Here is a 1,131,668-nt window from a genome sequence, read left to right as displayed (position 1 = left end):
TCTGCCTGCCGATGCAGGGGACGCGGGTTTGTGCCCCGGTCCGGGAATATCCCATATGGTGCGGAGCAGCTGGGCCCATGAGCCATGGCCGCTGAGCCTGCGCGTCTGGAGCCTGTGCTCCGCAACAGGAGAGGCCACAACAGTGAGAGGCCCACGTACCGCAAAAACAAAAAAACAAAAAAACCCCACACTGGCTAAAATAGGGATAATAAGTTATTTAAAGGGGGCAAAAGTGGGAGAGAGAGGACCAATAAGGAACAACTGTAATGGTTCAAGTGAGAGATGACAGTGGCCTGGTCAGAGGAGTGTTGGTGAAGATAGAGGTGGACAGATTTTTTTAAAAAAATATTTATTCACTTATTTGGCTGCGCCAGGTCTTAGTTGCGGCACGCGGGATCTTTAGTTGCTGGCACGTGGGCTCTTAATGCGGCATGTGGGATCTAGTTCCCTGATCAGGGATCAAACCCGGGCTCCCTGCGTTGGGAGCACAAAGTCTTAACCACTGGACCACCAGGGAAGTCCCAGAGGTGGACAGATTTGACGGAAATGTAGGAGGTTAAATTGGCAAGACATGCTGATGGCCAGGATATGGAGGGCAAAGAAGAAAAGATATTCAGCGTGTCTCCCAGCTTCAAATAAATTAATCATGCCAGTACATTGCTTTACAAAGCACTTTCACATACATTATCTCATATCATCTGACCTCAATCTTGTAAACGCAGTAAGGAATCAATATTCCAGTTTTATTGGTGAGAAAACAGGTTCAGGGAGTAAGCATGTTTATTTTAATGAATGAATTAATGAATAAATCGATTACCATACTGCCTTGTTCCAGAAAGAATTTAAGATGACTAACAATGAAACATGATGTGTCAGAAGAGCATATATTAAAACAATGCAAAAGATGAAAGATGAATAGAGATGGAGACAAAACAGAGCAAAGATGAGGCTAAAAATGCACATCAAACCTACCTGTACACATGCTGTCCACACACTAGAAATTCATCTCTAAGCTTCCCAGTATTTGAGGCTTTCCCAAGATCTCACAGTGTATGATAAAGACTGGACTCCACTCGGGTTTTCCAGCTCAGATCCCGTACATCTGAGTTCATATTAGTCTGTAATCCAAACCACCACTGACAAGGTCTCTGTAGTCAATCTTTTTTTTTTTAAAAAAAAACTCAAGCATTTCAACTTCTAAATATAGCAGAATAGCTTGATACCATTGCCCCTGTTGAAAATTACTAGAAATCTGACTAAAATATCTCAAATTCCTGTCTGAAGGAATCAAAGGCAGCAGAGATTTGAGGGATCGTAGGGAGAAGAGAAGCACAGAGAGGTAAGTCTGACAGAGTGCCACTTTTTCCTTTGGGACACTTGCTGATTCACTATTGGCAGATGACAGCCTGAGGATCTGAGCAGATCTCTGGCAGTCTTACAAGGATGAAGGATAAAAATTGGAGTTTCAGAGCCATTAAGGATGAATAACGCCAATAAACACCCTAGGTTATCAGTAGGGAGCCCTTAGGGCTGTACCCCAGGAGTAATGTAAATAGGAAATAGACAAACACAAAGACTGAAGCCTGATTTTGATTGTTTTTAGGCTCTCATTCAATGGAAATTTTTACTCCTGCTGACATTGTTATGGATGCTATTATCACTATTATTTATCTAATAAGGTTCTAAATGTTGGAATAGCAGAGAATGGTTTAAAAATTTTTTATCGTGATAGAAAATATATATCATAAAATTTATCATCTTAACCATTTGTAAGTGTACGGTAGTGTTAAGTATGTTTACGTTGTTGTGAAAGAAATCACCAGAACATTTCCATCTTGCAAAACTGAAACTCTATACCCATTAAACACAACTCCACTTTGCCCCCTTCCCTCAGCCTCTGGTAACAATCATTCTACTTTCTATATCATTAATTTGACTAATTTAGATACTTCATGTAAGTGGAATCATATTGTATTTATCCTTTTGTGACTGGCTTATTTCACTTAGCATAATGCCCTCAAGGTTCATCCATGTTGTAGCATGTGACAGGATTTCTTTCTTTTTTAAAAGCTGCATAGCATTCCATTGTTATGTATATACCACATTTTGATTATCCAGTCATCCACTGATAGACATTTAGGTTGCTTCCACCTCTCGGCTACTGTGAATATTGCTATGAACATGAGTGTGCAAAGATCCCTTCAAGACCCTGCTTTCAATTCTTTTGGATATATCCCCAGAAGTGGGATTGCTGGATAATATGGTAGTTCTATTGAAGTGGTTGCGGCATTTTACAGTCCCACCAACAATGCATGAGTTCCAGCTTCTCCACATTCCCATCAATACTCATTATTTCCTGTTTTTCATATTAGTCATCCAAATGGGTGTAAGGTAATATTTCTTTCTCTCTCTCTCCTTTTTTTTTTTTTTCTTTTTGAGCGTGAGAGAGACGGGATTTATTTTTCTGGTTCTAAGAATACAGACGTTCATTCTTATGAAGAAAGGATTCCTGATTTGTGATCCCTGTACACTGTGGGGCTGCCGCAGAACACTGCACTCTGCTTGCTTTCAGGACGAGGGATAAAGAAATCTTAAAAGTTAAAGATACCTATCCCTATATAGTCATAGAATAAGCCATTTTATTAAAAGATACCTATCCCTATATAGTCATAGAATAAGCCATTTTATTAAAAGATACCTATCCCTATATAGTCATAGAATAAGCCATTTTATTAAAATTAAAAAGGCTTGCTCACTCTCCGCTCTGGCAGCCCCGTGTTCCCCTCTGGCCATTTCGGGGCTTTGCTCCGCAGCAGGGTCCCAGGTCCGACTGGGTGCCGCCCCCCCCGCCCCCCTGCAGCCCCAGGCCCTCCTTCCGGCTGACCGGAGGCAGGGCCAACGAGGTGCACACCTCCAGGCCCCTAAGTTTAAGCTGTTATTGTCGTAGGGTTTCTTTCACGTGTGTCTGGCTGACCCCCTCACCTCCTCGGGCAGAGCTGTAACGTGCACCGGAGGACAGACGGAAGACGTATGAAGGACGGACGGGCGCAGCGTGTTTGCGACCCTGAGCGGACTCAGGCTCCCCACCAATATGTCCAAGGGGCTCGCGGGGTGGCCAGTGTCGTGTTGGGGAGACGCTCTGAAGGCAGCCGTGTTGGTGGTGGGGAGACTTTCACCGGGAACGGTCCTGCATGAACCCATATTCCCACGAGGGGAAGAATCAGTTCTAAGAGAAGCAAAAGCAGAAGGGAGGCCTTCTCCCTTCTCAGGGGCACTTTCCGGGGTCAGACCCCGTGACGGGGACCGAGGGGGCGCAGTGGGGCTTGGTCAGTGATCCTGGAGGCGGACGCTGTGCCGCCCTCATTTTGCAGAAGAGGAAACTGAGGCCAAAGGAGGTTCAACTAGAAAATGGTGGAGACTCTCCGGGTCGGTCCCCAGACGCACTTGCTGGGGGGACCCAGGGCGCTCCAATTCACCGCCAAACGCGGAAGGCTGAGTGCCGGAACCGAGTGGGCCTGTTCCCCTCAGCTTCCCCACAGGTCATTTTCTACGGCTCGACACCCACGTCCTAGCCTCACTGAGTCCAGCCTGCGGGCCTGCACTCGGCCGACGCGGGGATCACATTAGGGCCGGGTTTCCATGGAGACCTCCTAGCGGCGCTGAAAAGCCCTCCCAGGGGAGGGCCTGGCGCCTAGTGAGCGCTTTTACGCAGAAATACGAGCACAGCCACCTACGCAGCTAACCTTGCTTCTGTAAACTGAGGCGTAAGCAGAGAGGGGGTCTTGGGCCAGGCCACCAAGGGTCCCTTGCACCAGCTGGCCCCGCCCGCTCCGCGAGGGCAGGACCCGGGCCTCATCTCAGCAGCGCATGGCCGACCCCTCTGGCTCGGGCCCTGGACAAGGCAAGTCTATGTCTCTACCCACCCCGGCCGCGCCCAGGGTTGGAATCCTAACTGGGAGGACGCCCCCTCCCCCAAAGGGTTGAGGAGAGCGTGAGGGCCCCTAAACTGAAGTGTGCGTGAGTCTGCCCGGTGGGGACCCCAGCCCCGATTACTGAGCGGCCCTTCCAGAAGCGTGGAGGGCACAGGGGACCAGGTGGGCCCCCCGCGGCCCATGCTCCGCTGGGACGCCGCCCTCCATTAACTCAAATGCTCCTCCACCAAGAGGCCAGCCCTGGGTTTGAGACGTGGTCGAGTTGTACGGGAGCATTGGATCCCCGAGCACTAGCACCAACTGCAGTGATTAAACTTCGATTCAGCCCGAGCTCCAGCACCGGCTTCCGGGAGTAATTCCAGAAGAACCCATAGGGAAGCCAGGCCCACATTCTAGGGAAGCAGGTTTTCCCAGCCCAGGGGTGCGGGGCTCTGCCTGATGAGGCAATATTTCAATTAAGTTTTTTTTTTCACTGTTTGTAGGATTTTATTTTTTTATCCTAATTTTTAGAAATTGAAGTATAGTTGATTTACAATGTTGTGTTAGTTTCTGGTGTACAGCAAAGTGATTCAGTTATACATATTGATATATACGTATTCTTTTCATATTCTTTTCCATTATGGATTATTACAGGATATTGAATATAGTTCCCTGTGCTATACAGTAGGACCTTGTTGTTTATCTGTTTTACATATAATAGTTTGTATCTTCTAACCCCTGTTCCTAATTTATCCCTCCCCCCATTTCCCCTCTTGGCAGCCACAAGTCTGTGTTCTATGTCTGAGTCTGTTTTGTAGATAAGTTCATTTGTGTCATATTTTAGATTCCACATATAAGTGATATATGGTGTTTATCTTTCTCTTTTCTGATTTACTTCACTTAGTATGATAATCTCTAGGTCCATCCCTGTCCCTGTTGCTGCAAATGGCATTATTTCATTCTTTTTTAATGGCTGAGTAGTATTCCGTTACATATATACACATACCACATCTTCTTTATCCATTCTTCTCTTGATGGACATATAGGTTGCTTCCATGTCCTGGCTGTTGTAAATAGTGCTGCTATGAATGTTGGGGTGCATATGTCTTTATGAATTATGGTTTTCTCTGGATATATGCCCAGAAGTGGGATTGCTGGATCATGTGGTAACTCTATTTTTCGTTTTTTAAGGAACCTCCATGCTATTCTCCATAGTAGCTGCACCAATTTATATTCCCACCAACAGTGTAGGAGGGTTCCCTTTTCTCCATATCCTCTCCAGCATTTGTTATTTGTAGACTTTTTAATGATGACCATTCTGAGTGGTGTGAAGTGATACCTCATTGTAGTTTTGATTTGCATTTCTCTAATAATAAGCAATGTTGAGCATCTTTTCATGTGCCTATTGACCATCTGTATATCTTCTTTGGAGAAATGTCTCTTTAGGTCTTCTACCCATTTTTCGATTGGGTTGTTTATTTTTTTGTTGTTGAGTTGTATGAGCTGTTTGTATATTTTGGAAATTAGGCCCTTGTCAGTCACATCATTTGCAAATATTTTCTCCCATTCTGTAGGCTGTCTTTTCATTTTGTTTATGGTTTCCATTGCTGTGCAAAATCTTGTAAGTTTGATTAGGTCCCATTTGTTTATTCTTGTTTTTATATCTACTGCCTGGGGAGACTGACCTATGAAAATATTGGTACGATTTATGTCAGAGAACATGTTGCCTATGTTCTCTTCTGGGAGTTTTATGGTGTCATGTCTTATGTTTAAGTCTTTTTTTTAAATTGGGGTATAGTTGCTTTACAATATTGTGTTAGTTTCTGCTGTACAACGAAGTGAATCAGCTATATGTATACGTATATCCCCTCCCTCTTATATCTCCCTCCCACCCCCCCACCCCCATTCCACCCATCTAGGTCACCACACAGCACTGAGCTGAGCTCCCTGTGCTCTACAGCAGGTTCCCATTAGCTATCTATTTTACACATGGTAGTGTATATATGTCAATCCCAATCTCCCAATTCATCCCACCCCTCTTCCCCCGCCATGTCCACACGTCCATTCTCTATGTCTGTGTCTCTATTCCTGCCCTGCAAATAGGTTCATCTGTACCATTTTTCTAGATTCCACATGTATGCATTAATATACGATACTTGTTTTTCTCTTTCTGACTTACTGCACTCTGTATGACGGACTCTATGTCCATCCACTTATGTTTAAGTTTTTAAGCCATTTTGAGTTCCTTTTTGTATATGGTGTGAAGGAGTGTTCTAACTTCTTTGATTTATGTGTGGCTGTCCAGTCATCCCAATACCACTTGCTGAAGACTGTCTTTTCTCCATTGTATATCCTTGCCTCCCTTGTTGAAAATTAATTGACCATAGGTGTATGGGTTTATTTCTGGTCTCTCTATTGGACACAGTTGGAATTTGAACCCTAGTCCCTCTAATTCTAAGGTCCATGCTATTATCACTAGGCTATACTGTCTCTTTTTATTTGACTCAAATGACATGGAACTGCCAGATTAACTTTCCTAATATATTTCAAGATGTCACTTTTCTAATCAGGTACATCCAACAGTTCCCAACTGTCAACAAATCCAAATCATTCTACTTTTATATTCCTAATTGCCTATCACAGTTCAGCCCACAATATAAGTTTAATATATAGTCTCAAATAATTCAACTCATATTATTGAATAAATGAATAAATGGATGAGAAAACTTCTACTGTATTGCTAATCTGTATTAGATACTAGGATCTTAATACTTGCTTTAACATTTCCCAATTCACCAATCTTAATACATAGTATGCACCGAATAAAAAACTTATTAAAGCCTATAATATACATATAAGCACTATCAGCTTTTAATCTGCCCACAGATAACATTATGCCTCCAAGTCAATGAAATACTAAAACTCAGCAACACCTATGTGTGTGTATACATAGATGTGTGTGTATACATAGATGTGCATGTATGTAAAATACATTATTTCATTTTAAAGATAAAAGTACTAAAACAGGGCTTCCCTGGTGGCGCAGTGGTTGAGAGTCCGCCTGCCGATGCAGGGGACACGGGTTCGTGCCCCAGTCCGGGAAGATCCCACATGCCGCGGAGCGGCTGGGCCTGTGAGCCATGGCTGCTGAGCCTGCGCTTCCGGAGCCTGTGCTCCGCAACGGGAGAGGCCACAACAGTGAGAGGCCTGCATACTGCAAAAAAAAAAAAAAAAAAGTACTAAAACATCTTAAAGGTTGCACATATTATATGAGCCTATTTGTATAAAATTTTATGCATATATCTCTGTGCCTGTATATTGAGAAAGTTGTCTGTGAAAATGTTTAGATGGCTTTTACCATTTTTCTCTGAAATTTTATAGTTTGTTGTAATTAATTTGTATGTAATTTTTTAAAAAGCAAAACTATTTAAGCTGTTTTAAGGAAAAATTCTTTTTGAATCCTCAACAGTAAAGGGATTAAAAATAATCCCTCCCATCTCACTCAAAAACATACTGAATCATATTTGGGAAGTAAATATTGAAGTCCTAAGAATAGGTAGCTACATAAATTAGAAGATAGTTTTAATTTTTAGAAAGACACGTTATATACTCAAAGGCCCTGAAATAATTCCTTATTAAATTAAAAATGATAGGAAAATTATCAGTATTTATAGCACAGTACTGAATTTTCATTATTTCACATGATTACTGAAGAGTAATTACATTTATCTCACAATGAAGCAATCATTTTTTTTTTCAGAGATCACATGTATTTCACATCCACTCTAGATGCAATTTTTTTTAAAAGACATTTAACAGTGTGTAGAACTAAGGAATTTCTTTTTTTTTTAATTTTTATTTTATATTGGAGTATAGTTGATTTACAATGTTGTGTTAGTTTCAGGTGTACAGCAAAGTGATTCAGTTATACATACAAATATATCTATTTTTCAGAATCTTTTCCCATATAGGTTATTATAGAATATTGAGTAGAGTTCCTTGTGCTATATAATAGGTCCTTGTTGATTATCTGTTTTATATATAGTAGTGTGTTTATGTTAATCCCAAACTCCTAATTTATCCCTACCCTCCACCTTTCCTCTTCAGTAACCGTAAGTTTGTTTTCTATATCTGTGAATCCATTACTGTTTTGTAAGTAAGTTCATTTGTATTGTTTTTTTAAGATTCCACATATAAGTGATATCATATGATATTTGTCTTTCTGTCTGACTTACTTAGTATGATAATCTCTAGGTCCATCCATATTGCTGCAAATGACATTATTTTGTTCTTTTTTATGGCTGAGTAGTATTCCATTGTATAGATGTACCACATCTTTTTTATCCATTCATCTGTTGATGGACATTCATGTTACTTCCATGTCTTGGCTATTGTCTCATTTATTCTGCTGTTGATTCCTTCTAGTGCATTTTTCTTTCTTTAAAAAAAATTATTATTTATTTATTTTGGCTGTGCTGGGTCTTAGTTGAGGCACGCAGGATCTTTGCTACCATGTGCAGGGTCTTTTAGTTGCAGCATGTGGACTTCTTAGTTGCAGCATGTGGACTTCTTAGTTGTGGCATGCGGACTCTTAGTTGCGGCATGCGGACTCTTAGTTGAAGCATACATGTGGGATCTAGTTCCCCGAACAGGAATCGAACCCAGGCTCCCTGCATTGGGTGTGTGGAGTCTTACCCACTGGACCACCAGGGAAGTCCCTAGTGTATTTTTCATTTCAATTATTGCATTCTTGAACTCTGTTTGTTCTTTGTATCTTCTCTTTGTTAAACATTTCTTATATCTTATCAGTCTGTGTCTCCATTCTTTTTCTGAGATCTTGGATATCTTTACTATCATTACTCTGAATACCTTTTTGGGTAGATTGCCTGTCTCCACTTCACTTAGTTGTTCTTCTGGGGTTTTATCTTGCTCCCTCACCTTCAGGTGAGGGAGCAAGATAAAACATATTTCTCTGCCATTTCATGTTATCTAACTTTCTGTGTTTGTGGTCTCCGTTCCATAGGCTGCAGGGTTGTAGTTCCTCTTTGCTTCTGGTGTCTTCCCCCTGGTAGGTGAGGCTGTTCTAGAGGCTTTTGCAGCCCTTCTGGTGGGAGGGAGTGGTGCCTGCCCACTGGTGGGTGGAGCTGGGTCTGGTCCCTCTGGTGGGCAGGGCTGTGTCAAGGGATGCATTTAAAGGGGGCTAGGGGCTCAGGAAGACTTTAAGTAGCCTGTCTGCTGATGGGTGGGGCTGTATTCCCACCTTGTTGGTTGTTTGACCTGAGGCATCCTAGCACTGGAGCCTACAGGCTGTTGGGTGGGGCCAGGTCTTGGTGTCAAAATGACAGCCTCCAGGAGAGCTCACGCCAATGGGTACTCCCCGGTACCTCCACCACCAGTGTCCTCGTCCCCACAGTGAGCCACAGCCACCCCCACCTCCCAGGGAGACTCTCGAAGACCAGCAAGTAGTTCTGGCCCAGGCTCCTACGAAGTCACTGCTTTTTCCCTGGGTCCTGGTGCGCATGAGACCTCGTGTGCACCCTCCAAGAGTGGAGTTTCTGTTTCCCCCAGTCCTGTGGAGTTCCTGCAATCAAGCCCTGCTAGCCTTCAAAGCCAAATGCTTTGGGGGCTCCTCCCCCTGATATCAGACCCCCAGGCTGGGGAGCCTGACATGGGGCTCAGAACTCTCACTCCTGTGGGAGCACACCTGCAATATAATTATTTTCCAGTTTGTGGGTCACCCACCAGGCAGGTATGGGATTTGATTGTATTGCGAATGTGCCCTTTCTACCATCTCATTGTGGTTTCTTTTTTGTCTTTGGATGTAGCATATTTATTTAGTAGGTTCCAGTCTTTTCTGTCAATTGTTGTTCAACAGTTAGTTGTGATTTTGCTGTTTTCATGAGAGGAGGTGAGCTCAAGTCCTTCTATTCTACCATCTTGTCTCCACCTCCTCAGGACTCCTGTAGCTGAACTCTGGGGGAAAATATTCTCCCATGAAAGGAGGTACAAAGACTTCTACACACCTTTTTATCCCGTAGCACGTCCTTATAATCTTCCCAGAACCTCAGCTTTCAGCACATTCTCTACCGTCCAGCAGACAGACACCCTGGTAAAATGGGAGCCCCTAGGTGCTACTGCCACAGGCTGCTCCGGCCCCTTCAATGCAGTTTGGATTTGCATTTTTCTCATAGTTAGTGATATGGAGCAGCTTTTCATATGCTTATTGGCCATTTGTGTATCAACTTTGAAGAAATGTCTATTCAAATCCTTTGGACATTTTTAAATTGGGTTATTTAATTCTTGTTGTTAAGTTATAGGAGTTCTTTATATATTCTGGATATTAGCCCCTTATCGGATTTATGATTTGTAAATATTTTCTCATAAACCATAGGTTGCCTTTTCACTCTGTTGATTGTGTCCTTTGATGAACAGTAGTTTCAAAGTTTGATGTAGTCCCATTTGTCTATTTTTGCTTTGGTTGTCTGTGCTGAAACCTTATTTAAATCAGCCTGGGTTATGGTGTCCTACCTTAAGTGCCTACTAGAAGGAAATTTCTCTGGAGGATATTAACAGTATCCAGAACCTGACTTAATCTCTATGATTTTTATATACAATATCTAGCATTCAATGAGAAATTACCAACCATAACAGAAAAAAAGACCAAATGACTGAGAACCAAGAGAAAATATAGACAATAGAAATAGGCCCATGGGAGATCCAGGTATTAGAGTTATTCATCACAGACTTTAGAAAATATGTTTATTATATTCAAGAAAATAAATGATAATCTGCAGAATTTTGGCAGATGATTGAAATATGTAGTAAATAATCTAATGGAGATTCTAGTATTGACAAATACAGTAACTAAAATTAAAAACATCATAAATGAGTTTAAAAACAGATTAATCCCAGCAGAAGAGAAGATTGGTGAGCTGGAGAACAAATCAATAGAAGAGAGTCAAATTAAGCATGGAGGAAAAAGTCTCTGTGAAACGGCAGTCCCAGAGGAGAAGAGAGAGAAAGAGAATTGGGCAGAAGAAATTTTTGAAGAGATAATGCCAAGAATGTTCCAAAACTAAAACCACCAATTCAAGATGTGCTAAGAACTCTAGTCAGGACTTTTTTTTTGGCTGAATGTGGTCTTAGTTGCAGCACATGGGATCTTCACTGCCGCATATGGGATCTTCGTTGCGGCATGCGGGATCTAGTTCCCTGACCAGGGATCAAACCTGGGCCCCCTGCATTGGGAGCACAGAGTCTTAACCACTGGACCACCAAGGAAGTCTCTCTAGTCAGGATTTAAAAAAAAACTTTTTTAAGTAACCAGAGAAAAACATATTACTTTCAAAGTAGTAAAATAAGATAAATAGATGATATCGCAATGAAAACAATATAAGCCAGAAGATAAATGAAATGATCTTCAAAAATGCTGAAGGAGAAACCGGCTAATCTATAATTGTATATATGAGAGAATATATTCCAACAAACGAAGGCTTATATTTCCAGGCAAACAAACTTTCCTTGTTATATTTTGTTATGCCCACAGCAGCAAACACAGGGGCTCAAGAAACATTCATGGACTGATGGGTTTAATGAACAAATGAAAAATTAGAAAGCTGAACAAGGATTCCCTAGTTTGTTGTTTTGGGGTTTTTTTAGTTTTGAATTATAGAATGATAATGCTAATGTCTGGGTGAGATTAATCATTGATAGTCTTTTAATGTTTTTCTTGATAGAAGCCTATTACCCAAAGAATTGGATAGCTCACCTCATTCCATAAAAGGGGTAAAGTTTAAAAATATATAAGGAAACTGAAAGTCAATTAACATAATTCCTGGTCTGTCATTCTGTATTTGTAACTCAGTTAATATCTACAGCACGGGTCTTAATGAGTCACTCTTTTCTTAGCCAAAGTGTTCTGCAGTCCAGTTTAAAAGAGCTTGTAAGACCATATGACTTTTAACATTTCCTGCAGGATTTTTTCCAGGCCTGAACAACTTGTGAGTCAATGCACAGCTATTTCTGGATTTAAGTAGGATGGGAGAGTGGTCTGTCTGTCAGCTCACTGAAGGTCAGGGGCTGAGCTGGGGTTCTGGATGCAGGAACTTTCTTTATCCTTATTGTGCCCCAGCTGGACACCGAAGTGTGTGAGCAGCTGGGCTTTACTGCAGAACTTCAGACATACTCTGCAGGTTCATTGTGTTTGCATACCTATGCCTGCTGTAAGTTTTTTGGTTCTGAATTATAGCCCCTTTAAACTGTGGGAACCTTGACTCCCTTGCCAAATGTGTAACACAGTAATAAACTAAGCAGGCATTTAAGAAGTAGTTCCTGGAGAATGCAGACTGTACCATGGAGGAGTGGCTGTAGAATATACCATCCATAAATGAGAAATAGGCCATTTCCAGCTAACATGAAGATCAATTATTTTTTAAGGTTTGAGTCACACTTTTAAGAAGGTAACATGGAGAGTAGAGCAGTGTGAACTGGTATCCAGGCCAAGCTATGCTCCTCACCCATGGTTTTCTGGGCCAGTATTCCGCCTCTGAGGCTCAGTACCTTTAAAATCAGGAGGTTGGATTAGTTACTTCCTATGCTGGATAGTTTCCATTTGTATATACTCTGCACCCCTCTCCACCTTGCCTTGTGCCCCAAAGCTGGATGATGGACCAGTGTAGATGATACACAAAGGCTCCCTGCCCTCTGACCCCCATTATGTCCTTTGCCTAACAAGGGGCACAAACATAAAATCAGAGGATGGGGAAAAGCGAGGTTGCAGTATCAATTCTTCTGATTCCCTCCCTGTAGCGTCACCAAAGGTCAGTTCCTGGCAGGCAGCCTTCTCCACAAAGCTCCTTCTGTCTCCTGTTTCCAACAGTCTCCGCCTCCTCTCGCTCCTCGAGGCCTAAGTCTCTGGGTGCCCCACAGTTACTGTGGTTCTCTACCCCCTGCCCACCTCTAAATAGCCCCTCTCCTAAAAATATACCCCCCTCACAGACAGAATTAAAAGGAGAAATAGATAAATCCACAGTCATAATGGGAGATTTTTTTTTTTTTAATTTTTGGCTGTTTTGGGTCTTAGTTGCTGCGCGGGGGCTTTCTCTAGTTGCAGCGAACGGGGCCTACTCTGCGGTGCTCGGGCTTCTCATTGCTGTGGCTTCTCTTGTTACGGAGCATGGGCTCTAGGTGCACAGGCTTCAGTAGTTGTGGTGAGTGGGCTCTGTAGTTGTGGCTCGAGGGCTCTAGAGCACAGGCTCGGTAGTTGTGGCGCACAGGCTTAGCTGCTTCGCAGCATGTGGGATCTTCCTGGACTAGGACTCGAACCCCTGTCCCCTGCATTGGCAGGCGGATTCTTAACCACTGCACCACCAGGGAAGTCCCATAATGGGAGATTTTATTTTATTTTATTTTATTTATTTATTTTTGGCTGTGTTGGGTCTTTGTTGCTACGCGTGGGCTTTCTCTAGCTGTGGCAAACGGGGGCTACTCTTCGTTGTGGTGTGCAGGCTTCTCATTGCGGTGGCTTCTCTTGTTGTGGAGCATGGGCTCTAGGCACGCAGGCTTCAGTAGTTGTGGCATGCGGCTCAGTAGTTGTGGCTCGCAGGCTTAGTTGCTCCGTGGTATGTGGGATCTTCCTGGACCAGGGCTTGAACCGTGTCCCCTGCATTGGCAGGCACATTCTTAACCACTGCGCCACCATGGAAGTCCCATAATGGGAGATTTTAATACACTTCTCCTGATAATTTATAGAACAAACAAAAAAAACATGCGTTACAAAACTGCAGAACACACACTCAAGAGCACATGAAACATCTGTCAAAATGGACCACACTCTGGTCCACAGCACAGGTCTCAACAAATTGCAAAGGATTAAAATCAGATGGAGTAATCTAGTCGCATTGGAACTAGGCTAGAAATCAGTACCAAAAGGTAACTAGAAAATCCCCAAGTACAATGGATGTAAAAAATATGTTTCTAAAATCAGCCTTTCGTTCCCCCTCTGTTTCTAATCTTGACCCTTCTCCCTCCAACTTGGTGAAGAGTGACAGAGCTCTTTCTCACATTCCCACAGATTCCTATATTGTCCCAGCTCAAGCATTTACTGAACCCTCTTGCTATCCCCAGCAATTGGCCTGCCTCCCCTTAGGAAGCTCTGTGCTCGTGTACAGTCTGAAGCCAGGTCCCATCCTATGGGTCTGAAGCAAGCTGGGAGCACTTTGCAATCAAATTCTTTTTGTCTGTACTTCTTCTGAAAAAGCAGCAGACCCAAAGCTGGCACCAGGTGCTTTCCAGACACTGAAAAGTTGGGTCTTATGGGCAGGTAGAGAGGCAGTACTTGCTGCACATTTGTTGTTTCCCTGCTAGTCAGTGGGCAGATGGTGAGGGAGAAACGCTGGGCAATGGGCCTTGAAGCATCATGCCAGAGACCAAAGGAGGAGCAGGGCCTGGGAAACAAAGTCTAGCTCTTGCTGCTGCCTGCCCTTTCCACACTGCCAGCCTCAGCCTCTTTTGTTATCTACAGGGTTGGGGTGAATGAGGGTTTCTGCCACTTCCTTGAACTTCAGGTTCGTTTCTGGCACTAACAAGGACACCCCTAGGACCAAAGGGCAGACTTCTAGGAGCACTGGACAGCATGGTATAGTGGGAATTTGGAGTTGCAGTGACTTTGCTGTGTGATCTTAAACAAGTTATCTAATCTCTCTGAACCAGATAAAGTCCTTTGAATGCAAGTAATTGAGGGAACTCCTAGAACTGATAGAAAAAGGAGGACCAAGCTCAGAACCAGGAGAAGGGTGGAATCCAGGGCAGCTCAGGAGGTCTAGGAAGCAGGAGCTGCTGGATGGTCTCTTTCTGGGGCTCTGTTGCCAGGATGGATCAGCTCCAAATCTCTGCCTTCTCTGGCTCACTTCCCTCTGCAGCCAAAGTCCTAGGAGAAGCGTCTGGTCCAGTGTAAGTCACATGCCCACCTCTTGGCTAGAGGAAGGCAGGGAGCCTTGGCTGACAGACCCACCAGAGCTACTATGAGGAACAAAGGGATTCCTCCAGAAGAAGCTGGGATGCTGTCACCAAAGGAAAGGCGAGAACAATCAATGAATGTCCATTACACTTTTGTGCCTCAGGTTTTTCCTCTATAAAATGGGAGTTATAATATCTATCTTGCAAGACTGTTATGAGAATGAGTTAATGTAATCTAGGTCATATGACTGGCAGGTACAGGGGAAGGTGATTGATAGAAGATAGATGATGTTATTAATGTCAATATCTACAGCAAGAAAGTGGTGCTGGGGAAAAAAAAAAAAAAGACCCTGGATTTGGAATTAGAAGACCTAGGTTTGAGTCTGGCTCTGTCACTTTCAAGCTTTGAGGCCTTAAGCAAATCACTTAACTTTCTCTGACACTTAGTTTTTCCTTCTACAAAATGGGGATAATAACAATACTGATCTCATAGGTGTTGTGAGGTTGAAACATGTGGAAGCACATACGGGATTCATAATTTCCAGCATCTACAAGTCTTTACTTTGTACCTGCAGCTAGACTTTTGTACAGACCCACCTCGTTTTATTGCACTTTACTTACTGCATTTTGTAAACATTGTGTTTTTTACAAATTGAAGGTTTGTGGCAACCCTGTGTTGTCAGATAATAGTTAGCATTTTTTAGTAATAAAGTATTAATTAAGGACTGTACATTGTTTCTTTAGACACAGTGCTGTTGCACACTTAATAGACTACTGTATGGTGTAAGCATGACTTTTATATGCATTGGGAAACCCAAAAATTCGTGTGACTTGCTTTATTGTGATATTTGCTTTATTGCAGTGGTCTTGAACCAAACCTGCAATATCTCTGAGGTCTGCCAGTGCTGAATTCCACTGGGGTTGGGGGTTAGGAGTTGAGAATGAATGGGGGAGGACCTTGTTTGCCTTGTTTACTGCTCTATCCCCTGGGCCTAGAATATTCTACACATAGGTACTCCATAAATGTTAAATGAATAGATGAAAGACAACCTTGACATTCAAGGAAGGCCTTAACTCCAAGGCCATCAGAGTGACTCTGATGGAAATTGCAAGGTCCTATGACAGATGAGGATGGAGAACTATTTGTCCTTTAAGTGCTTCTCAAATCACGTGAAGTCTGCTCAGCGCTGCAAAATAGGATCAACTTAAGCATTGACATCGCAGGCAATGACTATGAATCAAGATTTAGAGGAAACAGATGCCTGAAGATGATCATGGTCCAAATCCCTTAGACTGCCACCTGAAGCTCTTCACCCCCTGGCTCTTGCCACATTTTTTTCCTGCAACTTGCTCCATCCTGCTCTGATCTCTAGCCATCTCAGTGACATGCGGTTCCTGACTGCTTTACTCCACCCCCAACCCTTCAATGCTGCTGAGTCTATTTGGCTAACTCCTGGACTTTTAGCTTTCAGCTTAAATGCCACTCCCTCCAGGAAGTCTTCCTTGATCCACAATCGTAAGACTGGACTAACTGCCCCTCCTCACGCTCCCACAACACCCCGTACTCACCCTCATGGTGGTTCTCACCACTCTGTATTGTAACCTCCTGTTTATTTTTCATTCTTGATATGCTTAGACTTGAGCTCCATGAGGGCAAGTCTTGGTCCTTCTTATGTCCTCGGTGCCTAACTCAGGGCCTGGCCCCTAGTAGAAACTCAGTGAATATTTGTTGAGGAAAAGAGTAAATGAATATGATGTTAAAATCAGGATTTGTGGGAATTCCCTGGTTGTCCAGGGGTTAGGACTCTGAGCTTCCACTGCAGGGGGCAGGGGTTCAATCCCTCGTCGGGGAACTAAGATCCCGCATGCTGTGCGGCAGCCAAAAAAAAAAAAAATCAGGATTTGTGAAAGAGTCTGGGAGTGCGGTAGCTTAAGTGTTTCAGAGGTCATTGTCTCTGTAAGATGCTCCCCTCCATGATGTTTTCCTTAAGCCATTTTTCATAATTGTCAGATGATAATTATAGAAAAAATAATTATAGGCTGCCTCTAGCTCCATGCTGCCAGGATTCTCCTGGTTCTCAGCCCTCTCTTTAACATGGCTATCAACGTACTCTGTAATTCCCACCACACCCTCTCTTCTCTCTCTGATTGACAGCACTTACCCTTTTGTTCATATATAATAGAAGTATTTAACTTTTTAGTTTAATGTGTGCATTTAATATATACCGTAAACAGCTGACTCAGTCAGGTAGCCAGTTCCTAGAGGGCAGGTGTATCATGCCTTTGTGCAGAGCTTCTCGCATTGCTGTGAGAAAGTGGGTGTGTCCCAGAGGAGATAATGCTTGCGGTTGCTTTGTGCTCAGTAGGACCATAAACACAAGCTACAACCAATAGAAAAGTCTGAGAGTATTTCATTCCCTACCCAAAATCTACCTCACTGCATTATTCAGCTGGCTTTCTCCCTGGAACCCAGCCATCCCAGGGCCATGCTAGACCACAACGCACTGGTGGACTTTCAGCCAAGGGGTTGGAACTGTTAAGACTGAGGGACCTCTTGGATGTGATTTGGGAAGGGATTCAAAGGATGGCCAAGTGAGAGATCTTCCAGACTTTTTTCTAAGTCACAAAGATAGTAGCATGTAGAAACACCTTTTGTTTTCCTAACTCAATCACGACTGATACACCATCTGTAAGCACCTTCCTTATTGGTTGACATGTTTATTCTCTGTCTCCCTCACCCCCCGGCAGGATGTAAGCTCCAGGGGGGCAGGGACTTTGCTTTATTTACCACTTCATCCTGTACACTCAGAACAGTGCCTGGCACATACCAGGCACTCAGTAAATGTTTCTTGAATGAGTGAGTGGGCTCAGGTAGTAAAACAGTAGGAGACTCCCAGAATCCAGGGAACAGGTGGGAGCTGCTGTGGGGGAAGTAACGACTGTATGGGCACAAAGATGAGAATGAGGGCTGAAGTTTATTGGTACTAGGGAAGTAGCCATTGCAATGACAAAGTGACAGTGAGCTGCTCAGCCAGTCTTCTTCTTTTCTGGACATCTGGGGATCAGTAAATCATGGCCAAGTCCAACAATTCTGGACTGTATGGCCAATCTCACAATTCTGGACAGGACACCATGGAATTCCTGGGCCCTTAACAGAGTCCTGGGGAGCTGTGCAAATGGCCCAGGGGACTATCCATTGCCAGCATCTCTCTGCTGCTCATGTCGGAGCCCAGAGAAGCCTCTGTTTGGGTGGGGAATGGCACAGCTTGCGTTTGAACTTGCTCTTTCCCTGAAGCTTAACATCTACATGTCCACCTCATTGTCCCAGAATTTATAACCCAAAGTCTACATATACGTTCCTGTAACCCTTGATGTCTTTAAACTTGTTGCTGCTCAGATTTGCTTGGATCTGCCTTTGGCCACTCTTGAAGGGGACAGTCTCCAGAGTAAGGCTGGCTCTGTGATGGGGTCTGAGGACTCCAATGCTGCAGCAGAGAAAGGAGAATGTCAGAAAACCATAGGATTATGATAACCCCACAGTCCCTTTCCATGCAGCAACCAGGCCTCCCCTTTCCCTGTGTCCAGAAAGGACAGTGCTACCCCCAGGATAAGATGGGAGGGAGGGCGGAGCACTTCCAGCACTCACAGGACTCTCTGCCGTCTCCTAAAGAGACCACTTCCTTCCACAGTCAGTACACAATCTTCAACCTGCTCCGAGAGGGGGTTTGAAAATATCACCTGTATGAAGAGCGGCCGGTTCACAATGGCTGCTCCTAAAGCCTGAACAGGGAAATCCAGAGAGGAGGGAGCAGAGAATTAGTCTCATCCCCCGGTTCACCAAGCATTTATGGAGGGCACTGTTCCCTAGATCTGTTCCTGAAGAGCTGGATTTGCGTGGCCTGTGTTTTTCCAACTATGGACAACTTAATGGGTTGCCATTAACATTTTAAAAAATGAAATAGAAGAGAATATCAGTGTACATCACACAAGATATTGTTACATGAAACTTTTACTTCACTTATACATGTATGGGTGTTTGTGTAAAATATTTCTACTCAGCCCAGCATATTGAAAGGTCTGATGAGTTGGGAGTCTCCAGTAATATTTCCTCTGCTCCAAGGATTTCATCCAAGAGTGAAATAAGCAAGAGCTCCCAAAGGATTCTCATGCATAATTTGAGTGGATAGAATATTTTTTGGCAGTTTTTGCTTGTTTCTTCTTTTTGCAGTCTGACTCCATCCCTTCCTACCCTCTTATCTTAACTGGCTTGATTTCTTTTCACACCAGTGTGTGAGTCAAGAGCAATGGATCATTCGGGACATAGAGAGAAGGAAGTAGCCTCAGGAAACTTGAAGGCACCTTTGGGAACCCTCCCTAAAACAGACTCCAGTGGCTGGGCTTGCCAGACACACCCCACCAGGGGGCACCCCAGGCTCACTCAGCAGGGTCCAGGGGGCTACTTGGCACTGGGGAGACAGCACTGGCAAGAAGGGCCCTGTGAAGTCTCCCCACCAGAATGTCAGAGAAGGAGGGGTCCTTGGAGGCCATCTGGTCTAATCCCATCATTGACAGTTCAAGATGCAGAAGGCCAGGGGCTTGTCCAAGGATGCACAGCCAGGAAATGGCAAATCAAACCTAAGCTGACCTTTGTTCAGGCAGTGCTCTTCCCCCTCTCAGGACCCTCCCATTTGAGCCCGTGTTTCCTCATGTTGACCCTGGGGAAGGCCTCTCATGGTGTAAGAGGATGGAGACCAAGTGTGTTCAGATAAACCTCCCGCTCCTGGTGGGAGGTTCCTGGAGGCCACAGAAGAGGCAGGGGACAGGAGGGGCTGCTCTCCTGAGCAAGCTCTCAGGGGGCTCCCCCACCGCCCCCGGCCCAAGCTGGACCCAAGGAGCCCTCAGGCCACACACAGGGCTCTTGCCTACATTAATCATGATGCCGGGATAGGCTAAGGTGATGATCTTGTTCACCACGGTCTTCTCGGGACTGCTCTTCTCTTCACCCAGGGCACTGATGCGGATCAGCTTGTCTGTGGACAGGTACTGGCCGTACTGGGAATAGGGGATTTTGAAGGGATAGGTTTTTGCTAGGGAGAGAACACAGGATGAGGTGAGACTCGCTGGGGAAATCAGCTGGGCCTGGGTGGATCTGGGGACCCTTCTGCAGAGAGGAGGGGGCCAACCTGTACTGATCCCCAGTAAAGTAGGTACTCGGTTTTCAGATGGAGGGGCTGAGAGGTGAAATGGCTTGCCCAGGGTCATTCTGCTGGTAAATGGGTGCACTGAGGCTCTAACCAAGGTCTGGATGACTTCAAAGCTCAGGCTTTCCCCACTAACCCAGGGTATATTCCTTGAAGTAGTAAAGAAAGGATTGGAGGAGAAGAAGGAGGAGGACAAAGGAAAGAAACAGAAGGAGGAGAGGAGAAGGGAGGGAGAGGGAAGGAAGGAAGGGAAGGAGGAAGACTCTGTGCTGGAGGGGACACTAGGAAGACCAGTGTCACAGGGGTCTGCTCCCAAACCCTTGTTGGCTGGCTTGACCCCACTGGCATTTCCATAAGCCACTGTGTTCACAGACTGTCCCTTGCCCATACCCAGAGCCCATACCTTCTTCAGGAGAGAGTGTGATGAAGGCTGTGTCCTGCCAGAATGGGGGCAGGGGGCTGCCATCATGCAGCAGAGACTGGGCACTCAGGTTCACTTTGAGGTCCTTGAACTGGGGTGACATGTTGAGGGCCAGCAGGACAAAGCTTATGTCCCGGCCCATGTCAGGTGGGTCGAGCAGCTGGAATTTCAGGGAGACCTGGACAACATCACTGGGCCGAAGGGAAGGCGTAGCAAGGCTCCTAGGACTGTCCCTTGGCAGCATGGACCTGGAAGTTTGTGATTCTGTTTGGAGGGAGCCTTGGGATCTTCCAGGCTTCAGCTTCTGAAGAGCCTTCAGAAACACCTGCCTCTCCCGGAGGGAACCTGGGAGGACAGAGCACAGAATCAGCTGTGGGCCAGGCTGACCCAGAGGGTAAACCTTGGCTGAACACCCTCAGTGAAGGCTCCACCAGGGTGTTAAAACCTTCATTTCCAATAACAAAGGCTCCCTACTAGTCATCAAGTCTTCCCAAGAGTCACACTCTGCTGAGCTCTTACACCTTTCATCTTCATACCAACTGTGAGAGAGATGTATTACTATCATTATTATCATTCCATATACAGATGAGGAAAATGGGGCCCAGAGAGGTCATGTCACTCGCCCAAGTCACACAGCTTGCACAGGGCAGAGTCAAGTGGAAACCAAATTCATCTGACGTGAAAATCTGTGCTCACGACCACTGGACTCTATCCCGCGTTCCCCAAGGGAAAGATGAAGGCTCACAATGCAGAGGAATAAACTTCTTAAAGACAACAGGACATGGTGTGATTTTCTGCTCCAGGACCACATTATTGGTCAGTTGAAGACTAATTCCTGGAAATTGAGAAACTGAGAAGCTACGGTGAAAAAAAAAAAAAAAAAGGAGGAAATTCAGGCAAGCCGAGTTTCCAGAGCACCCAGGCTTCAGTCCTGGGCAGGCGCTGTGGCCAGGATGTGCAGGAGCACTCATCCGTGCTTCCCTAATAATCCCAGCAGCTGCCTTCACTGAGCACTTGCTGGTCCCCTCAGTGCAGCCCCACGATCTCCCCAGGCTGAGGGCACTCCTCTCCCCTCGCTCTGGGGTCATTCTAAGCCTGGATCCAGGCAGAAGAGGATCTTGTAACATTGGCTTCAGTAAGAGTGAGCCCAGAGAGGTGTGAATCAGACTTAGCTCATCTGTGGGCTTCTTGACCCCCAGATTCTGCCAGTCCAGTGGGAGGAGACAGAATGCTATCTGACTGAACAGGACACTCAGGCCCACTGGAAAATAGCTCCAACCACCCCCTGGCCCCCCGGCCCAAGTTCACAGCAGAACCCTGTGGACCTCTGTAGCACATGCTGTCAGTGCCCGACTCACATCTCCTTGGCACTTGCTGTTTCAGTGCCCACGTGCCCTAATTTCAAATTCTAGCACCTGCGGCTCTTTGTGGCTTTCTCTGCCACCAGAGCTGACTCCGCCCATGCGTGGAGCAGGCCAGGAGTGCTAGAGAAGTTACGCCCCTCAAGGAGCAGCCCTCAACCCCTGACTGAAAGGAGTTGGTGGATAAAGAGCCTAGGCCCCTTGCCTCGTGGGTGGGATAAATCTGCGGTGTTGTTCTACACTTTAACTAAATCTCTGATAGGGTTGCCAGATTTAGCAAATAAAAATACAGGGCAGTTTCATTTGGATTTCAGATTAACAACAACTAATTTGGGCCATGATTAGACAACAGCATTCTTCATCCTGCATTTTCCCAGGCCACCCCACTGGCAGGGCCCCCAGCAGGACTGAGGCCCAGCAGCCCACGGTGCTAACCCCGCCTGACAAGGTGCTCTGCATTGGCTTTCTCCCCTTCCCCGCCTCCCTTGCTCACTCTACTTCCTTCCAGCAGTTCTTTTTTTTTTTTACATCTTTATTGGAGTATAATTGCTTTACAATGGTGTGTTAGTTTCTGCTTTAAAACAAAGTGAATCAGTTATACATATACATATGTTCCCATATCTCTTCCCACTTGTGTCTCCCTCCCTCCCACCCTCCCTATCCCACCCCTCCAGGTGGTCACAAAGCACCGAGCTGATCTCCCTGTGCTATGCGGCTGCTTCCCACTAGCTATCTACCTTACGTTTGGTAGTGTATATATGTCCATGCCTCTCTCTCGCTTTGTCACAGCTTACCCTTCCCCCTCCCCATATCCTCAAGTCCATTCTCTAGTAGGTCTGTGTCTTCATTCCTGTCCTACCCCTAGGTTCTTCATGACACTTTTTTTTCTTAAATTCCATATATATGTGTTAGCATACGGTATTTGTCTTTCTCTTTCTGACACTTCACTCTGTATGACAGACTCTAGGTCTATCCACCTCATTACAAGTAGCTCAATTTCGTTTCTTTTTATGGCTGAGTAATATTCCATTGTATATATGTGCCACATCTTCTTTATCCATTCATCCGATGATGGACACTTAGGTTGTTTCCATTTCCGGGCTATTGTAAATAGAGCTGCAATGAACATTTTGGTACATGACTCTTTTTGAATTATGGTTTTCTCAGGGTATATGCCCAGTAGTGGGATTGCTGGGTCATATGGTAGTTCTATTTGTAGTTTTTTTAAGGAATCTCCATACTGTTCTCCATAGTGGCTCTATCAATTCACATTCCCACCAGCAGTGCAAGAGTGTTCCCTTTTCTCCACACCCACTCCAGCATTGTTTCTAGATTTTTTGATGATGGCCATTCTGACTGGTATGAGATGATATCTCATTGTAGTTTTGATTTGCATTTCTCTAATGATTAATGATGTTGAGCATTCTTTCATGTGTTTGTTGGCAATCTGTATATCTTCTTTGGAGAAATGTCTATTTAGGTCTTCTGCCCATTTTTGGATTGGGTTGGTTGTTTTTTTGTTATTGAGCTGCATGAGCTGCTTATAAATTTTGGAGATTAATCCTTTGTCAGTTGCTTCATTTGCAAATATTTTCTCCCATTCTGAGGGTTGTCTTTTGGTCTTGTTTATGGTTTCCTTTGCTGTGCAAAAGCTTTAAGTTTCATTAGGTCCCATTTGTTTATTTTTGTTTTTATTTCCATTTCTCTAGGAGGTGGGTCAAAAAGGATCTTGCTGTGATTTATGTCATAGAGTGTTCTGCCTATGTTTTCCTCTAAGAGTTTGATAGTTTCTAGCCTTACATTTAGGTCTTTAATCCATTTTGAGCTTATTTTTGTGTATGGTGTTAGGGAGTGATCTAATGTCATACTTTTACATGTACCTGTCCAGTAGTTCTTGAGTCTCCCCAGTGATAAACCACTTGTCCTCAGGATCCCCCACCAAAATAGCCACAGAGAGAACAGGGGTGGAGGGGATGATCGCCAGTACCCTTGGATGTGTTCAGTGCTTGTCTCTCAGGCTCAGACTCTGGAGCTCCTCTGTGTTGGCCCCAAAGGCCGACACGGACAAACCACAGACACCCACTTGCTGGCGCTCCCAGGAACCTCAGGTACCCCTGCCCCCGCCCTGTGTAGTCATGAATCACTCCTGCTCGGGTCCTGCCCCTCACCCTGCTTCTGGCCCTCTTGGACTGCATATTTTTGCTTGGCTCCCTGGTGGTTGAAACTGGTGGTTTGTCTCAGTTTCCAGGAATCAGTACAGCTGACTGATGTAGATGCCCCTTGCTCTTGCTGGCTTGGGTCAGAAGACCCTGCTAGGGCTCCCATCTCTCAGAATCATCCTCTGCACAGGGTGGACGTAGGAGTGAACATTTGGCCTTACATGGGCCTCGGTGCTGGCTGTGGTCTGGCTTGTCCTCCAAACACCCAATGAAACGGGAATCAAACAATAAGCTAAATGAAATTAATAAAATTAATAGAGAGTTTACTCAATCCCCTGCCATCTTCAGTGGGAGGCTGATTTTTCGGGAAGGCAGGCACAAGGAATTCATACACTGTTGATGGGATGCCTGTCAGTGGCCCTGCAATCAATGTGACCATCTTCTGGAGGGTGCTCACTGGCCTGTGGGGAGTGGGGTGGTGGTGGGCATGAGGAAGTGAGGCAGTGGGGACATCCCAACTGGGACCTTAAAACTGAAGGGCTGGACTTCCCTGGTGGCGCAGGGGTTGAGAGTCCACCTGCCGATGCAGGGGACACGGGTTCGTGCCCCGGTCCAGGAGGATCCCACATGCCACAAAGCGGCTGGGCCCGTGAGCCATGGGCGCTGAACCTGCGTGTCCGGAGCCTGTGCTCCGCAATGGGAGAGGCCACAACAGTGAGAGGCCTGCGTACTGCAAAAAAAAAAAACAAAAAAAACCCTGTAGGGCTGAGGAGACAGTGGGCCTGGGTCCTGCCCATCCACACCCCAGAGGGCTGCCCCAGCTGGCAGAGAGGTTCTCTGGGGTAGTGGGGAAGGTGCCTACAGGGATTGGTCGTACCTTCTCCGTACTTGCAGTTTTCTGTGACGTCATCCCGCTCATCACTCTGGATCCTCTTGGTGCTGATAAAATTGCCAACAGAATTGGTGTCCAGGTGAAGTTTCTGCTCCTTCCCTCCAAAGACCAGCCAGGCCATGCAGTCAGCATTTACCATGGAGAAGGCGAAGGCTGTGTCCTAGTTCAGATCCACCTCTCCTTCTTTGATGGCTCTGATGGAGGCAGGGCCGTAGCAGTAGAGGCCTAAAGGGGAACAGGGGGGCCTCAGTGGGCTGTGGCTGCAGGGCCGGGTGGAGTCGGGTCTGTTTCTGTGGGAGTGGGCTCTGCCTGTACTCCCAAGAGCCTCACTGTTGCTCATCTCCTGAGGTGTGGTGTCCAGCACCTGCCAGCCTCCGTATCTGGGAAGAAGGTCATTCCGGGCCATCCGGCACTCATTCCAGACGTGGAAATTCCTGAGGGAGAAGCCAGAGGAGTGGGTGTCAGATGAAGCTGAGGGAGAGTTTATGATGCTCAAGTTCTTTCTGGAGCAAGGCAGGGGGCGATGAGTGATGGATGGCTAGATAGAAAGACAGGGCACTGCAGGCCTGCACCCCTCCGTGGGTGACAGGTGACTGCTCTTCCTCCTGTGAGCCTCAACTTGCCCGGAAAAGAGCTTTCCTCTCTTTGTAAATAAGAGTGAAGGTTTCCAGAGGCAACGGAAGTTAAAAACCCTTCACTGTCTCTCAAAGAGACCCTTGTAGCCCTTTCCTGTATGTGCTGCTGACTCACAGAAGCAGTCACAGAGGCAGAGGTTTTTTTGTGTCCAGAGGTGAGACTTCAGGCCCTCCTGTGGTCAGAGCCACAGGCTGAGTATTAATTGAAGGAGGTGACAAAGGGGAAAACTCCCCCAGGGCAGAGAGCTCTTGTGATGTGACAATTCTAGACTCAGAAAATCATCGTATTTGTGTTCAGCTGCCTCCCAGCCTTCGGGCTGGGGCTAGCAAGCCCTGGGGCTGGTGAAAATGGGGGTGAGGCATGAGAAGGCAGCAGGCTCCTAGGTGCAGTCCTACCCTGCTTCCTGCTGGTAGGGTTTGCCCTAGAAAGAGAAGGTGTCTCTCACCAGACACTGTCCTTCTTCTTGCTCTCCAAAATCCTGCCTGTGTTGTCATAACACTCATCTACGATCAGGTTTCCGTCTGTGTCGTGGCCAGAGTCAAAGTTGGTGATTACTTGGGTGGGGATCCCCAGGCACCTCATCACTGTAGAAAGGACAGAAAAATCTGTGGGCTGTGGATTCCTGGACTTAGCGCCCTTAGGCTCAGGGAAATCATGCATTTGGCAGGCAGGAGCTGTCTGGGGCACTGGGTTGGCGACACTTCCAGCTTCCCTCCCCACCTTCCTGAGCTCCTCTCCCTGGGGCTCCACACAAAGGTTAGACAGCTGGTTGCTCAGACAAGCACTGCCAGGGCCAAGAGAGGGTCTAGCAAGTGTTGGGTTCCCCTGCCCCAGCCAGCAGGGTGGGATAGCCATGCCTCCTTTGGCAAGACTCAGCAGCTTGACTTGCCTCACTTCTCTCCTGGCCATAAATCTCTATCTTCAAACCAAACTGTGGAATTTTTTTCACTCCTGTGTTAAGGAGTAAGACCATCAGATTCTTAGGCAAAGAGTTCTGCCGCTTGGATTCCCCCTTCTCTATGGGTGTACTGACTTGGAAGCTTATTGAGGAAAGTATTACAGATCCATCCAGGAAGGGAAGGAAACTGTAACAAAAGCCTAGGAAAGTGAGAGTCTGTACCTAATGGAGAAATTCTTGAAAGGAGGTAGAATGTTGTCTTTATTCCTGAGGGGCCATCCCTTTCCTTTGCCAACCAGCTTCTTTTCTTTGCCCTCTGCCATATTTTTCGTGATTCTGCACTCTTTTGAGAATAGCAATATCCCCCGGCCCATCCCACCACCAATCCCCTGGGGATCCTGTCCCCTCAAGTCCGATGGTGACAGTCCACCTAATTCAATAATAATGATAATGATAACAGCAGTGTCTGCCAGCCAGGCATGATGCTAAATGTTTCACATGTACTGTGCTCAGGACAGCTCTACACAGAAGCTGCTGTTATTATCCCTGTTTTACAGATGAAGAATCAGAGGCTAAGAAAAGTTTGCTACCTTGACTAAAGCCACACAGCTAGGAAGCGGCAGAGCTACCACTCAAATCCTGGTTTCACTGCTAAGCTTGTTGCCAATTCTGAGCCCACCTCCCACAGGTGCACAGAGTTCAGCATTCTAGTATTTTCCCCTTATTATACAACCCACCCATTTTTCCATGTTATCAAATATTTTCCAAAAGCAAGATTTCTAGCAGAGGTTAATTTTTTTACAAAGTCAAGAAATTTAACATGGATTTAATAGTATAAAATCCATCTTTGCATTTTCCCAAATGTCTTTTATATCTGTTTTTTGCCCCCCTGTCCAGAATCCAATCAGAATACATGCATTGCATTTGCTTATATCTTTCCAGTTCTTTTTAAACCAAAAGAATCTCCTTTCATCTAGAACAGTCTTTTAATAATTTAGGTCACTTGATTAGTAGAAGGCCCCATATTCTGGATTTGCCTAATTGATTCTTCTTGGTTAATTTCAGAGTTAACATTTTTGACAAGAATACTGCATAGGTGATGTTGTGTAAATCCCTCTGAATCACATCAGAAGGCACAGGCTGTCCATTTGTTATACTAATGGGGGCCTAAGGGGGGCCTAATGGGGGCATTTAACTATTTGATTAAGGTCAGATTAATGCCCGATGGAAGTATCCTTTCCCTGTCATTTAACAAGCAATCACTAGTGTGAAATATGCTGCTCCCTAACAATCTTTCACCAAGTAATTTTAGCATCCTTGATGATCCTTGCCTGGATTAATTATTATACTGGTGGTACCAAAATGATTATATTCTAACACTATCATTTCTTCTACCTGTATTAGCTGGCATTCTTCTATAAAGAAAAGCATTTCAATCCCCCTCTCCCATTTTTTGGTATTGTTATGGGTTCATGTATTTTTTTTTTCACTTCAGCAGAGGTTATTTTTAGACATTTGCTTGGTTTCTAATTTTTCCCCTGTTGTAAATAATACTGTGATGGACATCTCTGTAGATCAATTTCTACTTTTCCCCCTTTGGGACAGATTCCAAGAGGTAAAATGACTGAGTCAAAAAATACAGATATTTCTAAGGGTTCTTCACAAATACTACTGTCATTGTAAAATGTTTATAATTTTTAGTTTAGATACTTATTTATATTAAGCATTTATTTGCTTATAGATTTTAGTTTAGGCTCCTTCTTATACTTTGGCACAAAGCCCTTCCAGGCTGGGGTGGGGACACATCCCTGGATGCAGAGAAGCCCAAAGGGGGAGCATGCACTTCCTTGGAATGGCAGATCTGCACAGGTCTGCAAGGAATGGAGGGCAGGGAGTGAGCAGAGCTGACAGTGAATTGTAGGTGGAGGTGACACAGGACCACCTCGGAGGGGAGGGTGAAGGTGGGAAAAGCTGCCACTGAAGGAGCATGAGACAGGAGTGAGGCGAGAGCATGCAAGTGACTCAGGAGCATCGCATGGGCACATTTATGTTAAGATTACAGTCAGGAGGGTGTATAACACTTATGGTAATAAGAGCACATGCCAAGGAGGGGTGGGCAGAGAGAGCAAGGAGCAAGCCTCCATTCTTCACCATGATTGATGAATTCATGAAGTGCCAGTGGTGTTGTCACCTCCTGCTAGACATGGCAGGATGGGCACTTTTCCACCTGAGCACAGGTCATTGGTCTCATGGCACTCTGAGTTCTCTACTAGACATGGTACATGGTGTGTAATGATTTGTTTATGAGTCTGTCTTCCTGAGGGCAGGGATTGTGTGATAGTCAGCTTTATCGTTACACAACCATTAACAATACAAGGCCGGCCTGTATTGCAGAAACGTAGTGCATCTTTGCTGGATGGGTGAATGAATGTCTTGAATCTTTTGTCTATTCTGGTGATTTCCGACTTCAGGACAGCACCGTCACTGTGTGCTGTGCTGTGGTTACCAAGCTTGATTGTCTGTAGAGCATAAGCTTTGAGTGGTAATGGATTTGCACTGATCCATTCTCACCACTTCCTCATCGTGCCTTGTGAGAGGACTGGGATAGGGGACAACAGCTGTCGCAGTGAGGCAACAGAGGGACAAGAATTGTTTATTACATAAGGAGAAGGCCAAGGTTGTAGCTCCGGTATCACACGAAGGGAGCTGACAGCATTCAGATCTGCACAGTTGTGCACAAACATGTTTCACGGGGTTTTGCCCCCTCTGTCCTGCTTTCTCTGTACCCCCGCAAAGAGCTCCTCCTGTCTTGTGGCTTCATCTCTCACTCCTTGCCCATGACTCCTGAATTTGAATCTTGAGCCTACATGGACACCTTGCCGTCACTAAGCACATCCCCAACCAAGCTTGTCTTTCATTCTTTCCAAGCTTCCTTGCCAGTCGATGACATCATCATCCTCATAGGTGCCAGGCATGGTGCCAAGCACTGCACAGGCGTAATCACACTTAATCCTCTCCACAGCGCTGTGATTATTCCACCTTTGAAGAGGAAAAACCTGAAGTTTAGAGAGGTTGAGGTCACATGGCAGGAAGAGGAGAGCCAGGGCAGGATTTAAACCCACATTTCTCTGATCTCAAAACCCCTCAGGCTTTTAACTACAAGCCACCCCACTGCAACTTCACTAGACGTCCCAGCAACGCTGGGAAGGCATCATTCTCAAAGCGCCTTCCTCTGTGAAGTTTTCACTGACTACTCCATGCCACACTAATCTCCCTTCCCATGCTCTCACTTGATTCCAGTCACCAATGCCACACATTTTATCAATGCATGAAGCTCTCTATGATCTCATATATTTATCTTATCTTGTCAGCCAGATTACAAATCCCCCTAGAGTAGGGCTCAGATCAAATACTTTTCTTGCGTTTCTTCATTCCTAGCACAGTGCTGCCCAGAGTAGATGCTCATTAAATTCATGTTGAAGTGAGTTTTCTTTAACCTCACTTCTGCAGGCTATCAGTCCTGATGCCTCAGTTTGACATGAGACTCACGTGACTCTTTCATGGATAATTCGGTGGGAGCTGAGTCCCTCGTAAAAGAGAAACCCTTATCGGGTGTGTGTGTTTGTATGTGTGCACACGCATGCATACACATTCACACAGTTGCACATGGACAAAGGTGGACAAGATCTCAGAGTCAGGAAAAGGACTGCAGAGTTCCTAAGGTATATTACACCACACCACACTCTGGCATTAATTACTATGTCTCTTCACTCAGCCATTCAGCACTCATTCAAATGAACTTATTTACAAAACAAAAATAGACTCACAGACAGAGAAAACAAACTTATGGTTACCAAAGGGGAAAGGGAGGGAGAGGGATAAATTAGGAGTTTGGGATTAACAGATTCATACTACTATATATAAAATAGATAACCAACAAGGACCTACTGTATAGCACAGGAACTCTACTCAATATCTTGCAGTAATCTATAAGGGAAAAGAATCTGAAAAAGAATATATATATATGTATAACTGAATCACTTTGCTGTATACCTGAAACTAACACAACATTGTAAACCAACTACACTTCAATTTAAAAAAAAGCAGTATTGGGACTTCCCCTGGTGGCGCAGTGGTTAAGAATCCGCCTGACAATGCAGAGGAAATGGGTTTGAGCCCTGGTCCGGGAAGATCCCACATGCCGTGGAGCAACTAAGCCCATGCGCCACAACTATTGAGCTTGTGCTCTAGAGCCCGCAAGCCAAAACTACTGAGCCTGAGTGCTGCAACTAGTGAAGCCTGTGTGCCTAGAGCCCGTGCTCCGCAACAAGAGAAGCCACCGCAATGAGAAGCCCGTGCACTGCAACGAAGAGTAGCTCCGCTCACCACAACTAGAGAAAGCCTGAGTGCAGCAACAAAGACGCAATGAGGCCAAAAAATAAATAAAATAATAAATAAATTTATATTTTAAAAAAGGCAATATCAGGCTAATTGTATAATAGCTAACACTCATGTCAATCTCAGCATGTGCCAGACATTTTCCCAAGTGCTTGCCACATGTTAACCCACCACCCTGCGAGGGAACATTCCATACAGTCCTTGATGTCTCATAAGTCAGTGGGGAATAACAGTAGATTCATACTTAAGCCAAAGGTTGAGGCAAAATAATGTGCCAGGACCTTGGCTGGGGTTCCTTCCTTTGACAAGGAAGGGCTCAGTAAAAAACAATGAGGACGTAGAGTTATTGTACTGAAATGAAGATAATGAGACACTCATAGAGACCACTATACAAAATGAGTGAGAAGAAATCTTAGATGACTTCTAACCCATAGGGTGTTCACAATGGTTTTTTACATGCGAGCCAGATCATTGGGAATCCAGTATGTAAAAGATGTACGTTGTGGGGTAGGTTTTGGGTGCCCCCTAAGCACACAGCCTCCTCATCTCCCAGGCTATTTCCCACCACCCTCCTCTGGGGCTCTGGGCCCAGGACCCTACTTTACAGAGGAGGGGATGATGCCCGTAGGCCTGCTCAGAATCCCAACCCTCAAGCCCAGTCACGGCTGCCCCTACCCTAGCCCCTGCAGCTGTGGGCAGGACAGGCCAGGCACATCCCAGGATGCCTGGCTTTTCTTTTTTAAACAGTTTTATTGAGATACAACCACATGTCACAAAATTTACCCTTTTAAAGTGTACAATTCAGTGGTGTGTAATATATTCACAGGTTGCGTAACAATCTCCACTGTCTAATCCAGACCATTTCATCACCTCAGAAAGACACTCAATGCCCACTAGCAGTCACTTCCCATTCTCCTGTTCCCCCAGCCCTAGGCAAACCACGAATCCACCTCTCTGTATAAATTGGCCTATTCTGGCATTTCACATATATGGGAATCATATAGTACCATAGGTGGCTTTTGACACCCTGGTTTTGGGGAGAATTTTCAGGCAACAGACATCACTGTCCCTTCTGTTCCCTTGTTACAGAGCAAGGCATCCAGGCTACTTCATAGACCTCAGGACTGAGGGGTCTGACGTTGTCACAAGGAGTGGACGGCCAGGACAGGAAAAGCCTAATGACTGAGAGAGAGACCTATGGAACAGTCAGACATGAGCACTGGAAGGAGGGTAGGTCAGGGATTTCTCTGAAATTCCCAAAGTAACAGCCAAGTAGAATTGATGGTCAAGGAAACATCTGACCAAAAAAATTATAATCGTATCTTTGATGCCTGGAAAATCTCCTTTTTGTGATTTTTCTTTAGGAAGCTTGAAGTCAATATGCTGTTGTTATTAAAAACAGGTAATACAGGGAGGAAGAGCTGCAGAGGGGAGAATGCACTTCTGAGTCAGACTGGAGTCACGTGGTCACCTTAAGCCTCAGTTTTCTCATCTGTAAATTGTACTTAATGATATCTACTTTGCAGATGGTTGTGAGCATTGTAAAGTACCCAGCATGTGCCTTAAGCACAGGGGATGCTGGCTAAATGGCTAGCTGCTAGCATCGTTCATGCAGCAGTATAGTCTAGTGGTTACAGCCAGCCAGATCTCAATGTGAGACTAGCCCTGCTACTCAATTTCCTCATCTGTAAAATGGAGATAATGATAGAACCTACCTCTAAAGCTCTTCTGGGGACTCAAACAAGGTGATCCTGGTTAGAACTTACTGAATTCTCACTGTAGCCAGGCATTATTCTAAGAACTCTCCATGTATGAACTCAGTCAATCCTTTCGATAACCCGACGAGGTAGGTACTATTAATTTCCCATCATATGTCTGAGGAGACTGAAGTACAAGTTTAAACTGACTTGCCCAGGGTTACTCAGACAATTAATGGTAGTGCTGGTATTTGAACCCAAGCTTCACCATTACTCTAGGCTGTCAAGTTTTAGTACAATGCCTGGCACCAAGGAAGTCCCCAGTGTCAGCTATTGTGATTGTTAAAGAATAACAATAATAATAATTTTTAACAACATGCTTTGGCAACTGTATTGGATTAAGGAGTTTGACTAAATCCTTGACTTTTAGTGGAGGATTGAGGCTGGGTCTTACCCATCTTTATAACCAAGATTATTAGAAGCACAGTGCCTAGCATAAGGACTCAGTGTGTGTTGTTGGATGAGTGAATGAGTTTTCCAAACTGATAGACATATTTATTAATGTAAAACATGGTGGCCCTGTTGGGGAAGGCTGGTATTGATGGAGCTGCAGGTGGACCCGGCCACGTTTGACCCACTTTTGCCCAGCCCTTTGCTTCCTAGGTCACTAAAGCGCCGTGATTCTCATAAACATTTTAATTGGCCTGCTCTCATACCATAATCTCCATTCTCTGGCTCCATCTCTCTCACCAACCAGTTCCAGACAACCACACCCAAACCCCTGACCCTCTCCTTCTACACACACGCACCTGGCCCATTAGACTCTAGGCTCTTCCAGGCCCAGGAAGCCTCCCTCTCTAACATATACATAGATTGATCCATTCTCTGCCTTCAGTCTTATTGCCTGATCCCTGGATGACTCAGACATCCCAGTTCACCCAAATGTCTGTGACTCTGGGCATCAAAGCTGTCAAATTCCTGGTTTCTTACCCCTGGGCAATCAAGGCATCCAACTCCAGATGGGGCTGTGCAGCTGCAGAGGAGTAGCTTCCCCTCGCCAACCCATATGAAGTCATCCTGTGTGGGTGCTGACAGAAACCTCCTGGTGCCCTTGGACAGGGGGCTGGCATCTGTTTCTTAGCAGCCTGGGGCTCCACAGGCTTCCTGCGAGAGCCTGGAGATGGGTCCAGCGCGCGTGCGCGCACACACACACACACACACACACACACGCACACTGCACCAGCCTTTGCATAAAGGGAATTTATACACAAAAGGCCTGAGCCCTCAATAAACACCAAGTTGTGGGCAGATCTGGCTTCCCTGGATTAGACTAGAGAGTCTTGTGAGAAAAAGCCATACTTGACCTCTTTGCCCAGCCAACAAGAATAACTTCCTGATTGTGGCCCAAGGCAGGTACATAGATACGCCTGCCAGAGGGCAGAGAGCCGGCCTAGGCCTGGGGGCAGGGTGAGGACCAGAAGCAAGTGTGGCCCTGAGTGAAGCAGAAAGCCTCCTCTTGCTACCTGCAGTATATAACTCATTTCCAGGTGTGCCCTCCCTCAACAGCCTCCTCCCCTGCCTTCAGCCTGCTCCTCTTGTCACCAGCAAACCAATTTCCAGTTGCCCTCTTTCCCAGTACTCATTTTAAGCTTTTCTTCTACTAATGTAGCATTCACTCCCTCTCTGAGAAGCTGATCTCTCTTGGTCCCCCTTCCGCTGACTCCCTGGGCTGAATCAGGCCTCCAGGCCCTCTGAACATGTGACAACTCTAGATTCAAGGTCATTGTTCTTCGTCTGCCATCTTGCTCTGGCCCCGTGGCCCATACCCCTGCTCAGACACACCTTTCCCTCCCATGTATGCATCTTCATCAAGCGCATTCTCTGTGCTCAGAAAGGACACTAATCAGTTTGTAAGTTTTCTAATTACTTGGCCTCTCACCTCATTCCTGTCTTGGACCTGGACAATTCCCAGCCAGGCTCTTAAGAGGATTCTGTTAGGTTTGTCCAAGTTCAAAAGAAGGGAAGGGTGCCAGGTTGTGAGAAGTGTGTGGTTTCCCCCTCAGAACCACCCTCTGAAATGAGCTCAGATATGTGAAGCCTGAGGTCACTGATGAGACGTTTTGCTTCCTTGCAAATGTCCCTTGGTGGGAACTGTGTGAGATTTCTGGGACAAGAATGGTTCAGAGGGTTGCGACATGAGCCATTGTATTTTTTGTCTTTCCATGAGGCCCTTTCCACTCCCTACCTGTGCACATGACAGTGGCAAAGACCCAGCACTGCCCGTAGCACACTGACTGGCAGACTGTGGCATGCCACTGCTTTAGGATGGCCACAGTGCCCGTCCACTCCACGGGGTTGATGCCCTCTGAGTAATCTCGCTCCAGTCTCCAGTGAGCACCCCACACGGTCATCGTTGCTGTTGATCTGAAGAGAAGCCATATGTAGAAGCATTAGAAGCAGCCTTTTCCTCAACGAGATGTGAGGTGCTGGGTTGCCTTTGCAAGGACCCCTGGGCCTGAGAGCAGGAGGCTTTGATCTCATTTTTACCTGCTGGGGAAGGGTGCGGGTGGGAAGCCAGCTATTCTGACTTGTGTACACTGTTAATTAATTATTCTGTTTCTACCCACCCTCTTAACCCCTCCATGCCCATCCCTGCAAAGCCAGAGCTTGGCTCTAAGAGCAGAAAATTTAGAAACAACGAGACCATTTCCCAAACCAGAGCTACACTTAGTCTTTCCCAAAAAATGCAATTTGGAATTAATGAAGGTGATGGCCCACACTCCGCTCTTTCAGAGCTCAGCTGAGAAAACCGGTTACCCACCATTCTTTCATCAGTCTCACAAAAATGGCTTTGCTGGAGGGCCTCTGCCTCTCGACTCTTCATTCGCTCACTGCAGGGGCAACCGTGAGTGGGCAGGGCTCCCCTGCACGCTTCCGCCCTCCCTGGACATGCCCTGGGTGGGCAGAAAGAGACCCAGCCTCCCATGGCACACACCACTCTGCTGACGTGGACGGGGCTGCCCCGCAGGCGTAGTCTGTGGCTGGGTCAATCTGGAAGTTCAGGCTCTTATCTAGCAGCTCCAGGCCAGATGTCTATGATATTCTCTTCCAACTGCGAGAGGAGATGCAGAGAGGCAAGGTGCCCAGACTTGGCACACGTGATATGAAAAGAAATGCATGACCACCCCTCCCAGCTGTCCAATGGAGTGCGTTTGTGGAATACAAGCCCCATTTGGAAGGAAACTGTGTCTAGCAGCACAGCTATGGACTGCCCTGCCTCTGGGGCAGGTACAGGGTCTCAAAGCTCTGGGGTCACAACTCACACCAGTTTGTAGGTCCTGCCTGTTAAATTCCCGTAGTTTTTCCCAATGAAGTCTGACTGGCTGAAACATTTGTTTCTCCCTCTTCTCCCCTTTAATCCCACACTCATGGAGCTCCTGGGATGTTCTTGCTAAAGCCACGTTGCCTCATCTTCCACCCACACCTGCTGACCCAGCTCATCACTGGCAGCTAGTGCTGAGGTGATGGCCCTGACTTGCCACGGCACCTGTGATCCAGTTGGGGCTTTGGATTGACCAATAGCATGTGAGTTATGGAAAATTTTTACCGAAGTCAGGCTGACTCCATGATCCTTCAGGCTTGTCATGAACGCCACTTCCTTCTGAGGCTTTTCAGTGAGCCAGGTTTTTCTCCACGGCCCTGGCCATGTCTCTTACTCATCAGACTCTGTTACAATGCGGTAGCCAAGGTCTATCCTGCCTGGCCTGACTGTATGCGTGTTTCTCTCCAGTTGTTCTTACAACTCTACCCCCAGACCTGGCACAGTGCCCAGCACATAGTAGTGACTCTGTGCATCTTCGTTGAATGAGAGTAAACTGACAGTGTTCCATTTATTCCCATGGTACACTGGGCAATAATCAGGATTCGGGAGGCTTCTCTGATCCATTATCCCCAGGGGACAGTTTGATCGGGCTCACTTTTCCGCTTTTAAAATGTTCAACGGCTCCTGTGGCCTACAGGATCAATAGCTGTAACCTCCTCTACAAGGTGCATAAGACCCTACCTGATCTGGCCCCAGCCTCATGTCTCAGTAACCCCCCGCCACCTCACCGTTTTTTGCTCCAGCAACACCAGATTCCTTGTAACCTCTGCAGCAGGCCAGACCCTTTCTCACCTTTGTGTCTTTGCCCACACTTCCCTCTGACTGGGATATTTTCCCCCTCCTTCACTTGGCTAACTCAGTCTTCAAGCACACCCTCTCCAGGAAGCTTCCCTGGCACCCCCATGCCCAGCCGATGTGCTCTTCCTCCAGGCTCCCAGAACACCCTCTGCCTGGCATTCAATCTTTACATACCCCACTGCGTAATAAGCGACCTGCTTACGTGACCAAGTCCCCAACTTTACTGTGGGCTCAGGACAGTGTTTCATTCATTTCATGCTTCTGGCACCCAGTGCCTTGCCTAGCACTGAGCAGGCATTCAATATACGTTCACTGAAGAGAGAGAGAGAAGAACCCAGGGCTCAGAAGCATCAACTCCTCATCTTCCAGGATCCGCATCTGCCCATGGTGGGTGAGGAGCTGGGGATGTCAGTTGGGACCAGTTGAGGCTGCATGTCTCATCTTGACTATAGCCACCCCGGGGGCCGAGGCTAGGCCTGATGCTACATGTGTTGGAGTTCTATTTGGGCAAGTCCAGGAGAGGGACCCATATTAAACTGATACAAGCTCTACAAGCCCCCTGCTCAGGATTTTCCAGCCAACACCCCTTCTGAGCAGCCAGAGCTGGGCCCCTCTCCCCTGCTACTCTGAGAGTGTTTTTGTGCTGGGGCTCAGCCTTAAGAATCCTTTCCCTGGCCTGGCACTGGGCTTCCTGCTGTCGGCTGAGCTTTCAGCGAGAGGCAGGCTTTCAGTAACACAGGAGTTGCAGAGCATTGCAATTAATACGATGCAATTTTTACAAATAAAATCGCATGTTTTAGAATATGCACAGAAAACAAAATGTAGAGGAACATACATTTTGCTGGTGACAGTGCTTAGAAAGACCTTCATATTCTAGGCACCTATTTTTGTAATGTTTCTCTATAAAGTTTTTAAAGCAATTATGTATTACTTCTTAAAAAATTTATACCAATTTTATTTTTTTATTGTAGTATAGTTGGTTTACAATGTTATGTTAATTTCAGGTGTATAGCACAGTGATTCAGATATATATATATATATATGTATATCCTTTTTCAGATTTTTTTCCCTTATAGGTTATAAATTAGGACCTTGGGATTAATATATACACACTGCTATATATAAAATAGGTAGCCAACAAGGACCTACTACATAGCACAGGGAACTATACTCAATATTTTGTAATAACCTATAAGGGAAAAGAATATGTATTACATTTTAATTTTTTTGCCTGTGCCCCATGGCATGTGGGGGTCTTATTTCCCTGACAAGGGATGGAACCCATGCCACCTGCAGTGGAAGCATGGAACCTTAGCCTGAATCTTAGCTTGCTTCCTTGTGTGGTTCCTGCTGGGTTCCTCATACCCTTTGTGGTTCATGCTGGGTTCTCATCCCCTTTGAGATGTGGGACCTCTGGTTTGAGGTGGTTCCTGTTGGGTTCCTCACCTTTTTATGATGTGGGCCCTTTGGTGTGACATCGATACTGCGGGGTTACTCATCCCCTTTGTGATGTGGGCACTCTGCTGTGTGGTGGTTCCTGTTGGTTACGTCACCTTTCTGTGATGTGGGCCCTCTTGTGTGAGGTGGTTCCTGCTGGGTTCCGTATACCCTTTGTGAATGGTGGTTCTGAAGTGGTTCCTGCTCTGTTGCTCATCTGCTTTGTGATCTGGGCCCTGTGGTGATAGGTCATTCCTGCCTGGTTCCCAACCCCTTTGTGCTGTGGGCCCTCTGGTTTGAGTTGGTTCTTATTGGGTTAGTCAGCTTTTTATGATGTGGGCCCTCTGGTGTGAGGTGTTTCCTTCTGGGTTGCTCATCCCCTTTGTGATGTGAGCCCTCTGATTTGAGTTGGTTCCTGTTGGGTTGATCACCTTTTTATAATGTGGGCACTTTGGTGTGAGGTGGATCCTGCTGTGTTCCTCACACCCTTTGTGATGTGGGCCCTCTGGTTTGAGGTGGTCCCTGTTGGGTAGCTCACCTTCCTGTGATGTGGGCCCTCTTATGTGACGTGGTTCCTGCTGTGTTGCTCATCCCCTTTGTGATGTGGGCCCTCTGGTGTGAGGTGCTTCCTGCTGGTTTCCTCATCCCCTTTGTGATGTGGCCCTTTGGTGTCAGGTCATTCCTACTCGGTTTCCACCACCTTTGTGATGTGGGCACTCTGGTGTGAGGTAGATGCTGTTGAGCACCTCACCTTTCTGTGATTTCGGTCCTCTTCTGTGAGGTGGATCCTGCTGGGTTCCTCATACCGTGTGTTATGTGGGCCCTCTGGTGTGAGGTGCTTCCTGCTGGGTTCCTCATCCCATTTGTGATGTGGGCCCTCTGGTGTGAGGTGCTTCCTGCTGGGTTCCTCATCCCCTTTGTGATGTGGGCCCTTTGGTGTGAGGTGGTTCCTGCTGGGTACCCATCCCCTTTGTGATGTGGGCACTCTGATTTGAGTTGGTTCCTGTTGGGTTGATCACCTTTTTATAATGTGGGCCCTTTGGTGTGAGGTGGATCCTGCTGGGTTCCTCATCCCCTTTGTGATGTGGGCCTCTTTGGGTGAGGTGGTTCCTGCTGGGTGCCTCATACCCTTTGTGATGTGTGCCCTTTGGTGTAAGGTGATTCTTGCTGGGTTCTCATCCCCTTTGTGATGTGGGCACTCTGGTGTGAGGTGCTTCCTGAGGGTTCCTCACATTCTTGGTGACGTGGGCCCTCTGGTGTGAGGTGGATCCTGCTGGGTTACTCATCCTCTTTGTGATGTAGGCCCTTTGGTGTGAGGTAGGTCCTGCTGGGTTCCTCATCCCCTTTGTGATGTGGGCCCTTTGGTGTCAGGTGGTTCATGCTGGATTCCCTTCCCCATTGTGATGTGGGTCCTCTGTTGTGAAGTGGTTCCTGCTTTGTTGCTCATCCCCTTTGTGATGTGGGCCCTCTGGTGTGAGGTGGTTCCTGCTGGGTTCTCATCCCATTTGTGATGTAGGCCCTGTGGTTTGAGGTGGTTCCTGTTGGGTTCCACACCTTTTTGTGATGTGGGCCGCATTCTGTGAGGTGCTGCCTGCTGGGTTGCTCATACCCTTTGTGATGTGGGCCCTCTGGTGTCAAGTGGTTCCTGCTTTGTTGCACTTCGCCATTGTGATGTGGGTACTCTGGTGTGAGGTGCTTCCTCATATCCTTTGTGATATGGGCCCTTTGGTGAGAGGTACTTCCTACTGGGTTCCTATCCCCTTTGTGATGTGTGCCCTCAGGTTTGAGGTGGTTTCTGTTGGGTTCCTCACCTTTTTATGATGTGTGCCCTCTGGTGTGAGGTGGATCCTGCTGGGTTACTCACCCCTCTGTGATATGGGCCCTTTAGTGTATGGTGGTTGCTGTTGGGTACCTCACCTTTCTGTGATTTGGGCTGTCTTGTGTGAGGTGGATTCTGCTCTGTTTCCATCCCCTTGTGATGTGGGCACTCTGGTGTGAGGTGTTTCCTGCTGGTATCCTCATCCCATTTGTTATGTGGACCCTCTGGTGACAGGTGGTTCCTGCTTGGTTTCCATCCTCTTTGAGATGAGGGCACTCTCGTGTGAGGTGTTTCGTATTTGCTTCCTAACCTTTCTGTGATATGGGCCTCCTTATGTGAGGTGGTTCCTGCTGGATTCCTCATCCCATTTGTTATGTGGACCCTTTGGTGTGAGGTGGTTACTGCTCGATTTCCATCCGCTTTGTAATGTGGTCACTCTGGTGTGAGGTGTTTCCTCTTGGGTTCCTCATCTTTCTGTGACATGGGCCTCCTTGTGTGAGGTGGTTACTGCTGGGTTCCTCATACCCTTTGTGATGTGTGCCCTATGGTGTTAAGTTTTTCCTGCTTTGTTGCTCATCCCCTTTGTGATGTGGGCCTTCTGATTTGAGGTGGTCCCTGCTGGATAGATCACCTTCCTGTGATGTGGGCCCTCTTGTGTGACGTGGTTCCTGCTGTGTTGCTTATCCCATTTTTGATGTGGGCCCTCTTCTGTGAGATGCTTCCTGCTGGGTTCCTCATCCCCTTTGTGATGTGAGCCCTTTGGTGTGCTTCCTGCTCGGTTTCCATCCCCTTTGTGATGTGGGCACTCTGGTGTGAGGTGGTTGCTGTTGGGTACCTCACATCTCTGTTATTTGGGCCCTCTGTGTGAGGTGGATGCTGCTGTGTTTCCAATCCCCTTTGTGATGTGGGCACTCTGGTGTGAGGTGGTTCCTGAGGGTTCCTCACCTTCTTTGTGATGTGGGCCATTTGGTGTGAGGTGGTTCCCTACTGGTTTCCTCATCCCATTTGTTATGTGGACCCTTTGGTGACAGGTGGTTCCTGCTCACTTTACATTCATTTTGTGATGTGCGCACTCTGGTGTGAGGTGTTTCCTCTTGGGTTCCTTACCTTTATGTGTTATGGGCCTCCTTGTGTGAGGTGATTCCTGCTGGGTTCCTCATATCCTTTGTGGTATGGGCCCTTCGGTGAGAGGTAGTTCCTACTGGGTTCCTATCCCCGTTGTGATGTAGGCCCTGTGGTTTGGGGTGATTTTTGTTGGGTTCCTCACCTTTTTACGGCGTGGGCCCTTTTGTGTGAGGTGGATCCTGCTGGGTTACTCATCACCTTTGTGATGAGGGCCCTCTGGTGTGAGGTGGGTCCTGCTGGGTTCTCATCCCCTTTGTGATGTGGGCCCTCTGGTTTGACGTGGTTCCTGTTGGGTTCCTCACCTTTTTGTGATGTGGGCCGCATTCTGTGAGGTGCTGCCTGCTGGGTTCTTCATACCCTTTGTGATGTGGGCCCTCTGGTGTGAGGTGGTTCCTGCTTTGTTGCTCTTCCTCTTTGTGATGTGGGTCCTCTGGTGTGAGTTGCTTCCTGCTGGGTTCCTCATATCCTTTGTGATGAGAGCACTCTGGTGTGAGGTGGGTCCTGCTGGTTCTCATCCCCTTTGTGATGTGGCCCCTCTGGTTTGACGTGGTTCCTGTTGGGTTCCTCACCTTTTTGTGATGTGGGCCGCATTCTGTGAGGTGCTGCCTGCTGGGTTCTTCATACCCTTTGTGATGTGGGCCCTCTGGTGTGAGGTGGTTCCTGCTTTGTTGCTCTTCCTCTTTGTGATGTGGGCCCTCTGGTGTGAGTTGCTTCCTGCTGGGTTCCTCATATCCTTTGTGATGTGGGCCCTTTGGTGAAAGGTAGTTCCTACTGGGTTCCCATCCCCTTTGTGATGTGGGCCCTCTGGTTTGAGGTGGTTCCTGTTGGGTTCCTCACCGTTTTATTATGTGGGGCCTTTGGTGTGAGGAGGTTCCTGCTGGGTTCCTCATCCCCTTTGTGATGTGTGCCCTTTGGTGTGAGGTGGATCCTGTTGGGTGACTCATCCCCATTGTGATAAGGGCCCTTTGGTGTGAGGTGGTTGCTCTTGGGTACCTCACCATTCTGTGATTTGTGCCCTCTTGTATGAGGAGGATCCTGCTGTGTTTCCATCCGCTTTGTGATCTGGGCACTCTGGTGTGAGGTGGTTCTTGAGAGTTCCTCATATTGTTTGTGATATGGGCCCTCTGGTGTGAGTTGATTCCGGCTGGTTTCCTCATCCCGTTTGTAATGTGGACCCTTTGGTGACAGGTGGTTCCTGCTCGGTTTCCATCCTCTTTGTGATGTGGGCACTCTCGTGTGAGGTGTTTCCTCTTGGGTTGCTAACCTTTCTGTGATATCGGCTTCCTTATGTGAGGTGGTTCCTGCTCGGTTCCTCATACCGTTTGTGATGTGTGCCTTCTGGTGTGAAGTTGTTGGGTTCCTCACTGTTTTATGATCTGAGCCCTTTGGTGTGAGGTGGTTCCCGCTGGGTTCCTCATCCCCTTTGTGATGTGGGCCCTTTGGCGTCAGGTGGTTCATGCTGGATTCCCTTCCCCTTTGTGATGTGGGTCCTCTGTTGTGAAGTGGTTCCTGCTTTGTTGCTCATCCCCTTTGTGATGTGGGCCCTCTGGTGTGAGGTGGTTCCTGCTGGGTTCTCATCCCGTTTGTGATGTAGGCCCTGTGGTTTGAGGTGGTTCCTGTTGGGTTCCACACCTTTTTGTGATGTGGGCCGCATTCTGTGAGGTGCTGCCTGCTGGGTTCCTGATAGCCTTTGTGATGTGGGTCCTCTGGTGTGAAGTGGTTCTTGCTTTGTTGCTCTTCCCCTTTGTGATGTGGGTGCTCTGGTGTGAGGCGTTTCCTGCTGGGTTCCTTATATCCTTTGTGATATGGGCCCTTCGGTGAGAGGTAGTTCCTACTGGGTTCCTATCCCGTTAGTGCTGTGGGCGCTATGGCTTGAGGTGGCTTTTGTTGGGTTCCTTACCTTTTTGTGATGTTGGCCCTTTGGTTTGAGGTTGATCCTGCTGGGTTACTCATCGCCTTTTTGATGTGGGCCCTCTGGTGTGAGGTGGTTACTGTTGGGTTCCTCTCCTTTTTATTATGTGGGCCCTTTGGTGTGAGGAGGAGGATGCTGGGTTCATCACACCCTTTGTGATGTGAGCTCTCATGTTTGAGGTGGTCCCTTTTGTGTAGCTCACCTTTCTGTGATGTGGGCCCTCTCGTGTGAAGTGGTTCCTGCTGTTTCCATCCCCTTTGTGGTATGGGAACTCTGGTGTGAGGTGTTTCTTGAGGGTTCCTCACATTCTTTGTCATGTGGGCCCTATGGTGTGAAGTGGGTTCTGCTTCGTTTTCTCATCCCCTTTGTGATGTGGGCCTTGTAGTTTGAGGTGGGCCCTGTTCGGTAGCTCACTTCCTGTGATGTGGGCCATCCTGTGTGAAGTGGTTCCTGCTGTGTTGCTCAGCCCCTTTGTGATGTGGGCCCTCTGGTGTGAGGTGCTTCCTGCTGGGTTCATCATTCCCTTTGTGATGTGGGCCCTTTGGTGTGAGGTGGTTCGTGCTCGGTTTCCATCCCATTTCTGATGTGGGCACTATGATGTGAGGTGGTTGCTGTTTGGTACCTCACCTTTCTGTGATTTCGGCCCTGTTGTGTGGTGGATACTCCTGTGTTTCCATCCCCTTTGTGATGTGGGCACTCTGGTGTAAGGTGGTTGCTGCTGGTTTCCTCATCCCATTTATTATGTGGACCCTTTGTTGTGACGTGGTTCCTGCTCGGTTTCCATCCTCTTTGTGATGTGGGCCCTGTTGTTTGTGGTGGTTTCTGTTGGGTTCCTTACCTTTTTATGATGTGGGACCTTTGGTGGAGGTTGATCCTGCTGGGTAAATCATCCCCGTTGTGATGTGGGCCCTCTGGTGTGAGGTGGTTCCTGCTGGGTTCCCCATACATTTGTGATGTGGGCCCTCTGGTGCGAAGTGGTTCCTCCTTTGTTCCTCTTCCGCTTTGTGATGTGGGCGCTGTGGTGTGAGGTGCTTCCTGCTGGGTTCCTCATATCCTTTGTGATGTGGGCCCTCTGGTGACAGGTGGTTCCTGCTGGGATCCTCATCCCCTTTGTGATATGGGCCCTTTGGTGTGAGGTTTTTGCTATTGGGTACCTTACCTTTCTGTGATTTGGGCCCTCTTGTGTGAGGTGGATCCTGCTGGTTTCCTCATCCCATTTGTAATGTGGACCCTTTGGTGATAGGTGTTTCCTGCTCGGTTTCCATCCTGTTTGTGATGTGGGCACACTCGTGTGAGGTGTTTAGTATTGGGTTCCTAACCTTTCTGTGATACGGGCCTCCTTATGTGAGGTAGTTCCTTCTGGGTTCCTCATACCATTTGTGCTGTGTGCCCTCTGGTGTTAAGTTCTTCCTGCTTTGTTTCTCCTCCCCTTTGTGGTGTGGGCCCTCTGGTTTGAGGTGGTTCCTGTTGGGTTCCTCATCCCCTTTGTCCCGTGGGCCTTTTGCTGTGAGGTGGATCCTGCTGGGTGACTCATCCCCTTTGCGATGTGGGCCCTATGGTTTGAGGTGGGTTTTGCTCGGTTTCCATCCGCTTTGAGATGTGGGCCCTCTGGTGTGAGGTGGTTCCTGCTGGGTTCTCATCCCCTTTGTGATGTGGACCCTCTGGTTTGAGGTGGTTCCTGTTGTGTTCCTCAACTTTTTGTGATCTGGGCCACAATCTATGAGGTACTACCTGCTGGGTTCCTCATATCCTTTGTGATGTGGGCCCTTTGGTGTCACGTAGTTCCTACAGGTTTTCTCATCTCCTTTGTGTTTTGGGCCCTTTGGTGTGAGGTGGATCCTGCTGGGTTACTCATCCCCTTTGTGATGTGGGCCTTTTGGTGTGCGGTGATTCCTGCTGGGTACCCAACCCCTGCGTGATGTGGGCACTCTTGTTTGAGCAGTTCCCTGTTGGGTACCTCACTTTTCTGTTATGTGGGCCCTGTTGTGTTAAGTGGTTCCTGCTGTGTTTGCATCCCCTTTGTGATGTGGGCACTCTGGTTTGAGATGGTACCTTAGGGTTCCTCACATTCTTTGTGATGTGGGCCCTATGGTGTGAAGTGGTTCCTGCTTTGTTGCTCTTCCCCTTTGTGATTTGTGTAGTCTGGTGTGAGGTCCTTCCTGCTCGGTTCCTCATATCCTTTGTGATATGGGCCCCTCGGTGAGAGGTAGTTCCTACTGGGTTCCTATACCCTTTGTGATGTGGGCCCTGTGGTTTCAGGTGGTTTCTGTTGGGTTCCTCAACTTTTTATGCTGTTGGCCCTTTGGTGTGAGGTGGATCCTGCTGGGTAACTCATCACCTTTGTGATGTGGGCCCTCTGGTGTGAGGTTGTTCTTGCTGGGTTCCCCATATCCTTTGTGATGTGGGCCTTCTGATGTGAAGTGGTTCCTGCTTTGATGCCCTTCTCCTTTGTGATGTGGGTACTCTGGTGTGAGGTCCTTGCTGCTGGGTTCCTCATTTCCTTTCTGACATGGGCCCTTCGGTGAGAGGTAGTTCCCACTGGGTTCCTATCCCCTTTGTGATGGGGGCCCTGTGGTTGAGGTGGTTTCTGTTCGGTTCCTTATATTTTTATGATGTGGCACCTTTGGTTTGAGGTCGATCTTGCTTGGTTACTCATCCCCTTTGTGATGTGGGCCCTCTGGTGTGAGGTGGTTCCTGCTGGTTTCCTCATCCCATTTGTAATGTGGACCCTTTGGTGACAGGTGGTTCTTGCTCGGTTTCCATCCTCTTTGTGATGTGGGCACTCTCGTGTGAGGTGTTTCCTCTTGGGTTGCTAACCGTTCTGTGATATCGGCTTTCTTATGTGAGGTGGTTCCTGCTCGGTTCCTCATACCGTTTGTGATGTGTGCCCTCTGGTGTGAAGTTGTTGGGTTCCTCACTGTTTTATGATCTGAGCCCTTTGGTGTGAGGTGGTTCCCGCTGGGTTCCTCATCCCCTTTGTGATGTGGGCCCTTTGGCGTCAGGTGGTTCATGCTGGATTCCCTTCCCCTTTGTGATGTGGGTCCTCTGTTGTGAAGTGGTTCCTGCTTTGTTGCTCATCCTCTTTGTCATGTGGGCCCTCTGGTGTGAGGTGGTTCCTGCTGGGTTCTCATCGCGTTTGTGATGTAGGCCCTGTGGTTTGAGGTGGTTCCTGTTGGGTTCCACACCTTTTTGTGATGTGGGCCGCATTCTGTGAGGTGCTCCCTGCTGGGTTCCTGATAGCCTTTGTGATGTGGGTCCTCTGGTGTGAAGTGGTTCTTGCTTTGTTGCTCTTCCCCTTTGTGATGTGGGTGCTCTGGTGTGAGGCGTTTCCTGCTGGGTTCCTTATATCCTTTGTGATATGGGCCCTTCGGTGAGAGGTAGTTCCTACTGGGTTCCTATCCCGTTAGTGCTGTGGGCCCTATGGTTTGAGGTGGCTTTTTTTGGGTTCCTTACCTTTTTGTGATGTTGGCCCTTTGGTTTGAGGTTGATCCGGCTGGGTTACACATCGCCTTTTTGATGTGGGCCCTCTCGTGTGAAGTGGTTCCTGCTGTTTCCATCCCCTTTGTGGTATGGGAACTCTGGTGTGAGGTGTTTCTTGAGGGTTCCTCACATTCTTTGTCATGTGGGCCCTATGGTGTGAAGTGGGTTCTGCTTCGTTTTCTCATCCCCTTTGTGATGTGGGCCTTGTAGTTTGAGGTGGGCCCTGTTCGGTAGCTCACTTCCTGTGATGTGGGCCATCCTGTGTGAAGTGGTTCCTGCTGTGTTGCTCAGCCCCTTTGTGATGTGGGCCCTCTGGTGTGAGGTGCTTCCTGCTGGGTTCATCATTCCCTTTGTGATGTGGGCCCTTTGGTGTGAGGTGGTTCGTGCTCGGTTTCCATCCCATTTCTGATGTGGGCACTATGATGTGAGGTGGTTGCTGTTTGGTACCTCACCTTTCTGTGATTTCGGCCCTGTTGTGTGGTGGATACTCCTGTGTTTCCATCCCCTTTGTGATGTGGGCACTCTGGTGTAAGGTGGTTGCTGCTGGTTTCCTCATCCCATTTATTATGTGGACCCTTTGTTGTGACGTGGTTCCTGCTCGGTTTCCATCCTCTTTGTGATGTGGGCCCTGTTGTTTGTGGTGGTTTCTGTTGGGTTCCTTACCTTTTTATGATGTGGGACCTTTGGTGGAGGTTGATCCTGCTGGGTAAATCATCCCCGTTGTGATGTGGGCCCTCTGGTGTGAGGTGGTTCCTGCTGGGTTCCCCATACATTTGTGATGTGGGCCCTCTGGTGCGAAGTGGTTCCTCCTTTGTTCCTCTTCCGCTTTGTGATGTGGGCGCTGTGGTGTGAGGTGCTTCCTGCTGGGTTCCTCATATCCTTTGTGATGTGGGCCCTCTGGTGACAGGTGGTTCCTGCTGGGATCCTCATCCCCTTTGTGATATGGGCCCTTTGGTGTGAGGTTTTTGCTATTGGGTACCTTACCTTTCTGTGATTTGGGCCCTCTTGTGTGAGGTGGATCCTGCTGGTTTCCTCATCCCATTTGTAATGTGGACCCTTTGGTGATAGGTGTTTCCTGCTCGGTTTCCATCCTGTTTGTGATGTGGGCACACTCGTGTGAGGTGTTTAGTATTGGGTTCCTAACCTTTCTGTGATACGGGCCTCCTTATGTGAGGTAGTTCCTTCTGGGTTCCTCATACCATTTGTGCTGTGTGCCCTCTGGTGTTAAGTTCTTCCTGCTTTGTTTCTCCTCCCCTTTGTGGTGTGGGCCCTCTGGTTTGAGGTGGTTCCTGTTGGGTTCCTCATCCCCTTTGTCCCGTGGGCCTTTTGCTGTGAGGTGGATCCTGCTGGGTGACTCATCCCCTTTGCGATGTGGGCCCTATGGTTTGAGGTGGGTTTTGCTCGGTTTCCATCCGCTTTGAGATGTGGGCCCTCTGGTGTGAGGTGGTTCCTGCTGGGTTCTCATCCCCTTTGTGATGTGGACCCTCTGGTTTGAGGTGGTTCCTGTTGTGTTCCTCAACTTTTTGTGATCTGGGCCACCATCTATGAGGTACTACCTGCTGGGTTCCTCATATCCTTTGTGATGTGGGCCCTTTGGTGTCACGTAGTTCCTACAGGTTTTCTCATCTCCTTTGTGTTTTGGGCCCTTTGGTGTGAGGTGGATCCTGCTGGGTTACTCATCCCCTTTGTGATGTGGGCCTTTTGGTGTGCGGTGATTCCTGCTGGGTACCCAACCCCTGCGTGATGTGGGCACTCTTGTTTGAGCAGTTCCCTGTTGGGTACCTCACTTTTCTGTTATGTGGGCCCTGTTGTGTTAAGTGGTTCCTGCTGTGTTTGCATCCCCTTTGTGATGTGGGCACTCTGGTTTGAGATGGTACCTTAGGGTTCCTCACATTCTTTGTGATGTGGGCCCTATGGTGTGAAGTGGTTCCTGCTTTGTTGCTCTTCCCCTTTGTGATGTGTGTAGTGTGCTGTGAGGTCCTTCCTGCTCGGTTCCTCATATCCTTTGTGATATGGGCCCCTCGGTGAGAGGTAGTTCCTACTGTGTTCCTATACCCTTTGTGATGTGGGCCCTGTGGTTTCAGGTGGTTTCTGTTGGGTTCCTCAACTTTTTATGATGTTGGCCCTTTGGTGTGAGGTGGATCCTGCTGGGTAACTCATCACCTTTGTGATGTGGGCCCTCTGGTGTGAGGTTCTTCCTACTGGGTTCCCCATACCCTTTGTGATGTGCGCCTTCTGATGTGAAGTGGTTCCTGCTTTGTTGCCCGTCTCCTTTGTGATGTGGGTGCTCTGGTGTGAGGCCCTTACTGCTGGGTTCCTCATTTCCTTTCTGACATGGGCCCTTCGGTGAGAGGTAGTTCGCACTGGGTTCCTATGCCGTTTGTGATGTGGGCCCTGTGGTTGAGGTGGTTTCTGTTGGGTTCCTTATATTTTTATGATGTGGCACCTTTGGTTTGAGGTCGATCTTGCGTGGTTACTCATCCCCTTTGTGATGTGGGCCCTCTGGTGTGAGGTGGTTCATGCTGGATTCCCTTCCCCTTTGTGATGTGGTCCCTCTGCTGTGAAGTGGTTCCTGCTTTTTTGTCCATCCCCTTTGTGATGTGGGCCCTGTGGTTTGAGGTGGTTCCTGTTGGGTTCCACAACTTTTTGTGATGTGGGCCGCATTCAGTGAGGTGCTACCTGCTGGGTTCCTGATAGCCTTTGTGATGTGGGTCCTCTGGTGTGAAGTGGTTCCTGCTGTGTTGCTCAGCCCCTTTGTGATGTGGGCAGTCTGGTGTGAGGTGCTTCCTGCTTGGTTCATCATTCCCTTTGTGATGTGGGCCGTCTGGTTTGAGGTGGTCCCTGTTGTGTAGCTCACCTTCCTGTGATGTGGGCCCTCCTGTGTGTAGTGGTTCCTGCTGTGTTGCTCATACCATTTTTGATGTGGGCCCTCTTGTGTGAGGTGCTTCCTGCTGTGTTCCTCATCCCCTTTGTGATGTGGGACCTCTGATGTGAGGTGGTTCCTGCTCGGTTTCCATCCCCTTTGTCATGTGGGCACTCTAGTGTGAGGTGGTTGCTGTTGGGTACCTCACCTTTCTGTGATTTGGGCCCTCTTCTGTGAGGTGGATCCTGCTGGGTATCCATCCCCTTTGTGATGTGGGCGCTCTGGTGTGAGGTGGTTCCTGCTGGTTTCCTCATCCCATTTGTAATGTGGACCCTTTGGTGACAGGTGGGTCCTGCTCGGTTTCCATCCTCGTTGTGATGTGGGCACTCTCGAGTGAGGTGTTTCCTCTTGGGTTGCTAACCTTTCTGTGATATCGGCTTCCTTATGTGAGGTGGTTCCTGCTCGGTTCCTCATACCGTTTGTGATGTGTGCCCTCTGGTGTGAAGTTGTTGGGTTCCTCACTGTTTTATGATCTGAGCCCTTTGGTGTGAGGTGGTTCCTGCTGGGTTCCTCATCCCCTTTGTGATGTGGGCCCTTTGGTGTCAGGTGGTTCATGCTGGATTCCCTTCCCCTTTGTGATGTGGGTCCTCTGTTGTGAAGTGGTTCCTGCTTTGTTGCTCATCCCCTTTGTGATGTGGGCCCTCTGGTGTGAGGTGGTTCCTGCTGGGTTCTCATCCCGTTTGTGATGTAGGCCCTGTGGTTTGAGGTGGTTCCTGTTGGGTTCCACACCTTTTTGTGATGTGGGCCGCATTCTGTGAGGTGCTACCTGCTGGGTTCCTGATAGCCTTTGTGATGTGGGTCCTCTGGTGTGAAGTGGTTCTTGCTTTGTTGCTCTTCCCCTTTGTGATGTGGGTGCTCTGGTGTGAGGCGTTTCCTGCTGGGTTCCTTATATCCTTTGTGATATGGGCCCTTCGGTGAGAGGTAGTTCCTACTGGGTTCCTATCCCGTTAGTGCTGTGGGCCCTATGGTTTGAGGTGGCTTTTGTTGGGTTCCTTACCTTTTTGTGATGTTGGCCCTTTGGTTTGAGGTTGATCCTGCTGGGTTACTCATCGCCTTTTTGATGTGGGCCCTCTGGTGTGAGGTGGTTACTGTTGGGTTCCTCTCCTTTTTATTATGTGGGCCCTTTGGTGTGAGGAGGAGGATGCTGGGTTCATCACACCCTTTGTGATGCGAGCTCTCATGTTTGAGGTGGTCCCTTTTGTGTAGCTCACCTTTCTGTGATGTGGGCCCTCTCGTGTGAAGTGGTTCCTGCTGTTTCCATCCCCTTTGTGATATGGGAACTCTGGTGTGAGGTGTCTCTTGAGGGTTCCTCACATTCTTTGTCATGTGGGCCCTATGGTGTGAAGTGGGTTCTGGTTCGTTTTCTCATCCCTTTTGTGATGTGGGCCTTGTAGTTTGAGGTGGGCCCTGTTCGGTAGCTCACCTTCCTGTGATGTGGGCCATCCTGTGTGAAGTGGTTCCTGCTGTGTTGCTCAGCCCCTTTGTGATGTGGGCCCTCTGGTGTGAGGTGCTTCCTGCTGGATGACTCATCCCCTTTGTGATGTGGACCCTCTGGTGACAGGTGTTTCCTGCTGGGATCCTCATCCCCTTTGTGATATGGCCCCTTTGGTGTGAGGTTTTTGCTATTGGGTACCTTACCTTTCTGTGATTTGGGCCCTCTTGTGTGAGGTGGATCCTGCTGGTTTCCTCATCCCATTTTTAATGTGGACCCTTTGGTGATAGGTGTTTCCTGCTCGGTTTCCATCCTGTTTGTGATATGGGCACACTCATGTGAGGTGTGTAGTATTGGGTTCCTAACCTTTCTGTGATATGGGCCTCCTTATGTGAGGTCGTTCCTTCTGGGTTCCTCATAGCATTTGTGCTCTGTGCCCTCTGGTGCTAAGTTCTTCCTGCTTTGTTTCTCCTCCCCTTTGTGGTGTGGGCCCTCTGGTTTGAGGTGGTTCCTGTTGGGTTCCTCATCCCCTTTGTCATGTGGGCCCTTTGCTGTGAGGTGGATCCTGCTGGGTGACTCATCCCCTTTGCGATGTGGGCCCTATGGTTTGAGGTGGGTTTTGCTCGGTTTCCATCCGCTTTGTGATGTGGGCCCTCTGGTGTGAGGTGGTTCCTGCTGGGTTCTCATCCCCTTTGTGATGTGGACCCTCTGGTTTGAGGTGGTTCCTGTTGTGTTCCTCAACTTTTTGTGATCTGGGCCACAGTCTGTGAGGTGCTACCTGCTGGGTTCCTCATATCCTTTGTGATGTGGGCCCTTTGGTGACATGTAGTTCCTACAGGTTTTCCCATTTCCTTTGTGTTGTGGGCCCTTTGGTGTGAGGTGGATCCTGCTGGGTTACTCATCCCCTTTGTGATGTGGGCCTTTTGGGGTGAGGTGATTCCTGCTGGGTACCCAACCACTGTGTGATGTGGGCACTCTTGTTTGAGCAGTTCCCTGTTGGGTACCTCAGTTTTCTGTTATGTGGGCCCTGTTGTGTTAAGTGGTTCCTGCTGTGTTTGCATCCCCTTTGTGATGTGGGCACTCTGGTTTGAGATGGTACCTTAGGGTTCCTCACATTCTTTGTGATGTGGGCCCTATGGTGTGAAGTGGTTCCTGCTTTGTTGCTCTTCCCCTTTGTGATGCGTGTAGTCTGGTGTGAGGTCCTTCCTGCTCGGTTCCTCATATCCTTTGTGATATGGGCCCCTCGGTGAGAGGTAGTTCCTACTGGGTTCCTATACCCTTTGTGATGTGGGCCCTGTGGTTTCAGGTGGTTTCTGTTGGGTTCCTCAATTTTTTATGATGTTGGCCCTTTGGTGTGAGGTTGTTCCTGCTGGGTTCCCCATACCCTTTGTGATGTGTGCCTTCTGATGTGACGTGGTTCCTGTTTTGTTGCCCTTCTCCTTTGTGATGTGGGTACTCTGGTGTGAGGTCCTTGTTGCTGGGTTCCTCATTTCCTTTCTGATATGGGCCCTTCGGTGAGGGGTAGTTCCCACTGGGTTCCTATCCCCTTTGTGATGTGGACCTTGTGGTTGAGGTGGTTTCTGTTGGGTTCCTTATATTTTTATGATGTGGCACCTTTGGTTTGAGGTCGATCTTGCTTGGTTACTCATCCCCTTTGTGATGTGGGCCCTCTGGTGTGAGGTGGTTCATGCTGGATTCCCTTCCCCTTTGTGATGTGGTCCCTCTGCTGTGAAGTGGTTCCTGCTTTTTTGTCCATCCCCTTTGTGATGTGGGCCCTCTGGTTTGAGGTGGTTCCTTTTGGGTTCCTCACCTTATTGTGTGGGGCCTTTGGTGTGAGGTAGATTCTCCTGGGTTCCTCACACCCTTTGTGATGTGGGCCCTGTGGTTTGATGTGGTCCCTGTTGTGTAGCTCACCTTCCTGTGATGTGGGCCCTCCTGTGTGTAGTGGTTCCTGCTGTGTTGCTCATACCATTTTTGATGTGGGCCCTCTTGTGTGAGGTGCTTCCTGCTGTGTTCCTCATCCCGTTTGTGATGTGGGCCCTCTGATGTGAGGTGTTTCCTACTCGGTTTAAATCCCCTTTGTGATGTGGGCACTCTGGTGTGAGGTGGTTGCTGTTGGGTAACTCACATTTCTGTGATTTGGGCCCTCTTGTGTGAGGTGGATCCTGCTGGGTTCCTCATCTTCTTTGTGATGTGGGCTCTGTGGTGTGACCTGGTTCTTGCTGGGTACCCATCCCCTTTGTGTTGTGGGCACTGTGCTTTGAGGTGTTCGTTGTTGGGTACCTCACGTTTCTGTGATGTGCACCCTCTTTTGTGAAGTGGTTCCTGCTGTGTTTCCATCCCCTTTGTTATTTGGGCACTCTGTTGTGAGGTGGTTCCTGAGGGTTCCTCACGTTTTTTTTGATGTGGGCCCTATGGTGAGAAGTGTTTCCTGCTTTGTTTCTCTTCCCCTTTGTGATGTGGGCACTCTGGTGTGAGGTGTTTCCTACTGGGTTCCTCACCTTTCTGTGATATGGGCCTCCTTGTGTGAGGTGGTTCCTGCTCGGTTCCTCATACCTTTAGTTATATGTGCCCTCTGGTGTGAGGTTGTTCCTTCTTTGTTGCTCATCCCCTTTATAATGTGGGTCCTCTTGTTTGAAGTGCTTCCTGTTGGGTTTCTCACCATTTTATGATGTGAGCCCTTTGGTGTGAGGTGGTTCCTGCTCGGTTTCCATCCCCTTTGTGATGTGGGCCCTCTGATGTGAGGTGGTTCCTGTTCGGTTCCTCACCTTTTTGTGATGTGGGCCGCATTGTGTGGGGTGGTGCCTGCTGGGTTCCTCATACCCTTTGTGATGTGGGCCCTCTGGTGTGAAGTGGGTTCTGCTTTGTTGCTCTTCCCCTTTGTGATGTGGGCGCTCTGGTGTGAGGTGCTTCATGCTGGGTTCCTCATATCCTTTCTGATGTGGGCCCTTTGGTGAGAGGTAGCCCCTTCTGGGTTCCCATCCCCATTGTGATGTGAGCCCTGTATTTTTAGGTGGTTCCTGTTGGGTTCCTCACCTTTTTATGAAGTGGGCCCTTTGATGTGTTGTGGATACTGCTGGGTTACTCATCTCCTTTGTGATGTGTGCCGTCTGGTGTGACGTGGTTCATGCTGGTTTCCCCATATACCCTTTGTGATGTGGGCCCTCTGGTGTGTAGTGGTTCCTGCTTTGTTGTTCTTCCCCTTTTTGATGTGAGTGCTCTGGTGTGAGGTGGTTCCTGCTGGGTTCCCCATACCCTTTGTGATGTGGGCCCTGTGGTGTGAAGTGGTTCCTGCTTTGTTGCTCATCCCCTTTGTGCTGTCGGCCTTGTGGTGTGAGGTGCTTCTTGCTTGGTTCCTCATACCCTTTGTGTTGTGGGCCCTCTTATGTGTGGTGGTTCCTTCTGGATTCACATCCCATTTGTTATGTTGGCCCTCTGGTTTAAGGTGGTTCCTGCTGTGTTCCCATCCCCTTTACAGTGTGGGCCCTCTGGTTTGAGGGTGTTCATGTTGGGTTCCTCACCTTTTTGTGTTGTGGGCCCTCTTCTGTGAGGTGGTTGCTGCTGGGTTCTTCATACACTTTGTGATGTGGGCCACCACCAGGCAAATCCCTGTATTACTTTTATAATAAAAAGATACGTAATCAAAGCAAATAACCAAGTACTTCCCTGGTGGTTCAGTGGCTAAGACTCCACGCTCCCAATGCAGGGGGCCGGATTTGATCCGTGGTCAGGGAACTAGATCCCACATGCCGCAACTTAGAGTTCACATGCTGCAACTAAAGATCCTGTGTAATCCAACTAAGACCTTGTGCAGCCAAATAAATATATATATATATATATATATTTTTTTTTTTTTTTTTTTTTTTTTCAAAAGCAAATAACCAAAGAGCAAATAGTAATGGGGAGGGAGACGCACTGCTGCTCTTCAGCCGTGCTTCTGGATGAGATGTTCCGGGCACAAGTTTTCCTCAGTGTGACAGAACTGACCCTAGGGACTGTCGCCTGGTGTTGTGAGGATTAAGTAAGCGTGTCAGCTGGGTCCCCGCTGGAAACACAGTTAACAAATAAAAAACCAGCCGCCATCATGGCCGTTGTCACTGTTGTCCCTTCATCTTCACCCTCTTAGTGGAATTCCTGAGTGGGTGCCTTCAGCTGTCCTTCCCCCTTAAATCCTGTTGTCCTAATCAGACGTGATCAGCAAAGAACACCTTCCAACTTTCTATGGCTGCTCCCCTAGCTCCCAGGAAGTTGTGGGGTCATGTCTCACAGCTTCCTGGTGCCATTTAGTCACCACTTGTCAGCAGTTCTGGGTGAAGCTTGCATGAAGGGCACCCTCCCATCTGGTCCTCCTCCCCTCTCCCTAGCAGTCCAGGGCCCGGATGGGCCATGAACAGGGCTGAGACTCACCTGTCCATAGTTCCAGAGGCAGGGACAGATCCAGTTCTTGTTCCCTTGATAGGAAGCCGTAATCATTCACGACATACTCTTGCCTCTGGGGTTCACCGTCCAAGTAGACAGCGTCTCCTGGGAATCAAAGTGGGAGGACACAAAGCAGAAAAGTCATGCCACCCTTCCTGTTCCATTCCCACCCCCAGAAGGCCCAGGGCCATGGAAACTGAGCTCTGGGGAGAGAACCCGGTGACTCCAAGAAGGGCATTGAGTGAGGCGTCCTGGGAGGCCCATCCCCTACCCCCCATCAACACCAGCAACAGGCTCAATAGGAACATGGGGTAGAAGTAAAAATTACCTTTGGTGGAATTTCTTGGTTTAAGGTTGAGGAAACCCCATTTCAAGGTTGAGGAAACAGGCTCAGAGTGATAAGTAACTTGCCCAAACCACACATATGTAGAGTGAAATTTGAACACAGAGCCCATGTGAGTCCATGTTCCCTTCCCTTTCTGCTACACTCAACTAGTCCTGGTTGGAAATGAGAAAACTGGAACCTAGGGGTTGGCATTGACCTCAGCATTCCTTCTTTAGGAATTTATTCTAAGCAAAGTATTTAGAAAGTGCACAAAGATTTAGATACTTAAGCTGCTCATCTGAGTGCTGTTTATAACACTGAAAAGTTGGAAACAACCTAAAGGCCCTGTTCTTAGGGACTAGTTAAATGATCATCTCCATCACAGAATTCTGTACACTATTAATATATGGGTGCAAAACTGTATATTTAGACAGAAATCTACATTTGATATATTAAGCTTGAATAGGTTACATAATGTGTAGGGCACGAATTGACTTTTGTTATAAACATATGTGTATGAACAGAGGATTTTGAACCCTATTCTGAAAGGTGTTAGCAGTATTTTTTTTCTTTTTGCTTATTGGTGTTCTCTAGATTTTCTGGAATGAACATGTCTCTTTTATGATATAAAAAGAATTTTCTCTTTAAAGTTAAGAATGAACAAACAAAAGGCCATGGGGGCAGATGTCCTCATTGCAGTGTCCTGGAACTGTCTGGAAGCCCTGCCTGAGCCTCAGGTGATGGTACCCTCCCCTCTTCCTCAGAGGCAGCCTCAGACACAGTCTGAGGGGGGGCGTCGCTGGTGGAGAAGGACTCCTGGCTGACATGCATTTTATCAGGTTTTGGACCAGTGTGGTGAGAGCTGCAGGTTCATGGTTGAGAGCACGCACATCCCTCTCCATAGTGGGGAGCAGCAGTGGCCTGAGACAGGGTGTGTGGGGTTCCCCAGCCAATATCTTGGCCGTGGTGATGGGGGAGCCACTGATCCTGATTTCAGCCCCTACCAATCCCTAGCCCCTATAGGTTCTCCCTGGGACCTGGGTGGGGCACAAGACTGAAAAGAGAAGGCCTCACAGGCATCACTCTCCTCCCCACAGCTCAGGGGGGCCCTCAGTACAAGTCTGAAACCCCTAGTCTTGGAGGCCGGGAGATATGCATGTGTGTGTGTGTGTGTGTGTGTGTGTAAGAGAGACACAGAGACTGGGAGAACAGAGAGACAGACAGACAGCTGTCCTCCTTGATTCAGTGGCAGTGCCTCTTCACCGGGCTGATAGGTAAGAGTTCTGAGCCGTTCAGCGACAGGGCAGTAAGAGGTGGTGAGAGATGTTGAGGGTTCTGGGTTCTGGCACGACCCAGCAGGCCCCCTGGGGATAAGGTTGGGGGAGAGGGAGAGGGAGGAAGGGAAGCAGGGGCGTCCTTTTTTTTTTTTTTTTTACATCTTTATTGCAGTGTAACTGCTTTACAATGGTGTGTTAGTTTCTGCTTTATAACAAAGTGAATCAGTTATACATATACATATGTTCCCATATCTCTTCCCTCTTGCGTCTCCCTCCCTCCCACCCTCCCTATCCCAGCCCTCCAGGCGGTCACAAAGCACCCAGCTGATCTCCCTGTGCTATGCAGCTGCTTCCCATTAGCTATCTACCTTATGTTTGGTAGTGTATATATGTCCATGCCTCTCTCGCGCTTTGTCACAGCTTACCCTTCCCCCTCCCCATATCCTCAAGTCCATTCTCTAGTAGGTCTGTATCTTTATTCCTGTCTTACTCCTAGGTTCTTTATAACATTTTTTTTCTTAAATTCCATATATATGTGTTAGCATACGGTATTTGTCTTTCTCTTTCTGACTTACTTCACTCTGTATGACAGACTCTAGGTCTATCCACCTCATTACAAATAGCTCAATTTTGTTTCTTTTTATGGCTGAGTAATATTCCATCTCACACCAGTCAGAATGGCCATCATCAAAAAATCTAGAAACAATAAATGCTGGAGAGGGTGTGGAGAAAAGGGAACACTCTTGCACTGCTGGTGGGAATGTGAATTGGTGCAGCCACTATGGAGAACAGTATGGAGGTTCCTTAAAAAACTACAAATAGAACTACCATATGACCCAGCAATCCCACTACTGGACATATACCCTGAGAAAACCATAATTCAAAAAGAGTCATGTACCAAAATGTTCATTGCAGCTCTATTTACAATAGCCCAGAGATGGAAACAACCTAAGTGTCCATCATCGGATGAATGGATAAAGAAGATGTGGCACATATATACAATGGAATATTACTCAGCATCCTTTAAGTCAGAAGTAAGGCTTGGTTGAGTCTGGCCTCTGCCCCCAAAGCCCACCAGACCCACTCCCTACTCTCATCCCTCCCTGCCCTTCTTCCTACTCTCTCCTCCTGGCTCACCCTTCCTTCTGCCCACACTGTGTCTGCATGCCTGTGGAACTACCCCTGCCCCCAGGCAGATTTAGAGGATGGGAATTATCGGACATGTAGTGCTGGGACACTCTCTGTAGCTTTGTCTAAGACAAACACTAGCAACAGCCAAAATGCCCATAAGTAGGGGACTAATGAGAAACATTTGGTACATCCAAACAGTGGAGTGATCGTAACTATTAAAAAGAATGTACTTATAGGAAAATATGTCCAGACTTGGGGATTGATTGGGTTCGGTGTGATTGGAAGAGGGGGATAGGAGGGGGAGGGTTCTAGAGACAGGCGAGAAGAGGAAGCAGGAGTTGGGAGGAGGGGACCTTAGGGTCCTTAGGGTCAAGTCTAACCAGCTGGAGGGAGGCCCCTAAGTGGAAAAGGACATCTCGGCCTAGCAAGGGAACTGGGCAGGATGGTATGACTAAGAAGGAATGAGTAAAATGGAGTCCTTCGATATGACATGGGAGTGGACCGGTCTGGAGTGGGAAGGATGGTTTGCCATCAATACCCATGACCGAGATCTGGGAAGGAGAAACTGGCCCGGAATAAGTAGGCAGGACCGAATAGGTAGCCCCGTGTCCACCAGAAATGAGATGGACTTACCCGCTACCTGTAGCGTTACCCTGGACTCGGCGAGGGTGATGGGGTTCTTCGAGTCCGGGCGCCGTCAGTCGTCAGTCAATCCCAGCAGTTCGAATGGTAATGCCGTTGGGTCGGCCTGCCCGCCGCGTGGAGACGCTGAGGGAGGGCCAGTCGTAGGGCAGTCACTCTTCCAGTGGCCCGTTAGCCCGCAGCTGGGACAGGGCTTAGAAGGAGGTCGGGGATTGGGACATTGGCGAGTCCAGTGGCCTTTTTTTCCGCATTTGAAGCAGGCCCCCGGCGGGGTTGCCTTTTGTGGATCCCGTGGATGCTGTGATCCATGGGAGATGGCCAGCCTTAGGGCGGCTACAAGAGCTTGGGTTTGGAGGGCCACCTTCTGGTGCATCCGAGCCTGTCGGATTCTGCCAAATCCTCACGGCCATTGTAGATTTTAAAGGCCATCTTTACCAGATCTCGAATAGGGGTTTGAGGGCCGTCTTCTGCCCGTTTTAATTTCTTTCGGAAATCAGTCTGGGGATGATTGGATGATAAAATGGGTGGCTAGGACCGCTGCCCCTGCTGGGGTGTCGGGATCCAGCCGGGTGTATAGAGTTAAGGCCTCTGTAAGGCGATTGAGAAAGATAGCTGGATTTTCGTTAGGTTCTTGGGTTATCTCTTTTCGTTTCTCAAAATTGACTACCTTATGAGTGGCAGCCTGCATGCCAGCCAGGAGGCATTGGATCATGAGGTCGCACTTTCGACGGCCATCCTGATAAGTCCAGTCTGGATCGGTGCCAGGTACGGCAGTCGCTCCGTGACAGGCATGGAGTTGTCGGTAAGGTGAACCTGATCTGCCTGGTTTCGGGCAGCAGTTTGAATTCTTTCTGTCTCGTCAGGGGTCAGAGTAGAAGATAGGAGCACAAAGATATCGTGCCAGGTTAGATCGTAAGCTTGAGAGAGGTAGCGAAATTTTTTGATGTAGTGGGAAGAGTCGGCAGAAAAGGAGCCTAATCGCTTTTCTATTTGAGAGAGATCTTGGAGGGAAAAGGGAACATGAACTCTAACTAATCCTTGCGCTCCTGCTACCTCCCTCAGAGGGCAGAGGAGATTTGGATCTTGGGAGTCGTGAGAGCGTGTATGTGCACTAATTGGCGCAGCAAGGGGCGTGGGAGGAGAAACCGTTAAGGGAGGCGGGGGAACGGTTGGAGGGGCCTGAGCGGGCTCGGGAGGCGGGACCGCTTCAGGGTAGGGTGGAGGTTGGAGAGGAGTTCTGGAGGGGGGAGAGGCGAGAGATTCGGGTGGGTCGTTTAGTGGAGAGGGGTCATCGTCAAAGGAAATTAGGGGCTTGGATGTAGGAGATGTTAGAAGGAAGGGCGGGAGCGTAAATACCGGAAGGCCTGAACATAGGGTACCTTGGACCATTTGCCCGTCCTGCGGCAGTAATTATCTAGATCACGGAGAATGTTAAAATCGAAAGTCCCTTCAGGATTAATTGTCTAGAGGATATTGTGGCCAGGCCACAGTGGAATAGAAAATAAGCCGTCGGCAACGGAGATCTTGGCTAGGAGACACCCCAGGGGCGTCTTAGGATCTGGTTTCGATTGTGAGGTTCCCATGACCCCCAGTCTGTCCCTGAGTGAATGGAGAGGGAGAGAGGCGTCCCTGGTCTCAGTCTCCAATTCACGGCAGGTCGGAGGGCGGTCAGGCGATTGGGACGTCTCCACAATCACCCGAGGCCCGGCGAGTTGGAGAGCGGTCAGGCAATTGGGACGTCTCCACAGTTGCCCGAGGCCCGGAGAGAGGACGGAGGAGTCCCTGACGTGGCCGCCATTAGGGACAGGGAGTCCGGTGGGCAGGGTCTCTGGGGGTTGGAGGGAACAAGGGAGGGGGATTTACCCCGTTTTCTGCCGGATCGGGTGGATGAGTAGAGGTTCCCTGGTTGTCTCCTGGGGGAGGGGAGGAGCGGCCCGCGCGGTAACCCGCGGGGCTTGGTACCCCTCCCGGGTTTCGGCACCAAATGTAAGGTCGGATCTTAACAAACGGCACCGCGAAACAGAGGAAAGCTTCAAGTGAGCTTTATTAGGGAGCGCTCCCGGGCGAGGTTCACTGGTCCGAGAGAAAGGGGCCAGAGAAGTCGCACCCGGGCGAGGGTTGGGCAAGACTTTATAGGGGAAGAAGGGAAAGGGGTGTGGTGAATCTGGGAGGGCGCAGGGTATTCCTTATTTGGTGGTCTTTTTGGGTATCCTGGGGGACCATTAGTCCCGCCCCTCGAAAGGCGGGAAGGCTGGGCCGGGTGCAAAGTCTCCAGGTCAGTTTCTGGAACTGGGTGGTCCAGAGAGTTTCAGTCTGATGCAACCTGTGAATCTGATTGTGTTCCCCTGCCTCGGGCCAGTTGGCCTTACACTCCCCAATCCCCTGCCTCCAGCCTCTCGGTTTCTACAAGTTCAGCTTTTTTAGATTCCATGTATAAGCTGTATCATACAGTATTTGTCTTTCTCTATCTGAATCACCTCTCACTTAGCATAATGTCCTCAAGGTCCATCCATACTGTAGCAAATGGCAGGATTTCCTTCTTTCTCACGGCTGCCTAATATTCCATTGTATACACCACATCTTCTTTATCCATTCGTCTGTTGACAGACACGAGTTGTTTCCATATCTTGGCTAGTGTCACAGAGGTGCAGATATCTCTTCGAGATAGTGATTTTATTTCCTTTGGTTATATGCCCAACAGTTGAATTACTGGATCATATGGTAGTTCTATTTTTAATTTTTTGAGGAGCCTCCATGCTGTTTTCCCCGGTGGCTGCACCAATTTACACTCCCATCAACAGTGCACACGGTTTCCCTTTCCTCCACACCCTCACCAAAACTCATTATCTCTCGTCTTTTTGATGATAGATAGCCATGTAATGATAACTTTCAAAAACACAGTGAAAGGGGGGAAAAGACCAGAAAGATAAGTGTCAAATGTTAGCAGAGATTTCTTCTGGGATGGGGAAGCTATCGGTGATTTTTCTTTTGTTTCTTTTCACTTTTCTGTACTTTCCAAATTATCTAAGAAGAGCACAAATGATCTAGAGAATCACAGGAAGAAAATACAAAAGAGTGGCTCCCTGTTCTTAAAATAACAAAAACACACACAATGAAGGAAGAGAGGCTGAGGAGGTCAGACTGGGGAGAGGGAGTGGGTGAGGGAGCAAGAAGGGGAGATGAGGTCAGGGAAAATGAGGGCCTGTTTTGGGCGGCAGCCCGCTACCACTGTGAGTGGGCCCTGCCCCGCTGTCCCCAGGTTCTCCGGCCGGCAGCAGCTTCTGGCTGGTCCCCGCAGGCAACAGTGTCCTCCCAGCATGTCTGGGCCGCCCTCCCCAGACCTCCCTCCAGCCTCTGCTTGCAGGCTCACTAAGACAATTTAAATGGAGAGACCTGGGATCTAGGATTCCAGAGAGGGTGGTTTAGAGGGGAATCACGTTGCACTTATTTTGTGGCTGCATATCTTGCAGGAGGAGAGAGAAGACAGGAAGAGCAGGGAGGGCCCAGCCACACAGGTGGCAGTCAGGCCGAGAGGACCAGCCAGTAGCAATAAGTAGCTTGTTAGCACACAAAAAGGAACACTGATGATAGATAAAGCATTTTTATTGTCTCTTCCCGAGATGCACAGTGGTTCTAACAGCACTTCCTTCACCCCCAGGCAGGGGGGGAAGAGGACATAGAAGGAGCAAAGATAACACCACACCCTCAGGAGGAGAAGAGAGCAAAATGGGCCTGGAGGGGTAGGGGGCCGAGAGGGTGTCAGGAGGGGGGGCGGGGGAGTGGCTGGATGACTGGGAAGGCCTGAGGAGGTGGGTGTGAGCCTCAAGAAGCCCTTCCTGCAGCAACGAAGATGTACTTGTAGCCCTTGATCTCCTTGATCTGTTGCTGCTGATGAGGACTTGCAGCTGGTGGGGTCCGGCTTTGATGGGGGTAGAGGTCCAGTTGAATTTGGATGGTGTGTCTGGCCACCAGAGTTCCAAGACTGAAAGTCAAAAAGGGCCTGTTAGAGCCTTGAGTAACTGCTTGGGTGGGTGATCTGGTTTCCTCTCTTCGTTGGTAGCACGTCCCACACCTCCCCCCACCACCCTCAACACCACTGAGTTCAACCTTCCCCAAGGAGGTGGGAAGGTGGGGGAAAGGAGGCAGCATCCAGGAGACTATGACCATCCTATGACCCCACGAGGCATCCCCTTATCTAAAACCAGCATGAGGCAGGTGGATAGCCATGGTACTTACTCATTTGTTATCTGCCCTCCAGAACCATTGTGCAGTGACTCAGAACCACCGAGAGGGTATTGGTGAACAAGATGTGGACTCTCAGGGCCTTGCCCACCTTGGCCCTCTCGGACACCTGTGTGGAGAGAAGACGGGGATATCATGGGCAACTGGCCTCATGTCCGCACTCAGTTCAGCAACCTCACTTCCCCATCCCTCTGATGACCACCAGGGACTGCTCACTTAGCACGAAGACGCTGCAGGGTCGAGAACATGAGCCCACAGTATTCACGGTTAACACATACACTGGCCTGCCTTAGGAGCTCACAGTACTACTGGAAGCCACCACCAACTGGGAATTGGCACCAAGTGAAATCTATTTCCCTCCCCGTCACCTAGCTCAGGATGGCAATTAGATTTCAATTTAAGTGCCAGCTCCAATCCGTTAGTTGTGGCTGATAGGAATGGTGTGTTTAAAAGGATCCTGAGGACAATCCAAAGCCAGTAAGAGGGTCATGATTGATTAGTAGTGTCTGACACAGGCATGGGATAAGGAAGTGGTGTCATGTGTGCCATCCATGTGCCACTGGTGATGTCATTCTGAGGCCCAAGTTGCAGGATATGTTAATGGCAGAGAAGGACCTGACCCAGGTGTCCTAGACCCCAGTCAGGATCTTCCTCCCATGCTGCTCTGTCTTCATATACGTTAGCAGACCCTGAGTTTCTCCAGGTGTATTCAGTGCATCACATGTGAGGTCTGTGTCATAGGGCAGCATGGCCTTGACTTGTGAGTGGGAGGCAGGGATCCATCCTACTCACTTCTAGAGCCCCAGTGCCTAGCACAGTACCAGCCAAATGATGGATATTTGGTAAACGAGTGTTGAACTGAAATGACCCGACCACCCAGATCATACTGGGGGCACGTTCTGGCTCAACCAGAGAGAATCGAGGAGAAGGAAGAACACATCCTGACTTCTCTGGAATTCAAAGAAAAGAAACATGTCCTTTGTACTCTAGTGAGTGTGCCAAAGTTGAACAAGGTCAAAATAGCTTTGGCATCCAGGATGGTCACACAAATCATCCCGGGGTTCCTTAGCAATGGGGACCAATTAATAGCCTACTTGGCACCTGATGTGTTTGCATTGGATCCTGTTGTAACCAGGGCTTTGTGTAATGGGCAGGGCCCTCACCTCAGCCCCAGGCTTGTGTCTGCTCTTGTGATTCTGCCCACTGTTACCCCCTCCCCACTCATGAAGGCTGCCTGGCATCACTTGGCCTGATGACCTCACCGCATGTCTAGGTGAAAACTGTCAGGTGGCCAGACGGTTTATGATGTGGAGCCACTCACATCTGTTTCTGGTGGGGGTGGAGGGTGCTGTTCACAGATCCACCAGGTGCACAGTCAGGTGGGGATTAGGCAGTGGGCAAGGCCTTCAGGTAGGAGGGGAAAGTGGGGAAAGGAGGCTTCAGAGGAAGAAAAACCCTGGTTATAGGACATGGAAGTCATCCCTGCCCTCCCCCACTTACCCTTCCTTCACCTGTATTCGTTCCTCATGCAACTGCCTTGCCAGCCACTCAAGCCTCTGAATGTGAAATGTGAGGCTCACCTTTCATTTGTTTCCTTCTTCCTTGTCACCCCTGTCTTATCAGGTGACAAGGAATTTGGCCTGAGTGTCTCTCAAACCTGTCTTCTCTACTCCATCTCCCAGATACCACCTTTCTTGTCTCTTTGCCTCTGCAAAGCTACTTCGTTACTTAAAATGCCTTCAACTCCACCTCGTTTCTCTAGAGTGTCTTCCTGTGCGTCTTCTGTAAAATGTCACCTCCTCTGGGAAGCCTTCCCTTTGCACAGAGTGCAAGGGACCACACCATACTGCACTTTAATCACCTGTTTGGTGTCCAAGGCAGGGACTGTGCCTTGTTAGCTGCTGTGCCCCCAGCCCCTGAATTGGGTGAGTCAGAGGGCCCCTGGGCCCCATCTCTGTCCAGATGCCTTACCTCAGTAGATAAGCGGGGAGGCCCCAGGGAGATATCTTTTAGGACCAGCATGGACCTCCCTGTCTCCTCCACCTTGGCGATGCCAGACACACAGATCAGCTTTTCATCCATCAGTTTGTTTCTATAATTGTAGGGTAGCAAGAGCAGCCACTGTGTCTCTAAGCACAGACAAAATACATCTTGAGTCCAGGAATGGGTCTCGGAAAGAGAGAGTGAAAACGTGTATGTGGGAGAAAGGAAATAATAGTTTGTGTTTGAGAGAGAATATGAGTGTGAGCCTATGTGCGTGTGTGAAAGTGTTTGTGTGTGTGTGTAAGAGAGAGAGACAGATGGTGCTTACCCTGTGCCCCTGACCCCCCGAGGTCACTGCTGTATTTCACCTGGTGGGATGGCATCAGAGGTACAGTACCTGACATTCAATCTCCTGCCAACAGCAGCTTCACTGCCCAACGTGTGTGTGTGTGTGCGTATGTGCTGTGCGTGCGTGTGTGTGCATGCGTGTGTGTGCGTGCGTGTGTGTGGGTGACTTGTTCACGGCCCCAAGCTTCCCTCCCTGTATGTGCCTTTCCAGGCCTGCCTCATACTCACCCTCCCCGAAGTCCAGGGTCAAGTGCACTATTTGTCTCCAGAGGGGCTCCCAGGTGCCACCGTCGTGCAGCAGGGTCTGCGCACGTAAATGCATCACCAGGCGGATGGGCCCCTGGGGTTGGGCTCTATCTGCCAGACTCCCGGCATTAAGCTTCGGCAGCAGATCCTGGCCCCACTCAGCCTTTCTGGTCAGGTAAAGCTGCAGCTGTGCCAGCTGATCCTCAAAGCCCCCAGACCCCAGCAGGTCCAGGAAGGGTGAAGGGGCCTTCCAAGGGCCCAGCATTTTCCAGGAGGCCTTCATGAACACAGATCGCTCCTCACGGGATCCTGACAGAAAGGAGAGCCAGGAAAGACATCAGTGGGGAGGGGTCAGGAGGACCAATGAACTTCTTGCTGGAAACAAGGCACCCAGCAACTCCCAGGTCCCCTCCCGAAGCCTCAGCCACAAAGAATAGCTGCCTAAGGAGACAATACAGCATCATGGCTGGAACGAGGGGATTGGTATTGCTTGGTGCTGGGCTCAAACCCTTGCTCTATCACAGTCCCTTCATCTCTTCGTGCTCAGTTCAGTCACATATAGCCCAGGGATATTTCCTTGCCTCATAGAGTTGCCAAAAATTTGGGTTAAATGAGTTCCTGATTATAAGCACTGGATGGTGTTTTTTGTCATCTTTTGCGGAGGCAGTGGTTAGGTGGTGATGGTTTCAACGTGAGAGCCATCCTCATGTCCTTTGGGAGGCAACACAAAGGAGGTTACAGCTGCCGCCCTCCCTGAAAATCTGGGGCCCCAGGCACCTTCTGGGTACTTGTAGGAGCTGGTGATGTTCTGGCTCTGGTCTGACCCTACCATCTTGGTGCTGATTTCCTTCCTGATGGAACTGATGATATGGGCCAGGAGTTCCTGGGCCTGCGCATCCTCCAACAGCCAAACGACTTCATCGGCGTTCACCTCAGCATACACAAATGGGGTGTTGTAGGGCAGGTGGACCTTCCCTTCCCTGATGGCCTTTACGGAGGCAGGGCCACAGTGGAACAACCCTGTTCAGGGAACAGGAGTTGTGGACCATTAACTTGGCTGCTGACATATGGACCAGGGCCAGCGGGTCCTGGCCATGGGAGGTAGAGGTAGGGAGATGGGATGGGGAGGGGCAGTGGCATTAATGACCCTCATCCATGGGGTGCTCTCCAGTTCCCATTAATTCATCTGATGCTCACAGCCGCCCTGGGAAGCAGCAGTCATCACCTTCATCTTCCCTACTTTACAGGTGAGGAAACAACTGAGAGGTCCAGTGACTCATCAGCTCACCCAACCGTCAAAGGCAAAGTTAGACCCCTGACCCGAAGTTGTCTCTGCTACGACTTTGGAAAGCGGATGAAGTGGGAAAGGCATCATTCCTTTCTGGCCTCCTGCTCACTGGGTCAGTCACCCTGACCGGCGTCCCCACAGAGCCCAGACCCTTCCACAATGGTCTGCTCTCACCACTGCTGGTTTGCTGGGGAGTGGGGTCCAGAACCTGCCACTCGTTGTATCCTGGAGGGAGATCTTTCTGGATCATCGAGCACTCATTCCAGACATGGAAATTCCTGCAGAAAGCAGTAAGGAGAAAAGGACTCGCGTTTTCAGAGGATTTGCCAGGTATCAAACCCTATACTGAGTGCTTTATATCATTGTTTCTTCTTTTTTTTTTCTACATTTTATTTGGAAGTAATTTCAAGCTTATAATAAAGTTGCAAGAATAGTACAAAGAGCACCCATATACCCAGTTCATCTATTGTTAGCATTTTGCCCCATTTGCTTTATCACTAGCTTTCTTTCAGTGTGGATATGAAAATTTCTTAGAATAGGGATCTTCCCTTGTGTACTCTTGTACAGTTATCAACCTCACACATTTAATATTGATACTATCCTTGGGCTTCCCTGGTGGCGCAGTGGTTGAGAGTCCGCCTGCCGATGCAGGGGACACGGGTTCGTGCCCCGGTCTGGGAAGATCCCACATGCCGCAGAGCAGCTGGGCCCGTGAGCCATGGCCGCTGAGCCTGCGCGTCCGCAGCCTGTGCTCCACAACGGGAGAGGCCACAACAGTGAGAGGCCTGCGTACCGCAAAAAAAAAAAAATTGATACTATCCTTTTATCTACTTTACTGTCTATATTTCAATGTTGTCAGCTAATAATGTCCTCTATGGCAGGGGTCCCCAACCCCCGGTACCGGCCCATGGCCTGTTAGCAACTGGGCCGCACAGCAGGAGGTGAGCGGCGGCGAGTGAGCAGAGCTTCATCTGCCGCTCCCCATCGCCTGCGTTACCGCCTGAACTATCGCCGCCCACCCCTTCCGTGGAAAAATTGTCTTCCATAAAACCGGTCCCTGGTGCCAAAAAGGTTGGGGACTGCAGCTCTGTGGCATTCTTTTCCACCCAGTCCAGGATCACACATGGCATTTAGTTGACCAATACCCTTTGCGTCCTTTGATCTGGAAGAGTTCTTCCGGCTTTGTTTTATCACATTGACATTTTGAATACAATATTTATTTATTTATTTATTTATTTATTTATTTATTTTTATCAGAGTGGCCCTCGTTTTGGACTTGCCTGCTGTTTCTTCATGATTAGATTCAGCTTACGTGCTCACAGACAGAATTCTACACAAGTGACATGTCCTTCCTAGATACACTACTGCTCATTGACCCAGAGAAGTTTCAGCCCTCGAGGAGCACAGAGAGGGAGGGAGCTCCAAGGACAGCAGCTAGTTCTCATACAATTCAAAGGTCTCACCTGGAAACTGGCTGGAAAAGCAAAAACAGGAAATCAGATGTGGGGTAGAGCAGAGGAGAAAGGAAGCGACTAGAGATCCAAAAATAAAGGGACACACAGAGACACACACAGACATATATACACATGCCTGCAGAGAGGGAGTGGGGCAGGGAGAGGAGAAGTCAGCAGAGACCAAAGGAAATATGCAGAGGCAGCTAGTCCTGGCTTTGCCCTGACAGAGAAACAGAGAAATGTGCTCTGTTTTCTGAAACAGAAAGGCTCAAAGAAGGAAGAGTAAGATGAAACAGATTTTGAGGTCAGTATTCAGAGGACACACAACCTATTCATTTGGTTGCCAGCTTCAGAATACATTATCCCATAGTCTTCTGTCTCTGAAATGAGCTTGATGTGATGATCTGATTAGCCAGAACAGCTTTCTGGCTGGGGGACTTATTCTCTGAGCATCGGCAACAATGTACGGGGCAATATTTCCTCAAGGCCAGACAGCATCAGGCCAGAATTTTCCTACCCTACCTGGAACGGAACAGAGACCCGTAGGAGACAGTGCCCCTTACCATATTTTGTCCCGTTTCTGAGTTGGCAGCATCTCTGCATGTTGGTCATAGTAGGTGTCGATGGTCAAGTTTGCATCCACGTTGTGTGCAGAATGGAAATTGGAAATGACACGGGTTGGAACACCTAAGCATCTCATTACTAAAGAGAAGAAAAGCATGGGGACTAACAGTTTATTTCAAGAAGAATCATTGGTTTCATGAGCATACTTTCTCACTTTCAAGCTGGAGGAGAAAAAAAGGCCAAGATTCTTGCAGATCCATACCTGTAACTCCTTTATCCTCAGAGCACCTCACCCAAGTCCAGAACCTTGTGGCCTACCTGCCCTATCCATAGTCTCCATTCCACCAGGAGAAAGAAATCATTTGAGGGTCACTTAACAATTAACAACAACTCAATTTATCATTTAGGGATTTTTCCATTCAGCAGCTTTCCAAACTAAAAAAAGAGAACCTAAACATTTGATAATTCGAAAGAAAAATTTTAAAAATTAGACCTATGCTATGGCCAGAAGAGAAGCTGTGTGACCTTAGGTAACTGGCTTAACTTCTCTGGCCCTTAGTCTTCTTATATGTAACAAAATGAAGAGCTGGACCAGATGATTTTCAGTTCTGAAATTCTGGATCTGTAATTATACTCAAATAAAAGGGTTTGGAGGAAAGAAAGAAATCAAAGCACAGATAGAAGAGCCAGATAGACTTATGGAGATATGTGGAAGACAGCGACGAAGGGAACCTTGCATGTACGAGGCAATGACCATCTTTGATAAGACAACAGCACCCTCTTGTGGCTTCTCAGGAATCACACAAAGCAGCCACTACATCACTGTCATCCCCACCACCACCACCACCACACACATTTGACCAGGGCCAGATGAAATTAAGCCGACAGCCAGGTGTGGAAGCAAGCAAGGTGAGTTTAGAGAGAGGTTTCTCCCACCCCTGTCCTGCTTAGGAGCAGATGGTGCCCACTGAGGCTGCTGGGAGGATTACAATGCTTTGAAATGTAAGAGGACTATTAAGAATGACCAATCTTTTTGTTTCGATTCATTGAAGATCCCCAAAGGACGCCACCTGTCCACAGTCGCCTATCCACTGCCAGCACAGCTCCTCGGCTTTCACAAACCCTTAACCCTTGGTGAGAGTTAGACCAGGGCTGCAAGTGGCCAGAGGCAACTTGGCAGGAGCAGCTTTCCCCTCACCCAAAGGTCGTAGACTCTAGGGCCTAGCCGTGGGGAGAGGCTCAGAGGTGGAGCAAAGATGCAGACTTAGACCTTCTCCCTCTCTTTGCAGGGTCTAAAGGCCTGAGCCCTCCTCCTTAACACCTGCCTAGTCAGGGACATCCCAGCCCAAGGCAAATTTGGCTGTACTAAATACTGGCACTGTGCTGAGCATTTTCCCGTGAAAACAAATGAACAAAATGAGGTCACTTGATTTGAACACTCATATTTAAACCCCTCCACTGTCTGTAGCACCTGTACGTAACTGCCAAGCTATGTTGCCCCTCTCAGAAAAATCTAGAACTTTGTCTTTGGACCCTGTCTCTGTCCTCCCCATTCTGTGCTCCCTCGTTCTCCAACTCAGAGTCAACACATCGGTCCAGTAAACATTTCTTGAGCATCACAATGTAACAGGCAGCACTGTGCAAGGTACTCCTGCCTCTTGGGGGAAGATAGGCAGGCACCACAGTGCTTTCCATCTTTCCCTCATCTTCACAGATAATCTGATCAATGACTTGGGACTAAACTGTAAATAACTGATAATGCATAAAACATGGATGCTCCTTAAGGGTAGTCAGCAAAGTAGTAAATCTCTAACTGTAACTCCTCAAGAATCCCTCTGAGAAGTGTTTGGGAGCCACCAGCTCTGCCCACAGATGAGATCAGGCTTCCAGATTGTCTGCTTGCACCTCAAGCTTCCCTCAACCTGCCCCTGACTCCAGGCTCACCTTGAGCTGAGAAGCCTGAGCAGGTGTCAGAAAGAAGCCAGTTTTGCCTCCACTTTGGGACCACAAGCTCCTTTATCCAGGTGACCATTTTAATAGCCTAACTGCTCCATCAAGGAGATTGAAGAGTGATTGCAGCAGGTCACACCTTCCTTGGTTATTGCAGGATTCCTTGAGACTATAGAGTGTGCTGGTTAAGAGTCAAGTGACCACCACTCCTTAGCCATGGGGCTGTGGACAGGCCACAGTTAACTCAGGTGAAGTGGAGATAATCCCAGCCCAACCTCGAAGAGTTATCACGAAGAGTCAATAAGTGATTCTGCATTCCCATCTCCCCCTCACTCACCGGTACCCATAACAGCTGCAAATACCCAGCACTGCCCATACCTCACAGGCTGCCCGACCCTGGCTGCCCACTGTCACAGGATGGCCACGCTGCCCGTCCACTCCAGTGGGCTGACCCCCGGGGAGTAGTCCTCTCTCCAGCTCCCCTGCAGCACACCGCTGTCATCATTGCTGTTGATCTGCAGAGGAGAGACAGGTGGGTTTTCGCGGTGCGGTGGTGGGGTGGGGGTGGGGGGGAGCTCAGGCAGGGCCGGGGAAGCTTCTGGCCTTACCATGGCGCTCACCACCCTGCAGACATACACCACATTGTTCCACTGGGAGTAGTCTTTGGTTGGGTTCTCTAAGAAGTACAGGCTTTTGTTCAGAATCTGAAAGCAGATATCTATCATGTCCTCTTCAAACTTCCAGGGGATTTCAAGGAAGGACAAAGAGAAGAGTAAAAACGTCTAGAATTCTGAAGCCAAGTCAGTAACACTGACGTTTGGGGTGGGACTAAATATCAGACAAGTTCCTGCCTTCAAAGAGCTTGTAAGTCAAGTTGGGAATGTGTTAAGATTCAGAATTTTGAAGAACTAACCTGTGTGTTTCTGATGGAAAATGCAAATGGAATTTGGAAAGATGCGAGTCAGCTGAAGGCATCAGAGAAGGCTATTGGAGCCGGTGGGCTTGGAAGGACAAGGTAGACAGGAAGAGAGCGGGGTGGAGGCATTCACCCAACGTCTTTGGGCGTGATGGGTACCAGAGACAGAGGCTCAGAGATTTTCCTTCTGGAGGACTTGCGAGAATAGGAAGAGATCGGATGCATACATATAAGGCCAGGCATGTGAGGAGAGGGGGAAGAGCGTGGAGAACCTTCAAATCAGGTAGAGGGTTCAGTGCTGATGGTGTGAGCACAGGAGAAGCCTGTGTACACTCATGACATACGGCTACAACATGTATTTGCTACATGTGTCGTAACCCTTTTGGCTACCAAATACCCTGGTATTTTTCTAAGTTTCAAAAAATTACACAAGTTGTTGGAGAACAGGGAACCTGATCTTCCTCAGCAAGGCTCCCTGCTTCCTGTCCCCAACCCACTCTTCCCTCCCGGTGGGTGTGGACAGGGCTGAGAAGGCAGTGGGAGGCCGAGAGAAACTATCCCAGCCACGGCTGGTGGTTGAGAGTAGAAAAGTTGCCCAGAGTCAAAGGTCCCCCGCTGTGTACCTTAACTGGATATTTGGTGTTATTAAAGAATTGCTGTTCATTATTTCAGTTATAATACTGTATTGTGGCTCAGTTTTTCAGAGAGTCATCATCTTTTAGAACTATATTTGGAAGTATTACTCGATTAAATGATATGGTAATTTGCTTCCCAAAAATCCAGTGATGAGATGCGAGGAATGGGGGAGAATACACCAGGGATCGGCAAAGTTTTTCTGTAAAGGACCAGATAATAAATATTTTAGGCTTTGCAGGCCATAGGGTTTCTGTCTCAACTACTCAATTCTGCCATTGTAGCATGAAAGCAGCCACAGATGATACCTAAATGAATGAGCATAGCTGTGTTCCAATGAAATGCTGTTTATTAGACACCGAAGTTTGAACTTCATATAATTTGCACATCACAAAATACAGTTGGCCCTCTGTGTCCGTGGATTCTACATCCATGGATTCAACCAGTAGGATCAAAAATATTAGGGAAAAAAATTCCAGAAAATTCCCAAAAGCAAAACGTGAATTTGCTGCACAGTGCCAGCAACTATTTACATAGCATTTACATTGTTTTAGGTGTTATAAGTATCTAGAGATGATTTAAAAGTACATGGAAAAAAAAAAAAAGTACATGGGAAGTTGTGCATAGGTTATATGCAAATACTATGCCACTTTATTTTTTATTTATTTATTGGGGGGTGAAGTTGAAAAGAATAGTTTTATTGCTTTGCCAAGCAAAGGGGGGCACAGAGGGCTAATGCTCTCAAAACTGACTGTCCCGAGCTGGAGGGGGTAGTGAGGAGTTTTATAGTAATGGTTCAAAGAGGAGGGTGTGATCAGCTCATGGACTTTCTTCTGATTGGTTGGGGTGAGGTAAATGGGAGTCAGCATCATCAACCTTCTGGTTCCAACCGGTCCTGGGTCCTGCCAGTTGTGGCAGCATACAGTTAACTTCTCCCACCTGGCAGGGGTTTCAGTATCTGGTTTCAGGACTTAATGAAGCTCAGTTTCTTGATGTCTCATGGCAGAAAGAATTCAGTGAGAGACAAAGTGATAGGTAAGAAGTGGATTTATTTAGAGAGAAACACACTCCACAGACAGAGCATGGGCCATCTCAGAAGGCGAGAGCGGCCTATGCCACTTTATATAAGGGACTTGAGCATGCTTGGATTTTGGTATCTGTGGAGGCGTCCTGAAACCAATCCTCTGCAAATACTAAGGGATGACTGTGTTATTTTTTATTTTATTTATTATTATTATTATTTTTTTTTGCGGTACACGGGCCTCTCACTTTTGTGGCCTCTCCCGTTGCGGAGCACAGGCTCTGGACGCGCAGGCTCAGCGGCCATGGCTCACGGGCCCAGCCGCTCCGCGGCATGTGGGATCTTCCCGGACCGGGGCACGAACCCGCGTCCCCTGCATGGGCAGGCGGACTCTCAACCACTGCGCCACCAGGGAAGCCCAACTGTGTTATTTTTTAAAAATTCTTTTTTTCAGCAGTTTATAAAGTATGAAAACCATTCTAAACTCTTGGGCCATGCGAAAACAGGCAGTGGGCCACATCTGGCCCACAGGCTATAGTTTGCAAATCCCTGATTAGATGAAACAAAATACACCATAAATTGATCACTATTGAAGGTAAGAGGTTCATGGAGTTTCATTATAGTAGCCTGAACCTCCATGTTTTAAGTTTTTCATAAAATATTAAAAACTGAGAAGGAAAGACATCTCCCCTTCCCTCCTTGTGCCTCTCACTGGAAGGGAAATTGGTCCAGCACTGCACATCCTGACTTCTGTTAGTGGCACTTCATAACCTAATAGAGTTGTCTAAGGCCCACTTCAAGTGACAGTGTTACCTGCCCATAGTTCCAGGGCCAGGGGGTGATGACTCTTTCATGACCATTGTAAACAAAGCCATAGTCCATCATGATATACTCCTGCAGCAGTATTTCACTTGGCAGGTAGATGTCATCCTCTGAACAGTTAAGAATAGCAGAGGGGGCAAAGCCCCAAACCAAAAAACAAACAGTAATAAAATTAAAAACAGTAATGACAGTATCTTGCTGGATAATCAGATAAGCAATGGGTTGATGGCAATAGAAATCAAGACTGGACCCCTTAAAAGCCTGTGTGCTTTTCTAGAGGCCAGCAATATAATCTATACTTTAAAAAAAAGATGATCTTTTCTTGGTTATAAAAGCCTCAAGCTTTTCATAGAGATTTGGAAAATATGGATGACAGAATGAAGATCTCCCCTTCTTACTACTCAGAAACAGCCATCGTTACATTTTAGTGTATTCTGGCTGTGCTCTCTTTCTCGGCACATATATGTAATTAGAATCATATGTGTTCCATTTCCTAATTGATTTCACTTAACATCACACCATGAACATTTTCATCATGCCATTAAAAATTCTCTGTAAAGATGATTTTTAGTGAGCACATGGTAACACATTGCATAGATGTGCAGCATTTTATCTTCAGGGCTTTCTAAGTAGATCCTCACAGAGTGTTCCCAATGGATCAGTTAGAATTACAACCTGTGAGCAAGTTATACCTGCACTTCAAGGGTTAAAAAGCAGGATGAAAGTCCCCAGAGGGTGGGTTGTGCTGTGACCAGGGCCCTGAGAGATATCCGTCTTCAGAGTGTAGGGACCAATGACTGCATTGGCTGGTGTGAAAAGGGAGACAAAGAGTGAGTTGGTATGAATGGTGAAGTCAGAAGCACTCCAGACATTGCCTTGTCAGACCTGGGTGAGCAAGAAGGTGGCTCAGGTTCCCAGCAGCTCGGTGGGCTGTGGTCCTGTGTAAGAGAGAATGACCCCAAAGTGAGATGCAAAATCTATGTGACATGATTTCAGAGGAACTGGGAGGACCCTTACCTTCTCCTACCACTTGCTAATCCTTTTACTGCCACTGGGTGTCCTTGGCCACGCACTTAACGATCTGTGGGCCTCAGTTTTTCAATCTGTAAAATGGGATCTTAGTAGTACCCACCTGAAAGTCTTGTCACAGGGATTAAATGAGATAAAGTGTGTGAATTTTTAGCATAGTGCCTGTTGTGTATTTAAAAGTTGTCTGTTATTATCACAATCTTAGTTTGCTGAGTTGGCCAAATCTTTTCTTAACAGCGCTAATAGGGTCCCCGGAGAAGAGAGGGGAGGGCAGTTCAGAAAGGAGAGGCAAGGGCCCTTGAGGTGAATTTTGTCTTGGGGAGGGGCGGGCTCATCTGTCTCAGCCACAAAGATGATGTAGTCGGTCCCAGAGTGGAAGCGTCGGTTGAAACGCAGCTGGATTGTGAAGGACTCACCGCGGCGCATGATGAGCCACTGCAGGCCCATCTCCTGCGTGTGATGCTCCTGGTTGTTCCTGGCCTTCTACAGGTCGACAGACCTGAGCTCCAAGGCTGCCCCTGGGACGGGGGTTAGCGGGGGGACAGGTCACTGCCCAGCTATGGCTCCCTGGGCTCAGCATCCCCTGACACTTCTTGACATTTCATGGTACCTGGCTCTGACTTGGTTAAGACTGCTGTCCAGATCTTAGCCCTCTGCCACCTGCCCCCTAATCTCAGGACTCAGCCTCAGAGAGCATTTCAGCATCGTGATCCCAGTGACCTCTGGACCTGGACCTGGAGCCACAGTGCTTGAGAACTGGGGTCCCAGACAGCACAACATTTCCAGATAACTGAAACTTAACCTCAAAGTGCCGCCATGTACTCTTAATCACTTTTGTTGACAATCTTTCTAAAAATTACTCTATTATCCTGATGATAGAAGAAAGAGCATACTCGAATTTTGTATGAATTAAGTCAATGAGCTGACTGGAGGCTGGGACCTCAGCTACAGGCAAGTCCCTGCTTTAGGATATGGGGGGTGGGTGGGCACCTCAGGGTTATTTGCAGCTTATTTCTTGCTTCTCAGCCATGTTCCAGGTGGATGAGGGTACTGGCTGCTTCCTAGGATGTACACTTAGTGTGTAATTTTAAAACTCTCATAGCATAATGGGCAAGGTGCAGGCTCTAACCATCTTGGCTGTGAGACCTTAAGCAAGCCACTTAAGGTCCCTAGACATCAAAAAAATGGTGACAATGGTGTTCCTACTTCCTAGAATTCATGTGGGCATTAAGTGAGGACTCACAAGTAAAGACCTTAGCATAGTGGCGGGTGCAGGGTAAGCACTCAGTCATCAGTAGTTGCTCTTAGTACTGATAATAATGCAGCCTCAGATTGGATTTGCTTTGCTACTTTTGCTGGTGATAAAAATTCATTAGGTCCTTTCCCCCAGTAGTACCTCAGTTTATCTCAGTGGTTCTCAACAGGGGCAATTTTGCCCCCTAGAGGACATTTGGCAAAGTCTGGAGACATTTTTGGTTGTCACAACTCGGGGAGAGGCTGCTACGGGTGTCTAGTGGGTAGAGGCTGGGGATGCTGCCAAACAGCATCCTAGAGGAAAAACTCGTGTTTGCTCCAGCCAGTTTTTGTGCCATTTGCATTTTGAACTTTTTTCACATAAGTTCTCTATATTTTCACTAAATGAGTTCACTTTGATAGTTTTAGCCCATCTTTGTTACCTGGCTGGATTTTTTTTGAGTCCTAATTATTTCACCTAAACGCTTTATCTTACTATCTGGGAGCTGGCTAAACAGTCTTCCAGGTCTTTGTCCAAGTCATTGGTAATACGATGGTTCTAAGCATTAAGGCTCAAGTCAGAGGCCAGTGGAGTATTATTGTTGGAGATTCCTTCCACGTTAACACTGAGCCATTAGGAAATACTCTTTAAGTATAGTTGTTCAACTAGCTGTGATTACATCTAATTCTTTAGGTGAGGAAATTAGATTAGGTGTTTTTAAATTTCCTTCACAGTCTAAAGTCAAATCCAGCTTTCATTTTGCATCTTTCCCACAAATTTGTCAAACCTCTGGCTGAAAACAGAACGTGCATGATGGCCCCTTGGCCCTCCCTCCTAGTAACAATCTTTCCTTGAGGCAGATTCAAAGATGAATCACTGGATCAAATAGTACAAAGTTTTTCAACCTCTTAAATGTAACTTAGGCACTTAAATAGTTATATTATTGGAATGAGAAAATTCAGGGCAAGATCTAAGACAGATGCCTGTGAGTTATTAAACAACATTTTGTAAACATGACTAATCTATTAGTAGTTCGTGAAAGCAATTTAGAGAAATGTGACCAATCCTTTTTTTAAAGAATAGAATAGAAAATATCACAATGCATCCTACATAGGAAAAGCAAGCATAATTTTATGTATTATATAACTGGATCATGATATAAATTGTGGGTTATAGCCAAAAAGTTTGAAAGCAACTAGCCTAGATCCTGGTGGAAACTGATACATTTCATTTGTTCCTGAGGGGCCTGCATTTTCATACCAGGACCTACTGAGCCTTCACAGAAGCCTCTCCACCCGATACATAACAACCAATGGCCATTTGATCCTGAAAGATCAGATACCTGAAAGGGGCAGTGAAGAGCACACAGGTGTGTGCATCACCTCCACGGGGGGGAACGGGACTGGGGGCAGCCTTTTCCTGGCCGCTGCCCACAGCTCAAAGCGTTGTTCCTAAGGGCAGCCCACTCAGTTTCCCCTTTACCCAGGCCAACTATTGGTTTAGGAAGGAAAGGGGAGGGGGAAGAAGGAAGATATCTTCCCCTCCATGCCCAAGGTTTACAATGCATGGAGAAAACTCATTCTCCATTAGGGGACTCAGTTTTTTGTTTTTATTTTACTTAATATAATTATGCATTTGGCTCACTGAAGTGCTTTTCATGTCAGGGAGACAATGACTTTAGAGAACAAAAGGGAGGGCCTTCAAGGGAGCAGGCAAAGAAAGCCAAGAGGATTAAGAAGAGGTTCAGCAAAGCAGGAAATCAAGCAGAATCAATTAGTAAAAAAACATGGCAACGTCCACAAGTCCTTCTTGCCTTGGCCACCAGCCCACGCTGGTTAATGACGAGTAAGAGATGTAAAGGCCGGCCACATGACTCCTGGTGCTTGACTAAGATAAAGACAAGGATATAAAAGGATCAAAATATATCCCCATGCATTATGAGCCTTAAAACAAATAGAGAATTTAGAACAGCCATCTGCCTGCAATGAGCTCTGAGATGCAAAGCTCCTGCCATCTGAGACATCAAAAACCAAGCCAGCCCTGTTCTCCTGAGTGCCCGTCTCCGCCTCGGGTCTTGGCTCAGAGGTAACATCACACAGGGGCTTTCCTTGACCTCTGAACATGATGCCCCATCTCCCACCCTATGATCATCTGCCATCACAACACCCTTTTTATTTTCTGAAGAGCACTTCATAGCATCTAGAATTAGTTCCACGGAAGCAGAGACCTTGGCCATCTTCTTACACCTGGACCCCCTTTGCCTAGAACGGAGCATTGTTCCTAATTGCTGATAATTACAGCTAATGTTCGCTGAACACTCACTACATGCCAGCCACTGTCAGAAGCATTTTACGTGTCTGAAATCGTTTATGTCCTTACAGCCTGTGGATGGAGGTGTTCATATTGTCCCTGACATGCAGGAATGGGAGGACTGGGATCAAACCCAGGCACAATCTTAACCTCCACAATCTCCTGCCTTTTCCTGGTGGGTGCTCAGAGATGTTTGCTGAATGGATAGGAGCTTGCATGTGTGAGGTACAAGGAGAATAATCTGGCAGGAGGGCAGTGGGGCTGTAGAGGAGGAGGAGAGAGAAAAGCCTGTGAGGGCAGCAGGGCCAGGATGAGGAGTGGCTTGAATCCAGGCAGAGATGCTGTTATTTTCTCAGTAGTAATGGGTATACCTCTCCTTGATGGAAGGATAAAGTGTTACACCTTTCTGAGGGCAATTTATCAACATTTCTTACAAAATAAAAGAAAGCCTTAAAACATAAATTCCTTTGATCCACAGATTCCTCCTCTAGGAATTTTTCCTAAGAAAAAATCATAATTTGTGTATAAAAATGTAAACATAAGGATATTCAGTGCAACCCACATATCCTACAATGAGTCAGATACATAAACTTTATTCCTCTCATCCTGATGTAATCAACAGAAGGACAAAGGATATTGGGAAATAATTCATGAGATATTAAAAAGCAACATAAGAAGCTTAAAAAACAATACGTTACAGATTAACTGTAGGTGGTAAAATTATGGGAAATTTTTCTTTACTTTGAGCTTTTCGGTGTTGGTCAAGCTTTTGCTTTGAATGTGTATTACTTTTATATTTAAGGGAAAGTGTTCCTTTGATTAAAGGCAGGGTTTTTTTGTTTATTATTATTTTTTTTACAGCATGTTCTTATTAGTTATCTATTTTATACGCATCAGTGTATACATGTCAATCCCAATCTCCCAATTCATCCCACCACCACCACCACCCCCCCCGCCGCTTTCCCCCTTTGGTGTCCATACATTTGTTCTCTACATCTGTGTCTCAATTTCTGCCCTGCAAACCGATTCATCTGTACCATTTTTCTAGGTATCACATATATGCGTTAATATATGATATTTGTTTTTCTCTCTCTGACTTAACTTCACTCTGTATGACAGTCTCTAGATCCATCCACGTCTCTACAAATGACCCAATTTTGTTGGTTTTTATGGCTGAGTAATATTCCATTGTATATATGTGCCACATCTTCTTTATCGAGTCGTCTGTTGACAGGCATTTAGGTTGCTTCCATGACCTGGCTCTTGTAAATAGTGCTGCAATGAACACTGGGGTGCATGTGTCTTTTTTTTTTTTTTTTTTTTTTTTTTTTTTGGGTTACGCGGGCCTCTCACTGTTGTGGCCCCTCCCGCCGCGGAGGACAGGCTCCGGACGCGCAGGCTCAGCGGCCATGGCTCACGGGCCCAGCCGCTCCGCGGCACGCGGGATCCTCCCAGACCGGGGCACGAACCCGCGTCCCCTGCATCGGCAGGCGGACTCTCAACCACTGCGCCACCAGGGAAGCCCGCATGTGTCTTTTTGAATTATGGTTTTCTCAGGATCTATGCCCAGTAGTGGGATTGCTGGGTCGTATGGTAGTTCTATTTTTAGTTTTTTAAGGAACCTCCATACTGTTCTCCATAGTGGCTGTATCAATTTACATTCCCACCAACAGTGCAAGAGGGTTCCCTTTTCTCCACACCCTCTCCAGCATTTGTTGTTTGTAGATTTTCTGATGATGTCCATTTTAACTGGTGTGAGGTGATACCTCATTGTAGTTTTGATTTGCATTTCTCTAATAATTAGTGATGTTGAGCAGTTTTCATGTGCTTCTTGGCCATCTGTGTGTCTTCTTTGGAGAAATGTCTATTTAGGTCTTCTGCCCATTTTTGGATTGGGTTGTTTGTTTCTTTAATATTGAGCTACACGAACTGTTTATATATTTTGGAGATCAATCCTTTGTCCATTGATTCGTTGGCAAATATTTAATCCTATTCTGAGGGATGTCTTTTCGTTTTGTTTATGGCTTCCGTTGCTGTGCAAAAGCTTTGAAGTTTCATTAGGTCCCATTTGTTTATTTTTGTTTTTATTTCCATTTCTCTAGGAGGTGTGTCAAAAAGGATCTTGCTGTGATTTATGTCAAAGAGTGTTCTTCCTATGTTTTTCTCTAAGAGTTTTATAGTGACTGGTCTTACATTTAGGTCTCTAATCCATTTTAAGTTTACATTTGTGTATGGTGTTAGGGAGTGTTCTAATTTCATTCTTTTACATGTAGCTGTCCAGTTTTCCCAACACCACTTATTGAAGAGACTGTCTTTTCTCCATTATATATCCTTGCCTCCTTTGTCATACACTAGTTGACCATAGGTGTGTGGGTGTATCTCTGAACTTTCTATCTTGTTCCATTGATCGATGTTTCTGGTTTTGTGCCAGTACCTTGTTGTCTTCATTACTGTAGCTTTGTAGTATAGTCTGAAGTCAGGGGGTCTGGTTCCTCCAGCTCTGCTTTTTCCCCTCAAGACTGCTTTGGCTGTTCAGGGTCTTTTGTGTCTCCGTACAAATTTTAAGATTTTTTGTTCTAGTTCTGTAAAAAATGCCATTGGTAATTTGATAGGGATTGCATTGAATCTGTAGATTGCTTTGGGTAGTATAGTCATTTTCACAATATTGATTATTCCAATTCAAGAACATGGTATATCTCTCCATCTATTTGTATCATCTTTAATTTCTTTCATCAGTGTCTTATAGTTTTCTGCATACAGGTCTTTTGTCTCCCTAGGTAGGTTTATTCCGAGGTATTTTATTCTTTTTGTTGCAATGGTAAATGGGAGTGTTTCCTTAATTTCTCTTTCAGATTTTTCATCATTAGTGTATAGGAATGCCAGAGATTTCTGTGCATTAATTTTGTATCCTGCAACTTTACCAAATTCATTGATTAGCTCTGGTAGTTTTCTGGTAGCATCTTTAGGATTCTCTATGTATAGTATCATGTCATCTGCAAATAGTGACAGTTTTTCTTCTTCTTTTCCAATTTGTATTCCTTTTATTTCTTTTTCTTCTCTGATTGCCTTGGCTAGGACTTCCAAAGTTATGTTGAATAATAGTGGTGAGAGTGGACATCCTTGTCTCGTTCCTGATCTTAGAGGAAATGCTTTCAGTTTTTCAACATTGAGAATGATGTTTGCTATGGGTTTGTCATATATGGCCTTTATTATGTTGAGGTAGGTTCCCTCTATGCCCACTTTCTGGAGAGTTTTTATTATAAATGGGTGTTGAATTTTGTCAAAAGCTTTTTCTGCATCTATTGAGATGATCATATGGTTTTTCTGCTTCAATTTGTGAATATGGTGTATCACACTGATTGATTTGCATATATTGAAGAATCCTTGCATCCCTGGGATAAATCCCACTTGATCATGGTATATTATCCTTTTAATGTGTTGCTGGATTCTGTTTGCTAGTATTTTGTTGAGGATTTTTGCATCTATATTCATCAGTGATGTTGGTCTGTAATTTTCTTTTTGTATAGTATCTTTGTCTGGTTTTGGTATCAGGGTAATGGTGGCCTCATAGAATGAGTTTGGCAGTGTTCCTTCCTCCACAATTTTTTGGAAGAGTTTGAGAAGGATGAGTGTTATCTCTTCTCTAAATGTTTGATAGAATTCACCTGTGAAGCCATCTGGTCCTGGACTTTTGTTTGTTGGAAGATTTTTAATCACAGTTTCAATTTCATTACTTGTGATTGGTCTGTTCATATTTTCTATTTCTTCCTGGTTCAGTCTTGGAAGCTTATACCTTTCTAAGAATTTGTCCATTTCTTCCAGTTTGTCCATTTTATTGGCATACAGTTGCTTGTAGTAGTCGCTTAGGATACTTTGCATTTCTGCGGTGTCTGTTGTAACTTCTCCTTTTTCATTTCTAATTTTATTGACTTGAGTCCTCTCCCTCTTTTCCTTGATGAGTCTGGCTAATGGTTTATCAATTTTGTTTATCTTCTCAAAGAACCAGCTTTTAGTTTTATTGATCTCTGCTATTGTTTTCTTTGTTTCTAATTCATTTATTTCTGCTCAGGTCTTTATGATTTCTTTCCTTCTGCTAACTTTGGGTTTTGTTTGTTCTTCTTTCTCTAGTTCTTTTAGGTGTAAGGTTAGATTGTTTATTTGAGATTTTTCTTGTTTCTTGAGGTAGGCTTGTATAGCTATAAACTTCCCTCTTAGAACTGTTTTTGCAGCATCCCGTAGGTTTTGGATCATCGTGTTTTCGTTGTAATCTGTCTCTAGGTATTTTTTGATTTTCTCTTTGGTTTCTTCAGTGACCTCTTGGTTATTTAGTAACGTATTGTTTAGCCTCCACGTGTTTGTGTTTTTTATGTTATTTTCCCTGGAATTGATTTCTAATCTCATAGTGTTGTAGTCAGAAAAGATCCTTGATTTCAGTTTTCTCAAATTTACAGAGGCTTGATTTGTGACCCAAGATGTGATCTGTCTTAGAGAATGTTCCGTCCGCACTTGAGAAGAAAGTGTAATCTACTGTTTTTATATGGAATGTCCTATAAATATCAATTAAATCTATCTGGTCTATTGTGTCATTTAAAGCTTCTGTTTCCTTTTCTGTTTGGATGATCTGTTGATTGTTGTAAGTGAGGCATTAAAGTCCCCCACTATTATTCTGTTACTGTCCATTTCCTCTTTCAGAGCTGTTAGCCGTTGCCTTATATATTGAGGTGCTCCTATGTTGGGTGCATATATATTTATAATTGTTATATCCTCTTCTTGGATTGATCCCTTGATCATTATGTAGTGTCCTTCCTTGTCTCTTGTAATGTTCTTTATTTTACAGTCTATTTTATCTGATATGAGTATTGCTACTCCAGCTTTCTTTGGTTTCCATTTGCATGGAACATCTTTTTCCATCCCCTCACTTTCAGTCTGTATGTGTCCCTAGGTCTGAAGTGGGTCTCTTGTAGACAGCATATGTATGGATCTTGTTTTTGTATCCATTCAGGGAGCCTGTGTCTTTTGGTTGGAGTATTTAATCCATTCACGTTTAAGGTAATTATCGATATGTATGTTCCTATTACCATTTTCTTAATTGTTATGGGTTTGTTTTTGTAGGTCCTTTTTTTCTCTTGTGTTTCCCACTTAGAGAAGTTCCTTTATCATTTGTTGTAGAGCTGGTTTGGTGATGCTGAATTCTCTTATCTTTTGCTTGTCTGTAAAGCTTTTGATTTCTCCATCGAATCTGAATGAGATCCTTGCCTGGTAGAGTAATATTGGTTGTAGGTTCTCCCCTTTCATCACTTTAAATTTATCATGCCACTCCCTTCTGGCTTGTAGAGTTTCTGCTGGGAAATCAGCTGTTAACCTTATGGGAGTTCCCTTGTATGTTATTTGTCATTTTTCCCTTGTTGCTTTCAATAATTTTTCCTTGTCTTTAATTTTTGTCAATTTGATTACTATGTGGCTCAGTGTGTTTCTCCTTGGGTTTATCCTGCCTGGGACTCTCTGCACTTCCTGGACTTGGGTGGCTATTTCCTTTCCCATGTTAGGGAAGTTTTCGACTATAATCTCTTCAAATATTTTCTCTGGCCCTTTCTCTCTCTCTTCTCCTTCTGGCACCCCTCTAATGCAAATGTTGTTGCATTTAATGTTGTCCCAGAAGTCTCTTAGGCTGTCTTCATTTCTCTTCATTCTTTTTTCTTTATTCTGTTCCACGGCAGTGAATTCCACCATTCTGTCTTCCAGGTCACTTATCCATCATTCTGCCTCAGTTACTCGGCTATTGATTCCGTCTAGTGTATTTTTCATTTCAGTTATTGTATTGTTCATCTCTATTTCTTTGTTCTTCAATTCTTCTAGGTGTTTGTTCTTTAATTCTTCTAGGTCTTTGTTAAACATTTCTTGCATCTTCTCGATCTTTGCCTCCATTCTTTTTCGAGGTCCTGGATCATCTTCACCATCATTATTCTGAATTCTTTTTCTGGAAGGTTGCCTATCTCCACTTCATTTAGTTATTTTTCTGGGGTTTTATATTATTCCTTCATCTGGTACATAGCCCTCTGCCTTTTCATCTTGTCTGTCTTTCTGTGAATGTGTTTTTTGTTCCACAGGCTGCAGGATTGTAGTTCTTCTTGCTTCTGCTGTCTTCCCTCTGGTGGATGAGGTTATCAAAGAGGGTTGTGCAAGTTTCCTGATGGGTGGGACTGGTGGTGGGTAGAGCAAGGTGTTGCTCTCGTGGGCAGAGCTCAGTAAAACTTTAATCTGCTTGTCTGCTGATGGGTAGGGCTGGGTTCCCTCCCTGTTGCTTGTTTGGCCTGAGGTGACCCAACACTGGAGGCTACCTGGCTCTTTGGTGGGGCTAATGGTGGAGCCTGGGAGGGCTCACGCCAAGGAGTACTTCCCAGAACTTTTGCTGCCTGTGTCCTTGTACTCACAGTGACACACAGCCACCCCCACCTCTGCAGGAGACCCTCCAACACTAGCAGGTAGGTTTGGTTCACTCTCCTATTCGGTCACTGCTCCTTCCCCTGGGTCCCGATGCACACACTACTTTGTGTGTGCCCTCCAAGAGTGGAGTCTCTGTTTCCCCCAGTCCTGTCGAAGTCCTGCAGTCAAATCCCGCTAGCCTTCAGAGTCTAATTTTCTAGGAATTCCTCCTCCCGTTGCCGGACCCCCAGGTTGGGAAGCCCGACATGGGACTCAGAACCTTCACTCCAATGGGTGGATTTATGGTATGAATATAAATCCACCCAATGGTATAAGTGTTTTCCAGTTTGTGTGTCACCCACCCAGCAGTTATGGGATTTGATTTTATTGTGATTCCACCCCTCCTACTGTCTAGTTATGGCTTCTCCTTTGCCTTTAGATGTGGATATCTTTTTTGGTGAGTTCCAGTGTCTTCCTGTCAATGATTGTTCAGTAGTTAGTTGTGATTCCGGTGCTCTCGCAAGAGGGAGTGAGTGCACATCCTTCTACTCTGCCATCTTGAACCAATCTCACTAAAGGCAGGTTTTTGAGCAGAAGTGGCGTGATCAAAGCTGTACTTAGGGATTAATCCAGACCAGAGGGAAACAAGACTAGGGTGGGAAGGGCAGTGAGAACTCTGTTGCAGTAATCTAGGCAAAAGGCTAATGAGAACCTCGGCAAAAGTGTTGGTAGGAACAAAGGAGGGACCACCCTGGTGTGCAAGGGACTGGTGGCCATGGGCGCATGGCAGGCTAGTACATCCCTGGTGAAATACCTTGAGTTCCAAGGTTTACTAAGGCCCCAGCTAATTTGGATCAAGACTGGGGCAGGTTGAAATAATTCACTGCCCACAACATTCCAGGCAAGAGGGTACTGGTGAAGGACTGGAAAGCTCCGGGCAGAGATGGTGAAGGGTACAATATCCTTGGCACAGCCAGCAGAGAGAGTGGGCAGGTGGACTCAGCTCCTTCCCTTCTCCTACCTTTGTCCCTGCATTTAGTCCAGTTCTTCATCAGTGTCTTTTCTTTTTCCACTTCTCATTGTTATTGTCAGTTTGGGACTCTGATAAACACTTCATTATTTTTCATTTCTTCCCTTTTAAGAAATATGAAATGGTGCATCTGTGTGAGAGCATACGAAGATTCCTTCCTATGTGATGAGATTACTGCAGAGCATTTTTGTGTAAGGATGAAAATGTCTTACTACATGAAGTTTCAAGTCCAAATTCCTTAGCCAAGCATTCAAAGTCCTCCACAGTGGGGTCCTAACACATGTATCCAATCTTATCTCCTTGTAGCCCATAAATAAATTCTGCTTCCCTTGTGTTGTGGCCTCCAAATAGATCATGCTCAGCTCTACCTCTGGATGATCCTGCCCCTTCCCCAATCTCTACATGTCCCCATTATACCCATTCTTCAAGCAAACTCAGCATCCACCTCCTCCATGAATTCCTTCCCAGGCATTTTAGGACGGCAAGCATCTGTAACAATAGTTTCATATCTAGCTAACATTTACTGAGTGTTATTAAGCGCCAGGCTTTATATGTGTTATGCATTATCCTCTTCTATCCCTACAACTACCCAATTCCATATTACAGATGAGCAGACAGAGCATTAGGGAGGTTAAGAAACTTGACCAGGGTCACCTACCTAGTAAGTAGCAAAACCGTCATTTAAACTTAAACAGTTTGATTGCAGAACCTAGCTCTTAACCTCTGGCCTATGGTGTTGGTCTGGAGGTTTTCACTTTTTTTTTTTTTTCAGATAAGTGACTATTGTGCTTTATTCAAATAAAGGCATAATAAACAGACCTAAGAGGAGCTGCTCTGGTGGAAGAACTGGGGAGGGGGTTCCCTTGGCTACTCTGTAGAGCCCTTGGGGTCTGAAGATCACAATGGAAACCACAGTCCATCCCAACCTCCTCATCCTAGAATGCCAGCAAGTCAGAAAAGAACCAGCTCCAGGACCCACCCAATCTCTTTTCCTGCTCTGCAATTTCTTAGACTTTGAACCACTTATCTGTCAGTTAATCATGTACTACTATATTGTTTCTTTGAAGCATTATTTTCATTTAATGGTGTCTACATGATTAACTATATTGTTTGATTGTTTACACCCAGTACTCAGCAATTCAAATAGCTGCTGGCAGGAGAAAAGTGTTACTTGGCTGGCTGTACAAGTTAAATTATTAGGTCTTTTGTAGCAAATGTAACAAAGCATTAATATCCATTATATATAAAAGTTGCTATAAATATTAAGAAGTCTTGCTATAATCAGAGAAACACAAACTAAAACAATAATGAGGTTCCATCTTTGATCCATTCAGAAATGTTTAAAAGAATAACAACCTGTTTTGTGAGGGTATATGGAAATGGACTGTCTCATATATTTCATATACGGTGTGAGTGTAAATTCATACAGACTTTTTAGAGAAAATTCATTGATATTGAAGGACAGCAGATTATGCCATCCCCAAATATACCACTTCAGCATAAAGACAGTTTTGAGCTGAAGGCAATTGAGAAGCAGCAGATACAAGAAAAGGTCTCTGCCCTCCCCCATTTGCCTAAAAGCAGGACATAATTTGTAAAGGTGTCCCGCATCCCTTCTCTACTAGGAAGGACAGGAGTTAATCACCAGAGACAGCTCTAGACCCTCATCAGCCCAGAGATGGCACCAGAGGAATCTATATAACAGAGTATTAACTAGCCTTTATCTTCCATTAGTTCCCTCATATATTTACCTTCTGAGAATTTGCTGCCCTAGAAACTCAAAGTCCTTTTCTTTTGTCTTCTCCCTTCTCTAAAAATGTGTTGTTCTCTTGTTAAGGTGCTATATAAGCCCAAATTCTCAGCACTACTTTGAGTTACTCATCACAGAGTACTTCCATGTACATAGAAGCATAAACTTCTATTTGTTTTTTTCTTGTTAATCTGTCTTTTGCTAGTCTAATTTATATGTCTCCGGCCAATAAACCTGATTGGTAGAGGGATAGAGAGGGTGGGGGGGAGATGCAAGAGGGAGGAGATATGGGGATATATGTATACATATAGCTGATTCACTTTGTTACACAGCAGAAACTAACACATCTTAAAGCAATTATACTCCAATAAAGATGTTTAAAAAAAAAACCCTAAACATCACACATGAAATTGAATTCTTGATTACTTCCAGCTTTTTTCATAACAGTACTTACATCAGCTTCTTCATTCTTTTATTTAATTGAAGTATCATTGATTTACAATGTTGTGTTAATTTCTGTTGTATAGCAAAGTGACTCCATTATACATATATATACATTCTCTTTTATATTCTTTTCCGTTATGGTTTATCCCAGGATATTTTTTAACATCTTTATTGGAGTATAATTGCTTTACAATGGTGTGTTGGTTTCTGCTTTATAACAAAGTGAATCAGTTATACATATACTTATATCCCCATATCGCTTCCCTCTTGCATCTCCCTCCCTCCCACCCTCCCTATCCCACCTCTCTAGGTGGTCAAAAAGCACCGAGCTGATTCCCACTAGCTGCTTCCCACTAGCTAGCTATTTTACATTTGGTAGTGTATATATGTCCATGCCACTCTCTCACTTTGTCCCAGCTTACCCTTCCCCCTCCCTGTATCCTCAAGTCCCTAGTAGGTCTGCATCTTTTTTCCCATCTTGCCTCTAGGTTCTTCATGACCTTTTTTTTTTTTTTTTTAGATTCCATATATGTGTGTTAGCATACAGTAATTTTTTTTCTCTTTCTGACTTACTTCACTCTGTATGACAGACTCCAAGTCCATCCACCTCACTACAAATAACTCAATTTCGTTTCTTTTTATGGCTGAGTAATATTCCATTGTATATATGTGCCACATCTTCTTTATCCATTCATCCGATGATGGACACTTAGGTTGTTTCCATCTCTGGGCTATTGTAAATAGAGCTGCAATGAACATTTTGGTACATGACTCTTTTTTTTTTTTTTTTTTTTTTTTTTTTTTGCGGTACACGGGCCTCTCACTGTTGTGGCCTCTCACTGTTGTGGCCTCTCCCGTTGCGGAGCACAGGCTCCGGACGCGCAGGCTCAGCGGCCACGGCTCACTCTTTTTGAATTACGGTTTTCTCAGGGTATATGCCCAGTAGTGGGATTGCTGGGTCGTATGGTAGTTGTAGTTTTAGTTTTTTAAGGAACCTCCATACTGTTCTCCATAGTGGCTGTATCATTTTACATTCCCACCAACAGTGTAAGAGGGTTCCCTTTTATCCACACCCTCTCCAGCATTTATTGTTTGTAGATTTTTTGATGATGGCCATTCTGACAGGTGTGAGATGATATCTCATTGTAGTTTTGATTTGCATTTCTCTAATGATTGCTGATGTTGAGCATTCTTTCATGTGTTTGTTGGCCATCTGTATATCTTCTTGGGAGAACTGCCTATTTAGATCTTCTGCCCATTTTTGGATTAGGTTGTTTGTTTCTTTGATATTGAGCTGCATGAGCTGCTTGTAAATTTTGGAGATTAATCCTTTGTCAGTTGCTTAATTTGCAAGTATTTTCTCCAGTTCCGAAGGTTGTCTTTTCGTCTTCTTTATGGTTTCCTTTGCTGTGCAAAAGCTTTGAAGTTTCATTAGGTCCCATTTGTGCATTTTTGATTTTATTTCCATTTCTCTAGAAGGTGGGTCAAAAAGGATCTTGCTGTGATTTATATCATACTGTGTTCTTCCTATGTTTTCCTCTAAGAGTTTGATGTTGTCTGGCCTTACATGTAGGTCTTTAATCCATTTTGAGTTTACTTTTGTGTATGGTGTTAGGGAGTGTTGTAATTTCATTCTTTTACATGTAGCTGTCCAGTTCTCCCAGCACCACTTATTGAAGAAGGTGTCTTTTCTCCACTCTATATTCTTGCCTCTTTTTATCAAAGATAAGGTGACCATATGTGCGTGGGTGTATCTCTGGGCTTTCTATCTTGTTCCATTGATCTATATTTCTGTTTTTGTGCCAGTACCATACTGTTTGGATTATTGTAGCTTTGTAGTATAGTCTGAAGTCCAGGAGCCTGATTCCTCCAGCTCCGTTTTTCTTTCTCAAGATTGCTTTGGCTATTTGGGGTCTTTTGTGTTTCCATATAAATTGTGAGATTTTTTGTTCTAGTTCTGTGAAAAATGCCAGTGGTAGTTTGATAGGGATTGCATTGAATCTGTAGATTGTTTGGGGTAGTATAGTCATTTTCACAATGTTGATTCTTCCAATCCAAGAACATGGTATATCTCTCCATCTATTTGTATCATCTTTAATTTCTTTCACCAGTGTCATAATTTTCTGCATACAGGTCTTTTGACTTCTTAGGTAGGTTTATTCCTAGATATTTTATTCTTTTTGTTGCAATGGTAAATGGGAGTGTTTTCTTAATTTCACTTTCAGATTTTTCATCATTATTGTATAGGGATGCAAGAGATTTCTGTGCATTAATTATTTATCCTGCTACTTTACCAAATTCATTGATTAGCTCTAGTAGTTTTCTGGTGGCATCTTTAGGATTCTCGATGTATAGTGTCATGTCATCTGCAAACAGTGACAGCTTTACTTCTTCTTTTCTGATTTGGATTCCTTTTATTTCTTTTTCTTCTCTGATTGCTGTGGCTAAAACTTCCGTAACTATGTTGAATAATAGTGGTGACAGTGGGCAACCTTGTCTTTTTCCTGATCTTAGTGGAAATGATTTAGTTTTTCACCATTGAGGACGATGTTGGCTGTGGGTTTGTCATATATGGCCTGTATTATGTTGAGGTAAGTTCCCTCTATGCCTACTTTCTGGAGGGTTTTTATTATAAATGGGTATTGAATTTTGTCGAAAGCTTTCTCTGCATCTATTGAGATGATCATATGGTTTTTCTCCTTCAGTTTGTTAATTATCCCAGGATATTAAATATAGTTCCCACATCAGCTTCTTATACATGATTGCCAACCCCACCTGGAATCTAGCAAAGCAACTATATTGGGCCACTAATTTTTAATTAAGTTATAATCATTTGATTAAGTTATGATCAATATTCATTATGGTTTTGCAAATCATGTTCTTTGACTGCTCATATTATTTCTGTTTACTCTATAGATTTTTCCCCTAAAAGACAAAAGCCCAATACAGTCAACCTTTAAATTTAGTTTCCAGAACAAAAAAGCACCTTAACCATAAAATCATTTCTATGTTGATAAAAGACCAACCTCTGTTAAGGTTAATCCATTGGATTTGTCCCACAAGAAGACAGCAAGCTCTGAGATCTTTAACTCTAAAATAGATACGGACACATTATAATCCTCTCCTGGCTCCACACCCTTAATATGTGTCTACTGGGTTCTCCACTTGAAGATCCTACAGTCACTTCAGATTCAATATCTTCAAAATTGAACTCGTTAGCCCCATCCATCCCCCGAATTCATATGATTTCTTACTCATCCTTGTAAATATTATGAAATTTCATTAGCTGTTTGGAACCTGCTATTTGAAGGTCGTGTGACCAAATGGAGAGAACAGAGGTGTCTGAGTTAGAGAACCTGGTTTAAGATACTGCTCCAGGCCTTCTGAGATTTTTTTTACTTTATTTGACCTTAAGCAAGGAAGCATTGACCAGAGCCTCACTCCTATGTAAAATGGGGCTAATAGTAGTGCTCACTTCACAGAGCTCCTTTGAGAATAAAGTAGACAGTGTTTGTGGAAGCCTTAAAGTTCTCTATAAACATTTGTCAGTTTCACTGGTAATAATGATAATATTTATGATCCTTCAGAATGTGAGATTCATGTTGAGTGACAGAACATGTGTCAACATCTGTTGCTAAGATGCTCATGGAGACATTCATGACCACGGAGAAACTGTCATAGCAAAGTCCAGACTCAATCTTAGTCTTGTCAGTACTCCTGGCTTGATTATTCTCAGGGAGACTGAAGACACCACATATGACCTAAACTGATTGGATCATACCTCTGCTTCAAACTCACCAATGGCTTGCATTGCTCCAGTAGTTCACATGTTCTGCCACCATATTTACCCTGACCACATCTCCATCTCTATTGCCCACAGTTCTACCTCTCACTTGCTTTCTGATCTTTTGGTGGTTTGCCCAATTACCAAATTCCCAAATTAAAGTCTTTCTGCAAGCCATGCTTTCCCTGATCACGCTTTCTACCATCTCTCCAGACCTCCGTAGAAATGTTACTCCTCACAGAAGCTTTTTCTAACTAGCTGAAACCCCATATTTACTCTCTTGGAACACTTGGATTCTCCTTCACAGCACTGATCACACTCTAAATAGTCATTTGTATACTTTGTCTTCCCCTCTAGGCTTCTTATCTTTCTGTGTGTCATCCGGATGATCACCATAATCTCTCCTTTTCTCTCCCTTCCAGGACCAGAGGACCTTTAGCTCCTTTTCCATCTAGAAGGTGCTTCTCTTATGTCTTATCTCCTTATTTTGTACTCCAGCCTCACGGCCTAGGGTTAAAAGCTATGTGACCTAAGGGAACCAAATAGGAATCATCAAGAAGAGAAAATGTGTTGGGAAGCATTCCAAAAGCATCATCACAATTGAACCCGGGAAGCCCTGCTTCTCGCCTCTGTTCATCTATATTCTATCCATCCTTTCCATACGAGGCATTTTTCTCACATTATCCTTGATGCATCCTTTGACTACTCCTTCTCATGCCAGTCAAAACCCATTTTGCCAAGAATTACCTGTGCAGCTGTGTAACATCTCTCAAACCCTTTATCTGATTTCTCAAGGATATTCTGTGAGTCCCTGAACATTACACTGTCCGTTCTAATTGTTCTCCAGTTGTTCCGTGTGTATTCTTTTTTTTATATTGTAAGCTTCTTGTGGAGAAGAGACCACGTTTCTTCCGCTTAAGATCTAGCACAGTGTTAAACAGTCATTATATATTGGACTTACTGGTTAAGCACTGGGGAAAAACTACTCAGGGGAGGTTGTAGAATATCCCTCCCTACCTGTGCCATGTCCTGGGCTAACATTTACTGAGCCTTATTGTATGCTCTACACTGTGCTAAAATGCACTATTTACATTGTCTTATAAAATTCTCTCATCAACTTTTGATGTGGGTACCATTATTTTATTTTATTTTTTTTGCGGTACGCGGGCCTTTCACTGCTGTGGCCTCTCCCGTTGCAGAGCACAGGCTCCGGACGTGTAGGCTCAGCGGCCATGGCTCACGGGCCCAGCCGCTCCGCGGCATGTGGGATCCTCCCGGACCGGGGCACGAACCCGTGTTCCCTGCATTGGCAGGCGGACTCTCAACCACTAAGCCACCAGGGAAGCCCGTGGGTACCATTATTATACCACCCATTTTACAGACGTGGAAACTGAGGTTTACAGAAGTTAAGTACTTTCCCAAGGTCACATGCCAGTAAGGAAGAAAGCCAGGATTCAATCCCAAGTCTATCTGACTCCAAATCCCATGAGCTTAAACTACACAGCTGCCATTGGCATAGTTGTTCAGCATGAATTTTTTTTTTTTAAACATCTTTATTGGGGTATAATTGCTTTACAATGGTGTGTTAGTTTCTGCTTTATAACAAAGTGAATCAGCTATACATATACATATGTTCCCATATGTCTTCCCTCTTGCGTCTCCCTCCCTCCCACTCTCCCCATCCCACCCCTCCAGGCTGTCACAAAGCCCCGAGCTAATATCCCTGTGCCTTGCGGCTGCTTCCCCCTAGCTATCTACCTTACTACGTTTGTTAGTGTGTATATGTCCATGACTCTCTCCCTGTCAAAACTCACCCTTCCCCCTCCCCAAGACAGGAATAAAGACGCAGACCTACTGGAGAACGGACTTGAATTTTTTTTTTTGCGGTACGCGGGCCTCTCACTGTTGTGGCCTTTCCCGTTGCGGAGCACAGGCTCCGGAGGCGCAGGCTCAACGGCCATGGCTCACGGGCCCAGCCACTTCGCGGCATGTGGGATCTTCCCGGACCGGAGCATGAACCCGTGTCCCCTGCATGGGCAGGCGGACTCTCAACCACTGCGCCACCAGGGAAGCCCCAGCATGAATTTTTGTTACAGTTCTATCTGGTTAGTTCTTCAGGATGAGAGAACAGTAATTCAGGTTGCCAATGACTGCACATTTGCTGTGCTCCTCAGTTTTGTATTTACTTCTCTTCTACCTTGGGTAGCAGTATTTTGGTTCTTCACCTGCTCATTCTTTTTCTCAGGTCTCCCCAGAGCTGATTTTGTAGACCATAGCTTTCATCTTGTAAAAAAAAATAGCATGAATAATACCATATATCTTAGTTTCATAATCTTAGTAACCTTAGGGACTTGAAGTGATTCTTATCAGATATAGCAAGAGAAGGCACTCACTCATCAAAGAGGAGATTCATCAACTGAGGAACTGTCATGCAGACACCAGCTGAACAAGTCGTGCACAAGAACTATCAATCACTTGATTCTATCCCCCTGAAGTTAACTTTGTTTGTGGCTGTGAAAATTTTTATTCAGAGCTTATAAAAAAGACATACAGTGTAACCCCAACATGGTTAGAAAGTCCTGGAAAATGTTTAAATGTATCAGATCTTGCTTTTTAAATATTTAATGAGCATATACACAATAAATAGCAACAGGTTTTTTTTTTAATCTATAGCCTTTTAAAAAATTGAAGTAAAGTTGATTTACAATGTTGTGTTAGTTTCTGGTGTACAGCAAAGTGATTCAGTTATACATATATATACATATACTTTTCCATTATGGCTTATGATAGGGTATTGAATATAGTTCCCTGTGCTCCACAGTAGGACCTTGTCATTTATTTTATTTTTAAAATGTAATTTTTATTTTATATTAGACTACAGTTGATTTACAATGTTGTGTTAGTTTCAGGTCTACAGCAAAGTGATTCAGTTGTCTACTTGATACATAGTAGTTTGTATCTGCTAATCCTAAACTCCTAATTTATCCCTCCCCCACTTTCCCCTTTGGTAACCATAAATTTGTTTTCTTTGTGAATCTGTTTCTGTTTTGTAAATAAGTTCATTTTATCATTAACAATAAGGTTTTTTCAATGAGCTGTTGGCTAACACGTAGCAGGGTACAGAAACTTCGATGCTGTGTGCTCTAGTCGAGATGACACTGGTGTGAGTCTAGGTTGTCAGCTCAAACCCAAAGTGACCACAAGCAAATCTTACCCAAACTGCAAACTCAAAGGAAATTGGGCTAGAGGGTAGGTTGCAGGCTCAAGTCACTATGGAGTGGTTCTTCTTTATAGTTAAGATGTGGTTAATATGCTAGTCTTCTTCTAAAATAAGAAAAAAAATCCACTGTCTCTGTGGTTACTTATCTCTGTCACTACCCACCAGATGTCTGAGTGGAAGATGGGGGAAGCAGTGGGACTAAGAGAGGGGTTCCCGAAAGCAGGTGTTTATAATCACAGCTGTGTTCTAAAGGTTCTGGCTGATTCTCTCTGCACTTCTGACCAGGGGCACAGGTTTGCATGACAGGCTTGCATTTGGGGTGTCATTGTATTATTTTTCACTAGTGCTACTCTGTTCTTCCCCAGGAAGCCAGTGGCACAGGATATATTACATTAAAAAGGTATGAGAAAGATCTGGTGATGTTCAACCCCAACAATGAGAGATCGTTGTTCAATTCCGATGTTGACATCTGTATTTCCAGGTGCTGGAAATACAATGGTGAATAAGATACTATCCCTACCCTCAAGGATCTTCAATCTAGTGAGTAGACAGACGAGAAAGTAGATTATAACACAATATGGATGATAGTTACAAGGTGCTCTGGCAACACAGAAGAGTAACCCATCCCAGCCTGAAAGGGTGGTGGATTCGAACCAGGGAATGATTTCCAAAGATAAGCCTTGAGTCAAGTAGGAGTTTTATGAACAAAATTGGGATAGTGAGGTTGAGAGTAAGGTAGGAGAGGCAGTCTTAAGAGTCCCAACAGGGAGAACACGGTAAGTAAAAGAATGGAAGCATGTAACAATATTCTGTCCTTTGGGTCCCAGGTATACTTCCTATATAAGTGGGATGTCAATAAGGGGAGGAGGAGTGGCAGGGGATGAAGCTTGTGAGATAGGGAATGTCAGATTCTGGCTTTATGAAAAAGCTGCCAATGAAGAATTACATAGTATGTATAATAAATATTAATAGAGAAAGAAATGATAATTAGAAAAAAGCAATACAATGGGGGAGGAAGGGTGGTGGCAAAGCTTTTTTCCTCCTTAAATTGCTGAGGTATCCTTGAATAAGAAAGATCAGTTTTGCTAACTTTTCCTGAAATAGCAAGTCTAAATATGAATCAGAGGTTGAGGCTCTTTTCATTAGAAAAGCCTAAAAATGTGGACAAAAGCTAGGGAATGAGAAAAGCTCTATGTAGTGTAATATCCTAAAAATAATTCTTATTACAATTTATTTCCCAGTCTTAGTCTGAAAATTAGGTGGCAAATGACTTTTCACATAAATATTAGGGCAAGGTCTTTCCTCTCCCTGTTAAACTTACTTTGAGAGTTACACACCAAGTCATACCCAGTGAAGCATCAGCATGTCATAGGAAAATCCTGTACTCATGTGCTCGCAAGCACATTTATGCATGTTCCTACTCCCCCAGATTAGCCTTTTGGCAAAGTGAACTCATTTCATTTCCAATGGATATGGGGTAACCATGATCCATTGTTGAGCAAAAAGGGATGAAGATCAGCTGGAAACTGCAATCAAGAAGTTGATAACTCTCATAACTACCCCAGAGCTCCACACCAGAATTTTAAAACAAAGATATTCAGAGGTGAAATGGAGAAACAAAAAACATAGTCTAACTTCAGTTCTTAATCTGGCCCACATCTCTAACTGCTGTGGATTACTCTTATGAAACTGGGATCCAGCACCTCTGAGTGCTGCTCCAAAGGCTCAGAGTTAATGTTGAGGACAAAACTCTAAGTGCTCTAAAGAGTAGAGCTTGAGAAATGAATAACTCTTTAACTGAGTATGATGCATGTGTAGGGTCAGAGGTGGAGGGCATGCTTAATCCGGTAATCACATAGAAATGTGGAACAAGCCCAATTACTCACAATGTGCCATACTGGGCAGCACTTGAGAGAATAGGCATCACTGTGCTAGTAATTTAGGTCTGGCATACATCCACATTCTCCTGACAGCCTCCCTCTCCCACCCCCACCCCTCTATATGGCCCCAAAGTAATGATATAGTAATGGTTGATGGTACCATCTAAGAAGTAACATAATGGAAGGGATACCCTGGGCTTTGGAGTTATTTCTAGGTTAGAATTCTGGTACTAACTACTACATAGCTGAGAATACTCACTTCATTAATGTTCTGCTTTGATCTGCTCCTAAAAGTTGGAGGTAGGCTTGTGGTGAACTTAAAAAATACAGCGCAGCCTTTTCCCCTTCCAGTCACAGTCTTGCCAGTAACCTAGTACCTGGCCCACTGATAGCCTTGCAGATGCCTAGCCATAGTTAAGTCCTTTGTTTACCAGGACTCATGACAGTAACTAGTAACTCTCCCAGAAAGGGCTGTGCAGTCTCAGGGAAGCTGAAGTTAAACAACAGTTTATTCAGTTTGTCTTCTCCTGGGAACCTTCATCCAACAGAGCCAACATTGCCCTCTCCATACACTAGGCTTGTGTTTGCTACTTGGTTTTCATATTGAACACTTTTTACATGCATTTATATGCAAAGTTGTTAATTAAAATATTAGGGAAAAAAGATTCTCGGTCATACTAAGTCCATCAAGATGTTAACATTGATAGTACTTGTAGAATTTAGGTACTTGTAGAATCTCAAGTTATTATTAAGGTTTCAAGGATTGAAGACTAACAAGAAATACTGAAGTGGTACACTTAAGTACCAACAAAGCCACTACCTTTTGACACACGAATTTCACAAGGTATTCACAATTTAGATGACAAATTAAGGCTCAAGTTTTAAGGATGAATACCTAAGATGTTTCATGATCTCACAAGGCTCACCAGGAAAGATGGTCCATTTAAAGGGGATAGTTGAGAGTTTAATGAAGATACTAATTAAAAGGGGTTAGCAGGGTTAAGGGAAACCAAGTCAAGATAGTGAAGTACCTCAGTGGAGTCCAGATGTTTCTGCAATGATGGAAATGTTCTACATCTATATTGTCTAATACTGTAGCCATTAGTCACATGTGGCTATTGAACACTTAAAATATGGTTAATGCAACTAAGATACAGAATTCTTTGGAGTGATGCAGAATTAGAGCTATACCTTATAGAAGACTACATGACAGGAGCTGTGGCTTTTACGAAAAAAATGCAGCTGCGGGCTTCCCTGGTGGCACAGTGGTTAAGAATCCACCTGCCAATGCAGGGGACACGGGTTCGAGCCCTGGTCTGGGAAGATCCCACATGCCGCGGAGCAACTAAGCCCATGCACCACAACTGCTGAGCCTGCGCTCGAGAGCCTGTGAGCCACAACTACTGAACCCTTGTGCCACAACTACTGAAGTGTGCACGCCTAGAGCCCATGCTCCGCAACAAGAGAAGCCACCGCAGTGAGAAGCCCGTGCACCGCGACAAAGAGTAGCCCCCGCTCGCCGCAACTAGAGAAAGCCCGCGCACAGCAACGAAGACCCAATGCAGCCAAAAATTTTTAAAATGTAAAAATAAATAAATAAATAAATAAAAGTAAAAATAAAAAAATGTTATTTATACTATATTTGCAACTTTTTCAAAAGTTTGTTTCAAAATTAAAAAATAAAAACTCTTGGGCTTCCCTGGTGGCGCACTGGTTGAGAGTCCGCCTGCCGATGCAGGGGACACGGGTTCGTGCCCCGGTCCGGGAGGATCCCACATGTGGCAGAGCAACTAAGCTCGTGCACCACAACTACTGAGCCTGCGCTCTAGAGCCCGCAAGCCACAACTACTGAAGCCCATGCGCCTAGAGCCTGTGCTCTGCAACAAGAGAAGCCACTGCAGTGAGAAGCCCACGCACCACAACTAGAGAAAGCCTGCGCACAGCAACGAAGACCCAACACAGCCAAAAATAAATAAATTTATTTAAAAAAAAAAAGAATGCAGCTAATGCCAACTTGCAGACTGGTAGGGGAAACACCTGGAATACTCTCACTGTCCAACCATCCCTCTCTGGTACCTCTGACTGATGGAACTCACCAAACACCAGAGAACAAGTAAACTCATTGATGCAATTCATAAAGGTTGGCCTCCTGGGACACAGAACATAGTGAAGGGTGGAGTAGATCTGGAGCAAAACATTTTCATACCATATACAAAATGAGCTGAGAAATCAAATATTTGGTTTATTAGCACTTATAATTCTAAATAAATATAGAACCGGTGGCAAAAAAATGGAACAAAACCATGTGTCAATAAAGTCATACAAATGTGTCTTATTAAAGCTATCACAGAGTTCTCTGCTGCACTAAATGGCACAATCCTTTAATCAAACTGCAACTGGGTTCATTTCAGGTTTCATACATGAAGAATGAGGTCAATACCATGTCCCTTCACGTATATTCAGCCTTGTATTCTTACCAAGGATCTGTGTGAAACTTCTTCCAAGGTCCCATCTAAAATCACAAAACCTGGCATTGGGAAAAGTTTCACTTGACTTAGGCTAAAGGTCATTGTAACTCAGTAAATGGATAAACTCAGATTAGAAAATGGGAGGAAGACCAGTAAACTAGATACAGGGACCCAAAGGCCCCCAATTCCTACTCTAGGACTGTATGACCACTCTCTTCAGATAGGCCTATTTATGTTTTATTTTTGTACCATCTCTTTGAATGTTGGTGTGTGTTTAAACAACTTTTTTTCTTTTTGCACTGAACAGAAAAAAACAAAAACAAAAAAAGGAATGGGAACAGGGGAGTGGTAATATCTATAGCCAGAGTCAAATACTATTTTGGAAAGCTTTATTGTCTACTTTAGTGGGTCCTGAATATATCACAAGTCCAGTCCTTACTGCCTTGCACTTAAGGAAGAAAGGTCTAATGTCACTGTACAGGGGTTGAAGTAGGTACCAAAAGAAAAGCAGTTCCCACCACCTCCAAGGAGCAGGAGCTGTTGCTCTTCAGGAAGGAGAATGCTGGTATGATTGTGTAACATTAACGGCCATGGCACACATGTTGTGTCAATCTGATACTCGAAGCTCAGTCCTGTAGACAAATCAATAACAGTCACTCCAGGAACTGAGGAGGAATGAATCCAGACCCCTCCAACCAACAAAAGCTTCCCATTGACCACATGAGCTGTGTGGGAGTACCTTGGGGTAATGGGAGGCTGGATGGCTATTGATTCCCAGATGAATCCACAAGAGACTGGTTTCAGAAAGAATACAGAGCTCAACGGCTCCTCAGAAGCACCTAGACCTCCAGCAATGAGGGCTCCCCCTTGACAGCTGCAGGCACTGTGGGAATGCCGACCTTCAGGTACTTCTCCCTCCACTGGGATCCTGACCCAAGCCATTGTCCCCACATGTAGGAAATGCCAGTCCCTTAGTACAGGTTCGGCCACACTGCGGCCCCCATACACAAACAAATATCTCTGATTCTCATAGGACACTTCTGTTGTTGAGTGGCGCCAACATGACAAAGTGGAATCTTCTTCTGGGCCGACCTTTGTGACTGTGACATTTAGGTCCTCAGGGTTATTATCCTCACTCTTGCAAAAAAGAAGCTGGAGAATCCCCAAGGCTGGAGTTAATGGGGACAGTCTCCCTCCCAGAACCAGAACCTGAGTATCTGAAAGTCTTGTCATGGTGTGATAAAGGCGTCCATCCCACTGAGCTCCAATCCCCCAACTGCATATTTGGTTGCCTTTCCATTCAAAGTCACAGTATCTTGAGAGCAAGTGAAACTTTCTCACTCGGCAATGTCGCCCCTCCTGCTCTCCAAATCCTCCAGCACTGAGAATAAGACCTGGGCTCAAAAGGACCGAGGCGTGGCCATATCTCTTAAGGTGTGGGCCCTGGCTATCACCAGTGACTACACTGGCAGGGAAGATTCCTGAAGGGGAAGGAGGATCTATCCGAGGAAACGTCTCTGAGGGTGGAAACACCAGAGTTTGGGAGAGGGCGTCTCCCCGAGAAGCGGCCAGAATGAAATAGTGGGCGCACTTCAGATGCCACTCCTCAAACTCATCGAAAGTTTCGAGATTTTCCACGCGCCGGCGTTCTTCTGCGGGAAGAAAGCAGCGATAGAACTCATTCATGTCCATGGCACGGCAGGCGGTCCAGCCGGCCTGAAGGAAGCGCTGCTGCTGGGCTTCCGCGTCGGGAAAGCGATCCAGGCCATGCAGGGGAGAATTCAACTGCCGAAAATGTTGCTGCATGAACTCGCCAAAGGCGTCACGTGGCCTCATCTGCTCGTAGACGACGAAAAGGGCATTAGAAAAACGCTGTGCGGCCCAGGCGATGAGGGCCGCGGCATCATCCGGCTCGAGGTAGGTCAGCACAGCCTCAGCCAGGAGCAGAGTCGGTGCGGCTGCGTCAAGGCCCGCGGTGCCCAAGGCGTGGTCCAATCGCTGCAGCTGCCGCAAGTCCAGGCCCAGGATACAGTAGTCCGAGCTCTCAAAGCACAACGTGTACCCGGGGTCCCCGCTCTGGAAAGGCCCGGTTAACGCACACAGTTCCGGCGTATCTCGAATCCTCTGCGCTTTGCGCTGTGCCACGTCCGGAAAATCGACCTCCCAGACGGCAGCCCGGGTCAGGCGGCCCGCAGTTTTGAGGCGAAAATACAGCGAGTCCGAGCCAGCGCCGAGCGACACGATCTGGGCGCGAGGCGCGCCGGGGACCGCGCACGTCCCCTTCAGGAAGGCGCGCACGCAATGCCGCACAGCGCGTGCGCGGACGTAGTAGCCGCGGTGGATGAGCGGCGCGCGGCGCGCGGTACCTGGAACTAGCAAGGCGGCGAAGGTGTCGTGCACGTACCCGCGCGCAGCCAGAGAGGTCTTGCTGACGGCGCTGCTGTCGTTGGTGCTCTGCACTGCCCCGGCCCGACGCTCGCGGCTCCGCGGGCCCATAGTTAGGGAACTCAGGAGCGACGGTCGGTCCCGGTGGTGAGTTGCCTTTTCGTTTCCCGGTAGCCACCTCGCGGACTCTGTACGGAAAAATCACCCCCGGGCACCCCGCTCCGTGACGCCTCTTCCTTGGACAGGTGTGCGTCACTTCCGGGAAGAGCGCACCTCGCCAATCAGTATTGAGGAGGGTGCAGCTGGTGCTGACGTTCGGCTGTGATTGACATTTCTTTGATTCTCTGGGACTGCGGTTTGGCGGCAAGAGTGACGGCTGCAGCTTATTGTGGACACGTGGACTGTGTCAGGGAAGCGCGGGTTGTTACTTTTCTACAAGCCTTCCTGTCTGAAGTGAAAATTTAAGCTGTCATAAGTTTACTCAACTGTTGACAAAAATCTTTAAGAGGTGAGTCTGTGGGGACTGACAACCAGAGCTCCTTGGACGGCAGGGTCTGCATTGAGTGTCTGGTAGGGGCAAAGCAGGGTTAGAACCACTGACTTTGGTGGGCAAGGAGAAGGGGTCGCTCCTCGGATGCTAACTACGAGTACTTACTAAGAGATCCCATTTAAATCTGAAAACAAGCCAGTGAGGCCAGGTGCAAAATGAAGAAACCTTTACAGAAGTTGTGACTCACCCAATCAATGTTTCCCCACAGATGTACACTATTGATTCCCTTGTATTCCGGGCTCTGTGCTAAGCTGACAATAAGTAAACCACTCAGCCTTTTGTTTCTCAGCTGTAAAATGACATTCCCCTCCACGTTCAAAGTTCTGTTTTCTAGGACAAAGTTGAATATGTCTGTGGAAGAGGGAATCATAGAAGAGAGGTGATTTTTCCCTCTGATACGGTCTGAGTCTTGGAGGTTTAAAATAATCGAGTTTCTAATTTGAGTATTTGGGAGTCGTCACCCGTAGGAAATCGCTTGCAGAGATATTTACGGGATTTGTAACTTATTAATTGGGATTTGGTGACTGAGATGGAGAAGGAAATCAGGATGACTATAAGTATGGTTACCTTGAAGCAGCATAGCATAATGGTGAAGGGCATGAGTTTTGGAGTCCAGCCAGTTTGGATTTGGATACTGGAACTGTGTCATTTAGATCTGGTGTTTAAGAGCTCGTAATGACTTTAGGGAGAGCAATTTCTGTGGAGTAGTAAGGGCAGAATCCATGTTATAATGAATGGGAGATAAGTAAATGGAGGCAGCTGAAGTTTAGCTCAGAAGGAAAGAAGAGACAGGGCAGTAGTTAAAGAGGAATGGGGGATAAAAGAAAGTTTATTTTCATTTTTATTTTTTTAAGGTGGAAGCAAGTACTGTACTTACCTGGTGGTTCCCTGAGGGAAATTAGCAACTGGAGAGAGAGAGGTTGATGAACAGAAAAGTGAGAAGATTAGTGGAGTAATGACTTGGAATAGATAGGAAGGAATGGGATCCTGGGCACAAATTAGTCTTGGGGACAGGAGAATGAATCCTCTTTCTCTGATTCACGAGGGAAGAAGGGGTATAGATAAAGATAAATTTAAGTGTGAGGGAAAGCAGAGAGAAATAGAGGGAATTCATGTATGAAGGCTTTCGTTGTCTCTATAAAGGTAGTGACTGAGTTGTAAAGTTCAGCCTGAGGCAGCTGGGTCTATGGAACGCTTGAGTTTGGAATTGGAATGGGAGAAGGACTCCCCTGAGCTTGCTGGACTTTGAGATAGTCATTTCTAAAATGAGGGGATTAAGTGTTGCTTTGTGTGGTGTTTCAGGGATTATTGAGGGTCAAAGAGAAAAAAAAAGTTGTAGGACTTTGAAAAATATACTGTGCTGTAGAAATGAATTTTTATATGACAAGTTAGTAAAATGTACATGATATATTAGAAATACTTCTTTTTTGGTAAAGAACAGATCAAGAAAAATGATTCAAGAAGAAAGAGAATGGAGCAAAATTTGTGATTTGGGTGCCTTACAGTTGTTTTCTGGTTATTTGTTAAAAATCTATATTTTCTTTTGTAAAATGAGACAGTAATACCTCATGGGTTGTTATGAGAATCAAGTAAAATTACCATCCAAGACATTTAGCAGAATGCCTGGCTCATACTAAGTGCTTAATAAATAGTAACAAGTGTTTTTATTAACCTGAGTTCCCTTTTGGGGGCAGGAGTGGAGGGCGGGGAGGAAAAAAGTTCTCTAGGACAGTGGTCCCCAACCTTTTTGGCACCAGGGACCGGTTTTGTGGAAGACGATTTTTCCACAGGAGTTGGGGGGCGGGATGGTTTCGGGATGATTCAAACGCATTACATTTATTGTGCACTTTATTTCTATTATTATTACATTGTAATATATAATGAAATAATTATACTCGCCATAATGCTGACAGGAGGTGGAGCTCAGGCTGTAATGCGAGCGAGGGGGAGCGGCTGTAAATACAGATGAAGCGTCGCTTGCTCACCCACCGCTCACCTCCTGCTGTGCGGCCCGGTTTCTAACAGGCCAGGGACCAATACCGGTCTGTGGCCCGGGGGTTGGGGACCCCTGCACCAGGAGAACAGGAGACCTGGTTCTGGCCCTGCTCTAACTTGATGAAATATTAGTACAAATGTAGAAGGATCTTATCTCAATGTGTTGCTGTTTGGCACATCACACCCACCCCACCTGCTTCTGATCTATGCCAAAGCCAGCTCAGGCAGACTGAATCTGGCAGGGCATGGAATTGTTGATAGCAATAGCTTAGGTAATGATCAGTGAAACAACTTTTAAAAATGTGTAAAAGCTATGCTTGCTTTGGTGGCTTTCAAATTTCCATAGGTTAACATTGTAGCTATTAGGTCAGTAAATTTACTCATGACTAGTTAAGGGGCAATCTGGAGGGTGGTTTGAAATGTGCCACAAAATCAGGTCAGGATCCTAGAGTAGGATTGAAAATTTATACGAAAAGTTAGCCATCTGTAACATTTGTTAACAGCCTGCTATGTAAAATGTCCTAAATGCTTTTTCGGGCTGTCATTCTGTTGTCTAAACGTAAAAGTTCTTCTCTCTCGTAATTCATATTAATAAAGCTGTTTTGCAAGGTTTGTAAAAGTTATTTATTTTATGAACAATTCTGTAAAATAATTTGTTAATTATTTTAATTGATTTATTAAAAGTAATAAGTGAATTATCTAAATTTATTACTTAAATTTAATTTATTAAAATTATTTCAAAAAGTAATCAGGTATTACATGCAAGTTGTAAAACCTTCAAATTGCACAAAACTTTATAAGGTAAGTAAAAATAAAATTCTGTCCCTTGACCTTTGCCGCTTCCAACCCACTTTCTAGTGCGAACAGTTTTCTATGTATCCTTTCATACCTATTTTAGGAATAAAGATATATATAAATAAGAGTGTGTGTGTGTATACACACATGCTTTGTTTATAAAGGTCATCTTTGTGAACAATGTTTTTTTGCAACTTACTTTTTGGAAATAACACTATATTATAGAAGTCTTTCCATATAGTCGTAGATATTCAGTTGGATGGGTATACAATTAATTTAACCGGTACCCTACTGATGGACATGTAGGTTGTTTCCAATTTTTTGCTATTATAAATAATGCTACAAGAAGTGTATTTGTACGTATCCTATAAGATGCGGGATAAATTCCTAAAAGTATAATTATTGGGTCAAAAAGTATGTGGGTTTGTGTGTGTGTGTGTGTTGCCAAAGTACCTTCCAAAAATATCATACCAAGTTCTGCTCCACCAGAACTTTTACTCTCACCTTCACCCATATTGGGTATTCTTCTGAGCTTCAGATTTTTTTCTGAATAATTTTACAAGTTAAGTCTTCCACATGAACTTTAAAAATCAATTTCTAAGGAATAATTTTGGGAATATTTTGATTAACATTTACTTTTGTCAATTTATGACAAATTTACTATGTCAAGGTATGTTTTTCTGTGTTACTGACATCTCTTATGTACTTCAGTAGAGATATTAAACATTGATTAAATAGTCTATCTTTTTTCATTTGTTACTATTAAGCACTTACTACGGCATTTTATTGAAATTCTGTTGAAATTTATCTCATACTGGGTTAGCCTTTCTGTGGATTTATATGGCTCTGTCTAGATCTCTACAAACTATTTTCTTAATTGCCCATTTTAATATCTTGGTAACTTATTTAACCCTCTCAGTATCAATTTAGTGATTTTAATGTGGTGAAAATATTTATTATGCAAGCTTATGGGGAGGATTATAGATAATATTATTAAAAGTGTTTGCCACTTAACTGGTAGGCTCTGAATGGAAACTGCTATTCTTATCAATGTCATCATCATTAATATCTGAGGACCATACTTTGAAAATCACTAAATTTCACTTGGAATTTTGTCTTAATTTATAAGCCACCTTCAGAGGTAAAGGGAAATTAGGATTTATTATCACCTACAAATGCTGGGCACTGTGGCTAGGTGTGAAACTGCACTACCTTCTCGGGTGGGACTCAAAACCCACGGGCTGGGGCTCGAACCCACCTGCACCTCAGATTGGGACTTGAACCCATGATCCCTGACTTAGGAGGGACTCGAACCCACTGTCTTTTTTAAAAATTTTTTTTTAATTTTTGGCTGCGTTGTGTCTTTGTTTGCGGTGCGTGGGCTGTGTCTAGTTGCAGTGAGCCGGGCTACTCTTCGTTGCGGTGCGCGGGCTTCTCATTGCGGTGGCTTCTCTTGTTGTGGAGCACGGGCTCTAAGGCTTCAGTAGTTGTGGCGCACGGGCTCAGTAGTTTCCCGCTGTCTTTTAATTGAAACTGCTCTCATGGTGTCAGAACTTACTGAAACTCAGGTACTTTTGTCTTGGCGCAGAAAAAATATTCATTGAGAGGGAAAGTGGCAGCAAAGAGTGAGTTTATTTTTTATTTTTTAGCTGTGGCCTGCACGGCGTGTGGGATCTTAATTCCCCCACCAGGGATCAAACCTGAGCCCCGTGCAGTGGAAGCGCGAGTCCTAACCACTGGACTGCCAGGGAATTCCCAAAGAGTGAGTTTATTAGCATGGGATGCTTGTAAGAAATGCAAGCGGGCAGGGGAGAAGGCTCTGCCCCAGGACTGAGAGGGCTTCATTTTTATAAACAAAAGAAAATTGGGAGGGGAAGAAGACCACCTTCTTCCTCATTCTTGGGCAGACGTCAAGGCTTACATCATTATTTTCTCCTTTTGGCCCTGAAGGGTTTAAACCAGGACTGTCATGCTGCTATTTAAATCATATGTATTATTAGCAAAAAGGTGGTAACATATACTAAAATATGGTAATTCATCTCAGGTTTTCAGTATAATGTCCCCTTTCACCTAGTTTGTTTCCCTGTATTTCTGTCTTGGCTACACAAAGAAATGCTGCTCTTCAAGGACTATTAACTCCCTGACTTCATGTAACAAGATTCAGACCGGTATCTATTGTCTTGTGTTTTAACTATCAGGGTTTGTGGCTTGAGTGCGTCTGATGCTTGGATGCACCTGTTCTTCCTTCAAGGTAGGGTAGATTGTTGCTAGGTTAGTGGATTCTTTTTTTAAGTGGTCGTTAGCTTACACCAGTCTCCCGAACTCCCTTGAAATTCCCTTTCTGTCTTTAATCCTTTAGTGGGATTTTTAAAGTAAACTGTTTAATTATCCTACTCTATCCCCTATCAGGTGCTAGGGAGGTAGTATAAACCATAGTCCCTGTTCTTAGGAAGTTTATATATTCTGGTGGAGAAGAAAGACAAGTAAATCAGTGATTGAGATGCAGTGTGATAAAGTGCTGAGTTAAGGGTAGTCACTGGATTATGTGGGAACATAGCAAGAGAGGAATTTAAGTACTTTATTAATCCTCACAGCTACTCTGCAGTTTTATCGAATTTTTATCCCATTTTTACAAATAAAGAAACTGAAGCCATGGGTTAAAGTGACTAAGGCCACACAGCTACTTAAGAGCAGAAGTGGTAAAAGGATTAATCTAGGTCCATCCGACTCCAATGCCTCTTCCTTTATATATTTTAAATAGGTCAAAAATGTAAACTTTGGGACCCAAAATAGGTCTTATAAATTTCTAGTTTTAGAAGTAGTTTTATAGAAAGTGCTAATAGGTAAAGGAATATACCCTTACTAATTTCAGATTTTAATTCACCTCTTACCAGCTGAGGGCTTTTCTTATTTCTTGTTCAGGTTGTTGGCTCACTTAATTTAGCTTTGGAGTAGCTTTTGTCTTTTAGAGGAGTAAATTAACAAAACCTGTTTCTTTGCTTTTGCATCAACATCTGAAAATGTTCACATGTCTTTTAAATAGGTGAAGCTGAGCCCAGACTATGCATACTGTTTATCTTATCAAAATGGGTGGAAGTGAAGCAATCTGAAGGAAATTCAAGACCACAGAACTTACTGACTGAACCACATTGTATGTTCATGCCAAGAATAAGTGTTTGGAGAAAGACCTTGCTATTCTGCTAAATCATGATGGAGGCAGAAGAACAACAGCCATGGAAGACAACCTTTACTCAGTAATTACCTAAAGTGGTGAGAATTCAACCAAGGAATCTGGAGTGTTGTTAATCATAATGACTTCTGTGTTGTTTCTTTTCACAAAAGACAAGTACATTTTATAAGTAGAATTTCCAAACTTTGTACATTTTAAAAGTTATATAGCTACATCTAGTAGGCAGTTTGCCTAGTACAGACTACAAACATCAAGCACCTGGTATGATGCTATGAATCTAGTGGACTTGAGAAGTTTTTACTGATTGTATTCTTATTTTAGGAACTTCATGCCCACTTGAATGGATCCATTAGTTCCAATACCATAAAGAAGTTAATAGCCAAGAAGCCAGGTCTTAAAATCCACTATCAGATGACTATGATTGACAAGGGAAAGAAAAGAACTTTAGAAGAGTGAGTTTGGGGAGATTGTGGACATACTTCTTTTTTTCCTCTATTTTGCGATTATAAATAGTATGTAAGGATTCAGATTTTTGTAGTTAAAGAAATAGGGTAGCCATCTGGTATGGAGAGTATAACTTGACATATAGCATTTTTTCCAACTGTCAGACTGTTGACAGTATTTTTAGTGATTTGTATTGTTTGTGAAGTTACACTATATTATAATATTCTTTAGACTTGAAAATATAGACTTGTTGGTTTTTTTCCCCAGTTTCCTACTACCACTTGGGGTAGGGGTTGGGGGGGTGGAGAAGGGAAACTATTACTTCCCACTTAAAATTAACGTATGATTTTCTGTCATTTGATTATCCCTCCAGATCAATGTAATTTTTGAAAAACCTATTCTCTAGTTCTTTATAAATATATGATTACTATTAGCCTAAAATCAGTTAATTTAGTGAAGTTTTTGATGACTAAAGTACGTTAAAACTTTTCATGTTGCAGATGTTTCCAGATGTTTCAAATTATTCATCAGCTTACTACTGGCCCTGAAGATATTCTAATGGTGAGAAATGAAGTAATTTTTAGACTGGTTTAAAAATTAGTAAGTAATTGATGCCCTTCTGTTGTTGCACGTGACCTTTTGCTGTCATCAAGAATCTGATGAAAAATGTTTTCTGGCTTTTTTTTATGGTAACTCTTTTAAAAAATAATGTAAGACATTTGCCTAAGAGCTAATATCAAAAGATACGTTCATTATAAAAGATATGAGGAAAGAATCAAGATCAGAATCTTCTGTTAGGTAGTGGACAATGTGGAGGAGAAAATCTTGTCCTGTTTTACATATATATATATGAAATATCTGACCCAGACTTTACATGTATTGCTTGGGATACTTTGAACTGCCCCTGGGTGGACATTATAGAGAATGAAGAAGTTCAAGAGGTGCTTACAGATTGAATGATTAATCACTAGGGAAATTGTGCCTTCCCTCTGGGGATGAAGAGCTAGAGGACTCCACTGTGTTGCCTTAGCTGAAGCTCTGTGATACTAGAGTCTGATATGGCAGACTGGCTTCTGTATATTGATCTGACCAGGTTGGCATTTTTAAATATTCTCTTTGTAATTGGAGAGAAGCAGAATCCTATCAGTGTTCTTAACCCTTAGAAAAAATGCAAAGTAAGAAGTGTAACCTGTGTTTCTGGAGAGGTGACTTTTGACTGGTCAAGAAAGAATTTTCCTCCTTGGCTGACACTGATCCTCATGGTAGTTATTAAATAAATTAATCACCTTTTGGAGGAGGGTTAACTCTAAAAGTTTAGTTCAACAAAAGTTGACTAAGTGCCCACAATGTTCCAAGCACCCTGCTAAAGACTGGGAGATATAAAGATAGATCAGCATGGTCCCTGCCCCTCAGGAATCTATAGTCAGGCTGGAAAGACAGACCCATAAGAGGATAAATCCAACATCATGAGGTAAGCTCTGTGTTACAGACATGCACAGGGATTTATAGGAACCCAAGGGAGCATTGTCTAATCAGCCACTCAGCAGGTACCACTGAACCCTGCTAGGAATGTCCACCACAGGAGGCTCTGTCTCACTTTCTGTTGTTGCGTGTAACAGAGCAAACCTGATAAAATTTTAGATTCTGAGAGCTCCATGGGTATCATATGCCATGCTCATTGTTTCATTCCTTCCAAAGTTGGTAAAAAGCTTTATTAAAATGAGGCGAGGAATTAAGATTCTGTAGCATTTGATTTAGTGCTACTTAGACGAACACCTGTAGGTGGTCGAGAGGATGACAGTGAGTTGCCCCAGAGAGTGAAATTAATAACATTTACATATAATAAATGAATCATGTGTGGGAGTAAGCCAAGAGATTGTTTACAGATGTGGGACTGAGTGGGGATCACTTAACAGTCAAGTCATGGCGACTGGGTGTAATCTCAAAGAGACAGGATTGAAATGTGACTGAAATAATATTAACTATTGCATGTGCCAGACACTATACTCAAGATGACTTTCTGAGGTGGGCATTTTTTTTTTAACATCTTTATTGGAGCATAATTGCTTTACAATGGTGTGTTAGTTTCTGCTTTATAACAAAGTGAATCAGCTATATACATATACATATATCCCCATATCTCCTCCCTCTTGCATCTCCCTCCCACCCTCCCTATCGAGGTGGGCATTTTTATTGTTCCCTTTTTGCAGATGAAAAAAACTGAGGCCTAAAGAGGTTAAGTGTAACTTGTTCAAGGTCACTCACTGCGAGTAAGTGGCAGAATTGACTATTTTGTCCGATTCCAGAGCCCATGTTCTTTCTCATTCAAGATGTGCAGTCTTACCATTCTTGGAGAAAGCAGAAACTTAATCGTGTTGGATTCTATCTGAAGAAAGTACTTGAGTAGATGTTCTCAGTCCAGCGCACAGAAGAGGAAAGCCCAAAGTGCCAAGAGTTGCCCTCGGTACCTGTTGCTGCATGGAGCAGAAAGGGCTGAAACTGGCCAACACGGATATGGACCCTAGGGGAGTGTTCTTGGACATGAGCTAGAGATGATTCCACAGGCCTTAATGTGGCCTAGAGAAATCTTCCTCCCATTGCTTTCAATCAGTATTTGCCAGCAATCTTCTGTTGTTCTATTTGGTTTCACACGTACCTCACCATCAAGAAAGGGGGTGCCCTGGATAGTAGATAGGATCGCTTCACACCCTCACTTCCACCCTCGTTGGCAATTCATACATTACAAATAGGCTTCTGTGTTAAGTCTCCTGTGAGCTGGGGTAGGGTGTCTCTGGGTCTGCTTAGTGCTGGAGCAATGATAAGATGTGAGTTCTTCAACCTGCAAAGATGAGGCCTGTGCTCTGGTGGTGGCAGTGGCAGCATCATGGGGTTCCTGAGACAGCAGTGCTATGGAGTCCAGTGCCTGTGATGCTGCTGCAGAGGCTGCAGGGTTATGCTCAGTGGTGGAGGAAGCAGTGGTGTCTTGCTTGGTCCAGGGGTGTCACATGATTTTGAATGCTTTTGTGTTGTCCTGAGCTGTGTAATCTCTGAGGCTGATTCTCCAGACCTCCTGGTGAATCCAAGCCACCCGTTATATTCATATTATAATAAATTCCTTTTTTGGCTTTAGTGTAAAGAAAAACGATGAGGCCCAGATCTTGGATTGCAATGAATCCACCAAGGCGGGGCCACCCAGTTAGGCACCATCTGTGCAACCAGCCAGCCTTGTTCCTTGGCCAGGACGCCGCACCTGCATGCCCATGTGCACATGGTCAAAGCAGGTTAAGAGTAGAATACCAGCTGTAAGGACTAACTAGGGCTGGTTGTCACAGCATTTCTAACTTGGTCCTTTTTTCTTCTAGATTTGGTATATTTTAGGGTTGATGGCAATGAAGGAAAACATGCCTTCAGCCGTTAGATGTCATTTATCTTGGTGATTTAGTAATTTTTGGATTGTTGAGTTTTGTGCTAGATTGGATACAGTTTTACTCAAATTTATCACCCATTTTCTTTGCCTGAGAAGAATCTTCCTAAGCACTTCTGGGGGGAATTTAACCCTGCCGGAAGAAATTCTTGAAAAATACAACTTATCCCTAAATAGCTTGAATAAGAATCTTAAGCCATGACTTTAAATGGTACATCAGTACTACCTAATCATTTTAGTTGTTTATTTCCATATGTAATGAAATTTCAAATAGTATACACTCATAGGTGGTTTTACTGGTTTTAGTTTTGCCTCTGTTTTATCAGTCTGCTGTTCATTAGGAAATTGAGAAATGGTTAAAAGGGGAGAAGAGAAACAAAAGGTGTGGGTGATGTCCAGATTTGGATTTCATGTGAGTATGGGCGCTGGGTAAGGGGAGCTATTGGAAATGTAGTTTTGTCACAGCCTCCACCAGGGGTGTGACAAAGCAGGTCATCCTCACCATGTGGGAGACTCCCAACACTACTTGCAAATCAAATTTAATGCATGAAATAAAGCTGTAGCACGTGGCATTTTCATGGGGACGCTTACACTAACATAATCAATATTGCATACATTGCCTTTATTATCAGGTCACGAAAGATGTCATTAAAGAATTTGCAGATGATGGTGTCAAGTACCTGGAACTAAGGAGCACGCCCAGAGAAAATGCTACAGGTAGAATCTAACTACTTCTCAGCAGATGTCTATCTTTTTTCTCATGTGCTTTGATGATGCATGTGTTTGCAAGTTGAGACTATGAAGTATTTACTTTTACACTATTGTAAAAGTAGGGTCAGTGGTCCAAATCTTCTGATGTACATTAATGATGTATGTTATTAATGAGTGAGTTATTCTTTTTTTTTTTAATCTATTTATTTATTTTTGTTTGTGTTGGGTCTTCGTTTCTGTGCGAGGGCTTTCTCTGATTGTGGCAAGCGGGGGCCACTCTTCATCGCGGCGTGCAGGCCTCTCACTATCGCGGCCTCTCTTGTTGCGGAGCACAGGTTCCAGACGCGCAGGCTCAGTAGTTGTGGCTCACGGGCCTAGTTGCTCCATAGCATGTGGGATCTTCCCAGACCAGGGCACAAACCCGTGTCCCCTGCATTAGCAGGCAGATTCTCAACCACTGCGCCACCAGGGAAGCCCAGAGTGAGTTATTCTTAACTTAAAAAAATCAGGTCAGGTATTGTCTGTTGGAGGGAAATAAAAAGACCTGCAAACATTTTGCTTGTTCTTATTTTTCTCACTCTGAGAAAAGAACACTTTTTCCTTATAGTTACATTGTCTTAAATAAATGCTAGTTCGAGTTCCCTGCATCAAGGCACTTGTGAGACAATGAGTGGATGCAGAATCACATTTCATGACAATCACTGAAATGAAGGTTATTGACTCACGTCTCAGGGACTGATGGTATCTTAGGCCAGGAGCAAGCTGTGATGTGGCAAAACCTCTCTGGATGGAGATGAGTGGATCTGGATGTGATCTGGAGAAATTTCCTGGGACCCTCTTTCCATAAGAGCAGCATCAGGAGATATTCTGTAGTGCCCTTGGGTCCTCCTTAGCACTTTGTCTGTGACCTAAAGAGGCCCTACCAGATCATTTTGCACCCTGATATGTGTAGCCCAGCATCATTCAGGGGGTAAAATTTTTGAAACTGCATATAGTAAAGTAAGTGCTGAAATGAGACAAGCAGAAGATTCTTTTTTTTTTAAATTTATATTGGAGTATAGTTGATTTATAATGTGTTAGTTTCTGCTGTACAGCAAAGTGAATCAGTTATACATACACATATATCCACTCTTTTTTAGATTCTTTTCCCATACAGGTTATTACAGAGTACTGAGTAGAGTTCCCTGTGCTATACAGTAGGTCCTTATTAGTTATCTGTTTTACGTATACTGGTGTGTATATGTCAGTCCCAATCTCCCGATTTATTCCTCCCCCTGAGCAGAAGATTCTTATCTCACATTTTTAAACTGTAGGATCCTGATGAGGATAGTGAAAGGGAAGGAAAGAAGAGACCTGCCAATTATTAGGGCTAGTTGACTCTTCAAATGGAGATTCAAAGGGGAATGTCACCTTAAGTATGCAGCAATAGGGGAATAGTTAAATAAAAGTTAATGGAATATTTGGCAACCATTAAAAATATTTGCAAAGACACTTTAATGACGTGAAGACATGCTCAGAATACAGTGTTAAATGAAGGAACAGGATACATATATACCTAGTAGCATCTCATCTGTTCAAAATTATCTATCTATCTATCTATCTATCTATATATATGTTTACATATATACACACACTTAGAAAAACAGCCAGTGGTTATCTGTGAGTGGTGGGATTACAGGTTATTTTTATTTTTCTTCTTTATAATTGTCTGTGTTTTTTCTAGAGATTTTCCACTAAACATAAACATTTTGGGCTTCGCTGGTGGCACAGTGGTTGAGAGTCCGCCTGCCGATGCAGGGGACGCAGGTTCGTGCCTCGGTACGGGAAGATCCCACATGCCGCAGAGTGGCTGGGCCCGTGAGCCATGGCCTCTGGGCCTGCGCGTCCGGAGCCTGTGCTCTGCAGCGGGAGAGGCCACAACAGAGAGAGGCCCGCGTACCGCAAAAAACAAAACAAAACAAAAGTAAACATTTTATAACTGGGGTATGAGAGTATTTTAGAGGAGGTTGTTCTGGAGAGTGCTTTTTCAGAGACCCACAGAAGAGGAGGACTTGAGCACCTGAACTTGAAAGAACGTCTCTAGTGCCCTGGATGAGAAACACTGAGTCTGAGCAGGGTTGAGGGAGAGGATTTTTTCCTGGACAAGCAGGAAAACATTCTGCTAGTAGAGAAAATATTTTCTGGCATTTTTTGTTTTTAAGGACAGGCCTTAGAAAAGGGCTTCTTTTTTTTTTTTCTGGCCACACTATGCACATGGGGATCTTGGTTCCCCAACCAGGGATCAAACCCATGCCCCCTGCAGTAGAACCACAGAGTCCTAACCACTGGATCACCAGGGAATTCCCAGAAAAAGGCTTTTGTTATTTTTGTTTTGTTAGAACAAGCATTTAAACTTTCTATGGCAATTTGCGAGAGTAGGTTTTTTGGTTTTTTTAAAATTGATTATTTATTTATTTATTTTTGGCTGTGTTGGGTCTTCGTTGCTGTGTGCAGGCTTTCTGTAGTTGCAGTGAACAGGGGCTACTCTTCATTGCGGTGTGTGGGCTTCTCATTGCAGTGGCTTCTCTCGTTGTGGAGCACGGGCTCTAGGTGTGTGGGCTTCAGTAGTTGTGGCTCGCAGGGTCTAGAGCACAGGCTCAGTAGTTGTGGCACACGGGCTTAGTTGCTCCACAGCATGTGGGATCTTCCCGGACCAGGGCTCGAACCCGTATCCCCTGCATTGTCAGGCGCATTCTGAACCACTGCGCCACCAGGGAAGTCCCGAGAGTAACTTTATGTTTGTTGAATTTGAGAATAATTTTTAAACAAGCTTGAATTTTATGTCTTTTTTTTAAATTTCATTTTTCTAGTATTTCATTTTTTTTAATTTTATTAAAGTATAAATGGTATTTACTAAAATGTATCCATAACTCATCTTTAACCATACCCGTATCACACATAACATGAAAATGTATTTGTTCATATAGGGATGCTAATGTTGAAGGATGAAGTAGTTGATGATCTCTTTAAAAATGTTTTATTTGTGTCCTTTCCAGGAATGACTAAAAAGACTTATGTGGAATCTGTACTTGAGGGTATAAAACAGTCCAAACAAGAAAACATAGACATTGATGTTAGGTAAGAAGCATTGTACCTTAGTGGTCACCATTTAAAATACTAGAATGTAAAAATTATACTCTTTTGAGCCTGAGTATAGTGGATTTTATAAATCAACCAATAACCGATTTTTATCTTTTAATAAAAAACAGAGTCAAGAACCTTGTTGTTTAAAGTTGAGAATGCAATTCTGAATTTTTTCGTGTGGCAGTAAAGTTCTGAGTCCTGTTGCTCTTGTGAAGTATGGCTTCCCATGGCTCTTCAGCGAAAATCCAGGCTTCTTGCTATGGCCTGCAAGGTCCCATGTGGCTGCCTTTCTTACTTCAACAGCCTTATCTGGACCACTGGTCACTTATCATGCACTGGCCCGCCCTCTGTTCCTCAAGTAGTCCAAGACTGTCCCACATCAGCACCTTTGTACTTCCTGTTACTTTTGCCTAGAACACACCTCCACTGTATCCTCACGTGGTTGGCTTCTCATTATTCAGGTCTCAGTGTGGCTGTCACTTCCTCAGAGGGGCCTTCCTTGACCACCTTATCTAAAGTGCCTCCCCACATCTTCTAGTCACCCCGTTTATTTCCTTTATGGCACTCTTCTTAACAAGATCAGAAGTCTTCTTGTTTTATTCGTATACACACACTCACCCGCTAGAGTGTCAATGCAGTGAGGCCAGGGCCTGTGTCTTTTGATTCACCACTACCCCACCAGTGCTTAGAACAGAGCTGGCACATAATTAGGGCTCAGTAAGTCCTTGAAGGAAGAAAGGAAGAAAGCTAACTGTATAGTTTCTGGCTATAAAATCTCCCAAAATTAAGCTTAACTGGACTAATACCCCAATTAAAAAAAAAACAGGCAAAAGACAAGAGAATTCAGAAAAGAAGACATACAAATGGCCAATAAATGTATAGAAAACTATTTAACTTCACTAATCAAATAATTTTAAAAAGAAATATTACAATGCAATTTCAACAGGTACCCCACTCCCCAAAAAGAGTATTAACCAGTGTTTGTGAACTTACACACTGCTGGTGAGTGTATGTAATTAATAAAACCTCTCTAAAGAGGTATTAAGATCTATAAAAAGAATTTCCCTCTGTGATCCAGTAACTCTGTTCTAGAAATGTATCCAAAGGAAATAGATTGATTAATGTTAAGATTCTTCACAGTAGTGTTATTTATAACAAAAAGTAGAAAATATCCTAAAATGTCCAACAATCAGAGAACAATTACATTATGTTATATTCATATGATTTATATTGTTTTCTAACATTTAATGGCAGGGGAAATTGTTAAGTGGAAAAAAAAAGACTGCATTTTATATATAGTTGATCCAGATTTTGTAAATAAATATATGCTGGAGGGATTTCTTTATTTTGTGAATAAATAGATAAACTAATAAATGCTAGAGGAAAATTACACAATATTAACAGGGGTTCTCTGGGTATTTGATTCCTTGTAGGAATCCAGCTAATGTATGAAGAATGAATTTGTATCAGCTATTGGATACATGTTAGAATTAGAATATTACCAGTCTTGTAACCCTTAATGAAATAAGGGATCTAAGCCTCCTGATGAAAGAACCATCACCACGTATGAAATCCTCTTGCCCTCAATATTGAATCTGATCTGATTAAGCCTCTAGACTAGATCCAGTTTCCAATTCATAGGATATACAAGAGACAGGAGAACATGTTATCAACATGGGGATTCAATCAGCAAAATCAGATGTGGGAAACTATAGGAAAAATGATGTGGTTTCTTCAACAAATAAATTCAAGAAAAGAGGCCGGTGGGAGGTGTGAGGTAGAGGGTGGAGGCATGGGGGAAGTGGCTATAGATTAAAAGAGACTTGAGACACATTGACCAATACAATGTGTGGACCTTAGTTGGATTCCGAATCGAACTGTAAAAAACAAATACATGAACAAAAAAACAGGAGATAGAACTTTGAACACTAACTAGATATTTGGTGCTGTTTAGTAATTTATGTCTCATTCCTTATGGCAAAGTAAGATGTCAAGTTAGTCAGGCTGTACTTTTCCAGTAAGATGTATTCCATGTAGCCTGCCATACCTCTCTGGCCATACTCAAGAGTTGTCTTTTTCATCTGCACAATCAATACTCATTTTCAACTGTGTTTTTCTTGTATCAAAGGTATTTGATATCAGTCGACAGAAGAGGTGGCCCTTCAGTAGCCAAGGAGACTGTTAAACTTGCTGAAGAGTTCTTCCTTTCTACTGAGGATACAGTTCTTGGCCTTGACCTCAGTGGAGACCCTACTGTAAGTTACTTTTCCAAAACATATTTTATTTCTAAAAGGTAGAATCAGTTTGTGGGATGAGGATTAGCTTGGAGCATCCTGCTTTCTCCAGAGGTCCAGCAGACTCTCTGTGTGGATGAAGCCCTATCCTGCCCTGGATGACCAGAACGTCTACAGCAACTGCTCTCAGACAGGGTTCTGTGAAAGAATTAAGCCCCCTAAAAAAAGAGAAAAAGATTTGCATGACAATATGATTATTTTATTTTGGTTCACAGCTAGTACCATTCTACTAGAGAAGTTAATTTATTAACATGTAATCCATGTCTAATGCTTAATTATGGCTAGGGCTTAATTGTCTCACAGAAGCCCCAGTTGAGAAAGGCTGGTCTAGAGCTTCTTGGTCAGATTCAAGCAGGGTTCCTCAGCTGTGGCACTACTGACATTTGGGGCCAAAGAATTCTTTGTTGTAGGAGGGTGTCCTGTACATTATAAGATGTTTAGCAGCATCCCTGGCCTCTACCCAATAGATACCAGCACCCTCTTAGTTGTGACAACCAAAAATGTTTGTAGACATTACCAAATGTCCCCTGGAGGGCAGAATCACCCCAGTTGAAAACCATTGAAATAGAGAGTCCTGTGAACCTGGTTCTTACGGCTTTGTCAAAACCTGGGCTGTTCCGGCCTTGTTTCATCCGTCCATTTGATAGAAGCTTTCTTTACAAATCATGCTGGTTCCTGAATCAGGTGAGTTCTTCTTCTTAGCTTTAGATATCTAGATATCCTTCCGAACGTAAAATTTGGTGACTGTTATATCAAGCTTAGCTGATTGTCATCAGGTTCACTGATACTTAAGATTCTTGAGGGCAAGAACTGTGTCTGTGCCAGCTTTGAATTCTCTAACATGTCTAGCACACTGTAGATACTTTATAAACAAAATGTGCAAATAAGTCCATCTGCCGTTTTTTTTTCTGCCATTATTTTATTTCTTTTTTTATTGAGACAGAGTACCCAGTTCTTCAGTTTGCCTGTACTCATACATCCTCATTTTAACTTTTGTATTCAAGGTAGGACAAGCAAAAGACTTCTTGGAACCTCTTTTAGAAGCTAAAAAATCAGGTCTGAAGTTGGCATTGCATCTTTCAGAGGTAAATAATATTGTAAAATTAGGCTGGAGAGGATGGATTACGATGGAAAATAATTAATGGAAAATAATAATCATTTGTACATGGCTAAAGATAGACCTGGCTTGGGAAAACATTTTTAGAAAAAAGTAGAAATATTTTTGTGTAAATTATAATGATGAAGGCATAACTTGCTTTAGTCCCTCACGTTACTGTTCCTTTGTTTTTGTGGTTCCTGGGGTTGGCTGTTGATGTGCACTACGGTTGTGTCCTTAAAACAGCTTAATTGACAGCTTGCTAGAGAAAATGCATGAATTTATATCAGCAGCCTTGTTAGCGGCAAGATGACACTGAGAAAAGCATGAGTTTGTCTCACCTGTCCTTGCAGGGAAGGGACCTGAATGTGTCACATACACTGGCAAGAAAGGAAGTAGCTCATCATCATTTTATAAGGCTCAGCAGAAGATCAAGTGCCCCTGTGGCACCAGCTCCTTGGCAGCACGAGCACAGTGCAGATAATGCACAGGGAGTAGCTGGAGAACAGTCACTTTCTTAATCAGCACATCCCTGTGAGGCAACCAAGGGACTCTCCTGGACTTTTCCCCATTTTACAGATGGATTGACTTTCTACCTCAGTACTTCTACCTATTTCTGTTTTTTCTTTTTTTTTAACATACAAAAAGCTATACATAATTATACAACTTGATGAATTTGGATTTGTTTCCTTTTTTTATTATTTATTTATTTATTTTTATTTTTGGCTGCCTTGGGTCTTTGTTGCTGTGTGCAGGCTTTTCTCTAGTTGTGGTGCGCGGGCTTCTCATTGGTGGCTTCTCTTGTTGCAGAGCACGGGCTCTAGGCACACGGGCTTCAGTAGTTGTGGCACGCGGGCTCAGTAGTTGTGGCATGCGGGCTCAGTAGTTGTGGCTCACGGGCTCTAGAGCACAGGCTCAGTAGTTGTGGAATACGGGCTTAGTTGCTCTGTGGCATGTGGAATCTTCCTGGACCAGGGCTCGAGCCCATGTGCCCTGCATTGGCAGGCGGATTCTTAACCACTGCGCCACCAGGGAAGCCCCTGAATTTGTTTCTTGAATGCAGGAAATAATACTTAGTTTACTTACCTCGTATGATTATTTTGAGAATTAAGGTCATGATTTAAAGACTAGGAGAAAAATGGGAGCTTCGTGTCAGTACTGGCTCTTTTTCATGTCTACAAAGCAGAGAGTCAGTAATCTAGTGGCAGAACTTAAAATCTAGGATCCATGTTTCCACACTCTGATCAAAAGATCTTTCTTGTGTAGGACACCCTCTAGTTGACCAAACTGATGCCAGATTGAAGTCACTGGTCAGGATAACAGAACAGCCAGCATGAGGCCAGTTACCTCTGGCCTTTGTGCATAGCATCAGAACCTGCTCTTTACCTTAATTTCTGTGGCTTTTCTTGTTTGGTCCATTGGATATAAAACATTTCATTTCAACATGTTATGGTCGTTTGTCTTTTAGGCTATCTAGGAGATGAAGAGCACAGCCAGACATTTTCATGGTGGTTGTGGTTTGCACTTAGCTAGCCTTGTCGTTAGATAGAACATGAGCACACTGTATGTGGATGGAGTCTGGGCCCCGGAGTCAGATGGAGCCAGGTTTCACCCTTATCTCCACCATTCACTAGCTCTGTGAGCCTGGACAGCTTTTCTTTAAAATGCTTTATATTTTTAACTACAAAAGTTATATGTATCTGAAGAAAATCCACGTGTACAGAAATAGTGTAAAGTAGAAGTAAAGAAATAAAAAATGAAAGGTCCCCTTAGTTCTGCTCCTGAGTTGATCCTATTAACAGTTTTGTTATTTATATATATTTTTTCTGTCCCTTTTTGTAATATGTATGAAGACATATACACAACACAAAACACACATATGCATATAGAATTGTGAGATTTTGTTTTTGAAAATTATTTTTCTGAGTTTTGATTTCTTCATCTTAATACTTTGTATGATTCTTGTGAGGTTTAAAGGAGAATGTGTGTGAAAAGGCTATTGACTCCATAGTTACTATCATCAAAATGAATCTAGAAGAATACTGGGAAATAAGTGGGAAGATAAAAGGCAAAGAAGAGAGCTGGAAGGTCTAAGTGGTTCAGCTTCCCAGAATGTCTGCATTACCTTCCCAGAGGGACAAAATACCTGGCTATAGAAAAAAGTACTTTTAAGAACCACTAAAAGAGGTTATTGATGCCCTCTTTCCCCTTTTTTTGAGATTCCAAACCAAAAAAAAGAAACACAAGTACTCCTGGACCTGCTTCCTGACCGAATCGGGCACGGCACATTTCTCAACTCCTTGGAGGGAGGATCCCTGGATCTGGTGGACTTTGTGAGGCAACACCAGATACCGCTCGGTAAGGCTTAAGGCTTTAGGTCCTCCAGGCAACTCACTGTCCCTTCCTCCCCAGCCCCCAGGTTGCAACTCATATGTAGAGAAGCACTGTTCTAAATATATAAATATCATTTAGAAGTTAAGTGATGCTTTCTCAGCCTCATTTAAGTAACAGGAAGTTTTAGCTCCCATTAGAGTATAAGCTCCATGAGAGCAGGGCCCTTATCTGTCTTGTTCACTGCCACGTTCCCCAGTTCCTGGAACCAGGTATTATATTGAGGGAATAAGGTCGTCTAGTATTTTGGAATGACTTTGACCAATTTACGTATGTTGTGAAAATGTGTAACATTTAGTTAAAAATTAAGACTTATGCAAGATTCCAAGTATATTTTTATATGTCTGTTAACCATCACACACTAGCTTGTCTGCATGTGTATACCTGGAGCTTTTTTTTTTTTAATTAATTTATTTTATTAATTAATTTTTTTTATTTTTCATTGCTAGTATAGAGAAATACAGTAGATTATTTTATATTTATCATGTGTTATGTGACATTGCTGAACTTAACTTATTCACCATTACTTTGTAGAATAAGTGATGAGAGTTTACATCTTTCCTTGTTCCCTATCTTAGGGAAAAGCATTCAGTCTGTCGCTATTAAGTATAATGTTAGCTGTAGGGTTTTTATTTTTATTTATTTATTTATTTTGGCTGCGCTGGGTCTTTGTTGCAACTCGTGGGCTTCTCTAGTTGTGGCGCATGGGTTTAGTTGCCCTGCGGCATATGGGATCTTAGTTCCCCAACCAGGGATTCAACTGCATCCCCTCCATTGGAAGGCAGATTCTTAACCACTGGACCACCAGGGAAGACCCCCCTGGAGCTATTTTTATTTAACAACAAATACTTATGAAGTGCCTACTCTGTTCCAGTCACTATTCAAATTGCTGGGAATACAGCAGTAAACAAAACAGACAATGTTTCTTTCTCAAGAAACTTATATTCTAGCATAGGTAAGAGAGACAGTAAGCAAATACACAAGAAAATATCAGTGTTAAGTTCTTTGAAGAAAATTAAACAGGCCGGTAGAATAGAGATGAGATAACCACTTTTGATTGGATAGTTGGGGAAGGCCTTTCTGATGAGGGAAAGAAGCAGTTGGCTGAAAACCTCTTTACTGAATGATGAATTCACTGAACTTACAAATTTAACAATTTGCAGTAACACCTGTGTGGGTGTGTTTTTTTAACTAACATAGAGTTTTTCAGCAATTCATAATGGGTGAGATTTCTTTTCTTTTTACTAAGGAAATTTTTAAACCTCTACAAAAGTAGAGGATCTTGGAAACCACTTGCATAGTGATCTTACTTGGTGTGGTGGCCCAGCTCTGCTCTCAGCAGGGGCAGGTTGGGTTTGCCATTGCTGGGACTGAGTGGCCCTGTGTTGCAGCCGCCTTACTCAAGGGAGCAGATGCCATCAGTCAAGTCAGTGAAGTATTTTACTCTGGCTGGGGAGCTGGGCATAGCTTTTCAAGGCAGGAGTTTTATAATCATAGAAGTCGTTCTTAAGATGGACTTGCAGCAGGCAGTGAATGGATGGTTGTCTGAGTAAAGGAGTTTAGAGGTTTTCTTTGAAGCCATAGAAGTCCATTTCTGCTCTTGGCTTTTTATAATACTGTAACCCTCGACAGTGCTACCATTTTCTTACCTTTACTTTAGCTCCCACTGTAAGACCAGGAAGAAGTGCAGCAACCCTTCAAAGATTCCTTCTGCTCCCCTATCACGATACTTCCCTGCCTTCTTCATGGTGACTGGCTTATCACACCCCTCTTTCCTCTCCTTCTTTGGTAAAAGAAAGGGAGAAGCACAGGGCTGTGAAGGGGATGTTAATTCCCTGCCATGAGCTGCAGCACATAGTTCCCACACAACTACACTCATTGGACTACAAATTTTCACATGTAAGAAAAGGTCAGTTTTGTAAAATAATGAACTACTGAAAATTAGCATAGTTTGGAAAGATTTCTCATGTATCTACTTGGTGACAGTGAATGAGTCTACTAATCTGCTTTTAATAAGAGGCTTCTTCCTTTCCCCTCTTCATCTAGAACTCTGTTTGACCTCGAACGTCAAAAGTCAGACAGTTCCATCTTATAAGCAGCATCATTTTGGATTCTGGTACAGCATTCTCCATCCTGCCGTGATCTGTGTAAGGTGTTTTGTTGTGAGGTATTTTGCTCCTCTTTAGTCCCTGAGTTGCCATAGGTCAGACATTCACTACCTAGCTGGCTGCCTTGCACACCTTGGGGGTGATGCCCAAGTGGAGGTGTGAGAGGAGATTGGGGCTTGAGAGGCTGCAAAGGGCCAGCGTGACTCTGGTTTGGCTCTACGGGGAAAGGTCCTGGACAGTACCTGGGGGAACAACAATACTGATGCCCAGCACCCAGCCCTTGCGATTTGGCTTTAATTGATCTGGGGGGAGTCCTGGGCACAGATACATTTTAAAAGCTCCCTCGGTGATCTAAACATGCAGCCGTGGTTGAGAGCCACTGCCCTGGTGTTTTATTTTTTGTTCTTAAAAAGGATAAACAAGCCTGTTCAGTCATAGATGTGCATGGGTATATTTATAGGCCCCTGTTTAAATTCTTAAAAGAAGCATGGTAAATAGGAAAATACTCTAAACGAAAGCTGTTGTTTTTTAAAAAATCACTTCCTCGTTCATTTTGAAACTTTCTTGCTTATGTTGGCAGACCGATGATAAGGGTGTTTTTGCAACACACCTTTCTCAAGAGTACCAGCTGGCAGCTGAAACATTTCATTTGACCCAGTCTCAGGTGTGGGATCTGTCTTATGAATCCATCAGCTACATCTTTGCTTCTGACAGCACCAAGTCTGATCTGAGGAAGAAGTGGAATCATCTGAAGCCAAAAGTGTTCCATTTTTAAGCTGTAATGAGGTGAACTACTTCCGAGTATGTATTACAACCTAGATCTCCCTGCTGTATGCCACTTAGTAAGCTGTCCACTGCTCCCTCCCGTGGAAGCATAGCAGCCAAGTGCCATGGGCTCCAACACTAGCACCTTACTCATGGCGGATGCCCAGTCTCTCTTAAACTGACTGGCAGGCTCTGAGGTCGTCCATGGCTCACCTCCATGCTGCTTACAGGAAGGGACTTCAAAGTTGCTGCTCACTGAACTCCCCATTCCAGCAGTGATTTTGACTTAACAGTCCTTCATTAGTGATCATGAAACTTCAAGAAAATCAAAGTAGGTTCTCATCAGGAAAAGTTTTGGAATTACTAGTCTAAATAAGGTGAAGAGAGAAGGAAAAACAGATTGTCGCCAAAACCTTTAAGCCATCTAGCTTGTGATGACAGCTCTGTATTTTGTTGTGCTTACTTTAATCGGACTCCTTTCACTTAAGTATTCCCCAGAACTGTGGACTCCAGGGATACCACGCATTTTTGTGAATCCCAGTAGCCAGGGTTAATCTCCTTTGGGTGGGTGACCCTAAGTGACAGATAAAGCTCGCTTCTGATATCTGCCTTTGCCCTTCTCATGATTAATCCTCCTGGAGTCAAGATACATTTTAGATTTTGAACCGAACAATGGAGAGAGAATTGATCCATTCTTATGTTCATATCTCATCTTCCCTCCCCTACCTGGTTACCATAAAAATAATTCTCTACAGAGTTGACAAGACAGCCTCTATACTCAGATTACAGTAAAAGAGAAATGGCAGTGCTCTCTATCTCTCCCTCTGTGTATATATACGAATGTATGTATGTGTGTGTGTGTGTGTGTGTATTAAGTTCTGTGGCACTGGCCATAGAGAATAAGCAATAAAGGGAAGAATGATAGCATGGGGAAAATAAAAAGAAATAATAGCACTAAGGAAACAATTGATGAGAACAGATATGACTGTCCAGCTCCTAATATATTCTTGCTTCCTCTGCTGCACATGCCATCCAGTCTGTCCCTACAAAGGCTGAACGAGTATTAAAAGGGAGGGGTGCATAGATCCTCTTGCTCCCCCATCAGTGGGCTTGGTTTCTCTTTCTTAGAATGTTTGAAGACTATGTATTATTTCTTGCTTCTTCCATCCTCAGGAGTGGCAGATTGGGTGGCAGATAATGGTTTGTGAGCTAGTTTGAGATAAAATTGGGTTTTCCCTGGTAAGAGTTTTGCCTTTGCCCTATTCCTTTTTTTTTTTAAACATTTGTATTGGAGTATAATTGCTTTACAATGGTGTGTTAGTTTCTGCTGTATAACAAAGTGAATCAGCTATACATATACATATATCCCCGTATCTCCTCCCTCTTGCGTCTCCCTCCCCCCCTCCCTATCCCACCCCTCTAGGTGGACACAAAGCACCGAGCTGATCTCCCTGTGCTATGTGGCTGCTTCCCACTAGCTTTCTGTTTTACATTTGGTAGTGTATATATGTCCATGCCACTCTCTCACTTCATCTCAGCTTACCCTTCCCCCTTCCTGTGTCCTCAAGTCCATTCTCTACGTCTGCATCTTTATTCCTGTCCTGCCCCTAGGTTCTTCAGAACCTTTTTTTTTTTTTAGATTCCATATATCTGTGTTAGCATATAGTATTTGTTTTTCTCTTTCTGACTTACTTCACCCTATATGAGTCTCTCGGTCCATCCACCTCACTACAAATAACTCAATTTCGTTTTTTTTTATGGCTGAGTAATATTCCACTGTATATATGTGCCACATCTTTATCCATTCATCTGTCGATGGACACTTAGGTTGCTTCCATGTCCTGGCTATTGTAAATAGAGCTGCGTGGACATTGTGGTACATGACTGTGAATTATGGTTTTCTTGCCCTATTCCTTTTGCACATTCTCTTCATCTGGAGGTTGGAGGGCTGGTCCTGGGTCTTTTAAAATTGACTCATTCTCCATGCCCAGCTATGATGGGTCCCAATGGATATGGATACAGATACTAAGGAAAGATTTTTATTTCTATTTTACCACATTCTAATTTGTTTTTCAGCCTAGAACATAAAGATTCAGACAGGCATACCTGTAGTAACCCCACACAGGCAGCCAGAAAAAGCAGGTAAAGATTCATCTTTTCCTACCAGCAACAACTTAATCATAATTTGCATATATACATTTTTTTAAAAAAACACCTAGAGAACCACTGGGCATTTTATAGATAGAATTTTTATTAACATGGTATCCCTGAGAGGCAGATTAAGGTGTAAACACTGTTCTGCTTTACAGAAAGGGAAATGGAGGCAGGTTGACTTACACATAAGACATTTGGAACCAGAATTTGTATCTGTTGGTACCACAACCAGTGCTTTTCCCACAAGACTATACATAGATATACTGAAGACAAGTGATCTCATTTTTAAAAACACTATAGCACACTTCCTAAACTATCTCAGATCCCGAGGCATTGCTTTAGACTCGTGTTTCTTGTATCTTCCTGTCTGCTTAGGCAACATAATTGAGACACCATCTCCCCTTAATTCGTAAGAGTTAGGAATTAGGAAATTCCCTCAGCACCAGAACCCTAACTAATCTTTCATCTACCACAGTAAGCTATGGATTATAGAAAATTCTACCTCCCCACTTCTCTCTCAGATCTCATTCCCATCCCCACTCATTCAATGTGACTAATGATGCAGCTACTTATCCCAGGCCTTGGCCATCACTCACGTTCTTCTTTCCTCTGAACTGCCCATTGAAGTATCTTCTTAAGATACTGGTTTCTGACCTTCGTCTCCCATAGGAGCTAGTCCCCTAAGACTGCTCATACTTCTTCCCCAGTGCCAGTCAGCTGTGTCCTTGTCAGTAAGCACAGCACAGTACCTGATTTACTCTGGAGGATGGGAGCCCATCTCCTGATCTGCCTGGCACTCCATGTTTTAGCTGAGGCCAGTCCCTCTCTGCCTTCTGCACGGCCCATATCTTGCTACCTCTCCAATTCTGTGCTACTCCAAGCTTTGTCTAACCTTCCTTACAGTCTGTCCTTTGCCCTCTGCTCCCTTGCTCCCCAGTTTTCCCATTTTTCACCCATTCAGCACTCAATTTTGCAATGAGTTTTGGAAAGTTCATCCCACCCAGTAACCTTCCCTCTGAGCACTTCCTGCTTCATGAAGCCTTCCTGATTAAAGAGAAGAAAATACCTCTTAAATTTTTTCCAAACTCTAATGCATCAGACCTCAAGTTTTATGCATAGTGTTACTACCTAGCTTTCTAGATTTCTCTAAAACTGTTGCAGCTATACATGTGCACTATTTGTCCATGTCAGTGTCATCTGTTTTAGTTTGTAAGGAAGAGGACAGGGTCTGTTTAACTTGTGCTGTACCTGCTCATCATACTGCTATGAACATGTGGGCAATTAATTCAATACTATTTGATCATAAAGATCAGAATTACACTTGCATTTGAACAGCTGCTTTTAAAAGTAGATGTATACAGTTGAATATGTGTGCATGTGTGTGTGTAAGTATTGTCAACTCCACTGACCACAGATAATCTGTCCTCCTTACCATTAGGGTAAAGACTTGTTGGCAGAAAGTGGTCTGTTTTCCCAGTCCGTGGGAATGTGGCAAGTGGCCTCTGCGCATTGCAGGTCAGTATTATGTCCACAGGGTGCATGACACTAGCCCATGTGTTTAGAGTGTGTGGAATATGGACAATTCCCTCTTGGCAGTTCTAACTGCTTTCCCTGTCACCGCATCCAACTGGCTTGCTCTTTAAGCTTCTGGACCACAAGGGACACATGAAATTCTGATGAGATGGACCAGAAAAATAAAATCACACCAGACGCTGTAAATACAGTATTTTTCTATTCCAAAGCTTCTAGAGCTTGGAAGAAACTAAGAAATCCAGGGTTCACACCTCAATATTTATACGAGGTTTACATTGTTTCCCCATATAGCACACCTAGGTTCTTGACAAAATGACTTATAGGTCAGAACCAAATTGAACACTTAAACTCTCCTTTAAGGTAAAGGAAGAGTGTGCATGACAAATATATCATTCTGAGCACGGGGTTAAGTGAGCAGGAAAAGTCATTCTTCTTTGCATTTCCATTGCTATATAAAGAGCTACACCCATTCAATGAGAATTCTTACTACTTCTCCATGAAATGCTGCTGTGATGGGTTTTTCTAGTTGAAATGCAGTCTATAACAGGATGAGTAAAGAAGGGTGCACGTCACACTCATAGGATCTACTACTGTGTCCTCTCTATTAAGGGAACAACATAGGCACTGAGAGGGAAAGGTGTTGCCGTCAATAAAGGCAAGGAGAGGGAATGAAATCTTCCTTTCATTCTTAAGATGCTTTGGGAATTTGACTCTAGATCCAGAAGAAACATAGGAACGAACAGTGGGGTAAATTCTAGAGTATTTCCTAAACTAGTCAGACACAAATTAGGAGATGGATCTCACTATTGGAGGACTTTTCTAAACAATTTCAATACATGTGATGAGACTGTTTTCTTCATAGATCCTCAGGGGCTTACTTAGGGGCTGGCTGTGAGAGAAGCTTTTCTCGTGTATGGATCTCTCGGTGCTTATTAAGAGCAGAACTTTTACTGAAGCACTTGCCACAGTCATGACACCCATAGGGTTTCTCTCCTGTGTGGGTTCTGTGGTGTGCACGTAAGTCAGAACTCTTACTGAAACTCTTTCCACAGTCAGGACACACATGGGGTCTCTCTCCTGTGTGTATCCTTCGATGTGCACTAAAATGAGAACTGTTATTGAAGCTTTTCCCACACTCTTCACACTGATAGGGCTTTTCTCCTGTGTGGGTTCTCTGGTGAATGATAAGGCTTGAGCTCTGGTTGAAGCGTTTTCCACACTCACCACACTGATACGGTTTCTCTCCTGTGTGGATTCTTCTATGGGTGATGAAATTTGAACTGTCACGGAAGCTTTTCCCACAGTCAAGACATTTATAAGGTTTCTCTCCAGTGTGGATTCTCCGGTGTCTAATGAGGCGTGCACTCCGACTGAAGCTTTTCCCACAGTCAGCACATTTATATGGATTTTCTACTTGAGGGGATATCTGATGCATGAGATGGGAGTCTGGACCAAAGCTTTTGCCATATCTGAGATATTTATAGGGTCTCTCCCCCAAGTAAGGTCTCTGATGACTTAGAACTTTACCTAAACTCTTCTCTGGGAATGTTGGTTTTCCTCTTCTCTCCCCTGGGGTCTTCTCCCACTGTCTTCCTGATCTACATTCACTCTCAATGCCTTTACCTTGATTAAGATGCCGGGGAATTTTCCTCTCAGACCTTGCAAGTAACGTCCTGTGTAGTTGTACTTCCTCAGCAATATCCCGTTTTAGATTCTCTTCATTCTCAAATCCAGCCTCAAAACCTGACATAAGAATAGAATTTTAAAAGTTATCCATTTTCTCAGTTAAGTACCAGGGTAAAGCAAGCATCACATTAGATGATTAAATGTAAAAATTAGGGAGCTCTAGATCCCAAATAACTACCATCTGTTAAAATTCTGATGTTTTACTTCTCTAATGGAATCGATGCTCTGTGGAACACACTTAAAGAATGCTGATCTAAAGAACTTTTGGAAAAGAAAACTTATTTATCAAATGCCCAAGCACTGTGTTAAGTGCTTCACTGTGGTACTTCATTTACATCAACCTTATGAGGTAGGTCTTAACATATGAGCGAATTTACAGGGTTAAGTAACTTGCTCTAAGGTACTCAACTAATAAACAACATAGTCTAGATTCACATACATATATATGTGTGACTCCAAAATCAGAATAATTTTCCTCACAAGGAGGGAAGCCATAATGAAGTTTGGGGGTTCTTTTTCTTATACAGTAGCTGAGATTCAAAGGATCAGTTCCCTCAGAAATCTCAGACTTTTGCATAAGTGTGTCTGAAGAAAGAGGTTATCAGGTTTTCATATATGTGAATAAAGCAAGCATACAGCTGGTTTACAAGCTGAAACTAGAAGAAAAAACAAATGAGAATGAACTTTAAAAATCAACTTCATCCATCTATGGGTATATGACATGCTACTTGGGAAGTGTAGGCTTTCAGATTCCCTGCTAGGTAAACTGCCTAGTAACCTAGCAGGTCACATGCAGATGATGGCTAGTTTACAAAGTCTGCAGCCATCTCAGATTGATGCTGTAGTGTGAGGAGGCAGGTCAAGTGAATAGGGGATATAAACTAGCTGCTTTATAATAGACAGGAAACATGGAGAAGAGAGAAGGTGGTCACAATAAGAATCCATGAGAGCTGGGTGTAGAGGCCACTTCTGGTCTTCAATCTCATGATTTTTCTCCTAAATCCCACTGCCTTCCCTTTGCTATTTGCTATATCTACCTTAAGAAGTGAAAGGATCTTACCACTGGGGCTCTGAAATAAGACTGGAGCACGGGTCATAGCCTCTGGGGGTACCTCGGTATCTTCTTCATCATCTTCAGAATCTTCTTCTATGGCCTCATCTGCTTCCTCGGCTTGCTTCTCGGCATCGGCCTCACTGGTCTCCTGGGTGGGACACAAGGCTACCTCCTCTTCCCGGCCATCACTGGGCAGGGCAGCACCCCGGGCACTCACCAAAGCATCCATCTCTTCAAAGAAGGGACAGGTCTCTGGTGCTTGGCCATTCTTGACCTTCCGATAGCTGGTGTGGAGGCTTTTAAACTTGGTCCGACACTGCTCTGGTGTCCTAAGGAAGCCATATTCCCATAACCGCTCAGCTACTGCTCCATACAACTGGCTGTTGCGGTGGCAGTTCTGGAGGGCTTCATAAAACTGAGTCTCACTAAGAATTGCAAGGTAGGTCTTTGTCTCTTCATAGCCCCAGTGTACACCTGCCACCAGAAGAGAAATTTCAGCACCACTTAATCCAGGGCTTTATAGTCTCAATTCCTCAGTCCTATCATCTGCATCATGAAAAATCACCTAAGCTCGGGCTCCTAGGTGAAAAAGTAAAAACACCTCATGTTTCCAAAATCAATACAAACTCTCAGAATGTTCTGCTTCTCTATATCCTATATCAATTTCACAGAGACCTTTATAACTACATTCTGTTCCAAAGAGGCCTTTCCACCTTATCACAGTAACAATCGTTATGTACTCTGAGGCAGGTGTACAGAATGCATTTCCCCATTCTTCCGGTAATTCTGATCCTAATTAGAAAATAACTGGTATGGGGAAGAAGACCCACAATCAGTCACTGTCAGCCATGAGCCATCCCTAAATTCTCTGATCAATCTTTTTCTACCAGTCCTACTTCCTTATGAATTAAGTTTCCCATAGAATGACTCAAAATCCCAAGGAAGAGTCTCTTTAAGAATCACACTGCTGCTTAATCCAATCCCTTTTACGGCCCTTCTTCACTTGCCACAATCTCAAAAAAAGCCAACCCAGCAATAGCAAAGACCTGAAGGGTACAAGATAAGAACCTGTAGTTATGCACCATCTTAGGAGTGAAGGAGTGGCAGAGCCAGAAAGAGGAAGGAAGCAGAGCAGATAGCATCTTCTGGCCTGAACTCTGCTAATGCTGCAGGCCATCCCAGCTTGGGCAGTACTTCTTCAGGATGACTACAGGCTCTGCTCCCTGAAGGTACCCAAGGGAGAGGGAAGGAAGATTCTAAGAGCCTTCCTCCCACTTGAGAGCTAGCTGGAGATTACACCGCTTCCATTACCCTCCACTCACTGCAAGTAATGCAGCTAGCACATGTGCCATGTTTGTGATTTACCGAAATTTATTCCAGTGACAAAACGGGGAAAAAAAAATTTTTTTTTTTTTAATTTAGGCCATGCAGCATGCAGGATCTTAGTTCCCAGACCAGGGATAGAACCCATGCCCCCTGCAGTGGAAGCTCAGAGTCCCAATCACTGGACCACCAGGGAAATCCCAAAATTTTTTTTAAAAAGGAAAAGGAAGGGCTTCCCTGGTGGTGCAATGGTTAAGAATCTGCCTGCCAATGCAGGGGACATGGGTTCGAGCCCTGGTCCGGGAAGATCCCACATGCCGTGGAGCAACAAAGCCTGTGTACCACAACTACTGAGCCTGCATGCCACAACTACTGAAGCCCACGTGCCTACAGCCCGTGCTCCATAACAAGAGAAGCCACTGCAATGAGAAGCCAGCGCACCGCAATGAAGAGTAGCCCCCGCTCGACGCAACTAAAGAAAGCCCACGTGCAGCAACGAAGACCCAACGCAGCCAAAAATAAATAAATAAATAAATTTATTTATTTATTTTAAAAAGGAAAAGAAAAAGTCCAAGACAGAAGAAGACTAGAACAGAACAAAAGTAACAACATATAATAAAACATGGAAGGGACACATAACTGTTCCCAGTGGAACTGCAACTCTAGAGTAGTCCTGCTGCTGTGCCACATTTTCCAGTTGAGGACGCAAACTGTGAAATGGCCAGATAGCTGTGCGAGGTCACCCAGCTGATTAGTGGTCAGGGTTAGAAACGAAGTCTCCTGATTCATACTTGGTGCTCTTCCCATAGCAACATGGTTGTACAAATTACATCAACAGTAATAAGTGATATTTTAAAATGGTTCCACAGGCAAATATTTCAGCAGAGTGTTAAGCAAGGTTTCTTGCTGCAAGACTTCTTAGTCCTGTTAAAATGCCAATGTGTGTTGCAGGTCTCACAGAGGAAACAAAATGTTTCCCCAACTTTGGGCAGTCCTTCACTATGCTCTTCTAAGTAAAAAGGAACACATAATAAACTGACCTTGAGTTTGGAGAAGTAAAGATAAAACACCAGTTCATATAAGGTGCTGAACAAATATTAGGTCTCCTTAAAGATAATACAGTACCAAGTTTTTCTCAGCCTTCAGTGATTTTATAATCAGGAAAAAATATTTTAAGAAAGAAATGGAAGGAATGATACTCCTTTTCAGGAGTCTCGTGAATTCTCTGAGTGTACTTCTTTAAAATATCTAAAATTATTCTCTACTTACTATTAGCTCAATGATTTTCCCACAAAAGAGAATGAAATACACAGAGAACTAAGAAATGCCTCTGTTCGCTAAGTGACAAAGCTGGCAGGTGACTTTAAGCTTCCTGACTCCACATCCAGTCTCATAACTCCTCAGTCTAATCCTAAAACCCCAAGAAGAAAAGCTTACCACTTGGGCTTCGGAAAAGGACGGGTGTGGTGGACTTGTCGGGGTCCTGGGGGGTGGCCTCCTGGCCCACTTCCTCACTGTCAGACTCTTCAGCCATGGCATCTTCTCCCTCCTTATGCTGCCAGTCCCGTTGCTCTGGCTCCTCAGTCTCAGCATCACTGCCCACCAGGCCAGAGTGAGAGGCTGCCTCCTCCAGGCCATTACTGGGCAGGGCAATGACCTGGGCACTCATCAGGGCTTCCATCTCTTCAAAGAAGGGGCAGGTCTCAGGTGGGTGGCCACTCTTGACTTTCCGATAGCTCTTCTGGAGACCTTTGAACTTGGTCCTACACTGCTCCAGGGTCCGGAGGAACCCATACTCCCGGAGCCGCTCAGCCACAGCCCCATACACTTGGCTGTTTCGATGACAGTTTCGGAGAGCCTCGTAAAACTCAGTTTGACTGAGAATTGCGAGGAGAGTTCTGGTCTCTTCATAGCCCCAGTGCACACCTGCCACCTTCTCATCCTCGAAGCCCCAGTGATCCTGTTCCACCCAGCTTCTTCTCTCTCTCCTGGATGGTAACAGATCAGCATGCATTCGTTTGTCGCCTGTGTGACTGCCTCTTGGGAATTCCTTCTCCTTGAAGCCCAGATCTGGGATCCATGGCTCTCCTTGCTCCAACTTGGAGACCACACTGGATTTAGGAAATGGAAATCCTGCTTGCAGGGAAGCAAACAAAGGATATCATAGTTTGGACTGATCATAAAAAACATCTCTGAGTTCAGACCTGCCTTTTTTATCCAAGAGGCTTATAAAGCAAAGTATCTAAGAAAATGTTTTCAGAAAGTTCAATGGGTTGAAGAAAGTGGGGAAAAATACATGAAACCTCAAAAAATGAGAAATATTTTACTTTCCAGAGCAGGGTGACAAAAGAGGAAAACGTTCTGTTGTGTGTTCAGAGCAGATAATTCTGTTCCAAGTTGCTCCCTAGGTCTCCTAACCACTTGTAGGCAGGTCCTGCACTGCTGGAAAGTCACCTCCTGCTTCCTACACAGCTGACCAACGTGGGGGTTATTCCAAGTACAGCTCATAGCAGGCCCTCTGGATCCACGGTTCCTCCACATCTGCAGACTTACCCAACCACAGTACTGTAGTAATTACTATTGAAAAATATCCATGTATGAGTGGACCCACACAGTTCAAACTGACGTTGTTCAAGGATCAGCTGTAGTTCTCTACTTGGGGCCAGAGAATTAAACTCAGAGTGATTTCAAGGGGGAGACTGTCTTCAACTCTTCCATTTCCTTCACACTGAGTCACGAAGTTCTAAAAGGTTTTTCCCTTAGTATATCCTTTATTCCTACTGCCACCATCCAAGTCTAGACCCCTTACCTTCTCACACCTGGGTAACTGCAGCAGTCACTGTCCTACCTAACTCCAGGCTCTTACTTCCTCAGCTCACATGCTGTTTATATTGCCAAACCTTAACCTGAATGGTTACCAGGCATGGCCCGTTCAAAGCAGACTCCTCTCCAAAACACAGCACATGTTTATTCACCACTGTGTGCCTTTCCTTTAACTCCCTCCCTTCTATCGAAATTTAACCCATCAGTGCCCCCATGAAGCCTTCCCTACAGCCCTCCCTCGTCTCCCACTCTGCCAAACCCCTACTGTACTCACACAATTGAGTAACAAGTCATTGTTTGGCACTGTTTCAATACAGTTCAGTTCAGCACATATTTATGTTCATTTTTGTGTTCTCAATCATATTATAGGCTTTTTGAGGATAGGCACCTTTTCTCATTGCAGAGTACCCTGCAAGGTGTTGAGCACATGGTAGGTGTTTAAAACTGATTAATTCTGCAAGTCTGTGTGTGCAGTTGAGGGATTGCATCTGGATGACTAAACAGAGACCACTACCAGACTGGCTGAGAAGCCTAGCGTCTTAGATGATAAGATCAGAATTCAAAACAACCTCAACAAGTTGAAGTGATCAAAGAAAAAAACACACAAAATGGAGTTCTGCAGAGTACAAAGAAGAAAAACAAGTTCCACAAAATCAAGTTTAAGAATAAGAACTAGGCACAAAGACAATGGGGAAAGCTCTAAGAGACGAGGGAGTATCAAGTGAACGACAATCATTAGTTGAGTTATACAGAAAGAAAGTGTAGTGAAATTCTGAAGTAAAATTCTTACTCTGCTTCTACCTACCAGACCCTTACTGGAATAATATATATAATTTAATTCTCCACAACTAACATGCTATTTGGAGAACTTAAAGTTTCTAAGGGAGAGTAACAAAAACTTAGTAGGTCTGAAGAATGGAGCTTCTGGGGAAAAGCAGAAAGAAACAAATATAGTTTAATATGGAGAAAGAAAATGACTAAAAGGAAAATGTGCTTTCAAGTATAGAAAAGAATTTTTATCTAGAAAATACTGACGTAGTGTCATCATTACCAGGAGGAAAGAAATTTCAAGTTCTGGAAAAACTAGGGAGCCATCCTCTGGCAGACTTATCAAAAGAGGAAATATAAGAATTGCAGCAGAGAGCTAAACTATATGCCTTCAGGAGGTCCCCAGCACTGCATACTCTATTTCCACTCTTTCCTGAAATCCCTTTCCCACTCACTACTCCCAACCCTACTTCCCAATTTAGAATGGCATCCTATCTACCCATATAAATCTACTCCTCACCGCTCCTTTGAAAAGGTCTGAGCTTCTCCTTTGGGTTCATCTGCTCCTGTGGTCCCAGGTCTGGGTTTCTTGCCCTCTCTTTCTTGGGTACACCCCTGGGCTGGGGTTCCACTGACTCCTGCCGAACACTTAATAACTCTCGTGATGATTTCAGGGGTGTCATCTTCTCCAAGCGCACTTCCTGCCCCTTCACAGAGACTGTGACCTAGAAACAACCCCCATGAATTGTCACTGCAAGGTCATAATGAGGGGTATTCCCAGAGGAGATTATTTATTACCCCAAAAGAAATCATCCTTTTCGGACATGGCTAGGGTTGGGGTGGGGGGTGGTTAATAGTGAACAAGGGTCTTTCTTAGTCCATTACTGTTAGCTTAGAGCAGCTGGAACTACAAAAGAAAAAGATCAAAATAGTAAACCCGACTCCAGGCTAAAAAATAACTCCCCTTTCTTCCCTATTAAGTAAAACACTATGAAACTATGAATAACTCGTTATGATACCTAGCAAAGGTACACCCAGGTAGCATCTCCCGATAAGCTCTATCTGAAAAAGTTACCTAGTAAAGGACCAGAAGTATAAGCATCACCAAGGGAGACTGTGCCCCACTTTAAATCTGACTGGGCCTTAATTTGGCTTTTTATCCTGCCCCTGCCCAGTCACACACTTCTGAATACCCCCTCCCTGCTCACCGAACGTCCAGGTCTTCCAGGCTCTCTTTCTAATTCTTCCACCAGAGCCACTGCCTCCTCTCCACTTTCTGGACATTGCTTTTGTACCCATTTCTGGATCTCCCCAGGTAAGACGGTCAGGAACTGCTCTAGCACCAACAATTCTACAATCTGCTCCTTGGTGCGCACCTCCGGCCTTAGCCACCGACAGCAAAGTTCCCAGAGTTGGCTGAAAGCCTCCCGGGGCCCAGCTACCTCCTGGTAATGAAATCTCCTGAAGCGCTGTCGGAAGGTCTCAGAGTTAGTGCCATTCCCTCTCAGGGTGGGTTTGGCCATCGTTCACAGCAGAAAGCAGCTTCCCTCCACTTAAGGGTCTAGGTTCCACAGCTTACACCCATCTTCTCATGTCCTTGGAGAATCACCTGCAGATGAGTCTCTCTCTGTAAGAAGTTTCCTCCTAGGGTAGAGAGAGATGGCACTATCAGAAGGAACATACTCATATGTCTGAAGTCTTGCCAGAGCTGGCCTGACTTCACAGATGCTCCACGTAGCACCAACTTCAGGACAGCAAGCCAAAACCGAGCATGAAGGTGAGAGACCATTCAAAAGCTGCATTTCTGGGCGACTTGCAGGGCAGCCCAGGTAAGCAGCAAAGAATAGAAAGTACTGTCTGTTCCTCTTCCACCTCCCCCAAATCTGACCCACTGAAGCTCCCCCGACCAGTGTAGCATAGTGTGTTCGAACCATATGGGAGCTCGAGTGGTTCTAAAGGCATGTCACCATCCTGCTGAAGGCAACAAAAAGCCTCTGTCCAGCGGGTCGCAGCTGATCTCCCCCAGTACCTCCGCCGTCCTTCCCCAAGGCCCTCTCCGTCCGCCCCGCCCCCTCGGACTCCACCACTACCAATTCCCACCCCAAACAAAAATCAAGTACTGAATACTGGGTCTTTGTTCTCCCTCACAGCAAAAGTAACCGCTCAGTAAATAGCCGGGAACTACTGAATGGAAACCTCGCGCATTGAGAGAAGTTGGTTTGGGCTCCTGAAGCGAGGGCCGGGTGGGCTTGGGGAGAGTCCCACTGAGTTGGTGGAGAGTGGGAGTCCGAAGGGGCAGTAGTCATGGGTCTCCTGAGGACAAGCTCGGGTGCTGGCCAGGCGCTCCGAGGGCTGCAAGGTTGCGGATGCGGGGTTCCGGCCTCTTTGTCTTCTCTCTCTCCGGCCAGGTCACTCTCGAAAGCCGTCGTGAGCCCCTCCAGAGGCCTCCGACCGGGCTAAGCGCCCTGAGAGCACCCTCCGACCCACCCCTGGGAGCTTCTCCTTCTCGGGCTGTCACTCAACCCACCCGCATTTCTGACCGCGGGCTAGCCTCACCCACTCGGGGTAGGGCTCCAGCCCGGGTTCTCCAGCCTTCCAGTTCAGCTCCCAAACCGGAAGTCCGAGCGGGCGACCCGGGCGCTGGAGGCGCATGCGCGAGGGAAGCTCCCGCGACTCCTGCGGAGCACCAGCTGGAGTCTGCAAGTGGGCCCAGGCGAGCGCGGCTCACTTCCGGGACGCGGCGCGCCGACCCCTTCCCGGCTTCCCGTCAGCTCTCCTCAGCAGTAGTCTCGGCGGGTACAGTCAGGAGGAACTGCCCTTTCCGGGGTCCTGTGTGCGTGTAGTGGAGGGAGCGCTCGCCTCTTTGGTCGCCTGGTGAGGCTCTGGAGGAGGGTGCGACGGATATAGGGACTCGAGGTCGGCCGTGAGAATGATCCACGAACTGCTCTTGGCTCTGAGCGGGTACCCAGGGTCCATTTTCACCTGGAACAAGCGGAGTGGCCTGCAGGTACTGTCCGCCTCAGTGCGCGGGAACTAGCGAGAGCGGAATGGGTGGAGCGAGCTAGTGCCAAGGGGAGGAGTCTGAGGTACCGAGAAGGCGGGGCTTGCAGGGGCCGAGGCGTGAGGGGCTTGTCCCTGGGCAGGTAACCGGAGGGCTCAGTAATTGTATGTGCTTTTTTTTTTCCCTTCTTTTTTTTTTTTTTTTTTTGCGGTACGCGGGCCTCTCACTGTTGTGGCATTTCCCATTGCGGAGCACAGGCTCCGGACGCTCAGGCTCAGCGGCCATGGCGCAAGGGCCCAGCCACTCCGCGGCATGTGGGATCTTCCCGGACCGGGGCACGAACCCGTGTCCCCTGCATCGGCAGGCGGACTCTCAACCACTGCGCCACTAGGGAAGCCCTGTATGTGCTTTTAAACTGAGTTTTGAAAGCTAGTCCAAATACATAGTGCCTGACGCACAATAAGGGTTCAGACAGTTTTGTTGGACGAAAAAGTGAGAGTGTTTCCCTTATTACACCTCGCCCGGGAAATTTCTGCACTAGGAGAATTTGGAGGGGGGCCTTCATGTAACCAGGAATGTGTGAGGGGGAAGGGCTATGTGCTATATGCTTTATCTCATTTAATCTTCACAACCACCTATCTCCATTTCAGAGATTAACTCCAGGTGTCAGGGATCACGTAGCAATTAGCAAACTTGGTCTTGAACCCAGTTTTTTTTTTTTTTTTTTATAGACTTTTTAATGATGGCCATTGTTACTGGTGTAAGTGGTATCTCACTGTAGTTTTGATTTGCATTTCTCTAATAAGTAGGGATGTTGAACATCTTTTCACATCTAAAGGGTATTTTAAAAATAATAGTGTCCTCTATGTATATATAGAGTTTATCGCTGTTATTACCATTGAAAATAATCTGCATTCGTTATTGGTGGTGGGATTGAAACAAAACACAAATCTGATATATTTTAAGATTTAGGAGTGATTTTAACCAGTTTACTTAGATTTAAAGATGAGAAAACTGAGGCAAAGTGAAGTTAAGTTACTTGTGAAAGTCAAAGATAGTAAGTGATGAAGCAGAAATTCAAATCCATGCCTGTTATTTTATTTTCTTATATTTTGACTGATGGGTTATTTAGATTTGTATTGTTTAATTTCCAAGTATTTGGAGGGGTTTTTCTAGATATCTTAATGATTTCTAATTTAACTGCATTATAGTCAGAGAACAAACTCTGTCAGAGTTCAAATTTTCAGAATTTTGTTGAGCCTTATTTTTATCCTTGGTAATACTTCTTTTCTTGAGACCTACTTTGTCTGATAGTAACATAGCCAAGCCTGACAGAAAAACAGATTTCTATGTTTACTGTATGGTATGTCATTTTCCTTCCTTTTACTTTCAAACTATGTCTTTTTTGAATTTTTATTTAATTTTTTTGTCGTTGTTGTTACTCACATCACTCTGTTATTAGTCAAATCAGTCATACAGTCAACTGGGTCATTCCATCATTGGATGACTTGAATAATATATTTTTTTATACAGCAGGTTCTTATTAGTCATCAATTTTATACACATCAGTGTATAAATGTCAATCCCAATCGCCCAGTTCATCACAACACCACCACCACCCTCCGCTGCTTTCCCCGCTTGGTGTCCATACGTTTGTTCTCTACATCTGTGTCTCAATTTCTGCTCTGCAAACCAGTTCATCTGTACCATTTTTCTAGGTTCCACATATATGTGTTAATATACGATATTTGTTTTTCTGTTTCTGACTTACTTCAGTCTGTATGACAGTCTGTAGATCCATCCACATCTCAACAAATGACCCAATTTCATTCCTTTTTATGGCTGAGTAATATTCCATTGTATATATGAACCACATCTTCTTTATCCATTCATCTGTCGATGGACACCTTGGTTGCTTCCATGACCTGGCTATTGTAAATAGTGCTGCAATGAACATTGGGGTGCATGTGTCTTTTTGAATTATGGTTTTCTCTGGGTATATGCCCAGTAGTGGGATTGCTGGGTCATATGGTAATTCTATTTTTAGTTCTTTAAGGAACCTCCATACTGTTCTCCATAGTGGCTTTATCAATTTACATTCCCACCAACAGTGCAAGAGGGTTCCCTTTTCTCCACACCCTCTCCAGCATTTGTTTGTAGATTTTCTGATGATGCCCATTCTAACTGGTGTGAGGTGATAACCTCATTGTAGTTTGATTTGCATTTCTCTGATAATTAGTGATGTTGAGCAGTTTTTCATGTGCTTCTTGGGCATCTGTATGTCTTCTTTGGAGAAATGTCTATTTAGGTCTTCTGCCCATTTTTGGATTGGGTTGTTTTTTTAATATTGAGCTGCATGAGCTGTTTATATATTTTGGAGATTAATCCTTTGTCCGTTGATTCGTTGGCAAATATTTTCTCCCATTCTGAGGGTTGTTTTTTCGTCTTGTTTATGGTTTCCTTTGCTGTGCAAAAGCTTTGAAGTTTCATTAGGTCCCATTTGTTTATTTTTGTTTTTATTTCCATTACTCTAGGAGGTGGATCAAAAAAGATCTTGCTGTGATTTATGTCAGAGTGTTCTTCCCATGTTTTCCTCTAAGAGTTTTATAGTGTCCAGTCTTATATTTAGGTCTCTAATCCATTTTGAGTTTATTTTTGTGTATGGTGTTAGGGAGTGTTCTGATTTCATTCTTTTACATGCAGCTGTCCAGTTTTCCCAGCACCACTTATTGAAGAGACTGTCTTTTTTCCATTGTATATCCTTGCTTCCTTTGTCATAGGTTAGTTGACCATAGGTGCGTGGGTTTATCTCTGGGCTTTCTATCTTGTTCCATTGATCTTGTTTCTGTTTTTGTGCCAGTACCATATTGTCTTGATTACTGTAGCTTTATAGTATAGCCTGAACTCAGTGAGTCTGATTCCTCCAGCTCCGTTTTTTTCCCTCAAGACTGCTTTGGCTATTCGGGGTCTTTTGTGTCTCCATACAACTTTTAAGATTTTTTGTTCTAGTTCCATAAAAATGCCATTGGTAATTTCACAGGGATTGCATTGAATATGTAAATTGCTTTGGCTAGTATAGTCATTTTCACAGTATTGATTCTTCCAATCCAAGAACATGGTATATCTCTCCATCTATTTGTATCATCTTTAATTTCTTTCATCAGTGTCTTATAGTTTTCTGCATACAGGTCTTTTGTCTCCCTAGGTAGGTTTATTCCGAGGTATTTTATTCTTTTTGTTGCAATGGTAAATGGGAGTGTTTCCTTAATTTCTCTTTCAGGTTTTTCATCATTAGTGTATAGGAATGCAAGAGATTTCTGTGCATTAATTTTGTATCCTGAAACTACCAAATTCATTGATTAGCTCTAGTAGTTTTCTGGTGGCATCTTTAGGATTCTCCATGTATAGTATCATGTCATCTGCAAACAGTGACAGTTTTACTTCTTTTCCGATTTGTATTCCTCTTATTTCTTTTTCTTCTCTGATTGCCATGGCTAGGACTTCCAAAACTATGTTGAATAATAGTGGTGAGAGTGGACATCATTGTCTTGTTCCTGATCTTAGAGGAAATGCTTTCAGTTTTTCACCATTGAGAATGATGTTTGCTGTGAGTTTGTCATATATGGCCTTTATTATGTTGAGGTAGGTTCCCTCTGTGCCAACTTTCTGGAGAGTTTTTATTATAAATGGTGTTGAATTTTGTTGAAAGCTTTTAATACATCTGTTGAGATGATCATATGGTTTTTCTGCTTCAGTTTGTTAACATGGTCTATCACATTGATTGATTTGCGTATATTGAAGAATCCTTGTATCCCTGGGATAAATCCCACTTGATCATGGTGTATTATCCTTTTAATGTGTTGTTGGATTCTGTTTGCTACTATTTTGTTGAGGGTTTTTGCATCTATATTCATCAGTGATATTGGTTTGTAATTTTCTTTTTTTGTAGTATCTTTGTCTGGTTTTGGTATCAGGGTGATGGTGGCCTCATAGAATGAGTTTAGGAGTGTTCCTTCCTCTGCAGTTTTTTGGAAGAGTTTGAGAAGGATGGGTGTTAGCTCTTCTCTAAATGTTTGATAGAATCCACCTGTGAAGCCATCTGGTCCTGGACTTTTGTTTGTTGGAAGATTTTTAATCACAGTTTCAATTTCATTACTTGTGATTGGTCTGTTCATATTTTCTATTTCTTCCTGGTTCAGTCTTGGAATGTTATACCTTTCTAAGAATTTGTCCATTTCTTCCAGTTTGTCCACTTTATTGGCATACAGTTGCTTGTAGTAGTCTCTTAAGGTGCTTTGTATTTCTGCAGCGTCTGTTGTAACTTCTCCTTTTTCATTTCTAATTTTATTGATTTGAGTCCTCTCCCTCTTTTCCTTGATGAGTCTGGCTAATGGTTTATCAATTTTGTTTATCTTCTCAAAGAACCAGCTTTTAGTTTTATTGATCTCTGCTATTGTTTTCTTTGTTTCTAATTCATTTATTTCTGCTCAGGTCTTTATGATTTCTTTCCTTCTGCTAACTTTGGGTTTTGTTTGTTCTTTTTTCTCTAGTTCTTTTAGGTGTAAGGTTAGATTGTTTATTTGAGATTTTTCTTGTTTCTTGAGGTAGGCTTATATAGCTATAAACTTCCCTCTTAGAACTGCTTTTGCTGCATCCCATAGGTTTTGGATTGTCTTTTTTTCATTGTCATTTGTCTCTAGGTATTTTTTGATTTCCTGTTTGATTTCTTCAGTGACCTCTTGGTTATTTAGTAACGTATTGTTTAGCCTCCATGAGTTTGTGTTTTTTACGTTCTTTTCCCTGTAATTCATTTCTAATCTCATAGCATTGTGGTCAGAAAGGATGCTTGATATGATTTCAATTTTCTTAAATTTGCTGAGGCTTGATTTGTGACCCAAGATGTGATCTATCCTGGAGAATGTTCCGTGCACACTTGAGAAGAATGTCTAATCTGCTGTTTTTGGATGGAATGTCCTATAAATATCAATTAAATCTATCTGGTCTATTGTGTCATTTAAAGCTTCTGTTTCCTTTTTTTTTTTTTTTTTTTTTTTTTGCGGTACGTGGGCCTCTCACTGTTGTGGCCTCTCCCGTTGCGGAGCACAGGCTCCAGACGCGCAGGCTCAGCGGCCATGGCCCACAGGCCCAGCCGCTCTGCGGCATGTGGGATCTTCCCGGACCGGGGCACGAACCTGTGTCCCCTGCATCGGCAGGCGGACTCCCAACCACTGCGCCACCAGGGAAGCCCACTTCTGTTTCCTTTTGAACCCAGTTTTGTCTGGCTCCAGTATCTGAACCACTCTTTTCTACTCCTGCTTCCAGTAATATTATCTAATCATCTCCATAACTTAGTAACTTAGGTATTGTTGGCCCCAGTTTACAGATGAGCAAACTGAAGTTCAGAGAACTTTATGGTGGCTAGTCTTGATAAGGCAAGATTTGAATCTAGCTCTGTCTGATCACAAAGTCATGCCTGTTCCTATGAGAATTGGTAGTATAGGCTGTAGAGGAGCAGAAAATATACATTCTTGGTCTATAAAACTTATAAATCAAACAGATTGCTTTTGTTATTGTTTCTTTTCTTCTGTAAAACTAGCACAATGCCAGGAATATAGGAGAAAAATATTCAGGAGGTAATTGTTTGTGCCTGACTGTCAGAAGTAAAAAGAGACGAAAGAATATGGGAACAATAGCTGCCTTCCTTTTTTTCTTATAAAAATGTCTCAATCGGATATTTTCCTCCTTAAGTTCTCAGCTTTAAAGTTACTTCTCAGAAAAACCTTCTCTGACCACCTCTTTAAGTATACTCCTTATGCCATTATTTTCTATCACAGCAACTTGTTTATTTCCCTTATAGGACATCACAATTCATATTATTTATTGTTGTTACCTATGTTTAGTCTTTCTCTCACATAGATTGCCCATGGGGGCTAAGACCACAGTGGTCTTCTTCATAGATGTACCAGGAGCACCTAGTACAGTTTCTGCCACATAGTAGGTATTAAGCTATTTGTGAAAGAAAAAAATTCCACCAAAATCAGCAAATATTGCATACTTTCTGCAGAACGGTGTTTTTCACATTTCGATAAAGGGAAAAATTGTCATGAATGCCCAGTGTTGATAAAAATAAGTTTATTGTAATATTGAATATGTATACACATTAAGCTAAGTATAAACTCAAGCATATTGCTCTTTAACAACTGTAAAACCAGTTATTTTTACAAAGTAAATAAAACTACCAAACTGATCAATTCAAATTGACGTTAATCTAATGCAGCTTCTCAGCATTGGCACTACTGACGTTTTGGACTGGATAATTCTTTGCTGTGGGGGCCGTCCTGTGCACTGTAGGATGTTTAGCAGCATCCATGGCCTCTACTTGCTACATGCCAGTGGTATACCCTGAGTTGTGCAACCAAAAATATCTTCAGACATTACCATATCCCTTGGGGGCAAAATTGCCCCCACTGAGAACCACTGATCTAATGTAATATATACTGTTGTTTTGCTAAAACTAAATTGTCAACATTGAGTTAAATGGTAGAATGACTTTTCTGCAGATTTGGCTGTTTTCTATTTTGACTTCAGTAACTCTAATGAACAGAATGCCTGTTCATATAAGTAGGTTGTACCAAATGATACCAATAACTTTAAGGTATCGTTTGTTGTTTCAGAGTAACCAGACCTGGAACTTTTCTAAAACTCTGCCAACAAACACTGCTCAAATGCCAATTTTTTTTTTTTTTTTGCGGTACGCGGGCCTCTCACTGTTGTGGCCTCTCCCATTGCGGAGCACAGGCTCCGGACGCACAGGCTCAGCGGCCATGGCCCACGGGCCCAGCCGCTCCGCGGCATGTGGGATCTTCCCGGACCGGGACACGAACCCGTGTCCCCTGCATCGGCAGGCGGACTCTCAACCACTGCGCCACCAGGGAAGCCCTCAAATGCCAATTTTAATAGGAGTATCACTTAATAACGGAGTACAGCTGTCCTAATAATAAAAAATTGCTGGGCTTCCCTGGTGGCGCAGTGGTTGAGAGTCCGCCTGCCGATGCAGGGGACACGGGTTCGTGTCCCGGTCCGGGAAGATCCCACATGCCGCGGAGCGGCTGGGCCCGTGGGCCATGGCCGCTGAGCCTGTGCGTCCGGAGCCTGTGCTCCGCAATGGGAGAGGCCACAACAGTGAGAGGCCCGCGTACCGCAAAAAAAAAAAAAAAAAAAAAAAAAAAAAAAAAAAAAAATTGCTGACATGTATTGAGCACTTGCTATGTGCTTGGCACATGTGATTTACATGTATTAATTTATTTAATCCTCACAATTATCATCTTTATAGGTATGAAAACTGAGGCACAGAGGGGTATTGCTTGCCTAAGATTTCAAGCAAGTAAGAGGCAACTCAGGGATTCACACCTAGGCAGTCTGGCTCCAGAGATCAAGTTCTTAAGGAGTATGTCATGCTACCTCTTAAGTTGTTAACTTGAAGATATGGTTAGCATTGTGTCATTAAAATCTACATTAAATGGATTCCTAATCAAATTATTGTGGAATCAGTAACAGAAAAATTCTTCTTTGCCTATTTATTACTACAGTTACTGTCACATAAAGATGGCTTCCACAAAATACAATATGAATGTGAAATATTCTGAGTTCCTTGGGAGTAGTAAATATGTCTGATTTTGTTCACTATTTAATCTTGGACTGTTATCACAGTGCCTGGGATAAGTACGTAGTCACTAAAAGTTTGTTGATTCTCCAAAGAAGATATACAATGGGCAACAAATGAAAAGATGATCAATATCACTAATCATTAGGGAAATGCAAATCAAAAGCTCAATGAGAGGGGCTTCCCTAGTGGCGCAGTGGTTGAGAGTCCGCCTGCTGATGCAGGGGACACGGGTTCATTCCCCGGTCCGGGAAGATCCCACATGCCGCGGAGCGGCTGGGCCCGTGAGCCATGGCCGCTGAGCCTGCGCGTCCGGAGCCTGTGCTCCGCAACGGGAAACACCACAACAGTGAGAGGCCCGCCTACCGCAGAAAAAAAAAAAAAGCACAATGAGATATCATTTTATACCCTTTAGGATGGTTACTACCAAAAAAAACAGAAAATAACAAGTGTTGGTGAGGTTGTAGAGAAATTAGAACCCTTGTGCATTGCTGGTGGAAATGTAAAATGGTTCAGTCCCTGTGGAAAACAATATGGTGACTCCTCCAAAAATTAAACACAGAATTACCAAATGATCCCACAGTTTTATTCCTGGGTATATACCCAAAAGAAGTGAAAGCAGGGACTCAAATAGATATCTGTAAACCCATGTTCATAGCAGCATTATTCACAATAGCCAAAAGGCAGAAGCAACTTAGATGTCCATAGACAAATGAAGTGAATAAACAAAATGTGGCATGTACATACAATAGAATATTATTCAGCCTTAGAAAGGAGAGACATTCTAACACATGCTACAACATGGATGAACCTTGAAGACACTATGCTAAGTGAAATAAGCCAGTCACAAACGGATAAATATTGTAGAGTAGTCAAATTCATAGAGACAGAAATTAGAAGGGTACTTGCCAGGGTGTGTGGGGGAAGGAACAATGGGGAGTCATCATTCAAGAGGTACAGTGTTTTAGTTTGGGAAGATGAAAAAGTTCTGGAGATGGATGGTGGTGATGGTTGCACAACAAAGTGAATGCACTTAATGCCACTAAACTGTACACTTGAATGGCTAAAATGGTAACTTTATGTACATTTTGCTGTGATTTTTTTCTTAGTTGATTGAATGAGTACATTCTCCCACTACTATTTTTCTGCTTGAACTGCTGTGAAATCTTTACATACCATACTAGGCTATCATTTGGCCATGATTTAAATTAAAAATACAAATGAAAATATGGACACTAAATTATATGTCCAGTTATAAGGTGCTTTTACAGATTATAATATGCTACGTTAATTTTACATTTTTATCAAAATGAAAACAAAATTTAAATTTTCATAGAGAATTTGTAAATCCTAAGAATATGTCTGAGAAACCTCTGGAATCTGCAGAACCAAGAGTGAGCAATATTGCTCAAGAGACTTTGTTGCAACCAGATCAAAAACCCCATATATCCTTATAGACCATCCCAGGAAGATTCCATAAGGAATAGGTAATATACTTAGCCATGAAAAAGAATGAAATCTTGCCATTTGTGACAACATGGATGGGCCTGGAGGATATTACGCTTAGTGAAATAAGTCAGACAGAGAAAGACAAATACTTTATGATTTCACTTATATGTGGAATTTAGAAAACAAAACAAACAGACAAATATATGCATAGACAGAAACAGATGCATAGATACAGAGAACAAATGGTGGTCACCAGAAGGGAGAGGGATAGGGGGAGGGATGAAATAGGTGAAGGGTATTAAGAGGTACAAACTACCAGTTACAAAATAAACAAGTCACGGGCATGTAATGTACAGCACAGGAATATAGTCAGTCTTTTTTAAAAATAAATTTATTTATTTATTTATTTTGGGCTGCATCGGGTCATTGCTGCTGCGCGTGGGCTCAGTAGTTGTGGCTCACGGGCTCTAGGGCACAGGCTCAGTAGTTGTGGCACACGGGCTTAGTTGCTCCACAGCATGTGGGATCTTCCCAGACCAGGGATAGAACCTGTGTCCCCTGCATTAGCAGGCAGATTCTTAACCACTGTGCCACCAGGGGAGCCCCTAGTCAGTCTTTTATAATAACTTAGTATGGTTTGTAATCTGTAAAAATACTGGATCACTATGTTGTACACCTGAAACCAATATAATATTTATACTAAAATTTAAAAAAAAAGCAGGTAGTAGTGGCTGCCTCTGTAGAGGTTGACTTATTTTTCATGTATACCATTTTGTACTGTTTAAATTCTTTACCATGCATTACTGCCTATTTCAATAAATAACTAAGTTGGGACTGGGGAACAACGTCTTTGTAGTGATTTGGAAATACTTTTGTTATCTAGAACTTAACAGTCTTAAATAGCCGTCTTGCAAAGGGAGACAATCGTTCTAGTGAGCAGTGAGTAGCGGGCATCAGCGTTTTTAGCATTATTCCTCTCCTGCAGGTGTCACAGGACTTCCCATTTCTCCATCCCAGTGAAACCAGTGTCCTGAATCGACTCTGCCGGCTGGGCACAGACTACATTCGTTTCACCGAGTTCATTGAACAGTACACGGGCCATGTGCAGCAGCAGGTAGGTTCCTGTTCTCAGGGAACGTACACCTCCCCAGGGCTGGAGCTATGTTGTTTTCAGTGAATCCATTGGTAATTCATGTGATGTAAGTGTCAAGAAGTTATGAACTTCTCATCACTGGAATTATTCAAGTGAAGGCAAGGTGACTGTACCTCAAACAAGGGGAAAATATACATGGGGACCAATTTAGGCAGATGGATGTAAGAGAAAGTATGCTTTGCCCAAGTTTTAAGAGACCTGAATTAAATCAGTTTGAGCTGGACCAGAGTTCCAGTCCCAGAGGTGAAAACACAAAGCATTATTTAAAATTCCTTTGCCACTTTGCTTCTAACTACCGTAGTTGCATTGAGGCAGGCAACTAAAATCTTCAGGCTTCCTTTTTCTTATTTGTAAATAAGAGTTAAACTGGAGAAGGTTTTGGCATGTGGTAAGACTTAATAAATATTATTGATTAATATAAATTAATTGGAAGTCAGTGCTTATAGTGTAGTGGCCAAAGATTTGTTTCCTGTCCATCACTTACTGGCCGTAGACTGCTCAGCAGTAACCTGAGGCTCAGTTTCCTTACCTATAAAATGGGGATAGATAGTACCTATCTAATAGGGTTGTGGGGATTAAACAAGGTAATTCATGTGAAGTGCCTGGCGTATAGTAGAACTCAAATTTTTTTTTTAAGAGAAATTTTAAAGTTCTTTTTTACTTTTAACAGTCTGCAATTCTGTCAGTGGTAAGTAAGAAGATTGCTGCATTGTGTGACTCTGATTTAATGATGACTATTTCCCAGTGGAAAGAATGATTCTGGTTGAAGAGAAAGGCAGAGACTTCTAGAAAGGAAAAGGAAGGATAGTTTTCTGAAACAATGCAGTCAGTACCACCTGGCCCCTGTTATATAAACTGGTTGTCAGGCCCTTGGTGGTAATCTATGGGACAAAGGAGTCAGAGAATAATGCCTTATATTTTCATCTCTGGGACAGGGATTCTGATTCAAACAGATATTGTTGCAGAGAAAAGAATTTAAAATCTAATCAATGCCAGGGACTTCCCTGGTGGTGCAGTGGTTAAGAATCTGCCTGCCAAGGCAGGGGACATGGGTTCGAGCCCTGGTCCAGGAAGATCCCACATGCCACAGAGCCCGTGAGCCACAACTGCTAAACCTGTGCTCTAGAGCCCGCGAGCCACAACTACTGAGCCCATGTGCCACAACTACAGAAGCCTGCGTGCCTAGAGCCCATGCTCCACAGCAAGAGAAACCACCGCAACGAGAAGCCCGTGCACTGCAACAAAGAGTAGCCTCTGCTCGCCGCAGCTAGAGAAAGCCCGCATGCAGCAAGACCCAACGCAGCCAAAAATAAATAAATAAATTTATATTTAAAAAAACCTAATCAGTGCCAGTTTGCTATGAAGTCATAATAATGAGAACACAATGATCAAAGTTGGAACCTGTATACATATTAATATAGATGAAAAGGGCTCTTTAAGTGTTTGTATATAACACTTAAAAAAAAACCAAACCTGTCCTATATTCGTGTGACTATGTGCAACTTATATGTGAATTCCTACTTTCCCAAATTCTAAAGATATTTGTAGTACCTCTTTCTTTTTTGAAAAGTAAAAGCAGTCTCATTTTTTCTTTCATTTTGTGATAAATGAAGACATTCAGTTCTCTGGAATGACACAACCAAAACAAAATCACCTGGTTGTAAGCCAATCTGGTCTATTTCACCCTATGCCCGTGCTATTCTTATTATAGCTGGGAACATTTATCTCCAGGAACTACTAGTATCCTCTGCAGCATCCTCTGGCTACAGTGTGCCTTATAACCTCTGAGCCCAAGCTTCCTACCACATTTGTTGCTGAATCCTGCTATGGTATCTACCACCACCAGAGCCTGACCATGCAAATCAGTACATAGCCAGAAAGGCTAGTCATCATGGCCTCTAGTCAACTGTTAACTGCAATTCCCCCGTGTAGAAAAAGAATGCTTTTACAAAGAAACTGCAGCTTTCTTGAAAGACAAACCATATTTGTTAATAGCCTCTTAGTGTCTTCTCACTCCCCATGTTGGCTATCAGGTTCGTGTTTTTGATGAATTGCCATCTAGGCAGGAGAAGGGTTGTTAGAAGGAGGACTGAGGTCATTTTATTTATTCAGTAAATAGTTACCATCTGTTCAAAGAACTGTGCTAGGAAATGAAATGCAAAGATGAACAAAGTATGGGCCCTTGCTTCATGAAGCTCTTGGTCTAGTGAGGGGACAGATAAACAGAAGTTCAGTTCCAGCACTAAACAGGGATGCTATGAAAGCAACAAAGGGGAGCTATTAATTCCCTAGGGAGAGTTAGAAAGGGCTTTTCAGGGAAGAGATGCTGGAGTAGGGTCCTGCAGGAAGAGTACGTATTTGTCACAAACATGAGTTACAAGCAGACCACACTCATTCACAGGGGTGAGAGATAGAAACAAGGCACATTCAGGGAACTGCTGAGTAATTTGTAAATGAAGATGTGAAGTTGGAAGCAGTTAAAGATAATTTTAGAGAGTAAGGGCCAGAAGTTGTATACCATGTAGAGGAGTTTAGATATTATTCTGGGGCAAGGGGAAACCACCAAAGGGATTTAAGCTAGAAGTTATAAGGTTAGAACTGAGTTGTTGAAAAACCTCTAGTGACAGTATGGAGTAATACCTGGTTGTTTGTAACATCTGAGCCACTTGGAAAATGAAAACATTATCACATTTTAAAAGGTCTCTTCAGTCAGGTTTTCCTCTCATTGAAGCACTGCTTTGATAGGGAATTATTTAAACAAAAAAATGCCATTAATGAAGGATAATGTTTTCCTTGGGTTTCAGGGTCTGAGCTGAAAAGTTGACTTTTCTTTGTTTGATTTCAGGATCACCATCCATCTCAGCAGGGCCAAGGTGGGTCACATGGAATCTACCTAAGGGCCTTCTGTACGGGGCTGGATTCAGTTTTGCAGCCTTATCGCCAAGCACTGCTTGATTTGGAACAAGAGGTGAGAAGAAATACGGGAAGGAACACCTCTGGGACAGCAGATGAGGACATGTTCCTGATTTGTAATGCCCTTTGATACGGTCAGGTGGTTAAGAATGAGCTATTTTCTGCGTGGCTGGAGGGTAAGTGTGCTCTCTGTGATTGCCCAAGCCATGATCAAAGTGGCAAGTGGATCACGGCAAAGGTTCCTGAGTGAGTTTAGAAGAGCCCTAGCTTTGGTTTTGTTATCACCTGAAAATCAACATTAATAATCTTCTATAAATGATCAATTCTCAATACCCTAAAATGAACCCTAAGCCTACTCTCACATTCGCTTCTGGTTTTCATAGAAGAAATAGATTCAAGATATTTTATATGGAGCCATAATCAGAGTGTTTTTTTGTTGCAGTTCCTGGCTGACCCCCATCTCTCCATATCACATGTCAATTACTCCTTAGATCAGGTATGATGCCCAGATAACAAAATGCTTTGGAATCTGTTGATATCATTAGAATAATCTAACTTAAAATATTATTTTTGAGAACTTTTTTCCTTCTGGATTCAGAGCCCAGCATTTGATATTTTTATGCTTTCCTAGATCAGAACTGTTTGAAAATTTCCAAATTTAGTGAAAACTTACTGTGTGATGTTAATGCTCTAGATTGGCCTCAGTATTAGCAATTATGCTAGCCTCAGACATAGAAACTGCTTCTGTCTGCCATTCCCTTTCTATCTGCAGCCAACCCCTGTAGCAAATTGCCTTAGGATACTGGATCTTGGCTGTTCTGTGGTATTGCCATCTTTATGTTAAGTGGGACTATTTAGAAACAAAGGCATTTCCTGAGTTAATTTTTTTTCCTTGTATTTGATTATATACCATCCTAATTATTCTCTCCTTTGCAGTTCCAGCTCCTTTTCCCCTCTGTGATGGTTGTAGTAGAACAAATTAAAAGTCAAAAGGTGAGAATTTTCCTTTTTCCTTTTGCTCTGGTAAGCACCAAGGAAATACTCATAATTAATTTTCCTTTACATTCTTTTTTGAAGAGCCTAGTTTTCAGAAGTTTTTATTATTTATTTATTCATTCAGTGATATCTGCTTGAGTATCATGCTAAGTATCAGGAATGCAAAAATAAGTTAGGACCCTGCCCTTAAGCACCTCCTGGTCCAGAAGGTGGGGGAAATGATAATACATATACCCAAGAATGCTGCTGGGTAAGAGAACATGCTACAGATACTTGGAGGTGAGAGCATTTTACACTAAGGATTCAGAACTGTTGGATATGGATCTTGAAGAGAAGCAGAAAGTTAATCCTTAGAAAGAAGGTAGTAGGTTTATCGTTAGGGTACTGGCAGTTTTCTGAGAATTCTTAAATCATTGGGTGAAACCCAGATGTTTATTTTATTAGTTAAATATGCCTATTCTTATCACAAGTTTTTATCATATGCATTGAAAAGTTAGGGTCTCCAGTGTCCAGAGAATGTCTTTTCTGGGTAGAATTAATAATTCTGAGATGCTTTGAGATTTTACATTAGAAGAAGAATCTGCTGGTTCATAATTGGATCAAAAAGGACAGATGGATTAAATATGTTTAGTTCATTTATGTTCTTAAGCTGTTATATTTGTGCCTTAGCTTATTAAGAGTGTTCATTTGAATATAACTAGTTAGCTAGTCAGTTTGCCAGGTTGCTACTTCATTTTTTTGCTGTATAAGAAACTTACCCTCTGCTGCATTCATTCTGTGCTAGCAGAGCCAGCAGGGGAGGTGCTGTTTGACCCTGCAAAGCTGATGGCCCTCATCAAATAACATCGAGCTTTTATTGTGCACTTGTTGCATACCAGGCACTCTGCTAAATGCTTTACATACATTATCACAATCAATCCTCTAAAAAATCAAATAGGTTAAGGAATGTGCTTAGGGTCACACAGATGGTAGTAAATGGTACAACTAGGATGTAAACCCAGGGCTGTCTGACTCCAAAGACTATGCTCTTAACCACTCTACTAAACCATCTCCCAAAATTGGAGGGGAACTTCTAGGTAAGTGGGGTTAGTGTAAGGGTCCATATATGCCGGCACATCTCAGTTGACTTTGAGCTTCCGTTGGCCAAAGAAAGGAGAGTGGAAAATGAGTAGAGGGATTGCAGACGGGTGAACCTTCCTTCCTGCCGAGGAGGCTGTAGGAAGCTGAGTGCTAAGGCTCTAAAAAATGAGGTTGTAGGTGAGAATGGGGGAGTGCGAACAGGCACAGGGATCCTTTTAGAGTGATGGAAATGTTATAAAACTGGATTACGGTGATGGTTGCACAATGCTGTAAATTTACTAAAAGTTGTTGAAAGTACCCTTAAAATAGGTGAATTTATTGTATATAACTTATACCTCAATAAAGCAGTTAAAAAAAAAAAAGCAGAGGCAAAAGGACATTGAAAGAGGAAGCAGATTTTTAGAAAAGTGTATATACCTTGTAAGTAGTCTGGATTAGGCCTTAATCTGAAGTAAGAGCTTTCTTTACCTCTTTTCTTGGAATTTCAACTCTAAATGATTCTGGTTTTTCCTTAGTGCAGTAGTTCTCAAACTTCATTGTGCATTAGAATCACCTGGAGCAGATTGTTAAAACCAGATCGCTGGGCCCTACCCCAGAGATTCTGATTCAGTAGGTCTGGAGTGAGGCCCAAGAATTTGCATTTCTTACAAGTTTCCAGGTGATGCAGATGCTGCTGGGGGATGGGGTGGGATGGGGAGGGGCAGGGAGGTGGAGGGTCCATACTTCGACAACAACTATTGTGATGTTGTGATTATAATAAGAAATATAGATTTGGTCTTTGTCCCGTTTCTGGCACAGAGCTTCTAAAACTCAGAATTTCCTAAGTAATAAGAGCAATAAAGGTGACTTGATATTCATAACAAACCCCTTTCTACCACACCTGAGTTTGTTAATGAGGTGATTTGGGGAAAGCACTTAAGTATGGGGCTGGTTGCCAGGGTAAACACCCACGTGATTGGAGGGTTGGAACTTTCAGTCCCACCATTCCCACCTGACATCTGGGGAGAGAGGAGGGCAGAGAGCTAGAAATTGAGTTCAATCACCAATGGCCAGTGATTTAATTAATCCTGCCTGTGTAATGAAGGCTCCATATAAACCAAAAAGAACGGGGTTTGGAGAGCTTCCAGATTGGTGAGCCAGAGTGCCTCTATGTGCCACCATGCCGGACAGAAGCTCCATTGTTCGGGATCTCGCCCTGTGTATCCTTTTCATCTGGGTGTTGACTCGTATCCTTTAGTATCCTTCATAATAAATAGGTAATCTAGTGAATAAGTGGGTTTCCTGAGTTCTGTGAGCTGCTCTAGCAAATTAGTGGAATCCAGGGAGGGGGAACCTCTGATCTATTAATCAGCCAGTTGGAAGCACAGGGAACAACCTGAACTTGTGATTGGCGTCGGAAATGGAGGGCAGTCTTGTGGGACTGAGCCCTTAACCTGTGGAATCTGATGCTATCTCTGGGTGGATAGTATCAGAATTGAGTTGGATTGTAGGACACCCAAGCTGGTGTCAGAGGATTGCTTGGTAGTGTGGGAAAACCCCCCACACATTGGCATTGGAGTCAGAATCAGAACTATACAAAAATCTTATGAGAAAGTTTATCCCCATTCTCTGCAGATTGTGCCCTCTGGATGGAATATAGAATATGAGATTGTGCTACATGAACTATTAAAATGGAATTCAGCTTGACAAGGCTGTATTTTCCACAGATTCATGGTTGTCAAATCCTGGAAACAGTGTACAAACACAGCTGTGGAGGTTTGCCTCCTGTTCGCAGTGCACTAGAAAAGTAAGTCACAGCTTCATTGGGGTTGGGAGGCGGAGTGGGTGGTCAGGTGACTTGATTTTGCACAAGTTTTATTTTCAGGTCATCTCAGGTTTCCTTCTGGGGAAAGTTATGACCAGGATGGAAAAGCCCCATGAGCAAAGGAGCCCATGTAATCCTTACGGTGGCTCAGAAATTGCAAAAAGGGCGTTTTAATAAAGTGTTGAGTATCAAAGCAAGGCTCTAGATGACCTTGAGGCAGTCCTTTTTCATTTTTGGATCTCATTATCCTTGGAGAATTTCCACTACATGTGCTGGATTATGCTTAGCTACGTCTAAACGTGTATTTTGAGTAGCTTTATAATCTTATAATGCCACTCTTAAAAATTTTATCCTAACAAAATTATTCAAAAGAAGAAAATAACCATATGCACAATCATTATTCACTGCAATGTTGTCTACTATATTAAGAAATTTTTAAAAAAATTAGAAAATTACCAGCAGCAGAAGAAAGCTGATTAAAGATATATTCACTTGATAGACTATAATGCAATTAAAATTACAAATACTATAACAACATGTAAAAATATTTTTATAATACTATCTAAAAAAAGGATACAAAATTTTATGATTACAACTGTATTAAATGTGGAGTATGATCAAAGACTGCTTGTAGAATGTTCCACAATCTGGATTTTTCTGATTATTTCCTCATGATTAGATTCAGGTTGAACATTTTTGGCAAGAATACTACATAGGTCATATTATTTCCTGTTACAGCATATCAGAAAGCACAAAAAGTAAGTTTGTCCTATTACTGGTGTTAAGTTTCATCACTTGGTTTAGGTGCTTTCCACCAGATCTCTCTGTTTTAGAGGGACGTTTTCCCCTTTGTCATTAATATGTTACCTGAGATGTGATCCCTTGAGACCATGTGAATATATCCCATTCTCCAGCAACCTTTCTGCATTTTGTTTCAGTCTCTGGATTTTGTTGGATAATACTTTTTCAGGTATATCAGCTTCTCACATACTGAATCTACTTTCCTTATGTGATTCCAACAAAAATAAAAACTAATTTAATACTGTGTTAGCCAAAAAGAGACTCCTGTAAGTCCATTTAATTTTAAAAGGAATCATCCATTTTGAAACTTACTTTACTCAAAAAGAGGGAAAAAAATGTGCTTCTTCTAAAAGACTATCAGAACATTTACTGAACATTTCAGACTTTAGTACACTGGCTACAAGTTTGGAAATTTAACCACTTAGTTCATCCGCAGACATTTAAGTTAAAATAGCACAATTATTTTTAGCTTAATTGGTCATTTCCCTTCTGCTGACCAAACCCTCAGGCCTCTGTTTATCCTGTAGCAGTTTAAAGCATGGGTTTAGTGTCCTCTTAGTGGACTTCTAAGGCTCTTGCTTTCCTCTCCACTCAGAATCCTGGCCGTGTGTCACGGGGTCATGTATAAGCAGCTCTCAGCCTGGATGCTACATGGACTCCTCTTGGACCAGCACGAAGAGTTCTTTATCAAACAGGGTCCATCTTCTGGTAATGTCAGTGCCCAGCCAGAAGAGGATGAGGAGGATCTGGGCATTGGGGGACTGACAGGAAAACAACTGAGAGAACTCCAGGACTTGGTGAGAGCCCAACCAGAAGCCTAGCCTGCTCCTGCCAGGAGTCGGAAAAGTCTACAGCTAGATGACCTTTTGGTGACTTGCCCCTGCCCCCAGCCCCCAGCTCATCATAGCCTGGATACCTTCCATAAATTCTTTAGATGTAAACACTTGGCTTTATCTCAGCTTAATACTTAATGCCTAACAATGTGAGACTATAAAATAGAAAATATATTTGTGAGATTCCTTTTGTTTCCCCTCTTCCTGGTATACACGTTTAAGAGAATAAGTCTTGTCTCTTCAGGTAGTCTTGTAGGTACCCAGAGCTTTTACACGCAGTTTAGAGTTTTGATTAGACTCCCCAAAGTCCTGTATTGTTCTTATCCATTCATCCATTCATTTATCCTGTTACAACGTTTTATTGAATGCCTGTTACATGCCAGGTACTGTTCTACATGCCACAACTGCATAAACAAATAAAATGTAGTAGTCCCTGTCCTTAAAGAGCTTATAGTTTAGTGGAAGATATATTACAGTGTACTAAGTGCTCTGGAAAGAGTAAGTATGGGTATCCTGGGAACATGGTCTTAGAGTAACTAGAGAAGGCTTTTCAGTGGAATGTATGTCTAAATTGCAAAGAGTTTGGGAGGAGGACTTCCCTCACGGTCCAGTGGTTAAAACTCCAAGCTTCCAATGCAGGGGGTGCGGGTTTGATCCCTGGTCGGGGAACTAAGATCCCACATGCTGCATGGTCAAAAAGAAAAAAAAAAAATTCCAAGCATAGGAAAGGACTGTGTAAAGTATACAGAGGCCATGAAGGACCTGGCTCATTTGGGGAACCATTAGTAATTCAATTGAGAGAGTCAGGTAAATAAAGGCTGAGATGTAGAGTGTAAGGGACAGTGGGGGGCGGGTGTGGGAAGTGGCAGTCAATGAAGCTTTTGAGATGAGCAGAGGTAAGATCTTGAAAGCCCTTGTAAACAATGGGAAGGAATTTAGACTTGAGCCTGAAGAGAGCTGGGAACCGTGAAGAATTTTAGGCAAGAGGTTAACCTACCTCTGTATGTTAGATCAGACTTTATGATAGATCACTCTAGAAACTGTGTGGGGAATCGTTTTTTTAAAAATTAAGATTAGCAGCAAGTAGTTCAGTTAGGAGAATGTTGGGGACATTAGCTGAAAAATAATGGTGGCCTAAACCAAGGGTGGGAACAGTAAATATGGTGAAGAATAAAGAGGCTTGAGAGATATTAAGGAGCTGGAACAGGTAGGTCGTGGTGATTGATTGGCTATGGGTCCAGAGGGAAGAATCAAGGATGATACCCAAGTCTCTGCCTTTAGTAGTGGGCGAGTGGTGATGATAAGGAACATGGATTGCTGGTGTCAGGGGAAAGAAGATGGGTCTAACTTTGGACACATTGAGTTTGAGGTACTTGTAGGAAATGACCAGTGGGCTGAGCCTAGAGCTCATGGGAGTAATCTAGTTTAAAGTCTTAGGAGTCATCGGCATACAGAAGTTTTTAATTTGGGGTTCACGAGTGGCATCAGAGGGTCTGTGAAGTGTACGGTTATATATTTTTCTGGAAGGTCCGTAGCTGTTATAATTGCAGAGTCCTGTGATGCAGAAAGATTAAAAATATCTCTTATGATGATCAGTTCAGCCTTAGAAGAAGATGTGATTGTCTAGGAAGAGTGTTGAGAGTCAGAGGAGAAGAGGGTCTAGGATAGTGCCCCGAGGCACACCAGCACCCAAGCCCAAAACTAAAAGGGTGAATAGCAGAGATCAAAGTCAGGAGTATGGAGCCTAAAGTTCCAGTTGGAGCTGGATAAGGGTCAACTCAAAAGCAAGTCAGGGAACAGAAGGGGCCTGAGTGATTGGGTGGTGAGTGGGCTAGATCAGTGGTTCTCAAACTGGAGAGTGCCTCAGAATCACCTGGAGAGCTAGTTAAAACACGGACTGCTGGGCCTACCCCCCAGGTTTTCTGTAAATCTGGGGAGGGGCTTGAAAATTTGCATTTCTAACAAGCTCCCAAGTGAGGCCAATGGTGCTGGTCCAGGAGCCAGGCTTTGAGAACCACTTGGCTAAATGAGTCAGGCTTGCGTAAAGAGCTGGGCAGAGCAGGCATATGCACAAGATAATAAATCGTAGACATGTAGATCTGGAAAAAAACAAAGATCAATTATTCCATGGTACAAGTAAGGAGACTGGGTTCCAGACCTACTGCACAAGTTTTTTTTGTTTGTTTCTTTGTTTGTTTGTTTTTTGCGGTACACGGGCCTCTCACTGCTGTGGCCTCTCCTGTTGTGGAGCACAGGCTGCAGACGCGCAGGCTCAGCGGCCATGGCTCACGGGCCCAGGCGCTCCGCGGCATGTGGGATCTTCCCAGACCAGAGCATGAACCCGTGTCCCCTGCATCGGCAGGCGGACTCTCAACCACTGCGCCACCAGGGAAGCCCCTGCACAAGTTTTTACACAGTAGCCAAGGCAGAGGGCTAAAATCCTAATGTCAATAAAACCACTGCTATTTCCACCATGCTATCTTGCTGCCTAAAAATGGAATACATTTCTCTAGCACCAGTAATGTAACAATTATGCAACTTCATATTTAAAGTCCCTGCTTCTAGAAAATGTAAATCACAGGTTGGGAGACCTGCCGGATGTTTCCTTGCTTTCCCTTTCTCACTTCCTACGTCATCTCTGATACGGATTATTTCTTTGACCAGCGCCTGATAGAAGAAGAGAACATGCTGGCACCATCTCTAAAGCAGTTTTCTCTGCGAGTGGAGATTCTGCCGTCCTACATTCCAGTGAGGGTTGCTGAAAAAATCCTGTTTGTTGGAGAATCTGTCCAGATGTTCGAGAATCAAAATGTAAACCTGACTAGGAAAGGTAGGAGTCTCCTTGCCCAACTGTACCCCATCCTCAAAGGCTGATTTGATGCTGTGTGGCCCCAAAGTCTGCCTGGGCAGGGTGGGTGGTTACTGACCTCTATGTTCTGAGATTTCAGCACAGCTGTGAGTGACATGCTTACCTGAGAAGCAGGTGAAATAGCTGTGGCACTGGGATGAGAAACCCTTGCCTGTGCAGGTTCCCTGTCTTCCTTTGACAGTGCCTTCCTGTTTTGCAGGATCCATTTTGAAAAACCAGGAGGACACTTTTGCTGCAGAGCTGCATCGTCTCAAGCAGCAACCCCTCTTCAGCTTGGTGGACTTTGAGCAGGTGGTGGATCGTATACGTAGTACTGTGGCTGAGGTTTGTCTTTCTTAGTATATTTTCTTCGGAAGAAAATAGGTTAGTTCCCCCAAAATTGAGTACTTGACTTTTGTTTCTTCTTAATGTGATTAGAACTTAGCTTGGAGGGAATTGAGAGAGTTGAAGGGCAGGAAGTAGAAAATAAAAGCATTCTCTCTGTTTTTAATAATAGAACTGCCTTAGCCTTTTCCCCCCTGACAGGAGTTTGATTGTTAGCTAGTTAGTTAATTAGTTGAATGAAGGGAGGTCTTGGTTTCATTTCAGACTGTCAGCATTTTGAGTCTGTCTGTATAGTTGGCAATGACTTCAGGAAATCAACTGATTCTGACTAAATTTAGTGCCTTACTTATATTTTAGAATGGCTTTATTACATATCCCTTAATTTATGGATATGATAATTTTAGGAAGGCAGAACAAGTAATATTTTTCCATTCTTATAAATGAAAATAATTCTCAGAAAGCTAACTTCTCTGATGTCACATAGTGAGTAACAAAGGTGAGCTCAGAAACAAGTCTTTGACTCCTAGTTCAGTGTTTTTAAGTGAATTGTGCTTCATCCACCAACTTAAATTGTGACCAGTAATTTTTCAAATGGGCATATGTTCTGTGGCGTATAATAAGATTTGATGCACAGGTGTGTGATAATGTGAAATGAGATCTTTTGTTAGTTGTGTTAACTTATTAGTGGTTTTCAACTCTGGCTATGCGTAGAATGACGTGGGGAAATCTGAAAACATGCACTTGCACCAAATCCTTACCTCCAGAGTTTCTAACTCAGGTCAGGAGGGAGTCAGTACTGGTAGGTACTTGTTTTTACACCAGCCAATCAACAAACCTCTGCAGGTGATTTTGAAGCACAGGGGCACTAGGGTCAGTGTCTAAAATTGCTAAGATTAGTGTCAGATATACTCATGTTGGAAGCACAGTAATCTATCATGAATATGATTTCCTTTTCTGGTCACTATCTCAAAAATTCCAAGGCACTGGAGACAGAGCTGTGATGTAGACATAGAATATTAGATCTTGAGGTGACCTTGAAGTATCACTTGATTTGATTCCTTATGGAAAAGTAAATATCTAAACTACCCAGAATACATATTTCTGTCCATTCAGACTTTCAAGACACTGCCTCTCCATCTATAGCCAAGGCAGCTGTTGTCTAGGGGACTGGTGCCTTCACTCCCTTTCATCTTACTGACTTGATTTCTCTTCTGTTATCATTTTTGTGGTAACTCTTTAGGAAATATAGTTAATGGAGGAAAGTAAAATTTTATTAAATGAATAACATAGAATTTCAAAATTGTTTCCTTGGGAAATTTTGAAACACATATGTTGCTCAAAATTATATTTCCAGTTTGTAAAAATGATAGACAAGAATTGAAGCTCAGACTCTTGGAAGCTAATACTTTGACAGCTATAATTCTAACAATAATAACAGCTTAAAGTAATAAAAAGAGAGTGTACCAGGGAGGAAAAGGGAACAGTGTCTTGCAAATACATATCATACTCACCCCCTTTTGGATCTCTTTCTCTCCTTTTTCATTTTTTAAAAAGGTATACATACCATATGAATCTTTATATAAGGTTTAAAAACAAGCAGCGCTAATCTGGTGTTAGATGTCAGGATAGCATTTGCCTTTGGTAGGTGGAAAGGACATGGGTGGGCCTTTCAGGATGCTGGTTATACAGGTGTGTTCATTTTGTGAGAATTCTTCAAGCTGTAAGCTTACAGTTGGTGCACTTTTCTGTATGTATTTTAGTACTTCAACAAAAATATTTTAAAAATTAATTGCTAGATACGTAATAGGGTTTTTTGGTTAATTTTATCTCTAGTTGGTTACTACTTATATAGAAAAATTGTGGTATGTATTTTTGTAGGTTAATCTTATACCTGGCAACTTATTGAAGTCTTTTTTTTTTTTTAGTTTTAATGGTTTGTCTGTTAATTCTATTGATTTTCCTCACTAATGATCATATCATTTGCAATTATTGAAAGTTTTACAGTTTTCCTTCCAATTTTTCAACTTTTGCTTCTTTTTTTTCTTACAGCCTTAACTAGGAATCTCTAGTACGGCATTCAACAGCTGGGTTGATAGTTGATATAAGCTATGTTAAACAATAGAGGTGATAATGGGCATCCTTGATTTGTTGGCTCTTAAAGATAATGCATCTAAAGTTTCTCTATTACTTTAGTGTTTGCTGTAGGCTTTGGCACATGAGTTTATCAAGTTTAAAAAAATTACCTTCTTTTCCTAGTTTGCTGTGAGTTTTTATAACAAATAGATGTTGAATTTTATCACTGCTTATTCTATAAAAGTTAAGGTGCAGTTTTTTTGTTTTGTTTTTTTTTGCGGTATGCAGGCCTCTCACTGTTGTGGCCTCTCCCATTGCGGAGCACAGGCTCCGGACGCGCAGGCTCAGCAGCCATGGCTCACGGGCCTAGCTGCTCCACGGCATGTGGGATCTTCCCGGACCGGGGCATGAACCCGCGTCCCCTGCATCGGCAGGCGGACTCTCAACCACTGCGCCACCAGGGAAGCCCTAAGGTGCAGTTTTTTGCTCTGAGTTCTTTTTTTCCTTCAGTCTATTCATAAGGTAAATTCCTGTTTAGATTTTCAGATGTTGAATCTTCCTGAGATAAACCATACTTGAGCGCGATGTTTTATTTTTTAATGTACTGTTGGATTTAGTTAGCCAAAACAGTGTTTGGAATTTTTGTATCTACATTTACTAGTGAAATAGACTATACTTTTCTCTTCCTGTATTGTTCTTATGTGGTTGTGGAATAAAGATTATATAGGCCTTATAAAATGAGCTTGGTTTCTATCACTGTTTTCCTGTTTTTTAGAACAGTTAATGTAAGACAAGAATTTTTACTGAAAGTTTGATTGAACTAACCTGAAAAATTATGTATGTTAGGTTTTTTTAGGAGAGGAAATCTTCACTGATTCAATATATTTAAAACCTATTAATCTATTTAAGACATTTGTTTCTTCTTGTAGCACTTTTGGTATTTTCTACTTTTCAAGGAACTTACCCATTTCATCTAAATTTATTTGGGACTTCCCTGGTGGTCCAGTGGTTAAGACACCATGCTTCCACTGCAGGGGGCACGGGTTCAATTCCTGGTCAGAGAACTAAGATCCCACATGCCGTGCACCGTGGCCAAAAAATTAAAAAAAAAAAAAAAAAAAAATGACAGCTACTGTAACAGGTGTGAGGTGATATCTCATTGTGGTTTTGATTTGCATTTCCCTGATAGTTGGTGATGTTGAGCATCTTTTCATGTTCCTGTTGGCCATTTGGATGTCTTCTTTGGAAAAAAGCCTCTGCCCATTTTTCAACAGGATTGTTTGGGGGTTTTGGTTGTTGTTCTTGAGTTGAATGAGTTCTTTCTGTGTTTTGGATTTTAACCCCTTATCAAATATATGATTTGCATATATTTTCTCCCATTCTGTAGGTTGCCTTTTCATTTTGTTGATTGTTTCTTTTGCTGTGCAGAAGCTTTTAAGTTTGATATAGTCCCACTTTGTGTTTTCTTTTTCTTTTGTTGTTGGTGTTTTTGGTGTCACATCCAAAAAAAATCATTGCCAAGACCACTGTTTTCTATTTTTTAATATGTATTTATTTATTTGGCTGCGCCAGGTCTTAGTTGCAGCATGCAGGATCTTTTTTTAGTTGCAGCATGCGGGCTCTTAGTTGGAGCATGCCAGATCTAGTTCCCTGACCAGGGATTGAACCTGGGCCCCCTGCATTGGGAGTGTGGAGTCTTAACCACTGGACCACCAGGGAAGTCCCGCCAAGACCAATGTTGAAGAACTTCTTCCTTACATTTTCTTCTAGGAGTTCTTCTGCTATCAGGTCTTATGTTTACGTCTTTGATCTATTTCAAGTTAATTTTTGTGCATGGTGTGACACAGGGGTCCAATTTCATTTTTCTGTATGTGCTTATCCAGTTTTCCCAGCACCATTTGTTGAAAAGAGACTATCCTTTGCCCTTGGGTGTTCTTGGCTCCCTTGTCCCTTGGCTTTGATTCTAAGTTTTCTGTTCCATTGCTCTATGTCTTTTCCTGCCAGTTCCATACTGTTTTATTTTTTTATATTGGAGTATATTTGATTTACAGTGTTGTGTCAATTTCAGATATACAGCAGAGTGATTTAGTTATACATACATCTGTTCTTTTTCAGATTCTTCTCCCATGTAGGTTATTACAGAGTACTGAGTAAAGTTCCCTGTGCTATCCAGTAGGTCCTTGTTGATTATCTATTTTATATATAGTATTGTGTATATGTTAATCTCAACCTCCTAATTTATCCCTACCCCCGACCTTTCCCCTTTGGTAACCATAGGTTTGTTTTCTAAGTCTGTGAGTCTATTTCTGTTTTATAAGTAAGTTCTTTTGTATCATTTTTTTTAGATGCCACATATAATTGATATCATATGATATTTGTCTTTTCTCTGTCTGACTTACTTAGTATGATAATCTCTAGGTTCATCCATGTTGCTGCAAATGGCATTATTTCATTCTCTTTTTATGGCTGAGTAATATTGCATTGTATATATGGACCACATCTTCTTTCATCATTCATCTGTAGATGGACATTTATGTTGCTTCCACGTCTTGGCTATTGTAAATAACGTTGCTATGAACATTGGGGTGCATGTATCTTTTCAAAGTATGGCTTTCTTTGTATGTATGCCCAGGAGTGGGCTTGCTGGATCATATGGAAGCTCTATTTTCATTTTTTTAAGGAACCTCCATACTGTTCTCCATAGTGGCTGTGCCAATTTACATTCCCACCAACAGTGTAGGAGGGTTCCCTTTTCTCCACATCCTCTCTAGCACTTATTGTTTGTAGATTTTTTTTTTTTTCTTTTTTCAGTACACGGGCTTCTCACTGTTGTGGCCTCTCCTGTTGCTGAGCACAGGCTCCGGACACGCAGGCCCAGCGGCCATGGCTCATGGGCCCAGCTGCTCTGCGGCATGTGGGATCCTCCCAGACCGGGGCACGAACCCATGACCCCTGCATCGGCAGGTGGACTCCCAACCACTGCGCCACCAGGGAAGCCCCTGTTTGTAGATTTTTTGATGATGGCCATTCTGACTGGTTTAAGGTGATACCTCACTGTAGTTTTGATTTGTATTTCTCTAGTAATTAGCAGTGTTGAGCATCTTTTCATGTGCTTTTTGGCCATCTGTATGTCTTCGTTGGAGAAATGTCTATTTAAATCTTCTGCCCATTTTTTGATTGGGTTGTTTGTTTTTCTGATATTGAGCTGCATGAGCTGCTTGTATATTTTGGAGATTAATCCCTTGTCGGTAGCTTCATTTGCGAATATTTTCTCCTATTCTGTGGGTTGTCTTTTCATTTTGTTTATGGTTTCCTTTGCTGTGCAAAAGCTTTTAAGTTTCATTAGCTACCTTTTTTTTTTTTAATTACTCTAGAAGGGGGTGTCCAAAAAGATATTGCTGTGATTTATGTCAAAGAGTGTTCTGCCTATGTTTTCCTCTAAGAGTTTTATAGTATCTGGTCTTACATTTAGGTCTTTAATGCATTTTGAGTTTATTTTTGTATATGGTGTTAGAGAATGTTCTAATTTCATTCTTTTTTTTTTTTTTTTTTCTGGCTGGATTGGGTCTTTGTTGCTGCGCACAAGCTTTCTCTAGTTGTGGTTAGCGGGGGCTACTCTTCGTTGCGGTGTGCAGGCTTCTCATTGTGGTGGCTTCTCTTGTTGCGGAGCACAGGCTCTAGGCATGCGGGCTTCAGTAGTTGTGGCATGTGGGCTCAGTAGTTGTGGCTTGTGGGCTTAGTTGCTCCGCAGCATGTGGGATCTTCCTGGGCCAGGGCTCCAACCCTTGTCCCCTGCATTGGCAGGCGGATTCTTAACCACCGCGCCACCAGGGAAGCCCTGCGATTGCTGGTTTTGATATCATATTTGTGTATGGATGATTTCTACCTTTACTGTATGTTTGCCTTTACTGGTGAGCTTTACCATTTGTAATCTTCTTGTTCCCAGTTGTGCGCTTTTCTTTTCCGCCTAGAGAAGTTCATCTAGCATTTGTTGTAAAGTTGGTTGGTGGTGCAAAATTCTCTTAGCTTTTGCTTGTCTGTAAAGCTTTTTATTTCTCTGTTGAATCTGAACGAGAGCCTTGCTGGGTAGAGTAATCTTGGTTGTAGGTTTTTCCCTTTCATCACTTTAAATATATCATACCTCTCTCTTCTGGCCTGCAGAATTTCTGCTGTAAAATAAGCTGTAACCTTATGGGGATTCCCTTGTATGTTATTTGTTGCTTTTCCCTTGTTGATTTTAATATTTTCTGTCTTTAATTTTTGTCATTTTTATTAATATGTGTCTGGGTATGTTCCTCCTTGGGTTTATGCTGTAAGGGACTCTCTGCACTTCCTGGACTTGGGTGACTGTTTCGTTTCCCATGTTCAGGAAGTTTTCAGCTATTATCTCTTCAAATAGTTTCTGAGGCCCTACTCTCTCTCTTCTTCTGGGACCCCTATAATGCAAATGATGGTGCATTTAATGTCCCAAAGGTCTCTTAAACTATCCTCATTTGTTTTCATTCTTTTTTTTTTTATTCAGTTCTGTGGCAGTGATTTCCACCATTTTGTCTTCCAGCTCACTTATCCGTTCTTCTGCCTTATTTATTCTGCTGTTGACTCCTTCTAGTGTAGTTTTCATTTCAGTTATTGTTCATCTTTGTTTGTCTGTTCTTTAAATTTTCTAGCCCTTTGTTAAACATTTCTTGTATCTTCTCGGTCTGTGCCTCCCTTCTTTGTCCAAGATCATGGATCATCTTTACTATCGTTACTCCTAATTCTTTTTCAGGTAAATTGCCTATCTCCACTTCACATAGTTGTTCTTCTGGGGTTTTATCTTGTTCCTTCGTCTGGAACATATTCCTCTGCTGCCTCATTATATCTAACGTTCTGTGTTTGCAGCCCCACAGGCTGCAGGATTACAGTTCCTCTTGCTTCTGGTGTCTGCCCCCTGGTGGATGAGGCTGGTCTAAGAGGCTTGTGTAGGCTTCCTGGTGCAAGGGACTTGTGCCTGTCCACTGGTGGGTGGAGCTGGGTCTTGTCCCTCTGGTGGGCAGGGCTGGATCAAGGGGTGGGTTTAGAGGTGGCTGTGGACTCAGGAAGACTTTACTGCAGCCTGTCTGCTGATGGGTGGGGCTGTGTTCCTGCCCTGTTCGTTGTTTGGCCTGAGGCATGCCTGCACTGTAGCTTTCAGGCTGTTGGGTGGGGTGAGGTCTTGGCATCAAAATGGTGGCCTCCAGGACAGCTCCCGCCAGTGCGTAGCCAGTACCTCTGCCACCAGTGTCCTTGTCCCCACAGTGAGCCACAGCTGCCCTCTGCCTCCCCAGGAGACCCTCAAAGACCAGCAGGTAGGTCTGGCCCAGGCTCCTATGAAGTCACTGCTTTTTCCCTAGGTCCTGGTACACTTGAGACCTTGTGTGCACCCACCAGGAGTGGCTTTTGTTTCTCCCAGTCCTGTGGAGTTCCTGTGATCAAGCCTTCAAAGCCAAATGCTCTGGAGGCTCCTCCTCTGATGCCAGACCCTCAGACTGTGGAGCCTGATGTGGGGCTCAGAACTCTCACTCCTGTGGGAGAACTTCTGCAATATAATTGTTTTCCAGTTTGTGGGTCACCCACCCAGTGGGTATGGGATTCGATTGTATCACAGATGCACCCCTCCTACCATCTCATCGTGGCTTCCTCTTTGTCTTTGGAAGTAGAATATCTTTTTGGTAGGTTCCAGTACTTTTCTGTTGATGGTGGTTCAGCGGTTAGTTGTGATTTTGGTGTTTTCGTGAGAGGAGGTGAGCTCAGGCCCTTCTACTCTGCCATCTTGTCCCAAAGTCCCGTACTCTTTTAATTACTTTAGCTTTGTAGTATAGTTGAAGTCAGGAAGTGTGATACCACAGGCTTTGTTATTCTTTCTCAGGATTGCTTTGGCTGTTTGGAGTCTTTTGTGGTTCCACACAAATTTTAGTATTTTTTTCTATTTTTGTGAAGAATGCCTTTGGAATTTTGATAAGAATTTTTACAGGGTTTGTGTTGAATCTATAGATAGCTTTGAATAGTATACACTTTTTAGCAATATAATTCTTCTGATCCATGAAAATGGAATGTCTTTCCATTTGTGCTGTCTTCAATTTCTTTCAACAAAGACTTGTTTTGTTGTACAGATTTTTCACTTTCTTGGTTAAATTTATTCCTACGTATTCTTTTACTGAGCATAATTGAGATTAATCCGTGTCGCATATATTGATAGTTTAGTCTTTTTTACTGATGAGTAGTATCCCATTGTTCATACCAATGTGTTTTCCCATCATCTGTTCATAGACATTTGGATTATTCCCCCATTGTAGTTTTAATTTCCATTCCGCTAATGACTAATGATGTTGACATTTTTTTCATACACTTGTTTGCCATCCATATATCTTCTTTGGTGAAGTGTCCAAAACTTTTGTCCATTTTTTCTTGTTTTTATTTTCTTACTGTTGAGTTTTGAGAGTTTATGTATTCTGAATGTAAGTCCTTTATCAGATATGTGACTTACAAATATTTTCTTCCTGTCTATGATGTGTCTTTTCATTCTCTTAACAGTGTCTTTCAAAGAGTAGAAGTTGTTAATTTTGATTAAGTCCAGTTTTGTCAATTTCTTTTTTGTGTGTGGCTTATGCTTTTGGTGTTGTGTCTGAGAAACCTTTGTGTAACCCAAAGTCACAAAAATTTTCTCCTCTGTTTTCTTTTAGAAAACTTAATATGTTTTAGTTTTACATTTAAGGTTATGATCACTTTAATTTTTGTATGTGGTGCAAGGTATAGATCAAGTTTTAATTTTTTGCATATGGATATTCAATTGATCCAGCATCTTGGTTCTTTTTTATGATTTATTTTTGTATATTTATATTGCTATTACACTTACCTCTTTAAGCATATTTGTAAAGAGTATTTAAAATTTTTGGTCTGTGTCAAAGGTCAGATTTCCCCAGGAAACAGATTTTGTGACTGAGATTTGGCAAGAAGTGAGGGAAGCAGGATTGAGTACAGAGGGGAAATAAACTGTGATGTGGTTGCAGCAGAAGACTTGGCCATCTTATGCAGAGCTCTGAAGCTAGAATGGCCCTTCAGAGATGTCCCAAATTGAGGTTAGAGGGCTAGGCCATTATACCTCTGCATCTATCAGAAATTGGTTCCTCAGGAGGGAACGATGGGCAAGGTAGCTCCCTTGAGCCAAAAGCGCCAGTAACAGGCAGTACTCTGAACAGCTGGGGTATGGGAAACCTCAGTCTTACAGGGGATATCTCACTATACTAGCCACTCAGTCAGTTCTAAAACTTCTGCTTCAGATGGTATGTGTTACCTAGTCTGTTGTATTTCTTTTACTCTTCCCATGTCTAATTATTTTGACCTGTGTGCTTATATTCCTCTGGGGATGTCAGCTATTTTGTCTAGTATTGTGTATTAGAGAAGGGTCAAAGGCCAGTTCCTAATCTGTATCAGTTCCAGTGAGAGAAGGCAAAGGGGATGAGCACCAGGGTGGAGATTCCAGGAATCCTGAATCAACATTGATCACTTCACGACATTGATCACTTCACGGGGCAAATCCTAGTCAGCATCCTTTGATGCTGGTAATGGCTATGTAGTTGATTTTTTGTATCTCAGTCACCAAGCTTGCCGAATTCTCTTACTAGTTCTAATAATCTATATGTCAGTTCTCTTGGACTTTCTGTGCAGGTAGTGAGTGATATTATCTGTCAATAATAACAGTTTTGTTTCTTCCTTTTTTTTTTTTTTCTATATTGGCAAGTTTTTAGTACAATGTTGGATGACTTTAAAGGAATTTCTTCTAATGTTTCACCATCAAATAGGTTCTTTGCTGTGGGGTTCTGGTATATACCCTTTATCAGAATAAAGAAATTTCCTTCTATTCCTTGTTTGCTTTCTTTCTAAAATCATGAACAGATGTTGAGTTTTATCAGATGCTTTTTCTGCATCCATTGAGGTGATCGTGATTTTTCTTTTTTAATCTTTAATGTAGTGAATTATATTCATATTAAAACTTTTATTGAGATAAAATTCACACAACAAAGTTAAACATTTGAGCCATTTAAAAAGAGGTACACCTACTGGAGAACGGACTTGAGGATATGGGGAGGGGGAAGGGTGAGTTTTGACAGGGCGAGAGAGAGTCATGGACATATACACACTAACAAACGTAGTAAGGTAGATAGCTGGGGGGAAGCAGCCGCAAGGCACAGGGATATTAGCTCGGTGCTTTGTGACAGCCTGGAAGGGTGGGATGGGGAGAGTGGGAGGGAGGGAGATGCAAGAGGGAAGACATATGGGAACATATGTATATGTATAGCTGATTCACTTTGTTATAAAGCAGAAACTAACACACCATTGTAAAGCAATTATACCCCAATAAAGATGTTTAAAATAAATAAATAAATAAAAAATAAAAAGAGGTACAATTCAGTGGGTTTTAGTATGTTCATGATGTTGTGCAGCCATTACCACTATCTAATTCCAGAATATTTCCATCTCATATATTTTTTTAACTGTTAGACTTTTATTCCTGGGATTAACCCAGTGTGGTCATGGTATATATTCTTTTTTCCAATACCTTGCTGGATTTGTACAAAACCATTCTTTATAGGAGTTTTCATTGTAATGAAACTTTGACCCTGTTTTTTTTTCTTTCCCCACATCTTTACTGGAGTATAACTGCTTTACAATGTTGTGTTAGTTTCTGCTGTACAACAAAGTGAATCAGCTACATGTATACATATATCCCCATATCTCCTCCCTCTTGCGTCTCCCTCCCATCCTCCCTATCCCACTCCTCTAGGTGGTCACAAAGCACCGAGCTGATCTCCCTGGGCTATGCGGCTGCTTCCCACTAGCCATCTATTTTACATTTGGTAGTGTATATATGTCAGTGCTGCTTTCTCACTTCGTCCCAGCTTCCCCTTCCCACCCTGTGTCCTCAATTGACGCTGTTTTATTGGTTCTTTTCACAGCATCTCTGGAAGCTGATGGTGGAAGAGTCAGATTTACTGGGTCAGCTGAAGGTAATAGCTTAGCTGTTCTTTTAACTCTTAAAATGATGCTGGTGAACAATGACGTTATTCTCTATCCTCTCCTGAGAGTACTGGTTGCCTGTCCCCAGACTTCCAGAGTGGCTCCTTATGTCCTCATCCAAGTGGGCAAACTCCATCTAATGCTACAGGTTTATTACAGTTCAAAGCTTCGGCTTACTTTCTTCTGGCATTATTGTGCTTTCATTGAATAAATGATATCAAAGACACACCAGTCATCCTGCCATTACTAAGTATGTCCCTTTAAAATGCCAAAAGCCTACGACCTCTTGTAGGTTGCGCTCACGCTGATGAAATTGGAAATTATATGCATAATTCTCGTAGGATAGTGAAAAGCTCTGCTGGATTACTGAATTGTAAATTGAAATTCTTTCTGCAGATCATTAAAGACTTTTACCTTCTGGGACGTGGAGAACTGTTTCAGGCCTTCATTGATACAGCTCAACACATGTTAAAAACACCACCCACTGCAGTAACTGAACATGGTAATTGCCCTGGGGCCCAAAAATTACCAGCTTACTGAAGTTGTAGTGTATTTCTTAGCTGCTGCCAAACCATTTAGGCCTGGGCCACATAGGAGCAGCCTAGTGAGTTACAGAGAGTGTTTCCAAAATGGAAGGCCACTCAGGTAGGCTCACACTGTTGTTACTGGGAGCAGCTTCAGCTCGTGACTCTTCCTGAAAGGGTTGGTACAGGCCTTCAAACCAGTATTTCATCTCATCAGATTATAGCCATTTATTTCTTAAGGGACATATTGAGATTTTCTTTTTTTTTTGGCCACGCCATGTGGCACATGGGATCTTAGTTCCCCAATCAGGAATCAAACCCGTGCCCCCCACCCCCCAGCATTGGGAACGTGGAGTCTTAACCACTGGACTGCCAGGGAAGTCTCCATATTGGGACTTATGGCCACTTGTTGTATTAGAACTCGTTAGGCTGTCAGTGATGGAAAACTAACCTAGGTAGAAAAGGGGAGTGTATTTGCTATTGTACCTGTAACTCCAGCGGGATAGGGATATATCTGGTCCTGAGAACTGAAACTAGGGATTGCTAGGATTCTCTCTCTTACCTTATCTTGTCTGTGCCTCTTGTGTGCTCTTTGATGACCTTCCAGTCCCATCTGGCCACATGGCCACCAGCAGCTCCCAGGAACATACCTCACAGAGTCTACTGGGGGAGTCAAACCTGGTCTCTCTGGTAGCAAGTTAAGGGATTCCAGGGAAAGGGTTTTGATTAGCCCAACTGGATCATATACCTATCCCTGTATCAAAGAGGTCAGACTAAGAAACGCCTACTTTGGGGACTTACCTTGTGGTCCAGTGGTTTAAGACTCTGCGCTTCCACTGCAGGGGGCACGGGTTCGATCCCTGGTCGGGGAACTACCACAAGGTGCAGCAAAAAAAAAAGGAAGATATGCCTACTTCAGTAAAGTGTTCACCTTTGACCAACGGGAAGGATTACCATTCCCAATCAAACTACTTGAGGAGAGTTACATAAGGATCAGAGTCAAAAAAAAGGGGAGGGCTTCCCTGGTGGCGCAGTGGTTGAGAGTCCGCCTACCGATGCAGGGGACACGGGTTCGTGCCCCGGCCCGGGAAGATCCCACATGCCGCGGAGCGGCTGAGCCCGTGAGCCATGGCCGCTGAGCCTGCGCGTCCGGAGCCTGTGCTCCACAACGGGAGAGGCCACAACAGTGAGAGGCCCGCGTACCGCAAAAAAAAAAAAAAAAAAGAGGGGAGTGGGGCAGGAGGGGAGACAGGGTTACTGTTTTTCTAGCTCTATAAAACAATAGATGTCCACTGTGCTTACATAGGACTTTCTTGGTTGCAAGAAAACCCAATTCAAATTCACTTAAGCAAAGGAAAAAAGAGAATTTATTGATTCTCATAACTGAAAAGGTCAGAGGTAAGATGGCTTTAGGCAGTTTTGCTCCAAGGCTTACATGACACCTTCAGGACTTGGTTGTCATTCCATCTTTCACCTCTGCCTTTTCTTCTGAGACAGGCCTGCTCCGTATGGTAGCAAGATGGCCTGCAACCAAGTTCACATCCTACTGAGTCCGTGTTTATCTTGAATAAAAAATAGCTACCCTCTTTCAGAATCTGAATAGAGCCTCTGGATTGGCCTGGCTTGGGTCATGTTCATATCCCTAAACAAAATAGTGTAACAAGGCAGATCGTTCCTGGGTCACCTGCCTACCCTGACGGTCAGGTATTGTCCACCCCACTGGAACTACATGGATTGTTCTGGACAGGGGTGATTCTCCAAGGAAAACCAGGGCGCTGTTATCAGCAACAGGAGAAGGAATGCATGCTAGTCAGGCAGAAGCAACTACTGTTTACCGTATCCTACTATTAGTGATAGGTGGGCTGCAGGAGAGGTGGAAAGCCAGGGGAGTCTGGATTTGTTACATAACCAAGCCTTCTCTCAGCCCATGTGTTCTTTCTTGCAGATGTGAATGTGGCCTTCCAACAGTCAGCACACAAGGTGCTGCTAGATGATGACAACCTCCTCCCTCTGTTGCACTTAACAATCGAGTATCATGGAAAGGAGCATAAAGGTTTGCTGTGCTTCCTTGAGTCTTTCTGCTCCTACTGGTCATTATCTGTTCTGCTTCCATCCACTTCCACAGAAACCATATCATTTTGGACCTTAGAAATCACCTAGTCCAGTGCCCTAATCTTACACAAAAGAAAAGGGAAGTCAAGAGAGGCTAAGAGATGGCCAGGCCATGGTTTTGGTTTGTTTTTGTCATGCTGCTGGAATGGTCTCTGTTTATTTATAGCCACAGTTCTTTAAGACTAAAAAAAGAATCTCTAAAAGACCTCCTAAGAGAACACCTCATAGGAGTTTCCTTGCCTTCTACAAGTCCCCTTTGTATCCCCTTTATGCTTCTGACACTGCAGGTTCGAGTGAGCGCTCATTTCATGAATGTTCCTCACCTTGTTGAAACTCTAGTTCTAGATGAGCAAAGTCATCTTCTCTGTTCTTAACAGATGCTACTCAGGCAAGAGAAGGGCCTTCTCGGGAAACTTCTCCCCGGGAAGCCCCTGCATCCGGCTGGGCAGCCCTAGGTCTTTCCTATAAAGTGCAGTGGCCACTACACATTCTCTTCACACCTGCTGTCCTGGAAAAGTGAGTATTTCTGAGTTTCTCACAGGTAATTATTACCCATCTTACTTCCACGAGAAGAAATTATCAGGAGTAGAATTGGTTGGGAGCAAGATAGCCAGCCAACTGGTTTTTGTTTGTTTTCTGGCCACGCCACGCAGCTTGCAGGATCTTAGTTCCCTGACCAGAGATTGAACCCGGGCCCCCTGCAGTGGAAGCACCAAGTCCTAACCACTGGACTGCCAGGGAAGTCCCCCAGCTGGTTTTTAACAGTCTGTAAGTCAGAGGCTGCAAACTCAGATGCCTTCGGGGGCCGGACAGATAACATTAATAAGTGAAGCTGCAGATGTGAGACGGTAGGAGTAGTGGATGCTGGGATGAGTGGGCTGGTCAAACCCTTAAAACCATCAGAGCTTTTTTTTTTTTTTTTTGTGGTACGCAGGCCTCTCACTGTTGTGGCCTCTCCCGTTGCGGAGCACAGGCTCCAGACGCGCAGGCTCAGCGGCCATGGCTCACGGGCCCAGCCGCTCCGCGGCATGCGGGATCTTCCCGGACCAGGGCACGAACCTGTGTCCCCTGCATCGGCAGGCGGACTCTCAACCACTGCACCACCAGGGAAGCCCCATCAGAGCTTTTTTTTTTTTAATTGCAAAATAATGAGCAATTTACAGGCTGCCAGTTTCTGGCCTCTCTTCATCCTCTCCATTCCTGTTCATAACCCTCTACTTTTGGGGGGAAGAGCTACTTTTGGGGGGAAGAGCAGCTTAGGGTATGAGAGACTAGACATAAACTGGAAAGATAAAGCTGGTTTAGGGAGAAGACGCAGAGCCCACAGCCCACATAAGTAAGCTGCCTGGACTCTGTCCAAAGAGCCTCCGTAGCTCCCAGTCCACTTTCCTTCTCACTTGAGATGCTCTTAACACCCTTGAAGAAATCAAGCTGAGAAGTATTTTCCTAAACATTTTATTTTGAAAATTTTCAAATATAAACAAAAGTATGGACTATCACAAACACCCATGGACGCATCATCCATCTTCAGTAACTAGCAACATCACGCTGTTTGTTTCATCTCCACTTTTTTTTTTGGCCAGAGCCTTATAAAGCAAATCCCAGACATGTCATTTCACTCCACCACTGTGCAATTCAAAAAAGCCATCTTTGGGACTTACCTGGTGGTGCAGTGGTTGAGAATCCACCTGCCAATGCAGGGGACACGGGTTCAAGCCCTGGTCCAGGAAGATCCCACATGCCGCGCAGCAACGAAGCCCGTGCGCCACAACTACTGAGCCTGCGCTCTAGAGCCTGCCAGCCACAACTACTGAGCCTGAGTGCCACAACTACTGAAGCCCGTGCACCTAGAGCCCAAGCTCTGCAACAAGAGAAGCCACCACAATGAGAAGCTCACGCACTGCAACGAAGAGTAGCCCCCGCTCACCGCAGCTAGAGAAAGCCCACGCACAGCAACGAAGACCCAACAAGAAAAACCCAATGCAGCCAAAAATAATTTTTTTTTTAAAAAGGCATCTTTTTAACATAACTACAGTGCTATTATCACACCCAGTAAAATTAACAATAATTCCTTATTATCTGATATCCAGTCCACATTGAAATTTCCCCCATTATCTAAAAAATGTCCTATGGTTGGGTTTGTTCAAATCAGAATACAAACAAGGTGTACTATTTTCAGTACATTGTTCCATTAGAAATAATTTTTAAAGGCAGATGGAATCAGGTTATCTTATGCAAGCCAGCCTAAGAATAGGTAAATAAGCCCAGTTCCACCAGGAATCAGCTGCTCTTCCCATGCATCTTCTCGGTACAGGGCTCAATATCAGGCAGCTACCTAGAGCTCTGTGAGGGGAGCCCTTGATTTTCTTTTTTAATTGAAGTATGTTGGTTTACAATGTTGTGTTAGTTTCAGGTGTACTGCAAAGTGATTCATATACATATATATGATGCTTTTTTTTCAGATTCTTTTCCATTATAGGTTATTATCTTGAATATAGTTCCCTGTGCTATACAGGTCCTTGTTGGTTATCTACTTTATATATAGTCGTGTGTGTCTGTTAATCCCAAACTCCTAACCTATCCCTCCCCACCCCCACTCCCCACAGAGCCCTCAATTTTATCTCCTCTTCTGTGGGCTTCAGGGACAGAGAATCACAGCAACCAAAATCCTTGGTTCCCAACACATTCTTATTTGTCCATGCAGGGCCCTCCTTCCTCCTTCATACACGTGCACACACACACACACACACACACACAAATGCCACAGAACCACTTTTAGAACAAAGTCTAGAACACTGGCAGTAATGTCCATCTACCTGTGTGGTCCTTCCCAGCCCTGCTCCCTTGCCTCCCCCAACCCTAAGTGACCACTACCCTAAATTCCATGTTTTCTCTTTTTTTTATAAATTTTAATTTTTTAAATTTATTTTTGTTTGTTTTATATGCATTTTATTTTTGGTTGTGTTGGGTCCTCGTTGCTGCACGCGGGCTTTCTCTAGTTGCGGCGAGCGGGGGCTACTCTTCGTTGCGATGCACGGGCTTCTCATTGCGGTGGCTTCTCTTGTTGTGGAGCACGGGCTCTAGGTGCGCAGGCTTCAGTAGTTGTGGCTCGCGGGTTCTAGAGCACAGGCTCAGTAGTTGCGGTGCATGGGCTTAGTTGCTCCATGGCATGTGGGATCTTCCTGGACCAGGGCTCGAACCCGTGTCCCCTGCACTGGCATGCGGATTCTTAACCACTGCGCCACCAGGGAAGCCCCTTCTATCCTTTTTACACAGTTTTATGACATCTATATATGTTCCCCCAAAGTATATATATTTTTCTATTTAGTTGTTTTAAGCACTACAAAAAAAGGTATCAGGCTATATGTAATCTTTTTAAATTTCCCTTTTTTATTCAAAATCATATTGCTGGGAGTCATTTTATGTTGTACAGCTGAAGTTCATTCATTTTAATGGCTGTGCAATATTCCATCATATAAATAAACCAGTTTATCTGTTCCCATCTCTAGGCAAACTTATATCCTTCCTGCCTTTTGGGGAGAAATGGGTGGCACAGAGTTCTAGGGTTTGTCACGCAGGTGGGGCTTGAGGGGGTGAAGTTTTTATCTTGAATAGTCTGGTGTTTCTGTCAAGGTACAATGTTGTTTTCAAGTACTTGCTGAGTGTGCGCCGGGTACAAGCTGAGCTGCAGCACTGCTGGGCCCTACAGATGCAGCGCAAGCACCTCAAGTCCAACCAGACCGACGCAGTCAAGTGGCGCCTAAGAAATCACATGGCCTTCTTGGTGGATAATCTTCAGTACTACCTCCAGGTCTGTGTTGAGGGATGAGTAGAAGGAAGGGGTGAGAAAAAAAAGTCCAGGAGGTTGGCAGGGGTCATTGAAGAGGAATCCTGCATTTGGTGGAAAACTGGAATTTGAGAAAATTCATGGATTGTATCACTAGGCATGTTTCTTGGGGGGCATTTTAGAGGGTAATGGAAATAAGTGGATGAAGGAGAAGGAGGAGTTAAGGTCCTTATCAGTAATGCAGTATTTAATTATTGTTGCCACCTTATTTTATAGTTTGCTGTAACTTCTGGAATCCCATAGGACTTAACCAAGTCAGTCGGCGGAGGGGATGTGGCGTGCGGGGGATGGGGGTGTGGGGGTGAGATCTGCCAAGACATTGGAGGTCGTCAGGAAGTAGGCAGACGACTTCCTACAGGGCGAGGCAACATAAGGGGGTCTTCGTTCAGCTTTCAAAGGGCTTGGATAGGAGGAAGGTGAGTGGGGGCAGAGTTCCTGTTTCATCCTCTCAGGCATCTGATGTTCTTGAGTACTTAGACTATGCAAGGTACTAAAATCATTTGTGCAACTGTCTACCAGGTTGATGTGCTGGAGTCTCAGTTCTCACAGCTGCTTCATCAAATCAATTCTACCCGAGACTTTGAAAGCATCCGATTGGCTCACGACCACTTCCTGAGCAATTTGCTGGCCCAGTCCTTTATCTTGTTGAAACCTGTAAGTAGGGCTGGTTAGTTTCCTCAGACTGCTTCTAGCCTGACTGTTCCCTTAGGCACTTGCCAGGATATGGAACTATCATTAAGCAACTTTCCAATCTCTGTCTTTAAACATTTTTAACAACTTATAAAGCAAAACTAAGAGGGAATACTAAAAAGGAACTTAAATGTCTTTGAATTTCTAAAATACTGTATCACAAGATGTGGTGAGCAGCTATAGATAAAAGAATATATGCTTAACCCTCAGATGGAAGGATTTAAAGAAATTTTTAAAAACCTTTCTGACACCACAGAAACACTAATGAAAAGCATGTAGAATTTACTTTCTTAGAAATCTTGTGGATCAGGATCGACCAGTTTGGAAGTTGTTTTCACAGACAACTAGAGCAGTGTCTCCCTCTGTGTGTGTGTGTGTGTGTGTACATATGTACATACATATATTGTGTATCTCCCTCAGGGAAGTTATTCTCAGCCTTGGACCCACGTGGGAATCATCTGGGAGCTTTAAAGTAATCTAGGACCCAGAGCACTTAAATTAGTAGAACCCAGGCACCAATCTTTGAAAGTTCACAAGCTGATTCTAGTTCAAGGATGAAAAAGCAGGAAGATGAAAATGACCCCTTGTAGATTCTAATAGAACAGTTATGCTTTATCTTTGACGGGAGCTACTTGTTATTCCTCAGTTGTGCCACACTCTTTTGTTCTGGTATTTGGGGCTGCTGTTATTTTTAAGGGAGAGTGAGTTCTGTAGATGCCACTCCAGAGGGTTCTGTGAATTGAAAACAACCAAGAACCATTGTCACAGGTAGACTGTCCTTGTACAGTATGAGAGCATCCTTGGGAAAAGCAGAATATCAGAGCAGGTGATCGTCATTAAATATTTATTGAGTGCTTACTGTATGCAAGGCACTGGGGATACAAAGAGGTATAAGTCATGGCTCTGCCCTTAAGGAGCTCACAATCTAGTTGGAGAAACAGGACTTACATACATCACAGATCAGTAACAACACAGACGGCCTGAACAAACGCCAAGTAAACAGTACAGATAATATAGAGGAGAGGGAAGCAAGGGGTCGCTAAAGGCTGTGGTGGGGAAGGGAGCACGCTGTTATGAGTAGGACTCAAGCTGGTATTGAGGAGAGTATCCCAGGCACAGGGAACAACACTGAAAGCAAAGCTCAAGGTGGGAGCACACTCGGTGGGTCCCAGAGACAACGACTAGTTTAATGTGGCTTGAGTGGAGGTTTCGTGCAGGGTGACTAAGAATGACAGTGTCTTTGCCTGGAAGGGAAGAGTGTTTTACACATGTTGCATTTTGAGGGGCTGGCAGGACTTGCATTGTCTCTCCTGAGGTCAGATGTAGAGAATGGGAATAGGTTGGCTCTTATTTTCCCAAATCTTTAATTTCACAGGTGTATCTTCCTTTTTCTCCTAACGTCAACTGTGTTTCCTGGCTAGGTGTTTCACTGCCTGAATGAAATCTTAGATCTCTGCCACAGCTTTTGCTCGCTGGTCAGTCAGAACCTGGGCCCACTGGATGAACGTGGGGCCGCCCAGCTGAGCATCCTGGTGAAGGTAAGTCAGCCTGGCCACTGAAAGTAAGCAGCCCTGTCCAAAGGACAGAGGTGGCTTTGTGGATGGGAAATCGTGATCTTTTCCTCTGAGTCAGTTAAAACATTTCCCCAATACATACACACAGAAATAATAAGATAAAAAATGTCGGTATCAGTTTTTAAAGCAGATAATTATGCGCTGCCTGAGCGTTCAAATATAGTTCAGCCCTGGATAGTTTATTCAGCCCACCAGATATGCACTGGCTTTGTTCTTACTTTCTAACATCCAGCCTCCTTACTTCCTTGAACTAACCCTCTGTTTCACTGAGATTATAATTATCTGCCTGTAATGGAAACACAGGCTCTCCCCACCCCCAGTACACAGCAGAATATATTAAGTTGAAGCTGGCTGCTAAATTCCTACTGAGTATGAGAGTACTTTCATAGGAAGTCATGCATTCTATGGACTCGGTATGAAGAAGTCATTTTAGGAGCTAATCGAAATGGGAATGGGGAAGGCCAGTTGGTACTGTGGAATTTTCAGCAAGACTTTTCCAAGGAATCTCCCCTGCCCCTTCACTCCACATGGACAGCTGGTAAGTCTAAGAGGAATGACAGCTTGAGTCCTTCTCTCTGCAGGGTTTTAGCCGCCAGTCTTCACTCCTATTCAAGATTCTCTCCAGTGTTCGCAATCATCAGATCAACTCGGATTTGGCTCAACTACTGTTACGACTAGATTATAACAAATATTACACCCAGGCTGGTGGCACCCTGGGCAGGTAGGAACAACTGCCTTTGGGGCACTCAGTGGACTGTGTCTGTGTGGCTTTGTAACGAGTTGTAGAATTCCAGAGCTGGAAGGAGACTTTAGGCATCATCTAGTCCAAATTACCCTCCTTTTATAAACAAGCAAAGTAAGGCTCAGCGAGAGAAGGGCTATGTCTGATCATCAGTGAAGATTATTTTGCCGTCAAAGTCATCAGAGTAAAGAACCAACACTCCTGGCGCTGAGGCAGGGCGTCAGTCCCTAGTGTGACGCGAACCGGCCGTGCAGCCTTAGCATCCCCCACCCCAGCCTCCCTGCCCCCCAGCTTTTTGCCTCTGAAAGGAGGGGACTGCTCCTTCTAACTCCAAACTTTTTAAAAATCTAATAGTGAGACTCAGTGGTAGATGTCTTCTCTCAGAGGTCTGTCCCATTCAAAAAAGCAATTTATTATTCTGCTTTCTCTCTCTGAAATGTCAAGCAGATATCTCCTAAGTGATTTTATTAGCAAGAAGAATTTTAAGATGAGATTATCTAGATCACAGGTTGCCCTGATTCATATTTCTTTGAAGAAAATCTTGGGAAAGCATGATATTTATTTTGATGCAACTCTTTTTTTTTTCTTTTGTAGTTTCGGGATGTGAGAATTTCTGGTCCACAAACTAAGTAAGTCAATCCCCTGCGTTGTAACAGAAGATTCAAAACAAACATCCCATTCTCTGGCCAGACAGTGTATGTCTGCAGCTACTGGAAAAGCTCTACCTTTTCTCCTAGAAGCAGTTATTGAACATCCATGGATACAAATCCTCCCCCCTCCTTCCCATGTGGAAGGGGCACCTGCCCCACCTTAGGGGAGTTCTTAACCCATCCACCAAGGAGGACTTGTGGCGTCAGCCCTCCCTCTGCTGACCATGCAGGATCCGTTACATTGAGAACATTTGTTGGATATGTTCATTTACTGAGCACCTATATGCCTAGGTACTGTTCAAACTGGGAGAGACACAGCAGTAAGCTATACAGATCAGAACGTTAAATGGCTCATGTGAAAAAGGAATTACATTTATTAATAAGTCAAATTCTGGCTGTTACCACTGAGCAAGAAAGGCACCAGGTAAGATAGGCTTCCCCACACCCCACAGACCTCCTTTCCTCTTTCAGAAATTAAAACTGAGCATCTCCTATCCTTAAGGATCTTCAAAACTGAATCTGAAGAATTTTACCAGTAACTTCCAATTATTTCAGATTGGTAAGAGGGTAATAATTCTGGCTATTGACAATGTATTCAGAGTATTTTTTAACAAAGAAAAAAGGTCCTTAAGAAAAAAAATTGTTAGATTTAGAATACTGAAAGATGCAGGTCTAATTATCCCACTTAGAAGGACCACAGGAGTAATCTGGCTCAACCATCACTGATAACCATCAATCTTCATATCAGTGTGAACCAAAATATTCATTGAATAACCCCCTCCAAACTGAAAAAGAATGCAGCATTCTGGCCTCAGTGTGTAGCCACTCAATCTGGTCCTCATCTCTACATCTTCCACCACATACTATATACCCTTATTCCCTGTAATTGCCAGCTAAAGATGACCCCTTCCACTGCTTCCTCTGGAGCAGAGGTTAGCAAACTATGGCCAGCCACCTGTTTTTGTAAATAAAGTTTTATTGGGACACAGTCACACTCATTTGCTTACCTATTGTCTACAGTTGCTTTCATGCTGTCGTAGCAAAGATAAGTAGTTGTGGCACACCAAATGGCCAAAAAAGCCTAAAATATTTACTATCTGGAAGAAAAAAAAGATATTTAAGCCCACTTTAAAGAATGAGAGGACATCAACAGGGATGATGCTAGGAGTACAGAAGGAACAGCTTCCTGCAACTGTAACAGTAACCGTAATAAAATTTTGGACCTCTGGCTAGCGCTTCTAACAAACATTTCCAAGTGTTATCACTGTTTCTCATGTTTATATCCTTGCAGCAAGTCGTCGTTTATAGTCACCACCCATTCACAACAATTGGTCCTTTACCCTTTTGGCTGAGAGTACAGTACCCACAGGTCAGCTGTTAGCTCAGCTCTAAAGAGAGATTTTTTTTTTTTCATTGACAGAAAACTAAGAGCTGTGCCCAATTCCACTCAACTTCTGCCACAACTATAAATCTGGGCCTATTGTAAAATCAGGTTTTTGAAAGTGCTGAATTTTAGACAGCCCAGGTTAATCTTTTGACAGACAATGATACCACAGAAAACTTAAAAAAAAATTCACTCCTTGTTATTTTCCTTGGCTAGCTGTCCTTCTACAGTGAACAAGCCCGTTGTAAACTGCAGAGAAGGTACTATGTTTGTCTTGCTATTTGTTGAGATTAAGCTCAAAGAAATGGATGAAGAAATCCCAGTTACTACAACCAGAGATTCAACATTTATTTTATCATAAAAGTCCAGCAAATAAAAGTATATACAAGATCCATGCAAGGAATCCGGTTACACACAAGACACATTTAAAACCTGGTTAAAACACAGTCTCCACAACACCAGGGAATAAAACCGGTAAGACCGAGTATCCTTAGTGAGAAACATAATCGTGTTTATATTTTGGATGCTGCTTGAATCCAATTCTCTGCCCAACAATGAGGCACTGGATCACCCACTCTTGTGACACCACAGGCAGCTGCAATGCTTCAGCACACTTCAGCACCGAGGCTGGGCACGAGGGGTCCGTCACCACCACATCAAATACCCCTAAAGCAATATCTGCAGGAAGCAGGGGAAGGTGAGTGAGGAAAGGAGACTCAATTTAGTCCTCCAGTTAAAAGACAGATGAGCCTTCTCACCAGTATATCCCGCTCTGCCCAAGCCCTTCATGTCAAACACAGTGCCAGTGATCACAACCAAAAGTGAAAAGTCACAATCACTATGTGCTGGCCTTGAGTTTAGCAGGTATACCGGTGGACACCAGGAGAAGCATAAACAGCCCGGTGCGTCACTCCTGTTGGCTCACCTCTTGAAGGTGGTACTTTCCTTCTCTTAGAAACACGGGTAAGGTCAGCCTATCAAGACTGAGACTTAGACCACAAGGCCTAAGTGCTACGGGTCACGGACATCCTTGGAGCAATAACAACACACACACACTTTTCAGGTACCTTTGTTATGGGCACTTGAATGGTGCTGCTTCACAGAGGCCGCCCCCCCAGTCATGAGGATCTCAGACCAGAGCTCCAGGAAGTTCTGCTGTTGGTCTGATACCAAGAGTACCTTCAGATTCTGGAAAGGGTTTTCACGGGGTTGCCTATGAAGGAGTCAGAGAAACAGCACAACAGATAATATCCAACGACAGCCTTTCTGCAAAGGGACGCAGGTACAGCTGACTGCTTTCAATAGCCCTGCATTAGGGTATCACCCCCCGCCCCTTCCCTCTTTCTCTGAATGATGTATATTTTCTGGGATCCTGACCTTCTCATCTACCCCTTCTGATTTCCATGTTTATCCTGAGGCCAAGTTTAAGCCAAATCATGCTCCTGAGCCTGTATTTTTAAACGTGTTGCTTAAAACAAGTTGAGAATATTGAATCTACATGAAAATCTCACACATTTTCAAAAGGTCCCTCACCAATATACTCTAGGATAATAAACTAGATGAACTGCTAAAATAATCTCAAACCCACTGAAATTCTGTAATTTTTCCTATGATCATTCTAGTTTCTAGAAATATTTACTCTCCTAGATTCTCCCCCTCCGGAAGCTTGCTGTCTTCCTGTCTGCCGTTCTAGATGGGCTCTCAGCTACTCACCAATCCAGAATTTTTTGCTCCTCGAGGCTGTACCCAGCTGGCAGCAGATAATTGCGGTAATTCTGGAGCTGGTTGGCATGGCAACTATCATGGACCCAGACATGAGACACACAAGGAATCCCACTGGCAAGGCACAGGAAGTACTTCCGGGTTCGACAATGCTGATCCGCAATTAGGAGACACTGGTAGGCTGTATTACACTGGAAGAAAAGGAACGGCACCCATGGGTCTAGTGACTTCTAGGGAAAGCCCCTGAATAGTAAGTAGCCTTAATGAGTCATAGGGAACAGATCTGAACACTTCCATATACTATCCAAAATGTGACTGAGTCTGTCCTTCTGCTCAAGGCCTCTTCTCTCACTAAAAAGCCCAAGTAGCTTCCCTAGATAATCCCCCTGCCTCACCTGCAGCTTTCTGGGGGCTTAAATCCTCAAGGGACAACCAAACCCCAAGTATTTAGCCAACACTGTAACAGGGATTGCTATTAAACACCAATTTTAATCTGCTTTTGTCCCAGCAACAGAACCACAGCTATTAAGTAACCGAAGGTTCTAACTTCTCTTCCTTGTACACAGTAAAAATTCTGTTTCAGGCAAGAATGTTTTGGCAGTTTCCCAGTTCCTGAAATCTCTAGCAACTGTATCCATCGTCCCTGGCCCCTATCAGCCTTCTTCTCGGTACAGCAAGTGGACTCTTCTCATCACTGCCCCTTTGGGAATCTACACAAAGAAACTCCTCACCTGGGCTTCATTGAAGTCTTCGAGAATATAGCCAGCTCCTGCTCGAAGCTGGGATTCTGTGTATTGCTTGTTGAAAGGAGGAATTTCTAAAAATTCTATTAAAGAGATATAACCAAGATAATAGTTACTACCAGCTGTTTTTTTATTTGCTACTTTATGCCTGCTTCTTACTGCCCCCTTTTCTACTCCCCAGCTATCTCCACAGCACTGTATCCCAAAGATGCAGGTGAAGGGCTTCCCCATGGGTCAGAAAGAGATCTGTCTTGAGGCCTATAAAATGCTGCCAAAAGAAGGGAAAGAGCAGGAGGGGTGGGGTAAGATGAGAAATGGAGGCAGGTCCTACACCTGAAAACATCAAAGGTTTCTATACTAAGAATGAGTCATGGGACTGTGCACAGGGATGGACACGCACCCACTTCCCACAGTGCTGTACTCCAACTTGAGTAACCCTTACCATCAGGAAGTTCCTCCTTATGTCTACCCTAAATCTCTCCTTCTGCAAACTAAGCCTATTTCCTCTAATTCTGCCTTCTCTGGAGATGAAGAATGACTGATTAGCACTTTTTATAATAAAGCCTTCAAATTTGCCCTTCATCAGCATTTTACCCCCTTATACACTAAATCTTTGATAAACCAAAATGCTCAAAGAAAACAGGGTTTCTAAAATTTAACTAAAGTGAAGTTTAGCCAGAAAATCCTGATTCAACCTTTTACTGAAAACTATCTCCCTTTGATGGTCTTGAAGTACCTCAGGACACTGAACATCAATGACTGCTCTATAGTCTTTTTTTTTTGGCGGTACGCGGGCCTCTCACTGTTGTGGCCTCTCCCGTTGCGGAGCACAGGCTCCGGAAGCGCAGGCTCAGCGGCCATGGCTCACAGGCCCAGCCGCTCCGCGGCATGTGGGATCTTCCCGGACCGGGGCACAAACCCATGTCCCCTGCATCGGCAGGCGGACTCTCAACCACTGCGCCACCAGGGAAGCCCTGCTCTATAATCTTGAGGGTGAAGTAGAAGTTATGAGAGATGAGGCTGAAGCTATAATGACCCTAGGCAATTAGAAATTGCTTCTTTTGACCAATATCTAATTTGAGCTTGTTTTCTCGTCATCTGCTCCTCTTATATAAATAACACATTAAAAAATATATTTTATTTAATTAGGAAATTGTAGAAATTAAGCTCTATTGAACTTATCACCAATAAAAAACCCAACCAAATGTATAAAAGTTCAGTGACAAGACCACTCCCTTCCCCCTGATACCCGTAGTAAAACCTGCTGGAGCAGACCCCCTGAGGAGGCTGCCCAGCCCCCTGCTCTCTGGTGCCCTCCCTGCTGCTGGTGCTGCTCAGGCAGTGTTGATGCCCCAAACTCAGGCCTCTGTTTAGGTCTGACTGGCCAGCCTATTCACTTTTATTGCTCTTTTCTTGAAAATGAAAACTCAAAATGAAACTGGAAACTCTAAAGGGTTATAAGAAACTCAGAATACAGCAAGACTATTTCTGTTTTGCCGTGGCATCCTCGACCCATATCAATATATCATGCCACAATTTTCAGTTCCAGCACTCTGCTGCTGAGTCACTGCCAAGGGCCCGCACAGCTCTTTATTTGTCTCAAGACTTCTATTTCATGTCTAACTTAATCCAGGACTGTTTCTAGTCCCAACCTGTTTAGATTTTAATCCCCATCTATATTTCCTGCATTTGTGTAATCAAATATTACCCTGTCTAGTCAGTCCCTTTCTCTAATTTTTCTCAGTTAGTTTGGATTTCATTTACTTTTTTTTTTGCGGAGCACAGGCTCCGGACGCGCAGGCTCAGCGGCCATGGCTCACGGGCCCAGCCGCTCCGCGGCATGTGGGATCCTCCCGGACCGGGGCACGAACCCGCGTCCCCTGCATCGGCAGGCGGACTCTCACCCACTGCGCCACCAGGGAAGCCCTTCATTTACTTTTGACTTCATGAATGGCCCTGCCAACCAGAGGCTAAAATGAACAGGTTTTTAATTCCATCATCTAAAGGATGAAGGTACTAAAACCTAACTCTGGAGTCCATCCCTGTGGCTGATGGGTCCCTGATGGTGTGCCACCTAACGAGACTAGGTGCCATATTCTTAACTCGTTACTAAATATGTCTCACAAGACTGATTCAAATATTTTACTGAGCTCCTGATACAAATAAAAGAGATTCCCATTTATCTGGAAGATATACCACATAGTTTCTTAAAAACTGTAATTCTGTGGAGGACCATTCTAATACAAACATCTCGGGCTTCTTGAGATAGACGAACCTTTAAACATTCTCATATACCAAAAATATCAAAGGATTTTGGTACTGTTGGGGCAATGTCTAAGGATGAAGGAGCAACATAAAGCAGACATATTCACCATAACCACACTTTCTATAAGAAACATGGAGATCCCTCTAAAAAACTGTCCAAATTCCTCCTCATTTAGACAAAACCTACCTCCCCTCACACATGGTTACAAGAATGGGATTAAAAACGTGATATATCTGCAAAGGGGAATGGAGGGAATTCTCAGGTTTATTAAATCTCACACAGGCTCACAGATTTTGAAGGAATTTGACAGTTTGCATCTCATACCAAAGCCAGCTTTCTTAGGCATGTGGTACCAATCAACAAATAAAACATCTATAGAGCTGCTTTGTGAAGTCCTGGTCTAGGAAAGGGCTAGGATTGTGTTGAAGAATAAAGACTAGAGTCCATCAATATTGTGAAAGCAAAACCAGACCACGAAAACTGTTTTGATACCATGACACACCTCGTCACAGAAACCTCAAGGGACTCCCAATCCCTTATGATCAAAGTCAAACTACATTCTTGGCTAAGAAACTCCTCACACACCTCATTTCCCACTGTACCTATCTGAATTCTGTCTGACAAACTAGGCCTGATCCACACTTAATCTTGAAACCCCCCCACTCTACACCCGCTCCCACACCCTAAAGCCTCAATACTCACGACTGTTTGTGCACCTTCCAGATAGTATAAAGCTCAACTGCAACTCCCTGACCACCCTTCCCACGTCCCTGAACAGATCTCCACATAGCTGTAGCTGGTGAGATATAGCTTTGGTTAATTAAGAAAATCAGGGGCTTCCCTGGTGGTGCAGTGGTTAAGAATCCGCCTGCCAATGCAGGGGACACGGGTTTGAGCCCTGGTCCAGGAAGATTCCCACATGCCGCGGAGCAACTGAGCCCGTGTGCCACAACTACTGAGCCTGCACTCTAGAGCCCGCGAGCCACAACTACGGAGCCCGTGTGCCACAACTACTGAAGCCCGTACGCCTAGAGCCCATGCTCCGCAACAAGAGAAGCCACCACAATGAGAAGCCCGTGCACCGCAAAGAGTGGCCCCCCTCTCCCCAACTTGAGAAAAGCCCGCGTGCAGCAATGAAGACCCAACACAGCCAAAAGTAAAATAAATAATAAAATAAATAAATTTAAAAGAAAATCATCCACATACCTGAAGCGCCAACCATCACAGATCTGCAGTTGGTGCTATTTTCTGATAACGATGTTCCCTGATTCGATTCCCTCTTGCAAGACTCAGCATTAGTCAGAACTCTAACTTGTAGAACATCATTCCATTTGGACTGTTAGTCTTTGCAGACACATTTGGGTACTGCACTGCTGTCAGTCACTTATATTGCAATGTATATTTGTACCTGCCCAGTTTTCTCTCCTAGATCACACACTCTTTAGACATGTCAAATAATTTCTACCTCTCCCCATTGCAGTCTACTCAAACCCTGAGTAACAGACAACATAGAAATGTGTAGGTTTAGTTTAAGGTTGAAACACAAGAGTTGAAAAGGCCCAGAGGCTCTTTCTCTGAAATCACCCTGGGACACTGGGTACCTCACATTCCCAGTCTTACACACAAACCTCAAGAGAATGAACTTCACTCTAGCCCCTAGAACACAAATGGGAAGGATGGCAGGGCATTCAGAAACCTGACTGACATGGATGATTTGATTGTAGTAGGTAAAGTGAACCTTGGGTTCTAAGTTCCAAGTCTACCATTATCGTGGATAAAAAGCAATTATTTGACCTCTCCAAGCTTGTTTCCGCGTCTATAAAATGGGTAACATCTATCTCCTGTCTGCCTCACAGGATTGTTTTGAGGAACTGATCACTAAAAGGAATTCTGTGAGAACAGTCTATAAACCAAGAAGCAGGGTTAAATTTTCCCTGACCGTGATTCCAGTTGCCACTTGCTCTTCCTCCTCTACAGATGGTTCATAAAGTGAATGGAAAGGAAGGAAGTACACGTGTTAGAGCCCTCAGGGCTTCTTAGGGTCTTACCCTCCTCTTCCTCACTGCTTCCTGTAGGACCATCTGGCAATTTGGAGCGGCTAGCCAACTTGTCACTTGTTGTGGCCATGGTGAGGAGAAAGGCATAGCCCAGAAACAAGGTCTTGTTGAGGGGCAGAGGCCCTCTCTGCTCTTCCAGGGCAGAGGGTTCACCCATGTTGTCTCCACTCTCACAGGGGCTCACAAACTCTCCTGCCCCCACTGCACCTGGGAAGGACAGAGGCACAGGGTACAGACCATTCCTGGGCACGATGGGATGTGCAGGCAGTGTCCTGATGAACTTCTTTGAGCTATAAACCAAAGACCAATCCTATGGCCAACAACCTAGGAACAAGTTTGCAGTGCAGAGAAGTTCTATGTATTTAAGTTTTACAGTCATGACAATGTATACATTATTTTCATAAGTGAAAATCAACTAGTATTGTTTTTATACAGCCAAACCAAATACTTCTGAGGTCATCTGCAGAAAAGGTGATTCTAATACAAAGATAAAGTAAAAGTGAAACATGTTTGGAAATCTTCAGCCCACTTCCTCTGCCCAGTGCCCTGATTTCCCCAGGATATGTGATATCTTGAAGCAGCCTTTGAAAAAGTGGGTTCACCAAGAAATGTCCCCAGCAGATACTCCCACCCTATCCCTGACCCTCACCAGAACAGTGCACAGAACTTTGTAATAAAGTGTTTTTACGTGTTGATGGAACAATATCAAAACAGCCTGCTTCAACTGCCCCAGTTTTCAACACCTGGGAGTAGGTAAGTGAATCACCCGTGCTCGGAGTGCCCCAATAAATCCTCGAGAAGAAAACAAATACCTGACTTGGAGAAGCTGAATCGCAGGCTCATTAGGAGGCTCATTAGGAGGCTAAGATGACAGACAGGTCATGCCTCCCTAAAATAAAACCAGCAGCAAGAGAACAGTCTGATGTAGCATGTATAAGCCTGGGCTTCAAAATCAGACTGCCTGAGTCTGAATTCTGGATTACCGTGTCACCTTGGGAAAGTTAGCCGACTTTTCTGTGCCTCAGATTCTTCAACTATAAAGTGAATTCTAGCACCTATACCTCATAGGGATTATATGAGGTAGTATGTATGACGCACTTAATTCCATGCCTCACATACCCGAAACACAGCAGAGGTGTTAGATAGATATGGAGATGACACAACTCAAATACACAGGAAACAAAAGCAGCTCTGGTGCCAGGACGATGTAACAACCAATGAACTTCTCAGAAAGCACCCTTGGGGCAGACTCTGAGGACTTTACCTCTGTGTCTCCAGAAGCCACAGTGGCTGGGCCTGGGTCACAGCAGAGACCCAGTAAACAATAAATGGATTGAACTCCTCTATTAATATGACTTGAGGGACTAGAAAGGGGTTATTTGGGGGTAGGTAGGGAGAGGGGAGATACAAGCCAAGGTACTGGCTTTCAATAGGACATCCGGGAAAGCCAAAGGGCCCTGAGCACAAGGGAGAAGGGAGCAGAGCTTCTGGACGGAGATGGTGCCAGGAAAAGGAAGAGGTCTACGAAAAATTTCACCTATTTTGAATCTGCTCAAATGCATTACATTTCCTCTCTCTCCTAGAACCAACACAGGGGTCAGCGGATGTTGCCAATCAAGACCCGGCTTCCTATCTACCCAACTGGACTCTGCTGGGAGATGGAGGTTTGTGCAGGACTCCAGCTGTGTAACCGGGACGGAGGAGCCATTGCATGTATCAGGCTCCGTCTCTCCAGCAGCTGACCCTGCATTTGCTGTGGTCTGAGGGAGAATGAGGCAAAAGGGAGCACTCACCAGGTTTCACAGTGGCAGATTTCCGGCCTCGCTTGGCAGGGGACCGTTCCTCCTCAGAAGTGGTAAGTTTTCTTTTGCCTGAGGGAACTCCGGTGGAGGCACGAGGGCTTTCTGTGATCTTTCGGGTAGGGGTTGTACTGCTGCTGCTGGAGGCAGTGGGGGTGGTGGGGGAGCTGATGTTACTTCGCCGCTTCCGTTTCCCTTCCACCAAATTGTCTATGGGAGGATAAGCCGCAGGTGAGTCAACTCCCATGGTCTGAGGCCCTGAACGCCAAGAAGTTGGGCACAGCCTGATTCAGAGACCGCCACACCCTTTCCCCCACCTCCCATGGGGGCAGGAAGCCTCTTTTAAGGCCACCATATTTTCTGTTTCAGTCTCTGCCATGACTAAAATGTGCTGGGTCCCTTATAGAACTGGGGAGGCCAAAAAAAATCTGAGGACTTACTATTTGGTCTCGGCAAGAAAACAGAGCTATGAAGTGGCTCCAAGAAAACTGGCTCATTACCATCTCATAAACGACCAAGGAATGATAAGATTCAGGGAAGCATTACTGATTGCTCTACAAACCACTCCTCCTACCACAAGCAGGCCAGGGTCCAGAGGCAGTTAGCTGTTCAGGAAGCAGAGGTCTTACCTAAGCTGATATCTGCTGCCTTGGTGAGGGGCGTCACTGCCTCATATGGGCCTAGGCCATACTGCTCTCTCAGTCTGTTTCCTTGCTCCAAGGACAAGATGACAGCCATTCGCTTATACCACTTCCTTTGGCCTTCTTTTTCAATGCTGTAGTACAGCTCTCCAGACTCCTTCCTATGCCCTTTCACCACTCCTGGGTAGGAAAAACATAAAAGCAGCTTGCTGTTTAGGCTGTTCAGCATCCACTCAGAGCAGGCCTGAGTCAGGGAATTAGAGGAGGTACAACAGAGGACTGCAGTTAGGGCTGAACAGAACCCTGGCTGTCAATCCCAGACACCGCACCACTTAGGGTACATGTAGACACCACCCAGGGACTGGACCGTGAAGCTTCTCAGCAGAAGGAGCCCTTTAGTTATAAAATAAAGCTTCCTAAAGCCAGCCTTTGTGGGTTGTTAGCGGCTCAAATGGTTCTTGAAGTGAAACGGCATGTGGTTTGTTAAACAGTCCCATTACAACTTTACTAAACCTTTCCTTCTTGGTTTCTTTGGCGGTTGGGTGATAATTCTTGAGTTAAGTTGTAGATGAAAGATGACATCATTCAAAGAGAGAGAGCATGTGTCTGTGTAGCAAAATCAAAATAGAGATATAGAGCAGAGAAAGGAAAAAAATAAATCCTGCCTCTCCTCCCTAATCTTCCCTCCTTATTATCTACCTTTCTGCTCTTGTTCTGATTCAGAACCTCAAGATAAGGCCTCTAGATTAGAAGGAACACGATGTGGGGTATAAAAGGAAACTGGGCTAGAATTTAGGAGACCTGAGCCTAGGCCTAATTCTGCTGCCACCAAGCTGTGTGAACTTGGGCAAGACCCATTTCCAATCCTATAAAAAAGATACATATATAAATATAAACATAAATGCAACACACGTATGATATAAAAACAGGGCACTAATGTGAATACTTTTTCATTCCTATGAACAGAAGGGTTCATTTGTTCTCTCCCATTAGCCTGTGCTTAAATGAAGGGCTAAAGAAACCCAGAGCATGCACCAAGGGGGAAAAATGATAGAGGAGAAAGCAGGCCTTGGTTCTCTCCCTTACCTATGCCACAGAATCACTCTCTTTCCCCTTTGCTTTTTCATCTCCTGGCTTAAATCTCTAAATCAAAAAGACCCCTCAAGAGCACAAAGAGGCCCAAGGCCAACAATACACTTCACACTAATGACGAGCTACTAGAACTAGAAGCTGTCTAGTATTAACATTAGCAGACAGCCTCAATAAATGGGACACAGAATCCCCTCCCCTGTATGCCATAATTCACTCAGGATAGAGAACTGCCTCTCTCTTAAGAGGGCCTAATGTGGACCTCCAAGAGAGGCTTTACACCAGAAAGAGGAACAAGTGCATTTGATACAAACTATGTAAGTCACAGGTCATAAAAGATCTCAATCCATGTGCTACTAACTGATGCTACATGGAGCTAAGTGTTATCCAGAACTAGAAGGTGAAGTGGCCCATATAACAATGAAATAAAGGGGCAAAGAGCAACTACTCAGGAGTCCAAATCACAAGAAAGTCTGAAGAGACTTCAATAGAGGCATTTTTGCCCATTATATATCAATCCTTGTTCCAAAAAACCCCCAGAAAAAGGATGTTTTTAAATGACAAACTCAATGCAAACATGTATTCCCAAATTACTTCACAGAAAAGAGGCAATATATTCAAAGAATGGGCACATGAAACAGTCATAACAGACAGAAATCTCTCACCATCACTGGTTTAAAAAAAAAAACCAGTAACTGTACCGATTTAAAAAAAAAAAAAAAAAAAAGGCACCGTTTTTCCAAACCAGAGAGTAAGTGATGGGTGTGCAGACATACAAACACAGCACTAACAACCTCCTCCTAAGCAAAAATATCTCAATATATTTGCCACACTCAGCTACCTAAGGTTCCCATCAAGAAAGGCAGTAACTTTACAAGTCAGTGGTGAAAGAATAGAAAATGGAAAGGGAAAAACACTAACTTTACAATGGAGAAACTTGGCAACCACCACCTTCACCAATGATGAAGGTTAATATCAGCAGAGATGCCCTTTGGATGTCACATACTGCCCTCCCACATACTGCCCTCCCACATACAATGTGTTGAGAAAGACACTTCACTTCTGCAGCATTCCTTTCAAAAACCCATAACGCCAATCTAGAGAAAACATGAGACAAACCCAAACTGAAGGACATTCAAAAAACACCTGACCAGTACTCCTCAAAACCGTCAAGGTCATGAAAAACAAGAAAAGATTCAGAAATTGTTACAGATCAGAGAACAAAAGACACATGAGGGGGCTTCTCTGGTGGCACAGTGGCTAAGAATCCACCTGCCAATGCAGGGTACACAGGTTCCAGCCCTGGTCCGGGAAGATCCCACATGCTATGGAGCAACTAAACCCACGTGCCACAACTACTGAGCCTGTGTTCTAGAGCCCGCAAGCCACAACTACTGAGCCTGCGCTCTAGGGCCCGCGAGCCACAACTATTGAGCCCACGAGCCACAACTACTGAGCCCACGTGCCACTACTACTGAAGCCCACGCACCTAGAGCCCGCGGTCCACAACAAGAGAAGCCACCGCAATGAGAAGCCCACTCACTGCAACAAAACGTAGTCCCCGCTCATTGCAACTAGAGAAAGGCCGCGTGCAGCAACGAAGACCCAACACAGCCAAAAATAAATAAATAAATAAATAAATTTTTTTTAAAAAAAGAAAATAAAAAGACACATGAGGACTAAATGCAATACAGTAATCCTGGATTGGATCCTGGGACAGAAAAACGACATGGAACAGCTGGTGAAATCCAAAAAAGTTGTGAATTTAGTTAATAGTAATGAGCCAAGGTAGTTTTCTTAGTTTTGACAAACACACCATGCTAACGTAAAATGTTAACAACAGGGAAACGGGAAAGCTGCGTGAGGGGTTCATGGGAACTCTATATACTATTAATACTCTGTACTTTGCAACTTTTCTGCATATATAAAATTTTTCAAAAATAAGAAGTTTATTCAAAAATAAATAAGCAATAAAGAAGAACAAAAAAGCCAGGGGTGAGAGTAACCAGTGCTAGGAATGAAATACGACTTTAGAGAACACAGAAAAGTACTCAGGCTGCAGTGAACGCTGTTGGTATTGGAGGATTGGAGAGGTGTTAAGAGAGGTCTTGCCTCTTTTATTACCTGCACTGAAATACTCATCCTCCGAAAGGGCTGTCACTTCTGTGTCCAGTGGGATGGGGTCACACAGCAGAATGTCTTTGCCCAACACATCACACTCATACCCATCATCAAAGAGCAATTTATACTTCCCAGCTCCAACATCTCGTGTGATTTTTCCAGAGTAAAAATAGCCATTGGATGACCACTTGGCTACAACACGGAGCCCTACAAAGCTGTTCCCTGGAGAGGAGGCATCTAAGCCATCAGAAGGGCCAGCAGCAGTCTGGAAAGGAATCTCTGGAGAGTCACTTCGACGCAAAGCACCAGCACCCATGTCTGCTCGTCTGGTGGAGTCTGGCACGCGGGGCACAATACGGGTGAAGGATTTATCATCTGGCGACATGCTGGGTGAAATGTCCTCTATGCCCAAGGGGCCAGGCACAGCTGTTTCCCTAAAGAGAGATAAGAAAAAGGAGAAGGCAGTGAGAATAAGCAGAGAGCAGTACTTATCTACCAATTTTCCCACTCCTTTGTCCATGGGTCTCCAGCCCATTCTTTGCTAACCCATCACAGGCAGAAGCCTGGTGTCTCAGCAGCCTCACTCTGAACCCTGCCCACTCCCCGGTCAGTGTGGGCCCCTCTTCTCCCTCCTGACACCCCACATACTCTCTACTCCCCTCTCTTCTCTCTACTCCCTTTTTTTCTGAACAAGTCATAGACTAAGTGTATCTCACACTACCCGGGTACCTGGTTCCAGTGGTCCGAGAAGGCGGGCGGCCCCTTCGCCCGCGCCCACGAGGCGTGACGGGAGCCTTCCCTCCCTGTCTGATGCCAAGGCCCGCATCACCATCCTCCTCACACACTGGCGTCCCTGTCTGACTGACCCCTTTTCTAGGACTAGAGAATGAAGACAGGTTAGTCTGATAGCACCTGCTACTGGATCCTTTCTTCACAGTCTCCCCTTGGTCCTCAGACTACATGCCAGGCCAACACGTGCTGAGCCTCCAGGGCAGCAGGAAGCTGGTCCACACACCCACCACCCAATCAGCTGGGAGCAGGAGTACAGGGTAACAAGTAAAGGACATCCTTCTATGCAAGTCTACTCCCTCCTGACAAAGCTTCCTACTGCTGCCCTCAAAAACAGCACATCCATTTCTGCCCTGCCTTCTCTCGTACTTCAGGCTCTGGATACCTGTAGAGGAAAACAAAAAGCTAGGGAATGTGTCAAGTTGGGGCCGCTACCCCAAACTTTCTGTACTCCCAACCAAAACACTCATAGGCTGCAGAAAATGGGGGCTGGGGGACAGGAATATGTGCCAGCTTTCCCAAAGTCCCCTCACCTGTTTTCTACAGTTTCTCAGGAAGTATGCCTCCCAGAGGGCTCCACCCTACCTCCCATGCAAACCCAAAATAGAAGAGGAACGAAAGGGGAGGAAGAGGAGTTGATTTATCCTAGGAGGAGGATGTGGGGACTTCCCATTACTCCCCTTTTCCCATGATATTAAAACGTCAGCAACCCTGCCCCTGCTGTGGCTCTCTCTCTGGAGACCCTGTCTGCACCTCAGTTTTCCTGGGCCTCCTCGGGAGCTGGGCAAGGCAAAATCTGCGGGTTCTGTCCCACTGGTTTTCCCTTTGAGTGGTCCGGCTCCTCTCCCTGAGCTGCCACTGCTGTGCATGGCTGAGAGACTTGTCCCACTTGACGTGCGGTGTAAGCTGGATGCCTTGGAGGAGAAGGAGCTGATATCCCCCAGGTCACCTGAAGAGCCCCCAGTCTGTGAAGGGGAAACTTCAGTTTCACACTCCTGACACTCTACAACTGGCTCTTCAGTCTCCTGCAAGGAAGAAATGGATACAAGAGCTTAAAAAAGCCACAATAACATAATGCTCATGTGATGGTTGGAAAATCCTAAATGGCAAGAAATTTCAATTCAGAAAGGTGGGAATTAGGAGGGAACTTCCTGGAGTAATGGAAATGTTCTATATCTTGCTTTGACTACTGATTACATATAACTGTCAAAGTCACTGAACTGAACATTTAAGACCTGTGCATTCTACAGGGAATACATATCTCCATAAAAAATAAAATGAAGGTGGTACTAGATCAGAAGAAAGAGACCTCTATCCTGAGCTAAGTTAAATTATCTTTTTACTGGACAAGTTCACAACCTTTGGCTGCTGAGAACCCAGCAAGGATTCCAACCCAGAGGACACAGGTAATTCCCTGTCTAACAGAAGAAAGGTAAGGAAGTAGGTAGGTTAGAGGAAGAAGTGGTCAGGAGCCCTTCTGGGTACATGATTATAGCAGTGGGTAGCCTTACATGTTTTTTGAAATTAGATATTTTCTATTACCTTTCAATATGTGATCAAGGAAATTAAAAATTATAGGCAAAAACAGCTATATAATGGTATCACTGTTTACCAAAATGAAAACCAAAAAGGCAATAATCAAAATATATGAATTTCCGGTATCTACAGAGGACAGGAATATCAAACTGACTTTATCTCACTCACATGCCTACTTTGATGGATTGGTAGTGGTTGCCTGGAGCTCAGTTTTAAGCAGCCACTAAGGCTAATTCCCAGGTTTAGTGAGGAAAGGTTCTAGGACCAATCAGCAATGTCCTCTATGGGCACAGGATTGAGAAATTACAGCACAGGTGCTGCACATTTGCTTTCCTACTCTAGCCTGTTCATGCCTTATTGTGCTAATTATCAGAGAAAATATGGAGAAGTATAAGACAGACTCTTCCCTCAAAGAGTTTACAATCTCTCTGGGAGACAGTATGCAATGCACACATGTTTAAATAATGCTATAAGATGATTAAATGATTATTTTTGACCACTCCCTTCTTGAAAATCTCTTCTCCTCTAAAATCTATAAAGTCACTTTTTCTTCCTTTCATTCTACCTCTTTAGCTACTTCTATTTGTACTTGTTTTCTGGTTCCTCTTTCTCTGCCTATTCCTTCTAAATTAGTATTTCCCAGGACCCTTCTCATTCCTTCCCTCACTCTCCCATGATTCCTCTGGCCAGTCTTACCTGACTATTCCGGCCTGTCTACCAACAATACAATGATGACTCAGCTCCAAATTCACGGATGCGAATGCCTACTAAACTCTTCCCCTTGTATGTACTAGGGACACCTGCAGTTTAACCAATCCAAAACTCAATCTGTCATCTTCTCTTCATTTCCTTGCCTTCAATGAATGAATCCTGGACCTCCCCAGTGTAACTCATATCCCCTGCAGCTCTCTGTAGCATGGGCTGGTTTTTCTCAACCAAACCTCAATTCAAGAGTTTGGAGATGAGAGGCCTCCTTGCTCCCCACTGCCATTAACAGATCATTTCTAACTCCCCACTTCTTGCTCCTACCAAATCATTATTTGCCATTCTGTTAAACCCTCTTCTTCCCTCATTGTTACTCACCAACATTCTATCAATTACTGACTCTTCATGCATGAACACCTTACACTCCTGGTTCACAGCCTCCCTTCCACTGTCATTTTCCGAGGCTAACATCCATCAGATGACCCATCCAGCAACAATCTTTCCTGATCTAATTACCACCATTAACCTTTTCCTCTACTCTACCTCAGCCATCTGCTACTACCAGGGTCACTACCAGAAGCTGCACCACCTCCAGAAATCTCACCATTCTCCAGTTACCATCTCCTATCATCCAACTTGCCTTCTTTAGCTGGATGTGAGTCAGCATAATCTGCCAAGGCCACTTGACTAGAGCAGGTGTTGTGAGCTCAGAACTTAAGTCAACTCCTTCTCTTGGACACGGCAAATGAGCAGGGGCAAGACCAGCCTAGAGGGCTGGGACTCCAGGCTATGTCTCAGTTGGAGAGTAGGCCCAAAGAACAGTAGCTAACTATACCTGCCTTTGCAACTGTTCAAAAGTTGAGCCCTTGCTCTTATAATGACTTGGGCCCAGGCTCCAAGGTGGCCTCATGATCTTTTTAATGTATTTGCTTATTTTTTTCCTGTGCGTCCTTCCTACTAGACTACAGAGGCCACATTAAGACAGAGTAGTGACCATCTTCTTTCCTGGATTTATCCTCAAAATAGCACAGTGCCTGCCACAAAAGAGGTCCTCAGTAAATATTTACTGCATGAAGGATCTTCTCTCTCAAACCAGTGTCCTATTTATATTCTCTTCAGTAAATGGTACCACCATCTATCTGCCCAGGCAAAAAACCCAGGCATCATATATGATTCCTCCCTCTCCCACAATCCCCACATGTAGGAATTCACCAAAGTCTATCAATTTCACCTTCTATATATGTAGTTTTTTACATCTATTTCCCTCCTCTCAATCCCCACTACCACTGTCCTAATGTGACACTCATTGCCTCTTGTCTGAACTATGCCTCTAACCTCTCCCATTCCAATCAATTGTTACACTGCTGCCAATTGGACCTTTCCAACATGCAAATCTGAGCATGTCATCCCTTTCCCCCAAATTCTTTAAAGGCTTTCCATCACACAGAAGATAAAAATCTAAACTCTCTTCTATGATATACAAAGCCTTATGCTCTGGGCCCCTACCAACCTCAAGAGCACCCTCTCTCACAATTCCCTACCCTACCGTCCTTGTCACATTCTAAATATTCATTAAGCATGCCATGCTGTCTACATATTTACAAACCTTTTCATTCTGCCTGCAGCGTCCTTCTCCCCTGCCCTTCAACCTCATCTGCCGCACTTTGAGCACTACGTCTTCTGTGAGGCCTTTTAGTCACCTTCAGGTAAGCTAGCAGGCTCTGGCCCCTCTTTCTAACACATCTTTCCATACCTCTACTACAGCAACCACAAGTTCTGGATTTGTTGCATGTCAAGTGTAAATAAGCTCCTAAGAGAATAGAGACCCTGTCTTTTTATCTTCTTAGTCTCAGTGCCCGCCATAGTACTAGGAACACAGCAAAAAAGAAGCTGCTGGTAAATAAATGAATAAAATTTTTAAAATACGATAAACAAAGGCTACAAGAGATGAGGGAAGGAAAGTTCCCAGAATCCTCTGACGTCAACCTGTCCACCTTCACACCTCTACACATCTTTGGGCTGCCCACCAAGTGTACTGTTCCCACATGTGTGCTCTTTACTTTCTGCCTCTGTGCCTTTGCTCACCAAGCCTTCTTTCTATATAGAACACCCTTTCCCTGTATCTCCCAATATCTAAAAGCTTCAGTGTCCAACTCAAGTACTTTCCGGCCCTCACCCAGAAAGGCTTTATCAAAATTCTCTTCAGACACGTTTCCTCCTCTTCTGAACTACTACACACACCTTCCGTTTGACACACATCCCTTTCACTCTTAAGAGACAGCACAGTGTAGTAGTTAGGAATGCAGGCTGTGGAATTAGACTGCCTGGGATGAATTCTAGTTCCTCTGTTTATTAGCTTTGTAGCATTAAGCAAGTGATTTTAACTTGCTATGTCAGTTTCTTGAGTGCAAAATGGGAATAACAATATCCATCTCACAGCTTAGTTGTGAGAATTAAATGAGTTAAATCACGTAAAAGTCCTTAGAATAGTGCCTGGCAGAAATAGAGACACAGATGTAAAGAACAAACGTACGGACACCAAGGGAGGAAGGTGGTGGGGTGGTGGGGTGTGATGAATTGGGAGATTGGGATTGACATGTATACACTAATATGTATAAAATAGATAACTAATAAGAAACTGCTGTGTAAAAAATAAATAAAATTTTAAAATTTAAAAAAAGAGTGCCTGGCATATAGCTAGTGCTCAATAAACATTAGTTGCTATTACTATTTTATTTAATTATGGCAAGTGTTTCCCAAGCTATGTAACATAGGTGTATAATACACATTACTTTAAAAAATGCTGGGCTTCCCTGGTGGTGCAGTGGTTGAGAGTCCGCCTGCCGATGCAGGGAACACGGGTTCGTGCCCCGGTCTGGGAAGATCCCACATGCCGCGGAGCAGCTGGGCCCGTAAGCCATGGCCACTGAGCCTGCGCATCTGGAGCCTGTGCTCCGCAAAGGGTGAGGTCACAACAGTGAGAGGCCCGCGTAACGCAAAAAAAAAAGTTCAATAGTCAAATAAATTTAGGAAATGCTGTGTTACATAATAAAATAGATTTTTAAAAATATTTATTCATTTACTTTGGCTGCGCCGGTTCTTAGTTGTGGAGTCTCTGTTGTGGTGTGCGGGATCTTTTAGTTGTAGCATGCAGGCTCATAGTTGTGGCATGCATGCAGGATCTAGCTCCCTGACCAGGAATTGAACCTGGGCCCCTGCATTAGGAGCACGGAGTCTTACCCACTGGACCACCAGGGAAGTCCCAAAATAGATATCTTTACTGGAGGGCTTCTTAGACCCTTTAATGTAATATGCACTGTGAATCTCCATGGTGGGGGAGGGGGCAGTTACAGCACTAGGTGTTTTCTCAAATTTAATATTTATGACCATGGAACTTTGTTTTCCCTCTCAGAGTATCTAGCAGGCCTGCTGTTTCCAAAAATATACTTTAGAAAGCACCATAAAAAATATTAAATAAAGTAATATGTTTAACACTTAAAACTAGTACCTGGCACATAGTTCAGTGTAGACTACAACAGTTACAAAAACTTTTCATGAAAGCAAATTTTTTCTATAAAGCTGCTAAGCTCACAATTTTTCCAAAATAGTAATAATACTGAAAAAAATTTCATAAACTAAAACTGAAGGTAAACCAACATTTAAAAAGAAATATTTCTGGAACTTAGTGTATAATAAATAAAGAATTGGGAACTCCCTGGCGGTCCAGTTGTTAGGACTCCATGCTTTCACTGCCGAGGGCCCAAGTTCAATTCCTAGTCAGAGAACTAATATCCTGCAAGCTGCACAGCATGGCCAAAAAAAAAAGACAATTTCTCAAACTAATATAAAATCCTTTCTGACATGAGGGCCACAATGGCCCAATAATGAACAATAGCAATAATATGTTCCACTTAAAACTATATACCAGTTTTGGACTTCCCAGGTGGCACAGTGGTTTAGAATCCACCTGCCAATGCAGCGGACACGGGTTCGAGCCCTGGTCCGGGAAGATATCACATGCCGCAGGGCAACTAAGCCCGTGCGCCACAACTACTGAGCCTATACTCTAGAGACCGCACGCCACAACAAGAGAAGCTACTACAATGAGAAGTCCGCGCACCGCAATGAAGAGTAGCCCCGCTCACCGCGACTAGAGAAAGCCTGCTCGCCGCAACTAGAGAAAAGCCCGCACGTAACAACAAAGACCCAACACAGGCAAATAAATAAATAAATTTATTTTTAAAATTTCAAAAAAAATAAATAAAACTATACACCAGTTTAATTCTCCCTGAGCACAACCTCCTATATGGCTAGCTGGCAGAATTAAAGAAAAGTGCTTGACTAAGGAATAGAATAGCTATGCCTCTTATCAATTACTAAAATGGTTCCCAGATATTAACATATATACCAAGAAAAAAGTGCCAGATCTTTAATTCTAGAAAATCTCTCTAACCTCAGCAAGTATTAGATCTAAACAAAGTCAGCATACAACGTTGTACACTATAACAGTCAATAAACACCAATATTATGCTGACACTGGGAATGAGTCCATAATGAATCCTACTAAGAAATAAAGGTTCATCTCCAGGACTTCCCTGGTGGCGCAGTGGTTAAGAATCTGCCTGCCAATTCAGGGGACATGGGTTCGAGCCCTGGTCTAGGAAGACCCCACATATTGTGGAGCAACTAAGCCTGTGCGTCACAACTACTGAAGCCCACGAGCCCTAGAGCCCACGCACCACAACTACTGAGCCCGAGTGCTGCAACTACTGAAGCCCGTGCGCCTAGAGCCTGTGCTCCATCACAAGAGAAGCCACCGCAATGAGAAGCCCACACTGAAGAGTAGCCCCCGCAGCAACAAAGACCCAATGCAGCCAAAAAAATAAATTAAATAATTTTTTAAAAAAAGGTACATCTCCTACTAACAGGTTCATAACCACACACAAATGGAAACTAAGACCAATGAGTAAAAAATGGTAACACGTGAGAAAACAGTGAGAAATGATGAGAAAATACATGCAGCTAAGCAGGGAGTTCTACACTTCATTAGTTTCCACGGATTAAAAATAACACGTAACAGGGAACTATATTCAACATCCTGGGATAAACCATAATGGAAAAGAATATTAAAAAAAAGCATGTCTCTGTGTATAACTGAGTAACTTCACTATACAGCAGAGATGGACACAACAGTGTAAATCAACTACAATTTAAAAAAAATTTTTTTTAACACATAAAATCTTTACACATGAGAGAGATTTATCAATCTGTTCTTTATAGATACAGAATGCATGATGGGATTGGTTAAATAAGTGACCAGAGGTCAAACAGCAAACCCATAGTTGGGAAAGACAGAACTCAGAACTCTAGCCCAGATGTTATATCTTTCTCATAAAAGGATTAAAGAAAACAGTGTTAGTAGCTAGTTGTATAGGGAAGAGGGGAGCAGGTAGAGAGCCAGGGTAATTCTTCTATTGAAAAAAATTTGCCACATAGACCCACAGTGTACATTACCTCAGTTACTTTTCTTTCTACCTCTGTTCCGTCCACATAATACACATCTGTGATGACACGAGTGACAAGTGTGCGAACCTCACGAATTGTTCTCATGTGGCGATGCAAGACATGGCCATGAGGGGGCTGAGGCATATCAAACTCTTCCTCTCCCTATGATAAAAAATAGAGAGTCTCATTGCAAACTGTCAGAATCACAAGTCAACTGCTTCATGATGAGCACTGTTCAGAGGTTCCATGAATCTAATGTGATGGAATTTTCCCGTTGCTTTGTTTCTATTCACCTATAGGTAACACTAGGGATGGACCAGCTGTCTAGCCAGAGGCTAGGAAATGTCTGTATCAGTTTCACCTAAAACAACCTATTCCTGCCTAAATTAAAAGCATAACATCTAGCACTTATATCTAGGATATTTAAGTGAAACTTTGACCCCCTAAAAGCACATTGAGATTGTAATCCTTCTGATTTTGTTGCCGACTTGTCAATCAGCATTCAAGTTTACACTCACAACAGGCTCTTCAGATAAAAGGAAGGCATTCTTTAGAACTTTATATAAAGCAATAATATCTGTTAGTCTCAGTGCAGTCTGTTTTTTCTGCATTAGTAAGTGAAAACTACGGTATATTTATACCTGGAACAAGACACACTGATTTCTCCTAGAATTAAATATGAAATATTTGATCTATTCCAAATAAGAGATTGTAACTAAAGAGTTGAGCTAGTGTCCAGAAACAGAGAACATTAGCAAATTAGGATTTCATATCTAGTTGCACCATAATCAGTTATATATTTTAAATAAGACCCTACATTTTTATGACAACTGTTACCTACATGTTTTCTCATAACACCTAGATCACATTTATCCATATCCAAGCCCCCCACCCCCCTTCTACCCCATGGCTCTGCAATTGTGAGAGGAAATGCACACTTTTTTCTCCCACCTTATTTCCCCTATAGTAGAATGATTTTACTTTCTGCAGTCAGTGTCAAGGTATCTAAGTCTTTCAAAAGAGTTATATTTACCACTGCAATAATGAGTCTGGTTTTTTCCTGATAGTGTGGTAGTAATTTACCTAAAGTAATTACTCTGAATAGTTTGCACTCCAACTTCATGTTAGGGGTGAAATATCTACTAAAATTATGTGAATAAATATAAATAAAATAAAATGCGTGGAAACTTATTCAACCAATTCCTTAAAATACTTCTGTATATACAACTCTGGTTAATGAATGGTCAGGGCATACGTCAGTCATCAGGGTGTATCAGAGCCATGGCAGCCTGGACTTCCTGCCTGCACACACAGGGGTCTAAAAGGTTTCAGTGCGCTTTATATGTCCCTGAAACGCGGCCAAAAAGCCTCCCTGTATTCTTCCATTACAACAGCCAGACAAATGATCACTTCGAGAGAGATACCTAAATAAACATGTCTGATAGAATAAGAAAGGAGAGAAGGGAAAAAGGGCAGATAAAAAGAAAGTTATGCTTACTCTCTTCAAATAGTCTTCTGAAAAGAGGTTTCTGTAAAGATAAATAGCTTGAGGATCTTGTTATAATTAAGGGAAGATAAAATAAAAATAAAACCGCACTTTCACTTCATAGAAAACCTGGCTTTAGGCCCACTTGACACATAAATGGAAATTTAAGGAATGTCAAATGTAGGCTGCCTATGTTTTTCTCTGAGTACTGAACTGAGTCCTACCCCGACTGCAAGGGATAAAAAAGCACTGATGCTTGGAAAACCTCCATACAGCATTCCTCATTTTCCAACCATTCTTCAAAAGATGGCACACCAACCCCAATTTCTGTTACTGTACCCACCATTTATATTTTTTAATTGCGGTAAAATATACTTAACATAAAATTTACCATTTTAACCATTTTAAAATAAACAGTTTGTAGCATTATGTACATTCACATTATTGTAAAAACATCACCATATCCACCTCCAGAACTTTTTTATCTTTCTCAACAGAAACTCTGTACCCAATCTGCATCTGTATTTTTTTTAGCACTTTTCTTTCCTTAGCAGGAGCAACTAGCTCTTAAATATGTCATTTCACTCTGTATGACATAGTAGTAGTACAGCATACGTGGTGGTTGTGCTGGTAACAGCTGCAGTAGTAGTAGTTAAAACAATAATAATCAATAGGTTGTAGCAGTAGCCAACACATATTGAGCATTTACTGTGTGCCAGACCCAGTGCTAAGAGCTTTGCAAACTTTATCTCAACTTTCACAACATCCAGATGCTGTCTGACTCCAAAGCCTGAGCTCTGGCTCACTGGCTCCCATCATCATGTTGAGACAGGAACAGAGATTATTTCCCTCTTTGACAGAGGGAGAATATGAAGAAGTAAAAGAAAATACAATCTAGTGGCACCCACATGATTGCTGTCTTTAAGATAAACTCTTTTTATAAAGGCAGAGAAACCTAATTACTATGTGGCAGAATCAAACACTTTAAATTAAGGGCGAAAATAAACAGCTGCAAAATAGGGTCTGATGTGCTACAGCCCCTATATCCAAAAGGCTATGCTATTTTGAAACTTCCTGAATTGATAAGGTCTTAGGTCTCAGAGGCTGTGTTACTATAAAAGGCTAATATAAACAGAATTTTTGGAGAGGCATGGATAAACAGAACAAGACTACACAAGCTGTGATTTAAAAACAGAAAAGCAACATAGCATAATGAAAAGAATACCGATTCTGAAGTCAGATATGCTGAGTTCAAATTCCAGTTCTGCCACCTACTGATGGCAAAATCTTGGGCAAGTTACTTAACCTCTCTTCAGCTTGGTTTCTTTACCTGTGAAATGGGAATAATAATACCAACCTCATGGGTTGTCTTGAGCACAATGCTGATATACTGTAGGTGTTCAATAAATAGGAATTATTTTATTTTTATAAAACAAACAACTTGGACCATTCGAATGAGAGGCACATCACTAGTGAAGCTTTCCTAGGCAGATCCCAAGTGAAGATGATCTACCAGAGCAACTGAAAAGGCAATTTAACCACTATTACTAATGAAATTTTATGAACTTCCTCTTGTTAGCATGTACATTACTACCACCACTTCTTACCCACTCAATTTTCACTAGTACCTACACTTCCCTACTCTATTCCCAAGAAGCTGTTCTTCTTCCAGTCTCACGTTCATCAGCCCCAAACCTTTTCTTCCCAGTATGTCTATTCCTAGCCTCTTTCTGCAGTCCCTGGTCACCTGGGGACTTTCCCTGTTAGTGTTCTTTGTTTACAATACTGTGATAAACTATCCTTCATGCTTCTTCTACTCCTTCCTCCTTTACTTTCTACTCTCTCAGTTCCTGGGAACATTGGTTAAATAGACTTGGGGGACAAGCAATTAGCTCTTATGGTTATAAAGGAGGATGAGAAATGATGGCAGAAGGAAAGATTGAATGTAGAAAAGTATTACAGGACCCAGACTATATTCCTGGCTTTCTCTTCCAGTAAAGACCTACTTGACAAACTCTAGCACTATTCCATTTCCCTGAAAGATTATCTTATTGGCTATAGCTACCCATAATTTTCACTACCCTATCCCAATCTTGGATGAATTGTTTTTATCCTTTAACCACTGGTCTGTATAAAACTGTTAAGAATTATCATTAAGTACAAGTACCACAACTTAAATTCTCTGGGAATCCAGAAAGTTGAAAACAGGGCCCCTGAGGTACCCTGTATGTTCTCTCACCTGGCTATGGAGTGACTCTGTATCATCCCCAGGAGCACTGACTGGTTTCTCACCACTCCCCCTCTCAGTCTGAACTGTGGCATCTTGTTTTCCAGAGTTCTGGTCCACTGTACTGGTCCCTTGTTCACACACATTCTTTACAGTCTGAGTTGCTGCTGAAACAGTTTCGGGGACCCAGAAGGAATGCTCTATGGTCTGGATTCCTACGTTATTTTGGCTGGGCCTTTCAATCAAGGCTTCACTAGATTTTTCCTGACTGGTATTCTGTCCTTCTTTCTGGCCTTCTGGCATATCTGTCTCCATTGCTTCTCCTTGAGGACTGGATGGCTCCTGTGTGGCCATCTCCAGGGAGGTAGGAGAAGCAGGGTCTTTGACAGGACTACTGGGCTTCATAGGCTGTTGACTCTGGCTGGTCCTTTGGTCACCTTCTAATTTTCCCTTCTCCTCTTCATCTTGAGTACTTGGAAAATGCAGCGAGTTTCCCCTGAAAATCAAGAACATAAAGAAACCATGTCAAAAAAAAGAAACCATATCAAGTAAGCAAGTGTATACGTGAGTGTGAGAGTGTGTGTGTGTGTGTGTGTGTGTGTGTGTGTGTGTGTCAAGGGGGAACCATAATTTGACACTCTGAGATATGTGGGGAAGGGTGAAAATGAGGTGACCGAGTATATGACCTTACAAGATTTCTCATCATAATTTCACTCCTGTGAAAAAATAACGGTGCACAGGACTATTCCACGATGATGGTAAAATAGCCATAAAATTTCTTCTCTCCATTAGCTATGAACTCTGAAAACTAACACAGGAAAACAAGGTAAACAAAGGATGCAAAACCATTATTAAAGTCATAGACACTGTAGGCAACTTAGGGATCTACTTCAAAACAGATCAATTAGGTCAAGATGTCTCATTTGGCTTTATTAATGGTTCTAATATTCCTTAAATGACTCCTAGCATTCTAGATACTGTTCATTATGCCCCTTGACTAATAATTTTAGGAAAAGAAACCCAATCTGTAAAGGAAAGAGTTGTAGGTGAGATTCTATCTTTGCTAGCTATATTGACATTATCTACAACTAACCATTTCAGAATGACTTGGTTCCTCACAGTTCAGGGTCTTTCTTTTCATTAGTCTTCCCATTTGGCTATCAGTGATTTATTCATATATCCCACAAGCATTTGATGCATGTCTCCTACAAACCAGATACCATGAAGCCCTGAGGTGCCTAGGAGCTTTCTTAAATGCTCTCAACAATACACCAGAATAAATAGGCCCAGATTAACTCCAAGTGAGCAGGTTACACAGAAACTTGACATTCACATCTTATTCATCTCCACACTTAAAACACTTAACACGGGGTTTAATATAAAGTGCTTAGGGCTTCCCTGGTGGCGCAGTGGTTGAGAGTCCGCCTGCCGATGCATGGGACACGGGTTCGTGCCCCGATCTGGGAAGATCGTACATGCCGTGGAGCGGCTGGGCCCGTGAGCCATGGCCGCTGCACCTGCGTGTCTGGAGCCTGTGCTCCGCAACGGGAGAGGCCACAACAGTGAGAGGCCCGCATACAGCCAACAAATAAAAATAAATTAAAAAAAAAATAAAGTGCTTAATAAATTTACTTTCAACAAAAGAATGTTCTCTCAATCAATTAACTGCAAAAATCTACTTTCAGATTAACTAATTGTATAACTGTGTTCATCATATAGAAAATGCCCATAACTTCTAACTTTTTAGTAAACCATAAGTTGAATGCATCACTGTACTATAAAAAACAACATACTAATGCATTTTTAGGTTGCGTTAAATATATAATAACCAAAATAAAGATAAAAAGAACCCATTCTGAACTGACCATGGAAAAACATCTGAAATGTTTCAGGTCATCATATTTTACAAAGCATAAACTGAGATATACCCAGAAGATAACATCCAGGATGATAAAGGGTCTAGAAACTATGTCACATGCTGTTGTGTTTGGCCAGAGAAAGATGGAGCCATCTAGACAGAAAAAGCTGTCCCCAACTTGGGAGGAGCTCTCACCCTTAGAAGCTGAACTGACCTGGGTAGACAGAAAAAAGAAGCATGAAGAACTCTTTGGGGCTTGCTCTGCTCTGGATCTTGGAGAAGAAAGAGAAAAAGAGAAGTCTCTGAGGTTTCTATCTTGCGCAGCTCAGTTTACCAAAACAGGAGATCAAAGTGGGATTTAGAAAAGAGTTCTAGCCAAAGAGAGCCTGGTATGCATTTGGTTGTTAGAGCTTGTGTCTTCTCTGTCAGGAACCTCAACTGAATGAGGATATATGGTCCAGTGAAGAATAGGTAAGAATAAGATCACCAGAAGACAGACGAATAACACCTATCTGGTTTATAAGTGATCATACATATAAATTACTTAGCACAGTGCTAGATACACAGCAGATGCTCAATTGATATTAGCTGCATAAGACAAAGTATGAACTGAATACCCATGTTTGAATCTTTAAGACATCTAACATATCAAGAGCTGAGCAATAATGAAAGTGAGCCAAAAGCTAGAAGGGACAAGACTTGATTAACCATTTCAAGAATTCAATTACCATTGTTCCCCGCACTTTAAATAAGCCTAGACATTTTACCTCAGAAGCTATTTATTTAGTGTAGAACTTCTGAATAGAGTTTTACTTCTAAAACAAAGCTTTTTTTCTTTGTTTTATTTTTGACTTTTTAATTCTTAATTGACAAATATTAGGCTGCTTTTTTCTCCCAAACTGTTAACTGGAACTCCTCTCTCTCTAAAGACTAAAGGTATCTCATGGCAACATCAGCAATATTCAGCAGATTCCTGTCAAATACCAGAATTTTGGTATCTATCTTTCTTGGGTTAGCATCAGTCAAACAAATAAATGATGTTCAATTCACAGTCACTTCCCTCCAAGAAACATCTATCATAAAGATGTGGTATATTAATCTCCCAAGAAACAATAAAGAAGGAAACTTCAGTACCAGAAAAGAGACAGAAGAAATTCAATAATTGTAAGAAGGACCACACTTCTCTTTCTTCATTAGTTCCAGCTACACAATTCTACTCTGGTCACTATATGTCAGATTTAGAAACTGATGCAAAGAAAGCAAATTTTAGCAGGGAAAGCCCGGGTAAAATTAATCCAAAGTGAAACATGGAAGAAAAAACCTCCATATTTAATAAACTTCTAACCATTCTGTTTTGAGTGTAGGTCTGTCTGCGGAGGAACTGGAATCAAAACCAGCTGGAGTGCTTCCCTGGTGGCACAGTGGTTAAAAATCTGCCTACCAATGCAGGGGACACGGGTTCAATCCCTGATCCAGGAAGATCCCACATGCTGCAGAGCAACTAGGCCCGTGCACCACAACTACTGAGCCAGTGTTCTAGAGCCCACGAGCCACAAATACTGAAGCCCATGCACCTAGAGCCCGTGCTCTGCAACAAGAGAAGCCACTGCAATGAGAAGCCCGTGCACCCCAACGAAGACCCAACGCAACCAAAAATAAAAAATAAATAAAATTTTAAAAAACCAACAACAACAAAAAACAGCTGGATTCTCAGGCCCTTGTTCTACCAAGGTTGAACAAAAATCACCAGCATCCTAGCCTATTTTAAAACAGTCTCTAGTGGGAAGCAGATGCATAGCACAGGGAGATCACCTCAGTGCTTTGTGACCACCTAGAGGGGTGGGATAGGGAGGGTGGGAGGGAGGGAGATGCAAGAGGGAAGAGATACGGGGACATATGTATAACTGATTCACTTTGTTATAAAGCAGAAACTAACACACCATTGTAAAGCAATTATACTCCAATAAATCTGTTTAAAAAAAAAGTCTCTATTTTAAAATAGGAAGGCAATACGATGCAATCAATTAATTTCCTAATTGCTGGGTCAACACCATACCATTTTTGGAATAAAACAAGGTGGCATTTCGCCTAACAAGCTTCCTGATACAACAGAGGATATCATCTGGGCTATCTGATTCCCAAAAATACCAACAAGTTCACATTTAATCATCAGAATGTCCAATAAAAGCACTGACATGTTTCTCTTAAATATTTCTATCAGTAAGGAACACGGAAATTATGTTGCAGGGAATTCCCTGGCAGTCCCGTAGTTAGGACTCTGCACTCTCATTACCGAGGGCGTGGGTTCAATCCCTAGTTGGGGAACTAAGACCCCGCAAGCCACGGTGCAGCCAACAAAAAAAGAAATTATGTTGCAAATAACACTATTAGGAATATACCTGTTGACAAAACATTATTATATTCCCTAATTACAAAATCATTGATTTCTAGAGATAAAAGATTCCACTACATAATAATAATACAAACTTATTCCATTGCCATTACTTATTTCCCTATACTAAATATAAGAACCACATATTCCAAACAAGATACTTTTCTAATAGAGAAGAAATACTTTGTAATTCAAAAACTTTTTTCCCACTTCAGAGCTGTTCTAAGAGATGAAGGAGTAAAGAAATTATGGGATTTTTTTAATTCCATCGAGTCTGACAAACTTTAAATTTTAGATGTTGAACATCTCAGTTTTGCCATATGGGAAATTAAAGAGAAATAAAAAGTCTGTTAAAAGTAAACATTTTCGGCACTTCCCTGGTGGCGCAGTGGTTAAGAATCTGCCTGCCAATGCAGGGGACACAGGTTCGAGCCTTGGTCTGGGAAGATCCTACATGCCACAGAGCAACTAAGCCTGTGCACCACAGCTACTGAGCCTGTGCTCTACAGTCCACGAGCCACAACTACTGAAACCCACGCGCGTAGAGCCCAGTGCTCCGCAACAAGAGAAGCTACCGCAGTGAGAAGTGTGTGCACGGCAATGAAGAGCAGCCCCCGCTCACCGCAACTAGAGAAAGCCCGCGCACAGCAACGAAGAAGACCTGACGCAGCCATAAATAAATAAATAAAGTTAATAAAAAAAGTAAACATTTTCAAACTAAGTAAAAGGAAATAATCTTAGAAATACAGAATGATATATTTTCATAAGTTTATGAAGACTGAATCATTTTAAATTGATAGAACTGGCAGATAAAGACAAAAATCTATATCTATAAAATATTTAATAAAATTTCTGACATCTTATTTATAAATCCACCTAGAATATGTCACAGTCCCTCAGATAAAAGAGTAAGCTCAAGTTCACAAAACAGTAGCAGTATATTCCAGATTTTGCTACCAACCATTTTGTGAATCAATGTAGCCCAAAAGATGCTATGAAAATAATGCTTGCCTGATGGGTACAGAGGGGGAATCCTGACTTCGAGCCTCATCCTCTTGCGGGGCTTCACAGACACAGCTAAACGCAGACATGGTCTTCTGGGGACTAAGAAACAAATTAAAGCAATATACTGTGTTAGTTCTGAAAGGAAAAGTACCTCTGGAAATTATCCTTTTAGGCACAGAGAGAATAAAATCCTTTCTCTGAATCTGAAAAATCTGAATACCAAATATTTGATGACATTAAGGAATCAATATCAGTTTTAAAAGCATGATAGTAGTACTGTGGTTAAGTTCAAAGTAAAGAATTCTTATCTTTTAGAGACAGCATTGAAATATTTACAGATAAAATGATATAATGCTAGAATTAGCTTCAAAATAATCCAGTGGAGAGGAGAGTGCTGGAAGTATTTATAAATGAATCAAGACTAGTCATAAGTTGGTAATTTTTGACACTGGGTGATGAATATATGGTAGTTCATTATACTATTCTCTTTACTTTTGTATATGCTTGAAACCTTCAATAATGAAATGTGTGAGAGAGAAATAAGATGGCAGCAAGTAATCTGAACAGTGCCCAGTTACAGACAACACTTAAAAACAGCGGTACTGCTTCACCTAAATGCAGAGGAAGCAGTGATCATTTAAACTGTGCTACGTGCTACAGAGCTTACTTTAAATGATTTCTTATGGTGAACCCAATGGTTAGGTAAATAGTCAAAGATTCTTAAAATCTAGATTCTCATATACAAAATTTGCTTCACAACAATACCAGTGAATCTCATTCCATGATCCACCAATCCAACCCTCTGCCTCAAGTTTTCCCCCTATTTTTCCATCCCTACATTCCATCCAAAGGATCCAGGAATCTTCAGCAGCATATTCTGTTCTCTCTTAACAAGCACATGTACAGACTAATAACAAGTTGTGTCGGGTACACAATTCTGTTAAAACCAAAGAGATTTCTTCAACATATCATTAAAGAGTTTTCAACTGAATAAGGATTCAAAGGTACTTATCTTTCAGATTAAATATGCAAAAACTCAGAAAACAACCAATCTCTCTAGACACAGCTTGGTACAAATCAAAGGATTCAGATGGGTCAGAAACTTCCAACTAAGGATCAAATTTAGTCTACAGACAAGCAGGAAATTTTATTTTTAAAAATCCTGATTTCTCTTTACAAATTTAAAGATTTGGCAGCAGTAGGTGTGCATGGTAATGACCGGCTGGAAATGAGCAAGGGCTACCCCCCCCCTTTTAAATGGGACACACATTCAGCTGGCCATCATCGTCAACATTTCATGCTCTTGCACCTAGCCTGCTTTACTTACGTACAGTACCTGTCTAGCCTGATTTAAGAATCCTCACTTATATTTCAACAACCGCTGGTAGTATTTTCATACTGGATGACTCACGCCAGAAACCAATGAAACAATTCTATTCTCACGGCCACCAGATGGCAAAGCTTACCACCAAAGCCTCAGGATGGGGTCATACTCATCCTCAAAGCATTACAGCATTCATGACAAAGCAAAAATAACACTTCAAGGCTGTAGCTAATTTGGCAGGCAGAAGAGAAAATGGCCTGAGGCTATGGGGGGGGGGGTGGCGGCGACTGACTGTAAAAGGAAAAAGGTCTATGGCTATCTCGTTAACCCTGTTTCCTCACCAATAGCAAAAACAATCTCAATCTCACCCACAGAAAAAGAAAAAATGGCACTCCCACATGAACAAAAGGGAGAAAGGGAAACACCATTAAATATCTTATTCTAAGTATAGCAAAAGCTTTATTAAAGTATTAATAAGAAAGCCTAGGGTTACATTCAACACACTGCTAAATCCTTTATGCTGAAGTTTCATTTTAAGTTTTTTTCCTCTCTTGATAAATTATCTTCCCCTCACTACCAGTGGCTTTGTATATTAAACTCCTCTAAATAGCAACCAGCTCTGGTTACCTGGTAACAGCCTCAGCAACAGCAGTAGATCCATTTTTTCTTTCACCAGTTGCTGGCTCTGAATAAAAACAAAAGCAAGTAAAGAAAGGAAAGAGAAACAGAACTCAGTATCACACCTTAAAACCTTCTCTTAAAAACCTGCTCAAACCCAATGATACTCTAAAATAATGCTTGGATTTCAGAAGCTTCTGAAGGCCTCCTTTCACTATGACATAAAAAAATAATAATAAAAATGAAAAATAAAAACCTGCTTTACTAGTATTTGCAACAAATAATAAAAAGGAAATGGGTAAGAATAATAAGTGAACATGAAAAGACTTAACATTTTTTTTTTTTGTGGTACACAGGCCTCTCACTGCTGTGGCCTCTCCCGTTGCGGAGCACAGGCTCCAGATTCGCAGGCTCAGCGGCCATGACTCACAGGTCCAGCCGCTCCGCGGCACGTGGGATCCTCCCGGACCCGGGCACGAACCCGTGTCCCCTGCATTGGCAGGTGGACTCTCAACCACTGCGCCACCAGGTATGTCTTTCTGACTTCTACCAATTTTCTTTCAAACTTCCTACAGAAGACTATTCAGTTTCTCCAGAAATACAATATAATGAATTACTAAGCAGTAACATTTAAAAATGAAAATGAAACTTCTGAATCTCAATCCATCTCTTCTCATACAAGTAAAAAAATTATGTAGTAAAAAAACACAAAATTAATAAACAAAAAAATTTAAAAATTTTAAAACAAATTTAAAAAACTTCTAAAAACGTTTATTAATCTGAAACTAACACAACATTGTAAATCAACTTCAATAAAATTTTTTTAAAAAGGAAAAACTTTAATAAAATCAATTATGTAGGAAAATGTCTCAGGTTCATGCACAAATTTTAAACAGTGTACAGTTTTAAAAGAACCCATACATAGAAGGTACTCAAGTTCTTCCCAAAGTGCTTTTGGGATAGATATTTGAAAAATAAAACACATTTTCAAGAAAGAATCTGTAGCAAAAATTAAAGGTCATACTGAAAAGAATCCTATAGTCTCAAAGCAATGCTACTAATGCCTAGGGATTAAAATTTGTTCATTTACAATTCATTCCAGCCTTAGAGAAAATAACAAATATTTTTAAACATTTCTAAAATAAGTCATAACCCAATATAATCTGAATAGTCCATCAAGGAGGCAGCTGAAGTTTGGTGGTTAGAGCACTGGCTCTGATACAGAAACCTGGTTCAGGCCCTGGCTCTAGCACTTAGCAGTCCAACCTGGGGGTAAACTTCATCTTCTGAGTCAGTTTCCTCATCCATAAAATAGGGATAAAAAGGGACCAACACGGGAATTCCCTGGCAGTCCAGGTGGTTAAGACTCTGCACTGCACTTTCACTGCTGTGGGCCTGGGGTTCAATCCCTGGTCTGGGAACTAAGATCCCACAAGCTGCAAAACCAACCCTCATAGGTTTGTTGTGAGGATAAAATGAGGAAAACTGTGAGTATGGTGCCCAATTATCAGGAAAGGTAGGAAAATTTACTAATATGGTCATCTTTAACATTTAGCTCCATTTAAGGTCTTCCCAATTGTAATTTCAAATCTAAAGATTCAAAGCTACCATGTACTCTCTCTTGGTAAGTCCTACTTGATTTCACAGAAGATGACAGTAAGGATGGAAACATGAAATACTTTATTTCTACTGAGGTTCTAATTTTCAAATCAATAAGCACTGAGAAACGGAATAGCACTATAATTCAGAACCAGACTTCTGGTTCTTGGAACTACTTTGAATTCAGGCTACTTTATTTACTAGCTGTGTGACTCTAGAGAACATGCCCAACCTTTCTGTGCCTCAGTTTCCTTACCTGTAAAATGAGAATAACAATAGGATCTACTTTACAGGTTTGTTATGAGATTTAATGAGCTGTACATGTATGGAATATATGCCTGGCATATAGTAAGAACTCAAAATATATTAGCTAAAATTTCTTTTCTTTGGTCTCAGAGAATGAGAAATCCGTATTCAAGTCCACTCACTCTATCTGTGGTCTTTGAAAGCTCCCCTTCCATCTCTCTCTCAGGGGTCTCATTTTTAACCCATCTCTCTTTTGGAGATTTCCTTTCAATCTATAAACCTGCTCAGGTATCCCTCAGTCTAAAAATGAAAAAAAAAAAAAAAAAAACTCCTTCAGTCCTGTATTTCTCTCTAACTTGCCATATTTTTTCTTCCTTTCTCACATAAACTTCTCAAAAGTAGAATACATTTGCTGCCTCTTCTCCTCCCCTTCACTCCTCAATTACCTTCAGTATAGCTCCTACCCAAACCACTATACTGTAATAGTTCTTGCTAGAGTCACCAAATGGATCCTAATTGCCAAGTCCAGTGTACATTTTCAGATATATCTTACTAGACCCTCACTTCTCCATATAACATTGTTGTCTTCTTTTAACTCTCCTTCCCTTAGGCTTCCATGGCGTTATACTCTCCTAGTCCTCTTCTTGGAATATTCCTTTACAATCTCCTTTATAAAACTTCTTCCTCTTCTAACGCCATTAAACCACTTTTACAAACTACCTAATGGAAGAATTATAAGCTTTAGAGTCAGATGGATCTGCTTCACACTCCAGCTCCACCTCTTACCAATTACTGTAACCTCAGGTTTAAAACCTCTCTTAGTCTCAGTTTTCTCACCAATAAAATGGAAATAAGGATATCTATTTCAGAGTGCTATCATGAAAACAAAATGTAGATATAAAGCCATTCTATATTTTTTCCTCTCTCTTGCTTCCATATTTAACTGGTCCCAAGGTCCTCTCTATTCTACTATTCATCTCTCAAATTCATCCCCTCACCTCCATCCCCACTACTAATGACCCCACTTCCTGGTTAAAGACTGCATTTGCCAGGCAGCAGAATAGAAAATGGGCAAGGAATGATGAACAAAGGCACAAATTTTTCAAACATTCAGCTGATCCTTTAAAAAAAGCAAATCTGATCATATTACTCCCTTGCCTAAAATTCTTCAGCTGTTCAGCATGATGTAAAAGGCCTTTCAGAATCTAGTCCCGACTTTGCAGCCATTCCCTCATACCTTCTCTGTATTCTAGCCACACCAAACAACTTGCAATTAATGTGGGAAATAGCTAACATAAACCTACAATGTGAATCCACAATCGTAAATTTTCTACCCACTTCTGAACTCCTTCTGATTATGAAAACCAATTAGTTTATATAGACACAAGTTTAATACAGAGATACAAGCAGTACCACAGAGGTTACAAAACAGAACATCTGCAGTAACATTAACAGTGACTAGCCTAAAACAAAGAATTAAATTCATGAGAATAAGACTTTACAAATACATTTATAATTATAAAAGTATCATCATTAAAACTAGAAGATAATTAATACTTCCAGAAGATGTGGAGCTACCAGTTACCCAAGATTAACACAAAATAAAACTTACTTTCCAGACTAAACTGCAAAGACTCTTCACTCGCTTCAGTCTCAGGACTGACCAATTTCATTCTCAGACACAATTGATCACCCATTTCTGGGGCAGCCCCAGAATCTCCTTTTTCATTCCCAAGCATGGGGTCGTTGGTCTCCACCATGCTTTCAGACATGACATCACTGGTTGCTATGGTGCTTTCGGGATAGTTGCTAATACCTGAAAGAAGGGAGGCAGGGGGAAGGAAGGAAGAAAGAACACTAAAATACAAATATGAAAAATAACAATTCAAGGTCATCAATTTGCCTGTTTGGCTCCATAGCTCTGCAGGATTGAAGAGGATTCCTAGGATAGATCCTGTCACAAGTATCAACAACTACGCACTAGTATTGACACCTGGTCTTAAGAAGAGCAACAGGATTCAGTTCCACTTCTGCATCTGGACAAAGGATGCTGCATGAGCCCTCAGCCAACCCACATCTGCCAGCATCAAGCATAGGTAGCAGGAGACTCCAGACGGCATGATTGTTACCTCCCAGCACTGACTAGAGAAAACAAATAGGTTAATGTAGAAGACTACCAGCTGCTTCAGGGAAGGAGGATCTAAATTTTCTTCCCCTGTCAAGCAGCAGACTGATTAGCCAAGGTCCTGAATAAACAGTACTTCTACCCTACCTGCTACCTCTTCCTCATAAAACAGCTCTATATCATCGCTTAGCACTCAAGAGTCTATGGCCTTGCAAGTAATAGAATAAAATCTTTATAAATATTCTTTCTTCCTTCCTTCCATCCTTTCTTTCCTTCCTCTCATCACTGCTCAACATCTCCTGGGAGTAAACTCATGGAATCAGACACCACAACCTTATTCTTCCTAAGACAAAAATCAATCTTATCAGGCAGGCCCAACTCCTCAGATATAAAAGAATCACTGGCATAAAGAATGATATCTCAGAAATTCTGCTTTAAACATCATTACATTTTAATCACTCACCAATAGGAGTACTGTGTCTCTTGGGCTCCAATTTTAGGTGCCCAATAAGAGGTGGAGTTGCACCAGTCAATGGTGGAATAACATCACCTTCTTTAGGCAAAGTAAAATGAAATGGAGTTTCTGGAGAAAACAAAAAACAAAACAAAGATAAACAAAAAGGAAACCAAAACAGAAGTATAAAAAAAGCAAAAGTGAGGAGAACTGCAAGAAATATCTCAATTATTCTTTTCCTTTGCTCCCAAATTCTGCCTCATTCCCAACCCCCCTCACCAGGCCTCTCAACCAATTTCCTACTATTTTCTCTGCTCTGTACAACCATCAACAGGACTGACACAAAGTAGACAACCAGGGGCCAGGCAAACAGAGGAAGCCCAAAAGTTTGGAGGCCTGAGGAACATGGGGTCAAAAGGAACTGAGAAACATCTGAGCCTCAAGACAGTAAGTACATATGGGGATACTCAGTGATACAAAGTTGGATAGTTTCAAATCTAGACGTTTTAATTTTGTGTAATGCTAACCCAAGGAGTTAACTTATAAGCTTTAGCAATCTGTAGGATTCTCTATGTTAAAATCTGATGTTAATATTTAAAATTTACAATCTACTCAAAGAGGTGACAAAGGATTTCATGGGCTAAAGCAGGGGTCCCCAACCACTGGGCCTGCTGGGAACCGGGCCGCACAGCAGGAGGTGAGCAGCGGCAAGCGAGGCTTCATCTGCCGCTGCCCGCTCCCCATCGCCTGCGTTACCGCTTGAACTATCCACCCCCCCCACCCCCGCCTTCCGCCCCACCCCCCACCCCATCTGTGGAAAAACTGTCTTCCAAGAAACCGGTCCCTGGTGCCAAAAAGGCTGGGGACCGCTGGGCTAAAGGACTTCAAAATACTCATTGGTTCTAACAGAAATCATTTGGGTTTCACAGTTCCGCAGTACTGACCAGCATTTCACTCTAGGCCACAGCGGTAGTGTTCATATCTAAATCTCTGTGCAATGGTAAATCTCACATATATGAGCATCTCCATTGTACACATTTCGGTTAGTCATTATTAAATTAAACATTTGTCAAGAAACAAAACTTTACTTTTTAACTAGGTCTCAGTTCCAATTTCTAATCAGAATCAGCAAATTGCCAAAATCACATTTTCTGATTTCCTAATTATCTCTTTTAATAAAACGACTAAGTTTGGGAGAATAAAAGAATTACTCCAGATTGCTGTTCTTAAACCTGACAGATGAAAATTTGTACTTACTTTCCTGGAATGGCTCAAAATAACTATAATCTGGCATACCCAGTCACTATTCCTTGTGAAAACAGTTTGTCTAATGTGCTTCCCAACATCGTCAAGCAATTCTCCAATTCCCAGCACACACTTAGCGGGTGTCCTACGAAGTTAACTCAATTCTGACACTATCTACCCAGAGGTAGCATCAGATCCCACAAGTTAAAGGCTCAGTCCCTCAAGACTGCCCTCACTTAAGACATCAGTCAGAGTCCAGGCTGTTACCTGTGCTTCTAAGCAACTGGCTCTACACTGCAGGTTCCCATGACACTTTCCTCACGTTCCATTAATTAGCTAGAGCTACTTGTAGTACTCAGAGAAACATTTGCTTACGTTTACCAGTTTATTATAAAGGACACAGATGAACAGCTATATGAAGAGGTACATAGGGTGAGGTCCAGAGGGTTCTGATAGCAGGAACTTCTGTCTCCCTTAGAACTGGGATTAGATACCCTCCTGGCTCATTTATCAACCAGGTAACATCAAATTTGGTTGTTCACGAGTTTTTATAGAGCTTTAATCCCCACACCCCCATCGAGGAAGTTGGTGGGTGGGGCCGGAAGTTCCAACCCTCCAATCACTTTGTCTTTCTGGTGAACAGCCCCATCCCTGAGGCTATGTAGGGAAGATCCCACCCTAAATCACCTCAATAGCATTACTCAGGTGTGACAGAAAGGGCTTAAGCTTATTCCTATCACTTAGGAAATTACAAGGGTTTTAGGAGCTCAGTGCCAGGAACTGGATGAAGACCAAATATATTTCTCATTATACCACATTTTTCTTCTTTCATCTCTTCCCATTCCACTTCCACCCTTCATTATCTTTAATATCAAGCACACCTTGATATTTTTTCTTCAAAATCACAAAACAACAACAAAAAACATCTCTTACATCTACATGAAAGAAAATGAATTAGCAACTTGAAGGGATGAAAAGAGAAAATGAATGGACTTTAGAAATAAAGGATGAAAAGTACACATGCACTGCTAAAGAAACTGTGAAAAGCAGAAGTGGAGAATCTCAACGTCATTATCTAAATGGCAAAGGATTCCACCATAGTTATAGCAAAAAGAAATGGGTTGATAGGTAAGCATTCATTCTCTGGCAACTCCTTAAAAAGCAAGTCCTTTAAGTTAATAAAGAACTTAAAAAATATACAGAAACTAAAATTTAAAAAAAAAACCACCTCACAAAGCATCATACGTTCCAAAGATATATTTTATAGAATTTTCATTCCTGGAACAACCACCTATTCTGCTCTCTTGACAGGAACCATCCCTCACATTATGATCGACCATTCAGACTTCTGAAAATATGTATAAAATCTCTAAGTACATCCTTCTACGTGACAAACCATAATACGCAAATGTAATATGCAGGCGTTAATTACAGAAGACTATTTATGAAAAGTTATCTTAGCACCACTGATCTAACACATCACTAAAACCTAATGGAAAATTGGCTCTTATACAGGCAGCACTGCCACTACCCTTATCTGGTCTTCAATGCCTCATTCCTGGACTACTACAACAACCTATCAATTACTTTGTCTGCCTGAAGTCTCCCCCTTTCCCCAACCCACGATTCTTTCTGTATAGCAACCAAAGCAACCTTCCTGTAAAACATGACTTAGATCGACAACAGTATTTAGATGTAATGAAATTATAAAAATCTTCAATAATATAGAATATTAGGTCATTCAGACAGTTCTTTACCATAACTCAACAGAATCAGAGAAACTATATCATACAGTTTTATAGTAGGAAAAAGCATAGACTTGGGAATCAGGAGACCTAAGTTCTAGTTCCACTTCAATCATTAACTAGCCACATGACTTTAGGAAGAAGAGACTGAACTCAAATATCGGCTAACCTCCTTTTCAGCTCTAACATTTCTCATTCTGAAGAGGAAAAAAAAATATTCATGAATATAAAGCCTAATGAACAGGGGGAATTTTGAGATTAAAAAAAAGTACTACTAATAATCACTCCTAAACAAGAAGTATAAACGGGACTGTTCCAGGAACGCCAAAAGGTATGATCACCCATACTGATAGCTATGGTGTTACCTAAATACTGTTTCTCATTTCCATATCCTTAGAAGCTTGCTTTCTTAAGTCTGTATTTTGTTTTTATTCTTTTGTTTTTGGAGTTTGCTTTGTTTACTTATCAATTGATTTATGGCTGCACTGGGTCTTTGTTGCCGTGCATGGGCTTTCTCTAGTTGTGGCAAATGAGGGCTACCCTTTATTGCAGGGTGCGGGCTTCCCATTGCCATGGCTTCTCTTGTTGCGGAGCATGGGCTCTAGGCGCACGGGCTTCAGTAGTTGTGGCTCACAGCCTCTAGAGCACAGACTCAGTAGTTGTGGCACACGGGCTTAGTTGCTCTGCAGCATGTGGGATCTTCCTGGACCAGGGCTCGAACCCGTGTCCCCTGCATTGGCAGGCGGATTCTTAGCCACTGCACCACCAGGGAAGTCCCTGTTTTGTTTTTAAATTATACTAACTTTGGACATTCAGAAAGTCTGAATTCTTTTCAGCTAATGTCATACATGACATTCTAGAAATATTTCAGAAAGTAATCTATATTCTCATTCTTGACTTTATAAAGAACACAAGCTAACACCTTTCCCAGTTTAAGGTTTAAGATGTATATATGTTGAACCAAATTTAGAAAGTTTACTTAATGCCCATAAGGAAGAAACAATCCACAGAGTTTTGAATATGATTTAACTGTGTAAGGTAATCAAAAAAGATCCCTGTACTACAAAGCCACTCTCAAAATATAAAAATATGGAACAAGGTTGGAACCTAAGTAGAAAATACCAGATTGGTACAATTTCTAAATACTTAGAAAATTCATGTTGATTACTCCTGAGTTATAAAGCTGATAAAAACCTCAACTGATCTCTGATTCTAAAAATAATTACAGCTACAAAAGAAAAATACAACCCCAAATTTTAAATATCCCAACTATTATTGGTTGCTCATAAACATAAATCCAAGTTAATTTTCAGCCCTGATGTAATAAGCATGTGGTTCTCTCCTACCTTCCATTCCAAATTATAATTTGGTTGGAAACACAGAACAATTTGTAATCACACTTACCACTAGAGCTTTCACAGAAGCTTTGTGAGGCATGGGCAGAGGCTTTCTCCAGTGGCTGGGCCCCTACACCTGAGCCCAGCTGCTTTGTATTAGCCATTTTTGAGTCTTCCCTTAATGTGCTAACTGTTGTCTCTTTTGGTTGGGTCTGCTGCATTTCCTGGCCAGGTCCTGGAGCATCACCTGTTCTCACTAAAGTCAAGGGAGGCTGTGAAGAGTCTGCCTCTACAGGTTCTTTTTCTGCAGTCACTGATTTCAGATCTCCTTCACATTCTGCACTCTTTTCTTCTTGGGTATCCGCTCTATTCTCAACACATGGTTCTATTTCTGGAGCATCATCCTCCCACAACTGAGAATCTGAGCATTTTTCCACTACCTCTAAAGGTTCAGAAGAAACATCAACTCTGGGAGATGGTTCCTTCACATCTACAATGACAACACTCGAGTCCTCTGAAGTAGCTTCTTCCCATGCTTCCTGATCCTTATGTTCCAATTCTTGGTCAAGTACTGGAAGCTTTTGGGGGGAATCAATACTAATCACACTGGTTTCAACTTCCATAGCTTCCTGGCATTCTTGTTTGGGGACTTCCTTTGGAAGACCCAGCCCCTGGGACTGAGTTTCAGTCAGAGAAAGGTGCAATGCAACACTCTCCATATTTTCTTCTTTGGGCTCCTCTCCTTGACTTTCACAAGGAGTCTCAGGGATTTCTTCCACCTCAGACCCTGAAGACCCCTCCTCTGGATGATGTTCTTTAAGTTCTATAGCTTCCTCCTGATCTAACACACTAGAGAGTGCCTCAGATCGAGTAGCTGGAGAGGGAACTGCCTGACTACCTGAATCGCAAGTGAGATCAATACAAACGTCTTCCGCCACAGTCTCTTCTCTGCCTTTGCAACCATCAGCTAAAATACTAATGTCGTCTCTGCTTTCTGTGTTAACCCTCTTTGTTTTATCATCATTCTGATTCAGTTCTACTTGGCCATCTTGTGCTGGATTAATCAGGATACTATCATTTTCAGCAAGAACAAGTTTAGAATTGAGAACTGGAGACATGGGTTCCGTATCCTCAATCTGTGTGCTTTCTCCATCTTCATCAATCCTGTGAGAACTCAAGCTTTCTATCTTTGGGGACTGACTATACTCACTTGTAGAAAGCATCAACTTACAAGAATCCCCTGTCAAAGAAAGCCCAAGATCCTCAGAGGAATTCTTTGGTTCAGTCTCTGAAGTTTTAGAATACTTAACAGTCAAAGATGAACTATGCAAACCTCTATCCTTCTTCTCATCATTTGATCGTTCTTCCAAACTTGGAGATGGAATGAAAATGTCCTAGGGAAGAACAAAAAGACACAAATAATCATTTTGTCATAATCGTATTTCTTTTATATCTAATCCTTCAATTCTAAAATTTCTAAATCTAGGGCCATAATCACCAGCCTGTTCATCAACACAAGTCACTGTTTAATGCTCTTCTTGTGAATCATTGATCTAGAATAAGCACAATCCAAACAAAAACCTAAAGGTATTAACTTAGGTAGGAAGACACTTAAATTTAACTGTATACCACTACTAAAATCATATCATACACTGTATGATGGGCCCTCAATTATACAGGAATCACGTGAACATATGCCTACACAGTTCACTTCGGTTCTCACAAAGTGGGAATATATACAGGCATAACTCAGAGATACTGCAGGTTCAGTTCCAGACCACCACAATACAGCAAGTCACACAAATTTTTAGGTTTCCCAGTGTACATAAAAGTTGTGTTTACATTATAGTCTATTAAGTGTGCAATAGCATTATGTCTTTAAAAGATGTACATACCTTAATTAAAAAATACTTCATTGCTAAAAAAATGCTAAATGTCATCCGACAATGATGGATTGCCACAAACCTTCTATTTGTAAAAAATAAATTATCTGCAAAGCACAATAAAGCAAAGTGCAATCAAATGAGGTATGCCTGTCCTTATTTCACATCCCACTATTTCAAAATATGCTAGCATTCATAAAGATGTAAAATTCAAAGTTTACAATAATATTAGTCAACAGATACCATTACATACCAACAAGGAAGGCTGAAGGTAGTAAGACTACATCCTGTTCGTGAGGATGTGAAACTGTCATACACTGCTGGTGGCAATGCAAAAGCTAGAGCCACTTTGGAAAACAGTTTGGTACTATCTTCTAAAGTTAAACATACATTAATATTACCATATGACTCAGAAATTGTACTTGTAGGTAATTAACCCAAGAGAAATAAAATCATATGTCCACACAAAGATGTAGTATGCAAATGTTCACAGCAGTATTATTCATAATAGCCCAAAACTAGAAGCAACCCAAATGTTCATCAATTGGTGAATAAATAAATTGTGGATATCTGTATTACAGAATACTACTCAACAAAAAAAAGGATTAAAATATTAAAACTTGCCAGAATATGAATGAATCTCAAAAATATGCTAGGCTAAAGAACTCAAACACAAAACACCATACACTTTTGATTCCAATCATGAAATTTTTAAAAAAATTTTTGGCTGTGTTGGGTCTTCGTTGCTACACACAGGCTTTCTCTAGTTGCAGTGAGCGGGGGCTACTCTTCATTGCGGTGCACGGGCTTCTCATTTCAGTGGCTTCTCTTGTTGCGGAGCACGGGCTCTAGGCACGCGGGCTTCAGTAGTTGTGGCTTGCGGGCTCTAAAGCGCAGGCTCAGTAGCTGTGGCACACGGGCTTAGTTGCTCTGCAGCATGTGGGATCTTCCTGGACCAGGGATCGAACCTGTGTCCCTGCATTGGCAGGCAGATTCTTATCCACTGTGCCACCAGGGAAAACCTATATGAAATTCTTGAAAAAATAAAACTATAGTGACAGAAGGCAGATGAATGCTTGCCTAGGGTAGAAGAGTGGATGGGGGCAAAGGATTATGAAGAAACTTTTTAGGGTGAGGAAACTGTTCTGTACTTTGATGGTGATGGTGGTTATACATTTGTATACAACTACCAAAATTCATCAAACTATACATTTAAAATGGCATTCTTATTTATGTAAATAATACCTTAAAAAAAAGAAAATAACCCAAAGCTAAAATATGTTTTTATTAAGAATTTACTTTGTTATTTTGCCTAACATAAATGCTGTAACGCTCTAGACATAGCTGGTAAGGCATTCATTTCCTATTTTTAAGGGAATGAGGAATCAAAATAGGTTGCCAAACATTCTGTATATTCTATAACTTCTGGTATTTCAATGTCTGGTGTTACTGTTTACACTTTTAGATTATAAAAATAGTCTTAAATTTCAATCTGCTCATATACTCTGAGGCATGACTGAGTATAAATTGGTTCAACACTTCTAATGGCAATTTGGCAATACACGACAACAGCCTTGAAATTTTATATACCCTTTAGTCCAATAATTCCAGTTCCAGGAAATTATTTGATGAAAATACACTGGGATTTAGCTACAGTGCTTGCTGTTCAGTACTAAAATTATTATTTGGAAAAGGAAATAATATAAAATATCTTAAGTATCCACTGATAGGAGATTCATTTAAAAATTATGATACACCTACATGATGGAATACTTTGTAATTACACAAAATTGTAGATGAGTATTTAAAAATATAGAAAAACATTCAGGCTATGCATTAAATAGAAAAGTTTTTAGTTAAAACATATATGAATATATATTTTATTGTGGTCTATATATTTTTATATAATTTTCATTTTTTTAAGTTAATAAATATATACTATTAAAAAGTTATGAAAAACAAAACAAAAAAGTTATGAGCAGTTACTTGAGACAGGATAATTGATGATCTTATTTTCACTTATCTGTATATTATACACACTCTACAAGAAAAATGTATTTACTTTTCTTGTAAAAAATAAGTCATTTTACAAAAGCTTATAGTTAAGACATTGCTAATAAAATTATAAATACCTTTTTAAAAGTCAAACTCATAAAATAACCACTTTAAAGTGAATATTTACAATGTGCAACCACCACCTCTATCTACTGAAATGAAAATGAAGACATTTTCATCACTTCAAAAGGAAACCTCAGGGACTTCCCTGGTGGCACAGTGGTTAAGAATCCGCCTGCCAATGCAGGGGACACGGGTTCGAGCCCTGGTCGGGGAAGATCCCACATGCCACGGAGCAGCTAAGTCCGTGTGCCACAACTACTGAGCCTGCACTCTAGAGCCCGTGAGCCACAACTACTGAGTCCGCGTGCCACAATTACTGAAGCCTGTGTGCCTAGAGCCCATCCTCTGCAACAAGAGAAGCCACTGCAATGAGAAGCCCGCACACCACAACAAAGTGTAGCCCCCGCTTGCCACAACTAGAGAAAGCCCGTGTGCAGCAACGAAGACCCAATGCAGCCAAAAAAAACATAAATTAAATAAATTTAAAAAAAAAAAAGGAAAGGAAACCTCATATTCATTAAGCAGTTGTCCACATTCTGAATATGTTTTAAGTGTTATCAAAGTAAATACTTACGTGATATCTTTTACAGAATTTTTTCAATATATGTATAATTTCAGTTAGCAAAGTAAAACTTCAGGGGCTAACCAGCCTATCAATAAGCTGTACTTCTTAAGACTGCCTGGATCTAGCCTCCGAGTGTCTGGCCCCTAATAATCCACAGCGCTGAGGCTCCCTGAAGGCCTAGTCAGAATAACAAAGTTAAGTGAAAAAAACCACCTCAGGGCTCTGGATAAAGACTGACGAAGAACTGTCAGGACTTCGTTCAATGAGTCAACCAGTCTAGATTCAACAGACATAAATCCATAGTATCCAACCAGTCAAAAACTGGTCTCACACACACAGTTTAGGAGCCACACAAACAATCATCCATACTCTGACTTGTCATCCCCAAATTAATACGTATATCAAGAATGAGAAAGTGTTAAATATCAAACTATTTTCTACTAATCCTCTCCTCAGCCCTCACATCCTGGTGAAGGGTCGAAGAGGCTATGAAATTAACAAACATATTAGGAAAAAAAGAAAGAAATACATGGGGCTTCCCTGGTGGCACAGTGGTTAAGAATCCGCCTGCCAATGCAGGGGACACGTGTTCAAGCCCTGGTCCAGGAAAATCTCACATGCCGCGGAGCAACTAAACCTGTGTGCCACAACCACTGAGCCTGTGCTCTAGAGCCCACGAGCCACAACTACTGAGCCCACGCACCTAGAGCCCATGCTGCTCAACAAGAGAAGCCACCACTCCCACTCGCCGCAACTAGAGAAAGGCCACGCGCAGCAACAAAGACCCAACGCAAACAAAAATTAATAGATATTACAACATCAAAATTAGGTTCACTTGGACTTCCATAACCAATTTACAGAAGAAATAACAGATGTGCAAAGGTGAGTCATTAAGACTAACATGTGGGCTTCCCTGGTGGCGCAGTGGTTGAGAGTCTGCCTGCCAATACAGGGGACACGGGTTCGTGCCCCAGTCCAGGAAGATCCCACCCGTAAGCCATGGCCACTGAGCCTGCGCGTCCAGAGCCTGGGCTCCACAACGGGAAAGGCCACAACAGTGAGAGGCCCGCGTACCACAAGAAAAAAAAAAAAGACTAACATGTAAGGAGTTTGATACATAATGAAAAAAGTACGAAACTTCCAAATAAAAACAGTGGATTTAATACACACATTTTCTTTAACTCTCTTCCAAAATCCCACTAAGCGATGGTAAAGGGATTTTTTTTTTAAATGCATTTTCAAGAAAAAGAGAACAGGGATTTCCCTGGTGGTGCAGTGGTTAAGAAGCCGCCTGCCAATGCAGGGGACATGGGTTCGAGCCCTGGTCCAGGAAGATCCCACATGCCGCGCAGCAACTAAGCCCGTACACCACAACTACTGAGCCTGTGCTCTAGAGCCCGTGAGCCACAACTACTGAAGCCCGTGAGCCTAGAGCCCGTGCTCTGCAACAAGAGAAGCCACCGCAATGAGAAGCTCGCGCACCGCGAAGAGTAGCCCCTGCTCACCGCAACTAGAGAAAGCCCGCACGCAGCAACTAAGACCCAATGCAGCCATAAGTAAATAAATTTATTAAAAAAAAAAAAAAGAAGAAAGAAAAAGAGAACAGATAACCACAATAAAATTTTTGCAAGAGTGGTCATCCATCTAGCAGACTAGTGAAAACTGAATTCCTAAGACAGCAGTGGAGAAAGCTAAGAAGTAACCCAAATTATACCTCAGAACTACCATGTCCCAAAAAAGATTCAGGACTTGGCAATAGCCCAGGTAACTCTGGAAGTGGTGATGAGGGTAGTGCTAAAAACAGGAGGAACACTGGCTGGAAATCTATTTAAGAAGCAGTTTAATCCCCAGATTCGCTCTTCCTGACCCTCCTCTGCCCTGGAGAGGGTAAAACAGAGCATCCCTGAACTGGAGGAAAAGAGGCACAGTTATCAGAAAGTACCAGACTGAAAACAGGGAGATTAAATGAAAATTTACATATTCAATGGAACCTGCACCTGCCTCTCAACACCCCCAGTCCTCTTCCATCACAGACTTCTAAAGCAATGGCAGACAGGAGGGAACGTGAACAAGACAAGATAAATCAAGATACTGACATTAGGGGACCCCAAAAATGGCCCTGCATATCACACTACAGTAAATTCCAGACACATGAAGCACTAACCACCAATTCAGAACTTCTAATCAGTTTTCTGGGATTTCACTCTTAAAGCAGTCAGAAAATCAAGGATTATTATCAGACTCTTGAGGAAAGCCTCTTTAAAAGTCAAACATCAAAACTAACAAAACTAACTAAAATCTATTTGAAGAAATAGTGACTACTGCAGGGAGAAAACTTCTCTGAAACTATTACTAATATCATTAAGGAGATAAGATAGTATACCCATGAAATGACAAAATGCTATTTTTTTTAAAAAAGGGAGAACATTCAAGGAAAAAAAAAAGAGTATAGAAATGAAAAATCCAAGAGTAGAAATTAATGTCTCAGAGAAAGTTAAAAAAATGGTTGAACCTGGCAGTTGCACTCCTAATTATATACAAGAGAAATAAAAATACACATCCGCGCAAAAACTTGCACACAAATGTACACAGCATTATTTATAATAGCCAAGAAGGGGAAACAACCCAAATGTCCATCAACTGATAAATGGATGAATAAAACGCGGTATGTACATACACAGTATTATTCAGAATAAAAAGGAATGAAGTTCTGACACATGTCAGAACGTGGATGAACTGTGAAAACATTACAGTAAAGAAACCAGTCACCAAAGACTACATATTGTATAATTCCACTTATGTGAAATGCCCAGAACAGGCAAATCCATAGAGACACAAAGTAGACTAGTGACTGACTAGGGCTGGGGGTGGGGGAAATGGGAGTGACTGTTAATAAGCATGGGGTCTTTTGTTGGGAGTGGAGGGGGGGCGTGATGAAAATGTTCTAAAATTAGACTCTGGGGCTTCCCTGGTGGCGCAGTGGTTGAGAGTCCGCCTGCCGATGCAGGGGACACGGGTTCGTGCCCTGGTCCGGGAAGATCCCACATGCCACGGAGCGGCTGGGCCCGTGAGTCATGGCCGCTGAGCCTGTGCGTCCAGAGCCTGTGCTCCGCAACCGGAGAGGCCACAACAGTGAGAGGCCCGCATACCGCAAAAAAAAAAAAAAATTAGACTCTGGTAAATAACTATACAACTTTGTGAATATACTAAAAGCCACTAGATTATACACTTTAAAAGGGTGAACAACACGATGCGTGAATTATATCTCAATAAAGTGAGGGTTTTTTTAAGTTTTAAAAAAAAATAGTTGAGGAAATCATCCAGAAAGTTAAACAAAAGGAGAGAGAGATGGAAAGTAGGACACAAAATAATAAAATTACAAGACTATTCTAGGAATATGAATATCCGAACAACAGGTACTCCATTAAGAAAAAAAAAAGAACAAAGGGGAAGAAATTAAATGATTAAATGTCCCTGAACTGAAGGGCTTGAGTTTCTAGATTGAGAGGGCTTACCAACACAATGAAGGAAAACAGACCTATGCCAAGGGTCTGGAAGTTTCAGAACACTGGGGATAAAAAGAAAAATCTACAAGATTCCAGTAAGGAAAAAAAACAGCTCACATATTAAAGATCAAAATCAAACTGGCCACACTTCTCAACAGCAACACTGGAAGTCTGAAGATGGTAGAGCGATGCTTTCAAAAGTTTAAAGGAAAATTATTTCCAACCTAAAATTCTATACTCCTACAAACTATGAATCATGTATGAGGGTAGAAAGTATGCTACTAAAGAATGTCCTCCATCAAAATGAGGGAGTAAACCAAGCAAGAAGACACGGAGCCCAAGAGGAATCCAACACAAAGACAGGTAAGGACAATCTCCAAAGACAATGAAAGGGAGGTGACAGTTATATACCAGGAATAGAAGGCAATAGCACGGATTAGAACTCAGGAGGCTCCAAAAGTGGTTTCTCCAAAATGAAAAAGTTTGAGGCCCCTGAACATCTTGAAAGGAGATATTGACAACTGGTGGAGAGCCTAGGGTTGATTTAGTGAGAAGTTCATGCGTTAAGGCAGAATAATGACTAATGCCCCCTTTCAATTTCAAAGCAACATTTTTAAGAAGTTAAAGACATAGTACAAATTATACTCCAATAAAGATGTTAAAAAAAAAAAGACATAGTACAAAATTCAAACATAAAAAGTATATCAAAAAAAAAAAAAAGTACATCAAGATGTTAGATGACCCTGGAAATGTTCTAAAACTAGATTCTGATAACAGCTGCACAATTCTGTAAATTTACTAAAATATCACTAAACTATACACTTAAAATGGGTGAGTTTTATGGTTTCTAAATTATACCTCAATACAGTTGTTTAAAAAAAAAATGTTAGAAGGAAAAAACTTTTTCTATGATACTCACATGAGAAAACTCAGGCTGGGATGGAACAGGAAGTGACCCAGGAGTGAAGACTGGTGTGCTCTGAGATACCGGTGTTGAGGCTTGTGGTGATATAGTGGGCTCAGGTGGGAGAGGGGGGTTTTCTATCCCTACCGGTTCATCACCTTTGAGTTTCTTCTGAAAAGACTCTCCCCCTTCAGATAACACTGACATATCCATTGGCTCATCTAGTTTAAAATAGGAAACACAAATTGAGAAATAAGCACTCATCAATACTATTCATGTTCCAATACCACTAATAACAATTATATTCAGATATTTTCATCCCTAAAAAAAACAGTGACAATTTTCAGAAAAGCTGATAGGTTAATAGAAGATTGAGTCCTGGAAATCTAGCAACACTTTATTCCCCTGGGGGAGGGAAGTCCACACTCCTAAAATACTCAGATATAGATTAAAATAGGGTTCATCTAGGGATACCCATCCATCCATATGATAGTAAATTAACTAGGTTCCTCTGAGACCCTTTCCTGATTATAGCTCAGTTTTCACATTTGCATAGGAACGCCCAGATTAATGGCACCTAATTTAACCACAGGCCTTGAAAGGCAGTGAACTTGTTCATCACTCTAAGTAAATATCTACGTATTTATGAACTCATTTTATTTGCATTAACTGCTAAGTGCAGAGAGGTGGATGCCAGGACAAATAGAGAAGGAGGAAAAAAAAAAATCTATCAATGACAATCAGCAATGATTTATCAAAGAACAAAGTACAGGACACTAATCCTGAGACAAGTTGCTCAGGAGGGAAACATAAACACAAACAAAACACTGCTTTTCGTATAGTATCCTACCCACCTGTAGGCTAACAGGATCTTCCTCAGAACCAGCCTAGCTTGCTAGGTGTTTGATTCATCAACCCCTTTTCCCCTATCTTACAGCTTGACCCCAAACAGGCTTCCATTAGACCACTCTCACAAAGTACCTATCCCATTTAGTTTTTCCCTATAATCCACATTCATGCTACCAGGTACCCGCCCCACCTCCACCCCAATACCTACCCCTGCTGCTTAGCTTGGCCTCAAATGCACACTCCACTCTAATGCTAGGTTCGGGAACTGATGTTATAGGCCTTTATTTCCCTACCACAGCTGTGTTAGGTATTTTCATTACACCTTTTGATCTTTATTGCCATGACAAAGCACTTATTAAGGACTGTTCTAAGCACTACATATAAAAAGGCTTTAGGTTAATATTCTTAGACAACAACAACAAAATACAAAAAAGCATACAAAGTTGCAGTTATGCACATATTAAGCAAATGCATTAAATCTAAAATTAACAAAGGAAAATACAATGTTACATAAAAAAAAACACTGAATCATATACATAACATGATCCCACTTGTGTAAACATACTTCTTTGTATTTATGCATAGAAAACACTCTGAAAGGAAACACATATCCAAATACTAATTATATCTGGACTGTGGTATCACAGGTGATTTTTATTTTCTTCTCATTACTTTCCCATATGCTTTCCAAACTTTCCACAGTAAGTACTAATTATGTTTACATTCAGGGAGAGAGCATTTTTAATATAATTACTTTTATATACCTTCAGTGTTCACACTACAGATAGAAAAAATGGTTCTAAGGATAAGCCAAACTTAACTTGCATTAACAGCCTTTTTTGTAGAATGGATTCACTTTTATTTTTCACTGAAGATATCACTAATCATGTTATGCTTAGAATGATATTAGTCCATTTGGATACCTACATTGATTTCAAGAGAAAATAGCCAGACACAAACTTTGTGACAGAAGAAAGTCTAAGATTAAATTTTGTCATGGGTAAATGAAAATCCATGAGCACAGGCTCTGGAGGCAGCTGCCCAAGTTCAAATCCTGCCTCTGTGGACTTAGTTGTGAAATCTCTCTGTGCCTCCATTTTCTCATCTGTAAAATGGGGATAAAAGTAACACCTACTTCTTAGGAATGTTGTGAGGATTTAAAAAACAAACAAACAAAAAAAGAAACAAACAGAAGAACCCAGAACGAAAGAGAAGCAAAAAGAACAGTGCCTGGCATAAAATAAGTGTTCAATAAATATTAGCTATTGTACTATTATTGATATATGAAAGAATGAAAAGGGAAAAAATCATGGAATTTATTGGAAAAGACTTTGTAGAAGTAGGGAAAATTTAGAAATATCTTGAATGACTGGATAGGAGACTAGAAGAGAGCAAAAGAGGTTTAGATAATGACATAAATTAAGTAAAAAGAAAAACTTTCTTGTCTATAAAATAATATAAAATCACTAGGTCCTCAAAGGAGGAAGGGAATTAAGTCAAAATTTCTACCACCTGCTCCTAACCACTCTTTGGCTAAAACTGCTTTGATAATAGCAGAAATAACCTATAAAGAACAAAAGAAACAATTTTTGGTTCCCTCTGACCAGTAACATGCTACCATGTTGCTGGACACTATTAGGCCAATAGCAATAAAGGTCTTCATTATACTATTGATAATTCATTTGAGTTCAACTTGAACAATTTTCCCTTAAGGGTCTTTTCAAAAATTAAATTGTCAATAGAGAACTCTCAGAAGAATCAGTGCTAGAAGAGCAAAGAACTGAGGAAAGCACTTAACACTAGGCCACTCCCCTGAAGCTTAGACATGAGTCCTAGCGAATAGTTGAGGTCACAGTGTTCTAACATGTAAAGGAACAGTACACTTCACAAGGCAGAAGAAGTGCTGCCCCTCTTCTAACCTGAGATCAACAGATAGATCAAGAGAGCTCACCTTTTCTCCCTTCTTGCTCTGTGGGACTGCTAGGAACGATAAAGGGGGTAGATCGGAAGGCGTCAGGGGAAGGAGCAACAAGGTCTGAGGAATTCCTTTATACAAAGAGAGAGCCACAGGTTATTTTACCACAGCTACAGCTTCGCACTTGCTTTCTACTTTTTAACAGCAAAAATATCTGTAACTCATTCAAGTACTTATTAGTGCTTCTCTCAAACAGCTAACCGACCTTGGTAGAAGAGCCATGAACAATACTTCAATAACTATTTCTCACACCAGACATATCCAAAATTAGAATTAAAAAAAAAAAAAAGATTAAGGGAAAAGCCATATGATTACAAGAGAAAGTAAATGACCAGACACAAGGACATCATGACTGAAAAGCAGGATGAGATAGTGCTAAAAAAATTAATTCATCTGCAGATTTGAGACAAATATTTACTCCATTTTTTGCCTATTATGAGAAAGATCATGTATATTCTTATTAAAAAAAAAAAAAGCAACCTCTTTGCCCTAATACGGATAAAGAAATCCAACTACTGTCAACTCTAGCATAACCTCTTCTGCACCCCTATGCCATTAAATGGGAAGAACTGCTAGGCAAATGGAGCAGCAGGCAGCTTGTTTTGGACGTGTAACAGTCTCTAAATAACTGGGCAGTTTCTTTCCTGGTGAAACCTTTGGGCTACAATTTTAAAATCTCCAAATGGGAAAGCAGATCTACCTGCCTTCGATAATTCCATTAAGTTCTTATTCCCCAAAATTCTCAAGCCTAGAGTTTACTTTTCAGTTTCAAAAAGACTTCTGGACTACCAACTTTAGCTCTTTCAACCTTAGCCTAAAACCATCAGGCACATGTTTCCTTGAAAGGGTTATTTTAGGCTTACTTACGTGGAAAGACTCTCCTGAACAAGAGACCTCTGACCAGAGAGCTGCAGGAGGTGCAAAGTGGTGGCAGGTGTGGAAGCCAGAGAACACCCACCTTCTTCCCTTGAAGGAGTACAGCAACCATCAGAAGCTACTGAGAAAAAAAAAAAAAAATTCTAGTTGCATTTACTTCTCATATTGACATTACTGAATTGTCAAAAAAACAAAAACCAAAACACACTCAGTAGTACAAAAAGCATAATATTCATATATCCACCCATGTTCCAAGAGGGCAGAAAATGTTTTCTAACTGCAGTACAATTAGTGGAATGCCACGCTAACGCAAATCTTGAGTGACCATTAAACATCCTCTCCCTAATGAATTATGGGTTTCTTTAATAAAGAATTGACGAAAAGAACTCCTTAGTCCTTTCTGTCATGATTAAAGCTTGGAGAAGAAAAGCCAGGACGCTTAAACCTCTCCTTGGCTGCTCTTCTTTCTGGTCAAGTTTCTATTATAAGACAGCAAGCGAGCCCTTTATTCCAAGGTCTAACTAAGGTGAAGTAAAGCTCATGCCATGATGCAGATGGGAGAAGTCAAAACGATGTGCATGACACCTGATGATATGAACGCAACAATTTTTATGATTAGAACCTGGGCTCCTCAAAAGACAGAAAAAATACTAAAGCACAAGTAAAAGGATATATGAGCAGTCATTACTGATTTGTACTATGAAGAGGTTCCTGTTGGTCCCTTCTCCTTAGCACCAAATGGAGTATCAGCTGTATTAATTGCAAGAATAAAGAAATTTCTTAAATACAACCTTGTAGCTTTAATGAGAGACCAGAAAAGGTTTCTTGGTGATGCTCTGTATGTCCTGCACACATTCACAGCATCGTACAGGAGTATAACCACCTCTTCCTCCCTACTTACAACCAATACATCATATTTTGCTGTTACTGAAGCTTTCTGGCTCTGTGAGGTTGCAGCATGGGGCACTGGTGGGGGTTAATGAAAGGTGAAACAAATACCATTCTAGCCTTCTAAAGGTATTATATTCTTTCTGCTGGACCATAACTTCCTATTTGTGGCAGAGGAACTAATAAACAGATGAATAAGTGACTGTTACCCAGGTGAACATGAAAATCTTCACTTAATTATCATGATATTTAAGATTTGAAGATTTATGATAACAGAAATAGCTACTCTTTCCATAACATTAAATCTGCCATATTATTAGCTAGTATTCTTCAGTATCTCCATTTCCAAAAGAGAAAGAAAATTATGTTAACACACGCTAAATAGCAATTATTTCCAAAAAGCCCTTCTCATTAATCAGCTAGAAACGTACTTTCCTTCCATACCACAAACAAGTCTGCACACCTATAAAGTGCCTTCTGACTTAAGACAGTACCCTCAGAACAGAAATAAAAGTTTAGATCTTCAGAAAAGAAGAGCTACGGCAACGAATTACTCTTTGTACCTGTTTTATTGCTCTGGTCAAACAAGTCTTCCTGAGTTGACAAAACCTCAGGCTCTGGTGACTTCTGAATCTGCATCCCACCTTCCAGAAGTTCTTGGACAGATATTTGTTCTTTTGTTTCCACAACAGCAAGAGAGCCTTTGGGACTAGCAGGCATGTCCTCTGACCTAGGAAATTCATATCACCAGGAGAAAAAGTTACTATGTTCAAAGGCTTTCATCTTTGAACAAAGAAGCATTTCCTGTTTTGTGTGTTTTCCTTTTTTAATTTCAAAATTTTATAATGATGCAAAGCCCTCAGCCCATTTCAAAGTGTGTCTCAGTCTCTCACAAAGCAATACCTCTTTTCCATTCTGCTCACTGCAGTGCTGCATGCTGTCCAAGATTTCTGATAAGTGAGTTAGGGATTTTTGTTTCATACATTGTTATCTAGAGGTACATGAAGCAGTGTGATCCAGACGGCAACAATGCCAGAACAATGACCTCCCACAGAAAGAGCTTGGATGTAAATCATCCTCTGCACCAGCCACACACTTTATCTTCTGCTGACCTTTTTGATCTGATCTACTCAACCCAAGCCCCAAACCAAGACTCCTTCACACAAATACTACTTACACATGTAAGACACTCACTGCTGGCTCCGTTCCAGAGACTTAGGCGGTTCACCTACTCTACCATTCCCCAGAGTAAACACGATATCAAAACTACCTAGAGAGTAATTTCCTAAGGAAAAGCGGAACGTTAAACTGAGTGTTTTGCATTAGAAAGACAACCTAAAAAAAAAAAAAAAAAGAAAGACAACCTCTCTTGATATTCAACTTTATTCAGTACCCCATTCCCCACTGTTTCTACTGAAGGAAGAAACAAAAGAATACTAAATGTCTACTCATTCCCTCCTTCAAAATGGAAGCATCCCACTTGTCCTCTGCCATAACTAAACTTGAGGTATTGACCAGAGACAATGCTGTTTTGCATACAACAATCACCATAGGCAGAACAAAGGTATACTGCCCAATTCCCACCAAGTTAAGAGCCTGAAAGACACAGGAAAAGAATACCTCCCTATTTATCTATGCCATAAGCTACCAGATGCAGGATACCTGAGGACCCAAAGCAATCTGGGTGCTCCTCAAGTATAAAAACAGTAGACTTTCAAATATAATATTCTTTTGACTCTTACAACACTAGAGAATTTAGAAAGACCACAGAGAGATAGTGCCTCTGCAGACAAAGAACAGAGAGGAGAAGTAACAACCAAAGATTAAGGGATCATCCTTACAGTTAAAGCAGCAATAAATTGGGCTTGTAATATGCCTAAAGATACGATAACACAATGAGAATTCATAAACAATAAATGTTTCTACTGGACCATAAATATGCCCAGGGCAAGGGGGGGAAAAAAAAATCAAGAATTTCTAAAAAAGATTCCACCTGGCCAAGTGAAATGAGTGTAACCCGATAGCAGAAACCCAAAAATAGTTTTTAGAAAGAACTTGGTTTACCTTGCAGGTGGTGAATTTTGCTCTTCTACCACAGGTACATCCTTACTGGGCTGTGGTGCCACAGGGATATCCTTGCTGGGCTGTGCTGCCATGCGGATACCTTCATTAGACTGTTCTTCATGCTTAATTGCTTAAAGTTTTAGAAGAAGACAGGAAGGAAATATTTAATTTTTCAAAGTACTAGAAGTAGTCCCAAATGCTTGTTAAAAGGCAAAGATTTTAAAGAAAGAAATACAAACTGAAAATATATACAGGCATCATTCCAGAAAGGAAAATAACCAATTACCCACTTACAAAAAACCTTAGTATGCAAGCCATCAACTGACAAGTACTCGCCAGACAACGCTACAACCTTACTATACTAACTTAGATTATATTAACTTAGATAGCTATAAGATGTATCAAGGAAAAAACAACTAGCTCTAGCATGGGAGGAAAATACTTATAAACAAACTCTAAATGCCAGAAAACATGTTACGTACCAATATTAGCATCCACATCAGATAGCCTAGTATAAGCAGAGTTGGTGGTTACTGACTGTAGATTGTCTGCTTCACGTGGCAGAGTTTGTTCCTCAACATCCTGGCTCTGGGAAAGTTCTAGAACCCCAAAGCCCAGCTGTGATGAGGCAGGATCTAGAAGAAAACCCCAAGAAATCAGGTATCATCCCACAACATTATGTACTATGCAAGGTGCTGCCCTTTAGCAAAAGAAGGTCATATTCTTTCACATCAAAGCCCTGACCCCCAAATTTTTTCAAAATAAAATTAAGAATAAAAGCACTAAAAGCAAAGGGGGAAAATGCATAATGAAGCAAAAACTGTGTACCATAAAACCTTACAAGCACCTAATAAAGGTAGACTATTTCTACTTTCTAAAGAAATACATAAGCCACCCCCTACCGTGTGCGCGCGCACACACACGCACACACACACACACACGCACACACACACACACACACACACACGCGGAGAGCACTGTACTTCATATTGTAATTTCACCCCACAAGGCATGCATCCCCAAAATATTTGAAAAACAAATGAATACAAAAGAAGTAGGAGTCAGTATGCAGAAAGGGGGCTAAAAAATGAGCTAAAAATTCCTGAACACCAAATTAGGTGGATTACCTTAGGCTACCAGCAAATTTCCTAATGACTATTCTCAATTTAATGATAAGAAATCTATAACCTGATAAAAGGGAGAAATTTAGACATCTGCATGCTCATGTTAAAGGGGTTAGACCAATCTACTATCCTGAAAAAGGCATAAAGCTACCTTCAGCACCAAGGGAGTGTGTGGTATCGTCTGAAATATCTCCTCCTTTTTCCTTTTTCTCCTTCTCTTCCACCTCTTCTTCCTTCTCTTCACCCACAGGAGGAGCAGATTCCACTGACATTCCCAAAACACTATACAGCAAAAAGACACAATCATGTGTTCGCAGATAGGCCGGGATATTTTGCTCAAAGAACTCTTTAAATTTTATTGTGACTCCCCACACACCAACCACGTTTTAAGCAAATTTGAAAAAGTAAAAAACCTCACCCCATTATTGCTTCTTTCTACAAAAGGCACCTAAAAGGTTAACAACTCAAAACACTGTAGCACAGAATTAAGTAATACAAATAAGAGACAGAGGAAGAAACAAACATACTTGATTTTTATCTTTCTCTGAAAAAATCTGAGCAGGGATAGAAAAATCTTGCACTCAAGAGAATTACTGACAAGTGACAAGAGAAGATGTGCATTAGATGTGCAGAGAAGGGGCTCAAAAATACATCTATTGGGCTTCCCTGGTGGCGCAGTGGTTGAGAGTCTGCCTGCCGATGCAGGGGACACGGGTTCATGCCCCGGTCCGGGAGGATCCCACATGCTGCGAGCAGCTAGGCCCGTTGAGACATGGCCACATGTCCGGAGCCTGTGCTCCGCAACAGGAGAGGCCATAACAGTGAGAGGCCTGCGTAGCGCAAAAAAGAAAAAAAAAAAAAAAAAAATCTATTTAATAGAACACAGTTCACAAAAGAATTTTAGTAAAAATTCTTAGACTACATAACATAGAACCACAGTGGCTGAAAAAAATTCAGGTAAGAGGTCTATGTATTGAAAAGAAGACATCACAGGTCAAAAAACGATAAACAAAACACACATAACAATTAGGAAAAAAATATCTGCAACAATATAACAAAAGAATAGTCTCCATAATATACAAGGAACTCGTAAGAAGAAGCTCAAGATATGAATAAACAAACAACAGAAAAGACAGCTCACAAAAAAAAGAAATACAAGTATCTTTAAACATGTAAGAAATCAGGGCTTCCCTGGTGGCGCAGTGGTTGAGAGTCCACCTGCCGAAGCAGGGGACGCGGGTTGGGGCCCCGGTCTGGGAAGATCCCACATGCCGCGGAGCGGCTAGGCCCGTGAGCCATGGCCGCTGAGCCTGCGCATCCAGAGCCTGTGCTCCGCAAAGGGAGAGGCCACAACAGTGAGAAGCCCGCGTACCACGAAAAAAAAAAAAAATGTAAGAAATCAGAGAAACCACTTGTTGCCAATCAAATTAGAAAAGAAAAACTGTAAATACTGTACTACTATTCAGTGCTGCCCAAACCTGAGGTGAGATTAGCATTATCACATACTGTTTATGAGAGTATAAACTAATAGAACCTTTCTGCAGAACAACTGGGAAATATGTATCAAGATCTCTAAAAAATGTTCACACCTAGTAATTTCAACTGTAAAAAATAATTTGAAATATGAGATCCTTATACAAACTTACTTTCGAAGTTCACTGTGACTAACAACCTACTGTAAGCCCAAGAGTAGGTAAATGATTAACTAATTTCATAATCCATAAAATGGAATTTATGCAGCCATTAAAAATGTTCAAAACAACCAAATGCAACATGTAAACCATAATCTGGATTGGATACTGGATAAAAAAAAAATATATATATATATAAAATAAAGCCATCTTTGAGACAACCTGGAAAATCTGAATATGCACTTATTACTAGGTTTTACAGAATCGATATTTTCTTAGGTGTGATAAGGGTATTATGATAGTATAGGATAATATTTTTCTTAGGGGATGAATGCTAAAGTATTTGAGGGGAACTATGATTTCTGCAACTTTGTTTCAAAACAGTATATTTTATACACACACACAGAAAAATGCATAGTATCTTTTGAAAAAATGCATAGTATCTTTTCATCTCTACTGTGGGTTTAAACTTTTAAAATAAAAAACTAGGGGCAAATGTTATTTAGTTATTTAATTGCAGGGGAAATTAATTGCTCATGTTGTTAAGCAAAAAGGTCAGGAAACACACGAACTTTTACTTCCCATGTGTCAACTATGTATATCAAATGCACAACAACAACAACAAAAAACAACAGGGAAAATAAGCCAAAATGTTTACAGCAATTAGCCTCTGGGTGGCAGAATTATAGATGACATTTTTGCCTCCTGTAACATTTCATATAAAGACTATTAAGCATAAGTTTAATAAGCATAAAAGAGAAGAAAACATAAATTTGCAAAGTTAGGGACCATGATCCAAGGAAGAGAAAAAAGGACTGAATAAAGACTTCCACAAATATAAAATAGAATGTTACCTACACAACTGGGAGGACCAGATGCCTGACCTCAGGAAACATAGGGAAAGAAAGTCAAGAGTGTGTATGACAAAAAGTAGAAGAGCAAATGAAAGACAGCACAAACCACACACCTCAGTCTCTTTTGGTGGTTTTCTTCAAGTTCCTAATGCTCGTAGGCACAGTGAGTCCTTGGACCTCTTCTTCACCTACAACTCACCCCCTTAGTGATCTTATCCAGACTCATGGCTTTGAACATCATCCATATGCTTATGACTCTGGAATTTTAAATCTCCAGCTTAGACCTTCTCCAGACATTCACATTGTCAACTGCCTCCAACTGGCAATTGAAAAGGCAGCTCAACTGTAACAGGTCTATAACTGACCTTCCCCTGCAGTCTTCTCATCTCAATTAACAGAAACTCCATTCTTCTAGTTCCCAAATGAAAAACATGGAATCACTGTTACCTCCTTCATCTCTTGCATACTTCACATCCAATCTATCTTTGAATCATACTTTCAAAAACCCAGAATCTCGCCACTCCTCATCCACTTCTACTCTGGTCTAGCCACTGTCACATTTTGCCTAAATTATTTCAGTAGTCTCCTAGTAGGTCTTCCTGACTCTACCCTTGCTCTCCCTTCAGACTATTCCTTTTTAAATTTAATCTGAAGAGCTTTTTTTTTTTAATTTTTATTTTTCCCAGCTTTATCGAGGTATAATGGACAAATAAAAATTGTATACTCTTCAGTCTATTCTTGATCCAGCGGCCAGAGTGATCCTGTTTAAATCTAAGTCAGATCATGTCATTCCTCTGCTCAAAACCATTAAATACTTTCCTAAGAGTAACAGCCAAATTCCTCACAATGATCCATAAGGCTTTATACATTCTGGTTCCCTCTTTACTTCCCTGACCTCTTCTCTCACTCCTCTCAAGCACTCCACGCCAGCCACACTAACCTCCTTGTCATTTCTCAATTATTCCAGGCACATGCTTCTCTCAGGGCTTTTGCATTTGCTGTTCTCTATGCATGGATTACATTTATCCCAAATAATAGCAGAGATCACTTACTTAAGATTTTTAGTCAAATGTCACATCACTAAAGCATCCCCTAAGTCACCCTACCTAAACCTGCAATTCCTTTGATGTTTCCCATCCCCTTCTCTGCTTTATTTTTCTCTTCAGCCCTATCAGAGTCTAAGATACTATATATTTTCACTTATCTATCATGTATTGCTATATCCCATACCAGAATGTAAGCTCCATTAAGGTCTAGGGTTTCTTATCTCTTCTGATCACTTTGTATCCCCAAAACTCAACAGTGCTTGGCATATAGGAAATAATAAATATTTAATTAGAATGATTAGGTGAATCAGAAGAGGCTTGAAATTAATCCAATTATAGACAAAAAATAGTACTGATATTAAACTTTTCTCCACTATCCAAAACTGATGGAAAAAGAAAACAAAGGTTTAAATATATTGTTTAGAAATACAGAAGTAGCCAATGAAAGAAATAAAACAATTATCATCAAAAATTAGGAGAATGTTGTTGTGAGTTAAAACCTCATCTTTCATTATGGAACTCAAGTGTCTTAATTTGATAAAACAAGAAATGGTAATACAACAGTGTTACTTAGTTTTACAACAGTATTAAGAGCTAGGAAGATAACCTCCCAAAGAAATAAAAGCACAAACACTTAAAAAGCATTACCTCTGTGAAAGGGGACCAATGGTGAGAATGGACTCTTTGCTTTCCATAAGTTCTTTTTAAAAAAAATTATGTATTTATATCACTCTTAAAAATATTTAACAGGGCTTCCCTGGTGGCGCAGTGGTTGAGAGTCCGCCTGCCGATGCAGGGGACACGGGTTCGTGCCCCGGTCTGGGAAGATCCCACATGCCGCGGAGCGGCTGGGCCCGTGAGCCATGGTCGTGAGCCTGTGCATCCGGAGCCTGTGCTTTGCAACGGGAGAGGCCACAACAGTGAGAGGCCCGTGTACCGCAAAAAAAAAAAAAGAAAAATTAACAGATCTCATCAAAATTAAAAACATGCTCTATGGAAAAAGCCTCTTAAGAGGATGAAAAGACAAGCTACAGAGTAGGAGAAAAATATTTGCAAACCACATATGCTACAAAGGACTAATATATAGAATATATAAAGAAGTCTCAAAACACAATAAAAAAAATCCAGTTAGAAAATAGGCAAAAGACATAAACAGACATTTCCTTGAAGAGGATGTACAGATGGCAGAGAAGCACATGAAAAGATGTTCAACATCATTAGCCATTAGGGAAATGCAAATTAAAACCTCAGTGAGATATCATCACACACTTATCAGAATGGCTAAAATAAAAAATAGTGACAACACCAAATGCTGGTGAGAATGGAGAGAAATCGGATGTCTCATACACTGCTAGTGGGACTGTAAAACGATACAGCCACTCTAGAAAACAGTTCAGCAGTTTCTTAAAAAAACTGAACAGGCAACTACCATATGACCCAGCAATTGCCCACCTGGCCATTTATCCTAGAGATATGAAGACTTACAAAAACCTGTATGCAAATGTTCATAGCAGCTTTATTTACATTAGCCAAAAACTAGAATCAACTCAGATTTCCTTCGATAGGCAAATGGTTAAACAAATTGTGGTACATCCATACCATGGAACACTACTCAGCAATAAGAAGGAACAAACCACTGATACATGCAACAACTCAGATGGATCTCCTGGGACTTATGCTAATTGAAAAAAGCCAATCCCCAAAGATTATATACTGTATGATCCTATTTATATAACATTTTAAATGACAAAACTTTACCAGTGGAGAATGATCTTTTTTTTTTTGGTCCCACTGCACGGCTTCCTGGATCTTAGTTCCCCACCCAGGGATCGAACCCACACCCTCAGCAGTGAAAGCACAGAGTCCTACCCACTGGACCACCAGGGAATTCCCCAAAGGATGGTCTTAATTAGCGGTTGCCAGAGGTTCATGTGCAGGAGAGGGAGGTGGGTGTGGTTATAAAAGGGCAACACTGGAGCTCCTGTTCGGCATTTTGACCTCAGTGGTGGATAAACCTACACAGGTGATTAAGCTGTATAAAAATTAATACAAAAAAAAAAAAAAAAATTAATACACACACATAAGTACAAGTAAAACTAGGGAAATGTGAATAAGTTCATTGGATTTTATCAATGTTAATATTCTGGTTGTGAAAGTATACTATAGTTTAGCAAAGTGGTACCATTGGGGGAAACTGGGAAAAGTACACAAAGAATCTCTATTATTTTTTACAAATGCATGTGAATCTACAATCACCTCAATTTTCTCAAATGTTTAACAGGGAAATAAAAATATCCTCAGCATCATATTTTAGGACACTTCATGTTTAGGACCACAGGCTTACATCACAATAGGACATTAGATAAGAGAGGAAGATCTTTTGGAATTTTATGATATATAAAAGTTCACAAACAGCCTTTTTCAAAATATCTGCATTAATAAATAAAGACAACATAAAGATATCAGTATACATGTGCTTTGAAGTCAACCCCTTTTGGAATCAACCCCACATTCTCTGCGGTTTTCGTGGCCTTTATACATGCTGCTCCCTGTGTTTGGAAAGCTCCTCCTCCCACATGCCACACTTCTCCCCAGCCCTTCAACTATGCCTAACAAATTTGTATTTATAGTTTAGATCATCCTTCTCAAAGAGGTTTTCCCTTATCCCCCATGTTAGGTTATATATTATTTTTTTCCTCTTTACAATGATCACAGTTCTCACTGAATAGCTATTTATGTAATTATTTAACATCTGCTTCCCCTATTAAATTGTAAGCTCCATAATGGCAAACATGCTTTAAAACACCTACCACAGTGCCTGCACGTTTACTAAATGTAAGCATTCAAGTGTTTTTTTTAAGGAAAGAGCAACACCTTGAGGCAAAAAGGGAAAAGAAGTAGCATGAGACTTCTCAAACAGTACCATTAATTTATAACAAGGGGTACACATGCATTCTGTCCCCACTGGTTCAAACTCAGATGCCGAGCCACAAAAACACAGATAAGCCTGGCACATGTTCCTAAAGAGGTATCACAAAAACTTAAATGCCTACAAAAAGCAAAGAAAGGTAACATAAATGAGTTAAGTGGCTGGGTTTAAGAACAAAAGCACAAGCCCTAGGATAAATGAAAAAAGAATACCTGGCCTCAGTGTCCAAATACAACAGTGAGTTACAGGCACTATGACAGACCATAGCACTCATGCCCTATCTAAGCAGAGGCTGGCTAATCACAGCTCCCGCCAACTGCTGCCAATAATACAACAGTTGCATTACTTCCGGCCTAGTAATCCCAGAAGCTGGAAATCTAAGTTCTATGTGAAATTTCCCTATTTTTAAATTCTATCAACTAATTCAAATATATTTTACAACTATGTGTGGGCCAACTAGAACCCACCTGAGGGCCAAAATAAGTCCACCAATTTGGGGATTGTTCTAAAGCATCCAACTGATGATTTGAGAGAAAAAATTTAAGTGGGAACACAGAGTATTAAATAGAACACAAACATACACACACAAAAAAGCACTTATTTTTGAGATAAAACCCTAGTCTTTCACCTCATATTAACATCCTCCTCTCTGACTACCTCCCTTTTCTATTCCACCACCCCCAAGACTCCTACGTTCTCCTTTGATCTTAGGAGAATTTGGGTATTGAATAGTAAAAAAGAAAGAGAGGCACTTGAGTCAGAAGGACTCAAAGCCCAGCTCTGTCACTTACTAGCAATGCATTCTAGAGCAAGGTTTTTAACTTCGTTGCCTAACACTTCCCCTCCTAAGTAAGGGAAGTAACATAATGTGTTCATCGTACAACTGCTTTAAGGATGAAATTAAATGGCAGTATATATCAAACATCCCATCTAGTGCCCAACATAGAGGATAAACTCAATAAATGGACAATGTAAAGATATACAGGAGACAAAGTAAAAACTGAATACAGTTTAGGGTATGAATTAAACATTCTGGGTCTAAAACTGGCAAGGTTCTTTGGTTGGTAGGTAGAAACCATGGTTAACTGTTTTGATAATATACCTAAATATTTTTTGATTATTTTTTCTAGTAATAAGTCATATCCAAGCTAAGAATAAGGAATGCTTGTTTCACATGCACAAGGTAGATCACAATCTGAATAACGTAGGTGCAAAAAAATGTTACCACCTCACAAAAGAGATTCCAGCTATCAGTACCAACAGAATGCTAGTTAATACAATTCTCAAATCCCACTCCCTAATTCACAAAAATAAGATTAATCCTTTTATCCTTGGAATGAGACAACAGGTACAGATAAAAAAAACTGATCCACTAATACACTTAAATAAATTCCTTCAAACACTAGTATACCTGCTTGTCCTATTTGGCTGAGGTAACTGTTCAATGACCTGACTGATGGAACCACATGTGTCCAAATGAGAAGAATCCATAGACTCTGAAAAAAATAAGTGGATATTAGCAGAAAAGGCATTTACCACCAAACTGTAATACAAATTCAAGAATGCAGACAATACCAATCTAATCAGCTACATTAGAAAACCAACCTTTTGAGTACCTGTGCACCAGATACTGTGCCAGACTTCCTTACATACATTCACCACAACCACATAATGTTTATATCCACCCAGCTCCAACAAGAGCACCCTTGCAAAATGGACCTCACCTGCAGCTTTGTTTTCTTTCAGTTGTTCATTGAAGCCACTATTACTGTCTCCTTGTTCTTCTCCAGCTGTTTGTTCACTATTGGACACAACATCCTAGAAAATATACATATATAATATACATCCCAGAAAATATACATACAAAATATACACTCATAATGTATACATACATATGTACATAATATGAAATATACATTTCATAATATACTATATATGAAGTAATCCAAAATGATACATATTTTTGTGAAAATGATTTTATTTTCCAGCCAACTTTATCCAAAAGATAGTGATCTCCTAAGTACTTACTTTGCAGCTTGGTCTAGATTAGGGGAAAAAAAAAAATCTACTCAATCATTTCCAAGCAACCTATCACTCACCAACACAGGGTTCTCTTTGTGCGTCTGTAGATTAGGAAGGTGTCGAGATAGCATACTGAAGCGAGAACCAGAATCATCGTCTAGAACCTGGCTTTCAGGCTGAGAATCTTCAATGATCAGGCAAGGAGTGTCTTGCTGAGAGAAATCTGACTCCAACTGACTTCCAGTGGGGTCCATCTGCTCCCCTGGAATGGAATAACAAAAGATCAGTTCTGTGTAACCTACTAGCCTTCCTCATGCAGTCTGAGCTTAAATAATGAGGCAGAAGTACAAGACCTGGAAAAGGGGACCAGTGTAGGACTCTTCCAATTAGAACATTATAATCGCTGCAATCACTTTCCTATCATACCTTCCAAGGCCCGATTTCCTCGTTATTTACAATCAGCCTGCCTATCCTTCTCTCCCCCTTCCATCACCTTCCCGTAGACACCCTTTCCCCTCCTTCCTAACCTTTTCTCTCCCCGCCCCTTTTTCCATCCCCCACAACTCTCCCTACGTCCTTCTGGCGCCTCTACCACCCCGCAAAAGGCTTCTTTGTAATCTCTGCTCGTTTTAACCCCCACAGGCCTTCACGCTTCCTCACGACCACCCAGCCTTTCCAGCTAGGGCTACCCCACCCCCTCCTCAGGGCCCTCCAACCCTTTCCCTGTCACCGCCGCCATGCTTGCCACCCCGCCCCCTCCGGTCGGCCATCCCCTTCAGACCCGAAACCCAAGCCTTCAGAGCCTACTACTCCCCCACTTTTCTCCAAACAGTACCAGGCATCCCGGAGGGAGGTCCCTCGCGCTCCAGCTAGAGATCTCCGCACGCTCCCGAGGTCCCTCCAGCTCGATCCCCAGGTCGACGCTGTAGCCACCGCCGCCACGGGCCGCGAACTCCCCCTTTCCCGTCGCGTCACGCGGTATCGGCTCGCCCATTCGCTGCTGCTGCCCGCCACTCAAGAAAACCTGTGGATGATTGGTGGCTGGGCGGAGTGCCCCGCCCCACGTAAGAAAAAGGAACACGGCGGCGTGTTTCCATGGCAGCCTGGACGTTGCAGGCCGTACCTCTAATACAGCCGGAGAATGACAGTATCCTTGAACCGAAGGGACCTTGAGAGGGCGTGAAATATATTCCCCTGCCTCCAGGACGGTTGTTTGTACCACTAGTCAGACATAAGAGAAAAGACCAATTTTCTATCGTTCATGCACCATAAGGCCCCTTCTCTCACCCTCTTCCGTGGAAAAGGAGAGGGTTTCCCGGCTTTCTAATAAAAGGGCAAAGAGGATCCAGGATGGCTAGAATTTCAGAGCTGGTGAAACTGAAGAGAGAGGACTCTTTGGGGTTTACCGGGTCAATCAGGATCCCTTTTGTAGGCCTCTACGCGAATTCAAGGGCTTCACATTACGTCTCTAACAGTTCTTTAAAAAAAAAAAATTTTTTTTTTTCCATTTACATTGTCTGAGGGCCCCGGTAAGCCATATTTTTCCCCATTGCCCTTTCCAGTCTGAAACGTCGTAGTTGAAGCTTCACATTTGCTTATCGTTGACCTATCTTTTGTGGAATTGCAGCCTACAGAGACCATAGACCCAGACATGTTTTGCACGTCCGGTTGAGACAATTGAGCACAGTAACTGTCAGACTCGGTGGTGAAGAGAACAGCTGCCGCCCCTTTAACTAGATGACCTCAAAGGTCCCTCGAAGCCTTGAGAGTCTATTATCCTAATTATGGTGCCGCAGTCTTATGGAGGGTGTGGCAGCTGTGACTTGTATTAATGAAAGAGGCTCCATGAGGAATATGGTTTTGTTTCTGGGTTTTTTTGCAGGGGGTGTTGATTTTTGTTTTTAAGTGGTGGTTGGATCTGGGATGGAATTCTAGCCAGAGCAGCTGTCAATAGGGAAAGCACCGAGCACACTGCCAGGCATATACATAGTAGGCATTCAATAGGAAGTAATTTTCTCTCTCTACCCCAGCCTCAGAATGACTTAAGCACAGCCCAACCATGATTCTCCAAATCTGTAAATAACCAATTCAATACCTGATATAGGCTAAGCTGAAGTGGAGCTTCCTACCAACGAATGTTCTCCCTATCAAAGCATGTCATCTCAGTATATGTTACTTATGGGAACAAAAGGACAGAATCTTTGAAATGAAACTTTCCTGAAAAATCTAGAATCTATTGTTGCTATAACTAGAATATAATTAGGGTCCCCAGAATGTTTTATGAGTGGAGCAATAAGTGGAATGGAGAACACAGAGACACATCCCACTTCTTAATCTTGAAATCATTTATAATTGATTCCTCTCTTCCCACCCCCGCCCAACCAATGCTACAGAATACCAGTGACCAAATAAATTTAATCCTGAAAAAAACAGGTAAGGTCAATATTGACTACACTCGGTAGACAAAGTGAATTCATCTGTTCGATGTGAGAGGACACCAACAATCAGGTCCTGATGTGACAAATCTTGACCTTGATTACCATAAAAATTCCCCAAAGTCAGTATATTTTTCCCTTCTCTGTCCTGCTACTGCATTTCCCATCACCAAGCAAGACATAAACAAGCAGGCTTTCTTGCTCATTTGACAAACAACTGTATGTTTGTCAAAACTTATAAAACTATATACTAAAAACTATGACTAAAAATAAATAAACGAGCCTGAGCCATTCCCATTACTAAATAGAACAAGAGCTTTAAAAAAACCAAAACAAAACTGTGAATTCCTTGTTAAGCAGGATGATAATGAAATTAATCATTAAATTACCCAAAAAGATCAGAAAATGCAGGCAGGATGGTTACCCACTGAGGCTGTGACTGATTAGAGTCAGGTGAGTCAAAGTCCTTTATTGACTCTTAGACTGCAAAGGACCATCAGCATATCTGCCTATCTACGGGTGCATCTTTACCTAGACCACCTCTGAGAAATCTAATCTACCTCTAAAGCCCTCCAGAGGAGAAAATTCCGTCAGAAAATTCCATCAGACACTATGTTAACTCACTTTGAAGTTTAACAGACCTCATTGCCTGAAAATTTTCTTCTAATTATCTAACCTAAATTCTTTTTTTAAAATATCTTATTCGTTATCTCATTTTTTAAATTTGTATTACATTAGGATCCTCGTTTTTAAATATTCATTTATTGATTTAGACTGCGCCAGGTCTTAGTTTTGGCACGTGGGCTTCTCAGTTGCAGCATGCATGCGGGATCTAGTTCTCCGACCAGGGATTGAACCCAGGCCCCCTGCATTGGGAGCAGAGTCTTAGCCACTGGACCACCAGGGAAGTCCCATTCATATTGTCTTTAATCGGCAAGTTTAAAACCTGGACAAATTCTCCTAAGGCTGGGATCATGTCATCTGTTCCAATAATTCTACCAATCAAACAATGAACATAAATACTACATACTTAGTTTAATAGTCTTTTTCTGAGGTCTCCTCACAGACTTCTCTAAGTAAAAGAACCCCAGATGGTTTAACCCTACCTCACAGACACTATTCACCAATCTTTACATTTGCTTCACGGTTTTCCTCTGGAAACTCATAGTTTTGAAGCTCAGTGGCAGAGAACTTTACTGAGGATAAGTACTAAATTTAATGATAAACTATCACATATCCCTTTTAAGCTGCAATATGAAAGTATTACAAACTGACTTATATCTAACATAGAATTATTCTGACCCCTAGGCTGCCTTCTGCTGCACTTGGACCTAAACAATCATGCCCAGTCATATACCAATGATATAATTCATTATTAACATGTATTACATTTATACTATGTGGCAGGTATTGTGCTCTGGGTTTTTTTGTTGGTTTGTTTATTTATTTATTTTTGGCTGCGTTGGGTCTTTGTTGCTGCATGCGGGCTTTCTCTAGTTGCAGCAAGCAGGGCTTATTCTTTGTTGTGGTGCGCGGGCTTCTAATTGTGGTGGCTTACTCTTGTTGCAGAGCACGGGCTCTAGGCGCGCGGCCTTCAGTGGTTGTAGCTTGCGGGCTCTAGAGTGCAGGCTCAGTAGTTGTGGCTCTCGGGCTTCGTTGCTCCGTGGCATGTGGGATCTGCCTGGACCAGGGCACGAACCCATGTCCCCTGCATTGGCAGGCGGATTCTCAACCACTGCGCCACCAGGGAAGTCCCTATTCTGCTCTGTTTTACATTCATTTTCTCACCTAAAAGCCTCCTCTTTGAGGGTTACAGATGAGGACACTAAGGCTTAGAGAGATGACGTAATTTGCACGATGTCTCAGAATCTGTGAGAACCCAGTCTGTCTAACTGCAGAGGTTTTATATATCCATGATGGAGGAGAACAGTGACAAAGAAATGGCAAAACAGTTGATACAAAACTTTTTTTGTTCTTTTTGTATTTTTATTTGAATACTAAATATGGGTGTCCCTAGTGTTCTAGAAATTCATAATAATTAAAATAATATGAAGAAAACAGAGGAGAAAAATGAAAAGTTGTCAATTCCACATCCTTATGAAGAAGTTAAGTCAACAAAAAGGTGATGACATGATTAAAATGTGAAAATAAATTGCCTAAGGTAGTCAATAATTGCCTATGATACTATATTAGCTTCTTAACACCAGGCTTATATGCTTACTAGGTACCTGCAATCCCTGCAGTGGAAGCAATTCTAACTGGTCTATACCTTACCTCTACAGAACGTCCTCCTGTTAATATTAAGTAAACTTTTTATTTTGAAAAAAATTTCAGAGCAACAGAAAAGTTACAAAAATAGTATAATAAAAAAACAGTATAATGATCTCTCATAAACCCTTTCACCTAGATTCACATGTTGTTAACATTTTGCCACACGGCTCCGATTCTTTTTATTTTGCGTTACGCAGGCCTCTCACTGTTGTGGCCTCTCCCATTGCGGAGCACAGGCTCCAGATGCGCAGGCTCAGCAGCCATGGCTCACGGGCCCAACCGCTCCGCGGCATGTGGGATCTTCCCGGACCGGGGCACGAACCCGTGTCCCCTGCATATCGGCAGGCTGACTCTCAACCACTGCGCCACCAGGGAAGCCCCCCCTATGCTTTTTTTTAGTGTGGTAAAATATACATAACATGAAATTTACCGCCTTAACCATTTTTAAATGTGCAGTTTAGCGGCATTAACTGCATTGACATGCAACCATCACCACCATCCATCTCCAGAACTTTTTTATCCTCCCAAACTAAAACTCTGTACCCATTCAACATTTATTTCCCCATTCCCCTCTCCCTCCAGCCCTTGGCAACCACCCTTCTACTTTCTGTCTCCATGAATTTGTCTACTCTGGGTACCTCACACAAATGGACTCATACAATATTTGTCCTTTTGTGTCTGGCTTATTTCACTTAGCATAATATCCCCAAGGTATATCCATGTTGTAATTTTAATAGCATGTGTTAGAATTTCCTACCTTTTAAAGCCTGAATAATATTCCATTGTAGGTATATATCACATTTTGTTTATCATCCTTGTTCAGTTTAACCCACTTTTCAAACATTTCCAGAGCCCCAACTTTGCCACACCAAAATATAGATAAGGCCCTGGAGGCACATTAGCAGAACCCCACCAAGGCAGCACACTGCCACCCCTTCAAGGTTGCTTAATTTTCCAACCAACCAGTTAGCTGGAGGCCCTCTTATCAACCCGAGTCTCTCAAACACACAACACCAAGCACAATTGTGACTCCACCTTTCCAAATGTTTAATCCAAAGAGCTCAACTCCACCAGAAGCTGCTTACCTGGAAAGAGAGGTAGAAACAGAAGGTTGTGGTATGAGGGGGGAACAAAATGGAATCCTTGTCTATCTGAATACTGATGGGGCCTGCCATTTTACCTTCTCTGGCTCATTCCCTCTCCTTATAGAAGTATTCAAATCTCCACATTCTAGTAGCATCTCCCCTCCACTCCACTTCTTTATCAAGCTCCAGGCCTTTCTTTTGTCGTTGCCCTCCAAATTCTGCTTTCTCCATACCAGTAACTCCATAATCCTTTGCAATCTAGCTTTAACCTCCATAAATCTAGTGCCTAGAACAAAGCAGTTACTCTAAAAATGTTTGTTAATAACTGATTCTGAAAATTTCTTATCAAGTTATCTTATTAGCTTTGACCTCTATCATGTTTGATAGTGTTGCTGATTCCCTCCTCTTTAAAATTCTCATCCTGTAAACAAGCTAAGTGCCCATGAACAGATGAATGGATGAAAATAAGATGTGATATATATATATATATATATATATATATATATATATATATGAATACTACTCAACCATTAAAAAAAAGATGAAATCTTGCCGTTTGTGACAACATGGATGGACCTTGAGGGTATTATGCTAAATGAAGTCAGATGGAGAGAGACATATACCACAGGAACAAACAAACAAACAAAAAATAAATGAACAAGCCAAACAAAAACAAACACATAGATAAAGAGAACAGAGTAGGGGTTACCAAAGGGGAAGGGGTTGGGTAAAGACAAAGTGGCTAAGGGGGTCAACTGTATAGTGACAGATGGAAACTAAACTTTTGGTGGTGAGCACTCGGTAGGGTATACAGAAGTAGAAATATAATGTTGTACACGTGAAACATGTTGTAAACCAATGTTACCTCAATAAAAAATAAATTAAAAAACAATAAATTTAAAAAATAAAATAAAATTCTCATCTCATGACTCCAGAGTTCCTGGCTCTTGTCCTCCCTCTCAGTTTTTCTTTCCAATCCCTAATTTCCTGGAGGCCAGTACTACAGAATAAGAATCAAGAGTGTTACCAACATGCTACAACATGGATGAACCTTGAAAACGTGCTAAGTGAAATAAGCCAGATACAAAAGGACACATATTGTATGATTCCATTTATATTCCATTTATATACCTGGAATAGGCAAATCTACAGAGACAGAAAGTAGAACAGTGGTTTCCAAAGGCTGGAGGAAGGGAGGAATATGGACTTATTGTTTAATAAGCACAGAGTTTCAGTTTGGAAAGATGTAAAAGTTCTGGAGCGAGATGGTGGTGATGGCTGCACAACAGTGTGAATGTACTTAATGCCACTGAACTGTACACTTTAAAATGTTTAAAATGGTAAAGTTTGTTATGTGTATTTTACTATAATAAAAAAGTTTTTCAATGAGACAAAACTAAATTTTAATAAAGATGCATACCTAAATCATAAAAAAATAATAAAGAAATTATCTGATTCAATAAAGATCAGGCCTAGGGACTTCCCTGGTGGTCCAGTGGGTAAGACTCGGCACACCCAATGCAGGGGGCCCAGGTTCGATCCCTGGTCGGGGAACTAGATCCCACATGCATGCCACAAGAGTTCACGTGCCGCAACTAAGATCCAGCACAGCCAAAATAAATAAATGATAAATAAATAAATATATATATACATTTAAGTCAGGCCTAGTGGTTAATTTTAGAGGGTATAAAGAGGTTGTAATTCTTTAGGAGCCAAGTGGGGTGCTTGGAAATTCTATTTTCTTACTAGAGGCACTACACACGTGTACTACAGTTAAGTCTCCTACATATGAACCTTCAAGCTGCAAGCTTTCAAAGATGCGAACGTGCCTCTGGTTCCAGCAAGGAACCAGAAACTGTGCCAACAACGTCATGCACGAGTGAAATTGCAGCTTGCCCTCCGTCTCCTATTGCTGACAATTCTTCAGCTCTACCATCTTCCACCTCCTCTCCCTCCACTAGGCAGTTAACTCTTCTTGCCTGTTCACTCGATGCCAGTCCCTGTTTGCAAGTTGGTGTACTGTACTTTTCAAGGTACTGTACTGTAAGATTAAAAATGTTTTCTTTATTTTTTGTTTGTTTGCTTTTTATGTATTATTTCTGTGAAAAGTATTATAAACCTATTATAGGACTTCCCTGGTGGCACAGTGGTTAGGAATCCGCCTGCCAATTCAGGGGACACGGGTTTGAGCCCTGGACCGGGAAGATCCCACATGCTGCGGAGCAACTAAGCCCGTGCACCACAACTATTGAAGTCCGTGAGCCTGGAGCCCGTGCTCCACATCAGGAGAGGCCACCACAATGAGAAGCCTGCGCACCGCAGAAAAAAGGGGGGCCCTGCTCCCCGCAACTAGAGAAAGCACGCGTGCAGCAACGAAGACCCAACTCAGCCAAAAATAAATAAATAAATAAATATTTTTTAAAAACCCTATTACAAAAAAAAAAAAAAAAAACCCTATTACAGTACAGTACTATATAGCCAACTGTGTTAGTTGGGTACCTAGGATAACTTTGTTGGACTTACAAACAAATTGGACTTAACAAACACGCTCTCAGAATGGAACTCGTTCATCTGTAGGGGACTTACTGTATTTATAATTCATACATCTGTACATTTATGTTTCATTCACTTTTTAATGTGTTACAATAAAGATGATTTAAAATAAATAAATATCATTGATACTAAAACTAGTACTATGCTGGAAAAGGGGGTATTTACATTGTCTCAAACTATCTCCCTAAAATGTACTGAATTATTACAAACAGAAAGTAGTAAATTTGCAGTGAAAAAATCTGGTAACTTAATGAAGTGATCCCAGTTAACATCACTAGTAAGGGGACAAAACGTCATCACGTGTCACTTGATATGATACACTGAGAAGGAAACAACATCACTTTAATTGTATTCCTGCCCAAAATTCATAATCTGAATCTGATCATGAGGAAACATCAGATAAGCCCAAATTGGTGGAAGCTCTGCAAATAAGTAGCCCATATTCTTCAAAGAGAGATATACAAATAACTATAATACAAAATACAATAAAAGTGCTGTAGGAGTGCAAAGAAGAAATCAAAAGAAAGAATTTTAGAAGAATTTAGAAGAATTTAGAAGAAATCAAAAGAAAGAAAGCAAACAAACAAAATGGTTATAATGAATATTATTGAGCATTTACTGTGTTCTAAGCTCTGTCTAGTATCACTCATTTCTGATCTCATCCGGTCTCATTGCTGTAACTACCATTTATATCCCAATGACTCCCAACTTTATATCTCTAGCCCTGACCTCTCTCCCAAATCCTGAATTTATATACCTAACAGCCTATTCAATATCTCCCTTTGGATGTCCAATTGACATCTTAAACTCGACATGTTTAAAACTGAACTCATTCTATCAAATCTGCTCCACTTGCAGCCTTCCCCATCTCAGTTGATGGCAACTTCATCCCTCCTGCTGTTTATAACAAAAAGCTTAGAGACATTCTTTTTTAATAGAAAGGAAAAAATAACCCATGTACTTATCATCCAACTTCAACAATTATCAACAAATGCCCAATCTTTTTAAAAAATTATTTTATTGAAGTATAGTTGATTTACAATGTGGTGTTAATTTCTATTGTACAGCGAAGTGATTCAGCTATACATATACATACATTCTTTTTCATATTCTTTTTTTTTTTATTATTATTTATTTATTTATTTATTTATGGCTGTGTTGGGTCTTCGTTTCTGTGCGAGGGCTTTCTCTAGTTGCGGCGAGCGGGGGCCACTCTTCATCGCGGTGCGCGGGCCTCTCACTGTCGCGGCCTCTCTTGTTGCGGAGCACAGGCTCCAGACGCGCAGGCTCAGTAGTTGTGGCTCACGGGCCTAGTTGCTCCGCGGCATGTGGGATCTTCCCAGACCAGGGCTCGAACCCGTGTCCCCTGCATTGGCAGGCAGATTCTCAACCACTGCGCCACCAGGGAAGCCCTCATATTCTTTTTCATTATGATTTAATCACAGAACATTAACTATAGTTCCCTCTGCTATACAGTAGGACCTTGTTGTTTATCCGTTCTACATACAATAGTTTGCACCTACTAATCCTAAACTCCTAATCTATCCTTCCCCCTTCCCCTCTTCCCTTTGGCAACCACAAGTCTGTTCTCTATGTCTGTGAGTGTGTTTCTGTTTCTTAGGTACGTTAATTTGTGTCACAGTTTAGATTCCACATATAAGTGATATAATATGGTATTTGTCTTTCTATATCTGACTTACTTCACTTAATATAATAACCTCTAGGTCCATCTATGTTGCTGCAAATGGCATTATTTCATTCTTTTTTATGGCTGAGTAGTATTCCATTGTGTGTGTGTGTGTGTGTGTGTGTGTGTGTGTGTGTGTACCACAATTTCTTTATCCATTCATCTGCCGATGGACAGTTAGGTTGCTTCCATGTCTTGGCTATTGTAAATACTGCAGCAGTGAACATTGGGGTGCATGCATCTTTTCAAATTACAGTTTTGTCTGGATATATGCCCAAAAGTGGGATTGCAGGACCATATGGCAACTCTATTTTTAGTTTTTTGAGGAACCTCCATACTGTTTTTCATAGTGGCTATACCACTTTACGTTCCCACCAACAGTGGTTGGTTCCCTTTTCTCCACACCCTCTCCAGCAATAAATGCCCAATCTTGTTTCAACTATATCCCCACCCACTTCTCCCCAACTGATTATTTCTAAGAAAATCCCAGACATCATATCATTTCATCCATAAATACTTGTATGTGTGTTAAATATAGAGAATCTTTTAAACATAATATCATTAACACACCCAAGGAAAATTAACAGTAATTTTTTAATATTATCAAATATATAGTGTTCAAGTTTCTGCAATTGTCTCATAATTTTTTTTTTTTACAATTCCAAACAAAGTTTACACATTGCATTTGGATGATACTTACCTTAGGCCTCTTTTAATCTGTAAGTCTTCCTCTTTTTTATTTCCTGCAATTTATTTATTTGTTGATGAAATCACATCGTTTGTTCTGTAAAATTTCCAACTTTGTGGATTTTTCTGATCGCATCCCTGTTGTGCAATCAGAAAAAGTATTTAAAGTATTTAAAGTATTTTCCAGACTTCCCTGGTGGCACAGTGGGTAAGAATCTGCCTGCCAGTGCAGGGGACATGGGTTCGATCCCTGGTCTACGAGGATCCCACATGCCGCGGAGCAACTGAGCCTGCGCGCCACAGCTGCTGAAGCCCACGTGCCCTAGAGCCCATGTTCCGCAACAAGAGAAGCCACCGCAAGGAGAAGCCCCACGCACCGCAACGAAGAGTAGCCCCTGCTCGCCACAACTGGAGAAAGCCCACGCGCAGCAAGGAAGACCCAATGCAGCCAAAAATAAATAAATAAAATAAAAATAAATAAAGTTTTTTATTTTTTATAAATGAACAGATAGGTATACTTGTTCAGATTTATGTTCCTTTTTTTGGTAAGAATAACTGGTATAAACTTCCTATTGCATCTCATCAGGAGGCATATAACATCTGGTTTAATGTATTTTTGTTCTGTTACAATTGATTAATAGGTTCAAATATTACCATCTTTTTACCTGACAGCTTAGCAGTCACTGGTAATCGTTATCTAGCTGCATTATTTCATGAGGGGCTGTAAAAAAGTGATATTCTAATTTTAGAACACTATCTTTATTCATTAGCTGGAATTCTTCTATAAATAAGAACTTTCCCTTCATCAAATATTTGATTACCTAAGGAATGGCAGGATAAATGTTTGATTCTTTCCTTTGATTTACTAGTTTTCAAAATAATGAGTTGAGGTTCTCATGTAATAGAGAATAGTTCTCTAAATAATGAAATTCTCCAGCATACTGGATGACTTATGAGATTTTTGTTTTTAGTATCACTATGAACTATGGGTTTTAACACATTTGGTGTGCTTCAACCCACTGCAATTATTCTTCATTTTGAAATGCATATTGTCCCTTGGGACTTCCCTGGTGGCGCAGTGGCTAAGAATCTACCTGCCAATGCAGGGGACATGCGTTCGATCCCTGATCCAGGAAGATTCCCACATGCCGTGGAGCAACTAAGCCTGCGAGCCACAACTACTGAAGCTGGTGTGCTCTAGGGCCTGTGGGCCGCAACTACTGAGCCTGCATGCTTCAACTACTAGGGCCCATGCACTAGAGCCTGTGCTCCATGCTCCGTGCTCCACAACAAGAGAAGCCACCACAATGAGAAGCCCACGCACTGCAATGAAGAGTATCCCCTGCTTGCCGCAGCTAGAGAAAGCGCACGCGCAGCAAAGAAGACCCAACGCAGCTAAAAATAAATAAATAAATAAAATAAAAAATAAAGAGGACCCAAGTACATTTTAAAAAAAGTAAAAAGCATATTGTCCCATCGTTGAGCTGTGGAAGTCCTTTCAGATTAGCCCCAGATTTCTCTTGACATGATTCCAGTAGTCTTGGATAGCTTCCTTGCTTTCTGATATAACAAGATGTTCCAGGTTCATCTTGTTTATTTCCTGCCTCAGATCTAGAATCAGATGTTTCTCTAAGAAGTCTTAGTTCATTTAGTAGTAAATGGCATTTAAAGACCACAGTTTGGATGGTTGGATGCTTGTTGCTACTGAGTTGGTCAGTTTGCCTTTTTCTAACTAAATGTAGGATTTCAGGGATTTTATCCAACTTTCTTGATTTTATATTTGTATCTCTTTCTAGTATAATCAACATCTTGGTTCCTGATAACATTAGCACGATTTATTTATTTTCTATTCTATTACATATATAAAACCATTTCTGAAAAAACCCAATATTACTAACAAGATGGCAAATGAAAACAGTTTAACATTTTTTGCAGTTCATTTCTTTCCTTTGGGTATATCCCATAAAAATGTACGATTAAGAAGTATGCTACGGGGCTTCCCTGGTGGCGCAGTGGTTGAGAGTCCACCTGCCGATGCAGGGGACACAGGTTCATGCCCCAGTCCGAGAGGATCCCACGTGCCGCGGAGCGGTTGGGCCCGTGAGCCATGGCCGCTGAGCCTGCGCATCCGGAGCCTGTGCTCCGCAACGGGAGAGGCCTCAACAGTGAGAGGCCCGTGTACTGAAAAAAAAAAAAAAAAAAAAAAAAAGGTGGGGGAGGGTATGGAGATGGATGGTGGTTACGGTTCCACAACATTATGAACATATTTAATATCACTAAACTGTACACTTAAAAATGGTTGAAATGGTAAATTTTATGTGTATTTTATTTTATTATTTATTTATTTATTTGGTTGTGCCGAGTCTTAGTTGTGGCAGGCAGGCTTCTTAGTTGCGGCAGGCGGGCTCCTTAGTTGCGGCATGCAGGCTCCTTAGTTGTGGCATGCGAACTCTTAGTTGTGGCATGCATGTGGGATCTAGTACCCTGGCCAGGGATCAAAACCAGGCCCCCTGCACTGGGAGTCTTAACCACTGTGCCGCTAGGGAAGTCCCACATGTGTATTTTATCACAATAAAATTTTTTGAAAATAATATACAGTTAAAACTATTATATTTTAAAGTCATTTGAAAGAATTCTACCAATAAACAGGTTAATTTATTCCACTTTTATTTTTAGTGACTGCTTTCTTCATTTTGATTTGTTAATTGAGGTAAAATTTAAATACAGTGAAATGCACAGCCTATTTGTATAATTTACTGAGTTTTGATAAACATCTATTAAACTTATATACCAGTCAAGATATAAAACATTTTCCTCACTCCAGAGAGTTTTTCATGGCAACTATATTCTTATTTCTATCACTATATATTAGTTTTGCTGCTCAACAATTCTATATAAATGGAATCATGCAGTATGTAGTCTTTTGTATCCATCTTCTTTGCGCAATACATTTTTGAGATTCAACCATGTTGTTGCATGTATCAGCTCAGTAGTATTCTTTTGTATACATGTTCCACAATTTATCAATTCACCTATTGATGGATATTTGGGTTGTTTTGGACCATTATAAATAAACCTCCTATGAATATTCATAAATAAGTCTTTTTGTGAACATACGTTTTCATTTCTCTTGGGCTGATATACAGGGGTAGAACTGCTGGGTCATAGGATAAGTATTTGTTTAACTTTATAAGAAACCGACAAACGGTTTTCCAAAACGGTTGTATAATTTTATACTCCCACTAACAACATATGAGAGTTTCAGGTGCTGCACATCCTCACTAACATTTGGTATTGTTAATGTGAAGTGGTAGTTCATCGTGTTTTTCAGTAAACTTTATACATCATTTATGTACAATAAAATGTGCCTGTTTTAAGTATAGAGTTTGATGAACTCCACAATGTATATATGTGTGTAACCACTACCATAATCAAGTACCGCACATTTTCATCACCCCAAATTCCCTTGTACCCCTTTGCAATCAATTCCCATCCCCTCCCCAGCCCCAGTAACCACTTATTTGCTTTCTATCACTGTAGATACGTTTTGCCCATTCTATATAGAATTTCACATAAACTTATTCATGCAGTATGCACTTGTGGTGATCATGAATACGCATCACTGAAATCTTCTTTCAGAGAGTATATTTGGTTGGTGACCACACCTGCTGCCCCTCTGGACCTACTCCCACCTTTGCACCAAAGCCACACTTCCATAGGCTAATCCCAGCCAATGCCAGAGAACAAAAGGGCTACAAAGGCAGGCCCAATCCTGTGATAAAAAGGAGTCTTCCAACAGGTCCTTTGACTTGAAGGTTCTTCATCTGCCTGGCCAAACCTTTTTGGGACCTACGCTGTAGGATAAGACTCTTCCTTTCCAATCCTCATTCCTTTCCTCTCTTTTTTCCACACATGTCAGACCTGTATCTTGGTCTGAAGCTCTCTCTGCCTTCCCTTGATCTCTCTCTGTGGTGGTTTAAAATATATCCACAAATTCAGTGACACTCCCTTCAAAAGGTAGAGCCAATTTCCTTCCTCTTGAGAGTGGACTAGACTCAGTGACTTGCTTCTAATAAATAAAACAAGGCAGAAGTGATGATGCCTAACTTCCAACGCTATGTCATAAAGAGGCATTATAACTCCCTCCTTATTTTCTTGGTTCACTTGCTCTGGGAGAAGCCAGCTGTCATGAGGATACTCAAGCAGACCTATGGAGAGTCCTACAAGGTGAGGAGTTGAGGTTTCCTGCCAACAGCCATGTGAATGAGCCATCTTGGAAGCAGATCATACAGCCTCAGCCTCAAGCCTTCAGATTACCATAACCCCAACTGACATCATGACTGTAACCTCACAGGAAATCCTAAGTCAAAACCACCCACCTGAGCTTCCCTGGTGGCGCAGTGGTTGAGGGTCCGCCTGCCGATGCAGGGGACACGGGTTCGTGCCCTGGTCCGCGAAGATCCCACATGCCGCTTAGCGGCTGGGCCCATGAGCCATGGCCGCTGAGCCTGCGCGTCGGGAGCCTGTGCTCCGCAGTGGGAGAGGCCACAACAGTGAGAGGCCCGCGTACAGCAAAAAAAAAAAAAAAAAAAAAAAAAAAACCCACCTAATTTGCTCCTGGGTTTCAGATCCTTAGAAACTATGTGACATAATAAATGTTTGTTATTTTAGGCTGCTAAATGTTGGAGTAATTTGCTTCAAAGCAATAGATAACCAATATACTCCCCCAATAAATCTCTTGCACATCTAATCACGTCTTGGTATCTATTTCTCAGGAGACCAAAAAAATATTCTTTTGTGTTTTGTTTCTTTTATTTCAGCATAATGGTTTTTATTTTTCATATATGCTGTGTATATTTGTAGTTTCTTTTTATAGCTGAGTAGTATTCTATTGCATGAAGGTAACACAATTTGTTTATCCATTTTCCTACTGATGGATGGGTTGTTTCCAGGTTTTGGCAATTATGAATAAAGTTGCTATGAACAACTATCGCAAATCTCTTTGTGGATATACGTGTGTTGATTTTTCTTGGGTAAGTGCCTAGGAATGGAATTTCTAGGTCACAGTGTAGATGTTTAGTTTTATAAGAAACTTCCAAATACTTTAATAAAGTCATTATAACGTTTTACACTACTATTAGCAGTACATAAGAGTCTTAGTTGTTCCACATCCTTGCTCACATTCGGTGTTATTGGTCTTTTAACTTTTGCCATTTTATTGGATAAGTGATGTTACACTATGGTTTTATTTTTTATTATTTATTTATTTTTTTTTGGTTGTGCCACGCGGCTTGTGGGATCTCAGTTCCCTGATCAGGGACTGAACCCTGGCCATGGAAATGAAAGCCCGAAATCCTAACTACTAGGCCACCAGGGGACTCCCCACTGGGATTTTAATTTGCATTTCCTTAGGACTAATGATGTTAAACACTTTTTCATGTACTTATTGGTCATTTGTATATCATCTCTAGTGAAAACCCATTCAAATTGCTTGGCCACTTTATAATTGGGTTGTCTTTTTTTATTGATTTGCAGATTTTTAAAAATATATTCTGGGACAGGTTATTTACTTTGGAGTCACTATTTACTCTCTTTCTCTCTCACTCCCCATTTGGGAGGCAGGAAATCAGATTGGCTCTACCTTTAAAATACTGTGTGTCTAGCATCCCACCATCTCCACTGACATTGCTCTGATCTGAGCTACATCATTGCTCACCAAGATTACTGCAAGTCCCCTGGCTGGATTCTCACTGTATTATTATTATTTTTAACCAGGGCGCCTCAGATCCCCAGGTGTCAAAGTCCGGCAGGCACTTCATCCTCAGGGGTGATCGGAGTCCAGTGCTGGACATCATGAGAGTGGTTTCCCACTTTAATCCTTACAACCTCTACAGTCTATTCTCAATACAGCAGCCAAAGTGATCCTGTAAAAATCTACATCAAACCATATCATTCCTCTGTTCAAATGCCTGCATATGTTCCCTAATTCACTCAGAGTAAAAACCAAAATCCTAACAATGCCTACAAGGCCCTATGTAATCTGGCCTCTATTATCTCCAATCTCATCTCCTATTCCTCTTTCTTTCACTCCTCTGCTCCAGCCACAGTGGGCTCCAGCTATGCCTTGAATATACCAGGCATACCCCTACCTTAGGGACCTTGTACTGGCTATCCTCTCTGCCTACAAGACTCACTACCAGATACCCAAATGGCCAACCCCCTTACTTCCTTCAAGTCTGCTTGTCTCATCTTAATAAGGCTCACCCTGACCAGCCCCTTTAAAATTGCAATCTTTCCTGCCCCTTCACCATTCTTCCCCATCACCACAGCCTGCTCCAGCATTCTCAATCACCCTTACCATATTTTTTCTTTTTTGCCACAGAACTAATCACTTTCTGACACACTATATACCTATTTATTATTTATTATCTGTCTCCCCGACTAGAACATAAGCACCACAAGAGCAGGGATCTTTGTGTTTTATTTGCTGGCACACAGTAAGTGCTCAATAAATATTACTGGATGAATGACTTAAAAAATGAATTCTAGGCATTGTTCTAAGCATATTTAAAGGATTGTCCCACTTAATTATCAAAATAATCCTTAAGGTGGGGTGCTATTACGAATAATTTGACAGATGAGAAAACTGAAGCACAGAGAGGATGAGAACTTGCCTAAGTTCACACAGTTGGCAAGTGAGGAAGTCAGTTTCAGAGAGGCAGTTATTTGAGTTAGGCCATACTCCTTAAATTTTTTGTGAGATGAGATGGAACCTTATTCCACAAATAAAGTAAATCATAAAGGTAAATCCCTAGATGAGAATTAAGGGTAACAACACACTCAAGGAAAGAGATGCAGCCTGAACAGAAAGTTCAAGAATGGGGACTTCCCTGGTGGCGCAGTGGTTAAGATTCCGCCTGCCAATGCAGGGGACACAGGTTCGAGCCCTGGTCCAGGAAGATCCCACATGCCGTGGAGCAACTAAGCTCGTGCGCCACAACTACTGAGCCCACGTGCCACAACTACTGAAGCTCATGTGCCTAGAGCCCGTGCTCAGCAACAAGAGAAGCCACCACAATGAGAAGCCCGTGCACTGCAAGTAGCCCCTGCTCGACGCAACTAGAGAAAGCTGTGCACAGCAACGAAGACCCAACACAGTGAAAAATAAAAATAAAAAAATAAATTTATAAAAAAAGAATGGCCGAGGGAAAGGCAAATGGCTCAGATTGACTGAATGAAGGGGTTAATGCAAAATACTTACAGGAGGTATCATTAGAAATGGAAGTTAGGACGTATGATGAAGGATCTTCAAGAAAGAACTGATGAGGACTTCCCTGGTGGTCCAGTGGGTAAGACTCTGCGCTCCCGGTGCAGGGGGCCTGGGTTCAATCCCTGGTCAGGGAATTAGATCCCGCATGCATGCCACAACTGAGATCCCACGTGCCACAACTGAAACCTGGTGCAGCCTAAATATATAAATAAATATTAGATAGAAAGAAAGAACTGATGAGAAGACAAAGTATCTGTGAGTTTGTAATATTGCAAAGGGAACAAAATTTCTGCAACCCAAGTATACCTTGAAGGAAAGTAACTCTATTATATATCTCGAAAAAAACCGATGCAAAATTTAATTCATACACAGGCATGGCCTCCAAACTAAGTTTTACATATAGATTCTCTGTACCTCCATCCTCTTAACCATCACATGAAAATCCTTAGCAATCCCTACAGGAAGAGGCAGCTTTATTCAGACTAAAGGAAGAGGTGTTATCAGAGGCCACAGCCAAACACGAACTTTCATTTCAGATGCTAATGGAATGGAAAAGAGAAAATAGTATCCATAAATGTTTCTTTCTCACATTTAGGAATCATTTTCTTAAAAAGAAGAGTGTGGAGAGTGAGGGAGGAAAAAGGAGAAGTTTCTTCATTGTCCTTTGCAATGCTCTGCACAAGGAGGGTAAACCCAGTGCCTTTGCTCTTCCCATTACTTAGGGAAAAAATAATAATCAGGAAAATTATGCAACAAACGTTTATTGTGGGCTTCCTCTGTGTACTAGATAGAGTAATAAATGCAGACTTCTTCCCCATCTCAAACTTTTTAGAGATTACTCGGTACCCCATTAGAGGTTATTTCACTCAGTGCCTTTGCAGATAAACCAGCTATTCATGCTAAGAAGTGACCCTATGGTTGCTGGTATGTATTATGATCATAGCATTTTCCTCAAAAGCCAAGGATAAGCTTCTGGCACATCAGTCATGTAATCCAACACACCTCTCTCTGTGTAAAGAATGCTTTATAGGCAGAACTGAGTACAGGATGGGAATGTGAGCTGCATACACCTCCTTTTGGATATTTTGGTTGATAAGACCATGCAATCCAGCAAAGCAGGCTGGAATTCTGCCAAACGAGCTCATATCCCCAGAAAAACTAATGACATTCATTGGGCTAGCAGGGAGGAGTATTTTTTCTTTATGAATTATCAGAGCTAGCTTAAGTCCTATGGAGACCCTAAGCATTGAAAGGATTATGGTACCTTCCTCTCCCACGCATACATAATTCAGGATGAGTGTAATTAATTCCAATAAATTTCTGATTTTCTCATGAGGACAACTTCAATCATTGAAATACCAAAAATGAAATTATTTCCACAAAAAATTTAGAGATGCCCCTCCTACTTTGTTAAGCATGTATATGATTTACCTGTTGGGTATTTATCACCATATATTATGAACTGACAAAAGTCTGGGGGCTGAGAATCCCTTAAGTGGCTTAAACTTAGCCAAGGCTACCGTTACCTTTCAAACAATTTACGATCTGTAATATCTTCTGCCTTATGCCCACTCCAGTGCATACCCAAGGAAAGAGCCTGTAATACCGTCTTCCTTTTACACCCCCTCTAACTTCCTTTTTCAGTGATGGATCCTTAGAGAACCCTTCCACGATTCAAGGGTCCTTCATCACAAATAGTTTGGAAAGCATTGGTTGTAACTGCTATATCTACCAATGCTGTATGACAAGAGTGTGGAAGAGAATAGAGAATAGGAGAGTTCCCAAAAGATCATACCTGGTCAGTTCAAGGGGTAAACAGGAAAATGAAATACTACAGTGGGCTCTATAACCAGCACACACTACTGCATGTGCCTCACAATCATGTATATCATAGGTTCTCAAATGGACGGGTCTTTGAATGCTCCTGCCACAGCAAACTATTCCTAAACACAAAATAGGACTTCATATACTTCTCAATTCATGTATAAATGTATTTCTTTAAAGATTTTATTCAGCTTTCGATGCATTGTACGTATGTCGATCAGTGGTTTCTGTCTTCAGTTGTAAAATTCTGGAGCATAGATGCTAACACTCCACAGTTTTCTTTTAGTACTATCATAACCTGTATTTGCAGCTCTAATTATTATTATTTTTTTAAGTTTATTTATTTAATTTATTTATTTTTGGCTGCATTGGGTCTTCATTGCTTCACACGGGCTTTCTCTAGTTGCGGCGAATGGGGGCTACTCCTTGTTGCGATGTGCAGGCTTCTCATTGCAGTGGCTATTCTTGTTGCGAAGCACAGGCTCTAGGCACACGGGATTCAGTAGCTGTGGAACGCGGACTCAGTAGTTGTGGCTCGCGGGCTCTAGAGCGCAGGATCAGTAGTTGTGGCGCATGGGCTTAGTTGCTCCGCGGCATGTGGGATCTTCCCGGACCAGGGCTCGAACCCATGTCCCCTGCATTGGCAGGCAGATTCTTAACCACTGCGCCACCAGGGAAGTCCCCTGCAGCTCTAATTATTAAAAAAGCCAATTCTAGCAGGGTCTGAGATCACCGGCCTGAATTTCTGCCCCTACCATCTAATCAGTGTGTGGTCCTTCCCTATACCATTCATATCTATTGTCTAACCTCTCTGTCAGACTTGAAAGCAGAGCCTATGGTTAACTGCTGCTGACCATTATACTGAGGCCCTGTGCTAGTTAAAGGCTTCATCTCTACAGTTGCTATGGTAACTATCCCCTTCCTCTCCCTACAACCTATTCTGGCTCTGCCTCCACGTGGCACTCTTTTCTGATTGCAGAAGAGGAGGCCTGCACATCTCTCTGTGCTCTTTGCCAGATTCAGATCTGCAAATTGTGGGGTAAAGGTGTAGCAGAGCATTGTCTCATGCGTCATATAGGGTGAGGCATCCCCACCGTCTTATGTTCTGCCAGTACTATTTCTCCCTCTCTGCTACAAAAAGGATTTTCAGGGCCCTGTCCATTTTTAAAAACTGAGATGTAATTGACATATTATGTTCATTTCAGGTAGGGCCATATCCAAATTGCAGAATGGATTGGATATTTTGCTAAATACATGTTCCATGATAGGAACCAGGACTGCTGTGAGGTACTCAAAATGCAGACACTGTCCAATACTCCTCAGGGCCTCCAGAGGAGGCCTCCAGTAGTTCACATGCAGCCTTGCTGAATCAAGTACTCTGCTCCTTTCTTCCCTGTACATCCGGAAAGTATAAGGCAAATGGGACTCCAAAAAGTGCTGCTGGAGCCCTAGGGTGAAAGACAAGCTCTGTCTTATACATACACATACAGAATGATTCAGTATCCTGTGTAAAAGAAGACACTGGAGTGCAGAGTAGGTGGTGGAGACACACTGAGGAAAGGGGGAGGGTAGACTTACAGCACCACACCATTTTTACAAGGATGTTCCAGTCAGTCATAAAACAGTGCCAGCCTCCTCAGTCCTCTTTCACATCCCCTGGTTTTTCTTCTGTTTTGTTTTGTTTTTAATTTTGGAAGGGCCAACCTCTTCACTGGTTCAAACACTGCCCCTTCTATTTTGAGAATTCCCTGGGGGAAGTAATACCATTGTCTCCCAAGGTTACCCAACTCACTGGGTCACATTACTTGCAGTTGGGTAGGTCTTTCCTGGGTTTTACTCAAACCCCCCTTGCTGCAGTCTGAGCTCATTGCACTCAGCAGAGATGGCGATGAGCCAACCACTATCTTCGGAATAACAACTCACCAGGGACTCAGGGCCGGAAGGTCATTCTGTCCCTCCAATACTGCACAGCCTTCCAGAGCACACCCAGGGCCTGAGGCAATGACGACAGAAACACCAAGGATGCAATGTAGGACCCTGGCAGGCAGTGACAGAAGGAAAAAAAAAAAAGCTCCAGACAATGATAATACAAACACACCGACAAAGAACGATGCACCCAAACAAACTCAGAGTCAGAGAGGGACAAGATGGCTCCCCTCAATTCGGGCGAGGCTGCGGAATTGCCAGACAGCACACTTATCCGGGAAATATCCTAACTAGAAGCTTCTTCTGGCGCCGAGGCAATAGACTCGCCCCTCCACCCGGCCCTCAGAGCCCCCATCCCTACTCAAGTCAGAGTGGGAGCTCCCTCTGGAAAACGACTGGGGGCGAAGGGGGACAGCCACGCCCCCGCCCCCCAGGCACAGCGAAACCGCAGAGCCAGAGCACGCGGCCCCAGCCCGGCCCCTGCGGCGCCAACGGTCCGCCCCCTGACAGGCAGCAGCCAATGAGCGGCTCCTGCCGCCGGCCTTTAAGAACCGCGCGCACTCTCCCTGCAGCGGATGCTGCCGGCCTAGCACTCCAACGGAGTTTCCATGGAGACCGAGGCTGGGCCCCGGCGGCCTTTCGACGTTGCCATGGAGACAAGTCCGGGGCTAGGGCTCCGAAGCCCCGGCTCTCTGCTGGCTCAGAACCCCGCGGAGCCGCTGTGCGAGGCCGGAGCCGCGGTGGCGGCGGCACGCTGGGACCTGCAGAAACACTCTTTGCTCATCGTGATCGGCGATATCGGTACAGAGAATCAGCTGAGGGCCGTTCGGGCCCACCTTGAGCAAGGTGAGCTTGCTGTCCTGGCTGCGCTCGGGACATCCTCCATCCCGTGCTTCTCTGCCATGTGCATCCTCCATCCCTAGCGTGCACTTCCTGAGATCTGCGCACCCTGTTAATCTGAATCATCAGCCCCTGTCACCTGCATCTTCAGTGTCACGCGTTCATATCCTCCCAAGCTGCCAACATCTCACATCTCCATCCTTCCCGCACACCCCATGGCGTTCGCAGTCTCCCTGAGGCAGGCGGGAGCGTGGGGGCGGGGGGAGCTGGGCAGTGCCTGGGTGGGGGGCCCTCTGGTTACACCCCTCCCTCCCGCAGTGTCTTGGGCCAGAGGTCCTGAAAGTCGTCACCATCCCGTGGAGAGTCCATGTCCCTACCTTAGTTTCTTCTTTAGGGCGTCTGAACAGGAACAGGGTGCGTTTTGAACGCCGCAGACAAATCTCAAATATCCCAGTGCCAGCGGCCAACCTGAGAGAGTGACCTTCGTGGCCACAAGCTCCTCAGTCCTCCACTGCCTGTGGCGCAGTGCTGCGGAGCCACCTGCGGGTGGAAGCATGCCGCGGGGGAGTGGAGGCAAGGAGGGGGCCACAGAAGGAGAGTGTAGAATCCTACTTACCTGTATGGGGAAGGCAGTCCCTAGTATCTGGGAACGGGCCCTTGGGTGTCACTTCTGTCACAATTGGGCAACTGTGCAAGAAAATTCCTACATACAAACTCATTAATGACCAAATTTAGCCTAAACTCTGCACTTCTCCCTCTGGCTCAGCAAAGCCCAAGAAAGGCACAGGATGGGAGCTAGACATAGGCACTAGCCACATTTCTTAAAGACATCAGTGAGGCTGATCATGGCAGCCGTCCTTATCCCCTCCCTCTCCTTACCCCTTCTGTGAGCTTGGAAATGCTCCCACAAGTCCAATCCCTCTGACCTTATCTAGGTCCCTCTTTGTTTCTTTTTCTCTCACAGGGATTCTCTCCTGGAACATTGATTTATCATCCATTGACTTGAACCAACAATTGAGACTCTTCATTACCCGGCATCTAGCTCACTTCTCCTCAGAGGTCAAAGGTTAGGACCAGTGTCATTTGTCTCAGTCCTTTGGGTGAGGGCTGGTCACAGAAGAGCAGAAGTCCACTCTCCCTGGCAGAACTGGCCTTGTGGGAAGTTTGGGTCAGGGAGGGAGGGACTCCTGAGAGGAAAGTTGTAAAGCTCCTTAACTATCCCCACATACCCAGTACATTTCGCAGACAGATGGTATGATGGTGGAGGAAGCCTGGAGAACATAATTTCTACCTGAGAAGAGGGTGGGTTATGGACAGCCACTGACATGCAGTAAGGGAACGTGGTACCTCTTGAGTGATCAGTCATCTCCCAAGTAAAAATTCCTTTTTTTTGTTTGTTCCCCTTTCTGTATGCCCTGGCCTCCTTGCTTCCCTTTGCAGAGACCCTTGAACCTCCCACTCACCTTCCCAGATCCTTGCTTAGCAGTTTCCCTCAGGCTGCACAGGCTCCAGGTTTCAGGGTTTCTGCCTCCTCCCTTGGCTCAGTCAACAGATGTCCAGAGCAGAGCAGAAACCTTGTACCAAAGGCTGATGAGCCCATGAAATCCAGAGTAGAAGCAGGGTTTCCTGGATTTACTGCTGCAAGAACTAGTCATACTTTGAGGTTTGGCACTGAGATCAAAGTTCACAGGATGCAGCTTCCCATTCTGCTGTGTGGGAGAAATGGTCAGGAATTTGAGAAAATAATATTTTAGGAGTTATTATTCCACAACAATATCTGTGGGGAGACTGCAGAAAGCCCTACACCCCATTATAAAAGTGCTGGGCATCTGCTCATGTTATTGGTAAATGTTGACAAACCAATTCATACACCAGTGTCTTTACGGAATATAAATCCACCCAACTCAACAGTCACTGCCATCAAATGACTGAATTCGTATCTTATACAGATAATTCTCAATTATCCAGCATAATAGATAGTTACTTCCCTTCTTTTCCTGCTCCTCCTGCTAACTGCCACATGGCTGGTCATTTCCCTGATCACCTACTCCTCTGCTGCTCCTGGAGAGAGAAGACATGGTTAATATGACTAATGCTCCATTATCTTAGGAATATGTGCAGCATTTTTAAAATGTGAGTCTGGCATCTTCTTGATGTGACTGGCTTCCTATGAAGGTAACCAGTCACTGTTTTGAGACTGCCTTCTGTTTAGTATTACTCATTTCATGGCTTCCTCCATTAGCTCTAATAATTTTAAAATCAACAGTTTTACCACTTGATTAATCCTAGGAGCTTTGGTGCAAGGCTGGATAAAGGGACGGCAGCATGAAATTAATGACTGAACTGAAGTTTGGGGAGTATCTGCTGATGTTATTAATTCACACTGAATTCTCCAACCTTGTCCTTTTGGACACGGATGTAAGAGTAGGATGCCTTCTGGAACGATGTAAGAATGAATAGAACTTAAACAAAAACACCTAGCCGTTCTTCAGATTAAGACTTGGGGATGCTTGGGAAAACACTTACAGGGAGATGCGTAGTTACTCTCAGGGACCTCTCAGAAAAAAGCACTGATATATAAGCACCTACTAGATCTTCTCAAGCAGAGTTTTACCATGGTGTTCTCAAGAGGCTTAGGGCCATTATACCCAAGATCAGGGCTTACTTTTGAGTTTTTTTATGTTTGGACATTTTCATGGTGGCCTGTGTATGTCCCTGGAGAATAGTGGAGAATTTCCTGGAAAACCCCACAAGGCCCAAGACAGCCACAGCCCCACCCCTGCTGGCTCCTCTTTCAGCTGTCCCCGCAAACAACAGCCCAGAGCAGCTGCAGACACTTCCCCTCCCTTCAGCCTCCATTAGTGGGGAGGCAAAGGGAACCAGGCTGCTGGGATGGGCTCAGTGGAATATGCTAGTACCTTATGATTTAATCCTTTCTGCCCACCCCATAGGCTGGGCCACCATCCCTCTCACTTCTCCTCAAGCCCTGGGCCAAAATGTTGAAAAGGAGGACAAAAATTTATCTTGCTATGATAGGGAGAGTGTAATCATTCCTGCCACCTGCCACTACCCCCTACACACACACGCACGCGCGCGCGCACACACACACACACACACACACACACACACACACACAGAAAAGGAGGGGACCCTTTGATGGAGCGTCAGTGGCCCAGCTCCTTCTAGTGGTCAAATGTGGTAAAGGCTTTGTACCACTTTTGTCTCCAGTGGTGACTTGGAGCCTTCCTTTCTAACTCCTGCAAAAAAATCTGGAGCTTCTAAGCATTTTAAAACAAACCCAGAAACGACTAGAACAGTGGGAAACTGAGCTTAAATAACACTCTAATACTACTTCTACTATTGGGCACATATAAGAAAGGGAGAGGGCTTCATAATTTATAATTCATGATGGATATTCTAGGACTAAAAAAACACAGGCTGAAGGACCAGTTTGGAAGCCTTCTGTCTGACTCTGCATCACCACTGATGCACTCACTCAGGAAGTGTTAGTTCCTTTACTTCTGCAAACATGAAGACTATTGTGAATTAATACAACAGCTCATTGGCCCCTAGAACTGGGTTTTGCATTGCTGTCAGAAATAGGAAAGGAGGGACATGAAGAGTATTTTAAGTCCCTTCCTGCAGGCACCTCCCAGGCACCTGGGTTTACCTGGGAGCTAAGTTACTCTAGAGTTGAGATTCTGGTTTAGGATTTCCCTGATCACCTAGGTGACCTCTCATAAATCTTCCACAAAAGGGAGACAGACTTCCAGTGGTATTTGTGCATTGCAGGTTTAGGATTCTAGGAATGAAGGACTTTTTCATCTTTTATGTCATTCACTCCTCATAGCATTGTTGGAGGATGGTACTAATATTACACTCATTTTATAATTCAGGAAGCAAGCTTTCAGAGGGCTTAAGTGGCTTGTTGAAAAGCATGATTAGTAAAATGGTGGAGAGGGGTCTCAAATCCAGGACTTGCGATCTCACTTTGTGTCTGAGCTCAGGCCTCCCTCTCATCTTTGGCGTCTCACCATTTCATTGCAGCAGAGCCAAGGAACACAGCGGGTGGAGGTGTGGTTGTGGTGAGTGGCTGTTCAGAGGGTGAAGGCTGAAGGAAAACTCCACTGTGAGTTGGAACCTTGCCCAGGGTGTGGCCCTTGGGGGTAACAGCTGAGAATAAGGGTGGGCTCTGCGTTGGGCTGAGAAATGTTATTTTGTTCTCAAGCTACATGTCTACTCAAGTTTCCCTCTTTGCACACTCCAGAAAGCTCCAGAAAGCAGGGAGGAGATGGAAGGTTTGAGGTGGGAGGAAATAAGAACTATGAAGTTGCAGAAAGGAGGTGTTTCCCCTTTGTGATGTTCAGAACTCAGCCTGGTTTGTGTTGTATATCTCTGTAGCTGGCCTCCTCTATCCAAGTGGGGCTGTTGCCATGTTGCTGCTTTGCATCCCCGGATCTCAGCAAGGATTCCTCCTCCTCTGGAGTCCCCCTCCCCCCCTTGCACTGGTGACTCAGCTCCTCCTCTCCTCCGGTGGCAGTTTAGGGGGGATGGGGATGCTGAGAGCACAGACTATTTTGGCTTCTCTGACCTTCAAAAGCTGCTCTTGGCAGCCAGGGGCAAGGGTGGGGCTGGTGCTGGACTAAGAGTGGGTGGATGTCATTGTGAGGAAGGCAGTAGGAATCGGCCAGGACTGGGGAGGGATGATGGAAGGGAAGAGGGCAGGGGGACATGAGCATTGCCCCGTTGGAACTGAGTGCTGGAGCTCTCCAGGTCCTCTCTTTGAGTCCTAGAGCACGTGTCACCAAATCTGAGACAGGGGTAGAGACTAAGGGAAACAGGGCCAATGTTAGAAGGATTAAGATCCTACAAAATGGAGACATCAAAGAGACATAGCAAAGTGCAGAGACAAGGAGAACAGGGACCCAACACCCTACAAAGTCATTACAAGATCTTTTTAGTCCAAAGAGTACTTTCTGTGACATTTAATAATTGGCCTAGAGTAAGAAAATCTTGTACGCCTGGGGCCCTGGTGATTTTCCTTCATCCCTTTAACTATTTCACTGAAAGGCAGAAAGTGCCCTGAATCTTCAGAAAATGCCTCTTCATACCCAATGACCAAGAATCCCAAGTATCAGTGCCTGTGTGGTTGCTGTGCTGTGCTGCATCGGCACAGAATTGTATGCGGTCTTAGGGCCCCTGTGCCCCACCCCCGATGGGCTAGAGATGGACTAAGGACCATGTGTCCACTCCAGGATTTCAAACTACCCTCCAACCTAAAATGAGACTTATTTCTGCACTCCCACCCCATTTCTACAGCTGTGGCTCAGAAGCCAGCAGAGCTCAGCGCAACTCCCTCCCTTCAGTCGTCCCCAGCCTTCTCAAGTAGTCCCCCCTCACTCCTACCCCATGCTCTCAGGCCCCCAGCCTCTTTGTCTCCTGCTCCTCCAGGGATTGAAGGTCACTCCCTGAGTCTGAGGGGAGAGGCAGCAGATGTTTCCAGAGAGAAGGGGGGAGGGCCCAAGCAGCCCATACCTCCTACGTCCCCCCGGTATGCAGCACAGGACTTTGGTCTTTTGGCTGATGCTAAAAGAATATTTCTTAACTAAGCGGGGTTGGGGGAGAAGGGCCCTGTGGGCCATTGGAGACCACCCTGGCTCTGAGCTGCTAGACAACTCCTCAGGTCCCAGCCAAGCAGAAGCACCAGATCACTGACATTGTGAAGGCAAAGAAACAGTTAAGTCTCCAGTGCCTCGTCATGGACCAGCCCCTCTTCCCCGCCCTGGCGCCGCCCTCACCATCAAGCGCCCCCCCCCCCACTCCCACCCCTAGTGCCGCAGACTCGTCCCCGAAGCTGCCGGCTGAGGCCGGAGCCACAGCCTCGATGAGGGTCTCTCTCCCACACCCCAGGGTAAGAACCGAACCGAACTAAAGGGCTTGGCGTGGGGCACGGGGGATGCTGTGATAGGGAGGTGGGATGCGGGTAATGGGAAGGGAGTTGATACCTCATCTGGTGTGTCTGGAACTAGCTCAGCGGGGTGGGCAGGGTGGGGGAACAGAGAGAGGAGATGAACTGGCTGTGGGGCCAGCCTGGACCCAGAACCAGGTGGAAGCCAATGGGGCCTTGGCCGGGACCGTGACAGGCCACCTCGCGGGCTGAGCTGGGCTGAGCTGAGCTGGGAGCCAGCCGCCTAGGGGCAGCCGCAGAGGGTGGTGTCACTGGCTCTGCCCCGAGGCCTGGGGCTCTGGTGGCGTTTGGGGGCTCTGTCTTTGGTGGGGGCAGTAGAATCTGAGGGAAAGGCGGATGTTATGGGAAGGCACCTGATGGGAGGGTCTCTGGGTGTCAGCTGCTAGATTGCTCAGCTGCTCTTATGCTGGGGGGTGAACGGGACTGCGAGTTTTTGCCAAGTATGGGAAGGTGGGGACACTATGGAAAAGAAGGAAGGAAAGGGTCATTAAGACGTGGCATGCGCCTCCTCACAGACCAAAACCTATTTGCAGCGTGCTCCCCACACCCATTCCCTGCGACGAGCTTGAAACTTGGGCTGTGAGCCCCCCTTTCTGGCTCCCTCCGGGGATGGAGAGGCCGCTCCGGAGATTGAGAGCACTCCCTCCGCAGCAGCTGCCCCGCATTCCCCGTCCTGTCAACCCCACAGGTTCCCAGTCACGGCCTCCCACCCCACCTCATCTCTGCTTCCCTTCCCAAGATGGGGGCTCTGAACAGAGAAGCCAGTTCCTTCTCCCTCTCTGCGTCCCCCCGCTCCCCGCCCCCCGTGTAGAGGCAGCCAAGAAAATGACTTGTCATGCTGGTGGGGGGTGGGGGTGGGGGCGGAGCTGGAGCCTGAGCTCAGCGCGCACACTCACACTCGCGCACACACTGCGGCAGACTGCAGCTGCCCGGGCGCCCCCCCCCCCCCCCCCCCGGCCGCCTCCCTGCGGAGACACCTGCCCTCCCGCCCGCTCAGCCTCAGCACCCGCAGCCCACCCCCCAGCCCCATCTCTGGCAAAGGGACGGGCCCCTGCCTCACCAGGTGTCCTCTCCGAAGAAGGAGGGAAGACAAGTCAATTGCCTCCAGTGGGATCGCAGGTGGTGGGGGGGTGTAGAAGAGAGAAACAGGGCTTTCCGCCAGGCCTGAAAAGGAGAAGCACAAGGTGTAAACCGTGTAGTTGCCAGTCACAGCCTGAGAGCACATGGGTGAGGGGCAGGGTCTTGCGCCAAGGCAAGTACTGGGATCAGAGAGGTCTATGGTTATAAGCCAGTCTAGGGGACTGCAGGGAATGGTAGACTGGGGAAGGCAGGTAGTAGATAGAAAGCAAATCCATCCGTGCCCCCGATCTTTCTCTTTCTGGCCCTCCTAGTTCAAATGTGTGACCTTGTGTGTTCGTGGTGCGTGTGGCGGGTGGGTGTGGGGGGAGAGGAACTGCCCTTCTAAGCTAAACTGCTTAGAGCTGGCCTAGGGCCAGCCGCTCCCCGAACCATGGTGTATCCCTCATCCCTCACCTGCCCAAGCCCTGCCCGTGCGTGTCTCTGAGGTGCTTCTCATCCTCTGAACCGACCTCAAAGTGTCCCTCAACTCCCAAGTTAATAGAAAAGAACGCTTGAACTCCTCATGGGCCCCACCTACCCTGTGCGGGGCTTGTTCTTCTGACACCATCCCTAGTTCATTTCCCCCGCAGCTGCAACTGCAGCCCGGTGCTGCCAGATCTGCCTGATCCTGGCACCATCGCTCTTCCGCTTAACAAAGGCCCTGGCCCCAGGGTCCTCTTGTCTGAGCCCCAGAAAGAGGAGAGAGCGCTGGGTCACAGAAGAGGGTCTGGGGGACAGGTTATGTGTCCTCCCACCAATATCCTCCAGACAGCCCACTCCCCAGACCATCTGCTCAACTCCGTGTTTGTAAGGTAAATCCACTGTGTGCTGCAGTTGGTAAGGGCAGGAACGGGATGGCAGCATCCTTCTTCAGGATCTCCTGTCTAACCTGGTGCTTTTTTTCTTTGCTGCATTGCTTGGTGTTTCATGTGAGCCTGGATAAGGGAAGTAGAGAGGGGATGGTGTATTATGTTCCTCCATAGCCTGGGGAATACTCTGAACCTCTCCTGCCTTATCTGTTTCTTGTTTGTGAATCCCAGACTCCCCTCTCCATGACAGAAGGCCCACAGGAGAGGTGCAAGGATGAGAGGAGAAACTGTTTGAAAGGGATGGGTTGTGGGGAGTGAACCAGGTCTTTCTGGAGCCTGGGGACATGAAGGTGAGGTGGGATGGGGAGCTGTGAAACCTTTGGTGGTGGAAACAGTATGATTGTGTGCATGTTTGTGAGTGCAGGCTCGGCCTCTGAGGAACCAGAGCACAGAACAAGAGGTCCTATTTCTCCTCTGCATTGTAACCAACCCCCAAGGGTTTAGATAGCATAGACTTCTCTGAGTCTTTTCGAATGGGACTTCTGGCCTTGGATGGGTGTTTGAAAGGAGGATGAGGAGTCTGTACTCACTGCACAGAAGCACCCATCTCCTTATTTCCAGGCACTCTGGCAAGAAAGCCCAGGGCAGAGGCAAGCTAGTGAGGACAGAGCTGAGTGAGGACCATCCTCCGAGAGGCCCTCCCTTCAGCTGAGCCCCACCCCCCCATCCCCAGGCAGCACCAGGAGCTTAGTGCTCGAGAGGGACAGACAGGCACAAAAGGTTCTTGTCTCCAGGGCAGTCTGAGGCGGGAGTTCCAGGCAGAGGGGGTGGCAGATGAAGGGAGGGAGAAGACAGCCATTGTGGGAGAGGGGAGGAGGAAACCCTGAAAGGGAAGGGCTGCAGGAGCCAGTCCCTAGACCTTACTCAGCAGTAGCCAGAGTGGCAGGATCTCAGGATAAGCAGGCTTCTCTTTCCCCTAAGCCCCATTTTCTGACAGTGCATTCTTTCCTCTCCTGCCCTACACAATGCCTCTCCATTTTAGTCTATACCCACTTCCTTCAGTACAAATTCCTGCATCTCTCCCTCAGGCCAGAGGACCCTCTGCCACCAGAGTGAGATCCTAGAGACCATCGTCCTGGTAAACCCCAGTGCCGACAGCATCAGCTCTGAGGTAAGGCCAGGGCCTGTGCTTTGCCACAAGGGCCTGTTGAAAGTGCCATAACCCACCCTTGCCAGTGCTACTGCTGTAAGGCCAGGAATTCCCGGACTTGGCTTTGAGCCATCCTCTCTCTGCCATCTAAGCTGCCTCACAATCCCAGCCCCATCCTGGAGGTGCTGTGGGGCTACCAGTGGGGAGCGTGTCCTTGCAGAACTGAGGGGGACCAGGAACATTCTGTGCCCTTCCCTGGGCTTCCTCTCTCTGTGACCAGTCCTCTCCTTCCACTCTAGGTTCACCACCTCCTTAGCAGCCCATCAGCTCACAAACTACTGATCTTGAGTGGGCAAAGTTTAGAGCCTGGGGGAGACCTCATCCTACAGAGTGGCACCTACTCCTATCAAAACTTTGCCCAGGTCCTTCAAAACCCAGAGGTAAGTTCTATGTCTGAGTGTCTAGGAGGAACAGAACATGGGGTAGGACTAGAGCTGTGGGGAGGGATCCAAGGAAGGGAAAATCCCACATTCCTTGACCACCAGGGATGCTGGCAGAATGGTAGGAGATCACCTCAGAGAGAGATGGAGATTAGCAGATTGAGTCTGAGTTGGCTTGCGATAACCCCAATGACCTGATCAGCCTTCTATCTCCCCTTCATCTAGATTGCCCAATTGCTCAGCAATAGAGACCCTGGGATCCAGGCTTTCCTCACTGTGTCCTGCTTAGGGGAGGGTGATTGGAGCCACCTGGGACTATCCAGTTCCCAAGAGACCCTGCACCTCCGGCTAAACCCTGAGCCCATGCTGCCCACCATGGATGGCGTGGCTGAGTTCTCCGAGTACGTCTCTGAGACCGTGGATGTGCCATCCCCCTTTGACCTGCTGGAGCCCCCCACCTCAGGGGGCTTCCTCAAGCTCTCCAAGCCATGCTGCTACATCTTCCCTGGCGGCCGCGGGGACTCTGCCCTCTTTGCCGTTAATGGTTTCAACATCCTGGTGGATGGTGGCTCTGATCGCAAGTCCTGCTTCTGGAAGCTGGTGCGGCACCTGGACCGCATTGACTCCGTGCTGCTCACACACATCGGGGCAGACAACCTGCCAGGCATCAACGGACTCCTGCAGCGCAAAGTGGCAGAACTGGAGGAGGAGCAGTCCCAGGGATCTAGCAGCTACAGTGACTGGGTGAAGAACCTCATCTCCCCCGAGCTTGGAGTCGTCTTCTTCAACGTGCCCGATAAGCTGCGGCTGCCTGATGCCTCGCGGAAGGCCAAGCGCAGCATTGAGGAGGCCTGCCTCACTCTGCAGCACTTAAACCGCCTAGGCATCCAGGCCGAGCCCCTCTACCGTGTGGTCAGCAACACCATCGAGCCGCTGACCCTCTTCCACAAGATGGGTGTGGGCCGCCTGGACATGTACGTCCTCAACCCTGTCAAGGATAGCAAGGAGATGCAGTTCCTCATGCAAAAGTGGGCAGGCAACAGTAAAGCTAAGACAGGCATTGTGCTGGCTAGTGGGAAGGAGGCTGAGATCTCGGTGCCCTACCTGACCTCCATCACTGCTCTGGTGGTCTGGCTACCAGCCAACCCCACTGAGAAGATTGTGCGCGTGCTTTTTCCAGGGAATGCTCCCCAGAACAAGATCTTGGAGGGCCTGGAAAAGCTTCGACACCTGGACTTCTTGCGCTACCCCGTGGCCACGCAGAAGGAGCTGGCCACTGGGGCTGTGCCTGCCAACCTCAAACCCAGCAAAATCAAACAGCGGGCTGATAGCAAGGAGAGCCTCAAGGCCACAACCAAGACAGCCGTGGGCAAGCTGGCCAAACGGGAGGAGGTGGCCGAAGAGGGAGCCAAGGAGGCCCGCTCAGAACTGGCCAAGGAGTTAGCCAAGACAGAGAAGAAGGTAAAGGAGTCATCTGAGAAGCCCCCAGAGAAGCCTGCCAAGCCTGAGAGGGTGAGGACAGAGTCGAGTGAGGCACTGAAGGCAGAGAAGCGAAAGCTGATCAAAGACAAGGTGGGGAAGAAGCACCTGAAAGAAAAGATATCAAAGCTGGAAGAGAAAAAAGACAAAGAGAAGAAAGAGATCAAGAAGGAGAGGAAGGAGCTCAAGAAGGATGAAGGAAGGAAGGAGGAAAAGAAGGATGCCAAGAAGGAGGAGAAGAGGAAAGATACCAAACCTGAGGTCAAAAAGATTTCCAAGCCAGACCTGAAGCCCTTTACCCCTGAGGTACGTAAGACCCTCTACAAAGCCAAGGCCCCCGGCAGAGTCAAGATGGAGAAGAGCCGGGCTGCCCGTGGGGAGAAGGAGCTGTCCTCTGAGCCCCGGACACCCCCAGCCCAAAAGGGGGCTGCACCATTCCCAACAAGGGAGCTGGCCTTGTCTTCACCAGAGGATCTCACACAGGACTTCGAGGAGTTGAAGCGTGAGGAGACGGGGTTGCTGGCTGAACAAAGGGACACAGGACTAGGAGAGAAACCACTCCCCCCAGACACTGCAGAGGAGGGACTCCCAAGCACAGTGGCCCCGGGGGCACCACCCTCTGTCCCAGGGCTGGAACCAGAAGAGCCTGTGATAAAGGAGAAAGAGGCTGTCCCAGACATCCCTGAGGAACAAGGCAGCAAGGACAGAGGCCCAGACTCTGGGGCTGAAACAGAGAAAGAGAGAGCCCCCTGGGAGGATAAAAAGGCAAAGGAATCAGAGGGGCTCCCCGACAGAAAAGAAGCCAGAGAGGAAAGTCAACCTGAGGTAAAGGAGGATGTGATAGAGAAGGCTGAGTTAGAGGAAATGGAGGAGCTGCACCCTTCAGACGAGGAGGAAGAGGAAGAGACAAAGGCTGAGGGTTTTTACCAAAAACATATGCAAGAAGCCTTGCAGGTAACGCCAAGGGGCAGGGAGGCTCTCGGGGGCCAGGAACTAGGACTCCAAGGCAATGCCCCTGAGAAGGAGACCTCGTCATTCCTAAGTAGCCTGGCCACCCCTGCAGGAGCCACTGAGCACGTCTCTTACATCCAGGACGAGACAATCCCTGGCTACTCAGAGACCGAGCAGACTATCTCAGATGAGGAGATCCATGATGAGCCGGAGGAGCGTGCAGCTCCACCTAGATTTCCTACAGGTACCTATGACCTCCCTGGGCCTGAAGGTCCTGGCCCCTTTGAGGCTAGCCAGCCTGCAGACATTGCTGTTCCCACCACCCCCAGCAAAGGCTATGGAGCGCCAGAGTCGGAACTCACCTACCCCCCCAACATGGTGGCCGCCCCTCTGGCTGAAGAGGAGCATGTGTCCTCGGCCACCTCAATCACTGAGTGTGACAAGCTTTCTTCCTTTGCCACATCCGTGGCTGAGGACCAGTCCGTGGCTTCACTCACAGCTCCCCAGACAGAGGAGACAGGTAAGAGCTCCCTGCTGCTTGACACAGTCACAAGCATCCCCTCCTCCCACACGGAAGCCACTCAGGGCCTGGACTACGTGCCATCAGCTGGTACCATCTCACCCACCTCCTCACTGGAAGAAGACAAAGGTTTCAAATCACCACCCTGTGAGGAGTTCTCCGTGACTGGGGAGTCAGAGAAGAGAGGAGAGATTGTACAGAGAGGCTTGTCTGGAGAGAGAGCCGTGGAAGAGGAAGAGGAGGAGACCACAAATGTACAGATGTCTGAGAAACTTCACGATCAGTATGAACCCCTGATGTTTGCTGCCCCTGGCCACACCCTACATCCCGGGGAACCAGCCGTTGGAGAAGCGGAGGAGCGCTGCCTCAGCCCAGATGACAGCACAGTGAAGATGGCCTCTCCCCCACCATCTGGCCCACCCAGTGCCACCCACACGCCCTTTCATCAGTCCCCAGTGGAAGAAAAGTCTGAGCCCCAAGACTTTCAGGAAGCAGACTCCTGGGGAGATACTAAGCATACACCAGGTGTGGGCAAGGAAGATGCTGCAGAAGGGACAGTCAAGCCGGGGCCTGAAGAGGGCACACCAGAGGAGGAGGGAACGTTGCCTCCTCCCAGGAGCCCCCAGGCCCAGGAAGCACCCATCAGCATTGTTGGAGGACATGCAGGCTGTACCGTCCCACTGCTGCCAGAAGAGGACAAAGCAATAGTCTTTGAGACTGTGGAGGCGGGAGAGCCCACAGGGCCAATTCTGGAAACAGAAGCCCTTCCCAGAGATTTGAGAACATCACACCAAGAATCTGGTGAACCACAGAAAGATGAGGTGCTCCGGTTTCCTGACCGAGGCCTCTCCCCTGAAGAGGTGGAGTCCCCCTCTGTCCTCAGTGTGGTCTCCCCAGACACTGCCAAGCAAGAAGCCGTCCCTAGGTCTCCCTGTGGCCTGACAGAGCAGCACCTACACAAAGACCTTTGGCCACAGGTATCTCCAGAAGACACCCGGTCGCTTTCTCTCTCAGAAGAGAGTCCCAGCAAGGAGACCTCTCTGGATATCTCTTCTAAGCAGCTGTCTCCAGAAAGCCTTGGTACCCTCCAGTTTGGGGAACTAACCCTTGGAAAGGAAGAAAAAGGGCCTCTGATGCAGACTGAGGACACCTCTCACCGCCTAGCCCCTGTGTCTGTTCCAGAAGCCCGTGCAGCCACAGTGTCACCTCCCACAGATGGGACCAGTGGATATGCTGCACAGGCAGACGTCACAGATGAGAGCCCTGACGGAAAATTACCTGCCAGCTCCTTCTCTCACTCTACACTGTTGGGAGATGGGAAGCAGTCACCTGGAATGATCACAAGCCCTGGTGAACACATTCTGACACCTGATAGCTCCCTCACCAAGAGTCCTGAGTCCTTGCTGAGCCCTGCCATGGAGGATATTGCCATGGAGTGGGAAGATAAAGTTCCAGAGTTGAGAGACGGACCCCCAGAGCAGAAGGAGAAGGGACCTGAGCCAAAGGATGAAGTCCTACAGCAGAAGGACAAAAGTCTGGAGCAGAAGGATACTGTCACAGAGCAGAAGGGTACAGCCATCTATCGCAAAGATGAGGCTCTGGAAGAAAAGGACAAGGCTGTGGAACAGCAGGATAAGGCTTTGGAACAAAAAGGCAGAGACTTAGAGCATAGGGACACAGCCCTGGAACAAAAGGACAAGGCCCTGGAAGGAAAAGACAAAGACTTAGAACCTAAAGACAGAGACTTAGAACCAAAAGACAAGACCTTGGAACAGGAGGACAAGGTCCCAGGAGAGAAAGATGAAATCTTAGAACAAAAAGTCAGAGACTCTGAACATAAAGACAAGGTTCCAGAGGACAAGGTCCCTGAACTGAAGGGCAAGGCCTTAGAACAGAAAGATGAAGCCCCTGAGCAGGACAAGGCCCCGGAACAGAAGGACAAGGCCTTGGAAAAGAAGGACCAGGCTTTAGAACAAAAATACTTGGCCCTAGAACAGAAGGGTGAAGCTCTGGAACAAAACATTTGTCCAAAGGCTGTTGAACGAAAAGACAAGATTCTGGAAGAGAAGGACAAAACTCAGGAGCAGGAGAGTCCTGTACAGGAGGATAAAACCATGACACTAAAGGAGAAGATCCTAGAGGAAAAATCTCCAGAAAAAGTCAAGGCTGTGGGACAGAAGGAAGAAGCTCTGCTGGAGAAGACCAAAGCTCTGGGGCTGGAAGAGAGCCCAGTGCAGGAGGACAAGGCCCGGGAGCAGGACGAGAAGTACTGGAAGGAGCAGGACGTGGTCCAGGAGTGGCAAGAAACATCTCCAGCCAGAGGAGAGCCAGCTGGAGAACAGAAGGAGCCTGCCCGGACATGGGAGGACACATCTCCTGAGCAGGAGGACAGGTACTGGAGGGGCAGAGAGGATGTGGTCCTGGAACAGGACACATACTGGAGGGAGCTGAGCTGTGAGCGGAAGGTCTGGTTCCCTCATGAGCTGGGTGGCCAGGGGGCCCGGCCACGGTTCACAGAAGAGCGGGAGAGCACTTTCCTCGATGAGGGGCCGGATGATGAGCAGGAAGTGCCCCCCTTGGAGCCTACACCCAAGAGTCCCTGGGCCTCAGACTTTAAGGGCTTCCAGGAGCCCTCACCACAGAAGGAGCTGGAGGTGGAGCGCTGGCTTGCTGAGTCACCAGTTGGGCTGCCACCAGAGGAAGAGGACAAGCTGACTCGCTCCCCTTTTGAGATCATCTCTCCTCCGGCCTCCCCACCTGAGATGGTTGGACAGAGGGTTCCGCTGGCCACAGGACAAGAGAGCCCTATCCCAGATCCTAAGCCCATGCCACCCATGAGGAATGAGCCCACCACCCCGTCATGGCTGGCTGACATCCCACCATGGGTGCCCAAGGACAGACCCCTGCCCCCTGCACCCCTGTCCCCAGCTCCAGCTCCCCCAACACCTGCCCCACAGCCACTCACTCCTGCGCCCTTCTCTTGGGACACAGCCAAGTATGACAGTGTGGTGGCTGCAGTGCAGGAGGGGGCAGCTGAGTTGGAAGGCGGGCCATACTCCCCCCTAGGGAAGGACTACCGCAAGGCTGAAGGGGAAAGGGAAGAAGAAGGTGGGGTTGGGGTTCCTGACAGCAGCCCCCTCAGGTCAAAGGTCCCAGAGGCCAGCGCTAGCCATGCCTCTAAGGAGCCGGAGCAGACGGAGCCAGAGCAGAGAGAGCCCACACCCTATCCCGATGAGCGAAGCTTCCAGTATGCAGACATCTATGAGCAGATGATGCTCACTGGGCTGGGCCCTGCATGCCCCACTAGAGAGCCTCCACTTGGAGCAGCTGGGGATTGGCCCCCACATATCTCAACCAAGGAGGAGGCTGCTGGCCAATGCACATCTGCAGAGAAGGAGCTTTCGTCTCCTGTCTCACCCCATCACCTCCAATTCGACACTCCAACCTTCAGCTATGCAGCTCTGGCGGGACCCACCATACCCCCCAAGCAGGAGCCTGAGCCAGGGCCAAGCGTGGATCCCAGCCTCACCCCACCTGCAATACCCCCCCGTGCTCCTATCCCCCAGAGCAAAGGCCCAAGCCCCCCACTTAATGGTAACATCCTGAGCCATAGCCCAGATAGGAGAACCCCATCCCCCAAGGAACCAGGCCGTGGTCACTGGGATGACAGCACAAGTGACTTGGAGCTGGAGAAGGGGGCTCGGGAGCAGCCTGAGAAAGAGGCCCAGCCCCCAAGTACCCCGCAACCCATGCCTGCAGGCCCCTCCGCCCTGTGGCCTGAAAGTGAGGCACATACCAGCCCTTCCTTGGACTCCCACCTGGGTCCTGCCCGACCCAGCCTGGACTTCCCTGCATCAGCCTTTGGCTTCTCCTCATTGCAGCCAGCTCCTCCACAGCTGCCCTCTCCAGCAGAACCCCGCTCGGCACCCTGTGGGTCCCTTGCCTTCTCTGGTGACCGAGCTTTGGCTCTGGCTCCAGGGCCCCCCACCAGAGCCCGGCATGATGAGTACCTAGAAGTAACCAAGGCCCCCAGCCTGGACTCTTCACTGCCCCAGCTCCCATCACCCAGCTCTCCCGGGGCCCCTCTCTCCAGTCTTCCGCGACCTGCCTCACCAGCCCTATCTGAAGGCTCCTCTTCTGAGGCCACCACACCTGTGATGTCGAGTGTGGCTGAGTGCTTCCCTCCCAGCCTGGAGGCTGCAGAACAAGGGTCTGTAGAGCTGGTCCCAGGAATGGAACCAGCTGCCCACGGCCTCTGGGACCTCACTTCTCTGAGCCCAGCACCTCCAGCTTCACTGGGCCTGGCCCCAGCTCTGGCTCCAAGCCTGCCTGGAGACATGGATGAGGGCACCCTGCCCTGCCGCCTGGAGTGCTCAGGGGGAGCCACCAAGAAGCCAAGCCCCTTACAGGGCCCCTCCAGGGATCGTGCCACCAATGGCCCAACTGAAACCAGCCCCAAGCTCCCAGGCCCTGCCCCAGCTGAGGCTGAGAAAGGAAAGGCTGAGGCCTGTCCCGCCTGGGAACGTGGGGCCTGGCCTGAGGGAGCCGAGAGGAGCTCCAGGCCTGACACACTGCTCTCCCCTGAGCAGCCACTGTGCCCTGGAGGGGCCTCTGGAGACCAACCTAGAAGTGTCTCCCCTGAGATGGAGGCTGGGCCCCAGGGATGTGCTGCTGAGCCCCGGCCGCATCGTGGGGAGCTCTCTCCATCCTTCCTGAACCCACCTCTGCCTCAATCCACGGATGACAGTGACCTCTTAACTGAGGAAGCTCGGCTGGTAGGGAGAGGGGGGCGGCGTCGGGCGGGGGCTGCAGGGGCCACAGGGGGCCCCTGCCCCGTGGCAGATGAGACACCCCCGACGTCAGTCAGCGACTCGGGCTCCTCGCAGTCAGATTCTGACGTTCCACCAGAAACTGAGGAGTGTCCATCCATCACAGCTGAGGCAGCCCTCGACTCAGATGAAGATGGGGACTTCCTGCCTGTGGACAAAGCTGGTGGGTTTAGTGGGACTCACCATCCCAGGCCTGGCCATGACCCACCCCCTATCCCCCAGCCAGACCCTCGCCCATCCCCTCCCCGCCCTGACGTGTGCATGGCTGACCCCGAGGGGCTCAGCTCAGAGTCTGGAAGGGTAGAGAGGCTACGGGAGAAGGAGAAGACACAGGGGAGAGTCGGCCGCAGGGCCACAGGCAGGGCCAAGCCAGCGTCTCCTGCCCAGCGTCTGGATCTTCGGGGAAAACGCTCACCCACTCCTGGTAAAGGGACTGCAGATCGAGCATCCCGGGTGCCACCCCGACCACGCAGCACTCCAAGCCAGGTCACCCCAGCAGAGGAAAAGGATGGACACAGCCCCATGTCCAAAGGCCTAATCAATGGACTCAAGGCAGGACCAAGTAAGTATAACATGGAAAGTGGGAGAGATTGTGGTTTGGGGCTGGGTGTGGCTGGTCAAGGGCTCCAGTGGAAGAGAGGGAGGGTGGGAGGGAAGAAGAAGGTTGCCAAAAGAGTTCTACTTTCCCTCTACAATGAGTCCTGTGTTGTCTCTACAGCGGCCTTGGGTTCCAAGGGCAGCTCTGGCCCCCCTGTATATGTGGATCTTGCCTATATCCCGAATCATTGCAGTGGCAAGACTGCTGACCTTGACTTCTTCCGACGAGTGCGTGCATCCTACTATGTGGTCAGTGGGAATGACCCTGCCAATGGCGAGCCGAGCCGGGCTGTGCTGGACGCCCTGCTGGAGGGCAAGGCCCAGTGGGGGGAGAATCTTCAGGTGAGTGGCAAGAAGCACCAAGGAGGTAGTCTGGTCAAACTTTACTCAGAGGCAGCAATGGAACACAGTCTCTATTTATAAAAGGACTGAGGGGCACTTCCCTGGCGGTCCAGTGGTTAAGACTCTGCGCTTCCACTGCAGGGGGCGCAGGTTTGATCCCTGGTCGGGGAACTGACATCCTGCATGTCGCGCAGCGCGGCCAGAAAAATAAATAAAACATAATAAAATACAAGGACTGAGTTCTTTCTCCGGGAGTGGGACTACATCCTGGACCATCAGGTGCCCCATCCCCTGGCTTCACATCCTCACCTCAGGCATGTCTTGTCTCCCACCTAGGTAACTCTGATCCCTACTCACGACACGGAGGTGACTCGTGAGTGGTACCAGCAGACTCATGAGCAGCAGCAACAACTGAACGTTCTGGTCCTGGCGAGCAGCAGCACCGTGGTCATGCAGGATGAGTCCTTCCCAGCCTGCAAGATTGAGTTCTGAAAGAACCACTCTCCCTTCCCCAAGGATCTGCTCCCACAACCCCCTTAGAGAATGGCTGATGCTGAGTCCTTTGGGGTTGAGGGACATGGGAGTTGAGGGGGGCGAGGGGGACAGGATGTCTAGTGGGAACTTAGGCTGGGCTAAACGGGAGGGGTTGTGCCCCCCCTTCATCCATGCCTGAAAGGAGTCTCAAAACCAAAGGTAACAGGATTAGGATAGGGGGAGGGTGCAAAATTAGGATACAAGGTCATCTGATGCCTGAGAACCCTGGAGTGACACCCTCTCTTAGCACTCCCTAATGCTGGTGTTGGGTGGGGAGTGAGGATGGATAGAGAGCAACCTCCTCCCTCATGGAGGGAGATCATATCCCCAACCCCAAGGACCTCTTTATCTTAATCTATGTATTTAGCATCCCAAGGAAGGATTTCCAATAGTAATTTATGTGACCTGGGGGCAGGATACTGTCAGTGAGGTTGCCAGAGCTGCATCCTTTCCTCCATCTCCCATTCCCTTCCCCACCAGAGTCTGGGTCCCAGCAGGGTTCTGGGGGTATGCTGCTGCTACACTGTCCCACTGCTTCTCTCCGTATCTGAATGTTTCAATCCAAAACTTGAAGCTCTTTTGACCAACAGATTGGTGAGAGAAGAAAGGAGCTTATCCTCCCGGCCCCTGCTTCATACCATTCACATCCCAGAGCTGTGCCCAGACCAGGCCTACTGGGCAGCACAAAGGAGCAAGGAGAGCCCAGCCCCAATCGCAGACTTCTTCCAAGCTCCCTGACCTTATGAAGTTTTCACCCACCCATTCCAACTCTCCTGATCCCTTCTCATACCTGCTTGGCTTATCTGCATGTGGTCCCCTGCTGTGGCCTGGTGTGTAATGGGTTAAAAAGCCACTGCCTGACATCCTAACATTTGACACCCCAGCAACGTGTGACTCTCCCAACATTCCACTATGCCATCCTGCAGCTGAAATGGGAACGCTGGCTACTTTTCCAGCCCCAGACTCTTGGACAGAGGATCGGGGAGGTGGAGGCCATGCCAGAGGACTTGGGGAAAATGAGAGGGAGGAAGGAAAGAGGGAGAGGAAGCTGAGCTAGGTCTTAACTCCTACTGAGTGAGATGAAAACAGGCCGAAAATACCACCCCAGGAGAGGACCTCACCCCAAGCAAGCCACTAAGCAGCCCTGCCAGACGACTACGGGACTGAGCAATCCAGACGCTCTTCAGGGCTCAGCTTCTCTGCCAAATGACTGTGGAAACCAAAACGAGACCACCTGTGTTCTTCCTAGCTCCCACCCTCTCGTGCTGCTGTGCTCTGCTCCCTCCCACACGTCCCTGCTACACTTCCCAGCTGCTGTGACGGAGCCACCTCCAACTCTAACAATAAATCAAGTTCATTACAGACGCCGTAGTGCTGCTTAGGCCTTTTCTGACTCCACACGTTGCTTAGTTGCTGGGCCCTGGCTTCTAACTCTCTGCTTCTACCAGCATGGTCATTTATCTTGATGCCTTTGATGACTGGAAGCAGTTCCAGGACCCAGGGAAGCCAGAGAATATAGGGCGGGTGAAGGGAGAAAAAGTTATGGGAAGCCAGCATTATTTCTGAAAATAGGTGAGAATGCCCAAGTATGGGTAATAGGAACTGAGAATGCCCAAGTATGGGTAATACATTTGGTTTTGGGGAGGAAAGAAAGGCAGGGGGCCTCCTGGGAAGGGGATCTGCATACCATCGGGTCAAGAGCTAAGGACCGAATAACCAGCATCAGATACCTTGCGTAGGAGAACACCAAAGAGGTAAGGAATTGAGGGGCCCTAAGAGGTCCAGAGGCTATTGAGGTTGCAAACAGCTTTCACCTGTGCAGTCAGGCTTTCCATGAAATATTATAAAATGTTGGATTTTCCTCTGCAGTGAAACCCTTTATAGTCCTGGGTATGTCAGGAAAGGCCAAGTTGTGAATGTGAATACATGCGGAGGGGGATATTCCAGCCCCCCTAGTGTTCTAGGCTTTCCCAATGTGAAGACATCAAGGGGGTAAAGAAAGCACACGCCGTTTATATCAACTCCTGACACTCACTCCCAAGCATCAGTTAAAAATTAAGAGGGTGATTCCAACGATCTGGTGAGAAGGCACTGTACCCTTTGGTGCTTCACAGAGATAGAACCTCTCTTCCTGGTAACACTATTTATTTAAGAAATTTTGGGATTGTAGGCTGATTGCCATAGGGACCTCCTGGGATGTTCAATCTCCATATTTTTAAGGTCCAATCCTGCTCAACTACAATGGCTTTTGACTGGTTCAGATTAATTCAGTCACAGACATGACTGACCTACAGTCATTCATTCTTTTTTTTTTTTAATATTTATTTATTTGGTTGTGCCAGGTCTTAGTTGTGGCTCGCAGACTCCTTAGTTGCAGCACAGGTGCTCCTTAGTTGCGGCCAGCAGCCTCCTTAGTTGTGGCATGCAAACTCTTAGTTGCAGCATGCATGTGGGATCTAGTTCCCTGACCAGGGATTGAACCCCGACCCCCTGCATTGGGAGCACAGAGTCTTAACCACTGTGCCGCCAGGGAAGTCCCCAGTCATTCATTCTTGAATTCACAAGGACATCATCACCACCATTATTATGGTTGACTATTCTCATTATTTTATATTTATTGAGCACTCATAATGTTCCGGCCCCCAACTCCAATGACCACATTACCCCTCCTACTCACCCCCATCCCCATCCCCATCCCCAGATCTTTGGGAAAAGCTTCATAATCACACCTGGCCTTAAAGACACAATGATATGAGGACAAATCCTATGGGGACCCTGGAGTATTTGGTCTTTGGCCAGTCTGTCCCTGACTCGACTACAGAAATATATATATAATCTTTGCTCATGTCTGTACAATACTGATCTCTGCTGATTGCTTAAAATAGAACCTGATTTTTCTCTACTACAATATCTCCTAAGCCATATAGTCCCACAACAAAAGGAGGCCCAGCTTTACAGATTGGCCAAGAACCCTCAGAGCATTTTAAGTAGTTACTCTGAAATTTTCACAGCAATCTAATACCTATTTTTCCCTAGAGCTATTGCCCAGAGGAACAGGACTAGGGCAGAGAGGGCACCTGGGGATGATACGGAAACATCCATAAGCCCAATCTAAAAATTTGTGGCCATGACGGATATTTGTTTGGGAAAGGAACTCTTTTTTCCCAGACATTTCAGACAGCCATCCTGGGCCCACCTGAGGATACTAACAAAGACAAGAGTCCCCTGAATGCGCATATGGTCTAAGGGTACCTTGAAAAGTTGTGAATATTTTCTGGAAAAGTAGAGACCTTGGAGTCCCCTTTTGCACTTGCTATCCCCAGGTGTTGTCTTCAGCAGTTAAGTGGCAGTTCCTTTACCAATCTGGGATTTCCTGGGATGATCAGAGAAAGTTAGGTAATGATAGACCCATTTACCTCTTGAAGGAAATCGTTTTCAAGTCTAATGGCTGGGTGAGAAGTCAACAGCTGCTTTAACCTGAAGTTGGCTCCTCCCCAAGCCCAGCTCTGGCACAGGTATGCTTCATGCCAAGAGGACTGCTTCCTCAGACACCTCTGGTGAGATCCAAGGCCTTAATGCTGGCGGGTGAGTTAGCCAACAGAAAAATTTGCTAGCTCAAATGTCTGGTATAGTGTGACACCACAAATGAGAAAATGATTAATCACATGTTGCTGGTGGAAGGGGTGAGTTCTGGTCACAGGCTAGAGACTGGCTCTGAGGGTTTACATTGCTAGATGGATACTGGACTTCAGGAACATCCTCTCCAGACAGCTGGTCAATCAACTCAGGGAACACATAGGACTGCTGCTGATTCACCTCCTCTGGGACCTCCTGGACATGCAGATCACCCTCCCCAGGGAACTCTTGGGATGGTTTATCAACCTCTGGGATGTCCTGAGACAACAAAATGATTGCAGAAGCCTCTTGGGCCAGCCTGCCAATGTCCCCAGAGAATTCCTGGCATGGCTGGCTGAGCTCCTCAGGGATCCCTTGGGCTGGTTTCCCGACTTCCACAAGAATTTCCTGGGCCAGGCCACCAACCCCTACAGGGAACCCAGGGACCTGCCTGCCAACCTCCACAGGGACCCCCTGGCGTGGCTGGTTGACCTCCTCAGAGTTCTCCTGGCAAAGCTTGCAAGCTTCCTCAGAGACTTTCTGGTACAGTTGGCTGGCATTCTGGCATGGTTGGCTGATCTGAGGGACCTCCTGGCAAGTCTGGTTAACATCATCATGGTTCTCCTGGCATGGCTGGCTGATGTCAGGGACTTCCTGGCATGGCTGGCTGACCTCCTCTTCAGGGATGTTCTGGCATGGTTGGCTGACCTCCTCAGCAACCTTCTGGCATGGCTGGCTGGTTTCCACAGGTGGTTCCTGTGGGGACTGGTTTCGTTCAAAAGGCTCTTGTTCCCCTTCTATGGGGAGCTCTTGTGCTCCATTCCCAATGGTCTCCTGGAGCAGCCCAAGGCCTTGATGTTCTTCAGTCACATGTGAATTTAGGGAGGGGTGATCACTGAAGCCAAAATGGCAGTTACCATCCACTGCAGTAGGGGAGGAAGGACCAGCGCTGGACACAGTGCTGGAAGGGCCACTGCTGTCTGCAAAGCAAAGTCAGGAGACCAAGTCAGACAAGATGGAAGAGTAGGTTCTATGTATGTAGTTCAAATGCCAGAACAGACGGCCTATATTACTCATGTCTTCGGGAAAGAGGGTCTAAATTCTTCTTAAGTTATGCAGAGACTCCTAAGTTAGCCTAGCCCAGGAACTGTTGCTTTGGCCTAAGGTATACTACAGGAGTGGCACTAAGGGACATCTAAGACTTCAGGAGACAGTGCTGAGGCCCACTTCATCCAGTTCTTTCATAAATGTACCCCCATTCCAACTCCAAATTCCCATGGCCCCTCATTCTTACTTTGGAGGCATATGAACACTTCATACCAGTGGTTCATAATTAGGGTTACATACCAAAACTATGGGAAATTTTTTTTAAAAATAGATATTTCCAGATTCCATCTCCAGAGATTCTAATTCTACATTTAGGGTAAAGGTGTGGGATGTTGAAACACTCCCAGTTAAATCTGATGTATATCTTTTGTTAAGAATTATTTCTTTAAAGCACATTTCTGGGGCAGAGGTAACCTTTATTTACTGCCCAAGAGACAAGTAAGCAGGAAAATGTAGAAAAACTTTGTGAATCAGAATAATAGGAAGGAAAATGATTTACTCAAAGATGGAAGACTGCCATGAAATCTCTAAATGGCGGCAGTTCTTTTATTTTTTTTTTAATGGCAGCAGTTCTTAATTAACCTTTCTGGGGGTCACTGAGCCCCTTTGAAATTCTAATGAAAGTCATGGACTATCTTCCCAGGAAAATGTACATATGGATATTCCCCCTCATCTTTACATATAATTCCTGGGGTTCATAGACTTTACCCTGAAATCCATCTACAGATCCAGGGTTAAGACCCTCTAAGTCTTGGGACATACAGTGTTACAGGCTTATGGATATTATATACATATAAAATATAAAAACTAATTCCTAGATCTTGACAGTAGTAAATGAAGGCCTTAGAGTCTTCAGTTACACTGTGGGACAACTCCTACCCCAACTTCTACCTCTTCATTAATCTCTAGTAGGGGACTAATCTACTTTTCCCTTTGTAAATATCATACTAATTGATGGTACTGTAGCTTTAAAGCACTCTGATATCAATAATGATAGATTTTGGAAATCGGGGACACCTGAATAGCTTGTCATCAATGAGAACCAGGGAAGCTGGTAAACCTGAGTCTGCAAAGGCTCCAACAGTCATTGAATTTAAGGAATGCCAGCTATCTCTTTTCTGTAAAGCAGGGGTCCCCAGCGCCCCCCTCCCCATCCGAGGCCTGTTAGGAACCAGGCCGCACAGCAGGAGGTGAGCGGTGGGCTAGCAAAGAAGCTTCATCTACCAGCCGCTTGCCATCGCTCCCTATCACTCCATTACCGCCTGAACCATGCCCCTCCCCACTGGTCCGTGGAAAAATTGTCTTCCACGAAACCAGTCCCTAATACCAAAAAGATTGGGGACCGCTGCAGTAAAGGATTATATGAGGCATGCTTCAAGTGGAAAAAAAAAAAAAAAAGAGGAATGTGGTTTGGGGCCAACAAGGCCTATTTAGGGCAGACAGACAGACCCTAAAGAAAATGTTTACCAGTGAGGCTATACATCTGATACTGAGATTTAAAAAAGAAGAAAACATGTGTAAGCTGAGTTCACCCAAGGATAGAAGTAACCTTAATATTCAGCTAGTAGTTTGATTCAGACAAATCAAAGAGTTCAGACAGAAACAGAAGTTGAAGAAAGATAAGATTTCTAGGGCACAGAACCTATAAACACTATTGGACAGAGGTAAAAGGACCAATGGCAAGGGGAATATAGGATAATCTGAAATTCAGGGGAAGAATTCTTGGTGTCAGGAAGGAAAGTTTCTTCTGCATAGAGGGTGCTAGGAGAAGGGCAAAATTCTACAACTGTTTGCCCCAATGCTAAAAATATGAATCTTTGCTTCAGTTCTATCCAATTAAAATAATGTTTGATTTTAGATAGTCCCTGGAGGTAGGACGAATAAGGGAAGGATTCTTCCATTGCCAGTGTCTCTGGGCCTTATCCCGTCTGGTCACCACTGGTATCTCTCCCCCTCTACAATTACCCTAAGAATTCCTTGTGGCTCCACTGTTCACACTGTTACCAAGGATAAACAGTGATAGGCTAGATATTATAAAGAAGAGATGGGAAAAAGCAGCACCTGAACTTGAACTTACAAATGAAAACAGACACCTTGAAAGAAGGGACAGGTAGAAAGTAGTAGCAGATTCTAGTTTCTTTTTCCCAGCTTTTCTATATATCTAGGTTTCCTCCCAAGTCATTTTTACTGAGAAAGCTGTAGAGACCAAATGGGGACTTGAGGAGAATGCAGCCTTCATCTTTTCTTCCCTAAAGGACCCTCTGAGCCACTATCATTAAGGAGCCCCTCCAAGGAGATAGAGGGCACATGGAGGACAGAAGCGACGGATGAGAGAGAATAAACAGATCCGCCCTTCATCTTGGAAACAGCAAGTGCAACTGCTTCCCTGCCTGGTTACTCCTGGTCCTTCAACCCTCATCTTTGTTTCCCTCCTGTGACGAGTCTCTTATTCACCAATCCCTCCATTCCCTCTTGGCCTTCTCTAGGCAGTTCTAAAACAATTACTTACACCAAGGGGGCTTTTCAGAGCGCTGCCGGAGTTGCAGGGTAGGTGAATGAAGAGTGCGAGGTGGAGAAAACGGGCTATCAGAGGTCTGGTTGCTGTGCATAGAGTCAAAGAGGGCTGGACAGGTGAGGGAGAGAGAGGGAAGAATAAAAAAAGGCTATGAGGAAGAATTCAAGAACCACAGGTTGTCAATATAAGTGAAAACCAACTTACACTTCCTCAGGCTGAGAAGTAGCATTTCCTAGGGACCCTTCATACAAACCATTTTTAATATTTTAAACTTTATATTATGAATATTGTCAAACATATTTTTTAAAAAGTAGTTCAGGGACTTCTCTGGTGGCACAGTGGTTAAGAATCCGCCTGCTGGGACTTCCCTGGTGGTCCCGTGGTTAAGATGCCGTGCGTCCAATGCAGGGGGTGCGGGTTCAAACCCTAGTCAGGGAACTAAGATCCCACGTGCTACATGGCCAAAAAAAAAGAAAGAATCCACCTGCCAATGCAGGGGACACGGGTTCATCCCTGGTCTGGGAAGATCCCACATGCCGCGGAGCAACTAAGCCCATGCACCACAACTACTGAACCTGCGCTCTAGAGCCCGTGAGCCACAACTACTGAGCCCAAATGGCACAACTACTGAAGCCCATGCTCCTAGAGCCCGTGCTCTGCAACAAGAGAAACCACTGCAATGAGGAGCCCGCGCACTGCAAGGAAGAGTAGTGCCCTCTTGCAGCAGCTAGGAAAAGCCCGTGCCCAGCAACCAAGACCCAACGCAGCCAAAAATAAATAAATATATTAAAAAAAATAAAAGTAGTTGAAAGACTAGTACAATCAATACCTATATTTTCATCTCCTATATTTAACATGTTAACATTTTGCCGTATTTGTTTCATCTATTTCTTCATGCCGAAGTTCTTTAAAATAAATGACGAACAGTATGAGTCATTTCACCTCTAAATACTTCAGTATTCATTTCTAAAATATAAGGAATTTTCCTACATAGCCATACACCATTAATAAACTTAACAAAATTTAAAAATACCCTAATATCATCTTAGTACCCAATCCATATTCAAATTTCCCCCAATTATTCCCAAAATGTCTTTTATAGTAAGATCCAAACATGAACTATGCATTCCATTTTATTATGTCTCCAAAGTCTCTTTTAACACATTTTTGACTGGAGATGTATTATGGCCACAGGTGTTAGTTTCTGCAAAAATCCCCCAGTCAACAATGTGTTAACCTAGAATCGAGCTCCCCCCTATTTTTTTATACTGACTTTTTAAAAAAATAAATTTATTTATTTATTTTTGGCTGCGTTGGATCTTCGTTGCTTCTTGCGGGCTTTCTCTAGTTGCGGCGAACGGGGGCTACTCTTCGTTGCGGTGCGTGGGCTTCTCATTGTGGTGGCTTCTCTTGTTGTGGAGCATGGGCTCTAGGTGTGCAGGCTTCAGTAGTTGTGGCACATGGGCTCAGTAGTTGTGGCTTGCGGGCTCTAGAGCACAGGTTCATAAGTTGTGGCACATGGGCTTAGTTGCTCCGTGGTGTGTGGGATCTTCCTGGACTAGGGATCGAACCCGTGTCCCCTACATTGGCAGGCGGATTCTTAACCACTGTGCCACCAGGGAAGTCCCTCATAGTGACTTTTTGAAAAGAACAGGCCAGCTGTCTCACAGAATGTCACATTCTACACTCTGGATTTGTCTGATTGCTTCCTCACAGAAACATTTATCTTGTTTCACTATCCCTTGTATTTCCTATAAACTGACAGATACAAAAGGCTTGATTCAATGATTCAGGTGTTCTTTCTTGGGTTTTTTTTTTTTTTTTTTTTTGTGGTACACTGGCCTCTCACTGTTGTAGCCTCTCCCGTTGTGGAGCACAGGCTCCGGACGTGCAGGCTCAGCGGCCATGGCTCACGGGTCCAGCCCCTCCGCGGCATGTGGGATCTTTCCGGACCAGGGCACGAACCCGTGTCCCCTGCATCGGCAGGCGGACTCTCAACCACTGCGCCACCAGGGAAGCCCTCTTGTTTGTTTTTAATTTTTTATTTTTGGCTGCGTTGGGTCTTTGTTGCTGCACACGGGCTTTCTCTAGTTGCGGCGAGTGGGGGCTAGTCTTCGTTGCAGTGCACATGCTTCTCATTGCGGTGGCTTCTCTTGTTGTGGAGCACGGGCTCTAGGAGCATGGGCTTCAGTAGTTGTGGCATGCAGGCTCTGTAGTTGTGACTCACGGGCTCTACAGCTCAGGCTCAGTAGTTGTGGTGCACGGGCTTAGTTGCTCCACGGCATGTGGGATCTTCCTGGACCAGGAATTGAACCCGTGTCTCCTGCATTGGCAGGCAGACTCTTAACCACTGCACCACCAGGGAAGTCCATTTGAGGTGTTTTTCTTTTTCTTTTTTTAGTGTAAAAACAAATGCTTACATTTTAAATAATTTTTTTGATATTTTGATAATTTTTAAAAAATTGAAGTATAGTTGATTTATAATGTTAGTTTCAGGTGTATGGCAAAGTGATTCAGTTATGTGTATACATATTCTTTTTCAGATTTGTCTCCACTATATGTTATTACAAGATATTGAATATAGTTACCTGTGCTATACAGTAGGTTCTTGTTGGCTATTTCATATATAGTAGTGTGTATATGTTAATTCCAAATTCCTAATTTATCCCTCTCCCCCCTTTCCCCTTTGGTAACCATAAATTTGTTTACCATGGCTATGAGTCTATTTCTGTTTTATAAATAAGTTCATTTGTATCATATTTTAGATTCAAAATATTAGTGATATCATATGATATTTATCTTTCTCTGTCTGACTTACTTCACTTACTATGATAATCTCTAGGTCCATCCATGTTGCTGCAAATGGCATTATTTATTCTTTTTTATGGCTGAGTAATATTCCATTGTATATATGTACCACTTCTTCTTTATCCATTTATCTGTCGATCAACATTTAGGTTGGTTCCATGTCTTGGCTACTGTAAATAGTGCTGCTATGAACATTGGGGTGCATGTATCTTTTCAAATTACAGTTTTCTCTGGATATATGACCAGGAGTGGGATTGCTAGATCATATGGTAGCTCTAATTTTAGTTTTTTAAGGAACCGCCATACTGTCCTCCATAGTGGCTGCACCAGTTTGCATTCCCACCAACAGTGTAGGAGGGCTCCCTTTTCTCCACACCCTCTCTAGCATTTATCGTTTGTAGGTTTTTTGATGATGGCCATTCCGACTGGTTCAATGATTCAGTTTAAATAACTTTGGGACTTCCCCGGTGGTGCAGTAGTTAAGAATCCAATGCAGGAGACATAGGTTCGATCCCTGGTCTGGGAAGATCTCATGCTGCGGAGCAACTAAGCCTGTGTGCCAGAACTACTGAAGCCTGCACGCTCTAGAGCCCGCATGCCACAACTACTGAGCCCACATGCTGCAACTACTGAAGCCCATGCCCCTACTGCCGGTACTCCACAACAATAGAAGCTACTGCAATGAGAAGCCTGAGCACCACAGCGAAGAGTAGCCCCCACTTGTTGCAACTAGAGAAAGCCCGTGCGCAGCAATGAAAACCCAACACAGCCAAAAAAAATAATAAATAAATAAATAACTTTGTCAAGAATACTTCAAGAGGTAATCCTGTGTACTTTATATTGCATCATACTGGATGAACATAATGTCTCATTATCCCACTAAGGCTAAACTTACTAACAAAGTTAAAGTGGGGCCCATGAGATCTCACCATCGTAAAGTTTTCCCCTTCTGATTAGAGATAATCCTTTGGCACTGTGGAACCTGATCAACATTTCACCTAATTGTGTTAGTATCCACTGATGATCCTTAATTACTTTATTAGGACTATCAAGTGGTGATTTTCTAATTCTATCAATTCTGTATTTATTAGCTGGCATATTTTCTGTAAAGAAGAGCTTTCTCTCTTCAACTGGGGCCATTTGATTACATTAAACTGCAGTTCTTACTGAAAAGGAAGGATAAATGTTTATTTCCCTTTAATTAGTTTTCAGAAGAAAGAGCTGGTGAAAAGTATTCATCAATAGTGACAGATGATTATTATTTTATTTTATTTTTGTTCTCTTTTTTGTAAGATTCATTATGAGCTTGTAGATGTTTACATGTTCAGTCCACTTTAATCAATTACAATAAATTATTCTTTTTAATGCTAAAATATTCCAATTCTGGTCAGTGGGAGCCTCTTCAGGCTTGATTGCTTCCTTGCTTCTGTTACAACATGCCTCAGGATCACCTTGTGCTTTCCTTGCCCTAGATCATGCATCCTCAATAAAATTGGTTCTTGGTGAAAGTGAAAAAACTTAGATATTCCACTGGTTTGTGGTCCATCAAATGGCTACAATACATAAACAGACATAAAGTTTATCTGTGGTATTAAAAAAATTTCAGGTGGCGGGGAGTGATTGGAGGAAAAAAGTCTAAAAAGGCTCTGTAGGAGGGGGTGTGATTTTAGAAAAAAAAAAAAAGAGAAGAAGGTTAAAAAACATGGGCCTAGACCAGGAATCCAACCATGGAATCCTGGTTGCTTTTAGTGGGGAATGATATGTAGAGACCAAAATCTAGGTGCCAAGGGAGCTCATTGATACTCCTTCTGATGCATGATATTAGAAAAAGCATTAAAAAATGGAATTCATATTGATATTTTCAATTCAAATTTAACATTACAGCACTTTAAAAATCTTCTGAATTTATATTTATATATAATTTATCTTACTTTGAGAATTCTTATTCCTAATAACAGAAACATAATTACTTATTTACATTACTCTATTATATGTGTGTGTGCATACGACATATGTTTCAAAATAGTATCAATATCACTACTAACAATTAAACCACTGAATGAGGATTAAAATTATTTTATATTTCTTTTTGTTCCACTAAAGGATTTACAGTCAAAGTACAGTATTCCAAAGTTATTTGAAAAATTATTTTCCCTGTGTGATTATGTTACTATTGTGATATAAAGTTAGGGTAATTTCTTTCCATTTTTTTCCCCAATTTTAGGATTCACTTCTTTTCATTTAGTCTTATATTTTGAAAAACATTTACAGGTTCACAAGTCAAAGGTTTATAAAAAGGCATATTCAGAGGAAGTTCCTTTTTCTTCATGCCCTTCAGCCCCATTCCTATTGCTGTCCAGTGGTAAACATTTTTATTAGTTTCTGGTGTCTACTTTTATCATTTCTTTTTGCAAATATGTATATTTTCCCCTTATTTCCCCTCCTTATAGAATAGGTAACATACTATCAACACTATTCTGCACCTTTTTTTATCCACTTAACAATATATCCTGGAGATTACTTCATATCAAAACACATAGACCTTCCTCATTAGTTTTAACAGATCCATAGTACTCATTTGAGTGGACATACCACTGTTTATTCAACCACTCTTGTACTGAAGAACTTTGGGGTTGTTTCCAAAAATAATAAATAAACAACATAAATTATGTCACAATAACTGTATACAAATGTTATTTCAACTTTGTGTACAGTAGCTTCAGAATAGAATCCTAAAATTGTATTACTAGATAAGAGAGTAACTGTATCTGTAATTCTCTGAGATATTACAAAATTTACCTTCATAGGGGTTGTACCATTTTGCACTCCCACCAACAGTGTATGGAACTGCCTCTCTCGTTATAGACTTGTCAAGAGAATGTGTTATCAAACTTTTGGATTTTTTACAATCTAATAGGTGAGATATGATATCTCAGTGTAGTTGTATTTATTTTTTAATTTTTAAAAATTTTATTTATTCATTTATTTTTGGCTGTGTTGGGTCTTCATTGCTGCACGCGGGCTTTCTCCAGTTGCGGCAAGCAGGGGCTACTCTTCGTGGTGGTGTGCGGGCTTCTCATTGTGGTGGCTTCTCTTGTCGTGGAGCATGGGCTCTAGGTTTGCACGGGCTTCAGTAGTTGTGGCACACGGGCTCAGTAGCTGTGGCTCGTGGGGTCTAGAGCACAGGCTCAGTGGTGGCGCACAGGCTTAGTTGCTCTGTGGCACGTGGGATCTTCCCAGACCAGGGATCGAACCCGTGTCCCCTGCATTGGCAGGCGGATTCTTTTTTTTTTTTTTTTTTTTTTAATTTTATTTATTTTTTAATTTTATTTTTGGCTGTATTGGGTGTTCGTTGCTGTGTGCAGGCTTTCTCTAGTTGCCGTGAGCTGGGGCTACTTTGGTTGCGGTGTGTGGTCTTATTGCGGTGGCTTCTCTTGTTACGGAGCATGGGCTGTAGGCTTCAGTAGTTGTGGCATGCAGGCTCAGTCGTTGTGGCACACGGGCTTAGTTTCTCTGCGGCATGTGGGATCTTCCCGGACCAGGGCTTGAACCGCTGTCCCCTGCATTGGCAGGCGGATTCTCAACCACTGCGCCACCAGGGAAGTCCCGGCAGGCGGATTCTTAACCACTGCACCACCAGGGAAGTCCCTCAGTGTAGTTTTAATTTGCATATTTCTTATGATCGAGGTAGAGCATCATTTCACATGTGTAACAGCCACCTGTATTTCTTTCTTTGTAAACTATCCTTTTTCAAAAATCACACTTTTGGTCTTTTCCTTCCTGATATGTAAAAGTTCTCTGTATTTTAGGATGATTAAGCCTATATGTGATATAAATTGCAGAAAAAAATTTTCCTTGCTTATGATGTTGCTATTGGTTTTACAACATATAAAAAAATGTTTATATGGCTTAGTTTATCAATCTTTTCCTATTGTTTCCCGAATTTGAGTTTGAGTCAGAATTAGGTTCTCCTTACTTTCAGGTGATAAAGGAATTTATCACCATCACCCCTGCTTACTTTTAGTACTTGCATGATTTTTTAAAATTATTATTATTGAAGGGAAAGCCACATAACATAAAGCTAACCATCTTAAAGTGTATAATACTGTGGCATTTAGCACATCAACAGTGTTGTGCCACTGCCACCTTATCTAGTTCCAAAACATTTTCATCACCCCAAAAGAAAACCCCATATCCATTAAGAAGTCACTCCTGAGCTTCCCTGGTGGCGCAGTTGTTGAGAGTCTGCCTGCCGATGCAGGAGACACGGGTTCATGCCAGGAAGATCCCACATGCCGCGGAGCGGCTAGGCCCGTGAGCCATGGCCGCTGAGCCTGCGCGTCCGGAGCCTGTGCTCCGCAACGGGAGAGAGGCCACAGCAGTGAGAGGCCCATGTACCGCAAAAAAAAAAAAAAAGAAGTTACTCCTCATTCTACCCTACCTTCAACCCCTGCAAACCACCAATTTGCTTTCTATCTCTATTCTAGTCCTTTCATATAAATGGAATCATACAATATGTGACTTTTTCTGTCTGGTTTCTTTCACTTGCCGTGTTTTTGAGGTTCATCCATATAGCAACATATATCAGTACTTCATTCCTTTTTATAGTTCAGTAACATTCTATTGTATGTATATACCACATTTTGTTTACCCATTCACGCACATTTCAGTTGTTTCCACCTTTTGACTATTGTGAATAGTGTCACCATAAACTTTTGTGTGTAAATATTTGTTAGAGTACCTGTTTTCATTTCTTTTGAATATATACCTAGGAGTGGAATTGCTGGGTCAGATAGTAACTCTATATTTAGCTTTTTGAGGAATTGTCAAACTGTTTTCCACTAGGGCTGCACCATTTTACATTTCCCCCAGCAATGTACAAAAATTCTGATTTGTTCATGCCATAACTAACACTTTTCTGCTTGCTCTTTCTCTTTTTAAATTATAGCCATCCTAGTGGGTGTGAAGTGGTACCTCATTGTGGCTTTGATTTGCATATCCCTGATGGTTACTGAGGGTGAGCATTATTTCATGTGCTTCTTGGCTATTTGTATATCTTCTTTGAAGAAGTGTCTATTTAAGTCCTTTGCTCACTTTTAAGTTGGGTTGTTTGTCTTTTTACTGTTGAATTGTTACATTATGGACCTTTATCAGATATATGATTTGCAAATATTTTCTCCCTTTCTATAGGCTGTCTTTTCCCTTTCTTTCATGTTCTTTGATGCACAAAAAGTTTAAATTTTGGTGAAGTCCAATTTATCTATTTTTTCCCCTTTTGTTGCTTGTGCTTTTGGTCTAAGAATCCATTAGCTAACTCTTAAGGTCATGAAGATTTATCTTATGTCTTGTAAGAGTTGTACAGTTTTAGCTCTTATATTTAGGCCATTTATCCATTTTGAGTTAACTTTTGTACATGGTATGAGGTGGGGGAGGTCCATCTTCATTCTTTTGCATATGGGTATCCAGTTGTTCTAGCACCATTTATTGAAGAGACAATTCTTTCCCCATTAAATGGTCTTAGCAACATTGTTGAAAATCAACTGGCCATGGAAGTATGGGTTTATTTTTGGACTCTTGATTCTATTCCATTGGTCTCTAACTTTATCCTTATGGCAATCCCACACTGTTTGGATTACTGTAGCTTTGTAGTAAGTTTTAATATCAGAAGATGTGAGTCCTCCGACTTTTTCTTTTTCAAAATTATTTTGACTATTCAGGTCCCCTTGCAATTCCATATAAACTTGAGGGTCAGCTTTTCCATTTCTACAAAAAAGTGCATTGGAATTCCAATGGAGATTGCATTTAATCTCCAATGGAGATCTCTTTGGGGAGTACTCTCATCCTAAAAATGTTATGTATTCTACATGAACATGGAATGTCTTACCATTTATTTAGGTCTTCTTTAATTTATTTCAGCAATGTTTTACAGTTTTCAGTGTACAAGTCTTTAAACTTCTTGGTTAAATTTTGCTCCCAGGTACTTTACTCTTTTGGATGCTAATATAAATGGTATTGTTTTCTTAATTTCCCCTTTGGATTGTTCATTGCTGGTGTATAGAAACACAACTGATTTTTGTGAGTTGATCTTGTACCCTGAAACACTGCTGAATTTGTTCTTTAGTTCTGATAGTTCTTTTCGGGTTTCTTTTCCATTTTCTCTATATAGGATTATGTCCTCTGTGAATAGCGACAGTTTTACTACTTCTTCCTTTCCGATTTAGGTCCTTTTTTTTTGTTTGTTTTGCCTAACTGCTCTCCCTAAAACTTCCAGTAGAATATTGAATAGCAGTGGTGAAAGTGGGCATCCTTGTCTTGCTCCTGATCTTATGGGGAAAACTTTCAGTCTCTCACCACTGAGTATGATTTGTGCTGTGTTTTTGTTTTGTTTTTTAATATTTATTTATTTATTTGGCTATGCCAGGTCTTAGTTGCAGCACATAGGATCTTCGCTGCCTCATGTGGGATCTTTGATGTGGCATGTGGGATCTTTGGTTGCAGCATTTGGGCTCCTTTAGTTGTGGCATGCAGGCTCCTCTCGTTGCAGTATGCGGGATCCCTGACCAGGGATCGAACACCAGCCCTTTGCATTGTGAGCACGGAGTCTTAACCACTGGACCACCAGGGAAGTCCCTAGGGGTTGTTTATAAATGTCCTTTATGGCACTGAGGAAGTTTCTTTCTGTTCCTAGCTCGGTGAGTGTTGGGTTTTGCCAAATGCTTTTCCACATCAATTCACATGATTGGTTTTCTTCTCTCTTTCTTCTATTAATGTAGTGTATTACATTGACATATTTTCTTACGTTGAATCACCCTTGCATTCCTGAGATAAATCTCACTTGATCATGGTGTAGTATAATCCTTTTAATGTGTACTGTTGGATTTGGTTTGCTAATACTTTGTTGAGAAATTTTTTTGTGGGGGGGGATTGTTGAGAATTTTTGCCTCTCTACTCATAGGGGAAATTAGTCTGTAGTTTTCTTTTCTTTTCTTTTTAAATTTATTTATTTATTTATGGCTGTGTTGGGTCTTCATTGCTGCGCGGGCTTTCTCTAGCTGTGGCAAGCAGGGGCTACTCTTCGTTGTGGTGCATGGGCTTCTCATTGCAGTGGCTTCTCTTGTTGTGGAGCATGGGCTCAAGGCATGCAGGCTCCAGTAGTTGTGGCATGCAGGCTTCAGTAGTTGTGGCTCATGGGCTTAGCTGCTCTGCAACTTAGATGCACGTGGGAATCTTCCCAGACCAGGGCTCGAACCTATGTCCCCTGCATTGGCAGGCAGATTCTTAACCACTGCACCACCAGGGAAGCCCTGTAGTTTTCTTTTCTTAGGGTGTCTTTGTCTGGCTTTGGTATCAGGGTAATGCTGACTTCACAGAAAGTGTTTCCTCCTCTTATATTTTTTGGAAGAGGGTGAGTAGGACTGGGGCTAATTTTTCTAAAATGTTTGGTAGAATTCACCAGTGAAGCCATCTGGTTTTGGACTTTTCTTCATTGAGAAGTTTTTGCTATTGATTCAGTCTTTTTCCTTGTTATAGGTATGTTCAGATTTTCTATTTCTTCTTGAGTCGGTTTTTAGAGTTTATTTCTAGGAATTGTCCTTTTCATCTATGTTATCTAATTTGTTGGCATACAATTGTTCATGGTACTCTCAACAATCCTTTTTATTTCTGTAAGGTCAGTAGCAATGTTTGAATTGATGGCGATTAGCTTCAATAACATACAAACACTCTGTTCCTATAAAGCTCAGTCCCCACCTTGTTATTGTCATAAATTATATCTTTGTACATTGTGTGCCCATTAAAACAGACATAATGATTGGTTTATTCATTTGCATGTTGTCACATATGAAACAAAAATACAAAAAGGGGAGCTACAAACCAAAAATACAATAATGCTGGCTCTTGTATTTACCAGTGTAGTTACTTTTATCAGAGTTCTTTATTTTTTTTTTCTTCTTTCTTTCTTTTTTTTTTGAGTTCTTTATTTTTTGATATGGCTTCAAATTTCTGTTCAGTGTCATTTTAGCCAAAAAGCCTCCTTTTAGCATTTCTTGTAGGGCAGATCTACTACTGACAAAATCCCTCAGCTTAAAGATGTTACTGGAAAACTACTAGAGCTAAACAATGAATTTGGTAAAGTAGCAGGATACAAAATTAATGCACAGAAATCTCTTGCATTCCTATACACTAATGATGAAAAATCTGAAAGTGAAATTAAGAAAACACTCCCATTTACCATTGCAACAAAAAGAATAAAATACCTAGGAATAAACCTACCTAAGGAGACAACAGATCTGTATGCAGAAAACTATAAGACAATGATGGAAGAAATTAAAGATGATACAAATAGATGGAGAGATATATCATGTTCTTGGATTGGAAGAATCAACATTGTGAAAATGACTCTACTACCCAAAGCAATCTACAGATTCAATGCAATCACTATCAAACTACTGCTGGCATTTCTCACAGAACTAGAACAAAAAATTTCACAATTTGTATGGAAATACAAAAGACCCCGAATAGCCAAAGCAATCTTGAGAAAGAATAACAGAGCTGGAAGAATCAGGCTCCCTGACTTCAGACTATAGTACAAAGCTACAGTAATCAAGACACTACAGTACTGGCACAAAAACAGAAATATAGATTAATGGAACAGGATAGAAATCCCAGAGATAAACCCATGCACATATGGTCACCTTATCTTTGATAAAGGAGGCAAGAATATTCAATGGAGAAAAGACAGCCTCTTCAATAAGTGGTGCTGGGAAAACTGGACAGCTACATGTAAAAGAATGAAATTAGAACACTCCCTAACACCATACATAAAAATAAACTCAAAATGGATTAAAGACCTAAATGTAAGGCCAGACACTATCAAACTCTTGGAGGAAAACACAGGCAGAACACTCTATGACATAAATCACAGCAAAATTCTTTTTTGACCCACCTCCTAGAGAAATGGAAATAAAATCAAAAATAAACAATTGGGACCTAATGAAACTTGAAAGCTTTTGCGCAGCAAAGGAAACCATAAACAAGATGAAAAGACAACCCTCAGAATGGGACAAAATATTTGCAAATGAAGCAACTGACAAAGGATTAATCTCCAAAATTTACAAGCAGCTCATGCAGCTCAATATCAAAAAACAAACAACCCAATCCAAAAATGGGCAGAAGACCTAAACAGACATTTCTCCAAAGAAGATATACAGACTGCCAACAAACACATGAAAGAATGCTCAACATCAGTAATCATTAGAGAAATGCAAATCAAAACTACAATGAGATATCATCTCACACCAGTCAGAATGGCCATCATCAAAAAATCTACAATCAATAAATGCTGGAGAGGCTGTGGAGAAAAGGGAACCCTCCTGCACTGTTGGTGGGAATGTAAATTGATACAGCCATTATGGAGAACAGTATGGAGGTTCCTTAAAAAACTAAAAATAGAACTACCATACGACCCAGCAATCCCACTACTGGGCATATACCCTACCCTGAGAAAACCATAATTCAAAAAGAGTCATGTACCACAATGTTCACTGCAGCTCTATGTACAATAGCCAGGACATGGAAACAACCTAAGTGTCCATCATCGGATGAATGGATAAAGAAGATGTGGCACATATATACAATGGAATATTACTCAGCCATAAAAAGAAACAAAATTGAGTTATTTGTAGTGAGGTGGATGGACTTAGAGACTGTCATACAGAGTGAAGTAAGTCAGAAAGAGAAAAACAAATACTGTATGCTAACACATATATATGGAATCTAAAAAAAAAAAAAGTGGTCATGAAGAACCTAGGGGCAAGATGGGAATAAAGACGCAGCCCTACTAGAGAATGGACTTGAGGACACGGGAAGGGGGAAGGGTAAGCTGGGACAAAGTGAGAGAGTGGCATGGACATATATACACTACTAAATGTAAAACAGATAGCTAGTGGGAAGCAGCCGCATAGCACAGGGAGATCAGCTTGGTGCTTTATGACCACCTAGAGGCGTGGGATAGGGAGGGTGGGAGGGAGGGAGACACAAGAGGGAAGAGATATGGGAATATATTTATATGTATAACTGATTCACTTTGTTATAAAGCAGAAACTAACACACCATTGTAAAGCAATTATACTCCAATAAAGATGTTTTAAAAAAAATCCCTCAGCTTTTGTTTATTTGGGAATGTCTTAATTTTCCCTTCATTTTTGAACAGTTTCGACAGATATAGAATTCTTGGTTGACGTTTTTTTCTTTTAGCACTTTAAATATGTCACCCCACTACTTTCCGGCCTCTATGGTTTCTGATGAGTGCCTTGTTAATCTATTAAATATCCCTTGTATGTGACAAGCTGCTTTTCTCTTGCCACTTTCAACATTTTCTCTTTGTCTTTTGACAATTTGATTACAATGTGTCTCAATGTAGATCTCTTTGCATTTATCCTTCTTGAAGTTTGAACTATTTGGACACACAGACTTGTGTCTTTATCAAATTTGAGAAGTTTTCAGCTATTTTTTCTTCAAAATTTTTTTCTGCCTTTTTCTCTCTCTCTTCTCCTTCTGGGATTTCCATTATACATACAGTGGTATGTTTTATGGTGACCCACAGTATCTTTGGCTCTGTTCACTTTTCTTCATTCTTTTTTATTTCTTCTCCTCAGACTGGATAACTTCAACTGACCTACCTTTTCTTTTGGCTGGAACACTATTTTTATTATAACATGTTTATACATCTGCAGGTAGAAGAAAAAAGTTTTTACCCTCCATTAAACAGAATGGCTTACCCCCACCCCCACCCCACCCACATCACTTGATTATGGTTATGGTTCAACAGATGCATTTTTCAAAGGATCATTTACTCATTAAGCCTCAAAGGAATTCTGTAGCCATTCCTTGTTACTTAATAAATTCAAAATTTGTAAATGTATATTTCTTCTCCCTTTTGTTACGCTTTTACCATTCCATACTTCAAACTTACCCTTTCCCATACTGTCTTAATTAGTGAGATCCTGCTAAACACCTAGTAAATGGCCACACATAAAACAGACATGCAGAGGAAAAACATACACAATGTAGAGGTTTAAAAATTAAACAAATTAAAAGCTAAACAATGGAAATACTATGCACCAATTTCAAAGTGTCCTCTGAGGAGGCCTGGATTCACAGACAGCCTAGGAATAGGCTGGAAGTACAGGTGGACCACTGAAACAGGGCAGCACTGTGTTCATCTGTTTTGTATACTGGCCAACTGGAGGAGGTATCTTTTGAAGAAAGGGTTCCTCAGGAAAAGTTTGAAAACCATCTCTGTGCAAACTTCAAAAAGATACGTATGTCAGCCTATGTATAGCTGCCAGCCCTTGTCTGCAGTCCTGTAGTAGGGATAGTTTTTCGTGATGTACGAATAAATTCCATTTAGGGTGAGTTGTTTGTCAGGAGCCATCGTAATTGCTTGTACAATTAATTGTGCATAGGAATAAGGTGGCTTTGAATAATCCTTTGGGCTGTCTCCACCTGAAGCTTCCTTCTTATTTTCTGGCTGTGAGTTGTCGGCCATTAAATTGAGGTCAGATGGTACCACACAGCCCATTTTGTACCCTGAAGACCCTGCTCCCCAGGGGGCTGGATGGACAGGAGTTCACAGCACTGATGGTTCCTGTGGGGGAGGGGAGGGGGCTGATGAGGTGGGCCATGGTGTCTGGAATGTTGATGGTCAGTGGGGAGATGTGAGCCTGCACGGGCTTCACCAGGGACTCGGGCGCTTCCTGTTTCTCCCTCTTCTTGCTGGACAGGACAGTGAAGGTGAGTGATCTTGACGTTTGTGCTCGGGAACCTGAATGTGCACATGCGCGGCAGCTGCAGCAGCGGCACCCCGTGCCTTTGGAACACGCCGTCCACGCACATGCCATTCTTGCCGAGGCAGTGCAGGTAGAAGTTGCCACCCGCATCGGGCCCGGGCTGCGCCGACGGCTCCAGGGCCGCCCCAGGATGGCCGCCGCCGCCGCCGCCGCCGCCTGGGGGCGTTAAGATCTCGAGGTGGCGCCGCAAGATGAAGCTCAAGTGGCCCATGCTCACGTCCACCGAGCCCTGCGACAAGTTTCACCCGATGGTCACCGAGCGCTTCTTCATCAGGTACTCGAACTTGCAGCCCTCGAGGCGCGCCACTGCCCAGCCACCCAGTGGGGACCCGCCCGCCCCCAGCGCCACCGCCCGCGGGAGGCCCGCCCACGCCCGGCAACACCGCGGCCGCTGCCATGGGCCTGCGAGGGCCCAGGCCGCCTTCCGACGCCGCCACTGAGCTGAGGGCCGAGTGAGGCCGAGGGCCGAGCAAGGCCGCCGGCCGGCGAGCTACTAGTGGCGGCAAGGGGCGGGACACGCGCAGCATGCCAGCGTCAGGCCATGACTGACGGCGGCGCCCGCCTTGGCCTATCTTTAAGTTTGCTGATTTTTAATTCTGCCTGCTCAAACCTTCTAAGAAGTCCTCCAGTAAATTTTTCATTTCTGTTATTATGCTTTTCAGCCCCAGATTTTCTGTTTGGTTCCTTTTAATATATATATATTTTAAAAAATAAATTTATTTATTTTTGGCTGCATTGGGTCTTCCTTGCTGTGCCCAGGTTTTCTCTAGTTGCAGTGAGCAGGGGCTACTCTTCGTTGCGGTGTGCAGGCTTTTCTCATCGCGGTGGCTTCTCTTATTGTGGAGCACAGGGCTCTAAGCGTGTGGGCTTCAGTAGTTGCAGCATGTGGGCTCAGTAGCTGTAGCATGTGGGCTCAGTAGTTGTGGCACGCAGGCTCAGTAGTTGTGGCTCACAGGCTGTGGAGCACAGGCTTAGTAGTTGTGGTACACGGGCTTAGTTGCTCCGAGGCATGTGGGACCTTCCCGGACCAGGGATCGAATCCGTGTCCCCTGCATTGGCAGGTGGATTCTTAACCACTGTGCCACCAGGGAAGTCCCCCAACTCCCTTTTTTTTTTTTTTTTTGAGATGATCATATGGTTTTTTTCTTCTTCCATTTGTTGACATGGAGTATCACATTGATTGATTTGCATATATTGAAGAATCCTTGCACCCCTGGGATAAATCCCACTTGATCATGGTGTATGATCCTTTTAATGTGTTGTTGGATTCTGTTTGCTAGTATTTTGTTGAGGAGTTTTGCATTTATATTCATCAGTGATATTGGTCTGTAATTTTCTTTTTGTGTAGTATCTTTGTCTGGTTTTGGTATCAGGGTAATGGTGGCCTCATAGAATGAGTTTGGGAGTGTTCCTTCCTCTGCAGTTTTTTTGGAAGATTTTGAGAAGGATGGGTGTTAGCTCTTCTCTAAATGTTTGACAGAATTCACCTGTGAAGCCATCTGGTCCTGGACTTTTGTTTGTTGGAAGATTTTTAATCACAGTTTCAATTTCATTACTTGTGATTGGTCTGTTCATATTTTCTATTTCTTCCTGGTTTAGTCTTGGAAGGTTATACCTTTCTAAGAATTTGTCCATTTCTTCCAGGTTGTCCATTTTATTGGCATAGAGTTGTTTATAGTAGTCTCTTAGGATGCTTTGTATTTCTTCAGTGTCTGTTGTAACTTCTCCTTTTTCATTTCTAATTTTATTGATTTGAGTCCTCTCCCTCTTTTCCTTGATGAGTCTGGCTAAAGGTTTATCAGTTTTGTTTATCTTCTCAAAGAACCAGCTTTTAGTTTTATTGATCTTTGCTATTGTTTTCTTTGTTTCTAATTCATTTATTTCTGCTCAGATCTTTATGATTTCTTTCCTTCTACTAACTTTCCAACTCCATTTCTTAAAGGTTGTCTTTCCCCTAGTATTTTGAAATGCTAACTTCAACTATTTCTGGATTTTCTACTTTGTTTGCTTGGTCTCTGTTTATTCATGTACCAATACTATACTGTTTTTATTATAGAAGTTTTATAAAATGTTTTAAAATCTGGTAGGGCCAGCATGACTTCATTGCTCTTCTTTTCAAGATTTCCTTGGCTATTCTTGCTTGGTTTTTTTTGTGTTTTTTTTTAATGACAACTTCAAAATCAATTTGTCTGACTTTAGAAAAACAGTACTATTTTTACTGAAATCACATTAAATTTATAAGTTAACTTTGGAAGGAGTGATAGTTCTATGCTTTTGAGTTAACCTATGCAATTAAACATTTTTTCAAGTCTACTTTTTCAGAGTGCCTATCTTTTTAATTTATTACTCATGTTCTAGGAAGCATGGGAGTGGGGGCAGAGATAGTGGTACAAGATAAGAGTATTCTCCATACCTGCAGATGCCTGTGCTTGGGCATCAGTGTGGCGCTGGCAGACTCTACTCAAGAATTCACTCACTTGACGCAGCGAAAGGGCATTATGCAGTGTTTCCAGGGGGTAAATGGTAGGCACCATGGAGCACCCTTCAAATCCTGTTAGAAAAGAGATGGGCAAAGTCAATGTTATTCCTGCTGGATATACCCCAACTGGCCAAGGAAGCATGGAGGGTCCCTGAGAACCATCAGGAGTGTCTGTGGCTTTTGGCTTTTGGAGTGTGGGGTATCCAAGATTCTCAGGAGAGGGAACTCTTTAGAGCCCCTACAGGAGTCTATTTCTGTCACCTCCAGATTTTCTAAAAAGTCTTCCTGCTAAGGCCTCTGGGTGAATCAAATCACCTCTTATCCTACCTATGGAAAGCCTGCAATATTCCATGGAAAAATCAACAGAATCCCAATGAGGTAAGCACCTACACTCCTCTTGTACTTTCTGGGGGAAATAAAACAAAGGTCCAGAGGTAAGGGGTGAAACTGCAGGTCTAAATGAGAGGTAGGGAGGTCATGGAGCTGGGAAAAAACAGCAGATTTCAGGGATCATGTACAAGAGAACCAGATTACGGAGGAGGGCTTGGGATCTGAGGAGGGGTTCATGCAGATTTAGGAGATGGGTAGAAAGGCTAGAATACTGGAAGCAGGAGGGCATGCAATACACATGAAGCTCAGCTCAGGAAAACCGCATGTATGAACAGGTTGGGGGATGGAAGTTCTTTCTTGGTTATTTTCATCACTTCAAAGCTTCTTTCCTCTGCTCTCACTGAAGACCCCAGACTTGCTAGTTTTTCTCTATTCCTTCAGGAAAATGAGGCAAACCCCCTAGAAAAAAGAATAAATACCGATTCTCTGCTCTGAACCCAACAATTCCAATGTAGATCTACATTGTAGGGTGAAGGGTAAACCTAAATGTGTAACTCTAATCCCAGGGCCTGTTGATGAAAAAAAAAAATGCCCCCATTAGAGGATCAGGAAGCACACATCTCAACCACTTTTTTAGTCCCCAATATTTCCTATGCTTCCTTTATATCTCCTTAAATGGATTAAAGGTAGGCAGGACAGCAATATCTATTCAAGACACAGCTTCCTGTCTGACAATGATTAAAACCTATATAACTCAAAAGGATTATACCTGACCATCTTCTAACCTTCGGCCCTTGTTTTCTTCAAGGATTCAATTGAGACCTCTGTGCCTCAATTTCCCCCTGTACTCTAGTGGCAGGAGGGCAGGAGAGGTAAGTCTCCAGCTTCTCAGAACTGCTAGAAAAACATTTGGATTTGAAGATGGTGGTAGTAGAGGGTCATAGAGATAAGAATAGATTCCAGGGCAAGAGACTACTCCTGTACCAAATAGCACTGGGAATAGGTAACATTAGGAGGCAGTGAGGAAGGAGAACAGGAAGGGGAGGAGCAGCCAACGCTACAGCTACCAGGCAGTCTGGCCCCAATCCCATCCAAGCAACTAAATGCAAGTCACATAACCTTAGAGTAAATAAGAGAAAGGAATAGGTGGGCTCTCCTGCCAAAAGTGCAAGAAGCAAAGCAGTCAGTCCCAGCCAGGGTAGTGGCAGCAGCCAGCTTGGTGGCAGGGGGTACCGTAGAGGCACTCAGGATCATCCTGGCCTGAGTGCAGCCAGTTCCGGAAGAGGCGCAGGTGGTAGGAGCACTGGTGCAGGTGATGCGCCAGCGTGGCATCCAAGGAGACTGGCCAGCCCCCTGTGCAGTCAGAGGAAAAACTGCGCAGCAACCGGACCACAGGGTGCTGGTCATCCAGCAGCTCTTGGAGGGGTTGGGGGAACCACGGCAGGAAGCACAAAGATAAAGAAAGAGAAGAGGGAGAGACAATAAGGGGGGTACTGGATGACATAAGCATTCCTGGGAGGTGGGGCCACTCAGCTCCAAGGTGAGGTAAGAGAGAAGCAGAGATGGTCAGAGCCACAGGACATGTCTTGCAGGGGAGAAGAGTATTGGCATCATGCTAAAAGAAGTCTAAAAGAAGTGAGTCTAGAAGAAGGGGCACGTGAGACCTCATCATACAGCAGGCCCTCTCCTTTCTCGTTGTGCACAATTCAGTTAGTGCTTGCAGACAGCAGTCACATCGTTCTGGATGGGGTGAGCTGGCAGTTCTGTAGCTAGGAACTCCAGTGTCCCCAATCATTCTTGGGCAAACCCTAGTTAGGGCTTGTTTCTCAAACGAATGTATTTATGAGGTTGGGATAGAGATGAAAAGATTTGAAGTCACTCAGAGAAGAGGGTCAAGAGTGGTATACGTTATCAAGATAAAATTTGAAGCTAAAAAAGCTCCTGAGGACTCAGGCTGGGCTCCCTGGACCAGACTCTAAGATAGCCACAGACAAGGCCTGTGTTAGGTAACTGAAGTAGATTAGCAGGAAACCAGGTGTCCTTTAAAACAGCATGTAAAAAACGGAATCAATATGTGAAAATGCCAATATTGATTAATTATCCTTCATTCTTGTTCAAATACATAGACTTTTAAAAAAACGTTTGCGTAAGTCTTAAGGGACACTGTATCAATTATAGAAGCCAAAAGAGATAATTTTATATTTTCTTCCCACTGCTGGTGAGTTTAACTGCACTTTGTTCAGCTAGACGAGTGGAAAAGCTTTAATCCGAAACTACTTACTAGCTTAGCTGGTTGGCAAACTTTGTGGATATATGCGATTCAGCTGCAAACGGCTGAAGGCAGTGAAAGGCATGTGGAAGGGGGTTTAAGAGGAACAGTAGGAAAAAGATCTTGGAAGAGGTACGGGGTCTTAACTGATAACAGGAATATGGTACAGAGAAAGTAGGATCTAGGTAGCTGAGGATGACTGCTCAGAACTCCCAGACCAGAATGGGCTCCACAGGGTGATCCCATGAGACTATGGTTTCCAGAGACCTTAGTCTGGATGTCAAGAGAGATTTCTGTACCAATGGTCATACAGTTGTGTGGGTCCCTAGAAGAGAATGAGCTTGGCAGATCTGGTGGGTACACTCTGACATTCTGGATGAGGGAGAGACACAGTCTCTTTCCCACTATATTAGTTCACCTTGGTAAGTTCAGCATGCAGTTTACTAATGGGCCATACTTATATACTTGATGTAGTCACAGGATGTAACAGAAGCTTATCAGGAATAGAGGGAGGGATGGGCTGAGGGGTGTTCTCCCATCAAAGCAAGGAAGTAGCACTGCCTTGCCTCCTTTCCAAAGCCAGGTCCAGTTCTTCCAGCTGCTATTTCAAAGCCACACATCATGGCAAAGAGATGGTGGTGATGGACAGTAGGCTGGCACATTGTTGTGACTAATCTGCTGCAAGCAACTGCAGACAGAGCATCCACTCTGTAATTGCTGGGTCAGTCCAGTAACGTTTGGCCATGTGGTAGAGCCCTCATATTGTCCTGAGGGCCAAATTAAATCTAGATAATCTTCAGCAAGAGACATAATAGCTCCAAATCTTTTTCTCCTAGATTCCTGCTTCTCAGGCACTTTAGCCTCCAAGCTCAAGTACAAGAAGAACAAAGGCCAGCAGAGCCCTGAGGTTGTGTGCAGGGTGCTGGAGGAGATCTTGAATTTACTCTCTTGCACTATAATTGTCCAGGTCTTTCTTCCTCTCCCCCTTTTGGTAGAATTAATTCTTCTTTACTGGCGAGGCTGCTAACCAAGCCTTCAGGGAACTAGAGATATATAGGTTTGAGGATCTGTTTTAGGAATTTGGATCTTTTCTCACAGAGCCTAAGAGTTAGGAGAGTTGTGATTTAGCTCTGATGTCAGGGGCCCAAGTTCCTAGTACCATCTTCTGTTCCCTAAGTAACAAGTCTCCTAAGTCCAAATCCCAGGCTGTAGTGTTGGGGTTGGTGCCTGAGGGTCTACTCTGGAGATGGCTGTGGCACGAAGGCCAGAAGAGCTTGAAGCTAACTGTGCAGGCACAGTCACGCCACTCTGAATGGGAAGCTCCTGTCACAGGCACAAACAGGAGTGCAGGTGGAGGGTAGGGGTATAAACTGAGCAAGTATAAGCTAGTCAACATAGGGAGATTTCACCAGTGCCTAGTGGAGATGTTTGGCCTTACTGGGCTAAAATCTAGCAGCTGCCACTGTCTAAGGAGCAGGTGATCAGCACCTAGAGTTTTTTCAGCCAGGAAGCCAAGCTAATTTTACCTCCCTCAGAGTCTTAGCTCTTGAACAGAAGAAAATCGTATCTAACAAAACTGGATTTACCTTGAAGACAAGATACAATGCAGAGAGAAACTAAGGATATAAAGGATAAAGCAAGGAGTAAGTCCTGGGTTCCTCTGCCATACCCTACAAAGAGACCACAGCCCTTCAGTTTTGGGTTTACGCAAATCTCTAAACTCTCCCACCTTAGTGTGGGCAGACCCTGTTCTTCAGTATTCTTGAAATATTATTTATTCCTAAGCTCCCCCGGAATCTCCAGTAGACATCTCAACTCTTCACTTCCCCTTCTCGGAGACTGCAGTGCCATAAGTAGGCTGGGGCTGCATGGAAACCACATGGAAACCCTCAAGGCACAATTCTTTTTCCTTTACCTAACACCTCCTACTCCTTTTGTTCTTTCTTGTATCCCAAATCAATCTGGACTCCTGTTTTCTAGGCTCAGACCCTAGGTTAGTAGTGACGTAAAGCAGATGTCAGGAGCACAAGAGCCACACAAAATATACACAATGGTAGGAGATAGGAATATGGAGATGGAAAACAATATACTCAAGACTAATGCCTTTACGGGTAGGCTTGGGAACTGGGAACTGCAGCACTGCTCCAAAAGGGGAGCAAACTAGTCATCCACTCCAACAAAAGAGCTGGTGAAAAAACAGGAAGATCAAAATTACATAAGCTGAGGAGTTGGGGAAACAAATAGAGAGAAGAAATGGGGATGATATAGGTAATACTACGCTCCTTCTAAGAAGGGGAACCATTATCATGTTTGTACAAAGCCTGGCAGTCATGTGATGGGAAAGGAAGAGGTTTAATTCATGTTTCGGTGATGATGCTGAAAAAAGTGACACAATGGTGATGATGGTGACCATGGAAATAAGACCTTGAGTTGCCCCAGGAATCGGGCAGCCAGGCTGCAGCCAAGGCTAAGGTCTGTCACAAGAGCGACAATTAGTGAGTGGTTCAGAGACAGCAGGGTGTCAACACAGTGGAGGGAGAGGGAAAGTCAGTGTCAGAACTCAGAGGTTAAGTGTCTGGAGGTGACATGGTGAGGAGGAATGACGTTGAGTCAGAAGCAAACGTACCGTTAGTCGGATGCTTTGCAAACGACACAGAAAATCGTTTTACGGCCGGGACAAACAAGAGCTCTGGGGAGAAAAGACATCACGGGGATTATACCCACTGCTGTCCCCACCCTCTGCTCTGGAATTTGCTCACAATATACTCTGTTCTTTACAGTTAGTATACGACCTGCTCCCACCCCCGCCCCTTAGATTCCTTACTACCACATTTCAATCTTTTCCTTTGGATAATCTCCTCTCAGGAATCCATGTGTCATCTCTACCATAATACGGTCCCACAAACAACCCTAATCTCACCACCACATCCTCTTTCTGGTCATTTACAAAGAAATAAAATCTTTGTAGAAACTTTCATCACTTCCCCCAATCTCTTTCCATATCATTTTTCCTGCCTTGGCTGAACAACTTCCCCATCCCTGATTTCCTAGATTTTAATTGAGGCTCCACTGCATTCTTCCTGACCGTGGATCATCCTCCTTGGTCCCTACCACTACAGGCCAGAATCCAGGAAAGAATACAAAGGTGGAGTAAATTGATGTAGCAGGGCTGTATGTGGCTGATTATGAAGGGATAAGCATAAATAAGTAGTATTTGTATGGCGAGAGGGAATGCAAATGGAGGGGTGGATGGGGTCTTGGTTGCTTCTCCCCTCTATAACTGATGCAGAAAACTTGTCATAAGGCTAGTGTCAAGCGCCATCTTAAGCGTGAATTGTTCTTGAGCTGTGTCCTTGCTGGCGGACAAATGAAGAAAAGAGTTGCCCCCCAAAACCCACCCACATACCATCTCGGTGCTTCAGACTGGCAGGTGGTAGCTTTTTGCCTTGGCTGCGGGCGTAGTCCTGAAGATTCGGGGCGCTGGAGGAGCCGCCCAGCACTGTGGTGCTGAACAGCCCCGTGCACTGTGAGCCTGCAAGGCCGGGAGTGCATTAGTAGCCACGCAAAGCTGCAATTACCACACAGAAGTACGCACGATTTCACATGACAACATCAGGACACACACACATAACCATTCAGAGCCACCACCACGTGGCCACTTCACATAACCACAAACAGCTTTCACTACTGTCCACAGCCACACCGGGCAAGCAAAGTGAGGATGCTCCTGAAAGTCTACTTGGCAGATACAAGAGGCCACTACAAATACAGGGTTAGTCATATTAGGGGACTCAAAGCTACTGAAAGGGATAAACTATGCTCACTAGGTGGCTCTCAGGAATGCTCAAAGGATAGGTAGATTCCTCTAGATCTCCCTAGATTTAATTCAGTTTAATTTAATTCAATTTAATTCTAGGGTTTGAAGAACCCAGAAATCGAGTCCCTTATTTGTTTAAAAGGAAAGAAACTTTGACTGAAACTAGAGACTAAGTTTAGAGTACTCAACTCAAATTCAAAGTTCTCATAAGTTCCAATTCCTCCTAAGTTTTTCATCCAACGTTCCCTCCCTTCTATTTTCCCTTAGGCCTTTTTACCTTTCCCAAGAAAGTATGAGACTCACTGAGTTTTTGAAGCTGGAATGGATTCAAAGATCATCCAGTTCAGCCTTCTTATTTTAGAGATGAAGAAACTGACATTCAAAAGGGATCTCATTTGTTCAAGGTCATACAGTTTGTTAGGAGCTAAGCTGGACTAGAATCCAGGTGTCCTGACTCAGGATCAACTGTGTTGTTAGAAAAGAAATAGTAATTTTTTTCATCAAGAAGAAAACAGAGCATTGTTTCTGAAGTGAAAATGGACACAAATTGAAAGGCATGTGAAGGGTCAGGTGATTATACACAGAACATGCCTACTAACCGCTGAACACCCTACTCAGGAGAACCTCGTGAGCAGAAAACAGCGAAAAAGATGTTTTTTCTACTCTCGGAAGTTTATTGTCTTGTAAGTCCTGTGCTCAAAGCCAGATGCCCACACACACAAGTTCAAAGAAAGCAAAGAGAACTCTTGTCAGTAAGTGGAGTAAATAAAACTTGAAAAATCCCTGAAGCAAATAAATCAAGCTAGTCACTGTCCCAAGTATCTGATCGACAGTAGGGTTGGGACTCCCATGGTCCCGTCTCCTACTATAGCCCACAGGAGAGAATGGGCAGGAGGAAACAAGATTAACACTCCAGTTTGTGGGATTTTCTCCTCTACTTCCAAATCCATCTTAGCCAAGACCCTGGGTTTGACTTGGGAACTTAACATTCATAGGGGAAATAGACAGAGTGGAGACGTCAGTTTCCTTTGAGCCCACAAAGAGGGGATATGGTTTCAGGGGTCCCAGCATTTCAGGGTCACCACATAAATCAAGAAGTTCAGATGGCTGATAATTTCCACCCTGGAATTAAGGACCACTCCTCTGTGCAGCAATTTCTCCTACCTTTCATGTTCAAACAAGCTCAAGAATAGAGTTCCAGAGAGAAATAAGGGTTGCTAAATATGTCTGCTTTTTTCAGAGAAGCTGGAACTAGCTGGCTATATCCCAGCCCACCCCCAAGCTTTGTTCTACATTTACTTCCTCCACGAAATAATTTTCTGGCATAGTCCCACCAATCCTGCCGTGTCCAGTCTTGGATCATCTCAGGGGGTAGTCTTTACCTTACCACCACCATCTGTCAACCAGACTCATGCCTCTGCCTTGTTCTTGACAGCACTCCCCTTTAACTGGGCCAGACACACCTATCCTCTTTCCCACCTACCTGAAACCTATTCTCTTCTGGGGTTTCTGGGAAAAGAAGTCTATATTCACAGATCCAGACATTTGTCATTTATTTTTCATGCACCAAACCATCTACCTCATTTTAGGGATCTAGAAGGCAATCTAATCCCATAAAATTAGCCTGGAAAATTACCAAAAACCTTTCTTCCCATTTCTGGTCCAAATGCTGACCGTTTTGGGGCCAAGAAATTTGGTGCCAAGGAGACCTTTCTCTTTCAACAGTAAAATGAAAGGAGCTAAATGGAGAGAATAATAGGACAAGATAGAAAGAGCCAGGGGACCCAGTCTAGACCCCACACCACTGTCTCTACCTGCCAGTTCTGGTTAATAGCTCACAGGTGCTGTGTTCAAAGATAGTCCCTCCCAAGGACCCCTCCCCACTCCCAAAGAATACAATACCCTCTGAGGCTTGGTCCTTCCTGCAGTCTGTGTTCTTAGGAAAGGTTGAATGATGTTCTCCACCCCTCTCCAGGAATCAAAAAAATCAAGAGACATTCCCTCAAAGTCCTGAGAGAAGCCTCTGCCACTACACCAGTCTCAGATTTGTCCCTCAATTTTCAGGAAGGAAGGAAGAAGAATTACAGGATTAAAAGAGGATGAAGGGGAGGGCACGGAGGTAGGAGGGGCCAGAGCAAGGATGTAATAAACACAGGTCTCAAAGGAAGACATGGCACAAGTTCTCCAAATGAGGAATATGACCGTTATTGAGGGAAGGGAGCGTCTCACAAGTGCCTCTATTTATAGCTTTGTCTCTGATAACTCTGAAGAGTCAGAGTCTCCATGGACCCTAAATGTCTGGGCTAGACTGAAGGGACAGATAAGGAATAAGAGGGGAAGCCAGAAAAATGCCCTTCAGCCAGAGAAATGGGCGTTGTGTAGTAAACCAAAAGACAGACACCTTCCTGGAATGCAAACAATCATCTGGGATCAAAGTTCACACCTACATGTGGCTTCTCCCAATTCATCCTCCCTAACCCCACCCAACAATTCCACTGACTAGATGACCCCAACTCCCATGACTAAGGTTCCCCACAATAAAACTCTAAAGAACAGACAGACACCCCTTCCCAACAACAGATGAGAGATGCTGGAAAACCATACCTAGGCCGCTCTGCTTCATCTCCGTTGGTGGCCGTGAAGATGAAAAGAGTCGGTAGCCACCAGGCCTCGAGGACGAAGTCTCAGAAAGCACCTGGAGAAAAAGGACTCTATGTTAATTACCGTTTTGCCACCTCAACTGAGAAGTCTAAAACCCAGGTCCTGAATTCTTGCCCCTACAAAACCAAGCAATGTCAGGAAGTTTAAGGATTTTTATGAGGAAGAGGAATGCAAAGTCTAAGAGTATACTTTACAGAGGAAACTGTCCAGGGAATCCTTCTATACTAGAAAGCACTTCTATTTCCAAGATGCCTGTGCCTACAGCCCTCTAATCCCAAATCTGAGAAATCATTATTCAACCATTCTCAGTGCTTAGCAGGGCAGGGTACCTTAATCTTTTATATCCCTCCATAGAACTCAGAAAGCAAATCACAATAGCTCAGCCACAATAAGAAGTCTGGCTACGCTCTCTTCTTTCCATGGGACAGCTGTGGCTACGGCAGCCATACTCAGTTTCTTATCTGAACCGAAAGCCCTCCCCTCCACTCCTGGAGACATGAAATGGATTTCTGAAAAGCCCACAAGGGCTCAATCACATAACCCACACCACACACACACACACACACACACACACACACACACCTCAACAGTGTTCTGAGTCCCTAAGTCCCAAAAGGCAAAGATAGAAGCAATAAGGGAAGATGAAGTATGGAGGGACACCTGTGTGCAGGATGCCAGGTGAGTGGTGGACACAGCCCGGGGCTGTAGGCCGATGGCTGGGGAAGGCCGGGGGAGGTCCCCTGACCTCCGGCGGCGCCGTCCCCGCAAGGGGATCAGGTCCAGGTTCCCCGTGCACTGCATGTTCATGACCTGCAATCAGACCGGGTGGAAAGCCGGTCACGGCTCCTTACACCCCAGGCTCCCCAAAGCCCTGGGCCCATTGGGCAGAGGCAGTTGTAAGGCTGGAGAGGATGATTGCCTAGGGCACAGCTGCTCTGAAGGTCACAGATTTTGTATTCTAAACCAGTCCAAAAATATAAGATGACAGGAGAAGAAGGGATGGAAAGAAGGGTCGTAGTTGATAAGAATAAGACTACCAATGCCTGTACTTATAGAACACGGAGAGGAAATATTAATACTAAAAGGTTGTATGACCAAAGAGCAGAGAGAAGATTTTCTTGCAAAGCTGAGGAGCATATCGTGGGCAACCATCATCCTGGGTAGCCATGGTATAAGCAGCACTAGTAACTGAGAGGAAGGAATCTGATTACAACAGAAAGCTTCCTATAGGCCTGAAAGAAGTCAATTTCATCAAGTCTGAGAGATGATACACTGAGAGCTCTGCTTTGCCTGTCTCTTGACTGCTTTAAATCAGAAGAAAAAAGGGGATCCAACATAATAGTGCCAGAGACTGGCAGACAATGTGAATGGGGAAGACACTGGATGTGGAGGAGCAGTTTATTAGTGGAAGATCATATGTCATTCTGTCCATTTGATCTATTCACATGAGTCTGCAGTGTACTAATGTACTATGGATACTAAGTTAACTTACACCTCAAAGAAAATATGATGCATACCCCACCTAAGGAAACTCTGAGTATTCATGACCTCAAGTCCATCTTAAAATAATCAGGCAGAAAAGGATGAGCCTAGAAGAGAGACTGTAGTTTGTCTTCTCAGCATTCTCCAAAATCTGAACCATAAACCTTTGTCTGAACCTATGTAAGCTAGTTATAGATTCTTCTGAGATATTTCCAAATGGAAAGACCAATTCCTTTAAGACAGAGAGCAGGCACCAAGCCAAGTGAACAGATTCATCTGTCAAAGCAGGACCCAAAATAGAAAGTCATGGTCCCTGAGACAGGGATAAGTCATGGGGTCAAAAAGAGTGTCATTGGGCCAAAGAGGGAAAGGATCTCTCCAGGAAAAGACCAAAACTTTGGTTTTTACTCCAGGACACAATGTGAGATTTACAACAGTCCTTTCCTCTAGGCTAGAGAAATAGAACCAGGCCCAGACTGATAAACCTCATCAGAACAAAGGGGAGATAGATAGACCTCGAGACTTGATTCCCTTTCTGGGATGAGAGTATAGATAACCCTAAAGGGGTTAAATTAAAGTGCCATTTTTAGCAAAGTGATATTTACTACAATCTGAGCTTTAATATTTACCCAAGACAATAAAGAGATGGAGGGGGCCTGGCCTTCAATATCAACTGTATTGTTATCATTGTTACTGTTTACTAAGCATCTATATGGTGAGTATTACTTATATTTTACAGATGAAAAAAATTTAGGCTTGGAGAAGGTACCTGTCCAAGATCACACAGCGTCTGATTATCAGACTGGGATTTTAGCCCAGAGTACACGCTTTTCTACTATATTTCCTTTTAAAGAACTGCCTTCTCAAATTCATCCAGAGGCCTCCTCCTCAATCTCGTCTCTAAAAGTCCTTATCTCTCAGGCACCCCTCACTGGCATCTCTTTAACCTCAGAAGTAGCAACCAGCTTAAAGGAGCTTTCCTGGGAGACCAGCTGTGAAAGAGAGGTTAAGTGAAACATATCCATCAGGGGCAGGAAGACTCTGTTTAAGGTCCTAAGAATTCCACTGAGGGGATTCAGAGATTCATGGATATTGTCCTATGAGCACTTCCACCACTTCTTTCTCCCAAGCCCCTCCCATTACCTCCATGGAGCCGGCTTTGCGGTTACGAATGAGGGGTGATCTCTTTGGGAGGCCAGGGCCCTCAGAGGGCTGGGGTGAGGTCTGCAATGCTCCGTCTGGCTCATCTGATGCCTTCCCCGGGCACAGGTCCTCCATGCTGCCTTGGTCTGTTTTCATCTCCTCATTCTACCCAACAACAGGCATAGACAGGAGAGATGTTAATGGTCTCCAGCCTCCTAATCCAATTCTCCCCAACCCTTTTAACCTCCCTGTACTGTTTCCGAGTTTCCCATCACTTGGTTCCTAAATCCTCCAGTCCCAAATCCCAGCACTCTGACCCACCTCAGAAGAGGCTGGACGGAATCCACAGCCAGTTGGGGCACTGCCTTCTTCCTCGACACCTTTCACTCCAGGGCTGAAGTGCAGCTCCACATGGAACCGCTCCTCTGATAAGGGATCCTTTAGGGCATCACCAGATGAAAGGGCAGTTGGAGAAGCTGGACATGATGGTGGAAGACCAGGCAGGGACAACAGAGAGGAACTCAAGAGGACACATCCTCCCAGGGCTGAGGTTTCAGCGTCTTACACCCCTCTACAGTAATAGCTCCTTTTAACTACAGTCTAGTGTTACGGGATGCTCATACTCTCAACCTCCACAGGACTTGCCAACTTCCAGTTCTACAACTGTCCCCCTCCCTATCCATCTCCCACAGGAATTCAGCTTTGCTACAGTGCATACAGCAGCACATTTAAAGATATCTTTGTGGAGCCAGATGAAGAAGGTGTATGTGTAACAATGTTTGAGAGAAAAAGACTCATTGTAACATTGTTCAAATTCCATACCCTCCCTAATGCCAGAGCTATGTTCTCTGGTATCTCTCTGGCTCAACACCAACCCAAAACATGTTTTCTGTTCCAGGAGGAACCTCCTGGATGTTCTCTATCATGCTGCACCTAGGTACCACACCTAACTGGATTCTACAGAATCTAAGCATAAAAAAGCTTTTCCCTAAAAGGGGATGGAGAAGAAAGAAGGGGGCCTCTCCTCACCCCGCCCTGTTAGCTCCTCACCCGTGTGTTGTCTTCATAAAGCATGATGACAATCTGGGTCATGTAGTTGAGCTCTGAGATGGCACTAAGATAAGCCAAAGCTCGCTGCCATTGTGCATCCTTGGTCTCCTACCGAACACAAGAAGAGGTAAGCTAATGCCCAAGGACGAGGGAGTCAGGGAATGGGCGGGGAGACGAGGAGAACAGAGGAGGCTTGCAGTAAAAAAGAAGCATGAGGAGGAGAGTAAAAGAACGCTGGGAAAAGATGTTCATAGGCTGAAGGAAAAAGGATCCTTACATCAAGAAGTCCCCCATAACGGAAGACACTGAGTAGGGAGTGGACGTGGCTTTCACTGGTAAAGTAGAGACGTGTTCGAACATGGCGGCCTGGGGAGAGCACTCCTCGGGAGTACCTGAGACAGCAGCTAAGTCACTCACACTGTCAGCCAGTCCTCTTCTCAGCCCTCCACAAACTCCCTCCTCCCGCCTCAAAGACTTCTCTCTCTTTTCCACCCCAGGACCCCTCCCGTTCTTGGTTCCCCAAGCTGTCCCAGCCTGGGTTCCCCCAAGAGCTCCCTGACATGCCCCTCCCTCCATCCAGCACCCCACCCAGCCCTCCCTCACAGGGGGTGCAGCTTGTTGACAGACTCATCCTCGTGGGTTCTCTGCAGGTCAAGTAGTATCTTCCGCAACAGTGGAAGACAGAAGCCCACAGCAATTTCCAGTTTCTCCTCCCGACTGATCCCGTACTCCTAGGGGCCACAGGCCAGGAATAAGCACCTCAATGAATCTTGTTTTCCTCTTGCCTTATACTCCCAGGTCCAAGATCATGCTTGTCTTCACCTCAGGTCTAGGGCTTCTTCCAACATCACCACATTCCCCCTCTCCAGGTTTTTCCTCAGTTAGCCTCTTGGGTTTCCTCAGAGCCAGGATTGTAGCTCTAATTGTAACAACTAATTCCTTTTCTAAGTTTCCTTCCCCTGGTTCCCACACCGCCCCTCCTTCCTGCCTTTTCTCTCCTTCCTTCTGCAGTGCCCCTAGCCCCAGGCTCCATCCCTTATGTGAGACACACCTGGGGAATGACCACATCAGCCAGTGCCTTAGAGAGACGGAGCAACTCTGCTGTTCCTTGAAGTCCCAGACTCCCATTGTGCTGCACATCATACTTGACACAGTCATAGATGTCAGGAATCTTACTGATATCATAGCGCCCACTCTTCTGTCGAAAGTCACGCTCCAGCTTGCTCCAACGCTGTAGCATTAGCTCTAGTGTCTCGCTGTGGTAAAGCTGCAGGTCTGGAAGGAAGACAGACAGACAGAGCCAAAGGCTTCACCTCTAACAAAAGACCCTAGCAAATCTGAAGCAGAACCAGAGAGATGAGGATGACGTGTCCCAGACACTTAGGAGAGGACACAGGATTGCCTGAGGAACCCATCCGTACCCAAGATCTTGAAAGGAAGATATCAGTATTCAAACCCACCTACAGACTTGGGGTCCTGCATCCGTTTCTGGATCTGGTGAGTGAGGTTTTCAATCAGGGCAAATACCTGATCACAGACCTTCACAGGATTCTGGATTATAGCCATGGAGTTGAGTAGGGAAGTGCTTCCAGTGGGAGCCAGCTGTGGAGAATAGAAAGATGAAAAGCAAGACAGGTTCAGTGCCAGTTGCCTAGATTGCTGTGAGCTTATTACAGAGAGACTGACTGCAAATAAGCTCTGTCTGTTGGCTCACCCCAACGAGACATTCTTTTTTTTTTTTTTTTTTGCGCTATGCAGGCCTCTCACTGTTGTGGCCTCTCCCATTGCGGAGCACAGGCTCCGGACGCGCAGGCTCAGCGGCCATGGCTCACGGGCCCAGCCGCTCCGTGGCATGTGGGATCCTCCCGGACCGGGGCACGAACCCGTGTCCCCTGCATTGGCAGGCGGACTCTCAACCACTGCACCACCAGGGAAGCCCCCAACGAGCATTCTTACGCTACTGGGAACACTAGCAGTTCAGATGAGGGGACTGCTCTAGCACACAGTCATCTAAGAATGGGTCATCTTAAAAGTCTTGGAGTCAGAGGAAATAAAATAGATCTAGGTTCTTTTCTTGGGGGTTCTAAAATAAGCACGGAAAATGCTGAGGAATACAGATTAAACCAAAATCCCCACAGAATGTTTTCGTGAGTGGGTAATAGACATAACTATCTTACTCCTCTAAACAAGATGCTAGCTTGAATCTGGAGTAGAGGTGCTGTCTCAGAACTAAGTTCCAACTCAAGCATTTAGGATGGTCACAGTCAATGAAGATGGGGAGGGGGAAAGGAGATTGCAGGTTGAATGTACTCATTCTACCTCGGTCCTCACAAGTTCCATTCTTGCTGGCAAAAGGAAGCAAGGAAAAAGGAAAGATACCTTAGCTTTTTTGGATTTGACATTGAGCAATGGATTGGAAAATAAGGCAGCAAGGTCCTGCCCCTTTATCAAGGCCTGCTCAGAGAAGAACACAGAAAATGCCATTCTCTAGTCAATGTGCTCAGCTACTTTGCTTATTTAAGAATCTATCATAAATGGTTACACAGCAGTTATGAAATGAGGAGCTCTGAGTAGGAGGATGGTAGAAAATCATTGTCTGGCACATGATCCCCAGTCAATCATGGCATGGATACATAGGAAAAAGGAAAAAGAATGGCTTGGGTAGTGGCATCCACTGTGATTAATACTGTGAGGCTAACAGCCTGGGCTCTCTAGTTAGATTCCTTGGGTGACCTTGGAAAGGCTGCTTAAATTCTTCTGAGCCTAGGCTTCCTCATCTGTAAAGGGGGGGAAAAGTAGTACCGGTCCACAGTTCTTACAGTGGATTAAAGATGGCCATTAATTCTTTGTCACATTCCCCTTCCCTTGAATCTGGGCTGACCCTGGGACTGTTTAACCAACAAAAAATAATAAAGTTATACTGTGCTAATTCTGGGCCTACACTTTAAAAAATCTTGAAAGTTTCTGGTATGGGGGAGTCCTAAGCTACTATTTAAGAAATCCGTCTGGGGAATTCCCTAATGGTCCAGTGGTTAGGACTTCATGCTTCCACTGCCGGGGGCATGGATTTGATCCCTGGTCTGCTAGAAAAACCACATGGGAAAAACACATGGAGAGGAGAGGCTCTGAGACTACAGGGACAGGGACATCATGAGGAGGGAGAGAGCCCAGCCATCCTAGCATCCCAGTTGAGCCTCCAGAGGGTTCCAGCCCCAACATCTGGACAGCAGCTGGGCAATTTTAGGGAAGACCCTAGGCAAGACTAGTTGAGCCTAGAGCTGTAAGGTGATAAAATGGTTTTTGTCTTAAGTTACTGAGTTTTGGGGTAGTTTTTTATACAGCAACAGATAAACTGAAACATCCTTCCGTTCAAAATCCTTGGGTTCAGCTGTGTTTCGGAATTGAGAATTCTTGGGACTTTAAGAAGTTAATACGGTGCATATGCCACATGTTAGATAACACCTCCAGCAGGGCCTAGGACGTAACCAAACACTTTTCTATTTCTGTAGCAAAATGTATGACTATTTACACTAGATGGGATAAATGGGGATTAGAAAGAGTCTTACCATGTCGGGTTTTGCTGTCAAACGAATCTTGGTGGCAAAGTTATAAAAATCTTTTTCATTTCCAAAACTGTGGATGACAGATTGTGGACCCATACTTATCTCAGAGGGTAAGGATTAAATGACACAATACATGGAGAGCACATAAAACAGTGCCTGGCACACAGTGAGTACCATTACGGATCACTATTATTTAGAATTCTAGGATTTGGGGATTGGGCTGTGTTGGGCACAAAGTCTAGGAGAGCCTGACCTGATCATAATCCTCAGGGGCAAAGGGTGCATCCTGCTGCAAAATGTGGTGCAGCCGAGCCTTCACCCGGTGCTGGCAGCTGCTCAGGGAATCGCCATCACTGTCCAAGAGCCCGTTCATGTTGGCACTCTTCACCATTTGTACCAAAATGGGTGTCAGCTCCCCTTCTAGAGCTAGAAGGCCCTAGAGGGGGAGCAGAGAATCTATTAGTTTTCCTTCCAGTCTAGTTCCCCTAGGCCTCAATGGTCCCAGAGATCAAATGAGAGCTGGCTTGGGAGTTGGGGTATAGGTCAAGGGGCCCACCCCACTAATTATTCTCAGTAGTATAGAATGCAGTCAGTACATACAGCTGATTCACTTTGCTGTACAGGAGAAACTAACACAACATTGTAAAGCAACTATACCCCAATTAAAAAAAAAAAGAATGCAGTCAGACACAAGCAGAAACTTCTCTGAGATGGCACACAAACACTCTGAAATTTCCAACTAGTTCTCCAAACTCTGCTTCTCTACCTAATGGAAGCTGGAACTGTGGGTGAACTGTAGTGTGCACCTTGGCAAAGGCTGCAGCAGTCATCTGGACACGGCCCTCATCAGAGGCATAAATCTTGAGATCATGGCGGAAGGTGCTATGGAGGCGAAGCAGCCCACACCCGGGGAAGCCAGCATAGTCACCTGGGGGCAAAGGGGAAGACCAGGAATGGATGGCTGTAAATACCCAAGAATGCTCATTTCCCCTTTAACTTCCCTATTGTCTCTGTCCCTTGTTTCCCCAACTTATTCTCTAATCATCTTATCTCAGCCCTGCTAGGTATTTACAAAACACTCACCCTGTCCTCCAGGGTACATGCAGCGGAAAGCTCGCCCCAGCTCCTCAGCCTGAACACGGCCAGCAGGGGTCAGTTCTCCACCCCACTTCAGTACCAGCAATAGGGATGGGGCCAGAGCCTCCCCCTGTGGATCTGCGGGAATAAGGGGCAGTGAACAGGTCTAGATCTAAGGAAAATAGTGGGGACATCTAAATGTTAGGTCTTCTGAGGAGCCCGGAAAGGTAATTTGGGATAGAGGTCATCTAAGGGTTCAAGAATAAGAGATGTGAGTGGTGATGGGAAAGGGGTATTACATCTTACCTTGCCCCTCATTAGAAGCTTTTACTCCATGAGGGTAGTAAGTCAACTGCACCTTCCGGTTGATGCCTGAGAAGTGACCATACCTGCAGGATAAATTCACAGTTTACTTTCTACCCCAGCACCCAATTCTCACTGCTAGTGGCCCCCCTTTCCTATTCCCTTTCTCACATCTCCAGCACAGATTTCAGCTGCTCCAGTTTCCCAGTCTTCTCCTCAATCTCACCACCTGGTTCTTTTTCCAGTTCAGCCAATAGCAGCCTTGTGATGTCCAGCACCTCCTGGAGGAAACAACAGGGTATCTGTGCAGGAGGCCAAGTCCTGGCTGGTTAGGCTTTCATCCTGGTCTCTCACTGAGGCCCCCAATCCCATACCCTCTATCTTTCTGTAGCACTGCTCCTCCCAGGCAGATTCATCACCTTACCTGTAGCTGCTCGGGCCGCTTCAGTTTTAATTTCCCTGTCTTGTAGCCACCATGTTTTTCAAATAGACTAAAAAACCTGAAGAAATAAGGAGAAGCTTCAGTACGGGCTGAGACAGACAAGAGCCTCTGGGAGGTACCCCTCCCCATTTCCTTCACAAACACCTATTTGTCTGGATTAGGATACTCTGCCCACCTTGGGTGTGTCACCTCCATCTTCATCTTCTGCTTGGGGGTACGATCCCCGTGACGGATAATTGCAATGACGCAACGAAGTTCCATCCTAAGATAGGGAATGTTGTTAGAGCCTCTCCCCAGTCCCACCCCACACTGCCTCCCATTTCATCCTACCCAACGGGTCAAAGAACAGAGGAAAAACTATCTGAGATTAGGAATAAAGGTAGGCTCCACCAGTCAGATGGCACAGGGTCAGGAAGTAACCACTGGTCTGACACAGATGCCTTAAGTAGGTTACTCCCGATTTTTAACTTTTACTTTTGCTCACATGGTGCCAGATGTGGTAGGGACAATGGGAATGTCCTCAGCTTCTGTGGGGATGGACCATGGGATCTGGAACTGCGGGGCAAGCTCCCGCATTATGGTGTTCCTAGAAGGAGAAATGCAAAGAAGCCCTGTGAAAATGAATGAACCAGAACTATATATATGAATGAAGCTCACAAAAACTAACAAGTAGCTGAAAAATACATTAATATAAAATCTAAAAACATGCGAAAGCCACCCCATATATGTAATAAAAATACGAATATATAAATGGGAATGACCAAATAAAGGACTGGTTACCTCTGGGCGGTGGGAGGGAAGGGGATATACTTAGTAAGGGGTATGTAGGGGCTTTAACTATATTCTTTTTTTTTTAAGTAATTTATTTTATTTTTGGCTGCGTTGGGTCTTCGTTGTTGTACGCGGGCTTACTCTAGCTGCGGTGAGTGGGGGCTACTCTTCCTTGCAGTACATGGGTTTTCATTGCAGTGGCTTCTCTTGTTGTAGAGCATGGGCTCTAGGCACTGAGGCTTCAGTAGTTGTGGCTCGTGGGCTCTAGAGCGCAGGCTCAGTAGTTGTGGCGCTCAGGCTTAGTTGCTCCGTGTCATGTGGGATCTTCCAGATCAGGGATCAAACCCGTGTCCCCTGCACTGGCAGGTGTATTCTTAACCACTGCTCCACCAGGGAAGCCCTATATTCTTTTTTATTTTTTGGCTGCACTGTATGGCTTGTAGGATCTTAGTTCCCTGACCAAGGATTGAACCCGCGCCCCCTGCAGGGGAAGCTCAGAGTCCCAACCACTGGACCGCCAGGGCATTCTCACCTTTGTCACTTTTAAACCATTTTTACGATATTTAAAATACAGGCATACCTCGGAGATATTGTGAGTGCAGTTCCAGACCACCACAATAAAGTGAATATTGCAATACAGTGAGTCACAGGAGTTTTTTTAGTTTTGCAGTGCATATGAAAGTTATGTTTACAGTATACTGTAGTATATTAAGTGTGCAATAGCATTAGGTCTAAAAAAATGTACATATCTTAATTAAAAAAGACTTTATTGCTAAAAAATGCTAACCATCGGGATTCCCTGGTGGCACAGTGGTTAAGAATCCACCTGCCAATGCAGGGAACACAGGTTCGATCCCTGGCCTGTGAAGATCCCACGTGTTGTGGAGCAACTAAGCCCATGCGCCACAACTACTGAGCCTGTGCTCTAGAGCCTGTGAGCCACAACGACTGAGCCTGCGTGCCACAGCTACTGAATCCCGCGCGCCTAGAGACCGTGCTCTGAAGCAAGAGAAGCCACCACAGTGAGAAGCCTGTACACCACAACGAAGAGTAGCCCCTGCTCGCCGCAACTAGAGAAAGCCTGCGCGCAGCAACGAAGACCCAACACACCCGAAAATAATTAATAAATTTACTAAAAAAAAAATGCTAACCATCATCTGAGCCTTCAGCAAGTTGTAATCTTTTTGCAATAGTAACATCAATGATCACAGATCACTATGACAAATATGATAGTGAAAAAGTTTGAAATATTGTGAGAATTACCAAAATGTCACACAGAGACACAAAGTAAGCAAATGCTGTTGGAAAAATGGTGCCAACAGACTTGCTTGACACAAGGTTGCCACAAACCTTCAATATGTAAAAAAAACGCAGTATCCGCAAAGCTCAATAAAACGAGGCATGCCTATACAGTAAAAACTTTCCAATTCTCTTCTTTAAGCCCATTCTCCCCAGCTCAGACCACTGTGCCCCTTACCCCAGAATCTTGGCACAGTCATCGTAGTATTTCATCGAATTCTTGACGAAACTGAAGCCGTTGACATCACACACAAAGGAGTGACCATTGGCACGAAGGAGGTCAAAACCACAGACCGTTTGCTGCAGGCGATAAAAGCAAGATGAGAACAAGAGAGCCACTCTTCCTTCTCAGCACCCCCCTCATTCCACAGCCCCTCTCCTGTATCCCTCCCACCCCCCGCCCCCAGCACACACACCCTCCCCTTCGCCGCCAAGGGGACTTCCTCCACCTTAAAAGCTACGCAGACTTTCCTGGCCACCAGCTTTTCCATGGCAGTCAGCATGACTGGATATCGAATTTCTTTCCCCTCACTGTCTCTTTCGACCTTCCCATCCAAAGCTGGAGATTTTCTGGCTTCAGCATGGGCATAGTCTGGCCCCACTGTATACACCTGCAGGTACATAGCATCACTGAGTATGCCCACAGCTCACCCTGCATATGAGAAGACAATATGAGCACTATGTCTGTAGACTAGTTTCACAGTAAACAAAAACAAAACCAACAAATCCCCAAGTTTTATGAACAAGGAGACTGACATTTTTCTTACTGAGCTCTACTTTAGTATCATTATGAAGGTTTCTCCACAGGACTCCAAAACTATTGCCTAGTCCTTACTAAGAAATAACTTACCAACAGTATTCCATTTTCCATGTCACTCTTGCCCTTGCTCTGATAGTGACAATGTAAATACCTACTTCCCCCACTTCTTACCTTCACCTGCATATGAAAACCCATCACATTCATACTTTATTTTCTACGACCACTTCCATACACTTCCACTTGCTTCCCAAGCACCCCACCCCACCCAGATATTTATAACCTCTTAAATCCCTGTATCCACCATAACCTTGACATCTGTGCCATCTGTTGGCATAAACTCCTCATAGATGTATGACCCTGTCTTCCGGACGCTGCTCTCAGGAGAGTAAACGCTGCTCCGGCTGCCAATCTTCAGGAGAAAAAGGAAGGGAAAAAAAAAGTTGCCTTTAACTTGTCCCCAAATCCTCCAGCTTCCCTCCCCACAACCTCATTCTCGCCCTTCTACTTCTCTGCCTCCTCAAATGCCCAAATGTCTCCCATACCTTACGGAAGAGGCGCTGGCTTCCTCCTCCGGCTGAGCTGGGGTAGTAGATGTAAACATTGTGGTCCTCTGCACTCACTGGCTTCTCCACAAAGGGCTTGGGAAAGACGGCTCCATTTACCTCCACCTGATCTTCACCCTCAATCAGGTTGCACTCTGAAAGGTAGGCGTGTGGTCATTCCTAGGGCCTAAGAATACTTCCAACTCCCACTTCTCTGAGTTGTAATCTCCATAACCCTCAAGTTGCTATGACCATATCTTAATAATAGATATGGTAATTAATATCTATATAAGAGGTCCAAGGTTCTGTCCAAAGACCCATGGCTCTAGCTCTACCCATAATCCAGTAACCAAAGCCTCACTGAGCCGGGTGGTACATAGGAGACGTCTAGAGGAAGGAGAACTGGGCTAAGTCGTAGAAAGCAGGGCAGGACTGGACAAGGCCAGGTACTCACCCTCAGGCCGGGCAGGGTCACGGTTGAGCACAGCATATCGAGGCAGATCAATACCCTCCTCCTGCAGGATCCGGTACACCTCCCTCCTGTCACCCCCGAATAAATTAGCTGGGAGAGGTGGGGGATGGTGACCAGGGGAGAGGCTAGGGATTTCATTCATTCAGGAATTGGGAGACACCCGTGTACAGAACTCAACAGGGTATGGTACAAAAATTAAGCATGTTTCTTTGACTCTGCCCCTCCCAGAGTGGGTTCTCTAAACAGGCATGATCTCAGGGCCACCCATCCCACCAGTCAACAGAAAGCTATACCTATCCTGGATGTAATACTGCATAGCCAGGTCATTGATAAGAAAAGGGTTTCGAAGCTTGGAGTAAGCAACAGCTTTGTCCAGAGGAAAGCCTGGGATGGAGAAAGGAAATAGAGAGACCAAAGGAAGAAAGTGAAAGAGACAGTGAGAAAACAGCAAGAGAAATAAACATATTAAAGCTATTAGTTGCCACTGAGTTCCACTACCCATCCAACCCAGCACTCATCCTCCTGCCCAACTTCCCAAGTCTAGAATATCCATCAGAAAAAAGTAAAACAGAAATTTTTTTTTTTTTTTTTTTTTCTTTTTCAGTACATGGGCCTCTCACTGTTGCGGCCTCTGCCGTTGTGGAGCACAGGCTCCGGACGCGCAGGCTCAGCGGCCATGGCTCACGGGCCCAGCCACTCCGTGGCATGTGGGATCTTCCCGGACCAGGGCACGAACCCACGTCCCCTGCATTGGCAGGCGGGCTCTCAACCACTGCGCCACCAGGGAAGCCCAACAGAAATTATTTTTAGGGTCCTTCCAAAGACCAATTCTGTCAGAGACCTAAGAATCTTAGAGCTTTCCTGAGGTTCAAATATGGGCTTTAAACTACCACCGGCAAGTCCTCCAAGATGTAGGGAGAACAAACCCCTTTGCACTGTTCCCTAGTGTGTTGGGAAGAGCTGATGGCCTCTTTACTATTTGACAGTAAGAGCCTCATTTCCCAGTCCAGCATTCCCAACACCATTCCTTCTCATTTTCCTTCACACACACCAACCTTTGGAGTGGAAAGAGATGAGGCAATGGCAGGATGGCCAGTTTTCCACAGGTTCATTAAGGATCACATCTTCTCCCAGGATGATAACAGTCAGGTAGTCAAATCTGCAGAGTCGCTCTAGGATTTGGGTCATTGGCTTGGACTTGGATTTCTTGGTCATGGCACAGATGCCAACAATGATCTGAGGTTCAGGAGGCTACAGAGAGGAAGTGCTGTCAGGTACTTCCCACCTAAACCATCCCTATCAGGGAACACACGGTTTCATCTCCTTAGGGCACAGAGTTTCTTGCCAGGACTTTGGAGCTATGGGGTTAAGGTTACCTCCTAACTTAGGCCTAGATTGGGGTACCTGCAGGTATTCCTACTGCCACAGTAGGAAATGTGTACTCGGCAGAAGAGTAGGAGAACCAATAATAATGAGACAACAGGAGGAGGGCATAAGGGTAGGGGCTTTAAAGAGAGGCAATCTAACCAATCTCCACTGCCCTTCCCCTTAATCAGAATAGGGCCTGTTTATGACAGGGAGTCTATGCATTTGGGAAGAATGGGGAGAGGTGTCTCCATCCTCTGGAATCTCAACTATGACAGGGGTCCCAGAACCAAGTTACATCATCGTTTTCCCTGGTCTTACCACTTCATCCTCCTCATCCTCAAGGAGCTCGCTGTCACTCTCTTCTGTCCTCATGCCTATTCCACGGGTGCCCAGCCCCTCATCTCCAGCTCCAAGGAAGAAGTGGGCTGTGGCGCTCTCGCCCTCACTGGCCGGCAATGACCACATCCCCGCCGGAGCACCCACTCATCCCGCTCTGCAGTGGAGGGTATGTATCCCTGTTAGTTCAGAATCCAAGCCCCATGGCAGTGCATGGGGATGGGGGATGGGGAATGAGAAAATAAGAGGGAACTACAAGGGGACTAGGGGAAACAGGAAACAAAGCTATGGTGAGAAGGATCAACAGGAAAGGAGGCATGTGGGATATGACTTGAGATGACTAAAGATCCCTAAGAGAAAATCGAGGTCTCCCTTTTCCTCCCTGCTCACCCCACCCCCAACCATGAGACTGGTAAGAGGATCAGTAGATTAACCCTTACAGTGCTGGCATGTCCCTGATTCTGCCAGCAGGAAAAACCGTTAACTCCAGCAGCAAATGGGAAAGGCAGTTCCTCATGGAAGGCTACTGTTGATTCCTACCAGAAGAGAAGGTTAGAGTGACATTTCAACTTTGGATTCATTCCAAAATGTTCCTGGCCCTTCTCCACTTCCCCATAGTAGTGTTGAACTCAGTGATTTAATTCAAGAGCAGAGGAATAAGAGAGTTCATTTGCCTTTGCTCTTAACCCCTATCTTCATTCATACCAAGGATTAACTCAAAAAAGCATTGACTGAGGGCACCCTATGTTCTAAACATTAAATCAGAACATAAAAATCTCCTATGCCCCATCTCTCCTTCACCTGCTTTACCTTAAAAGAGAGATGCTCAGTTCCAGAAAATCTGTTCAAGGAAAGAGGTCTAGTGCTAGTTGGGAAGTTGAGGATACAGGCATCCATACAACAGGCTCCAACCCATTCTCAAACTGAAATTTCAATTTTCTCTCTACCATCTCAGGGTACAACAGACACAAGGCTGGTCTAGCCCAAGGTCCTTCATACCAGAAGCTACAATGGAAAAAAAATCCTGCCTAGAGCCATTATCAGTGAGAATATCTTAAGACTTAAAATTGAGTCAGAACAACCTGGCAGTTCCACTTCTGCATACATACACCTGCAGCAGTGGTTCTTAACCAACTGTGATTATACTGTGCAAAGGACATTTGTCAGGAGACACTTTTGGTTGTCACAACTGGGGAGATGCTATTGGCATCTAGTGAGTAGAGGCCAAGGATGCTGCTCAACATTCTAAAATGCATAGGATATACCCCCACAGCAAAGAATTGTCCAGTCCAAAATGTGAGTGGTGCCAAGGTTGAGAAACTCCGCTGTAGAGAAACTCTCCCACATAAAAAGACACTTGCAAGGATGTTCATAACCTTACTGCTGGTAATGGCAAAAACCGAGAACAACTCAGATGTCACAAGTAGAAGAATGGATAAATATAATGTTGTGTTTACAAATGGTTGACTAACAGCAATTATTAAAAATGAATCGGGGGGATAAGTTAGGAGCTTGGGATTAACATATACCTACTACTATATATAAAATCGGTAAACAACAAGGACCAACTGTATAGCACAGGGAAATATACTCAATACCTTGTATATATATATATATATATATATATATATATATATGTGTATATATACATATATATATATGAATCATTTTGCTATACACCTGAAACTAACACATTGTAAATTAACTATATTTCCATTTTTAAAAAATGAATCAAAGCTATATATAACATGAACAGCTTCCAAATGCAAACTGCAGAAATATACATGCAGGACAATTCCACTTGTACAAATAAAAAATACTACATATGTTTATGGCTGTATACATAATTAGAAGTATAAAAACAGACAGGAGAGAAAGACATCAAATTCATGATAGTGGTTACCTCTGAGCAGAGGGGAAAACAGAACTGAGAAGGATTCAAATGGAACCTCACAACCTTATCTATAATGTTTATTTCAATTAAGAAAACTCTGGGGCTTCCCTGGTGGCTCAGTGGTTGAGAGTCCGCCTGCAATGCAGAGGACTCGGGTTCGTGCCCCAGTCCGGAAGGATCCCACATGCCGCGGAGAGGCTGGGCCCGTGAGCCATGGCTGCTGAGCCTGCGCATCCGGGGCAAAAAAAAAAAAAAAAAAAAAAAAAGAAAACTCTGAAGCAAATATACAAACGGTTAACATCCGTTAATACTAAATTGTGGGGATACGGGTATCTGTTATTTTTTTCCAAAAATGAAATTGAGTCACATCTGCAATTTTCTACATTCTGCAAAAGTTCTCAGAAATACTGACCAATGGCTCTAATGAAAGCCAAAAACTCCTCAAGTAAATGGAGTAATTTAGTCTTATAGGTTTTTAGTCTTCAATATTTACTTTCCGTATTTTTATTTTAAACCCTTCCATTACAAGTGAGTTTGCAGCTTTGATTAGAAAGTTATAGCTAATCTTTATATAGATCTTGACCTTTCTAGTCTTCACCATCTGCTTTTCTCTGTTGCTCAACCACCGTGAGGGCACAACATTCTCCTTAGGCTTAACGTTTTCAGTTGTACACTGCAGGTCTTATACATACACACTCCTCCTGATTATAGCCTGTTTCTTTGAAATCCTTTTTCGTGACCTGACCCAATTTCCATGACTTGTGACATTCCCAAGGTCCCTGTATAGTTTAAGCAAGCAGAATTTTGTTGCACGCTTTATCCTTTCTCTGAAGCAGGAGCTTTCTCTAAGATTCCTAACCCTCCACACTTTCTTCCACTAGGTCTTTCCCGGTTTTCTACTGAATGTACACTGCCACATTCTTGAAATTCTATTATAACTCTATAACAGGAGATGATAATTGAATGGCAAAGGAGAATCTGTTCACAAATATGGAGCTGAAGAGAGATGAAAGGTCTAAATTCATAGTTAACAAAGCAGAAATAGAAGTCTGACAGAAATAGCTATGAAATAAGCCAGGATTTATTTAGATGTACCTCTGAGAGAAGCTGGGATTTAATGTGGTGTTCCAAGAGCCATTGCCCTGTTTTCTGTGCTCTTCTCCCCTTCCCCCTCTCCCCTAATACTTTGTTGCAAAAGAAAACTTCAGACTCTAAACTTCAGACTCTACAGTAGGCTAAAGGGCAGTCTTACTGGGGCCTGAATCAGTGTGGAAGGGAGCGAGGGGAGGGGAGGAAGCAGGAGATAGTATAATAGGTAAGGAGAGAGGGAGGGGCAGGTGGGCAATCTTCTCAGGAACATCTATGTTAAATCAGATCTAGAGAAGGGACTGAAGGGAGGGTAAACTGTGTAACTTCTTTATCCCTTAGAATTTAGGGCTGCTTTCCTAATCCTCTAATTTCTTTAACCACCATGCACTTCTGCACTTGATGGAGGGCTCCATCAGTGATGAAAGAGAAAGGTCAGTACAGGGTCAGGCGGGAATACTTCCAACACAGTTAAAACTCCTCAGGCCACAAACACTATCTCCTTCAACAGTGGACCCCTTCTCTCCTTCTTGATGCAGTTTTTAATGCTTCATACATACCCTTATTATGCCACTGATGAACTGTGCTGATGCCCTTGTTCTCGGTATCAACTCACTCATACTGCCTTCTTTCCCCAACTTACTAAAAGGACTCTTCATTGACTCCCCTAACTACTGCCCCCTCCTACATCACTAATCAACCGATCCAATCAACAATACAACTAATCCTGTCGCTCATTGACTCCCCAGCCTTAAACAGTCTTTCAAACCCTCAGATGAGTCACCACACTTGGTAACAAATTTATATGGAACCCTCAATGCTCCCCCGCACAGACTGTCTGAGAGCCACTCCTTCCCAACCTGCCTTCCCTCCAGGCTCACCTTCTCTCTCCTCTCTGCAACAACCCCTTCCTCCAGCCGAGCCTCCGGTCTGACTCCACTCCCACGCCTCCTCACACAGACCTGCCCGCCCTGACCCTCTCCCCGGCAGACTCCCCTGGCTCAGCAGGACCCCCTCTTCCTCACGCAGACCTTCACACGCCCATCACTTCTCTCGCTGACCCCCTCCTCTGCGCTCTCCTCACTCAGCTCCGGGTCACGAAAACCACCTCCCATCCCGACTCCTCTAGCCTTTTGCCCGCCCCCGCCTTCCCCGCCTCACTCTCCCTTCGCTGACACTGAGGCCTCTCCGCTGGGTCTCTTTCTAGAGCTGCCCCCAGCCGCTCCTAACCAGGGCCCTCGGCACCGAACGACCCCACTCTACCCAGTCCACCCCCTCAGATACCGCCCCCAGCCCCCAGCCACTCCCCCACCGCCCCCGGCCCTCACTCACCCGCCTCCCTGCGCTCGCGCACCCGAACCTGCCGGCAGCGACACCTGACAGCGGCCCAATCAAAGCACGACTTCTCTTCGGTGCCACCAATCAGCGGAGGGCGCGCACCGGCAGCAGAGTCAGGCTGCGTTGGCCGGCGCTTCTGCGCGGAGGATGGTGGCCTCTAGTGGTTCTGAGGAGGAAGTGCAACCTGTTGTTCTTTTTCTGATTTCTAACTGCGTCGCCACAGTCCAGATGTTTGGTCTAGACAGAGAAATTTCCAGTGAGACGAAGTGGGGGGAAGCGAGATGTAGAGGAAGAGGCAGAGTCTGTGCCATTGCACCTCCATGAGGACAAAACCAAGTCTTCTGTTCGTTTTGTAAAATAAAACGGGATATGACAGACGTAGAGATCCAATAAATGTATGTTGCAAATGTTAATGGACTAGAGGAGTGAAAGGGAGGCTAGAGACAAAAACAGAGAGAAACAAATCAGAAAGTTAAGGGAAGGAAAAGAGACTTACTTATGGAGGAGACAAGACGATGGATGGACTTGGAAGGCTAAACAAGTGGATTCCTATCTCCACACTCTGCTTGCCCTCTTGCCTTTAATAGCTGTGCAGCCTTGGACAAGTCATTGAACTTCCCTCAGCCCCTCTTTTCTCACCTGTGAGAGAGTGGGACTAGAAAACCCTAACCCATAGGGTACTGATTATATGAAAGCATTTTGTGTATGTTTGTATTGTTATTATCTTTGCATCCTCACTCAGGTTTCCCTGGTCAAGACTATTCCAAGTTCTGTTACCCAATGCAAGTTTGTGTGCCCAAAGCACAGTGAGGCCAAACAAACAGAAAGGCCAGAGTTTGGAGCAGAGAAAGGTTTATTGCAGGGTCGAGCAAGGAGAACAGGTGTCTCGTTCTCAAAAACCCCATTAACTCCCTGATGGTTTGGGGGGGAAAGTTTTTATAGGCAAAATTTGGGGTGAGGGCTGCAAGTATGTGACTTTCTTCTGATTGGTTAGTGGTGAGGTAACAGGGCAGTGCTCCAGAACTCTGTTATTCAGCCTGAAGTTACCATCTTCCATGTGGGAGGTGGGGTTAGTTCCTGCAGAAGAACTCAAGGATATTGTTATGAATATTCCTCTGGGAGGAACCAAGATCCTGCTTTAATTGCTGCACTATAGTTTTTTGATTGTCCCTCTGTGTTTCTGTATCCCTTCCCTTCCCTGATTAGCAACTGTTTGAATCTGCCCTTGAAACTCTGGAAAGGTCAAGGAGGCTGAATGAAGCCTATTTCTTACAAACAAGAAACAGGGGACACAGAAGGGATTTGTACCTGGGAGGGAACCACAGCGTCCTGCTCCATTTTGTCCCTAGTGTAAGCAGATAGGTTAGGGGGTCACTGGAGAAAGAGAACCAGGAATGGCTTTCTTGATATAAGAGAACCCATTTTGGCCTAAGCCATTTTGTGATATAAGCATGGCCACAATGCTTGCCTTTGAACAGGTCTCAGTAATTAATGATCTTAAGGGAGGGAATGCAGAAACAAGGGAGGAGCAGTCAAGAAACAACAGTGCAGTCTTGGGGCAGGGCCCTGATTTCTTAAAGGATATACATAATAATTCATCTTTGAGCTCCATAGGGTCCTGCTTGGTTTCACCCCTTCATGAATATGCATGTATCCTTAGCTGAAAACTTCCCAGATTTTGCTGTTCGGGGAGACGCTGCTTTGGGAGAGATCCCTGGTGTTCTCCTTACTTGTGGCAAGTAATAATAAATCCTTCCTTCTCCTGATCTTTGGCTTGGTTGGGTTTATTGGCTTGACACCCACCAAAAGGTGAACCCAGTTTTCAGGTAACACAACTGCAGAACTCCATCTATTCTCTGATTATTACTGTCTTACCAGGAGAAGAAGGAACTGATGGACCTGGAAGAGAGGTAATTGGCTACTAAGGCTACCCACAAATGAGGAAGAAAGGAAAAGGAGCACTAGGGAAGCCTGAGACGAATGAATGAAATGAGAGTAAAGGGATGGAGTGGGGTCTCATCAGTGAGGCCAGTGGACAACTTGAAGGGAATTTCTTTTTCTCAGATCCTCTCCCTTAAGATTAACAAGTGTCTTGCTGTCTTGTGGGTACACCAAGGTAATGATACTGAGCAGGGCCCTGTGGGGCTCCTGGGCACAAAGACTTTCTGTGTCCCCCATGTCTTTGATTACAGGAAATAGCCTTCATTCAGCCTCCATGACCTTTCCCTACTTCCAATAGGCAGGTTCAAGCAGTTGTTAATCAGGGAAGTGAGAGGATGCAAGACAAGAGAGAAACAGTCAAGAGAAACAGTTAGTGCAGCCTTGGGGTAAGGTCCTGGTTCCCCATCAACGGACACACACAAAGATATCTTTGAGCTGTCTTGCAGATACTGAAACCCCTCCAGGTGGGTATGCTGCCCACAGACCCCAGACCAGCTGGAACCTGAAGGTTGATGTTGCTGACTCCTACTTACCTCACCACCAACCCATCAGAAGAATGCAAGCCCAGTCACTGCCTTGATCCTTATCACCTACCCCCCCACCATGAGCCCTGACTAGAAGACCACTCCCTATTCCAAAGGGAGGGGGGCACAGTTCTTGAGGTGCTAGCCTGCTGTGTTCCCTCCAAGAATAAAGCTACTATTTCTTTCTCCTCCAAAACTCTGTCTCTGTATCTCGTTTCGGCATCCGTGTACAGAGGGCCGATATTTTGTCATCAATACCTGAAAGAATGGGCTAATGCCACCATGCCTACCCCATCTTAACTGACCCTCCATACTGAAGCCCACATCTCTATTTCAGCTCCAAGCATTCATTCTCCTTCTGCCAGGACAAAGGTCAAGTCATACCCAAGTCACACTTGGAGATATGGGAACAAAGCCCTCTCAAATATGAATATGCACCTTGTGAGGAGGGAGGAGGAGAAGGGACCAGGTGGAAGGCAGAGATTCCTTGGTGACCCCATGCCCTTGGACACCCCTCCTTACAGTCTGGATTAAACAGCATTAGGGAGCCAAGAGAGGAAACACGTGTGGTGGTTGGGGACCTGTGCCTGCCTGTTTCCGTCCTACACCTCGTCATCTCGCCACACCCTTCACGTCACCTTACACTCCCCTTCAGCTCAGGAACTGGGAGCTACAGAGAGCGGGGAGAAGGGAGAGAAGAAGGAAGCATAATAATTCCTTGCCCAACTCCAGCCCCACGCCCAGCACAAACAACAGGTAGGCAAGCCTGCCGAGAATACTCAGAGGGAGTCCTGTGAGCAGCAAACTGGTCAGAGCCTGGAAAAAACTCTGAGAAGTAAAAGATCAAAGGTGAAGTAGGAGATGGGGAGGAGGGCAGAGGAGGGGGAAAAGTGGGGGATCATGAGAAGTGGAGGAAGGACAGAGCAGGGCTTCAGACTTGGGGGCAGGGTGGGGGCGGGCAACACAGCACAGATGGGGTAAGAGTTCCTGTTTCCCTGATTTCTCTCCGGAATCCTTCCACAACCTTATAAGGAGAGCACAGGTGTGACAGGGAGGAGCTTTGGTCCTCTTCCTGGTTCTAAGGAAAAGGTGACCTTGAGGCAGCTGGTGTCTTTCTCAGCGTCTGCTTGTGTGCTTTCTCTTTGTCTTCCTCTGGTATCTGTGTTTATTCCACGGTTCCCCGAGGCCGCCTCCCCTGGGAAGATGGAGAGGTTGCTGAGGCAGGCCGAAAAAACGAGAAGAGGTTGGGTAGTGTCACGCTTTCACACCCACAGGGCGACGAAACGGGTTTCCTATTAAACCGGGAGGCTTAGGGGAAGGGTGTTCGGGTCTCTCCTGTCCCCTTGGGTGCTGTCCTCTACTTGGTGCTGAAATCTGGGCGACCTCATCTCAGGTGGGCCCGTTCCCCGGCCTAAGGCTGCGAATCTCCAGTCCTCCTAATCTACCTGGTGGGTGGTGCCTGCCCTCTGCCCCCGCACACCTAGGGCCGTGGCAGGCGGGAAGGCGGGGCCTGCATGAGCCCCACCCCTGGAGACTGCAGCTCTGCTTCCCTCTCCTGCGCCCGACCGCCGCTAGCTCATTGCGCCTCTTCTGCAGCCTGGTCGGCACCGGCTTCCACTCCCGCTCCAGCCTCCCTCCATTTCGGCTCCAGCCTCGCACCCACCTCCGGCTCTCAGTCAGCCTGTTTGCATCCTCCCTCCCGGTTCCTGCCCTGAGCCAGCTCTTACTCCGGGATTCCGTAACCAGACCCTCAAGCCATGGCTGGTCCCTTCTCTCGTCTCCTGTCTGCCCGCCCGGGGCTCAGACTCCTGGCTTTGGCTGGAGCTGGGTCTCTAGCCGCTGGGTTTCTTCTCCGCTCGGAACCTGTTCGAGCCGCCGGCGAACGACGGAGGCTGTATCCCCCGAGGTATCAGTGTCTCAGGCGCCCGGGTGAGGGTGGGGGGTGGGGGACGGGTAGTTGCTGACGGGGATGGAGATGGGGACCTGGGCAACAGAGAAGGGTTATAGTCACGAAGGCTCTGGAGTACAGGCGCTGGACAGTCTGAAAACCTCAGTGGGGGTGGGGATGGAGGCCAAAACCATAAGGTGAAAGCATTCCTGAGGACTTGGAGCCCGCAGTTCCCACCCCCAAGGCCAGCTCTGGCCCTGTGAGTTCTGGTTGCACCTACCCTGCCCAAATTCCTAATTGAGAGACCAGGAACTATCCTTTCCGCTCTCCTCCATCTCCTTTTCCTGCTGTTCTCTCCCGTTTCCTGAATTCCCCTCCTTAGTCTTTCCCCTCCCCCCATCCCTAATGTTGTGTCCATGGGAGGAAAGAACTGAGCAGATCTGGGAGAATTGAGCCTCCAGCCAGAGGAAGCTAGAACTCTTGGGAAAGAATAGATCCTGAAAGTCCCTGATGAGATTACCAAGGTTTAGCCTCCCTCTAACCTCCCCTCCTCCCAAGGAACAAAGCCAGACATGCTCCCAGCTGAGTGCACTGGGTCTAGGCCCCCTGTGCCCTCCCTCCATGGTTACTGGTACCCCCTCCCTAGTGCTGAGTACCCAGACCTCCGAAAGCACAACAACTGCATGGCCAGTCACCTGACCCCAGCAGTCTATGCCCGGCTCTGCGACAAGACCACACCCACTGGTTGGACGCTAGATCAATGTATCCAGACTGGCGTGGACAACCCTGGCCACCCCTTCATCAAGACTGTGGGCATGGTAGCTGGTGATGAGGAGACCTATGAGGTAGGGGGCCCCCAGAGTTCCCCTGGTGACCCAATTTATCTCCCCAGTAATCCCAGCTCCTTTCCCCTAAAGACCTCACTTACCCTTAAGACTGGACCATCCATACTCATGTTTTCTCACCCAGTGAAATCAATCCACAACTAAACCTTGGGAAGGGATTCCCTCTCCTTAACCACCCTCTTCCTCTGAACTGCCCCTCAGGTATTTGCTGAGCTGTTTGACCCTGTGATCCAAGAACGACACAATGGATATAACCCCCAGACGATGAAACATACCACTGACCTGGATGCCAGCAAGGTAGGTCGAATATTCCACTTCTGACTTGCATTGCCTTATATACAACATTCTGTTTCTCCAGTCCCTTCAACCATAATTATACCCTGACTCATAGTCATTATACTGCTGAGCTTTTAGTCTGTGTGGGGAAAGAATTGTATGTTCAGGAGCAGCCTCTGTAGAGAGGAGAGGGCGGATGAGAATGGCTACCCCCCAAGGTGGGCAGGTTTGGGGGAGGGTTTACAATGCCCTTTCAGTTGGAGTGCTTGCCCAATGGGCTTCCTCCAGTGCAGGCAATGAGGACCCCTCTAGTCCTTAAGGTCTCTCCTTCCCAAAGGCCCTGAGCTCCCATCCACTGTGTTTCTGTGACTTACATTAATTTCTCTGATTCCCCAGATCCGTTCTGGCTACTTTGATGAGAGGTATGTATTGTCCACAAGAGTCAGAACTGGCCGAAGTATCCGGGGTCTCAGCCTGCCTCCAGCCTGCACCCGGGCAGAGCGACGAGAGGTGGAGCGTGTTGTGGTGGAGGCACTGAGTGGCCTGAAGGGTGACCTGGCTGGACGCTACTATCGGCTCAGTGAGATGACAGAGGCTGAGCAGCAGCAGCTAATTGATGTGAGGGGCTTTGAGAGCGAACTGGGCAGGAGGGGCAGATGGAAAGAATAGTCAGGGGAGGCTGGGCCAGATGAGGTAGATGGGCTCTGAGAAGCCCAGGGGCTACTGTGAGGATTCTTAACCCAAGTCCCTTTACTCTCCCCAGGACCACTTCCTGTTTGATAAACCTGTGTCCCCATTATTGACCGCAGCAGGAATGGCTCGAGACTGGCCAGATGCTCGTGGAATCTGGTATGAGGCTTAGCTTACCCCCTGCCCCTATAAGTGCCCTTTTTTTTCTATCTCTCCCAATTCTTGCCCTGCCTCTTAATACCTGTCCCTCCCTCTCTCCTGCCTTCAGGCACAACAATGAGAAGAGCTTCTTGATCTGGGTGAATGAGGAGGATCATACACGGGTCATCTCCATGGAGAAGGGTGGCAACATGAAGAAAGTGTTTGAAAGATTCTGCCGAGGCCTCAAAGAGGTCGGAGAAGAGTGTATAAGGGAACTAGGTGGGAGGACTTGAGGAAAAAACAAATTTAAATGGGTAGATTGGGGCTTCCCTGGTGGCGCAGTGGTTGAGAGTCCGCCTGCCGATACAGGGGACACGGGTTCGTGCCCTGGTCCAGGAAGATCCCACATCCCGCGGAGCGGCTGGGCCCGTGAGCCATGGCCACTGAGCCTGCGCGTCCGGAGCCTGCGCTCCGCAATGGGAGAGGCCACAACAGTGAGAGGCCTATGTACTACAAAAAAAAAAAAAGAAAAAGAAAAATGGTAGACTGACCATATAATTTATCAACCAACCCAGGATACTTTCGATGGTGAAAAGGATCACCACCTATCACTCTAGGACAAGAGGTATAAATCAGAACTGTCCAGGGAAAGCCAGGATACGTGGTCACCCTAAGAATAGGAAGAGAGAATGTCAGGAATCTAAGGAAGTAAATAAAGCAGTTGCCAAATAATGCAAAGAAGGAGTAAATGAGATGGTGGCTCAGTGCCTGGGGGGTGTGGTGTGGGATGGTGGGATGTGCAGATAAGGAAAAGGTTTAAGCCTGGATGGATGTAAGGAGTGAGAGATTGGTATGCTCATGATTCTAATGTAACCACCCAGTTGGGAGCCAAAGTAGGCCTTAACTCTGGATTCTGTCATTCTTGCTAAAGTAGCATGTCTAGATTTTAAGCTGAGAGTAGGAGGGAAACCAGGGAAGGTGGAGGATGGAATGGCCTAAGTTCCAAAGTGCGTTGCTCTGCGTGAGGAGTTGAACTGAATCCTCAGTCCTATATGGATTAGGTCTCCATATTCAATTCCAGATTACAAATCCCCATAAACCCAATCCTTATTGTATTTTCTCATGTATACAGTTCTATTTTGAACTTGTAAAGGGAGAGAGCTCCTCTTCCGTTTAGATCTTGCCTGGGAAGTTTCTGTTATTTTTAGCAAGTAATAGGTAACATATTAAATTATATGCCTTAGTATTCTCATCTGTAAAATTGGGAGAGTAAGACTTCCTACATTTTAAGTTGTGGGGTTTAAGTGAGATAATGCATGTAAAGTGCATGGACCGTAATAAGTGTTCCCTAAGTGTTAACTGCTGTTACTATTCTAGATGGAAGAATTTCCCCTTGTTCATCATATACAATATCCCCCTATGCCATGGTTCTTTCTGAACTAGGAACAGCGTCCCCTTACTCAGGTTAGGTAGTGGTCTTCATGTCCATCAACTCCGGCAGATCTCCAGTCTCTTCAACTCGTAACAGTCATCTTCATGATTAGGATGCTTACGTGAAACAAAAACATGCTTCCCACACTCCTTCCCTACCCTCCACAACTATGAATCCGGCTCTTCTGCTCCATTTTCACCTTCCTCTTGCTTTCTCACATGTGCTCTTTCCACAGTTAACAGGCTCCCTTGCCTCTTCCTGTTGCAAAGCCTACAACCTCATTTTCTGGCTGAAAGAACCTTCCAAGCTCTAGGCTCATTAGCAAAGTAAAGATGTCAATGCATGCAGAACTCATTGAATAATCGATCTTTTCTCAGTTCAGTTTACCACCTCTGTTCATCTCCCTAGATGATCCTTAATGCATCATTCCCTCAGGTTTCTCTTCTTCCACACAGGATATTTTTGCACAATCTCATCATTATGGGCTTGCAACATCAAAATTATCTTTTATGCATGATAATGAGCCATTTCCACCAAAAAAAAAAAAAAAAAATTCAGTGTCATTCTTTCACATCCCAAGTCTTTGTTTCTAGACATAGTTCTAGAGTTCCTGTGGATCTAGCTAAGGGAAGGCTAGCATATCCCTGACTTTTCACTAACAGAGCCTTTCTGCACTCAGGTGGAGCGGCTGATCCAGGAGCGTGGCTGGGAGTTCATGTGGAATGAGCGTTTGGGATACATCTTGACCTGTCCGTCTAACCTAGGCACTGGACTTCGGGCAGGAGTGCACGTCAAACTGCCCCTGCTAAGCAAAGTAAAGGAGTTGTGGAGTTAGAGGGTTGTGAAGGAGGAAGGTGGCTGTGTATGGGTGGGAGGGATTGGGCATTTTGGAAAGGAGCAGACATAGTGTAGCTAAAGAGTCAAGGGGAAGAGCTCTGAGTGGGTTCAGGGCTCTTTCAGGTCGAACCAATCTCTGCCTGTGTTGACCCTGCCCCCCAATCTCTATCTCCCCTCTAGGATAGCCGCTTCCCAAAGATCCTAGAGAACCTAAGACTCCAAAAACGTGGAACTGGAGGAGTGGACACAGCTGCCACAGGCAACATCATTGACATCTCTAATTTGGACCGACTGGGCAAGTCAGAGGTGAGATTCTTAGGGATTCGGGATAGGTCTGTGGGGGTTGAGATGTGACAGGGAGTGAGCCTCAGGAATGTAATAGAATCTGAAATGAAATTCAGGTTGAGTGGGGAGGAAATTGGAAACGAGTTCCCAGAGCAGTCAAATCAGTGCGGAAGAGAGTCAGATTGTGGGAAGCAGAGATCAAGGGTTAGTGTCCTTCAGGTGGAGCTGGTGCAGCTGGTCATCGATGGAGTAAACTATTTGATTGACTGTGAACGGCGTCTGGAGAGAGGCCAGGATATCCGCGTCCCTCCGCCTCTCCCCAACAAGCATTAACTCCCATCCCCAGCAGATGACTCAAGACTCCCAGGACCTCTGCCATTCTAACAGTGGCCCATTCTCCTTACTCTGGATCCTCCCTTTCCCCCCTCACTCCCTCTGTCCTAGTAAAGACTACTGGCTACACTCCAGTTGTGTTATTTCTAATGGTGGGATGAGGAGGAACTAGCCTCCAGAAGAAAAAAAAGGCAGTGGGATTATTTGTGATGGAAAGAGACTCCAGATATGGCATGCCAGGAACACTGATTCTCAGGTGGGTGGAAAGCATTAGCATTTTACCCATATTCCTCATCAGCTTCCTGAGGATAATTAGATTGCACTTCCATTTGCACTTTATTCATTATTACTTAAAATGTCTTTCCCAACAATCTCTCTCTTTAACTGCAGAGACAGGCTCATAGCAGGTTGCCAAGAAAGTAGATGGTCAATGCCAGGGCCCAGGAGGGTTGTGACCAGTCCTGGAGGCCCCAGGCTGTGCTTCGACCTATAATGAGACAGAGAATGGAAAGAATATCACAGCTCTGCTCCACAGGAGCCATTGATACTTGGAAACTATCTGCCTGTAGATCCCTTCACTCCAGGACCTCCCTGAAGGGTTCTGTGAGCCAACCAGTACCAAGTTAGGGTTCAGATTCTGGGTCAGGGGTTGGTGGGTCAAGCTGTGCAGTTGGGAACTCACCCTGCTGTTCTGGGGTCTCCTTCCCCTCATACTGGGCCCATGCAACTGCTCGTCGCTGCTCAGGACTCAGAAAGGCCATTTGCTCAGGAGTGACAGCCACAGCCTGAACACTGGTGAGACTAGATAGCTGGGTGGGGCTGAACACCACCTAGGGGTGGAAGCAAGAATCAGGACATCCACTGTAGCCCTTGTTGGGCCCTGGCTCTCTTGTGGTCACCCCAGACCCCACTCCATCAATACTCACAGCAAATTTCGGAGGAGGGATGACAGAAATGGCCAGAGGGGTAAGGCCCTGGATCTGTCCTCCCAGCAGTGCTGAAAGAGCCAGGTCTGGGATTCCAGCTGTTGAAGCAAGTGGGATGGGCATGCAAATGTTATCTTATACTGGCCTTCTCCAGATAATCCCAAGGTATCCTACCATAGACCTTCCCCAACACATCTCCAACCTCTTACCTAAATGCCTTCTCAGACTCCCACCTTAAGAACTCCAGAGCAGTCCTCCAACCAGTCCATCCATGGTATGGAAACCAACCCCTGACAACCAGCAGCAGCAGTGGCCCAGTCTCCCTACCTGCTATTGTACCAATTTCGGTGAAGATCTCAGGCCCCCAGTTACTGACTGGGCCAAAGCCACCAGGCAGCACAAGGAGCTGGGCCAGAACCTCCAGTTGCTCCTCAGAACACGGGAGATGCAGGTTGCCCAGGAAGAGAGCTGCTTGGCTGTGGAAGAGTGGGAAGGAAGGGAGAAGGATTCAGCCATGGTGATAAGGGTCCATGGTCATGAGTTGATGGTAGAAATGGCTTCAGGTGAGATCCCTTCCTCCATGGGACCACTCCTGCATGATCCTTCCCTCCCCAGTGAGCCCACATTTCCCTCAGCACCACCACCCACACCCTCCTCCACAGGTGACCTAAACTCCCAACTGCTGATATACTGCAGCTCCTCTGGCCGAAGTCCACAGAGCGTGTAACCCAGTGCAGTCAGGTGGAGGAAGTCCAGGTGGCTCACGTGCCGACCACTCTGCTTCAGGAAACTGGAGACCACAACCCGGAGCTGAGGTGGGGGTGGAGGCCACAGGATAAGGAGAGAAGTCATGGGGAAGTCATGGATGGGCAACTGCTTAGGGAAGGGACAAGTGCTACTGGATTTTTTATTATTAAGACCTGAAGATCTGGGCTTCCCTGGTGGCGCAGTGGTTAAGAATCTGCCTGCCAATGCAGGGGACACGGGTTTGAGCCGTGGACCAGGAAGATCCAACGTGCCGCGGAGCAACTAAGCCCGTGCGCCACAACCACTGAGCCTGTGCTCTAAAGCCCACGTGCCACAACTACTGAGCCCTCGAGCCAAAACTACTGAAGCCCGCGTGCTCCGCAGCAAGAGAAGCCACCGCAATGAGAAGCCCATGCAATGCAACCAAGAGTAGCTCCCGCTTGCCGCAGCCAGAGAAAGCCCACGCACAGCAATGAAGACCCAACGCAGCCAAAAATAAATAAATAAAATAAATAAATTTATTTAAAAATAAAAAGACCTGAAGATCCAATGGCCATGGGAAAGGTTGAGGATCCAAAAAAGAGAAGGATGGAAAAAAAGAAGGCCAAAGGGAAAGGAGGCAGAAGGAAGTATTATGTGTCCAGGGCCTCAGAGTGAATAAATCACAGAGTTCCTAAGGCTACTAGTATGGGGTATTAGGAAAAGATAGAAAGAATGGCCAGGCAGGATCACAGGAAAGAAATTCCTTGGGCTTTAGATGCCCTAGAGGCCTGTATCTGTGGGATGGGTGTTTGGAAGGTGGTAGAGAGGAGAGAAGATGTTACCTGGATGGAGCTCCAGCCATCTATCTGCCCCAGGGTGCTCAGCACACCCCAGTCAACCAGCCTCAGCTCCTGTAGTTCCCTCTCTCCTAGACCTATTAAGAGCCGACCCAGCTGCAGGATCTGCTCAGGACGGAATCCCCCAGGGGGACCCCACAACTAGAGAAAGAGAGGAAGAGTGTGAATGGAAAAAGCACTGGATTAAGAGTCAGAATGCTGGGTCTTAGTTTTGCCTATGACCTTAGCTGTGTAACTCTGGACAAATCACTTGCCTTCTCTGGGTCTTTAGTTTCTTCAACTGTAAAATGAGAGGACTGGATTAAGGTTCCTCTGACTCAGGTGTTATTAAAAGACTCTAGAGTCTCAGTAGTGAAGAATAGCAGACTCTAGTCCATGAGTTCTAAACTCTTACGTGCACCAGACTTGGGGTTTGGGGGTGGGCGGTGACTGTTAAGATGCAGATGCCCAGACCCCATCCTCAGAGATTCTTCTTCAGTGAGTCTAGCATGAGATCCTCGAATAAGCATTTAAAAAACCTGCTCCCTAGATGACTTTGATACACACTAAAGTTTGGTAACCACTTCTCTAGTCCCTCTACCCATTTCACTAGCTTCCTTCCCTCAGTATTCATCCCCTCTGACTTCCTACTCAGGATCCAAACCCTCTAATTCTTTTATCTCCTATGTCCCCCACCCCTCACCCAGCTATCCATTCCCTTGTGTTCCATATCACACCCAACCGGCTTCCTTATGTTATTCCACCTCCAACCCCAACTGGACTCTCCCATCACTAACTTGTTTTGCTTTGCCCATCGCTGCCCGTAGTTCCTCAGGCCCAAGTCCTGGGTCTCCTGCAAACAGTGCTAGGCAGTCTTCAAAGTCTAAAAGCTCCATCTCTGCGATCTGGGTTGCAGACCAGGCTGATGGGAATGTTCCCCGTACGTCTGCACAATTTGGCACAGGTTCTAAAGGGGGAAGGCAGGGCCAGGGTGTCAGTGTAGTACTAAAGTATGCCCAGAGAGATAGCTATAGATGGAATGACCCCCCCCCAACCTTTGAAGGACAGGGCAATATGGGCAGCATGGCTCAAGGGATTACTACAGTGTGAGATTTATAGGACTCGATATTAGAACAAGTGACTGGAGAGGATAAGTCCCTCATTGTATAGATGGAAGACCGACGGGGTTGCTCAAGGACTGAATGGCAGATCTAGATTGGAACCCAGGTCCCTAGCCCCATAGTGTCACCTTCCTCCATCCTAAGCGTCTTCCCAGGAGAGAGCTCCACGCTTAATCAAGCCTAGAGCTGAGTTAGCTGTTAACAGGGATAAGCGAGCAGGGAAAGGGGAGTCCTGGGCTAAAAATATAATGAGTTATAAATTCCCAGAGCTATAGAACCCTAGAACTAGAAGAGACCTTGAAGATCATCCCTCACACCTCTGTGCTTTATACGTTAGAAAACCCCAGCCTAGAGAGAAGTTATACAAATCTGCTTAAAGGGCACAAGTCTGACTGCATTGTTGGAAACTCTTTCCTGTACACCATGCTACATGTATGGGCATGTGGGGAGTTTCACCTGGGAGATCCTCCGCGGTGGGCCGCACAAACCCAGCTACCAGGGCTGCTTTCTTGGCAGTGAGCTGTGGCCCTGCACACAGCTGTCCAGCTCTGCTCTGCTCCCAGCTCTGCTGCTTTTCTAGGAGCCGCTCCAGGGTCTCTGGGCCCAAGGCCTCCTGGGTGAGAAGGTAGAAGGAGGGTGGGCAGAGCCGGGCAGGTCAGGACCAGCTGCTACAGCTGTAATTCCAAAGTCCTGTCTCTTTTTAGCAGTCCCCGCCCCCCTGCTAAATTTGGGCTTCACACCCTTTGCCCTCAACTTCCTTGGTCTTAGCTCCCTGGAACCAGCTCCCCAGTCCCCTCTCTACTCTTACTCCCTCCCTTGTTCCTTCACCTCACCCTGGGGATCAAGGAAATAGCCTCGGGAGACAGAGTGAATACTAGGCGTCCTGCTTGCTCGACTTCATCCTGGCTCCATAACTCTGGTTTCCTGAGGGACAGAAAGAAGATCAGGGATTGGGATGCTGAGTGAACTGTGAGGAGAAGGAAGAGGAAAGACATGCTGGGACTGGGGACTCAGGGCTCCAAGGACCTCAAGCATATTGAATGGGCTGCCACTGATAAGGGTGGTTGAGAGGGTGGGTGAAGAATGAGTTAGAATCTGAAGTTCCCGGAGGTCCGTACCCAAGAACAGGCTCCTGCAACAGCAGCCATCCCAGCTCTGTGGCAAATGGCTCTCCTAGGCAGATGCCCTGCAGCTGACTGAGATGGGCCAGCAGGATCTGTAGGGGGATCCGTCGTGTGCTCTCTATCCCCAGGAATCCAACCAAGGGACCCAATGTCTCCAGCACTTCCCTTGACACTGTTGTCTCCTTTGGAGCCTGGAGAGGGGCATCAGGCCTTGGGACAATGCACTGCTGTCTCAAAGGACCAGTCTCTTTGATAAAGACACCAAGACCTTTGACCTTGCCTCCCTCCAGCTCCCAACCCAAGACCCTATGAAGTTCATTGTCATTGTGCACTTTTCTAAACAATGAGCCCAAATAGGAGCAGGCAGGAAGACTGGGAGGTGGAATCCAAGGAATTCTTATACTCCAAGGGATATATGGACAAGAAACATGAAGCAGACTATCAAGGAATGGAACACAGAGGTAGATCTAGGGGCTAAGGCCTTGTAGACAAAAACCTGTTTGGCAGCAAAAGTTCAGGTCTGGGCCTAGAAGACAGAGAGCATTGTCTGAGTGGTAAGAATGGCCCAGGCTACAGTTCTGAGTCTGATGGTGTGGACTCTTACCAAGTTTTCTAGTGCCCTTTCTGCCAGGGCTGCCCGGTGGAGTGGGGTCAGTTCCAGCAGCTGCTCTGGAGTGCCTCGTACCAGCTCCACCACCAACATAATGGATTCACTGGACAGTCTGTCCATCAACCGGATCCTATAGCAGTTTGACAGTGGGGGGACTCAGAATTGAGCCAAGTTGAGAAGGGACCACAGAATGCCACATTGCCCAGACAAGAGGCAACACTAGACCAAACCCTGTGGCCCTGGAAAGGAAGCCCCAGATCCAGTTCCCACCACAGTGCTTGCAGGGAGAGAACAAAGGGAGTGACATATTTCCAGTCTTCTTGAGAAGTAACAAACAATCCTACCTCATCTAATGGAATCAAAAGCCCCAAATATTAAGTATCACTAAGTCCCCTCCCCCATTTTATTAAACACTGAGGTTCAAAGAGATCAAATGGTGGGGTCTTAATCTCAGTTCCTGTTTTCCACAGTACGACCCTTCCTCTACTTATTGTGAGAAGGTCCCCTCTCGTTCGTATAGCACTATACAATTGACAAAGTTCTTTTAGGCATTATCTCATTTGATTCTATGGCAAAACCTGGGGGTAAGAGAGGTATTTTCTCATCTCTCTTTCACAAATGAGGAACGCAGGTCTTCCAACTCATGGTCCAGGATCTTTCACCTCATCCAGGTCTTTGGGATTCTAAATTATCTCCAAGAACCAATATATTTAAATAGATTTGAAAGGCATTTTTTAAAAAGCCATTTTGCCAAAAAATCAGAAGTGACACCATGTACTCTATCTAGGGTTGCCAAGTCTGGAACTGGAACAAGTAGTACAAAAGCCAAAATCTGTGGGAAGGTCTATAAAAATGTAAGGATGGAGTCACCTCCCAGAAAGACCAACACCAGCTTTTTCCTACTCTGACTTACAGTTCAGTTGGCAATGGGGTGAGCATGGGGGCAAAATGGGAAAAGAAGCCTGTGAGTGAGATACTCATAAACTCCTAGAGTATCTAGTTTAGGAGCCACCTTAGGTTCATCTAGTCTTCTCTCTCCTCATGCATACTTGAATTTGCTCTACAACATTCCTGCTATGGGGCCATCCAGACTAGGCTTGAATAGCTCCAGTGGCCAGGAACTCACTACCACAATTTTCCTCATATTGTGTAAAAATCTGATTTACATTCGCTGGTACTAGTCATGCCCAGTGGGGCCATTCAGAAACATGCCAATCTATTTTCTATTTGATAGCCCCTGGGGTATTTGAAGGTATTTATCACATGCTTCATACATTTTATCTTTACCTACTCCTCTGAACATATTAAGAACACAGTTCCCTAAGCAGACTACAGTCCTGTGGGGCAGAATTGAATCATTACCTTCCTCATTTTTTATTTTTATTTTTGGCCATGCCATGTGGCTTATGGGATCTCAGTTCCATGACCAGGGATTGAACCCGGGCCATGGCAGTGAAAGCCCGGAATCCTAACCACTAGGCCACCAGGGAACTTCTACCTCCCTCATTTTAAATACTCTACCTCTATTAATGTGGCCTAGGTTATAATAAGATTGCTTGGGGACTTCCCTGGTGGTCCAGTGGCTAAGACTCCATGCACCCAATACAGGGGGCCCAGGTTCAATCCCCGGTCAGGGAACTAGATCCCACATGCTGCAACTAAGAGTTTGCATGCCACAACTAAAGATCCCGCATGCTGCAACTAAAGATCCCCATACGCAGCAAATGAAGATCCCATGTGTTGCAACTAGGACCCAACGCAGCCGAATAAATATTAAATATATATATATATTGCTTGGCAGCTCACATCACAATGTTGCCACGCTCAGGTGTCCCATGCTGGGGCCTTGTTTGGGGAGCCAGTCAATACCTAGAGCAACTTTGTTTTTCGTTTTTAAAAAAATATTTACTTATTTAGGCTGCACCAGGTCTTAGATGCAGCACGTGGGATCTTCGTTGCGGCATGTGTGATCTTTAGTTGTGGCATGCGGTATCTTTGTTGCTGCATGCGGACTCAGTTGCGGTATGCGGACTTCTTAGTTGCAGCATGCGAACTCTTACTTGTGGCATGCATGCGGGATCTAGTTCCCCTACCAGGGATCGAACCTGGGACCCCTGCATTGGGAGCATGCAGTCTTACCCACTGGACCACCAGGAAAGTTCCCCTAGCACAACTTTGAAAAGAATCCTCTGATTTAGGCCATAACTGATGTCAGGGAACCACCAGACAGAAAAACACCACCTCTAAGGTATTTCCTAAGGGCAGATCTTCTACCCTAGGTTGAGCCTTCTGAGAATCCAGTATCTCCAATTGTAGCCTTACGGTAAGTCCAGGAGTAGCTTGGTGTCCAGCCCACTCAGTTCTGGCCCCAGGGTTGCCAGTTCTGGCTCCGGCATTGTCATCCTTCTCTGTAGCTCTGCCCAGATACAGGTCCTCTGTAGGACAGGGTAGGGAAGCAGGTTTAGGACAGAGCTGAGCATAGAGGCTGGGTTCTATACCCAGCGTCCCCGCCTCCCTGCTCCCACTAATGCGCAAGCACCCCTCTCACCAGGCTCCCTCGAACCCCAGTGGACAGTTGATAGATCATGTGTACCACTTCAAGGAAGTCTGCCATCGAGTTGATCTGCTGCAGAAACTCACAGGACATGCCCCCTGCCAGAGTACCCAGAGCCCTGTAGATGTGTGAGTGGGTAGATGCTCATTCAACACGTGCCACAGCCTGTCTGCTCCTTGATATCAACATTCTCAACACAAGTACAGATGTTCATTTACGGTAATTTACAGTTTGAGAAATATCTTTCCATAGATATTCTCACTGGCTTCCCACAACATAATCACTGTTTATCAGAGAAGAAAATAAAGATTTACAGAGGTCAAGTGACATTCCCAGCATCATTCTACTAGAAATGTGGTAAAGTGAGACTAGAGCCATGTCTTCAGAAGCCCATGGTTCTTTTACTGTGGGTGGAAGTAAGGTGATACTTAACTCCTGTTTATTCCTGCTTGGTCAGTGGCTCTGAAGGATTAATTAGCAAATGTCTACCAGAAGCTTACACTGGGCCCGACACTGTATTAAGTACCTTTTATGCCTTATCTCATTTAATCTTCACAACCTATAGGAAGGTACCATTTTATTTATTTATTTTTAAAATTTTTATTGGAGTATAGTTGACTTACAATGCTGTGGTAGTAAGAAGGTACCATTTTAATTCTTATTCTACAGAAGGAAAAATTGAAGCTTAGAGAGGCTAAATGACTTGCCCAAGATCACAAACAGGTGATGGGGCTAGGACCTGAACCCAATCAGGATAGATACTGTGCTATGGAAGGGCAGGAGGGTCAGGGGAGGAGGAGCCAGAAGAAGACCCCCAGGCTGAGGCTATGCATCATTGATCCTCATACCCCCACTCCTCCACATATCACATGGTGCCTGGCACATGGTAAGCACTCAAAAAATGTTAGTTGAATTAAACTCACAGCTCAACACAAGTTACTCACTGCAGATCCCTGAGGGTCAGGTTGGTGGCCACCTGCATCTTCTTCCAGAGAAACTGTGCCTACAGGAGAAAGAAAGAGGAGCCACTTCCCAGCAGAGATATTGCCCAAGGACCTATGATGCCTTGGACCCACTGCTGCCTCTTCACCCTGTGGGTCCCACCAGCCTCCTACTCTCCCAAATGCCCACTGCTGAGACAGAGAGAGAGAGAGACAGAAAATAGGCAATAGGGAGGAGGGAAAAAGAAAGAGCAAAGCAGGTCACATCATAAGGGATGCTAGGGATAATGTGCCGTATGTCTGAGGGATGGGTGAGGGAGGTGGAAAATAGTGAGAGAAGGGAGTTCTGGGGTAGTGGGAAGAATTACCTGCTGCTCAGACCAGGGCAGCTCCCGGTAATGCCTTCGGTTAGCCAGAAGAGCAGCAGAGTCCAGCTGTAGCAGCTTTAGTGGGAGCAGAGGCAGCAGGCAGTCTGGCCAGGTGGTGGGGATAGGCTGCCGGTGGGGTGGGTGTAGCAGTGTAGTGATAGGTGAAAGGGTCTGGACTCAGGCCTCAAAGAAGTAGGGGAACCATGGGGGCAGGAAGGGACCAAAACTAGGAGAAGGGTGGAATGGCATGTGCCACTCTAACAGGGCACACCCAAGAGCCTTCACATAAAAGACGGTTGTGGTCAAGTGTCACTGTTGATTAGGCACCTGATGGACTAAACTCCCTCAGTTTCTCAGAGCCTTGGTCCCTTTATCTGAAAACAGGATGACTGGCCTGGAAGATTTCTCAGACCCTTGTGGCTTTGACATTCTAGGATGTCATGCTGTCCTGCAACTGGCTCTGGGGAGAGCTACGAATGTCTTGGTGGGCGCAGAGCTAGCTTGGACTCTCGGGGCCACTGCAGGGAGAGAATGTGGGGCAGCACCAGCCATATGAAACAGCCCTGGGATGTGGAGAGGAGCTCAGTCAGGAGAAACCACACGTACCTGACCAGGGATACACACAGCTGCACTGGCACCTGTTGCACCCATGTTTTTAACTCCATCTTTCACCTGCACGAGAATTAGATGCGTGTATATGTGTGTGTGTGTGTGTGTGTGTGTGTGTGTGTGTGTGTGTGTGTGTAAAAGTGATGAGGTTTGAGGGGCCTTCCCTGGGCACAGGGAAGATGCCCTCCTCCCAACCAGAGCCCTCATCCCTGATTGGCCATCCTCCCTGCTGCTCTCATACCCGAAAGGTCTGCAGCAGTGCTGCGGTCTGGCAGGCTGAGAGGCGTGACAGTTCAGGGGCCAGGCAGGAACAGGCCCCAACCAGAACTCGCCTAGGGATGGCCTGGAATGTCTGGGAGCTGAGGCCTGGAAGCAGAGGGTGCAAGGAGCAGAGTTCCTCCAGGGACAGCTGGGGAGCAAGAGAGACAAGAGGCCTGAAGAAGCTGGGCCAGGTGGTAGGGAAGAGGACAATCACAGTACAGAAAGGCGGCAGGTATGAGGGGAGCTGAGAGGGAGCCAGGGAAAGGGGGGTGGACAGAGAGCTCTGGGGGATGTTGAGAAGTTGCTGCTACTCACGTCACGCCTAGGGAGGAGCCGTCCAAGCAGTAGGACAGCCTAAGGGAGGATGGGACAGGAAACAACAGCTCTCAGGTCCTGGCAGCCAGGTCCCAAGCAGGTCCCTAGGGCCCGCCCTCCAAAACTTCCAGCTCCCTCCCTACCACACCAGTGACCAGCCTGGCTCTGGGCTCTTCTTCATCTGAGGAAGGGGGTTGAGGGAGCCCTCCTTGGGACAGAGGAAAAGGAGGCTTCAGGGGGCCCAATGGTATCCTTGAATGTAATTCTCTTGACTGAGGTTCCGTGGGTGGCAGATGGAAGCCAGGGAGTGAGATAGGCCCACCTGGGCAGGTGTGACACTGGTTCCTTGCAGTGCAGGAAGCATGGCTCTAAGCTGGGGCTCTGACAGCTCCTGCAGGAAGCGGAGGCCCAGCTGAGGGAAGAGAGGGGTCCAAACTCGAAGCTCCTGGGGGCTCAGCACAGTTCCTCCAGATGAGCGCAACACCCCCAGAAGTTCATATGCTACCTGTAACCAAAGAAGGTCTGGGACTGGAGAGAAAAGACAGGTGAACCTTAAGCCTCCTCTCTAATCCCACGTCTGGATTTCCCAGGGCCTGGATAATGGCTTGGAACCAGGGATGGGAGAGGAGCAGATTGGGTTCAAGACATCAAAGGACAGACCAGATGGAGCAGGGTCCCGAAGGGGTGGTAACAGATAAGAATGGCCATGGAGTAAGGAAGTAAGGAATGAAGGTAGCCAAGGTGGGGCAAGGGCTGGCACCAACTGTGCTCAAGCTTGGTTGAGATGACTGGGCACATCCTCCACACAGACCACCCCCCACGGGAAGCCTGGAGTCTTGTAGGCCTGTGCCGAGGGGCTCACCCGTCCTTGTGGGCTGAGGGTCCCGTTGGCCGCACATTCCAGCAGCCCCCGTTCTACCGGCCCCATTGGATCGTTCAAGGGTACCAGGCTCTGCAGCTCCTCAGGGCTCAGGAAACAGGCGAGGGGCCCCAGCCTGAAGAGGGCACGAAGCTGGCCTTCACTGAGGCTGGTACTAAGGCGGGGACCATGTGGGTACATGGAGCAAGCACTCCGACCGCTAAACTAGGAAATATGGATGCCAGATACAGGCCTCTCTCCTGGAGCCCTACACCGCCAGGGGCCACTGCCTACTCTCTTGCCCCTTCCTTTCTAGGACCCCAACCCATCATGGCAGCTGTACCTGCCTCTCCCCAGCTCTGGCCGTGATCACCGGTCCCACAACCACTCACCTGCGCACCTGCTCCTCTCCATCCTGGACACTCTGGTTCACCAGGCTGCGTAGCACATGCCGGGCGTGTCCTGGCCCAAGACCTGCCGCTGGCCAGATATCCTCCAGGGCCTGGATCTGAGATGGGGAAGGTCAGCTTGTGTTGGGGTCACTGTGGGACTAGGAGACATGCCACTGACTCCCATCCCACCTATCAGAAAACAGCCTAGTCAAATAAAGGATCGTCCACATACCTGATGAGGGCTGAGTTGCAGAAAGTTCTCCAGAGGCAGATGGGGGAGCAGGGGCAGCGCTGCCCATAGCAGCTCCTGGGGCCAGGCGGGTACTTCCCCAAACAGCTCAGGGGCCAGCAGTCGCCGTGCCAGAGCCTCCTTCTGTTCAGGCCTCATTTCAGGGCTGTAATTCCGGATGGCAGCCAGGCTAGGGAGAGTAATGGGTCTTAGCCCTTGGCCCTGTTCCCTGGCTCTGCGCAGACCTGCTGTCATGGACAGGAAGGAGACTCCCCAGTTTTAATCGAAGGGGCTGCTCTAGGTGGGGGGGATTGGCCTGACCCTGACAGGGTCAGGAGGAGTGGTACAAGGTCCTTACACACTGTCATTGGCCAACAGGGATGGTGGGAAGCGCATCAGGTCGGAGACAGCCAAGAAGGGGATGAGTGGTGAGAGATCGATGAAGAGCTGGGAGGTGAGGCGCGGGTACCGCTGGAGCAGCAAGGCTGTCAAACGACCCAGGGCCTGCTCCTCAGATGGTGGCACCTGTGGGGGCACAGGAATGAATGCCGGCTCTGGGGATGCCCACTCTTCTGGCCATCTCCCCTGCTAAGTTCCTCCTTCTGCTAGAGCGAGCCCATTGCCTACCTGGTTCCAGGTGCTCTTGATTCCTAGATTTCCCCCGCCACCCTCGTTCCCTTCTCCCTCCGTGCCCACCTGCATCTGGGCCCAGGAACGGTGCATGAGCGTCAGGAAGCCCTGAGCAGCCTCGCTCTCCGCTGAAAGCACCAGCTGCTGGAGATTTTCTGGCGGCATGTGCAGGTATGCCTGGGAGTAGGAGGTCATGGTGGTTATGGCCTCACTGGGCAGGGACCTCAGGCCACCCACATACTGCCCCCCCCACCCCCCGCATCTGTTACCTGCACTAGAATCTGGAGGGCCCAAACACTCTTCTCCCTCTGGAGCAGATCCCACAGCACAGGCTGGAGGGGAGACAGACAAGATGCCAAGAGAGCTGTCTCCTCTGTCCCTCCTGCGGCTTCCCCAGGCACTCCAACTCCACTTGCTAGAATGCTTGTCCTTCATCCGAAGCTAGTATGTGTGTCTGCTCAGATGTTACACTCCTTTAGGTCAGGGACCATGTCTGCTATAGCCTTTCCCATGCCAGGGCCATAGTTGGCTCAGTAAATACTTGTAGATATGAACCAAATTATTACATTTCACTGGTCCCAGGACTCGAGAAAGTGGGCCCTAACATGGAGTAAGGAATCTTTATATTCCCTACAGAACCTAGCAAAGTGCCTTACAAGTAAGCAGAACTCAATGAATGAACTAAGGTATTCACATATTCCAGCCCCTTCACTCTACAGAGAAGAAACTGAAGCCCAGGAAAACCAAATTAAATTACTCACCTAAAACCACACTTGTGGCATAGTTGAACCTGAAACCCAACTCTTCTGATTTGCAATCACCCTGAATTTTTCTCATTTCTGCCTTATCTTCCTATATTTTGCCAGTTTCCAATTCTCACTCTCTAGGGACAGAATTAGAGCCCTCTAACTTGATCCCTTTCCTTTCCAGAGCAGAAAGGGGGAAAATCAAAAAGTCAGGAAGAATAATGAGATAACATTTATTATATATTGTTTTTATATCATATACTAGTGCTAAGGCCACAGCATGTGTTATCTGATATAATCCTTACAGCCACCCTAAAAAGAGTGGCACCATTATTCTCCCCATTCGTTTGCAGATGACAAAAATATTGCTCAGAGAGGTTAAAAACTTGTCCAGGGTTGATCACAGAACTAAGATGTAAACCCAAGCCTGTATGACTCCAGAGCTGTGGGCTTAACCGCTGCACTACACTCCTGCCTCTCAGTAATATAGTAGAGAATTCCCATGGAGGCCCTTCCCTCTGTTCCAGGAGCTTTCACCTTGGCAGATCACTCACGCTGAAGCAGGCCAGCAGCTCCATCTTGCTTACACCAGAGCTGGAGCTGGCAGTGGGGTCAAAGTCCAGGGGGGTCGGCTGCTCCTCCTGTTCCAGGTACTCCCCGACTGTCCGCAGCACACTGCGCCGGCCCTCGGGGCGGAAGGCATCCCAGAAGGAGCAGTTGTCTGGGAGACTGGAGAGCATCAGGGCCTGACCCAGCATCCCCTGGGCCTCCTTCCCTCCGGCCCCTGGACCCAGGAGGAAGGTCAGCAGGCGCAGGAGATAGTGTAGGCGTGTGGGGTGCGCAGGGGCCGGCACAGAGGACTGACAGCGTGGCAGCTGGGACAGCATGCCAAGCAGGAAGGGGCCTGGGGCCAGGCAAAGTGGGGATGGTCCCAGTGGGGGCTGAGAGGGCAGAAGAGGGCCCAGTAACCCCTCCAAGAAGCAAGTATCATTGCCCCCACGACTTATCCTGCACTGGCCTGCTAGCCAAGGCCAGGAGGGCACCAGGGCCTCGTACATGGTGTCATTGGCACAGACCATCATCAGGAAGCTGCCCCCATCTGGGCAGCGTTCCCCACACGGTCCAATGTGGCAGGGTGGGGAGGCCGTGACATCTGGGGTGGGGCCCTGGCACACATGCTGAACCCAAGCCTGGTTGCTGGGGGGCACAGCCTGCAGACTCGCCTCCCTACACAGCCGCTCAGCCCACAGAGTCTCGTTCTCCAAGAAGCAGCCCCAGAAGATCTCTGGGGTGACGGGGACAGGGGGCAGGCCTTCAGGGCAGCTGGTAGGGGGTGGGAGCAAGCCCGCACAGAGCCGCTTTACCAAGCGGCGGTTGGGAAACGACAGGGTGGAAAAGGGGAGGTCGCTACAGATTGCCTCCAGGAACTCTTCGGGAAACTGGTCGTGGCAGGCCTGGAGCCAGCCTTGGGCACCTGGTGCCCAGGAGACTGCATACCACACAGCTGTCTGACAGATGGCAGCAGTGCTGGGAGGGGGCTGCGGGGAGACAGGCTTAATGTGCTGGCAGATCACGTAGAGGGTGAAGTTGGAAATGCTGTAGGGCGGTGCTGGGCCTGCGGAGTTCTCGCAGAGGGCCTCCACAGAGATGGCCCGCCGCTGGCGAGGGCTGATGTGGGCTGAGGGCTGGGAAGTCCTGGGCAGAGGCACAGCTGTGCTCAGGCATTGGAGGAGCGCGGGGGGTGGAGGTGGCGATCCAGACAGAAAGCCCAATGCCCGCACATCCCAGGAGAGATTGTGCCGGATGCCCCTGGATGCAGAGGGAGGAGCAGGTGAGCATCTGATCAGTTTACATGTCCTCAGGTTGAGACTTCTGGCCCCGGCCCAGAGCCCTGCAGGGAGGGTGGCAAGCACAGGCTTTTCCAAAAGTGAGGTCCCTGGGAGTACTGGTGTTACTGGTTTAAATGTTGGAATGGGGGGAAAGGGGAGAGAGATCTGTCCCGCCAAGGCACAAAAATCACCTAGGAGCAGTTAGAGTCCCTTCTGTCCACCTGGCCCCCTTCTTTCTCCTTTCTGCATACGCTTTTAGGCAGCTTAAACACAACCCTTGGTTGGCCACAGATCAGGAAATCTGCCCAGCAACTGAATATGTCCGCCTGTGCTCTGGCACTGTTGTACTGAAACAGTAAGGAGTGGAGGAAGCAATCCCGTCCTTTCTTTCCATACCCCATCTTTATTAGTTAACATTTATCAAGCACCATGTGCAAGGCACAGTTCTAAGTGGTTTACACATACAGTATCAACTCATTTAATCCCTTGCAAAAACTCTGAGGTAGTTAATATTATCCATATTTCCCAAGTGGGGAAACTGAGGCATAGAATGAGGCTATAACCTGCCCAAGGTCACATGGCTAGGAAGAGGTAGAGCTGGGACACCAACCTCGATAGTCACACTCAAAAACCTGTAAACTACACCCCTCCCATCAGTTTCCTCTTCCACTCTGGAGGCTGATGACGTCCCACACCCAATCCCTCAGAACTCCTCTCCTGTTACTTACCACAAGAGCAGCTGCTGAAGATTGCCTAGGAGGGAAAGAGTAAGGAAGAGAACTACCCCAGTCTCACCCTTCCTTGCCCTGCCACAGCCCAGCCCCAGACCCAGCAGCACTCACCTCCCTGGCACTGCCCATTGACATCAGGCTCTGGTTGCCCCAGAATGGAAAAGACCTCATCCTGCAGGGAGTCAGTGACTCGGAGCAGCCCCTCCTGGAAGGTAGCATAGAGGGGGGCCCCCACTGTGCGCAGCAGACCTCCCCAAAGAGCCTCCTCAGAGCCCAGCTCCCCCACTGGGGTGAGCAAAGCCAACAGACCCTGCAAAAGGTGGAGGGCTGGCTCCCTCCCATCGAGGCCTGTGGCATTGGCAAAGTCCACGCCGGGCTGCACCTGCACCAGGGCCTGCCAGCGTGTGCCCTCTAACAACAGCAGCAGAGAAGGCAACCAGTCAGCTGCCAGAACGCAGTCAGAGGGCCCATCACGGGTGCATGGGGGCCGGGTAGGGCTAGGGGGTCCCCCGGGAACTAAGGCTCCCAGCAGCACCTCTGCAAGTCCACTCAGCACACCTGCCTGGTGCCCCAGGAAGTCCCGGGGGGTCTGCTCATGTCCCAGCAGTGCCAGCACATCCCCCAGCAGCCCCAGCATTGGCTCCCAGTCTGGGCTGCCTCTCAGCGTCACTAAGAAATCATGGAGCCGGAGGGCAGGGGGCTGGAGAGGTGGGGGCTCTCCCACCGGTCCCTCCCCCATTCTCCCAGGCTCAAAGGAAGAAGAAATGTTGGCCAGGAATGCAGAGAACCGTGAGCGGCTGAGGGACCCCTGTGGAGCCTGGTCCAGAACGGAGAGCAAAGACTTCAGGAGGGAGAGACCAGGGTCCAGGGACTGAGGCCCAGTAGGGGCCAGAGTCACTGTAAGAAGAGAAACCAGAGATCACTGAAGGGGAAAAGCCTGGAACCCAAATTCAGCCCTGCCCTGGAGCCCAGTCCCTGCCTAGATATAAAGATGAGGTGAAAAAGATGGTGAGCTGAGTCCCTTTCAACAACCTACAGTAAGTCTTGGCCTGATTTCTTAACCCTCATTTTCTCCCTTAGCTCCAGTCTCCGCCCCTCTTCCTTGCCCCTTTATTTTTTCTCGAACCAGTTAATCTCTGCATTCTTAAGTCTCTTTCCAGCAACCATCCCCTTCATCCCCAGCCCAGCTCACTGTTCCTCTCACCTCCACAGGATAGCAGCAGCACCAGGGCCCAGAGGCTCAGAGCCATGTTTCCAGGTAAGCGCTGGTACTAGAGGTGAGTTCTGGTTATTCTCACCTTGTGTGGGATAGCCAGGTGAGGGCAGGGCACTGCAGGCAGCCTGAGTCTCCACTGACACTGTAGTGTGGTCTTTCAGGAAACAATATCCGTAACCTGACAGCAGGTTTGTCACCTGAGCCACTGAATACCTGATCCTTTGGCTTTGGAGAAGGGTGTGCCTGTCAGAGGGACCAATGATAGGGGATCCCAGGGGGCCCTCAGAGGAACCCAAGGATATAACTTCAGTGAGGAGCCAGGATGCAGATAGGAGTAGGCAGACATAGAGATGGAGCAGTTCTGGAGATCAGGAGTGTAATCTGGGAGGGTCTGCAGAAATATAAGAAATATATATAAATAATATTAAATAAACAACAATAGAAATATAAGAACAAAAGAGGGCCCAAAGGAGCTAAAAAGCAAGTAGAATTTGAGGGAATTGAAGAAGAAAGGGGGCCAGGAGCATGGATCTGGGCAGCAGATGTAAACAGAGAAGAGGAATGAAGACAAAGGTCTGGTCTAAGGATGGAGCATTCAGGAAGAGAGGGGCTTTTGATTCAGTACCCAGAGCCACAAAATGTTAAAGAGTTGGGCAGGATTTCAGAGATCACACAGACCAAACCTCTCATCTTGTGGATAAGAAAATAGACACAGAGAGGAGTGACTTGCTCATCAGGCCATTCAAGTGTTTGGGTTTGCCCTCTGGCTCTCTTCCTGTGGCCCAGGAGAAAGCCCTTAGAAAATTCTGAGGTGAGAAAAGAAATAAACCAGATTAAGTAACTATGCAAGGGGGCTATTCCCCACAGGCATACACACACACACACACACAGAAACTGCTCATAGATCAGAGAGATCCATCTCTCTGATCTGGTCAGGGTGAGAAGTCTTTTCTGCCCTCCGTTTAAGGCCCCCAAGGCCTTTACCTGACACCAGTTCTTAACAGTAATTCACCACAGGCTCCACTCAAACCATATTCTGTCCTTCTTTCCTTAGAACCCTTCTCTAAAGCCCAAACCCATACGTTTAAATCCATTATTAATGTGCCTCTGTCCTGGAAGGTCCATTTACGATCCTAGAATTTTTTTTTTTTTTTTTTTTTTCGGTACGCGGGCCTCTCACTGTTGTGGCCTCTTCCGTTGGAGCACAGGCTCCGGACGTGCAGGCTCAGCGGCCATGGCTCACGGGCCCAGCCGCTCCGCGGCACGTGGGATCTTCCCGGACCGGGTCACGAACCCGTGTCCCCTGCATCGGCAGGTGGACTCTCAACCACTGCACCACCAGGGAAGCCCACGATCATAGAATTTTAGAGCTGGAAAGGACTTGAAGAATCCTCTTGTAAAAACTTCTCATTTTATAGATGAGGAAATGGAGGCCCAAAGAAATAGAATACCTTGGCCCACGCAATCAAAGGAGGTGAGGGCAGTGCTGGGATTTTCCAAGGTGAGTCAAAAAGTTAGAACCAGTGAAATGATCTATTGTATCACTTTGCCAATATTTTCTCTTTGCTTATCAAAGGTACATCTAGTCTGAAAAGCAGAGAGGAGAATCAGAGGAAGAATACGGCCTGGGTTCCCAACAGCTTTCTAGCTCCTGGCTCCAGCCCATTCTGCAATCCACTTGAATTTCCGCCCTTGATTCTATAACAACCCTCTTATAATAAATTCTCCTTTTTGCTAATAGGGTAGCAAAAAAATGAGATGGCTGGGCTCAAGTCCTGGCTCCAGCATATACTAGCAGTGTGTCCTGGGCAGTTTCTAAACTTGTGGCACAGTGTTCTTTTCTGTAAAAAGGAGAAATACTAGTATAGAGTTGTCATGAGTATTAAATTTGATAAGGCATTTAAAGTATTTAGCACAGTGCCTGGTATTCATTCAAAAAGAGTAAGCACCCATTATGTGCCAGACACTGGTACAGAATAAACATTCACTAAATGTGACTACTATTATTATTAGACTAGCTCAATATGAATTCTTTTATTTGAAACTGAAGAGTCCTAATTAGTACAGAAATTGTCACCAAGAAGTAGTGTCTTGAGTGAAAGACCTTTAGAGCAAGTATGGAGCTAGCTGAGTCAAGCAGAGAGGGGAACAATGAGGACGCCCTCAACCCAGGAGGGGAAATTCTTGGCACTCCACATGATGATGGAGCAATCAGGTTAAGCAATCCTGTGGCTGCCAAGGATTCAGGCTATCTGCCAACTGAGGATGACGTGCTTAGGATTTATAGCAAAGATATCAGCCTTGTTCAGTACAAGCAAGTTACTGCTTATACCATGGTAAGGTTCAACAAAAGCGAGACAAGTTCCACTCCTCAGATGAGCAAATGGAAAGAGAGAAAACCAGAGCCAACAAACTGAAATTACGGGGGTCCAGAGCACGATATTAATCATGTGTGTTGCTAAAGTGAAATGGATTAGATTGGTGGGGTGATTGGAATGCTCTGTGATCTGGCAATTGGAATGGAGATACTTGCAAGGAGCCAAAGGAGTTGAGAAATATGAAGCATCCTCAATCTCCCAAATCAACCACAGGGCACTTTCTGTCTGACTAGAACAGAGGCCTCCCTTTGTAAAGTGCAATTGTTTTTCTCCCTTTTTGGTTTGCCTTTTGTAACTTAAACATAGATATATATTGCTCACTAAGGATCCAAGCAGTCCCCAGATCTCTTGCAGTTAGGTGGGGTCAGGTGATTAGTTCTGGCTAATGGATAGTGAATGACGAAAGAATTTAAGAGCTAGTGAATGATGCTCCAGCAATCTCTTCCCTGTTGAGGTAACCGAGAAACCACACATTGAGATGGCAGCGTCATAAGGCCAACTAACCTAAAGCTCCAGATTATCACACAGCAATTAGAGTAAATTCTCATTTTTGAGTTCTGTTGTAGATTCCTCCGCTCACTAAAATTTATTTGTGACCCCAAAATCAATACCTATGGCATTTCCACAATCATTCACAGACATCTGCAGAGTGGTAAAAAATTTGAGTCGCCTGATGTGTACATTCCCAGCTGAGTTCAAACAAGGCAATACTCCTCTACAGCCGTACCACCCTGAATGTGCCCGATCTCATCTCGGAAGCTAAGCATGGTCGGGCCTGGTTAGTACTTGGATGGGAAACAAGGCAATACTCCACCTTCTTCTCATACTGTAAATCACTGTCCTTTTCATGATCTATTTAGTGCCACAATTTTAGCATTTTAGTGCTTTTTGTTGGTGATTTCCCTGTTTAAAATGGTCCCCCAGCTTAGTGCTGAAGTGCTTTCTAGTGTTCCTAAGCACAAGAAGGCTGTGATGCACCTTACAGAGAAAACGTGTGTTTGATAAACTTTATTCAAGCATGAGTTATAGTGTTGTTGACAGAGGTCAATGCTAATGAATCAACAATATGTATTAAATAAGGTGTCCTTAAACAGAAACACCTTACATAAAACACCATACATAAAAAAAAGTTATGTATCCATCCATTGATATTTGACAGTGTGAGTGATAATTGAAGATCAAAGGGGGAAACCATGTTCCAAAATAAAAGCTTAATACAAACCATATGTGAAAAAATTCAATTGTATCACAATATCTAAATCCTAACTTCACTTCCAAAATGCTCCTGAGGAACCTTCATACTTACCTGGCATAGAGCCTAAATCTCTTCCTTGACTTGAGAATACTGGTAAAAGTTATAGCAGGGTTATTAGGTTAGGGCAAGGATGAAAAAGGAAGCTGGAGGAGTAATGGATTCATTGCCAGTGGGGCTTGATCCTCAGACCTTAAAATGTTTTTATTTAGTCAGAAAAAAGTTTGGTTTTGTTTTTGAGCAGATGTTATCACACAGCTCTGGGCTGCTGGAAAGATAATTTGGGGAAAAAAACAGAGGGAGGTAAAATCACTGTCTTCATGGAAGTTATTTATTACTTGGGGATCTTATGGGGAGCTAGTTAGGACTGGCAGGGATCTCTGTCTTGTTCATTCACTGACATATCCAAACACCTATAACAGTGTCTGGAACATAGGAACATAGGAAAACTTCAAATTTGTTAAATAAATTCCATTCCAATAGAATTGAAACCAGATCATTTTCGTTAAGGAAGGAGTTAAAGAATGAGGCAGCATGCACGGGCCATTCATTTGAGAAGGTTAACTATAGAAAGCAGAAAGGGATCAGTCATCACATAGCTATAAAGCAGTGCTTTTTTTTTTTTTTTTTGCGGTACGCGGGCCTCTCACTGTTGTGGCCCCTCCCGTTGCGGAGCACAGGCTCCGGACGCGCAGGCTCAGCGGCCATGGCTCACGGGCCCAGCCGCTCCGCGGCACACGGGATCTTCCCGGACCGGGGCACGAACCCGTGTTCCCTGCATTGGCAGGTGGACTCGCAACCACTGCGCCACCAGGGAAGCCCAAAGCAGTGCTTTTTGAAACTTTAATGTGCATATGTAACACCTGATTCAACAGGCCCTGAGGATGGGACCTGAGATTCTGCACTTCTAACAAGTCAGGTGAAGCCAATTCTGCTGGTCCTCAGACCACACTGAGCAAAGTCACTCAATGATATTGCTCGATGAGCATGTACTTTGTGGATAGCACATGTAAGATTTATTAAATACTTCCTTATTGTTTTATTATATTTATTGTATTCTGATTGCTGGGTTCAACGGATGCTCCAATCCAGATCTTACTGGACCATTCCTTTCTTGAAATTCTAGGGACATTACTCTAGAATGATTATCCTCCTGTCTCTTCAGTTCTTCCCTCTCAGGCTTTTTTCTGGCTCCTCCTCCTCCTATCCCTTAAGTGTTCCTGCTTCCCAGGTTTCTCTCTCCAGTCCTCAATTCTTCTATTTGTACTTAATGGAAATTCTTTGTTAGCTCTAATTCTATTTGATTCCTCTGGGGTTTCTAGGTATACAATTTTGTCTAAAAATAGTATTTGTAGTTCTTCTTTCCAAGTATTTATTTCTTATTATAAGATTTTAATACAATATTATATATTGACATTTATTTTAAAAATATTTTTGTTTTGTCCCACATTTTATGGGGAATGACTAAAATGCTTTTCCTTGAAACATAATGTTGGTTATTGGTTTCAAATAATCTTTTCTTACTTTATTTTAAAAATTGAGATCTAATTCACATAAAATTTACCATTTTAAAGAACACCATTCAGTGTTTCATGTATTCTTCATACATGTGTATGTTCATATATGTTAAGCACTCAGTAAGTGATAGAATTTTTAACAATAAACGTCTAAAGACTTGAGTCATCCAACAATGGAACATGATGCCCTCTAGATAATAAGTCACCAGTTACTAGAAACATTAAAACATTGGATAATCCCCTTTCAGTGATGTTCTATATAAAAGGTGTTCCTACTCTGACAGGAGATAGACTGACTCTAAAAAATCTGTGGGACATACTGATTTGCCCCGCCCCCTACACAACAGAATCAATGCCCTCAGAAAAGGCAAGGAAATGGAATAAAGGGACGCTCTTTCGGCACAGAAACAGGTGAAAATGATGTTTGATTGAAGTTAATGGTGCCCAGGAGAAGCAATGTTCTTAGAGTAGCAAGGGAAACAACAGTTCTCAATTAGTTACACTCACAGCTCCTGGGATCTCCTTACCCCCAACCCCCAGGGTCCTGTACCCACCAGTGAGGGAGAAGGTGGAATTAGGACTCTAGCAGGAAGTAGATGCTATAGAAAAGGTGGGGGCTATAGTGACAAAGCCAAAGAAAGAGTGACATTCAGGAGCTGTGGAAAGGGTAGAAAGCCAAGGACCATGGGCCTCACTGGCATCTGAACTTTCACCTGATCTTATATCTTTCAGTATCCCCTATGTCTCAGAGACAGACCACTGTACAATTATCAGCAGGATTTATTAGACATTTATACTTTGAATTCTCCATTTCCAACACTTCCCTTCATTAATTTTTGCCAAAGATAGCGAAGCCATCCGCTGTCAGCTTTACTTGTCTTCAAAATTCATCAGTGCCTGCACTGTAAAGAAACAGACTGTGAAGCTGGAGAGGTAAGAATATTCAGAACATACAAATGTTTGGTGAAGACCCTGTTTTTCTGGGTTCTAGGTTTCCACTCAAAGTTTTACTAATCTTGGGGCTTCCCTGGTGGCGCAGTAGTTGAGAGTCCGTCTGCCGATGCAGGGGACACGGGTTCATGCCCCGGTCTGGGAAGATCCCAGATGCCGCGGAGCGGCTGGGCCCGTGAGCCATGGCCGCTGAGCCTGCGCATCCGGAGCCTGTGCTCCGCAACGGGAGAGGCAAAAAAAAAAAAAAAAAAAAAGTTTTACTAATCTTTACCCTAAATTAAGCCATATGAGTCTGTCCTCTTTGCCACAGATGAATTAATCAGGATTAAGGGAGCTATCTTGCTACCTTCGTCGCCCTTTCACCCTGTTCTCCCCAGAACAAATGGGGAGGCAGGGCTGAGGACAGTTGGAAAGAGCAGGATAACAATGCAATATTCGAAGTAGGCAAAGCCTGTCTGACATCCTGCTCTAAATTCCATGTTCCAATGTTATAAATTCCTCTTATTGCTCTCCTGTGCCCACCACACACACATTCCTCTTCCCCCATTGATATTTTCACTTGGGGTTGACTTCAGCTAGGTATTAGGAGGATAACACTAATCCACATTAAATTGTTAAAAAAAAATTGCCCCTAACTTTTGTAATTTTAGAGGGAAAACTCATTGATCCAAATTAATCTCTAGGTGGTGAAATCTCAAATGAGAAATTTAGGGAAAATAATTTTGAGCAGGTAGTTCTCAGCTTAAACTTTACTATTTTTTTTTTAGAGAATTTTTAAAAATTTATTTATTTTATTTTTGGCTGTGTTGAGTCTTCATTGCTGCGCAAAGGCTTTCTCTAGTTGCGGCGAGCGGGGGCTACTCTTCGTTGTGGTGCGCGGGCTTCTCATTGTGGTGGTTTCTCTTGTTGCAGAGCACGGGCTCTAGGTGCGCAGGCTTCAGTAGTTGTGGCACACGGTCTCAGTAGTTGTGGCTCATGGGCTCTAGAGCACAGGCTCAGTAGTTGTGGCGCACGGGCTTAGTTCCTCTGCAGCATGTGGGATTTTCTTGGAACAGGGCTCGAACCCATGTCCCCTGCATTGGCAGGCAGATTCTTAACCTCTGCACCACCAGGAAGTCCCAACTTTACTATTTTTTTTAAACATTTATTTATTTATTTGGCTGTGTCGGGTCTTAGTTGCGGCACACAGGATCTTCGTTGAGGCGCGCTGGCTTCTCTAGCTGTGGCACGCGTGCTCAGTAGTTGCGGCGCATGGGCTTAGTTGCCCCATGGCATGTGGAATCTTAGCTCCCCGACCAGGGATCAAACCTGCGTCCCCTGCATTGGAAGGCGGTTTCTTAACCACTGGACCACCAGGGAAGTCCTAAACTTTACTATTTTGATCACATATTTTCTCTGCATAGGCTTGACTCTAGAAGGGACTGAAAGGAAGAGGAATCTGTAATTCATAAACCTCTTGAGGACAGTGGGCACTTGTGGGCTTTCTGCTGACTGTCTAATCCCCATAGCTATTGAACTTGAGCCTGAGGCCCTTACTGTTGAGGTCTGAAAGGTGACCTTCAAAGAGAAGAAACATGTACAAAAGGGGGCAGGCTGGGGCTTCCCTGGTGGCAGTGGTTGAGAGTCTGCCTGCCGATGCAGGGGACACGGGTTCGTGCCCCGGTCCGGGAGGATCCCACATGCTGCGGAGCGGCTGGGCCCGTGAGCCATGGCCGCTGAGCCTGCGCGTCCGGAGCCTGTGCTCCGCAACGGGAGAGGCCACAACAGTGAGAGGCCCGCGTACCGCAAAAAAAAAAAAAAAAAAAAAAAAAAAGGGGGGGGCAGGCTGCCCAAAGAGAGTGAGAGCCCACCTTATCCTAATTTCCAGCAGCTGAAACTGGATACTCTTCTCTTGTGAAATAAGCTCTCAGACCTAACAGGATTTAGGTGTCCCCTACCAGAGAAGCAGGGTTGCCAGGTCCTCACTAGGTTAGAAGAAATCTGGACATATGCCCAGAATGTGACATACTAAACCGTGAATTTGCCTTTTTTAGGTGTGAGGTGGAAATTCAGAGGCTGAGGCCAAAATAGCAAACACCCTTCTTCTCCCCAGTTATATATGCTACTCCAATGGACTTAACTCCTGGTCTCCATGGCTGCCCTAAAGCCATACCTGCAAACTCTTGCAACTGCTTACGCTCCTCTAGGTTATACTGCAGCTTTTCTAGCAACTCAAAATATCGGAAGAGTGAATCCCTAGGCCAAACAACACGTTCATCCTGATCCATATCCATTAGCCCAGGCAGATTCTGGTGCACATGAGTCTCCCAGTCCAACTGACCTGGAGGGAGAAATGCTTCTCAAAAACATATCTAGATTCGTGGAAGTTGGATAAAAGCTGATAAACTCTATGGGGGCAGGCGAGGAGAAAGCAGGGATGAAAGAAGATATAGCAAAGAGAGAGAGAAAAGTATGTATCACCAAGACACCACTTCTACAATAAACAAAGAGAGCCACAACCATACTTTCCCAAAGTGCAGCAGAAGCACAGGGGAAATGAAGAAGCGTGAAGAAAGTAACCAAGGCCAGAAAATCGGACTGGTGGAGAAAATCAGGAAATGTGCATAGTGGGAGAGCTCCTATTAAGAATGGGATGTCTCATGGAGAAGAGGAGTCTGAATTCAACTGGGAGAAACCCTCGGCTTACCAATAGGGTCATAATATCTGGAGCCAGAAGAAGAGGAACAGTAGGAAGATGAAGATGAGGAGGAAGAGGAAGATGCAGACTTCTTCACTTTTGACAAGGACTTCTTTGTTTTTGACTTAGATGCTCTTGAACTCTCTTTAGTGGCACTGTGTTTGGACTCTTCTTTAGAAGCTTCTGTTAAGTCCAAAGATTCCCATTGTTGATTGGCATCTCTGTAAGTGAAAGGCAAAATTTTATTGCTTCAAATACATTTACACAATACGGCTGGTTCTTTCGTTATTCTGATTCTGGCCCTGGCCTAAAGCTAGGAGTTAAGGCAATGAAGGCCAAACTGCTCCCAAAATCTAAGCACATTCAACCTAAATTATCCCGTGTCATGTACCCCTATTAGTGCCCCTCACCACATAACGTCTGTGCTCAATCTTACTCGGGCTTCCACGTTCCACACCCCACCTTATTTTGCAAAGTTTTAGCCCCCCACCCCTTGGCCCTATGCCTATTACACCACAACTATAGCCTCTGCCCCCTCGATTCCATCTCTTAATATTAGAGGGAACTTGGGCTCAGCTCTTTATATCTTCTCCATCTACAGTTGCTCCTTTGGTGATCTCATCTGCTGAGTTCAAATGCCTACCAGATGCAAATTTAAGCCTCTTGTCCAGACCTCGCTCCTTAATCCAGACTTGTATATACAACTTTTACTCACTTAGCACCACTTGAATGTCTAAGGACATCTCAAATTCAATCAAAACTGAACTCTTTGCCCACCAAACCTCTTCCACCCACAGCCCGCCCCATCTCAGCTAATCAACCCTTCCAGTTGCTTGGGTCAGAACTTTCATCCTTAATTCTTCTCTCATACCCCACATCCAATCCATCAGGAAAGCCTGTTGAGGGCTTCCCTGGTGGCACAGTGGTTAAGAATCCGCCTGCCAATGCAAGGGACACGGGTTCAAGCCCTGGCCCGGGAAGATCCCACATGCCGTGGAGCAACTAAGCCCATGTGCCACAACTACGGAGCCTGAGCTCTAGAGCCTGCAAGCCACAACTACTGAGCCCACGTGCCACAACTACTGAAGCCTGTGCGCCTAGAGCCCGTGCTCTGCAACAAGAGAAGCCATGACAATGAGAAGCCCGCACACCGCAACGAAGAGTAGCTCCGGATCACCCCAACTAGAGAAAGCCCGCACACAGCAATGGAGACCCAACACAGCCAAAAATAAAAAAAATAAAATAAAATAAATAATTAATAAAAAAAAAAAGAAAGCCTGTTGACTCTACCTTCAAAATATCTTTTCTCACTAGTACCACTCTGGTCTGAGCCATCAACGCCTCTTGCCTGTATAGCAGCATAGCCTCCTAACTCATCTCTCTGCTTATTTTATTCTTCCCTCAGTTTATCATCAACACAGCAAGCAGACTAATCCTTCTTAAGTGTAAGTCACTGCATGTCACTGTTCTGCTATGTTCCCCATTTCACCCAAAATCAAAGCCTAAGTCCTCACAGTGGTCCCCACAGCCCTACAGGATCAGGTCCCCATTACCTCTCTGACCTCATCTCCTATCATTCTCCCCCCCTACTTACTCTGCTTCAGTCACAGTAGCTTCCTTGCTATTTCTCAAACACACCAGGCATGCTTCTGTTTTAGGACCTTTGTACTAGCTGTTCCCTCTGCCTATAATACTCTTCCCATAGATATCCACATAGTAATCCCCTGACCTCCTCCAAGTCTTTGCTCAAATGTTACCTTTTCAGAGGCCACCCTGACTACCTTGTTTAAAATTACAACCCAGGGCTTCCCTGGTGGCGCAGTGGTTGAGAATCTGCCTGCTAATGCAGGGGACACGGGTTCGAGCCCTGGTCTGGGAAGATCCCACATGCTGCAGAGCAACTAGGCCCATGAGCCACAACTACTGAGCCTGCGCGTTTGGAGCCTGTGCTCCGCAACAAGAGAGGCCACGATAGTGAGTGGCCCCCGCTTGCCACAACTAGATAAAGCCCTCGCACATAAATGAAGACCCAACACAGCCATAAATAAATAAATGGCAAGCATTTGAAGCCCTTTAAAAAAAAAAAGTACAACCCATATGCAACCCCCTTCTTATACTCCAATCCCCCTTAACCTGTTCTACTTTTTACTTTTTTATAATGCTTATCCTATTTTTAAATTTGTTTTTTATTGAAGTATAGTTGAGTTACAATGTTGTGTTAATTTCTGCTTATAGCAAAGTGTCTCAGTTATACACACATATATACATTCTTTTTATATTCAAGGCTTATATTTTAATGTGCTAATTTTCTTATTAATATGATTATTGTTTACCGTCTCTTTCCTCCTACTAGTATATAAGCTCCATGAGAACAGGCATTATTATTTATTTTGTTCACTGATATACTCTGAGCAACTAATAAGAATTCAATAATTATTTGTTGATGGATTTCTTATTTCTCTTTCTGCTCTCTTGTCCACTGCTGAACACTCAGGGTCTTGAATAACATGTTTCGCGGAAGGTACTTTTATTAGTTTCCTGTGGCTGCTGTAGGAAATTACCACAAACTTGGTAGCTTAAAACAACAGAAATTTATTCTCTCACAATTTTGGAAGACGGAAGTCTGAAATCAATGTGTCAACAGGGTCATACTCCCTTTGGAATCTCAAAGGGAGAAGGTTCCTTGCTTCTTGCTTCTGGCAGTTGCCTTGCATCCACTGGCTTCCTTTGGCTTGTGGTTGCATCACTCCAATCTCTATCTCTATCTTGACAGCTTCTCCTATTCTCTATGTCTATGTCTTCTCTCCTGTCTCTTAAATCCAGTGACCCTTGTCACTGGATTTATGGCCCACCTGGATAATCCAGAATGATCACATCTCAAGATCCTTAATTTAACTGCATCTGCAAAGACCCTTTTTCCAAATAAGGTCATGTTCACAGGTTCCGGGAATTAGAACGTGGACATATCTTTTTGGAGGCCACCATTCAACCCACTACAATAAATATTGAATGAATGAATTCTCTCTCAAAGCCAATCTTCACCTTTGGTTTCCTACCCTTTCCTCCTTCATGTGTGTCCATCCCACTTCCCATATACACTCCTAACCTGGCATCCATTTTGCTAACGCTTGACCTCTGTGCCTCGGGGATTAGGTTTTGTCTCCTGCAAAGCAAAAAACACAAAAGAGTGAAGAGAGTTACACTGAAGCAGGAGTGTAGTAAGGAAAAAAGAATTCTGATCATCAAGTGAGGAGAATAAGTTGTAGTAAAGAAGTGAAAAAGAGTGGGGAAGCCCTGACAGTGGATAAAGAATCAGGCAATATTTTAGAGCTGGGGAATTTTAACTCTGAGGCAAATCTGTCACAAAGGGGAAAATGGCACTGCAGCCAAGGAGCGGAAACAGAGAATGAGATCAGGGCACCCTCAAGAACTAAAGCTGGGTTTGAAAATGGGGAAGCAGACCTCTGGATAATCTGACGCTTGAATATGTCGGCTTTGTGCTGAACCTCCAGGTGTGTCATCTCCTCGTTCAGCTCATTTCTGATATTCTGGAAGTTAGTAACTGCCCCAAAGGGCCATTAGGAGTTGGGAGATGGTGGTGACTAGACATGGGGAGAGGGCTTGGGTGGGGAGAAACCAAGTGAAATATCCATTCCAGGCCCCGCACCTTCCTGTTACATCAGGTTCTCTCTCTCCGTAATTCACCAATCCTAGCTTTCGCTCTAATTTCTTCCCAAACACCCCTTTCACCAAGTTTCACCTCTTCTATGCTTACCCATCATGGCTACTATGATGTTTCGAAAGATAATGGAACCAAGTAACAACCAGAGGATGACATAGATGCTGCTGAAGATACGGCTGACTTCAGGCACCTTCCAGGTATCCTGAAGCAGTGCATACCAATGATCCATAGTAAAGAGAATGAACACTGTCACTACAGAATTCAGCAGGTCCCTAAAGAAAAAGGAGGTGTGTGTATAGACAGAGAGAGCTAATTCTCTAAGAAACACTATCATTCTTACTCTCAAAGCAACGTAAGAGCATTTCTTTGTAGTTTGCTCTGACTTTAGCCCCTTTTCTACCATACTCAATTTTTTACCTAATCTTTCTTCGGTTTAAGATTGTTTTATTAGGTTTTCCTTTATCATGAATAATCTATGAATAGCTCTCACCATTCCATCAGTGCCTGGGGCACAGTAGGTGTTCAATACGTAGGTATTAACTGAATGTTTAAAAATTGAATCACCAATTACACATCATTTTTTTCTAAGTTCATTCTCCACTGTTCTATGGACTTCGCCTAACGGAAAGTCACAAATTCAGCAAACATCGTGCCTACTTAGTTTGCTGGCATGAACTGACAGTCAAGTAAATGGACAGATATGTGACATAAACATGTGATTCCAAATAATGAATGATAATGAATATATCACAAAAGGTCTCAGGAAGATATCTAAATTTTCCTTCTTATCCCTCAATATACATATTACTGAAAACATCAGAGCCTGAACAGAATGAATTCTAGGACTTCCCCAAGTCAATACTCTTACAAAACTACCTGTTAGTCTAAGATAGAGACCTGAGAGGTGCTGACAAGATTGGATTCCAATTCACAAATAACACTGTCTCCTCTAAATCCAAATTGACTTTCTACTAGTAATCAGTGTCCTCTAGACAAAAAGCTTATCAGGATTTTACTTTTGAAAGAATTTAAGTATGTGCATGTGTAATCTCTACATTTAAGAGACTGGGGTAAAACCAGTGACCATGTTTGAGGTCATAGTAACACTTACTGATCACTTACAATGTGTGAAATGCTGTGCTAAATGCTTAAATGAATTACCTCATTTATCCCTACACTCTTATGAAGTAGTACCACTTTTAATACCATTTTTCAAAAGAGGTAACTGAGACAGAAACCAGGGCTTAACCCCTGGAGTATACTGCTATTTAAAGGTGAGGGTAAGTTTGAATTTGCAAAACCCAAAGCAAACCAGGAATACCTGACCTATCCTCAAAATTGGAGCTAATACCACTCACTATTCCTCTGCTTTCTCTTTACCTCTCCTTACTGTGCTCTATTCCCGTTTTTTACAATATATTATACTTTTTGTATTACTGTACTTTGGACTAGCTTCCCAGTCTCATGCCCAAACTCTCTCCCCCAACCCAGGCTTCCCCCAGTCCTGCCTACGAGAAGAACATGTGATACTCCAGGTCCTGGCGAGTTGAACGGGTGTAATTCTCGAAGAAGTAGACACCAGCCACGGCAAAAATGTAGAAGAAGATGAGCAGCAACATCAAGAGGAAGGTCATGCTCTAGAGGCCATGACCTTGAGTCAGAGCTGGGCCAGACTAGGCTGATCTCCACCTACAGCCTAGTCAGACCCACCCTGGAAATCCCCCACCAAACCCCCACTTCTAGCCTGAGCCCAGTCATCTCTAGAACACAGCAGCCTGTCCCTAGCCCTTTCGCATCGACAACATTTCACAGGGTCTTTCATTGCCTTCTTTCATCCACCCAGACTGTTTCATGTTAAACCCCCATGTTTATCCACCTTGCCCACTTGATACAGCTGCAGCAGTCAAATCACCTTGAGTGCCCTGACCAGGGCCAAAATAATGACTCGAACTTGACGGAATCGTGCAAAGAGTTTAAGAGACCTTAGCACCCGGCAGATCCTCAGCAACTGGAGCCATACGGAATGGCTTGTTACCCCTACCAGCACCACAACCTCAGGAATCAGGGACTGTAGGAAACACACAGATCATGAGTAAAATATACCCCAAAGCACCCACGCACAGTTGCCCCTTCTTTATCTCTTCATTGTCATAGTTCCTTGGTCATTATCCTTTGAAAAGCATTCTCTGGGGACTGTTTCCTATTCAGCCTTTCTATAAGAAATTACTTAAACCCTGCACTTCAACTTGCTCAGACATTAAAAGGGGATAAATACAGTGCTTAACTCATTGGGTTGTTGTGGAGCTCAAATTTTAAGAAATGCATGAAAAAAAGGATAGTTTCTGACATTTAGTAAGTGGTTAGTAACTGGTAGATGTTATTGCTGGGGTTAATGTTGTGATCAGATTCTTCCTTGCTCCTAATACCAACAACTCCTACCATGCCTGACTTTTAGAGAAGAAAAAAATCAAAATAAGGAGGTTAGATACATTTCTATTTGTTTCTTCCTGTGCTCTAAGTATCTTAACTTTTCTTGTCTTTGATTCACGTAGGCACATTTTTCAGCCCAGTAAACTAATCTTCAGGATATCTATCCTTACCAATATGGTGACAACAAAGTCAAAGACATTCCAGGCATTCTTCCAGAAGAGGAAAAAGCTGGATAGCCACATAAGAAGGATCTCCAAGATGAAAACAAGCAAGATGAACCAAGCTGCCACCTCCAGAGTCAGCTTCAGTGGCCACAGTTGGGTATTTGAGGATTCGAGCAATTCTGTGAGAATAGAGCAAAGGATGAGTAAAGGGTAAAGAAGCAGGAAGCTGAATGATAGAGAATGATCAGCAACTGTTAAAAACCACAGTTGTGCCCACTGCTATGCCATTTTTCTTTTGAGTTTCTCTTAATGCCGTTGTTGCTTCAGCCTGTGAAATTCAGAGGAGGATAGAATCGAACATGAAAAATAGCTACAACTCATCTCCTCTGGTACTGGTACGTGTTAACAGCTGCAAGTTACTGCCTTCCCACTCTGGGGTCAGAGAGCCACCAAAGGATTGCTCTCTTAATGACCACCAACCCTGTCTGTTCTGTTACCCTGGTACCAAACTTCATGAAGAAGCAATAGGCCTTGAGAAAAGAATGCAAATGTAGGGCCATGATATGGAAGGTGTTTTATAACATATCTAGGAACAAGAAGCCAGATTCATGGGGCATATTAGGTTATAATAAGAAATTACTTGGTTTTTTTGTTACTTTTAAAGCTTCCCCTTTCTACTCTGCCTAAAATTGATTTTATTCTGCAAAGCAAATTGAATCCTATACTTTCTCTCTAGAACCTAATTATTTGCTGACTTCAATTCATTAACTCATTTGCCTTCATCTTTCAACCCTCTTCACCTCTTCCATACATTTAATAGATGTATATCATGCTGTAAAAAAAGCACTGAGATCAAAATAGGTTTAAAAGCTAAATAAAATTTTCTCTTTGAAACAGAACAATCTGAGAGCCTCCAAATGCACTATGACTGATATGCCTGGCAGTTAATAGAGACAAGAGAATACTCAATCACCCTGAACAACACAAATGGCTGTGTAGATTTTGACACTTACAGTTTTAAATTGTTATTGCTTTTAGCAATGTTTTGGCTAATTACATTAATGAAGTAAGGAACACTGATGTTGAAATACAACTTAATGAAGAGCAAAAGAATAATTCTGCAAGTTTATCTCAAGACAATTCTTCATCAGATTCTATAAATTGCATTCATCTGATAGAAAATTTTATATGGCACATCAAGATATCTCTAGGGCTTCCCTGGTGGCACAGTGGTTGAGAGTCCGCCTGCCGATGCAGGGGACACGGGTTCGTGTCCCGGTCCGGGAAGATCCCACATGCCGTGGAGCAGCTGGGCCCGTGAGCCATGGCCGCTAGGCCTGCGCGTCCGGAGCCTGTGCTCCGCAACGGGAGAGGTCACATCAGTGAGAGGCTCACATACCGCAAAAAAAAAAAAAAAAAAAAAAAAAGATATCTCTAGAACCTCAAAAATCAGTGTTTAAATTATAATAATGTTGTACTCAGTTTTTTGTTGGAAATAAGAACTATTCACACTCACAATGTGTTATTTTCAGAGAAGGGCTTGCAAATGAGCCAAATCTTTTTTCTTTTCTCACCTTCTCACCATTTAGAAACAAAATATGAAAATTATAAAAATAAGCCCATTGATGTTTAAAGTGCAAAGTAGAATTACCAATATCATTGTGGAAGAAGATTTTTTTTCTATTTTTTTATGCCCAAACACATAATTAAATTTCCACCTACACTTTAACATATAACATGTATTTAACATACAATACACAATGTTGTAAACCTAAAAATAATATACATTATATCTAAACTTTTTAAAAGAAACAGAAAATTTAGAAATATAATACATAGGGAATTGGTTCGGGTCCAGGGTCCAGTGGTTCGGACTCGGTGCTTTCACTGCCATGGGCCCAGGTTCAATCCCTGGTCAGGCAACTAAGATCCTGCAAGCCACTTGACACAGACAAAAAAAAACCATAAATTAAATATATTTGATCCCCAAACCGAACTTAATATATAATGTCACTTAAAAATTCATTTGTAGACAAATCATATATTTTCTTTAAAAAACGCATGATCACTTATAAAATGGCAAAAGTAAAAATTTGCTTACATTTTATGATTATTAAAATTATATAATAATAAACACTAAAATATAATATTTAACAACATGTTAGTCTAAATTATCATTTTTACTTCAACTTGCTTCTCCATATCACAGAAAAAATGTGATAAAATAAAATGATTAAAATTACTATGGAGGTTTTCAAGGTTATATATGTTTTTTTGGGAAACAAAATCATAAGATGAAAAAGAATGGGGAGCTTTGATCTAGAGAACTGTTTGTTCCTTATCTATAACAGCATTCTTTATGATCTGGAAAATTGCTTTTTAAAAGTCTAAACAAAGTCTTAATGTTTACCACACGAATTAGTCTATTCAAAGAAATCTGCCACAAATTATATCCCTTTGCAAAATCCCTCCTGCCTTTCTACCATGAGAATGTACTTAATAAGATACAATTTTCATGAGCTTGCCAGGTGATTCCCATTCAGGCAATCCACCTATCCTCTGGCACAGTGATCATGTTTCATATTCAGCTGTTTTACCAAAAAGAATGGTTAGTGCTATTCTATTTTGATTTGTCTGTTAGATCCAGTGAATCCCATATATTTACTGTTATTTACTTCATTCCAAGGCTGAAATCTATATCTCTAATCCCACAGGGCAAATACTTGCCAATTATCATTATCAACAAGAAATAGGAAATGTGGGTGACTTAATTTAAAACTCTCATCACTGTGCGGAGGAAATAAAACAGTTCAAAGCATATAGCATACCGCAGTTGGTCAATGACACCAAATACTGTTGTGTATTTAAATGCCTTTGCCCTGATTCCATTAAAAGACTATTTTTTTTTTTTTTTTATCTTTTTTTTTTTTTTTTTTTGCGGTACGCGGGCCTCTCACTGCTGTGGCCTCTCCCGTTGCGGAGCACAGGCTCCGGACGCGCAGGCTTAGCGGCCATGGCCCACGGGCCCAGTCGCTCCGCGGCACGTGGGATCTTCCCGGACCGGGACACGAACCCGTGTCTCCTGCATTGGCAGGCGGACTCTCAACCATTGCGCCACCAGGGAAGCCCCTAAAAGACTATTTTTTAAAATTTACTTTTTATTTTTATTATTTATTTTTTGGCTGTGTTGGGTCTTCGTTGCTGCGCGGGCTTTCTCTAGTTGCGGTGAGTGGGGGCTACTCTTTGTTGCGGTGCACGGGCTTCTCTTAGGGCTCTAGAGCGCAGGCTCAGTCGTTGTGGTGCACAGGCTTAGTTGCTCCGTGGCATGTGGGATCTTCCCGGACCAGGGTTTGAACCCATAGTCTCCTGCACTGGCAGGCGGATTTTTAACCACTGCGCCACCAGGGAAGTCCAAAAGACTATTTTTAAAGTGGGAAACTTCCCCAAAATAGTGAGGATGAAACATGGAAGTGAGTACTTCTACTGTCCTTTCTGAGCAGTTTGAGATGATAATCAAATGAGGTCATTGATTCTCCAAACATTCTTTTGCTTTTAATACATTTCATAAAATTTATGATTGGTTTTAGGGCTTCCCTGGTGGCGCAGTGGTTGAGAGTCCGCCTGCCGATGCAGGGGATACCGGTTCGTGCCCCGGTCCGGGAGGATCCCGCATGCCACGGAGCGGCTGGGCCCGTAAGCCATGGCCGCTGGGCCTGCGCGTCCGAAGCCTGTGCTCCGCAATGGGAGAGGCCACAACAGTGAGAGGCCCGCATACCGCAAAAAAAAAAATTGTAAAATTTATGATTGGTTTTAGAGTCATCTACTCTTTAAGTCATTTTTGGCTCATCTAATATCTTAGTTGTAACTTTACATACATTGTGAGTTTTCTTATTTGTACTTAATCTTTCTAAACATATTTGTAAAAATATAAATGTTGGATCACTTGCTGATAGGTACCGATATCTCTATTAGAAAAGATTCATTCAAATTAGACTAACACAAGAAATGCAACTGGTCTTCCCGTCTCCAATTCCTTGTGAGACTACTACACCCCACCTCTAAGTGTCTACACTACCTTCTATCTACTACACTTGAGAGCCCTTCAAATGTTTCTAGGTCTTAGCAGTTGCACAAATCCTACTCCAAGAGACTTAATATAATTGTCCCTATCACAATTCAAATAACATTCAAATGTGTAAAATGATCAACTTAAAAGGAAAAATGACTCCCACCCTTTCATTCAATGTGAGTTCTCACCTATTTCAACCATCAGTACAATTGTATTCAGAAAGATGAGGAAGATGATAAAGTTTCTGAAGAGAGGACCTGTTTTCTCTTAAGAAAACATAGAGTGGAGTTCTTTTTGGTTTAGGCAGGTGACATAATTAGGTCAAGAACAGAACCGGTGAGAATGAGAAGAAAATGGAGTTTGGGAAGGGAAAAATAAGTCAATAGGCAGATGATGAAGCAAGAGAGACCGTAAAGCCATGGGATAAAAATGAGTGGCATGAAAGGATACACTCAAGGACCCAACCAGCCCACAAGGAAAGCGGTGGACTCTCGCTGCAGCGCACTCGAAGGGTGCTCATCAGTCTCTGGGCATGTGTAATCCGTTCTACATGACGAGGCTTTATGGAGAAGCGCACAAGCTGGTGTTGATCTCCCAACATAAGTTTCTTCTGACAGGAAGGATCTACACCAAAAATTAAAAAAAAGGGACAGTGGATAAATATAAAAAGAAGCCTTTGGGAGTATCAGGAGCAGGTAGGATTGGGGGCAGGAACACTGGTTACATAATGGGTCCCCTAGTGCAGGGGCTTACCTTGCTGCTCCTTCACACAGCAACTAATACTATTTTGGAGTACGAGCTCACCTATTGCTTATGACCAACACTGTCCATGCCCAGAATAAAGGCTGCAGGTTCAACCCTCAAAGTTTTAAGTGTCTTTGGTAGAAACTTCCAAGTCAGCCAGGGCTAATAGTTACCCTAGGCCTAAAAGTGAGCGGCACGGGTTCCATCTCCTGGATCCAGAGTTTTATTTATAAAGCCTTTGATTTATCAAGTTTGGTGTAACTTCCAAACTAGCAACCAAACCAATCTCCCCTGAAATTTCTACCCTTAAAATTGCCTCTCTGCTTCCTACTCTTTGGAGGGTGTGGATGGGAGTCTTAAATTCATCCTAGTGAAGAAACAGGCTGCTGACCAAGTATCTCTCGAATAGTGTGCCGTGGCACAGCTTGGCTCAAGCCGTGCAGATGCTCAAGGAGAGAGAAAGTATCAATGAGTCGGGAACGAATGGCATCAGCCCGGGGCAGTTGCATGTGTCCTACTGGGTGATAAGTGGCCATGCCTGTTAAGAAAATAAAAGAATCAAGTGTCATTTCATTTTTGGAGTTGCACCAAGCCTTAGAGGTTCTCTTCCCTTCCTCCCAACCTCTTTGCCCTTAAGAAGACAAACATTGTACCCAGACTCAAGGCTTTTTGAAACAAATGAGACAGGAGTCATTACAGAGAATCTGCGTAGTTGACTAAGTGGACAGACACCTTCACCTGTGTGACAGCATTTCTAGTTAAAAGCAGCAGCCACAAAGAGCAGGAATCCCGGGGTTGGACAAAGAGGAAATCAGGCACCACCTGGACCTGAGGGTATCAGGTAATGCGATGAGGTGGGTCAGTGGGAGGGCTTAGGACTGCCGCCAAAAGAAAGACCGAGTTAAGAGGAACTGGACAAAATGCAACAGCCTGACATTTTGAAAATGTGTCCCGTCCCAAGTGTGTCCACTCCAACGCGCTCCCTCGGGTGCCCCTCCCTCTCTCAATTCCCACTTCTGGGCCTCACCTTTGCCCAGGCTCTCTTCCGCCCACTCAGCCCTGACTTCACTCCTCCGCCTCCGGCTCTGACGCCCCCTGAGCTCGGCTCTCCCCACGCGGGTCGAGCTCAGGGTCGGCTCCCAGCGCCGCAAGTCCTGCTCCGCCAGCCCACCCGCTCCTGGGTTCCGGCTCGCCCCGGGCCTACCCCCAGCACCAGGCCCGGGCGCCAGCACCCTCCCGGCCTCACTCGCCCCGGCGCCCGTCGCCTCCGCCCAGGCCCGCTCTCCGGCCACTCGGCCGTTACCAGCTGGTCCCGCCCGCCCGACGCAGGCGCCGCACAGCCAATCGGCGGCTGCCACACTGCGGCCCGAGCCGGGCTGGGGGGTTGGGACCTCCGGCTGCGGGGCCGACTGGGCCAGACGCGCGAGCGCAGCCTGAAGGCTCGTGGTTCTCTGCCCGGCCTCCGCAGTCCCCGCCGAACCCTGACCCTCCTGGCCGCTGCCGCAGCTTCACCTAGTCGCCATGCGCCTCCGCCGCCTAGCGCTGTTCCCGGGCCTGGCGCTGCTCCTCGCCGCTACCCGCCTCGCCGCTGCCTCTGACGTGCTGGAACTCACGGACGACAACTTCGAGAGTCGCATCTCCGACACGGGCTCTGCAGGCCTCATGCTCGTCGAGTTCTTCGCCCCCTGGTGAGGCCATTTAGCCGGGGCGGGAGAGGGAGGGCCGAGTGGGCAGGGGGCGAAGGCGCGGGGACGGTAGGGCCTACGCAGCGCCGGCGCCCTCCATCGTTTCCCCGAGCCCGGCTGAGGCCGGCAGGTTTTCCACCCACCGGGGAGCCGAGCTGCCTCGCGGAGAGCGGAGACGTCGGTACTGATGGCCTGGGAGCGAGATCCGAGAAGGAGAACGCGAAGGCCCCTCTCGCGCAGGGCCACATCCTTACCTCGGTGCTCCTGCGGCACTTCCTATCTGCAGAGGGTTTCACCCCCTGCACCCCATCCTCCCTCGATTGGTATCTTTAGAGTTTCTGGGTGAGTCCGTTTTACTGTTTTCCATTCTATAGACGAGGCATCTCAAGGCCTTATATTGTTGGAAGCCAACGTTTCACCAAGTGCAGAGGCCGTGGGCCCCCAGGATACTTCCTTTCTTCTTGCCCCACGCAGCCGTTGGTTTCTAGCCAAGGTCAGAGTGGCTGCAGAATGGTCATAAGTGTTCTCTTAAGGAAGGCAGTTATTTGTCCATCGCCATGTGCACACTTTCTCCATTAAACTGATCATTTCTCAGTACCATCAGAATTCCGTTAAAAAGAGTAGGTGAACCGAGTAATTCCGTCAGGATCTGTCTAAATGGTCAGTTTTAATTAGGATTTCTGAAAAATGCCAAAGAAGACCCCAGTGAGAAAGTAATCAGTGTTGGAGAAATACTCCACTTGAGAGTGCTTTAACTGAACTAGGATGTAAATTACTTAGGATAGAACTAACTGGAAATAAAAAGCTGGGGGTGGGGTGGGAGTGGGGAAAGGCCAAATAGGATTTCTGACCCAGTAAACCTGAGCGTTGTTATTTTTTTTTTTAACTCCCACATCTTTACCATAGCAAACAATGATTATCTTAACGCTGGGGACAGCTCAGTATAACCACGCTAATTACAGTACTTAAGTTTTCTCCTGCCACAGTGACCCTTAATTAAAAACTATTTATATTCAAAAGTCTCAGTAAAAGAAAGTTAGTGGATAACTTTCACTTGCTTCTAACTCTGGTCTTCACTCTGCAGGGGCTCAGCTGACTTGAGGGTTACACTAGAAGTCCTATAATGAAGACCACCTGAGCCAGAAGGGTGTGCTTAGAGGCAGCACATTTTGTTTTCAGCTTCTGACAGGTTTTGCATCCAGGGCATTACCGCGACTAACTGGCAGTACTGATTACACATCATAGGTGGTGTTTACATGTCACTAGAAATCACTGTTCTCTTAGAAACAACCCTTCCCAATCATGTAACCATGCTGTTAGCTTTGAGGGGGTGTTACTGTAATTAGAATGGCTGTATGGAGTTGTATCAAAACTGGGAGGTGCCTCTGTGACTACAGGGGTCCACATGAAGTGAATTGCTGGAGAATTGTGGGCTATTAGACTATTAGTTTAAAGCAGATTTTTTTTCCCCTATTGAAAGTGATCTATGCTACTTTAAATTGTTGCATGTGCTTCCCTAAAAACTACATATCCCATCATGCACTAAAGTATCCCTAAAGTTGGGTGGATCACTGCTGTGGTGTCTCCATGTAATTGGTCTGGAAGGTAAGTCATCCTCCACAATGCCTACAAGAAGGATCAGTTTTCTGAATGAGTAATTTGGAATCAAGGAAGTCTGTTGATGATGTCCTTATTTCTCCACATTTAGCTCTTTTATTTATTAATATCTTAGCTGGAAATGCTCTCTAACTGCCTTGTACTCCTGGTATAAGTTAGATAGGAACAGTTAAAGAATCCTTATTAAGAGTAAAATGGACCCATTTTGAACAAGTTGTTTTTCTCATTTGTTTTAGGGTATTTTTTCCACTTTCATTTTACAAGTGAAAGTGAAAGATTTCTTTACAGCTGACTCTGTAGACTAATATTTCCATTATGGAGTCAATCATCTATATAGTTTGTAAGAATGGGAGTATCTGAATTTCTCTGGAAGTAAATAGAACTATTTAAATGTTTGTGATAATTTCTGAATATTTATTAGTCAGTCTTAAGTCTTCAGCATCTACCTGTGTTGTAGATTTGTGCCCTGCCCTCTAGGACAGTAGTATTAATTGATGATATTTGATACACAGTGTTTCTAGAGTATAGAAAAAGACTACGTGGATAGTATAAAATGGAATATTTAATATTTCTTCTTATACATATTGATTCCTTTACTTGGAATTCCCTCCCCTCCCCACCCCCAGTTGATCTTTTCAACAAGATTTAGCTCAAAAGTGATTTCTTCCTTCCCTGAACAACTAACTGGTTGTTCCCTCCTCTCCATTGGGACCTAATAATATTATCACCCCTGCCAGACTGATGTTCCTACAGGGAAAGGACTATATCAGTTTTTCTTCTATCAGAGGCTAAAGTAGCATGAGGCACATGACAGGGATGAAGTAATGATTGTTGGGTGAGTATATGTTGGGAGTCATTATTAACTGCTGGGTGCCATCCCTGAAGGTGAATGGGATTATTTGTGTTTTAGTATTATCTAGTAGTAGGTGAAAGAAGTAGTGGTAAAACTTGATGATCACCTTCAAAATCCACCTAATTTCCATTCCTGGTGAATTTAAAGAGGACAATCTCCTCCAGCCTTATTGGAACTTGTTAGACAGGTCCTCCCTTTGGACATTTGATGATGTTGTGGATATTAACAATACTTAAGACAATGGTTTTCAGTCCCAGCCTTGCCACTTATACACACTCCCCCTACACCTCTGGTTATCTCCTGGATTCCTAGAGGAATCATTCAGTAAGTCCCAGGGTGGGGCCTAGGCACACAGGTTTTTTTGTTTTGTTTTGTTTTGTTTTTTAATTTATTTAATTTTATTTATTTTTGGCTGCGTTGGGTCTTAGTTGCTGTACGTGAGCTTTCTCTAGTTGGTGCAAGCGGGGGCTCCTCTTCGTTGCGATGCACGGGCTTCTTAGTGCGGTGGCCTATCTTGTTGTGGAGCATGGGCTCTAGGCACGTGGGCTTCAGTAGTTGTGGCTCGTGGGCTCTAGAGCGCAGGCTCAGTAGTTGTGGCGCATGGGCTTAGTTGCTCTGTGGCACGTGGGATCCTCCTGGACCAGGGGAACCCGTGTCCCCTGCATTGGCAGGCGGATTCTCAACCACTGTGCCACCAGGGAAGTCCCTCTTTTTTTTTTTTTTTTTTTTTAATGCTTAATGGATATTTTTTATATGCATCTGTTTTGAGACCCACTGGTCTGGCCTAATTATTTTGTACTATTTTTTTTTTCTTTTCAGGTGTTTAAAGGTAGTTGAGGTGAAACTTCTTAAATCTGTTGTCTGTCTTCTTAACAATTACTACATACGTATTCAACAGAAATCTCTTAATACATATAACACATTTATTATCTCTTAACCAAAAATAAAAGCCCTTCATAGTTCTGTTTTTTTTTAACCATTATTTTGTAATTCTCAGTGTACAGTTCTTGATAAATTTATTCCTAATTACTTTTATTTTTTTTTCTTTTTTTGGCTGCTCTGGCTCTTCGTTGCGGCGCATGGGCTCCAGAGCGCACGGGCTCAGTAGTTGTAGCACACGGGCTTAGTTGCCCTGTGACATGTGGGATTAGTTCCCCAACCAGGGATCAAACCCACGTCCCCTGCATTGGAAGGCGGATTCTTTTTTTTTTTTTTTTTGCGGTATGCGGGCCTCTCACTGTTGTGGCCTCTCCCGTTGCGGAGCACAGGCTCCGGACGCACAGGCTCAGCAGCCATGGCTCACAGGCCCAGCCAATCCGTGGCATATGGGATCTTCCTGGACCGTGGCACGAACCCATGTCCCCTGCATTGGCAGGCAGACTCCCAACCACTGCGCCACCAGGGAAGCCCGGAAGGCAGATTCTTAACCACTGGACCACCAGGGAAGTCCCCATAGTTCTCTTGAATGCATCATTCTCACTAGTAATTTTAACTTTGCCCTACTCTTCCCCTTCTCTAAAATACCCTACCCCATCCTGTCTGAAGCCTTAAACCTTTAAGGCCCAGATCCAATTCTTACTCTCTTTAACACACATTCATTTTTAACCTTTGCACCCTTATGTTCCCAAAAGCTTAGGTTTATCAGATAAATTGGTTATTTTATTAAATCAGTTGGAATTTGTGTAGTTTTGTTACAACCCACGTACATGAATTTTTAATTTACTATGGAATACAGAGGATATAATGTGAATATATTTTATGTCTCACGAAGAGAAATGCTACCAATGAAACTGTGACACGATTGAAGACACATCCCAATTTCAGATATGGTAAAAGGTGCATCTGTGAAACACAGTATAAGGAATACCATTTATTCACCACCCAGTCTAAAAAATAAAGCCCTTGAAGTTGAAGTCCCTTGTGTATCCCTTCCCCATCTTACACACTGGCCATCCTGAATTTGGTTTTTATCCTTTGGTTCTTTTATACTTTTAGTAAATATGTATGTGACTCTAAGCCACATCTAATATTATAGTCTTTTTTTATATCACTCTTTCAGTTAAGCTTTCTAATGATTATTTTTTTTTCTAATGATTATTTTTGAATAGGACTTCTAAAGACCTAGAAGAATATAAATTCTTAGAATTCTTTGTTTTAAACAAGTTTTGGGGGCAGAATGTTTCCAAGTTACTTATCCATCCATTACTTATAAAATAAATTTTGAGACTTCGGCTATGAAATGTCAGCTCAAATTTCTTCTGTTTCCTTCCTTCTGTTTTCTAATTCTATATTTGCTGTCTGTGAGGAGGTCACAGAACTAATCACGTTCTCCCAGTGATCCCTCTGCAAGTCGTTGGCTTTTGAAGAGATGATACATAGCTGGTGCTAGTTGCGTACTGATAAGCCCCTACCCACATTGCATGTACAGTGTGCCTGTGGGACTGTTAGGGCTTTCTGGGCAGAGGAACAGGTGTTTATGATGGCCCTCTGGGAAAATATTCTAACTGACATAATGCTTTATCTTCATCAGTAGTTATAGTCAGGTGAACTGTGTAGCTGTAAAAATCAAGCTTGCTGTCTTAAATATGTCATTCTCATGCTATGTTGAAACTCAGCTGAGAAGGAAAAAAGCCTCCATCGAGCTGCTAAAGTATATCAAATGAGCACCTTTTGGGCCTTATCCGACTGACCCCCCTCAAACTGGGTTTCTGGTCAGAGTCATATTCAAGGAATGGAGAAAAAGTACTTGATCGTGACTCTTAAAGAGTTAATATCATACTTGGGACCTTATAAGGTTTCAACCAATATATTTTTAAGAACCAGAGTGCTGGTTTTCTAAGGAAAAATACGTACCTTCCTTTTGGAAATGCTACCAGGAATGGGATTATTACTGTCTTGCCCTTTATTTTATCCTCATTAATTGGTCAAAAGGGCTTGAGCCCTTTCCCTCTTTAATGTGGCTTATACTTCTGACTACAGTTTTCAGGGCTCAATTGTACTTTTTTAATCTCTTTTTTAAATTGAAGTATAGTTAATATACAATGCTGTGTTAGTTTCAGGTGTACAGCAAAGTGATTCAGTTATACATATATATATCTATCCTTTTTCAGATTCTTTTCCAGTATAGGTTATTACAGGATAGTGAATATAGTTCCCTGTGCTAGGTCCTTGTTTATTTTATATGTAGTAATGTGTATATGTTAATCCCAGACTCCTAATTTACCCCCGCCATCGCCACCCCATTGCACTTTTGAGAACATAGATGCTGCTCTGGACTGAGCCAGTCCTATAGAGTTGACCTCAGGCTAGAGAAGGTAGCTTTACCTCTGAGAGCTCTGATTTACCTTATCAGTACTGGATGTTGTTCAGGTGATGTTTTTGCTTTTGGAAGCAGCTACTAGTCAAAAGTGGTATTATAATTTGAGATTCTTCCCAGAGAAACAAAATTAACAAACTTACAGGATATATTTGCCTTTTTTCTTCAACATATCTGTATAGGTGCGGACACTGCAAAAAGCTTGCCCCAGAATATGAAGCTGCAGCTACGAGATTAAAAGGAATAGTCCCATTAGCAAAGGTGAGTATAGGTGGATTCTTCATTAAAGGAAATGAGGTATTTTAAATAGTAGTAGGTAAAAATTAACATTGATTTTCTTTATTCTTACAGTGCTAAGAAGAAGAGGGAACACTAGTTTCTGGGCAAATACACAACTGACTTAATTATGGTTTCAAAAGATTACAAGTAGTGAAACTAAGGGAAATGCTGGCATAAGAAAGAAGTAAAATATATGGTAAATAAAAATTAAGGGGGGGCTTCCCTGGTGGCACAGTGGTTGAGAGTCCGCCTGCCGATGCAGGGGACAGGGGTTCGTGACCCGGTCCGGGAGGATCCCACATGCCGCGGAGCGGCTGGGCCCGTGAGCCATGGCTGCTGAGCCTGCGCGTCCGGAGCCTCTGCTCCGCAATCGGAGAGGCCACGGCGGTGAGAGGCCCGCGTACAGTGAAAAAAAAAAAAAAAAATTAAGGGGCAAACATGGAAAGTAAAATTACAATAGTCAAGTTTAGAGGAAAATTATCAATGAGTAAATGAGTTCCCTAAGTTACTATACGCTATTCAAAATGGTGGGAATAGGAAGATGACCAGAGGATGTTAAGTATTAACTAACTGGTCAACTGTAAACTTAGTATTTGCTTTTACAGTCAAACTAATGCTTCCCGAATTTTATGTAGTAAACCCCTAGTTGCTCCGGTCTAAAAGTTCACATCTCGGCCAGCCTCAGATAAATAGTTCATACATATGTAGGACTGTTTTGGGGTTTTTTGGGTTTTTTTTTTTTTGCGGTATACGGTACTCTCACTGTTGTGGCCTCTCCCGTTGTGGAGCACAGACTCCGGACGCGCAGGCTCAGCAGCCATGGCTCACGGGCCCAGCCGATCCGTGGCATGTGGGATCTTCCTGGACCGGGGCACGAACCGTGTTCCCTGCATCAGCAGGCGGACTCTCAACCACTGCACCACCAGGGAAGCCCAGGACTGTTTTTGAAAACTATTTTTAATCCTGATGTTCTGTGGCAGCTTGCCATAGAAAAAAAGAGTTCAGTCATGATTTTGTTCCTGCTTCATGTAGCTATAGTCTTTGTTACTATAGATGCATTACTTTTCTGAACTTTAATTTATGTTAAAGTATTGGGATCATACCTCAGAATCATATGAAGATTGATGAGATAATACATGCAAAGTGCTGATGGCATTACCTAGTTTCGAATAAGTGGCTAAATAGATGGAAGTTGTTTTTCTTTTTCCTGATAGGTCTCACTAGATCTATCATGTTATAGTTTAGCCCAGAATCAAGACTAGCTCAGGGAGCATGTTTAAGTATCAGTACCTTTGCTAATAACCGTAGGTGACTTGCCAAATCAAATATACCCCAACCCGCCTAAGGGATATATATCGATACATCCCACTGATTATAATCATTATCAAAGTAAGCCACTATTTCTAATTTAAGTGATTTATCCTTTGCATATTCTGAGGGGCAGGAAAAAGGTGGAGAACACTGCTTTAGACAATAGAGACTCTAAGGGCAGAATTTAAATAGTCATTTGTGCATTTTGTATGAGGCCCAGGAATCTAAATTTTAGAGTTCCTTAGGTGGTTCTGAGGTAGCTAGCCAAGCACCAGTCTGCCTTTAAAATCTAATATTCTGTAGGATGTGTCAAAAATTGCTTGATATTTTGATTTGACCACTCTTAATATTTTGGGAATATAGGAAGAGCCTGCAGCAGGCTTTTGGATAACAAGTGGTTCATGTATTTTAATCTTTAGGTTGATTGTACTGCCAATACAAACACCTGTAATAAGTATGGAGTGAGTGGATATCCAACCCTGAAGATATTTAGAGATGGTGAAGAAGCAGGTGCTTATGATGGGCCAAGGACTGCTGGTAAGGATCCTGGATTACATTCTGGAAACTGGATCTGTTTAAGTACCCTGTTCTTTGTAGTGGGAACATGACATTTTCTATACAAGATACTTTAAGTCTTAAAAATTCCTCACCTAAGAGGTCAGTTTGGAAGCTAACAAAAGACTTCTGTAACTGAACAGATTATGTAAGTAATGTAGAAAATACTTGAACTTGATTTATAAGGTTTACTAGCATTTTTTTATTTGACAAATACTTATTCAGTACTTACTCTGTGCCAGATAGTCCAGATATACTAGGTGCCCAGACTTTATTGATAAATAAAACAGACAAGGTTCCTACTCTTGTGATACTTACATTCTGGGAGATGAAGAGAAGAAGGCAACACACAAGTTTTAAAAAATATATAGATAACCACCTCACATCCATTAGGATGACTACTATAAAGAAAAAAAAAGAACAAGTGTTGGCAAGGATGTGGAGAAATTGGAACCCTTCTGCACTGTTGTTGTGGACTTACATAAAGTGGTGCATGCAGCTGCTATGGAAAACAGAATGGTGTATCCTAAAAAAACAAAAATAGAATTACTGTATGATCCACTATTCCACTTCTGGGTATATACCTAAAAGAATTAAAAGCAGAGTCTGGAAGAGATGTTTGTATACCCATGTTTATAGCTGCATTGTTGACAATAGCAAAAAGGTGGAAGCAGCCCAAGTGTCCCATCAGTGGGTGAATATACAAAATGTAGTATATTAATAATAATTAATTATATGTAAATTGTATATAATACAGTGGAATATTATTCAGCCTTAAAGAGGAAGTTCTGATGTGCTACAACATGGGTGAACCTTGAAGACATGCTAAGTGAGATAAGCCAGTACAAAAAGACAAATACTGTGTCATTCCACTTATATGAGATTCCTAGTCAGTTTCACAGAGATAGAAGTAGAATGTGGTTCCCAAGGGCTGTGGGGAGTTGCTTAATGAATAGAGTTTCAGTTTTGCAAAATGAAAACAGTACTGGAGATTGGTTGTACAACAATGTGAATGTACTTAATGCCACAGAATTGTATACTTTAAAATGGTTAAGATGGTAAATTTTATGTTATGTATATTTTACCACAATTAAAAAATTTTTAATGTCAATAATATATGTGGATAAGATAGATTCAGTTAGTGATAAGAGCATTAGAGGAGAAAAATAAAACTGATGTGATAGTGATTGGGGTTGGGAGTACCACATTATGAGTGATCAGGGAAGTAACCTTTGAGCTGAGACCTGAATGATAGGAAGGAGCTAACCATGAGAAGATGTGGACCAGAGCTTTCCAGGCAGAGGGAAAATAGGTACAAAAAGACCCTAAGGCATAACTGAGCTTGATATGTTCAAGGGACAGAAAGACCTTGTGGCTGGAATATAATTAGCAAGGATGACAGGTGAAGTTTGGGAAGTAAGTGGGCTGGCCCTCTACATAGGGCCCATAATTAATAAGAAAGTATGTTTTGGATAGTTTTATCTTGAGTCTATCAAATAATTAGGCATATTTTACCTTTTTATTATGAAAAGGTGAGAGGAAAGGGGTTTGTTCAGTTTGGGCATTTTAGGTGATGTGGAAATTTTTCAGCATGTATGATTGATACTCGTATACAAAGCTGTACATAAGATGGCTCCTGTCTAACTCTTAAGACTATTAAGACTTAAGACTATTTCACTTTAGAATCTTTGCCCTAGCTGTGTCCACAGCCTGAAATGATCTTCCCCCATGTTTGCATGGCTTGCTCCTTTTTTTCATTCAGATCCTGGCTTAAATTTCACCTCCCAGGGAATTCCCTGGTGGTCCAGTGGTTAGGACTTGGCGCTTCACTGCAGTGGCCCAGGTTCGATCCCTGGTCATGCAACTAAGATCACACAAGCTGCGCAGCACGGCGCCCCCCTCCCCGCCAAAAAAAAAATTCTTCCAGATGCTTACCCAGGCCACCAAACCTAAGGTAGCCACCCAGTCATACTCTTACCATCCTCTTAATTCTCTGCATAGTACTGGTTACTATCTGATATTTTAAATTGTTTACTTATTTGAAGATTTATTGTATTATTTATTTGCGGATTTATTTGGAGATTTACTTATATTGTAAGCTCCAAGAGATCAGAGACCTTGTTTGGTTTATTTATTACTCTATCCCCAGTACCTAGGTCCTCCACATGTAGTAGATAATAACTCTTCAATGCATGAATAAATATTTTGGCCCAAGTGAGGTCATTTAGCCAACACTCAAAATTTGATATGTCTAAGAACAAAAGGTAAAATCTTAATTTTTTTTTTTTCCTGATCTTAAAAGCATTAATGAACACATGTTACGATTCAGATTTTATTAGCTCAGGGTAGAGTTAGCAGTTAGAATTATTGATATGTTTTTCTCTGGACTTAGGTCTAAACTATATTGTATGTGAACCCAACCAGACTGCTGCTAGGCAGATAATCTCACTTGGGCTGTACATAGATTTCTTAAACTCAAGTATTTCTCAGCATCTGACTAGGTGATCAGATGTTTGGCTACTTAAGATGGATTATTTTATTCATGTATTCTAAGAACTATGCTGTTTGCCTTCCTGCTTCAACTGGTTACTCAGCCCTCCCTTTATACTTCCCAGAGAATTTTAAATACTCAGGGAGAAACGTAACACTTTTCATCATATCCCTGAGGTAAAGTTCTTTATAATAATTTATATTGTGATATAGTAATTACAGTCCCCTTGCAGGCCAAAAAATTCATATGCAATATCAATTTACCTATTGACACAACCCCTCCTCTGTGAGGAGTTGAGGAAAACATTTAAGAGGAAAAAAAAATCATGAATGGAGAGAGAAGGAAAGAAAAACCTCTAAAAGAAGCAAAATAGATTCAATCATGTTGAAACAGTTAAATAGTACTCTGTCTCAGTCGGTCAGCAAATCCTTAGAGTTCTCAGAAGAGAAAGGGGTGGGAGAGGTGGAGTATTACAGAGGAGTAGCACGGAGCCCAGAAGAAAATAGAATAATAGTCTGTCAAATAGACTTAAAGGGTAAAAGATTTTTTGTGTTTTTGTATGTGATTATTATTTTTAAACAGTTTTACTTACCTAGCACATTTCACCTAAATAGGAAAATGTGATTTGGGTGGATCTGGGTCGTGGCATAGTTTGACCTGTATATAGTTAAACCCTGAAACAAGATAGCCAAGGCACTGCATTTTCTATTTTTAAAATGCAAGACTACATGTGACTGTGCCACTTAAGAATAAAGGATTTGTTTGTTTAATTCATTTGCAAAATGGATATTTCTTGAACTTGTTATGTGTTAGGTATTATTCTTAGAGTTAGGTGTATATCAGCAAAACAGACAAAAATAAATAAGGATAGAGTATTAGATGGGTGAAATGTGCTGTAAGAAAGATAAAGCAGGCGATAAGGGAGTGTTGGGGGTTGAATAGGTTTTAGTTTACAAGGAATGGTTAGGGAAGGCTTCCTTGAGAAGGTGACTTTTTTGTTTGTTTGTTTTTATTTATTATTTTTGGCTGCATTTGGTCTTTGTTGCTGCGTGCGGGCTTTCTCTAGTTGCAACGAGAGGGGGCTACTCTTCGTTGCGGTGTGCAGGCTTCTCATTGCGGTGGCTTCTCTTGTTGCGGTACATGGGCTCTAGGCGCACGGGCTTCAGTAACTGGCACGTGGGCTCAGTAGTTGTGGCTTGCGGGCTCCAGAGCACAGGGTCAGTAGTTGTGGCTCACAAGCGTAGTTGCTCCGTGGCATGTGGGATCTTCCCGGACAAGGACTCAAACCTGTGTCCCCTGCATTGGCAGGCTGATTCTTAACCACTGGGCCACCAGGGAGGTCCCGAGAAGATGACATTTTGAGTTAAGACCTAAAGGAGGAGGTGAGGAAGGAAGCCAGGTGGATATCTGGGGAAAGATTGTTCTAGGCAGAGAACAACATGCACAAAGGTATTATCTGTATTGTTATAAACACTTTAATACATCACTGGCAGGGATATGAATAAGTACAGTCTCTTTGGGGGGGCAGTTAAACAGTTATAAATGCATGTACTCTTTGACCCAGTGAATCCACTTTTAGGAAATTACCCTACAGGTACACTCGGTCATGTGTAAAATGATGCTAGTACAAGGTTGTTTATTGCAGAATCATTTACAGTAGCAAGAAATTGGAAACAAATGTTCATCAGTTGTGGCTGGTTAAATAAATTGTGGTACATCCATACAATGAAACACCATGTGGCTATAAAGAAGATTGAGGTAGTTCATTACGTATATTGACATTAATTATCTCTAAGCTATGTTAAATGACAAAAACAAAATACAGAACAGCATATGTGTGTGCTGCCATTTGAGGAGAAAAGAAAAGAATAAATATGTAATTGCTTGTTTCTGAATAATATGTCTGGAAAGATATACAAAAAACTGAAATGTTATCCTATAGGGAAGAAACTGGGTCACAAGGAAAAGGATAGGAAGAAAACTTCATTGTATATGCTTTTGAACTTTTTAAACTTTAAATCATGTGAATGATTACCTTTTCAAAAATTATAAATTTGTGTTGCTATAATCTTTCATCTTGTCTTTTAAGATGGAATTGTCAGCCACCTGAAGAAGCAGGCTGGACCAGCTTCAGTTGGTCTCAGGACTGAGGAAGAATTTGAAAAGTTCATTAGTGATAAAGATGCTTCTGTGGTGGGTGAGTAGCAAATTTGATTATGCCACAAAATCATCAACATGGTTTCAAAAGCCCTCTATGTCTGAGTAAACAATAAAGTTAAAACTGTTTGGGAAACCTTGGGGGCAGCTGAAAAGACAACTCACAAAATTAGGTCAGCATTACTATAATGTAGAAAAAATTGGTGTTTTATTTGAGTGGCCTGGTATTCTTTCAGGTGTAAAGATTTAATGTCAATTAAAGGAAATAGGAATAGCTTCAGTTTTTCCTATCACTTCTTAAACTCCTGAGATTTAACTCAAATAATAGAGTACTTAAAACTGAAAATGGGGTTTTAAGGTGGGAGGATATAAGTAAATGATAAACCTCTGTGTCTGCTATTTTCACAGTTGTAGGGGAATTTACAATTTAAGATCAAATTGCTAGGATTTGTGTATGTTTTTACAGCAATCTTTGCTTTCTTGGGTGTTGCAATATCTCATTATTTTTAAAATAACTTGAGCCAATTAAACACATTCTACATCTTGAGTGTTTTTTGTTTTGTTTTGTTTTAAATGTAATGCATAATACATTTGACTAAAAAATAAATTTAAGGCTTCCCTGGTGGCACAGTGGTTGAGAGTCCGCCTGCCAATGCAGGGGACACAGGTTCGTGCCCCGGTCCGAGAGGATCCCACATGCCGCGGAACGGCTGGGCCCGTGAGCCATGGCTGCTGAGCCTGCACGTCCGGAGCCTGTGCAGTGAGAGGCCCGTGTACCGCAAAAAAAAAATAATAATAAATTTAAACATACAAGCGTGTGTTCTCTTAATCTCCTAATTACTGTAATAAAACTGAGTTTCTGGCAGTAGAGGATGGTTTATCATTTAAGTTTGACTAAAAGTCATTTCTTATCTGGATATTGATTCTGTATATTTTACAAGGAGTTAACCATAAGTAGACATTTAATAAACACTGAGGTTTCGGGCACTTTACTAGATTTGAAGTTCTAAAGACAAATAAGACATAGAAAAAAATATGGTGAATTAATTTACACTTTATTTTGGCATACTACCTTATTTAATCCTCTGACACCTGAAATAGTCCCTAAGACTCTAAGGAGTTAGGCAATTTGCTCAAATTTTTCAACTGTGAAAAACTAGAATTAAGACTTGAACCCTAACAAATTCTCTCCCTTGGCTTCCTCAAAAAAGTATTTTTTTAAGGGTAGAGAAAGAATTCTTATCCTAAATATTTCATCAAATATCCTCAGTACTCATGGCAAAGCAGACCCAATCCTCCTATCTATCTTGCTTTGCTTATCCATAATAAGATAAAGACTGAAAAAATAGAAGAATTTTAAAGTTTTGAATATGTCTCAGCACTTACTGTTTCTTCCTTGTGTTTGACATTTTCTATATAGGTTTTTTCAAGGATTTATTTAGTGACGCTCACTCTGAGTTTCTAAAAGCAGCCAGCAACTTGAGGGATAACTACCGATTTGCACACACCAGTGTTGAGTCTCTGGTGAACAAGTATGATGATGATGGAGAGTAAGTAACTGAGTTAAATGCCCTTGTAAATGTGCACCTTGACCAAGTGCTATTGTGTGAACTGGTGGTTTTTAAGCCTAGTTTTTCCAAAAGCTTTATTGTGCACATACTAGGCAGTAAGCTAAGTTCTGGAAACTGTTGCTGCCTTTGAGGGGCATCTAGTAATGGGAGACAGTGAATATATTTAAAAATACAAGTGTAAGTGAGCATTATATGTATTATGGTAGAAATTAGGCAGAGTGTACCAGAAGTACAGAGGAGGGAATGATTTTTTGGGGGTGGGGTGGGGAGTCGTATCAAAAAATGTCGTAGAGGAGGTGACTTTTGAGGTATATCTTGAAAGATAAGTTTTTCCAGGCAGGTTATGGTGGGGGATAAACATTATTCCAGATAGAGCAGCAGGAGAGAGGGCCTCGAGATGTGAAACAACCTAAGCGTGTTGGGACCTGTAGTACTGCTGGAGTATTGTTCGTGGATGAGGTCATAGTGAAAGGTAAGCTTGGAGAGGTAAGCAGAGACCAAATTATAGAAAACCTTAAGTGCCATACAGAAAAATTTAGATTTTATCTTTTAGATATTTGAGAGCCATTGAAAGACTTTGAGCTAGACAGTAATGTGATTAATTTTGTGTTTTCAGCGGAAAAGACACTGGCACCCATATAGTGGTGGTTTGAAAGGGGAGGGATGGCAAGGCAGTCAAGAGAGTCTAAACTAAGGGTGACATCTGAGAATCTAAATTAAGGCAGTAGTAGGGGCAATGAAGAAGAAGGAGTGTGTATAAAAAATGTAGACAATAGGATTTGGCCCCTAGCCAAGTGTGAAAAAGGGCAGATCTACAGTAAGTCTAGGTTTCTAAAGACTTGGATAACTGGGCCAATCATCATCAAGCTATGAAGAAGACGAAGAGAAACAAATTTGGGGGGAATGATGATGAGTTCTATTTTGGCACAGTGAATTTGAGTAGTTTTGAGACATCCGGTGGTGAAGACCCATTGGACAATTGGATAAATGAGACTAAAATTCAGGAAAAGTTCTCAACTGAATTAAAAGATTTATAGGTCAACCACATGTAAGTGGTTATTGAAACCATAGGACTAGATGAGATCACTCAAGGTGAGCATATAGAGTAAAAAGAAAAGCGTGACAAGGGTTAGTGTTATTTATATTTAACAAAATATGCAGTGTTTACTATGTGCCATGTACTGTTAACTCTTTTAATCCTCTTAAATTGTTGAGACAGAGCTGTCATTATCTCCATTTACAGAGGAGAAAGCACACAAAGAGGTTAAGCTTCACATGCCGTAAATGGCAGGGTTGAACTTGTGCAGCTAGAAGGTCTAGCTGCAACGTTGTTGGGCTTAACCATGAGGCTCTACTGCCTTTTAGATTAAGAGACACCAGGTCTATAAATGATGTGGAGCCACTTGTGGCTCATTAAGCACACCACATATCAGCCTGTTACCCTTAGATTTGTTCACTGTGTCTGCCTCTCACACTTGTCATTAAAAGTGGCCTATCAGGGCTTCCCTGGTGGCGCAGTGGTTGAGAGTCCGCCTGCCGATGCAGGGGACATGGGTTCGTGCCCCGGTCCAGGAAGATCACACATGCCACGGAGCGGCTGGGCCCGTGAGCCATGGCCGCTGAGCCTGTGCGTCTGGAGCCTGTGCTCCTCAGCGGGAGAGGCCACAACAGTGAGAGGCCCGCGTACTGCCAAAAAAGAAAAAAAAAGTGGCCTATCAGTGGGACTTCGCTGGTGGTCCAGTGGCTAAGACTCTGTCCTCCCAATGTAGGGGGCCTGGGTTTGATCCCTGGTTGGGGAACTAGATCCCACATGCCACAACGAAGATCCCGCGCGCTGCAACTAAGACCCAGGGCAGACAAGTAAATAAATAAATAAATCTTTTTTAAAAAAAGGAAAAAAAAAATGGCCTCTCAGCCTCTGATCAGAAGTCTTAATTAGAAGACCTTATATGAAGGGTGTCTTAAGTTCTTCATGTGTAGACCTTATATGAAGGGTGTCTTAAGTTTTTCATGTGTACCCCAATGCCATAACATCATTAAAGATCACATTTAGAACTGATTTCAATTTTGGACAATAACTGCTCTGAAATTGGTAACTATGCTTTTAAAAAAAATCTGAGACATAGTCACCTTCTTGGTTGCCCAGCGTGTTTATATTAGGTCCCTTTTTGCTATGTAGTTTCCTTGTATACTATGAAAATGCCTGTGTTTTAACTGACATAAAGTTAATGGTTAACATTGGAAGAGTGGAGAGAGGGATATAAGGACTTAAAGGTGCTGACACCTAGCCCAAAACAAGTGATAAAATTGTATACAGGTGTGTATAGTGTGGGGAGGAGGAATGAAAGAAGCAAGAGGCAAGATATTGATAGTTAGAATAGTGATATTTTCTGGGAACGCTTGTACTAGATATAAACCTGTGACTCAGAACCAAATTGGGGTTCAGTTTTAGCTGAAAAAAGGGTTAGAAAGTAAAGAAGGGCACTTCCCTGGTGGCACAGCAGTTATGAATCCGGCTGCCACTGTAGGGCATACGGGTTCGAGCCCTGGTCCCGTAAGATCCCACATGCCGCGGAGCAGCTAAGGCCATGTGCCACAACTACTGAGCCCGCGCTCTAGGGCCCGCAAGCCACAACTACTGAGCCCACATGCCTCGAGCCCGAGCTCCACAACAAGAGAAGCCACCGCAATGAGAAGCCTGCGCATCTCAACGAAGGGTAGCCCCCGCTTGCCACAACTAGAGAAAGCCTGCATACAGCAACAAAGACCCAACACAGCCAAAAATAAATAAATAAATTTATTAAAAGAAAAAAAAAGAAGGAATTTCCTTCAAGTGTTCCGGTGGAATGAGGAAAGCTTGGTTTAGGGAGAGAGGCAACGTAGTACCAGGAAGAGAAAACTTTGTAAACTGTGTTTATTCATATAGAGAAATCTAGAACAAAAAAATTTTTAATGGACTCAAGCTAAATATTATCTATAATCATATACCTACCTATAGAAGTTTTACAGCTGGGAGGAATCTTAAATATATTTTCTCTAATGAAGTAATTTTCTTACTGTGTGGGAGAGTTGAATTTTCAATGAGACTGGCAGGGCAAGGTACCTTCCAGTAAGAGCAAGTTCTGCTTTATTTTATTGTACATATTGGGGCTTTGGGGTAAGTTGGGTTTTGTTTTTAAAGGTTTGGAAATTAATTATCTACTCTAACCCCCTTTTGTACTGATGTAAAAGCTGAAGCCCAGAAGAATTAAATTGATACCTGGCCCAAGGCCTTTGAAGTTAGTGGTGGAGCAAGTATTAGAACCAAGGTATTCTAACTTTGCAACCCAGGTTTATTAAATCATCATACCCAATTATTACACTTGAAATTAAGGTGGTTAGCTCCTTAGCTTTGATGAGAAGGTCATGTTGCCAAGGCTGTGGTCCCAGAAAAGAGTCCTTATGTGCTTAAATGGTGATAGTAGAAGTGGCAGCAAGCGTAGATAGTCTGAGCTTTAAATAAAAGGTGGGAGACAGTTCTTTTGCTGTCTACCTACTAAGACTTTTTTCTAAAGGGGTATCACCTTGTTTCGTCCGTCACATCTGATGAACAAGTTTGAGGACAGGACTGTGGCATATACAGAGCAGAAAATGACCAGTGGAAAGATTAAAAAATTTATTCAGGAAAACATGTGAGTACCTCTTTATACTTTTGGGATTTCTTGGCTTCATTTTAGTTTGTTTATCTCATTTATTAAGCAGAGCCATGTTTTAGATTAAATAGCCTCATTCATGGGATTGTAATGATAATAGTTGAGTTTATATTAAAGTAGTAATGTTTGGGTCCTAGAACTCCTATTGTGGTCCTATAAGTTACATTACTCAGTACTTATCCTATATATTGAAAATTTCTTTCCTTTTTAAGTGCTGTCAGTTACTTTATGATAATTCCATAACATAGCTATAAACCAGCCAAATTTGATAATGGATTGTATCATTTCAGTTTTGGTATCTGCCCTCACATGACAGAAGACAATAAAGATTTGATACAGGGCAAGGACTTACTTATGGCCTACTATGATGTGGACTATGAAAAGAATGCTAAAGGTTCCAACTACTGGAGAAACAGGTAATAATAATTTTTCCCCTTTGTAAATAAGTTTACCCAGTGCATAAACAATTCCTTCTAACTATCCTATTACCAAGTGTGATGTGAGAACAGATAAGAAAATGGGATTTGAAGCTGTAAGGACAAATAAACTATTTCCAAAATCTGTTAGGCATATCTTCCATAGGTGTTCGTTTGCCGTGTGACACAGCTGATTCCTGACCTCACAATAAAAGATGCAAATGTTATCTAAAATGTCCTTTAACACATTGTGCCTTGTTGCCCACTGAGACCCTCAGTGTATTTTATCCTTATAAATTTTCTTTTTGGGTTAGTTATTATGCCTGCAATATTTTATAGTTATATAATATAACAAGTTTCAGTGGGGATGGACTATTTGCTTGGGTACCAACAGTTTGGCAGTGAAGTTCAGTAAGACACTGGAGTATACCATAATCCTATGTCACTGCCCAAGAACACAAGTTCAGACTGTTTCCATAGGGCTGCAGGGACTATGAAATTTTGCTTTCTAGTCTCTTGCTTCTTGGTTTAGAAGTGCTTTACCATCCTGGTATAATCTTGGCATAAATATCTCTTGTTTCCTATAGAGTGATGATGGTGGCAAAGAAATTCCTGGATGCTGGGAAGAAACTCAACTTTGCTGTAGCTAGCCGCAAAACCTTTAGCCATGAACTTTCTGATTTTGGCTTGGAAAGCACTACTGGAGAGATTCCTGTTGTTGCTATCAGAACTGCAAAAGGAGAGAAGTTTGTCATGCAGGAGGAGTTCTCGTGAGTTACAAGTTAGCGTGGGTTTGGGATTTGATTCTGCAAAGAAACTATTAAAGCCTTTTACACTACTGAGGATTTAAAAAGAAGAACATTGGAATGTGAAGCTAGGTCTTGTAATCAAGACATATGACGGTCACTTTTCTCAATTAATTATAGATAATTTAAGGATCATGATTCTTAATAAATTTTGAAAAGTAACAAAAGGATGGCAGCTTGGAATTCTTACATGATTATTTCCACCCTGCCATTAAAAATAGTAAATAGAGAACATTAGACAGTCTCTTTGAGATTGATGTAATTTCAGACCAACCCAGTCCCCTCCCATCCCTACAGAATGTCTTTTCTTCTTGGAATACCACATTGGCCTAAAGTAAACTCAGGGTATTGAAAAGATCTTAAGACCCCAGACAGTTTTGACTATCACCTTCTGAGACTTCGGGAGATTAAGACAAGAGAAAATCTTCCTGTGAGTGAAATCAGTTAAAAAAAAAAACAAAAAAAAAAAACCAAAAAACGATAGGCATTATTCTCCAGAGCAACAAAATAGGACCTGGTTCTTTTGCAGAATAGAATTTCCAGAAGGACCAATGTTTTCTTCCTTCTCTGACCTTTCTAATCCACAAAGAACACACTAGAAATACAAGAAGGTGGTTGCTTTCTTGTTCAGTCTGTAGTTCTGCATATTGAGAAACAAGGGCTCTGTCTTTTTTTTTTAAACTTCCAGTTACTTCCTAGCCTTGAAATTTAAACTATGTAGAAACTATTCTAAGAAATGGTTTTTAGTTTTCTCAGTGGTGGGAGCAAGTTAACAAAACTGATCCCTTGTTTTTCTAATACCAGGCGCGATGGCAAGGCTCTTGAGAGATTCCTGCAGGATTACTTTGATGGCAACCTGAAGAGATACCTGAAGTCTGAGCCTATCCCAGAGAGCAATGATGGGCCCGTAAAGGTGAGGCGCACACAACTTCCCCAAGCCCCTACATAGCTGTCTCTCCTCATTTCTTTATTCCCAAAATACTGGGAAGTGCTAAGTGAAGACCATGTTGGCTACTCAGTTTCTGTTTTTGTTTGTACTCACCTCCCTCATCATAAAATAAGCATTGTCAGAGTTCATTATGCTTAACAGGGGCAGGATTAGAATTTTCTGATGATATTTGTATTGGGGCTAGGTTACTCTTCAGGGCAGAGCAAGCTAACCCGTAATAGAATAGTTTTAAGAATAGCTATAAAAAAAAAAAAAAAAAGAATAGCTATAATATTGTTGTTCTGAGATTATTTTAAGCAAGAGTTGGGTAGCACTTGTTTCCTGTGACTTCCTGAACTTAGTCTGACAGGTGACAGACATGGGAATGAGTTGATTTCTGGGGAATAGTAATATCTTAATAAAGTCTATAAATATGAGTTGGGTTTCATATTTTTAATGGCAACACAACAAATTTGAGAGGGATTGGGTCCAGAAACAAATATAGCTCATGAATGTATACAACTTGGCTTACCAGCTAGAGAATCTTCTCTGTTTCCCAGGTAGTAGTAGCAGAGAATTTTGATGAAATAGTGAATGATGAAAATAAAGATGTGCTGATTGAATTTTACGCTCCTTGGTGTGGTCACTGTAAGAATCTGGAGCCTAAGTATAAAGAACTGGGAGAGAAGGTAAGTGTGAACCATATTCTGAAGTTAAATTTGAGTTGGGAAGTTTACATACATAGTCAGCATTGGCTATTTAGTTACCCTTATTAGTTCAGAACCTAAGTACTGGTAGATTTTTTTTCAACTCTCTACTGTTTACTCACTTTCTCCTGACTGCCCTCTGAGCCTGTACAATGCCTCAGATACCTGCTTTACCTTTCCACTCCTCAGACTCAATCTAGATTGTGGTTAAAAGTATCCTGGCATCTGAATTTTGATAGTGGCTTATATGAATTCATTATGTTCCTTCATCTTATATCACTTGGCTTAGCCCTTATAGTATCTTATTTAGGCCAGGTAATTTTGAAGGTATCTGTATATAGAGTCTTAATGTGTAGGAACCAAGAGAGAAAAGGGAAGTTTATGGAAAGTTTGATATTGTGTGCAAGTATCACTACTCTTCCTATCTCAGCAGCAAAACTTATCCAAGCTTTTAAAGAATGAGATTGTTTTAAGTCCTAAATTGACTATGTCCCTCAGTCACTGAAAACTTGAAATTTCAAGATCTAACCTTTTTATTAACAGCTCAGAAAAGACCCAAATATTGTCATAGCCAAGATGGATGCCACAGCCAATGATGTGCCTTCTCCATATGAAGTCAGAGGGTAAGTAGATTAAAAACTAGTAAAAGTATCTAGGTAACTGATAGGAAAAAATAAGCTTGTAAACCATTTCTGTATTGCGCGTAGTTTGGAGAGTCCTCATATTCCAGTTGAGCACAGAACCACCAATGCCTTCCTGGCTTAAAGTTCTGCAGCATTGGCCCACATGACTGCCACAGACCTTGTGAGCTTTCATATTTCTGAGTTTTGATAGGATGTAATGTAGCCACCAATGGAAAATAGTATCTGGTCAGATTAGAAATCATGAAGAGAAGTTACTCCTAGAAGCAGTTATTAGGAAAGTGTATGTCAGAGTTACTCTGGAATCTGAAATTTGTCAACTCTTTTCTTCTTTTGCCAGTTTTCCTACCATCTACTTCTCTCCAGCCAACAAGAAACTGAATCCAAAGAAATATGAAGTAAGTGCATTGTCTCATCTCCCCACAAATACATACACACACACAGACACATATTCAGTTCTTTGAGTTTATGTAACTGGAAACTCAACTCATGGTCCATATATGTGGTTGCTAATGTGCTTTTAAAAATTCAAGTCTTCCTATTGGGGAAAAAGAAAATCCACAGTTCTTTGAAAGGTTAAATTTTCAGAGTTATCTTTCTGTTTTCAGGGTGGCCGTGAATTAAGTGATTTTATTAGCTATCTAAAGCGAGAGGCTACAAACCCCCCTGTAATTCAAGAAGAAAAACCCAAGAAGAAGAAGAAGGCACAGGAGGATCTCTAAAGCAGCAGCCAAACACAACACTTTGTAAAAGGACTCTTCCACGAGAGATGGGAAAACCATTGGGGAGGACTGGGACCCCTATGGGATTATTACCTCTCAGGGCTGAGAGGACAGAATGGATATAATCTGAATCCTGTTAAAATTTTCTCTAAACTGTTTCTTAGCTGCACTGTTTATGAGAATACCAGAACCAGTTTATGTTTGTGGTTTTGGGAAAAATTATTTGTGTTGGGGGGAATGTTGGGGGGGATTGAGGTGGGGGTTATTTTCTAATTTTTTTTGTACATTTGGAACAGTGACAATAAATGCGCCCCCTTTATACTGTCTTTTCTCCACGAGGTGGGGAAGCAGAGGTTCTCTAGACCAGCGCTGTCCAGTAGAACTTTCTGCTATGATAGAAATGTTCTATAATCTTCATTGCCCAATACCTGTAGCTATTGAGCATTAGAAATGTAGCTAGAAACCATATTTAAAATTTTTATTAAACAGTCACATGTAGGGCTAGTGACTGCCATAATGGTCAATACAGCTGTACTGTACTGGGTGTGGACCCAGTTATCACCTGTAATTCCTTTCCAGATTTCATCTCTTTCTATCCTCACATGTTTATTGCACAGGACCCTAGCCTGATGATTAGAACAGGTGAGGGACCTTTCTTGTTGGGCTGTTTCTGGCCTGCCCATGCCCTAAGGATGGATTGCAGTTTATCCTTGCCATGCAGCTGAGCATGTTTATATCTCCCAAGGGCTATTCTCTGCCCAGAAATGCCCTGTGTGGGTGTGGCATCAGGTTGGGGTTCTATCCAAGTTGTTTCAAGAATTGCTGACACTGCCGGGTACAGCTCTCTCCCCCAAAGCCCAGGGTGTGGTCATTAACTTCCTTCTCCAGCGGAACTGGGAAAGGCAGTATCACTCCTCGTTGTGAGTGAAACATCCACTTTCTTATGCAACAGTGAGGAACGAAAAGGATACAACTGGTGTGATCTTTGGTTCAAATGAATTGAACCATTTCCCTCTTCCTTTTTGTGGGTAAATCCAAATCCTATCCACAGTTATAGATTTCAGTTACTGGATAATTCCAGATAGCCCCAGTTGCAAGTGATCCTCAACCTCCATGTTTGGAAAAGGAGAGCTTTATTCCTACTGTATCCTCTAGTTACCAATTTCAACAAGGGTTCCCAACCCCTGGGCCGGTCCGTGGCCTGCTAGGAACCGGGCCGCACAGCAGGAGGTGAGCAGCGGCAAGTGAGGCTTCATCTGCCGCTCCCCATTGCTCGCATTACCACCTGAACCACCGCCACCGCCCCCTGCCCCCTGCCCCAGTCTGTGAAAAAATTGTCTTCCATGAAACCAGTCCCTGGTGCCGAAAAGGTTGGGGACCACTGAATTACAAGATTTGACAGAGCCACTTAGCAAAATATATATCAGGATCATCCATAGTGCTTTGAAAAAGTAAAGATGCCTAACCATAATCTTGGGAGATTCTAACTCATAAGACCTGGGCTGGGATCTGGGGATCTGATTTTTTAGGGAGCCCCAGAACTGGTTCATATACACAGCCAAGGGTAAGAGGATTCAAGGAAAACATAAACTTGACACAGAAGCAATCAGTTTTAATTTTTTAGCCATGTTTGTAAAAGAATTCACTTTCAGTACATGCGTAACACCCAAGCAAGCCCTTTCCCATTATATCCAGTTGTATTACAAGTTCCTTTAGTTCTGTTACCAAAAGTTATCATTGTTTCTTCAGGGAGGCTACCAAGTAAATTCTGATGTTCTCAAGGTATCTTGTCCTGGAAATGGTATCATTTCTCAGGATTTAAAAATAACTTGGCTGAACTAAAGGTGGAGAAGCCAAGTCTCTGCTACTTTTCCTAGTCTCCTGGGCACAGCTGTGGAGTCTTGGCACTGTGCCCATGCCCTAAAAATTTAAGTATGGCAATATGAAAAACCTTAAGAACCTAGAGCAGCTCTCCTACTTCCCACCATGGACTCAGCAATAAGAAGAGCAGACAATTGTACTCTAGTTAATAGCTGCTTTGTTCCTTCATAGCACACTGGGCAGAGGGTAAAGAGCCCTCTGTCATCTTCAGCTGCCCCTGTTCTTTTCCTCAAACTCCAGGATGAGACCTTTAATGTGGGACAATTTCTGATGCAGGTACTCACAGCGGTGCTTTTCTTCCCTGTAACCTGGGTACCGCTGCAGAGAAAAAGCATCCATGTCAAAAAAGAGAGTCAATTCTGCCTTTTTGCTACCATTCCCAGGCCTGGTCTTACCTTCCTGAACTTTTTATATTCCTGGACTATCTTTTCTTCCAGCATCTGAAACAGAAAATGTTAGCACCAAGTTTAACCTTAAGAAAAAAGCTCCAGTTCTCTTAGGGAGTGAAGGAACTTCCCTTCTCATTCTACCAAATTATACAGACTAATTTTTCCCTCAAAACTGGCTTGCTTATCACATTGGTTGTTGAACAAACAGGATTATGGGCAGTTAGCCAGGAGTTTACGGCCAGTAGAGCTCAGGGGCCAGCCTGGGCCCATCCAGCCCTTACCTTGTATTCTGGTGTTCCTCGTTGAGTGCTCTTCATCTCTGCTCCCAGCTCTCTGAACCTTTGGTTTGCAGCCCCAACACGGGCATGCAGAGTGCGGTATTCAGCATAATCTGTCTCAAAGTCCTGCTTGTAAGCATGGTGCTGTTCTGCACTGTGGATGGCCCTGTATTGCCTGCCAGGAGCAGAGTACTGTCACCTTCAATATCATTGCCCCCCAAAGCTTCTAGTTCCCAGGAAGTTTACCTTAATATCTCATATGCACAAGGCTTGATAAAATTGGAAATGACAGAGGACTCACAGGAGGTAATCTGGTACCTCTTCAGGGCTTGGGGATTCAGAGTCTAGGAAGGAAGCAAGACATGAAGGTAATGATAGGCTTTTTTTTCCCCCACTATGGCAGTTTCACCCTCCTCCCATTAACTCACCTGCTTGAACTGAGGGACTGTGCACCAGCCTGGGGCTAATGTCTTCATCTTTATCTTCTTGCTCCCAATCTTCTCCCTCCTGTAGCTCCTGACTAGGCAGCCCTTGTAGGGGACTTGGAGCTAGAGACAGAGGTCTGAGCCTCTTTTCTTTTAGTTTTACAGTAGCTGCAGGTGCTGGACGTTTCTGTTGGAGAAAATATCTTGGTCACATGAACAGTAAGCCAGAAGCCTCCTATTCTGTCCTCTTAAAAATTACTTCTGGGCTTCCCTGGTGGTGCAGTGGTTGAGAGTCTGCCTGCCGATGCAGGGGACATGGGTTCGTGCCCCGGTCCGGGAAGATCCCACATGCCGCGGAGTGGCTGGGCCCGTGAGCCATGGCTGCTGAACCTGCACGTCCGGAGCCTGTGCTCCACGGCGGGAGAGGCCACAGCAGTGAGAGGCCCACGTACCGCAAAAAAAATAAAATAAAATAAAAATTAAAAAACTAAAATAATAAAAATTACTTCCATATAATGAGCTCTGGGAGCATGAAAATGATAAGGTCCCAATTTTTAGATTTCAGCCTCATTGGACACAACTCTCTTTGAAACACCCTTGCTATTACAACTTACCTTGTCCACGTGTTTCTGGCTAGCAGAGGAAGGCAGTACCTGATCAGGCTCTCTGTTCGGAAGATGGGTCTGGTTCCTAGGATTTTTGAAGAGGGAATGGGAGAGATGAAGCCAAGGGTAGGGCTAGATCCCTTTTTACAGCATTTAGGGTGGAGATTAGAGAAGACAATACCAGGGCTTCCCAGATTAGTCCCACCCTGCCCCCAAGTACCTCACTTCCCACTGTGCCATGTGTTCCCTCAAGGATCCTGGGAGTGACTGTCCTTGGCTGCTTGCCAGTGGATCTGGCACCTGGCAGGGAAAGTGGCAGGGGCACTTGGCTCCCTAGGCTTCAGGCTTTGCCCCACCTTATCCCAACTCCCTGCAGCTTCTGGCCTTACCTCTTCTAGTGCCATCTGTGGCTGTGAAATTGTGTCTCCTGCAGAATAGTCTCCCATGTTCTGCCAGCTCTCATGATCTCTGGCATCTTTAGTCAGGTTGTGTCCCTGAACTGAAGATGGGGCTGGGATAGAATCCATGGCTGCCCAAATAGTGAGGCGCTCCCTGAGTGGACCCAGGCAGTGGAGGCGGTTAGGCCCAGATCTGGAAAGAAGTAGTTTAAAACAAAAAACAAACAAAAAACAGGAAGGTGGAGATCTCTGAAGCACCTCTGGATATCCCCTTCCCGGACTTTGCACAAACTCTTTCTTACCTGCTACCTGTTCCCCTTACCTGCCTAAATGTTGGCACACAAGGTCCAAGCCACCACCAGGGCCCTCCTGGCCACACTGAGACACTATGAAGGAAAAGAGGCGGGACCAGCCAGGACCTGGGACCCTCAAATACTGTGGGTGAAAGGAGACTGTAAGCTCTATGAAAGTCATTTCCTCCTCCTACTATGAATGCCACTCCTCCCTGAGCCAGCCGAAGCCTGAAGATGGGTCCCACGGGGCTCATTAGCACACCAGGTGCAGCTGGGCCTGAGTTCCTCAGGAGGCTAAGACGGCACAGTCTCTTCAACCGCAGCCTCTTGGGACCACAACCCAGCAGCCCCTCGCCCCATTTGGGGTTCAATTCTCGAAACTTCCTCAGACCTTGGCTGCCCTCAACCTCCCGCCCTGATGGTACCTTCCTGGAGCCCATGTCTGTTCTCCCTGCACTCCACCTCCACACACCCCAGGCCTGCGCTTACCCCTCGGTTGCCTTGGAAAGCAATCACTGGCCGAACCTGGAGGGAGAGCACAGACTTGAGCTAAGAGCAGGTGAAGCAGCGTCCCGGATCCGGCGTCGGGTGCCCGGGGTGGGGGTGGGGTGGGGTGGGGGGACCTGCCTCGCAGGCTTCACTTGGAGAGGTGGGGAGGCCGGAGACTGAGGATGCTGCTTCCCATCCCCAGGCCCCTTCGGCACGGTCGCCGGCTGAGGCCCGACTAACCGAGGGGTAGGGGAGGGAGAGGATGGGGCCCGGGCCGGCCGTACCTGTTGCCGCTGACACTCGTGCAGCGCCCGCAGCGCCGCGTCGTTGAGCCTGAGCAGCAGGAGGCTGGTCCGGGCAGCGGGGGTGAAGCAGGGACGGAGCTTCCTACTCAGAAGCTCCTGGGGTCCCTCCATGGCTGCGAGGTTCAGAGCAAATAGGACGGGAGCCACAGACCAGGGCCACTACCACCTCCGCTGTGCAGGGCTGGGCTGGCACACCCGGTAACCCAGGTAGGCCCCGCCCCCCGCCGGGACCCCACCCCAGGCCCCACCCACAGCCAGCCCCACCTCTGGGATTTCCCGCTCGCGTGGGCGGCGCTTCGCTCTCCCCCAGATGTTAGCACCGACCCCAGCGGTTTCTTCTTGGATTGGCATGCGCTTTTTGGGCTTTCGGAAGGTGCTCTCCCAGTTCCGGGGAGAAAGTCTGCAGCCAGCTTCAGACCTCTCACTAGAGTCCCCAGTCCTGCCTCAGTTTTTCCACCTAACCTGAACACTTAAAGAGTTTCGGTCTCTAAGTAAAGCTGAACCTGCAATCCCCGAGGGTTTTAGACGCAGAGGGGCGGTAGACAGCGACAGCGACTGATTGCTGGGCGGGCCCAGCCCATCACGCCAAGACCCCCAAGGGACCGGAGGCTGGCGGACCCGAAGGGGGATTCCCGACGCCAACACCTGGCCTAGAGCTTTTGCTTTTCCCTGCCCGACGTACTGCAGCGAACCCGAAGCCGGTTTCTAACTATGAATGGAGAGAAAATCAGGGCCCGTTTTTGGCAGCAGTGAAGCTTGGCTGTCGCAAGCCGGAGCGCCCCCCATCGATGGGCAGAGATGGGGGCCGTGGTTGGTGGCAGGAAAGTTGCAGGGCAGAGGAGAGGGAGAACTCAGTCCCAGGTCTCCCTTCCTGGCCTATACACGTGAGATTGGTGGACACTGGTGTGAAAGGGAGCAGGCTCACTCCCTCAGGAGGACCAAGAGGTGCCATGAAGTTTCCAGACATTCTGGAGGTCCAGATCCTGGTGCAGTGAAACCCCAGGACCAATCTCATGTCAGCCCTTGGTGTCACCACTTGTCCCTGTTTGGGTATGTCTCCTAAGAGCCCTGGTGTTGTTCTCTTTCCTAGCTAGGATACCTCTGCTAAATCCCTGGACGGGCATAATCCCAGATGACCTTAATGCCCTTCACCCTAACTCAAATTATCTATACATTTGTCAAAACTCATCAAATTGCACACTTAAAATGTATCTATTTTAATGTCTGTAAATTATACCTCAATAAAGTTGATTTTTATTTTTTGCCCACACCCCACAGCTTCTGAGATCTTAGTTCCCCCACCAGGGATTGAACCCAGGCCACAGCAATGAAAGCACCAAATCCTAACCACTGGACTTCCAGGGAACTCCCTAAATTTGACTTTTTAAAAATAATTTATTTTTGGCTGCATTGGGTCTTCATTGGTGCGTGCGGGCCTTCTCTAGTTGTGGAGAGTGTGGGCTACTCTTCGTTGCGGTGCGCATGCTTATTGCAGTGGCTTCTCTTGTTCCGGACCACAGGCTCTAGGCTCACGGGCTTCAGTAGTTGTGGCACGCGGGCTTAGTTGCTCCGCGGCATGTGGGATCTTCCCGGACCAGGGCTCGAACCCGTGTCTCCGGCATTGGCAGGCAGATTCTTAACCACTGCGCCATCAGGGAAGCCGTCCTAAATTTGACTTCTTAAAAAAAATTAATTAATTTTTGGCTGCGTTGGGTCTTTGTTGCTGCTCACAGGCTTTCTCTAGTTGCGGGGAGGGGTGCGGCTACTGTTCGTTACTGTGTGTGGGCTTCTCATTGCGGTGGCTTCTCTTGTTGTGGAGCACAGGCTCTAGGCGTGCAGGCTTCAGCAGCTGCAGCAGGCAGGCTCAGCAGCTGCGGCTTGTGGGCTCCAGAGCGCAGGCGCAGCAGTTGTGGCACACGGGCCCACTTGCTTCGCAGCATGTGGGATCCTCCCGGACCAGGGCTCGAACCCTTGTCCCCTGCATTGGCAGGAGGATTCTTAACCACTGTGCCACCAGGGAAGCCCCATGGTTGGGTTTTTATAGTATTTATTTGTCTTTATGGAAGTTATATATGTACATATAAGTTCCATACAAGACATAATGAAAAATATTTATCCCTTATTCCTTTCTGCTTTCTACTGCTTAAAGGAAGTTAAAACTCTTTTAACTGTTTCTTCTGGCATTTATTGCTTTTTCTAAGTATCATGCCATTTCTGGCTTTTTAAGTGTCAGATATTAGCCATTGGTTTCTATCTTAAAAATGAGGACTTTAGCTCTCCCATCCTCTCCATATATATGCATGTACTTTCTCTCTTCATCCTCCTAGTGTAGTAATGTTACTTTTGTTAGATCAATAATGAATGTTTACATTTTATGAGTGTGTAAATATTATTTACAAGCTGCGACACAGTGCACTGTTTACATTTCCTTTCTTGTATGTTTCCCCCTTGATATTAATAATTATCCCTATTTTGGTTTGTTTACTTAGTTGTGTATGTACTTTTTAAAAAATTATTTAATTAATTAATTTTATTTTTGGCTGCGTTGGGTCTTCGTTGCTGCGCGCGGGCTTTCTCTAGTTGTGGAGAGCGGGGTCTACCCTTCATCGCAGTGCTCGGGCTTCTCGCTGCAGTGGCTTCTCTTGTTGCGGAGCATGGGCTGTAGGCACGCGGGCTTCAGTAGTTCTGGCACATGGGCTCAGTAGTTGTGGCTTGTGGGCTCTAGAGCACAGGCTCAGTAGTTGTGGCTCACGGGCTTAGTCGCTCCATGGCATGTGGGATCTTCCTGAACCAGGGCTCGAACCCCTGTCCCCTGAATTGGCAGGCGGATTCTTAACCACTGCACCACCAGGGAAGCCCCTGTATGTACTTATTATCAATTAATTCTTTTTTTATATCAATTAATTCTAATATGCTCCTCTAGAAGTGGAAATCTCCTCCTCATATATTCAAATATAATCAGTTATATTATCAGTTTTATCAGTTATAAAACTTATCAGTTTTATAAGTTTCCATTTTTTTCCTTATATATACACCTCCAGACCCTTTCATTCTCCTGTTCCACTCTGAAATAGTTGCTTCTCTAAGCCTGCTGCGAAGTTATCATCCTGGGGTCTCCCTTCAAACAGCCTGGGGATTTCCTTATCTCCTATATTGGATGCCCTTTTTTCCTGAATTCTACTACTTTTTTCCTTGATTTACCCCCTCATATTGGTGTACACCTCCAATAGCTTCCTGGAAAGGGTGCATGGTAGATAAGTCCTTTGAGACTGTGTGTCTTTATTCTATTCTACTTAATTGATAGCTTGGCTGAGTAAAAAAAAAAATTGGTTGTTAGTTATTTTTCTTCAGATATTTGATGACATCACTCACTGTCTTTTGGACTCCAGTGTTGCTGCTGACAGGTCTGAAGCCATTCTGATTCTTCATCCTTTCTTTGTATGTGACCTATTTTGTATCTCAGAAATCTTTAGGATCTTCTCTGTGCCTCCAGTGTTCTAGTATGTTGTGGCATCAATCTTTTCTCATTCTTTGTGCTGGGCACTCAGTGGGCCCCCTCTCATTCTGAAACTCATATAATACAGACGTTGACCTCCTGAACTGATTGCCTAATTTTTAAATTTTTTCCTGTCCATCACTATCTTTTTGCCCAATTTTCTTGACTATTTCTTCAAGTTTTATCTTCCAATGCTTTTATCATATTTTTAATTTCCAAGAGCTCTTTATTATTCTCTGAATGTTTGTTTTTTATAGCTCCCCTGTTTTTGTTCAATATCCCCTTCATTTCTAAGGTTACTAATTATGGTCCCCCTCCCACTTTCTTTTGTTTCTGGAATTGTTTCTGATCCTTTAAGACCTTATTTTCTGTTTTGTTTTGGCCTATTTTTATGTTAAAAGTGTTTTATCCAATGCTTGCTGATCTTCAGCTATCTACTCATCTCTACAAGCAAGGCACTAAAATCTGACTAGAAGCTTAATATGCATGGAGAGGGCTGGTTGCACTTTAAGATAATCTTACTGGATCATTTCATTATGTGATCTCTGTAATTTCTCTAATTATTCAAGGTTTTTCCCATCTCAGGGCCTTGGCATATGCTATTTCTATTGTTTGTGTATTTCTTAAAATGTATTTGGCAGAAGTTACAGAAATCTGACTCAAGGCAGCTTACACAAAAAACAAATACGTATGGTGGTTCTCATAGCAGGAAGCTCAGCGAGAGAACAAATATTATAGTTGATGTATTCAGTGGCCCAAGAGCATCATCAAGGACCAAGTTTCCTCCGGCCACTCACTTTGCTTCAACCTAAGGCTTGTCCTTCAAGGTCATAGAAGCCAAAAGCAGTAAGGGTTATGTGAATCCTTATTCAAGTCAGTGGGAGAGAGCACTGTCTGTCTCCACAATGGAACAAAAGTCCTTCCCTCTGGTCTGATAAGGCCAATTTAGGTCATATGCTAACTCTTAAACCTATAACTGTCACAAGGTGAATATCATGCATGGTTTAGGCAATCCTGAGCCAGTAATGCTAAGAGTGATGAGTTTACATTGATTGACTTAGTCATTCAGGACCACTTTTGGAATATAGGGAGGGAAAGAATTTCCTAAAACTGTATTGCTCTTCCTTGTTAAAGGAGGGATGTTATTAATGTTTGGAATTCAGCTGTACTTCTGGAGCCTTCTTCTACTTTTCCTACAGGCCTCAGTTGAAAAGTCACCACAGGGAATTCCCTGGTGGTCCAGTGGTTAGGACTCCATGCTATCACTGCCAAGGGCCTGGGTTTGATCCCTGGTCGGGGAACTAAGATCCCATAAGCTGCGTTGCGTGGCCAAAAAAAAAGTCACCACAGAAGTGGGTATCTCCCATTATTCTTTGTCCTTGCACTTTTGTTTCTCTTTTAACACTTAACACAAGTTGTAACTTCATACTGTTTGGTTTGGCTACTTGTGAATTTTAAGTCTCCCCCACTAAAGGGTTAACTTCATGAGGTCAGAGACCATGTCAGTTTTGTTCACCACTGTATACCCACTGCCTAGAAGTGTCTTGCACTTAATAGGTGTATACTTAATATTTGAAGAACCCAGAAATCAATAGTATCTTCCTCTCTAACTGAATACCCAAAATATATTTTGAAGCTGCACACTTTTGCCATTTCTGCTGCCACCATTTTGGTCCAAGTGGCTATCTTCTGTTCCCTGATGTAATGGACATCTTTTGTTTGATCTGTCTAGCATCCTCCTTTTCTGGGGAACAAACTCCCTTTCTTTGATAAAACTGTTCCTTCCCCATACTAACCATATGGTTCTGGTGGGGGCTACTCTCATTATATCCTGCCCCACACCACCTCCTCACCACAAAGGTAGGCACCTAAACCATCAGAGTCCTGTCCTGGGGTTTTAAAAACTGAATTTAAAGGAAGAGACTCAGACCCCCTCTCTTGGTCACACTGTGATATGTGAGGGCAGGGACCATTGGTGGCCATTTCCTATCATGTCAAGGGATCTGGATCTGAGAAAATAAAGCAAAGAGATGGGGAGGCATCCCCCTGTCATTGGTTTTAGTCATTCACACCCCAGCCCATGACCCAGTTTGGTTATGTAAGCCAACAAATTCCCCTTTTTGCCCCGGTTGGTCTGAACTGCATTTCAATTATCTGTTACCCAATTAGGCCTAGAATCCTGGATGTCTGTGATAGCCTCCTGACTGGTCTCCCCATTTCCATTTACCTGCTCTAATCCACTTTCCTTCCATGGAGTGATCTCTTCAAAATTTACATCTTGCTGCTGAAGAGCAGTGACTGGGTTAAACTCTCAGCCCCACCCTTTACTACCTGTGCTTCCTTGGGAAAGTTATTTAACCTGCCTGTGCCAAAGTTTCTAAATATGTAGAAAGGGAATAATGACACCTCAAAAGGTCATTGTAAGGCCCAAATAAGAAAAGTAAACTTAATAAGTACTCACTTAATGTTACCGAGTAGTGGTATTAGCAGGAGTGACTCAGATCATATCACTACCCTACCTTCTCCCTGACCTAGTTTCAAAGCATGCTCACTAGGCATTAGTGACTCACCTACTACCTACCTACCCACTAACCTTGTGGCTCTTGATGGGATGGCCTGAGGGAGCAGGGCCTTAGGGCCTTCACACATGCTGTTTCCTCTCCTAAAATGTTCTCTCCCGCCTCCCCCCACCCCTTGCCCTGGCTAAATCCTCCTCCTTTTGCCTCAGCCCAGTTATCACTTGCTTCACTTCTCTAATCAAAGTTAGGGTCTACAGATATACTCCCTTCACAGAACCAGCAGTTGTATGATTTACCAGGAGAGGTAGAAAAATTGTTCACAGATAGTCTTTATTCAGGTTAAACTGACATCTATTTTGATGGATAGGTGCTTATGCTGTGTGCCCTGTTAACTCTTTTGAATATCATCCTTGTGTAAAATCTGTTCATTTCTTTCAAAGCAATTATCACAATTGATTTGCATATATATATATATATATATATATATATATATATACACACACACACACAGAGGAATACCTATATATGTATTATATATAGAGAGAGAGCTGTTTCTTCTTCTCTACACTATATGTTCCGTGAGTATGGAGATATACGTGTTTTGTTCATCACTGTATACCTAATGACTAATGCAGTAGTTGGTACATTGTTGGTGCATAACACAATGAATATTTGTTGAAAGAATGAGTGATTTCTTTGGCAATTACTGGAAAAGTTAGACTGGAGGGAGGTGTGGCAACCAGCCTAGGTTCTGTTAGGATTGGAAATAGACTCTTGAGCATGGGGGTACAGTGGGGTGAGTTAATAAGAGGAGACTGGTTACAGGGTTGTTCCACTCTCTCACCCACCTGAGCAGCTGGAGTTGATAAAGAGGTAGCAGGTGCCAAAAGAGAACTTGCTTCCTCATCCTGCACTATTTCACTCATCCCTGGCTAGCTCAGTTTTCTCCATGGGGCTGGCTCTGTAGTCTCTCTATATGCAAGGGGACCCATTGGAACCTGGGGGCTAGGAAGCCAGATAGTCCAAATTCTTTTTGTGAACTGTGGTCAGTCTGTTGCTATAGGTCTGCAGATGCTGTCCCCACCCTTGAAGTCCAGTTTCCTCATCTTCTCACTTTGTATGTGGGGTCCCTAAATCCTGCCTCACCTCCTTCTCTCAGAGCCTTGGGTCCCTAACTCTCAACCTCGTGCTAAGTTAAAGTGGAGGTATTTTCTCTGCCCTCTGGCTGTTGGCCGGTGGACACAGTTCTTCACCACATGGGCCTCTCCTCCTGACATGGCAGCTGGCTCTCCCTGAGCCAGTGATCCAAGAGAGAAAGGAAAGCAGAAGCTGCAATGTCTTTTAGCATCAGAAGTGATATACCATCACTCCTGCCATATTCTATTGGTCACATAGACCAACCCTGATTTAGCGTGGGAGAGGATTACACAAGGATGTGAATACCAGAAGGGAGGGATCATTAGGGGCCATTTCAGAGACTGGCTACTACTTTGGAGAATGAAGAGGTTTTAGGACTTGCCAAAGGGAGATGGAGAGGACATTATTAACCAAGTGCCTATTATAGGCCAAGTCCTTTATATTAAGTTATCTATATTAATCTTTTCCACAACACTAAGGGGTAGATATTATTCCCATTTTTCATATAAAGGAATTGAAGCATGGAAAAAATGATTGTCTAAAATCAAATCCAGTAAGTAGCAGAGTCAGAATTTGCACGTTGTTACGTGTGCCACCAATGTTGATCTATTACATTTGGTATGTACCAAAGGGTGGGAGATATGCTACTGGTGATATAAGAAGTAATTTTAGTAGTATAGAGACATAGCAGTAAGTAACACTGAAAGTATAAAAATTAAATGCTTCTCAATATTCTGATGATGTCAAGAAAAAGCTTCAGTTTGGGAGACTTATGCCTTATTACCTCTATAACACTTGTTAATTTCTTTCTGAGAAAGAGAGGGCAGGCCCCAGGTTCAGTAGCTTTGACATTGATGTTATTTTGGTAGAATTTAATAATATATTTCCTTTTCATTGTATTTCTTTTTATAGTTACTTTCTGTTTGTGGGCAGGTGATACTGATTTTAAATTTACTAAAGGAATATGAAGTTTGGGTTACATCCTTCATTTGAAACTGATACAGGGAGTTCCCTGGTGGTTCAGTGGTTAGGATTTGGTGTTTTCACTGCAGAGGCCCAGGTTCAATCCCTGGTGGGGGAACTGAGATCCTCACAAGCCACACAGCACAGCCAAAAAAACAAAAAAAAAAACAACAAAAAAAACCACAACTGTGGTAAAAATTTTTAAAGTAATAAATAGTAGTAGTTCAAGTGATACCTGGGTATGGCAAAAATTGTGAGGATGGTACTGAATGAGGTTTATTGTCTTCCCTCAGCTCTATGTTGAGAAAGAAGCCATTCTGAAGTGCCAGCCTCAGCTTGGTTCTGCTGTGGGCACTAGCTGGAGAGAATCAGATGTTAAAATTTACAACCAGTCCTTTCCTGTGAGATTTCCTAAGCATTTCTCCTTTATCCCGTGAATTCCTCGGGACTGGTGGGGAGTCTTGTACACAGATTAGTGAAACTGGGAACGAGAGAGATTTTAGTGGGAAATCTAAGCTTCCCGCCCTATTCAATTGCGAATTACAAACCAGGTGTGGTTGGTGGATATGGTGGAGATAGTACAGTACAGTGGGGAAATGCTGGAGGGAGAAATGGACATAGTATGTGGATTTTCCAATCTCTTAGTTCCTGATCCAACTCCATAGTCCGTGATTTTTGGGTCCTCCAATACTTCCAAGCTACATATTTGAAGCTTCCATGGGGATATGAACAGGACCAAAGTTTTAGGACATATGGGATGTGGATGCGAATTTCTATACTGGAGGAGTTTGGGATGGGGGAACAATGTGGTTAGGGGTTTCTGAAGTTGCGTTTGTACACGATTTTACATAGTATGCAAACTCAAGTGTCTAAACAGGTGGTTGGTTGGGGGGGGATCCTAGATAACAGGGGCAAGTTTAGTCCAAGAGTCTTGGTAACAGCACCGGCCGGACCATTTCAGCCCCCACGAACCCCCAGCCCTCTGTTCCCCCTACGTTCCCTCTGAGTGAGTCTGTCCGTGTCCCAAACCATACCCGCATAAGGGAACTCTGCCAGGTCACGTTCCCAAGCCCGCGGGAGCACCACCTAGCCACCCGCACCCCTCCACACCCCCGCCCCCGCTCTGCCCACGTGACCTGGCCTACTTTCTCCCCTCCCGACCTAACGACTTGTTCGGAAAGCCCCGCCCCACGCAGCGTGCTCGGCCTGCGAACCTCCGCCCGTTATCCGCCCGAGCTCCAGCGTGGCTCGCGGCCTCCACGTGTTTCTTCCTGTCCAATGGGAATCGGCTCCCGGGCGCGAAGGGGCGGGGAGGAAAAGACAACTTCGTTACGCTTCGAGAAAGGGGCGGGGCCTGCAACGTCGTACTGAACGAGGGGACGCAACGGAGGCAGGCCGGAGCTGCTGCCGTCGCCATGACCCGTGAGCACTGAGACCCCCTCCTCTTGCCCTTTTCTCCTTTTCCATCCTAAACATGACTGCCGAACCTCGGCACTGACCTCGTTTTGGCTTCCCCAACGAGACCTTTCTCTAGGAGCGCTGTTTAGCGACCCTCACACTTGGAGCCCGGAAGTCGACCCTTTGCCCACCGAGACACTTCTTGAGAACCTCCCCACCTCGTCAGGCAAAGGCCCTCCCCGACGCTCTGCGGTGTGGGGAGAAGCCCTGCGCCCCTGTGATAAACCCAGATCCCCCCATTCCAGATCCCTGCCCATCCCCCACAGAGACCCAGACCGTCTACACATACCGCCACCCCCTGTCTGGGCCCCCATGCTGCCCCGAAATTCGAAGCACGCTTCTAGCAGGCTCCTCAGGACCGTCCTCCGTCCACTCCCCACTTTGACCTGCCCTGTGGCAGCTACCCCCTCCGCCCAATCTGCAGCCTAGGCCCCGAAAAAGGCCGGTGTCGGCGCCCCAGGAATGAAGTGTTGGACCGTACGAGTGTCCGGTGAGGGGAGAGGGTCGCCGGTGTGTGGCCAGAAAGGCCCTCTCGTCTCACCTTTTATCTTCTTTCTCTAGGCGGTAACCAGCGCGAGCTCGCCCGCCAGAAGAATATGAAAAAGCAGAGCGACTCGGTTAAGGGAAAGCGCCGAGATGACGGGCTTTCTGCTGCCGCCCGCAAGCAGAGGTAGCCCCAGGGAGGGGAGGGGAGGGGTGGGGTGAGACCTGGGTTTAGACCAAGGGTTGTACCTGGAAAGAGTTAGCTCAGAGCTTACATCTGGACTAGTCGTGAGGGGCAGAGTGCATTGTTTCCTCTAGGGTTTTATTCCTCTCACCCTTTAAATTGTTAGGTCACAGCCTTATAGGAAGGGACTGGGGCGGGTGCTGCCCTCGGTCTGATTTCTGAGTGCCCCCGGGTCTGACCTTAAGGGCAAGGGCAGGGAGCTTCACATTTCAAATGCAGTGGTGGTTATGACAGCCCAGTACTTTTGGCCCTCCTTGCTGTTCATTTGTCCTCCTTTCTCCCAGCCTTCTCACTGGTGTTGCTGGGTGTGGTACTCAGCACAGAATAGCCTTGGGCCTGTGTGGGCAGACTTCTGACCCCTCGGGCAATAGCCAGATAGAGACTGATTGCCTTTTGAGCCTCAGCTCTCTTCCTCTTGTTCTCCTAGGGTGGGAATACAGCAGCCACATGCTGAATTTTGTCCCATCCACTTCCATCTTATCCTTTGTGCCCTTCATCCCCCTGCATCTTGTCCCTTTTGCCCTCTGGTACCTCCCAGTGCCCCATCATCTCTACCCCCAGGGACTCGGAGATCATGCAGCAGAAGCAGAAAAAGGCAAACGAGAAGAAGGAGGAACCCAAGTAGCTTTGTGGCTTCGTGTCCAACCCTCTTGCCCTTCGCCTGTGTGCCTGGAGCCAGTCCTACCACGCTCGCGTTTTCTCCTGTAGTGCTCACAGGTCCCAGCACCGATGGCATTCCCTTTGCCCAGAGTCTGCAGCGAGTCCCTTTTGTGCTTCCTTCCCCTCAGGTAGCCTCTCTCCCCCTGGGCCACTCCTGGGGGTGAGGGGGTTACCCCTTCCCAGTGTTTTTTATTCCTGTGGGGCTCACCCCAAAGTATTAAAAGTAGCTTTGTAATTCCTTGAGCGCCTGGTTTGACTGGGGATTTGGGGGGATGGGGATGGAGGAATGGCTGCCCTTTCCCACCAAGAGGGGAGAGAACTTCAGACTCTAAAAGGATGTGGATATGTAGACTAAGTGAAACATCACAGGAAAAAATTCTTTTTTGTACTGCAACAAACAGGTATTCTGGGTATGTGGTAGAGAAATCCTCTAAGAGCCTTAGGGACTTCTTTTCTGTGATTTTTTTTGTCCCCCACTCAGACCCTGAACATCATCCTACGGATGGAGTTGAGGTCCTAAGAAGGAAGGCTGCAAGACCTAAATTTATGCCCCTCTTCCTCATTCTTCCTCAGTTTGTTTGTCTGCTTGGAAGTTGGCCCAGATCCTGCTGCTCACTGACTTCCCATGGTTAGCTGCTCTCAAGTGTTCACATTCTCTTCTGTTCTGTCATTCCTCATGTGAGGGTGGTTTTTGTCGTCCCATTTCCTTTGACCTCAACATCAGGATTAAAACCTAGGGTAGTCTCTGTGCTCCTTTCTTCCTGTGTCCTGGTTTGTTCTAGGGTTCTGGGCTTCTTAAATCCCTGTACCCAGGGCTGAATTCCTTATTTTCCTTTTTATCTCCAAGGGCAGAGCCAAGTAAGTCTTCAGTCCCTGTTGGTCTTTCCCTGCCCCCATCTCCACCATGAGAGCCAGGAAGGAGCTGGTGCCGCACTGTCTGCTGGTTCCTGAGCTGCTGACTTGGGAGTCAGGCTCTTGAGCTGGGGTGAAGACGTAATGGTAGCTCCAGCGTGTCAGATACTTTGCCCAGGGCATTAGGGTGTGTATGGCCACTTTTTTCAAGTCAGACATACTACTGACTTTAGCCTAAAGGGAGGTAACTACCCATTATGTCCTTGAGGTATTTGTTGGGCTGGACAGCTCCTGTGGGTCAAGACTAGGGGTACAATTTGAAGGGAACCCCAGTTTGTTAAAAGTACCTAGACTGGATATTTGTTATCTGGCAATACTGACGCCATGACAGTGTCACCTGAAGGTAAGAGGAGGCTGGGGGTCCTGGGTTGGGGACCAACAGAATGGTGCCAGTAGCAGCCCCAGATAGAGGAGTACACGGGCCTAGCATGAGGCAACCTTGACCCAGAAGGTAGTCCAGCTACCCGTGGTGAAAGTCTTTTCCAGTTCTGCTCCCTCATAGCTGTGGAACTAAAGTGTCTGGTTAGAGAATCGGGAGGGCCATGACTTTTAGATCTGTCCTACCACCCCACCGAAGAGTATGGTATATGGTAGACCCATGTGTGTGTCCTGAGAACTCGGGACTGGCCTTGAATTGCTCTTTCCCTAAAACAACTAGGTTTTCAGAAGAGTGTCCCAGGCCCGCCTCCATCCTACCTGAACCAGTTGGTGAGGGTAACCATGACATAGAGTGATGCAAGGAAGAAGACGAAGTGGAAGGCAGAATAGCTATAGGAAAGCTGCTGGGCTTGCACTGGAGGAGCTGGAGCGGTCTCTTGGTTAGCTGGCCTGGCAGCCCCACCTGTTTGCCCTGGAGAGAGGAAAGGACTGCTGGCAGCAGTGCTGCTGAAACACCTCTTCCCTCCTCCCCCATCTTTTGTGAAGGCACTTGAGGGCTCTTTGGCACTCTGCAGAAATCTACACTTATGGATCCTCACTTGACACTCACCTTCCTCTGGCTGCAGAGGGCAGCAGAAACAGAGTGAGGGCTTTTGTAAAACAAAAGGCAGCATGTTTTGGAATAACTTTAGAAAGAATGTCTGGGTAACAGTATAGGAAACTCCTCTTCTTTGAAAAGATTGGTGTGGTGTAAAAAGTGGAGGCACACCTGGGTTCAAATTCTAGCTTCCATATATAACTGGCTATGGGAACTTTGGTAAGATGTTTAACCTTCTGTGCCTCAATTTCTCCATTTGTAAAATGGAGCAAATACCTACCTCACAGGGTTGTTGTGAGGATTAAATTAAATGAGATTATGTATGTAAAGTATCTAGCACAGTGCCTAGCACATTGTGGGTACTCAATAAAAGGTAATAGCAGCTAGAATCTGAGCATTCTGGGTAGAGGTTGATAGGATGTGTGTGTGTCTGTGACTGTGTGTGAGGGGGGAGGGGTATTGGGGATATTGTGATCTCCATCCTCACCTGGACCTCACAGCTGTAAACCTTGACAGTCCACAAGGGCCCAAATACCTCAGCAAGGTAGAAAGCCTCATTGCTGAGAAGGAAGAGATGATTCTCAAGCTGGTCCAGGCAGATAGCAGGATTGCCTGAGGGCATTTACTGCTAGCTGGTTGGTCCATATTAGTAACTCTCAGGAGGGTACTGTGCTCCGCCAAAGATTTAGAAATCTTTTCATGTGAGGGCCTTGAAGTCTTTATACATTTAAAAATTCTCAAGTCATTTCCCCTACCCCCTTCATCTCATACAGATCATCTGACAAGTGCTATTCTTAGAAGTTGTTTTTGTTCATGGGGAGCTTTCCTCTTATCTTGCTCTAAAGTTTAAATAAACCGTGGTCCCAGACAGTCTCCTGACCATCGTTCCCTGTCCTGAGCATCCTCCCTTCTCTCACGCCTTTCCCTTGACACCTTTATGCACCAAGCAAAAAGCACACAAGCATACATGATGCCAGCACTCAACACTGCCAGAGAAGTATCTGGTGTTTGGGGTTCCATTTTACTCAGGCCAGGCAGGCACAGAGTGATTCTGTCCTTGAAGGATTACTGAGAAGGGGTAACAGAAGAGAAAGGTGGTAAGAACAAATAGTTAGGTATTTGGCAGGAGCAAAAAAGGTTTTAGCGTGGGGAAATCCATGTCCTGTCCTTACCACTCTGCAGGACGGCTGGATAGCGCAGAGAATGTCAGGTACATGATATAGCAGCTGTTGACAGAGGCTTGTAGAAGGCCAGAGTGGAGCTGCTCTGGGGAGAATGGGAATCCTTGCTTTAGCCTACAGGGTAGTAATTTCCTTCTACCCTCACTTGTACTTCTGTCCCCCCACCATTTGGGGGAAGCAGAGAATTGACTGAGGTAGGGAGGCTAATGAAATTGCTATACCAAAGGTCCCCAAAATCTGGAATGTTGCAAGGCATGTATCCACTGAGGCGGATGCAGGGAGCGATGGAGAGGAAGGAGAGGAGACCACAGCAACAAACATGCAGACTAAGCAGCATCTTGTTGAGCAGGCAGCCATCTGGGTGTGTGTAGTAGTGGAACAGGAGCACAGCTGCTACACCTGCCATGCTGTAGAATCCTAGGGTGGTCAGCAGCACAGCTAGGAACCAGCGGCAGTCTTGGGCTGCACCTGTTTGCCTAGGGGTGGGAGGTGGGCAATGGCTTGGCGCTCCAACTCTTCTTTTTACCCATTATCAACTATTTCCCCTCTTCCAAAAGACTGGTGAGACTTACCCATCCCACCTGGCCCATAGTCATTTCACATTCCTGAGTTTTTCGATACTGCTTAGTGGTAAGCTCTGGGACCATCAAACTGTCATGTCCTTTGCCCCACCCAACTGGATCTAGTAATGTCAGACTTCCCAGGAAGCCTTTAGGGTTATGTCCTCCTAACCAGTTCTTGTTCCAGGAATGGACAAAGGCTGTAAAAAGCACCAACTGCAGCAGGATGAATGTGAAGCCTCTACAGATGCCAATGTAATGCCAGGCTGCAAGTGAGGCACCAGTGGGGAAATGTAGCTGATCATATCATTACTCCTGGTCCTCTTCCTACCCTCTTTTTTTCTTAGAAAATATTTTAGCTTACTTCCGCTGATCAGGATGAGATGGAAGGTACCTGGGAAGAGATGCTCATCAGGCATGCAGAAGGCAACAGCACAGAGACCTAGCAGGAACAGCAGCTTGAGGAGCCAGAAGCTGGTTAAGAGGGAAAGAGAAAACCAGACTCAGAAGAAAAGGCAAAGGAGAGTGAACAGTGCCAGTGGAGGAAGGCAAAGGAGAAAGCCAGAACTATAGGAAGGGAGAGAAGAGACAACTAAGTATAGGAAGGGAGGAACCAGTCCCATGTGAGAGGGGCTGGAGATGGGCCCATCACAGCCCATTCCAAATTCTGACTTTCAGATACCTAAATAAAAACATCCGGACAATGTTTTAGAGTTGACAAAAGATTTGCATATAGTAACCCCACTGTTATCTCCATTTCAGAAACTAGAATGTCAAAGGGGATAAGTGTGTGGCTTGTTGTCACACAGCAAGTATAGTGGAAGCAGGGACTTAAACCTGTTTTCTGTCTTTTTACAGTGCTGTTACTTCATCTTGGAATTTCCTTTACTCAGCTTATGTCTACTTCCCTCCTCATCCCCTCCCCACCCAAAGAATACACACACACCTCTTATGCAGCTGTGCTCTCAGGCTGGTGGGGGAGTGGAGGTCGACCAACAGCACAACCTGCAGCAGGCGAAAGGTGGCAGTTCCTGTACATATGCAGTATACAGCCCCAGAGCCGCTGAGCACTGGGCAGTGAGAGTGGCCAAACAGATGGGCACACAGTCCTGAGGGCATCTGGATCTGGAGGGAAGGTACATGTGAGAAATGGCTGGGCAAGTCATCATGCATAGAGAAGTACCTTCTTCTTATGGGTATGTCCACTCATTTGTCCCCTTCCCCCAACCTGAATCTCTTGTTTATCTCAGGGTTTCTCCTTTTATCCTGCTGCACCCCAACCTCCTCCCACTTACCCCATGTGCCTTGCCCCAGACTCTTTGCACTACCATCCTTGACAGCAGGAGGCAGCAGACTGCTGAGGTCCCCACATGGAGGAGGATGTAGAACAGCCGGCTACAAGGAGAATCCGTGAGAGGGGGTCACCTAGAATGGCAGCAGCAGGTACAGGGAGCAGGCCCACAGCAGAGCACCTGAGGGGAGAGCAGATGCAGGGCAGCAAGGTGGAGATTTGCTGAGGAAAGGCTTACATTAACGTACATGTGAGGTTAACCCAAGAGGCTGAATTCCAAAATTTCCCCCTCCCTTCTCTTCTCTCCTTTCACTCAGGAATTCTCAGACTGTCTGGTTCCAAGCTATTTAGGATTGCCTTCCACTGACATCAAGTAGAGCTTTCATCATAAAAGCTTAACTGCAGGCTTGAGCAGAACTTTCTAAAAGCCTAAGTCACATCTGGCCTCTAATCTTTCCCAGGATCTAAATATCCGGTACCGGGTACATGGGAGGAGAGGTTTAATGATCAAGTAGTCTTGGAGGCAAAGAAGCAGAAGGGCCTCACAAGTGAAAGGAAGGCCTATCATCTTTATCAGCTCCCATGGGTTTTCCTCCCCAGCTTCAGCCACTATTCCCTTCCATTTTTTCAGATAGCGCTTGCTCCAGTACCTTCTCACCTGATAGAAGGGAAGACTCACTGTGACACTGCTGACTCCACTGCGTTGCTGTGCCAGGCGGAGGGAGGTGCTGGAGCTTGTGACCGCCTTTGCACCCACCATCCTTATCCCAGGGATTAGGCCCAGGTACACCAGATGGAAGGAAGATGAGAAAGTAGTAGCTTTCTTTTGTCCTCAGCCCATTGGACTCCTGCTGTGACGGGGCTGGTCACCCAGTTTCAGGCAGAATGGGGAGGGACATCAGGAAAAGAACACCGACCTTCAGGATGTGGTAAATGCAAATGTCCCTGTGAAACTACTTTCTCCCCAGGGTCCTTGGGCCACTCAGTCTGTTCTCCCCAGATTAGGGAGTAGTTTGCATATCTGGTTTGTAGATTAGCATTCTTAATTGGTTTAGGATTAGACGTCATCCATCTTGAACAGAATTCCTTGGGGTGTGTGGGCTGGACCTAGGTGAAGAGAAGGGAAGGATGGGAAGGCCTGGAGTGGTGACGGGTTAGGTCTGGGACACGGCCTGGCAGAAAGCAACACTAGAAGCCCGAAAGGAAGTCTGAGAGGCGTACTGGTTTCCTCGCTGAAGTTCTAGAACCAGAGCACCAAAGAAGGTGTGGCCCAGGGCCGGTCCCGCCTCCTCCTCTCCCGGCGGAAGTTGCGAGGCAGTTACCGGAAGTCTTCCTGAGGCGGGGCCGGGCCTCTGGCGCGGCTTGGTGGGATCGACATGGCGACAGAGGGGGACGTGGAGCTGGAGTTGGAGACTGAGACCAGCGGCCCGGAGCGGCCTCCAGAGAAGCCACGGAAACATGACAGTGGGGCGGCGGACCTGGAGCGAGTCACCGACTATGCTGAAGAGAAGGAGATCCAGAGTTCCAATCTGGAGACGGTGAGGTTGGCTGGGAGCCTGTCTGGGAGGGATGAGAGCAGAAGGGGCTTGGGAGGCTGAAACTGGAAGCCCAGCTCCAGGACGGGTCTCCATCTCCATGGCGGGAAGAGGCAAGAAGGAAACTGAACCGTCATTGGAGCCCGCCGCTTGCGTAAAGGAACTTGATGGAGATTGGGTTTAAAATGGGTCTCAGGTGCACAGAGTTGAATTAAACGTAGGTCCCGGTTCCTGGTACGCTCGTCATCGTGAATACACACCTCACCCGCTTGTTACTGGTATTTTAGATTATTAGGAATTGTGGGTAAGCAGAGCAGTAACTAGATCTTTCTTTCCCGTAGGCCATGTCCGTGATTGGGGATAGACGGTCCCGGGAGCAGAAAGCCAAACAGGAGCGGTAAGTCGTTTTACCTACGGGCCCCTCTCATTCCCCCAGACAAAAAAAGCCATCGTTACGCCTTTGTACCTTGTACTGTTCTTCAACTCTATCACCCATTTCTGCAGATCTAAGATTTACAACTTTACTCTTGTTGGTGGAAGGAAAGGCCTCCTGGCAACACCTGCTGCCTGCTGTAAATATTCCAGGGGATGGGATGGGATGTTAGGTGAGAGGGTGGGAGTCGTTTTGTATTTTCAGTCAACAGTGTTTATCAAGAGTCATTTATTTGTAAGGCACAGCTGGAAAAAATCCTTTCTGGGAGTTTATGATGGAGGTAAAGAATGAGGATTAAGTATATGAATATTTGCAGGGAGAAGGAACTGGCAAAAGTCACTATCAAGAAGGAAGATCTGGAGCTGATAGTGAGTAGTAATGTCTAACTAGTGTATGGGTGGGGGCGGTTTCTTTGTCTAATTTGGGTTGTTTCCTGAAACAAGTTGAGTCCTCATGTTTTGCTGGCACATTAATGCCCGGGAGGAGACTTGGGTAAAATCATTGATCCTTTTCCTGCAGATGACAGAGATGGAGATCTCGCGAGCAGCAGCAGAACGGAGCTTGAGGGAACACATGGGCAACGTGGTAGAGGCTCTTATTGCCCTAACCAACTGATTTGTGTTTTCTCAGACCTACCCACTGGATTAACTTATTTCAATAAAGATGTCGTGTTTTTTTTTTTTTTTCCAAGTTGCAGTTTTATCATTTTGGATCAAGTGCAATGTATATCACATTGTATTTTATTGTGGGAAATGTACATGTTGGAGTATAACCCTTAATGAACCTATGTGAAGGATCAGTGTAGAAGAGTACCTCATGTTCAGATGCAGATGCTATGTGGCAGATCAGGCTCATTCATATGACTAGTTCTCAACAGCATTCAAGGTACACTTAGAGTCTCAGCAAAGTGTACTGTAGTCCATGGCATGTGTCTCTAGGGTAGCTTATGAACAGCTGAAAGGCCAGTACCTGCCTAGGAGCCACTGTATATAGTTTTAAGTCACCAATCCAGTTCATAAGCCACTGTGAGTTAGAATTTAGGTACTGAGGTGGGAACATGGTAACTACAATAGAAGTTATCAAAGGTTATGTCTTATATAGAATTTATGAAAGATTTTGATTTAATATTTTCTGAACTACAACACTTACACCTTGGATTCCATTTTCTAACCTGGAGAGAAAGCAATTTTACTTTAAAAGTTGATCAAATTTTTGATCACCAACTCACCCTTGCTGAGCTTGTTTCCTCAACTATAAAATGATACATAGATCTGATAGGTTGTAAGAATTCATGAGCAGGTGAATGTAGCTCTCACTCTCATTTTGGCTCTAGGATAATTCTTAGATTGTATCTCCTTCTGGCACATACAAGTGACATATTCATCTCTGTGTTTATTACCTCACAGTAATTATTTGCACTCGTATTTTTATTCTAGGACATTTAAGGATTTATGAGTGATTCTTCTAGTGGGGCATTTAAAGATTGTGAAAAGACCTTGCCTGTCTCATTTTCTAAAATGAGATATTTATTTTTGGCTGAGTTGGGTCTTCCTTGCTGCACGCGGGCTTTCCCTAGTTGTGGTGAGCGGGGGCTACTCTTGGTTGCAATGCACGGGGTTCTCATTGCAGGGGCTTCTCTTGTGGAGCACGGGCTCTACGTGCATGGGCTTCAGTAGTTGCAGCATGTGGGCTCAGTAGCTGTGGCTCTTGGGCTCTAGAGCGCAGGCTCAGTAGTTGTGGCACACGGGCTTAGTTGCTCCGCAGCATGTGGGATCATCCTGGACCAGGACTCGAATCCGTGTCCCCTGCGTTGGCAGGCGGATTCTCTTTTTTTTTTTTTTTTTTTTTTTTGCGGTACGCAGACCTCTCACTGTTGTGGCCTCTCCCGTTGTGGAGCACAGGCTCCGGACGCGCAGGCTCAGCGGCCATGGCTCACGGGCCCAGCCGCTCCGCGGCACGCGGGATCCTCCCGGACCGGGGCACGAACCCGTGTCCCCTGCATCAGCAGGCGGACTCTCAACCACTGTGCCACCAGGGAGGCCCTGCAGGTGGATTCTTAACCACTGTGCCACCAGGGAAGTCCCCCCCCTTCTCATTTTTTAATGCAATTTAGAGATAGTCTTCCCACTGGTTAAATGTCATTCCTTATAACCCCTGGGACTCCTAATGCTCTGCCACATGCACAGTGGTCATGTGGTAAATATTAAATGGAAAAAATTAAATTTAACTCTGCCAGTGACGTCTAACATGTTGTCGCTACATTGCAACTCACAGCACTATGCCCTCGATATATGAGCTGGGCAAGAAGATACCAGTATGCTACATGGATTCCTCATTTCATGTGTCCTGTTTTGTTCTATACAGCTACAGTTTAGACATCAAGGACAACCACGTACACATTTGCTCATGGAATAAATCTAGGTGCCACTTACAGTACAGCCTGTCTAGCATCTGTGCTGGTTTCTGAGATCAAAGGGATGATTAAAATGTGAAACATAATTTGCCTGACAATTCCCTGCTGTCTTTTTAGTTAATAGGTAGATACTTGTCAGCCTGCACATTTTATTTCTGGTATGCTAAAAAACCTCTTGGTGTATGATTCTTTTATTTCTTGACACACACACACACACATAAATGGATCAAAAAGTAATGTTCATCTAGAAAAATTTACCTCAAGAATGCAAAACAGGTTTCAATGAGCTTAGATTTCCTGTATGGTAGAAGTAATGCATTGTCCGCTTACATGCCCATCCATTTTTCTAACCCAAGCTAAGGGCTGGAAAAAGAAACCTGGAACAGTCCCAAGTGAATATGGGAAGCCAGAGCAATAATGAAGTTGAAGATTTCTCAGAAACAGTCCTAAGTGGGGAGCCTCTAATCCTACCTGGACAGTGCTTTTCTGCAGGTTTCTCAGCATGAGTCCAAACCTCACAAAGCACCTCAAAGACTAGGTTTGCCCAGTGTCACAAGTATGGCAGTAGGCTCAGCAGGCTGGATATAGGGGCCATGTAAATAGTAGTAAAAACAATCAAGGACCAGATGCTGAGATTTCCCCTTGTGTCCCATAGTTGGAAGAATAAGTTAAGTAGTTTTCCGCTTCTTGGCAGATGGCCGCTCAAATACATCTCGTACCCCAGCTGCCTTTTGTTTAAAGAACTTTGTGTTCTGGGCACTCTCTTGGCCCCATGCTGAGTCAAAGGAGGTGGTGTCTTGATCCACGAGGTGGGTGTACTTGGTACGACCAGAGCGTCCAAAGTTCTTGACCTGTTAGGACAGATGATGAGTTATACCACCAGACATATCATGTCAGAGCCCTCAATACGTTACTTTTCTCTCTCATGTCATTAAGGTACCCCATACCTGCATGACTTTGGGAAGAATGGTTTTGTTGAAATGATCCTCCAGGGTAGGTGCGCTGAAATCTCTCTTGTATACTTCTTCATCCTCATCCTGTAGAAAAGAGTCTTATCAATCTTGTGGTTTTATTTCTCATATATTCAAACTACATTTTATTTTAGGGATCATTTTTTAAAACCATTTAACTTTATTATTTTAATTCATTTTTTTTGGCCGTGCTGTGCTGCATGTGGGATCTTAGTTCCCTGACCAGGGATCGAACCCGTGCCCCCTGCAGTGGAAGCGCAGAGTCGTAACCGCTGGACCACCAGGGAAGTCCCTCAAACTACAAATTTATTAAATTTTACAACAAGGGATAAAAAGAAAGCAGAGGGTATTGAACCTATTGAACCAAGAGCTTACATCTAGTTGAGGAGATGATAATCTTTTTTTCCCTTGTGTTATCTTTTTCCTTCCTAAGTATAGACATTTCCTGAAGGTTGGCTGTATTCTTCTCTGCACTCAACATGTTCATTCACTCACATGATTTCAACTTCGTACAGGCCTCTCAAATCTCCAATCCTGATTCTTCTACTGCCCAATACACATCTTAGCTTGGGTATTCTGGGATTTCAAACTCACATCTAAAGTGAAAACTGTATCCCTAACCTTTCCAAATCAGCCTCTTCCTGACTTAACTTCTGTTAATAGGACCAACATTCTCTCAATTACCTGGATTCTCATTACCTGGGTTATTATAGCTTTTCCCTGCAATCAATCTTACACATTTCATGGGATTAATGTTTCTAGAACACAACTCTCATTATACCTCTGTCCTGCTCAAAAACCTTCAATGGTTCTCTATTAAATAAGCACAGTTCCTCTGTGTAGTAGTCAAGGCCAAATGCTGTGTAGCCTTAATCTACTCCTTTGCCTTTACAGATGATACTTTTTGCCTCCATTTCTTGTTCCTTTACATGGAATGTCTTCCTACCCCCCTGAATGTCAGGAAGCCTATACATTTTTTTTTTTAAATTTATTTATTCATTTATTTATTTTTGGCTGTGTTGGGTCTTCGTTTCTGTGGGAGGGCTTTCTCTAGTTGTGGCAAGCGGGGGCCACTCTTCATCGCGGTGCGCGGGCCTCTCACTGTCGCGGCCTCTCTTGCTGCGGAGCACAGGCTCCAGACGCGCAGAGCTCAGTATTTGTAGCTCACGGGCCCAGCTGCTCCGTGGCACGTGGGATCTTCCCAGACCAGGGCTTGAACCCGTGTCCCCTGAATTGGCAGGCAGACTCTCAACCACTGCGCCACCAGGGAAGCCCTACATCTTAATTTTTTTAAAAAAAAGATCTATTTATTTATTTGGCCGCACTGGGTCTTAGTTGCGGCACGTGGGATCTTCCTTGCAGCGCGTGGGATCCTTAGTTGCGGCATGCAGGATCTTTTTTTTCTTTTAGTTGCAGCATGCGGGATCTAGTTCCCTAACCAGGGGTCAAACCTGAGCCCCCTGCATTGGGAGCGTGGAGCCTTAGCCACTGGACCACCAGGGAAGTTCCAGGAAGTCTATATATCTTAAATGTCACCTCCTTGATGTTACCCTTTTCAATCTTCTACCACATATAACACCTCTCTCTTCAGAAGTCCCTTAGTACTTTCACTGTTCCTTATGTTACAGTAGATATTTGCCTTAGCTCTATTATTAGATTGTAAGCCTTCTGAGGGCAAGGATTATACAACCTGTAGCTGTGCTTAACAGTAGTACCCTTCATACAGTAAACGCTCAAAAGGTTTACTTAATGAACTGTATAAAATAACTATAGAGAATAGTTTCAAATCAACATATAAGTAAGACTATAATGTTATGATACAGATCATAAACATATGTGCTGAAAGAATTAAAATAGTACCATTTTAGTTAAGGAAAGTTTCATGGAAGAGCTGAGTCCTTTAACCAAACATACTTTTGGAGTAATCTTTTTCCCTTCAGCTATAGAAACGCCAATTTAAAGGTAGGACAATTAAACAGTTTTCTGAAACCAACTTTTCTCCTTGTTAGAGTCTGAGAGTCCCTCATTTAATCTCAGAAGCCATTTCAACTTCACTCTCCTTGTCCAGATGAGAAGAGTTGATATTTGAGTATGTGCACCAAAAGACTCACATAAACCTTTCCTTATGTGTCACAGTCAGCAATGCACTGCTTCCTTAAGGAGCTTGATTATTAAAGCTGCTGAAATGCTTAAGCAATGATATTTTATGACTTTGAAGCAGTATAAGAACTAATTCATAATCTCCACTGATATCTCCACTCATATCTTGAAAGCCACATGGGCTGGAAAACTACATAATAAGCAAACATTTCCTGCTGAGCAGACAGACTGAAACTGATTATGGAGGGAGAGGAGTAAGGAATCCTCCAGTGAAGTTTTAAAAATTTTCTACCGTGAAAGGCAGGAATTAGGGGCAGTAGGGATATTTAAGGTTTGCTATACAGCATTTGAAAAAGCTAGTCTAGTTTTTGATAAAAACTTCTTTAACATCAGGAAATAGTTTGACAAACCACATGCTATTAGAGTAATAAATGTAACCAGTTCTCCCATTCCCTTTCCTGCTATCTCTCTATTAAGGAATTATCACTAGTGCTAACCCAAATAATTTGGAAGAAGTCCTTTTCACTTTATACAGGGTTAACAGACTGATATTTTGACTTTGGTTTTTATATGAAGAAAAAAGATGATGGCATTACACATAATGGTTAGATAATTAACAATTTTTTTGGTTAGACTTAGTCACTTTCTGTCAGCTCAGAATGAAGTAAATTAAACTTATGCCACCCAAACATGAATTAATGTAAAGCTCTTTGCAGAGCCTGGTTTTCTCATAACCAAAATTTCTCACTCAGCTATGGATAATGATATCTAAGTGATTTGGGGAACCCAAACGGTCTAGTATCTATATAGATCACTCTGTATTTCAGTTCCTCAATTCTTCTATTACATCATTTCCTCCTTCTGAGAGCTGGGGCCAAAAGAGAACAGTTGCTGCTACATCTAAAATCCTGTTGCCAATGCTTTCCTCTATTTGGTGTTGTATTCTTCAGAGGCAAAAAGCAAATGAGAAAGTTGACCACTGGCAAGTGGAAGTAACATCCCAGGACCAGGGAAATGGGGAGTTATTCCTACTGCCCCATTTTCCCATTCTCTTTTCACTTCTTACCATGAAGAAGGCACCCCGGTGATAATACTTCTGTAAGAACTTATATTTGCCCTTAACAGCTTTGTTGGTAATGACTTTGCCATTTGCCCGAAGCTCAGCTCGCCTCTCTTCCTCAGTCAGGTTTCGCATGCGTTCAATTTCTGCTTTCTCCTTTTCAAGCCTGTCCAGAGAACAAAACTATTTATTAGTATCATTTTAGCTTCAGAAAGACCCAGTTATCTGAATATGACACAGTCCCAGCTCCTTTCAACCATCATTCATCTTCATCAATTCTAGTTATTACCTGTTAGGAATCAAGATCGGGAGCTCAATAAATAAGAGGGTGATAGAGTCTTCATTATGCTTGCAAGACCAGGTTTTGCAAACTTTTGAAAGTTGATTCTAGCCTTTCTGAGGTTTAGACATACTACCACTGCTTGATTTTTTTTTTTTTTTTTTTTTTTTTTAAATTTATTTTATTTATTTATTTATTTTTGGCTGCATTGGGTCTTCGTTGCTGCGCACGGACTTTCTCTAGTTGCGGCGAGCGGGGGCTACTCTTCTTTGCGGTGCGCAGGCTTCTCATTGCTGTGGCTTCTCTTGTTGCTGGAGCGCAGGCTCTAGGCTCCCGAGCTTCACTCATTGTGGCATGAGGGCTCAGTAGTTGTGGCGCACGGGCGTAGTTGCTCCGCGGCATGTGGAATCTTCCCGGACCAGGGCTTGAACCCGTGTCCCCTGCATTGGCAGGCGGATTCTCAACCACTGCGCCACCAGGGAAGTCCGCTTGATTTTATAACATTACTAATTCTCCTTCCCTAAAAAGCCTTCTTAGTTAAAAAAAAATCAAAAATTTAAAATGACTCTGGGGGCTTCCCTGGTGGCACAGTGGTTAAGAATCTGCCTGCCAATGCAGGGGACACGGGCTCGAGCCCTGGTCCGGGAAGATACCATATGCCGCGGAGCAGCTAAGCTCGTGTGCCACAACTACTGAGCCTGCGCTCTAGAGCCCGTGTGCCACAACTACTGAAGCCCGGGTGCCTAGAGCCCGTGCTCTGCAACAAGAAAAGCTATCGCAATGAGAAGCCCATGCACCGCAACAAAGAGTAGCCCCCGCTTGCCACAACTAGAGAAAGCCCATGTGCAGCAACGAAAACCCAACACAGCCAAAAATAAATAAATAAATTTATATGTTAAAAAACAAATAACTCTGTATAAGAGTTTACTGGTATTTCTTTAGTAATGTGCTTATATGTCACAAACCAAGGATCACCCTCATTAATTAAACTGCATGACTTTAACCCTTTTTTTGGGGTGGAGAGTCATAGATTCCTTTTCTTCAAAAAATGCAAATAAACACATAATTTTTCATACAATGTTAAAGGGTACATGGACTCCTTGACGCCCAGGAAAAAAACCTTAGAAACTTCAGGCTGAGGACAGAGTCTTCTATTGAGGATTATAATCTGGGATTACCCTCTCTCATTCCTATCAATTTTTTTTTTTTTTTCTTTTTTTTTCCTATCAATTTTTAGGAATGGGTGATGCAGCTCAGAAATGATTCTGCTCTATCACAGTGTTTGTGGTAGATTATTTAAATGCCACAAATTCTTCCCCTCACAGTATGCATGTCCCTTTGCAGAAATGATATGTGAGCTTCAAAAGACCTTGCCACCTTCCACCTTTGCCCTCTTAGAATGCTGCCCTGAGACCATTATGTAAGGAAACTAGTCTAGCCTACTCAAGAAGAAGTGAGGCATCGTAACTGACAGAGCCAACTACCAGACACATGAGTGAAGCCCAGTCAATCTTCCAGCTGGACGCAACTGCATAAGAGAACCCAGGTGAAATCAGCAGAGGAACTGCATAGCCAACCTCCAAAATTATGAGAAATAATTGTTTCAAGTCACTTACTTTTGGGTTGGGTTGTTATGCAACAACAGATAACTGATTACAGTGAGTAACTTGTGTGTGTCTACTAGGAAACTACTAAAGGGAGTATCAGCTGGCACTCTATTGTGGAGAAACATGGACAAAATGCGTTTCTTTTCCCTGATTTTATTGTAAAAGCCACATTCCAATGTATGGGGAACCCACCCAGTTGCAGGAACCCTAAAGGAAGCTAGAATGGAACTCATAGTAGGTGTGGAGCCTCAGAGCTACCCTACTAGGAACCTGTCCCACCAGTGGTATTTAACTCAAGGCCCATCCTATTACTCACGCTTCTCGATCTTCTCTGTCCCTCTTGATTCTCTTTAGCTCCCGAACTTTCCACGCCTCATATTCCTCCTCGTCATTTTCATCGTCAGTATTGAGCGCATCCAGTGCAGCCAGGGACCGCTTGTTCTCCTCCAGCTCTTTCTTGGTCTCCTCTTCTACAATCTGGATAGGGAGAACAGTTCAACTGTTGGATTTCCTTATTCTCCTCAGACAGACCTAAGCACACAACTCCTTGCATTCAATCCTCACAGCTACCTCCAGTACCTTGAGTGTGTACTTGCGCCTCTCCTCAGCCATGCGTTTGGCCTCCTGTTCCAGCTCCTTCTGTTTCAATGCTTCAGCCTCACGTTCCTGAACCGTTACCCGGTCCTTCCTGCAGCACAGAGGTCCTGTTAATTACCCAAAGCCCTTAGAGTGGAGGTCTCTGTTCCCCTAAATTAAGTCCCATCCAAACCAGACAAAGCCCAACAATCTCTGGCTCTATTATTTGCAAAGAGCCCAAAATGGGAGTCATTCCTGGTTTTCAGAGCATCAAAATTCCATTCATCTTTGAGAATTGCCTGAATAGCAAGAAATCTGCTGGACTCTAGGATTTCTAGCCATTAGGAAAGGAATAGGAATTTGCTCTTCAAGCTTGATTTTGTGTTTAAAAGAATATAACACCTTGGCAGGTATGTTTTCTTTAAGTGGAAAAGAAGATGTGAAAACAAACTCAGTCTCCCTGCTAACAAGATATTCCTCAGCAAATACCCTGCCGAGTTGGGGCACTGGGCAGAAGACTTTTCCTTGGTGCTTACATTTCAGAAGAGCAGGAGAGGGAAAAGAGGCTTCCATCTTCAGACCTGGAAAGCAGTAATTATTTCCAGGATTCAGGCCTGATTTATGAGATACTTACTTCCGAATGAAAACTGGCTTAAGGCGAGGCTCCATCTCATCTTCACTGTCTGTGTACTCTTCATACTCAGACTCTGATTCTGACTCCTCCCCAGAACGTCCCTCATCTTCCACCTCCATGACTTCCAGCTCTTCATTTTTTCTCTCCTGCGCTCGTTGACGCATCATGCCACGGCGCCGTTCTATTTCCTGTCAAGTTACATGTCCAAGCCAGTCAGCTAATTGGCCTGTGCTCTGAGATGTCTTTTTATTTTAACCTTATCAAGCTCAACAAATTCTGATATGAGTAAATGCAACTTAGTACCATTCTATTTCTTTTTTTTTAACATCTTTATTACAGTATAATTGATTTACAATGATGTGTTAGTTTCTGCTTTATAACAAAGTGAATTAGTTATACATATGTCCCCATATCTCTTCCCTCTTGCATCTCCCTCCCTCCCACCATCCCTATCCCACCCCTCTAGATGGTCACAAAGCACCGAGCTGATCTCCCTGTGCTACGCGGCTGCTTCCCACTAGCTATCTATTTTATGTTTACTACCATTCTATTTCAATCCTATCCCCAATAAGCAGGGAACACTGGATCAGACTTCTGCCAAAAGCAGATATCTTGCGCCTTTAAGGCCTCATCAAAGGAGCACAAGCCCTAACTTTTTCTTGTATCCAGAAAGAACTTCCCACTTTCCAAAATTATACCTCATCATCAATCTCTTCCTCTTCTTCTTCACTGCTATCTTCTCGTTCCATGCGCCAAGCATCTCCTTCCACTTCGGAGTCACTTTCTCCAACCACTTCAGGTTCCACTATTTTCCGATGTCGAGCCAATCTGAAAGACAGTGTCCAAGTGTAACACCAACCTCACAAAAACGAAGGGACATCAACCACATTTCCTTAGTCACAGAGCACCTGGACATTATGTTTGCTTTTATTAGTACTGAAGTCTTGAGATGAGGAAACTAAGGGGCAGATTAAAGAAACTAACTCAAAGTGTTAGAACAAATAGTCAAGTTGGACCCAAAACATTACATGTATGCTGAGGCACCCTGGAGCACTGCAACAAACATAGATGGGTGCACTGGGATATATTTTAAAGCTCAAGGTAGTTCACAATTTCAACAGTAGATCACACTATGTTTCCTTTCAATGATATATCTTAGTAAAACTGGGATTTTTGGGCTGCTGTGATAAAAAGCAAGTACTGCATGAAATCAATATGCAACAGGAAATGAGTGACAGTGCCAATGTGACTCTAAGGTTTGAGAAGTTGTCAGTGCCCAAGAGACACACAAACCCCAGTAGTAAGTAACTGTGGTTATGTAAAAACGAAATAAAAATGTTTTTTCTTTTATACATATTATATTTTTCAAGTGGCTAAGCTGCTAGGACATAAATATTTATTAAATCATTTGGATCTAACTACTTAATAAAATAAACAGAATTGTTTGGGCCCAGGGCTCTGTGAAAAAACTCCTTTAGACAATATGAACTGTGAAAATTTGGGGCCTCTGGCCTCCTCTGTAAGGTAATGTCTCAGTCAATACACAATACACAAAACCCCTCATTGGGAGCCTCCCTTTTCGACATCAGTCCCTTTTTCCTACTTCATCAGTGTCATTTCTCCTCATTGGCCTTTAGAATAAATGCATGGATAAAATCAAATTTCTCAAATTTTATAAAACATCTTTGTGCTAAAAAGACTCCTCAACAAACCAACCAACCGTCTGTGTTTTCCATCACCTTAATGAGTTATTTTCCTAACCCCACTGTGCCTGTTGGCTCACTTGTAAAAATGGGGATAACAGTACCTACCTCATAAGGTTATTATGTGGATTACAAGAATTAGTAAATGTAATATACCTGGAACAGTGCCTGGCACATAGTAAGTACTATTCAAGTATTAGCTATTACTGCTGTTGTTCCTATTAATTAACCTGTAGGGGTTCAGGTCCAGGGAAACATAACCCTAGTCATTACCTCTCCTCCACATCTTCACTAATACGGTTCTGCAAACGCCGCAGCCGAGGGTCGCTAGATGAATCCTCCTCCTGTTCCTCAGGCTCTGCTTCTTGTTCTTTGGCTTTCTTAATGAACTGAAACTCTTCATCCTCCTCATCTGAGGACTCCATAGGGGCATAGTCTGGCCTCTTTCCCGACACATAACGTTTTACCTTCACTTTTTCCATCGAAATCTCACCTGGGTGAGAAAAATAACTTATGTTTCAGTAGCCTCTTTCCCAATGTCCTTCAACCCTTGGCCTTTCCAGGTAGAGCCCTGTATTCCTGGCAAACCAGAGTCCAAGCAGGAGAAGAAGAGAGCCATTACCCAACCATCTATTCATCTAATGCTGTTTTCCTACAAAGGCCAAGTCACGCGAAGGCATTCTTTTGAACACCAACACTAATGATAATGAGGCTTAGCTTGGGTACAATGAAGTGGAGGAAGGCGGGCAGTGAAACAATAGAAAAAGTCCCCCCAAATAGGGAGACTACCTCCAACACAAATTCATGCTATTCCACCTCAACTATGTGCTTAAGCGAATTATTTGTAATAGTGCCCAGCACACAGTAAGGATGACTTAAGTGGGAATATAAAATTAAAATACTGTTCATTCTTTTAGTTTGAGACTTTTCCGTGGCAGCCTTTATAAATTACCATATAACGCCGTCTTCTAATCTTTATTTCTACCTTCTTTTCTTTTAGCTTATGTGCTATCAAACCTGCAAGAGTAGATTATCTGTCTTTTACAAATACCAACAATTCCAGTGAACAGAAAATCAGTGAAAACTAACCAACATATTTTATAAGATGAATATAACCCTGATAACCAAACTGTACAATTCAAGGGAAAATTTTAGGTGGATTTCACTTATGAACATATACAAAAATACTAAATAACATAATAGCAAATGTATTCAGGCAATGTAAAAACTAACCAAAAAACCCCTCTAAGCTATAGTGACATAACAGGATTTAGCCCAGGACTACAAGCATGGCTTAACCTTAGAAAATTAACAGGGAAAAAAGTAATGTACTATTTAAAGTTTATATATTTATGGGACTTCCCTGGTGGTCCAGTGGTAAAGAATCCACCTTCCAATGCAGGGGATGCGGGTTCAATCCCTGACTGGGGAACTGAGATCCCACATGCCACAGGGCAACTAAGCCCACACACCACAACTATTGAGCTCGCGTGCCTCAACAAGAGAGCCCACATTTCGCAACTAAGACCCGACGCAGCCAAAAACATAAATAAAATTAAAAAATTAAAAAAATAAATATTAAAAAAAGAATGAGAGGGCTTCCCTGGTGGCGCAGTGGTTGAGAGTCCGCCTGCCGATGCAGGGGACACGGGTTTGTGCCCCGGTCCGGGAAGATCCCACATGCCGCGGAGCGGCTGGGACCGTGAGCCATGGCCGCTGAGCCTGCGCGTCCGGAGCCTGTGCTCCGCAACGGAAGAGGCCACAACAGTGAGAGGCCCGCGTACCGGAAAAAAAAAAACAAACAATGAGAAATCACAACAAAATAAAAATTAAAAAAATAAAGTTTATACATTTAAAGTGACATAATCTAACAATAGATACAGCAAACATTATATTTAATGATGAAACATTAGAAGCATTCCTTTAAAAAACAGTGGGCATCATTAGGTTGTCCCTATCATATCTTCTAATCAACGTTATATTATGGTTTTAATTAGAGCAATAAGAAAAGGAGATAAAAGGTAAGAACTGAAAAGGAAGAAACTGCCACAATTTACAGACTATATGATTACTTATGTAGAAAATACAAGATAACCAACAGATAAGCTAAAAAAAATTCAAGAAGAATGCTGGATAAACGTTAGATAAAAAAATAAATGTGCCTGTACGTTGGCTACCTATAATTAGATAATACAGTTAAAAAATACTATTTACAATAGCAACTAATCTGTAAGATACTAAGGAATAAATCAACAAATGATGTAGGCCTTTAGGAGGAAAAATATAATTGTATTTAAAGATATAAAAGATCAAAATAAATGGAGGAATATATCATGTTCAAGGATGAGAAGTTGGCAACTGTGCCCGAGTTGATCGATAAATGTGTGATCTATAATTTTAATGCAATTTCATTAAAAGCTGTTCTCAGGCGATTTTAAAATCATATGGAAGAACAGGAGGTCAAAAAGAGCCAAGACAATTCTGAAGAACAAGGTGAGGTAAAAGACTTTAACAGACACCTCAGCAAAGAAGATATAAAGATGGCAAATAAGCATGTGAAAAGATGTTCCACATATATGTCAGGGAAATGCAAATTAAAAAAAACAATGAGGGGCTTCCCTGGTGGCGCAGTGGTTGAGAGTCCGCCTGCCGATGCAGGGGACGCGGGTTCGTGCCCCGGTCTGGGAGGATCCCACATGCCGCGGAGCGGCTGGGCCCGTGAGCCATGGCCGCTGAGCCTGTGCGTCCGGAGCCTGTCCTCCGCAACGGGAGAGGCCACAACAGTGAGAGGCCCGCGTAACGCATAAAAAAAAAATAAAAAAATAAAAAAATAAAAAAAAAAAAAAATAAAAAAAAAACAATGAGATACCACTACACACATATTAGGCTGGCTAAGATCCAGAGTTCTGACAATACCAAATGCTGTTGAGAATGTGGAGCAACAGGAACTCTAATTTATTGCTGGTGGGAATGCAAAATGGCACAACCACTTTGGAAGATAGTTTGATGGTTTCCTACAAAACTAAGCATACTCTTACCGTATGATTCAGCAATCATACTCCTTGGTATTTACCCAAAGGAGTTGAAAACTTATGTCCACACAAAAACCTGCACACAGATATTTACTGCAGCTTTGTTCGTAACTGCAAAAACTTGTAAGCAACCAAGATGTCCTTTACTAGGTGAATGTGTAAATAGACCGTGGCACATCCAGATGATGGAATATTACTCAGCAATTTAAAAAAAAAGAGCTATCAAGCCATGAAAAGATACGAAGTAACCTTAAATGCATAGTAAAAATACTGTGTGATACCATAATGATGGATAAATGTCCCTACACATTTGTCCAAATCTACAGAATGTACAACACCAGAGTGAACCTTAATGTAAACTACCGACTTTGGGTGATAATGATGTGTCAATGTAGGTTCACCCTACCCTAGAGAAATTCTTACACAAGTGCACTAAAGAGACATGTTTAAGCACTGTTTGTAACAGGAGAAAAAGTAACAAAACAACACTGTCCCTCAGCAGGGAGCAAACTGTGGTTTAATTATATAATGGAACTCATAAACAGTTAAAATGAATGAATAAGATCTTCATGTATTCAAAGAATACGTCTCAAAAAACATGTTGAGTCAAAAAAAAAAAAGGCAGGTTGCACAAGAATAGGTACCGTATATTTTTTAAAAAAAGAACTGACATTAGTTTTCAAATACTTTACTGAAAAAACTCTAACTTTCAGTCTGACTTCCCAAACAGGTAGTTTTCCTTCATCCATCTGCACCCATCCTTTAAAGATCAAGTTAAATACCCCAATCTGAAGCGATTATTCCTTCTCTGCCCTCCCTAAGCACTTCGTTTGTATCACCTATGTGACAGGTATTATAGGTGCAAAAGACCATACAGCTGCTTAGAATGTGCCTCTTTTTGCATGTCTCACATCTAGTAGACTATGAGTTCCTTACACCACTGTCTTACACCATTTTGTATTCAATTTAACAAATACAGGCACTGCGTTGGTTCAAGGGATAAAAAGTTTAATAAGACAGAGTTCCTGCCTCAAGGAGGTTATGAGCTTATGATGCAGTAGAGGGAAATGGACATGTAATTAACAACGATAAGAGTTACAGAAGCATCAAAAACAGACTATGGATAACAAAAGAGGGATTGTATCCCACACAACCCCTTGCAAACAGCTGGCATTCACTATATTTATTAGTCTAACTTATTGGTGGAGGCCAAGGCAACAGGGTGCTTGCTGTAGGAGAGCACACAGGCTCTAGTAACAGGATGAGACGGAAGTAGCTTTTGTTTCCCCTAAGTAACGCGACTGGATGCGAGTTTGATAGGGAAAGTCGAAGAAATAGGGGGCAAGATCGTAAGGGTCGCTGGGGTTGAGGTGGTGGGCCCGGGGTAGGTTTGGAATATGCTGGGGAAAGAGGTAAGATCCGACTGGAAAGCCTCTCAGCACAGTACCTTTCTCATTGCGAACCGGGACGGCCCCAGCCGTAGACTGAATGGGCGGCTGTTTCATGAGTGAGCTTGGGACCGACATCTTGACGGCAGCGGCAGTGACTCCCCAAACTTGACTGATGCCAAACTGAACAGAACAGAACAACGTCAACGAACTGAAAAAACCTCTTCCACTTAGGCCACTGTACACGGCTGCGCCACTGATAGAGACACCACTTCCGGCTGAGCTAGAAAAACCGGAAATATGCGACCAGAGGATTGTGGGATTGTGGAGGACGTCTGGGCGCCTACGGCTAGAACGTCGAGTCTGTTACTGCGCATGTTCATAGGCCGCCCTGGCCTCCTCAGTTTCGCAGTATTTGGACGCGCTTTCTGGCGGGAATTTGCTTCCGCTGGGCTTTGCTGTTGAGACCCTGCGGCGAGGAAAGGCTGAATGAAAGGTTTCGCTCGTTAGGGTTGGTTTGAAGCCAAGGAAAATCGGGTAGTGAGGGATAAGAAACTGAGGAGATAGTGAAGGGCGGTTTGTCCAGATTGTTGAAAGCTCAGAGTTAGCGTTTAATCGGAATAGAAATCCTGTTAATAGCACCTGATTAGCTCAGTTGATGAGGCTGAGCGGGTTGTGGTGAGGTATTTTTTGGTCACGTGAGGGCAAGTGGCAAGAAAAAAAAATCCCCCAGGCGGCTTAGAACAGTGCCTGAAATCCGAACACTCTTAGGCTTTACAGTTCTTTCCGTTTCTGGAGACTGCCTATTAAAACATATTCCTGGCTGAAATGTTTGCATATAAAAGTCCATAAGTAATTATAAAGCACCGCGCTTAGCTTTCTCTAAGGAGTATGGAATATTGTTGAAAGGCTTGTTTCCTCCAGGAACTTGAATTTCATTTAGTAAGTCTTCTAGGGCTTATAGAAGAGTAACTGAAATAATCCCAATTTACTAGTTGGGTTGTGTTAAAAAACATAGGCTAATTGGTAGTCAGAACACTGTCACTGTAGAAAGGGTTTTATAACTGCTGTGGTGGGGAGAGAAGGGACAGCTTGAGCAAAGTCTTGAAGTCCAGAAATAACATGGTATATATCAGACACCATGAAAAGTTTGATTTTATCAGTAATTTTTGAGTCAAGGAGTGTGCAAGTTCCTGAAGGGCTTTAAAGGTGCTGTTAATAGGATTAGTTCTCAAATTATTTCACCTGTATCCTAAAATTGGGCCTCAGCTGGGAGAAGAAATAAAATTGGGCAAGTCTCGATCAAGGAACAGTGGATAACTCAAGTAACCAACCAAGGGAGCAGTTTTGAGCTATAAAGAAAAGGACTGTAAAAGAGTAGATAGAAATTTGTTATAAATTCATCAGCTCCAAAACTATGCTATCCAGAGGGAGTAAATCTGTTGGGAAGGCAATTGTTTCTGCTCGCGGCAACCCAGAAAATAGGAAAAAAAAAAGTTTAATATGGCAGTGACTATAAGAAATACAGTGCCCTGAAATCTTATTTATGATGCTTTGTGACACAAAAGTTATTTAAAACATTTCCCCAGTCTTTGGGCTTTGTAAGGTCGTCACTAAATCTTAGTTAACTGGTGGGCGAAGTTTAAACCAACTTAGTTAACTGGTGGGTGAAGTTTAAACCAGCTGAAGTTATCAGCTCTTAAAAAAAAAAAAAAGCTTCTATTCCCAGGAAGAAAATACGGTGGCCATTGGGCATAATTTTCTGGTGGTGGGATTACAAGGAACTAGGGGCTGAGGTAAAGGCTGCATATATATTGATTTCATTGCCTCTCTATTTCATATGGTATTTAAGTGCTCCTGAATCTTTTCCAGGTTCACGTTGCTAGGCAAGGTGGTTTTTCCTTAGGAGAGGCGCAGGTGTTTTTCAAAGTGAGATACTGGCATCAGCAGTATCAAAATCACCGGGATCCAAGGTAAAAATGTTGATTCGGTCCCTTCTATTCCCTGAGGAATTTGAGTTTGTGGTGAGGCTGGCAACCTTGCCTCTTTAAGAGACTAATGTAACGCCCAGTGCTCTCTCCCCCTCCCACCGGCTGGGATTGGAACCCTCCTGCGCCGCCCTGGCCTCCTCCGCCCCGGACCCCTCCCCACCCCTCCCACCTCCTCCCATCCCCGCCTCCCGCCGCAATCTTGGCGGGAAGACGCAAGCTGCTAAGCGGAGGGAGGATGTCTGGGTCGCGCGCAGAGGCCGAAGAGAAGGTGGGCTCCAGACAGCGACTCCAGGTGAATGGGAGAAAAGGCTTGTCCCTTTCGGGTGTGTTCCTGCCTCAGTCTTCGTGAGGGGTGTGCCGGGCATAGGCCGAGGAGGATGGGAGGACTTGCCACCCGGCACCTCCTGACTCTAAAACTTTCCTGCTCCCTGGGGCATCTCTCAGTTTAACGGGTTTTTGGGGGTGTTGCTTTAAAACATAAGCGGGGATGCCTGTCCTGGTTTTCCTCTGGAAAGTAGACCTTCAGCATTGAGGAAGATGTTTATCAATAACCCCCAAAATAGTGTCTGGCTGGGATCCGGAAGCCTGCATTTGCTTTTGCAGTCGTTATGGTCAGTTTCCCACTCTTGAAATAATTCCAGTTACTCAGTCTCCAAATTACAGTTACAAATTGTCGTCATTTTTTTTTTTGCGGTACGCGGGCCTCTCACTGTTGTGGCCTCTCCCGCTGCGGAGCACAGGCTTCGGACGCGGAGGCTCAGCGGCCATGGCGCACGGGCCCAGCCGCTCCGCGGCATGTGGGATCCTCCCGGACCGGGGCACGAACCCGTATCCCCTGCATCGGCAGGCGGACTCCCAACCACTGCGCCACCAGGGAAGCCCCTGTCGTCATTTTTATTATTGGTCTGGCCGACTCATGGGTAAGAAATGTGTCCAGTATAATAAATAATTCTATTCAGGTTAATGAATTAGGTATCTAGATTTTGGAGGGAAAAAGGTTTCCTTACAGGCTATCAGTTTGGCTTTGTGTTGTCATTATGAAATAGGAATTAGATTTATTTATGCAGATCTGTAAGAAAAGGCTTAAAACCTGGAATTTTAATACTCTCTGTTTTCCTTTATTGACCTGAATAGGTGAATGAATATAAGGAAAACCAAAACATCGCTTATGTGTCTCTGAGACCAGTACAGACTACAGTTTTAGGAAAAACAGCTAAGGTGTATCTTGTTCCCTTTTCACTCAGTAGCTACAAGCCAGATCAACTTAAGCACTCCAAATCCCTATTAGATAAGAATTCTAACAATGAAGTGGCATGTAAGAAATGTAAGAAGGCTGAAATAAAGAAAACTTGCAGAAGGATTTTAACCCCAAAGATGGAAGCCACATCTTCCAAGGCAGAATCCAGTCTGCAAAAATCATCCTTAGATGTTCATGCTGAAAGTAACAAGTGGCAATACAAGAGCACTTCAGATACAGTGATTCTCAGTGCTGATACAGAAAGCAGCCAGGATGGAGACAGTGATGAAGGTACCACACCAGGCATGGTAAGAATTTAATTACTAGCTTATTCAAATTTTTCGTATTTAAAAATATGTTTTTAAGTTCTGATAAGCTAAGGTTATCAAGGGTCTCATTAGCTCAAACAGATTATTTTGTCATCTAATTTATGTTTAACTGAAATTTTATTCTTTAAATGTATAACATAACTTCCTTGGGTTAATTTTACTCTTGGTTTCGATTTGTGAAAGAGGGGATTGACTTAATCTTCACTCTGCTTCCCTTTTTCTTCCTCTCAGCTTATTGCATTTATTTTTGAGCTTACTTCTACTTTATGGTGTCATGCTCACCTTTACATATTTATGCACAGTGTACCAGAAGAAGCTGAGTTGTGGGACATAGAGCATTTGAATGACTCCATGTCAGGGTAGGAAAATCACCATTAATTGATTGCATTCATGTGCTGAATATTTCCTTTAATTATGTAAAGGAGACAAGTGATGGAGTAGAGAAGATACGTGAGAAACACTAATTCTATTTAAAATAATAGTTCCATCAGTTTAAGGAATTAAGCATCTAATTCTTTTGGCTTCTATTGCCTGTCGGGAGTGTTGTACTTCATTTAAAGTGACAAATTTTATGCAAGACAAGGTAAAACCCTACCACATGATGAAAAGTTGATGGAACTAGAACAGAAAATGATGGTAGGGAAAGGGAGATGGGATAATTGAAGTGGTGTTGTAATGAACTAGGACCTGTGGTGGGACAGGGTGGGCTAAGTCATAAATGCGTTGGACTGGGGGTTGGAAGCCTGGGTTTTAGTCATGGCCGCTTCTAAGAAACCTTGTACCTTTAAGCAGATCACTTCTACTGTGAGGAAATTGGATAAGATTGGTGGTTCTCAAACTTTAGCCTATATCAGAATTACCTGGGAGGCTTGTTAAAACTCCTGTGCAGGGCTCCACCACCAGTTTCTGATTCAGAAGTTTTGAAGTGGGTATAGAATTTGCATGTCTAAAATGGCTTCCTAGAGACAATGGTCCAGGACTGCACTTTGAGAGCCAGTGGATTTGATTTTCTCTTTGGCGTCTTAAACTGTAAGATTCTGAGTATATGAGGCTAATATAAAACAGATTTTATTTTATTTTATTTATTTATTTATTTTTGCGGTACGCAGGCCTCTCACTGCTGTGGCCTCTCCCACTGCGGAGCACAGGCTCCGGACGCGCAGGCTCAGCGGCCATGGCTCACGGGCCCAGTCGCTCCGCGGCACGTGGGATCTTCCCAGACCGGGCACGAACCCGCGTCCCCTGCGTCGGCAAGCAGACTCCCAACCACTGCGCCACCAGGGAAGCCCTAAAACAGATTTTATTTTGATGTAAGGTGAACAGGGTCAGAAATTAGAGCATGAGGTAGGACTGGAGATAGAGTCATAAATGCTCAGCATATATTTTCTTAGGACAAGCTGAAAGAGCTCACATCTTTTTTTTAAAAAAAATAAATTTATTTATCATTTATTTTTGGCAGCATTGGGTCTTTGCTGATGCGCGCGGCCCCTCTGCAGCTGTGGTGAGCAGGGGCCCCTCCTCGTTGTGGTACGCTGGCCTCTCACTGCGGTGGTTTCTCCCGTTGTGGAGCACGGGCTCTAGGTGCTCGGGCTTCAGTAGTTAGTTGTGCCTCGCCGGCTCCAGAGCACAGGCCCAGCAGCCGTGATGCACGGGCCCAGCTGCTCTGCGGCATGTGGGATATTCCCGGACCAGGGCTCGAACCCATGTCCCCTGCATTGGCAGTTGGATTCTTAACCACTGTACCACAAGGGAAGCCCGAGCTCACATCTTTTATAGAACATTTCATTCTTTTGTTCTCTTCCCTTTCGATAATTATCTTTTTGGGGTAAAATGGTTAAGGCTTTGTGGTACCATGCTTTAGGAAAAGTATTTAGTTTATAAGCTTATTTGTGCTCAGGTGAAGGGTGGCTTCTGTCACATCAAAGACAAGTGCCTGTAAGTCTAGAATTTTATTCTCCTTTTCTGCGAAGTTCGCTAAATTTCATCTCTCAGTCCTTCTATTAAATATTTTAATGTCATGGAGCATTTCTGAACAGTTTTAAAAAAATTTGAGAAAATTTTACACTTACAGAAGAGCTGCAAAAATAGTAAAGACAATTCTCCTATATCTTTCACCCGTCTTCAGTTTTTGTTAATATCATACATAGCATAGAATTTTTATCGAACTAAGAAATTAACCTTGGTACAGTGCTGTTAACTAACGTACAGAATTTATTAGGATTTCACCAGTTTTCCAACTAATATCCTTTTCCTCTTCCAGTATCCAGTCCAGGATCATACAATGGATTTAGTTGTCATGTCTCTGTAGATCTGGAAACAGTTTCTCAATCTTTCATGACCTTGACACTTTTGAATAGTGCTGGGCAGTTATTTTGTATAATTTCCCTCAATTTGGGTTTATCTGCTGTTTTCTCATGATTAGAGTAAGATTTTGCATTTTGGGGAAGCATACCACAGAAATGAAAGTGCCCTCCTCAGTGCATCATATCAGGGTGTACGTGATGTTGGTATTTTACTGGTGATGTTGACCTTGATCATTTAGCTAAGGTGGTGTCTGCCAGGATTCTCTAATGTAAACTTACTATTTTTCCCTTTGTAATTACTAAATACTTTGAGGAAGATACTTTAAGACTATGTGAGTATCTGGTTTCTGTCATCAAGCATATATTTATTTTTTTATTAAGATAGAATTCACATAACATAAAATTTGCTAAATTGTGTAATTCAGTGTTTTTTAGTATACATACTATACATACTAAACTATCCAATTTCAGATATTTTCATCACTCCAAAAAGAAACCACATACCTGTTAGCAGTGACTACAAACCCTATTCCTCCCTCCCTCAGCCCTGGAAACCACTAATCTACTTTCTGTCTATAGATTTGCCTGTTCTGGACATTTCATATAAATGGAATTATACAATATATGGCTTTTTTGGTCTGGCTTCACTTACCATGTTTTCATCATTCATTTGTGTAGCATGTATTGGTACTTATTCCTTTTTATGGCTGAATAATATTCCATTGTATGGATATACCACATTTTGTTTATGCATTCATCAGTTGATGGACATTTGGGTTGCTTTCACTTTTTTGCTCTTAAGAATAATGCTGCCATGAGCATTTATTTGTGAGATTTTGTGTGATGTTTTCCATTCTCTTGGTATATACCTTGGAGTAAAATTGCTGGGTCAGATGGTAACTGTGTTTAACTTTTTGAGGAATTGTCAAATTGTTTGCCAAAGTGACTGCACCAGTTTTACATAACCACTATGAAAAATCCAATTTCTCTATACCCTCAACAATACTTATTATTGTTTGTCTTTTTTAAAAATTAAAATTTTAAATTGAGGTAAAATACACAATGTATAATTTACCATCTTTACCGTTTTTAAGTGTACAGTTTAGTAGTGTTATGTACATTTACATAGATGTAAAACGAATGTCCAGAACTCTTCATCTTGCAAAACTGAAGCTCTATACCCATTAAATAACTCCCCATTCCCCATTCCCTTACCTCCTTTCAGCCTGTGAAAACTACCATTCTACTTTCTGTCTCTGTGAATTTGATTGTTATAAGTACCTCATATAAGTGGAATCATATAGTATTTGTCTTTTTGTGACTTATTTCACTTAACCTAATGTCCTTAATTGTTTGTTTGTTTGTTTTTTTGCGGTACGCAGGCCTCTCACTGTTGTGGCCTCTCCGGTCACGGAGCAGAGGCTCCGGACGCGCAGGCTCAGCGGCCATGGCTCACGGGCCCAGCGGCTCCGCGGCACGTGGGATCTTTCCAGACTGGGGCACGCACCCGCGTCCCCTGCATCGGCAGGCGGACTCTCAATCACTGTGCCACCAGGGAAGCCGTCCTTAATTGTTTTGATTATAGCCATACTAGTGGATGCGAAGTGGTATCTCATCGTGGTTTTTAAAATTAATTAATTAATTAATTTTTGGCTGTGTTGGGTCTTCGTTGCTGCACACGGGCTTTCTCTAGTTGCAGCGAGCGGGGGCTACTCTTCCTTGGGGTGCGTGGGCTTCTCACTGCAGTGGCTTCTCTTGTTGTGGATCACGGGCTCTAGGCGCAGGGGCTTCAGTAGTTGTGGCACATGGGCTCTAGAGCGCAGGCTCAGTAGTTGTGGTGCATGGGCTTAGTTGCTCTGTGGCATGTGGAATCTTATTGGACCAGGGCTCGAACCCATGTCCCCTGCACTGGCAGGCGGATCTTAACCACTGCGCCACCAGGGAAGTCTCCCCTCATTGTGTTTTTTTTTTTTTCGGTACGTGGGCCTCTCACTGTTGTGGCCTCTCCCGTCGCGGAGCACAGGCTCTGGATGGGCAGGCTCAGCGGCCATGGCTCACGGGCCCAGCCGTTCCGCGGCATGTGGGATCGTCCCGGACCGGGACACGAACCCGTGTCCCCTGCATCGGCAGGCAGACTCTCAACCACTGTGCCACCAGAGAAGCCCTATTTTTAGTTTTGTAAGGAACCTCCATACTCTTCTCCATAGTGGCTGTATCAATTTACATTCCCACCAACAGTGCAAGAGGGTTCCCTTTTCTCCACAACCTCTCTAGCATTTATTGTTTGTAGATTTTTTGATGATGGCCATTCTGACTGGTGTGAGGTGATACCTCATTGTAGTTTTGATTTGCATTTCTCTAATGATTACTGATGTTGAGCATTCTTTCATGTGTTTGTTGGCAATCTGTGTATCTTCTTTGGAGAAATGTCTATTTAGGTCTTCAGCCCATTTTTGGATTGGGTTGTTTTTTTTGATATTGAGGTGCATGAGCTGCTTGTATATTTTGGAGATTAATCCTTTGTCAGTTGCTTCATTTGCAAATACTTTCTCCCATTCTGAGGGTTGTCTTTTCGTCTTGTTTATGGTTTCCTTTGCAGTGCAAAAGTTTTTAAGTTTCATTAGGTCCCATTTGTTTATTTTTATTTCCATTTCTCTAGGAGGTGGGTCAAAAAGGATCTCGCTGTAATTTATGTCATAGAGTGTTCTGCCTTTGTTTTCCTCCAAGAGTTTGATAGTGTCTGGCCTTACATTTAGGTCTTTAATCCATTTTGAGTTTATTTTTGTGTATGGTATTAGGGAGTGTTCTAATTTCTTTCTTTTACATATAGCTGTCCAGTTTTCCCAGCACCGCTTATTGAAGAGGCTGTCTTTTCTCCATTGTATATTCTTGTCTCCTTTATCAAAAATAAGGTGACCATATGTGCATGGGTTTATCTCTGGGCTTTCTATCCTGTTGCATTGATCTATACTTCTGTTTTTGTGCCAGTACCATACTGTCTTGATTACTGTAGCTTTGTAGTATAGTCTGAAGTCCAGGAGCCTGATTCCTCCACCTCCATTTTTCTTTCTCAATTTGCTTTGGCTTTGGGGTCTTTTGTGCTTCCATACAAATTGTGATATTTTTTGTTCTAGTTCTGTGAAAAATGCCAGTGGTAGTTTGATAGGGATTGAACTGAATCTGTAGATTGCTCTGGGTAGTATAGTCATTTTCATAATATTGATTCTTCCAATCCAAGAGCATGGTATACATCTCCATCTATTTGTATCATCTTTAATTTCTTTCATCAGTGTCTTATAGTTTTCTGCATACAAGTCTTTTGTCTACTTAGGTAGGTTTATTCCTAGATATTTTATTTTTTTTTGTTGCACTGGTAAATGGGGGTGTTTCCTTAATTTCACTTTCAGATTTTTCATCATTAGTGTGTAGGAATTCAAGAGATTTCTGTGCGTTAATTTTGTATCCTGCTACTTTACCAAATTCATTGATTACCTCTAGTAGTTTTCTGGTAGCATCTTTTGGATTCTCTGTGTATAGTATCACGTCATCTGCAAACAGTGACAGTTTTACTTCTTCTTTACTGATTTGGATTCCTTTTATTTCTTTTTCTTCTCTGATTGCTGTGGCTAAAACTTCCAAAACTATGTTGAATAATAGTGGTGACAGTGGGCAACCTTGTTTTATTCTTGATCTTAGTGGAAATGGTTTCAGTTTTTCACCATTGAGGACAATGTTGGCTGTGGGTTTGTCATATATGGCCTTTATTATGTTGAGGTAAGTTCCCTCTGTGCCTACTTTCTGGAGGGTTTTTATCATAAATGGGTGTTGAATTTTGTTGTAAGCCTTTTCTGCAGCTATTGTGATCGTATGGTTTTTATTCTTCTATTTGTTATTATGGTGTATCACATCGATTGATTTGCGTATACTGAAGAATCCTTGCATTCCTGGGATAAACCCCACTTGATCATGGTGTATGATCCTTTTAATGTGCTGTTGGATTCTGTTTGCTAGTAGTTTGTTGAGGATTTTTGCATCTATGTTCATCAGTGATATTGGCCTGTAGTTTTCTTTCTTAATGACATCTTTGTCTGGTTTTGGCATCAGGGTGATGGTGGCCTTGTAGAATGAGTTTGGGAGTGTTCCTCCCTCTGCTATATTTTGGAACAGTTGGAGAAGGATAGGTGTTAGCTCTTCTCTAAATGTTTGATAGAATTCTCCTGTGAAGCCATCTAGTCCTGGGCTTTTGTTTCTTGGAAGGTTATGGGGATTCCGTTGTAGGTTATTTGTTGCTTTTCCCTTGTTGCTTTTAATATTTTTTCTTTGAATTTAATTTTTGTTAGTTTGATTAATGTGTGTCTTGGCATGTTTCTCCTTGGATTTATCCTGTATGGGACTCTCTGTGCTTCCTGGACTCGATTGACTATTTCCTCCTCCATATTAGAGAAGTTTTCAACTATAATCTCTTCAAATATTTTCTCAGTCCGTTTCTTTTACTCTTCTTCTTCTGGGACCCCTATTATTTGAATGTTGGTGTGTTTATGTTGTCCCAGAGGTCTCTGAGACTGTCCTCAATTCTTTTCATTCTTTTTTCTTTATTCTGCTCTGCAGTGGTTATTTCCACTATTTTATCTTCCAGGTCACTTATCCGTTCTTCTGCCTCAGTTATTCTGCTGTTGATTCCTTCTAGAGAATTTTTGATTTCATTTATTGTGTTCATCATTGTTTGTTTGCTCTTTAGTTCTTCTAGGTCCTTGTTAAACGTTTCTTTATTTTCTGCATTCTATTTCCAAGATTTTCGATCATCTTTACTATCATTACTCAGAATTCTTTTTCAGGTAGACTGCCTATTTCCTCTTCATTTGTTTGGCCTGGTGGGTTTTTATGTTGCTCTTTCATCTGCTGTGTATTTCTCTGTCTTCCCATTTTGCTTAACTTACTGTGTTTGGGGTCTCCTTTTCGCAGGCTGCATGTTCGTAGTTCCCGTTGTTTTTGGTGTTTGCCCCTAGTGGCCAAGGTTGGTTCAGTGGGTTGTGAAGGCTTCCTGGTGGAGGGGACTAGTGCCTGTCTTCTGGTGGGTGAGGCTGGATCTTGTCTTTCTGGTGTGCAAGACCATGTCCAGTGGTGTGTTTTGGGGTGTCTGTGACCTTATTATGATTTTAGGCAGCCTCTCTACTAACGGGTGGGGTTGTGTTCCTGTCTTGTTAGTTGTTTGGCATAGGGTGTCCAGCACTGTAGCTTGCTGGTTGAGTAGAGTTGGGTCTTAGTGTTGAGATGGAGATCTCTGGGAGAGCTTTTGCCATTTGATATTACATGGAGCTGGGAGGTCTCTGGTGGACCAATATCCTGAGCTCTGATCTCCCACCTCAGAGGCATAGGCTTGATACCCAGCTGGAGTACCAAGACCCTGTTAGCCACATGGCTCAGAAGAAAAGCGAGAAAAAAATGAAAGAAAGAAAGAAAAAAAAATAGAGTTCTTAAGATAAAAAAATAATTATTAAAAATAAAAAAATGAAAAAATAATAAAAAAAGAAAGAAAGAAGAGAGCAACCAAACCAAAAAACAAATCCACCAATGATAGCAAGCACTAAAAACTGTACTTAAAAAACAAAAACGGAGAGACAGAACACTAGGACAAATGGTAAAAGCAAAGCTGTACAGACAAAATCACACAAAGAAGCATACACGTACACACTCACAAAAAGGGAAAAAGGAAAAAAAACCTATATATATATATATATAAAAAAAAGAGGAAGAGAGCAACCAAATTAATAAAGAAATCTACTAATGACAATTTAACTCTAAATACTAAACTAAGATAAACATGAAACCAGAAACAAATTAGATGCAGAAAGCAAACTCTAAGTCTACAGTTGCTCCCAAAATCCACTGCCTCAATTTTGGGTTGATTCGTTGTCTATTCAGGTATTCCACAGCTACAGGGTACATCAAGTTGTGGAGATTTAATCCGCTGCTCCTGAGGCTGCTGGGAGAAATTTCCCTTTCTCTTCTTTGTTCATACAGCTCCTGTGGTTCATCTTTGGATTTGGCTCTGCCTCTGCGTGTCGGTCACCTGAGGGCGTCTGTTCTTCGCTCAGACAGGACTGCGTTAAAGTAGCAGCTGATTAGGGGGCTCTCGCTCACTCAGGCCGGGGGGAGGGAGGGGTATGGAATGTACGGCGAGCCTGTGGTGGCAGAAGCCAGCATGTCATTGCAGCAGCATGAGGTGTGCTATGTGTTCTCCTGGGAAGTTGTCCCTGCGTCACGGGGCCCTGGCAGTGGCGGGCTGCACAGGCTCCCGGGAGGGAAGGTGTGGATAGTGACCTGTGCTTGCACACAGGCTTCTTGGTGGCTGCGGCAGCAGTCTTAGTGTTTCATGCCCATCTCTGGTGACCACGCTGAAAGGCGTGGCTTGCGTCCGTCTCTGGAGCTTGTTTAAGTGGTGTTCTGAATCCCCTCTCCTTGTACCCCAAAACAGTGGTCTCTTGCCTCTAGGCAGGTCCAGACTTTTTCCTGGACTCCCTCCCGGCTAGTTGTGGCGCATTATCCCCCTTCAGGCTGTGTTCACACGGCCAACTCCAGTCCTCTCCCTGGGATCTGACTTCCGAAGCCTGAGCCTCAGCTCCCAGTTCCCACCCACCCCAACAGGTGAGCAGAGAATCCTCTCAGGCTGGTGAGTGCTGGTCGGCACCAATCCTCTGTGCGGAAATCTCTCTGCTTTGCCCTTCCTAGTGTGTGGAAACTTTTCCTCCTTCACAGCTCCCTCCCAGAGGTGCAGGCCCTGTCCCTATTCTTTTGTCTCTGTTTTTCTTTTTTCTGTTGCCATACCCAGGTACGTGGGGAGTTTCTTGCCTTTTGGGAAGTCTGAGGTCTTCTGGCAGCGTTCAGTAGGTGTTCTGTAGGAGTTGTTCCACATGTAGATGTAGTTCTGATGTATTTGTGGGGAGGAAGGTGATCTCCATGTCTTACTCCTCCACCATCTTGAAGGTGTCCTCTAAGTTGTCCTTTTTTTTTTTTTTTTGCCATATGTGGGCCTCTCACTGTTGTGGAGCACAGGCTCCGGACGCGCAGGCTCAGCGGCCATGGCTTACGGGCCCAGCCGCTCCACGGCATGTGGGATCTTCCCGGACCAGGGCACAAACCCGTGTCCCCTGCATCGGCAGGCGGACTCTCAACCACTGTGCCACCAGGGAAGCCCCTAAGTTGTCTTTTTCTTGTTGAATTGTAAGAGTCCTTTATGTATTCTGGACACTAGGTTCTTATTAGATATATTATTTGCAAATATTTTCTCTCATTCTGGGACTTTCTTTTCACTTTCTTGATAATGTCCTTTGACATACAAATGTTTTAAATTTAAATTTCATTTAAAAATTTTAATTCGAGGTCAGTTTATTTTTTCTTTTGTTGCTGGTGCTTTGGTGTCATATCTAAGAAATCATTGCCTACGCCAGGGTTATGAAGACTTACACCTATATTTTCTTCTGAGAATTTTATAGCTTTAGCTGTTAAATTTAGGTCTTTGATCTATTTTGAGTTAATTTTTGTATATGATATGAGATGGGGTCCAAATTCATACTTTTGCATATGGATATCTTTTTGTCCTAGAACCATTTGTTGTCAAGACTCTTCTTTCATGTTGAATGGTCTGGACTTCCTTGTTGAAAACAAATTCACCATAGGTATATAGGTTTATTTCTAGACTCAGTTTTATTTAGTTGATCTATCTGCCTATCCTTATGCCAGTTCCACACTGTTTTAACTACTGTAGCTTTGTAGTTAAGTTTTGAAATCAGGAAGTGTGAGTCTTTTCACTTGGTTCTTCTTTTTCAAGATTGTTTGGCATTCTGTGTCCCTTGCATTGCCATATGAATTTTAGGATCAGCTTATCCATTTCTGCAAAAATGACATTTAGAATTTTGACAGATATTGCACTGAATCTGTAGGTCAATTTGGGAAGTATTGCCATTTTGACAATATTAAGTTTTTCAATCTATGAACATGAGATGTCTTTCCATTTACTTAGATCTTCTTTAATTTCCTTCAATATTTTGTAATTTTCTGTGTACAAGCCTTGCACTTCTTTGGTTAAATTTGTGTCAAAGTATATTTTTCTTTTTGATGCTATTATGAATGGTATTGTTTTCTTAATTTCATTTTCTGACTGTTCATTGATAATTATAGAAATACAACTTATTTTTGTATGTTGATCTTGTATCTTACAACTTTGCTGAAGTCATTTATTCTAATTTTTTTGTGTGGATTCTTTAGGATTTTCTACGTATAAGATTATGTCATTGGCAATAAAGATAGTTATATTTCTTCCTTTCCAATCTGGATGTCTTTTATTTCCTTTTTTGTCTAATTGTCCTTGCTAGAACTTCCAGTACAATGTTTAACAGAAGTGGTGAGAGCAGACATATTTATCTTGTTCTGAAGTTTAGGGGAAAACCTTTCAGTTTTTCACCATTAAGTATGATGTTAGCTGAGAAATGTATATTTTTAAAAAATTTTATTTCAAAGTGATTACAGATTCATAGCAATTTGCAAATGTAGTACAGAGAGGTCTCATGTATTCTTCACCCAGTTTTTCCCAATGAGGACATCTTGTTTGTTTTTTGATTGAACCGGGCCCTTGGCAGTGAGAGTGCAGAGTCCTAACCACTTGGCCATCAGGGAACTCCCCCAATGAGTACATCTTAAGTAACTACATTGCAATATCAAACCCAGGAAATTCATATTGGTATAAGGTGTGTGTATAGTTCTGTATCATTTTATCACATGTATAGATTCATGTAGCCACTACCACAATCATGATACAGAAATACTCCATCTCTACAAAGATCTCTGTTAGGCTACCCTTTATAGTTATGCCCACTGCCCTCCCTCTCACCATCCTTAACCCCTGGCAACCACTAATTTGTTTTCCATCTCTACAGTTTTGTCATTTGGAGAATGTTGTATTTGTTTTCATACAGTTTGTAAATTTTTGGCGTGAAGCATTTGCGGTATGCGGGCCTCTCACTGTTGTGGCCTCTCCCGTTGTGGAGCACAGGCTCCGGATGCACAGGCTTAGCGGCCATGGCTCACGGGGCCAACCGCTCCACGGCATGTGGGATTTTCCTGGACCGGGACACGAACCTGTGTCCCCTGCATCGGCAGGCGGACTCTCAACCACTGTGCCACCAGGGAAGCCCCCAAGCATATTTTAAATTCAAGTTATTTTCCTTCTTTCGTTTTTTTAAAGATAGCATTTCTTTACCTGTTTTATAGATGCAGTAATTTCTCAAGTGTCAAGATAATGGAATTAAAAAGATATCTATTTTCTATAATATATTTACTTTGAGAGCCCACTTTGTCTGATATTCTTTGCTCAGTGTTTGATGTTGCAAGTTTTTGAGGGGTGTGTAATGGGTGAGAATAGTTTGAATTATACATACCTCAAAAAAATGTCTGATGATTTTTGTTAATTTTCTTAATTTTTCCTGTGGTAAGTAGAATCATTTAAATTTGTTTCTTTGATCTCCAAATGCACCATTTCGAAATAGATTCTTAGGAAGTTCTTGATGATGATGGTGGTGATGTTTTTCTCTGAGAAGCAATTTTAAAGGCAATGTCAAAATAACCTTTGCTGCCACTGTTATTTTATGTGTGTGTGAGAAAAATCTTTATTTTGGTCAAATTGATGCATGTACATATGTGTTTACATCATATAATTCCACGTGTGTGTGTATATGTGTCTTACATAGAGGTAATTCGATATGTACACACATGTATACACAGGGACAAATCAAAACAGCCAACAGTTTTCTGTCACATACCTCTCTATTTGTGGTTGCTGCTCAACAGACAAATTGCACTTTAAGCCATTTTAGCTTTTCTCCCCCATATTATCTATTGACTTACTATGGAAAGTGAAGTTTACACATGTGTGCTGTCCCCTTCTCACCCCACCCCATGTTTTCCCTTCCCAGATCCTTATTACGTATAGTCCAAGCTTTACCTGAGTTGCAAAATTTCTCTCAATGTAAATCACATAATTCTAATGGCTTCATGTGTATATATATATTTTATTCATGAAATATTTTCTGGGGCCCTCCATCTTCCTACTTCTTTCTGGACTGTTTTACTCTTTCTTGGCCTTCTTTTTACTGCTTTCCTTTAAATTTCTTTTATCTGTCCTGTGTTGGAGCTTCTGTAGCCTGGATCCTGTCTTTCTCTTTCTTGGTTTATTATCTCATTTTGATGAAGTGCAGCTTATAGTAACTTCCTGAAAACAGGTGTATGAAAGATAGTTTGCATGTCTGAAAAAGTCTTTATGCTTTTTATTTGATTGCTGGCTTAACTGGATTTAGAACTGTAAGTTGAAAATAATTTTTCCTTATTTATAACACATTCTTTCATTGTTTTCTAGCTTCCTCAATATTGAGAAGTTAGTATCATTCTGATTCTTGGTTCTTTGTGGTCTATTTTTCCCTCTCCAAGCTTTTGGGATCTTCTCTTAACTCACCCATCTCAGGAACTGAGAAATTTTGTGATGATGTGCCTAGGCTTGAGTCTTTTTTCATTCATTGTGTTGCATACATGTCAGGCCCTTTTAATCTGGTAACTCATTTCTTCAGTTTTGAGAAATTTTCTTGTATTATTTCTCTAATGATTTTCTCTCCATTTTCTCTGCTCCTTTTTTCCCCCTACAACTATTAGTTGGATATTGGACCTCCAAGATTTTCTAGTTCAAAGTTGTCTTTTTTGCCCATGTGTTTCTCTTTCTTTGTTCTCTTTTCTGAATTTCTTTAACCATTTCAATGAATTTTAAAATTTCTGTTACTGAGTTTTTTCTTGTTTTGTTTAATAAAAAGATAACTTTGAGAAATAGTACAATTAATGGCCAGTAGGAAGTAATGTGCTATTAGGTTACACTACCTGACTTCTGACATCAGATCACTTGTTATTTAATTGGGAAGCCATACATATATTCTGTGATTATCCGAAACTCAGACTCTTTATCTCAATATTCAATGCAGCAAAGATTATGTCCTGTTTGGTAAGATAACATAATTAGAGTAGGTGCAATTCAAAGGAAAATGTACATGTGGAGAATGCAACAACTAGTTTTGCGAGGCACTTTTGCTATGGATTATATAAAGTAACATAATCTTTTTGGTGTAATTTCATAGGATGATTTTTCAGGATTGTCACCGTATGAAAAGAAGAGACTGAAGAACATATCAGAAAATGCAAACTTTTTTGCTTCTCTTCAGTTGTCTGAGGTTTGTGTGGAGTTTCTAATTAAAACTGAGATACTATTCCTCTTGCCAGTAGGTTGATAAAATACTCATAGTATCAGGTTTCATAGTGTCAAATGAGGGAGGGTAAAGCTAGGAGCAAGATTTTCACTTAATAGAAAGAGGTTACCATATTTTATTGATTCCAAGACATTTTTTTTGAAATTGGCATATTAGAACTATAACTGGCAGCTTCCCCTCACCCCATTTTGGTAGTACATAAGATAATGGTGTCTTATGAATAGTTGTCTTGGATTCAAAGAAACAGGGTATGTTCCAAGAGGTTGCTTTAACTAAAGGTTAAAGGTGAAGTGGGAGAGATGGGTTAAGGGATGTGTGGTAGAGGAGAGAGAGGACGGCTTTTTTTTTAAACTTTAAGAATAGATGTGAGGAACTTTCCTGGAAGTCCCATGGTTAAGATTCCGAGCTTCCATTGCAGGGGGTGCAGGTTCAATCCCTGGTCAGGGAACTAAGATCCCTCATGCAGCGTGGCAAGGCCAAAAAAAAAAAAATATATATGGGAATATGCTTTGTATAGGAAACTTTAAGGATAAGTGGCCAGAAGTATGCTAATGTTTTATAATCATTATTACTAAAGGTATAATTTACACTGAATGTCTTCACACTGGGGTAAAATTTCTATGTATGAGAGAATAGCTGTTTAGGAGGGTGTGTGATGTTTTCCCCCAAAATACATTAAATCCGTGGCTTTATTAAATAACCATTTGGTTTCTCTGAATACCAGATTCCTAAATATTCAGTGTGTATTTGCATCTTGAGGGGAGGGAAGGTGAGTTAATATAAGGGACTAAATTGTTGAGTCACTAACAGTTGAAAATTCATAATTTAGACAAAAGTATATCTGATTTTGATTTTAGTTAACAGAAATTCTGATTTGATTTGTGGAAGTATAACCTGCAACTTTTCTGGAAAACACCAAAGTAGGATTGCCTGTAGTAGAATTTAAACTTTTAAATTTGTAGTATATTTGATAAATGTTTAATGTTTAATGATGTAAACTTGTTAGCAACTTGGTCCAAGGTATCAGAATGTCAGTACATTAGATAGTATTATATACTTGTCTTTATTATTGATAGTGTATTTGCCTCATGTCTACTAGAAGAACAGGTATATCTCACGGTTCTTTAGTTGCTATATAGATCTTGGTTTAGTGTGGAAACAGTAGCAGATACCTAATATTTTAGAAGGTAAGCTATGTAGTTATAAGATAGTGTTTTTTTACGTGTGTATGTTTTGTGTATTTTGCAGTCAGCTGCAAGACTCCGTGAAATGATAAAGAAGAGACAGCCTCCTGAATCCAAAAGGTAAAAGATTTGGTTTACATTTCCTGTACCATGATATATTGCTGAGTTGTTTTATAATTTGAAAAACTGGTTCAACATAGTAAAATAAATAGCAGATCAGAAACTCTGTAATTTAATATAATTTAATCTTAATCCTTTATAGGAACTCTGAGGGAATGCTACCTTTTAATAACTTAAAGTTCTCATCTTCATCAAAGGACTATACAGGAAATAGAATCTTGAGAGCTGAATTTTGTTTATATTTATTACTGCTGCTAATGGAGGGAAATCTTTATTACCACTAAATTGTTCTTATTTTTGCCTGAGAAACTGTTCTTAAAGATTCTTCTACTTTATTTTTCTGGCTATCTTTTTGCTTCTCAATTTGTTTTTTCTTTCCCATTCCTAGAATAAAGGAAAGAAATGAGCATTTGTTGCACATCTATGAAATACAGTGCAGTGACCTAAAATTTTTATACTGCATTATCTCATTTATTTCTGGCAAAAATTTTGGGGGATAGAAAACAGGCTCAAAGAGGTAAAGTACTGATAATTTGCTCAAGGTCAAAGTAGTTCTTAAGTGGAAGCTTCAGGATTTGAACTCCAGGATTCCTTAGGTTAAGTTCTCTGCTCTTCATTTTAGCAGGGCTTATGTATAAGAGAAGAAACTGAAAATCTTGGCATCAGTAGACCATTTTTTTAGTGCTAGATGCTAATGAAATGTAGCATTTAATTGGTTTGATTCTCATGCAGGTTAGCTAGCTTGAGCAAAGCTAAACCTTTAATTATGACCAGGTATCCGCGAGTGTGAAAAATTGTTACAGGAGGAACATCATTAACACTGGAAGATAATAGATTTTTTTTTTTTTTTTTGCGGTACACGGGCCTCTCACTGCTGTGGCCTTTCCTGCCACGGAGCACAGGCTCTGGACGCGCAGGCTCAGCGGCCATGGCTCACGGGCCCAGCCGCTCCATGGCATGTGGGACCCTCCCGGACTGGGGCACGAACCCATGTCCCCTGCATCGGCAGGCGGACTCTCAACCACTGCACTAAGGGAAGCCCTATTAGCAAAGATTAGTGGTGGTTTTCTCACCTAAGTCACAGAAATCCAGTACTTAGTAGTTGTATAAGTATTAGTATCCAGTAGATAGAGCAGAAGTTATGTAATATAGAGGAAAGAGCATAGCTTTTGAAATTTGGCAAACATGATTTCAAGTTTCAATTCAGCAACTTATAGCTATGGTATTAACTTTGGACAATTTATGTAATTTTCTTTCCTTATCTATAAAGTTGGCATTATGCCAATCTGGAGGGGTTTAAGTTTTTAAAAATTACTAAATATATTATACATACAAAGAAGTACATGTGAAGTATTTTTTTATTAATCAATTTATTTTTTAAAAAATTTATTATTTATTTTTGGCTGCATTGGGTCTGCGTTGCTGTGGGTGTGGGCTTTCTCTAGTTGCAGCAAGCAGGGGCTACTCTTTGTTGTGGTGCACGGGCTTCTCATTGCAGTGGGTTCTCTTGTTGTGGAGCACTGGCTCTAGGCACACGGGCTTCAGTGGTTGTGGCAAGTAGGCTCTAGAGTGCAGGCTCAGTAGTTGTGGCATGTGAGCTTAGTTGCTCCGTGGCATGTGGGATCTTCCCAGACCAGGGATCAAACCCGTGTCCCCTGTATTGGCAGGCGGATTCTTAATCACTGTGCCACCAGGGAAGTCCCCACATATGAAGTATTTGTATAGTTGAAAAAATAATAGTAATTCAAGCACCCATCCATGTACTTGCCATCCAGGTCAATAGAAATTTATAGTACCTCTTAAGGCCCTCCTTCCAGATAACAGTTATTATGTGAATTCTTATTTATTTATTTATTTGGCTGTGTGGGGTCTTAGTTGTGGCACACGGGATCTTTTGTTGCAGTGCGTGGGCTTCTCTGTAGTTGCGGTGCATGGACTCTAGAGCACGCGGGCTTAGTAGCCCCGCAGCATGTGGGATCTTCGTTCCCTGACCAAGGATCGAACCCATATTCCCTGCATTGGAAGGCTGATTCTTAACCACTGGACTGTCAAGGAAGTTCCATTATGCTGAATTCTGTGATAATCACTCCTTGCATTTATTTATAGTTTTACCACCTGTGAATGTATATTTAAAAAGTATTTTGCTTATTTTGTCCTGTTTTTTATATTGACATATAATGTGCCATTTTTATATTTTGCGATTTTATTTTGCTCATTTTTATATCTTTATGTTTTAAAATTCATTCATGTTGATGTGTACAGCTTTACTTCATCATGTGTTTTCTTCTGTATGAATGTGCTATGTTGATGGACAGTTGAATTGTTTCTTTTGTCAATATCACACTGATTTGCTTATTGTGGCTTTAAAGTAAGTTTTGACATTGGGTAGTCAGTCCTGTAACTTTGTTCTTCTCCTTAAATATTGTGTTAGTTCTTCTGTGTCTTTTGCCTCCCTGTATAAACTGTAGAATCAGTTTGTCAATATCTGCAAAATAACTTGCTGGGATTTTGATTGGGATTGCTTTGAATCTATAGATTAAGTTGGGAAGAACTGACATCTTGACAATATGTCTTCTTGTCAAAGAACATGGATAATCTCTCCATTTATTTAGTTCTTTGACTTCTATCATCAGAGTTTTGTAGTTTTCCTCATATAAATCTTATAAATATTTTCTTAGATTTATGCCTAAGTATTTTTTTTTTTTTGGTTTATAATTTAAATAGGTTGTATTTTAAATTTCAAATTTCACTTGTTTCTTGCTGGTATATAGGAAATCAGTTGACTTTTGTATATTAACCCGGTATCCTACAACCTTGCTATAATCACTTATTACTTCCAGGAATATTTTTATCCATTCTTTAGAATTTTCTAAATAGACTATCATGTCATTTGTGAACAAATACAGTTTTATTTCTTTCTTCCCAATCTTTATACCATTTATTTCCTTTTCTTCTATTATTGCATTAGCTAGAACTTTCACCACAGTGCGATTTTTTTTTGTTGTTAGTTAATTAATTAATTAATTTTTGGCTGTGTTGGGTCTTTGTTGCTGCGCGCGGGCTTTCTCTAGTCGCGGCGAGAGGGGGTTACTCTTCCTTGTGATATGCGGGCTTCTCATTGCGGTGGCTTCTCTTGTTGTGGAGCACAGGCTCTAGGCGCACGGGCTTCAGTAGTTGTGGAATGTGGTCTCAGTAGTTGTGCTTCGCGGACTGTAGAGTGCAGGCTCAGTAGTTGTGGCGCATGGGCTTTGTTGCTCCACGGCATGTGGGATCTTCCTGGACCAGGGCTCGAACCCATGTCCCCTGCATTGGCAGGTGGATTCTCAACCACTGCGCTACCAGGGAAGTCCGACAGTATTGGTAAGGAGTGGTGAGAGAGGACATTCTTGCCTTGTACCTGATCTCAGTGGGAAAGCTTGGCATTTCTCACCACTAAATATTATGTTAGCTATAGGGTTTTTTGTAGATTTTATTTCGTTGAGGAAGTTCCCCTCTATTTTCAGTTTACTGAGAATTTTTATTCTGAATGGGTGCTGGGATTTGCCAAATGCTTTTCCTGCATTTATTGATAAGATCATGGAATTTTTTTTCTCAGCCTGTTGATGGGTGGATTACATTAATTGATTTTTGTGTGTTGAGCTAGTGTTGCATACCTGGGATATATTCCAGTTGGTTGTGGTTTATAATACATTTTATACATTGTTGGATTCAATTTACTAATATTCTGTTGAGGTTTTTTGCATCTCGGCTCATGAGAGATATTGATCTGTAGTTTTCTATTCTTGTAATGTCTGTCTGGTTTTGGTATCACAGTAATGTTAGCCTCATAGAATGAGTTAGGTAGTATTCCCTCTGCTTCTGTCCTCTGAAAAAGATTGTAGAGAATTGGTTTAATTTTTCCCTTCAGTGTGTGGTAGAACTCACTAGTGCACCTGTATCAGCCTGATGCTTTCTGTTTTGGAAGGTTATTAATTACTAATTCAATTTCTTTAATAAGTACAGGCCTTTTCAGATTGTTCCTTGTATGAATTTTGGCAAAGTGTATGTTTCAAGGAATTGGTCCATTTCATCTAGGTTTTCAAATATGTGGGCATTGAGTTGTTCATATTATTCCTTTATTACCTTTTTAATGTCCATAGGATCTGTAGTGAGTCCCCTCTTTTATTTTTTAAATTGGAGTATAATTGCTTTACAATGTTGTGTTAGTTTCTGCTGTACAACGAAGTGAATCAACTATATGTACACATATATTCCCTCCCTCTTGGACCTCCCTCCCACCCCCCACCTCCCCATCCCACCCATCTAGGTCATCACAAAGCACCAAGCTTAGTTCCCTGTGCTATACATCAGGTTCCCACTAGCTATCTGTTTTACACATTGTAGTGTATATATGTCAATCCTAATCTCCCAGTTCATCCCACCCTCCCCCCCCACCCCCGCCACATCCACATGTCCGTTCTCTACATCTGCATCTCTATTCCTGCCCTAGAAATAGGTTCATCTGTAGCATTTTTCTATATTCCACATTTATGCGTTAATATACGATATTTGTTTTTCTCTGACTTACTTCACTCTGTATGACAGACTCTAGGTCCATCCACATCTCTACAAATGACCCAATTTTGTTCCTTTTTATGGTTGAGTAATATTCCATTGTATATATGTACCACATCTTCTTTATCCACTCATCTGTCATTGGACATTTAGATTGTTTTCATGTCTTGGCTGTTGTAAATAGTGCTGCAGTGAACATTGGGGTACATGTGTCATTTTGAATTATGGTTTTCTCAGGGTATATGCCCAGTAGGGGGATTGCTGGGTCATGTGTTAGTTCTGTTTTTAGTTTTTTAAGGAAGCTCCTTACTGTTCTCCATGGTGGCTGTATCAATTTACATTCTCACCAACAGTTCAAGAGGGTTCCCTTTTCTCTACACCCTCTCCAGCATTTATTGTTTGTAGATTTTTTGATGATGGCCATTTTCACTGGTATGAGGTGATACCTCATTGTAGTTTTGATTTGCATTTCTCTAATGATTAGTGATGTTGATTATCTTTTCATGTGCCTCTTGGCCATCTGTATGTCTTCTTTGGAGAAATGTCTATTTAGGTCTTCTGCCCATTTTTGGATTGGGTTGTTTGTTGTTTTGATATTGAGGTGCATGAGCTGTTTGTATATTTTGGAGATTAATCCTTTGTCAGTTGCTTCATTTGCAAATATTTTCTCCCATTCTGAGGGTTGTCTTTTCGTCTTGTTTATGGTTTCCTTTGCTGTGCAAAAGCTTTTAAGTTTCATTAGGTCCCTTTTTTTTTTTTTTTTTTTTTTTTTGTGGTACACGGGCCTCTCACTGCTGTGGCCTCTCCTGTTGCGGAGCACAGGCTCCAGACACGCAGGCTCAGCAGCCATGGCTCACGGGCCCAGCCGCTCCGCAACGTGTGGGATCCTCCCGGACTGGGGTATGAACCCGTGTCCCCTGCATTGGCAGGCGGACTCTCAACCACTGCACCACCAGGGAACGCCCATTTGCTTATTTTTGATTTTATTTTCATTACTCTAGGAGGTGAGTCAAAAAGATCTTGCTGTGGTTTACGTCAGTGTTTTTCCTCTAAGAGTTTTATAGTATCTTGTCTTACATTTAGGTCTTTAATCCATTTTGAGTTTATTTTTGTGTATGGTGTTAGGAAGTGTTCTAATTTCATTCTTTTACATGTAGCTGTCCAGTTTTCCCAGCACCACTTATTGAAGAGGCTGTCTTTTCTCTATTGTATATTCTTGCCTCCTTTATCAAAAATAAGGTGACCATATGTGTGTGGGTTTATCTCTGAGCTTTCTATCCTGTTCCATTGATCTATATTTCTGTTTTTGTGCCAGTACCATACTGTCTTGATTACTGTAGGTTTGTAGTATAGTCTGATGTCTGGGAGTCTGATTCCTCCACCTCCATTTTTCTTCCTCTATATTGCTTTGGCTATTCAGGGTCTTCTGTGTGTCCATACAAATTTTAAGATTTTTGTTCTAGTTCTGTGAAAAATGCCATTGGTAATTTGATAGACATTGCATTGAATCTGTAGATTGCTTTGGGTAGAATAGTCATTTTCACAATATTGATTCTTCCAATCCAAGAGCATGGTATATCTCACCATCTCTATGTATAGTATTGCGTCATCTGCAAGCAGTGACAGTTTTACTTCTTCTTTTCCGATTTGGATTCCTTTTATTTCTTTTTCTTCTCTGATTGCTGTGGCTAAAACTTTCAAAACTATGTTGAATAATAGTGGTGAGAGTGGGCAGTCTTGTCTTGTTCCTGATCTTAGTGGAAATGTTTTCAGTTTTTCACCATTGAGAACAATGTTGGCTGTGGGTTTGTCATATACGGCCTTTATTATGTTGAGGTAAGTTCCCTCTGTGCCTACATTCTGGAGGGTTTTTATCATAAATGGGTGCTGAATTTTGTTGAAAGCTTTTTCTGCATCTATTAAGATGATCATATGGTTGTTCTCCCTGAATTTGTTAATATGGTTTATTACACTGATTGATTTGTGTATATTGAAGAATCCTTGTCTTCCGGGGATAAAACCCACTTGATCATGGTGTATGATTCTTTTTTTAAAAAATTAATTAATTAATTAATTTATTTTTGGCTGTGTTGGGTCTTCATTTTTGTGCGAGGGCTTTCTCTAGTTGTGGGAAGTGGGTGCCACTCTTCATCATGGTGTGCGGGCCTCTCACTGTCAAAGCCTCTCTTGTTGAGGAGCACACACTCCAGACTCGCAGACTCAGTAGTTGTGGCTCACGGGCCCAGTTGCTCCACGGCATGTGGGATCCTCCCAGACCAGATCTCAAACCCGTGTCCCCTGCATTGGCAGGCAGATTCTCAACCACTGCACCACCAGGGAAGCCCTTTGTGTATGATTCTTTTAATGTGCTGTTGAATTGTTTGCTAGTATTTTTTTTTTTGGAGGAGCACAAATCAGACATATCAAGTGAAAAAACCAATATGTGTAATTTTCAAGATCCATTTTTCATTTATAGTTAAGAAACTATAGGACAAACTGCTAGTATTTTGTTAAGGATTTTTGCATCTATGTTCATCAGTGATATTGGCCTGTAGTTTTCTTTTTTTGTGTCATCCTTGTCTGGTTTTGGTATCAGGGTGATGGTTGCCTTGTAGAATGAGTTTGGGAGTGTTCGTCCCTCTGCTGTATTTTGGAAGAGTTTGAGAAGGATAGATGTTAGCTCTTCTCTAAATGTTTGGTAGAATTCGTCTGTGAAGCCATCTGGTCCTCAGCCTTTAGTTAGTTTGTTTGTTTATTTATTTATTTTTGGTTGTGTTTGGTCTTCGTTGCTGCGTGCGGGCTTTCTTTAGTTTTGGTGAGTGGGGGCTACTCTTTGCTGCGGTGTGCGGGCTTCTCATTGCAGTGGCTTCTCTTGTTGTGGAGCAAAGGCTCTAGGTGCGTGGGCTCCAGTAGTTGTGGCATGTGGGCTCAGTAGTTGTGGCTCATGTGCTCTAGAGCACAGACTCAGTTGTTGTGGTGCACGGGCTTAGCTGCTCTGCGGCATGTGGGATCTTCCCGGACCAGGGCTTGAACCCCATGTCCCCTGCATTGGCAGGCGGATTCTTAACCACTGCTCCACCAGTGAAGTCCCTCCTGGGCCTTTATTTGCTGGAAGATTTTTAATCACAATTTCAATTTCAGTGCTTGTGATTCATCTGTTCATATTTTCTATTTCTTCCTGGTTCAGTCTCGGAAGGTTGTGCTTTTCTAAGAATTTGTCCATTTCTTCCAGGTTGTCCATTTTATTGGCATATAGTTGCTTGTAGTAATCTCTCATGATCCTTTGTATTTCTGCAGTGTCAGTTGTTACTTCTCCTTTTTCATTTCTAATTCTGTTGATTTGAGTCTTCTCCCTTTTCTTCTTGATGTGTCTGGCTAATGGTTTTTCAATTTTGTTTATCTTCTCAAAGAACCAGCTTTTAGTTTTATTGATCTTTGCTATGGTTTACTTCATTTCTTTGTTATTTATTTCTGATCTGATCTTTATGATTTCTTTCCTTTTGCTAAATTTGGGGTTTTTTTTGTTCTTCTTACTCTAATTGCTTTAGGTGTAAGTTTAGATTGTTTATTTGAGTTTTTTGTTGTTTCTTGAGGTGAGATTGAATTGCTATAAAGTTCCCTACAGAAGTGCTTTTTTTGTGTCCCATAGATTTTGGGTCATCATGTTTTCATTGTCATTTGTTACTGTGTATTCTTTTCTTTATTCTTTGATTTCTTTAGGATCTCTTGGTTATTTAGCAGTGCATTGTTTAGCCTCTATGTGTTTGTGGGTTTTTTTTTTTTTTTTTTTTTTCTGTACGCGGCCTTCTCACTGTTGTGGCCTCTCCCGTTGAGGAGCACAGGCTCCGGACGTGCAGGCTCAGCGTCCATGGCTTACGGGCCCAGCCATTCCACGGCATGTGGGATCCTCCCGGACTGGGGCATGAACCCGTATCCCCTGCATCGGCAGATGGACTCTCAACCACTGCGCCACTAGGGAAGCCCCTGTTTGTGTTTTTTTATACTTTTTTTTTTCGTTCAGTTGATTTCTAATCTTACAGCGTTGTGGTTGGAAATGATGTTTGATACGATTTTTACTTTCTCAAGTTTGTGAGGCTTGATTTGTGACCCAAGATGTGATCTATCCTGGAGAATGTTCCATGAGCACTTGAGAAGAAAGTGTAATCTGTTGTTTTTGGATGGAATGTCCTATAAATATCAATTAAGTCCATCTTGTTTAATGTATCATTTAAAACGTGTGTTTCCTTATTTATTTTCATTTTGGATGATCTTTCCATTGGTGAAAGTGGGGTGTTAAAGTCCCCTACTATGATTGTGTTACTGTCAATTTCCCCTTTTATGGCTGTTAGCATTTGCCTTATGTATTGAGGTGCTCCTATGTTGGGTGCATAAATAGTTACAAGTGTTATATCTTCTTCTTGGATTGATCCCTTGATCATTATGTAGTGTCCTTCTTTGTCTCTTGTAATAGTCTTTATTTTAAAGTCTGTCTGATATGAGAATTGCTATTCCAGCTTTCTTTTGATTTCCATTTACATGGAATATCTTTTTCCATCCCCTCACTTTCAGTCTGTATGTGTCCATAGGTCTGAAGTGAGTTCTTGTAGACAGCGTATGTTTGGGTCTTGTTTTTGTTTCCATTCAGCTAGTGTATGTCTTTTGTTTGGAGCATAATTATCCATATGTATGTTCCTATTACCAGTTTTTAAATTGTTTTGTGTTTGTTATTGTAAGTCTTTTCCTCCTCTGTGTTTCCTGTTGAGAGAAGTTCATTTAGCATTTGTTGTAGAGCTGGTTTGGTGGTGCTGAATTCTCTTAGGTTTTGCTTGTTTGTAAAGGTTTTAATTTCTCCCTTGAATCTGAATGAGATCCTTGCTGGGTAGAGTAATCTTGGTTGTAGGTTCTTCCCTTTCATCATTTTAATTATACCATGCCACTCCCTTCTGGCTTGCAGAGTTTCTGCTGAAAGATCAGCTGTTAACCTTATGGGGATTCCCTTGTATGTTGTTGCTTTTCCCTTGCTGCTTTTAATATTTTTTCTTCGTATTTAATTTTTTTGGGGGAATTTTTGAATTTTATTTTATTTTTTATACAGCAGGTTCTTATTAGTTTCTCAGTCCCTTTTTTTTTTCTCTTCTTCTTCTGGAACCTGTATAATTCAAATGTTGGTGTGTTTAATATTGTCCCAGAGGTCTCTGAGATTGTCCTCAATTCTTTTGATGTTTTTTCTCTTTATTCTGCTCTGCAGTAGTTATTTCCACTCTTTTATCTTCCAGGTCACCTATCCATTCTTCTGCCTCAGTTATTCTGCTATTGATTCCTTCCAGAGTTTTTTAATTATATTTATTGTGTTGTTTTTCCTTGTTTGTTCGCTCTTTAGTTCTTCTAGTTCCTTGTTAAACATTTCTTGTATTTTCTCTATTTCCATTATTTTGGATCACCTTTATTATTATTACTCTGAATTCTTTTTCAGGTGGACTGTTTCCTCTTCATTTGTTTTGTCTAGTGGGTTTTTACCTTGCTCCTTCATCTGCTTTGTATTTCTGTGCCTTCTCATTTTGGCTTAACTTACTGTTCGTGGTCTCCCTTTCACAGGCTGCAGGTTCATAGGTCCCATTATTTTTGGTATCTGTCCCCAGTGGGTAAGGTTGGTTCAGTGGGTTGTGTAGGCTTCCTGGTGGAGGGGACTGGTTCCTGTGTTCTGGTGGATGAGGCTGGATCTTGTCTTTCTGGTGGGCAGGACCATATCCGGTGGTGTGTTTTGGGGTGTCCGTGACCTTATTATTATTTTAGGCAGCCTCTCTGCTAATGGGTGGGGTTGTGTTCCTGTGTTGCTAGTTGTTTGCCATAGGGTGTCCAGCAGTGTAGCTTGCTGTTCGTTGAGTGGAACTGGTTCTTAACGTTGAGATGGAGATCTGTGGGAGAGCTTTTGTTGTTTGATGTTACGTGGGGCTGGGAGGTCTTTGGTGGACCAGTGTCCTGAACTCCGCTCTCCCACCTCAGAGGCTCAGGACTGACATCTGGCCAGAGCACCAAGACCCTGTCAGCCACATGGGTCAGAAGAAAAGGGAGAAAAAGAATGAAAGAAAGGAAAAAAAAAATAAAGTAAAATAAAGTTATTAAAATAGAAAAAAAATTAAAAAATAAAACGTAATTAAAAAAAAGGAGAGAGAAAGAAGAGAGCAACCAAACCAAAAAACAAATTCACCAATGATAGCAAGCGCTAAAAAGTATACTAAAAAACAAAACGGGGCTTCCCTGTTGGTGCAGTGGTTGAGAGTCCGCCTGCCGATGCAGGGGACATGGGTTCGTGCCCTGGTCTGGCAAGATCCCACATGCCGTGGAGCAGCTGGGCCCGTGAGCCATGGCTGCTGAGCCTGTGTGTCCAGAGCCTTGTGCTCCGCAACGGGAGAGGCCACAACAGTGAGAGGCCCACGTACCGCAAAAAAACAAAACAAAACAAAAAACAAAACGACAGTCAGAACCCTAGGACAAATGGCAAAAGCAAAGCTATACAGACAAAATCACACAAAGAAGCATACACATACACACTCACAAAAAGAGAAAAAGGGAAAAAAATTATATAAAATGTAAAAAGGAAGAGGGCAACCAAATCAGTAAACAAATCTACCAGTTATAATAAGCTGTAAATACTAAACTAAGAGAAACATAAACCAGAAACAAATGAGATACTGAAAGCAAACCCCAAGTCTACAGTTGCTCCCATAGTCCACTGTGTCAATTTTGGGATGATTCGTTGTCATTTCACAGATACAGGGTACATCACGTTGACTGTGGAGATTTAATCTGCTGCTCCTGAGGCTGCTGGGAGAAATTTCCCTTTCTCTTTGTTCACACAGCTCCTGGGGTTCAGCTTTGGATTTGGCCCCATCTCTGCGTGTAGCTCACCTGAGGGCATCTCTTCTCTACCCAGACAGGACAGGTTAAAGGAGTGGCTGGTTAGGGGGCTCTGGCTCACTCAGACTGGGGGGAGGGAGTGGTATGGAATGCAGGGAGAGCCTGTGGTGGCAGAGGCCGGTGTGACGTTGTAACAGTGTGAGGCATGCCATGTGTTCTTCCATGGAAATTGTCCCTGGATCATGGGACCCTACAGTGGCGGGCTGCACAGGCTCCCAGGAGGGGAGGTATGGATAGTGACCTGTGTTTGCACACAGGCTTCCTGATGGCTGCAGCAGCAGCCTTAGCATTTCATGCCCGACTCTGGTGTCCCTGCTGATAGCCGCGGCTCGCACCTGTCTCTGGAGCTCGTTTAGGCGGTGCTCTGAATCATCTCTCCTCGTGCACCCTGAAACAATGGTCTCTTGCCTTTTAGGCAGGTCCAGATTTTTTCCCAGACTCCCTTCCGGCTAGCTGTGGTGCACTATCCCCCTTCAGGCTGTGTTCACACAGCCAACCCTAGTTCTCTCCTTGGGATCTTAACTCTGAAGTCCGAGCCTCAGCTCCCAGCCCCCGCCCACCCCGGTGTGTGAGCCGATAAGCCTCTCAGGCTGGTGAGTACTGTCGGCACCAATCCTCTGTGCAGGAATCTCTCCGCTTTGCCCTCTCCACCCCTGTTGCTCTGCTCTCCTCCGTGGCTCCGAAACTTCCATCTCCCCCAATCCCCACCAGTGAAGGGGCTTCCTAGTGTGTGGAAACTTTTCCTCCTTCACAGCTCCCTCCCAGAGGTACAGGTCCCATCCCTATTCTTTTGTCTTTGCTTTTCCTTTTTTCTTTTGCCCTACCCAGGTATGTGGGGAGTTTCTTGCCTTTTGGGAAGTCTGAGGTCTTCTGCGAGCATTCAGTATGTGTTCTATAGGAATTGTTCCACATGTAGATGTAGTTTTGATGTATTTGTGGGGAGGAAGGTGATCTCCACGTCTTACTCCTCCACCATCTTTCCTCATTTCTTTTTATTTTTTATTTTATTCTGCAGCAGTGATTTCCACCATTCTTTCTTCTAGCTTGCTCATTCTTTCTTCTGCCTCAGTTATTCTGTTGGTGCTTCCTTCTAGTGTTTTTTTTTTTTTTTTTTCCTGTACCCGGGCCTCTCACTGTTGTGGCCTCTTCCGTTGCGGAGCACAGGCTCCGGACACGCAGGCTCAGTGGCCATGGCTCACGGACCTAGCTGCTCTGTGGCATGTGGAATCTTCCCAGACTGGGGCACGAACCCGTGTCCTCTGCATCGGCAGGTGGACTCTCAACCACTGCGCCACCAGGGAAGCCCCCTTCTAGTGTATTTTTCATTTCAGTTATTGTATTGTCCATTTCTGTTTGTTTGTTGTTTAGTTCTTCTAGCTCTTCATTAAACATTTCTTGTATCTTCTGAATCTGTACCTCCATTCTTTTTCTGAGATCTTGGATCATCTACACTATCATTACTCTGAATTCTTTTTCAGGTAGATTGCCTTTCTCCACTTCATTTAATTGTTCTTCTGGGCTTTTATCATGTTCCTTAGTGTGGGATATGTTTCTCTCCTGTCTCATTTTGTCTAACTTCCTGTGATTGCGGTGTCCATTATGCAGGCTACAGGGTTGTATTTCTTCTTCCTTCTTCTGCCTGCTCCCTGGTGGATAAGGCTGTCTAAGAGGCTTGTGCAGGCTTTCTGGTGGGAGGGACTGGTTACTGCCCACTGGGTGTGGAGCTGGGTCTTGTCCCTCTGTTGAGCAGGGCTGGGTCATGCTGTGTGTTTAGTGGGCAGCTGTGTGGTCAGGAAGACTTTAAGTAGCCTGTCTGCTGATGGGTGGGGCTGTGTCCCACCCTGTTGGTTGTTTGGCCATGGGGTCCCAGTAATGGAAGCTTCAGGTTGTTGGGTGGGGCCAGGTCTTGGTGAGAAATTGGTGGCCTCCAGGAAGGCTCACACTGATGAGTACTCCCCAGAACTACTGCTGCCAGTGTCTTTGTCCCTGCAGTGAGCCACAGCCACCCCTGCCTCCAATGGAGACCCTCCATTATTGGCAGGTACGTCTGGCACAGTCTCTTATGAGGTCACTGCTTTTTTCCCTGAGTCCTGGTGCACATGAGACCTTGTGTGTGCCCTCCAAGAGTGGAATTTGTGTTTCCCCAGTCCTGTGGAATTCCTGCGATCAAACTGGCCTTCAAAACCAGGTTCTCTGGGGGCTTCTTCTCCCATTGCCAGAAACCCAGGCTGTAGATGCTGATGTGGGGTTCTCCCTCCTGTGGGAGAACTTCTGTGGTATAATTATTTTCCAGTTTGTTAGTCATCCACCTGGCAGATATGGGATTTGATTTTATTGTGATTGTGCCCCTTGTACCAGCTCCTTGTGGCTTCTTCTTTGTCTTTGGATGTAGGGTATCTTTTCGTAGCTTCCAGCATGTTTTTGTTGATGGTTGTTCAGCAGTTAGTTGTGATTTTGGTGATTATGTAAGAAGAGGTGAGCTCAGTTCCTTCTACTGTGCCATCTTGTCTTTTTGTCTGGAAACTCCAGTCTTAGTGATACAGGTGTAATCTGGTCAGCAACAACTCCATGAATCTGGGATTATATCTGAGTAAACTGGATGCTTGTTGGTCCTTTTAAGAAAGTGTCCCTGGAAAAGGTGTGAGTAGTAATCACAGAAGGTTCTCAAGAGCACCACTCACCTTGTGCTGTTTATTACAATGGATATGACTCAGGACCAGCCAGATGGGATAGATGCATCAGGCAAGGCATGGGGAAATGGCACGGAGCTTCCATCTCTCTCTGAGAGCATCACTCTTCTAGCATCTCTCCGTGTTCACTGTCTCAGAAGTTCCTAATTTGCTTTTCCTTTGATGGATAACTTCCCAGGGTACAGAATTCTAGGTTGGGTTTTTCTTTTCTCTCAACACTTTAAATATTTTCACTCTCTCCTTGCCTGCATGGTTTCTGAGAAGATAGATTTAATTTCAATCTTTGTTCTCTGTAGGTAAAGTGGTTTTTCCTTCTGGCTCCTTTCAGGATTTTATCTTTGATTTTTCTGTAGTTTGGAAATGAATTGCCTAGTTGTAGGATTTCTTTGTTTGTTTTCATTTTTGTTTTTGCATTTATCTTGTTTGATGTTCTCTGAGCTTTCTGGATCTGTGGTTTGGTGTCTGACACTAATTTGGGGGAATTTTCAGTTATTATTTCAAATATTTCTTCTGTTACTTTTTTTCTTTCTTGTATTCCCATTATTTATATGTTATACTTTTTTGTTATCTACGTTCTTGGTTATTCTGTTCTGTTTTTTGTCTTTTTCTCCTTGCTTTTCAGTTTTAGAGATTCCTATTGAGATATCCCCAAGGTCGGAGATTCTTTCCTCAGCCATGTCCAGTCTATTACTGAGCCCATCAAAGGCATTCTTCATTTCTATTATAGTGTTTTTGATCTCTGGCATTTCTTTTTGGTTCTTTCTTAGTATTTACATCCCTCTGTTGACATTGCTTATCTGTTCTTTCATGGTGTCTGTTTTATCCATTGGAGCCCTTAGCATGTTAATCACAGTTGTTTTAAATTCTTAGTGTGATAATTTCAACATTTCTGCCATGTCTGGTTTTGAAGCTTGCTCTGTTTCTTTAAATTGTGTTTTTTGCTTTTCAGTGTGTCTTGTAATTTTTTCTTGATAACTGGACATGATGTACCAAGAAAAAGTAACTGTTATAAATAAGTCTTTAGCAATGTGGTGGTGAGATGTTGGGGGAGGGGAGCATTCTGTAGTCTTGTTATTAGTTCTCAGTCTCTGACTGAACCTATATCTTTGGATTGTGAACTTCACAAGTGTTTTAGTTTTTTTCCTCTCTCCTTAGGTTGGACAAGATGGCAAGAGTGGGCTGCTGTTGGGTATTTCCCTTCCCCAGGTCAGTTAGCCTCTGACAATACCCTAGCAGGTTAGGCTCTGGTTAACTGATTTCTCCTGAGGGCAGAACAGAGTGCTGGCCTATTTCAAAATTCTTCCTTTTCTCCTCCCCCTGCTAGAAGCATGAGGAGATTTTCTCTGATATTTACTTTGAGGGCCTGGTCAAGCTCCTGGATATAAATCTTACAAAATTGTGGGGGTGAGGCCCCCTTGAGGTTTCTTTTTTTTTTAAGATTTTATTTTTAGAGCAGTTTTAGTTTCACAGCAAAATTGAGAGTAAGTTACAGAGATTTCCATCCCCTGCCCGACACATGCATAGCTTCTCCCATTATCAGAATCACTCACCAGAGTGATACGTTTGTTACCAAGGATGAACCTACCTTGATACATCATAATCACCCCAGATCTGTAGTTTACCTTAGGGTTCACTCTTGGTGTTGTTCATTCTTTGGGTTTGTACAAATGTATAATGACATATATCTATCATTATAATGTACAGAGTATTTCACTGCCCTAAAATCCTCTGTGCTCTGCCTTTTCATCCCTTATCACCCTCACCCCTTGCAATCACTGATCTTTTTTGTCTCCATAGTTTTGCCTTTTCCTGAATGTCAGTCATGTATTTGGAATCATACAGTATGTAGTCTCATTCAGGTTGGCTGCTTTTTTTAGTAATATGCATTTAAGGTTCTCCCATGTCTTTTCATGGCTTAATAGCTCATTTCTTTTTTAAAAAATATTTTTATTATGGATCTTTTGTTATTTAGATCGTTTCAGCAAAAAGATTAAGGCTAGATTACAATGGAGCTGCCATTGACTAAGTAATGTGAGAGATCTACTTTTCTCCAACTACCAGTCTTTTTACTTTTTTCGGAGTTCAGTCACCATAGGTCAAATTCTTTTGGAGATAAATGTCAGTTTTAATAATATATGATATCAGGCTTTAGTTCTGTTTACAGTGCTATAAATATCTTTGTGACAAAAGATTTAGAGGACTTTGAAATTGGCACATTACTTATAGTATTTTAATACTATAAAAGTTAATAATGAATGTTAAATTTACCAAAGACTTCTGGAGGAGTCTTTGGTAAATTTAACCAGTATTTAACCAAGTATATAACAAGTATACTTGGTTTTGTTTTATACCTCATTGTTAAGCTAAAGTGGTAACATTTAAGTTAAAGGGAACTGGTTACAGTCTTTTTAAGGCCATGGGCCAGAGATCATTTCAAATTTTTGGTCTTCATATTAGGTTTCATAGCAGTACAGTTTAAGTGTAGTTGATTTACGATATTATATTATTTTCAGGTGATTTAAAATTTTTATAGATTATACTCCATTTATAGTTACTATAAAATGATGGCTGTATTCCCTGTGCTATAAATATATCCTTGTAGCTTATTTATTTTGTACAAAGTGGTTTGTACCTCTTAACCTCCTACCCCTATCTTGCCCCTCCCCTCTTCCCTCTCCCACTGGTAACCACTAGTTTGTTCTCTATATCTGAGTCTGTTTCAGTTTTGTTATATTAATTCATTTGTTTTATGCTTTAGATTCCACATGTAGGTGATAACATACAGTATTTGTCTTTTTCTGTCTGATTTATTTCACTAAGCATAATAGCCTCCAGTTTCAGTCATGTTGTTGCAAATGGGAAAACTTCACTTTTTTATGGCTCTGTAGTATTACATTGTGTGTGTGTGTGTATATATATATATATATATATATATATATATATATATATATACATACCACATCTTCTTTATCCATTCATCTGTTGATGAACTTTTAGGTTGCTTCCATATCTTGTCTATTATAAAAAATGCTGCTATGAACATTGGGGTGCATGTTTTTTTTTTTTTTTTGGCTGCACTGGGTCTTTGTTGCTGCGTGCAGGCTTTCTCTAGTTGCAGTGAGCGAGGGCCACTCTTTGTTGCGGTGTGTGGGCTTCTCATTGCGGTGGCTTTTCCTGTTGCAGAGCATGCGCTCTAGGTACACGGGCTTTGGTAGTTGTAGCACACAAGCTCAGTAGTTGTGGCATGCGGGCCCTAGAGCACGTGGGCTTCAGCAGGTGTGGTGCATGGGCTCAATACTTGCGGTGCACAGGCTCTAGGGTTTATGGGCTTCAGTAGTTGTGTCGCGCAGGCTCGGTAGTTGTGGCTTATGAGCTCTAGAGCACAGGGTCAGTTGTTGTGGTGCACGGGCTTAGTTGCTCCGTGGCATGTGGGATCTTCCCGGACCAGGGCTCGAACCCGTGTCCCTTTCATTGGCAGGCAGATTCTTAACCACTGCACCACCAGGGAAGTCCTGCATGTGTCTGTTTGAACAAGTGTTTTTCTTTTCTTTGCATAAATTCCCAGGAGTGGAATTACTGGATAATATGGTAGTTCTATTTTTAGTCTTTTGAGGAACATTTGTACTGTTTTCCACAGTAGCTGCACAAATTTACATTCCCACCAACAGTGTACAGAGGTTACCTTTTCTCCATATCCTTGCCAACACTTGTTATTTGTGGTCTTTCTGATGATAGCCATTCTCACAGGTGTGAGGTGATATCTCAGTGTGGTTTTCATTTATATTTCCCTGATGATCTAATCTTTTCATTTGTGCCTGTTGGCCATCTCTGTGTCTTCTTTGGGTCCTCTACCCATTGTTTAATCATATTTTTTTTGTTTTTGATGTTGAGTTGTATGAGCTGTTTATATATTTTGGATATTAATCCGTTATTGGACATATCATTTGCACAAATCTTCTTCCCTTCAGTCAGTTGCCTTTTCATTTTGTTGATGGTTTCCTTTGTTTTGCAAAAGCTTTTAAGTTTGATTAGGTCCCATTTGTTTATTTTTTGCTTTTGTTGCTCTTGCCTGAGGAGACACATCCAAAAAATATTGCTAAGAACAATGTCAAAGAGTGTAGTACCTGTGTTTTCTTCTAGGAGTTTTATGGTTTCAGGTCTTACATTAAAGCCTTTAATCCTTTTTTTTTTTTTTTTTTTGCGGTATGCAGGCCCCTCACTGCTGCGGTCCGTCCCGTTGCAGAGCACAGGCTCCGATGCGCAGGCTCAGCTGCCATAGGCTCATGGGCCCAGCCGCTTTGCGGCATGCGGGATCCCCCCAGACCGGGGCACGAACCCGCGTCCCCTGCATCGGCAGGCGGACCCCCAACCACTGTGCCACCAGGGAAGCCCGCCTTTAATCCATTTTGAATCTGTTTTTGTATATGGTGTAAGAAAATGTTCTAGTTCCATTCTTTTACATGTAGCTGTCTAGTTTTCCATGGAGTTTTTAACTCTCAGACTTGTGTACACTGAACCTCCAGCAATTGGTCAATTACAGTTCAGGCTTTCCTACCCTGCTGCTGGTTCCCATGATGGTTTCCATTTCTAAGTCTACTCCAATAAGCCATGACTTCTTGCATTTGCCTGTCTGTCTCTCCAATAGTAGGCTCAGCAGTTTCTACTGTGCCCTCATTTCTCTTAAGGATCCTAGAAGAGTTGATTTTTCAGTCTGTTCAGCTTTTTACTTGATAGTGCAGTGACTTTCAAGCTCTTTAAATTTGGAACTGGAAACTGGAAGTTCTGAACTACTTTTTTAAAATAAAAAAATAATGCATAAAAAAGTAGGGTATGTATATGATTTTAAAAAGTAAACTATATGGAAGGCAATGCAATGAAACATTTAAGTCTCTTTCCTATCCTGGACCTTAGTTCTCCAGGCCTTTTCCCTAGAGGAAACCACTGTTAATAGTTTCATGTGTATTCTTCCATAGGTAATCTCAGCAATTACAAATGTATGTGTATATATTTTGTAAAAAAGCAAATGGGGGGCTTCCCTGGTGGCGTGGTGGTTTAGAGTCCGCCTGCTGATACAGGGGACGCGGGTTCGTGCCCTGGTCCGGGAAGATCCCACATGCCGCGGAGCAGCTGGGCCCGTGAGCCATGGCCGCTGAGCCTGTGTGTCCGGAGCCTGTGCTCCGCAACGGGAGAGGCCACAGCAGTGAGAGGCCCGTGTGCCACAAAAACAAAAACAAAAACAAAAAACAAAACAAAACAAAACAAAAGCTAATGGAACCATATTCAACATGTGCTGGACCTTGTTTTTGCTTCTTGTATCTTAAAGTTCATGTCATATCAGCACACAAAAATCTATTTCTTTTTTTATGACTGCATAATATTGTGCTAGGTATGTAGGTCATAATTTAACACCCTTCACTTCCCCATGATGAACATTTATGATGTTTCCAGGCTTTTAATTAAAATCAGTGTAGGGACTTCACTGGTGGTCCAGTGGTTAAGACTCCATGCTTCCATGGCAGGGGGCACAGGTTTGATCCTGGGTTGGGAAAGTTCCACATGCTGTGCAGTGTGGCGAAGAAAAAAAAAAAAATCAGTGTAGCCATGTATATACATCTTTGCAATGTGTGAATATATCTGTGAGATAGATTACTAGACGTTATCTCCTTGGTATTAATAAATACATATAACTTTTATGAGTATAACATGATTTTTTCCCCCACTCCTTTAGAAAGAAGCCTAAGAAGAAAGAAAATGAGACTGGATGTAGAAGGTCAATGCGATTACTAAAAGTCAATCCTTCAGGAGTTTCATTACCAGCAACTCCAACCCAGCCAATATTAGTAGCAGATGAAAATGTAAGAAAGAGTGCAAATACAATATATTAACCAATAAAATACTCAAAAATTTGAAGTGTTTGAAAGTAGAGTAAAAAGTCATTAAATTATGTTTAATTTGTGCATCATTAATTTAATACTTGGCTGTTGTATGGTTTAATGAGTAAGATTTCAAACTCATAAGAGACTGGCTTGGATTCTATATTTCTGCAGACTTACCCTGTGTGGGATTGTGGGTAAATTCCTTAGTCTTTCCGAGCCCCAGTTTCCCCATTTTTTTTTTTTTTTTTGCGGTACGCGGGCCTCTCACTGTTGTGGCCTCTACTGTTGCTAAGCACAGGCTCCGGATGCGCAGGCTCAGTGGCCATGGCTCACGGGCCTAGCCGCTCCGTGGCATGTGGGATCTTCCTGGACCGGGGCACGAACCCTTGTCACCTGCATTGGCAGGCAGACTCTCAACCACTGCACCACCAGGGAAGCCCTCCCTATTTTTAAAATGGCAACAATAGCAGAAACCTCTCAAAGAGGTGTTGTGAGGGATAAATGATATAGTATCTATAAAGTTTCTTACATTTATATTAAGGACTTAGTAAGCAATAAATGGTAGTTATTAATATTATTAGTAATAAATAATATATGTCAGTAGTGATGGGGTTCTCTTACTGTAGTTTAATTTTACTCTGTCAGTGAGTGGAAAGAGTTTTATTTACCAAATTTATTGTCTAAATAAGATTATGAGTATATTTTTTATTCAGGAGCACCTACTGTTTTTTTTTTTTTTTTTAATTGCACCTACTGTTTTTAATACTTTGTATCTAAGTGCTTAATTAAATTGGAAGATTAGCCTGGTGCTTTGAGAGCTAATTGCAAATTAAGTTACTAGGGGAAGAGTAGCTTTCAAATTTTTTTGAAGCCTCCATCCATCCATGATAAGAAATACATTTGCATTGAACCCGTTCCACACACACACACACACACACACACACACGAAACAAAACTTTTGTGAAATGATACTTATCCTTACTACATGTGATACACTTTTGTATTTCCTAGTCTGTTCTTTTCTCAGTTACTAAAACACACTGTTGGTTGTAATGTATTAAAATGATTTCATGACCTATGGGTTACAACCTGTGATTTAAAAAACACTGACACACAGAAAGAGAAAGACAAATATCATATGATATCACTTAATATGTGGAATCTAAAATATGGCACAAATGAACCTATCTACAAAACAGAAACTCACAGAAATAGAGAACAGACTTGTGGTTGCCGGCGGGGGGGGCAGTGGGGGAGGGAAGGACTGGGAGTTTGGGATTAGCAGATGTAAACTATTATATATAGGATGGGTAAACAAGGTCCTACTGTATAGCACAGGGAACTATATTCAGTATCCTGTGATAAACCATAATGGAAAAGAATAGGAAAAAAGAATGTGTATAACTGAGTCACTTTGCTGTATAGCAGAGATGGACACAACATTGTAAATCAACTATGCTTCAGTTAAAAAAATAAACACATAGAGTAATAATTTTGAGGTATGAAATTGAACTGATCTGAATCAATTCCCAGGTACTGGCAGTATAACTTTGGACAAATTAACTTCTCTAAGTTTCATTCCACTGTCTTTATAATGTGATATCTCATTCACTAGATTATTAAGGGGATTAAATGAGATAATACATGTTATTACTTTACAGGATAATTGGCATTCATTCATTGAACAACTGTTTTTGAATGCTAACTATGTGTCACCACTGTTGTTGGTATTGAAAGTAAAGTAGTAAGAAATCTTAAGCTTACATTCTAGGGCAGAGCGACAACCAACTTTTTTTTCTTATTTTTTATAACAGCCTTTGTTACCTCCTGGGCCTTTAGAAATGACTTCTGAAAATCGAGATGATAACAGTGAACTATTTAAAGGATTTCTGCAGACTTGGGCAGAAGTGAGCAAGGTATCACTTGGGAGGGTAAGCCCAAGCTTTTAGAATCATCTGTTAAGCAAATTCTAGTACATATATTAACTTAGTGCTTTGGTTTCTCCCATTGTTTCAGACAAGAAGTAAAAACACTGAGAAGGAGTTATCTAGCATTAAAAGGTGAGTTAAAATTCCTTGCCTTTGTTTTACATTTTCTGGGATCTTTATAACTTAAAGACTATACCATAACAGGAAATTTGAAAGAGGTGAGAAAAATTATCCATCGTATTTCTACCCTGACAACTGTTGTTTTTGTATATTTCCTTTCGTGTATCACCATATGCAATACCACTAGGATATAAGCTTCATGAATGCATGGATTTTGTCTCAATAACCAGAAAAGTGCATTTCACATAGTATATATTCATTCAGTGTTTAATAAATGAGTGATATCACATACATTTTTACTTTTTTATGTTCTAATATATGTACAGTTTTGCATTATGCTTTTCTATTAACATTGTGGTTGCATGTTACTAGAGTCTTTAAATTTATTGAATAATTGCATAATATTTGATTTAGCAGGTAGAATTTACTTAACCTCCTCTTACTCCCTTGGTATTTGAAATTGTTTTCTATTTAGTTTTGATTGTTTGTATGTGTGTTTGTTGAAATTTATATTGTGATAGTCGATTATTTCCTTAGGATAGATTCCAGAAGTGAGATTAATGTGTCAAATATTATGGACATTTTCATGGCTTTTAGGAAATGCCGGATTGTTTTCCAAAATCTTCTTAAAAAATTTCTGAAAATCTTAAATGAATTTACTCTGCTGTTAGCAATATATATGAATGTATGTTTAACTATAGCCTCTTAGCTTTTATAAGTGAAAAATAGTACCCCATTGTTTAGTTTGATTTCCTTGGTTGCCAGGAAGTTGCATATTTTCCCACATTTACTAATTGTGATTTTACTTTTTCGAATCATCTTTTACTTGTCTTGACTACTGAGTTTGGTTTTACTTCTAAAATTTAACTTTTTAATCTTCTCAGCTACAAAGCCAATTTAAATGGCATGATCATTAGTGAAGATACTGTTTATAAAGTTACCAAAGGCCCAATATTCTCAATGGCTCTCCACCCATCAGAAATTAGAACTTTGGTGGCAGCTGGGGCCAGATCTGGACAAGTTGGGCTTTGGGATTTGGTAAGTTATTATTAATTGTTTTGAAGATATTAACATTTGAAGCAAATAGTCTGCGAAAGAATAGCCTAGAGCCATGTGTTTCTAGATGTCACTTGAGATTTATAGTTTTGTGCTTTGTGATTCCAAATTTTAGAAACCTAGAGGAATTTAAATTTGCTTTGTAGAACTTTAACATTTTTAGCTTGAATATCTTTAGTCATCTGGGCATAAATTCCTGCCAGGAAAGTTTATTACAACTTTAAATGTGTATATGAAAAGATCATACAAAGTTCTTAGGTTTCTAATTATGTTTAAAATATAGTTTCCAGGGCTTCCCTGGTGGCGCAGTGGTTGAGAGTCCGCCTGCCAATGCAGGGGACACAGGTTCATGCCCTGGTCCGGAAGGATCCCACATGCCACGGAGCGGCTGGGCCCATGAGCCATGGCTGCTAAGCCTGCGGGTCCGGAGTCTGTGCTCCGCAACGGGAGAGGCCACAGCAGTGAGAGGCCCGTGTACCGCAAAAAAAAAAAAAAAAAAAAATATATATAGTTTCCAAGCTGGATCAAAATATCTTCCCAAGGATCTTCTTAGGATGATCCTAGTAATTTTTTTAAAAAATTAATTTATTTTTTGTCTATTTATTTTTGGCTGCATTGGGTCTTCATTGCTGCGTGTGGGCTTTCTCTAGTTGCAGGGAGCGGAGGCTACTCTTCATTGCGGTGCACGGGCTTCTCATGGTGGTGGCTTCTCTTGTTGCAGAGCATGGGTTCTAGGCACGCAGGCTCAGTAGTTGTGGCACATGGGCTCAGTAGTTGTGGCTCACGGACTCTAGAGTGCAGGCTCAGTAGTTGTGGCGCATGGGCTTAGTTGCTCTGTGGCATGTGGGATCTTCCTGGACCAGGGCTCGAACCCGTGTCCCCTGCATTGGCAGGTGGATTCTTAACCACTGCACCCCTAGTCATTTTTTGATGAGTTAGAAACAGATATTGAATTTCATTCATTGTACATATAATAATGCATTGATTGCTTTCAGTGTTTACAGAATTGAAAAAAGCCGAGTTAATGTTCTCTGAACTTAGTTTTTAATTGGGGAAGTAGAACAAAGACCTGAAAAATGCCATAAGGACAATTAATGGAGATGGAGAAATCATGGTGACTTGCAGTGGTTTGGGGTTAATAAATAAAATGGATTTTGTAAGTGAGAAGAGAAGAAATGAAAACCAAATTCTCTCTTATTTTGGGAGCATAGGTTCTCCCTTATTTTGATAAAATGTGAGTGGGGGTAGGAGGTGAAAGGATTTGGTAAAGAAAACAGAAGCAGAGAAGTGGGAAGAGGACCAGAAATGGTATAAGGTTGTATAAGCTAAGAGATGAATTTCAAGCATCGGAGTTTGACAGGGCTTTTTTTTTTAGATGAGTTAAAAAGAATGGGAACAGAAAAAGGGCCATTAGTTTTGAAAATAAGGTATCATAAGTGAGCTGAGAGAATAGCTTCAACAATAAGGTAAGAAAGGAACACAGACTTTAGGAGATTAAAAAAAGTATGGGGTGGAAGAAGAAATGGAAGCAATGGATAGACTATTTGTTGAAGAACTTAGAAAAGGAAAAATAGAGAATTAGCATAGTCAAGTGAAGATCTTTTCAGAGTGTGTTGAAGATATATAGGAAAGTCCCTTTGTCATGTCTTTTCTGGTGACTCCAAAAATCTGTATTATTGGGTGTCTGTAGTCCAATATTTTTATCAACTTTCTAATTTTTCAGGACACCTGGCTATCTCATTAACAGACTGAGCGAGTCTAAAACCATTATCTTGGCTATCCTGTGCTCACTCCGAAACTCCCCTCGTTTTTTAAAAAAAAGTTTAGCGTTATTGAGGTATAATTAACATTTTATAAAATCTACACATTTAAAATGTACAGTTTAATGATTTTTAATAAGTTTATTGAGTTGTGTAAATATCACCATAATTCAGTTTTAGAACATTTTCATCATTCCTATAAGATTCCTCGTGTCTACTTACATTTAATCCCTGTTTCTACCCTTATCCCCAGGCAAATCTCCACAAATTTGCACTTTTTGGACATTTCATATAAATAGAATCATAAAATATGTGGTTTTTTATATTGGCATTTTTCTTTTAGCATAGTTTTTTTTTTTAATTAATTAATTAATTTATTTTGGCTGCGTTGGGTCTTAGTTGAAGCATGTGGGGTCTTTGTTGAGGCATGCGGGATCTTTTGTTGAGGCGTGCAGGATCTTTCATTGAGGCGAGTGCTTTTTGTTGTGGCGCGCAGGCTTCTCTCTAGTTGTGGCATGTGGGTTTTTCTCTAGTTGTGGTGTGCAGGCTCCAGGGCTCGTGGGCTCTGTAGTTGTGGCACGTGGACTTAGTTGCCCCACAGCATGTGGGATCTTAGTTCCCCAACCAGAGATTGAACCTGTGTCCCCTGCATTGGGAGGTGGATTCTTTACCACCGGACCACCAGGGAAGTCCCTCTTTTAGCATAGTTTTAAGGTTTATCTGTTTTATAGCATCTATCAGCACCTCATTCTTTTTTTATTGCTGAATAGTATTCCATTGTTTGATTTTACCACATTTTGTTTATCCATTCATCATTTGATAGACATTTGGGTTGTTTCCACTTTTTGGCTATTCTGAATAATTCTACTATAAACATTTGTGTACACATTTTTGTGTAGGTCTGTGTTTTCATTTCTCTTGGGTAGGTATCTGGGAGTAGAATTGCTAGGTCATATGGTAACTGGTTAACATTAGAGGAACTGTCACCCTGCTTTCCAAAGTGGCTGCATCATTTTCTATTCCTACCAGCAATGTATGAGGGTTCAAATTTTTCTACATGCTCACCAACATTTATTATTATCTGTCTTTTTGATTATAGCCTTTCAAGTGGGTGGTATCTTCCTAGTGAAGTTGTATCTCCATGTGGTTTTGATTTGCATTTCTCTAATGACTAATGATGTTGAGAATCTTTTCCTGCCATTTGGATCTTTGATGAAATGTCTATTCAAATCTTTTGTCAATTTTTTATTGGGTTGTTTGTCTTTTTGTTGAGTTGTAAGAATTCTTTGTATATTCTAGATACACATCCTTATCAGATATGTGATTTGCAAATATTTCTTCTTTTCATCTTCTTAATGCTATCTTTTGAAGTGCAAATTTTTGAATTTTGGTGATGTCTGATTCATCAAACTTTTAATGGACTGTGTTTTTGGTGTCATATCTAAGAAATCTTTTGTGTAGCCCAAAGTCTTAAAGATTTTCTCCTATGTTTTTTTGTAAAAAAATTTTTTTGTAAAAATTTTATAGTTTCAGCTTTCACATTTAGTTCACTGATCCATCTTGAATTGTTTTTTTTGAATTATTTTTGTATATGCTGTAAGGTAAGGGCCCAAGTTCATCTTTTTGTATGTGTATATCCAGTTGTCCCAGCACTATTCGTTGAAAAGCCTTTTACTTCATTGTATTGTCTTGGCAGTCCCTCAGTTTTCCTCTCAACCTTCTGTCAGATTCCTAGTCTCACCTAGGATCAAAAGATGAGCTGTCATTTATTCGGTCACCCCACCCATTCATTCATTCCACACTTATAGAGTATTTTGTGCTAAGTACTCTTTTTTTAAATAAATTTATTTCTATATTTATTTTTTGGCTGTGTTAGGTCTTTATTTTTTGGCTGTATCAGGTCAAGCCTGCGTGTGGGCTTTCTCTAGTTGCAGCGAGCAGGGGCTACTATTTATTGCGGTGCACGGGCTTCTCATTGCGGTGGCTTCTCTTGTTGTGGAGTACGGGCTCTAGGTGTGTAGTCTTCAGTAGTTGTGGCACGCAGGCTCAGTAGTTGTGGCTCACAGGCTCTAGAGCACAGGCCCAGTAGTTGTGGTGCATGGGCTTAGTTGCTCCACAGCATGTGGGATCTTCCCGGACCAGGGCTCAAACCCGTGTCCCCTGCATTGGCAGGCGGATTCTTAACCACTGAGCCACCAGGGAAGTCCCCTAAGTACTATTCTAATGACTCCCCATCCATATTTGTGAGGAAGGATTGTCTCTGTCTTTATGGAGTTTAGAATTTAGTGGCAAAAGCAGCATGAATGAAATAATTACATGTTTGATAAGTGGAGTGAATTATATACTGTGATTAATGGAGTGGAGGAAAAGTAGTGTTATAAAAACACATAACAGGGGAACTGGCCTGATTTTGAGGATCAGGGAAGGCTTCCCTGAGGAAGTGAGAATTGAGTTGAGATTTGAAAGCTAAGTAGGAGTAAGCCAAGCAAAGAAAGGGAAAAGAGCATTTCACACAAGAGGAACAGCATGTCAAGGACCTTAGGCAGGAGGATGCCGGCTTGATACATTTAAGGACTTGAAGAATGCCTCTGAAAGAATGCCTCTGTGGCTAGAGCATAAACAGCAGAGGCATAAACGGAAGGGATGAATGGAATAGGGGGAAGCTGTACAGGTGGGTAGAGGTCAGATGTATAGCTTTATACATAAAGCCTCTGTAACAACTTCCTGCAAAACAAACATTGAATACTATTTTCATTTTTCACCTTTTCTCACAAAAGCAAAAATCTTCTTTGGATTCACTTCAGTTAGCAAAAATAGGTACTAATATAGGTGTTTGTAAGAGCAAAGTGGCATAAAGCGAACTTTTGAAAAGTGGGGGATATGTGTATTTATTTTTAAATTAATTAAAATAGAAAATTCAGTTCTTCAGTTACACCAGGCACATTTCAAGTGCTTAATAGCCACACACGACTAGTGGATACCATATTGGACAGTGCATACATAAAACATTTTTGTCATCTCAGAAAGTTCTTTTGGACAGTGCTGCTGTGGAGCAAGTTAATATCAACATTAATTTGGTAAAATAAGACTCAAAGATAAGGTGATAAAACAACAGAATGAAATGAAAAAGGAGACTGTAGAACTAAGGAAACAAATTGAAGATCAGTAAAACTAATAAGTTAGACAAAAAGAACAGAATAGACATGGCTGAAAATGAAATTATAGATATTAAAGGAAATATCTGAGGTAATCTCAAACACAGATGAAAAAAGTTTTTTGAGAAAAGCCAATAGAAAAGGAAAGCCAGGACTTCCCTGGTGGTGCAGTGGTTAAGAATCCGCCTGCCAATGCAGGGGACACCGGTTCAATCCCTGGTCCAGTAAGATCCCACATGCCATGGAGCAATGAAGCCTGTGTGCCACAACTACTGAGCCTGCACTCTAGAGCCAATGAGCCACAACTACCGAAGCCCATGTGCCTAGAGCCTGTGCTCTGCAACAAGAGAAGCCACTGCAATGAGAAGCCCGCGCACCACAATGAAGAGTAGCCCCCACTTGCCATGACTAGAGAAAGCCCGTGTGCAGTAGCAAGACCCAAGGCAGCCAAAGATAGATAGATAGATAAATAAATAAATTCATTAAAAAAAAAAAAGGAAAGGAAAGCCAGTCAAAGATGACCCAACAAATGTAACAGAAAATATATTCAAAGAGAACTTTTCTGCAAAGACAGAATTGGATTGGCAGATTTGAGTGTGTATGCCATGTTCTAGGAAGATTTGGACTTAAAGGATAAAGAATTCTTTAGGCAGGAAAAACAAATTATATTCAAGGGGAAAAGCCAGGTTTGCCTCAGTTTTCTACAGCAACATTTCATGTAATGTCTACAAAGTTCTGAGAGAAGGAAGTGTGGCCTGGAATACATACCCAGCCCAAGATATTATTCTAATGTAAAGACAGCAGGTAGGTCTTTTCACATCTGAAAAAATTCAAGAAATTGAAGACCTATGAGTTTATTTGGAAAAAACTGCTTGATAGCAAATCTTGGCCAGTTGAAAGTAAATCAAAATTAAGGATTCAGGAATGGAGAAGCTTGACAGAAAAATTGATGATGAGTATTGAATCTATTTAAATACAGAACTGGGACTTCCCTGGTCCAGTGGTAAAGAATCTGCCTTCCAATGCAGGGGACGTGGGTTCGATCCCTGGTTGGGGAACTAAGATCCTACATGCTGTGGGGCAACTAAGCCTGCGGGCCTCAACTAGAGAGCCCGCGTGCCACAAACTACAGAGCCCACGCACCACAACTAGAAAGAGAGAACCCGCACGCCACAACTAGAGAGAAACCTGCGTGCCACAATGAAGAGCCTGTGTGCTGCAATGAAAGATCCCACGTGCTGCAATCAAGATCCCATGTGCCGCAACTATGACCTGACGCAGCCAAAAATAAATGAAATAAATAAATATTTAAATACAGAACTAATATTAAACAGCCATATGAATTATGGTTACAGAACTGGATATGAATGTTGTTAACCTTGAAAAAACAAAAATAACAAAATATAGAGATGGAGAAAGGGGAGATTGAAGGAGGCATGAGAATAATGTTCTCAGTCAATAGAAATTGTCTAAAATTGAGACATACATAGTTAAATTAAAAAGCGTAATGACTAAAACTGCTTTATATTTTCTACTTTTTCCTTCTTAGGAGATAGCTCTTGTAAAGAAATACTCGAAGTTCAAAAATTCCTTCAGCTTGATTTTCTTTTATTATTTTAAAGTATAGTTAAAAATTTTTTATATTTATTTATGGCTGCATTGGGTCTTCGCTGGTGTGCATGGGCTTTCTCTAGTTGTGGCGAGCGGGGGCTACTCTTCATTGTGGTGTGTGGGCTTCTTATTGTGGTTGCTTCACTTGTTGCAGAGCATGGGCTCTAGGCATGCGGGCTTCAGTAGTTGTCGCACACAGGCTCAGTAGTTGTGGCTTGAGGGCTCTAGAGTGCAGGCTCAGTAGTTCTGGCACATGGGCTTAGTTGCTCCACAGCATGTGGGATCTTCCTGGACCAGGGCTTGAATCCGTGTCCCCTGCATTGGCAAGTGGATTCTTAACCACTGCACCACCAGGGAAGCCCCTAAAGTATAGTTAAATTTAATACTACTTAAAGTGGCCTTTTTTTTTTTTTCTCTGAATTTCTTCTCTGTCCTTCTATCTGTATAAGTAAGTACATGTATAGACATCTTTAATGATCACTTAGTATTTTAATGATAATTTTGGGTTTTGAATGATTTTTCAAAACTTTTATCTTTGTATATTTCTTTGTATATTTGTTTGAGTTCCTTATAACAATGGAGAGTTTTGTTTTTCTAAAAAATATATGCTATAGACAAATATGCCAAAATGTTAACAGTGGTTAACTCTGGGTAGGAGGAGGAGTTTGTGTGATTGTAATTTTTTTCCTTCCTTCTCTTTTCATGTTTCTTTATTTTCTTTAAATTTTTTTTCTCTTTATTTAAAAACTTAAATAAAAAAGACGAAAACAAAAGTGTTTGAGTATTTCAGAGCCGACTAAGCTAGATTTAGAGATGAAAGTTGTTCTGGTTCATAATATGACATATGGCATAAGAATATAACATCAAAATCCAAAAAATGATGATTTCGGAGCTGTTAATCCAGTTGTGGAAACAATAATCCTTAGAAGTAGTAATATCACTACTGAAATTCAAGTACATGTATTTTTTAAAATAAATTTATTTATTTATTTATTTTTGGCTGTTATTTATTTATTTATATTTGGTTGGGTCTTCGTTGCTGTGCGTGGGCTTCTTGTTGCGGTGGCTTCTCTTGTTGTGTAGTATGGGCTCTAGGCTCGTGGACTTTAGTAGTTGTGGCATGTGGGCTTACTAGTTGTGCCTCGCAGGCTCAGTAGTTGTGGTTTGCAGGCTCTAGAGCGCAGGCTCAGTAGTTGTGGCGCATGAGCTTAGTTGCTCTGCGGCATGTGGGATCTTCTCAGACCAGGGCTCGAACCCATGTGCCCTGCATTGGCAGGTAGATTCTTAACCACTGCGCCACCAGGGAGGTCCCTCAAGCACATGCATTTTTCATGGGGCATTTAGGGGTTAAAATATTTTTAAAACTATCATTTTGTGCCAGGACCAAACACCTTATGAAAATTGAGCTGAGAATGACATACTCGTATAGAAGCACACTTAGCAAGCAAAGTGGGAGTGGTATTGATAGAAGTTTTGGTAGTCAGGAATTATCCTGCATGTGAAATAAAAGTAAATTTCACATTTCCTGAGAATTTTATGAACTGAAGTCATTATAAGCAGTAATTTTTTTCCCTCTGTATTATGAAAAACTAGTTGGCTAGTTGCAAAAACCTGGAAACTATTAAAATAAATGTGACTTAATTTTGTTGGATTGAAAATTAGGAAAAAGTAACTTAGTGAGAGTCTAAAGTTTCTAGTTCTGACTTTCTGAGTGGGAAGGTGGGTACAATTATAGACTAAGACTGAATATAATACAAACAAATAGTTTAATGACATAATGATGTAGAAAATATTACTGCTTTTCACCAGTTTTTGTCTCTCTCCCCACCCCCCAACTCTATTCCAGACTCACCAACCTAAAGAAGATGGAGTTTATATTTTTCAACCCCATAGTCAACCAGTTAGCTGTCTTTACTTCTCGCCTGCCAATCCAGCTCACCTGCTGTCACTGAGCTATGATGGCACATTACGCTGTGGAGATTTTTCCAGAGCTGTTTTTGAGGAGGTAAATGTTAACATGTTTGCATATGGACCTCAGGTGATATTCTGGATTCCTTATGAAATGCCACATGAATGATTATATTATACCATCACACTGGGTGAGATGGTGTAGAATAGGGACTTTAGAACTACACTGCCTAAATTCAAATCCCATCTGTTACTATTTGTGTGAACTTCGTAAATTGCATAACCTCTTTGTGCTTCAATTTCCTTAGTTTTGAAATGGAATGGTAATAGTATCTACCTTATAGGATTGTCATGAGGATTAAATGAGTTAATGTAGATAAAGCATTTACTTAAAACAGAGCCTGGTACATAGTAAGTTTTTGCTCTTATTTTTTATTTTTGCAGAAAGCTTTTAAATAAAATAACTTATTCTGTTTTAAGGCTTAAAACTTGTCCTCTTTTATTCAGGAAAAAATATTGGAATATTATTATACTTTTGTTCATTATTTCTAGCCTTGGCAGATATGAATTTTGTGGGGATGAGTCTTAGATATGACAACAAAGACTAGAGAAATTCATCACATAACAGTTCTATAATACATTGTCCAAAACTTTTGGCCAGTAATATAACACAGAAACTATAAAATTTGGTTTTCTGTCTTCTAGCTAAGATTTATCATCTCTTATATGCCATGTATAGCTGATGGTAGAGAGATTAGCTCAGCTGTTTTTATCTGGTGAAGTTAGAATGAAAAACTGCCATTTGATGTCATATAATTGTACTCTGGCAAGAAATGGACACCTAAGCGGGTTTATCAGAACATCTTAGGCCAGGTTTATTCATAACCACCTATTGAGGATAAGGTCTTTTCCTGGGCTAGCCTAACCCCTGCAAGGTAAGATTAAGTTGAAGTTTAAGAATAGTTGAAAGATGTTGGTGTCATACTCGTGACTGTCCATTCTACCAGAGATAGCCTACCAAGTTAACCAGACTACTTACCCCTTGGAGGTTTTCAAATTGGTTTGATCTCTGGTTGGGTAGGCCAGAAGCTTCCAAAGGCCTGAGGAATCCTCACAATATTGGATCCCAGTGATTACATTTTGGTTTACTACTTAAATATCTACTACTTAATGTTACAACAAACATATTTCAAGTGAGCTTTCAGATTTGCTTAACCATATCAGATTTCCTCATTAAGAGAATTCCTACAAATCAAACTCTTTTTTATATGGATTTTAATCTTTGTGAAATTTAGGATGGTTTAGATGTAGGTTTTCATTCTTTAGCTTATTTCGAATGGGACTTTTAAAGTTTTTAGAGGTCCTCCGTATAAGAGCATTTTATATGTGATAGACAATGAAGAAAACAGGGTATCATCACTGATTATGGCTTATCATCATAAATACTAATTGATGATCTAATTTTATGCCTTAATTGTTTTATGTAAGCCAGTACTCAAAGTTAACGCATTCTGTCTTTGTCATTATTTTAATATTCTATGTATAGATGATTCATAATTACTTATAAAAGAGTTTTTAACTAATTATTTTAATAGCTATAGTATAATACGTAACTGCTTTTGTTCTTCACTGAACTCCTAAAATGATCTTTCTTACAGTTGGGAAGGCTTTTTCTCTCTTCTTGAGAGCTAATAGTTTTTGAGTTTTCTTTTAAAAATGAGGATGTTTAATTTCTTTTAAGTCTGTTTTTAACCATATGAAAAAAAGACTTTTCAAGACTGTTAATGTGTTGCTGGTCAGACTTGATTTCCTAATTACTGACAATTAGAAGAAACAGTTTCTTTTTTTACTGGTGTCTTTGCTTTTTTTTCTTTTAATTTCTATTTTTACCTTTTAAAAAATAGGTTTTTAAGAGCAACATTGATATTTAAAATCCTTATTGGAAATGGATGGGCTGTTAATCATGGATTAAATGAAATAATTTTTGTGAAAAGTCCTCTTTAAACTGTTTAATGGTAGCAATTTGGTTATTAATGCATACCATATAGTTATGTATGCAAGTCACATTCTGTTTTGTATTTGTTTATGTTCTTACAGGAAGGTTGGAGTTTGAAATTAGAAGGTACATCTATGTTTTATCAGCCACTTAATAATAACTGATTGTACTTATTTATTTATTTATTTTTTTGCGGTACGTGGGCCTCTCACTGTTGTGGCCTCTCCCGTTGCGGAGCACAGGCTCCGGATGCGCAGGCTCAGCGGCCATGGCTCACGGGCCCAGCCACTCCATGGCATGTGGGATCTTCCCAGACTGGGGCACGAACCCGTGTCCCCTGCATCGGCAGGCAGACTCTCAACCACTGCACCACCAGGGAAGCCCTGTACTTATTTTTTAATACAACTTTGTTGAGATATATAATTCACATACCATTCGAAAGTGTAAAATCCAGTGGTTTTTAGTGTATTTATAGGGTTGTGAAACTGTTACCACAATCTAATTTTAGAATACTTATCACCTCCAAAAGAAACCCCTTGCTTATCAAGTACTCCCGATTTCCCCTTTCGTCCTAGAAAACCACTAATCTACTTTCTGTCTCTACATATTTGCCTGTTCTGGACATTGCATGTAAAAGGAATCATACAGTTTATAGTCTTTTGTGACTGGCTTCTATACTTACCGAAATGTTTTCAAGGTTCATGCATGTTGTAGAATGTGTCAGTACTTCATTCTTTAGTGGCTGAATAGTATTCCCTTGTGTGGCTGTACCACATTTTACACATCCATTCATTAGTTGATGAACAATTGGGTTGTTTCCATTTTTAACTATTACGAATAATGCCATTATGAACATTCATACACAAGTTTTGTGTGCTTTCATTTCTCTTGGGTATATACCTGGGAGTATAATTGCTGGGTCATATGCTAACTCTATGTTTAACATTCTGATGAACTGCCAAGCTGTTTCCCAAACTGGCTTCGCTGTTGTACATACTCATCAGTAATATGTGAGGGTTCCCATTTCTCCACATCTTTTCCAACGCTTGTTGTTGTTGGTGAGTATAGCCAACCTTGTGGGTATGAAGTGGTATCTCATTGTGGTTTTGATTTGCGTTTCCCTAATGATTAATGATGCTGAGCATGTTCATCTGCTTATTGGCCATTTGTAATTATTTAGAGAAATTTGGATCTTTTGCCTATTTTTTAATTGGGTTATCTGTGTTTTCAGTATTGAGTTGTAAGAGTTATCCACTTATTTATTTTTTTAAAAGTCAGGTTTATTGAGGTATACAGTACATATTGAAAAATGTACCTTTGTTAGGTGTGCACTTTTATAAGTTTTGGCAAGTTGTATATACCTGTTTAACCACCACTGCAATCAAGACATAAAAAATTTCCATCACCTGGAAAAATTACCTCATGACCCTTTGTAGTCAGTCCTCTCCCCCTTCCTCAAGCCCCTGGCAACCACTGATGTGATTACTGTCCCTATAATTTTGCCTGTTCTAAAATGTCAAGTAAATGGAATCAAATGGTGTGTAGCTTTTTGTGTCTGGCTTTATTTACCTAGCATAATGTTTTTAAGATTCATCCATGATATTGCATGTATCAGTAATTTGCTTCTGATACTACTGATTGAACAATTACCTTGTGTTAGGTACTAACCTGAGTGTGCTTTGTATATATTATTAAGCCTAATAACACCCTATGAAATAGGTAATGTTCTCCCCATTTAACAGTTGAAAAAACTGAGGTAAAGTGGTTTATTAGCTTGCTGAAGGACAGAAAAGGCAGAACTAGAATTTGCACTTGAGTCTCTCTGACTCCAAATCCCCTGCACTTAACCATTTTAATATAATGACTGAATACGTCAAGTTTCATTTGTGTATATTGGGCTTTTTTGGTATAGGGGTTGGGATACCTTTGGTGTATTAATTTGTTAATCTCAGTTTATAGTAATACTTGTTATTAAAACTAAAAGTCAGTAGCAATTCATGATTAAGTGAAAAGAATTGTGGTAATTCTCTCTTACTTGAGTACTGACACATTCTACAACATTTATTTTTTACTCCTTATATGTGTGAGCCCTAAGCCCAAAGTAATAACATTGTGGATTGTAAGTGATTAAAAAGTTATAACAATAATACATGCTCATGATAAAATATTTACAGTAGGGGACTTCTTTGGTGGTCCAGTGATTAAGAATCCACCTTCCAATGCAGGGGACACAGGTTTGATCCCTGGTCGGGCAACTAAGATCCCACACGCCGCAGGGCAACTAAAGCTGCACGCCCAACTAGAGAGAAGCCCGCAACGAAGACCCAGTGCAACCAAAAAACCCCCACAAACTTACAGTAAATAGGGTGTGCAAACTAAATTTGCCCTTTCCCCATTCCCACTCTCCCGAAGTAACCTTTGTATTTTTTGTGTATGCCTCCAGAAAGTACACATATACTTACAAGCATATAGATACAGATTTTTTTCTTTGTGCTAATGGGTTCACACTATATACATAGTTTTTTGCAACTTGCTTTTTTAATTTACTAGTATATCTTCAACAGTTAATAGCACAAATCTACCTCATTCTTTTTTAGCATTGCATGGTATTTCAAAGTAGAGATGTACCATCATGATTTAACCAGATCTTTTTTGGTGGACGTTTTAGGTTGCTTTTTATTGCTGTTATAAGCAGTCTGGCAGCAAGCATCCTTATATATATCTTAGTGAAATTACTGGGTCAAAGGGTATGTATAAGCATTAAATATTTTGATAGATGTGTCCTGATTGCTGTAAAAATTTTGTATCTATTTACACTTCCACCAAGAGTAGGTGAGCATTCAAGCCATATACCTTGGACTTAGTTGGCAAAGTTACTTGGTATATTAAGGTATTTCAACTGGGTAAGATTCAGATTCAGTCCATTTCCTAGTAAGTTTCACAGGGTAGATCTGCATCTGAGGTTTATTGGATTTAAGAGATTTGGGATGTAGCCCTGACATGGGTGGATGGGCTGTTTGATTGCAGTCTCACAGCTGATCAGTGCCTTAGTTTCCATCTAAGGAGATTACCATTTTGCCCTATGCTTCTTGTGGGGATCATGGGAGGATAAATGAGGTTATTTGGGTTAAGTGTTTTGTTACCCTTTTAACAAAGAATTTATGCATTGGCTTTCTTTAAAAGAAGAGTGTTACATAAGTTGATTGTTACTTATATCCTTAGGTATATAGAGATGAAAGAAGTAGCTTTTCCTCCTTTGACTTCTTGGCAGAAGACGCCTCCACTTTAATAGTAGGTCACTGGGATGGAAGTATGTCACTAGTGGATAGGCGGACGCCTGGAACTTCTTGTGAGAAACTTATCAATTCTTCTTTGAGCAAAATAAGAACTGTACATGTCCACCCAGTGCATAGACAGTATTTTATCACTGCGGGATTAAGGTATGTCCTTCATGAAATTTTATGATTTAGGCCTTTTAATGTTAGGAGTAATGTTTTAGTTTGGTGGTCAAAGACTTCTGACTTTTTTTGTAATACCCACAGACCAAATAATTTTCCTTTCTACACTGATTGAGCATTTTTGTTTTTTTTTAACGTGATTATTTTTAAAATGAGAGATTCTTTTGGATTTAATAGCGCAAGTGTTGAAAAAATATACATTTTTGTTTTCCTTGGCCTCATGCGTTTACTTCTAGTCTTTTGAGAAGAACGTACGTAAAAAATATAAAAGTTCCATGTGACCTATAACTTCTTGGTCTGTGTTAACTTTTTTCTTGGATAGATTAGAAAACCAGCTAGAATCTTGTCTCTCTGTACCCACCTGGTTACATATATATGCTATAATTTTGAAATTTTTCTTATTTCTTACTCTATACCAGTGTTTTCTAAATTAATATAGAAGATTAGAGGGTTCTGTCTTAACTGTTCTTCAATGTAGTGAGTATTTGAGTGTCTAATTTATGTTCAGTGCTATTGTAGAGTCTTACTATGTGTACTGTGACAACACTGAGAATTATTCCTCCTGTTACAGGGATATTCATATTTATGATGCAAGGTTCCTGAATCGCAGTAGAATCAAGCCTTTGATTTCTTTGACTGAACACACAAAGAGCATCGCTTCTGCCTATTTTTCACCTCTTACTGGTAACAGAGTAGTAACCACATGTGCTGATTGTAAGCTGAGGTAAATTGGGAAGACAGAAATACTTGTTAAGGAATCTAGAGTCTGTAGTTACTGTGTTAAACAGTAGCTTTGTTGACTATTGCTCCTTATTAAATCACTAGCGTTATTGTTTCATAGTCATGTCTAGGTTTCCAAAGATCAATGACCTGTACTTAATGGCTTTTCAGCAGTTTTGGGATCTGTAGATTTCCTTGAGATTGGCAGGGAAGGTCTGTAGCTACCCTGGAGAGTGATGTCAGTCTTTGCTTTTAGCACTGAAATCAGATGAAATCAGGCTTGTGATATCTTGGAAGGGAGATAATTTTAGCATAGGGAGAAGCTCTTACTTTGGAGATAGTGGGGTCTACCCCACAAGTGAAGTGCTGAATCGAAGTTGCAGAGCCCCAGGCCATGGGCAGGCAGAAAAGGTAGCAAAAATTGGGCTTTTATACAAACTACTGGATAAAATTTTATGGTTTTAGCTTTGATACCTTTCTATAGCTACTTCCTAAAAAAGGATTTTAAAATGTAATATAAACCAATTGAACAAAAATAGAAAATAATGCCAATTAAAAAAGATGTGGAGAATGTTAATGCAATCACAAAGGAAATGATTTTGTTCTCTTCTAAAATCTCTGATTTTGCTTAACATTGCAAGCAATTCTCTGTTTATGAGAGTTTTACCTTAAGTGATTTTGGAATTCGTTCATTATTCATTCAACAAGTATCTGTTAAATGTATGCTGTGGGCCAGGCTCTAGAAAGGCACCTAATTTCTGTTTAGACACATCTATTGGGAAGAACATGGTTTATAGTGTGTGACAGGTACCCGGTTAATTTCTAGTAAAGTGTGTAAGTATTACCAGGTAATACATTAAGAGATTTAGTCACCAGACAGTGGCAGCTCAGTGTCCCCTTTCCACCCATGTAGTTTTCTTTGTGTTAAGGGCTACTTATTTGTCCCATTCCTGTTCATTTGCACTGCAGAGCTTACTCTTGTTACATTAGCCATTAGTGATTTGGCTTTCTAGTAATCTAATTAGTTAATAAGCTCTAGTGCCAAGAAATTTCAGTGGAATAGCTAGGCACAAGGAGAAGGGGGAGGTGGTGATGATTCGGTTAGTTTCTGTCTGCCAGGGTACCTAGTGGAGGCTTCTGGATACCTCCAGTTGCCCCACAAGAACTCCTCCCCTTGGTCACTGGACAGTCTTAGTCTTGCCAGAATCTGGAAGTGACACTATCACGCCCTCAACTGATGAGTCTCCCTTGATACATGCATACACTTTTAGGTTATTTTTGCATTTTCAGACTACATCCCTTATGTATGACTTATATTACTGTGAATCTGAATATAGAGTCTAGATTATCACTTTAGAATGTACATTTAAGTTTGGAGTAATAATGTCTAAGTAAGTAATTTCCACACTAAACTATAAGCACTGAATTTTATAATATTCTTTGTAACTTTTGTAAATATATTAGCTGAGATTTGTTAGAGCCTGATCCTATATATTTTAAGATAACAATCATATTTCATATCATGAACCAGTGAAAAGCTTGTTAAATATACTGATAATATTTCAGAAAATTATTAAGAAACAATAAAGAGTGTGCTCCTTTATTCTTGCTCTTTATTTTGTAGAATCTTTGACAGCAGCTGTATATCCTCGAAGATTCCTCTTCTCACCACCATCAGGTAGGTTTCCATGTGCCAAATAAAGTAGACCCTGGATTACTATGAGGTCTTTGTTGGAGTGCATACATTGGACATCTGATTGTCAAGGAGATGTAATAGGTCTGATTTTGTATTACATTGTTCCAGTGTTCCAGGTTGCTAGTTCCTATCCTATACAGAAGGGTTCTTGCTTCCAGGTTTCCTGTTTCTGTAAAGAGGTTCAATCTCTTTTAGTCAGTAGCTGTTCTCTGCCTCTGGGTGGTTGTTTTTGGTTAAGGTGAGTGACTTTATTCCAACCTGAATTACTCATGTTATCCTATTGAGACTTACTTGCTGGGGAGGCTAGCTGAAGCTCTGTTTATTTGCACCTGTTTGTTCTGGGCTTGGAGGGCCTCTCCACCTTCCCACTTACTTTGTTTGGTTACCCTTTTTTTGCATCTGCTACTTTTAATGTATGTATTTTACATCAAACTTTATGCAATGCCTTCTTCCTAGACATACCTCTTTATTAGTATTTATGAAGTTGGGGACAGGGTGTGCAATGTATGTTGATTGTTGCTTCATGAGTTTTATAGTCTATAGAGGCTATATTTAAGCATGTTTGTTTTCTTTTTCACAGAATTTCCCTCTTCATTTCCTTTTTCAAACTTTATTAATTCCAGTTTATTGGTTTCTAATGCATATTAAAATTATCTAGTGTGATGATTCACAGGTCAGTAGAGATAGGGTGATTGAGTGGCAGAGGGAAATGTGGTTCTCCATTGTTCATACTTCTTTAGTAAGAAAGGGTTGCTAATGGTGTTACAATATAGAGAATAAAAAGGCAGTGCTTTGCTTTTTGCTTTGGAGAGCAGTAAAGAGCCCCAAATATATTTAAAAAATTTTTTTACTTTATTTTTAGTTGTGGTTATAAACACATAAATTAACCATCTTAACTATTTATATGTATACAGAGCAATAGTGTTAGGTGTATTCACGTTGTTGTGCAGCAGACTTCTAGAATTTTTTTTTTTTGCAGTACGCTGGCCTCTCACTGCTGTGGCCTCTCCCGAAGCGGAGCACAGGTTCCGGACGCGCAGGCCCAGCGGCCATGGCTCACGGGCCCAGCCGCTCCGCGGCATGCGGGATCCTCCCGGACTGGGGCACGAACCCATGTCCCCTGCATCGGCAGGTGGACTCCCAACCACTGTGCCACCAGGGAGGCCCTAGAATTTTTTTATCTTGCAAAACTGAAACTGCCCATTAAACATTAATTCCTCTTTCCCCCTTTTCCCAGACCTTGGCAACCATCTTTCTACTTTCCATTTCTATGATTTTGACTATTATAGATACTTCATATGAGTGAAATCATACAGTATTTGTCATTTTGTGACTGGTTCATTTCACTTAACATAATGTCCTCGATGTTCATCCATATTCTAGCATGTGACAAGATCTCCTCCTGTTTAATTTAATTTTTTTTAATTAATTTGTTTTTTCCCATATTTGCCCCTAGGTTCTTCATGACCATTTCTTTTTTTTTCTTATATTCCATATATATGTGTTAGCATACGGTATTTGTTTTTCTTTTTCTGACTTACTTTACTCTGTAGGACAGACTCTAGGTATGGGAATAAATACGCAGACCTACTAGAGAATGAACTTGAGGATATGGGGAGGGGGAAGGGTAAGCTGTGACAAAGTGAGGGAGTGGCATGGACATATATACACTACCAAACGTAAAATAGATAGCTAGTGGGAAGCAGCCGCATAGCACAGGGAGATCAGCTCGGTGCTTTGTGACCACCTAGAGGGTTGGGATAGGGAGGGTGGGAGGGAGGGAGACGGAAGAGATATGGGAACATATGTATATGTTTAACTGATTCACTTTGTTATAAAGCAGAAACTAACACACCATTGTAAAGCAATTATACTCCAGTAAAGATGTTAAAAAAATTAATTTATTTTTGGCTGCATTGGGTCTTCGTTGCTGCGCACGGGCTTTCTCTAGTTGAGGCGAGTTGGGGCTACTCTTCGTTGCAGTGCGCGGGCTTCTCATTGCAGTGGCTTCTCTTGTTGCAGAGCGTGGGTTCTAGGCGCACGGGCTTCAGTAGTTGTGTTACATGGGCTCAGTAGTTGTGGCTTGAGGGCTCTACAGCCCGGGCTCAGTGGTTGTGGCACATGGGCTTAGTTGCTCCGCAGCATGTGGGATCTTCCTGGACCAGGGATTGAACCCATGTCCCCTGCATTGGCAGGCGGATTCTAAACCACTGCGCCACCAGGGAAGTCCCTTCCTCTTTTAAAGGCTGCATAATATTCCACTGTCTGTATGTGCCACATTTTCTTTATCCATTCATCTGCTGATGGACATTTTGATTGCTTCTACCTCTTGGCTATTGTGAATAATGCAGTGAACAAAATGGGTGTAAAGATATCTCTTTAAGATCCTGCTTTGAATTCTTTTGGATATATACCCAGAAGGGGGGATTTTGATGGATCATCTGATAATTCTATTTTTAATTTTTTGAGGAATCTTTGTACTGTTTTTCCATAGCAGCCAAACCATTTTACATTCCAGTAGTGCACCAGGGTTCTAATTTCTCTTTATATTCATCAACACTTCTTGTCTGTTCTTTTGTTAGTGATTATCCTAAGGAGGTAATATCTCATTGTGGTTTTGATTGCATTTCTCTAATGATTAGTGATGTTAAACATCTCTTCATTTGCTTGTTGGCCATTTGTGTATCTTCATTGGAGAACTGTCTATTCAAGTCTTTTGCCCGTTTTTGAATTGCATAGTTTTTGTTGTTGTTGAGTTATAGGAATTCCTTACATATTCTGCATATTAACCCCTTATCAAATATATGATTTGTGAATATTTTCTACCATTTTGTGGGTTGCCTTTTCACTCTGTTGATTGTTTCCTTTGATGCACAGAGTTTTTAAGTTTGATGTAGATTTGTCTGTTTTTGCTTTTGTTGCCTGTGCTTTTGGTGTCATATTGAAGAAATCATTGCTAAATCCAGTGTCCTGAAACTTTCCCCCTATGTTTTCTTCTCTGTTTCATTAATAGTTTCAAGTCTTATGTTTAGGTCTTTAATCCACTTTGAGTTAATTTTTGTATATAATATAAGATTATTGTCCAACTTTATTCTTTTGAATGTGGATATCCAGTTCTCCCAGCACCATTTGTTGAAGAAACTGTCCTTTTCCCATTTTGTGGTCTTGGCACCCTTGTTGAATATCACTTGACCATGTACATGTACATTTATGGGATCTATTCTGTTTACTGGTCTGTAGTATCTGTCTTTATACAGGTACCACACTGTCATGATTACTGTTGCTTTGTAGTATGTTTTGAAATCTGGAAATATGAGGCCCCCAACTTGGTTCTTTTTTTAAAATTATTTTTGGCTGCATTGGGTCTCTGTTGCTGTGCGTGGGCTTTTCTCTAGTTGCGGCGAGCAGGGGCTACTCTTCATTGTGGTGTGCGGGCTTCTCATTGCAGTGACTTCTCTTTGTTGCGAAGCATGGGCTCTATGTGCATGGGCTTCAGTAGTTGCGGCATGCGGGCTCAGTAGTTGTGGCTTGTGGGCTCTAGAGCACAGGCTCAGTAGTTGTGGCACATGGGCTTAGTTGCTCTGTAGCATGTGGGATCTTCCTGGACCAGGGCTTGAACGCGTGTCCCCTGCGTTGGCAGGTGGATTCTTAAACACTGCGCCACCAGGGAAGTCCTGTTCTTCCTTTTAAAGATTATTTTGACTGTTTGTAGTTCCTTGAGTTTCCATATCAATTTTAGGATTTTTTTTCTATCTCTGTAAAACATGCCATTGGGATTTTCATAAGGATTGCATTGATTGAATTCTATAGATCACTTTGGGTAGTATAGACATTTTAACAATATTAAGTCTTCCAGTCCACAACCACAATGTCTTTCCATTTATTTGTGTCTTCTTTGGTTTGTTTTAGTAATGTTTTGTAGTTTTCAGTATACAAATCTTTCACATCTTTGGTTAAATTTATTCCTAAATATTTTATTCTTTTTTATGCTATTGTGAATGGGATTGTTTTCTTAATTTCCTTTCTGGATTGGTTATTCTTTTTTTTTTTTTTTTTTTTGGATTGGTTATTCTTAGTGTGTAGAAATGCAACTGATTTTTGTGTGTTGATTTTTTTTTTTTTTTTTTTTTTTTTTTTTTTTTATGCGTTACGCGGGCCTCTCACTGTTGTGGCCTCTCCCGTTGCGGAGGACAGGCTCCGGACGCGCAGGCTCAGCGGCCATGGCTCACGGGCCCAGCCGCTCCGCGGCATGTGGGATCTTCCCAGACCGGGGCACGAACCCGTGTCCCCTGCATCGGCAGGCGGACTCTCAACCACTGCGCCACCAGGGAAGCCCTGTGTGTTGATTTTTGTATCCTGTAAATTTGCTGAAATTGTTTAAATAGTTTTTTTGTGTGTTTGTGGAGTCTTTAGTCCTACCCAGTTTTCTAGTCCTACCAAATTTACAATACTATGTTGAATAGACATGGCAAGAGTAGGCATCCTTGCCTTTTACCATATCTTACAGGAAAAGCTTTCAGTTTTTCATCATTGAGTATTATGTTAGCTGTGGGCCTTTCATATATGGCCTTTATTATGTTGAGATAGTTTTTGTCTCTTCCTAGTTTGTTGAGTGTTTATCATGAAAGGGTATTGAATTTTGTCAAATGATTTTTCTGTACTGGTTGAGAGGATCTTATGATTTTTTTCCTTCATTCTGTTAATGTGGTATATTACATTAACTGAGTTTTATATGTTGAACCATCCTTGCATCCCAGGTATAGATTCAACTTGGTCATGGTGTATAATCCTCTTAATGTGCTGTTGAATTTGGTTTGCTGGTATTTTGTTGTGAATTTTTGCATCAATATTCATTAGGAATATTAGTCTGTAGGCTTTTTTTTTTTTCTTGTAGGTTCCTTGTCTGGCTTTGGTATCAGGGTAGTGTTGGCCTCACAGAATGAATTGGGAAGTGTTCCTTCCTCTTCAATTTTTTGGAAGAGTTTGAGGAGCACTGGTGTTAATTCTTCTTTAAATGTTAGGTAGAAATCTCCAGTGAAGCCATCTGGTCCTTGGATTTTTATTTATTTATTTTTTTTTGCGGTACGTGGGCCTTTCACTGTTGTGGACTCTCCTGTTGTGGAGCACAGGCTCCAGACGTGCAGGCCCAGCGGCCATGGCTCACGGGCCTAGTCGCTCCATGGCATGTGGGATCTTCCAGGACTGGGTTAAGAACCTGTGTCTCCTGCATCGGCAGGCAGATTCTCAACCACTGCGCCACCAGGGAAGCCCGTGTCCTGGGATTTTTTTGTTGGGAGGTTTTTGGTTATTATTTTAATCCCCTTACTAGTTATAGTTCTATTTAGATTTTCTATTTCTTCATGGTTCAGTCTTGGTAAATTGTATGTGTCTGGGAATTTAAAATGAATAATTATTTTTTGGCTGTGTTGGGTCTTAGTTGCAGCATGTGGGATCTTCATTGAGGCATGTGGGATCTTTCGTTGAGGTGTGCGGGCTTCTCTCTAGTTGTGGCATGCAGGCTTCTCTCTAGTTGCGGCATGTGGGGTTTCTTTTCTCTAGTTGTGGCGTGCAGACTCCAGAGTGTGTGGGCTCTGTAGTTGTGCGTGGGCTTAGTTGCCCCTCAGCGTGTGGGATCTTAGTTCCCCCACCAGGGATCGAACCTGTGTCCCCTGCGTTGCGAGGCAGATTCTTTACCACCGGACCACCAGGGAAGTCATTTGTCTGGGAATTCATTCATTTTTTCTGGATTGTCCAGTTCATTGGTGTATAATTGTCTATAGTATTATAATCTTTTTAATTTCTGTGACATCAGTTATAATGTCCCATTTTCATTTCTTATTTTAGTGATTTGCATTTCCTCTCTTTTTTTTCTTAATCTAGCTAAGGGCTTGTCAATTTTGTTGATCTTTTCAAAAAACTAACTCCTAGTTTATTTTTTTTCTGTTGTTTTTCTATTCTTTAATTCATTTATCTCTGCTCTAATCTTTATTATTTCCTTCCTTCTGCTGTCTTTTGGTTTTGTTTGTTCTTCTTTTTCTAGTTCCTTGAGGGGTAGTTAGATTGTTGATTTTTAGATCTTCCTTCTTTTCTAATGTTTACTGCTGTAAATTTCCCTCTTACTATTGCTTTCACAGCATCCCATAGATTTTGGTAGGTTGTGTTTTCATTTTTATTTGTCTGCAGATATCTTCTAATTTCCCTTGTGATTTCTTCTTTGAGCTCCAGATGTATTTTTAACTTTAAGGTTGTATGGAACATAAAATGATTTCAGGGTTTGGTTATTAGGGGAATACAAATATGGGAAATAGCAGATCCTGTTAAAACAGCAAAAACCTAGATTATATATTTCTTTGTTCTAGGTCTTCTTCTGTTTGCATGTGCTAGAAAAAAGGAGGGGAGTCCACTGAGCTAGTAAATAGTGAACAAAAAGGTGCCATTTCAATAGACATTTAGTGACCATCCACTGAGCACAAACCACTATATCCAGCACTGGAGATTCAAAAATGCAGAATACATCATCTCTGTCCTGAGTTTCAGTCTTGCATGAAGGATGAGATTAGGTTGTTGGTGATGCAGTAACTTAATGAAAAGAAACTTGGCAGAGAATATCAGCATTTAGGAGCAATGCCATCTTAACCCTCTGCCCATGCTACCTGGAGTTATTTAACACTACTGTCCTTTAAAAAAATCGTTTTTTTTCACTAGGCACAACACCATTACTGGGAGATGGCTGACCAGGTTCCAAGCTGTGTGGGACCCTAAACAAGAAGACTGTATCATAGTCGGCAGTATGGCCCATCCACGGCGAGTGGAAATCTTCCATGAGAGAGGAAAGTGGGTGCACTCTTTTCTTGGTGGAGAATGCCTTTCCTCTGTGTGTTCCATCAACGCTATGCACCCAACTCGGTATATTTTGGCTGGAGGTAACTCCAGTGGGAGGATACATGTTTTTATGAATTAAGAAAGTTGCGGAGTTTTTGGTTTGACAACACTGATTTGTTCAAATTAATCAGTGTCTAAGGAGCCCAGTAATTCACGTGGCTTAGTCTGTTTACTTGGTAATATGTTCTATTTTTAGCAAATATAAAATTGCTTTGTTAATAAGAACTGTGAGCAGAAGGTACTTTTAGTAAGAGAAGGCTTGGAGGTTGTTTCTATAGGATGGCAAGGGAATTAAAAGGGGAGACTGTGATGCCTTCAGCACTTTTAATCAGGCAGAATGTTGAGAAATTCTAACATAAATTATAAAGCTTTGGGTGATCAGTATTTTGGTTGTTTTTGTGGTTTTGATTCTATAGTGATATATAGATTTGTGGGTTTTTTTTTATAGTTTGCAGTAAATATTTATTTCTAGACTCATACACTGGAAGGGGTCCTGAAAGGTCATCTAACTCAGTGACTTTGAAACTTTTGAGTTTTTAAACTGAGCACCTTTTTTCCCCCTTGCCTCTAAATTAAATCTTACATGAAATCCCAAGAAATTGCTGAGAAGCTTTGGTTCACTTGGGCAGGGCCTGTGTCTGTGTGTGTTGACCCTTTCCCTCCCGCTCCTCTGCATGGCTCCTGAGACACAGCCAAGGAATCCCAGGGCTTGTAGGCACAGGGTTTGGATCTACCTGATTGTTGTAATCCAGTATGAGATTACCTTCAGACCAGTGTTTCCCAGACTGTGGTTTGTAGCTGTTCACATGAAATCAGTTAAGTGGCCATGAACAGTGTCTACAAAAATGAAAAGGAGAGAAATAGTAAAGAATAGCAAACTTAGAGTAAGTATTCTTTTGTGAAACTTAGTTCCCTATGCATACATATTTGTAGGTATACATGCATACGTATATTCTGATGTAAAATGTATTTCTTTATTACTGTGGTACTGTGGGTCATGGTTAAAGAAGTAAAAGCTCCTGACTTAGAAAGTCATAGACAGCCTTATCTGTCCCTGTCTTTAAACTCTCCAGAGGAGATTCAATAACCTGGGGAAGTGTTATGAAATACCATTTTTGGAATTTCTTCATGAAATTTTTTTTTCAGAAGCTATGGCAATTTGAATGTGTCTGTTGTTGGATATTGCTAAATCAGTGACTAATATTACTGTGTGACCTTACCTATCCAACTTTTTCCATTGTTCTTCATTGCCAAACTACTACTGAAAGCCTGTTGTAAATAGCTTCAGCAATATGTTTGATTTCTAAGAGGAAATATTAACTTTTCATATTTGTATATCACAGAAATAAAGTGACGTGTTTCATTTCCTTGAAGAACATTTTTTTCTTAAATAATTTCCTTCTAAATAAAGTCTAAATAAGTTTTGAGGCTTAGTTTATTAATACATTGTGGGAGTTTAGAAGGAATAGGATTTCTCTATTTTCTTGGTGATATGAATACAGGAATTGATAAGCAAGGTGGAAATATTAATTTATGAAATGCAAAAAGTAAGGTTATGTGAGGTTGAGGTATATTTAAACTGTCCTGGAAATAGTAAATGAAACCTTTAGGCTCCCTTTCCCTTTTCCACGCCACTTAATTTTACAGGTTCTAGAGTAGCTAGTTCTGTGGGAGTTGTTCTTTTAAGATGTTGAAAACTACTCTCAATCAAATTAGTACTATCACTTAAGCTTTGAATACTTGGTGGTATACTTGGTGCTAATTGCCTGGCTTCTGCACTAAATGTTAGCAAATTCTTGATGTTTCTCACCTTTCTGGTTTCTTTTGCCATTGTAGCTTCATCAGCTGTGCTATTTATATCCCATTCTACTTAACAGAGTTCTGTCTTCTTGAGGCGGTGCAGGAAGGAGAGAAGGAGGGTGAGTGGGGGACTTGTTTCTTGGTGATAAGCTCTATAAAGGAGCAATTGTTAAAATCTAGAAAGCACGTAAAGGACAGTTGCCTCCCTTAGGACATCCTTAAACTGTATTCTGTTGTGAAAGGCACTTCTCCCAGAGACTCGCTTAAAGCTGTGTGGCTTCTGTAATTATGTGTGTATTATGATTGCTCTCTCCCTTCCGGATAAACCTTTTTTGTTAGCTGGCCTTTATAACATCTCATAAGCATGTAAGCTCTGAATTCTTCTGTAGTTATTTTCTTTGAGATGCCTGACCTTTTTTAATGTGACGTTAAGGAGGAAGGAGATGATCTCATTTGGGGTGGATGGAGAGTTGGTCAGACTAAGAGAGACCATAAATGATTAGGAACTGATAGAATCTGAATTGCTTAAGACCCATTTTAGTATTCTGTCCTTTGAGTTAACCTTTCCACAGAGAAGACTTTGCAAAGGTAGTTCTCCAGGAAAGCAGAGAGCTTTAGGGCTGTGGATACAAAGGTTTAAATACTTTCAGCCAGTGTACAGTACATGAGAAGAGGAGGAGGGCAGAAACATGTGCCTTCTGTATCAAACTTGAGAGGAAGAAGTATATGCACTCTGTCTTCAGATTCCAAAAACGTAGGCGTCTCGTTTGTTAGGCTGTCCCTTCTGATTTAGTACTTTTGTTTTTCCTTGTTAGTACAGAGTTGATGGCCAGTAATGAGTTTTAGTTTTAAGACAGCATAGACCCATAATTCTGGTTCATGTGGCTGTAAATGTTTGACTTTTCAAATGAAAAGGTGGAATTTTGTGAGGAAGATAATATTTAGCACAGTTACACAGAGCGAGGAGTAAAACATCTTAAGGTATGTTTTCCTAAAATGGAAGCTGTGCAAGAGGAAATGTTTTAAAAGTATCTTTTGTGTGTTTTACTCCACTCCATCAGCATGTTGTAGGGGTGTGTAGAGGAAGCCTGTTCATGAGCTAAAACCAGAAGTGTGTTCAGGTGTAGAGGGGCTTGGTTGTGGTTGAGGCACCCTAAGCAGGGGCCTTGAAAGGATGTGTGCATAGGTGAGTCGTCATTAGTTATCCAAAGAAGGGCTGTAGGGACTTCCCTTGTGGCACAGTGGTTAAGAATCCGCCTGCCAATGCTGGAGACCCGGGTTCAAGCCCTGGTCAGGGAAGCTCCCACATGCCGCGAAGCAACTAAAGCCAGGGCACCACCACTACTGAGCCCACGTGCCCTGACTACTGAAGCCCGCGCACCTAGAGCCCGTGCTCCACAACAAGAGAAGCCACTGCAATGAGAAGCCTGCGCAGCGCAACGAAGAGTAGCCCCCGCTCGCCGCAACTAGAGAAAGCCCGTGCGCAGCAACGAAGACCCCAATGCAGCCAAAAATAAATAAATAAGTAAATTTATTTTTTTTATAAAAAGGGCTGTAGCTGTAAGTCTGTAGGATCATGGGAAACCACTTGCATCCAGTGGTTCTCACGCTTTTTTACTCTTCAGATCACTTTAAGCAGAGACTCCTGTCATTAAAGAAAAACACAACTTCCCTGGGGACAGGGCACTGGATATCATTTTATTTTTTTATTAATTAATTTATTTTTGGCTGCATTGGGTCTTCGTTGCTGCACATGGGCTTTCTCTAGTTGTGGTGAGCAGGGGCTACTCTTTGTTGTGATGTGCAGGCTTCTCATTGCAGTGGGTTCTCTTGTTGTGGAGCACTGGCTCTAGGCACACAGGCTCTAGAGCTCAGGCTCAGTAGTTGTGGTGCACGGGCTTAGTTGCTCCGCGGCATGTGGGATCTTCCCGGACCAGGGCTTGAACCCGTGTCCCCTGCATTGGCAGGTGGATTCTTAACCACTGTGCCACCAGGGAGGTCCCTGGATATCATTTTAAAGGTAATAGGAACCTCTTAAAATTTGGAAGTAAGTGACATAACCTGATCAGTGCTTTAGGAAAATGATCTAGTGGCAGAATGGAGGGTTGGAAGGCAGGTAGAACTGAAAATAGGAAGATTAGATAATAAGCTAGTACAGTGGACCCTAGTCTCACCTTTTATCCTCATGGAATTCAGAAGGCCATTACCAGTCCATAGCTACAGAGTGATGGTTACAGAATCAGAAGAGATAGTGTTAAAGGAATGTATGTTGTTAAGTTGTAAATATGAGGTTTGTAATTGTAGTGGTGATATCATTCTGTTCCCTTCATAGGAAGTGTTTGCTGTTCTCTCTCTTACTCCAGGCTTACAAACACTGGTGCAGAAGCTGGACCATCTAGATTCTCCTTTGGGCTCTGAGACTGTGTGTAACCTTGGGAAAATCATTTCTTGGTTTTCCTCATCAGAAAAATGTGGTCCAATTCATCTCCAAAATTATTCCACACTTACAGCTTCTAAGTTCTTAATAGTATTTATTTTGGGGGGAAGAACAAGGATAATAGATGGCTATAAACAAAATGATTATTTTAAATAATTCCAGTCGCAGACAGCAGTCAGCTGTGTAAATCCCACTGGTATCCTTTTATCTATGTGTTGTTAATTTTAAGGAGGAGAAAGTGAGATAGGCTGTAAGTTAAAAAAAAAAAAAAAAGAGTCCACTCTTCTATGATATTTAAATATTTATTTACGTTTAAAAATAATTTTCATGGCACCAATGATTTTACGCTAACTACATACTGCATATGTAGAAAAAAGTACATTGCTTTGAAGGAAAATGTAACTTAGAATTTTTGGCACACAAAAGGTTAACAACTATATATATTTTTAATGAAACTAAGAAATTCACATTTGCAGGTAGTTTACCTTCTACTGCTTAAAGATGCAGTACACTATTCTTTAGTAAGAGTTTTATTTCCTCTGATAGATGAAGCTGTGGAAACCACTGCTTTTTCTACAATGAGATCAAAACTAATTTTGAGAGAAAATAGGAGACATAGTGGAACACAGTAAAATCAGGTTAAAAACTTGAACAATTTTTAATGATGGGGAGATAGCAAAAAAGACTAGTCACCAACAAAGGAAGTTTGTTATTCAAGCACTATTTGAAAAGCAAATTGAAGGAAACTTTCTATCTGTATTTTGTGGGATAAGCCCTGGAAAAAAATAACCCAAAAGTTTCTGTTCAGAGAGCAAAATCCAGCTGTAGGAAGTGGCATGGACTATTGTACTGTTAGAACTCTAGACACAAGTACGTACCAGGATATGGAATACTGCATCTTTCTTTAATGTGAATATGAAAGGTGAGAGTCGAGGCTATCACTCACTGCATAGAAACACCATATTCTACAGACTGAGGTAGGAACACTACACTAAAAGGTAATCTGCTATGTTGCATAAGACAGTAGATATCCAGGTTAAAACCAGCCCCCTATTTCCTGACAGCCTTTTCTTCTCTGAGTCTACTTTTTACTCCAATCCTGTGCTAATATAGCCTTTCCTGTGTAGATGACAAGTGGCAGTGGCTAGTTGGTTCTAAGCGATCCCTAATCTTTACTAGGCTCTCCCTCATATTTTGTCTTGTCACTTTTAAAATAGATGTTTGTAATTCTGCCCAAATTGTTGCTGGTATGGAAATGATCAGACAGGCCCTCTTCCATGCTTAGATTCTGGCTGCGTTTGAGCATTCCAGCGGTTGATCTTGCTCATCTTGGCATCAGACATCTCTTTGCTGGTTGGTTGTTCGAGCACCCTTTAAACAAGCAACCCCAGTGCCTCTACTGGGAAATGATCCCGGATCTTTAACACATGTCAGGAATTGGAGCAGAGCTGACCCTCTTTCTGCTTACACACTGGTAAGGAGCAGTTTTACTGTCTAGATCGGGGTTGGCAAATTATGGCCTGTGGGCTCAATTCAGCTCACTGTCTGTTTTTATAAATAAAAATGTTATTGGAACACAGCTTTGCTCCTTTGTTTATGTATTACCTATGGCTGTTTTGTGATAAGATGGCGGAGTTGAGTAGTTGCCGAAGAGTATGGCCCACAAAACCAAAATAAATAAAAAAAGTATTTACTATCTGGCACTTTACAGAAGAAGTTTGCCGACCCCTGGTCTAGATAAAAGGGCAATTAAAATTTTGAAACACAGCACCACCCCCAACCTTAAAAAAGGAAAAACTCCGTTTATCCATGGCTATTAGATTCTATATATGGACATGGTTCTGCTGTCTCAGAGGACAAACTAGGGGAAAGCAGATCTACATGTGACTCATTCTGTCCTGCATTTGAGGCTCCCCAGCCTCACAGGGTGTCAGCAGCTGCTCCACTGTTATGTGGGTCCCAGGAATATGTCCACTGACTGTCCTTACGTAAGTCCTCAGGCCCCAGATGACTTAGAAATCTCTCCCTGAGATGAAAACAAGATCTTGTGTGTGAGTGGTTGTAAGAGTTGCAGAGCTCGGGCCTCGGACCCCACACTCACCCTCCACATGCTGCTCTTCTGCATGGAGCCTCGGCAAGGATGGTAAGTGCTTTCCTACAACTTTCATTTTCCCAGTGCAGAGGATGACGCTAGGGGGCAGTATTTCTACATCTAAATCTTGGTCTCTGCCACATTCACCTTCTTTTGTAGGCATCTCTTAGAACTCCTATTTAAAGAGATTCTTTTCCTGGTCCCTTCCCAGGCTGTTTGTTGATCTTGGAATTCTATTTTCTGAAGCTTTTTATTCTCAGGATCAGTTTCTTCCTTGTGTCGTTTAAGTTCGTCAGGCTCTATTTTTCTTAATCCATAAAGTAAAAACAAAATACGAATTGATAAGAAAATACATTTTGTTTGTTAAAATATAAATTGAAATAGTCTTTTTTGGGGGGGATGGTGTTGTACAAAATAAGTACTGCTCTGTGACCTCAGTGGTCTCTCAGGTACCTTAGCTCTGGTTTCTGTTAACTACACTTAGTCCTGCATTTCTGACAGTTCTATCCCTGGCACCACCAAATTCACCTAATGCTTCTGGAGCACTGTAAAAGTCTTGAGGGTCTTCAGAAAAAAACCCTCACAGAAGTCTAAGTTCATTATACAAAACTCATGGTGATGCCCACTAGGATCTAGTCTAAGGGGACAGACTTACCCCACCCCTGCTGCTGTAGTGGTGGTCCCTTCAGATGCCCACTCTGCTCAGATTTGAAAGAAATAAAAGGAAAAGAAAATCCAACTCAGACCGTCATAAGAAGCAACTTTCCATTTAATCATTCTACACGATGTTTACTTTTTTTTAAAAGCTCTGTCTGGGAAGAAAACCTAGACAGTCCCCATTGTCCAGACCCCTGGCCTGCCCCGCTGAGGCTGCAGTGATGAGTCTACTGGAACTGAGTAGGAAAGCTCCTGCAGAATACAGAAGACAACAGCTCTCTAGTCTCCAACTAGTGTCCCATCTACTAGGTGACACTACTGCGAGAATCAGTAATAATAAAATAAATTATTTTTGATATTTTCAAAATAATACACATCTATGAAAAATCAAAATTCAAAACCAAAAATTTTATCCTGCAAATTGGGAGGATGAGAAACAGAGTCGCCGAGCCTTTCTTGAAAGAACCTCTGAAGGAAATGAGTTTTCCCAGTTAGTTTAGACAAGGCATGAGCCTATCCCTTTCTTCTTCTGGGAAATGACCCTCCTAGGCTGTGGACTTTGAGTCATGAGAGGAGGACTTGGTACATGTGCCGATGGTTCCGCGATGGGTCCCATTGCTGGGAATGGGTAGCCGGGCTCCTTGGTCCACCTGGCTAGTTATTGGGAGGATTCATGCCTTCTCAGGTGTCAGTGAGCAGGCTCACCACTGAGCGGATTTTGCAGGCAAACCATCGCCTGAGGGGACAAAAGTATTGATAGTGGAATTGTTCAAACTCGGGGGTCTGGCGGATATCGCGGAAAAAGGCAATGTCAAGGTCGGACTCAGTAAGGATGATCAGGAGGAGAAGCAAAACAAAGAGGAGTCCCATGGTCACAAGGAGCAAACGGAGGACACTTAAAACAAACTTATTCACCTGTTCCTCCTCTGGCCTGCCGTGCCCCTGACACAGGGCCCTCAGCTCTCCCCCAAGGGCCTCCATCTCTGCAGCAGTTGGGGTGCTGGCCTCACACTCCTTCTCCTCCTCAATGCTGCAGGTGGCCCCATTGATCTGCCGGGAAAGCAGCATCAGCTCCAGGCTGTGCTCGGCCACAGGGGTGGGCAGCACGCTGTCTGCAGGGCTGTAGGCCTCATCCGCGATCACGGCGACTCGCTCATTGCTGTCTGCCCGGCTGCTTCTCACGTGAGGCAGGAAAGTGTCCCCGTGGGAGGAGGTACGTACCGGGGTGGAGTGGGCACTGTCCCGTAGGGACTCGAGGCCTGGAAAGGCAAAAGGAAAATGAGCAGGCCTTCTGTGTGCCGGCACCCACTTCGCTGTCAGGCGGAGGCAGCACCTATCCTGCTTTATCAGGTCACTAAAATCTTAGGAGAAGCCCCTTTGCACGCCCCACGTGACCAGTAGCAATGGCCACTGCACTCTGTTTTGATGTATCAAGAATAGGACAATAGAAGCAGCAGGAACCAGAGTGGCATTGGTTGCAAGTTTCTTTCTTTTTGCTTATAGTTTTGGCCATATTGGTTAAAGATTCTGCCTTTCTTGCCTTTGGTGTCTTGGGCCTGGCTTTAGCCCAATTTGAAAGAGAATCGCAGACTATCCCTGACCCAACCAGAGCTGGGGTCATGGTTCAGGGAGCCGAGGGCCTTGAGAGGCAGGAATGTGGAGGAGACTGTGTTTTGCCCAGCTGGGCCTCATCAAATACAGATTCTGGAGCCGAGTGTCCTCCTAACAACACGGCACACAGCTCCTTGAGCTCATGAGCTCATCTTTTGGATTTCTGCAGTTGCTATCAGTCTCCTCAGCCACCCAACTCTAGCTGTCCTGACTTTGTGGGAGGTAAAAACCTGATCTGCTCTTCCTAAGTGCTCTCCCTCTCTTTTCACCTTAGACTGAGCCGGGTCCAGAACAGGCTGACAGCTCCCCTTGCTTTAGCTACTCCAGAGTATAGAGTGGTCTCTGAGACGATCTTGTTGCATCAGTGGGAAATTCTCTTACATTAGTTAGGAGGAAGGGTCTTCTACCCCTAAAACTACTCATTATCTCTTTACTTTCTTAGATGGAACATTTCTTTCTTTCCAGGGCTCAAAGTTCTAGTAGGGAAGAACAGGAGCTGGTTACCCCCCTCAACCAAACAGCAGCCACCCAGGCCAGAGGATGTCAGAGCTGAGTCACCAAGTGTGGCCCATGTCATAGTGCTCCCAAGGAAATGGCTTCTTGTTTTCAAGTTCAGTGTCTGTATTTTCTACTCCTGGCCATGTTGGTGGTTCCAGAGTGGCTCTCCCTGCTTTTGTGGTCCACATCAAGAGAAGCTCGTCCCCTTCTGTTGTTCTGAAATCGACCTTGACTGCCCCAGACAGCTGGACACCCAGCTAGTAAAGGTAAGACCTAACCAGGGCCAATTACAGAGTTTTCTGGTTCTGGGCTGGCTTCAGAAGCCCCAAGGTCTCTTTTAAAAGGTGCCAGTAACATTTCAGAAATAGTGTATCTCGTCTTCCTTGGCTTCCTTGGTAGGTAGCCAGTTGCAGCCAGGCCGCCTGCCTGCCCAGCCTGCTGTAGCCCGTCTCGGCATACACACAGTAAAAGATTCTCCATAGGAACGAACCCTGGGTTACGAACGAGTGGCTGGCATGGGCAGGGGAGATGGCAGCCCCCTGCTATCTGCCTCTGCTCCCCACCACCTCACCATTAGTATATTAGCAGCAGCTCTCAGCTCCTGCTTTCAGAAGCTGCACGGTCCTGGCTGTATTTCCTTTGTCCCTATGCTATAAGATACTTAAATTTGTATAATGTTTAAAACTTTTTAAAGCACTTCCATTTTATCTTTAAACAACTTCATGAAGTGGTGAGGGCAAGAGGTTACAGTCACGTGGTTGGTTGTTACTGGCAAAGACAAGGTTAGAATCCAAGCCTCTTTCTATTCCATGGTGCTAATGATCATGCAGTTGGATTCCGGGGAGTGGAACAACAGGCCAGGATGAATTAAGTCAACAGCCTGCACCTGCCTTAGACTTAGGTCCCAATTGCCCAAGAAACTGTTGTGAAATAAGGTGAAATTAAGAGCCTGTCCCTTGTTCCAGAGCCTTTGATGTTCCTCTGTTCTCTGTTTTCCCCAGTGTTCCTCCCTTCTTCCCTCATTTGCATGTGTGTAGCATGAGAAACACGTACCTGGGAGTGTGAAATGGGTTTCGGATAAAACAAACCTTTCCAGGCTCTGATCTTACATGTTGCTGGCTCAGCTCCTTTCCCAAGTACTCTTCTGGCTCCCTGTTCTCTGGAACCTCAGCCCTGTTGCACAGGGCACCTCACACCCTTTCAAGGGCTGTCCCCTCACAAGGACAGCTCTGACTACCAGATCTTCCAATGTATGACCAGCATAGCTGCCGGAAGCCACTTAGTGCAATCATAGCCTGGCCTACAATTCAGCCCTAAGCCTGCTGGGGAAGGTGAGGGGCAAAGGCTGTGACATCAGAAAGAGCTAATCAGAGGGACACCAGAAGCCACATTATAGTGAGTTGTTGGTGCTCTCAGTAAACAAGATAATGGCTACATATGTATTTCTAAGTAGAGAGCCTGACAAACAAAATTACTCAGTAAATGTTAGTCTTCTGTTCCCCCAACAGACCTCACCTATAAAGTTAAGGTTATTCCTATGCTAGGTTAGTCCTGTACAGAATTTCAGGTTTCACTAGAAACCACCACTCGCCTCAAACCTGTTATTCTGGGATGGATGGAGTGGGTGCCGTGGGTGGGATCTGGGTGAGTGGCACAGCAAAACAGAGGGTGTCTTTTTACCTTGGAGGTGCTCCAGCTGATCGCCTTGCCCAGAGGTGGCTCCCAGTGGGCCAGGGGGCACAGTGGTCAGGAGCCTACCCTGGAGCCGGGGCCCCATCCTCAGGATGCGCACACTCAGGGGCCGAAGGCAGTGATTAGTCAACCGGAGCTGAACTCGGACTCTGGTGTGAATCTTAATCAGACTCTTCCCCATAGTGGCCCAGGAAGGCAGGTACTTTTTCAGTGGAAATCAGCTGATCTCTTCATGGGAACCAGCCAGGCGGGGAAGGTACAGAGGGAAAGGATGGGAAACCAACTGATCTCACGCCATGGCAGCCCTTTCGCAGTGCCTCCCATGCTGGAGAGAAAAGGTTGGCTCTGAGAGTCTCAGAGCAGACTGAGCTGCAGGGAAAGAGCAGCTCTGAGAGGCCAGCGTTATCAGGGGACTGGATTCAGTCAGAAGGACTTAGAGCTATAAAAGGTAATGGTTTCCCAGCCAGTAGCTGTTTCCCTGAGGCCCGTATAAGGGCCCCAGACCTCTCAGAGGGTGAGGAACAGAGAGGGCAGGGAATAATCCCAGAGAGTAGGGGAAATCGGGACTGTACCAGAAAATCCAGGACGTGAAGCTACAAAGAAAATGGCTTTGGGTTGGGTGGCTCTGAAGTGTAAGGCGGTGGCTCTGGGGCTGGAAATGGGCTGCGTCCCCTCCTCCACTGGGATCTACGCTATTTATCTGGCTGCCCCATGGGGCACAATGGGTGAAAGGAACTGACATACCTGAATGTCCTCTCTGGGTCAGGCCTGTGCTAATAACATGTGTTATCTTGGCATCTCCTAGAGCAGAGGGCAGGGCCAACCAACGCAGTCTTCTTTTTAAGGGTCTCAGTTCATTGAGATTACATGGTTTCATTCAAACTGTAACGTTACATTAATGTCTTTTGCAATTTTCCCCACTGTTTTTGGAGATAGCAAACAAAGCTTTCCCCTGGAAAAGGCAAATGGTTTCTGTGATATTAATTTATGTGCCATATGGACTATAGGAAAGACAATCCCTGATGGAGCGTGAACCAATTTCAAATGTCCATAACTTCCTGGGCGTTTTGATGGTTTGTGTCCTTCCTCTGAGGTCCCCATTGAGTCCCTCTCACCCTTCCCTGCCTGGTTGGGGTGAACAGTGAGGGTCAGCCGTGTTAGGTGCTTTAAAGGCAAAACTGCAGCTGAACTCTCACCTCCTGAAATAATCCATTCTTTATTTCCCCAGGCTTGATGATCCCTGCACTGATAGAGCTGCTCAACGGCTAAAATCTTGTATTTTTTTTCACATCCAAACCAGATGTACATCTGCCTCTCCTCACCCTGAATTACATTCTGCCTGTGAGTTTCATTCCTGCCAGGGCAGTTCTGAGCTTCTACCCACGCCCTTCTGAGTCTAATGGGCCTCGAGGGCCATGACCAGGGATGAAGACTGTGCTTGTCTATAGGCACCACTGGACATGGGGTGTAAGGAGCACGTTGGCTTGGGGAGTAGCACGTGGAGGCCTGCTGTGTTATAATCTGCCAGCTGTGAAGTTCTGAGCCTAAGCTTTTGAGGCTGTGCCCTGGCCCTGGGGTGGGGTGGGGGGTCTCTGCTCTAATAGCTTTCTGCACCCTCCCCTGGCATTTTGCAAGCATGGGTGACAGTTTTGGATGTTGAGGAGCCTACTGCTGCTACAATGGGAGAAGACAGGTTCTGGGAGGAGGCTGAAGGCACAGCCAGAGCTGGTTGGGAACTGAGGCAGCCTCACAGCTCGTCTTGGGGGAGCTTGAGGATGGTTCTCCCCACCTCTGAGTTGTTTTGCTAACCCTGCTTGGCAGCTACTCCAAATGAGTTATATCCCCACATGGATGGCCTCAGTCTTCCCTCTTCTGGGAATGCTGGTTTTACTGGACATTCTTCCATATGCTGGGGAGCAGTAATGCCTGAGGCTGCTCTCCTATGCGATACCTACATTAGGGCCAGCTTCCCCCAGGGGGTGGCCTTTTCTCTGGGAGGACAGCTGTCCCGACTTTCTGCAAGAGCCTTGGGATGAACCTGGTGGCTTCAGCCTCAGGACAGACGGGAACAAGGGCCACAGACAGGGGAGAAAGTTATGTTTCCTCAAAAGAGGAGAAGACAGTCCACTTTCCTGAGATGCACACCCCAAAATAAGACAGCTGGGCTCACTTCTCCCACTCAGCCTAAGATAGGAGGGAAAACCAGGGGGCTGTGTCTGATGATGGCCAGACCTCAATAATTCCATACCTTGCATAGCCATTATACTTGGGAGTTTCCAAGGCACCTTCCCCCACCCCCCACCCCTTTCTACAGTGGGGGCAACAGGCTCAGAGAGGTTAAGCAACCTGCCCAGAAAATGTGTGGCAGAGCTCCTATTTTGACCTCATCCTTGACTTCCTGACCAGGGCTCTTTGCATTGTGCTTGCTGCCTACCCAGTAAATGCTTTCATCTCTTTAAAGTACTTGCATGTACATCAGCTTCCTTGAAACCCATGGGGTTTTACAAATGCAGCAACTAAGGTACTCACATAAATAAGGCCTTTGATGGTGGTTCTCTCCCAAAGGTTTAGTCTAATACTCTCAGATCTACAAACCCCTCCTGGACCACAGCTCATCAGGGCTGGATGGAATTACCCTTCACCTGACACCCAGCTGGTGTTCCTATTGACTGGATGAAACATTCTCCCTACCATTGGAGAAACTTGCTGCTGTCTCTAGTGAAATTCACTTCTTTTCAAGGTCCCTGTGAGGAACCGGTCCAGGTGACAACTTGGAGGAACCCCAGGTCCTCTCCAGAGCTCATGCTCACCTTCCATGATGGAGATGTGAACAGCTCTTCTCCGGGTCCTGGGGACGCTGCTCAGCCTTGGGCCATGGGTTATGGAGGGACAGCTGCGGCTGGGGACCATCCCTGCTCTGAGGTTAAAGAAAAAAAGAATTCTGTTGACTTAGTGCACTGACAAATGTGGTCAGGACTCAGAGTTGAGGACTGGTTACTAGAATTGCCTGAGGATTGCCTGGCTGTGTTAAGGTTTGTTTTGTTTTTAAAAATCTTTAATACCTGCTTTCTGCCTTTAGTCCCTGAATCCCAGTCAGAGACACTACTTCAAACTTGTCAACCTCCTTATATCCCAGACCTACCCGAACCTTTCTTTAGTGTGGCAGTGGTGCCACTGGTCCCCGGGCAGGATTGTCAGAGAGTAGAGCCCCAGGATATGCGGTGCTCCTAAAAATGTGCCTAAGACTGATATGCGGCCTCCCCTGACTTCCCACAGAGGGCGGGGGGGGTCCGTGTGAAGGCAGGTAGTAATGCTCCCATTCCCAGAGGTCAGTCTGGTTGGCAAACCCCAGACCTTTTGGCCAATCATATTCTCCCTCAGTCTTACCAGGTTTTAGGAGATGGCCTCCTGGAAATTTAGGATTTACAGTTATACATAAAGCATGGATCCTGAAACTATTTCAGACCTAGTGTGACTGGCTTCCTGTAATGCACTGTTTCCAGAGCCAATGAAATCTTGCTGCTTGGGCATGTCCTCCAAGGTCTATGACCAATTTCAGGGCTTGGGATGATGGTAGAGAATTACCCAGGAAGGTGGCTCCTGGGTCTGACGTACTACTGTCTGCATTAGCCCACCTTCCCTCATTCTCCAGGGTTATCCTGTTCCCATGCCTTTGGCTGAGATGGGTCTCTTCACCCTGCTGACCTGTTTGGAAGCCATCATGGCCAGAATCTTCACAGTACTCAAACCGCTGGCTCTTTTAAGAGTCCGAGATCTGAGCTGGACCTGGTTTGGGGATAAGCCCCTGGTGCCTACCTGTGTATTTCTGGTGGCTCCCGTTTGATCTTGGCACTGGACTCCATCACTTCCTTTGCAACTCGGCCACTATAAGTAGTATAAATAAAACAAGCAGCAAGAAATGAGACAGTGTTCCAGGACTGAACTCCTCTGTAAGATCTCAGATACTTGAGCTGAATTGAGAAGTGGCCTCTTTGGCCTACCCCTTCTCAATGTTTAGGCCACTGAGTAGGGCTTGCTTGCTGGGGTAAAGAGCTCTAAGGCATCCTGACAGCTCTCTGTCTCTGCGGTCTTTGGGATCTTCCATCCTCATTTAGGGATGATTCCTCATTGTCCAGCGTGTTCCAGAAATATTGCAAAAAAATGAAATCTTTAGATAGAAATGAAAGGAATCACTCGTACAGTTCTTATTTTGCTGCTTTTATAAGGGCAGGAGAAGACACACATTTTAACCCCTACAGGCAAACGGCTGCAGGGAAGGAAAGAAATAGTCAAAGGGTTAGGAGACAGGAGAATCGGATGGAAACCTCACACTTCTCTGGAGGTTCCCAGTGTCTTTGTTCTCAGGATAAGGACCACTGGGCCACCCTTCTCCAGAGAAGGTCTGAAAATAGGTCCATAACGGTTACTTACGGTCACTATTTACCTGTATCGGAACCGGCTCCCTTTAAAGAATAAATTGCTGCTGGACACTGTGCGGACTTGGCTTGACTTCTCCAGCCTGCAGCAAGGCAAAGTCCAGTGTGAGAGATGGTCTGCAATGCCTTACAGCCTAAGGCTGTGTCTCCAGCTCCTTCCAAAGGCTACTTGAAAAAACCCCTCAGGAAAAGGCCCTTCACAGCCCTGCTTGTCTCTGACTCCTTTAGCACCTGGGGGCCGTGTTCACGGTCTCAGTGCTATGGACAGGCGTGCTGCAATCCACTTCCACGTTAGGAGAGTGAGGGCTCCCCAAGAGTGCCTCATGGGTTCACCATGGGGACTGAGAGAATAAATGTTAGGGAAAGAGAATGCCACCTGCTGAATCTCAGCCAGGCCACTGGTTAGCAGTGTGACCCTGGGCAAATTTTTCCTCTCTTAGCCTCAGTCTTATCTATAAAATGGTGGAGCTGGGACTGCTTGACCTCAGGAGTCCCTTCCAGTCCTAGTATTTGAGAATTCGTGTCCATGTCTGGGTAACTGGGTGGAGAAGAGAGTAGTGCCCTTCCTATTCCATCTCCTTCTTGGAGAGAACCTAAAGTATATTGTCACATTAGAGACTCTGAGAAGTCGTGAAATGAAGAAACTAGCTGAACTTTAATAAAAGTTCCACCATTTGTTTGAACTTGGAACCATTTGCCCTCCCCCAGAAAGCCCATTAACACCACTTTCAAGGCTGTGAACAGCTGAGGTGGAGACTCTGGAAGCCACCCTTGAGTGACTGCTCTGATCCCTGTACTCCTCTCACTTAGAAAGGGAAGCATGGGCAGAGCTGCCCAGATTGAATCTCCTAAGACCTGACCCCATCCACAACATGTCCTGGGTGCCTGTAGTGCTAACCCAGCTGGGAACTGAACTGGTCTGAAGCCTTTGTCCTGAGCGGGCAGTGAATATTTAGGGAGTTGTCCCTATAATCCATGAACAGCAGGTGCTGGGGACACCATCCCCACCTGTCTCAGGGCTCCATGAGGCTCTGAGCCTACTTACTCTCCTGTCTGAGCACATTCCTTTTCTTTTTTTTTTTTGGTTTAAAATATTTAATACGTGTTAGACACGTAAAGTTATTTTTTTCTGAGCGCCTTCTTGAGCCTGACCGGCTCCCTTCAAAGCACTAGGCCAAAAGCGGGGCAGGGATCTGCCCATGACAGACACTCTGAGTGAGGCCGAAGTGGCTCCTGCTAGCGACTTGGCATAAATGAGGGTCTGACCCAGGCTAGAGGCTTTTAACACCTAATTAGTAGTCATGGAGAACAGTGAAAAGCGGCCTTGCTTTCCAGTGTGGATGTGGGCAATCTGTTAAGGAAAGACTCAGAAACTGAGTTTGGTCACAGGCTCAGAAGCACAATTCTGTTCCCATAGCTCAGACGGAAAAACAAAGGAGGGCCTCCAGAAATGGCACTGAAATGTTTTCTCGGCTTTCCTTGGACAGCCAGGGACTGAATAGGAGGGAAATGTGACCACATGAAAGTCTTCCGAGTGTCTTCTCCATGAGAAGAAAGAAGCCCACTCAGGTGAGAATTCAGGCTGCCCATTCAACTCACCCCTGATTCTGGTATCAAATGCACAGAATTTATTATACAACTCAGAAAGCCTGCCCAAGAAACAGCCTGTGGGGGCCAGCATCCCACAGCAGTCAGCAGGTAGCAGAGTCTGTTGAGTGGAGAGGAAGACGGTGCCCTCCCAGCCCAGAACAACGCTGCTCTGGATCCTCCTTACTGGAGGGAGAGCTATGGCCTGTCAGGAGAGGAGTATACCACACATTCTGTCTTACATTGTTCTGATTAAGATGCAGCTTATTAAAGCGTAAGTCATGGCATTCTATTTTAAGAACAAGACCAAGGGTTTTAGCGAAATACACTTCATCTGGCATCACCCCAGTTTCTCGATGGGCTATTTCGTTGCTCCGTAATGCTTTTATAACAACTTTTTTCATCAAAGAAGACTGGGCACAAAAGCCTCAATATACTTTACAAAATCATTTGGTAAGCTAACCTCTCTCCTTTGCCCCAAAGCTGCTATCTCAGTAACAGTCAAGTCCTTGCTTCCTCCAGCTACCCCACCCCCAGCTCCTGAGCACTTGGCCTGTCACTGGCAACACCTCTGTCAGTGACACACCAGGAAGGGCTGGTAGCAACCCCAGCTCAGCACCAGGCCACCCACTGGGGAGCGGGCCTCAGAGTCTCTCCAAGGCTTAGGGAGCTGCTCTGGGCTGTGCCTGTTCCTTCATGGAGCTCTTGTATTCTGGCTCTGAATGGCTCCAAGGGGCCAGCTTTATTCAAGTCAGGCACCTGTGGGCTTTCTCTGGCCCAAGCCTTACCCTGGAAAAAGACCCAGAACTGCTTTGCCACTGGGGGCTGTCCAACGACATCGCAAGGTAGACACCTTGGGCAACTCCGCTGACACACATTCCCAGACATCAGCTCTGACCCTCCAGGTGGTACAGACAGCCACCCGGAAAGGGGTCTGAGTTTTGTAAAGAAGCCCAGCCTTGTCATCTCATGTCTCCTTTGTCAGAGTTTCTCAAACTTTCCTGCCCATTGTTCCTCTAAAAGTAGCTTCTATGGCTTTGGCCCTGATAAAGGCAGTTCCCATCCCAGCTGTCCACTCACTTGTAGAAGGCTTGGTTCTCTATCCCACATTTCCAGAGGTGCTTGCAGGCTTCTGGAGTTGGAGCAAAATATGTGAGAATAATTTTCTTCTCCTACAAAAAAATCCCACATAGAAACAGCTGAGTGTGGATGGCAAAGCGAAGGGTGAAGAGGCCCAGGACACTGAGCCCTGAGCTGTCTGAAGGCTCCCCAGTGCTCTCAGGGAGAGGCTTCAGACGGGGAAGGGGCTGCTGGCTGGAAGAGAAGCCTGCAGCACCCACAGGACAGAGCTGAGTTCAGTGCAGAAGGGCACACCTGGCAGGTCCAATCAGAGTAAGTCTCTGCTGGCACCGCTTGAACCAAGTGAGCCCTCCCCAGAGAAAGTGGCACTCTCATCTGGAATTTTCTTTCTTTCTTTCTTCCTTTTTTTTTTGGTATTATCTTCCTGGAATTTTCATATGGAAGTAAAAGAATCTTACTCTGTACTTCCTGGAGGTATGGAACCTGTGAGGGTCACCAGCATCCCTGAGGAAGTCCCTGTGCTCCAGGACCTACAGCCACCTGTCGTCATCTCATGTCTCCTCACCTCCAGCCTTGAACTTGGTCCCGGCTTGGCATGCAGGGGGCTTAGCTCTGCCTGGATGGACCACTTTGGTTCAGCCCTGGCCATCAGGAGCCACCCCAGTGCCCCAGCCCTCCCTGAAGAGAAGGAAGCCAGCACTCACCTCTTTCTGACTTACGTACAAATAAAAAGTCTTTCCTTCAAATTTCAGCTTGGTCACCTCATTCCTAGAAGCACAAAGAGAGCGCCCGTCATCTCACTGTGGGCTGCTTGCTCACAGCTAAGTCTTGTAGATGCACAGCCCACCCCGACTGGAAGGGGCTCCAGGCACAGACACAGTTTTAGCCAAAATTAGAACTGAAACAAGACAGCAGCGCAGGGGCCTTAGAGAACAGTTGTTGAAACAGTTCAATCCACAGTTTTCTGGTCAATCACACTATAATAATAGGGTGATAGGAGGATTTCGGGCTCATCAACAGTGGCTGTAAAAGGGAAACGTTTGCATGGGAAGTGAGTCTAGGTAGAGTGGTCCTGGGCCATTTCGGGATTTGGTTCATAACACAGGTGCATTATCTTGATGGGACTGTCAAATGTAAGATGCCACAGGTAGCTGATGAGGCCAAAGTTCAAGATAACAGCAAATAATGAAAAACAATGCGACCAGGTTCTGAGGGAGTTGAGTCTTTCAGGTGACTGTGCCACTGGATGGAAAATGCAGTTTAATGCAGACAAATGTCAAACGATCTCAGGGAGGGGGGCAGGGCAACATACCAAAGAGAGAGAACAGATTACATGGAACAGTCATGCAGCGTACTGACCAGGAAAGGGGCTTAGGGGTTTTTGTAGAAAAATCCTTGAAGCCACCAGCCCAGTGAATGGCTGCAGTAAAAGAGGCAAACAGGATACTGGGGTACATCCACCCGCAGGACAGACACAAATCAGAAGAAGTGACATGGTTACTGTACATGGCACGACTTAGACCTCACCTCCACATACTGCTCTCAGCCTTGGTTACATTTACAAAATGGAAAAATGACTGGGGTCTTAGGTGGATGTCCCTGAGAGCCAGAGAACTAGGCCTCAGCATTGGTCACTCCTCACTTCCCTTCCATTGGCCTGACACAGCTACCCTCTGGAGCCTGAAGGCCCTCCTACCTCACTGGGGGCAGAGCCTTTATTTTTCTACCTAACTGGGACCCCCCAAGGAGGTGTGACCATGCACATCTGCCTCCACTTGGCTTCTTCCTCTTTGCGATTTCTAGGGAGATTTCCTCAATATCCTAGAAAGTAGCAGAAAGGTAGTGAAAACAATGTACCCAATTTACTACAGGACAAAACTCAGGGGACAGAGGAAGGTCACCTGTTCCCTGGAAATCATAGCTGGGTCAGGATGAGAGCTCACAACTTCTGACCACCAGTTCTGAGCTAGTACTAGTAATCCCACATGGGATTCCTTCCCTGTTAGATTCCCTCCCAATCAATCAATCTCTCATACACATACAGAATACAGTAAATATCAATTGATTGATATATAAACAAGCACACAGATCATCCTAGGCTTCAACAAGCAAGATAGGAAAGTAGGAAATTTTCTATTGGAAGTGTGATTAAATTTACATCTATTACTTTAATGTTGAGGCATATGAAGAGACGTCCTGAAGAAATGGGCTGTGAGAGAAGCTATAGAAGGAAAAGGGTCTGGGACAACCCAGTGAGCAGCAGGGCTTCTGGAGGGTAAAGATACTTTAGGGACTACAGGCCCCGGTGTGTCCTACCTGTTTCTAGCTAAAATGCCCCCTACCAGCCACCTCATAAAGACAGCTACCCTGGTTGGAGTGTGGCCAGGATCCGGGCCTTCTAAGGAACATCAGATGACCCAGAGGTCTCCAAATAGCAAGTGCTCCTCCCTGGGAGAGCGGTGGCCTGACCCTGTTCACTGTCTTTTTTTGAAAAGTATCTTGTTGGACAGAAGACCCCAAACCCTCACCATCTTCACCCAAGAAGTGCAGTGAGTGGGCCAGCTTGAGAAGGGGTAGCAAATGGGCGTGTTGGGGAGCACACCGGTTAGCCCAGTGCAGTGGGCCGCCCTGGGAAGGGGGTTTCTGGGGAACGGGGCCTGGCTGGGCATGTCTGGGGAGCAGTTTCACAAGCACTGTGGTTGATCATGTCGCCAAGCTTCACAAGAGCCACAAGGGTTGGAAAGGGGGTGTCTGTCCACAAGCGCACAGGGGAGCTGAAGAGGATGTCGCAGGAGAGCTAGCCTGCAGCATCCCCAGCAGAAAGCTCACCAGGGAGCAGCTCTGTCATCAGGTTCCCCGCTAGCTCTTCTTGAGAAGGCGGAGGAAACAAGACAGGAGCAGGCTTCCCTGGCTGAGCTCTGCTGGGCCAAGGAAAGACACCTGTCCAAGCCCCTGAGAGGAGCTGGCCAGCTTAGACTTGGCAGTCTAAGGCCCAGGAAGGTTCAGAGATCACAGGGGCTTAGTAAAATATGCAACATGAGGCTGCAAGATGTTTGCATGGGCCAGAAAAAGGGTCTCTAGGAGAGCCAAACGTCCATCAACAAACCAGAGTCTGCTGCATCGGCTCACAGAGCCACGCAGCAGAACAGACCCCAACAGGTGGGCGGACAGGAAGCAGTTCCGAGCAGCTGTGGCTGCAGCAGTGGCTCTTGCCTGCTAGAATTGGGAGTGGGAGAGGCAGGGGAGGGAAGAAAGAGTGGGGATGTGACTCTTGGAGGCTGAGGACACCTAAGCCCTGAAGAGGGACAGGAGACAGAGCAGCATCTGTGCTCCAGCAGGCAGTGCCCACCGTGGGGTTTGGTCTGAGGAGGGTGTTTTGCCAGAGCAACAGGGTAACTTGTATCTGCCCCAGGGGTCATTGCAAGCCCTCCTTCGTTAGGAGAGTGGGTAAGGAGTAAACATCCCTGCAGATGCTATGGTCCTCAGCGGGGGACAGTCCCAAGGACTTAGTTCTCATGGGAACTTTGCTTCCCTAACATTGGCTCCAGCTCTAGACGTCTCATCCTACCCAGAAACCAACTTTCCATACCTTTCTCTCTCTGGAGAGGCTGTTGGCTCTCAGGAACACCCCTGTGGAAGCATAGGATCCCTAGAAGAGACCACTACCTTCGTCAGTTACCATTATGGATGCAAGGCTTTGGAGAGGGCTCAGAACCAGAACTCGCCCAATCACAGACATAGGACATGGGAACCACAGCCCTCCCCAGTTGGTGAGGTATAAAAAGCCTGTTTTGGAAATAAAGATACTCACCATTTAATGAAGTGGACCCTCTTGTTTCCTTGCAGAACAACAAACCCAAAAGGAGTGAAGGCCAGAAATGCAGCATTTCCTGACACGTCCTGTAACACATAAAGATTTCTCATCAGGGTGATGCAGGCATAGAGGTAAAAGGGTGAGAAACACAGTTGTTCACTGGGGATACAGGGTTAATACTTGGCCGTTGGTCACAGAGGGAAGAGCCTGGCATTTGGAAGTAATAGCCAAGTTACTTACCTTTTCTGAGCCTCGGTGGCCTTAACTGTAAGTTGTAGATTATACTACCAATCTTAGAAAGCTGTGGTGAATATCCAAAGAGAACCACAAACCCTCACACATTGCTGGTGGGATTGTAAAATGGTGCAGTCACTTTGGAATGCAGTTTGGAAGTTCTTCAAATTGTTAAACATAGAGTTACTATATGACCAAGCAATTCCACTCCTAGGTATGTACCCAAGAGAACTGAAAACTATGTTCACACAGAAACTTGTGCATGAATGTTCATAGCAGGATTATTCATACCGGCTGCAAAGTGGAAATAATTCAAATGTCCATCAGCTGATAAGTGAATAAACAAAATGTGGTACATCCACACAATGGAATATTATTCAGCAGTAAAAAGGAATGAAGTACTGATACCTGTAACAACACAAATGAACCTTGAAAACATTATGCTAAGTGAAAGAAGCCAGTTACAAAAGATCACATGTTGTATGCTTGCATTTATATGAAATATCCACAACAGGAAAATCCAGAGAGACAAAAAGTACACTACTGGTTGCCAGGGGCTGTGGGGAAGAGGAGATAGGGAGTGACAGCTAATAGGTACAGGGTTTATTTTTGATGGTGATGAAGATGTTCTAAAATTAGATAGTGGTGATTGTTTCACAAGTTTCACAATTCTGTTAATGGACTAAAAACCATCGAACTGCACACTTTGAAAAGGATGGATTTTTTTGATGTGTGAATTATATTTCGAGAAAGCTGTTCTGTGTGAATGAGAGAGAGAATAGCAGTTATCATTATCATGATGGCCTGACACACTGGGCTCCCTCAGGAAAGTTTAGCTGAAGAAAATATAAGAAGCAACTGGCCAAGTGGAACAGCTATCGCCAGCCCTGTGGTGCCTGAACCAACAAAGAGGCCTCCTGGTCACCTGTCACTATCAGTTGGTAAACACAAGGCTTAAGGTTCTACTGGGCAAAGAGGGGAGAAGGTGCAGAAGCTGTAGGTCCTGGTTCCATCACGTGGGAAATGAGCTCTAGGAGGCCCAGGTCTTTTCTAGCCTAGGATGGGGCACAGAAAGCTGGGTGACGATTACATTCTCTCACCTGATAGCGGCCGCAGGTGAGAATCTGCTCTGTCAGGGTGTGTGTTCAGGTGGCCAGAAAATTATGCCATGCTGCTGATCGAATGGGCATACAGGCCAGTTGTCTGGGCCACAGCTCAGATAGTGCCATGGGGTTGGGGCCAGGCCCCTGGTGTGATGGGTGCAAGTGTGGGCCGTGGCTGTCAGGCTCTCCTAGTCTCTCCGGCCTTCAGGCTTTGCCTCCCTGGCACAGATCTTCAGCCTAATCAGTCCTAAGAACAGTGGGGCCTCTGCAGGGCCTCATGAGCCTTGCCTCAAGGAAAAGTGCAGTTTTGCCTTAAAGCTATCTCTTAGAGTCAGGATTACAGGTGTGAGCATCTGGGCCCAGGAAATAAACTAAATATATATTTTGCAGACATTTGAATTAATGTATAGTTGTTACTGTCCTTTCCTCAGGTCTGTCGTGACCCCAACATTTGGCTGCAAGCACAGTGTCATTCAACCCATGGGCACAGCAAAATGCTGTTTAAAAATAACCTGAATGGAGATACTTTGAAGCCACGGGGCTGGGCTTCCCCCTGCCTGTCATCAGGGCTTGGTGGTGGGTGCTAACAGCTGAGCGCCAGCACTGCACACAAACACTGTCCCTCACAGGGGGCACCGGCACTAACTGGGCAGGCTGGCCTGGGGGCGGGGCGGCAGTGGGTGAGGGAGGGCTCTGCCCACAGGGTTGGAGGGTGGGCACCGGGCGGCCTTCAGCTCACTGTGCAGGCAGGACCCGAGGAAGGCCTACAACTGCGGGTTTAGACAGAGACTCGAGGGTGGAGGCCTTACCTTATTTGTACTCAGAGAACAGGCCTGCAGCAGACGTTTATCAGGAGAATGTGTGAGGCAGTGAGGTGGGGGCCAGAGGGACCAGTGTGGCTGCCGGGGGCGGGGGGAAGCCCACACGTGAGCAGAACGAGGGGAGGGCACAGTGGGGCAGAGGGGGGAAGGTGTCTTCTGCTGCTTGCTGAAGGACAGGCCCAGGAGGAAGAACAGGCGGAAGGATGGAAAGGAAGGGCAGGGCCTGCAGAGGCTTGTGGATGGATTGTGGATGGTAGAGGAGGGAGGGGAAGCAGCGAAGTGGGCAGGGAAGGCCTCCCTCCAGGTCTCACACTCCAGGCCCCTGTGGGCAACGGTAGAAGAGCACCTGCACCAGAACCACGGGCTCCGGGTCAGTCAGCCCAGGTCCTGGCTCTGCACTCACCGCCCGTGTGGCCTCAGCCAGGTCCCTTCGTTGCCCTGTGTTTCAGGCCCCTCGCTGTCAAGTCAGGGTTGATGATATCATCTGCCTCTTAGGCTGTGCTCTGTAAGCACCCAATACATGCTAATGGTTGTGTTCTTGTTAATAATATTATAGCTGCTACTGATTAGCTGAGTTTATTGAACTCAATACAGAATCTCTTTTCAAAAAGCCTAACATTTTACTATTTTTCCTGATGCTGATGGATTTAAATTTTGCTATTTAGGAAAAGAGGGTGTGGGAAGTTGAGGTAGAAAGGGAGAAGTTACTCATTGTTAGGGACCATGGAGAAGGGGGATGTGGGTGATACATTGGGGGTCCGGGGGAAAAGTGAAGTGGGCAGGAGGGGAAGGACATCTGTGAGAGTCATCGCAGTGACAGGCATGTCTCTGGCCAGAGCAAAGGGAAGGGCAGGTCCTCCCATGAACTGGGTGGCGCTGGCCATCTGCACCGCCCGTACACCACAGGGCCGGCCTCCAAGTGAAGGCAGGTATTGGAGTTAGAGGGGAACAGTCTCTCCTGACCAGACTGGCTGATTTGGAACAGGGAACAAACTGGGAGTAAATCCCTATTAGACGCCAATAAGTATTACTTATTATCCCAATAAGTAATAATAGCGCCTTGTGCAATCCCAATCCATCCTCCCATTTGAAGAGAGCAATTATCCAAACTGCTTCCAATGCAATAGTGGCAGATGAAGCTGCAAGGCCCTGGCACGTGGGCATCCACAGTGCGGGCAGCTGGGATGTTTGCTACTCGTCTCTGGCACATGAGGCATGGGATTGGAATTACAGCAAGAAACCTCACATCTGGACCAGCATCAGGGAGTTCCCTGGTGGTCCAGTGGTTGGGATTCCACACTTGCTTTCACTGCTGAGGGCTCAGGTTCAATCACTGGTTGGGAACTAGGATCCCCCAAGCTGCACAGCACACCCGAAAAAGAAAAAAAAGAGCGTGGACCAGCGTGAAAACACAAACAGGCAGCCACAAGTTTCCCAGTTTCTTTCATCTAACAAGCCATTCTCCTTGTGAGCCTGCCCTTTGGATTTGTATGTGGAAGGACAAGCTATGTGACAGAAAGAGAAGGAAATGAGGATGAGGAGAGAAGTGACACAGATGGCAGGAAGCTGCTCCTCAGCTCTTCCATCTTATCAAGCTGGATTCTGTCTTTCCTCCCTGTCCCCTGCCCATCCCAATGCAATCAGCACCCACAGGACTGAGCCATTAACTATATGGGAGGTGGAATAAAAACTCAGGTCTTGACAGCCCCACAGCAGATATCGCCAGGCCTGCTCTACATCAGGTAACAGTCAAAAGACTTTAGTTTGCTTCTATGGTTGTGAGGTGACAAATCTATTTTCAATTTTTCATCCTTGTGGAAGAAGCTTCAGCCTTGGTTCTACTTGCTTCTCTGGACCTCAGTTTCCTCATCTGTAAGATGAGGACAATAATACATACTCCAAGAAATACTATCGATACTTCCATCCGATTTTAGGGAGATGGCCTAAATGATGTACTGCCAGGACAAGGCCACTGTGTTTTTCTTGAGGAGGGGATGGATTTGCACAGTCATTCATGTTCATAGGGAACCCACCATCAAACTTGACCTGCATCAATACATCATCATCAAATGTTCACCCTAAGATGATCACTCTGTCTGGAAAAGGATTTTTGGAAATCATAGTACTGACTGGTTCTTGGAAATAGGGACATCTGGCCATCTTTGCCCAGATCTACCTCTGGATACAATGAAGTAGGCTTCTGTCTGCTGCTCCCCAGAGGACATCCTGGATGTGTCTGAGTCAGGACCACAGCATTCTTGGTTGTTATGCCTCTCAAAGTCAGCCATCCCCTCTCTGGTGCACAACTGAAACTAATTCAGTCTGGGTGGATGAAGCCTCTATTATCCTTAAAAAACCTGAGAGAAGAAGATTCCATGCTCTTCCAGACAGTGGTGCCCATTCCTGAAAGGGCTTACAGCTGGGGACCTTCACATTCAATCAATCATGAAAACCACCCAGTTTTAATACACTGAAACACAGCCACAAGAAACCAGAGTGGAAATGAGGAGGAGGAGGAGGCAGGCACCCTGGAAGAGGCTTGGCATCAACCCGTGACAGCTCAGAAATGGAAATCTGGGCAGAAACTTGCCACTTAAGTGGCTTTAGTTCTTCATTTTGGCAATAAACCTAACACGCTCCCCGCAGTGTAGCCAAGAGGGGCCCACCTGAGGGTGAGGGCAAGCCATCACTGATGCTTCTTGTTCTGCTTCTCTGAGGTCAAGGGCAACGTGTCAAATGGGGAGTGGGTTTATTTAGAGAGGAGCTTTGGTAGCTGGATTATGAAAGTAATGATCCTGTTTTAAGAGCAACGGAGTGACACTATCATTTTATTTGTGTGGTTGACCTAACCTAGACCCTGCTGAAATCAATTTTCTCCTGGTCTATCTATACAAAACAGACATAAAGCCATTTGGTGAATTTACATTACATTTTTCTATGATGATTTCAGTAGTCTCGTAGGTCTTTCGTCCTCTCTTGATCAGAACTGGCAGTGAGTCCCGCTTTGTTCCTAAATAAATGCCACCTCTCCGGATGGAAGACCATGAATGATAACTGAAAGAGCACAGCACTGAAACTCCACAACTCCAAGTTTGAGTCCCAGTACCATCCTTGCCACTAACACTGGACATGTTAGTTAGTTCCTCAGAGCTCAGTGTTCTCATCTTAAAAAGACAAGAATGTCTTCTTTTTTTTAAAATAAATTTATTATTTTATTTATTTTTGGCTGCATTGGGTCTTCGTTGCTGCGCGTGGGCTTTCTCTAGTGGCGGCGAGTGGGGGCTACTCTTCGTTGCGGCGCACGGGCTTCTCATTGTGGTAGCTTCTCTTGTTGTGGAGCACGGGCTCTAGGCACGCGGGCATCAGTAGTTGTAGCATGTGGGCTCAGTTGTGGCTCACGGGCTCTAGAGCACAGGCTCAGTAGTTGTGGCACACGGGCTTAGTTGCTCCGTGGCATGTGGGATCTTCCTGGACCAGGCCTCAAATCTGTGTCCCCTGCATTGGCAGGCGGATTCTTCTTCTTTTTTTTAAACATCTTTATTGGAGTGTAATTGCTTTACAATGTTGTGTTAGTTGCTGCTTTATAACAAAGTGAATCACGTATATGTGTACATATATCCCCATATCCTCTCCCTCTTGCATCTCCCTCCCACCCTCCCTATTCCACCCCTCTAGGTGGTCACAAAGTACGGAGCTGATCTCCCTGTGCTATGCGGCTGCTTCCCACTAGCTATCTATTTTACATTTGGTAGTGGATATATGTCAATGCTACTCTCTCACTTCGTCCCATCTTCCCCTTCCCCTTCCCCGTGTCCTCAAGTCCATTCTCTATGTCTGCATCTTTATTCCTGTCCTACCCCTAGGTTCTTCAGAACCATTTTTTTTTTTAGATTCCATATATACGTGTTAGCATACGGTATTAGTTTTTCTGACTTACTTCACTCTGTACGACAGTCTCTAGGTCTATCCACCTCACTACAAATAAGTCAATTTTGTTTCTTTTTATGGCTGAGTAGTACCCCATTGTATATATGTGCCACATCTTTTATTTATTTTTTTACTCTTTTTGTTGATTCTTTTTCTTTTTAACATCTTTATTGGCGTATAATTGCTTTACAATTGTGTGTTAGTTTCTGCTTATAACAAAGTGTATCAGCTATACATATACATATATCCCCATTATCTCCTCCCTCTTGCATCTCCCTCTCACCCTCCCTATCCTACTCGTCTAGGTGGTCACACAGTACGGAGCTGATCTCCCTGTGCTATGTGGCTGCTTCCCACTAGCTATCTATTTTACATTTGGTAGTGTATATATATCCATGCCACTCTCTCACTTCATCTGAGCTTACCCTTCCCCCTCTCCGTGTCCTCAAGTCCATTCTCTACGTCTGCGTCTTTATTCCTGTCCTGCCCCTAGGTTCTTTATAACCCTTTTCTTTTTTAGATTCCATATATATGTATCAGCATTCGGTATTTGTTTTTCTGATTTACTTCACTCTGTATGACAGACTCTAGGTCCATCCACCTCACTACAAATAACACAATTTTCTTTCTTTTTATGGCCGAGTAATATTCCATTGTATATATGTGCCACATCTTCTTTATCCATTCATCTGTCGATGGACATTTAGGTTGCTTCCATGTCCTGGCTATTGTAAATAGTGCTGCAATGAACATTGTGGTACATGCCTCTTTTTGAATTATGGTTTTCTCAGGGTACATGCCCAGTAGTGGGATTGCTGGGTTGTATGGCAGTTCTAGTTTTAGGTTTTTAAGGAACCTCCATACTGTTCTCCATAGTGGCTGTATCAATTTACATTCCCACCAACAGTGCAAGAGGGTTCCCTTTTCTCCACATCCTCTCCAGCATTTATTGTCTGTAGATTTTTTGATGATGACCATTCTGACCAGTGTGAGGTGATACCTCGTTGTAGTTTTGATTTCCATTTCTCTAATGATTAGTGATGTTGAGCATCCTTTCACGTGTTCGTTGGTAATCTGTATGTCTTCTTTGGAGAAATGTCTATTTAGGTCTTCTGGCAGGCGGATTCTTAACCACTGCGCTACCAAGGAAGCCCAAGAATGTCTTCTTGGCAGTGTTGTTGTAAAGATTAAATGAGATTGGGACTTCCCTGGTGGTCCAGTGGTTAGGACTCTGCACTTCCACTGCAGGGGCACAGGTTCGATCCCTGGTCGGGGAACCAAAATCCCACATGCCGTGTGGCGTGGCCAAAAAAAATAAATAAATAAGGTTAAATGAGATAGTGTAAGTGGCTGGCATGTGGAGGCTCTCGATAAATGGCACCTTCATGATTCATGATAAGGCTGGGCTCATGTGGTGGGTCCGACCAGTTCAAATCCTTGACAGGGCAGGAGGCCACAGTCTGGGCCTGCAGGAGACCCAAGGCAAACAACCAGTCCCAGGCCCCCTGGAAAGAACAAGATGGTGAGAGGCTGGAGAGGTGTCAGGGCCGGGGAGCAGATGCAACACTGGGCTGTCAGTGGTTTGCTCCATCCTCCTCATCCAGCAGCTGTAGGCTTGGTCTGCTAGGGGCTCCTGCCAGGAGTTGGGGGTCAGTGGAAAGGCAGAGAGCTCAGGACAGCTTGTGCAAGTTCAGAGTTTGGGTATTAGTGTAAGACAGCTAGCTACTGGAGCCCTCTGGCTGTCCCTCCCAGAGTGGGTAGGATATCCTCTTCCTAGTCCCAGGGCCAGGCAAGGGCCCTCTGGGCAGAAAGAAACCATCAGAAAGAACAGCAGCTTCTTAATCAGTCCAGGAGAACAGAGCCAATCCGAAGTGTTGGTCTGATCTCATTTAATTATCGAAACGATTCCTCTTCTTCTGTCCTCCCTAGGGCTGTGTGCCCCAGATTCCCAGAGCTCCAGTAATTGCCTCTCTGTTAATAGAAATCATCAGTATCTATTACACCAAGCACTCCAGCTTATTTCGGCTCTCCTTGTAGCAACATTAAGGCGAGGGCTTGGTAGCCTATCACCAAAGTGACTCTACTTAATGACAAGAGTAAAGGCTCCCAAACTGTTCTCCTTCCTCAGGAGGGCCGAGGGAATCCTGAACCAGAGCCTAATGAGATGAGCCGCAGGGTCTGCAGCAGGGCCCCGACGTGGCCCCGGGTGAGCAAGAAGTACGGGGCCCAGGAACAAGGGAGTGGAATCCCAGCAAGATGACTGCTCCCACCTTCTCCCCAGAGGAAGTCTCCTGGGGGCTTCTGCTCCATAGAGATACACAGCAACAGGAAGTGATCTTAGTTCATATATTCTTGCTCTGCCACTCAGGGCCTTGTACACTGTGGCCTCCTGGAAACTTCATCTTCTTCATCTTCTTGTCTATAAATCAGGAAGAATAATATCTACCTCCCGGTGCTGGCATGAGGATTAGATAAGAAACTAATGTGAAAGGATTCCAGTGGACCTGCTAGGGAAGGTGTGCCACAAACCTCTCTTCCCTCTCTCCTTCTAGGAGTGGGTGCCGTGGGGATGAAATGATAGGATATATGGGATTGGGCCTTGTGCAGTGCCTGGTATGAAAGCCGGTTCCTTCCTGTAGCCTCTTCACTTCTGTGTCTGTTGGTGGACAGAGTCATCAAAAGACAGGCCTGAGCCAGGACCCCCGCAGTCCTAGGGTGCGTGTGGGTTTGGGCTGGACACCAAGCTGGGTGCTGCTGTAGCTTCCAGACCCCCATAGGCAACAGCAGAGAATCCCCACCCTGCTACACTCAGTTGTCATGCTCAGGTTCACTGTCAGCCCACCTCTACGTGCCATCAGGTGACAGTCCTGCCTAGGGACCCATCTCTGAAGAGGTGGGCACTCTGTGTGGCCTCAAGGGGACTGGACAGATGTGGGGTTAAATGCAGAGGTGACCTGGCATCTTCTGTTGACCATATCTATCTTTAGGCAGCTATGTCTTTTTTTTTTTTCCTTCTAACCAAAGGTCTCACATATTTACTACTAAACCAAAGCACTAGTGCAGAAACACGCAAAGAGAAAAATAATTTTCCCAATAAAACACACCCAGCTCGTCAGACGGTAGTGATGTTCTCAAAGTGATATGGTAAGATGCAAGTGACCTTGACACAGCATAAATGTGTGCCACTTCATAGGCGAGGCTCCTCACAGACCCAGCGTGGTTCTTCTCCAATGTCTTCTCTTGGAGTTGTACCTCATTTTGTTACCAGTTTTCATTCGAACCCATTGGGGAATGGGGTGATTCTGCTTTTGCTTCTTGGCCAGGAATTGCTTGATCCTGAAAGTCTTGTGAGAAGACAAGACCTGTGAGCCTTGTGAGAAGACATGGAGCAAATCCAGCCGCACATAGGATGGCGGAGAAGAGAAGAAGGCAGCTGTTGTCTTTTCAGGTCCTGAAGTGACTCAGCAGTTCAGGGAGCACAGGTGCGGAGTATCTGCTGAGGACTTTAACACGGATGAGGAAAGCCAGGCTCAGAGAAGTTTCTGAAGGCCCCAGGAAGGAGGAGACCGGCCCTGGAGCCAAGGCCAGCTGACTCCAAAGCTCTTGTCAGTCAGTCCTCTGCAGGCCCCTGCTGATAGTATCCGAGGAATTTATGCAAGTTAAACTACATCGGTTGTACACAAGGCATTATTCAGGAAGCTTTGCTAATTCATTTGTAAATATCCATATGTCTTCTTTTTTTTTTGGTATAAAATGGCATGAATGTGTTTTCTGACAGTGCTGGCCCCCAAGAGCACAGGGGTTATCTTCAGTAGGCTGTGCTGGTAGATAGGGAACTGTGGAGCTGGGAGGGTGACCAGGTTTCTGAGTGCCAGAATGTTCTCAAAGTTCATATTTGAAGTTTCGGCATTAAATCCTACGCAACAAAAACATCACCATCTCCTCACCAAGCGGCCAAGGGAAACGCAACTCTGCCTCCACATCACTGGGTTCCTCGGTTTCTATTCTATTAATTTTTTTTGGAAACTTATGGTGCCCCTCACTTATTAGGAAGAAGAGGTCAGTGTTTGAGAATCAGTTTTACTTGTGATACTGGGGTCTCTCCAGTAGTGGAAAGAGAGAGGCAAAGATTTGGAGAAACTGAGGCAGAGACCAGAAGTGTCAGAGCAGCTGGGATGAGGAGATGAAGCGCAGGGACCCGGCCACAGAGAGACAGGAAGAGGCCACGGGTCTCCACTGCTTTCCACAGTCTCGAGGGGCTGCCCGAGCTCGTCTCTGAAATGCCAGACTCACGTGAGTAATCACAGAGGTTCCTCTCTGGGCAGAGCCTCCCTGGCTGGTTCCCGTCCCGCCCTCACACGCGCATAAGGGAATTAAACGTGACTCCACTGCAGTTCCACGCAGTGACTTAGGCCGCTGCAGTCAATAAAAACCCACTCTTGGAAAGAAAACAGATTACGGGTCAGGGAAGGGTGGGCAGTGCGCTGAGCAGCCTCTGATCATTCCCTGTGGGGGGCCTCCCCCATTCCTCTTCTCTTCACTTCCACCAAATTACCCACTGCTGCCTAAGTGGGGCCCCGGTTTCCAATTTGTTATTTCCATGGACTTTGCCCCGGACCCTCTGACATCGATGTGGCACCACAAGATCATGCAGCGTGGAAACCAGAGGAGTTTTCACAACGAGACATTTTCTCTGGCGTCTGTCACTAAAAAAGCCAATCATCCCAATATTGAAGGGGCGGGTGGCACAGGCGCGTGGTCCCTCCCTGCCTGTCACCCTCTAGAGCAGCGGTCCCCAACCTTTTTCGCACCAGGGACCAGTTTTGTGGAAGACAATTTTTCCATGGACGGGGGCAGGGGGAAGATGGTTCAGGCCGTAATACGAGCAATGGGGAGCGGCAGATGAAGCGCCGCTCACTTCCTGCTGTGCGGCCCTAACAGGCCACGGACCGGGGACCCCTGCCTAGAGGGGGCAAGGTCAGCACAGTCTCCGGCCATGGGGGCGGGTCTTACCTTACACGGGTGAGGGTCCACTCCGTATGTCTCCAACGTCTGCGCTTTTCTTAAAAAGTTCAGCTCTGATGTTGCTGGTGTTTGGCCACTGGAATAAAGAAAACGGGATGATTTCAGGATTTCCTGCTCCCATAGGTTCCCCTGAGGTAAACTCAATTAGGAAGTGCTCAGGGTGTCTCACACTCCGATTTTTCCATAGAGTGTGCTCCCTGCTCCGTCCTAGGACCGACTTCAGAGACTCTTATCTAGGGTCAAAACCTTGTAAGTCTTCAGAGTGAGGCAGGCTACATAATGAATGACATGGGCTGAGTGTAATACAATAGGGAGTGGTGGGGACTAGGGCAAACTGGGAGTGCCACCCCGTCTAATGAGGGCAGCTGCTCCTCAGCTATAGTCTTGGAATGCAGTCTTGGATTGTAGTCACACCATCATTGCTAGGTGTGATTTTTTTTTTTTTTTTTTTTTTTTTGCGGTACGCGGGCCTCTCACTGTTGTGGCCTCTCCCGTTGCGGAGCACAGGCTCCAGACGCACAGGCTCAGGGGCCATGGCTCACGGGCCCAGCCGCTCGGCGGCATCTGGGATCTTCCCAGACCGGGGCACGAACCTGTGTCCCCTGCATCGGCAGGCGGACTCTCAACCACTGTGCCACCAGGGAAGCCCAGGTGTGATTTTTAAAGAGAATTCACAGATACCGAATTTTATGTGGCATTTCGGTTTTAAGTACTATGGGGGCAGAAAAAAAATACATCTGTAGGCTGGCTGCAGGCCATCTGATCTAGACTGAAACACAAAGAAGGGACCTGTATATCTTGCTGCCTAACCCTCTTCCTTTACCAAATGGGAACACAGGAATGGAGGGTAAAGAAATGCAACAGAAGACAGTGCTGAGCTCCCCAGACTCCACAATAGCTCTGTCTGCCCACAGGGTGATGACTGTGAAAAGGAAACAAGCAGAAAAATGGAAGAAACCAGCGCTGACACCAAGCCATCTGAAGAAGAGGCCTTCAGCATCACTCCCCTCCTGGCTGCCTCTTTAGCAGGGGTGTGGATGGGCTCCACGCAGAACCAGTGCAGGATCACCACAGGCTCTCTCAGGGTCCAGTGCCCTGGGAAGCTGACCTCCTTCTACAGATGTGGGATTGGCTTCAGTATGAGGAGGTGTGGGCAGTTTGTCAAGTCAACAACTCTGACGGCTGGTGGGCAGGACTGAAACTTTCTAAGTTATCATTTGTCTCAAGTAATATGGCAGGGCAGGAAGACAAGCCAGCCTGAGGGAGAAGAAGACCAGATTCCCTCTAGTGTCTTTCTGGAGAGGCATCAATCAATCAGCACCTCAGCAGCTTCTGTGCTGCCCTGTATGAAATACACCATAAACTATAGTGCAGCCTGGGCCCTCAAGGAACACACGTTAGAGCTGCAGAAAGGAAACACAGACACACTTTTACATTACGAAGGTGAGGCTGAGCCTGTGTAAGTAGTACCTGTGTAAGGAGGCATTTTGTACAATGCAGATGTTTACACCCACCAGCGCACCTGAGACACGGGGAAGGTGTTTGGAAAATGCTGGCGCGGCAGGCAAAGGACCGGGCACCAGAGGCAGCTGAGCACCGCTACCCCTTCCAGGGAGCCTCCTTATTCCCTGTGTGGAGACTGGAGGGCTCCGTGGGCTGCATTCACCCTCAACCCTCTGGGACCCTCAAAGTGGGCATCATTTCCTGAGGAATCCCCTGACTTCTATGAGGTTTCTGGAGGACTGTCCCCACTGCTCTGACATCTCCTAAAACCCTCCTGGCAGGGGCTCCCGGCTGTCCCAGCACACCCTTGATCTCTCCTTTTAATGAGCCAGGAGCCCTCACAGATGTGTTTATTCTGACCTGTACCACAAGGGGCCACTATTCCCTAAGAGTGATGGGAGGAGCTGGGGCAGCACCTGCACAGGGAGAGGGGTGGGAGGCGGCTAGGATTCCACCTCTGGTAGGTGTCTCCATTCCTCTGGAGGGTGGGGACCAGTCCAACCACACACAGTGGGCAGGAGGTCTGTTTATATGGCTAAAGAGGCTTTGGGGACGTATTTGTTGGTAAAATCTTTGAGTGAAGGTGAAGATTTTTTGTTTCGGGGGGCATCAGGTAGGAACTAGTTTAAGGTTAATGTTATCATTAGAAATATCTTTTTCCCACCCCTTGAACATTGTCATTCCCCAGAAAGGTAGTTACACAAACATTTGAAAAGATTTTTTTTTAATTGCATGGTATTAATATGATAGCAGGTTTTATTTTACAATGCTGTATTGTACATAAATTTTTTCTTAGTTTATCAGTTTGGGGAATCTGTGCTCCAGTGTGCCATACAAAGTAGAGCCTAAACACCCTTTTGTGGCTTTTTGAAAAACCAACCTTTGTAGAAAACACTATTTCATATGGGTGAGAGGATGCACTGATGCTATTTTATGGGATGTGGCACATTCTGGGTGACCTCGGAGAGTCTGAGGAGGACAAGCCTCCTGCTTCCAGCTGCTTCTATCCCCCCTCCTTCCCTCAGTGCAGGGGTGTGGGGTTGAGGAAGCAGTGCTGAAGACACACCCTTGAATGAGGTGCTCTCAAGGTACCCACACCAGCTATGAATCAGGCCAGCCCTGTGTGGTCCCATCCACTGATCCAGAAGCCACCTGTCACTGTCACGGACCAAGGTCAGAGGCTTGCCCATTTTTCACATCCCCACTTAACCCCTCCTCTCTTCCCTCTTCTGCTGTTTACGTTTTCCTTTTCCTTTTCCCCAGTTCATGATTCTTCCCTCTGTCTCTTCATTTATCTTAGTGAAGCAAATACCTTTCAGAGGCCAATCCTTCTCCATTTTCCTTACCTATATAGCTTCTCTCTTGCCTTTAAGCCTCAGCCTACACCACTGTTCTTGGAGAGGGAGCCTTGAGGTTGTACTGTCAGTGGATCACTGAAAATGGTACATCCCAGAGTCAGGAAGGCTGGGTCTGCAGGAGCAGAGGATGCAGTGCAGAGGCTGTGTGCTCAGGCTGTGAGGGAGACGGTGGCCTGGCCTGAACCGAGTGTCACGCACCTGAGTTCTGTTTTGTGAATCTCAGCAATCTTCCTTTCCAGCTTCTCTGAATGTTTAGGGAAAAACTGGAACTTGGAGCTGTAGCCTTCAGGGTGTTTTCCTGGGTCATAATCCCCAATCTCCGCTTGCAAAAGGAAAGTAGAGGAAAACAGTTGTGGAGATAGGTAAATCATCACTGGCAAAACAACAAGAGATTAACACAGAGAGCAAAAGCTAAAGTCTGCACCACATTTGCAAAGAACAGTGGATCCTGAGCACAGCTGTGAGTCGGGCAGAGGGCATGTTCCTCAGGAGCAGGCCCACCTTTGTTTCCCCAGGTGTGCACACTGAGTTGGTATCAAGGCCAAGTAGAGAAGGTAGAGCTGACCCTGCGTTCTGAGGTCACCACATGTAAATTTGCAATAAAAGAGCAGAAGTCTGCACCATGGCCCGCAGGCTCCCAGAAGAGAGCCTGAGAACAATGCTCTTTGTGGCAGCACAGAAAACTGTGAGCTTGATCAGAAAGCTTTTGGGCCTGAGCCACATCCAAAGACTAAATCTCGTTTTGAGGATTTTAGCAGGGACACAGCAAAATGATGAATGAACCATGACCCAAACTCAGAACTCAACTCTCAGTCCCAATCAAATCAAGTGAACACATTTGAATAAATATTCACTGAGGGCTGAACAGGTGCCAGGCCCCCCGGAGAGGGCTGCAGAGTGGGAAGACTGGCTATAAGCAGAAAGGGCCGCTGAGTTCAGGAGCACCAGGTCCTAAGGCTGACTTCTCCGTTCCCAGCAGGGGGTGGGGCTTTCTCGTCCTGCAGATTCACAGAGAGAGTCCATCCCCAAAGCTGCTGAGATCTCAGATCTGGGGGGGCCAGTGGGCCCACGCTACTCCCTACAATGTGGTCCTAGGTCAGAATCCAGCCTTCTCCACATGCAGCATTCCACAGGGAACACTGTGTGTGTCAGGAGGAAGGATGTTAAGAAGTTCAGCTGCTTTGTGGTTGTCTTTTCTCCTCCCCTAGTGAGAACCACAACCAGTGCAGGTGAGAAGTCTTGAGTGGGGAGTAAATATTAAGAGGAAAATGTGCCCGTTTTTCACAACTGAATATTGTCCTGTGGCACAGGTCTCCTCACAGTGCCTTCCAGACTACTCGGGAATTTCTGTCATTTAGCAAGAGACTAAAGGTTTCCCTGGGCTTAAAGTCTGAAGTGATCTTGAGCCATGGAGTCATTTATTATGATTTTACTTAGAAAGCTCCAAATGGGAAACATCAATGTTGGATACCAATAACTTCTTTAAATTAAAAAAAAAAAAAAAGAAAATTTCAATATGGTTGTCAGGGTAAAACTAGAGTTTAAAATTTCACTTAGATGGGACCAGGTTTTCCTTTAAAAAATGAAAGGAGTATCTTTGGGTACCTTAAAGTTGGCAAGTACCTTCTAGACTTCAGGCTTAGGAGATTTTTAAAAACAGGAGTCTCAGAAGTCAAAGTTGCAATAGGCTGACTTTTACATTCTTAACGCAGCTGTGATATTTTTTTTTTGCCGGAAGAACTTTCGTTTCTTATTGGCAAGCATTTTTTTAGGTTCTGTTCACAAAGTAGCTTCCTGGAGTTCACAGATTTCTGATTATGAATTCAGATTCTTTGATAGAAACTTCATGATTTTAGTGCTATGGTCCAAAATAACCCAGTGACAGCTTCAGGCCAAAGGACTAAGAGAAGTCTACGAACTTAGAATACTTAGAAGTCCCCTGCATTTCACGAAAGGAGAAAGGATCACCTACGAAGAGTACGTACCTTTCCCACTGTTTTGCAAAAACCGCCAGTCTGGGTATTGGCTGAGTACAACCCCAACTCTGCCTTCTTTGCATGTTAGAAAATGGGTTTGTTACTTGGAAACATTTCTAACTTAGAGCACTCTGAATGGAAAGGTCTCTGAAACAGATACCAGAATTCCAAGGTGCTTCACATCTTTGAGATTTGAATAAAAAGACAAGAAAAAGCTGATTTGGATTACTCTCCAGAGTCTCGATAACTTTATCGACCAAGGGTGCAAGGAAAGCCACCCCCCCAAACAGAGTCTGAAGGGGCTGCCAGAAAGACTTTAGGTACAAACGATTTAAGGTTGTGTGGTCAGAGCTTCCTGGGACTAGGGAGTCCAGGCAAAGTCTTTTAACTTGGGCTCTGTTTCAAGTTAGATACTGTTTATATCCAAGAAGTAGTCATCTGCGGTAACTGAAATAATGTAATCAGTACTTAGCATGAAAGGCAAATTTATCCTGTCAAAAGTCATTACCTTGAAGGATATAAGCTGCTAACAAGGCAGCATCTGATGTTTTACAGAGGAGGCGGCCGTGGTACAGATCCCTTTTGATCTGCAGGAAGACTAAATACCTGGAGAGAAAACAGAAAATGAACTATAAAGGATTTCTTTGATTGCTTTAAAGACATAAATATGTAATATAAGCCTATCAAAATCTCTGTCAGGACACTTTTACTACATTAAAACAAAAATCTCAAAACATACCACAGAACAAATAACATTTTCCATTTCCCTGAAGGCTCTTTCAAGCACTTTGCCCTGAACTGATTTTGAAGTTCAATTCAAAACAACCTGTCAGTTTCCTTCTGTAGCTCAAAACAGAAATGGCGGGCTTCCCTGGTGGCACAGTGGTTGCGAGTCCGCCTGCCGATGCAGGGCACACGGGTTCGTGCCCCGGTCCGGGAGGATCCCACATGCCGCGGAGCAGCTGGGCCCGTGCGCCATGGCCGCTGAGCCTGCGCATCCGGAGCCTGTGCTCCGCAACGGGAGAGGCCACAACAGTGAGAGGCCCGCGTACCGCAAAAAAAAAAACCAAAACAAAAATGTCACTTCCTGGTTAAAAGCATCGTCCCCCAGTGCTGGGAGTTGGAAGGAGCCGGCCCCGCTCAATTCAGTGCCGAGAAAGAAACCTGTGTCATAAGAGAGGGGCTGATGGGGCCTCTCTCCGCCTTGGACTCTCGCTGACGTTGCCTCTTAAGAAGCAGAGAGGTGGTGAAGGAACTAGCCCTGGGGAGAGTTCTGCCTCGGCTTGCCAAGTCAATCTGTCCATATGTGGAATGGCCCTCATTATGGGCAGAGGTCAACCAGACCTCTCAGAAATTGAATAAGGTGTAAGAAGAGGCACCGGTGAAGGAAATGCACAAACTTGTGGCTAATATTTCTTCAACCGTAGGAAGCTCACCTCAGGTGGAAGCAGGCTATCAAGAACAGCTAATAGTAGCTGATGTGTATTGAACACTTACTATTTCCCAGTCCAGGACTTACACACTTGACATCAGCATCTCACCTAATTTTCCATACCACTTTGAGATATATATTGTTATTATCTCCCTTTTTTAAGATAAACTGAGGCTTAAGTGATTTTCTCATGGGCACATAACTGGTAAGTGGCAGAACCAGGATTCAAATTCAGGACTGAGGTTGGCTCTTCATCACTGTGTTATTCTACCCTCTTTGCACTATAAGTGCTTTGTAGTTTCACAAGTAATTGGGTGGACTCTGTTGCCATGGAATGGAACTGTTGATGTTGTATTCTGAAAGGTCTTTACAAGGAGTGGGGTCTCTGATGTTCACAACCTCACAGGTGCCCTGAGAAGAGCAGAGGCCTGGGGTATCACACCCTTAAGTGAGTCACCTACCACAGCGGCTCCTTGACAGGGGGTTATTTGTGGTGGTTTGAAAATATGTCCACAGGGAATTCCCTGGCGGTCCAGTGGTTAGGACTCTGCACTTTCATTGCTGAGGTCGTGGGTTCAATCCTTGGCTGAGGAACTAAGATCCCACAAGCCGCGTGGCATGGTTAAAAAAAAAAAAAAGTTCACAAATTCCTTGATACTCCTCATTTCCAGAGGTAGAGCTTAATTCACTCCATTTGAGGGTGGGTTAGACTCAGTGGCTTGCTTCTAACAAGCAGACTAAAGCAGGAGTGGTAGTTAGTGTCTGACATCTGAGACTAGGTCATAGTGTCCCTGCAGCTTCCTCCTTGTGCTCTCCTTCTCTTGGATCACTCACTCTGCTCGAGGACACTTAAGCAGCCCTATAGAAAGGTCCATGGTGAGGAACCAAGGCATTTTGCCAACAGCTAGCAAGGAACTGAAGCTTTCTGCCAACAGCCATGTGAGTACACCATCTTGGAACTGAATCCTCTGGTCAAGCCTTCAGATGACCACAGGCCCAGCCAACCACTTGGCTGCAACCCCAGGAGAGACCCTGAGCCAGAAGCACCCAGCTAAGCCACTCCTGAATTCCTGACCCACAGACACTCAGAGATGAGAAATACTTTTAAGTGAAGTTTTGTGGCATTTTGTTAAACAGCCATAGATAACTACAGCATCCTCACAGGAGTAATGGGAATATGGTAAAATTCCCTTAAATTCCATCAGTTTGAACCAAAAAGAAATTGGGCACTCCCTGGACAACTAGAGGTGTTTCTATTGCTTCTGTTTTCAGGCTGAAGAATAAAACAGAGGATTCCATGCCCACTTGATCATGTGAAAATGCTCAAAAGAAAGAGGACCAATGACAGCACAACTTCTGGGGTGAGGAGGGGCACCAGCACGTGTCTGAGAGCTCGGGGCTTTTTGGTGATTCAAGTCATTAAATAGAAACGAAGGCGCAATCGAACCTTTTCTCCTAAAGCTTTGCTATTCAAAGTGTGGCCCACACGACAGGGGTATCAGCAGCATCTGGGAGCTTGTTGGAAATGGAGAATTAGGCCCATCTGAGACCTACTGAATCATTTAAGCAAGACCCCCAGGTGATCTGTACATAGATTAAAATGCATGAAGCACTGTCCTAAGAAAATTCGCAAGCATCCTTCTGACCACATCAGGATGGACTGCCCTCCCCAAACCGAGGGGAAGGTGACTACTGTGGTCTGGAAGTTAACAAGAACTCCCCTTCTTATCCCAACCACTCCCACTCGGCCCCAAGGAAAACTGAAGGAAAAAGACATCGTGCAATGAGTAGTAATTTTTTAAGTTGGATCTACCAGATCAAGCTTCTCTTCACTCTGCTTCCCATGAAGAAATGCCACAGGTGTGTGGAAGGAAGGGGGCAGTGCTCTCTGCCTCTCACTGCTTCAACTCCCACCTTCCACCGGCTTTGGCAGGATGTAGCAGCAAGCCTTTGGCCTCTTACTTACAGATCACTCCCGGGGCCTGAGTTGATGCATCACTCCTCCCACACCTCTCTGCTTGTCTGTGTCCAAAATTCAGGGGCTGCATGTACAGGATTGAAGGAGATATTTCAAAGGCTCTGGATGGTGGTCCTCAATGTGGTGGTGAGAACACCCCCCACCCCGGGGAGGAGCATGTGAGAGTCAGTGTATGGGTGCTGCTGGGTTTGAAAAGGCTCCTCTAGAGCTCCAAGGGGGACACGCTCCTCCTCACAGTGAGAACCACGATAGGTGCATGACAGGTGCATGACAGGTGCCTCAGGTGAGCTGGAAAGGAAACAAGGCTTTTCCGCTGCTGGGCGGGGTTCCTTCAGACCTCAGAAGGTAGAACAGCTACAGGGAGGTCAAGGGTAAGGCCGTGGGAACACTGTCAAGCAATGGTGCAGCAACTGGAGGGGGAGGGGATGGAGGGGCAAGTCAACATCCTAAAGAAACACACCACAGTCTGCAGAGGACGAGATGAGCTCAGGAAAGAATCAACTGACAGTTACACTAGGGGTCCCCCCTCCCTTTTCTCCCCCAGCAGCTTCCGTCAAGCTTTGTGTTTTGTTCATTTAAGGAGGTAACCAATGACTCAGTGTTGTTGGTCATGAAAATACATCCCACATGACTCATAGCATCCTTAGACCTATTCCCAAGAGGCCCTGGCATGGTCTCCCCTGTGACATAAGGGCCTAAGGAAGACTATCTTGTTGCCTGAGTCATTGTCACCAGGGCCACTGAGTTGCCAGGCAAGGGATCAGCCTGCTTATAATGAGCAGCTCATAATGAGCAGGCTGGTTGGGCTCCCCAGTCTCAGACCCTCATAGTAGGAGTTACAGAGCCTAACTCTCGCATTTTATAGCTGAGGAAACAGGACCCGCATGGTGATTCAGTGAGCTATGGTTAGGGAGAAAAGGGCCCTAAATGAAGTCAGGGGAACTCTTTGTCATCAGAGAGAAATTCTCACTGGAATGAAAAAGAAATCAGCTTTAGACCAGATTTAAGACAAAAAGCTTTCTCTTTAGGACACTTTTTTGGTTAAACTTTGCCTATCTCCTTCTGGCTTCAAAGAGGCTTTACCTCACCTCCATTTTTGTTTAAATGCCAGGTTGTCCTAAATTGATGGAGGACCATCCAAAGGCAGAGTGTGTGAGAGCCTAAAAGACGACCAAGGAGGGCTTCCCTGGTGGCGCAGTGGTTGAGAATCCACCTGCCAGTGCAGGGGACACGGGTTCGAGCCCTGGTCTGGGAACATCCCACATGCCGTGGAGCAACTAAGCCGATGCACCACAACTACTGAGCCTGCGCTCTGGAGCCTGTGAGCCACAACTACTGAAGCCCGTGCGTGTAGAGCCAGTGGCAACAAGAGAAGCCACTGCAATCAGAAGCCCACGTGCTACAATGAAGAGTAGCCCCCGCTCGCTGTAACTAGAGAAAGCCCGCATGTGGCAACAGAGACCCAATGCAGCCAAAAAAAAAAAAAAAAAGAGAGAGATTCTTCAGGGTTTAAAAAAAAAAAAAGATGACCAAGAAAAACCTATGTATTTCTGGAACATGTACATCCAAGGAACTGGCTTTGGCATTCTGATTTCTGATATCAGAGGATGGGGATGAATCCAGAGATGTTTCCCCAATTAAAGGTTCTGAACTCTGGAAAGCACTGGCAGCTCCTGAAGAGTTTCTTCCAAAAGATCCTTTGGCCCTGTCTTCCTTCATTAGATTCTTTGCCCCTGGTTTCCTCTATTTTCTGCCATCCCTTTTCCTAACTATGATCACGTTTAGTATGTCTTCCTCCCCCAAACTAGACTGCGGGCTCCTTGGAGTTAGAGAATACGCTTTGTCACTTTTAATATTCTTCTAGAAAGCCTATACATCCTGTGCCTATTCACCCTCCCTCCCACCCACCCATCCACTCATTCATTCATCCATCCATCCATTTATCCATCCAACCACCAACCCATCCATCTATCCATCCATCCATTCAACCATCCCTCTATCCGTCCATCCAACCTCCCATCCATCTATCCATCTAGTTCTGAGCACACACATGTGCCAGGTACAGCCACAGGTGCTGGGAATACAGCAGAGAACGAAGCAGAGTCCCTACTCTTATGGAGCTTACATTCCAGTGGAGAGAGACAATATAGCAGTGATTTACTGAGTGCATGCTGTGTGCCACACACTGTACTGTTTAACACGCACTCTTTCAGCAATTCTATGAGGTGACTACTGTTTTTATCCCTGTCTCATACATGAGGAAAGGGAGTGATCAGAGATATTGTTGCTTGCCTTGTACACATCTAGTTAAAGAACCACCTGGGATTTGAACTCAGATCTTTTTGATTCCTTCTCCCAGGATTGGCACACTAAACCTGCCACCAGAGTCCCCAGTGAGATAAAATAACATTTTATTGGAACAGAGCCAGGCTCATTCATGTATGTACTGTCTGTGGCTGCTTTCGCATTACAATGGTAGAACAGATTAGTTGCGACAGAGACCATATGGCCCACAAAGCCTAAAATACTTACTATCTGGTCTTTTACAGAAAAAGTTTGCCAACCCATCTTAGCCTACGCTAGGCTCAAGTGATGTTCACTGATGGAATACATTACCTATAAACTCTATTAACTTTTTTTAAAAAAATAAATGACCTGAAAAGTCTATTAACATTTTTTGAGCACCTGCTCAAACATGTGTCAGGCAGTTTGCTTCCTTGGAAGGCGGGGCCCCATGTGCACTCAGTTTCCTTCTATTACTTGATCTTTCAATGAGTTCGAACACCTGCAGCCCTTGTTAAAAGCTAAATCTGGTGCCTATCTGGTGCCTAATCCCCATTTTCTCTGCCTTGTCTCTAGCTCAGACAAGAAAATCTATTTATTTATTTAAAAAATGACAAAAGAGATTAATCAGGATTTGGCAACTAAATTTATCATCTGGGAAAAGTCCAAGAGATAAATTGAAGCACAGTTCTTCTTCATCCCCTCCTCTAAGCCTGGCTTTATGGGAGTAGCTGAGATGGCAGCGAAATTTAGGACTGATATTGCCAGGGAAAAAAACCACACTGACAGCTAAATTAGTTTGGCAGGAAGGTGGGGTGGAGAGCTCTAAGCCAGTAATGAATTATGGGTATTGAATGAGGCCGGGGCAGGTACCCACTCTTTTAAGAGCAGCAGGGATGTGAATGAGGATAAAGACGCAGCGAAGACCAGGGCCTCCACAGAACACCTCAGGGAGGGGGAGGCACAAAGACTCCAAATCAGGCCCAGGCACCTTGAGGTCCGCACACCTGACAACGCTTGGAAAATGCCCTCTAGGGAAGGAAGGCTGGTGAGGCAGAGAGCAAGGGGAAAATAGTCGAGGATGATGGGCACAGCTGCATGCGGAAGGGGCAGGAGCTCACACGCTTGCCAGTGTCTTTGAAGTTTGCTGACTTGGAGAGAGGCCTGGCCATGGCTTTCCCAGTCCTCACAAGTTAGCTGCTTAAGTGTTAGGACTCTAGCTAGGACAGAAAAGGAGTGGGGATTATCACATAAACAAGGGAGAAAAGCCAGAACCAACTGTACTTGTGCCCCATGCAGAGCCCCTGAGGTCCACGGACCATGTAATTGACCTGGCAGTAAACAGTGAGCCTTTGCTCAGTGCCAGGCTCCCTGGGGGGTGTATTAAGAAGTACAAAACCCCATGTAGTGGTTAATCCTCCCAACGAAGCTGGGAGGTACTATTACTATCCTCATTTTATAAATAAGGGATCTGAAGGTCAGAGAAGTTAACTATTTTATGTCCAAGGCCACATAGCCAAGAAGTAGCAGAAACAGGATCTGAGCCTCCTGGTCTATGCTGCTCCTTGGGTAGGAGGGTCTGTACATTAGTATCATGTAGTGACATTTGTTTTAGAAAATTGTATTGTTAAGACCTCCTCCTGGGACTTCCCTGGCAGTCCAGTGGTTTAGACTTTGCCTTCCAAAGCAGGGGGTGTGGGTTTGATCCCCGGTCAGGGAGCTAAGATCCCACATGCCTCACAGCTAAAAAAACCAACACATAAAACAGAAGCAATACTGTAACAAATTTAATAAAAACTTTGGAAATGGTCCACACATCAAAAAGAAATCTTAAAAAAGAAAAAGACCTCCTCCTAAGGGCCAAGAGAACTATATATTTTTGTCCTTTAATCAAATCAGAAAGCCGTGTGTCTGTCGTGCTGTCACTGGCAGCCCTCTGAGTTGTTAGACCAAACCCTCTCATGCTTACTGTTGGTCCAGTGAGGTGCAGAAAAGGTGATCCTGATGCGAGGTGTTAGGAGGCTAGGTGCTAGGCTCTCAACAAAGTTGTGTTAAATCTGCCCTGACATGTGGACAGGAGCGTGGACTTCTGGGTCTGCCCTGGCACCATCACCTCTTTCAGGAGAGAAAGGTGGGGAGGCAGGGAGGAAAGGAAAGGGGGGAGGGGGAGGGAAGCGGGGAAGGAGGGGCAGGTACAGAACTGTGGCAAGCACTCTGGAAGTCATGAGCAGGGCAGGCTAGTGCTTTACCAAAACTCCTCTCTGTTTAAGTTGTTAAACACAGTGGTTCTACCCTCACTCTCCTGCCTAAAGCTACAGGATTGCTCATTAATATGGATGAGCTTGGTTTTCACAGGCAAAGTAGGGGCCACACCCACTTCCACATGGATGAGCAGAGCCTGCAGTTTCCATGTGCCCAGTAAGGAGCACGCGACTTGGTTGTAACTACACACTTCACTGTCCTCAGTGCTTTAAAGTGGGTGGTGGGTGCACTCAGAGCATCTGGAGGAAACAACTTTCCTGATCCTTTTGATTCCTTTGCAAGATTCTCCTCAACCTCCACTGGGGCTCATGTGGAGTTCGGGATCTAGAAATAGGTCTCAAGGCCTTAGAGGACAAGCAGTCTCTACACTGGCAATGGCCTCGTCCCAATCTTTGCTGTCTGTAAGGCTTTAGGGAGTGGGGGCAGAGCTGGCAGAGCTGTCTCTTCCATGGCTCTAGGATTCCCTGGCATCATCTCTTCACCTCGGGCTCCACCCTTTACAAGGTAACATCAAGGTTTTGCTAATGTCCAAATTACATCTTTCTAATATAAAAATTAAGATCCCATTTCAGAGAGTTCTAAATCTCTGAGGTCAGACTTTTAGAGTGAATTTGGCTTAGATACACAAAACCCTTGGGGGAGCTTTGAAGCTCCAATTCATTGACCCTCTTGTAGGATGGTGTGGGCACAGAGGTTCTTTCTCATCCCCAAGTGGTGCTGGATGAGACAGGATTCATTCCCTGTAGCTGCCTGCCACAGAACACGATCCCCACAATGAAGAGTTTATCACGGGCCTGATCCATAAGCACATGGGAGGTCACCCACTTGGATTTAAAATCTTCAGTGTTTCCCAGCTCGTTTTTCAGCGTCCTGCTTTGCCATTTCCCAAGTACATTAGGCCGCTGGAGTCTATTTCAAGCCCCCAAATAAGCAGCAACACGGCCGTCTCCAAAAACATCCATGGTGGCCACATCATTGGTAAAAGAAAAAATGCTTTTGATTAATTCATTACTCCAGACTCTTTTGCAGATGACCAGTTTAAGGTGAAGTATTCTTTTTTTTTTTTTTTTTTTTTAACGGTACGCGGGTTTCTCACTGTTGTGGCCTCTCCCATTGCGGAGCACAGGCTCCGGACGCGCAGGCTCAGAGGCCATGGCTCACGGGCCCAGCCGCTGCGCAGCATGTGGGATCTTCCCGGGCCGGGGCATGAACCCGTGTCCCCTGCATTGGCAGGCGGACTCTCAACCACTGCGCCACCAGGGAAGCCCTAAGGTGAAGTATTCTTAAAGGAAAGAAGCTCACTCCGTTGCAGTTCTGCTGAGGGGATGAGCAAAGAGAGCATGTGGAAATGAAATATAGAAGTAAGGCTATATTTAGGAAGAATTCCTTGCCTATCAGAGTTGGGAGCTTCCAAAGTAGAGGATCTAGGAAGCTACAGTCCCTCTTTCCTATCCTCTCCAACAAGTCTTAGAGGCTGAGGGACATGGGCTCAGCCTTACCTGGTTATTTCTTCTTTCAGGGCAGCAGGGTCTGCAGGGTAAAACTTCACGCGGAAACACATGGTGAATGGAGGCTGGGCTGCAGAGAAAAAGAGGTGCCCATCGGGAAGACCTTCCCAGGAAGATGACTGGGCTCCCCGCCCCACTGGGATGCACAGGTCTCTGAACCATCTGAAGAAAATCTTCACATGTTTAGGGCCAACTTACACTTAGAACAGTGGAAAATTCCCAAGACTCACTGCAAGTGGGAGGTTTCCTCCCACCCTCCCCAGGGGTGAGGCTTCCGTCTTTTCATGGACAATACTTACATCTCAACTGCTTCCCCACAGACTTTGTAAACTCCAACCAATGCTGAAACAGAGAACACAGAACAAGAAAGCCCTAATGAGAAGCAGTGTCAAATATAACTTGTTTTATTCAATTTAAAAAACTAGACAGATTGTAGCCCAGGGTGAAAGCAGCTCAGAAGCTTGTGATATGTAGGCTTGGAGAGTACAGAATGATATGATTTTCTGAAATAAGCTCCCCATGGAACCAGCTGTGAAGGGGGGAAGAGATCCAGCTTCAGATGCCATTTCTGGGCTTCCCTGGCAATGCCGCCTTCCAACGTAGGGCGCCAGAGTTCCAAGTCATGTTTCTGGCATGCCCGTAGGCACAAATGAATGCACCTATGTGTGATGGGGACAGAGCCCCACCTGGCTTTTTAGTAGGGAAATACTCCCTTTAATGGGTTGTGTTTGTGTTATGCAGTGGGGACAGGATGACACACAGAGGCTATTGGTAGCAGCTCTAGAAAGCACTGGCAGGTGGAATTTCATAAATGTTGAGAAGGCAGGGATGGCTGGTGTATATCTGATCTTTGTTTGAGCAACGCATTGCCAACCCTTGTGTTAGGGAATACATCCTCAGGATTCCTTGGCATCCAGGGATGTTTAAAATCTAAGTCTCATAAGATAACTAACCACAATCAATGTGTAGTATCCTGTTTCCCCTGGATTTTCACAGAGGCAGGACATAGTAGCAATGCATTTTTTCCCATGGCACTTACATTTGGGAAAGGAAGCAACGAGAACGTTCTATATCAGTTTCCCACTTCTACATGGATGCCTTATAAAATGCACTATTGATGCTTGTTGCTTTTATGATAATCAGGAACCTTGCTAATTTGCAGAGAGCTAGAACTGTTGATATTTGGGGCTTGATTATCTGGAAGTAGCTTAAAACCACTGCTCTGTGAGGGCAGAAAATTCTATCTTGTTTACCACTGTATCACTGGTGCCCAGCTCAGTGTTCAATGTGTAGCTGTAGAACAGGAGAAGGAACCAGGTCCACACCTCCCTCTTTTCTGACTACTCCTATTTAGTAAAATGTCTGGCAGAGTCCTCCCTCTGGAAGGAAAGCAGGCAGGGCCACGCAGACGCATCCTGGCCTCCCTCGATGCCCAGCTCTCACCTTCTGGGCTGGGCCGTGGGTCACACAGTTAATGGACCCACCAAGAGCTAGTTCTCCTGTCAGCTCCACATGGATAATCTGGGCTGACATCCTGCTCTCTTGCTTCCTCTGATCTGAGTTCCCACGAGGCTGGCAACTCATTATAGCCACTCAGTGTGGTTAAGAGGTCCTTCTCACATTACACGGCCCACCGCGGCTTGGCTTCACAGGGAAGCAAAGGCAAGGAGATGAAACTGCATGGAAACAACTGGGGTTCCAGACCATGCCTGTGACGGTGGAGGAGGCCTGTCTGTGTGGAGCACACCAGAATTTTGGACAGTGAGAAGAACACAGCAAGTGTCGGGGACTCAGAAAACTAAATGCCCTGAGGCACTGGACCGATAGATTAAAATAAATAAACGAAGATAGATAGAAGCTAAGTGCAATGATAGATCCATTATCAGCAGAAGGCAGAGAGGCTGAATGACGAAAGGCTATTCCCCTTGGCAATAGCTGGAGAGAAGACTTTAGTTTGTACTGGAGTGCGAGCTCCAGAAAGGAGTGAGGCTGGAGGAGACCGGGAGCAGGTGGAAAGAAGGCGGAAAGCTTGTCCAAGAGAGGGTCTGGTAGAGAAATCTTGACAGGATCCCCCAAATATGGTGATGGCCAGAGTTACCTTCTGCAGCTGTCTGCCTATATCTGGGTCGCAGAATCACTAGCAAATTGATAACATTGGGTTGGGGAGTTGGGGTCAGGAGAAGAGTAAAAAGAAGGTTCAGAGAGCGGAGCTTCCTCCTGCATTTGGGTGAAGGAGCCAAGGTGGTACAATCTTCAGACTCTGGGGGCTTGAAGGGGAGGGTGAGAATAGTCTGAGACCAGGGCCTGAGTCAGGAACAGGGGAGAGGGAGTGAGGGCAGCTCCTCCAGGAGGGACCAGAGAAATCCCAGACCCCATGGAGACCCCTGCAGAGCAAGCGATGATGGGATGGATGTGAGCGCTGGGCTCTGCCGCCCTGGTGCTCAGGGGAAGAGGTCTGGGGTGGGGCGGGGCAGGGAGCTCATCTCCTCCATCTCTATCGTGATCAGTAGATCTAGGACAATTCTTTACAGGTCCATTACCCCACAGCTCTCAAGGACCCTCTCAAGCCTCCCTGCTCTCCTTAAACCCTCAATAAAAGCACAGAATCATGTCACTTTAGAGGTTATAGGGTATGAATTCAGCATGGAACCCCCAGAAACCACACAGGCTCTGGCATCAGGCAGGTCTGAGCAGGAGACAGGCTTTGCCACTTGCCTTGGGCAAGTTACATAACCTGTCCGAGACCGTCCACTCATCTGGAGAATGGATGGTATAACTGCGGATACTCATCTCATTCATGATAAGGATCGAATAACACATATGAAGCTCTTCGCTTCGTGCCTGATACACCTCATCACTCAACGTCCATTGGCTGAAAGATCTAGATTTGTGCCCAGCGTGGAGCCTGGCACAAAGGAGTCACTCCGTGAAAGTTTATTTCTCCTTTCCCCATTTCCTTATTTTTCTCTGTCTCCTTTGGCTTTTAATCTTTGTCATCTCAACATACTCTCTTATCCTCCTCAAGCACATGCTGATCCAACTAAAAAATAATGAACAGGATACATTTTACCCTTTTTTCTTCATATGCCAACTGCCTTTGGGAGATGAAGAGACCTTGGGGTAACTGGTCTTCCTTCTTAAGGAGAAACAGCTCTGACTCCCAAAAATAAACAAACTACAACAACAAAATCCCTTTGTAAAAACAGTCTAAGACTCTACCATTACAGAGTGAATGGACACCTAGAGCATGTGAGGACATGTAGCTTCCTGGTGTCGTGGCACTTTGGGGGGTCTTATACTATCGTCCAGAGCTAAGGATAGTATTTATGCCAAGACAGTGGGGCCTTTACAGGGTGAGGGGCTGACCTCAACACTCCTCAAACACTGGTGATGCTCAAAATTCTGCTGAGCCAGGAGGAATGAAACATGGCAGCAAAGTGGGGCACGGCTTGTCAAAGGAAACAGATTCAGGCTTTGGTTTCTTTCCTACAGCTCAAGTCTTCAGCATAAAACCCTAAATGTGACCTGGAGACACAGCGGTTCAGAGCATCAAACAACAAAACAACACCTGGGGACTTCTGTGGTGGTGCAGTGGTTAAGAATCCGCCTGCCAATGCAGGGGACGCGGGTTCGATCCCTGGTCTGGGAAGATCCCACATGCTGCAGAGCAACTAAGCCCATGAGCCACAACTACTGAGTCTGTGCTCTAGAGCCCGCGAGCCACAACTACTGAGCCCACGTGCTGCAACTACTGAAGCCCGTGTGTCTAGAGCCTGTGTTCCGCAACAAGAGAAGTCACTGCAGTTAGAAGCCTGCTCACTGCAATGAAGAGTAGCCCCTGCTCGCTGCAAATAGATAAAGCCTGGGAGCAGCAATGAAGACCTGATGCAGCCAAATAATTAATAAGTGAATGAATGAAACAAAAAACACAACCTGATTCTGGCCTGGAGAGGGAGTTACCTGTGGCCCTGGGCACTGGTGGGAGGCTGCACCCTCCGGGGCTCCAAGGTCCCCAGTGGTGACAGAGATGAAGCTTATGTTTGGAGCTATGAAAAAAATGTGTGGACCCATGAAAGGGGGGCCCTCTGGGGCTCGTGGTGACAGTGCTTTTTGGAGGATGGTAGACGACAGTGGGTGTGGGGAAGGGAGGCAGTGAGGCCTGAATGCTTCTGCATACTTTCCCACTTCGGTGGGGATGCCAGAGAGAACCTCCCCACACAGAGCAAAGGGCTGATGGACGGAAGTTATAGAAACTGCAGGTGTGGGCCTGAAGGGTAGCTGGGCAAGTGGAGGGCAGGAACATGGCACTATAACCCACTAACTCACCCACTCATCATCCCTTCAGCAGACATTTATTGAGAATCCACTGCATTCTAGGCCCTGTGCTAGTTCCATGGGTTACAGTGATGAATGAGATGAAGTCCATGCCCTCGTGGAACTCATATTTTTGCAAGGAACACAGGTAATCAAACAGGCGATACCAGCATGGTGTAATAAGTTCTACTCTAATAGGGGTAGAACAGGGCACATGGGGGCACATCAGAGGGGCCCCTCAGTCAGCGTAGGGGTTAGGGAAGGCTTCCGGGAAGAAGTCAAAGCCTAAGCTGAGACCTTACACGTGAGAAGGAGTTAGCCAGAAGGAAAGTGTGGAGAGTAGAGAAGTGAGGAAAGGGGAAGCGATGTTCCAGAGGAGAACTGTACAGGTGAAGGCTCTGAAGAGGAGAAGTCTGACGTGTGTGGAGAGCCACAGTATCATCTGGTAGGGCCACAGCAGGGTGGAGACGGTTGGGAAGATGAAGCTGGAGGAGTAGTCAGGGGCCTTGTTTCTGTATCTGTCCAGAATATCACAGTCCTTGTCAATGCCTTGTGTCTGTAGAGCCGCCCACGTTGTGTAGAGCAGAACAAGAACTGCAGGATTTGCAAGGGCTGAAAAGCCCGCGTCAGTTCGGCTCCATCTCTGTCCTGCCCAGATTGGGTTCTTGTGGCACTCAGGTGAGACCCTTCCTAACCAGAACAAGGTGAATCAGCCCATTTACTAGAGAGGGGCAGGACAGCCTCAGCCTGTGACCTGGGCTCTGAGACCACAACACCTGTCCAGCTGCCCTGACTCTAACTGGGCAGCTTTGAGCAAATCACTTCAGCTCTCGAGGCTGCCATTTCAGCATCTAAAAAACGATGGACCACTCCGGCTGAGCTCTGCTACGGGGTCTTCCACGTCTCACAATATGATCTGAAGAGATGACACCGAACTGCAGGGTCCGGTTGGTCCCCGACTCCTGCGGCTAAACTCTGAACATGAGTGACACAGACAGTTCAGGGCCTCAGGCTTACTGACCAACCCTCTCCTCCAACTGTGCTTTGAATATTGACTTACCCGCTGCTTATCAGGGTCCACAAAGCGGATCCCAAAATAGTCTTTCTCAAGCAGATTCAGGTGGTGGCAAAGAAGGTCAAACAGGTATTGGCCTTTGGCATCTCTCTGCAAAGAAAGCAAGCTCCATTGAGAAATGGGCGGCTTCTTCAGTGTAACTTTGTTTTGATGGTCATTAAAAATCGTTTGTAACAGTTGCATGAGGATGTGAAAGGGGCACATGTCCATAACTATGTCCTCCATATTGCGATGGATTCAACATTCTCAGGAATTCTGAGGCTTTCAGCACCTGGAAGGAGCCCAAGAACCCTTCCTTCCACAAAGATGACAGAGAAGGCAGATAAGAGTCAGGTAGGCCCAGTTCCCACCTATAATGCACACAGCGTTCCTCTGGACTGTCGTGTGGAACTCACCAAGTCCAGCTGGCTCTGCCTCTAAAGTGCATCATGAATCCTCCTGCTTCTCTGCATCCCCATCACCAACTCCCTAGGTGAAGCCACCACCACCTCTCAACTGGACCACGGCCAGAGCCTACTAGCCAGTCCTCTGCTTCTGTGCTCACCCTCTCTCCACATGGCGGCCAGGGTGACTGCAATTTAGACAAACTGTCTTTTTTTAATGAATAAGTAATACAGGCACGTAGTAAGATATTCAAACTTACAAAAGAATATACTATGAAGAGTCTCCCTTTTACCTAGGCTGCAGTTCCCCATCCCCAGAAGCAAACCCTCACCAGCTTCTTGGGTATCCTTAATGAGGTTACTTTATACACGGGCAAGCCTATATACATATACATCTCCTGTTTTAAAAAGACATCAGCAGCATATTTTATACTGTATTCTGCTTCTTGGGATTCTTCCCCACGTAGGGTATCTTGTGACTCTTTCTGTAGCAGCACATATAGATATGCCTCACAGCTCTTAACTGCAGCGAGCGCACAGTGATCTTTAATGACTTTGCCACTCCTGTGTGACACTGTCAGCAAGGGGCTTCTCTTGCTCTTCGAATAAAATCCAAGCTCTGACCGCGGCCTCCAAGGCCCTACACGACCTGGCTCCTGCCTCCTCTCTGAACTCACCCCAAATCATTCTTCTCACCACTCTCCGGCCACCATCTCTCTGTTCCTGAGCATGCCAAGGCTTTTCTGCCTCTGTGTCTTTGTACCCCCCTCTGCCTGGGATGCCCTTCCTCCAGCTCTTCATCTCCTTGAGGTCTCAACTCAAATGTCCTTGCTGCAGAGAGGTCTTTCCCTACAGAACAGCCCCTCCCTGTCACTGTCTATCTCATTTATTTATCCTGTTTATTTCCTTCATGGCACTGACAGTCTGTCATTATCTTGTTGATTTGTTTACTTATTTATCATCTGCTCCCTTTCTACACCATACTTTTCATGAGGGTAGGAGCCCTCCCCCAGAATTTAGCACAGGGCTTGGCATATGGCCGGTGTGTCCTCAATAATTATTTGTTGAATCAATGGATAGAAGGTAGAGGGGTGGCTAAAAGGTTTTACACAATGTCAAGAAATTAGGCCACTTCTAAACCCATAACCTTCTCTTCAGGGACCTGCCTGGGTATCTCTGATGAGCTGGGAGAATGACTTGCAGGGAAGTGTCAGAACAGCTGGAGCTCTGCAAGACAGCATCTCTGGGCCTGTCCCCAGTGGTCTCCACAGCTCAGCTGAGATGCCCGTCTCTGGTGGGTCTGTGTTTAATTCCACATGCAAATCAAGGTGGTCTTATAAGATCCAAACTATCTCACCTATGACAAGGCCCAAGGCCATGGGTAATTACAGAAGGACCTGGCCCTGCTCCTGGAATGGACAGATCTTTAAGACCTCAAAAGGTTTACCCCTCACCTCTGTCCCTTCTGCCAGCTCACCCTATACTTTGCCAAGGAGAACTAGGGCAGGATATCAGATCTCTCAGCAAGTATCTTAAGAAGCTTACCCTTGCAGGATTGGAAGGATGAGTGAGTGGACAGCTCAACTAAGGAAGGTGGTGCCATGTGGGCACCTCCCCTGCTCTTCTGCCGGCCTCACACTCCCGCCCACAACATAACCTTGAGGCAGCTGGCCCCATTCTTACACCCTTCTGTCTCCCACCAGCAAGAGCTACTCTCACAACAGAGCCTTGTTATGAATCACACGGGGACTTCAGGGCAGTGGGCCACAAACCAGGTCTTTCAAAGGACTCCGTCAACAACTGTCACTGTGGGCAGGGGCTGTCAACTCTTTCCTTACTGATGCCCCAGAGTGTGGGAAGAGTTTAAAGTCATTTTTAAGGTTCTGGGAACAGAGAAAATATGCTTAACCCTGTCTCAAGCAGCATGTCCTGTACTATTATCTCTCTCAAAGCAATTGAAATGGAATACTAAGAGACAGTTGCATATTATGAATATTTTTCTCTACAAATTGTCCTTTGCACCAAGCTGGCTACTGTACTGTGATCAGCTGGGGTGATTTTTTTGTTTTTAATTGAAGTATAGTTGATTTACATATTATGTTAGTTTCAGGTGAACAGCACAGTGATTCAGTACTTTTGCAGATTATACTTTATTACAGGTTATTACGAGATAATTGGTATAATTCCCTGAGGTATAGAGTATATCCTTGTTGTTCACCTATTTTATAAATAGTACTTTGTATCTGCTAATTCCATACCCCTAATTTGTCCCTCCTGGTGTGAGTTTTAATGGCTGAAGAAGTTCGCTTCCTTACATACAACAGCCATATTAGCAGAAGCCTGGGGCAGCCATGGGGAAATTGCGCCTCTGTGATAGAAATCACATGGACTTTTGATAAGACTCATGTCTTCCCGCAGACACAGAGAATGGACTTGAGGACACGGGGAGGGGGAAGGGTAAGCTGGGATGAAGTGAGAGAGTGGCATGGACATATATACACTACCAAACGTAAAATAGATAGCTAGTGGGAAGCAGCCGCATAGCACAGGGAGATCAGCTCGGTGCTTTGTGACCATGTAGAGGGGTGGGACAGGGAGGGTGGGAGGGAGATGCAAGAGGCAGGGGATATGGGGATGTATGTATATGTATAGCTGATTCACTTTGTTATATAGCAGAAACTAACACACCATTGTGTGAAAGCAATTATACTCCAATAAAGATGTTTAAAAAAAAAAGAATCATGTCTTCCACAAAAACAACTCATACTCATGGGTTGTCAGCTCAAATACACTTGTAGGGCTCTTAGCTGGTAAGAACATTAAATTCAGCAGATCCAACCTCAGAGTTCTTCCACTTCACAGGAAGAAAAAGGAAGCATGGCTTTTCTCTTTAGGTAGTTGTAAAAAAAAAAAAAGACACATCCCATTGTACATTCCCTTTATCAGTGAAAAAGGATCTTTTTATCATTATTTCTCAGCATATGGTGAAACCCCTGCTCCCCACCATGAAGTCAGAGTTCCCTCAGGTTCCCACCTACCCGTGGTGGAGGCATGGTTTTGAGCTACGAGGCTCTTGTGGAGACCAATGAAGACAAGCATCTTCCCTTGCTGTGTCTCCAAGGCTGGAGGGAAGGAAGGGAGAGAGGTAGGAGCAGAGCTCCTCCTTAGAGCGGAATCCCATGAAGTTTAAAACCCCAGAAGAAACACAAAGGCAGGATCTACTGAGAGCCGCTGGAACACCTTTCACACAGAGTTGCAATCGCCCCTCCCTTGGAGCACCCACTCCTGTGGCTGGTGGAGTGGCCCCAGGCAGTCTTTGGGGGGAAAGTCACATTCAGCTGCCCCCTCGTGGTGGGTTTCTACAGCAAGCCTCTGGCAGGGCCTAGGGTTTAGGAATTTAAAACTTCCTGGCCTTGCACTTCCAGATGCCAGCCGTGTCCTAGGATTCCCTCTCCGTGGTCTCCCTGCCTTAAGTTGGGGCTTTCTGGAATATTCTCTGGCAGCCAGCTTTCTCCTTTGGTGGGACGGCAAAGTCCAGTGAGTTCTGTCTCCTTTTCCCTTTGCTGGCAGTTGCCCTGGTGCTATGCTAACCCGTGTGTTGTGTGCTCAATGTTGTGCCATTGATTATACTGGAGAAACAGGCACTCATGCTGACAGGTGATTACTGTTTAGTCACGAAGTCGGGCCTCCAAGCCTGAGGCCGTTTATCTTCAGGACAAGCGAGCTGAGGCAGAGCACCCTAATCCAGCTAAACCTCAGAGGTTATTCTCTTCACAAGGACATTAGTGGGTCAAAATAACGTATTAAGCACCCATCTAAAAACTAAATTTACATTTTATGAACCACAATAGCACCTACACACATTTGAAAATAATAGTAGGTACACATGCATCCTTTTAATTCTCTCTATATGGTGCTCAGAATGATTCATGAGCCCTTTAGAATCATTTTGAGACTCAGAGGTCAAGAGAATTCATATTGGTGCTCCTTCCTGGAGGGCCTGGTTCTAGTTCTCTATGGTTTGTCTGTTCTTTAGGGAAGGCACTGAAGCAGCAAGCAGTAAGCAGGCTTGGGCCAGTGACCTAAACTGGTCAAGGTTAATTGCATTTTCTGCCTCACAGTCAACACCCTTGGGTAGGAGAACCGCTTTTTTTTTTAACCCATCACAGGGTCAATCCCAGGGACTCTGGCGTGGTGCATCCAGATAAGAGGAGCTAACATGTAGAAAGCTCCCCACTCACTGGGCCTTATTCAATCCAGCTTACCTGTGAGGCAGGTAGATTATAAGTAAAAACTACCTGAGTCGTGAAGGGGGCACGAGCCATCACAACTTTCTCAGATCCTGGGCCACATGCAGTTAAAGGGGAGCTGGCCATGGTTTCACGGCCCTTCAAGAAGGCAGAGGGGAGGTGGAAGGCTGCAGGAGGTGGGCACCTGCCCTCCAAAAGCACAAGAGTCCAGGGGTGCGGAAAGGCCATGCCAGGATGGGGGGTGCCTGGGGGAGGAAGCAAGAGCTGAACAAGTTGTCCTTGGGGGCCTGAGAGGGAGGGACAAGGCACCCAGCACCCTAGGGGTGGGATGGCATCCTAGCCTCTTTTCTGTCTTAACTTTACATTTACATTTCTTGTAGGCCAAAGACTTGCTGGCTTTCCTTATCCGTGTCGTCTAAGGGCATGTGTGTGCAGCCGTCTGCCAGGTTCAGGAGCAGGTGCTGTGTAAAAGCACTTTAATGTCGGAACTTCCCTGGTGGCGCAGTGGTTAAGAATCCGCCTGCCCATGCAGGAGACACGGGTTCGAGCCCCGGTCCGGGAAGATCCCACATGCCGCAGAGCAACTAAGTCCACGTGCCACAACTACTGAGCTTGTGCTCTAGAGCCACGAGCCACAACTACTGAGCCCATGTGCCACAACTACTCAAGCCTGTGTACCTAGAGCCCGTGCTCCGCAACAAGAGAAGCCACCGCAATGAGAAGCCCGTGCACCGCAACAAAGAGTAGACCCCGTTCGCTGCAACTACAGAAAGCCCACGCGCAGCAACGAAGACCTGAAGCAGCCAAAAATAAATAAATAAAATTAAAAAAAAAAGGCACTTTAATGTCACAGAGGAACAGCCACATCAGCTCATCTTCTCAGGGCCAGGGCATGAGTACACTGAGCTGAGAAGTGTGAATCAATCACTGGGGTGCGGTCCTGCCCCTGTGTTCGCACACTACAAGCGGCCTGGCTTTCTGAGGCTCAGGGACGAGAGGGGCACGGATGCTAACAGCAGGGCCCCAGATTTCTTAACCTCTGCACCTTCCATGCCAATTTACATTTTCTTTGAAGGGACAGAACTCCTGCCGAGCTTCTGGCCCAGGAGCCCACTTTTCTTGCTTAGTCATAAACCAACAAAATCTGCCCAGGAACTGCTGAGGTTGCGGCTAGAAAAGCAGCCAGCTCGCTCTGGTAGAAGATGAGGGAGGGTAATTGCAGGGAGAAATGCAGCTGTACTGTGTCATATAGCGGTTTGCCCCCGTGCAGCAGGGCCAGAGCTTAGCCCCATGCAGGCCCTCGCTCCCTACTCTCAGAGGAGATGGACTCGAGAGCTCTCGGCAGTTAGGCTGGGAACGATGGAGCCCGTGCAGGTACTTGGTACCTAGAATGTAGCACCAGGAGGCTGCCCTGGAGCCAGGTGGCCATGTGGCTCCTGAGGGAGAGGTCCGGCCCTGAGGAGGGAAGGCAGAGTTCAGAGGGAGAGAGGAGAGAGGAAGAGAGGGAGAGAGGAACAGTGGTCACCCAGACTCCTGCAGCCACTGGCCCCAGCTAGTCCTTAACAAACGCAGCACCTTCTTGCACCAATAACCAGCCATTCTACAGGCAAACTGAGGGAACTGGGTGCTTTTCATGATGCAAATAGATATCTGTAGGTTCAGATGCCAGGCATGGGGCCTCAGGCAGCCCTGTTGGCAGTCCTTGCTTGGGTCAGAGAACTGGCTGAGCTCAGCGCCACATGGTGTGGTAGGCAGAGGACATGCACGCGGGGCAGGCAAAACACATTCCGTCTGGAACGTGGAGGTCACTGTGTGCAAGTCAACGGCATGGGAGGGAGGACTACGTGTTCTGTTAGCATAGATGGTCCAAGCCAGACTCAACAAGGGCAGTTAAGACCCTCTGAGCAGATCCTCAAACCTGCTGTCGTAGAGCTTGTAAGAGCAGGGCTAACGAGAGGGCTAGACTTACTGAGATATCAGTGACGATGCTTCAAGAGCCAAGGTGTCCCCATTCCTATGTGGATTCCTTGTATCTGGTGAAGTTACCAGAAGGACAAAAAACCTGAGTTGGGCCTGAAGGAAAGCAAACTCGTCTATCTTTCTCATGGTGAGGCCACTTTTACAGTAAAGTGACTCTTTGAAGCGTCACTGTTTCTTGCTATTGATGGAATAAATTTTGGTTGTATTTTTCCAGCCAGTGCTGAATACCTCAGTGGACTAGTCATATCACAGCTATAGAATTACTGAAAACTCAGCCAGGCTTGTTAGAAAAAAACTCAACACTTTGTATTTGTGTGAAGCTCATATTCTCTCTCTCTTTCTCTCTCTCTCTCTCTCACACACACACACACACACACACACACACACACACTCACCCTCTCATACAACTATGCCTACAACGTTGCTTCAGATAATTTGTAAAGAAAGCCCAGCGTTTTGGGGCAAATAGACAACCCCTTGGAATGTAAACTGGTACAGCCACTATGGAAAAGAGTATGGGAGTTCCTCAAAAAACTAAAAATAGAGTTGCTATGTGATCCAGCAATCCCACTCCTGGGCATATATCCAGAAAAAACTATAATTCAAAAAGATACATGCACCCCTATGTTCATAGCAGCACTATACACAATAGCCAAGACATGGAAACAACCTCAATGTCCATCAACAGATGAATGGATAAAGAAGATATGCTACATATATACAATGGAATATTACTCAGCCATAAAAAGAATGAATTAAGGCCATTTGCAGCAACATAGACAGACCTAGAGATTATCATAGTAAGTGAAGAAAGTCAGAAAGAGAAAGACAAATACCATATGATAGCACTTATATGTGGAATCTAAAATATGACACAAATGAACTTATCTACGAAACAGGAACAGACTCACAGACATAGAGAACAGACTTGTGGTTGCCAGGGGCGGGGGGTGGGGGTGGGGGAGGGAAGCACTGGGAGTTTGGGATTAGCAGATGCAAACTATTATATATAGAATGGATAAACAACAAGGTCCTACTGTATAGCACAGGGAACTATATTCAATATCCTGTGATAAACCATAATGGAAAAGAATATGAAAAAGAATGTATATATGTATAACTGAATCTCTATGCTGCACAGCAGAAATTAGCACAACATTGTAAATCAGTTATACTTCAGTAAAATAAATTACTTAAAAAGGAAATACAATAGACATCCCCTTGCACCCAACCCTAAAGACAGCTTGACAACACATTTTATTGCCTTTTTTTTTTTTTTTGTAAAGGGCAAATGCACATGCTATTTGTCAAGCCTGGGAATTTCTGGGGTTAAGGGGAGTGGCCTCGGTGGCCATGGTCAGGAGCACCATGTCAAGCTCAGCATCCTCACTGGTTCTCATAATCCTGCAGCCTTCCCCCCAGTCTCCTTGCCCCTCAGCAGAAAACTGTTTATTGGCCAGTACCAACAAATGTGGTGGGTTCTAGGCTGGACACATCCAATAATGAAGAGTCCAGGATTTCCGAGTCCTGGTGCAGTCTCCTTTTCAATTACCCTATCAGGTCACTCACGTTCCCTTGGAGTTGACGTGGAGGCAAAGGGAGCAGAGAGGGGAAGGGCCCTGGGAAGGTTCACTGAGGATGAGCCCTGGGCTTGGAGTTAAGGCCCTGCTCTGCCACTTCTCAGCTTGTGACCTCAGACCTGTCCCTTAATCCTTCTGAGCTTCCGTTTCCTTAGCTACAAAACAAGATTAACACTACATCTCTCAAAGGATTATTGTGAGGCTCAAAACCAGAGACATAATATACATAAAAACCCTGTGTATTTTCCCTACCAACCTCCTCTGCCTCCTGTGGCCCCTTCTTCCCTTAGGCTGAATGGACTTGAACATAACACAGCCTTAGCGATGGGGCTGTGCACTCACGGAACAGAGGCCAGTCCTCCCTGGACAAGAATGCTCAGGTGGGTCCTGGCTACACGTCCACCTGTGCAGTGTCCCCGAGCTTATGGGGTTGGCCACTGTTTTGGAAATCTGCCCCGCAGGGCTCTCAAGGCACAGATTTGCATCTTCTCCATATCCCAAGGCTATTTTCCCCAGACTAGGTCAGAAGAAAAGTATAAAATATCAAATATATGCCATCAACCCAAACCCCTCGGAGGCCTGGCAGCTGTATTTAATTCCACGGGGACAAAGGCAGAGCTTCTTCTGATAATGCTCTTGACACGCTCCTAACACTCGGGAAGGAGTGAGTGAGGTGGAGGATGAGACACGACACAGTTCCAACAGCCACCATACCTTTTAATGCCTTGGCATTAATTAGAAAAAAAAGAAAAAAATTGGAAAAGTGTATTTAAGTTACTCCAGAGCGCCGATCTCTTTCAAAAACCATAATTGGTTCTCTTTGGCATTAAAGCTACAAGAGTGAATTGTAGCTTCAGACTCTTCCCCCTGCAGTCCGCAGGTGACTGCCCATCCTGCTGGCAGGTAAAGGGGGAGGTACGAACAAGCAGAGCTCACAGCTCCTGGATTGGAGCCCCAAGTTCCCCAGAGCTCACTCAGTCACTCACAGCTGCTGGTGTCTCTAGCTAGGACCAGGCAGGTCATTCTCATTGCTTCTCCTGAGAAGGACAACGAGGGCCTCCCTTGAAAAGTCTCTCATCAGAGCAGAGAAGCCTCTGAGGTAGGGTCCAGGGCCCGGCTCTTGGTCTGTGGTCCCACTGATGGTACAAAGCCACACTGATGAATGACCCCCTTCCCACCATTTAAGTGGAGACAACCTCACTGGAACAACAAAACTGGAAGTCCCAGGAGATGAGTGAGACAGCTGGGGCCAGAAACCAAGCAGGTGGTGGAAAGATGGTTTATTTTACAAATGCTGAGGCCTGGGAAAGCAATAGGGCAAACCCCAGATCTCCCAATAGCAGCTGTCCCAGTGGTGGAGGGGGATGGAGCGGGGAGGTAAGGTAGGAGGCAATGGCTAGCTCTCTTGAAAATAGTTTCCTTAATAAGCAAATTCAGAACCATACCATGCTCTGGACCAGTGGTTCTAACTGAAGCCTGCATTGGAATCACCTGGATAGTTGTTAAAACAGAATGCTGGGCCCCTCTCCCAGAGTATCTGGCCCAGTGGGTCTGGGATGGAGCTTAACAAGATCAAGGTGATGCCCATGCTGATGGTCTGGGGATCATGGGACTTGATCCACCCTTCTCCAGCACCTGTTGGTCACTAGCAGCTCTCGGGGCAAGGACTGCAGGGATAAGGGGGAGAAAAAGTGGATATTTGAACTCCAGGACAAATACCACTCTAGAATTGTGCTCCTGCTTTGTCAGCACAATTCTTTTTTTTTTAAGTGTTCAGTTTATTTATTTATTTTTTAAAGATTTTTTTTTGATGTGGACCATTTTAAAAGTCTTCACTGAATTTGTTACAATACTGCTTCTGTTTTATGCTTTGGTGTTTTTTTGGCCGTGAGGCATGTGGGATATTAGATCCCTGACCAGGGATCGAACCTGCACCTGCTGCATTGGAAGGTGAAGTCTCAACCACTGGACCGCCAGGGAAGTCCCACAACTCTCACTTTTTATTCAGTTTTCATGTTCTCACGTACCAAGAGTACCAACTTCAGAGCACTAGGCTTGTGGGTTCAATACTACAGAGGAATTCTGCTCCTTCCTGCCAGATTTTTCAAACTCTACCTTTCATGACAGTGGGCAGCTGCCCAGTTCTGGCTGGAAAGTTCAAGTCCCCAATCACCATTTACTTTCAATGGCTAAGTAGCACAAAATTCACTGCCCTTTTGCCATGAGCTACATCATCAGAAAATAAAGCTGGCAAGTATCATCAAACCTAATTCAGAGATAGAGCTCCCTTCTCACCCCAGTTTTGCCATCAGTGGCAGGGAGTCTGTTCCAGAACATTTCCTCCCCTGGCCTCTAGGGTCTCTCGTCTAGGAAGCAGGTGGGCTGGTGGCTGCCCCAGGCCCGTGCCTGCTGCTGCCTCCTTCCTGCATCTGTGCTCTTTAAGGTTCTCAGTCAGACTTCCGTCTTGGCTGTCATGACCAGCCTTCTCCTTCCTCTTTCCTGGGCGAGGATTCAGACGCTCCTCCATCAGTGGGTGGGGAAGTAGATGGGTATGGGATAGGTGCCCTGAGGATGTTCCATGCCAGGGAGGAAAGTCTTCTGTGTTCAGCTTTGAGCAGGGAGTTTGGGGCAGCAGGGACATGAGGGAGTAAGGAAAAGCAAATTCTGAGCCCAAGAGAATTTGGGCAAGTCCTTTCTTTCTCTGAGTCTCAGTTTCCCTCTGTGTAAATGACCTTGTGTCCCTTTATGCCTTTATGTGCCCAGAGTCTCTGATTCTGTTCTTAGCTGACCAGAGTAATCACACTCCAGGTCCATCTTCTCTTAAGTGAGGATAAAATAAGTGGAAAAAAAAAAACAAACCAAAAAACAAAAAAGAGTAATCAGGTAGCTTTACAAGGTGGATGTTCATTAAGACATTTATCACTAGTTTAATTAATTTGAAAAACTCAGGGCCATTGCTCAAAGTAAATGGGAAGAGTAACTAAACAGAATTCATTCAATTCTGGAAACTGCCTCTAGCAGGCCTCAGACAGTGAAGACCATTATGTGAAACTGTTATCCCACTACGAGTCTGGTCATTTTACATTCCGCTGTAAACTACAGAAAAAATCCTCTTAGGGCTTCCCTGGTGGCGCAGTGGTTGAGAATCTGCCTGCTAATGCAGGGGACACGGTTCAAGCCCTGGTCTGGGAGGATCCCATATGCCGCGGAGCAACTAGGCCCGTGAGCCACAACTACTGAGCCTGCGCGTCTGGAGCCTGTGCTCTGCAACAGGAGAGGCCGCGATAGTCAGAGGCCCGCGCACCGCGATGAAGAGTGGTCCCCGCTTGCCACAACTAGAGAAAGCCCTCGCACAGAAACGAAGACCTAACACAGCAAAAATAAGTAAATAAATTACTAAACTCCTACCCCCAACATCTTCTAAAAAAAAAAAAAAAAAAATCCTCTTAGATCCTCCAGTGCACACCTCCAGCCTCACACAGAGGGAACTGCTGCAGGGTCTTCTCAGGTTGGATGCTGAGGCTGTGCCTCCCTCTGTCCTCCCCAGGCCCACTGTTTCCTAGACTACATCCCAGGTGGCAGTGGGGCTCCTGAATTTCTGTATGAAAGGGCCTTAGGGGTGACAGTCTGGGGTTGGGGAGGGGAATGAAGTTTTCTTTGCATGACCCTGAATATAAGATTGAGAACTCTTCAACCGTCTAGTAAAGAAGGGGTAGAGAATGACAGAGATGGGAAGGGGCTGATAAGGTGTTCCTTCCAACCTCATCCCACACTATCCTAAATTTGCCCGGAGGCAGAGCCTCTGAACTTGGGCTGAGATAAAAGTCAAGGATGTGCTTTGAGGTAAGTGCCCTCCCAGTCCCTGAGCTTAAGTTTCCTGAGGGTTCTTCCAGATATAATTACTTCAGTGGCTGAGCGGCAACAGGTACCTCTTGGTCTATGAATAATTCCTGGGCTTGGAAATGTATCTCCTCACATGCACTGGAGGTGGGGTGGGGTGATCACCTCCCCAGGACATCAGGTGAAACCACGGTCTAGGCCTTGCAGTATGGTGGAGAGAGCAAACGGAGGTGGCAAGACTTGTGGACGTGTGCCAGAGCTCCTTCAGCAGTTCTTCGGCCTGAAGAGTAGCGGTGAATGCAGGAGAGGTGGGAGATTTGAGCTCAGCAGCACTCCCGAGGTCTCTGGCACACCCCTGTCATCTCTGTGCCTCTGCACAGCAAGGCCACCAGTACTGAGACCAAGAGTCCCCTGAGGGTCGTATGGCAGCGCAGAGAAGTCACCACTGAAAAAAATTTTGCACATCTGCTGCAAACTGAATATTGTGTCATTTGAAGGCCAAAAAATGGATGACGAACCCCTGGGAAAAATGCTCAACTCAGTAAATATCTATTGAGGGCCTCCCATGGGCAAGGCACTGCCTGAGCGTTCTCAGGACTGCAGAGACATGGGATTTAGAGACATCTGAAAAAGTGACTTGGGAAAAGCCATCTTCTTTCCTCCAATCTCCTGGCACTCACTGCGTGTACCATGCACCCGTCCTACTGCTGCCTCTCCATGTTCATGTCCCCGTTCCTGTCTGTTACCAGGAGAGGTAGAAGTGTGCTCCCCAGTGTTTGCGCTCACAGCGCACAGCCCAGGGCCTTGTACCTGATCCTCAGGAAGTGTTTGTTGATTAGCTACTAAATGATATGACCAGGCTATTAGCTGAAGACTAGCAGTAGCTCATCTTCCCTGATGAGGTCCTCCTGGGTCTTCAACTCCTAATACCCAGTGAGATCAGTGTAGGAAAGAACAGAGAAGGATCGTGTTGGGATAAGACTGCTCCTGGAGATGGAGTCCCTGTCCAAAGCAGAGTCAAACTTAACCCTAGAACTTATTCCAGGATTGGAGTCCCAAGTATTACCTTTTGTCCGGCCTCCTGATTCTAACTCCACCTGCACCTGAGTGGTACAAGGGGCTCCCAGCCTAAACGCCACCAGGCAACAGAAAGTGGCCTGCAGTACAGCTCGGCTCCAAAATAACTGCTTGGTCACCCACACACAGTCATGGGAAAGGGAAACACAGCTCTGCTTCCAGGAAGGTCTCTAGCTGGGTCCTTGCCATTGAAAAGGGAATTAAAAGTTCGATACTGGAAAAGACTAATCATTACATATGTGTAATTATATTGATGTGAATCTCAGAGCCAAGTTCCTTTCAGGAAGTTGATATTGGAAAACACTTTCATGCTCCTGGGATCATGTGGAATAGGATTTAGGATGTTTTTTTTTTGCAGTATATGGGCCTCTCACTGTTGTGGCCTCTCCCGTTGAGGAGCACAGGCTCCGGATGCGCAGGCTCAGCGGCCATGGCTCACGGGCCCAGCCGCTCCGCGGCACGTGGGATCTTCCCAGACCGGGGCACGAACCCGTGTCCCCTGCATCGGCAGGCGGACTCTCAACCACTGTGCCACCAGGGAAGCCCTAGGATGTTTTAAATTTCTGTAAATTATCAGACACATTCCCATGGGCAAATTCCACATGTCTCTAGGTATTTCCTCTTTCCCTTACAGTTTTTCTGATGCTTTGCCTGTCTTTCTAAAATATTTCCCGACACCCAGCACCTAGGTGCCCAGGATCTTCTTTGGGCTTCAGATCAATGGGTGATTAATAACATAGGATTGGATACCTGCCTTGTCGTTTGTCACAGGTCAGGTTATACAGGAAGTGACTCTGGGATGGAGTTTAGCATGCAGGATGTTTTTAAGGAGTGCTCTTGGAATTGACACCCATGGAAAGTTATGAAAGAAAGGTGGAGTGGGCAGAGGGAGAAGGTGAGCTGCGATGCAGGCCTAGTGTCGACTTGGCTGAACTATGGAGAGCTCTGGAGCTAGAATGGTCCTTCAGAGTTATTTCAAGTTGAACCAAAATAGCCAGGCCTTGTACACCCCTGCTTGAGCAGTCACTGGATGTAGACCACTGCCAACAGCACTCCCAGAGGATTGGGTGGAACATCAGAGTCTATCATATCACTCTCAACACAAACCCAAAATCATAACTACCATTTCTTAAGAGAAATGTGCAAAGCATTCCTCAAGCATTCTCTCTGATGCTAACAATTCCATAACAAAGGTTTCTATTAATCCCATTTTACCAAAGAGGAAACCAAGGCTTAGTGGAGTTAAATGACATATCTAAGACCACACAACTAGTATGTGGGGCTCAAATCCAGGCCTACCTTGCCCCAAAGTTCACACTCCTTCCATTATGCTGAACTGCCATCCTTCGATTTTTCTCGTATGTCCCCTGCGGAAGCAACCTACAGCTCCATACTTCTATGCAGCTTTGGGTTGGATTTATAATCCTCTGACTCTATGTCTAAATGCATAGCTAAGCCCATTGCTTGAATTTTTTTCTGACTCTTTAGATCTCTTAGACCTGGACACTATTGGCCTGCTTCAAGCAGAAAACCACTCCTGCTGGAAAAAGTGGAGATGCCAGGCTTCTCCATGAAGATACACAAAGGGGAAAAATCCTCAAAACCTAACAGGAAGCCAGTAATTCAGTCGACAATATTTGAAGATGATGAATAAGAAATAAGCAGCATTTAAAGCCAGATTTCTTCTTACTTTTCTTTTAGGTTTTTTTTTGGATCAGAACATTTCCAAATCTTTATATCCAGGAGATTAGAGATCAGCTGGTAACCAATCCCAAATCTCTAGGTATTTGGGGGAGCTGAGGCAAGAGCTGGGTGTAACACAAGAGGTCATATGCACTCTTTCTATACCCCCAAAGGCTGTTATCAATTTAAAAAAAAAAATTTTATTTTGTCTGCGCCGCGTCTTAGTTGCAGCATGCAGAACCTTAGCTGCAGCATGTGGGATCTAGTTCCCTGACCAGGGATCGAACTCGGGCCCCCTGCATTGGGACCGTGGAGTCTTACCCACTGGACCACCAGGGAAGTCCCTATTTTGTTCTTCCTTTGTACACTCCAGATATCGTTAAACTTTACATTTTATTTATTTATTTTTGGCTGTGTTGGGTCTTCGTTTCTGTGCCAGGGCTTTCTCTAGTTGTGGCAAGCGGGCGCCACTCTTCATCGCGGTGCGCGGGCCTCTCACTCTTGCGGCCTCTCTTGTTGAGGAGCACAGGCTCCAGACGTGCAGGCTCAGTAGTTGTGGCTCACGGGCCTAGCTGCTCCGTGGCATGTGGGATCTTCCCAGACCAGGGCTTGAACCCGTGTCCCCTGCATTGGCAGGCAGATTCTCAACCACTGTGCCACCAGGGAAGCCCAGATATCGTTAAAGTTTAACATGACATCTATAGGCCAGAGGAAGTCGTCGGCTCACGACAAGAAAATCTGCTGCCTCAGCAAAACGATGCATCATTGGCAAGTTTACTTGGCCCTGCGGGTCTTTCTCCCCAGGCAGAGTGTCTTATATGTTGTTCTCTGAGGTGCTCTTTTCAATTCATCAAAGGTACTTACTTAGGAAAGCATGTGACATCAGACTGTGTAAGAGACACAGTCAGTGGAATAAGCTCTGGAGCAGCCCCTCAGTGTGTTCAAGTCCTCCCTGAACTTCAAGTAAGAAATCTTTTGAGGCCATATTACTGATACCTATTCTCCCTGCCCAGGAGGACTCCAAAGATGAAGAGTGATGGGGTGATCCCCTCAATTTTCCATTAACTAGAGGTGAACCTTATTTTGGGGAGGGGAAGAATTTCTCACAAATTACGGTGAGGAGATATATGTCATAACAGAGGTATTGTACAAGGTACAGGGATAGTGTGATGGAATTAGACTACCAGAAAGACCTCACAAAGAGAAGGATTTACTAACTGAGTCTTGAAGGATGCATAGAGCTCGCCAGCCTACGAGTGGGAGAACGGCATAGGGAACAGCATGTCCAGAGCAGGGCATGTTCTAGGAATTTTACCACCTGCCATGGCACAAGGAGGTCTGTTGCAGGAGATCAAGGTGAAATACGGAGAGGCAGACAAGGGCTGGGTGGTCAATGGCCACATATGCCATCCTAAGGGCTTTATTCTGTCAATGATGGCAAAGGTTGGAAAGATTTTAAGTGGGAATAAGATGTAAGTAGATTTCATGTTGGTGGAGGAGGATTAGAAGACGGTAAGACTAGAAGCAGGAAGACCAGATGGAAAATCATTGTAACAATCTAAATGAGCTTTGATGGACACACAGACTACAATAATGGTGATGAGAATAAAAATGGGATGGATTAAAGAACTATTTAGGTGGCAGAATAAACAGTGTTTCAGTGACCAGTTTGAAGAGGGCTGTGAATGCGTAGAAACGGAGGACAATTTCCACAATTTCAGTTCAGCAAGGAGGCTGGGAGAATAGGTTGAAAAGCTATCTTTAAATTGAGTATTATCACAATGACTTTGGCGAATGGGTCATTAATTCTTTCAGGGCTCCAACTATTGAATTAATTAAGGAAATAATTAAGATTTCCTAGATCAGTCATTACATTGATTTATTTTTAGAGCACGCTGTTTTTGGCAAATCTTACCTCAAAAAAATATTTGCTAGAATACACTTCCTTCTTATAGGTACCATGATTGAATTCAATTTTCAAGGCATATAAGTCATGTTTGTATCAACAGAGATTTGTACATTTCTTTAAAGTTAGTTTTAGATGCCCTTCTCTGATCTTCCATAGCATTCTGGGCATACCCTCCCTCTCCGTGTGTTGTAATGATCTACTAATTTGTCATGGAGGCAGGGTGGATGGAACAGGGACCTTGTCTTACTTCTCTGGTATGCCTAATCCTTGAAACATAGCAGGCACTCAAGGAAATAATCTTGACTCAATAAAAGCTGTAAAAATAAAAGTAGTGGGGCTTCCCTGGTGGCGCAGTGGTTGAGAGTCTGCCTGCCGATGCAGGGGATGGGTTCGTGCCCCGGTCCGGGAAGATCCCACATGCCACGGAGCGGCTGGGCCTGTGAGCTATGGCTGCTGAGCCTGCGCGTCCGGAGCCACAACCGCAAAAATAAATAAATAAATAAATAAATAAAATAAAAGTAGTAAAGTATATCTAACAACCCCATTCCAACTGCCCTTTCCTTAGACTGGCGAGTAGAACTGAAACTAATTGTGCACAAAAACCTATGTGAATGCTCCTCTTGTCCCAGCAGCTGAGTCTCAGCACTAACTTCAAGTGGTATACTGGTGAAAACTTTCACACCAAGCAGAGTCAATTCCAGGCATAGGAAACACAGTACATCTCAAGATTTAGCCCATCAGCAGGCGTTCTGGAGGCAATATTTTTTCATTTCTAAGATTCTTATTCAAGAGATATATTAAGAGAATGACTGGCACTTATTGTCAAATTAGCTATGACAGGTGTACAATGTTTTCACTTTAAGGAGGAGCTTCAAGATGGCGGAAGAGTAAGACATGGAGATCACCATTCTCCCCAAAAATACATCAGAAATACACCTACATGTGGAACAACTCCTACAGAACACCTACTAAACGCTGGCAGAAGACCTCAGACTTCCCAAAAGGCAAGAAACTCCCCACGTACCTGGGTAGCGCAAAAGAAAAAACAGAGACAAAAGAATAGGGACAGGACCTGCACCAGTGGGAGGGAGCTGTGAAGGAGGAAAGGTTTCCACACACTAGGAAGCCCCTTCTTGGGTGGAGACCACGGGTGGCGGAGGGGGGAGCTTTGGAGCCACGGAGGAGAGCGCAGCAACAGGGGTGCAGAGGGCAAAGTGGAGAGATTCCCGCACAGAGGATCGGTGGCGACCACCACTCACCAGCCCGAGAGGCTTGTTTGCTCACTCGCCGAGGCGGGTGGGGGCTGGGAGCTGAGGCTCGGGCTTCTGTCGGATCCCAAGGAGAGGACTGGGGTTGGCGGCATGAACACAGCCTGAAGGGGGCTAGTGCACCACAGCTATCCAGGAGGGAGTCCGGGAAAACGTCTGGAGCTGCTGAAGAGGCAAGAGACTTTTTCTTGACTCTTTATTTCGTGGTGCGCAAGGAGAGGGGATTAAGAGCGCCACTTAAAGGAGCTCTGGAGATGGGCGCGAGCCGCGGCTATCAGCGCGCACCCCAGAGACGGGCATGAGATGCTAAGGCTGCTGCTGCCGCCACCAAGAAGCCTGTGTGCGAGCACAGGTCACTATCCACACCTCCCCTCCCGGGAGCCTGTGGAGCCCGCCACTGCCAGGGTCCCGGGATCCAGGGATAACTTCCCTGGGAGAACACACGGCACGCATTAGGCTTGTGCAACGTCATGCCGGCCTCTGCCGCCGCAGGCTCGCCCTGCATCCGTACCCCTCCCTCCCCCGGGCCTGAGTGAGCCACGGTCCCCGAATCAGCTGCTCCATTAACCCCATCCTGTCTCAGCGAAGAACAGACGCCCTCAGGTGACCTACACGCAGAGGCGGGGCCAAATCCAAAGCTGAACCTCAGGAGCTGTGCGAACAAAGAAGAGAAAGGGAAATCTCTCCCAGCAGCCTCAGGAGCAGCGGATTAAATCTCCACAATCAACTTGATGTACGCTGCATCTGTGAAATACCTGAATAGACAACGAATCATCCCAAATTGAGGAGGTGGACTTTGGGAGCAATGATATATATTTTTTTGTCCCTTTTTCTCTTTTTGTGAGTGTGTATGTGTATGCTTGTGTGTGTGATTTTGTCTGTATAGCTCTGCTTTTACCATTTGTCCTAGGGTTCTGTCTGTCCGTTTTTTCTTTTGTTTTTTAAGTACAGTTTTTAGCACTTGTTATCATTGGTGGATGTGTTTTTTGGTTTGGTTGCTCTTCTTTCTTTTTTTTAATTAAAAAAATTTTTTTTTAATAATCATTTTTTATTTTAATAACTTTATTTTATTTTTTTTATTTTACCTTCTACTTTCTTAATTTCTTTTTTTTCTCCTGTTTACTCTGAGTCGTGTGGATGACAGGGTCTTGGTGCTCCAGCCAGGCGTCAGGGCTGTGCCTCTGAGGTGGGAGAGCCAAGTTCAGGACACTGGTCCATAAGAGACCTCCCAGCTCCATGTAATATCAAATGGCGAAAATCTCCCAGAGATCTCCATTAAACGCCAAGACCCAGCTCCACTCAATGACAAGCAAGCTACAGTGCTGGACACCCAATGCCAAACAACTAGCAAGACAAGAACACAACTCCACCCATTAGCAGAGAGGCTGCCTAAAATCATAATAAGGACACAGACAGTCCAAAACAACCACCAAACGTGGACCTGCCCTCCAGAAAGACAAGATCCAGCCTCATTCACCAGAACACAGGCACTAGTCACCTCCACCAGGAAGTCTACACAACCCACTGAACCAACCTTAGCCACTGGGGGCAGACACCAAAAACAACGGGAACTACGAACCTGCAGCCTGCGAAAAGGGGACACCAAACACAGTAAGTTAAGCAAAATGAGAAGACAGAGAAACACACAGCAGATGAAGAAGCAAGGTAAAAACCCACCAGACCTAACAAATGAGGAGGAAATAGGCAGTCTACCTGAAAAAGAATTCAGAATAATGATAGTAAAGACCCAAAATCTTGGAAATAGAATGGAGACAATACAAAAAATGTTTAACAAGGACCTAGAAGAACTAAAGAGCAAACAGCGATGAACAACACAATAAATGAAATTCAAAATTCTCTAGAAGGGATCAAGAGCAGAGTAACTGAGGCAGAAGAACGGATAAGTGACCTGGAAGATAAAATAGTGGAAATAACTACTGCAGAGCAGAATAAAGAAAAAAGAATGAAAAGAATTGAAGACAGTCTCGGAGACCTCTGGGACAACATTAAATGCACCAACATTCGAACTGTAGGGGTCCCAGAAGAAGAAGAGAGGAAGAAAGGGATGCAGAAAATATATGAAGAGATTATAGTTGAAAACTTCCCTAATATGGGAAAGGAAATAGTTAATCAAGTCCAGGAAGCACAGAAAGTCCCATACAGGATAAATCCAAGGAGAAACATGCCAAGACACATATTAATCAAACTATCAAAAACTAAATACAAAGAAAAAATATTAAAAGCAGCAAGGGAAGAACAACAAATAACATACAAGGGAATCCCCAAAAGGTTAACAGCTGATCTTTCAGCAGAAACTCTGCAAGCCACAAGGGAGTGGCAGGACATATTTAAAGTGATGAAACGGAAAAAACCTACAACCAGGATTACTCTATAGAGCAAGGATCTCATTCAGAATCAACAGAGAAATTAAAACCTTCACAAACAAGCTAAGAGAATTCAGCACCACCAAACCAGCGTTACAAAAATGCTAGAGGGACTTCTCTGGGCAGGAAACACAAGAGAAGGAAAAGACCTACAATAACAAACACAAAACAATTAAGAAAATGGGAATAGGAACATACATATCGATAACTACCTTAAATGTAAGATTCAATGCTCCAACCTGGAGCAGACTGGCTGAATGAATACAAAACAAGACCTGTACATATGCTGTCTACAAGAACCTAGGGACACATACAAACTGAAAGTGAGGGTATGGAAAAGGATACTCCATGCAAATGCAAATGCAAATCAAAAGAAAGCTAGAGTAGCAATTCTCATATCAGACAAAAGAGACTTTAAAACAAAGACTATTACAAGAGACAAAGAAGGAGAGTACATAGTGATCAAGGGATCAATCCAAGAAGAAGATATAACAATTGTAAATATTTATGCACCCAACATAGGAGCACCTCAATACATAAGGCAAATATTAACAGCCATAAAAGGGGAAATTGACAGTAACACAATCATAGTAGGGGACTTTTAACACCCCACTTTCACCAATGGACAGATCATCCAAAATGAAAATAAATAAGGAAACACAAGCTTTAAATGATACATTAAACAAGATGGACTTAATTGATATTTATAGGACATTCCATCCAAAAACAACATAATACACTTTCTTCTCAAGTGCTCATGGAACATTCTCCAGGATAGATCATATCTTGGGTCACAAATCAAGCCTTGGTAAATTTAAGAAAACTGAAATCGTATCAAGTATCTTTTCCAACCACAACACTATGAGACTAGGTATCAATTACAGGAAAAAATCTGTAAAAACTACAAACACGTGGAGGCTAAACAATACACTACTTAATAACCAAGAGATCACTGAAGAAATCAAAGAGGAAATCAAAAAATACCTAGAAACAAATGACAATGAAAACACGACCATCCAAAACCTATGGGATGCAGCAAAAGCAGTTCTAAGAGGGAAGTTTACAGCAATACAATCCTACTTTAAGAAACAAGAAACATCTGAAGTAAACAACCTAACCTTACACCTAAAGCAATTAGAGAAAGAAAAACAAAAAAACCTCAAAGTTAGCAGAAGGAAGAAATCATAAAGATCAGATCAAAAATAAATGAACAAGAAATGAAGGAAACAATAGCAAAGATCAATAAAACTAAAAGCTGGTTCTTTGAGAAGATAAACAAAATTGATAAACCAGTAGCCAGACTTATCAAGAAAAAAAGGGAGAAGACGCAAATCAATAGAATTGGAAATAAAAAAGGTGAAGTAACAACTGACATTGCAGAAATACAAAGGATCATGAGAGATTACTACAAGCAACTCTATACCAAAAAAGTGGACAACCTGGAAGAAATGGACAAATTCTTAGAAACGCACAACCTTCCGAGACTGAACCAGCAAGAAATAGAAAATATGAACAGACCCATCATAAGCACTAAACTTGAAACTGTGATTAACAATCTTCCAACAAACAAAAGCCCAGGACCAGATGGCTTCACAGGCCAATTCTATCAAATATTTAGAGAAGAGCTAACACATATCCTTCTCAATCTCTTCCAAAATATAGCAGAGGGAGGAACACTCCCAAACTCATTCTACGAGGCCACCATCACCCTGATACCACCACCAGACAAAGATGTCACAAAGAAAGAAAACTACAGGCCAATATCACTGATGAACATAGATGCAAAAATCCTGAACAAAATACTAGCAAACAGAATCCAACAGCACATTAAAAGGATCATACACCATGATCAAGTGGAGTTTATCCAAGGAATGCAAGGATTTTTCAATATATGCAAATCATTCAATGTGATACACCATATTAACAAACTGAAGGAGAAAAACCATATGATCATCTCAACAGATGCAGAGAAAGCTCTCGACAAAATTCAACACCCATTTATGATACAAACCCTCCAGAAAGTAGGCATAGAGGGAACTTACCTCAACATAATAAAGGCCATATATGACAAACCCACAGCCAACATCGTCCTCAATGGTGAAATACTGAAACCATTTCCACTAAGATCAGGAACAAGACAAGGTTGCCCACTCTCACCACTCTTACTCAACATAGTTTTGGAAGTTTTAGCCACAGCAATCAGAGAAGAAAAAGAAATAAAAGGAATCCAAATCGGAAAAGAAGAAGTAAAGCTGTCACTGTTTGCAGATGACATGATACTATACATAGAAAATCCTTAAGATGCTACTGGAAAACTCCTAGACCTAATCAATGAATGTGGTAAAGTAGAAGGATACAAAATTAATGCACAGAAATCTCTGGCATTCCTATACACTAATGATGAAAAATCTGAAAGTGAAATCAAGAAAACACTCCCATTTACCATTGCAACAAAAAGAATAAAATATCTAGGAATAAACCTACCTAAGGAGACAAAAGACCTGTATGCAGAAAATTATAAGACGCTGATGAAAGAAATTAAAGATGATACAAACAGATGGAGAGATATACCATGTTCTTGGATTGGAAGAATCAACATTGTGAAAATGACTATACTGCCCAAAGCAATCTACAGATTCAGTGCAATCCCTATCAAACTACTATTGGCATATTTCACAGAACTAGAACAAAAAAATTTCACAATTTGTATGGAAACACAAACGACCCCGAATAGACAAAGCAATCTTGAGAAAGAAGAACGGAGCTGGAGGAATTATGCTCCCTGACTTCAGACTATACTACATAGCTACAGTAATCAAGACAGTTTGGTACTGGCACAAAAACAGAAATATAGATCAATGGAACAGGATAGAAAGCCCAGAGATGAACCCACGCACATATGGTCACCGTATCTTTGATAAAGGAGACAAGAATTTTCAATGGAGAAAAGACAGCCTCTTCAATAAGTGGTGCTGGGAAAACTGGACAGCTACATGTAAAAGAATGAAATTAGAACACTCCCTAACACCATACACAAAAACAAACTCAAAATGGATTAAAGACCTAAATGTAAGGCCAGACACCATCGAACTCAGAGGAAAACATAGGTAGAACACTCTATGACATAAATCACAGCAAGATCCTTTTTGACCCACCTTCTAGAGAAATGGAAATAAAAAATAAACAAATGGGACCTAATGAAACTTCAAAGCTTTTGCACAGCAAAGGAAACCATAAAGAAGACGAAAAGACAACCTTTGGAACTGGAGAAAATACTTGCAAATTAAGCAACTGACAAAGGATTAATCTCCAAAATTTACAAGCAGCTCATGCAGCTCAATATCAAAGAAACAAACAACCCAATCCAAAAATGGGCAGAAGACCTAAATAGGCAGTTCTCCCAAGAAGATATACAGATTGCCAACAAACACATGAAAGAATGCTCAACATCAGCAATCATTAGAGAAATGCAAATCAAAACTACAATGAGATATCATCTCACACCAGTCAGAATGGCCATCATCAAAAAATCTACAAACAATAAATGCTGGAGAGGGTGTGGATAAAAGGGAACCCTCTTGCACTGTTGGTGGGAATGTAAAATGATACAGCCACTATGGAAAACAGTATGGAGGTTCCTTAAAAAACTAAAACTACAACTACCACACGACCCAGCAGTCCCACTACTGGGCATATACCCTGAGAAAACCATAATTCAAAAAGAGCTATGGGGCTTCCCTGGTGGCGCAGTGGTTGAGAATCTGCCTGTCAATGCGGGGGACATGGGTTCAGGCCCTGGTCTGGGAGGACCCCACATGCCGCGGAGCAACTAGGCCCGTGAGCCACAATTACTGAGCCTGCGCGTCTGGATCCTGTGCTCCGCAACAAGAGAGGCCGCGATAGTGAGAGGCTTGCGCACCACGATGAAGAGTGGCCCCCGCTTGCCGCAACTAGAGAAAGCCCTCGCACAGAAACGAAGACCCAACACAGCCATAAATAAATAACTAAATAAATAAAGTAAGAGTCAGATCACTGGAAGACAACTGATACTTAAAAAAAAAAAAAAAAAGTCATGTACCACAATGTTCATTGCAGCTCTATTTACAATATCCAGGACATGGAAGCAACCTAAGTGTCCATCGACAGATGAATGGATAAAGAAGATGTGGCACCTATATACAATGGAATATTCTCAGCCATAAAAAGAAACGAAATTGAGTTATTTGTAGTGAGGTGGATGGACCTAGAGTCTGTCCTACAGAGTGAAGTAAGTCAGAAAGAGAAAAACAAATACCGTATGCTAACACATATATATGGAATCTAAAAAACAAACAAAAAAATGGTCATGAAGAACCTAGGGGCAAGACTGGAATAAAGATGCAGACCTACTAGAGAACGGACTTGAGGATATGGAGAGGGGGAAGGGTAAGCTGGGACAAAGTGAGAGAGTGGCATGGACATATATACATTACCAAATGTAAAACTGATAGCTAGTGGGAAGCAGCCGCATAGCACAGGGAGATCAGCTCGCTGCTTTGTGACCACCTAGAGGGGTGGGATAGGGAGGGTGGGAGTGAGGGAGATGCAAGAAGGAAGAGATAATGGGGATATATGTATATGTATAACTGATATAAAGCAGAAACTAACACACCATTGTAAAGCAATTTACTCCAATAAAGATGTCAAAAAAAAATGTTTTCACTTTAAGCTGAATCTCAAAAGCTTTATTTGAATTTTCTCTAACTCCAGGGATATTGTTAAGAAAAAGCCAGGGTGGCTGGCATAGGGGTGGAGGGAGAAGGAGGAAGAGGATGCTTCATCTTTGGTTCTTCTAAATTGAATTAAATATTTTAAATCAGTCATCTCTGATCTGTCATTAGGGGATTTGCCCCAATGCTTTTTACAAATTACAGCTGCTAGGAGTTTACAATTTAAGAATCAGTGAAGGTTAAAAACATGGACTTCCAACTAATATCTGAAATTATAGCCTCAAAGACAAGAGTCCTTTACTGTCCCCTCCCTCTTCTAGAGCATACTAGTACAAGGGCTACTGCTGAGATGCAGACATTTCCAAATGTAGCAACACTGAAACTCATTATAAGTTTTAACAACTTGCTTTTCAGTCTATGGGGCTTTGACAATCTAAATTTAGGTCTCCTTAATGGAATGGCTTTGCTTTAGAGAACAGATTTTGTCAAGGGCTTTATAACACTATTCTCCCCCTGCTTCATTTAACCTTACTCATTTGGAACAATGGAAGGGGGAAGGGGCCAGGAGAAGTCCAGGATTAATTAGCGGTATCTTAATTTTAAATGTTTACGATAAAAATAAATTGTTGTTACTTCCAATGATGACATATATAAAAGTTAAAATACAGATGAGTCATGAGTAATTAGGTAATCATAGCACACGATACACTTTCCTGAATAATAGTGTTCCATAAGACAGAGAGTACTTTAATACTTAAGGATTAATTAGACCCAGAACTTAAAGTTCTGGATATTTCACAATACTTTTTATTCCCCTCTGTACTGGGTAGAATAGCGTTCCCCCCCTGAAAGCTCATGTCTACCTAAGAACTTCAGAATGTGACCTTATTTGGAAATAAGGTCTTTGCAGACTTATTTAGTTAAAATGAAGTCATCTTGGATTAGGGTGGGCCCTAAATCCAGTGGATAGTGTCCTTATAAGAAGCCCATGTGGAGACAGACACGCAGACAGAAGAGCCATATGAAAATGGACGCAGGGCTATACCAGTAACCACTAGCAGCTAGGAAGAGGCAAGGAAGGAGTCTTCTGAGCTTTCAGAGGGAGCATCGCTCTGCTGACACCTTAATTTCAAACTTCCAGTCTCTAGAACTGTGAGAAAGTAAAGTTCTGTTGTTTTAAGCCGCTCAGTTTATGACTGTTTGTTATAGCAGCTCTAGGGAACGAATACAACTCTTTCAGGGCAAAGTCCCACTTTGTGTATGGCAGACATTTGGCACTGAATGTGGTCTTGTGTTATTTAATGTTTTCACATATACATGTGTGTTATGGTTTCATATGTGTATGGAATTTCAACTAGTATCTGAAATGATAGTCTCAAAGTCAAATTTCAACAATATTTAAATTCCCCCAGCACACAGCCACACACCAAACTAAATGCTCAATAAACCAAGAGTTTATTTGCATTGTTTAAAAAAGGAGATGCTACCTAGAGAGGATATAAAGTTTCGATTCTTTTAGGCTTAGCTGGGCTCCTTGGAGTCTGTCCCAGGCGTGCATAGTCAAGGGTCAGCCAGAGATTTAGGCAGAATTTATGCACAAAATTTGGGGCTCCCTTATCTGCATCTCTCCTTTCTGGGATTTTCCTCTTCACTTTCCAGCTGCTGTGGCTGACCCAAACTCTGACCTCTGTGGGTTCGATAGAAACTGTGGGTTTCTATGGGTTTTAACTGCCTTACGTGACACCAAATGCGACATGCCCTCAAGCTAAAAGCCATAAAAGAATGGGAAGCTTGCCCACTGCTGTCTCCTTCTCCCAAGAGTAGACCCTCCTTCAGTTTCTGCTGCTTTCCAATCATGCCCCAGTGGCTTAAAGTGGTTGTGTTTTATAGTTTGTCCAGCATTTATAGTTGTTGTCTGTGGAGAGTGGGTTCAATAGGAAGTACTTGGCCATTAAAGGAAGCAGAAACCTCCTTCACTAAAAATTCTGATGCTATTTTTTTTTTAAATAAAAATTTTCCTGAACCCAAAGAACTAGAAAGAGTACTACACAAAAGCCAACGTCATAGCCACTTGCAAGCAGAGGGGAAGTGATTTAAATTACCACTCAGGAAGTCTCAATTTAATTTTTTAAAAATACGAACTTACATTGGCCTGTAACATTAAATATTAAATAGGAAGGAAGAAGCTGCTGGAACCTGAACCTGTCACACTCCCATTCTGCGCCAACCGCAAGGACACTGATACCAAAAACACCTTCAATATCACGTATGCTCAGCCACATGCACCCAACTCCAAACATCCTGAACTGTAATGCAGCCTTTGTGAACATTTCTTAGGGAGTGGAGCAAGGGGTACACAGCACGACAGAGAGTAAAACTTTCCCCCAAGTGACTTTTAAAATGTCTTCCCCCAAGTCTCACTTCCTCAAGCAGCTACTCAAATCCCTCCTCATGTCTCCCTCTTCCAGGCTCGTCCAGCCCCTTCGCTCTCTTCCCTTCTCTTTTTTGAGGCAAAGCTCTCGACTGCTTCAAATCTGCAGCTCTCTCCAGTTCTCTGCTCATCACAACAAAGACAGTGTAGTCAAGCTGCTCGACAGCAGGATTCTTTTCCTCATTGTGTGGTGGGGTGTGTATATGTGTGTGGGTGTGTAGCATGACTGTAAACAGTTATAAATTAATAGCTTTCTCCTGTCATAGTTGCATATTCATATACACGTGGAAATAACTGGAAGGAAAGGGGAGCATTTCAGGACAGCAGAGTCTGAGCTAACCATATGCCAGACACTGTATTTACACACATTATTTCTAATTTACACACATTATTTCTAATCCTCTCCATCTTTCAGATGAGGAACTTCAGGCTCAGAGCCACTGTTCATTCTCTTTCGCCCAGCACACAGCCTCTGGGATGTTGCTAACATATTAATGTAAAATGCAAAAGAAAACATGAAAGATACGTCTGCGAGTGACTGGGGAGAGGAAACGGAGTAGAGGCTGGGTTGTCTTGTGCTCGGGAGGGAAGGTCTGGAGGCTGGGGCAGTGGAGGGAAAAGGTTGTTTAAAGGAAGGGTCCTGTTAGATGGGGCAGGGGCTCCAGGGGCGCAAGAGGGTCTCGGGCTCGTCTTGTTCTCCTCTTTGCCCATATGGTGATCAAATGGCCACCTCTCTGTTCCTCAAACTCTTCCAGCTCATTTTTAAAGACAGAGACCCTCTGAATGATGACTTGGTTAATTTATGTACTAAAGCTAATTAAAGTAGATACTTTGGAAGTCTCATAGGCAATTTCAGTCTTTAAAACACTGAATGACACCATTTCAAACAGTAAACTACTTATCTTGGTTCACCCATATGCTAAAGAGTATGAGCTTTTAAATTCCTAAACACCTTGTCAATTTGGGGTGAACTGGTCCAAAAGAAAAAAAAATATCTGTAGAAGTGACTGCTTTTAAAATTATCACTTGAGGAGAATTTAGTGAATACTAGTACTTAAGTAACTTCTGTTTTATCATATGATATCCTTTAAAATCTAAATTTCCTGGCATAAATGTCTTGAATGATTCATTTTTAGCAAGCATTACCCAGGGATGGCTGCTGGATATTTATCTTGGATCTGAGCCTATGTGTGAAGAATATTAGCTAGGAAATATACTATTGGTAGATTACAAAAAGCCATGCGTGGCTACAAAAATTTCCATTTATACTGTGCTCTAAACTCCATATATTTAGAAGCTGTCATCTCGATTTCATGCTGATAATTTTGAGTTAGGCAAACATTGACAGTTAAAACTGCCTTCCCATAGAGTTTAGGTGTTGTTTTATAAGAAGCAATTTACAAAAGAAAATCCATTCAAAAGTTAAAATTCTGATTTTAAAATGATGGTTTTTATGATCTCTGGTTTTAAGGAGGTTTCAAGGAATAAGGAAGGCATGAAAAAAAAAAACAAGAATGAACAAATGATGAAGGAAGATGGGAGATGGAGTCAAGGGAATTGGCGAGTTGAATCACTGACAGAGAGATTCAGAAAGGCAAAGACGGGAGAAACTGCACATCCAGGGAGGAAGCACAGCTGCACATTATGCCAGATAGACAGTGTAGTCCTGGGAAAGTTTAAGTTTTGATAAATTAAATTTTCCTGTTGATGAGGCAGAGGCAGCTGGGATATTTGAAAATTAAGAGACAACTCAAACCCTAACCACATTTCAAATACCTCTAGCACTCAAAACCTTCTACCCCAGCTGTTAGCAAAAGCTAAAAAGTGGCCAGGCTGATGTTTTATAAATAGCCATCCTTGTGTTTATCCTCCTGCAGGTGGATAAATGAGAGAGGCGGGGAGGGAAGGAGAAACAAAGCCAATTCTGACTGAGTGCTAGTTGTGTGTCAGGCCCCATGTTAAGCGCTCCACTAATGTACTTCTTCATCTTCACAGCAACCATAATCATCAAGCCCATTAGACAGACAGGAAAGCTAAAGCACAGGGAAGGTTGGTAATGTGATAATTATCACATAGTCAGTCAGTGACTGAGCTGGGAGTTGAAACCAGGCAATTTAACCATAGAACCCAAATACATAATCACTGTGCCATATGGCATTTACTAAAATAACCAAAAATTAGTTGACAGGATAAAAGGGACTGAAAGTGTGTGGTACTCAAACACCTGGCTGCTACCTGGGAAATCTGTTAGGACACCGTAGTAGAAGTCCCGAGTCCTCTTGGGTGTTTGTCTCAGACACCCACTATAATTTTTAAGTCAAGGAAGAAAAAGAAACCTACCTGAAGGTATCCTTTCTTCTAAATTCAAACGTGAATAAGTGAAAGAATTTAAAATGTTTGAATTTTTGACATATTCACTTCATTATACTAAAATTTTTACAAAATGTGAAATACCCCTTGAGGGGAACATTTCAGTAATTTGGTGGTTGAATCATGTAGCAATCATAAGCCTAACTTCTAAAGCAGTTTCCAGAAAGAGAGTGCAATTTTTTTTCAAAGTACGTATAAATACACACACATACCAATACTCTCTCCCTATAAGACATCTTCAAGCCAAGTTTCCATTTCTTTCAGACTCTATTTATATGCAAGCAGTTCTAAGAATTCTCAGAAAAGGACAGGTCCGACACTGTCCCCTCACTAACATCCCTCAGAGCAAGAGTCCTCATCCATTTTTCAGGCATGACCCACTTTAAGGGTTCAGACTCCGTGGTGAGTCACAAGCACATCTTCTAAGGACCTGGATGGGCTGCAAATGAGATGAAATGAAAATGACTAAAATGTTCAGTCAGCCACCTTAGTCTCTTTCTTATTTGCCATCTGTCCACAGATCGTTAGGTTCAAATCACATTTTTGTGAATAAATATCTAGAATTCGGGGACCTCTCTTTGGGACACTTCTCCCACTTCACAGCCATACAGGCCAAAAGCAGCAGCTATAGGGCTCCGGTGGCCAGTAGGTGAAGCCCGCAGGGCAAGAACTCAAGGAGGCCCACAGCTGGGGGCACTGCAGGCCCTCAAGCGAGTTTACCTCCTCCTGCCTGTGTGGATGACTCAGGCCTTGCAAAGCCCCTACAAGGCTTCTGACACCCCCGCAGTGACTGCAAGCTCCTTACTCCCTGCCTTCCCCTCAGTCCCATCTGCTGCCATCTACACTCATGGTCCACACGAGGCCCCCTTCACAATGGCCTTTCCATCCCTTTTCTAAATCAGTCTTAAGGCCCTCCTAACTTTCCACTCAGTGCTGTAACTATTCATAAACATATTCTGTTTCTCACTAGACTGTAAGCTCCCTTTAGTAGGGCCCTCATCCAATTCCCCTTTCTGGAACTCATGGAGCCTTGCCCAGTAGATGTTCAACAAATACTGAATTAAACAAATGGTTCTGAAATCCAGTTTCTGAAAACTGAGAAGTCATATGCAGCTCAGTGGAAACCATAGCACTGGATGGGCACCTTTTGAGCCTCAGAATGTTCACTCCTTGTATAACACTGGAATTGTGGGATTATTCTGCACAAGCTGATGGTGTTTTCTGTAGGTCTGCTTTGTATACTTACCAGTGTCCCAAAGGTGAAGCAGTCTGATTAGGCAATGACTGTTTAAACACACATTAATCATGCATTAGGAGTCCTAAATTGAACAGCACGATACACAGGAAAATACCTTGGACACAAGGCATCCATTACAGACAGAAGTGATCTCTCACATCCTGCCATGTACATATTTGGAGAGTAAGTGCGCTTTAGGGAGCTCTGCTTACTTAAAAGGAAAAAAAGGGATGAAAGAAGAAAGAATACATCTGCATGCTGCTTGGAGGCCATGGCTTGGCACGGAGGCACCTGTCAGGGAGCCAGGGGCTTTGGAACTTGTATTGGCCATCGCAACGATGAGCTGCTCAACACAAGGATGCCTCAGTGTCTCTAACTGCTTCCTTCTTCCTTCCTGGCATGAAGGAGGTCTAGGAGGTTGTCTTACACTGTCTTATAAGCCTGCTGCTCCGTGGCCTCAGCCCTCCCAGCAGAGGTAGCAGCAGTTGGTATAGCGCCTGCAGAAACCCACTCAAATATCTGGTCTAGAGGCCCTGTGTGCTTGAAGTGTTTCTGCAGGACAGGGAGGCTGGAGGGGTGAGGCTGGAGGGGTGTGACCAGGGAGATCCTACACCTATGCCTATTCTCCTCAAGAAAAAGGGGAGCAGTGGGGATATTGGCTTCACCCTTTAAAGTCAGATATAGTCTGGGGGGGATATTGGCTTCACCCTTTAAAAGATGCATTCACACAGATGAACATCCATGCGTGAACTACACCAGGATGGAAGCTGATGACAGGTCCCTGGGGATGATGGATCTGTGCCCTCTCTCTCAGCTGTCTCAGGAATGCTTGTGGATGGACACACACACACACACACACACACACTCTCTTCTCTTGGCAGGGTCACACTGAGAGAGGCATCAACTGTGCTTCTTAACCTCAGTTTTACCTGCGGCTCCTAAATGACGCAGGCAGAGGCCAAGCACTCCCATTCGATGGAGCTGAGTCCCCCGAGTGAGCTCAGCTTGGGACCTGGCATCCTGAGATGATGAAGAGATCTTGCACAACAAGGTGCAGCTGGGGCATCCTTACCAGAAACAGCAAATTCCAGATTCTCAAGTGGTTTTCTCCAGCTGCCTTGCCCAGATGTTTTCATAACCAGAGAGGGAAACTGGGTGCTTAACAGAATGAATGCTCCCCTAACCATCTTTTTGGTACTTTATGAGCAAAGTGACCCTGACTTTGAACAAGAGGGATATATACTCTACAATATAATGCTCTTCATATAAACAGAGATTGATTAACCTTGGTTTCTTTCCTTTAAACATGGTATGAGAACAGATAAAATTCAAGCGGGGCAGTCTGGAGACCTACAGAGGAAAAGCACTTAACAATGTAGAGCATTATGATTACACGTACAAGAGTGAATAAGAAAGAAGACTAGAAGGAAATAAGAGCAAATTATGTTAGTGTATTAAGATGCTGAGGTGGAGAACTTTTCTCATAATTTCTCAATGTTCCATGATGTAATTTTTTTGTGATGAAAAATATTTAAACTAAAATAATGTAGACTTCAGGTATTAAATAATCTGTGCTCTGGAATAATTAAACATAGATACTCAATTCTCCACACACCAGATGACATAATGTATGTGAAAGCACCTTATACACAGAAAGGTGTATAAATGTATTGGATATTATTGCCCCTCAGTGCTTTTGAGTATTAGGCTGCCATATCAGAAAACTGTTTAGAATGGCTCTTGTTTGTTATGGTGAGTGATATTCAGTAGGGATAACTCACATGCCATCAACCAAAAACACCCTTACACTAAAAAAGGGCTTGCCCACTATCTCTTTAAAAATAAACACTAACCTATGACAAATTCTATCCTGGCCAGGCCTCTCTCCCGTCTTGGGGGGGAAGGCTAAACTGTGAATGGAGCACATTCTTCTAGGCCAAAGTCTGTAAGTGCATCTGTCTATATGTGTGAGTGGTTCGGAGTTCCCATGTGGTCAGACTGCCATACAGTGTCCCATCCAAGCTGGCTGAGTGGCTCTTCCAGGACGAGTGGGGTCACATAACAATCTGCTCAGCACAGCAAGCAGCTTCCCTCCCAAGTGGGAAAATCTGGAGCTGCCCCATACCGACTTTTTTTTTTTGCGGGCCTCTTACTGCTGTGGCCTCTCCCGTTGCAGAGTACAGGCTCCGGACACGCAGGCTCAGCGGCCATGGCTCACGGGCCCAGCCGCTCCGCGGCATGTGGGATCTTCCCGGACCAGGGCACGAACCCGCGTCCCCCTCATCGGCAGGAGGACGCTCAACCACTGCACCACCAGGGAAGCCCCATACCGACTTTTTATCATGCTCCACATAAGCAAATGCTGCACTGAATATATATTCCAAATACATTTTATCAGAGCAACACCAGCATTTGTGCTCAGGCTAATGCTCTATTATATGGATTATAGTCAACTGGAATAAAATGAATATTCTCCACCACAACTCAATTGTTCTTTACACAGTTTTTAATGAGATTCCACCCAGTGTCACAGCAGTACTTATGTAATTACTCTATATAACTCTGCCAGCAAGGAGGGAATGAAATCTCCTTATCAGGGTATTGCAAACCAACAACACCTCAGCAGACTGTCTCTCTCAGTGCACTGCTGCATTTTCGATAGTCTGGGAGTGTGGCCATCATGCAGAGGGAACGCTTGGGTGACCCAGGCTTCAGCACCGCAGAATAGCTTTCAGGGATAAGGACTGCACTTTCCCGACATTTCTCAAGAAAATGTTCTATGAAAAGAAAGGGAGCCTGCAACTTCTAAGCTGGGTCCTCTTTAATCAGGATGGTCAAAGGGACACGGGTGGCAGCGTGTACCTCACTCAGAGGCTGCCGAATGCAGCTTTGCTGGAACCTGGGACAATCCATCAGGGAAGGGTAGAGAGCGGGAGAAGTGGATGGAGTTGAAAAATAGTTTATTTGCCTCCTTGAGGAAGACTGTAGGTCAGCAGAAAGCAGCATAAAGACAGTGCTGCTGGAAGCAGGTTAAATCTGGTCTTGGGAAATTATCTAAATCAGCAAGATGGGCCTCTGCCTCCTATTGCTGGGGAACCCCAGAAGCCAGGGGCTAGACCCTGAGAAGTTCCACTGAGGCTTTGTCCTGTGGTCTCAGGAATGACTGTTCTCTACTTGCAGTTCTGCTTTGGGCCATGAGAGAGAGGACATGCAGCACAGTCTTGGTTTCTGCTAAAGAATTCTCAGAGCATTCCCAGGGAAGCAAAACTCCACAGAAGCTGCCGAGGTAGAGTGTGGAAGAGGGGACAGGACAGCTGCATTACAGAGTCCCCGCTCCTGCTTTCTGGGCTTCTTTCTGGTAGCATCGCCCCTGCCCTGTCCAAGCAAGACCCAGTTCTTGGTGGTAGAGGCAGGCAGACTTAGGAAGCAAGTATCGCTCCCATTCCACAACCAAAAGAAGATCAACAATGAGAAGGCTTTGTCAGAGAGTAATAGGAAAACACAAATGGAGAATCTCTACTCCTATGGTCTACACTGCCGATTACTGTTCTATACTGATGTCACTGATCAACCATAGACCACGTTGCTCACTAAGCCTTGTAGATCCTTCTTTGCTCCTTACACATCTGACCTTCACACCCACTTCCCTCACATTTCATCTCCAACTTCCTCGGCCAATAACAACAGACAGTAACCTCACACCTTAGCTACAATTTATACTCCTTGTGTAAACAGAAAGACTGCTTAGCAAGTTTCCACATTGTACCTTTCATTTGTTACCTGCATGGGTGGTATTTTTTGCACTTGGGTGTGTTAATAGTAAGACTCTAGTATCATAATATTCAGCACATATTTAACCCTTCAAAGGGCATTCTCAACTATTATTTGATTTTTACAGTCTCAGATAAAAAATTCACAGAGACTGGCAGGATGGGTATTCTTCCTAATTTATAAATGAAGAAAATGTAATTCACAGATGTTAAGTGACTTGCCTAAAGTGTATGGCACAATTGAAACCAATTCTCAGGTTTCTTGATCCTCACCCAAGGTCTCATTCAATGAAAAAGTTCTGTGCTACCTGGGTGGAATGCTCATTACAGAAGAAATCTGGCAGAGCTGAGCAGCACGTGATGGGAAGAAAGCTACTCAGCCAAGCCTTGTCAGTGTCCAGATTCAATTAAATATCATCAGGAAGAGGGCTATTCAGTTTGTGCACCTCTCGTCCCTTCCTGCTCTCATGCTGTCATGGGGACTGGCACAGAACTGCACAGACTGTGATCCAGGACCTTCTGGTCCAGAGACGCCTCTGTCTGTACGCTTACCTAGGAGATGGAGGCCTGCTGGAGGCTGAAGCCCAAAGCAGATGGGCAAGCTCATCAATGCACTTGGCATCACCCCTGGCTCATCCAGGCACTGTGAGAGACAGTGACTCAAAAGTTATTTTACAGACCCCAAATTATTCAGTTGGCCCTATGTGCTTCCCTACCCCAAATACAGGGGCTGAGCAAGAAGGCAAAGTGAGAATTTGGGGGTCAAAGTACGATGAGTAATATTAAAGGGTAAGGCAAAGAATGACTCTAAAAGGTGAATGGTGTTGCTTTTTACTCACCCTGATGCGTGATAATGTGTGTGGGGGAGGGGAGTTGACTCATCCTGGCTTGCCATATCTGAACAATAACTGACATTTTACTTTGCATTTCTGTAGCATGTCTTTCTATTGAGCTTGGCATTGGCCACAGCCACCTTCCCTCAGCTTGATGAGACAGCCTTGTCTAGCAGGGGATGAAAGGGTCCCTTTAGCAAGACTGTTCCCACCATCCTGCAAGGCCTAACATGAAATTTACCTTTCTTCATGAAGTCTTTTCTGATTCCTTCCAATTATCAATGATATTTCCTTCCTTTAAAGCCTCAAAACATTCACCTCTAAACTCATGCCTTTTTTTACAGACATTTGTGCAGTACGCTCATTCCCCTCCAAAGAATAATCATTAGACTATGTTTCTTGCGGGGAGAGACTGTGCCTTACTCACTGTTTGCCCACCCCAAGACCTGGCAGTAATGCCCTGTCCATGGTGAGTGCTCCATGAATACTGCTCAAGAGACGTGGATTATTTTCATCTTATCTAGGCTGGAACCTCTCACAGTACCTCCCTGCTATTCTTCCAGGTAGCCTTGACCATACTGAGCACTCACATACTATGGCAGTAACTAAGCAGAGGCACAGCTTTCCTCTCTCAGGGATGTGCTGTAAGCAAAGCTGGGCAAACTGATTGGGAGTTAGGAATAGGTGATTGATGAAGTTCCTTCTAGTTCTGAAACAATAATTCTAAAATTTTGGATAAATGAAAATAGGAGATTAGTGAATGTGGAGGGGGACTAATAAATACTGAAATAATGAATAGATGAAAAAGGAGTTGGGTATGTTGTAGGCTCAAGGAAAATACAACATATTCAGGAAAGATATTCTGGGATGACATAATTTAAGATGCTCCATGAAGAACGGGAAGAACATTTCCCAGAAAAAGTGGCGTTTTCTAGTACAACAGGGTCTGGTTTAGGGAATGTCTTGAAATGAGATCAAATGAATATAAAATAGTGTTGAGTAAATCTGACAGGGAGAGTACAGGAAAGGCAATAAGACAGTCTGAAACAAGTGACAATCTGAAACGACAGTGAACTCAGACACTGTGTGTGTGTGTGTGTAGGTAGATGTGATATATTAAGTATACGTTTTGGAATCAGATTAGTGTGGAATCCCAGCTGCCAGGCTCAGTAGCTGTGTGACAGTGGATGAGTTATTTAACTGAAGTTTCAGTTTCTTTATGTTTATCATGAAGATATATATGCATCTTCACATGAAATTAAAGGAGATAAATGATATAAAATGCTAGCGCAACACCTAGCACTCATTCATTTAACAAATATTGTGTATCTTGTATGTGTTAGTTTGCTAAGCATTTTTTTTTTTTTTTTTTTTTTTTTGCGGTACACAGGCCTCTCACTGTTGTGGCCTCTCCCGCTGCAGAGCACAGGCTCCGGACGCGCAGGCTCAGCGGCCATGGCTCACGGGCCCAGCCGCTCCGCGGCATGTGGGATCTTCCCGGACCGGGGCATGAACCCGTGTCCCCTGCATAGGCAGGCGGACTCCCAACCACTGCGCCACCAGGGAAGCCCTGCTAAGCATTTTTTAAAAATTAATTTTTGGCTGCATTGGGTCTTTGTTGCTGCATGCAGGCTTTCTCTATGCAGCGAGTGGGGGCTACTCTTCGTTGCGGTGCCCGGACTTCTCATTGCGGTGGCTTCTCTTGTTGTAGAGCACGGGCTCTAGGCGTGCAGGCTTCAATAGTTGTGGCACACGGGCTCAGCAGTCGTGGCTCGCGGGCTTCAGTAGTTGAGGCTTGCAGGCTCCAGAGCACAGTTCAGTAGTTGTGGTGCACGGGCTTCATTGCTCCGTGGCAGGTGGGATCTTCCTGGACCAGGACTCGAACCTGTGTCCCCTGCATTGGCAGGTGGATTCTTAACCACTGTGCCACCAGGGAAGTCCAAGTTTGCTAAGCATTTTACATGATAAATCATCAGAAAATGGAAGCTATAATTGTTATTAGCCAAAGGGACTATGCCTCCCCTTCCTGCATCCCCCACTGCAAATTATGTCCCTTTTGATTCTGGAACTTAGAAGAAAAAATGTCATTTTATTGTATATGTGAGTTCACTTATTGGCCTTTGGTATATTTTGCTTAAAAAATCAAACAAACCAAAATTTTGTCCTGAGCTTTAAGTGCACTGTAAATACAAATGAAGTAACAAGAATTTTCTTAAAGTCTCAGCTTTTTAAGACAGTCTCTCCTTTGTGCACAGAGGCGTAATCAAAAAGCCAAACACACATCCTTCTCTCCTCTTGGAAAGTCATTTCTTGACATGGTACCCAAAGAAACATCTTGAAAGAGACATGCATAGTTATGTGTCCCCTCTCCGGGGACAGTCTTCTCCCGTGGATGTGAAACAGGCTTTGGCAGCTGCTCAGTATCATTAGACCAAGGGCAAGTCAACTGCTCTCTCAGGCTTAAAATAAAGTTATCATCTCAAACCAAAAATGCTATGCATTTGACCAAGAAAAGAAAGCCAATAGAGATTCAGTTATCATGAGGGATTTCTTGTTGATCTTATGAGTTTTCTACAGTGAACGCCTGAAAGTCTGATTTGTATTTTTGTATGTATGTACATACATATGTATGTATATAGGGTATTATGGAAAAATTGCTGAAGGGTACCTGCTTTGCAAAAGGGCTGTTCTTGTGTGTAGATTAGCAAACCATAAAACTTGAGTGAGGTTTGTTTTGCTAAGTATACAGCTTCTTAATACATTTCATGAGCAATCAACCTCTGGGAAAAATACATTAGTTTTCAATAAAGGAACACATTATTTTTCTATTCTGTATGTTGCTTGTTTTCCAATGGGTTGTATCTACTCTGGTTATAACCAAGAATAAGGTGGCAACTTCAGAGACTGTTTTCTTGAGGTCTTGGCTGTATGAGAGAACCAAAATGTTTTCAGAATTGCAGATGGATAACTTGGGATTCATTTGGAGTTCATGTATTTTGGTGGGAAGTTCCCGACAAACAAGGCAAAGATATAAGGATAAGTAACTAGTACATGCAAACAAGGAGTTTTTAGAAAATCACTCACAGATGCACTTATTCAAGCCTTGGGTAAGAAGAAAGGAGGGCATACATTCACTGTTTCACTTAATAATTTGAATATGGTCCCATCACACTTAGAGTAGATCCATTTCGAAACTAATGCTTGGTTTTCTCTAATCCCTATTTATTCTTAATTGACACAGTAATCTCTAGCTAGGATAAGGTATTTTCTCTCATAAATTTATAAACCTTTACAAAGGAAATTACTTTGGGGAAATTACTTCAAATGTCAAGTAACTCAAGGGACTTAATCTTGGAATTTATGTTTTCTATTTTTAACGTTTTAATCCAGACACAGTTTTCCTCCCTTAAGTCCCTTCAAGTATTGAAGGGACTAAATCAGCTCTCATACAAAGAGCTCATCAGAAGGGAAATCAGAATTTTCCTCATTTACTTCTTTTAAATTCAGCTGTTTTGTGAGATGTAAGAAAATAAATAAATAAATGAAATCAAACCAATTAAAATACACATGATGTGAGATGACATATTTTCTGCTCCAAAGTTTTCAACGTCTCAGTTACTTAGAAACATCTGCTCCACTAAGAAAAATAGATTGAAGTAATCTCAAAAAGTCATTCAATCTATGATCCCATTCCTGGGTCATATGTCAACTAAAATATCCCTAAATGAAACTGCCTATATTATGGTCTCTGAACCTTAACTTTGCAGCACTCCAAAGCATCAAACAAAATGTATTTTAAACCATTTTCATTTGTTAAAGATGCTATATAGCACTCTTCCTGTGTGTGTGTGTGTCTCCTTCCAAAAAGGCTGGGAATTATGAGTCTATGAATTTTAGGAAAGGTATAAACAAGGAGGGGATTACTAATGCTCATTGTTGGCCACTGTTTACATAACTTTATATTTAGGCTTTTTTTCTTTTGTCTCTGCAACATTGATTGTACAGTTGTACATTGTACTCTACCCTCTATGAAAACAAGAATTACCATCATCTATCCCTTATTTATTCTTTTAGCTGTAATATCAGGAGGCAGTTTAGTCAGCCTTTTTTGAGGGGAGTAAATATCTTCCCCCATTATCGCCTTAAAAAGTGATTCATACAATGTTTTGCAATTTGCAAAGCATATTCACAGAAATTATCAGAGGTTTAAAAATTATTTTTAATCTTTTTTACAGATGTAACAGCTAAGTGAGGCTATGTGTTGCCTATTAAAGTATTTGTGATAATTTCTAGTTAGGTGCCTAGAAAATGCTGAGCAGAGGCTCACATCCATTTTCTCTACCCCAAATCCTTGATTCTCTCCACGGTTCCTTATTGACATTCCAGAAGGCATTCAGACATTTGTATTACTTAATTTAGTTCTTCTCTTAGTGCTTTGAAGTCTTGTAGCCCCAAACGGAAGTAACACTCCAGTGATGTACAGTGAAAGCATGATCACTTGATTTTGAATGCCATGTTCTTGCCAAACACCCTTTTAAAATAGCCTCTTCTCATTGATTATTAATTCAACTGCCAGTCTGCCTTGATTCCTTATCATTTCCCCCATGTTTCCTTGTGCTAGCAAGCAAGTAAACATCACTGGCTACTTACTTAGTTTACTTCCCTTTCTAAACTCAGAGACCACCTACTGAGTCCTTACTGTGGGCAAGACACTGTGATAATTTCATTTTACCTAATTCTCATGTAACTCCATGAGGTATGTATTATTATCCTATTTTATAGATGAAGAAACTGAGGCTCAGAGAGGTTAGGTGTGTGTCACCTATTAAGCTGTTTGTGATCATTTCTAGAATACATCTAAGAGAATTTGAATTTTTTTCAGGTTTTTCTTCATCCCATTTATGATATAATATATGTTCCTTTTTTCTTACATAAATTAAAAAAGCACTAAATGCCATCCCAAAGAATGACTCAATGGTGCACGCACTAGACTCAGACTATCAGACTAATTCTCATGTAGCCAGATTCATGCTAACATAGTGGCTGGCACATAGATGCTGAATAATGTGGTACCGAGGGCTGCTCATGCCTTGAGTACCATTGATGGACCTAAGTAAAAAGGTAGGGAAAAGTAATCTTGGAAAGAAAAAAAAAAAGGAAAAGGTGAAAGAAAGAGTAAAAAGAAAGGGGATATGTTTTTGCATGTTTCTGTTGCCTCTGAAATGATGCTTTTTATTTTTTATTTTTTTTTTATTTTTTATTTTTTTTTGGGATATAACAAAAATATTTATTTTTTTTTTTTTAACATCTTTATTGGGGTATAATTGCTTTACAATAGTGTGTTAGTTTCTGATTTATAACAAAGTGAATCAGCTATACATATACATGTGCTCCCATGTGTCTTCCCTCTTGCGTCTCCCTCCCTCCCACTCTCCCCCTCCCACCCCTCCAGGCTGTCTCAAAGCCCCGAGCTAATATCCCTGTGCCTTGCGGCTGCTTCCCCCTAGCTATCTACCTTACTACGTTTGTTAGTGTGTATATGTCCATGACTCTTTCTCGCCCTGTCAAAACTCACCCTTCCCCCTCCCCATATCCTCAAGTCCGTTCTCCAGTAGGTCTGCGCCTCCATTCCTGTCTTATCCCTAGGTTCTTCATGACATTTTTTCCCCTTAAATTCCATATATATGTGTTAGCATACGGTACTTGTCTTTGTCTTTCTGACCTACTTCACTCTGTATGACAGACTCTAGGTCTATCCATCTCATTACAAATAACTCAATTTCATTTCTTTTTAAGGCTGAGTAATATTCCATTGTGTATATGTGCCACATCTTCTTTATCCATTCGTCCGATGATGGGCGCTTAGGTTCTTTCCATCTCCGGGCTATTGTAAATAGAGCTGCAATGAACATTTTGGTACATGACTCTTTTTGAATTTTGGTTTTCTCAGGGTATATGCCCAGTAGTGGGATTGCTGGGTCATATGGTAATTCTATTTGTAGTTTTTTGAGGAACCTCCATACTGTTCTCCATAGTGGCTGAACCAATTCACATTCCCACCAGCAGTGCAAGAGTGTCCCCTTTTCTCCACACCCTCTCCAGCATTTATTGTTTCTAGATTTTTTGATGATGGCCATTCTGACTGGTGTGAGATGATATCTCATTGTAGTTTTGATTTGCATTTCTCTAATGATTAATGATGTTGAGCATTCTTTCATGTGTTTGTTGGCATTCTGTATATCTTCTTTGGAGAAATGTCTGTTTAGGTCTTCTGCCCATTTTTGGATGGGGTTGTTAGACTGAATCAGGAAGAAATAGAAAATATGAACAGACCAATCACAAGCACTGAAATTGAAACTGTGATTAAAAATCTTCCAACAAACAAAAGCCCAGGACCAGATGGCTTCACAGGTGAATTCTATCAAACGTTTAGAGAAGAGCTAACACCTATCCTTCTCAAACTCTTCCAAAATATAGCAGAGGGAGGAACACTCCCAAATTCCTTCTACGAGGCCACCATCACCTTGAAATGATGCTTTTTAAAAGCAGGGTTCGTTGCTTCACATTCTGTTACCAAGTTCTTATTGGTACCACTATTGCTCGAGTGCCTGTTCTTTCCTGTGTGGTGGTCTCTGTGACTAAGAATTTCCAGGATGACAGACCCTATAGAAACAGAACATCCTAGTGTTGGACTTTGTGCCTCTCTGCTGGCCACTCATGTCAATCCAAATCACACCTGGCACACCAGCAACACTGCTGTCAACTCCCATCCGTTCTATGAACAGAGTAGAAAAGAAGAGGCCTTCCTGACCTTAGTACAAAGCCCAGCCCCCACCATCACAGAAGACTGTGCTTTCTTACAAATTCAAACAACCTCTAGTGACTAATTATGTAAGAAGTCTCTCTCCTTGGACCTCATAGCTCACTACCTCAATTCCTCTCAAGAGAGCCATCTGTTAGCCAAGGACTCAACATCAAAACATTCTTTGATGAGTCACAATTAATTGACAAGTACAATGTGTGTACTGCCAGAATGATAAATTTAACACTAGTCAAATATTCATCATGGACTAAATAAAGAGCCTTTTAGGTTTTGAAAACAAAATATTTTAAGGTTTAAAGAACTGCTTGGCTTTAAAAATAAACCAAATACAGTCCTGGCAGTTCCAAAGAAATTGACTGATATTGAGGTAGTGTTAGCAAAGCTGCTATTACATGCCTGAAAATAATCACAATTGACTTATATTAATTGTTGACATGGAAAACTTTGCAAATAAAGTAGTGAGGTGAGCGCGTGGTGAACTGGGAGATAAGACCCAAGAGTTCTTACTCTGGCTGGGACACCAACTACCTTATGTCTCTTTGGTAATCAGCTGGTCTAGCTGATTACCAAAGTCCCTGCCAGGACTAATACTCCATCATTCTATGGGTGTATGATTTAGATCCACAGACATATGGCTGCCTTTGGATTTCAAGGGGACTTCACTGACAATTATACTGTCTCTATTGAGATTCCTGGCAATCCTCTGAAATTTTTTCTGGACCTTCTTGCTTGTTAGAAGACCAGCAAATACAATGAGTGGAGTTAGTCAATATTTATTTTCCCTTTTAACGGGTTCTAGTTGGCAAGACCCATTACTTGGTACTAATGAAAGAGCAAGTTATTTACATTCACACACTCACTAAAATTCTTCAATGAGATGATTATTTTTTAAAAAAGAGATCCATATAATGGAAACTAACAGTTCTCCTTCGGTCTGTTTTGCAATCAATAAAAGATAAAAGATAAGTAAAGATAAGTAAAAAACATATCAGTGATAATGAGCAGTAGAAAAACAAATATAATTTAGAATTTGAGTCCCTTTCTATGACTCAAGGCTGAGGAGCAAAAGTGAACAAATTGAAGTCTAATACTGTGTTTGAAAAAATGTAACCTAGGGCTTCCCTGGTGGCGCAGTGGTTGGAAGTCTGCCTGCCGATGCAGGGGACGCGGGTTTGTGTCCCCGTCCGGGAGGATCCCACATGCCGCAGAGCGGCTGGGCCCGTGAGCCATGGCCGCTAAGCCTGCACGTCCGGAGCCTGTGCTCCGCGACGGGAGAGGCCACAACAGTGAGAGGCCCGTGTACCGCAAAAAAAAAAAAAAAAAAAAAAATGTCACCTATATAAAATTTAAAAGCATTTGTGAATGCAACTTCTGTTATAACCATAGATTAAGCAAGATGACTGACCATTCACTGGTTATAGATCAACTTTAAACAGATTAGCCACAAGGGCTCCATCTCAGAAATGTCATTCCATACAGTGGGTCAGACTCACAATCAGAAGTCCTTACATATAATAACATGATAATCTTGTGATGTTATTTTCCCTATTCGCTTCTTTGATAATTAATGTTTTTATGGCCATTTTTCCTGAACTTTTTCTTTTTCAATCATGAAATAATACAGCATTAAATATTGAAAAAAAAATGCCCATAACGACAGAATCCTGATATAACAAGGTTTTTCTATTACGGCATATTAGATTTTGGCCTTTTTCACACAGTGACTCTTTTTCTTATGCATAAGCAAGCACATGTCCAGAAGCCTGCCCTCAGTGGAGAAAAAATATTACCTAACGGCCAATTCCAGATGATGATAATTCTCTTTTGACCTTGTATTTTGCTAGTTTCATATCCTCAAGTATTGACAACATTGTGCTTTATGACTGAAGTCTGTCTTTATCATTGCTTTGGGTCTTGCCTAGAAGAAGCAACCTTGGATCACTAAATAAATGAAAACACTATGATTTACAGCCCATGGTTCAGACTCAGAGCTGGCAAACCTCATGTAACTGCAGGTAGAAGAATTCAGGAGAACTAAGTATAATTAGGGTTGATATGAAATAAAGGAGCAAGGAAATAATGAGGGTATGACTGAGCTATGGTTTAGGTTGAGGGGGAGCCTCCAAAGAAGTACTAAGGGACTCACCTGGTACAGAATGGGATGAAAAATGGCCTGGGGACCTAGGACTTTTTAAATTGACCATTAGGGATTCCAGCTATATTTAGCCCATAATCCTTATGGCTAAGGATGCACAAGAGCAAATAGAGAGCACGGAGGCAGGGCTTGGAGAAGTGGGTAGAGGCTTTTCCTGACTCTGTTTTATTATTTTCTGTATCCTAACCCACAAGAGTTAGATATAACCATGATCCTTCACTTTGACAACCTGTCAAAACCATATGATGTACACTAAGATAATATGTGTCTTTTGCGGATCACTGGCCAGGTACTATACATCTATTGTGCCAAACTGTGCAAAGCAAGTATTATTACTGCGTTTCCATTATATGATTGAGGAAGACAAGGAATCAGAAGGTCAAGTAAATTGACAGGATTTCACATAGCTAATGTCTCTAGGCTGGGATTTGAATTTAGATCTGTGTAACACTTAAGACTGAACTTTTCCCCCATGATGCCACTCTACAAGGTATCATGCAAAACTAAAAAAAAAAAATTGAGGTCATTTTTAAGATCCAAAGAAATACAAATGAGGGTAGTATTAATATGCTAACTATTGGCCTCACCAGGGACTATGATGGAAGCAGAGGGTAATATTTGAAAAGGTTAATCAAAGTACCTGCTATATGCAAAGCACTGGGCCTTGATGCAGAAAGACACAAAAGTTACAGTTCTTGCCTTCTAAGAGTTTGTAATCTAATAGAAAAGGCCACGAAGGAAGTTAAGGAACAACAGGGATAATTAACTATTTAATATAACAATAAAAGTGATATCATGAAGGAATACACAATTACTTGCCAAATCAAATATATTTAAAACTGAGAAAAAGGAGACATTATATGGTCTGGAAAGGTTTAGGAAGACTTCCTGGAGGAAGAAGGATTTAGACTGATTCTTAGGAATTGATAAACTCTGGGCAGACAGGGAGAAAAAGGGTACTGCATCCCTAGAGGAGAAATGGGGAAAAAAGGCACCACAGAGTAAGACTTTGAAAGGGTGGTTAAGTAAACTGGATTTAATCTCATGGGCAGTGGGGATCCAGGAATGTTTCTGAGCAAGGAAATCACATGATCCAAGTGGTGTTCTAGGAAGATTTCTCTGGCAGTAGATTGCAGGAAGATTGCAGAGGGCCAAAAGAAGGCAGGAAAGTCAGTTAGGAGTTGACTAGAGGAGCAGCTCAGATCTCTGATGGAAGCAGAAGGAAGGAAGAAGAAGATGATACTTCAGTTTTGTTCTGCTGCTATAGATACAGAAAGACGTGAACTTGGTTCTGGCTGGAACTGGTTTAGTTAAGTGTGGGAAAAGTAAAGCACGAACAACTTTGGACAGGTTTATAGTTCAATTAAGAATTATTTGGCTTCCCTGGTGGTGCAGTGGTTGAGAGTCTGCCTGCCGATGCAGGGGACGCGGGTTCATGCCCCGGTCCGGGAAGATCCCACATGCCACGGGGCGGCTAGGCCCGTGAGCCACGGCCGCTGAGCCTGCACGTCCGGAGCCTGTGCTCCGCAACGGGAGAGGCCACAACAGTGAGAGGCCCGCATACCGCAAAAAAAAAAAAAAAAAAAAGAATTATTTAACTTTACAGTTTTGTAGAAATTTACAAGTTACATAGTATTTTCAGAAATATTCATTCATTTATCCTCATGACACCCTATGAGCTAGATAAGTTTGGCATTGTTTCCATTTTTTAGATGTTGAAACTGAGGTTTGAAGACCTGCAGTACCTAATACAGGGCCACACTGTTAGTACATTTTGGGACGGAGACCTGCATATAATGGACTTCTGATTCCATATTCCATGTGTCTGCTATTTACCATGCCAATGTCAAAAAAAATTTTTTTTTCCATTTTGGAGGATTAATATGTTTAGTTTTTTTTTAATGGAAAATTTCAAACATACACAAAAGTAGAGAGAACAGTATAATGAACTCCTGTGTGCCTATCACCCAGCTTCATCAATGATAAATTCACAGCTAATCTAGTCTCATCTGTACTCTACCTATCCCTGATTATTAGAAGCAAATCCTCCAAATCACATCATGATTCTTTTACATTTAAGGCTCAGCTGATATTTTAAAGAAGAACTCAAAATCAGTTGTATTCCTTACAAATGGAATATTTTCTATCTTTAGCTTTAACTGAAAAACTGAGGAGGATGTATGCTGCCTCGCAGAGCACTTCTTTTCTTACAGAGATGTGAGAAAGTGAACAGCAAAGCAACTGACCCCTTTCTCAGAATTTCCTGGGAATTTCATTTTTTCGAGCTACCTCTGGTACATGAAAAATGAAATATATTTCTTTTGTTCTTCTGACTCTCATTCTGTATGTTTCCTTTTTCCAAGCTGGAATGATGACAGTCCGTTTACTGTACCTGAGGCGCTTGTAGCTTTCCTAAAGGTGGTTTTAATAGAATGCCTTGTATCTATGTCATTCTACTGTGTTTGAATGTGTATGGAATATGCAGGGCAATTTTACTGGCTAAAGGAAAACTGTTTTTCTTTCTGTACTCAGAGGGAAAAATATATTCCTATATTTAACAAGCTTTTCCTAAAATTGCAAAAGGATTTCTTTTGCTAAGGGCATGATCATTTCAAAATCATTTATTCTTTTTTTTCCCACAATCATTTATTTTTACATTGCTTAGGAAAAAAATTCTATTTAGAATTTTAAAGTTAATAACTGAAAGACACTGAAAAGTCTTTGCTTTCACCTCAAATCCTGTAAGTTGTCTTTTTATTTTGAATTTGTACCTAAAGTAACACTATTTTATGTTACCTGGGGTGAGACAGGACTGTGGGTGAATAAGGACTGATCGATTATATCCAGAGGCCTTAATTCAGATTTAGAGAGAAGGATATACTTTGTTACAGACACCCAAAAAAGAGGTTTAAATTGTCTTGATTCTTTAATTATTCAGAATTTGATAGCTTTGCAGACTCATTCATTCATTTGATCAACATCTACTGTGCCCAGGTTCTGTGTGAGATTCTGAGGATGCAGATGATGGACAAGACAGATGTGGTCCTTCCCCCTAGGTGGTATTTCTCCATATAAATTAGTAGGATTTCTACAAATAAATATTGCAATACTTGATTCTTGAAAATTGTCACATATGCTCAAAAACACTGAAAGGTCTTCTTAAAAGGGGCTCATTTTAAATGCCTTAGCAAATAAATAACTGTAACTAGGATCTGAGAGGATTGTATGTGGCCTGTAACCAAATCCATACAATGTTCCAGATAGAACGTATGCCACTGATAAGCCTGCGCCTGTGGGAATAGGAAGGGCCTCTACAAGTTAACTGGATAGTTTCCTGGTTAAGAAAAGATGAATAAGGGACTTCACTGGTGGTCCAGTGGGTAAGACTCTGCGCTCCCAATGCAGGGTGCCAGGGTTCCATCCCTGGTTGGGGAACTAGATCCCACATGCATGCCACAGCTAAGAATTCACATGCCGCAACTAAGAGTCCGCATGCCACAACTGAAAAAAAAGAGATGAATGACACTAACCCTCTAAGATTTTCTGGAGGTAAGAACTATAATGGTTATAAATATGTTTTTGTTGGAGCAATGTAATTTTATTTCTTGTACTTTCTAATATAAGTACCTCCTCCCTCAGCCGGCGCCTTTCATCATAAAACCTGCCAACTGGCTTTAATTATTGCCAGTTTTTCTGTCCCTTCCCCAGAGTGAGGATCCGTTTTCAGTGGGAGTCTGCAGGAACTTGTGGCAAATCTCTGTCCTGGCAGTGTCTTAGCAATTGGAACACGCCCTTTAGCTGGTGAGGCGCCTGGATCATACACAAGAGTGAAGTCAAAGCAGATTGCTGCACACACACACAGTCACACGAGTGTCCTAGCTGAGACACAGACTGCACCTGACAAAATGCAAATCACAAAAGGGAGGGTAGAAGAAAAAGGGGAAATTGGATTCTGTGCTTAATTTTCTACAATTACTCCATTGTAATGTGATTGATGAACTAGATAAAGAGAGGTCTAAAATTAAAACAAGAACCAGGTGGAGATTTAAGATGAACCTCTATTCCCAGAAATATCAGAGACACCCTGGGTTGCTGGCCTGATGCTCGTGGCCTATCTGCTGCCAGCAGTTCCGACAATTTACTCTTGCTAACTGCTTCATGCTTCCATTCTTTGTCTTTGAAATGCTCCTCTTCCAGCATTGCACTGGAGACAGAACACAGCTTAGGAGTCGAAAGTACTGCATCAGATGTTTGTTTGCAACTTATGCCTTCTCCTGCTTCAACATGTATGGAATCTAGGAAAACTCACTCTTCTTGGATATAGCATTTTACCCCATCTGCTTCTGAAGGTCATTTCCAGGATCAATTCCTCAGTCGATGAGGTGTCTTTTTCCCCCAAAGATTTTAATTGCACTTTGTTTTGGTAGTATGTGGTAGTAATGCAATCGAAGAATTGAGAATGTAGAAGGTGTGAATCCCATTGGTGAGTAATCTGCTGACAGGGTGGGAGGATGAATCAAATTCAAATTCTGTTGTGCTACTAGATACTACTATACTTCAATGATCAACCTAAACATACCAGGGGTAACTCACCGAACTGACCCAACCCATTAGCTCAGTATAATAGACAAGTTTGGGTCATGCGAAGTTAAAAAAGAAGAGACCGTTTTTCTTCTTATATCATATGTGGAGACATAAGGTGAAGTGAAACATTTAAAATGTATATTTTTCAAGGTGAAGGAAAGATTGTTTTAAAGTATTTGTTTTCCGTTTACAAAATACATAAAACTCACCAATTATTCCATCCCTCAGAGAGTAGATCTCTGTTATTATTTTGTTGTCTTTGATTCAAGAAAATTTCTATGCAGCGGAGTGGAAATGATATTATATGTACAATTTTATATCCTGCTTTTAAAAATTTACACTTAAATATAAGGATTTTCAGTGGAAAACATTTTAACTGTGCTTCATCTCCAAAGAAAGATATGACAGGCACTGGATATGCCTTGGATGTAGCAGAGCTCAAACCTTGTTATTGGGAGAGCTTACTAATAAGCATGGAAGACCACCGAACTCCATCCCTCTCATTCCCTCCTGCACAGCACAGCAAAGAATGTCATGTGGAAAGAGTTAAGGAGCCCTTCAAATGCATCAATACTTTGAAAGGCATAATTAAATTATGCTTCTCTGGGTTAAATGGAATCTGTTTGCTTGGATTTTTTTTTTTTTTTTTACTTTATTTTCTTGAACGATAAAAGTTGGCAGGGAGTTAGCAGTTACTAATCTGTTCTCTCACCTGATGAGAAAATCTCTCTGTATCTGCTAGACGTGGAGTATCTTTTGGTGAACTATAAAAAGATGCCTCTTCCTCTGCGGGACCAATGCCAGGATGCATGATACAGCTACTGCAGCACTGGCTGGATTTCAGCCTTAGTTGCCCCCTTGGCCGGGTGCCCTGTGTACCAACCAACCTATACAACTATACAGCCCTGATCTCAGGGTGATGGCTTTCCACTCTCCACTTGAGTGATAGAGAGCTCATCAGCTCACATACATACTCCACTGCACCTCTGAGTACTGTTAACTGCGGCAAGTTCTTTTTGACAATGAGAAGAAATGTCTTCCTGTAAGTTCAACCCACTGATCCTAGCTCTGCTTCTGAAAGAAATGAAATGTCCTCTACTCAGGCTTCCACAAGATTCCCCTTCAGATACTTGACACTGTACTATACCATGTCTTCCACGTCTTCCCTTCCCCAAGCTAAATACCTAATTCTTACAACTGGATCTTCACATGACTTATTTCTAGATCTTTGTCAATATCCTGTGTTATTCTCTGGTTTGCTAATGTTCGTTAACTCAGAAGATCATACTGAACATGACAGTCCAAGTATATTAGAGCTTTATGAGATAGTAAAGCTATTAAATCTTTTGTTTAAAGTAAATTTATTTATTTATTTTTGGCTGCGTTGGGTCTTCGTGGCTGCCTGAGGGCTTTCTCCAGCTGCACTGAGCGGGGGCTACTCTTTCGTTGCGGTGCACGGGCTTCTCATTGCGGTGGCTTCTCTTGTTGCAGAGCAAGGGCTCTAGGCACGCGGGCTTCAGTAGTTGTGGCACGTGGGCTCAGCAGTTGTGGCTCGCGGGCTCTAGAGTGCAGGCTCAGTAGTTGTGGCACACGGGCTTAGTTGCTTCGCGGCATGTGGGATCTTCCCGGACCAGGGATCGAACCCATGTCTCCTGCATTGCCAGGTGGATTCTTGACCACTGCACCACCAGGGAAGCCCCAAAGCTATTAAATCTTGATCTGAACATTATAGTTCCCTTAAAAAAACCTAAGCCAGTATTTGATTTAAGAGAAACTTACATTGTTCAATTTGTGGATATCTAGAACCCCATTTCAAGCATTCCTTTACTAAGCTAGACCTCCACTATCTTCTACTTGTGCAATCAATTGCTAGAACTAAATGTGAGACTTATTATGCTAGTACATTTCTTTTTGTTGATGTTAGCCCACTGTTTCAGTATGTTAGGGTCCTGTTAAAACATATCAAATTAACTTCTTGGGAAGTCACTCCACAGCTAAGCCAGGAAAAGGTCATAGCTATGGTGAACTGACTTTGAACAAGGTACTTCACCAAGTTGGAGAGTCATCTTTTAGGTGAGTTTGATTTACAGCCATTTGAACAACCATTTCTGAAAGGTGTTGCTTAATAGATCAAATAAGTCTAGAAGGGAGCTCTATGTCTTAATCCCATCTTTTTCAGTAGTGCCTTCACTTAGATAACAACAGAAGGCACCAGCTTGATCTGCAAGCACTTTATGGGAGAGACCATAATTCCCAGGACACCTAATACACAACTAGGCACATAATCAATTTTTGATAATTCTTGCCAAGTCTTGAACTTGAACTGTGGAGGAGACTGGGGCCAACAACAATCAGTAGCATGACGAAAATGAGACACTCCTCCAATTACTGATTAATAGTAGTACGTACCCCTCCAGCTTCAGGGCCCTTAGCCTTATGCTTATATTTGGGCCTTTTCTTTCTCTGGGCTAAACATTCCCCCTCCCTACCCTTCATTTGTTCATCAGTTTGTTCATTTACTTATCAGACACTTCACTGTTTATTCATTTATTCATCAGATACTTAATGAGTGCCTGCCACATGCCTTATACAGTGCTAGACACAACACGGTACAATACAATGGTGAGCAAGATATATCTGTGGTCTACTGGGAGGAGACAGACAAATAAAGAGGCACTTTCAATGCAGTGTGATAAGTGGAACAGTAAGGGCATATGTTACGGTGCTATGAAAGCACATAAGAGGGTCCCCTAGCTGAAATGGGAGATAAGGAGGAAAGCTTTCCCATAGGAAATAAAATCTAAGGTGAGTCCTTAAGGATGAGTGGGAGGTGGCCAAATGAAAAGGGTCATGGAAAACATTTTAGGAAGAGAACAGCATGAGCAAGGGTCTGGGAGCACAGAAATCTCTGACTGCCAACTTCTTTCAACATTTCTTTTTGGTCTCCAGTCATCTAGAAATCACATGTTGCAGGTATTCATTTAATTCCCTAGATCTACTCTTCCTGACCAAGTTTCTATAAGACTGCTTGCTTTTTGTGCCTTAGAATGCCTTTACCTTTCCTTTTCTTTTTCTGAGAAAGCACTGGAGTTAGTTAACTCCTACCTACATTCTGGTTTCTCTAAGCCTTTTAGGGGAAGGACCATGCTGTCTTCACCCTGATAGTGTAGATTCTTGACACACTGCTCGGCATACAGTAGGTACTCAACAAATGTTTGAAGTATTGAAAAGCAAAACGTAATTATTTACAAACTTTAATAACATAAAGAATATTCTGTAAGACATAACCAGATCCATGTAGGACTCTGACCTAGAAATCACAGAAAGCCTCTTTTATAACCAACAGAAATCAAACTTTTTAATTAAAATCAATCAGCAGGGACTTCCCTGGTGGTCCAGTGGTTAAGACTCTGTGCCTCCACTGCAGGGGGCACGGGTTCAATCCCTGGCTGGGAGAACCAAGATGCCACGTGGCACGGCCCAAAAAATAATAATAAATTAATTAAAAAAAGAAACATGGATCATCAAAAAAATCAATCACCAAATTTTTCTTGAGAAATTTTTATCTGCAGATCCCTTTTGCTGCTCAAAGCAAGTTCACAGAACAATGACTGAGGCTCTTGTGCTTTCTGACAACCCTCTCCCAGAGCTGCTGAGCAATCTGCCAAGGTGCCTGCTGCCTCAAAGGTGAGAACCTCAGGCTGCCCAAGTTCTGCCCAGTGATGCGGAATTGTCTCTCTCTTTTAATATGCTCAGTTGGAACAGAATCGCAGAATGTCCAGCGCAGTGAACCATGAGGAATGAGCAGATTAGCTGAGCAAAGAGATAAACTAGGCATTGCCCAAGGGACGCTGACAAGTTAAGTGACCTCCTGCTTTGCTTTCAAATCAGAGTTCTCAAAAGTTATCTAAGCTAGAGCATCCAGGGCACATGAGAAAGACTGGAACTCCCTACTGGCAGAAAATAGCAGAGGATAAATAAGAAATGAAAAGATGTAAAGAGGTATTTGCCCCAAAGTCTAAATTACTATATCAGAATTCAAGAGCTAAACAACAACAAAAAATTCAACTATCAATAAAAACAAAAGATAGATGAAAAACAGGAGACCCTAAGAACACCCAAATGGAGATATTCTTGCTAAATAAAATGTAGGGTCAACATGAAAGCAATACAGGGAAGAGGAAACCTGAGGGCCAATAATCACTCAAAAGATGCTTGATCTCAGTGGTGATCAGGGACCTCCACTAAAACCTCAATGAGATAACATTTCACATGCAAGTGATTAGCAATTTTAAAAACTCTAACAATTACACTGAAAATTACAAAACATTGCTGAGAGAAATTAAAGAAAACCTAAACAAATGCAGGGATATATTGTGTTCAGGGATTTCAAGACTCAGTATTGTTAAGATACCCATTCTCTCCAAACAGATCTATGGATCCGGTGTAATTAGTGTCAAAATCTCAGCAGGGTTCTTTTTTGAAGAATAACAAACCAATTCTAAAATTCACGTGGCAATACAAAGGACCTAAAATAGGCAAAACAATATCGCAAAAGAAGAACAAATTTGGAGGACTAATACTGCCTAATTTCAAAATGTATTTATAAAGCTACAGTAATCAGGACAGTGTAGTCCTGACAGAAAGAAAAAAAAGATCAACACAACAGAATAAAGAGCCCAGAAACAAACGTACACTTTTTTCCTAGGTTGCTTGCTCTAGGCTAGCATCCTCTTGATTCATATACTGTTTGTTCATCACACTCTTTGGAGGAAGAAAGCTAATTGTGACTTGAGCCCTGTGTAGGTGAAAGAAAATGGTCCTCCTGGCATTGGATATGTGATCAGTTTTACTATGTGTAATTTGTGATTGGGTTGTACAGTGCTGTGGGCCTGTAATGATAAGGTTGATGAACAGGTACATTCTTATGAGTGCCCACAATCTTGCCAGTCAGCAAGGAGCATCTTTTCCTCACCAGGAATCAACTGAGAGAATCCTGGGAGCATGGAAGGGATGGTTTTGGTCTTTTTAGCCATGCCTGTGAGCACCCCTGGCCTTTCCTCATCTCTGTGGATTGACATCATAGACAAATACCTCCGTCTTAAGCATTCTTCCATGTCGGCTTCCAGTATACTATCCTGTCTGATGTGTCTCCTGTTTTATATTTTAGGCTCTTTCTCTTTTCCATCCTTTAAATGTTGGTGTTCCCCATGGTTTCTTCTTCTAATCTCTTTCCTTATTCTATGAAGTCTGAGATTTCCCATCCACTTCTATAGCTTCAATTGTCCCTGCAAAGAGATGACTCATCTCCCTCCTGAACTCCAATTTAGTTAATGCCACCTCGGCAATGTTTTCCTCATACTGCACATTCTTTAAAAAGAAAATTAAAATTTTTTTCATTATAAAAGTAAACACATTTACTGTTAAAGGCTTAATAAAGAAAATAAAAAGTGTCCACAATTCCCACACATTTCTTTTTATTTTCCTATATCCTCATACATTCTTTTCCAACTCAAAACATTTAAATCATTTTTTCCTTTCTCCTCCTCTCACTCTTCATTCAACTTGTAAATACAAAAATGATTTAAATTATAGCTAATAAGATCTAGTTATATACTGGTTTCAATGAACATGAAAGCAACATGACTTGCAGCAACGATAGATAAAAAATTAGTGAGTCATGTATACAGCTCCTGAAAATGTCCAAAAGCCTACTTCAAAATCACTGTAAAACTTTCCATCCACTTCCATATTAGCGGACGTCCCTGGTGGCACAGTGGTTAAGAATCCACCTGCCAATGCAGGGGACATGGGTTCGAGCCCTGGTCTGGGAATATCTCACATGCCGTGGAACAACTAAGCCCGTGTGCCACAACTACTGAGCCTGCACTCTAGAGCCCGCAAGCCACAACTACTGAGCCTGCACGCCTAGAGCCCATTCTCCACAACAAGAGAAGTCACCGCAATGAGAAGCCCGTGCACCGCAATGAAGAGTAGCCCCTGCTCGCCGCAACTAGAGAAAGCCCCCATGCAGCAATGAAGACCTAACGCAGCCAAAAATAAATAAATAAAATATAGAAATATATTTAAAAAAACTTCCATATTAGCCTCTGATAATGTGATTTTCATTAGGTACCTCATTCAAAATTTTCAATACGTGTATTATTCAATATTGGGTTTCATTTTTACAACCTGTACTGTACTACTTGTATTTCTGCTGTTTTTTATCACAAAAGTACAGTTCATCAGTTGTCCCATGAGTTCAATGATATTTTGTGGGCTAACCTAAAAATTACATCACCACTTACAATGTTATGTCTCTGGAGAAATATACTGTAGGTTTCTATGAACCAATTTAGAATAAAGTTTTTGAATACAATCTATGTGCAAATTGGAAAAGTTCCTGCACTTTTGAAGGGCAGTGGAAAATGATGCTATTTATTAATACATCTAATTTCATTTAAAAACTTTTATGTGGTTCCAACTGAAGTTTTAGGGACTATCCTTTATACCATTAGCCCTATATCCAAACTACTCATTTGGTCATATTTATTTCTTCTGTATAATTTATATTGATAATCTCCCTTTGAGATGGGGTATGGGAATGTTTGCAATGATCACATCCTGATTCCTAATTCTATCTTTCATCTACCATTTACTCTTTCTATAATATTTATGCTTTCTAGAATTCAGAGTCTAAGCAAATTGAGAGCTGGTAGGATGCGACACTATCTCCTTTCCCTTCTCTCCGTTTACTCTCACATTGCTACACTAATACAGCTGAGGATGTATTTCCTTGTCCCTTAAGATTTTCTTCTTCAGGGCTGTCCCTTTTCTTTCTCTTCTTTTCCTTTTTGAAGACAGTCAGTCATACCTACTGGGGATGCCCTTTACATGCCCATACGAACAAGGCAAGCAAATTGCTTAGGCTATTCTCCATGAATTTCAAAAGTGAGGGTAACACATTTTAGTCCACAAATGCCTTTACTACAATGGGAAAGATAAGTGGACTTAAGGTATACCTTCTTTTATACAACAGATTTTCCCTAAAAAATTGTAAGTTAATTAGAAATTAAATAAATACTTTAAAATGCATTAAGAAAAATGGACATGACTAAAATAGTGTCTAGGAATGCACATTTGGGTGATAAAATGATAAAAATGCAAGGAAAAGTGATTTCTATAGAAGTTAGAACAGTAGTTACTAATCAGGAAAGGAAAGGGCTATGACTGAGTTGGGGCATACAGATGGGACTATCCAACAGGTGGCAAAGTTCTTTTTCATGACCTTCATGACTGTTTTAGCCAGTTCAGGCTGCTCTAATAAATTACTGGCATAAACAACAAACATATATTTCTCACAGTTGTGGAGGCTGCGAAATCCAAGATCAGGGTACCAGGTGATAGCCCTCTTACTGGTTTACAGATGGTCATCTTGCTGTGTCCTCACATGGCAGAGACAGGTGATTTCTCTGTGTCACTTCTTATAAGGGCCCTAATCCCATTCATGAGGGCCCTAGCCTCATGGTCCAATTACCTCCCAAGGGCCCCAACTCCAAATACCATCATATTGGGGATGGGGGTTTCAACCTATGAATTTGGAAGGAGAAACAAACATTCAGCCCAAAGCAGTGGTGTTCACCTTATAATAATGTATTAAGCCATACATTTGGTTTACATGGTCTTCCATGTCTGTGTTTTATTTTATAATAAAAAGGTTTTAAAAACTACATCAGGAAGTTTGTTTTTTAGATGAAACATGGGCCAACTTTAAAAAAAAAGCCTTTAAAACAAAAAGTTCTTTAGCCCTCACTATTGAATAAACATAGTTTTTACACGTGAAGTTTGCTTAAAGGAATATGGAACTGTATTGGCAAAGTACTGTTCCCTAAATTGGCAGTACAATTCCCTGTATTGGCAAAGTACTGTTCCCTAAATAAATAAGCCTGTACTTTTGAGGGCAACACATTCTATTTCTGGCACTGTAGAAACTGCTTACACAAAGGGTTCAATTTGCTTCCCATGGCATGTTCATGCAGCTTCTATAATCCTGGACTGTTACAGGTATATACTGACCCATAATGATTTGGATTCCATTCCCAGGAGAAGGGATAGACACTAAAGTCAAGGGACTGGGACTTAAACTCAGTCTTCCATGGCTTAAAAGAGGCAACCTCCTTCCAGATTTAAAAGTTTATTCCACATGGATTGGGGCAGGGGTCAGGGGAGGAGATAGCAAATCTGGAAACATCACCACCATTACTGACCAGAAAGAAACCTAGGTGGTGATACACAAAACTGTCGGGTGATTTCTTTCTCTCCAGCCCTAAAAGTCCAAATGGATTGTCATGAGGCATTAGTGCAGATGCTCTGAATATGTTTGTATATTTTCTGTTTCATTAAGAATTTCTGGAGTGATCTCTGCTTACTTTTACTCACTGTTTTTCACAAATGTTAGGTAAGCCTGGAAAGTACCCCAGAATGATAAAATAGTGAGATAAGGCAGAATATTTCTTATTCAACAACAACAACACAGGTGTTGGGCAATGATGTGAAAATCAAGACTTGAAGAACAAAACCAATCTCCAATTGGAGAACAGAGTATTTAGTATTTAGGGTAAGGCAACCAGGAAATAACAGATTATGATTGAATTCCAAGCCCAATGCACTGCCCAGAATCGCCGATGTTCCATTTGAATTCCTCCAGTTGCCACTTTGAAATACTAGTCTATAAATTTAGTCGGTTATAACCATGATTTCCCAAGAAACTTGTTTATTCTTTTTATGTAGTATTATATTGCTTTTAATAAGGTATTTAGGCCCTACAAAGTATGTTTCCCCCCAAATCAAAGCTAATTCACTACACTTAGCAGTTAAGTGCTTCTCTGAGTCAATAAAACCCACCTCTGCTTAACAATAACTAGAATCTCAACTATCTCAGCTCCTGTAACAGAGAGCTCTCCCTTCCACTTGTGCAGAACTCCTTCAGAAAATGGACAATGCTGGCTGGGTGTAAGTCGTCCAATCTTTAGATTATTCTTATTAGAAAAACAAATGCGCCCCTCTTTACGAATAGTTAGTATTAGTGAAAATAACTCATTATCTCTAACATGATATCCCCCATTAAGTCTTTACCAATTCCCTATTCACTTCCTAATGTATTTTCTGCCACCACTGAAGTTGTTTTGGTCCCTTAAGATCAGAGCCAAGGAAGCACTCAATTAGAACCTGGCCCTGGCTGTCTCTCAATACTCCCTGGTTTACGGTGTTCTACTTTGACATCCCATCTAGTCTCTTGATCATTTTCCCCCTTACATGTGAAATGAAGTAATCACTGAAAACATAAACACCTAAACCATATATCAGAAATCAGAGTCTTCTTGATATTAAGACTGGTTCCCAGTTGGAAGCATCCTAGGAGAATGAAGATATATGCTATTTTATTTTTAAAAATTTATTTGTTTGTTTGTTTTATTTATGGCTGCATTGGATCTTTGATGCTGCGTGCGGGCTTTCTCTAGCTGTGGCAAGCGGGGGCTCCTCTTTGTTGTGGTGAGTGGGCTTCTCATTGCAGTGGCTTCTCTTGTTGTGGAGCACGGGCTCTAGGCAAGCAGGCTTCAGTAGTTGTGGCTTGCAGGCTCTAGAGCACAGGCACAGTAGTTGTGGTGCATGCACGGGCTTAGCTGCTCCGTGGCATGTAGGATCTTCCCGCACCAAGGATCAAACCTGTGTCCCCTGCATTAGCAGGCGGATTCTTAACCACTGCGCCACCAGGGAAGCCCAATACATGCTATTTTAATGGAGGAAAGGGTTTCAGTAAAGTTAGGGCTGGAGTTGACCCTGGCCAACCATAGTTGTGGATGGTGCTCATTTCATGTATTCATTATATACTATATGTAAGAGGCATTAATTAATTTATTCATTCAAAAACATTTATTCACGACCTACCCTGCCAGGTACTATGCTTGTGGCTGCAGATAGGATAATAAGCAAAATGGTATAACCTCCGCTGTCTTTGAATTTACAATAATAATCCACAAGTCTACAAATCCTCAAATCTACTATGTAAGTTTCATGATGGAAAACTACAGGGACAACAGGATAGAAATAATGAGGGAGATCTGCCTTAGACTGGGGTTTAGGGAAGTCTTTGAGGAAATGCTCTAATATGAAGGAAGTATAGAAGATATCCAAGTTTAAAGGGAATGAGGAGAAGAGCCCTCCAGGTATAAAGAACAGATTTTCAAAGGCCATGAATCAAAAAGGAATGAGGTACTTTCAAGAAAATGGAAGACTATGGTTGAGCCCCAAGTGGGGCAGATGTGCGAAAGGAGATAGAGGTCAGTTGGTGCAGAGCCTTGGAGACAATGTTAAGGATCTGAGATATTATCCAAAGAGCAAAAGAAAGCCACTGAAGAGTTTTTTTAAGCAAAGGAATGACAGGATCAGACTGTGAGTGATCAGAAAGTAACAAGATTATCAGCAGGAGTCTAGTTAGGAGGCTCTTTCAATGGCTCTGGCAAAAGATGAGAAGTGGATGGATTTGACAGTTCTTTAGGAAGTAAAGTGGGTGGGGCTTGGTGATAGAAGGACTATGAAGGGTGATGGATAGATGGAAGTTCCATTTACTGAGATAGGGCTTCCCTAAGAATACTTCTACAGGGGAATGGAGCTTCAAGATGGCGGAAGAGTAAGACGGAAGAGATCACCTTCCTCCCCACAAATACATCAAAAATACATCTGAACAACCCCTACAGAACACCTCCTGAACGCTGGCAGAAGAACTCAGACCTCCCAAAAGGTAAGAACCCCCCCCCACGTACCTGGGTAGGGCGAAAGAATAAACAGAGACAAAAGAATAGGGACTGGACCTGCACCAGTGGGAGGGAGCTGTGAAGGAGGAAAGGTTCCCACAAACTAGGAAGGCCCTTCACGGGCAGAGACCATTAGTGGTCGAGGGGGAAGCTTTGGAGCCACGGAGGAGAGTGCAGCAACAGGGGTGCAGAGGGCAAGGCAGAGAGATTCCCGCACAGAGGATCGGTGCCGACCAGCACTCGCCAGCCCGAGAGGCCTGTCTGCTCACCCCCTGAGACGGGTGGGGTCTGGGAGCTGAGGCTCGGGCTTTGGTCGGATCCCAGGGAGAGGACTGGGGTTGGCGTCGTGAACACAGCCTGAAGGGGGCGAGTGCACCACAGCTAGACAGGAGGGAGTCCGGGGGAAAAATTCTGGAGCTGCCGAAGAGACAAGAGCCTTTTTCTTGCCTCTTTGTTTCGTGGTGTGCAAGGAGAGGGGGTTAACAGCGCCGCTCACAGGAGCTCCAGAGATGGGCGCGAGCACGGCTATCAGCGCGCACCCCAGAGACGGGCATGAGATGCTAAGGCTGCTGCTGCAGCTACCAAGAAGCCTGTGTGCGAGCACAGATCACTATCCCCACCTCCCCTCCCGGGAGCCTGTGCAGCCCGCCACAGCCAGGGTCCTGTGATCCAGGGACAACTTCCTCGGGAGAGCAAACGGTGCGCCTCAGGCTGGTGCAACGTCACGCTGGCCACTGCCGCCGCAGGCTCGCCCCACATCCGTACCCCTCCCTCCCCCCGGCCTGAGTGAGCCAGAGCCCCCAAATCAGCTGCTCCTTTAACCCCGTCCTGCCTGAGTGAAGAACAGACGCCCTCAGGTGACCTACACGTAGAGGCGGGGCCAAATCCAAAGCTGAACCCCGGGAGCTGTGCGAACAAAGAAGAGAAAGGGAAATCTCTCCCAGCAGCCTCAGGAGCAGTGGATTAAATCTTCACAATCAACTTGATGTACGCTGCATCTGTGGAATACCTGAATAGACAACGAATCATCCCAAATTGAGGAGGTGGACTTTGGGAGCAACGATATATATATTTTTTCCCCTTCTTCTCTTATTGTGAGTGTGTATGTGTATGCTACTGTATGTGATTTTGTCTGTATAGCTTTGCTTTTACCATTTGTCCTAGGGTTCTGTCCGTCTGTTGTGTTTTTTTTAGTATAGTTTTTAGCGCTTGTTATCATTGGTGGATTTGTTTTTTGGTTTGATTGCTCTCTTCTTTCTTTCTTTTCCTTATTACCTTACAGATTTTTTTATTTTTAATAATTATTTTTTATTTTAATAACTTTATTTTATTTTCTTCTCTTTCTTTTTTTCTCCCTTTTATTCTGAGCCATGTGGATGACAGGGTCTTGGTGCTCCATTCAGGAATCAGTCCTGTGCCTCTGAGGTGGGAGAGCCAAGTTCACGACATTGGTCCACCAGAGATGTCCCAGCACCACCTACTATCAAATGGCGAAAATCCCCAAGAGATCTCCATCTAAATGCCAAAACTCAGCTCCACTCAATGACCAGCAAGCTACAGTGCTGGACACCCAAAGCCAAACAACTAGCAAGACAAAAACACAACCCCACCCATTAGCAGAGAGGTGGCCTAAAATCATAATAAGGTCAAAGACACCCCAAAACACACCACCAGACACGGACCTGCCCACCAGAAACACAAGATCCAGTCTCATCCACCAGAACAAAGGCACTAGTTCCCTCCACCAGGAAGCCTACACAACCCACTGAACCAACCTTAGCCACTGGGGGCAGACACCAAAAACAATGGGAACTATGAACCTGCAGCCTGCGAAAAGGGGACACCAAACACAGTAAGTTAAGCAAAATGAGAAGACAGAGAAACACACAGCAGATGAAGAGGGTAAAAACCCATCAGACCTAACAAATGAAGAGAAAATAGGCAGTTTACCTGAAAAAGAATTCAGAATAATGATAGTAAAGATCCAACATCTTGGATAGAATGGTGAAAATACAAGAACGTTTAACAAGGACCTAGAAGAACTAAAACTCAAACAAACAATGATGAACAACACAATAAATGAAATTAAAAATTCTCTAGAAGGAATCAATAGCAGAATAACTGAGGCAGAAGAACGGATAAGTGACCTGGAGATAAAATAGTGGAAATAACTACTGCACAGCAGATTAAAGAAAAAAGAATGAAAAGAATTGAGGACACTCTTAGAGACCTCTGGGACAACATTAAAAACACAAACATTCAAATTATAGGGGTCCCAGAAGAAGAGAAAAAGAAAGGGACTGAGAAAATACTGCAAGAGATTATAGTAGAAAATTTCCTTATATGTTAAAGGAAACAGTTAATCAAGTCCAGGAAGTGAAGAGATTCCCATACAGGATAAATCCAAGGAGAAACATGTCAAGACACATATCAAACAAACTATCAAAAATTAAATAAAAAGAAAAAACATTAAAAGCAGCAAGGGAAAAACAACAAATAACATAAAAGGAAAGCCCCATAAGGTTAACAGCTGATCTTTCTTCAGAAACTCTGCAAGCCAGAAGGGAGTAGCAGGACATATTCAAAGCGATGAAAGGGAAAAACCTACAACCAAGATTACTCTACCCAGCAAGGATCTCATTCAGATTAGATGGAGAAATTAAAACATTTACAGACAAGCAAAAGCTAAGAGAATTCAGCACCACCAAATCAGCTTTACAACAAATGCTAAAGGAACTTCTCTAGGCAGGAAATACAAGAGAAGGAAAAGACCTACAATAACAAACCCAAAAGAATTAAGAAAATGGTAATAGGAACATACATATCGATAATTACCTTAAATGTAAATGGATTACATGCTCCAACCCAAAGACATAGACTGGCTGAATGGATACAAAAACAAGACCTGTATATATGCTGTCTACAAGATACCCATTTCAGACCTAGGGACACATACAGACTGAAAGTGAGGGGATGGAAAAAAATATTCCATGCAAATGGAAATCAAAAGAAAGCTGGAGTAGCAATTCTCATATCAGACAAAATAAACTTTAAAACAAAAACTATTACAAGAGACAAAGAAGGACAGGACATAATGATCAAGGGATCAATCCAAGAAGAAGATATAACAATTGTAAATATTTATGCACCCAACATAGGAGCACCTCAAAACATAAGGCAAATACTAACAGCCATAAAAGGGGAAATTGGGGGCTTCCCTGGTGGCGCGGTGGTTGAAAGTCCGCCTGCCGATGCAGAGAACAGGGGTTCGTGCCCCGGTCCGTGAAGATCCCACATGCCGCGGAGCGGCTGGGCCCGTGAGCCATGGCCGCTGAGCCTGCGCGTCCGGAGCCTGTGCTCCACAACGGGAGAGGCCACAGCAGTGAGAGGCCCGCGTACCACAAAAAAAAAAAAAAAAAAAAAAAGGGGAAATTGACAGTAACACAATCATAGTAGGGGACTTTTAACACCCCACTTTCACCAATGGACAGATCATCCAAAATGAAGATAAATTAGGAAACACAAGCTTTAAATGATACATTAAACAAGATGGACTTAATTGATATTTATAGGACATTCCATCCAAAAACAACAGAATACACTTTCTTCTCAAGTGTTCATGGAGCATTCTCCAGGATAGGATAGATCATATCTTGGGTCATAAATCAAGCCTTGGTAAATTTAAGAAAACTGAAATCGTATCAAGTATCTTTTCCAACCACAACACTATGAGACTAGATATCAATTATATATCTTAATAACCAAGAGATCACCAAAGAAATCAAAGAGGAAATCAAAAAATATCTAGAAATAAATGACAATGAAAACACGACGACCCAAAACCTATGGGATGCAGCAAAAGCAGTTCTAAAAGGAAAGTTTATGGCAATACAATCCTACCTTAAGAAACATCTCAAATAAACAATCTAACCTTACACCTAAAGCAATCAAACAAAGAAGAATGAAAAAACCCCAAAGTTAGCAGAAGGAAAGAAATCATAAAGATCAGATCAGAAATAAATGAACAAGAAATGAAGGAAACAATAGCAAAGATTAATAAAACTAAAAGCTGGTTCTTTGAGAAGATAAACAAAATTGATAAACCAGTAGCCAGACTCATCAAGAAGAAAAGGGAGAAGACTCAAATCAATAGAATTAGAAATGAAAAAGGAGAAGTAACAATTGACACTGCAGAAATACAAAGGATCATGAGAGATTACTACAAGCAACTATAGGCCAATAAAATGGACAACCTGGAAGAAATGGACAAATTCTTAGAAATGCACAACTGTCTGAGACTGAACCAGGAAGAAATAGGAAATATGAACAGACCAGTCACAAGCACTGAAATTGAAACGGTGATTAAAAATCTTCCAACAGGGCTTCCCTGGTGGCGCAGTGGTTGAGAGTCCGCCTGCCGATGCAGGGGACAGGGGTTCGTGCACCGGTACGGGAGGATCCCACGTGCCGCGGAGCGGCTGGGCCCGTGAGCCATGGCCGCTGAGCCTGCGCGTCCGGAGCCTGTGCTCTGCAACGGGAGAGGCCACAGCAGTGAGAGGCCCATGTACCGCAAAAAAAAAAAAAAAAAAAAAAATATTCCAACAAACAAAAGCCCAGGACCAGATGGCTTCACAGGCCAATTCTATCAAATATTTAGAGAAGAGCTAACACCTATCCTTCTCAATCTCTTCCAAAATATAGCAGAGGGAGGAGCACTCTCAAACTCATTCCATGAGGCTACCATCACCCTGATACCAAAACCAGACAAAGATGTCAGAAAGAAAGACAACTACAGGCCAATTAATATCACTGATGAACACAGATGCAACAATCCTCAACAAAATAGTAGCAAACAGAATCCAACAGCACATTAAAAGGATCATACACTATGATCAAGTGGGGTTTATCCCAGGAACGCAAGGGTTCTTCAATATACGCAAATCATTCAGTGTGATACACCATATTAACAAATTGAAGGAGAAAAACCATATGCTTATCTCAACAGATCCAGAGAAAGCTCTCGACAAAATTCAACACCCATTTATGATACAAACCCTCCAGAAGGTAGGCATAGAGGGAACTTACCTCAACATAATAAAGGCCATATATGACAAACCCACAGGCAACATCATCCTCAATGGTGAAAAACTGAAACCATTTCCACTAAGATCAGGAACAAGACAAGGTTGCCCACTCTCACCACGATTATTCAACATTTTTTTGGAAAGTTTTAGCTACAGCAATCAGAGAAGAAAAAGAAATAAAAGGAATCCAAATCAGAAAAGAAGTAAAGCTGTCACTATTTGCAGATGACATGATACTCTACATAGAGAATCCTAAAGATGCTACCAGAAAACTACCAGACCTAATCAATGAAATTGGTAAAGTAGCAGGATCCAAAATTACTGCACAGAAATCTCTTGCATTCCTATACACTAATGATGAAAAATCTGAAAGAGAAATTAAGGAAACACTCCCATTCACCACTGCAACAAGAAGAATAAAATACCTAGGAATAAACCTACCTAAGGAGATAAAAGACCTGTATGCAGAAAATTATAAGACACTGATGAAAGAAATTAAAGACGATATAAACAGATGGAGAGATATACCATGTTCTTGGATTGGAAGAATCAACATTGTGAAAATGACTATACTACCCAAAGAAATCTACTGATTCAATGCACTCCCTATCAAACTACCAATGGCATTTTTCACAGAAGTAGAACAAAAAATTTCACAATTTGTATGGAAACACAAACGACCCCAAATAGCCAAAGCAATCTTGAGAAAGGAAAATGGAGGTGGAGGAATCAGGCTCCCTGACGTCCGACTACACTACAAAGCTACAGTAATCAAGACAGTATGGTACTGGCACAAAAACAGAAATGTAGATCAATGGAACAGGATAGAAAGCCCAGAGATAAACCTACGCATGTATGGTCACCTTATCTTTGAAAAAGGAGGCAAGAATATACAGTGGAGAAAAGACAGCCTCTTCAATAAGTGGTGCTGGGAAAACTGGACAGCTACATGTAAAAGAATGATATTAGAACACTCCCTAACATACACAAAAATAAACTTAAAATGGATTAAAGACCTAAATGTAAGGCCAGACACTATCAAACTCTTAGAGGAAAACATAGGCAGGACACTCTATGACATAAATCACAGCAAAATCCTTTTTGACCCACCTCCTAGAGAAATGGAAATAAAAACAAAAATGAACAAATGAGACCTAATGAAACTTAAAAGCTTTTGCACAGCAAAGGAAACCGTAAACAAGACGAAAAGACAACCCTCATAATGGGAGAAAATATTTGCAAATCAAGAGACTGACAAAGGATTAATCTCCAAAGTTTACAAGCAGCTCATGCAGCTCATGCAGCTCAATATCAAGAAAACAACCAACCCAATCCAAAAATGGGCAGAAGACCTAAATAGACATTTCTCCAAAGAAGATATACAGATTGCCAACAAACACATGAAAGAATGCTCAACATCAGTAATCATTAGAGAAATGCAAATTAAAACTACAATTAGATGTCATTTCACACCAGTCAGAATGGCCCTCATCAAACAATCTACAAACAATAAATGCTGGAGAGTGTGTGGAGAAAAGGGAACTCTCTTGCACTGTTGGCGGGAACGTAAATTGATACAGCCACTATGGAGAACAGTATGGAGGTTCCTTAAAAAACTAAAAATAGAACTACCATATGACCCAGCAATCCCATTACTGGGCATATACCCTGAGAAAACCATAATTCAAAGAGTCACGTACTACAATGTTCATTGCAGCTCTATTTACAATATCCAGGATATGGAAGGAACCTAAGCATCCACTGACAGATGAATGGGTAAAGAAGATGTGGCACATATATACAATGGAATATTACTCAGCCATAAAATGAAACGAAATTGAGTTATTTGTAGTGAGGTGGATGGACCTAGAGTCTGTCATATAGAGTGAAGTAAGTCAGAAAGCGAAAAACAAATACCATATGCTAACACATATATATGGAATCTAAAAAAAATATATATACTTCTACAGGGACTTCCCTGGTGGTGCAGTGGTTAAGAAACCACCTGCCAGGATACAAAATTAATGCACAGAAATCTCTGGCATTCCTATATACTAATGATGAAAAATCTGAAAGTGAAATCAAGAAAACACTCCCATTTACCATTGCAACAAAAAGAATAAAATATCTAGGAATAAACCTACCTAAGGATACGAAAGACCTGTATGCAGAAAATTGTAAGACACTGATGAAAGAAATTAAAGATGATACAAATAGATGGAGAGATATACCATGTTCTTGGATGGGAAGAATCAACATTGTGAAAATGACTCTACTACCCAAAGCAATCTACAGATTCAATGCAATCCCTATCAAACTACCACTGGCATTTTTCACAGAACTAGAACAAAAAATTTCGCAATTTGTATGGAAACACAAAAGACCCCGAATAGCCAAAGCAATCTTGAGAACGAAAAAAGGAGCTGGAGGAATCAGGCTCCCTGACTTCAGACTATACTACAAAGCAACAGTAATTAAGACAGTATGGTACTGGCACAAAAACAGAAAGATAGATCAGTGGAACAGGATAGAAAGCCCAGAGATAAACCCACGCACATATGGACACCTTATCTTTGATAAAGGAGGCAGGAATGTACAGTGGAGAAAGGACAGCCTCTTCAATAAATGGTGCTGGGAAAACTGGACAGGTACATGTAAAAGTATGAGATTAGATCACTCCCTAACACCATACACAAAAATAAGCTCAAAATGGATTAAAGACCTAAATGTAAGGCCAGAAACTATCAAACTCTTAGAGGAAAACATAGGAAGAACACTCTATGACATAAATCACAGCAAGATCCTTTCTGACCCTCCTCCTAGAGTAATGGAAATAAAAACAAAAATAAACAAATGGGACCTAATGAAACTTCAAAGCTTTTGCACAGCAAAGGAAACCATAATCAAGACCAAAAGACAACCCTCAGAATGGGAGAAAACATTTGCAAATGAAGCAACTGACAAAGGATTAATCTCCAAAATTTACAAGCAGCTCATGCAGCTCAATAACAAAAAAACAAACAACCCCATCCAAAAATGGGCAGAAGACCTAAACAGACATTTCTCCAAAGAAGATATACAGAATGCCAACAAACACATGAAAGAATGCTCAACATCATTAATCATTAGAGAAATGCAAATCAAAACTACAATGAGATATCATCTCACACCAGTCAGAATGGCCATCATCAAAAAATCTAGAAACAATAAATGCTGGAGAGGGTGTGGAGAAAAGGGGACACTCTTGCACTGCTGGTGGGAATGTGAATTGGTTCAGCCACTATGGAGAACAGTATGGAGGTTCCTTAAAAAACTACAAATAGAATTACCATATGACCCAGCAATCCCACTGCTGGGCATATACCCTGAGAAAACCAAAATTCAAAAAGAGTCATGTACCAAAATGTTCATTGCAGCTCTATTTACAATAGCCCGGAGATGGAAAGAACCTAAGCGCCCATCATCGGACGAATGGATAAAGAAGATGTGGCACATATACACAATGGAATATTACTCAGCCTTAAAAAGAAATGAAATTGAGTTATTTGTAATGAGATGGATAGACCTAGAGTCTGTCATACAGAGTGAAGTAAGTCAGAAAGACAAAGACAAATACCGTATGCTAACACATATATATGGAATTTAAGGGGAAAAAATGTCATGAAGAACCTAGGGATAAGACAGGAATAGAGGCGCAGACCTACTGGAGAACGGACTTGAGGATATGGGGAGGGGGAAGGGTGAGTTTTGACAGGGCGAGAGAGAGTCATGGACATATACACACTAACAAACGTAGTAAGGTAGATAGCTGGGGGGAAGCAGCCGCAAGGCACAGGGATATTAGCTCGGGGCTTTGGGACAGCCTGGAGGGGTGGGGGGGGGGAGAGTGGGAGGGAGGGAGATGCAAGAGGGAAGACACATGGGAGCACATGTATATGTATGGCTGATTCACTTTGTTATAAATCAGAAACTAACACACCATTGTAAAGCAATTATACCCCAATAAAGATGTTAAAAAAAAAAAAAAAAGAAACCACCTGCCAATGTAGGGGACACAGGTTCGATCCCTGGTCTGGGAAGATCCCACATGCCACAGAGCCACTAAGCCCGTGAGCCACAGCTACCGAGCCCACGTGCCACAACCACTGAAGCCCAGGCGCCTACAGCCCGTGCTCTGCAACAAGAGAAGTCACCGCAATGAGAAGCCTGTGCACCGCAACGAAGAGTAGCACCCACTCGCCACAACTAGAGAAAGCCCGCATGCAGCAACGAAGTCCCATACAGCCAAAAAAAAAAAAGAATACTTCTACAGAGAGGGGGAAAAAGCATAGTTTCATTCTGAAGTTTATACAAGTCTTAATGAATATCTATCTTCTACATTAATAGTAAGATTGTGTGAGCTCTTAGAATCATCTTGTATTCTGGAGAAGAAAGAGAAAAATACCTCATAGTAGTAGAAAAATTATCTTATAAGGATGTCAGAGAACTTTATAAAATGCCATATAATCTACCTCATTAAAGAAAGCATGGATGGGGGAAAGTCGCGGGGTGGTGGTGGTGCGATGAACTGGGAGACTGGGATTGACATATATACACTAAATATGTATAAAATGGATGACTAATAAGAACCTGCTGTATAAAAAAAATAAATAAAATAAAATTCAAAAGTAAAAGAAAGCATGGATTCCAAGAATTTTAAAGTAGTGAAGAAAAGGTTTTACTTATTGCAAAATTAAACACTTTCATGTAGAATGAAGCCAGGACACTACAGCCTTTAATTTATTTTATTTTATTTTTTTCTCATGATGGTTTTTCTTTGGAGAAAATGAAAAAGCAGCACTGGAAGACCTTTAAACGTATCTTACTTTAAAGTTTCACTGGAAAGGCACCACTTACAGGAAAACCCAGTAATATTATCCCTGGTCCTCACTAAATGTTATGAAGAAAGTCTTTGACAGATACCATTTTAAAACTCTTGAACTAGTGACCAGCTAAAAATACCAAATTGAGACTGAATTGGTCTCTGCTTAGGCAAGGTCAGGGACTAGAAAGTGATGGAAAACATCAGGTAACTAAATATAGTGTGCAGACTGCAGGACTACTGAGAACTATACAGGATTCACAGAATGGGGTGAAGACACCTGGTTCTATATACATACAGGGAACCTGCCGGCAGACTTTACTTTCTGTTCAGAGGACTCAGTTTTCATACTTCACTGGGGGAAAAATGGGACTTCAAGAACCCGACTAAGAAGTTCTTAAAGAACACTTTGATGTTTCACAAATTATACTGAAAAGCTTTTAGAGAAAAAATAGAAAATAAAAAGAAAATTATTACCTAAAATAGACTGCTGGTATAGTTCCCAGAGAACAGAAGGTAATGTTTCTTTGTTTATCAGGGTGTACGACTTGATGTTAAAAATTTTTATTAATTTATGCTAACCTTTACTTGGAAAGATAAAACTGAGCATTCACTTGCAAATTAAATTTCCCCTGCTTTCTTTTTCAAATCTTCTAGCTTTTTAAGATGATTGTTCCCTTCTCATTATCCTGGGATAGGATGCATCTATACATAATCAAAATAGGTGTTTTCTGTACATTTTGGTCTCAGTCTTCAGGGTGAGCCATAACTTAAACAAGTAATGGAACCTTTTCTGCACCTACTCAGTAGGGCCTGTTAATGTTTTTAAAAGAGTATGCTACTCTGAAAGGTCCTCACGGATAATTCTTCACGGTTCCAGTCTGTAGCCCAGATAGGAGTGTCTCAACTTCTTAAAAGAACTTTCTGGAAACCTGAGTCATGTAAAAGAATGTGGAAGGTAGGGTCTGCCACCTTAATAGCTTCAGCCTGCAATACTGACTAAGCTGGAAATGTCAGAATAAATCAGAGATGGAACACACCAGGGATGTGGAGGAGATGACACTGCAGAACCAGTTCTTCCAAGGACTAAGTAATCCCAATGGCAGTCTATACAGGGAACCCACTCTCAGGGAAGCTGGGTGTGCTTTTAGAAGCTGAATGGTGTTTATTCATCAGTTCTGGTGAAGTTAGGAAAAGGCAAAAATGATTTAAAAGGGGGAAAATCACCACCAACAAGGAATACTCAATGGGTTCAAATCTGTGATTTGCCTATAAAATCAATCCCAGAAACATTACCTTTGAGGTAAATACCCCTGCCTAGAATCAGCTGGCTAATGAAGAACATCCTTCCTAATGTCCTGTTCACATAAAGACTTTCTTCCTTTACCTCCTGACATTTTAAGCAGACTTATGTTAAAGTTCCTTTCATTGCTCTATTACCTGTAGGTTCTTGGTTCTGTCTGCAAGTGGGTTTTTATTTTTCCCTCTGTGAGCTCATCTCCAGTGAGAGCTGCCTTTTGTGAGACTCCTTCTGGTGCCCTGAGTTGAAAAGTTATCTCAATGGAGAGGCTGTGAGCATGGCTGGGTTTTTTTGTTCTTTTGTCTTCAGTCCTTGGACCAGTTTACACATTAGGTTCCTTGGCTTGCGGCTTGTGCACTTTGCAAGTAGCCTAACTTTGGGACCCCGCACCAAATGAGCAGTACCTTACCAGAAACTGGACAGTTCCTTTCTGGCCCCTGGTTTTAGGCAAGGAGCCCAGGTCCATCTCCTAGCCACTCGCAGGGACCTACTATTTCAATTCCAGCCACACTGAATACTTTCCAAATTCTATCTTCTATTTAGTAGAAAAGTATTGATCTGACTTCTCCAGCTATAACAATGCAGTCCCATCTCTCTAAAAGTCTGTCACAGCTACCAAAATTCACAATTGCCAAATCACTAGGATTTCATATTAAAAGAAGTCTGAGAATGTTTTTATGTGCAATATGATGCAGCCATAACCACAATGGCCTGGGAATCAGGAGACCTGAGCTCTAGTCAAGTCTAGCTCCAAACAAGCTGTGTGACTGTAGCCAAGTTTGTTGACCACTTGGGGTCTCAGGGGAGAAAACTAAGAATGTGGAATTGAAACAGAATGCTAATACCTCTTCCAGCTCTAAAATGCCATGATTCAGTGAAATACTATCTTTCATTCTCTGGGGCCTAGCAGGTGGCTGGGATGAGGGCAGCACATGCTTGAGAGAAGGTGGGAAAATTTATAAGGAAGTCCCTGGATTTCAGCTTCTAGGATTATGCAGCTCCTCCTCCTATAAAATGGCTACTAGACACATTAGCATTTCAAACACCGTTGCCTGTAACAGGGCAGCTCAGAGAGATTAGGAGGTAGACAAATTCTGTTTTTGTTTTTTTCATGCCAGGCTCAGTATGTAAACATTAACTGTTCATACACTCTATTCAGCGTTCCCACTCATTTTTCATGAACTCATAAAACATATCAAAGGGATATATGCTTGACTCCTTAGTTCTTCTCTCAGACTTACAGACAGACTCATTTTCCCTTGTCAACAAACCTGAAGGCTAGAGTCTTCGTTTAGCTGTAAGAACGGCTGATGGAAATAGAGAAAGCTTCACAGAATAGGACATTCCCACCCCACCCAGCCTTCCTCCTCTCCTGTCAGGCAGTATCTGTAGTTACACAAACAGCCTCCGGAAACAAATGCTGTGTAGAACTCAAACAGATATCTACGCACATCAGAGGCAGCAGCTTGGGCACCAGTGGGCAGACACAGAGCAGGCAGAGAGTAAGCACCAGAGCAGGACTGAATTGAGGCTCCCAGAGCTTCTCCAGGGCCCACAGCACCTATTACATAAAAAATCTTTGCCTCAACCACTGTCCCATCCGCTACGGAGAACCTTAGTTAAGCATCTCTCCTCAAAAGTTAATGCACAGATACACTCATAACCAGAAAAAAAAAAAAAAAAAAAGACTGCCATAGCAGAGCTTGAAGATGATAGTCAGTGATTCTGACTGTGACCCAACTGATGGAAATTAGGTAGAAACAGTACTAGATTCAGAGTCTGGAAACATGGGTTCTAATCTGCACTCTGTCTGTAACTATGAGACCATGGCCAAGTCATCTGGCATCTTTGTGTCTTACTTTTCTCATTTATAAAATGAGTATGTTTGACAAAATGATCTCTAATGTATTTGTCAGTTCTAAAGTTCTATGAGTCTATGATAAGGTTACTAAGAACTAGGAAAACATAGTTTATATTACAGACCAAACCTAGCTAATTACAGGGGAGCATTCAAATATACAGATTCCCAGGCCCTTCACCAGTCCCTTACAGGGATTGGGAAGCTGTTTGTAAAGCTCCTTGGAAGAACCCGATGATGAACCATATCTGGGAACCACTAGCCTTAAGCTAACAGAACTGACTGAACTGTATGACCAAAATGATTACTCTGAATTGGCTGGGTCAACCTGGGAGGTAATAAGGAACTGACATTCTGTGAGGATAATTAGTATTTCACATTAATGAGTGGGGAAATATCTACTTTGCAAACGCTAATAAACTTGGGAGGGGAATCAGTATTCCAAAAAACTTTAGAGACTGAAGGAGTGCTCTCTAGTGGAAACCAAAAGTATAAAATCAAAGAGGAAAGACCTAATGTGTCAATAGTACCCCTGGCGAAGAAAGAAATGTCACTAAGATGAAGTTGGCAAGGTCGTATGTCAGAAAAAGACCTAAGTGTTATTAGAGTGGATAACAAACTGACCCAGGAACCAGAACATTAGCACCAACCTGGGGGTAGATGTAGGAATTGAATAAGGCCATTCTCATTTTGTGTGGTTGTAAAATGCAAGAATTTCAGTTATAATAGTTTAGCTAAATAACACAAGTGCTCCAAGAACAGGGTTTAAATTTCAGCTGCCATGGGATAGTAGCATAAGGTACTCATTTCACTGCTAGCTCTTCAGTTCACAAATCACAACATAAAAAACAAATGTGCATCATGATCAGTGACAAATCACATCTCTTCTTTCAAAGTCTGTTGGTGATTGGTCACTGTGGGCCTGTTATTCAAGTTCACACACAAACAACAAAGTGTCCGGTGGGGTTGTCTCCTTGTCTCCCAGTGATGAACCTGATAATGGGAAAACAGAATTGGCCAACAAAGACGAATGTGCAGCAAAGAATAAAAAAGCGATAATGCTGGAATGTATACAGTGTTATAGAAGAAAGAGCTAAGTGTGGGATTGTTGACACTGCTACCATTCGAGAGACTAGATATGCACCAAAGGAACTGAGGGAAGGCAAACTAATCAACATAAATGAGGAAAGTGGTTGTGATGAAAAGTAGATGTCCCAGAGGAAGTGAAGCTGGCAAAAAACTTCACATTAAAGGAACTCTTGGAGCTACTGCATGACATTGATAGCACAAGGGAAAAAATGTTTGAAGCTGATCCAAACTTAGGAAGGAGTCTAACAAATTGCCAAGGCATGGAAAGCATGTGTGCCCAGTATGGTAAGTTACACGACAAGAAGAAGGCAAGCACCATTCGAACTACTCTGGATAAGTTTTTACAAAGAAATGAAACACTTAAATTCTTAATGTTTTAAATTACAGTATACTAATATTAGTTTGACTGTGTTTTTTATTTCTCTATACATTTATAACCAATAGGAACAGTGTTTTAAAGGTTTTGACACACATTCATGTATCATAATTTTCCCACTGATTATTAAGACCACACTGTACAGTCTCAGCCTGCAGGAGACTGTACACTACTGTGCAAAGCGAAAACCTCTGGTATTTAGGAATCATGAGGTGATTTTCTCATTATACTAAGTACTTGTCAGATATTCCTACAATACAGGATCCGTTGAGATATTACAACCGAAGACTGACATGAAGAACTTGAAGGAGAAGATGAAAGTAATAATAAGTAAGAGACTAAAAAAATAGGCTATAGTAAAATATGTAAGGAAACAGATTTCTGTCACTGAAAAGAAGGTTGAAGTGGTAATTTAACTACGGCGGATCTTCAGGGACTTTTATATAAGGGATACTGACTAGTCATTATACCTCTCCACTAAAGAATGAACAAGTAAAAACTAATTTTAACTGCAATATGACTGATGTGGGCTCAATGAAGAATGAACTTACAGTGAAAAAGGTACTATATATCAGAACATGTTCCAAAGGGAGCCGTGTAATTTTCTTTCTGGAAGGCCTAAAACGTAGAATCAGTTCTTATCCACCTGGAATGGTTTAAGTTTTGAAGACAGGCAATGGAAGCTGGTCTGTATGACCTTTTAAGGTCTCTGCCAGAGCTAAGATGCTATGATTTGTACCACTGTGGGACTTTATCTTACCCTAAGCTGCCAATTATTTCTGAGCACTGTACTTAAATTGTTCTTTGCTTTGTACATTCAGCTCTCTTTGTCCCAGATCCTCTCTAGTTAAAGGGCGTTAGATTATGAAGCGGAACTCTGATGGGAAAGCAAAGCTGTAGAACAATCCTGTTTTCCATGAGGCTCTATGGTGGGGACTGCAGTAACTTTGATGTATGCAGCTCCCACAGCATCAGTGCATCCATACAAATGAGCCCCGAGTGCCTGGGACAGGTCCTTGCTGCTGCTGCCACTGCTACATTCTCTGCACTCAGACCAGCACTGCTTCAAAGCCCTGGCTTGGGTCTGAAGCATAGATACTCACAAAAACCTATTGCCAAACCAGGCTTATAAACACCCTCCCAGGACAAATCATTCACAGTAAGGACAAAAATGGACCTTTGGAGCTCTCTTCAGTACTGACAATTCTTGAACTATAATCCAGACAATTGTTGCCACAAGAAACACACAATCTCTTCACCTTTAAGAATGATCGGGGCGACCAAGCGAGGGAATACTTGATATTTTTAAACAGGACATTGAACTGTTCTCCATTCTCCCATTCTCTGATCTCCATTTATGTATTAGCTCTGCTAAACTTGAGATCTACTCCAATATTTTTCAGGGGATGGCTCGATAATGAAATCTCTAATACACTATAATGTCCTAGCCCCCTGCAGCCTTCTTCCAATTACTAGATTTCCAGGGAGAAAACATGTGATCGACAAAACCCAAACCCTGACTGCACATAGCTCCCAACAAGATGAAATATGAGAGACATAGAAGTTCATTAAACTATGAGTTACTTGAAGACAAGGTGTCTTTGATTAAAAAAATACTACTGGTAGTAGAATATTTGTTTTCTGTTATAAATTTGGATTTAGAAGTAGAGACTACAAATATTCTCCATAAATGAGTGTCACATCAGAATTGAAACTGTTCTTTCAGCAGGCTTCTAATGGGAGGCTTTTCTCAGTTTTCCTTGCTTTTGTTTTGTTTTAATTTGACGTGTAGTTTCAGACTTGAGAATTGTCCCTACAGCAGAAACAATCCAAGTTTGGTTGGGCATTCCTGAGAATGACCAATTGTCTCTTTGAAGAGGAAGTTGTGAATTCTTAAAAGAAATAATTAATAAATTATAATAAGATTAATTACTTAATTTTTCATTTAAATTTAATGTTGACATTAATATACAAATGTCACCAAACACTTTGAGTTTAAAAGAGAGATGCTTCAGCCTGCTCCCTATCACACATGTACAAACCTTGCTTCAACTTCTGATATAAGTATCTCTACTTACAAAGAATGGACAATACTGTTCAACCAATGTGTTCTTTCACAAGCTCACAGAAGATTCTACTAGGAGATGGGAGAACAGGGCTCTCTGAAAATAACTATTATAAACTAAAATAAAACAGTAACTACTATTATCCAGCCTCTTTTTAGATGAAATTTGATTTTTTTTAAACTAAGAGAACAGAATGCAACAGTTTTAGAAATAAGAGAACTTCTCCTTTCAGAATATTTGTTGTATAGAGTTGCTCTAGATTTTTTAGTGCTGGCCAATAGAACTTAGTGTTAATGGAAATGTTCCACATCTGCACTATCTAAGTCACTTGAAATGTGGTTAATACAACTGAGAAAGTGAATTTTTTTTAAATTTAAATACCCACAAGTGGTTAGATGCTAGTACAATGCAGATTTTGAACCAAGGTGCCCAAACCTAGCCACAGAATGGAATCATCAGGGGAGCCTAAAAAAATACCCATGCTTGCTGAACCCTATCTCTTATTGATTCTGGCTTCATAGGTCTGAGTAGGGACCACTATTGTTCTTTTTTTTTAAAGCTCACCAGGTGATTTTTACAACTTTTTTTTTTTACAGCAGTTTTAAATTCATAGCAAAATTAAGAGGAAGATACAGAGATTTCCCAAATACCTCCTGCTCCCCAACAAGCATAGACTCACCCATTATCAACAACCCCCAACAGATTAGTACACTGTTACAACTGATGAACTTACATTGATACATCATAATCACCCCAAATCCATAGTTTACATTAGGGTTAGCTGTTGGCATTATACATTCTATGGGTTTGTACAAATGTATAATGACAATGTGGGACTTCCCTGGTGGTCCAGTGGTTAAGACTCCGCGCTCCCAATGTAGGGGGCCCAGGTTCCATTCCTGGTCAGGGGACCAGATCCCACATGCCGCAACTAAAGATCTTGCATGCTGCAGCAAAGATCCCACACGCGGCAGCAAAGACCCCATATGCGGCAGCAAAGACCCCATATGCGGCAACAAAGATCCTGCGTGCCTCAGTTAAGACCCAGCGTGGCCAAATAAATATTTTAAAAAATGCATAATGACATGTATACATCATTATAGTATCATACAGAGTGTTTTCACTGCCCTAAAAATCCTCTGTGCTCTGACTTTTCATCCCTCCATCCACCTAACCCCTGGCAACCACTGATCTTTTAACTATCTTCATAGTTTTGCCTTTTCCATAACGTCATATAGTTAGAATCATACACTATGTAGACTTTTCAGACTGGCTTCTTTCACTTAGTAATACGCATTTAAGTTTCCTTCATGTCTTTTCATGCCTTGCTAGCTAATTTCTTTCCAGCACTGAAGAATATTCCATTGTCTGGTTGTACCACAGTTTATTTATCCACTCACTTCATGAAGGATATCTTGGTTGCTTTTAAGTTTTGGCAATTATGAACAAAGCTGCTACAAATATCTGTGTGCAGGTTTCTGTGTGGACACGAGCTTTCAACTCCTTTGGGTAAAAACCAAGGAGCGCAAATCCTGGATTGTATGGTAAGAGTATGTTTCATTTTATAAGAAACCACCAAATTGTCTTCCAAAGTGGCTGTACCATTTTGCATTCCCACCAGCAATGAATGAGAGTTCCTGTTGCTCCATATCCTTACCAGCATTTGATGTTGTGGTATTTCATTGTTTTTATTTGCATTTCCTTGATGACATACAGTGTGGAACATCTTTTCCCATGCTTATTTGCCATCTGTACATCTTCTTTGATGAGTTGTCTGTCAAGGTCTCTGGACCATTTTAGCAATAGAGTTGCTGTTTTCTTACTGTTGAGTTTTAAGAGTTCTTTGTATATTTTGGTTCTTTATCAGATGTGTTTGATAAGTGTTTTGCAAATATTTTCTCCCAGTCTGTGGCTTATTTTCTCATTCTCTTGACACTGTCTTTCCTAGAGCAAAAGTCTTTCTTTTTAATAAAGTCCAGCTTATTTTTTTCTTTCATGGATCATGCCTTTAGTGTTGTCTAAAAAGTCATCACCATTCCCAAGGTTATCTAAGTTTTTTTCTATGTTATCTTCCAGGAGTTTTATAGTGTTTTCATTTTACATTTAGGTCTATGATCCTTTTTGAGTTAATCGTTGTGATGGGTGCAAGGTCTGTATCTACACACTTTTTTTTTGCATGTGGATGTCTAGGTTTCCAACCACATTGTTGAAAAGACTATCTTTGTTCCATTGCCTTGCCTTTGCTCCTTTGTCAAGGATCATTTGACTACATTTATGTGAGTTTATTTCTATGTTCTCTGTTCTATCCCATTGATCAATTTGCCTATTCTTTCACCAATACCACACTGTCTTGACTATTGTAGCTTTATAGTAAGTCTTGCTGTGCCAGTCTTCCAACTTTGTTCTTCTTCAAAATTGAGCTGGCTGTTCTAGGCCTTTTGCCTCTCCATATAAACTGTAGAATCAGTTTGTCAACATCAACAAAATGACTTGCTGGGATTTTGATTGGGATTGCATTGAATCTATGGATTAAGTTGGAAAGAATAGACATCTTGACAATTTTGAGTCTTCTTAACAATGAATCACGGAATCTCTCCATTTATTTAGTTCTCCTTCTATTTTGTTCACTAGAGTTGTATAGTTTACCTCATATAGATCTTGTACATATTTTGTTAGATATATACCTAAGTATTTCGTTTTTTTTTTTTTTTTTTTTTTTTTTTTTGTGGTATGTGGGCCTCTCACTGTTGTGGCCTCTCCCGCTGCGGAGCACAGGCTCCAGACGCGCAGGCTCAGCGGCCATGGCTCACGGGCCCAGCCGCTCCGCGGCACGTGGGATCTTCCCGGACCGGGGCACGAACCCATGTCCCCTGCATAGGCAGGCAGACTCTCAACCACTGCGCCACCAGGGAAGCCCAAGTATTTCGTTTTTGAGACACAAATGTAAATGGTATTGTGTTTTTATTTCAAATTCCACTTTTTCATTGCTGATATATAGAACGATTGACTTTTGTATATTAACCTTATATCCTGAAACCTTGGTATATTCACTTACTAGTTCCAGAAATTTTTTCATCAATTTTTTTTCAGATTTTCTACATAGATGATGATACCATTTGTGAACAAAGACAGTTTTATTTCATCCTTTCCAATCCATACATCTTTTATTTCCTTTTCTTGTCTTTGCATTAGCCAGTACTTCTAGTACAATGTTGAGAGCAGTGATGGGTACAAACCTCCAGTTATAAGATAAATAAGTTCTGGGGATGTAGTGTACAGCAATGTGACTAAAGTTAACAAGACTGTACTGTATATTTGAAAGTTGCTAAGAGAATAGATTTTAAAAGTTTTCACAACACACAAAAAAATTGTCACTATGTGAGGTGATGGACATATTAACTTACCTTACTGTGGCAATCATATTGTAATATATATACATATCAAATCATTACATTGTACACCTTAAAATTACACAATGTTGTATATCAGTTATATCTCAATAAAGGTGGAATAATTGGTTTCCTTATGTTCACTGTTCCCACAAAATAAAATATGAAAAACAATTTTTAAAGGAAAAAGCCTACAAATAATAAATGCTGGAGAGGCTGTGGAGAAAAGAGACCCCTCCTACACTGTTGGTGGGAATGTAAACTGGTGCAGCCATTATGGTCCTTAAAAAACTAAAAATAGAGTTAACCATATCATCCAGCAATCCCACTTCTGTGCATATATCTGGAGAAAACTATAGTTTGAAAACATACATGCACCCCAATGTTCATAGAAACACTATTTACAATAGCCAAGACAGAGAAGCAACCTAAATGCCCACTGACAGATGCATGGATAAAGAAGATGTGGTATATATATACAATGAAGTATTACTCAGCCATAAAAAAGAATGAAATAATGCCATTTGGAGCAACATAGATGGACCTAGAGATTATCACACTAAGTGAAGTCAGACAGAGAAAGACAAATATATGTATAAGATTCCACTTACATGTGGAATCTAAAAAAATGATACAAATGAACTTATTTAAAAAACAGAAATAGACTCATAGACATAGAAAACAAACTTATGGTTACCAAAGGGGAGAGCAGGGGCAGGGGGGAAAGATAAATTAGGAGTTTGGGATTAAGATATACACACTACTATATATAAAATAGGTAAACAACAAGGACCTACTGTATAGCAGAGTGAACTGTACTCAGTATCTTATAGTAACCTATAATGGAAAAGAATATGAAAAGTGTATATATATATATATATCTGGATCACTTTGCTGTACACTTGAAACTAACACAACATTGTAGATGAATTATACTTCAATTAAAAGAGAAAAGAAAAGGAATAGTGAGAGGGGATATCCTTCCCTTGACCCTAATCTTAGTAGGAAAGCTTTCAGTTTCTCACCATTAAGCATGACACTAGCTGAAGGTTTTTAGTAGGTAGTCTCAATAGGTTGAAAAAGTTCCCCTCTATCCCGAATTTACTGAGAGATTTTATGATAAATGTGTTGGATTTTGTCAAGTGCTTTTTTTGGATGTATTTATAGGATCATCTGATTTTTTTTTTATAGCCTGTTGATCTGAAGGATTAATTGATTTTTGAGTGTTGAAACAGCCTTCCAAACCCGGGATAAATCCCACTTGATCATAACATATAATTCTTCTTGTACATCGTTGGATTCAATTTGCTAATATTTTGTTGAGGGTTTCTACATCTATGTTCAAGAAAGATACTGGTCTGTAGTTTTCTTTTCTTGTAATGTCTTTCTCTGGTTTTGGTATCACGGTAATGCTGGCCCATAGAATGACTTAGGTAGTATTTCCTCTGCTTCTATCCTCTGAAAGAGATTGCAGAAAATTGGTATAATTTCTTCCTTAAATGTTTGGTAGAACTCATCTGAGCCTGGTGCTTTCTGTTTTGGAAGGCTATTATTTATTTATTTAATTTCTTTAATAGATGTAGGCTATTCAGATTATCTATTTCTTGTGAGAGTTTAGGCTAATCACGTCTTTCAAGGAATTGGTCCATTTCATCTAGGATATGAAATTCGTGGGCATAGAGTTCTTCACAGTATTCCTTTATTATCCTTTTAATGTCCATAAAAGGATTTGGTTTTGCTGATTTTCTCTATTGACTTCTTGTTTTCAATCTCATTGATTTCCATTCTAATTTTTATTATTTCTTTTCTTCTGTTTACTTTGAACTTAACTTGTTTTTCTTATTCTAGTTTCCTAAGGTGGAAACTTAGACTACTGATTTTAGATAATTCCTCTAATAAGTACATGCAATGTTAAAAATTTCCCTCTAAGCACTGCTTTCATTATATGCCACAAATTTTGATAAGCTGTGTTTCATTTTTATTTAGTTCAAAATGTTTTTAAATTTCTCTTGAGATTTCTTCTTTGACCCATGTGTTATTTAGAAGTGTGTCATTTAATTTCCATATGTTATCAGAGATTTACCTTTCTGTTATTGATTTCTAGTTTAATTCCATGGTGTTCTGAGAGCAGACACTGTATGATTTCTGATATTTTAAGGTGTGTTTTATGGCCCAGAATGTGGCCTATCTTGTTGAATGTTCTATGTGAGCTTGAGAATAATGCGTACTCTGTTTCTGATGGGTGAAGTAGTATATAGATGTCCGTTCTATATAGTTGATTGATGGTGTTGAGTTCAACTATGTCCTTACTGATTTTCTGCCTGTTGGATCTCTCCATTTCTGATAAAAGGGTGCTGAAATTTCCAACCATAACAATGGAGTTATTTCTCCTTGCACTTCTATTAGTTTTTGCCTTACATAGTTTGGCACTCTGTTGTTAGGTCATACACATTAATGACTGTCATATCTTTTTGAAAAACTGACTCCTTTATCATTATGTAATGCCCTTCTTTATCCCTGATAACTTTCTTGGAAATCTGCTCTGTGTGCCCTGAAGTTAATATAGCCACTCCTGCTTTCTTTTGATTCAGGTTAGCATGGTATATTTTTCTCCATCCATTTACTTTTAGTCTATATGTGTCTTTACATTTAAAGTGGGTTTCTTGTAGACAACATATATTTGGGTGTTGTTTTATGATCCACTCTGACAATCCCTGTTTTTGAATAGTTGCATTTAGACCACTGATGTTCAAAGTGATTATTGATATAGTTGGATTAGTATCTACCATATTTGTTACTGTTTTCTACTTGCCCTTGTTCTTTGTTCGTATTTTTATTTCCACTCTTTTTCTGACTTTTGTGGTTTTTTTTTTTTTTTTTTTTAATAAATTTTATTTATTTATTTATCTTTGGCTGTGTTGGGTCTTCATTGCTGCACGCGGGCTCTCTCTAATTGCGGCGAGCGGGGGCCGCTCTTCCCTGCGGTGCGTGGGCTTCTCGTTGCGGTGGCTTCCCCCGTTGCGGAGCACAGGCTCTAAGCACACGGGCTCCAGTAGTCGTGGCTCGCGGGCTCTAGAGCGCAGGCTCAGCAGCCGTGGCACACGGGCTCAGCTGCTCCGCAGCATGTGGGATCTTCCTGGACCAGGGCTCAAACCCGTGTCCCCTGCACCGGCAGGTGGACTCTCAACCACTGGGCCATCAGGGAAGCCCCGACTTTTGTGGTTTTAATTGAACATTTCATATGATTCTATTTTCTCTCCTTTCTTAGGATATCAGTTATACTCGACTTCTACTTTTCTTAGTGGTTACCCTAGAGTTTGCAATATACAGTTTTCCCTTGAACAACATGGGGGTTAGGGGCACTGACCCTCTGCACAGTTGAAAATCCACATATAACATACAGTCAGCTCTCTGTATACACGGTTCTGCCATATCTGCATTTCCTCTGAATCCACACTTTTGCATCTGGGGATTCAACAAACTGTGGATCATGTAGTACTGTAGTATTTACTATTGAAAAAAATCTGCATATAAGTGGAGCCATGCAGTTCAAATCCATGTTGCTCAAGGGCCAGTTGTGGGACTTCCCTGGTGGCACAGTGGTTAAGAATCCGCCTGCTAATGCAGGGGACATGGGTTCGAGCCCTGGTCCAGGAAGATCCCACGTGCTGTGGAGCAACTAAGCCCGTGTGCCACAACTACTGAGCCTGTGCTCTAGAGCCCGTGCTCCACAATAAGAGAAGCCACCGCAATGAGAAGCCCGCACAGTGCAATAAAGAGTAGCCCCCGCTTGATGCAACTAGAGAAAGCTGCACACAGCTACAAAGACCCAACACAACTAAAAAAAAAAAAAAATAAGTAAAAGGGTCAATTGTACCACGGGCAGTATCTTAAAATAATCCTAATTCCTCCCTCTTGTCTTTTATATCATTGCTGTCATTCATTTCACTTATATATGTAAGTATATACAAACACTGTGATCTGTTAGATCAATTAAGAAAAGTTTTTTTTTTTTTTTTTTTTTTTTTTTTTTTGGTTACGCGGGCCTCTCACTGTTGTGGCCTCTCCCGTTGCGGAGGACAGGCTCCGGACGCGCAGGCTCAGCGGCCATGGCTCACGGGCCCAGCCGCTCCGCGGCATGTGGGATCCTCCCAGACCGGGGCACGAACCCGTGTCCCCTGCATCGGCAGGCGGACTCTCAACCACTGCGCCACCAGGGAAGCCCAAGTTTTTATTTTTACCTTCACTTATTCCTTCTTTGATGGTCTTCTTTTCTTTATGTAGATTCAAATTTCTGACCCATATCATTTTCCTTTTCTCTAAAGAACTTTTAACATTTCTCATAATGCAGGTCTACTGGCAACAAATTCCCTTAATTTTTGTTTGTCTGAGAAAGTCTTTATTTCTCCTTCACTTTGAAGAAAATTTCAGAGCATACAGAATTCTAGGCTGGCGGTTTTTTTTTTTTTCTTCCTGTCAACACTTAAATATTTCATTCCACTCTCTCCTTGTTCTCATGATTTCTGAGAAGTTTACGTAATTGTTTGTTCCTCTATAGGTAAGGCTATTTTCTCTCTGCCTTCTTTCAGGATTGTTTATCTTTGATTTTTCTGTAATTTGAAAATCATATGCTTCAGTGTAGTTTTTTTGGCATTTATCCTGCTTGGTGTTCTCTGAGCTTCCTGGATCTATGTTTTGGTGTCTGACATTAATTTCAGAGAAATTTTCAGTCATTATCATTTCAAATATTTCCTCTATTCCTTTCTTCTCCTTTGGTATTACCATTATATATGTTACACCTTTTGTAGTTGTCCCACAGTCCTTGGATATACAGTTCTTTTTTTTTTTTCAATCTTTTTTCTCTTTGCTTTTCAGTTTTGGAGGTTTCTATTGACAAATTCTCAAGCTCATGGCTCCTCAGCCATGTCTAGTCTGCTAATAAACCCTCAAAGGCATTCTTTATTTGTTATAGTGGTTTTTATCTGTAGCATTTCTTTTTGGTTCTTTCTTAGGATTCCTAACTCTCTGCTTTCATTGCCCATCTGTTCTTGCCTGGTGTCCACTTTATCCATTAGAGCCCTTAGCATAATAATCAGGTGTTTTAAATTCCTAGTATGATCATTCCAACATCCCTACTATGGCTGGTTCTGAAGCTTGTTCTATCTCTTAAAATTGTGCTTTTTGTCTTTTAGAATGCCTTGTAATTTTTTCTTGATGGCTGGACATGATGTACTGGGTACAGGGAACTGCTCTAAATAAGCCTTTAATAATGTGATGGTAAGGTGTATGGAGGGGGAAGCATACTAAAGTCCTATGATTAGGTGATTAGGTCTCATTCTTTTTGTGGACTTGTGCCTCTGGACTGTGAACTTCCGAAGTATTTCTTAGTTTTCTCCCCTCCCGCCACCGCCCCCGCCCCCGCACCTTTAGGTGGAATAGGATAGCTAGAATGGGCTGGAGTTGGGTATTTCCTTTCCCCAGGTCAGTTAGGCTCTGAAATTATCTGAGTACCTTAGGCTCTAATTAACTAGTTTCTCCTGAGGGTCAGCCTTATTAAGAAGAAGAGAGTGCTCTGGTGTATTTAAAAATGGTCCCCCTCCTCACCTCCACTCCCACCCCTCAGTCCCCTCTTTAGGAAACATGAGGGAATTTTTCTCTGACATGTATTGTGTGAACCTGGAGGAGCTCCTGGTGGCAAATCTCACAAAACTGTGGGAGACCTCCTCTGTAATGGGTCCCCTGGAGTTTTCAACCCTCACAGTTGTCCATACTGAGCCTCTAGCAATTTGTCAATTATAGCTCAGGTTTTTCTACCAGGACACTGGTTCCGTTGACAGTTTCTGCTCTGGTGAGCTGCGACTTCCTGTATTCACCTGTCTCTCCAGTCTTGGGAGGCAGTAGTTTGCACTGTATTCTCTCCTCTCTTTTGGATCCAAGAAGAGTTGTTGAATTTTTAGTCTATTCAGCTTTTTACTTTTGGGACAGGATGGCGATTTCCAAGCTCCTTACATGTAGAACGGGATACTAGAAGTCTCTCCAGGTGATCTTACTGTGTGGCCAGAGTTTGAGGACCTTTGTTGTAGAATTTTGCTACTCAAAGTGTTCCGTATCACCTGATAGCTTATTAAAAATGCAAAAGCTCAGGCTGTACCCTGGATCTACTGAAATCAGAAACTACCATTTAACAAGATCCCCAGATGACTCACTTGCACATCAAAGCTTGAGAATCACTGCTCTTGAACAGTATTTTCTACCTTAGCTACATATTAGAATCATGTACAGAGTTTTTTAAAAAAATAATACATATATCAGTATTTTACAGCATCTTTGCTCTATATCTCTAAAACCAGGTGTCATTGTTGTCCTGTTCTCTGCCCACTCCTCTCCCCAAATCACACACAGACAGTACTCTTGACATTTCTCAAGAAAACATATTTCTGGTTCTAGGAAAGCAGAATGGATCACACTTAATAGAAATAACTCATTCTGCAGTAAAGCTGTAAAGGATATATTCCTACCAATGCATTCTCCTGTAGTTCATCACATCCCCTTCAGGGTGCCTACCGCCAACAACCTAGGATGCCAGAACTGCCGATGAAACCTAGTCTTTCTCCACACAAGAAATTGTCTCTTTGCCTATTGTCTTCCTTCCCCTGAGTTTTCTTGATGTAGCTCCATCACCAAAGTGAGCGACTGTATTCCTTAGGCTTGTTTTCCAGTGATAAGACTTTATGATAGTGAAGTCTAACAATGATAGGTTTTCTCCATATAATTTAGAGGCTACTTGCCAATGATGACAAGAAAATATCTCCACTCTTTCAGAAAAACCAGGATGGTCATACACAACACAAGCAACAATCATTTCAGCCCAAACGACTTGTTATTTCTGAACAACAACAACAACAAAAGATACATTTCTCAAGATTCATGAGATTGAGACTTCCCATCTGCATCTAGTAGGTCTTTAAACTTTTTTCTCCTCTGTTTTCTGTGAGATATTTTCTCTATCACATTGGAGAGACTTTATTAGACAATGGGATTAATAAAACTACATTTCCTTAACTGGTTCAATGTGGAAACTTTGATACTTTCTACACCAATTCGTCAGGGAAAAGAGTCACAGCTGCTTACCAATGGTATATGATCTTTAGCTTGTTTCTTTCTCTACAAAATGGGGATAAGACTCCTTTTTAGTTCTGTTATCAAGATTAAATGAGATAAAGGATACACAAGGGCCTGTAAGTTACAAAGTGCTCTATGAGATTTAGATATGCTTGTTATTGGTCAGTTGGAAAGAATGATGCTTCCTGGAAGATGAGTATAGAAATAATTTCCAGGGCACGCTGAAGGTATCAAAGGATAGACAGAGGTCCTCTGATGGCAAATCTTTGGACCAGTGAACAAAGGTTTTATTTCTCATTTCTTGTCAAAGATTAGTGCCAACACTACACATTGCCTTTGACATTAGTTTCAAACAAGCAGACTGATCAGAGGCAATGCATATGTGATCCAGCATTTGGCGGGGATGATGTCTGTCATGACTGTTAGGCTCTCTAGTTCACTCTAAGTACAACCCCCCAAATCCCACTGCTGTTCACAATGGCTGACACACTAAAGGGGGTTCACAATGGCTTGCACACTAAAGGGGAAACAAGAGGGTGCTCTTTCAGATCTAATCATGGATAGCCAGGGGTTTCTATCCACAGCAGCACAGCTGCTTTCTACCAGGAAACTGATGAGAGGAGCTTGTGAGATGAGGGCTGATTTTAGCATCCGAAAGTTTGCCTGTGATTTGAATGAAAGACTGTTTGCACTCCGAAGTTCTGCCCTGCTGTGAAACAGGCAGGCCTATTTCTATCCAGCTGCCATCTGCCACGCAAGATGACTTCACTTTCTAGAACACAGATATTCTCTGTGGACAACCTGCTGGCAACTAGGCACCAAAACATCTGGGGAAAAAAATGAGCTGGGGTCATCGAATACTGGAGATAGGAGACACACAGTAATTCCATTCCTCAGCTGTTAACAGTGTTTCTTCTCATTTCACAACTGGCTTTTAAACAAATCCCAAGTTCTTCATCTTGGATAACTGACTAAAAGTGAAGTAAAGAGCATTATTGAGGGAAATATAAATTAAGTAGTTAACTCTTCCAGGACTCAATTCTTGATTCTATTCTACCTTAACTTACTCCCTTGGTAATCTTGTCAATTCTCATAGCCTTAAACTCCATTTATAATGGAGACCCCCAATTTTTTATCTTCAGCCCAGACTTGTATCTCAAACTCCAGAACATGGTACTGCCTGCATGACATTTCCATTTAGATGTCTACTAGATATCTCAAACTCCACATGTCCAACAATGAACTCCTTTTTGGAATTTTTTGTTTTCAAATAATTTCAGATTTATAGAAAATTTGCAAGAATAGTACTAAGAAATCCTGTATTCCCTTCACCCAGATTCCCTAATTGTTAACATTTTTCCATATTTACTTAAGCATACTTTCTCTGCCCATATATGTATGCATATATATTATTGTTTTTCTGATCCATTTGAGTGTAAGTTGAAAACATAATGGCTCATTACTCCCCCAATGCTTGTGATGTTAACTAAGAACAAGAACAGTCTTTAACATAACCACAGTGCAATTATCCAAATCAGGAAGGTAATGCTGACACAATATTTTTATCTAATCTACAGGCCTTGTTCATATTTAGCCAATTGTCCCGATATTTTACTATATGTATTTTTTCCCTCCTTAACCAGGGTTCAATCCAGAATCACAAACTGTATTTAGTTGTCATGTCTCTTTAGTCTTCTATCATCTGGGACAGTTTCACAGTTTGTCTTCGCCTTTCATGATTTACTGAAGATATTTTATCGAATGTTCCTTAAATTTTTGAAGATTTAAAAAAATTGTGGTAAAATACACATAATATAGTTTATTATCTTAACCATCTTATTTATTTATTTAATTTAACATCTTTATTGGAATATAATTGCTTTACAATGGTGTGTTAGTTTCTGCTTTATAACAAAGTGAATCAGCTATACGTGTACGTATATCCCCATATCTACTCCCTCGAGTCTCCCTCCCATCCTCCCTATCCTACCCCCATAGGTGGTCACAAAGCAGTGAGCTGATCTCCCTGTGCTATGCAGCTGCTTCCAAATAGCTATCTACTCTATATTTGGTAGTGTATATATGTCCATGCCACTCTCTCACTTCGTCCCAGCTTACCCTTCCCCCTCCCTATGTCCTCAAGTCCATTCTTTACGTATGCGATTTTATTCCTGTCCTGCCCCTAGGTTCTTCAGAACACTTTTTTTTTTTTTTAGATTCCATATATATGTGTTAGCATACAGTATTTGTTTTTCTCTTTCTGACTTACTTTACTCTGTATGACAGACTATAGGTCCATCCACCTCACCACAAATAACTCAATTTTGTTTCTTTATATGGCTGAGTAATATTCCATTGTATATATGTGCCACATCTTCTTTAACCATTCATCTGTTGATGGACACTTAGGTTGCTTCCATGTCCTGGATATTGTAAATAGAGCTGCAATGAACGTTGTGGTACATGACTCTTTTTGAATTATGGTTTTCTCAGGGTATATGCCCAGTAGTGGGATTGCTGGGTCATATGGTAGTTCTAGTTTTAGTTTTTTAAGGAAACTCCATACTGTTCTCCATAGTGGCTGTATCAATTTACATTCTCACCAACAGTGCAAGAGGGCCCCCTTTTCTCCACACCCTCTCCACATTTATTGTTTGTAGATTTTCTGATGATGGCCATTCTGACTGCTGTGAGGTGATACATCACTGTAGTTTTGATTGGCATTCCTCTAATGATTAGTGATGTTGAGCATCCTTTCATGTGTTTGTTGGCAATCTGTCTATCTTCTTTGGAGAAATGTCTGTTTAGGTCTTCTTCCCATTTTTGGATTGCATTGTTGTTTTGATATAGAGCTGTCTTAACCATTTCAAAGTACACACTTCAGTAGTAGTATGCATATTCATATAGTTGTGCAACCAATTTCTATAGAACTCTTTTCATCTTGCAAAATAAACTCTAGATCCATTAAACGACTCTTAATTTGGGTTTGTCTGAGGTTTCTTCATGAGTAGATTGAGGCTGTACATTTTTAGCAGGAATTCTACAAAAGTGATGTTATGTCCTTCTCAGTGCACCATATAAGGAGGTCATGATGTTAGTCTGTCCCCTTTCTGGTGATATGAATGTTGGTTAGATGATAGCTGCCAGGTTTCTCTACTGTAAAATTATTATTTTCCTTTGTAATAAGTGCTTTGAGGCTATGTAGAGATGCTATTCCTCATCAAATTTTTATCCATTAGTTTAGGACCCATTGATAATTCTTGCATAAATCAATTATTACCTTCATATTTGACAAATGGTGATTTTTCTAACTTTACCATTCCTTACTCATTTATCATCTGGCATTATACTATAAAGAAGAGCTTTCTTTATCTCCCATTTAATTCACTTATTTATATATCAGTATGGACTCATGGACCTCATTTTATTATATGAGTGATAATCTATTACTATCACTATTTATTTTGATGCTAAAATAGTCCCAGATTTGGCCAATGGAATCCTTTTAAGTTCGCTCCTGTGTCTTTTTGACATAAGTAATGTCCTTATCATTACTTGAGTACTTTCTGGCACAGTAAGATGTCCCAGGCTCATCTGAACCTTCCTCTGCCCCAGCCTGGAATCAGCTGTTTCTCCAGGGTACCTGATGTCTTTAGTGCAGAATGATATTTAAAAACCTACATCTAGGTGTTGTGTGCTCACTGTTAGTGGAATGTCATTCCTTTCCGGCCTTTTCAGTGATGGAGTTAAGAAAGTATGTTTGAGAGTGTATATTTATATCCATTTCTATACCTATGTATCTATATATTAAAAACCATGAATTCACAACGATATCTCTAATTGCAATGCAACATCACAAGGTTTATTCCGGTCTTCCCTGTTGCCATACTTGTAACTCCCTTTTCTGACAGTGAGAGACCTGGCTCCTATTATTCTCACTTTACTTATGAGCTAAATCCCAGAGACACCAAAAGTAGTCTAAGAATTCCCAAGTCATATAACCCTTGGAAGTTAAGCTCCTGATCTTTCATTCCAAATGGGCTCTACCCATAGCCTTTTCCATCTCAGGTGATGGCAACTCCATCCTTGTAGTTGTTCAGGACAAAACCTTGCATTCATCCCTGACTCTTCCTCTCTCTCTCTCTCTCTCTCTCTTTCTCATACCCTGTATCTAATCTGTCAGGAAACACTGACATTTCTGCTTTCAAAATACATTCAGGGCCTTGGACATGAATCCAGGGTACAGACGCCTATCAAGCCCAAGTAGAGTCCCTGGCGCACTGGGCAGTGCAGGCAGTGCAGATGACCTGGCTCTGATCCTGAGGACATCAGGCCACCCTGTGCGCCTCAGGCTGCCGCCCTGCCACTCCAGCGGATCTGGGTCCATCACCAAACACCACCCAGGTGGTTCCAGGGATTTGGATGTTTGTGTCTTTGAGGGACCATTACTTCACCTGCCACTTGCTTGTGGGATCTTGGTTCCCAGGTGAGAGGTCAGGCCCGAGCTCCTATCGTGGGAGCTCTAAGTCCGAACCACTGGACTAACAGAGAAACTCAGATCCAAGGGAATATCAATCGGAGTGAGGCCTCTCGGAAGTCCTCATCTCAGCATGAAGACCCAACTCTATCCAACTGCCTGCAAACTCCAGGACTGGACATCTCAGGCCAAACAACCAGTAAGACAGGAATACAGCACCACAATTCAAAAAAAAAAGAAAAAAAGAAAGAAATGACAAAAAAACGTCTGTAACGTCTACGTTACAGACGAAGGAGGAAGGTAAAAACCTACAAGACCAAATGAATGAAGATGAAATAGGCAATCTACCTGAAAAAGAATGCAGACTAATGATAGTAAAGATGATCCAAAATCTCAGAAACAGAATGGAGAAACTACAAGAAACGTTTAACATGGATCTAGAAGAACTAAAGAGCAAACAAACAGTGATGAACAATACAATTACTCAAATTAAAAATACTCTAGGGCTTCCCTGGTGGCGCAGTGGTTGAGAGTCCACCTGCTGATGCAGGGGACACGAGTTCGTGCCCCGGTCTGGGAGGATCCCACATGCCGCGGAGCGGCTGGGCCCGTGAGCCATGGCCGCTGAGCCTGCACATCCAGAGCCTGTGCTCTGCGATGGGAGAGGCCAAAACAGTGAGAGGCCCGCGTACTGCAAAAAAAAAAAAAAAAACAACTCTAGAAGGAAGCAATGACAGAATAACTGAGGCAGAAGAATGATAAGTGAGCTGGAAGATAAAATGGTGGAAATAACTGCCAGGGAGCACAATAAAGAAAAAAGAATGAAAAGGATTGAGGACAGTCTCAGAGACCTCTGGGACAACATTAAATGCACCAATATTCGAATTACAACAGTCCCAGAAAAAGAGGAGAAAAAGAAAGGATCTGAGAAAATACTAGAAGAGATTATAGTGGAAAACTTCCCTAATATGGGAAAGCAAACAGTCAATCAAGTCCAGGAAGCAAAGAGAGTACCAGACAGGATAAATCCAAAGAGAAACATGCTGAGACACATACTAATCAAACTATCAAATAGTAAAAACAAAGAAAAAATATTAAAAGCAGCAAGGGAAAATCAACAAATAGCATACAAGGGAAAACCATAAGGTTAACAACTAATCTTTCAGTAGAAACTCTGCAAGCCAGAAGGAAGTGGCAGGACATATTAAAAGTGATGAAAGGGAAAAACCTACAACCAAGATTACTCTACCTGGCAAGGATCTCATTCAGATTCGATGGAGAACTTAAAAACTTTGCAGATAAGCAAAATTAAAGAGAATTAAGCATCACCAGCTTTACAACAAATGCTAAAGGAACTTCTCTATGCAGGAAACACAAGAGAAAGAAAAGACCTACAAAAAAAAAAAAACCGCAAAGAATTAAGAAAATGGTAATAGGAACATACATATCGATAATTACCTTAAATGTAAATGGATTAAATGCTCCAACCAAAAGACACATACTGGCTGAATAGATACAAAAACAAGACCCGTATATATGCCATCTATAAGAGACCCACTTTAGACCTAGGGACACATACAGACTGAAAGTGATGGGATGGAAAAAAATATTCCATGCAAATGGAAATCAAAAGAAAGCTGGAGTAGCAATTCTCATATCAGACAAAATAGACTTTAAAACAAACACTATTACAAGAGACAAAGAAGGACATTACATAATGATCATGGGATCAATCCAAGAAGAAGATATAACAATTGTAAATATTTATGCACCCAACATAGGAGCACCTCAATACATAAAGTAAATGCTAACAACCATGAAAGGGGAAATCGACAGCAACACAATTATACTAGGGGACGTTAACACTTTACACTTTCACCAATGGACAGATCATCCAAAATGAAAATAAATAAGGAAACACAAGCTTTAAATGACACATTAAACAAGATGGACTTAACTGATATTTATAGGACACTCCATGCAAAAACAATAGAATACATTTTCTTCTCACGTGCTCATGGGACATTCTCCAGGATAGACCATATCCTGGGGCACAAATCAAACCTTGGAAAATGTAAGAAAATTGAAAACATATCAAGTATCTTTTCCAACCACAACACTATGAGACTAGATATCAATTACAGGAAAAAAAACCATAAAAACTACAAACATATGGAGGCTAAACAATATGCTACTCAATAACCAAGAGATCACAAAGAAATCAAAAAATACCTAGAAACAAATGACGACGACCCAAAATCTATGGGATACAGCAAAAGCAGTTCTAAGAGAGAAGTTTATAGCAATACAATCCTACCTTAGGAGACAAGAATAATCTCAAATAAACAACCTCACCTTACAACTAAAGCAATTACAGAAAGAAGAACAAAAACCCTCCAAGATAGCAGAAGGAAAGAAATCATAAAGATCAGATTAGAAATATATGAAAAGGAAATGAAGGAAACTATAGCAAATATCAATAAAACTAAAAGCTGGTTCTTTGAGAAAATAAGAAAACTAATGAACCACTAGCCAGACTCATCAAGAAAAAAAGGGAGAAGACTCAAATCAACAGAATGAGAAATGAAAAAGGAGAACTAACAACTGACACTGCAAAAATACAAAGGCTCATGAGAGATTACTACAAGCAACTATATGCCAATAAAATGGACAACCTGGAAGAAACGGACAGATTGTTAGAAAAGCACAACCTCCTGAGACTGAACCAGGAAAAAATAGAAAATATAAACAGACCAATCACAACCACAGAAATTAAAATTATGATTAAAAATCTTCCAAAACACAAAGCCCAGAACCAGATGTCTTCACAGGTGAATTCTATCAAATATTTAGAAAAGCGCTAACACCTATCCTTCTCAAACTCTTCCAAAATATAGCAGAGGGAGGAACACTCCCGAACTCGTTCTACAAGATCACCATCACTCTGATACCAAAACCAGACAAAGATGTCACAAAAAAAGAAAACCAAAGGCCAATATCACTGACGAACACAGATGCAAAAATCCTCAACCAAATCCTAGCAAACAGAATCCAGCAGCACATTAAAAGGAGTTTATCCCAGGAATGCAAGAATTCTTCAATATACGCAAATCAATCAATATGATACACCATATTAACATATTGAAGGAGAAAAACCATATGATAATCTCAACAGATGCAGAAAAAGCTTCTGACAAAATTCAACACCTATTTATGGCATAAATTCTCCAGAAGGTAGGCACAGAGGGAACTTACATCAACATAATAAAGCCATATATGACAAACCCAAAGCCAACATCGTTCTCAATGGTGAAAAACTGAAACGATTTCCTCTAAGATCAGGAACAAGACAAGGGTGCCCACTCTCATCCCTATTATTCAGCATACTTTTGAATGTGTAAGCCAGAGCAATCAGAGAAGAAAAAGGAATCCAAATCAGAAAAGAATTAAAGCTGTCACTGTTTGCAGATGACATGATACTATACATAGAGAATCCTAAAGATGCCTCCAGAAAACTACTAGAGCTAATCAATGAATTTGGTAAAGTAGCAGGATCCAAAATTACTGCACAGAAATCTCTTGCATTCCTATACACTAATGATGAAAAATCTGAAAGGGAAATTAAGGAAACACTCCCATTTACCATTGCAACAAAAAGAATAAAATACGTAGGAATAAACCTACCTAAGGAGACAAAAGACCTGTATGCAGAAAACTATAAGACACTGATGAAAGAAATTAAAGATGATATAAACAGATGGAGAGATATACCATGTTCTTGGATTGGAAGAATCAACATTGTGAAAATGACTATAATACCCAAAGCAAACTACAGATTCAGGGCAATCAGTATCAAACTACCAATGGCATTTTTCACAGAACTAGAAAAAAAATTTTCACAATTTGTATGGAAAAGATTCCGAAGAGCCAAAGCAATCTTGAGAAAGAAAAATGGAGCTGGAGGAATCAGGCTCCCTGACTTCAGACTATACTACAAAGTTACAGTAATCAAGACAGTATGGTACTGGCACAAAAACAGAAATATAGATCAATGGAACAGGATAGAAAGCCCAGAGATAAACCCACACATATATGGTAATCTTATCTTTGATAAAGGAGGCAAGAATATACAGTGGAGAAAAGACAGCCTCTTTAATAAGTGGTGCTGGGAAAACTGGACAGCTACATGTAAAAGAATGAAATTAGAACACTCCCTAACACTATACACAAAAATAAACTCAAAATGGATTAAAGACCTAAATGTAAGGCCAGGCACTATAAAACTCTTAGAGGAAAACATAGGCAGAACACTCCATTACATAAATCACAGCAAGACCCTTTTTGACCCAACTCCTACAGAAATGGAATTAAAACCAAAAATAAACAAATGGGGCCTAATGAAACTTAAAAGCTTTTGCACAGCAAAAGAAATCATAAATAAGATGAAAAGACAACCCTCAGAATGGGAGAAAATATTTGCAAACGAAGCAAGTGACAAAGGATTAATCTCCAAAATATACAAGCAGCTCATGCACCTCAATATCAAAAAACAAACAACCCAATCCAAAAACGGGTAGAAGACCTAAATAGACATTTCTCCAAAGAAGATATACAGATTGCCAACAAACACATGAAAGGATGCTCAACATCAGTAATCATTAGAGAAATGAAAATCAAAACTACAATGAGGTATTACCTCACACCGTTCAGAATCGCCATCACCAAAAAATCTACAAACAATAAATGCTAGAGAGGTTGTGGAGAAAAGGAAACCCTCTTGCCCTGCTGGTGAGAATGTAAACTGGTATAGCCACTATGGAGAACAGTATGGAGGTTCCTTAAAAAACTACAAATAGAACTACCATATGACCCAGCAATCTCACTACTGGGTGTATACCCTGAGAAAACCATAATTCAAAAAGAGTCATGTACCACAATGTTCAATGCAGCTCTATTTACAATATCCAGGACATGGAAGCAACCTAAGTGTCCATCGACAGATGAATAAAGAAGATGTGGCACATATATACAATGGAATATTTCTCAGCCATAAAAAGAAACGAAATTGAGTTATTTGTAGTGAGGTGGATGGACCTAGAGTCTGTCATACAGAATGAAGTAAGTCAGAAAGAGAGAAACAAATACTGTATGCTAACACATATGTATAGAATCTTAAAAAAAAGAAAAAAAGGTTCTGAAGAACCTAGGGGCAGGACAGGAATAAAGATGCAGAAGTGGAGAATGGACTTGAGGACACGGGGAGGGGGAAGGATAAGCTGGGACGAAGTGAGGGGATGGCATGGACATATATACACTACCAAATGTAAAATAGATAGCTAGTGGGAAGCAGCCACATAGCACAGGGAGATCCGCTTGGTGCTTTGTGATCACCTAGAAGGGTGGGATACTGAAGGTGGGATGGAGACCCAAGAGGGAGGAGATATGGGGATATACGTATATGTATAGCTGATTCACTTTTTTATACAGCAGAAACTAACCCAACATCGTAAATCAATTATACTCCAATAAAGAGGAAAAAAATACATTCAGAATCTGACCACTTCCCATTACCTCCAGTTCTACCAACCATGCTGATCCAAGCCACCACCACTGTCTTGGGATTGGATTTCTCCCAACTGGTCTACTTGCCTCTTAATCAGTTTTTTGTCAACACAGGAGCCAGAGTTGTCCTTTTAAAATATGTCACCTACTTTATATATAGTAGTGTGTCTTTTTCAATCCCAGTCTCCCAGTTTATCCCCAACCATCCCCCACCCCCTCTTCCCTCACTGGTAACCATAAGTTTGTTTTCCATACCTGTGACTATATTTCTGTTTTGTAAATAAATTCATTTGTATCATTTTTTTAGATTCCACATATAAGCGATATCATATGATATCTGTCTTTCTCTGAATTATTTCACTCAGAAAACTAATAAGGACCTACTGTATAGCACAGGGAACTTGTGTCAATACTCTGTAATGACCTATATGGGAAAAGAATCTAAAAGAGAATGGATATATGTATAACTGATACACTTTTCTGTACAGGAGAAACTAAAACAACAGTGTAAATCAACTATGCTCTAATAAAAATTTTTTAAAAACAGAAATAAAATAAAGTGTAAATCACTTGTCTGCTAAAACCCTGCAATGCCCTCCTGTTTTACTCAGAGTAAAAGCCAAAGTCAATGGCTTAAAATGGCCCTACATGATCTGGCCTCTTACACCTTTCTGACTTCATCTCTAACTTTTGTCTCCATCGTCTTACTCCAGGCATGCTAGACTCCTTGCTATATGTCAAACACTCCAGCCACACTGCTGTTTAAGCCCTTTGCTCTGAATCCTCTGTTAAAAACAATTCCTTCATTTCCCACAAGTGTTCAATCTCACTTCCTCAATGAGGCTCACCCTGACTCCTGGGTTTGAGATTACATTCCAACCCCCTAGCAGTCTATCCTCCTCATGCTGTTCTAAGTTTTTTTCTTCTGTAACACTAAGCACCTTCTCACATACCATGTAATTTACTCATTGATTATGTTAATTATTTATTGCTTATCCTCCATCCCTGGATCTCTGCCAGAATTTAAGCTCCATGAGGGCATGAATTCTTGTCTGTTTTGTTTGCTGATATATTCCAGGTGTCCAGAATGGTGCCTGGCATACAGTGGACACTCAATAAAATATTTGGTGATGTTGAATGAATCAATTTTTGAGACCTAGCCTCAAGAATTACTTCATCTCCTATTTTGGCTGTGTAGTTTGATTAAAGATTTCCTATAAACCATAATTTGGTCTTTAACCTATAACAGCAGTTTGGGCCAATGACTCTCATATTCATACTTCAGACTAATATTCTCCCAAGGAGGAAGGTGTCCTTGACAGATATTTAATAAGTAACACAACCATACCAGTGATCCAAGGGACTTCAATAAATGTCAAATAAAAGTTCCAGAGAAGGGCTTCCCTGGTGGCGCAGTGGTTGAGAGTCCGCCTGCCAATGCAGGGGACATGGGTTTGTGCTCCGGTTCGGGAGGAACCCACATGCCGCGGAGCGGCTGGGCCCGGGAGCCATGGCCGCTAAGCCTGCGCGTCCGGAGCCTGTGCTCCACAGCGGGAGAGGCCACGGCGGTGAGAGGCCCGCGTGATGCAAAAAATAAAAATAAACAAAGTTCCAGAGAAAATTGTATAGCTTTTATAGAACCTGTGTGAATCTACACGTAAGGCTTCTGCTTTTAATTTCTATAATACTGTGAGGGCCTAGAATTTCATTTGGAGTTAATGTACACATTTGACAAACTTGACAATTTTAAGAGCACTATTTAAAAACCTTCCAGGGACTTCCCTGATGGCACAGTGGATAAGGCTCCACGCTCCTAATGCAGGGAGTCCGGGTTCAATCACTGGTTGGGGAACTAGATCCCACGTGCATGCCACAAGAGTTCACATGCCACAACTAAGGAGCTGGCAAGCCACAACTAAGGAGCCCACCTGCCACAACTAAGACCCGGCACAACCAAATAAATAAAATAAATAAATATTTTTTTAAAACCCATAGCTTTTGCCCCAGAGAAACTACCTAAGGTGATAGTGTTTATTGACTTAGTCAACAAGTATTCATAGGGCACCTACTATGTGCCAGGCATCGTGCACAGTGCAAATGTGCATGACGCAAACCCTGTCCTTGAGTATCTTGCACTCTTTAAAAACAAACAAAGAAACAAACAAACAAACACACAAAACCTTCCAGTTCTCCTTCTACCGATCAAAATGGAGATTAACATCCTAACACACTGCATTTCCCAGCGCCTACCAGGCCAGGTATTTTTAATATCAGGTTCACCAACGGTTTTTGTATACAGAAGTTTGTGTGTATCTATTTTCAGCGGTGGAAGGAAAAGCTAATACTTTCTTCAAATTCTCAAAGGAGACTCTGACTTAAAAAAATTAAGAGGGCTTCCCTGGTGGCGCAGTGGCAGAGAGTCCGCCTGCCGATGCAGGGGACGCGGGTTCGTGCCCCGGTCCGGGAAGATCCCACGTGCCGCGGAGCGGCTGGGCCCGTGAGCCATGGCCGCTGGGCCTGCGCGTCTGGAGCCTGTGCTCTGCAACGGGAGAGGCCACAACAGTGAGAGGCCCGTGTACCGCAAAAAAAAAAAAAAAAAATTAAGAAACATTACATTTCACTATTTAGTGGCACACCTCCATTAACAGTTTCCTGAGGGCAGGAACCATGTCTTTCCCATCATCAAATCTCAGTGCCTAGAAAATAATACATAAAAAATGTTTGTTGAACCATCAAAAATAAATGAATGAGTAAAGAACAAATGAATGAGTCACTGCTGCCTCAGCTCACACTCTCTCCCCTTCCTCCAGGTTTCTGAGGAGGTGGACCCCAGCAGTACATCAAGAAAATCTGAATGATAATGTTTCAGAAAGTAAGAACCACTCCAAGAAGTTATCACTAGATTTGAGTGAGGGAAACTTCATAGGAGTGGAAAAGAAATCTTAAATATGGGAGAGACTTTTGTCTTTCCTTAGCTTTTTAAAGTTATGGTGTTCTTTGGAGGCACTGGGTTCCTAGGGGCTATGGGGCTTGTGTACTGCTGGGTACTAAGAGGAGAGGCCCAGAGTATAGGGTGCAAGAACTTGCCCTAGGTCCTCAGTTTAATGGGAAAAGGTGATAATACCTTTATGTTCCTTTCTAAGTCGTTCATCAGGGTAGGAAAGAAGGCAGAAATTCAAATAAGAATGCTGTCTAGGGGTGGGGCTAATGGTGGACTCCAGGAGGGCTCAATGCCAAGGAGTATTTCCCAGAACTTCTGCAGCCAGTGTGCTTTTCCCCGTGGTGAACCACAGACACCCCCTGCCTCTGCAGGAGACCCTCCAACACTAGCAGATATATGCCCAGGAGTCTCAACTGGAGAGCCTGTCTCTACTATGCTCTCTGAAGACAGGATTCAGACATCCTTGACAAACTGATAGCAAGGACACCTTCTGAAAAATGGATTTGCTGATCTTTTCTTTAAGTACTTCCTTTGGCTCATCTCTGGAAGTGATACAGCAGACAGGGTCTTGGTACTCTGGTGGGTGTCAGGCCTGTGCCTCTGAGGTGGGAGAGCTGAGTTCAGGACATTGGTCCACCAGAGACCTCCTATCTCCAAGTAATATTAAATAGCAAAAGCTCTCCCAGAGATCTCCATCTCAACGCTAAGACCCAGCTCCACTCAATGACCAGCAAACTGCAGTGCTGGACACCTTAGGGCAAACAACTAGCAAGACAGGAACACAACTCCACCCATTAGCAGAGAAGCCGCCTAATATCATAATGTCAAAGACACCCCAAAACACACCACCGGATGCAGTCCTGGTCACCAGAAAGACAAGATCCAGCTTCATCCACCAGAACACAGGCACTAGTCCCCTCCACCAGGAAGCCTACACAACCCACTGAACCACCCTTAGCCACTGGGGACACACACTAAAAACAAAGGGAACTACGAACCTGCACCCTGCAAAAAGGAGACCTCAAACACAGTAAGCTAAGCAAAATGAGAAGACAGAGAAACACACAGCAGATGAAGGAGCAAGGTAAAAACCCACCAGACCTAACAAATGAAGAGGAAATAGGCAGTCTACCTAAAAAGAATTCAGAGTAATGACAGTACAGATAACCCAAAATCTTGGAAATAGAATGGAAGAAATACAAGAAACGTTTAACAAGGACCTAGAAGACCTAAAAAAGCAAACAATGAAGAACAACACAAAAAATGAAATTAAAAATTCTCTAGAAGGAATCAATAGCAGAATAACTGAGGCAGAAGAACGGGTAACTGACCTGGAAGATAAAATAGTGGAAATAAACACTGCAGAGCAGAATAAAGAAAAACGAATGAAAAGTATTGAGGACAGTCTTACAGACCTCTAGGACAACATTAAACACACCAACATTCGAATTATAGGGTCCCAGAAAAAGAAGAGAAAAAGAAAAGGACCAAGAAAATATTTGAAGAGATTATAGTTGAAAACATCCCTAATGTGGGAAAGGAAATAGTTAATCAAGTCCAGGAAACACAAAGAGTCCCATACAGGATAAATCCAAGGAGGAACATGCCAAGACACATATTAATCAAACTATCAAATACTAAATACAAAGAAAAAATATTAAAAGCAGCAAGGGATGAACAACAAATAACATACAAGGGAATCCCCATAAGGTTAACAGCTGACCTTTCAGCAGAAACTTTGCAAGCCACAAGGGAGTGGCAGGACATATTTAAAGTGATGAAAGGGAAAAACCTACAACCAAGATTACTCTATCCAGCAAGGATCTCATTCAGATTCAAAAGAGAAATTAAAACCTTTACAGACAAGCAAAGCTAAGAGAATTCAGCACCACCAAACCAGCTTTTACAACAAATGCTAAAGGAACTTCTTTAGGCAGGAAACACAAGAGAAAGAAAAGACCTACAATAACAATCCCAAAACAACTAAGAAAATGATAATAGGAACATACATATCAATAATTACCTTAAATGTAAATGGATTAAATGCTCCAACACAAAGACATAGACTGGCTGAATGGATAAGAAAACAAGACCTGCATATATGCTGTCTACAAGAGACCCACTTCAGACCTAGGGACACATACAGACTGAAAGTGAGGGGATGGAAACAGATATTCCATGCAAGTGCAAATCAAAAGAAAGCTGGAGTAGCAATTCTCATATCAGACAAAATAGACTTTAAAACAAAGACTATTAGAAGAGACAAGGAAGGACACCACATAAGGATCAAGGGATCAATCCAAGAAGAAGATATAACAATTGTAAATATTTATGCACCCAACATAGGAGCACCTCAATAAATAAGGCAAATGCTAACAGCTATAAAAAGGGAAATCAACAGTAACACAATCATATTAGGGGACGTTAATACCCCACTTTCACCAATAGACAGATCATCCAAAATGAAAATAAATAAGGAAACACAAGCTTTAAATGATACAATAGACAAAATGGACTTTACTGATATTTATAGGACATTCCATCCAAAAACAACAGACTACACTTTCTTCTCAAGTGCTCATGCAATATTCTCCAGGATAGATTATATCTTGGGTCACAAATCAAGCCTTGGTAAACTTAAGAAAAACTGAAATTGTATCAAGTATCTTTTCTGACCACAGCGCTATAAGACTAGGTATCAATTACAGGAATAAATCTGTAAAAAATACAAACACATGGAGGCTAAACAACACACTACTTAATAACCAAGAGATGACTGAAGAAATCAAAGAGGAAATCAAAAAATACCTAGAAAGAAATGACTATGAAAACACGACCCAAAACCTACGGGATGCAGCAAAAGCAGTTTTACGAGGGAAGTTTATAGCTACACAAGCCTACCTTAAGAAACAAGGAATATCTCAAATAAAAAACCTAACCTAACACCTAAAGCAATTAACCAAAACCCAAAGTTAGCGGAAGGAAAGAAATCATAAAGATCATATCAGAAATAAATGAAAAAGAAATGAAGGGAATGATAGCAAAGATCAATAAAACTAAAAACTGGTTCTTTAAGAAGATAAATAAAATTGATAAACCATTAGCCAGACTTGTCAAGAAAAAAAGGGAGAAGACTCAAGTCAAAAGAATTAGAAATGAAAAAGAAGTAACAACTGACACTGCAGAAACACAAAGGATCATGAGAGATTACTACAAGCAACTATATGCCAATAAAATGGACATCTTGGAAGAAATGGACAAAGTCTTAGAAATGCACAACCTTCCAAGACTGAACCAGGAAGAAATAGAAAAAATGAACAGACCAATCACAAGCACTGAAATTGAAACTGTGATTAAAATTCTTCCAACAAACAAAGGCCCAGGACCAGATGGCTTCACAGGTGAATTCTATCAAACATTTACAGAAGAGCTAACACCTATCCTTCTCAAACTCTTCCAAAATATAGCAGAGGGAGGAACACTGCCAAACTCATTCTACAAAGTCACCATCACCCTGATACCAAAACCAGACAAAGATGTCACCAAGAAAAAAAACTACAGGCCAATAGCACTGATGAACATAGATGCAAAAATCCTAAACAAAATACTAGCAAACAGAATCCAACAGCACATTAAGAGGATCATACACCATGATCAAGTGGGGTTTATCCCAGGAATGCAAGGATTCTTCAATATATGCAAATCAATCAATGTGCTACACCATATTAACAAATGGAAGAATAAAAACCATATGATCATCTCAATAGATGCAGAAAAGGCTTTCAACAAAATTCAACACCCATTTATGATAAAAACCCTCCAGAAAGTAGGCATAGAGGGAACCTTCCTCAACATAATAAAGGCCATATATGACAAACCCACAGCCAACATCATTCTCAATGGTGAAAAACTGAAAACATTTCCACTAAGATCAGGAACAAGACAAGGCTACCCACTCTCACCACTATTATTCTACATATTTTTGGAAGTTTTAGCCACAGCAATCAAAGAAGAAAAAGAAATAAAAGGAATACAAATTGGAAAAGAAGAAGTAAAGCTGTCACTGTTTGCAGATGACATGATACTATACATACAGAATCCTAAAGATGCTACCAGAAAACTACTGGAGCTAATCAATGAATGTGGTAAAGTGGCAGGATACAAAATTAATGCACAGAAATCTCTGGCATTCCTATACACTAATGATGAAAAATCTGAAAGTGAAATTAAGAAAACACTCCCATTTATCACGGCAGTGAAAAGAATAAAATATCTAGGAATAAACCTACCTAAGGAGACAAAAGACCTGTATGCAGAAAATTATAAGACACTGATGAAAGAAATTAAAGATGATACAAATAGATGGAGAGATATACCATGTTCTTGGATTGGAAGAATCAACATTGTGAAAATGAGTCTACTACCCAAAGCAATCTACAGATTCAATGCAATCCCTATCAAACTACCACTGGCATTTTTCACAGAACTAGAAAAAAAAATTTCACAATTTGTATGGAAACACAAAAGACCCTGAAGAGCCAAAGCAATCTTGAGAAAGAAAAATGGAGATGGAGGAATCAGGCTCCCTGACTTCAGTCTATATTACAAAGCTACAGTAATCAAGACCGTATGGTACTGGCACAAAAACAGAAAGATAGATCAATGGAACAGGATAGAAGAAAGCCCAGAGATAAACCCACGCACATATGGTCACCTTTTCTTTGATAAAGGAGGCAAGAATATACAGTGGAGAAAAGACAGCCTCTTCAATATGTGGTGCTGGGAAAACTGGACAGCTACAATGTAATTAGAACTCTCCCTAACACCATACACAAAAATAAACTTAAAATGGATTAAAGGCCTAAATGTAAGGCCAGACACTATCAAAGTCTTGGAGGAAAACATAGGCAGAACACTCTATGACATAAATCACAGCAAGATCCTTTTTGACCCACCTCCTAGAGAAATGGAAATAAAAACAAAAATAAACAAATGGGACCAATGAAACTTAAAAGCTTTTGCACAGCAAAGGAAATCATAAACAAGACATAAAGACAGCCCTCAGAATGGGAGAAGATATTTACAAATGAAGCAACTGACAAAGGATTAATCTCCAAAATTTACAAGCAGCTCATGCAGCTCAATATCAAAAACAGAAACAACCCAATCCAAAAATGGGCAGAAGCCCAAACAGACATTTCTCCAAAGAAGATATACAGATTGCCAACAAACACATGAAAGGATGCTCAATGTCAATAATCACTAGAGAAATGCAAATCAAAACCAAAATGGGGTATCACTTCACACCAATCAGAATGGCCATCATCAAAAAATCTAGAAACAATAAATGCTGGAGAGGGTGTGGAGAAAAGGGAACCCTCTTGCTCTGTTGGTGGGAATGTAAACTGATACAGCCACTATGGAGAACAGTATGGAGGTTCCTTAAAAAACTAAAAATAGAATTACCATACAAACCAGCAATCCCACTACTGGGCATATACCCTGAGAAAAACATAATTCAAAAAGAGGCATGTACCACAATGTTCATTGCAGCTCTATTTACAATATCAGGACATGGAAGCAACCTAAGTGTCAATGGACAGATGAATGGATAAAGAAGATGTGGCACATATATACAATGAAGTATTACTCAGCCATAAAAAGAAACAAAATTGAGTTATTTGTAGTGAGGTAGATGGACCTAGAGTCTGTCATACAGAGTGAAATAAGTCAGAAAGAGAAAAACAAATACCGTATGCTAACACATATATATGGAATCTAAAGGAAGATAAAATGGTAATGAAGAACCTAGGGGCAGGACAGGAATAAAGACGCAGAGGTCGAGAATGGACTTGAGCATATCGGGTGGGGGAAGGGTAAGCTGGGACGTAGTGAGAGTGGCATGGAGTTATAAATACTACCAAATGTAAAACTGGTAGCTAGTGGGAAGCAGCTGCATAGCACAGGGAGATCAGCTCGGTACTTTGTGACCTAGAGGGGTGGGATAGGGAGGGTGGGAGTGAGATGCAAAAGGGAGGAAATATGGGGATATATGTATATGTATAGCTGATTCACTTTGTTATAAAGCAGAAACTAACATACCACTGTAAAGCAGTTATAGTCCAGTAAAGATGTTTAAAAAAAAACAACAAAAAGAACAAGAACCCTGTCCAGGAATAAACAGGGATTTATGAGGTATCTTTTTGGAATGTGAATATATTAGTCAGGGCACAGAGGCTACTCCTCTAATAGCATACCCTGAACTTCTAAGGGATTTTGAAATATTTATTACACAATTTATGCACCGTGTTGGCCAAAAGGATTCATTTCTATTTATAAGAGAACTATCCACTAAGATTGATCAGGCTGTGGTTGAGGACAGATTCAATCTCTGGAATTGGCTGCATCTGTCCTGCTGAGGGAAATTTCTGCTACGGATGGCTTGGCTATGAATTACCCAAAATACTCCAGAGGGCAGCAAGCCGCCTTCTGTCCCCAGTTGACACTCAGCAATAGACCAAAGTGGCTACAGAACCCAGTGAGTTGCCCAGAAATAATCATGACTCAGGTTCTTTAAGGCCACAGTGACAGTGATGGCTAACCTCATAGAAGAAGCTGTACAAGAACCTCTCCCCTAAATCAGACCCCACAAACCATGTTTATGACAGAGGCAAGGGAAGAAGCAAAAAAGGGGTAAAGCAAACATGCATACAATGGAGAAATCTTCCATTTACCCTTTATGCTGAGCAAAAGAGCAGTAACTGGGGGCAGGTGTAGTCATGGTCACACTTCATTCTCAGTGCTTCTGTGAGTATCTACTAGGCGTTAAAGCACAGTGCTGGGTACGCGGGGTACTAAGTGAACAAGATGAGAGCCCAAGATCTCTAGTAGTAGAGATAAACATAAATGCTAATAACTGTAATTCAAGTGAGAAAGAGAGGTACAGATACATGTTCTTAGAAGAGGTGGTGAGAATATTTGCTACTGGCAGCAGGGTCTGTTGCTTGTGCTTGGTGGATCAAGGAAGGAAGGAGTGAAGGTTGGGTCCTTGGGTGGCCAGCTAAGAAGGCCTCTTCTCTTTTCTTTCCTCCCTGTCTCCCTCTCTTCATTTCTTTCTCCTTAATACTTTATATCCTTGAAAGTTTTGAATAGAGAATTAAAGATGATCAGAACTATTCTCTGGAGAGATTAATCAGGTAGTAATGAAGTTTGTGGGAATGGAAATTAAGAGACAGAGGCAACGGATATTTAGGACATAAAATCAACAGGTCCAGGCCACTGACTGTTGTGGGGATCAGCAAGAAGGATGAGTCAAAGGTGACTTGGAGAATGCTGATGTCATTCAAGAATAGGGTCCCCAGGAGAGAAAGAGGAGGCTTGAGAGAAACATACGATGTGTGGTTTTGGACACACTGAAGTGCTAGTGAAGCTACCTGACAGGCTGTTGGACATGTGGGGCTAAAGCCCTGGGGAGAGGTCTGGATTGCTGAAACTACAGATGAGAGAGCGTTCTGCATACAAATGGGAGCTGACACCATGAAAATGCATGAGATCTACAAGGGAGGGAGTTTAGGAGGAGGAGAGAAGAGGGTCAAGGACAGAACCTGAGGGAATGCCTGCATATAGGATGAGAAAAAGGGCCAGACAACAAAACGAAAAGAGTAGGCATCAGAGAAATAATCTGAGACTCAGCAGACTGTCACAGAAAACAAAGGAGGCAAGTGGCTCAGGAAGGAGTGGGAGGTCACAATGGGAAGTGCCACACAGAGATCAGAGTATGGGACTTAAGGAAATGCTGGTAGGGCTTAGAGGTGCAGTTTCACTAGACTTGTGGTGGGATCACAAATCAGGTTTCAAGTTCAAGGATTAAAGAGGGAGCAACGGTTATCTAGTTTACATATAGTAGTGTGTGTATGTTAATCCCAAGCTCCTAATTTATGGCCCCCTCCAGGCTTCCCCTTTGGTAACCATAAATTTGTTTTCGAAATCTGTGAGTCTGTTTCTGTTTTGTAAATAAGTTCATTTGTATCATTTTTACAACTAGATTCCACGTATGAGTGGACCTTCTGTATAGCACAGGGAACTCCACACCATATTCTGTAATAACCTATATGGGTAGAGTCTGAAAAAGAATGATATATGTATATGTATAACTGAATCACTTTGCTGTACACCTGAAACTAACACACATTGTAAGTCGACAATACTCCAATAAAATTAAACAAAAAAGAGGGAACGTATGCATTGTTCAATTCATATTTGTGAGCGTCCATCTATCTTTACTGCTTGCTTCTTCTTTTTCCTCACTGAACTCACCATCTGTCCACACTCCTCACTGCTATATGCAAGTTTCTAAAGCCTCTTCCTATTAAGGATTCAATAGACACTGACAAATATTGACAAAACGAATGAGTAAGTCCCTCTAGGAAACCCCAGGCTCCTAGCAGGTTATTGCTTATCTAGATTTTGTTCCCCAGGCAAAGATATACTGAAGACAAAGAAATGTAGCTGTTTATTTTCATGGGCTGTGAGTCAGACAGGTCTGGGTTTAAATCCTTATACCCCTACCACTTCCTAACTGTGTAATGTCAATGTGTCAACTGAAAAAGGATATAATAATAGTTCTTACTTCATAGAGCTGATGTGAGGACTAACTGGGATAATGTACATGGTGCCTAATATATAATAAGGGCTCAAAAACTGTATCACTCTTTATTATGTCACTGGACATTATCAAGGTTACTTACTGAAATAAGTATTTATTATTATTATTTTTTTACATCTTTATTGGAGTGTAATTGCTCTACAATGGTGTGCTAGTTTCCGCCCTACAACAAAGTGAATCAGCTACACACACACACATGTTCCCACATTTCCTCCCTCTTGCGTCTCCCTCCCTCCCACAAGTATTTATTATTGATAGAGACAATAAGGAACACAAAAGAAGCATTTGAAATCGTTTCTGAACTCACAGGAGTTTACAATCTCATTAGAAGAATCAAGGCTGACATAGATGAGAAAATAAAGGAACAATACCCTACAGGTGCTAGGTGGTGTGGTAATGTCTGTATGTGAAACAGGAAAATGAGGACAAGGTGGAGATCACTGGAGATTCAAAACAGAGGTGGGATGAAGATACTTTTGATAGGCTACTGAGAGAGAGACAGAAAGTAGTCCAGAGGATGGGTGAATGTGTTAATGCAGAAATGCCTATGCAGGTATTGGGGTCACTTATGACCAGCTTCCTGAACATGGAAGATAAGTGATGAGGAGTAACTACATATGAAACTGTTTACGGCAGGATGGATCCTGTCAAGACTTTAGTACAACAGTTCTTGGTGTTTGGTGGCTATTGTTGGGAAGTCCGTGCAAGTCTATCTGGAGGTGGGCAGAAAGACCTGGTAGGGAGACTGGCCTCACATGGCAGAATCAGATAGGCAGACTGAAGTCTGATGCTCATGCAAGGGTCCAGAGGACTAAATACTTTTTTGAATACCAGCCAGGATTGGAAGCAAAAGACTCATTCCAGACAGGATTTGCTCCTAATGAACCAATAAATCTGGATCTTGAGCCTTTAGATAACAGGGAGCATCAGGGGAGCTGGGGCAGAAGTGGGACAGGCAGATATCAGTGCCACAAGTACGTATATGTGCACCAGTGAATGAATGGTTATATATGTGCATACTTCCAAAGTCTTCCTGGGTATTGCAGAGACTCTAAATCTCCCTAAAGATTGCAGACAGCATCATTCTTTTGACACCTTTAGGTTTTGCAAAGCTACACACTCTAATTACATTTAGTGACAAACCATCTTAGAACTTAAGCGTATTTAGCCATATCAAGTCTGTAACAGAAAATGGCATTAAATGATAAAGTTTCCCTACCAAATTAAATACGCCTAACCATTCTATTTATAGATGAAAGAAAAACATAACACAGATATAGCTCTTCCAAATTCAGTGACCAACTTCTAAAACATCTGCACTGAAAAGATATGATGTTGAGAAGCACTGGGGGAAAGAATCACAGTATTTGCCACTAGTGTCATTCACTGATCTCAATTAATAGGATGTCCACTTGCTGGGTATATAAATTAATCCAGGTTTAACTGGTTACTGGAAAGGTATCATATTTTTAAAAAGTTCATTCTCAAATGAAAGCACACATTGATTTCTAAAAGTCAATATTTTGCAGTTTGCATTTCCAAGTTTTAAATTTTTCTCAAATATCTGAAGTTAAGACTGTCATTACTGACAATACCTACATTATGAAAGAGGTACCTTCCCAGAGTTCATCAGTGCTTCTTTTCTCATAGATTCAATGCCATAAATAATGCGTTAGGTTCTACAGACCAGCCAAGCCATGGACTTAATCCAATGGTGGCAATCTGGGTCCCTAGCGCCTCGTATAATACCTGGCACATGGTGCTCTTTATTTATTTAGCTTTAATTAATTAATTTATTTATTTTTGGCTGCGTTGGGTCTTCGTTGCTGTGGGTGGGCTTTCTCTAGTTGCGGTGAGCGGGGGCTACTCTTTGTTGCGGTGTGTGGGCTTCTCATTGTGGTGGCTTCTCTTGTGGAGCACGGGCTCTAGGTGTGCGGGCTCAGTAGTTGTGGCGCATGGGCTTAGTTGCCCCATGGCATGTGGGATCTTCCCAGACCAGGGCTTGAACCTGTGTCCCCTGCATTGGCAGGCGGATTCTTAACCATTGCGCCACCAGGGAAGTCCTGCACATGGTGCTCTTTAAAAACTTGCTGAACAAATGATCTGATGAATCAACAGATAAATGAAGTATAGGTCTATGCTGTCCTGAAAGTAAATAACTCATAAAAACGACCTACCATATATAAAAATGTTTCTTTTGGAAAATGTGTTCTGAGTCCCAGCTTAGTCACCAGGAATGACCTCTCCTATGGTTCATCCTCTAACTTCGGTTGCCAAACGGGAATTTCTCCCTCAGCTCTGAAAGAAAACTCAAATTAAGTACCAGCTATCCTTGACATTTTCTCACTTCTCACTTTATAGGAAGTCCTATAAAGAAAGAGGGGTGAAAGGAAGGGGATGATGAGAGGAGAGTGATGGGAGCGTTTGGGACACATTCAACAGAGACTATCATTAGGGTTGGTCCAACCTATTTTGTCAGTACATGTTCAACATTAGCATGACTGGAGCAGGTGAGGACAGAGACTGGAGTGGGTAGGGGTCAAGGTAGCAAAGAGTCTGCACTTGTCTCAGGCAGGGCTAACACTGAGGAAAGGAGTCTTCCTGTGGCAGCCCATCTAAGGCCAAAGCACTATAGCATAGTGGTCAAGTGCAAGGCCCCTGGAGCCAGAATTCCTGGGTTCAAACCGCAGCTCCCAACTTATTAGCTTTGTGATGTCAGATGAGGTATTTAACCTCTCTGTATCCCAGTAAAATGGGGATAAGGGTCCTTACCTCAAGAGTTGTAGGAGGATTAAATAAATTCACAGTGCCTGTGATGTACAAGGGGTGTTTAAGTGTTAACTAAACAAACACATTAGGCTTCTAATAAGTTGCTAATTACATGTTATACATGTGATATTAAATGAACATTAAAAACATATTCAACCTCGGTAACTATAGGCCTTCCTAAGGATTAAGGAGCAAGAAGAAAAAAAGGTGGGTACTGTTTACTAAATATCAATAAAAAGCATAGTACTATCTTCAGTTGTACTGGGACCACTGTTTTTACCTCAAAGGAAAAAAATTGTGCCAAATCACCATCTAGGAATAGGAATTGTAAAATGGTACTCTGAGGTTCTCGATGAGAACCAAGCAAATCTTAGACTTATTTTAGGAGTGTATTTTCTTCTGATGATACAGAAGAATATAAATTCAGCTCTTTTTTTTTTTTTGACAGTGCTGCCCTATGAACAACTATTCAAAATGGGTTCCATTAAAGAGTTCATCTCATTTCACTAAGTGAAATAAGGTCATCCTTTTTAATTTCAGAAATGTCTTTGCCCAGCCAAATGACAAACGTCATTTGGACCCTTGGTACATAAATTGCAGTAATTTTTTAGACACAAACTTCAGGGTTGGACTGCCAAGTCCACATGCTTCCTTTCATGGTTTGCCAGCACAAAGAATTACTAGGGGAAACTGTTTGTTAAATGAAAAAGGTTACGTCATATTGAAGGACTGTGTGCTTAGGAACGGTTTCCCTTTGCCCAGTATTCGAAGATCAGACTAGCTGTCATTTCCTCCTTTACTGCAGGATTATCCTTTTAAGTAAATGAAAGGTTGATTTATATGTGCATTACCCTTATTATCTTGCTAGAGCACAGAGTAAGGTTTAGAATACAGTATTTGGGTCTAGGGAGTGACGAGATGTGGTGAAATTCCGTTTACAGAGTTTCTAATAGAAAAGACTAACCCCTTGGTTTCCTACCAGTTCACAGGACCCAAAGAAGCATTGCTCTCTTTTGCCTCAAAACCAAGCTGCTTATCAGCTATGCTAGGTGTCCTCACCATTCTCTCATCCTCTGCAGAGCAATCTCATCAAACAACATCTGCAAACCCAGAGTGATGACAAAACGTGGCAGATCTGATCAGAAAGGGGAAAACACTAAAAATGACTAAAACTGCTTAGAACACTGAGACCAACAAGTACCAAGCCATGTAACAGGAATTTGCTATGCCACTGAAGTGTTTTCCAAGAAACCATCACAGTCTTTATAACATAGTTAATATTTTTATATGCAAATAATGTATTTCTTCACTATATCCTGAAACAGGTGATAGACATAGCATGGTATTGTGGAAACTGCACAGGTCCTGGAGCGTGATGACTTGGGTTCAAGTGTAGCTCCATTATTTAGAAACAGGGTGGCCTTCGATAAAAAGGGATGATGATAATACCTGCTGTATCGACTTCACAGCATTTTTGAGGGGATCAAATGAGATCATGTATCTGCAAGTACTTTGTAAACTGTTAAGGCCTTTCAGATCCAACTCTATTATCATGATTGTATTTGACTGCTTATTTTGTATATTAATCAGTATGGGTCACAGGGTATACTGTAAATCAATCAAGCGCTGATTTTAGCAAGTCACTGATCTAATAGCATGAAGCCTTTGGGAACTTAAACATGGCTCTCAAACCCTGCTGCAGGCTGCAGAACAAGTCTCACTGTCTAGAAAAGGCTAAATGTTCATACATTTTTGTGTATAAGGAAAGAGCAGTAAGCAAATGGAATCTTGTACATCTATATTAGCATTTAAATCAATATTTTATCTGAGAGTATATTAGGCAGCAGGATTATTTAGGTTAATGTTATCTATTTGAAATACTTGTTCAAAGCACAGGCTGCCATCAAAGTATTTAATGTGGTTTAGATCCAGGGATTAGACTTTGAGCCTTAATAGAAATAAACTTCAAAAGGTACTTTCCACAAAAGTTAATATAAATGTAATACATAAATATGAAATATCATTTCTGTCTCAAAGGAACGGTTAAGCTGTAAACACAACTCTGTTCCATGTCTCAGTGGGATATAGGTTTTTAAAAGGGGGAGGGCCAACTCCTTTAATAAAGTGTGGAGCTACTCTTAATGGCCTTCTTTATAAAGTGATGAGGAACAATTTGATTAAGGTTAGGCAGGTGGGTGATTAAGCCTTAGCAGGAAAATCTGATTGGGGTCTATGCATATGGAGCCTTGAAAAGAAAGAATACCACTTTGGGCCATAATCATTAAAAATGTCCTGTCACTAACTTCTCAAACTATGTACTTGTTTAATACCAAGTCCACTGGCACCAGCCAGTGACTGCACCCCTAAGAATTCTAGTCCAATTTTACGGGGTGAGACAAAGTATATAGGGTGGGAAGAGAGGGCCCTAGCTTCCACAGCCCTAATCCTCTCCTTTTCCATTCTTTTTTCTCATTTAGTTCAAAAGAGCCTTTTGTCTTATAAATCTCAAGCCAGCACTATCCCTTTGTCCCCCATGTCCCTCCCGACATACACAATTTATTCCGGGAAATAATTTTTGGTAGAGTAAGACAGACTGTTAAGAGGCAGAGAGATGGCTAATAGTTGCTGTGGATATATATTTCTAATGCCTCGCTGCTTGCCTATTTTTCTTCTCCAACAGGCTGTATTTCACCCAAGTTTGTAAATCATAATGTTGACATTCTTATTAGCACAGTGAGTGCACACAGTGATCATCTATTAAATGCTTACTAATGATGATCAAACATCACCATCCAAGATGCCCTGGAGAAGAAAATCTATGCTACTTTAAAGGCAGGGGAAGAAGAGTTTTTATAACCAGAAAGGCTGCTCACAATATCTTTGGCATCTCATTAAGAAAAAAAAAATTAGAGTCCTTGGCAGAGTAGCAGATCATACACTCTTTCAGTGCAAGGAATATATTTCTCTGGTATTTTCTAGACCACCTACAACTGAATCAGGCAAAAGAAAAGACTGCCAAGTATTTAAAGAAATAAAGTGAATATATGTTTTCTTTGGGTGAAGCAAATGATTTATATAAAAATCCTTATTTCATTAAAGAGTCCTCTAATCAACATATGAAGAAAGTATATATTCAATATATGTTATCATATCACACCATATTTTAATAAGACTACTTTACATTTGTTTAGTGCTGCTTGTTTATAAAGCACTTTCATCTTTATTATCACCTTGGCTCTTCCCTCACCCCAGGTCTCAAAGGAAGACTGTCCTAGGAAGCAGCTTAGGAACACTGTCCTTAATTTACAGATGAGAAACTGAGACACTGAGAAGTTAAGTGTCTTCATTTGTTCAACAAGCCAGGTACTTTTCTGGGATCCCTGTTTACAGTGATGAACAAGACTAAGTTCCTGCTCTTATGGAGCTTTATCAGTGGTATATTTATAAATATTTAACAACCAGCTCTTTGAGTGTAGGGTCACCAAGAACTTATGATTTAACATTTCCTTTACTATAATAAGACAGAATTGAAATAACAAAGTCATATGTTGGAACTTCACTCATTTCTCAATAGTCTGAGTGACTTCTTTGCTAAATTAATAGTTTTCAAACATTAGAAGAATATTTTCTCAATTTTTTGTGCTATTCGCTATGTAATAGCCATAGACAATAAATTATTAACATTTTATCCACCATTTTCTTAAATTTAGATCATCAACAAAACAATAAACCAAACGCTGATTTGTAGGTTTGATGATTTCAGTGCTATAAATACTCCTACCATGACCAATTTTATGCTATCAATATGAAGTCAGTGAACTCAGAGTTGGGAAAAAAAGTACAGTAGTACACCATTGTATAGTATTTCCACAATTTAGATGTAATAGATGTAAATACACTGAAGAGCATAGATAATCATAAAATGGTAAGTTTTGAGCATTCATATTTTTCTTCTTTTTTTTAACCGCCTTTATTGGAGTATAATTGCTTTACAATGGTGTTTCAGTTTCTGCTTTATAACAAAGTGAATCAGCTATACATATACATATATCCCATATCTCCTCCCACTTGCACCTCCCTTCCACCTATATTTTTAAAATATAACTTTATAATTTAATTTCTAATAATTTTCATGTTTTTTACTAGCTCACAAAAGGCAACTCACAGAATTGTTTTAATGTAACTGAAATTCATACTTAAAAATGATTAAAATGAAAAACTTTATATTATATATATATAGACACAGTTACAAAAGAGACAGCAGGAAATAAATAAGGAATATTCTGATGCTTGAATAATTTTTGAAAAGCAACAGCTGACAATGTTACTGAAAATTTAACAGATTTTGTGAGCCAGGACAGCCTGGCTCCAGCACACCAATGAGCTTGCCTTCCTTCTAGTAGGGAGGGAAAAGAGAGACTGGCTCAGGGTCATACATGAAATGGAAGAGCCAGCCCTGACTCTAGATCCTCTAGCGTTCTAGCACTATTTCTACAGCAGCATACTGTTTTCCATATAAGCAAGTAATTATCAGCTTGGTATCAGAAAGTTCCGAGGTATATCTGTTTGTTATAGGACAGCTGTATGGGGATCAGAAAAAAATGCCCCAAAGCTTAAACTCTATAAAGATGCTGAATTTGGTAAAAGAAAAAAAAAAAGATGCAGCAAGTTCTGGAGAGAATGATGATGGGAGACTAGGGTAGGAGGAGTCTGTAGGTCCAATAGCTGTTAGATCTGTAGATATGCAGGAATGTTGCAGTGGGGAGATGGAAGAAGCACCCTTCTAAATGGGTCCTGATTAAACTTAAAAGCAAAATTTTGTAGAACATCCAAGGAAACCATCAACAAAACAAAAAGACAATCTATAGAATGGGAGAAAATATTTGCAAATGATGGAACTGACAAGGGACTAGTATCCAAAACATACAAACAGCTCACACAACTCAATATCAAAAAAACAAACAACCCAGATCACTGCAAGAGGATAGAAACCCCAGAAAGAAACCCACGCACCTATGGTCAATTAATCTACAACAAAGGAGGAAAGAATATACAAGGGAGAAAAGACAGTCTCTTCCATAAGTGATGCTGGGAAAACTGGACAGCTACATGGAAAAGAATGAAATTAGAACATTTTCCAACACCATACACAAAAATAAACTCAAGGGATCAAAGAACTAAATGTAAGGCTGGACACTATAAAACTCTTAGAAACTGGGTCTTAGTGTTGATATGGAGATCTCTGGGATAGCTCTCGCTGATTGATATTACGTGGGGCCGGAGGGTCTCTGGTGGTCCAAGGTGCTGGACTCGGCTCTTCCACCTCAGAGGCTCAGGCCTGACACCCGGCTGGAGCACCAAGACCCTGCCAGCCACATGGCTTGGAAGAAAAGAAAGAAAAAACAAAGGAAAAAAAAAAAAACAAGAACATATAGAACCCCAAACCGAATGGTAAAAGCAAAACTACACAGACAAAATCACACAAAGAAACAAACACATACACATTCACAAAAAGAGAAAAAAGGGAAAAAAAAATTTTTAAGTGAAAAATAATAATAAAATAAAAATTAAAAAATATAAAAAACAAGAAACCAAACCAATAAACAAATCCACCAATGATAAAAAGCACTAAAAACTAAACTAAGATAAACATAAAAACCAGAAACAAATCAGATGCAGAAAGCAAACCCCAAGTCTACAGTTGCTCCCAAAGTCCACTGCCTCAATTTTGGGAACATTCATTGTCTATTCAGGTATTCCACAGATGCAGGGTTCATCAAGTTGATTGTGGGGATTTAATCCACTTCTCTTCAGGCTGCACAGAGAAATTTACCTTTCTCTTCTTTGTTCGCACAGCTCTTGGGGTTCAGCTTTGGTTCTGACCCTGCCTCTGCGTGTAGGCCGCTCTCAGGCATCTGCTCCCCACCCAGACAGGAGGGGGTTAAAGCAGCTCCACCCAATGGCCAGCAAGCTCCAGTGCTGGATGCCCCATGCCAAACAACTAGCAAGACAGGAACACAATGCCACTCATTAGCAGAGAGGCTGCCTAAAGTCATACTAAGTTCATAGAAACCCCAAAATACATCACTGGATGTGGTCTTGCCCAACAGAAGGACAAGATTCAGCCCCACCCACCAGAACACAGGCACAAGAAAGCCTACACAAGCCAGTGAACCAACCTCACCCACTGGTGACAGACACCAAAAACAACGGGAACTATGAACAAGAGACTGTGAAAAGGAGCCAGCAAATGCAGTAACTTAAACAAAATGAGAAGACAGAGAAATATGCACCAGATGAAGGAGCAAGGTAAAAACCCACCAGACCAAACAAACGAAGAAGAAATAGGCAGTCTACCTGAAAAAGAATTCAGAATAATGATAGTAAAGATGATCCAAAATCTGGGAGATAGAATGGAAAAATAAAAAGGAAACACTTAACAAGGACCTAGAAGAACTAAAGAGCAAACAAACAATGATGAACAACACAATAGATGAAATTAAAAATTCTCTATAAGAAATCAATAGCAGAATAACTGAGGAAGAAGAATGGATAAGTGACATGGAAGATAAAATAGTGGAAATAAACACTGCAGAGCAGAATAAAGAAAAAAGAATGAAAAGAACTGAGGACAGTTTCAGAGACCTCTGGGACAACATTAAACGCACCAACATTCAAATTATAGGGGTCCCAGAAGAAGAAGAGAAAAAGAAAGGGACTGAGAAAATACTGGAAGAGATTATAGTTGAAAACTTTGCTAACATGGGAAAGGAAATAGTCTATATAACATGGGAAAGAAAATAGTTAATCAAGTCCGGGAAGCACAGAGAGTTCCATCCAGGACAAATCCAAGGAGAAACACTCCAAGACACATATTAATCAAACTATCAAAAATTAAATACAAAGAAAAAATATTAAAAGCAGCAAGGGAAAAGCAACAAATAACATACAAGGGAATCCCCATAAGGTTAACAGCTGATCCTTCAGCAGAATCTCTGCCAGCCACAAGGGAGTGGCAGGACATATTTAAAGTGATGAAAGGGAAGAACCTACAACGAAGATTACTCTACCCAGCAAGGATCTCATTCAGATTCAATGGAGAAATTAAAACTTTTACAGACAAGCAAAAGCTAAGAGAATTCAGCAGCACCAAACCAGCTTTTACAACAAATGCTAAAGGAACTTCTCTAGGCATGAAACACAAGAGAAAGAAAAGACCCCCAAAACCCCCCCCCAAAAATTAGGAAAATGGTAATAGAAACATACATATCAATAATTACCTTAAATGTAAATGGATCAAATGCTCCAACCAAAAGACACAGAGTGGCTGAATGGATACAAAAACAAGACCTGTATATATACTGTCTATAAGAGACCCACTTCAGACCTAGGGACACATACAGACTGAAAGTCGGGGGGTGGAAAAAGATATTCCATGCAAATGGAAATCAAAAGAAAGCTGGAATAGCAATTCTCATTTCAGACAAAACAGACTTTAAAATTATGACTACTACAATAGACAAAGAAGGACACTAAATAACGATCAAGGGATCAATCAAAGAAGAAGATATAACAATTGTAAATATTTATGCACCCAACATAGGAGCACCTCAAAACATAAGGCAAATGCTAATAGCCATAAAGCGGAAATCAATAGTAACACAATAATAGAAGAGGACTTTAATGTCCCACTTTTACCAATGGACAGATCATACAAAATGAAAATAAATAAGGAAAAACAAGCTTTAAATGATACATTAAACCAGATGGACTTAATTGATATTTATAGGACATTCCATCCAACAACAGCAGATTACACTTTCTTCTCAAGTGCCCATGGAACATTCTCCAGGATAGATCATATCTTGGGTCACAAATCTATCCTCAGTAAATTTAAGAAAACTGAAATCATATCGAGTATCTTTTCCAACCACAATGATATGAGACTACATATCAATTACAGGGAAAAAAACTGTAAAAAATACAAACACATGCAGGCTAAATAACCAAGAGATCACTAAAGAAATCAAAGAGGAAATCAAAAATACCTAGAAACAAATGACAAGAAAACACAATGACGCAAAACCCATGAGATGCAGCAAAAGCAGTTCTAAGAGGAAAGTTTATAGCAATACAATCCTATCCCAAAATACAAGAAACATCTCAAATAAACAATCTAACTTTACACGTAAGGCAATCAAAGAAAGAAGAATGAAAATACCCCAAAGTTAGCAGAAGGAAAGAAATCATAAAGATCAGATCAGAAATAAATGACAAAGAAATGAAGGGAACAATAGCAAAGATCAATAAAACTAAAAGCTGGTTCTTTGAGAAGATAAACCAAATTGATAAACCATTAGCCAGACTCATCAAGAGAAAAAGGGAGAAGACTCAAATCAACAGAATGACGAATGAAAAAGGAGAACTAACAACTGACACTGCAGAAATACAAAGGATCATGAGAGATTACTACAAGCAACTATATGCCAATTAAATGGACAACCTGGAAGAAATGGACAAAGTCTTAGAAAAGCACAATCTTCCAAGACTGAACCAGGAAGAAACAGAAGATATGAACAGATCTATCATAAGCACTGACACTGAAACTGTGATTAAAAATCTTCCAAAAAAACAAAAGCCCAGGACCAGATGGCTTCACAGGTGAATTCTACCAAACATTTACAGAAGAGCTAACACCTATCCTTCTCAAACTCTTCCAAAATACAGCAGAGGGAGGAACACTCCCAAACTCATTCTATGAAGCCACCATCACCCTGATACCAAAACCAGAAAAAGATGCCATGAAGAAAGAAAACTACAGGCCAATATCACTAGTGAGCATAGATGCAAAAATCCTAAACAAAATACCAGCAAACAGGATCCAACAGCACATTAAAAGGATCATACACCACGATCAAGTAGGGTTTATCCCAGGAATGCAAGGATTCTTCAACATACGCAAATCAATCCATGTGATACACCATATTAACAGAATGAAGGATAAAAACCATATGATAATCTCAATAGATGCAGAAGAAGCTCACGACAAAATTCAACACCCATTTATAATAAAAACTCTCCAGAAAGTAGGCATAGAGGGAATATACCTCAACATATTAAAGGCCATATATGACAAACCAATAGCCAACATCGTTCTTAATGGTGAAAAACTGAAACCATTTCCACTAAGATCAGGAACAAGACAAGGTTGCCCAGTCTCACCACTATTATTCAACATGCTTTTGGAAGTGTTAGCCACAGCAATCAGAGAAGAAAAAGAAATAAAAGGAATCCAAATTAGAAAAGAAGAAGTAAAACTGTCACTGTCTGCTGATGACATGATACTATACATAGAGAATCCTAAAGATGCTACCAGAAAACTACTAGAGCTAATCAATGAATGTGGTAAAGTGGCAGGATCCAAAATTAATGCACAGAAATCTCTTGCATTCCTATACACTAATGATGAAAAATCTGAAAGGGAAATTAAGGAAACATTCCCATTTACCATTACAACAAAAAGAATAAAATATCTAGGAATAAATCTACCTAAGGAGACAAAAGACCTGTATGCAGAAAACTTTAAGACACTGATGAAAGAAATTAAAGATGATGGAGAAAAAGATGGATTAAACAGATGGAGAGACATACCATGTTCTTGGACTGAAGAATCAACATTGTGAAAATGACTATATTACCCAAAGCAATCTAAAGATTCAGTGCAATACCTATCAAACTACCAATGGTATTTTTCACAGAACTAGAACAAAAAATTTTGCAATTTGTATGGAAACACAAAAGATCCTGAACAGCCAAAGCAATCTTGAGAAAGAAAAATGGAGCTGGAGGAATCAGGCTCCCTGACTTCAGACTATACTACAAAGCTAAAGTAATCAAGACAGTTTGGGACTGGCATGAAAACAGAAATATAAATCAATGGAAAGGGATAGAAAGCCCAGAGATAAAGGCATGCACATATGGTCACCTTATCTTTGATAAAGGAGGCAAGAATATACAATGGAGAAAAGACAGTGACTTCAATACATGGTGCTGGGGAAACCGGACAGCTACATGTAAAAGAATGAAATCAGAACAATTCCTAACACCATACACAAAAATAAACTCAAAACGGATTAAAGACCTAAATGTAAGGCCAGACATTATAAAACTCTTAGAGGAAAACTAAGGCAGAACACTCTATGACATAAATCACAGCAAGATCCTGTCTGACCCACCTCCTAGAGAAATGGAAATAAAAACAAAAATAAACAAATGGGGCCTAATGAAACTTAAAAGCTTTTGCACAGCAAAGGAAACCGTAAACAAGAGGAAACCATAAACAAGCCTCCGAATGAGAGAAAATATTTTCAAATGAAGCAACTGACAAAGGTTTAATCTTCAAAATATGCAAAACAGCTCATGCAGCTCAATATCAAAAAAACAAACAACCCAATCCAAAACTGAGCAGAAGACCTAAACACACATTTCTCCAAAGAAGATATACAGATTGCCAACAAACACATGAAAGGATGCTCAACATCACTAATCATTAGAGGAATGCCAATCAAAACCACAATGAGGTATCACCTCACACCGGTCAGAATGGGCATCATCAAAAAATCTACAAACAATAAATGCTGGAGAGGGTGTGGAGAAAAGGGAACCCTCTTGCACTGTTGGTGGGAATGTAAATTGATACAGCCACTATGGAGAACAGTATGGAGGTTCCTTAAAAAACTAAAACTAGAACTACCATATGACCCAGCAATCCCACTACTGGGCATATACCCTGAGGAAACCATAATTCAAAAAGAGACATGTACCACAATGTTCATTGCAGCTCTATTTACAATATCCAGGACATGGAAGCAACCTAAACGTCCATTGACAGATGAATGGATAAAGAAGATGTGGCACATATATACAATGGAATACTACTCAGCCATAAAAAGAAATGAGATTGAGTTATTTGTAGTGAGGTGGGTGGACCTAGAGTCTGTCATACAGAGTGAAGTAAGTCAGGAAGAGAAAAACAAACACCGTTTTGCTGATACATATATACAGAACCTAAAAAAAAAGGTTCTCATGAACCTAGGGGTAAGACAAGAATAAAGATGCAGACGTAGAGAATGGACTTGAGGAAACAGGGAGGGGGAAGGGTAAGCTGGGACAAAGTGAGAGAGTAACATTGACATATATACACTACCAAATGTAAAATAGATAGCTAGTGGGAAGCAGCTGCATAGCACAGGGAGACCAGCTCGCTGTTTTGTGACCACCTAGAGGGGTGGGATAGGGAGGTTGGGAGGGAGGCTCAAGAGAGAGGGGATATGGGGATATATGTATACCTACAGCTGATTCACTTTGTTACAGAACAGAAACTAACACAATATTGTAAAGCAACAGTACTCCAATAAAGATGTTAACATTTTTAAAAATAATAATAAAACTCAAAAAAAAAGGCAGAACACACTTTGACATAAATTGCAGCAATATCTTTTTGATCCACCTTCTAGAATAATGAAAATAAAATAAACAAATGGCACCTAATTAAACTTAAAAGCTTCTGCACAGCACAGGAAACCATAATCAAAAAGACAACCCTCAGAACAGGAGATAATATCTGCAAACAATGCGACCAACATGGGATTAATCTCCAAAATATACAAACAACTCATGCACCTCTATGTCAAAATAACAAACAACCCAATCAAAAAATGGGCAGAAGATCTAAATAGACATTTCTCTAAAGAAGACATACAGATGGCCAAAAATCACATGAAAAGATGCTCAACATCACTAATTATCAGAGAAATGCAAACTAAAAGTACAATGAGATATCATTTCACAGGAGTCAGAATGCCATCACCAAAAAGTCTACAAACAATAAATGCCAGAGAGGGTATGGAGATAAGGGAGCCCTCCTACACTGTTGGTGGGAATGTAAGTTCGTATAACCACTGTGGAGAACAGTATGGAGGTTCCTTAATAAACTAAAAAGAGAACTACTATATGATCCAGCAATCACACTCCTGGGCATATATCTGGAGAAAACCATAATCTGAAAAGATACATGCATCCCAATGTTCACTGGAGCACTATTTACAATAGCCAAGACATGGAAGCAACATAAATATCCATTAACAGAGGTATGGACAAAGAAGATGTGGTACATATACAATGGAATATTACTCAGCCATAAAAAGAATGAAATAATGCCATTGCAGCAACATGGATGGACCTACAGATTATCTTACTAAGTGAAGTAAGTCAGACAGAGAAAGACAAATATTATATGGTATCACTCATTTGTGGAACCTAGTTTTTAAAAAAATAATACAAATGAACTTAGTCACAAGATGGAAACAGACTTAACAGATATTGGAAACAAACTTATGGCTACCAAAGGGGAAATTTGAGGGGGAAGGATAAATCAGCAGCTTACTGATAAATCAGTAGTGTGTGAACATTCACATACTACTATATATAAGATAGGTAACCAACAAGGACCTACTGTATAGCAGAGGGAATTCTACTCAATATTCTGTGATAACCTATATGAGAAGAGAACCTAAAAAAGAATGAATATATGTATACATACAACTGAATCATTTTGCTGTACACCCGAAACTTACACAACATTGTAACTCAACTATACTCCAATTTAAAAAAAAGAAAAAAAAAAAAAAACCAAACAGCCCAATTAAAAACTGGGCAGAAGACCTGAATAAATATTTTTCCAAAAAATACATACAGATGGCTAACAGGCACATGAAAAGAACCTCAACATCACTAATTATTAGAGAAATGCAAATCAAAACTACAATGAGGAATCACCTCATACCTGTCAGAATGGCCATCATCAAAAAGTCAACAAATAACAAATGTTTGAGAGGATGTGAAGAAAAGGGAACCCTCCTGCACTGTTGGTGGGAATGTAAGTTGATGCAGCCACTATGGAAAACAGTATGGACGTTCCTTAAAAAACTAAACATATAACTACCATACGATCCAGCAATTCCACTCATGAGTATATATCCAGAAAAAATGAAAACACTAATTTGAAAAGATATATGCGCCCCAATGTTCACAGCAGCACTATATACAATACCCAAGATATGGAAGTAACCCAAGTGCCCCCTCGACAGATAATTGGATGAAGAAGTTTTACACACACACACACACACACACACACACACACACACACGCACTGGAATATTACTCAGCCATAAAAAGAATAAAATTCTGCCATTTGTAGCAATGTGGATGAATCTAGAGAATATTATGCTAAGTGAAATAAGTCAGAGAAAGACAAATACTGTATGATATCACATATGTGGAATCTAAAAAATAATACAAATGAATATATATGCAAAACAGAAACAGACTCACAGATACAGAAAACAAATTTGTGGTTACCAGAGGGGAGAGGAAAGGGGGAAGGACAAATTAGGGGTATGGAACTGACAGATACAAACTACTATATATAATAGAAAAGCCACAAAGGTTTATTGTATAGGACAGGGAATTATACCCATGATCTTTTTTTTTTCTTTTGGCAGTACATGGGCCTCTCACTGTTGTGGCCTCTCCTGTTGCGGAGCATCCGGACACGCAGGCCCAGTGGCCATGGCTCACGGGCCCAGCCACTCCACAGCATGTGGGATCTTCCCAGACCAGGGCACGAACCCGTGTCCCCTGCATCGGCAGGTGGACTCTCAACCACTGCGCCATCAGGGAAGCCCCCCATTATCTTTTAATAATCAATAATGGAGTATAATCTGCAAAAATACTGAATCACTATGCTGTACACCTGAAACTAAAACAATATTGTAAATCAACTATACTTCAATTTTTAAAAAAAGTCCCCTTCTTGGGCCTCACCAATTATGTACACTCCTAGGTTGTGATCAAGGGTCTCTGAGAGATGTCCCTGCCTTGTAAATGTAGCTACCACCTCGACAACAGATATCCAAGGATATCTTCATCTCTCCTAAATTTCCCCAGATCCTCTAGTACCTCCCATCTAGAGTTTGTCTTAGGAATTGCTACAAATGAGGCATTACCAGTGATAGCCTGACAAAGGAGTCCTAAGCCATGATGTTGAGAAAAACACTTTATTCAGAGAAAATGGCATGTACAAAGGCTCAGAGGCAAGAATAAGAAAGCCAAGGGCTTTGGATAGAAAACAGCTTTGCCAGACAGGGAGGTTAACAACAGGCAGACCACTGCAAAGCATCCTGAACCCTGTGATGAGGAACATGTCTCATTGTGAGAAAGATGCTGTTTTAGCACAACACCTTTTCATCTATTTTTTTTTTCAGAAATAAGTTCCTCCCTCAACATCTGTTTACATCTAGACTTTAAAACTGTAGAGTGAACTTTTAAAGCCCCTTTTAAAGGAAGTTGGACTTATTTATGGTTCTCACACTCCCAACAAAGCAGAGATCCTTCCAAGGGTCTAAAAATGAAATTATAAGGGGAATTACCAAACATGAAAGTCTTTGAGAACATTTATAGTGTTTGAATTTCATTTTTACTAATATTAAACTGGACTCTTCTGAGAGATCAAGTTATTTCCTGATTTTAAGATATGGAGCATTGATGCTTTCAAGAGACAAAAGTAATACTTTGTGGATTTCTGAGAATCAGCAAGATCAAGAAAGAAGACATACTTTACCTCCCTGGGCCTCATTTTCCTCATTTACTAGCTAGTCTAACAATTCCTGCATTGCAGGGTTGTTGTGGGGAAAAGAAGAAAAGAGTGTGAGGTACATACAGCACCTAGGAATAAGTAAGCATTCAGTATCCTATGACTGCAGTTAACATTGTGCACACAAATGTTTAATTCAATAAATGATCATTAAGTGTTACAATATACAAAACATGGTCTACAATCTAGGTTTTGTTTCATCTTTTAAGTTATAAGATATTTCAGTCACAGAAAAAATACAGGGGAAAAAACCCCAGATGTCTGGCAGATCATTTAATTCCCTATGATTTCCTTTATGAAAATACCACGGTTTACCCATTCCCCAAATAATACTGGCACTGAACCTGCCTCCTGAGAGAATTTCTCTAGGGTATATATCTAGAAGTGGAATTGCTGGTCACAGGGCATGATAATTTTCCCATCACAAATTGTTCTCCATCATTTTCTTTTGCACCCAACATTGTAGGAGCATTCTCATTCAACAGGTGTTTTAATTTTTGCCAACACTATGGGTATGAAATGGTATCTCATTGTTTTAACTTTTATTTCCCTAATTACTAAATAGGCTGAGTATCATTTCATGTGTTTTTGTCTATTATAGGTTTCTCCTGCAGTAAACTTCCTGTTCATGTCTTCTGCTCATGTTTTAAATTGGGAAATCGGTCTTCTCCTTATTGATTATATTTTGGCTCTCGGTCTTTTCCCAGTTACATGTACTATAAGTATCTTCTCAAAGTCTATTCCTTGTCTTTTCAAATTTTGTTTACAGTGAACGATAATCATCTGAAAATGGAAAAGATAGCATTACCTCACATGACAAACAATGCACCTGAAAGCCCCTACTCAAGCATCAGGCACAGATTAGATATTCAGTAAATGTGTTTTGCTCCATTCCCCCTCAATTCCCAACCTTAAGAAGTTCATAACTCAGTAGCAGAGGAGTGATTAAAAGCATTGGTTCTAGGGCTTCCCTGGTGGTGCAGTGGTTGAGAGTCCACCTGCCGATGCAGGGGACACGGGTTCGTGCCCCGGTCTGGGAAGATCCCACATGCCGCGGAGCAGCTGGGCCCGTGAGCCATGGCTGCTGAGCCTGCGCTCCACAACGGGAGAGGCCACAACAGTGAGAGGCCTGCGTACCGCAAAAAAAAAAAAAAAAAAAAAATCATTCGTTCTGGAGTTGAACAGACTTTACTATATTTAGCTCTATGACCTTGGCTCACCTTGCCTTAAGATCTTTTAGCCTCAATTTCCTCATTTGCAGAAATGGGATAATAATAGTTAACTCACAGAGTTATTGTGAGGTATAAAGTGTTTAGCCCAGGGTCTGGCAAACAGAAAGGTCTCAAAATATGGTAACTGCTATCACCATCAACATTAACAGGAGAGATACACAATGTATACAAATAACCATAACATAGACCCAAATATCATTAACATTCCCTATGAGAAAAATAGTAATTCAATGCTATCACAATGCAGAGATGAGAGTGATAACATCCAGCTGGGGTCCAGAGGGAGTGAGGGAGGCTTCATGGAGGAATGGAGTGCGAATGGGCCTTGGAGGAAGATAGAAACGAAGGAGAAGAACATTCTAGGAAACAAAGCAGAGGTGTGGAGATTAGATACATCTATCTCCAGTCTGCCAAGGTATAGGGACAACCGAATAAATCAGACTCAGGAAGTGAGCATTCATTTTTCTGGTTATAAGAGTATTCTATGCACTAAAAGGTAACTCATGGATTAATTAGCATTCTGAGTATAAATATGGAATACTGTTGTCTTTGGAATAAAATTTGGTGCACAGGACTCAGTGGAAGAATTACTCAGAGAAAGGTGCATTAGGAGAATAGGAGATGGAACATCTGACAAGTACAGGTAAAGCAAATAGATGTAGATGCCAAATGAGTGACAGGTAAGGGGCCTGCTGCTCTGAAAAGCCAGGTTTGGTGGCTGCTCACTTACTGAGTTTCTGGAGATCAGCAGGTATGATTTTCTTTCTTAAACAAGATGAGTTCTGAAATCTGACCCAGAAAAAAAAACAGCCTTTTCTCATTGCCTCATTGCCTTTGCTTATATAGGCTCAGGCAATCATTGTCAGTCTAATTTTCTTTTTTTTGAATGAAACAAATTTCATATATTTTGGGCTTCCCTGGTGGCGCAGTGGTTGAGAGTCCACCTGCCGATGCAGGGGACACGGGTTCGTGCCCCAGTCCGGGAAGATCCCACATGCCACGGAGTGGCTGGGCCCATGAGCCATGGCTGCTGAGCCTGCGTGTCCGGAGCCTATGCTCTGCAACGGGAGAGGCCGCAACAGTGAGAGGCCCACGTATCGCAAAAAAGAAAAAAAAAAAAATTTCATATATTTTGTCTTGAACAAAATGTGCTCCACTTATTATCTACTTTTATCTACTTAAATTTAAAATAGCATTTGACTGTACTGGAATATACTAAAATATCTATTACTATATTTCTCATGAGCTAGTTTGTTTCTTTCCAAATTCATAGTACGTGATCAATTACTTTAAAAACAATTAGGCCTTATGTTACTGTTTTCTTAAAAGTTTATACTTTATGTACTCATGAGAGAACTGACCTACAAACCTGTTATCAGGTCCAGCTGTAAACTTTGTCCATCAAGACAAAGTATCTGAAGTTGGACTTCAATAACAGTAGGACTGTTATTCTTGTTGTTGAACCCAAGTTCATGTGCCTGATGCATAGTGAGACCAAACAAACAGAAATGTTGGAGTCTGGAGCAAAGAAAGGTTTATTGCAAGGGCCAAGCAAGGAGAATGGGTGGCTCATGCTCAAAAGACTCCAAATTCTTTCGGGGAAGAATTTTCAAAGGCAAAATTTGGGGTGAGTGCTGCAGGGTATGTGACTCTCTTCTGATTGGTTGATGGTGAGGTAGTAGGGTGATGTCTCCAGAATCTGAACCTTCTGGTTCCAACCTGTCTGGGGTCTATGTGCTTGTGGTCAGCATGCAGTCATCATCCTCCACCTGGGTGGGGGGGGTCTTAGTTTCTGCAGAATAACTCAAAGATATGCATCAGATTGTTATCTATAGCTCTTCAGGAGGAACTAAGAGTCCTGTGACTGTTGTCCTATTAACTGCTGGAGCCTGCTCTCTGGAACTCAGGGAAGGCCTAGGAGAAAGCCTTTTTAAATTTTTTCTACAAACAAGAAAACAGGGAACAAAGAGGGGTTTTTGTAGCCAGGAGGGCCCCACGGGGTCCTGCTCAGTTTCACTTTTTTTCTTAGAAAATCTCAGGTTTGAGCATGGCGAAATGCTTTTTCTCGAACAGAAAATAGTGGGCAGTTCTGTATACAAAACCAGAAATGAACCACAGTAGCAGGGAAATTCTGATCACTCAAATCCAGCAGAACCCTAGGCATTTCTAAAGGAAAAAGCTACTATGTTTTTCTACCTTTTCCAAAATTTATCTGCTCATGGTGACTACTGTGTGTGCACAGATGTAGCTAAAATAATCACTGCGGGACCAACAGTTCTTTCCTCATTGTTTTCCAGTTCTTTTGTTTGCCTCTGCAACAAGTAAACGAACAGCAGGTGTATTCACCACTAAATAAGTCTTACCTGCTTGCAAGTCCCTAAAATACAACAGAATGAAAAATGGCAAGAAGAATCCTTGCTGTCTGTTGGAATTTGAACTCAATCACATGCATAAGGACAGAAGGGATCCTGTGGTTGGTCACAAACTATGGACCACAACTCTGAGATCACAGCCCAGAGTTTACCCGCCACTGTATGAGGTTAGCACCCTCTTCTACATATTACGTCTCTGTAACAATACCATAACCTCAAAATGTTACTTTCTATTCTTTAATAACCACTTTCTAATTGTCACCTAGATGTGCTGTATGCATGGCATATACCACCATGTATTTATACAATGGTGATTACTTCTTTCTTTTGGAGCAAACAACCCAAAAGCAAAACACACACAAATCAAAAACAAACAAAACCAAAAAATCACAGTTTGTTTTCCATATGAAGTTCCTCTCTTTATGTATGTAACTTGGCAATATTTTGAAAAGAATTAAGATGCTTTATTCTTTTGCCTTTCTGAACGCATAACCTTCACCCTGTCTAGCTCAAGGCATCCATCTGCTCGGGGAAAGATTACGATTTATTAGAGAAGGACTATAAATAGAAAGAAGGAAGTGACATTTGGCTTTTGATATGCAAAATATTATGGCGTATATTAGTCAGCTTTGTTACAGTAACAAATAACCCCAAATCTCAGTGGCTTATAGCAACACAATTTTATCTCTTACTCACATTAGAGCTTGGCCACATCCAGTGTCAGCTCATCCTGTGACGCAGGCTGACAAAGAAGTCCCTGTTTTGGTCATGCCACCCTCATGGCAGAAGAAATAGAACATGAGGGCTGGTGGTGCAAGAGACCTGCACTGACTCTCAAAGCTTCTGCTCAGATGTGGCCTCTATCACATCCGCTCACATGCCATTGACCAATGAAAATCACTTGTCTCAGCCCCACTTCAATGGGGCAAGGATGTGTACTCTTCTCATAGGAGGTGCTACAAGTCACATGGCAACAGGAACAGAGAATGAACAACTGCACACAACAACAGAATCTACAACGTGCCTAAAGACAGCAGCCTGGCAAGCCAAGTTGTCTTGCGAGAGGATTTTCCAAAATTCTTTACCTCTCCCTTTGCTATATCAACAAGTCTACATAAAAGAGAATGTGGAGAAGATATTCCATCCAGCTATTCAGCCACATTAGGTCTATGGAAGGAAGAGGATATAATGTCAGAGAAAGCCCAGTCCTTCCAGACTCTGAGAGACTGGGGGAAGGGCGGCAAAGCAGCTCTCATTTCCTCTGCCTGCAGAGTCTATTAAGAGAGGATGAAACCAAAGGCTGAGTGCCTGCCCTCTCTTCTTGTTTGTTTGAGACTCCAGGACAAGATCAACTCTCCAGTGGCCTTCACCACCACATGAGGCACAGACACAGCGACTCAGTGTTGTAGCAGGGCTGGCAGAGAAGAGCCTGAGATTCAGGTGTCCTGAGCTCCCATAGGTCATATAAGGCACAGACCCTGAAAGATTACAAGAGGAGAGAGGACGGCAGATGCAGCACAGACTCAGGGATATGCAACCAGTAGAAGCCAAGGTGAAGCCCAGCCAGCAAGAGTGCTACCGGGTTCTGATCAGGCAGCCTACAGCCATATTTCAGCTGTAATGCCAGCAAAGGAAGCAGCACTCAGGTGGATGAGGGACATTGCCCTTGAGACCCAGAGACGGACAGGCCTGTCATTTGTGATACTACCTCAAGGGACAGTTTGAGTCACTGCATCAGCTTAAGCTTTAAACGAGATTGGATATTTAGGTAATCTGTCTTCCCTGCTAATCAGCGGGTAGAAGCTCAGGAGAAAGGACACTGTGATACTGACAAAATTATGAAGCTATATAGTCTCTTGGGAAGGCTCAAAGAAATAAGTAGAACCACTTCTACTTTGTTCACCACTATATACGCAGCCCTAACACAGTGCCTGATGTAAGTATTCAATAAATATTCACTGAATGAAGGAATGAATGAGAGGCCGTGAGAGGAAACTGATCAACAGGTAATGCTATATCATCCAGGCAGACTTAATTAAGAAGACAATGCTGGGGCTTCCCTGGTGGTGCAGTGGTTAAGAATCTGCCTGCCAATGCAGGAGACACGGATTTAAGCCCTGGTCCGGGAAGATCTCACGTGCTGCGGAGCAGCTAAGCCCGTGCACCACAACTACTGAGCCCACGTGCCACAACTACTGAAGTCTGCGTGCCTAGAGCCCGTGCTCTGCAACAAGAGATGCCACCGCAATGAGAAGCCTGCGCACCGCAACGAACAATAACCCCCACTCACCACAACTAAAGAAAGCCCACGGGCAGCAACGAAGACCCAACACAGCCCGAAATTAATTAATTACCAAAAAAAAAAAAAAAGACAATGCCAGTATCCTCTTGGTATTAAGCCAACACAGTCCCCACTTCATTCCTAAAACAAGCTTATAATCTTTATGACATGGCTCCTACCACCATATTTAACTTACATCTGGTTCCCCATTTCAAAGCCCTTTGGATAACTGCAGTATCCTCTTGCCTCAAGAGAAAAACATGAAGAGCTGTGCAGGATTCAACCTTGCAGTCACAACAGAAAAGCAGTGAGCATTATGGAACCAGAATGGGTGATGTCTGAACCAATAAACTAACTTTGGCATTTAGTGGCAACTTGATTTTACCTGTCCCAAGTCAATTTCAGCGTTGGAGCTACACAGGCTGTCGGCATTGCAGTGGCTAGGATTCATAACACAGAACATCACAAAGAATGACAGAGAAAACATGGTAAATAAAATACAAGGTTATACAGGACTGAGGTGGAGATGTGTGCTGACTGAAACAATGAACTTCCACAATGAACTATGTTTCTCAGCATCCTAGCTGTACACCAGAATCATCTGTGAAGCTTTAAAATAGACAGATGCCTGGCAGTTCTAAGTAGGGTGGGGCCTGGGTAATACTGATTTTTAAAAGCTCTGCAGGTAATTCTGATGCATAGCCAGAGTGTTCTGCAAGTGAGAACACCTGAGGACATAATCAGCAAGTACTGAATGAATCAATGAATGAAAAAGCTCCTTGGGATTATAAATTCTTCATGCGTATGGACTATGTCTTATTCATTTTTATATGCTAGCCTCCAATGTTTCCTGTAATGAATGAATAAGTGGATGAATGAGTCATGAATACTCTGCCTTGGGTAGCCTGATCTCTCAGGGAGTTTTGAACATGGGAAACAAATGAAAAAGTTGATAGCTGATGTTTGTTGTATATACTTCCTTAACAGAATTCCTGGCATAATTTTAGACAGACTAAATGAGAATGAACATGTGTGGTCATTAGAACACTAATTTTTAAAAAATTAAATGAAATTAATTTTTGTTGAACTTGGGGGGGGTGCTAAGGGAGGGGGACAGAGGAAATTGGTGCTATGATAAGATTTGCATAATGAAATCCTACACCCAGGATATGAAAAAGAGCAGAATCACAAAGCCGCCTCATTCTGCCCTCTACTATTTGTTTATTTCTATATTTACTTCTCCTTGAGCAGGAGTATAAGGTACAGCTGAAAATACCTACTGTTACTGATATGATTTATGATAAAATGCAGCACTGCTTTATAGAAATGTTTAATGTGTTAATGACTCCAAAGCCCCGGATGAGTGAAGCAAACACGGATGGGCTCAGTGAAGTTTCTAGCTCCCCATAAGCTTCATGCTCAAGATTTGCGGTAACAGAACCTATGCTGGGGAAAAGCGAGCATGTTTCTCTTCCTAGTTAAATGCTAAATCACAGGCAACTCCGCCTTGTTAGCAAAGCTCAGCTACACCACAGATCCCACTCCGTTTCCCCAAAAAGAGGAGGTGAAGGAGGAGGCTGAGGAGAGGCTGGAATGGCCTGACTCTGTGGAGAGTTTGAAGGAGGTCCTGCAGTCTCCTGTCACACTGACACTTGAGCTTACATGGAAGGGAGGGGGATGGAAGTGCTGGACGAGGGATACTGAACAAAAGAATGTGAAGTCTGAGGCAGGCAGGAGAGAAGAATGGCTGGGAACTAAAGAGGGTCATTTGTAGAGACGTGGATGGACCTAGAGAGTGTGATACAGAGTGAATTAAGTCAGAAAGAGAAAAGCAAATACCGTATAATAACGCATATATGTGGAATCTAGAAAAATGGTATAGATGATTTTATTTACAAAGCAGAACAGAGACACAAACGTAGAGAACAAATGTATGGATACCAAGGGGGAAAGGGGTGTGGAGGGAGGAATTGGGAGACTGGGATTGGCACACATATATTATTGACACTATGTATAAGATGGACAGCTGATGGGAACATGCTGTATAGCACAGGGAACCCACCTAGTGCACTGTGGCAACCTAAATGGGAGGGAAGTCCAAAAGGGAGGGGATGTCTGTATGTGTATGGCTGACTCATTTTGTTGTGCAGTGGAGGCTAACACAACACTGTAAAGCAACCATACTCCAATAAAAATAACAATCTAATCTCAGGAAAGAAATAATAAAAAAAATAAAGAGGGAGAAGAAATCTATTCTCTGTTAAAACAATAAGAGCTGTCTTACTAGTAGTTTTCCACAAAGGGCCAGTGTAAAGAGGGAAGGAAGGAGAAGACCTGAGCATGCAGGAGAGCTGTTAGTTTGACTGAGTGTCCTAACCAGAAGGCCTGGCAGAGTGATTAGACACCCATGTGCTCGGCAGCAGAGCTCTGGGCCCTGCCCGCCTGGTGGGTGCAGCCACACACATCGCTACCTTGCCCTGGCTGACAAAAGCAATTATCCGAGACAGTGCAAATGAAGGTTGTTTTTGAATTTCTTGAAATAAGCAAGAACCTAAAGTCTGTGCAGGGCCAAGAAGGAAAAAAACAAAACAAAACTGTGGATATTATAGCGATCCCATTATTGCCCAATGAAAATATTAAAACAAAATTAATAATGTTAATGCTCTTTTGTTCTATTTTGTGCACTCCGGTATTTGGTGGCTATTTCTATGGTATTCCTCAATCACCATACACCTTCTTCTGCCTTCACTTTTTTTTTTGGCTGTGGCATGGCATGTGGTATCTCAGTTCCCCCACCAGGGATCAAACTCGTGCCCCCTGTAGTGGAAGCGCACAGTCTTAACCACTGGACCGTCAGGGAAGTCCCCGCCTTAACTTTAAGATTACCTGAATGTTACAAAGACATTAGAGAAACTAAAGACAAGGACAACTTTTGTATTTCTCAAATGATTACTCTGTCCCTGTTCTACAGATTATACGGCCAGAAGCAGGCCACATACTGACCAGGTCCCTTGGAAGCTTTTTAAATATTGCAGCAGGCCAGAAAATAGACTACTAAAGCTTTTCAAACGATGATAAAGGACAAATTCTCTTTTAAGAGGCGTCTCCACAAATATCACAAATGACCGTTTTTCCACAAGCCCCTTTCTTGATATGGCATTAGTGAGCTCTATGCTTAATATTTTCATGTGATATAATTTGCACTGTGTATATTCAATAGAGGCTTTCATTTATCCCCTTATTTCCTTTTGTTTTGTAAGATTTTTTTCTTCAGGAAACGACACAGGTAAACATTTCTAATATTTAAAAAATGGTTTTAGTTCTGACTTAATTTCAAAAGTGGAAAGAGGAAAGGCAAGAGAATATAATGATTAAAATCATAGGCACTGCAGTCAAACTCCTTGAGTTCAAATTCTGGCTCTTTTACTAACTTGGTGACTTTGGGCAAGTTATATGATCTAAGTTTAGCTTTCTCTATAAAACAGGGAAAATAGTTTGTCCCTAAAGATTTACAAAAATTAAATAAGATCATTCATGTTTGGGGCTTAGCACAGTGTCTGATATCTAATAAGTGTTCAGTAAATGGTGATTATGATTCATTTGTACCTACTTGATCTAGAGCATAAATTTTCCCATGCAGCACTCACAACATACAGGAAAACACAATAGGTCACAGACACAGCATATCTAAAACTGGTGGTTAGAAAGATTTCAGGAGTTTGCCTGGTCACACAGGGTTCTGGAATTTAGTCAGGCTGTAGAGTTGAAGTTGTTGCTCTTGCTTCCTTGGCAATAGTCTGGTCGGGAAAAAGATTCCAATTTCGATAATGAAAATATACTTTTCAGGCAGGTATCTAATTGAATCTGGCTTCCTTGAAAAGAACAGTGATATAATTTGCCACAATAGGATCTTAAGGGTCACCAATCACGCAGGGATGACTTCTGTTCATTCAACCCTCCTTTTCCAGCAAGGTAGTTTAGTTTTTCAGGCCTTCTAGTTATAATGATCTGACTAGTTACTTAAATGGTTTTTTCCCCTGACCTAATAACATCTGTGTATTTTCCCTGACGGCCCACTTGGCCTACACTCAAGTTCACAGACTTCTATAGACCAGTAAACTGAGTCACATTCCTCTCATTTACCACCTGCATTAGCACCTGTTTCTGCATCAATTTCACAGTAAGGGATTATAGACAGAAAGCTGTGTTCCCTCTCTTACTCCTTTGAGAGTTAATGGGCTTATCTGTCTATCTCAGGGAAAATATATCCCCCTTACTTAGCATTGCTTGGGGCAGGGAGATGTAGGGCTTGCCTACTTCCCTGTCCCTCCACCCGGGCCCCAACCTCCAAACCAAATCCTCAGAGACATCAGCTATTTCAGATTTAGCTCTTTCTCTAGGCTTTAGGGCAGTCTGAAACTTGGGAGCTGAAAGCAAAGAGATTTAGGAAGCCCTAGTCCAATATTGATGAGTTCTGCTATCAGGCTCAGTCTAGCTCTAACCTAGCAATTGGTTGCTTGTAATTAGGAGTCTACTTTCCCTGTACCCAGGTTAGAGAACTTGTCCTTGTCCTCTTATGTATCTATTCCCTCTTTTGGTGATCTCAGGCCCTGAAGATGACTCCCTGAAACACTGAATGATGCTTACTCCAAGAGTCCCCATTTCCACTGGCTTCTTGCTGGAATCCTCCTTTTCTCCATTTCCATATTTGCCAAAGACCTTGTCCTACAACTAGAATTGCCAAATTCCTCCCAGCACACGCAGCAGGTTCCAGACTTCAGTCCAAGACCTGGCCTTCCCTGGTGGCACAGTGGTTAGGAATCAACCTGCCAACACAGGGGACACGGGTTTGAGCCCTGGTCTGGGAGGATCCCACGTGCCCCAGAGCAACTAAGCCTGTGCACCACAACTGCTGAGCCTGCGCTCTAGAGCCCACATGCCACAACTACTGAGCCCACGTGCCACAACTACTGAAGCCCACGCACCTGGAGCCCGTGCTCCGCAACAGGAGAGGCTGCCGTAATGAGAAGCACGCGCACCACAACGAAGAGTGGCCCCTGCTCGCCGCAACTAGAGCAAGTGGCCTTCGCGCGCAGCAACGAAGACCCAACACAGCCAAATATAAATAAATAAAATAAATAAGTTTTTTAAAAATGTTACTCTTCCAACACTGGTCATGTTCTGTACAAACTGCCATTATAAAAAAAAAAAATTTCTGCCACAGGTGGCTCTTCCAGAGCTGGCTGAGTTACAAGATACAGTACCCATGCCCAGAGGATACTCTACATAAATCCATAGTTTAAATTTTTTGTTGTCTTGCCATGGCATGCTGACAAAAGGCCACAGAGTCTCTTAAGAAATTTATAATCACTGAGCAATGAAATCAACCATGGAATAAGTCTACACCACTGAGGCTTGGTCTGAGTTCAAATTTTGAACACATACATCTGGAGCATTATCCTAAGTGCTACTCTGATGGTGTAAAGAAGTACCCCTTAATCTTTACATGTGCCTGACTGGCTGTGAGCCAAGCACCCAGCATCCTGGCTGACTGAGACTCTGGCACTTGCCGCAATGTCTTTTGCCAAATTCTTCTGGCGTTTGTTTGAAGGTGTCAAAATGTGTTTTATTTCCTAAAGAATATTTTACTTTCTTATCCAAAGAATGTCTGTTGATTATTATCTGCCTACGAGTGTTGTCAGTATACCACAGACCTAACAGAATTTGGAGACACCTTTGGATCTATACCATCAGTGATGTGCAATTATGTGGATGCTTCTCTTGTTAGAGGTTGGTACCTTACTATATTTTCCTTTGAACCCATTGTTTCTTTGCCGATTGAACAATTCTGATCCTATATTGAAAAATCTATCTGCTGTTTATATATCACAAACCCGAGCAGCCCTGTGCTATTCTCAGGCATCTCAGGAAGGTGAGGTCAGTCCAGTACTTTTTATTCATCAGCTGAGAGGCTCTTATTCTGTCCTGGAGCCAACTAAATAGAATGACTCAAAAATGTCACATGTGTGTTCCTGACAGACCTTCCCCATAGTAAACTCTCTCCAAAGGCACTGCTTGGATGAACTAAGTGAGAAATGTGTGCTGACCTAAGAGAAGCCGCTGGCGAGAGAAACTGCGCCACATGTCACAAAAATCAAAGGAATAGCTCCTAATACATCCAGTCAGACAGCACTTGTCAACGGGATAGAACACCACCAGAAATGCCTTACTCCAAACTCTGCATCTCTTTCAGACATAACCACTCTTGAACTAGTGTCAGAGGAGGAGGCATCCTTTCTCTGACCAAGGATGAATGTGTCCTGAGGGCTTTTAAAATCTCGTTCTTTTTGTCTCCTTCAGACCTAAGTTTCATTAATCAGTCGCTCTCATCCTCATCACTCACACACTCACTCAACATTCACCTATCTTTAAACTAAGAAAACAAACAAACAGAAAAACTTTCCTTGTATCCTGGAAACTACTACTGTAGTAGTAGTTTGTCCCTGTCCTTGAAGACAGTAGAGAGCAGTGGTTAAGAGTTTGGGTCCTTGCAGCTGGACTGCCTGGGCTTAAATCCTCTTACCCACATGGCTGTGTGACTGTGTTAGTTGCTTAACCTCTCTGTACCACAATTTCCTTACCAATAGAATGGGGATGATCACTGTACTTCATTGTAGTTACTAAGAGGAATAAACAAGATAATACATGCCAAGCACTTGAAGAAAAATCAAATTCTGATTTTTATGTATTCTTGTACCCAGTAGTTTGTAGATTCTCTTGGATTTTTCTAATAGAAAATTTTAAAAAACCCATAACATCTGTAACAACATTACTTTTGTTTCTTTCTAAGCCTTACACGTTTTTGTTTGTTTTGCTTTATTCATGGGCTTCCAGTACAATAGTGAGTAGAAGCAGTGCTGGTCAGCAACCTTATCATCTTCTATTCACTCTTCTATTTTAATGAGGATCCTTGCCCCACATGTCACTAAAAGGTTCTGACAAAGGCCATTAACGACCTCCTTGTTGTTGAATCCAACAGGCACATCTCAATCATCATGTTCCCTGTTAAGCACCATTCAACATTAATGACTACAGCTTTTTTTTTTAAACTCTTGCTTCCTTTACTTCCCACTAACACATGCCCTGTGTTGATCTCCTACCTCTGAACATTCTGTCTCAAACTCCTTTGATGACTGCACTTCCTCTGACCACCCCTTAAACATAACTGCGATACATAACAGCTCACACTACGACTCAGATGTGGAAAGGAAAATAAAATTCCTTTATTTTGTTTAGAACTACTCTGACTTTCCTTCCAAACCTATATTCACTGGTTAGTGGGAAAAATTAGTTAACTATCCAATTCAGCTTAAAGTACAGTCTTATCCAATAATTTATAAAATCCTATTAGGTGGAATTCAGTCTCTCTTGGATTAGACAGTCAGATGTGTCCAGGAAGGCAATCGTTCTCCTCCAAGATGATTACAAGTGACATTACTGAATAATTAGCAAATTCCACCATTTTTCCTAGATATTTTTCAATTTAACCTTAGATTTTTAGATATGGCATTTACGGCAAGGACTCATTCTCCTGTCATGCTGTCTTTCCTAACATGAGAGAAATGGCTAACATGTTATGACAGATTCACTTCCCCCTCTGGTGTATATCTTGTACTCGGACTATGCTTAAATGATTCATACCAAAAGACTACTCAACCCACATCAACCATAGTTAAAACAACTTAAAATGGCAAAAAGAGAATGGGAAAATGGAATAAAAAGTTGACTATGCCTAGGTAAATATTTGTGCATACATGTACATATGTCCCTTAAGCTCAACATGGAAAACCAGACAATTTGTTAAGGAATATCAGTGACACTAAAACTAGTAATAAAGCCTATTATTCAACAGAGAGTAATATGGAAGGAGGAGAAATAAAATTGAGATAAGAATGGTCAGAAAGGACATTTAGAAGTATAAGAAAAGGGCAGAAGGAGAAGAGTAGAAAGGAGAAATATAATATTTGTCATCCACTCTCTTTGATATGTGAATACAATGCTGTTATATCCTGAATATGAGAACAGCTGGCTTTAACATCAGGTCAAAGCACTATCTCACCCCTGGGAAATACAGTCATTCTTCAGCTCATGATTAGGGCCTGAACAAGGTCTGTTGCCATTTGTCACTCTGTCACAGAGAGTTCAATGGAATTATCTATTTCTTCTTACCTACAACGGTATTGTCTCTTTGCTGCTACCATCATTTATAGCACTGTGATGTTAACATTAAAATGTACTTCAGAGCTCAGCTTTGCAGTAATCTCCTTGATTATTTTAGAAAAACCCACAACCTCGCCTAATGCCTTGTACAGAGTAGACACTCAATAGACAATTCCTGAATGAATGAACGAGGATCTCCTTTCATTGAAGAAGGGAGGGAGGTGTCTCATTCTTCCCTGTACAAATATTCCACAAAAGGAAAAGATTTTGGCATGTTTAACTTAGCTCTGGGGCTTCCCTGGTGGCACAGTGGTTGGGAGTCCACTTGCCATGCGGGCGAAACGGGTTCGAGCCCTGGTCTGGGAGGATCCCACACGCTGTGGAGCAACTGGGCCCATGCGGTGCAGCTGCTGAGGCCCGCGTGCCTGGAGCCTGTGCTCCGCAACAGGAGAGGCCACCACAATGAGAGGCCTGGGCACTGCAGCGAGGAGTGGCCCCTGCTCTCTGCAACTAGAGAGAGCCCACACACAGCGGCAAAGACCCAACACAGCCAAAAATAAATAATTAATTTTTAAAAAAAGAGAGAGAAAAGAATCAAAATAAAATAAAATAAAATTTAGCTCTGAATAGAGACCAAGTAGGAGAGAAGTCAAAGAAAATAAAAAGGGGGAAAAATAATAAATAGCTACAGATGTGCTATTACATTACATTAAGAATGGAAGTAGACAAATCACACATGCAGAAAAAATGTTTGAAGACAAATGGTGGAAAATGTATTATGAGCTTTATTGCTACAAGGTCATTTCCATATAGTACACATTTCCATCTATTTCCTTAATTCAACATCTAATTACCAAAGCCAATTCAAGGCAAACAGAAAAGTACAATGGACCACACACAAAAGAACTGACTCAAGAGGCTAATATTAATTTAATTTCCCAATTTTCCTCCCTAGCAGCTTTCCTAGTGTTTGCAAGGTTACTTTGACACAGTTTCTGTTGGCTCTGGAATTGAAATACAGTGTTGGTGTAATTGCTTTTCTAAGAATAGCAATGGTCACTACAATTTTTCTAAGCAGTTCCTAACCTTTCCACATTTTTGGAGTTTGCTAATTCTTGGAAACACAATGTATAAATTTAATACATTTGAAAGCTATATTAAGGTTAGCCAAATTCAATTTCCCTTAATTTTAAAATTCAAGAAGTAGAGCATCCATGCAGGCTGAGAAAAGATTACCCTATAACTTTTCCACACCAATACTGGATGCAACCTTTCTTAAAGACATTTAGATTTAGCTGTAGGTGTCTAGCATGCCAGTACTGTCTCTACTGTGAGGACAACAGCTTTATTAAGATAGATGCACTTCACATACTTTACAATTCACCATTTAAAGTGTACAATTCAGTGGTGTTTAGTATATTCACAAGGTTGTGCAACCATCACCAGGATCTAATTTTAGAACATTTTGGTCTCCCCTAAAAGAAACCATTAACAGCTAATTCTCATTCCTCCCAACACCTACCAGCCCCTGGTAACCACTAGTCTACTTTCAATCTCTATGGATATGCCTGTTCTGGACATTTCTTTTTTTTTTTTTTTTTACATCTTTATTGGAGTATAATTGCTTTACAATGGTGTGTTAGTTTCTGCTTTATAACAAAGTGAATTAGTTATACATATGTTCCCATACCTCTTCCCTCTGGACATTTCATATAAATGGAATCATACAACACATGACCTTTGGGGGTCTGGCTTCTTTCACTTAGCATGTTTTCAATGTTCATCGGTGTTGTACCATGTATTGGTACTTCGTTTTTATTGACAAACAATATTCTATTGTAGGGATGCACCATATTTTGTTTATCCACTTCTCAGTTGATAGACATTTGGGTTGTTTCCAATTATTGTGCACAAGTTTTTGTGTGGACATATGTTTTCATTTCACTTGGGCATATATACCTATGAGTTGTATTGCTGGATCATATGGTAACTCTCTATATATTTAACTTTTTGAGGAACTGCCAGACTGTTTTCCAAAGTTGCTGTCCCATTTTATATTCTCACCAATCATATATGAGGGCTCCAGTTTCTCCACACCCTCACAAGGCTTGTATTGTCGACTTTTTTTATTATAGCTATCCTAGGGAGTGTGAAGCAGTATCTCATTCTGGTTTTGATTTGATTTTAATTTCCGTAAGGACTAATGATATTGAGCACTTTTTCATGTGCTTATTGGCCATTTGTATATCTTATTTGGAGAAATGTGTGTTAAAAATCCTTTACCCATTTTTTATTAGGTTGGCTTTTTATTATCAAGTTGTAAGAGTTTTTCTATATTCTGGATGCAAGTCCCTTATTAGTTAAACGATTTGCAAATATTCTCCATTATGTGGACAGTCTTTTCACTTTCTTGATGGTATCATTTGCACCACAAAAGTTTCTTATTTTAATCAAGTCTAATGTATCTATTTTTTATTTTGTCACTTATGATTTTGGTGTCATATCTATGCTGGTTTTTATTATAGCTGTATCCCTAGAGACCCACTGTTAAAGCACTTTGTATTTCTTGAAGGCAAGGCAGCACGCATTATTGCTATTACCTGTAGATAAAAAACTTGGGTCACTTAAAAAACCAAATTACAATAGTGCAACCAACAGGGAAACCCTCCTAAAAATGGCTGAGATATGCTATCAGCTACCTCTTACTAATCCATAGAAATGAGAGAAAGAACCCATGTAACTGAAATCCACAGATGATATGCAATATTTATTTTAGATATAGTTTTAACCTCCTTCACCAGAACCCTGACCAGAGTTGCTAAGAAGTAGATGACTCATTTGATTTTTATTACTTCTCCCTGAATTTGTACCACTATCTGGTAGAGAGTTCCACAAGCCTTCAAGTAGCCCAAAGAAGAAAGGCAAATGAAAGTATAAGCTACCTGAATAAATCTCAACTTGGACAGTGGACTCCTAAAAAATAGAGCCCCCTTATTGAATAGAGGACTGGCTCTGCTCCTTCATTCCATATCCTAGCCATTGGAAAGTCACTGTAAAAGCCTTTGTAAATAATGTATTCATAAATAATGTATTTGTTGAGATGCAGAAATGGAAAGTGACAGAATCAAACTAATTTATCAACTAAATAATCAACGAGGCAAAGAAAAAATACGATACACAGACGTTAGTCTTATATCACATTGTTAGAAGCAATAGGTAGGACTATAATGTCTTTCCTTCCTCCCATCTCCACATTTACAAATTCTTCAGTCATCCAACAAATGTTATTTAATACCTACTATGTGCTAAAGGTACAGAAACTAATAATACATAAACTCTGCCTTAGTGGAGTCTGCAATTATTTAAGACCAAGTCAAACTACTATTTCCTTCATGAGCCCTTCAGTTTGGAGTAACCTTTTCCACTAATCATCTTGGATAGCATTTTATCTACACCTTTATTGGAAAGTTACAACCCTCTACTTTATAGTATATTTGTTTATAAACATGTCATGTCTCCAGCACTAAACTATAAACTCTTTGTGGGCAGGATCTGTGTACAAGTCACCTTCCTGATCACCATATCACCCTGTACATGAACACACAATCAATTTTAGTTGAGTGAATGGAGTTTTTAAAATATCAAATTTAGAAACACCAGTAGAAGATTAATATAAAGCATAACCGTCACAAAAAATTACATCCATGAATTGTTAATGCCGAAGCTTATTACTTTCGTCTGGAATACCAGCTATTCTAGTTTCCATATAAATGGTTTCTTCTCAACTTCAGCAGACTGCCAAAAAGGGGGTGGTTACATTTTTAGAATTTTTCAGCTCAAGTGAAAGAAAAAAACGCTAGAAACAAAAAATTATGGGAAAGTTATACTTGAGGGGTATCTGATGAATAAAGAGTATTTTCCTTTAAGAAAAACTTTCCCCAAATTTACCCCAAATGGGCAATAGATAAACTGACAAAGCAAACAATTAGATCCTAAACTGATGATTTCTTAATTGACCCTGAAATTCAGAGTGTTCTTTAACTTTTCCCTATCTTTCATCTCCTAATTAGTTTATATATTCAGCTACATTTTTAAAAGAACATTTAAATAATTTAAAACATTTTTAGAACAGTTTTAGAGACACAGAAATTTGCAAAGATAGTACGTTTATCCCATACCCAGTTTCTTCTCCTATTAAAACATTTTACATTAGTATGGCACATTTGTCACAATTAATGAACTAATATTGATATATTATTTTTAACCAAAATCTATACTTTATTCATATTTTCTTAGTTTTAACCTAATGTCCTTTTTCTGTTCCAGAACCCCATCCGAGGAACCATTTTACATTTTGTAGTCATGTCTCCTTAAGCTTCTCTTGGTTGTGACTGTTTTTCAGATTTTTCTTGTTTTTTATGATCTTGCCAGTTTTGAGGAATATTAGTCAGGTATTTTGCAGAATGTCTCTCAATTGGGATTTGTCTAAAGTCTTCCTCATGATCATACTGGGGTTATGGGTTTGGGAGAGGAAAACTACAGAGCTAAAGTGCCATTCTTATTGTATCATATCAAGGGTGTGTATTATGAACACTACCTTCACTGTGGATATTAATCTTTATCACCTGGCAAAGGTAGTGTTTGTCAGGGTTCTACATTGTAAAGTTACTCTTTCTCTCCTCCCTTTTCCACGCTGTATGCTTTGGAAGGAAGTCACTATGTACAGCACACACTTAAGGAGTAGAGATTTATGTTCCACCTTCTTGACAGCAAAGTAGCTACATAAATTACTTGGGTTCTCCTGTATGGGAGACTTGTCTTTTCATCACCATTTATTTATTACAGATTTTTCTATTTTCTCCCATTTATTCATTTATTTATATCAGTATAGACTCATGTATATTTATTTCATACTTTGGGTTATGATATAACACTACTTTATTTTGTTGCTCAAACTGTTGCAGCTTTGACCATTAGGAACTCATTCAGTTGGCTACTGTGTCCCTTTAACATATCCCACCATATGAGTTTCTTTTGAGCGCTTCTTTACTCTCTAGCACTAAAAGATGCTCTACGCTCATCTTGTATATGTCCTGCCCCAGTCCTGGAATCAGCCATTTCTCCAAGGATCTTGGGTTCCTTTTACTGGAGAAAGGTAGTAGCATCCAAAAAACTGTGTGCTAGCTCTACTTGTTGTTACTTGAGTGTCATTGCTTCTACAGCCACTTCTTTTTATACAATATTTCTCTCCATTTTCAGAATCAAAATGTTGATCAGGCCACCCTTTGATAGAGCCTAGGAAGGATATTAGAGCCTTCTACTCTGATCTCTGGGAAGCACCACTCTCGTGGATCAGTTTCCATCTCAACAAAAGACATTGTTACCATTTCTTACAAGGAGTGAACAATTAGACTCCATTCAATACTTATCTAGCCCTATACTTCTCTGCCTCTTACAGAATCATAGAATGTTAGGACCAGAAAAGGCTTTAGAGGATATCAAATTCATTTGTTCACTCATTCATAAACACACGTTGAGGGCCTACTATGTGCTGGGTACAATCCTAGCTGATACGGATGTAAGAGAGTACACAAAACCAGACACAGTCCCTGATATCATGAAGCTCATGGTCTTGTGAGAATGATGAATATCAATTTTAAAATATCACAGCAATGCAAGTGTGCTAAGTGCATAAGAAGAGGTAAAAGACAGCATGAGAGAGTACTGCAGGGAGTCTAGATCTGTTGTAGATTAGGATTCAGGGAGCTAAAATCAGGTAGAGTAACAGGTAACTAGGTAAAAGGCAGAAGAAAGACAATTCCAAACAAAGGGAAAGCACGTGCAATGGGCAGTGGCTGGAGGGAACATGGTGTATTAAAAAGCTCAGAGAAGGGAGCTCAGGAACCTGGCAAAAGATGAGGATGGAAGGGAAGCAGGGACTAGAACACAAGTCCTTGCCAAATAAAGATTTTGCCTCTATTTTAAGAGGAATGGGAAGTTCCTGAAGTAAAATTCATTGAGGTTTTAAGCAGAGTGGAAGTAGGTAGAGACATCTTGAGATTTGTGTTTTGTAAAGATCATTCTGGATGTTGCGTGGAGAATGGATTATGGGTGGGCGAAAAGCTCCAGTATGAGGTGACCAATTACGAAGCTACTGGAGCAGGATAAAGAGATGATGCTGGAGAGCTTGGATTGGAGTGGTGGCCGTGGAGATGCAGAGAAGTGGGCAGATTTGAGGACTACATAGGAAGCAAAGTTGAGGGAACTCTGACATTTTGGGTATGAGGCAAGAGAAAGAACAGTTTAGGGGCAAGAACTGAGTTTCTAGCTTTGCACAATTGGATGGTGGATGGTGATGTCATTCACTAATAAGGAAAACATTGGAAGAGAACCAAGTTTGACAGGAAGGCCATGAGTTCAGTTTTGGGTCTGTTGAATGTGAGGCATTCATGAGACATCCAAATGGAGAGGCCAAAAATATCACTGGATTAAAAAAATCTACAGCTCAGGGTTAGTGATAAAAATTTGATATAGTTAGGTGATAACTGAAGCCATGAACACAGATAAAATAGCGTAAGAAAGGATACAGAATGGAAGAGAAGTGGCACTGGAGAAATCAAGTTACCCACAAAATGAGATTAATAATAATTCCTATTTCACAAAGTTGTAGTCAGGATTAAATGTCATCACATATGTGAAAGCAAGTGGCAAACTGTAAGCAACAACCATGTTAGTTACTACTATTAAAATTGTGCGTTTTAAAAAAAACACTCCAACGGGATATGTGTACGGTTGTTTACCTTCTTGTGTTCAACCACTTAACAGAACATAATGTGTATACCATTACTCATTATTTGAAAAACACAAAATCTCTAGTAGTTATAGTAAAGGACTAACAGCTATTAATGATATGAAGAACAAGATTGGCTTAATGTTATCTCATTTTCCCACTTATTGGCCCATAGGTGGAAAATGAGGCACTGAGGGAAATAAGAATTAAGGTGCAGGAACAGCCCACATCCTGGCCTCCATCCTATCACCTTCCCTGCAATTGTGTGCTCTCCAAAGCCATTTGGAACCACAAAAATCTGAAACACTGTAACTTGGAAAAATCTGCCAGATTTTACCTCTCTTCAAATACACATTAACTAATTAAACATAAGTTACAAAGTAACATCTTCATTACAGAAACTGATTTGAATGAAGAAACATTTAGTACGAAGAATTATTTCCTTAATAGATTGTGACCATCAGCTAAATGCTATTTTCACAGGGGTGTCCTCCAGAAAATGAAATTAGCTTCTTTATAGAGAACTGGATATATTTTTAAAAATTAGATTCTACCCATATTTTAAACAGATGCAAACTCTTTAGGATACAATTTTAATATGTCAGTTTTCATAATGGTAATCCCAGAATCACAAAGGTGAAAGGTACACAAGGATCTGCCTCCAAAAATGTTGAGCTGTCTCCTAAGATTTCACAGTTTGTGAATTGCCCCAGGCACCTGGCCATAGGGGTCTGAAATTCAGCCCACGTTCCTCTCATAAAGTCTTGTGACCAGTAACAGGGTTAGGATAGCTTGGATAAAGACAGGGGATGGGGGGGTGGATTTTATTTTGTTTGGCCCAGAATTGGCGCCGTTGGCACCAACATATTATAGTAGCACTGCAGAAGGATCATACAAGAGCAACTGTTTGAACTCCAGACAAACACTGGACTCTTTTAAGATCTGATTTGGGTTTATATGCGGTCTTGAAAGGAAGCTTATGACAAAAGCAACCATTAAAATGCTTTTATTAAACTATTAATACTATCCTCAGCTACAAAGATGGTTTGATTTTCTTGTTGAAGCCCTTCACCTGACACTACACTGTCAGTGTGAAGTCATTACATAAACTCTAAGCTTTAATACCAAATGTATTTGGAAACATTAAAAGTAAATAAAAACTCAGGTACCTTTCATTTTACCAAGTACAGTGGTAAAAAGAAAAAAAAAACCACCAAATAGTAAAAATAATTCTGTAGAAGCTTTTCAGGAAAAGAAGTATGGAACATACTTATAGTAGATGTGGTACTTTGTGGTACAAAGCAGGTATGAAACAACCAGCTGACTGAAAACCTCAGTTCAAAAACTTGGATCTGAACCTGTGGTTTGGCCTTAAGTCACTCAACCTCTTTCAGCCTCAGTTTTTTTACTTGTACGAAGTGGATTGAACTAAATTATATCTAGAGTCTCCTCCAGCTCTGACATTCTCTAATTCTACAAATGTCATTGTTACAAATCCCCTTTTCTTTGTGTGATCTTCATTTTCTATACCACAGTTATCATTTAACCACTGTTTTTGCCCTTCTTGTTCTGGTATTTCTTACCATTTGTCCCCACAATGAAATAACCTCCTCTCTTATTCATTAACTAATATATGATCCTCTCTCATCTTCAAGCCTTTTCAAACTCACTAAATTTTTCATTAGCAATTATTCACTGAAAAGCTTAAAGACTTAATCATCTCTTTGTCCACTGTCCAGATTCTGCTGGACAGCTTAGCCTAAATAAACCCAATACTCCAACCTATGTTTGGACAGTCAACAAGCATTCATAATTCTAGGCAGTGGGAGGATTTACAAAAAGTAAAGGACATTCAAATTAGCATAGAATCAAACTAGGAGAGAATAATTCTGAAGTGATATATAAATGAGAGAGAGTAGGGTAAATACAGGGAAAGCAAACTTTAAGTGGTCAGAGCAGGAGAAATATCAATATAGGCTGGAGAAGAATAAGAATGTAACTGGCAGAGGAAATCTCTCCATGTGGGGCAAACGATACAGAAACCTAGGTACTGAGCAATTATAATTATGAAAAGCCTTTCCAGATGTTCTCTTTATTGTAGAGAAGAGAGGTGGTCGAGAGAACAAGTTTCCTAACTCAAGGTTTTCGTTACCGGTTTCTAAATATTCAGTACTCTGAAGAGTCTCAACCACGACAATGTGAAAAACTATCTTGTTAGAACAAAGACTGTTACTGTCAATCTAAATAAATCCTTCAGATATATTAGCTCATAAATGACTTCAGAAACCTAGGCTAGGAAGGATACTATCTTGCCAAGACATCAAACATAGCTTCTGCACCTCCTCAATTCCCCTCCAGACCATTATTTCATTGTTCCTGAAGCCAACCAGGGACACCGTGGGTGAGGGGGTGATCCCCCATATTGATGGCTAGTTAGCCATATGCCCTAAGTTTCCGGATTCTCCTGTTACTTCCAAATTTGGATAAAATCCTACACCAGGGCATGGAATCTGGCTTTCCAAGTGACCACTGGTGAAGCAGGATGACACAACTCAGAACTATGAATTTAACTCACCACAGGATGACGTTTGATAATCGGAAACAGCAGGCAGAAAGGGTCCAGACAGATACATTTCCTCTCCCTCCCTGCTCCCACGAACTGTTCATCTACCCTATCTGGAGACACCACATGAGGTCAAGTATATGCACTTGCTGAACAACCAGCTTAATCCCTTTGAGGATCATCATGACACAGTCACGGCAATCCAATCACTTTACTTTGTTTCTCATAGCGTCTTACTTCTCATCTCTTTCCCCTTACTCTCAGTGTTCTGGGATTGTACCTCCAAATAAATCTTCATTTAATTCCTGCCCTCAGGCTCTGGCTTCTAGAGAACCCAGGCTAAAACAGCAATCAGGCCAAAAAGAAGTAAAGGAAAGAAGCTTGGATTAGTAATTGAGATACACTGGTTCTAATCTTGCTATGACTGGCTCTATTAATTGGCTATTTGACCTTCTGGGATCTGTAACATTCTGAGATCTGTGAAATGGGATAGGAGTTAGAGAAAAGAGATTAAGCTAAATGACTGCTGGGTTGCTTCCAGCTCCAGTGCTTTATGATCCTTAGGAATTATACAATCCAAAGCCTCACATAACCCATGAGAAGATGGGTCAGTGTGAAAACCATGGAGTCCTATTATATTCCAATTCATTTGATCACAGCAATAGTTTGGAACAGCCTTATGAAATATAACTTTAACTGAATCTTGTGCAAAATTCTCTTAGCTCTGAAACAGGGCCATTTTCAATACCATCAGCAGCCAGTGTTATTTGATGTGTGACAGTATATTTTGCAACTTAACCAAATATCACAAATCCAATAAAAGTAGGCCACAGAAGGAGTTATGAGAGTTATAAGGACACATGTGTTCTGTAGAAAGTTATAAATATAAGAGTATTTTTAAAAATCAGTAGTATCAAGTGAAAAAGGTCAGTCACAAAAGACCACATATGGTATGATTCCATTTATATGAAATGTTCAGCAAAGGCAAATCTATAGAGATAGAAAGTAGATTCATGATTGCCTGGGACTGGAAGTTGGGGAAATGGAGACTGACTGATAATGGGCAGGGGGTTTCTTTCGGGGATGATGAAAATATCCTAAAATTAGTTTATGGGGATGGTTGCGCAACTCTGTGAACATACTAAAAAACACTGAATTATATACTTTAAATGTGTGAATTGTGTAATATGTGAATTATACCTCAATAAAGTTATTTAAAAAGTACTGGGCCTATTTTATTGTGGGGAGTGAACTGGCTCAGAGACAAAAAAAAAATGTGTGAAGAACAAATGAGCATTTATTTCTAAGGACAGGGAATTGTAAAGAACTTATTTATATCTTTAAAAAGGCTGTAGAAGAGGACTTATATAGTAACTTTATCTGGTTTCTGTTTGACACTAAATTCCCCTAAGCAGCAAAGAGCCAGACTCTTTGGGGACAGACTATCAAGAAGAATTTAGGAATTTGGGCAACTGGCAGAGGAGATTCAGTGTGACCAGGTGCAAAATGACACAAATGGGAGAGGCCTTCAACTAGCAACAGTCACAAACTACAAAAGGGATCTGGGAGAAACAGTGGGTTATTCAATTCAACAGAACATTTTTGGGACAACTATTATATACAAGGTACTGTTTTAAGAGCAGTAGTAAAGAAGGAAATTCAAAAATGACACCAATATATACCCACTCCCTCCTCTACTTCAAACAGCCCCTAACGTGGTAAAGAGATAACATGCATACCGAGAGGCCAGGTGAATAAATGTTGTGATAGAGTCTGAACAGATACTAGGAAGGTTAAGGAAGACTTCACGGAAGAGTTGGCCTTTTCTCTGGGCCTCAAACATTTGAGAATATCAATTCAATATGCTGCCGTACCCTGGAAAACTAAACAAATAATGGGATCCATTCAAGAAGAGTAAGAGGGGCTTCCCTGGTGGCGCAGTGGTTGAGAGTCCGCCTGCCGATGCAGGGGACACGGGTTCGTGCCCCGGTTCGGGAAGATTCCACATGCCGCGGGGCGGCTGGGCCCGTGAGCCATGGCCGCTGAGCCTGAGCGTCCGGAGCCTGTGCTCTGCAACGGGAGAGGCCACAACAGTGAGAGGCCCGCGTACCGCAAAAAAAAAAAAAAAAAAAAAAAAAAATAGGAGTAAGAAATATAAACACTAAATTAGTCTACCTTATGTAAACAAGAAATACACTCTAGGATGACTACACTTCACAAGAGGTAGAATAAAACGTCGTTTATATAGAGACAAGTCTCGACAAGTCCTTGTTTTCAAATTCAGAAGCACCATTTTTCTTAAAGTATTTGACGTTCAGAGTCAGCCCCTGAACACTTGGCTACAAAAACAGCCCAAAGTGTTAAAGAGCTGCAGACTGATCAGATGGCTATTTGCAGGAAAAGGCTTCCTCAGGTTTGCTGATAATGTCCATGAGCACAAAGGAGAAGAGAAAGGATAGAAAAAGATAACAAGGGACGGGGAGAGAGCTGTCAGACAGCAACAGAGACTGGAAGCAGAAGCAGAGATTACAAACAATGACAGGGTAGGCAGCAAGGCTGCAAGTGGCAGACACTGGCACAGAAGAAAGCCAGTTACAAAAGAGGCAGAAAAGAAACTCATTCTACGGTCTAAACCAACAGTGAGTTACCAGCTCACCAACAGCCCTGGAAGGCAGGGGAGAAACAGAAAGCAAAAGGTGCCTAAGGACATGCACATCCACCCAGAAGCCTGCCAGCCAAGGCAGTTCAAGGGCCCCTGGGGAGAAGGGGCTGTCCACGGTGCAGAGCTACATAGCTGCAAGCTACATCAATCAGCTCCATGTCCCCACGCCATATATATGCACAGCACAAAATACTAACATTCCTAAACATGACCCTGAGTCAAGAAGAGATCAAGTCAAGATAAACATTCTCTGTTTAGGGACTTCCCTGGTGATCCAGTGGGTAAGACTCCAAGCTTCCATTGCAGGGGGCACAGATTCGATCCCTGGTTGGGGAACTAAGATCCCACATGCCTTGTGGCCAAAAAAAAAAAAAAAAATCTCTGTTTAAAAAGGCATCTCTTCAGAAAGAGACACAGAGATGTAGAGAACAAACGTATGCACACCAAGGGGGAAAGGGGTAGTGGGATGAATTGGGAGATCGGGATTGACATATATACACTAATATGTATTAAACAGATAATGAGAACTTGCTATATAGCACAGGGAACTCCACTCAGCTGTACAGTAGAAACTAATACAACAGTGTAAAACAACTATACCCCAATAATAATAATAAAGGCACCTCTTAAAACAATTTCATTCAAAATTAAAGTAAAAAATTGGGAACATAAATCATCAAATCCTCAACTATATGGAAAACGTACTGTTTTAGTCCTCAAATGGCTTATTCCCTAATGACTTCACACAATAGAAATTTCATTCCATAATGGGATAAGAAGACAGAAATGACAATTCTATAAGGGCGATCTAAAAGAAGACAAGGTCAGAAGCCATTTAATTACATAAAATAAGAAAAAAAATCCCTGTCATACTAACTTATTCTCCAAATCTGAATCTAAGAATACTTGGCTTAAGGGCCTGCGCTCTAGAGAGTAAATGAGACAGGACCCTATGTGAAAACATTTTAAATCCCTTTAAAAATATAAGCTCAATGAAGGAAGGAACTATTTGATGATTCTCTCTCTATCCTCCATAGCCCTTGGACATAATGTCTCACATGCAATATAACTTTCCAAACTGCCACATTCTCCCCTGCATTTCACAACTGAAGCTTTCACTAACGTGGGAAAGGAAATAGTCACCCAAGTCCAGGAAGCACAGAGAGTCCCATACAGGATAAACCCTAGGAAAAAAACACCAGGCACATATTGATCAAACTAACAAAAATTAAATTCAAAGAAAAAATATTACAGTAGAAAGTCAGTAGAAGGAAAGAAATCATAAAGATCAGAGCAGAAATAAATGAAATAGAAATGAAGAAAACAATAGCAAACATCAATAAAACTAAAACCTGGTTCTTTGAGAAGATAAAATTGATAAACACTTAGCCAGACTCATCAAGAAAAAAGGGGGAGGATGCAAATCATTATAAAAATTAGAAATGAAAAAGGAGAAATCACAACTGACACTGCAGAAATACAAAGGATTATAAGAGACTACTACAAACAACTCTACACCAATAAAATGGATAAGCATGAAGAAATGGACAGTTCTTGGAAGGGTACAATTTTCCAATACTGAACCAAGAAGAATTAGAAAATATAAACAGACCTATCACAAGTAATGAAATTGAAACTATAATTTAAAATCTTCCACAATCAAAGTCCAGGACCAGAAGTCTTCACAGGTGAATTTTATCAAACGTTTAGAGAAGAGCTAACACCAATCCTTCTCAAACTTCCAAAAAATTGCAGAGGGAGAAACACTCCCAAATTCATTTTACAAAACCACCATCACCCTGATACCAAAACCAGAAAAAGATATCACACACACAAAAAATTATAGACCAATATCACTGATGAACATAGATGCAAAAATCCTCAACAAAATACTAGCAAACAGAATCCAACAGCACATTAAAAGGATCATACACCATAATCAAGTGGGATTTATCCAAGTGATGCAAGGATTCTTCAATATACACCAACGAATCAACATGATACACCACATTAACAAATTAAGGAATAAAAACCATATGACCATCTCAGTAGCTGCAGAAAGAGCTTTTGACAAAATTCAACACCCATTTATGATAAAAACTCTCCAGAAACTGGGCAACATTTACCTCAACATAATAAAGGCCAATTATGACAAACCCAGAGCAAGCATCATACTCAATGGCGAAAAACTGAAAGCATATCCACTAAGATCAGGAACAAGACAAGGATGTCCAATCTCACCACTATTATTCAACATAGTTTTGGAAGTCCTAGCCATAGCAATCAGAGAAGAAAAAGAAATAAAAGGAATCCAAACTGGAAAAGAAGAAATAAAACTGTCACTGTTTGCCAATGACATGATACTATACATAGAAAATCCTAAAGATGCCACCAGAAAACTACCAGAACTAATCAATGAATTTGGTAAGGTTTCAGGATACAAAATTAATGCACAGATATCTCGGGCATTCCTATACACCAACAATGAAAAATCTGAAAGAGAAATTAAGGAAACACTCCCATTTACCACTGCAACAAAAAGAATGAAATACCTAGGAATCAACCTCCCTAAGGAGGTGAAAGACTTGTACTCAGAAAACTATAAAACACTGATGAAAGAAATCAAAGATGACATAAACAAATGGAGAAATATACCATGTTCTTGGATTGGAAGAATCAATATTGTGAAAATGACTGTACTATGCAAAGCAATCTACAGATTCAATGCAATCCCTATCAAACTACCAATGGCATTCTTCACAGAATTAGAACAAAAAAGTTTACAATTTGTATGGAAACACAAAGACACTGAATAACCAAAGCAATCTTGAGAAAGAAAAACACAGTTGGAGGAGTCACGCTCCCTGATGTCAAACTATACCACAAAGCCACAGTAATCAAGACACTATGGTACTGGCACAAAAACAGAAATATAGATCAATGGTACAAGACAGAAAGCCCAGAGATAAACCCACGCACATATGGGCACCTAATTTATGACACAGGAGGCAAGAACATACAATGGAGAAAAGACAGCCTCTTCAATAAGTGGTGCTGGGAAAACTGGACAGCTACATGTAAAAGAATGAAATTAGAACACTACCTAACACCATACACAAAAATAAACTCCCAATGGATTAAAGACTTAAATGTAAGACCAGACACTGTAAAACTCTTAGAGGAAAACATAGGAAAAACACTCTTTTTTTTTTTGCGGTACGTGGGCCTCTCACTGTTGTGGCCTCCCCCATTGCGGAGCACAGGTTCCGGACATGCAGGCTCAGCGGCCATGGCTCACGGGTCCAGCCACTCCACGGCATGTGGGAACTTCCCAGACTGGGGCACGAACCCGTGTCCCCTGCAGTGGCAGGCGGACTCTCAACCACTGCACCCCCAGGGAAGCCCGGAAAAACACTCTTTGACATAAACCACAGCAAGATCTTTTTTGACCCACCTCCTAGAGTAATGGAAATAAAAACAAAAATAAACTAATGGGACTTAAATAAACTTAAAAGCTTTTGCACAGCAAAGGAAACCATAAACAAGACAAAAAGACAACCCTCAGAATGGGAGAAAAAATTTGCAAATGAAACGACAAAGGATTAATCTCCAAAATATACAAAGAGTTCATGGAGCTCAATATCGAAAAAACAAACAATCCTGTTAAAAAATGGGCAGAAGACCTAAATAGACATTTCACCAAAGAAGACATACAGATGGCCAAGAGGCACATGAAAAGATGCTCAACATCACTAATTATTAGAGAAATGCAAATCAAAACTACAATGAGGTATCACCTCACGCCAGTCAGAACGGCCATTATCAAAAAATCTAGAAACAATAAATGCTGGAATGGGTGTGGTGAAAAGGGAACCCTCCTGCACTGTTGGTAGGAATGTAAACTGATACAACCACTATGTAAAACACTATGGAGGGGCTTCCCTGGTGGCGCTGTGGTTGAGAGTCCGCCTGCCGATTCAGGGGACACGGGTTCGCGCCCCGGTCTGGGAAGATTCCACATGCCGCAGAGCGGCTGGACCCGTGAGCCATGGCCGCTGAGCCTGCGCGTCGGGAGCCTGTGCTCCGCAACGGGAGAGGCCACAACAGTGAGAGGCACGCGTACCGCAAAAAAAAAAAAAAAAAAAAAAAAAAACACTATGGAGGCTCCTTAAGAAACTAAAAATAGAACTACCATATGACACAGCAATCCCACTACTGGACATATACCGTGAGAAAACCATAATTCAAAAAGAGATATGTATCACAATGTTTATTGCAGCACTATTTACAATAGCCAGGACACGGAACCAACCTAAATGTCCATCGACACATGAATGGCTAAAGAAAAGGTGGCACATATATACAATGGAATATTACTCAGCCATAAAAAGAAATGAAATTGAGTTATTTGTAATGAGATGGATGGACGTAGAGTCTGTCACACAGAGAAGTAAGTCAGAAAGAGAAAAACAAATACCATATGCTAACATATATATATATGGAATCTAAAAAAAAAGGTTCTGAAGACCCTAGGGGCAGGACAGGAATAATGACGCAGATGTAGAGAATGGACTTGAGGACACAGTGAGGGGGAAGGGTAAGCTCGGATGAAGTGAGAGAGTGGCATGGACATATACACACTACCAAATGTAAAATAGATAGCTAGTGGGAAGCAGCCGTATAGCACAGGGAGGTCAGCTCAGTGCTTTCTGACCACCTAGAGGGGTGGGATAGGGAGGGTGGCAGAGAGAGATGCAAGAGGGAGGAGATATGAGGATATATGTATATGTATAGCTGATTCACTTTGTTATAAAGCAGAAACTAACACACCATTGTAAAGCAGTTATACTTCTATAAAGATATTAGAGAAAAAAAGAAGGGCTTCCCTGGTGGCTCAGTGATTGAGAGTCCGCCTGCCGATGCAGGGAACACGGGTTCGTGCCCCGGTCCGGGAGGATCCCACGTGCCGCGGAGCGGCTGGGCCTGTGAGCCATGGCTGCTGGGCCTGCGCGTCTGAAGCCTGTGCTCCGCAATGGGAGAGGCCACAACAGTGAGAGGCCCGCGTACAGCAAAAAAAAAAAAAAAAAAAAGAAAGAAAATGGCCTTAGGAAACTATTTTAGCAGATAATAAAAATAATTTGTCTGTAGTATATAAAATGTTTTTCTGAAACACTTTAAAAAACAAACAAACAAAAACAAAAAGAGATGTACCACAATGTTTATTGCAGCACTCTTTACGATAGCCAGGATATGGAACCAACCTAGATGTCCATCGACTCATGAATGGATAAAGAAGATGTGGCACATATATACAATGGAATATTACTGAGCCATAAAAAGAAACAAAATTGAGTTATTTGTAGTGAGGTGGATGGACCTAGAGTCTGTCATACAGAGTAAAGTCAGAAAGAGAAAAACAAATAACGTATGCTAACACATATATATGGAATGTAAAAAAAAAAAAAGGTATGAGGAACCTAGTTGCAGGGCAGGAATAAAGAGGCAGACATAGAAAATGGACTTGAGGACATGGAGTGGGAGGGCAGAGCTGGGGCAAAGTGAGAGTAGCATCAACATATATGCACTACTGAATGTAAAGTATTTGGCTGGTGGGAAGCAGCCGCATAGCACAGGGAGATCAGCTCGGTGCTTTGCGAGGACCTAGAGGGTTGGGATAGGGAGGATGAGAGGGAGGCTCAAGAGGGAGGGGATAAGGTGACATGTGTATGCATACGGCTGATTCTCTTTGTTGTGCAACACAAACTAACATAGTATTGTGAAGCAATTATACTCCAATAAAGATCTATTTAAAAAAAAGCAGTAAAGGGTACCCATGGTCTGCCACTATTAGTCTGACCCTTTGGCTAGAGTGTTATCATCATCCACTGTACTTTAAAGTGTTTAAGACTTCGGCTAGGTCATAAATGTGTGATCATTCATCCTGGACTGTCACCCAGTCCAGGTTACAGCTGCCAATCAGGGAATTCCATAGAGTTTGACATTTGAATCAGAGTATCTACTTTTCAAAAAGTATTTTTCACTGCAATAAAATATACTTGGATGGGCTGGGACAGGTTTAGCAGGCTCTTTGCTTTGAACTTCCAGCCTCTCCCATGGTCTTGTCTAGTGGTGACAAGTGGTGTTAAATCTGCATGATGACCAGCAATCATTTTCCACCACCATTTCCTGATACAAATAACTAACATTGCCCTTTCAAAGACATCATGCAAGGTGCCTGCTGGTAAAATGAAGTGTGCAAGAACACAAGTGGCTAGGCACAACTCATTCTTTCCTGTCTTGAGTGTTCACAGGAGAAGTATTTGATGCTGCTGTCCCCTGCCATCTGCCTGATAAACCAGCCAATCATGTTGTAACCCACGCCATCCATGTGTTGTGAGATGCACAAAGCTACCAGGCCTCCAGGGTCAGTGGGAAATATATTAAGTCACAGGTTAGATATACGTGAAGAAAATACAACCTGAGCAGTCCTGCTGTAAAATATTTGAACAGTAGAGCATTCCTTCTACAGTGCTTTTGTCATTTATTTTACTGGTGTAAACAAAGACTGTATTTTATTGCTTGGTGATGCTTTTTAAATTTGTAATAAACCCTTTCAGCATCAATGAGCGTTTAAAATGTGCATGCTTAATGAAAAATTAAGTCCCAAGTTCCTTTCTCAAGTAAGTGGATTATGAGCAAGTACCCTACACAAAGTATTTGTTGACATCTTCCATCTACCATAGGAGGGATAGAGATATCACCATCCATACTAAAACTAGAAGATATAATCCTTTTGAAGAAGTATTGGCATTTACATCAAAAGTTAGTAGCTGCACATACAGAGGAGTCAAACAAATAAGTAAATGAGTGGTGGATGGTGGGAGCCAGTTTTTTTACTGTTAGAGAGGAAGCAAGGGAAGAAGGCCAGAATAAACCATGTAGTACTGGGTTAGAGTTAAAGATGTTATTAGAGTCAAAGACATGAGTATAAACTCATGTTCAGCTTAATATATGTATGAAGATAGATGCAGAAATAATTATAGATATGTCCTTTTACATGGGTTTGCATGGAGACATTTCCTGGCTCTGTCTGCTGAGGGAGACTAGAAGCAGTCACACTCTAGCAGCAGTGAGCACACCCAGATCTTGGTTTCTAAATACCATTCTACAATAAAAGAAATCAGGGTTCCTTGGATAAATGAATGATCCTAAGGCTGGGGGAAAATGCAACATAAGCCTGGAGCAAACAGTAGTGCCACAAGGTAAGGAAGTACTAAAAAATCAAAAGGATGGGAGCATGTCAAAGGGATTTAGAGCCAACCTGAAAGAATGGCTAAAGCTGAAACAGTCTGAGCAATAAAATAAATAACATAGTTTGGTTTATCACACAAAGTAGAAAATAAATAAGCATGAGTTAATGCTGATATAAATAGATTATTGAGTAAATAAATGAACGGGGGAGAAAAGATAAATCTTCCTTTATAAAAGAACTCCAAATAATTTATGTAGATACTGCCACTCCCACTGCAGGAGGTAGAGCTTAATTCTTCCCTCCTCTCTCTTGAGTGTGAGCTGGACTTAGTGACTTGCTTCCAAAGAAGTATAGCAAATAGTATGGTGGTAGGCTGTGGGGGGCAGGTATGAGTAACTGTACAGTGTAGCAATCGGGCAAACACTGCTTTGGCCAGGTGACAAGGTTTACATCACCAGTGATAAGTCATGCTGATAGCATGTATATCCCTTTATGTTATTTAATGAGAACACTTCATTTCTGGGGTTCTTCCCCCTCCCCAGCTTTACTGAGATATTACCGACATATAATATATGTAAGTTTAGGGTGTATATTGCAAAGATTTATATATATATATATATATACACATACACATATGTATACATATATATATAATGAAATGATTACCATAATAAAGTTATGGTAATACATCCATCCCCTCACATAATTACTTGTGTGTGAGTGTGTGTGTGTGTGTGTGTGTATGTGTGGTGATAACATTTAAGATCCACTCTCTTTAACAACTTTCAACTATATAATACAGTATTGTTAATTAGTCACCATGCTGTTCATTAAGTCCCCAGAACTTATTCATCTTATAGCTGGAAGTATGTATATTTTGACTAACATCTCCCTATTTCCCCCACACCCAAGCCCCTGGCAACCACCATTCTACTCTCTGAATTCAGCTTTTTTAGATTCCACACGTAAGTAAAAATGTACAGTATCTGTCTTTCTCTGTCTGACTTATTTCACTTAGCGTAACACTCTCCAGGGTACATCCATGTTGTCACAAAAGGCAGGATATTCTTTTTAATGACTGAATACATGTCTGGTATTCTTTCCTAAAACCATAACTCCTGTTGAATCATGAGAAAAACGTCAAACAAATCCAAACTGAGGGATATTTCACAAAATACCTGACCAATACTCCTCAAAACTGTCAAGGTCATAAAAGTCAAGGAAAGGCTGAGCAACTGCCACAGACCAGAAGAAACTGAGGAGACAGGATGCTGTGTGATACCCTGAATTGGATCCTTGGACAGAAAGAGAACGATAGTGGAAAAACAGGTGAAATCCAAACAATGTTTGGTTAAGATAACAGTAATGTAGCAACAGTGGTTTCTTAATTTTGACAAATGTACCATGGAAATATAAGCTGTAAACAACAGGAAAAACTAGGTGAGGGATAAGTGAGAACTCTCTGTACTATCTTTGGAACTTTTCTGTAGATCTAAAATTATTCCAAAATAAAAAGTTTATTTTTAATACAATGTTATATGTAAATTATACCTCAACAAAAGTTAGTAGCGGACTTCCCTGGTGGCACAGTGGCTAAGAATCCACCTGCCAATGCAGGGGACACAGGTTCGAGCCCTGGTCCGGGAAGATCCCACATGCTGCAGAGTAACTAAGCCCACGAGCCACAACTACTGAGCCCATGTGTCACAACTACTGAAGCCTGTGTGCCTAGAGCCCATGCTCCGCAACAAGAGAAGCCACAGCAATGAGAAGCTTGAGCACCGCAACGAAGAGTAACCCCCACTCACCACAACTAGAGGAAGCCCGCGCACAGCAAAGAAGACCCAATGCAGCCAAAAATAAATAAATTTATAAAATAATAATAATACTGAAGTATATATAGTTCAATGAGTTTTGACTCACTGTGTACAATCATGTAAAAATCACCACAATTAAGACATAAAGTATTCACATCACTCCAAAAAGTTCTGTATCCTTTGCAGTCAATCCCCTCACCACTCTCCAGCCCTGGCAACCACCGATGTGTTCTGTGTCCCTAAGGTTTTGCCTTTTCTAGAATTTCACATAAATTGGATAGTACAGTATATAATCCTTTGTTTCTGGCTTCTTTCATTTACCATAATGCTCTCGCAATTCATCCATACTGTAGCCTGTATCAGAAGTTTCTGCCTTTGTACTGCTGAGTAGCATTTCATTATATGAATTTACTGCAGTTTACCTGCTGAAAAACATATGGGCTATTTCCACTTTGGGACTTTCATGATTAAAGCTGATACGCACATTTACATATAAGTCTTTATGTGGACATACATTAGGAGTGGGACTGCAGGGTCATATTCTTAGTGTATGTTGACCTTTTTAAGAAATGGCTGGGCTTCCCTGGTGGCACGGTGGTTGAGAGGCCGCCTGCTGATGCAGGGGACACGGGTTCGTGCCCCAGTCTGGGAAGATCCCACATGCCGCGGAATGGCTGGGCCCGTGAGCCATGGCCGCTGAGCCTGTGCGTCCGGAGCCTGTGCTCCACAACAGGAGAGGCCACAACAGTGAGAGGCCCGCGTACCGCAAAAAAAAAAAAAGAAATGGCCAAACTGCTTTCCAAAGAGGGTGTATCATACTGCATTCCTGCCAGTAGTATACAATAACTCTACTTCCTCCAGATTCTCAACAACACTTGATATTATAAACCTTTAATTATAGTCATTCTAGTGGGTGTGTATTGCTGCCATTGTGGTTTTAATGTGCATTTGCCTGATGACTAACAGTGTTGAGGTTCTCTTCAAGTGGTTATTGACCATTTATATATTTCCACTGGTGAAGCGTTTAAATCTTCTGCATATTTTAAAAACTGAGTTTATTGTCTTAATGATTTGTGATATTTATATATTCTGGACATAAGTCCTTTATGAACCTATTCTAGGTTCTTTGCACTTCCATATGATTTTTAGCATCAGTTTGTCAGTTTCTTTTTTAAAAAGCCACCCAGGAAGAGTTTGTATACGACTGTAAAATTTATTAGTATATCTATCTAGGACTAGAGTTTTGTTTTTTGGTTTTTTTTTTGCGGTACGCGGGCCTCTCTCTGTTGTGGCCTCTCCTGTTGCGGAACACAGCCTCCGGACGCGCAGGCTCAGTGGCCATGGCTCATGGGCCTAGCCACTCCGTGGCATGTAGGATCTTCCCAGAGCAGGGAACGAACCCGTGTCCCCTGCATCGGCAGGCGGACTGTCAACCATTTCGCCACCAGGGAAGACCTAGGACTAGAGTTTTTGTTTGTTTGGTTTGGTTTCAAGGTTTTTAACTATCAGCTGACTTCCTTTAAAAGATGGGGCTACTCCAGTTATCTGTTTCTTCCTGAGTGAGCTTTGGTTGTGTCTTTCAAGAAATTTGTCATCTCATCTAAGCTGTCAAACTTACTGGCATGAATTTATTCATGTACTTATATATTTTAATATAAAAACAAAAGTGAAATATTCTCCATTTAAAAGAATTTGTTCTGAGTTTATCAAGTACCTCAGCATCTTAGAGGAAGTATTTTTTTCAATTAATAATATTATGGTTTATATAGAAGAGTCAATAAGGTCATATTTATGAGCCATAAAATGTAACTGTGAAGACAACTGAGCAATTTTGTAAGAATACTAAAAACAGTAAGTTCATTTCGACATATATAATTCAGAAAAAGACCAGTGACATGCTAACAGATACAGACATAGTTAAGAAAATAATTAGAGTATGTGAGTATGCCAAGAATAACTGTTCTGACTGTTATTTTTGCAAGTTTGGATAATCAACATACAGTTTTTAAAAATTTTTGTTTTAATGTATATGTGTATATGTGTTTTAGAAAAAAGTATTTCAGGAAAATAGTTTTTGAACAGGCTATTTTACAGTCCACTAATGTAATAAAACCATTTTTCAGTCAATAAATACTTTAAAAATTATGTATTTTAATTATCTTAAGAATCCACTTTCATTCTCAAAAGTGAATTAGGAGGAAAAATTATATTGTCAACTCAGGCATAATCCACTGCTCATATCACTATTAGGATGACTTTCTAACCTTTTCCTATCACTTTAGTGACCTTGAAAGCCTATCTTCAACTATCCTGGGAAAAAAAAGCAATACAGAGAAGTAGATATGGTCCTGGGCATATGACAGAGGAAAGATTTCAAAGAATCAGGGAAACGATGGACTGTTCAATAAATGGGTGAGATAACAGGCTTTTCATTTGGAAACACACATGCAAAATTATATGTATTACAATTTCATCTCTACCTCACATTCTATACAAAAATAAACACCAAATAGGTAGAAGGTCTAAATTCGAGGTGTAAAACTTTAAAACTAGTACAAGAAAATCTTTATTCAGCAAAAATTCCTTAATGGGGATAGTCTCATCCACCAGAGGGCAGACAGCAGAAGCAAGAAGAACTACAATCCTGCTGTGGAACAAAAACCACATTCACAGAAAGATAGACAAGATGAAAAGGCAGAGGGCTATGTACCAGATGAAGGAACAAGATAAAACGCCAGAAAAACAACTAAATGAAGTGGAGATAGGCAAAATTCCAGAAAAAGAATTCAGAATAATGATAGTGAAGATGATCCAGGACCTCGGAAAAAGAATGGAGGCAAGGATGGAGAAGATGCAAGAAATGTTTAACAAAGACCTAGAAGAATTAAAGAACAAACAAACAGAGATGAACAATACAATAAGTGAAATGAAAACTACACTAGAAGGAATCAATAGCAGAATAACTGAGGCAGAAGAACGGATAAGTGACCTGGAAGACAGAATGGTGGAATTCACTGCTGCGGAACAGACTAAACAAAAATGAATGAAAAGAAATGAAGACAGCTGAAGAAACCTCTGGGACAACATTAAACGCAACAACATTCGCATTATAGGGGTCCCAGAAGGAGAAGAAGGAGAGAAAGGACCAGAGAAAATATTTGAAGAGATTATAGTCGAAAACTTTCCTAACATAGGAAAGGAAATAGCCACCCAAGACCAGAAAGCACAGCAAGTCCCATATAGGATAAACCTAAGGAGAAACACGCCGAGACACATAGTAACCAAATTGGCAAAACTTAAAGACAAAGAAAAATTATTGAAAGCAGCAAGGGAAAAAAGACAAATAACATACAAGGGAACTCCCATAAGGTTAACAGCTGATTTCTCAGCAGAAACTCTCCAAGCCAGAAGGCAGTGGCATGATATACTTAAAGTGATGAAAGGGAAGAATCTACAACCAAGATTACTCTACCCGGCAAGAATCTCATTCAGATTTGAAGAAGAAATCAAAAGCTTTATGGACAAGCAAAAGCTAAGAGAATTCAGCACCACCAAACCAGCTCTACAAGAAATGCTAAAGGAACTTCTCTAAGTGGGAAATACAAGAGAAGAAAAGGACCTACAAAAGCAAACCCAAAACAATTTAAAAAATGGACATAGGAACATACCTATCAATAATTACCTTAAACGTGAATGGATTAAATGCTCCAACCAAAAGACACAGGCTTGCTGAATGGATACAAAAACAAGACCCATATATATGCTGTCTAGAAGAGACCCACTTCAGACATAGGCACACATACAGACTGAAAGTGAGGGGATGGAAAAAGATATTCCATACAAATGGAAATCAAAAGAAAGCTGAAGTAGCAATACTCGTATCAGATACAATCGACTTTAAAATAAAGAACGTTACAAGAGACAAGGAAGGACACTACATAATGATCAAGGGAACAATCCAAGAAGAAGACATAACAATTATAAATACATATGCACCCAACATAGGAGCACCTAAATACATAAGGCACCTGCTAACAGCTATAAAAGAGGAAATCTACAGTAACACAATAATAGTGGGGGACTTTAACACCTCACTTACACCAATGGACAGATCATCTAAAATGAAAATAAATAAGGAAACAGAAGCTTTAAATGACACAATGGACCAGATAGATTTAACTGATATTTATAGGACATTCCATCCAAAAACAGCAGATTACACTTTCCTCTCAAGTGTGCATGGAACATTCTCCAGGATAGATCACACCTTGGGTCAAAAATCAAGCCTCTGTAAATTTAAGAAAATTGAAATCATATCAAGCATCTTTTCTGACCACAATGCTATGAGATTAGAAATGAATTACAGGGAAAAGAACGTAAAAAACACAAACTCATGGAGGCTAAACAATATGTTACTAAATAACCAAGACATCACTGAAGAAATCAAAGAAGAAATCAAAAAATACCTAGAGACAAATGACAATGAAAACACGACCATCCAAAACCTATGGGATGCAGCAAAAGCAGTTCTAAGAGGGAAGTTTATAGCTATACAAGCCTACCTCAAGAAACAAGAAAACTCTCAAATAAACAATCTAACCTTACACCTAAAGAAACTAGAGAAAGAAGAACAAACAAAATCCAAAGTTAGCAGAAGGAGAGAAATCACAGAGATCAGAGCAGAAGTAAATGAAATAGAAACAAAGATCAATAAAACTAAAAGCTGGTTCTTTGAGAAGATAAATAAAATTGATAACCATTAGCCAGACTCATCAAGAAAAAGAGGGAGAGGACTCAAATCGATAAAATTAGAAATGAAAAAGGAGAAGATACAACAGACACTGCAGAAATAACAAAGCATCCTAAGAGCCTACTACAAGCAACTCTATGCTAATAAAATGGACAACCTGGAAGAAATGGACAAATTACTAGAAAGGTATAACCTTCCAAGACTGAACAAGGAAGAAATAGAAAATATGAAGAGACCAATCACAGGTAATGAAATTGAAACTGTGATTAAAAACCTTCCAACAAACAGAAGTCCAGGAACAGATGGCTTCACAGGTGATTTCTATCAAACATTTAGAGAAGAGCTAACACCCATCCTTCTCAAACTCTTCCAAAAAACTGCAGAGGAAGGAACACTCCAAAACTCATTCTATGAGGCCACCATCACCCTGATACCAAAACCAGACAAAGATACCACAAGAAAAGAAAATTAGAGACCAATATCAATGATGAATAGAGATATAAAAATCCTCAGCAAAACAGTAGCAAACAGAATCCAACAACACATTAAAAGGATCACACACCATGATCAAGTGGGATTTATCCCAGGGATGCAAGGATTCTTCAATATACGCAAATCAACCAATGTGATACATCATATTAACAAATTAAAGAATAAAAACCATATGATCATCTCAATAGACGCAGAAAAAGCTTTTGACAAAATTCAACACTCATTTACGATAAAAACTCTCCAGAAAGTGGGCATAGAGGGAACATAATAAAGGCCATATACGAAAAACCCACAGCAAACATCATTCTCAATGGTGAAAAACTGAAAGCATTTCCTCTAAGATCAGGAACAAGACAAGGATGTCCACTCTCACCACTATTATTCAACATAGTTTTGGAAGTCCTAGCCACAGCAATCAGAGAAGGAAAAGAAATAAAAGGAATACAAAATGGAAGAGAAGAAGTAAAGCTGTCACTGTTTGCAGATGACATGATATATTCATAGAGAAATGCCACCAGAAAACTACTAGAGCTAATCAATGAATTTGGTAAAGTTGCAGGATACAAAACTATCACACAGAAATCTTTTGCATTCCTATACACTAATGATGAAAAATCTGAAAGGGAAATTAAGAAAACACTCCCATTTACCACTGCAACAAAAAGAATAAAATATCTAGGAATAAACCTACCTAAGGAGACAAAAGACCTGTATGCAGAAAACTATAAGACACTGATGAAAGAAATTAAAGATGATACCAACAAAGGAATAGATATACCATGTTCTTCGATTGGAAGGATCAATATTGTGAAAATGACTATACTACCCAAAGCAATCTACAGATTCAATGCAATCCCTATCAAATAACCAATGGCATTTTCGGAACTAGAACAAACCATCCTAAAATTTGTATGGAGACACAAAAGACCCTGAATAGCCAAAGCAGTTTTGAGGGAAAAAAACGGAGCTGGAGGAATCAGACTCCCTGACTTCAGACTATACTACAAAGCTGCAGTAATCAAGACAATATGGTACTGGCACAAAAACAGAAAGGTAGATCAATGGAACAAGATAGAAAGCCCAGAGATAAACCCACGCACCTATGGTCAACTAATCTATGACAAAGGAGGCAAGGATATACAATGGAGAAAAGACAGTCTCTTCAATAAGTGGTGCTGGGAAAACTGGACAGCTACATGTAAAAGAATGAAATTAGAACACTCCCTAACACCATACACAAAAATAAACTCAGAATGGATTCAAGATCTAAATTTAAGACTGGACACTATAAAACTCTTAGAGGAAAGCATAGGAAGAACACTCTTTGACATAAACCAGAGCAAGATCTTTTTTTATCCATCTCCTAGAGTAATGGAAATAAAAACAAAAATAAACAAATGGGACCTAATGAAACTTCAAAGCTTTTACACAGCAAAGGAAACCATAAACAAGACAAAAAGACAACCCTCAGAATGGGAGAAAATATTTGCAAACGAATCAAGGGACAAAGGATTAATCTCCAAAATATATAAACAGCTCATGCAGCTCAATATTAAAGAAACAAACACCCAATCCAAAAATGGGCAGAAGACATAAATAGAAGACATACAGATGGCCAAGAAGCATATGAAAATCTGCTCAACATCCTAATTATTAGAGAAATGCAAATCAAAACTACAATGAGGTATCACCTCACACCAGTTAAAATGGGCATCATCAGAAAATCTACAAACAACTAATGCTGGAGAGGGTGTGGAGAAAAGGGAACCCTCTTGCACTGTTGCTGGGGATGTAAATTGATACAGCCACTATGGAGAACAGTATGGAGGTTCCTTAAAACACTAAAAATAGAATTACCATATGATCCAGCAATCCCACTACTGGGCATATACCCAGAGAAAACCATAATTCAAAAAGGCACATGCACCCCAATGTTCATTGCAGCACTATTTACAATAGCCAGGTCATGGAAGCAACCTAGATGCCCATGACAGATGAATGGATAAAGAAGATGTGGTGCATATATACAATGGACTATTACTCAGCCATAAAAAGGAACGAAATTGGGTCATTTGTTGAGACGTGGATGGGTCTAGAGACTGTCATACAGTGTGAAGTAAGTCAGAAAGAGAAAAACAAGTATCGTATATTAAGGCATGTATGTGGAACCTAGAAAAATGGTACAGATGAACTGGTTTGCAAGGCAGAAGTTGAGACACAGATGTAGAGAACAAACGTATGGACACCAAGCAGGGGGAAAGCCGCGGGGGGGGGGGCGGATGGCGGTTTGATGAATTGGGTGATTGGGATTGACATGTGTACACTGATGTGTATAAAACTGATGACTAAGAAGAACCTGCTGTATAAAAAAATAAATAAAATTAAATTTAAAATTTTTAAAATAAGAAAAAGAGAGAGAAAGTAAGGAAAGAAGGAAGGAAGAAAGAAAGAGAGAAAGAAAGAAAACATGAGTCCATATTTCTGGGGGTAGGTCCTGGGCATTAGTTGTTTTTTGTTTTGTTTTTTTTGCGGGGGGTGGGGGGGAAGAAAAAAAAAAGAAATGTAAACCAAACCACACATGTAATTCAAAATGTTTCAGCAGCCAAATTAAAGTAAAAGAAATAGGGAAAATTAATTTTAATAATATATTTTATTTAACTCAATACATTTCACAATAGTATCATTTCAATATGAAATTAATAATCAATGTATAATAATATAAAAATACAAATGAGATGTTATTTTCATACTAAAAGTGTGTATTTTATACTTACAACATGTCTCAATTCAGACTAACCTCATTTCAAGTGTTCAATAGCTATGTGTGGTTAGTGGTTATCATACTGGACAACACAGCAATAGAGCTTTGTTACTCAAAGCGTTAGCACTACCTAAAACACAGAATCCCAGACCCAACCCCAGTCCTACAGAATCAATATCTCCATTTTAACAAGATCACATTAAAACTTTGAGATTTGCGCAACATGGATGGACCTAGAGATTATCATAACTAAGCGAAGTCATACAGAGAAAGACAAATATCATTTGATATCACTTTTATGTGGAATCTAAAAAAATGGTATAAATGAACTTATTTACAAAACAGAAATAGAGTCACAGATGTAAAAAACAAGCTTATGGTTATCAGGGGGTAAAGGCGGGGGGATAAACTGGGAGATTGGAATTGACATATACACATTACTATATATAAAATAGATAACTAATAAGGACCTAATGTATAGCACAGGGAGCTCTACTCAATACTCTTTAATGACCTATATGGGAAAAGGATCTAAAAAAGAGTGGATATATGTATATGTATAACTGATTCACTTTGCTGTACAGCTGAAACTAACACAACAGCATAAATCAACTATACTCCAATAAAAATTTTTAAATAAAATAAAAGTTTGAGAGACAAGGCCCAAGAGCAGAATTTCTCAAAAGGTGTGATGTGGTAAGATGGTCCTGGTGTACTTAAATAATGACTCCTTCAGCCCTCAGGATGGCAGTGGGGCTTAGCCAGAGACCCTGCTATTTACCTCTCATCTGTTTAGCACAGTCTGCCATGCAAAAATCCTTTTCTGTCTTTGACTTAGACAAAAAGTTTGGGAAGCCCTGCCCTAGAAAACCTCTCACACAGGTACGTAAAGAGACACGTACAGGGATGTCCATTGAAGAACCATCCATAAGACAAAAAATAATATGGGAAGAACCCAAGTATCCACCTGTGGAAGGTGACATAAATTGTGATATATTTATATTACTGGATACTATATATATTCCTCCCTCAGTGTCTGTGGGGGATTGATTCCAGGACCATATGAATACCAAAATCTGTGGATGCTCATTTCCCTTATATAAAATGACATAGTATTTGCAAATAATCTACGCACACCCTTTCATATACTTTAAATCATCTCTAGATTGCTTGTAACACCTAATACAATGTAAATGATATACAAATAGTTGTAAATACACTGTAAATGCTATTTCAATAGTTGCTGGCACGAGGCAAATTCAAGTTTTACTTTTTGAAACTTTCTGGAATTCCCCCCTCCCTTTTTTTTTTTTTGCCATGCCGCATGGCTTGTGGGATCTCAGTTCCCTGAGAGGGATTGGACCCAGGCCACAGCAGTGAAAGTCCAGAATCCTAACCACTAGGCCACCAGGGGACTCCCCCCTGCAAATATTTTTGATCTGAAGTTGATTGAATGTGCACATATGAAACCCACAGATATGGAGGGCCCACTGTAGTACTAAAAATGTTTGAACTAGATCTGAAGATATTGACATGGCCAGATATTGAGGCTAGTTATTGACCTCAGGGAGGGAAATACAGGAATAGAATTGGGAAGAGAATATAGGTGATTTCAACCATATAATTTTAATTTTTAAAAATTTCTAAAGCAAATATTAAAAAAAGTACATTTCTTCATTTTGGGTGATTGGTGCATGGGTGTACTGTAAGTATAAAATACACACTTTTAGTATGAAAATAACATATCTCATTTGTATTATTATCTTTGTACATTTTTGTATTTAGGAAGCTTTTTTTTCAAGAAAAACAAACCCAACCCAACCAAAACAGAAATAAAAGCACATATAATTTTAAATAAAACAGAAATATGTAGAATAAAAAGTCCTACTTCATTCCTTCCCTCAATCTCAGTCTTTTCCCCAGAGTTAACCATGGTTGAGAGCTTGGTGTATATTATTCCAAATAATTTTCTATACATTTACAAATATATCTTCTATATATTAATAGGCTCTAAAGGGGGAGAATACTGAATATATTTCTGGGACTTGCTCTTTTTACACAATATATTGTGGACATCTTTCCTTGTGAAAACATATCTAATTGCTACATAGTATTTCACTGTATGGATACTCATAATGTACTTAAAAGTAGCAGTAGAAAACTGGAAAGCACTCTTACCTGAAGATAAAGCAAAGGTTCCTTAAAAGTCTTTAAAATTATATTTATTTTTTCTCTCATCCAATAAATTTGATATAAAGAAAATGTGAAAGTTGCCTCTACCTCTCCCTTTAGAGAGGCATAAGTAGATTAATAACTTAGAATAAAAGTTCCTGCAATTCGCTACTTCCTTTCTCCGTAATTGGGAGATGAACATGACACCCTTCCTAACAATTCTAGGGCCATGATTCTGAACAGATTATTCAACTTGTCACATAAAGTGACTCTACATCATTTTACTCAACTGGTTCTGCTACATATATATGTGTGTGTATGTGTGTGTGCATATTTATATATGCACATATATATATGGTTTTTACCCTTGGTGTTTTGAAAATAAAGAATATATCTGCTATGCAATGATCAGTTTTAAAACTGACATTCAGAAAAATGAGGTTTTGAGCTTATATTCTGATTCACTGTAAAGCTAAAGCATAAATTACTTGCCTAGCTTCACCAATCCCTGTCTACATCATGTTTTCTGCCTTATCTTTTCCAGACTTTTCTCCAAGGATGTGGGGTGCCCTGGTTCTTGTTTTCAATTCAAATTTCATCAATTCAAGAGATACTTACTCAGTACCTACAGATCTAAAGCCCTGTCTGGTTACTAGAGAAGGTCCAGAGACGGACAAGCTAGTAGTCTCTGCCTTCAGAGAGCTTACAATCTATTTTAAAGAGTTATAATACAAGGCAGAATAAACAGGGCCACATAGAAGTTTGCAGTGTGGTAGGGGTATACAGATTAGAGAGTGCCCTCTGGTGGAACGGGGATGAGATGGTGAAAAAAGACAGAGGCCTCTGAGTAAAGACAGAATTTTCATAGGAAAAGAGTAAGGAAAACAGGTATTCTGGGGAGCAGACATTAGGCAGGAAGCTAAGGGGCTGTGTTCAGGGCAGAGTGAGTTGTCCAGATGTGTCAGAGTTGAGAGGATGTTATAAAGACTTTGAATTAAATTAGTCTGGGGAGTCCTGTAGATAACTTGGTATTAAATGAGTCATCAAAAGTTTTTAGGCTGGAGAGTTAGGTGATTAAGAACTTCATTTTGGGAAGATTTATCTGATGGAAAGTGCGTAAGATGAGTCAAAGCAGGAGACTGGGGACTTGGAGACCATTGAGAAGGTTACTGCAATATTTTAGATGAGGTGAAACATCTTCAAGATTAAAAGTAAAGGGAAGGGCTTCCCTGGTGGCACAGTGGTTGAGAGTCCGCCTGCCGATGCAGGGGATGTGGGTTCGTGCCCCGGTCCGGGAGGATCCCATGTGCTGCGGAGCGGCTGGGCCCGTGAGCCATGGCCGCTGAGCCTGCGCGTCCGGGGCCTGTGCTCCACGGCTGGAGAGGCCACGGCAGTGAGAGGCCCGCGTACCGCAAAAAAAAAAAAAAGTAAAGGGAAAAGTCAAAGAGGTTGTTAGGTTAAAGGAAAAATAAAACTGGGGAACGTCCCCCCCCCTTATTTTTCTTTAAAGGGGAAACAGAGACCTGAGATTATATGAAGGCAGAAAAGAAAGATGAGTAGAGAAGGAGAGATTATTGACGCTAGGAAGGAGAGAGAGTCCAATCATTGAATCAAAGTCTGAGAGGAGAGGATGAAATAGCCCAAGTGGAGGTGTTCATCTTAACAAGGAAAAGCAAAACTTTGTATTTCAAAGGAGGATGTGACAAGAGGAGGGAGAGTGAAAATACATAGAAACTTATGAAGTTGAGACAAAGGAAGTTGGGGAAATTATGGCCAATAATCGCAGCCTTCTCAGAAAGAAGGAGGCAAGTTCATCTGCGTAAAGGAACTAGGGAGACAGGGTACTTGCTGTGAATGGGGGGCACTTGGAAAAGATCAAAGGGGCCATAACAAAGAGTAAAAGAACATAGTTTAAAAATTGCTAAGATACCTAAAAGCAAAAGCGACCAAAGGAGAAATAGTTAAAATGGTCTTATTCCAAATTAACAACCTTTGTGCTTCAAAGGACACCATTAAGAAAGCGAAAATACAGGCCACAGAACGGGAGAAAATATTTGCAAATCCTATATCTGATAAAGGTCTCGCATCCTAAATACATAAAAAAACACTCTTACAACTCAACAATTTAAAAATGGGCAAACGAGGTGAATAGACATTTCTCCAAAGAATTACGAATAGCCAATAAGCCTATGTGAAAATACACAATATCACTAGTCATTAGGGAAATGCAAATCACAATGTGGTATCATCTCACACCCACTAGAATGATCATAATCAAAAACAAATGGCTGTAATAAAAATAACAAGTGTTGGTGAAGGTGTAGAGAACTTGGAACTCTCATACATTGCTGGTGGGAATGCCAAACGGTGCAGCCATTTTGAGTTTGGCATTTTCTCAAACAGTTAAACATAGGGTTACCATATGACATAGCAGTTTCATTCCTAGGTATATCTCAAAAGAAATGAAATTGTATGTCCACACAAAAACTTGTACACAAATATCCACAGCAGCATTCTTCATAATAGCTGAAAAGTGGAAATAAATATCTATTAACTGATGAATGGATAAACAAAATGTGGGATGTGTCCGTAGAGTATTATTCAGTCCTGAAAAGGAATGAAGTACTGATACCTGCTACAACATGATGAACCTTAAAAATGAACCTGGAAAACATTATGCTAATTGAGAGAAGCCAGACACAAAGGGCACATACTATATGATTCAATTTATATTAAATGTTCAAAACACATAAATCCACAGGGTCAGAGAGTAGATTAGTGGTTTCCAGGGACTGGAGGAAAGGGAGAATGGGGGAATTCAGAGTGACTGCTAATAGATACAAGGTTTCCTTTTTGCAGTGATGAAAATGTTCTGGAATTACACAGTGTGATAGTTGTACAACTTTGTGAATATACTAGAAATCAATGATTTGTACAATTTAAACAGGTGAATTTTATGACATGTGAATTATATCTAAGAAAAAAAGATTGTTAGGCAGCTGTAAGTTCAGACAACCTGTATTTTGTTCTACATATATTCAGAATGGAACCACAACTTTTCTAGGCTATAAGAAGTCACACAAGTCAGGCTATGGGAGTTACCCTGAGCAGGGTATTGGCAAGACAGGTATGACAGAGGTAATGAAGAGCACGTTGTTGAAATGGATATCTATAAAAGTTCAGGCTCTTTCAAAACCTAACAGTAAAAATGCAAACAATCCAATGAGGACACAGGCAAAAAAAAAAAAGAACAGACATTTCACTGAAGAGAATACACATGTGGCAAATAAGCATATGAAAGGATGTTCAACATCATTAGCCACCAGGGAAACGTAAATTAAAACCACAATGAGATATCACTACACATCTCTCAGAATGAAATAAAAGATAATGACAACACCAAATGCTGGTAAAGATGCAAAGAAACTGGGCTATTTATACACTGTTGGTAGGATTGTAAAATGGTACAGCCACTCTGAGAAACAGTTTGGCAGTTTCTTATAAAACTAAACACCAACCTACCATATAACCTAGCAATTTCACTCCTGGACATTTATCTCAGAGAAGTGAAAACCTCTGTTCACACAAAAACCTTTACACAAATGTTTATAACAGCTTTATTCATAGTACTGAAAACTGGAAACAACCCAGATGTCCTTTAACAGGTAATGGTTAAACAAACTGCATTACACCATGGATATTTCTGGGCAATAAAAAGAAAACTATTGTTAACTACAACAACCTAGATGAATCTCTAAGGAATTATGCTGAGTGAAGAGAAACAATCCCAAAAGGTTATATGAGGTATGATTTCATTTATATGAGATTCTTAAAATGACAAAAATTATACACATGGAGAATAGATTAGTGGTCGCAAGGGTGAGGGACAGGAGGGTGGACGAGAGGAAGGTGGCAATAAAGGGGCAATAAGAGGGATCCCTGTGGTAATGGAAATGTTCTGTATCTTGACTGTATCCATGTCAATATCCTCCTTGTGATATTGTGCTATAGGTTCGCAAAGTATTATTGGGGGAAATTGGATGAGTACACTGGATATCTCTGTATTAATTCTTAAAACTGCATGTGAATCTACAATTATCTCAAAATAAAAAGTTCAATTAAAAAATAGTTCAGGGCTTCCCTGGTGGCGCAGTGGTTGAGAGTCCGCCTGCCGATGTAGGGGACGCGGGTTCGTGCCCCGGTCTGGGAAGATCCCACATGCCGCGGAGCGGCTGGGCCCGTGAGCCATGGCTGCTGAGCCTGCGCGTCCGGAGCCTGTGCCCCGCGGCGGGAGGGGTCACAACAGTGAGAGGCCCGCCTACCGCAAAAAAAAAAAAAAAAAAAAAAAAATAGTTCAGTTTGGGCTGGAGTCAGGTTGATCAAAATCTAACATACAGTTTTCACATTTATAATACAGGGATCAGAATACCTACTAAGGAGAATTTTTAAAAATATATGTAAAGTGAGTAGATTTGGGAACATGAGTTCTCTTAATGATAAATGGTACTTTAATATAACTTCTACCATTACGGAAATGGCTCAGGAACTGCAAACGGCTGGCTGTTTCCAGAGGATTTATTATCAAGGACTGTGAATGCACACAGGCTTGCAGGGCACATTCATAACACTAAATCCCATAAGAAACCAGACCCCCAAATGCAAGCTGGGCCCTCTCATTGAGAGATTCCTTCCGTTCAAAAATGTTGTAAGTCATGAAAGAAAGGATCTAAATAAATCTAATACATATTTATGTGAGTCAGAGAACTGCAGTTAAGGGTCAGCTGCAGCACAGAAATTACCAAAACTGGCTCTGGAGCCCAACTGCCTGGATATGAATCCCACCTCATCAATTACTAACCATGTGACCATAGGCAAAAATAAGTGGTTCTCTGGGCCTCAGCCTCCTCATGTATCATCAATATTATAAGACTCAATGAGATAATACATATACACTTGAGCATAGCAATCCATAAGTACTCAATAAATGTTAGCTCTTATTAGCAATTAAAAGGGGCTATAATAATAAACTAGTGTAATCCAACCTTTACTGCACAGAAGGAATCACCTCAACAACATTCTCAGCCTTTACTTGAACATATCCAGTGATGGGCAGCTCACTGCTTTTCAAGGCAATCTATTCCAATTTTAGGCATCTGTAATCACTAGGAAGTTGTTGCTTCTATTTTTATTTCAAATCTTTCCTTCAACTTCCAAACATTAGTCTTGGTTCTGCCTTTTCAAGCTATGAAAGACATCTGGGCCCTCTTCCACACAGCATGTCACATATTTGGCACCTGCTCTCTCATCATGTAGCACTTCTGGAAACTAGTCTGCTCCTGTCTTGTCCTATGACTCAGGACACAGCTCTCTGAACCAGTTTCCTCAGGTCAAAAGTAAGAGCTCCAGATTAAATAATCTCTAAGGTTTTTTTCCCCAGAGGCAAGAACTATGATTTTACTTATGCTTTCCCCCAGTTACTCTGCTTTGGCCTCTCGGGAACTTTTCAGTCCCCTCATTACCTTGCCACCATCTGTCCAGTATGCCTCAGTTGGTTGACATCCTTCTTAAAATGTAACTCCCAGAAGGGAACGCAATACTAAAGTTCTGGCAACAATAGTCAAGTGTACTGTAAAACTCCCTCCTCCATATTAGATGTAACTTAATATAAGCATTTGGGGCTACTGTCTTACCACTTTGCTTTAGGTGAGCTTATAATTAACTAAAATCTCTGGGGGTTTTGCCATAAAATGCTATCGTCTCCATCTTGTATACACAGAGTTGACTTTTGGAATTTAAGTTCAGGATTTTATATTTACTTGTTTAATGTCATCTCTTTAAGCTTTGTTCCATCATTGCAGGACATAAAGCTTTATTTGAATCTTAATTGTGTCATTCATTATCTTAATGAAGGTACACTAATCATATTCTTAACAATTAGGAAAACTTTTTAAAAAAATCTTTTCATATTCCACTACACACAAGTGCTTATATGCAAAAACTGCTTCCTTACTATTAATGCTGGATTTTCTTTTTAACTTTAAGATATTTCTTAAGAGTTCTTATTGTACAAACAGATAGAAAACATGTTTTGGACCTATCAACCTCATCAGTTCTCTTTTAATAATTCTAAAACCTATGTGTGACATAAAACACTCAAAACAAAGAGCAGGGTATGCCTCTTATGTGTTGTGACTGCCTGGTGGAAGAAGAGACCAATCCACACCACCTTGCAAATGTTTGCACCTTCCTGCTACTTGTCTGTCACAATAGTGCCTGCATGATTCTCCTTTGTTAATTAAATAAGGGATTTTGAAACATCGCTAGACTATCCTGTCCTTCAGAAGTGAAAAAGGTAAAATTTATTAAAGAAATGTTGTCACAGACAATTTAATCAACTTCAGAATTGGTTACTGCTTACCTCCATTATAAAAACTTCCAGTGACAAGCACTCATTGTTTTTGCTTTTGTAGGGCTCCAGAATTTGCTGTGTTATATTCCTTTATGTCATACTAACGTCAAAATGACTGTGTTCAGGGCTTTTCTGGTGGCGCAGTAGTTGAGAATCTGCCTGCCAATGCAGGGGACACGGGTTCGAGCACTGGTCTGGGAAGATCCCACATGCCGCGGAGCAACGGGGCCCGAAGTGAGCCACAGCTACTGAGCCTGCGCGTCTGGAGCCTATGCTCCGCAACAAGAGAGGCCACAATAGTGAGTGGCCCCCGCTTGCCGCAACTAGAGAAAGCCCTTGCAAAGAAACAAAGACCCAACACAGCCAAAAATAAATAAATAATAAAGGAATTCCTTAAAAAAAAAAAAAAAAGACTGTGTTCAGGTTGGAAGATGTTCATTCCATTAATTGGACTATGATTCTGGATGCTAGATGCTGCCTCTTTCAAAGATAAAACTGTCCCAAATTTTTGCTAGCAAAAAAAATAATAATCTGTGCTTTTTATTATCTATAAATTATACCTCAATAACATTTTAAAACATGAAAATTGTAAAGAGTTCATCTTTCAGATAAATTTTGGTATTTCTCTCCCCATTGTATGACTTCCTCATATTCTCTGCATGAATAGGGATTTGTGATTAATAATTTTGACACTAGGGGCTTCCCTGGTGGCGCAGTGGTTGGGAGTCCTCCTGATGATGCGGGGGACACAGGTTCGTGCCCCGGTCTGGGAGGATCCCACATGCTGCTGAGTGGCTGGGCCCGTGAGCCATGGCCGCTGAGCCTGCGCGTCCTGTGCTCTGCAACGGGAGAGGCCACAACAGTGAGAGGCCTGCATACCGCAAAAATAATAATAATAATTTTGACACTCAAACTTAACTGACCATCTATTATCATGCTGACATGCTAATAACAGCAAAAATGCAAAACAACATAGACACTAGAATCTTGACCCACTTCAAATCCTTGACCTTGCTTCGCTGCATAGTTTCACCCCTGGTTTTCTCTGTAGGCTTTACAAAGGTTGATGCCACTGTTCTCAAGAGTCTATATGTTGTGGCTGCCATTGGCCTGATCTCAAGTTGATGACATGTACCCTCAAGCAATTCCCTCTCCTGGGGCCATAAGGAGGGTGTTCCCACATCCTTCTTGGACAAAATGGGTCCTCTATGACAGGGTTCCCCAACTCCCGGTACTGGTCTGTGGCCTGTTAGGAACCGGGCCACACAGCAGGTGGTGAGTGGTGGGTGAGCGAGTGAAGTTTCATCTGTATTTACAGTCGCTCCCCATTGCTTGCATTACCGCCTGAGCTCCACCTCCTGTCAGATCAGTGGCAGCTTTAGATTCTCATAGGAGCTCGAGCCCTACTGTGAACTGCACATGCAAGGGATCTAGGAGCTGAGGCGGTGATGCTAGGCAGTGGCTGCAAATACAGATTATCATTAGCAGGGAGGTTTGACTGAACAGAGACCATAATAAATCAATTGCTTGCAGACTCATATCAAAACCCTATCAGTGAGTGGCAAGTGACAATTAAGCCGCATCTTACGGAGTAGACTGGACATAAGCAACACACTTCGGGTGTCACTGTCTCCCATCACCCCCAGATCGGACCATCTAGTTGCAGGAAAACAAGCTCAGGGCTCGCACTGATCCTGCATTATGGTGAGTTGTATAATTATTTCATTATATATTACAATGTAATAATAATAGAAATAAAGTGCACAATAAATGTAATGTGCTTGAATCATCCCGAAACCATCCCTCCCCCTGGTCTGTGGAAAAATTGTCTTTCATGAAACCAGTCCCTGATGCCAAAAAGGCTGGGGACCGCTGCTCTATGACATCTATTCATATGAATTATTTTAACCTGGAAGAACTTTGTGATCCATAACAATAAAACATTAGTATGAACTATGAGCTAGATCACTGAAATATGCAATTATGTTATATGTAACTAGATGTGAGATAATAAAGTGTGTATTAAAATGAGATTCTATCTGTAACCTATTTTAATCAGCACAATCCAAAAATTATTCATAAAAAAGAGCCAAGTGTAGTGGGAAGCAGCTGTATAGCACAGGGAGATCAGCTCGGTGCTTTGTGACCACCTAGAGGCGTGGGATACGGAGGATGGGAGGGAGACGCAAGAGGGAGGAGATATGGGGATAAATGTATATGTACAGCTGATTCACTTTGTTATAAAGCAGAAACTAACACACCATTGTAAAGCAATTATACTCCAATAAAGATGTTAAAAAAAAAAAAAAGAGCCAGGTGCTTAAGGCCTCATTCTAAATATCCTCTCTAAGCCTTAGCCTATATACCCATCTTAACCAGACTCTTTAAACTGCGAAATGGGAATCAATTAGTCTGGCTTTACCATAAATCATTTCACCCTAACTCCTTACACTTTAGCAAGTTTATCTATAAAATGAGTAGGTTAGACTAAATCATTAATTTTCAGTCTGCATGCTCAGACTCAGAGGAGACTTCCAAAAAGTAATACTGGGCTGGAAGTTACTTTTATTTCAAAAAGCTTATTTGTTACATCATCTAACTAAAATGTCAAATTTCTTTTTTTCTGAGCTGGAATTACAGTCCTAACTAACCATGATTTTCTCACGTTGACCAGAAATCCTGGTTGGCTTTGGTCAATAAAATTAGAAAACAAATAAATTATTACCTAATGCAGAGCAGGAAATCTTTCAAAATTTGGAGGCCATGGGAAACAAAATTAATTTAAAAGATCTTTGCAAAGAAAAAAGTGCAAATCACAGAGCTAGGTCACTGAATTATTCTTTCAGCTAATATTTATTGTTTATTTACCTGTACCAGGTTTTCCTCTAGGCCTTAGTATTACAAGGATAACATTGAGAAGCCCACGGCCACAGTCTAATAAAGGGGATGATCTATTAGGTGTCTTCCAATTGTGGTATAGGAAGTCTATTTATTTGTTAATGGGGAAGTTGGTTGTTGGTGGTGTGGTGTTTTAATTTATGATTCCCCCCTTAATTGTAGGTAGGATATAAGAAATTTTAAACTTCCTCACAAAGGGCACAATACCTCCTGCCCACTTTTCATAATGATGTCAGCTTTTATGCCATCACCAGGAATTCCTAGGTGTACATTTCAGAAATCTAGAACTTATACCTCAAACACCAAGGAAATGGAGTATTGGGGTCCCTCCTGAGGCTGTAGGCTACAAGCTAAAGCAAGGACTGGGGCAGTTCAGGATGACAAAGAGCCAGATTTTCTCTGTCTAGGCCTCAGTGCAAGTGAATCCTGAGGGAAAAGAGTGATTCTTAGTTCCTAAATAGTATAAAATAGAACATGCTTGTTTCTTCCCTCTATATAATAAATCTCTAAAAAACCACAGAGGCCTTGGAAGGTTACTACACATTGCTGGTTTGGTACAGAGCCATCATACACAGGCCCAGAAAACATCATTTCCCTGGCTGGGAGAGCAACAATTTTAAAGTATAGGATAGAAATGAGGTCTTAGACAAGTAGACCTCAAAATGCAAAGTCTAAGTGGTGTCAGTTTTTTTTTTTTTTTTTTTTTTTTTTTGCGGTACGTGGGCCTCTCACTGTTGTGGCCCCTCCCGCTGTGGAGCACAGGCTCCAGACGCGCAGGCCCAGCGGCCATGGCTCACGGGCCCAGCCGCTCCGCGGCATGTGGGATCCTCCCGGACCGGGGCACGAACCCGTGTCCCCTGCATTGGTAGGCGGGCTCTCAACCACTGCGCCACCAGGGAAGCCCCTGGTGTCAGTTTTAATGGAAAATAAATTGCTTCCAACAAAACGCTGTTCAACCCTTGAATAGTTGTAGTTTATTACATATATTAAAGGATATGTTTCTTAATCCTCTATTTGCAAATATAGAGTTTAAGCATCATAAAAGAACAAGTGTTTCCCCTCTTAATTTAAGTGAGCTCTGACTCAATCTGCTTTTTGAAACTTTTAATAAAAAAACATTCAGGGCTTCCCTGGTGGTGCAGTGGTTGAGAATCCGCCTGCCACTACAGGCGACATGGGCTCGGTCCCTGGTCCAGGAAGATCCCGCATGCCGCAGAGCAGCTAAGCCCATGTGCCACAACTACAGAGCCTGCGCTCTAGAGCCCATGAGCCACAACTACTGAGCCCATGTGCCACAACTACTGAAGCCCACGTGCCTAGAGCCCATGCTCTGCAACAAGGGAAGCCACCACAATGAGAAGCCCACGCGCTGCAACGAAGAGTAGCCCCCACTTGTCACGCAGAGAAAAGCTCGCGCGCAGCAACAAAGACCCAATGAGGCCAGAAACAATATATAAATGAAATAATAAATAAATTTATTTTTAAAAACATTCAGTGATAAATACTCAAATGATGATATGACTATAGAACACTATCCTCTTATTTTAGACAGTACTTTCCTTTTACATAGGTTCTAACATATCAAAACAAATATGTATGTGTCCATGTGAGCATTCAGAGGTGCTTCCCCTGCATGTCCTCTATTTGACCCATTTCTTCTATGGAAGTTCCATATGGAAAGTATTGGTCCAACTCAAAAACCAACTATCTAAATTCAATTATTCTCTCCCCTGGTGTGAGGGCAGGAATTTGTGAGAACACAAGGCCTGACAGGCAGAGGGAAACACTCAGAAAAATGAAAAGCTCTATGAATAAGAATAGAAGTTTCCTGGTCTCTGGGTGTAAAACAATCCCTCTTCCAGTCATCTCTCAGTCTGAGATGTCCAGAAAGGGGTATCTGATAGAGGCCCATAGTTTTCACCAGAAATCTTAATTCCAGCCATCACATATATTCAGAAATGCCAGATTCATCTGCTTGGCTGGCATAGATTTGCTCTTGGATATAGACTGCTAGAGGGAAAAATTGTGACGTCTGAAATCACAATGCTCTTGCCCTGATTCTTTCCCCAGAAAACATTTCTTTTGCTCACTGTCCTGGAACATTTCCCCTGGGGAGATCTATAAGCCAAGGATGACAGGTTATAGCACATCCATGTCAATGGTACCTCACAGTTCCAATGCTGCGGAGCAACTAGGCCTGTGAGCCACAACTACTGAGCCTCCACGTCTGGAGCCTGTGCTCTGCAACAAGAGAGGCCGCGATAGTGAGAGGCCCGCGCACCGCGATGAAGAGTGGTCCCCGCTTGCCACAACTAGAGAAAGCCCTCGCACACAAACGAAGACCCAACACAGCCAAAAATAAATAAATTTTCCCTTTAAAAAAAAAAAAACTGAACTGAATCTGAGCACTAGACAGAACCTTCAGTCTTTCTCCATCTGGCCTACTTACACCTGAAATATACAGATTTCTTCTAAATCCTGGCTAATCATTTTGGCTCATTTGTAAATGGAAGGTCAGAGGTTTACAGCTGGACCATAAAGTCTATATTTCAGAACCCATTTTACTGCATGAATATCATTCAATAAAAAGTACAAGCCAGGAATTTCCCCTTTTTTGGTTCACTCAAGCTCCAGACTCTCCTTGTACATCCACCCCTTCTTGAGAATCATGGCACAGAGTTTCACAGCCAAAAATAAGGCACAAGGTCAAGCAGTGCTCCTTTTGCAGAGAGGATATTCCCTCCCTTCCTTTTGGAAACACTTCAACTAACTTCAGCTAACCTTGTTTTAGTTTGGCTGCTTTGCCTCATTTCAAAAATATTTCATTATACTCCATAGCCCTTCCCTTGATGCCCTAGTTAATTAAGTTTACATAATTTCCTAGTTTTGAACAGCTTGTTCTGGATTTTCTCTCCTTTAATGTTCTGCCTTTACTGACTGCTTAAAATCCTCAACTGCGAACTTGGGAAAGGATGTATAACCTCGAAATTCACTGTTCTACACATCAAAAGGCAAGTCAGTATTGTGATTCTTTAAGAGATCTGAGATCATCTGTTCCAGGAAACAAAGAGATTGTTAGGTGGAATCTAGCAATAAGCCAGTAATAATAAACACAGAGATGTCACTAGTTATATTCTTTCACATACAAAAATGAACTTGGTCATTCCTTTACTTATAATGTATTTCACATTTACTAAGATCGTTTGAGATTCTTTCTCTTTGCTTAGGAACTCAGAGGATTAATAAAAAAAATTATTACTATGACTCACACTGATTTATATCCCTTCTCAAACAAAATTCTGAACTGACATTTTGTCCGTCTGTTGGTGCCATAATTGAATGGCTTGTAAGGCATTGAAAAATCCATTACTTTTGGCCATCTTAGTGGCTGATGTGAATTGCAGCACAACCAATGAAAGTTTCCAATAATGAATATGGTCAAAATTAATAGGTCAGCTGTGCCACAATCTGGTCCATCTGCTGCATATATACAGCCTCAGAGGACAATGAGGAAGGAAAGTGAACCCAAAACATCAACACCAATATCCTAAGGTCTTTCATGATCTGCAAAATGGCAGTAGGCTTTGAAATTACTCTAAAACCTGCTTTTCCCATTAATTCTTTCATTTTCTTGGTACTATGGGGACAATAAAACTATTCATTTTCATAAATGGTCATTCTTAAGACTGATCAAAGTTTCATCCAGTTTTCTCTTGCTCATGTTAACTCTATAAGACAAAGTCAAGGGCCCCTTCCTCCATGAGCCCACATCAGAACAGAAGCAAGGAAAGTGACTTTCAAGGTTGCAGCAAATCTCCTTCAAAAACACTCTATCCACCAACCAAGAATAAGTCTGAAATGGCAAAACCAAACAAGTGCATTTTTTAAAAGTACTCTCGGGTGGATCAGCTCGGTGCTTTGTGTCCACCTAGAGGGGTGGGACAGGGAGAGTGAGAGGGAGACACAAGAGGGAGAGGATATAGGGATATATGTATATGTATAGCTGATCCACTTTGTTATAAAGCAGAAACTAACACACCACTGTAAAGCAATTATACTCCAGTAAAGATGTTAAAAAAATAAAAAAGTACTCTCGGGTGACTTTTCTGGTGGTGAGATTCCCTCACTGAACCATGCTGGGTCAGCCAGGATTCTTGCTGTGTAACAATCAGTCCTCCTCCCTGGAGGGATCAGTGCTTTTATCTCTGGTGATTTTGTCCATAACTGACAGCTAAATGTGCTGACTTTTCAGAAACATGCTTTGCACAAATCTCATTCCAGTGTTCTTTTATTTCTGTTGAAGATTATGTTGTTTCACATGAAAAGAAACACTGTAAGATGGGAGGTTTCTGTAAAAAAAAAATTTTTTTTTAAATCTGTTTCCACATACAGCCTGCAGATTTTTTTTACCCAGACATAAATAATCACTTCCTGAAAGCATAGCTGAAGGTCATATTATGCAGTGATGAGATGTCTAGCAAAGGAATACATACTTTTCAATTTACAAGCTCACAGATAAGTGTCGGTACTTGGAGGGAAAAAATTCATAGGTGTGGGAATGAAAGATAAGATATGAAACACTGGCTAATTGGCTAATTCAAAAGGAGAGCTTCTCCTTGGAACAAGCGTTTGGAACAAGCGTAATCCCCATTATGATAAGCACTTTGCAGGTGTGCTGAAAGGAGGCAAGAGAAAGTTTGGCAATTAAGTTAGTGTTTTCCCCAGTAAATACTGACTCCAACAGGAGTATCAAAGAGTGTGACGCAATTATGAAACTAAATTTCACAGGATTTGGTGGCTGAAGATAGTTTGTCAATGACTTACTGAAAATGCTCATAATTCATAACAGGCTTCTCAAACACTTTCTGATCATATGCTTTAAAAGACGGATTAAAATGCCCTTCTTTTACCTTTGGGCCTCAGTGGACATGTATAAGTATCACAGGATATTTCCTGTGATAACAAACAGTGAAAAGAGACCTGGAAATATGCAAACTATCCTAATACTCTCTTTAGGATGCTATGGGAAAGATTAGGATAATGAAATCCCACAGGGAAGAGCAGAAGAGAATCAAGATGTCCCCAGTACCCTAAACAGCATCCATTTTAAGGAAAAAAATTTATTTGATAAACTCCTCTTAAAATATTTTTTAAAATGATCAAGATTAGATTTCATTTCTCATGACAGTCTTACAAGGTTACTAATTGTTACAATACTTTCAGGCTATGTATTTAAATTTGGGGGACAGAACTGCTGTCTATCCATAGTCTGGCACATCTACCTGTAACCTGACCACTTCAGTCGTCCTGCACAGGCCTCATAACTGGCTGGCATGCTCCTAGCAGGGCTTCAGCTGAGCCCAAGATTTTTTCCCCATTGTTTTTATTTCATTGTTCTTGAATGCTTTACTGTTATCAATGTTAGAAGTTTTGAATCCTTTGCTGTTTAATGCATTTGTTGTGTGTGTTACACATTCAAGACACTCAGAAAAAGGTGAACCTGGAATAAAACAAGATTGGTGGGATCAAACTAGGAAAACAATAAGACATTCAAAAACAATGATAAAGGCAAAGACAGAAAAAACACAAAGACATAGAACACAGTTTAAAGGGCCATACTGTGTCAAATCAATGGTTCATTCAGTTCAATGTCTTCTCTCTGACAGCGGCATCAGGGTGAGTTTTGTGGTAAAGCTTGTCATTCACTCTTTGATCTTGTCCTCAGAAGGTTAGAAAGACATCCTGAACATACCTAGCTTTCATTAATAATACATTAAGGATCTTGTCATAATCCAGTCTTGGATTTATTGGTATTTCTATCAAGTTATTTGTGTTTTCTTTTAATTGTTGAAATGAATAATTCTCATTTATTTTATTATTTTTAATTAAAAAAATTTTATTTATTTTTAAATAACATGGATTCTAGTCCAGACTCTGCCAGTAATTGAGTATTTGACCATGAGTATGGTGAATAATCTCTGTATCTGTATCCCCATCTATATAATAATGAGGCATAGCCAAATTGATCAATGAGGTCCTTCACTGCTCTAAAATTCTATGATTTGGCTACCAAATTCCAAGAGAATGATAATATACCCACCTTTACCTTATACTTGCCCACCGTTTTCCAGGCTGTAGTTAACTTCCTCTACCTTTGTCTTCTCAGACATGAAAGAACCAGTTTCTCTTGGTTGAAAGGAACCTCAAAAATGATCTAAGACAACCCACAGGATGCTGGATCACCATTGCAGAATTCCCTACTAGCAGTCATCTTGCTCCTGTTTGGATACTATTATTGATGGAGAATTACAAGAACTCCCAAGGCGGCCCAATTCATTTGCAATTAACTCCAACTGTCAGAAATTATTCTGATATGAATTCAGATATAAATGTTGGAATAAATCTATCTCCTTGAAACTTCCTGCTTCTTCCCTCTGGGGCAAGATAGCACAGCTCTCAACCTTTTTCCAAATGTTTCACATGACAGATCTTCTAATCTGAAGGAAGCTAACACATTCTTTTTTTTTTTTTATAATGACCTTTATTGAGGACTGAATGGTGTTCCTGACCCCCCAGCACTTCAGAATTTTTGTTGTTGCTGTTTTTGGCCACGCCGTGTGGCTTGTGGGATTTTAGTTCCCTGACCAGGGAATGAACCCAGGCCCTCGGCACTGAGAGCGCAGAGTCCTAACCACTGGACCGCCAGGGAATTCCCACAGCTATCATGTTCTTATAAGTCTTCTCTCTTCTCCATGCCAATCACTGGAGAATATAGCCTTTATTCCTATATCATAGTGTTGAAGCCTTTCATTGGCTGCTCTTCTCTGAACGAACTCCAGGTTGACAGTACCTGTCTTAATGTATGTCATCCCAGATGGAAACTAACATTTTAGCCATGGGACAGTTAAGTGCTAAAGACAAAAGGATTATATCTTCCCTTCTTTCAAACATGTATTTGGATGTTTCTATTAACATAACTAAGATCATATTAACTTATGAGGTTTATACTTTTTAATATTTGTAACGCATTGCTATCCAGCTCTGTTTCCCCCACCTTATAGTTGCAGCCAGATACAGATAGCAGCTGAGAAACACAAAGAGAAAGATGGCCACTACAGGTGTTAGAAGACATGACTCTTATTAGCTGTGTGACCTCTGGCAAACAAGTTCCATTTCCTGTGCCCCGGTTTTCTCATTTCTAAAATGGAGAGGAGAACAATTTTTTTAAATATCTAAGATATTATAAAGATAAATCAGTAGATGTACTTATTATTTTCTTAAGTTAAAAGACCTATGAAAAACAGTCGGGCAGCTCCTAAAATGGTTAAACAAAGAGGTATCATATGACCCAGCAATTCTATTCCCAAGTATATACACAAGAGAAATGAAAATATATATCCACACACAGAAAAAAAAACTTTACACAAATGTTCACAGCAGCATTATTTATATGAGCTAAAAAGTAGAAACAAGGACTTCCTTGGTGGCACAGTGGTTAAGAATCCGCCTGCCAATGCAGGGGACATGGGTTTGATCCCTGGTCCGGGAAGATCCCACCAGGCATGGAGCAACAGAGCCCATGTGCCACAACTACTGAGCCTGTGTTCTAGAGCCCCCGAGCCCACAGGCTAAGCCTGTGCTCAGCCCCCACAACTGCTGAGCCCCTGAGCCACAACGACTGAAGCCTACTCACTTAGAGCCCATGCTCCATGACAAGAGAAACCACCGCAATGAGAAGCCCCCGCACCGCAATGAAGAGCAGCCCCCGCTCACCTCAACTACAGAAAGCCCACACACAGCACTGAAGACCCAACGCAGCCAAAATTTAAAAATTAAAAAAAATAAAAAGAAGAAACAACTTAAATAGCCATTAATGGATGAATGGGTAAACAAAATGTAGAATATTCATACAGTGGAATATTATTTAGCCTCAAAAGTGAACTGATACATGCTACAACATGGATGACTCTTTCAAACATGCTAAGTAAAAGAAGCCAGACACAAAAAGCCACATTTTGCATGAATTCATTTCTATGAAATGTCCACAATAGGCAAATACAGACGGGAAGTAGATTAGTGGTTTGCAGGCTGAGGGAAGAAGAGACTAAAAATAGGTACAAGGATTCTTTTCAGGGGAGCATAAAAATGTTCTAAAATTGCTTGTGGTGATGGCTGCACAACTCAGTGAATATACTAAAAGACACTGAATGGTACACTTTAAATGCATGAATTGTATGATATTTGTTATACCTCTATAAAGTTTTTAAAAAGAACTATAGAAACCTGAGACATTAATTGCTGTTATGTCCTTAGTGAATAACTGACAGCAACACTAAGAATACTTCCATGAGTTATAAAACTCAGAGGCCGTCACTCACATAAAAATTATAAATATAATTCTGCTAAAAGAGTGTGACTACAGTACACAATCTGGGGAAGCAGCATGCGTAAACCACATCCCGGGATCAGGATACATAAATGCCTGTGATCTGAGTATGAAGACATGTACCCTTTGAAGTCTAATACAGCTACTGGGAAATGTTCCCATATGCACAAACTTCACTTAGCAGCTGGCATTTATATAGATCATTATTTAACAACTGCAGCCATTAGTTTGTTGTGAATTTTTAAAAGTGAAAAAGTCTTCCAAATAAACATTGTAGCCTGGAGAATACACATTAATTCACTAAAGAGATATTATATAACCACTGTGTTCCAGACCCTAGGCACATAAAGATGAATTAACCTCAGTTCTAGTCCCAGAGGAGTCCTGTATGAAGGCAAATGGGACAGATAGGAGATGAGACTAGAACTATGAAAAGGACTTTTTATTTATGACAATAGAGTGAACCTGAAAAGCTTCCTCCAACATAGCTCAGTGAAACTCAGAATAAAATTTAGCAAAGATACTTTTAAATATATAGCTAAGTTTTCAAGAAAATAAGGAAACTCGTCAGAGACCAAAACAGAACATTAAGCGAAGAAAACAGAAGAGTAAATAAATGATCTGTTGCTCTGGAAACCCTGTGGATAGTGGGTGTGCAGACAATAGTCTTGAAAATATAAGGGTCCACACAGGACAGGAGAAGCCAAATAATATGGTCTTTAATCAAGCTAAGGAGTCTGCACTTTATCTTGTAGACAAAGAGAGTTGTGACATAAAGTAATATTTATCAATTATACCTCAATAAAGCTGAAAATAGCAGGGAAGCGACATGATCAAATTTGCATTTTAGGAAAATTATTCTGGCAGCAATATGGCTAATGGATCTGAGGAAACCAAACTTGAGGAAGAAAGACAAGTCAGAAGACTACTGATAACAGCTACCATTCACTGAGTCCTAATGTGACAGCATAAAGAGCTTTACATGTATTATCTCAATTATTATAACTCTATATAGAGATTATTCCACATTTCATCAATAATGAAACTGAGACAGAGAGGATAAATAACTTGCTCAAGTCACACAATCATCAGTTGGTCTGGTAAGATACATTAAGAGTCTGATGGCTTAAGTGAAGTTGAGAAAAGGAGTTTCAGAGGTAGAATTGAGAGGCCCTGCTGACCAATTAGCTCTAGGAAAGAAAGGGAGGTGTTTAATTATAATACAAGTAGCAATATCTTTATGGGTTATACAATATCTTAACATGACTAAAGGGATACTAAAGGTTCCTCAATAAACTAAATATAACATTACCATATGACACAGCAATTCCACTCCTAGGTGTATACGTAAATGAACTAAAAAGAGGTGTTCCAACAAATACTTGTGCATGAATGCTTATAGTCACAAGAGCCAAAACGTGGAAAGGATCCAAATGCCTATCAATAGATTAATGGATAAACAAAATGTGGTATATTCATATAATGGCATATTATTCAGCTATAAAAAGGAACGACGTACTAATACATGCTACAATGTGGATGAGTCTTGAAAACATTATGCAAAGTGAAAGATGCCAGATACCAAAGGTTACATATTGTATGATTCCATTATACGAAATACCCAGGATGGGTGAATCCATAGAGACAGAAAGCAGACTAGTGGTTGCCTGGGTCGGACAGAACAGGGGGTGACTGCTTAATGAATAAGGAGTGTCCTTTGGGGGTGATGAAAATGTTCTAGAACTAGATAGTGGTGGTGGTTGCACAACACTGTAAATGTACTTAATGCCACTGAATTGTACATTTGAAAATGATTAAAGAGTGTTATGCGCAGCACTTCCTCACACGCCCACTGACCTGAGGTGCCAGGCGCAGCCGTTTTGCACTAGGAACTCTGGTCTGAAGTGCTGGGTCCGAGCCCTCTATGTTGCACCCTATGAGCAAGTGAAACTAGATGAAGCAGGAAGGAAAAGGGAAATAAAAGTTTTCTTCTGAGCCGTGTGGCTGACAGGGTCTTGGTGCTCCGGGCGGGGTGTCAGGCCTGAGCCTCTGAGGTGGGAGAGCCGAGTTCAGGACATTGGATCACCAGAGACCTCCCGGCTCCATGTAATATCAATCAGCGAGAGCTCTCCCAGAGATCTCCATCTCAACGCTAAGACCCAGCTCCATCCAACGGCCAGTAAGTACAGTGCTGGACACGCTATGCCAAACAACTAGCAAGTCAGGAACACAACCCCACCCATTAGTAGAGAGGCTGCCTAAAATCATACTAAGCTCACAGACACCCCCAAACACACCACCAGACAAGGCCCTGTGCACCAGGAAAGACAAGATCCAGCCTCATCCACCAGAACACAGGCACCAGTCCCCTCCACAAGCCACTGAACCAACCTCACCCACTGTGGGCAGAACCAAAAACAATGGGAACTATGAACCTGCAGCCTGCGAAAAGGAGACACCAAACATAGTAAGTTAAAAAAAAATGAGAAGACAGAGAAATATGCAGCAGATGAAGGAGCAAGGTAAAAACCCACCATACAAAACAAATGAAGAGGATACAGGCAGTCTACCTGAAAAAGAATTCAGAGTAATGATAGTATAGATGATCCAAAATCTTGGAAATACAATGGAGAAAACACAAGAAACCCTTAACAAGGACCTAGAAGAACTAAAGAACAAACAGACAATGATGACCAACACAATAAATGAAATTTAAAATTCTCTAGAAGGAATCAATAGCAGAATAACTGAGGCAGAAGAAAGGATAAATGACCTGGAAGATAAAATAGTGGAAATAACTACCACAGAGCAGAATAAAGAAAAAAGAATGAAAAGAACTGAGGACAGTCTGAGATCTCTGGGACAACATTAAACACACTAACATTTGAATTATGGAGGTCCCAGAAGAAGAGAAAAAGAAAGGGTCTGAGAAAATATTTGAAGAGATTATAGTTGAAAACTTCCCTAACATGGGAAAAGAAATAGTCAATCAAGTCCAGGAAGCACAGAGAGTCTCATACAGGATAAATCTAAGGAGAAACACACCAAGACACATATTAATCAAACTATCAAAAACTAAATACAAAGAAAAAATATTAAAAGCAGCAAGGGTAAAGCAACAAATAACATACAAGGGAATCCCCATAAGGTTAACAGCTGACCTTTCAGCAGAAACTCTGCAAGCCACAAGAGAGTGGCAGGACATATTTAAAGTGATGAAAGGGAAAAACCTACAACCAAGATTACTCTACCAGCAAGGATCTCATTCAGATTCAAAAGAGAAATTAAAACTTTTACAGACAAGCAAAAGTTAAGAGAATTCAGCACCACCAAACCAGCTTTACAACAAATGCTAAAGGAACTTCTCTAGGCAGGAAACACAAGAGAAGGAAAAGACCTACAAAAACAAATCCAAAACAATTAAGAAAAAGGTAATAGGAACATACATATTGATAATTACCTTAAATGTAAAAGGATTAAATGCTCCAACCAAAAGACATAGACTGGTTGAATGGATACAAAAACAAGACCTGTATATATGCTGCCTACAATAGAAATGCTTCAGACCTAGGGACACAGACTGAAAGTGAGGGGATGGAAAAAGATATTCCATGCAAATGGAAGTCAAAAGAAAGCTGGAGTAGCAATTCTCATATCAGACAAAATAGAGTTTATTGATTTTTTTTAACATCTTTAATGGAGTATAATTGCTTTACAATGGTGTGTTAGTTTCTCCTTTATAACAAAGTGAATCAGCTATACATATACATACATCCACATACTTCCTTCCTCTTGTGTCTCCCTCCCACCCTCCCTATCCCACCCCTCTAGGTGGTCACAAAGCAGCAAGCTGACCTCCCTGTGCCATGCAGCTGCTTCCCACTAGCTATTTTACATTTGGTAGTGTATATATGTCAACACTATTCTCTCACTTCGTCCCAGCTTACCCTTCCCCCTCCCCGTGTCCTCAAGTCCATTCTCTACTTAAGTGCAGGTTTTGGAGCTACATTGAACTTTGACTCTGCTATCTACTACCTGTATGACCTTTCAAGTGGCTTTTCCTCAATTTCCCCACCTGAACTTGAATTCTAGTTGACAAAACAGGGAAGAATCTAACAATTTCTTAAACAAATTTATTGAGATACAATTCACATACCATACAATTAATTTTAAAGTATACAATTCAATGATTTTTAGTGTATTCACAGAGTTGTGCAATTATCACCATAATCAATTCTAGAATATTTTTCATCACCACAAAAAGAAACCTTGCGCCCACTAGCAGTCATTCCCCACTTCCCTCTAACCCTCTCCCCACCAGCCCTAAGCAACTCCTCAGCTACTTTGTCTCTACAGATTTGTCTATTCTGGACACTTCATATAAGTGGAATCATAAATACGTGGTAAGAATTCAATCATTTTAAGGCCACTCCAGGATAAGTATAATACTCCCTTACCTAAGTATTTTTCGGTTCAATATTGGGACTTGAAAGAGAGAAATGATGCCCTGATTCTTCTTCCACAAGTCTGATTCTACTTGCACACCTCTGAGTGGCACCAACTATTCCAGGTCATCCCTTCTAGCTTGTTATCTTCTTCCTTTCTTCAAAACCTATGTGTCCAGAGAGGTACTGAGGACTAGAGTTAAGGAGGACTAGAGGTACTGAGTCCTAGAGGTACTGAGGACTAGAGTTAAGGAGGGAAAATGACTCTAACAGCTACCGTTTATTCATTCCATATCACAGGCCAGGCACTATGCATGACCTTTCACTGTTACAGAAACTCTGGGAAACAAGATCTACTATTATCTTTGTTTTACAAAAGAGAAACCTGAGGTTCAGAAAGGTTAACTAGCTTCCCTGAAGTCACACAGCAGCACTGTCAGAGGTGGGATTTGAATCCTGTTCTGTCTGACTTCAAGGCCCTACCCCTTTAAACCATTAAGCTCTACCACTCAGTAGAGTAGTGGTTTTCTCCTGAAAATGGCCAATCAAAATGGCTTATTCAAGGAATCCCTTAGTGTAAAAAAGCAAATGGATACTTGATCCATCTGATATTGTAGATAAACTTTCATATTAATTCTATTTTTATATGTATACTTATAATAAAAACTCAGAGATAGAATTCTAGAGAAAATAAAAGCTGGCTGTCTGATATAACAGAAAGAATGTATAAACAAGGAAAAGAAAGGCAGTGCCTCTGGGACTCCAGATCTACCTATATTTCCCACATTTATTTTTGCCCTCAGCTAACCTACTTCACAATTTCAGACATGCTTTGAAATGTTTCTGTGTGGGTCCATTCTTCTATGTAAAATAAGAAAGAAAAAAGCCGACATAAAGCTATTACAACGGTTATAAGTTTATATGTAATGTGGAACTGACCATTCCTTGTCAATACCAGAGATCCCAGGAGATAAACAGGCATGCTCTTGTTTGTCCTTTAAAAAGTTGATCACTTCCTAACAGGTGGCATTTTATTGGGGTAGCTTTCAGCAGTCAGAGCAGGCAGAAGGAAAATAATTGGGATGTAAGGAATAGCAACACCTTCATTGGAGGATGTCCACAGGGCATGCAGCCAGCTAAGTCAAGACATCAGAAGTGCATATTATAAGTCTACAGAGATGAGAAAGTAGCTGATTAGACCTAAGGGCCTAATGAAATTTTGTCTTCCAACCTTCTTCCTTTCATCTTAAAGAGAGAGCACAGCAAAGACTGCCTACACTGTCCCTCAGCAGTGTACACATGAGTGTGTGTATGCATGCACACAGGCTCACATGAACACTCACCTCCATCACTTACTTTACTTGAACTAAATTTGTGAGTTAGGGAACTACTCCAGTCTCCACGTGAAACTCAGCTATTCTGGAGTTAAAGCCAGAGGCAGACTATGGCAATGCCAGGAATCTGAAAATCTGTGGTATTGGTGAACGTCAGACACACCAGTGGACACTTTTAGATCCCACCTCTGAGCTGCAAGGCCATAAATAAGCAAGTTAACTCCTCTCTTAGAGCTTCAGAAGGCTCACCTGTAAAATTATTGAGATGACATAAAAAAAATAACTGAGTACTTCTCACTTTAGATGCCCCACATGTGTTACCAGCATTAGTTATGTGTATCATAGCCAGATTTTACACTTTGACGTGTAACTATATTTCATCACATACAATATTTAGCCACAACAGCCAGCTCAGCCCGCTCAAGATACTTTTTTACCAAAGACAAAATGCAGTGGAAGCCTTCTCTGAATTACCAGAGAGATGAATAACTGCAATTTTCCCCTGAAGATGTGCGTCTTTAAGTCTTATTGTACTCATTTCCAAAGAAAGTGCTATATTTTAATCACTCTACCCTCCTTGTTTTAAATTTTTAAAAACAGCACTATGAATCCCTAGCACAACTACTGAATTCTTTCCATTGCTACAGACTGCAAATATGCAAACTGAGAAAATGGACAATTTGAGACTATCTAACACAACCAGCTCCGGGACCTTGCACAAAGAGCACTGTAACTATGGAAACATTTGGCAACGGAGTTACAACATAAATCAAAGAACCTGTTTCATAATTCAAGTCCCAAGCCATTGAGATCAATTTACAGCAACGGTAAGCTATTAATAATTGTATTCTATTTAATTTGTCAAACGTGATTTTCTCTCTCAATGAGATCTTTAGGAAATCCTTAAGTGTTTTTCTTAAGGAGAAGAAAATGATAAATTAAATCCACTTAAGTGGTGCGGTGTACTTGACTGGTGGTTCTGATCCATTTATGAAGCAAACAGTATGAAATCAGGCTTATTTGGCACTTAGTATATGCTTTGTAATATTACTTACTTCATATATATATATATATTTTTTTTTTTTTCCCCTGTTTCCTTAACCAGGGTTATAAATTCCTCAAGTGCAAGAAACCAGAACAACTGACTCGTCATCACCACTACCTAGCAGAGGGCTTATGATACAATCCTTAATGAATGCTTCTCTTAGTAATTTACCTCCTCCTTCCTGAACACAAGTGGCTCTGGAAGAAGATAAATCACAGCACATGAATGTGAACAAGACTTTAAGAGGGGGAAAAAATGGGAATCGGTGATTGAAAGCGCCCTACAGTGCTAAACTCCAGAAGGGTATCTTTAGGAGGTTTACAACCTCTACCCCTATAAAAAGGGTGGCTGTTTCAGTAAAGACTCATTTTTCCACAAACTTTGTTGTTGGAGAAAGGAAACCCTAGGCCAGCTCGAACTCTTAATTTCCTTCTGCCCACAGGAAGTTTTCTCTTTTGACTGGCAGTTTTTGTGCTATTTTTCTTTAGAACAGTGTGCGGCCTGAGCCCCTCCTCCCCTCTCTCCTGTTCCCCCTCAGTCAACAGGAGAAGGGGAAAATACAAAGAGGGCCCATGTATGAAAGATTTTTAGGATAAAGTTCAGGCCTCCTCCATGGAACATCAACAGAGAGCCGTACTGTATGACGACACAAGGATGGGAAAGAGGCAGACCTTGAAGTGTATAGTTTTAAAAAATCGCTTCTGATTGGTCTAGGTTTAATGTTCTCAACTTTTAATTTAAAAAGTCAGGTGAATAAAATATTTCATATTTTTCTCTCATAAAACAGTAATATATAGGTTTTGTGTGGTCCTCAATCTCTTTAGGAATCCAGTCCCTTAATTGAAAGGGTCTCTTCCCTCTGGTGTGTATCTCTGGTCGTTCAGATTCTACCTCCACAGTATCTCACAGGAAGCCTCCATCCTTTCTGTTCTAGCTGAGAGGTCTTCATTAACTCTCATGCAAACTACTTTATTCACCTCCAAACTGCTCCTGCAGTTCCCAGTCTTCCCCTATAACTCCATCTGGTACTGCTAGATTAATGCTGCTAAAATATGGTTCTGATGATTCCTGTATTCGCAAATATTTATTAAGCACACATTCTCTGTATCAGATACAATGCTAGACTCCAAAGATTCAGAGAAAAAAGCACACAGGTTTTTGACCTCACATATTCTAATGATGTAATTCTTCTGTCCAAAATCTGTCAATGGCTCCCCATTGCCCAAAAAAGGAAACCCTTTCTAAGTGACCCTTTCTAGATTACTCTCCTAATGCACCTTTACCCTCTGTTCTAGTGAAATGAGCTTTGCACACCTTGAATTTTGCTACATCTATGCTCTTGTTTATTCTGACCTCTGTACCTAGAATCCTCTCTCTCCTCCTACCTCAACCTCCAGCAAGTCAACTTGTATTTCAAGGCCTGTCCCAAGTGAAATCTCCTTCATAAAGTCTTTCACTGACCCTATATCCTAATGTTATCTCCTCCTATATTGTTCTTCTGGAACTTCCATTTTGCTTCATGTTATAGGAATCGTGTATTACTTGTAGCCCTGTCTTGCTCTCTTTTATCAGCATGGAAACTTGTACAAATTAGATAGGAAGTACAGGGCCTAGGGCTCATTTTCAAGGATATGTACATTTTCTAAACTCTTTTTCCTTTCATCCTTCAGGCCAAAAATACTTTATCTCATCAGGGATAAGGGAAGGGAGGGGCATACGGAAGCAAGGAAAACTGACTGATGAGTTCTTCTCCTGAAAAGAGTTATGTAATATGAAAGTTGAACATGAATAGGGGTCAGTCAGGTGAAGAAGGGCAGGAATGACTAAATTTGTTAGCGTATGCAAAAGCACAGAAGAGAAGCAATGCTGATATCTGCCACCATGCTGATATCTTAATGGAGCAATATAATCCAGCCCCACTGGAAAAAAAAAATCACAGAAATCTTCAACAATATATATTGGCAGTAGTTGTGTTTTGGGGTGAGCAGGTCACATCACAAGGATCTTCCTTTCTCAGGGATCGCATTTCCACATTCCATTCCATATTTCCAGAGATATATGGACTCTGGCAGCCTTGGATGTACCATGAGCCCAGGGATGCACACTGACTAAAGCCAGGCCAATCAGATTTCCTCTCCTGAGACTCTGGAGTAAGAACCATGAGAAAGTCAAGGAAGGTCTCCATGAGGCTGGAACTGTAACAGGGATAATACAGTAACTTGGGTACTATCAGGTAGTCCTTTTTCTACCAAATGGACCGTGGTGCAGAGAAATTAGGTCTATACATAGATAAGAAAGAAGCAGATGTGCAAATAAAAGCATAGGAAGAAGGAACACAAGAACCCCTTAGGTCTGTGCTGGCTTCCTATTTGTTCCCTAGTTGCAGTATCTGCTCTCTTGTTCTTGGGTCTTCCAACCCCTATATCCTTATAATAAACCCCTCTTTCTGCTAAGGCTAGCTCAAGTTTCTTTCAGACACCTATAGCCAGCTAGTCCTAACTAAGACATAAACATTGTACTGAGCCACAAAATTCCCACTTACCAGTGTGTTGGAAACCCTCCAGTGTTAATCAAGCTCCTACAACTCACAAGTTGTCCACCATCAGTGTACAGAACGCTAAGAGGTTTATTTTCCATTCCATTCAACATTTTATTTTGACTATAGCACAAATTATTTTAGGCTACACATATTTAGAAGTTTTATGTCCACGATGTAAATCCAAAGCCTATGATTCCTGTTTCATTTTACAGCTAGTATTCACTCTGAGTTGCTGATACATGGACATGAATATTCCGAAAGACATTTTGGAACATGAAGGGGCCATGAGTACAGAGAAGCCATTTTTCCTGTCTTTAATCAGACCAAGTTCATCTAACAAATTTCAAGTGGGCTAATAAACAGTTCTAGGAAAATTCATTGAGGGACACATTGAAATGGCCTCTTTAGAAAGCATCAATGGAATTATCACATCCACAGATTTCATATTACCATGATGCAGTGATTCACTGTTCATCACTCGTTGGACCCCTGAGGAGCTAGCCAGCACAGCCATCTAACAAAATGAATGTAGTCTAGCTGCAGTGTTTCCCCAAATTACCCAATCATAAGACTCACCTGGAACCCTGGTAAACACAGATTCCAGAAGCCCATCTCAGACCTACTAAGTCAGAATCTCTGAGAAACAGGCTGAGGACTCTGTATAATGAACATCCCCAGAGGATTCAGTTTCCCCAAACAGTTTAGCAAGACTTTAAGAATGACCCCTGAGCTTCACACTCAAGAGGAAGGCCCTGTCAGATGTTGCTGAACCAGGCTTTGACTCCCCTTTGTACTTCATCGTCCCTCTGGCTCACATTTTCTGACCTTCATTAAACCCTCTGGCTCCTCTCCAAATGCACCCTCCTGCAACAAGGCTCTGGAGCTTTCCCAGAGTTCAGCTACCTTGTTCCTCCTGGCGTAGCTGACTGGAAACCCATAATAAACGACCTGCCCCTTTAGGTTCTCCCCTTCTTGCCCTAGCCCCTCCAACTGTATGCTGCCCCCAGAAGCAGCCCTGACGGGGTATGGCCCGGCCTTGATAGCCCACCTCAACCCAAAACAGACCCCAGGAAGGCTGACCAACATGCCATCCATAAATGTGAGAGTAAATCATGTCCATGATTCCAACTCAAGGTGATCTATTTGATCACACATGCAGCACTTTTCCTGTATGTACACTTTAAAAATACTGAAGCAGATTCCCCAGCGTACTATTGAAGAATTAATTAGTCGTATATTTCTTTGAAATAAATTTTGTAGAAGGGAGTTTTCAAAAGGGCAGTCCTTGATCAGCCCATTTCATAAACCGCAAATGTGCTTAAGGTCACTGTGCAAACAGTCGGCACTGTGTTTTCCACATGTCCACTACTCCCTGGGAAACGTCAGAAGCAAGAAAAGAGACAGTAAGAAGGAGGGATGATAGTGAGTGACCCTTGTCACATCTTGTGATTATGGGGCTCCAGACCACAAAGTGTGGGGTCTGCTTTGGAAAGTACAAAAAAACGTGATAGTGAGTCAGCCGCCAAAAAGTAAAGGACGGATGTAAAGAGGAGTTTATTCACAGACGTACTGATAATCGTTAATTAAATCACGGACAATTTTATACAAAATTATAATGCTATCATTTTAGTTTATGGAACACAGGATTCTTTTTTCTCTCCACAAAAGCTAGTGAGAGAACAAGAAGTCCAATAAAACTACCCTCTTCTCTAAAATAAATGGATACTTCTGATGGTAAAATCCACTTTGCCAAGGTTGATGAGTGAGCATACAGTAAACCTAAGGGGAGGGATAGGGCCGTAAGACTTCCTCGAGGTCAGATCTGAACTGCTGGAATGACATGGCTATGAAAGCGTCCAGGTCAGGCAGACGAGAAGCAGAGCACCCAGCAGCCTGACACGTGTACTCACTCTGGAAGAAGTATAAGGTGCTGCAAGTGTCAACTACAAGGAGGCTCTCTAAAGAACGCAAGGCAGCCCAGGGGAGGCTCTGCTTTCAACGCTATATATTAAGATAATATACAAGTGTGTGTACAAACAAATACACATATGGGAATGATCTATGTATGTCCTGGAGATTCAGACCAGTAACTTGTCTAATGTGTGCAAATTCCTTCTGTGGAAAGAAGGACTGCTACTGTGCGCCCAGCTGAGTACACGGACAAATTATGTTTGCCCAACTGCAGAGAAACCATGCCAAATATTCCTCCCAAACAACTGATTTTAGCTTGTTCTTGTTTTCCTCCAACCACAGCCTAACAAACTGTTTCAGACAGGCATTTGACTTATCAAATATTTGCATGCAACCATGGCAAACTCAGTGAGTCTTTGTGTTCCAGGAGCTGCGGCATGGCCTTTGAATGACATGTATACTGCATCCTGATGTAAAATGTCATGTTCTTAAAGTACAGGAGAAAGGCCCTGCAGCAGTATAGACCTGGCTTGACCCTGTGGTATGTGCATCAGTGGGAGCCAGATGCCTAAAGCAGCCAAAAAAAGAAACGTCACACTACCAAAAGTTCAGAGTAACAAAAAAAAGAGACAAAATAAAAAGTCTAAGCTTCAACGCCAATGTGTGTGACTCTCCCTGGTCACTTGACTCTTCACTGAACAGAAAGCATATTCTCTTCAAAAGGAGACAACAACAGAAAAACAGTCCAGGAGGTAGCTTCTGCCAGGGCCTTGGGTCTCCCTTCACTCACAGAGTTGGATGCCTGTGAACCCCAACTGCAAATGTGTCATATCCTCACCCATGGTCATCTGATTGATATTTCTGATGCCTCATAAAGAGACCCAGTCACAACTGTGACTTAAAGGGAGACCCTACTCCATACCTTACTGCTTACATTTTTGTACATGCATTTAATTCCTTTAAAAATCACATATTAGAGTAATTAGTCTACATATCAGGCATAATTAGACAAAGCCACCTTTTCCCAACAAGTCTACAAACCATGCAAAACAAAACTTTATACAAGATATGGGGATATATGTATATGTATAGCTGATTCACTTTGGTATATTGCAGAAACTAACACACTATTGTAAAGCAATTATACTCCAATAAAGATGGTAAAAAATTATCTTTTGAGTTTCTAAAACAACTATTTGCTATTTATAGTAAAGGTGCTTGCTTTGCAGATGAAGAGAAGTGGACTGCTTTCCACCTCCTTGATGTATCTATTAAAGTAGAGCAGGACAGTAGTGAGATAACAAAAATATGACATTATTACAACAAATGCTAAAGGAACTTCTCTAGGCAGGAAACACAACAGAAGGAAAGGACCTACAATAACAAACCCAAAACAATTAAGAAAATGGTAATAGGAACATACATATCGATAATTACCTTAAATGTAAATGGATTAAATGCTCCAACCAAGAGACACAGACTGCCTGAATGAATACAAAAACAAGACCCGTATATATGCTGTCTACAACAGACCCACTTCAGACCTAGGGACACATACAGACTGAAAGTGAGGGGAGGGAAGAAGATATTCCATGCAATGGAAATCAAAAGAAAGGTGGAGTAGCAATTCTCATATCAGACAAAATAGACTTTAAAACAAAGACTATTACAAGAGACAAAGAAGGACACTACATAATGATCAAGGGATCAATCCAAGAAGAAGATATAACAATTGTAAATATTTATGCACCCAACATAGGAGCACCTCAAAACATAAGGCAAATACTAACAGCCATAAAAGGGGAAATCGACAGTAACACAATCATAGTAGGGGACTTTAACACCCCACTTTCACCAAGGGACAGATCACCCAAAATGAAAATAAAGAAGGAGACACAAGCTTTAAATGATACATTAAACAAGATGGACTTAATTGATATTTATGGGACATTCTATCCAAAAACAACACAATACACATTTTTCTCAAGTGCTCATGAAACATTCTCCAGGATAGATCATATCGTGGGTCACAAATCAAGCCTTGGTAAATTTAAGAAAACTGAAGTCGTATCAAGTATCTTTTCTGACCACAACACTATAAGACTAGATATCAACTACAGGAAAAGATCTGTAAAAAATACAAACACATGGAGGCTAAACAATACACTACTTAATAACGAAGTGATCACTGAAGAAATCAAAGAGGAAATCAAAAAATACCTAGGAACAAATGACAATGGAGACACGATGACCCAAAACCTATGGGATGCAGCAAAAGCAGTTCTAAGAGGGAAGTTTATAGCAATACAAACCTAACGTAAGAAACAGGAAACATCTCAAATAAAAAACCTAACCTAGCACCTAAAGCAATTAGAGAAAGAAGAACAAAAAAACCCCAAAGTTAGCAGAAGGAAAGAAATCATAAAGATCAGATCAGAAATAAATGAAAAAGAAATGAAGGGAACAATAGCAAAGATCAATAAAACTAAAAGCTGGTTCTTTGAGAAGATAAAATTGATAAACCATTAGCCAGACTTGTCAAGAAAAAAAGGGAGAAGACTCAAATCAACAGAATTAGCAATGAAAAAGGAGAAGTAACAACTGACACTGCAGAAACACAAAAGATCATGAGAGATTACTACAAGCAACCCTATGCCAATAAAATGGACAACCTGGAAGAAATGGACAAATTCTTAGAAATGCACAACCTGCTGAAACTGAACCAGGAAGAAATAGAAAATATGAACAGACCAATCACTGAACAGACCAAGCATTGAAATTGAAACTGCGATTAAAAATCTTCCAACAAACAAAAGCCCAGGACCAGATGGCTTCACAGGAGAATTCTATCAAAGACTTAGAGAAGAGCTAACACCTATCCTTCTCAAACTCTTCCAAAATATAGCAGAGGGAGGAACACTGCCAAACTCATTCTACAAAGTCACCATCACCCTGATACCAAAACCAGACAAAGATGTCACCAAGAAAGAAAACTACAGGCCAATATCACTGATGAACATAGATGCAAAAATCCTCAACAAAATACTAGCAAACAGAATCCAACAGCATATTAAAAGGATCATAAACCATGATCAAGAGGGGTTTATCCCAGGGATGCAAGGGTCCTTCAATATACACAAATCAATTGATGTGATACACCATATTAACAAATTAAAGGAGAAAAACGATATGGTCATCTCAATAGATGCAGAGAAAGATTTTGACAAAATTCAACACCCATTTAGGATAAAAACCCTCCAAAAAGTAGGCATAGAGGGAACTTACCTCAACATAACAAAGGCCATATATGACAAACCCACAGCCAACATTGCCCTCAATGGTGAAAAACTGAAACCATTTCCATTAAGATCAGGAACAAGACAAGGCTGCCCACTCTCACCACTCTTATTCAACATAGCTTTGGAAGTTTTAGCCACAGCAATCAGAGAAGAAAAAGAAAAAAAAAAGGAATCCAAATCGGAAAAGAAGTAAAGCTGTCACTGTTTGCAGATGACATGATACTATATATATGGAACCCTAAAGATGCTACCGGAAAACTACTAAAGCTAATCAATGAATTTGGTAAAGTAGCAGGATACAAAATTAATGCACAGAACCTCTGGCATTCCTATACACTAATGATGAAAAATTTGAAAGTGAAATAAAGAAAACACTCCCATTTACCACTGCAACAAAAAGAATAAAATATCTAGGAATAAACCTACCTAAGGAGACAAAAGACCTGTATGCAGAAAATTATAAGACACTGATCAAAGAAATTATAGATGATACAAATAGATGGAGAGATATACCATGTTCTTGGATTGGAAGAATCAGCATTGAGAAAATGACTCTACTACCCAAAGCAATATACAGATTCAATGCAATCCCTATCAAATTACCACTGGCATTTTTCACAGAACTAGAACAAAAAATTTCACAATTTGTATGGAAACACAAAAGACCCCGAATAGCCAAAGCAATCTTGAGAACGAAAAACGGAGCTGGAAGAATCAGGCTCCCTGACTTCAGACTATACTACAAAGCTACAGTAATCAAGACAGTATGGTACTGGCACAAAAACAGAAAGATAGATCAATGGAACAGGATAGAAAGCCCAGAGATAAACCCACGCACATATGGTCACCTTTTCTTTGATAAAGGAGGCAGGAATGTACAGTGGAGAAAGGACAGCCTCTTCAATAAGTGGTGCTAGGAAAACTGGACAGGGACATGTAAAAGTATGGGATTAGATCACTCCCTAACACCATACACAAAAATAAGCTCAAAATGGATTAAAGACCTAAATGTAAGGCCAGAAACTATCAAACTCTTAAGAGGAAAACATAGGCAGAACACTCTATGACAGAAATCACAGCAAGATCCTTTTTGACCCACCTCCTAGAGAAATGGAAATAAAAACAAAAATAAACAAATGGGACCTAATGAAATTTCAAAGCTTTTGCACAGCAAAGGAAACCATAAACAAGACCAAAACACAACCCTCAGAATGGGAGAAAATATTTGCAAATGAAGCAACTGACAAAGGATTAATCTCCAAAATTTACAAGCAGCTCATGCAGCTCAATATCAAAAAAAAAAACAACCCGATCCAAAATGGTACGAAGACCTAAACAGACATTTCTCCAAAGAAGATATACAGATTGCCAACAAACACATGAAAGAATGCTCAACATCAGTAATTATTAGAGAAATGCTAATCAAAACTACAATGAGATATTGTCTCACACCGGTCAGAATGGCCATCATCAGAAAATCTACAAACAATAAATGCTGGAGAGGGTGTGGAGAAAAGGGAACCCTCTTGCACTGTTGGTGGGAATGTAAATTGATACAGCCACTATGGAGAACAGTATGGAGGTTCCTTAAAAAACTACAAATAGAACTACCATATGACCCAGCAATCCCACTACTGGCCATATACCCTGAGAAAGCCATAATTCAAAAAGAGTCATGTACCAAAATGTTCATTTGCAGCTCTACTTACAACAGCCAGGACACGGAAGCAACCTAAGTGTCTATCGACAGATGAATGGATAATGAAGATGTGGCAATATATACAATGGAATATTAGCCATAAAAAGAAACGAAATTGTGTTATCTGTAGGGAGGTGGATGGACCTAGAGTCTGTCATACAGAGTGAAGTAAGTCAGAAAGAGAAAAACAAATACTGTATGCTAACACATATATACGGAATCTAAAAAAAACAAAGGACAGTCATGAAGAATCTAGGGGCAAGACGGGAATAAAGACGCAGACCTACTAGAGAATGGACTTGAGGATACGGAGAGGGGAAAGGGTAAGCTAGGACAAAGTGAGAGAGTGGCATGGACATATATACACTACCAAACATAAAATAGATAGCTAGGGGCTTCCCTGGTGGCGCAGTGGTTGAGAGTCCGCCTGCCGATGCAGGGGACACGGGTTCGTGCCCCGGTGTGGGAAGATCCCACATGCCGCGGAGCGGCTGGGCCCGTGAGCCACGGCTGCTGAGCCTGCGCGTCCGCAGCCTGTGCTCCGCAACGGGAGAGGCCATAGCGGTGAGCGGCCCACGTACTACAAAAAAAAAAAAAAAATTGATAGCTAGTGGGAAGCAGCCGCATAGCACAGGGTGATTGGCTCAGTGCTTTGTGACCACCTAGAGCGGTGGGATAGGGAGGGTGAGAGGGAGATGCAAGAGGGAGGAGATATGGGGATATATGCATACTTATAGCTGATTCACTTTGTTATACAGCAGAAAGTAACACACCATTGTAAAGCAATTATTCTCCAATAAAGATGTTAAAAAATAAAATAATAAAAATACAAGCTGTTGACAAGTTGCTCCTCTGAACTAAAAACCACTCCTACATTATTCATCTTAGTGACCTCACATCACACCCAAGGTCTCTTGTAACAAAAGAAAGTGACAACGATGTCAATGAGACACCACGTGAGGAGCTGGTATCTCCAAAGGCAGATGTGAACCACAGGCACTTTGACTTCTGATGTTGAGAGTCTACCTCCCAAAGAATTTGCTGAAGGGACAGAACCCTGATATTTCTGGATTCTTTCTACTTGTTAGACTAAAGGGTCTAGACCAGAGAACTAGTTCCTGCAGCTGTAAATAAACCAGTTCTTCAGGCCTTGCACTGCCAAGCTGGAGAAGCCAGCTTTGTGACCAAGCAGCTATACATATAACTCCGTGGGGCTTTCCCCCAGGAAGGGGAGCACAGAGAAATCTTGTAGATAGTGGGCAGTGTAGGAAATCAAACCAAATCAAGTCAGAATGTTAGAGGATATACATGTTTTCCCCCAAATATAGGCATAGTGGAGTATCTTAAACGATGTGAAACAACACTAACACCATAACCTCATTAACTAACCTACTTACTATATATTTCTTGTTGCTAATTCTCTTGGGTGCTTCTGGATTCCAGGCCTTTTACAGATGATTCTGAAACTCCTGTGAAGGTAGAAATAGACTGATAGAACTGGTATGCCTGCTCTCTTTAGATCTTCACTATAAAGAATGGCAATGAATGTACTTGTTCCCAGGGTGAGGATGAAGAAATATAAGGTGGTGAGTACTGTGTTATTTCAGAAATAGATATATTCCAGGTCCTAGGCAACTTATACCATATTTTGCAAATTACTATTAGCTCCTCCTTATTCTCTAGGGATGTAGCCTATAACTAAAGGAAAGGGGATTGTGGCATTGCTTGCTCTGAGAATGATGAATGGAACAAGTGCATCAGAATCATTTGGATGCTTTTTAAAAAATGCAGATTCCTGGGAGCCACTTCAAGAGAGCATGAATCACAGGTTTGGAGAGGGTCCAGAATTCTATTTTAAACCATTACCCTTAGTGATTCTAAGCTCTCTAAAGTCTAGAGAACCCTGGCTTAAGGTACTTTAGGGCTGAAAAGCTTTGTGATACTGACTTGTTGAAAAGCCTTGTTAATCGATCTTTATAGTGCTTGCCACATCACACTCAATGGAAGAAGCAGTCCACTTGGCACCATTATCCATTCTTTGCAGGTACCTTTAACCTGTTGGACACACCCACTACCCTGGACCACAAGGTCTAGATTTAAACCAGATGCAGTTGGTCATGCACCCACATGTAGAGCCTTAAGAGAATACTCCAGTTAGGGGATGAGAGAAATACATAGTTCATTGCAAGAGACAAAGATGGATCAGCTGAAAAGTAACAAGTAAGCCTCGATGCTTCAGTGTGAGGAAATGTTATTGAATCCAATAAGCATCAGTTGAGTTCCAGTCAAAGGAAGAGAGAGTTCTGAGAAGGAGGGAGTCGTCTGGATGTTATCACTAATGTCAAGTAGAATGCAGATTGGGGATTTTGGCGTGAAGGAGGTCCTCAATTTATAAGAATGTTATTTCTGGTAAACAGATCTAGCAAATCAATAGAAATAAAAGCTAAATTGAAAGAGCCATGGAGAAATCAGGGTAAGAAAATGAAGACTACTTTTTGATAGGAAAAGGAAAGGAAGAAATTTACCTAGCTTGAAATGAAACGTAGTTTTTCTTTATTTGCTTGTTTGTTTGAAGATAAGAGACTTTCCAGAAACTCCCAAGTAAACTTTCATTCTGTCTTGAGGACAAAAAAGAATTTAAAGGTACTTTGTAAGAGTTGAAAAGCATTTCCAGTCCACAGCCTACCCACCCCACTAATCAAATGGATGGTTAGAGTTGGACTTAAGGGCTCACTGACTCACTTGGGGATCACTTAGACAAGCAACTGGACAGAGAACCTGGCTGGGCTCCCAGCTGTCCACTGTGTGTGCCTGAAAGAGTAAAAAAGTCAGAAAGCTCATCAATCACAATCTTTTGGTCCAAGGCTTGGAGACCTAAAAGGAATGAAGGGAAATGGACAAAAGGAGATGATGACTTTGGAACAAATGCTGTGCCTACCCTCATACCCTGGGACACTGGGAGAGGGATAGAAGAGAATCCCAGCAGTTATGGTTGGGAGGCTTTCCTTCTGTTGTCCAAGAAAGAGAGACCTGGCTAGGGCAAGAAGACACATATGGTCACTCAGAAAGAAAAACCTCTCTGTGGCTGATATATTGCATTCATTGTCCGCATGTCACTTGCCCAAATGCCAGTATAGCCTTAGGAAAAGAGCCAGCTCGGGTATCCACTGCTGCAACAGTGCTAGTCTCTGAGACCTTGTCAGATCAACATAGACCTGTCAGAGTCCAAAGTTCCCCCAGAAAGAGAGAAAATAGGAATTAAATAGTAATAAAATGACCACAAGATATAGGGGTTTTTTACCTTCCAAGGGGAAAAACGTCCTTCTAATTCAAATTATGAAGCAGTTTTATGGAATAATTTTGATTAGACATATTCTGTACTTTATATAGTCTGTGGCTTTCTACCTCCCCTCACAACATGCATTTTCAAACTTTTCAATCTTCAAGTTATCGCTCTAACTGTTGAGATAGAGATAGATGAATAGACAGATCAAACAGCTTTATTTAGATATAACTCAGACTAATTCGCTCATTTAAAGTGTATATAATTCAGTGGGTTTAAGTATATACACAGGGTTGTGCAACCTTTACCACCATCAGTTTTAGAACATTTTCATCATCCCAAGAAGAAGCCCCACACCCATCAGCAGTCATACCCATTTCCCAGCTCCACTCTCCCTCAGCCCCAGACAACCATTAATCTACTTCCTGTCTCCATGGATTTGCCTATACTGGACATTTCATACAAATAGAATCATACAGTATGTAGTCTTTTGTGACTGGTTTCTCTCATTTAGCACGATGCTTTCAAGGCTCATCCATGTTGCAACGTGTATTTCTTTATATTGCCAAATAGTACTCCATTGTATGGATATGCCACATTTTATTTACCCAGTTTCTCAGTTGATGGACATTCGGGTTGTTTCTACTTTTTGGCTATTATGAATAATGTTGCTAAAACATTCATATCAATACCACTATTACTACGATATACATTAGGCAAGAGCCTATCACTCAAATTATTTCAAAGGTCTGAAAAGCAAGATGTCTTAAAAAACAAATGTGCTAGTTGTAAGAAACTGTTAAGAGTTAGATTTAAATGGCTGCAAAAATTTAAAAAAGATGCAGATTTGCTAACATGTTTTGTCATTTATTACTGAGTTGAGGAATTTAAGATTGGTTCATCTTTCCACTATTTATGTGTTGCCTGTCATTCTGCTTTCCTGGCTATCCTACTTAGCTCTAGCAGTTCTCAATTTAGCCTTTCAAAAAATGGAAATACTTTTTACATTCATTAGCTTTAACAAGAAAATATGTTAACATTACTGCCCATTAGAACTAAATGGATGGTGAATATTTACCACACAATTCCTTCCTATTAAGCTTATTACTGTGTTTTTTAAAGTTATGGTTAAATTTGTTCCACAGAAAAATTAAGTTAAGTGCTTGCCAAAGAAAGACAGTAAACTTGCAAAAATGTTTTTCAATTTGTAGTAAAACAAGTAGGTACTAAAGCTTATTTTTCCGCCTATTGTTTCAAGGTATCACAGAGCCTATGAGAAACCAATATTTACAAGCAAACATCAAAAGACATTAGCCGTTGATTTTAAAGCAAAAACATAAATCCATATATGGACAACACAAGGCAGAGAATGCACTGGAAGGTTAATAGTATAAAAGTAAGCAGAAGGACAAACTCACAATATGGAACAAGCTTATTTCATACACATTCACTGCAGAAACCTTTGAATTTCCACATATAACCAAGTAGGGGCTGTGACCCAATTTACACATATACCTCATAACCTGCATTTGAAGCTCCCAAGGGGTTATTGTCACAGAAGCCTATTAAGATCCCATTTGCTAAATGTCTATCAACGAATGTTAATAAAAGGGCTTTATTATTAGAATATAAGCCAGAGACTTATTATCTGAGTTGTATCTATAAAAGCTCTATGCATCTCAACATAAGGATCTTCCTTTATTGAGATATAACTCACACAACTATAAATTTCACCCCTTCAAACTGCACACTTCGGTAGTTTTTAGCACATTCACAGAGCTAGTTTTCATTTTTGAGAACAGTTTTGTAACCAGCTGTTCACCTCTCAGAACTTTACCCTTTCTCCTTTTCTTTTATACAAGAGGTGCGACAGCATACCAGTGAAGAGTGCCAATTCTGGAGCAAGGCTGCCTAGACTTAAATTTATCATTTCACCCTCTAGATGGCTATGTATCCTTAACCTCTTTGAGCTTTCATTTTCTCATATGTAAAATGAGGATGACTGTAAAGTGTTGATATATGTGAAATATTCAGAAGTTAACCTGACGCTCAATTGTTATAATAAACCAAATTCTTCAAGTATAGAAAGAAGCATTAAAACTGAATATGTGCTTAAAAAAATTAAAAAGGTCCTTTCCTTCTAAAGATGGAATCCAAACTCCTAACAGGCCAAAAATGGCTAAGATCTCTCTAGCCTCTAGCTGCCACCTCTAGCCTCTGCTCCACTCTTCCCTGAGACCCACCCAACACACAATAACACAGACTGGCTGTGTTTGCCAGCACACACTGCACTCTTCTTTGTTTCCATTCCCTGGCTCCTGCTGCTTCCTTGAGAATGCCTATCACAGTCCTCCACCTAGCTAACTCATTCTGATTTCTAAAATCAGTGGTTCAGTGGTCAACTCCTCTGGGAAGGCTTAACAGATATGGTTCCAGCTTCTCACTGATCCCTTCTACAACCATCACCATAATTATGATTAGTTAAGTGTCCTTCCCTCTGGATTCCCATGATATATGATTATCTCTGCACTTACTGCCTCCAACTATACTTATTCCTTGAGGAATCTGTCTTCTCCACTACACTGTGAGGTGCTTCTTTTTTTCAGCTTCACTGAAGTATAACTGATATATGAAATTGTAAGATATTTAAAGTGTACATAGGGTTGGTTTGATATACATATACATTATGAAAGGAGGCCCCCACCTAATTAATTAACATATCTACCACCTCACTTTTTGAGTGTGTATGAGAGAGAAAATGTAAGTACTACTCTCTTAGCAAATTTAATTATACAATACAGTGTTATCAACTACCGTCACCATGTTTTGCATTAGATCTTCAGACCTTATTCATCTTTTTTTATTAATTAATTAATTTATTATTTATTTTTGGCTGTGTTGGGTCTTTGTTGCTGCGTGCAGGCTTTCTCTAGTTGTGGTGAGCAGGGGTTACTCTTTATTGAGGTGTGCAGGTTTCTCATTGTAGTGGCTTCCTCATGTTGCGGAGCACGGGCTCTAGGCTCACGGGCTTCAGTAGTTGTGGCTTGCAAGCTCAGCAGTTGTAGCTCGCGGGCTCCAGAGAGCAGCCTCAGTAGTTGTGGCACACAGGCTTAGTTGCTCCGTGGCATGTGGGATCTTCCCGGACCAGGGCTTGAACCCGTGTCCCCTGCATTGACAGGTGGATTCTTAACCACTGCCCCACCAGGGAAGTCCCTCATCTGAAACATGAAAGTTTGTACCTTTTTACCAACCTCTCCCTTTTTAAACTGTGAGATGTTTGAGGGAAAGTTCTGCCACTTATTCCAAGGGACTAGAACTCTGCCTGAAAATACAAAGGTGCTTAATCAATGTTTGCTGATAGGATAGGATACATCAGTCATTCTCAAACTTTTTGGTCTCAGGATGCCTTTACACTGCTAAAAATAATTAAGGATTTTAAAAGCTTTTGTTTATATGGGATATCAATAAATATCTACCATATTAGAAATTAAAATGGATAAACTTGTAATAAAACATGTATTAATTCAAGAAAATTAGAAAGGTAAATAATTCTTAGCATTATTATGAAAATAGCTGTGACTCCAAGGACTCTCTGAAAGGGTCTCAGGGACCCCCCAAGAGCCCCAGACCACAACATAGGGTATAGTGGAGTTTTCATTTGTTTCTTAAATTAGAAAATGTATCTTCATTCACAAAATAGTTAAAGTATTTGGGAAGGGTAATGGGCAAATGAAAAGATCTAAGATGGGAAGGGAGATACAACCTTGCCATAGTAGAGAAAACTGCTGGAGACAGGAAGGTAAAGAAAAGGAAGAGTGGTAATAAAGTACATCAGCACCAGTCTTAGGAGAAATAATAAAGAAGCTACAAGTAACTGCACAAACAAAACCAAAAACAAGAAAGACACGGAAGGCCAAAAGTTGAACAAAATCTTAAATAGAAATTGATCTTTTAGGTATGAAGTGCACCATTTTGACTATTCTATCCCACCCCATTCCCACCTTTTTTGACATTCTCAATCCTCACGTGCTCTTTTTTTACAGGACTCTCCTCTGTGGAACTCTATTCTCTCTTGCCTTATAATCATTGGCTGAAAAAAGCTGCTCAAATGTTATGTGATTAAAGAAGAAAAAAAAAAGTGACAGCTCTGAGAAGCTGCATGATTGGAATCCAACTGATAAAAATTTTAACATTCTATTAGATCATAAAAAATGATAAGATTTTAAAAATAGGAATGCTGAAGTTATTTTTACATGCTGAAAATACATTAAAAGTTAGTGTCCTTAAAATATGCTGCATGAAGGCCAGGATTGGAAAGTAATACGAACTTGGTTACAGTGCTAGGGTGGTAGATGATTTAAATTATTTCATTAATGTTGTGATAGTATCCTTTCTACAGCCACAAAAGCCATGGAAATATGACAATTAAATTTCAACTTACATTTGGCTTTGGTCTTTTCTACAAACTTTTCAGGGATATACAACTGGTTTGAATTTTGTTAAGTAGTCATATGTGCTGGGTCAAAAACTCAACGTTAAGACCAGGCATAGGCAAACTACAGGCCAAGGCCAAATTCAGCCTGCAGACGCTTTTTGTATAGTCCTCAGGCTAAGAATAGTTTTTACGCTTTAAAAAGTATGTAAAAACAAAACCAAACCATCAAACCAAAAAACTAAGAGTAATATGCAAAAGAAAGTGTATGTGGCCTGCAAAGCCAAAAATATTTACCGTCCCTTACAAAAAAGTGTTTGCTAATGCATTCATCATAGTGTTGGGTCCATAACACATACTAAATAAATGTTAGCTACTGTTGTTATTAAGTTTAATATTATTATTCCTGTATGTGATTATCCTTAATGATTATGCTCCTTGAATAATTTTAATTTCTAAACTCTGAGGACATGGCTTGAACCTTGTCTAATCACATTAACTATGAAGTATTGCTGTCACTATTTTTTTCATTCTTTTCATTCTGATTATTCTTTTTTTTTAAACATCTTTATTGGAGTATAATTGCTTTACAATGGTGTGTTAGTTTCTGCTTTATAACAAAGTGAATCAGTTATACATAAACATATGTTCTCATATCTCTTCCCTCTTGCGTCTCCCTCCCTCCCACCCTCCCTATCCCAGCCCTCTAGGTGGTCAAAAACCACCTAGCTGACCTCCCTGTGCTATGCGGCTGCTTCCCACTAGCTACTTATTTTACATTTGGTAGTGTATATATGTCCATGCCACTCTCTCACTTTGTCACAGCTTACCCTTCTCCCTCCCCATATCCTCAAGTCCATTCTCTAGTAGGTTTGTGTCTTTATTTCCATCTTACCCCTAGGTTCTTCCTGACCTTTTTTTTTTTTCTTAGATTCCATATATATGTGTTAGCATACGGTATTTGTTTTTATCTTTCTGACTTACTTCACTCTGTATGACAAACTCTAGGTCCATCCACCTCACTACAAATAACACAATTTCGTTTCTTTTTATGGCTGAGTAATACGCCATTGTATATATGTGCCACATCTTCTTTATCCATTCATCTGTCGATGGACACTTAGGTTGCTTCCATGTCCTGGCTATTGTAAACAGAGCTGCAATGAACATTGTGGTACATGACTCTTTTTGCATTATGGTTTTCTCAGGGTATATGGCCAGTAGTGGGATTGCTGGGTCATATGGTAGTTCTATTTTTAGTTTTTTAAGGAACCTCCATAATGTTCTCCATAGTGGCTGTATCAATTTACATTCCCACCAGCAGTGCAAGAGTGTTCTCTTTTCTCCATACCCTCTCCAGCATTTATTGTTTGTAGATTTTTTGATGATGGCCATTCTGACTGGTGTGAGATGATATCTCATTGTAGTTTTGACTTGCATTTCTCTAATGATTAATGATGTTCAGCATCCTTTCACGTGTTTGTTGGCAATCTGTATATCTTCTTTGGAGAAGTGTCTATTTAGCTCTTCTGCCTATTTTTGGATTGGGTTGTTTTTTTTGTTATTGAGCTGCATGAGCTGCTTGTAAATTTTGGAGATTAATCCTTTGTCAGTTGCTTCATTTGCAAATATTTTCTCCCATTCTGAGGGTTGTGTTTTGGTCTTGTTTATGGTTTCCTTTGCTGTGCAAAAGCTTTGAAATTTCATTAGGTCCCATTTGTTTATTTTTGTTTTTATTTCCATTTCTCTAGGAGGTGGGTCAAAAAGGATCTTGCTGTGATTTCTGTCATAGAGTGTTCTGCCTATGTTTTCCTCTAAGTGTGTGAGGGTGTCTGGCCTTACATTTAGGTCTTTAATCCATTTTGAGTTTATTTTTGTGTATGGTGTTAGGGAGTGTTCTAATTTCATTCTTTTACATGTAGCTGTCCAGTTTTCCCAGCACCACTTATTAAAGAGGCTGTCTTTTCTCCACTGTGTATTCTTGCCTCTTTTATCAAAGATAAGATGACCATATGTGCATGGGTTTATCTCTGGGCTTTCTATCCTGTTCCATTGATCTATATTTCTGTTTTTGTGCCAGTACCATACTGTCTTGATTACTGTAACTTTGAAATATAGTCTGAAGTCAGGGAGCATGATTCCTCCAGCTCCGTTTTTCATTCTCAAGATTTCTTTGGCTATTCGGGATCTTTTGTGTTTCCATACAAAGTGTGACATTTTTTGTTCTAGCTCTGTGAAAAATACCAGTGGTAGTTTGATAGGGATTGCATTGGATCTGTAGATTGTTTTGGGTAGTAGACTCATTTTTCACAATGTTGATTCTTCCAATCCAAGAACATGGTATATCTCTCCAGCTGTTTGTATCATCTTTAATTTCTTTCATCAGTGTCTTATTTTCTGCATACAGGTCTTTTATCTCCTTATGTAGGTTTATTCCTAGATATTTTATTCTTTTTGTTGCCATGGTAAATGGGAGTGTTTTCTTAATTTCACTTTCAGATTTTTCATCATTAGTGTATAAGAATGCCAGAGATTTCTGTCCATTTATTTTGTATCCTCTTGAAAAATCTTGATTTCCTCTTTTATCTTATACTGTGGTAAAATATACATAACAAAGAAGTTATCTTTTTTCCCCTTTTCTAACTTTTATTTAATTGTCGTAAGAACACTCAACATGAAATCTACCCTGTTAAATTTTTTTTAACTACCCTCTTAAATTTTTAAGTGTACAATATTGTTGACCACAGGTACAATGTTGTTCAAAAGAACTCTAAAACGTATTCATCTTGCTTAATGCAACTGTATGTCCGTTGATTAGTAACTCCCCAAGCCTCCTTTCTCTCAGCCACTGGCAACCACCATTCCAATCTTTGTTTCTATGAATTTTACTATTTTAAATATCTCATATAAGTGTAATCTTGCAGTATTTGTCTTTCTGTCACTGGCTTATTTCACTCAGCATAATGTCTTCAAGATTCATCCATGTTGTTGCATATTGCAGAATTTCCTCATTTTAAAGTCTGAATAATTCATTGTACGTATATAATACATTTTCTTTATCCATTCATCTGTTGATGCATATTTAGATTGTATCACAGCTATTGGAAATAGTGCTGTAATGAACACAGGAGTGCTAACATTTCTTTGAAATCCTGATTTCAATTCTTCTGAATAAATACCCAGAAGTGGGACTGTTAAATAATACAGTAGTTCTATTTTTAATTTTTCAAAGAACCTCCATATTGTTTTCCATAGTGACTGCACCATTTTGCATTCCCACCAACAGTGCATAAGGGTTCCAATTTTTTTCACAGTCTCACCAGCACTTGTTGTTTTTTGTTATTTTTTATAATAGCCATCCTGACAGGTGTGAAATGATATCTTATTATGGTTTTGATTTGCATTTCTCTGATAATTAGTGATGGTGTACATTTTTTCATGTATCTGTTAGCCATCTGTAGTCTTTGTATCTGTTAGCCATTTGTAGTCTTTGTATCTGTTAGCCATTTGTAGTCTTTGGAGCAATGTCTATTTAAGTCCTTAACTATTTTTTTTTATAAATTTTATTTATTTATTTTTGGCTGCACTGGATCTTTGTTGATACGCACAGCCTTTCTCTAGTTGCGGCAAGCGGGGGCTGTTCTTTGTTGCGGGGCTTCTCTTGTTGCGAAGCATGGGCTCTAGGCGTGCAGGCTTTAGTGCAGGCACATGGGCTTAGTTGCTCCGTGGCATGTGGGATCTTCCCAGACCAGGGCTCGAACCCGTGTCCCCTGCATTGGCAGGCGGATTCTTAACCATCGCGCCACCAGGGAAGCCCCTTAACTAATTTTTAATTGGGTTATTAGGTGGGGTTTTGTTTGTTTGTTTGTTTTGCTATTGAGCTGTAGGAGTTTCTTACATATTTTGGAGATTAAACTCTTATCAGATATATGGTTTGCAAATATTTTCTGCCATTCCATAGGTTTCCTTTTCCATATGTTGATTGTTTCGTTTGCCGTACAGAAGCTTTTTTTTTAAGTTTGATATAGTTCTACTTGTCTATTTTTGCTTTTGCTGCCTATGCTCTTGGTGTCATATCCATGAAATCATTGCCAAGACCAATGTCATAAAACTCTTCCCCTATGTTTTTTCTAGGAGTTTTACAGTTTCATATCTTATGTTTAAGACTTTAAACCATTTTGTGTTGTATTTGCATAAGGGTGTTGAATTTCGTTATATGCTTTTTCTGCATCTATTGAGATGTATTCTGTTAATGTACTGCACCACATTGATTTTTGTACGTTGAACCATCCTGGCATCCCAGGGATAAATCCCACTTGTTCATGCTGTATGATCCTTTTAATGTACTGTTGGATTTAGTTTGCTGGTATTTTGTTGAGGATTTTCCTCCTATATTCATCAGGGATATTGGCCTGTAGTTTTTTCTTATGGTGTCTTTGTCTGGCTGTGGTATCAGGGTAATACTGGCCTCAAAAAATAAGTTTGGAAATATTCTCTCCTCTTCAATTTTTTGGAAAAGTTTGAAAAGGCTTGGCATTAACTCTTCCTTAATTCGGTAGAATTCACCAGTGAAGGCATCTGATCCTAGGCTTTTCCTTGTTGGGAGGTTTTTGATTCCTGATTCAATCTCCATACTAGTTATACGCTTGTTCAGACTTTCTACGTCTTCATGATTTAGTCTTGATAGGCTGCATGTTTCTAGGAATTTATCCAATTATTCTAGGTTATCTGGGTTTTTTGGCATATAGTTTTTCATAGTAATCTCATTATTCTTTTTATTTCTGTGGCATCAATTATAATGTCTCCTCTTTCATTTCTGATTTTATTAATTTACCCTTCTCTCCTTTTTTCTTAGCTAGCTAAGCGTTAATTAAAAAAAAAAAAACTACTCTTGGTTTCACTGATTTTCTATTGTTTTTCTGTTTTCTATTTCACTTATTTCTGCTCTAATCTGTATAATTTTCTTCCTTCTGCTAACTTTGAGTTTAGTCTGTTCTAAAGACTAAGGAATCTAAGAAGTTTTCTAGCTCCATAATAAGGTGTAAAGTTGCATTGTTTGAGATCTTTCTTCTTTTTTAATGTAGGCATGTATCACAATAAATTTCCCTCTTAGTACTGCTTTTGCTGCATCCAATACATTTTGGTATGTTGCATTTTGTTTTCATTTGTATTGGGATATTTTCTAATTTCCTTTTTAAATTTTTTCTTCACCCTTTGGTTGTTGAAGAGTATGTTGTTTAATTTCCACATATTTGTGAATTTTCCAGTTTTCCTTCTGCTATTGATTTCCAGTTTCATTCCATTTGATCAGAATAAATACTCAGTATGATTTCAGTCTTCTTAAGTTTTGTAAGACTTGATTTGTAACCTAACATGTGATCTGTCCTGGAGAAAGTTCTGTGCACACTTGATAAGAATGTGTATTCTGCTGCTGTTGGATGGAATGTTCTGTATATGACTTTAGTTCCATTCGGTCTAAAGTATAATCCAAGTCCAACGTTTCCTTATTGATTTTCTGTCTGGATGTTCTGTCCATTATTGAAAGTGGAGTACTAAATCTTCAACTATTTTTGTATTGCTGTCTATTTCTCCCTTCAGTTCTGTCAATGTTTGCTTTAGATATTTAGGTGCTCTGATGTTATTAGGTGCATAAGCAATTGTTCTATCTTCCTAGATGACTGACCCTTTATCATTATTTAATATCCTTCTTTGTTTCTTGTGTCAGTTTTTCACTTAAAGTCTATTCTGAATTGACAGACTTTCTTTTCTTTCAGCACTTTAAAGATGTTATTCATTGTGTTCTGGCTTGCCAGGTTTCTGACTAGAAGTCTGCTCTAATTAATATCTCTGCTTCTGTATATAATGTGCCTTTTTCTTTGGCTGCCTTCAAGATTTTCACTTCATCTTTGGTTTTCAGAAATTTGAATATGATATGGCTAGGCAGGATATGTGTGTGTTTATCCTACCTGGGATTTCTGAGCTTTTTGGATCCATGGTTTAACATCCTCCATTTCACCAGTTGTGGAAAACTCTCAATCATGTGCCTTCCAATATTTCTTCTGCCCATTCTGTCTTTTTTTTTCTGGGATTCCAATTATATGGTACATTAGAATGTTTGACCATGTGATATTGCCCCTGAGCTCCTGGATGCTCTGTTCTGTTTTGGAGTGCTTTTCTCCCGTTCTTTTTTCTCTTGGTGTTTTTGGTTTGGGTAATTTCTATTATCTTCAAGGTCACTGATTCTTTCCTCAGCTATGGCAAGTCTACTGATGAGCTCATGAAAAGCATTCTTCATTAATATTACTGTGTTTTTTATGTTTACCATTGCCATTTGATTCTTTCTTGAAGTTTCCATCTCTCTGCTGAAACCCCCTGCTTGTTCATTTATGTTGTCCATATTTTCCACTAGATCCTTTAACATACTAATCGTAGTTGTTTTAAATTCCCTCTATAAGTATTCCAACATCTTGCTCATCTCTAAGTCTTCTTCTGTTTATTTCTTTGTCTCTTGACAGTGGGTTGTTTTTTTCTTGCTTTTTTGTGTGTTTCATAATTTTTTTTATTGAATACATCATGTAGGAGACCTTTAATGGTCTGGGCCCCAGATGGTTTCCGCTTATTCCCCCACAGGTAGAGGGTACTTTATTTCCTTTTTCCCCAGCCACAGTAGGTTTATACATGTCCCCTGGGGTGCAACAGGGTTTGCTGTTTTCTCCAAACAAATGAAGGCTTTTTTTTTCTTAGAGAAGGGTATGGGTAGAGCTTTGTATCTTTTCCACTGCAGCAACTACTCCCCTCCCCAGTCCGGCAGAACTAAGGGAGGATTTCCCTGGTCTCCCACCCCTTTTCCAAAACTTTCCAAAGAATATACAGCAGAAGGCCTTGGATATGAACTATAAGTAGGTACAAATACCCTTTGTGTCTGCAACTCTTAGGTGTTCTATGCTCTCATCCTAGCCCACACTCCACCTTTAATAATTTGTTAAAATTTATTGCTGAGTTCTTATTCACTTATGTAGTGGTCCCATCTTCCTCCCATGCTCTGCCACAGGTAAGACAGTGGTTGCATCCTGTCTCTCCTTGGAGGTACCTATATATTCCTAGCTTTTAGGCTAGTTGATTGCCTTGCAACCTCAGTTATCTGATAGGTTCAAGAAAAGTTATGGTTTTTATATTCTTTTTCTTGTTGGTGGTATAAGAGTAACACTCTATCCAGTTTTCTACATACTAGGCATAAGTCTGTCCCATCCTGACTATTCTAGAATACTCCAGCTCATAGAATAGCTCATAGACATTTCATAATTACCTTCACTCTTCTAATCTATTTTATAGATATGCCTGATGTCATCATGCACCAAGAACAAATCTGCACCATAGAGTACACATCCTATTGCAATAAGCAGGTATTTATCCATTATGATGCCCCAAGCTATTTTTAAGATGCTACCATTGTTACCCAGGCAAAACACATTCTTTCCTGTTAGCTACGTTTTGCAGAATTTCATATATTTTACGACTATAGTACAGACAGTCCTCAATTTACTGCCATTCAGCAAAGTAAATCACTCATACAACCCTCTGGCAAAGACATCCCATTATTGCTTTCAATTCAGCAAAAGCACAGAGCACGCCTTCTTTTCCATTATAATCCACCTAGCCTCAATTTTTCTCATTGCTCTTTATATCTCTATCCCTGAAACTCTCAAGGAATAAGCATTTTCTAATCCCTTTAATGAATCCATGCTGTAGTACTTCCTGGCCCTATGATCTTCCTCAGATTATTGAGTCTCTCCAAACTTTACTTTCCTCATTTGCAAAATGAAGATAACAATGTGAGAAGTTAAATGAGAAAATATATTATCTTTGAAAAGTGCTTGGCTATTATTATTATGCTTTTCTATCATTAATAGCTGATTATATATTAGAGTTATAGCCAATTGTATAGAGACTCAGGTATCTCTCCTCTAGTCAAGAACATAACCCCTATAATAATGTTACTTTGAAAGGAAAACCAAATTAGAATTAAAAATCATTTCCACTTAGAATGCCTTTTCCAGGAATGCAACCCACTGAAAATATAAGGTCTTGTTATGCACTACAAAATATCTTTTCTTTCTTATTTTAACTCTCATGTATACATATATATATATATATATATATATGTAGCATATATATGTGTATGTATGTGCATGTGTTTCTATATATATGAGCCTGATGATTGGCGACTGACTGCCCCTGCTCATCTGGCCTTCCATCTGCAACAGGGACAGGGCCAGGCACAGTGCTTAGCTCATTTTTTCTTGGACAGACTCCATTACCCAGTCACATATTTCACTGACTCTACAAGAACCAAGCAAATGATCTGATGGTTTTGGTAATTAAAAAACTTCCGGCCAGCATGCATTTTCAGAAACTGCCTAAGGTATTGCAGAGTGATAAATTGCTCCTGCAAGGCCCTGATCAATTTATTTCTCTTGATCTTCAGGTTTTATCCTGTCAATAAACAAAATCCGTAAGAATATTTTGATGCAGCTGCTAGCAGTATCCTTGAGATACTGACTGTGTATGCATCCTTTCATGATAGTTACCCTAAGGCTAAAAAAGACTCATAGGAAGAAGACCTCTAGATCTAAAAATATAAAGAATTTTTAATGTCCATAGGACACTTCTTATTTATGAAGACATGTCTGTTTGTCTTGGTAGCATTTGGAAATGCATTTGGTACCATTTGCAGATCATGTGAAGGTTTTTTCCCTTAGAATAACTTGCATGTTGAAAAGTTCCATAGGTTTGAAGGTAGTCTCAAATTTTTACTAAAGCTAAATACAAATCTAGTAATCACTTCAGACTTCATGGAAAACAATTTTCCATCCCTACAAAGGTTTCAACCACCAAGATTAGAATGATGATTTTGCTGCAATAGAGATTAGTTGAGTTCTAATTATGATTTATATATGCTCTGAATATAAACTAATTCAGCTAAAATGTACGGATACATTTGAAAGATTTCAAAAACATACCATTCAATAGAGACATATGGTTTCTTTAAGCTTCTTTGTAAATCTCAAGGTCACTAGGCCTACAGGAGCCAGATTCCAACTTTCTTTCAACTCTAAAGCATTTAGAGTTGTTCTTAATCACATATTCTGAACATTTTGAAGAAGTAGGACAATAAGCATCTTGTTTCTAATCTCTACAAAAGAAGTGGATGCACTTCATCCCCCCCGGCTCCATTCTCAGTCATTTGGGGTGTAATAACAAGGTAGGAAATATATTCACCAACTTGGAGACCCATATGCCAGAAAAATTATTTGTTGAATACTTCTCCCTCCCTCTTCATATGAAAATGCCAGAGGTCCCTGGAGACAGAAATAGATCTCATTTTTATATTTAAGTTTTGCTGTAATGACTATCTTAAGTGTACAGGAATTAGAATGAACTTATAATAAAATTAGTTTTATCCAAAAATCTATTATATGCTTTTAGAAATAATTTTAAGAGAATAAAAGCCTAAAGGGAATATAGGAATTCCTTATATTAGGCATTTTGTTCATTATTTTAAAATTCATAACTCTATCTTCTCAGTATCTTGAAAAAATATTGAAAAAAACCTTAATGAGAAAAGAATCCCCTATCTACCATCCCACCCTCTCTGATTTTTCCCTTCTGTCTTATCTCTAAATCATCTTTTAAAATAAAAATGCTTCAGGGACAAGTTAAGCTTTACTAGCGAGTATCTTTGTGTCTAGCCAGATGAGAAGAGGGGCTTTCTAGGAATGGTTCTGTAAGAAAGTCTCTCTTCAGCTTTTGCCCTGCAGCTGCCCCAACAGGACCAAAACATACCAAATTTGCAGGACTCTCACAAACAGGCTGCAACTACCTCCCTGAGAAACCCTCTTGTAGAGTTCTCCACCACTTATATCCAGACAACCCTGCTGTCACAGCAGGAGCACAGAAGACCTTCAAATGAACAATCTGCACCTTAGGATCATGCCTCCTTCTAGTTTCTGAACCACTGAGATCACTGTCGGGTTCTACTTGATCTCCTGGACTCCAGACTACTGCTTACTTTGGATACAGGGACTTGAAGTCAGAAAATCATGGTTTAATTCTCAACTCCATTACATACTGTCTTTTTGACCTTAAGCAAGTCACTTACATGCTCTGATCATCAGTTTCTTCATTTTCAAAAATAGGGATCATGATACTCTGTCTCAGAGGACTGACAAAGGGACTGAAAGGGATAAAATAATATATGTGAACTTTATTTGGGGAACTGTGAAGTATTAAACAAATGCCGGTATAAAGATTACCCAAAGCTTGGAAGATAAAACTGAACATGAATCTACAAAGGGTAAACATAATGGATGGCATTAGTTCTCTGTAAAAGTCATCGATCATTAAAAGGGTTATTTGGGTTCCTCTACCCCAAGTCCAATAAGATGATTTGGTATCTCAGCAAAAATGATTTATTTAAAACAAAGTTGTAACCTAATGTTATTGAAATTTATATGAAGCAAGAATGTGTTAAAAGAAGATAACAGTATAAGTGGATACTTTAGAAAGGTGAGAAAGGTGTTACAAAGAAGAATTTGGTGCTATTTACCCTGCTGTGTCCAAGGGAAACGGATACTGACTCAGCAGGCATTGTGAGTTTGAGAGACAGATGTTCTGTATTATAAAAGCAACTTTAACATATCAGTCTCCACTGAAGTATAATGAAACGTACTTTCAAGACTACTTGGAGACTCACAGACTTCAAAAACAAACTTATGGTTACCAAAGGGGAAAGGCGGTGGGGAGGGATAAATTAGGAGTTTGGGATTAACATATACTATATATACATATATAATATAAATGAGGGAACTCTATTCAATACTCTGTAATAACCTATATGGGGAAAGAATCTTAAAAAGAGTGGATATATGTATATGTATAACTGAATCACTTTGCTGTACACCTGAAACTAACATGATATTGTAAATCAACTATACCCCAATATAAAATAAAAATCAAATTTAAAAAAGAAGACTACTTGGAGCCCTTTATTCTGATTCTATGTTCATCAAGCCATCTTTTGATTACTAATTGGATCAACAAAAGTAAAAACCAGAACTAAACTGATGTCATCCCCACCAGGACAGCGTGGGTGGGAAGCCAGCCTTAGCGATCTTTATTGAGGAGGTACTTGCATATTTATCAAGAACCATATAACTGTTCTCATTCTTCTGAATCTATACTTCTGCATCTAGGGTATAATGCCAATGTGGAAAAATATGTTTACAAAGTTGAAAATCACAGAATTATATACACTTTAAAAAAAAAGGAAACTGATCATTATAATAGTATACTTACTCTATAGATGTTTCATAATAATTTAAAACAATGGTTATAAAGACTACACAGAGCAGGGGTCACAAACTCATATGCCCACAGGATCAGGAAAGAAAGAATAAAGATAGAAGCAGACTGGTTTAAGAGACAACAGGGAATGATGACGACTATGGTGAACTCCTAGCTAACAAGGGCAGCCACTACTCAGCTCCAGTCATTTACTGCCATGGGGGAAGGTGGACCCAGTGCTGCCAAATCTTCTGATTTTTCAAAAGCATCTGGAAGTCAGGATCTCTTTGTGAAATATTTTGACATTCACACATTGGCAATTAATTCAATCTAAAACAACAACAACACCGAGTGAGCCAATATTATGAGAGTCAAACAAAACATGAGTATAGCCTGGATTTGGCCTGGAGTCTGCCAGTTTGAACTCTGCTCTGCAACTCTGAAAAATGCTTGTGTTATAATGTTTAAAAACAAAAAATACTGGGACATAAGTCAAATTATACAAATGCAATGCACTCTTATCATATCAGAGATCTATCAAAACTGTCCACGAGTCACATGTAATATAAAGCAGTAAGAAAGTTTGTTATCAATGTCAACTTTTATCTCCATGAAAACAGTAGTCATTTGTATTACTCACACATTTATGCACTTTATTCTTTTAAATCTGGGATTGACTTACAAAATCAACTTAACAAATTCTATACATTTTAATAAGCTTGAGCTGGAAATGTGCTTCTTTCTAGCAAAGAAAACTATAAATAATGTTCAGATTTTTAATAATGTTTTGAGTCAATCACACATAGAAGGGTGACATTAAGCAAAACCACAGAAATATATGTAAAATAATAAAAACTAAGACTGGATCGAGATGATAGGCTTTACACACATCTAAACACCTTCCTATCCTAAACCCAATGAGATGAAAGAAAATACTTTAAAAGAATAAATTCAGAATTTCAGTGAAAGCAAGGAAGAATGCTGCTAAGCAGATCATAAATTTTGAGAATTTCTCAAAGGATAGGAAGCAGGTGGATTCAGATCAGAGAAACAAGATCAGAGGAAAACTGAGTTCTAAACACTTGTAGGAAAAAACTGCTGTGAAGGTAGGTGCAGTTTCAGGGGGCTTCAAATTTAGAGTCAGTTGAATGAGGAGCATATGGAGGTTCTGAGGCAATCGTCAGGATGAAAAGGTACACCAGGTACAGTAAGACAGGGTCATTTCTTCTCCAGATTATGCTAATAAGATGACTGATCAAAGCAACTAATATTAGCATAGGAGTCTAAGCTATCCCTTGTTGACAATTCAGGCCCTCTCCCATCACCCCTATCTGACGGCCAGCCTTCTCCAATATGACAGTGTCTTATAATATGTGTTAACCAGAGGAAGTGGCAGGCATAAGGAAGAGAAGGAAAGATGATTTATTTGAGGATATGGAAGAATGTTTCAGGATATATAGATATATACAGAGATACAGATATAGATATTTTTTTTGCTTAACAACTGGCAGAGCCTCCACCCTGACTATGAGGCTATAACAGCCGGAGGATCTGAATGTGCCAGTTAGACGTGATGCTGCCAGCATAAAAGACTTCCATTAAACAGCTAAAGGATTAAAGAAGGAATCTGTTGCTTGCAACTGAATAAGGTTGGGAGAGAGGGAGAAAAGGTCAGCACTATCTCCTTTATGCTCCCCCCTCCCCTGCTGCTGGTTACTGCTCTCTTCTTTTCTGTCTGCATCCTTGCTCTCTTGGACCCAGAAAATAGAATTCCGGGATCCTCAAAGCAACCTTATATGACCACAACAAGATTTATTAAAGTGTGAATATACTCCTCCTCGGAGAAGGAGGAGAAAACTAAAATGCATTTTGTCTCCACACATTCAACTTGCCCTAACCCCTTTCACAGCCCTCTAAGGAAAGTTCTATTTTGTACTGCCCAGTTTCCCAGGACTTATTGTGGTTCAGAATCCAGAGAATGGACAGAGAAGGGCAGAACCAGAGAGGGAAGAAGGAAGAATTCCTGCTTATTCTGTCAGTTTCTGGATTCACCTTTGTTGCAGACAATGTAGAGAATGTAATATAATGGGCAAGGAATAGAGAAAAATAATTAAAGAAGCCAGAAAGACTAAGTTTGCCCATCTAATAAAGAGTTGGAGAGAGTAGCTGAGAACAAAAAAATCAGGTTGAGGTGCTAGAAATAGCTCAGTCTTTTAGTGAGGGAGGGGTGTCTGAGCAGCCCTAAGGTAAAGAATCTGGAGAAAAGAATAAAGAGGATTGTGAGAAACATAACTAGACTTTTATTTCATATTCTTTGAGAGAAGCAAGTCAAGACTGAGATCCCTTTTAAATTCCTCCTGGTTGCTGGATTGTGCTTCTCTGTATGCAACTCTGCAGAGATGATCCAGCAGGGCCTTAGTCCTTCATGAAGGTGAGGGACTTGGGGTGGCCAGGAGAGGTAGAAGGGAACAGGGTGTAGGTATAGTCAGGGGTTCTAGCAGCTATATGTACTTCTTCCCTTGTCTAAGATACATATGTTCCAAACAATAAAAGGCATTTCTAAATATAGCAGCAGCTTTCAATCATTAATATGTCTTCTACCCTCTCTCTAAAACGTACACACAGCCTTAACAGTCTGCTTTGAGGAATTAGAGGAAGGAATAAATAAAAATTAGTTAACCTGGATTCCATTTCATTTTTTGTCACTGTTCTTTGCAGAAACAAATATCTCAAAGATTAACGAAGTTTACTAGGGGTAGTGATTGAGGCGGGTTCATATATTCTAGTAATTCTCCACTTGTGATTTAGAATAAAACTATGAGGAAGAAACTAAAGAAGCAATTATGAAAACTCTGGTACCTAAATTTCTTTAATAGGTCACAGGCAACTCGATATTAGTACATAACTCCAGGGCAGCATCTAAGCCAAATTTCAAAGCAGACCAAGTTAATTTATAGAGAGCATAAGGTGTTTTTCTTTCTACACACATTTGCATTGCACAAGGTCAAAGACATCTTTCAAAGAATGTTTAGCCTAGTAAATGGAAAATATACTTTAGGGCAGAGGGAGATGTCTTTCTGGTGCTCCTAAAAATCCAAAACATGTTGACAGTCTCCTCCTCTGACCACTACAAGGCCAACCTTGCTTAATACTCTCTATTATTTTATCATAGGAACCCCATTTACCATTTCTACAATATCTTAGATCCATATTCAATCACTTTTGCCCATATTCACTTTTCCAAGAACCTATCTCTTCTTCCTTTCCTACCCTTATATTTTTCACTTCACTGAATTCTTACCTCAATTTATCAGATTATTTCCTTCTCTCATTCAAAATACAATTCAAACCCAAGCCCCAAGCAGATAATCTTCATAAACTAGGCAGTCACAAACTCAAATTCAATCAGATCCCCAACGTGATTCACAAAGGTGTTACAGAGAACTTTGTATACAGCCTCTCCTCTAGGAATAGTTTTAAATTATTATCGTTGATTTATTAGATTTATATGGCACTTTTCCTCCAAAATGGCTCACCAACCTTCCCAAGATCCAAGAAAAGGAAGTAAACAGTATTTTTCTCCCTAGCTGACAACTAGGGATAAAATAAATAGTATGAATGGGCTCAAGGTTCCTCATGAAATCGTCACAATGTAAAAAACTGAAGGCCACTGACTTCAGACTCAGAGTGACTACCCACCATAACCTAACTGGTTCTATATCAGGATGCCTTTTTCTTTCTTTCTTTCTCTTTTTTTCAGTTTTAACAGTATTGAAAAATGCAGATTGCTCCAAAATTTAAACTTGATCTTAAGCAATTTGATGCAAGTGTAAGGTTTCTCTGGCCTTTTGGAATGGAATATCTCTGAGAGAGACAATACTTTAAACTCTCATTTTTACCTTCTATAAAAGGAATAAATTTAAGGTCCTTTCATAAGAACAGGTTTTGATAATGGATGACAGAGAGGGCAATTTTTATGCATTAGCAGTGATGCTATCTCCAGGGAAGGATATGAGAAGAAAGGCCCTTGATAGAAACGCCAGCATCACAGAGACTAACTTCATCTACTTCATACTGAATTTAAGAAAAAATTTTTTAAAAAAGAGTAAGGCACTGTAAGAGGAGTAAGGCACTGTGAGAGGACAAAGGCACCTAACCCAGTTCTAGTTCTACTAGAATGTAAAGCTCCAGAAAGATTCCTCTCTGTTTTGGGGGGTTTTTTATAAGTTTTTGTTTTGTTTTTTGACTGCGTTGGGTCTCCGTTGCTGTGCGTGGGCTTTCTCTAGTTGCGGTGAACGAGGGCTACTCTTCGTTGCGGTGTGTGGACTTCTCATTGCAGTGGCTTCTCTTGTTGCGGAGCACAGGCTCTAGGCGCACAGGCTTCAGTAGTTGTGGCTCGCAGGCTCTAGAGCACAGGCTCAGTAGCTGTGGCACATGGGCTTAGTCGCTCTGTGGCATATGGGATGTTCCGGGGCCAGGGCTTGAACCCATGTGCCCTGCATTGGCAGTCGGACTCTTAACCACTGCGCCACCAGGGAAGTCCCCTCCTCTCTGTTTTATTTATTACTATCTCTGGCATTTAGAATAGTACTTTACACATAGCAAGTAGTAAAAAGTATTTATTGAATGAATGAGTGAGCCTCTCAAAGGATGTGACTAAGTAAAGAAGAGGGAACATATCTCAAGGGAACAGAATGTGCAAACACAAAGTAGGAATGGTCAAGAGATGTACAGATAATTCAATATGGCCGGAGCATAGAACACCTGTCAGGGATGATCAGGACATAATGTGGACAGGTGCAGAGGACTCAGATCATAAAGGGACCTATAGATCATGCTAAGGAGTCTGGGCTTTATTCTGACAATAATGAAACCATTAAAGGATTCCAAGAAAAAGAATGGCATAAGCATACTGGATTTTAGAAAGATCTCTCTGTAATCATTGCACAGGTTAATTAGGAAAGAACTGTCTAGAGGCAAGGAGCCTAAGTAAGAGGCCACTGTAGTTTGAGCAAGAATAATGAAGACCTGAAATAAGATAGTGGCAGAGGAGGTAGGGTGGGAGGGCCAGATTTAAGAGAGATTTCGAAGATGAAACTGACAAAATGTGGTAACAGATTGATGCATAAGTGAGACAGAAGAAGGATTATAGGATAAGTAATAGATTTGGCTTAGGTAACCAGATGGACAATAAAGACACTGCCTCAAAATAGGGATTATGTCAGAGCAGAGGATTTTGGAGGTATGATGATGAGTTCAATTTGGACGTGTTGCGTTTGAGTGTACATGCCTCATGCTTGGGAACACAGCCTGAACTCAATCAACATATAGGTTCGGTAGTCATCAGTGTCTTAAGTGGTAGTGGAAACTGAGGCCAAGGGTAAGATTACCCAGAAAGAAAGTATAGAGTGAGAAACAGAAATTCAAGTATAGACCTCTGTGAATCCCCAGCATGTAGGAAGGAAAAAGAACTTGCAAAAAAAAACTCAGAGAAGTGGAAAAGAATGAACAGAAAAAGAGAAAGAAAGATTTAGATTGATTTAAAGGAAAGCATCACAGAAGAAATTGTTAGCTGTGTCAAATGTTGCAAAAAGGCCAAATAGGATAAGGGCTAAAAAGCATCTCCAGCATCTAGTAGTTAGAAGATCACTAGCGACATTAACTACAGCATTTCAGTAGGGTGGGAGCAAAAGCCCGATTCTGGTGAGTGTGAAGTGAATAAATGCCAAGGAAGTAAAAACAGCAAGAGAAGGTGCTATCTTTCAAGGTGGTTGGCTATGGAAGAAAAAGAGTAACAAACAACTATCAGAGGGAGAAAAGGACTTTCACAAAGTGAGAAAGACCACTAAAAAAGTACTGCCACACTAGTGTTGAACTACTGACCTAGTTTCAATCTTTAAGCCAATGATCATTGGTCTAAATGTAGTAAAACTAAGACGGGAAGTCTCTAATAGGTAGACAACAGTCCGATCACCAAATCTCTAAGGCTTGTTTCTTGACTTCTATTCCCTCCCCTCTTCACCTTCTGTCAGACCCTTTCTTGGTAAATTCTATAACTTGCTGTACCCTTCTTGGGTATTTCCAGGCTTCATGGGAGAACATTTTTAAAAAATATTCCTTATATGATAGCTAAAATAGTCTAGTCAATACCATACTTCTCACTATAAGATATAAAATACATTTATTCAAATTGCATTCCTATTGCATTCAAATTGCATGTAACTATTAATAAAGATGTAGTGAAAAATAAAAATTCATTAACAAAAGGTAAAAAACCTTGAAACAGACATTATTTTAACAAAATTTAAGACATTTATTTAAGGAAAGAGACTTAATGGTAGAATAAAAGAAGACATTAATTAATAAAAGCTACACTTCAAGCTGATAAGACTAAGTATTGTAAAGATAAAACTCCTAAAGTAAAAATAAGTTTAATTTAATACCAGTTAAAATATTTTTGTATTTTCATTGATTATCAGCCTGATGAAACATGGAAAATAAGATGGCAATAATTATTTATGAAAAAAAGAATTATTTATGGATACAATAAAATGAACATTAATCAAAATTGTATGACACAGACTTGAGAATAAGTGACCCACGGAATGGGATAGATTTATTTGGTATTGTTTATTTAATACATAGCAAGTGAGAAATCAGTAGCAACCCAACATTTTGGAGAAGGACTCACCACTTAAGAGATGTTGAAATAACTGAATATTAGTACAAAAAATTTATTTGGATCCATACTTTGCCTAGTATATCTGTATATGTGTATGACTGAATATTTTTAAAAATAGTAAAATAAACCAGAAAATTAACCTTTTGTGGTGATTAAGAAGATATCTCACAGAAAAAAAATAAAAACATCAGTTTACTAAATTGTAATAAAGAAAAACAAAAAGGAATACAAATTGAGAAAATGTGATAAATGAAATGTGATAAATGAAAATGTGATTTGCTGTCCAAAAATGTAAAAGAAGTATACAATTATATAAGGACAACAACTAAAAATCACTCACAAGTGGTCAAAGGAAAAAATTTTGAAAAAGAAAATACAAATGAGAAAGCAATCATGTGGGAAAATACACCATTAGAAATTAAAGAAACGCTAATTAAAATTGGTTTTAAGTACTACTGCTTAACTAACAAAATAGAAATTATAAAATCTGATGTTGAATGAACTGTATTTTGACTTAGTGACATTATTAGTCAATTCAATCTTTCTGAAAAATAATCAGTAATGCAGAATCAGTAAGAACTATAAAATTGTTCATATTTTTTGATTCAGTAATTCCAACTGGCAATATGAGGAATGTAAAGAAATATTCAGTACCCTAAAAAAAGAAAGAAGGGAGGAAGAGAGAAGGAAGAAGGGAAAAGAAAAATACAGTTGGCTCTCCAGATCCACAGATGTGGAACCCACAGAAACAGAGGGTCGACTGTACTATGCCATTTAATACAAGGTAGTTGAGCATCCACAGATTGTGGTGTCATGGGGATCTTGGAACCAATCCCCTGTGGATACTAAGGGATGACTGTAATCTATATAGAGATGTTCTTAGATGTGCTATTTAGAATAGTGAAAAACTAGAAATCACACAAGTACCCCTCAGTAGGAGAATGGTTATAAAAACTACAATATATCAGTAAGACAGACGTTGACACAGAAATTAAAAATACATCTGGTGACAAAGGACAGCAATTAATTTGGAAAAATATAAATAAATTTTTGTTTTTACTGTATTCTTTTTTTCTGTGCAGTTTCTTACACTCATGAAAGGGTGCTTTCTAGTTTTTCAATGAAAATGTCTCATGAGTCAGAATCGAAAGCTTACTGAAATTAAGAAACAGTAACTAGGGCTTCCCTGGTGGCACAGTTGTTAGGAATCCGCCTGCCAATGCAGGAGACACAGGTTGGAGCCCTGGTCCGGGAAGATCCCACATGCCGCGGAGCAACTGAGCCTGTGTGCCGCAACTACTGAGCCTGCCCTCCAGAGCCCACAAGCCACAATTACTGAGCCCACGTGCCACAACTACTGAAGCCCCTGTGCCTAGAGCCTGTGCTCCACAACAGAAGCCTGCGCACCACAACTACAGAAAGCCTGTGTTCAGCAACGAAGACCCAATGCAGCCAAAAATAAAGTAAATAAAATAAATAAATTTATTTAAAACAAAGAAAGTAACTATTTCATCCTTGTCTATGGGTCTTTCATTCTGTTACAGAACAGGAAATAGATCTGATATGACTGATTTTCACAGAGTCATTTTGATTATTGCCCTAGTACCTTGTGCTCTTGTTAAGTGATTCCAAGGTAGATGATAGATGATTTGGTTCAGTTTCTCTCTAAATGCTGAGGTTGAGCTGATTTTTTTAATTAATTAATTTATTTATTATTTATTTTTGGCTGCGTTGGGTCTTCCTTGCTGTGCATGGGCTTTCTCTAGTTGCGGCAAGCGGGGGCTACTCTTTGTTGCGATGCACGGGCTTCTCATTGCGGTGGCTTCTCTTGCTGCGGAGCACAGGCTCTAGGCGCGTGGGCTTCAGTAGTTGCGGCTCACGGGCTCTAGAGTGCAGATTCAGTAGTTGTGGTGCACGGGCTTGGTTGCTCCGCGGCATATGGGATCTTCCCAGACCAGGGCTTGAACCTGTGTCCCCTGCATTGGCAGCCGGATTCTTAACCACTGCGCCACCAGGGAAGCCTTAAGCTGATTTTTAAATTCCTTTATTTTACCTCGAGGCCTTTGGAATTGAGGATAAAGTTTCAGCTACAACTTCTGAGATCCTGAAATTCTTAGACGTTAGAAGGGAGGAGGGTGGTCTGATGAATACTAAGTACTTTTGATTTGACATTCAGAAGAAATAAAAGCTCTTTTTTCCTAAAGAAAAAAAAAGAATATGAAGATGATAAAATCTCACTCTTTCTCATTAATCTTCAAAATTCCACCATCATTTTTATGACCTCTTTTGAGTGTCAATGATCACTGAATAAAGCACCGGCACCAATCTTGCCATAGTAGTCCTCTTTTTCCTGTCATTTTGAATTGACTCACTGCTACAGTGCCACCACTGACTATGGGGTAAGCACAACATTAACAGTGAAGCCTAGGACATCTTGGCCTTTCCTGAGTGTATCTAAAAGCAATAAGAAGCTTTTTCAAATGTAAGTGGTTTTATCAGTAAGTTCCATAAATTACCTTTCACTTGAAGAAATTCCCACAGAGTTGCAATCAGATGCTATCAAAAAACTAATATAAGTCAGGTCAGCTACTTCAATGATTTTGTGGGACAAATGTATCATAAGTACACCAAAGTATCATTAAAAGTTCACCTCTCTGAACCTTCTCCCAAGTGATAATCAGTAAGAGGTTCATTTTGTCCTTCTATCTGATATATATGTTACCATATTAAAATGACACAATCCAGCTAGGTCAGTTAAAAAAAAAAATCTCAAGAAATATGGCTCCAGGGCTTCCCTGGTGGCGCAGTGGTTGAGAGTTCGCCTGCTGATGCAGGGGACGCGGGTTCGTGCCCCGGTCCGGGAAGATCCCACATGCCGCGGAGCGGCTGGGCCCGTGAGCCATGGCTGCTGAGCCTGCGCGTCCGGAGCCTGTGCTCCGCAACAGGAGTGGCCACAACAGTGAGAGGACCGCATACCGCAAACAAACAAACAAAAAAAAGAAATATGGCTCCAACTGACAGCTTCAAAATCCAGGCTGAGTGTTAGAGATACTAGCATTCCCCTATGACGGGTTTTACTTTCTACAAATTTTGATTTAACCTTCTTAAACCTCATGATAAAAAACTAAAATGCATAAATTGATACAATAAATCTTTAAAATAGTGTAAGTTTGTATGTGATCTGTATTAGAGCATGCTATCTGAGACTAAATGCCACAGTTCTAGAGACTATGATATATTCAAGAAAGTGTCATACAGCTCCTAATAAAATGTGGGAGTCTAAAAAAACACAGATTCTTTTCCCTCTGCACTGGTGAGATCCCTTCACAAACTTTTGCAGGAACATTACATTACCCTATTGACTAGGAACCAACTCCTTAATCTGAGTTTCATGCTCCTGTCACTGCACTTCAAGGACCCTCAGCTCTTCTTATTCTCCTATAGACTCTTTCCTCATTAGAATGTTTCTAATCCTCTTTCTCTTTGCCAGCCCATCATTCTATCCTGTCTCTTGGCAGTCTCACACACTGTGTCCCTCCTACTCTCAGCCAACCAATCCTTCAACCTGCCATTACTTAAATCGTTGTGGAAATCAGTCTTCTTTACAAAAATGTTCCTAAGTAACAAGAAGTGAAGGGAACATCCAGCCACTGGATTGTTAAATTAATAAAATTCCCTCATACCAATCACTGGGGGCTATTGCATTCACACATTATAAGCACTTCAAGTATCTGTTTGATGTTTGATCCTAGTGAGTGTTCATTCTGTGACTGTTCACTTCAAATCACAAAGAACCAGAAAGGAGCACTCTCTCTATATAGCACAAAACAGAACATGTTTCACACAGAGTCATTTAATAAATGCTTTTTTATTATGGAAGTCATAAGAGACAAATATCCAAATCTCAATCTGGAGTGGTCACTGGTCATTCCAGAAACGGAAAAGCACTGACTAACCACTACCACCCCCCATTTCCATGACTACTAAACAATCCCAACTTCGTTGCTGTTGGCTCTTATTTCCCTAATGATACCCGTTAATAAAAATAACCCAGCAGATGTTATTGTCATTCTAAGAGAACAAGCTTTTAGTACTATGAAGGAGGCAGCTGGAGGAATCTGGCTTTTCCCACTCTGCCTCCATTTTTACTTATACTTCCATGTTTGATTATTTTCTTCAGCAGCTGTACCAAGGAACAGAAAAGGTAAAAATTTCACCCCCAACGTACAGATGGGATCATGGCAGTAATTTGTAGAAACTCATATTTTAATGATTCTCCTGAGAGAAAAAGGGTACTCATCAAAAAATGTCCAAGATGGGCAACTATTTTTATGTCTGTATTATTTAGTACTAAAGAGTTAAGAAATTAAGTTTCACAAAGAAGTATCAGTGAAAAAGGAACAGGATTATGAAGTTGATTAAGATATAGAAGCAGAATGTTAGTCGAGATCTAACACTCTTACAGAAACAAAAGTCAACAGTATTGGGCATAAAATATTTCTACATTATAAGATCTCAAACAAGTTTTACTTTGAAAAAGATAACACAACTGAGACCACAGGCTAACCCTAATCCAAATAGCCCTTAAGGATCAAAGTCAATTATATAGGAAAAATGTTCAAGATGCTGACCATTTTTCCCCAACGTAAAATGAACCAAGAGATACCTACTTACATGCCATTTTTAAAAGTCAATTCAAGAAACTCCATCTAGTAAAAAGGAATTTTGCCTCTAAAGTCAAAACCCCAATTTTTGTGCACTTTAATTACCATTTCATACACTTGGAATCTGACCATTCTGATTTACCATAAGTCAGACTTTGCAAGTGCAAGAAGCATTGTCCCAAAAATGTAATAAGCAAAGGAATCACAGACATTATCCCCAGGGCTATGGAACTATAGCAACAACTTTGTGCTGTGACTGAAGAATCCAGTGAGGAGTGACAGCAATTCCTGTAATTGTGTCTTTACCCTGCCATCCACACCTCAAAGGTATTTTTTTATTTAAAATAAACAAAAAGTGAAAGTAATCCTTAGAGATTCCCTGCAGTCCCCAGATGACAATATAACTCAATTTCCGCTTCAATATCCCATTAGCTCCAAACAAGAAGAGACAGCTTAAAGTCATTTCCAAGGACATCAAGAGATTCTGCAGGATAAGCTTTAAGAATAAAGCTCCCCACAACAGTCCACACCACAAAAATAGACTTAACTAGAGCCAAGAACAGAAGGAAGAACCTTTTGCTGTCCGATTTTCACAGCACTGTTCTTCCTCCAGCAGGAAGGTCAGTCTAGAAGCTTTGACTTGCAGTATTTCCCCAGGATAGTGAATAGGACCCTTCTCGTGGACTTCTGGCAAGGAACAAATGAGCCACAGGTGACACAAATGACTCAGGTAACTTTTATAATAGGTGTTCCTTAAGGAACCCCAGCTTGGGGCGCTCAACCAAGGATCCTCAATGTCAATATCCACAATGTCAGCTAAGATATCCCTTACTTGATGCTCTCTCCCACACAAATCCCTCCCTTCCCCTTGAAAGATGATGGGATGCCTTGAGCCTTGCTTGGTGATTAGTAAGATCACTCCTCCTGCAGCCAATGGTACTACCTCCAAGTGGGCTACACTACTACCAGAACCATCCTCTCCCCTGTAAATCCATCATGCCCCAGCAGGTTGCTACCACCTGTCATTACCACATCTGTGCCCCTGGCAAAGTGAGACCCGTGAGAGACTGGCATCCCCGTCAATCCCTGGAGGCAACAGGACTTGCCCACTGGACCTCAATGGCTCTGCTTCATCTTCGTAGCCTTCTTTCCCAAACGGGCAATGCAGATTAGATCCCTCCCTCAGGACTCTGATTACATTCTTGTCTACCTCTTTTTCCAAGGATTATACTTCAGTCTTACTACTCCAAGGTAGTTCCAAGTGAGACTTATATACCACCCACAAAGGGAAAGCTCTTCTCAGGTGACTCTGGGAAACTAAAAAGAAAAGGGGTAAGTCTGGTGCAGTCCAGGCAAAGTGAAACTTGTTCAAAATTACAGCAAATGACTCTAGAAGAAATCTTTCCATAATATATATGTATCATCTGTTAGAGTTGTGAAGCCTATTTGGGAATTTGTAAGGTTAGCACTTCAGAAGGTACCTATTTCTTCCAAACTTTGAGTAGCTAACACAAGTTATAGGATAGAAACTGGTTTATAATTGTATGGATCCACTGAGGATAAACTAAAAGGAGAGAATGACTACTGGGCATATACCCTGAGAAAACGATAATTCAAAAAGAGGCATGTACCACAATGTTCACTGCACATCTATTTACAATAGCCAGGTCATGGAAGCAACCTAAGTGTCCATCGACAGATGAATGGATAAAGAAGATGTGGTACACATATACAATGGAATATTACTCAGCCATAAAAGGAAATGAAATTGAGTTATTTGCAGTGAGGTGGATGGACCTAGAGTCTGTCATACAGAGTGAAGAAAGTCAGAAAGAGAAAAACAAATACTGTATGCTAACACATATATATGGAATTTTTTAAAAAATGGTTCTGAAGAACCTAGGGGCAGGACAGGAATAAAGATGCAGACATAGAGAATGGACTTGAGGACACGGGGAGGGGGAAGGGTAAGCTGGGACGAAGTGAGATAGTGGCATGGACTTATATATACTACCAAATGTAAAATAGATAGCTAGTGGGAAGCAGCCATAGAGCATAGGGAGATCAGCTTGGTGCTTTGTGACCACCTAGAGGGGTGGGATAGGGAGGGTGGGAGGGAGACACAAGAGGGAGGAGATATGGGGATATGTGTATATGTATAGCTGATTCACTTTGTTATAAAGCAGAAACTAACACACCGTTGTAAAGCAATTATACTCTAATAAAGATGTTAATAAATAAATTAAATAAAAGGGAGAGAACGTAGCATCTCTTGTGTAGCTTTTCATTATTAGAACTTCGAAGCACAGAGTACACAGATACACAGATTTACTTACAACCTTGACTCAGGCAAGCAGGAAACCAGTTGGCATAAACTTGTTGGTGTTAACATTGAAAAGAAATTCTTATTTCTATGCTACAAATTTCACAGTAATGTCACTACCAGAAAGTTAAGTAAGTAAATAAATAAATAAATAGGGCTTTGTTTCTTTGGCACAGATGACCTCTACTGACCAAAGGATGAATGCAAGCCAGGTTTTAGCCTTAAAGCTACCCAAACTTTCTGTCTATCCAAAAAGCTATCTGGTCTAATGTTTCTAACCTCATTTCTTGTTGCTCTTTCCCTTGCTCCCTCATTCTATAGTCACAGGAGCCTTCTTGCTGTTTCTCACTTAGGCATCCTGCCAACTCAGGACCTTTGCATTTGTTGTTGCTTCAGGCTGCAGGGCCTCTCCCCCAAAGCCCGGACCCTCATCTCAGTCCAAGTCTCTCTGCTCAAATGCCATCTCAGAAAAGCCTTCAGTGATTATCTAAAGAGTATTTCTATCCTCTTACCTTGCTTTATTTTTCTTTAAAGTATTATCACTACTGAATATTATATTCTATATTTATTTGTTTGTTGTCTATCTACTCCACTAGACCAAAAGTACTATGAGGGCAAAGATTTTGTCTGCTTTGTTCACCGTTACATGCTCAGTGCCTGGATCAGAACCCGGGACACAGTAGGTGCTCGATGAATGAAGTGCTCCCTTACCAAATATATGGAATTTATTACTTGCGTTTGTTTAATTTCTTTCTAATCAAGGTTTTTCTATCCTTGCCAAGTGGAGTTTCAATCTGGATAAGGAGAGAGACAAACAGGAACTGAGAGCTTCTTTTTTCTCTGCCTCATACAGTGGTCCTTTCCTTCCCTTATTCCCCCTACTCTCTATGCATCTAAGAAGAGCTATTGGAACTCCAGAACAGGGATAACTGTAGCTAAATGAGCCTGAGTCCCCAAGTCTATATAAATGACATCTCGGAATATCGAAAAAAATGTAGATATGTTGTTCGCACAACTACTCTCAATAATTTTTTACAATTGACAAAAAAGAGTGCCAGAAGCCTAGAGATAAATGTTTTCCTAGTTCTCACAAACGGGGGAGCGGAAAGGCAGATTGCAGAAACTAGGAGTCAAAACAAGCCTACTCTGAACAAAACAAGCCCTCTAGAATGCATCATCTCTTTCCAATTGTTTTCATATTTCTTTCCAGTCCTTAGTCCTATGCATAAATAATTTTTCAAAGTTGTAATTATAATGTAGACATGTTTTTAAGGCCTAATTGTTTTAGATTTCACTGTATTATAAACTTGTCTCTGTGTTATGAGTCTGGCATAATTTTTTAAATAACTACAAATGAAAGGGAACAATGAGACGTGTTTGTAGATGAGGCATAACATTTTAAAGATACTTCTGCCTATTTCCTGGACAGGAGTCACAATATTATTTAAAATGCAAACCTGATACAGGTAAGTTTTGGTAACCACAAAGTCATGCCAGGAAAATTATGAAATAGAAGATTTCCTAACAAATGCAAATAACATTTTAATAAAAACAGAATGTCAGAAATCCCAGAACCCTTTCACAAAGATGGCTAGAGTGAATATTTATTTTTATTCTATAAATCCTAGAGAAGAGTTTTATTTCTCTAGGTGTATAACTAGCAGTCTGGCTATGATAAAATATAAAAGTAGAAAGAAAACAGGGAGAGTAAGATTTAGTTACTCCTATATGGTGTTTTCTAACTTTTTGGTCATATTAATTCATCATAGTCTTCAAAGAGCATAACCTTTCATTACCTTCCAGTGGTAGAAAAATGTGTTACATCTTCTAAGTTTCTTTAGGCCAATCAGACTGTATTGGAATCTTGAATACATACTGTCTTCTTTCTCCTTAGGGGTAACAAAGACCATTTTATTTCAGTTTCATAATATTATGGTTCAGACAACTATACAAATCAAAAGAGTTTTACATGTTGAGGACCTAAAGGAAAGTGTTTGAAATTGAAAAATATTAGAGACAGAGAGTCTGAATAAGACAGTTGTGTAAGTTTACACTTTGAGGCCACACTGCTCCCTACTCCCCCACCCCCCGACCCCCACATTACTGCACTACTCATGTAACAGCAATACACAAAAAATAAAAGGTAAAAAATGTAAAATCCTAGCTGCTGTATTAGCTAGGGTTCAGTTGCAGGTATGAAAATCTTCTAGTATTTTAAGCAGAATCAGATTTAATACTTAGATGCTAACACAATTATTGGGAGGGTTGGAAGAATAGCCTCTATACTGAACTTTAAGGAACAAGTCTTAGAATCCACACAGAACTGGCCTGCCAAGGGAACTGCCACCTCTGCCACCATCAGAAAGTTAAGGAAGCAGGGTGCTCCTGTGCCAAGTGCTGGCCCAGATTACACCTCCTTAGCCACAGTCCAGGAATTAGGCAGCCACCAATGTGATTGTTGGCTCTAAGAACACAATGCCTTAGCTTCAGTTAGAGATCAGGAAGTTGCTGCCAGAAATGCTGGCTGTAACAAACTAAGGGCTGCAACTTGGGGACCAAAAATAGCCATAAATTTAAGCCACTGGATCTGCTCCAGCAAAAGTGATGCCACGTGTACTATATCCTATCCCTATACTATATACTACACTTAACTCAGCTCTGAATTCAAGTCTCATAGAACTGAATATGGTTAGTGCAATCTGAATCACATCAGGAACCCTAGATGTAAGGAAACCTATGTGGTAATTTTTACTTTTCAGTCTCTGTGGTAAAGGAAGGCATACTAGAAGGAGGTTCAAACAGATACTCAGTTATTCCACCTACCATAAATGCCATACAAGGAGATGACAGTAAATCATATTAATTCTATTGTAATACATTGGTTAAAACACATATTTCCAGGGACTACAAATGGAACAGAAACATAAAGCAGTGAGTGAGGCCTAATGAGCTCCAGGTCTGGAATCAAGCAAAGAGGGCCAGGAATTCAGCTTCTGTAGGTTAATGAGAATTAAAAGTGCCTCACTTAAGGCATGGAACTGGAGCCAGGCTCATTGCTTAAAATCAGGGAGTGGGCAGAACTCCAGAAATGAGACTGAAAAAAATCAGTTTATGTGAAACTGTACACCAAAAAAGGCAGGATCCAAGACAGCCACTTGCTAGCTCAATGGCTGGATGTGCATTATCATGACTATTATGAAGATCAGGAATCCGAGTTACCTAGTGGAACGAGACGGAGGCAACCACAAAACTGTTAGTCAAGACTGGGTAAGGTGAGATAGGTAATAATTCTCACTCAAGGTAAGCTCTCAAACCAAAATTCCAAAATACATGAAGAAAACTGACACCACAATTACCAAAAAAATCAGCTACTGAGAAATCAATTCACTCAAGACAAAATGAAAATAATAGAACAATCTGAAATGACCTTAAAATAAATGTGTTTAGGATCCTCAAAGAGATAAAGGAAAAACAGCCATAAAACACAGACATTCAAAGTGCAGTCTCAGTACTAATCAGGATAAATACAAATAAAGCCACACCGAGACCTATAATTGTGAAACTGCAGAAGATCAAGGTGCCATAAAAAATATTACCTACCCAAAAAATAACAATTAGACTGACAGCAGATACTTTATCAACAATAATAGATGCCTTGAAGGTAATGGAGCTAGATTGTTCAATATGTTCAAAGTGTTAAAAGAAAAGAACTGTCAAGCCAGAATTCAATGCCCAGTTAATCTTCATAAGAATGAGGACAAAATAAAGACATTTTAAGACCTACAAAGACTGAGTTTTCCACTAACAGATTCTCAGTAAGGAATTGATATATTTTAGGATGAACTTCAGAAAGAAGAGCTCAAAAAAGGAATCAAGATATACTGATGCTCCCACAAACTGATAAAATGTATTACCAGGACTTCCCTAGTGGTCCAGTGGTAAAGAATCTGCCTTCCAAAGCAGAGGACACAGGTTCGATCCCTAGTCGGGGAACTAAGATCCCACATGCCGCGGGGCAACTAAGCCCACGCGCCACAACTACTGAGCTCGCGTGCCTCAACAAGAGAGCCTGTGTGCTGCAAACTACAGAGCCCATGTGCTCTGGAGCCTGCGTGCCACAACTAGAGAGAGAAAACTCGCACGCCACAACTAGAGAGAAGCCCACGCACAGCAACAAAAGATACCGCATGCTGCAACTAAAACCCGACACACACAAAAATAAAGAGAAGAAAATGTACTATCAAATGTACCTAATTATAGACTATAAATAAAATAACTAATTTTTCATGATTAAAAGAAAAGTGGTAACATGAATGAACCTTTGAAACATTATGCTAAGTGGAAAGAAGCCAGTAACAAACAAAACCACATATTATATAATTCCATCTATACGAAATATTCAGAATACGCAAATCGAAGTTAGTGGTTGCCTGGACTGGGAGGACAGGAGAGGAAATGGGGAGTAGGCCAGACACTGTTTAAGGGTACAGAATTAAGTGGGACAGAAATGTTATAAAATTAGATTGTTGAGATGGTTGCATAACCCTATGAGCAAACTAAAAAACACTGAATTGTGCATTTAAATGTATGAATTGTAAGGTATGCAAATTATATCTTAATAAAGCAGTTTTTACAAGTGGAGCTAGAAAAGAAGAAGGGAATGTTCAAGTATACCAAGATCCTTTTAAACTCTGATATAAAATTCTATAGTTGTGTGAATATTAAAAACTTAGGAACAACCACGATAAGAACAGAAATGCCATCTATGGATTCTAAAATCAGTGGAGGAACCAAAATACTGACAATTTTATCAATCTAAATTACAAGAGTAATATAAAAGAAAATAAAGAGAAAGTAAAAATGGCAAAAACGAGTTCAATTCTCTCTCTCTCTCTCTCTACACACACACACAAACACAGACACACTCATCTATTAAAAGACAGACTAGTTAACAAATCCAATTAATGACACATCTAAAGCAAAATGATCCAGAAAATTTGAAAATAGATGGTGAAAAAATTTATCAGGTAAATATTAAACAAAGGAAAGCTGGCAAAGCAATATTAACAGACAAAATAGAACTTAAGATATAAAACAAAAATAAGAACAAAAAAGACATTATATAATAATAAAGAAGATATAATGAACTTATACAATTAATAATATAGGCTCTCAAATGTATAGGAAACAGAAACTTATGCAATTAACAAAGAGAAAGTAACAAAACTACAATTGTGGTGAGAGATTTTAACATTATCAGAAACTGACAAATCAAGCAGACAAAAATTCCCTAAGGATATAGCAAATTTAACACAACACTAAGTTTGATGTTATACATACACACTCACACACACAAAAAAAACCCAATACCAAACAGAAAAAGAAAAACCACTGGTTTTAAGCACACACACGACATTTATAATATTGACTACATATTAGGTCTCAAAGGTAGCATCAACTAATTTCTAAGAATAAATCCCATACTAATCACATTCCTCAAGCACAATACAGATAATCAGAAATCAACAATAAAAAGTAAATAGAGAACAATCATATGTTTAGAAAATTTTAAATGTACTAAAAAATAACTCATAGGGATGAAATCAAAATAGAAATTATGAAATACTAGAACCGAACAATAATGAAAGCAATACATATCAAACATTGTAAAAATGCAACTAAAGTGGTAAAGAGGGATAGTCAAGAATAGAATGATGATATCCACCATCACCACTTCTAGTCAACATTGTTTTGGAGGTCCCAGACAGTGTAATGAAGTAAGAAAAAAATAAAGATAAAAGAATTTAAAAGGATATATCAAAACTGTCATTATTTGCATGTTATCGTTACTCTCATAAAAAATCCAAGGGAATCGACAATCAGAATAAAGAGAATTCAGCAAGGTTGCTGGATATAAGATCAACTTATAAAAACTGATAGTGTTCTTAAGTACCAGTAGTAACCAATTCAAAATGTCATTTAAAAAAAGAAATCAAAGGGCTTCCCTGGTGGCGCAGTGGTTGAGAGTCCGCCTGCCAATGCAGGGGACACGGGTTCGTGCCCCGGTCCGGGAAGATCCCCCATGCCCGGAGCGGCTGGGCCCGTGAGCCATGGCCACTGAGCCTGTGCGTCCATACCCTGTGCTCCGCGACAGGAGAGGCCACAACAGTGAGAGGCCCAAGTACCGAAAAAATAAAAAGAAAAAATAAAAAGAAATCAAGTATAAGCAACAAACACTATAAGGCAACTGGAAATAAATTCAACAAATTATGTGTAAGAATCTGCTAAAGAAAAGTATAAAACTGTATTAAAAACTCAAAGAGGAGCTAAAGATAGAAATATATCATGTTCATAAACAGGAATAATTGATGGAATAATTATATCAATTTTCCTCAAATTACTCCATTTAAAAAAATCAACACAATTTCAGTAAAAATTCAATAAGGAATTTTTATAGAACTCACCAAGCTCATTCTAAAATTCACATAGAAGGGACTTCCCTGGGCACAGTGGATAAGGCTCCGTGCTCTCAATGCAGGGGGCCTGGGTTCAATCCTTGGTCAGGGAACTAGATCCCAGATCCCACATGCATGTCACAACTAAGAGTTCGCATGCCACAATTAAGGAGCCCACGAGCCGCAACTAAGGAACCCTCCTACTGCAACTAAGAAGCCCACCTGCCACAACTAAGACCCGGCGCTGGGCTTCCCTGGTGGCGCAGTGGTTGAGAGTCCGCCTGCCAATGCAGAGGACACGGGTTCATACCCCGGTCCGGGAAGATCCCACATGCTGCGGAGCGGCTGGGCCCGTGAGCCATGGCCGCTGAGCCTAAGCGTCCGGAGCCTGTGCGTCCGGAGCCTGTGCTCCGCAACGTGAGAGGCCACAACAGTGAGAGGCCCGCGTACCGCAAACAAAAAAAAAAAAAAAAAAGAAAAGATCCAGCGCAACCAAATGAATAAATAAATAAATATTTAAAATTCACAAAGAAGAATAAAAAGCCAAGAATAGCCAAGATAATTTTGAAGAAAATGGTAAAATAATTAAAATCATGAGATACTGGCCTAAGGATAGACAAACAAACCAATGGAAAGACAAGTGCACACACAGAAACTGGATATTGGACACTGGTGATACTCCAAACTGAGGGGGGAAATAGACTATTCAATAAAAGTTGGTGGGATACTTGGCTATGTACATGGCAAATTAGATACCCACCATACAGCCAAGTAAAACTGATGGGAGAAGAAAAAAAAAAAAACCTAAATGTGAAAGCAAAACTGTAAAAGTTTCCAAAGGAATTATAACACTGTGGTTCCTTTGACTTTCTTTCTTGATTCAGTTTCTAGGCTCTAAACAATCCTAATTGTTCTCCTCAAGGGCACTCTGTACTCAAACTGAATTCTCCTTGTAATTTGGAAGCTGTAGAGTGGGAGCATCACTTTCCCAGTCCTGTTATTAGACTTCTAGTAACACAGTCTACCTAAGCCCACATTAGCTTTACTTGGTCACGACAATATAGGACTGATGAACACTGTACACACCATCTATTAAACCTCTAAGTCATTTTCATGCCTGCTACACTTAAGCAAGTCTCTCATATTCTGGGCTCATTTGTATAGGGTTTTTTTGTTTCCTCCATGTGCAGGGCCTTATTCTTAAATCTATTTAATGCTATCATTAAATTAAGCCAGTTGTCTTTATCCTTGGGGACCGTTTCCATATCTTCCTACGTCATCAAATATATTCATTATCCCTTCCCACACTACATCATTCACAAAATCAATAAGCATGTCTTTGATAGAAGGCTTCATGTGAAGAACTGATAAAAATGTTGATCAAGAAGTTCTAAACAGAGAACCCTAGAGGTATGATAACAGAAAATTTCTTCCATTGATTAATACTAATCTACCTAATTATATTAGCAGTTAGTCCATATTTTTCCATCTGGCCTTCAAAAATATTATGACATGTGGGTAAATGTCCTACTGAGTTCTAGCTAAACTTTGCTTTTTGCATTTCCATGATCGGTCTACTAAACCTTTCCAAGAAGAAGTGAGATGAGTCCGACATAACTTGGTTTTGGTGAATCCATGATAGCATAAATAACTTGTGCTTCTTCTCTTAGGTGCTCACAACAATTTATTAAGAATTTTATAAGTATATTCATTATAAATTAGCATAAATTACAAAAAAACAAATTATGAGGACTCCACACAGTTATAACATAATTACTAGAATCTCTATGGGGGACTTACAATTATGAAAATATGTATATACATCTCCACAATGTGTAGGCCAGAAATTTTCTTTAAAATCTGTCATTCTCGTAATGATAACTCTAAGAAATGGAGCCCCTCGGGAAAGGAAAAGAGTATGGGGAGGGTGATAAATATAAAAGGTTAACTGAATTAATAATTACTTTGATTATTTAAATTAGGAGAAGGTGTACTGGAATACAACTGGACAAATTCTGTACTTCTTCCTAAGGGGAGGGTAAACAATGTGTTCCAAGTCCAGAAAGAGTTATAAAACTCAGCTCCAAGATAACAGGAGGTGCCCTGCCTGACCACAAAGAAAGTATCACGCACAGCACACCCCAAACACTGAAACTGGAGATTAGAAAATACTCTGCCATCCTCACACAGCCAACTTTGAAACACTTCTCATTTGATCTTCATGTTGAATTCACACGAGCACTTACAAGATTTACTTCCATCTAGCTTTCTTAGTGTCTCAAAAATCCAGGCTGTTCACTCTGGGGCTGAGAAATCAGCTGTCTATAAAGATACTGTGTATACAGAGAGGGACACACAGCCCAAAATTTTCACCAACCATATAGAACCATGAGCTAGAATAAACATTTTGCTACTTAAAGCACCTTTCCAAGGGTTCCATTAATAAGCAAGATATTATTAGAGAATTATTAACTGTAAAAACTAATTCTGGAGACCAAAGAAACATGATATTTCCCAACAAACTACATGAGAGGGGTCCGGTGCAATACTGGATAATAGACAGTATTATCTTTGCCTGAAGCTCTTTTTCTTGATTGTAAATGAGAAATGGAAACACAGAACTCCTAAACCTAAACATTACAGCCAGCTACTGTGTGTGACTATGAAAGTCTCCCAGAGCCTATCAGTGTCTAATACAGTAGGTGTTCAAAATTTTGTACTTTGTCTGCTTCTGTGCAGTGATTTCCTTTACACCAGAAGCCTTGCAAAGAAGACTGAATCACTTAGATGTTAGGATTACCATTCAATACCTATTTCCTTGGAGATATCAGTAGAATCTGAGAGCTGAAGGATAATCTAGAAGCCACCTAATGCAACCACCTAAACTTTAAACATTAAAGAGGAAAAAACAGACCCAAAGAGTTCAAGAGCCCGAAGTCTCATGATTACTTCATAGTGAAACTGGAACCAGAACCAGGCCATGAGGCTCCACTATCACAGCTTTCTAAGGTCTCACTCTTGTAAGTAGGACTCATTCTTTTTCATCCTCCTCGAGCTTCACTGGCCATCATCAGACACTGCAATGACATTTCACAAAAGCCTTAAACTCTAGGAAGGTGTAGAACACATTGGGCCCTATGGTCATAGTATTTGGGCACTGGAAGAGTCCTTAGATTCTTCCTTCACATCTCTGCCTCTTACACATGCACAAACAGAGGTTAGGGGTTGGCACAAGCTCCAAATGTGGAGCACAAAGTCAGAATTAAGAACTGACTGTACTGATTCCCAGGCCAGTGTTCTTCACACGTCATTGCAGGGCTTCTCTTCTCTTTGTTTCCCTTAAAAAAAAAAAAAAAAGGCAAAACAAAACCAAAAAACATAGCTTCTGCTTAAGAACAGGAGCTTTGTAAGTTGAGGATATCTATAGAGTAGATGTTGTTTTTATAAATTTTTTTTTTAAGTAAAACCCCTCTGGAAAAGGAACTTGTAAATAAACAAGGCCCACTCAGCCTCTGATTCTATCAGCCTTTGGGCTGACTGCTCACTGCCTCTTATCCAACTAGACATGGGCAAGGCTGAGACACAGGAGACAGAAAGGCCTGGCAATGAATCAGTGAGCAGAGGAAGGAATGCACTTAGGAGTCACCACTGTTTCACTCATGGGACTTCATGTGATACAAAGCTTTAAGCTATCAAGTGTCTTGGGCCCAGAGGACTTGGTGGTTCAGGCACCCTAAAAGATCCTAGATGATAACAACTTCTCTTCACAGGTACAACCTGAGCTAAATGGTTTCTGTGGACTAGATTGAAAACATAACCACCATTTAGTGCAAATCTATTTCAAACACATTTTCCCATAAGCAACTGACTTTTTTTTCTTTTTGTTGGCTGCGTTGGGTCTTCGTTGCTGCGCACGAGCTTTCTCTAGCTGCAGTGAGCGGGGGCTACTCTTCGTTGCGGTGCATGGACTTCTCATTGCAGTGGCTTCTCTTGTTGCGGAGCACGGACTCTAGGCGTGCAGGCTTCAGAGTTGTGGCACGTGGGCTCAGTAGTTGTGGCTCGTGGGCTCTAGAGAGCAGGCTCAGTAGTTGTGGCACACGGGCTTAGCTGCTCCACAGCATGTGGGATCTTCCCAGACCAGGGCTCGAACCCGTGTGCCCTGCGTTGGCAGGGGGATTCTCAACCACTGTGCCACCAGGGAAGTCCCCAGCAACTGACATTTGAATGCTTGCATAATTCATAAATATTCCACTGTTATATTTAAGACATTCCATTCATTTTCTCCAAACAAAATCCTTTTAGAAGGGGAACTTGCAACAGAGTGAGTCAAGTTCATATGACGTCCAAGCCTTCCAAACTGTGAGAAGACTGAGGAAGCCCATGCTTGTTCCCTTACTGTGGCAGGCTGCAAAGAAAGCTGATCTTTGTTGGAAAGCAAGAGAGGAAAAGAGTTTTGGTTGAAACCTGATGAGAGTCACACCATCACAGACTGATGAATTTATCCCAATAAGTTGTTCTGGAGGCAGAAAACTCTTACTCTTTTCAGTTTACTAAGATTTACAATAAAAATATCTGGAGTAGACTCCCACGAAGATATATAAACTACAGCAGTTTACTTCTCTGGTTTTGCTGCTTCACTACTGATTTTGGTTCACAGACCTACCCATAGAGGCCTCCTGCAAACATCTGTCCTGCAGTCCTAATGCTCCAGGCCATCAGAGAGCTGGCAGATAGCTGTACAGAACTGAGCGCACCAACTACTCACCATAGGCTAAGGTGGGAATGAGAAATGATTATCCGTTATGGCACCATCACCTTGGGTGCTCATTAGCACTTAACTCTGTAAAATCCAGCATCTCTATGGGGAGGGGGAAGGATGAGCTGTGACAAAGCGAGAGAGAGGCATGGACATATATACACTAACTAACGTAAGGTAGATAGCTAGTGGGAAGCAGCTGCATAGCACAGGGAGATCAGCTTGGTGCTTTGTGACCGCCTGGAGGGGTGGAATAGGGAGGGTGGGAGGGAGGGAGACACAAGAGGGAAGAGATATGGGAACATATGTATATGTATAACTGATTCACTTTGTGATAAAGCAGAAACTAACACATCATTGTAAAGCAATTATACCCCAATAAAGATGTTAAAAAAAAAATCCAGCATCTCTTTAAAATCGCTGTTTCAATTAGTATATTACTTTTCACTATTGCATTTGCTAGAACAAGAGTTTCATAAACGTGGTACTCTTATATCACTAAAACTACCAGGGCTTAATTGCTGGTAAGGGTTTAGAATAAGGTTTGGCAGGAAAGGTAAGTGGAAACATAGATGAAACATACACTACAAAACACAAAATTTGGGAGTGAAATCCATTTCAGTGTAAAACTTATCTGAACAGGACTTCAGTTCTAAGAAACCCAATCCTAAAAGTCACTACTTAGAGTCTGGGATTCGTCAGCATGTTACTCACAGTTACAGTTCTGATCACACACTAGCAGTCCAATTATGTTTAATAAGCCACAGGGACACATGGTTACCAAGGATAATTCTGCCAAACTGAATGAGAAAGTTCAATATTTAACACATGGAATTTAGTGAACACATTTGGCCACTAATAAAATATAATTGGCTCCTTGTCTTTCATTTTAATCATCTCTATTAGAAAAAAAATACATCATACTAAAGAAGTTTACCATACGGAAATGGCAACTTAAAATTTAATGCTCTATTACCATGTAAAAAATTAATACATTATGATTTCACACACTGAGAATGGAATTGAATTTTCACTATGATGTGAACTTAACTTGAAATAACTTTGTCTTTTAACATGACTTAGAAAACAGGTGTTAAGAACAGACCAACCAATACAGTACACAAGTTTTTAGTTTTCCCTAATCACCATGTTACTTCTTTATCTGCTTACATGTTTGGCTACTTAGGGAACCAAAGCTTTTTCTTTGAGATTAATTTGGATTTTAATCATACTCAATAGTGTAAAACAGTATTTATGATTTATAATCAGAGCAGATTTATAAGATGCTTCTGAGTGAAAATTGCTTGGTATATACTGCTAATTAAGTTTTAGTGAACTGTTTTCATTGCAAAACAGGCAACACTTTATGGATAAAGCCTTTATTGCAACCACTATACAATGTCTTTTCTGTTTGACATTGAAATTCTGATAATTCATACTCTGATGCATTATAGAAAGGGCCTGTATGAAGCAAATTCTATAAATTTATGACAACTTTGAAAGATGAAAAGCCCTAAATACCTCATAGAAAAATTCTAGAAATCACACAGCTCTTTCCTAATTGTTTTCAAAGGCTGTTTCTTAGATCTTCTGGACTCTATAAAATCCTTATTTACCCTCTATCCCATTCCAAGAGAAGATAATAACACACAGTATTGACTACGGTTCCTTCAACAATGAAATCCAAACTAAAATAGCTTCTGTGAAATGAGAGTCCAATACTTGGTACTTACTACTCTCTGATTCCTGGCTCACACCCTTGTTGTCCTCACATCCCATCATACTGAAGAGCACGACCACTTAGAAATCTTTCTCAAACTGTGCTCCTTGGAACAATGGTATTCCACAAAAATGTGTGTTCAACATAATAGATGTTAGCAATGTTTATTTTTAAATTTATTTTAAATATATCTAGGCAAAACGGTAAACACCTTTACACAGTTATTGTCGTACATAAATCTTTAAGAAACAATGCACAACCCAAGAGAAATAAAAACATATGCTAGCACACAAAAACTGATGCACAAATGTTCATGGCAGCATTACTCATAATTATGCCAAAAAGTAGAAACAAACAAAATGCCCATCTTCTGATGAAAGTGTAAATAAAATGCGGCATATCCATACAACAGAATATTATTCAGGAATAAAAATGTATGAAGTACAGGATACATGCTGAAATATGGAGGAACCTTGAAATCATTATGTTAAGTGAAAGAAGCCAGTCACAAAGGACTTCATATTGTATGATTCCATTTAGATGAAATGTCCAGAATAGGCAAATCTATACAGAAAGAATGTAGATTAGTGGTTGCCACGGGCCCAATGGGTCAGGGAGGAGAGTCCTGAGAGGAGGGGTTGGGTAGTGACAGCTAAGCAGAGCAATTCTTTTTCGCACAATGAAAACATTCTAAAATTGATGTGGTGATGGATATACAACTCTGTGAATATACTAAAAGTCACTGAATTGTACACTTTAAAAGTGTGAATAGTGTAGTATGTGAATTATGCCTCAGTAAAGCTATATGTAAAAAGAAAAATAGGTATTTGAACAGATTCTTCACTAAAAAGACATCCATAAACATATGAAAAGATGTCCAATTTTATTAGGTATCAGAGAAATATAAAATTAACACGAACATGAGACACCACCACAGACCTACCAGAACAACTAAAATAAAAGATGGATAATAACATGTGTTGGTGAGAATGCAGTGTAGCAGACATACACCACTGAAAAGAACTTAAATTGTAAAGCAACATAGGAAAGCTTTGGTAGGATCTATTAAAGTTGAATATAAATATACTGTATGACCTAGCAATTCTACTCCTAGATATATATACCATGTATACACACCAAAAAATACGTATAAGAATATTCATAGCAGGATTATTTGTAATAGCTCTAAAAAGAGAATATCCCAAAAGTCCATAGAAAACTATGGTATATTTATACACTGCAATACAACACAGTAATTAAGATAAACTACAGACATATACAACATAGATAAATTGGACTAATATTACATTGAGGATAAAAACAGATACAAAAGAACACATAATAAAATAATTTAAAATGGGCGAAAGTGACGTTTTATTGGAAATTATGATAGCGATTACCTTTTGGTAGGAAAAAAAGGCAGTAATGGGGGAGAAGGATGAGTCATGAGGAAGGCTTCTCAGGGTATTGGTAATATTTTGTTTCTTGATCTGGGTGCTAGTTACATGGATATGTTTACTTTGTGATAACTCATCTAGTTATATATTTATTATTTGTACTTTCCTATATAAATATATATGTATAAAAAATACTGTACTTTGGTTTAAAAGTTTATTTTTAAAATGTGAGGGAGAAAAAGAAATGGTACACAACAGCAAAATAACTGACAATGCCAAGAAAGTTTGACCTGTCTTTTACCCAGAGTATTTTCCAACAAACAGTTACACAGAACATGTATTGCCAATCAAATAAATGCTGGTCTATGTTGTGAATCCTGTCATTTTGTTTCAGCATATATTTGTGATATTTTATTTATTACATTGAATATTTATACCACTCTTAGTTATTCCCCACAGACCTATGGCTAGTTCATAATCCATACATGATGACCCAAGCGAGCAAAAAGCCAGACCCCTTCAATGTGAAAGTAATAATCATAGCACTTGGTTTCTAAAAAATTGGAAGGTGAGCTGTCCAACATGAAACAATTTATGATTTTCAGAGCTGCATACTTCAAGAGCAGTAGATGATTGTAAACCTGCAGTTCATGTTCTCCCCTTTGTTATAAAAATCTTTTCTGAAATGTTCTTATGCTGTAAGAAAACACTCTCGGGATTTCCCTGGTGGTCCAGTGGTAAAGAATCCACCTTCCAATGCAGGGGATGCGGGTTCAAGCCCTGGTCGGGGAACTAAGATCCCACATGCCACAGGACAACTAAGCCTGCACGCCACAACTACTGACGTCGCACGCCTCAATGAGAGAGCCTGCGTGCCACAAACTACAGAGCCCACGCTCCCTGGAGCCCGCACACCACAACTAGAAAGAAAAATACCTGTGCGCCACAACTAGAGAGAAGCTCGCATGTCTCAATGAAGACCCCGCGCGCTGCAACTAAGATTCCCACAAAAAATAAAAGAAAATAAATTTTACAAAAAGAAAACACTCCCAACAAAATTAATGAATAGGTTTGATGCTACATCTGCTATGAGAATCAGACTGAGCAACATGGTTCCTAAGAGTAAACAGTGGATATGTATAAAATACAAAAATACTGTTTTCATTTTTAATGTGGTTTTTAGGTTATATTTCAAAACCAAAAAAAACTATAAAATATTTTTATCTTGCAATATTTTAATTATTTTTGTTCTTAATTAAACTTTTTGCTTGTGGACTAACACTATATATTTATAACAAAGAAAACAGCAAAAGATTCAAATTCTGATCATTTCTTGCAATAACTAACTCCTCTGTAAAATAGTTTTGCTATATGTCAATCCATGCATTAATTATACATCTCATATATTTCATTTTTACATTTTAAAATGTTCCATGGTCAACATGTTTGGGAAACTCTGACCTAGAATTATCTTCTCAATTTTAAAATATCCCTAAACCTGCATCCATAATAACATTCTATGGTCTCAAAAGGTTAAACTTTTTAAATTCACTAACTTAATCCCTCCCCCACTTTTTTACAGTGACCATTGTCTAGATGCAGTAAGGAGTGTAATGAAATATGCAGAAAGTTCTCCAAAGGAAAGGAGAAAAAAAGAGTTGATAGTAATGATAAACAGTATACTATCATAAAGGCAGAACCACTGAGGCAAAGATGAAAACCTTAAGTGTATCGAAAAAGACCATGTTTTGTCTCAATGGACAAAAGCCAGTCAACTAAATGCCCAACTGCAAAAACAAAGCAAAACAAAAAGTACATGTACAAATAATTTTTTAAACTGTAAATATGGGTCATCAAAGATTGTTCTTTAAAAAGTAAGCACAGGGCTTCCCTGGTGGCGCAGTGGTTGGGGGTCCGCCTGCCGATGCAGGGGACACGGGTTCGTGCCCCGGTCCGGGAGGATCCCACATGCCACGGAGCGGCTGGGCCCGTGAGCCATGGCCGCTGAGCCTGCGCATCCGGAGCCTGTGCCCCGCAACGGGAGAGGCCGCGGCAGTGAGAGGCCCGCGTACCGCAAAAAATAAAAAAATAAATAAATTTAAAAAGTAAGCACAAAGTTCAGGATTTTGTAGTAGCTTTGGCACTCAAACTTTCCTTTGAGGTTCACATATTTGACTTTTATATGTGTTTCCAGTAACACATAATGTATTAAAGTTGAAGAATACCTATATGCCCCAGGTAGGCTCTTGCTTCTGAAGCTAAGGCACATTCTTCCCCTGCTATTTGGAAATATGAAAATGGGATTTTGTTTGGCACTGTGATAAACACTGGGAAAACATCTTTTAAATTGACACTTCTAGATATGCAAGAAACTAGTAACATTAGTTGCCACTGAGAAAGCAAGCTGGGAGACGAGAGGTCAGGGATGGGACAGAGATCAACTTTTCATTCTATTCTCAAATTTTCAAATGTCATTATGATTACATCTTCTACATCATGTTAAACATACACAATAATTTTTGCACACATTATTTTTATGTTGAGCTGAATTCAAATGCCTTCAGATACGTTTCATTCCTAAGTCTCTGCATGAAGCCTCCTTTCTTCAGAAGTCCCCATCCTCAACCTCTATTTACAAAGCACAGTTCATGTCAACAAACACTTAAAGGATCCAAAGCACTCCCCACTGGCCAAATGTTCAAGAATAATCCATCAGCATCAGTGTAAGACATATTCTATATTTGTGATCTATGAGGTTCCCTCACATTAAGGACTAAATCTTCAGAATTACTCCTCTTTAAATAACTGTGGATCATTTGATTATATCAAAGTCCTAATAGATGTTTAAATTATTCGTACCACTATAGTACCCTGCAGGCAGCAGTGCCTACATGCTTTCTTTCTTGAAAAGCATTTCGTCTAAATTATACACATTTTCAGATAAATAAATCAACAAAATTACAACATCAGCTTTGTTCAGAAAATATAGAACATCCCTAAACCAAATGCTTTTGCTAAGCATGCTAGAAGAAAGGATCCATGTTGAACACCCTTCTTCTGAGTTGTTACTTACTTTTGAAATGACATCTTTGGCGAGCAAAAGACATTCAGTTACATCAATGCACAATGTGGCCCTAAATTACTAGTGGGTGAATTAGGCTAAATTCTTAGACGCAGGCATTTTACAACGACAATCAGGTTGTTTTATCGGTATTTAAGTTAGAGAGCTAAAAAAGAAAAAAAAAAGAATCTAAGTAACAATGATGACTTTAAAAGTCCTAAACAGGTAAGTCACACTACCAAGGCACTACTCTTTCAATGTGCTGAAACAGAAATTTCTAAACGTATTGTGTGAAAAACAATGACTGCAAAGTCATTTATATCATAAATTGCAAATCCAAAATACCACTAGTTCTACAATATGCAAATGTACCATATAATTTCACTTTAAATTACTCTCACTTCCTTTTTCCACTGGACTCCAAACAGGAAAGAAAATAAAAGAGTACAACTCAAGAGCTGAAAGAAAAAGAAAATGCAGGAACCTCAATCAGATCTGCATGACTCATGTTGTGCCAACTGCAAATTTCTGATTTCAAGCCTTTAAAAAAAAGAAACTTCAAGGACCCTTCAAATTATGTTCAAGTCAGATGCTTGATTAGACAATTGAATCACTTTACTGGACTTCATTTTTTTTTCTTGATTCAGATCTCTTCTCTTGCTGCCACAAATATGTTTGTTCAGTGTAAATGGAGTGATGAAGATTGACCTTTCTAGCTGAGCAGCTGGCTGAACAGGATTTTAAATGGTATGCTTAGCATTTTACTCCACTCAATTTAAGGCAAAAGGAAGTGAAATAAAAGTGCATGAATGATAGATCCACATATCTAAGTTTTATTCTAGGAATTTTTCTTTTTAAGATGTTGGGGGTAGGAGTTTTATTAATTAATTAATTTTTTTGCTGTGTTGGGTCTTCGTTTCTGTGCGAGGGCTCTCTCTAGTTGTGGCAAGCGGGGGCCACTCTTCATCGCAGTGCGCAGGCCTCTCACTATTGCGGCCTCTCTTGCTGCGGAGCACAGGCTCCAGACACACAGGCTCAGTAGTTGTGGCTCACGGGCCTAGTTGCTCTGCGGCATGTGGGATCCTCCCAGACCAGGGCTCGAACCCGTGTCCCCTGCATTAGCAGGCAGATTCTCAACCACTGCGCCACCAGGGAAGCCCTTATTCTAGGAATTTTGGAGCCTCTGTCCCACTCCTTCTGACAAAGCATCTCACATCAGGGTGAGGTATAACCGGAAGTGAAACGTTGAACTACCACCATGAGAAGTTAGGGACGCCATAACAGAATTAGTAGTGGCTCTGTCTTTTAAGAATTGTCCCTGTCTATTTTTCTGTCCTCGGAAAAAAAAATTGGACAGAAGGAAAAAAAGAAATTGCTGTGCCGTTAAACCCTGCCTAGTACCTTGACTCATTCCAGTGTCTTCTCTCTGATTTTCCATCCAATAGCACCAAAATAAGACATCCATTTCCTTCTTTTATACCTCATAACCTGACAAAAAGCAGTCTTGGAAACTCACTATTCTGGATACTGAAGACCACACATATTATACTTTCAGCATTTTGTAATATTTTTACTCTCCCTAATTCTCATCCCCCCTTACCCAGTTACTGTATACTCCTAACTCAACCCATCACTCACCCATTAAAATCATAAGTATAGGAGACTATGTCTAACTGCCTGAGAAATTACATACTCAAAGCAGCCCTCAAAAGCAAATTTCCATGAATATCTAATGAAAAGGAGAAAGAGCCTATATTTATGAAATTTCTTTTAGACCTGCTACCTGATTTTCATTCAATGCTAGCATGTGAGCAAGTGCTAATTTGCCTAGCTGATAGGAAGCTGAGTCCAATCGTTTATTCACAGCAGGCACAATGCTAGAAGCTAAGGATGCAGAGAAAAAAGACTCTATTCATAGTCAGACTTCTCATTCAAAGACCTCAAAGTCTAGTGGAAAAGAGCCTCATAAGCCAACAATCATAATATTGTAGATGTGTCATGATAGGTGTATGTCCAGAGTGGCATGGGAAGACAAAAAAGCATACACCAAACTCAAGTCTAAGGAATCGTGGAAAGTTTCTCAGACAAGGTGGCATTTGATTCAAGTCTGGAGAGATCCTTAGGAGGAACAGGGGTGGGAGTGGAGGGACACGGCATTCTACTTAGAGGAAGCAGCATGTAAAAGACACAGCAGTTCAGGGAATTCTCTGGCGGTGCCATGGTTAGGACTTCACGTTTCCACTGCGGGGGGCATGGGTTCCATCCCTGGTTGGGGAACTAAGATCCCACGTGCCATGCAGTGAGGCAAAAGAGACACAGCAGTTCTGTTTGGGACAATGAAAGAGTTCTGGAAATAGACAGTGGTGATGGTTACACAATATTGTGAAGGTACTTCATGCCACTAAATTGTACATTTAAAAATGGTAAATTTTATGTTATATATATTTTATTAAAAATTTTTTAAAAGACACAGATGTCTGAGAGAGTAGAAACACCAAATAAGGTATCTATAGAGAGACTGAGTGGCAGGGAAAAGGATGGAGCTGTATCAAGGCTAGACCCTAAAGGGCTATGTGTTCCATGCTAATGGAATGTGGAAGCTAACTCAGAAGAGGAGAAAGACTTGGAAGCTTCATGAATGATTAGGAGGCTATTAATATAATCCAGATGAGAAATGAAGGCCTGAACTCTGGAGAGGCAGTGGAGACAAAAAGGATTAACAGATTTCCAAGACTGAAAGACAAAAGAATAAAGAAAATTTGGAGGCTAAATGTGAGCGATCGGGATGAGTCTGGAATGCCTCAGGTTTCTGACTGGAACAAGGAGGCAGATGATGATGCCATTCACCCAGAGAGTGAAAGCAGGTGGACTGGGCAGCACGGTAACTTCTGCTGTGATCTTCCAAGTTTGAACCCTTGTGAATAAAGGATGAAGACCAGCAGTTAGAGGAATTGCAGGATTTCTTAAGTAGGTCTGTGGACTTTTGCAACAAAGCCCAGCTCTGTGGAGGAAGCCACTTTTCCCCACCTCTGAAAAGAACAAGCAATTCTCTGGCACACCAGAATTAAGGGATTTGATAGACTCATGCTGAATAGAGGCAGCTTCTCTGTCAAGGCCCTGAGGTTCTCAGCAGTACCTTCAGTGAGGCTCATCAAGGGTAGCATCTATCAACAAGGATGAGCCAAAGACGAATAATATGGCACATTTAGGACTCTCAGAAATAACTGGGAGGTATTACAGGATAGACCAGAATCTGACAGGTTGGTAAGAAGGAAAGGGCAAGATGGGTTATTATCATTGGGAGAACATAAAAAGGACCTGTTTCATTCTTCCAGGCTACTGAGGCCTGGAGCTTACCAGTTAATACACATTTTAGAAAAGTGATACCATGTTATTCACTAACCCATCTGTAGACCACTCTTGGACATTCAGCAACATGGTGAGCATCTATGTCATAACATTCTTCCATAACTTCATACTTAAGGCTAAATAGTATCTGAGAATATATCATGATTTATTCAATCAGTCCCCTATTGTTGGACATTTAGGTTTGAATGGAGCTTTTCAAACTATTAAATATTAAATCCATGATCACCAATTAAGCACATTTTCATGACAACTAGGAATATCTAAGCATTTTGTTTGAAGATTCTTTGTCCATAAAATTCTCTTTGGATTTTTGTTTAAAAAAAAAACAACTTGTAAAAAAAAACCCTATATAACCAGCTAAAAGAATACAAAGCAATTTACCAGCCCTGATTTTATAAGAAGAAAGTAAATTGCTCACTTGTGGAGGGGGTGTTAATTTTATCAAGCCACTAGCGTACCATATTGCACAATGGAAGAGGCAGGTAATTTGCTAAAGGACACCCTGGTGGCACAAAAGAATAAATACATCTCTAGTAAGTGAACCATGTGCTCTTTGTCAGCAGGATCAAATGTATTGTTTTTTATCTCCTTTACCATCCCATGGATGCTTATCGGTCCCTTCCTGAGGTGGCAACACATGTAGGCAAAGACGCCTCTACCTGTGCCCATGCTATTCCTTCTACCTGTAATGTCCCACAGCTCCCCCAATTTCTTTTCTTTTCTTTTAAATTTATTTTTGGCTGCGTTGGGTCTTCGTTGCTGCACCTGTGCTTTCTCTAGTTGCCGCGAGTGGGGGCTACTCTTTGTTGAGGTGCGTGGGCTTCTCATTGCGGTGGCTTCTCTCGTTGCAGAGCACAGGCTCTAGGCCCACGGGCTTCAGTAGTTGTGGCACGCAGGCTCAGTAGTTGTGGCTCGCGGGCTCTAGAGCGCAGGCTCAGTAGTTGTGGTGCACGGGCTTAGTTGCTCCACGGCATGTGGGATCTTCCCGGACCAGGGCTTTAACCCCTGTCCCCTGCATTGGCAGGCAGATTCTTAACCACTGTGCCACCAGGGAAGCCCTCCCCCAATTTCTGTGCCCAAACAGCTCCTACTTACTATTCAAGACAGTTCAACTGTTACTTCTCTAGAAAGTCTACCCTGACCAGTCTCATGCTGAGCCAAGTGTCCCAAAGTATCCTGTCTATACCTCTGAATACTTAGCACAGTTTATTATGGTGTTTGACATTCACCCACCTAATCATAAGCCTGTTTAGGCTAAGACCTTGGCTTTCACTGTAACACCCTCAGGGTCTAGCACATTGCTTCATTAAATGATTGCCAAAAAACATGCTATGACTTAAAGAGCACCACAAAGTCTCACCTGCATATCAATACTCTTACCCACCAGTAATGCTTTCTATTGAGAGTAATTGAGCAACATGCCTAGCTAAAAAGGTTATGTACAGTTTTCTAATAAAATAAAACACAATAATTTTACAATGCATAATCATTGCTGTGATGCATGGTAATTAAGCAAACAATAAGTGATTGTATAAATTACTACCACTGGTAATTTCCAGGAAGGCACTGGGATGTTATACGGTGATCAACTTCTTTCTCCATCAAAGATGGGACTGATCTTAACTAGTTCTGCTTCTATTTAAATGTCCCAAACTCTAAAACTGCCCTCTACTCCACCATACCTTCCCCTCCTTCTACACACTCTCCACTACAATGATTATTTTCTCTGGATATGGGATTCAGCTGAGAGACTGCTTTCTGTGAATCTGTAATGAACTGTCTGTCACCTTTACAAGCCTCACGTTCTGCCATTCCTTCCTGGGATTTTTAGGTAGACACACTTTCTTAAAGGGTTATAAGAACCTCAGACTCCTCTTTTCCTTCCCTACTTGAAGTGTCTTTTTTTAGTAAATAGGTGCAATAGGTTGAGTGGTATGAATGAAGAAAACCTGTCCTGCCTCAAAATCTCTCCCTTAGATTACAAAGCATTTCCATCATTTACACCTTCATTTAAGTTAACAAATAAACACATATACACACACCTCCTGCCACCAAAAGCAAACTAAGCAAAATAGGTTTATTGGTCACTTAGGTGGTTGAAAGAAGCTGACAATTAATCATACTGGGGGAGAGTTTCGAGGGAAAGTGAGGAAGAGGAGGAGCAGTGGGAACTCTTTTTTTTTTTTACATCTTTATTGGAGTATAGTTGCTTTACAATGGTGTGTTAGTTTCTGCTTTATAACAAAGTGAATCAGTTATACATATACATATGTTCCCATATCTCTTCCCTCTTGCATCTCTCTCCCTATCCCACCCCTCCAGGCGGTCACAAACCACTGAGCTGATCTCCCTGTGCTATGCAGCTGCTTCCCACTAGCTATCTACCTTACGTTTGGTAGTGTATATATGTCCATGCCTCTCTCTCACTTTGTCCCAGCTCACCCTTCCCCCTTCCCATATCCTCAAGTCCATTCTCTAGTAGGTCTGTGTCTTTATTCCTGTCTTACCCCTAGGTTCTTCATGACATTCTTTTTCTTAAATTCCATATATATGTGTTAGCACACGGTATTTGTTTTTCTCTGTCTGACTTACTTCACTCTGTATGACAGACTCTAGGTCTATCCACCTCATTACAAATAGCTCAATTTCATTTCTTTTTATGGCTGAGTAACATTCCATTGTATATATGTGCCACATCTTCTTTATCCATTCATCCGATGATGGGCACTTAGGTTGTTTCCATCTCCAGGCTATTGTAAATAGAGCTGCAATGAACATTTTGGTACATGACTCTTTTTGAATTATGGTTTTCTCAGGGTATATGCACAGTAGTGAGATTGCTGGGTCATATGGAACTCTTGTAATGAGGCAACAAGAGAGTGCTGGCGATGAGAGAATAAGGGATGACAACAGAAAGAGGAAGGAAACTGTGTGGAGCCCAAAGATTCACTTCGAATTTCAGTCTACAGCTGCCCAAGCATCCCTCCTTTCTTTCCCTCTTTTCTAAAAGCCAACTTCCAGGAATTCCCTGGTGGTCCAGTGGTTAGGACTCTGCACTTCCACTGCAGGGGGCACAGGTTCGGTCCCTGTTTGGGGAGCTAAGATCCCACATGCCGCATGGCACGGCCAAAAAAAAAAAAAAACCAGAAAGAAAATGGGGACAATACCACCTGCTCTCAGACCAAGAGAAGTTAGGTGATTGCCCAGGAATACATTAACATTACCTCATCAGTCTAAGAGGTGCACTTAAAATACAAGTCCAAAGTTCAATCTTCTTCACCATGATTGAAATATTTCAGATTGAAAGTAAATTCTGGTACACAAATGTTCATAGCAGAACATAACAGCCAAAAAGTGGAAACAATCCAGTGTCTGCCAAACGATGAGTAGATGAACAAGATGTAGTATATCCATACAATGGAATATTATTCAGCAATAAAAAGGAATGAAGTACAACAATGTGAACGTACCTAATGCCACAGAACTGTACACTTAAAAATTGTTAATATGATAAAATTTGTATTTTTTATGTTTTACCACAATTTTTTTTTAAAGAAATGAAGTACTGATACATGCTACAAGCAGGTGAACTTTGGAAACATTATGCTAGTAAAAGAAGTCATTCACAAAAGGCCACATACTACATGATTCCATTTGTATGAAATTTCCCAAACAGGCAAACTCATAGAGATGGAAAGTAGATAAGTGGTTGCCAGGAGCTGGTGATAGGAGGGAATGGGGAGTGACTGCTAATAGGTAAAGGGTTTCTTTTGGGGGTGGTGAAAATAAAAATATAAAGTGGAAATAGACAAACAACTTTGTGGATATTCTAAAAACCAGTGAACTGTACTCTGTAAAAGGGTGAATTGTATGGTAACTAAATTACGTCTTTTATATTTCACTTTTTAAAAGGCAAATGCTAGTAAACAAAGTGTGCTGATATATATCTGGGACATTTAAGAACATTTAGAAAGTCAGGATTAAGGTAAGACCTCAGAAAGTGCATAAATATCTATTTGTATATGGGAAAACAGCAGTAAGTTACAAACACGACCAACATCATGAAACTAACAACAAACACATTGTTCAGAAAAAAAGTAAGATTGCCAAGATGCTAACTAAATCCACATAAAGTGAAACGTCCAAGTGTTCATTCTTAACCAGATCTGAAAGAGAAGAAAGTGAATGTCTCATGAACAGAACTTTTGCAGGGTCTCACGTTAGGGTCAAAAGCTGCTGTCTCCCTCTCCTCTCCACTGTGCTAAGATTTTTAACAAGGCCTCTTCTCTTGTTGCATGGGGTGAATGTGCAGCTGATTAGAGGCCCTGAAGGTTGCCTAGTCAAGTGCCTCCACTTCATGTCATAAGAGCCAAATTAAATGTCGACAGACATCATTATCCATTTTTAACCCCACATTCTCTATCTCTGCCTTTCTTCCAGCAAGAAGTCTTTCAAACCTGCATGCTCCATTTTATGCTGCTCCTTAACCTGGGCACCGTCTCTTAGGAAAGCAAGACAAGAGGCTTCTCTATCTCCTGCTCCTCACTATCCTCTCCACCTTTCATTTCTACAGCCTCACTTCCTTCCACACAATGTCTACCCACCCCCATCATGTTTTCTTTGGTTTCCCGGAACATCCTTCCTTACTAGTGCATGTATGTGGTGGTCATCTTAGCAGATTGCGAGAAGACAAGTCCAAGATTTTTCTCATTTCAACGTCTGATATAATAGTCTACTAATGCACTTCCAAATGATGATCTAGCCTGAGATTCCAGCACTTGATCACGGTACACTCTCTTTGTGTACTGATTATTTTTGTATCTTTAATCACACTTTTTTGGTTATAGAAAAATATACTTTTTCTAACTTTTATGGATTTGTTTAACAACATTTACTGACTACTCACCATGTTTGAAGCACATATTATTGGTCATTCTTTGCAGATTCAGAATTATTCTTTAAACTAAAATCAGCCTACATTATTGAAAAAGCAAGAAATAAGTGCTGGTGAGGATGTGGAGAAAAGGGAATGTCCCTTCATGCACTGTTGGTGGGAATGTAAACTGAAGTAGCCACTATGGAAAACAATATGGAGACTCCACAAAACATTAAGAACAGAACTACCATATGACCCAGCTATTCCACTTCTGGATATTTATCTGAAGAATACAAAAAAAATTCAAAAATATGCACCCCTATGTTCATGGCAGCATTATTTACAATAGCCAAGATATGGAAACAACCATATGAATGGATAAATTTATCCATTTATGATGGATAAATAAGATGTGGTATATATCAATGGAATATTACTCAGCCATAAAAAGGAACAAAACAGTTATTTGTAGTGAGGTGGATGGACCTAGAGACTGTCATACAGAGTGAAATAAGTCAGAAAGAGAAAAACAAATACCATATGCTAACACATATATATGGAATCTAAAAAAAAAAATGGTCATGAAGAACCTAGGGGCAAGACGGGAATAAAGATGCAGACCTACTAGAGAATGGAGTTGAGGATACGGGGAGGGGGAAGGGTAAGCTGGGACAAAGTGAGAGAGTGGCATGGACATATATACACTACCAAACATAAAATAGATAGCTAGTGGGAAGCAGCTGCATAGCACAGGGAGATCACCTCGGTGCTTTGTGACCACCTAGAGGGGTGGGATAGGGAGGGTGGGAAGGAGGGAGATGCAAGAGGAAAGAGATATGGGAACATATGTATAACTGATTCACTTTGTTATAAAGCAGAAACTAACACACCATTGTAAAGCAATTATACTCCAATAAAGATGTTAAAAAATAAAATAAAATAAAGATGTGGTATATATATATATATATATATATATATATACAATAGAATACTACTCAGCCATAAAAAAGATAAAATCTTGCCACAATATGAATAAAGCTTGAGGGTATGATGCTGAGAGAAATCAGATGGAAAAATACAAATATCATGTGATTTCACTTGTACATGGAATATAAAAAACAAACAAATAAATGAAAATAAGTGAAAAAACAAACACATAGATACAGAGAACAGAGTATTGGTTACCAGAGGGGAAGGGAGGTGAGGAGGTGAGAGAAATGGGTAAAGGGGATCAACAGTATGGTGACAGATGGAAACTAAACTTTTGGTGGTAGGCATGCTGTAGTGTTGAAATATAATATTACAAACCAATGTTGTCTCAATAAATAAAATTTTAAAAGAAAAAAAGCAGCCTTAATAATGGAGAAAGCTATGCATGTGTATGGGAAATCCCTCTACCTTCCTCTCAATTTTGCTATAAATCTAAAACTGCTCTAAGAAAAAAAGAAAAGTCTTTCAAAAATTAGCCTAAAGATCAAAGATCATATATGAAAGTCGACTGTGACAATCATAAACAGCATCATACAATAATAAAAATTAACAGAATGCTAGCCTATTCACTAGCAGGATAAGGGCTACAGAAAGTAAAGTTTAAAATTTAGTTCATATTTTGATGGATGCATAGAAATAATGGATTTTTCTGCCCAGCATAACTGCCTTCTAACTTTCTGGGTCTTGGTGGGAGATACTGTAGAAACTGAAAACATCAGACACTCACTTTCCTAGCCTTCCTTGCAGCTGGAATACAGCATATGACTCTGGCTTGGCCAACCAAACACTTCTACCCTGGACCTTTACTCTGAAGCTGCAACAGTGAAGAAGGAGGGACCAAAGAGAATACATGCTGGTGGCAGACACAGGCAGCTAAGACAGTTGCAGCACCAATATCAAGTGTACAGGGGCAGAAGTGGCAGGAATGTGACACTGGTACCTAGTTTCCGGTATCCTTGGTGACAGTGAGGCAAGTTGTGGCATCAGAGACAGAGACAGCAGTGTCTTTTCCAGACAGGCTCTACAGTGTTATTCTTGGTTCTGGGTGCTCTCTAGCTTCCCTTGCTGTTGTCCATTTTCCAAACCTGCTTTGTATCCTCCCTATAAGTTTTCTGAGCCGTGTAATGTCTTATCAATAAATTTCTCTTCTGTTAAAATCAGCCAAAGTCAGTTCTGTTGCTTGCAAGTAAGAACTTTGATACAATGGGCTAATGGCTAGCAGGTAGCAGATATTAATCTAATTCCCATAAATTAATATTTGTTGAGGACCCTCTCAGTATACCTTACACTTTTTTGGTCAGATTTAGTGGAGTACAATTTACAAAAAGTCAAATTCACCTTTTTTAAGTTATGTGCTTTGACAAATGTTACAATCATATAACCACTATCACAATGAACATACAGAATGTTTCCACCATCTAGAAAAGCTGCCTTGTACGTTTTTAGTCAATTCCTTCTCCCAGGCCCCAGCCCCTGATAATCACTGATGTGATTTCTGTCCCTATATTTTTGCTTTTTCCAGAATGTCATATCATAGAATTATATAGTCCAAAACCCTTTCGTGTCTGGCTTCTATTACTTAGCAAAAGGCATTTGAAATTCATCATCTTGTTGCATAAATCAATGGTTTGTTCCTTTCTATTGCTGAGTACTATTCCATTTTATGGCTGTTCCACAGTTTGGTTATCCATTCACCAGTTGATGGATATCTGAGCTCTCTCCTACAGCAACCTCTTTTGAAACATAGAAATTTATCAAAATAGTTATACTCTACCTTCTGGAAGCTTAAATGGCGGGAATCTTAGGACAAAACAGAGGAAATATGGTATTTTCTCTAGCATAAAACGTTTTATTTTTAAAACTGATATATGCTCAGATGTATATATTTTTCTTCAAATATCTCCTTTCGGCGCATTTATGAAAATAAAGACAGCATCCCTCCCAATTTCCAAGAAAATTATAAGAAAAATTCTTCAGGGGAAAAAATTCAACAAATATATATATGTACATTTTTGTTTCTCCTATGCCTAGCAGTATCATTATAGCAGGATGCAATAAAAAGCAGAATGCTACTTCAGTAACACCTCCTCTCTTAAATTAACTAGGTTCCTAACTCGACAGCAATTCCAAGGCTGTTTTCATCTTGTAATTCATCCTATAGGAGAAAAATCATACTCCTAATCTATCTTCATGACTCTCAAGTTTATGAACATATGGTCTAAGGCTGTTACAATCCATTTGACCCCTAAGTATTAAAACAGATACAGTTAATATACATTTCAATATGTAGAAGAAATACTGGCTCAGAAAAAAAATCTTAACACTTCTATGTGAAACAAAGAATTCTAACCCTAATTCTGCTGATGCGGTTTGGACATAAACGCTGACCTCTCCACTTCTACTTCCCTCTGGTCATACTAAAAATAAGCATCCTTGTCAAGACTTGTCAAGATTCTAATATGTCTTGGAAGGCTTTTTGAGATTTTCAAAATTATAGATTTGCTTAACCCTATTATTTTGTGGTCAAAAATTTTGCAAACATATTTCCCAAGCACATGGATTCCAGTCAAAGACATTGATCATAATTAAATGTAACTTAAGGTTAAAAATAATAAAATTAAAATCCCCAGGTAATCAGGGTACATATTTATACCCATACTAAGGAAAGTCAATTTATTTCACTTAAAATAACTAGTATTGGTGAAATAATACTATTCTGGATAAATTATGGAGATATTATCCAATATGTATAAAATCAGGGAAAGCTAGATACTGCAGCATTCAATAAACCGCAGAAATGAGATCTTGAACTTGGTTATATCACACTTACTACTTGAGGCAGGAAATCTTCCTGCCATGTTACAATTCTACTGTAAAATGTAACATGTATTTGCTATATTTTGTTTTATATTTGTTATATGTGACTTATCAAAGGCCACCTTGACCTTTAACAAAACAAAGTAAACTAAGGAATTGAAATCCACTCTCTACCCCACAAGCTAACCATTTTTTATATAGTCTCAAACCTAATATTCAAGTTCCCCCTCATTTTCTTTACTTCTTAAAGAAAGGACTTGGGGAATTCAAAGGAGTAGAGAATAACAGGGTTTCATAATAGTAGCAACTGCAGCAATGTTAGTGATAGAAATCTTCAGCTGGATGGGAATAATTTCAACCTTCCAGCAACCTGGGGTACCCAACTCCAGCATGGCTCTGGAAATGAATGAAGATACTTCAAGAACTACCAAATTTGAGCAGAAATGAAAGGATGAGATCTTATTTGCATCTACAGTTACAAACACAGCTAAGCTTTCTTGTCTTTACATCTTAAAATTTCACCACATTGCTATCTGTCCATCAAAATGAAATGGAACACTTGCTTCTTTCTAAAGTTAGAAGACAGTTTAAGCAAAGTAGAAAGTGAGTTGAAGATGAAAGGTAGATTGGGGTAGCTAATAATATAAAAACAAATTCTGAACGATGTCCAAAAGTTAAAGGATGCTGACAAAAGCAGAGATGGTTTTATCAAAGATGATGGAGGAATTTACAAGTTTAACTTTTGATTCAATGATTAATTTTGTAGATTATAGTCATACTACACTTCCCTAAGAGGAGAATAACTTAAAATATTTATTTAAAATATTTTAAGAGGGCTTTCCTGGTGGTGCAGTGGTTGAGAGTCCGTCTGCCGATGCAGGGGACATGGGTTCGTGCCCTGGTCCGGGAAGATCCCACATGCCGTGGAGCAGCTAGGCCCGTGAGCCATGGCCGCTGAGCCTGTGCGTCTGTAGCCTGTGCTCCGCAACGGGAGAGGCCACAACAGTGAGAGGCCCGCGTACCGCAAAAAAAAAAAAAAAAAAAAATATTTTAAGAAATAAATTCTAAGGGTGCTCCCAACCCAGAGTTCTCAGAACATTTAGGAATAAAGATGTCCATTAAAGCCACTACCAGTAAAGAGAATAATAGTGATAATCTATGAGGTATTTTCAATATTTCAAATAGCCCAGTGAAAATTCTATATTGACTCAAGATTTCTTTGTATTTGGCTATTCATAATGATCAGAAATTCTAGTTGGCATGTATATATGTCCTTCATTAATTAAAATGGAAAAATTTAATTATTAGTAAATATAGTTTAGTGGTTAAAAGTCTTTGAAAAGCAATCCATAGGAGGACAAATAATAATGGAGTTCTGTTTATCTGTCCCGATAGGGTACAACTTCTAAATCAAATAACCATCATAAAACTGAAGGGGAAAAAAGTCATATTTCTAATGTTTTAAATCCCTTCTGAACCTCCAAGCAGAGTGACCTGATAGTCAAAGATTTCAAAGAAGTTTAAATCATAAGTTTAAATCATGAGTTTGAGAGAAGCTCATGGAGTTAATATTACTTCCCTGAGTCTTCCTGGAAGACAAGGATATAAGATATAAAATTTAAATCCTCCATAATCACAACACCCAGAGATAATAACCATCAAAATTTTGATGTATAACCTTCTGTAATAGGCTGAATAATTGCCCCCAAAGATATCATTTCTAATCCCTGAAAATGTTACTTTATTTGGAAAAGGTCTTTATAAGATTGATTAAGTTAAATTAAATTCAGGAGATCATTTTGAATTATCCAAGTGGGCCCTAAATGCAATCACAAGTGTCTTTATACAACAGAGGCAAGAGAGGTTACACACAGAAGAGAAGGCAGCGTAACTGAGACTGTAGTGATGCAGTCACAAGCTAAGGAATGCCTGCAGCCTCGAGAAGCTGGCAGAGGCAAGGAACAGATTCTCCCCTAGAGCCTCTGGAGGGAGATACAGCCTTGTCAACACCTTGATTTCAGCCCAGTGATACTAATTTTGGACCTCTGGCCTCCAGAACTATGAGAGAATAAATGCTTGTTGTTTTAAACCACCAAGTTTGTGGTAACAACAGCAGTCACAGGAAATTAGTGTATCTTTTGATATTTTTGTATAGTTCAGATTATAATACACATTTAAATTTTTATAAAATTATCTTTCAAATTACCAGATCCTTGTATACATGATTAACTCTATTATTCTATCTTCTGACATACCGTAATTTACTTAACCATTCTTCTATTTTATATATAAGTTTAATTTTTTCACTCTTATAAATAATGTTCTAATGAACACCTTAGTATAAATATTATTTTCCTGTATTTTTCATCATTTCCTTGGGAGAGTGAACTAGGAATAAACTTGCCAATCTTTTCAAAAAAGACCGCACCAATTTAAACTTTTACTCAGTGTATTCTTACCATAATTGAGAATTATTTTTTAGTTTTTGCTAACTTAAATCATAATACCTGGCATCTCATTTTAATTTATAGTTTTTTGCTTATGAATGAAGGTGAAGTAAACATTTTTCACATGTTTATTGGCCAACTATAATTCCCAACTGCACTGTCCACTTTGTGGCATTTTCCCCATTGAGCTATTGGGTTATTTTTTAGTGTTTATATGTGGAGTTTTTATTATTATTACTAAGGATATAAATCTTTTACCATATTAGCTACAAAGTTTTCTCCTGAATTTTTGCTTACCTTTTAGCTTTTGTTTTTGATGTCTCTGACATGAAGAAAATTTTAATTTTCATGTGATATATCTTTTGATCTCTTTCTTTTTTTTTTTTTTCTTTGCAGTACGCGGGCCTCTCACTGTTGTGGCCTCTCCCATTGCGGAGCACAGGCTCCGGACGCACAGGTTCAGCGGCCATGGCTCACGGGCCCAGCCGCTCCGTGGCATGCGGATCCTCCCGGACCGGGGCACGAACCCGTGTACCCTGCATCAGCAGGTGGACTCTCTACCACTGCGCCACCAGGGAAGCCCTGATCTCTTTCTTTTTTATTTCTTCCATTATCTTTATGCTTAGAAAGCTCTCCCCATGCAAAGATTAAACAAATATTTCTAATTTCTTCTAGTGATTCCTATTACTGCTAATTTAGAAATTAAAGTTTTTCCAAAGTGAGAAATTGCCTTCTGAGTTTGCTTTTATCTAAACTCAGATATTTCTGAAAGTCAATGAATCATTCCAACTGAAGCAAAGACCAAAGGTTTAATATCTTTCGGCATTTTTCAATCCAACTAACTCCTTAATTTGTAATTTTTTCCTAATAAATCTGTCTTTACCAATTGGACTTTTCAATATAATAATAAGTAGACAAACGGGCCGACAGGTTTCACTGCCAAGCAACTGGTATGGACTGCCTAGGTGCACTGGATTAAGAAAAATGCTCAGCAGAGAAGAGTATCTGCATTACTGACAATGGTCCAAGAAGGAGCGTACAGCAACAATGCTCTCTTCCCCAGACACCTGGATCCTGGTGGCCCTGACTTTCTTCTTCATTCTTCATCCTCTGTACTTGGCCTAGTGCCTAGCATATAAGAGATATTTATTGAGTATTTTATGGGTGACAATGATATCCATTCCAAGTCCCCTCTCTCTGAGGCATTCTAAGCACTTTAATGAGGCATAGTACTAATAAAATTTAACTTCAAATTTGTAGTTAAGTCACTGAAAGTCCATGTTCAACAAAGCAGAACACTGATCCTATTTATCCTCTGTTCTAAGAAATCTGATGCTAATGTCAATTAACAGTTCAATCTTCTAATCAAGTAAAGTGACTAGAAACTCTATTGCCAATCAATAATAGATAAGCAACTCTTCATTAAAAAGGGGGAATAATTTACTTAACTACTAGGACAACTGTTAGAATAAATTAAATTGTTTGCACTGAGAAAGCACACCTCTTGCAGCAAGAGAATGACTGCACTAAACAGAAATGACCATGACTTAGTTTATACAGCTGTTTAAACATAAGTCTCATGCTGAGTGATTTCTCAATTAAGAGGAAATTAATGTTATAATGCAATTAATATCTTTTTTTTAATCTCTAAAACTTTGAAGTCCACACTGTGTATGAGGATCCTTCTGAGTTTAAAGTTCTTTCACACATAGAAGATCACTCATTTGATTAAGTTCTCACAAGGACTAGTGGGAAAAATCACATGTATACAGACTTGCTCACTGCCAAATTAAAAGGAATTTCAGAATTCTTGTGTTTGATTTTTGTGTGTTAGAGCCAGTTTTATTTTTGGTGGCAAACACAACGGAAATTATAATAGTAATGACAAGAACAGTTAATTTGGTGTAAAACCTGTTTTTTTTAAACAGCTCCACTATTTGAAAGTGAGCATAAACTGTATCTTTACTGCCCAATCAGAATCCAGGAATCAATTTAAATGTATATGGGAGTTAAGAGTTCAAATTGTAGGTGCAATTATATTTAGAGGCTGGGACAATGCAAAGAACTGGAATTGACTGATTTCCCCCAGGTAGTTCATGTCTGATAATCCAGATTTTACATTTACTCCACCTCTACCCACCCTTTTTCTGATTCCCTCCTAGGTGCTGATCTTAATGCCCTAGTTCCTCTTCTGCCAAGCCGACTAAGTAAGTGTTACTCCATCATACACTCACCTGCTGCTACAGGCCTCCTTTACTTCAAAGGTTTCTCCTCTCCCTGTTGTTCCTTGATCGATACCATTTCAGGATCTCCTAGGCTACTCCTCCCTATCACTTACTACTTCAAATTGCTCTATTTGATCTCTCCTGTGCTCACATGTAATCATGGCCAGAGAACTCACGTGGAAAATGCATGAGCCCTGGATGAGGCAGCTTTCATTTTATTCAATAGAAATTGACAAGTATAAAACATATGTACCTAATAAACCACTTACTTCTGTGTTACACTTGAACTTACTCTCTTCAACTCCAATTACTCCAGGCTTCCTGAAAGGCTTTAATCATTTCTTATACTCACCTTGCATGTACTCCTTCAGGACACTCTACATCCTTTGTCTTCCATCAAGAAAACATAAAATGGGGCTTCCCTGGTGGTGCAGCGGTTGAGAGTCCGCCTGCCGATGCAGGGGACACGGGTTTGTGCCCCGGTCTGGGAAGATTCCATATGCCGCGGAGCGGCTGGTCCCGTGAGCCATGGCCGCTGAGCCTGTGCGTCCGGAGCCTGTGCTCTGCAACGGGAGAGGCCGCGGCAGTGAGAGGCCCGCGTACCACAAAAAAAAATAAAATAAAATAAAATTAAAAAAAGAAAATATAAAATGGTCCCTTAGATTCTCCTCCATTCCTCCAGACCCTACAGGAAAATTACCTTTAACAAAATGATTCCTTTGAAACTGGAATCCCCCAAAAATATTTTGAGTAGAAAAGACCTCTTTTTTAAAAAATCCCTGAGACCTAAGATCATCATGTAGAAGGGGGAGTTGAGAGAAATGAAGTTCCTAAGAAAATAGAGTTGAAAGGAGGGAAAGGGGCTGGCAGAGAGCTGCTGAGAACAGTTATCCTGAAAATATTCAAGCACACATCTCCTCCAAGTAAATGTAGGTGTAATATGAAGCCACTCCAGGACCTGCTGTGTCAGATTTTATAGGGGTTTACTTGACAGCAGCAGATTTCTGGAGACCCTTGCTTGAGACAACTCATCAAAATATGTGCGTTCCAATATAACACAATGACAAAATGTGGAATTTTTTTAGCCAAAAATATGGTAACTATTTGCATATAATTTCTGATAATACCAAATTTAGACTATCTGAATATACTTTTTGTGTGTGTGTGTGCGGTACGCGGGCCTCTCACTTGTGCGGCCTCTCCCGTTGCGGAGCACAGGCTCCGAACGCGCAGGCTCAGTGGCCATGGCTCACGGGCCCAGCCGCTCCGCGGCATGTGGGATCTTCCCGGACCGGGGCACGAAGCCGTGTCACCTGCATCGGCAGGCGGACTCTCAACCACTGCGCCAGCAGTGAAGCCCTGAATATACTTTTTAAAAATATGGTAACTATAGCTATTTCCCTATTTATATATAGTACTAATACTCCCTTCATGTTATAGAAAAAAATACTATCATTACTGAAACACATGCAGAGGTGGAATATAATATTCAGTCTTTTGCCTATTGCCTTGTATATAGAAGCTACAGGCCCTTTTATGCCTGGAGAGAATACAGGATTAGTGTATAAATTTTTCCTTCTGATTTTTAAATATTACTTTTGGAGGTTTTCTTCTCAAATACAGATTTCCCAAAACTTGCTTTTCCCACCATTTTTTAAGACTACCTAATTGTTCTCAGCTGTCTCTTTAAACATGGAAATAAATCTCCATTTTCCCAAGATTTTCCCCTTTCAGTAGAGTTGAGAGTCCTTACATTTACTGTCAGTCTCTTTTTGGCCCCCAAAGCATTTTGAGGCCCAGGACCTCTTGCAAACAAAGCAGGCTGTCTTTGACCCCTGTCAGCAACTTCTGATGGAGCTTATGCCCTTAGATAAACCACTGGCTTTTGTCTGCTATTCCAGAAAGAGTTATCTTACCTAGCTGGTTATACAACACCTTTACCATGAAAACTAGGTTGAGTTATGTATTACTTTATATATGATTTTTCATTTAACAACAGGATTTGCTACAGATTTTCATGAATAGTTCATTTAAAAACGCTTCCATTTACAATCAGTTTTTTTAGAAAGTCATCTATTCTGTGACTCAAGATATACCTATATTACTCTAGCTGATAATGCTTTAATTGATATATTCTATTTATGTTGCTATGTTAAAAACACACACACATAACTATTAAAATCTACAGTACTCACAGCTTGGTCAGGAGATACATGCCTACAATCAGAAATGTTTAAGAGCCCACAAAGATGCCCTATAGCCCTAAGCAGAAGAACCTGCTCTTCTTAAAATACGTTAATGCACATTTTTTGTGTAAAACATCCAAATACAAAATACACTGTTAGCACAAAATTGTGACACTCTTAGAATACAATTTAATGTATACATGAGTGAAAAATATGAAAGCTGCATTATAATTCCCGCCATAATTAAGTCTGATAAGTGATATTTTAGAGAAGTCATTCTACTGGCAGCCAAATTACTGATCAAGCTGTTCAAACTGCCCAATTTTGCTGGTTATGAATTTCTCTGATCTACTTAGTATTCAACACTGTAAGCTTTTGGTTATAATTGCAAGGCTGTATTTAGGGACCCAGCATTTCTGTTTTTGTTTTTAATATACTATGGAGCATATAATAATGCACACTGAAAATGCTGGCCCTGTAGTATTTTTAGAAATTAGATTTCTCTAGGCCAAGATATGATTTTCCCCTACATATGAATGATTACAGCATATGCCAACCTTTGAATTCTCAATGAGGAATTCAACTGGCACAGGCACCTTCATCTACTCCATCCCAGGCTCTGTTTTCCCAACCCTCAGGAAAGACTGTCATGAACAAAATAACCCTAGAACATCATCACTGAAAAGAATATTCCTTAAATGACTATCTGTTGCCTTTTAACACAGTATCCCTATATATAATTTTTCTTTTTACTGAAATATAGTTGATTTACAATGTTGTGTTAGTTTCAGGTATACAGCAAAGTGATTCAGTTTCATGTACATGTATACTTTCTCAAACTCTTTTCCATTATAGCTTTTTACAAGATATTGAATATAGTTCCCTGTACTATAAAGTAGGTCCTTTGGGTTTATCTATTTTAAATATAGTAGTGTGTATCTGTTAATCTCAAACTTGTAACCTATATATCCTTTTTATTGAAGTACACAAATGGTGTTTTCTAAAATACAAAGTATAACGTAACCCAGTAGTAACTCTAAATAAACCATGAACACACTAGTATTTCTATTCCTTTGCTTTAATTCAGAATTAAATTCAGTGACTTTTTAAAAACTAGCCTCTAATTTTAAAAAATGAAATGTTTTGTTACTTTAAAAATATTACTCCAAATGATGAAGGCAAGCCTAACAAAAATCATAAATAAATCTCCTAACAATGAAACAGTATTTCATGCCAGATATGACTGTTCTCCAAGATATTCATTTGTATCAGTAATATTTAAAATATACAACTTTTTTTAAATTAACTTGAATAAAAAGAAATAAGACAGACAGTGGCCACTCAAAATGACTTTGAAAACCCTCTGGTAAAATTCTGTTCTTCTCTTAACCAGGAAGAAAAAGAAACAACACTACAATTTACAACTTCATCAGCTTCAGATATCAGAAACAGAAAATACTTCCATTTCACCAACACAGAAGAAAGTTGTTTCCAGTGTCTACGGTTTCTGAAGACTGACAAAGACCCTTAACTCCATCTAAGACACAGGAGTCAGATCAGCAAATGAAATCTCTTCTTGTCAGTATTGGGGGAGTTGAGATATATGATTCCACCATTCATGTCCACAAACTAAATCTTGATAAGGCATCATGAATTCCATTACAAACCAACAAATGGGCATAACCAAGGCAAAAGTATATTAGGTGTCAAACACACCTAAAGGAAGCGGAGAGCCCAGAGAAAAGGCAGTAGTACAAGAAACTCTACAACCATGAGGAAGGGAAATTCAATACCAAATAAGAAAACCCACATGCAGTTTATAGCTTTAATACTTCAGCCAGGCTTCTTAAGCTAAATATCTGTACAAAATTAAAAAAAAACAACTCATCTTGTCCTTAAGAAAAAACTAACACAGTCATCTTTTCTAATAGACAGCAGTGAGAAAGGGTCACCTATTTGAAAGAGAAAGAAGAAGACTAAGGACAGAGCAGAACTTCCCCCAGAAACTAGAGACATGTGACAGAGGCAAAAAGAATGCAAATTATAAACAAATGGGGCCTAATTAAACTTAAAAGCTTTTGCACAGCAAAGGAAACCATAAACAAAATGAAAAGACAACCTATGGAACAGGAGAAAATATTTGTGAATGATGTGACCAACAAGGGATTAATTTCCAAAACATACAAACAGCTCATACAGCGTAATATCAAAACAAAAAACAAAATAACCAACAACAACCCAATCCAAAAATGGGCAGAAGACCTAAATAGACATTTCTCCAAAGAAGACATACAAATGGCCAACAGGCACATGAAAAGATATTCAACATCACTGATTATTAGAGAAATGCAAATCAAAACTACAGTGAGGTAACCCCTCACACCAATCAGAATGACCATCATTAAAAAGTCTACAAATAATAAATGCTAGAGAAGGTGTGGAGAAAAGGGAACCCTCTTACACTGTTGGTGGGAATGTAAATTGGTGCAGAAACTATGGAAAACATTATGGAGTTTCCTTTAAAAACTAAAAATAGAGCTACCATATGATCTAGCAATCCTACTGCTGGGCATATATCTGGAAAAGACGAAAACTCTGATTCGAAAAGATACACGCACCCATATGTTCATAATAGCACTATTTACAATAGCCAAGACATGGAAGCAACCTAAATGTCCATGGACAGATGAATGGATAAAGATGTGGTACATATATACAATGGAATATTACTCAGTCATAAAAAAGAATGAAATAATGCAGCAACATGGATGGACCTAGAGATTATCATACTAAGTGAAGTAAGTTAGAGAAAGACAAATATCATATGTTATCACTTATATGTAGAACCTTTAAAAATGACACAAATGAACTTATTTACAAAATAGAAACAGATTCACAGGCATAGAAAACAAACTTATGGTTACCAAAGGGGAAGGGGGGTGGCGGGATAAGTTAGGAGTTTGGGATTAACAGATACATACTACTATATATGAAACAGGTAAACAAGGACCTCCTGTATAGCACAGAGAACTACATTTGATATCTTATAATAACCTGTAGGCAAAAGGATCTGAAAAAGAATAGATATATATGAAACTGAATCACTCTGCTGTACATCTGAAACACATTATAAAACAACTATACTTCAATTTAAAAAAAAGAATGCAAGTAAATTGTGGCCAAATATCAGGAAGAAAAACCATTTTAAAAACCTTGTATATCACAATTCTAAAAATTATTATTTATAATGATACTATAGCTGAGCAATACTTTAAAATTTACAAAGTACCTTATATGTTTTTCTTATTTTTTTCTCTCCTCATATGACTCTGGGAAGTAGCCTGGGCAGATATCACTGTCATCCTTTCTAACTGAATTTTTTAAAAAAATGAAAAAGTCACAGAAGTGACTCATTCAAGGTCACAGAGGTAGTATGAAGCAGAACTAAGATTTGACTTTAAGTTTTCTGAAACCAAATATGATGCACCTTTCACAATACCGTTATTAAATAAAACTTCTACTCAAATCCACCAAAGGCATTCTATTAAAATTCTGCTCAATCTAACCATGCACTGCCTACTCATCAGTCCTGCAGCCAATCTCAGAACTGTCAATAGAGAATTGCTTTCACACTCTAGTAATTTCTAGAAAAACCTCAATAAAGGAAGGATCTCAGAACTGAATGCTTCTTATAAAATATAACTTATTCTAACCTTATGATTGTGCGTAATGAATTCAATTTTACCCTTTCAACATTGATGAGCCACTGCCGGTGTTTGTCAAAACTGATAAGAAAATATAATGTCTGTTTCCCCAAGGCAAATCCCTGCTTGTTCCGTCACCTATTTCCATAATGTATTGTCATTTATAACCTCTGACAGTTGTGCCACATTTTCTACAACACTTAGAAACCAAGCACATAATTTTAAAAGGTTTTGTACTAGAAACTGGTTTCCTAAAGAAAGAAAAACACTTCCTTAGTGCAACTAACTCATGAAAGATGACTTAGTTTCTATGTACTATTTTTCAGCATAAAAGAAACTTGTTTTTTTAAATACTTATGATTTTAATAAATCTTGATGATGCTTTTTATCATAATTCTTCCATGGGCCAACAAATACTAGAATTTTATTTATGACAAGATAATATAATGTAGAATAAAGATCACTGGATTATGAGCCTACTCCAAACTAACTATATGAGCTTAAGTCAATTTACCTCTCTTGGTCGCAGTTTTGTCCTCTAAAAAAGAGAGTGAGTTCATTAGCTTTCAAACATTATTTTTTTCACAGAGGTATCTTTTTTCTAGTGACGTGTTACATGGAAATTCAATATAAAAAATGATAAAAGTACAGCTCTTCTGGTCAGGGAACTCAGATCCACACCCAGTCAGAATGCTCCTCAGTCCCCCAACTCCCCCAGCCTCAGACAGCCCATGAGATATGTCTGAAGAACACTGCATAAAAACCAGTAATGAACTCTTTCATGTTTATTCTGACTCCAAAAGTCTAGGATTTCATGAATTTTATGTCCCATAGCATATGTCATTAGAGAAATGCAAATGAAAATTTCAATGAAATACCACTACACACCTATCAAAATAGTTTTTTTTTTAAAAAAAAAACGACTAATAATACCAAGTGTTGCTGAGGATTTGGAGCAACTGGAACTCTCATATATTGCCAGTGGGAATGCAAAATAGTACAACCACTTTGGAAAACGGTTTGGCAGTTTCTTATAAAGGTAAACACACACTTATGTACAACTAGTAACTCCATTTCTAGGTACTTACCCAAATGAAATGAAAACCTGTATGCAAATATCTTTTACAGCTTTATTCATAACTGCCAAAAATAGTATTAACTCAAATATCCATCAACTGGTTAACAGATAAACAAACTGTGATCCATCCATACAATGGAATAGTACTCAGCAATGAAAAGGAACAAACTGCTGATACATGCAGTAACATGAAGGAATCTCAAAAGCATTATGCTTACACTGAAAACTACAAAACATTGTTTTCAAATATCTAAATAAATTGAAAGACATTCTATGTTCATATATTAGAAGACTTAATATTGTTAAGGGGATTGCAACACTCCCCAAATTGAGCTACAGATTCAGTGCAATTCTTATCAAAATTCCACCCAGACTTTTTGCAGAAATTGATAAGCAAATCCTAAAATTCATATAGAAATGCAATGGACTAGGAATAGTCAAAATGATCTTTTTTTTTTTTTTTTGGCTCCATCGGGTCTTAGTTGCAGCACGTGGGATCTTCGTCGCAGCATGTGGGATCTTTCCTTCCACCAGGTTTCATTCTAATTGTGGCGTGCAGGTTTTCTCTCTCTAGTTGTGGTGCGTGGGCTCCAGAGTGTGTGGGCTCTGTAGTTTGCAGCACGCAGGCTCTTTAGTTGAGGCACACAGGCTCAGTAGTTGTGGCATGGGGGCTTAGTTGCCATGGTGGCATGTGGAATCTTAGTTCCCCGACCAGGGATTGAACCCACATCCCCTGCACTGGGAGGCGGATTCTTTACCACTGGACCATTAGGGAAGTCCCCAAAATGATCTTTTAAAAGAACAAAGTTGGGGGCTTCCCTGGTGGCGCAGTGGTTAAGAATCCGCCTGCCAGTGCAGGAGATACAGGCTCGAGCCCTGGTCGGGGAAGACCCCATATGCCACGGAGCAACTAAGCCTGTGCGGCACAATTACTGAGCCTGCACTCTAGAGCCCACGTGCCACAACTACTGAAGCCCGCGTGCCTAGAGCCCGTACTCCCAACAAGAGAAGCCACCACAATGAGAAGCCTGCGCACCACAAAGAAGAGTAGCCCCCACTTGCCGCAACCAGAGAAAAGCCCACATGCAGCAACGAAGACCCAACACAGCCAAAAATAAAGCAAATAAAATAAAATAAATTAATTTTTTAAAAAAAGAACAAAGTTGGTGGATTCACTTCCCGATTTCAAAACTTACCACAAAGCTGAAGTAACCCAGACAGTGGTGTGGTACTGGCATATAGATAGATCAATGGAATAGAAGAATCCGGAAATAAACACATACGTTTATGGTCAATTGAGCCTGAACCAAAGGGACCAAGATAATTTGATGGGGAAAGAATAGTCTTTCCAACCAAAGCTGCTGGACAACTGGATGTCAACATGTAAAAGTATAAATTTAGATCCCTATCTCATATCACACACAAAAATTATCTCAAAGTGGACCATAGACCCAAGTGTAACAGTTGACACTACAAAACTCTTAGAAGAAAATACAGGAAAATTTTCTGGGGTTAGGTCAGTGATTTCTTACATATGACACCCAAAGCACAAACAATAAAAAAGATTGATAAGTTGGACTTCATCAAAATTAAAACCTTTTGTGCTTCAAAAGATATCATCAAGAAAATGAAAAGACGACTCACAGAATAGGAGAAAATATCTGTAAATCATCTGTCTGATAAAAGACCTGCATCCAGAATATATAATGAACTCTTACAACTCAATAATAAGGACAAGCCATTTTAAAAATGGGCAAAAGTGAATAGATGTTCCTCAAAAAAGATATACAAATGGCTAATAAACTCATAAAAAGATATTCAGCATCTTTAGTCATCAGGGAAGCGCAAACTAAAACCACAATGAGATCCTACTTCACACTCATAGCATGGCTATAATCAAAAAGACAACAGTGAGGATTGGAGAGGATGTGGAGAAACTGGAGCTCTCATGCAGTCACTCTGAAAAACTGTTTGGCAATTCCTCAAACGTTAAATATCAAGTTACCACAGAACACAGCAATTTCACTCCTAGGTATCTATCCAAGAGAAATAAAAACATATTTCCACACAAGAACTTGTATACAAATGTTCACAGCATATCCAAGAGAAATGGAAACATATCCACACAAAAACTTGTACATAAATGATCATAGCATTATTTTTAAAAGCCAGAAAGTGAACAATGCAAATTTCCATCAACTGATGAATGGAAAAACAAAATGTGATATGTCCACACAATGGGAAACTATTTGGCAATAAAAAAGAAGTACTAATATAAGTTACTACCTGGATGAGCCTCAAAAACATTATGCCAAGTAAAAGTTACAAAAGACCATATATAGTGTGATACCATTTATTTGAAATGTCCAGAATAGGCAAATCTATAGACAGAAAGTAGATTAGAGTTTGCCTAGGGCAGAGAGTTGGGAAGAGGGAGTGAAAGTTACAAAAGACCATATATAGTGTGATACCATTTATTTGAAATGTCCAGAATAGGCAAACCTATAGACAGAAAGTAGATTAGAGTTTGCCTAGGGCAGAGAGTTGGGAGGAGGGAGACTGGAAATAGGGTACTGCTAATGGGTACAAGGTTTCTTTTGGAAGTGATATCAGTGTTCTAAAATTAGATTATGCTGATGACTGCACAACTCTGTAAAAATAATAAAAACTGTTGAATTGTACACCTTAAACAGATTAACTTTATGATATATAATTTGCATCTCAAAAACGCATTATGCTAAGTGAAAGAAACCAGATTCAAAAGATTACATATTGGGCTTCCCTGGTGGCGCAGTGGTTGAGAGCCCGCCTGCCGATGCAGGGGACACAGGTTCGTGCCCCGGTCCGGGAAGATCCTACATGCCACGGAACGGCTAGGCCTGTGAGTCATGGCTGCTGAGCCTGTGCGTCCGGAGCCTGTGCTCCGCAACGGGACAGGCCACGACAGTGAGAGGCCCGTGTACTGCAAGAAAAAAAAAGATTACATATTGTATGATTCTATTTATATGGCATTGTGGAAGAGGCAAAACCATAAGGACAGAAACCAAATTAGTGGCTGACATAGATCCAGGGAAGGGGGAAGAGACTGACCACAAAAGGGCACAAGGTTCGAATTATAGGGGTCCCAGAAGTAGAAGAGAAAAAGAAAGGGACTGAGAAAATACTTGAAGAGATTATAGTTGAAAACTTCCCTAATATGGGAAAGGAAATTATCAAGTCCAGGAAACACAGAGAGTCCCATACAGGATAAATCCAAGGAGAAACACGCCAAGACACATATTAATCAAACTATCAAAAATTAAATACAAAGAAAACATATTAAAAGCAGCGAGGGAAAAACAACAAGTAACACACAAGGGAATCCCCATAAGGTTAACAGCTGATCTTTCAGCAGAAACTCTGCAAGCCAGAAGGGAGTGGCAGGACATATTTAAAGTGATGAAGGAGAAAAACCTACAACCAAGATTACTCTACCCAGCAAGGATCTCATTCAGATTTGATGGAGAAATTAAAACCTTTGCCGAGGGGCTTCCCTTCCCTGGTGGCGCTGTAGTTGAGAGTCCGCCTGCCAATGCAGGGGACACGGGTTCGTGTCCCGGTCTGGGAAGATCCCACATGCCGTGGAGCGGCTAGGCCCGTGAGCCATGGCCGCTGAGCCTGCGTGTCCAGAGCCTGTGCTCTGCAACAGGAGAGGCCACAACAGTGAGAGGTCCACGTACCGCAAAAAAAAAAAAAAAAAAAAAAAAAATGCAAAGAACTGTACACCTATAAAGGAGTGAATTTTTAGTCTATGTAAATCAAGTACTGACTTTTATAATAGGCAAGTTTACATTATAGAAAATGCAGAAAACACTATTTGGAAACTTGAGAGCAAAAAAATAGTGGAAACCTTTAAAATACATTCCATAGCATATGTAGAGGATGCCTCCTATTGATGTCATCAAGATAATACTGTCTATGATAGAGTGATATATGAGGACTATGGCAGAACCCCCCCTTAAAATTTGAGATCAAAGTTTAAAAAAAGGCCTCCCTCTGAAATACAGGCAAAATTAAAGAAAGTTCTCTGGCTAAGTCCACTAACTTAGGGGGGAAAATGGCATTTCAAATAGAGTCCTGAGAAACACCTAAGCCTAATCAAAGTAAACAGAGTATCCTCTAGACTGGATATAACTTTAAAAAAAAAAAAAGAAAAAGAAAATTTGAAGATGTATTATTAACATATGTACATGTTAATGCATAATCTTCATGAAATGGGGGAGGGCTAAAGAGAAGACTTTATCAGCATTTAGTAAGTACTCCTCAAGGGAGATAGAAAAACTGATTCTGGTAGATACATCATTACTAGAACTCTAGTATGGAGCAGGGATAAGTTTATAAGGCTTTTACACAACCTAGAAGAATATCCCTCAAAACAGTTTGATTTTCTTTGCCTTCCAAAAAAGCTTTTAATTTGGTTTTCCAAAGTCTCTGATGCTAAAAGAAGTGCCTACAATGACAGAAACTAGTATTCAGTACCCTACTATATAATTAACAAACAGATTCTGGATTACAAAAAAAAAAAATTCTTATGACTTTGATTAGCATGAGTCAATCCCCCAGAATCTAATGTGTTGCATGAGTAGATAAAACTATATTTTGTGTTCTGCAAAACGTAGGGCCAGATAATAGACTGAAGCAGTCACCAACCTCTTTTTTGACATCTCTTTCTTTAAAAGGAACATTTGCATTTATAAAGAATATCCTTCACAGAGGGAACACAAAGAAAAACACTACTGAGCCATGGACAAATGTCTGTGCTAAAAGAGACTTGAGGGGTCTTCTATTTGAGCCTCCTCATTTTGCAGATGAGAGGTTAAGTTGCATCTTAAAGCTTAAGTTACCTGCTCAAGGCCTCAAAGTTAACCAGTCAGAGTCAGGCATTTAACACAGGTCTCCTGACTCCCCAACATCAGTGTTTTCCCCATTGGACTATACTGCCTGCTTCATCACAGAGCAGTGTGTTAGAACAACTCTGAGGTCAGAGACCCATGTTCAAATCCCAGCTCCCACACTGACTAGCTGTGTAACATTGGGGGAGCTGTTTAACATCTCTAAGCCTTATTGTACTCATCTGTAACTAGGGGCAATAATATTTTCTATTAAATAGGTAGGATTAAATGAAAGAATGCATATAAAGTGCTTACCACAGAGCCCAGAAACACAGTTAAGTACTCAATAAATTTTTAAATGGATCAATTAACACATATTACAATTAAGATACATAATATGGTCATTATATAACTCTCTAACACATAAGAATGGCACCATTTATGATATGCATAATTTGTCAGTACATTCATTTTAACTGTAATTAATTATGTCAGGGAAACATTATAAGGAGAGGAACAGGAAAAAAAGGATGCAAAAAAGACTACTGAGATATTTCTAAACCCTTAATTTATCTTATTAGAATATAATTGAACTTACTGTATTTTCAAGTTATCATATGTCAAAATGTATCTACTTATAAATAATCCTACATAATTTTGTAAACTAACTGGATCCTAGGGGGCTTCCCTGGTGGCGCAGTGGTTGAGAGTCCGCCTGCTGATGCAGGGGACACGGGTCTGTGCCCCGGTCCGGGAAGATCCCACATGCCACGGAATGACTGGGCCCGTGAGCCATGGCCGCTGCGGCGGCGCGTCCGGAGCCTGTGCTCCACAACGGGAGAGGCCACAACAGTGAGAGGCCCACGTACCACAAAAAAAAAAAAAAAAAGTAACTGGATCCTAATCAAGTGAGAAAACTTTCTACAGTCATTCTAAACCATAAATCCTAACTAAATAATAAACATATTTGCTCAAGAAAACTAATTTAATCACTCTTTAAAACTTTTTATTATAATAATAGAAAAATTGTAAAGATAGTTTAAAGATGTCACATGTGTCCTTCGCCCAGCTTCCCCCAGTGGTAACTTACATAACTGCAGTACACTGTCAAAACCAAGAAATTGACGTGTGAATTGAGATAAAATTCATAACGTAAGATTACCATTTTAAAGTGTACAATTCAGAGGTTTTTAGTATATTCCTAGAGTTGTGCAACCATCACCACTAAATCACCACCTTTTGAAGTCACCATAACGTATCTCTAAAGACCAGAAAATCTGATATGTTCATTTTTTTAAATAAATTTGTTTATTTTATTTTTGGCTGCATTGGATTTTCATTGCTGCGTGCGGGCTTTCTCTAGTTGTGGCGAGTGGGGGCTACTCTTCTTTGTGGTGCACGGGCTTCTCATTGTGGTGGCTTCTCTTGTTGAGGAGCACAGGCTCTAGGCCTGCAGGCTTCAGAATTTACAGCACGCAGGCTCAGCAGTTGTGGCTCGTGGGCTCCAGAGCACAGGCTAAGTAGTTGCAGCGCATGAGCTCAGTTTCTCCGCCACAGGTGGGATCTTCCCGGACCAGGGCTCACCCCCGCATCCCCTGCGTTGGCAGGCAGATTCTTTTTTTTTTTTTTTGTGCCGTACGCGGGCCTCTCACTGTTGTGGCCTCTCCCGTTGCGGAGCACAGGCTCCGGACGCGCAGGCTCCGGACGCGCAGGCTCTGGATGCGCAGGCTCAGCGGCCATGGCTCACGGGTCCAGCCGCTCTGCGGCATGCGGGATCCTCCCGGACCGGGGCATGAACCCATGTCCCCTGCATCGGCAGGCAGACGCTCAACCACTGCGCCACCAGGGAAGCCCGGCAGGCAGATTCTTAACCACTGCCCCACCAGGGAAATCACTGTTCATTTTTAAAAATCTATTCAGTTCAAGTCAGAGGTAACCTTACATTTGCATTATTAATAATCCCCTTTATCAGAGATAACATTTTTCATTCATGCACATCTATTATCAACATTTCTTGGGCCCCAACATGAGACCTTACCTACTAACTGTACAAAGATATAATCTGTGCCCTTCCAACAGTTCACAGTCTAAGGAGAGGAAAACGTGAATGAACATTTACATTTCAATGTGGTAAGTGCTACAATAAGGTCCCCCAAGGCACTGCCCAGCAACACTGGGGAGTGAGTCTACCGTGGAATAAGGAGGTAATGAGAGGCTGATGATTCATGCAGCAGGAGAAAATGCATATGGAAGATGATAGGAGACAAGGCTGGAAGGGAGGCAGCAGAGAGATGATGGAAGACCTCCTATGCCAAGCTGAAAGGCTGTAAGCCAGTAGGCAATGGGAAAAGCTTGAAGAATTTTAAAAAGAAAATGATCAGAGGTGCATTTTGGAAGCATGAGAAAGGTCAGAATTGGTTCGCCACTCCGCAGGAGGGTAAAACTTAGACCTTTAGGACCCCATATCTGGCAAGCACAAATGGAGAGCCAGGGAAGGCAATGTAGGAGCTCTGATTCCTGCCATCACTGAGGCTAGAGTTCAAAGAGGAAAACTGAACTCATCCAGATCCCTATCTTACCTCAGAAACACCTGAGCTCTTGTGGCCTCTTGGAAGTTCCCATCTCATCCCACCTAACAGAAGAAGCCTGAGGGAGTGAGGAGTGAATTCAGCTTGGTGTGCTATGGATAAGACCACGACGGTCATTAAAATGTTGAAATCTCTATCAGTTGACAAATAGCCTCTGCCCTGAGAGGCTTCTCCCTTCTGCCCTGGGACCAATCCCAACCCCACCTCCCATGATTCAGCACTAACTATTTAGTGTCTGGCGCTAGACCCAACTTCAGTGCCCTCTGGCAGAGTCTTGGTCAGTGAAGTAGGTATTCACCATGACTCACTGATTGTTGAATATTTTAAACATCACCCCAACATGGGGGCCAAGCCCAGAGGCCTCCTTTAAACCATTAAGCTCTTCTATCACATTCAGCTGCAACAACAAAAAATATCAGGTTGGCCAAAAAGTTCGTTTGGGTTTTTCCGTAAGATGTTACAGAAAAAACCCGAAAGAACTTTTTGGCCAACCCACAGATCTTCAATATTCTTTCATTATCCCCAACTTTCTTCTCCAGATTCTCCCTCCAAATTCTGACCAGGTATTTCTGCATAAGGCTCATCTTGCTTTATCCCGACTGTTTCTCTGCTTTTAATCTTTTGTTTCTTCCTTTAGTCAACTATTTTAACTCTCCATCCAGTTTCACTGACTTTAGCTGTCCAGAGTAAAGACTTTCCTGGTCATGGGCAGCCCTACCATGTCCATCCATTCCCTAAGAACCAGACCTGAAGTCACAGTAGACATAGAGTCTCATTAGGTCTATTAATCCATTAAGTATAAAAAACTGCAAAAAATTTAATAGAAAACTCTAAACATATAATACTCAGCCCAGTCTCAAGATACCATTTTATACAATACAGACTTTCATTTGTTTGTCTTATCTCAAATTCCAATTAACTAAAATATACACTTTTGTGTTAAATAATGAAATTAAAGGATATGGACCACATTATGCCTCAGTGTATATATACATACACTATGATTATATCTTTTTTTAACACCTCCCCCCACCAACAGAAGGTGTGGCCACCACACAAAGAATCTGACCATAAGCAAAGGTATACCTTGGCAGTGATGCCAATTAGAAGTGGTGATAAGAGATTGTATTAAATGAATGGCCCAAAGTATAAATGAGCATAAAACAGAGGACATAATAAGAGATGGACAGAAGAGCTATCATGTCAGAAAAGATGGTAGGAAATAAAATTGTGGAAACCAAAACGAGAAAGTAAGGTTTTTCTACTTCTTTTGTCATTTTCTTTTGACCAGAAGCTAAAGGTATCTTATATGAGATACATTATTAGTAGGAATAGTCCATAATATTTTATAATGATACACTAAAAGATCTAATTTGCAGCAAGACAATATAATAGCATTCTATCTGTCTCCTTAGAATAATCAGGCTGTCTAGTATACCCAAAATCAAAAATTGGAATACAGGTAATATGTGTTCTCCTTTACCATAAAAATTATTAGAAGACAATTCCTAGATGTGCTTTCTGTACTATGGGTATTCATTTAAACAAGCTTGTCTAAATTATCCAAGGTGTATTTAAAAATAAGCAAAAACAAGCAAAGAAAGTGTTGATTAGCTATTCTGCTTATAAAATCTGACATTACAATAGTTAGCTCAGTAACTTATGTCCTACAGCTATACCAAGCAAACTCTCATTCACTTTTTTTTTTAACCTACTTCACATGTACCAGAACCTGAAACTGGACACAGATTGAAGAAGCTGCACTGTAGGACTGGAACTACTTTCTGTTTCGATCAGATTTTTGTCTCTCAACAGCCAAATTTCCTGAGTGGCCTCCCAAAGAGCTGATGGGATGTTCTGTTGTACAGATGAGTGTATACTGTGAAATTGTAGGTTCAACATGTCTTATAACATCCCACACATCATTGCCAGTCCATAGGTCCTCCGGACCTACAAACCTCCAATTCCGTAATAACTCCAGGGGCTTTTAGATTTTTCTAGAGGCAAAAATCTGAAACAGGGCAGGCTGGATGCCTTCTCCAGCCTCAATTATCCCCCAGAAGTACTTGAGATCCTTAGGTGAATTGATTAATTCTGCTTCCTTGTGTTGTGATCAATGTTCTTACCTGCTTGGCTCATGTTTGACAAAATAAGAATCTTGGTAGCACCTCCTCACTAGAGTATCTGGAATCCTCTGGGACTCCTGAAGCCAACTCTTCCACTTAGGTGTCCTCAGAATTAAGCTAGGACCCAGACTAGAGGCCCTTGAGTTAAATCAAGCTATAGAGAAATAAGGCTGTGCACCTGCCTAGAGGCAAAGGATAATTTGCCTGATTATGCAGTGCCTGGAGGGAGTACCAGACTGAGAAGATTCCTAATGATTTGGCTTTCTCCTACCACAAATTCAATGAAAGTGGCCAGACATTTGAGTGTGCCCTAGGGCATGCTGTTTTGAGGTACCACTATTTCTTTCAGGCCTTGGGCCTGTGGGCCTTTGCTAATTTAACTGGCCCCCATAATACCATTTCACAGCAAGCCTCCTTAAACTTGCCAAAAAAATGGAGTGCTTGTATTGTCAGTCATTCCCCTATTCATCAGTCTTTAGACTATCCCTCCTTATTCTCCTCTTCCAGAGCAAAATAACCTATTAGCATTGGCATTCTGCCGAACATTGATTGCCCAAATGCCAAACAGTGCTTTCTTGGAGGTTCCCATCCCCAAAGCTCCAGCCTGGCACTGTGTTGAGTGCTAAAAGTGCACCCTGTGTAGGGCTGGGAACTTTGGAGCCAGCAGGCAGCGGCTCACACGAGAATCCAGGGAAGCACTCCTCTGTCCTCCAGAAAAGCTATTTTGGGTGGCCACTTAGGTTTGGGAATAGAGATGCTGAAAAGTGCCTTTTAGGGCTCCACGGGTTACATTTCCTAACTGTTAATGCACAGTCTAGGCTACACCGTATTAGTCAAAGGATTTTCAAACAACAGCTGAATGTTGGAATTTGATACCCTCTTTTTTTTGTCAGATAACTAAACTGATGACGTCTCTTGAAAATAAAATTCATACTTAGTTGCTGCAGTCACAGAATTAAGACTGATATCCCAATCTACCTTTTCTTTATATGATGCCATTGTTTTGTGAAGAATCTTAATCTGTGTTACACAGTTTTGGAATTAGATTTAATTCATTGCCAGCTTTATGCATTTATTTTTAGTTTAGACTGATTCCTCTGAGCATGTCAAGAATGATTGAAATTTGCTGACAGTAATTTTTCCTAGGCAAGTAGATTTCTGTCGTTTGACTCAACTGTACCAGAGTAAGTCAAATCAACATAGTAAAGGAAAAACTAAGCATACTTGGCTTTACATTTTTAGCTTTTCTACCTAGAAGTAGCCTGCTGTTACCTTAGCCTGGAATGCCCTTTACCCATCCGCACAGCCCATTTTCTGCTTTTGGCAATCTTTCATGACCTAGTTCAAATCTCACCTCCTTTGAGAAATATTTAATTTCAAGTCCCCCACATGTGCACTGCCACAGCATATCACCTTGCCCTAGCCCTGAATTCTGTGATGTTTTATAGTTTGCTATTTACATGTTTATAATCCCTCTCTAGGTTGTAAGTCCTTGGACGACAGGGAGATTTACTCCTCCTATTCCCCCAGTGCTTTAAGTTGTGAAGATTTCTTTGAAAAACAGTATACAAATATGAAATAATCATATCATTTGTAGGTCAGGAAAGACAAAAAATAAAACTAACCAATAAATATAAGAGCATCAAATTGGAATTATGAACCATCTTTAGAATCCTGCCCACTTGAAGACAGATATGCATATCTGCAAATAACTTTTTACCTTTTAAGGGTAGAGAATCAGTTAAGGCCATTCAGAAATAAATCAAAAGTCAGAAATATGAGATTCACTCTTGGCTTCTCCTTCTCCCTCAGTTTTTATATCCAGTCAATCAACAATACTCATCAATGTTATCTACTAAATATCTGTGTGACCAAGTAGTAACTATTCTCAAACCTCAGCAAGCGTAAGACTCAGCTGAAAGACTTAAACTGATGAGTTCCAGGCCCCAACTTTCCGGTTTGCTAGGTCTGCAGTGGGGACAAGAGTCTGCGTTTCTAACGAGTACCCACGTGAAACTAATGCTGCTCATCCAGGAACCACACTTTTAAACCACTGAGAAGGTTTAACGCCCCCACTCTATTCTCCTTGCTTTTCACAAGGTTCACAATTTCTACAAAAGGAAGAAAACCCGAGTTGTGACACAGTAAGATGGCTCAAATAAGGCATAAGAATAGCTAAGTTTGGTCCTGATCCTGAATGGCTTCCCCTGGTGGGCAGTCGTTGCCTAACTTGAAATGATCTTTAACATACAAGAACAAGTCCTAAAGCATTTCTGGAGTGGTCCAGAGTGCCTCTAAATACAGACCAACAGATGAGGTCATGGTAATGCAGGGAGTCAGAAGTAGAGGAGGGGGATGAAAGCTATAATCACTGTCAAAGGGGTGTTTTCTGTAGACAAGTGAATGGAGCTATTGTACACAAACTCAGTGGTTGCCAAGCATGTGGCCCAATTATTTTGCCTGTATGAGCATGGCACGGAAGGATCTCCTTAGAGGACTTGATTCACACAGTTGATGTTTACTCTGACAGTAGCAAGCAAAAGCCTAGAGAATTTGAACCTAAGATTCCTTACAGGTTCCTACCTTCCAAATCTAGGATATGATGCAATTAAGCTGGAAAGACCACAGAGTAAAACACCATCCCTAGAAATAGTACAGTAATTATAATTGGTGAAAGACCAATACAGGGGCCTATCTTGTTCAAAATATTGACAACAGTAATGAGCGTCACGTGATGGCCTTGGGAGGCAAGAGTTCCATAATTTAAATCTGGGGATTATCCTCCCAGAGAAACTGCTCTTCCTAGACTTTCTTTGGCTCTAATACATGTAAAATGTTTGTAAAAGCTTCAAAAGTTCTATTGGCCACCAGGGCCTAGGGTCTTAAAGGAACGGAAGGCCTGCTTCAATGGCTAGGATGGACGTATGACAAGGTGTTTTGCTTTCTTAGGGGAAATACCACTCACTGTACAGCATAGGATGGAGATGCTTCAGCACTCTCCAAATTTCTCAGCTGCATAAGAAAACCATTCAGGTGGTTGGCTTGAGCCCCAAGGATCAAGGCCATAAAACAGAGGGGCAACAACTGCCACTGGGCCTCCTGGAGAGCAGCACCCTCCTCCCTGAGCACCATGTAGGTGAGATACAGAAGCTATAAGGTTGCTGCCAATCCTCCATGATATTCATATATCTTGTACAAGCTCTGGCTAGGCACAGCTGAGGAAGAGTGACCCACAGGAGGCTGCTCCAAGAAACAGGATCTGCAGAGTCCAACAGAATGTTACAGATGAGGCTATCAGAGAGAAGATGAATTCAACTTAAAATAGACATAGGGCTTCCCTGGTGGCACAGTGGTTAAGAATCCACCTGCCATGATTTGTGACCACTAGAGGGGTGGGATAGGGAGGGTGGGAGGGAGACACAAGAGGGAGGGGATATGGGGATATATGTATATGTATAGCTGATTCACTTTGTTATACAGCTGAAACTAACACACCATTGTAAAGCAATTATACTCCAATAAAGATGTTAAAAAAAGAAAAAGAATCCACCTGCCAATGCAGTGGACACGGGTTCAATCCCTGGCCCGGGAAGATCCCACATGCCGCGGAGCAACTAAGCCTGTGCGCCACAACTACTGAGCCTGCGCTCTAGAGCTCGTGTGCCACAACTACTGAGGCCCGTGCGCCTAGAGCCGGTGAGCCACAACAAGAGAAGCCACCACAATAAGAAGCCTGTGCACCACAACGAAGAGTAGCCCCCGCTCTCCGCAGCTAGAGAAAGCCCAAGCACAGCAATGAAGACCCGACACAGCCAAAAATAAAAACAAATAAATAAATAAATTTATTTTAAAAAATAATAAAATAAAATAGACAAAATTAGAAACAGATTGCGAAGCATGGTGCACTTCCTGTCCAGATAACAGGTTAGAAAATGAGGCTGTGAGGAGGTTGCTTTATGTAGTGCTGACTTGGAGGAAAGGAGTGCAGGAGGGTTCTGTGGCTGTGGTGAACCGTATGCTCAATACCCTAATTCTGCCAGACCTCTAACGCTCCATGAAGCACCGTACTACACAGTATTCATTTGCTGTAAGCCTTCTGAACCTGCAGAGATGGGGGAAGTGAGGGCACCTGAAAGGCTTGAAATCCTAACAGACAAATGAAAAAAATCATAGGAGCTGTGGGCTGAAGCTCCACTAATTCAACAAAGGATAACTGCAAAAAGTTAGCAGGCTTCATAAAATACCACATTTACATACTGTACTTCTCACCAGAGAGAGGGGCTACAGAGCAAAATGGTTTGAAATGGGATGGGATGAAACTACAAAAAGGGATATACGATTGTTAGAAAATGTTTATTGTTTTCAGGCAGAAGAAATTTTAAAGTGTTGTAGTTAACACAGCAATCATGTAGCACAAACAAATTAGAAAAAGTATTTACTGAACTATGTAAGGCACTGAACTAGGTGCTGTGATTCTTGGGGTTTAAGATTTATAGCTTCCTCTTACTCTCTCCTTTATAAATTCTAAAGTATAATCTATCAGAAAATAAAGTTCTTAAAATAATCCAAAATATTTTAATATAGTAACTATTATATCATTGGTAAATTGCCTCTAAAGCTAATGCCTTGCTACTTATTTTGGATTACACATTTTAAGAATTACACATAAACCACTACAAACATGAAAAATGTTTATTGCCTTCAGGTTGTCTGATTTTATTTTGGCAAACATTTCCTTTTTTAAATATGATATTAATATCACAGACATGATACACGAGTCTCTGGACAATGTATAAACAGAGGACTCAAAATCACATGCTCTGTACACTATGTTGAATTGCCTCATCTAGCATATTCATTCCAAGCACCTAACAGAATGCAAGTTCATACAAATACCCTTGAGTAAAATCTGTTGTAGTGATTGCATCTAGGTTTCTCTTGGATGCCAATGACACTTCTTAAACAGGACTTCTTCAAAAACAAAAAGAATGAAAGCATAAATACACATCTAGAATTTACCTTCTGTACTGAAAAGACTAATTTGCATTAGTTTTATACAATAAATGTTTTAATATACAAATTAAGAAACAGAATACAAGTGCTTTTAGGATCCTAGAAGGCTAATTTTGGAACTTAGTTTTAAGAATTAGATTCTAACTGACTTGCTATTGTAACAGAGATCCTGAGACAGCATAATTACTTTTTAAAATAAAGTTTTTAAAAACCAATATTCATGAAAATACAACAGCCTTGTGTTTTTCTCTGTGAATAAAATTATCCTAATTCTCTAAGAACATCCTTTTTGCATTAATGAAACCAAGGATTCCACTTACCAAGAAGCAGAAGTTCTTAGAAAAGACAAATCACGGTCCAAGCAATAAATGCCTCTCTAAAGCCTAAGACTTGGTAGAATAGAAGGAAAGCAAACCTGAACTCTTGATTTTAAAGAAGAGTTCTAATAAAGATTTCAGTTACGCCAGTCTTGGATTTCACAATTTTACTGAAATTAATCAGAAATCATTTTACGGGGCCTTACAGCTTAAGTTCAATTATTTTTCTAAAAAAGTAAAACATTTCTCAATTCTATTTCTGAACTGAATAGAATAAGGCACAATATAAGTACAGTATATTAGTCTATTTAAATGTTCCTTATTATTTGTAGTGATATCTCCAAATAACTTTCTCTTTACTGAGAAATAAGTATTAAATTTCCATTTTATAGATGAGGAAATTAAGGTACAGACAGGTGAAGTAACTTAAGGAGTCAGAATGGATAGAGGGAATAACGATGGGATTTAGAGACAAAAGGGCTGGGGTTTAAATACAGTACAGCCACCTACTAGCTTTGAGCAAGTTCCATCATCTGGGACTATCTTTCATCTGTAAAATGAGGATAATACCACCTACCTCTCAACGGCTGATGTAAGGTATAAGCAAAGCACCTAGCACAAAGCCTAGTACATAGTTAGCCATTCAACAAATATAGGCTCTCCCACCAATCCATGATCCCATTTTCTTTAGCTGGTACAATGGGTATAAAATCAATCCATAACACTGATGTGAGGTAAATGAGATAATAATACAGGCGAAGTGCCTGGCAGGTGTAAGGATCAATACATTTGTTCTCTCCCTCAATATTCTCTCCCTTACTCCATGTCCCACAGTTACTAAATGGCTGAGCCACAATCAAATCCACATCTTGGTTCCACTTAGAACTGCCTCTGCACACACATTTCATTTATGGTTGCACCTTATTTAACTGCAAAAACTAATCTAACCTAGCTGCTTAATCAGTTGTTATTTTAATGTGTTCCCAGTAAAATCAAATTCATTTCTAGGGTAGCTTTACTTTTCAGCAATAACCAAAAAAAAGTGATTAATATTCTGACTTGGCAATATATATTTTTCAATACATATTTCTACTGGCATTTCTGCAATATATTCTTAATATTTTATAAGCTGTTATAACCTGAAAGATAGTTAAAAATCTATTCTTTAGATATTACATGCCTAAGCACCTAAATGACTCCATTCGGAGAATTCAAAGATAGTAGGTAGCCTTTTCGTTTTTCCTATTTTCTCCCAAATAAAATAACAAAGTAAGATAGTAAATGTGGTAAGTAAATAAATATGTGCTTAAATGAAACAGATGTGTGAAAAATATGGACCAGATCTGCATTTATGAGGCAATGACCTTCAAAACTGGCAGGGAGCTGTTAACAATGTTCTTCACAGGGGAGCAATTATACTACAACCCTCCTATGTATACTTTCATTTCTCATGGTCTACAACTACATTCACATATCAGAAAGAATAAAAGAATAGTCTGGTAACTGTGGCAACCTTCATTGAGAAGATATAAGGCATTTTCATTACCTTAATAATCACATCCTAAATGCCAGATCAGTATAACTGCTGCAATATGAAAGGCTAGACCAACACTTTGATAGAATTTCCTACAACTGAAATTTACCAAATGTAGCTATTATGACTCTAACCCAGTGATACATTTCTGATTCTGTAATACCCTAAGTGGTCTCTGATGATCTCAAGAGGCACTGAAATTTTTCTAAAATAAATACCTTATTTAAAGAAAAATATGCCATACAATACTTTTAGGAAAAGGAGGTCAAATTATCACCAATTTTTTAAATATACAGTACTGCAATTCCTAAATGTTGTAAATACTGCTTTAACCCAGTAAGTAGCTCACATACTGATTTAAAAGACCCTGTGCCCAGTGTCTGACAAATAAGCGCATATGTGCTCACTCTCGTTCTCTCTCTCTCTCTCTCTCTCTCTCTCTCTCTCTCCACCCCTCCAACACACACCACACACACACACACACACACACACACACTAGAAACATACAAGCGGGAAAAGTTGCTAAGAAAAGCTCAATCTCTAATGCTCAAAAAAGGTGTATGCACAAAATATTAATTTCACATAAAATATTGTCTTATTTTCCACATTTCCTCACATGGGTAAAAACAAAAGCAATTCACAATAGTAGTGCCAAAGAATGACAATATTACATACTTTAGAATTCATGTGTTTTTTAAATTTCATGCAAGAATCACAATGCACAATCATTAACATATCTAGATAGTGAACACTTACTACAGTATGGTCATATTACACCAAGCTTAATTTTTTTAAGTGGCCTACATTTTTATAACATATTAAATTGTAATAATGTAAAATAAGACCAGCAGGAAAATAAATACAACCATAGTAGCATATAGCAAGCATAAATCCAATAAGTCATCCTCAACTTAAAAATATTTTTCGCAACAGTAATAAATACCACCCACAAGTATAATACCAATAAGCCAACTGGGTTTTCCACTATCTGGGAAAAATAACTAGTTGCCTTTTTGTGATACCTGAAAACCACAAGGTTATCACTAAATGGACAGGTGACATGAATTGTGTTTCATTTGTACTTTATATCTTGGCAAAAGTTAATGATCTGTCCCAGAAATTTTATTTCACCATATATCCCAAAAGTATTTTTAGGACTCATGAAGTCTAAATCTCACACTGCCCTTGATATGCTATTGTGTAAATGCTTTAAATTTTAAAACAAAGAATAAAGACTTTAAAAGCTCTGCACAATGTATTCAAATGGTAAGGATGTCCACTCAATCCATGTTTCCTCTAAGCCCACCACCAAAAAACAAAAAAAAAACTGTACATGACACATAAAGATACAATAGAAACAAAAAGTAGCATGACACTCATTCAGTAAGGAAATAATACACAACATCTCTATATCATATTCAACTACAAAAATCCTTTCACTTGATGGCTAGCATCTTTATGACTGCTTAATCTGTATTTAAGTGGCCTGAAAAAGAGATTTTGTTCTCTTTCTCTACCCTCATAGATCTTTGGCAGCAGTCAGCACTCATGCCCAGAGTTGGTTTTGGAGGTGGGAGAATAAGGAAAGTGGAGAGAAGGCTGACCTGAGCACAGAGTCAGCAGAGAGCAGCTGCTCTCATATACTATCCAGCGTCTTTCTCACCCACCGCTATTTTCCGCTATTGAGCATTGTCAGCGAAAAAAATTAATGGGGGAGGGGGGCGGGGAAAGAGACAAAGAGAGTAGGACCCCGGCCGTCAGTTTTTGTCTGCCACATCTGAGGTGAGAAGCCCTTTCGGGTTTTTTGCTGCAAAGGCAAGGGATGAGGTGAGACCCTCTGGGTCCAGCTCAATTTGCTTCTCCAGAAAGGGCAGTTTTCGGCAGTGAGCGCAGGATCCTCCTGGCTGGTGAACTAAACACCGGAGCATTGTTAATGTTTTCTATCTCTTACTTTATAAAGGAGGAAGAGGGCTGTGACTGCATTCCTGGGAAAGACTACTACTCCTGACGTGCCACGCAGCGAGAGGTTGTAAAAATCCCTTCAAAAATACCAGGTTCTGAAGAAATGCTGTGCAGCCTTATCGTATTGTTGGCGTTTTTTTGTAAGTCACCGATTCTCACCAACGCCAACCCTCAAATCGCTGGGACTTGTTGCTAAATCTTTACCTCACGCCCCCCAGAATTGCCCAGCTGAATAAGATTTGGGGAGAGAAAGGCCAGAGGGGGGCCTAAGTCTTTAAAGCCCAGAGGGCTGGTATCCCCTTCAATAGGCCACTCTGCATGGGCTACGCGTTCAATTCTACCTTCTGAGAGCTCTGACTCACAAATGCTGGGCGGGGGGGGAGGGGGGGGCGGGGGGCAAATTATGACACACACCATTATCGTTCCAGCCAAAGAGATGTAAGAAAAGCCTCCAGCCGTCCTTGCCGGGCCGGAGAGTCAAAACCTGCGCCCCCCGACGGGGCGGCCGGGGAAAGAGCCTCCCTCCCGACGCCCGAGGAAGGTGCTCCCCACACCGGCGGGTTCGAGGAGCCAGGATAGAGCGTCCTTACCTCGGGAGAGGGCAGGGGGCGAGGTGGGGGTTCAGAACGCGAGGACTCGCCTCTCAGCAGCGCCGAGCTCCGAGTGCCCAGCCCCGGACTGGGGCTCAGGCAGAGGCGCCCTGCACCGGGGCCGTCCGCCGCAGCCAGGGGTGGACAAAGCGCTGGGGTCTGGAGCGACGCGCGGGCCAAGTTGGCCAGACTCGGGGGACGAGGGGGTCTCGCGGGCGGGGCGGCGCGGCGCGGCACTGACCTGGATGGTGCAGGTGTACTCGCTGTCGTCCAGCAGCCGCACGGTGCAGCTGTACTCGCGCTCCAGGCTCCTGCTGCTGCCGCTCATCAACCTGCTCAGCATCTTCCCGCCCGCCCGCCCGCCCCCGGGAGAGACGCGGCGGCGCTGCGGACCCCGGACCAGGCGCCCCTCAGCCAGGCAGCTCCGCACCGGCCCCAAGCACCTGCACCATCACCCCAGCGCGGACACCGCCGCTGCCTCCTGCTGACCCAGCTCCTCCTCCTTCTCCTCCTCCTTCTCCGCCACCGCCTCCCCACAGCCCAGAACAAGCGCCCGGCTCTCTTTCCTCCGCGCCCTACTGCCCGTGTCCTGCTCGTGGGGCGGGGCCTCGGCCGGAGGGGCCCAATGGGGGTCAGCGCGGCGGAACCGAGTGGCAGACAGTAGAGCCAGTAGAAATAGGGCACTGCGATGATGGACAAGCTGGGGAAGCAATCACGGGAAAGCAGTCGGACCGAGACAAGCCGGACCAGCCCTCTGGCGTCCCAAACCAGGGGCTCCTTTTCTCCCTGCGGTTCCTGTAGATGCTACTTCCCCGCCCCCGGACCAGGTGTGGGCACCCGGCTCGATCATTGTCAGCTGTTTGGAATACATTTGGCCTCTGCTTCAGGGGCCAAGTCCCACACTCTGCAACGCCTCGGTTCTCGCCTCTCGGGAGCCGGAGCGGTGAGAGCTCACAATCCCTGCACCTGCAGAATGCAAGCACCTTCGGCTCTGGACCAGGCGGCTACCCCGACCTGCGCTGTATCGCAAGGCAGCCCGACGGTCTCCTCTGCTCTACCTCTCTTATTTTGGAGAACATATGTTTTACAGTAGCTACTTAAGGAAAACCTGCTGGGTTCGCAGAGGGTCTGAAGCACCAGGGTTTAACCCCTAGAAAACCCTCCACTCAAACACCCTTTGCCTCCTTCCTTTTATTTTCAGAAGACAAAAGGAAGAGACTGAGACGTGCTCCTTCCGCCGGTATAATACAGAGGAAAGGATCAACCCTTTCCTTACACCTTTAGAACTAGAATTATCGTGTCTTCGTACTTCCTCAACAAAACGCCAGAGTATGTAAGGAGGTATACATCACAAAGGAAAAAAATTGTCTCCTGCCTTCTCTGACCTCATATCTAAAGACCTCATGTTCTTTATAAAAATTTCACTAAGAGACAGTATTCTCCCTCAAAAAATTTTAATGGAAGGAAATGTTACAAAAGGATCAAATCAACAACGTTAATGCTGTAATAAATATATTAATTGAAAATAATGAAATACACATAATTTCCTGTTATTTTCATTTACACTGTTGGTTGTAGGTATAACATAACAAAAATAAAACCCAATGTTAACTGAGAAAAAAGCCCGACCATTAAAGTATGCTTCTTCCCTAGTGTCTTTGGACTCCAGAATTTATCCTTTTTTTTTTTTTGCATGTGACCCACCCTGCCCCCCTTTGTATCTTGGATTGCTTATCACCTCAGTAACCTGGATTGCTCTCCTCATTAGTTACATTCTCCCCTATGGCATTCAGGAGCCATAAGAGGAGGTTCTTCTTCTCAATGCAATCCTGGATGAGTTAGTTTAGAAACTAGAAGCAGTGAGCCAAGTATTCTAGCCATAAAACCAGATGTGAGCTCCTCTATTTCATAGCTCCAGCAGGTAGCCTGGTGCCTGCAACATAATACTCAATAAATGTTTTTTAAATGAAGTAAATGGAATTGATAGATACTATACAGCATCTAAACCCCAAGAGAAGAAACTAAGAGAATTTCAGGAAGGTCTTAGAGACAAGTGCAATTATTAATGTGTCAAAGTGATATTCTACAGAGTTCAGCTTTGTTGTGTAGTTGGAAGAAGATGATGAAAGATTTCAGACAGGCAGAACTTTTGTTGAGGGAAAAGTTGGTATTTGATGTAAAATCTAAGAGAGCAAGAAAAAATATTCAAAAAGCTAGAGGAAAGCCAGTAATGTGATGGTAGGGAGGCCTCTTTACCAAGTTATGCAAATAATCAGCTGTCAGAATAAAAAGACAAAGCACCATGAATCCAGAAAAGCTCTACAGAACTGAATGCAGCCTTTTTTCAAAGTATGACCACAAATACAATCAACAGGGATAAGATTGTGGCTGCTATGCCTATGCATCAAGTAACAGTCCTGCTCAGCCTAAGAAAATCATGTCAGCTTAGATGTTCTCCTCATTGAAAGACCAGTCAGATACTCATCCATGCTTATGCATAATATCCAGAAAAAACTTAAAACTCTCCCTTACTCTCTGAAACAGAACACTTTGTAAAGAAAACAGAGGATGGACAAATAATGGAAGAAAAGCAAGAATCTATCAGTTTCTGGTTTCTTGTATGCCTCTACAATAAGACTTGAGAACAGAGGCCTAAGGGGAACTAAAAAGAGAGGGTTCATATAAAATCAAATGGAGGAATACTTTGTTTACCTTTGGTTTTCTCAAGTCTATTGAACAGGATGCCCAAGATGGAAAGGATTTGTTCAATAAAAGGCCTCATATGTCCTTGAGAATCAGAGTGTCATAGCGTTCAAGTTTTTGACTATAAAGGAGGTCATATTTAAAATAAAATCCCCCCCGAAAAAAACCCCAACTACAATACTTCTGAGTTCCCACCTTCCAAATTATCAGGATGTCAGCCAGCCCCCTTTAGAGTTCCCCTCCCTTCTCTACTATAGAGGAGTCCCCAGGAGAGGTGCTGTCACCCACATATTCCTGAAATAACTGAACTATTTCTGCCTCTGCTTCAGATGTCCCATACCCTGATGTTCTGGAACACTGAGCTCTCTCCAACCAATGCAATCTTCAGCATTGCCTTGGGATTTGGCAGGAAGGGGCAGTGCCCTCTCTTCCCCAGGACATCACAAACATAAGAATGACATGGCTACTCTCAGAGCCCTTATGGACTAGATCAGGCCTGCCTTACTGTTGAGTTTCCAGCCTGGGTCCATATGTCTGGGTCCATACATCTCCCCTCTTAATCAAGAGTTCCCCCAACCATGTCTTGCGCATATGGGCCCAACCACTATAAAGCTCAGAGAAGAAAACAACTCTCCTCACCCAGTTAAAGGTCCACTTTCAAACTCCCATTTTCTGTCCCAGGTGCAACTTCTCCCTAGGATGACTAACCATGGGAATATCTACTCCTTCAGAGGAAACCCCACCCTACATCCCCAGGGGTGTGGCCTTGATCTCGGACCCAACTGGGTTATCACCTTAGAACATAACAGTCCAGCAGCAGCACATTTCTCACAAAGACTAAGTTATTCAGTCTTTACATGTAGGTCCTCAGTCTTTACAGGTAGAGCCTCACCAAAGCCAGTTCAGTACCTTTGCGTAATTGTTTCTCCAGGAAACAGTAAGGATCATGCCTGTCTTTGCTTTCCTATATCCTTTAGATCTCAGCATCTGTTCTCCTAAGGGCATGGGCTCAAACAAGGATATCCACATCTCTACAGAAACAACAATATATTGACACATACATGGTCTAAATCAACAGAAAGAAACAGTTCTCTTCTCTTCTGCAACAATGTCTGGGGAAGCCATGCTCCTGCTCTACACACAAAGATTTACGTATCCAAATGGAGCACTGCTTCTCAGCCTAAAGCATCTACATTCAGTTTAATGGTTACTTTATAGTTTTCCAAGAGTAATACATGTATACTTGTTTTAATTTGAGGAACTAAACAATTCACAGAGTTTTCCCAGAGCAGTCTACCTCTGAAGGCTTCCCTTTTATCAGGACAGAAAACCACAGTTTAAGAGACAGATTTTCTACCTTCTACCAACCCTTAGGATTTTCAGTTTAGCCCTCATTACTTAAAAGAATTATCTTTATATGGAAATATAAGAAATGCATGTGGTTTTTAAATTCCAAACTACAAACATTTATCTAGCATTTACTATGTGTCAGGCACATACTCCGTGACAGTTTTCTAGAACACATAAGACACAGACCAAAGAACATGGGAAAAGGAAATGTACAAACCAAGAAGTTCACAATCTAGGAGAGTGTGTTCAATATATGTACAATTAGGTATAATATGATACATGGAGCATGAACGAATTACTGCGGAAGAACAACAAATGGTACAATTATTTACACGTGGGAGACAGCAAAGCCTAAAAGAGAAAGCAATGGAGTTGGGTCCTAAGGAATGGAGTAGTGTCATGATGGCTGCAGACAGGAGGAGAAGAGAAGGATATGCGATGAGAAGTGACATTTTAAGTAGAGGAAACAGCATGAGCAAAGATATAGAAGCACAAATGTGTATAGCATGTTCCCAAAATTGCAAGTACCCCTGGATGGACAACATGTGAGGTGAATTGGCTGGAAAGAGATGGACTGAAGCCAGATCATATAGGACCTTCAATGCCATGCTTAGGAATTTGGATTCTGTTTTTCAGACAGTAGGGGAGCATGGGAGGTTTTTAAGGAGAGAAGTGACAGGATCAGATCTGTGTTTGGAAATGATCATTCCTATAGCTGTATGAATGATTAAATTAGAGCAAATGGAGATTATTTACTGGGGGGAAAATGCATTCTGAAAACAATAGAATATCTTTAATGAGGCATCAGAAGCGTTTATAATAGGTCTCTCAGATGTGGGTGACAGGCTTTATCGTATTCTCCAATTATGGTTCATTTTCCTTATATTTCCAGCCAGCCATTGTTCTAGCAACAAAATGTATATGAAACAAAGCAAATTAATTCATTTATTCAAAATAATTTACTAGTGATCTACAATATGCAAGTCCCTATGCCAGGTACTGAGAGAATTCAAAGATGAGTAAAACATATTCTCCATCCTCATAGAATTTACAGTCCCATGCAGTCTGCAAAATTACTTCAGCAACATTTATTAAGTATTCAGTTTATGTAGATTAATATTCAATGCACATTGGTTTTAAAAAAAGATATAAAGGGGCATGGCAGCAAAGATATGAGAAATAGCCCAAAAATATGGGCAAAGAAAATATATAAACAAGAAGAAATCAGAATAGCCCATATTTCTTAATAGTGTCAATACATGCTCAGAAAATGAAATAATTAACATTATTATACTTCCTCCCACCCTCTGTACACCAACATCCAATTTTTGTGGCTTATATTATTTCTATTTTGTCAGGGTTTAACAGCTTTTGGCAACCATATTTACTCTAGTTGTTTAGTCTCACTTCTGTGTTCAAATAGATTCAGTGCTTACCACCAATCCTTTTATCTTAGCAACATCATTCTGGGTTTTTTATTTTTATTCACATCCTGATAGGTGGGATTTCTTCGCTAAGTAGTTTGTTCAAGAATGCTTAATGGCCACATTCCCTGAGTTCTTCTTTTGTCTGCCTGTTGCCTTGAACAAATACTTGAACAGAAATACTACTTGTGGCTCACATTTTGTTCACGTTCCTTCTCTCAGAATTTTGTAGCCATGGCTCCTATGTCTTTTTTTTCCTGACATTTGCTATGGAGAAGTCTGAGTTGAGTCAAAATTTTTCCACTATAGGTGATTTTCTTTTCTTCTAAGATGGCTGAAGGCTCTATATAGTTAACCCTGAAGTTCAAGAACTTAATCAGAACATACCTCTATGTTAATTGTTCTAAATCAATTTTCCCTGGTGTAAGATGGTGGGTTTTTTGGTACAATAGCTCTTATTATTTTTTAATTTGTTGAGTTCTCTTCCTCTGGGACACCAATTAGCCCAATATTGGATTATATTTGACTGTATCTTTCATTTCTTTTAAATTCTTAAATCTCTATGTCTTTTCCCTCTTTATTCATTGTGATTGTCCCAAATCTTTCCTCCATCCTATTAACCTAATATTCAGCCAATTTTATTTTGTTCCTTGCTGTTGAAATTTATTTATATGATCTGTAATGATATTATTTTGGTTCTCAATCATTCTATTGTTTAACATCTCATCTTGGACCTCTTATTGTATTGAATATTATTTCTTACTGAGTCTATGGAACAAAATAGTCTTAAGGAATATGCTTCTTTTCTCTGGGTTATAACAAAGAGTCTGTCCTTGACCAAACTTTAGTCTGGCCCCTATGGATCCCCTTCCTAACCAGGCCTCGACTTCTGGACTTTTTTCCACCTTTTGGATTTTTTTCCATCTTTTGGACTTTTGTCTGTCTTTGTATACCTAATTTTAGCAAGAATCCTGTTAAGTCGGTTTAGCCAGAATCCCCCAAACTCAATATCCAGTCATCCTCAACGTCTTACCAAATTTCTCATAACCTATCATCCCCCAGATAATGTCTGATCACCTTGGCCTGCCTTCAGCAAGAATATTGCTAGGTTGGTTTAGGTGGAATCCCCCCTTATGCCTGATGCTTCCTCTTAGTAATTTCTCATTCACTGACCCCCAACTCCACCCCCCCAATCCCCATCCTGCTCCTTAGCTATAAATTTCCACTTTTCCTTGCTGTATTCAGAATTGAGCCCAGTTCTATACTGAGGACTATTTTCCTTTATTACAATAGTTTTTCTGAATAAAATCTGTTTTTAAACACTTTAACTACCATCCAGCTCTGGTTTTTCCTTTAACAGCTGTTTCCATCTAAACTAGATTCTTCACCTCTCTTTCAAAAATCATGTTTCTTTCTACCATGCTTGAATAGTAGTCATGTCCTTATATTTTATCCAGTTCATGCTCAGCATGGACAGACTCTTCAGACTTTCAATTTGCTCTGATATGTGCCAGTATTTCTTCTCCCAGTTTGGAGTTGTTTTCTAGTCAATTTGCTCTAAAATGAAGATGTGGGATAAGGGGAAGAAAAGAGGGAAGTTGTGCTGAGTGTTGCCCTTATTTTTCTGCTCTCTTGTGGGAGTCAGTAAATGACTAAACCCAGCCCAATCTAACCAGCCAGGGGTATATTACACTTTTGTGTAATTTGTATCAGTCCTTCTGCTCAGCCCAGTGAGCTGGAAAGTGGAAAGAGGAAGTGGAAAGCTCTGGAGGCCCTTATTGTCACTGCTGAGGTCCCATGGTGGTTTATGGTGGCTTCCATTCTAAAACAGTTTTCTTAGATTCCCCCATTTCTCCACCCTCCCCAAGGTTGCTTATCTACACCCTAAGAATTCTTCTTCACACATTAGTGAAGGCATGAGGGAGAACCTCAGAATGTTGTCAAATCCCCCACACTCAGGAGGAAGGATAAATTGGGAGATTGGGATTGACATATACACACTACTATATATAAAATAGATAACTAATAAGAACTAACTGTATAGCACAGGGAACTCTATTCAGTACTCTGTAATGACCTATATGGGAAAAGAATCTAAAAAAGAGTGGGTATATGTATATGTATAACTGATTCACTTTGCTATACAGCAGAAACTAACATAACATTGTAAATCAACTATAATCCAATTAAAAAAAATAATTTAAAAATCCCCCACCCTTTTTTCCTCTCATTCTGCTTCTGAGGAATAGGGGCAGGGTGAGTAGCCACACCTGACTGAACCAGAATACTGTTTCTCATATTGGTCGCCTTTAAAATTTTTTCATTTATGTGTAAGGTTTCGTCCTTTACCTTGTTTTAGCTGCTGGTGAATTTTGGACTTTGTAAATGCATTTTTTGTTGTTATTGTTAATTAGGTTGATGGATAGAAAATCTGTGATCCTGCCTAATTCTTCTGTCCTTACTCAGAAATTTGTCATCCAAGCTCAACTAGTTTTGGAGTAGTTACTAATCAAAGATGTTTTCATAAAGAGGTTCAAATACAAGAGAAAGCAAAAATAAACATTCCACAGTGTACATGCTAATTATTCAGTAAATGTCTGCAGAATTAATTTAAAAGTTTCCCTGAACATAGTTCAGTTAATTAAAACTGCAAATCATTATTATATCTTATCATTTCAATTTTTCCATTATAGTAATAAGGGAGCACTTACTATATGCCAGAAGCTCTGCTGGGTACTTTACATGAATTATCTAAATGAATCCTCACAACACTATGGTGAGGTTGTGCTATTGATATCATCCCCATTCTATAAATGAGGAATTTTCATTGTAGTGAGACTAAACAATTCGTCAAAAGAATACAGCTATGAAGAAGCAAGACCTGGACTCATACCCAGGTCTCTGGTGCCAAAGACTGTGCTTTTAACAACTACATTATACAACCTTCTTTTTTAGGAATTTAGTGGAAAGAGCATTGAACTTGGAGTCAAAAGTCCAGAATGAATACAAGCCCTAGATCTAGCATTATATGCTGTGTAATCCTGACAAGTCATTTGAATTCTGTTTCTCATTTATAAAATGGGGATGCTAATGTTTTCCCTGGTTGTTCTCAGAGTCATAAGACTTTTGCTTAAAAATAGCAGGTTGAAAAAAAAAAAAAAAATAGCAGGTTGAACACACATGCATTTACCTCTACTTTTGCTCCAAATTTGTTAAAACAACAGTAAGGGATTTTTAAAAAACATAAACCTACATGACCAATGTGAGTGAAGAGGAACCACAATAATAACATTTTGGGAGCCAGAAAGCATATGGGTGAGTAATAATTGAGCAGACCCAAGAAAGTTGAATCCATATCCAGCAAAGGAGAAAGCTGAGAAGCAATCTGATTTGCATGTAGAACCCACAAAATATTTAGAAATTGATGCAACAGGTGCTTTAGGAAGTGGAGACAGGACTGAAAACAGGAAGATTGTTTGAAAGTCCATTTAACAAACAGTTCCCTTCCCTAACTCTAAGCAGCCAAGAGACTTCTTTTGTCTATTTATTGGAAAATAATTCTCTGGAGAGAGCAAAATAGAGTTGCTGAACTGGGGGTGGCATCACCAGAAATTTAAGGAGTTTAAGTAATTCCTCTAACATAAAATGTAGAGACCAAAACGAAAAGGAAACAGGCAACTTGAAGGATGAAAAGACTAAGCAGGAAAAATAAAATGTTCAAAAAGCAAATTATTAGTAAATATCCTAATAGAGATAGGAGAAGATAAGGCATTCCTGAAATAAGTACCAAATGCCATTTAGGAAAAAAACACATTCAGATAATTAAAAAGAACCTTTATAAATATAAAATAAAATAGGAGACATGAAAAATAAACATGATTACAAATAAGGAAAAAAAGGTGGAGGACAGGAAATTATCAAAAGCATAACTCAAGAAAATTTTCTAAACTGAAGGACATGAATTTCCAAATTTAGAGGGTCTACCAACTATCCAGCACAATGTATGGAAACAAATCCACACCATGACACACCACTGTGAAATTTCAGAACTTAAGGAACAAAAATAAACTTCCAGAAGGGAAAAAAGTTATACAAAGCTAATATAAATTAGCTGTCAATCAGGTAAAAAGACATTTTAGAAATACACGATCTCAACAAATTTAACTCTTATGCACCCTTCCTCAGGAAGCTACTGGAGGATGGTTCTCCAAAAATGTTGGAGCAAACCAAGAAATAGGAACACATAGTAGATTGTGTTATGTGTTCAAAAAATTCCCTGCCCTTCTCTATCAGGGTTATAATTTTACTTGCCATCCCAGTGACATCAAACTTGGCTATTGGTTTGCTTTGAACAATTAAAAGTAAGTGGAAATGATGGATATCATTGCTCTTTTCTCTCCCAAAAGATTGGTGTGGGCCAGATCAGGACTGCTTCTGGGTCCTGAGAAGAAGCCAACATGGAGCAGAGCTGCAGCCAACCTACAGAGGATATCTAATGAAAGTGAGAAATAAATCTTTTTTGTTGTTAGCCACTGAAATTTTGGAATCATTACTGAAAAAGAGAAAAAAAAAGAAAGAAGATAAAAGAAAGAAAAAATTATCAAAAGCTGATTAAGATGTAAGATTCTGGAAATGAGATCTAACACAAGAAAGAGATGTGTAAATTCTCAGAATAGTGGTCAAGTTTGATCCCAGAATGACAGCTGTGAAGCGAGTCTACTCGAAGAATCAGAGTCAAAATGGATGGGACTTCCCTGGTGGCGCAGTGGTTAAGAATCCGCCTGTTAATGCAGGGAACACAGGTTTCAAGCCCTAGTCCGGGAAGATCCCACATGCCACGGAGCAACTAAGCCCATGCGCCACAACTACTGAGCCTGCGCTCTAGAGCCCACAAGCCACAGCTACTGAAGCCCATGTGCCAAGAGTCTATGCTCTGCAACAAGAGAAAGCCCATGCACAACAATGAAGACCCAATGCAGCCAAAAATAAATTTTAAAAATATTTATTTATTTATTTATTTTACTTTTTTAAACTTTTATTTTATATTGGAGTATAGTTGATTAACAATGTTGTGTTAGTTTCAGGTGTCCAGCAAAGTGATTCAGTATACATACACATGTATCTATTCTTTTTCAAATTCTTTTCCCATTTAGGTTATTACAGAATATTGAGCAGAGTTCCCTGTGCTATACAGTAGGTCCTTGTTGGCTATCTATTTTAAATACAGCATGTCAATCCCAAACTCCCAATCTGTTCCTCCCCCGCCACCCCCCTTTCCCTCCTGGTAACCATAAGTTCATTTTCTAAGTCAGTCTATTTCTGTTTTGTAAATAAGTTCATTTGTATATATATATATATTTTTAGATTCCACATATAAGCAATACCATATGATATTTGTCTTTTTCTGTCTGACTTACTTCACTTAGTATGATAATCTCCAGGTCCATTCATGTTGCTGCAAATGGCAATATTTCATTCTTTTTGATGGCTGAGTAATATTTCATTGTGTATATGTATGTACCACATCATCTTTATCTGTTCCTCTGTCAATGGAAATTTGGTTGCTTCCATGTCTTGGCTATTGTCAACAGCACTGCACTGAACATTGGGGTGCATGTATCCTTTCGAATTGAGAAAATCAGAAGGCTCTTAGATGTTTCAAAGAAGGTGAAATTTATAAACTACCTAATGTGTCTGACTATATTGAAAAGAAATACACCTTTGGGGGAGAATTTGGTTATGAGGTAGTGATAATTATAATAAAACAAAGTAAGTGAAAAATAAAAACAAAGCATGTATAACTCCATGAAAAACAAAAAAGAAAGGTAATCATAGTATGTAGGCATTTACATAGTCATAATAACATAAATATTGATTTAACTTAACCAACATAATGATATAACTATATTGAAAGAATGGATAGGAAGTGTGTAGGTGTGTGATTGGGGTAGGCTGGGGTTGAGGTAGTTGAAAGATCTTTCATAAAACACCTAATTAAAAAAAAATCAACAAGTAAGCAATATAAGCATATTATTTAGAAATACTGAGACAAATACCAAAAGAAACAGCAGAACTAGCTGACAGCTATTGCCTCTGGGGGAGGGGACTGAGAAAATTGGGGCCTAGGAAATTGCTGTTTTCTTTAATAGGCCTTATAGAACGTTTTGACTGCAAAACATTGCAACACAGGGGCATCTTGAGGCTTAACAACTCAAAAGATACAAGAAGAAAATGAATATAATAAACCAAAGTAGTACACATTTACACACACAAAATAAAGGATGAAGGAAGGGAGGGAGGGAAGGAAACATTTATAAACTATAAAGCACTGGGAACATTTACAATGACTGGAAACAAGTTAGAAGTCTGAGTAGCGTGGAAGTAGGAGAATGTAATGGGTAAGAGCATGTCTCTAGTTTCAGACAGCCCATGGTTCAAATTCTAGCTCTGCTCCATACTAGCTCTGTGACCTTGAGACTATTGCTAGGCCTCGGTTCCCTCATTTGTGAAACAGGGATAATAGACCCTCTCTTATAGAGTTGCTGTGAGAATGAAATGAAGAAAACACTGGGAAAGTTTTAGCTAACATTAATCTCTTTTGTTCCCTCATCTTCCCTGTGGATTAATAGCCATTAAATGGATGACTAAAGGACAATCGGTAGAAGGGGACATCTGAAGCAAAAACCTGAGGTGATATACAAACTGGAGAACCAGCCTCCGAATAATTGAAAACAGTGTATTGCAGTCGCTTCAGCAGCAGTAATTGGTAAGCCAGCTGCCATAAGGTTACAGCTGTTTCTTGCCTTTATCTGTCCCTTTCCCTTTCCTTTTCCTCCTTCATTCCTAACCATTGTCATTATCATTATCTTGTAATGCACACTGAGCATCTCATTCATTCAGAAATGTAAATTGAATACCAAATGCTCTTCTTTTAGTCTCTGATTTCCATGTGCTTGGTTTCTACTTACATAATTTAGGCAACAGGTTATGTTTGTAGTTATGAAAAGGAATTCTTTTCTGCAACAGGAAGTAGTTATAATCAATGATAGTTAGGGAGGCTTATAAACTCAAGAGCAACCACAAGGATATTTGCGCAGCACCCAACTCTCATAGAAGATCATTTTCCTTTGCAACTAGTGCAATTCTGATTCCAAGAGCCATTGTGCTTCCCTAATCTGGTAATCAAAAAATATGAATTTTCCAAGTAGATTTTTATGTCATGCCTAGCTCTTCCTTGCATGCTAGGAAGCAGGCATTTTAAGGACATAAGAGAAAGGGAGAGAGAGAGTGGGGGGGAACTTCCAATCTCTAGAGTTTATTGCCAGGAGAAGCCTAGTAATTCTGTAGGGACCACAGTTCTTTTTATTTTTTTCTCCTACGCGTCACTCAGAGATGTTGCCCAGACTGATGTAAGGCATTCTTTAAGACCACCATTCCTTAAATGAGAAAATGTCCAGAAGATCAATGGTACTTTCTGTGACTCAAAGTTTAGAAGACAAAAGGAACTACCTAAAGGACTCCCTCACTCCTTCATAAACATCCTGGTGTTCTTTTCTCCCTCCCCCTTCCAGCCTTTTTTATCCTTATCCATACGGGTAGACCCATTGGACATGAAGGTTCTACCCAAACCACCCCTAGGACCATCGTAACCAATCTTTATCCCAACAACCAGTGTAATCTGTCATTGCTGCTATGGTTCCAGTCACACGCTCCAGTTCTGACACACAGTTCTGTCCAATTGGTGAGATCCAGCCCCAACTTCTGGTATCTCAATTCCCTTATGGCTCCTTTAATTAGCTCCCTCATCTTGATACACCGAAAAATCACAGTCCCTCTGAGAAAGGGTTTAATGTATTCTTAATAGTCCCTCCCATTCCAGATGCTGCTATTTGCAAACAGCCCTGATTCAAACAGCAGGCTGCTAGTGGGAAGCAGCTGCATAGCACAGGGAGATCAGCTCAGTGCTTTGTGTCCACCTAGAGGGGTGGGATAGGGAGGGTGGGAGGGAGATGCAAACGGGAGGAGATATGGGGATATATCTATATGTATAGCTGATTAATTTTGTTACACAGCAGAAACTAACACACCATTGTAAAGCAATTATACTCCAATAAAGATGTTAAAAAAAAAAAAAGACAAACAGCAGGTTGTCTCTCTAGATCTCTGAATAGTCCCTCTCCTGTATTACCTAGCACTGTGATATCCAACTCAGAAAAACTCTCTAACTTCGAGTTATTTCTCCTTATTATCAACCGCTTCCCCAAGATACCCTCACTTCCTTATTTCCATGCCCTTCTGATGTGTATCAGTGAGGCAAGGATTTCCTCCCAGAATCTGCAGAGTTGGGTCCACCTTGTACCTATCTTGACCCAGTGTACCTTGTCTACTAACCATTAACCAGAACATGCTGGCCCTGTCTGAAGATAAGACAGTCATCCAGCCAACCTACTGGGAAGAATGTGTTTCTCATAAGGAAGCAGGAAGCCTGATCTTTGAGATCAAGGCAGCTTATACATGCATGACTCTATACCCCTCCTTACCCACACTGGTCTGCCTGTAAAAAGGCAAACATATGTCTATTTCCCTACTTTTGAGTCACTAACTGGGTTTGAAAGGATATTGCACTAATCGGAATAATTAGTTCCACTGGCTGAAATTTTAGGCAAACATAAGATTTTGCATTTGGGGTTACAATAATGACTAATAACACTTACTGTATGCTAGGCACTGTATTAAGTGCTTCATATAAACTAACTCACTTAATCCTCACAACTACTCAATGAAGTAGGCACTGTTCTATCCTCACTTCACAAATGAGAAAATTAAAGCACACAGAGGTTGAATAACTTACCAAAGGTCACATAGCTAGTAGAATTGGGTGTTGAACCCAAGCAATCCTCAAGGACCATTAAGCTATACTGCCCCTAGGAAACTAAGACAGGTTAGGTAAGGGCTTTAATTTAGATCCTCCTTCAAAATGGACTCTGTAATCCTTAAAATAAAGTCCAAAACGATTTCTCTCTGTGAATCAAGCAACTCTTAGCACATTTGGCTTCATCTTCATAATTCATTTGCTAATGTAAACAGGAAAGTAGCCAATTACTACTAAAGTGTGTTTTGTATTTATTAAACAATACTATAAAATTCTGATAAAAACCCCTATTGTAATTCAGACTTGAGGTTTTTTGTTGGTATTCAGAAACTGGTCCAGCTGTTTCTCCAGCTGCCTGGTAATTCCACAGGAAGAAAATCAGTGAATCAGTTCAAATTCTAAATTTTGAAAAGGACAGTGCATTTCCTTTTGTCTCCATAAGACACCTACATTTAAATTACTATGCAAAAGCAACCAGGCACTGTGTGAGCAAATTTGCATAATTGGTGTCAGGGGTCTAAAGCAGAAGCAAAAGGGGGCTAGAAATTAATGGAACTGATAGAGCTGATTATTCTATCCATCTTAGCATCTTTTTAAACCCTTTATAATGGAGACATTAAATTGCTATGCATATCTCCTTTAAATCTAGCTATATTATTAAGAGCTTAATTAGGTTAAAGAAGGAAAAACGCAACCATAAGGTTTTGCATGTTTGGATCTTTGCCCTTTTGTTTAGAACATGTATGGTAAAACATGTGCCCATTGTTCCAAAGATTTCATGGCATTCAGCGTTTCTTTCTGACCCATTTGCTCACAAAGCCTGCCACATCCGTTACACTAAACAGCCAGTTCATCCACCAGAAGACTAATGTGGATAATTCAAGCAAAATTTTAAGAAGCTGAACGTCTGCAGTAAATGTGGCCTATGTCTTTCATAGATTTTAGCTGTTCTTTGTGGAGAAGAACACTGTCGTAATCAGCAATAATTGCTTGCAAGGAACAGAAACCCACTCAAACTAACTCAAGCACAGGGGGTGATGCTTATTAAAAGGATACAGGAGTATCTAGTGGAACCAAAGCCGGTGGGGCAGCCAGGTCTTGACATGGAACTTCACATGCCAAGGGACTTGACATGGAACTTGAAAGTCAGGAACTAAAGGTATTCTTTTCATCTCTTCTAAGCTCAGTAATACCTTTTTTCTTTGAAGATTGGCTTTCTCTGCTTCAGCATCCCCTTGGTAGAAAATGGCAGTCTAGCCCCAGCTCTTTATCACCTACTAGCTCCATTGCCCAAGAAAAACTAGCTAGAGATTGCATCCCAATTCCAAATATCCAGGAGAGAGAATGTAATTAGCCCAACCTCAGGTCACATGTCTACTCCTTGTCCAATCAGCTATGGCTAGGGGAGCAGCATCATATGACACTGAGCGGCTCTCCCCCCTTTAGTAAGTGGAGCCGGTAGGCATTTTGAAAGGGACTTATTACAACACATTGTTGCCATTCTTCAGAATTAGATTAGAACTAGATTAGAATTAGAATTAGATTAGAATTAGAACTACAGATCAGTTAGCATTTAAACCTTCTTGGATCCACATTTTATCCATCTCTGCATCTCAAATCCATCCTTGTCTCTAAAGGTAACCTTAAACACTTGATTTTCTCTTTTCTGCCTGTGCCAAAATCATCAACAAAGTGTTGACAAGCTAGTTGTAAGCACATGTCAACTTGTACAACTGATGCTGACTCTCTCCTCCTCATGAAGAATTTCCTAGAAATTTTATTTTCCAGCTTCAAGAAATTTCACAAGAAATGCCTGCAAATATCTCCACCCTTGCTCTTAAACTAGGTACTCAGTGACCAAAAATAACATCAAGAAAGACAATCTACACCTTTTAGTTAGAACCTCCAAATAAATGAGAACAATGTAAACGCTATCTCCTGTGAAGATGTGTAAAAGGAAAATATAAAGTCATATACTTGCTAATCAACACATTATAATTTTGACTTCCTGGTTGGAAATGGAGTCACTTCATTAAAATACAGCCATATCAAAAAAAAAGAAAAAGAAAAAGAAAAGAAAAAAAATACAGCCATATCATTGTCAATTCCAAGTGACATTTCAGGAAAGAATAAGTGATGATACATCTAATGACCAAATTCAGCCATGATAATCCTTCATCACTGTCATTTAGCCACCGAGACCCCTTTCTAAGAAGGAGAAAGTGTTTTATCTTCTTAATTTTTAAAAAAGTTAATTTAAGTTTTAAGTTTCACAATCTATGTGAAAGTGTCCCCCTGGCATCTAGAGTTTCCCTAGTTATAGACGATAAAGAAGGTTCCATGCTGAATAGCTTTTAACTCAGTAAGAATTTTAAATTTTAGGAGATGAAGACAGAGATGATTTCCAAATTGCATCTGTGAAGAAAATGCTGACTATGGGTACTAGCCCAGGAATAACTACAGCCATATTTTTTCCCTTCTTATGTTTTCCAAATGAGTCATAAAGGACCCTCTGCATTCAAATAATGCGTCATGAAATGGGAAAGATAAAATACAGAAATTGGACATTGCTGTCTCTTCTTGATGAATCCAGCTTTTTGTTACCTGGTGTGAGGCCAGAATAGCCCTTCTAAAATAGAAGTGAGTTGTACTCCATGCCAGCCATTTCCAGTGCACTGTGCTATTTCTCTGCTATTTGTGTGGCACCTCTCCCAGGGGAAGCAATGCTGCTTTGTCTTTGAGAATGTCTGGTCCAGTGGTTCTTAACCCTGTTTGCAAATTAGAATTACCTGGGAGCTTTAAAAAAAAATACCAATGTGTGGATTCTACCAATTAAATTAGAATCTCTGAGAACCACAGGTGGGTATCAGTGTTTTTAAAAAGCTCTCCAGGGACTTCCCTGGTGGTGCAGTGGTTAAGAATCCACCTGCCAATGCAGGGGACATGGGTTCGATCCCTGGTCCAGGAAGATCCCACATGCCACGGAGCACCTAAGCCCGTGTGCCACAACTACTGAGCCTGTGCTCCAGAGCCCACAAGCTACAGTTCCTGAAGCCCACGTGCTCTAGGACCCGTGTGCCGCAACTACTGAGCCGGCACGCTGCAACTACTGAAGCCCATGTGCCTAGAGCCCGTGCTCTGCAGCAAGAGAAGCCACTGCAATGAGAAGCCTGCACACCACAATGAAGAGTAGTCCCTACTCGCCGCACCTAGAGAAAGCCCATGCCCAGCAGTGAAGACCCAGAGCAGCCAAAAATAAACAAAAAAATAATAATAATAAAATAAATTAAATTAAAAGTTCTCCAGGAGCTTCAAATGTGCCACCAGAGTTGAGAATCTCTGGATTAGACTTTATAAAGACAGGCTGACCATTACTTTTTGCCTTAAAGACCAATGTTTCTCAACCATTATTTCATTATTGCCTCCTAATGAGCCTTTTTAGACATTTTTTTCCCTAGGTCTCCCCCACCCCCAGCCCCATGAAAATTTAATACCACAGATATATTGTATACTTGTTACTGCATGTATATCTGTGCTTTATACACAAGAAGAGTAAGGCTCTTTTGCCCTCTAAGAACCAATTTTTGCCCCCTTGAGGGCAGTAGTATTCCCACTGAGAATGTATGTAGTAGACTGAACAAATCAATGAAGTTGGATGGGTCAGTTGCGCTGCAGTGACAAACAACCCAAAATCTCAGTGGCTTAAAACAAAAAAAGTATACACCTTGCTTGCAACAACATGTGCATTAGAAACCAGGAAAGGAGCCCAGCTCTACATCATGATCTTTACTCCAGAACCCAGGCTGCTGGAGCAACTTCTATGTGGAATATTACCAGTAATCATGGCAGAGGAAAGAGGGAACATTAAAAAAAAAGCATGCTCTGGCTCTTAAAACTTATGCCATGACTGCAGATTAGTCTATGCTCATTTAAAGAAAAGATGGACACTATTTTAAAGTGATCTTTTATATATATATATATATATATATATATATTTTTTTTTTTTTTTTTTTTTTTTGGTTGCGTTGGGTCTTTGTTGCTATGCACGGGCTTTCTCGCTAGTTGCGGTGAGCGGAGGCTACTCTTCGTTGCGGTGCGCAGGCTTCTCATTGCAGTGGCTTCTCTTGTTGTGGAGCATGGGCTCTAGGCGCGTGGGCTTCAGTAGTTGTGGCACACGGGCTTAGTTGCTCCACAGCATGTGGGATCTTCCCGGACCAGAGCTCGAACCTGTGTCCCCTACATTGGCAGGCAGATTCTTAGCCACTGTACCACCGAGGAAGTTCCTACTGTTTTGTTTTGTTTTGTTTTGTTTTTAATTTGTGCACCGGCTCCTTAGTTGCGGCATGTGGGCTCCTTTAGTTGTGGCATGCGAACTCCTAGTTGCAACATGCGTGCAGGATCCAGTTCCCCGACCAGGGATCGAACCCAGGCCCCCTGCATTGTGAGCGTGGAGTCTTAACCACTGCGCCGCCAGGGAAGTCCCCCTAATGTGTTTTTATATAAACAAATTTGAAATACAGTTTACTTTGGTTGTTTTTATATATCAAGTCCCATAAGTCTTGTATTTGTTTCTCATAAGGGTAACCCTGGACCATGACTTAATGTTATCTTTGCTTTGTCTTTTGGGTGACCTAACCTACATTAACATGAAGGCTGAACATTTTTAGACTTTTTTTCCAAAAAGCATAATAATGATTACTTTATTAATAAACGAAGTCCTGTATTTGAAAAAAAAAAAAAACTTATGCCAGAGGAACCCCCAAAGCCTCCACTCACATTTCAATGGCCAGAGTAAGTCACATGGTGACACCTGAGCTCATCAGACTTTAATCCTCCCACAAGAAGGGGAACCAGATATTGATGGGCAGTATACAAAGCAGGAAATCCTCTCAGACAATAAGAAAGGGTTACACACGCTCTTATTGATCACTAAGAGCATCTTTCCTGGTTACCATGCACCTGGTTTCACGGCAAGGAAGGGCATGGCATGGCACTGGCAATGCTATTCCCTTCTTGGTTTTTACATCTATCTTTTACTTGAATTAAGGTGAAATTAAAAGAACTCAGTGGTCATTTTTTAAAATATTTTTTCATGGTTCTACTAACTCCGTAGCAACAATCATGGCATTCTGCTTGCATTATTGTCAAGAATCCTTTTAGTGGATACTCCTAATTGTCTTTTGGAGCAGATCAGGTTTTCCTCACTGACTTTTGATCAGGTTTCATATTTCCAGTTTGAGGTTTGGAAATACACATTAACTACATTATATACCCTGTGCAAAACTTATTGTAGCTTCAAACCCAGAAAATGCAGGTCAACATCTCACTTCTTTTGTTTATCAATCAAGTTTCTGCCAGGACTATATAAGATTTCCAAGCCTCATGAAGGAAATGGTCAGAATTACAAACCATGATGACTGGACACATTGCCAAGTGCCCTAATCTAGGATTAAGTTTGGATACAGTGAAACAAACAAACAAACAAAACAAAAAAGAATATAACTTCATAATTAAAATCAGGCATATCATTTAGATATAGCGAGGGGGCCCTGAAAGGAATAATGCCTGTGGAAAGTAAGGATTTTAACTTGAATTGACATTATGACAAGGAATATTTAACATGATGTCTGTCTTGTTTCTTGTTGCGATTAGGCACGCCAACTGCCATTGGTTACCAAAAGACCTTTTGAACTACAAGTTGGTCTAAGCATTTGGACGGTTTTAGAGAGTCCTTTGATTAGGAAAAATAAAATCCGAGTTCTCGGTCCTTGCTCTATGTTCTGTGTTGGAGAATAAACCCTTTACACCAAATGATCCCTAATAGATCACTGTAGATCCGAAGTTATTAGAGCTTTATCTTGCAAATTCCATCATGTGCTTCTCACATATCTCTTTCTCTTTCGTTTGTCTGGATTCACCTTGGGGACAGAGCTTCCCTCCTATAACCCTTTCTCTCTCATAGTCCATTCCTTGCCCCAGGCCCCATCCCTGCCTCAACAATCTCAAGGCTTTGAGGACATTAAAAAGAGTTTTTCTGGGACTTCCCTGGTGGTCCAGTGGTTAAGACTCCACACTCCTAATGCAGGGAGCTGGGGTTCGATCCCTGCTCAAGGAACTAGGTCCCGCATGTCACAAGTAAAAAGATCCCACATGCTGCAACAAAGAGCTGGCAAAGCCAAATAAAGGAACACTTTTTTAAAAAAATGAAAAGAGTTTTTCTTCCTAAGATCTAATCATTTTATGACTTTCTTCAGTTCCGTCCCCTGCTAGGTCATGGAGAAGCCTATTCCTGAACGTCACAAAGAAGGGTCATTGTCTTAGGATCCCAAAGATGTCACCAGTAATAAACTTTTTATTCTAGTAGATACATTACACCACATAGAAAGTCTAAAAATCATTCTCCTTACATCATATGTCTCTAGAAGTTAATGACAAAAACCAGAGCATCTGTGATTTTTATCACCTGTTCCTGGCTGGGAATCTACCAGGTTTGGGAAACCCAAACATGATCCCCTCAGCACTTTTTACAAGGACACTATCAAAAGATCCAGGCTTAAAAAAAAAAAAAAAAAAAAAAAGATCCAGGCTTTTTTCCAGTAGCCCACAGACTCCTGGAGCTGTAGGGATAGCATAGAAGCCCTTGACTGGGTCCTACAGCCTCAGACCAGTTTGTTGTAAAGGGAAAATTTTGTGCAAGACAGAGTTGGATGCACGTTTTCACAAAACTGGACCCAAGCCCTTCTAGTACCTCCACAGAGAGAGGCAACTGGTAGGTTTCCAGACAGCACCTTGCCCTGTGCTTCCATTTGTTTTCCTCAGTCCCTGATCTATTCCTAATGTTTCTCCACACAGTTACAGCTCTGTCCGGTTGCAGTTCTTTGCTCACATCTGCAGTTTCACTGTGAATCAGGAATCTGGCTTTGATGTGGCATTTTAGTACCAGGGCCCAATTCTGCCTCTGGGAGAATTTGAGTCTTCATAGCCCACCTGGACAATTAGGGAAGTATCCGGCCTTCAGGGGAGATTGTTGAAGAGTAAGCAATACTGCGCCTTGTGGAAGGTAATGGTTATACTCCTCGTGGAGAAATTATTTTTTAAAAAGTAACTTTGAAAGTGAGATTTGAAGTGGGTTTGGAGATTTGCTTTTCATTTTATATCTTTGTGCATTGTTTGAATTTTTGTCATTTGCATAATGTATCTTATTTTAAAGTAAGTTTAGTCCATTAGTAAATAAATTAAATTTCTAAAAGTAAAAAGAAGCATTTAGGATATTTTAAAATATCCTGTTGTTTGCCATGTAAATATTTCCTGGCTCTACAACTAACTGTGTAACCTTAATCATTTGAGTCTGTTTCATCATTAGTAAAATATGGGATTTGGATTTGATGACACTTAAATTATAATTATTCTCTATTATCTTTCAGCTAAATTTTTTCCCAGTCTTCATTTTACCAGATATAGCAATTAATATGTATGGAACTCACATAACAGAAAAATGGAAATTTTTTAGTATTGAAAGCTAAATCAAGGCACTCATTCTAACCTGGTGGTTCTCAAACCTAGCTGCATATTAGGAATCCTTCTGGAAGCTTTAAAAATTCCAATACCTGGACCACACTCCAGACCAATTATATTAGAATCTCTGAGAGTAGGGTCTTGGCAATAGGCATCTTTTAAAAAGCTTCTCAAATGATTCCAATGTGCAACTAAGTTTGAGAACTACTGCTAGTTAAATTGTTACCTGACCTAAAAAAATCTCCTTTACAGAGTTTAAAATTCCACTACCAAGACACAAGTAACATTAATGACTTTTCTCTTTTAAAAATTAAATATACTCATAAAGACTAAATTAACCAATGCTTTGATTCAAATTAGCTTAGTAAGAGTACTTTCTTCCTAACACTTAGCTAAAGTCAGCCCCATGAAGAGGTTGAGAGTTTAAATAAGGTTAGGGGAAAAAATAACTCATTTTGGAATATATCATGAAATACCTTGGGAGCGGTTAGGTATGAAAAGGTTGCAGAAGGAAGCAAAGAGCAACCGGAAATCATCATGAGGACACCAGGAATATGGAAGAGGATGAACCAGGGAGTAGCAGAGGAATGAAAAGGAGCAGACAAGTGAACCAAAGACTAATTGCAACTATTTAAAAATTTGTCTAGGTCAAAGGGTACAAACTTACAGTTGTAAGGTGAATAAGTTCTGGGGATCTAATGTACAGCATGGTGATTATAGTTAATAATGCTATATTATATACCTGAAAGTTGCTAAGAGAGAAGATCTTAAATGTTCTCACCATAAAAAAGAAATGGTAATTATGTGATGTGAGGATACTTTTGGCTAAAGCTAAGGTGATAATCATTTTGCAATATATACATGTATCAATCAACACATGTACACCTTAAACTTACACACAATATTATATATCAATTATATTTCAATAAAGCCAGAAAATTTTTGTCTAAAAATTTCCATTAATCCAATCTGTAATGTAATCATTCCTAATAATATCAAATCTTTCAGGTTGAGTAGAAGAGACTAGCTATGCAGAGCATCTTAGTATGATTTTCTATATATTATTTCATTAATCAAATATTTTATGTACTTTTAAAATATAATATTTAAAAATTTTAATCCTTTCAATTTCATGAAGTACATAATATTATCCCCATTTTACAGATAAGAACACTAGGTTTGAAGGAGGGATTAACTTTTTTTGTTTTGTCACAATGAAAAGAAACTTAATCAAAAGGTAATTATATTGAAATGCTAGAGAGGGTGTGGAGAAAAGGGAACCCTCTTGTATTGTTGAGAATGTACATCAATACAGCCACTATGGAGAACAGTATGGAGGTTCTCAAAAGCTAAAAATAGAATTATCATATGACCCAGCAATCCCACTACTGGGCATATAAGCTGAGAAAACCATAATTCAAAAAGACACATGTACCCCAGTGTTCACTGCAGCACTATTTACAATAGCCAGGTCATGGAAGCAACCTAAATGTCCACCAACAGATGAATGGATAAAGAAGATGTGGTACATATATACGATGGAATATTACTCAGCCGTGAAACAGAACGAAACTGGGTCATTTGTAGAGACGTGGATGGACCTAGAGACTGTCATACAGAGTGAAGTAAGTCAGAAAGAGAAAAACAAATATCGTATATTAACGCATATATGTGGGATCTTAGAAAAATTGTGCAGATGAACCAGTTTGCAAGGCAGAAATGGAGACACAGATGTAGAGAACAAATGCATGGACACCAACGGGGGAAACGGGGAGGTGGGAGGAGTTGGGAGATTGCGATTGACATATATACACTAATATGTGTAACATAGATAACTAATGAGAACCTGCTGCATAGCACAGGGAACTCCATTTTTTCTGTACAGTAGAAACTAACACAACATTGTAAAACAACTATACCCCAATAAAAAAATTATATTGTAATATTTGGTATCTGAAAGCATATAGATATAGATATAGGTATATCTCCCAGCTGCCCTGAATAATTATGCCTTAGATAACTGGCTATTGTCCTCTGATATCTGCTCATATGTTCTTTTCTTTTTAAAAAATATTTAAAATATTTTCTAATATGTTATAATTATGTTCATTTCAAGGTAAAAATGTAACAAAGAAGAATTTTCCTTTACTTTTCTTCTTGAATCGCACCTATGCATACCCATACACACCTTCCCTTTTTGGTGATAAATGGTTATCTTGAAATTATAAAAAAAATTACTAAGCATAAGAAATCTCTGACACAAGATAATCAAATATCACACCTGGACTGATCTTCTAACTTCACAAAAGATTAAAAGCATAAGCTGTTGTTTTTATGCAGTAAGCTAAGGGAGAGATTTTATTTGCATATTTTGAAACATTAGCAACCAAAGCAAGAGGCAGCTAATGAGAAAGTATGAGCGTCCTTCCTCGAAGCTGAAAGGAATGTCATTTCCACCAATACTTAACAAGTGACCTTTGCAGAGAAGTTTCCCTTAAAAATGTGGCTGGCAGTAGTTAAGCTACAGCATTTTCTCCTGATACAGAATCTCCAGGAGTCACCTAAGAAGGAATGGTTTGCTCTGGGCTGATCGGACCTGGGGCTCACAGACCTGAGGAGGTCATCTGGAGAAGAATGCCTAACTGTTTGAAATGCCTTCCTGACACTGTCTTGTGGTTTATATGAGATGTGTCAATTAATTTACTTCAGTTCAAGAAACATTTCTTAACTATACTGGAAACAAGCACTTGTATTCAATATTGTAGGACATAAAAGATCTAATAATCTAAGTCAACATTGTCTCTTGCCCTGGATTATTACAAAAAACAAACAAATAAAACTAGTCCCAACCTCTCCCCTCCCCCAAAAAACAAAACAAAAACAAAAAACTGGCCTTCCAGGGCTTCCCTGGTAGTGTAGTGGTTAAGAATCCGCCTGCCAATACAGCAGACACGGGTTCGAGCCCTGGTCTGGGAAGATCCCACATGCCATGGAGCAACTAAACCCGTGTGCCACAGCTACTGAGCCTGCACTCTAGAGCCCACGAGCCACAACTACTGAGTCCATGTGCCACAACTACTGAAGCTCATGAGCCTAGAGCCCATACTCCACAACGGAGAAGCCACCACAATAAGAAGCCGTGCAACTGCAACGAAGAGTAGCCCCTGCTCACCGCAACTAGAGAAAGCCGCACACAGCAACAAAGACCCAATGAAGCCAAAAATAAATAATAACTAAATAAATTAAATTTTAAAGAAACTGGCCTTCCCCCATCTACTCGTGTGTCTCCAATCTATTCATACTGCAGCCAAGTGTGCTTTTTTTTAAATTGGAGTATAATTGCTTTACAATGTTGTGTTAGTTTCTGCCCCATAGCGAAGTGAATCAGCCATACGCATACACATGTCCCCTCCCTCTTGGACTTCCCTCCCCCAATCCATCCCACCCAACTAGGCAATCACAGAGCACCAAGCTGAGCTCGCTGTGCTATATAGCAGGTTCCCACTAGCTATTTTACAAATGGTAGTGTATTTATGTCAAACCTAACCTCCCAATTCATCCCATCCTCTCCTTCCCTCCCTGTGTCCACACGTCCGTTCTCTACATCTGCCTTTCTACTCCTGTCCTGCAAGTAGGTTCACCTGTCCCATTTTTCTAGATTCCACATATATGCGTTAATATACGATATTTGTTTTTCTCTTCCTGACTTACTTCACTCTGTATGACAGACTCTATGTCCATCCACATCTCTACAAATGACCCAATTATTTTTATGGCTGAGTAATATTCCATTATATATATGTACCACATCTTCTTTACCCATTCATCTGTCAATGGACATTTAGGTTGTTTCCATGTCCTGGCTATTGTAAATAGTGCTGCAGTGAACATTGGGGTGCATGTGTCTTTTTGAATTATGGTTTTCTCAGCTTATATGCCCAGTAGTGGGATTCCTGGGTCATATGATAGTTCTATTTTTAGTTTTTTAAGGAACCTCCATACTGTTCTCCACAGTGGCTGTATCAATTTACATTCCCACCAACAGTGCAAGAGGGTTCCCTTTTCTCCACACCCTCTCCAGCATTTATTGTTTGTAGATTTTCTGATGATGGCTATTCTGACCAGTGTGAGGTGATACTTCATTGCAGTTTTGATTTACATTTCTCTGATAATTAGTGCTGTTGAGCATCTTTTCATGTGCCTCTTGGCCATCTGTATGTCTTCTTTGCTGAAATGTTTATTTAGATCTTCTTCCCATTTTTTGATTAGGTTGTTTGGTTTTTCGATATTGAGCTGCGTGAGCTGTTTGTATATTTTGGAGATTAATTCTTTGTCTGTTGCTTCATTTGCAAATATTTTCTCCCATTCTGTGGGTTGTCTTTTCATCTTGTTTATGGTTTCCTTTGCTGTACAAAAGCTTTTAAGTTTAATTAGGTCCCATTTGCTTATTTTTGTTTTTATCTTCATAACTCTAGGAGGTGGGTCATAAAAGATCTTGCTGTGATTTATGTCAAAGAGTGTTTTTCCTATGAGTTTTATAGTATCTGGCCTTACATTTAGGTCTTTGCAGATGACATGATACTATACATAGAAAATCCTAAAGATGCCACCAGAAAACTACTAGAACTAATCAATGAATTTGGTAAGGTTGCAGGATACAAAATTAATGAACAGAAATCTCTTGCATTCCTACACACTAACAATGAAAGATCAGAAAGAGAAATTAAGGAAACAATCCCATTTACCATCACAACAAAAAGAATAAAATACCTAGGAGTAAACTTACTTAAGGAGGCAAAAGACCTGTACTCAGGAAACTATAAAACACTGATGAAGGAAATCAAAGATGACACAAACAGATGGAGAGACATACTATGCTCCTGGATTGGAAGAAGCAATATTGTGAAAATGACTATACTACCCAAAGCAATCTATAGGTTTAATGCAATCCCTATCAAATTACCAATGGCATTTTTCACAGAATTAGAACAAAAAAATTATACAATTTTTATGGAAATACAAAAGACCCCGAATAGCCAAAGCAATCTTGAGAAAGAAAAGCAGAGCTGGAGGAATCAGGCTCCCTGACTTCAGACTATACTACAAAGCTACAGTAATCAAGACAGTATGGTACTAGCACAAAAACAGAAATATAGATCAATGGTACAAGATAGAAAGCCCAGAGATAAACCCGTGCACCTATGGTCACCTAATCTGTGACAAAGGAGGAAAGAATATACAATGGAGACAAGACAGTCTCTTCAATAAGTGGTGCTGGGAAAACTGGACAGCTACATATAAAAGAATGAAATTAGAACACTACCTAACACCATACACAGAAATAAACTCAAAATGGATTAAAGGCCAAGTGCACTTTTAACAACATAATTCTGACCTCATTCCCCTTATTAAAAACTCCAATTATTTCCTACTCCCCCCAGGATAAAATAATAAATTATTAGGACTGCATGATGAAGCCCCTGCCTACTTCAATCAGTCTCATGTCATGCCACACTCCCCCTCCTTCATTAAATCTCCATAACCCTGACTTTTTTCAGTACTTAGAACACATCGTTTTTTTCTGAAATCTTAGATACTGTTCCCGTCTACTTTTTCAATTTCCTTCTCACTTTCACCTAGCTATTTCCTACTCTCCATTAGAATTCACTTTAAACATTACTTCTTCCAGGAAGCATTCCCTAATTCCCCAGACTAAATTATGTCCCCTTATTGTATGCTCCTGTTAAAACCTGCATTTCTCCATCATTATACTGAACACACTTATAATTATTGGTTAACGTCTGACTTTTCTTTTTCTTTCTTTTTTTTTTTTTAATTTTTGGCTGTGTTGGGTCTTTGTTGCAGCGAGAAGAGGCTACTCCTTGTTGTGGTGCACAGGCTTCTCATTGCGGTGGCTTCTCTTTTTGTGAAGCACGGGCTCTAGGTGCACAGGCTTCAGTAGTTGCAGCATGCGGGCTCAGTAGTTGAAGCACACAGGCCCTAGAGCATTCGGGCTTCAGTAGTCGTGGTGCACGGGTTCAGTAGTTGTGGTGCATTGGCTTAGTTGCTCCACAGAATGTAGGATCTTCCCAGACCAGGGATGGAACCCATGTCCCCTGCATTGGCAGGCCGATTCTCAACCACTGTGCCACCAGGGAAGTCCCAATGTCTGACTTTTCTGATTGACCAGAAGTTTCATTAGTGCATTTAAGACAGTGGCTACCTCCATTCACTATTGAATGAATAAAATTAATTAAAAATTTGTTCACTGCCCTCAGAAGAACCACAGTCTAGTTGAGCAAACATACACACACACCCCAATTTTAATACAAGATAAACTAAGCGTAGGAGGGACATGACATGCAATGAGAGTGATAGGAAAATAAGGAAGGGAAACATTAACTCTTAGTAAGAAGATGTAAAATAGCACTACTTGAGCTGAGCCATGATGGATGGGAAGAACTCCAACAGGAAGAATGGTGGGAAAGGATTCTACAGGGAAGGAGGAGCCAAGGTATGCCGAGAAGAGACTACAGGTAGATTTGGGCAAAGGCAAGTACTCCACTGTGACTGAGGTATGGCACGTTTGGAAGGGGATGGTGCAAGACAAAGCTGGAAAGGTAGGCTGGCTTTATCAAACTGAATATCAGACTGAGGTATTTGTGTCTTATTCCACAGGCAGGAGGATCAGATCTGGCTTTAGAGGATATTCTCTATTGTATAGAATTAAATAAAAGAGAAGGAGAAAAGTGGAAGAGAGATCACTTAGGGACTGTTTAGAGATCTAGTTCCAGTAGATAGCAGTCTCTCCACACTCTCAATATGTCTGTAAGCATTTTAAACACACAAGCAATAAAGAAACCTCTGTCCTGCTGCACATAAGCATTTCCAAGGGAATTCAGGTTATCCTATGGATACTACAGATGATAATTCCAAGAGAAGAAAGGATCTATTCAGCTAAATTTATGCTGAGAGGTGCACGTTCCAAAGTTCGAGTGGTTTTCTCAGGTTTTTTTTTTCAGCTTTATTGAGGTATAATTGACAAACTTGTAAGATATTTAAAGCTTGCATTGTGATGATTTGATATACGTGTATATATTGTGAAAGAATTCCCCCCAAAGAGTTAACTGACACATCCATCACCTCACGTTTGTCTTTTCTTTTTCTTTTTCTCTTTTGTGTGTGTGTGTGTGTGAGAACATCTAAGTTCTACGCTCTTAGAAAATTTCAATTATACAATAGTGTTATCAACTATAGTCACTATGCTATACATTAGCTCCTCAGGCCTTATTCATCTTATAACTGAAAGTTTGTGCCCTTTTACCAACCTCTCCCTTTTTCCCCCACCCCAAAAACCCTGGCAACCACTTTTCTATTCTCATTTTCTATGAGTTTGACTTCTTTTTGGATTCTTCATATAAGTGATACCATGCAGTATTTGAAACAGATTTTTATCAGGGCTGAATAACATTATCTCCAGTAACAGTGCTGCTCTTTCATTTAAAGAACAAAATGCGTCAATTATCTAAAGAAAAGAAGGTGATCTGGCTTTTTAAAATTAATTATTTATTTATTAATGGCTGCATTGGGTCTTCATTGCTGCGCGTGGGCTTTCTCTAGTTGAGGCGAGTGGGGGCTACTCTTCCTTACGGTGCACGGGCTTCTCATTGTGGTGGCTTCTTTTGCTATGTAACACAGGCTCTAGGCGCGCAGGCTTCAGTAGTTGTGGCACACAAGCTCAGTAGTTGTGGTGCGTGGGCTTAGTTGCTCCACAGCATGTGAGATCTTCCAGGACCAGAGCTCAAACCCGTGTGCCCTGCATTGGCAGGTGGATTCTTAACCACTGCGCCACCAGGGAAGTCCCGCTGATCTGGATTTTGAGTACAAAAATAATAGTAGAAAGTTGAATAATTAAAAACTCTTCCCCTATTTCAGGAAAATGAATTTTCATACACAGCTGGTATAGCCACAATCTACCTAAAAAACCAATTTGACAATTAGATTCCTACAAGCAAAAGACGGCTGATAATATTTCTATTTTCTATGGCACAGTGCCTTATGCATGAATTCGTAACACAAGCCCCTCACAACTTTGAAATTTCTTACATCTTTCTAAAGAATTTGACTTTTTTTTTTCTTACTTTCAGGTGCTTTGTTTGGCGTATGATGGGCATTCCTTTTGCATGCATCTCAGTAACAGAGTGTATGCAGTTTCATATATTTGTGGGTATCTTTCTTTCCTAGATCCTATATAAAGTATTTGCAAGAAACTATGGAATTGTAATTCCTCCAAGGATGAATATTGCCCCATTTATATAAAATGTATGTTTCACTGCTGTTTCTGTGCATTTCTGCAGACTTAACAAGCTTTTATTTCAGTTCTGAATCACGACGTAATTATGATTAATTTTCAATGGCAATTAAACTTAATATATGTATTTCAAGTAATACCTATAATTAAAACATTAGTAATATGAATGGTATAACGAAGGTTATGCACGCATGCACAAGCATTGACAACTATGTTAAGGCTGCCGTTTGGCTGAGAACAATTTTACGACACTACCCTGATTTCAGAGATACATCCTGATTTCAGAGATGCTAATGTGTGGGTAAAGGAAATACATCACAGAGTCAATGAAATATGGTAAGTCCTGCCTCCGCAACTAGATTATAAGTCTTTGAAAGTTGGAACCTGCATCCAAGTAGGATGTTCTCTGTAAATAACCTCACCATGATTCAAACTGACCTAATAAGAAAGTATATTGGCTCACAAAACTGGAAAGCCAGAGTGATGTGGGAGAAGCTTTCAGGGTTGGTTAACCCAGTGGAAAAATTATGTGATCAAGAACTCAAGTTTTGGGCTTCCCTGGTGGCGCAGTTGTTAAGAATCCACCTGCCAACGCAGGGGACACAGGTTCGAGCCCTGGTCTGGGAAGATCCCACGTGCCGCGGAGCAACTAAGCCCGTACGCCACAGCTACTGAGCCTGCGCTCTAGAGCCTGCAAGCCACAACTACTGAGCCCGCGTACCACAGCTACTGAACCCGCGTGCCACAGCTACTGAAGTCCGTGTGCCTAGAGCCCGTGCTCCGCAACAAGAGAAGCACCGCATTGAGAAGCCCGCCCACCGCAACAAAGAATAGCCCCTGCTCAAAACCATGAGAAAGCCCACACGCAGCAACAAAGACCCAACGCAGCCAAAAATCAATAAAGACAAATAAATTTATTTTTTAAAAAACTCAAGTTTTTTCCGTCTATCTGCTTGTCTTCCTTAATATCAGCTTCATTCTGAGGCTACCCTTTCCTCTTCCTCAGTGGTCTTAAGATAGTTGTCAATAGCTATCGAGGCTACATCCTACCTCTTAACATCCAGCCAGAACAATAAGAGTGTCTTTTTCCAGAAGCTTCCAACAAACATCTATGACTTGTTAGAACTGGTTCACATACCTCTTTTTAAGCCAGTTACATGAAAAGGGGAGGGATTATCCTGATCAGTTTAGATTAATCAAGCATTCAGTATAGAATTGGATTTGTTTCTCCTCAGGCATATGGAAGGCTGAACTCTTGGTCAAAATCAGAGTTTTGTTAGTAAGGAAAAACAGAATAATTTCTGCCTACTCCAGAATCCTCCTGAATACTTTTTCAACTCCACTAGTCCCTAGCACATGACACACTAATGGTAATTTCATTAAGACCAAGGATTGTGCCTTACTTATCTTTTCTACTATCTTTAATTTCCTGCACATAGTTGATGCTTAATAAATATATTATTATTGTGTATAATAGTGGTTGTGTTCTTTGCCAAAAGAATCTCGAAATGACCTATAGTTTTCTTTCTTTATTTAGAGGTGAGGCCCTGTAACAATAGAAAGAAATTTTGCTTGAAAAAATCAGCCCAGTAAAATTCTTGATATTCTGAAGAATTTCATGGACATAGCAGCTTATCCATGAAAGCAAAGTTGAAGGTGTGTAATAGATGAATAGTGAAACTTTTTTTTTTTTAAGAAACAAGATATATTAAACAAAGCTGTTTATCAAGAACTTTAGAAAAGATTCAGGGACAAGAGAAGGTAACCTTATGTCCATATCAAATGATTGCTTTTTGTGGAACTCTACTCCAAGGAAGACAGAAAGGGTAGCGAGTCTAGCTTTTTATTTTCTTCTTATTCTGATTCTATTCCAATATGAATCATTTCTTGTTCTAAACTATTCTGATTTCCTTTCCTTTGATCCCCAAGGTCTGAAGACTAAAAAATAGACAAGATCTGTTTGGCTAGCTAATCCTTTTCTCCTAAGTAGTCAGAGCTTCATGCCTTAGAGACTTTTTTTCTCCTATTCTTCCCACTGTAAATGTCGCAAGGGCACCAGAATGTGAGCTCCACAAAGGCAGGGACTTTGTCTTGTTCCTGTATCCACAGTTCCTACTACTGTCTGGCCCAAAGAAGGTGTTCACTAATTTTTAAAAAATGCAATAAATGAATGAGAAGAATGTCATTAAGAAGAAGAAATGATGTTACTATATAGTGAATTGTGGAATATTAATACTGTATTGTATTTTCCACCTAGAAAATTCTTTTAGAGTTTTAATGAGACGTGCTTGGAAAATGTACAATTTAAAATTTCATGGTAATTATTTCCCTATAGAAAATTGATATCTTCAAGGCACAGATCTGGAAAAACCTCAAATCTTGATTTTCAACAAAGTAGAAATGTATAACTCAGTTTTACATGTGGTTTATAAAATGATCTTAGAATTAAATTAACAAAAGTCTTGCACAGAGAAGGCATTTCAGTGATTAATTTAAGTACATTGTCATAAATTGTCAAGAGTTCAAAAGACAAGTAGATGATTTGTGAAAAGACACTGCCATGCTGAACTGGAGAGTTTTCCTATTCAAATGCCTTTGGTTACTTTTCCACCATATACAGATAATGCCCCAAAATCCCTAGAAGGATTACTATGTGTGTGGCACTTAGCACTTAGATGACAGATAGTAAATAGAGGGGGAAAGTGTTGGAAGAGGACACATCCCTTTCGTCATTCAATAAAATTGAATTATAATTTTAGGAAAAAGGCTGGATACTTAATATTCCCAAAGTGATTTCTGGACTCTGGGAATGGCAGTCTATCAGATGCTCTATACGCATAATCTCGTACACCCTCCTACACCCACAGGAGGAAAACATCTACTTCTGTGCTGCTTATTATGTATGCTTGAAGGAAGCTTTTGAAAGAGGGTGACCAACTCCTTTCAGTTTGCCAGGACTTTCCCAATTATGCAAGTCATATGTCCTAGGAAATCCCCCAGTCTCAGGAAAACTAGGACAGTTGATCATCCTACTTTGAAAGCTCCTTTTAAAAAATAATAGGAAAAAAAAAAGGTCATGAAGAACCTAGGGGTAAGACGGGAATAAAGACACAGACCTACCAGAGAATGGACTTGAGGATGTGGGGAGGGGGAAGGGTAAGCTGTGACAAAGTGAGAGAGTGGCATGGACATATATACACTACCAAACGTAAAATAGATAGCTAGTGGGAAGTAGCCGCATAGCACATAGGGAGATCAGCTCGGTGCTTTGTGACCACCTAGAGGGGTGGGATAGGGAGGGTGGGAGGGAGCGAGACGCAAGAGGGAAGAGATATGGGAACATATGTATATGTATAACTGATTCACTTTGTTATAAAGCAGAAACTAACTCACCATTGTAAAGCAATTATACTCCAATAAAGACGTTAAAAAAAAAAAAGTCACTGATGGGGCCAACTTTTACAAACATGCACTTGTATTCCTACTTGGTCAGCATTAATTTGTAACTCAGAAAGTCTTCGGTAAATATTGAAATTAAAATGGCTTTCCTGTGGGGTTAAAAATAATAATAATAATAGAAAACTTACTTGGACCTACCCAGGTTTCCTAATGCACTTCTTTTCTCCTTCCTGTCTTTTCCCAATTGCTCTATTACAATTCTAAAATGTTTCTCTCTTGTACCTCTACTGACTTGTTTCCCTTCAGCTTGTAGTGGACTTACAAGACAAGGTTTGGTTTATAGCTTAATATTGATTATATTTGTTAACTTCTAAGTAGGTAAATGACCTCTATGAATTTTATCTGAGTTTTCAGAAAAGGTGATGTAGGTACATTGAAAGGCCTTCTTTTCTTAGCCCTCGCCTTTGTAATGAGGGATCCTAGAATAAAAATGAAAACTAACAAAATTGTGTTTACAGATTTGAAAATAGAAGTGTATGACAGTCTTTGACGGCATAAGGATACCTCTTTTCTGGGATTCTCCCTCAGTTTTTTAAAAAAGTGATTCAATTTAAATTCTCTTCTAGTCTAGTGTATCCCAAGCTGGGGCACGCTGGAGATAATTTTAAGTGCTTTGCAGTGATGACATCATAACTAACTTGGGCAATGAGAAAATTATTTTCCTTTCACTTTTCTTTTAGTAACATTGATTTTGGCATGAACAAAAATTTCATTTTAACATCAATATGTCTTTTTTAAATATTTGTTTAATTATTTTGGCTGTGCCGGGTCTTAGTTGCAGTACATGGGATCTTTAGTTGCAGCATGCAAACTCTTAGTTGTGGCATACATGTGGGGTCTACTTTCCTGACCAGGGATCGAACCCAGGCCCCCTGCATTGGGAGTGCAGAGTCTTAGCCACTGGACCACCAGGGAAGTCCCATCAATCCGTGTTAACACCTCTCTAAGATCTACTAATCTTCCTTTGTAACAAAGAGTGAGTCAAGTCTTGGGCTCAGAGACCAAAAGTGTCTAGCTGGAATTTGATGAAAAGGTTTTGTGTTTGTTACATTTATCTTTATGGTTACATTCTACTTATGAAAATAGAAACTTTTTTTATTTTCAGGAGTGATATAGAGACATTCTTCTTTTAAGGTAAATGTATGTAAATAAAAATAATCAATTTAAAGGAAAAATAGTTGGCGAAAACCATAAAGGTGAGATAAGGATTACTTAAGCACAGGAAACCTTGTCCAGGTAATTTCCACATACTCAAGGAGAGATAGAGGATAGCCTGAAAGAAGATAGCATCTAAAGCTCCCCCTTTCCCTACACAAATACATGTACTATTTCCCTAAAGCATAACTGAATAAAACAGTGTAGCACACTATGTCAAGACACAGAACCTCAGATTTCTACCAGGATTTAAAAGGAAAACACTTCATAGTCTCTGTTTTTCTTTCTCATAGCAGAATGCCCTTCTTAGCATTCAACAAAAATCACAACTAGCACTGCGGTTGGACTTAACAGATTCCTTTAAATTCTAAGGTCTTGGCATGTCCAGAACCTGGATGCATCATGTGGGAGAGTAGCCATGAGCTCTCCATGGTATTAGTGTTAGAAGGATTGAAATGAACATCCTTGAGTTTACTTGTTGATCTGGCATTTAGAAACAGAAACTTTAAATGGTGTTTGGTTTCTGTAATTTCTCATTTCCTTTTATGAAACTTTTTTTAGGTATCACATTCATACAAAAGAGGATAAATCTGTGACAGAGCTTTCATCAATGGCAAACTTTGCTTTTATTAAAATAAATGATACCATGATATTTTACCTTCTAGTCAATATTAGAGACAATATAATTTGACATTTGATTAAATTATTTGGAAACATCACGGATCTTATCTTGGATTAAGATTTGAGAAAGCTGTGTTTCCCGAAATACCAACTTCATCAGATTAACTTCTACAATATTAATCAACCAAGTGTTTTTGAGCTTCTACTATATACTCAGCTCACATAGACACAGAAGAACACACAAAGACTTATAACTCATGTATTCTTCTCTTAACAGATGTATGATACAAATAGGCAGACTCTGCTAACTAACCCACATAAAATAATTATATAGTAATAAATTGGAATAAATACTTAAAAGGTAAATAGGATAATAAAGATTTTATATGGAAGTTATGTAAGTTTACAAGGGAGTTATATGAAGACAGAAATAAATGAAGGTTACGACAGTCCAAGAAAGTTTTCTGATGGGATCCTATTTTCTTTTTAAAAGATGGATAAATTTTGAAGTAAAAATTAAAAAAAGATAAAGGTGTTTAATGATTGAGATGTTGATTAAAGCAGGATTTGGCATGATATCAGGAGGGGGTGTGAAGGAAAATATGTAGAACTAGTGCTGTAAGCTTGGGATGGAGCATGGAGTTTGTGAGGGGTATTGGTGAGAGAAAATACTGGCATAAGTAGAGTGAGACCAAACTGCGGAAGATCTTGAAAATTAGCCTCAGAGGATAAGCTGATTCCACAAACAGTAGAGAAACCATCTTCATAGGGTCGTTGTGAGAATTAAATGAGGTAATATTTGTGCATAGAAATGGTATTTTAGGAATATTTGTATAACAGTAACAGGTAAACTATATTAAAATCAAAGAAGAAAATTAGAAAGCCAGATAGAAAGCTATTTCAATATTCTGGACACAGTCAATGAGGGCCTGGACTAGGGTGGTATCATTAGAGATAAAGAAAAGAGGCAAATCTGAAGCATATAAAATTAAAATCTAGTAATTTTTTTTTTTTTTTTTGTACGTGAGCCTCTCACTGTTGTGGCCTCTCCCGTTGCGGAGCACAGGCTCCGGACGCGCAGGCTCAGCGGCCATGGCTCACGGGCCCAGCCGCTCCGCGGCATGTGTGATCTTCCCGGACCGGGGCACGAACCCATGTCCCCTGCATCGGTAGGCGGACTCTCAACCACTGCACCACCAGGGAAGCCCAAAATCTAGTAATTTTTATTCAATCATTATTCAACATTTATTGATCAAGTACTATGTGTTAGGCACTGAGCCAGGCACACGCAGAATGAATGGAACTCAGGAAGATTCTGTACAGAAGAAATTCATGAGCAGTGTCAAAGATTTCTAAACTAGGAGATTAGAAATAAAGGTGGTTCTTGGTAACTCCCTGGCAGTCCAGTGGTTAGGACTTGGCCCTTGCACTGCTGGTGGCCCAGTTTCAATCGAAGTGGTTCTTAACAGAGAGTCAGGGGAACTGCGATGGGGAGTGGATAATCAGCTCCAATTTGGCATTTGAAATTTGACGAGAATACGGATTGTCCATCACAGTTTATTTACCAAACACTGGGCTAGATGCTAAAGCTACAGGAGGTGTAAGACAAGGTCCCTATCTTCAAAGAGCTTACACTTAAACCAGGAAGAGAAGACAAATTAACAAAATGGTAAATGACAATATACAGTGAAATAAGCTAACTGTCAAATAAGTGGGACAGATCACAAATGCTACAAACATTCAGAAGCAGGAGGTAAGCACTGTGGGTGGAGCACTGAGGCTGCTTTGTGGAAGATGTAGTATTTGTGCTAAATGCAGAAGATCTGGTGGTAACAACAATGGAATAACTACTATTTGTTAATTGTTTACTTTGTTTATATCATCTTATTCACATATACTACCTCATTTAATCCTCACAGCAATCCTATGATATAGATACAGATGAGGAGATGGCTTGGAGAGTTGAAGTATGTCACAGGAGGTCATATGGTTGGTAAGAAGTAGATTAATCCATGTTTGACTCAAATGACCGTACTCTTAGCCACTTCTCTACAAGGAGAAGAAAGAAGCTGTAGAATTGAAAGTAAGAAATAGATTCAAGGGGCATGCAAGTGGAGATGTACTAAAAGCAGATTAAAAACTTGATCTAGAACATAATAATAATGATAGTTAATATTTATGTAGTAGTTACTATGTAACAGGCACTATTCTATGCATATCACAGGAGCCTACTTAATCCTCCAATCCAATGAAGTTAAGTTCTATTATTATCCACATTTTACAGATAGGGAAATTAGGTGACACTGCTAGTAAGTGGCAGAGCCAGTATTTGAACTCTGACACCAGAATCCATGCTTTTAACCTGCATACTATCATGACTTTTGAATTAAGCACAGGTTAAAGTTAACTCTTAGAATTTGGGAGGGGAAGATATAGAAGACTAGGAAGGCATAAAAATGAGCAAGAGAATGAATATAAAGCCAGGCCAAGGACACTGCTTTAGGGGCACACACAGTGGGGACAAAAGGGGGAAGCCATGCTGACAAAGGAAATAGAGTGATGAACCATCAAAAGACACTAAAGAGAGGTTTGTCCATCAGAGAGTGTGGTCATCAGAATAAATGTTGCTGAAAAGAGAATATGAAAACTTCCCTGGTGGTCCAGTGGTTAAGACTCTGAGCTTCCAATGCAGGGGGCATGGGTTCAATCCCTGGTCAGGGAACTAAGATCCTGTATGCTGCACAGCACGGCCAAAAAAAAAGGAGAGAGAGAGAATATGAACTAAATAAAACTGACAGAAAAAATAACACTGGTTTTCTTATAGAAAGCGCTCTTAGGGATGGAAGTCAAAGTCCAGGAAGTTACTAAGAGAATGGGAGAGGAGGACGTAGGGACAGTGACTGTGGACCACACATTTTAGGAGATTGACAGTGAAAGAAGAGAGAGAAAGGGCCTGAGCTAATAGTGTTAGCAAGGTCACTTTTCTTTGCTGCCCTTAGGGACTTAGCCATAGACAGTTACTCCACTCCTTCCAACCATTAAGTTGGAAGAGAATGTCCACAGAAGTTCCTCCTTTAATAAGTCAAATGGAACCGATGCATTAGTAAATGGACAAACAGGATCTCATTGTGAGTTCTGTGATCCCTTTCAGGGCAAGTCTGTTCTGTACTACTCGTTCTAGCCCTTCTTTATATACTCTTTTGAGTTGTAGCTTAGATATTGCTACTAGTAGGCTGTTTCATGCCTCTGAGCTTTTCCACTTTGTTGTCTGTTTATATTCTGCAAGGTTCGACTCAAATGCCACAGTCTTTTCGAAGCTTTCTCTGACCCCAGTCTGAGTGAGACTTTATCCCCACAGAACCCCGTTCCCACACTGTCATAGCACCTGCTTTATTCCCCTACAACTGTTAGCAATTTTATTGGTCTCCACGCATGGATGACAATCTCTTGTGGAAAGAGAGTAAGGTTTTCATGGCTGGCTTCACAATGCCAAACACAAGCCTGACATAAAGTAGGCACTTGTAAGTGTTCATTGAACAAAGGTGTAAATAAAGGAAAGTAGGATTAGAAAGCCTCAGGAAGCACTTCATTTGTCCATTCAGTCCATCAGCCATCCTGTAAGGACAAGCTCAGGACTGGGCTTCCAATAGTCACTTGACTTTATTTAATTAATTTTTAATTTAATTTTTTACTGAAGTATAGTTGATTTACAATATTATATTAGTTCCAAGCATACAACATGATTCAATATTTTTATAGATAATAGTTCATTTAAAGTTTTTATAAAATATTGGCTATGTTCCCTGTGCTGTACAATATATCTTGGTAGCTTATTTATCTTATTTACTACTATTTTATACAAAGTAGTTTGTACCTCTTAATCCCTTACCTCTATCTTGCCCTCTCTCCCTTTCCCCCACTCATAACCACTAATTTGTTCTCTGTATCTGTAAGTCTCTTTCTGTTTTGTTATATTCATTTGTTTGTTTTATTTTTTAGATTCCACATGCATTTGACTTTTTAAAATTAATTTTTATTGGAGTATAGTTGCTTTACAATGCTGTGCTAGTTTCTGCTGTACAGCAAAGCGAATCAGCCATATATATACATATATCTCCTCTTTTTCAGATTTCCTTCCCATTTAGGTCCCACAGAGAATTGAGTAGGGTTCCCTGTGCTACACAGTAGGTGCTCATTAGTCATCTGTTTTATACTTAGTAGTGTATATTTGTCAGTCCCAATCTCCCAGTTCATCCCACCCCCCAGATTCCACATGCATTTGACTTTAATGTGGCATATCACACCAAGTTCCTCACCCATAAGATAAAGTCTGCTTATAATAATAAAATTTTTTTAAAAAGCTAAAGTCTGCTTAGTCTCCAGAAGCTGAAAAATAGGGATTTTTAAACCTTGTAACCCCATTTCACCGTATCCTTAAATAGAAGTGGAAGTGGGAATAAGCATTCTTATTCCTTTTCACAGACAAGGAAACTAAGGCAGAAAGCAGAAAAATAATTGCAAGAAGCTCATCTCTTTTATACTTAGGTTCTCAGGGTCTCTCAAGAATTAAATGGTGGCTCAGTCTGTGCCAAGTTTCTAGATGAGATTGGCTTGTGACTCTTTCTATTCTCCATCAGTCACCTACAGATACTCATCACCCCATGACAGGCTCCCACTCCCACAACCCAGTAGTCTGCACTGGACAAATCTGTCCCTATGTCAAATACATAGTTACTTGCAAAAGCATTACCCAAACACTATCACAAATCTTCCTATTAGCCAGGGCTCTTCCCCAAATGGGCCCATTCTAGCCTTGCAGAACAGAATCTGAACCACCAAAGGCTAGCCCCCTGTCTTGCAGAAGCTTGTAACAAAGGGTAGAGGGTGTGGGAATCTTGAGGTACGAACAAGTTGGTTAGTTGGTATTTATTTGATACATTTTCTTTAATCCACGTGAGATGAGCTAAACAAATTGTTTACCTGGTGTCTGTCCCCTGAGGCCTGAGCATTCAAATACACTAAACAGATGATTTACCATAAAACTCCAGTTCTGTCCATTTGTAAAACCCCAGCAAAGTCAGGTTTTCAGGTTAAGAGGGCTGTGCTCTTTGCTGATTTGTAAGTTTTAAGGCAGTTGGGTGTCTGGCTCCACTTAGTGCTGAAATGTCATAGTGCAGCCTGGTTCCGTTTTTCCACAGCCATAAAAATCAAGGAAGGGGTGAACTATCGACCACTTTTCTGTTTTAGGCAGATATGTAGCAATCACGTTCAATTTGAGAAGTTTGAAGTTCAAATCCTTCGGTGTTTGTGCTGAAAATAGTAAAAAATGCAGGCAAGAAATATAAGGCCAGAGTTGGAGTCAAGAGGAGACCCTCTGGCTACTATGTGGTAAACCAGTTTGGGTTCTTGGCCTGTGTTCTTTGCTTTATAGATAATGCTGCAGATCCTTTCAAAATCACTGTCCTCGTGCCATTCCTAAGACTTCATGGGAGAGGGAAAAGGGCCCAAAGTGAGGCTAGAATCAGAAGCTGGAGGTTTTCAATAGCATCACTGTATTAGCCCCAATTTTTAGTTTACCACATACAAAAGATTAGATGGTATATAACTGGGTTATTTTAGATTTACTAAACCATCGGGGGAACTGTGTGCTTCTAATAAACATTTTTAAAGGATTAATAATGTTCTATGTTGAATTTCTTTCAAACATTGCACCATAGAACACTTATTTGATCTTCAGTGTCATTCGCTGTCCATCAAGAATTTGGTCAAGTCAGGGGCTTCCCTGGTGGCTCAGTGGTTAAGAATCCACCTGCCAGTGCAGGGGACGCAGGTTCGAGCCCTGGTCCGGGAAGATCCCACATGCCACAGAACAACTAAGCCCGTGCACCACAACTACTGAGCCCGCGCCCTAGAGCCCATGCTCTGCAACAAGGGAAACCACTGCAATGAGGAAACCGCGCACCGCAACGAAGAGGAGCCCCCGCTCGCAGCAACTAGAGAAAGCCCGCGCACAGCAATGAAGACCCAACGCAGTCTTCATTTATTTATTTAACAATTAATTAATTAATTTTTAAAAATCTCACTGACTGATGAACAGGTGGGTGATTGCTCTGAGCAAACAACCAGACTCCACAACTTGAATTGCTTCCGTATGATGTTTTATATTGGTTGAGGAAACATATTGCATGCCTTTGGAAAAAAAGAATTTGATCCTGACATAGTTTTATTTAATAAGGACAAAAGCTTCATTTTATGTCTGAAAGACAGATGGGTCATGCTTATTACTAGTATAATCCTCGGGTTTTCCGAATGAATAGAGTTATAGAAATGAGATTGCATCTGAGTAAATACATTAATCTGGTTCCAGGCACATTTTTTTTGGCTAGTACAATTTCAATTGTTCATTATTCTCACTTGAATGGACCTCTCTGTGTAATCATAAAAACATTTCCTTAACAACCAGTACCAAATAATTAAAAGGATAGGATACAGTGCCCTTGTGCTGTGATACAGAGATAACTCTATAACCTTTATATAAAATTTTATAAATAACAAGGTACTTTTTTATCTTAAGACACAACTCATCTAGATATTTATTTATTTAGGCTGTGCCAGAATCTTCGTTGTGGCATGTGGGATCTAGTTCCCTGACCAGGGATCGAACCTGGGTCCCCTGCATTGGGAGCACAGTCTCACCCACTGGACCACCAGGTAAATTTAAATTTAAGTCATCTAATTTTTATGACTCTGCAAAGTAAATATTAGTACTATCATCACCATTTTATAGATGAGTAAACTGAGACTTAGAGAGATTGCACAACTTGCCCACAACCATAAATAAAGGAAGGAATAGGAAAGCAAGCCCTGTCCACATAGATCTCACCCTCTTTCCCTTCTCAGTGTATTTTCCACAACTTGACTTTTCAGTGTAATTTAGGATATTCATAATGTTTGAATGATAAGAGTAAGGAAAGAAAAATAGTTAAAATGTCAACCAAGGAAGAAATTAATAAGTATTTAACGAAAGGATAGCCTCCTAAATGACAGTGTCTATTAGCTCTACATAAAAATTGCATACACAGTGCCAGAAAGTAAGGATGGGCTCCCCCACAAAAAAGGAAAAAAGATAGGAGCATGTCCAAAGGACACAGAAGTGACCTGAAAGAGCTTCCAGTGGCCAGAGCTGGAAGAATTTGATCAAACAAAATAAATAATAATAGCATTATATTATAACCTGAAGAATAGAATAAATATCCATGCGTCCACACTGATATAAATAAATGATTAAATAAGTAAATAAACAAATAAATGGGGGAGAAGGAACAATTCTTCCTCACAGAAGAATTCCAATTAATGATGTAGAAAAAATGAGGCAAATAGAAAATCACCATTAGAACACCACAGTAACAATTGCTACAGGCAAGATCAATCAAATCATTGAGTGAAACAGTAAAATCCAAATAAAGTATGGAGTTCAGTCAATAGTAATGTATCAATGTTGGCTCAATAGCTGTGACAAATGTATATGTAAGATGTTAACAATAGGGGGAAATGGGTATATGGGAACCCTATGTACTATTTTTGCAATCTTCCTGTAAATTTAAAACTATTAACTTAAATATTTGTGGAATATTACAAAGACAAAATTCCAGTTCTCAATTACAATGAGAAAAAAGTAGTAACCTTGCAGTGTGAAACCTGGCAGACAGCACCTTAACCAGATGATCAAGGTTAATATCACCAGTAATAAGACATGTCAATATCACGTACCCCTGATAAAGGATGTGTTAAGGACATTGTCTCTGTGAGATTTTTCTCAAAAATTTATAACCTCAATCTAATAATGAGACAACATCAGACAAACCTAAATTGAGGGGCAGTTTACAAATTTCCTGATCTGCAATACTTAAAAGTGTCAAGGTCATGAAAGACAAGGAAGGATTGAAGAACTATCAGAGATCAGAGGAGACTAAAAGAGACATGACAGCTAAATGCAATGTAGGAGCCTAGATCAGCTCCTGGAACAGAAAAAGGATATTAGTGGAAAACTGCTGATATCCAGATTAAGTCTATGTTTAGTTAATAGTATGTACCAACGTTAATTTCCCAGTTTTGATAAATGTACCATGGCTACATGCCAACATTAGAGGAACCTAAGAAAAGGGTATATAGGAATTCTTATATAGGTGTATAGGAAGGATGTAAGGAATATAGATTTGTGCTATCTTTGCAACTCTTCTGTAAGCCTAAAATTATTTTGTATTTAATTTTAAAAGTAAAAGCTGTATGTAAATAATATACAAATTAGTTCTCTTCTGCTTCCTATAGCTGAAGGAAAGTCCTGTTAAGTTTTAATACTCTGTGTGGTATAACTTAACAAACACAATCACTACGTATGAAATCTTCCCTTCAGAAAGACAAATACTATTAGATCATAAGCTCCTTGAGAGCAGGGTCCATATTTTATTCATCCTGCATCCTTGATGCCTGGCACATAGTAAGTACTTAATAAATGCCTATTGAACTGAACTATGCTATACAGATGCATATATAGATGTATATTACATATACACATAATTACACACACAGATACATATGCATATATCAAGGTAAGGGGGAAGCAAAAGATTACAACCATAAAGACATGTGTTCCTGAAACTGAAGAGCCAAATTCAAAAATAAAACATCCCATGAATTAATTGAGCATGTTGTATAAGCTCAGATGCTATAAACACATCAGTCTTTTCCTCTCTGATAAGCTTTTGGGCTATTTGACAGAACAGGTTTACCTTTGCCACCTGGTGACAGGATGGCAATAATAGCAGTGGCTGACAGCCTCTCTACTTTTCTCCTATAAGACACCTCCCACAAAATGTTCAGAGTTCCCTGCATAACCATAAAACAGAGTCTCTTGACGGTTTCTGTCAGCTGACAGCAGCATGGAATGACTGAAAAGGGAAATCATGCAGTGGGAAATAAGAGACTGCCTTTTTGCACACCAACTTTGTCTCCCACCCAGCACGAATAAGAGAATAGGGACTAAAAGAGGGAAATGAGTACAAGACTGAACATTTTACCCAATTTTTCAGTGATAGATAGAAAGGGCAGATGGTAAGTAGATCAGATAAGAGTTGTTTTTATCTTTTTTTTTCTAGATCCTTTTCTTTGTGTGTGTCTGAATATATATGTGTGTGAGAAAGAGAAAGATAGAGAGATACAGAGAAAAGGGGGAGACTGGGATCCATTTCTGAATGTGTGTAAGAGGCCATATGCAGCCACAGTTACACACAGACACTTAGAGGTGTAGATAGAATTGGAGACAAAACTGCCTGCCTGCCAATTCTTCTAAATAAATATGTTCACAGATTTCATAGCACTAATGAACTGAAAAGTAACCACATATTGAAGCTGGATGCAGCTGTCTACACTAAGTTTGAGAATATTTTAAGTGAATATTAAACTAATAATAGGGACTTCCCTGGCGGTCCAGTGGTCAAGACTCTGCGCTTCCACTGCAGGGGGCGAGGGTTCCATCCCTGGTGGGGGAACTGAGATCCTGCATACCACGCAGTGCGGCCAGAAAAATCGAAATAAAATAAAAAGAAAGTCTTCATTTAAAATAAATAAATAAATAATCTAATAATAGAAATTAGAGAGGCCGAGTTCTCAAAGATGCTTGAGTAAGCAACCAGTTAACATAATAGAGGAGGAGTACGTAGTTTGGATATCAGATGTTAGATTCATGGGTATTCATCATAACTTTATAATTTCAATATATGATATATATGTCTTGTGAGTCAAAATGTTGTCCTGGGAGCATGGTAAAAAGATAATAGGAAAAAAATTTTAATTGGTTTATAAGCAACTACAAATGCTTAAATTTAAAAAGTCGAGGCACAAGCTACAGTTATGATACATGAGTAAGGATGCTCAGAGTTGACTGATACGATGTCTGCAGCATTGTTGTGATAGCTTTGACACATTCCTGAGCTGGGCTGAGAAATATTTATCGTGATGTCAACAAACCTGTACAGTGTTGAATTTTAATAGTAATTTTAGTAATAAAGATGTTTTTGTTACTGTGGACTACAAATAACAGATGGTTGATCAAGACAGACAAAAACTAGCCCAAACCCTTCTAATGGCCCAACTAAGAGAGAGTGGCAGGGATAAACTCCAGCTCAAGTCAGACTCCACAGCCCATGTTTTTTCCACTATATCATATCCTTTCAAAGTGCTAGTGCCAGTAAAGCTCTAACTAAACATCATCCCAGAGAAACTTAGCTGAAAGTCAGCCTTATGAGAGAAATGAAAGCGCCACTTGACACACTGATTCTAAAAGTTATATAGAAAGGCAAAGTAGCAAAAACAGCCAAGGCCCTTGTGAAGAACCAGAAAAGAGAATTTAATCTCCTGGATATAAAGACACAGTATAAAACTTTAGGAATTAAGACAGTGTGGTGTTGGTGCAAGGATAGACAAATAGAATGGAATACAGAGCTCATGCATTGATCAACATTTGATTTTAACAGAGGTGCTACTGCAGAGCAGTGCAGAAAGAACAATCTTTTCAATAAATGATGCTTGAATCTTGGGGAGAAAAAAGGAAACTTAACCTTTAACTCATACCATACATACAAATCAATTCAAGGTGGATTGCAGATCTAAACTTAAAAGTCAAAAAATGTTTCTAGAGAATAGTACAGAACATTTTCATGATTTTGGTGTAAGGAAACACCAAAAACAAGACACATAAATTTAAAAGTTGATAAATCTGACTCAAATTAAAATTAAGAACTTCTGTTCATCAAAAGACATTATTAAGAGAATGAAAAAACAATCGGCAAAAAGAAAAAGAACTTTACAATGTATATAACTGACAGAGGGCTTGTATCCAGAGTACATAAAGGACTGCTAGAAATCAACAAGAAAATGGTAAACAATCCAGTTGAAAAGTATGCAAGAGATTTGAGCAGGCATTTCACAAAAGAGGATATCAAATAGCCAATAAACATATAAAATTTGCCCAACCTCATTAGTAATCAGGGAAATGCAAATTAAAACTGCAAATGGGTAATACTACATATTCACCAGAATAGCTAAACTTAAATAGACTGACCATAACAACTGTTGGCAAAGAGGTGAAGCTCTAAGAACTCTCATACTCTGTTGGCAGAAGTGATACAACCACAATTTGACTTTACTAAAGTTAAGGACATATCCCATGACCCAGCAATTCAACACTCTGATACCCAATAGAAATGTGTGCATATATATGCCAAAGAGACATGTACATAAATGTTCATGCAAGTATTATTTGTAACCTCTCCAAACTGGAAACAACCCAAATATGACATCAGCAGTGGAATGGATAAAAATGTAATGTGATATATTTGTACAAGGAATGATATACAGCAAATGAAAACAAACAGACTATACCTACATTAAGGATAAATCTCACAAACATAAGGATGAATAAAAGAAACTAGATACCAAAGAATACATAATGTGTTATTCCATTTGTAGAAAGTTTGAAAAAAACAGGCAAGACTGAACAACAGTGTTTTAGAGCACATGCTTAGAGAAGTCAAGAAAATGGTTACCCTTGGGAGAACAAAGGAGATAGTAATTGAGAGAGAGTTGCTGGTGATGTTCTTTTTCTTGAGCTCGGCAGTGGTTACATGGGTGTTTATTTTTGGGATAATTTGATGAGCTATTCATTTTTGTATTGTACACTTTGCTAAATGATAGTTCTATTTCACAACAAAAAAGGTTTTTTAAAAAAGGCAGGATCTTTTTAATCCCCGTTATGTTCCATAGAGGGGAGAAAAGTATTGACCACTTATATGTTAGGTTTGGTGCTCCTTTTCTGAAGCCAAGGGAAGAATGGCAATCAAAGATGCATGTCATGATTACTGCCCTTAAGAAGCTTATAATCTTATAAGGATGAGAGATACACAAAGTATTACAAGGTAGGATTAAGTGAGCAGCAAATAAAGATACCATTCTGCTATTTGCATTAGTTGGGTTCCTACTAAATGTTATATTATCTAAAAAGTGCATTATAAAAGTGATTGTCTCCACTCCTGGGTATATAACTGAAAAACACTAAGTTGAAAAGATACATGTACCCCAGTGTTCATAGCAGCATTATTTACAATTGCCAAGATAGGGAAGCAATCTAAGTGTCCATCAACAGATGAATGGACAAAGAAGATGTGGTATATATATGTATGTATATACACACACACACACAATGGAATACTACTCAGCCATAGAAAAGAATGAAATTTTGCCATTTGCAGCAACATGGATGGATTTGGAGGGCATTATGCTAAGTGAAATAAGTCAGACAGAGAAAGACAAATACTGTATGATACCACTTCTGTGTGGTATCTAAAAAATACAACAAGCTAGTGAATATAACAAAAAAGAAGCAGACTCACAGATATAGAGGACAAACTAGTGGTTACCAGTGGGGAGAGGGAAGGGAGAAGGGGCTATATAGGGGTAGGGGATTAAGAGGTACAAACTATTATGTAGAAAATAAGCTACAAGGATGTATTGTACCATACGGGGAATATAGCCAATATTTTATAATAAATATAAATGGAGTAAAACCTTTAAAAATTATGAATCACTATATTGTACACCTGTAACTTATATAATATTGTACATCACCTATATTTCAATAAAAATTTTTAAGTGATTGTCTCAATGGGAAGAATTGAGATATAACAAAGAAAAATAATAGTTATTTTTCTTCAGTATTTTCAGCAATGAAGATGTTTTTGTTATTGTGGCCTAAAAATAACAGATTGGTTGATCAAAACAGACAAAAACAAGCCTGAACCTTTCTCATGGGCCTTTAACTTCACACACTGAAGCTTTTCTATTTCTGTTTTCATCTTTGGCCCTGAAATTTTCCAAGCACTTATGTTCCAGAAAGATAATTTTTTAAATCTTATTAACATTTACTCTAATGATATGAAATCCAGCAGCTCTAATGACATTGCATATCTTTTCAAAGAATTTATTACCCTTGACTTTTGCATAAGTCATGGCCTTTATTTTCCTAGCTCTACACAATGTTATCATTAACCAGGACTTCTTATACACACTGTTATTACTTTTATTACCCATTGTAATGAAAGATATGAGACACAAGTGAAATAAGATGCAAAAGAAATTCCAGCCCAGTTCACAAAATGAGCCGCCAGCCATTCATTCAGCCTTACGTTTCTATAGCAACAAGCAGCAGCAGTTCCATAGCACCATCATGTTATAGAACCTGCAACCAGTCTAGGCACTGCAATTCACGTTCTCTATGTATTTAATTACATCCAGTTTGCAATATGAAAACCAACTGTAGGTGAAATGCCTGTGTGTGTAAGTTGCTATGGAAATATGGAGAGGGAAATGTTTAATTCCTTCTTGGAGGGAAACTGAAGTTCAGGGAAGGTTTCATATTTGATCTGTGTTTTAAGTAAAGAGAAGGTGTCCGCAGGTGTTGAAGCGGGGGAGGCACCTCCAGGTCAGGATGCAGTGTGAACAAAGCCAGGAAACACTGCTGCGAAAGCCCAGAGAACAGAAATTAAACTGCATGGTTGAAATAGGGTTTTTTGAAAGTGAGTCTTCAAAATCTTTTAAAACACTGCAAATGTATATCCATCTCACTGTGTAGAACTAGTATATCTTATTTCCTCAAAACAGAAGCTGTTGCTCCTCAGTCACTTCTCAATGACATATTTAGATGATTTCACTCCAGTTAATCTGCATTCATTTTCTTCCCATTAGACACTTTCCCCCTTTATAAAAATGACTATAATTCACAAAAGGCACTGGCAGTCTCTGATAAAAATATATCTCTATGGACAGGCTTTAGAGTGATTTGGCAACATGAATACTGAACTCTAAGCAGGATATCTCGGTCCTGATCATTCAAGGAGCATGTCCTTCAAGGAGCTCCGAGATCCTGCTTAAGTCACTGAACCTGTTTTGACCTCAACTTTATTTACCTGTAAAACAAGATGATCTCCAATATCCCTTCTATTATAATGGTCCTTTCAGATGGTGAACCATAAACTAATCAGCAGCCTAATGTCCTAATCTGATGCTAGGAGATCTGCCTCAGATACCTGGCACAAAACAGATATTAAAATATTTGCTTCCTAAGAAATGGGCTTTCAGGGCTTCCCTGGTGGCACAGTGGTTGAGAGCCCGCCTGCTGATGCAGGGCACACGGGTTTGTGCCCCAGTCCGGGAAGATCCCACAATCCACGGAGCATCTGGGCCTGTAAGCCATGGCCACTGAGCCTGTGCGTCTGGAGCCTGCGCATCCAGAGCCTGTGCTCCGTAAAAAAAAAAAAAAAAAAAAGAAATGGGCTTTCAGATAGAGTTCCTCAGACAACGCTAAGGCAAGGGAAAGAACCTCAATCTAGGTACGTGACAAACTATACTATAATGCTCATCTGTCATTAAAGTTTAGTTCAATTAGATTCAGAAATCTCTATACTTGACCAATGCTATGCTTTTTTAAAAAATTGTAGTAAAATATGCATAACATGAAGTTCACCTTTTTAACCATTTTTAAGTGAACAATTCAGTGGCATGATGTACATTATCAATGTTGAATAACCTTCACAGCTATTTATTAATGCTATGCTTTTGTGTTTTGCTTTCTCCCCCAGAGTTTCCTTAGAAAATATTATTTTAATTACATTTTCTCTTTCTGTCAGTTAAATTAAAAGGTAAAGGATATTTCACGCCTCTATCACAGTGGTTCTCAAATTGGGGGCCATCTTCCCCCTCAGGGGATATTTGGCAATGTCTGGAGACATTTTTGGTTGTCACAACTGAGGGGATGCTATTGACATCTAGCAGGTACAGGCTAGGAATACTGCTAAACAGCCCACAGTGCACAGGACAGCCCCACACACAGACTTAACTTCCCAAAATGTCATTAGGGTCACTTTTAAGAATGCTTACTCTTTTTAAATTTTTAAAAATTTAAATTTTTTAAATTTCAGAATCAATATGGGACTCAATGTCTCTCACTCTCAGCAATGGAGACACGTGGTAGCAGCAAGATTGGGAAAGTTTTGAAACCTAACGAAAAACAGCAAGGCTTGGGCAGATAAAGTGTAGAAACCAAATAAGGATGAGCTGTGAACATTTCCGTGTGGTGATGCCCTCACTGCTCTGCTCTCTGATTCTGTGGTAATGGTCATTTAATAACCCTTCCTGTAGTACAAGGTTTATCAGTGGTACAAGTATAATATTTAAAAGGCCAGTCCAAAAGGCAAGAGGTCTAAACTGAGAAAGGCAGTATTTAATTACTTTTTCCTTTGGGATGAGTTCTTTCTAAGAGGCAATCTCTCCTTGAAATCTGTCTTCTATTGCACCTTGATTACTCCCATCTCATCTCATCCTTAATTTACTGGAAATATGTCTGGCTCTGATTTTGACTTGTTTGAGATCTTTTTTCAAAGAGGACTACTAGCTTGGTTAAACCCAGCTGAGTTCCCTACCAGAAAAAGTAAGTAGTAGTTCCTTTTATAACATCACTGCATTCTAATATGTTTTCATGAATTGGAAATAAAGGGATAGAATTGCAGCTTGTCTGGCAATTGCAGATAACCCTAGAACACTGTCACATCAGTGATCATCATCCTTCATGTGTGCCAAAGAACAACAACAATGAAAACGATGAGAACAATTGGCTTATTAGAAAAATTTAGCAGTGTTGTAAACAAAACATAATTAGAAAGGTAAATTTGCTATAGTAAAGAATATGCGTTGTAAACAGCTTTCAATAGTATTATATGACCTGCTTTTAGAAGTTATATCCCTGTTCTCTTTTAGAAAAGATATGATTTAAAGTAATCTAGGGGCTTCCCTGGTGGCGCAGTGGTTGAGAGTCCACCTGCCAATGCAGTGGACACAGGTTCGTGCCCCAGTCTGGGAAGATCTCACATGCTGCGGAGCGGCTGGGCCCGTGAGCCATGGCCGCTGAGCCTGCACGTCCGGAGCCTGTGCTCCACAATGGGAGAGGCCACGACAGTGAGAGGCCTGCGTATCGCAAAAATAAATAAATAAATAAAAATAAAGAAAGAAAGAAATATAACCTCTGGAGTTTATAGCTCTACTTTGGCCACCGTGTACACTGTCAGTTCAGTTAATCCACATTTCCTTTAAGAGTGATGTTAGATCAGTTTTTAAATTTCAGGACTTTGACTACTCATTTAAAGAGCATAAATCATTTTTGACCCTAGGTAGGAATACATTAGAAACTAACTGAACTGTCCTAGGACACAAATATAGGGAAATGGCCAGGTTGTTAGGTTCTGTATTTGATGTTTTATGAAGGCTCAAATGATTGTTGTTGGAAAAAGATCACAGCTTTTGACCCAAAGAGAAGTGATTAGCTCATGGAATGATGTTAAAAATAGAGGCAACTAGAGCAGCATTTCCTAAATACGCTCCATGGAACATTAATTCCAAGGAAGTTGGCAATTGATATGGCAAAAAAAAGAGGAGGATTTTTAAACCAAGACCCAAATTAATTAGTAGGTTCAGTTAAGTGAAAAAGTCAGTTCTCGAAGAGGCAGGCATCAGTTAAAATGATTTTTTTTTAATTTATTTATTTATATTTATTTTTGGCTGTGTTGGTTCTTCGTTTCTGTGCGAGGACTTTCTCTAGTTGTGGCAAGTGGGGGCCTCTCTTCATCGCGGTGCGCGGGCCTCTCACTGTCGCGGCCTCTCTTGTTGAGGAGCACAGGCCCCAGACGTGCAGGCCTAGCAGTTGTGGCTCACGGGCCCAGTCGCTCCGCAGCATGTGGGATCTTCCCAGACCAGGGCTCGAACCCGTGTCCCCTGCATTAGCAGGCAGATTCTCAACCACTGCACCACCAGGGAAGCCCGTGCGCCACCAGGGAAGCCCAGTTAAAATGATTTTTAAACATAGTTCCCTGATTTTTTTTTACTCACGAGAGCATTAAGTAATCACTGGATATTACCCACACTGGTTTTTTAGCCACCTGCTCCTGGTGCTTTTCTCTGGAAAGCAGAGCTAGAGATTGACCCCACATTTTCCTTAAGACATGACCTGGTCACTGCAGCCTCCCGGATGACCTGCCTTCGTCTCTTTTAATCAAGATTGACAGTGAAGGGCTTCCCTGGTGGTGCAGTGGTTGAGAGTCCGCCTGCCAATGCAGAGGACGCGGGTTCGTTCCCCCGTCCGGGAAGATCCCACATGCCGCAGAGCGGCCAGGCCCATGAGCCATGGCCGCTGAGCCTGTGTGTCTGGAGCCTATGCTCCATAACGGGAGAGGTCACAACAGTGAGAGGCTCGTGTACCGCCCCAAAAAAAAAAAAAAAAAAAGATTGACAATGAAGACATCCAACCACTACTTCTTCCTTCTCATCTGGAGCACTAAAAGATAGGTTTCCTCTCTTCTCTACTAGAAATATTATAAAGTGGTAAGCATGCAAACATTTTTGTAACATGATAGTACATCTGATATATTCTTTCCTTCCCTTTGATATAATTTATATACATTATTTTGTGGAAGAAGAACAACCTAAGCCTAAGCTAATAGAATATTTTTCCAGTGACAGCTTAGCTCATCAAATGACAGTTTATGATGTCTAAATGCTCACAGGCATATGGCTACAGTCTCATCTTGCTATTCAACACATGCAAAGTTAATAGGTTTCCTTGTACATGAATGTTTATAGCAGCATTATTTATAAATAATAAATTAAAAATAATGAAGTACTGATGCAGGTTACAAACATGTATGAACCTCAAACCTTATGTTAAGAAGACAGCTAAGAAAGAAGACAGCTAGGACTTCCCTGGTGGCACAGTGGTTAAGAATCCGCCTGCCAATGCAGGGGACACAGGTTCGAGCCCTGGTCTGGGAAGATCCCACATGTCACGGATCAACTAAGCCCATGCACCACAACTACTGAGCCTGCGCTCTAGAGCCCACAAGCCACAACTACTGAGCCCACACATCACAACTACTGAAGCCCGCGTGCCTACAGCCCGTGTTCTGCAACAAGAGAAGCCACCACAATGAGAAGCCCGTGCACCGCAACAGAGAGTAGCCCCCACTCACTGCAACTAGATAAAGCCCACATGCAGCAACGAAGACCCAACACAGCCAAAAAAATTAAAAAAAAGAAGACAGCTAAGTGCACCTTAGGCTAAGTGAAAGAAGACAGTCACAAAGGACCACATACTGTATGAGTCCCTCTATAGGAAATGCCCAGAAAAGGCAAACCTGTAGAAAAAGGAAATAAGCCTAGACCTTGTGGGGCAGAAGGATGGGGAATGACGTCTTATGGGTTTCTTTTGAGATAATGAAAATGATCTGAAATTAGTGGTGATGGTTATAAAACTCTGAAAATACATCAAAATCATTGAATTATACATTTTAAATGGGTGAACTTTATGGTAAGTAAATTGTATCTTAATGAAACTGTTTAAAAAGTTAATAGGTTTCTTTATTATAAAACTTCTCAGGACTTTAATAACTTGATGTAATTTGTGAATCTTCAAGAGGAAGGTTGAGAATGAAGTGCTTACCCAAATGATTTGCCCCATGGACCCATGCTCCCCACCCCCATCTACTTTTTGAGCATTCCCATGGAATTGGTGTTTCTATGTATCCATTAAGAAAGCTCTAATCTAGGACATATAAACAATCTTTAAAGAAGTTCTAATCAAGAGGTAAATACTCGTTAATCCTTGGATAACGATTTGAAGGAATAATTCAATGGATTTAGGTGAGATGGGCCAGGTCTTGCTACTTTACCCGAAGTTATATGTAAATAATACTATAGCTAAGACATATATTCTACGCTTGATCTTACCCGAAGGGCAGAAAAGCAATAAAACATTTATTCTAACAAGCAGTGTTTCAAGGTAGTAAATTCTTTGACTTAATTTGCTCCCATTCAAAAATTACCCCTCAGTGGAAGAGGAAAAGGAAGAAAGGCAGTGGAGAGAGGTCTCCTGCTGCAAGCATGATGGAGAACTGGCCATCAGTCTTGCTCGTATAGGTCCTGCTTGGGGAATAAAAGGCAGTTGCGCGGAGCACCAGGCATAATGAAACTTTCCAGGTGCTACCTACTATTCCCTTCCTGGGCTAAGGGAATTTTTTGTCATGTTAACTAAGCTAGCTGACTAAACCAGAAACCTTGTTTCCTTTTCCTGTGGAATTCATTTCTCAAAGCCTCAGTCAATCATCCCTAATATTTCCTAGAAGTGAAGAACAGCCTGGACAGATGTTTCCTCCAAAGCAGCCTCCCAGAGAGTGAAAAAAAAAAAAGAAGAAGAAGAAATAAGGGGGCACAGGGATGATCACACTTTATGAGTTCATTATTAGAAGAAAACTTTGTACTTTTTCTTATGTATCTCTTACACACTGGCAGGAAGAGGTGAAAGGTATGACATGGTATTCAGTCAAGAAAATTGATTTCAATATGATAGAGGATAAAGCCAGAGGAGTGAAAGTGAGATTCACAGCTTAAAACTGAAGACAACTACATCCCCATACAGCTCTTGCATAGATTTGAGAAAACAGAAAGATCTGAGGTTGTCAGGTGAAGATCTTCAAGGAGGTAGTGAAGCAATGTGCAGTTTTCTCTACAGCTGGAAAGATTTCTGCAGCTATAAAAATGGCTGCAAGTTAATTTACAAAGAAACTTCTGACTATTTCTCCAGGGTTCTCTATTTCAGTGAATGGCCCAGGAGTGATCCAGTGGCCGAAATTAAAAACTGTTTCCCTGACTCTATCATTTCTCACCTGAATTATCGCAACAGTCTCCTAACTGGCCCTCTGTATACCATCTATATACTTGAGGCACAATCACACTTGGCTGGAAAAGTCTTTCTAAATCATAAATCTGATTGCATCACTCTCTCTTAAAACTTTTTCATGGCTTCTTATTACTCTTAGGTAAAAATCCAGACCCCTTAATATGAACTTCTCCATAATTTGGCCCTCACTTATCTCTTCATCTTCATCTCTTGCCACTTCTTTTTCTAGTCTCTACACCAGGGGATCCAAAGTGGAGTGCATGTACAAGACCATCCTTTGGGTGTGGGATGAAAATATTTGAACTTCTACAGATTGAGAAGCAGGAACAGAAGCTGAAGAAATGGCATACATTAAGAGTCTGGAGTGCCAGTGGATGTCTAGAGGAAGCAAACACTCTGAGGAAGAAGGGACTATTAGGGAAATATGGGGAAAAGAAAGATAGAGGCACCGGAAAGAGAAGGTGGCTCCTAGAGCTCTATTCCTGATAGATGCACTTCTGGTTCTACTTCCAATCTATATACATCCTTATAATACACCCTCCTTTTCCTTGAGAAAAGGGTCTTATTTATATTTTTTAAATGTCTTGGAAGAGTGGTATTTGTTCTATGCAACCGTAAGAATCTACCTAAAAAACTTGGTGTCCATCTATAGGGACTGGTTAAAGAAAATAAAATATACCTTTCTATGCATTTACCAAAAGTGAATATGTAGGTCCTCTGCTTCTTTGCGCCCGATTTGCATCCTGCGGTTCCGGAATAGCTGGGAAGATGCGGTCCTTGGACATCGCGGAGCTGGCAGAGCCGGAGGAGGTGGAGGTGATGGAGCCCGAGGAGGACTTTGAGCAGTTCCTGCTCCCGGTCATCAACGAGATGCGCGAGGACATCGCGGCGCTCACCCGCGAGCACGGGAGAGCCTACCTGCAGAACGGGAGCAAGCTGTGGGAGATGGATAGTATGCTCATTCAGATCAAGATGCAGGTGGAGGCCTCAGAGGAGAGCACACTCAACCATCGCACAACGCGGACAACGGAGTCGAGGGCAGAGGGACCAAACGGTGCAAGAAGGCGGAGGAGAAGGCCAAGGAGATCGCGATGATGGCAGAGGTGCTGGTGGAGCTGCTCTGGGGGATAGAGAAGAGCGAGTCGTCCTGAAGGAGGGTCAGCCGTTTACAGCCAATGGATTCTGGTCAACTGATGGAGGTTGGTTGACACCCTGGAGAAGCTGAAACCAGAGAGCCTTTTGTTTTCTCTTTTTTTCTCTGTCTACGCTCTGTCCTCACTTACACCATGTTTCTGCTATGTTCTGTGGTTAATGACCTCAATGTGAGTTTTGACTGTTAAATGTTTTTCTTTGGGGAGGTAACTTTTATTTGGAAAATGCTCTCACAAGAATTAGGGTCTAGATTGTAAGCTCTTGCAGCAGTCACATTTGTTCCTGGGCTTTCGTTATTTCTAACCTAAAATTTTGAGGTGCTTTGCTCTTTATTGTGTGACCTGATAGCTCCCTGGAACTTCAGGTCTGTGTGTAACAGAAGAGACTCAGAGTTGGAGTTCTCCAGCCCTGAAGGTGCTGAAGGAGCTGCATTATTTCTAGAAGACGACTGCATTATTTCTAGAAGACGACTCCTTCTTTAGTGATTGCTAAAGAAGCTGAAGAAGGGATCAGACTTCAACTGGGAATGTGAATGGGACTGATCTGGCTAGGACTGATGAATCAGAAGAAGGGCTGAAGGATGGTACTGTATTTGGGAACTTTAATTTCTCCGTGAGAACAAAGGAGGAGAGATGTATTTTGTTCAAATTTTAAGTTTTATGTGGCACATTGATGTAACCTGTCTGGTCATATTGTTTGGACAACCTAACTTAGCTTTATGTGACATGGAACCTAGAATAGGAGACAAGATAGATCTTGGTATTCTATATAATCGATGTAATACCCTGATGCATTTCAGGGGATTCTGGACATAAAATGAAAGAGATATTTGCAAAGGCCTTTGAGGGTCTGGGGAAGAAAAGCAAGGGCTGTCTGTTTTGGACCCTAAACAGAACAGGGACGAGGTTTCTTCAAGATTCATAAGTTGTCTAGCTGTAAGTTCATTTCAGTAGCAGACCTGACAAGTATTTGAGGTCAAAACCCTACCGTGTGTTTAAAAAAAAATTTATCATGTTAATAAAAGTATTCATTTGCTTAAAAAGACAAGACGTAAACAAAAAAAAAAAGTGAATATGTAGTGCTAATTTGATTAACATGGAAAGTTGCTTCCAAGGTATTTTTAAGTGAAAAAGTAGGTCACAAAAATTTTGTTTAATATTTTGTGTGTGTATGTATGTAGACAGAAAAAAATCAGGAAAGATCTATACTAAAATGTTAGTAGTGGTTACATTTGGATGGGTGGAATTGTGGGCAATTTTCACTTTTTGTTTTTCCTTTCTGATTATCTGATTTGCTGTTGTTTTGAGCATGCATTACTTTCAGAAACAGGAAGGTAAACTACTAAATTTTTTTCATTTTTATGAAGAGAAAATATTAAATTATTTCCATTCTTAAAAAAAAACAAGAAAAATTTAGACTTTTAGGATTTTCCTTATATGTGGTAGAGTGACTAAGGATGAGCCAACTACATCCAGAGGGAATAAATCTTTTTCATTCATTCATTAAACATAATATATGTGAGACACAGCACTAGATGATGGAAAGATAAACAGGACAAAATTCTCATCTTTAAGGATCTCAAAGTCTAACAAGATGATAAATATGTAAACTAATAGCTGTAATAGAGGTATAATAAGTGTAATATCATGTATGTTAGGTGTAGCAGGACACAAGGAAGAAATCGTTGGGGAAGAGACATTCAAACAGGATCACAAAAGGCTTAGAGAATGAGAAGGGAGTGCTTTCAAGGGAAGAGAATGAGAAGGGTGTGCGTTCAAGGCACGAAGGCATGAAATAGCACAGGGTACACAGGGCGTCATCTAATCACATATCATTTGACATAAGTTACTTTGCTATGGAAATGAACAGATTTTCTTTAAAATACCAATGATTTTTAATATAGATTTTAAATAAGCCTAATAATGCCCAGATGTCAAAAGAAAGAACACTGTGTACACTGATATAATGTTAATAAGAAAGTGTTCACAGACATATTTCAAAACATATTAGTATTTCAAAGTTACTATACTACTGTGCTGAAAAATGTGTTCTTTTGCAAACACTGGCTTCTGTTCTGTCTTGGGATGTCATGTGCTACCTCTCCAAGATACTGACAAATCAAAATAGTACCTGAACAGGAACAGCGAAGTGAGTTCAATCCATCATCATGTTTACTTGATATAGATCAGGGGACTGGACTGCTGAAAACAACACAAACAACATGCTGAAACTAACAGATTCAGTGAAAAATTATGTAGGTTTAAAAAAAAAGCTTTTAGCTTCTACTTAAAGCTCAGACAACGGATAAACAAGGATCCCTTAAAGGGCACTATATGACACATGACTAGCTCTCCTCACAGCTGTGTCTTCTGCCTGAACATCAGTGCAAGAGGATTTATTGTGGTGCCATACTAGCATCAGCAGCAAGTACACTGTTTCAGGGAACCAAAATTAACAAATAAAGGTTTGGAAAATTACAGGATGATCACTTGAAATTAGCCCCACATAAGGTTCCACTACATTAAATGGGGCCATATTTAATTGGGTCATTACAGAACAATGTCTAGCAGAGAAAGCCACCAAGAGCTAGAAGATTAGATGAAATGCAGTAAAAACAAAAAAAACATAGGGCAGAAACCTTGGGTTTTCTGCCAAGTCCAGAAAAAAATACATTGCAGCATACTGAGCCGAGGCATGACTGTCTTTTCATTGGTTGCCGAGAATCTAAGTCTGGTTTTTAAAAATTACAAAGGAAATAGAAGCGAAATGTTAAGGAACAAGACCCACTATATTTTGGAAAGGTATGTGAGAAGTGGTGATTAATTAGTAAAAATATTTACTGAATTCCTACTATGTGTCTACTATCTACTGTGCTACCTGCTAAGAAGAGAGAAAATAAAAGTGACAAAATGTGTGCTTTTTGGAGTTCATAGCTAACTGGCCAGGCAAGATACACCAATGTGAAAGAGTAGAGTAACAATGTAAGGTTAAATGATTATTGCCAAAGTGATGCAGTTTGTGGACAATTAGTGCATAATTCAGAAGAGAAAGACATGAGCTGAGCTGGAACTTGAAGATCTCAGAGCGAGAGAGAGAGAAGATTTATACTAGATCTTGAAGAAAGCTTGGATTCTAATCCGAGGTTGGTCTTTAACCATTAGAATGATTTTGAGCAAGTCACACTACTTCTCTGGATTTTCATCTTCACGTATAAACTGGAAATTTTAAATCAGGTAGTCTCTAAAATCTCTTCCTGTTCTAAAATTCCATAATTCCAGAATATTTTTTTAAAAGGTGAAATGGTTAAGAGAGTATTCAGAAAGTGTTTTAGACAAATCCAAAGAAACTGGGAAGAAAGAAGTGAGTAGTCATTGGAGAAGGGGAAGAAAGCCTAATGATGTGAGGTCAAAACAAAATCACAGCCTACTCCATACTATCAGTTAATATGGTCCTTCAGAAAAACACCTACTAAAGTCTAGTAGGAGGCAGATATGTCACAGAAAAATAAACTGCTATGGTAGAAATCTAAAGAACATCGTGGAGGCACAATAAGATAATGGTCATTTCTACTTGGGAGCAGCAAGGCATAGGAGGTGTCAAAAGGAGGTGTCAAAAGGAGGTGTTTTAAAGGAGGTAGACTGAGTAGTTTCCTTGTTGGGTATTGGTAAAGGAAGAAGAGACTGAAAGATTCAGGAGGACATTTCTGTCTCTGCTGTATGCTCTGCAACTCCTCCTACCTGCAACACTATCTGGTACACAGCAGGCACTCAAATAATATTTAATTAATTAATTAGTCAATTTTAATTAATGCACATTTTATGATATAAAGCCTTGAACAAAGTAGGATTCCAATAACAAGGTGCCACAATAGTGAAGTTTAAAATTTTTCATTTAATTCCAGGCTTTTGGATTAGGAAGAATTAATATTGTTAAAATAGCCATATTGGGACTTCCCTGGTGGTGCAATGATTAAGAATCTGCCTGCCAATGCAGGGGACACGGGTTTGAGCTCTGGTCCGGGAAGACCCCACATGCCGTGGAGCAACTAAGCCCATGCACAACTACTGAGCCTCACTCTACAGCCCACAAGCCACAACTACTGAGCCCACATGCCACAACTACTGAAGCCCGTGCGCCTAGAGCCTGTGCTCTGCAGCAAGAGAAGCCACTGCAACGAGAAGCATGCGCACCACAATGAAGAAGCCCCCACTCTCCACAACTAGAGAAAGCCCGTGTGCAGCAGTGAAGACCCAACATAGCCAAAAAAAAAAAAAAAAGCCATACTACCCAAAGCAACCTACAGATTTAATGCAATCCCTATCAAAATACCCATGACATTTTTCACAGAACTGGAACAAACAATCCTAAAATTTATATGGAACCACAAAAGGCCCAGAATTGCCAAAGCAATCCTAAGGAAAAAGAACAAAGCTGGAGGGATAACCCTTCTAGACTTTAGACTATACTACAAAGCTGCAGTAATCAAAACAGTGTGGTATTGGCATAAAAAACAGACATATGGATCAATGGAAAAGAATAGAAGGCCCAGAAATAAACCTATGCACCTATCGTCAATTAATCTACGACAAAGGAGGCAAGAATATACAATGGAGAAAAGACCATCTCTTCAACAAGTGGTGTTGGAAAAGCTGGATAGCTGCACGTAAATCAATTAAATTAGAACACTTCTTCAGACCATATATAAAAATAAACTCAAAATGGTTTAAAAGGGGGCTTCCCTGGTGGCGCAGTGGTTGAGGGTCCGCCTGCCGATGCAGGGGACACGGGTTCGTGCCCCAGTCTGGGAAGATCCCACATGCCACGGAGCGGCTGGGCCCGTGAGCCATGGCCGCTGAGCCTGCGTGTCCGGAGCCTGTGCTCCGCCACGGGAGAGGCCACAACAGTGAGAGGTCCACGTACCGCAAAAAAAAAAAAAAAAAAAAAAAAAAAATGGTTTAAAGATCAAAATATAAAACATGACACCATAAAACTCCTAGAAGAGAACATAGGCAAAACATTCTCTGATGCAAATCATAGAAATATTTTCTTAGATCAGTCTCCCAGAGCAAATAAATAAATAAAATCAAAAATAACAAATGGGGCCTATTCAAACTTAAAAGATTTTGTACAGCAAAGGAAATCATCAACAAAATGAAAAGACAACCTACAGTATTGGAAAAAATATTTGCAAATGATGCAACTGACAAGAGGTTAATATCCAAAATATACAAACAGCTCACACAACTCAGTATCAAAAAAACAAACAACCCAATCAAAAAATAGGCAGAAGATCTAAATAGACACTTTTCCAAAGAAGACATACAGATGGCCACCAGGCACATGAAAAGATGCTCAACTTTGCTAATTATTAGAGAAATACAAATCAAAACCACAATGAGGTATGACCTCACACCAGCCAAAATGGCTATCATCAAAAAGTCTACAAATAATAAATGCTGGAGAGGGTATGGAGAAAGAGAACCCTTGTATACTGTTGGTGGGAATGTATATTAGTGCAGCCACTATGGAAAATAGTATGAAGTTCCTTAAAAAACTAAAAATAGAGCTACTGTATGATCCAGCAATCCCACCCCTGGATATATATCTGGAAAAATTAAAAACTCTAATTTGAAAAGAAATGCGCACCCCAATGTTCACAGCAGCACTATTTACAATAGCCAAGACATGGAATCAAACCAAGTGCCCATCAACAGATCATTGGCTTAAGAAGATGTGGTATATATATGTGTATGTATACAATGGAATATTACTCAGCCATAAAAAATGAAATATTGCCATTTTCAGCAACATGGTTGGACCTAGGGAATATTATACTTAGTGAAGTCAGACAGAAAGACAAACACTATATGATATCATTTATATGTGGAATTTAAAAATAATACAAATGAATCTATATATAAAACAAAGACTTATAGAAAGCAAATTTATGGTTACCAAAGTGGAGAGGAAAGGAGGGACAAATTAGGAGTATGGGATTAATAGATACAAACTACTATACATCAAATAAATAAGCAATAAGGATTTACTGTATAACACAGGGAATTACATCCAATATCTTGTAATAACCTATAATGTAATATAATCTGAAATACATATATTGATATAATTGAATCACTTTGCTGTGTACCTTAAACCAACACAATACTGTAAATCAACTATACTTCAATTAAAAAAAACAAGCATTACTCACTTCATAATAAACTTTTCAATTAAGTATTTTCTTAATCAACTATTATAGTAATAATATAATTGTGATCACATGGGTATCTGAGATATTTGTAACATTGTTATTAATAATGAAGAAATTAATGAATAAATCGTAGTGAAAAAAGAAAGTTACGGAAGGTTTCCAATATGAAATAGTCAAACAAAGCATCAGAGACATAAGATAGCATGAAAAACAGGATATCCTTAGAGCTAGGGCATGAGATATAGGGAAAAAAATAAGGCTGGAAAGGCTGATAGATGCTGGGTTGCAGTCCTACCAAAACCACGGCCCTTTAGTCCCGAAATTACCAATATTTTGACTCTAAGAACTTCTTTTTTAATGTCAGAAACTGTACAGATACTCATGTGACAGTAATTATACCTTCAGTGTTCACTGATTAAGAAAATATATAATGGAAAAGTTTATGAAGTCACTAGTAATTTTAAATAAGTTTTTATTTTATTCATCACAATATCATCTCAGATTCTTTTTAAAAAAGTAGTTAGATTTTGTAGAAATTATTTATTCAATATATAGACAAAGGTTAGTGAACGTATAGATTCATTCATGCCCCCACCACAAACTGAGGACCACTGCTCTAGTAACAGCAGCAGTAGTAGCAACATTTATTGAATACTTGCTAAGTGCCTGTTCCAAGTACTGCACATGTATTAACTCATTTAGTTCACACAACAACCATATGAAATAAGAATTATGATTACCCCCCTTTGTGACAGTTTGTTTTTGCTTCCTTATACTTTTTCTTCCCTTTTCCTTCACTAAAAGACCCTAATTTTCAAATGAGGACATTGCTGCTGTAAGATATATTTCCTTGCCTCCTTGGTCTCAGGGTGGTGACTGTGTGACTAGCTTCAGAGCAATGAGAAGTGGAAATGTACATTTGGAGAAGTCTTCTTAATAGTTGGAGAAGGGCATACCCTTTCTCCTTCCTGCTTCCTGGACCAAGAATGTCATGTCTGGAAGTGAAGATGAGGTCCATACTGTAGGGATGACAGAGCACTGAGTTGGAAAGAGCCTGCCATACCAGTTCCAGATGGCCTGCTTCTCAATTTATTTTATGTGAGAAAGGAGAAAACCCTATCTTGTTTAAGTTATTATTTTTTTTCCCTTCAATGGAGCCAAACTTTATCCTAACTGATAGGCCATTTTGGAAATGAGAACACTGAGGTTCTGAGTTTAAGTAGCTGGCTTGATGTTACAAACTTATTAAGAGGCAAAGAGAGACTTTTAATTCACACATTCTTACTCCAGAGCCCATATTACCCCTTACAGTATACTGCCTCTTGCTATACAACTGTAGGAAATGGGTTTGACATAGGGAAGTAACTTGACTGTGTTTTCTCTTGACTAGTACTGGCTGCCATGGGAAGGGGGCATTCTTTTCACAAGGTAACCCTTTTCAGCTGAGGTAATTCTGAAGTGGGCTGATAGCTGAGGGCTATCTGTTGACAGCACTCCCAGCAGCTGGGGAAAAAAGTCCTTCATTCCTGAAATGGGATCTGAGTGGCACATCATAGCATCTATCTCCATGCATGACATCATACCACTTCCTGTGACTGTGACTTTTCCCCCTAGCCATCCAAAACCTGGTTGATCTGGGGGTATAAAGGTCTGGACCCCTCCAACGCAGGACAGCTCTGAAGGGACATCCCAGCTCCAGTGCTCTTCAGGGAGTTGGCTGAGGTTTTCACTGAGACTTTATAGCAGCCCAGCTTCTCCCTCTGCCCATCCTGTTTTCCTCTCTTCCCTTCCCTTCTCTTCTATGGGTGGTGATCCTAGGTACACTCCCTTAGAAAACCTCCCTGGGCTTCCCTGGTGGCGCAGTGGTTGAGAGTCCGCCTGCCGATGCAGGGTACACCGGTTTGTGCCCCGGTCCAGGAAGATCCCACATGCCGCGGAGTGGCTGGGCCCGTGAGCCATGGTCGCTGAGCCTGCGCGTCCGGAGCCTGTGCTCCGCAACGGTAGAGGCCACAACAGTGAGAGGCCCGTGTACCGCAAAAAAAAAAAACCCGAAAAACAAAAAAACCTTCCTAACTTCCATCTCAGAATTTGTTTCCTGGGGAACCCAACCTGTGACACCATGTCTTTATTCAGTCACTGTTCTTAATTGGAAGGGAGGTAATACATGTCAAGAAAACTGTGGGAATTCCCTGGTGGTCCATTGGTTAGGACTCAGTGCTTTCACTGCCGGGGCCCCGGGTTCAATCCCTGGTTGGGGAACTAAGATCCCACAAGCCACGACATTATTTGTTTAGTTCTACCCAACTCTTTCTGTTTCTTGGTATCAGACTGCCCACTAGCAATAGAGGAGTGCCCTATGTTGGGCCAATCATAATCCCCCAGCTCCCTGGGCACAGTGGTAAGTACAACTGGCGTGCACACGATCAGGCTTGGACAACCAGAACCTTTCCTTGGTCATTTTTGTACTGACAGCTAGAAAACTGAACTCCTTTGCTTCTCAGATCTTGGAACTGGCAGGATGTGTCCCTTTGGATGCTGGGGCCACATTTCCTGTCTACAAGGAAAAGGGCCATCTGAAGTAGGAGAGAATAAAGCCAAGAAAAGGGTGGAAACAGAAAGACCCCAGTTCCTGGTGTTCTTCCAATAGTACTGTAAATTACCCTAGTATCTATCTATCTGTGCACCCACCCACCCACCCACCCACAAACACACACACACACACACACACACACATATATAATTTTACTTATTTATTGCTTAAACCAGTTTAGGTTATTTTTATTTACAATGGAAAGAACTTGCCTACACATCTGTGTATTTTCTATTTCTACAAGCTGCTACCTTCTCTAACCTAGTCCTACTCAATGTCCTAAATATTGAAGAATAAGCTATAAAATAACTACTCCTCTGCTCAAATCCAGGAAGTCAAATTTTTTATGAGTCAACATATATTGAAGACAATATATGGCAAACAGTGTTTTGAGCTCAAGAAAATGAGCTCCATATAAAAGCAAAATTCCTATGATTTAACCTCACTTGCCACTGGGTAATAGATTCTTACGCTTCAATTTAATCGTTTTTTTTTTTAGAAAGGGTTTTTTTTTTTTTTTTTTTGCTGTGTTGGGTCTTCATTGACACGCACTGACCTTCTCTAGTTGCGTTGAGCGGGAGCTCCTCTTTGTTGTGGTGCGCAAGCTTCTCATTGCAGTGGCTTCTCTTGCTGCAGAGCACAGGCTCTAGGCGCGGGGGCTTCAATAGTTGTGGCACGCAGGCTCAGTAGTTGTGGCTCACAGGCTCTACAGCACAGGCTCAGTAGTTGTGGTGCACAGGCTTAGGTGCTTCACGGCATGTGGGATCTTCCATGGACAGGGGCTCGAACCCATGTCCCCTACATTGTTAGGTGGATTCTTAACCACTGTGCCACCAGGGACGTCCTCTATTAAATCTTAAAACATTATTTATCTGTGATTATACTGCCTTTCCAATTATATGAATATATTTATATCCATACTTGATATCATAAAAGATATCCCCCCAAATAGGAACTTTTATAACTAATTTTTAGAAATACAGAAAACCTGTAAAAATACTACAGAGTTCCAGAGTTCCATTCGATAGGGTTATGAGTTTTGGGGAGGAAAACCACAGAGTGCTACTTCCATCACATCCTATCAAAGGTACATGCTAACAACATGACTTACCACTGTTGTTGTTAACCTCGATCATCTGATTTAAGGAATTGACTTTTACCTCAATTAGTTTAAAGCCTAATCCAGAACCATCTATAGGAGAGCACTTATACACTGTCTTCATGATATCTTGATTGGGTTTGTTAGTAGAGGGAAGAACTCAAAGAGGTAACCATCAAAACAGATAAAAAATGTTTTCTCCCTGGGGGAGGAGTGGAAAGAGGATTGTTTTTCAAGCTTCAGCCCTGCCACTTATTAGATGTATGACTTTGGGCAAGTTACTTCCACATCTGTAAAATGGAATAATGGTACCAAATAGTTCTTTTAAGCATCTGATGAAAAAAATGTATGTGAATGTGTTTTGTACAATAATATTATACTTCTACATGCTAGAATCCCACATAAAAATGAAAACACTTTTGGAAAGATTATCTGAAACATCTTAAGCAGTTTAACGTCACTTTATAGTTTCAACTGCTGGCTAAGCAAAGCAAAGTCAATATGAAATTGATAGACGAGGATTTCCCATTTTTGCCTTGCTCCCTTTTGCCAAGGTCTGCTTGTCCTTTGAGACTGGAGGGGATTTCTTAGATCTTATGAAGCCAGAGCAAAGGGCTCAAGTTTGATGTGGACTAAATATTAATAATTTTGGTGTTTTTTTTTACTGTATTTGTGAGAGAGAAATCATCACTCTTTCAGGGTGCAATAATTCTTCCAGGCTACTCTAGGACTATTAGGCAAGAAACTTTATTTTTGAAATGGACAGGAAACATAGAATAATTATTCAAAGATAACAAGTCTTCTTACTTCAAAATCATACCACTCTGATTTGAATGAAAATACCAAAGTTCTTGCGTTTGGTTGGTTTATGTTCATTCTTGAACCTGAGGTCTGAAAAATAAAGCAACTCCATCTTCTCCTTAAACAGGAAAGAGCCAAATAACTTTTAAAACTTCTATGCGAAAGATGTTAAAAAAAAACTTTAATGCGAGGACAAATATGCAGAAAACACAAAAGAGGTGAGGGCTTTTTCTGCCTCACTGTAATTAATGCCGAACATATAGCAACAGTTAGCCTGGTATAATGCAAAGAGCAATGATGTTAGAGACCAATGACTCGAATTCAAGCCTAATTCTGTCTCAAACAAGATATGGGACTTTGAGAAAGTTTTTGGTACATCTTTGTGTCTTGGATTCCTCATCTGTAAAACTGTGTTGCTGAGAGGATAAGATGAGACTAAGTATGCAAAAACAATTTGTAAGAGAGCTACTATATCTAACCCAGACCGTGCTTGCTGTCAGTAACAGCATAAGTTATCATTCATTGTGGGCAGCTTCTGGACTTTCTACTTGGAAGCCCAGTTCGAGGCAAAAGCAGCAGTGAGTTTAGGAACAGGGGCTCATACATTCTGAAGTTCTTTCCATTAGTGAAAGCAGTAACCTTGGAGACCAGGCTGGTACCACCTCTTTCAGTCATAAAACTTAGTTTCTCTTGCTTTCCCCCGTAATGTTTGGGGCACCACAATTTCATGGTATTTTTCTATCTGGTTATTGTTTTCTCTCCACATCGTTAGCACAAGCAAGAAAACCTACTGAAGCAAATACAAAATCTAGTCGCCCATTCTGCCCGCAGCTCACCTAAGTTTTCCTTACATAGCGGTCGCAACCTCAGATGTCCTCAAAAACAAAAACACTCACGAGGGCCCTGGCATGGTAGGCACTCCCTAGACCGTGGGTCAAGGGGATTGAGCAGGTAAAAGCCGAAGGGGCTCCAGTTCAGGTATACAAGTACTAACCCAGACCGCCAAAATCATCACAACACTCTTCCAGACAGAGATAACCCTCGCGAGATAAGACTGAGAAGAGCGAGAAAAGCCCACTTTCTCGCGAGAAGAGGGGGCGTTGGCGGAAACTAGGAAATGGCCCCCTTGGCGACCCAGACCCAGCCAATGGGCGGGGCCAGGGTTAAATCCACCCCCTTCCGGCTCTTTTCCCCGCCCCCTAACCCTGAAGTGTTGGACCTGGGTTTCGGGCAGCTGGGTTCTCCTGGTTCCGCCCAGCTGGTGCGGGGTCTAGTTCAGCGCCTGCGGAACGCGCTGTGGCAGGATTTGAAGGGGGGGGCGGGGAGGGGCCTGCGGCTTGCGGCCCCGCCCCCTTCTCCGGCTCGCGGGCGGGCAAATCGGCCCGCCTCCGGCTTCAGCCGGCCCTGGGGCCGTGTCCCCCAGGCAACTCAGCCACCTCGGCCTGAGCGTCTTCCTGCAGGCGTCGGCGCCGAGGCACCGGGGTACAGCCTGGTTCGGCCCCATGGTGGGTTTCGGGGCGAACAGGCGGGCCGGCCGCCTGCCCTCCTTCGTGTTGGTGGTCCTGTTGGTGGTGATCGCGGTCCTCGCCTTCAACTACTGGAGAATCTCCTCCCGCCACGTCCTGCTTCAGGAGGAGGTGGCCGAGCTGCAGGGCCAGGTCCAGCGCACCGAGGTGGCTCGCGGGCGCCTGGAGAAGCGCAATTCGGACCTGCTGCTCTTGGTGGACTCGCACAAGAAACAGATTGACCAGAAAGAGGCCGATTACGGCCGGCTCAGCAGCCGGCTGCAGGCCAGGGAGGGCCTTGGGAAAAGATGCGAGGATGACAAGGTAAGGACGAGCCCTCTCCCCTCAACCCCCAGTTTTTTCCAGCTCCGCGGTGGGGGTGTTCGCCCAGCCGTGGCTGCCTTATGCCTTCCAGAATTGAAGCCTCGGAGGCTCCCCTTACCGCTAACAACCCTATTTCTGTCGGACTTTAACCGGTTTAATCACTGCCACATTTTCCAGTCCCTGCCAGATGAAACTGGCTGTAAGTTTTGGTTCTCAAGAGTGGCCTGTGCGTGGATGCCGCCTCTTCTCCAAGCTCAGCTGCTGAGCTGGCAGTAGTAATCATCTGGCCTATGTGGTCGGCCGCCTTACGTTTACAGATACACAAATCTGGAGGCTGCCGGATTTGGTGTGTTACCTTATCCTTTATTCCGTGCACACTGATTATTATTAACTAATTTATTTAAAGGATGGGGCCTCCTCTACTTATGATGGTCACCATATATTTTTTAAAGCAGTCTGAGTTTTCTTACATCTCTATGGGGCTATGTATTAAGCAAAGAGTCGGATATTACTGCCTTTTTTGTGATGGAAATGTTACGATAGATGGGCTCTGGAGCCATATGTGAGCCACTTGTGACTTGGACATAGATAATCCAAAATTATGTACTCAGTTTGAATGGTTAGTGAAATTAGCCGAAAAGGTAGAACCTAGAAATAAGTTCTAAGCAACAGAATCTCATGTCATTGTCCTCATTGATCTTGAAAGGAAATAAAAATGAAATTTTGTATGCCTGACTATTAGGGTTGGTGTTCGAAAGCCATACTAAGTTTAAATTTTAAAAGTTTAAAGCTAGACTGTAATTAGACCCGCCGCTGAATAGTCTTTGTTCTCACCAGCATATTGGGAACTATGTTGTTATGACCTATGCAACTTCTGTTGATTTACCACAGTAAATTTCTGGGTGGGATAAGTAGATGCCTTTCTTTCTGGACCCTCTTTTGGTAGTCTTCACACTTTTTTGTGTGTGTTCCTATTATAAGTTTCTATTTTGTATATTAAAATCATTTGTAGTAAGTCATTATAAATTAAAATCTCCTGAGCTTCCAACTTCCTTATTGTCACCAACCTCTACCTTGTTTCTTATTTCATGAAGATTGAAGCCCTCAGGTAAGTGCTTTTCTATGACCTACACCTTCACCATAACAGAGACAGCTTCTGAGAGGAGCAAGAGCTCAGCAAACTTACAAACATAATACATACTGAACTCTATAGACTGAAAAATTCTGTTGGGTGGAATAGGCAGAAATCCATGAAATTTTGTAGTATTAAAACAAGGTCTTCAGTCTTGGAATGGTTAGGCATACTATTCAAATTCTCTCCAATCTGGAAAGAAAGATAAGTCTTTTTTAGTAATTTATACTCAGGATTCCATTTCTTCCATCTACTGGACTGTAATTATCAGTTTCTTTCAGTAGGTTTTCACTTTTACCTTAAACCATATGTAGGTGTTCGCTGTTCTAAAATTTTTTTATTCTTCCATATACTCCCTTCTCCCAATCAACCAATGTCTTTTTTTTTTTTTTTTTTTGTGGTACTTGGGCCTCTCACTGTTGTGGCCTCTCCCGCTGCAGAGCACAGGCTCCGGACGCGCAGGCTCAGTGGCCATGGCTCACGGGCCCCGGGCCCAGCCGCTCCGCGGCATATGGGATCCTCCCGGACCGGGGCATGAACCCGTGTCCCCTGCATCGGCAGGCGGACTCTCAACCACTGCGCCACCAGGGAAGCCCCAACCAATGTCTTTTTAAATTTTCACTTTTAAACTCCGGTTATGGGTGGTCTATAAATGTTTCATCTATTTCTTTTTTCATCCCCATCCTAATTTTTTAAATTCTGTATACCATCCTTCTTTCCTCCTCTTCTCTGAAGCTATTCTCTTGAAGGTCACAGGTGTCAGTCTTCCTGGTCAAATCCAAAAAAACATTTTTATTCTCATTCTGTTTAATTTCTCAGTAATTGATTGTCTCTAGCTTTTCGGAAACTATCTCCTTTCTTGCTTCTGTATCATTGAACTCTCCGGCTTTGCTTCCTGCCTTCTTCACTATATTCTTTGATGGATTTTTTTTCCCCCCTCCAACAGTGTAATAGTAATGGACTTTATTCTTGGGCCTTTGCTTTCCCCTTACAGCAGTATTTCTCAAGGTGGTGTTAAACAGAATGCTGTCCTAGAAATTGTTTGTAGATGGTCAGGAGAAAAGCCTTCTTTTTGGAGGGAAATGTTAAATAATATAAGCAGTATATCCTCCTCTTGGAATTCATAATGCCTGCTAGCATATAAAGGCTCTGAGAAATGTATTAGTAAAGAAACCTATTTAATTTTGTTTAACTTAGTCTCTGTCAGTTAATTTGATCACCGACTACTGTTTTCATGGCCTACTTGTTACCATGGTACAGAAGAATGTAGCAAAGCACACTAGTTTGGGAAATGTTGCCCCAGGTATCTTAACTATTGTTTGGCTAATATTCTATGCAGCTGGCTCACAAATCTGTACCTCTTCTTTGCATGTCAGTTTTATATTTTGAACTAGCTATAGCATCTTCGTTGGAGAGCTTGTGAGTGTATGTTCCTGGGGTTAATGAGGAGGCTTTGAGTTGCTAATAGAAAGGGTTGTCTTGGTCTAGATGAACTGTAGATGAAATTTGTCTTTCAGAGGTGTTTCCTTTATTCCTGCTACTCCCTCAATAGCTGAGAGGAGGGATTTATTTTCTATAAATGGTCTAAAATCCCTTTGGGTGGTGGTAGTGTTGAAGTAAATTTGACAATTAAAAGTGTCTTCCATTTTGAAATAGACTTGTTTTAATGTTTAATCATTAATGTAGTCTCTTTAAAGTAAAGGCTCTCTCTGCCTTTCAGGGTTTTTACCTATAGTACACACTGGTGCTGGCCCCCTCAATAATCATTTATACCCCCTTTGTTTGGTATATATCCTTCTCTGTGACTCAGGGGTAAGTCCTGATTGGTTTAAACTGATTATGGTAATTTCATTATTCCCAGTGATTAGTTTAGGAAGGGGCTGGCTAGTGAGTCATGAAGGGAAGTTTCCTTGCTCCTTAAAAGAGTCATACTTGCACCTCTGTGGTTATCTTACCCCAAATCAAAAATCTCCAGTCTAATCATAAGAAAACATCAGACAAACTCATATTCAGGGACATTCTACAAAGTACCTGAGCAGTACTCTTCAAAATGAAGAGATGGTCTCTTCTGCCAGATAGTGTTGCTTCTGCATGTGATACCTGAAATTGAGACAACCGGAGTGCCACGAGAGTTAGCTAAGGAATGGCTGAGGCACTGAAGATGGCAGAGTGGAGTGTTACAATAGAATATTGGCACTCGTTATATAAGATAAAAAAATTTCCATATTGTTTAAGCCAGTCAAGTTGAGAGTTCCTTAGCTAAGTAAGGTATCCTGACTGTTAATATTCTCATTGTCACCGTAGTGTCTGAGGTATAGGTTAAATCTTATGTGTCCCCAGGGCAATGTGGGCAGTGACCTCAAATCTGCACGTGGTTTTGGGGTTCCTCAAGGGTCTTTATCTTAAGTATCAACAGTGGTGTTTGGACGCCTGACTAGGTATTTGCTTCACAGTTTTTTGGAGACCAGGATCTTACGGCGGCATCACCTCCCTATATACCCTTCCCGCCTCCACTCCATAGATGTTCCACACCAAAAATCCCTTTGCCCTGATGAGCTAGCTGCCTTAGGTATGATGTGTTTTGAGGGGGTGTTGGCAAGGCAGTCCTTGCTCTGGCTACCATTTCTTTTTTAACTGTTATTTTAGAACATTTTAGATCTATGGAATTATTGCAAAGATAGTACAAACAGTTTCCTCATACCCCACACCTAATTTCCCCTGTTATTAATATCTTACATTAATATGGTGCATTTGTCATAATTAATGAATCGCTATTGATACATTATTAATAACAAGTCCATACTTAATTTGATTTTCTCAGTTTTTCTCTAATGCCCTTTTTCTGTTCCAGGATCCCATCCAGGGTTCCACAGTACATTTAGTTGTCATGTCTCTTTAGTCTTCTTTTAGTTGTGACAGTTTTTTCAGACTTTGTTTTTTATTTATTTATTTGGTTGCACCGGGTCCTAGTTGTGGCAGGCGGGCTCCTTAGTTGCGGCTCACGGGCTCCTTAGTTGCAGCATGCGAACTCTTAGTTCTGGCAGGCATGTGGGATCTAGTTCCCTGACCAGGGATCGAACCTGGACCCCCTGCATTGGGAGCGCAGAGTCCTATCCACTGTACCACCAGGGAAGTCCCCAGACTTTGTTTTTTATGATATTGAAAGTTTTGAGGATCACTGGTCAGGTGTTTTGTAGAATGTCCCTCAGTTGGGATTTGTTTGATGCTTTTCTCAGGATTAGACTCAGGTAATGGTTTTGGGGAGGAAGACCACAGAGATAAAGTGCCATACTCATCGTATCAAGGGAACATCTCTCAAAATGACTTATCACTAGATGTTAACCTTGATCACCTGGCTTGAGGTAGTGTTTGTCAGGTTTCTCCACTGTAAAGTTACTCTCTTTTTCTCCTTTTCCATGCTGTGCTCTTTGGAAGGAAGTTACTATGTACACTTAATGAATTGGGAGTTATGTTCTATCTCCTTAAGGGCAGAGTATCTATATAAATTACTTGGAATTCTTCTGCATATAAATTACTTGGACCTTTATCTCTTCTCCCTTATTTATTTATTCAGTCATTTATTTATATCAGTATGGATCATGGATATTTATTTTATACTTTAGGTTATAATCCAGTGCTACTTTATTTTGTTGCTCAAATCATTCCAACTTTGGCCATTGGGAGCTCTTTCATTTGCCTCCTGTATCCCTCTGACATAATACCCCATCACTGTGACAAACCCCTACTTTCTGGCACTACAAGATGCTTCTGGCTTATCTTATATACTTCCTGCCCCAGTCCTAGACTCCTTCTCCATGGAGCCCTAGTTACTTTTATTGGAAAATGGTATTAGAGACCAAAGTCTAGGTGCTAGGTGTACTCATTGCAACTGTCAGGCTATCTTTGGGAATCTAGGAATCCCTGCTCCACAGGAATCGGAAAGGTGACATTGGACATCTTCTAATTTATTATTCTATCCTGCCATTTTCAGTCTGTTATCTGGGCTGTTAGAACACAGAAATTCTTTAAGGGAGCTTGAAATTGTCCATGGAAGTGAGAAATAAGCTCCACTTCTTTGGGATTCCCCCCACATTTACCTTATTTTTTTGCCTTCCTCCCTAAGGAGTTTCAGCCTAGAGGGGTGTATTAGTTGGTTACGGCTGCCGTACAATATACTACAGACTGGTTGGCTAAAAACAACAGAAATTTATGTTCTGATGTAACATAAACTCTGATGGAGTCTAGAAGTCCAAGGTTGAAGTACCAGCAGGTTGGTTTCTTCTAGAGCCTCTCTCCTTGGCTTGCAGATGGCCACCTTCTTGCTGCTTTTTCATCTCATGGTTGTCCTTCTGTGCTCCTGCATCCCTGGGGTCTCTTCCTCTTCTTACAAGGACACCAGTCGTATTGGATTACAGTCCCACCCTAATGGCCTCATTTTAACTTAATTACCTCTTTAAAGACCTTATTTCCAAATAGGTTTCATTCTGAGGTACTGGGCGTTGAGACTTCAGTATATGGGTTTTGGAGGAATACAGTTCAGCCCATAACAAGGGGGAATCAGTGACACACACACTGACTGAGAAAGACCCTTTCTTCTATTTTCTAGGTGTTGGTTATTTCTCTTTTCCTAACTTGAATTCTTCCTGCCTGTATCTTGTACCAAAGTTATGTGATCCAGGTGGGCCAAGTCAAGCTCTTGATAAATAAAAGAAGCTGTTAGAATGTAGAAAAAGACCTTCCCAAAACTGTTGTTTTATTACAGATGAAAAAAAAAGTCAGTTTTTAGGTTTGAAGCTGAACAGTAAATGACCTCTTTTTCCCTTTAACAACCATAATCCTCCTTGATGGCAGTAATATATTGTACCTTTGCTTGAATAGGGGAAAGGTCATGTGCCAGAAAGGAGGGTGGGTAGCATATTACTTTTTTTTTTCCAAAAAAATCCTCGTTGCGTTTGTGTGTGTACACAACACTCATACACATACCAAATAAGTATATGTAAAAACCCTAGCACAGAGTAGATGTCCATTACCATGGTCTCAAATCCTGGCCTGCCATTTGCTATGTGTAGAACCCCGGGCAAATCACTTAACTTCTCTGTGCCTTGGTTCCGCATCTGTAAAATAAGGACAGTAATAGTTAGCTCTCTCACTCTTGTGAAGTTTAAGTGAATAAATTCTTTTAAATGTTTAGAACAATGCCTACCACATAGTAAAAAAAAGAGAAATGTTTAATAAGTGTTATGTTAGCTATTACTATTCCACAACCTCTTCCTTATTTCTGTCCTGACTTCTTTCCAGGATGGAATTCTGTCCGTGTTCCTGCTTAAGATCCGTCCCAGCTCTAGCCAACCTGCCTCACCCTTTGCTCCTGGTTGTCTGACTCCACCCCTGCCACCTTTCCTGGGCCACTTCTAATTAGGCTTAGTTAACTCCTCTCATACTTGTCTCAGCTGACTCCCTGAAGCCTGCCTATCTCTCTGTAATTTGAAGATCAGCCTTGTACAGTTGTTTAATATGCTGCACATGAAAACTCCTACCTTTGCCTCTGCCTCCCCCATCATAATCTGGCCAAATTCTAGCTGTTGTTTAATTGCTACCTCAAATTATTCATAAGCCATACAAAACTCATACCTCCTCTCCAAACTATATATCCCTTTCCTACCTTCTTGGTCTTTATAAAGCTCATGCAACTATTATTAAGGTGGAGGTTAGAAATTTTGGTGTCATCTTTGATTCCTTCAGCATCTCATATTCAGTGAAGGTGCAGAGGAGTTACTTGATCAAATTGAGTTTATAAAAACATCACTCTGGTTGCAGAATAGAGAATTGATTGGAAAGGAAGCAGGAGCTTCCTAACTAGCCTCCTTGCCCTGGACTCTATTTCTTTCAGTTAGTTCTCCCCCTTAATCAAACCTGATCTTCCTCAAACCTTAGTTTCAGAGTAGTTGTATCACTCACTGTGTCAAATCAGAATTCTGCTGTCTAACCTTTAAGGTCTTCCATGGAGTGCCTCCATCTACCTTCGTCTCCCACTGTCTCCTGACCCAAACTGTGTTCCAGACATGTTGCTTTGCTTACCTTTGTCTCCCCACCTGCCTTTCTGTGTCATGTTAATTTCTGTTTCTGTACCTTTGTTCCTGTTAATGACTCTTACCTCTTGCCTCTTTTCTGTTTCTCTGTTATACTAATCTTTTGGTACTTCGACCATGAAGCCCTCTGGGACTTCTGACCTGGAGTATGCTTTTTTTTTTTTTTCTTTGTACACAAGTAACATTTATTGTTTGAGCCACACTAATTTATTTTGTTTTTCATTTTTCACTAATAGTTTCTTAGGTGTTGACTTTGTCTTCTCAACAAAATCTTAAGTTGCTTGAGGAAGGACCATATTTTAAAAATTTTCCAATAATCTCTTGATAGTCCTTAGTGCTGATACAAAGTGTTATGGGTTACTGGATTAGAGTGGACCGTAATCCAATTTCTTGTGTCCTTATAAGAAGAGGAAATTTGGATACATAAAGAAATACAGGGGAAAAAAAAAAGAAATACAGGGAAGAAGGCCATGTGGAGATGGAGGCCTTGATTGGAGTGATGCATTTATAAGGTAAGGAATGCCAAGGATTGTCAGCAACTACTAGAAGCTAAGAAAGAGGCAAGGAAGGATCCTCCTTTAGGGCCTTCAAATAGAAAGCATGGCCCTACAGACAACTTAATTTTGGACTTTTAGCCTCCAGAATTGTGAGAGAAAATTTTTGGTTGTTTTAGTCACTGGGTTTGTGGTACGTTGTTATAATGGCTCTAGAACAGCGGTCCCCAACCTTTTTGGCACTAGGGACTGCATTCGTGGAAGACAGTTTTTCCACAGACGGGAGGGGGGCGGGGTATGGTTCAGGCGGTAATGTGAGCGATGCAGAGCAGGAGATGAAGCTTTGCTTGCTCGCCGGCCGCTCACCTGCTGTGTGGCCTGGTTCCTAACAGGCCGTGGACCAGTAATGGTCTGTGCCGCGGGGGTTGGGGACCCCTGCTGTAGAAAACTAATATAAGATTCAATAAAAGCTCTGGCGGACTTTTAAAAGTTATTTTATTTTTTTGTAGAAACTGACAAGCTGTTTCTAAAATGTATATGGAAGTGCAAATAACCTAGAATAGCCAAAACAATTTTAAAAAGAACGAAGTAGGAGGACTTATACTCCCTGATTTCACAACTTATTATAAACATATAGTAATCAAGACAGTGTGGAATTATTGAAAAAAATAGGCATATAAATCACTGGAACGGAATAGAGTGCAAAAATAGACACACAGATATATGGTCAATTGATTTTTGGCAAAAGTGCCAAGACAATTTAATGGGGAAACATTTCAACGAAAGATGTTAAAGCAACTGGATATCTTTACGGTCGTGGGGTGGGTGGTGGTGTTGTATACTGTTGTGCTGCTTCACAACATATGCAAAATTAACTTGAAATGAATCATGGACCTAAATGTAAAAGTTGAAACTATAAATCTTCTAGAAGACAACACAGGAGAATATTTGTGACTTTGGATAGGCATGGATTTTGAGGGCACAAAAAGCATGAACCATACAGAAAAAAACAGATAAATGTGACTATCAAAATTAAGAACTTTACTCCTCAAAAGGCACTATTTAAAAAAAGAAAGAAAGAAAAAGCAAGTCATGGGTTGGAAGAAATATTCACGATACATTTATCTGATAGAAGAATTATATCAAGGCAGTCTCCTGTAGCAGGACCCAGCCCACCCATCAACAGGGCAGCACCAGCCCTAATACCCACTTGGCCCCAGCCCTGCCCACCAGCAGGCCAACACCAGCTCCTAGACCACCAAGGCCCTACAACCAGAGACCCGGGAACTCCACTCAGCCCACTAGCAAGTCAGCACTAGCCCCCGGCACCCCCTGGGCCACAAACCCAGCCACCAGCAGGCTGATACCACCTTGGACCCCTTAGCCAGCTACCCTAGGATCCAGCCCCACTCATCAGTGGGCCAACACCAGCTTTGGGACACCCTGGACCCTGCAGCCAGCTGTGTCAGGAATTGGCCCCACCCACCAGTGGGCCAACACTAGTCCTAGGACCCCAGGGCCCTCAGCTAGTAGCCTGTGACCCAGCATCACCAACCAGTGGCCAGCAGCCTCCACACAAGGCACAGCCTGGTAGCCAACAGGGCTGGGGTCCAGCTACACCTACCAGACTGCCTGCAGTAGACAGACCACCACAACAGAAGGGCCCGTGTAGCCCACATAGGGGGCACCCCTAGAGCATATAGCTCTGGTGACCAGAGGGGAGTGTACTGCTGGGACGCATAGGACATCTACAAAAGTCCACTTTTCCGAGGTTGGGAAATGAAACCAACCTAACAGATACTTAGAAATAAAAACAGTAAATTAGGCAAAATGAGGCAACAGAGGAATATCTTCCAAATGAAGGAACAAGATAAGTGAAGTGGACATAGGCAATCTACCCAACAGAGAATTCAAGGTAATGATTGTTAAGATGTTCAGGGAACTTGGGAGAAGATTGGATGAGCAGATGTTTGAAGTTTTTAACAAGACTTAGAAAATATAAAGAACCAAACAAAGATGAAGAATACAATAACTGAAATGAAAAATACACTGGAAGGAATCAACAAGAGATTAGATGATACAGAGGTATGGCTCAGTGAGCTGGAAGACAGAGTAGTGGAAATTACTGAAGCTGAACAGAAAAAAGAAAAAAAAAAGAAATGAGGACAGTTTAAGAGACCTCTGAGACAACATCAAGCATACTAACATTCACGTTGTGTGGGTCCCAGAAGGAGAAGAGAGAGAGAAAGGGACAGAAAACATAATTGAAGACATTATAGCTGAAAACTTCCCTAACCTGAGAAAGGAAACAGACATCCAGGTCCAGTAAGCACAGAGAGTCCCAAACAGGATCAACCCAATGAGGACTACACCAAGACACATTGTAATTAAAGTGGCAAAAATTAAAGATAAAGAATGTTAAAAGCAGCAAGGGACACACCAGTCAGAATGGCCATCATCAAAAAATCTACAAACAATAAATGCTGGAGAGGGTGTGGAGAAAAGGGGACCCTCTTGCGCTGTTGGTGGGAATGTAATCTGATAACAGCCACTATGGAGATCAGTATGGAGGTTCCTTAAAAAACTAAAAATAGGGCTTCCCTGGTGGTGCAGTGGTTGAGAGTCCGCCTGCCGATGCAGGGGGCACAGGTTCATGCCCCGGTCTGGGAAGATCCAACATGCCGCAGAGCGGCTGGGCCCGTGAGCCATGGCCGCTGAGCCTGCGCATCTGGAGCCTGTGCTCCACAATGGGAGAGGCCACAACAGTGAGAGGCCTGCGTACCGCAAAAAAAAAAAACCCAAAAAACTAAAACTAAAATTACCATATGACCCAGCAATCCCACTACTGGGCATATACCCAGAGAAAACCATAATTCAAAAAGACACATGCACCCCAATGTTCATTGCAGCACTATTTACAATAGCCAGGTCCTGGAAGCAACCTCAATGCCCATCGACAGACGAATGGATAAAGAAGATGTGGTACATATATACAATGGAATATTACTCAGCCATAAAAAGAACGAAATTGGGTCATTTGTAGAGATGTGGATGCATCTAGAGACTGTCATACAGAGTGAAGTAAGTCAGAAACAGAAAAACAAATATCGTATATTAACACATATATGTGGAACCTAGAAAATGGTACAGCTGAACCGGTTTGCAGGGCAGAAATTGAGACACAGATGTAGAGAAAAAATGTATGGACACCAAGGGGGGAAAGCGGCAGGGGTGTGGGAGTGATGAATTGGGAGATTGAGATTGACATTAAAATGGGTGACTAATAAGAACCTGCTGTATAAAAAAATAAATTAAATTAAAAAAAAATAATGCTTATGCAGTGAAACCTCAATTAAAAACCCTGAACAGTGAAGTTCGGGGAGGTTCCTCATTGATGAATATATTGATGTACTGGAGGGCACCCTGACTCCACAGGGATGGATGCTCTTGCACCCTCTTCTCCCCCATGCTGTTGCCCTACGTACCTCTTCACCTGGCTATTCATTTGGATCCTCTATAATAAAAGGGCAATCACAAGTTTACTGCTTTTCTTGAGTTCTGTGAGGTATTCTAAAATATTTCCGAACCTGAGGAGATCATGCAAATCCCCCAATTTGTAGACAGCCAGGCAGAAGTGTGGGTTTCTTGGAGATACCTGAAAATTGTGGCTGGGGTCTGATATGGGAAGGGGTAATCCTGTGGGACTGTGTCCTTAACTTGTGGGGACTGTGTTAACTCTGGGTAGTTGGGTAGTTAGTGTCAGAACTGAATCAACCCAGTCAGCGTCAGAGAATTGGTGTTGAAATGTAATCACATATTCCAGCCTTCCCCACCCACCCATGTCACCAAGGATACAGTACACCTCACAACTGGCCTGAGTTCAGTTCTGTCCAACAAAGCTTTCCTGAACACCCAGACATACCAGGAGCTGGGAGGCATGCTGAAAATTAAAAGGTTAATCAGCCACAGTTCCTGCCCTTAAGGAGCTCATGGCCTAGCGTGAGAGAAGACAACATGTAATTTCAATATAAGTAAAGTCATAGGGTATGGGTAGAAGGGTGCAATGTATGGGGCTATAGAGATACATCTCTAAAAAACACAGCTATCAATTTAAAAATGGGCCAAGGAGCTTAACAGACATCTTACTAAAAACGATACACAGATGACAAATAAGCATATGAAAAGATGCTCCATATCACATGTCATCAGGAAACGCAAATTAAAACAACAATGAGATACCACTACATACCTATTAGAATGGCCCAAATCTGGAACACTGATAACACCAAATGCTGTTGAGGGCATGGAGCAACAGGAACTCTCATTCATTACTGCTGGAAATCCAAAATGGTACAGATACTTTGGAAGACAGTTTTGGGGTTTCTTACATTTGTACCATTGTACCATCCCAGCAGTCGTGTTCCTTGGTATTTACCAGGAGGAGTTGAAAACTTATGCCCAGACAAAAACCTGCACACATACATTTATATCATTTCATTCATAATTGCCACAACTTGGAAGCAAACAAGATGCCCTTAAGTAGGTAAATGGATAAATAAATGGTGGTACATTTAGACAATGGAAGAATATTAATCAGTTAAAAAGAAATGAAACTTAAATGCACATTACTAAGTGAAAAGCCAATCTGTAAAGGATGCATACTATATGATTCCAACCATATGATATTCTAAAAAAGGCAAGACTACAGAGAGAATAAAAAGATCAGTGGTTCAATATTCATTGCAGCAGTATTTACAATATCCAGGGCATGGAAGCAACCTAAGTGTCCATCGACAGATGAATGGATAAAGAAGATGTGGCACATATATACAATGGAATATTGCTCAGCCATAAAAAACCAAAATTGAGTTATTTGTAGTGAGGTGGACAGACCTAGAGTCTGTCATACAGAGTGAAATAAGTCAGAAAGAGAAAAACAAATACTGTATGCTAATGCACATATATGGAATCTAAAAAAAAGGGTTCTGATGAACCTAGGGGCAGGGCAGGAATAAAGACGCAGATGTAGAGAATGGACTTGAGGACACGGGGTTGGGGGAAGGATAAGATCGGATGAAATGAGAGAGTAGCAGTGACATATATACACTACCAAATGTAAAATAGATAGCTAGTGGGAAGTAGCTGCATAGCACAGGGAGATCAGCTCGGTGCTTTGTGACCACCTAAAGGGGTAGGATAGGGAGGGTGGGAGGGAGATGCAAGAGGGAGGAGATATGAGGATATATGTATATGTATAGCTGATTCACTTTGTTGTAAAGCAGAAACTAACACACCATTGTAAAGCAATTATACTCCAATAAAGATGCTAAAAAAACCCAAGAAAAGGTCATGAAGAACCTAGGGGCAGGACAGGAATAAAGACGCAGACCTACTAGAGGATGGACTTGAGGACACAGGAGGGGGAAGGGTAAACTGGGACAAAGTGAGAGAGAGGCATGGACATATATACACTACCAAATGTAAAATAGTTAGCTAGTGGGAAGCAGCCACATGGCACAGGGAGATCAGCTCGGTGCTTTGTGACCACCTAGAGGGGTGGGATAGGGAGGGTGGGAGGGATGGAGATGCAAGAGGGAAGAGATATGGGGATATATGTATATGTATAGCTGATTCACTTTGTTGTAAAGCAGAAACTAACACACCATTGTAAAGCAATTATACTCCAATAAAGATGCTAAAAAAACCCAAGAAAAGGTCATGAAGAACCTAGGGGCAGGACAGGAATAAAGACGCAGACCTACTAGAGGATGGACTTGAGGACACAGGAGGGGGAAGGGTAAACTGGGACAAAGTGAGAGAGAGGCATGGACATATATACACTACCAAATGTAAAATAGTTAGCTAGTGGGAAGCAGCCACATGGCACAGGGAGATCAGCTCGGTGCTTTGTGACCACCTAGAGGGGTGGGATAGGGAGGGTGGGAGGGATGGAGACGCCAGAGGGAAGAGATATGGGGATATATGTATATGTATAGCTGATTCACTTTGTTATAAAGCAGAAACTATCACACCATTGTAAAGCAATTATATTCCAGTAAAGATGTTAAAAAATAAAATAAAAGCAGCAAGGGAAATGCAACAAGTTATATGCAAGGGAACTCCCTTAGAGCTGACTTTTCAGCAAAAACTCTGCAGGCCAGAAGGCAGTGGCACGATATATTTAAAGTGATGAAAGGGAAAGACGTACAACCAAGAATACTCTCTCTGGCAAGGCTTTCATTCAGATTTGATGAAGAGATCAGAAGTTTTACAGACAAGCAGAAGCCTTGAGTTCAGTACCACCAAACTAGCTTTACAGAAAAGTGTTAAAGGGACTTCTCTAAGTGAAAAATAAAAGACCACCACTAGAAACCTGAAAAGTACAAAAGGAAAAGTCTCTTTATAAAGGCAAATATACCATAATGGTAGTAAATCAGTCATGTATGAAGCTAGTAGGAAGGTTAAAAGACAAAAGTAGTAAAATCGTATGTATCTGTAATGAGCAGTTTAAGGGATACACAAAAGAAAAAGATGTAAAATATGGTGTCAAAACCAGTGAATGTGGGGGCAGGGAGTAAAAATGCGGGGTTGTTAAAATGCGTTTGAACTTAAGAGACCAGCAACTTAAAATAATCATATCTATACATAGATATAGATTGTTATGTACAGTGTGGAAAATATAGTGAATAACTATGTGTTATCTTTGTATGGTGACATATTGTAAGTAGACTTATTGTGATCATTTTGAAATGTATAGAAATGCCACATCACTGTGTTGTGCAACAGGAGCTAACACAGTGTTGTAGGTCATTTATACTTCAAAAACAAGCAAACAAACAAACTCATAGTAAAAGAGATCAGATTTGTGGTTACCATACCAGAGGGAGGGGATGAGGGGAGGGGAAATTGGATGAAGGTGGTCAAAAGATCAAAATAAACTTCCAGTTATAATATAAGTATGTACTAGGGATGTAATGTATAACATGATAAATATCAGTAACACTGCTCTATGTTATATATATGAACATTGTTAAGAGAGTAAATACTAAGTTCTCATCACAAAAAAACTTTTTTTTCTATTTCTTTCATTTTATATCTATATGAGATGATGGACACTCACTAACTTATTGTGATAATCATTTCATGATGTATGTAAGTCAAATCATGCTGTACGCCTTAAACTTATACAGTGCTGTATGTCAATTATATCTGACTAAAACTGGAAGAAAAAAATTTTACCAGAGTATATAAAAAGCCTTTACATGGGCTTCCCTGGTGGTGCAGTGGTTGAGAGTCCACCTGCCGATGCAGGGGTCACGGGTTCGTGCCCCGGTCTGGGAAGAACCCGCATGCCGCGGAGCGGCTGGGCCCATGAGCCATGGCTGCTGAGCCTGTGCGTCCGAATAAAGCCTTTACAACTCAATAATAAGACAACCCGATTTTTTAAAATGAGAAGAAATTTGAACAGACTTTTCATCAAAGATTTATGAATAGCAAATAAGCACATGAAAAGATTCTCAATAAAATTAGTCATCAAGAAAATGCAAATTAAAGCTGCAATGAGACACCACTACATATCCATTAAAATGACTAATACAAAAAGACTGACAATACCAAGTGTTAGTGTGGACGTAGAGTAGCTACAACTCTCATTTACTGCTGGTGGGAGTATAAAATGGTGCAACCACTTTAGCAAACTACTTAGCAGTTCCTTATAAAGTTAAATATAACTTTAAAGTTAAGTATTTATGTTATAAATATGACCCAGCCATTTCACTCTTAGGTATTTGCTGAAGAGAAATTAAAACATATGACCACACGAAGACTTATACACATATACCCGTAGTCGCTATATTCACAAAAACCAAAAACTGGAAAAACCCAAATGTTCGTCAGCAGGTGAATGGATAAACAAATTGTGATAAATTCATATAGCAGAATATTACTCAACAATAAAAAGGAATGAATTATTGATACACTCAACAACATAGATGAATCTCAAAACATTATGCTGAGTGAAAGAAGACCAATGTAAAAGAGTACATACTTGTGATTCCATTTATATAATTGTCTAGAAAAAGCAAACTAATCCATAATAGTAGAAAATAGAACAGTTGTTGCTTGAAGCCAGAGGTGGAGGGAGGGAAGACGAAGGGGCAAGAGGAAACTTTGAGGGGGTGGTAAAAATGTGCTATATCTTGATTGTACTGGTGGTTACACAGATGTATAAAGTTATCAGAAGTCATCAAATTGCATACTTTAAATAGATGCAGTCTACTGTATGTAAATTATACAAGAACTAAGTTGTTAAAAAATAAAAATTAAAACATGCAGTAGAACTGTGGGAAAGCCAATCAATGGCTTCCTATTACCCTTAACATAGCTCACAGATAATTTCACAGTATGACTTCAGCCTTGCAGTCCAGTATCAAATATTACTATTCTTTTAGCTCCCTCCACACCACATACTGAATTTTCAGATCCTCAAACTTTCCATGTTTTTCCCTATTCTGTGCTTTGAAACATAGTGCCCTACACTCAGAACCCCCTTCTCATCTCTCCCAAGCTCCTTATTTCTTCAAACCTCTCACTAATTCTTTACCTCACTAAAGCCTAATCTTTCTTAGGACTCATCTAAAACTCTCTCAGAAATGTCTTCCCCAACCCCTTAAGCAATGTTAGGACCTCCCCTCATATTCCCTGCTAGATTGTAAACTCCATAGGTATACTGTATCTGTCTCTTGTTCATTTGGTCACTGCTGTATCCACAGCATGTAGCATAGGAACTGACCCCAAATAGAGGCTCAAATATAAATAAAGAAATGAAATTGGGGTTAAAAATGGAAGCACAGGGTATATAAACATTGAGTGGGAGAGGGATCAGATGAGAGGAAATGGGTGTTATTGAAGCTAAGGAGAAAAGTTGCAGGAAGGAGGGACCAGAGAGATCTATAGTACAAAATGCTAAAGATAGTCAAGCTGTTAACTTAAGATAGTTAAGAGTGGAAAATGTTAGTGGATTAGGCCTTTGTTAATCATCAAATGAGAAGAATTTTTTTCCCAAGTTGATTTAAATTAGATATGTAAGTTTGAAATTGTAAAGAGAAAATAAATTATTTCATATTAAATAGAAAAGTCTTCCTAGAGTTAAGTTTTGAAGTCATCCTTAAGGGAAGGACATAGTTTGGCAGAGAGGAAGAATGGGACATGGAAGGCAACTGATCAAAATCTCTGAGGAAACACTGTTCAAAAGGAGCTACCTGGCCAGGAAAAAATAAAGCAAGAAAGTTAGATAAAGTTTTAAGAATCAGAAAGAGAAAATTGAAGCACTGTGAGAAATTAAAATTACTCCATGCCTTGCCTGTGCCAAGATGGACAAAAACTTTAGTCAAAGGGAGCGTTAATTCTCTTCCAAGTAAGAAGCCAAAATGCGGAAACCTTAGGTCTTCATTCACAAAAAACAGTTTTTGCTTTATGAAGTCACAGTTAAACAAGTACTCCCTGTTGCTTCAGAGGACATATACTACATTGCCACATTATAGAACATGAATTGTTTCTTTTCCTCTATGCAGTGGGTGGAAGGAATCTCCTTGAATGTTCTTTTAGGTTTTCTCTGCATAACTGAATCCTAGCCAACATTTTTCAAGAATCAGTTAGTTTTATGATCTCCATGAAACCTCCTGGGATTACTCTGACCCTTATCATGGGAAAAAGAAAATGCAGAGAAATATGGAAATAAGAAAGGAAGCCAAAAAAAGAAAAGTGGGGACATGTTTCTAAGAACTTTGTAGTACAGGGTACATTATGTGATCAATATATTTTTGTCAGTTAATATATTAGGGTTTTAATACAAGACCAGGGAATTCCCTGGCAGTCCAGTGGTTAGGACAACATGCTTCCACTGAAGGGGGCACGGGTTCCATCCCTGGTTGGGGAACTAAGATCCTGCAAGCTGCGTGGCGTGGCCAAAAAAAAAAGACCAAATTTCTTCAAGATTAACTATAGCAATGCACCCAGGAAATAAAGAAACTAACATTATTAAATGTCAAAATCTGTACTGGAGGGCTTCCCTGGTGGTGCAGTGGTTAAGAATCCGCCTGCCAATGCAGGGGACATGGGTTCGAGCCCTGGTCTGGGGAGATCCCACATGCTGTGGAGCAACTAAGTCCGTGCGCCACAACTACTGAAGCCTGCGTGCCTAGAGCCCGTGCTCTGCAACAAGAAAAGCCACCACAATGAGAAGCCTGTACACCACAATGAAGAGTAGCCCCTGCTCTCCGCAACTAGAGAAAGCCTGCGCACAGCAACAAAGACCCAATGCAACCAAAAATAAATAAATTTATAAAAAAAAAATCTGTACTGGACAGGCTTTTATGTATTTCCATTAATCCTTCTCATTTTGTGGTGGAAGAAACAAGCAGGTGAGAGAATGGCAGAATTCTAAACTCAAAGGTCTGTTTGATTTCAAAAGTCATTTCCAATAAACTATTTTGCCACACATTATATACCTATATCTATATTGTTTTAAAATATATAAAATTATATATTATTATATAAGAATAGTTATCTTGCCGACAAATAAAATAACTTTTGAGTATTCACTATGTGTATTAATTGCCTAGGACTGCTGTAACAAACTACCACAAACTGGATAGCTTAAAATAATAGAAATTTATTATCTCACAGTTTTGGAGAGTAGAAGTCCAAAATTAAGGTGTTGACAGGGCTATGCTGTCACTGGAGCCTCTAGGAGAAGATTCTTCTAGCTTCTGATAACTGCAAGCGTTCTTTGGCTTATGGCAGCATAACTTCAGTCTCTGTTTTCATCTTCCATGGCTGTCTTCCCAAAACGTCTGTGTGTCTTTGTCTCTACACATGGTGTTCTCTTCCCTAATTCTGTTTTCTTTTCTAATAAGGATACTGGTCATATTGGATTAAGGCCTACCCTAATCCAGTGTGACTTCATTTTAACTTGATTACATATGCAGTGACACTATTTCTGAGTAAGGTCACATTCACAGGTATTGGCGGGGGGGTTAGGACTCAAACATATCTTTTGGGGGATACAACTCAACCCATAATAAGTCTATAAATCAATTTGGAGTGAACTGAATCTTAACCATATTGAATCTTCCAATCCATGAACGTGGTATATCTATGTTTACGTCTTCTGTACATTCTTGCAGCAACATTTTATAATTTTCAGTGTTTCAGACTCACATATTTTATTATGTTTATCCCCAAGTATTTCATGTATTTGATGCTATCAAAAATGGAATTGTGTCTTTTATTCTATTTTCCACTTCTTTGCAGGTGTGTAGAAGTGCTATTAATTTCTATATATTGGTCATTTCCCTGCACTAGAACTTATTAGTTCTAGCACTAATGGAATCTAAGGAATTCTAAGGATTCTATAAAAAGCCATTAGAACTCATTAGTAGTAGCTTTTTTTTTTTTTTTTTTTTTTTTTTTTTTTGCGGTACGCGGGCCTCTCACTGTTGTGGCCTCTCCCGTTGCGGAGCACAGGCTCCGGACGTGCAGGCTCAGCGGCCATGGCTCATGGGCCCAGCCTCCCCGCGGCATGTGGGATCTTCCCGGACCGGGGCACGAACCCGTGTCCCCTGCATCGGCAGGCGGACTCTCAACCACTGCGCCACCAGGGAAGCCCCCAGTAGTAGCTTTTTTGGTAGGTACTTTAAAATTATTTCTGGACAGGATCATGTCATCTGCAAATAAAGACAGTTTTTCCCCCCTTTCCAGTTGGATGCTTTTTATTTTATTTTTCCTTGCTTTATTGTACTGGCTAAGACCTCCAGTACAATGTTAAATAGAAGTGGGATTGGATATCCTTGCTGAGAGAGCATTTAACAAAATTTAACACTCGTTCATGATAAAAACGCTCAGCACAATAGGAATAGAAGGAAACTTCCTCATATTCATCCGAGATGTCTATCAAAACCCCACAGCTAACTATATATTTAATGGCAAAAGACTAAATGCTTTCTCCTAAGATCAGAAACATTGAAGGATTTTAAGTAGAGGAATTACTTGAGCAAATTGAGCTTAAAACACTACTCTGGCTGCAGAATAGAGAATTGATTAGAAGGGAGAAAAAGTAGATGTAGGGAAAATAAATATAAAATTTTTATTAAAGAATTTTTTTAGTAGTACAGATGAGAGATAATGGAGTCTTCAGGTAAGCACAGTATAATTCTTTTTTTTTTGTGATACGCGGGCCTCTCACTGCTGCGGCCTCTCCCGTTGCGGAGCACAGGCTCCGGACGCGCAGGCCCAGCGGCCATGGCTCACGGGCCCAGCCGCTCTGCGGCACGTGGGATCCTCCTGGACCGGGGCACGGACCCATGTCCCCTACATCGGCAGGCAGACTCTCAACCACCGCGCCATCAGGGAAGCCCACAGCATAATTCTTAACCTGGGCAATACCAGCCTCAGGAGGCATTTTTGTTAGTACTGATGACTGGGGAGTGTTAATGGCATTTAGGTGTGGAGCCAGGAATGCTAGATGTTCTGTATTGCAGAAGAGAGTCCTAACAATGAAGGACTGTTTCACACCAAATGCCAGTGGTACACTGATGGAGAAATACTGGGTCATTAAGGCACATAAATGGAGAGAAATAGAATTTAACAAAATTTTGTAATACATTTGATGTGTGATGGGGAGGCAAAGATGAATCCTGTGATACTGGTGATACTGGTTGTGGTGCCATGACCTGAGGTAGGAACCTTAGATTAGAAGTTAGTTTGAGAACACTGCAATTTTAGGTTAGTCGAGTTTGAGGAATCTATGAAATATCTAGTAGGCAGTTGAAAATACACTTCTGGAACTCAGTAGAAAAGACAAGCTAGGAAAAGATGTTCGTCGTTGAAGTCATAGGAATGGTCCAGGTTATAGAGTGAGATGATGAATATGTAAGACAGAGCTTTGCAGCATATAAGGGTATAGTAGAGGAGGAGCAGGTTTAAATGACTGAGAAAGAGTAGCCTGAGAGAGGAAGAAAAAGCTGGATACTGTGGTGGCATGTAGGTCAAGGGAAAGAGTTTTGAGGAAGAGTCACCAGTGTTAATTGCTGCAATTATTTACTTATGATTGTCTCTCCATAACTAGATTGTGGGCCAAATAGGGCTGTATGTTTTGTTCATCTTTGTATTCCCACAGTCCCTGTCATAATATTGCTTAATAAATGTTTAAGATTCTTGAGGAAGAGTCCATATTTCTTAATCTGCATATGTTTTAAGTACCTGGTTTATACCCAGTTAATAAATAACTGTTGAGTGAATAACCATATCTGAACATTTATACTGGATCTGTTTTTTCATGTCTTCCAATTTTATATTGTGAGTTTCTTGACTATAAAAATCTAGTCTAGGGCTTCCCTGGTGGCGCGGTGGTTGAGGGCCCGCCTGCCGATGCAGGGGACACGGGTTCGTGCCCCGGTCTGGGAAGATCCCACATGCCGCGGAGCGGCTAGGCCCGTGAGCCATGGCCACTGAGCCTGTGTGTCCGGAGCCTGTGCTCCGCAACGGGAGAGGCCACAACAGTGAGAGGCCCGCATACCGCAAAAAAAAAAAAAAAATCTAGTCTAAACTTTGTAAACACTTAACATATTTGGTACTATGCCCTATGTATGGACTCAGTAAATATTTGATGATTGATTCAGCAGTTTGCACTGGCTCTTAAACTTACTTTAAAAAAAAATTTTTTTTATCTGCGTTGGGTCTTCGTTGCTGTACGCGAACTTTCTCTAGTTGTGGCGAGCAGGGGCTGCTCTTTGTTGTGGTGCACATGTTCTCATTGAGGTGGCTTCTCATTGCAGAGCACGGGCTCTAGGCGTGCGGGCTTCAGTAGTTGCAGCGCGCAGGCTCAGTAGTTGCAGCACACAGGCTGTAAAGCACATGGGCTTCAATAGTTGTGGCTTCCAGGCTCAGTAGTTGTGGTGCATTGGGCTTAATTGCTCCGCAGCATGTGGGATCTTCCTGGACCAGGGCTTGAATCCGTGTCCCCTGCATTGGCAGGCGGATTCTTAACCACTGCGCAACCAGGGAAGCTCCTGCACTGGCTCTTAAAGCATGCATAAATATGTGCTGGGGCTACCACAGATATTATCCACATATCTGATTACACTACTTTTCTGGAAGACATAATCAAAATATTCTGATGTAAAGGCACTCATTATCACCTCATTATCTTTCTGGCATACATAGAATGTATCCTTTTTTTGTAACATATGATAGTACATCTAGATTAGTATTTTGTTCATTTAGGAACTCAAAAATATTCTCCTGGTTCAATTTAGCATTTATATGAAGAGAAGAAAACCTTAGGATTAGTTAATGGGAGGATAATGAAAAAAATTGAGTTGTCTTGTATACTGCGTATCATCAGGGACTTGTTGCATAAACTGGAAACTAACAAAATAAATTCACAAAGGGTAAAATGAAATAAGTCCTTTTCCTGATATAGTGCTTTGTGATTTTTCAAAGCACATTATAAGCATAAGTCATTTATATGGGAAAGTTGAGTATTTACCATGTGCTAGGTGCTAGGGATAGAAAAATAAGATTCAATACTAGTCCTCAACAGTGGATATATAAATCAGCTATGCTTCAATTTTAAAAAAAGAATATTAAAAAAAATTACTAGTCCTCAAGGAACTTGATCTAATGGGGGAGATACACATAGAGAAATAATTCATAATGCATGATTAAATGCCACAGAACTGTTTACAAAGGGATTTGAAAGTATTAAGGAACAATTGATTAACTGCTTCAGGAAGTCAGGAAAGAAAAGATTCACTAAAGATGAATCTTAATGAAGAGTAGTTCACCAAACTTAGAAAGGGGTAAGGACAGAAGGAACATAAATGAAGCCAGGAAAGCTTGAAAGTGTGTTGTACCTTCACGGGTCAAGCAGTTCAATAGGAGAGTGGAATGCAAGGTACATGTTGGTGAGAAGGAAGGGAATTTGTGGCTGCAGATAAAGCTCTTTAGGGCCAGACTCTTTATTATTAATTTTTTATTGTGGTAAAATTTACATAACATAAAATTTACTGTTTTAACCATTTTTAAGTTTACAGTTTAGTGGCATTCACAACATTGTTTAATCATCACCACTATCTATTTCCAGAACTTTTTCACCATTCCAAGGAGAAACTCTGTACCCATTAAGCAATAACTGCCTCCCTCTCTCAGCCTCTGGTAACCCGTATTTTACTTTTTGTCTCTATGAATTTGTCTATTCTGGATACTTCACATAAATGGAATCATACCACACTTGTCCTTTGTGTATGGCTTATTGCACTTAGCATAATGTTTTCAAAGTTTATCTATGTTTTAGCGTGTATCAGAGCTTCATTCCTCTTTACGATTGAATAACATTCCATTGTATGTATATACCACATTCTGTTTTCCATTCTTTTGTTGATAGACACTTGAGTTGTTTCCACCTTTTAGCTATTGTGAATAATACTTCTTTGAACACTGGTGTATAAGTCTGTCTGAATCTCTGTTTTCTGTTTTTTTGGGTATATACCTAGGAGTGAAATGCTGGGTCATATGGTAATTCTATGTTTAACTTTTTGAGAAAGCACCAAACTGTTTTCCACAGTGGCTGCACCATTTTACACTCTCATCAGCAATGCACAGGGTTTCCAGTTTCTCCATAGCCCTGTCAACACATGTTATTTTCCCTTTTTTTTTTTTTAAGTAATAGCCCATCCTGGTGGTATTGGTAGTTTTGATTTGCATTTCTCTAATGACTAATGATGTTTAATATTGTTTCATGTGTTTCTTGGCCATTTTTATCTTCTTTGGAGAAATCTCTATTCAAGTCCTTTGCTCATTTTTGATGTGTTTTCTGTTGAGTTGTAGGAGTTCTTTATGTAGTCTTGATATTAAATCTTTGTCAGAGATATGATTTGCAGATATTTTCTCCTTTCTGTGGGTTGTCTTTTCATTCTGTTGATAGTGTCCTTTGATATACAAAAGTTTTAAATTTTGATAAATATAGTTTTATTTTTTTCTTTTGTTGCCTGTGCTTTTTGTGTCATATTTAAACACCCATTACCAAATTGAAGGTCATGAAGATTTTCCCCTGTTTTCTTCTAAGAGTTTTATAGTTTTAGGTCTTGAATTTAGGTTTTTGATCCATTTGAGTTAATCTTCCTGTATGGTGCAAGGTAAGGGTCCAACTTCATTCTTTTGCATGTGGTTATCTAGTTGTCTCAGCAGCATTTGTTGAAGAGACTCTTCTTTCCCATTAAATGGTCTTAGCATTGAAAAATCAGTTTACCAAATGATGTAAATACACTACCATGTGTGAGAAAGCTAGCTAGTGGGAACCTACTGTATAGCACAGGGAGCTCAGCTCAGTGCTCTGTGATGACCCAGATGGGTGCGAGGGAGGGATGTCCAAGAGGGAGGGGATATATGTATACATACAGCTGATTCACTTCATTGTACAGCAGAAACTAACACAACATAGTAAAGCAATTGTACTCCAATAAAAAAATAAGTATCTTGCACCATAAAAAAAAAATCAGTTGACCAATATGTGTGGGGGTTTATTTCTGGGCTGTCTACAGTCAGACTCTTAGAATCTTTATAATGCCATACTAATCACCCTCTTGGTGATGGGGAACAATATAATCAAATTTGTATTTTGAAAATATAATTATGGGCATAGTATGGAGAATAATTGTAGAGAAAAGAAATTGAAGTCAAGATCAGTTAGGAAATATGTTACTGCAGAATTTTAGGCAAGAACTATGGGCCTAATTTTAAAACAATGGCAGCAAGAATAGAGAATAATAGATCTGAAAGGCTGGTTAATTTGATATTTACAATGAAATCATAAGGTAGATAGGGCTTGTAGTTCCCATTGTATAGATAAAACTAAAGCTTTTAAAAGTGATTTTCCTCTGGTCTCATACCTATTGTTGGAATTAAAACCTAGGTCTTCTGATTTCTAATCCAGTATTTTTTCCATTGTACCATGGTTACTTTCTCGGAGAATAATAAACGGTGGAGGATGAGATCATTTTTGCAACTGGTCATATTTAACATTTTTAATGAATGATTTAGAAAAAGTTCATAGTGTACAGATGGTACTGTTGAAGGGGATAAACCACAGAAAGATCATTAACTATGCATTGGGGGAAAAAATTGAAGATTCAGTGGAAGCATTTAGGAGAAAATAATCCACAGTACTTATAGGATAATTAGCTCTGAGCTATCAAAAAAAGGAAGTGGGGATAAAGTAATAAATTGGGAAATTCTGTGAAATTTCCAATATACTACTTTAGACAAAAAGGCTAACTTTTGGGGACTGCTGTGCTAGGTCCTGGGAACAATAAAGTAGACATTCTACTCTTTTACATAATAATAATAGCTAACATTTATGAAGAACTTACTACTTGTGGGGGGGAGGAGGAGATATTGTAAACATTCATTTGTCTCTGATGAGGCAGATCATATTCTCATTTTACAGATAAGGAAACTGAAGTGCAGAGAAGTTAAGCAGTATGTCTAAGGTAACAGAGCCAATAAGTCATGGATTCAGAATTCAGACTCAGGCAATTTAACCTTACAGCTTGTTCTTTTAAGCAATATGCTATTGGGCCTCTGTATAATCACAGTCTTTCCATACCTGCAAAACTTTGTTCAGTATCGATTACATGATTTAAGTTTTAAGAAAGATCCAGAGAAGAGCAGCTAAGATCAAGGGATGAAAGAGAGTTCCAACTAAAAAGACCTGGGAAAAAACTTGAAAGACTATATGACTAAAGAATATAGATATGAACTTTCATATAAAATTCTGCAAGGTAGTTTAGTACTTATACATATTCTGCTTATAAATAACCCATTCTTATAGCTTATGCTGCTGCCCTAATGCCGTACAGTATCTCTTTAACTGGAGGAAAGGAGGAAACTATATTACAGCTTAGTGAGAAAAATTTCTTAACAGGTTTTACTTCCTTAAATGGTGCCCCTCCCCCAAACAAAACACATTTTACTCCTCAAATATTGTTCTGGTACCTGCAATGCCTCCAATTAGAGATTTATTTGACAGCAGGATATGATGTCTGTAAAAGAATTTTTTTAAATTGTGATTTAAAAACCCCACATAATATAAAATTTACCACCTTAATCATTTTTAAGTGCACAGTAATGTTAGCTATATGCATATTGTTGTGCAGTAGATCCCTAGAATTTTTTCATCTTGCAGAACTGAAATGCTATACCCAATGAACAAAACTCCCCTTTTCCCCTTGTCCCAGCCCCCTGGCTGAAAATGAATTTCTTTTTTTAAAAAAATTAATTTATTTATTTTATTTATGTAATTCTGGATGTGTTGGGTCTTTGTTGCGGCACGTGGCTTCTCGTTATGGAGCATGGGCTGTAGAGCGCAGGCTCAGTAGTTGTGGCGCATGGGCTCAGTTGCTCAGCGGCATGTGGGATCTTCCTGGACCAGGGCTCCAACCCATGTCTCCTGCATTGGCAGGGGGACTCTTAACCATTCTGCCATGAGGGAAGTCCCCTGAATTTCTTTTTTATTTGAGAAAAAACTTTAATATGAAAACTCTTATAGTGGCATAAAATTAAATCATGTTTAATTGCACATACAAAGAATCCCCTTCATTAACAGGACAAAATTATATTAAATTGGAACCTTTAGAAAATCAAGGATGTATACTCACTCTAGGTGCTAAGAACTGAAGTGAGCTTTCTAATACAGTTATTTCTGGAAAAATTCGTTTCAGAGGACCCAGGACTAATTCCACCATAGAATTTTTTACTTGAAAGTAATGAGTATGATCAACTGAGGTAACTTTCACAGAAAGTGAGCTGAAATCCTATTGGCCTTCTGCTAAGTAGAAGGATTATTGGTGGAAGTAAATTCCTCTCGCAGCCTATGCTGGAAACAGCTTAAATACATTCCCCTTAAATCCACTCTAATCAGGCTTTTGCCCCTGCCGTACCACCAGTGTCCTTTTCAAGGTACCAGTGATTTCAGTGTTGCTAAATCCACTTGTTAATTCATAGTCATCATCTTACTTCACCTATGAGCAGCATTTGATAAGTTGGTTACTCCTTCCTTCTCCTCCTCTTTGAAACAGGCTTTCCGGAAATCCAGCTTTCCTTCTGCCTTCTAGCCAGTCCTTCTCATACTTTTTTCTGGTTCCTCCTCAAAGGAGGAGGTTTTTTCTGGTTCCTCCTCAAGAACTACGGCTTAGTTCTTGGACCTCTTCCTTATCTATACTCAGTCTCTTGGAGAGCTCCTACTAACACCTACTTAAATATCACCTATATACTGTTGATTTCCAAATTTATATCTCTTATCCAAACTGTTCTCTTGAATTCTTGGCTTGATATCCCTACTCATCTTGAACTCCTTACCCATTATTTCCTCTTGGATGGCAAGTACAGTTTTGGACTTAACCTGTCCAAAGCCAAACCCCTGATCTTTCCCATACCCCAGATCTTCTACTCAGAGCCATCCCCAACGAAGTTGATGGCAACTCCTTCTTTTATCAGGCCAGAAACTTTGGAGTTTTTCTTGACTCCTTATTTTTCACCGCCACTTCCAACTTACCAGCAAATTCTGTTGGCCCAGGTTACAACACATATATCCAGAATCCAAACACTTCTCCCTACCCCCATTACTACGACCCCAGTCTGAATTACCACTATCTCTTGCTTAGAGTATTGGTGATGGCTTATCTGGCCTCCTTCTCTCCTTGCTTCCACTTCAATGCATTTTCAACACAGTATCATGTTAAAATGTCAATTAGATCATGCTCTTTATCTGCCCAAGATGCTTCCGGTGGCTTCCATCTCAACTGCAGGAAAAGTCCAAGTCTTTACAGTGGTCCACAGGCCCCATACCATCTGCTTTGCTCACAGTTCTCTGACCTTGTCTCTTACTACCCTTCTTGTTGCTCACAACATTCACACCACACTGGCCTTTTTGTTGTTCTGTGAAATAGAAATCATTCTCCTGTGGTAGGGCTTCATGCCCTCTGCCTAGGACACTCTTTCTCCAGAGAGCTACATGGTAATTCTCACTCTTGCAAGTCTTTGTTCAAATAACACCATTTTGGTGAGGCCTTCCCCCCTCTTCTCCATCTCTAATGTATTTCTTCCACAGCAGTTACCAGTTTCTAATGTGTTCTGTAACTTCTTTGTTTATTGTAGCCACCCCCATCAACAAGAGCAGGAATGTTTTTCTGTTTTTGATTTGCTGTATCCCCAGTGCTTAGAACAGTGACTTATGCAAAATAGGTACTCAATAAATATATACTGAATAATCAACATAGGAAGAAATTAAATGTGCCCTCAAGACCTAAAACAGGATTTGGCAACAGTAGTGTGTAGTCTTGGCAGGAGGTAGCTGGATATGACTAAATTAGAGGGGACCTGGAAGTGGAAGGTATGAATAGGGCCTAATAGCGTAAAAAATTGGGAGCTTGTTGGAAGGATGGGGGACAGTGAATGTAATGACATTCTTATCTGTAAAAATTAACATCATGCTACTATAGAATCAATTTAAGTTTTGGTTCTGATTTTAAAGGAGGCAATGTAATTTGTAGTAGTAAAAAGGAAAGGGAAGGATACTCCATTTGCTGATGATAAATGGACATAGGAAAGAGAAATTTAATTATTAGAGATGGGTAAAACTAACTTGACTATGTCAAAGTGATCATTTCTGATAACTGGCTAGAGAAAGTGGTGCCCACCTTATGGAAGGCATTAAATCCTCAGTAGAAGAATTTTATAGTCTATGCCAGGGTCAGTAGTATTCTATTGTTAGATCTTGACTAGAAGAAAGATGATGGAAAACAAAGTTTTTCCAAAGATGTTTCTCACTATGGCTAGAAAATAAATAAAAGTGGGAAAAGACAATTGATAGATTAGATATCTTCACTTATTTATTCAGTAATAATGTTGAGTACCTGCAGTATTCCAGGGGATACAGGGGTGACCAAAGAAGTAAGTTCTCTGCTCTTATGGAGCTTATATTCTAGTGCAGCTAGATGAGAATAGTCCATGTAGGTGGTTGCCATGAACACAGAATAGGTTAAGGGTCAGATCTGAGAGAAACTGCAGAAGAATTGCCAGGGCTTGGTGATAGCTTTTATTTATTTTATTTATTTATTTATTTTGGCCATGCCGCACAGGCTTGTGGGATCTTAGTTCCCCGACCCGGGCCCATGGCAGTGAAAGTGCCGAGTCTTAACCACTGGACCACCAGGGAATTCCCCGGACTTGGTGATAGCCTGTGCAGCATATGAAGGCATGTAGTTGTAGGCACTAATGGACTGGTGAGTAGGATGAGAAGAGGTAAGAGGCAGGAGAACCAAAAGGATGATGATGCCACTGAAAGTAATGGGAAAGTTGACAAGGGTGCTAATTTGTGGAGAAACTCTTTTGATTTTTTTACATTTCAGGTTTCAGGTATTAGTGGATGTGCAAATGGAAATGTCTTATGGGCTGGATATGGCAGGTGGGGAAGAGACTCTTGCTCTCATACTTTCCAGGTCTGCCTTGCTTTCCCTTCCAAATCTGCCTTGATTTCCCTACCTATCTCTCATTCTCTCCTTCCCTTTCATAGTCCTCCATCTGCATCCTCTTATGTGGCTTAAAATTGATCACTCATTCATCATGCCCTTTGTGGGTCTACTGGAGGCATTGCTCTGTGTCTTTGTCTTTTTATGACCCTAGAGGACTGAGCAGTCACCATCTGAAACATTGGTGGCTTTGGTAGAATGAGAGAATAGTGAACTGTGCTCCCTATAATTGCTTATGCCTGGACGCAATTCCTGTCATTTTGCTCACATTTCATTGCCCCTCCCTTAACCCAATTTCAGAAGAATGGGGAGGAGCAATCCTACAAAGTGCCTGGGATGAGAGCTAGAAATATTTGCCAACATTAATGACTACCAAAGGCCTTAATTATTAATTCATTGTAACATGAACCTGACATAAGATTTCAAATCCTTGAAACTGAAAGTTTGTGAACCTCAAACATGCATATTCTTGGGAGAATATGTTAAAAAAAAAAAGGATTAGAACTGCCGAACAAACTATACTTGTTTTTCAACTTCACCTAGACTGCTGATCCTTTTCTTCTTCCTTTCCAGTATCCCTATTCATTCTTTACTTTCCTCTCTATACAGCTAAGATTCAATGGTCTGTTGTTTTAGTTTCTTGCCATTATTCTTTTACATGTCTATTTCAAGTGCAGGTGGAGAAATTCATACAACCATACTGGTACTTACAGAAATTTATGATCAGCTACCCCAACTGGATTTTCATGAGCACCTTACAGACTACATATATCTAGTCAACACACTCATTCCAACAACTTTCAAACTTCTACCCTCCTCAGCCCCTGCCTGCCTTAAACTCCTCTTCTCCTTGAGCTCAACAGGTGATCCTGTTTCCCGCTTGACCAAGAATTGAACAGGAACTACTACCCTACCAAATCTGCAGGCATACCTACACCTCCACCTGTATGTCTTTCCTCCTTGTTAGAATAAAGAAGGGTTCATCCTTTCTCCAGGACCAGCCTCTCCACCTGTTCTCGGGGTCCAATCTCGTCTACCTTTTCAAAGACCTCGTCCTGTTATTAATCCAGTCTCCCTCTTATATTCAATCCCTTTATCTATACTTGCTCCTCAGCACTTAAAATATACCTGAGTCTTTCTTCCCCTTCCCAATCACATTTCTTGAACAGAGAATTGTCTTTGTCCACATTTGCATTTTTCTCTCCCTGTACCCAACTTCTCAGCATCTTTTTACCTAGCACTGTGCTCCTGGCTTCCATCATGCTAGACTCTCCCGTTTTTCTTCTCTCAGTTCTTAGTCTCCCTTACTGGCTTCTCTCCTATTCATCATTAAGTGTTATAGTTCATAGTTTTCTATTTGAGATCCTCTTCTCATTCTACTCTCTTCCTAAGTAATCATAATCACTCAGAAAACTTCATTTACGCTGATGACTCCAAAATGTGTATCCTTTATCCAGACCTCTCTCCTGTTTCTTGTATATTGCTGTATTTCTAGGCCTTCTACACTGTCTTTCACTTAGTAGGTGTTCGATTAATGCTTTCCTTATGACTGGCTGACAGAATGAATGAATAAACAAACTTTAGTGATTTTTTTGTGACTCTTCTTAACAGACCAAAACCAAATACTTTGTATCCTCAGGCCTAGCACATAGTGCATATTCAGTAAATGCATTATAAATGACTTATCAAAAAAAAAAAAGAATGAGTGAATAAAAAACCTTTGTAGTGATTCATTGTAGCCAACTAAGACCAAAGACCTTGCTTATCTTATTCTCTTTAAAAATGTAACTGGGTATAGTTTAAACTAAAACTTGCTTCAAGAGAGACTAATTCTTTGACAGATCAAGTAAAAGTTGCAAGTGTGTTTGGAATGTTGACTGAATTACATGTGTGCAATGTATGAGGAATAAGAAAAAAAGGTTATAGACACCTACTAACTACTGATCTAGTATATGCATGGGGGTCATAAGCACAGACTTTGGTCTGGGACTGCTTGGGAGAATATCCAGAATCTACTGTAGGCATATGATATAGAGCACAGTTTCCTCATCTGTGAAATGGAGAGTCCACCTCAGAGGGTGGTTGTGGGGACTAAATGCAATAATATTTGATTAGCACTTAGCACAAGGCCTGGCACAGAATAAGCATTTAATAGTTATTATTAATGTTATTCCATTTTGATCCAGCTGGTATAGTTGCCAGCCAGAGACATACTATAGATGAGTAATTGCTAAACATGGCTGCTTATCAGAATCACTTTAGCTTTTTAGAAAAAAAGATTCCTGGACTCATCCCCAGACTGCTGAATTGGACTGAAGTGGTGTTGGGGAGGCAAGGATATATATTTCTTAAAGCTCCTCAGGTGATTCTGAGCATCAGCCAGGTTTGGCAATTATATTACAGAAAATAGTTTTGTTTCCAGAAATCATCTGAGTATGAGATATAATCAGGAAAAATGTTTCTAGTGTGGAGAAAAAGGAGCCAGAAATGACATCCCTAAAAAGCCAATTGTATGTAATCTTTGGGATCAGTGGTCATAGTTGTGCTGATTGCCTGAGAACAGGTCATAATGAAAGTGAAGCATGCACAGCTGAGCCATTTTCAAGGTCCCAGAATGAAAAGAAAAGCAGAGCAAGTGAGCTGGTAACAGCTCCCAAACTTAATTCACAGTAGCCATGTGGGATGGGGAAAGCATTAAGAGAGCTTCAGAAAAGAGGGGGTAGAAATATAAAGATTAAGTTTTAGGTATTAGAGGAACAAAGATTAGAGGAAAATAAATGAAGTAGCTGAGGGTGAGCTCTAAGAAGTGCTGTAGGAAAATATCAGGAGAGGATAATTCTTACTGAAAAAAAGAGATAAAGAACACATGCCTCAGAAGAAGAAGGAAAAAAGAGGTTGCAGGAAGGGTCATAAACACATTTTGAGAGATTAACATGGAAAAGGCCAAAGGAAGCATGGATAATCGGCCTGTTATAGATGGACTCCAAATCCCGGAGAAACAAGTATTACAGAAGGAGAGAGGGAAAGTGAAGCCTAACTACAGCAGTGAAGTTGATAACAAAGGGAAATAAATGAGGTAGTTCAGAAGTATTGAAGGATAATTAGAATTATATAAATAGGGCTAAAGTACAGCTTCAGGTAGGATAGCATGTAGTACAAAGAATATGGAACACAAAAGTCTAAGGAGCCATTCAGCAAACACTTATTGAGTGTTTATTGGGGTCAGGCAGTATGCCAGACACTGGACACAGGGATGAACGAGAGACAGTTTCTGGTCTCATGGAATTCTCATTTCTGATGAACCTTGGGGGTAGAAAAGAGACAAAGTGACAGTCTGGTTGGAAATAGGGCTGCATGTGATAAAAGAACATTTTGTTTTTGAAAGGACTGAATATGAGCTTTCCTCAGTAGACTCTGAAGCCAGGCAAGGCGTTTTGAGCATTGCGGGGGTTTGGAGGATATATTTGAATCTGGGTTGGAGTCTATCTGACCATAGATGTACATTAGGCAAAGAGATGGGGCTGTGTTTCTGAATGTATGTGTGTGTGTGTGTCTGTCTAAACACATCTATCTCTCATCCCCAAAGAAATTTAAAAAGAAAATGATTATTTGGTATCTTTCTTGCATATTGTAAATAAGGATATTATGGGGAAAGTCTGAAAGTAACCAAGAAAGGACCTAAGAAGCTAATGAGAATCCATTTATAAAATAAGGATTAAATAATACTTCTTAGGGTTTATATACTGTTACTTGTCTGGAATATACTTAGAAAGAAAAGAAAGTATAGTCGTCCCTCGGTACTGAAGGGATTGGTTCCAGGAGCCCCTGTGCAGAGATGTATGCTCAAGTTCCTTATATAAAATGGTGGGTGCAGAGGACCATCTGTATTTTATAGCATTGCCAGTTCAACAGAGCATATATGTGGTAAAGTGAAATACCTTTTTTCTAATTATGCAGTAGTGAGAACTCAAATTAATTTCTCAGCAGCTCGGAAGTTTTGATAGAGTAATTTAGAACATAAGCAAATTCCTGGTAGAACACAAGGAAATTAAAACTATGAGGAGGAATGATCAGCTTCCTTTTGAAGGTGAGGAGGTGGTAGAAGTATTAAAAGAAATGAAGGATCTCAGAGGGTTAAACCCAAAGAAGTTAAAGAACTAAAGAGACCTATCTATATGCAGAAATGATTAATGAGAAGCATAAAAGTAAAGAAAAACAGATAGAAGACATTGAAGAAAACATTAAAAATCAGAAGCCAAGTGGAAGAAGTCTTTAAACAGATCCAAGATGGTAGAAAACATAAGATTAAAGCCAAAATTAAGTCATTGCTTTACATTCTTAGATTTTGCAAAAATACAAGGGAGTGCCATGGTAGGTAAAAACACATTCAGATTGCCTTAAAAGGATAAGATTGAAAGTTAGAGGAATTCTTTGTCAAACTGTTTTAGGAGCTAGATAAGAATTTTGGGGATTGGGTTGTATATGTGGAGAGAAGAGATATCAGATGCCTGTAATATTGCAGTGTCAAAAAGATGAACAGGTAATTTAGTAGCAGACATCTAGATTCTAAAACTGAGCAGCATAATAAAATTATTCTAGAAGGAAGAGAACTGGGATTAATGATCTACTAGAGATCTATGAGCAAATCTGTTGTGCCTCTGTTCAAAGGCATATGGAAGGTGAGATAACCATCGCACTGAAACTAGTATTAATACGAAGTGAGAGAAATTGGGAACTGGTACCTGATAATACTGAACCCTGAATATAAGATTTTTGTGCAAAGAAAGACTGACAGGAATAATAGAGAACATGAGATGCCAAGGAAACAATATGCCATAAAGTGGGTCTTAGAAGCTAACTGGAAAATCCTTGCATGGCAAAAGAATGAGGTGGGAAATAAATTCATTCTGTTTGGATTAAGAAAGGCTTTTATTTAGACAAGCTGTGATTTTCTCTTTAATACCATGTAAAATATATAGTTCCAGAGCAGCTTTTGAAATGGGAGGACTTTATATACGAGCCATTGGGATCAGCGTCTCCATTCTCAATTAAAAAGATTGAAGAGAAAATTAAAGTGATAAGAATAAAGTAGTACTGCTCATAATATCCTTTACTATTTTTGAAGTCTGTAGATTGAATTCCCCCATCTCCATTAAAAAATTTTTTAAGGGTATAGGGGACTTCCTTGGTGGTCCAGTGGCTAAGACTCCATGCTCCCAGTGCAGGGGGCCCGGGTTCAATCCCTGGTTAGGGAACTAGATCCCACATGCATGCCGCAACTAACAGTTCGCATGCCATGACTAAAGATCTCGCAGGCCGCAGCTAAGACCTGGCACAGCCAAAATTAATTAATTAATTAATAATAAAAAAAGAAAAAGAATAGCATCTCTCTAGCTGTTTCAAAAGTAAATTTAAAATAGAGTACAGGAAGCTGGAAGAGCATCATAAAAATGGATAAAAAACAAAGTAATGCAAACTTGTTGAAAACAAAAATAAAGGATGGCTATGTTCTTTGGAGGGGCAAAAAATGTAAAAAGAAATTGGATCATGAAAATACAATAATCCCCCCTTATCCTTGGGGGATGCATATGAAGACCCCCAGTTTATACCTGAAACCATGGATAGTACTATACCCTATATATACTATGTTTTTTACATACATACATACATACCTACGATAAAGTTTAATTTCTAAATAAGGCACAGTAAGAGATTAATAATAAAATAGAACAATTATAACAATATACTGTAATCAAAGTTACATGAATGTGGTCTCTCTCTCTCTCAAAATATAATATCTTGTACTTTACTCACCCTTCTTTTGAGGATGTGAGATGATAAAATGCCTGCGTGGTGAAATGAAATGAGATGAATGATGTAGCATTAAACTACTATTGACTTTTTTGCTGCTAGGTTAGAAGGAGGATCACTTGCTTTGGGTGATCTTGGACCATCGAGCCATGGCACTGTGAGTGGTTGGATGTTAGGAGCAGGTGATGTTGATGGTTAGGGATCCCAGGAAGGACGGAGCGTGTCACCCAGATTTCATCACGTTACTCATAACAGCCCGCAATTTAAAACTTATGAATTGTTTATTTCTGGAATTTTCAGACTGCTGGTAACTGAAACCACAGAAAGCAAAACCACGGATTGGGGTGGGTGGGGGCCTACTATGAAAGAAACGGGAAAGAAAATAGACATAGGCTAATTAGAAGTTATTAGAAAGCAGTTCTTAGTAGTCAGCAGATCACATAGCTGTTGGTATCAGATTTTCCTGCTGCCTCTTGCAGCTTTTCATCAGTGATATCATTCCCATGGCTTTAATCGCCATCCGTATGCGAATAACTCTCAAATCATCTATGCCCAAGCTCTAAACCCATATGTCCAACTTCCTACTAAAGATCTCTTGGGTGTGTCACAAGTGCCTCAAATTCAGTAGGTCCAAATCTGAAAAAGAATCATGTCCCCACTTCTCCCTCCCATCCCAAGTCTGTTTCTCCTGTGTTTCCCTATTATGGAGTATTGCAGTCTTACCTTAGTCCCCTTACTCTAGAAATTTAAACATCATCCTTAATGTTTCTTCTTTTACTCCTCTATCTAATCAATCAGTTAGACTATTCATTGTTCCCCTTTAATATCTCTCACATATATTTATGTCTCTGTTCTCATTCTGTTAGTTTGGACCAGGAATTGGCAAACTTTTTCTATAAAGGGTCAGATAGTAAATACTTAAGGCTTTGCAGTCCATATGATCTTTTTTGCAATCACTGCAGCTCCAAAGCAGCCATAGACAATATGGAAATGAATGGATGGGGCTATTTCCCATAAAACTTTATTTATAGACACTGAAATTTGAATTTCATATAATTCATGAAATATTCTTTTGGCTTTTCTCTCCAACCATTTAAAAATGTAAAAACCATCCTTTGTTTGCCATCCATACAAAAGCAGGCAGCAGGCTAGATTTGGCTCACAGGCATAATTTGCCCACCCCTGGCTTGAAGGAACATTTTCTCTCACTTGAAAAACAACAGTAGTCCCCCATTCTCCTACTGTCTTACCTGGTCTCTCTAGTCTTGTCTCTCTAGTCCACTCATCATACTGAAGCCAGATTGACTTTTTTTTTTTTTTTTTTTTTTTTTGGTACGCGGGCCTCTCACTGTTGTGGCCTCTCCCGTTGTGGAGCACAGGCTCCGGACACACAGGTTCAGCGGCCATGGCTCACGGGCCCAGCCACTCCGTGGCATGTGGGATCTTCCCGGACCGGGGCACGAACCCGTGTCCCCTGCATTGGCAGGCGGACTCTCAACCACTGCGCCACCAGGGAAGCCCCAGATTGACTTTTTAAAATGCAAATTTGGTTTCATTACATTGTTTGAAGTCCTTTAAAAGTTGACCATAGCCAGTGGAATGTATCCACATTCCTTGGCAAGACGCTTTGTAATGTGGACCTTGCTTATCTTTCTAGACATATTTCTTGTCATTTCCCCCAACTCTCTGTTCCAGCTTAAAACTGCTTAGAAGTGCTTGCAGTTTCTCTGATGTGCAGTGTTTTTCACTTCGAAATTTTGACACGTTTCCTTACCCTCTCCCTACTTCCACCTGGCTAACCACTATTCTTCCTGCTGGACTTATTTCAGTTATCATCATCTCCAGAAACCTCCTCTCATTCCCCCAAGGCTGGATTTAAATGCTTTTACTAATTTCTGCCATCCTGTCTGTAGAATCCAATAATAGCACTTATTTTACTATAATTGCCTGTCTACTTGACTGTGTCTTCTAAATAGTAAACTTGAGTGCCTAGTGTTTATCCATTATTTTATCCCCAGTTTCCTATATGGTGCCCCATAGTACCCTCAGCATTTTTATTTTTTGCATTAAAATGTTGATATAATTCAGAGAGCATGAAATTCGCCCTTTTTAAAAAAAGTGTGCAATTCAGAGGTTTTTAGTATACTCACAAAGTTGTGCAGCCATCTCCCTATTTAATTCCAGAACATTTTTATCACCCCAAAAAGAAACCCCACGCCCATTAGGAGGTCACCCTTCATTCCCCCTCCCTTCAGCCCCTGGCAACCTTTAATTACTTTTTGTCTCTATGGATTTGCCTAGTCTGGACATTTCATATCAGTGGAAGGGCCCTCCAGTCTTTTTTTTCCCAACCTTCTTCATTATTATAGTTTTCCCTGTATCATGTGCTTTAGCCAAACAGTACCTTGGTGGGGTCTTCATACATGTCTCATGCTTTCTTACCTCTGTACCTTTTCTTATGCCACCTCCTCTATCTGAAATGCTTTTTTCTACTTATTTAGAGTTTTACCTAGCCTTCAATGCCTAATTCGGATAAGACCCCTTCCAAGAAACTTTCCTGATCATATTAGGTAGGAATCATCTCTGAAATCCTACAGTAATTATACTAGTTTAGGTGCTACCTTGCCTACTGATTCTTTGAGACTGCTCTCATGTTTTCTAATTGTTTTATACTCTCCCATCCAGTACCTTGGCACAATAAGTTCTTAAAACGTAGTTGAAAATGTCATGGACACTCTGGAAAATAACATGACAGTTTCTTTAAAAACTAAACATAGACTTACCATACAACCCAGCAGTCTCACTCCTGGGCATTTATTCCAGAGAAATAAAAACTAATATTCATGTAAAAATCTGTACACAGTTTTTCATAGCTGCTGTATTTGTTATAGCCAAAAACTAGAAACCACCAATATGTTCTAAAGTAGTTGAATGCTTAAACAAACTATTGTACGTTCATATCGGAATACTACTCAGCAATAAAAAGGAATGAACTATTGATGTATACAATTATGTTGATTGAAAAAAATCTCAGAAAGTCACATACTATATGATTCCATTTATATAATCTTGAAACGACAAAATTACGGAATGGAGAACAAATTAGTGGTTACCAGGGATCAGGTATAGTGGGGAAGGAGGATAGGTTTGACTATAAAGGGTAGCATGAGGGAGATATTGGTGACAGTGGAATAGGTCTGTATCTTGATTTTGATGGTGTTTACATGAATCTATACATATGATAAAATGGCATAGAACTATATACATACACATTGTACCAATGTCAGTTTCCTGATTTTGATGTCATATTGTTGTATAAGATGTACCCATTGGGGAAAATTGTGTGAAGGGTATATCAGATTTATCTGTGCTATCTTTGCAATTTCCTATGAACCTATAATTATTTCAAAATGAAAAGTTAAAGTTTTTTTCTTGAGAGATTGAAGTGGTATTTAGCATAATCATTTTGCCACTCATGGTGCTGCTTTTTCATCAGTATGAATCAGTCTGCACCTTTCAAAATAATGTTACTCTTGAGGATGACAAGATAACCTGTTTATAGTATTTTAGTTGCATTTTACAATTAGATGAAACCTGTTTAAGCAAGAACGGAGACAAAGTAGTTCTTTGATATCCTGGCTATCCAAGGCCTTGTCTTAATTTTTAAATTAAGTGGTAAGCCTTAACCTGAGTCATATTTTGGTACACTTTAAGTTCCTGGAGCTCTTGTATACTGGCACCTACAGGACAGTGACTGCAGCAATGAGTCCTGTGTAGTATCTGTCATCCTGTGGGATGTTGATAAACAATAATTATTTTTGACTTGACATTAATTGATTCAAACAATTCTTTTCTTAATATAGAGTTGAAAATCTTCTGGTAAGATTTCGAAAAACCATACTATTAACCAATATTCAACTCAAAAACTTTTTCTTTTTTTTTTTTTTACATCTTTACTGGAGTATAATTGCTTTACAATGGTGTGTTAGTTTCTGCTTTATAACAAAGTGAATCAGTTATACATATACATATGTTCCCATATCTCTTCCCTCTTGCATCTCCGTCCCTCCCACCCTCCCTATCCCACCCATCTTGGTGGTCACAAAGCACGGAGCTGATCTCCCTGTGCTATGCGGCTGCTTCCCACTAGCTATCTATTTTACGTTTGGTAGTGTATATATGTCCATGCCACTCTCTCACTTTGTCACAGCTTACCCTTCCCCCTCCCCATATCCTCAAGTCCATTCTCTAGTAGGTCTGTGTCTTTGTCCCCATCTTACCCCTAGGTTCTTCATGACCTTTTTCTTTTTTTTTCTTAGATTTCATATATATGTGCTAGCACACGGTATTTGTTTTTCTCTTTCTGACTTACTTCACTCTGTATGACAGACTCTAGGTCCATCCTCCTCACTACAAATAACTCAGTTTCGTTTCTTTTTATGGCTGAGTAATATTCCATTGTATATATGTGCCACATCTTCTTTATCCATTCATCCGATGATGGACACTTACGTTGTTTCCATCTCCTGGCTATTGTAAATAGAGCTGCAGTGAACATTGTGGAATGTGACTCTTTTTGAATTATGGTTTTCTCAGGGTATATGCCCAGTAGTGGGATTGCTGGGTCATATGGTAGTTCTATTTGTAGTTTTTTAAAGAACCTCCATACTGTTCTCCATAGTGGCTGTACCAATTCACATTACCACCAGCAGTGCAAGAGTGTTCCCTTTTCTCCACACCCTATCCAGCACTTATTGTTTCTAGATTTTTTGATGTTGGCCATTCTGACTAGTGTGAGATGATATCTCGTTGTAGTTTTGATTTGCATTTCTCTAATGATTAGTGATGTTGAGCATTCTTTCATGTGTTTGCTGGCAATCTGTATATCTTCTTTGGAGAAATGTCTGTTTAGATCTGCTGCCCATTTTTGGATTGGGTTATTTGTTTTTTTGTTATTGAGCTGCTTGTAAATTTTGGAGATTAATCCTTTGTCAGTTGCTTCATTTGCAAATATTTTCTCCCATTCTGAGAGTTGTCTTTTGGTATTGTTTATGGTTTCCTTTGCAGTACAAAAGCTTTGAAGTTTCATTAGGTCCCATTTGTTTATTTTTATGTCCATTTCTCTAGGAGGTGGGTCAAAAAGGATCTTGCTGTGATTTATGTCATAGAGTGTTCTGCCTATGTTTTCCTCTAAGAGTTTGATAGTTTCTGGCCTTACATTTAGGTCTTTAAGCCATTTTGAGCTTATTTTTGTGTATGGTGTTAGGGAGTGATCTAATCTCATACTTTTACATGTACCTGTCCAGTTTTCCCAGCACCACTTATTGAAGAGGCTGTCCTTTCTCCACTGTACATTCCTGCCTCCTTTATCAAAGATAAGGTGACCATATGTGTGTGGGTTTATCTCTGGGCTTTCTATCCTGTTCCATTGATCTATCTTTCTGTTTTTGTGCCAGTACCATACTGTCTTGATTACTGTAGCTTTGTAGTATAGTCTGAAGTCAGGGAGCCTGATTCCTCCAGCTCCGTTTTTCGTTCTCAAGATTGCTTTGGCTATTCGCGGTCTTTTGTGTTTCCATACAAATTGTGACATTTTTTGTTCTAGTTCTGTGAAAAATGCCAGTGGTAGTTTGATAGGGATTGCATTGAATCTGTAGATTGCTTTGGGTAGTAGAGCCATTTTCACAATGTTGATTCTTCCAATCCAAGAACATGGTATATCTCTCCATCTATTTGTATCATCTTTAATTTCTTTCACCAGTGTCTTATAATTTTCTGCATACAGGTCTTTTGTCTCCTTAGGTAGGTTTATTCCTAGATATTTTATTCTTTTTGTTGCAATGGTAAATGGGAGTGTTTTCTTGATTTCACTTTCAGATTTTTCATCATTAGTGTATAGGAATGCCAGAGATTTCTGTGTATTAATTTTGTATCCTGCTACTTTACCAAATTCATTGATTAGCTCTAGTAGTTTTCTGGTAGCATCTTTAGGATTCTCTATGTATAGTATCATGTCATCTGCAAACAGTGACAGCTTTATTTCTTGTTTTCCAATTTGGATTCCTTTTATTTCCTTTTCTTCTCTGATTGCTGTGGCTAAAACTTCCAAAACTATGTTGAATAAGAGTGGTGAGAGTGGGCAACCTTGTCTTGTTCCTGATCTTAGTGGAAATGCTTTCAGTTTTTCACCATTGAGGACAATGTTGGCTGTGGGTTTGTCATATATGGCCTTTATTCTGTTGAGGAATGTTCCCTCTATGCCTACTTTCTGAAGGATTTTTATCATAAATGGGTGTTGAATTTTGTTGAAAGCTTTCTCTGCATCTATTGAGATGATCATATGTTTTTTCTCCTTCAGTTTGTTGATATGGTGTATCACATTGATTGATTTGCGTATATTGAAGAATCCTTGCATTCCTGGAATAAACCCCACTTGATCATGGTGTATGATCCTTTTAATGTGCTGTTGGATTCTGTTTGCTAGTATTTTGTTGAGGATTTTTGCATCTATGTTCATCAGTGATATTGGCCTGTAGTTTTCTTTCTTTGTGACCTCCTTGTCTGGTTTTGGTATCAGGGTTATGGTGGCCTCGTAGAATGAGTTTGGGAGTGTTCCTCCCTCTGCTATATTTTGGAAGAGTTTGAGAAGGATAGGTGTTAGCTCTTCTCTAAATGTTTGATAGAATTTGCCTGTGAAGCCACCTGGTCCTGGGCTTTTGTTTGTTGGAAGATTTTTAATCACAGTTTCAATTTCATTGCCTGTGGTTTGTCTGTTCATATTTTCTATTTCTTTCTGATTCACTCTTGGCAGGTTGTGCATTTCTAAGAATTTGTCCATTTTTTCCAGGTTGTCCATTTTATTGGCATAGAGTTGCTTGTAGTAATCTCTCATGATCTTTTGTATTTCTGCAGTGTCAGTTGTTACTTCTCCTTTTTCATTTCTAATTCTATTGATTTGAGTCTTCTCCCTTTTTGTCTTGATGAGTCTGGCTAATGGTTTATCAATTTTGTTTTACTTCTCAAAGAACCAGCTTTTAGTTTTATTGATCTTTGCTATTGCTTCCTTCATTTCTTTTTCATATATTTCTGATCTGATCTATATGATTTCTTTTCTTCTGCTTACTTTGGGGTTTTTTTGTTCTTCTTTCTCTGATTGCTTTAGGTGCAAGGTTAGGTTGTTTATTCGAGATGTTTCCTGTTTCTTAAGGTAGGATTGTTTTGCTATAAGCGTCCCTCTTAGAACTGTTTTTGCTGCATCCCATAGGTTTTGGGTCGTCATGTCTCCATTGTCATTTGTTTCTAGGTATTTTTTGATTTCCTCTTTGATTTCTTCAGTGATCACTTCGTTATTAAGTAGTGTATTGTTTAGCCTCCATGTGTTTGTATTTTTTACAGATATTTTCCTGTAATTGATATCTAGTCCCATAGCATTGTGGTTGGAAAAGATACTTGATGCAATTTCAGTTTTCTTAAATTTACCAAGGCTTGATTTGTGACCCAAGGTAAGATCTATCCTGGAGAATGTTCCATGAGCACTTGAGAAAAATGTGTATTCTGTTGTTTTTGGATGGAATGTCCTATAAATATCAATTAAGTCCATCTTGTTTAATGTATCATTTAAAGCTTGTGTTTCCTTATTTATTTCCATTTTGGATGATCTGTCCATTGGTGAGAGTGGGGTGTTTAAGTCCCCTACTATGAATGTGTTGCTGTCGATTTCCCCTTTATGGCTGTTAGTGTTTGCCTTATGTATTGAGGTGCTCCTATGTTGGGTGCATAAATATTTACAATTGTTATATCTTCTTCTTGGGTAGATCCCTTGATCATTATGTAGTGTCCTTCTTTGTCTCTTCTAATAGTCTTTATTTTAAAGTCTGTTTTGTCTGATATGAGAATTGCTATTCCAGCTTTCTTTTGGTTTCCATTTGCATGGAATATCTTTTTTCCTCCCCTCACTTTCAGTCTGTATGTGTCTCTCGGTCTGAAGTGGGTCTCTTGTAGGCAATATATATATGGTTCTTGTTTTTGTATCCGTTCAGCCAGTCTGTGTCTTTTGGTAGGAGCATTTTATCCATTTACATTTAAGGCGATTATCGATATGTATGTTCCTATTCCCATTTTCTTAATTGTTTTGGGTTTGTTATTATAGGTCTTTTCCTTCTCTTGTGTTTCTTGCCTAGAGAAGATCCTTTAGCATTTGTTGTAAAGCTGGTTTGGTGGTGCTGAACTCTCTCAGCTTTTGCTTTTCTGTAAAGGTTTTAATTTCTCCATCAAATCTGAATGAGATCCTTGCTGGGTAGAGTAATCTTGGTTGTAGGTTTTTCTCCTTCATCACTTTAAGTATGTCCTGCCAGTCCCTTCTGGCTTGCAGAGTTTCTGCTGAAGGATCAGCTGTTAACCTTATGGGAATTCCCTTGTGTGTTATTTGTTGTTTTTCCCTTGCTGCTTTTAGTATGTTTTCTTTGTATTTAATTTTTGACAGTTTGATTAATATGTGTCTTGGCGTATTTCTCCTTGGATTTATCCTGTATGGGACTCTCTGTGTTTCCTGAACTTGATTAACTATTTCCTTTCCCGTATTAGGGAAGTTTTCGACTATAATCTCTTCCAATATTTTCTCAGACCCTTTCTTTTTCTCTTCTTCTTCTGGAACCCCTATAATTTGAATGTTGGTGCGTGTAATGTTGTCCCAGAGGTCTCTGAGACTGTCCTCAGTTCTTTTCATTCTTTTTTCTTTATTCTGCTCTGCAGTAGTTATTTCCACTATTTTATCTTCCAGGTCACTTATCCGTTCTTCTGCCTCAGTTATTCTGCTGTTGATCCCTTCTAGAGTATTTTTAATTTCATTTGTTGTGTTGTTCATCATTGCTTGTTTCATCTTTAGTTCTTGTAAGTCCTTATTAAATGTTTCTTGCATTTTCTCTATTCTATTTCCAAGATTTTGGATCATCTTTACTATCATTATTCTGAATTCTTTTTCAGGTAGACAGCCTATTTCCTCTTCATTTGTTAGGTCTGGTGGGTTTTTATCTTGCTCCATCTGCTGTGTGTTTTTCTGTCTTCTCATTTTGCTTATCTTACTGTGTTTGGGGGTCTCCTTTTTGCAGGCTGCAGGTTCATAGTTCCCGTTGTTTTTGGTGTCTGTCCCCAGTGGCTAAAGTTGGTTCAGTGGGTTGTGTAGGCTTCCTGGTGGAGGGGACTAGTGCCTGTGTTCTGGTGAATGAGGCTGGATCTTGTCTTTCTGGTGGGCAGGTCCACGTCTGGTAGTGTGTTTTGGGGGTTTTGTGGACTTATTATGATCTTAGGCAGCCTCTTTGCTAATGGATGGTGTTGTGTTCCTGTCTTGCTAGTTGTTTGGCATAAGATGTCCAGCACTGTAGCTTGCTGGTCGTTGAGTGAAGCTGGGTGTTGGTGTTGAGATGGAGATCTCTGGGAGATTTTTGCCGTTTGATATTATGTGGAGCTGGGAGGTCTCTTATGGACCAGTGTCCTGAAGTTGGCTCTCCCACCTCAGAGGCACAGCACTGACTCCTGGCTGCAGCACCAAGAGCCTTTCATCCACACGGCTTTGATGATAAAGGTGCTCTTCACTGTTGTTCAAGTTCTAGGTAGAGATTTCAGACTGCCTTTACCCTAAAAAGAGCTGGAGAAGCATTGGTGGTTCTTCTCCAAAGGAAGGTACCCTCTGAATGTTTGGGAGATGAAGAAAGGAAGATGTTTGTTCTTTTTCATATGGTCTCATCCTCCAAATCACCTTTGGAATCAAACTTAAAAACTTTTGAAAATTGTTATATATTAAGTAAAATGAATATTCTTGTGCAAATTTAAAATGAGTATTACAAAATCAGAACTTATTTCTAATTCTTTTTGGAAAGTGGTGTGTTATGCATAACTTAAGGATTTTTCTTTTGTACTTATGATCAAGCTCAAAATGAATATGAGGGAACAAAAGTAAATATGAGCAAAACTACATATTCTTTAGTAAAATGAAAATGATTTTTTTTTCAGGTTAAACTGCAGAACAACATATCATATCAGATGGCAGACATACATCATTTAAAGGGTAAGAAACTTAATTACAGATTAAAGATAAAGGTCACTAAATGTCTAAAATCCTGAAGAATTAAGAAATCCTCAAGTTAAACAGCTAAATGAAATAGGATTTTTGAACAAAGCTCCTCTGATGGCAAAACATTTATCCTTTTGTCTTAAGATATATTGAAAATTTTTTAATGTTACTTTATATATAATAAGTGCAAGTTAATATTTGAGGTCTGCATTTTAATCTTGTGCTGTAGACAGAGTTCATGCAATGAAATGTTAGAAGAATCCTCAAAGAAAATTGAGGTGTAACTTCGGAGACTGTCAGATTTCTAGGGAAAAGATTAAGGATGATTGTTCTGTGTCCAGTCTGCTAAAATAATCCATTCCGATCTAGGGATGCGTTGGAAAAATCCTCCAAACTTAATGTTTTACATACCCCAGGATCAAAGAAACCTGCAACAAAAACTGGGAAGAAACCTGGAGACAGATTTGATAGATAGGTAGGTAGGTAGATAGATAGATAGATAGAAAGAAAGACAGATTTTTTTTCACTTAGATGAAGTGATAGGAGATGACTAAAGCTCTTATGAAAAATAATAGGTAAAGAGAACAAGCTCTATCGCCTGCTTACATTACTTCACACTGTCACTGGCCTTTGGAGTTTGGGGTCTGAGGACTATCCCGCTTTTCCCTCATACCTTTTGATTACAACCCTATATATTTTAAAACTTTGCATGCAGTGACTCTGAGTTTATATATGTGGGTAATACTTGCTCTCTAATTTCATAACTATATCTTTATAACCATTTTAAACCTATTTAGATAGAATTAAGTAATATATACATATATTTTTCAAATTTATTTATATTTATTTATTGGCTGCATTGGGTCTTTGTTGCTGCATGTGGGCTTTCTCTAGTTGCCATGAGCTGGGGCTACTCTTCATTGCAGTGTGTGGGCTTCTCATTGCAGTGGCTTCTCTTGTTGTGGAGCACGGGCTCTAGGCACGTGGACTAAAGTAGTTGCATCACACAGGCTCAGTAGTTACAGCATGCGGGCCCTAGAGTTCACGGGCTTCAGTAGTTGGGGCGCACGAGATCAGTAGTTTTGGCTTGCGGGCTCTAGAGCACAGGCTCAGTAGTTGTGGCGCACGGGCTTAGTTGCTCCGCGGCATGTGGGATCTTCCCAGACCAAGGATCGAACCTGTGCCCCCTGCATTGGCAGGCAGCTTCTTAACCACTGCACCACCAGGGAAATCCCAGGTAATATATTTTCAAACATCCTCTTGAAGAAGTCAACCTAAGTTGACTTTGTAATTTATGTAAGTTTTGCTTCTCACCTAGCAAATCCATTAGGAAATATCATTTGTGTGTTATAACCCAGACATAGGAATTATTAATTTTTTACTATCTATGATTTAGAACAGCTTTGATTTTCTGTTAAAAATTTACTTTCTGGTTGGCCACAATAATTGTTGTTGCATTTGTGTCCATATTCTACTCTTTTTGACTCACAGGAGTGCACAGGATGACACAGAAGATGGCACACTGTCAGTGCTGCTTCCAGCTTGCAATTTTTACAAATGATTTTGCTTGTCATCAAAGTATATTTCTTATTAAATAGTAATAGATCGTTGAATAGGAAGTCCTATGGGTTTTGCTAGTACATGTCAGAGAAAATGACAGCCTATGTTACTGAGTAAAAATCTTTATTTTGCTGTATGTGTTGAAGTAGATCTTGAGATGTTTTGAAATTTTGATGATGATCTTTAGCAGAGAAAAAAGCTTTGATTTGAACTCATACCATGCAACTTTTGGTTTTAGTGCAGTTACTGAAGCTTGGATGCTTGAGACTGAATTTCATTAATGTGACTTTTGCACCCTGGAAACTTTCTGCTGAAACAAACTTCTTGACAAGTTGACAGTAAAATCCGTATTTGACTGTTTTCATTGACATTAATGTCGGATATAATGGAATTAATACACATCAAGATCCTAAAAAAAATCTTTTAATATTTTCTTGGAAATAAGAGGATTAGGGTTGGTTTTTAATGCCTGAGAAAGTAAATTAACATTCTACTATACACTGATTTATTTTGAATAGCTTACCTTATTTTTATTCCTATTACTGAAAGAAAATTTGCAATAAAAAATTTCCAGAAGTAAATATTTTTTTTGGCTTGAAAAGATCATCCTAGAAGTTAAATTGAGAGATTATGGCCATATCTTTCTATAGCATACCATGATATTACTGTCAGAGCTAGACTACCCTGCACAATCAACCTTGGACCTGATCTCATATTAAGTTACTCTGGGGACTTTCCTGGTGTTGCAGTGGTTAAGAGTCCCCCTGCCAATTCAGGGGACACAGGTTTGATCCCTGGTCCAGGAAGACCCCACATGCTGCGGAGCAACTAAGCCCATGCACCACAACTACTGAGCCTGCGTTCTAGAGCCCACGAGCCACAACTACTGAGCCCACGTGCCACAACTACTGAAGCCTGCAAGCCTAGCGCCCGTGCTCCGCAACAAGAGAAGCTACCACAATGAGAAGCCTGTGCACTGCAACTAAGAGTAGCACCCTCACTTGCGGCAACTAGAGAAAGCCCGCGTGCAGCAACGAAGACCCAACGCAGCCAAAAATTAAAAAAAAAAAAGTTACTCTGAGCATCCTGCTGTGGTGACCTAGAGCAGCCACACTAGACACAGAGTATCTTTGGGTTTAAAATGAAGAAAACACATGGCAATCAGTTGAAAGTAAAATTGTGATATAGGAAAATTTTGTCTTTAGTTTTGCTTTCTGATCTGTTTACTCCCCTTGCCCTCATTTTTTTGGCCACGGCACGCGGCTTGCGGGATCTCAATTTCCCAACCAGGGATTGAACCCTTGCCACTGCAGTGAAAGCACCGAATCCTAACCACTATACCACCAGAGAACTCTACTTGTCCCCTTTCAAGTCTTTATTTTGGCCCACTCAAAGCATCAATCTGCTGCATGCTTTTTAATCCTTTCCCTGTATTCAAATAGGTTAGAATCTGATATTTTACATGGACTGGAACTCACTCATACTGATGTTCTATTTTTCTGTCAATTGAATTTTAAGCCTTTTATCTCCATTTAAAAATGAAAACTTTATTTCCTGATAAAGGTATTTCAAATATTGTTAGTGAGAAACTTTGTGGGGAGGCAGAGAAGCCATCCCAAATCTTAAAATCATACTAAGCCTCAGGTTCATTCTGAAGGTAAACTTAGCTGCTTCAGTTAGTTTACTGTGTAGGAAAAAGAAGCCTGAATGAGTCCTGACCACTAGTTGAGGTCCATTCCCTAGTAGCTACTAGGTAGTGCTGATTTGATTTTTCTTTTTTTTTTTTAAATTGTAGTAACTTTCAATTCTAAAATATTTCCTTCTTGAGTACAGTTTCAGGGAACTGGCTAACACTGTCTGTAAACTACAAGGCTTTTTGTCACTGCCTCCTGCTGGGATCTCATTGTTTCTGTAGACTCAACATCCATAGCTGAGGCCAGAGTTCTGCTACCTCTAGCCCTCTGTTTCTTAGTAAATGGGACCAGGGATCAGGTAACAAGCTGAATATGTTATTCAGGGATACCTGACCTCAGATTTGTCACTTTTATCTAGGGTGGGAGTAATGTGAAAAACTACAGAAATCAACCGTGTTTATATATTGGAGAATTAATAGAGTAAGCAGAGAAATTTAAAATGTGACTTGACTAAACTCATAGACACAGAGAGTAGAATGGTGGCTACCGTTCTACTGGGAGGTGGCTGGGAGGTGTGTGGGGAAAATGAGATGTTGGTCAAAGGGTACAAACTGTTATAAGATGAATAAGTTTTGGTGATCTATATACAGAATGGTGATTATAGTTAACAAGACTGTATTATATACTTGAAAGTTGCTAAGACAGTAGATCTTAAATGTTATCACCACAAAAAAGTGGTAATTATGTGAGATGGTGGACATGTTGGCTAATGCTATGATGGTAATCATTTCACAATACGTGAGTGAATCAAATCAACATGTTGTACACCTTGAACTTACACAATGTTATATCTCAATTAAAATAAAAATAATAGGGCTTCCCTGGTGGCGCAGTGGTTAAGAATCCACCTGCCAATGCAGGGGACACGGGTTTGAGCCCCGGTCTGGGAAGATCCCACATGCCGCAGAGCAGCTAAGCCCATGCACCACAACTACTGAGCCTGTGCTCTAGGGCCCGTGTGCCACAACTACTGAGCCCACATGCCACAGCTACTGAAGCTCATGTGCCTAGAGCCCATGCTCCACAACAAGAGATGCCACCGCAGTGAGAAGCCCGTGCACCGCAACAAAGAGTAGCTCCCACTCGCCACAACTAGAGAAAGACCACGTGCAGCAACAAAGACCCAACACAGCCATAAATAAATAAATTTTTAAAAATAAATTTTAAAAATAATAATAAAAATGTGGCTTGAATAAGCAAGCATATTTACTACCTATAAGCACTTTATGTAAATCATTTACTTTTCATATTTGATTATTAATACTATACAATAGTTGTTATTATGCATATTGTTAAACTTTATATACTTCAGCAAATGTTCATGTGACTTTAACATTTTTACTTTTTGTCATCCATAGTTATGATTCTACAATAAAATTTAGAAAGTAGAGAAAAAAATATGCTCAGAATCCCACCACTAAGTGTAATCACTGGTAGCATTTTGATGTATTTTTATTCTCATCTGTTTTACATGGATATATTTTATATTATAAATATATGTTTATATCTTTTTATAAAGATATAATATCTTTATAAGATATTATAAAGATATTATAAGATAATATCTTTATAAAGATATATCTTTTTATAAAGGTATAAAGATATATATCTTTTTATAAAGATTTATATTATAAATATATGTTTATATCTTTTTAAAAACTTACATCACAAGCATTTTTTGAGTGCCTTTAAAGTAACAAGATTATTTCTGTAAGCCCTCTATGAAAAGTAGATGTTATGTTATCGTTATAATATTGTACATTATGGTTAGATATTATACTTTAATCTTAATAAGTCATTATTGCTTATACAGAATAGACCTCTGTTCCCATTTATAAAAATTAAAACTTTCTTTACTACTTTTGCTTAACTTCTAAGGCTGTTGGCTAATTTTTTAATCCTCTATCCAAGAAACTGACATTTCTCTTTTCTGGCTGAATTTCTTTTATTTGTAGGGTTAGATAAAGAGGGAGTAACTAGAAAATGTGGGGCCAGTGATGATGGATTAAAGGTTCCCAAAGGGGATCTGGTCCAGCTTTTAATTTACTGTCCAGTTTGAAATTTCATGTTATTCATTACAGCTAAAACTTTTAGCTGTAGTCTGGAGGTTATAAGCTTTGAAAATGGAATTTTGGTATATGTGGACCTAAACCTCAGTAGCAGAACTAGAAATGAGATCTAAAATGATTGGTACCTAATTTGGGAATCAAGTATGATTTAGAATGAATTGAATTCTGTACCCATAGCCAATACACCTAAAAAATATGATTTTTTCCCTACTTTTATAAAGCAGTAAGGTTTAGAGAGATAGTTAGTTCTTTTTGTACTGTTTCTACAACTTAGCATATTGTCTACATAATGTGAAAAGATGTATATATTTTTAATATTTCTGATTTATGTGAAACCACTGAGGCTATCTTGTTTTATTGCCCATGCATGTGTATGAAAGGCAATTAAATGTGGTACTAATTATATAAATTTAACTTCCTGTATATAATTTTTGAAAATCCCATACCTTCTCAATGGGAAGCAGTAAAGTAAACTTCATTCCTTTGATTTTTACCTTCTGTGGATAGAGCAACTCGCTGAGCTTCGTCAGGAGTTTCTTCGACAAGAAGACCAGCTCCAGGACTATAGGAAGAACAGTACTTACCTCGTGAAGAGGTTAGAATATGAGAGGTAAGATGCTACATGCAACAGATATTTATGAATCTTGAATATTTGTCCAACTTTCAATTCATTTCTTCCTTTCTGGCTTTTGTTTTTCTTCTCTTCTTTCATTTTACTAGGTCTTTTAAGTTCCTTTTCTGTTATCTTTCTATGCCTCTTTGAAATCACTCTTTTATTTTGATACGTTGAACAACATGAAAATATCTCTTACAAGGCATGTTGAATCTACTAGAGTTCATTGTGAGACAGAAAATCTTTCAAGGTCTGAGTTTTATTGAATGGGATGTGGCAAAGACTGAAAGAAGATTCTGTGGTTCTTTTTGAGGGTCAATCCAGAAGATAAAGCTGGCAGTGGAAGATATCCCCAGAATAGCTGAGGGACTAAGCACCAGCTGCTTCTCCTGTTCTGCACTTCAGTCCCTTTGCTTACACCTCTGCACTGTTGGTGATGAGGTTGGGAAGCCTCTTAGGGGCCTTTCTAGAATTACTCTTTAAAAGGGTTTATTGTATATTAAATCAGTTTTACAGTTAAAGGTATTTTTGGGTCTACACACCAAAAATTAGAAAGATTCACTGTATTTTAAACTGTTTATCCATTTCTGACTTCTTACTCTTGTAGGTTATCAATATGCATCTACTTACATATATGTATTTTAATCTAATAGTATTCAGTAATTTTACATATATCTTTAGGATTAAAGAAATATTATTCCAGCATGTTAGTGTACCAAAGCTTGTTTAATCTCTCCCAACTGCTGGACCATTGTAGGAGTTTTCCTTTTCTATCACTATAAAAATCTTTGACTATCAACTATAAAAATCTTTGTGCAAAAAGCATTTTCTCCCTCTTACATTATTTCACTGGTTATATTCTCAAATATAGAACTTCTGAGGTGGAATATTTTATTGATCTTGTTGCTCTTATCACATATATGAAAGATTGCTTTGTAAAATGACTATACTTATTTATAATGTAAATGTTTCCCTGTAGCCCCACCAACATTGGCTTTTATATTTCTAACTTAATTTTGCTAGTATAGTAATAAGATAGTACTATATATACATATAAGAAGTTTAATTTGCATTTTAAATGGTGGAAGATAACATTTTTCTGTGTATGTATTCTTTGTTTCTTTTTGCATGAATGATCTATTTGTATTCTTTGACTACTCGTCCAGTGGAAATTCACAATCTTTATGTGTTTTGTTCCTTTACATTTTCTCTTGCTGGTTGCATTCTCTCTTCTTTATTAGTTTCTTCCATTGTTGCTCTTCTTATGGTTTAGGCTTTTATTATTGCGTTGAAAGTACTATTTGATGAATCATCTGCTGCCACTCCTTATCAACTCTTATAATTCTAGCTTTTCTTATCTATTACTATATATTGGTCTTACAGTTTTCTCTTCTAAAATGTTTTTCTCTTCTATGATTGAAGTTGACTTTGACAGTTGTTTCTTTATAAATGCAACTTATAAAAATAAATTTTCATCTTTCTAATTTCTGTTTTTTAATTAGTTTTATCAATATTTTTATCCTCTGTTAAAGGTTCAAATATTGTAAGAATTTTGACTGTGAGCTATTTTTATGTCTGCTCGTTGTCCTTCCCTACCCACTCCCCTGCTAACTGAATGCTTTATACTTATAAATGTATGTTTCCAACTTCTAGACATCTTTGAGAATCAATCCAAAATAATAGTCTAAAAGAATGACTTGTAATTTAGTTTTCAGTGTGGACAACAGATCAAGGAATTAAGAGCACAGCATGAAGAAAATATTAAAAAGTTAGCAGACCAGTTTTTGCAGGAACAAAAGGTAAATTTTTAAAATACTTAAAATATGTTCTTGTTATAAATCTTAAAATTTAGAAGTTAAAATTTGTATTTTTGTTATAAAACATTATATTTTTAAGTATTTTAGCCTGCCTAATTCTAAAAGTGACTGGCAGTGGCTTTACTGCTGAGTAAATTAGACATTTACAAAAGTATAACCTCAACTCTTAAAACTAATTTTGAGCTAAATATCTTTTACCTGACTTTTAAAAATAATTTTTGCTATTTATTTCTTAGGTTGTAAAGTGGATGATCATTTTACTTGAAAATCAACTATTTGCTATTTTATGCTTTTGAGAAATAGAAAAAAATTGAGAAAATTTTTCCTTAATTATCAGTCTTTGTTATTCTGAATTCCTTTCTTAAAACACAGAAATGAAACACTAGCCACTATTTTGATTCATATTTTGGGGGTGGCAAATTCTTTTAGTTCATACAATTCCAGTTGATATATATTATGAAAGTCCTGCTAGAAATGGAGGGAATTTGTCTGAAGTTTACTAGTCATTAGGACATTCATTTTTTTATACACTATAATCTAATCTGACTAGCTGTGGTTTGTATAAAGTCTTGTGATTTAGAGTTAAGAGAGATTGAATAGTGAAAAGTATTTTTCTTGGTCTTTGGCAGCATCTCATCTAAAGGACTAGAAGCTAAGGAAACCAGGTTTTCATTCTTTGCTCTTTCAACTATTTTGCAGCATGATATTGAGGGCATCATTTTTTTTAATCTATAAAGTGGAATGGCTGCTGCCTATCTGCAGTCTTCCTTGAAGAGACATGGGGATAGATTGCTGGAAGATGGCAGGCCTGAGTGAGCTACCTAGGTGGCATTGAGGGCAGCCAGAAGGTATTATTGAAACACTGGATGGTTAGAGGAGCATAGTAGAACACGGAAGGAAGGGAACAAGAGGCTTGCTGTTGCAATTGTGTTATTACAAGCCCAGTATATAAATAATGGGATGAATTTGCTCTCTTCTCTTCTCCCAAGAAGCACGTATATAAGCTTTTTCCTTTTTCCTGCCAACTGTAGTTCTCCCTTTCTGCTCTTCTATATTAGGCTATTTTTACATTATTAATTAGCTAATATCTACTCCAGTTCTTCTTTGCACTTATCCTGCCCTAAATGGAGCAAGGTGGGGAGGAATGGAGATGCTTAAGAGCATTTCTCCTTTGTAGGGTGACATACCAGCTGCCTAATCTACTCCTCATTCTCATTCTCTGTTCTTCGACTACTATAACTAGTTGATTCTGTGAAATTTGAGTTGTTTTTCGTAGGAACAAATCCATTGTAAGCTATATGAAACAAGCATAAGTTGTATTGAGGGATTTTTTTTTTTTTTTTAACTAAGTACATTCCTGTCTTGGAAATTACTCTGGGGAGGGGGTCAGCAAACTAAGTCCAACCTCCTGCCTGTTTTTAACTGCCCATCAGCAAAAAACGGTCATTACATTGAAAAATGGTTAAAAAGTCAAAAGAATATTTTATGACTGGGAAAGTTGTAAGAAATTCAAATCTTAGTGTCTACAAATACAATTTTATTATAACACATCCACACTCATTTGTTTATTGCTTTCATACTACAAAGATAAATGGTTATAAACCAGAGGAGACTAAGAAGACCTGAGTACTTAAATGCAATGTAGTAAAAAATTAAATAAATAAATAAATAAAATAAAATAAATGCAGTGTAGTATCCTGGATTGGATCCTGGAACAGAAAAAGGTCTTAATGGAAAAAGTGGTGAAGTCTAAGTAAAGTCTGGAGTTTAGTTAATAATGTACTAATGTTGGTTTCTTAGTTTTGCAAATGTGCTGTGCTATTGTGATGTTAATATTAAGGGAAATTGGGAGATGGGTAATTACTTTTCTGTAAATCTAAATTATTTCAGAGTAAGAAGTTTATTTAAAAAACAATTGGGGGGGGGGACCTTGAAGATGGCGGAAGAGTAAGACACGGAGATTGCCTTCCTCCCCACGGATACACCAGAAATACATCCACACGTGGAACAACTCCTACAGAACTCCTACTGAAGGCTGGCAGAAGACCTCAGACCTCCCAAAAGGCAAGAAACTCCCCACGTAACTGGGTAGGGCAAAAGAAAAAACAGAGGCAAAAGAATAAGGACGGCACCTGCACCAGTGCGAGGGAGCTGTGAAGGAGGAAAAGTTTCCACACACTAGGAAGCCCCTCCGCGGGCGGAGACTGCGGGAGGCAGAGGGGGGAGTTTCGGAACCGCGGAGTAGTGCACAGCGACGGGTGCGGAGGGCAAAGCGGGGCGATTCCTGCACAGACGATCGGTGCCGACCAGCACTCACCAACCCGAGAGGCTTGTCTGCTCACCCGCCGGGGCGGGCGGGGCTGCGAGCTGAGGCTCGGGTTTTGGTTTTGGACGGAGCTCAGGGAGAGGACTGGGGTTGGCGGCTTGAACATAGCCTGAAGGGGTTAGTGCACCACGACTAGCCGGGAGGGAGTTCGGGGAAAAGCCTGCAACGGCCGAAGAGGCAAGAGACTTTTTCTTCCCTCTTTGTTTCCTGGTGCGCGAGGAGAGGGGTTTAAGAGCGCTGCTTAAAGGAACTCCAGAGACGGGCGCGAGCCGCGGCTAAAAGCGCGAACCCCAGAGACGGGCGCGAGCCGCGGCTGAGGGCGCGAGCCCCCGAGACGGGCGCGAGCCGCGGCTGAAAGCGCAAACCCCAGAGACGGGCGCGAGCCGCGGCTAAAACCGCGGACCCCAGAGACGGGCGGGAGACGCTAAGGCTGCTGCTGCCGCCACCAAGGGGCCTGTGTGCGAGCACAGGTCACTCTCCACACCCCTCTTCCGCGGAGCCTGTGCAGCCCGCCACTGCCAGGTTCCCGGGATCCAGGGACAACTTCCCCGGGACAACGCACGGCGGGCCTCAGGCTGGTGCAACGTCACGCCGGCCTCTGCCGCAACGTCACGCTGCCTCTGCCGCCGCAGGCCGGCCCCGCACGCAGTGCCCCTCCTTCCCCCATCCCCCAACCCCCGGCCTGAGTGAGCCGGAGGCCCCGAATCAGCGGCTCCTTTAACCCCGTCCTGTCTGAGCGAAAAAACAGACGCCCTCCAGCGACCTACACGCAGAGGCAGGGCCAAATCCAAAGCTGAGCTCCTGTGAGCTGTGAGAACAAAGAAGAGAAAGGGAAATCTCTCCCAGCAGCCACAGAAGCAGCGGATTAAAGCTCCACAATCAACTTGATATACCCTGCATCTGTGGAATACCTGAATAGACAAGGAATGATCCCAAATTGAAGAGGTGGAATTTAGGAGCGAGATCTATGATTTTTTTCCCTTTTCCTCTTTTTGTGAATGTGTACGTGTATGCTTCTGTGTGAGATCTTGTCTGTATACTCTTACTTCCACCATTTGTCCTAGGGCTCTATCCGTCCATGACTTTTTTTTAAAAATTCTTTTTCTTAATAATTAAGTTTAATTGTAATAACTTTATTATACTTTACCTTCGTTCTTTCTTTCTTTCCTTCCTTCCTTCCCTCCTTTAGACAACGAATCACCCCAAATTGAGGAGGTGGTCTCAGGGAGCAGGATTTATGATTTTTCCCCCTTTACCTCTTTTTGTGAAGGTGTATGTGTATGCTTCTGTGTAAGATTTTCTCTGTATAGCTTTGCTTCCAACGTTTGTCCTAAGGTTCTATCTGTCCCTTTTTTTTTTTCTAAATATTTTTTAATTCAATAACTATATTATACTTGATTTTATTTTTACTGTATCATCTTTCTTTCTGTCTTTTTTCCTTCTTTCCCTCCTTCCTTCCTTCCTCCCTCCCTCCCTCCTTTCTTTCCTTCTTTGCTTCTTTCTTCCTTCCTTCCTTTCCTCCTTTCCTTCTTTCTTTACTCATACTTCTACTAATTCTCCCTACTTTTTCTCCCTTTTATTCTGAGCTGTGTGGATGAAAGGCTCTTGGTGCTCCAGCCAGGAGTCAGGGCTCTGCCTCTGAGGTAGGAGAGCCAACTTCAGGACACTGGTCAACAAGAGACCTCCCAGCTCCACATAATATTAAACGGTGGAAATATCCCAGAGACCTCCATCTTAACACCAGCACCCAGCTTCACTCAACGACCAGCAAGCCACAGTGCTGGACAACCTATGCCAAACAACTAGCAAAACAGGAACACAACCCCACCCATTAGCAGAGAGGCTGCCTAAAATCATAATAAGGCCACAGACACCCCAAAACACACCACCAGACGTGAACCTGCCCACTAGAGAGACAAGATCCAGCCTCATCCAGCACAACACAGGCACTAGTCCCCTCCACCAGGAAGCCTACACAACCCACTGAAACAACCTTAGCCACTGGAGACAGACATCAAAAACAACGGGAACGGGGCTTCCCTGGTGGCGCAGTGGTTGGGAGTCCGCCTGCCGATGCAGGGGACACAGGTTCGTGCCCCGGTCCGCGAAGATCCCACATGCCGCGGAGTGGCTGGGCCCGTGAGCCATGGCCGCTGAGACTGCGCGTCCAGAGCCTGTGCTCCGCAACGGGAGAGGCCACAACAGTGAGAGGCCCGCGTAATGCAAAAAAAAAACAACGGGAACTACGAAAGTGCAGCCTGCAAAAAGGAGACCCCAAACACAGTAAGGTAAGCAAAATGAGAAGACAGAAAAACACACAGCAGATGAAGGAGCAAGATAAAAACCCACCAGACCTAACAAATGAAGAGGAAATAGGCAATCTACCTGAAAAAGAATTCAGAATAATGATAGTAAGGATGATCCGAAATCTTGGAAGTAGAATGGACAAAATGCAAGAAACAGTTAACAAGGACCTACAAGAACTAAAGATGAAACAAGCAACGATGAACAACGCAATAAATGAAATTAAAAGTACTCTAGATAGGATCAATAGCAGAATAACTGAGGCAGAAGAACGGATAAGTGACCTGGAAGATAAAGTAGTGGAAATAACTACTGCAGAGCAGAATAAAGAAAAAAGAATGAAAAGAACTGAGGACAGTCTCAGAGACCTCTGGGACAACATGAAACGCACCAACATTCGAATTATAGGGGTTCCAGAAGAAGAAGAAAGAAAGAAAGGGTCTGAGAAAATATTTGAAGAGATTATAGTTGAAAACTTCCCTAATATGGGAAAGGAAATAGTTAATCAAGTCCAGGAAGCACAGAGGGTCCCATACAGGATAAATACAAGGAGAAACACGCCAAGACACATATTAATCAAACTGTCAAAAATTAAATACAAAGAAAGCATATTAAAAGCAGCAAGGGAAAAACAACAAATAACACACAAGGGAATCCCCATAAGGTTAACAGCTGATCTCTCAGCAGAAACCCTACAAGCCAGAAGGGAGTGGCAGGACATACTGAAAGTGATGAAGGAGAATAGCCTGCAACCAAGACTACTCTACCCAGCAAGGATCTCATTCACATTTGATGGAGAAATTAAAACCTTTACAGACAAGCAAAAGCTGAGAGAGTTCAGCACCACCAAACCAGCTTTACAACAAATGCTAAAGGAACTTCTCTAGACACGAAACACAAGAGAAGGAAATGACCTATAGTAGCGAACCCAAAACAATATATAAAATGGAAATAGGAACATACATATCGATAATTACCTTAAATGTAAATGGACTAAATGCTCCCACCAAAAGACACAGATTGGCTGAATGGATACAAAAACAAGACCCTTATATATGCTGTCTACAAGAGACCCACTTCAGAACTAGAGACACATACAGACTGAAAGTAAGGGGATGGAAAAAGATATTCCATGCAAATGGAAACCAAAAGAAAGCTGGAGTAGCAATTCTCATATCAGACAAAATAGACTTTAAAATAAGGACTATTAAAAGGGACAAAGAAGGACACTACATAATGATCAAGGGATCGATCCAAGAAGAAGATATAACAATTGTAAATATTTATGCACCCAACATAGGAGCACCTCAATACATAAGGCAAATACTAACAACCATAAAAGGGGAGATCAACAGTAACACATTCATAGTAGGGAACTTTAACACCCCACTTTCACCCATGGACAGATCATCCAAAATGAAAATAACTAAGGAAACACAAGCTTTAAATGATATATTAAACAAGATGGACTTAATTGATATTTATAGGACACTCCATCCAAAAACAACAGAATACACATTTTTCTCAAGTGCTCATGGAACATTCTCCAGGATAGATCATATCTTGGGTCACAAATCAAGCCTTGGTAAATTTAAGAAAACTGAAATCGTATCAAGTATCTTTTCCGACCACAACGCCATGAGACTAGATATCAATTACAGGAAAAGATCTGTAAAAAATACAAACACATGGAGGCTAAACAATACACTACTTAATAATGAAGTGATCACTGAAGAAATCAAAGAGGAAATAAAAAAATACCTAGAAACAAATGACAATGGAGACACAACGACCCAAAAACTATGGGATGCAGCAAAAGCAGTTCTAAGGGGGAAGTTTATAGCAATACAAGCCCACCTTAAGAAGCAGGAAACATCTCGAATAAACAACCTAACCTTGCACCTCAAGCAATTAGAGAAAGAAGAACAAAAAAACCCCAAAGCTAGCAGAAGGAAAGAAATCATAAAAATCAGATCAGAAATAAATGAAAAAGAAATGAAGGAAACAATAGCAAAGATCAATAAAACTAAAAGCTGGTTCTTTGAGAAGATAAACAAAATAGATAAACCACTAGCCAGACTCATCAAGAAAAAAAGGGAGAAGACTCAAATCAATAGAATTAGAAATGAAAAAGGAGAAGTAACAACTGACACTGCAGAAATAAAAAAAATCATGAGAGATTACTACAAGCAACTCTATGCCAATAAAATGGACAATCTGGAAAAAATGGACAAATTCTTAGAAATGCACAACCTGCCAAGACTGAATCAGGAAGAAATAGAAAATATGAACAGACCAATCACAAGCACTGAAATTGAAACTGTGATTAAAAACCTTCCAACAAACAAAAGCCCAGGACCAGATGGCTTCACAGGTGAATTCTATCAAACATTTAGAGAAGAGCTAACACCTATCCTTCTCAAACTCTTCCAAAATATAGCAGAGGGAGGAACACTCCCAAATTCCTTCTAGGAAGCCACCATCACCTTGATACCAAAACCAGACAAGGATGTCACAAAGAAAGAAAACTACAGGCCAATATCACTGATGAACATAGATGCAAAAATCCTCAACAAAATACTAGCAAACAGAATCCAACAGCACATTAAAAGGATCATACACCATGATCAAGTGGGGTTTATTCCAGGAATGCAAGGATTCTTCAATATACGCAAATCTATCAATGTGATAAACCATATTAACAAATTGAAGGAGAAAAACCATATGATCATCTCAATAGATGCAGAGAAAGCTTTCGACAAAATTCAATACCCATTTATGATAAAAACCCTTCAGAAAGTAGGCATAGAGGGAACTTTCCTAAACATAATAAAAGCCATATATGACAAGCCCACAGCAAACATCATCCTCAATGGTGAAAAACTGAAAGCATTTCCACTAAGATCAGGAACAAGACAAGGTTGCCCACTCTCACCACTCTTATTCAACATAGTTTTGGAAGTTTTAGCCACAGCAATCAGAGAAGAAAAGGAAATAAAAGGAATCCAAATCGGAAAAGAAGAAGTAAAGCTGTCACTGTTTGCAGATGACATGATACTATACATAGAGAATCCTAAAGATGCTACCAGAAAACTACTAGAGCTAATCAATGAATTTGGTAAAGTAGCAGGATACAAAATTAATGCACAGAAATCTCTGGCATTCCTATATACTAATGATGAAAAATCTGAAAGTGAAATCAGGAAAACACTCCCATTTACCATTGCAACAAAAAGAATAAAATATCTAGGAATAAACCTACCTAAGGATACGAAAGACCTGTATGCAGAAAATTATAAGACACTGATGAAAGAAATTAAAGATGATACAAATAGATGGAGAGATATACCATGTTCTTGGATGGGAAGAATCAACATTGTGAAAATGACTCTACTACCCAAAGCAATCTACAGATTCAATGCAATCCCTATCAAACTACCACTGGCATTTTTCACAGAACTAGAACAAAAAATTTCGCAATTTGTATGGAAACACAAAAGACCCCGAATAGCCAAAGCAATCTTGAGAACGAAAAAAGGAGCTGGAGGAATAAGGCTCCCTGACTTTAGACTATATTACAAAGCAACAGTAATCAAGACAGTATGGTACTGGCACAAAAACAGAAAGATAGATCAATGGAACAGGATAGAAAGCCCAGAGATAAACCCACGCACATATGGACACCTTATCTTTGATAAAGGAGGCAGGAATGTACAGTGGAGAAAGGACAGCCTCTTCAATAAATGGTGCTGGGAAAACTGGACAGGTACATGTAAAAGTATGAGATTAGATCACTCCCTAACACCATACACAAAAATAAGCTCAAAATGGATTAAAGACCTAAATGTAAGGCCAGAAACTATCAAACTCTTAGAAGAAAACGTAGGAAGAACACTCTATGACATAAATCACAGCAAGATCCTTTCTGACCCACCTCCTAGAGTAATGGAAATAAAAACAAAAATAAACAAATGGGACCTAATGAAACTTCAAAGCTTTTGCACAGCAAAGGAAACCATAACCAAGACCAAAAGACAACCCTCAGAATGGGAGAAAACATTTGCAAATGAAGCAACTGACAAAGGATTAATCTCCAAAATTTACAAGCAGCTCATGCAGCTCAATAACAAAAAAACAAACAACCCCATCCAAAAATGGGCAGAAGACCTAAATAGACATTTCTCCAAAGAAGATATACAGAATGCCAACAAACACATGAAAGAATGCTCAACATCATTAATCATTAGAGAAATGCAAATCAAAACTACAATGAGATATCATCTCACACCAGTCAGAATGGCCATCATCAAAAAATCAAGAAACAATAAATGCTGGAGAGGGTGTGGAGAAAAGGGGACACTCTTGCACTGCTGGTGGGAATGTGAATTGGTTCAGCCACTGTGGAGAACAGTATGGAGGTTCCTTAAAAAACTACAAATAGAATTACCATATGACCCAGCAATCCCACTACTTGGCATATACCCTGAGAAAACCAAAATTCAAAGAGAGTCATGTACCAAAATGTTCATTGCAGCTCTATTTACAATAGCCAGGACATGGAAACAACCTAAGCGCCCATCATCGGATGAATGGATAAAGAAGATGTGGCACATATACACAATGGAATATTACTCAGCCTTAAAAAGAAATGAAATTGAGCTATTTGTAATGAGATGGATAGACCTAGAATCTGTCATACAGAGTGAAGTAAGTCAGAAAGAAAAAGACAAATACCGTATGCTAACACATATATATGGAATTTAAGGGGAAAAAAATGTCATGAAGAACCTAGGGGTAAGATAGGAATAAAGACGCAGACCTACTGGAGAACGGACTTAAGGATATGGGGAGGGGGAAGGGTGAGTTTTGACAGGGCGAGAGAGAGTCATGGACATATACACACTAACAAACGTAGTAAGGTAGATAGCTGGGGGGAAGCAGCCGCAAGGCACAGGGATATTAGCTCGGTGCTTTGTGACAGCCTGGAAGGGTGGGATGGGGAGAGTGGGAGGGAGGGAGACGCAAGAGGGAAGACATATGGGAACATATGTATATGTATAGCTGATTCACTTTGTTGTAAAGCAGAAACTAACACACCATTGTAAAGCAATTATACCCCAATAAAGATGTTTAAAAAAAAAAAAAAAAAAAAAAAGAACAATTAGGGGGACTTCCCTGGTGGCACAGTGGTTAAGAATCCGCCTGTCAGTGCAGGGGACATGGGTTCGAGCCCTGGTCTGGGAAGATCCCATATGCCGTGGGCCAACTAAGCCCGTGTGCCACAGCTACTGAGTCTGCACTCTAGAGCCAGCGAGCCACAACTACTGAGCCCACGTGCCACAACTACTGAAGCCCACGCATCTAGAGCCTGCGCTCCGCAACAAGAGAAGCCACTGTAATGAGAAGCCCACGCACCGCAACGAAGAGTAGCCCCCACTCTCTGCAACTAGAGAAAAGCCCTCGCGCAGCAACAAAGACCCAACACAGCCAAAAATAAAAAAACAAATAAATTTATTAAAAAACAAAAAAACAATTAGGTGGCCCCCTTACCAAATCAACAGTACTGCATTTAGGAAGCCATCTTATTTTGTTAATAGTATTTAATATTGTCCATTCACGTAAAGGTATTGCCGTTAATAATGCATCAAAGGGACAACATCTTTATTAACTGTTTTAAATGGAGAAGTATTTTTGACCACTAGTTTGTTGACTTTACGTTTTGTTGGTTATTGTTTGTTTTATCCACATCAAAAAGCAGTGGAATATTATGGAAGTAGCCTTATGATGTAGCATTATAGCAAAAATGTAGAGAGATGCAGGATGGCTGCTCAGGTTGTACCTCAACGATTTTCTCACCTTTGGCCTTCATACTGACATGTTCAGAAATTTCAGTTTATCATTTCACTCATCATAAATTAAGCTCTCAGAATTGGCTATTGCTTACCAAGTTCCCAAAAACTGTGGGAGTCAGAAAGACTGTGGTTTGAATCCCTTTTCCACACTTCTCTAGCTTTGTAATCTTGAACAAGCTGCTTAAACTTCTTTAAGCCTCAGTTTTATTTTGTTTTTCCCAAAACTATTCATTTGTCTCCACTAAAGGATAGACTTGAAAACAATTTGTAAACTATGAAACACAGTGCAAATGTTTGTTGTTGATTTTATCTGCCAGATACACTGGAATACCTACACTTGATTGTCAAAGCACCCTTTCTTCTTTATTGTGACAAATTCTTACAATTTGCCTCCTATTTTTCTAGATTTTCTATAGATTTTTTAGTACTATTGTTTTTTATAATGTTACCAATGATTGCACTGCATAATGCTTTAGAGTTGACAGAACATTTAATGTTAATATTATTATGCATTAAATATTAATATGGCAACCCAAGCATGTGTACTTGACTCCTTGCCTCTCCCAGTTTTCCACTGAGGCAACTCAACCAATATAAAAGAGGAAACTGGCCCCCCACAGAATTGAGTCAGACCTAATCATAAACCTGAAGATTCAAGTTTCCAAGGAGGAGATATGGTTAGTTGAAGCAGGTTACAGGGAGCACTGACTTGTGCATTGTTCTGCCATTCCTTCCTATGCTTGAGTGGCCAGTGCACCTGGGAAGAAGTTTGCTTGTTTTCTACCCTTGCTGTTTCTACTTGGGGAAAAGCCTGACAATGTCAGTAGCCATCTATCACACTTGAGGGGACACCTGTGTGCCATCCTCCTGCTCTCTGCTATCCTACTCGATTACAACATATGCCTATACAGAATCCACTCTGCCCACAGCACCCAAGACTGTGCCAAACTGTAGGCCTCCACAGCAACCTACAGTGCTCAGCAAGACTGTCTTCTCACAGAATCACCAAAGAGAATTATCAGCATAGCCAAAGGGAATTATCTCTGCCTAAAATTTTAGGCCATTTATGATAGAGACTTTTAAAAAATATTACTTATTCTCTGAATTCATATCAGGTATGAAAACTGAACAGAAAATAATATATCCCACATCTCTAAGTGTTTAGAATTTAGACCCATGGTATGTATTTCAAAAACATGAATTGTTTCAGAATATTAAGTTAATAGTTGTTTCAGTAGTTTCACATTTTGAACTGAAAAATACTTACTGTTACCAAATCTTACAGCAAGAGGCCCACAAGTTTGAATCAAAAGATGGAAATGGATTGGATATAAACCATCATGCAGTACCTAAAAACATTCCAAAAGTTGCTGAGAATGCTGCAGGCAAGCATGAAGAACCCTCAAGCAATCATATTCCACATGGGAAAGGTATTACTGTTATTTTGTGTTAATAGAAAAACTATTAGAAATAGTTTCTAATAGTTTGTGTTAATAGAAAAACTATTATTTTTCTCATTTTGAAGTGGATTATTGAATCATAAAGAATATTGTTTGATTTTACTTCCATTATGATTAGGTGTCTGTTTCAAATTTGGATCCTTTAATAGAGAAGAAAAAACAGTAAGTTTATAGAGTTACAACTATGTCCAAAGCAAGATATAAAGATATTCATTTGATATAGCCTATTGCTCTACAAACTGATTATAACATTCCTTCAAAATATTTTCAATTTATGTAATGAAAAATATAAAATTATATTTTTTGTTACTGTTACTTGGGCAGAACAAATCAAACGAGGTGGTGATGCAGGAATGCCTGGAATAGAAGAGAATGACCTTGCAAAAGCTGAAGATCTTCCCATTGGTAAGTAAAAGTTATTAGAATATTTAACTGAAGTGATCATGTTATTTTTCATGTGACTCTATTGTTTGTTTTTTTTAAAATAAATTTATTTATTTATTTTTGGCTGCGTTGGGTCTTTGTTGTCACACATGGGCTTTCTCTAGTTGTGGCAAGTTGGGGCTACTCTTCATCGCAGTGCATGGACTTTTTTTTTTTTTTTTTTTTTTTTTGGCGGTACGCGGGCCTCTCACTGCTGTGGCCCCTCCCGTCGCGGAGCACAGGCTCCGGACGTGCAGGTTCAGCGGCCATGGCTCACGGGCGCAGCCGCTCCGCGGCATGTGGGATCTTCCCGGAGCGGGGCATGAACCTGTGTCCCCTGCATCGGCAGGCAGACTCTCAACCACTGCGCCACCAGGGAAGTCCCAGTGCATGGACTTCTTATTGCGGTGGCTTCTCTTGTTGCAGAGCATGGGCTCTAGGCACGCAGGCTTTAGTAGTTGTGGCATGTGGGCTCAGTAGTTGTGGCTCGCGGGCTCTAGAGCACAGGCTCAGTAGTTGTGGTGCACGGGCTTAGTTGCTCCACGGCATGTGGGATCTTCCCGGACCAGGGCTCGAACCTGTGTCCCCTGCACTGGCAGGCGGATTCTTAACCACTGCACCACCAGGGAAGCCCATCATGTGACTATTGTTTTTCTGAGTAACACCTGAGAAAAGTCACAGATATCTGGATGATTGATATTTCCAGTTAACTAACTCAAGATATAAATGTTTTGGATATATTTTTATGAAAAATTTTGCTAAAATGTATAAAGTACTTGTTTTTGCCTTAAGAGTCAAGCATAAAGAAAAAAGCGTCAAACATATTTGAACTTTTTCTTGATGACTCAGAGTTATTTCTCATGACAGTTATGCTATGTTAGTTACTTATGTTTACTAAAAGTATGTGTGGCTTATTTCTTTCAGGCTAAATGTTCCTAGATTGCTGTGTTGTTGATGTGCTTTAATATGGCATAGTAATACCGTTATATAGGTTTTTAGGACTTGGCGTTTCTTTTCAGTTAATCACCCGACACTTTAAATAGCTTATTCACTTTTTTCCCTTGTTTTATGGCTACTTCTGTTCAGTGTATATCTTTTTCTCCATTAATGTGTCTACTTCTTGTCCATTTCCACTTGGTCTGTATCATTGCTGCTATCCTAATCACATTCAGTTTTTCTATTTTTCTTAGCTATCATAGGTACCCCCTCCCTGCTGACTGCAATATATTATGGTGGAAAATAGGAAGAAACAGCACGTCTTTGGTCCTTCTTAGCTGTTTTTGTTCCTTTTCCATCTCTGTGATCACTTCTGTGGTTATATAGCTCATTGTATGTGGCTGAAACTGCTGAGTGTCTGAGGTCCAAATGCATGAAGTATTAGTCCTTTCATTTGTTGGATCATATGGTAGCTCTGTTTTTAGTTTTTTGAGAAACCTCCATAGTGTTTTCCACAGTGGCTGCACCAATTTACATTCCCGCCAACAGTGTACAAGTGAATTAATTTTTTTTTATCTTTGATTTTCTGTAATTTGAAAATGATATACTGTGGAGCAGTTTTTTTGTTTAGTTTTTGTTTGTTTGTTTTGGCATTTATCCTGCTTGGTGTTCCCTGAGCTTCCTTGATCTGTAGTTTGGGGTTTGACATTTATTTGGGGAAATTCTCAGTCATTATGATTTCAAATATTTCTTCTGTTCTTTTCTCTCTTCTCCTTCTGGTATTCTCATTATGCATATGTTACACCTTTTGTACTTGTCTTAGGTATTTGGTTCTGTTTTTTTCCAGTCTTTGTCCTCTTTGCTTTTCAGTTTTTTTTTTTTTTTTTTTTTTGCTTTTCAGTTTTTGAGGATACTATTGATATATCCTGTAGCTCAGAGCTTCTTTCCTCAGCCTTCTCCAGTCTACTAATAAACCCATCAAAGGCACTGTTCATTTCTGTTACAGTGTTTTTGATCTCTAGTATTGCTTTTTGATTCTTTCTAGGATTTCTGTCTCTGTACTTATATTGCCTATCTATTCTTGCATGCTGTCTGCTTTATCCATTAGAGTTCTTAGCATATTAATTACAGTTTTAAATTCCTGGTCTGTTAATTGCAACATTTCTGCTGTGTGTGGTTCTGAAGCTTACTCTTTTCAAATTGCATTTTTCGCCTTTCAGTGTGCCTTGTAATTTTTCCTTGATACCTTAACATGATATACCAGGGAAAAGAAACTGTTGTAAATAGGTCTTTAGTAATGTGGTGGTGAGGTGTCGGGGAGGGAAAGCATTCTGTAGTCCTATGTTAGGTCCCAGGCTTTTAGCAAGCCTGTGTCTCTGGACTCTGAACTTCACAAGTGTTTCAGTTTTTTTCCTCCCCCCTTAGGTGAGACAGAGTGGCTAGAGTGGGCTGGAGTTGGGTATTTCCCTTCCCCAGGTCACTTAGACTCTGATAATGCCCTAGCAGTTTAGGCGCTGTTCAACTAGTTTCTGCGGAGGGCAGACAGAGAACTGAGTGCTTTGGTGTATTTCAAAAATGGTTCCTTTTGCCCTCCCCCTGCCCGAGGGGATGTTTCTCGGTATTTACTATGGGAACCTAGTTGAGCTCCTGGAGATAAATTTCACAGCTTTGAGGGAGCCCCCTCTGTGACTGGGTCCCCCTAGAGTTTTAACTATGAGTTGCCCATACTGAACCTCTGGCAATTAATTAGTTACAGTTCAGGTTTTGGTACCGTCACTGCCTTCTATGGCAGTTTCTGTTCATTAGTCTCTCTTGTAAACCAAGACTCCCATATTTGCCTGTCCCTCTAATCATGGTGGTAGTAGTTTGCCCTGTGTCCTACTCTTTCTTATGGACCCAAGAAGAGTTGTTGATTTTTCAGACTGTTTAGCTTTTTTCTTGTTGTTAGGATAGAGTGGCAACTTCTGAGCTCCTTGTATGCAGAACCAGAAACCAGAAGTCTTCTGGATTAATTTTTGAACCTCTTTGAATTGTTGGTGTTTGCTTTGAGAATCATTGTTCATAACAGTTATCCTTAATTATTTAGAGAATTGTTTTCAGTATAAAAATTATTTTGATATAGTCACTGGTGAAAAGAAACTTTGAGCTGTAGAGTCTAGTTAGATGCAAACATAAAGGAGAGCCATGTTGTACCTTCGTACCTTGAGCTCTCAGTATGGTAAACATGGCAAGGTCCCAGTAAATGTGTATGGCTGAATTACCAGAATATCTTTAGCAGTGGAGCAATGGTCTCTAGAGTCAAACTGCTGGATTCAGACCCTTGGCTCTGTCTTTTAACAGGCATGTGATCATTTATTTGCCCTTATCCTTATCAGTGAAATAGGACAACAGTTTCAACCTCATAGGGTGGATGTGAGGTTTAAATGTAAAGCACCAAGAACAGTGTGCCTGACATATAGCCTGTGCTATATAAATCTTAGCTGCTGTTGTTATTACCATGATTATTTTATATTATTAGAAACATATTTTTATCTCCTTGTCACTCCTTTTACTGAGTATTGTCTTTTCTCCCTGAAGTAATCTATGTCATAATTCTTAATGCCAGTACAAGTTCTGGTGTGTATGTGGAGTCCCTAATGAGGCAATAATCCCACAGAGGAAGTAGAAGGAAGAACAGTTCATCCTTGTATTTTTTTTTCCATCCTTGTAATTTAAAAACAGACCCTTATGTGTTAATAGCAGTTTTGTTTACGATAGCCAAGACTGTACTAGAAACTATAGCAGAGCAGTGCTGAACTATCTTAAAATACAGCTCTGAAACAGTAAAGGGCTATATAGCATGCGCCTATGGTTAGCACGATGCTTCAGCTTCTCAGCTTCCAAAGCCATAGAGCTAAAAACCTTAATGGGTTTTGGTTTTGTTTTGTTTTTTGCGGTATTCGGGCCTCTCACTGCTGCGGCCTCTCCCGCTGTGGAGCACAGGCCCCAGACGAGTAGGCTTAGCGGCCATGGTTCACGGGCCCAGCCGCTCCGCGGTATGTGGGATCCTCCCGGACCTGGGCACGAACCCGTGTCCCCTGCATCGGCAGGCGGACTCTCAACCACTGCGCCACCAGGGAAACCCTGTTTTGTTTGTTTTTAATGTTGATTTGGAGCTTGTCACAAGATTTTACAGGAGTCTTGTAGTTTAACCCATTACCTTCTTGACCTGGATATTTTAGGCACCTGTGATGTTAGGCAGTTACATATTTATATCACTAGTTTTTAAACTTTTTTAGATTCAGAAACATTCCAAACATACAGAAAAAGATAGAAAATAACATAGTGAATACTCAAGTATCCACTGCCCTTTAAAAAAAATACACAAAGATAATGTAACATTTTGCCACATTAGTTTCAGATATTTCTGTTATTGATGTTATCGTTAAAGAAATAAAACATTACTGATAAACTGAAGCCTGCCTGTGTACCCTCCAGATCTCAATCCTGTCTCTTCTTCCCCAGAGGTAACTACTGTGCTGAGATTGGTGTGTATCAATTTCCATACATGTTTTTCGACTTTTACTGCACTTGTAAACATCTGTAAAACTATGAAGTATTGTTTTATTTGCTTTCTTAAACTTTAAATAAATGATGTCATTGTTTATATGATTCTGCAACTTTTTTTCCCCATCGGTATTATGCTTTTGAGACTTACCTGCGTTATACCTGTGGCTTTTTAACAGTTATAATTATTTCACTGTATAAATATACCACAATTTATCTATTCATATATAATAAACAATTAGGCCACTTCCAGGTGTTTATTTTGTTGTTGTTATTTCAAACAAATACTACAGTGGACATTCTCATGTATATCTTCTTCCGCACCTGAGAGTCTCTGGATACTTCTAGTATTTGATTAGTACATTGAGATTAAAAGGTGAGCTTGTTGCTGACTAGAGGACAGGCCTAGAGATCTAGCTGTCCCAAGTCCTACCCAGTCACTGAGGGTTGAGGAGATCAGTAGGTCAACACACTGGTAGTCTGTAAACAATTCCCAGCACAGTAGTTGCAAAGCTGTGCACAAGGATATGAACTTAAAAGTAGAATTCTTACATTATAGAGTATCTTCAGCTTTACTATACTTATATCAGTTTACACTTTTGCTAGTAATATATGACAGTTTTTGTTTATCCACATCCTCAACTAATATTTGGGTTTGCTATACTTTAAACTTTTTGCCAATCTGAAATGGTACCTTAAATTTGCCTTAGTATGAGTGACGTTAAACATCTCTTCGTATGTTTATTGGCCATTTTTGTTGCCTTCTTCTGTGATTTGCCTGGTATCATTTTTGCCATTTTTCTATTGGATTGTTAGTATTTTCCTTATTGATTTTTAAGAGTTCCTTAATAGTATGTAATGCAAATACCTTTTCCATATCATGCATATCAACAGAGAGGAAAATCTTATTTCTTACTTGGAAACTTCCTTCTAGTTTTAAGATCTAGTTAATCTCAGTAAAAATTGCCTCTAATGGTCTACTTTGGGGAAAACCTCATAAAGTTATAAAGATTTTTATGTACCTAAGCAGTCAGAAGTTCTTTTATAATTAATAATTTATAAAGAAAAACTTTTTGGTTTTCTAAAAGTTTGCTTTCTTTCTAGGTAGAGCTACTCTATTTATAAGATAATTAACTTTCTAGAACAGAAGATTTCTACCTTGGCCATATATTGGAATCACTGGGGAGTTAAAAAAGAAAAAAAAAAAAACCGATGCCTGAGTCCCACTCCAGAGATTTTTATATATTTGATCTGAGTTGCGGCTAGGGCTCTGAATGTTTAAATGCTTCTTAAGTGATTGTATTATGTAGCCAACCTAGAACACCACTGCTCTCAGAGGATTCTCTAGGTCTGTACTGCCTAATATCAGTACATTAGCCGCTGGTCACATGTAGCTATTTAAATTCATTAAACTTAAATAAAACTAAAATTTCAGTTCCTTGATCAAACTTAGCCACACTTCAAGGGCTTAATAGTCACCGTGGCTACTGGCTATTGTATTGGACAGCACAGATATAGAACGTCTCCATCATTGCAAAAAGTCCTATTGGATAGTGCTGCTCTAATTGAAACTGGTAATAGGGTTTGTTTCTGGGGAAGAAGACTGAGGACAGAGATGAAAAGGGGACTTTTCATTATATAACCTTTTGAATGTTGGTTTCAAACTTTTATGAGGTAATTTTATTAAATACCTATTCAAAAATAAATATTTTTTTAAAAATTAAAGAGAGATAATTATAGCAATATTTGAGAGAAGAAAAAAGAAGATTATGTTTAAAGAAGCAGTGTAGTTAATCTTTTTGTGGGGGGGCAAAGGTTCTTTCTCTAAAGTTTAGAGCTTTTAGAGGAAAAATTATATAAATTTATAAAAACATATTAAAATATTTTAACAAATTAAATCATTGTAAATAGACTTTTAGGCATCTTGTAAAACAGAAATTGGCAAACTACAGATTGGTTGCCTGTTTTTAAATAAATAGTTTTACTGAATATTACCATGCTTATTTGTTGTGTATTGTCAGTGACTGCTTTTGTGCTAGAAACGGCAGAATTGAGTATGGACTACAAGCTTAAAATATTCACTATCTAGCGCTTTAAGAAAAAGTTTTCAAAGATCCCTGTTATAGAAGAAACAAATCAGGTAAAAATTGGGCATTTTTTATTGTTGTTGTAGGGGAGAAATACTAGCACATTATCAAATTGTACATATTCCTGGAACTGCTAGTAAAGGTACATAATTACATAAACTTCTAATGATACATTTGGTTTATAATTGAAAGACATTTCTTTCAGTGTCATATTTTATGGGGCCACAATTTATATTGGCCACAATTAAGAAAAAAGGAATCAAAATAGCCTTGAACCAGCAAGTATCATCCAGGGAGAATAGGATAGAATAGGACTCAGTGAGTTTGAGGTTTAATTGGTACCTGTTTCTCTCACTTTTTAAAACTATACTTCTAAAGTATTGTGTTTTAGTGGTTATTCTAGGGATTACTATATGCATCCTATACGTATCATGGTATAATTAGAAATAGTATTGTGCTACTTCAGGTAAAATGTTAGAACCTTACAGAGATGTAATTCCATTTACTTTGCCTCATTCTTTGTGCGGTTGTTATCATATATGGTATTTCTATATGTTAAAAATCCCAGTGTTTCCATTATTACTTTGGTTTAAAAAGCCTTTTAAGGGCTTCCCTGGTGGTGCAGTGATTAAGAATCTGCCTGCCAATGCAGGGAACATGGGTTCGAGCCCTGGTCCAGGAAGATCCCACATGCCGTGGAGCAGCTAAGCCCGTGCACCACAACTACTGAGCCTGTGCTGTAGAGCCTGCGAGCCACAACTACTGAGCCCGCAAGCCACAACTACTGAAGCCCGCGTGCCTAGAGCCCGTGCTCTGCCACAGGAGAAGCCACCGCAATGAGAAACCCGTGCACCGCAACGGAGAGTAGCCCCCACTCGCCGAAACTAGAGAAAAGCCCACGTGCAGCAACAAAAACCTAAGGCAGCCAAAATTATGAATAAATAATTTTTTTAAAAAAACCTTTTAAGAAAATGGGAGAAGAAAATATTATGGTCTCTTATATTTACCACATACTTACCACTTAAACAGTGCTCATTATTCCTTCCCGTGGATTCTAATTTCTATCTTGATTATCATTTTCCCTTCAGCTTGAAGAACTTCCTTAAGCATTTCTTGAAATGCAGGTCTTCTAGCAACAAATTTTTCCAACTCTTGTTTATCTGAAAACATTTTTATTTCATACTTATTTTGAGGGATATTTTTACTGGATATAGAAATATGGTTGTTTTTTTTTCTTTCAGCCCTTTAAAGACACAGTTCCATTGCCTTCTAGCCAACAATGATTCTAAGTCAACCATTATTCTTTCTGTTGTGCTTTTGTATTAGTGTGTATTCGTTTTCTCTAACTGCTTTAAAATTTTCTCTTTAGTTTCATTTTTATCAGTTTGACTAAGGTGTGCCTTGGTCTCGTTTTTCTTTGTACTTATTCTGCTTGGAATTCCCTGAGGTTATTTAATCTGGGGGGTGATATTTTTCACCAAATTTGGTGAATTTTCAGCCTTTATTCAAATTTGAATATTATTTAGAAATTTTTCTGCCCTATTTTTTCCCTAAGACTCAAAGTACATGCATTGCAGACTGCTTGATATTGTCCCACATGTCACTGAAGTTTTTGTTCATTTTTTTACAATAATTTTTCTCTTTCAACTTTTTAATGTCTTTGATTTGTCTTCAAGTTCATTGACCCCTTTTTCTGCAGTGTTTAGACTGCTGTTCAGAACCCATCTAGTGTAGTTTTTCATTTCAGATGTATTTTCAGCTCTAAAATTTCCATTTGGTTCTTGTTTTAGTTTCCACTTCTCTGTTGGATATCCCTATCTTTCCCTTTAAATCTTTGTGTGTGTGTGTGTTTGTGTGTGTAAAACAGTTGTTTACCAGTCCTTGTTTGCTAGTTTATACAAATGGATCATTTTTGAGTCTGTTTCTGTTGATTGCTTTTTTTCTTGATTACGGGTGGTATTGCCTATTTCTTTATATGCTTAGTAACTTTATCGTGTACTGTATGAATGGATTTTGTTGTCTTCTTTTAAAGGGTGCTGAGTTTTTTTCTTGCAGACAGTTAAGTTACAGACAGTTAAATCTGTTAGGCTTGGTTTTATGCTTTGTTTGGGCAGGTCAGTGTTGATTTTGTTCTTAGTCTGAGGACATGGCCCTTAACTCTAAGGTGTGATCCCTTCTTTTAAAGTAGACTTTTAGCATTTCATTTGAATGCCCAAGATGCTCAGTGAAGATTCTGTACTGTGGGCCGGAGATCCAGTCGTCTCCAAGTGCTACATGACCTCTGTTTTTTTTGTTCAGCTCTCAGCCCTGCAGCAGGTACTGTGTGTTAGGCCCCATAGAATCTCACCGTATGTATACACAGCCCAGGTCTTGGCCAGAGACCCAAGGGGACTATCCATGCAGATTTCTGTCCCCCATTTCACACAGCTTCTTTTTCTATAGTATTCTGTCCTACAGGTTCCAGCCACCTCAGCAGCCCAATCTGCTTCCTCTGCTCACTGAGACTGTTCATCTCATGTATATCGCTTCTTTTAAGAATTGGTCTTGTACTCTGGTTGTCCAATGCTTTATCTATTTTGTCCATATTAAAAATTGTTTAGGATGTGAGAGAGGGTAAGTCCAGTACTGGTTATTACATCATGGCTAGCATTGGAAGTCCATGTTATTCTTTTTAAATTATATAAATGGATTTTTAAGTATGAAGGAATTTTGAGTTCACAGACCAGGTCTTAGAAGCCATATGAGAACATCATTTTAATAGTCTCTATAGACATGTACCTGTATTTCTTAGAGGGCTGAGATGGCTCCACTGGTCAACATTTGAGCAGTTACAAACATGTTACATCTGTTTATGTACGCAGAACAAAATAACATAAGAATGTTACATCATTGTTTTGTATTGAGCATTCATGCTTCTGAATGATTACTATTTTAATGGGTAATTACTGATAAGAGTTTCGTGAACTTCCAGAAACATTACTATAAGTAAACATTCATCAGGATTCCTAAGTGTGAGCAAACTGTGTAATCAGGAGGCTCAATAAATTGGTTAGGGCTGGTAGTTTTACATTTAAATGTTTTTCTTTCCTCAACCTGAATCTTGGATTCTTTTTTCATTTTAGTGATAAATGCTTAACTTTGACAACTCTAAATACTTAGTATATGTTGAACACCTACTATTTTCTAGGCATCTATCATAATCTATTAGCAAATATTCTCACTTATTTCCCACATTGATCATGCAAGGCAGATGGCATTATCCCTGTTTTTCAGATGAAGACTGAGGCTTTAAGAAGTTAGGCACTAAAGTCTTACAGTTAATAAATTACAGAGCCATGATTTGAGCCCTGGTCTAACTCTAAAGCCCATGTTTTTTATTCTATCTTTTATTCTCTTAGCTGTGCAACAGAACCACGTTTGGAGCTTTTAATAAATACAGATACGTAGGTACCATCCCGATATTCAGTATGTCCGGGGTGGTATCTGTAAAACTAAAGTGTTGCCAGATTTGAGCACCACTGGTTACTAGTGCCATATTCCTTCTCCATCGTCACAGGCACTGGGTTGTGAAGCCCTGTAAGGCAGAAAACTAGGAATGTGAACATTTTAAAGATTGTAGCTGTCACTGAAATAAGAAAATGAGAGTGAAAGGCAAATATACTTCTTTTTTGGTTCTCAGGGTAAAGACTGCAGCTGAGGGCTAATAGAGAAGTTGAGGAGGATTAGCCCTAAACTTCCTATTACCTTTTGTAAGCATATCAGCCAGGTTCTCCAGAAATGACTACTTTGAATTTTTAAGTCAAGTGAGAGGTATGTCTCATCTCTACTGTCATGAGTTTCAGTTCCTCATCTGTGAAAGGGGATATCTATCTCAGATAGATTTGAGAGTGACATGAGATTATTGCCTGGTTCATACTAAGTATTCAGAAAGTGGGAGCTACTATTATTATAATTAGTACTATTACTGCTTCCTTTGGAATTACCAGTTTAGTACCAGCCCTCAGCCCCCTAACTACCTATCCTAACATTTTTTATTGTTCGTTGTCTCTAATATGGCTCCTCCTCTCCTCTCTGACTTCATTTCTATGCTTTCCCTCCACTGCTTTGTTTGCATTTCCTCAGATGTGCTGTGCATGTTCCTGTCTCAAGGCCTTTGTACTTACTGATCTCTGCCTGAATAGTCTTCCTTCACGTTTCATTCATACCTCTGCTCAAATATGTCTTCTTCAGAAATACCTCCCCTGACCAACCAACTAGAATAGAGTGTCCCACTACTCTCTATCACACGTCCCTGTTTTACTTTATGCATAACATTTTCACTCTGACATTTATATTATATTCTGTACATACTTTTTTTTAAAGTAGCATTTAATTAATTTATTGAAGTGTGGTTGATTTACAATTTTATATTAGTTTCAAGTGTAAAATAGCATTTTAATACAATAGAAATAAATCAAGGGCTGATTGGATCTGGTGAATATTGTTAAAAATATATTGTCTTTAACATGAAAAGATGCTCAGCATCACCAATCATTAGAGAAATGCAAATCAAAACCACTATGAGTTATCACCCCACACCAGTCAGAACGGCCATCATCAAAAAGTCTATGAACAACAAACGCTGGAGAAGGTGTGGAGAAAAGGGAACCCTCCTATGCTGTTGGTGGGAATATAAATTGGTACAGCCACTATGGAGAACAGTATGGAGGTTTACCCAAAAACCAAAACTAGAGCTACCATACAATCCAGCAATCCCACTCCTGGGCCCACACCCAGAGGAAAACATGGTTTGAAAGGATACATGCACCCCAGTGTTCACTGCAGCGCTGTTCACAATAGCCAAGACATGGAAGCAACCCAAATATCCACTGACAGACGAATGGACAAAGAAGATGTGGTACATACCAGTGGAATATTATTCAGCCATTAAGAAAGAAATAATACCATTTGCAGTAACATGGATGGACCCAGAGACTATCATACTAAGTGAAGCAACTCAGGCACGGAGAGACAAATATCATATATCGCTTATATGTGGAATCTGCTAGTGTTGGAGGGTCTCCTGCTGAGGTGGGGGGTCGCCGTGGCTCACTGTGAGGACAAGGAAACCGGCAGCAGACGTTTGGGGAAGCAACCCCCAGCGTGAGCCCTCCCAGAGTCTGCCACCAGCCCTACCAAAGAGCCCAGGCAGGCTCCAGTGTTGGGTCACCCCATGTACATACTTTTAAATTTACTTGTTATATAACTTGGTCTGTTTTGTCCACCGTTGAATCTCCAGATTTTTAGAACAGTGCTTAGCATACAGTACGCACTTAATAAGTATTGCTGAAGGTTGCTCGCTGTCACCACTCTTATTCAACATAGTTTTGGAAGTTTTAGCCACAGCAATCAGAGAAGAAAAGGAAATAAAGGGAATCCAAATCAGAAAAGAAGAAGTAAAGCTGTCACTGTTTGCAGATGACATGATACTATACATAGAGAATCCTAAAGATGCTACCAGAAAACTACTAGAGCTAATCAATGAATTTGGTATTGTAGCAGGATACAAAATTAATGCACAGAAATCTCTGGCATTCCTATACACTAGTGATGAAAAATCTGAAAGTGAAATCAAGAAAACACTCCCATTTACCATTGCAACAAAAAGAATAAAATATCTAGGAATAAACCTACCTAAGGAGACAAAAAACCTGTATGCAGAAAATTATAAGACACTGATCAAAGAAATTAAAGATGATACAGATAGATGGAGAGATATACCATGTTCTTGGATTGGAAGAATCAACATTGTGAAAATGGCTCTACTACCCAAAGCAATCTACAGATTCAGTGCAATCCCTATCAAACTACCACTGGCATTTTTCACAGAACTAGAACAAAAAATGTCACAATTTGTATGGAAACACAAAAGACCGCGAATAGCCAAAGCAATCTTGAGAACGAAAAACGGAGCTGGAGGAATCAGGCTCCCTGACTTCAGACTATACTACAAAGCTACAGTAATCAAGACAGTATGGTACTGGCACAAAAACAGAAAGATAGATCAATGGAACAGGATAGAAAGCCCAGAGATAAACCCACACACATATGGTCACCTTATCTTTGATAAAGGAGGCAGGAATGTACAGTGGAGAAAGGACAGCCTCTTCAATAAGTGGTGCTGGGAAAACTGGACAGGTACATGTAAAAGTATGAGATTAGATGACTCCCTAACACCATATATAAAAATAAGCTCAAAATGGATTAAAGACCTAAATGTAAGGCCAAAAACTATCAAACTCTTAGAGGAAAACATAGGCAGAACACCCTATGACGTAAATCACAGCAAGATCCTTTTTGACCCACCTCCTAGAGACATGGAAATAAAAACAAAAACAAATGGGACCTAATGAAACTTCAAAGCTTTTGTACTGCAAAGGAAAGCATAAACAAGACCAAAAGACAACCCTCAGAATGGGAGAAAATATTTGCAAATGAAGCAACTGACAAAGGATTAATCTCCAAAATTTATAAGCAGCTCATGCAGCTCAATAACAAAAAAACAGACAACCCAATCCAAACATGGGCAGAAGACCTAAATAGACATTTCTCCAAAGAAGATATACAGACTGCCAACAAACACGTGAAAGACATCATTAATCATTAGAGAAATGCAAATCAAAACTACAATGAGATATTGTCTCACACCAGTCAGAATGGCCATAATGGAATAAAGACACAGACCTACTAGAGAATGGACTTGAGGATATGGGGAGGGGGAAGGGTAAGCTGTGACAAAGCGAGAGAGAGGCATGGACATATATACACTACCAAATGTAAGGTAGATAGCTAGTGGGAAGCAGCCGCATAGCACAGGGAGAGCAGCTTAGTGCTTTGTGACCGCCTGGAGGGGTGGGATAGGGAGGGTTGGAGGGAGGGAGACGCAAGAGGGAAGAGATATGGGAACATATGTATATGTATAACTGATTCAATTTGTTATAAAGCAGAAACTAACACACCATTGTAAAGCACTTATACTCTAATAAAGATGTAAAAAAAAAATATTGCTGAAAGATTGAATTTCCATATTTGATAGCTCTCCTTTATAAAAAAGACAAAACCCAGTATCATAGTGGTAGGATAAAAGCTATGTGCTCTAGTGTATCCGGTATTTTATCTTTATGTTAAATAGGTTTCACCATTTTATGTTTGGTAATTTTACTTAATAATGGCTTTATCAATGATATATATTTTAACAGCCTAGTTATTCATGATATTATCTGATAGCAGCATGCTATTCTCTGTTGACTTGTATGTTTTCCCCTGGCTCTCAGTGGTCGTCAATGGAGAGGACCTGAGTAAAGTATATCACAGATTATAAGTTTAATATTACATAATTGTTTGCATTCTTTTCAGTGTCTTAATTCTTTCCCAGACTTCAGTTGTCTTTGAGCTCACATTTATTGTTTCTCTTAATTTGTTTAATAAGTACACATAGTCATTGACCTAGTGTTTAGTACTTCCCTGAGAACTCACTCTATCGTGTAGTTACAAAAATTCTCACCATAAAATTATTTATAATAATAAATTGAAGACCATATAAATGTTATAGGTAAGCTTATTAGTTCATTAAATGTGTTTTATCCATAAATGTGATATGTAGTCATTAAAAAAGATAGTGTTGAGCTGTTTTTATTAACATATACATATATCTATGATTTTTTTTTTGTTTTTTGGCCCAGCCATGTGGCTTGTGGGATCTTAGTTCCCCAACCAGGGATTGAACCTGGGCCCCCGGCAATGAAAGTGCAGAGTCCTAACCACTGGGCTGCCAGGGAATTCCCAATATACCTATGATTTTTTTAATGAAAAAAAGCAGGTTACAAGGAAGCACGTACAATATAATTTCATTTTTGTGGAGGAAAAATTAGATACTTGAATGTGTATAGAAAAAAAGTCTGAAGAATCCTATCCAAAATCGGAGAGCAAGATTAGCAGTCTTATTTTGTGTCCAAGTCCACTAGTAATTTTCCGGATCTTCATTTATTTTGGTACCACTAACTGTAACTGTTAATTCTGGCTCCTGGGAAAGCCTCTGTCTTGTCCTGGATATAAATAAATCACCTCTCCCCTTAGTTCAACAAAAGAAAAAGGCTGGAGTTTTTTTTAAAGGAACTTTTCTAGGAAAATAAACAAAAAAGTCACAGTGAAAGCATAGAAACCAAAGTGTTTACAGAACACACATTACTTTTTCCTAAGTAGTAAAAGTCTGTCCACCAACTAGCTTAGCTGATGCAGTTTATGGCACTCTAAAGTCCTTGTGGCAATTCTTTACCCAGATCTTTCTAGCCAAACCTAGTAAGTTGGAAGTTTTGATTCAGTACTACCATTTAGGAATGCTGTAGAAGAAAATGGGATGACATAGAAAAATGTATATAAAATATTAAATAAAAAATCAGATTATAAGATAGTATATATGATGGTATCCTAATTTTGTTTATGGTATATGGTGTAATGTACAGAAAAAAACAAACAAAACAGATAATCTTGAAATGGTAGCAGTGGTTATCTTTAAGTGGTGGAATTACAGCTCATTTTAAATTTCTTTCTGGTTCTCTATTTTTATAAATTTTTACAGAAATGTAGTAATTCACGTCAAACTTATAAGGCTCCATATTACCACAGTCATGTCCTCAGGTTCCTCCTTGGTGGATTCAACCAGCCTCAGATTATATACTGTATTTGCACTCCGTGATTGTTTGAATCCTCAGATGCAGAACCATGGATAAGGAAGACTGACTAAGGGAGTTGAGCATGAGGGTGGGGTCAGGTGTCCTGGAACCAGTCCCCCATGGATGTCAAGGCTTGACTGTATAGTTTCTGCTACAGACACGCCGTGTTTTATTGTGCTTAGCTTTACAGTACTTCACAGATCGTGTTTTTTAACAAATTGAAGGTTTGTGGCAATCCTTTGTCAAGCAAATCTATCGGTGCCATTTTCCCAACAACATTTGCTCTTTTCATTGCCTCTGTGTCACATTTCGGTAATTCTTGCAATATTTCAAACCTTCCACCAACAAAAAGATTACGACTTGCTAAAGGCTCAGGTAATGTTTAGTATTTTTTAACAATAAAGTATTTTTAAATTAAGTTGTGTACGCATTGATTTTTAGACATAATTGTACTGTACACTTAATAGACTACTATATAGTGTAAACATAACTTATATGCACTGGGAAACCAAAAAAATGCATGCAACTCGCTTTATCGTGATATTCACTTTATTGCAGTGGTCTAGAACTGAACCTGCAATACAAAGGTATGCCTGTATATCAGTTCTAAACTCCTCTGGATGTTTTATAAAGGCTCTTTCTTTTTTTTTTTTTTTGTTTTTGGCTGCACCACATGGCATGTGGGATCTTAGTTGCCCAACCAGGGATCGAACCCATATATAAAGGCTCTTTTTAATCCAGCTTTTTCTACCTATATAAATCTTCATAGTTTTGCCTCTGAATAGTCATCTTGTTCTTGGGCAGGAGGCATTATTAAATAAAGCTAAGAACATGTATGATCACTTCCTGTTTAGTATTGAAAGTACCCTCTCTTGTCTTTTGGTTTATATAGTACTGGAGCCAGCTAGGGTCCAACAGTGATCCACAAGTTTGTACATTATGACTGACTTCTCTTTCCAGTATATCTACCAGATGCTTAGTTGTCCTCAGAGTCTATTAGCAAATCAAAATGGTGTTAAACCTGGGAAAGTACTGCTCTTTAAAGATGTTAGCCGATTGCTGTTATTTAGCTGTCTTACATGCAGTGGTGGGTGTTGGGCATTGCAGCTGGCAATACGAACAAGGAAATGGGGGAACACAGTAAGATATAGAAAACCTCAACTTTCTGTAAATTTGAATGGGTTGCTTTCTTAGAGTGAATTTTAAACTTCTTGGGTCCTTAAGTTTAGAAATCTATATAATAATAAATGAAATACAGTCACCGAAATAAACTTTGAGGATTATAAAAATAACCCAAGTATACTAGTTAGGACTGACGAGGCTGTTATGTACTAACAAATAATCCCCAAATTGCAATTGCTTAAAGCAATAAAGTTTCATTTATTGTTCACATTACAGACTGATGCAGGTTGCATGATTCTCTTTGCAGCTCTCTCTAAGCAGTGTCCTCTTCCATTATTTGATGCCACTATCTTCATATGTAGCCTCCTAATTTGTGACAGAAGGGAAGAGAGATTGTAGGTGATTTGCACAGAAGATTTTATTGGCATAGTTGGAAGTGGCTCATTCTGTTTCACTTACATTCTTACGGTTAGAACCCAGTTTCGTGGCACATAAAAGTAAGGAAGGCTTATCTTCCTCTGTGCCTAGGAAAAATATAATGAAATGGGGTCACAAAGCATCGTGTCTGCCACACCAAAGTTTTAGAAGGATAAAATGTGCCACTAACCATATCTTATAGATGGGCTCTCTATTTTTTTTTTCTCTTTATCTGTTTGCCTTCTCTCTAGTTTCCTTCTTGCTCTCTGCCTTTCTGTCACATTAAGCTGCCCAAGGTTGCAGTGGAGTGAGTGAAAAATGATCTCTTTCCCTATTGCCTTTATTTCTTAAGGGAGAAGAAAGTCCCAGCTCTAAATAAGTACATCTTGGCTAGTAAAGCTTTTTGTACAAAACTTAAAAATTCCCTTTTCAGGAACACTCTTGCACTGCTGGTGGGAATGTAAATTGATACAGCCACTATGGAAAACAGTATGGAGGTTCCTTAAAAAACTACAAATAGAACTACCATATGACCCAGCAACCCCACTACTGGGCATATACCCTGAGAAAACCATAATTCAAAAAGAGTCATGTACCAGAATGTTCATTGAAACTCTATTTACAATAGCCAGGAGATGGAAGCAACCTAAGTGTCCATCATCAGATGAATGGATAAAGAAGATGTGGCACATATATACAATGGAATATTACTCAGCCATAAAAAGAAACGAAATTGAGTTATTTGTAGTGAGGTGGATGGACCTAGAGACTGTCATACAGAGTGAAGTAAGTCAGAAAGAGAAAAACAAATACCATGCGCTAACACATATATATGGAATCTAAGGGAAAAAAAAAGGTCATGAAGAACCTGGGGGTAAGATGGGAATAAAGACACAGACCTACTAGAGAATGGACTTGAGGATATGGGGAGGGGGAAGGGTAAGCTGTGACAAAGTGAGAGAGTGACATGGACATTTATACACTACCAAACGTAAAATAGATAGCTAGTGGGAAGCAGCCACATGGCACAGGGAGATCAGCTCGGTGCTTTGTGACCACCTAGAGGGGTGGGATAGGGAGGGTGGGCAGGAGGGAGACACAAGAGGGAAGAGATATGGGAACATATGTATATGTATAACTAATTCACTTTGTTATAAAGCAGAAACTAACACACCATTGTAAAGCAATTATACTCCAATAAAGATGTTAAAAAAAAATTCCCTTTTCAAAACTAAAATCTGAACTTGTTGAATCAGTCATATTTAGTTTTTATTTAAAATCTGAGCAGCTTAGAGTAGCATATTCTCATAGCTTTGCCTAATCTATAAATGTCAATTTTTATTTATGCTATCCATATAAAAAGGTCTCACTGTATCTGAAGAGATTCATTTATTTATTCATTCATCAAATCTTAATTGAGCTCCTGTTATATGCCAGGCACTATTCTAGGTATTGGGGATATAGTGATGAACAAGACAGAATTCCTATCTTGTATTCTGGTCAGATTTATTGATCATCAAAATCTGTGATGGATGGTGCAATATATCAATTAGTAACCATAAATTAGTTAGTTAATATACCAATTATAAGGATTACAAAATTAGAGTAAGCATCATAGGATTAGTGCAATGTAAACAGATTCATGGTGATTGGTATTTAGAAACCAAAATATCACGGGGAATAATATGGATCTGTTTTTAATTTTAGCTTTAAAGAAACCCCCTGTTTCCTTTTCTCAATATGAAAGTCATCAAGTAATCTCCCATCTGCCAACTGGACAACCTCTCTCCCCAAATATGGTTCCAGGTATGAAGTCTTATTCTTAAAATTCCATTTGAAAATCAATTTTATGGTCATGTATTGTTACATAGTGAATAAAACATGTCATTTAGCAGCACAGTGAAGTATCATTCATTATTCTAGGTAACTTTGTATATTGTCAAACGACTGATAAAAGCTCAGGGAGATTCATTGCAGCTCTATTTACAATAGCCCGGAGATGGAAACAACCTAAGTGCCCATCATCGGATGAATGGATAAAGAAGATGTGGCACATATATACAATGGAATATTACCCAGCCATAAAAAGAAACAAAATTGAGCTATTTGTAATGAGGTGGATAGACCTAGAGTCTGTCATACAGAGTGAAGTAAGTCAGAAAGAGAAAGACAAATACTGTATGCTAACAGATATATATGGAATTTAGAGGAAAAAAGATGTCATGAAGAACCTAGGGGTAAGACGGGAAAAAAGACACAGACATACTAGAGAACGGACTTGAGGATATGGGGAGGGGGAAGGGTAAGCTGTGACAAAGCGAGAGAGTGGCATGGACATATATACACTACCAAACGTAAGGTAGATAGCTAGTGGGAAGCAGCCGCATAGCACGGGGAGATCAGCTCAGTGCTTTGTGACCACCTGGAGGGGTGGGATAGGGAGGGTGGGAGGGAGGGAGACACAAGAGGGAAGAGATATGGGAACATATGTGTATATATAACTGATTCATTAAAAAAAAAAAAGCTCAGGGAGAGATCATTACAAAATGAACTTTGTCTACTGGACTATTAAGAGTGGGAGAATTATTTGTTCTGCCACTCTGGACTACGTTCCCTTTCATCACTACCAGTATATATGTCTTTACCTTCTCCAAAATGTGTTCAAGTTTATCTCACAGAGGCCTTCTATAAAATGAGATCCGCCTGTATTAAACTCCCTACTCTGTACTTATCTGTGTGTTTTCTACTGAATACCTACTCAGTTTTACAGAAATGTTCCCCTAAAATGAGAATTGGTATGATTAAAATTAATTGTAATAAAGATCTAAATCGAGGCTTTGATGAGTTAAAAAGGGAGGTGGGGGAAAGAAAAGTTATATCCAGGAGATACTAATAAGAAAGAATCAAGAGTTAACAGTTATGTCGCTGTGTAGATGAAAATAACTAAGATTAGAAATTCTAAAAACCTTATTGGATTTTGGAGATTTCTGACAGCAATATAGAATTTGGAGGGAAGAAAAGTTACAGGTATCACTGCCATTTTAATCTTTGGGTTTCTACTATTGATGTATATTCCATTGATGAATAGGTTTATAATCAATACTAAAGATACCCACCTGGGAATGATTAGTAAACTTCACACAACTAAAATCACAATGGTTATAAGATTTGATTAAAGAAATGAAATAAAGCTTTAAAAAAAAGCTACCTGACTACCCAGTAGCAGATAAGTGTCTTACCTTTTCTCAGATACATCTTATGAAATTCTTCTGCAAAATATGACCTTAATTTGATGTTTTTATGCCATAGATTCTCATGTAAACCACAATGGAAACCCCAGAACTTCAAAACAGAAGCCTTCCAATCCTCTTCAACATTTAATTCCAGGCCCTAACTTGGAGAGTGAACCCGGAATTCAAGCAGGTATTCTAAAGCAGGCTACTAAGGATCGAGCCGGTGATCTCCATAAATTGAAGCAAAGTAAGAATCAGTTGATGAATATTATGCTGAAAAGATTTCTTTAAATATAATATATTTATTTACAAGTCTGAATTAAGGTCTTTATTATTATAATCTCTAACTAATGGATGTATAGTGAAGTTATATACATACAAAGAGAAAGTATGACGGTTATAAAATTTAAAAGAAAAATAGGTTTTAAACGGATAGAGATATTTTAAAGAACACTTTCAAAAACTTCTCTTGTTCTCCAGTGTTAAAAAATAAATTTCAGGTGAGTTGATTTTTAAAAATGCTATTAGTTCTTATGAATGTAAAATTTTTCTGAGAAGTGAGAGAAGATATATTTTGTTAGGCTAATATATGAAAACTTTGATTAGAAAGGAGGGAAGATAAAGAGTTTTGAAAAATGAGTTCTGGAAGAAATAAAGACTGCCATGGTAGAAAGTTCAATGCTGTTTCCTTTTCCATTCCCTGCAATGGCAGTTTGCTTCATTTAGGTGCTAGAAGTGAAAGAAATTGAACAAACTCATAATACTGTGTAATAATGTTTGACTGCTTAATTGTTTCAGAGGTATTGATTATGATAAATGGACAATACCTGTTAATCTGCATAATTTTCTAATTGGTAGATTTTCAAGATGTATAAAAAAAAATTCCAGTAGTAGACACAATTGGGGACAGGACAGTGGCTCTTAGACCAGCTCTCTTAAACTGTACTTTTCACTGCTTCTGCTTTTTAAGGCTTCTTCCCTTCAACTTCTGAATAGACAGAATGTCTGAAAGCTTCAGTTTGCTTTTGTTTACTTTTAATGATGGCTTCTATGGCAACAACTCTTCAGAGCAGTGTTTAGGTATTTACTTGTACACAGGTTGTTTGTACTGTGATAACTGCACAGTGTTACATTTTTAAATTGGTCTTATGACAGTTATTCATATTTCTGCATCTATATGAATATATAGTTTGTGTACATTTAATTGACTTTCCTTCCTTGACATTTTAAAGCGTATCCATGTATCTTGACTAAAGTATTATATAAAAAATATTTTTTTTTACAAGAATATGGTTAACATTTTAAATACAGTGAAAAAATATTTCCTCCAAATCTTGTTGGGGAATTGGCTTCAAAACTTTTTTCTCAACAAAAAGAGGTTTATAGTAAGGTCAGAATCTTACTAAGATAAAATATCTTAATTTGATCACTTAAGATTTTCTTCTACTTATAGTTTATTCTATAAAAATTGTTATTGTTGTCTTACCTCTCTTTTTTTTAACCAGTCTTTGGGTAAAGAATGTGATTGGAAAATGATCACCAGGAAATTACTACATTCCACAATTTTTTTTTTTTTTTTTTTTGTCTGTGCCGTGTGGCATGTGGGTTCCTAGTTCCCCAACCAGGGATCAAACCCATGCTCCCTGCAGTGGAAACATGGAGTCCTAACCACTGGACCACCAGGGAATTCCCAACAATTCATTTCTAAAAGAGCCTATTGAGTTTTAAAATCTTACTCTGAATTCTTTTCAATGTATATATTGAGTTGAAATCAATGTGAGCACTATTTTGTGATTTACTTTGGCATTATTTCTTACCTGTGTTTTAACCTATCAAATAGTTATGATTTAAAAATATACATATATACATATACACACACATAGACATATGCATATATTCCATTGTGTTTAGGCAATAATAATAGTTCATTTAGCTCTACTCTTTGATTATTTAAATTATTTTGTATTTTCTTATGTTAGATGTCGTGATTATGAATATCTTTTTTTCAAATTATTTCCTGCTTCTCCTACTTTGGGTATTCCTTTAAAAGTGTAGTCCCCTAACTGAATTTATTAGGTCAAAGTACTTGACTAACTTTATAGCTCCTGTTACATAATGTCAGATTGTTCTCTAGAACAGTTTTACAATGTCACTAGAGATGTTTATATTTATTTCTTTCCCTAAGGCCTGGCCACATTTGCTTTTTAACTCTTTTGTAAGGCATTTAGAATATAATGATTCCTTAAGGGTGTTTTAATAGGCATTTACTTTCTGGTGGCCTGTCCATTTTTATGTGAGGAATTATACTATAATTATATCTTGGTATATAATCTGTGCATCAGTTTTGACCACTGAGCCTGATAACTTTGGAGATTGATCCTGTACCTTTCTGTCAAATCTTTATCAATAATTCAGATGCTAACCTTTGATAAATTAACTTTACTGCAGTTTCCTCTCCTGCCTTTTGTGATATGAGACTTTATTATATCATGCAAATGATTATTTTAGAAATTAAAAATAAGTTTAAAATTGTGGTAAAATACATATAGAATTCACCAAAGTGCACAATTCAGCAGTATTTAGTACATTTATAATGTGCAATCATTACAACTGTCTAGTTCCAGAAAGTATTCACCACTACAAAAGAAAACCCTGTACCCATTAAGCAGTCACTCCCCATTTTCTCCTACCCACAGTCCTTGGCAATGACTAACCTATTTTCTGACTCTATGAATTCACCTGGAATCCTGGATATTTCATGTAAATGGAATCATACAATATGTAGCCTTTTGTGTCTGGCTTCTTTTTCTTAGCGTACTGTTTTCAAAGTTCAGCCATGTTGTCACAGGTATCAGGACTTTATTTCTGTTATGGCTGGATAATATTCAATTGTATGAATACATTTTGTTTATTCATCTGTAGATGGATATTTGGATTGTTTCCACTTTTTGGCTATTGTGAATAGTGCTGCGATGAACATTCATTTACAAGCTTTTGTTGAACACTTGTTTTCAATTCTTTAAGTGTGTACCTAGATGTAGAATTGCTGGATTATATGGTAATTCTATGTTTAGCTTTATAGGAAACTGCCAAACTATTTTCCACAGCAGCTGCACCATTTTACGGTTCCATCAGCAATGCACGAGAGCTCCAGTTTCTCGACATCCCTGTCAGCACTATCAGTACTTTCCACTGTTGCTGTTGTTTTTACTGTTGCCATCCTAGTGCCTGTGAAGTGGTATCTCACTGTGATTTTCATTTGCATTTCCCTAATGACTATGACATTGAGCATCTTTTCACGTACTTGTTGGCCATTTGTATATCTTCTTTAGAGAAATGTATATTCAAGTCCTTTGCCCATTTTTAAATTGGGTTGTTTGTCTTTGCTGTTGAGTTTTAAGCATTATTTATATATTCTGAATACTAAACCCTCATCAGATGTATGATATGCAAATATTTTTACCCATTCTATCATTTGTTTTTTCACTCTCTGATAGTGTTCTATGATGCACAAAGTTTTAAATTTTGATGAAGTCCAGTTTGTCTATTTTTCTTTTGTTGTTCATGCTTTTGGTGTCATATCTAAGACACCTTTGCCAAATCAAAAAGGTCATGTTTTCTTCTAAGAACCTCTAGTTTTCGCTCTTTTTTTAACTTGAAATATAATTGATTTACAATATTATATTAGTTTCAGGTGTACAACATGATGATTCGGTGTTTGTATACATTGTAAAATGGTCACAACAATAATAGTTTTAGCTCTTATATGTAAGTTTTTGATCTATTTTAAGTTAATATTTATATACGGTATGAGGTAAGGATCCAGCTATGTTCTTCTGTGCATCGGTATTCAGTTGTCCTAGCACTATTTATTGAAGACACCTTCTTTCTCCATTGAACAGTCTTGGTATCCTTGTTGAAAATCAGTTGACCACACGTGTATGGGTTTATTCTGGATTCTTAATTCTGTTCCATTGAGACCAGATGCCAGGAGCACACTGTTTTGATTACTGTCACTTTGTAGTAAGTTTTGAAATTGGGAACTGTGAGTCTTCCAACTTTGCCCTTCTTTATAAGATTATTTTGACTGTTTGGCATCTCTTACAATTCCATGTGAATTTTAGGATCTGCTTGTCTATTTCTACTAAAGAGACAGTTGGTATTTTAATAGGAATTACATTAAATCTGTAGATTACTTTGGGGAGTATTATCATTTGAACAATATTAGGTCTTCCAATCCATGAAGATGGGATGTCTTTCCATTTATTTAGGGTATCTTTAATTTTCTTCAGCAGTTTTTGTAGTTTTCAGTGTACAAGTCTTATGCCTCCTTGGTTAAATTTATTCCTAAACATTTAATTCTTTTTTATGTTATTGTAAATCAAATTGTTCTCTTAATTTCCTTTTCAGATTGTTCATTGCTAGTGCATAGAAATATGACTGATTTATTTGTTTACTTGGCTTTTGGTTTTAAAATTTTTAATGCAGATTTCTAAGAATTGCTAATATTTGGGTTCATCTTAGAATGGTATTTTATTTTCACTCTTTTAGAAATAATAGTGTTTTTAAATATACTGTAAAAATATACCTATGTTATATACATTAGCATATACATAAACATATGTGTATATATATATAAAAAATCAATATTTTGAATATGATTCAAAAATTTTATGAGTATTTTACATCAACTACATTTTTTTTTCTTTTTACCTTTTGACGGCCCTTCACCCATTTCTCCCATGTCCCCACCCCCAACCTCTGCCAACCACCAATCTGTTCTCTGTATCTATGAGCTTGATTTTTTTTTTTTTTTCTTTTTGGCTGCATTGGGTCTTTATTGCTGTAGGCTTTCTCTAATTGTGGCAAGCGAGGGCTACTCTTCATTGCAGCGTGTGGACTTCTCATTGCAGTGGCTTCTCTTGTTGCGGACCACGGGCTCTAGACACAGGAGCTTCAGTAGTTGCAGCACATGGGCCCTAGAGCACACAGGATTCAGTATTTGCGGTGCGTGGACTCAGTAGTTGCAGCACACGGGCTCGCGGGCTGGGCTCTAGGACATGCAGGCTTCAGTAGTTGTGGCTTGCGGGCTCTAGAGCACAAGTTCAGTAGTTGTGGCTCACGGGCTTAGTTGCTCCATGGCATATGGGATCTTCCTAGACCAGGGATCAAACCTGTGTCCCCTGCATTGGCAGGCGGATTCTTAACCACTGTGCCACCAGGGAAGTCCCTATGAGCTTGATTTTTATTTGTTTGTTTTACTTTTTCTTAGATTCTACATATAAAAGAGATCATATGGTACTTACTTATTTCACTTGGCATAATACCATCAAGGTTCAACCATGTTGTTGCAAATAGCAAGATTTCATTCTTTTTTGTTGCTAAATAATATTTCATTGCATATATATACCACACTTTCTTTGTCCATTCATCCACCAATGGACACTTAGGTTGTTTCCATATCTTGGCTATTGTAAATAATGCTGCAATGAACATGGGGGTGCCTGTTTCAAGTTAGTGTTTTAATTTTCTTCAGATAAATACCCAAAATGGAATTTCTGGATCATATGGTAATTCTATTTTTAATTTTTTGAGGAACCTTCATACTGTTTTCTGTAGTGGTTACACCAATTTAGATTCCTACCAAGAGCATAAGGGTTCCCTTTCCTCCACGTTTCTCCAGTAATGACTGATTTTTGTTTGTTGATTTTGTATCCTGCAACTTAGCTGAACTTAACACAATAGGTTTTTATTTGTGTATATTCCAACATATCCATCTTGACTCTTACGACAACTTTCATTTCTTTTATTGAAAATCATCTGTCCTTTTTCTGGCCATAAATATACTACTTAATTTTCATTTATTTTTTTTTTACCACGAATGGATTATTTGACCTCTTTGGAATATACAATGATCCAAATTTAGTTTTCTCTATCTTGATAACCATTTGTCTCAGGATTATTATTTATTTTCCCTTTGTGATATTTACTTCTGGTTTATCTTGTACACACATAAATTCACATTAAATTCTTTCACTATTTTTATCTCTCTCTAGAATTTCCATTTTTTTCCATTTCTTGTCTTTATCCCTAGCATATGGTACGATTCTGATGCCAGTTCCAATGTGTGTGGGTTTTTCCCACACCACTAAGCAATTCTCTAACACCAGCTGGGTATCTACAGATTAACTCAATTCTGACACTATCTACCTGGAGATAACCTCAGATCTCACAGGTTAAGGGCTCAGTCCTCCCCCACTTCAGATGCCAATTACAAGTCCAGATTGTTGCCTATATTTCTAACTGACTGGATGAAGATCTAAGGTACCAACAGCCACTTTCTTGGGTGCAATTAATTTGCTGGAGCAGCTTGCAGAACTCGGAGAAATATTTTACTTACTAGATTACCAGCTTATAAAAACTATAACTCAGGAGGAGCTATATGGAAGAGTTGCATAGGACAGCACAGAGCTTCCATGCTGTTCCAAGCATGCCAATCTCCCCAAATCTCCATGGGTTTTTATGGAGGCTTCATTACATAGGAAATACACATTCATTACATTGCTTTATAAGAATCTGAACCTACCTTAAAATTTTTAAAAAGCTAAATTTTTCTCTGTTCTTCCAGAAGAATTTCACTGTCAGTTTATCAAGTTCTATGACTAGCCTCAAATGTAGTTTTAATTACAATTTTATCCTTTTTTTAAATCCTTACTGTTTTCTTCTTTGGTTTTATCCTTCTCAAAATCTTATTTGCCTAAAAGTTTCTATATAGTAGAAGAATTATTTAAAATAAACATTTGAGACTTCCTGGCAGTCCAGCAGTTAAGACTCTGTGCTTCCACTGCAGGGGGTGCAGTTTCCATCCCTGGTCGGGGAACTAAGATTCTGCATGCTGTGCAGAGTGACCAAAAAGGAAAAATAAAATAGAATAGAATAGAAAACAAATATTTAAGGTATATACAAGGGACTGTTACCAGAAGGGGGACTCCTTCCAGGGCCCTAGAGTGGTCTCTTGTCTAACACTTGGAAATGAATTGTCCATGGAGATGCATTTACTGGCAAAGCAAAAGACTTTATTGGAAAGGAGTGCTCGAGCAGAGAGCAGCAAGGTAAGGGAACCCAGAATAACTGCTCTGCCACTTGGCTTGCAGTCTCAGGTTTTATGGTAATAGGGTTAGCTTTCTGGGTTGTCTCTGGCCAATCATCTTGCCTGTGCCCATATTTGGTCCTATTCAAGGCCCTTCCTGATGGCGTGTGCATCTCTCAGTCAAGATGGTTTCCAGCAGGAGGGTTTCTGGGAGGTTGGCAGGACATATTATGGACTGGTGTCTCCTCCCTTCTTTGGGAACCAAATTCTCCTGGTTGGTTTGAGGTGGCAGCACTGTGTTCATTATCAGGACCTCCTGTTGTGAGACTACTCATGCAGGTGGTTATTACCATGTCTGGCCAAGGTGGGTGGTTTTGGTCAATGGTTTCCTAATAGAACCATGAGAGATAATCTAATGCCCTATTACTCACTACTCTGGACTAGCAGCATCCAAATCACCTGTGATTGTTAAGATTTCGGACCCTACCCTAGACCTTATTTATATTAACATTAAAGTTTGAGACTCCACTATTATGTGATTTCTTCATTTTACAGACAAGAAAATTTAGATCCAGAGTGTTTAATTTACTTGAGGCAAATAGTGGAACAACCAGGACTATTATCTAGGTCCCTTATCTTCAGGTTCACTGCTTTTTCACTGTATCACACGACCTCCTCTATACTTTTAAAGTTTTGGAAAAATTCTTTAATAGTTCCTTTTCTTGTTCTATTTCTGGCAGACTCCTAATTGTACTTTAAAGCTGTGCTCTGCTGGCATCTATTTGATAAAGCCCTTCTCATATCCCTACTGTCTTGACCAAATCAATCATTCCCCTCTCACTGTATAGTTGACCCTTAAACAACATGGATTTGAACTGCATGGGTCCACTTATATGTGGATTTTTTCACTAGTAAATACTACAGTACTACACAGTCTGCGGTTGATTGAATCTGAGGATGTGGTTGCTGCATGTATGGAGGTGCAACTTTAAATTATATGTAGATCTTTGACTGTGCAGAGGGTCAGTACCCCTAACCCCCATGTTGTTCAAGGGTCAACTGTACTTCAATCCATTGAACATATTATCATTAGTGTATATACCACATCATTTTGTAATTAACTGTTGAAGGGGAGGAAAAATTTTTCCATGACCTTTTGAGGATCCCTGGCTGGGTCTGAAAATTAAACTGAGAAAGATTAACAGGAAAAAAAAACCTACAAATTTATTTAACGTGACACAGGGCCCTTCATAAGGAAAAGGAGACCCAAATAAATGGTTAAACCTGAATTTTTATTTTTTTAAAAATTTAAACAGTAAGTATATATATGTGAAATAATTACTGTAGTAGTACAGAAAATTTAATCATTTTACATTATAAAAATGATTTATGCAGAAGTGGTTTAGTTTAGAGAAATTGGCATTATTATTACTGACATCATTTGGATATAACTGAGAAAAAATATAAGATGAATAAAAAGTTTTTGGAACATGATATCCAAGAAAGTTTTTTTTGTTTTTTGTTTTTGTTTTTGTTTTTGTTTTTTGCGGTACACGGGCCTCTCACTGTTGTGGCCTCTCCCGTTGCAGAGCACAGGCTCCAGACACGCAGGCTCAGCAGCCATGGCTCACGGGCCTAGCCGCTCCGCGGCATGTGGGATCTTCCCAGACTGGGGCACGAACCCGTGTCCCCTGCATTGGCAGGTGGACTCTCAACCACTGCGCCACCAGGAAAGCCCCCAAGAAAGTTTTTAATCTTCATTTTGTTTTCAGTCAGTATCAAGGTGGCTCTCTACAGGTCATTGTGCAATAAACTATTGGTACAAACCAAAACATGATTATGGAAATACTGTATGAGTTTACCCACCCTTTTACTGAGAATTTCCTCTTTTGTCTCCTCCCCTTAGTGAAATAATTTCAAATTCCCTAATTTCAACATATTCCATAATAATATGTCTAACTATAAAATTATATGTTTACATAATATGTATATGTAAAATATATATACATACACACAACACTTAATACTCATGCAAATATTAGAGAAAAGTAAGAGATTCTTTTAGATACTTTTTTTTTTTTTGCGGTACACGGGCCTCTCACTGCTGTGGCCTCTCCCGTTGCGGAACACAGGCTCCGGACGCGCAGGCTCAGCGGCCGTAGCTCACGGGCCCAGCCGCTCCGTGGCATGTAGGATCTTCCTGGACCGGGGCACGAACCCGTGTCCCCTGCATCAGCAGGCAGACTCTCAACCACTGTGCCACCAGGAAATCCCTAAGATACATTTTTAAAGGCAGGAGAAAAGAGGCAGAGGGAGAGATATCCATTCAGTTTAAACAGAGAAAGGCAGAAGACAGATCACATATTTCATTGAATCTGAAAGTCATTAATTTTAAGTTCAACACTTTTTTTTTTTTTTTTGGTCACGCTATACAGCCTGCAGGATCTTAGTTCCCTGACCAGGGATCAAACCCGTGTCCCCTGCAAAGGAAGTGTGGAGTCTTAACCATTGGACTGCCAGGGAAGTCCCAACACACTTTTTTTTTTTTTACCACCAAGAAAGGAAAAAAGTTGCTGCCAGTTACACTATGACACATCACTGATTTGAAGATGTATCCTGATGTTAGCAGTATTAAATGTGAAAAAGTCCATCTTAGAATCAATGAAATGTATATGTAGTATTTTTTGTCTTTTTTCTATTTTGAGTGATATCTTCTTTCTTAAAAATCCATTTTCAAGATTAATATTTTAGATTAACATTAGGGTAAGTTTTACCTCCAAGTAACTGAAATGGTAAATGAGAATGTCAATATGCTGCAAAAGTTTCCTTTTTTCATGAATTATCTCTGAAGTCTAAAACGTGTTTAGTGACCCGTTCATAAAGAAGAGGTTTCCTTTGCCAATAAACAAGTTATAGATTTGATACAAATGAGTGATCATTATTCATGTCTGGAACTTCATGGGCTCAGCCCTCCGAGTTAATAATTAACTCAGAATTGGGAACATATTTGCCTACTTTTTGTTTCCTCTAGATTAGTGTTCAAAGTGCAAATCTATATTATTAGGCTAATTTTCCCTTCCAATTTATTATTTTTTTAATTAATTTTTATTGGAGTGTAGTCGCTTTACAATGTTGTGTTAGTTTCTACCATACAGCAAAATGAATCAGCTATACGTATACATATATGTCCTCTTTTTTGGATTTCCTTCCCGTTTAGTTCACCACAGAGCACTGAGTAGAGTTCCCTGTGCTATACCATAGGTTCTCATTAGTTATCTATTTTATACATAGTATCAATAGTGTATATAAGTCAGTCCCAATCTCCCAATTCCTCCTACCTCTCCCTTCCCTCTTGGTATCCATACATTTGTTCTCTATGTCTGTGTCTATTTCTGCTTTGCAAATAAGGTTGTCTATACCATTTTTCTAGATTCCACATATATGCGTTAATGTACGATATTTGTTTTTCTCTTTTTGACTTCACTCTGTATGACAGTCTCTAGGTCCATCCACGTCTCTACAAATGACCCATTTTCGTTCCTTCTTATGGCTGAGTAATATTCCATTTCCCCCTCCAATTGAGAACCCTTCAACAAATTTGTTATTCGGTCTTCAAAAGAAATGTATTTATCTTGCCCAAATTAATGGGAGTCTTAGACAGCTGAATATTCCTTCCAAATCCTTTGGGTTTTTTTAAATTAGCTGCTACATAATTAAATAGTGCAATCTGGTATCTCACTATGGTACAGGCAGATTTTAGGACCAACTATTCCTTTTCCAATCAATGCTAAATACTTAGCTTTGAATGTTTTTGTAATAGGCTTGATGAAGAGTGGAAAGATATGATAGGACAAAGGATATGAAGTAACTGTAGTAAACTGGGAGAAATTTAGCAAGGCTCATTTGTTCAGATTCTTCTTGATGTTCTTCTGTCTTGGATATAAGGATATTCCTTTACTCCAGGTATAGGGAGGATACCACTCACATGAGGGTTTTATGACCTGCTTCAGGGGAAGGTCAGAAAGTCCTTTCTGCACATGCCATTTCTCAAATTCCTTCAGCTTGAAATATTTGATATTTCAAGGTGCTGTGTTTTCAGATTGCATGTCCTGAAACCTGTCATTCCCCTGTCTGAAAGTTCCATATGAAGTTTCACAATCCAGAAACTGAGTTGTTAGCTTGCTCCATAACCCATTGAACTAGTCTCAGTCCTGGGTATTTCAGGGAAAACATAAGAAAAACAAAGGTTAATGGTTGGTACAAACTGTAAACTCGGTTTTTTAGTCCAGAAGACAGTCAATCAAGAAGATTTTCTAGATGTTGGACCTGAACCACCTTCAGATGCTTTATATTGCATTGGCAATATAACAGCTTTTCCTTGAATATCTGGTAATGTCATCAGGTGATCTGTTGAACTTTCTAAGTGGCCTAAATGGCAACAGGCACAAAGGTTGTCCATACATGAACTGTTGTGGTGATTTCTCTGAAGTTTACATCAAACTGTCCATCTTCAGCTTGCAAGGCTTTAGGAAAAGGACAGTTTTAAGTTTTAATGATTCAAAGTTAGAAGGGCTGAGAAAAATTGGAAACTTTAATTTGGAGAGTTGCAGCCAGATATTGAAGGAAACTAAAAGGATTCCGCATCTAGTCTAGTTTGCAGGTAGGTAACAAGATCTTAAAGACAATAAATAGGACTAGTATTTAATAGCCACAAGGGTTTACTGTCATTTTCTATTGAAGCATCATTTTTCTCTCTATAGTCACCCCATTTCTATCAAAGATAATCAAAGACTATTTTTCAAAATAAGTCTAGTCTCATTAAACTTGGCCTGATTATTTATGTGAGTACAAGAATAGTGATTGACCACATAGGTCTTTTGAGTTTTCTTTGCTGGAACTTTTCATAAGGATTCTCAGATTGGATTTTTAAAAGCCTCTGGAGGTGAGGAAGCCAAGCCAGAGACTCGCCTTCAGACTTCGCCTGCAGTACCTAGAGACAATTCCTATCTTCTTGAGGTTCACAAGATATCCTGAAGTTCCTGGGCCTGCCAGGAAGTGACATTCCTTATTCATCTGTAAGGCTGGGAACTTTGTATACCAGGTATAAGCTGGTTTTTCCGAGGGGGGATGGGGGCACTTTATAAGTATTGACACTTTAAACCCAGCCCTAGTTCCATGAAGCTGTCTGGTCATATCTGATTTTATGCATCATTCTCAAATATGACATTCTAGTCAGAGCCTTGGTAATATAGCCAAAGTTTCCAACTGTGTTCTATTACAAGGAGAGCAGATTCTTACTGAACTTAAAATAACTATATTGCCATGAAAACAAGATTTCTGACTAAGAGCTCCTGAATTCTGGAGGGATTAGGTAGGGGAAAAAGTAGTTGTTTTATCTTTATTCACAAAAGTATACTTTTGTGAATAAAGATAAATAACACCAAATTGCTGTGTTACAGATAGCTTAAGAGATAAGAGCAAAGGGTTTCCTTAAATCTGGAAAACAAAAGATTAAAGTACCTCAATGTTGGGTAGTGTGTCCTGAATCCTATAACTGTTTGTATACATGTCTTCTCTGTTAGAGTGGTAACTCACAAGGGCAGGAACTGTGTCTTATTCTTTTTTATTTTCCCAGCCTTGCATGTACATAGTAAACATTTGTTAAACTTACTGCATTACTTTTGGAATTTTATATTTCTGTAGTTAGTCACACAATCAAAATGATTACTTGGTCATAAATTATATGATACATGAGAAGTTCCCTACTTTTAATTTCTTTATTCTAAAATTCTTAGTCCTGAATCTTTTATAGTCTCTCTCTTTTTGTAAATTGTAGTTTATGGATTGTTTAAATTTTTTTTTATTCTCCAAACACCCAACTACTAATTTTGCCACTTTTTAATTTTCAATCTGCCTTTTATTTTATTCTTTGCTATTTGTGACTTGTCACTTTATTCCCCTTTTAAGTTTTTGGACAGATACTTAATTCTTCACACTTAATTCTTTCTTACTAATATATTAACTTATAAACAAACTTTTATCAAACGCCTGTTAGGCAAAACATTATGCATTTGTAACCACAATTTTTCCTCTGTTGTTTCGTTGTGTGTATTAAGTTTTTATATACTAAATTTCCATTTCTATTGTCTTCTAAAAATATTTTGCCATTTTATTCTGACTTTATTCTTCATGAATAAGCATTAAGGGCATTATTTTTCTCTGTAGTTTTAATTGTTTTTGTTTGTTTGTTTGGCCATGCTGTGTGGCTTGCAGAATCTTAGTGCCCCGACCAGGGATTGAACCTGGGCCCTCAGCAGTGAAAGCATGGAGTCCTAACCACTGGACTGCCAGGGAGTTCCCTCTATAGTTTTAATTGTTAACTTCACTTTTCCATCTGTATTCAAAATAGGTAAAAGAGAATGTTTAGAATAGCAGATGAGGGATAAGTGTATTTGTTCATTAGGGAGATTAAGGCTTATAGGAATGGCCAGGCTTTAGTGGAATTTGAAGAAAGTGATCTTGTGTTACGCTAGATCTATATGTTCTGTTTCCAAAACTTTGTTAAATAGCAAAAATAATTCTTTGCAGAGATTGAAAACTGATGACACTTCACCATATCCAGCTAGCATATTAGTTTTGTTCAGTCCACACGGTGATTTTTAAAAATCTGAAATAGTTGCCAGTATTTAAAAGTCAAGAGATTTCATGTAAAATTCCCAGTCTCTAATTCTCTTAAACCAGATTGTTTGACATAATCACTGGAACTGATTATGACTATTCTGTTTAGAATGAGACTTGCCTTGTCCCATTTCTCATAATCCCACTTTGACATAATACATCCAGTTATCTTGCTTGTCTGATACTTGGAGGCGTTTGAGTTTGTGACCCCTTTCTATAACATGAGAATATAGAATAGAAACCTTGTAGTTGATCCAGGGCAGGGGCTTAGCTGTATGTTAGAAACCTTGTAGTTAACCTCATGGCAGTATAGAAAGGTACATGAGGTTAGACTGGGCTTGAGAGGGAAGTATTACCTGAAAGTTAGCGAGCAAGGGGTATTAGGCTGAGAAGTAATATTGAAAAATGGTAAGTGAGGAGGTGGTAGTCTCGAGAAAAAAGGTACTGCGTTAAAAATGCCAGAGACAGAACACTGTTATCATAATGAGGCCTTATTGATAAATGAAAGGTATGAAGTAGGAGTAGGAAGAAAGTGTCTGAGTATGTGAAGAAATCTCTTTTTCTGTCCTGACTCCTTTTGCATCATGGAGACAGTTATAATCTCAGTCCATATCGTCATCAAATTTTACTTCATCTAGAGACCAAAGGTATATATAGAGATCAATAAGTACAAATAATAGAAGTGTAAGTAGGTAATGAATATAAAAGTATTTGATCCTGTAGATACTAAATGATATGCTGTTAGAACAAGTTGAAAATTTTGTTGAAACTGACTACTGGACATAGGGGGAAAATCTTAGATTTTTTTTTTTTTAATCTTAGATTTTATACAATAACCACAACAATTTTTTTGACAGTTTTAAATTTAGCATATTTTATAACTTAATATATCACACTTACATTGATACATTTTTTATAAATTTAATTTTGTCTTGCCACATCATGCAAAAATGGCTAGGTAAGTTGTTGGCATGTTTTGCCATTATTTAGAAAATATATTTGTGTTGGTTTAATTTAAAATATAGAATGTAGTCTATATGGTGATACAAAATATAGTTTAGGGGATACTTCAGAGTATCCTGGAGGCACACTTCAAAGAAATAGTCAGACATCCTCCAAAGTAGTTGAAATGGAGAATTCATGGAAGACCCACCTGTTTGCCAATTAGGAGGGCTGTACTCTATATATTTAGATGCCTTGAACTGAGAAAACAGTTCATTTCAAATGTCAGCCCTGTACTGAAAGTCACAAGGACTTTCAAAACAGTAGGTGGTGATTGTTGATCAATATGGGCTTTTCTGTATGCCTGCTCCAGGGTGAGTAGCAGCAGAAATTCATTTATTTAACTGTGGTTAATGATTCCCCTGAACAACTTGGTGAGACAAGGTAGTGTATCAGAGAGTACATGATTTTATGTATGGATTTTTTAAAGTATTTTTCAACCTCTGATCTAGATGGCTTAGTGGGTTTATCACCTTTGAGATATCCACTCTGCTCACACAGATAACAATCGATAAAATGTAAAAAGAGAGAACTAAAAGGATATTGATAATCTCAAAAACATGTTAAAAATTACTGTGGTCAAGAAATGAAACAGGGGCTTCCCTGGTGGCGCAGTGGTTGGGAGTCCGCCTGCCCATGCAGGGGACACGGGTTCGTGCCCCGGTCCGGGAAGATCCCACATGCCGCAGAGCGGCTAGGCCCGTGAGCCATGGCCGCTGGGCCTGCGCGTCCGGAGCCTGTGCTCCGCAACGGGAGAGGCCACAACAGTGAGAGGCCCGCATACCGCAAAAAAAAAAAAAAAGAAAGAAAAAAGAAATGAAACAAAAATATACGATGATGAAAGGAAATGAATGATTAGACCTATTAGGTTCCAGGTCTGGAAATGAGGCTTCAAGGAATTTGACTCTTAAGAGCAAAAGAATATAATGGGAGCCAGGCTTATTGCTTAATGCCAGGATCTAAATAAGGCCCCATCTTCCTTGGCAGAGGAAGCAGAAAATAAATGTTGCTGACTGCCATCAAGAACTACAGTGTTTAGCAACCTGAAGGCTTATGGAGCCAGAAACCTGCAGATGCAGCCTTATGACCATACTGCATGGTCATACCACATCACTATTAGTTCCGTAATGAATCTGTGCTATCCCAAATAGCATCATGGTATAGAAACTCAGAAATGTGATTTAAAAATCTTATCCTAGACTGGGGAACTGGGACATCTCTAAAATGAATACATAATAAAACAAAATAATTTTATTTTAAATAAAATAAAATGAATAGATAATATAGGTGAACACAGAGAGGGTAGAAGAGGAAAAACACAAATACCCCACCCCCCATACACACATCCACACTGAAAATTAATCAGCAAACCAAAACCCCCAAATATATGAAAAATGTTAATGCTAAGAGAGCCAACATACCAACAATTGAAACATGAAAATTATTTTTGTGTTTAAGGGTCCTCAAAGAGAGATGACGAAATAACTTATTCAAAAAAAGAAGAGATTAAGAAACAGGCAGAAATAAAACAAAAACAGTTAGCTATAAAAACCAGTTATACATTTTAGAAATGAAAAGTATAATCATTGAAATAAAAAATCAACTTATGAGATAGACCATGAACATAATTGACTGACTGATTAGGAATCTTGTACTGAGATATTCAACAAGAACGTAGCACAGAGTAGCAAAGACATAGAGATAAGTATATATCATATGTATATGTGACAGAGATGTTAAGAGAGACAGAATATATATGTGTGTCTAATAGGAGTTTTGGGTAGAGAATAGAGTAAATGGTAGATAATCAATATTTGAAAACTTTAAAGTGCTCAGAGTTTTCTGAGGTTGAAGAAAGACATGAATTGCTAGATCAGATATGCCTGGGATAAATGAAAAAAGTCTTTGCTTTTAGGCATTGTAGGAAAACCTCAAGAGTATCCAAAAATAAAGGGAAAAATCTTAAATGATACCAAAAAATATAGATTGTTTCCAGGGAATGACAATTATATTGACAGCAGATTTTTCATCAGCAAATTAAATGCCAGACAATAATAGAATAATATCTTCATCCTGATGAGTAGAAAATAACTATCAACATAGAATATTATACCAGCTAATGAGGACAACAAGGACAAAATGAAGATGTACTAAGTGGGTAGAGGAGGAATAGGAGATAATATTGAAAGAAAGGAAGAAGAAAATTCAAAGAAAGGCATCCAAACAGTAAAGTCAAAGAACTAAGATCAAATACTACAAAAACCACGATAAATATAAACAGATTAAAGTTACCTGTTATAAGAGATGATAAAAAGATATGCAAATCAAATCCAGCTATATATAGTGTTTACAACTAAATCTTAAACACAAACATGTAGAAAACATGAAAATAAAAGGACTATAAAAGAGGCTTCTCACTTCTGGGTATACACCCCAAAGAATTGAAAACAGGGACTTGAACAGGTATTTGTACATTCATATTCATAACAGCATTATTCACAATAGCCAAAAGGTGGAAGCAACCCAAGTATTAAACAAATGAATGTATAAACAAAATGTGGCATATATGTACAATGGAATATTATTCAGCTTTAAAAAGGAATGAAATTCTGACACATGCTACAACATAGATGAACCTTCAAAACGTTATGATAGGGCTTCCCTGGTGGCGCAGTGGTTGGGAGTCCGCCTGCCGATACAGGGGACCCGGGTTCGTGCCCTGGTCTGGGAAGATCCCACATGCCATGGAGCGGCTGCGCCCGTGAGCCATGGCCGCTGAGCCTGCGCGTCCAGAACCTGTGCTCCGCAACGGGAGAGGCCACAACAGTGAGAGGCCTGCGTACCGCAAAAAAACCCACAAAAAAACAAACAAAAAAATCGATCATAAGTGTGAGAAGATGTACATACCATGCAATTTAGCACCTAATATGTTACCTACAAACGTTCTTATATATAAGGAGGCATGTACAAGAATATTTATTATTACATTGAAAATTGAAAACAATCATCAGTATGATAATATCAAGGTGTATGTACCAGACATACAGTGGAATCACATAGGAGTTAAAATAAATGAATAAAGCTACATTTATCAACATTGGTAAATCTCAAAAGCATAATGTGGAGGGAATAAAGCAAGTTGCAGAACAGATATATTAAGATGCTGTGTTGGGAGTCCCCCAAGACCACCCTGAGTCTTGATGATTCAATAGAAGAGTTCACAGGACCCAGAGGAGTTATAATACTCACAGTTATAGTTTAGTACAGCAGAAGGACAGAGATTAAAATTGGTAAATGGAAAAGCTCATGGAGCAAGGTCTAGGAAAAAGCAGATGTAAGCTTCCAGGTGTCTCCTTCCAGTCTCCAGCAAAGAAGTGTGACAAAACACATGTGAAGTGTTGCCAACCAGGGAAGCTCATGTGATCCTTGGTGTCCAGGGTTTTTATTGGGGTCATTCATGTAGTATCCTCATGTAGTCATGTAGTGCCCACGTGACTGAGGTCAGCTATTCAGACTCTAGACCTGCCTGCCTCCGCCTAGCAAAAAAATATTCACCATGAATCACTTCATTAGGATAAATTTGTCCAATCAAACTGGTAAGCATGGCTCAAGGACTCAGAAGTTATATCCCACAATCAAGCCAAGGACCAGTCCTGAAGACAAGCCTTTCTTTGCAGTGTACAATGACCTTGTGAAGTAGATATAGGAAGCCTTTTAAAATCTCTGACTTTAAAGGTCTTCCATAATTATTCCCAATTCAAACTTCATCTTTCAGACTTCATCTTTCTGCTTCCTAATATAAATCCAGTCAAATTAATCTCTTTACTGTCTCCTGAATACTCCATCTTCGTTCTTATTTGAATGCTCCTTTCCTTCTCTCTGTCATGGTCCAATATATTTGCCTCTTTTTTGTGAGGCAAACATGGTAACCACTACACTATAGAAACCTGATTGCCTCTTTTTTGAAACCTTCCTTTCTAGCTCTAACCCACACTGATTTCTCCCTTGTATAATTTTTTGCAAATATGATGCCTAATATATAATTTAGCAGTCTGTTACATTGATCAGCATCATGCATTTTATTTATATAGCCATATTCATTCACTGTCTACTGTGAAGTTTGATATCCCCAACTTGACTGGCAATTTTATGTAGTTGGCTCTGATTTTTTGTCTCTTGTTGTCTATTGTACTGTATGAATTACTATTGTGGTCATCCATTCTTGTTAGTGATTTTCTTATTATCTCTGTAGGTCACTGTAATTGTAGTATGGAAATTTTATGAGTGAATTCAGGCTAGTCAGAACACCAAACACCTTTTAAAAAAAGAGAAGAAACTTTGTAAATTGTTCTGTTGGAATATTATAATAGGTACAGGTCGACCATTTCTTTGATTAATATACCATGTCCTTATAATATTAGTTAAATTAACTATATTTTGCAATAACTTTTTTAGACTAATTTTTTGGTCTTCTATATTTCATAATTTCATAAAAAATGAAAATATTTTCTTGGAGGAAATAGTGTACCTTGAGAAACTCACTAGTAAGTACCATATCAAAATGTTTATATATTTAAAACAGCAATTTCACATTGCATAAAGATGATTTAACTGCTCCAGGTATTTTGTCCATAATATTCCATATTAAAAAAAGAAAATATAGATTTCTATAAATCTCCCTTTTTTCTTTCTTACATTGGCATCATTTATGTTATCATTAGAGAAACAGATAATAATAAAAGACACCAAAATGTTTTGTTTTGTATAACTATCATTAGGAGACAGGGTCTTTCTCACAAATAGCTTACCTATTCTTCTCTTGTTACTCTTTTTCCTTCTTAACTCGTGTATATCCATTTCTTTTCTCTAACTCTGTTTTATCAACTTTTCCATTTATTTATTGTACATACCCAACTCTATTCTAGAATAGATTTAAGATGACTTTATGCTCTTTTTCATTATCCCCATTTACTTCAGTCTCCTGTTGTAAACTGCGCCCCCCCCGCCAAAAAAAAAGCCTATGTGAGTATGATTTGTTCTTTAACTATTTTCCTGATTGACTATTTTTTTTATTGTGGTATAGCTGATTTACAATATTACATTATTTTCAGGTGTACAACATGGTGATTCAAAATTTTTATAGATTATGCTCCATTTAACGTTATTATAAAATGTTGGCTCTATTCCCAGTGTTGGACAATATATCCTTATAGCTTAATTATTCTATATATAGTACTTTGTACTTCTTAATCCCCTACCCCTATCTTGCACCTCCCCCCTTTTCTCTCCCCACTGGTAACCACTAGTTTGTTCTTTTTTTTTTTTTTAATTTATTTATTTATTTTTGGCTGCGTTGGGTCTTCGTTGTTGCTAGTTTGTTCTTTGTATCTGCAAGTCTGTTTCTGTTTTGTTATATTCATTAGTTTTATTTTTTAGATTCCACGTATAAGTGATAACATACAGTATGTATCTTTCTCTGTCTGACTTATTTCACTAAGCATAATACCCTCCCTGTCCATCCATGTTGTTGCAAATGGCAAAATTTTCATTCTTTTTTATGGTTAAGTAGTATTCCATTATATATATATATATGTATATGTATATATATATATATATACATATATATATATATATACACATACCACATCTTCTTTATCCATTCACCTATTGATGGACACTTAGATTACTTCCGTATCTTAGCTATTGTAAATAATACTGCTATGAACATTGGGGGGTACATGTATCTTTTTGAATTAGTGTTTGCATTTTCTTCAGATATATACCCAAGACTGAAATTGCTGGATTATATGGTAGGTTTTTTTTTGTTTTTTTTTTTTAGGACACACAGTGCCAAATGTGGGATCTTAGTTCCCCGACCAGGGATCAAACCTGTGCCCCCTGCATTGGGAGTGCAGAATCTTAACCACTGGACTGCCAGGGAAGTCCCTATTTTTAGGGGGGTTTTTTGTTTTGTTTTATTTTTTAAATTTATTTTAGGCTGCCTTGGGTCTTCATTGCTGCACGTGGGCTCTCTCTAGTTGCGGTGGGCGGGGGCTACTCTTCATTGCGGTGCGCAGGCTTCTCATTGCGGTGGCTTCTCTTGTTGCAGAGCACAGGCTCTAGGTGCACAGGCATCAGTAGTTGTGGCATGCAGGCTCAGTAGTTGTGGCTCGTGGTCTCTAGAGCACAGGCTCAGTAGTTGTGGCGCACAGGCTTAGTTGCTCCACAGCATGTGAGATCTTCCAGGACCAGGGCTTGAACCCGTGTCCCCTGCATTGGCAGGCAGATTCTTAACCACTGTGCCACCAGGGAAGCCCTATTTTTAGTTTTTAGGTTTTTAATTAATTAATTAATTAATTTTATTTACTTTTGGCTGTGTTGGGTCTTCATTGGCTGTGCACAGGCTTTCTCTAGTTGTGGTGAGTGGGGACTCCTCTTCATTGTGGTGCATAGGCTTCTCATTGTGGCTTCTCTTGTTGCAGAGCACAGGCTCTAGGCATGCGGGCTTCAGTAGTTGCAGCATGCTGGCTCAGTAGTTGTGGCTCGCGGGCTCTAGAGTGCAGGCTCAGTAGTTGTGGCGCACGGGCTTAGTTGCTCTGCAGCATGTGGGATCTTCCCGGACCAGGGCTCAAACCCGTGTCCCCTGCATTGGCACGTGGATTCTTAACCACTGTGCCACCAGGGAAGCCCTATTTTTAGTTTTTTAAGGAACTTCCATGCTGTTTCCCACAGTGGCTGCACCAATTTACTTTTTCCTACCAACAGGGCACAACAATTCCCTTTTCTCCACACCCTTTCCAGCATTTATTATTTATAGACTTTTTGATGACAGCCTTTCCAATCGGTGTGAGGTAATACCTCATTGTGGTTTTGATTTGCATTTCTCTAGTAATTAGCATTGTTGAGCATCTTTTCGTGTCTGTTGGCCATCTGTATGTCTTCTTTGGGAAAATGTTTATTCAGCCCATTTTTTAATCAGGTTGTTTGTGTTTTTGATATTGAGTTGTATAAGCTGTTTATGTATTTTGATGTTTCCTGAATGACTCTTTACACAGCAATTAGAAATATATTGGCCTGATGATGTGGTGAGCCATCTGTAGAATTGACCAATACCTCCATAATTCTTTCTCTTTGTACTTAACTTTTCTTTCCAAGCAGAGGAAGTTTGTCTCATTGCAATGTGGATTTTAAAAATATAATTTGAAAAATTTTAAACCTATCATAGAAAATGTTTATAATTTCTAAAAAAGTCTTAAATTCTTACATCATCAGTAAGTTAATGTTATTCATATTTTAGGGATTTACTAAAATTTACTTTTTTGCCACTTCAGTGTCAAAGTAGAGTTTAACTTGTGTTGTGAGTCACACCTTAGTTTGCCTAGCATTTTTATTTTCAATGTCCATTTGTTGAATATTGTTGAATAGCTTTCTACAGTAGGTGTTATGTCTGTTGCTCTTCTTGATTTCTAATTGCTATGAATATAATATAACAGCCTCATGTCAGTCAACTTTCTTAAGCTTCCTCTGTCATTGACTTTTAGAAATATTGTTCAGGAAATGAGAAAGAATAAATCAGAATTACTTGGGATGTTTTTCAAAACACAAACACATACCACTAGGGATTCTGATAGTTTACTCTCTTTGCCATCCCTCCTTGGAAATCCATGACTATAGTGAATCACTGTTAGTGAAGAAACTTAAAATAGCCCTCCAGTATGTTAGTTTGTCTTATTTTCCAAAAAAAAACTAGCTTACACGGTACTCATTTATTCTGATAAGAAAAGTTATCAAAATTATTCGTGGAAAGTGATATTTCACAAAGCAGTAAATGACTACAGATTTCAAATATGTATTGTATCTAGTAATAAAATTATTTATTCTTCTCCTAAAGTGTTAAATTAGACAAATACTTCTATCAGAGAAGTTGTTGGTTATTAGGAAAACAATTCTGAAAATTGTGCCCTTTTCTTTAAGAAAACATTCAAACCTTAAGCAGCAAGTACTGGAATTAATACAAAAGAGAAATTCTTAAATAAAATTATTTTCGGTCTTCATTCTTATTTCCTTTTATCTTGGATAACCTTCAGAAAGTGTATCTTTTTTTTTATAACCAGTATCCTGAAAATTGCCAGGTTTCACTTATCTACTTTCTGGTCTACCTCCAGTATAGGTCCCTTCTTTTCTTCTCTCTTCACTCTTGAATTAATCCTCTACCTACTTCACAGGCCGATTCTTTGATGAGAATGAATCCCCTGTTGATCCGCAGCATGGCTCTAAACTGGCGGATTATAATGGGGATGATGGTAACGTAGGTGAGTATGAGGCAGACAAGCAGGCTGAGCTGGCTTACAATGAGGAAGAAGATGGTGATGGTGGAGAGGAAGACGTCCAAGGTGAGCGTGGGCCTGGCCTCCATGCTGTGACCGTGAAACCCACCTCTAAGTTTTTTGGTTGAATTTGTGTAGAATTTTCCCCACTTAATAGCAGTACAGTCTTAATACAGAGAGGTTCTGTGCAGTTTTTCAATTTTATTTTGGAAAACAATTTTATGATAGTGGTATTTGTAGACCTTTAAATAAATCATTTTAATTTTTTTCATTTTTAGTTATTATGTGATATATATTAGTGTTTATAGTTACAATCTGAAACTCAGACTCTTCAGAAATTTTAGAATTAAATTGTTTAAAATGGCTCTAGACTTTACCTAAGGCAAATACTCCCAGAAAAAAAATCTTTTCCAATTTCTCATCTGAAAGCATTTCATCATTCTAAGTACAGATATTAACCAGACAGCCACAAAGGGAATGGTCTCATCCACACTGAAGACAGGATTATTTCACTAATGATTCAGCATAGGAAGGCTGTTTTTGACATTTGTTCTGAGAGGCTTAAACTTTATACTAAACAATCAGTTTTTGAAGATTTTGTCTGTTTTGTGTTTAATACACAGATTCAACATATTTTCCTTGTTAACTGTGTTCCTTCTGAACTTTTAACTTAGTGAAAGTTCAGAATCCACTTGTTTGCATGCACCCCTACCCACGCATGCATATCAGAGTATGTTGCTTTATTGCAAGTTCTTAGGCCTGTTTTCTGCCTGCTTATATCATTTAGTAGGATTTATGGAGCTTTTTCTCTTTTCTATAAAAATTGACTATGAACTTAATGTGTGAAGTATTCAATTTTATAATACATTGCATGAAATATTTTTCAATGTAACCTATCTTGATTTCTTCCTTAACTCTTTTTAAAGTAATTAAATGTTATTTAGGTTCCTGACAAGAATTGTTTCTGTAAAACTCAGAAGAAAATATAGTTGTCCTAGAATACTACATAGTTAATAGAAAAAGGAAAACTAGAGACTCTGACTTCCACCTAGGCATTATTTTGTTAGTACATTCTAGTTTGGGAAGAATGGTTATTGGATTAGAAAGAGATTAATAAATGCTAGGAGTTATATATGGATGTTAATGAGAAATTCTCAAACACTTTTTGGTATCAGTGAAAAAATTGTACTCATCCATTTTTCTACAATCTCATCCATTTTTCATAAATCTTACCATTTCTTTCTCATTGCTTTTGTAATTTGTTTGGATTATATTTATTTGCAATTATTTATAACTTAGTTTTAAGGCTTTTTCATGCATGCATATCGTATCACCAATTAGATTGTAAGCTCTTGGAGGGCAGGAATTTTCATTTATTTTGCCTTCTATTTTGTTTGTATCCTTTTCTGCCTTCATATTCAGCCCCCACCCCCACAGTAGTCCTTAGCGTACCTAGGGCCCTCAATAAATACTGTTAACTGATCATTTTATGCCTTTCTCATTGAGTTTTTATTCTTACAACTGTGACTAGGTTAATAACCCATTAACTTCTTGTCTTATAATCTTGCTTGGTTTACACTTTAAACATTCTCTGTTTTTCTTTCATAGAAGTTTCTATCATCTCATTGTATAATTTTGAGGTTTTTATTAGAACAATTAATTTCAGTGGTATTGAAAATTATTTCTTATATTTTGGCTATCTTAATGTTGATGACTTTTATCACAAAGTTCTCATTTGATATTTTTATGATTTTTATCCATAATAGATACATTTATCTTCAGTGCCTTCTCTCTCTCTTTCCTATGCTCTTCTCCCTCTCCCACCCCTAGTTCTCATTGCCACTTTCTACTTTAGGTCCCCGGTACCCTCATTCAACCCCTCCTTTTCCTTTCACAAGAGAATAAATCCATTGATTCTAAGGAATATAAGGAAATGACCTAAGATGATATTCTCAATGAAGTAGGGAGGGGATGGTTAAATTTGGGGGTTTCCTCATTTGCAAGTGAATCTTACTTGAGCTGGAGATTGCCATTTAACATTTTTTTTATCCCATTTTGAGGTTCACTAAATGATAGCAGCAGAAGGATAGTGCAGCTACTAAGGGACTCCTTCATCATAGGGAACAGAAAGATGTAAGAACATCTGCTCCAGCAAATACAGAGAGAGAAGTTTGGGTGAACTGACTAAAAAGGAATACTGGAGACTTGAGTATTTAAAACCAAATAATTTTAAACATGTTTTCAGAGATTCTTTAGGTATAGTATTAACTGTCTAAAAAGTGGAGAGTGAGAATTATGGTTCTTCCCTAGTTTATCAACAATATGTATTCCAAATGTTTATTATTAAGTTAGAGTATTTAAAAGCATTTCTTCATAGCTTCAGTGTAAAAATAATGGTTGGGTTCCTAGGTCAGTTTGCATTTTCAGCGAAAGCAGGCAGTAGAGTGGAAAAAACCATTAGCCTTAGAACTAGGAGACCAGCTGTGTATTGCTTTTCTAGTCACTTATACTCTCTGGGCCACCATTTCTTCATCTGTAATGTAAGGGTGTTGAACTAGAATACATAGATGATCCTTCTTAGTTCTAAAATTTTGTGGTCACATTCATAGTGGATTCACTGTAACACATGTATTAGGGACAAATGTGTTTCATATTTCAGCATCTAAAATAACATCTTCCCCCAAACCCTAGAAAGAAAAGTGGAAACTTTATGCTCCCATTGAAACTCTGCAGCCAGAGATTTCAAAAATTGAGGCATGCACTTCAGAAGCACTTTAATGTTTCTACCAGTAGGGGCTCTGCTCTGCTCTCCCTGGTATTAGAAGCAGTTGTGTTTTTTTGTTTTGTTTTGTTTTTTCTCAAGCTGTTGGGTCCCTAGTATTAGACATTCCAGCTGCAGGACTGAGGTTCTAGCTTCAGCTAAAGACACTGACTTTGGTCTCCGAAATTCTGGATTATGAAATGGAGGCTTTGACAGCATCTCTGCCAATAGGGAGCTAAAGAATTCCAGCTTTATCTCTGATGCCTGTTTGTGCATATTGATCATTTGGGTCAGTACTGCCTGCAGAGTGTTTTCTGTAGAATTAAGTGAAGCCTGTTTTTCCTGTGTTTACAATCCTGGTTTATTTTGATTTTTAATTCCTGGTTTCCTGAAGCATCCTAAAAGAAATATTTTATTTACATTGGTGTAAACATTTTTTCCCTGACTTCTGCTAATGATCCAATGAAAAGGTTAACTAAAAGATTAACTCTGGAAACACTACACATCTGATAGATATATCTTTTAATTTATTCTTTATTATAAAAAGGATATGGATGTTTACAAATTCCCTTTACTCTTATCTTTAATGCCATAGAAGTTCCAAGTTTGTTTAATAGAATATGAAATGCACATTACTAAGTATACCTATGGAAGGAAGTTTAGCATAGTGCCTAAGTGCCTGGATTCTGGAGCCAGACTGCCTAGATTTTAATCCTAGCTCCACCACTTACTAGCTCTGTGACCTTGTGAATTACCTATACCTCTATGCCTTGAAATCCTTATCTGTAAAATAGGGATAAATATAGTTACCTAACTCAACAATTGTTATGTGGATTGTATGATTTAAATATTTATTCAGCACTTAGAACAGGATCTTTCACACTGTAAGCACTGTGTAAGTGTTAAATAAAATAATTTTTTAAAAAGTAAAAGCAAGTGTAGAGTTTTTTCCCTGGGATGCCTGCTTTAGAGGACAATTGCACTTTGGCCTGTGGATTTTTTTTTTTTTTTTTTTTTTTTTTTTTGCGGTACGCGAGCCTCTCACTGTTGTGGCCTCTCCCGTTGTGGAGCACAGGCTCCGGACGCGCAGGCTCAGCGGCCATGGCTCACGGGCCCAGCCGCTCCATGGCATGTAGGATCTTCCTGGACCGGGGCACGAACCCGTGTCCCCTGCATCGGCAGGCGGACTCTCAGCCACTGCGCCACCAGGGAAGCCCTAATTTGTACATTTTAATGGAGGCTCACTGCCTTATTTCCCCAAGGCATTCTTGCTTGGTAGAGCTTGCTTTATGGAGGTGGTCCTTTCTTGACTTAAGAGGGAATTTAGAAATTATTTGATAAATTATAAATATCTTTATATTTAATAGTCACTTTATGTTGATGAGTTATTTACAGATTTTGCTTCTTTGTTAAATGAAATAAAATATCAGTCCATATAATTGTATTTAGTGGCTGTTATTGTATATCAGATTTGGTTAGGTAATTTTGTCATAGATAAATGCAAAGAGGTTGTTGGTAGAAACATGAATTCTGGTTAGAATAGCTACACTGAAAGTAGACTCTAGTTAATGTAAATGGTAGCTCAGTGTAAGAGAAAGGCAATCAGAAGTCCTATGAAATTATGAAAAAGCAATGTGAAGGCGCCATATTAAAACTTTGCTAAAGAGCATAAGTTAATAAAACCAACAAACTCCTCCTTATATTTATAGAGGACTTCGGAAGTAAAGACTGCCTTCCTATGCATTAATTTACTTTGAAGTTGGAAAAATAGTTGTTACCCTAGTCTACTGAGAAGGTAATTAGAAGTCTAAAGAGATTTAGGAACTAGATCATGTTTGTTAAGTGCCTGAGCCAGGACTAGGGTTCTGTTTTTCTGTTCCTAGACCTTTGCTGTTATCTTGTTTTCTCTTTACAATTAATTTAAAAATCTCAAAAAGTAACATCATTTTTTCCTTTGAATAACTTTCCTGTAAATTTCTAGAAATTCTTCTTTATGTAGTAGCTTTTCCCACTGCTCCATGGTGATTGTCTTCGTTTAATTACTAAAGTCCTAAAAGATGTGTTTATAGCCATACGGTGAGGTCCCATAACATGGGTTCTAAGGAGAGCTTTCTGGAGAGGTGCCAGTGATTATTTTCCTTTTTAAAACCAAGATGATTTTTTAAAGTACAAAGAGTTCTTTGATAAGAGAATGATTAGTATATTTTCAAAATACAAATGTGATTATGGATGTAATTTCAGCCTTTGCACCTAACAGATTTGGGGTTATCATTGCTATTGAATTACAGTATTAAAAATATGAGATCAATTTGCTATAATATGAAGAATGATTGCCTGCAATTCTAAAAGAGAATTTCTGTAAATTTAACAGGAAAGTTATTGAAAGGTGAGAGAAAGTTGGTTTGTTTGGCATTTCTAATAACTAAATGTAAAGAAGAAATAAGAACACGTCATTATGGAAAGTTTATACATAGTACTTACACTACATGGTACATACAAATACACGTACAGAGTATATACACCACATGGCATCTTTCTTGAACAAAATGTTACCATACAATATACTAGAGAAGCTGAGAGTGGAAAAGCTATCAAACCTAAAAGAATAGATTGGAGATAGCTATAGTATACATATGAATTTGGAATCCAACCCCTCTTTAAAATATATACCCAGACAGTTATGATAGTAATACTTCAATATATCAAAAACTAAACTATTGGGTAATTGTAACTGTGAACCAGAAAGTAACAAAAGTAATTTTTAAGGCTGTGGAGGAGCCAAAAGATGTCATTAAAAACCATGTACGGGCTTCCCAGGTGGCGCAGTGGTTGAGAGTCCGCCTGCCAATGCAGGGGACACGGGTTCGTGCCCCGGTCGGGGAAGATCCCACATGCCGCGGAGCGGCTGGGCCCGTGAGCCACGGCCGCTGAGCCTGCGCGTCCGGAGCCTGTGCTTCGCAACGTGAGAGGCCACAACAGTGAGAGGCCCGCGTGCCGCAAAAAAAAAAAAACAACAATGTACTAAAAAGGGAGCCTCTTAAGCTCTAATTAAAATACTAATTTTAATACTCTGAGCAGTCTTATTTCAAAACTTGAAGATAGAAATAACTATAAAATTAGAAAGGAAGAGAAGAATTGTTGTTGGTAGTTAAGCTGAGAGTAGTGAAGTGACAGGTGATAGCCGAGAAGGACCCAGAAAAACCTGTCAATAGCCAAATAAGTCGAACTCTGAAGCACTATATGGAGTCGTTTAGTATAGCTACTCAAAGTGACTTTGAGGATGTTAGTGTCTAATAATATTGTGTAATAGTTTTTTTCTTTTCAGTAAAGAAAAGGTTGTTTTTTAACATACTCCATTTAGGAAGTTGCTGGTAAGCTATTTGCAGAATAGCAAAGAAATTCATTTAAACGCTAAATTTGGGGATCATGAGTAACTTTTATTTTATTTTCTAATTTTTACTTGATGACTATGAATTAATTTTACTATTAGAAAAAATGTTTGGTTTTTAAAGGCATGAAAATGTATAAAGAACAATTTCTACCAAAGCTTTAATTTAAAGGACTAACTTTCATCTATATAGAAATAATATATTTACATAAAAGGATCAATTCCTCAGTGCTTGTGGAATCCTAAAGCTTTGCTAACTATCTAGCTCTACTTATTTCTTTCATCCTCTTTCTTTTCCCTTCTTCCTTTCTTCTTTCCTTTCTCTCTCCCCCCATCTTTTCTTCTTTTCTTCCTTCCCTCCTTTCTTTTTTCTCTATCATCAAAAGATTTGTTAAAATTAAGTGATTTTCCAAAACAGTTACAGACTTTTCACTCATTTGCCAAGCAACTAAGAAACAGAACAGCATTTACAGAGGTGTAAGATAACGAGTAGAAAACTACATTAAGGCTGAAGGAAAAAAATAAAAGAGAGAGATTATTTGATTGGATTTCTGTAAGTGATTTTAAAAATAATATTCTTGATACCTGATTATTTTCCTTACAGATGATGAAGAACAAGAACTGCAAATGGATCCTGCAGACTATGGAAAGCAACATTTCAATGATGCCCTTTAAGCCGTAAAGGAAAACTTCAGAAAACCTAAAGTGCTGTAAAATGGAATCATTTCTACTTTGTCGATTTTGACTTTTGTTGTAAAGATCAGTTGTATCAGTTGTAAAGATACATTGAGATAGATTTAAGGAAAATTTCAAATGGAAGAATGTACCCATGTACATATGTGAACTTTTCATATTGTATTATTAAAGCAGACTTTGGGGTTATGTTACAGTTGAGCCAAAAACAAAGTAAGCAAAACTGTAATCTTTGCATTTAAAGCAAACTAATGTATATTTTACATTTTATTGAGGCTAATTCGTTCCACAAATAGACAAACAGGAAAAATGATTGTACAGTTTATATGTTGCACATAGCATAACCACAAAGAGAACAATTATTCAACTGGAAAACTTTTAATACACTAATACATGCTGTTAGCCCAACAGGTGTTCTGTTCTATCCACCCCTCATCTCATGCTGTTCAAGGAATCATACCTAGAATAGTTGCATGAAAGAGGGGAACCTGAAAGCCAAACACTGGGCAGCAATGTACAAAATCACTTCCCTACTCTTTTTATTTTACATGAGTAATGATGTGTTTCGGCAGATAAGCTTTCAGCTGAGGCCTGATGGAAGCTGAGATAACCTGCAAAGACATAACAATATTTATGAGTTTTACCTTACTTAGTTCATGAAATTGTGAAATGCATGATCGATGATGTATTTTCAATTTTTAGTTTTTCAGGTAATACCAGTACGGTTTAACCGTTACTGGCTAAAATTTTTATATTTTCAGAGTTAAAGTTGGTGAAGATATTAATGATTTAAATGCCAGATTCTGAAAGAGGCTAAATCAACCTTGAAATGAATTTGCAATCAGTATTTCAAAGCATCTCTGGTAGTTTTAGTGATCTTATTTGACTAGACTTTTTCAGAAGTATTAAATAAGCAATTTTAACAGATTTTTATTAATGCACAGATAAGTAGAAGTACAGTGAGATCTACAGCCATTTTATTAAAATAGCTTAAAAGTTTGTAATAAAGATGAAGAACCTTTGTATTTACTTAATATGTTAGTTAAGAACCCATAAACCTCATATTTGCTAGACTTACAACATTATTTTAAATGCATTTGTCTTTTTTGACACTCCTCAGTAGAACGTGTAAGCTAGCTAATCCTTGTTTTCTGATTGAAAGAACTTCTAAATCTTATCCCCCTCCCCCCAAATAAAAGGTTTTGATCATGAGAAATTTAAGCTTGTTAACTCTGTGTTTCAGAAGGGCTACTGTTAATTGCACATGAACATGAGATGCTTTTTTTTCCCCCCCGTACTCAGGTTCTAGTCAAAATTCAAACCTACAGAGATTAAAAAAAAACAAAACAAAAAAAGGTTGTTCAATTATTGGAGGTGCAGAAATTCTTAGACTTCAGTTTTAAATTATTTAGCAACCCAGAAAAGATGTAGTGACTTACTAAAATTGTTTTTTCTACCATATCAAAGTTAGTAATTCATGGCTTTGCTGTAGAGTCAGGCCTATAATGAATAGGTATGATAGTTCACAAGATTTTTTTAAGTGGAGTTAAAGGGAATTGATGTACACCTTTTGGAAGTTAGGGTGGGAAGATGAATCTAAAACAAATTCCTAGTAATACTTTATATTTAATACTGTAAAATCTTTACAAATGAAAACCATGAAATTTCCTGCCTTAGTTCCTTTGTCATAAAAACAATCACTTGGTTATATGGTAGCTATTACTTACACAGCAAAATTTCTTCAATTAGCAGTCTAGACATTTTATAAACTGAGAAATCTTGGATCAATTGATAATATTTTTGACTGTATTAACATTTTAGTGCTATAAAATACTATGTGAATCTCTTAAAATTCTGACATTCTACAGTCTGTATTAGACATGCTGGTTTTATAACGTTTTACTTCTGCCTTAAGATTTACGTTTTTTAAATGTATTTTTGCCCTGAATTAAGTGTTAATTTGATGGAAACTCTGCTTTTAAAACCATCACTTACTGGGTTCTAATAAATTAAAAATTAAACTTGTTTTACTATTTTGCTGATTCTGATACATATACACACATCACACTCATGTGATGCAGTTAGATTTTAACACTAAAATTTGAGTAAATTTAGAATTCATTTTAAGCTAAGCTAAACTGGAATGGCAGAAATTTTTACACTAGCACTGTTTACTGTAATGCTAGTTTATTCAACAAATTCTGAGTGCTTCCTATGTGTCCAGCGTTGTTCTACGTAGTAAGAATACTGTAGTAAATAAGGTAGACCAGGTTTCTGTTCTCATGGAGCTTACATTCAAGTGGGAGCAGTCAGACAATATACAGGTAAATACTTGAATCAGATAATTTTAAATAGTGATGAGCTATTATAAATAAAACAAAGTTCCAAGGTTCCAAGGTCTATAAAGTTCCAAATAATCAGGTTTTCACATAACTGAAACATTGCAGTTGTAAGGCTAGAGTATCATGAGCAAGGAGAAGACAAATGAGGCTAAAGAGGTATGGAAGGGGTAAGATTAGGGAGAACCTCGTAAGTTTAGGTTATTTGTTACTGACCCATAAAGAGAATATGCAGCATATAAAATATACATGGGAAGATGGTTCCAGGGAAAATGTAAATATGACTTCAAAGTCATTTCTCAAACATATACCTTTATTTAAAAAAATAAGATTGTATGACTTTTTGACTTCTCATTTGTATCATCCTGTAACAACAAAATTTGCTAGAATATGAGGGCAGAGAATGTTTAAAAAAAAAATAAAAACAAAAACATGAGGGAGGTAGTCACTTCCCATAATGGCTGACCTTGGAAACTTCCGTTCTTTCACATGTCTTACCGTATGGTTTTAATAAGATAAACAGTGTGACACAAATTTCCAAAGTTTAGGTTACTGAGTCTTAACATCACATGTGGGCCATCAACATTCAGTTCTAATTGGAATACATCTAGTTCGTTTTAAAAGATTCTCCTCGCTAAGGGTTCCAAATGAAAATTAAACCAACTATCCCAGAAAAAAAGGGGGAATTTAATGGTCCATGTAAGCAAACTGCATATAGGGCAGGTGTCTCCTGGACTTGAAGACAATTGAAACAAGGACTTGAATGCTGCCAACTTGTTTCACCAGCTCCCATTTCTGCTTCCCTCTACTTGTTCTTCATTCTCTCCAACCGGCTCCCCTGCTCAAAGCTCTAACCAAGATTTCTAGCAGGTCATGTTTTCCTAGTTTTGCCACTTTAAAGGGGCTCCTCCTCTTAGTTCCACTTCAGAAAATTTGAGGGAAGGGAGACTTCTGCTTCCGGCTATGATTTAGTAACTTACCTAGACCTCCTGGATTAGGAGCAACTATAAAACTGGACAAGATATATTAAGCAACTGTTTTCAGGTAGCACAAAACTGAAATTTCTGAGATAAGGGAAACTTAAGCAGTTGAGCCCCACAATCACCAGGCTTCCTGTGGTGTAAAGAGGCTGGAGTGCTAAGCCAGGAAGATAGAGATCACAGTGGGGAGCAGCTGAAATATTGGAAATTATGGGAGAAGGAAGCAATTCAGAGAGGTGGCCCCAGAAATCCATATAGAGGGGTCCCCACAAGTCCATGGCTGAGGATGGGCTGTATATAACCATAGCAAAACCACCTCATGTGTACCGAATAGCAGTTGTGACAAACTTGAGAATGGAACAGATACCAGAGGTCAAGCAGTGTTGGCATAAAAAGAGTGCTAAGGGACATTGGGTGTCTGGGCCTGACAAGATGGAAATCTCCTTAACAACTGTGGCATCCAGCTGAAACACTAGAAAGGTTGCACCTTAGGAGTAAAGACCATGCGCTAGAGTAAGACCTACTGTAGACTGCCCTAACATGCTCTGACACCATTGACATGGGAGACAGAGTATGGAGATTTGAGTCCTGCCAAGTTAGAACTTATGAAACTCCTTTCCACAGATAAGAACTAACAAAGCATAAAACCAAGCCTACACTAGTTTAAGGTGACCACTCAGTAACTGAAGTACCTGCTAAAACAAGAATCATCACTTTTCAGAAGAAGATAACACAATTCAGAATTTCTACAAGATATACACAATATCTGGTATTCAATGGAAAACTACTAGAAGTACAAAGACACAAGAAATTGTGATCCATATTTAGAAAAATTGAGATGGCCTTGGTATTAAAAATATGTTCAAAGATTAAATGAAAATATGAGTGAACAGATAGAGAATCTCAGCACAGAAACAAAAGTTACAAAAAATGTAATGGGAATTCTATTGTGTGTGTGTGTATCTTTTTTTTGTTTTTTGGCTGCTCGGCTTATAGGAGTTCCCCGACCTTAATGGGAATTCTAGAACTGCAAAGTACTATAACTGAAATGAAAAATTCATTGGATGGGTTTAATAGCAGATTGGAGATGGCAATAGAATGAACTTAAAGAAATATAAATGTAGTTGTTCTGTAAGTGTTTGGAAATGAAGGGCTGAAATGCTGAGAGACCCCGAAATGTGGATTTGGGATTCATTTTTCAAATATTTATTAAGTATTCAAGATGCTGTCCACTCCATTCCCTAACACATAAGCCTAAAGAGTCCATCATGAAAGAACATGGATCATGTTTTCAATTACTTATTAAGTAGAGAACTGTTCTGAGTACTGGGGATACAACACTGACAAAGTCACTGCCTTCATGGAGCTTATATGCCAGAGGGAGAGATAGACAATTATTTTCTATACTCACAGTGATAAATGCTATGAGAAAAATAGATCTGAATAAATAGTGATGGAAGAGTGCTATTTTAGATAGGATAATCAGGGAGGGCCTTTCTGAAGAGGTGGTGTGAGAACAAGCCATTTGAATAACTACTTAATAGAAATACTTAATAGAAATACTACTTAATAGAAATAATGCAAAACTACTTAATAGAAATAATGCAAGTCACCTATATAAATTTTTCTCCACCTTTAAAAAACAGGTGAAATTCTGATATTTAACCAAAAATATTACCATTTCAACATGAAATCAATAGAGAATACTACTGAGATATTTTACATTCTTTTGTACTAAATCTGAAATCTAGTGTATATATTGTACTTACAGTACATCTCATTTTGGACACTAAATTGCCACTGAAAATATTTTATTGGTATTTAGAGTTCATTAAACTTACAGTTGAATAAGTATATTTACATACTCAGGTTCCAAGCATACTTAAAATAGACTTTACTTTTTAGGGCAGTTTTAGCTTGACAGCAAAATGGAATAGAAAGCAGAGTCACCACATACCCTATTCCTGCGTGCACACACACATGCACACACACACACAGCTTTCCCCACCAACATCCTGCACCAGTGTAAAATTGTTACAATTCATAAACCAACACTGACACATCATTATCAGCTAAAGTCCTTCGTTTATGTTAGGATTAATACTTGTACATTCTATGGATTTGGACAAATGTATAATGACATGTATCCATCATTATAGTATCATAATCGTTTCACTGCCCTAGAAATCCCTTATGTTCCACTTATTCCTCCTCCCTTACCAAACCCCTGGAAACCACTTATCTTTTTACTGTCTCCAAAGTTTTGAGTTTTCCATAAAGTCATATAATTTGAGTCATACAGTATATAGCCTTTTCAGATTGGCTTCTTTCACTTAGTAATATGCATTTTAAGATTCATCCACGTCCTTTCATGGCTTGATAGCTCATTTCTTTTTAGCTGAATAATATTCCATAGTATGGATGTACCACCGTTTTCTACACAGTCACCTACTGAAGGACATATTGTTTACTCCAAGTTTTGGCAATTAGGAATAAAGCTAATGTAAACATTTGTGTGCAGGTTTTGTGTGGACCTAAGTTTTCAGCTCCTTGTAGTAAAAAACGCATAAAATTTACCGTTGCACATTTACATTTAAAATGTACAATTCAGTGGCATTAAGTAAATTCACAGTGTTGTGCAGCCATCACCACTATCTAGTTCCAGAACTTTTTCATTACCCTAAATGTAAACACTGTTAAGCAGTCACTCAAGTATTAATTTTGAAATTTAAGTTAATTAAAATTAAATAAAATTAAAAATTAACTTCCTCCACCACACTAGCCACATTTCAAGTGCTCAGTAGCCACATGTGGTTAGTGGCTATTGAATAGCACAGGTCTGGGGGAAGAGAATTAGAGGCAGAGGAAACAACAAATACAAAGCCCTTTATGCAAGAATACACTTTTTCAAAGAACAGTTAGTTGGCCAATATGACTGGAGTACAAGAGGTAGGGAATGTAGTCAGTGAAGTAGCCAAGAGTCAGCTAATGGTTTTTCATGTCATAGTAAAGACATTGGATTTTTTTTAAGGGTGATGGAAAATTTATAAAGACTTTTAAAATGATCAGTCTGACTACTATGTTGGAAAGATTGAAGGAGGTTAAAGAATGAAGCAGGAAGACTTTAAAGACTTACAGATGAGCGATGTAACAGTATTCCAGGTGAGCGATGATGGTTCTTGAACTAGGGAGGTAGCTGAGGTGATGAAAAGTGTTTAGATTCAGGATATATTTCAAAGGTTTAGATTATTGCATTTACAATGGATTGGATGTTAGACATAAGAAAGAAAAACTGTATTCTGTAAATTGGAGAACACTGAGAGAGAAACAAGTTTGAGAGAAAATTAAATTTAGTTTTGACCATGTTATGTTTTAGATGGTCATTGCCATCAAGTGATTGCAAAATTGGAGCTAGATGACAGCTCTGATATCTTAATATTTATTATAAATATTACTTTCTTAGTGAGTTGCTATAAGAGTGATAAAAAACATATAACTCATAGAGATAGAATTAATTAGAATGGATTCTGAAGTGCACATGCCTTATATATCAGGTAAAATGTAAATATATATTCCATATATTCTGGAATAAGGGATCTACTGAAAGACTGTTGAAGATTCAAGATACTTGTATTACATTACTTAGTGATTAAATGATAAATAGGATTATTTTTAATGTTTTCATATAGCATAGTTTTGAACAGTTTAAACAGATACACGCCCAAACGACATACAGATGGCCAAGAGGCATGTGAAAAGCTGCTCAACATCACTAATTATTAGAGAAATGCAAATCAAAATTACAATGAGGTATCACCTCACACCAGGCAGAATGGGCATCATCAGAAAATCTACAAACAACAAATGCTGGAGAGGGTGTGGAGAAAAGGGAACCCTCTTGCCCTGTTGGTGGGAGTGTAAATTGATACAGCCACTATGGAGAACAGTATGGAGGTTCCTTAAAAGACTAAAAATAGAATTACCATATGACCCAGCAATCCCACTACTGGGCAAATACCCAGAGAACACCATAATTCAAAAAGACACACGCACCCCAATGTTCATTGCAGCACTGTTTACAATAGCCAGGTCATGGAAGCAACCTAAATGCCCACTGACAGACAAATGGATAAAGAAGTTGTGGTACATATATACAATGGAATATTACTCGGCCATAAAAAGGAACGAACTTGGGTCATTTGTAGAGACATGGATGGACCTGGAGACTGTCATACAGAGTGAAGTAAGTCAGAAAGAGAAAAACAAATATCGTATAAACGCATATATGTGGAATCTAGAAAAATGGTACAGATGAACTGGTTTGCAAGGCAGAAATAGAGACACAGATGTAGAGAACAAACGTATGGACACCAAGGGGGGAAAGTGGGGGGTGGGGTGGGATGAACTGGGAGATTGGGATTGACATGTATACACTGATGTGTATAAAATGGATGACTAACAAGAACCTGCTGTATAAAAAAAATAAAATAAATTAAATTTAAAAAAAAAACAGGGGCTTTCCTGGTGGCACAGTGGTTGAGAATCCGCCTGCCAATGCAGGGGACACGGGTTCGAGCCCTGGTCCTGGAAGAACCCACATGCCGCGGAGCAACGAAGCCCATGCGCCACAACTACTGAGCCTGTGCTCTAGAGCCCATGAGCCACAACTACTGAAGTCTGTGTGCCACAACTACTGAAGCCCATGCGCCTAGAGCCTGTGCTCTGCAACAAGAGAAGCCACTGCAATGAGAAGCCTGCACACCGCAACGAAGAGTAGCCCCCGCTTGCCACAACTAGAGAAAAGCCCACGCGCAGCAACGAAGACCCAATGCAGCCAAAAATAAATAAATTTATTTAAAAAACCAAAAAACAGATACATGCCGCTAGTTTTTTGCATTATTTTTTTCCTATGGTTAATGCTTTGCATCTAAATATACTTCACACTTTTTTAAAGTCCATATTTTTAAACCTTTATTTTATTCTAAAATCTTGGACAGGGCTATTGAAGCTTAATGACATTAACAACTACCATTTAAGGAGAAAGGAAAACATAAATAATCTCATTTGATCTTTTGATGCTGCAGAAAAAAAGGCTAGCAGAAAGTGACCGCTGGATGTAAACGGTGTTAAAATGTTAACGAAACTGCAAAAGCATTTAGGCTTACTACCAGTAACCTTTCTAATCTTAACATCTAACAATAGTAACACTGTCATAGGACACAGTAGGATGTGATGTAATGAGCAGGAGGAGGACTTTAATCCTGATTGTATTTCTTACTAGCTGACTGCACTTGTCTTTGGATAAGGTATCTGTTTTTCCCTTTTTCTTCCCCCCTTTAAAAAAATTTTCAGTGTCTTCAACTAAAGAATGGGGGGACTAATATCACCTACCTATCCCTCAGAGTTGGAAGAATCAAAATGCATATAAAAGCGCTTTGTAAATAGCATATTTTACTTAAGTTTTAGGAATGAAGGTTTGAAACAATTACTACTTGAATTTTTTCTTCAGAAATATTTCCAATTTTAACCTGATTTAATAATTATTTTAGTAATCAATTGGGGTAACTGTTTACTTTATATTCTATTGCTTTCCATAATACACACTGGATAATTATTAATTATCTGTTGATTTTCAATTAGTTTTACAGTAACCTATTATTTTGTGGACTGTTGCCAGTTCTGCATGCTGTATACCACGGGCTCTCAATAAATGTCACATACAGAGCATTCTTGTAGCAGGAAGATTTAGGATCCAAATGAATTCTGAGCTCTGACAGACAGGATCTGTAGAATATAAGGCTTTCAGAAGACAACCCACCTGCTCCACACTTTCAAACAGCAACAACCAGATTCACAATGTTCTCTGCCTACCTCTCAGCCTCATCTCTCTCCACTGTCTTCCCCTCAACTTCTCCATCCCCGGTGCACAGAACAACTTCCCCAAATGCTCAACGCAATCTCATATTTGGACTTTTCCATCTCTTGTTTCCTTTACCTAGACACTCTTCCTTTGTAACATCAAGTCTTTCTGTCTCTCTTAGATATCATCTCATGAAAAGCCTTTCCAGACCTCCTGTGCTCTTACAAAGGCCTGTCATGAACTCCTTCTTGTAGTCATTTTATCACACGGTATTTAAATTCTGTTTGTCTGTCTTCTTCAATAAACTGTGAACTCTGGGAAGACAGTGTCTGTGTCTGCCTTGTTCACTGTTATATCCCTTGCATGTAGTATGGTTCTAACACATTATGGTTTTACAATAAATATTTCTTGATTGAATAACGAGAGTGGTCCGGAGTTTTAGTAGACAGATACCAATCACTACGCTTGGTTTTCTGCCATTCAGCTAGGACTGGACGCTCCGGATTGATATATTTTCACCTCGTGAGGTTGGCAGCCCTTCGACCAGGCCTGCAGGTAGCAACCCATTCATCTGAATGATCTGACTTAGCAGAACCACCGCCGACACGCGTGGCGTGGGTCTCTATGACCCACGAGCAACTGCTATGCCCTCTAGGTAACAAGGTGGAAAGAGGATCTTCAGGGGCCACCAGTATCCCAGGAAAGACGAAAGATTCGTCTTAACCTGGCCTCTGGCAGTACTGTCTACACACTACCTCCTCCTGCGCGCCAAGCCGTTAGTACCACCCGGTCCCACTCGGCTCCACCCACCTGGCGAGCCCGGGTTACTAAACCCTAGTCGCCAGGTTGCGCGAGGCGTTCCTAAGCCCCGCCTCCGGGGCGAGGGCGCCCTCCCCCTCCCAGTTCTGCCTAAACAGTTCCGTTAGCAGCGGGAGGAAAAAACCGTCCTTCGGGTCCCCGCCTCTCCGCTCCCAACGCTTTACTCCCTACTCCCCTTGCGACCACTACACACAGCTACGGAGGCCCCTAAAGTACAAATATCCCCCAGGCACTGCCATAGCCTGATAGATTTTGTCCTTGTTACTTCATCCCGTTCCAGGGCCCTGCGTTCTGCTTTTGTCAGGAATTCGAGCTCCTGAGTTTCTTCCGGCGGCAGGAACTCTAACGCTTTTCACGGAAGTAAAGTTGTTTTGTTGGCTTTTTTTTTGCGGGGGGGGGGGCTTTTTTTTTTTTTTTTTTTTTTTTTTTGGCCGCTGGGGCTGCCCGCATTCCTTCCCTCCCACCTCGCGGAATTGTGGCGGGAGGGGGAGGAGAAAGTCAAAGCGCCTGCGCGGAGAGGCCGCTTTCCATCCGGGTCCCCGTCCGTGCGGTGCAGCAGGTCGGTAGGCGGGAAATGGCGACTGGCTGAAGGAGCTGGTTCTGTTGCTGCTGCGGGCTAAGCGGGAAAGACACCACGCGTTGCGCAGTCGGGACCATCGCCGGAGCCTGAGGACACTTCTCTGTCGTCACAGTTAGGTAATCCCACTCGTCCAGACGCTGCCGCTGCTCCCAGTCTTAGTCCTTCTCTTCCAGGGCCGTCTGCCGGGATCTCCTCCCCTTCTTAACCGGGTTCTCCAGCGGCTGCGGCGCCTTGGTAGTCATGCACTGTTGGCGCCTCGTACGTCCGCTGTGTGGAGCCGCTCTTCTCTGGACTTTCCCCTGGGAACAGAAAGGGAGCTCACTTCCCGCCAGCTTCGGCTCTCAGGCTGCGGCCTGTGTTGTGATTTCTGGGGTTAGATTTCACTTTGCTACCCACCCCCATCCCGATCTCACGTTCGTAGTCCCAAAACCTGTGGTCGTCCCTCCCGGTAATTGGGTTAGATCAGCTTTTCTAACCTTGACCCGTCTGACGTTTTAGGTATTTCATTCTTTCTAGTAGGGTGCTTTTGCGGGGGGAGGGCGTTGCTCTATCTCAGTTTTTATAAATACCTTTTGAGGATCTGGAAGAAGAGATTTCACTAAGTTCTGTTTGTCTACTGTTAAAATGTTGAGTTGACATTGTTAACTTTTTCAAATTAAGAGTGGTGGTAAAGAACAGCCCATGTGGAAGGCCTCTGGTTTCTGTAGTGGTCAATTAAGGGTGAATCTTACTGTACTTCGTATTCTACACTTTCTTTGGGTATCAAATGCCTGTATAGATGCTTATTTTTGTATTCTTGACTAGAATTCCATGGTAAATAATTGTATAAGTAAATCGTCTTTATTTACTTATCACTTGAGTGGTGGCTGGAGGTGTGAAGGATGTTAAGCACTTTAGAGTACCTTAGGGAAACGTACAGAGATACTGCTCGTAAACTGCACTAAGATCCTGAAATGAAATGTACTTAGTAGATGTTCCTCCAAGGCAGGGATTTACCTTTCCAATGCTAATAAGGCAATACCAAGATTACTGCCTAACATAGGTATACAATTAGTGACTTAAAAGATAGATTTATCTTCGTAATTTTCAGGTTGTAGATTTCTTTATATACTCTCTCCCCATTCTTTGCCAAGTTTTAAGTTTTCATTTGTTGTCCAGCTGTTATCCTTATAAAAGCAAGGAAATGGCTAGTTAAAGCTACTTTTATTCCTCCTTCTTGTTCTTTTCCACATTGCAGACCGGTTGTCCATAAAGAGAAGTAATAAGGAGACTGTTGGTATTTTTCAGAATTTGTTTTTTCAATATTGTTGAATTTGGGGCCTTTGTGGTTTTTTTTTTTTAAACTAGTTAAATTAAGTTTTGAAAATGTGGTTCACATTACACGTCATTTGATGTTTGTAACTCAAAGGCTTTCAGCTCTCTAGGTTCAGTTTAAAAGACTTCACTGTTGTTTGCATATTAGGATTAAATTTCATTAATAAACAGGAACACACAAACATTATTACAATTGTCATTTAGTAGATTCCCCCCCAAGGTCATAAAGAAAGTCAAGGCAAAATGTAGCTCTTAGGTGAAGCAGTCTTTTAGGATTGTGTTGAACTTCATACTTATCTTCAAAACCAAAAGAACAGGGGGTGGGAAGTGGAGGTGAGGGCATACTGGGTACTTGCTCAGTCAATTTGTTTAAAAAATAGGGCCAAATATTTGACTTAAAAGGATGTAAAATAAATTATTGGTCTAGTGTAGGTTTTATCTGTACTTTAATGATCTTTTTGGGTAGTTTATGAAGCATTAATGTTTTAAATAAAATTTGTTTTACGGATCGCTGAGTGAGCACTGTTTGTAGACTTCGTCTTCAAGAACTCTTCCAAATTGTTTTAATTCTTCATTCATTTGATTCTTTTAATATTCTTCCCAGTATACGTTGAAAGGCTGTGAAAGCTCTAAGTGGTATAGTCCTTAACCTTTGTGGACTTGTAGCTGTACAGAAGTTCTAAATAGGATTGCATAGAAAAACCAAATAGAATTGGTGGGTTTTATAATATTCTACGTAGTGTCTCTCGGACACTTCATTTGAGCTAGTAAGGTTATTCTTTTCTCACTATTAAGAAATTAAGAATTAGGGGTGTTTTATCTTTCCGAAATTCATCTAGCTGATCCGATGTTTGAGATTTCTGGTCAAGAGGATTCCTCACAAGATTATTATATTAGCAGAATCCATCCAATTCTGATTTTAAAAAAAACTTGGCTCTTTTGTTCAGAAAGGATGTTCTAGACTCTAGACTTGTAACTATAGGATTAATTGCAGATTGAATAAAATGGTATAAATTTATCTCATTCATAAGAGATTTTTCGATTAATGCGATAAAGAAAAAGTGGTTTGAATAAACAATATCTAACTAAATTTGTAAGTTACTGAGTTGTTGTAAAAGCATAAAGTAGAAAGTCATAAATACCAGATGTTCTAAGAAGACCTCATATATGATATTCTCTAAGTAATTCTTTTGTGTAGGTTACCTGACCATTTTAACTGGATTGGCTACAGGGGTCATTTGCTCTGCTTTGAAGATGAGAAGATTTAACAGAGATGGGACTTAAGATAAAACCATACAACTTTTAGTTTCCACTTTACATTTGCCGTGAGACATATATCTAAGCCAGACATATATTCACTACTGGTTTATGACTACATTAATTTTTAATTTAAATTGTATTAAATTATAATTGGATCTACATTACAAATAGGTGGACTAGGTGGTTGACTGTGTGGTATAATCTGAGAATTGCCAATGCCAAACTTTATTTGTGTCTCTCCTTTGTGTTATGGAATTCTTTCTAAAATGTTTCGTTTAAAATTACAAATTCTCTGGAAGAAAAACTTTAAACTATTGCCTTTTATTGGCAATATTAGCACAGATTAGTTTATCAAATAAATTTGCTGATACCACAAACAGGTGACGGTTCAGAGGCAGTGGAACAACAGAAGTAAGCTTCTTTGCATTGGCTGTGATCAGGAGAGGTGTGGCATGTAGGAACATTGTCTGAGGGAGAAAGGCATGGTGGGAGTAGAGTTATAGTGAGAAGCTTGGGCCTCTTGGGGTCCTTTGGGAATCTTGTGAATCTGACTGACAGTAATGAGGAGTGAGACTAAGTGTGGTCCCAAAAAGAAGGACCTTAAGGACAAACGTGGTTTATAGCTTTGGCCTGCCCTTTTGTTTATTTACCTCATCTGCAGGTCCCCATTTAGTATGGTATTTTTAGAAAAGAGTGAAGGAAAGCACTAAAATGCCATTGAAAAAGAAAGTGTTGTAAAATATTTACATAAAAAGTCTTTTAACTTTAAAATAAGGTCACAGTAGGCCAGTTAACTACATTAGGGACCCCAGGTTTTATGGTAATCATAGGCTCTCCTGTATTCATTTAGAGAAATTATAGAAAAGGAAGTTTATCTAGATTAAACATGAATCATCAACTGTGCTTTGACTTGAGGTTCTAGCAGTCAGGTTTCCATAATAGCTATAATAATTTTAGGACAAGGAACTGTGTTTATTACTTTGATTAAAGAAATGTAAAATTGTACTAATAGAAGGCACTTGAATACTTCAGAAATAATTGGGATTATACTTAGTAATAGTGGCTTATATATAGTTTAGGAAGAATGTTTTCTTTCTTTGGACTAAATACTTCTATATGGAGAAATTGGAAACTAAAAAGGCAGAATCATTGCTAAAAATAAATAAGAAAGGGATATTAAGAATCTGTTAGCATCATGACATGATATTTTAAGTTTCTCGTGTTGACCAGTTAAAGTAATGTTTAAGTAGGAATTCAAAATATATTTTATTAAAAGAAGAGTATATTATTTGTTAAAGAAAAATATACAGAACCAATAAGTATCTTTTCAGTTGAGAGCAACTGTGATTATTTGTTTCAGTAATAATTGCTTTCTTTCTGATATTCCCCAAATATATATGATTTATTCTATTGAGTTGAAATTGATTAACTTCACACTGACTTTACAAGTACCTGCTTTAGTGTATTTTGTTAAATAAGATAATTATACAGTAAAATCCTTTAATTTTCTGATGTACTGATAAAAATTATTTGAAAAATATAATCACATTTCAAACAATCATGCGTTTTTCCCTCATTGGTAATATACCATTTTACTTTATTTTACTTTTTTAGTAGTAGCAAACAAGAGGGCACTTCTGTTAGAGAATTATGATCTTACCTCATCTTTGACTAGTAATTTAGATTAAAATTCTTAAAACTCTTCTTAAAACTTTTTGTCTTCGGTTTATCTCAATCATAATGATTAGTTTTTCTTTGGTAGGTAGTATTAATAAGAATAGTAGGAAATTATTTCAGGTACTCAAAGATTTTTAATTAATAACTATTTTTCCTTTTGCCAACATCTCATTGATTCTTTTATTATCAACTTAATGTGTTCTGAGAGTTCCGTATTTCTGCTGGCCTGAGAGTAAGTTGAATATAAAATTAATTTCTTTAAATAGAAGCTTTTATTGAAGGAATAGTTATATCTCTCCCCTTGCCCAATTTTGGTGAGAACTACTTAAAAAGCATTCTTAGGAAAATTCTGCCAAAATTAACTTCACTTTTTTATTCTTCAAATTTTCTTTAATGTATTCGATAAGTACACTGTAACTTGCATGTATACAGGTAACTCCTGTAAATTTTAAAAATTGCATATATTGGAATATATTCCATAGAAAGGATAGTAATATGATGAAAAGTGATACACTGGAGTGACAGGTTTCCCATGTGCTTTTTTTTTTAAATCTCATTAATAGCTTTTTAATATGATTTTATTATTTCTTTTTGGTTGCATTGGGTCTTTGTTGCATTGCGTGGGCTTTCGCTAGTTGCGGCGAGCGGGGGCTACTCTTCACTGTGGTGCATGGGCTTCTCATCGCGGTGGCTTCTCTTGTGGAGCACGGGCTCTAGGCTCGTGGGCTTCAGTAGTTGTGGCTCGCCGGCTCTAGAGTGCACGCTCAGTAGTTGTGGCGCACAGGCTGAGTTGCTCTGCGGCGTGTGGGATCTTGCCGGACCAGGGCTCGAACCCGTGTCTCCTGCATTGGCAGGTGGATTCTTAACCACTGCGCCACCAGGGAAGCCCTCCCATGTGCTTTTGACAAGTTTCTAATGAATATTATAGTACTCAGTTCTTATGAATTCATAACTATATTTTTTCTAAAATAGCACATTTTGTTATAAAGTTTTATTGGTATGAATTTCTTTCATGCTGTGTAATAGAATGCTTCTTTTTACAAGATGTGTACATTATACTTACTGCAGTTAGTTAAAATTAGAACAGTCTCCAAATTACTGTTGCTTTAAAGCTTAGGTGAGAGAAATACAAGTCTGTCCTCAGCAGAAGTACATACTGTCTCATTCAGTACATAACAAATATTGATTTTGCCCTAATGGTATTTCTGGTGAGTACATGCAAAGTTTTAAGTTGGGGTCCTGATAATAGTATTTTAAAACATGTATGTGAGTGGCTGTATTTTCAGTGATCAACAAACGAAATAATGCCATCTTTAAAAAATCATTTCATATTTTCATTGAGCATTTTAGTCATCAATAATCTAACAACCCAGAGAAAATTAATTGACCATGGTTTTAGAAAAAACTCTTTTTTTTTTTGGTTGTTGTTCATTGAAGAAAACTTTAAGAGGAAGAAGAGCCATAATTTTATCAACCCAACTCAGCAGCTTTTTTTTTTTTCAAATATTTTTGATTATGTTTATATTTAGTAGTTTTTGAAGAATTCCATTATCTAGTTTAAAAAAGGAGAGAAAGTTATGTATCACATAATAATAACCTAAAAAGACCACTTTATCACATACTTTGTTGGGCAGGGTTCAAGGAAAAGAATCTCCCTGTCTTGGAGTTGATGCTTTATATAATCCTCCTCTACTTAATCCTCCTGCCCTAGTTGACTTTTGACTTTCATTAGGTGATAAGTGGGAGGGACCAAGAAATCTCTTCTTTCTGTAAAGTCATTCAATGAAGGGCTTGGGAAAGTAGTAAAGGAAGGAGAGTAAAAGTGGACAGTTGTAGTATCTGAACCTGTTGATTTCAGATTATTCAACTGGAAATATAGTGAAAACAGATACTGATATTTTTGTCATTTGGTGTCAACTAAGGCAGTGATTTTTAGCTTTTTCTTTCATGAGTGTAAATTGAGTAGTGATACCATTTATAATAGACTATAAATTAACAAACTCAGAAATTTAGAGCTAGAGGAGACTAAAAGGGTCGTCTAGTCTTTGTTTCCTTAATGATGAGTGATCTGAAGACTTTTTAACATGTAGTAAGTGTTGGTCTTAATTAGGGTGCTTCTAGATAAGTTGTATGTGATAGAAGGATGAAAACAGCTCAGATTAATTAATGACTCATCTCCTGTTGTGACAGCTCTCTTTTTAGGTAAAATTTACATGTAGTAAAATGCATAGATCTGAAGTCCAATAACTTCTTTTGCTGTTGAGGAAATGAAATGCTAGAATGATTGCATGACTTAATTAGTGTCTAATCAGTGTTACAGCTAACTAGTGATAGATTCAGGACTGATACCGCCCAGTCCAGGGGCTCTTCCTCTAGTAACTCCCTCAGGAGCCTACTCCAGAACTTTGCATGCATATTTTCTTTATATAGGCAATTTATAACTTATATATGCCTAAATTTTATGGGGAAACCCAGACTTTGTTGCCTTTAAAGTTTGATTTGTGATCTTTTTACAATTTTCTTATTCATATTTTTTGTCCACTTTCGTTTCCCTTTTCTCTCTTTTATTCAGCAAAAATTTGAAAGAATGCACATTAGATTAGTCCTAGATAATTTGTTAAGAATCCTTCATATATAATGTGCTGTTTTGTTGTTTTGATAGAAAATTGTGTACTAAAGACCTCAACAGCGAACTATCAACTGACTTTATGCTTGTATCATTATTATAATCTTGTTAGCACAAGACAATTTGCAGCCATAATTGTCATCAAATATTGCTTGGGGTCAGGGATTTTGTGAAAAGGAAGGAAATCTTATGAGGAAGGAATATTTTTAGTTTTATTCTTGCTCTTTTTGTGAGCAAGAATTGATTACTGCAGTGAGGATTTTGTGTTTCAGTGACATATTTTTTCCCCTATTCTCTTGTCTCTTTGAGGGAAATGAGAAAAATTATAGTTCAGTTCAACAAAGGTTGAGCTTTCATGTGTACCGGGTTGTTGGAGTTACAGATAAGATCTCGGCCTTCAACACTCTTACAGTTTAGTGCAGTTAAAGATAATATAAATAGATTATTTCAGTACGATTTGTTAAGAGCTAAGGAGAGATAATCACCAGTTTACACAGGCATGGGCATGTGGGGGTGGTTACTTATTGGGGTGCATGATACTTGGGCTGAGCTTTAAATGATGAGGATAAGAATTAGTTGAAAGGAAGGAATATTTGAGGTATAGAGAAAAGCAGAAGCATGATACAGCACAGTGTGGGCAAGAAACTATTATTACTGGAGTGCAAAGAGTGAGGCAGCAAATAGCAGTGAAAAAAGACTTGGAGAGACAGATCTTGGAGGGTTTTATATATATTGCTAGAGTTTAGTCTTTATTTTGAAGAGAGTTCGTGGGATGGAACAGGCAGATTTGTAGAGTGCAGAGGATGGATTAAAGGGGAAGACTGAGAAATATTTAGAGGTAGAATCATGAGGATTTGGTGATTGACTGTAGGGGACAAGGGAAGGGAAGAATGACTAGGTGTTTAGGATGGTTTCTGGCTTCATTGATTAGGCAGATTACTTGTGATTAAGAATATAGTGGGGGGGGGGGGGCTTCCCTGGTGGCACGGTGGTTAAGAATCCGCCTGACAATGCAGGGGACATGGGTTCGAGCCCTGGTCCGGGAAAATCCCACATGCCGCGGAGCAACTAAGCCTGTGTGCCACAACTCCTGAGCCTGTACTCTAGAGCCCACAAGCCTCAACTACTGAGCCTGCATGCCACAACTACTGAAGCCCACACACCTAGAGCCACAACAAGAGAAGCCCCCACAATGAGAAGCCCACACACTGCTACGAAGACCCAATGCAGCCAAAAAAAAAAAAAAAAAAAGCTGAGCTCATTTTATTAAAAAAAAACAGAATATAGTAGGGGGACTACCCTGGCGGTCCAGTGGTTAAGACTCCACAATTCCAGTGCAGGAGGCTCTTGTTCCATCCCTGCTCAGGGAACTAAAAAGGAATACAGCAGGAAGTATACAAAAGGAAGAGCAGGTTTGGGAATGGGGTGGGATCAGAAAGGTGAATTCAGCCTTGGGTAAGTTGAATTTGAGGTGCAGAGTGAAAGTGTTGAGAAAGCTGTTGGATGATAGTCTGAAATTTATAGATGATACAAAAGCTAGAAGAATTAATGTTGCAATTTGGAAGAGGCCCCCACGCCCAATCTTTTTAGCTGGGCTGCAGATACATAGAAAGCAAACTTAATTGCTTGGTTTTAAATTGCTGAACAATCAGCTTTTTCTATTCCTGAGATGAGATCTGGTTCAAATGTTGAAAAGTGGAAATGTTTTACATTATATACTCGCCCCCCAATGTCATGAGTTCTTAAGCTTAAAATGTTGTTGCACCCATTGCTATGTTTGTTTTGTGATGTAATCTACTTAAATTGTATCTACTTCATTCATTAGTAGTAGATTTATTTCCCTGATGTACTCATTTCCCAATCTTTACTTGTATTAATTCTATTTTTACTGGTAATAGAAAAGAATTTATCTAGTAATGGAGCTCTAAAGAACCTAGAGGATGGTTAATTTCTAACATAAGTAGTGGAGTTAGCAAGATGAGGCTGTATATGTATGTGTAAAACTCTTCCTTTTATATTTTATGTTTAGGTAATAAAATTAGACTATTGCAGATATTATGTAGGCAATTTCTGATCAGTATTTGGCCCAATTGATATGTATTTTTGGTTTTGGTCAGGTAATGCTGGCCTCATAAAACAAGTTGGGAAGTGTTCCCTTCTGTTTTCTGGAAGAGTTTATTGTTTGTTTTGTTTTTATTAAGATGTTTGGTAGGATTCTCCAGTGAAGTCATCTGGGTCTGGAATTCTCTATGTTGGAGACTTTTCCTGCAATTTAATTTTTTTTTAAATATGGGGCTGATCAGGTTATCTTTTGTTTTTTTTGTTATAAATTTATTTATTTATTTTTGGTTGCATTGGGTCTTCGTTGCTGCACGTAGCCTTTCTCTAGTTGTGGCGAGGGGGGCTGTGTGTGGGCTTCTCATTGCGGTGACTTTTCTTGTTGTGGGCTCTAGGTGCATGGGCTACAGTACTTGTGGCACGTGGGCTCAGTACTTGTGGCTCACGGGCTCTAGGGCTCAGGCTCAGTAGTTGTGGCTCGCGGGCTTAGTTGCTCCACAGCATGTGGGATCTTCCCGGACCAGGGATCGAACCCATGTCCCTTGCATTGGCATTCGGCCACCAGGTAAGTCCCTTTACAGGTTATTTTTGTTGGATGTAAAATCCTTGGTTTACATGTTCTTTTTTTTTGGGCAGGAGGTGGGGCTGCGTTTGGTCTTAGTTGCTGCAGGTGGGCTTTCTGTAGTTGCAGCCAGTGGGGGCTACTCTTCGTTGTGATGTGCAGGCTTCTCATTGTGATGACTTCTCGTTGTGGAGCATGGGCTCTAGGCGCACGGGCTCAGTAGTTGTGGCTTGCAGGCTCTAGAGCGCAGGCTCAGTAGTTGCAGCGCACAGGCTTGGTTGCTCTGCAGCATGTGGGATCTTCCTGTACCAGGGCTTGAACCCATGTCCCCTGCATTGGCAGGCGGATCCTTAACCACTGCGCCACCAGGGAAGGCCAGTTTACATGTTCTTCCCTTGATTAATTTATTTTAAATATGTTACTCCATTTTTTTCTGGCATAAAGCGTTGCTATTGAAAAATTTAGAATAGTCTCATATTCTGTCCATTATAAAGTCACTTAGTGCATGCCTAAATCAGGGGTCTGCAAACTACTGCCCATGGGCTGACTGCCTGTGCTTGTAAACACTTTTTTTGTACACAGCTATGTCTATTCATTTACATATTGTCTTTGGCTGCTTATGCTATGCAATGCCATAGACAATTTGGAAACCAGTGAGCATGGCTGTGGACATTGATATTTGAATTTCATATAACTTTCACCGTATGGTTTGTAAGCCTAAAATATTTGCTTTCTGATTCTGTAAGAAAAAGTTTGCCTATGTCTATCTTGCCTATATGTCCAAAGAATTTTTCCCCCATTTCTTAAAATTCAGTAATTTAAAGTTCTAGTAGCTCATACTAGACTGTCTTGGTATTTGTCTTTTTGGGTTGCTATTCTCATGTCTGTGTCTTTCAATACATGGTTTCAAACTTCTGTTTCTGGAAAGTTTTCTTGTTGTACTTTTGAGTGTCTGATCTTTGACTCTCTTCAATATTTGATCAGTTTTTCTTGAATCTGCATTTTTTTAATGTTTAGAAATATGTCTTTTTTCTGTTGTGTTCATTTACTTCTTTGTTCTTTTTTCTTTAGTCTTCATTTATGAAATAATTTTTTTTTTACTTTTTAATTTTTTTCTGACTTCTGTCACTTCATCCCCACCCCCTGAATTCCAGTTAAATTTGTTTTTATATTAGTGGTTTTAACCTTTCCTTGGAAGTGGTTTATAGTTGTGATCTGTCTTTATGGGGTTACTTTTTATAATTTTATTGTTTGTAGGAAATTAGGGATTTTATTCTGCTTCTCTTTTTTCTTCTTCTTATGATAACTATATGGGCTCTGGTCTGATTTCTGTTACTTTTTAATGTGAAATTTGTCTTCCTAAACTTTTAGAAGGAGCTTTGGTTAAAGACAGGTTTTGGCTTAAGTGGAACTTTCTGTTGTTTTCTTATAGTGTTTGAAAATGTGGAGGACTGCTCTCTGAGATTGCTTAGTTTATGTTCCTCTTTCCCTCTTTTTCTAGTATTCTGTTTGCTTTTCTCATTTGATTCTGTCCTACTCTGTTTTGACTATATTCGGCAGTTTCCTTGTATTGAACCCTGTCAGTAGCTCTCATAGTCAGGATTTTTGTTCTTCTTATTTTTTAATGGAAAATATCAAACATATGCACAAAGTAAACAATGGTATCATGAATCTCCATATAACCATCACTCAGTTTTAGTAGTTATTAACACTTTGTCTGTCTTCTTTGATCTATACCTCCACCCACTCCTACCTGGTTAGTTGTTATTCATAAGAACTTTTTACAGGTGTTTATTTAGGTAAATTTTATATACTTTGAAATACATAGATCTTAGCTGTAAGTTTTGACAAATCTACACCCGTATCACAATATAGGACATTTCCTTTCCTCAAGGCAACTTTTATTCTGATTTTTTTTTCTCCTTAGATTATTTTTGCCTCTGCCTTTTTAATGCCATCACCAAATGCATACTCTTTTGTGTCTGCCATTGCTCAGTGTCTGTGAGATTCTTTCATGTTGTTGATGATATTAGTAATTGTTGCTTTCTGTTTCTGATTATTATTCCACTGTAAAAAACAAAGCAAAACCCACAATATTCATCTTTCTGTTGCTGAGCATTTTCGTTGTTCCCAGTTTGGGGCTATTGTAAATAAAGCTGCCAGGAACATTTTGGTAAAAGTACCTTGTGGACATGTTTATATTTCTCTTGTTTAAAAACTTAGAAGTGAAATTATTGGATCAGAGGGCTATGTGTTGTTTATTAGAAAGTGCTCAACTTTTACCAAAATTACATTCCCATCAGCAAAATATGAGAGTCCTCATTGTTCTACATCCTTGCTACCATTTATTGTTGTCAGTCTTGTACAATACTTTTTACGATTCAAGTAGATGCGGATTAGTATGCTATTATGTTTCTAACTTACACTTCTGATAATAAATAATATTGAGTATCATTTCATATGCTTGTGGCAAGTTATCTAGCTGTTATGAAATATCTTCTCAAATCTTTTGCTCATTTTTTTCTACTGTTTGTCTTCGTTATGTTTTAGGATTTCTTTGTATTCTGCATACAAGTGCTTTACAAGATACATGTTTTATGAATATTGCGTCAGTTTGTTGCTTGCCTTTTGATTTTTTTTTACTGGTGTCTTGGTGAACAGAAAATTTTTAATGTTTATTAAGCCAAGTTTATTCAGTTTTTCCTTTTATGGTTATTGCTTTTATAGTTATTCTTTGTATAAGAGCATTTCATCTACAAGGAGATAGTTTTATTTTTCCTTTCTGACATAGGTTTCTTTTCTTTTCTTGCTTAATTGACTAGAACCTCCAGTAAAATGTTGAATAGAAGTAGTGAGAGTAGACATCCTTGTCTTATTTTTGATCGTAAGAGGAAGGCATTTAGCTTTTCACTATGAAGTATGATGTTAGCTCTGGGGCTTTTGTAGATGTCTTTTATTGGGTACGAATTCCCTTCTACTCCTGCTTTGTTGAGGTGTTTTTTTTTTGTTTTGTTTTGTTTTGTTTTTTGCGGTACGCGGGCCTCTCACTGTTGTGGCCTCTCCTGCTGTGGAATACAGGCTCCAGACGCGCAGGCTCAGCAGCCATGGCTCATGGGCCCAGCCGCTCTGCAGCATGTGGGATCCTCCCGGACCGGGGCACGAACCCGTGTCCCCTGCATTGGCAGGCGGACTCTCAACCACTGCGCCACCAGGGAAGCCCCTTGTTGAGTATTTTTATTGGAAAAGGATGTTGGGTTTGGTCAGATACTTTTTCTGTATCAACTGAGATGATTGTGTGGAGTTTTTCCTTTATTCTTTTAATATGGTGTATTAGATTGATTAGTTTTCATGTTAAACCACCCTTGTATTCCTGAGAGAAATACCACTTGGTCATGGTGTGTAATCCTCCTATTAAGCTGCTGGATTTGGTTTGCTAGTATTTCGTTGAGGATATTTCTGTCTATGTTCCTAAGGGATACTGATGTGTAGTTTTCTTGTAGTGTCTTTGTTTGACTTTGGTATCAGGGTAATGCTGGCCTCATAGATTGAGTTGGGAGGTGTTCCTCAATTTTTTGGAAGAATTTGAGAAAGATTGGTGTTAATTCTTCTTCAAACATTATGTAAAATTTACCAGTGAAGCCACCTGGTCCTGGACTTTTCTTTGTGGCAAGTATTTTTTTATTATTAATTAAATCTCTTTACTTGTTATGAGTCTTTTTCTGTTTTTTCTTGAGTCATTTTAGTTGTGTCTTCTTTAAAATGTGTCCATTGAATCTAGGTTATCTAATTTGTTGTTGTACAGTTTTTCATAGTATTTTCTCATAATCCATTTTATTTCTGTGAAGTTGGTATTAATGTCACTTCTTTCATTGATGATTTTAGTAGGTTGAGTTTTCTCTTTTTTTCTTGTCTAGTTCTAAAGATTTGTCAATTTTGTTGCTCTTTTCAAAGAACCAACTTTAGGCTTCATTGTTTTTTAAAAAATTATCTGTTTGATTTATTTTTGTTCTATTTCTTTATTATTTTCTTTCTTCTGCTTGCTTTAGATTTAGTTTGCTTTTCTCTTTCTAGTTTTTTAAGCTAGAAGGCTTTTTTATTGATTTGAGGTCTTTTTAAAAATATTAGCATTCACAGCTATAAGTTGTCCTCTGAGCACTGCTTTTAGGGGCATGCTATGAGTTTTGGTGTGCTGTGTTTTTGTTTTCATTCATTGTGAAGTATTTTCTAATTCCCCTTGTGATTTCTTCTTTGACACAGTGTTTATTTAGGAGTTTGTTGTTTAATTTTTGCACATTTGTTAATTTCTCAACTTTCCTTCCTTGTGATTTCTAATTTAATTCCAGTGTGGTTGGAAATCATATACTTGTATGATTTCAGTTATTTTATTTATTTATTTTATAAATTTATTTATTTTATTTTTGGCTGTGTTGGGTCTTCATTGCTGTGTGCAGGCGTTCTCTAGTTGCAGCGACTGGGGGCTACTCTTCGTTGTGGTGTGCGGGCTTCTCATCGTGGTGGCTTCTCTTGTTGCAGAGCACGGGCTCTAGGCGCGTGGTCTTCAGTAGTTGTAGCATGCAGGCTCTAGACTGCAGGCTCAGTAGTTGTGGCACATGGGCTTAGTTGCTCTGCACCATGTGGGATCTTCCCGGACCAGGGCTGGAACCCACTTCCCCTGCATTGGCAGGTGGATTCTTAAGCACTGTGCCACCAGGGAGACCCGATTTCAGTTCTTTTAAAGGTGAGACTTGTTTTGTGTCTTAACATGTAGTCTTTCATGGAGAATATTCCATTTGTAAGTTGAGAAGAATGTGTATTCTGTTGTTGGATGGAGTGTTCTATGTATATGACTCTTAGGTCTCAAGAATCGTTCAGGTCTTCTATTTCCTTATTGATCTTTTGTCTAGTTATTCTATCCGTTTTTGAAAGTGGAGTATTAAAGCCTCCAACTCTTGTTGAATTGCCTGTTTTTCACTTTGATTGACAATTTTAACTTTATATATTTGAGGACTCTTGTTAGATACATGTATGTTTATAATTTCCCTCTAAGTGCTGCTTATTACATCCCAGAAATTTTGATGTGCTCTCTTTTTGTTAATTTTCATTACAAAATATTTTGTATTTCCCTTGTGAATTCTTGTTTGACTCATGATTTATTTATAAATTTAAAAAATTTCAAGTATATGGTACTATTTAAGATTTCTTTTGTTTTTGATTTATAATTGTGGTCAAGGAACATACTTTGTAAGATTTTAGTCTTGATGGTCAGTTTCAAAAGTTCATGAGGGCTTTACTGCTCCAGCCCTTTTATAACTATTAAGTATACCTTTTACAACTCATTATTGGAATGGACTAAAACCCTCTATATTTCAGCCTCCTTCTTTAAATGCTCTTGTCTTTCTTTCCAGTGACTGGTTATTTTTAAGTTCAGAGGACCTTTCTCCTAAGCTTGCCTAAAATCTTCACTCTCCATGAAGAGTGATCTAGCATTTTATATATACACTATGATGTGTATCTATCCTTAGCCTGTTAGACTTTTTTACTTTTTTTTTTTTTTTTTTTTTGCGGTACGTGGGCCTCCCACTGCTGTGGCCTCTCCCGCTGCGGAGCACAGGCTCCGGACGCGCAGGCCCGGCGGCCATGGCCCACGGGCCCAGCCGCTCCGCGGCATGTGGGATCCTCCCAGACCGGGGCACGAACCCGCGTCCCCTGCATCGGCAGGCGGACTCTCAACCACTGCGCCACCAGGGAAGCCCTACCTGTTAGACTTTTTGATTCTCATGGGAAGAGGTATCATTTTTATCCTTTTATTACCATACAGGTAGCAGGTGACCAATATTTAAATTTTTTTTTTTTTTTTTTTTTTTTTGGACTTGAGAGAGCTTTTTAATGGAGCTTTTTATTAATTAATTAATTTTTGCTGGGTTGGGTCTTCGTTTCTGTGCGAGGGCTTTCTTTAGTCGTGGCAAGCGGGGGGCCACTCTTCATCACGGTGCGCAGGCCTCTCACTATCGCGGCCTTTCTTGTTGCGGAGCACAGGCTCCAGACGCGCAGGCTCAGTAGGTGTGGCTCACGGGCCCAGCCGCTCCGCGGCATGTGGGATCTTCCCGGACCGGGGCACGAACCCGTGTCCCCTGCATCGGCAGGCGGACTCTCAACCACTGCGCCACCAGGGAAGCCCCAATATTTAAATTTTAATGAGCTGAACCCCTTGGACTGAACTAGCTATATGTGTTTAGTCTTTTAAGACCTACTTTATATGAAGATATTATTTCATAAAATTTTTAAATTTCCATTAAAGATTCTGGGTTTAAGATAGGTTCACCCGTAGGTATTTTTGAAAATATTAAAAAAAAAATTTACAGATTTTTAAAGAAATTGAATACAAATAACTTTCTTTTTGAAAAATTACCCCATGCATTTGCTTTATGGGAATTTTCCTTTTTAAGGAGTGCTGTGCTGAAGAACAAAGGAATTAGACAAAATTTATACACTGTAAATAGAGTTATTTAAGTAAATAATACATACCTTGAGTAAATCCCTTTAGAAGTTAACATTGACTCTTTAGGAGAAAAGGCAGTATGTTTTATTTGGGGATGACAACTTAAAACTGAACACTATTTGGTGATGAAAAACAAATGGTTGTTTGGAAAGATATTTTAGGACTCCTCTGGTGAAGCCTTTGAGGTTGGGACTTTTTTGTTGGAGTAGTTGTGTGTGTGTGTGTGTGTGTGTGTAGTCTATATGTTAAAAAAGGGAGGGGTCCTAACTTTTTTTCTGTGACTGTTGTGTTGCATTACTAAAGACACGACTTTTTGTTTGTTTGTTTTTTGTTTTTGGCTCTGTTGGGTCTTCATTGCTGCACCGCGGGCTTTCTCTAGTTCTGGTGAGCAGGGGCTACTCTTCGTTGAGGTGCGCAGGCTTCTTGTGGTGGCTTGTCTTGTTGTGGAGCATGGGCTCTAGGCGCACGGGCTCTAGAGCGCAGGCTCAGTAGTTGTGGTGCCGGGCTTAGTTGCTCCATGGCGTGTGAGATCTTTCCGGATCAGGGCTTGAACCCATGTCCCCTGCGTTGGCAGGCAGATTCTTAACCACTGCGCCACCAGGGAAGCCCAAGACACGACTTCTTAAGCTTCCTAATTTGTCTGCGAAGACCCTACTCTTTGCCAAGAATTTCTTCACCTTTAGGAGTTTAGAGTGCTTAACTGGTTAGACTTTTTTGCTAATGCATTCACTGTTGTGAGTAGTTTTACTCTTCTCTGCACTTTATAGCTTTTCTAATTCCTTTTTCATTTTGAGCGTCAAGATGGTAAGATAAATAATGTATTCATTATACAGGTGAAAAAATATTTAAGTGGCTATAGCTTAGCTATGATTGAAGTAGGATTAGACCTAATTAATATCTCTTAATTATTAGTGTAGTAGTTTTTGTATTCTGTTTCACAGATTATAATTCAGGCAGTGTTCTCAACTACTTCTAAGTCTTGGGACAATTTTTGCCAGCCATTAATTTTCTCACCAGTGAAATGAGAGAGTTCAAATCGATGGCCTCATATTTTCTGTCTGATGTGAATTTAGTATTTAAAGGATCATTACAAACAAATGGCCAACAGGCACAGGAAAAGATGCTCAACATCATTAGCCATTAGGAAATGCAAATCAAAGCCACAATGAGATACCACTTCACCCCCACTAAAATGGCTATAATAAAAAAATAAACAAGTAACAAGTATTGGTGAGGATACGGAAAAAGTGAAAACCTTGTACATTGCTGGTGGGAATATAAAATGGTGCCGCTGCTGTGGAAAACAGCAGTTCCTCAGTATGTTAAACATAAAATCACCACATGAACCAGCAATTCCACTCCTGGTTACATACCCAATAAAACTCAAAACAGGTGGTCAAAAAGAAACTTGTACATGAATGTTCCCTCCAGCACTATTCACACTTAACCAAAAGGTAGAAACAACACAGATGTCCATCAGTAGATGAATGGATAAACAAAATGTAGTCTTACCCCATTCAATGGAACATTACTCAGCCATAAATGGGAATAATGTACTGATACATGCTACAACATGGATGAACCTTGAAAACATTATCCTAAGTGAAAGAAACAGTTATACAGGACCATATATTGTGTGATTCCACTTACATGAAGTGTCCAGAATTGGGAAATCCATAGAAACAGAAAGTAGATTAGTGGTTGCTTAGGGCTAAGGGCAGGGGGAAATGGGGATTGACTGCCAATAGGTATGGGGTCTCCTCTGGGGGTGATTGAAAATGTTCTGAAAATAGATAATGGTGATGGTTGGACAACACCACAAATTAATAAATGTTACTGAATTGAACACTTAAAAAGATCATTACATATGGTAACATCAAATACCACAAAATGATCCAGTCATTCTTGTTATATTGATACTTGTATACTTGTTGATATTTAGAATTGTGCTCTTGGAATTAATTCATTCATTGACTAAGGGTTTTTTCCACTACATTGTAAGCTCCAGAGGGTAAAAACCTTCTCTATCTTGTTTTACTAGGCACTTACCTAGCCCAGTGCCTAGAATATGGTAAGTGCCCAATAAATACTTGTTGAATGAATGAATGAGTGATTAAATGAATGATAAGGTCAGCATGGGTGGAGGCAGCATAGTGCCCTGGAAGGAACATGTACGCTCTATTAGATCATAGGATATAATATTTCAGAAGTTGTGGGAAGGTTATTTGGGAGAACGGAATAAAATTCAAAGCACTACACGTTTCAATTAAAAGGTTAGTTTCTTGGGAATTCCCTGGTGGCCCAATGGTTAGGACTCCGCGCTCTCACTGCTGAGGGCCTGGGTTCAACCCCTGGTTGGGGAACTAAGATCCCACAAGTCATGTGTGGTATGGCCAAAATAAATAAATAAATAAAATGTCAGTTTCTTATTTCAATCCCTTATAGACCTGGACTTCTTTTTAATCAAGATATTTTTATTATATAAGCTGGGCACATATCGGTATGCTAGGTTTAATTTTAATAACCTGTATTATTTTTCTCTTATAGTTTTACATGTGGCACCCATAAAAGATGAGGCTGAGAACACGGAAAGCTTCTCAGCAATCAAATCAAATCCAAACACAACGCACTGCCAGAGCAAAGAGGAAATATTCAGAGGTTGATGATAGCCTGCCTTCAGGAGGAGAAAAACCACCGAAGAATGAAACTGGCTTGTTGTCTTCAATTAAAAAATTCATTAAAGGAAGCACACCCAAAGTAATGGTTTTACCTTTTAATTATATCATTAAAAATGAAGTTTAGGTTGTTTTCTTTAAGCATGTAAAGATGAGAAATCTAATATTGCTAGAGCCCTATTTAAGGGAATGTGTCTACATTTTGATGTTAAGAGTATTGACATGTAAAATATTTAATGGTCAGTCAAGAAAACATTATTTATTCTACTTAACTGATCCACTTAGCCTTCTGTTTTCTCAACTTAGAATTATGGGAAGTAAAATAAATTTTTTCTTATTTACTTGAATTATTTCTTTTACTTACATTTTTTTTCATTTCAAAGATAAGTTAAAGTTTCTTGTTAATATTAATACATTGTCTAATTAGGGAGATGATTTATCTGAATTCTAACATTTGTACAATGAAAATGTATTATTCATTGATGAGAAAACAAAAGTTATTAAAGAAAGAACGGGGAATTCCCTGGCAGTCCAAGTGATTAGGACTTGGCACTTTCACTGCCATGGGCCCGGGTTCAATCCCTGGTCGGGGTACTAAGATCCCGCAAGCCATGTGGACACTGACCAGGAGTCATATGCTCTAGATTCATACTTCTTACTCTGGACCAACTTAAATGATCTGAGGAAAGGCATTTGCCCCTCTTAGCCTCAGGAAGACAGTAAAATGGGACTAATACTAACTGCTTTGTCTGCCTCAGAGTTGTTTTCAGATTAGATGGCAAACAGGTGGAAAAGCATTTTGAGAAATTTTAATGCATTAATGATAATGTTATTATCATTCATTGTATGTAGATTTTGTTATCACTGTTGCCTACTCTTATGTTCTTTCTTGGGATTATTATATATATGATAAATTTCTTATTATAATGTAAGTTTGTCACTTTGATAAGTAGAAAAATAAATCAATGTGACAGTTTATTCATAGTGATAGATTTTTGTCATCATAGAACTAAAAATGCCTAGTAACTGTGAACTATTGGCCAAGGTTTAGAAGTATTCTGTGTTAGAATTTTCCTTTTCGTTTTGGTGGTTTTATTTTGTTTTTCTAATAATATAAGTAAAATTTCTTTTGTTAATTTTAAATGTAATTTTTAAGTTTCTTTGAGTTAATTTACATGAGCCTAGAAGTATTCTAGTATTATTGTATAACAATGATAAAATTCCTTCCAGAAACATGAATTCCTGAATCTTTAAATTCCGTATGGGTTATCATTAGCCTCTGTTGATGAGAACATCACTATATGTCAGTTCATTCTCTGAACACTTCTAAATGTTGTAAAGTTCTTCCTTATCTTGAAGAAAATATACCTACCCTTTATTTTTATTTTTATTTTTTTTTTCGGTATGCGGGCCTCTCACCGCTGTGGCCTCTCCCGTTGCCGAGCACAGGCTCTGGACGCGCAGGCTCAGTGGCCATGGCTCACAGGCCCAGCCGCTCCGCGGCACGTGGGATCTTCCCGGACCGGAGCATGAACCCGTGTCCCCTGCATCGGCAGGCGGACTCTCAACCACTGCGCCACCAGGGAAGCCCGTACCCTTTACTTTTTCATAGGTTCTTTTTCTTCATGTGCAAGTACAAACCCTCAGTCACTGTCCTGGCTAAATATTTCTAGTTTTCATTATATGACATATATGATATAGATCACCACCTTGGTCACCCTTTTCTGTTGTTCATGAAAGGTAACAACCAGAAGCGAACGTTGGTTTTTCCTATGTCTTCTGACTTCTGTTCATATTTATTTCCGTTGATTTGGACATACTTCTATTGTTGTCAATTATTTAACAATATGCACTACTGCCTTTCCAATAAGTGACAATGCTGGGATTTAACCCAGGTACAATTTGACTCTGATATCTGTGCTCTTTTTCCTATACCGTTCTGTCTCAAAGTAGCTAGATAATATCTTTATAGCATCACCTGTCTTGTGTAAGGATTGAAAACTTTCTTGATGAAAGTAAATAAGAATTGAGTCTTTCTATGCTGCTGATTTTGTCATTTATTTATATTCTATCATCAGCTCAAAGCTTGAGGCTTATTCTTCTAGGAAATTTTTTTTTCCCTAGTACTTTTTGCATGTATCATCATCCTCTGTCTTCAGTCTTTCTGACTGGATGATAGACGGCTTCTCTTATTTCTACAAGTGTCCTTTTAAAATCCAAGTTAGCTAGATAACTCCCTATGCAGCCACTGGTTTCTTTGGTACCTTTCCTTTCTCTTCTTTTGGACTTTTAAAGTTATGTGGTTAGAATTGAACTTTATAGACAAGTCTTCTTGCTTTTTTCTTTGAGTTGTCTTTCTTCTAAGGTGTCTGACATTGCTCTCATGCCTGTCTTATGAATCTGGCTTTTTGAAACTTGGTCTCTGCATATGGGCCAACTTTTTTGCTCTTCTTTACTGTATGATTTCCAGTTTGAATGGCTGCTGGTATTCTTGCCAGTTTACTCTCACTGACCTATTTTTATTTTCCTTATAAGTTTTAATCTGTATTCTAGTCCTAACTTGGCATAAGTTAGCCATGAGAGTATTTAGATAATTTAAACATATGTTGTTCATCTAAGAGGTGTGTATTAGTTTACTAGGGTACGTAATAGTCTGCCATAACAGAATATCACAGATTGGGTAGCTTAAACAGCAGAAATTTATTTTCTCACAGTTCTGGCAGTTTGAAATCTAAGATGAGGTGTTGCCAGGTTGGTTTTTTTCTGAGGCTTCGCTCCTTGACTTCAGATGGTCACCTTCTTGCCGTGGCATCATATGGTTGCCACTTGGTGTATGTGTTGTCTGTTTTGTAATCTCCTCTTCTTGTAAGGACACTAGTCATATTTGGATTAGGGCCCATCCTAATGATCCCACTTTAATTACTTCTTTAAAGGCCCTGTCTCCAAGTATGACTACATTCTCAGGCTTTTGGGGTTAGAGCTCCAACATAGGAATTTTAGGGGACACAACTCAGACTGTAATAGAATGAATGAAATCTCTCATGTCTTCCAGATCTAGATTTTATGATTCAAGGATATACCACTTCTCTCATTTCAGAATTATGAATTGTCAGTAAGAGTACTCAGGAAGTGTTCATACTCAGTCTTTCTGCTTTTAGCATGATGAGATTCCTAATATATATTTGAAGTGAAAGAAGACTTCACAACTAAAATGTATTTGCTTTATACCAGTGATCTCTCTATTCCTTTCTAAATAGGTGGTTTCTAGAGTTTTCCCATAACAAAATTGTCTTTTTCTCTGTTACCTAAATACTGTTACACTGTCATAGTTAGGAGTCATCAGTTTCCTGTTACATTAAATCAGTGTTTTTAGATCTTTTAACTATGATCCACAGAAAGAAATAACATCTTATATACTACATTCATACATATGAAACAAAACTCACCCATAACATACTTGATGTGTTCTGATTTTTCTTTTCTATGCTGTTGTTTCTTATTCTCCTTTTAAAGGTGATTTTCATGTTTTAAGTTGATTTTATGATCCACTGATAGGTTGTGCTCCTTAGTGTGAAAAACATGATTAGATGAAAACTTTGTTCTCTTTAACCTTTGTATTACTAAGCTTCATAGTTATATTTGGGAATTTTCTTCCTTCCAAAGTTAAATCTCATTTGTTTGTGTAAAAGAACGTCTTTCTAGATGAGTTCTTTAACAACTAGATTAATTTACCATTTATTTTTATTTTTAATTAACTTATTTATATTTGGCCACATTGGGTCTTTGTTGCTGCACAAGGACTTTCTCTAGTTGCAGCGAGCAGAGGCTACTCTTCATTGTGGTGCATGGGCTTCTCATTGTGGTGGCTTCTCTTGTTGCAGAGCATGGGCTCTAGGTGTGTGGGCTTCAGTGGTTGTGGCTCGTGGGCTCTAGAGCGCAGGCTTAGTAGTTGTGGCGCACGGGCCTAGCTGCTCCGCTGCATGTGGGATCCTCCCAGACCAGGGCCCGAACCTGTGTCTCCTGCATTGGCAGGCGGATTCCCAACCACTGCACCACCAGGGAAGTCCCCTTGCATGTAAATTTTAGAATTAGCTTGTCTGTTTCTCCAGAAAAGCCTACTAGAATTATAATAGAGATTGCATCACATGTAGATCATTTAGTGAGACTGGACATCTTAACAATATTGAGTCTGCCACTTCATGATCGTGATATATCTCTATGTTAATATAGGTGTTCTTAATTTTTTCCTGCTAATATCAAGGTCTTACATACCTTTCATTAGTTTTATTCTTAGACATTTGATGTTTTACAATGCTGTTTTAAATGCTGTAATACATTAAAGTTTTTACTTTCTGTTTGTTGCTAATATATATAAATATAATTTATTTTTCTATATTGACCAGGTACTATGTGAAATTGCTAGATTCACTTAATCATTCTATTCTTTAAGATTTCATAATGTTTTATACATACATAATCGTATACCAAATAACCATAATTTTCTTGTTCTTTTCTGATTTCTAGGCCTTTTATTTCTTTTTCTTCATTTATTGCATTGGTCAGGACCTCTAGTACATTGTTTAGTAGAAGTGGTGAGAGCAAACACTTGTTACTGATCTTAGGGGAAGAGAGTTTGTTTACATTAGGTATGATGTTAGCTAAATGTTTTCCGTAGTTATCTTTTATCAGTTTGAGGAAGTTCCCTTCTGTTCATAGTTTGCTATAAGATTTTATTATGTTGTTGAGTTTTATCAAAGACTTTTCTGTATCTATTGAGATATTCTTCAGATTTTCCTCTTTTAATGTGGAGTAGAACATAAATTTTTTTGAATGGAAAACCAAACTTGTATGGCTGGATTTGATTTGCTGCTGGGTTTGTTTTAAGGATTTTTACATCTGTGTTCATGAGGGTTTTGGTCTGTAGTTTTGATTTGTAATGCTTTAAGATTTTGGGATCAGGATTATTCTGGTATCATAAAACAAGTCAAGAACTGTTCCTCTGCTGCTTTTTTTTTTCTAAAAGAACTTGTGTTGACTAAGTATTATCTCATCCTTAAATTATGAGTAGAATGCACTGATGAATTCTGGAGAGGAATTTCTGGAATGTGACTGGGATTTCTTTATGGAATAGCTTTTATTATAAATTTGATTTCTTTAATATATATGGGGTTGTTTAGCTTTTCTATTTCTTCTTCAGTTTTGGTCATGTGTTTTCCAAGGAATTTGTCTATTCATCAAAGTCATCAAATTTTTAGGTGTAAAGTCTTTGCAGTATTTCTGCATTAACCTAATAATGTCTGCAGGATCTGTAATGATATGTTCCTCTTTTCACTCCTGATGTGAATAATTTATGATTTATCTTTGTTTTGATTCGTTTTGCTCCTAGAGCTTTATCAATTTCATTACTTTTTCAAAGAACCAACATCTGTCTTTGTTCATTTTCTCTTTTCTTTCCAGTGTCTGTTTAATTGATTTCTGCTTTTTATTTTTAATATTTTCTTCTATTTTATCTGGTTTACTTCTACTTTTCTAACTCATAGAAGTGGGAGCTTAGAATAGGAATTAGTAAACTTCTCCTGTGAATATTTCAGATAAGTGATATTTAAGGCTTTGCAGACTATATTGTTTGTAATTGCAGTTACTACTCAACTCTTCCATTGTAGACAATACGTAAATGAATGAGCATGACTTTGTATACTGATATTTGATGTTCATCATAATTTTCATGAGTCATAAAATATTATCGTTCTTTTCTCCCCCCCCCCAACCATTTAAAAATATAAGAACTACTCTTGGCTTGCTGGCCATACAAAAACAATGTGCTGGACTTGGCGTTTGGACTGTAGCTTGCCAGCCCCTTGCTTAGGTCATTAATACTACACCTTAATTTTTTTCTAAGTCAACTATTTAAAGCTATGATTTTCAGAGTACTGCTTTCCCGCATATTCTGATTTTATGTGTGTGTGTGTGTGTGTGTGTGTGTTTTGGCGGGGGGTGTGTCATGCGGTACATCTTAGTTCCCCGACCAGGGTTCAAACCTGAGCACCCTGTATTGGGAACACGGAATCCTAACCACTGGACCGCCAGGGAAGTCCTCTGACTATATTTTTGTTAGCTTATTTGTGATTTATTCTTTGACCCATAGATTATGTAGAAATGTGTTATTTAATTTCCAGATCAGATATTTGGGCATTTCTTAGATATCTTCTAATTGTTTATTTCTAATCTAATATTATTGTTATCCAAGAATATACTCTGTATGATTTCATTTCTTTGGTGTCTTGATATTTTGTAGCATATAGACTATTTTGGTGAATGTCTTATGTATTTGAAAAAATATGCATATTCTGGAATTGGTTAGTGCAGTTCTATAAATATCAGGTCAAGTTAGTTGATAATACTCCAGTTTTCTGTGTCTTATTTTAAATCTCCAACTCTTAATTGTGAATTTGTCTGCCTTGTCTTTCAGTTCTGTCAGTTTTGCTACATGTGTTTCAAAGCTCTGTTAGGTGCATACACATTTATGATTGTTGGGTGTAAATTGTTCTTGTTACCACTGTGAAATGTCCCTCATTATCTCTAGTAATATTATTTGCCTTGAGGTTTACTTGGCCTAATATTAATAAAGCCACACAGTTTTCTTGCTTACCATTTGCATGATACACCTTTTTCCACTGTGTATTTATATTTAAATTGGCATGGTTAGTCTATTTACATTTAATGTAGTTATTAATATGGTTGAGTTTAAAGTCTCCCATCTTGTTATTTATTCTGTGTTTATCCCATTTGTTATTTGTTATTCTGTTCTTATCCTGCCTTCTTTTTGATGAACTAGTTATCTTTTAGAATTCCACTTTTTCTCCTATGTTGACTTTTTAAAAATTAACTTTATGGGGTATAATGAAACACAATAAGACACACTGATTTAAAGTATATGTTTTCATGAATTTTAACAGAATTGTACACCCATGACCAAAAAGTACCCTTGGAGTTTTTGCAGACAGTCTCACAGCATCACCCTAAACACCATTGATTTGCTTTCTATCATTCTAGATTGTATAAATCTTTTCTAGAGTGACCTATGAATATAACATGTCTTGCTTCCTTCACTCAACATAAAGTTTTTTGATTCATCTATGTTACTGCATGTATCCGTAATTTATCCCCTCCCTCTCCTGTACTCCAAGTAGTATTCTGTTGTATGAGTATACCACATGTCATAATTTGTTATCCACTTGGATTATTTCTGGTTTTTGGCTATCATGAATGAAGTTGCTATGAATATTTCAGTCTTGAATCCATGTGTGGGCATATATTTAGGTTAAACGTGGGTAAATAACTAAGATTGGCATCGCTGGATTATATGATATATGTGTGTTTTTTTATGGTAGGTTTATTGAGATACAATTCACATACCATAAAGCTCACCCATTTAAGGTATAAATTCAGTTGCTTTTAGTATATGCACAAAGTTACGCAGACATTACCACAGTCAATTTTAGACCACTTTTATCATTCCCCAAAGAAACTCTGGACCCTTTGGCTCTCACTTGTCAGCTCCACCTTCCAGCTCAAATTTTTTTCTCATTTGTTGGGGGTGACTTTTAAAATTTTCTCTTGTGATTTCATTAGTAGTCCCTCTTGAGCAAGTGGTTCTTAAACCTTTTGAACTTCGGATCCTTTACCTTCTTATAAATGATTGGAAACCCTAAAGAACATTTGTTTATGTGGGTTATATCTGTCAATATATCTCATTAGATATTAAAACTGAGGAATTTTGAAAATATCAAAATTATAATTCTAAACCCTACATGTTGATACAAATAATATTTTAACTATTTTCTAAAGACAAAAAGGAAATTAGTGGGAAACATGACATTACAGTTTTATAAACCTCTTTAATCGAAACTTCATAGAAGGTAGTTTGTTGTCATTGAAGCATATAAAGAAAATCATACATGTATTTAGAAAAGGGAAGAGTATTTTAATATTCTTTGTAGATAATTGCAGATATTATACCAAAACTTGACAAATTGTGCAGTATCTTAAGTTCTTGTTCCAAGATTGAATTTGAGAGCACTACAATGATCTTTTCATTGGTCTGTCTTGTGCTTGGAATGAATCTTTTATCTATATATGATTTTGTAACATCATGCACTGATTATTTGGAAAATATTGGTTCACTGAATTATGTAGATCTTCCACATATGTGTCCACATTGACATAGTTCATTATTTAATACTTAAAAATCACATTTCTAAACAACCCCACTGATCTCAACAGAACAATCTTTAAGTATTGGGAAGCTGTCAGTCTCATGGTGCTTTGTCCAAGTTTTCAAACATCTCAGTTTTTGCTTGAATGCTCAAATTTTATTGTTGGCAGCAAGAAGTATCAGTTTTTCTTGAAGTGACAGGCTTGCTTTGTTCACTTTTCAGAAAATAATCTACTTCAAGTAAAGATAGTTTTCTATCAGAAAAAATGGTCTAATTCAGCTTACAATTCAGTCACACTAATGCTTTTTCTCAAGACAGTTGTGGAAACACAGTTGGCAGCAGAAACGCTTTGTGTGTACTTCCCATCTTGTCATATAGAATTGAACACATATTTAAGGGTTGAGATTTAATTAATTTTACATTTTCATCATGGACCTTCCTAAGTAGAGCTGGCTTTTTTTCCCCCATGCAGGTGCATGGCAGTGAAAAATAACTATTGGGTGTCAGTGCCTTGATTTGTGCTAAGGTGGCAGTAGTTATAAACCATTTTTTTTGCACAGTCATTGCAAATTTTGGCATAAGTAATTCTAGGATAAATTGAGATGTAAAAAAATAATTTACCACTTGTGTTTGTTACCATGCATTCACAGTAAAGACAATTTTTGATGATTAGTTGATACTAGTATCAGACAAGTACAGTCAAAACAGAAAGTCCAACCACATTAGTAAGGCTAAAGTGCAATTCAACACACCAGATTTTAACTCATTTTCTGTATTTACAGTTAAGTCTTTAATTCAGTGATTTACTTTATCATTAGAAAGTGGAAGTGCCTGTTTCTTTTATTGACTTTTTTTTTTAAAACATACACTCATCTGGAAGGTAAGACCTTCCAGATTCATAATTTATATATTTACTTATTTATGGCTGTGTTGGGTCTTTGTTGCTGCGCACGTGTTCTCTCTAGTTGTGGCGAGTGGGGACTACTCTTTGTTGCAGCACGGGGGCTTCTCATTGTGGTGGCTTCTCTTGTTATGGAGCACGGGCTCTACGCACGTGGGCTTCAGTAGTTGTGGCACGTGGGCTCAGTTGTGGCTTGCGGGCTCAGTAGTTGTGGCTTGTGGGCTCTAGAGCGCAGGCTCAGTAGTTATGGCGCACAGGCTTAGTTGTTCCACAGCATGTGGGATCTTCCTGGACCAGGTCTTGAACCTGTGTCCCCTGCATTGGCAGGTGGATTCTTATTCACTGCACCGCCAGGGAAGTCCCTCTTTTATCGACTTTTATTGAGCAGGCTTCAGCACAAACTACTGTGCAAGAGTTTATAAGTTTCTCGTAAGTTATGTACACTTCTTTGAACAATGCAATATGATAACTTTTTAAGATATCTCACTGGGTTTTGTAATTTAAGTTTGAAAAGCTATAACTTTTTGGCTTTTAAAGATCTCATCATGTGTACATTTAAAATATTGAGTTTCTGTTTTTAAAACGGAATGATTGTTCTCAAATGCAACTGAATCGGCACCATAATTCTATTTGAATATGTTCTATTGCATAAGACAACTTAATTTTACAGCCAAAGGGACATTAGTTTTATCATATTTTCATTTGTAATTTACAGTTTCGTTCAGTTATTTCTTAGAGTATATTCCCCCCTTTCATGAGTTAGAGAATTCTATGTCGGTTTCTTTTCATCACTTGCAGTAATGGATTGAATTTACAAGTCGCCCAGCTCCCTTTTTCAATCCAACAATCTATTCTTAGTTCTAAATTATAAATTTTCTTTTATTTAAAAAGAGTTACTAAATTCTAAAATAACTTTTAGGTGAAATTTTAAAAACCAAATTTAATAATATTGCAAAGCAAAACAAGAGTACTCTTACTATGTTTCCGTATATACATAGAGAGAGAGAAAAAAAATAAAACTTTGAGACTTCAGAATAATTTATTGGATCATAATGAGACTACAGAGATTATAGCAGGTGTTAGTGTTGAAGACAGTAAAAGCACAGTAGAAATATTGAACACAAAGATCTTTTGTATTTACTCATAGATTTGCCGTAGTGGTATTCATTCCTTATTGCAAATTTAGGATCCCATCTGGTATTATTTATTTTATGCCTAAAGAACTTCATTTGTTATTTCTTGTGGAGATCAGCTGGAAATGAATTGTCAGCTTTTCTGTCTCAGAATGTTTTTAAAGTGAACAATTTAAAAAATTTATGTATTTACTATCTCTTGCCAATTTTTCTTAACAGTTTATATATTCTGAGCCTGAAGCCATTACATACTATCTTTTTTTTTAAATTACAACACGTGGTCTGATAAAGTATGTATGTATGTATTTATTTATTTATTTTTGCTGTGTTGGGTATTCGTTTCTGTGCGAGGGCTTTCTCCAATTGTGGCGAGCGGGGACCACTCTTCATCGCAGTGCGTGGGCCTCTTACTATCGCGGCCTCTCCCGTTCCGGAGCACAGGCTCCAGACGCGCAGGCTCAGTAGTTGTGGCTCACGGGCTTAGTTGTTCCGCGGCACGTGGGATCCTCCCAGACCAGGGCTCGAACCCGTGTTCCCTGCATTGGCAGGCAGATTCCTAACTGCTGCGCCACCAGGGAAGTCCTACATACTATCTTTTAATCTTCATTTATCTTACACAGGTTCTACATGTGTTCTGTATGTTTAATGCTTATCCTCAGTCCTCTAGTTATGATCTGTAGTCATTTTTGTTGTTGAAAGCTCATTTTCTGGTAGATGCCACACAAAGCACTCATGGGCACTATTATCTGAGTTCTGTGCTTAAAAATCAGTTTTACTGAATATGAAATCCTTGTCTCACAGTTTCTCTTCTTGATTTTTTAAAATGTTATTCCATTTTCTTCCAGCATAAAAAGCATTGCTTTCACAGTTTGATGGTACTCTAATTTTCCCTATGTAGATAAATGGATTTTGCCTTGTTCTCCAAAGGATTTGTTTTCTTTAAATTCTGTTAAGTTTAGGATCTTGGTAGTTGTTTTTCTGGGTTGATAGTTTTAGTTAAACAGTATACTCTGGGAATTTCCTGGTGGTCCAGTGGTTAGGACTCCAAACTTTCACTGCCAAGGGCCCGGGTTCAGTTTCTTGTTGGGGAACTAAGATTGCACAAGCTGCACAGTGGTTGCAGCCAAAAATAAATAAATAAATAAACTAGTGTACTCTTTCAGTATGTAATTTCAGATATTTTATTTGAGGAAAACTTTCTGATATGCTCTTGTTTTAGCTTCCGTCTCGGCCTACTGTTTTCTGTCTGTTGGATCTTCTTTGTCCATATTCAGTGCTAGACACATTTTGATGTCTTAAAATCCAGCCCCCCTCCCCCATTTTACCTTCTCTTTCTCTTAAAGGCATAATGTATTCTATTTACTCACTTTTATGTCTGTTCTAGTTTGGTCTTTATTTCCAAAAATTTTTTTCTCTTATTTCTAATTATTTTGTTCTGTTACTGAGTTTTTTCTAACTCTGATGTATATGTCGTATCACTTTCTTAACTCTTTTTGTCTTTTTTGAAATAAAGGTATATAATTTTTGTCTGTTCTCTTGTGCATTTTTTTTTTTTTTTTTTTGGCCACGCTGCGCGGCACATGGGATCTTAGTTCCCCGATGGAATCCACACCCTCTGCAGTGGAAGTGCAGAGTCTTAACCACTGGACCACCAGCAAAGTCCCTCTTATTTCATCTGCTGTCATTAAATTGGCCTGCCATGCTTTCAATTGAATATCTGCCTGTTAGCTATTTGGGGCTTCTCCTGTTCTCAGATGTGTCACATGCCATGTTGCATTCCTTTGCTTTCTTCTGCACTGGTACAGATGGTTACTCCAGTGTTATGACTGTTGGTTTGTTCTCATCTGCTTGGAGTTTGGGGGAGAAACCTTGTTTCCTGCTTTTGTTGTAAATTGGCTTTTGGGGTTTTGTTGCCTCTTTAGTTCTCTGTATTTTTCCTTTGAGATTCAGAGATTTAAGAATACGACCTTCCCAAGATTTTCCCTTTAAAAGCCTATCTTAAGAGACAACTTTGAAAAATACAGATTCCAGACAAGACATTGTAGGGTTATTAAATTTTAAAAATGTACAGTAATGTAGAAATCTTGTTTTTCCTAGTTCCTCTTCTAAAAATCATACTATATCCAAAAATGTCCCCAAATTATATACTTGAATGTTTAAGGAAGAGTAGGATTTGGTGACACATTTCAGAATTGGAGCATCATCAGACATTTGAATGCATTATTCTGAAGGATGGAATTTTATTGTCAATGACTGCAGACCTTGAATCCTGATCTTAACAGCTTCCTCTTTCTCTTTAGAGATGTAAGCTCAAGTATTTGAATATATTCTCAATTGACCACAGTATAACCTTTTCTGTTATATGGGGCACCTGCATATTATAAGTTAGCTTATATATACTGTTGGTAAATAGGGAAGTAGTTTCAGTATAACATGGGTGGGTTTTGGTTTATACGTGATTTTTTCTAAACTGGACAGGGGGATCCTGAATAATGGGGGTAGAATTTTATACTGCACACAGAGTTTTTAATTAAAAGTGGTAAGTTGTGTAAGGGGTTCCCTCTCAGAGAGGTACACCCTGCTCTAGCAGGGACTCTTCTTTTCATATGGCAGTTTGCATTTCCTTTTTTGTCCATTTTAGCAGTCTTCCTGGCTTAAAGCTCCACTTCTCAGCTCCCATAAACCCTTGTTTCTACTTCCTTTTTTTTTTTTTTTTTTTTTTTTTTTGCGGTACGCAGGCCTTCCAACGCTGCGGCCTCTCCCGCTGCGGCCTCTCCCACTGCGGAGCACAGGCCCCGGACGCACAGGCCCAGTGGCCATGGCTCATGGGCCCAGCCGCTCCACGGCATATGGGATCCTCCCAGACCGGGGCATGAACCCGTGTCCCCTACATCGGCAGGTGGACTCCCAACCACTGCGCCGCCAGGGAAGCCCCTCTACTTCTTTGCTTCTAATACCTTTTATTAAGCTCTGAGGAAGCATTTCAGCTGCTCTTAGCTGCTTAACTGGGGTGTGCAAGTTATCTCTGGAGGTCCCAATCATTGGTTTTCTTAGTGCTGTGGTTACAGAGTTACAGGGGCATTGGCTGATCTGCCCCAATGTACCCCTCTCTACCGTTCTGGACCCATTTTTTTCCCCATAAGCCTTGTTACTTTTAGGGTTGCAGAGTGCAAAGTTTCCAGGAATGTATGTATGTATTTACATTATACCAGATGTACTAAGAGACTTCAAGAAAATGCTGGAGCTTAGTGTAGTGAGGCTTTACAGCATTGTTTCTGTTCTTGAAGGACTTTATAAAAAGAGCCCCTATAATTCTCCTGTAATAAAGATCCAGTGTTTGGGATTTGAGGCTTCCTATTCATCATTTTTAAATGCAGGGGAATAATAAACAGTAAAAATTTGAGGAATTATGTTGTGGATCACTGAGGCTTTATTTTGTGCTAATGAGATTGTTTTGATGAACCTACCTAAAATTAGAGAAACTGGTGAGTAAATGTAAAATTCTGTATTGGATGATACTTACAGTATTATCTTTTTTCTATTTTGATCCTGGTAGGGAATTGTAATTTGGGCCATTTACAATACCAAGGTTTGTTTCAGAAATAATAATATTCAACTTACAGAAAATGCATAGTAGTATACTGTATTATTATTTGTTGTGGAAAAATCTAATCCTTATCAAAAGATTTTGGGTACTTTCATTAAAACAGCAAGGAATTATAGGCCAGTATTACAGTAATGGAAGAAGATTGCTCATGTGATGGTGACTCTAGAAAAATTGTACAGATGAGGAAGATGGATGTATAAATGGAGAAAAATCAGGTTATTGCATGGAGTATAATATTTTAGTTAAGTCCTGATAAACCCATTGTAAGTTGAAAATGTTGTAAGCTGAAAATGCACTTAAGACACTTAACCTACTGGATGGACATCATAGCTTAGTCCAGCCTACCTTAAACATGCTCAGAACACTTACATTACCTTACAGTTGGGCAAAATCACAAGTGTTGAATGTCTTATGTAATTGATTGAATACTGAAAGCGAAAAACAATAGTTGCATGGATACAGAATGGTTATAAGTGTGTCAGTTATTTACCCTCATGATCAAGTGGCTGACTTTGAGCTGTGGCTCACTGTGGCTCACTGCTGCCGCTGCCCAGCATCACAAGAGAGTATAGTACCTGCAAATGGCTAGCCTGAGAAAAGACCAAAATTAAAAATTCTAAGTACAGTTTCTACTGAATACGTATTGCTTTCACATCACTGTAAAGTCAAAAAATCTTTAAGTCAAACTATGATAAGTCTATATTGCAAAAATAGTGTAAACTGGTCATGTGAATTTGCCCCATATAAGGAAATGAATAGAGAGCTTTGTTAAGGAGTAGACTCCTTAGTGTTAATTTGGACATTTTGAGAATTGACATTAGGTGTGTGGCAGTGGCAGGCCCTATTAATTTTGTGTCATTTTTGGGACTATGTGATAATGCCAGCAAATTCCAGTCGGGTTCGCTCAAGGAAATGACCCCTGTTCTTTTGAGTAATTCTAAAAGTAAGGAAAATTGCTGGAAACTTAGACCACATTGTGAGATTCAGTATTTCAGTAGCATGAAAATTTAACGGACCCTGGGAAAGAATCTGAATTGTGAGGATGCTGTAATTATATTTGTGTATTGTAATAACGTTAATAAATACGACTGTCAGATTTTTTCTGTGTTTTCTTCTACTGTTAGGTATTAATTCTGTTTGTTTCTCCTGGATATGAAAAAAGAGGAGAAAGCATATTACAACATATTTTATCTTTTTAAAAATCTGGGCTTCCCTGGTGGCGCAGTGGTTGAGAGTCCGCCTGCCGATGCAGGGGACATGGGTTCGTGTCCCGGTCCGGGAGGATCCCACGTGCCGCGAAGCGGCTGCGCCCGTGGGCCATGGCCGCTGGGCCTGCGCGTCCGGAGCCTGTGCTCCGCAGTGGGAGAGGCCACAGCAGTGAGATGCCCGCGTACCGCAAAAAAGAAAAAAAAAAAAAAATCTGAGCATAGTTGACATACAACATTATATTAGTTTCAGATATATAGCATGATTCAATTTGTTTTTTGGTTGCTCCACACGGTATGTGGAATCTTAGCTCTCCAACCGGGGATCGAACCTGTGCCCCTGCAGTGGAAACGTGGAATCTTAACCACTGGACTGCCGGGGAAGTCTGATTCAGTATTTTTATATATTGCAAAATGATTACCACAATAAGTCTAGTTAAAATCGGTCAGCATACATAGTTACAGAATTCTTTTCTCTGATAACTTTTAAGATTTACTCTCACAGCAATTTTCATATATGCAATACAGTATTATTAACTGTAGTCACCATGCTGTACGTTATATCACTGCGACTTATTTATTTTATAACCTTTTGCACCATTTGACGCCTATCACCCATTTCACTCATCCCCACCTCCCTGCCTCTGGCAACCACCAGTCTGTTCTCTGTATCTGTGAACTTGCTGTTTTTGTTTTTTGTTTGTTTTTGCTTTTTAATTCCACATGTAAGTGAGATCATATGGTATATGTCTTTCTCTGACTTTTTTCACTTAGTGTAATGCCCTTTAGGTTCATCCATGTTGTTGCAAGTGGCAAGAGTTGATTCTTTTTTATGGCTAAATAATATTCCATTGTTATGTATGTATGTATACGTGTGTGTGTTATATGCATATATGTATATATATATATTCACTGCATTATTTACAGTAACCAAGATATGGAAACAACCATATCTAAGTGTCCATCAATTGATAATGGTAAGTGTAACCTGTAGGGAATTCCCTGGCAGTTCAGTGGTTAAGACTCGGTGCTTTCACTGCCATGGGTCCGGGTTCAGTCCCTGGTCAGGGAACTAAGATCTCACAAGCTGCGTGGTGTGGCAAAAAAAAAAAAAAGTAACCTGTAAAGCAGAATGACTGTTCAATGCATGTTTTTCCCTTTTATATCTTAAGGAAGAGAGAGAAAATCCTTCAAAACGGAGTAGAATTGAACGTGATATAGATAATAATTTGATCACATCAACACCAAGAGCAGGAGAAAAGCCTAACAAACAGATATCTCGAGTAAGACGGAAAAGTCAAGTAAATGGAGGTTTGTTAATGTTTACATATTGCTTTATTAGGTGTAAGAGTTCTCACTTGACATGTTTGTGTTCTGTTTTTAAAAATCTACTTTGAGCAATTTCTGCCTTATTTTTGTAATCTTCTTTGTATTAAATATTAGTGGCATGAAGTAAATAAAAATTTACCTTCCTAATGTAAATCTACTTTGATGAATTAAAGTGACAAAGGCAGAGCAACTAGCTTTATACTGTTTAGCATGAAAATGTATATGAAACTCATTTCTTAAAGCGGTAATAATTGTGACTTAATTTATTTGAAATATGTACAAAGAATTTGTTTCTGGATTATGGAATTTCAGAGCTATAGAGGGGGCTTGAAGCTCTCAGGTCCGCGGTTCTCAACTAGGGGTGTTTCTGTCCCCTAGCAGATGCTTTTCAGTGTATGGAGACCTTTTTGGTTTGTCACAACCTGTGGAGGGATTGCTACTTGCATCTAGCAGGTGACGGTCAGGGGCACTGCTAAACATCCTACAATGCACAGGACATCCTACCATAACAAAGAATTATCCAGCCCAAAAGCCAATAGTGTTGTTGCTATTTATAAATCCTTTTCTAGATCAGTATCTTATTGTATTGCTGACAAGCTCCTCAAAGTCAAAAAGGAGAAAAAAAAGATGGACAAGCAGAGAAACCTATACAGAATAGCACTTTAGAGCATGGAGTGCTACCTTTTAACCAATACTATTTTAAACACAGCAGTGATAATAATTCCCTACCTCTTTCCTCTTAATGCAGTGATGTATCTCCATTGTTAGAATTGACCATAAGGGAGAAAAGGGATAGACAAGTTAAAAGAGCACTAACAAAGAAGGAAAGAAATGTGCTAAAGTTGTGGAGGGTCAAGGATGATTTATTAAGACATTTGTATTTTATATTTTCCCAAAACCCATTAAATTTCTTTTATTTATAAGAAACTTAAAAAAAAACTGGTTATTCTTCCTAACTACTCTGAAATGGTGCCTCACAATATCTATAAGTAGTTTTTGACACTGCTGTATATATAGTCTTCTGCTTCAGTAGAACTAGTTGCCTCTATTTATTTAGCTGTTACTCATTAGAAATAGATTGGGGGGTAAGTTTTGTGAAGTAGGCAGCATCCCAAAATGTAAATAAACAAAGACAAAATCTTGCATTTGTGTTTTTCATATTGTAACTTGCTTGCTTTACTTACAAAGAGTTTTATTTCATTTTCTGTTACACTGTGTTGATTTGAAGACTTTCAGTCTGTGTAATTCCAGATATAAATCTACTTTGTAAAAACTCAGTAAATTTTAGCATTTATAAACCATTATAAATAAATTTGTTGTAAAGATCATTTGATTTACAAGTGATTTACCTCAGGATTTCTTGAAATAATAAGCTTTTTAACATTAATGTTCATCAGTTTTCCTTATGTATTTTGAGGGAAAAAGTTATTTTTATAATGAATGGTTTAGAACACATTTATGAAAGTCATGTTTTCTAGATTGCAACTATTTTTGTTGTTTCTTTCTTAGAAGCTGGTAGTTATGAAATGACAAATCAGCATGTAAAACAAAATGGAAAATTAGAAGATAATCCTTCCTCTGGCAGTCCTCCAAGGACTACATTGTTGGGGACCATATTTTCTCCTGTCTTCAACTTTTTTTCACCAGCAAATAAAAATGGTAAATATAAGTCATTAACCATAATTTGGGTTTAAAAGATTAATCGTTTTCCTGGCTTTTTAAAAGATCTGTTTGATTTTTTTGGCGTATTTTTGTTAGCATCTTATGTTTGTTTTCAGCCTCGTTAAAAATACACAGACTTTTTTTTTTTAAAGAATATATTTTCTTTCTTTTATATTTATTTACTTTATTTATTTATGGCTGCATCGTGTCTTAGTTGTGGCACACGGGATCTTTCGTTGCGGTGTGTGGGCTCCTCATTGCGGCACGTGGGCTTCTCTCCAGTTGTGACGTGTGGGCTCTGTAGTTGTAGTACACAGGCTTAGTTGCGTCGCGGCAGGTGGGATCTTATTAGTTTCCCGACCAGAGATTGAACCCAAGTCCCCTGCATTGGAAGGTGGATTCTTAACCACTGGACCACCAGGGAAGTCCCCAAAATACACAGCTTCTAAAAGGCATTTTTTTTTTTTTTTTTAGTGACTGAAATAAATGTAGGTTATGTTTAATTAACTATCTGAAAAGCTAGATGATAAACTTTGGGCTGGAGGGAAAGTATTATTTTTTCTGTGTTGGGATGACTTCTGCATCTTTAGAGTGTGTACAGGAGAGAATTGAGAAGCATTTTCAATATTCTAGATTAGTAAAGTATAATTTGTTGAATATTTTGAGTGAGTTGAAACCAGATTTTTTTTTGGTAATACAATTTATTTTTATTATCATTTGCTTGTTTTTTCCCCCCGTAGGGAATCTTCAGTTTAGACAAATAGTAAAACTACCCTAATTCACATGAATTGAAGGTTCCCATTGTATGCCTTTGCAAAAAAATTAAAAATGGCCTCTTTCTCAACATATCTTTTTAAAATTATCTGGTGTCCTATTTTTTCTGATAATTAATGTCTAATTTCATACATGATAATTTAGTCTCTAGATTATTTGAGGGCAAGAGGTCATGTCTTTATTTTTACATCTGCCATGTTGTTTGATACAGTATTGGGCACATGGGAAATAGGCATTAAATAACTGTTGCCTGATTTCTGGATGATAAAGCAATTTTTAAAAGGCAGAATGGTGCACTGTAAAATCAAGATGATGTAGGGGCAGAAGTAATGTATATTAGCACATTAAAGAACTGTGAAGTCCTAGAATAGAAACAAAAAACTACCTTTAACTTTGTTTAACCCAGTATTCCCTAGACATATCTGACCAAGTACTCTTGTGTGGAACATCTGTTAACATCTTAACATCTTTTAGAACTAGTGCCTCCTAAAACATCTTTGGAAATGCTGGTGTAGTGGGAAAAGAACAGGCTTTGGAGTTAGATAAACTTGTTTTAAATTTGTTCCCAGCTGCCACTGTTTACTTATGTTACACTGGACCAGTTCTTTAAACTCTTGAGCCTCTTAATCCATGAGAAAGGGTAGTTATACTTAAATGTGAGGAGTGAAGAGTCCAGTTCACTCAACAAATATTGAGCATCTACTATGTTCCAGCCATTGTGATAAGTATAATAAATTTTTATAGGTGCCTTGAGAGAGGTATGGAACAGTATTCAAAGAATGGAATGGTCCTGTATTCTGGGTGGTGGCTCACAAAAGGCTTCATAGAAAAGCTGAATCTTGAAAGATGGTAAAGGGCATTCCATGTAGAAGGAGCAGTGTAAGCAAAGGTACAGTGTATTTCAGAAACAAATTAGTTTGTCACAGATGGAGCATCAGATTTGAGGAGTGCATGGGAAGGGATAAGATAGGAGAATTATAAAGAAGTCAGATTATAGAGCCAATTTTGTAGGGTTTTTGAACTTTATCCTTAGTCATGGGGGGATGAATGAAAGGTTTTAAACTGTGAGTAATATGAACAGGTTTATGTTGTTGTTGTTTTTTAAGTTTACAGCTTTTTTTTTTTTTAATTTATTTTTGGCTGTGTTGGGTCTTCGTTGCTGTGTGTGGGCTTTCTCTAGTTGCGGCGAGCGGGGGCTACTGTTTGTTGCAGTGTGCGGGCTTCTCACTGCGGTGGCTTCTCTTGTTGCGGAGCCTGGGCTCTAGGCGTGCGGGCTTCAGTAGTTGTGGCTCACAGGCTCAGTAGTTGTGGCTCACAGGCTCTAGAGTGCAGGCTCAGTATTTGTGGTGCACAGGCTTAGTTGCTCTGCATCATGTGGGAGCTTCCCGGACCAGGGCTCGAACCCGTGTCTCCTGCATTGGCAGGTGGATTCTTAACCACTGTGCCACCAGGGAAGCCCAGATTTGTGTTTTCTAAAGATCTATTTGTCAGTAGCATGTAGGCTAAATTCTAAAGAGGCTGGATGCAGGGAGAACATTAGTAGACTTGTAGTCCATGTGAGACTTCATACAACCTTACTTGTAGTATTAGAGAAGAAAAGAAGGATCAAAGATGCAAATGGACAAATTTTGGAAACAGATTGGAGGTGAAGGAAGAGAGAGAGTAAGATGTACACATTAGATTTTCAAGAGAGAAAAGTAAGTTCCTGGGAGATAGATAATTGAATTTAATTTGGGCCATGCTGAGCCTGAGAGGCCTTGAAACGACCAAATAAAAATGTCTACTAACAATTTGTCATTCAGGTATGGGGCTTAGAAATCTGAATAAGCAGTAGAGCATGGTATTATTAGCTTACAAATATTAATTGAAACCAGTGGACTAAATGGTCCATTTGGTTCATCAAACTAAGACCAGAATCTTGGGGAAAGACATTTAAGGACTGGACAAAGCTAAAGAAGCCAACAAAGGAGAAATGGAGGAAACCAGGAGAAACTGAGTCATAGAAGCCAAAAGAAGAGACTGTCAAACCGAGGGTCAAACAATTGTAAAGATAGAAGGAAAGGAAATGAGCATTGAAAAGGTATCATTAAACCTGGTAATTAGATGGTCATTGGTTTCGTTTGCCAGAAGAGTTTCAGAGGAGTGATTGGAGTTGGCAGCCTAATCCATGGGTTAAAAGAGTGAAATGGAGAGTAAGAAAGGGATCAGCACATATAGATTACTGTTATGAGGAACTTGAATATGAGAAAAACTAGAGAGGTCATGAAGCCTCAAAGGATGTTTTGTGTTTGTGAGAAGCAAGCATGTTGTTAAGCCTCAGGGAAGAGTCTAATAGGTTAAACATAAGGGAAAAAGAAAAACTCATGAAGAAAGTTTCTAGGATCTACTGATAGGGATGGGATCAAGAGAACAGGTAGAAGGATTAGAATTGAAACAAGGAGAATAGACATTTTTCTCTGATGCTGGAGGAAAGAACATTTGGGCAACAGTAGTTCATGTTTGATAGAATTTTTTCTTTGAAGGAGGACATGGTATCATTTTGCTGAGATGGTCCTGGTGGCAGGGATTGAAGAGAATGAAGGTTTAGAATGTTTGCTATTGGGTATAAGTAAAAGAAGCTGAATGACTCACACACAGAAATACTGAGCAGCATGCTATAGGCGTAGCTAAGATTAGAGGATTTTATTTGGAGTACAATCAGTCTTTATAATTCTATTGTTTTCTTTATTACCTGGGTCTAGTGCCTGAGAAGCCTGTTAGATTGATTCAAGAGGGATTTCTATGATGAATGACAGTGGAAAGACAAGGAAGCGAGGACAGTGAGGCTGCTGGCTTGAGAGTGGTTTAAATAATACACCATGAAGTCTAACTAGATGAGGAGGGTGGAGAAGAAGCCACTGAGGGATGTGTTTGGATAAAAGAGATTGGCTTTTATCAAAAGTGAAGATCACATGTAATAGAAATATTAGATAGATAGTTAGATAGCTAATTAGAAGATTAGGAGGTCGTGGTAGGAGATTAATTATTTGAATTATAGGTTTCAGAGGTGAACAGTTTCTCTGTGATAGTGTCCAGGTTGTAACCATGGTAATAACTACTAAAGAGCATTACGAATGTAGTTGGGGCTAAATAGGGCAAGACCTTTGAGGGTTAGTTATTGGATGAGTCATTGACATCACCTGTAATAACTATATAGGCATTTAATAGAGCAGTAAACTGGTATCTAGGTGTTAAATTCCTCTGAGATTGAGAGAGGATGCTGGCAATAGATGGTAGGTGACAGCAGAGGGCATAAGCGAAGAATTGTATAGCCAGGTGACAGCAATCTCAAAGGAGCAAACATTTTGACACATTAGTGGAAAACCAATGATCTGGTGGCGGCAGTGGAGGTAAATGAATTCTGATTGAGAAACAAGTATGGGAGAATAAACAGCTTTGAGGGAAGGGTATCAGGAAAAGAGATGTCTTTTGGAAAAAGGTTAAATGTGAGGCAATGAGGGAGAAAGAATATTCTGTGAGGAAGTTGAGAGTTATTGGTGGTTGATTTTGTTGTTGACAATGACATTCAGAGGATTTCATAAAGAAATGGAGACTTGGGGTCAGTCCATAGTGGAAGAAAAATTGGGCAGTGGGTTCATCTAGGGGATGGTTGAATATAATGAGGAAACTAGCTTCTATCTTTGTTATTGAGATGGAATTTCGTTGAGAAATTGTTCTTGTGTCTTTGAATAAAAAGGTTCTCATGGTTAGGGGAACAGTTAGCTCATTTTTAGAGAACTGTCTCTGGTTTAAAAATTACAACTGCACAAAATGGCTAGGATGCTTAGTACTAGAAAGATCAGGAGCTGTTTGAGGATAATGGAAAATTGTGTGTGTGTGTGTGTGTGTGTGCGCGCGCGCGCGCGTGCTGTGTGTATTGCCCAGCACATAGTAAGTACTTAATAAATGATATTTGCTTTAATGAAGAGAAGTTCTGTGGTCAAAAATACTGTATGACAGTTGACCCAACAACAACATGGGTTTGAACTGCACAGGTCCACTTAATACAAGGATTTTTTTCAATAAATACTATAGTATACAATCTGTGGTTGGTTGAATCTGAGGATGTGGAACTGTGGATATGGAGGGCTGACTGTAAAGTTATTCTCAGACTTCTGATTGCATGGGGGTCAGTGCCCTTAACCCCTATGTTGTTCAAGGGTCAACTGTATATACTTCAGAGTTCCTAAGAGACTGGATCTTAAATGTTCTCACCACAAAAAAGAAATAATTATGTGGCAGGATAGAGGTGTTAGCTAACGCTCAGTTGGTAATTATATTGCAGTATATAAAGTATTAAATCAATATGTACACCTGTAACTTATACAATGTTATGTTAATTATATCTCATTTAAAAATTTTAAACTTCTAAATTGACTTGTTTGACTATAAATGGGTGTTTCTAAGCTATTTGAACACTCTTAAGAAAACTTTGCTCACAAATATTACTCTAGCTTATAATAGTCTTTATTCCTTATTTTTGAAATGTCTAGTAAAGAGTCACTAAATAATGGTATCCTCAGCTTTGTTTCTGTTCCATTTAGTTTTTCTAAATATTTATGAATTTTTATTGAATATATTTGACATGTAACATTGTATAAATTTAAAGTGTACAACATGTTGATTTGATAATTTATATATTGTAATTTGATCATCATCGTAGTGATAATTAGCATATGCTCTCTATCATGTTATATAATTATTCTTTATTTTTGGTGGTTGGAGTAATTAAGTACTAGTTTCTTAGCAGGTTTGATGATTATAATATAATGTTGTCTGTATTCACTATACTGTGCATTAGCTCTCTAAGGCTTATTTATTACTTGTTTTAAGTTTGTTCCCGTCTTTTCCCACCCACTGTGAGCTTTTAAGTGACGATTAATGTACAATTAATCATGATTTCAGGAACATCAGGATCCGATTCCCCAGGACAGGCTGTGGAAGCTGAAGAGATAGTAAAACAGCTTGATATGGAACAGGTGGATGAAATCACTACCAGTACTACTACATCAGCTAATGGAGCAGCTTACTCAAATCAAGCAGTTCAAGTGAGGTCATCAATAAATGGTTTAGAAGAAGCAGAAGAAACAGTTAATCGTGATATCCCACCCCTTACAGGTAAATAAGATTCCTTTTTTTCTTATACATTTTCATGAATAGTTTGTAAAAATACTACTGTATTTTTTCTTAAATAGGCAGATTAAATATATAAGTTTTTCTTCCTTGAAGTTAATAAAATTAAAACTGGAAATAAAACTTTTCCCCCCAAATCCAGTCATTTTGAAATTGAATTTTTTTAAGGTTATTTTGACTGCATATTAGTCACTTTACAGTTTAATTATGTGTACCGGTCTTACCCCTTAGAGAAATTTAACACAGCTAACAAAATAATATGCTTACATTTATGAACATATTTATTATAATTGCACGAGTCTTAGATCCCTAAGGTCTGAAGTCCTTACATAGAGGTAGTCTCATACCTTCAGATTTGTTTCATATACAGATGACATTCCCAAAGAAGAAGCTTCTGTTCTTGGGTCTCTCCTATACACAAACTTTGCAGCCTAATTCTGGATGCTTTTAAAGGCCTAACATAATTGTTAGGTCCCTGAGCCAGTTGTTATGGAAATGTAGAAACATGTGAGGTCAGCATTTGTTACTTCTGAGGGTTGTGGTAGGTAGACATATAAGGCTAAAAGATGAAATTGTATTCCATTATGATTAAAAGCAGAAATAAAACTGAGGATGGACATCTTTTCCCAGGAGAAGTTCTTAGACTTTTATTTTAGATTTGTTTGTTTTTCCTTATGGTGCCAGATATTTGAGAGAGCCTAGTACATATATATTGGTTGAGAAATAAGTTCGGCAAAGGAAGCAAAATGATGATCTCTCTGATATAAAGGGGAAACTTGAAAAAAAATCATTGAAACAGCATGATACATTTAAAGAAAAAATGCATACAACTATGAAACTTATATACAGTGCAACCCTGTATCAGTATGAATAGAAAAGCAGCATAATAGAGTTAAGGTTTATTTTATTTATTTTTTAAATTTTATTTATTTTTGGCTGTATTGGGTCTTCGTTGCTGTGCGCGGGCTTTCTCTAGTTGCAGTGAGTGGGGGCTACTCTTCGTTGCGGTGCGCAGGCTTCTCATTGAGGTGGCTTCTCTTGTTGCGGAGCACGGGCCCTAGAGTGTGCAGGCTTCAGTAATTGCGGCGCGTGGGCTCTAGGGCACGTGGGCTTCAGCATTTGTGTCACGTGGGCTCAGTAGTTGTGGTGCATGGGCTTAGTTACTCCGAGGCATGTAGGATCTTCCCAGACCAGGTCTTGAACCCATGTTGCCTGCATTGGCAGGCAGATTCTTAACCACTGTGCCACCAGGAAAGTCCAAGGTTTATTTTAAATTTGTCAAATAAGGAATTCCCTGGCTATCCAGTGGTTAGGACTCTGTGCTCTCACTGCCGAGGGCCCGGGTTCAGTCCCTGGTCGGGGAACTGTTGGGTTGGCCAGAAAGTTTGGGTTTTTCTGTAAGACCTTGAGGGAAAAACCCGAACAAACGTTTTGGCCAACCCAATAAAATCCCACAAGCCGTGTGGTGCGGCACTCAATCAATCAATAACAAATAAAATGTTAATATTGATAATGTTTAATTATAATGTTATAATTTAAGAATAATACTTAACGTAACAAGCAAATCTAATGCTGATTACTTTGCCTGTTGTTACAAGCTAGTGAATGATAAGGTATAGCACAGGCTTCAGACGTGCAGGCTCAGTGGCTATGGCTCACGGGCCCAGCTGCTCTGCAGCATGTGGGATCTTCCCGGACTGGGGTACGAACCCATGTCCCCTGCATCGGCAGGTGGACTCTCAACCACTGCGCCACCAGGGAAGCCCCAAAGCCAGGGCTTTTGACTTCTTTGATGTTTTTTCTGTTTTTGTGCTTCTACATAAACCTTTGTACTCATTTTTTTCTGACAACTGTGCCTACCGGAAGGGATTTCTATAACTTTAGTTTCTAGAGGGGAATAGTAAGATTTACTCCATTTGTCTCATTCATTCGTTTTTCTAACATTTAATTGAACACGTACTTTTTGTGATGGGCACTATTTATAAAGATGACTAAGATGTGCCCATTGACCCTGAAGAGTATATGATCTAATTGATGAGCCAAGTATACACAAAAATTACTGTACAGTGTGGTGAGTGCTGTTACAAATAAATGAGCAAGATATTGAGGTGGCTCATTGCAGTTACTCTGGGAGGATCATGAAAGGAAGAAGTAAAAGTTTTGCTGATCTTCAAATATGAGTATGAGTGACAAAAGTGGTACTTTTCCCCAACTTCAAGAACGTAGCCAAAGAGAACAAGAAGGAAGGAGGCTGGCTCTACCATTTACTTATCTGTGTGACTTTAGATAACTTATTTAAGCTCTCTGAGACAGTTTTCTTAGCTTTAAAATGGTAATAATAATTTAGAGCTTTGAAAGCTAAATGAGATGAAATATGAAAAATGCTTAGCATGGAGGTGCTCAAATACTAATTACTTCCTGTCCCCCTTTCTCTGAGATTAATAGGAATTTGAAATAGTAAAGTGGTAGGAAGATATATTTTTCCATTTGTCCCCTTGTGCTAATGAACCGTTACTGGCATAAAGTTGTTAGAAATGAACAAAAATTCTGCTTTATATCTGTTGTCATTTATTGAACATACACACTGTATTGGCTCTGTCTCAGAAGGTATTAATACATGGTAATAGCAAAAAACATAAGTTTTTATCCTGAAAGACTACTATCCACCAGTATTCCATTCCTATAGAGAGAGTACAGCAATTTTTATTGAGGCCCACTGTCTTAGTCCTTTCAGGCTACTGTAAAAAACTACCATTAGACTAGGTGACATATAAACAATAGAAATTTATTTCTCATAGTTCAGGAGTCTAGGAAATCTGAGATCAAAGCCCCAACAGATTCAGTGTCTGGTGAAGATCTGCTCTCTGGTTCATAGATAGCTGTCTTCTTACTGTGTCCTCTTATGCCAGAAGCTCTGCAAGCTCTTTGGGGGTCTTTTTTAAAGAGCATTAATCTCATTTATGAGGGCTCCACCCTCATGACCTGATGACCTCATGACCTCCCAAAGACTCCATCTCCAGACACCATCACATTGGGGATTAGGTTTCAATATATGAATTTTAGGGCAACACAAACATTCAGTCTCTAGCATCCACCTTAAACTTTCATCTCCAAGACATTACCTGTTTAGCTTGTAAGTTATCATTGTCTCATTGAATTTAAGTTGTAAATATTGTCTTAGAAAATTCCTAACATAATTTCTAAAGCTTTATCAATTGATCAAATTTTAATTCAAACTTAGAATGGACTATGTGTCGTGGAATACAGAATTGTTTCTTGATTATTTTTAAGTTGCTTGTAAATGAGAAGTAAAATAATGGGTCTTCTAAAGCACTGATTTCTATATACAGCATAATTTCTTAACTTTTAAGATCATAGACAACCTTGAGAATCCTGTAAAAATGTACATAAAACATTTTTTCATAAGTCTAGGTGTTTGTAGACCTCTTAAAGCCTGTTCATGGATCTTAGGTTTAAAACTACCTTTGGGATCTGTTGTCAGCACACATATATTGACTGCCTGTATGTACTGTGCACTTTGTGAAGTATTACTGCTATGAGCACCATGAAATTTTTATGGTTATACATACAAACATCATCCAGTTAGAAATGGAAATTTTGTGGAGTGTATTTTCCTAATAATATACTCCACAGTGTAAGTAGTAAATAGTAGGAAATAGTGTAAGTAGTAAATTTTCTCTTAGCTGTTAGGGATTTAAATTTTGCTAGCCATGATATAGCTTGCCACTTTGTCTGTAATGGTAAATTTTTCCTTTGGATCCAGAGTTAGATCTATGTGTTTATAAATTTACTTTTAAATACTGTTTACAAATTATTTCTGTCTTATCTTTAACCTAAAATACACAGGGCTTCAGGAAGATCTTAATAAAAGCAGTAAAAATGTATACTTCATGGAAGCATTAAGTGAGTAAAAGCAACATTTTGTTTTTCACTTTGTTAAATAGCACCAGTAACTCCAGATAGTGGTTATTCATCAGCCCACGCAGAGGCCACCTATGAAGAAGACTGGGAAGTATTTGACCCGTGAGTTTTTTTTTTTTCCCTTTCTCTCTTTGAAAGGAATGAAAGTACATGTGTAGAGGGGTGGCTAAATGGTATATTGCAAAGAGCATTTGACCTGTAGGTATTAATACTTTGCTGAGTTACTGAAATACTAATTTGTATATTTTCAGTTTTACTTATGTGTTTTATAAGTTTGGTTTACTCGGTTAAATATGCATTATTTAATTAAAAACTTAAAGATGGGCTGAATTTAGTAATATGTTTTATATTTACAAAAAAGTAGAAATGTTGAAATTTTCTTAAAATTTGATTTATAGCTATTATTTCATCAAACATGTTCCACCACTGACAGAAGAACAACTAAATAGGAAACCTGCCCTTCCATTGAAGACAAGAAGCACACCAGAATTCTCCCTAGTTTTAGACTTGGTAAGTATATTGTCTGTAGAGTTAGGGAAAATAAAGGCGTTAAATTCTTTTTTAAAAATACTAGCCCAAAATACCTAAAAGAATACAAGTGAATGAATAGCCTTACACATACATTTACTATAAAAACATGTCTTAGGTGTTCTGAAATGTTTTTATTTTAAGCACAGTCTAATGCCAGGGCCTCCCCAATTTGTTGGTTTCCAGTACCCTTTGAAAATAAATTAGGCTTTCTTTTTCTCCCCCAACAACCCCCGCTATTTCACTATTTTTCTATTTAAATTAAATTAATTATTGCCCCCATACTCCTATACCCTTAGTTTTGTTTTTTAATGTCCCAATAAATTCTAATTTCATGGCTAGATTTCAACCTTTTTGGGGGGTGGGGGAGTCACAGTCATGTTCCCCTGAAGGACCTAGATCTTAATGAGTTAACCTCATGCAAGACCATACTCCTTTTCTTGTTCCTTTTTTGGGGGGAGGGGCAATCTATGTAATACTTAATACTAAGTATTAGTATTATCTAATACTAATAACTTTATTAATAGAGTCTCAAAAGCATGACTTCTTAATGCTGACTAATAAAACCTTTAATATGCTCTCTTGGTGTGAATTTTAAAATTTATATTTTTTTAGGGTACCAGAAGAGCTTTGAAAACTGAATATCTCTTATCTTTTCCTAACCAAATTTAATATATGGTCACCATTATTTACCATCTGCTGGCAATTTCTTGATATTAGCAAAAATATGTATCTATTATATAATACTGGAAAACATTTTACTATTTAAAAGCCTTTGTTACTAGTAACCTATAGTTGGAAATGTGGTTTAGTTCTTATTAAAAAAATTTTTTTTTATCTTAAGGGAAAGCATATTTTTAAAATCTTAACTAGCATATATAGTTGTTTTGAGAGTTGAGCACCTTAGCCTTTGCCTAGCCAAAGAGATATAAATAAAATAGGCATCCAGAAGGCCTAAGTATTTAAGGTGTTTATTAGAGGATAAGTAGGCAAAAAAAGAAAAATTTTGAAACTGATTATGAGTAGTTTAGATTTGATGTACAGAAACTGAAAAAGATTTTGCTAGATTTTTATGTTAGCAGTTGATGTCATGATAGCAAGTTTGGCCATATAATTTTTAATCCAATGTGGAGGTAAATAGAGAGGGAAAGATAAGAATTGGTGAGCATAAATGAGTAATTTTACAGAATTGGGTAAAGAAGAATGATCAAAATTTAGATAGGCTGTAGATGAAGAAAGTAGAATTAGCTATGATTCAATTAGAAGAAAGAGAATACCTTTTTTAAAGATACTAAGGGAATACCTTGAATTGTGTACTCTGATATGCTATTAAAAGAAAATGTGGGTGGACCTAGAGTCTGTCATACAGAGTGAAGTAAGTCAGAAAGAGAAAAACAAATACCATACGCTAACACATGTATATGGAATCGAAAAAAAAATGGTTCTGATGAACCTAGTGGCAGGACAGATATAAAGATGCAGACGTAGAGAATGGACTTGAGGACATGGCGGGGTGGGGAAGCTGGGACAAAGTGAGCTTTGACATGTATACACTACCAAATGTAAAATAGATAGCTAGTGGGAAGCAGCTGCATAGCACAGGGAGATCAGCTCGGTGCTTTGTGACCACATAGAGGGGTGGGATTGGGAGGCTCAAGGAGGAGATATGGGGATATATGTATACATATAGCTGATTCACTTTGTTATACTGCAGAAACTAACACAACATTGTAAAGCAATTATACTACAATAAGATGTTAAAAAAAAAAAAAAGAAAAAGAAAAGGAGGCATATCTAGAGTATTTTTTGCTCTTTGCCTCCCCAGAGTTTAACTTTAGGTTAAAAGAAACACTCCAGCTAATAAGATGTGGAATCACAAGGTATGAGCATTTGTGTTTCATTTTAATTCATCTTAAACACATCGAAAAATTTGGGGGGTAGTTACTAGCAGCTTTATTTTTTTAAGTGTTGTCACTTTCTACAAATGGAAGCCTTTTTTTTTTATCCTTCAGGATTTGAGAAATATACATATTTGCACATACCTTACGTTGAATGATCCTTACCTTCTTTTCCTCATGAGAAAACAGGGCTTGGTAATCAAAGATGAGAAAGAAGTCTTGATTGACTGCTAATTTAGTTAAACAATGTTTATGTCTATGAAACATGTTCAACAGATACTGAAATATCCATTTTCTAAAATAAAATTCTTTATAAAAGGTTTAAGAATAAGGAGCTATATATAAATAGAAGATATATTTTTTTAATAGTTAGATACTAAACTTCCATTGGCAAATTGTAAAAAAAAAAATTAAGAAAGTTTATATGTGGTTTACTTAACAGAAAGTTGGCAACTGCAGGACTCAGAACAGTGGTTGCCAAACATGCGTATGCATCCTAATCACCTAAAAGGCTTATTGGAACATAGATTGCTGAGTTCCTCTCTACTCCTTGCTGAGTTTGAATGATAAAAAATGGAGCTGGAGGTTTTGCATTTCTAACTAGTAGTTCCCAGATGATGCTGATGCTGCTTGCTGTTCTAGCAGCCACACATGAGAACAAGTGACTTAGAAAATTCTATCCCAGATTGCTATGCCACACACAATAATGTATTATAAATATAAAATTCCATGTATGAATGGGTGCTTTAATAAATGTTTTTGGTGATCATGAATACATAAAATTATCAATTGAAATGTCGTAATATCTTGGTTCATTCAATATGTCCTTTTTATTTTAAGGATGAAACACTAGTACACTGTAGTTTAAATGAGCTAGAAGATGCAGCACTTACTTTTCCAGTCCTTTTTCAAGATGTCATTTATCAGGTAATTAAAACTTTTTAACTTGAGTTTTGGCCTGTTAGATATTTTGAACAAAGAAATCTTTTGTAATTTTTTTTTTGGTGAAATTTAATGTGTTTATTCCTAATGGATTTCATGTGTATTTTAATGATTTAGTAACACAAAGTAGCATCATGCTAAATAAATAACTACATAAAACAACATAAATGTTACCCAAAAAATGTGAACTTTTTTTACCCATTGCTCTCTGCTAGTTTCATAACCTGTTTGCCAGCAGGTGGAGGCAGGAACACTGACATCTTAGGTCCCCGAGAGCTTGCCAGGTTAACACTTGGCGTTGTTGTTGTTGTTTTTCCAAAACCCAATTAATAGGAAGAAACCTTATTCCTTGTTGGTCATTTTTATTGCCTTTTGTAGTAATATGGTGTGTAGGTTGCAGTGTAGTAGATCTACTTTATTTTAATCACAGAATTCCAGGACACTCTTCTAGTTACTGCTTTACTTAAAAAATTAGAGTATAAGTATTTCTTCCTCCTCTGTGTCGATGGACAGGTAACAGTGCAAAATACAAATACCATTTACATTTCACTGCAGATTATGTGTGTTGACCATAGGTTTTACTTTATGTTTCAGATTTTCCTATCATATAATTTGAATTAATATATGTGAATACACTTCAAAAACTACGACGTGCCTTTCTGTTCATGGAGGTTGTTGTTGAACTAGCATTACCTTCTTATATACCAGTTGTTGAAGGATTGGGAAAGGGTCAAAAACTTTGTTGTTTAGCAGGTGGAAGCCAACCCAAGGATTAACTAAATAAAGTCACAGAACATTTACCATGTGAACAATGAAAAGGTGTTTATGGTGGTTTATGTGCTCTTAATAGGCAGTTAGAATATGTGTATAGTTTTCTTGGCACATAATAGTTATTATAGCTCGGAAATCATAAAATTTTAGAGTTGAATAGTTTGTGGTTCAGGATCTACTTTACCTATGTTATCTTGTAATCAGTCATAAGAGGATTTAAGCAGTTATTGTCAGTTCTGGTTTAACCTAGAAAGGTACTGTAGATATGGTAATATCTGGATACTATCAATATATTTATTTCCCTTTTATGTAAACTGATTTTAGTTCTGATGTAGATCAGAGGATGAGCAAAATATACATAAAAATGAGGGATTTTAGGGTTTTGAATTCCTTTTTAACTGTATATTACTTGTTTAAGGTAAATCTTTTTCTTAAGACATTTTCTGCCAAATAGGTTGTTCTTGTTTAGTGTAATTCAAGGACAGGAGTCTTGTGGCAAATATAAATAGCATGGCAATATGTTCTCTCTTTTTAGCTTGATAACCTTGTTTTTATGTTCAAAATTGCCCTTAAAAACAATGGCTTTCAGGCTTTTGAATTTGGAAAAGAAAACTGTTACTGAAAACTATAAATAATTATTTTGATGTGATTTCTTAAGCTTCCAGATTTGAAATTTATTTCTGATAGATGGTTTTGGTCTGTTTACATAATTTTTAGTAGTGAAATAAGAAACTTGGAGAGTAGATGAGTTTGATTTCCCTTTCATGAGTGTATTTCTTTTCAGTGTGACCATAAAATTGAATTTTTTTCTTATTGCTTCCACCATTTCTTCTTTAGTTCTCTTCTTTATAAAATTCTTACTGTTTCCTATGGATCCAGACAGTTGTCTTATTTTGAATAAAAGGCTCCTAGCAGTGCATATGACTAATATAAAAATAACTTCATATGTACTGCATCTACCTCTGTGGAATTCAAAGAACTCTTTTTCTTATATATCTGAGTTATACTTTCTGAAACAGGAAAATTAAATGAGCTAACCTAAATCAGGAGCAATGAGCAGGAAATTTGAATCTTAAAAATTATAGAGATGATTGTATTTTAAAATGATTTAGTTACTACATCATGTACAGAGTTTAGTTCCCTTTCAGTAAGTTTTGAGGATGTCCATAGTTAATACTGGATTTCTAGTTTTGGCATAGCCATTCTGTCTGCTTTTTAAAAAATAACTTTGAAGAAATCTTGGGTTAGGGTTCCCCCAGTTTTCAGACCAGCAAGCTCCCTTTAAACAGGGAATGATGTCTTTTAAACTTTCAGTGGTGTTGTCTCCATCTACTGGCAAAGAAGAAATATACACAAGGGTCTGGGATGATCTAAGAGATTTTGGAGAAACCACATTATTAGGTAAGATGTAACTTACATGTTTAACCACTACAGTATAATGTGGCCCACTTAAAGGTAGAAACCTGTAAAATACTGTATATACTCTTAAAAAAATAATTTGTTGAGATGAAATTCACAACATAAAATTAACCATTTTTAAGGGGGAACAGTTTCATGGCATTTACATACTCTTGAATATGTCAATTCCATAACATTTATGTATATACTCTTAAAAATAAAATGATAATGTTAAGATAGGATCAAATTCTTCATCTGAATCAAAGCTAGATAAAGTTTCCTCTTGGGACTTTTGTTACTTTTGCTTTTTGTTTATGGTAAGTTTGTTATAGTAGAACCATATCTAATGTTAATTCTATTTGTTATTCTCTTTCTTTCAAAACAATTTAAAATATAAGTTGTCTTATGTATGTTTTGATAATGGTCTGTATCAGGGGTTGGCAAACTTTTTCCTTTAAAGGGCCAGTTGTTAATATTTTAGGTTTTGCAGTCTGCGTTACAACTACTTTTTCTGCCATTGTAACATGAAAGTAGTCCTAAACAATACATAATGAATAAGCAATGACTGTGTCCCATTAAAACTTTATTTACAGAAATAAATGATGATCTGGATTTGGCCCAAAGGCCATAGTTTGCTGACCCTTGGTCTAATAATTATGAGAGTATATGCAATAAATTTACATATTCAAATTTTAAGTGGAAGTAAGTAATCAAATGTTCGTTAGAATTCTTGTTAATATATAGAGAGATTTAAAATTAGGTCCACTGTAACCTGGTTATGGGCTTTCTTAGGTTTATTCAGATGAAAGTTTGAGGGAAATTTAAGGTGGTCACTACTCACGTTTAAAGATTGCCTTACTTCATGATATACACTCTTCTTTTGATTGATAAGTAGGACTCAACCTAGTTAATGCAAGACTTAGAATATATGAGGATGTAGATTATTCAAGCCTTAATTAGTACGTTGAATGTATTTGAATTTCCATTTCTCTAGGAGATAAACCTAAAAGATCCAACTCAAATTAAAATTTTGATATATGTTACCACTGACACTATACGGATAGACAGATCATAGTTTGTATATATGGAGAAAAAGTCATTTGAAAGAAGAACTGAGTTTTTAAAGTGAGGGTGTGGCATTCACAAAGGCAAAGTATATGGATTTTTGTTTGAATGGGTCTTTTCCTCTCCCTTAATTGGTAGTTTTTCCATGAATTGTTTTACCGTTAGATATTGGGAAACGTATTTATTCATAGAATGGTACAAATGCATTTGATATCTGGAAAAACAAGTGCGTGATCAGTTCCAATGCACATGTTTTAATTTTTATATTTAGCTTATATTGACACATTGTCAGGAAATCCATCTCGTGGTGTTACTCAGTTAAGAGGTCTCCACTGTATTTAGTTTCTGTTCCTGCAGATCCACCAATTCAAGACTCTAGGTCATCTCACTCCCTCTTCCATCCAGAAGATGACTTCTATCCACAAGCAGGACTGAATCAAAAGACAGATTTTTCACTTAGCTCTTGAGCTGAACCACCTCCTCAATGACCTTCCTCTGTCTCCATCAAGAACTGGAGCTCAGTTTTTTGAAGATGTAATAGAGCTACTCAGCCCAAACGTGGCTAATTGAAGACAAAAAGAAGATGCCTCATATGTTTCACTACAGTGCAACCAAACGTAACTGTGTTGTCCAACTCCTCATTCTGTAAAGTATGGCAGGGGCATCTGATTTTTGACTCTGTTCACCAATAAGACTTTAGCCAGTCAGTGGCTTTCTGAAGATCAGTAAAATCAACAAACTTTGGGTCAGCTGTCCAGAAATCAGATTGTGGTAAGCACTCAAGGAGAGATAGGATCTTGTAGGGAGCTACTTGATAAAGGATGCTTTGTTTTAATAGTAGAGGTTGCCTTTATGGGAAAAGTTGGGGGGAGAGGTGGGTGGGAAGCCCCATGTTAGCAAAGCTCAGCCTCTTCCTCATTATTATAGTTTGTTTTCTTGGGAAACTTACAACCTAGGATAATTTTCATAAGGATCTCAAATATTTTATACCACAGAAAAATAGAAGTAGAGGGTCAGTGGCATCTCTTTTCCAGTCTAGGAAGAAGAGTCAGCATTATTTTTGCTTCACGAAGAAAAAAGCAATCGTTTAAATGAAGAGTTTTGTTAGTAAACACCTAATCAAGTTTTTCCTCCCCTCAAGCTCTGACTTAAATTGATACTAAATAAGAGGCATTTTGTTTTGACATTCATAAAGTATAATTTTATTGTACAAAAGTAGAATGTAGGGCTTCCCTGGTGGCGCAGTGGTTGAGAGTCTGCCTGCCGATGCAGGGGACACGGGTTCGTGCCCCGGTCTGGGAGGATCCCACGTGCCGCGGAGCGGCTGGGCCCATGAGCCATGGCCGCTGAGCCTGCGCGTCCGGAGCCTCTGCTCCTCAGCGGGAGAGGCCACAACGGTGAGAGGCCCGCGTACCGCAAAAAAAAAAAAAAAAAAAAGTAGTATGTATTTTGTTCCTTAAAACATCTGGGGTCATGGACACAGTATTGAGGATAAAAGTAATATTTTATATCTGGTAGGGAAGAATATTTTGATAACTAATTGTGAGTCAATATTTTAAATAATTTTAAAGTAATTTTTCCATCCTTATAGCTAGTCATTGGCACTAATTTTTTCATCATGGTTTGTATTCTTTATAAATGTATCTTAAAATTAGAAGAAGTTCATTTAAAAATACAGAAAATTCTTGTTCAGTAACTAAAAATATTCTGCAAATATAGGAGATGTGACAGTTGATTACTAAGCATATTAAATTGGAAGCTTCAAAATTTAGAATTTGTTTTTAAAGGCAACATTTGTGGGGGTTTTTTTTTTTTTGCTCTTAAAATGAGTAAACTTGACTTTAAGATAAACACATTAATATTTTATATATACACACAAATATGTGTACATACATATTTAAATTCAAAAATTGTATATGTATATTGTATATATATTATATATGTATGTAAATGGCCATGACTTGAAAAGTATGCTTCGTTGCTAATTTTTAATATACCTTCTGTATGAATACATTAAGCACTTTATCCCTTTGGGACTCCATAAGAAAATATCTTTTCAAATTTATTTCTGTTTAATACAGTATAAGGTTTTGCAGAAGGTTTTAGTTTGGGGGTTTTGTTTGTTTTTATTTTTATTGGTTCTGATGTTTTAGTATTTACCTATTCATCCTCAGATTGATCCACCTACAAATACTATCCCCAGCAGCCTCTTATTGGAACTGTGTGAAGCAAAAGGTGACTTGTAAAATTACCCAATGGGTTATGAAGTTGAGGCCTCCACAAGGCCTATCTGAGCAACCCTCTTTCTATGGAGAAGGTTTGGGTTTTGTCTCTATGATCTGGTATTGATGCTAAGACAATGTTAACTAAGTTAAATAGTTAAGTAATCAGTTGACTTTACGTCTTCTTAAAGTATAGATATGGCTTTCTCTTTGAGTTGAGGTTGCCCAGTTCTGCCCACATAAAATCCTACTCATTCCAGCTATTCTCCTTATGGCTGATTACTTTTAAATAATAAAGTGGATAGTAATAATAGCTATTAGGAGTCTCAGTGTGCTGGCACTGTTCTAGGTGCTTTATATGTATTAACTTATTTAATAAACAACACTATATAGGTACTGTTATTATACCCATTTTATAGATAAAGAAACAGAAGTGTGCAGAAGGGTTAAAAAAAATGGTAGAGCCCCTTGTATGCCTGTGGTATCTGCTAATACCTGTAGCATCTCTTCTTCACATTGTTCAGTGTTGTTAGTTTTCTACTGTTTTAACTTATTACTGCTGATTAAATAGATAGCATCCACCAATCATCTTTTTATTTAAAGGTGCCTACTCTTAAGTAGGTGAATACCACCAAATTTATCTTTTTGTTTTCCTTTCTGCAACAGTGTAGCAATAAGTTCAAAGGATTTCATGGAAAAACTATTAAAGATACTTCTTTTTGAATATGTTAGGGTCATATTATCTGTGCTTAAAACCATTTAGAAATATTCTTCCTAAAAAGATCCACATATAAGAAATTTTTTTTCAATTTTGCCCACAAATTGAAATTGCTTATCTTTTGGATGTTTTCTCCCCCTACCCCTTTTTCCGGTCGTGCTCATAAAGTTACCTAGATAACTTAGATAATGGTTTGGTAAACTAATAGTCAGAAATTCGTGTATATAACTTGACATTGCATACTTAGACATGAATTTGACTTTAGGCAGACTGTCAGAAAATATTTATAATTAATTTATAACTGGCTTGCTATTTTAATGACTATTAAATCTAGTTCCATTAACCATTTATTGCCTGTTAGGATCATCTTACATGCACAGTTATAGGACATCCTCTTGTACTAAAGAAAGTACAGGCTGACTGTCAGATATTGTTCAAATCAAGTAGTGTTCGTGTACTGTTAATGTAATATTATTTTTCTATAATATATTTATCATTTTTCTATATAAAATTTAAGTTTTGGTAAAATCAGCCCACAATATATTATACAAGATTAGTTCCATTATCACTATTTTGCACACATTATTCTAGTAGATTTTGTTTTAAAAGTTTACATCATGAACATATAATGAAGTAAGTGAGGGAGATTAAGAGGTACAAACTTCCAGTTACAAAATAGAGTCACGAGCATGAAATGTACAAAAATTTTACATAATAAACATTTCATAACATGAACATCTTTGGGTAGTAGGCAGTCTTATTTAAGACATGTTTTGGGTATGGTATTTTTGTATAACAGTTGTTCATTATTACAGTATTATGTATTATTTTAAAACTGACTTTTTCAAAATATATTTGGTTTAGTGATAGATTAAAACTTTGTTGTGTAGATAGAATAATTGCTGTATATTTGGAGGAATATATGTATACCAGCCTGAAATGAAACTTATGGCCTAGTCTTACATTTGAGAGACTACATCATTTTGAAGAATTGCAGGTTTGAAGAAGGATGGTTTCTGAAGTACTAAGTAGTAGAAGAATGTAGAAAATAGGAAGTAGGCAGCTTGGGACAGGAATCTTTGTTACAAGAAGGTTAGGAGAAGAAAAATGGAGTTAAGAGCATCTGTGGAATAGATTTTGAAGCATTTGGAAGCATGTCTATGTGTGTATCTGTATGTTTGTATATCTCTGACCTAATACAATAAGTGATCGTAGTCTCACTGTATTATACATACCTTAAAATTGTTCTTATTTCCTACTGGACAGTGCTTAGTGCTTCTTAACTTCTATATATTTCTGCTTTAATATATCCATCCAAATGAGTTAGACCTTGTTGGCATTATGTCTCTATTTCTTTTTTTATTATAATTTTTAAATTTTATTTATTTATCTATTTATTTATTTTGGCTGTGTTTTGTCTTTGTTGCTGCACACGTGCTTTCTCTAGTTGCAGCGAGTGGGGGCTATTCTTTGTTGCGGTGCATGGGCTTCTCATAGTGGTGGCTTCTCTTGTTGTGGAGCATGTGCTCTAGGCACGCGGGCTTCAGTAGCTGTAGCACGCAGGCTCAGTAGTTGTGGCATATGGGCTCTAGAGCACAAGCTCAGTAGTTGTGGTGCGCGGGCTTAGTTGCTTCACAGCATGTGTGATCTTCTCGGACCAGGGCTTGAACCCGTGTCCCCTGCATTGGCAGGCAGATTCTTAACCACTGCATCACCAGGGAAGCCTTATGTCTCTGTTTCTATTTTTCTTTCTGAGATTTTACCTTTTCAGCACATGGCAGAACCTCCTGTGGTCCCAACCACATCCTGGCTTGCTGTTACTTTGTACCTTTCTACAGTCCTTTTTTTTCCCCCCCGCCGCTAACCATCTCAGTTTCTGCCTGTGTCTTTTAATCCTGAAACACCTTCCTGTGTTTCAAATGGTGAATCTGTTCTGAGAATAGGAACATTTACAGTCAACAGTTATTCTATTCTCATGGTAAGGAAACACTCTAGCATTATATTCCTCTATCTCAGTGCCACCTTTCATCCCCAGTGAACAGGTACATTATGAAAGTAATATCAAATTTTAAGATGTGTTTTATATTTAAGTATAGTCAAAGTAGTAGAATGCATAATGAAGTTATAGTTTTGACATAATCTGGAAGTCACTGTGTAAGAAGTTGGAAAATGACACCTTTGTACAGTGCTCCACTTATTATGCTTAGATAATACTGTTTAAATAGAAGTATTCCTTTACAGTGGAAGTGTTTTAGTGTTCAAAGGAGACAAATCCCAAATTGTAGAGGCCCTGCTTATTTTACTTTACAATATGGAGCAAGTGATAGCAGGGATATTGAAAGCAAATGAAAACATTTATACATATGCAAAAATGAAGTATTTTTGGTTATTAAATGCATTTAACTGATAAGCCTTCTTAGCAATAAACAGAAGGCTCTGATGGTTCATGGTTTATCATCCTCCATGAGATAAGGTAATTGAAAAAAAGTATTGGCCGAATTGTGGGTTTTTGTCAGTTAAGGTAGTAATATATCTAAATCTATCAGTTACTTGGATTATCAAACAAATAAGGTGTGTTGAAAACTAAACCAGACTATACCAAATATTTCACAATGTAAATGTTAAAATTAATTAGAAGCACAACTCTAGTTAAAAATTTTATACCTCATCCTAAGTGATAGGGATTGGATACTAAGGATTTCGTCATATTTATTTGCTAGGGGTGGGGGTGTGTGGCTTACTTGGTTTTTGATTAGTCAAGATACTGAGATAAACTGCCTAATAGGCTTAAAAATGAGTAAACCTTTATTATTCTAGCCTGTAGGCAGGGATAGAGTGATATTATTAGCATATTAATGTTTGAAATTGGTTTTCCACAAGTGATCGGTTCTTAAGGAAATTCAGTAGTTGTCCCTGTGTAGTATGTAGCCTTGCCTCTCTTTCTCTATTTTGTTTATATTGCTTAAGTTCAGGCAATTATATTTAATTTACTTAACAGATTTTTATCATGTACTTACTATATATTTGGCACTGTCTTACGCCCTTTGGGCTTCAGAACTTACAAAGACTGGTAGTACATAGTCCCTACCTCCTAATATCCTTTGCCTGATTTCCCTGGTCTGCCCTAAAATATTCCTAGAACTAGATTTTTATCATAAGGGCATTTTTGTTTAGATGTGTATTGACAACAAAATTAAATTCCATGAAGCCTAAATTTTGAATTTGTTGCCACCACAGCTTTTTAAAAAAAATCTGAATCAAGTGAATCTGGTGCATAGGCATTCTATAAGTATTTGTTGTTCATGTTTTTTGATGTTAATAATCACCTTTGAGTAGAGTACAAACTTTTCTTTTTATAAATTTTTGTCACAAAATAAATACAATTTAAAGGAGTCAAATTCTTTTGTAAATCAGTTTTAGTGGTTGCTCATGGCTTATATTTCTGTGCTTTTTGAATATTGAGTATATTACAAGAGCTACATTAAATGTAGGCAAAAAGAAGACAGAAATAAGAAAATAATGTATTTAAGTCAGTTCTCTGGGTACTGTAGTCTTTCCTGATATTGTCAGTTGATTTTGATAACTGGTGTGTTTGACTGTTACATTTTCAATCTCAAGTAGCCCAGTAGTGCTAATTTAGATACCACATCTGAATCAGTAAGTATAGAACAAGATTGATTTCTGAAAAATTCCAGTTATTTAAACCCACCAATCCAGACATCTCTTTCTTGAACATTATTTACCTTAATAGAAATTTAAAATAAAGGTACTCTTAGCAGGTGATTGTTAAGAAGAAATTCTGAGTAATTATTGAGGAAGGTCATTGAGACAGGTCAGCTAGAGGTGGATATACAGCCTGCCTAATAATTGGATGGATGCTACCTGGCTGGAAGATGGAGCTGATTGGTGGATCAAAATCTCAGAGGGAAACCTGCCATTTTTAGTTTAAATGTTTATTAAATTATATTCCATGAAGTCCTATTATATGCTGCTATTTAACTATTAAAAAGTGAAATGATCACCAACGATTATTATTACCCTACCAAAAGATTGTTTTAAGTAACTTTTGGTGTATGTGAAATATATTTGGTTGAGTGGTACTTAGTAAACTTTTGTATTACCTTAACATATGAACTTTTAAATTATATCCAAAGTTAGAACATACCTTATAAATAAGTTGTTCCTGTTTTATATGTTTGTTTGCTGAAGCCTATCTTTGTATTTTTTCAGGTTTACGTGAGATTAAGACCATTCTTCAGGGAATTCCTGGAACGAATGTCTCAGATGTATGAGGTAAATATACTTAAGCTAATTATATAAGTATTTTTATTTTATTCAATATAGTACCCATATTTAGATCATGTATAATGATTACTTCTTTTCCCTCCTGAATTTATAGATCATTCTTTTTACTGCTTTCTACGAAGGTGTATGCAGACAAGTTACTGAACATACTAGACCCTAAAAGCAACTGGTCAGGTAAATTTAATTAAGAAATAGTGGAAATGTCTGTCACACTGATCTATGAAATTACTATGCTTCTACTTAATTTTGATAGCCATTTTCAGTTGGCTGCATATATAGAGATTTGTGTGTTAAATGGGGAAAATAAGTGAATTTTTTTTTAAGCCCCAGAAGTCTTTAAGAGTTCCTAATTATTTAACTCCAGACAGACGTTCTTTAAAGGATACAAAGATCAAATGTATTTATTCACTTGTACATCTGTATCCTCACTTCTTTTGGGATTGAGGGGAATTGGGGGTATGTGGAATTTTTCACTGTGTGCATGATGTTTTCACTTCCTTCTGTCTCTGAGATAATGCATGTGTTGTCATCTTTTTAATGGCTTAGAGAAATAAAAGTTAATTTAAAAAAAAGGATCAAATTAAACTTTTGCTTTTTTCAAGAGCAAATTTATCTTCCATGGAAAGAAAATGTTACATGAAATCTAATTGGAAATTGCAGTTGGTTTAGTCACTCAGGTTTTGCTGATCTGGACTCAGTTCCTTGTGTGTGTCCTGAGCCAGCAGATGCAGTGTGTTCCTGGTTAGATGGGAGTGTTTTCCTGGTTAGATGGGAATTAAAACAATTTGAAAATTAGTTTCATTATTTCTGTCAACTGAAGTGAGACTACCAAGACTCAGCGAGTCTTGCTGCATCCTCTAAGGTATAGGATTTAATGTTTGAGTTTTGATCAAGAGCTGAGATGCCACAAAAAGCCTCCTAAAGCTTTAATAGCTGGGTGTTCATTGTCTTGAATACTTTCTCCCATACTGTCTTAGTGGAAAATCCTAAACTTAATTTCTACTGTTAAAAGTACCTATATTATTGAGTGGTTTCAGCTATGGTGAAAGGCTTTTCCTAATGTCCACATTTAGGAGATTTTTCCCTTGTAAATAGAATGTGATTTTTTTTTTTAATCTAAAGGATCAAAATGTGTCCTGTAGTCAGTTTCCACTTTATCTTCCATATAAGCAAGCTTCAGACACACAAATGAAAATGGTATTTTCTTTTCATGAAAGTATATTATAATTTATGCTCATTTTACCTAACTTTTATAAAAGCATACAAGTGATTTTGCTCTCATGACTTCATTTATTCTGAAGATTTCTATTCAGCACCTCCAATGTTCCAGGGAATAGTGGTGAGCAACACAAGCCCTTCCCTCTTGGAGCTTTCATTTTTACTAGGGGACAAATCATAGTCACACAGTTACGTTACAAATTAAAACCCCTCTTTTAAACTAGTTTTATAAAATCTACACATTTGGGAGTTTAAACTTGTTTTATCTAGTTGTATTTTGAGAAAGTTAAAACAGGAAAAACTTTTTGAACAGTATATTGAATGCGTTAGAGTGCTTTAGGGAATCATCTATGTTGGTGACAAGGTAGACTCAGAAATTCCTGTGATCTCTGAATCCCGAATGCAAATTTGATGACTAGCAAAAGCAGTTTCTTTCTAAAACTGCAAATACATGCTATTGACCCTCAGATTCCTGAATAACTGGAAGGGGTTTAGTATAATTTAATTAAAATAATCATTAGTATCCATATATATATATATATATATATATATTCAGCTGTCTCCTGTGTCTGATGAATTTGCTGCTATTGGAGAAGAGTTATCAATAGTGATTTGCAGTTATGTGCTGTACCTGCCTCTCCAATTTCCTTGTATCTAAATGTTTATACAAATAAAATATGGAATCTTGTTTAGGTCCAACCAGGACTTAAATTCTTTTGCCTAGTCTTATGTTTTTCAAAGTAGGACTGTCTTTAAACCTTTCAGAGGTAGGTGATCATTTAACTCATGAACATTTAATTAAAAGCATTCTTTGTAATAAGGAAAAAAGGACTGTTTATACTACATTTTGTCTGGTTTTAAAATTCTTCCACTTTTCCATCACCATTGGCCCTGATTAAAATATCAGTTTTGTTGTTGTTAGAGCTATGGCAGATTTTGTTGGTAGAAAATTCCCTTTCTTGAAATTGGATAATTCAAAATATAGGTATGTGTAAGCCCTAGCTCCTGAAAAATTGTATAGTGGGATTAAGACACAAGGAAGCCAAACTACCAAATAAATTAATGTATGCAAAGTGGAGTATTTCAAGGTGATCTGTATCAGTTATTAGTAATATTCAGAATCTAATATTCTGAGTGCTAAATGGAGATTAATTATTACAAGTATATAAATATTATTATAAAACCTTAATAGCTTTTTAAAATGATATAGCATTTTTCAGTTTCATTGGTGAAAGATAAGTTTACATTTGTAATACTTAAATCTGAATTCATCTTTTCATTCAATCCTTGTTTTTTCAAATGATCTCTCACCCCCCACACATACACGCATGCAATTAAAATAAAGATGGGTGTTTGGGAAAAGTTGAAATGATGGAATGTTTTGGCCTCTGCACCTTTCCTCAAAACCTATAAGAGAAACTAAAAACATTTTTTTAAAATGCCAACACGGAAACATTCCTTCTTATATTTTCTGTTCTGGCATGTGCAGGGATAGGGAGGCTGTGTGGTCTTCTGGTTAGAGCAAAGGACTGGGAGCCAGGAGGATCCTGGGTTCCAATGCGGGGCTAACCACTGACTTACTGTGTGACCTTGGGCAAGTCACTTGACCTCCTTGTGCCTCAGTCAACCATCTGGAAAATTGGTTAAAAAGCAGGACCTCGATGACAACCAGATGCTGCATCTGAACTGAGCTTTCCTGGGTAAATAAATTACAAAAACAATTTACAGAGTTTTTAATCCCTCTTTATCATTTAATATAACATTTTGGGGTAAAACAAAGTTCTTTAAGGCATGGTAATATTTGGTTGTAAGGTTTCAATAATTGCTAAGGATTTTTTTTTTTGTGGTACGCGGGCCTCTCACTGCTGTGGCCTCTCCCGTTGCGGAGCACAGGCTCCGGACGTGCAGGCTCAGCGGCCATGGCTCACGGGCCCAGCCGCTCCGCGGCATGTGGGATCTTCCTGGACCAGGGCACGAACCCGTGTCCCCTGCATCGGCGGGCGGACTCTCAACCACTGCGCCACCAGGGAAGCCTGCTAAGAATTTTTATAATAAAACTATAGCCCAAAGCTTAGGCCCACACTTGTATTTGAATTTCCTTTGTGAGAGAAAATGATAAGGCTTAACTTGAAAAGCCTATGGTATGTGTATTGTATATGTGTTTCAGTATATGTTGTGCTTTTTACATATATATATATATATTTTTTTTTTTTTAGTTAATTTGTTTTTACTTTTATGTTTAGGCACCGGCTTTTCCGCGAACATTGTGTTTGTGTACAAGGAAACTATATAAAGGACTTAAATATCCTTGGAAGAGATCTTTCAAAAACTATAATAATTGACAACTCACCACAAGCCTTTGCATATCAGGTAGGAAGAGGGTTGCTAAACAAACTCAGACAAATGCTGCCAAAAGATATGATGGGATAACAGAATTTACACTGGTGGAATTTCCCTGTTTAGTGTCGTCTTTTAGAATTAGGAATGCCAAATTAGTATATTCCTTGTGGAAATTTTTCTTTTAAATGAAGTACAACATACATAAAAATCTGAGTAGTAAATCTGAAGTAGTAAATCCCTAAGAAGGGACTATAAGATATATATCATTTAATAGCATTCTTATCTATTGTTAAATCAGTAATTTGATTGTAAACATGTTTCAGAATTATGAATAGCTTAACCATGTTCTTCTGGTCTGTTTGATTTGGCGTTTCAAAATATTTTCTTAGACTATTTTGTCAATATGTTTGTACCCTTTGTCAATGATTCTTAGAAATATAAATTCAACTAGAGGGAATTCCCTGGCAGTCCAGTGGTTAGGACTCAGCACCTACACCTGCTGAGGGCCCAGGTTCCATCCCTGGTCAGGGAACTAGGATCCCATAGGCCACACAGCACAGCATATGACAGATAGATAGATAGATAGATAGATAGCAGACAGACAGACAAGAGATTAGCCATCCTTGCAAGATATATTTTACATTATGAGTATGTTCATGTGATATGGCTGAGATTTTCTTCAGAATAAATCAGTGCAGAATTGGAATGGTGGAAAGTGGGTTGGGTGTAGATGAAACAAGCTTTGCCCTTAACTTTTCTGTTTCAAAAATGTCCATAATAAAACGTAAAAAAGAATACAAGGGGAAAAATTGCATATGGTATTGAAGTATGTTCAGTTTAGGTCACTACTTTTATTCACTTGCATTTTGAAATAATGTTTTTAAGAATTGGTAATTGGTTCGGCAATAAAATAATTTCAGTTATCCTCCATCTCAAACACAGTGTTCTGCATAAATGTTAAAAGATATTTTATCCTAGAGAATATTTACTATAAAACAAATATGGTTTGTATTTTTGTTTTTAGACCAATGAAATACCTTTGAGTCAATTTGTTATGTTCCTACTATGTTTCAGGTTATCTTGCTAGTAGCTGGGAATAAAATAATGGGACACAGTCCCTGTGTAAGAGTATATGCTTTCTAATAGTATTCTCTGTTGAGATTGGTAAAATTCCTTTATTCAGAATGCCTAGCATTGACTAATAATATTTCTTGAATGAATAATGTTTTTAGTTATGTTAATGCAAAACTTGTTTTAATGAATATTTCTTATTAAGTTTTATATACACTAAGAATAAATTACTCTGAAAAACCAATTATGTTTCAGTTCCTTCCTTAACATCTGTCTCTTGCACTATTAAGCTGTCAAAGAATATGACAGACATAAACTGATGGCATTCCTTTTTTCAGAGGAACTTACTGATTAATGTTTACTAAAATCTGTTACTTTTAAGCTTTTCCAAAGTAGGCAAAATGTAAATGAAAAGAGTTAATTACTTATTTTTCACTTTAGCTATCTAATGGAATCCCTATAGAAAGCTGGTTTATGGATAAAAATGACAATGAACTTCTAAAATTGATTCCATTTCTGGAGAAGCTAGTAGAACTGGTAAGTCTATCTTATCATTTATCTTTTTATTAGGTTTTTGTTGCTTTAACTCTGTTGAAATAAATATTTTCAGTTGCTTTATGTGTACTAACTTTAAGTCAACATGGTGGGACATTAGGGTAGAGATTGAAAAAAGATTACAAGCATTTTTGAAACTTATAAATTATATTAAAATTATGTTTATCAGTATTTAAAAATTTATATATCGAATGTTTTATTTTATCAGACTTCCTCTTGCTAACTAGTTGTTACTAACTAGTTGTGTTAAATTGATTTTGTAGTTCAGGTCTAGAATTAATGCTTATGGTACTGAAACTTTATTCTGGGAACTTTTTCCTCTGTGTCCATGGATTAATTTTAAAACTACTATATAAAGTTATGTTTATCAGTATTTAAAAATTTATATATCGAATGTTTTATTTTATCAGACTTCCTCTTGCTAACTAGTTGTTACTAACTAGTTGTGTTAAATTGATTTTGTAGTTCAGGTCTAGAATTAATGCTTATGGTACTGAAACTTTATTCTGGGAACTTTTTCCTCTGTGTCCATGGATTAATTTTAAAACTACTATATAAAGTAGAATTCATTGGCTGAATGCTTTACCTGTCTTTTGGTTTGACCTCTTATTGCATAATTGTTCTTACAAAATTAATATATTAATGATAGGCTTTTTTTTTTAATCTAAATTTAACTGCTTCTGTGTAGTATCTTTTTATTTGGCAAACAAAATAATGTAAATTATAAAATATTGATAAATGGTGGTATAGTTTCTTTGCAAAGTAAGAATGTTCATAATGTTATGAGGATCATGTCTTTGAAATTACGTGGCTTTTAAAATGTCTATTTCTCCACACAGAATGAAGATGTTCGACCTCACATCAGAGACCGATTTCGCTTGCATGATTTGCTGCCCCCAGATTAAGTACAAAGACTTGTCAAATCACTGAAGGGGGAGAGAATGCAGGACCCTTTTGGACTAAGACAAAAACATTGCCATTACTGTTGAAATTTTGCATTTTTGTACCCCGTCTTGCTTTTCTTATCTTGGTGCCCAATAATAATCAAGGGTTACAGAAAGAGACTTTATCTCAGATTGAATACATACAGTAGGTAGGCTAAAACAGAAGAGTCTTTAGAACTAGTGCAACTTCCAGTGAAATTTTTTTATGTACAGGACATCTGCAGTTTATAAAGAATTCTGTTTCTGCCACCAGCAGTTTGACCTGTAGTCACACAGGATTTTATGATAATAACAGAGATGAAAATGGACTTTTATTTTCTCTCTGTTTGGTGCTCTAAGTGGGTTTGTAGCCACTTTTCTGTTACTTTAAAATTCTCATTTCAACAGGAATGGCCAGTAAAAGTTGTTTTATTTTTCCTGTTAAGGTTTATAACCTTTTTACATTTTTGACCTGTATTAGATTAGAATTTCATTATGCATTCCTTTTAGTTGAGGCGCTTCATAGTTTTCTGGAAATAGTCAATTTTTAGTTTTTTATTATACATTTGAATGGCCGTTTTCCTGCTTTGTCTGCCTGCATATTGTATATTTGTTTAAAAATATTCTCTACTTTTAGTCCATGTAAGTTTCATTTAGAACATGCATTTATATTTTGTTTCTGTAATATTCTACTGTAGGTGAAATCTTTTCAGAAATCAAGAGACTGGGTAGATAAGAATATATGAATGACTAATATTCAAAAGATTTAAACCATTGTGATGGCATGTGTTCCCAAGTGGTAATATCTTGCAGTGGCACACAGATTTGATGGATAAAAGGTATACCTCAGACTTCACTGTGCTCACCAATCTTTGAGGAGAATGAGTTTGGTCACCTGTTGGGCTTGATTTGGTTACTGATGCCTTTGGTTTTCTCCAGGAATGAAGTATTCAGCACAGTGATTCAGTATTTTTAGTTACTTTGCATGGGCTGGTAGTACCTCTGTTATGCTCTCAGTTACAATCAATTAAAACTCTGTGTAACAGTCTTGGTACCTTACAGTAGCTATGCATAATCCTGTGGCACAGTAAACTCCCAAGCCACCAATGCAGTTAATATGTTCTCATAGTGGTTTTCTATGCTATATGAAAATAGTCTTCAAGCCTTGGTTCTCTAATGCAGCTACCACAAGAGGTTGATATTTTTATAGTGGCGTGTAATCTCTTTTTCGGGAGGCTTTTTATGGAAGGTAGAATTTGTAAAAGTTAGTATGCTTTGCCTCTCAACTGCATTATCATGCCACAGGCTCAGACTGTTTTTGTGTAAAGGATGTCAAAGAACGGCACTTTTTCTAAAGAGAAGTTTGATATTTTGTATGCTTGTTAAGAAAGTACAGTATTGGAAATTAAAGGTGGACAACTGATAATTGAGGAGTATGTCACTTAATTTTTTATGTATATTACCTGTTTACTTGTACAACTTATTGTACAAATTACATGCAGCTTCATTTTCAAATGAATCCTTAAAATAAGGAAATCTTTTTAGGAAAACATTTAATTTTTGTATTTTTGATTTTAAAGGCATGAGTTATGTCAATTTTCAGTGTATTAATGAAGATTTTAACTTTTCATCAGGTTGAGTGTTTTCTTACTGTATTATCTGTTGTGTATGTAGTTAGCATATTGTGTCACTGAACTGTTTAAAAATCTAGCATGTAGAGCAAGCCTGTTTTGTGGAAAATCCTTATTCATTAAAAAAATAATCATGGCAGATTTTCTGCAAAAAAAAAAAGCAAAAGCATTTGCAATTCAGAATACTGGGGGTTTTTTTGTTTGTTTGTTTTTAATTTAAAGAAAGGTATTTTGCTTGCAGGAAAAAAATACTACAGATTCATTTTAATGAGAATCTTTGAAATGTATTTATCTTTAGGGCATCTGGGCATCTTTATGCTGTTTGTCTTCTGTCTTTCTTGAAATAAAATGTACATATGTTACCTTTACATATGCTCTTGCTCAAAATTGTGAACCTGGTTACATTTCTCCTTGCTCCCTTTTTATGTTCAAACAGCAAAACCCAAAACCTATACAGGATCTAAACTTTCAGCTTGCATTATAATTGCTGAAAGCTTTTCTGATTAAGTAAATATACAGTCTCAACGGGCTTTCCCACAACTAAAAGGGAAATGTAAGCACCTATATACACCACTGTGCCTATAGGCACTTTAAAAACAACTTTTAATCATCTTTTATTGGTAAAGCTGTTTTTGATCCCCTGCTAGCAGAGCTCCTTTAAGTTGACTGACAAATGAATCAAGCCTAACAAGATTCTGTAAAGAAATAAACTAAGGGAGAATTTTATATGTCCTGAGAAAATTTCTTGAGATCAATTCAGTCTCTTTTTCTTCATTACTTGATTTGAGTCATTTTAAATTTGTTATTAATACAAAATTTAAAATAAGTTATAGAGACAGTTATCCAGCTTCCTCCACTTTAAAATGTGTTATCTTATTACCCCTTCTTTCCTTTATCTGTTGGTAGATATTACCTTAAACATTTCCATTAGTTAAATGGAGGTGTTTATGAATTGAGATGTGCCCAGCCTCTTCAGTTCACACAGAAAACATGAACTCTTAAAAACTGACTAGTAAATGCAGGAGAGAT

The 1,131,668-nt window shown here is 41.3% G+C and overlaps 20 protein-coding genes, 1 long non-coding RNA gene, 4 other non-coding genes and 2 pseudogenes across 84 annotated transcripts; 13 read left to right on the top strand and 14 right to left on the bottom strand.

Moving 5' to 3' along the window:
- Window positions 1-18,198: 18,198 nt before the first annotated feature.
- On the bottom strand, window positions 18,199-78,598 carry TGM5 (transglutaminase 5). The gene is given in 12 exon segments (XM_032621713.1): window positions 18,199-18,352; window positions 18,514-18,647; window positions 19,794-19,954; window positions 20,472-20,834; window positions 24,887-25,126; window positions 25,232-25,335; window positions 25,983-26,121; window positions 71,045-71,222; window positions 71,316-71,444; window positions 74,091-74,212; window positions 75,467-75,611; window positions 78,503-78,598. Coding segments are annotated over 12 exon segments (1,965 nt in total).
- Window positions 78,599-100,045: 21,447 nt separating this feature from the next.
- Window positions 100,046-102,293, bottom strand: LCMT2 (leucine carboxyl methyltransferase 2). Its single transcript, XM_032623242.1, has one exon. It carries the CDS (start codon window positions 102,165-102,167, stop codon window positions 100,107-100,109), a length of 2,061 nt encoding a protein of 686 aa, XP_032479133.1. The 5' UTR covers window positions 102,168-102,293; the 3' UTR covers window positions 100,046-100,106.
- ADAL (adenosine deaminase like) lies at window positions 101,987-125,753 on the top strand. 2 transcript variants are annotated; one of them, XM_032623248.1, is made up of 11 exons: window positions 101,987-102,564; window positions 108,440-108,666; window positions 108,908-109,038; window positions 109,531-109,591; window positions 113,087-113,171; window positions 116,201-116,282; window positions 118,417-118,543; window positions 119,587-119,667; window positions 121,898-122,036; window positions 124,116-124,216; window positions 124,758-125,753. In XM_032623248.1, the coding sequence occupies exons 3-11, from the start codon at window positions 108,998-109,000 to the stop codon at window positions 124,950-124,952; spliced, it is 912 nt and encodes a 303-aa protein (XP_032479139.1). In that variant the 5' UTR covers window positions 101,987-102,564; window positions 108,440-108,666; window positions 108,908-108,997; the 3' UTR covers window positions 124,953-125,753. The 2 variants fall into 2 exon arrangements, with proteins under 2 accessions (XP_032479139.1, XP_032479140.1); XM_032623249.1 differs by lacking the exon at window positions 108,908-109,038 and having other exon boundaries at window positions 101,997-102,564.
- Window positions 125,754-127,173: 1,420 nt separating this feature from the next.
- Window positions 127,174-138,902, bottom strand: ZSCAN29 (zinc finger and SCAN domain containing 29). 4 transcript variants are annotated; one of them, XM_032623237.1, is made up of 6 exons: window positions 138,480-138,885; window positions 137,492-137,927; window positions 136,804-137,008; window positions 134,130-134,825; window positions 131,376-131,843; window positions 127,174-130,372 (listed from the first exon to the last, which is right to left on the bottom strand). In XM_032623237.1, exons 2-6 carry the CDS (start codon window positions 137,804-137,806, stop codon window positions 129,504-129,506), a joined length of 2,553 nt encoding a protein of 850 aa, XP_032479128.1. In that variant the 5' UTR covers window positions 137,807-137,927; window positions 138,480-138,885; the 3' UTR covers window positions 127,174-129,503. The 4 variants fall into 4 exon arrangements, with proteins under 4 accessions (XP_032479128.1, XP_032479130.1, XP_032479131.1 ...); XM_032623239.1 differs by lacking the exon at window positions 136,804-137,008 and having other exon boundaries at window positions 138,480-138,902; XM_032623240.1 differs by lacking the exon at window positions 136,804-137,008 and having other exon boundaries at window positions 138,840-138,895.
- Window positions 138,903-138,915: 13 nt separating this feature from the next.
- Window positions 138,916-186,375, top strand: TUBGCP4 (tubulin gamma complex associated protein 4). 5 transcript variants are annotated; one of them, XM_032623246.1, is made up of 19 exons: window positions 138,916-139,290; window positions 149,382-149,510; window positions 152,395-152,517; window positions 152,905-152,958; window positions 153,399-153,455; window positions 156,245-156,324; window positions 157,739-157,940; window positions 160,641-160,806; window positions 161,045-161,169; window positions 172,218-172,268; window positions 172,675-172,780; window positions 174,748-174,855; window positions 175,292-175,430; window positions 178,548-178,725; window positions 179,281-179,415; window positions 180,873-180,989; window positions 181,607-181,746; window positions 182,362-182,396; window positions 186,107-186,375. In XM_032623246.1, exons 1-18 carry the CDS (start codon window positions 139,213-139,215, stop codon window positions 182,372-182,374), a joined length of 2,001 nt encoding a protein of 666 aa, XP_032479137.1. In that variant the 5' UTR covers window positions 138,916-139,212; the 3' UTR covers window positions 182,375-182,396; window positions 186,107-186,375. The 5 variants fall into 5 exon arrangements, with proteins under 5 accessions (XP_032479137.1, XP_032479135.1, XP_032479134.1 ...); XM_032623245.1 differs by lacking the exon at window positions 186,107-186,375 and adding an exon at window positions 182,889-183,665 and having other exon boundaries at window positions 139,152-139,290; XM_032623244.1 differs by having other exon boundaries at window positions 138,917-139,290; window positions 182,362-186,375.
- Window positions 180,282-250,644, bottom strand: TP53BP1 (tumor protein p53 binding protein 1). 6 transcript variants are annotated; one of them, XM_032623231.1, is made up of 28 exons: window positions 250,505-250,644; window positions 249,747-249,931; window positions 249,372-249,465; window positions 249,059-249,143; window positions 241,339-241,469; window positions 240,546-240,698; window positions 240,064-240,193; window positions 238,563-238,729; window positions 237,103-237,232; window positions 236,212-236,306; window positions 233,427-233,632; window positions 224,503-225,829; window positions 220,118-220,237; window positions 219,142-219,345; window positions 215,694-215,751; window positions 213,749-213,841; window positions 208,500-208,983; window positions 204,784-204,936; window positions 197,782-198,053; window positions 196,969-197,118; window positions 196,243-196,673; window positions 193,018-193,209; window positions 192,383-192,598; window positions 190,581-190,796; window positions 186,255-186,349; window positions 185,515-185,714; window positions 184,869-185,014; window positions 180,282-184,479 (listed from the first exon to the last, which is right to left on the bottom strand). In XM_032623231.1, the coding sequence occupies exons 1-28, from the start codon at window positions 250,509-250,511 to the stop codon at window positions 184,292-184,294; spliced, it is 5,928 nt and encodes a 1,975-aa protein (XP_032479122.1). In that variant the 5' UTR covers window positions 250,512-250,644; the 3' UTR covers window positions 180,282-184,291. The 6 variants fall into 6 exon arrangements, with proteins under 6 accessions (XP_032479122.1, XP_032479123.1, XP_032479124.1 ...); XM_032623232.1 differs by having other exon boundaries at window positions 237,103-237,229; window positions 250,505-250,624; XM_032623233.1 differs by lacking the exon at window positions 196,969-197,118 and having other exon boundaries at window positions 250,505-250,637.
- TRNAR-CCU lies at window positions 202,456-202,527 on the bottom strand. Its single transcript has one exon. It is a non-coding gene; the product is annotated as a tRNA-Arg (tRNA).
- An 8,376-nt stretch (window positions 250,645-259,020) lies between the features above and the next one.
- LOC116747391 lies at window positions 259,021-274,030 on the bottom strand. The gene is made up of 4 exons (XR_004348027.1): window positions 271,405-274,030; window positions 267,649-267,853; window positions 260,401-260,525; window positions 259,021-259,379 (listed from the first exon to the last, which is right to left on the bottom strand). It is a non-coding gene; the product is annotated as an uncharacterized LOC116747391 (long non-coding RNA).
- LOC116750263 lies at window positions 266,162-266,250 on the bottom strand. Its single transcript, XR_004348960.1, has one exon. It is a non-coding gene; the product is annotated as a small nucleolar RNA SNORD88 (small nucleolar RNA).
- Window positions 271,978-292,347, top strand: MAP1A (microtubule associated protein 1A). Of its 2 annotated transcripts, XM_032619319.1 has the most exons (7): window positions 271,978-272,253; window positions 273,212-273,313; window positions 281,232-281,314; window positions 281,593-281,733; window positions 281,959-290,074; window positions 290,231-290,451; window positions 290,788-292,347. In XM_032619319.1, the coding sequence occupies exons 1-7, from the start codon at window positions 272,016-272,018 to the stop codon at window positions 290,941-290,943; spliced, it is 9,057 nt and encodes a 3,018-aa protein (XP_032475210.1). In that variant the 5' UTR covers window positions 271,978-272,015; the 3' UTR covers window positions 290,944-292,347. The 2 variants fall into 2 exon arrangements, with proteins under 2 accessions (XP_032475210.1, XP_032475219.1); XM_032619328.1 differs by lacking the exons at window positions 271,978-272,253; window positions 273,212-273,313 and adding an exon at window positions 278,067-278,158.
- A 1,224-nt stretch (window positions 292,348-293,571) lies between these two features.
- PPIP5K1 (diphosphoinositol pentakisphosphate kinase 1) lies at window positions 293,572-343,440 on the bottom strand. Of its 12 annotated transcripts, none has more exons than XM_032619343.1 (32): window positions 343,356-343,440; window positions 339,484-339,579; window positions 339,026-339,200; window positions 338,395-338,590; window positions 337,633-337,723; window positions 337,322-337,407; window positions 336,868-337,022; window positions 336,633-336,734; window positions 336,015-336,176; window positions 335,744-335,865; window positions 333,980-334,081; window positions 333,671-333,757; window positions 333,478-333,553; window positions 333,225-333,334; window positions 333,057-333,139; window positions 332,757-332,888; window positions 332,480-332,601; window positions 331,927-332,109; window positions 329,571-329,712; window positions 329,162-329,385; window positions 328,714-328,841; window positions 328,388-328,502; window positions 328,111-328,218; window positions 327,382-327,498; window positions 327,061-327,225; window positions 325,096-325,245; window positions 324,379-324,469; window positions 321,364-321,489; window positions 320,584-320,646; window positions 315,293-315,430; window positions 298,217-298,330; window positions 293,887-295,580 (listed from the first exon to the last, which is right to left on the bottom strand). In XM_032619343.1, exons 3-32 carry the CDS (start codon window positions 339,170-339,172, stop codon window positions 294,643-294,645), a joined length of 4,575 nt encoding a protein of 1,524 aa, XP_032475234.1. In that variant the 5' UTR covers window positions 339,173-339,200; window positions 339,484-339,579; window positions 343,356-343,440; the 3' UTR covers window positions 293,887-294,642. The 12 variants fall into 12 exon arrangements, with proteins under 12 accessions (XP_032475260.1, XP_032475289.1, XP_032475269.1 ...); XM_032619362.1 differs by having other exon boundaries at window positions 328,738-328,841; XM_032619350.1 differs by lacking the exon at window positions 343,356-343,440 and adding an exon at window positions 340,947-341,004.
- On the bottom strand, window positions 311,934-313,477 carry LOC116747388 (annotated as a pseudogene).
- Window positions 343,441-346,285: 2,845 nt separating the features above from the next.
- Window positions 346,286-352,683, top strand: CKMT1A (creatine kinase, mitochondrial 1A). 2 transcript variants are annotated; one of them, XM_032624732.1, is made up of 10 exons: window positions 346,286-346,675; window positions 347,423-347,732; window positions 348,361-348,559; window positions 348,761-348,856; window positions 349,232-349,453; window positions 349,599-349,684; window positions 349,794-349,917; window positions 351,778-351,912; window positions 352,116-352,241; window positions 352,440-352,683. In XM_032624732.1, the coding sequence occupies exons 2-10, from the start codon at window positions 347,584-347,586 to the stop codon at window positions 352,551-352,553; spliced, it is 1,251 nt and encodes a 416-aa protein (XP_032480623.1). In that variant the 5' UTR covers window positions 346,286-346,675; window positions 347,423-347,583; the 3' UTR covers window positions 352,554-352,683. The 2 variants fall into 2 exon arrangements, with proteins under 2 accessions (XP_032480623.1, XP_032480622.1); XM_032624731.1 differs by having other exon boundaries at window positions 346,466-346,582.
- Window positions 352,684-352,865: 182 nt separating this feature from the next.
- Window positions 352,866-390,683, bottom strand: STRC (stereocilin). 13 transcript variants are annotated; one of them, XM_032623799.1, is made up of 34 exons: window positions 390,471-390,683; window positions 389,165-389,323; window positions 381,461-381,517; window positions 378,364-378,575; window positions 369,882-369,970; window positions 369,662-369,726; window positions 368,475-369,260; window positions 368,361-368,385; window positions 366,358-367,612; window positions 365,327-365,389; window positions 365,124-365,234; window positions 364,786-364,952; window positions 364,431-364,617; window positions 364,199-364,314; window positions 363,810-363,942; window positions 363,270-363,452; window positions 362,948-362,986; window positions 362,613-362,780; window positions 362,369-362,434; window positions 361,763-361,888; window positions 361,398-361,456; window positions 360,448-360,571; window positions 360,222-360,334; window positions 357,894-358,029; window positions 357,284-357,480; window positions 356,999-357,089; window positions 356,622-356,778; window positions 355,842-356,011; window positions 355,051-355,206; window positions 354,147-354,289; window positions 353,807-353,955; window positions 353,480-353,577; window positions 353,236-353,383; window positions 352,866-353,040 (listed from the first exon to the last, which is right to left on the bottom strand). In XM_032623799.1, the coding sequence occupies exons 4-34, from the start codon at window positions 378,373-378,375 to the stop codon at window positions 352,952-352,954; spliced, it is 5,421 nt and encodes a 1,806-aa protein (XP_032479690.1). In that variant the 5' UTR covers window positions 378,376-378,575; window positions 381,461-381,517; window positions 389,165-389,323; window positions 390,471-390,683; the 3' UTR covers window positions 352,866-352,951. The 13 variants fall into 13 exon arrangements, with proteins under 13 accessions (XP_032479690.1, XP_032479688.1, XP_032479689.1 ...); XM_032623797.1 differs by having other exon boundaries at window positions 389,173-389,323; XM_032623798.1 differs by having other exon boundaries at window positions 389,205-389,323.
- A 119-nt stretch (window positions 390,684-390,802) lies between these two features.
- Window positions 390,803-413,396, top strand: PDIA3 (protein disulfide isomerase family A member 3). 3 transcript variants are annotated; one of them, XM_032623809.1, is made up of 13 exons: window positions 390,803-391,131; window positions 397,097-397,175; window positions 398,924-399,041; window positions 403,640-403,747; window positions 405,128-405,257; window positions 408,833-408,949; window positions 409,261-409,386; window positions 409,974-410,156; window positions 410,997-411,105; window positions 411,681-411,809; window positions 412,371-412,450; window positions 412,809-412,866; window positions 413,077-413,396. In XM_032623809.1, the coding sequence occupies exons 1-13, from the start codon at window positions 390,965-390,967 to the stop codon at window positions 413,188-413,190; spliced, it is 1,518 nt and encodes a 505-aa protein (XP_032479700.1). In that variant the 5' UTR covers window positions 390,803-390,964; the 3' UTR covers window positions 413,191-413,396. The 3 variants fall into 3 exon arrangements, with proteins under 3 accessions (XP_032479700.1, XP_032479701.1, XP_032479702.1); XM_032623810.1 differs by having other exon boundaries at window positions 390,826-391,131; window positions 411,774-411,809; window positions 413,077-413,364; XM_032623811.1 differs by lacking the exons at window positions 412,371-412,450; window positions 412,809-412,866 and having other exon boundaries at window positions 390,826-391,131; window positions 411,681-411,787; window positions 413,077-413,364.
- Window positions 413,397-413,530: 134 nt separating this feature from the next.
- Window positions 413,531-418,452, bottom strand: ELL3 (elongation factor for RNA polymerase II 3). 2 transcript variants are annotated; one of them, XM_032623813.1, is made up of 11 exons: window positions 418,233-418,438; window positions 417,949-417,984; window positions 417,489-417,601; window positions 417,158-417,359; window positions 416,989-417,068; window positions 416,817-416,853; window positions 416,167-416,350; window positions 416,040-416,082; window positions 415,742-415,913; window positions 415,467-415,511; window positions 413,531-415,389 (listed from the first exon to the last, which is right to left on the bottom strand). In XM_032623813.1, the coding sequence occupies exons 1-11, from the start codon at window positions 418,362-418,364 to the stop codon at window positions 415,279-415,281; spliced, it is 1,155 nt and encodes a 384-aa protein (XP_032479704.1). In that variant the 5' UTR covers window positions 418,365-418,438; the 3' UTR covers window positions 413,531-415,278. The 2 variants fall into 2 exon arrangements, with proteins under 2 accessions (XP_032479704.1, XP_032479703.1); XM_032623812.1 differs by having other exon boundaries at window positions 414,782-415,389; window positions 416,778-416,853; window positions 418,233-418,452.
- A 9,210-nt stretch (window positions 418,453-427,662) lies between these two features.
- Window positions 427,663-436,780, top strand: SERF2 (small EDRK-rich factor 2). 3 transcript variants are annotated; one of them, XM_032623318.1, is made up of 6 exons: window positions 427,665-427,790; window positions 428,388-428,496; window positions 429,115-433,978; window positions 434,765-435,671; window positions 436,010-436,469; window positions 436,621-436,780. In XM_032623318.1, the coding sequence occupies exons 1-3, from the start codon at window positions 427,784-427,786 to the stop codon at window positions 429,176-429,178; spliced, it is 180 nt and encodes a 59-aa protein (XP_032479209.1). In that variant the 5' UTR covers window positions 427,665-427,783; the 3' UTR covers window positions 429,179-433,978; window positions 434,765-435,671; window positions 436,010-436,469; window positions 436,621-436,780. The 3 variants fall into 3 exon arrangements, with proteins under 3 accessions (XP_032479210.1, XP_032479209.1, XP_032479208.1); XM_032623319.1 differs by lacking the exons at window positions 434,765-435,671; window positions 436,010-436,469; window positions 436,621-436,780 and having other exon boundaries at window positions 427,663-427,790; window positions 429,092-429,456; XM_032623317.1 differs by lacking the exons at window positions 434,765-435,671; window positions 436,010-436,469; window positions 436,621-436,780 and having other exon boundaries at window positions 427,754-427,790; window positions 429,115-429,456.
- Window positions 430,439-434,898, bottom strand: SERINC4 (serine incorporator 4). Its single transcript, XM_032623320.1, is given in 14 exon segments — window positions 430,439-430,627; window positions 430,822-430,975; window positions 431,114-431,153; window positions 431,335-431,337; window positions 431,589-431,661; window positions 432,045-432,146; window positions 432,148-432,180; window positions 432,283-432,367; window positions 432,547-432,758; window positions 433,015-433,108; window positions 433,237-433,316; window positions 433,789-433,967; window positions 434,138-434,314; window positions 434,792-434,898. Coding segments are annotated over 14 exon segments (1,503 nt in total). The 5' UTR covers window positions 434,894-434,898; the 3' UTR covers window positions 430,439-430,458.
- On the top strand, window positions 435,081-436,791 carry HYPK (huntingtin interacting protein K). 2 transcript variants are annotated; one of them, XM_032623315.1, is made up of 5 exons: window positions 435,081-435,102; window positions 435,408-435,671; window positions 436,010-436,065; window positions 436,418-436,469; window positions 436,621-436,791. In XM_032623315.1, the coding sequence occupies exons 2-5, from the start codon at window positions 435,510-435,512 to the stop codon at window positions 436,714-436,716; spliced, it is 366 nt and encodes a 121-aa protein (XP_032479206.1). In that variant the 5' UTR covers window positions 435,081-435,102; window positions 435,408-435,509; the 3' UTR covers window positions 436,717-436,791. The 2 variants fall into 2 exon arrangements, with proteins under 2 accessions (XP_032479206.1, XP_032479207.1); XM_032623316.1 differs by lacking the exons at window positions 435,081-435,102; window positions 436,010-436,065; window positions 436,621-436,791 and having other exon boundaries at window positions 435,477-435,671; window positions 436,418-436,477.
- A 1,852-nt stretch (window positions 436,792-438,643) lies between these two features.
- Window positions 438,644-452,176, bottom strand: MFAP1 (microfibril associated protein 1). The gene is made up of 9 exons (XM_032624435.1): window positions 451,925-452,176; window positions 447,719-447,938; window positions 446,441-446,570; window positions 445,743-445,930; window positions 445,112-445,220; window positions 444,849-445,009; window positions 442,652-442,811; window positions 439,462-439,551; window positions 438,644-439,365 (listed from the first exon to the last, which is right to left on the bottom strand). The coding sequence occupies exons 1-9, from the start codon at window positions 452,001-452,003 to the stop codon at window positions 439,183-439,185; spliced, it is 1,320 nt and encodes a 439-aa protein (XP_032480326.1). The 5' UTR covers window positions 452,004-452,176; the 3' UTR covers window positions 438,644-439,182.
- A 30-nt stretch (window positions 452,177-452,206) lies between these two features.
- WDR76 (WD repeat domain 76) lies at window positions 452,207-524,811 on the top strand. 10 transcript variants are annotated; one of them, XM_032622039.1, is made up of 16 exons: window positions 452,230-452,361; window positions 453,738-453,838; window positions 454,067-454,148; window positions 454,991-455,401; window positions 468,897-468,989; window positions 470,274-470,329; window positions 490,220-490,346; window positions 492,182-492,283; window positions 492,384-492,427; window positions 493,300-493,453; window positions 501,844-502,002; window positions 507,124-507,341; window positions 507,931-508,083; window positions 509,704-509,757; window positions 516,481-516,609; window positions 522,180-522,342. In XM_032622039.1, exons 3-16 carry the CDS (start codon window positions 454,092-454,094, stop codon window positions 522,316-522,318), a joined length of 1,896 nt encoding a protein of 631 aa, XP_032477930.1. In that variant the 5' UTR covers window positions 452,230-452,361; window positions 453,738-453,838; window positions 454,067-454,091; the 3' UTR covers window positions 522,319-522,342. The 10 variants fall into 10 exon arrangements, with proteins under 10 accessions (XP_032477939.1, XP_032477930.1, XP_032477933.1 ...); XM_032622042.1 differs by having other exon boundaries at window positions 454,067-454,179; XM_032622043.1 differs by lacking the exon at window positions 522,180-522,342 and adding an exon at window positions 524,680-524,811 and having other exon boundaries at window positions 453,738-454,148.
- FRMD5 (FERM domain containing 5) lies at window positions 523,241-868,211 on the bottom strand. Of its 4 annotated transcripts, none has more exons than XM_032622052.1 (15): window positions 867,892-867,993; window positions 569,146-569,250; window positions 564,071-564,113; window positions 563,763-563,841; window positions 554,817-554,914; window positions 552,531-552,654; window positions 549,460-549,547; window positions 538,359-538,447; window positions 535,252-535,315; window positions 534,548-534,639; window positions 531,889-531,963; window positions 531,261-531,329; window positions 530,255-530,361; window positions 524,559-524,902; window positions 523,241-523,293 (listed from the first exon to the last, which is right to left on the bottom strand). In XM_032622052.1, the coding sequence occupies exons 1-15, from the start codon at window positions 867,991-867,993 to the stop codon at window positions 523,279-523,281; spliced, it is 1,494 nt and encodes a 497-aa protein (XP_032477943.1). In that variant the 3' UTR covers window positions 523,241-523,278. The 4 variants fall into 4 exon arrangements, with proteins under 4 accessions (XP_032477943.1, XP_032477944.1, XP_032477942.1 ...); XM_032622053.1 differs by lacking the exon at window positions 523,241-523,293 and adding an exon at window positions 523,319-523,684; XM_032622051.1 differs by lacking the exon at window positions 523,241-523,293 and adding an exon at window positions 523,738-524,379 and having other exon boundaries at window positions 867,892-868,211.
- TRNAG-UCC lies at window positions 545,652-545,723 on the top strand. The gene has a single exon. It is a non-coding gene; the product is annotated as a tRNA-Gly (tRNA).
- Window positions 831,352-831,424, top strand: TRNAG-UCC. The gene has a single exon. It is a non-coding gene; the product is annotated as a tRNA-Gly (tRNA).
- A 55,448-nt stretch (window positions 868,212-923,659) lies between the features above and the next one.
- LOC116749630 lies at window positions 923,660-924,160 on the top strand (annotated as a pseudogene).
- An 11,778-nt stretch (window positions 924,161-935,938) lies between these two features.
- On the top strand, window positions 935,939-1,053,897 carry GOLM2 (golgi membrane protein 2). 4 transcript variants are annotated; one of them, XM_032623674.1, is made up of 10 exons: window positions 935,941-936,573; window positions 981,695-981,749; window positions 987,586-987,688; window positions 989,400-989,490; window positions 1,001,276-1,001,420; window positions 1,001,775-1,001,855; window positions 1,020,400-1,020,498; window positions 1,022,002-1,022,172; window positions 1,044,921-1,045,088; window positions 1,051,776-1,053,897. In XM_032623674.1, exons 1-10 carry the CDS (start codon window positions 936,247-936,249, stop codon window positions 1,051,844-1,051,846), a joined length of 1,311 nt encoding a protein of 436 aa, XP_032479565.1. In that variant the 5' UTR covers window positions 935,941-936,246; the 3' UTR covers window positions 1,051,847-1,053,897. The 4 variants fall into 4 exon arrangements, with proteins under 4 accessions (XP_032479567.1, XP_032479565.1, XP_032479566.1 ...); XM_032623676.1 differs by lacking the exon at window positions 1,044,921-1,045,088 and having other exon boundaries at window positions 935,939-936,573; XM_032623675.1 differs by lacking the exon at window positions 1,020,400-1,020,498 and having other exon boundaries at window positions 935,959-936,573.
- An 8,415-nt stretch (window positions 1,053,898-1,062,312) lies between these two features.
- CTDSPL2 (CTD small phosphatase like 2) lies at window positions 1,062,313-1,131,365 on the top strand. Its single transcript, XM_032623079.1, is given in 15 exon segments — window positions 1,062,313-1,062,558; window positions 1,080,986-1,081,195; window positions 1,097,348-1,097,486; window positions 1,099,014-1,099,163; window positions 1,104,885-1,105,097; window positions 1,109,078-1,109,156; window positions 1,109,453-1,109,564; window positions 1,112,321-1,112,407; window positions 1,122,827-1,122,889; window positions 1,122,996-1,123,013; window positions 1,123,015-1,123,063; window positions 1,126,227-1,126,239; window positions 1,126,363-1,126,489; window positions 1,127,972-1,128,067; window positions 1,128,925-1,131,365. Coding segments are annotated over 14 exon segments (1,398 nt in total). The 5' UTR covers window positions 1,062,313-1,062,558; window positions 1,080,986-1,081,009; the 3' UTR covers window positions 1,128,991-1,131,365.
- The last annotated feature ends 303 nt before the right edge of the window (window positions 1,131,366-1,131,668 follow it).

This window comes from Phocoena sinus, chromosome 2, assembly GCF_008692025.1.
Source record: "Phocoena sinus isolate mPhoSin1 chromosome 2, mPhoSin1.pri, whole genome shotgun sequence".
Lineage (NCBI taxonomy): Eukaryota > Metazoa > Chordata > Mammalia > Artiodactyla > Phocoenidae > Phocoena > Phocoena sinus.
Note: the sequence above shows the minus strand (reverse complement) of the source record. Positions and strands in the feature narration are given on the sequence as shown.

Bases quoted from the DNA above. Each gene is read 5' to 3' on its own strand.
- LCMT2 (XM_032623242.1), bottom strand. From the start codon at position 102,167: ATGGGCCCGCGGAGCCGCGAGCGTCGGGCCGGGGCAGTGCAGAGCACC.
- ADAL (XM_032623248.1), top strand. From the start codon at position 108,998: ATGACTATGATTGACAAGGGAAAGAAAAGAACTTTAGAAGA. The intron at 116,283-118,416 runs GTAAGAAGCATT...CTTGTATCAAAG, and splicing joins AACATAGACATTGATGTTAG to GTATTTGATATCAGTCGACA. The intron at 122,037-124,115 runs GTAAGGCTTAAG...CTCTTCATCTAG, and splicing joins GCAACACCAGATACCGCTCG to AACTCTGTTTGACCTCGAAC.
- ZSCAN29 (XM_032623237.1), bottom strand. From the start codon at position 137,806: ATGGCCAAACCCACCCTGAGAGGGAATGGCACTAACTCTGAGACCTTC. The intron at 134,826-136,803 runs GTGAGGAGTAGA...CCCTGCAAGCAG, and splicing joins CAGACCTTTTCAAAGGAGCG to GATTTCCATTTCCTAAATCC. The intron at 130,373-131,375 runs GTAAGATCCTTT...TTCTTATGTCAG, and splicing joins CTTATTTCAGAGCCCCAGTG to GTTTTGAGGCTGGATTTGAG.
- TUBGCP4 (XM_032623243.1), top strand. From the start codon at position 139,213: ATGATCCACGAACTGCTCTTGGCTCTGAGCGGGTACCCAGGGTCCATT. The intron at 153,456-156,244 runs GTGAGAATTTTC...TATTTTCCACAG, and splicing joins AACAAATTAAAAGTCAAAAG to ATTCATGGTTGTCAAATCCT. The intron at 178,726-179,280 runs GTCTGTGTTGAG...ACTGTCTACCAG, and splicing joins ATCTTCAGTACTACCTCCAG to GTTGATGTGCTGGAGTCTCA.
- TP53BP1 (XM_032623231.1), bottom strand. The intron at 240,194-240,545 runs GTACGTAACATG...TAAAACTTTAAG, and splicing joins TGATGTGGATGCTAATATTG to CAATTAAGCATGAAGAACAG. The intron at 184,480-184,868 runs GTACCTGAAAAG...TGCTTCCTGCAG, and splicing joins TTCAAGTGCCCATAACAAAG to ATATTGCTTTAGGGGTATTT.
- MAP1A (XM_032619319.1), top strand. From the start codon at position 272,016: ATGGAGACCGAGGCTGGGCCCCGGCGGCCTTTCGACGTTGCCATGGAG. The intron at 272,254-273,211 runs GTGAGCTTGCTG...TTTCTCTCACAG, and splicing joins TCGGGCCCACCTTGAGCAAG to GGATTCTCTCCTGGAACATT. The intron at 290,452-290,787 runs GTGAGTGGCAAG...TCTCCCACCTAG, and splicing joins AGTGGGGGGAGAATCTTCAG to GTAACTCTGATCCCTACTCA.
- PPIP5K1 (XM_032619343.1), bottom strand. From the start codon at position 339,172: ATGTGGTCATTGCCGGCCAGTGAGGGCGAGAGCGCCACAGCCCACTTC. The intron at 333,140-333,224 runs GTGAGAAAGGGA...TTTATCCTGCAG, and splicing joins CTGAAATCTGTGCTGGAGAT to GTATGGTCACTTCTCAGGCA. The intron at 329,713-331,926 runs GTCAGGCTCTCC...TATTCTCCACAG, and splicing joins CCCCTGAGGATTATGATCAG to CTGGCTCCCACTGGAAGCAC.
- CKMT1A (XM_032624732.1), top strand. From the start codon at position 347,584: ATGGCTGGTCCCTTCTCTCGTCTCCTGTCTGCCCGCCCGGGGCTCAGA. The intron at 348,560-348,760 runs GTAGGGGGCCCC...ACTGCCCCTCAG, and splicing joins GTGATGAGGAGACCTATGAG to GTATTTGCTGAGCTGTTTGA. The intron at 349,685-349,793 runs GTATGAGGCTTA...TCCTGCCTTCAG, and splicing joins CCAGATGCTCGTGGAATCTG to GCACAACAATGAGAAGAGCT.
- STRC (XM_032623799.1), bottom strand. The intron at 361,457-361,762 runs GTAATTCTTCCC...TTTCTCCTGTAG, and splicing joins TGCCCTGGTCTGAGCAGCAG to GCACAGTTTCTCTGGAAGAA. The intron at 356,779-356,998 runs GTGAGGTGAAGG...CTTCTCACCCAG, and splicing joins CTATTTCCTTGATCCCCAGG to GAGGCCTTGGGCCCAGAGAC.
- PDIA3 (XM_032623809.1), top strand. From the start codon at position 390,965: ATGCGCCTCCGCCGCCTAGCGCTGTTCCCGGGCCTGGCGCTGCTCCTC. The intron at 409,387-409,973 runs GTAATAATAATT...TGTTTCCTATAG, and splicing joins TCCAACTACTGGAGAAACAG to AGTGATGATGGTGGCAAAGA. The intron at 412,451-412,808 runs GTAAGTAGATTA...TTCTTTTGCCAG, and splicing joins TCTCCATATGAAGTCAGAGG to TTTTCCTACCATCTACTTCT.
- ELL3 (XM_032623812.1), bottom strand. From the start codon at position 418,364: ATGGAGGGACCCCAGGAGCTTCTGAGTAGGAAGCTCCGTCCCTGCTTC. The intron at 417,985-418,232 runs GTACGGCCGGCC...CTCTCCCTCCAG, and splicing joins ACGAGTGTCAGCGGCAACAG to GTTCGGCCAGTGATTGCTTT. The intron at 417,360-417,488 runs GTAAGGGGAACA...ACTTCTTTCCAG, and splicing joins GTGTGCCAACATTTAGGCAG to ATCTGGGCCTAACCGCCTCC.
- SERF2 (XM_032623319.1), top strand. The intron at 428,497-429,091 runs GTAGCCCCAGGG...GGTACCTCCCAG, and splicing joins GCTGCCGCCCGCAAGCAGAG to TGCCCCATCATCTCTACCCC.
- HYPK (XM_032623315.1), top strand. From the start codon at position 435,510: ATGGCGACAGAGGGGGACGTGGAGCTGGAGTTGGAGACTGAGACCAGC. The intron at 436,066-436,417 runs GTAAGTCGTTTT...GAATATTTGCAG, and splicing joins CAGAAAGCCAAACAGGAGCG to GGAGAAGGAACTGGCAAAAG. The intron at 436,470-436,620 runs GTGAGTAGTAAT...CTTTTCCTGCAG, and splicing joins AGGAAGATCTGGAGCTGATA to ATGACAGAGATGGAGATCTC.
- MFAP1 (XM_032624435.1), bottom strand. From the start codon at position 452,003: ATGTCGGTCCCAAGCTCACTCATGAAACAGCCGCCCATTCAGTCTACG. The intron at 445,931-446,440 runs GTATAATTTTGG...GTAACTTGACAG, and splicing joins AGGAAGAGATTGATGATGAG to GAAATAGAACGGCGCCGTGG. The intron at 442,812-444,848 runs GTGAGTAATAGG...TTCTCTGGACAG, and splicing joins GACAGAGAAGATCGAGAAGC to GCTTGAAAAGGAGAAAGCAG.
- WDR76 (XM_032622039.1), top strand. From the start codon at position 454,092: ATGTCTGGGTCGCGCGCAGAGGCCGAAGAGAAGGTGGGCTCCAGACAG. The intron at 455,402-468,896 runs GTAAGAATTTAA...GTAATTTCATAG, and splicing joins AAGGTACCACACCAGGCATG to GATGATTTTTCAGGATTGTC. The intron at 516,610-522,179 runs GTGGGTGCACTC...TTCCATGCTTAG, and splicing joins ATCTTCCATGAGAGAGGAAA to ATTCTGGCTGCGTTTGAGCA.
- FRMD5 (XM_032622050.1), bottom strand. From the start codon at position 867,993: ATGCTGAGCAGGTTGATGAGCGGCAGCAGCAGGAGCCTGGAGCGCGAG. The intron at 564,114-569,145 runs GTAAGTCAATAT...TCTCTGTTTCAG, and splicing joins TGGACCCTGATAAGCAGCGG to CATTGGTTGGAGTTTACAAA. The intron at 549,548-552,530 runs GTGCGTGACACT...TCTTTATTCCAG, and splicing joins ATTCACAAAACAGAACTCAG to TGGCCAAACACCAGCAACAT.
- GOLM2 (XM_032623674.1), top strand. From the start codon at position 936,247: ATGGTGGGTTTCGGGGCGAACAGGCGGGCCGGCCGCCTGCCCTCCTTC. The intron at 989,491-1,001,275 runs GTAAATTTTTAA...CAAATCTTACAG, and splicing joins AGTTTTTGCAGGAACAAAAG to CAAGAGGCCCACAAGTTTGA. The intron at 1,001,856-1,020,399 runs GTAAGTAAAAGT...TTTTAATTTTAG, and splicing joins AGCTGAAGATCTTCCCATTG to CTTTAAAGAAACCCCCTGTT.